Source organism: Pseudonaja textilis, chromosome 1, assembly GCF_049901715.1.
Source record: "Pseudonaja textilis isolate UNSWEBS1 chromosome 1, rPseTex1.2, whole genome shotgun sequence".
Taxonomy (NCBI): Eukaryota; Metazoa; Chordata; class Lepidosauria; order Squamata; family Elapidae; genus Pseudonaja; species Pseudonaja textilis.
The window spans coordinates 263858117-265011549 of record NC_141990.1 but is presented as its reverse complement, the minus strand read 5'-3'; the positions used below and the strand labels follow the sequence as shown (position 1 = coordinate 265011549).

General features: G+C 38.1%; 21 protein-coding genes, 1 long non-coding RNA gene and 2 pseudogenes across 218 annotated transcripts; 12 read left to right on the top strand and 12 right to left on the bottom strand.

Annotated features, from left to right (window-relative positions):
- Positions 1-82830: 82830 nt before the first annotated feature.
- FUT8 (fucosyltransferase 8) lies at positions 82831-170918 on the bottom strand. Of its 50 annotated transcripts, none has more exons than XM_087921599.1 (15): positions 170472-170918; positions 168455-168547; positions 165609-165766; positions 155119-155210; positions 138398-138507; positions 127576-127987; positions 121760-121875; positions 121479-121644; positions 114271-114385; positions 107946-108183; positions 104074-104151; positions 91449-91695; positions 88704-88880; positions 87113-87263; positions 82831-83860 (listed from the first exon to the last, which is right to left on the bottom strand). In XM_087921599.1, exons 6-15 carry the CDS (start codon positions 127776-127778, stop codon positions 83543-83545), a joined length of 1809 nt encoding a protein of 602 aa, XP_087777725.1. In that variant the 5' UTR covers positions 127779-127987; positions 138398-138507; positions 155119-155210; positions 165609-165766; positions 168455-168547; positions 170472-170918; the 3' UTR covers positions 82831-83542. The 50 variants fall into 50 exon arrangements, with proteins under 50 accessions (XP_087777725.1, XP_087777722.1, XP_087777729.1 ...); XM_087921596.1 differs by lacking the exon at positions 155119-155210 and adding an exon at positions 143137-143268; XM_087921603.1 differs by lacking the exons at positions 155119-155210; positions 170472-170918 and adding exons at positions 143137-143268; positions 169847-170469.
- On the bottom strand, positions 111559-112968 carry LOC148128182 (uncharacterized; annotated as a pseudogene).
- A 149087-nt stretch (positions 170919-320005) lies between the features above and the next one.
- On the top strand, positions 320006-348581 carry C1QTNF4 (C1q and TNF related 4). Of its 2 annotated transcripts, none has more exons than XM_087921594.1 (2): positions 320006-320256; positions 346942-348581. In XM_087921594.1, the coding sequence occupies exon 2, from the start codon at positions 346944-346946 to the stop codon at positions 348063-348065; it is 1122 nt and encodes a 373-aa protein (XP_087777720.1). In that variant the 5' UTR covers positions 320006-320256; positions 346942-346943; the 3' UTR covers positions 348066-348581. The 2 variants fall into 2 exon arrangements, with proteins under 2 accessions (XP_087777720.1, XP_026560523.1); XM_026704738.2 differs by having other exon boundaries at positions 320211-320319; positions 346942-348176.
- Positions 348582-350481: 1900 nt separating this feature from the next.
- On the bottom strand, positions 350482-355308 carry FAM180B (family with sequence similarity 180 member B). The gene is made up of 3 exons (XM_026704722.2): positions 354594-355308; positions 352170-352237; positions 350482-351010 (listed from the first exon to the last, which is right to left on the bottom strand). The coding sequence occupies exons 1-3, from the start codon at positions 354712-354714 to the stop codon at positions 350561-350563; spliced, it is 639 nt and encodes a 212-aa protein (XP_026560507.1). The 5' UTR covers positions 354715-355308; the 3' UTR covers positions 350482-350560.
- Positions 355309-359821: 4513 nt separating this feature from the next.
- On the bottom strand, positions 359822-371842 carry NDUFS3 (NADH:ubiquinone oxidoreductase core subunit S3). Its single transcript, XM_026708368.2, has 7 exons — positions 371721-371842; positions 370772-370837; positions 368442-368539; positions 367549-367698; positions 364331-364456; positions 361047-361166; positions 359822-360067 (listed from the first exon to the last, which is right to left on the bottom strand). The coding sequence occupies exons 1-7, from the start codon at positions 371761-371763 to the stop codon at positions 359894-359896; spliced, it is 777 nt and encodes a 258-aa protein (XP_026564153.2). The 5' UTR covers positions 371764-371842; the 3' UTR covers positions 359822-359893.
- A 97-nt stretch (positions 371843-371939) lies between these two features.
- KBTBD4 (kelch repeat and BTB domain containing 4) lies at positions 371940-379232 on the top strand. The gene is made up of 4 exons (XM_026708348.2): positions 371940-372110; positions 373786-374430; positions 376816-376922; positions 377727-379232. The coding sequence occupies exons 1-4, from the start codon at positions 372092-372094 to the stop codon at positions 378585-378587; spliced, it is 1632 nt and encodes a 543-aa protein (XP_026564133.1). The 5' UTR covers positions 371940-372091; the 3' UTR covers positions 378588-379232.
- A 1-nt stretch (position 379233) lies between these two features.
- Positions 379234-384257, bottom strand: PTPMT1 (protein tyrosine phosphatase mitochondrial 1). Its single transcript, XM_026708357.2, is given in 5 exon segments — positions 379234-379542; positions 379544-379666; positions 379886-380077; positions 381109-381189; positions 383756-384257. Coding segments are annotated over 5 exon segments (729 nt in total). The 5' UTR covers positions 383975-384257; the 3' UTR covers positions 379234-379428.
- Positions 384258-384317: 60 nt separating this feature from the next.
- CELF1 (CUGBP Elav-like family member 1) lies at positions 384318-430805 on the top strand. Of its 50 annotated transcripts, none has more exons than XM_087921587.1 (17): positions 384318-384364; positions 393950-394053; positions 398377-398415; positions 400226-400339; positions 410859-411046; positions 412298-412380; positions 412855-412903; positions 413410-413541; positions 413731-413810; positions 414645-414806; positions 415776-415845; positions 416871-416999; positions 418850-418960; positions 419089-419274; positions 420438-420581; positions 422804-422971; positions 427859-430805. In XM_087921587.1, the coding sequence occupies exons 4-16, from the start codon at positions 400269-400271 to the stop codon at positions 422929-422931; spliced, it is 1533 nt and encodes a 510-aa protein (XP_087777713.1). In that variant the 5' UTR covers positions 384318-384364; positions 393950-394053; positions 398377-398415; positions 400226-400268; the 3' UTR covers positions 422932-422971; positions 427859-430805. The 50 variants fall into 50 exon arrangements, with proteins under 50 accessions (XP_087777713.1, XP_087777710.1, XP_087777689.1 ...); XM_087921584.1 differs by having other exon boundaries at positions 418847-418960; XM_087921563.1 differs by having other exon boundaries at positions 415764-415845.
- A 4080-nt stretch (positions 430806-434885) lies between these two features.
- On the top strand, positions 434886-452962 carry RAPSN (receptor associated protein of the synapse). The gene is made up of 8 exons (XM_026708327.2): positions 434886-435181; positions 439453-439791; positions 441499-441657; positions 442568-442666; positions 442743-442865; positions 444410-444463; positions 445402-445601; positions 451847-452962. The coding sequence occupies exons 1-8, from the start codon at positions 434966-434968 to the stop codon at positions 451917-451919; spliced, it is 1263 nt and encodes a 420-aa protein (XP_026564112.1). The 5' UTR covers positions 434886-434965; the 3' UTR covers positions 451920-452962.
- Positions 452963-456471: 3509 nt separating this feature from the next.
- PSMC3 (proteasome 26S subunit, ATPase 3) lies at positions 456472-464644 on the top strand. The gene is made up of 12 exons (XM_026708143.2): positions 456472-456515; positions 456706-456786; positions 458247-458372; positions 459212-459316; positions 460061-460123; positions 460850-460987; positions 461151-461294; positions 462201-462349; positions 463163-463259; positions 463618-463763; positions 464169-464250; positions 464399-464644. Exons 1-12 carry the CDS (start codon positions 456489-456491, stop codon positions 464507-464509), a joined length of 1269 nt encoding a protein of 422 aa, XP_026563928.1. The 5' UTR covers positions 456472-456488; the 3' UTR covers positions 464510-464644.
- A 2303-nt stretch (positions 464645-466947) lies between these two features.
- Positions 466948-505324, bottom strand: LOC113438447 (transmembrane protein 178B-like). The gene is made up of 4 exons (XM_026703814.2): positions 504829-505324; positions 473052-473165; positions 470912-471049; positions 466948-468410 (listed from the first exon to the last, which is right to left on the bottom strand). The coding sequence occupies exons 1-4, from the start codon at positions 505220-505222 to the stop codon at positions 468166-468168; spliced, it is 891 nt and encodes a 296-aa protein (XP_026559599.1). The 5' UTR covers positions 505223-505324; the 3' UTR covers positions 466948-468165.
- An 8910-nt stretch (positions 505325-514234) lies between these two features.
- Positions 514235-541940, bottom strand: SLC39A13 (solute carrier family 39 member 13). 3 transcript variants are annotated; one of them, XM_087921544.1, is made up of 11 exons: positions 541878-541940; positions 532266-532339; positions 530671-530973; positions 529106-529219; positions 526094-526215; positions 524690-524842; positions 521104-521193; positions 519274-519324; positions 517630-517762; positions 517401-517500; positions 514235-516399 (listed from the first exon to the last, which is right to left on the bottom strand). In XM_087921544.1, the coding sequence occupies exons 3-11, from the start codon at positions 530936-530938 to the stop codon at positions 516324-516326; spliced, it is 1107 nt and encodes a 368-aa protein (XP_087777670.1). In that variant the 5' UTR covers positions 530939-530973; positions 532266-532339; positions 541878-541940; the 3' UTR covers positions 514235-516323. The 3 variants fall into 3 exon arrangements, with proteins under 3 accessions (XP_087777670.1, XP_087777669.1, XP_026563911.1); XM_087921543.1 differs by having other exon boundaries at positions 532266-532336; XM_026708126.2 differs by lacking the exon at positions 532266-532339.
- A 63451-nt stretch (positions 541941-605391) lies between these two features.
- Positions 605392-635479, top strand: SPI1 (Spi-1 proto-oncogene). Its single transcript, XM_026708117.2, has 5 exons — positions 605392-605749; positions 622492-622585; positions 629960-630177; positions 633254-633404; positions 634678-635479. The coding sequence occupies exons 1-5, from the start codon at positions 605705-605707 to the stop codon at positions 634992-634994; spliced, it is 825 nt and encodes a 274-aa protein (XP_026563902.1). The 5' UTR covers positions 605392-605704; the 3' UTR covers positions 634995-635479.
- Positions 635480-641239: 5760 nt separating this feature from the next.
- On the top strand, positions 641240-718174 carry MYBPC3 (myosin binding protein C3). Its single transcript, XM_087921542.1, is given in 34 exon segments — positions 641240-641398; positions 649807-650073; positions 651216-651353; positions 653635-653721; positions 654108-654256; positions 655157-655274; positions 657063-657117; positions 659206-659241; positions 663199-663255; positions 663837-663839; positions 668469-668492; positions 669540-669706; positions 674414-674546; positions 675031-675033; positions 678264-678388; positions 680809-680914; positions 682021-682187; positions 682862-683027; positions 684984-685090; positions 686933-686962; positions 687123-687259; positions 692930-693013; positions 695748-695907; positions 697375-697479; positions 700099-700287; positions 704588-704722; positions 705381-705548; positions 706407-706495; positions 708245-708440; positions 710769-710908; positions 712544-712703; positions 713963-714099; positions 715322-715508; positions 716548-718174. Coding segments are annotated over 34 exon segments (3861 nt in total). The 5' UTR covers positions 641240-641373; the 3' UTR covers positions 716559-718174.
- Positions 718175-719957: 1783 nt separating this feature from the next.
- Positions 719958-813956, bottom strand: MADD (MAP kinase activating death domain). Of its 50 annotated transcripts, none has more exons than XM_087921457.1 (38): positions 813838-813956; positions 801512-801681; positions 798782-799387; positions 795998-796301; positions 795567-795698; positions 794750-794863; positions 794134-794214; positions 791597-791653; positions 789206-789384; positions 788199-788434; positions 787751-787907; positions 785909-786012; positions 783238-783431; positions 782685-782965; positions 781707-781846; positions 778153-778254; positions 776943-776981; positions 774234-774293; positions 773688-773790; positions 770689-770875; positions 768214-768364; positions 765466-765672; positions 763325-763378; positions 757487-757587; positions 757149-757232; positions 754768-754926; positions 754241-754349; positions 752703-752765; positions 752296-752416; positions 751777-751882; positions 749138-749248; positions 747980-748087; positions 747734-747898; positions 745981-746053; positions 743121-743227; positions 731438-731507; positions 724926-724972; positions 719958-721415 (listed from the first exon to the last, which is right to left on the bottom strand). In XM_087921457.1, the coding sequence occupies exons 2-38, from the start codon at positions 801571-801573 to the stop codon at positions 721308-721310; spliced, it is 5082 nt and encodes a 1693-aa protein (XP_087777583.1). In that variant the 5' UTR covers positions 801574-801681; positions 813838-813956; the 3' UTR covers positions 719958-721307. The 50 variants fall into 50 exon arrangements, with proteins under 50 accessions (XP_087777583.1, XP_087777582.1, XP_087777584.1 ...); XM_087921456.1 differs by having other exon boundaries at positions 813720-813850; XM_087921458.1 differs by having other exon boundaries at positions 757161-757232; positions 813720-813850.
- A 572-nt stretch (positions 813957-814528) lies between these two features.
- Positions 814529-853912, bottom strand: NR1H3 (nuclear receptor subfamily 1 group H member 3). Of its 19 annotated transcripts, XM_087921529.1 has the most exons (11): positions 847191-847296; positions 846433-846473; positions 834481-834559; positions 830223-830453; positions 828477-828743; positions 826019-826227; positions 825353-825532; positions 820778-820928; positions 818353-818466; positions 817180-817274; positions 814529-816364 (listed from the first exon to the last, which is right to left on the bottom strand). In XM_087921529.1, the coding sequence occupies exons 4-11, from the start codon at positions 830335-830337 to the stop codon at positions 816218-816220; spliced, it is 1278 nt and encodes a 425-aa protein (XP_087777655.1). In that variant the 5' UTR covers positions 830338-830453; positions 834481-834559; positions 846433-846473; positions 847191-847296; the 3' UTR covers positions 814529-816217. The 19 variants fall into 19 exon arrangements, with proteins under 19 accessions (XP_087777655.1, XP_087777660.1, XP_087777662.1 ...); XM_087921534.1 differs by lacking the exons at positions 846433-846473; positions 847191-847296 and adding an exon at positions 853265-853859 and having other exon boundaries at positions 820778-820877; XM_087921536.1 differs by lacking the exons at positions 846433-846473; positions 847191-847296 and adding an exon at positions 853652-853859 and having other exon boundaries at positions 820778-820877.
- On the top strand, positions 853736-856161 carry LOC148128181 (uncharacterized). Its single transcript, XR_015740974.1, has 3 exons — positions 853736-853839; positions 854639-854764; positions 855208-856161. It is a non-coding gene; the product is annotated as an uncharacterized LOC148128181 (long non-coding RNA).
- Positions 856162-858310: 2149 nt separating this feature from the next.
- ACP2 (acid phosphatase 2, lysosomal) lies at positions 858311-868756 on the top strand. The gene is made up of 11 exons (XM_026707943.2): positions 858311-858474; positions 859106-859201; positions 859674-859760; positions 862553-862705; positions 863088-863186; positions 863296-863385; positions 864927-865059; positions 865149-865237; positions 865615-865721; positions 866260-866435; positions 866523-868756. Exons 1-11 carry the CDS (start codon positions 858355-858357, stop codon positions 866654-866656), a joined length of 1284 nt encoding a protein of 427 aa, XP_026563728.2. The 5' UTR covers positions 858311-858354; the 3' UTR covers positions 866657-868756.
- A 761-nt stretch (positions 868757-869517) lies between these two features.
- Positions 869518-903528, bottom strand: DDB2 (damage specific DNA binding protein 2). 2 transcript variants are annotated; one of them, XM_087921504.1, is made up of 11 exons: positions 903266-903528; positions 893043-893220; positions 884899-885032; positions 882179-882370; positions 880627-880772; positions 876975-877074; positions 875901-876078; positions 874194-874339; positions 872981-873145; positions 872174-872219; positions 869518-870456 (listed from the first exon to the last, which is right to left on the bottom strand). In XM_087921504.1, the coding sequence occupies exons 2-11, from the start codon at positions 893209-893211 to the stop codon at positions 870203-870205; spliced, it is 1530 nt and encodes a 509-aa protein (XP_087777630.1). In that variant the 5' UTR covers positions 893212-893220; positions 903266-903528; the 3' UTR covers positions 869518-870202. The 2 variants fall into 2 exon arrangements, with proteins under 2 accessions (XP_087777630.1, XP_026563637.1); XM_026707852.2 differs by lacking the exon at positions 903266-903528 and adding an exon at positions 894931-895188.
- Positions 903529-903681: 153 nt separating this feature from the next.
- On the top strand, positions 903682-936552 carry PACSIN3 (protein kinase C and casein kinase substrate in neurons 3). 27 transcript variants are annotated; one of them, XM_087921521.1, is made up of 12 exons: positions 904291-904501; positions 924441-924501; positions 925844-925944; positions 926630-926786; positions 928581-928816; positions 929320-929475; positions 930210-930385; positions 930598-930718; positions 931199-931332; positions 932134-932199; positions 932588-932748; positions 936219-936552. In XM_087921521.1, exons 3-12 carry the CDS (start codon positions 925891-925893, stop codon positions 936332-936334), a joined length of 1377 nt encoding a protein of 458 aa, XP_087777647.1. In that variant the 5' UTR covers positions 904291-904501; positions 924441-924501; positions 925844-925890; the 3' UTR covers positions 936335-936552. The 27 variants fall into 27 exon arrangements, with proteins under 27 accessions (XP_026563706.1, XP_026563682.1, XP_026563715.1 ...); XM_087921519.1 differs by having other exon boundaries at positions 904349-904506; positions 932588-932675; XM_087921507.1 differs by having other exon boundaries at positions 904349-904506.
- A 3542-nt stretch (positions 936553-940094) lies between these two features.
- LOC113438439 (DNA transposase THAP9) lies at positions 940095-952819 on the bottom strand. Its single transcript, XM_087930401.1, is given in 15 exon segments — positions 940095-940286; positions 940288-940407; positions 940409-940523; positions 940525-940792; positions 940795-940894; positions 940896-940946; positions 940949-941038; positions 941041-941190; positions 941192-941262; positions 941265-941423; positions 941426-941671; positions 943195-943288; positions 943290-943374; positions 952561-952676; positions 952772-952819. Coding segments are annotated over 15 exon segments (1905 nt in total).
- ARFGAP2 (ARF GTPase activating protein 2) lies at positions 952781-969267 on the top strand. Of its 2 annotated transcripts, XM_026707877.2 has the most exons (17): positions 952781-952889; positions 953233-953351; positions 956065-956137; positions 956402-956533; positions 956627-956707; positions 958133-958235; positions 958953-959009; positions 960177-960221; positions 960821-960873; positions 961495-961631; positions 961951-962082; positions 964523-964651; positions 964738-964872; positions 964988-965108; positions 965252-965342; positions 965587-965705; positions 967427-969267. In XM_026707877.2, the coding sequence occupies exons 1-17, from the start codon at positions 952818-952820 to the stop codon at positions 967445-967447; spliced, it is 1620 nt and encodes a 539-aa protein (XP_026563662.1). In that variant the 5' UTR covers positions 952781-952817; the 3' UTR covers positions 967448-969267. The 2 variants fall into 2 exon arrangements, with proteins under 2 accessions (XP_026563662.1, XP_026563670.1); XM_026707885.2 differs by lacking the exon at positions 960177-960221.
- Positions 969268-969658: 391 nt separating this feature from the next.
- CSTPP1 (centriolar satellite-associated tubulin polyglutamylase complex regulator 1) lies at positions 969659-1115734 on the bottom strand. The gene is made up of 9 exons (XM_026707954.2): positions 1115573-1115734; positions 1090530-1090632; positions 1060715-1060845; positions 995532-995616; positions 980520-980605; positions 977425-977620; positions 975789-975898; positions 971734-971797; positions 969659-970244 (listed from the first exon to the last, which is right to left on the bottom strand). The coding sequence occupies exons 1-9, from the start codon at positions 1115616-1115618 to the stop codon at positions 970067-970069; spliced, it is 999 nt and encodes a 332-aa protein (XP_026563739.1). The 5' UTR covers positions 1115619-1115734; the 3' UTR covers positions 969659-970066.
- Positions 1042867-1043635, top strand: LOC148128180 (uncharacterized; annotated as a pseudogene).
- Positions 1115735-1153433: the final 37699 nt, after the last annotated feature.

Genomic DNA, 1153433 nt, shown 5'->3' with positions numbered 1-1153433 from the left:
AGGTAATGATTTTCCCTGTGATGACCTATAGTAGTGCAAACTGGATTTTGAAGAAAGAATATTGGTGCTTTTGAACCTTGGTGTTACAGAAGATTTTCAAGAATATCATAGTTAGCTAAGAGAACAATGATTTGTAGAACAAATTGATTCCTATAATTATTAATTCCCATTACTTTAAGGAAACTTCTGAGACCTTGGAGATGTTCAATGAAATATCTAAAGACCTGGTTCTGCAAGCAGGCATGGGGAACCCAGAGAGGGATGGAGCCCATCAAATGGCTCGTGTGATCTGCTGTCATCAGGGTGGGGTGGGTGGGAGTTTGGGGGTGATTTTGTATTTTTTATTTTTGCTAGATTTTGTTCTATTTTACTTCATTAATATAGTTGATTCTTTTTGTTACTTTTTATTGGTATTTTTATTTTTTTATTTTAAATGTGGTTTTACATTGTGCAAGCCGCCTCGAGTCACCATGGGCGAATAGGCAGCAATATAAATTCAATAAATAAATAAATAAATCCAGAGTACTCAGTTAAGGCACACATGATCAGGCTCAAATTGCCATATTTTGAACACAAATTATGCAAACTCTCAGCTACCTTGAGAAAACTATAATTATGAGAAAGTTGGAAGGAAGAAGAAAAACAGGACAATTAAGCAGCAAATTGAGTGGACCCTATTACAAGTAGTAATGGATACACTACTGGAATACCTAAAGGAGCAGGCTGGGGATAGATCATCCTGAAGAAAATCTTTCTACATGGTTGCTGTCAACACTAAATTGATGGCATACAACCAATTATTGTTATTGTATATAATGTATAAGTTTATAATGTATTCAAACACTTCAAAGGTTACTGAATAAGTCCCTGTAATTCATTCCATCAAGTTGGTGTTAGAAAGATGTGATGCTATATTTATTTTTATTTATTTATTTGTCAAAAGCTTACAATATAACAGAAACAAGAATAAACATAAGTTTAAATATAAGAAATAGGTACAAATAAATGGGGACAATAGGACAGGGACGGTAGGCACGATTGTGCGCTTACTCACGCCCCTTACAGACCTCTTAGGAATGGGATGAAGTCAGTAGTGGTTAGTTTGAAGGTAAAGGAGTGGGGGTTTGAGCAGGTGACAACAGATTCAGGTAGTGAGTTCCAGACATTGACCACTCTGTTGCTGAAATCATACTTCCTGCAATCGAGTTTGGAGTGGTTTACATTTAGTTTATATCTGTTGTCCGCTCTAGTGTTGTTGTTAAAGCTGAAATATTCATTAACTGGCAAGATGTTGAAGCATATGCTTTTATGTACTATGCTGAAGTCTAATCTTAGTTGACATAGTTCAAGGTCGTCTAAGCCAAGAATCTCAAGTTTGGTGCTGTGGGGTATTCTGTTGTGAACAGAAGAATGTAGTACTCTTCTGGTAAAATACTTCTGGACTCGCTTAATTGTATTTATGTCAGATATACGGTGCGGATTCCAGACAGCAGAACTGAATTCAAGTATTGGTCTAGCAAAGGTTTTGAATGCCCTAGTTAGCAAAACAGTATTACCAGAGGAGAAGCTTCATAAAATTAAATTTGGTTTTAATTTTAAAATACTGTACATGAGATTTCTCCCCCCTTCTTCACTGGATCATAAAAGATTCTGCAGTACCACCAAACATAGTTTGTATGTTAAAGACAGATTGCTTAAAAATTGCCAATAGTAATGTAAAATTAATACCAATGCTTGATCCAACTTATCCCCCGTTAAATCTTCTATGCAATGTCTTATAGGAGAAATTAATTACCAGCAGAGAAAAAAAAAGTAAATAAGAAATCAGGTATAGGGATGCTGAATGGAATCAGTTCATCCATGAAACATTTAATTTAGGAATTAGTAAATTAAAAGTTCTGAGGAAGGAACAGAAAATAAGCCCAGTCTTGACAAAGAAAATCTATTTAGGTGTCCTATGACAACTTATATGAATAAAAATCAAGTAGAAACCCACAAGGAATTATGAGAATGGATGAATCAAGGAAACAAATTTCAGAAATCACCTTGTCTGCCTTTTTCTAAGCAAAAGAAGGAAATAAATACTACGGAAAACCAACCATTTAATCTCCAGATTATAACAGTGTGACTTCGGGGATTTGGAGGCTACCTGCTGGCCACACTTCGCCCAATCTTGCCCTAGAAAAGTTAGCATAGCTGTTTTTTTCATTTTCATTTTTTCATCTAGTTTGTTCAAAAGCCTTGTTGCTTCTCGGTAATAACACCAACATGAAAAATTTGCTGTTGTTAAAAAACCTTTCCAGAGGATTATGAACATAAAATTCTTTCCAGTAATTATGAATTTTTCAAAAATTTCAAAAGCATTTATCATTCATTAAACCAACTCACATTTATTTTGCTTCTTTATTTACTTTTTATCTAATGAAACACCATCTTATATTTTATTTAAATCATAAGTCATGGATCAAGGTATAACAGTACAATAAAATATTGCATTTTCTATTACTGCATAAAATAATAATAATGTCTTTCATTGTCAGCCTTTTGAAGTAGATTTTTTCCAGAAAAGTTCTCTATAAAAGAATGACCTCTTTGTAATCAGAAAAGATTGGATTCTTTTTTTTTTTGCCACACTCAATGTAAAATAATTAAAGTCATCAGATTAAATCCATTTTTGAATAATATTTGCATGGCACAGAATAAAATAGAACATTTTCATGTAGGGATATCAAAATATTTATTACATGTAAACTGTGCACTGCTTTTTGAAAAAATCCTGGGTGAAGGCCTTGATTGATTTTTTCCCCCTTAATTGAATGAGCAGCATCAAAAAAACACCTTCCTTGCTATCAAAGAAAGAATTGAAGCATTGGTTGTGGTCAGAAGTGGCATTCAGCAGGTTCTCCCCAGTTCTGGAGAACCAGTAGCAGAAATTTTGAGTAGTTTGGAATACTTCCTGTGACTGGCCCTGTCCCCATCTATTCTCTGCCTCCCGAGTTCCAGCTAATTGGCTGGGTCTTCTTTTGTTGCCCTGCACAGGAGAACGGAGCTGGAAAGTAGGTTAGTGGGGTGGGGAGGGAATGGGGATTTTAGAATATGGGGTAGGAATGGGGTAGGAATGGGGCAGGAGTGGAGATTTTACAGTATCTCTTCCCTGCCACGCCCACCAAGCCACACCCACAGAACCGGTAGTGAGAAAAATTGAATCCCACCACTGCTTGTGGTCAACACCTGATATTGTATCTATAAACATAAAATTAGGAAAATTTTGTTCTTTGGATTAGAATAGAATTTTCATTTAAATCAGTTTGGAGTTAAATAATGCATATATTGAATCCACACATCATACAATGCCATAAAATGGTTTGCCTTGTTTTGATTTATATGTTGTATAAGCATTGTGATTTGCAAGCTTTGTGGTGTGTGAGCATTGTGGTTTGTAACTATATTTATAGCTTAGCATTTATGTAAAATTCGCAATTTGGTTTATTACTTAACTAAGTATAGTTGGACAAGTGCTGATTCTGAGTGCAAATTTGCTACAAAAGATGCGTTGAGATCTCTTAGCCATCTTTCTGAATCATCATAGCTCTGGCACTCAACGAATTAGGCCGAGCCAAGATATTTCTGTATAATGTGTAGCAAATGTTACTTAAAGCTATTGGGGTTTTTTAAAAGCTCATCTTAATTTTCAGTCTAACGGAAAGGTGACACTTTTAGTATATTTTAAATGCTGCTAATGGTTCCCCAGATCCTGTCATCTGTTCCCATCATTAAATGAGAAAGAGATTTTACAGACTACGCTGCATCAATGCAGCAGGAGCAACACAGACATTATAGGTTGTAGGGTGCTCTCCCCTGTCTCATCTGCTGCAGGTATATATTTATTAACCATTGAAAGCCAAGCAACAACAGGAACAGACGGGCTGGAAATTCCTTCAACAGAGAGTCCCAGAAACTTTAGGCCATTGCTGAAAAGGCTCAATACTATCTTTGAAAAATGTCAAGCAAAATCTCAGTAGGTGGGTGGAGGTAATTCTCAAGACAGTATGTTTCCAGACCATTTAGGACTCATGCGAAATGCTCCAGAAATGGAATTGTTTGTTTCAATGTCTCCTAATGGTTGGAATTTGAACTGGACAAATGGAAGTTGGCAAACTGGTCCCCAATCTGTCCTGACTGCTTCAATGAGTGATTAGTGTGAGAATCAGAGGTGGTATTCAGCAGGTTCCGACCAGTTCTGGAGAACCGGTAGCGGAAATTTTGAGTAGTCCAGAGAACCGGCAAATACCACCTCTGTCTGGCCCTGCCCCCATCTATTCTCTGCCTCCCAAGTCCCAGCTGATCAGCTGGGTCTTCTTTTGTTTCCCTGCACAGGAGAATGGAGCTGGAAAGCAGGTTAATTGGGTGGGGATGGAATGAGGATTTTACAGTATCTTTCCCCTACCATACCCACCAAGCCATGCCCACCAAGCCACACCAATTGAACCGGTAGTGGAAAAAAAATTGAATCCTGTCACTGGTGAGAATGTCAAGCAATGATTGTGTGTTGCCACTGCACCTGGACCCGAAGGTTAAAGTGAAAGAGGAAACTAACCCAGTCTTCACATGATTTTCCCCAGGAATTGCATGCAAATGTGAAAGACCACTGGATAAAAATGTTGGTTCTTATAACTTCCCTCTAGTCAGCAAGGGATACCACAGGAGTCTCCCAACTTTCCAAGACCATCACATTCACATTAAACCCTCTCTATTCTGTTTAGGCAGTCCTGAAGATATACATACATGTTGTGATTCGGAGGTCTGAGCCTACCTTGTTAGAAGATACAGACTTAAGCAATGAGGAAGAGAGGGATTTGGCTTCGAGGTTTGAGCCTGCTTTGCTGGAGGACACAGACTTGAGCCAGGAGGAAGAGGAGGATTTGGCTCTGAGGTTTGAGCCTGCTTTGCTGGAGGATTCGGAATCATCTTCCTCCCCAGGACCTTCCTCCCTGGTTGTGCCTCAGGTGTCGGCAGATAATCAGGAGAGAGTAGCGGAGCCTTTGGCTGAGGATCAAACTGAGGAATGTTGGTTTGATGCAAGGCAAAGATATAGACATAGACGTGAAATGCAACATAAAAGGAAATGTCAAATCAGGGACTGAGATGAGAGACTGACACGCCCCTCAGGAAATAAAAGGGGGCGTGTTAGCTCTGAATCCTCATTCGGGACAACTTGTTTATTTGGGATTGAAGCTTTGACAAATTCTCTGTGTGGCATTTGCCTTTGATTTATGGTCTTGTTTTGTTATCCGACTTAGCAGGCAGCTTTTGGAAGACTGCCAAGGACTTCTCCAGCCAAAGGAATTTAACTCTGTCGTTCTTGGTCCTGTCTGTTTACTTATATTCCTTTGGAAACTTGGACTCTCACCTTGTGGTCACAGGTGAGACAGAACACGTACGTATTTATTAACAGTTTCTCTACTCACTGCAAGAGATATTCTCTGGCTGATAGATCCAGAGGATAGTACACTCCATGCTATCTTCTGAATAGATGAGCCAGTGAGTAGAAAAACTATTAATAAATGCAACATTTATAAAAAAAGGCATAATACTATCTTCATTTTGATGAAAACAGTATTACATCATTGTGGGAGTTACACAACGTTAGAACATTGTGACTGAAAGCATTGTTACACTATTGTAAAACAAGCTTTAATATATTTTTTTTGTAAATGCTTTGATGTCACAGTGTCCAACCTCCACTCCAGGTTCTGACCAGTTCTGGAGAACCGGTAATGGAAATTTTGAGTAGTTCAGAGAACCGGCAAATATCACCTTTGACTGCAGATTTTACAGTATCCTTCTCCTGCCATGCTCACCAAGTCACGCCCACAGAACCAGTAATAAAAAAAAATTGAATCCCACCACTGCCCCCCTCAAAAATCCATAATTGGTTTCATGGTATTATTTGCCCCACCCTACCCCTTTAGATGCTGCTGACTGCTTCTGCTTCTCAGCCCAGCAAGGTGAACCATAGATTCTTTGGAATTCAGAAGTAATGGCCACACAAGCATGAGTATTTATTCCAAGAGCAGTATAGTAAAATAACACAACATAAGACCACAATAAAAGAATAGTTAGGAATGTTACATGACACCAGATAGTAATATAAGAACATTCAAGACAAAAGAAATATAATAAGGCAAAGAATTTAAAAAAATTACACCTCTTCGGCCAATCAGGGAATCTCAAGAGATGATGCAGGTGGATCCCTTCAAAGACAGAAAACACACATCATTAACCTTTTTTGATATTCCATTCCATGAAAGTTCTTAACTAGCTTAGATAAGCTTTGAACCATCATTATACTTGTTTTGTTGGTCTTCTGCTGCTTGGGATGCTTGGCATTGTCCTGTCAAGAATAAGCAATATTTGTTTTCATTAGGCGGTGATGAGACCATGTCCAAGTTAGGAATATCTGTTTCACAAGGGTTTTTGACTGACAATGAGAAAAACCATTTTATTCCCAATAGGTGTTCCACCAAAAACAAGGGAAAGCAAAGTTTACCCATGCGTAAGCCTTTTGTGACTAAATTAAATGCTTGCTTAATTCTGTATTAAAGGCCAGTTGGTCTAGTAGTTAAGGAGCCAGGCCATAAATTTAGAAACTGAGTTCTAGTCCCACCTTAGGTACAAAGTCAGATGGGTTACCTTGGGCTAATCACTTTCTCTCTGCCCTAGGAAGGAGGCAATGCAATCCACTTCTGGGGGTGGGGGGAACCCTTGCAAAGAAAATTTCAGGAATTTGTTGAGGTGTTCTCCAAGAATTGGACATGATTAAGAACAAAAAATCTGTATTATATGTTCAGCCACTACATAAGAATATAAAAATTACCTATCATGAATCCCTAGGAAATAGTGCACTATTTCATGAAAGTTGCTGGTACAATATTTATAGCTCAGGATGGCAAGAGGCATCATCTACCAGAAGTTGGATAACATTTATTCCAAGCAGCTTAGTCAGGCAAATAGGACTAGTAAATCGGGATCCATCACCAAAATAAAACACTGAGTTATGCCAACTGCCTCCAATCTTTCATCAGTCTGGAACCCACATTACGTATCTGATATTAACACAGTAGAGAAAGTCCAGAAATATTTCACAAGAAGAGTTCTCCACTCCTCTACTCATTGCAGAATACCTTATGCCACCAAACTTGAAATTCTAGACCTAGAAAACCTAGAACTACGCCGCCTTTGGTCTGATCTAAGTATAGTGTATAAAATCATACATTGCAATGTCCTACCTGTCAATGAGTACTTCAGCTTCAACCATAACAATACAAGAGCACACATTCATGGTTAACCACACCAAACTTGATTGCAGGAAATACAACTTCAGCAACAGAGTGGTCAATGTCTGGAATACTCTACCTGACTCTGTAGTTTCTTCCCCAACCCCCCAAAACTTTAACCTTAGACTGTCTACTATTGACCTCACCCCTTTCCTAAGAGGTCTCTATAGGGAGCGTGCATAAGCGCACAAATGTGCCTACCGTCCCTGTCCTATTGTTTCCTTTATTTTTCTTATATGTATTCATAACTATGTTTATACTTGTACCTATTATCTTGTAAGCAATTGACTAAATAAATAAATTAAATTAATTTAAACATTTTTAAATGTATACTCAGCATATGAAACCTGAAGTTCAGAGGTGGATGTTCCTACCGGGGACAAAATACTGAATATGATGAACAGCAGGGTGGAGCAACTACATCAACAGGAAATTCAAAGAATATGAAATTTAGTTTACATTCAGTGATAGAAAGGGAGGAGGTATGGGAAATAGATAAAATGTTGGTGAAAATTAATGTGAAATACAGAGCAGATGTGGGAAGAGTAGAGTCGATGTAAAGTATTTTTCCCCTAACTAAATGAAAGCATAAATGGAAGTGGACAAATTGTGCTCTCAGTTCTGTTTCTGCTAACATTAATGGCACTTTGCCCACAAAGCTAAAATTGGGCATTATATCATACTGACATTTAAGGGCAAAATATTAGTTGGTGCAAAAGAGGAATAACTCTGCTAAAAGTCTGATTACTTATAACCAGCTGACTACAAGAATTTGTTCATCTCAACCAAGCCATGTGCAATATATCATTCCACAAGTACATCATTATGCTTCAGTTGGGCTAACATCAAATTGTCGGAAATGGCAGAATGAGAGTATTTCAGTAAAAAAAAGTGAACGCTATGAAATTAGAGTTTAAGAAAAAGCCAGTTGGACTCTCCAGGGTGATAGATTTGTCTGTCACTTTAAACAAGGATTGCCTGTGCTTAATTGTGAAATCTTTTTAAAAAATCCAAGAATCAAGAATATAACATAGCAGCTTTGTTAGGATAACAAATGGGTTGTGGGGTGAGCAATATAACGTGTACAGCTCAACCCATTTAGAGATATTGTTTGGGGCCAACTTGCTTTCTTTTATCTGCTGTGTTATCTGCAATTCCACCATTAAATAATCGTAAAAAAGAGAATGTCTTTGAACATGCCTAAAGCACAATTCTATCATTAGCAAGGATACTAAAATCTTTTTTCTGTCTAACCAACAGAGATTTAGACAACACACACACACACACACACACACACACACACACACACACACAAGCCTTCCCCACAAGCTTTCCCTCTTTGCTTTGCTCTTGTTTCTCTATTTTTCCATCTTACCTTCATCAGTGGCATCTAGCTAATCTTAGTTCGGAAATTAAACTGAGCCGGACCTGATTAGTACTAGATGGATGACAGCAGAATTCCAGGTCTGAAAGCTAGAATGGGAGATAAATTGAAAATATATCCTAAAAAAAAAAAGAGGCCAGCACACTTACAGCTTTAAAAACTCCTGAGATGAGAATATTTTATTTCTCTTTTCCTTTTGATCCGCTCCCATCTAAATAAAGATGGATGATATTGTTGAGGTAATTCCCCGTTAGGAGAATGAGCGCACACAGGGAGATGAAGTGAGAGTGGTGAAGAATAACACACAAACAGCACACAACTACACTGTATAGTAAAATGTAGGTTTTACTTCCAGTAAACGGTTAAGCAAAGTCCAAACACAGTCCAAGTCATTCACAGTTAAAGCAGTCAGTTTTCAGTCCAGAGATAATCCAAGAACAAAATCCAGTATCAAAAACAGTTTTTTTTACTACCAGTTCTGTGGGTGTGGCTTGGTGGGCATGGCAGGGGAAGGTTACTGCAAAATCCTCATTCCCTCCCCATTCCTGGGGGAATGTTGTTGAAAAATCCTATTCCCTCCCCACCCCACTAACCTGCTTTCCAGCTCCATTCTCCTGTGCAGGGTAACAAAAGAAGACCCAACCAATCAGCTGGGACTCAGGAGGCAGAGAATAAATGGGGGCAGGGCCAGTCAGAGGTGGTATTTACTGGTTCTCCAAACTGCTCAAAATTTCCTCTACCGGTTCTGCAGAACTGGTCAGAACCTGCTGAATACCACCTCTGGGTGATATGCTGACTCGGTAAACCATTCAGAGAGAGGCTGTAAAGCACTGTGAAACAGTATATAACTCTAAGTGCTAAGTGCTATTTCCTCTTTCACATGGTCTGTATAACAGCAGCCAGCCCAAATGCCCACCAATCTTTCCAGCATCTGGGATGACCCAGGGTGGGATACAAAATAAACAGTCACAAAAAACAGATGAAGCCCCTTTTATTCCTTCACTTTGCTTCCAAGCTCCAAATACCCTTGACTGGAGACAAAAAACTCCCACACAAGCAGTTACAAGAAGGAGGAAATGCTGTTTAAATTATAAAGAGTAAAAAACAACACAAACCAGGCAAGATAAGGGCTTGAAGACACCCACAGATATCAGAACACATACTGGGAAGGACGCCAAACTCAGAAAGGAACAACAAACTAGAGATATTTCCATGCTTTGTTTCCAGCACTGGCCTGTATGCATGTCCATCCTCTTATCCAACTGTCACAGCTGCAGCCCATAAGAGGATTAATGCCCTCTCTTCCCATATAGACCACATCTCTCCCTTATCATCTCCTCCCTGTGTGCCGTAGGATGGAGAGGGGATGGGCCTGGGTCCTCCTCTGACTGCCCAGCCCACCTCTGCCCTTCCTCAGCCTCCTCCACAACCTCTGGAGCCACACTTACACTCCCTGTGGGCTGTTCCTCCTTTCCCTCAGTCAGTCTCCACCAGGGACATGACAGCATCTTCCGTGTCCTCAGTCACTGCTGCATTTGAAGTCAAGTGTTGCATTCCAGCTGCACCTACTACCCTTCTCGCAAGTCTTTGTGGCTGGAAATCATAAATGTGCTTCTTAATCACAACCATAAAAAAATCATTTTTTAAAAATGTGAGGACTACAAAGGTTGAGAGGGAATAATGAGAAACAAAATCCAATCTGAGGGAATTTAGACAGGGAAAAGCTGCACTACAATAATATATGGGTGGGAATCATTTTAATCTTTCATGGGAGTTGTTGCAATTCCAGTTCACAGAAGAAACTACTGTATAAACCATATTCCCTTTCACAAAATATCACCATACATTGAAACAGATACAAAAAAAAGGTCCAAAAAGCAGTTACAGTTGTGCTCATAAGTTTACATACCCTGACAGAATTTATGATTTCTTGGCCATTTTTCAGATAATATGAATGATAACACAAAAACTTTTCTTTCATTCATGGTTAGCGGTTGGCTGGAGCCATTTATTATCAATCAACTGTGTTTACGCTTTTTAAATCATAATGACAACAGAAACTACCCAAATGATCCTGATCAAAAGTTTACATACCCTTGTGGTTTTGGCCTGTTAACATGCACACAGGTTGGCACAAAGGGGTTTTAATGGCTATTAAAGGTAACCATCCTCACCTGTGATCTGTTTGCTTGTAATTAGTGTGTGTGTATATAAAAGGTCAATGAGTTCCTGGACTCCTGACAGACCCTTACATCAGTGCTGCACTGGCTTCTGAGTCATGGGGAAAGCAAAAGAATTGTCAAAGGATCTGCGGGAAAAGGTAGTTGAACTGTATAAAACAGGAAAGGGATAGAAAAAGATATCCAAGGAATTGAGAATGCCAATCAGCAGTTTCAAACACTAATCAAGAAGTGGAAAATGAGGGGTTATGTTAAAAGCAAACCACGGTCAGGTAGACCAACTAAAATTTCAGCCACAACTGCTGGGAAAATTGTTTGGGATGCAAAGCAAAACCCACAAATAACTTCAGGTGAAATACAGGACTCTCTGAAAAGATGTGGTTTGGCTGTTTCAAGATGCACTATAAGAAGGCACTTGAAGAAAGATGGGCTGCATGGTCGAGTCACTAGAAGTAGTCATTTACTACGCAAATGCCACAAAGTATCCCTCTTAGAATACACCAAACAGCACAGAGACAAAAGCCTCAAACCTTCTGACACAAAGTCATTTGGAGTGATGAGACCAAAATTGAGCTTTTTGGCCACAACCATAAATGCTACATTTGGAGAGGAGTCAACAAGGCCTATGATGAAAAGTACACCATTCCTACTGTGAAACACGGAGGTGGATCACTGATGTTTTGGGCATGTGTGAGCTACAAAGGCACAGGAAATTTGGTCAGAACTGATGGCAAGATGAATGCAGTATGTTATCAACAAATACTGGAGGAAAATTTGTATTCATCAGCCTGGAAGCTGCGCATGGATGTACTTGGAATTCCAATATCACAATGATCCTAAACACAAGGTCAGGTTGACCTGTCATTGGCTACAGCAGAATAAAGTGAAGGTTCTGTAGTGGTCATCTCAGTTTCCTGACATCAATATCATTGAGCCACTTGGAGAGATCTCAAACGTGCAGTTTTCGAAACATACTACCATGCCGCAATAGCAACTTGGCTTAAAGACTGGGTTAATTTGATAAATAAAAGGATCTTAACATAAGAGGGATTTGATCTCCAACTTGGATGGCACGCATTTATGTGGGATGGAAAGAGTAAACATCACTCATATTTTCAAAGGCATTATATAAGGAGTGTGTTATTATCTATTTGGGAAAAGATTAAAAAATACACTATTTTAAGGTCCCGCTTTGGTTATCTACAATGGAGGCAGTTACACATCCAAATGTTTTAGATTTTGATAATATTGTAAGAAATAAAGACCTACTACATGAAAGCAGAGAGTTAAAGGGTAGGAATCAAATCCAAATCCAAGGAAAAGAGATAGCATGGTGGCCCTATGTACAGATACAGATGCATTATAAAAGAGATAAAGAACAATTTGGTTTTAATATGACCTACCAAGAATTAGACAAGATCTGGCATGGAGAGGAAAGGAAATTGATTAATAAAATATATAAATATCTTTTGGATTACAAATTAAAAGAAGAAACAGTTCAGGAATGTATGATAATTTGGACAAAAAACATGGTCTACAGTATTGAACTAGACAAGTGGGAATATATTTGGGAAATAAATTACAAATTAACTATGTCAGTCTTGTACAAAGAGAATCTATATAAAATGGTGTATCGTTGGCATCTGCCACCTGCGAGACTGGCTAAGATGTTTCCAAACCTCCGGCCAAATTGTTGGAAGTGTAACTGCATCCAGGGAACATACTTTCATTTGTGGTGGACGTGTCCATATGCCCAGAAGTTTTGGAGAAATATTAAAAATTGGATTCTAAACATAACTAAAATTTGAACCCGAAACCTTCATGCTGGGTATGATAAATTTAAAAATATGAAAAAAAATCAATATTTAATCTTGCACATTATAATGGCAGCCAGAATAAGTTATGCACAAAATTGGAAACTGCCTACTGTCCCTTCAGAGGAGATGCTCATTAAAAAAATTCACAAGTGCACAGAGATGGATAGCCTAACTAAATTATTAAAAAACAACAAAGATAGTGATTACTATAAAATTTGGTGTGAATGGTTAAAGAAAAAGCAATATTTGACAACTAGATAAGCTATGAAACTATGGAAGACATGCGTTTAATCATAAAGTATTCTGTGAAATTAAAACATTAAAAGAATGAGGAAGGTATTATAACAAGGCAGATCACGTCAATGTTAGGGGGTGAAAAAAAGTGTAACCAATGCTCAATACCTGCTGCAAAATTTATGTGTGTGTGTGTGTATACATATACAAATACACACACACACACACACACACACACACACACATATATATATATATTATTCAGCTTTGTTCGAGTATTTTCCCACATCATTATAGTTGTGCTTTTAAAGTTGTAGCAATGTTTCGGCAGAATCTCATCTGCCATCATCAGGCTTCTGTATTGCCACCATACAGGCTTCCAATACAGAAGCCTGATGATGGCAGATGAGATTCTGCTGAAACGTTGCTACAACTTTAAAAGCACAACTGTAATGACGTGGGAAAATACCTGAACAAAGCTGAATACCATACATGTAAGTACCCGCGAAAACTTAAGAAAACAAATATATATATAACTTTAAAAGCAGAACTACTATGACATGGGAAAATACCCGAACAAAGCCGAATGCCATACACACACACACACACACACACACACACACACACACAGAGAGAGAATTGTGTATATACACACATTCTACAGAAGCCTGATGATGGCAGATGAGATTCTGCTGAAACATTGCTACAACTTTAAAAGCACAACTATAATGACGTGAGAAAATACCCAAACAAAGCTGAATACCATACATATAAATACTGAAAACTTAAGAAAACATATGAAACATGTGAAAGTCTGGAAGCCTGACTGGCAGATGAGATTCTGCCAAAACGTTGCTGCAACTTTAAAGCACAACTATAATGACGTGGAAAATACCGAACAAAGCTGAATACCATACATACATACATACATACATACATACCTACATATATTTGTTTTTTTTTTAAATGTTTTAAATATATTAATCTTAAATAAACTTATTTTATTGTTAGAAAAAGAAAAAGAAAAAAGAAAAGTTTAAATTGAAAAATCTTTAGAGAACAACTAAACTTTGAGTAAATGGGATTCTATCACTCAGTATTAACAAATAAACTGTCTAGATTTTAATATCTAGCTATGCTATATTCTTTTCTCTCTCCGTTCGTTCCAGAGTAATAAGTAACAAATGTTCTGCCTCAATATCCCCAAATATGATTGATACAAGAGTTGATGCACAAAAAGAAAACTAGCAGGTTGTCTTAGAAGATATAAGGAGCGAACTTCATGTTATTCTGAAGGTGTATTCTATTATATTTATAATTCCAGTTCATCTTTTCTAGTGTCTACTATATATCTGGGTAGGATTTCAAAATAGTCCGGACCTAGTTTTGTTAAACAGCAAAAAATCACAGATGAGAAGGAGAATAAACTAGGTACTCATCTCAATTCTCTTTCATTCAATCGCAATTTTGTATTTGGACTTGAATCAATAACTTAATGCAACAACATGCTCAGGGATTGTGTCGTTGACTTGCTAGTCGTGCTTCTCTGGGGTGCAAAATCACACAGTGCACATATAAAAAGAGGAGGGATAGTAATATCGCAATGCTGTGACCTGCTTATTCCCCTTGTCACTCTGTGAATTCTCCTCCTCTCACATAAAGTGTTCCAATTATTTCACTGCAAGAAACAATCACACAATGGGAAGCCCCCGGTTGAGATTTCTAGGATTATCTTCAGGGAATGATTTAAAAAAAGATGGCAGCTGCAATGTTGCAATTAAAGGTTCTCCCATGTTTTATGTGCAGTACACATTTTAAAAAATGGACTTTTGATTGTAACTTCATGGCTTGACTTTTTTTGATCATACCATACAGACATCCCTGGGCACTGCAGTAAAGTGAGTTGGCTATAATTGTTGGCTTTGTATCATTTGCCTCCTTATATAATGCAGGAGAAAGAAACATATGATTTTGGGTGGAAAATTCCAAAGAAATGTTTAAGCCCCCGTCCCCTTTGCCATATCATGGTCTAAATTTGAATTTGAATTTAAAAATTAGAAATACAGAAATTTAGATGAATTGTCTGAAAGCTTGCAGCAAGCTTTTGTAGATTTCTGTTAGCATGCATCTTGTTTGCTTGGATATTTATAGAATTTTTGCTCTCCTAAATTAAAGTAACAGGCTTGCCAAATGTTGCAAAACTTTTTTTTTATTTTATCCCTCCTTATCTTTTAAAAATTTCTCAGGGAGGCAAAGATACCTCCTCCTCCTCCCTCCTCCTATTTTCCCCACAACAAAAACCATATGAGATGGGTTGGACTGAAAGTGAAGGACTGGCACTCAGCTGGTTTTTTTGCTTAAGGCAGGATTAGAACTTACAGTCTCCTGGCTCCTGGGACCAACACCTTAACTACTTGGTTTTGATTTATATAAGCTGGATTTTGTAAGGATGTTTGGAAAAAGTTAAATAACATTTGAAATTATACAACCAACTTATGATAACATCAATAAAAAAAAATACAAATTATTATGGTTCATCACAGAGTCATCCAGATGTGCAGGCTGGCTTTGGCATTTTTGTCTACCTATCGAGACCTTTCCAAGACCTGGGAAAGGAAAATGTGGATGTTTGATGGTGTTACAGATATTGTCGGAGGATGGAAGCTGTTCCGAGTAAAGCCACCTTTTGCAATTGATTGATGGTGCATTTGTCAATGCCGATGGTGTTCAAGTGGTGTTCCAGTTGTTTTTGAGTTTGCACCCAAATCATCTATGACTATTGGGATGCCACAAATATACAGTGATTGAAAACAAATTATTAATATTATTAACATTATTAATGTTATTATATTTATTTGCCACCTATCTCACCATGAACTGCTCTAAGTGGCTTACAACCATAAAAATGAAGAAATAAATAAGAAGTTTAAACAAAGCGAAAGTAAAATAATAGAAAAATAAAACAAACCGGGGGAGGAAGCACCTCATTATGACTTAGAGGAGGTACTCAGCAGGTTCTGACCAGTTCTGGAGAACCAATAGCAGAAAGTTTGAGTAGTTTGGAGAACTGGCAAATACCACATCTGACTGGCCCTGCCCCTATCTATTCTCTGCCTCCTGAGTCCCAGCTGGGCCTTGGCTGGGTTTTCTTTTGTTGCCCTGCACAGGAGAACGGAGCTGGGAAGCAGGTTAGTGGGGTGGGGAGGAAATAGGATTTTTCAATAACGTTCCCCCATGAATGGGGAGGGAATGAGGATTTTGCAGTAACCTTCCCCTGCCACGCCCACCAAGCCACACCCACAGAAGTAGTCGTAAAAAAAATTGAATCCCACCACTGATAGGAGTAGTAAAAAAAGATGGGCATGTGAGGAGCAGAGAGTGGAGGGGGAATCTGCTGTCATTCTAGTAGCCACCTCCACAGGGACCAAGAAATAACTAGGAAATGGCAGAAAAGAGATGCCAAAATCATTAATCTCTTGCTGGCATCTACTGGTCATTTCATAATTTGCTTAACCATAAAGCAAACTATGACATCTTTAATGGCTTGAATTCTAGATAAAAGAATGAGCTCAAGTTGAGCTGAACTTGACTTAAGGTACTGTTCTTAGTAGCGATGTAGAAAAGAGATAGTTTTTTATTTCAATTTTCCAGTCTAATCTCATCTAAAGCTCTGAAATTTCATGGAGATCTGAATCCTAACTTTTAATTAACTGAATCAGTCTTGCTTAAGATTTTCAAGATAGGTGAAGAACAAGCAAGTACCATTACTTGTGACATCTAAAGATCTACTTCCTCCAGCGTTATCATATCCATCCTAATAGGCAAGCTACGTTCAGGGGTGGGATTCTACCAGTTCGCACTGAACCAGTTTAATACGCTAGAACCGGTTGTTAACATTCTAAGCAGTTCAGAGAACCGGTTGTTAGAAGAAATTACCATCCTAATTCTGTAAGGAAGGCAGGAAGGAAACATTCTGGTGTTGCTTACAGAAACTGCCTCTCCGTTAACCCTTATTACATTCTTGGCAGGGCTAGACTTCCTGTCTCCGGAACTTTGCTTTTTTTTCTTTCTGGCCTGAAAAAAGTGGGCATTTTTCCCTTCCTGTTGCCTTTCGCTGGGCCAGTGAGGAGTTTGCTTGTGTGGAGTGAGGCGGGCGCGCGCCACCACCAACACCGACCCCCACCATTCCACCAAGGAACCAGTTACAAATTGACACCCTGTCTCTACTTGAAAAAAGGACTTGACTTCATCATAAACACTTCTATGAGAGGGTGGGTCTTATTAAATTTAAGACCACCAACCCTTATAATTACTTACTTAAAGGAAAGTAAAAAATATTAAAGAAAGCATCAGCATTAAAAGTTTGTACATTATTTTGATTGGGGGGTGGGGAAGAGGTGGACTTTTAAAATGTCACTGAGAAGGTCCATTTACAACAAAGAATATGTTCCCAAGATTAGGAAGAGGAAAATTAATCCAAATACCACTTTTATTCAGGCAAGCTTGTTTCAGTGTATGAAACATAATAATTCAAAGCTGACAGTGATGTGTTAATTATCTGCTTCAGATTTTATTATTTTAATCTTTTCCTAATGAATGTTTTAACCAATTTTCTGAATATTGATTGTTGCCTTAAACACTATGGTAGTAAGTGAAAGGATGGAATATAAATTGTTCTAATAAATTAATACGTAGATATTTATATAGTGGCCCACTCTCATATATCACTGTAGGATTCAACATTTTCAGTTATAATTCATTTTGTTTGCTAAGAAATTGAGTAATTGCTTGTAGTAGAAGAAGATTTTAAGTAATCCAAATAAATTTTATTGCATATATCCAGTGATTTATGTAAATTACAAAAACAAATGTTATCAGCCTTAAACACATCACATGGAGAAGGCCACCCAATTTTAAGCAATAGAAAAAGCAGTTATATCCATTAAGGTTCTGCCATTAAGTACCATTTTTATTTCTTAACAACCACAAATAAGCCTGTCTTGAATTTGACCCATCGTTGATACCAAAAGAATTTGCCTTTTAAGTGATAGCTTGAAATATATACTTATATTTAAGATAACCTTATTGTCATTTTTTTACTATGTGTACACTGGCCCATATTAAAAATGAAATTATGTTGCTTGCTCTCAAGAAAAAGTATATATCTACCCAAACACATACATAACACACATATGCACATGCTATATACATTCATAAATATATACCTGCACCCATACATATATTTATATTAATCACTGTCCAGTTTGAATCCATAGTGGAAAGAGGAAACTTGAAAGTTCAAAGGGGATGTATACTTTGTAAGTCCAACAAAGTCAGCAATGGAAAATTATCAAATTCTCAGGTTTGAGAGTTGGCTTAATATATCACTCTGGGGCATGAGGTGTCTGGCTTATTTCATCTTTGGCTTAGCATGTTGATGAAATCCATTGGTGTTTGTACACCAAATTCCTTTTATTAAGTCATGTTATATGAATCCATCATGTGCTTTAGTCAATAATCCATGGATAAGGAAGCCATAGTTGCATGAATTAACCAATCCTTGTTTTCTCTTAATGTTAAATATTTAGTTTCTTGCCTAGAAGAATGCAGAATCAACTGCATATTTATCTATGAAACATATCTTAATTAGAGTTCGTACTTTGAATAATGGAGAAAAAGCACAAGTATTTCCTACCCAACTATTTTTTTTCTTCTCCTATGTTGTCTCCCTTGCTTGTTTTCACTTCTCCTGATCAAATGGCCCTATGAGGAATGATGAGCCAAAAGGACTGGCAGCTTCAGTACAGCCATCATATAATCATCTGGAAATCTAATTTATCTTTTATTTGGGCACCCTGCAACCATCTGCTGCAAAGATCTGCCGCAAAATAACTGCCAAGCAGAACGGGCCCTCCAGTAATTGCTTTTATTGGATTGACACAGGCTACAGAGCTCATCTGTTGCTCTCCAAGAATGATGAAATAAAAACTGCAACTATTTTGACTTTCTGTCATGAGAGACACAATGCAACACATGCCATTCAGTTAACTGTACTGATTGGGGGAGAGGAAAGATTCTAAAACCACATATCATCCAAATCAGAATTAAAGAAGGAGTATCTAATTTAGTTGCCCCAAGAATTATGTATTATTGGTACAGTTCTGCAACTTCCTTCTTATCTACATGGAAACCATTCCTATAGTTCTAAGTAGTCATTACATCAGAGTAACTATGGCTTGGATTCATTACAGCGGCTTCATACAGGCAGAGATGGTCTGTCTTAAGCCACTAAAAGCTGGATTGGCAGATGATCCATCAAAAACTATACTTAATAAAACAGCAGAAATTATTTCACTAGCAATTATTGTTATTATTGTTGTTAGTTGCGAAGTCATGTCCAACCCATCATGACTCCATAGACAATGTTCCTCCAGGCCTTCCTGTCCTCCATCATCCTCCGGAGTCTATTTAAGCTCATTCCTACTGCTTCAGTGACTCCATCCAGCCACCTATTCTCTGTCGCCCCCTTCTTCTTTTGCCCTCAATCTTTCCCAGTATTCATCTCTTCTCCAGTGAGTCCTTCCTTCTCATTAGGTGGCCAGAGTATTTGAGTTTCATCTTCAGGATCTGGCCTTCTAAAGAGCAGTCAGGCTTGATCTCCTCTAGAACTGACCGGTTTGATCGCCTTGCAGTCCCAAGGACTCGTAGGTTATTAGGTTCTCACTAAATGTTGCTTGCAATTTCACCTTCAGGGCATGGAAATATGCTCATGTGAAAGATCTGTAAGAAACCGAAATAATTTAGACAAGAATGGTTGACCCAATCATGTCAACAAACATATTCATTCCCCCTCGGCCCACCCCAATATGCAATTGTTAATTCCTGAGGAACTAAAAATAGAGGGAGATGAGGCACACAATAAATACTGAGTAGAAAAGAGTAATGAGGTTAGAATTGCATGATCGGAACAGATAAGAGGCTGAATTAGCAACGAGTCATTGCTGTTAACAATATGTTTTGCCCAAGATTTGAAATAGGGCCAATGTACATTCCAGCCAAGAATAAACTAGAAAGGACAAAGGTGGGGGAAAGGAGTATTGCCGTATGCCAGTCGCATGCTGGTTAAGCCTGTGCTGAATGAGAAATGGATCAGTACATTTAAGACCAACTTTGCCACACAGCCAATTAAAAGCTTGCAGCAGATAGCTAGGAGCATTTGCTACAAGCATCCCCCTCTAGTCTAATTTACAGGGAAATGGAGGCCATCAGAGTGCAATAGCACAGCCAAGGAATATAGATATTGTCTATAGTAGTACAATAACAGTATTATACAAACTGCAAACCATGCAGAGGTTTATGCAGCAAAGCTGAGCTTCTGTTGCCAGAAATGGCTCTTTGCCATAGACAAAATAGTCCAGCTTTCAATAATCTAAACCTGGCCAGTTTAATATCCTGGGAACAAATAATGACTTTGGGAACCAGCATCGATATTTTGTGATACACAATGCCTGTTTATGTACAGTATCATTATCCAGCATGCTTAGCATTTCCTAACAGACTTCCTGTCTATTCATTTGCCTAATCATTTCTTAAAATCATTAAAGTTCATGGTTATCTTCCAACAATGCAACATTTGGACTGTAGGAAACTACCATGGAAGTTTTCCTCTTTGACATCTGGCCACTGCCTGAACATGCCTTGGCAAACTCTTTTTTCTGCCATGTCCCAATCTTAAACAAATATTTGCCTCCTAATGCCATCCAAGGTCAGCTTAAAGAAATATGAACACTCAGACTCACATCACATGAGTTGAGCATCCGAGATGTAGATTCCAGGTGATTCTCTGCAGAACACTAAGCAAACCTGAGTGATACTGCCACTAGCCTGATGCATCTCCCTTGGATGCCTCTATATAAACTGTGTTGTAATAGAAAAACCACCCTACTCCCATGGTCCTTACCAACCAACTCTCAGCTCATTCCCATAGTTTATCTACCTTCACATCTGGCCAGTGATGAAGTTGTTATGTTGCAGTGACTAACTGGGACAGCGGAAACACACTGGATCTGAGACCACATAATTGATATAGTACACGTATGATCTAGGGGCCAGAGGATTATTCCAGAATATAAAAATCAGATCATTTTCTGCCTGGAAGGTAAGATACTGTTATTTTATAAAAGATTATTACAAAGAAATTGGGCTTTATGTGGATGTGTTTGGCTTCAAAAGGATCCAGGCAAGGAAATGTACTCAAAGAGTATGGATACACAGCTGTGTTTCACGCACATGTTCTGATAATGCTGAGAACTCTATGATCAAATTCTAATTGCAGAGCATCAATACAATGTACTCTGTCCTTGCCTGTTGATGTTAAGTTTCAGGATGCCTTTTAAAAGTAAAGCAAGTGTCAGTATAAAATATTTTGGGTGTCAGGTTTCCAAGTGATGAAATCCATTTAAAAAGAAAAGATCCATCTTCCAGCACAATTTCTTTTATTTAGGAAAGCATTAAATTGGCAAAGTCCATTGTAATTCCGGTTGTGACACAACCTGGAATTACCCCACAATATTAGAAGTTAGAAACAACCCCCCAAAGTCACATTTGCCAATAGAAATAATTCAATGTTGCCTGATGTCATAAATCTCCACCTCAAGGGGCCTCAGCATGATCAGCTGTGTTCCCACCTAGCCTAAACAACTCTCTCTGTCTCCACTCCTCCCTCCTTAGGAATGTGGCAAGCCTGAAACCCTTCCCCCATAACCAGCAAAGAGAAAGTAAGAAAAAGAATATATACTAAGCCTAACTAAAATGGAAGCCCAATGTCAATTTCAGGCTTGTCATTGGGCTTCCAGGTGTAATTCAAGGTGCTGTTTAATTTCATGGCACAGGGCCAGGTTAGTTGCAGGACCAGCAGTTTTAATATCAGAATAACACATTCCACACACTCTTTCAGGCTGGGCATGTTCCTGGTCCCGTGTTTGCATCAATGTCATCTGATCATATTTAGGAAGTATTGCCATTACTGCCCCAAACCTAGCATTTCAAATATCACGATTCAAGCAGCCAGAGGTGGGATTCAAAATTTTTTACAACTGGTTCTGTGGGCATGGTTTAGGTGGTCATGTGACTGGGTGGGCGTGGCTTGGTGGACATGTTATTGGCTGGGTGTGGCCAACTCAATATCACTCACATCGAGGCACGCATCTCCTCACCTGGCTTCTCATGACTGTGGGGATGCTGCAACAGTCATAAGTGTGAAAAAGGGTTATAAGTCACTTTTTTCAGTGCCATTGTAACTTTAAATGGTCACTCCGCACAAGCAAAGTACCAGCAATGGAGGGGGAAAAAAACTCCAGAGATGTTCCTGAGACAGGAAGTCTAGTCCTGCCAAGAATGTAATAAGGGTTTAACGGAGAGGCAGTTTCTGTAAGCAACACCAGAATGTTTCTTTCCTGCCTTCCTTACAAGATTAGGCCAGTAATTTCTTCTAACAATCGGTTCTCTGAACTGCTTAGAATGTTAACAACCGGTCCTAGTGAATAGGTGCGAACTGGTAGAATCCTACCCCTGCAAGCAGCCCTAAGCCTTGCTAGCCTTTCCAAAGGAACTAAAAACCAGTCTCCTCCCCCCCCCCACTCTGGTCATTTGGAACAGGATGCTAGATGTGCCCTTGATCTTAGGATGTATATGATGGCCAGAATGCATGTTCTGGGTTTATTCCTATTGCTTTTTATTATTGTTTTTAATTTTGTGTTAAAATGCCCAGAGTCACTTTGATAAAAATTTGTGGTCTTTATGAATGAATGAATGAATGAATGAATCAATCAATCAATCAATATTTTGAAAAGACATCTCCCAAGAACGTATCACTGCTCCAAACACACCTACAGGTAAGGCATGCTTCAAGCTTCTTCTTTTAAATCTTGACATGTTATGTGTCAGTCCTTAGAGGTAGTCCAGACAAAGAAGCACCAACCGTGAGTACTAACCCCACCTTTATTGTAAGGTTACAATAACAGAGTCTTGCAAATCTGAAAATTCTTCTTTCTCCGCTTATCTTTTCAGTCCAAGAAACCATAAAGGATTTTCTGAGATGTTTGCCACACTCCCCATTTCTTCTGCAGGCTGAGATGCCTCTTATCTGATCATTGCCTACCTGCTGTTCCCTTTCTTTCTCTCAAATACATTCCCATTGACCATAGGAATCTTGTCTTTTCTGGGGTTGCCTCAGCTTTCTCGAACAATCCTCCCCCCCCAATATATTCTGATATTCATACTGATCACAATTAACCTTTTGCCATTTCGCTGCCAACTCACCTGGAGTGATTTTCACTTCCCCAAAAGCTACAGTGGCAAAGCTCTAAACAATGAGCAGCAGTGTCTTTTGTCATTGTTTTTTTTTATTTAAAAAAAGAACCCCTATATTTGGCAAAAATGTTTAAAGAATGGTTAGTACAAGCTGTTTCCTTGCATTAAGTCAAAACGACTTAAGAACCATCTGCCGAAATACCTTGAAATAATTGAAAAGCCTCAAGGTCACAGATGAAGCTTGTGTTGGAGCTATTCCCAATTGATTGCATCCCTCAGCACATTTCACAAAATCTGCCTTTGCAGCTAAGGGTCTTCTTTCAAATTCACCTGGGTACATAACATCCAGATCTCTCTTGCCTTGGATGATTCCTAAAGTCTCGGTCAATTATATTTTTAAAAATGCAAGAGATGTAAAAGGGCAAACCAGGGGCATTTGAATTTTGTCCAGGTGTTTCCACGTACATATTCAATGGCAAAAGTGTTACTTGAAATTAGCAATTGCATTAGTGCTTTGTTATTTCTATTATTTATTTATGCAGGAGTTCAAAATGAAATGGGACGCCCATTTACTGTTATTGTTGAATTTTTATTTGGAGCAGAACCTCAGAGTAGAGAGCAGAGGAGAAAACCATGGGTTTTGGCGTTAGAAATAGGCAGTAGCTAAGCCACAGATTATGTCTTCCTTATTTTCAGCTGTTTACTAACCCAATCATTGAACTGATGGGACTAAAACCGCTAAAACGTATTTTAGCAAAAAACAGCAAATATCTGTGGTCTAAATAGTGTGAGTTTATGTCATACACCCACAAATAAACATAATATATGCTAGGGATTAATAATGTGCCCCTCCATCTCTCTGTGTGTGTGATACATACATACATACACTTCCAAGTTATCACCAAAATCTTGATGATGATAGTGTATTGTATTAGTCCTTTGCAATTGTGTTATTTCCTACTACAAAGCCTTTAGAAAGGAGATGTGTAGACAAAGGACATTGAAAGGACGCTTACACTTGAGTGGTCGTATAAAATAGCTGATTCTAATGATCACTTTGCAGGCAGCTAAGATGGAGAGGCTATAAAGAATTAAAATGCTATTAAAGGTGTCAGGATGCTCTTTATAACTTTTATGTCTCAGAAACCTGATTGCAACAGGACACGCTTTCATCATTCTCTTTATAATTTATATCCAACACCAATGCTGGCAGCGACTCATCAGTAGAAACAGATGAGCTAGAGTTGTTGAGTGTAGCTAAGGAGAGAGAGAGAAATAGCCCCAAACTATTCATCAACTGATAATGAATTCTGAATCCAGAGCATATTGGTATAATTTGGAGTAGTTTTTAACTAACTCAAGGCAGAAATTATTCAAACATGCACAAAGAAATGCCATCTTGGATATGTAGTTCAGGAATTTTGCTATCCATAGAAAAATATTGCCAGCATATGACTATCTTCTGATTCAAGGAAGTTAAATCTTCTTTGAAAACTCAACAGAATTTATGCAGCCATAATCTAAAACAATTCTTCAAGATCTGAGTAAAAAAAAAGGTCGAACTTAGATAGGCAAAGATCTCTTTTCAAACTACTCAAATATTTCTTATGAACCTAATATCCATTTATCTGTTTTAAGAAGTTCTTACCTGTATAGAAACTTAAGAGGCAGCCAGCAGGTCCCACAATACCAAATAGTAACTTTTTCAATTGTAGGTTTAGACATGAATGCCTCTTTTTACCTTAGATTTTAAAAAGTGATTTGTCCAGAGCTCCATGCACACAGATATATGTAAAAAAATGCAACTTTCTAAAAACCACAAGAGGTTGGCTTGCAATTTTGCATAATTTTAGAATAAGATTTGTGTGAAAAGTCACATTTCAAACAATGCAGCCAAATGTCCCAGTATAAACCAAACAAGGGAGAGTAGTTTCTCAGAAAAGTATGGATGATTGGAAGCTATCTTTTTCTCAATTGTTCGCTGAGTAACAGCTATTTGATCAGGTTACAGTAGAGAGGAGTGGGATTCTATCAGTTCGCACCTATTCACTAGGACCGGTTGTTAACATTTTAAGCAGTTCGGAGAACCGGATGTTAGAAGAAATTATTGGCCTAATCCTGTAAGGAAGGCAGGAAGGAAACATTCTGGTCTTGCTTACAGAAACTGCCTTTCTGTTAACCCTTATTACATTCTTGGCAGGACTAGACTTCCTGTCTCAGGAACTTCTCTGGAGTTTTTTTCCCCCTCCTCTGCTTGTGTGGAGTGACCATTCAAAGTTACAATGGCACTGAAAAAAGTGACTTATAACCCTTTTTCACACTTATGACTGTTGCAGCATTCCCCACAGTGATGAGAGGCCAGGCGAGGAGATACGTGCCTCAGTGTGAGCGATATTGAACTGGCCACGCCCACCAACTAAGCCACGCCCACAGAACCAGTTGTTAAAACATTTGAATCACCCCTGGATAGCAGGAATGGTATTCCAGGTTCAGTTCAGCTTATCTGGGTCCTCGGCTTTTCAGAGTTTTCACTTCTAGGCGGCCATGATAAGAAGAAGAACTGAGTCTTCTGACTGCTTTATAGGTATTTGGAGGTAGGGGAGTGGTGCACTGGAGTCAGTTGTGAATTCTGGTGACTCCCAGCACAAGTCTCCACAGTTTTCTTGGCGGGATTTTGGAAGTTGTTTGTTGTTGCCTCTTTACTTATAGTTAAGAAGGAATGACTGGCCCACAGCAATTCAGATGGTTTGGGTCTAAGGTGGGACTCACAGTCTCTTGGTTTCTAGACTTGTGCATTAACTATAGCTCTAAACTGGCTGTTTTGTAGCCATTACATTAATATATATGATAGCACTAGCTCTATACCCATGCTTTGCTATGAAACTATGTGATCAGGCTTAGTTTTGGGGGAGGAAAATAAGGGGGAAAAATGTGCCTCTGCCTACCAGCATCCATCGGTATTCATCTGGCTAGCATCCTGTCAGTGTGTGAGAGAGTTGAGGGCTTTTTGGAAACTGAAACATGGGAAATGAAACAGTATTTGTGAGCTGCTTGGTGCTATGAAACTAAAACTGAAACTCCTCTGCTTGTGTTTGCATTTAGAACAGATTTCTTTTCAGGTGGTGAGGAGTAGTAGAACTCCTTAGCACCAGAGCGTGTTAATAATAATATAGGAAATACTACTGCTCTGATGGTCATTTCGAAAAATCCTTTCTTAGTGAGCACCTAGAAGCCAAGAGGACCTTATGTGCCAAATTTCAAGTTTGTAGGCTTTACGGTTCTGGAGATTTTGTGATGATGTGTGAGTGGTATTTCACTTTTATATATACATTATAATATTCAGAACTGGTATCTTTTTGTTTTCCTTTTTCTTCACCCCTCCCTTTTTTTCTTTTGCCTTCTCCGTTGTATTTTTAGACTGTAAGTCACTCCTTATTGATTGGTAAGTCTCCCTAACTAAAGAGCAGAATGTAAATGCTGAAAACAAATAAATAGGGAGATAACAGTTAAACAATTAGAATACCAAATAAAAATCAATAAAGTAGCATCCTGCCTGCTACCTACTTGAGTTGAGGCTTTAATTTCAGAGCGTATGAAGAAGCCCTGTTGAGAGAATGATCTGAGAAAGAAAGAACATTTCTGACCTAATTAAAAAGTCAGATGATCGCCTTTTGCAAATGTCTAGACTGCATGGATGAGGATTAAAAGTATCCGGGGGAGACTTTGTACACATACAAGTCTCCTACTGTTTCATTTATTTATTTATGTTACAATTTTTTTCACAGACAAATTGAAAGAAAAAAAAAGGAAAGAAAAAGTTGCAAGAATGAAAAGTGGAAAAAAACCAAGTTAAGGAATATATGAATGAAATTGGATCTTCTTTTCAATACATAATTACAATCTTATTATCCCATCTCCCTTCTAGATGTTATACAAGTCCATTTAGCTCTTCATTTAATCTATGCTTTTCTTAATCTTCAAATGCATAAATCATTTCATTTATTTCATCAAAAAGGGTTTCCAGTCTTTCAAAACTGGTCACAATGCTTCTGTGTGCAGTTGGCATAGACCTTCATAACTATGTATCAGTGGAGGGATTCAAAATTTTTTTTACTACCGGTTCTATGGGCATGGCTTGGTGGGTGTGACTTTAAAATTTCTGGTCAGAGGTGGTATTTGCTGGTTCTCTGAACAATTCAAAATTCCCACTACTGATTTTCCAGAACTGGTCAGAACCTGCTGAATACCACCTCTGCTATGTATGTGTGTGAGGTTGCACATTTAGCAAAACATCTTTGCAAACATCTCTGTTTGAATCTGGTGGAGGTCTTCAGTCATGGATTGGAAAGTTCTATATGCTGAATTTGTTGTTATGAAATATGATTAACGCATTGCCTTAGCCAAAAAAATGCCACAAGTCTTTTTTTTTCAAGCTTTATTACTCTACTAATTGTTGGACAATGTGCAAAAGCAAGAGATGGACTTCAAAACATTTTATGGTATCATTCTGATCTTTCTTCTTCCATGTCAGTTTGGGAGTCTACCATCTTATTTTGGGTGCTACATACTTAGTTTCTAAGTGGAATTTTTTTTTTCTTCTTTTCATGTACTACTCGTGGTTGATGAATTGTGAGGCCTAAAAGGTGAGGGAACATCAGAGGGAACAATCTCATTCCCACTTTGCATTTTTCAACAACTGAGGGTGAACAGGCCATTTTACAAAAACAGCCAATGCAGTTACTGATGCTTCTGATAAATTGCAAATAACAATTGAAATCCCTGATTCATTAGAGATTCCAGATAGGATATAAGTAACTAATTTGGAACAACTTGTTGCTTTAAAACCTGTCTCTTGTGATGAACAATATGAGAGAACCACTGACTACCTGCAGGGGGGGGGAAGCACAATAGATGCTATTATGCTGGTTTTTGATACCTTGGATAAAAAGTTAAAAGAGATAGTTACTGACTCTCTTGAGAAAAGGATTAATCAGCTGGAAAGTGCTATAAACAATGTCCCACAAGAGTTGAGGGACACTGAAATAGAATACAAATCTCCAAGATGAAATTATCTATATACTGAGTCTCCTGTATAGAATTAATTAATTAATTATTTTTAATATTCCTCACAAAGTTGAGTAATTAATTACAGCTGGGATTAAAGTTCAAGCTTGAAATGGCTTCGCATATTGGTGTTTGATGCTATTCAGCATGGAGACCCAGTCCTGTTGTGCTGAGATTTCTCAGGTTATACACGATAATATTTTACAGTTATCTTGAGAAAAAGGTCTCTAGAACAGCAGGCTAAGATAACTGTTTTTCTTGACTTGCCCCAATAGAGAGTCCAGAAAAGTGAGCTGTTCACTAGGGCTTGCTTAATGGAGGAAGGAACCCACTTTTTCCCTATTCAGCCAAAAAAATTGCTTAATATTCTGATTAAATAAATTAACCAGAACAAATATATCTATGCAAGTGGTATATCCTGCCAATGTACTGAATGCATGCTTATGGCCTTTTTATCTGGAAGCTAAAGAACATTTCTAACACATATCTAAAACTCCTTTCATACCTTTATATATGTCTCTGCATCACACTTTTGGGTTAAGCAATAACACAGCAGGCATTTCTGCAACTACCATTTAGCTGCTCCTTCCTGTATTATTGCTAGCTTGACTCTAAACCTTTTTTAAAAAAAAAATCCTGTCTGTACTGAGACATTTGGCAAAAGCTGGCAAGGTATTCAGTGCAGGCTGGAGGCTACAATCTCCCATCCCATTGGATGTTGTGTCCTCCCATATTTTTTTAATTCCATGAAAGCAATGACCAATTGCTTTCCTTCCTTTGTGAGGATCTTCCCAGACATGTATGTGCATGTGCATGCATATTTGCACACATGCATTAAGCACAAACTGTTTGTTTTTTTAAAAAAAATCCTTTCTCTCATCACAATTCTAACATGTTGTACACCTTCCTATAATATCACGTCTAATATTTGCATTTTTTTTCCGCCTTTTTAATGTGAAGTTTATCTTATCCTATTTCACTAAATTCTTTGTGGTTCTTGTTTTTGTCTTTATACATTATATAACATATTTCTTTCAACCTCAATTTTTGAAGCCAACTTTTTTTGTCACCCCCAGACTTTTTTTGTTACATCCAAGATTCCAAGATTCTTTTTCTTTTGTATTTCCCCTATACATTTTCTGTGATAGTCTCTTCTAAGCAATTTGCACATTGTTTTTTCCTGTACAGTAATGGGAGATTATTTTCTCTTGTAATATGCTTTCATACAGGCTCCTTATTTTTACTTTGTGCAATATTTTGCTTTCATTCTTACTTCTTTAATTTTTTTTTCTATATTCATTTTTCCCTGAGATGAGGTCTTAACAATACAAAAAAATATATACTTATCCTACATTCAAAATGTTTTGAAATCCTTTAAATGTCATGAACTCCCTGAATCTTTCATCATAAAAACTCAGGTAAATCATGCTCTTAGACTGATATTCACTTCTTCACTATGTGTAAAAATGAATAAAGATATGCTCAAGCCACGTATTCAAAGGAGACATTTTCTTAAGCAGAAAAACATTCATTCAGAATGTTGTACAGCTCTTTTCAAAACTCATTCCAAATTCTTTCATTGTGTTTGCTAACTGGAGCATGCACATTTTATTTTATTATTTTATGTTGACATTTATAAGCTGCCCCAATCTGTCCTGACTATGCACTAAACTATGAATTCCTATTTTTATATGTACTCACAGTAATCTAAATGACACCCATTTATACTTCCTAAAATACATTTTAGCCCTTTAATTTCATAATTACAGTTATATTTACCTCATTTCTTAATCATTTATTTCCCTTATATTCCAGTTTACAATCTTCCAGATGCTACAGTTGGCACAGAGATCTCCTCCAGTCATCATGGCTGCATTCAGCTGAATGAAATTTATACCAGCCTGTTTTCTGACACATCAAACATTATCTGCAAGTATACAGCAGTTGACAGTATTTCAGCGGTAGTTGACAGTATTTCATCATGGAACCTCTTCTCGTTAACCTATTGTAGTTTTTCTTATCAGATGCCCTCTTCCTTTCCACCAAGAAGTCATATAACATCATATAATAAAACTATAGTGTTAAAAATTTAGGAATCCTGAGTGTTGAAGTACAGCCAGAAACTCAGTTGGTAGAAACAGTGAGCAGAAACATAAAGAAAACAGAAAACCAAGGAAGGTGTTGTGTTTTGTTGTTTTACCCAGTAGTAACAAAGCTGGAAAAATAAAACTCAATCCAGGGATCCAAAACATTTACAGCTGCTATATATGAATGTACATTCTTTCTGCACATTAAAAGAAATCAAAAGTAACAAAATTTCATAGATCCCACCCACCCACCGACTTATTGATTGATTGATTGTATGGCACATTCACAGACGATGAGGACAACAACTGTTCAAAGAGGACAATTGTTCGTAGGGGCACTACAACTGTAATGTCAGCCTTCAAGACTCGTTTCCTTTCTCTTGCATCTTTTGACTGCTATGGTAATGGGGGGAGGGTGAAATAATTGGGCTTTGTGGGAGTGGGAAATATGCTGGAGGTTTTAGAGAATGAACTGTAAAACTTGGGGAAAACTTTATTGTTTATGCCTACTTGCTTGCTTATTGCACAACTGCAGCTCTTTATCAAATTAGGCCGAGGTCAACAGCTAGATGTCTGCATCACCACCTGAAGATGTCCCACATGACATTATATGCATCTTTGATTGGATGGGGTGTTTGAATTTTGGTGGGTGGGAATGTTCCCATCACTTTGTATATGTGTTTTTCATGCGTAAATCCTCAGATCTAGAATTCCTTTGATGCTACCACTTGATTTCCAGTAAAAGTTCCTTTTCTCTATAATAATGGAGTCTAAGAGTGTCTTTCTTGGATTTTGAATGAAGCACCATCTGACATGTTCATAGCCATGACATTTGTTAAGTCACACATGTACTTCGATGGTGCTAAAAAACAGTCACTTCAATGCAAACACCTGTAGCTTTGAAGATAAGACAACCAGTTAATCCTAGAAATTCTAAGAATCTCCTGGCTATATCACAACCTACCAATTTATGCATTAAGGCAGGGGTGTCAAACTCGATTTCTTTAAGGGCCACATCAGTGTTGTGTTTGACCTTGGGGGCCAGGGTGGGTGTGGCCAGCATGATGTCATTCATATGGGGGGTGCTTGTGGTGGCCCAAGTGCTCTGCCAGTGAAAGTGGGCTCCTGAGCTCCATTTTCGGCTGCAATGGCCTCTTGCAACCCTCTGCCCGAGAAAATGGCTCAGGTGGGCCACACGCAGCCCTCACAAGCTCCATTTTTTGCTGGCAGAGTCGCCACAGGCTGGTCCTTTGCTGTTTCCAGGATGGCCCCACAGGCCAGATGTAAGTACCCCAATGGGCCGACTCTGGCTCCCGGGCCTTGAGTTTGACACCCCTGCATTAAGGCATGAACACAAAAGGCCCTTCTTGGGATCTGATCCATGGATGCTATTAGAAACTTGCCCTAAGTTCTGGTTATGCCAACATAGCACACTTCACATTTCTTCTCCTGAATTCAGCCTGTGATTAGGATTGTGGTGTTTGCTGTCATTCTTCCTTAATTAATTTCAGTAGGCATTTCACTTTAATAATGAAGACTGGAAGTTTTGACATTTGAAAGACTTATTGCTAAAAAAAACCAGCCTATTCGGGATTGACCTTTGCCTATTTGTAATGGTTTTTTATTTTATCCTTCTGGCCTTTTAAAATGCATGACTGGCTTTATTATCCATCATACAACTGATAGGGCAAGCAATTTTGTATGGATTATTGAAATCATTATTAAACAGTTTTTTTCTACCATTTTTCCTCCAAATTGTCTTGTAACTATGCCATGCAGGGCCTTAAGTGCCAAGGGAAAGAAAAGATGGGACGCAAAAGAATTAAAGGCTAGGGTACAGCAAATGGCCTAGTTTAATGGCCAACCATCAATTGCTCTGTCGTATCAGATATAAACAGTAGGGCTATGGAATCTGTGTTGGAAAAATAAGGAGGACCATTAAATGACAGCAAAGAATTAAGTTTTCTATATTTCCTTTTTGCCATCTAGTGGTTGTCTGGATGTTTACATAGCTCAAAGAAATAGATGCCAAAATAATTTGGATCGCTTCAATAGCAAATTGCACACATAGCATGGTTCAGAAATGACAACATTTGTAGGCTTGCAAACTATTGCACACCTGATTTGGGCCTTTACCAACCCAAGAAGTTTTCATTTGTAAAATGTACTTAGGCCAGCATGTAGATAGTCCTTGATTTACGACCATAATTCAGTCCAGAATTAACAATTGTAAGTCATTATAGTTGTAAATCACATCCATCTAAGTAGATGTAGTTTTCTAGCCTTTTTTGCAATGATCCTTAAGCAAACCCAAGTGGGGGTTTTTTTTGCCAGAAACTGGCAAAAATTATACTTACATGACTGTGGAAAGCAACAACAGTCCTAAAACTGACCCACCCAACATGCGGTCAAGTGTCTATGAGGAGGGGGAGCACGGTGACACAACTATTTATGATGGTTAGCAGGGCTTTACAGACTGTAAAGCACCTGTTCTGTGAAGTTTGAATGGTTGTAAAATGGTTGTAATGGTTGTAAAATGACCGGACTATCTGTATATATGAAATTATGTTTTCCAGCATCAGAATAAATGGTTTTTTGATCACAATATTTTTCCAACAAATCTTTATTTTCAAGAACATATGCTAGCCTGAATCAGCAATGATGTGCTTTTCAAAGTTCTTCCCATAGAAACATATGAGTCATGTAAGCTACAAATTATAGTGATACAGATTTGAAGGGGCTGGATTGCTGCATTCAATAAACAAATTAAGTAATGTACATCTCGACTGTTGAGTCTAGTGCCAGATATGGAAAACAAAGAATCAGGCAATTTATAAGGTCACACTATAAAAAAGTTTCAGTGATTATTGTTGTAAAATAGTTCAACTTTTTAAAAAAAACATGTTATTGCTAATTTGTGTATCATTTAATGTAGGATTTGCAAAGAATGAAGATGCCAAGGGAAACACAAGGACAGCAAGCAAACTTTCAAAGGTAGTTTATTTTCAAAAATTGTCCACAAATAGCCTGCTCACAGAATCAGGAAGTGGGCCTCCTTGATCTGCCTTGAGTTATGTATAAAAATAATGCTTGGAATTTCAGGATGCAAAAGATATGCCTTTCCATGAAGTTAATAGTCTCTCCAAATGTGCAACCATATATGTCTAATCCAATAACCTGGGTGAAATTGGGAGACATTCAACCCAAGAGTTTTTGCTGAATGTTTAGTCATCCTTACTGGCAAAGCCATAGAGCTGAAGAAGGATTTGTCAATAGGTTTGGCCTTACTTGAATTAAAAGTGAAGAAAATTGGATAATGACTTTAGAAGTTGGCAAAAAAGTTGTTAAGGACCCTTAGAATATTTAATTGCTTTCCTAATAATCTCTAGAAGATAAAGCATGAAGGGCAAATGGTTGGGGTGTCACTGGCTTATTTTCTTCATGCTAAATTCGAAAATCTGTGCCTCTCTAATGCATAGGTGGTATTCAGCAGGTTCTGACCAGTTTTGGAGAACCAGTAGTGGAAATTTTGAGTAGTTGGGAAAACCACCTCTGACTGCCCCGTCCCCATCTATTCTCTGTCTCCTGAGATCCTGATCGGCTGGGTCTTCTTTTGTTGCCCTGCACAGGAGAACCGACCTGGAAAGCAGGTTAGTGGGGTGGGAAGAGAATGGGGATTTTACAGTATCCTTCCCCTGGAATGGAATGGGAATGGAGATTTTGCAGTACCCTTCCCCTGGAGTGGAGTGGAAATGGAGATTTTACAATATCCTTCCCCTGCCAGGCCCACCAAGCCATGCCCACCAAGCCATGCCATGCCCACCAAGCCACACCCCACAAAACTGGTAGTAAAAGTTTTTGAATCACAACACTGCCCTAATGCATTCTCCAGCAACTCCCCTTTAATCACATAGCAGTTGCCATGACAACTGGGGTCTGCCTCTCACCCTCCCAGTAGATTCAATAAGCAGCTTTAATCATAAGTAATCTTTTGCTGCTACTACCTGGATTGTGATCATGCAAAACATTTTCCCTAAACTCATGGGGAATGGGTTTCCAGTTGAATCCAGATGTGAAAGCAAAGGCCTGGTGATCAAGCGTTAAATGTCCATGTATGTCATAGAAAGCTACCATGGTAAATTCTTTTGTTCTGGAAAGAACAAGAAAATCTTTATTCTGGATCACAATTACTCAAGAAAAGAGAAACTTAATGAATTGAAGTAAATTTTTAAAAGTTGTATATTTTATATAACCACTTTGTTTGATCAGCATGGGGTTTTGGATACACCAAAGCAAACACAGAGACTGTACAAGGGGTAGTTTGCAATTTAATGAAATGATTAAAGTTTCCTTATCTTTCCTATTATTAAGTAGAAGTGTACACTTTAATTAAATTAAAGAGTCTTCCATATCTCTCCAGTCATTAACCAAGATGAATAATACAAAAGCTCTGGGTTTCTTTGTTCCTTCAAGGAATATGTGAATATTCTACCGAGTGTTATTTTCTTTTTTCCCAAGGCCTTCAGCAACCTTGCTCTTAAGATTTCCACATGCATTTGCTTCCCTTTCTTAGTAATGTGTAACATGAGCAAAACACCCTTTCTATATCCTGTTTGATTTATGCATTGTCATTGGCCAACAGAATTAAGAATTGGTTGGTTTAGAGTATGTGAAATGCCTGTATCCTACATCTCAACAAAAGATACAATGATGGACCTAAGCACAGTCTTTCCAAGAGAGACCTTGGGATCTCTGGCTGGACTCCTTATAACAAGGAGTTGTTAAAGAGGGTTTCAAGAAATATTCCTTGGATTGCTGGAGAAGATAATCAAGGCCATCCATCCGCATATCTTCTTTTTTCCATTCCATTCCTATTGATGTCATCAACATATTTCTGGTAATCTTGCTAGGTTATCTGATGATGTCATGCAGTTTCCCCCATCAGAAATCTTCCAGATGTGCAAACAATGGAAATTCCAGAATTTCCAACTAGAAAGGAGAAATTATCAACTGTATTTTTGGGGCAAGTAGCTATATCTTCAACAAGTGAAGGTAACGAGGAGAGAATTTTTTATATTATTTGCCTATATTGCATCGGGTAAAGATGAAATGGTCTAGGTGGAAAAAAGAGTAGACAGTCTTGTTAGGGATCACTACTTTTCTGACCGCGGGGTACTTCAGCTTTGTGAAATAAATTATGGGGTAATCTTGATCTGGCTTTTCAGATATGCTTCATATTTTGCAGTATATGCAATATATTTTGCAGTATATGCTTCATATTTTGCAATATAAATATGAAGCTTCTCCATAAACCGTCAAAATTTTGAATCAGGAATCATTGGTCAGGTTTATTTGAGGTACCAGAATTTGTTCCTTGACTTGTACTGTATGAATGTCATCAGCTAATCCTGACTGCATCAGATGTTTCCTGTTACACATGTGATTCACATATCAATTAAAGTATAATGTAGTATATGTTTTTACAGCTTATTAGGATGGGCAAAACTAGCTGTCGTGGTTTATGATTAGGGTTTATAGCTCAATATGTGTGAATAAATCAGTTGAGGTTTATTCAATAAACCTTGGCATATGAATTGTAATTGCAATACAGTAGAATCTGAAAAATGTTTAAATTCTGATAAGAATGAGGAATATTGCCATCCAGTTTTTATTACACTACAACAACTTCCATTGTGCCTCATAATTGGTAAACTCTGGCTTGGATTGCTGAGAGTTAGAATGCTGTGTTTGTATCATCTAGAGAACTTCGGTTCTCTAGTCATGATTTACAATCTTTCAATAAGAGTTTATTGATAATGTGTAGCTTTCCAATAATTAATTACAGTCTTTTGATTATCTGTGTTTGGAATCATTATCTTCCATGACATGTCTAAGGATTAACTGCAATACCGTTTTACTGCATCAGTGCTATTAGGCCTCAGAAAGGCAATTAATCTCAAAGACCAAAGAACAGAGTGTGGTAAACTTTAGAACTGTACTGAAACATTTGTATGTTTCCTTTTATTATGGCATCAAAGGGTACACTTTTCACTGGGATAAACATCAATCTTTCATTATAGTACCAAGGCACAAAGAAAGTGTATAAACAAAAATAAAATGTAAACATAGATATAAAATAAAATATACAAGTTTAAAAAAATGAAAAAAAGGTAAAATAGAGCAATGATATAAAGTCTTCAATTAAGCAGCTTAAGACCATACAAAGTTTGTTGTCAGATGCCTCAAATACATTCAACTAAATTTTAGACACCTCCATTCTTACCACCACTGAGAAGGCCCACCAAATTGTGCTGTACTGCCACAAGGAAACACCTCCCTTCAGCAGCAAATACTTTATATCATATAGTAGAATCACTGCTGGAGATTTGATGTATTTATTTGGATTTATTGGTCACCCAACTTTGGTGAATACTGGGCAGCATACAAAACTAAGGAAAAAAACATAAAATCTGCTAAAATTATTACATTAGATAGCTGAGATTAAAATGAACTAATAAAGACAAAAGTCAAGAAAACATAGTAGAGGCCCTAGGCAAATAATAAGCATCAACCGAGGGATCAAAGCCAAGTTTTTTAAGAATGAAGGCGAATATACATGTCCCAGAATAATGTTGCAGGATCCAATCTGGGTCAGTCACTGGGAGCAGATGTTTGGCCTTCCGAGCTTTCAGACTTGTGCTGGAGTCCGACTAAAGAGAAGTTCCTTGAAGATGGGCTCCAGCAAGAGTCTGAAAGACAAAACTTCTGGTCCTGGTGATCGACCCAGATTGGATCCAAATTTTCAAAGCTTTCATGGGAGAGAAGGTGCCATCTTTATGTTCTGGAGGGATGTAGTTCTAGAAGGTGGGGGCTGCAACAGAGAAATCACGCTTCCTAGATTCTACAAGATGACAATGTCTAATGGAGGGGGCTGGAGCATACTTACTCTACTGGAACCTGCTGGGCAGGAAGAAACAGTTGGCAATATTAAACAGGTGATTCTGCAATTAAACCATGATGGGTTTTATGAATCTGCACTTTAAATTTGACCCAGAGTTCAATGAAACTGAATTGCTTCACATGGCTTAGCATAAATGAAGTCTGTTAGCACTTGTGATGTACATTCACTGCATGTTCTACAGAGTATTGAAAGTGGTTCCCCCCATGCCCTTGCTTTCTTTTCTCCACCCCTCCATCTTTTTAGTTATCCTACTGGTGTATTCTTGTTGCATTCTGTTTTCCTTTTATGGTTCTATTATTTTACTTCTGTTCTGTTTACACCCCTTTCATTTTCTTCCTTTGCATTATTGTAAGCCGCCTAGAGTAGCCCCATGGTGAGCTAGGTGGCAAATGAATAAATAAATATCAGCTCATGAATGATTCCAGTCAGGCTAAAATCCTACTGTGTTATCACTAACTTTTGAACTTCCAGCTTTCCATTGCTATAAGTTTGCACTCATTATTGTACCAAGCAGCTGCTTTTGTGAGGTTGCATTTCGTTGCCATTCACTGTACAGTATAATTTAATCTTTCCTCAGAAATGCCAATTCAGTCTTAACAGCAAATGACTAGGACAGTAGTCTAGTCATGAAATGGTCTAGACTAGAAGTGGTTCATTGTGGCTGAAGTTTTCAGAGACAATCACCTGTTTTGTTAGATGGATCATATCTTTAGAGAAAGTGCAATGCATTGATACTCTTAGGCTATAAAATTCAGTGAATGAAAGTCATCAGTAGAGTGAAACTGAAGAATTGGAATACAAGGTTTTGCCAATCAATATAATTAAAATAACATAACAAGAGAGCATAGCTGATAGGCACTGTACATTAATTACACTCTCTGCAAAATCATGCTGTTCAATTTGTAAGATTGACAATTATGGTCTGGCAAAATATAAGAGTTTTTTTTTTTAAAAAAAACAGGAAGTTCAGTCTATCTGTCCTCTGCTTGGTACAACTCTCCACCTAGGAATGCATCAATATGTAATTAAATACCATCTTTTATCATGAAGAATCCATAAAATGTGCATAGCGCTTTATAGGTTTCAAAAGTGAGAAGACAAATAGGAGCCTCCAACTTTCAAAAACCTTATAATTGAAAATTGACCAAATGAAGTAGTTTCTTGTCAAGGGGAATTCTCAATTTGAACAAAGCTTATTTACAAGTGAAATGTTTACTTCAATAAATCATTCTCATCTGTGCCTATGCTTTAATAGTTAGGTTGCTTTTATTGTTTCTATTATTGTTGCAGTTCTTAGCTGAGGCAGCTTTGCGGCATTCAACAAATAAGTCCAGAAATAAGTCTTTCAGTTGATTTGGGACTAATATTACACTGGACTGATGAAGCACATTAAGCAGACTGCTTGGTTCTATAGCATATCAGTTCTGTTAATGAATTCCTCTGGAACTTGTGGCAAGACATTTTATTTTCAACTTGTTTGTTTGCAAAATGAGGAGAAATGCATTTGTTTTGAAACCTAGGGTGAAGAAAAGAGTTAATTGCATTAAACCAATTTTACCTGTCTAATGGAATAAGAGGGAACTATTTAAAATTCCACAGAGCTTTTCCATAGCAAAGGAACAAAGTTGTAGAACTGCAAAATTTGTAAGAATGTGTAAGATTGTATGTGGCTTTATTAATTACTACAGTACCTAAGGAAAGACAACATTTACAGATCAATGCTACACAGGGGAAAATGTGTAAACATGGTATTGTCAGCTTGAAGGGAAATTTAAACAGAAAAAAGTTACACTTCATAGTTGCCTACAATTTGGCTTTAAATAAATACTCCCTAATCTTTCCCAGCCACCTTGAAAGAGTTATTTCTCTTATGCAAGGCACCAGACATAGTGAGCATCACCTACAGCAAATGGATTTAATACAATTTAGGATAGAGATAACCAGAATGGGCCACAGCCAAGAAGTTATTTATTGAAGATTGAGCATGGTGTCCTTAAGATTTTATGACCTTTTCTGAAGACTGAAATATTAGCTTCCCTGGGAATGACTGCCTGGATGGTTTTATTATTCAGGTCCAACCCATATAGTAGATCACTAGAAAGGAAAGCAACTCCCATTTAGCTGTGGGTACATTTAAAGTACATGTACTTTAAAGTACCTGACTCTGTGGTTTCTTCCCCAAACCCCGAAAACTTTAATCTTAGACTATCTACTATTGACCTCACCCCTTTCCTAAGAGGTGTGTAGGGGGCGTGCATAAGCGCACCAATGTGCCTACCATCCCTGCCCTATTGTTTCTTTTATTTTTCTTATATGTATCCATGTATTCATAACTATGTTTATACTTACACCTATTATCTTGTAAGCAATTGACAAATCAAATCAAATAAATCAAATAAATAAAATGTAGATGTCCCTCTAGTTCTTTTGGACAACAACTCCCTACTTCCTTACGTTGGCTGGAGATTCTGAAAATTGTAGCATAAGCTATCTTACACATCTTTCCCTAATGCTTTGACTACCTAAAGGAAAGTTGTATGGATCTTTAATACGCACTATCAAAGATATTGAACAAGTAAAAAAAAATCAGGTAACTAAACATGTACAGTTTAGATTGAAAGGAACCAAAGGCACTGTATAGATTTATGAAATAATACTATATCACCCAGATGGCTGAGTTGCAGTATAGGTTACTGGCAGTAGGGCTGTACAAATAGTTGAGGCAAAGGGGATAACTAGCTTTTCCTCACCCTTCAACAGCCAGGTTGCACAGAGCTCCAATAGGAATAGCCTGGGAGGGCGGGAGGGAGGGAGGGAGGAAGGAAGGCAAAAACAAGGGAGGAACTGTGCTGTTGTTGCTCCACCTCCTTCTCTTTTGCTGTCTATATCTTAACCAGCTGTTGTGTCTATCAGCAGAAGCAGCAACATCAGACTCTTCTGCTTCTAGTTTAATCACGATGGAATGAAACAAGGAGGGGGCTGCACCATGTGGTACAAGGAGAGCCATGGAGGCCCACAATTGATGTGGTGGCAGGGAAGAAGCAGTCATGTGACTCCCCTTCCTTTCACCTACATACTTCAATGGTGGAAACTGGGAAGGAGGAGTTCAGTCTAGGAGGTTTGACTTGGGGCCAAGAGAGTTCTACCTATTTTCCAGTTGCCAAGTGCATAGTTAACATGGAGTAGAATCTAGAATCAGCTGGATGATGATAATGATGAAAAAGACCTTGCACCTCAGACCTGATTCCTTTCCTCCTATTAATCTTGACCAGATTAAGAGGAATGTAGCATTCCTTCTTCATGGTATTTTATGGTATATCACAGCAGTGAGGAAAATATAATGTGATCCACAGTGACCATCAAACAAACAGTGTTTGTTTGTTTTACCATTTCACCTGGAGCGTAAAACCACATTTTATAGTCTTAGACCTTAGACTTTTATGGTTTAGTTTATTTGCCCTATATAGAATGGTATTGTTGGCAGATGATAAAATGTGTTATATTGCAATTGAGGAACTGAATGAAATGATTAGGTTGCCTAGCAGGTTTGCCAGAATAATGGAGGCAGCATTGGCATCTAAATTTATTACAGAATGTCTCTTCTGACTTATCATGATTATTATTTTAGAAGAGAGATCAAACTTAGCATTTGGGGCCTGAAATTGGGTGATATTATTGTCCAAGATGCAAACATGATGCCTTGAAGCATTTTTGACCTAAAACTAACAAAGACCTAAAACTAACAAGTATCCCACCATTCCTTTTTAAAATGTATTGTAGTATAGTTTTCTTCTAGATGGTACCTACTGTAAACTCAAAAAATATCAGCCAAATCATTTTGTATTTTGGTAAGATCTATCTAAAGTGGATTTCTTCTGAATTTATTCTTGCATTATGTCATGGTCTAAGCAGTTGCATTAAAAAATATTTGCTTTCTTATTTAGTCACTTGGTGTCATTTTAGGAAATAGGCAACATAGTTTAGAATGTTATATTTCGGGTCTGTTGACATGAAACAGTAATTGATAACTATATCTGAATAACTAGTTGTCAGTTTATTGAAATTCAGATGCTTTTTTTCAGGCTAATCCAATTTTCACAGCTGTCCGGATATAAACTACAATCTGAAATATCTTCAGATTGAAATTTCGCTGTTAAGGGAAACTACTATCTCCTGACTAACAAATAAGAATGACATATATAGTAAGACTAACGCTGATGAACTTGGAGATTGGAGAAGACTCTAAGGATAGCATGGAGAGCCAACAAACTAACCCGCAATTTTCACACAAGGCATAAATGATCAGGCTACTTTGTACATAATATGTGAAAACCTAGGTTTCTGGAGAAGTCTATAATGCTAGAAAAGGTGGAAGGAAAGAGAAGAGGACAACCAACATCAGGATAGCTAGACTCAATTATAGCAACAAAGAGTGAACTGTTGGGGACAGAGCCTCCTGGAGAAAATCTAACTAGGTAGTTGCTAAATGTCAGCAATTTTGCCTTTAGAAACCAAGCCCATTATTATAGCAGAAAGGGAATTGTCTTTGGAGAAAGAACAATGGTATCATCTGCTAAAGAACAAGGGAAATGGGTAGATCTTCCTTGCTGTGGCACTAAAATAAGAATATACATGTGGTGATGTAATCACATAAATGGTGTGCTTACATACTAATGTTCCATTATCTGGGACATGCACAATGGATGCAGTCATGTTTGTTTCATCATCCCCTCCCTCCTCATTCTCCCTGAGAAATAAGCTGTTTATTGAATAAGATGATGATAAAGGCAGAAAGTGTTGTTTGTTTCAGAAAATTAGCACAAGAAACCTTCTATGAAATCTAGGGATGTGTTGCATCAACAACTCTACTAGGAGTAAATCTGGGTTATTTAATTGCAGCTAGAAGAACAAGATTTGGGCTGTAAAAATGAAATCTAAAAGATGACATCAAAGAACTAGATCTTTCTGTACCATTACAGAATCTGGTTGTCTGTTTTTTTGCAGCCCAGAGCTATTAGTTCTTTGATCCCAAGAAATGTCTAGTGGAACAAAAGTTATTAGGAACAAAGTGTTTTTTCCTCTTTAAAAGATCTGAAATTCAGTTGGAATGCACTACTCATTTAGAGTATAGTCAATCATAAGTAGCTCTTTCCCCAGTAGTCCTTGGAATATTTGTTTTCAAGATTCTTGGCCAACTCAGACAATGAAATAATGCTAACGTTTTCCCTCTGGCACAAAATAAACTAGCATGTTTTTTTTTCTCTAGGTTTTAAATGGAGATTCATGTAATTTCTACTGATCTGCTTATTCCCACATAGTTCAGACTGCAGAGTGCCTGTTTAGGGAAGATCCTGCCCTTGGAACATCTTACCCTCTGAGTTAAGATTGGCTCCCACCTTTCTGACTTTCCTGGAAGAGCCTTAATACCTGGCTCTTCCAGGTGGATTGGGGCCCCAATTGGGGAGCATCACATTGAATGTCTCTAATTAAATAAGAGCTAGACCCATGCCTTCCCTCATGCATCAGCTGCGCTTTTTTCCATCTTGTGTCAATGATTTTATTTTGTTTGTACTGTGATTTTATTGGGAACATTCATATTTAATCATTTTAATGTTTTTATGTTATAAGCTGCCTAGAATTGCTTTAAAATGAGATGGACAGCAAATCAATTTCAAACAAACCTAGAAACAAATATATAAATATGGCCAACCTGTAGGAAAGAACTTTTTGTAGTCCTGATCTGGTAGCCCTAAGAGAGACTGGCATAAAAAAGCCAAACCACGCGGAAAAGAATCAAGCAGAAGCTGGCTGCATGTATTCTCCCCTTTCTTATATCAATTTCCTAACTAAGGATATAATTTTGTTTTGTTTTGTTTACAAGCTGAGCTCTGTCAAATTGCTCAGCTCTCTAATAAATAGTTGCCTTTCAACTGGATGTAGACCTTTACTTAAAGCACAACATATTTTATAAGATAAAGGAACGCAGTGTAAAATGCAATGTAACTTCCACCAGATTACCACTCCCAAAATGGTTGTGAGATTTCGTCAATGGGTGTTCAGGTTTTTTTGGCACATCTTTGTTTTGCAATGGTGTCTCTAACCAGAATATTGGCTCCCCATTATGAGCAATAGAAAATGTTCTCCCAGTTCTACTTCTCAATTATTGCATTAAAGGCACATGTTTGCATGGGAGTATTCCATTCAGATGTACAGAACACATACAGAACTGCTGAAATATCCAGGAAGGGGCTACAAATTAAGATGGCAAGCATTTGTTCATATAGTTGCCAGGAGTCAATGGCATCCAATTCAGCCTAGATGTAAGATTTCATCATAACTGTCCTTTACAAGATTTGTAGCACTCGCTTTACTTTTTGTACTGAAACAAAGAAAGATTCATTTGTATAATATAGCTTCTTAAAACCTCTATCTGTACTGCTACTTTTCCTTCAATTTTCTTTGTCTGCCTTGCACAGTGTTGATATTGATCTGATAGTATTTGTGGATTTATCTTCTTATGCTGCCTGAAGGAGAGATCCCTGCAATTTAAATGTATATTGCCTTTTGCTTTGGTTTATTTTAAACCATCTCTTGCGAGATGTTGTATACTTCCTTCCTTTTGCAATTTTAATTTTTAAAAGATTATACTATTTTGCTTTCTGATCAATATTTTAAAGCGAAATCTCCTGCTAGTCAGGAAAATTCAAATACAATTTTGATTCTAACAGTCTGATTGTGTTTCTTTAGGAGTTATTACCTAAGGGCTCCTGAGCCCTCCCATTCTTCAGGAGATAGGTCAGGGAAAGGATCAAAGGGAGGCATGAAAGAAAATATAAGGCTGCAGGCCTCATATTTCGTTGTGAATTTTGTAATCTGTATGACAGTCAGATAGTTAATTTAATTCATAGCATTTCTTTTTTGTTCCACAAATCTTTTCTGTCTGCCTCACTAAGTTCCTGCTGTTCTTTGTTGAATATTAAACTTGACTCCATGCCTTTGTTTTGGCATCAGTGCAGAAAGTGGTTGGTCATTATCTTATTCTGATTCTTTTTGTAAATTTCCTAGTCTACTGTCTCTTGCTCTGATATTCCCCATTAATTTCTCATCAAAGCATCAATCAGACGCTAACTCTACTTAGCTTCCAGGAGTACAGGAAGTTGGCTAGGTGCTGTCACTTGTCAAAACAACAGCAACAAAGGTTTCATTGAACGTGAAATCAAGTTCCAGTGATTGGTCTCCTAAAATATACAGTTCACTCTCGAAAACTTTTATATCCCTTGTCCCTGGAAAGGGATCCCCTGTCTATTAGATTCTTGAAAGCAAACAATCCACTGGATTGGGACAAACCTGCAAACTGAAATGTACTACAACAGCACGCGTGTGAGAGTGGGTGAATGCAATCGGTATTTCTAACGTCTTTGGCATCTACTTGGGAAAACAGGAAGATATTTTAGCCATTTAAGAACATTACAGATCATTAATCTTTTAGGATCCACAGAAACACTTTTGCAAGTATGTAATTTAAGGCAAAATAAGTAAGCAATCAATGTCATAAAAATGTCAGTAAGCTTTACATTGACCTAATTCAGATTTCCCAAAGCTGTAATCTCAGGTGGTGACAACCAGCGCATGGAAGCTTCCAAAACCTTTATTGCATTTTAATTGGCTGCAATGTAAAGATTTCTAGAATGCACTTTTATCTGGTTTGATTTTAAGAGCTCTGAACAAGAATGAAAGCCTTTATCAATTTTATTGGTAGCTCAAACAAGGAAAACTTTAATGGCAAATTACACCTCCAGACTAATTAGTGAGGATGACATTATAAACCAAGTGTCTATGAGAGTGCCATTCATTTTTGCTTCAACTGGTTCTTAATTCCTAGTCAAACTCTCCATGCTTGCTTTCTAGCAAGGAGAATCACAATAGTTGAAGCCAAAAGAATGCAACTTGAGATAGTATATAAGTATAGTGGAAATATACACATAGACAATCAAAGGGGAGTTTAAAGGTGTTTAAGACAGATAATAAATTGGCTAGAGTGAATGGCTGTTCAAAGCCAGTTTGGAATGCAATGGCATAAAAATCTTAGTAATAAATAAATTAAAATAAGTAACTGCCTAGGATAGTTTTAGATGGAAAAGGAAAAGAAACATACTTTGCTAGGTTATCAGTAAAAACACCTGCTGATGTTTTTGCAGTCCGTACTCTGGCTGTATGGACAATTCATAAGTTCACATATGACTTCCTAGAATTACATTTAATATCAATTCATTTCCTAAGCTAGCATGTTTTTCAGTCCTAAATCAAGCTGATTTTTTTTTCTTTTTGCAAAAGCCACTTTGACTTTGGTGTAACCCCAATGTTGGAAATTAGAACATGCCCCTATTCCCAAATTGAATGAAATGAAAAAGATTGAAGATAGCCTTCCACACAGATCAGTTGTATCTTTCTGTTTATCCAATTGCATTCTTTACTTACTTTTAAAATGTCAGTACTGCCTTTCAGGATGGTTTACCAAAGAAGACTTTATCAAATAAAACAAACTTAATTACATCAAATCTATTTAAACATCTCTGGCATAATAAAAATTCAATTTGCTTTACTTTATTAAGATTACTTGGATGCCAAATTAACTAGACTGTGTAGGAAGTGTCTACTAATACACTAAAGAGACTCTGTCTGTTTTTTTCCCCCGTTTCCCCAAAATTAGATGACTGGAGGATTATTAATATGCTATGTGTATCAAATTCTTAATATGCTATATGAATCAAATATTGATGATAGCCAGTAATACATGTTCTGAAGCTGAAGAGGAGATGCTGTGGTATAGTAGTTGATTGTCCATCTGCCCCACCATATGGCTGCCTCTAGAAGGAGGACATTCTTCCTGAAGGAACAGATCCACAACTTGGAGAATCCCCAGAAATCACAGGTCCAGCTGGATCAAGAGCTAGAGATTGTGATGAAGGTAGGCGTCCAGCTTAAAATGGTGCATCACCGCAGCCCTTTTTGAGTGGAAGGCTCTGGCAAAAATAGTTAACTCACACCGTAATTATTTCTATAAAGCATTAATATTGTGCACCTGACTTGAGGCTGCTCTTGAAGAATATTCTGAAACTGCAAGTGAGAGTACAATGGAGAGTCAACAGCCTGATGGATGAAAAGGGATATAGCAATATAGCATCTATTAAATGGGTACAACATCAGCTTCCAATTCAAGGTGCTGATATCAACCTGCAAGCTTGGGCCTACAGTGACTTCAGGACCATATCCTCCACACTGATTCTCTCCAGCCCATTCAGTGTTTTGGAGAGGATGCTATCTTGCCCCTGGGTGTAAATGAGCCAATTGGGCCAGAAAAACATACTTGCTTAAAACTAGTGTGGCACTTTGGAATAAGATATGGTTGGTTGGTTGGTTGGTTGGATGGATGGATGTTTTCCACATTTCTTATTTATAAGACAGTTGTTAAGACTTGGCTCTTCCAGCAAACTTTTGGAAATTGAATATCTGATGCTTTGCACTCCAGTTTAATGTCTGGTTCCTGCTTCCATTTAAATTCTTAATTCTAATCTAATCTAATGTGCTGAATTTTTATTTTTGAAAACTGTCTACTATTTCTATATTTTGTATTATATAAATACTGAGAAACAAATCAATACATTTAAGACAAGACCCTATTCAGTACACTTTCTTTAATATCTTTAGAATGAAATGCCAATATAGTCTGGCAGATAAGGCACGAAAGCTAGAAACTGGGAGATTATGAATTCTAGCCTTGCCTTGACATGAAAGCCAGCTAGGTCAGTGCCCCCCAACCTTTTGAGCACCAGGGACCAGTTCTATGGAAAGAGATTTTTCCACATAGCAGAGAGGGGCATGGTTTCATGTGCGGCCTGTATCCCATGGATGGGGCTTCGCTTGTTTGCATGGACATGTTTCTGGCATGCCGTAGACCAGTACCGGTTCACACACTGGGGGTTGGGGACCCCTGAGCTAAGTGACCTTGGGCCAGTCATTTCCTCTCAGCCCAAAAGGGGAAAACATGAGGAGGAGGGAGTATTAGTTATGTTTGCCACTTTCAATTATTTATAACAAAGGTAGAATATAATAGAATAAATAATAAATAATTCTGTTCAACTTAATGGAGTTGATCAATTGAACATTTAACTGATTAACTTTCATGTAAACATTTTTTTTAAATCACAATATCATCACACCATCCTAGAAATGATAGTGCCAGATAGCCGCATAAATGGAGGCAAATGTTAAATTTAATAGCCTCAGAGAAGTTTGATTCAAGTGTGCTCTGACCTTTAAGGTTTCAAATTTACCTGCCTGAAAATCAATGGGAGTTTTACAGCTGCCCATTCTGAGAACAGATTCAAAGGCAGCTGGCAGATGTGAGCACAAGATACTTTAGCTTAATAAAGGTTACTTACTTGATCTACTCTGGCCTTAATTGGCTTCCTCTAGCTTTCTGGGGGAAAATCTTAAACCTCGTAGCTTACATAAGGAAGCTTTGGGCACATCCTGCCAATTGTTCCTCTTTCAAACACATCCAGACTATTAATATCTCCATTAAGAGTCTTCCAACTGCACATTTGATCTCTTTTCTCTTCAAAAGGCACAGCACACATAAAAGGGAATAATAACGCATACACCATAATATATTGGAGGTGGAAATGTTCTTAAATTCATTCATATTGCCTCCACTCTCAATTGTGTTCAGCCCTAAAAAAAACAGTGCCATACAGCTCAGGATTACTTTTATTATAAAAGCTATATTAATAGAATTTTGCAAGACTGAATGTGCTTCCTCCTTCCCTCACATTAACTTCATGTGAACCAGGAAGAGTTCTGTTTGAGACTATTCTCAAGTCAGTTGCTTGGTCTGACTCAAGTCTTGCTTATTTGATCATTGTCTTGGTAAACAGCTCTTCCTCCAGTGAAGGAGGAACCATTGCATCTATATCCTCTATAATTGTCATTATTTACCCTTAGTAATATCCCATGGCAATGATATCTGAGTAGCTATTAAATCTGCAGTTGTTCATTCAGTATGGGTGTTCATATGAAATGTGTTTTCTCAGAGGTTCAGGTTAGCCATTGTAGACCTCGAATTTATTGAATAAAGTGGAAACAAATATTGATAACTTTAGTTATGGAGCTACCGTGTTTTCCCCAAAATAAGACCCTGTTTTTGTTTTTTATTTGCCACCAAAAAAGGCGCCAGGTATTATTGTGGGGGGATGTCAGCCACTGACTAACCTCACTTGCGTGCATCGCCCCTGGCCTCCATTTCGCTGTCAGAGGCTTTCAGGAACTTCTTCTTCTGCGACCAGCAAGGCTTTCCTGAAGGCCTGTGCAGCCAATAACAGAGCTCTGGATCGATCCAAAGCTTTGTTATCAGCTACAGAGGCCTTCAGGAAAGCCTTGCCAGCCTCGCCAGTTGCAGAAGAAATGGGCCAGTAAGGCAGATGTTGGGATGTGCAAGTCCTGGCTACAAATGTCCAAATGTAAGTAGTAGGGCACCTCCACTCCCCCATCCCCACCCTAGCTTAATTTTTACCCGTGCACTCTGGAGTGGGTGGGATCTTAATTAGGGCTTACTTTGAGGGGTAGGGCTTATATTGGGTGCACATGTAAAAATCAAGCTAGGACTTACTTTCAGGGTAGGTTATTTTTTCAGGGAAACAGGATATATACCCAGTAGTTCACCATACAATTATAAAAAACTTTTTAAATGAAGAAAGAAAGAAAGAAAGAAAGAAAGAAAGAAAGAAAGAAAGAAAGAAAGAAAGAAAGAAAGAAAGAAAGAAAGAAAGAAAGAAAGAAAGAAAGAAAGCTATCTTCATGCCCACATCAATCCAGAGGTCAGTTTGGGTCTGCCAGTCTGAGTGACAACTATGTCACTATCTGCAGTGACCAGGACATCATTTCCCCAAATCCATTCCCTGTTTCATTCCTGTACATTGAATAGATAACTGACCTGCAAAGCATCTCCAAATTTTGTGCAATGTTAAACAGCACAATGATGCAACAGAAGCAAGTTATACATTCCAATTCATAAAAACAATGCAACACTAGCCACCAGCATGCAACTGAGCCATCATACCATGTCAATTGCTGAGATTAATATAGAAAAAAATATCATCTGTATCAATATTGGGACCTGTATAACTTCTGGAGGAAGAAGATTCAAGAAAATGGGCTTAGGTTTCATTTTTAATCTTATTATGGATATACACATCTAGTTCTGGTATAACTAATTTGGTCACTAGGACTGAATAAATTCAGGACTAAATAGGGAATTTGGTTAACATTTTTACAATGCTCTAACTCAGGGGTGTCCAACCTTGGCAACTTTAAGACTTGTGGACTTCAACTCCCAGAATTCCTCAGCCAGCAAAGCTTTGCTGGCTGAGGAATTCTGGGAGTTGAAGTCCACAAGTCTTAAAGTTGCCAAGGTTGGACACCCCTGCTCTAACTAATATCTTTCAAGGCAATTTTTAGTGGGTGAGAAAGACCTGAGCCAACGATATAGGAGACATCCAAATGCTGAACAAACTCTCACTGGACTGTAAAGCAGTCTTTGTGGCCTTTGAAAGCTTTTCATGCTTTTGCCTTTCTTTCCTGCCTTTTCCTTTGACCCCAGCTGGTGCTCTATGCAGCAGACTGAGGAGAAACTGGGAGAACGGGGAATGATAAAATTAAGTCACTGATCAACCAATGGAGAGACAGGATTAAGAAGGAAGCCAGAATCTAGGATTAATCAGGTCAAGAGGAAGGACACCTGAAGTGTAGGAGTGTGCCAGAAATCGGGCAGCGGGGGCAGGGGATGTCTTGTTCAAACAAGCCAGAGGTTCTGACCAGCTCTGGAGAACCGATAGCGGAAAATTTGAGTAGTTTGGAGAATTGGCAAATACCACCTCTGACTGGCCCCGCCCCCATCTTTTCTCTGCCTCCTGAGTCCCAGTTGATTGGCTGGGACTTCTTTTGTTGCCCTGCATAGGAGAACGGAACTGGAAAGCAGGTTAATAGAGTGGGGGGGGGGGATGGGGATTTTACAGTATCCTTCTCCTGCCATGCCCACCATACCATACCACACCCACCAAGCCACGCCCACAGAACCTATAGAAATTTTTTTTGAATCCCACCACTGAACAAGGCTTAACTGAAGCAAGTCATTTCTCCACAAGCGATTCCAATAGGTGGGCACCTATTGCGGGGATTGGAGATCACAAACTTCGCCAAACCAGTTTGAGGGTTGTAATGATATTGCAGAGATGGGCAGGACTGAATTTTTCAACCCATCCTTTCATGTATTTTTTTTTTTTTCATATTTTTAAGATTAGGAATGCAAGCAGGAAATCTGATAAAGTGCTCCAACTCACAAATTCCTAAACATCCTAAATCATTATCAGTCAAGATAGCAATCCCAAACTGCTTACGCCAGCCTAGGCCAATCAAGAATGTAAATATATTTCATTTCCCTTAATCCTAGGTAAGATGACATAGAGATTATAACAAATGGTGTCCTACACACCACATAGGTACAAGACAAGGGGAGGGAGTCTAATAAAAACTTTTATACTCCCAAATGCAAAATAAAAGTTCAAAGCAGACTGAAACCCAGCTGGTAAATTTATTATTTTAATCTAAAGAACCCCAAAGCCCAATCAGATTCTGCCAAAAACTCACAGTGCATGAAAGACCTGTTATAACTTGTTGCTTTCTCAAAGGCATATTTCATGAGGAATTTCAACTAGACCTTAATTAATACAATACTAATTTTACATTTTAGCAGCTCTGCAAAAGTCTCTGCCTTGCAAGCAAGGGACATTTCTAATTAGCAGTTAGAAAATGTCAGCAGAGACTGTTTAGCTGTTTCCAGTCCTTTCTTTCAAAGAAAAAGAAAACATGATAGCTTCTTCAACTATTAAAGAAAGGGGAAGAAAGAACAGTTTATATTAAAACAGACAGGACAATTAATACCTGGAAATGAACGTGTTGATTCATAATGTAGCTTATTTTGAAATGAGCCCTTCTCAATGATGAGCAAGACCTACTCCCAATCGAACAGACTTAAGTTTACAGCTAAAAAATTAATCTAGTAATTCTCAGTTTATATTTCATTTTCAACGCGTTAAATGAATTGCAGATAGCTATATCCTTCAGTAAGGTGGGGGAATAGCGTTAGCTTATCTCGCTAGATTCACTGATAATGCTTCCCTAATATTCATACACATCTTTTTTTTCATTTTGCTGAGGCAGCATATATAAAATACCCCAGCTGAAAAAAGAGAAACATTCTGTAAAGTGGCATTCTAACTGCCCTGCCAAAATTCCAGTATGCCACCAACATGGGATGGTGCAATTTTCCGCTGTATTTTGGCAGGAAATAGCAATAGCAATAGCACTTATACTTATATACCGCTTTGTAGTACTTTTCAGCCCTAAGCGGTTTACAGAGTCAGCATACTGCCCCCAACAATCTGGGTACTCATTTTACCGACCTCACAAGGATAGAAGACTGAGTCAACCTTGAGCCATTCAGAACTCAAGATTGTGAGTAGGACTTCTGGAGTAAGCAGTGAGTTAACCTGCACTACAGCATTCTAACCACTGTGCCACCACAGCTCAGTTAATCACTTTACCAAAAACTTTGGCCAGACAAATTGGGGAGAGAAGACACTGATGTGGATGTAAGAGCAAATCCTTTTCTACCCAGAGTCCTCATTTTACCCATCTTGGAAGGATGGAAGGCCGAGTCAACCTTGAGCCATTGAGAATTGAACTGTGAACTGCTGGCAGCCAGCATTCAGCAGAATTAGCCTGCCATACTGAATTAACCACTGCACCATCATGGCTCACTGACGACAACACTTGCTTAACTCTTGGCATTGGTTTGTGCATTGTAAGCATTCTGACCATTCCAATGTAGAATCCCAGCCCCACCCATTCACCTGACATGCCCTTGCTCACTTTGCAGGATTGTCTCATTCATTGTGGAGTCTCCATTTACAGTGTCAATATGCTTCCTTCTCGTCCTTGCAATGGAAGGAAAAAGCAAAAAAATGCACAAAGTGCTATCTTTACAACTTGCACCTTTAGTGTGCCTTGGCGCTGAAGTCAGACAGTGCTGCTGCCCAGCAGACAAAGAGAAAATGATGAAGGAACATTATTTGAAGAGATTAAAGATCAAGCTTTTTAAAAAGAAAAAAAGAAAAAGAAAAAACATAAATTTATATACGTGGTGGCTCCTGGTAGCACTTAATAGAATTTCTTTTTCATCAGGATTGAATGAGGGGGCTTTGAACATTTGTTTATAAATGATTTTTTTTTTTGCTTTATATCTTATAGAAAGTCATAATTTGGAATACAAAATGGACTTATCTGATTAAGGATAAAATAGATTTGTTACTATTTCTGGTAGCTCTTAATATATTTTTTGCTGAATAGGACTGAATGATGAGCTTTTATAATTTGATTATTGGTGTGGGATGAGATGTGGGAAGAAGAAATCTTTTTTAATTAAATATTAGAGAAGGGGTTAGGTTACTGAAATTGTTTATACTTGTCTAGAGGGAAGGGGGAGTCATCATATACAGTATATCTTTTTTTTATCTCTTTGCACTTCTTTTTTATTTACTTTTTATATTTTTCTTAAAGTTTGCATTCGTTTCTAATCTTTGTATTTGTAAACTTTAATCTTTTTTAAAAAAAGAGTTTCATAACATCCTATTTCTATTCTTTCTGTGGGACTATAGGTAGTCCTCGCTTAGCGACTAGAATTGGGACTGGCAATTTGGTCTTTAATGATAACAGTCGCAAAGTGAAATTGCTATTATGTTTTTTTTAATCTTACTTCAGCTTTGTTTTTACAGGCCTGCAAACATCATAAATTCAAGGACCGGTCACAAAGTGACTTTTTCAAAACCATGGTCACTAAATAAGCAGTCTCTAAACAAAGAAGCAGGGGGGGCAGGTAGTTAGTGGGTAGATTTTAACATGGATCAAAAGTTGCAGGGATCCAAATAATGCTCCATTTCATTGATACATTTTAAATGCTTATTATTTTATCTTAGTCTTAAAACTTAAAACTAAATTCTAAAAATTTAGAAAGACAGAGTTCTAGAATGATCGTTGTTAAATCCAATGAAGCAACAACACTGAAAAGATTGAAATAGCAAGCTAGACAGGGGCCAACAAGGACAGGTGTCAAAATACTTCACATATGAGCACAGGGATATTTCCCTAGGGAAGGGGCGTTATCGGCGAGCCCTTGGCCTTCTCTTTATGTGCTCCCTTGGCCCATCACTGATGACAAAGATCAATTGGAAAGGACTCAGGTGGCCTTGTGGGACCTAGGCTTTAACTGAAGTGTATGTGAGGCAAAGAAGTGAATGAGATGCTTTATAATTTGGAATGATTGTTTTTAACTTTACCAATTTTGCACCTGGAGTACAGACTAAACAATACACTAAACTAAATGAGCTACCTCTTTACAACTTGTTTCCCCACCGTGGGAGTCCATTTAATATAAATTACTGTAATTATTTCTAAAGGAACATCAATTTAGCATGCATAAATTGTTGGCAATTTTGGGGTAGACAAGAAGGAGATTCATTAAAGAAGGCACGGGGGGATTATTTAAACCATGACTTTTAGTACCAGCAGAAATAGAAATAAAGGTTGCTCTCATAATAGTATGAATTGTAGTAACTCTACGTGCCAAGGGTCCAGCAGATCACTTGACTTCAAAGTTTAGCGACAATTCTAGACAACAGATCTTGAAGAAGTCCTATTAAACTGTAACCGTATCCCATAGGAATTGAAACAATAACTTATTTAGGCAGAAAAGAGCAAAAACTGAAATAAGTTCAACATGTGGCAGTTCATCCTTGAACAGAAGAAGAGAGAAACCGAGATTCATCTTTGACTTTTTAGCTTATAGTATATTGTAGAAGGTAGAACAAAAAAAAAAAACCCCTATGGTTGCTCAATTGTCTATTCTTTGTCTTTGGAACCATGTAGTCAGGTCTCATTGTCCTTTGCTGTTCTAACCCAAATTCTTTTCCAATAAAACAAACCCAAACCAAAGGGAACAGAAATGTTTTAATGATTCTTACAAATCCCCAGTTAAAAGGCTGCTGCAAACTAATTAACTTTGATAAGCATAAGCCAAAACTGTGCAAGGCTGCCAAGAATAACAGATAAGAAATATTTTACAACACAAGAGTCTTCAAATACCAACTTAAGATACTGCAATGTCCACGAGGCTGGAGTTTCAAAACGCTTTTGCTTCCTACAAAGAACGTCTGATTCACAGCTGGCTTTTATCTACTTGAAGGAGGGGCAGCCTTGCAGCCTTACTCCTGAGTCACCCATGCTATTGCAGCTGCTCTTTCCTACGAGTAGCCCTGCATGCACACACACTTGGCACAGGCTTCTCGGGAACCTCCTCATCGCTGCTGCCAGCTCCCACAATCTCTGAAGGCAGCAGCCCACTCCCTAATGGTCCTGGCCCCTCATCTGAGTCCTCACTCTCCTCAGCCGTCTGCACCTGCTGCTGACTAACCACAACATTTGCTTAATTTGAATGGCATTTCTAACTCGGGTAACTGAAGTGGACAGCCAGTGTGGTGTAGTCCTTAAACTGTTAAACCAGGAACAGAGAGGTGCCTGGATTAAGACCATCTTCAGTCACAAAAGCACTTTGGATGACTTTAGGACAGTCATTCTCTCTCTCAGCCCAACGTTTCTCACAGGATTGCTCTGATGGGTGGAAAAGCGGAGGAAGGAATGATCTCACCCTGAGCCTCTGGAGGAAGGCAGGATACAAATCTAACTAATGAAACAAAATTAAGATATATTTGTTATGGTACTTCTGGGGGCCAATGTGCCATAAAGCTCTCAATTCCCTGCTGAAAATGGAAGTTAGAAATTAAGTATAAGAATATAGAGGAGAAGGAGTTAAGAAGGGGATGTTTATAAAGATAAGATGTATTATATATAGTAGTTTAAAATAAGGATGTAATTATTGTTGTTATGGTAAGGAATTTGTATTAATTAGAAATATTATCGCATGAGATATTTGTACCCAGATGACACATTGTTTAAATGAAAGATAAGCTGTTTGTAAAATAAAATGAAATAAAATAAAATAATTTTTTTAAAAAAATTGCCTGCTGAAAGAAGGGAATACAGTGGTATCCCCAAACAGAACCTTCCCCTTCCTTCCGTCACAGCTAATGCTTGCCTGCGACTACTCAGAGAGACCAGATGCTCTGAGCCCCATTGGTTGTCAAAGATACTGGTTTTAAAATAAACACTGTTATGTTGATCATGGCATTTCCATGGAATACATGGCATCAAAGGAAAAGGTTAGACCCCTCCCACAATTTTTTTCTTTTTGAGGGATGGAAACAGAGAACCATGAGAGTTATATTTTGCAGGTCTTTTTTGTGTCTTCACTTTCCCTTTGATCTGATATTTGGCAAATGATGGAGACCAGGTGCTTGTTGAGAGTCAAGTCCAAATTAATAATTGTAGACTTGAGGTTTTGTCCAAGAGTTAAATTGCTACAACACTCTGGCTGTGAAACAACATAATGCCTGATTCTAAGAAGCCAAGATATAAATACAAAAATCAATGCCCACAATTAAAATGCTAAACGCCAGGACAAAACATTTTTAAACTTTAAAATAGTGCTATAGGGTGTTATTTTGGTCCATACTTAGTGGAAACAAGGATTTTAGAAAGTCTATTAATAATACTTAACCCAAACACATACGAGACAGTTCTCCAAGTTTCTAGACAAATCTGGGAAATATTGAAGGAGCTTATTGGGATCATCATGCTAGAATAGTCTGGGGACTTATCAGAACGTTACATGGTTATTTGTCCCATCTGGAACACAATACACAAGCCTGATGATGGCAGATGAGATTCTGCCAAAACGTCGCTACAACTTTAAAAGCACAACTATAATGACATGGGAAAGTACCTGAACAAAGCTGAATACCATACATGTAAATACCCACAAAAACTTAAGAAAATGTGTGTGTGTGTGTGTGTGTGTGTGTGTGTGTGTGTGTGGTTATCTCTGTGTACCCAGTTAATGTACTTTTGGATATATCTCTATCTCCTTTTCTCATGTGTGTATATTTCACTATAACATTTCACGTATGCCTCCCAGCGCAATGTTTTCATAGCTTTCATTACTCACATATCCAGATTAAACCTCACCCATCCTAATGCTATGATTTGAGGGAAGAGACAAAACATGCTCAAACTCAAAAAAGCATGTATGAGACATGAATATGATTTTAATGGCTTGTTTGCACATATCATGCTAAACCAGAATGTGGTTTGTTTTCTTTTGGTTTGGCACAATGTCCAAAATTGCCCACTCTGTAACAAAAAAATATCCCCATAGTTTCTTTCTGGGTATGCTAAGCCAAACACAAACAAGTCTGATTGGGTTTTATTTGCTTGGCTTGTTTTATTTCCACACTGATTTAAATTATTTGGTATTCACACCCCAGCCAAAGTTCTCTGTGGAGCTTATAGGGAAAACAAACACTTAGCACAAAACATCTAAAGCATGAAGCATAAAAATAATTAAAGTGTAAAAACGGAACAATTTTTAAAAGAGAAATGCAAAAGTAAATTAACCAGGCAGAGCAAATAACAAGCTTTTTACCAGGTAAAGAAAAGTGAATCAAGATAGCTTCATTTAAAAACTTGGGTGAGAACATTCACAAAATTGAATGATCCAGAATTCAGCCTCTGCCTCAGTTTCCTTCAGGTGGTGTGGCAAAGTGGTAGGATTCAAATTTTTTTAATACTGGTTCTGTGGGTGTGGCTTGGTGGGCGTGGCAGGGGAAGGAAACTGTAAAATCTCCAGTCAGAGGTGGGATTTGCCAGTTCTCTGAACTACCCAAAATTTCCGCTACCAGTTCTCCAGAACTGGTCAGAACCTGCTGAATACCACCTCTGGTGAGGCAGTCCTGGAGACCACCTTTTAAGATGCCTTGATGGTTAGGCAGATTCATATACTTAGAAATCTTCTTTAAGATGGTGGGAACCTTCCACGGTTCAGATCATCTTGCACTTCTCCAGAAGCATCACCCAGGAGGCATGCTCAGAAAAGTCAAGATGATCACCACAATAATGTAATCCCACCCCCACCTCTTTTTTATATGCAAAATGCATAAAAAGGGACAGGGCTTAAATCACATGGTCACGGCTGCCATTTTGACATTTTTGACCCTCGTGCAATTTTCCTTTTACATTATTTTTTTCTACTTTTTAAATAAAGTGTTTGCAGTTGCCTCTTCAACCTGGGGGCTCACAATAACTTATCCAACACCAAAAGAGCAACCAAATATGAATAACACATCTATGCAATTTTTAGGTAAACCAGTATTTTTCAAAGTTGGTAACTTTAAGATGTGTGGACTTCAACTCCCAGAATTCTCATGCCAGTTGGAAATTCTGGGAACTGAAATCTTAAAGTTGCCAACTTTGAAAAATATTGAAAAATATTTGAAAACTTTGAAAAATACTGCCTATGATCCAGTGACAATTGGTTCGATAAGCCACTGGAAAAAGCAGCAGCTCCCAGCAGCAAGGGTGTCTCCAGCATATGCTCAAAAAATCAAGATGGCATCCACACCAAAACTGTATTTGTTTTTTAAGTGTGCCGAACATGCAGATTTCCTTAATCTTAGCACTCACATCCACTGCAAAATTTAGCCCCCTTTCCTTGATATCCTCACAGCCCGCCTTTGAGGAAGATTAAGGTGAGGAATAATAATGGCATTCTTCAAGATTTATGTGGGAATTTGGTCCTCAATCTCCTCTTCTCTCCCAGGTTAACGTTTGGTAAATTATACACCTTTTCTCATCTTGATAGATTCTGAACAGTTTTGATTATTGTCTCATGAAATCTTTGGGGTTTCCTAAGGTCTAAAAGATCATAAAAATACCAAGCTTTCCTTGATTGTTTCATCAAACCTCAGCAGGAGTCCCCTTCCTACTAAACCTACAATCTCTCTGGGGATGTTTCATAAAGGACAGCAGAGTCATAAAAGTATGTTAATTGAATTATGTAGCAAGAGTAAAGTGGCATCAAAGGCAAGGAAGAAAGCTGGAGCCTAAATAAGTTCTCCTTTCACACCTCCCATATGCTAATCATTAAAAACAGCCGTCTTTGCCTTGTTGCAGTGTCCAAACAGGCCAAATCAGCTTGCACTGAACACATGGAGCTTAGCAACTCCATGCCAAGAAATAAATGCAAGAGCTGCTTGATGAACAAGTCATGAATTGCCCCTATTTAGATGCACAGCTTCACCTCTAGAGGCTGTAGCCTATTCTCCAAAGTCTCAGAATCAGTCCTCTGTGTTTAAAAAAAAAGTGTGATTAACAGCTTGTGTTAAGTACCCTACTTGACCATTTGGTAGCTCTGGGAATCCTAATCACCAGAGTGAGGCAAAACACAGACCTGAATAGAGGCATTGGTTTCTTTCTTTTCAATAACATTTTATTATTAAATGAAAATATCCCCATTTTCATAATTGCCTCAAACTGTTTCAATTCTGTTAAGGGAATAATAAGAACAATTATTCTTTCTCTCGGTTTCCAAAATTTTGAATAGACTATGTTAATAGCAAATTTTGTTCTGCGAATATTAATATTGTTCATTGATGAAAGGCAAACTGACCTAATTTTCAAGGTAGAAAAAACAGCACTGCTATTAAAAAAATAAATATAGCCTTAGGGAAAAAGGAATATTCACTTTATTGCTGAATCCATAAAAGAGAAAAAAAGTTAAACAGTCCCTCTCAAGGAACAAATTAAACATATGTCATGACCTACTTAAATGTGTCATGTTAAAGAAACAGAATTTCTCGTTTAAAGGGCCCAGGCCATAGAAACGTAATAAATAACAAACTAAAGGCAAGTTAGTCCTTCTTAAAATCCTCCTGGGGACAAAATTCCTCCTTAAGCAGTGCTAAATATGGCTCAGAAGTCAAAATTCATATGGACATTTGGATTTGCTTTTTCTAAGTCTAATTGTGCTATAAAGCAGAAAAAAATGACTGTGGGGCCAAGATTTCCAAGGGAAAACACAAGCAGACAGCTGAAGCCCCCTTGTTTTTACAGGCATGTGATGTATACTATACAAATGAAAAAGGGACCGGGCTTGGTTGGCCTGCCATTTTGACCCTGTTTCCCCCATTGTAGGTGCCCCTATGGCAGAAGCCGGGGAAACGTGAGAGAAAACCCATTCAGATGTTCATCATAAATTGCAATGGCATTTACTATGATGCTTAGTTCATTACATGCTTCCTTGTGAATTGTTATCATTCCCAATCATTCACTTGCTTCCAATTTTTTTGTAACCCGATAAACATCAGATAAGCCATCCTTTCCTGCTTCTGTGGGAGTGCTGGCAAAGTGTGGTCAAGAAAGCCAAGATGGTGGCAACAATAGTATGATCAAAGCTCTGTCTTTTTATATATGTACCTAGTTTCTGCAATGTTTTCCATACTGCTTATCAACTACATGGAGGTCTTTTAACATCATCTTATAATAGTTTAACTTTAAGCTGTTCTGCTGGCTTTTTTATTTTATTTATTTAATTTGGTTTGCCAATTGCTTACAAGATAATAGGTATAAGTAAAAACATAGTTATGAATACATGGATACATATAAGAAAAATAAAAGAAACAATTTTAACAAGATTGAAAGGGTGGGTATAAATCTAACAAACCCTCCTGGAGTTAGTAATGTCTTCTAGGTCTCATTTATCTTAACTTTCCAGAAAATGTCTATTTCTAGTTCAGGCATCCAGCCTTTGGACTTATCACTAATCACTATAAAATACTTTTGAGACAAGTCTTCCTTATATCTTTGCAATTTTTTAAATCTTGTTTGCTCAGTTGGTATTTTCCTTGTCTTTTATCATGCTCATCTTTGTGGAAATGGCTTCCTTGATTTATTTTATTTTCTTCAATAAACATCTGGCTTACCCAGTTATATGATCATTAACCTCAATGCCTTTGCATTACTTTTTGTTGTTGTTTAGACACTTAGTTTGTCTAATTCTTCGCATTACTTATTTATATAATTTTTTTGCTTCTCATTCTTCTCTGGAACGTAGCATTTAATTGGGCAAATTTCATTTCTTTTGCATTCTGCCTTTCTTCAACTATTCCCAATCAATCTAGAGACAGGTATTTTATATTCTTTTACTTTTTGCACTTCAGCATATTTTCATATCTTCATCATTAATATTATTGTGAATTTCAGTGCTTTCCTCAGCTCTGCCTCTCACTGCTAATGTCACAATATTCTCACAAGTCTTCCCCCTGGAAATTTTCTCTCTCTCTAAATCACTTTGTACAAAAGAATATAATTGGGCTACATTACGATGTCAAGGGTATACTGACCTCCACAACATCAGCTTTCAAAAATATATGAATAGGACCTTAGTGCACAATAGGGCAATGTAGTATTGCGGATTCATTTCCAAATAGACACTCTGGAATATGCATTGATATGAAAATAGTACCAGATATTTTTCCAGAATCCCTTGGCAATGTGCAAAACAATGCAGCTGCTTTGAAGAGGTGCAGACAGATAGTATATTTTCACCTCAAACCTCTTCAAAACAACTTATGGCAACTGAATCTGAAGAGCTGCACAATCCATTAAACCCTAAGAAATCAATCCTTTATATGTGCATATCCACTCAGAAATAAACCATGTCATATTCAGTTTATTCTCAGACAAATGGATATATTGCCATGGGGTGAATTATTTTTTTTAACAATCACCAGAAATTCTCAGAAATAGACAAACATGCTGACTATTCTTCTATTCCTCCAGGGAGGCAATTCAAGTTATAGTAAAATAAATGTTAGCATATGCAACACCACGTGATCAACAGCTTTGCTTTCTGTGATCCATAAAACTCTGGAATATGAAATAACATTTCAATAGCCTCTGTTAACTCTGTGTTTGTTGAATAGTTCTGTTAAAAAACAGTGTGTACTGTTTTCTCCTTACTTTCTTTGAGGACAGTTGCTTCATTAGCACATCATAATGAGAGATAATAATGAAAAGTAATTTTAAGGGGAAAATGCCAGATTGATTCTTGAAAATATGGAAAGGAGAAGTAAAAATTGGAGCTGATATTTATTTTCAACATTTATAAATGTGGAATTTATTTTGTGATAATACTGTGTTAGAGTTATAAAGTGAAAACCAAAGAAAGAAAACATCAGAGTAATTGAATCAGGCAATATAAAAGTTAAATATGTTATTATTATGGTTGGCTACATAGTTAACTAGAAGTTTAGACTGGGTTTGGCATTTTTATCCATCTATTATCCATCCATTCTTCCCAAGGACTTGGGGTAGGCAAATGTTGTTTGATGGTTGTATGGTATTGTTGCAGGATGTAAGCTATTCCAAGTAAACTTGCCTATCTGCAATTGACTGGTGGTGATTTTATCTATGCTGATAGTGTTCAAGTGATGCTCCAGGGGTTTTGGGATTGCACCCAACATACCATTTTGCTTTCTTTGGCCACAGTTATTTTACTCCTATTTGCAATTTTTTTTGTTCTGTGATTTTCTCTAGTTTTTTCTCTCTTCTAAGCTGTCTCCAGTGACTGTCTCATTCATTATCCAGAGGGTTGGTTTTTTTGCCTTTTTTAAAAAAATAAACAATTGTTAAAAATCTGCGCTATTTGCATGTTTTAATTCTAAAATCCCAGAGCAGTTCAGCGTATTCATTTTCTAATTGTCTATTTTGGAGTGCCACAAAACTATCTGGCAATCTATTTTGGGGGGTCTCAGTTTTTGCTTTCAGGCAAATGATATTTCTTGTAAATATACCAATACACCATGTTGCCATTTTGTCATGCCTTTGTATGTAGTCAGCCTGTGCAATTTTCTTGTAGCTGCTAACTTAAGTGGTCCATTGTTTCTTCAGCCTCTCTGCAGAGGCAATATTTGCAGTCTGTTGCTTTCTTCTCAGTTCTGGTTTTGTATGCATTTGTTCTTAAGGTTTGGTTTTATGAAGTCAGAATTAGCCCCTCTCTTTCTTTCTTTTCTGCTCTTAACCATTGCTTTTCCTTGTTATCTCCTATGCCTATTTTTTTAATATACTGGTCATGTAATACTTTGCCTTGTCATGTATCTTGTCTATTCTTCATTTGGTTTTTCTTGTAGGTCAGTTTGGTCTCTCTGTGTGGTAGAAAGTAGCCTGCAGTTGCAAGAGAGAAGACTCCTTTATAAAGGGCAAAGAGACAGCAGAACTTAGAATGTTAGGTGGACGGGAAGAGAGCAAGGTTGGATACTCTCTTGCAATTTACAAAATTTACTGTATATCTACAGTTATTGCAGATAATTGCTTCTGACAAGATTCTTTCTGAAGGTAACAACAATAAGGAAACTACTGAGAAGTAACTCCACATATTCTTCTTGGTTCTTTGGGCCTGACACTCAAGTACTCAGCTACCCTTCATTGTATTCTAGCTTCAGTGCATCTTCTTTACTGTCCTTCAGATATTCTCCCAATGCTTTTTTTTCTTTTTCAACTGCCTGATGTACTTGCCCACCTGTTTTCCATGCCCACCCATTCCATGCCCATTTGTTTTCCTTGGTAAACAGAATCTGTCAACATTACTGCATGGATGAAGGGCATGATTCATTATCTTTATTTTTCTGGTCTTCCAATCCAGGGCTTTGACCTCTTGTTTGAGTCTGGTCCACTATTCCAGCTGAGTATATAATGATTGGAATTGCCAAGGTGTTAATTGCCTTTGTGATATTTCCGCCACTAAGCTTAGAACTTTAAATTCTTCTTCCCTTTGATGATGTCCTCGCTTCTAACCTTCTTCTTGACTTTGATGCACTTGTTGTCAGCCCAGGTATTTTTAGTGATCTTCTTCATCCAGACTCTTTATATTATTTTCCATAGGGCCCCTTGATTCCATCTCATCTGTTTTTAGTATTTAGTATTTATTTGATTTTTCAATCGCTTACAAGATACAGGTATAAGAATAAGCATAGTTTGAATACATGAGATAGATACTTATAAGAAAAATAAAAAGAAACAATAGGACAGGGACGGTAGGGACAATTGGTGCACTTATGCACGTTTTACCCTGTTGAAGATAAAGATGGCACTTTCATTCAGTCCAAATTCCATTGTAACATCTTGGCTATATATATGGACGTTGAGCAGTGATTTTCCATACAGTTTTATATCATTCGTGTAAAGGTGAGATCGGCTGACATATGTTTTTGATGTTTGGTATAGCAGTGACTTCATTTGTTCAGCATTGTTAACAAAGGAATTAGTGGTAGTGAGCCTTCTTGAAAGATTCCTCTCTTGATATTAATCTCTCCCAGTACAGTAGAACCTCTGATCATGAAAGCTTCTGACCATGGCCAAACTGGGTTCTGACCAAAAAATTCACAAAATTTTTGAATCTGGTCATGAACACATTCTTGGGTGGCAAACACGATCCCTGACCCAGTAATTCCTGAGGATGAAACATTAGAAGATGAAAAGATCACCAAAGTTATGGAACAAATTATGGTAATAACCCAGAGGTTCTACTGTATATTATTATCACTGACCAGCAACCGTGTCTTCCTTTGTGCCATTGATCTTCTGGTGTTTCTACCAACTCCTATTATTTCTAGGCACTTAGTTATCCAATCATGTGGCAGGGAGTCAAATGCCTTCTTATAATCAATCCACACTACATTTAAGTTGGGTCTTCCTTTTCTTTCAGCTTTCCAAAATGATCTTACCAATTAGGAGCTGATCTTTTGTTCCTCTGCTGTTTCCTTTTTGCTCAGGTAGGAAGAGCTTTCAAGTGTTGGACTGCACCAGCTACTACACCAGTCAACACTTTGAAAGTTCTTGGTAAACAGGTAATTAGGTTGTAGTTGCTTGATGCTACCCCTTTTGTTAAATTTTTCATTCTCCCATGAGCTGTTCAGAGCATCCAGAAGTGGGAGGTGCTTCAGTCTCTTCTGGAAAGGCTGGGCTTAAAACTCCAGGGCGCTCCTCCTCCTCCAAGGGACACCTCACCAACGTCCCCCAGTTTTAGCTCAGCCTTCGTGATAAGAGGTTGTGCACTCCCTGACTGGAACCGTTTTCTGATTCAGCTAGTCAAAATTCAGTTTTGCTCTTGGGTTAATTCGGCTTGTAAATTTTTCCCCAATTAATTTGGCAATTTCAAGGCTGGTGGCTCTATTCGGTTATCCCCCCGATCAATTTGAGAGCAGTTCTTTGTGGCTGGCGGAGCCTGCCACTCTGCAGGCAGCCTGAGACGGCCGCTTCAGGCAATTAGCTTATCTAATCCCCCGATCGTCTTATCTCTGCGATCTTGGTGGAGCAATCGCAGCCACAGCTCACTTCTCCTTGCCGTTTCGACTGACAGGATCATTTATCTGACAATTTAGAGAGTCAGCAGCAGTGGCTCGTTAAACTGCTCAGGCAATTAACACCGGAGATTCTGCATTCCCTCCATTTTCAACGGCTGGCTTCAAGTTTGCGCCTAAATATCACAGGCACTATTTCCCGCTGGTTTCCCTCCTTGGGAACCGGGGCAGGTACCTTCCCACTCCACTTCCCTGGCATTATTTCTCTTTTATCTTGCTGATGTTGGATAAGCAGGCTAGTCCTTAAACAGGAATTTTTTTCTTTTTGCAATTGCTTTTGGATCATTACATTGGAGTGAAGCCACAAGTGCAATTTCAAACAGCGTGACGTTTTTGACAGGAAAGGATCCATCCAGGCCCTGTATAGCTGGTTTCCCTTGTTGGGGACCAGGGATCCACAATATTTCTTGCTTGGAGCGCTTGGGGGTTTCCCTTGTTTGGGGACCCTTGGATACTGTTTCCCATATACACAGTTTTACATGTAGATATAGGCACGTATATGTGTATGTGTATGTGTGTGTGTGTGTGTGTGTGTATGTATGTATGTATGTATGTATGTATGTATGTATGTATGTATGGTATTCAGCTTTGTTCAGGTATTTTCCCACGTCATTATAGTTATGCTTTTAAAGTTGTAGCAACGTTTCGGCAGAATCTCATCTGCCATCATCAGGCTTCTGTATTGTGTTCGTCTGTGAGTCAGACTTTTACAGTTGTTTCAGTTTTAAATTGGGGGCTAGCCTACCGCTGTGCCAGAATGGTTTTTTCTTCATCCTGATTGGTTGGGAGTCTTGGTCTGTGTTTATTGGTCTTGGAGTTTGCTGTGTTCTACTTGATTGGCGTTTCTAATATCTTCTGTCTGGTTTGTGGCTTTTTTTGTCTTGGTTGGCTGGCAACATTGTGTTCCTGTATTGGAGGCTTTTAGTGCAGCTTGGCTCCGAGTAAATGGATGGCTATCATTTGTTAGGAAGCTAGGTTTCATCTGGGTGCCTGGTTGGGGTGTGTTTGAGCTGGAGGTATCACAGGGGATCTGTTTGTGCCCAGGTCTTTGCCTGGCTTGTGGTGAGATTTTTTTGTTTGTGAGTGCAGGCTTCCAAATAATTGACATAATAACAATTATAACAATAACAATAACAACAATAATAATAATTAAAAAAATAAAGTTAGAGGCACGAGAATCATCCTCCACAATGGAAGGTGACAACGTCTTCCTCTCCAAGACAAATAAGTCCCGAGATAAGACAGTGGGCCCCAAAAAGGCCTCTAAAGATGCCCATAGACGGCACCAAGCCTTGGAAAGGCAGTTGCAGAAACAGGCCAGGGAGGCGGACAAGATGGCTATGACACAACAATCGGATCAGGGCCCAAGTACATTGTTGGGGCCCTTGGACATATCCACCCAGCCCAGACAGGCTATTTCTGGACAGCCTCCCATAGGCATATCTCCTCCAATGAGCACTGCCCAGCGAATCCCAGAGGCAACCTTCACCCCTACGGCCGCCGGTTTGAGACAGGAGGAGGGATTACCTGAGACTGTTCCCATCGAAATGAGGCAATGGATGGAAATGGCCATACAAAAGGGCATTGCGGCTGGAGTTCAGCAATCCATCCGGACCAGACACTTTTCAGCTACTTCGGAAGCGGGGTCCCTATCTGCTCGAACCTTTGTGCATATGGGACATCATCAAACTCAGGTATTCCCCAATATTCCTGACATACCAGTCCAGGGTCTTCGGGAGGAGGTGGAATTAGATGACCAGGATGTTCCCATGGAGGTGGGGGAGATCCATCAGATGGACTTGGGGTTGTTAGAGGCTGACCCACTAGAACGAGGAATGTCAGAGGACGAAGGCCTCATTCCGGACCAACCTACCTTTTCTGGCCTTTTTCGTCTGCACCTCTTTAAATCTTTACTGTTCAAAGCAAAGAACACTGCTAAACTAGGCACATCAAGCCCTCATCCATTGTCAACAGGTCTCAGGACGAATCCGAGGATCTAATATTCTCACAACCAGCTAATGAGGCAGAAACTATTCCTGCCCCTCGTATGTTTGCTTAATTAGTACAAAATCAATGGGCATCAGCAGCATCCTACCCAGCCCCAACAGGGTACGATAAACGATATTATAATTTGGCACCAGAGTTTTCAAATTTTCTCAAAATGCCAGAGGTGGATGAGCCCATTGAGGCACTGACCTCTTCTTCAACCTTTCCCAACGAGACTGAGGAAGCCCTGAGACTGGAGGAAAAGAGCACAGAGTTGGCACTCCGTAGGGCACATGTTTCTGATGCCTGGGCCATTAGGGCAGCTACAGCTGCATCCTTTTTTACACGGTCCTCCCTGCGATGGCTCTTCCACTTGAGGGATATATTGCTGGCATCAAATGTCAGAGCCCACCAGAACATTGCTAAGATTTTTGCAGTGGCAGAATTCTCCACCGACGCCACATTTAATGCAGTCAAATTCTCGTCTAGTGCCATAGCATCTCACGTATCAGCATGGAGACTGCTATGGCTCAGAGATTGGCAGGTATAAAACCAAGCATAAATGCAAGCTGGCATCATCCCCAATATCAGGGGATAAATTATTTGGCAGTGTCTTGGAGCCCCTGCTAATTGAGAATAAAAACAAGAAAAAAGTGCTTCCCCCTCTTTTTTGGAGGTCTGAAAACAGAATGCCCCAGTCGTTTCGAAGGGGTTTCTTTCGGCCCTACTATCAGGGCCCATACGTTCCCAGATCGCAGAGAACGTCAGGCTACCGGCCCAGTTTTAGACAGGATAGGTCAGAATCTTCCGATAGAGGTCAGCAGGGAGGCCAAAACAGAAGAAACCTGAGGTACTGGAGGCCGATTTTTCATCGCCCCAAGTGAGTCCTTGACAGCAGCTCCCATTGGAGGGCGGCTAAAATTGTTTGCTGATCAATGGGACAGCTCCACCTCTAATGCGTGGGTTAGGTTTGGTTTGGCACTAGAGTTTCAATCCTCCTCCCTGAATTTTTTCATTATGACCCTAGGTCCATGGACCCCATTAAGAGATCATTGATGCAGGACACTATCAATCATCTTCTACATATTCGGGCCATTAGAGAGGTCCCATCTGAACAACGGGGTCAAGGCTGTTACTCTCTATTGTTTGTGTTTGTGTTCGGGGGGCTGGAGAGCAATTCTGGATCTCAAACGTCTGAACAGATCATTGGTTTATCGAAAATTCAGGATGACTACTCTCCAGTCCATTCTGCTCAGCATCAGAGAGAACGATGTCCTGACCTCTATAGATCTGACAGAGGCTTATCTACATATACCAATTAGACCTGCTCACTACAAATATCTTAGATTTTTCTATTGTGATCGGCACTACGAATATATCACCCTACCATTCAATCTGGCTTCGGCCCCTAGGACTTTTGCCAAGGTCCTAGCAGCTTTGGCTGCCTCCCTCAGGATAAAATCTATTCGTTTACAATGTTATCTGGATGATATTTTAATTTTGTCATCTTCCAGACATCAAGCAAATTTGGATACCAAAATTACTCTGGAGACCCTCCAAGGTCATGGCTTTTCCATAAATTGGGATCAAAGCCATTTGATCCCTTCAACTAGATTAGTTCATTTAGGGGCAGTGATAGATACCGTGGAGGGCAAGGTTTTTCTCTCTCAGGACAGGTTGAATAATATCCAGTCTTTGGCCAGAGAGATCAGAGCCTTAAAGAGGGTTTCCCTGGCAGTTCTGTCTCAACTGTTAGGGAAACTGATTTCTTGTATTTCCATTGTGCCTTGGGCTCGATTCCATTCTAGAGATCTGCAATGGTTCCTGCTACCTTTTCAGCGATCCGGAAGAGCCACTTCCAACATTCGGATAAAGGTACCGCACTATGTTCTCCGATCGCTTCGCTGGTGGTTGGAAAACACGATAAACAATGGGGTGTCCTTTCACGGAACCTTGCAGGGCAACAATCACAACCGATGCCAGCCTGGTAGGATGGGGAACTCACTTCCAATCCCACACTGCACCCCTGTGCAGTTGGACTATTTCCAAACAATCACAAAGCATCAACCTGTTGGAGCTGTGAGCAGTTCATCTGGCATTACGCAGTTTTCTACCTCTTTTCCAATCATGCCACGTTCTGGTCTTGACAGACAATATCACAACTAAGGCCTACGTAAACAGACAGGGGGGTACCCACTCCAAAGTTCTGATGCTGGAGACGGCCAGGTTGTTCAAGTGGGCCGAGGCCAATCTGTTTTCGCTCAAGGCAGAGCACATAGCAGGGGCCTTAAACCCCAAGCGGACTGGCTCAGCAGGGCCACGATAGATCAGACAGAGTGGCGCCTACACCTGTCTTTCTTCCAGGAAGCAGTGCGGAGGTTTGGGCAACCGGTGATCGATCTATTTGTCTCTCCCCTCAACGCCCAATTGCCCCAGTATATTTCAAGGTACCCGACTCAGGGGCGGAGGCCATCAACGCCCTGCGATGTCAGTGGCCTCCCGGACTTCTATATGCGTTTCCTCCACTCCCTGTAATACCCAGGTGGATCCAGAAGTTATTGGAGGAACGAGCGGAATTGATATTGGTCGCCCCTTACTGGCCCAGGTGAACATGGTTCGCGGACTTACAGGACCTGTTGAGAGAACAACCTTGGAAAATTCCATCGTCAAGGGTTTCCCTCTCGCAAGGGCCAATACTTCACCCGTACCCACAATGGCTCAGCCTAGCCATATGGAGGTTGAGCGGAGCCATTTAAGGACCCAACAGATTTCAGAGGATGCCATTGCCACCATACAAGCATCCAGATGGTCCTCAATAAATCGTATATACAAGGCCACGTGGTCTGCTTTCTGTCGCTGGTGCCGGGGGTCTAAGATCGACCCAACTGCCCCATCAATAGGAAAATTATTGGACTTTTTACAGGAGGAGTTGACCAAGGGCCTATCTCCAAATACTTTACGCAGACAGGTGGCGGCCTTAGCCTTGGTGATATCCTGGGGTGACCTTCATTCTATAGCGCACCATCCACATGTCCACAGCTTTCTTAAGGGTGCTTCAAACTTACAACCTCCTGTAATTCACCGCTATCCCACTTGGGAGCTCAACAAGGTGTTAACTGCACTTACAACTGGCCCGTTCGAGCCTTTAAGAACCTCTAGTCTCAAATTCCTGACATATAAGGTGGTCTTCTTAATTGCGATCACATCAGCAAAGAGGATATCTGAATTGGCAGCATTGTCAATGAGAAAGGACCTGTGCGTGTTTTATGCGGACAGAGTGGTTCTCAGATTGGATCCATTGTTCACTCCTAAAGTAAATTCAGTCTTCCACAGAGCGCAGGAGTTGGTCCTTCCAAATTTTTGTCCGAAACCATCTCATAGACTGGAGCATCAATGGCATCGACTTGATGTTCGAAGAGCGTTAAGCATCTATCTAGACCGCACGGCGGCATTTCGAAAATCTGAGGCTCCATTCCTATCCTTCAACCCATCCACTTTAGGACACAAGGTGTCGACGATGACCATTGGTAGATGGTTGAGAGCCACCATAGCTAAAAGTTACAAATGCCAGTCCATCTCAGTTCCTAAGGGCATTAACAAGGAGTGCGGCAACATCAGCAACATGGACCACATGGGCTTCCACAGATGAAATTTTCAGAGCGGCAACTTGGGCTTCACCATCGCCCTTTGTCAGAAATTATAAAATTGATGTCTATGCCTCAGCGGACGCTTCATTTGGCAGAAGTGTCCTGCAGAGGGTCCACAGAGTTTAGGAGTGGATTTCGATCCAGACGGAGTCCCTCCCTAAGGACAGGCCAAGCTTTGGCATGTCCCACTTCTGGATGCTCTGTACAGTTCATGGGAGAAAGGGCGTTGGTGCTTACCTGATATGCCCGTTCTCTGTAAGCTGTGAAAGGCATCCAGCCCCAACCATTTCTTTCCATCTGGTGGGGTTCCGGTCCGGTCCGGAATCTAGATTAGGTGATGAGTTCTGGACTTTGGCACTCAGTCTTCACAAAACTGGGGGATGCTGGGGAGGTGTCCTGTGGAGGAGGAGGAGCGTCCCAGAGTTTTAAGCCCAGCCTTTCCAGAAGAGACTGAAGCACCTCCCACTTCTGGATGCTCTACACAGCTCACAGAGAAGGGGCGTATCAGGTAAGTACCAACGCCCTTTACCTGGTAGGTTTTGCCAGATGTTCACCAATTTTCAATTTCACCTCTTTGCAGTATGTTGCTAAACTGGTCGGCAATGAGTGGGTACAGACCAGTCAGATTTTGGAATTCATCTTTACCCAATGCTGACCAATTCTTGATTTTTCCTTGCTCTTTTCTCCATCACTTCTGCTGTTATTGGAAGTTCTTTCATTTCAGTTTATTTTTTATTCTCATCTTTTCCTTTACCCAAGCTGCCTTCTTGTTGTATCTGTTTGGATAGTCACAAACAGAACTGCCATTTCTTGTTTGTCAGGTATTGACTGGTTCACTGAGCTGATGTGGCTGAAACTAAGTAAGGCTAGCTTTTTTTTTTTTTTTGCATTTATCATCATTTTTTGTTGGCTGGAGTGAAAGGAATTCCTCCCCTGACAAAGAAAAACAAATGGAAAGAAAGACATTTCTCCACATTCTGGAGATGGAGGTAGCCACTTAACTTCAAGAATGGACTGAAAGGTTTTTTTTGTTTGTTTGTTTTCTGTTATTAGGACTGCCATGTAGCTCTCATGCTCTTTGACAAAACTTCCTGAGATGCCTTTAAAAGATGGCAGATGATTGTGAATGCTCCTACTGCAGCAATAAAAGTTTCTGGTCAACTATTCGATCATTTCCTCTAATGGATTTTTCTTAAAAAATGCCAGGTTTAGACGTGGGAGAAGGCACCGTCTACCTCCTGTCAAATTCTACAGGTCTATTTCATTATAAAAAGCCTCATATAAAAGTACACTTGATATGGCCACTTACTTTAAAGAAAGCAAGGGAGGGGAGATGGAAAACTATAGATTCCCTGCAAACTGATATCCTACAAATATAGGATGAAATTTCTTCCTCATAACCACAGAACAAAAAAGAGTTGTTTACCATAAAGCCCTACAATCCACTGCACTGCATATCCATAGGAGCCAAGGAGAGATGGCAAAAGCAGGGACGGGGAGAGCAAGTAGAAAAATATGGTGTTGTGGTGATGCAATGTAAATCCATTCGTGCAATGTAAAATGCATGTTTTGTTATTTTGCCATGTTTGTGGCTAGGAACAGATGTATACTCAACAGTTCCGTTTGAATTCCATAATGTTAGGTGATTGCCACTAGATCCTTGCAAAAATCCTTTCTCTGGAACTTGGCACTCTCACAAGAGGCAATAAGGTATGTTACTGTAAATTGCACAACTACAAACAGATGAAAGACTGGCAAAAATTTGATGGTATGTATATGCAAAGTGCCACATTGCAAAACCTGAGCTTCTTTCTCCTACACTTTACAAAGGAGTTCTTGCCACCTCCTGCTAGTTTCTCTTTACAAATGGTTCGTTCCATTTCGAAGTTTGTTTCCGTTGCAGCTCCAATTCTCATCTGTAATTTTTCCTTTAATCAACAGAAAAATAACGACAAAGGGAGGAAGCAATGTAGATGTCAGTCACTAAGAAATGGCCTGAGTGGGTTTTTCACAAATGGTACTGGAATTTTTTAAAAAAAATGATACAGAGAAGAAAACGAGGCAATGTGAAACTTGCAATCAGCTAAGAAATGGCCTGAGTGGGTTTTTTTATAAATGGTATTGGCATTTTAACAAAAATTGATACAGGGAATAAAACTTGAGTCAATGTGCAACTTGCAATCAGAAGTTATCCTTTTTTCTGCCTCTGAATCTTCACATTGTTGAAAGTGATTCACTCAGTAATGCAAATATGAATTGAAGTGATGAACTGAAAGGAAAATATAAACTTTCTCAAAGTACCCTAGGCAAAACTACAATTCAGAAGATAAAGGCATTTAAAAGAGTGGATAAAGTTGGTACTACTACTTAAAAGTATAAGTCAGTTTGCTCATTGGAATATTCAAACTATAATTAAAATACCTTTTTTAAAACCAAACCTTCTGAAGTAAAAAGCCACGCTCTGAGGGAGAAGGGCAGCTAAGAAATGTGAAATATAAATAACACTCTTCAGAAAAAAGCTTTTCTTAATTTGGAATCCTTCAGATGTATCAAAATATTACCAACTCCCCATGTTGCTTACCATCATTAGGTGGGAATTATTGTATCACTAATCTACTATACCTGAAAAGCATGAAGCTCGTTAAGTAAGAAAGAATCATATCCAATACTAATGAACTGTTTGTAAAAGCTTATGAGAAAGTATAACAAGATCAACCCAAGCACAGCAAACATAGATTGTAAATTTTTTTTACCAGAAAATAAGCCCTATTGAATAGTGGAAGGATTTTTTTCCTGGCAATTGACCATACAATGTTGAAATCAGAGAGCTTACAGTAATTGTACTTAATTTTGTGTTGGATTACAGAATTATAAATCCATGGAATTAGATGAAGTATTTAGGCTATTGAATGGAATCCCTTACTCAGGCTAAGAATCCAAATTAAAACACCTCTGACAAATTACTGTATAATCTTCACCACATCCAGTGGGGTGGGTAGGGGGAAGGCCACTCTGATTTTAGAGAAAACAAATTGACATTATATTTGTATCTGTCCTTATGTAACTTAAATTCAGCACATACTATCCAATTAACTGTGGTGATGGAAAGTAAGACTTGGCTTTCTTTTTTTGTTATAAATGAACATTGATAAGTCTTGAAGATTTCTCTGGAAGAACATCCATCTCTCATCCATTTCCATTTATAAATGTTTCACACGTTCACCTTTATATTCTTTGCATTATATTATAGCAATCCTTGCCTTCCTTTCTGTAACAAATTAACATATATCTTTTTACCATTTGTAGTCTGGATCCCAGTTTGTTGTTACAGCTGGACATGGCTTTATTGCACGAAAATGATATGCACTTTTAACAGCTATTACAAACAGATTGATGGCATTTGGATGATATATAGTGATGTATAGGAGGCATTATGGACCACATTTTTCTTATACCAAAAGATGTAAATGCTGGAAATGAAGATTTAATGAAAATACTGAAGGGTGCTGGGCCCAGCATCAAGCACTATTTGATATCTCCACTATGTTTGGTAACACTGTCCAAGTACAGGATTATTTTGGAACAAGAAAGGGGCTTTGAGGCCCTGCAGATGTTTTTCAATTAATTCAATTCTAAGGCAATGGAAGTGTAGTCTATAGTAATTTGAGAGAAAGAAGTTTTCCACAGAAGATAGTATATAGGCAGGCCATTTTCTAATGCTTCATTTTTAGTCAGTAAGACATGTTAAAATGATGACTGATTTTAAACATCCTTAATTGCAAGGCAGTAAGCAATATGGGCAAAATGGGCTAAAGACTTATAGCAAAGATAGTGGGTTGATCACTATGGAAAACAGGACGCTAGGCTGTGTATCACCTCTTTTGCATATTTGTATCTGGCCCCTGGAGCCAAAAGCAACAATCCTGACTTTCTTTCTCAGTCTCAGGAAAACCAGGCAGATACTCAATTTAACAACACAGATCATATTTACTAATCTAGTTTCACTTTCATTTTTCAAGTAATAAAGCACCAATATAGGTCCACGCTGAGTTCTACACACATCATTGACTACACACGTCATACAGTATTCCCTCAGTCAGTTCAACCTGTGGAAATGTAATTTACACAAGAAAAAGGAGAGAACAGGAATAGAGTTCTGTTCTCACCCAACCCTGTTACCAGCAAGAAAATCTCAAACAAATGCAGCAACTCAAACCTTCTCAGCTTTAATCTATAAACAACTTCTTCGTAGATAAAAGATGGCTTGCAGCCAATTAATCCAACCAGAAATGCCTTGACAGAATTCTTCAGATAAGCTGGAGTCTCCACACACAATCCTGAGTCCTTAGAACATTTTTGCTTTCTGCAAAACCAGTCTTATATTCCCTGGAGGGAGGGACCATTACGTTGCATCCTTACTCCCAAGTCACCTGTGCTGGTCCAGCTGTTCTCTTCTACGAATCATCCTGTGCTCACGCGCAATGGGGCACAGGCTCCTCGGGAACCTCCTCGTCACTGCTGCCAGCCCCCACAATCCCTGAAGGCAGCAGTCCACTCCTGATGGTCCTGGCCCCTCATCAGAGTCATCGGTCTCCTCAGCCATCTGCACCTGCTGCCAGCTAACCACAACAAGTTGCTTTAAGTTAGCAGATCATATGATTAGGTCGCTGAGAAAACATGAATCTTTGTCACGCTTAAGATATTAAACATAAAGAAATCATGGCAACCTCACATGTGAAATATTGAATCAGTTGATATCATTCTGGAAGAATGATTGTATTTTTGTAGTGGAATCTCCAGCTAGAGTGGGGAAGGTGTGGAGAGACTGGCAAACTTAGATTCTTTGCAGGGCAGAAAGTGATGCAGAGTTGATCTAACACACACGCACGCACACACACACACACACACACACACACACACGAATCTCTGGCTGTTACCAAGAGAATGCAGTCAGTCTGACAAGATTCTTGCAAATAAGTTAACAACTATAAAGAAGCAACTCTGATCAGCTCATGGTGTCATTTTGGTTCTTTGCACCCTGACAATTATTTTTTTTCATTAGATATGGGGACAAGGTAAGATTCCTCACACCTGGATTTTTACCTCCTGTATCACCGGACTTTGTATGTTATGATGCACAGAGAATCCCTTAATTGGGGATTTAAACACACTCTAATTCTGCTATTATTGTTGGAAAAACATAAAAGAAATAGTTAAAATATTTGGAAGAGTGAAAAGTAGTGTTGTCTACCCGAAATAACATATTAAAATATTTTACATAGGTTTATTTGAGTTTTAATCTACCCAGATGAACTTAGCTGATTTTACACATACTGATATTTTTGTAACACTCAGCAAGGTTTTAGTAGAATAGGATAGGCAGATAAATTAAAAAGTACCAGGTTCTATGGGGTTGGATTAGCTTCAATGGCATGTTTAAGTCTGTATGCTAGTCATATGTTGGGCATGCAAGGAACCTAGGAAGTACAGCAAAAGATACTTCATCTCTCTTGCCTAAAGGGCCATCCAAATCTGGAGCTGGCATAGACAATGACTCCTTTCACATGCCAAGTTGATTTCCTACAGATGTTGTCTATTTCCTTTCACTTCCACCAAATACCATTCTCTCAAATGCTCTCCTTCCTTCATATCTTGTTTTTGGGTTTGCTGCCACCCGTTTGCTACTAAAGTGACAAATTGTGTTTGAAGAATAAAAGTATTCATCTTTTGGGAAGGTTAAAGACTGTATAGTCTTTGTGAAGTATTCCAGGAACTGCATAAGGATGTGGCAAAAGACAACATGGATGTGTCAAAGCCAGAAGTAGGTAATCCTGGAGCAAAAATGGATAACACTTGGGAAAAAAACAGATCTTGAAAAAACTTAGATAGGATAAATATGTAAAGTGTGAACATCTGTTAGAAAGCATCTGCTCCATCATATGTGGCAATGCACTTTCCTTTTTTTCAAGATCCATTTTTTAAAATTAATTGCATGCTCCTATCCCTTCTTTCCCAGTCTTAAAATGATGAAATATAATTGCGGTCTAATGAAAACCGGCACCACAGATAGAATGGCAGGAGCTCCATAGAAAGCTTCAAGGGAGACCTGTATTTAAAAATCAGCACCCATGATTTAAAGTTCAATTAAAATAGCAGGACAGGATTTTCTCCAAAATTTAACTCTATTCTACCAAGCTGTGGCAGGAAAAGGCACTGCCACACATGACGGAGCAGAAAAAAGTTTTTTTAATAAAACAAGCCAAGACAAAGGACAACTGTCTGGTTATTTTAAGCAGTACAATGCCTTGTACCAGCTATGTGGTATCTATCCAGATGCTTCCTAACAGATGTTCACACTTTACATATTTATCCTATCTAAGTTTCCAATAGAACAGTTTACTATAATATAGGGTCTAGCTCTTATACTGGTAGATGTATATAAAGAGAATTGGGGGGTTGGGGGGGACAAGCCATTTATTTTTCATGACTTATATAATTATGTTTATGGACACAGAAAAGGATTTTATAAATTCTGCAAGTTATTGGTATCTTTTTAAAAATTTAGATGCAACAATTTTTATTCTAGCCTGAAGATTACCGAAGTTATCATCAATCATCCATCCTACACAATCTGGCTTTCTGAAAGGGTGCCAAGTTTCTGATAAAAATGGTAGATATTTCAGCAGCATAGTCTTGAGAAATATGACTGTAGTGGTATTTTTTGGTCATGGAAAAAGCCTTCAATATTGTACAAATTAAATTTTTAGAGCAGGTGGTGAAAAAAGTTTTATTTCTTGGATTAACACTATTCCTGTGATTCTGCTAGAAACCTTTCTAATCGGATTATTTTCCCTCCATTAAGATTTATTGTGAAACTCATCAAAGTTGTTTCTTATCTCCTCTTATATATAATTTGGCACTGAACCCATTGGCTTGTCTTATTAGACTCTTTTGTGATATTCAAAGCATGCAGATGGCAGAAATGGAGCTGAAGTTATAGCAAATGGCTTCTATATTTTGGGACTTTTTGAAAATTAACAAAGGTTTTTGCCAGGTTTCTGGAAACGTACAGCAATATGATGAATACAGTACAGGATATTCTACAGTCTGGAATCTATTGTTTTTAATCATTTAGTTATGTTTGACTTTTGGTGACTTTATAGGCAAGTGCTCTCCATGCTATCCTGTCAAGCACAGCTTCTTTCAATCTAATATTTTATCAAGAGGACCGAAGGATCCAGAAAACTTTAGGCTTTAAATAAATAAATATTCATAGGAAAAAAAATCCTTCTTGGCAGATTTGAATATTTCAAATTGTTTAACAAACAATTGTTTATTAATCTGGTATTACTCGATCGTTTAAAAATACCTTTCAATTTCTGGTAAAGAGTCAGTGTGAAAGTATTGTGAGTATCATTTCAGAAATGATCTTCTAAGAGGGATATTGAGGAACCTCAGTGGCGCAGTGGTTGGAGTGCAATACTGCAAGCTACTCCTACTGCAATTTGGCAGATCGAATCCCACCAGGCTCAAGATTGTCTCAGCCTTCCAGCCTTCTGAGGTGAGTAAAATGAGGACCCAAATTGTTGGGGGCAATAGGCTGACTCTGTAAACTGCTTCGAGAGGGCTGGAAAGCACTATAAAGTGGTATATAAGTCTTATTGCTATATTGATGTTACTTCTGCTTAAATTTTGTAAATAAAATGATAAATCAATAATTAACACCCTCCCCCCCAGTTATAACTTCTGTATGAATTTTTTAATTATATAATTTGGCATATTTCTTCACTGCTATCTTGTATGGAACTAAATGTTATTGATTATATATGGGCCTTTATTTGGCACATTTGAAATATTGGCCAACACTAGTGTATATAGACACACACATGTATATTTGTGTATGTGTGTGTGTGAGAGAGTGAGTGGGGGGAGGGAGGGAGGGAGAGAGAGCTTTTTTAACAGTGGATTTATCTGGTTCTCCAAAGGGCATATGACAACTTAAGTTTTAGAAATATAGCAAACTGCTTACATAAGAGGCAGTTTATGAATAGAGATTGTTGCATAGAAATGTAGTTACTCTTGTGGACAATCACATTACCTCTGCAGAAAGTAATGTACTCTACAGATATTACAAGAGAAAGTGGGTTTCTTTGAAATGAGATAACTTTTACAAAAACTAAGAATAATATTCCCAGTAACCAGCATAATTTTAGAGATTCAGATATACTATATGCAACTAGTACAGTATCACAATATTATGCAATAAATATATAAAAAGTACAATGACTAGGCTCAATACAATGCAGTATAAAAGATGGATAACAAATACTTTGTAAGCCTTTATCAAGTTCATTTATATGTGATTCTTAATCCCTTTCAGTGTGTTCTCTAATGGAGCCCAACATACCTATTATTCTGTAAGCAACTGACAAATCAAATAAATAAATAAATAAATAAATAAATAAGTCTGGAACATTTCCAAATTGCTGGATGTTTTTATGATCCTCTGGATAATTTTATTTTATACTGTGTACTTCTAATAACTGATGAGATTGATAGTGAAATTGCCCAAATGTGGCCATCCTATCTCCATCATGAGATTATATTTTTCAAACAGTGCAACAGTGGAAGTTAAGAAATGAGTTTCCAGACCTGTTATATCTTTGACTTTTCCACACTGGCAATTCCAGTTGAATAACATTTTGAAATGAAAAAAAAACACCAAACTGTAGCATTTGTCCATTCATTCCCTTTGGTAGTACCATTCATATGAAATACTGATAACGTTTAGTGGCAAAAATGCAACAATAAGAAAATCCAAAAGTGGAGCGACTTATTTCCATTAGGGTCTACTTTCCTTATTCCTGAAGATTGGATATAACACAGGTAGTCCTCAACTTACAACCATTTGTTTAGTCAAAGTTACAATGGGTCAAAGTTACAATGTCACTGAAAAAAGTGACTTATTACCATTTTTCACACTTACAATCTTCGCTGCATTCCCATGGTCACAGGATCAAAATTCGGACACTGGCAACTGGCATGTATTTATGATGGTTGCAATGTCCAGGTGTCATGTGATTGCGTTTTACAACCTTATAACAAGCAAAGTCAATGGGGAAGCAAGATTCACTTCATAACCATGTTACTAACTGCAGTGATTCATTTAACAACTATGGCAAGACAGGTAAGAAAATGGGGCAAAACTCATTTAGCAATCGAAATTTTGGCTTGAGTGTGGTTATAAGTCTAGACTACCTTTTATCAACATCACTTAACAATAGCTCTGTATTTAGCCGAGAACACCTTTGGTCTACAGGCCTCATGAATTTGGTTATGCCTTGCCTTCCCCCCACCACCCCTCTTCTTAGTGAACTCTTATCTGATGAATTTGAAAATTTGCTGGGATTTATTTTTATTTTTTGGAGTGGGATGTCATTTTGGGTGGTACATCACCCAGTGATGGGTTTTGGACTTTTTTTTTTCTCTGTAAGGGCAAATACTGCTATGATACAGTGTGGTGATTGTTTGTGTGTGTGTGTGTGTGTGTAAAACTATATATTTTATAAGCTTTGTATGAAAAGTCTTGATGAAATAGATCATAAGGTTATACAGCTATTCAAACACAATCCATTTTCTGCCATCTTCTTGGGAAAAAGCTATTTTTCAATGGAGTGGAGCTAAATAATTTATACATGTAAAAAGTTGGCTCCCTGACTTGGAGAGGAACAGTAAACTTCAATGCATATATGAGAGTAAGACAAGAAATTCTTACTACTATCACGAAGAAAATTATGATACAATGACCTTCTTTTCAAGTGAATAAAAAAAGAAAAAAAAATGCACAAATGGGTGACTCAGTTGAAAGGAGATTCACTTCTGAAAAATCTGAAAGAAATTCCGTTTCAAAGGACCATAACTGGCACTGCAATTTTAAATGTTATTGCATCTTGAACAAGGCTGGAGAGCGGGGCATGCTGAATGATCTGAGGGGCACTCTGATACTGCTATGAGAAAAGCTAGCCACTTCTGCAAATTCTAAATAGAATGACTAGGGGAAAACTGGAAGTGGGTGGATTAAGACTTCGAAATTGGACTATTTGTAAAAACAAACATGTGGGTTTTTTATGCTGATTTACTAAATTGGCTGCAATATGCTGATGGGAATGATGTAGCCATCAGACTTAACAATGTTGAGGACTTCACAACTTGCTATTATAAATATTATAGGAGGGCATATTCTACTCATCACATTCATGAAAAAGAGGCTGAATTAATGTTTTTTTTTTTTTAATTTTGTGCCTGTGCACAAACATCTACCCTCCCCAACCTTCTGTTCTCTTAGCTGGGAGTGTGTGGATTTATAGTCACAACACATCTGGAGAAATTGCTGATATATTCACTAGGATAGACTACATGGATATCCTTAACCTAAATAGATGGGATTTCTGAATTAACATACTGATTTTAATTTTTTTTTCACAATGAAAGTTTATCTCAGAGATTGCGTCTCTCCAGGATAAGACTCATCATTGAAATGTGAACACTTACAACACAAACATAACTTTTAACAAAGTACCAAAGTATGTTTCCCAATAATATTTAAACATATTTACAAAAGATCATCAAAACTAGAATGCTTTTCTACTAATGGTAATTAGAATGTGTACTTTCATAAACAGGGAAAATGATATATTTGCTCAAATAAAAATACATTGGAAGAGCTGATGCTACAAAGTGCTCATGTGTTGGAAGAAAGTTCTAACATAATACTAGAGGTGCTTTTCCATTAACCCTTATCATCAGGAGGGGAAATAACACTCAGCTTTTAATCTCTGTAAACTGCATCAAGCAAGTGACACTTTATCCAAGAATTAGAACATTAAAGCATAGACAGCATAGATTGGGACATTTGAATCTAAGGGAGAGATGGAGAGAATACATTCTGACACGGAATTGGTACCAGCGTGATCTAAATTCGAAGGTTAAGCTTCAATATTGACAGGCACTTAGAAACAGATATATTTTAATAATCAGTCCCAAACAGTAATTTTTACTATTCCATAGTAATGAACTGTTTTGTTTTTCCGATTCATTAGCTAAAATAAATGTCACTTTAGGACACTGAAGGATACGTGACATTTGGGGTATGTGTGGGCATATTTGGCATTATTAAAAAGCATTCATGATCAGATTGAAAGGGGTAGAAGGATGACTACATGAAACTGGTAATTGTGGTGGTACACAATTAAGCTCCCACTACTCTTTTTTTCCCAGACATGAGGAAGATAAAAGGCATGATGAGCGGAAAGCACATTCAAAGAGGCAGGGAAACAAACAGCTGAAAATGTGGATAACGATAGAGGGACTAGTACTGTATGTACTCTGAAAGCAGTAACAATAACGATAAAGAGACAAAGAGAGGTAGGCAAATGTAACTTTTCCCTTCTATACAAATAATTAGAGAAAACAGTTCCACTAATATAAAAAGGAGAGGGAAAACTTCCAAACAAAGCTAGAAGGTTATAGAAACCTACCCGCTTAACTATCTCCAGGCATTCTATGTTGGGACTAAGTTACTGCTCTACTCTCTTTGTAGAAAAAAATATGTGATACAATTTCATCTGTTAATTTGGACAGAATAACGCTTTTTAAAATAAGTGGGAAGGGCATGGCAGGTTATATTTAATCAAGAATCCTACTACCTCAATGATGGAAATGGGACCTTCGTTTGATTTGGGGCAAGATACGGCAATTAAAAAAAAATCTTAATGAAAATCTATCAATGTATTCCACAGTTACATATTTGAGGGGAGGGGAACCATCACTGCTTATAATCAGCCAAGGATAAAAGCACTTCTCACAAGAATCCCTGACACATTCAAGGATGAATTTCTATCTTGTCTCACCCACCAGTTTTTTTACCCTGATGGGTAGAAAAAGCTAGTTTGGTACTAGTTTGGAGAATATTGGTTCTTCCATAATGATCCAATGGTATTTATCTTTTTACTAATTTGAACAATGCCAATCTAGATTACTTCAATGTACAGCAAAAATAAGTTTGCAAGAAACTAACACTGCATCTGTAAAGAAAAAAACTGAAAAATAACATATCAGAAATAGAAAATATTTTCTCATTTTGTAAGAGAAGATGACGGGCCCTTGGCTCTCTGCCAAACAAGGAATCAATAGACACAGACTGCCCAGTATTAGTCAAAGATACTAAAACATTTGGTATGAAATGGAATTTCAGAGCTTTCAAAGGAAAAGAATAGAAATATATTCCATTCATTAAAGTCTTCTTAATTTTAAAATCACATTACTTGCAGCACTCCAACCATTCATTTTTTTAATTTATTTTTTGTTATCAAAGACAATGTCCAGAAACAGTACTAAAGAATCAGTTCATGGCATAGTTTTACAAAAATTTCTACCAGACAATTATTGTATAGTTGGATGTATTTTTTAATTAATGATGAAGTAAATTAATCAATGAAATTGCTAGCAAAAATCCTGTAAAGAAATATGTATTCTGATTGTTTAAATCTGTTGGTTGGAGCATGTTGAGTGGTCATAACAACATTAGTGAAAGGCAAGCATAATTCTTGCCCATCAGGAGAATGAGACATGGCTCTTCTAAAATGTCACTGATCTTTCAGAAAGAGGCACCATATTTTATATTCTGCACATACAAAATTTGCTCATGTCACTTAAATTACATAATGCAGCAGTGTTAAAAGTCTTATAGTTTATTAATGGCAAAGAACTGAGCCCAAAATTCATATATGATTCATGGGAGGGACATATTCTCAGAAAGACAAAGAGTATAAAACAATAGTTCCTGTTGAATGTGTTTCAGTGTGCAGTGTGCATATAACAAAGTTCAAACAGTGCCCTATCAAATTGTTCCATGCTGTGTATCCAGTCTGAACAGTAAAAGGCTTTCCTTTTAACCATATGTTAAAATGCAAAATCACATTCTACAAAAGTCAACAATATGGTTGGTTGTAATAGTTCAAAGTAAAAGTTGCTATGAATTATTTTGCTTGCCTTTATTTGTCAGCCTCTTCATATATGGGATACTTGACTGTCTCAATTTTCTCTTTTACTTTATAGGAAGGGTATAAACCTGTTCTCCCTAATTTTCTATTGATGCCTTTGGAATAGCCATCCCAGTGGTTTCCAGCAACACCAATTATATCTCCAGGTTCCATAGGAATTTCATCAGCAGTTTGAGGATGATGAGCATAAACTGCAATCTGGTTGTGGGCATTCTGTCCCCCAAAATAATAAATATCATCCAAAGAATGAAAATAGGCAGATGCATCAGGATGTAATGTCTGCATGATTTCATAAGCAACTCGACAAACCTAGAAAAATAAAGAGAAAATATTAACAGGTTTGTATTATTTAGTATCTGCCCATTGATTAAACATAACTAAAATAAACATATATTAGACTTTGCTTCCTAACACATATTCAATAATGGAATGGAATGCAACTCTCCTTACTCTTTTACAGGTGGTCGCTGACTTGCAACTGTTTATTTAGTGACCATTTGAAGAATGGCACTGGAAAAAGCAACTTAGGACTGTTTTTTATGCCTATGACTGTTGCAGCAGCCCCATGGGCATATGGTCAAAATTTGGATGCTCAACAACTGGTATGTATTTATGATGGTCACAGTGCCCTGAGGTCATGTGATCACCTATTGCAACCTTAAGACGAGCAATGGGGAAACCAGATTCATTAACAACCATGTTGTTAACAACTGCAATGCACTTAACAACTGTGGCAAGAAAAGTGGGGCAAAATTCACTTAACAATTGTCTTGTTTAGCAATGGAAACTTTGGGCTCAATTGCAGTCAAGGACTATCTGTACTATATTTTATAATGTACAAAATTCAAACAATTCCAATCCTGAAAAGGTCATCTAATGTGTCTTCTCTATCAGTTACTATTTTAGGTGATACTGTTTGACTGTTTCCATTCTACTTGTTAATGGTTTGGGGGTCTGCAAAATGTGATATGAATGCACAAAATATAAAGCATCAGTATCACATCTTATTTTTTTTAGAAAGTTTTCCTTGTCATAATCCATCTCTAATTTATTAAGAACAGATGTTTTCCCACAAATAGTAATGATTACATTTTTAGTGATGACTTAAGTCATAGTGCTCTACACTTTAGAGGCTGATATAGCTCCCTACTTATTTTTTTTTTATAATTCTTCAAAACCCTGCTACAACAAAATTAGCGCATATTCTTCATTAAACCCTTCAGAGTGTTAAAGTAGCCTACAGAATCTTTATCACATGGTTATATTGGATCAAGTTCAGATTTTGAATGGACCTTTGTCAACTCCTAAGAATTGACTCAAGGGACCATGACTTCTGCTCCTTGTACCTGAGATCTTGTAGGACAGGTATATTTTCAGTAACTCCAAAGCTGCCAGGATGACGTGCAAGACAAATGGTTCTATATAGCTTCCACTTGAATATACTCAGTAAAGGGGAGTCCATTATTTCACAGCATAACTGCTGGCTCCACTGCTGAGCTACTCTATAAGGAAACTTTTTAAGTATTTAATTGAAATCTGTTTTCCTGTAACTTAAATGAATAATTATTCTGTCATGCACCCTGAAATGAGACAGAACATGTCTTGACATCCTATGTAAATTCTTCAGATTTTTGAAGGGTTCTATCAAATTACATCAACACCTAAGCTCAATTGTGTTTTTTCATGACTAAACTTCCTTCAATCTTTCTTCGTAGGGCTGAGTTCCAATTTCTCCTAATCCTGTTTTAAATAATATAATCTCATTTGTGGTGATTGGGAGGAAAAAGATGACTATTCTCACCACAGCATTATTAATGTTATTAATATTAGTTGAAAAGCATCTCTGCATTTAGTATTTTATAAAATAAAAGAGGAAGTGCAAAGAATACAATTTGGATTATGAATTTGGGGGTGCCTTTTATACCTTTCCATTCCATTTCAAAACAGATTTGTAACTGTTCTGTAGATAAAAATCAATAGTTGATGACGATGCTTCAGAATATATTCCTTTTAAGAACAAAATCAATGAATTGTTTGGTAATATGGTAGTTTTATTTAATATACTTGATATCCAGGATTGGTGAACACAATGTTTCTAGTATATCATCCATTGTATTCAATAAAGGAAACACTTCTATGTTGTTATCATCTAGAGTTGGATAATACACTTTTAAGAGACACATAATCCATTAATAAAATCATGTCTTTAGTACTTCAGATTCAAAAGCAAAATGTGCTTCACAATCCAAATGTAATACTTGACTGTAGCTCCCTTTACCAGATTCATGGAGTGTGCAATCTCAGAGAAATATATATTTGCTTTTAAGAAACTGTAGCCAGATAGTACATTCATGGTCCGAAGCATATTTTTGCCCTTGATTCTGAAAACCAATGATAATATCTAAAAGCCTCTAAACTAGTAGCCATTACAAAACTATTAGTCATTTTGCAGCAATACTGCAAATATAAAATGCACTAAGAAATATTTCATTTTAGAGGTCCCCGCATATGAAAGTGTTATAAAAATATTAGAATTTGCAGAGATGGATAGATTAACACTTAAAAGAAAAGGAAGAAACAGAATACTTCCTAACATGGGACTTGTTTTATCAATGGTTAACTAATAGAAATAGAGGTTAGAAATTAAAAAGACTAAAAAGATAATTAATTATATATGGACAATTTTTCACTATGAATAAGTTAACTGTTTTATTACTATGTGATTATTATTGATATCTACATATGATTACCATTATGATTATTGTTGTATTCTTACCAGTGGTGGGATTCAAAAAGTTTCACCACTGGTTTGGTGGGCATGGCTTGGTGGATGCGCTTTGCACGTGCACACACTTTGTATTCACATGCGCGCCAAATATGCACTTTGCACAGGTGCAGAGGCATTTGCGCAGGCACAGAGGTGTTCCAACTCACCTCCTGCAAGCTTGCACTCTCCCAGTCGCTTCAGCAGATGCCGCGCGGCACTCTTCTGTGCCGCGCAAAGCAGCTGCACTTCAAAAGCAGAAGATAAAGGTGAGTATGGGAGCCCGGGCGGGCAGGTGGGCCCAACAGCAGAGCGGGGGAGAGAACCGGTTTGGTTTCCACTGCTCATCGCTGCTACTGGCGGAACCAGGCCGAACCGGTAGCATATCACCAGTGATTCTTGTTCAAAATCAATTGTATCCAGCACATTGCTCAGAGAGAGAGAGTTTTTTATGTATATTAAGAAAACACACACACACACACACACACACACACACACATATAGAGAGAGAAATATTTCATTTTGTTTGTCCTAAGCTACAGCAAAATAACAGTTTTACTGATGCTAAAATATTAAAATTTTACTTTCCAATTTCTATGATTAGTTGCAAAAAGAACCTTTTAATTGTTTTACATTTATTTGCAAAGGATGTTTTCTTGTTAATTTTTACACAGCATGTTTAAAATACTGATTTATTGGTAATTCTATCAGGTATTATTAATTTAAAACTATCTTGTAAAATAGTTTTGCTATGGATTTCCAATTTGCCTCAAGTTTTGGAACAGGAATTAGCTTACCTGTGAAGAAAAAGTGCACACAAGGAAGTCTGCCTGAGACAAGAAGTGTATATCCAAAATAACACCCCGCAGAGAGTTTTCAGTGTATCGGTTATGAAGACCTGCTGACCATGATATGGAATTGTCACTTATGAATTCATAGTTTGGATATCTGAAAAAAATGTATCACAACATCATGCTTTTGTTTTCTTTAGGGAACAGTGCAGTATCTCTGCACAATTTATCAAGTAACTCTGAATTCTTGTTTGGAACTGACACTTAGGAATAATAAGGAAGACCACATAGTTTACTGGTATAACTTTTACTAGAAAATGGAAAACTGGCTGTATTTCGTCAGAAGTAAAAAACTACTTGTATCTGCAGCTTTTTATACCATCAATCTTGTCAGCTTTTTATACCACCAATCATGTTACCTTTCTGCTGAAAGAGGTAACTATAGCTGTAATATGCATATTAGATGTACTTGTCATTTACCAGCAAGGAAACAATAACATGGATGAGGGGGAAAAACCCTGAAATTAAATCCAGAAACGGAAAAGCCTTTGATCAACAGGAAACTGGATGCAGGCACTGCAACTAAATGTGTTCTTTATAGGTTTGCCCTTCCTCCATAAGGATACTGGGAAGAAAGGAGACTTCTAAAGTTGAAAACTATGCTTTGTCAACTGCTATAAGGAGAGAATGCAAAGATTAATCCCCAAGAAATTGAGTAGAAATATGAAACCCAGTAATTAACAGTCAGACTGCTCAGATGAACTTATTGTGGAAGAAAGTATCGGAAGATAAGCCTCCTCAAACTAAAAGAAAATAGTATAATTCATCCCAATGGCTTCCTTCCAAACAGAAAGTAAAACTGTAATAATGTCCAAATATGGATTAATTGGAAATTGCAGTCAGAATGTAGCAGATTGTTCTGCTAAGTAGTGTAAGAACAGAAAAAGGACTAGTTAATTCAGCTCTCTAGCATTATATCCTAGTTCCTAATATTTTCTCAGCAGTTTTCATCTTGAGCAGCCACCAGAGTTTCTTACATTGGCATCTAAGAATAAATGGTTGTTTTTTTATTCTTCTTGAATAGGAACCATTAAGCAGGAAATCAGGGCTATAAAATCTGATTTTTCCTTACAAGTTTAATGTGTAACTGAAAATCACTAAGTGATTTACATTGTGATGCATCAATTGAAGTTAGAGAGTGATGGGTGACAATGGTTTTTATAAGTGTGATTGAGATAGAGATAGGATTCCAGCAGAAATTAAACATAATGAACTGGATTGAGAAAAACAAATAAATTTTTCATGCCAGGGAAAATGTATTCTTGTGGTCCAATCCTTCAGTGGAAAAACTTTACACCATGGGAGCAAGAACATTATGTGGAGGAAATCTGTAATGTAAATAATGATATTTTCTCTACCCTCAAACCTAACCCCCCAAAAAGTTTGGATGTGATTTCAAATAATGTTGCAATAAATTTAGTGAAATTTGGAAAAGTCTTGAAACAAGACAGTAACATTAAATAAGCCATATTGTTTAAATATGGATCTGCATCACATAAAACCACATTTGCAGCAATTGTGAACCAGGATGCCTTACTTGGATTTTGCCTCTTGCAATAGCGAAGGATCATCCGTAGCCAAATAGACTCGCTTTTTGTCAATATGGTTTCTCCGGGAAAGAAGTTGAAAACGTTCTTCAACATGTATCATGTATTCTTCAATTGGATGAAATGCTGCTTCTGTTCCCACTTTGTCTGTTCTACGGACGTGAATACTGGAAAATAACAGGAAACTTGGCATTTCTTTTACACAAGTCTTATTAATTCAAAACAAAGAGTCTGTGACAATTAAGGACCCTCTCCTGTAAGAGTCAGGAGGCCCCTAAGCTTTAGAGTACTGCCAAAACTTCCTTCAACCAGAAAGAGGTGAGTAACAACTCAATCTAGATTACTCCTTTTGAGAGAATAAAATTCCATAGACTGTTCTATGTATGGAATCTGCATGTATCTGCATTTTTTTTAAAAAAAGAGAAATATCGCAAATGTTCATGTTAAGAAAATGTATTTTTTTCATCTCTTAGGATGGTAAAAGTTCTTTCTAAGATAAAAGGCAGATGAATGCAAGTACAATTGCTTTCATCTGCCTTTTATCTTAGAATGAACATTATGTCAGACAGTTTATACCAAACAAATGGAAATATTAGAAAGTGAGAAAAATTTTAGTTATGCACACTTAAATTAGAAATATAATTGAAATGTGTAAGTTTCAAAAGCTCTTTACTCTCACTGCAATATCAGAACTGAAAACATGAGAACCCCAATTAAAAGTTGTAGCAACGTTTCAGCAGAATCTCATCTGCCATCATACAGATGAGTATAATACACAAGAGATGGATTGTACTGTAATATGTTATTATACATCTGAATGGGGTATTGAGATTTCACATCTTTTCACATCTTAATAAGGTAGTGACTTCGTGTTTATTTGCGGCTTGGATGGCACAGGGAAAGCAACGTTTCGGCAGAATCTCATCTGCCATCATACAGAAGCCTGATGAGTATAATACACAAGAGATGGATTGTACTGTAATATGTTATTATACATCTGAATGGGGTATTGAGATTTCACATCTTAATAAGGTAGTGACTTCGTGTTTATTTGTGGTTCGGATGGCCCAGGGAAAGAAACTATTTGTTAGTCTAGTGGTGTGGGATTTTATTGACCTAAAATGCCATCCAGACGGCAGCAGGTCAAAAAGATAATTGCCAGGGTGTGAGGGGTCTTCTATAATGGCCTTGATTCTGCTTTGGCAGCGGAACCTGGCTAAGTCTTCCAGGGAGGGCAGAGGATAACCAATGATCTTTTGAGCTGTGTTTATCACCCTCTGTACAGTTTTCCTGTCCTCAACTGTGGAGCCTACATACCACATACCCAGACAATATGTCAGAGTGCTCTCCACAGAGGCTTTATAAAAAGCCAGCAACAGCTTCTTATCCAGATTGTTCTTCCTGAGAACCCTCAGGAAGTGCAGCCGCTGCTGAGCCTTCTTCACTATGGCCTTGGTGTTAGGGGACCAGGAGATATCAGCTGAAATATGGATGCCAAGGAATCTGATCATAGGGACAGTTTCCACTCGTTCTCCGTTGATGATGAGTGGGGCGTGGTCCTGTCCATGTTTCCTGAAGTCCATAATCAGTTCTTTGGTTTTATTCAGTGACAGATTGTTCTGTGAACACCAGATAGACAGGTTCTCTACTTCTGCCCTATATGCTGGTTATCCTCTCCCGAGATGAGACCAATCATGGTCGTGTCGTCCGCAAACTTTATGATGGTGTTTGTTGTGTGGCTTGGTGAGCAGTCAAAGGTGTACAAGGTAGATCAATTGCTATAGCTTATAAGGCTATTTTGACTTTTTTTAAAAACAAATATTTTAAATTTATTTATTAGATTTATATGCAGCTCAGCTCATCCATAGGTAACTCTATTTCAATTATGTTGAAAATGACATCTCTTTTTACAAGTGGAAGAGAAAATGTAGCAGTTTAAGGATATATTTCACAGAAAATTTAGTGGAATCAAGAAAATTAAAGAAATATTCAATCTAGGGATTATAGGCATTTACTTATGAGCTGAAACATAAACCATTCAAAATATACGATTTATAAAAAATAATGCAGTTTCCTTTATTTGATAATGATTTAGATCGTAAACAACAGCCTACAGTTCTAAAAAAATGGGGATCAAATAGAAATTTCAAAAATCCAATTCACAGTTCTTAAATGATTAAACTGACCACAGTCTAGATCTGTCAACCAGCACAAATATTGATAAGTAGGTGCTTCCAGTAACTAAGATCATATGGTTCTGCTAATTTGTATACCATTTCTAAGAAAACCATTTAAAAACAAAAATTAAACACTTGAATGTTGCTGAAAATTATTTCTTAAATAATTTGAAAGGCCAATAATTCATTGCCTATACTATCAGAAAGCCATACAATATAATTATCTTATCTTTTAAACACTTTTTTCTGAATTTATTAAAAGGATTAATTATCATTTATTATAAAACCTAAATGAAGCTTCCATTGTCAGAGGTATCGTACTTCTGAATTAAACATGAACAGGGCAGGACCCTCATCCTGTATAGTGAGCTTGAAATTTAAAAAATGCTTTAAGACTGCTTTCTTTATTCCCAAATAGCATTGATATGAAAAAGAAAATACTGAAATAAGGTAAATTTGAAGGAAATTATGTTTTCTTAAAAGTAAATCCTACACATTTCAATGGGACTAAACATGAATGGGTTTATGATAGTCTTAATAATCTAATAAAACACTTACCCAACAATTGGATGTTTAAAACCAAGTTTTCTTGTGGTTTCTTCTATCTCTTTTTCTAATAAAGGCTGTGGACGAATCAAGTATTTGACAAACTGTGAGACCCACCATACTGGAGGATCCCCATGGACACGAATGAGTCTATCAGCCAGATCTTCTGGAATCGCCAGTGGCAAATATGGAGGCCGTGGATGTAGACTGTCAACTATGGGCAATTCTATAACTTGAACATTTTTGTCATTCATTTCACCTGAAAAAGATATGGTTATGATCAAATATTTCAGAAATAGTGATTTTACAAACTGCATTAAAATATAGAAAATACATTGTTTTTTAAATATCATTTGTAGCTTTCTGACAGAGTGAGTATCCATTTCAATGACTGTCCTGAATGCAGCAACTGCACAAATTCAAGAGTTGCCAATAGACTAGACAGAAATTTTACATTAGGTATGTCTAACCCAGAGTCCTAGACAGCTAGTAATGAGCCCCCCAAGATAATACCATTATTTTAAAATAAAGAAAGTTTGACTATTATATACATTAACCATATTATGTATTTTATATGCATCCAATACAATTCCTCTTCGCTCATTATGGCCCAGGCAAGTCAAAAGGTTGGACAACCATACTTTAGATTCATTTGCAAGAAATACCATGGATTGATAAAAATGAATTGCCATAGTCACTAATTTACTTCTGCCCACTACAGGTAGTCCTCAACTTACCACCAATGATGGTTTGGAATTACAACAGCACTGGAAAAGTGACTTTTAACTCACTTTTAAATTTACAAATCTCGTACCACCACCATGGTCACATGATTATAATTTGAGCGCTTGGCAAGCAGCTTGCATTTATGACCAGTTGCAACACCCTGCAGTCACCTGATTGAGATCTGCAACCTATGCAGGAAGCTTATGACAAACAAAGTCAATGGGGGAACCCAGATTCATTAACAACCATGTGATTTACTTAATGACCATGGTAAAAATTATCATAAAATCAGGCCTGGTCACATGATGATTTGCTTAATGACTGCATTGCTTAGCAAACAAAATTCCAGTCCCAGTTCTGGTTGTACATAAAGTATTAAAATGCATAAAATATGTATAGAATATTTAGTTAGGAAAAAGCTAAAGCTTGTAACAACACAACTTGAATTATGTACCTAAATTCTAGTATTTGTTGGTAAAACTTTCCTAACATATACCAGTATATGCTGTTATTTTTTCATCAAACAGAGCATCAGTTATTCTAGCTTTTGCAAAGTTTGAGCGCTTAAATAAGCAAGCCTCATGATACCTCAATAAAGCTAGGGATTTGTAACCAAAATTATATTTAGAGATAATAGGGAGTCTTTCTTCAATTTATATTTCCCCCAAAGTTTCCCAGTTACTAATTTTCCCCCAAGATATGTTGTTGTTGTTGTTGTTACTGCTGCTGTTATTATTACACTTCCAGAAAGGGTATGCGTGTGTGAAATAAGAAACAAAATAGAAAGGAATTGAGGAGTAAAGATAATAGACATTCTCAGCATTTTTCCCATTCTCTTCTCAATTTATATATAGGCTATATATAGAGAGGCATTATAAATGAATTGACTGATGTAGTTCCTTCCATCCCCTTTGTTTCTATCATATATAAAATTTGCTAAATGCAAAGGATTTTACTAAATTAGGATCAAAGACCCCAAAAGTTAAATACAGATTTAAAGTAAAAGTTTAATCTCCCTTCCTTCCCAAAAGCATTGACAAAAATGGTTTGTCAATAGTTTTTATCCCCCACAATGTTTTGATGTTTTGATTTGGTAATCCGGTTCATAGCCCTGGGATTTCTTGCTAGATTCCAATTCAAGTATAATTCAGGTGTGCATCTGTTTAGTTTTTCAAGATCATTCAAGGTCAGCTGGATACTGTAAATGGTTCTGACCAGGCTTAAAAAATAATAAAATCAATGAGGCTTAAATTAGACATGATTCACTTGATGTTAGTGCTATTTCAGCAGGATTAATCCCATATCAAACTGAATATACTTGCTCTTATCTTAAGTAAAGCATCCATTTAATGTTGTAATTTTAATTAAAACACATGGAAAATCAAAGCACTTCTCAATTCATACATGCATTTTTAAAAGGAGAAAACAGAACTGTCACAATGAGGAGAAATATAATTAAAGCAACCTCACTTCTTCAATTCCAGTTTGGATTATAATAGGAACCGTCCTTCTTAACCTGTAAACTATTATTTCTCCAAATTTACTTGATAATCTGAACACATATTCTTTATCTAGAAGGTTCAATATTGCTGATGCTTAGAGGCTGCAATGGTCTATAATATCATCATCATCACCATCTGGAAACAGATATTCTGAGAAACTGTATTCCCAAACTATGAGCAACATTTTTGCTTCATTTCCTGAAAGGGGGGGAGTTAAGGAATGAAATAAATACTTTAAACCTTTTATGCTTACAGAGACTTTTTCAAACCAAAAGCGATAACTAACCCTTGAGCAGTATGCCAAAAGCTACATTCCAAAAGATAGGCAGGATGATATCAACTAAATTTGATAGAATTTAATATAAATTGCATATTAAATTTGGTTAAATAAAATTTAATATTATTTCTTTTTGTATTTTTCTCTTCTGTCACATTTTAAAGTACACAGTTGAAGCAATGTCTGGAGGACCACACCAAAGCCTTTTAGCAGCCACAGGTAACTGCAGAGCCTTAGACTAATTGTCCATGGCACAGGATGAAATTGAGGGATTGGGAGAAGAATCTGGTCCTTACTTACTTTCTGTTAATTTGCAATTTTTTCATCCATAACTTATTGTTCTGCCCTCAGTTCTTTGTAGAATAGATTAACCTCCTCTTCTCTGTGATAGCCCCTCAAATATCGGAAGACTACTATCATGTCACCCCCAGGGGTGGGATTCTACAGGTTTGGACTGGATCAAGCGAATCCCTTGTTCCCATGTTCAGCTCGCTCCGAACCAGTTCGCTGCGACAAGGAGTGGGCCCGCCTGCCCGCCCCTGCTCTTTCCTGTGCTTTATGCCTTGGTTTAGAGCACAGCTGATTCACGTTGGCCACGCCTAAATTGTTTTCTTCCAGAGGCTGCAGTTGAAGATAAGTATGGGCTTGCCTTTTTGAAATGTGGAGCACACGATCACTGAACCGGTTGTTATACCGCTGAAATCCCTGGTCACCCCGTCCCTTCTTTTCATTGGACCAGACATATCCAGGTCCTATGACTGTTCATTGTATGGTTTAGCCTCTAGTTCTCTTATTATCTATGTTGCTCTTCTCTGCACCCTTTTTAGAATCTCAACATCTTTTTTGTATTGTGGTGACCAACACTATACTATAAATGCAATATTCCAAATGTGGTCTTACCAAAGCAGTATAAAGCAGTACTAACACTTCACAGTGATACTATCCCTCTGTTGATGCAGCCCAGTATTGTTTTGGCTTTTTTGGAAGTTGCAGTACATTGCTGGCTCATATTTAAGTGATCATCAATTAGGACTCAAGATCCCTCTCACAATTACTGCTGTTGAGCCATGTACCATCTATGTTATATCTTTACATTTGGTTTTTCTTACCTAAGTGCAACACTTTACTTTTCTCACCACTGAATTGCATTTTGTTGAATAGGGCCCAGTGTTCAGGTATGTCAAGATCCTTCTGAATCTTGAGCCGATCTTCTGAAGTGTTGGCTATTCCCGCACTTTGGTGTTGTTTGCAAAGAGTTCCTCTTAGTGTCTAAAGCAGGCTAAAAGTCACTGTCCCCCACTTTTATGCTTGGTGCCTTAATTACTACACTAAAAAGGATCTCATATACACAATCTACATTTTTAAAGATCAAAGTTAATTGGATAGCAATATTCCTGTGTATCAAGCTAAAAAAATTCAAGAATGTCTGAAAAATTAGAATAGTTGGAACATGTGATCCTACAGTGAGATTTTTAAAAAATGAAGTCATCTTGACTACTGATATTTTATCAATTATTTACTCAATATTGCTAATTATCATGAAGCAGTAGATTTCAGTAGATTCACAAATCTGTCATATACTTTTGTAGTAAAGACAGATGCAAAATTTTCATACTGTCTGTCTATAATTTCTGTATCATTCTTGAGCATTCCTTTAACTCCTTTACTGTCTAATTGCACACCCATATCTCCAGCTAGTTTTCTACTTTGAATAATTTTAAGTTATTATTATTTTCCTTTACAGGCTTTTTTTTTGGCCATATACTCCTCAAATTCCTTATTTGCATTTATTATCATCATCATAGGCTTTTCCAGTCTGTGTCTGCGGATTTAATTGACTTATTCCTTCACTGTGGAATATATGGTAGCTTTTAAACTGTTCCAAGGTACAGATATTTGGGGCATGTAGAAATTTACTTTCTTCATCATACCCTGAGCATGAATATAACTAATTTATGTAAGGATAACTAAAATCCTCTATTATTAAAATATACTTTTCATTCAAAACCAGTACTCTTAATTCCTCCATTTTGGTTTGGAAACTTTTTGAACTGTCATTGACTGATTTCACGCTTTAATTATAGAGAGAATGGATTCTTTTTTCCTCATTCCAAATCTTTTTCAGATCGATGACAATCTGAAGCAAATTAACAACACGTACCAAGAATAAACATTCAGAGGATGCTCTTTTATTCAAGCATTTTAATACTCTTGGATAAACTTTTTGGCATTGTATAATGCTTTCCTATGTTCAAAGAACTTTTCATATCATACAAAATTGTTTTGGATCAATCATATTCCTATGTTGCAGCTATTGTTTTTTTTAAACTAATAGAAAAAATAATTAAAATCTATCAAGCAATATTTCTGTCCTACATCTCAATTTCCATTGTGCAAAAATTCACTGGTGCAGAATGCTTTGAAGTAAAATGTACTAAATTCATTCCCCGTGCCTGGTAGTTTTATGATATTCCATTTTAGAAAAAAAGTACTATTTGAGATATTCATCTGCAAAGTTTATATTTATTATCAGCCAAATATCTTCACAGAAATGCTTCTGACGTTATGTAAATTCTTAACCCATATTTGGGTTACGAATTACAAATATGTCTCCAAACATTTCATCTCAGCATACAACCACAGTAGTGCAAAATAAAAAGTCTACTTAAGAGATGGTCTATTCCACATAGTCAAAAGCAATATAGAATATATAAAAGAAAATACAGTCATTTTTTAACCTCTGGCATGTATATTCGTGACAATCATATAAATAGGATTTATGGGCATATATACTGCTTCTCTACTGAAAAACTTCAATGCAGCCAGCAATAATATTAGTATGAATATATTGTCACGGGTCACTTAAAATTGTTAAGTATAAATCATTTACAAGACATCATTCCATGATGTGTTTAAAAAAATAATATTTTCACACTTCGTGCAAACTATCCCAAAATCAAAATCTACAGGAGAATAATCAAAGTTGCAAAGCCAACTTTACAAATCATTTCCTTTCCTCCCTTTTCCAGAATATAAAATAAAAATAACCAAATGTTGTCAATGTCCTGGCATAAAAATGCTAAAAACCCAAAGATATAACAACATACTTAAGCAGAACTATTTTTAATTCCATACAAACTCAAAGGTTACTTTCTTCTATAGTTACTCAAGAGAAAAAAATTTACAGCTGAATGAGAGGTGAAATTATTATCACTCTTTTAAAATGAAGCAGACTGGTTAGCCTAAGTAAAGGAAAAGCACACTGTAGTATCAGAAGTATTTTTCTAGATTGTTTCTGGAGTCCCTTGGAAAAGCACAGGGGAACTGAAGCTTCAAGAAAGTGACAAATTTTATTTTTATTGTACATACTGTTTGGCATAGCTCTTGAAATGCTTTTGAAAATGACTATGGCATACAATTTAAATGTATGAACAAATTACATAGACAAGATTTGTTCAAGACGTTTTACAGAGACCCCCAAAGTCCCTGCAGACTAGCCCTAATAGTACCACTGATTTTCCAACTATATTCATTTCGAGTTGTTGAAATGTACCTGGTATTTGAACAGGTACTTGATACTTGAGATACATTTCAAGTACAGGTACTTTGTACGTTGCTGAAAAAGTGACATTCTGTAACTAGATACGCCAGAGACAGAAAGAATTGTCAACTTTCTTTCCCACGTGTTATTTTTGCTCTAAAAAGTAATATTCCTCCCCTGTTTTATTATTATTGGGGACTATCTAAAGTTATTTACTAAGATATACTACTAATACTTTACTTGGCAAAATTAAAAAACAAATGGCATGTTATCAGTTTTAATAGGGACCATAAATTCTGACATGAATATAAAGTAGTGCAAATGTAACTCTCACTAATAGATAAATATTGCATTTTAACAACCTTAACTGGCACACATTGTGTATTCTCACTATAGAAATTTTAGCATGGGTCTCAAAACACAGTTATTACACCAGCTGTTTTATCATTAGACAACAGAATCATTTTGACACGATTGATACTTCTTGACATTTCTTTCAAGAAATAATCTGAACTAAAGGTAGATAATGTCAAATAGAAAAAAATCATAAGGTTCAGTTATTTTTCTAAAAACAGAAAAAAGGCTATTGAAGAGCAAGTATTATTGGCAATTATTTTAACAGAATTTAATCCATTTTTCTCAAAAATATATAGTGATTGAATGGGTTACTTGCATATTCATGAATGGTTAGTTGCATATAAATAGAAAAACACCACCATCAATGACAACGCTAAATCCACCTAATTCAGAAATAAAGCTCTTAATTATTTTCAAAATGGGTAAGTATATAAATTGTTTTTGCCATTGTAAGTTTTGAACATATTAAAATAATTACTAATCATAATTAATTAAAGTCTTCCAACAAGGAACTTTCAACTGATGAACATGAAGGTAGACACACAAACTTTAATTATATTCTGGTTAGCAGAAACAGTTTAGTAACTCTTATTTAATGTTCCCACTTCAGTTATTACAATTACAAGGTAAATCATAAAGAATATAAATACCAAACATATTTTAATTGTCTTGAAAGGTGGGTGGGTTTTTTTTTTGCTTTCTATATATCTATTAGAATGACTCATTTCTTTGCATAGTAACTTTGCACAGAGGAAATCAACAGTCTGATAAAGACCATGGGGCTATTTGGACAGAAAATATCCAATCACTAGGTGTCAACAAAAAAATGCAGGAATCTCCAATTCTTCTACTGCTTATCTCTATTCTTCCAGCTCGTATGTGAAAGCCCTAATATTTGCCACATTGATGATTAGGCATAATAAAATCTACCCTACTTTCTGGTTACCAGTTTTGAGCCATACTCCTTCACGTTTATGAATGGAAAACACTTTATTGGGAGAGTGTAAGAAAATATTTAGTAATATTCCTTCAGATATCACTAATGCTATAAACAATAGGCTTTGCTCCAGATATCCATCCACCTATTAGGACAGCTAGAAACTTGTTGGATAACAACTCAATCTGCTTCATGCTTGGATGCAAGAATGGTCTTTTATTGCTCCCCCACACTGTCACAGCATTCCCTGCTTTGCAGGATTCAATCTAACCCATAAAACCTGGTCACTTTTCAATAGAATTAGGACTCAACATGGCAGGTATGCTAGTCTCCTCCATAAATGGGGAAATCTTTCCCCTTCAAAATGTAGTTGTAGTGCTCCAAAGTGCAACATACTGTGGAACAGTGCCCTTTGAGTGCATATCAGGGAAACCCCAGAGAGTTTCTGGATGCAATTCCATCATGTATTGTCGATATAAATAGTTTATCATTGAATTTGTAAATACAGTAAATAGTTTCATATTTGCTCATTGAGAATGTAATTGTGATGTACTTTTTAATATTTTTGCCATATGCTATATAAGTAAATCAGAATGCACTTGGGTACCATAAGGCAGAATAGGAGTGATTATTTTGTACACATATACAAAGCCTAGCCTCAAAATACATACAGGAATATGAACAAATGTGATAGTCATAGAAATGAGAGACCCTCATGATGATATGACCACATTTCAGGCAGATGGCAACTGGCTCACATTTATGACTGGCTGCAGTATCCTGCCATCATCTGTCCATGATTTGCAATTATTTATTTATTAAATAAATTTATATGACCATCCAATTCATACACAGGTGACTCCGGGTGGGTTAAAAAGCATTAAAAATCCACTACAAAAAACCATAAAACTTCCAGCAAAAAAACATCCATTCAGGAGAATGGATTTGCTTAACAATCACATTATTCAGATTTATGACTGTGTAATTTGCATATTGATCACCATAAAAATGAGTAAAAAAATGGGTTTGGGTATGTGGTTTCCTCAATTTACAACTGCAGTGAATTACAACCACAATTTGGGTACCAACTGTTGTTGTAAGTCAAGGACTATCTGTAGTGATTAAGGCATCAGACTAAACTGTGAGTTCTAGTCCCACTCAAACATGAAAGCCAGCTGGCTGATGGGTGATTTTGAGCCAATCACTCCATCTCAACATAACTCTCCTCAACATCACAACTGTTGTGGGGAAAATAAGGAGTAAGAAGGAATATTAGGTCTATTCACTGCTTGGAATTATTTATGAAAATAATAAAGGCAGAGTAAAAATAAGAAGCAAGCAAACAAACAAAAAAGCTCAATTTTAGTCCAGTCAGTCTCTCTCAGTCCAATCTATGGCAGAGTTATTATGGAGAAAAAAATTAGAGGAGGTTGTATGTACCTTGCCTTCAACTCCTAGAGGGCAGAGATATATAAATCTAACAAAGATATAAATAAAATTTATATGGATGATGATAAATGTTGCAGTTAAGTATATGTAGATTACCAGATTAGATAACAAAGTTTAGAGGTTCAAACCAGGATTGGTGGTTCACAAATTATCATTGCACAAGTTCTCTAACAATATTAAGAAAATAAAGAGAATTTTCTTCAGACTCTGTAACCCACTCTTACTGTGGAAAAAAGTCTGAGGCATCAGAACTCATTAGCACTACCTACTCTTGTTTTAAAATTATTTTTGGTACAAAAGGAAATTGGCAACATGAGCGCTGCAATAAGCCAGATTAATTAAGATCATACAAATCATTTGGAAGAGTACAAAGTGTCTCCTACATGTTTGTGCAAACAGCAAAACCAACCTGGGGAAACTTTAGAAAGGCACAACCTGCTTGACCTTTTGAGGAGTGCAATTGGAGAGACAATTTATTTGCAGAAAAGCAGTCCTTCAAAGAATTAGGAGATAGATAGCTAATATTCTAGAACAGACATATTAGGTCACGTAAAACTATTTTTAAGTGAACTCACATATTCCTCAAAAAGACACCTTCCCACTTTTCCTAGCAAAAGGAAATATTCTGGAGTTGATGTGTACAGGACTTTTGCATTAAATTCAATACCCATGTAAAACACAGATTAAAAACGAGTGCTAACACTGCTAATTAAGTATGGAACTTCCTGCACGTGAATCCTTTCGTACAGAGTAGAGCTGTAACCTGTAGGACCTTGATTTATGAATCAGGATCTCTCTTTCCTGTACTCTGCTCTAAATGAATGGGTAGGGAACAGCTCTATTTATTTTCCGTGTTTGAATTCTGGCTGCTCCCCGTCCTTTGCTCTGTGACTGATGTTAACCAGGCACAGAAAAACTAAAAAGAGTTATATAAACCCCAATTTCTCATAATTTCTCATTTCTCTTTTGCTAATTTCATACCTCGCTGAAGGCCAGGATTATCACAATATGGTTGCAGCTTTTTTTATTCTATGATTGGTATCTTCCTTTCCTTGCTCGATGAAAACTGTTTTTCCATGATTTTAGTGCTTATTCAACAGAAAAGAGCAAGCCTTTAAATTCATTTTCATTAATTGTAAGTTTCTAAGTCCTGCAGTTCTTCTGAAATGTTACAAGTTTATTAAAGACATTTTTATGATGTATGATAGTGATATAAGTTGTGGAGAAGAAATAAAACAGTCCCCTAGCCCTTCAAATCTGGATGTTTCTATCCTTTATTATTTCCTAGAATCCTTCATTAAATCGTCTATTTTTGTTTTCTTATAGAAGCTCAATTACCCAATAGGTAGGAAAATTCAAAATTGAATTTTGAACTAAATTTTGTTTTCTTACTAGATGCTTATATTAATAATACAGTTGACTCAACTAAAACAATTGAATTTTATGGCAACAATAGCTGTGTTATTTAAGTTCAACATTAAGCAAAATTTATTACCTGAACTGCTGTTAACTCACAGCACTCAATTGTGTATATTTTGTTTTTCTATAAAAATAATGCAAAATATTCCAGTTAAAAGTAAGTTTTTTATTTCTTCCAGCAGTAAATTTAGAAACTGTGTGTGTATTGTACATACATATGTATGTATACATACACACACATGTGCACTAGTGGTGGGATTCATTTTTCTTTTACTACTGGTTCTGTGGGCGTGGCTTGGTGGGCATGGCAGGTGAAGGATACTGTAAAATCTCCAGTCAGAGATGGTATTTGCTGGTTCTCTGAACTACTCAAAATTTCTGCTACCGGTTCTCCAGAACTGGTCAGAACCTGCTGAATACCACCTCTGACATGCACACATACACAACACTCTCAAATTTAGTGGTGGAGACAGATAAATAGAGAAAGGCCACCCAAAGGCAAAGTATGAACCCACAAAAAGACATGACAATGATATAGGCAATGTTCCTTATAATTTCTGACAGGTTGTTTGGAGAGAAAAAATGTGGTGCTTTGTCCAAACCAAATACAAATTTGTGAGCCATTGTGTAAGTATACAAGTTACAAGCAAATATAGAAACAATATGTTAAAATGTTTATATATTTCTTAGTATAGAATTGGTTTTGTGCCGTGAAGTGTTTTTTGACTCCTAGTGGTGACATAGATGGATTTTCTCCGTGTTTCCTAACTTGGTCTTTCAAGTCTTCCAATGGTGCACTTATTGCTACTGTAACAGAGTCTATTCACCTTGCTGCTAATATCATTTGATTCTTTCTTTCTGCCACCTTTCCCAGAATTAAAGCCTTCTCCTGAGAGCTGAATCTCCATACTCTTCTGTAGTATGATAATGTCATTTGTGCCTTGAGTGAGAACTCTGGATTAATTTGTTCAATGACTCATTTGTTTTCTTAGCTTCTTCAATCCCCGAAGTACAACTTTCACTTCCACAGACACCAACGGGGTGACTGGAGAACAAAGCAGCAAGGCTGATATGTTCAGCAGAGTGCAGGTTGGCAAGGACAGCAAGGTGATTGGAGCATAGTGACAAGGGTGGCACTTGGGGTGGAGCGCAGGGTGATGGGTGCTGCTGGGGCTTTGTGTAATGAATGGCACTGGGTTGGCTGGTTGTGGCAAGGTTCTTGAGTTAGCACTCTTTGACAATGGTGATGATTGAAATAGGGAGGCAGGTGCAGCTAGCTGAGATGTGGGGGCCTCCCAGCCTCTACTTCAGGTCAGGTGCTGCCACCAAGGAATGCCACTGTGCAGGATGGCCACAAAAACAGAAACAGGGGGAGATAGGTGAGTAGGTGGAGCTGAAGCACCTCTGCAGCCACAAATTTGCTCAGGCTGCCAAGTATATGAATTCTGATCATATAACTTCTGGGATTCTGTAGCAGCCATCATTTTAGAGCCTGCTTATAGGTGCCATTCATTCAGTGCTGCCACAACTTTGAACAGTTGCTGAATGAATGGTTGTAACTTGAGGACCATGATTCAGTTGCTGAATGAATGATTGTAATTTGAAGACCATCTTTACTTTTTCCTCACTAACAGAAAATTTTCTCAGTGAGGGAAATTCAGTATAATTTCCCTTCAGTAGAGGGAAAATTGTAAATAGCCTTTCAGTTGACCCTAAGTCCAAAGATCCCAGTTGTAGAAAACTATCCCCCAACTGCAAAATTCATTTAAGAACTGTGTTGCTTAATTATGTCATGTGTTAACTGCACATTATTTTTGAAGTAGGAGCAAAAAAAAATCAGTTTCCTGAGGTAAGAAACCTACTAGTTGTTTTCCAAATTTTTCTAACTTAAAATTAAAAAAACATACTGATAGCACAATCCTATAATGTACTCCTATAAGGAAATAAGAAAACTCAGATAAAACAGGACAGAAACTATTGTATACAGCTAATATTGGATGCTCAAGTCAGAAGCTTAAACCAGAACCAAAAAGTATCAGATTAAATATTGAATCCTTAGCAAATAATGAAGGAGGTATTATGCATCCCAATAACTGTTTTTTTAAATTGTCTTCAAGAAGGACATTATACCGTATGTAAAAATTAAAGCTGCAAGTTTATAGCATGTAAAATTTAGTTCTTATGTCAGTAGGAAGCAGCTAGAATAAAATTTATTCCTAATAGCAAATATTATATGCTCTTCATATATACATAATTGTAAAATAACATGGGATTAGAATATAAGCAATATGTTATTTCGTATGTTATGTGTTTGGAATAATACTGAAAAATAGTCATTTCCAATTAAGTGTTTTTTCTTTCCCCTTCATTTCATCAAATTCAACCAGATCTCTGATAGCTTAGTAAAACTGATATACTGATATTGCTACCTTTACATGTGCTGATGCTTTTCATTTGGTGGATCATGCAGTCTAATTCAAGGAATGGAACCCAACCTGAAAACAAACCTGAAAACCAGTTCAAAAAAAGTATTGTTTCAGAGGATTTCTTAAAAACTACAAGCTGGTTCAAAACAGATGATTATAAACTACAAATAATCTGTTTTCTTTTGATTTGAGGAATAAAGAATGTTCTGGGACTGCTAGTTCTCTCCTTTTGTTAACAACAGTAAACAATCTAACTAAAATATAGGCATATTTACATCTCTATTAAAATGTATGTTTCAAATTTCAGCAATGCAATTGTTTTTTAGTCAGCTATCTAGTAATACACATGATTACCTTCTACTATTTTGCTAATGAAATTGCAAGGGAAATTTGATCATGGTTAGATTTTTTTTTTATTACAATGGAACATTAAAAATGAGAAATTTTTGTTTATAGTAATTGCTAATTATATTTAGCAATTCTGCACTCCAGGCTGGATCAGTGGTGGGATTCAAAAAAAATTTACTACCAGATCTGTGGGCGTGGCTTGGTGAGTATGGCAGGGGAAGGATATTGTAAAATCTCCAATCAGAGATGGTATTTGCTGGTTCTCTGAACTACTCAAAATTTCCGTTACAGGTTCTCCAGAACTGGTCAGAACCTGCTGAATTCCACCCCTGGGCTGGATCCTCTTGAATATAGAGTTGGGCATACAGCATGGACTTATCCCTAAAGAAAGGACATGGAGCGGCAATTTCCAATAAGTGCATTTTTCTGTGTTCCAGGAAACTTAGTAAGCCTCCAGAGCAGCAAGGAGGGGTCTAGATTGCAATAGTAGAGTGGGAGGAGAAACTGTTGAAAATGATTACAGATCTCTCCTAATCAGGAGATCAACTCTAATCCTTACTAAACTGGTTGCTACAATTATTCAAACAGCATCCTCCTACTAGTACCATAAAAGGGCACTGAAGACCTGGCTCTTCCGCCAGGCCTTTGACAAAAGTGATAGATGCCCCTTTCTTGCTTTTCATTCTTTTCCTAAACAAAATTGTTCTTTTGTTTTATGCTGTTTTGTTTTATGCGGATTTTGTGAGTTTTTTGAATTCTTTAATTTGAAATAAATAAAGGACCTAGGACTTTGGAAACTTAGTGGATAGACGATCACTTAAACATCAGCCAGCAGTGTGTGGTGGCAGCCAAAAAAGCTAATACAATTCTTGGTTTGTATTAGCAAACCAAGGCATAGAATCAAAATCATGTGAAGTATTAGTACTGTTTTATAAATTCCTTAGTAACACCACACCTAGAATACTCCATCCAATTTTGGTCACCATATTACAAAAAATACGTTGAGACTTTGGAAAAAGTGCAAAGAGCAACTAAGATGGTTAAGGAACTGGAGACAAAAACATATGAAGAACTGTTGCAGGAAATGGGTATGCCCAGTCTATACAAAAGAAGAACTAGGGGCGACATGATAGCAGTATTCCAGTATTGGAGGGGCTGCCACAAGGAAGAGAGGGTCAACTTATTTTCCAAAGCACCAGAGGCAAACAAGAAACAATGGATGGAAACTAATCAAGGAGAGAATCAACCTGGAGTTAAAGAGAAACTTAACAGTGAGGACAATTAACTAGTGAACAGCTTGCCTTTAGAAGTTGTAGGTACTTCATCACTGAAGGTTTTTAAGAAAAAACTGGACAGCCACTTGTCTGAAATGGTATAGGGTCTCCTGCTTGAGCAGGTGATTAGACTGGAAGCTCCCATCCAGCTCTATTCTAATTAAATATTTTTAACAGCTATAAACAGTTGTTGCTGGGAGATGGATGATTTATAAATAATTAATTAAATAAATTTATTATTATTATATTGTTATTTTAAAGCTCTTTATAAATGGCATAAAACAGCAGACTCTGCAATATAGTAGGAATGCTAGGAAGAAGATATATAAAAAAGCTTTATATAGTTTGAACCCTCAATGTTCTTACTAAATTTTGTTTTCAATAAAGAAGCATTAGAAAGTCTCTCAATTTGAATGCATTTTGAACTATAGCAAACAAATCCTTCTATTCAATAATACTAAAAAGAATACTGAAGATTACCCTAAATGCTATTGATAATACAAATAGTTATCAGTCAAAATATTCAGAGGCATAATACATCTTATTTTCAGAACAACAAAAACTTCCTCAGTTTATCCAAAATACCAAAATTAGAACAGCAGCCTGCACACACCTTTACTTTTATGAGATATCCCCATAAGATAGTCAATTATTTTTAATCACTCCTAACCAAAAGCCATACATAGACTACTGGGACATAATCTATTAATTTTGCAGGACATTTAAATGTTGTAGACAGAACACTTGTTATGAAATCCTTTTCATTCTCTTACAATGGCTCCCGAAAGCCAATGGAAGAGTACTTGTTCATTACATGTTGCATGCTGGAAGAAGTGAAAAAAAGCATAACGTATTCATATGTACAAACAACATTTGAAAAAGGTATATCAAATAAAGAGTTCAAGGAGTATACCTCTTTAACTTGGATCAAAAATGAAAAAAATAATATTGTGCTCTTTTACATTTTATTGTATGCATGATGAGCTTCCAGTCAATAACAGAACTGGATGTGTTGTACACCACTTTAGATTCAAAGGCAAAAGGGGGCTTCAGATTGCATGGCAATATCTATCTGCTACTCCTAAAACCAACTGCATCTTTTTCTGCGAAATTGGTATGTCATCTACGCGTATTAAAAATATGCTGACTCTGTAAACTGCTTAGGAGGGCTGTCAAGCAGTATATAAGTCCAAGTGCTATTGCTATTATCCACCTGAACCTCTGATAAACTTATCTACTCAACCAATAAAAGCATGACAAGTTAAAATAAACACCTATTATTATTAATAATAATAATAATAATAATAATAATAATAATAATAATAATAATAATAATAATACTTTTTGTCTTTCTTATCTACAACTGTTAAGTCTGGGGTGTTATGTGGCAGGTGCTTGTCTGTCTGGATTCTGAAATCCCAGAGTAATTTAACTTTTTCATTTTCTTTTTGTATTTTATGGTCCCACCAGTTCTTGCTTACAGACAAATGATATTTCTTGAAGATCTTCCAATGCACCATTGTTGCTACTTTGTCATGCTGCTGCTTGTAGTCAGTTTGTGTGGTCTTCTTATAGCAGCTTACCAGGCGGTTCACTGTTTCTTCCGCTTCTATGCATAGGCAGCACTTACTATCTGTTCCTGTCTTCTCAATTCTGGCTTTGCATATATTTGTCCTTACAGCTTGGTCTTGCACAGCCAGAATTAATCACTCAGTCTTCTTCTTTAACTTTCCTGCTCTTAGCCATTGCCAGGTTATTATCTGCTTTCCCTGCTATTTTTTTAATGTACTGGCCATAGAACTATGGCAAAAGCAAGCAAGGGTAGTATCAATAATAATAGGTGTCTTGGGTGCAGTCCCAAAACAACTGGAGCACCACCTGAATACCATAGGCATTGACAAATTTGCCATGAGTCAATTGCAGAAGGCAGATTACTTGGAACAGCTTCCATCCTGCGGCGAGATCTGAAACACCATCAAACATCCAGATTTGCTTATCCCAGGTCCTTGGTAATGATTCGATAGGTAAACAAAAATGCCAAACCCAGTCTGAACATCTGGCTGACTGTGCAGTGAATAATAATATTTTCAATTTCTAATTCTTTATTTCAAAATAAAAACAGCTGATACTTTACAACTACAATAAAGATGTATAATGCTTTCCCCAATGTTCTTTATTACTGAAATGGTTGACAATTATTTTTTTCTCTTAACCTATTATAAAAAGAGATAACTATAAGTCAATGATACATACCTGACCAATGCCCTGTAGTACTTCCTGATCTATCAGTACATGTTTCACTCACTGGCCGAAAAACAGTCTCCCAGCCTCCAGTTGCATATCGCCAATTCTGAGATTCCAAAATCAATGTCCTTTCAGTGCCATATGCTATCATGAAGCAATAGACCACGTGATGAAGTTGACAACCATAACCACATCCTTTATTGATATTGCATACTAGTTTCTTGGCTTTGCTACAATCCTTGGGATTCTATGAAGAATAAAAGGAAAGTAAAAAAATATATGGACTGGAACTTTTTTTGAAATAAATATGAGCAAAAAATTAACAGATACCATATATTTGCCTGGAAAATGCCACACTGAGTTTTTTTTAAAAAAAATTAATGCTATTTATTTTCCCTCTGAATTTATTGCTCTGTTAAGAAAAAAAAAGTGCTTTGGAATTTATTTTGTCCCTGCACTGAGGTTGTCTGAAAGACATACAGTTATGTTTAACTTTCACAGATTGCAATGCCATTTTGCCCTTGGAATAAATACAGATATTAATAATGTTATCTTAAAATCTCTTTATTTATTCCAATCTCTTTTTAAAATATCATTTCACAGGAAGCCTTGACATCTGTTATGTATTTGCTTTAGGATATTTTATTCATTTATTATTATTAAATTTATATTTTCCTTAAATACGAAGGTTCTTAGGATAATCTTTATCTGTGTTCACCTCACCTCCAATTCTTATGATGTATTTATAAATTATTAAAAAACAAAAACTGGAGATATGAATATGCTAGGAATAAAATGCTTAGTTACCAATTAAATTATCTGAATTCATCTAAAAAGTAAGTGGTTCCTGAACTGTTTGAGATTTACAGAAAAAATGTGAAAAAGGTCATTTAACCTGGGAAAGTCACTGTGAAAATCTAAGACAAATACCAGCACTATTTCATAAACATTCACATGAATGCTAAATACTAAGAAATGATTAAATGAAGCTTTCTTTAGTACTAGGAATTCCAGAACCTTCCCAGGGAATGAATAAAATTCATGATGTAATCAAATGTAATCAAACATGGAATATCTGATAATAGTGCTCTGCAGTGTTTTAGGTACAATTAAAAAAAGTATTTATGAGCATGCAGAAACTTGAAACAAGCCCCTCTTTGCAAACCTTTAAAGCAAATGCATTTTTTCCTAGAATCAAACAGTTTTCTGCTGCAGTCATGCTATTCATTAAAATGTTTGGCTGATTTAGGATAACACAGGTAGATGCTACCTCTAAAAACATCTCCCTGAAACTGAATCCAAAGCACTGCACAACTCTACTTGATGAAATAATATACTCTTTGTCAATAAAGAATAAGAACTTGTTCTCTTCTACAAAATCTGATATTTGGTTAAAAGACACTCATTTTTTGGTTTCCAGTCATGTTTATTCATTCATAAACAACTTTGTGTACACAAATTTCTAGAGTTGCTTCAGAACTTTATAAAATGACACGTTTTTAGATTAAGTAATAATAGAATAAAGGCTTGAGTGAATCAGATGGGCTGTTGGTTCTTACATGAGATGACCTAGCAGCCAGGATTGGGTTATCAGTCGCTGCTTGATGATTGGACTGGGTCTGTCAGATCTTTGAGGACACTCCCTGTTGCTAAGGGTGCCCCAGAAATTGGCAAAGGAATAGTGACAGACTGACGTGTTTTCTTGCTGCAATAACGTGTTCCACTGGATTCGGAATGGGTGGTTCTGGATGCTATCTCCACCCAAAGAGAAAGGTCATATCAGGTAAGAACCAACGACCCTTCTCCACTGTGGTGGAGAGAGCATCCAGGATTGGGACATAGCGAAACTGGCTGTCCTACAGGAGGGCCTAGTGCGGCCCAAATCCCCTAGAGAGGGTGGACCTTTTGAAGAACTCTCCATCCAAAGCTGCCTCCACAGATGCAAAAGAGTCCAGCTTATAGTGTTTGATAAATGGAGAAGGTGATGCCCAGGTTGCTGCCCTGCAAACCTCCTTAAGAAAGGCCTGAGTGGCCCATGCCGCTGCCATGGCTGCACTTCTCATCAAATGGGCATCCTTGGAGGAACTGAAAATCATGGGATTAGTAGGCTTTGATATACATAGTCTCATCCATCTCCCCACAGTTGTTGGAATAACTTTGCAACCCATAGTAGAAAGTTGGAAAGAAAAAAAGAGGGATTCAGACCTCCCGAAGGGAGAGGTTCGCTTAACATAAATACGCAGAGCCCTTCAAACGTCAAGAGTGTGCCATCTTTTTTCTAAAGAATGTACAGGATGCAGACAAAAATCAGGCAAGATTAGTTCCTGGGCTCTGTGGAACCAAGAGTTCACCTTTGGCACGAATGAAGAGTCTAGTCTTAACACAACTCGGTGTGAAACACACAAAGGTCCTTCCTGACCAATAAGGCAGCCAAGTCCGAAATCCTTCTGGCAAAGGTGATTGCTACTAGGAAGACCACCTTGCAAGACAAAAATTGCAGGGAAGTAGATCTCAGTGGTTCAAATGGGGCCTCAGGCAGTGACTGCAGTACTTTAGAGAGGTCCCATGTCGGATAGCAATGAACCACTGGAGGCCTCAGGTTTGTAGCCCCCTTCAAAAACTGTGGACCGTGGGATGTCTAGATAGGGATTCTGCTCCCCCTAAGGAGAGCACAGAAGATAAGGCTGCCACCTGCCTCCACAACATGTTGGGTGGTAAGCCCTTGTCAAGGCCATCTTGAAGAAAGTCCAGCACCTGGGCGACCGAGGTCTCTGTGGAGTCCCTCTCAGATCTAGAGCACCATTCGCAGAAAGCCTTCCAGGTTGCATCATAGATGCAATTGGTGGAGGGTCTGCTACAGGCTTGAATAGTTTGTATCACCTTGGAGAAGTAATGGTCCCGGATCAGTGATCCCCACTCAATCTCCAAATGGTCAATTGAAGCCACTGGGGTTCCAGATGTAGAACTGGTCCCTGGCTGAGAGACACTCTGTCCACCCCCAAGGGTGGGACACAGATAGGTTTACTAAGTCCGCAAACCAGGGCCTACTGAGCCAATGAGGAGCCATAAGTATGAGTTCTGCTCTTTCCCAAAAAAGTTTCTGAATCACAGGACAACGAATGAAAAATCTTGGGGGTATAGAGAGGAACTCTAGAGAAAGGCCCGATTGGACTGTCTCCGGGACCGAGGAGTCTGTGGTTACTTCTTCCCAACACCTGGCAAACAATGGGAGGGTTGACATCAGATTTATCTGGGGTGTCGGAAGGGACAACCCCCAGCCCCCCTCAAAAGGGTTGCTTGTTGTTAAGCGGATGATTTCTACCTGTCCTGTCCTGAGATTGATCCTGCCTGGGGATGAAAGGCCTCTGGGGTCTAGAAACACCCCCCCACCAACTTTGGGTGTCCTATAGTAGGGATCTCTGAAATAAGGCATCTATTGGAAGTCATCCCTTCTGGATCTGGAAGGTAAGATCTTCCCCTTGGCTTTGGAGTCCACCAGCACCTTGTCCAGGGCTTCTCTAAACAATTTTTCACCCTTAAAGAGGGCAGTGGCCAACCTCCACTCATGTCACATTGCCTGAGCCAGAGTAGGCGGTAAGAGGCTATAGCCGATCCTATTGCCTTAGAGGCAAATCTGGCTGCACTGAGGGTGGCATCAGCTGAGAACTCCACAGCTGCTAGGAGCTTATTTATATGCTGGTATGACCTGAAATCCTCAAGTGGAATTCTCTCTTGCAGCTCTTGTAGCCAGATGAGAGATGTCCTGTTGAAAAAGGATGCAGCCATGGAGGCCTTCACCACCCATGCTGCTGACTGATGCGTTCTTTGTCACGCTTGTTCGGCCCTCTTGTCCTCTGCCTTTAACGAGTCCTCAGGCTCCCCAGGAATGTCAGAGTTGGATTGTAGGGCCGCTACTGGGGCGTCCACAGTGGGCACTTCCAGGGCTTTGGAGAGTTCATCTCCCACATTGAACATCCTTCTGTCCAGGTAGGAAGGCCTTGGACCCGACCCAAGAGAAGACCATTGCCTTTGGATGACTGTGAACATCTTTGGTGCAGGGATGATATCTGCCGCTATGGTCTTTTCCAAAAACAATGGGTCATTGGGGTCTTCAGAAGGATCTGCTGGCTCCTGAACTACAGGAGCCATGCCTTTGTTCTGTGGCATTCTTTGCCTTAAAGAGGAGCGACTTGAATATGGCAGGCTGGAAAAGGCCTAAAATTGCAGTTTGGTCAGAATCAAGGTCCTCATTGTCAGAATAATTTCTATCCATCAGCTGCCACATGTCAGATGGGTTGGAATGAGTACTCCCAGCAGGAGCATAAGAAGCAGACCCTGAATGAATGGAGAGATCATTCTCATAATGAGACCTTTGTCTCCTGCTATGCTTTGAGAAGGAAAATGAAGCCTCAGAAGGTGATCGCTTGGTTTGTTTTAAGACAGCAGATACACCCTGCTTCATTGTCTCAGCGAACAGAGCCTGCATGTTAAATTGGAATTCAGGCTCTTGTCCCACTGCAGGATGAAGTCCTGCTGACGTGGGAGTAAAGGTAGCCTCAGAGGCCACTCTGGTTCTATGGGCAGTTGCCTGTTGCTGGGCAGACAGAAAAGGAACTTCTAACTTCAGAGCCTTCAATGGATCTTGCATCAGATCCTGTTCTTCACCTCCCTCAGTGGCCACTTCTGATAAAACACTCCTGTCAGATTGAAGAGATTTGGCTCCTCTATGTAACGGTCGCTTCTCGTTTTGGTAGGAATCTGTCAAGTAGCTGTTAGGTGCAATTTCTGAGCTCTTTTGGGCCACTTTTTGTCCCTTAGCCCACAGTCTGTCTAGTGCTTTATCCCTGCGGTGTTCATCCTGCTCATCTGCCTTGGAGCTCTTTCCAGCCCCTGCCACTCTATCCCTTGGCTTGGGGCTTGCAGAGGCAGCTGAAATATTTGGGGCTGCAGGACTTAGAGAGAGTGATGGCCTACGAGCCGTCTCCTCCACTTTCCTGTTCGCAGGGCTAGCATGTTGGGTGGAATCCGCCATCTTAACTGATGCTCAATCTTGCTCAGGAATTATTGCCCTGTGGTTCTAAGGACGTGGAGAAAACTCACGCAGGCCACTTACCATGGAGAAGATCTGGCCGTTAATTGTGATCTTTATCTACAGCTGGTCTTCAACCCCGTTTAAAGTGCTGCCACGGTAATTGCAGGCTCCTGAGGGGACCGTTTGAAGCCGCCAAAAGCCCTCCCAAGCCAAACAAGGGGAATGGTGTGGATATTTAGTCTAACACACCTCTGTGAAATACCTCACAATCGGTGCAGATCGGCCCTCAGCTGATCCATTGTCAGATGGTCTGGGCCAAAGCCCCAACTGATCTTTGTTCCGTTTTGACAACCGCCTAAGTAGTAGACCAGTCCGGCTGCCAAGGAAATAGCATACAGGATTGTTTTTTGACTAATTTAGGCCTCATGTTCTATAGATTTGAGATTTTGTAGGAGCAAAAAAAATACATGTTGTCCAGCTAGCTGATTGAGTCAATTTCTGGGGCACCTTTAGCAACAGGGGAGTGATCTGGCAGACTCAGTCCAATCAGCAAGCAGCGACTGATAACCCAATTGTGGATGCTATCTCCACCACAATGGAGAATCATATATTGATTTTTATTACCTAAAGGACTGGAAATGCAAAAAAATGAGCACCCTTTAACCAAATATCAGATTCTATCCAATACAGAATTGGGCTTCTAGTCACACAATGGGGACATCTCCTTTCTCTTCCCTAGTTACATTTATACCCTGACACTTCTCTGATGAGTCCCCCAAAACTTTTGAGCTGATTGGACACAGGAGGAACTGGAACAGAGAAAGTTATTTCACCAATAAAGTATATTATTTTATTTACTGAATGGGGTTCCTCTTTCTAAATACTTAAGTTTTGAATATATTATTATATTGTCCTATACATGTAATCCTTGACTTACAACAGTTCATTTAGTAACCATTCAAAGTTACAACGGTACTGAAAAAAGTGATTATGACTGCTTTTCAGTTATGATCTTTGCAGCATCCCCATGATCATGTGATCAAAATTCAGATGTTTCATACTTATGACCACTGCAATGTCCCAGGGTCATGTGGTCACATCTCAATAGGGATGCCAGGTTCGCTTAACAACCGTGTTACTAATTTAACAACCACAGTGATTCACTTAACAACTGTGACAAGAAAAATCATAAAATGGGGCAAAACTCACTTAGCAAGTTTCTTACTTAGCAACATAAATTTTGGGCTCAATTGTGGTCGTAGGTCAAGGACCACCTGTACAGTCTTTCCCCAGAATTGTTACCTGCAGATAAGTTATCCTCCTCTGCACTAGCTCTGTCAAATCTTTGGCTTCTTTTTCTCGCCAAGCACCTGCTCCATCAGTTTGACTGAGATAGAACAGATCTGTCATTATTGACCTGTTAAAAAAAGAGACTCAAAATCAACCTTTGAGATTATAAAAAAAATGGTAACAAAGTAAAAGCATTTCTTGCCAAACTATCCAAAAGCTGTATCTTAACACAAGAGTAAAAATATTTACTGCTTTATTGCTATAATGTCACAATTACATTTAAGAGGCAATATCACAATTGACGGGAATTCCTTTTTCTTTTATATAATCACATTCCCACATGATTTAATTTTTCTTCCTAACCATTCCAAAGAATATTCATACCGAATAGACAGATTGGTGAAATGAGTCATTAGCAACAATACAAAATATGCACATTTCACATATTCAGAAAGTAATCAGAAACCTGTAAAGTAAGAAAAATAACAGGAAGATAGTAAAATAATGTCTATATTGTATATGCACTCAGGTTCTTACATAAGGTTATCTTTAGTTTTAATTAATTCATGTTCTACGACAGGACTCCCTAACCCCTGGGCTGCAGCCAGTACCGATCCCTGGCCTGCTATTCTAGGATATTGATATTCTATGATCATAGCTACTATGGCATTCTTTTGTGAATAGGTGACTATCTATCCTGACTAGCGAGGTCAGGAAACAGACATTGCAAGGATTACAGAAATGCTACTTCATTGTTATGAATAACAAAATATTAAAATCCTTCCAGAATTTCCTTCTGTCCCTTTATACCAAGCAGATCAAGTTAGGGTTCAGTATTTTGATGGTTTTGCCTCAAAGTCATGCCTTTCCCATTTGGAGGACTGGAGTGGTCTTTAATTTTCTTTCTTTCTGCATTCTGCAATTAAGGTTCCCACAGTCCTCTAAAATGGAAGTCAAGAGTCCCACAATAGGCACTCTAAATTCCAGAGAAAGCCATCAATCAAAACACACTGGGAACTTCTGGTTTTTAGAATCAATTCCCAAATAAGCAGAATTATATCTTTTATAACTTCTACTAACATTTAATAATTTAATAAACCCCTTTAATAATTTAATAAGTGACCAGTATCTTAAATTAAAAACTGAAATGTCAAAGGACTAAGAAAGTATTAGCCTCGAGTCACAGTAGATCAAGATCCCACTAATGTTTATTATACAGGTAGTCCTCGACTTTCAATTATTCATTTAGTGACTGTTCAAGGTTATAATGGCCTTGAAAAAAGTGACTTATGACTGTTATTTCACACACCCCAGTCATGTGATCAAAATTTGGAGGCTTGGCAACTGGCTCATATTTATGACAGTTGAAGTGTCCCAAGATCATGTGATCATCTTTTGCGACCTTCTGACAAGCAAAGTTGATGGAGAAGCCGGATTCACCTTACAACTGTGTTACTAACTTAACAACTGCAGTGACTCATTTAACAACTGCAGTAATTCACTTAACATCTGTCTCACTTAGGAGTGGAAACTTTGGGCTCAATGGTGGTTGTAAGTGGAAGACTACTTTCATTTATACACCTCCTCTCCTTGAACAGTTCTGGAAAGTTTATCAAGTGTAATACATACATATATGACAACCTTTAAAAGTAAGATATAAATTCAAAGGAAGAGGAGGAAAAGGAGGATAGATATAAAACACAAAAGGTAAACCAGAGCTATTAAAATGTTTATTTTTATTTTCTTTATTTATTTTATTTTGTCAAGCAATTATTAGATAACAGGTATAAGTATACTGCTCAAAAAAATAAAGGGAACACTTAAACAACACAATGTAATTCCAAGTCAATCACACTTCTGTGAAATCAAACTGTCCACTTAGGTAGCAACACTGATTGACAATCAATTTCACATGCTGTTGTGCATATGGAATAGACAACAGGTGGAAAGCAGAGGCAGTTAGCAAGACCTCCCCAATAAAGGAGTAGTTCTGCAGATGGTGACCACAGACCACTTCTCAGTTCCTATGCTTTCTGGCTGATGGTTTGGTCACTTTTGAATGCTGGCGGTGCTTTCACTCTAGTGGTAGCATGAGACGGAGTCTACAACCCACACAAGTGGCTCAGGTAGTGCAGCTCATCCAGGATGGCACATCAATGCAAGCTGTGGCAAGAAGGTTTGCTGTGTCTGTCAGCGTAGTGTCCAGAGCATGGAGGCGCTACCAGGAGACAGGCCAGTACATCAGGAGACGTGGAGGAGGAGGGCAACAACCCAGCATCAGGACCGCTACCTCCACCTTTGTGCAAGGAGGGACAGGAGGAGCACTGCCAGCCCTGCAAAATGACCTCCAGTGGGCCACAAATGTGCATCTGGCTGCTCAAACAGTCAGAAATGGACTCCATGAGGGTGGTATGAGAGCCCGACGTCCACAGGTGGGGGTTGTGCTTACAGCCCAACACTGTGCAGGACGTTTGGCATTTGCCAGAGAACACCAAGACTGGCAAATTTGCCACTGGTGCCCTGTGCTCTTCACAGATGAAAGCAGGTTCACACTGAGCACATGTGACAGACGTGACGGAGTCTGGAGACGCCATGGAGAACATTCTGCTGCCTGCAACATCCTCCAGCATGACCGGTTTGGCAGTGGGTCAGTAATGGTGTGAGGTGGCATTTCTTTAGGGGGCCACACAGCCCCCAATGTGCTCACCAAAGGTAGCCTGACTGCCATTAGGTATCGAGATGAGATCCTCAGACCCCTTGTGAGACCATATGCTGGTGTGGTTGGCCCTGGGTTCCTCCTAATGCACGACAATGCTAGACCTCATGTGGCTGGAGTGTGTTAGCAGTTTCTGCAAGACGAAGGCATTGATGCTATGGACTGGCCCGCCCGTTCCCCAGACCTGAATCCAATTGAGCACATCTGGGACATCATGTCTCACTCCATCCACCAACTCCATATTGTACCACAGACTGTCCAGGAGTTGGGGGATGCTTTAGTCCAGGTGTGGGAGGAGATCCCTCAGGAGACCATCCGCCACCTCATCAGGAGCATGCCCAGGTGTTGTAGGGAGGTCATACACACATGTGGAGGCCACACACACTACTGAGCCTCATTTTGACTTGTTTTAAGGACATTACATCAAAGTTGGATCAGCCTGTAATGTTTTTTTCCACTTTAATTTTGAGTGTAACTCCAAATCCAGACCTCCATGGGTTGCTAAATTTGATTTCCATTGATAATTTTTGTGTGATTTTGTTTTCAGCACATTCAACTATGTAATGAAAGTATTTAATAAGAATATTTCATTCATTCAGATCTAGGAGGCCTTATTTTTGTGTTCCCTTATTTTTTTGAACAGTGTATAAACATGGTTATGAATACAGGAAATGGATACGAAAAAACACAATAGGACAGGGACGGTAGGCATGTTGATGTGCTTATGCACACCCCCTACAGACCTCTTAGGAAAGGGGTGAGGTCAATAGTAGAAAGTCTAATATTAAAGTTTTGGGGGTTTGGGGAAAAAAAACACAGAGTCAGGTAAAGTATTCCAGACATTGACCACTCTGTTGCTGAAGTGGTATTTCCTGCAATCAAGATTGGTGTGATTAACCTTGAGTTTGTATCAATGTTTGCTCTTGTATTGTTACGGTTGAAGCTGAAGTATTCATGATTTTATATACTATACTTAGATCGGACCGAAGGCGGCGTAGTTCTAGGTTTTCTAGGTCTAGAATTTCGAGTCTGGTGGCATAAGGTATTCTGCAACAAGTAGAGGGGTGGAGAACGCTTCTTGTAAATATTTCTGGACTTTCTCAACTGTGTTAATATCAGATACGTAATGTGGGTTCCAGACTGATGAGCTGTATTCGAGTATTGGTCTAGCAAATGTTTCGTATGCTCTAGTTAGTAGTGTAATATTACCAGAAAAAAAACCAAATAAGATTAGGTTAACAACTCTTAATGCCTTTTTGGCTATGTAGTTACAGCGGGCTCTAGCACTTAGGTCATTAGAGATGAGTACTCCAAGGTCCTTGACAGAGTTTGGATCATCAACAAGGTCTTGACTATTCAGCCTATATTTTATTTTCTGATTTTTTTGTTGCCAATATGTAGGACAGAGCATTTATTTGTTGAGATCTGAAGTTGCCATTTGTTTGACCATTCTGATACATAGTTGAGGTCTTTTTGAAGGGTAGCAGTATTTTCTTTTGTGTTGAATAGCTTTACATCGCCAGCGAAGAGAACGCAGTTGCTCTTAATATGATCCCAGAGGTCATTTATGTAGAGTATGAAGAGAGTTGTTCCTAGAACACTGCCTTGGGGGACACCTCTGTTGACAGGAACAGAATTTGATAGGATGCTCCCAATTTTGACCATTTGTTGCCTGTTTGACAGGAATGCTTCTATCCACTTATGCAGGTGTCCAGAGATACCATAAGATTTTAGTTTTAGGAGTAGTTTGTCATGTACCACTGAATCAAAGGCTTTACAGAAGTCTATGTAGATGACGTCTATTGTTTTGCCCTGATCGAGTTGTGTAGTTCATATGTTTTTGCAGTGTAAGAGTTGCAGATTGCAGGATAGTTTCTTTCTGAAACTAAATTGTTTATTAGAGAATAGGTTGCTTGTCTCTAAGTGGAGGATAATGGATTGGTTAATAATTGATTCCATGACTTTACAGATGATGCAGCATAAAGAGATAGGTCTTTAATTTTCAACTAGGCTGGGGTCTCCCTTTTTGAAGATGGGGATGACCGTGGCTTGTGACCATAGTTTTGGTAAGGAGCTGGTCCTGAAAGATTTTTCAAAGATTATGCTTAAAGGTTTGGCTATGGCAGTGGATAGCTTTTTTAAGAAGTAGGCACATATTCCATCTGGTCCAATACATAGAGATGGTTTTAGATTGCGTGGTGCTTTTTCAACATTGTCTTCTGTAAAATCGATATGTATTAGATCATTGTAGTTGTCTGTGGTTCGACTAGGAAATACTGGGCATGACCCATTGCTGTTTACAAATACAGAGCCAAAGAATGTGTTAAAGCGGTTGGCTTTAATAGTGTCACTGCAGTCTTTACCATTAGGTCCTTCCAGGGATGGGATGGACCTTGAGCCTTTAAGTTTGTTGTTGTAAATTGTAGAAAGCGCGGGTGGAATTGGTGCATAGAAGGTTTTCCTCTTGTTTAATGTGATAATTGGTGCATTCAGTCTTTATCTGGTGGCATAAATTTTTGTATCGGCTTTTGAAGTTGGCAACGTGAGCAGATATGTTTTTCCGCCAAAGGGATTTCTTTTTGGATTGAATCTTCCTTATTGTTTTGGGTAATTTGTTTTTTCTGGTTTTGGGAGTTGTTATTGGTACATATAGTTTGATGACTCTTTTGACTTCAAGTAAAAATATGTTGTAATGGTTTTATATGGTATTGCATCCAGAGAATAGAAATTGCCAATCAAGGGATGAGAGATCATTGTCTATAAGACCACAGTTGCCTTTTTTGAAGTCATAATTGGGGATCCCATTGTTATGATGATTTTTGTGAGGACATATGTTGAGACAAAAGTCAATCATGTTGTAGTCACTGTTGGTAAAGGGTTCTTTAATTTGTATTCCGTAGAGGCAGAACTAGGGAAAAACTCTTTATGTGGGGAATGACCAAAAGCTCATAATGTGACTGTGCTGTACTGGAAGAAATGATAGTACATACAGTTTGAAAATTTCTAGGTATCTGAAGCAATCTCTTTGAGAAGCAGTTAGATGGTTAGCTTCCTTAGATATTGAACTATAATATCTATCCTTTTGCAACTCTGTGGCACCATATTGAGTCAATTTCATAATTTACCACTCTATAAAGTCTTAGTAAGAACACTACTGCATCCAGTTTTGGTCACCACATTATAAAAAAAAGATATTGAGACTCTAGAAAAAGTACAGAGAAGAGCAACCAGGACGATTAGGGGACTGGAGACTAAAACATATGAAGAACAGTTACAAGAACTGGGCTTGGCTAGTCTAGTGAAGAGAAGGACCAGGGGAGACATGACAGCAGTCTTCCAATATTTGAGGGGCTGCCACAAAGGGGAAAGGGTCAAGCTATTTTCTAAAGCGTCTGTAGGCCAGACAAGGAACAATGGATGGAAACTGAACAAGGAGAGATTTAACCTGGAAAACTTTCTGACAGTGAGAACAATCAACCAGTGGAACAGCTTGCCCTCAGAAGTTGTGGAAGCACCATCACTTGAGACAAGAAATTGGACTGCCATTTGTCAGAAATGGTGTAGGGCCTCCTGCTTGGGCGGGGGGTTGGACTAGATGACCTACAAGGTCCCTTCCAACTCTGATTATCTGTTATCTGTTAATTTAATATTTTATCTCATTTACTGTATTGTCCACATACTTTACATACATGTATATGATGATGCTTTATTTAAACTTATATCTGTGTTTGTGCATATCTGTTTTATTAGCGGTATACATCAGGGACTGTAGGACCTCTGTGGATGGCATATGCTTAATAAATAAAATAAAATTATGCAATTTTTAAAAAATATCAAATTACACTGAATACTAATTATTCTTTCATAAACAACCTTTTACTAAACTGTAGTTGTGACAAGAAGCTCTTTTACTAGTTTCTAATATACAGTATCCAATGTACAAAATTTATTTTCAAAACTACCACATTCTATGTTACATTCTGTTAAAATACAAGATTTTTCATTTGTTACAATATAATAGTTTTACAGTTCATTTCATATTTTCTAATTAATTGATCTATGAAATTTATGTCATAATTTCAATTCCATGGAAGTCATGGATTTTGGATAGATTATGCAAATTAGATCATTGGAAATACCTTGGTTGAAAAAATGTTGCCTTATGAGATACTGTTTTGCCCAGTTAAAGATTACAGACATATGAGTTTTAGTAGCATATGGAGAGACAAATGGTAGCTCCAAAAAGAATTTTTGTTTGTATGAGCATTATTTATTGATGTTTACCATATTAAAAATTAAACTTGATCCCTTCACTGCTGTATTCTCACAATTGTTTGATGAGATTTAATATTGTATTATTTTTCAACATAGGCTGGCAAATAATTTTGATTTTGTAGACCATTCAGAGGATCCTAGGACTTTAAGAAAAACTGGTTTATAATGTTACTCTTTTTAAGCAAGTTTGAAACCGTTACTGCAACAAATATTTAATAGCTACTAGTACCTTTCATGATCACCCAATTCAGATAAAAGTTCATCAATATGTTTATGCAATTCATTTCCTTCCACGTTTTTTAATTTCTTCAATTCACTCTGGAGAAAAAACCAAAACTCCTTGACTCCATTTTCAATCCTTCTTCTTAGTATTTCATGGTCTTTTCCAAAGCCCACTAATATAATAAAGGAAAGTGAACAATAATTAACATTATTAATTCTCTAAACAGGACGCACATTGTGAAATTGAGTACCCATCTAAATATAAAAAAAACTATCTCCTATACAAACCATCTCCTGTTTGTTGTTTGTAATTTTCCATCTGTTCTTTGGCTTTTATTAGCTGTTCTTCTAAAGCATGCACTCTTCCTGCAGCAGGGCCCTGATCAATAGAACCATCTGGTATCCTACAGCAAAAGTAAAAATGTGTGAAAGAATTAAATGGACACTTGCAACTTCATTATTGATAGTTCTGTATGTTAAAAGCTGTGAGAATTAGTATTGCTATTAGGAAATTACCCAATCAATTTTTAAAATGTGTAGTCCAATAATAAATTTCAATATGGTAATTACACTGTCATAGGAGTGAGTAATTTGTAAATATTATATCACAGCCTAAATAAAGTTGTTTTTTCCATTACTATATCAAGAGACTTTGTTCCCACTATAAATGGACAAGAGAAGAGAAATAATCATTCATGTTGTTTTAAGCAAAATAAAATATGTGGAGAGCATACTACTGCCACTTCTGTTTAAAACTGTATGCAGGATGAATACCGCATATTGAATAATTTAGTACAATACAAAAAATGTCATCCATCCACATTTTAATACAACTTTCCATCAACTATCCAGACATACACATATCACAAGTAACCTCTCTATTGGACAAATTATGTGCTATCAACCCTGTAGTCCCAAATGCTTCAATTCATTCAGTTCTGATTTACATACATTCATAAACTAGAACGTCTTCTTCTTCTTGTGCTATATCCGTCATCAGGCGCTGGCGATCATGTTGGTGATCCTATTTTTATCAATAGCCACACAAAAAAGTTCTAGCATGAAAACTAGAACTTAAGAGTTATATTTGGCTTTAATGTTCTTATTTAAAATTTAGTAAAGAAAACCTTCAAGATACTATGAATTAGGAGCTGGAAACTACATTCAGTAACTGAAACCCTTAACCAAGTACAAGTAGAATCCCAAAATAATAAAGCTTCATCTGGATTAAAAAAAAGATTGATCTCTTCACACCCTCACATCCCGGACATAAACTGTTTCAACACCTTCCCTCAAAACAATGCTATGGAGCAGCAGTCACCAACTGGTGGACCGCGAGAAAATTTTGGTAGGCCGCAGGGAAGTCTCACCCCTAGAGCACCCCCACAAAGCAATTAATCCAGGCTGTGCAGAAACACAAAGCTGCACCGCCCACATGGCCGGTGGGAACCCTCCCTGCCCACTCATTCCTTACCCGGTAAACTTGCCTGCTAAATTGCTATTTTTCCTTTTTCCGACCATCATCTGTTCTGCTGTGTCGGGAGATTTAGATTAGCTAGGAAACAGGAAATGGTTGGATTTCTCGCTTTCTAGCTAGTCTTTAGATCTTCAGCTCTGCTTTTAAGCACAGCTGAACTTCTCTTAGGACTGAAGGTTTGCTTGCAAGCAAATTAAGTGCAGACTCACAGCAAGCAAATTTGAAAGACTGAGCTAGCTGATGGCAGATAGATAGATCACTGAATGATTCTGTGAGCAACTCAATCTGCCTGCCTGCTTTGCCTGATTTTGGGTAAAAGTTGCTCTTTTTATATATATATATATATAAAAAAAAAATTCAATATTTACATACATGGTGTGTTGTGAGTTAATTGTGTGAGTTTGCTTGCAAGCAAATTTTATGTGACAGACTGAGCTAGCCAATGGCAGATAGATAAGATTTCTGAATGAATCTGTGATTCTGTGAGCAAGTCAATCTGCCTGCCTGCTTTGCCTGATTTTGGGTAAAAGTCGTTCTTTTTTATAAAAAATTCAATATTAATATAAATATTTATAATATTTACATAAAAGCCATGCCCAGCCAGTCACATGACCACCAAAACACACCCAAAAATTAGGCCACACCCACAGAACCAGTTAGTGGTTCCTGGGATCTAAAATTATGAGTTTGGTGGTCCCTAGGTCCAAAAGGTTAGTGACCCCCGCTATAGAGCACTGCACGCCAGAACAACTAAACACAAGACCCGAAAGCCATTACTCTGCTAAACAAATAATTCCCTCAACACTGTTCAACTATTTACAAAGTCTGCACTACTATTACTATTAATCTTCTCATCACTCCTTATCACCCATCCCCTCCCACTTGTGACTGTATGACTGTAACTTTGTTGATTGTATCCTTACGATTTATATTGACTGTTTCCTAGTATGATTTGATTGTTTATTGTACCCTATGACTATTATTAAGTGTTGTACCTTATGATTCTTGACTCTTGACGAATGTATCTTTTCTTTTATATATACTGAGAGCATTTGCACCAAGACAAATTCCTTGTGTGTCCAATCACACTTGGCCAATAAAGTATTCTATTCTATTGTTATATGATATAATTTTCAGATTCTTTTTCTTGTAATATTGGCTTGATAATGTAACATCTGCCAATGAATACAGGCTTTTACAACTAATTTCACAATGAATTGGAAACGATCATTATTGATTGAAAAGGAAGTAATATTAACAGGATTGAGCAGACAAGAAAAACAACAGGATGGCATCTCATCTATTTTAATAGGCATGGTTCTTCTCATCCATTTAAAATGAAAGAATCAAATTTAATAACTCCCAATCCCTTGCACCTTTGGAACAGCCAGGTTGGAATAAAGGAGGCCCATTTTATCAAATGAGAACACTATGAAAACAACCACAATGGGATGCAAACAGGTAAGATCTATAATATATTCCTTTAGTTCACTCTAAGCATCTAGTTTGGCATAACAAGCTTAGCAATTTATCACCATTTACTTTCATAGTCAGGTTCACAGTCAGCTGAGGCAAATTGGCAGAATAGAATAAGTATAGCACAGCTTGTTGAAAAATAGCATGAGAAACTTTTTTTGAGATTTAGTATAGCCCAACATAAAAACAACAAGCTGTAGGGCAGGGGTGTCAAATTCGATTTCATTGAGGGCCGCATCAGGGTAGTGTTTGACCTCAGGGGGATAAGGTGGGTGGGGCCAGGATGGGCATGGCTATCATGACTTTACTCATATTGGGAAACGCATGTGGTGGCATCCCAAACTCCATTTTTGGCTGCAACAGCCTCCTGCAACCCTCTGCCAATGAAAACGGAGCTTGGCGGGACGATACGCAGCCTTTGTGAGCTGTTTTCTGCTTGGATGGCCTCCTGCAGTCTTTTGCCAGAGAAAATAGAACATAGGAGGGCTATGTGTGGCTCTCGTGAGCTCCGTTTTGCTGGCAGAAGCATTTCGGGCCAGTCCTTTGCTGTTTCCAGGGAGGTCCTGCGAGCCAGATCTAAGCACCCCGTGGGTCAGATCTCTCCCCCCACCCCCCCGGGTCTTTATTTTGACATCCCTTCTCTGTCTCAATTCTGCAGAAATTTAATAATAACTTCAGGAAGTAATATGCAGTTAATTTTCAATGATCTTACTCTCCAAGTTGAGAACTGCCTCCATCCTCCTATCCTTCTGTAAGAGCCTGAAGACCTGTCGACCTGGGACGAGTACCACAATGGAGTACCTACTATACTGATTAAAAAAGTACCACAATGGAAGTGCCTACTATACTGATTAAAAAACCCCACTCCCCCCTTTGCTACCTGATTCCCCTCCATCTTTTATTCTCATATCGTTGTATTCTCATTTTCTTTTTCATTGTTTATTCCATTCTTCTATGACTTTGCTACTGTTATATTTATTTTCATTTTTGTTTTTATTGTTGTAAGCCAATTAGAGTAGCCCCACAGAAGGATAGGTGGCAAATAAATTTAATAATTTAATAAATAAATAAATAAATAATCACAATTTTCTGTATTTTTGATGCAATTTTCTAAACAAAAATATGTGCATTATTATTTTTATAAGTGGAAAAACTGTACAAAACAATATTCAGTAGAAAACTATTTAAAAGTATGTCCTTTAAGTCACAGCCCCCAACCTTTTGCGCGCCAGTCTCCACCAGTTCAGTGGAGACAGGTTTTTCTGTAGACAAGAAGAGGCTTGGTTTTGCATGCTGCCTACATCCCAGGGATGGAGCATTCTAGAAGAATTACAGTGCCCAGTATATTGACAGTTTGACAGTGCACATATATTTTAATCAACTACCAAAAAAATATGCAATTAAACCTTCATGCCACATTTAATGGCAGATTAGAACATACTAAAATTACAATAAAAGCAAACGAAGAATAAAAGCTTAAAACACAATACTTAATAATATAATTATGGTAAATTGTACATATTTTCTCCCATTCAATTATGTCCAATTCTCAAAGACGCATGGACAAGTCCCTGTAGCTTTCTTGGCCAGATTTCAGAAGTGTGTTCTTTCTAGTACTCAAGAGAATGTGACTAGCTCAAGGTCACACAACTGACTTCAAAGTTAAGATGGGACTAGAAACTCACAATCTCCCAGCTTCTAGCCTGATGCCTTAACCACTACACCAAACTGGCTCTCATATATATAGAGAAAATGTCATGGCAAGACCAGTCCATGCGTTGGATGTACCACTAACAGATTACTGAGGTGGCTGATGATCCTACTAGTGGCTGGAAAGGACTGAACCAAAAGATTGTACTGAGACATTGATCATAGCAGCACAAGATAAGCACTAAGCACCAGATCCATAGAAGCAGGGGTCTAGGTGTACCACATTAGATATAACCCAAAGTACCAAGGGGCCTCAGGGACATTCCAATATACAGTAGCAGGATTTAAAATGCAGGCAGGAATACCATGTTTATTTATTAATGGATTTATTTTATTAATCAAATTTATATATTGCCCAACTCACTATCTAAGTAACTGCGTGCTTTATAAGAAAAACTGAATAAAATAAAATAAAGTTAAAAAGATGGAGAGAGCATCCTCAAACCACCAGCCACCCCAGGGTTGCATCACACTCTTGGAATCCCATGCTAGTGAAAAGAACCAAGTCTCAACACTCTTCTGGAAAACCAGCAGAGTAGGAGCCAACCTCACTGCAAGATATTCCATAGGGCGGGGGCAGCGGCTATATAATAATAAATCCAAGTAGCATGAATCACAATCATTCCTCAAGGCTACTCCTGAAAATGTTCTGAAAGTCCATCAGCAAGAGAGCCAGGGTAATCTGTAGTCTATTCCATATGAAGGTGCCATGATGGAAAAGCAAAACCTTGTTTTATCTTTCCTACCCTCACATAAGTGAAATGACTCAAGCAACTTCTGTTGATGTATTAGGTTGAATCCAAATGGAATAAATAGTTCTATAAGAACTTACATGCCAAGCCATATAGAGTTTTCCACTCAAAACTAGCAGTTTGACTTATACATGGAAACATTAGCAATCAATGCAGATCCCAGCAATTAGATATAATATAGGTATAATGCTCATAGTACTGATGCCAATTAACAGGTGAGCTATTATACTTTTGACTCCAATACAATTTCCTATTGTCTTTAAAGACAATAAAGCTAATCAACACTACGGAGCACTAAAATGAGAGCATGACGTTGTTGTAGCCTAAAATTAATATCTTTTTAAATTTTCAGTTAGCTCTTCAGTTAGACCATTGTTAATTTTTTCCAAATATAGTAAAAAAATCAACATTAAACAATCCATAGCTTCTATCATTGAAATAAAACAATATATATCAGGAAAAATATTACAGTATATGTGCATAGCTCTAACTATGCTGGCTGGAGAATTCTGGGAGTTGAAGTCCACCCATCTTCAAGCTGCCCAGGTTGAGAAACACCGCTCTAAATGCATAATTGCAGGATCTGTCAGAAAATTGTTTAATAAGGAATTCAGCTTTGTTCTTACGTTTTTATATAGACAATAAAATTCCAGAATAGTCATGTTCTCAGGAAGATCTAAAAAGCCTACCTGAGAGACTCTGCCATTCGTCTTAAGTCTTCATTTTGCTGTTTCAATCGTTCAAGTTTTGCTAGTATTTTTGACAGTTCACGGCTAGAGTGGTCCGGATGCTCACTGTCTCGTACTAAGTGTCCACCTATGTAAAAGAGCAATGTTCCCCAAGCAAAAAGGATGAGCATAATCCATCGCCAGGAGCCAGTCCATGGCCGCATTTTCAAATGTTTTGACCACTACAAAATAATTTTTGTTTACAAAGTAAACATTGTAATCCCTCAGTCAATACAAAGATTCCAAGGTTTCAGTGCTATTCATAAACATCTTGTGCTTCTCAAGGCATTTATCCTATAGCAGAATTTCAAAATAGTTATCCAGGATGATGAATATTCCAAGTACTAAGGTCACAGGTGTTTTGGCTTTATGCCTGCAAAAAAGAAACAAAATGTTAATGTTATATTTTAATGTCCAAACCTGCAGCAGCCCATCTCTGAATAAAGGAGAATATTTGTAGCTCAGGGTTAATATGAGGGGTCCTTGGTGTTCTCTGAGCTTGGTTGTTTTTTGTTTGTTTGTTTGTTTTTTATAGCACTGATATTAACTAGTTTGGGTAATGAAATGTCTGCAAGAAAACAACCAAGTTCAGAGAGCCCTAGAAACCTAATTCAGTAGATTGGAGTAATTCAGTAGAGAAAATCAATTTATATGGTTGCTAAAAGTTGACAATGACTATGGCATTTAATCAATAATCGTTTTTCTCTACTTCCAAACTATTAATTTTCATAGAGCTGGATATAAACAAACTCTTGAACAAAGACAAACAGTTCTTATGAGCTTTGGTAGAAAAATATTAGAAAAAAAAAAGACATCAAATCCAAATATACTACCCTACCACCAAAAATAGACAGATATTCAAAAAGACTTCCTGGCCTATCACTAAGCTATAATATATGATCAAAGAGATCTTACACTTCATCATAAATATGGGAATTCTGTTGAAAGTCTCAATAAATACAAATGGATTTAGTTGCAACAGGTCCCTAATACTTGCAGCATAACAGCACTTATCTTCATAGCAAAGTTTGGGTGAATAGAAAGCATTAATTTTGAGACAACAATATTTCACTGAATGCAAAATCAGGTATTAATTTATTAAAACTGTGCTTATTAAACCATTATAAATAAGATATAGTTATAGAATATAATAAGCATTATACTGATTTAACTATCTAAAATACTGCTGAAAGTATGTTAGGTTACTTCTGAAAACTTATATTGAGGGCAATGTCATGAACCTATTGAGGATAGTTTTCAGTGTAGAAAGATTAAGGAGATAGTTTGATAGTTGGGAGATCCAGGTTCAAAGTCCCTATTTGACCTTATAAGACTTGTTCTGAGACTTCAGGCCAGCCTTCATTTCCTCAGTCCAGCTCTTTCTCACAAGGTTATTGGCAGAAACAAAATGAACACTGCTCAATGAAAAATGAATGAGATCACAAATGAAAGGTGAGAAAACTATATAACCATTGTTGCAGTAATATTACATGATATAGATTAAGCTAACGTTGGTGTACATATTTTCCTGATGATACGTGACATTACATCACATATGCTATGTTTGCTAGTAACAGAGTATACAGATTTGCAACAAACCTCAGGGACCTGAGCTTGGTTAATATTTCCACCTGAGATCTTAAAGACAGCATTAGGCTAGACAGATGGTATACTTGATTCAATAAAATAGCATCAAACAAATTGTGCCATCAAAGCTAGCAGAAAACTGCTAAAACAATGTCATCTCCTACTACTGGAAACATAGCATGAAACAGACCTCACTATAATCTTGTTCGATTCATTAGTATGTTATCATTTTACCTATTGTAGTATTTTTCCATCTACCTCAAAATAAGTCTGCAGACCAAACCAAGGAAAGATTGGCCACATCTCTTTAGAATTTTCTTAAAACATGATAACCAAAACCAAACATAGCATTGAAAGCTGTTTTTGACCAATGCAGAATCAAGTGGAATTATTACTTTGGAAATACTTCTATTGAGTCAGCGTAAACCTGTATGTGCATTTTTGGCAGCCACATCACACTAATGACTGGTATTCAATTTGTAATAAACTCAGAGGTGGTATTCAGCAGGTTCTGAACAGTTCTGGAGAATCGGTAGGGGAAATTTTGAGTTTAGAGATTTTTGCCCTCCTGGAAGCTCAAAGAAAGCTTCTGGAGCCCGGGGAAGGCAAAAATGCCCGCCCACCATGGTGCAGGTGGCCAATTAGGCCACACCCACCATGGTCGCACCCACCCAGCAACCAGGTAGAGAACTGGTTGCTACATTTTTTGAAGCCCACTCCTGCCTAGATCCTGTGCATGCACAAATGAATCTTCGCTCACTGGCATACACCAATACTTCAGGACGATTTTCATCCAACACAGCATACATGCACACTTTAAATCCATAAATACACTAAGGCAGAAGCTTGTTCACTCCAAGGATAAAACACCCAGACACAAACTGAGCAACATGGTATACGCAGTGCGTGAGCCATGTGCAGATCTGTACATTGGGGAAACAAAACAACCACTTCATAAATGCATAGCACAACATAGGAGAACAAATGCATCAGGACACAATTCAGCAGTCCATCTGCATTTAAAAGACAAAGGCCACTTTTTGAAGACAGCAATGTCCACATTTTGGACAGAGGGGACCACTGGTTTGAAAGAGGGAACAAAGAGGCCATCCATGTCAGCCCTCTCTTAACAGAGCGGGAGGGATCCAACATCATCTATCTCCAGTCTACAACAGTCCTTTCAACAATTCCAAGAAGGCTCCAAACCCATTTGCACTAATCAGGTAATTCTGAGGGCACGGATAAACCTCCAAGTAGCCTCAACAACTCTAAAATAATGCAAATGACCAGCTGTCTGCAAGGAATATAAATCGCCCCATTCCTCCCATCCAGTCAGAGCTGAAGAAGCTTCTTGGATGAAAAGCAAAATGTCTTCAAAGAGAAAAAAGAAAGTCCAATTGCCTCTTGAAAAAAGCACTTTTGGGGTGTCTATTGGGAGTCTCAATCATCTAAGTCATGGTTGTCCCAAAGGTGCTTTTCCATAAGGCAAAGCCTTATGGGAAAGCCTAGTGGGGAATCCCACCATTCAGTCAGAACTGAAGAAGCTTTATAGATGAGAAGCAAAATATTTTCAAGGAAAAAAAAACAAGAAAGTCCAGTTGCCCTTTTGAAAAGCACCTTGGGCTATTGCTATCTAAGTTTCTTATTAAGGTCTTTTTTAAATCTGATTTCTCATAACAGTCATGAGCTCATAACAAGGCAGAATTATACAATTGGGCTGAAAAATAATATATAAATATTCTAGAAGAAAATATGATTTTTTTAAAACTGTCATATACAATATTGATTCCTGCTATGAAATGTATTACTTCAACTCTAAAACAAAGTATATAAATTCAAATTACCTTGCTACATTTGAAATAAATATATTCACATTAGAATTGTTTACAGATAACTAAACAATATAGTGCATACATTATAATTAAACTAATGCACATTATCCTTAAGATAATCATTACAAATCTCTTGGAGCATAGTTGAAACATTAGAAAATTAACAAAGTAAATCTCATACTATCAGTTTATATATTAATTGGGATTCATTTAACAGTTTTCCTGCTTGTCCACTTGGGGGCACTGATATTATATATTCAACATGTCTCTTGTTTATTCTAAGATATGATTGATCAATTTAAACCAATGTCACTTATACAAAAGCAACCACTCCAGAGATTTATTCTATTAACCAATACCAGCTTCTAAAAAAGTCTTTCAAGGTACAGATTTACATTTTCTAATGGCATTAACTTTCCCAAGTTAAAAAATAAGACACTGAAACAGCTAATCTATTACTTTTTCTTCTTATTAAACACTGCTTTTAGCAAATGGATGCCAGAATTACATCTTGGTAGGTATGAAAGAAAAAAAAATCACATGATTTTATCTTCATAAAATAGGTTCAATAATAGCATACCCAGATCTGAAACCAGCATTCAAAAGAAATAATCTCCAGAATAAATCTAATTTTAGCTTAACAAACATACCTTTTTCTCAGAATCAAAGGAAATGCCCATTAGAAATTTAAATATCTACCCCTAAAATCTTTACCAGAATTTTTGTATAGATGGAATATCTATTGGTAGCATTTTATTCATAAACCCAAATGGGCAGGCATCTGTTCACATGCTTTAGAGACTAAAATTTCTTTATCTCCTTTTTATGTAGATTTTCTTTGGTTATAGCAGATTTCTTATGCTAACGGCACACTGAATGTGAATGTAACTTTGATCTCTTCTGGTATAACTCTCAATGCACTGTAACCTTCCAATGTAACCTTTTCTCCCTTTGCAGTAAATCATTCTTTGAAAACCATATCTTTCTCAAGGACATTTATAATCACTATGATTATTATCTCCTCCCTACAAGTAAGGCAGTGGGTCAAATTGTTAAACCAGATTCATAACCAAGCACATACTTGCATTTCAAAGCAAACAATCCAGCATTTCAAAGCAAATAGCTAAGTATTTCCCCAGGAAGTGGTGAAGCTTTGAAATTACATTATCTGTTTTCTTTATCTGTGGTAAAACAGTTGCTTTGTCTTTAGCAAATATCTCTCTACTTTGCTGTATATAAGAAGTGACAACTTTTAGCTGGCAGTCTTCTTTCTCGGTGCAGAGTTCAGTGACTCATTGTAGCTTATCAAATTTAATTTTTTTAAAAAATTATTGGATCTACTCCAATTTTTGGTTTTCCTTGCAAGTGATTTTTTTCCACACCTTTGGACAAACTGTTTTGTTAAAAAAAAAAAAAAACCAAAATGAGAATGTTTTGAATTTATTCCTTCCTATTCTTGGAAGAAATATCCTTCTGGGTTCAGTTCCAAGTGGGGAAAAAGACACTGTAATTATGGAAGTTGCTTGGAAAGAAGGTTTAATGGTGAATAGGACCACATGGCTAGGTGAAGGGGGGAAGGGCGAGATGCTGAGAATGCCAGAGTTTTATACCCTCTGTTGGGCCCACCTTAGTGTTTCCTGTTCCTGTATAAGAAATGTATCCCATTGGCTGTCAGACTCCCAGGGGGCGGGGGTCTCAGCTAACTTTGTAGGCTTTGTCTATGTCCCAGGTTTGTTTGAGTGCTGGCTGATGTAATCTTCCCAGATGCCATGTGGTGAGATGGGTTGAGGGTTAATCCTATCTGTTGTTATGTAGAATAGACTGGCTCAGGCCTTAATGGCCTATTGACAAAGGTGCGGGGGGTGCTGAGTTTCTGCCTCTCTGAGTTTCTACTTCTCTTTTAGGGAAATATTCTGTCTGTTTACTATATCCTAAAATATTTCATTTTTCTAGGAGAGGGGTGGGTGCTAACTTCCTACACTATCAAGCTCCCTAATCACATTTTACACCCAAATGTTTTACTATGAAAAAGTATGAGAATATAAAAAAAGATCTTCAGCATTGTTTGTGAAAAAAAGTCTTAATCAGAGTTCATGAGGAAGGTCAACTTCCCTCTTTCGGAGTTCAACACTTCTAAATGTCAGAAACATTGATATCTGAATGATGAAACACTCAGTATGTACATGGCACAATGGACATCCCTTCTTGAATGCCTTGTGCTCAAAATCTTATTAATAAGGAGCTACCGAAGCCCATTTTTGTTTTTATGAAAACTGTCTTGCATGTTCTATTAATATCAGCAATTTTCATCAATACCGATAATTTACATTAAAGAATCTTGATTTTCCAAATCAAATTGGAGCATAGACTGATGGATGTAACAGAGATTAACTTCTTAATATACATATTAACCCATCCAGTAACCCAAGACAAGACTGATCTTCTGTTGACCTTAATTTACAAGATCCAGTTTCTTTTTAAAAGTATAATATGCTAATCAGCCCAATTCAGCAATAAGTAACTGATATAAATTTTAGATACCATAATCACAACTAATAAATGTAAAATGTTTGCTATTATCACTGCATCATCAACTTATATTTATCACTAACTAATAATGGGGAAGGGATAGGAAGGAGAGAGAGTAAGAAAGTGAGATAAGAGAGGAAGTGGCTCTAGCTACAATCTTTTCTTTTATATATATTGAGAGCATTTGCACCAAGACAAATTCCTTGTGTGTCCAAATCATACGTGGCCAATAAAGAATTCTATTCTATTCTATATTCTATTCTATTCTATATGATACCACCTTTAACACTTCTAAATGACAGGATTAAGCCTGGGAATCAGAGACAATAATGCCTGAGTGATGAAATATCACAGATGCTGAATATTCTGAAGTGTTCTGGAAAATAATGCGAAAAGCCTTATATAAAGCCAAATAGCCTTCAGACTACTACTTCCTACAGATTCTGTGTTTCACGTATTCAGATAGAATATATGTCCATTAATGGTGTTTCAAAACTATTTATTTAAATTTTATTTATTTATTCAATAAATCAAATTAATTGACTGAGTGAATGAATAAATGAATGTGTATATTAAAATAATCATAAACAGCAGGCAAATACAGCCAATGCATACAATTCAGTATAACTATTGGAGAGGCTCACTACTGCTGAAACTCTAAACACAACTATGTCTTGAAGACTTTCCTCAAGGGAAGAAATGTAGATGCCAATCTAGATACCACAGGAATGATGTTGCAAAGAGAAGGTACTATAGCCGAAAAAGCTCTCTTTTGGGTCCTACTAAGCATTCCTTATTAAATGGGACTCACGGAATACTCTCCTGCCAGATCTGATGGGATATGGATAAATGTAGCAAAGGAGAGACAGTCCCTTAAATATCCCATAAATAGTGACCCCATTCGAAGTCTTGTTATTCAATATAGCAAATCTCCAATATAGTTTCCCTATTCTTGCTTTGATCAATACGTGTGCCCCCTCCTAAAAGAATGAAATATTTTGAGGAATATTAAAAAGGCAGAATATTATATTTTCCCAAAGAGAAAAACAGAGAAACATGTTCTTAAGGGAGACAGAAACCTGTACCAGTCTACCTGACCCCAAGCAGAAATGGAGGAAGCCAGCTTTTAAAAATGCAGATTTGGTAATCCATTCAAGAAAAGATATTTTGAAACTCCAGCTAACAAAGGCAGAATGGCAGGATTAGAAAGCAGCCCCTCACCCAAGATCCAACACAGGACAAAAGCCATTAGGCACAAAAGGAACTGCCCAAAACTCTTTCAGAACACAAGCCCCTTCATCGCACCAGCCCCAAAACAGTCCAAACTTCAAAGTCACAGAAACCCATAAAGATCCATCCACTCATTCAACCATTTTGTCAGCTGTCCAGAATCACATATAGGTGGTGGTTCTGCTTTATAAATAAACCCTTCTTTCCAATCAGTCTCCATTTTTCCAGTGTCGTTCTCCCAGCTTTGAATTGAACCAGATGAATTTTTCCTTCTAAAACTTTCAACCCAAATCATTATTTCATAGATTTCAGTGCTGATGACATCATGTCTGTCAGCTGACCCATGCCTTAATCAGTTACTTATATAAAAATGTGAGTTTGATTAATTGCCATTGTAAAGGATTGTTCTTTTATGTAATTCTACAAATAATTGTCTTTCCTATGCCGATTAATATAACTGGATTCTATGACAATAGAAGAATCCAGAAAATATGGAACATGTTTGCCATGATATATGAATTGTGTACTATATTATTCTAGAGAATCAGAACTTATCTAGAACAAATCAATTCCTGGAAGAATACAACCAGAACTCTAAATTAAGATAATTTACCTTCACCATCTTCTTTATCTAAGTTTTATATCTTAGCCAGAAGGTTATGTGAGCAAGAGTAACTTTTCTGTAATTATTTTGTTACATAGCCAATGACCAGAGTTCACGCTAAGATCTTCCGAACAATTTGTTAGTTTAGAAAAGTCTTTTATAAATCAAGAATACAACTGTTTACGCTGAGATATATTTTCAAATCTTTCTTAATTGGATGTGGAACAGACAAGGCAAGGAAAAATTTCCTTTTGCCTCAAGTACAATATAAATGGCACTAGGATTGTAATTTTATTTTCTATTAAACTGTAAGATTTCTCTGAATACTTTAATTATCATAATGGAATAACTTACAGGTTGATCAGGTTTACAAAAAGACTATATTTCAGAGACTTTTACAGATATTAGTTTACTACATTTATCATCTTAGGAGCCATCATTTTCATCTTCAGTTGCCTACTATAGATGACCCGTGTTCCAACTGACGCTTATGCTTGATCAATTGTGGCATTCCTAAGATAGGAAAACATTTGGAGGACAGCAGAGTAATTCATACTGTAAAAGCAAACGTGTCCCCCTTTGTATTATAGATAAAGGATATGGGAATTTTGCATAAAGACAAGCAGTGAAGTGAACATTCATAACTCCTCCCCCTTCCCCCTCCTGGGAGGTTTTGTTCCTTTATTCCATTAGTCTCTAAGAGTTACAATAACAAAAGCTTCCACAGGTACCACTGCAAATTTTTAACATATATAACCAGCAGCAACAAAGTTAGTCTTTTGATAAAGTGAAATATTATCGTGTACCCCCAAATTTCATACATACTATAGTACTTTTTTCGAAGTATTGTTATGTATTGTTATGGAGGGCCAAGGGAAAAAGCAGGGGCAGGAAGGGAAATGAGCGTGAGAAGAATTTCAATTTGCTAAAAGTGATAGAACATGAAAATAACATAATATGATCAAGCTGAGCAATACATTTTAATACAGATAATCCTCAGTACTCTGAAACCAATTCTATACAATAAAGGTACTTCTAATCTGGTTAGCTTTTAGAACTAAATAGGCTATTTCTTATGTAATGATTTTTCTACTGGTAATAATAAATTGCTGTTACTTCATAGAGGCTGGAGGGCAGAGTGATGCTCCTGTGAGGGATGAACAAACCATGTTGGGAGTATATATCAAATATATATATTTCCAATAACCCACAGCCTAGCTAAAGCAAATAGGTACCATACCTATACTGGGCAGCAAGTGATATAAAAAGATGCCAGAGGCAGTTTAGTGAACAAGAGAAGGCAATGGTAAACCACTCCTGTATTTTTTCCAAGACACCCACATGGAGAGAAAATATAAAATGACTGACAATAAAATGCTGGCCAATAGGCCCCTCAGGTCAAATGGGATTTAATATGCTACTGAAGAAAACCTATATTTAAAAATAAAAAAATATTTTTAAAAAAGAAAACCTGAGGCTCTTTTGGAATATTAATACTGTTTATGACATGGCTAGATTAAAGCCTTTGGGATGTCTAACTGCTGATGCTGGCATACAAAATATGAAAATCCAAAGCTGACATAATTATAGTAGGAACAGAAAACATAAGAAGCCTGAACACAGGATAGAAGTCTATAAATTGACATATTAAACATTAGCAAATTGGGATGCTAAGGAATCAAACACTTTCAGTTAAAAGATCACATGATTTATTATTCAGGACATGAAAAACAAAAAGGAAATTGTGCTGCTTTTATAGTTTAGAAGTGTATAGCAAGAACAATACTTGGTTACAGTGCAATAAATAATAATGATTAGACTTTGTGGGCAACCCTTTATTATAACTACCATTCAGATTTATGTTCCAAACACTAATGCAGAAGAAGTGGAAGCTGATGACTTCTAAGATCAAGCTCAATCTTAAACTGACAGAACATGCAAGCAAAATGCTGCTTGTGATTGGAGACTGAAATGCCAAAGTTGGAAACATGAAAGGAAAATATAGTTGAATTATAGGGCTTAGGAAACTGAAATGAAGCAGGAGAATAAATACTCAATTTCTTCATAGCTAATACTGTCTTCAAACAACAAAATGTTATCTCTATACATAGATATCACCAGATGAAGTATATAGCAATCAAATTAACTGTATTTTTGCTGAAAGAAGAAGAGCTCAATTAAAGTATCAAAGACATGGCCAGTTGCTGACCTGGAACAGATTACAAACTGCTCATGTGCAAGCTCCAAATTAAGCTAAAAAAAGGAGAAAGCCAGTCAGTTTCCATAATATGATCTTAAACATATATCTATCCTTTTCAAAGAGACAATCAGGAATCACTTTTAACATTCTGAATTTCATTAACAGAGAACCAAAGGGATTATGCAACAAATTTAAGGATATATGTGAAAAGAGACCACCAAAGATGAAGAAACAGATGAAAGCAAACTGGACATCAGAAAAAAAAGCGTAGAAACTGCCAAGAAGAAAACAGAAGCCAAAGCCAAGAAACACAAAACTCTCAGAAAGGAAGTATTTCAGAGAGCTGTTAGAAGTGACAAGAAGCAATATTACAACAGCCGTAAAGACTCAGAAGAAGGAAACAAATGAGGCCAAACAAGGAACGCCTTTTAACCTTGCGTTCAGTGGTGCTATTCTACCAGTTCGGCTTGGTTCTGGCATACCAGTAGCGCCAAAGATCAGCGGAGACCGAATCAGTTCTCTCTGAGCAGCTGCTGTTGGCCCCCACACCCGCCCGGGCTCCCATACTGATCTTTATTCCCTGCTTTTGAAGTGCAGCTGCTTTGCGCAACACAGCAGATTGCCGCGTGTCAGCTGCTGAAGTGACAGGGAGAGTGCAGGATTGCAGGAGGCGAGTCGGAAAGCCTCTGCGCCTGCACAAAGTGCGTATTTGGGGGGCACACGCAAAGTGTGTGCGCACACATAAAGTGCACCCACCAAGCCATGCCCACTGAACCAGTGCTAAACTATTTTGAAACTCACCACTACTTGTATTGGTATAATAAAAGAGGCTAATAGACATATGGCTGCCCTCTTGCAGTGTCTAGAGGTTGTGGGAGCCTGGATGGGTGACAACAGGCTTCAACGGAATCCTGGAAAGACAGATAACAAATAATCAGAGTTGGAAGGGACCTTATAGATCATCTAGTCCACCCCACCACCCCCCAAGCAGGAGACCCTACACCATTTCTGAAAAATGGCAGTCCAATCTCTTCTCGAAAGTCTCAAGTGATGACACAACTTTCGAGGGCAAGCTGTTTCATTGGTTGATTGTTCTCACTATCAGAAAGTTTCTCCTTATTTCCAGGTTAAATATCTCCTTGTTCAGTTTCCATCCATTGTTCCTTGTCTGGCCTACAGGTGCTTTAGAAAATAGCTTGACCCCTTTGTGGCAGCCCCTCAAATATTGGAAGACTGCTACCATGTCTCCTCTAGTCCTTCTCTGTACTTTTTCTAGAGTCTCAACATCTTTTTTTATAATGTGGTGAACAAAACTCGATGCAGTACTCTAGGTGTGGTCTTACTAAGGCTTTATAGAGTGGTATTAGTACCTCACTTGATCTCGATTGTATCCCTCTGTTAACGCAACTTAGGATTGCATTAGCTTTTTTGGCTGCTGCTGCACACTGCTTGCTCATATTTAGCTGGTTGCCCACTAAGACTCCAAGATCCCTCTTGCAGTTACTGCTATTGAGCCTGGTTTCACCCAGTCTACATGTGCAATTTTGGTTTTTCTTGTCTAAGTATAGGACTTTATTTTTCTCTACATTGAATTTCATTTTGTTAGATACAGCCCAGTGTTCTAGTCTGTCAAGATCCATCTGGATCTTGAGCCAGTGGTGGGATTCAAATTTTTTTACTACCAGTTCTGTGGACGTGGCTTGGTGGGCGTGGCGCAGAAAGGTACTGTAAAATCTCCAGTCAGAGGTGGTATTTGCCAGTTCTCTGGACTATTCAAAATTTCCACCACTGGTTCTCCAGAACTGGTCAGAACCCTGCTGAATACCACCTCTGTCTTGAGCCTAGCTTCTCGGGTGTTAGCTATTCCTGCCAGCTTAGTATCATCTGCAAATTTGGTAAGTTCCCCTTCTCTTCCCTTATCTAAGTCGTTAATGAAGATATTGAAGAGTACTGGGCTTAAGACAGAACCTTGTGGCAACCCACTGCTTACTTCCCTCCATGTAGACGTAGACCCATTAAGGACTACTTGTTGAGTATGGTTTGTTAGCCAGTTGCAAGTCCATCTAGTGATGGTGCTATTATTCCACTTTTTCCTAGCTTACTAAGAAGTAGGCTGTGGTGTACTTTGTTGAATGCCTTGCTGAAATGTCAATATATTATGTCCACAATATTTTGCTGGTCTACTAATTTAATCACTGTGTTGAAGAATGAAATAAGATTGGTTTGGCATGATCTGTTTTTAACAAACCCATGCTGATTGCTAATTATTATTTACTTGTTTCTAATTGGTCAATAGATTCCTGGGTCTGTTTTTTTTTTCCTTTTTTGAAGATGGGAACCACATCTTCTCTTTTCCAGTCCTCTGGTAGTTCCCCAGTGCTCCAGGATTTTTGAAAGATATGGTGTAGTGGTTCTGAGTTGACCTCTGCCAGCTCCTTTAGAATTCTGGGATGTAATCCATCAGGCCCTGGTGATTTGTGTTCATCAAGATCAGGCAGGTGTTCTCTTACTAGTTTTTTGCTTATTTTAACTTTTATTTCTGGTCTGTCTTTTACAGTTATGTTTTTGGTGGGTTGAGATATAGTTTCTTTTTGCATGAAGACCAATACAAAGAATGAGTTAAGCACTTCTGCTTTCTCTCTGTTGCCTGTTACTTCCTTGCCATCTTCTCTCTTTAGTAGACCAACTGTTTCCTTGATTTTTTTTCTTGTTATTTATATGTTGGAAGAAACTTTTTTATTATCTTTGAGTTTTGTTGCAAGTCTGTGTTCGTTCTGAGCCTTTGCTTTCCTGACTTCGTCTTTGCAGATTCTGGCTATCTGCTGATATTCTGCCTTAGTTGTATGTCCTTCTTTCCACTTTTTGTACATGTCCTTTTTTTCTTTCAATTTGCCAGAGAGATCTTTGTGCAGCCATGCTGGTTTCTTCTTGGATTTCTTGTTTTTCTTTCTCAGTGGTATTGTGCTGCTATGGACTTCTATGATTGTACTTTTCAGAGTTTCCCAAGATTCTTGAGTTGTTTGCCCCTTTAGGATTTTCATCCATGGAATCATTCCTAAATTCTCTCTGAGTTTATTAAAATCAGCTCTTTAAAATCCAAGGCACTCGTGTCATTATGTTCTATTGCTTGTGTTTGTGTTATGTTGAATTCTAGTATGACATGGTCACTCTCACCCAAGGTTCCTGCAGTTTCAACTCCATCACTTCTTCTCTGTTTGTAAGAATTAAGTCCAGTATGGCTGTCCCTCTAGTTCCATCCTCCACCTTTTGAACAACAAAGCTGTCAGGTAGATTGGTTAGGAACTTATTTGATTTTTCACTTGGTGCAAAATTAGTTTTCCAATTGATATCAGGATAATTGAAGTCCCCCATTACTATTGTTGTGTGTTTCCTGCATATGTTTGTTAGTCGGTTGGCAAAAAGGACATCTATTTTTTCTGCTTGATTGGGTGGCCTATAATATACCCCTATGACCATGTCATTCCAAATATTTTTTATTTTTATTTTTATTTGTCAATTGCTTACTAGATAATAGGTATAAGTAAAAAGATAGTTACGAATACATGGATACATATAAAAAAAATAAAAAATATATATAAAAGAAACAATAGGACAGGGACGGTAGGCACGTTAGTGCGCTTATGCACGCCCCCTACAGACCTCTTAGGAAAGGGATGAGGTCAATAGTAGACAGTCTTAAGGTTAAACTTTTTGGGGTTTGGGGGAAAATATAGAGTCAGGTAGAGTATTCCAGACATTGACCACTCTGTTGCTGAAGTCGTATTTCCTGCAATCAAGTTTGGTGCGATTAACCTTTAATTTGCATCTATTGTTTGCTCTTGTGTTGCTATGGTTGAAGCTGAAGTATTCATTGACAGGTAGGACATTGCAATATATGATTTTATATACTATGCTTAGATCGGACTGAAGGCGGCGTAGTTCTAGGTTTTCTAGGTCTAGAATTTCGAGTCTGGTGGCATAAGGTATTCTGCAACAAGTAGAGGGGTGGAGAACTCTTCTTGTAAATATTTCTGGACTTTCTCAACTGTGTTAATATCAGATACGTAATGTGGGTTCAGGCTGTATTTTATTTTCTAAATTTTTTTGCCAATATGTAGGACAGAGCATTTATTTGTTGAAATTTGAAGTTGCCATTTGTTTGACCGTTCTGATACATAGTCAAGGTCTTGACTATGTCAACTAGACTATCAATCTAGTTGTTCTTGATATGATCACAAAGGTCATTTATATAGAGTATGAAAAGAGTTTGTCCTAGAACACTGCCTTGGGGGACACCACTGTTGACAGGTACAGAATTTGATAGGACGCTCCCAATTTTACCATTTGTTGTCTGTTTGACAGGAATGCTTCTATCCAGTTATGCAGGCGTCCAGAGATACCGTAAGATTTTAGTTTTAGGAGTAGTTTGTCGTGTACCACTGAATCAAAGGCTTTACAGAAGTCTATGTAGATTGCGTCTATTGCTGTGCCCTGATCGAGTTGTGTAGTCCATATGTTTCTGCAGTGTAATAGTTGCAGATTACATGATAGTTTTTTCCTAATACCAAATTGTTTATGAGAGAGTAGTTTGTTTGTTTCTAAGTAAATAGCCATGTCAGACCAAATAGCTTTGAATGGATGGAACTTTGAGATTCAGGACTTTAACATATTTAGTTCTGGATGAGATTACACTAACCCAGACAGATCTGTTGTGCAACTTAGGAGTTCTCCTGGACTCATGACTCCTGCTCAAAAAGCAAGTGGCAGTTGTAGAATTACCTTGGGCAGCTATGTCATACCCCATTCCCTCAATTTTCTAGTAAGTTTCCAATTGGCTAATGTGATCTATTCTTACAGAGTTTTTTTTACATCATAAGCATTCTTTTTGTGTCTTCTTTAGTTCATAAACAAAATATGAAGTAATATAGAATGAAACCATTTCAATTACTTATCATGAGTAAATGTAGGACAAACTCTTGACTCAGTTCATAAGTTTTGAGAGTTCATGGAACATATTTAGTTAGTTTTGGGACACTGGTTAAAATGCTGGATGTTTTCTCCCTAGGGAAGTAATTGCAGATGGCTGTAACTACTTATTAACATTTGGCACAAATATCCATCCACCTATTCACAATCCCCCATAGAGATGGGGAAAGAAAAAACAAATTGTTTGTCATAGTTCTTCAAGTATTTTTCCATAATACAGCAATCTATTTTGCAAAGCTAAGCTATAAAGATGATGCACAAATCAAATTCCAGCTCCCACATTGACTAGTATTAGCTACACTTGAATTATCATATGTACTTGTGTTCAACAGTTACTATCAGGATGGACTGATTTAAAACAAGGAAACCATCACTGCTTAAATCAGAGAAAAGCACTATTTTGATTTTTTTATTTCTAACCAAACTTATCCCTTGTAGAACTTGCATTTTTCTTAAACAAATCTGATCACTAAAATGGAAAAATGTATAATTTTATATCAAATAGTGAATGCTTTGTAGTAATAATCCTTTCTAATATATATAGTATACATTACCTTTGTCAGACTGCAACTGCAGTTCATTAGGAATCTTCACTATTGTTTTTTCTAAGTTCTCCTCTAATCCTTTGTTTTCTAGGTTTTTTTCTCTTAATCAATTCCTAATCTTTGTTTGGCTTAACTTACCACCTAAGTATAGAACAATAACAATCCACGCAGACCTGTGACTTTAATTAGAAAGTGTAGATTCCACAATTTTTTAAAAAAAAAAATCAAAAGGAGTTTTATGTTGCAATATATTTTTTCATGCACTAATAAACAGAAATAACTGCCCAGGTTTGATTGGTATGTAATCAAGTGAGACCTTGATAATATTGGATGGGGGCACATCCAATGCTTTGGGGGTACATCTAAAGCATCCAATTGAACGAAACATATTTCTAAAATATGAAATAGCATTAAAACCATCAAATACAAAAATGATAGATTTTTCCACCAAATTGCTACCTGCAGATGAACTGCAGCATTACAGCTCAGGAATTTGAGAATTTTTAAAAAGTTTACTGGTTGAAACCAAGCCATAAATTTCAATATAATCACCAACTGGCAATCACATTGACTCAGATGTTTTATAATAATATATGTTTATAGTTACAATTGTTATAATGTATAATATAGTATGTTCTAAATAATTTAATAAATACAGTAAAGCAAAAGAGATAGAGGTAAAAATTAATCCAGAAAAACAGATTTTGAAAAACTGTCATGATTAACAATAGAGACTAGAACCTATATTCCTATTTTACTTATATTTAAAGCCTGCCAGTTCTCTAAGAGCCAAAGGCAGCCTATAAGATTCTAACGTTAAAGAAATTAAAGCAGCAATAAAAAGCACTGACAGAAAACAAAATGGCTTCTGTGTTCCTATCAGGGTATGTTTTTATACCTTTCAGTCAATTGGATAAGATTATTTAGTTCGTTATTACATTTCAGAACTTTCCTTGGAGAAGGCAGGAAAGAAAAAAAAATAAACACAGGCTCTGATAAGAAATACAATAGCTTTTTTTTTTTCTGCTTGCAACTTATGTAGTTCTTACCACCTCCATGTAAAAAGTACTTAACTTAAAATATACCTCAAAATTGTTTGGTGGAAGAAATAATGTGTGAAAATCAATTCATCTTCGAAATGGCAAGTGAAGGTCTACCTGCATGATTATAAAACTGCCTTATGATGATTTGCAGCAGAAACTCTTTGAATGTACCATTTAAAGATGTTACCTGTTAGGAATATTTTTTCTTGAGTTAGTCCCAAATGTTGGAATGCTCTTAATTCAGAGTTAAGGTTAGCTTTCACTCTCCAAGCATTTGGAAAAGGGTGTATCATTATAAATAAGATGTTTTAAAATCATATATTTTTGTCTGTTTTATTGCTTATTTGTTATATATAACAGTGGTGACTTGACTTTTGTGAAAAGGTGGTACTATGAGGGGTTGCTCTGAGCATAATTTGCAATGGAGAAAGGGATTCAAATACAGGCAGTTTGGTGCTGCAAACTGATAGATTAAAAGAAGGCCAAACTAATCCAGTTTTTAAAAAGGGACATTTGGGTACTATATATCTGTCTTTTCATCTAGACCAGGGGTGTCACACTGGTGACCTGAGGGCTAGATGTGTCACACACAGTCCACACCCATCCCAGCTCCACGAATGGGAAAAACATCATGAAACATCACTTGATGGCAACATGACGCTGCAAATTTCACACCTATGATCTAGACAAATACTGTTTAACAGTCTGTGATAAAACAGACCACCTTCAAGACCACCTTCAAAGAGCCAAATCTAAACATAGGTGGTTTTTCATCAGCAGTTCTGGTTTTAGTAATGTTCACTTCACTCTGAAAACTGTTAAAAATGTATTAGGAAGCAAAAGATAAGGGAAAAGAGGTGTAAAGTTTTATAGCACTGGCAACTTTATTTCATTTCTTTCTTAAATGAATCTAACATGGCTTTGATATAGCAAATTATTAAATTGAATCACTATACTTTCAAGATTTTCCCAATTACACACTAACATCTCAAATCCCACTAGTGATTGTGAAATTAGGATAAACTGATTTTTATCCCAAAGTATATCACTTTAAACTTAGTTGGATAGTTCAATATTTGCCACATATTGCTAACTTGCCTAGTTTTGGACATTTTATAATCTGCTTTCACTTCAATAATTTGTTGACATCTGCTTATGTGGCTATTTCAATAATCGTGCCCAACCAAAAATGATTAATGATTTAAGTTTCCTACGTCATATTTTACTATTTTATGGAATCTCTCCAGTCAGCCCTTTGATGTTATTCTTTATTATTAATCTATATTTGCTCACTGTTAGGCTTGTTTTGCCTTTTAAAAAGTTTTAAAAATACCCTTTAAATTCCGTATTCATGATATGCATGTTATATGTTGCAGTATCTATAATTTTTTAATAATGGTTTTTGTCTTCTTGCACTTAACTTAGTTATCATAGACCTACATTTTTTAATCATTAACTGCTAAGCAGGACAAGTGGAGAGAATTAAAAAATGTTTTAAAAAGCCAAATCTGGAAGCTCCAATTAGTGCAAAATGCAGCCCGTATGGTTTTGTGCAGAGCCCGGTGTGCACATGTATAACGTCTCCTGCGGGAGCTGCATTGGTTGCCAATTTGCTTCTGGGTGCAATTCAACCTTTAAAGCCCTTCATGTCTTGGAACCAGGTTATCTGAGGGCTAGTCACATCTACCCGATCCATCAGAGCAGCAAGGCAGAGAATGTTGTGGGTCCCATCCCCAAGGGAGATACACCTGGTGGGACCCAGAAGAAGGGCTTTCTCTGTGGTGGCTCCCTCTCTCTGAACATCATTCCCCCAGAGATTAGAATGGCCCCCACTCTAATACTCTTCCAGAAAGCACTGAAGACCTGGTTCTGCCAGAGAGCCTGAGGAACCCAGAATGGGATGGAGCTCATTAAATGGCTCATGTGATCTGCTGTTGTCGGGGCAGGGAGTGGGAGTTGGGGGGTGATTTTGTTATATTGTACTTTATTAATTTATTTGATTCTTTTTGTTAGTTTTTATTTTAAATGTGGTTTTATATTCTGTAAGCCAATAGTTGCCATGGGTGAATAGGCAGCAATATAAATTCAATCAATCAATCAAATATAGCCAAATCCTTAATAATAGCATCTAAAGAACTCCCAAAAAAGTCTGAATTAAATTTGGATACTACAAATTAAAAATTCAGGTCACAAATGCATCAAAGGAAGTTTGCTTTATGCAGCTGATGAAAACCCAGATAGTTTGGACGTAGTCAAATGTTTCTTCTGTAATGTATTTGAGGTATTCTAAATTAATGAAGAATTTTAAAGACTAAATAAAGTAACTACAAGGATAAAAACATAGTTTATAATAACAGATTAATTATATATGTGTGTGTGTGTATGTATGTACATGCATACACACACACACACACACACACACACTCACATATATATGGTATTCAGCTTTGTTCGGGTATTTTCCCACGTCATTATAGTTGTGCTTTTAAAGTTGTAGCAACGTTTCGGCAGAATCTCATCTGCCATCATCAGGCTTCTGTATTGGTTTATCTGTGAGTCAGAATTCCACAGCCATTTCTGTTTTAAATTTGGTGCTAGCCTACTGCTGTATTAGAATGTTTTTTTCTTCATCCTGATTGGTTGGGAGTCTTGGTCTGTGTTTATTGGTCTTGGGTGTTTGCTATGTTCTGCTTGGTTGGTGTTTCTAATATCTTCTGTCTGTTTTATAGCATTTTTTTGTCTTGATTGGCTGGCAATGTTGTATTTCCTGTATTGGAGGCTTTTAGAGCGGCTTGGCTCCGAGTAAATGGACGGCTATCATTTGTTAGGAAGCTAGGTTTCATCTGGGTGCCTGGTTGGGGTGTGTTTGAGCTGGAGGTATCAGGGGGAGTTTGTTTGTGCCCAGGTGTTTGGCTGGCTTGTGGTGTGGAGATTTTTTTGTTTGAGAGTGCAGGTTTCCAGATAATTAACAGTGTGGTGGAGTCATCTCATCTATTCATGCTTTCAAGTATTTTTTCAATCTCTATGGCTTCTCTGATAATTCTGTGGCTGGGATTTTCTATAGTGGCTAGGGTTTTGGTGCCATTGAAGTCGATGCTATGACCTGTGGCTTTCATGTGTTGGACTAGTGAGGAAGTGTGTTCCAACACTTTTACTGCATTTTTGTGTTCATCTAGGCGGGTACTTATTCTTCTATTGGTCTGTCCAATGTATGTGGCAGGGCATGATGCACAGGGGACTTCATATATGCCTTGGTTTTCCTGGTCAATTTTATCTTTGGGGTTTCTTAGGATGGCTGCTATTTTTCTGTCTGTTTTGAAGGCAGTCTTGATGTGATGCCTGTCAGTTAGATACTACACAGATTCCGCCCCCGATACCTCCAGCTCAAACACACCCCAACCAGGCACCCAGATGAAACCTAGCTTCCTAACAAATGATAGCCGTCCATTTACTCGGAGCCAAGCTGCACTAAAAGCCTCCAATACAGGAACACAATGTTGCCAGCCAATCAAGACACAAAAAGAGCCACAAAACAGGCAGAAGATATTAGAAACACCAATCAAGCAGAACACAGAAAACTCCAAGACCAATAAACACAGACCAAGACTCCCAACCAATCAGGATGAAGAAAAAACCATTCTGGCACAGTAGTAGGCTAGCCCCAAATTTAAAAGTGAAACAACTGTAAAAGTCTGACTCACAGCCGAACACAATACAGAAGCCTGATGATGGCAGATGAGATTCTGTCGAAACGTTGCTACAACTTTAAAAGCACAACTATAATGACGTGGGAAAATACCCGAACAAAGCTGAATACCATACATAAGTACCCGAAAACTTAAGGAAACGACTATGTATGTATATATATATATATATATATATATATATATATGTTTCTGAGGTTCTCGGTATTTGTATGTGGATCTTGTTGTTAGCTCGCAAGATGAGATAGCACGTGAGTTCATTCATGTCAGCTCAGAGTAATGTAGACAGCTCTCTTACTGCAGTGGATTGGGCTGCTGTGCTGATGGGTGGGGAACACGGCAACCCCCACCCAATCAGAACACAGCCAAGCCCCACCCAATCAAGTCCCACCCCACTGGCAGTTAAAAGGAGGAAGCAGCTGCAATCTCACATTACTCTGAGAAGCACAGAGCCGGAGACAGAAGCCTGAAGATGATGAATGAGACTTCATCAAACGTGCCTAGATACTTCAATCTTATGGAGAAACCCAACAACAAAGATCCATATATATATATATAATATATATATATATATATATATATATATATATATATATATATATATATATATATATATATATATCAGTGTATTCATTTTCAGAGACAGCAATATTATGTGAAACATAAATATGGAAAAGAGATTTTAAGGTAATTAAATTAAAATACATGTGATAAGGCAAAGAAATTTACTTGAAATTATTTTACACCAAGACCATTCACTATACCTCTCTATACTGTCCTGGTATTAAAAATTATCCTTACTTTTGCCTTTTCCATATACCACTTCATGCATTGTTTTGTTCTTTGAACTTTTTAGCCCACTCTCTTTTCAGAATTTCATCATCAATTTCATCCAACCATGGTTTTCAGTCTTCCCCTTCCTTTAAAACTCATTCATTCTCCCTTCATATAATCCTTTTCCAATTTGATCTTCATTCTTTCCATATGACCAAACTACTATATTTCTTTTTGTTCATTCACTTTTGAATTCAACCTATCTTCATTCAGCACCCAAGTTTCCTGACCTTTTATAAAACACATTTTAAAGTACTATATACCTGCTGGAATGAAACTTAAATAAAATATACTTTTATGATTTCTCCAACTCCTATTTCCACCTAACAAAGTGGGTACTGCAGCAGCACATTTTCATACATAGCCATTTTCATACGTAACCATTTTACAGCAATATTCATTTTTCACCATGAATATTGGCATATTTAAATCTATTAATCCATTGTCCCATCTTCTACCAATCCATTAATCTATAGAATTTGTAACTGTTCAGTCGATTTTCAAATGCAACTATCTTGGTTTGTAATATATTAATTTTCAGTTTCATGTTCCTCACTGTATCACTGAATGACTAACAGTCACTTCAAATCAACTGGATTCTCAGTCAACAACTTGATGTCATCTACATTTAAAAATACTTGTTCATTCGCACTCCAAATACTAATGTCATTAATATTACCACAAGCATTCCTTACATCCATAAATACATTAAATAATCATAGAGACATCATGCATCATTGTCTTATTACCTGTTATATGTTGAACAATTAACTAAGCATTCCATTTGTTCTCACATGTGCTTTACTTCTCTTATGTATTACTCTTATTGCATTCAGGACTGACCTTCAGCTTTATGCAAAGGTTTCTTAATTCAAGTCTATTAATTTTATCAGACATTTTGTGTAAATCAACAAATGTAGAATGAACTAATTTTCTCAGAGTCACATATTTTTCAATGGCTTACCAAAAGATAAAACTCTCCCTTCATAGCAAAAAAGCAGAACTACGTTTCCAAAATTTTACTTATTGCTATGTCCTGTGATACCTTTAAATCAGAAATTTACCAAATACTTCCCCTGGACATTTAACAAAGTTAAATGCTACCTGTCAACAGCCAGCATATTTTTGCTACTCTTTCTTGTAAGTGAAAAATAACAAGATTCTTCCAATTACTAGGAGCAGGTGCAGTCTTCATACACATATTAAACTGAGCAGAGCCATAAACAAAGCAGAACTGTATTAACATTTCTCTAGTTGCACCATCTATATGTACCATTTTTCCATATTCCCAGAGCATTTATAATTTCTTTGTCATTAATATTTTTTCTTGAGCACTAATGTTTATAGCATATATTTCCATTCCACTGTTCAAAATATCACTTTAATAAATTATAAAATGCCCCTTCCAATGAGTCCTCAATTCAATTTCTCCCCACCTTATATCATAATTTTAACTTTTTAATTCCACTCAGACTTCTGGAGACTTGAAGCAACAGTGAGAACTGGACACGGAACCACTGATTGGTTTAAAACTGAGAAAGGAGTTCGGCAAGGGTGTATACTGTTGTCCTCTCTATTTAATTTATATGCAGAGTCCATAATGAGAAAGGCGGGGCTAGATGAATCACAAGTTGGAATTAAGATTGCCAGGAGAAATATCAGCAACCTTAGATATGCAGATGAAACCCCGCTCTAATGGCAGAAAGTGAAGAGGAACAAAAGAACCTCCTTCTTTTGACTTCCGGATTGGGTCTCTTCAGCGACAGACCAAAATCCGCGATTGTGCATGGTTTCAATCTGTGCTCGCTGCTGGAGTGCCCCAATCCTTTGGATTCGGGGCTGAAGCGACCCCCTAGAAGTGGTGAAGAGGGGGGAGATTGCTAGCCAAGTGGAGGGGAGCCGCATCTCTCCTCCTTGGCTGGTCTAAACTCCCTTCCCCAAAGATGGTTGCAGCGGTGGTCAGAAATGGCCACCTCAAAGAAGAACCCGACTGGATAAGATTGTGCAGGAGGAAGGCAAAGAGGAAAGCAGGACGGACTGGGCTAAACAACAGAGAACATCTAAGCAAGGTACCCTGAATCTAAAAATACTTAGAGAGATAATGAAAGAAGATCTTTAAGCGGCGAAGGAGAGAGAAAAGGAGGTTTAAAACCCTTTTTTTACCTTTATAGTGAATTACAAATGGAATGGAAAGAAATTTATATTAATCTATTTTGACACTAATAGGCAACCTTAAGCTGAAATCTAAGTGTCAAAAGGAGAATAAAGATTTTTTTCTTGATCATTTTAAAGCCCTAAAAAGGAGAAGAGTGGAGGCAAAAGGGTGGGACTTGGAATAATGGAAAAATAGAATGCCACCTGGAAAAATAAAGAGGATTAACAGTGAAACTTTAAAAAGACTCTCGAGGATGCATTGTAACTGAAATCTTATTAAAAGATACAGTAACCCATGGAAAGGAAAAATAAAGGAAAGAAACAAGAAGGAACAGTCTGGGATCATTTGGTGATTTAAAAAAAAAGTTTTTGGCATTGTTTCTTTCTTTCTTTTTCTGTTTTTACTTAAAGTCAAACACTGGACTACTTATTAAGCTTAAATTAAGAAAAATCAAGAGACTTTGGAAAAAAATATAATTTACATATATTGTCTGATTATAATTATAAATGTTATATATTTACAGTTATACTGTATATATTTACTACTATAAATACAGTGATATATTTGTATTGTAATATTATACTAATTTCATATTCATATAGATTCTTATTTGTAATCATTTTTCCCTAATATATTGATTAATTAAATTTCTAGACTGATTATTGTTATTATTATTCTACTTATTGAACTATTAATGAATTATTATTAGAGATAACTATTATTCAATAGAATTAATTAATAACATTTAGCATACGGATTAAAAGGAATTAAGTAATATATTATATATATATTATATAAATAAGGTAAGAATTGCAAGAAGTCTGGCTGAGAAGTAAATATTGGTGATAGGTCTATGCTTTGTAATTGGTAGAGATATAGTGAAATTGAAAGGTTTAAGTATTTAAAAATAAGGAGAACCTGAGAGGTTGGAGTAAGTTATAAAACAGAAAAATAAGTAGAGAAATTAGTAGAGAAAAGAGACTAATCTAAACTAATTCTTAACATAAAATATAAAGTGGATGGTAGTATTGGCAGGTTGGAGTAAGTTACAAAACAGAAAAATAAGTAGAGAAATTAGTAGAGAAAAGAGACTAATCTAAACTAATTCTTAACATAAAATATAAAGTGGATGGTAGTATTGGCAGAAGTAAACAGAAGCCTAAGAAATATGACAAGTGCCATAATAACAACTTTGAAATCAGCAAAGAAGACAAAATCCAACCCATCACTGACGGTTTCATCTCCAGCTGGCCCAAAGACGATTGAGGGAATGTTGGATGCCAAAAAACAAAGCGCAACATCTAATATGCAATCAATAGAAACGACGCTGTTGGCAATTCAAGAAGCCATGATGAAGATGCAGAAGAATATGTCAATGAATCATATGGAAATGAAGGGGAACATTAATACATTAGAGGACAAAGTAGACACAATATAACAAACCACTGAGAAGAATGAACAAAAATTACAGGTAGTGGAAATTAGATCGGTACAAAATGAAAAGAAATTGGAAATAGTGGACAAAAAAAAAAGTGACAATGAACAAGAAATTAGAGGAACAAATAATTCATCTGGAGATGGATCGTGCAGCCTTCTACTTGAGGTTCCAGAACGTTATGGAGAGCAAAGATCTGAAGATCTGAGCACCATCATGGCAGAACTAACTGCACAAGCACTGCAAAGAGACAGTCAAGAGATCCTGCCTATAGAATCCAGATTAGCTATGCAAGACACAATAGATTACCACAAGAAGTCCATGTTAGATTTGCTAGAAAAAAAGTAAGGGATGTAATATATAAAATAATGAGGGATGAACCTCTAATATACAAATAAAGAGATACAAACTTTAAAACAGATCCCAAAGGAAGTAAGAGAACAGAGAAGAGACTATAAATTTCTGGCAACACAATTGATTTAAAAAAAATATAATGTTTCAGTGGCTAATCCCAGATTAGTTGGTATCATGGCAGGAGAAAAGGATTAGGATAGATAACCTGGATAGGGCACAGGATTTGTATGATCAAATTGTGGGAGTGGAAGAAGAAAGTAGCAGCAAGGATGAACTGGAGAGCCAAGAAGATCAGCAACAGGAATTAGGAGAAAGAGAACAAGAAGAAGGAAGTAAAGAAGAAATTAAGCAAGGAGAGAAAGAAGGAATAAGATTTTGAATACGCCCACAAAGGGACATAAGCATTAATAGAAGACAGATACCAAGTCGTAAGTAGAATGACGGAAGAAAAAACCAGGCTAATATTGTTAAATATTAATGGACTAAATTCACCTACCAAAAGAAAACAAATATTAACAAGAGTGGCAAAACAAAAAGTAGAAATAATATGCCTACAAGAAGTACACATTAAAGAACAATACCAGAAGTGTTTAGAATACCCAAAATTAGGAATATTATTTGCAGTTCTGGCAGAACAAAAACAGAGAGGAATAGCAGTATATATCAAAGAAGGAATTAAGGCAGTAGAAATATATGCGGATCCAAATGGAAGAGTTTGGATACTTGAATTAGAGATATTCCAGAAGCAAATGCTATTAGTTACAATTTATGCCCCAAATGAAAATCAAACTGAATTTTATAATTAATTACATGAAAAAAAAATTAGAAATTGGACAGGGAAACATATGTATAGTAGGGCATTACAATGCGGTGGTAGACATTAAAAAAAAAAGATTATATTAGTAGTACAAAAATAAGAAGAAAAGGAAAACTCTGCCAACATCCTTCTTTGATATGATACAGGAATTAAATTTGTTGGATCAGTGGAGGAGATTAAATCTGGAAAAAAAAGAATATACTTTCTATTTGAACCCACATAAGTCATGGTCCCGATTAGATATGGCATGGATGTATGTAGAATTAGGAAATGAGATTATGACAAATGTATGGGCAGACCACAACCCCTAAAGATAATTTGGAAGGGAAAGAAAAAATTAAGGAGAAGATGGACATTAAATTCCCAAATTGTAAAAGAGAAAGAATATGTGTCAGATTAGACAAAATATGGAAATAGGAGGACTGAGGATTAAAAGAGAAGAATATAAGATACAGGCATTTGCAAATGACCTGGTGTTTTTTATTGAAGAACCAAGGGAGACAGGGGTTAGTTTGTTACGGATTGGAGACCTATGGGGCAGTAACAGGATTAAAAATTCACAAAGAAAAAACAAAAATATTAGCCAAAAAATTGACAGAAAAACAGAAAAAAGAGTTAGAAGGAAAGATGGGATTGCAAATAGTTAAAAAATCAAATACTTGGGAATCTAGCTAACGGGGAGATGTTCCTCTATAAAGGAAGATAACTATAAGAAATTAATCCAACAAAAATAAAGATTTAACAAATTGGGAAAATTACCATTATCTTTATTAGGACAGATAGTAACAATAAAAATGAATATCTTACCAAAACTATTATATTATTTTCATACAATTCCTATAAAATTAGACAAGAATTTTTTTCAGGAACTGAACAAGATAATTTTGAAATGTCTATGGTTGGGTAAAAAAGCATAAATAAGTTTAAAGATGTTACAAGATAGTATAAGGGGAGGTGGCCTTGGACTCCCAAAATGGGAATTGTACTATCAAGCAGCAATTCTAATATGGGTAAATGAGCAGATAAATTTAAAAAATAAAAGAATCTTAGCAATTGAGGGCCATAATCTTCAAGCAGGGTAGCTCACCTTTCTATGGGACAAAAAAAATAAAGACTCACTAATACTTCCATAGACATTTGATAAGGGAATCACTATTACAAACATGGGGAAAGATAAAAAGAAAACATTATATGGAAGTACTGAGTTGGGTTTCACCTATGGAAGTAATATTATATCCAAACACAAAAAAATGATTAGATATGAAGAATTACTAGATAATCAGGGGAATCTAAAAACAATTGAAGAATTAAAAGATGAGGATATAATTATAGATTGGCGGTCATACTTACAAATTCAGACAAAATTTAGAAAAGATTCAGAAGAACACGGATAGAAAAAAATTTACAACAACAAGACCAAATTCTGACAGGCAAGGAGGAAAAATTCATAACAAGAATGTACGATTATTTATTGGAAGTGGAACTAGAAGAAGAAATAGTGAAGGGACCAATGATTGCCTGGGCAAAAAATGTAGGTCATAATATAAAATGAGAGGACTGGGAAAAAATGTGGATTAGTAACTGTAAATTGACATTGTCAACAGCATTTAAAGAAAATCAGTACAAAATGTTTTATAAATGGCACTTACCAGCAAGACTATCTAAAATATATCCAAATATAAAATCAGAATGTTGGAAATGCAATCATAAAGAAACATTTTTCCATATGTGGTGGCAATGCCTAGAAGTTAAAAAATATTGGATGAGGATACGAAAATGTCTATTAGAAATTACAGAACTTAAACCAGAAATATTTTTATTAGGAATAATTAAGGGAAAAATTAGCAAGTCTATCCGATACATCATTATACATATTATAACGGCAGCGGGAATAGCCTTCACACAGGGATGGAAAAAAGAAAAGATATAATCCGAAGAAGATCTGATACAAAAAATAATGGACTGTGTGGAAATGGTTAAATTCACAGCGGAATTAAAAGGCAAGGATGAATCGGACTATTATGTAGTTTGGGATCGATGGTACAAATCGGTAGAATATAGAAATAGAATTGATGTATAGGTATAAAAGGAAATATATGTATTACTAACAACACAAGGCTGTTAATGTAAATAGAGATTTGTAATTTTGTTTTTAAAAATAAAATATATGATTTTAAAAAAGAGAGAAATCGTGATTAATAGAGTGCACTACTTTATGCATGTAGCAGCATCTTAATGCAGATGCATGTTTTCCAGGCCACACACAGCTGCACACAAGATCCTGGGAACAGGCATGTTTGATTAAGGTGTTTTTGACAGGCACTATATCTATGCCTATGTGTTCTCAGAACCACAGTTCTCCTTTTGAATTCAAAACACTGCATAGCCCTAGTGCAACATTTATTTATTTATTAAATTCATTGTAGGGTGACTCTGAGAAGCTTACAGGTTATAAAACAAGTAGAAAAATAATTAAAATATTGAAACATTAAAACTATGTAGATTAAGATTTTAGAAAGAATAGAAAATGATTCTGTTTTCCCTAAAAATGAGCAATTAAGTTGCAATACCTGCTTTTCTTCTCCTCAAGAATATTTCTTCGAAGATGGTAAGAATTACAGGAGACAAGAAAGTTCATAGCATCTACAGAGCAACTGTTATAAAACAGTGTTCAGATCAAAGCATACTCGTGGTAAGTAACAGCACACTGTATTTTATTATTTACATTTCAACTGACTACATTCCAAGGGTTAAAGATGAGCACTACTAATATATAAGAGCTGTGAAAATTATTTGAAATATATACTTTATGTTACATGAGAATATAAGCCACACTCTTTTCTTTAATCATTAAAGTATCCAAGTTTTCAAGTCTCACACAACTGCTTCCAGCTATCTTGAATGTGTGTATATACAGATCATCCTGGGAAGCAAAATACCGGTTCATCCATACATGCGCAAACACGAAGACACAGAAATTTCCAAAACAGCCTCATGATCCTTTCAAAAGACAGGGATACTTTAATCATCTGGTTAAAAGCATGACTTAGTCAACTAAAGAGAAACTTGGATCATACTCCACACAATGTAAATTACCTCTTCAGGATGCTTGTTCTGAATACATAAAAAGTAAAACCAACATACCAGGAAAAATATGCACCTTTCACTATTATTTCCTTCATCTAATACTATAATACTATTCATTCTTTCTTCTGTTATTTCCTTCTAATACAATCAGTCAGTCACACTATAGCCTTTCCTTTTAAAGATTACTACGGTTACTGTGGTAGCTGCCTTATTTTATGTTTGATAAGATCAACATAAAACTTTTGAAAAAGAAATCCTATTTTCAGATTAATACTATCTCATAGGTTACATACAGGCTAATCCATGTTGCAATAATTCCTGCCAGATGGACTTTATGCCTCCTAAAGATCTGCAAAGATGAAAAAAGGTTTTATTCTGTGCTCACTAAATAACTCATACCAAATATTTTCTGTGCTCTATGTTCTGACAGAACAAAATTTGAAACTTTTTTTCATATTGTTATAATGAATAAATTTGAAACAAGCCTTTTAATCTCTTATTTTTTAATTCTACAACTATGTGCAAGCATACGATATGTGCAAGAATTCAGAAGATAGTTGGGTAAAGCTCTATCCTCAAACTTATAGAAAAACTACTCAAAAGGATTTTTTTTAATGTTTAAGCTTTTTAAAATTCTCAAAACCACAATGAGAACAACAATTACCATGGTTTTTGGCAATCTGAATTTCTTGTAGATCTAAGTCCAGCAAAGTTGCATCAACACAGATTCTCTTTAACAAATTATCATAGCACACACACAGTGAAATAACAAAAATATTATTTCTGTGGCTCTTGGCTCAAATTTCTTTCTAATCCATATGTACAGTGTACTTTTCCCATTTAGTAGTTTTGCTACAAAAGCTCAAAATATCTACATAATGTTTATATATAACAACCTACAATTACAATTCACATGCATGGTGCACACATTTGACTTTTGTACTATACAGGAACAACACTGCAATTCATGAATTCTCACTTATCCATAATTAAGAATTTTAATAAATATTTTTTTAAAATATTACTGAGCAATCAGGCACTAATTACAACTAAAATGGTTCTGAATTCCCAAATTAGTTTTATAGTTACACAATCTGTGAACTTGGTAATTTGGCTGAATCTAAGCTAAAAGTTAAATTTATAAGGGAGAGAAAGTTACATTATTTGTCTGAAAGGAGGCAACGATCCATATCCTCCTCAAGAACTCCCTTCCATTTTTAGAGGTTGTTGAGAGGCAAACCAGCAATTACAGAGAGCTTTTTATAATAGATTTTCAAGCCTCGTTCCCATTGCAGTTTAGACCTCAGTACAGGACTGAGATTGCACTGGTTATTTGGGAGGAAAATTTCTATCCCAGACCAAACAGACAATGTGGTCAAAATTTTGGCCTGGTGCTAAGAAGTTTTGGGGATCTAGTTGGGGAGAAAAAGTGACAGTTAAAATTATGTTGTATTTGTATCGTTTGGGATTTACCTATTATTGATTGTAGTTATGTGATTTATTGTACTTTAAACTGAATTACTGGATATAGGGATTATTAGCTGCAAAATCTGTGGCCTGAAGAAGTATACAACTCAAAGATATTTCTTCCTGCAAATGTCAAAATGATTATCTCCTCTTATTTCCATTAGCTGGGATAAGATAGATCCTGCCATACTGGCATATGAGGACTATTAAAATAAATCCTTAGACAACAAATCCCAATTTTTCCTCTTAGCAGGGTGTGGAGACACTTAGGAGGCAATATTTAGGAATAGTGCATTTTGTGCTACAGTTCAATTATACATCTTAATGTTGTGATTGGTACTGTTCTCACAATTGTGCTTTACAAGGGCTGCACAGGTAGGCTTTTTCCACAATTGTCACTGTAGCTGATCTCCAGAGGCAAAAGTCACACTTTTGTCTCAGCTCTGTGTCTTCTAGCTCAAGTTGTGTGCGATTATGATGCTGTAGCAGGCTGCATCACGTGACTGACGCTTGTCAATGGCGAAGCCAGAAGGGAGGGTCACAAGTCACCCCAACATGTCACTCCTGCTTTTCCTCCTGAAGAGCTTGCTACAGAGTATGAGAATCCAGGAATCTTATATTCCATAGCACCTAGTCTTCCAGCAGACTCCACCCCCTTTCCCGTGACCTCAGTTAACTTGCCTAAGACTCTAGAAGCTGTGATGGCACAGTGCCTAGAATGCAATATTGTAGGCTAATTCAAGTCACTGCCAGATGTTCAATTCTCACCAAGCTCAAGGTGGATTCAACCTTCCATTCTTCCCAGTTTGGTAAAATGAGAATCCAGATCGTTGGGGGCAATATACTGACTCTGCTTAAAAAGTGCTTTAAGATATTATGAAGCAGTATGTCCCAAAGGTGCTTTTTTCAAGAGGCAACTGGACTTTCTGGTTTTTCTTTGAAGACATTTCGCTTTTCATCCAAGAAACTTCTTTAGCTCTGACTGGATGGTGGGGAATGGAAGGATTTATACTCCTTGCAGACAGCTGGACATTTGCATTCTTTTAGCGGGTCATTAAGGCCACCTAGAGGTTTATCTACATCATCAGGGTCATCTGCGTGGTGCAAATTGGTGTGGGGGCTGTTGAGAGGGGGCCATTCAATTTTGACATAGAAGTCCTCTTTAATCCTTTTCAAACCAATGATCCTCTGATTTGAGTGGCCTATGAACCAGTATATAAGTCTAAGTGCTAGTGTTACTGATCCTCACAAGGATTCTATTGACCAGCCATGGGTCTCTGTTTGCCCTCCTATGACTGCTCCCTATCCCCCATCCCTTATGTTCCCTAGCACTTGCCACAGCATCTGTGCATTCACCTACTCTCCTTACTTTTTCCTCCTTAATATCTTGTACATTCTGGGGTTATAATGGCAGTTGGGCTCCCAGAATTGCTATCATTATGTAATATGGTCAAGTGACATTATACCTTTTAATTTAATCCAGTTAATGATGTCACTTCTCCTGCCAAAAGAGCACATAAATTGCATGGGCATTACAGGCAAATTACATTCCAGCATCAGAAAAACTGTTTATGGCTAAAACAGTTGCTCAATTATTATGTTTTACTGGGAGCCACCCAGAGTTGTCTGAAAGATAGGCAGCGATGTGTTTTAAATAAATAAATAGGTTACAACTTGACCCATATACAAACCTGAATTCATTTAATCAAATTACTTACAACTTTTTTTGCTTTCAGAGTGCGTTTTGTACCCCAAAATGCACTCCCAGAGCAATCTTGAGATTTGAAGCTAATATGCTAAGGATTAAGGCTCAAGCCTGGATTAGGCTTCTAATCTTAGGATTTAGAATCATGTTTGACCCCATACGCCTGACTCCTCTGCTGTTGTCAGTTACCAATTTTATTAGCACAGTGTCTGAGTAGCAGAACTTTGCAGTCTGTGCATCACTCCTGAATATTTATGCCAATTAACCATGGAGAAGGCCAAATCAATAGTAAAAGAGAAAATCAGGGACACTGATCATCAAAATGTTATTACCAATATCATTGAATTCTATTACTAAATATTCGATAGCCACAAGTCTTCTACTGTGGGGTATCTACACAATGTAAATCTAAGCAAATGTAGATGGGCCTTTCCAGAGTTGGCTTTGGTCTCCTGCTATCAGCTGTACTGGTGGGAAGATTCCATGGAATTCCTTATTTGCAGAGACTTTGTCCTTGTATTCCAGGATGGTAGAAACTCTTGTACATGTTCTCATATGATCTTTTTATGATGCCCCAAGATATGCTCTGATCTCCCCTTTGATTTTCAAATATGAGGGCCACACTGATCAATATTACGTTTATTACTTTTTAAGGGAGGCTAACCCCACAATCAGGTGGCCAACTATCTTCACCAAATTATACAACTGCATAAAACTTTATTAGAATATGTCATTTTATTGTCGAATTGTTTTTTTCTTTTCCCAGTAACAAATTATTGTGCCAAACTATTTCATTTTTTTACTATAAAGGCTGGTCAAAGATTGTTATAAAGGGATTTGATTTGACTAAATTACTTAGCGATAGCAATCCTAGCCCCACTTGCCATTGTAATCTGAGGACTAATTGTAGTTTGTTACCTGGACTCAATTGTTGTCAGGGGACAATTAGATGAAATGGTTGCTTAATTGGTTCTATGCTGTTCAATTACCTCAAACTAGGGATGACAGATGAAATATGGACCTATTTATTGGGTAATATACCTTCCAAATCATAGTCTGAAAATTTGGGGTTGGGGGGACTCTCCCAATTAGATGATTGGAGAGTTCATTCAAATCTTCTCCATCCAAATCTATCAAGCAGCAACACTTCCTCTTTAAAAACAAAAACAAAACAAAACAAAAGCCAAACAACGTGGCTTTAAGGAAAAACAAAGGAACTTTTCACTACCAACCTTCAATACTTCACTACCTCCACTATTTCATTACCTCAGGACCAATTATTGATAGATAATGCTTTGTCTAAAATAATTGATTTATCATTTAATAGTATAATTAATTGTTAAATGACCACTAATTTACTGATTTATTGAACTGATAGAGATTTAATACTGTATTATCTAGTTGATTGATTGATTGATTTTTAGTAATAAGTAGTCTTATTTTTGATTTGTTCTCTAACTTATCAATTAACATTTATTAATTACCAACATTCATTAAGTAACTGTCTACCTATCATATTAATTAGCTATTGTAATTGTTTAGTGTACTATTGTCATTGACCATGCCAGCCAAAAACTCCAAACTCTCTACTACCAAACAACAAAAAATGTCTACCAATGACCTCCCAGACTCCTGCACATGCTTCAAATGTCTTGAAACCATCAATGAAAGCGAAAATAACATTAAATGCCACCTATGTGACAATCAAGCCCACCTTGCCTGCTTAAACAAACAAAAACCTAGCTGATCTCCTAAAAAATCAGATACATTCCCTTGTCTATGTCCATCATGTTTACCTAACCTAAACAAACTAAATACCCTGTCTGACAGAGTTGAACGCATAGAATCACTAATTCACTCAACAGAAGAACGATTAGCAACAAGTTTTGAAACAACTATACGAGCAAGCCTAATCTCTCTTGGAAAAAAAAAATACAGCACAGATAAGCGAATACCTATCAGCTCAAAATCAAATCCCAACCCAACAAGCACTACCACAACTACCCCCTCAACTACAATCACAACTACAACCAAAAATAACCACCAAACCACAGCCACAAATAATCACTATCATATCAAATAATTCCACAAATGATATCCCCTTACTCATCAGAGACATCATGGAAAATGATCAGAAATGTCCAAATGCCATCTTAGTTGGTGTTGAAGACATCAACGAATCAGAAGATATCATCAAAGTTCACAATATCATAAGCAACTCAAATACAACAAACATCTCTCTTGAAGATATCACTGAAATAACCAGAGATGACCCCAAGTTCAAATACAATGACGGCTTGGTGGCCCCAAGATTTTGTAGAGTTGTTTGCAAAAATGAGTCCAGCAAATGTATATTCATTCATACAATAAACGCCATTGCAAAAACCAATCCCACCCATAACAAACTTTGCTCAAGACCAGACTTATCTATACTGCAAAGAATCCGTTCCCATGAACTCCGCACAAAACTCAAAAAACGTCTAGACAATGGAGAGGAGGACCTATACATCGACTATCGTGCTGACTGTATTAAAAGTAAGTCACACAACCCACAACTCAGCATCCAACCCTACATCATCCAATCCACCATCATCCAAAACTAGGCACTACGCAACTATTGAAAAATCTTTCAGGACCAGCTCCTTGCCAAACCTCTGGTCACTACCCACGGTCATCCCCCTCTTCAAAAAGGGAGACACCAGCCTAGTTGAAAATTACAGACCAATGTTGCATCACCTGTAAAGTCATGGAATCAATTATTAATCAATCCATTATCCTCCACTTAAAGACAAACAACCTGCTCTCTAACAAACAATTTGGCTTCAGGAAAAAATTATCCTGTAATCTGCAACTCCTACACTGCAAAAACATATGGACTACACAACTCGATCAGGGCAAAGCAATTGGCGCTATTTACATAGACTTCTGTAAAGCCTTTGACTAAGTGGTACACGACAAACTACTCCTAAACCTAAAATCTTGTGGCATCTCCAGACACCTGCATAACTGGACAGATGCATTCCTGTCAAACAGGCAACAAATGGTCAAAATAGGGAACACCCTATCAAATCCTGTACCTGTCAACAGTGGTGTCCCCCAAGGCAGCGTTCTAGGACCAACTCGCTTCATACTTTACATAAATGACCTCTGTGATCATATTAAGAGCAACTGCGTCCTCTTCGCTGATGACGTAAAGCTATTTAACACCACTGACAATACTGCTACCCTTCAAAATGACCTCAACTATGTCTCAGAATGGTCAAACAAATGGCAACTTCAAATCTCAACAAACAAATGCTCTGTCCTACATATTGGCAAAAACGATCAGAAAATAAAATACAAGCTGAATAATCAAGACCTTGTTGATGACCCCAACTATGTCAAGGACCTTGAAGTACTCATCTAAAATGATCTAAGTGCTAGAGCCCACTGTAACTACATAGCCAAAAAGGCATTAAGAGTTGTTAACCTAATCCTGCGTAGCTTTTTCTTGGGTACTATCACACTACTAACTAGAGCATACAAAACATTTGCTAGACCAATATTTGAATACAACTCAACAGTCTGGAATCTGTGTTACATATAGGATATTAATACAGTCAAGAAAGTCCAGAAATATTTCACAAGAAGTGTTCTCCACTCCTCTACTAGCAGAATACCTATGCCACCAGACTTGACATTTTAGACCTAGACAACCTAGAACTATGCTGCCTTTGGTCCGATCTAAGTATAGTACATAAAATTATCTACTGGAATGTCCTACATGTCAATGAATACTTCAGCTTCAACCACAACAATACAAGAGCACACAATAGATACAAACTCAAGGTAAATCGCACCAAACTTGATTGTAGGAAATATGACTTTAGCAACAGAGTGGTGGTCAATGTCTGGAATCTCTACCTGACTCTGTGGTCTCTTCCCCAAACCCCAAAAACTTTAACCTTAGACTGTCTACTATTGGCCTCACCTCTTTCCAAAGAAGTCTGTAGGGGGCGTGCATAAGTGCACCAACGTGCCTACCATCCCTGTCCTATTGTTTCTTTTTTTTATTCGTATCCATTTCATGTATTCATAACCATGCTTATACTTATACCTGTTATCTAATAGTTGCTTGACAAATAAATAAAATAAATAAATAAAAACAATCATAGACATCAGAAGATTTAGAACATGGAATGAATCTTCCCCTTTAGTCCTGAACTTAGAACAAAACTTCAGAACACTCACCACAAATACTATGATTTCAGAATATTTGGCATGCTCAAGTGTTCCAAGTGAATAAATGTTGAACAATAAACCAGTATTCACATATAATTTTGCAGAAGGTATATTAACTATTTCATTGATTAACTTACATTATACTGATATTGGCTTTTTTTAACATTATACCCAAGGTTCTTTAACAGATGGTAATGGTTTCCCACTTTTTAATGTGGCAGATGGTTACATGGATTACTAATTATGGAGTGAGGAAAAGTATATACATTATACAATTTTGTTGCTATTTTTTTCTTGGTAAATAATGACAAAAACCTGTCCATTGTTTTCAAGGTTGAATTTTCTAAGCTTTGTTATTATTTGTAATAAATACTGTATTTGGCACATAATTCTATATTTGGCATAAAAGAGATAGCAAAGAAAATGAGAGCCTAGAAAGTACTGTATCTAAAGTAACATTCATTTAAGAACATCTGTTACATAATGAAAAACTGGGGATTAAATGGAAAACCAGAATTGAAAGAATTTGACTTTGCCAAGAAGCTTAAGTCTTTTTATCGCCACAAGTTAAACAAAGACAGTTGGAACAATCTGTGCTTTGTTTATATTCCTGTTCACGGGAAGAATTCAGGTTTGATACTTTCCTCGTAAATTGGAACCATAAGTTGTTTTGTTGGAACCTTTAAGTTCTTTTACTGGCTTATTCACAGTAAGTAGCCAAAATTCTATGCATCTCTGATGACCTCTACATGTTTTTGACTTCAATTCTAATCAGCTTCAGTCATTATGGTTAAGAGGAAGGAACTATAAAAGCTATAATCCTGTAATTTACCTTATCCTTGCATAAAACAAACTACGCAAAAGTATGAGGGTTGATTTAACTGCTTTGAAGAAAGCATAAGAACAAATAACTTCAAATATTAAGAAACATTTTAAAACTTATTTAATAAACTGACTACCTTAGTAGAAAAGATTGTAAGAATATGTTGAGAATGGCAATTAGTAAAGTTAAATGATAAGACTAGTTTGTTGTAAATGTTAGTAGTAAATTTAGATGCCAGGTAAATCAGGCTTATTTATAAGTTTAGAATTTTATGGTTATATCTTACAGTGTACATTATTTTTATTGTAATTGCACATGCAGCATGATGTATATTGATATTGTTCTTGAATAATTTAACTTGCTAATTTTATTAAGGTTGGACTACCATTTGTGGAGCACACTCAAAATAAGTTTGTTTGTTTAACCATAAGGACTGTGCAGCACTTTGGATTTAAAGGCAAAGCAGTGCTGCAGACCATGTAGATATACTCTCATAGTACCTACAATTACATCTTTTTAAAATATTTTTATCCCACCTTTATAAACAATTCAAGCGGAGAACATATATAATACTTCCTTCCTCTCCTATTTTCCCTACAACAACACTGTGAGGTGAGCTGAGCTGAGAAAGAGTGACTGGCCAAAGTCACCAAGCTGGCTTTCATGCCTAAGGAAGGACTAAAATTCAGTCTCCAGTTCAAACCTGAGCTTCAAATATTTTCCTTTATTGGAAATTCATCTATACACTAAACTAAACTAAACCTAGGATCAACAGCTGTAATACAATCCCAGGAACAATCTTGTTTCAGGAAATACAAATAAAGGTGTCTACTTACATATGCTGGATCATGGAGAAATCTAGGGAGTTCCAGAAAACATCGACTTCTGCTTCACTGACTATGCTAAAGCCTTTGATTGTGTGGATCACAACAAATTGTGGCAAGTTCTTAAAGAGATGGGAGTACCAGACCATCTTATTTGTCTCTTGAGAAACCTATATGCAGGTCAAGAAGCAACAGTGAGAACTGGACATAGAACCACTGAATGGTTCAAAATTGAGAAAGGAGTTTGCCAAGGCTGTATACTGTCACCCTGCCTATTTAACTTATATGCAGAGCACATCATGAGAAAGTTGGGGCTAGATGAATCACAAGTTGGAATTAAGATTGCCGGGAGAAATATCAACAACCTCAGATATGCAGATTATACCCCTCTAATGGCAGAAAGTGAAGAGGAACAAAAGAACTTCTTGAAGTGGGTGAAGGAGGAGAGTGCAAAAGTTGGCTTGAAACTCAACATTTAAAAAACTAAGATCATGGCATCCAGCCCCCTCAAATTCCTGGCAAATAGATGAGGGGGAAATGGAAGCAGTGACAGATTTTATTTTCCTGGGCTCCAAGATCACTGCAGATGGGGACTACAGCCAAGAAATTAAAAGACGCTTACTCTTGGGGGTGCGGGGGGAGAAGCTATGGCAAATCTAGACAGCATACTACAAAGCAGAGACATCACCCTGCCAACAAAAGTGTGTATAGTCAAGGCTATGGTTTCCCCGGTTGCAATGTATGGCTGTGAAACTTGGACCATAAGGAAGGCTGAGCACCAAAGAATTGAGGTCTTTCAACTATGGTGCTGGAAATGATTCCTGCAAGTCCCTTGGACTGCAAGGCGATCAAACCGGACAGTCCTAGAGATCAACCCTGACTGCTCTTTAGAAGGCCAGATCCTGAAGATGAAACTCAAATACTCTGGCCACCTAATGAGAAGGAAGGACTCACTGGAGAAGAGCCTAATGCTGGGAACGATTGAGAGCAAAAGAAGAATGGGACAACAGAGAATGAGGTGGCTGGATGGAATCACTGAAGCAATCCGCGTGAGTTTAAATGGACTCCGGAAGATGGTAGAGGACAAGAAGGCCTGGAGGAACATTGTCCACGGGGTCACGACGGGTCGGATATGACTTCATGACTAACAACAATAACTTAGCTGAAAAACTAATTAACAGACATAAAGTTTGGTCTCTCTTTAAGAATCTAGTTCTGCATCTTCCAACATGCCAGCTGATGACCCTGTTCACAAAACAAACTTAACCATGTGAGGGAGTCAGAAAACTTTTAACTTTCAACCTAGGCAAGTGATTCCAGTAGCTAACCATTAGGGAGAAACTTTAACTTATAACAGTTCAGGTGGTTGGGGCAAAATTGATTCTCATAGTCAAATGTGCTCTCCAAACAAGTATCCCTCCGAATTTGAAATGAAGTCATAGAAACTGTCCCTTCAAATTTGAGATAAAACCATAAGGGGAAAAAAACACAAAAAAGAACTTTCTTTAGGAATGCTATCACTTTTTTAACTCCCCTCTCCAACTTGCAGCCACAAGGGGAAATAAAACAGCAGCATACAGGAATGGAAGTACATAAGCCCTCACCCAAGTCCCTAGTTTCTCTATTACATCAATGCTGATCCTAATTACATCACCATAAATTATTACATTTCCTCCAAAGGGGAATTAACAGAAGGGTAGACGGTGATATTTTGCCAACCACCTTTGTGGCATAAGGAAGAATTTTTTTTAAGAGGCTGCATTCTAACGGATTGCATCCTTGGAAATTGTGTACCAGGAAGTGGTTTAAATTGCATATTCAATAAAAAAGTAAATTTCACTGTAATTAAGTACCTGAGTCAATTTTGGTCATATTTCTAAGTTCATGTTATCAGGTTATAAAAGGATTTTCAATAAAAAGTAGCTTTAAACTGAGAACTTCTGAAAAGAAATTGATAATCATGATGTAGTATATAATGTAGCTGTGCACTGAAGTGGGATGGGGTAATGAATTTGATGAAATGAATGAATAAAAAAGATTGAGTTCTGAAATATCCAGACAGATCAAACTTGTTATGAATTGTGTAATATACTATATGCAAACTCTTTATTAATAATACACTTATTGTAATGGACACTAAATACAATAATATTAATATTGCTATTATAAGTTACATAGGGTAACTTATAAGTTACATAAGGTTACTTCCCCATCAAACATTTTTATAACAATATAACACAATCATAAAGCTAGAAAGAAACTTATGTTTTAAAGATAGATGCATAAATTTGAATTTTCTTTTGCTTTGGCACTAGCTCCCCCTCCAGACCAACTTAACACTGTAATTATGTTTTTCATTATAAACACCACAGTAGCCACAAATCCACATTTTCTTTCAACTCTTAGGATGATTTCAATCTCAAAACATAATATTTCTTTAAAAAAGAAATCATTTATATTACCCTTATCTCTAAAACACTGAAATGTACTCTGACACTCATATATTTGTTCTAATAGTAAACAACTTGCTTTCAAACTGGAGAAATACCTGCTATATTCAATTTATGTACATTAATAAGCTGCCCTGTAATCTTATAGCATTCCTACACTATCAGTTTATGACACCTTTTTTGGATAGCCTAAGTCCAAGAAAGTGTTATTGACCAATGTTAATAAAAACCTCATCTCTTTATACAGTCTCCTAAAATAAACACTGTAAGAATTTATTATGTAGTATTTTACAATGAACTTGAAAAAAAACTCTATTTTACTCTAGTTTATAAAACTCAAAGAAATGGATGGCATAAATATTCCAAATAAATACATTAAATCTGCAGTCCTATACTGTACAAACTTACCTGAACATAAATTCCAGACAAATCAATGAAAATTACGTCTGAAAGAGGGAAAGGAGGTTTTCCTTTGGCATTACAGTATTCAAGTATTTATATCTGCAGAATTCAAATACGAAGTTAAAATAGATTTAAGCATGCATATTCAAAGTTAAATCACATCATATACTAAATTAATGAATAACAATTTCTTATAGTTTTAAGATCTCTTTTATCAATAACTATAGAAATGATATCTAACTATGTACTTCTAATAAATTTAAAATATTGTGTTATTTTTATAATTTATAATTTTGGTAAGACCTGATTAATAGCCTTGAAGACATACTCTTTCAAGATTAATTGCCATCCTTTTAGCTTATACATAGAAACTGCTGAAGTCTGAGTATATTTTTTAAACATAATATATAAGACATAAAATTATTAATTTCTAAAAGAAATACCAGTAATTATTATTAACATTAATAAGCATCATTAAACAATTTAATTTTTTTAAAACATACTGCCAAATGAAATGTTACACATATTAATATAAACAGAATTCTAAACATTTGCAACCTGCTCCTCACAGACATCCTATCAGTTTGTTTTAGTGTAGATAATTCCACTGAAAAGAACCACTCCCAAACTATCAATTGTCATGTTTTGCATGTAAATATTTGCAGACTTAAGGCCCTAGGTGAATTACACATGGTGTACACTTTCATATTTACTTCTGAAGTGCCGTGTTTAGATCAGTAGAAAACGTTTTGAAAACTTTTCTAGTCAGTTGACCCTAAAAAAAAGGATTTGGCTTTGTAATGTGATATTTATGATTCTTTGATATTTTCATGACACGTTCCCTCCACTGCAAAAAACAACAACACCACCCTGGTCTTATGTTTAAAATACATAGCAGCAGGTTTTATTGAAAATCAATTCAGCGTCTTAGAGATTCACTTTGCAGACAGCACAATTTAAACTCAAAGAATGAGACAGTAAAAGATGTCCAAAGGCAAGCAGATGTAATTACACCAAGCACACAAAAACATCTTAAGAGTTAGAAAGACCTCGGCAATTTATCTCCATGGACCTTGACGAACTCAACGTCGTTTCTTAATTGGAATCACGGAAAAAGCAAAACCTGGCCTCCAATGATTTTAGACCCCCTTATCCCGTCCTTCTGAACGGTACACATTTCACTTTCGCTAGCCCGCAGATGCATTTCCCGATTTAGGGTTTCTTTCTCTTTCTCTTTTAAAATTATTCCTGGGACCCGGGGAGAAAAGAAATCAGAAAAAAAAAGGGGGGGGCAAGAACAGCAGCCCCGCAGCTTTCCTTTTCAAGGCATTTGTTCGGCCTCCCCGGCCTCCCTTCCCATCCCTCCGCTGCGCGCAACTGCCCTCTCCATACACGCACCCGCAGCTGGCACACCGGCGGTTTCCGCTTTTTCTTCTTTTTTGCGGAGCTCGACGCGACTCTCCCGGGTGCCTCCTGTACGGATTGATGCTTTGAAGACTTTCGGAGGCTCCCGCCCGGTTTCGTTTTGTTTTTTTTTTCCTCTAGGGCACCGGCTTCCTCCTGGAGCCCGGTGCAGCCTCTTTCCGGGATTCAGCGCCCACACATAGCAACCGCAGCGACTCATCTCATCTACCTACCTACCTTATCTCTGTGGCCTCAAGCGCCCTCCTTGCCTTCTCGAGGGAGGCCAGGCCCTGGCTCGGATGACAACTCTCTCCTTCCTTCCTTCCTTCCTCCCCGAGAATCCTGTCCCGGGAGAGCTCGGCAGCCTTGGCGGAGCCTGCACACCCCTTCTCCTATCCTGCCTTTCGCTGACAAGAGACAATACCCCCCCACACACACACACATACACACACCAGAGCCGGCGCCTTGAATAACCGCTGCTTCTACGCCAGGCCCCACCACGAAGAACCGGGTCGAAGCGAGCGAAAGCCGACTCAGCTCCAAGCGGAGCATCCTCTCAAGTTTCAGAAATCTCTCCCCCCGCCCCGCTTTCGGAGCCCTCACAACGGCCTCGCCTTACCTCAATCCGCGTCGGCAAGCTGGTTTCTTTTTGTGTGTGTGTGTGTGTGTGTGTGTTCTCCGCGCCGGCCAAAGCTCCCGCAGTGCCGGGGTCTCCGATGGAGGAGAAGCGGGGAGGCGGCGCGTGAAGGGAGAAAGGCGATGGAAAGCGGGGGAGGGAGTAAGCGAGAGGTGGGGGGGGAGAAAGGCGGCTGAGAAGACGGAAGCAGGAACCCACCGCCGCTTAAACGGAGCCGCCAGAAGACTGGAGCCGGCCGAGAACGTTGACAGAACGCGGGCGGGAGGGCGAAGGGAGGGAGAAGCGGCGCGCGCGCAGACGCGCTCTCCCCGCGTGCCCGAAAGCCCGGCCGATAGGGAAAGAAGTAATCCGAGCTTAAGGAACTGTAAAAAGAAACGGGGCGCGCGCGAGATGGGAAGAGACGCGAAGGCCTCTTTGCCCGTTGCCTCCAAGAGAGAATAGACCCGAAGGGGCGGGGACTAGGTGCGCGTGATGGGAGGAAAGCGACCAATGAGAGAAGGGTAGTCTAAAATCTCTATGCTGGAGGAACGTTAGCTTCGCGGCGGCCAAGGAGGCAGCAGCGGGGGAGGAGGGGGTGGGAAGAAAGTGTTGGCAGCACGCATGCGTGTTATAACCCCCGACGTCGCTGCTGGTTTCCCAGGGGGTCCCTTACAACACGTGCATTCTTGCAAGTGAGCAAAGAAAGCGGGGACCTCTTGTGAAGGGGCTAGTTAGGAAGCGAGTTGCCCGGTGTCTCCCCCGCTCTCCGTGCGGGCGTGAGTTGTATCTGATACCCTTTGACAGACTTATCTCCCCCCCCTTCGAAAACCGGCCAGGTTGGCAGTATCTTGCGGTGGTCACGCCTTGCGTTTAAAATACAGGGTTTTCTCAGCTTTGGCAACTTTTAAGACGTGTGAACTTCAGCTCGCGGAATTAATGAGATCCATGTATGCTGTGCCTTCCCAATTCCAGTGGCAGATTAATCTGGAGAGGTCAGTTTTTCACGGAATCTGGTCCTAACCGTTCAGAAAGTTAACCATCGCAGCAGCACTGTACTTGGGGCAAATGAAAGTCAGTCAGCTGAAATGGTGCTATATTCTCTAAATAACCCCGTTAACAATATTTCTTTATTAAATTTCTTGGCCACTCCCTTGACTCTCCATCATTTGCAGCAATGAGCTTCTGTAGCTAACTATATGCCACATTGCAGAACGGGTGACTTGTTAGTGAACACTGTCATTTCCCCTCCAACACCAAACCATTACATTCAAATCACATGCTTTTTTTTTTTTTGCAGTACTTTTTGTCTGTATTCTATTATTGTTGTCTGTATTCCATCTTTGTTATATCCTCCTTGTTTTTTGGACCCTGACTACTACAGTCTTTTGACCTGAAGTGTCCAATCCCAGCACATCTTAATTTCTTGATTAAGCACTGAAAGGTGTTTGGTTACTGCCAAGAAGTCAGTCACTGTGTTGAGCTTTTCCCTATTCCTGGTTCCATGTTCCCACTATAATCCTGCCACTGCATGACAAGATCAACAATTAAACATCCCAAAGGCTTTAATGCATCATAAACACCATTAGTACTCTAAAAGATCCTCAGCTGTTTCTCAGTAATATGTTGATTGCATCAAGGCACCAGGTTAGAAAGCGGGAGAGCATGAGTTCTAGTCCTGCCTTGGCTATGAAAAACACTTAGGTATTTTTGAGCAAGTCACTCTATCTCAGTCTGACTCACTTCACAGATTTCTTGTGGGGAAAATAAAGGCATGTTGGATATGTTCACCACTTTGAATTATTTTTAAAAATTATGAAAGTGGGATACAAATAAACATCATTCCCTTTATCTAACCTATCTGACCTGGTTCCAACTATGACTCAGGTGTCTGCAGAGTTGATAACATTACAAAGATAAACATGTAATTTTGGTTTCTCTCATTTTTTCCAAACTATAATTGCCCTGTGTCTATGGAGATTCTCAGTCATCCAGGTCATGGCTGTCCCAAAGGTGCTTTTTCAAGAGGCACTCCAGAGCTGAAGAAGCTTCTTGGATGAGAAGCGAAACATCTTCAAAGAAAAACCAGAAAGTCCAGTTGCCTCTTGAAAAAGCACTTTGGGGACTATAATTTGTCCTATTTCTATATTTGAGAGTTTTATGAAATTTGACACATTTCTCCTATTAACACACATTATAGATCAATGATTGTTGTGCTATTTTTCACTGTTTATTTTTCTATATCTTCTGTTCACACATTTTTCTTCCTTTTTATTGTTTTAAGTGCCTAGATTAGCCCCACAGCAAGGCAGAAGGCAAATAAAGTTAATAAATAAAATAAATAAATACTTGGCAAATTATGTTTTTCTTTTTCCATGAATATGTTAGATGCATTTTTTAAACCTTTAAAGCATAAACAATGATAGTTAACTGCATTATGGCTCACATTTATTAAGGAAGTGCAAATTTGGGAAGCTAGAATGCAAAAGAAAACAAATATTCTCCCATCCTACTCCACCTGTATTGGAATGCACACATGACCTTGGGGAAAGGGAGGAAGAGATGCTATCCGAGAAACAGTCAGACAAGAGGGGTAGGAACCCCCATGGCTTAAGGGTCTGCGAAAGAAATGTAGGGAGAACCTGCCGAATGTATCAAGCAGTTAAATGTGACAACAGGAAGTTGTACTTTCTCACAAGTTTCTAAAAGTGGCAGCAGGAAGTTCTACTTTTTTAAATTTCAAGTTTCTGTTAATGTAACTTTAAAGTAGAATAAGTTTGTTTTGTCATGTTTCCTCTGATTTACCTGGGAAGGCTGAGATTACCTGAAATTCCACCAAAATATAATTTATATAGTATGTCTTCTGTATGACTGAGAACATAAAAATAATACTCCCCTATCTTTAATATTTTTCAGGATTTTATCCACGTTAGAATTTTGGAAGCAGAAAATGAAGGACCAACTTCACCAGCCCTCCTGCCATTCTCAGATTAGATTGCTACAAATGGGATTGCTTTGATGATGCCTTGGTTTTGAAGTGTCTTCCCAGAGTGGTTGGTGTCATCTCTATATTCTATTTGGCAGCAACCAACTTGTTCTTAGTTTGGTTTGGTTTTTATTTCCCTGGGCGTATTCCCATCATAACTAGGCTTTATCCTGCTGCTATTTTGCTATTTCACTTTGTTCTAAATTGGTTCAAAACATTTTCTATTTCTGGATTTTATTAACAGAAAAACAAATAATGAAGTAATGTGTTTTTACTGTTAATAGAATAGAAACTGACTAGTCCTAATAATTTCATTTGACTTTTCTTATGCATCAATATAGGTAGATGTCTGACAGTCAACTTCTAAACAAATTGTTGTTTAGACAATTTGAACCAAAGAAAACAATCGGAACCAGATAACATCCATAATACCAACATTACAGGACAATTTCATGAGTCTTGGAAATCTATTTTCTCTAATTTCTCACTGTGAGCTGCCACTTTTAATTTCTTACTTACTCATGACTCAGTCCATAGGATATAAAGGTATCTTGTTATTCAGCCATCAGATATCTACTCTATATTCAAATGGCACAAAGTCATTTTGTTATAGATCAGAAAAAAATATAAAAGTTTGCCTTCTATGCTGATTTTAAAGCTGCTTCTGTGTTTTACATATTCCAGAAAAGAAATGCTCGTGATGTTTGAGGCATTATGTATTAATTTAAAACCAAACAGACAAATATATAAGGCATGGAAACGAACAAGAGTAATCTTGGTTGCAGGAACCTGTAATTACAGTAAAGGCTCTGGTGAAATCGTCTTGCCCAAGGGAAGTGCATCTACCTTTAGTTATTATTTATTTTCCCAATGTAAAACCAAGTGGTTAAATCAATGCCAAGGAGCTAAAGACTACTTTAAGAGGATAATCAAGTTGTTTGAAAAATACGTTTTGTTATTCCTTCATGCTGTTTGTATGGGTATCTGAAAGGAAGAGAATTCTATGAAAGGCTAAAATTCACTTATGTAAAATATTTGTTATAAAGTTATTATTGAGCACATGAGTTATGTGTAACCTCCAAAAGTAATTCATTATCGAGATATTGTATATTATCAACATATCAATGTGTAAGCTAATGATGAGTATCAGTGGCTAGAACCAATATTAAAATTCAACACTTTCTATTTTACTCATGATTTTGTTCCAACTTACAGTTTGCTAACATAATTAAATCCTTACTGTATAAGCAGATTTCTCCTATCATTTCCATAGGTGAAAACTAGTGTACTGAATGAATCTTCCATTTTATTGTATGACTTTGTTTGCTCTGGGAATCGTTAGGGCTGGATCATCACCCACGATTTGGTACGAGCCAAATCAAGAACATGAGCAATAAATTGAATTATCCTGGCTAATCATCCTGACTAAGAAAAAAACTTGACCAAAAGATAAGCATTCTAGCCTGTATTGCCCCAATGTTACACAGAGGTATGGAATGACCATGCCTGAGGTCCTGAAACTCTTTGCAGGATGGGCTACTTAATCAATAGCTACATTGATTAAAAATTAATTTTAAAATATGTGATTTTTCCCCCCTTCTGGCACCACAACTGTAGCTAAGAATGTTGTGCCATTGATTCGGATAAGATTATTTATTTAAAAATTATGGGATATATCACTTTCCTGTGCTCTTGATGTTCTGCTCATGACTCTGGTTTCTCTATTGATAAAGTATATAGGCTTCTGAACTATTTCTCAATATTCCTCTCAGTGGTGCATTTCCAAATAGTGTACCACCAATTTGGTGGGCATGGCTTGGTGGGCGTGCTTTGCACATGCACACACACTTTGCGTGCACACGCCCCAAACACACACTTTGCACAGGCGCAGAGGCTTTCCAACTCACCTCCTGCAATCCTGCACTCTCCCTGTCGCTTCAGCAGCTAACACGCGGCAATCTGCTGTGCCGCACAAAGCAGCTGCGCTTCAAAAGCAGGGAATAAAAGTCAGTATGGGAGCCCAGGCAGGTGGGTAGGCCCAACAATGGCTCCTCAGAGAGAACCAGTTCGGCCTCCACTGATCTTCGGCACTACTGGTATGCCAGAACCAGCCAGAACTGTTAGAATACCACCACTGATTCCTCTCCTGACATCAATTTTATTTAGCTTCAGGCATCTACCTATAAATTTGCTTGTTACACGTTGAAACAAAGAAGATTTTTGTTAAGTCAACAGCTTTATTTGATTTACTTTTCTATTATTTTATTTCCTTTGGTTTAACTATAGTTTTATTGTTCTATATCTTGTATAGAACAGTACAACAAGTTAAGCCAAAAGAAATAAATATTTTAAGTTAAACCATTTTATGATATCTGGGTTGACACAAATGCCATTACATTACATATAAAATTCCAAGAGGCTAATAAAATGAGCATTAAAACCCATTTCAAGAAGGATGAAAGAAGGAATATTTATCATAAAAACAACTTGGTATCCAACATTATAAGAAATTAAGAATACTAGAGTTATAGTCAGGTATAATATAGACACATCTAAAAACTTTTAAAGCAGCCACATATTTCTTTGGGATTGTATAGGAAAACATGGAGATGCTTTTAAGAGTTGAAAACAGGTGCTAGATTTGTGTCTGCTCTGAAACACCTTTTGGCATAGAATGTGAAATGCTACATTTTCTTTTAAAAATACACAATCCCAATACACAATGGTGAATAAAGAAACAGTGATTGAAGTTATATTTTTTGCTAAAATTGTTCACAAAGATACCTCTAATTATGAAAACTGACATTGAGACGGGGAATCTGTTCATCTCCAATTATTATTAGACTATGCATTCCTTCATTAAAATAAAACATCCCTGACAATTGATTATGCTGTCTGGGGTTGATAGGTTTTGTAGCCCAGCAGTACAATACCCATAAGCCCATAGATCCAAACTAAAGGATCTAATCTTTATCTGAAGTGGTTTGAGATGTGTGAAAATTAGCTGTAGACAATATTCAAAAGCAGCAGTTATCCATTACATGCCTTTGTTTGGTTTTTTTTCAAAAGAAACATTAATTTTATGACTCCAGTTAGGGAAATTTAGATAATAACAAGATGCTTAAAATTTTGATTACCATATGTTTTTGTATGCAACTCTGTTCTCCTATTTCAGATGGCACTGTAGTGCCTACTTTAAATGCTTATGTCTACATGAGGAAGAAGCAGACAGTGTTGATAGCTAGGACGGATGCCAAGATAAATCACTGAAATCTATGCTGTCTAAAACTGTTTACACCTTTTTAAAATGCTTGCACATTCAAGAGAAAACTAGTCTTCATAACTATATCTCTGTATAAAGATAACTATATATCTGCCAAAATTGCCCTTGTTGCACTTCCTTAATAGTCCTTTGCTTGTGTTAATTTCTCTGTGTTTACATTCACATCAGGAGCTGGGAACCATTTTGGCAAATGTGCTGGAAGTGAAGCTCAACATATATGAAGGAGCTACCCTAGTATAGAGTTTATAAATAGCATAAACTCTTCCTCAGCATGCTTTGGAGAATTGTTGAGACAAAAAGAGACAAAACTGCGTAATATTACAAGGGCAAGGCCCCAGACTGATTATAGGTAATAGCCACAAGAATGATAAACTTTGGACCCAAATTCTGTACTTAAGTACAGCCACAAGGCTTACTAAGAGGAAGTAAGGCTTACTAAGACTTACTTCAAGGAAAAAGATGCATCTTATCACTCTCATTCTATTCTGTCTAGCAGTGATAATGTATGACTTTTACTTATTTTGAGAGCTTGCTTCTCACAATTCACCTTGTTTATTTGTTTCTAGCAGGCATTGTAGTTTGGGAGATTTGTTTTTAATTTTTTAAAAGTTTTTTAAAAGGCCCTTGTAGCTGTAAGGGCCATAACGTTGTTGTTTTTTTAATCACACTAATTTTTCTCCTTACTATATTGTAGCTGTTTAGATGTAAATATAGAGATTCATACACAGAATAACCATGGATTTACAGAGATTTACATAACTTTGCCTTTTAGATAGAATGCAAAAATAGAAACTGACGGAAAAGAAGTAGAAAAGAGGATAGGAAGAATGCTTATCATACAATAATAAACATGTTTATTATTTACTGTCAGTATCACTCTATCATAAGGTAGACAAAGAATATATAGTAATGCAACAGTGCAATTAAAAATAAACAATTAGGCAATTGTACATGGTATAGAAAATGAAACTATCAGATAAATCAGGGGCTTCATAAAAGAATAGACTGGCAAATTTCTGACAAAACAGTCACTGCCAATTGGTAAAAAGCTCAAACAGCCGGCAACCTGTATTGATTCTTCAGACATAAAAAAGGTTAATCATGCATGTTCAGAATGGCAACTGCCCTATTTGTAATGTACTAGGCAGGATGAGGAGCCCTTGATTTCTAATACAGGTAGACCTCAGCTTACAAACAAAATTGGGACCAGAATTTCTCTTGCAAAGAATAAAGAGGTTGTTACATGAATCATGCCTGGGTTTTTTGCTGTGCAAACCACTGACATTCTTAAATGACCCAGCTTCCCATCCTTAGCAATTGGAAGCTGGCAGGAAAGGTGGCCGATGGTGAACCTGGGACATTGTAGCCATCATAAAGACAAGCCAGTTGCCAAATGCATGCCACCCAAATTCCGATCATGTTACCATTGAGATACTGCAACAGTTGTAAGTGTGAGGACTGGTCTTTCAGTGCCCTTAAAATTTTGAACATTTGCTAAAAGGATGGTTATACAATATTTTATAAGCATATGTAATAAGAAACTGTTGAATGTTTGATCACTGTCAGTAGAAAATAGACTGTCCTCCCCTTCATGTGACTCTTTAAAGAACTGATTAAGACTCTTATGAGATATGCTAGCATATAAAATAAAAGCAACAAAAACAACCAGCAGGAATACTGTGTGCTACTGAAGCATAGTATTGCTAAGTAATCATGAAGAGAAGGATAAATAAAAGATACTGAGAAGGCCAAGTTCACATGTGCTCTGCATCAGATTATTGCAGCAATCACTTGTAGTCAGGGTGTGTTTTCAAGAGCTGAAAGTACAGAATGGTATATCGGCATTCCTCTTACAACCCAAGGGTGTGGCTGTGAGTGGAAACTCATCGTTCTTTAGCATTCAGAGTCATCATTCGTAATATTTCATTACCTAAACAAAGGAACAGAGTGACTAGGAAAGATATTAAAATAAAGTAGTGGGGAGCTGAAGCAAATCCCTACTTCCTACCACCTTCCCCATTGAGTTTCCTTGTGGGACACACAGAGCATTTGAAACATTCCTTCCTTCCTTCCTCTGTCTCTCTCTCTCTCCCACTCCTCCCTTCCTTCTACACACCTGCACTAGGATTCCGCCTTCCCTAGAATTCTCTTATTTATTTTACATGTGGAAAGCTTGCAGGAAGGAAATCAGTGAGAAAGCAGCAGGAAGTTACAAATTTAAGGCCAGCCGGCAGGTAAGGGCTGCTCAGGGGTGGGATTCCAATTTTTTAACAACCGGTTCTGTGGGCTTGGTTTAGGTGGTGGGCGTGGCTTAGTGGTCATGTGACTGGGTGGATATGGCTTGGTGGTCATATTATTGGCTGGGTGTGGCCAACTCAATATCACTCACATCAAGGCACCATCTCCTCGCCTGGCCTCTTATGACTGTGGGGATGCTGCAACAGTCGTAAGTGTGAAAAATGGTCATAAGTCACTTTTTTCAGTGCCATTGTAACTTTGAATGGTCACTCCACACAAGCAAAGTACCAGCAAAGGAGGGGGGGAAAACTCCAGAGACGTTCCTGAGACAGGAAGTCTAGTCCTGCCAAGAATGTAATGGGGTTAATGGAGAGGCAGTTTCTGTAAGCAACACCAGAATGTTTCCTTCCTGCCTTCCTTACAGGATTAAGCCAGTAATTTCTTCTAACAACCGGGTCTCTGAACTGCTTAGAATGTTAACAAGCGGTTCTAGAGAATAGGTGCAAACTGGTAGAATCCCACCCCTATGGCTGCTGCTGGGTGGAACAGGGAATGAGGGGGATGCATGGGAGTGCATGGGCTTGGAAGGGTGTGTGGGTCTGCACTAGAAATGCTGCATGGGTTAGGAGGGCACAAGGATAGGTGGCTTCAGTCAGGAAGGGTATCTGAAGGTGCACGAAAGGTGCTGCAGGATCAGGCGGGCATAGAGGGGGCCAATGCAGGTCAAGAAGGTACCTAAGGGTCATGGGGGTGTATAAGAAGTGTCACACAAGATATGTGGGATGAGTCAGTCAGGAATGTGACATGGGAGACAAGGTGGTTGGGAAGAGTGCATGGGGGTGGTTCATAGTGTACAAGAGGTGCCACCCAGGGTCAGTGATGGTCACAAAGTGTGCATCAGGTGTGCAAAAGACAGGTATGCAAAAAGAGGAAGCATGTGTGGAGTGGTGCAGATCATTCAGGGTGCCCAAGAGGTACTCCACAGGTCAGGGAAAGCACACAAGTAGCACAATTTGGGGGAAGGCTTGTGGGGGTGTGGCAGCATGGGCCAAGATGGATGCATGGGGATTCCTTCCTCCCTGTCCCTCCCTTCCCTTCCCTTCCCTTTCTAGCAAGCAGGTAAGTGACTGCTGGTGGACAGGGATGGGGGTGAGGTATTGTGAGATTGCCTGGGAAACTATCACAGAACATTAAAAATGAAGATCACATAATCGCAGCAGAAGCAGAACAGCCAGTAGCACTAAAGTAGGCACAACTTCCCAAAATTTCATTCCCTTGGGAGTCAAGGGAATCTGGGAGTCCCAGATTTTGAACACATTCTGAAAATTACCCCATTGGAGACACCCTGGTTCAAAAATTGTTGCATGATATAACTATGATATCCAGTTAAAGGCATGGGTGGGATAAGACAGGGTTAACTACCGGTTTGGGATTTACAAGCTTCTCTGCAGGCTGCGAGCTGCGCGCCAGTAAATCGTCAGCAGCAGCTGCCTGCAGAGAAGCAGCCTTTGAAACAGCCCTCTTTTCTTGCTTTTCTAACTGCAGCTGTGCCTCATTCAACAGCTGAAGTTGAAAAATCAGGAAATAAAGATCAGGTAAGAGCCCGGGTGGGCAAAAACCTCAGCAGACATGGAACCGGTTCTATGTCTGCTGCTCTTCAGAGATACCGGTTCTACAGAGATGGACAGAACCAGTAGAAAGCCACCCCTGGTTAAAGGACATGAAAACAAACATTTAGTAATATGTAAATTAACTGATTTTCCTAAACTGGCATCATCCAGATGTACTAGTACTCTTAGCAGTTTATTTTAGTCATGAAGTTTTAAGAGTTCAATCTCACAATTCTGAGATAACTAGTTTGGGAAAGTTTGGATAATCCCACCAAATTTAACAAGAAAAAAATAGACCTATGGAAGTTTACATTGTTATAAACAAACCATGGCACTGCTATTGCTGTCTATGATGGTTACTAGCCAGGAGCACACATGCAAACAATCTTGGCTCCAGTCCTGGCCTGAAGATTTGAGTTGGTCCATTATCTAAACTCTTTCCATCAATTTCTTAAAATTGTAATGGTCTGATTCACATTTACACATAGAAAGATTATAGACACTCTTTGTGTAGAGTGTGTTTCTCTATTCACTGAAAATACTGAATTGCAGAACGCACTGTAACCTTGAAGCATTCAAATTCTGATACTTCAGCCATTCAGAGTCAGCCCAAAAGATGGCACTTTAGGCAAAGAATACCTTTGGTACTCTCAGAGCTTTTATGAATAGATAAATAGTAGTTTTCAAATAGTACATTTATAAGTGCATAAGTGCTCATTTCATTATTTCGTTGCAAACTATGCATGCACACTGTAGCCCTTTCACACAAAGCAATAAAAAGACATAGCATTCTAATCATTATATAACATGCAGACCATAAAGCATTTGCTTCAGTAGGCACTGAAATATTTTTTATTGTTCCTTGAGCTATCTGTCTCTTGCTACCATCTAGCAGGAGGTCATAAAAAGACATTCCTGTTATCTTGACACAGTAGGAGAATAGTGAGACCAGCTTCTGGTACATGGTTATTACCATTCCTTGACCAGAGAGAAGATTCCAGAATTGACATCCAGAATCCAGTAGCCATTTTACTCTGCCATGTTGGCACAGTGGTTAGAATGCAGTATTGCAGGCTAATTCTGCTGACGGCTAGCCTTTCAGCAGATCAATCCTGATTGGCTCAAGATTGATTCAGTCTTCCATCCTTCCGAGGTTGGTAAAATGGGGACCCAGATTGTTGGGGGCAATATGCGGACTCTGTAAACTGCTTAGAGGGGGCTGTAAAGCATCATGAAGTGGTATATAACTCTTAAGTGCTATTGCTATTTTGGAATTTGTTCTGATTGCTGTTCATCTGCAGTATTCTCTGATTTACAGTTTCAGCTGACCAATAAACGGCAGTTTTCTAAAGGAGTTCTACACGATTGCAATTTCAAGCAGCAGAGTGATGACAGATGAAATTAAACACACTGTCCATGAATGTAAAAAAAAAATTAAACCTAATTTGCAAAGTTGTCAGAATTCTGCTCCCAGTCTGTGCAGATGATACAAAAGCAAAGATGTCTGATTGCAGAACAAGAGATAATAATCCTGAAGTGCCTCTCTCTTTTGGAACTACTTCTAAGCCATTTCCTCCACTAAAACACACTTGTTACATAACCATGGTTGGAATACTTAAATATAATCCTTTCAGACAAAAAGCTTTCATGTATTCCTAGACTGCCACAATTAGTGTTACTCTAATGGAGCCTGTACCAGCCAGGCACCATCCTGTTAAATTGGAAATACAATTCTGAGGATCTCACATCTAAGGGCTCCAAGTTGATGAGAACTTCTATGATGAAACCATTTTATATGACCTTTGAAAATATCTGTGGCTTAAATTTTGTTTGTCCAAAGTGTACATTATTATCATAATAAGCATGTGGGTCTTTTGCGCATGAGCAAAAAGATGTATACGGTTGTCTTTTTTATTCTTTATAACAACCTGGTATAATAGACTGCAAAACAGTGATGTTTTTCAAAATCTTCTGGAGGTTTCATGAGTGGAACAAGATGAAACCTTGGTTTTTCTCTTCTTGTAAGAATTCTATCCTAGCAATTGCACTACAGTATACAAATCTATCACAATAGATGTGCAAATAACACATGCATATTTTGGGAGTAACATTAATTTTCTGTCAAGACAAAGGGATTTAAATTATTTCCACATGTTAAACCACTGTAAACTATGTCTATTCTATTTAGATCTCCTATTTCCTTGAAAATTTGAGAACAAGGTTGTGTACATATTTATTACACTAGATGACTCATAATCCTTGATGAGAACTGATGAATATGAAGCTAATCAGTTACTTCACTCTAGGAGTGACATTTGCAAGCTATAAGGGTGTGGCATAATCAAGCAAACCAATTTAACACGTAAACTTATTGGGTGGATCTAAAATTACGGCCAACTGTTATGACGCTTTTTTCCTTTCACTTTTGCATTATTCTGCACTAATAAAATATAATGTAGCTGACAAAAGAAGTACTACTTTTGTTATTTGACTGATTGGGATCGTTCAGTTACAGCAGAAAGTACTGTTAAGACAATGTTTGGTCTGTATATTGGGTCTTGATGGCTTTGGCCATTTTCCCCTGTTGCTCCAGTTGATTGCAACCAGTTGAGTGAGGGGCAACAACAGATCAGTAGTCTTTGTTAGAATCATGGGGGAGGGAGAAGAAAAGAGGAGGTTTTAAGATCTGAACATCCACATTGTTTTGAAACCACCATGCAAATAACTTTGCTGCAAATATCTTTCCTGCCTCCTTCCAAAATACAAAGAGAGTACAGAATTCTCTCTGAGTCAGTCAGTGTTCCTTTTTTAGCTGATCAATAGATAAACATAAACACTGAATAGTTATTCTGGCCATAGTTCATTCCCTGAAGTAGGAAGAAACCTAGGGAAGCAAGAGCCTCCACTCCCCAAAAAATGGGGGTCTCTTTTCCCCAAAATGGGGCAGGGTATTTTGGGAAGGGAGGCGGGGGGGAGGTTGGTTGGTTTTAAGATCCCTTGGCTCCTGATATCATTCCTTTCTTATATTTAGCAATCTTCGAAGATTAAACACGAATGTACTACTTTTGAAGCCAGGCATTTCCTTCAGTATGTCTAAACTATATGGTATAAGAGAAGCTTCAAGAATAAAAGGATGGGCCTTAGATGGTGGAGGGGCAAGAGGAAAACATTAATGTTTGTTTGATCCCAGGATGTGGGACAAAGTGAGAATTCCCACCAATGAAAATCTAAGATACCCACAAGCTCTATTTAGGTGAGAGAGAGGAGAGGAAAAAAAATCAAACGTTGCCTAGTTTTAAAATGAATCAGCTCAAATGTAGGGGGAAAAATCCCTATTCAACTTTAAAATGAAAAATGTGATGTTGAGCTGTGAGGTAGCATTAAAATCACCTTTAAACTGACTCAAATGTTCAAAAATACTTAGACTTCTCATGTTTTTCATAGTGACTTAAACTCAGAAAATTGGGTCAATTTTCTTAAAATTATCATTTTCGTGAGAAGGAGATGTTCTTACATTTTACTGTTCATGACTTCTTCTCAGTGACATCTGAAAATGCCATGTGTCATTCCCTGAGTATGAAAGACTTATGTGCTCTGACAAACAAAGCTTAGGCACTGTGCTCTATCCTCTGATACAGCTTGGCTGCATTTCCCAAAGGAAATGGAAAATTGGATACATCAGATGGTAGGTAGCATGTGTTTACCAATTCTTATTCAAATCTCAAGGGCATGTCTTGTTTCTGAATACACAGTAGCTAGAAAGTAATACTGTACAGCAGAGATCCTCAAACTTCGGCAACTTTAAGACTTGTGGACTTCAACTCCCAGAATTCTCCAGCCAGCTGAAGGGAGTTGAAGTCCACAAGTCTTAAAGTTGCCGAGTTTGGAGGCCTCTGCTGTACAGCATGGCATCAAAAACAGGTTTGTGAAGTATTTGACAAAGTAACAGTCCAGAGGTGGTATTCAGCAGGTTCTGACCAGTTCTGGAGAACCAGTAGAGAGGAAATTTTGAGTAGTTTGGAGAACTGGCAAATTCCACCTCTAACTGGAGATTTTACAGTATCCTTCCCCTGCCACGCCCACCAAGCCACGCCCACAGAACCAGTAGTAAAAAAAATATTGAATCCCACCACTGTAACAGTCTGAATAAGGAGGCTATCCTTCCTGATCTTGAAAAGATAAATACAGGTAGTCCTTGATTTATGTCCATAATTGAGTCCAACATTTCTGTTGCTAAGTGAGACATTTGTTAAATGAGTTTTCCCTCATTTTTATGACTTTTCTTGCTACAGTTGTTAAGTGAAGCCCTTGTTAATTTAGGAATGATTGTTAAGTGCATCTGGCTTCCCCATTGACTTTGCTTATGAGAAGTTTGCAAAAGGGAATCCATGACCCTGGGACACTGCAGCCATCATAAATAGGAGTCAGTTGCCAAGAATCTGAATTTGGATCACATGACCATGGCAATACTTCATAAGTGTGAAAAACGGTCATAAGACACTTTTGTCAGTGATATTGTAACTTTGAATGGTCACTAGACAAACTGTTGAAAGTTGAGGACTAACTGTACATTAATGATTTCGCTTTCAGTTTAAAACTTCTTAAAGAGAATATGCCATTGATTCCCAGCAACGAAATTAGTCCTTTCAAAGCTCCATGTTTGGGGAAAAGATCATCTAAACCACCAGTATTTCTTTAAAAACAAAACTAAAAACATAATTTTACTTCAGTAATAGCCCCGTAAAATACCATGCAAGTTAGATTTTTTCAATCAATAATAACATAAAACCACTGTTTAGATTTTTTGGGTAATTATTCATATGCTGTTAATCTCAGTTTTATCTAATATTTTGGAATTATAATTCTCAAGAAAAGAAAGATTTTATAAGAACAGAATAAAAATTATGTGCAATACAATCTCAGTTTGAAGGTAAAATGAGCCAGATGTTTTTCAGTACTGATTTGCGTCAAGTGTGCTGCTATATTCATTTGTTATCAATTTTGCTTGACCTCTCCAAGCAATCAAGGTACGATCTATGGCATATCTGGAACTGTATGCTAACTTAGGACTCTGACTAGATATTCTAATAAAATTATCAACCAAACAAAAAAAATTTACGGGAAGAACAAATCATGAATTTCTCTTTGCACATAAGGTTATACCATGGTCAGGAACACTAGGAGCATCATCATTTATGAGGATCAATGTTTTCATGCTAAATAAACCAGGGTTCAGCCACTCGACACCCACCCACAATATTACTAGGTAGCACTCATTGGACCCCAACCTTGATTTTTAAATACAATTTAAAAGGCCCAGTTCTTAAAAGATACCCAGTGCTCTTGCGTGAAATCCTTGAAAAGAAATAACCCAAATCCAGGAAAATCATGGGATGAGTTATAGTCTTATTCTTTGGCACATTCACAGGAAGATGTTACCAACAAAACAGGCTAAATGAGATTAACAATAGAGGAAAGAACTAATATTTAAAAAGCATCTTATTGACTTAGGTAATTCTGGTGTATATGTACCTGTCCAAAATCATAAAATATTAAAATGTTGATATATTTTCAATACTGGTAGAATTGTTAATATGCACAGTGTAAATGTTTACTTCATTAGTTGTTTTGCTATTTTGAATCATAATAAGCTTTGAAAGACTGTGTTCTCTAAAATGGTAATAGAATTTATTTCCATTTGCAGCAGCTTGTTTAAATCTAATGTTAACTTAATTGACTCTATTTCAATTTTGATATGTGACTGCCTTCCTGTCTTTTTCAATAAAAAGTCAAGAAGAGAACATTACAATGTTGTTTGTTCATTTGTAGACTCTTGAAATGTGTAAAAGATAAAAAAAATGCTCGGAGGTTAATTAATGTGGGTATTAGCCAAAAGTGAAAATGTTTTAATGAAATTGAAGCAGGCTACCATGCTGTTGTAATTGTTTTCTAATGTTATAGGGAAATTGCTTGACCAAATTATCTGAAGGTTCTTCAGATCATTTACTGCAAAATTCTGCCTAGCTACAGAAAAAATTGAGGAATCAATGAACATTACAGATGAACTATAAAGGCTTATGAACATTTAAAACTCAGGACTGAAATCAGCTTAAGTGTAATGTCATCCTTTTATTTAAAACTTGATTGCGGATTATGGAAACAGTAATATCACAAATATAGAAGAATCCAGGTTAGGGAAAACTTAATAATGAAGAAAGTAATGAACTTTTACTAGATAGACCAGGGTTCAAATTTCTAGACAAGCATTATTTACATATGTGGCCTTTAACAGTTATCTGGTCCTTTTAGCTTAACTTACACTGTGGCTTAGAGAAAATGTCATAATCTCATTTAGTTTCGATTAATAATGCAAAAGGAATTAAATGAGGAGAAAAAAATCCTTAAAATTATCAAGCGAAATAGAATACCACAGATGGGTAACTGAATTGTGATGTTTGATCAATGATGCCATTTTGTAGCTCCATTTTAGTCTGACCTCTGGACTGGCTTTAGAAGAGAAGCTGCTTTGGTCACCCACTATGATCTTTCCTTACATACAAAGAGTTTTTGTGGTGAATAGAAAAAAATAGGGAATAGGGGAGTTCCGGTCTGCAGCGCTTCGGGGCAGGAAGGAATCTGCGACTGTGTGCGGTTTCTGCCTGTGCTCGCTGCCCGAGTGCCCTGAGCCACCCGGCTTCAGGGCTAGCCATCTCCGTAGAAGGTGGCGAAGACAGGGGGGACCTGGCAAGGTCAAGAGATATAGCACCTCTCTTCCCTAGCCGGCTAAACCCCCTTTTCCTAAGGCAGCTGAGTGGCGGTCAGAAATGGCCGCCACATAGAAGCGCTCAGCCGGAAAAAGAAAGTGCAGGAGGAGTTGTGAAGAACTGAAAGTGTTTTTTGTTGACTGGGATAAAGTAACAGCGAAAGTACCCTGGAACTTGAAATTTGCCAAAGATACATCGTTTCCAGAGATTTACAAGCGGCGAATGGAAGTTTAAAAGAGAAAGTTTTCCTTTCTTTTCACTCTCCTTCCTAACGTGACAGTGAATAGAACCGCAAGAGAAATCGGAAAACCCGCATTGGAGGTAATTAAATGCTAAAGGGATAAGGATTTCTGAACATTTTTTTTTAAAAAAAACCTTTTTTGCTGTAAGTGGGGAGGGAGAGGGGAAAAAATTGGAGCAGAATTTGAAAGTAAGGAGGAGATTGCCTAGAATTTTAAAGAGCTATTAAATATTAACAAGACTTCTAAAAGTTACATTTTAACTGGAACTTTGTGACTAAACAGAAAGAGAAAGGGAAGAAAGGAGAAAGTACTAAAAGAAACAGCTTATTTGGATTTTTTGGTGATTTTGGAACTTTTGGGAACTATCTTTGATTAAAAGCACTTGGGTGGTTGTTTTGGAAAAACTTTTTCTCTCTATAATGGCATCACTTGTGGATGAATTGAAAATTGAATACCAAAAATACAAAAAAGAAGAACAAGATTCTCTTGGCACTCTTTTTCAATTTTTAGAAATGGCAGTTTGTACTTATGAAAAGCTGACTGCGCAATAGGATGACTGGGATAAAGAAGAAGCCATCTTTGATGAACAAGTGACTCTATTTGGGGAAAGAAAGGAGAAAGAGGAAAAGAAAAAGGGGACTTTAAGATTTGAAAAAACAACCAAAAAAGAGAAAAATAAGGTGAAAAGTGGATAGTATGTTAGAAAACAACAGAAAGGGGGAAAGCAGAAGAAGAGAGACGAGGGGGTAAAAAGGGCAAGGAGAAGAATAAGCAAGGGAGAAAGAAAGGGATGAGAAGCCTCAATGGTGGGGAGCAAGATGTAAGAAACAAAATTCTTTTAGAGATAATGGGTAAACTTAATTGAAAAAGGGATTCTGCAAAGGTACATAAGATTGTATTCAGAAATAACGTTAGAAAATTGGAAACAACATGTAATCAAAAATGGGATAAAATATTTAGTGTAATTTAGTGAAATTTTTGTGAAGAAAAAGAAGGCAATGAAATAAATGAGAGAATTGAAGTAGGAGAAGTGGGAACATTTTAATGAAATAATGATTTAAAATATGTGATGTGAGGGGGAAATAACTATGGAAAGTATAAGTGTTACCATAAAAGTATGATATTTAATTGAAAAGTAACATGTAAAGCAGGGGTGTCCAACCTTTCACCTTCCCTGGGCCACATTAGAAGATGAAAATTTGGTTTGGGCCGCACATAAAATAAAATAACAGTAAGGATACCTGATCATCCAAAAAAACCATAGAAAACATAGTTAACATATTAAATTTATTTCGAAATGAAGTTAGTGAGATGTTTTTATTATTTATTATTAATTATTTATTAAAAATTATTTATTTTTTATCATGGTTTTTTTATCACAGTTTTTTTATCATGGTTTATTTTCCGGTCAAATTTTTTTTGGGGGGGGCGAGGAGAAAGCTCACCCGCCTCGCGCCTACCTCTCCTCCTGCAAATGGCCCGGCTGGATGAGGCAGGACTGGAAGGCAGAAGCAGCAGCAGTGGTGAGGGCAGAAGCCTTCCCCCGCCACTGCTGCTGCTTCTGCCCCCACCGTGGCTTCTGCCCCTGCTGCCGCCACTTCTTCCCCCGCCACTGCTGCTGCTTCTGCCCCCGCCGTGGCTTCTGCCCCGCCGCACCGCCGCTTCTTCCCCCGCCACCGCTTCTTCCCCTGCCACCGCTGCTGCTTCTGCCCCGCCGCCTCCCCGCCGCCGCTTCTGCCCCCGCCGCCGCCGCTTCTTCCCCACCACCGCTGCTGCCCCGCTGCCACCTCGCCATCGCTTCCTTCTTCTCGCCATCGCTGCTGCCCGCCGCCACTCCCGCCGCTGCTTCTTCCCGCCACCGCCACCGCTACTGCCCCCACTGCGGGGGCAGCGGGGGCAGAAGCAGCAGCGGTGGCGGGGGAAGAAGCGGGGGAGGCGGCAGGGGCAGGGGAGGCGGCGGGGGCAGAAGCGATGGTGGCAGGGGCAGAAGCGGCGGCAGGGGCAGAAGCAGCGGCGTGGGGGCAGAAGCAGCAGTGGCGGGGGCAGAAGCGGTGGTGGGGGCAGAAGCGGCAGCGGGGGCAGAAGCGGCGGCAGCGGGGGCAACAGCAGGAGGTGGCACTCTGACGGCGCCTGCCTTTTCTCTTGCTGCTTGGCCTGGCGCTCGCCTTGCCCCGCCTCGCGCCTGCCTCTCCTCCTCCTCCTCGCTGGCTCTGGCATGAAGGTTGGGGTGGGCACTGGGCCGCATTACGAGGCGACCTGGGCCGCATGCGGCCCATGGGCCGCGGGTTGGACAAGCCTGATGTAAAGTGTTTAAGATATAAATGAATATTAATATTAATGATTAGATTTGATTGGCATTGATAGTTGTTTTAATTACATTATGTACTTATAATTTTTTTTTCTATAAAAAACATTGTGCAATTTTAGAATGTACTAAACAGAATCCCAATGCAAGTTATGCATTATATTAAGTATTATAAATTTAGGGGAAAGAGTTAAAGGCGTCATACTCCAATTAGTGTACAGGAGAAGTTTCGTTTAAAGAGAAAAGATAAATGGATAGCTGGAAACAGAACAGACAAAGAATAATAAATATTATGATTTGAACTGAGATGAGATAAATAAAATAAAAGTAAGAAAGTTAAAAGAGGTGAGAAGTTATATAGAAAATTGAAAATGGTAATAAGATATGGAATGGTATATAATATGAATTTGAATTTGTGTCTGTACGAAGAGTTGTAACCCGGGATCAAGCAGCTTTCAGAAAAGATGTTCTATGTTTTATATTTTATGTTTTGTTTGTTTGTGTATTGTCCTTGAAAATCAATAAAATTGTGTTTTTTTTTAAAAAAAGAATAGAGAATAGGGAGTAGAGAATAGAAAATAGAGAATAGAGAACTGAGAGTAGAGCAGAGCAGAGCAGAGAAGAGCAGAACAGAACAGAACAGAACAGAACAGAACAGAACAGCTTTATAGGCCAAGTGTAATTGGACACACAAGGAATTTGTCTCCAGTACATAAGTTCTCAGTGTATATACAACAACAAAGTACTATAAATCATAAGATACTAATAGGAGAAAGTAGTAGAAATGCTGAGCCTGTCCCAGCTTTTTTTGCTTATATATTGTAAGGTGCAGCTGTGTATGACAAGAATAGTGTATCATCAATTATGCATACTGTGAGATTACAATCAGTTGTATGTGAGTTACTTCTAAAGGCAGTATGGAAATTTCAGACTGTCAAAAAGGAGCTGCAAGGTAATTAACTATGACTGGTCCATACAAGGCCAGTACTTTGTCATCTACACTAGTTACTCGTCTATTTTCAAGTCCCAAATGCTGTAATGTATTGCTTCTTTAAAGTAGTTGTAACTATAGTGATTGTGACTTAGCAAATGCACAAATATAAATTAACTTCTTGAATTTTTACCATGAAGTTTGCTTCTTAGCTATTCCCCTTCATTCTTGTCCTTCAGGCCTTGATCATAAAACATTATCTTGAGAAGACTTGAATGCTTCAGGCTTCTTTCATATTTGAGGAAGCAATAAACTTCACAGTGTTGTCTTCCAAAGCCCAAGGTAGCTTGGGGTAAAAAATATCTCAAGATTACTTTCATCCATCCGCCAGGGCTCTTCCTCCAAGGATTTCCTCTGGGTACCACAGTCAGCTGAAATAGAGTGAGAGATTTCCAAAGCCTTCTCAACTGTAGGGCCCAATTAAAGAATATTCTCCCCAGGCAAGGGTATTATTTCTATGCACTTCAATAGTGTGATAGTCAGTGGGATGTTAAATGGCCCACTTTGTACTGGGCCAATGTATAACATACTTAAAGAGTTCAGTATTGTAACTTCATGAATTTTCCCAAAAACTTCAGTTACTAGAAATTATGTTATAACTGATTGACATTAGGGGAAAAGCATTCAAAATTTGTGTTAATTCGTGAACTGTACACCAGGATTAAAAAAAAAACCAAGAACTATTGTCATGAAGCCGCATTTAAAATAAAAATAAAAATTGGTATGATTGGGTCCATTCGGTGTTCACATTTAATGTCTAGGTAGTATAAATGCAAATAAGCGTATCAGGTTGTGAGCAAAATCCCAGAGAACCTCTTCATGTGCTGCTGCATGAGTGCTGTGAAGAGATAATATATGCATTGAACACAAGCTGTGTTGATTGGACATCCTTCTCCAGTTGAAGCTCTATCTGAAAATCAAACCATCAATCCTAGAACATCAGTTACGCTCCTTCATCCCCCCTCAAGAGCAATCTAATCCTTTGAGTCCTACCTAGTCACTGAAGGGTGCTCATGGCAGTTCATAACAGTGAAGTACAAATTAAATACCTCCCAGAAACCATCACATGAAAACATTTTTCCAGAGTGATGAAAATTATCTACTCGCTATGATATTCAGCACTTGGGATTTTATTTCAAAGCACTTCCTTCAGTGATAACACCACGGGTAGGAAGGCAGGATATTATGGTGGTTATGGTAGTTCTCCTTTTGGTCAGCATGGTTGGTGTTGGGGAGAGAGAGGTTAAGCCCTCAGACCCTCACTTGTAGGGGTATTGTGGGGTCCAACTGTCTTACCTCTCCTGATGTCATCTACATGACATTGCTGAGTGAGGTAATCTGCTGCCACAGGGTCTAATAGCATTTGTATACTAATGGTACTCAGTTGTACATCTCATCCTTGGGCCAATAAAACAATGCTATCAAGGTCATGTCCTAATGGCTGGAAGCTGTAGGGGATGGGGAGGAGCAGGCGTAAATTCATTACTGATAAGATGACATGGTTGACAGTTTTCAACTTCCCTGGTATCACAGACATGTCATCTTTTGTTCTGGATGGGCTACTTCAGACAGAACTGGGGCACAATTTTAGGGTCCTACTGATTCTCAGTTCAGCTTGAAAATCAATTAGCAGCTGTAGCCAAGACAGTCTTGAACTATCTCTGTAGCATGAATTCCACTTTTTTTTTTCTGGCCCAGGATTTTCTTCTCACAGATACTGTCACCTTAATCTCTTCATATTTAGACTGTTGCATGCCCATGTGATATCTCTGCTGTGCAGGCTGCCCTGTTGAACTCCTGGATGCAAATCGATGTGTAGATAGAAAACTATAAAGCCCATCAAAGCATATGGACTGGTTACCTGAAGGACTGCCTTTTTCCCATTGTTTCTGCCCACCCTACAAGATCCAGTAGAATCCAGTTCTCATCCTTCAAACAATGTCATCTAATGAGTGCTAAAAATCATGCTTCCTCTATCATGGCACCGGCTCTCTGGCCCTGGGATGTGGTCTTGGGTTTTTTGGATGTTCTCTTTGATGAAATCTTATGTTTGGTTTCTTCCTGGGGAACTGGGGGGTGGGGGTAGGAACCACTCTTTGATTTATTGTAAACCACAAAGAGTTATTTGAGTTGCGCAGTTCTATAAATTTGATTAAATAAGTAAACAATCATAAATATAGCACCTGTATATGAATCATTGAATCCACATTTTCCCAGGCTCACAAGACCCTACCCAGAGAAGATCACATGTGGACTTTAGCTATCAGTTATCAGGCATTTAAAACACATACCTCCTCATACGCAGAATCTTATTTAGCTATCCAGCCATTGCCAAATGACAAATGCATGCAGTGATGAAGAAGTCTAATCCAGGCTTAAGAGTATATGTTCAAAGCAGGAGACACATTGAACAGGTGCCAACATAATGGTTATCTCTAAATCTTAATCATGAAGAGAAACATGATTTGGATCACGACCCTATTATTACTATGATTATGATTACTTACTAATACCACTTCTAATGAAAAGCCAAGAATAGGTGAGGCAGAAAATTACTTATAAAGTGGCTCAGCTGGAATCTAGCCATTTCAAGAAGCAATATTTTTCTTATTATCTTCTACACTGGACACTACTTCTAATCTGAATTTGTATCCTTGACTCCCCCCCAAGACTACTTCGAAGGACGGAGGTTTTGATTCATATAGCAGGACTGATAAAAAGCAGAGCTCGTACTTAAAAGGGCTGTGGGGAGTGGGGGGTCGAGAATAATGTGGTTTGAAATGCTACAATTAGGCATCACATGTAGTTTAGCCTAGGCCATTTCTGCTTCCCATAATGGTAGTCAATAGAGACATCACCCGCTGGAAATTCTGGTTTACCACTAATGGGAGTGCGTGTCAGGAAAACATATCATGATGTATTAGTGATGGCTGAGGAGTCTGAGTGAATGCCCATTGTTCATGGAGATTACTATATTTTTCTTTAAAAGAACAAACTGTACTGATATAATCAGGGGTGGGATTCAAATTTCTTAACAACCAGTTCTGTGGGTATGGCCTAATTTGTGGGTGTGGCTTGGTGGTCATGTGACTGTGTGGGTGTGGCTTGCTGACTGGGGGTGACTTGGTAGTCGTGATTGGGTGGGTGTGGCTTGTAGGTAAATATTGTAAATATTTATGTAAATATTGAATTTATATATATATATATATATATATATATATATATATATATATATTTTTCTTAAGTTTTCATGGGTACTTACATGTATGGCATTCGGCTTTGTTCGGGTATTTTCCCACGTCATAGTAGTTGTGCTTTTAAAGTTGTAGCGACATTTCAGCAGATCTTTGGTTATTCGGGTTTTCTCCCACGTAAGATTGAGGTATCTAGGCAACATTTCAATGAAGTCTCATTCATCATCTTCAGGCTTGTGCTTCGGCTCTGTGCTTCTTAGAGTGAGAAGCACAGAGCCGAAGACACAAGCCTGAAGATGATGAATGAGACTTCATCGAAACGTTGCCTAGATACCTCCAATCTTACGCAGGAGAAAACCTGAATAACCAAAGATCCACATACTAATACCCGCAAGAACCTCAGAAAAAATATATATATATATATATATATATATATATATATATATATATATATAGAGAGAGAGAGAGAGAGAGAGAGAGAGAGAGAGAGAGAGAGACCACTTCTCCCCCACTCCCCAACCCCTGAATACCACCCCTGACTGGGCCTCAGGGAAACCTCCTGGGTGAAGGCAAAGCAATATGACAGCGATTTAGATGAGCTAGAAAGCAGAAATCTGACAGGAGGGGAGAGGCCAGCCAATGGCACGATTCTCCAAACTGCACAGAATCATAACAACCGGTTCTATAGAATTGGTCCAAACTGGTAGAAGAAGCCACTTCTCTGGATCTATTTTTTTCTGTTTTCAACTGTTTTCTTTTTTTTAATCTTTTTTGTTTTTTCTTTGTTTTTATTTCTCTTTTCTTCCTTACTTTATCTTAGTTTGTATTAGTTTTTAATCTTTTTTTAAAGTTTAAATAAAAATCATGCAGGTATAAACATAGGTATAGGCAGTGGTGGGATTCAGCTTTTTTTACTACCAGTTCTGTGGCATGGCTTGGTGGGCATGACAGGGGAAGGATACTATAAAATCTCCAGTCAGGGGTGGCATTTGCTGGTTCTCTGAACTACTCAAAATTTCCGCTACCGGTTCTCCAGAACTGGTGAGAACCTGCTGATGCCTCATCTGGATATAGGTGTGTGTTATCTCTATTAATGTGTCCATCTTCTTAAGAGGCTCTTGAATCTGGCAGATATGGTCAGGTAGCACAATTGAAGAGCTCTTTCATACTGGGAATAAGCCAAGATGAAGTCATCTTCTGTCAGCTTTCCCAGGTAGATCAGACAGAAAATGCAAACAGATGGGCTAATTCTACCTTATTGTAAGACTGCATTAACAGAATTTTGCAAGTCTGATAGTACAAATCTCCTGCCATCTCCCTGATAAGTTAGGGAAGTTTTTTTTTTTTAGTTTCTTTCTCTGCCCATTATGCAACTGTAGGCTATGCCCTCTCTTATCTGCTTGTTTCCTAGGCAGCATCTCTTTCCCCCTCCCCAGGGGTGGGTGGTATTCAGCAGGTTCTGACCAATTCTGGAGAACCGGTAGTGGAAATTTTGAGTAGTTCAGAGAACCGGCAAATACCACCTCTGATGGAGATTTTATAATATCCTTCCCCTGTCATGCCCACCAAGCCACGCCCACAGAACCCGTAGTAAAAAAAATTGAATCCCACCACTGCCTCTCCCCCTCCTGACTCCCAAGGTCATTCCCACATAGAATCTTAGAATCACAGGGCTAGAAGGGATCTTGAAGGTCTTCTAGACCAACTTCCAGTTATAGAGTACTCAGGATTCCAGAAGTGAAGCTGTTCCATTTGTTAATTTTTCTTACTTTTCAGAAAAATTTTGCTTATTGCCAGGTTGATAAGCTTCCACCATTACTTCTTGTCCTACCTTTAGGTGCTATGGAGAATAAATCAACACCCTGTTCCATGTGCCAATCCTTCAAGCATTGGAAGACTGCTATCATGTCTCCTGAGCCTTTTCTTCATTAGGCTAAACATATCTAGTTCCCTTAGCCGTTCATCATTAGTTGTTCTTTCTGGGACCTCAGCATCTTTATTTATATTGTGGTATCAGAACCGGATGTAGTATACCAAGGCAGTATTTAGCAGTAGTATCATTTCCCGTGATCTTTACGATATCCCTTTTCCTGATGCAGCCTAAAACCATATTGGCTTTTTTGGCAGCTGCAGCGCACTGCTGACTCATATTTAAACAGTGATCCACCAGGATATCTAGAACCCCCTCACAGTTACTACTATTAAGTCAGGTACATCCTATTCTATTTCTATGCATTTTGTTTTTCCTGCCAAAGTGCGGGACCTTACTTTTCTGATCATAGAACTGCATCTTGTTGGATAGGGTCCAAGGCTCAAATCTCCCAAGATCCTTCTGAATCTTGAGTCTATCTTCACAAATGTTGGAAGCTTATTCTTGTCTGAAAATTTGATGAATTCCCTTTCTATCCCCTCATCTAAATCATTTATGAAGATACTGAAGAGCACTGAGCCCAGGGATGGAATTCTACCGGTTCTGTCCACCTCTGTAGAACTGGTAGCTCTGAAGAGCAGCAAACAGAGAGTATACAGAGAACCAGTTCTATGCACAAAACATAAAATCACACTGGTCGGATCCCACCCTTGACCCTGCCTAAGACAGAACCTTGAGGTACCTCACTGCATGCTTCCCTCCATGTAGACATAGATCTGTAGAGGTCTACATGCTGAGCACAGTTGATCAACTAACTGTGAATCCATTTGGTGGTGGTATTGTCTATTCCACATTGTTCTATTTTGCTAAGAAGTAGGCTCTGATCTACTTTGTCAAATGTCTAAATAGACTACAGTATATTCACAGCATTTCCCTCATCCACTAATTTAGTCACTTTATCAAAGAAGGCAATAAGGCTTGTCTGGCATAATTTTTTTAAAAACTATGCTGGTTTCCAGTAATCACTTTGTTGATTTCTAGATGCCCACAAATGCTCTGCTTGATTATCTTTTCCAGGATTTTCCTGGGTCAAGCTGATTGGTTTGTATTTCCTGGATCCTTTATTTCCCCCCTTTTGAATATTGGAACCACATCAGCTCTTTTCCATTCCTCTGGCCGTGTCTCTGTGGTCCAGAAGCTCTGAAAGATACCATTCAGTGGGTCCAAGGTCACATCTGCTTTCTCCTTCAGTACCTTGGTCCCTCAATTGGTCCCAGAAACATACCATTAACCTTCTCAACCCAAACCTCAAACTTGCCACAGAGTAGCAGTAGACACGTCAAAGAATTACTGCCCAAATTAATTGCATATCTCTCCAAATTGTTAAACGTTTCTTAGTTCCTATTCTTAAGATTATGTAAGAGATTCCACAGAACCACTCCTTGGACCTATGGAGACAGAAAGTTGTGTTCTGTTTTTCCCACAAAGATAATAGCAGAACAGGCTTCTCTGTGGAGACACCTTTCCTTTTTTTAAATTAATATATAAATAAAAAGAAAGAGCTACGTGTTCAAAATCCACGTGTTGTGTTGCCTGGTTACATTTCTTGGAGTGATATTCATGATCATCATAGTAATAGTCTTCTCTAATTTCATGATAATAGTGCTTTTCCCTCATAACATTAATACATATTAATTAGTAAAACTAATCAAAATGAATCACAATTAATAAGTTACAATAAACAACTCTGATCGTGAGATTCATCTTTCTCTTGTAATCTTCTAATTTCTAACTCCTGTTTCTCTTATTGAACCAATAACAGATCCCATACCTCCTTTTCACTGAAGCTAGGCAGGGGTTCTTCTAATTGCTTGGTCAAATGTCTCGGAGTTTGATCCACCTATATAGTTCCATGCAAACTTTCAGTTGCATCTAGTCAAATTTATGTTTCAATGGATGCTTCAGTGAAAAAAAGCTGACAAAATGTCTAGATGGTACTAAGTTAAACATTAGATCTTTTTGCAGATTTCTTTCTGACACACTTTACATTTTCAAAATGTGAAGATGGTAAATATTGCAGGTGTAGAAGCTCCACCTACAGTCAGCACCCTATAAATTGTCCTTTAATGAGAAATTATAGAAATGTTCAGTTAGGAAATTTTATATTGAAGAGAATGAATAAAATTGAATGTAGGGTGATAGGATACTGCAAAATTGCTTCTCTCATCTCCTCTCATCCTCCTCGCCTGCAGCCCCTCCCCCCCCACATATCCTCCAATCTGCTCTGGGATAATGCAGACCCTGTTAAAGACAATTCATGAAATGAATTGTGATGAAATGGTAGTAACCAGAAAGGTAACAATGATGGTGTATGGCGTTGACTCTGGGAGGCTGACCACCAGAATGGTCCCAGAAATAGTTGCAGCTGGTCACGGGCAAGGATCTTGGCTTTAAATGAACACATTTCCCCTTAAGGGAGAGCCAACTGAGTGTAGGGGAATTAATGTCCCAGATCAAAATGCAGAAAATAGTTAAGATTTTCTTTCTTGGAAGTGAGAGTCCTAATGAGAGTGGGGGCAAGTTAGAATAGAAACCTGCTAAAAGGAAATTCAAGGTAAAAAGTTGGGGCAAATTTGGATTCAGAGGATTCAGAATCCGAACTGAGGTTGTTGACAAAAGGGATGCTCAGTGTGTAAGGCATTTGGCCACAGGAATTAGGGAAGATTTGAGATCACACCAGGAAGATGCAGACCACCTATGAGAGAAAATGCTAGATGGACCACTAAAGAAGAAAAGGAGATGGAAATCTGATGCCAATCAAATTTTGTTCTTTGCATCTTCCCAGGATACTATATATTAGATAATTGAGAACCTTGGTTCTAAGCTAGCATTGTCAAGCTAATGTCTGACCGATCGTGCCTCTCTTAATTGTGGAGGACAGGTTAGATTTAGCTTGCATCACAAGGATTTAGTTGGATGAGTTCTCAAAAAGGAGAGATGGGACCCTTGAGTAAGTCAATCTGTGTGGTTTCAGGACACGAACTCTCACCTATATTGCTTAACATTCCAGCATCAACGGATAGCAACGGGGAGGGCAGGGGAAAGAAGGAGGGAGGGAGGGAGAGAGAGATCTTCTTACGCCAGTTGATGTCTATTAATAGTTCAATTTGCCACAACTTAGGAACAGAATGTAGTCACTTACACATTTAGCATTTAGCATTTAGCTAACCTGAAATGAATTCTGAAGCTAAGCAGAATTGAGTTCATTGTTTGGATGGGAGACCACCAGCTAATGCCAGGTCTATAGACTAGACTGGAAGCTGTAACAAACTATTTCTGTTCTGTAGTGTTGTGAAGCAAACTTATGATTGTGTCCATGCAGTCATTACTTACAGAACTCAACCGAAGAGTACTTATTAATATGTTCTTATTAATTTTTGCTTCATGCAAAATTTATGAAGAAAATTTATGAAGGTTTATGGAGAAATGTGGTCCGTTTTCTTTGTATTGTGAAAATGTTTTCAAAGCATTCAGATATTTCTCTTGAAAAAACAGAGGAGGAAAAGCATTTGTTTCCTAAACTAAACTTGGCGGTGCTGCTTCTATTCAGCCATGACATTTTGAATATTTCATAAGACAAAACCCTGGACAAAGGGACAACAGCCCTTTCTCCATCTTGGTGATGCTAATTTTTATAATGGGGACACTGTTGGAATCAAGCTAATCCTGAGTGGCCTTCTCTTCCCCAGGCTTCATTCTGTTCTTCAATTAGCCACAGTGAGAAAGTACTGTGCCCTGGGGGCATTGACATGTTTAATTTCTACAACATACTGGGAGGTTAGTTGCTGTGAGACAACTGGAACTGAACAAATTAAGAAACGGAGTCCAATTAATTCCATAATTAAAACCAAAAGCATAACAAAGAAATGGATGGAAATGATGGTCCCCTTCGTCTTCCAATAGACAAGTCTGACGGCTTAAGTCACACACATCTCATGGAATCAATTTCCCAGTTTGGGCTTAAACTCCTCACTGGAGCAGTGTATGGAGACAGGAGGTCTGGTTTTAACTACGAGAACCAACAACTCTGCCATACCACACTCTCTTTGAAACAAGAAAGGTATTTGGACATTAATATCTAAACTGTTGCCTCTTTGGGTGTGACATATTCAAGATTGACTGTATGCTTAAATGACAGTTAGACCATCTGGTTCTTAGTCATTGGTTCCTCCTGCATTGATCAGCAGGCAATGGTGAGGGAAAGCTAGAAGCAATGCTTTTCCCTTCTCCTTTCGCAAATGTAGAAGAAACAGATGCAGTGCTTGTACCATGAGAGTATAAATAAAGACATCCAGAAGAAAGTAGTATAAGAAGGGGCCTTACACAACACCTTACTTTTTGTCCTAGTGATGAGCTCTCCACCTCAGACAAAACCTCTTCTCTACTTGCTATCTGTCCTTATGACATTTATAGATATATCTACTACGGGGCAATTCCTGCCTGTCTCCATGTTCACACCAGTGTAAATTTGGCAAAATAGCAGACATTTCAAAAAAAAATTCAATTTGTTCAAAGAACTCAGGAAGCAAGTATAAATTAATTTTAACTGGGAACCTTAGAACTCCAAATTTTAAGAGAAACCGAGCCTACATTAACTTTGGATTCACACACACCCTGACTATATTTTATCTATGCTTCCATAGACAGCCTAAGCAAAAGCCACAGAAATTTCTTTGCCAATCCAGAGTTTAAAATGCTTATGTAAGATTTATCGACTCAATTGCTGTATTTTTTTCAAGAACTGTAACAAACGGTCAGGCCACCAATTGTGGTTAACCGATATGCCAGAAATGTAATGAATGGTTCTTCAGAAAAAAAATTGCCCTATTTTCTGAAAACCTAGCTTTTAGGTATGAGCACCTCAGGCTTGATAAGTAGAATAAAATGGATGGTGAGTCAAGAGCCTTGAACTTTTTAAGTTGAAAAGTGTTTTGGCAATTCAAGATGTAGTTGGTTTTGTAGGGGGTAGTGGGAAGAGACATTGTCCCAAACAATCCTGCAACATGGTGTTGGTAGAGGGTTGAATTTTGATTAACCATGGACATGAGCCATAGTAGACTGATCTTATTCAAACTCCATTTAAATGTTGTGAAAAGGAGAATGTTCAAACCAGTATTCTGGCCAAATTCCATTCTGGATAATTACATTCAGTCCACCTACACAGATTGGCAGCTACAGAGGAATGTACTGTGTTGTTGAAACTGTAGGGAGCCAAAAGAGCATGGGCAAATTAAATCACTGCATGAACAAAGGCTTTTGTCTTAAGCTTTCTCCATGAGAAATGAAAGATCCTCTTTTAAAAGAGTGACACCAGTGGAAAGCTTCTATGCTATAAAATTCAAGACACACTCCTTTGAACTATAGATCAAGGTTCTTTACATGTCTCTTCCTGTTCAAAAAAGGAAAATGGAAGTAGATATGAAAGAAAAGTCTATTAGGCAAGGTAAGCACTTGACTTGCAGGGTGGGGAGGTCATCTCTGAACAAATCAGAGATTTAGACAAGCAGGATTAAACTCTTGCAGGAGATAGGACTTGATTAACCATCTTAAAAATTAAGTCAAGGAGCTGGCAACCAGCAAGAAGTCTTTGAAAAATAGCAGTAACTTTTCTGACTGGCTTAGCTTAATTAAGTGGAAGAAAGATTGACAAGTCATTTGTTGGAAAAGAACATTATGGATACAGCTAAATGAAAAATGTCTTTTACCTGCAATTGTCAAGATGCTTTCCTTCTGTTTCCAGATGATTTATGTTAGTTTGTAAGTAAACAGGTGTGTTTAGATGTTGCAGTCACTTTAGAAATCTGCCATAGGAAAGAAGGAGCTGCATATAGCACCATCTTGTTAATACCACTCAGGAGTGTTTCACTTTCAGTGAGCTTAATTTACCTAGTTTCCTTAATCCTCTTCACATATAGAATATTCAAGCAAGTGTACATTTTAGATAGCAGATTCAATTGACCTGTATGGATATACTTGTATACAGTTGCACTGGTTGCTGTTTGATGTTTTATGCCACCAATTATGCAAAATTTGCCTTTATTGTGAAATGAGGGTTTTGCGTTGAGTTGGAGCCAGGTGATACCTAGTTAAATATCTCAAACTGCTTAGAGCATGAGTGCAGTCTATGTCACATATTATAGTAATGAGATGTGCTTGTTATTGGCTTGTGTGTTCTTTGAAACCAGCTATTATTATTTGTATACCAACTCTAGTCAGTAATTTGTTCTCTAACAGATCGATTAACATTTATTAATTACCAACATTCATTAAGTAACTGTCTACCTATCACATTAACTGGCCATTGTAATTGATTACTGTACTATTGCCATTGACCATGCCAGCCAAAAACTCCAAACCAAAAGAAAAATATCTCTACCAATGACCTCCCAGATTCCTGCACATGTTTCAAATGTCTTGAAACCATCAATGAAAGTGAAATTTACATCAAATGCCGCCGATGCGATCATCTAGCCCACCCTGCCTGCTTAAATGCAAACAAAAGCCTAGCTGATATGGTTAAAAATTCAGATACATTCTTTTATCTATGTCCATCATGCTCTCCTAAGCGAAACAAACTGAGTACCCTACCTGACGAAGTTGAGAACATAGAATCACTAATTCACTCAATAAAAGAACGCTTAGCAACACGTTTTGAAACAACTATACAAGCAAGCCTAATTTCTCTTGAAAAAAAAAAAAGCACAGATAAGTGAGTACCTATCAGCTCAAAATCCCACAACAACCACAACCACTACCTCAACTACAATCACAACTACAACCAAATATAACCACCAAACCACAGCCACAAATAATTACTATCCCTTCCACAAATAATATCTCCTTACTCATCAGAGACACCATGGAACGTGAACAGAAATGTCCAAATGCCATCTTATTTGGACTCGAAGACACCAACAAATCAGATGACATCACCAAAGTTCGCGATATCATAAGCAACTCTAATACAACACACATCTCTCCTGAAGATATCATTGAAATAATCAGAGATGGCCATGGGTACAGATATAATGATGGCTCTGTGGACCCAAGATTTTGTAGAGTCGTATGCAAAACTGAGTCCAGTAAATGCATATTCATTCATACAATAAATGCCATTGCAAAAACCAATCCCAACCACAAAAAACTTCGCTCAAGACCAGACTTATCCATACTGCAAAGAATCCAATCCCGTGAACTCCACGCAGAACTCAAAAACCATCTAGACAATGGAGAAAAGGACCTATACATTGACTTCAGAGCTGACTGCATCAAAAGAAAGTCACACAACCCACAACTCTGCATCCAACTCGACCCCATCCAATCCAACATCACTCAAAACTAGGCATGCATGCCCCTAACTACCTCTATTCCAACCACAATTGGCCTTAAATGCAAGCTACTCAATGCAAGAAGCCTTATAAATAAAATACCTGAATTTCTCTTCTTACTAAATATGGCTAAATTCAACATTATATTTGTCTGTGAAACATGGCTCAATGTATCTCTCCCTGACTCCATTACCACAGTAAGAGACTATCATGTTTACCAATCAGATCGTGAAATCCGTAGAGGAGGTGGTGTTGCTATCTTCTATAAAAAGTCCCTACATCTAAAAAACATCCAAGTTACCCAGGAGCTTGCTATTCCTGAGACCATCATCTGTGAACTGTCCTTAAATATCACATTTCGATTCTTACTATGTTACAGAGCCCCTGATTATGACATTGAACCTGCAAACAAAGCTAAATACACTACTAACATGGGCAGCATCCTGCCCACATGCTCTTATCTTTCTTGGTGACTTCAATCTACCTCATATTAACTGGATCCTTAACGAATGTACAACTGAACCCACACATGCAACTTTCTACAATGCAGTAACAAATCTGGGACTAGAACAACTAGTAACCAACAACACTAGACTTAAGAACTGCCTCAATCTCATCTTCTGCAATAGTTTGAATTCAATTTATGGAATACAAATTAAAGAACCCTTTTCCAACAGTGACCACAACATGATTGACTTTTGTCTCAACATACGCTCACACAAAAATCATCACAATGACGGAATCCCCAATTATAACTTCAAAAAAGGCAACTATGATCTTATAAACAACGATCTCTCATCCCTTGATTGGCAATTTCTATTCTCTGGATGCAACACTGTAGAAGACCATTACAACATATTTTTACTTGAAGTCAAAAGTCATCAAACTATATGTACCATTAACAACTCCCAAAACCAGAAAAAACAAATTACCCAAAACAATAAGGAAGCTTCAATCCAAAAAGAAATCCCTTTGGCAGAAAAACAAATCTAGTCACATTGCCAACTTCAAAAGCTGACACAAAAATTTATGCCACCAGATAAAGACTGAATGCACTAATTATCACATTAAACAAGAAGAAAACCTACGTACCAATTTCTACAATTTTGTAAACAACAAACTAAAAGATTCAAGGTCCATCCCATCCCTGAAAGGACCTAATGGTAAAGACTGCCACAATGACACCATTAAAACCAACCTCTTCAACACATTCTTTGGCTCAGTATTTGTAAACAGCAATGGATCATGCCCAGTATTTCCTAGTCGAACCACAGACAACTACAATGATCGAATACATATTGCTTTTACAGAAGACAATGTTGAAAAAGTACTACGCAATCTAAAACCATCTCTATGTATTGGACCGGATGGAATATGTGCCTACTTCTTAAAAAAGCTATCCACTGCCATAGCCAAACCTCTAAGCATAATCTTTGAAAAATCTTTCAGGACCAGCTCCTTGCCAAAACTATGGTCACAAGCCATGGTCATCCCCATCTTCAAAAAGGGAGACCCCAGCCTAGTTGAAAATTACAGACCAATCTCTTTATGCTGCGTCACCTGTAGTGTCATGGAATCAATTATTAACCAATCCATCATCCTCCACTTAGAAACAAACAACCTACTCTCTAATAAACAATTTGGTTTTAGAAAAACCTATCATGTACTCTGCAACTCGTATACACTGCAAAAACATATGGACTACACAACTCAATCAGGGCAAAGCAATAGATTCAGTCTACATAGAGTTCTGTAAAGCCTTTGATTCAGTGGTACATGACATACTACTCCTAAAACTAAAATCTTATGGTATCTCTGGACATCTGCATAACTGGATAGAAGCATTCCTGCAAACAGACAAGAAATTGCAATGTCCTACCAGTCAATGAATACTTCAGCTTCAACCATAACAACACAAGAGCAAACAAGATACAAACTCAAGGTTAATCGCACCAAACTTGATTGCAGGAAATACGACTTCAGCAAGAGAGTGGTCAATGTCTGGAATACTCTACCTGACTCTGTGGTTTCTTCCCCAAACCCCAAAAACTTTAACCTTAGACTGTCTACTATTGACCTCACCCCTTTCCTAAGAGGTCTGTAGGGAGCATGCATAAGCGCACCAACATGCCTACCGTCCCTGTCCTATTCTTTCTTTTATATATTTTTTATTTTTCTTATATGTATCCATGTATTCATAACTAGGTTTTTACTTATACCTATTATCTTGAAAGCAATTGACAAATAAAATAAAATAAATAAATAAAATAAATAAATGCCTTGTGAGATGCCAGATCCTTTTATTTCATGACATTTTGCCCTTCCTTTTGACAATAACTAACCAATCACATGCAAAGCATCCCAAAAGGTTTACTAGAATCCAAGGAATTTGATTCCCAATATAGAAATCAAAGGGTAATGTTCAACAAAAGCAAAGATTGCAGCTTTGAATGGCATTATTACTATCATGTCTTTGAGTCAATTGAAAGATTTAAGTGTGATGGGTGAGTGAGGGAATGAGTGAAAGTGTCATTGTTCTGACCAGTGTACTTAGTGAGGAGTTAAGAGAAAAAACATCATTAGTTTCCATTTTTCCTCCACCTTTTATGCTGATGAGAATAGGATATGGCTGACACAAATGGGTCATCTCTTATTTCTGTAATTAAGATATGCATACAACTAGAATGTCTTCATATAACAAATACGCTCATCATGACTGCTTGGGATTACCCAAGCAATTGATTCAATACCTAAAATCATCCAATGAGTTTCCATTTCTCTGCAATTCATGCAGACCCAAACTGGATCTGTTGGAAAGAGTTGATACCATCGAAACACGATTAACATCCCTTGACACCAAAATAGCATCCCTGGACGCCTTAAAAGAAAAATTATCCAACCTCGAAAAAAAAGACACAATGCAAAAACCTGAACACCCAATAGCTACAAACCACATCTCTACTCAACAACCACAACCCAATCCACAACCCAATCCACAAAAAAACATAACCCAGACAAATATTGATATCCCAATCCTCATCAGAGAGGCTGTTGAGCGTGAACGGAAACGTCCAAACGCCATCTTATTTGGTCTAGAGGGCATCAATGATAATGATGACATCACAACTGTCCGAAACATCATCAATGATTATCAAGCATCAACCATCTCCCCTGATGAAATACTTGACATTTCCCGCATTGGCCGAGAGCTCAAAAACAGTGACGGCTCTGTGACCCCACGCTTCTGCAGGGTCATTTGCAAAAATGAATCAAGCAAACGCAAATTCATTTACACTATAAATTCACTCGCCAAAACCAACACCAACCATAAGAACCTCCGTTGTCGCCCTGACCTAACCATACAGCAACGTGCCCGCTCCCGTGTACTCCGCACTGAACTCAAAAAACGTCTCGACAATGGAGAGAAGGACCTGTACATTGACTACCATGCTGACTGTATCAAAAGTAAGTCACACATCTCGCAACTCAGCTTTAACCTTCAACCACAACCCTACCTCAACCAATCCACCATCACCCAAGACTAGGTATGCACACCCCTAACTACCTCAATTCCAACTACTGCTGGCCTTAAATGCAAGCTACTCAATGCAAGAAGCCTTGTAAATAAAATACCTGAATTTTTCCTCCTACTAAATATGGCTAAATTCGACATTATATTTGTCTGTGAAACATGGCTCAATGCATCTCTCCCGACTCCATTACCACAGTAAGAGACTATCATGTTTACCGATCAGATCGTGAAATTCGTAGAGGAGGTGGTGTTGCTATCTTCTACAAAAAGTCCTTACATCTAAAAATATCCAAGTTACCCAGGAGCTTGCTCTTCCTGAGACCATTATCTGTGAACTATCCTTAAATATCACAATTCGATTCTTACTATGTTACAGAGCACCTGATTATGACATCGAACATGTAAACAAGCTAAATACACTACTAACATGGGCAGCATCCTGCCCATACCCTTTTATCTTTCTTGGTGATTTCAATCTGCCTCATATTGACTGGACCCTAAATGAATGTACAACTGAAACCATACATGCAACCTTTTACAATGCTGTTACAAATCTGGGACTGGAACAGCTAGTATCCAACAACACTAGACTAAACAACTGCCTCGATCTCATCTTCTGCAATAGTTTGAATTTAATTTACGGAATACAAACTAAAGAACCCTTTTCCAGCAGTGACCACAATATGATTGACTTTTGTCTCAACATACGTCCACACAAAAACCACCACAATGATGTGATCCCCAATTATAATTTCAAAAAGGCAACTATGATCTTATAAACAACGATCTCTCATCCCTTGATTGGCAATCTCTATTCACTGGATGCAATACTGTTGAAGACTATTACAACATATTTTTACTTGAAGTCAAAAGAGTCATCAAACTATATGTACCAACAACTACTCCCAAAACAAAACAAAAAAACAGATTGCCCATAACAATAAGGAAACTTCAATCCAAAAAGAGATCACTCTGGCGGAAAAACAAATCTGGTCACGTTGCCAATTTCAAAAGCCGATACAAAAATTTATGCCACCAAATAAAGACCGAATGCACCAATTATCACATTAAACAAGAGGAAAACCTTCTAAGCACCAATTCCACCAATGCTTTTTACAATTTTGTAAACAACAAACTAAAAGATTCAAGGTCCATCCCACCCCTGATAGGACCTAATGGTAAAGACTGCAACGACGACACCATTAAAGCCAACATCTTTAACACATTTTTTGGCTCAGTATTTGTAAACAGCAATGGATCATACCCAGCATTTCCTAGCCGAACCACAGATAACTACAGTGATCTAATACATATCGATTTTACAGAAGACAATGTTGAAAAAGCACTACGCAATCTAAAACCATCCCTATCTATTGGACCGGATGGAATATGTGCCTATTTCTTAAAAAAGTTATCCACTGCCATAGCCAAACCTCTAAGCATAATCTTTGAAAATCTTTCAGGACCAGTTCCTTGCCTAACCTATGGTCACAAGCCACAGTCATCCCCATCTTCAAAAAGGGAGACCCTTGCCTAGTTGAAAATTACAGACCAATCTCCTTATGCTGCGTCACCTGTAAAGTCATGGAATCAATTATTAACCAATCCATCATCCTCCACTTAGAGACAAACAACCTACTCTCCAATAAACAATTTGGTTTCAGAAAAAACTATCCTGTAATCTGCAACTCTTACACTGCAAAAACATATGGACTACACAACTTGATCAGGGCAAAACAATAGATGCAATCTACATAGACTTCTGTAAAGTCTTTGATTCAGTGGTACATGACAAACTACTACTAAAAATAAAATCCTATGGTATCTCTGGACAACTGCATAACTGGATAGAAGCATTCCTGTCAAACAGACAACAAATGGTCAAAATTGGGAGTGTCCTATCAAATTCTGTACCTGTCAATAGTGGTGTCCCCCAAGGCAGTGTTCTAGGACCAACTCTCTTCATACTCTACATAAATGACCTCTGTGATCATATTAAGAGCAACTGCGTTCTTTTCGCTGATGATGTAAAGCTGTTCAATACCACAGACAATACTGCTACCCTTCAAAAAGATCTTGACTGTGTATCAGAATGGTCAAACAAATGGCAACTTCAAATCTCAACAAATAAATGCTCTGTCTTACATATTGGCAAAAAAAATCCGAAAATAAAATACAAGCTGAATAGTCAAGATCTTGTTGATGATCCAAGCTCTGTAAAGGACCTTGGAATACTCACCTCTAATGATCTAAGTGCTAGTGCCCACTGCAACTACATAGCCAAAAAGGCATTAAGAGTTGTTAACCTAATCTTACGTAGCTTTTTCTCTGGTAATATCACACTACTAACTAGAGCATACAAAACATTTGCTAGACCAATACTCGAATACAGCTCATCAGTATGGAACCCACATTACGTATCTGATATTAGCACAATTGAGAAAGTCCAGAAATATTTCACAAGAAGAGTTCTCCACTCCTCTACTCGTTGTAGAATACCTTATGCCACCAGACTTGAAATTCTAGATCTAGAAAACCTTGAATTACGCCGTCTTCGGTCTGATTTAAGCATGGTATATAAAATCATACATTGCAATGTCCTACCTGTCAATGAATACTTCAGCTTCAACCATAACAACACAAGAGCACACAACAGATACAAACTCAAGGTTAACCGCACCAAGCTTGATTGCAGGAAATACGACTTTAGCAACAGAGTGGTCAATGTCTGGAATACTCTACCCGACTCTGTAGTTTCTTCCCCAAACCCCAAAAACTTTAACCTTAGACTGTCTACTATTGACCTCACCCCTTTCCTAAGAGGTCTGTAGGGGGCGTGCATAAGCGCACCAACGTGCCTACCGTCCCTGTCCTATTGTTTCTTTTATTTTTCTTTTATTTTTCTTATATGTACTCATTTCACGTATTCATAATTATGTATACACTTTTACTTATCTCGTAAACAATTGACAAATAAATAAAATAAATAAAATATGGAGCCATGGTGGTGCAGTGGTTAGAGTGCAGTACTGCAGGCTACTTCTGCTGCCTGCCAGCTGCCTGCAATTTGGCAGTTCAAATCTCACCAGGCTCAAGGTTGACTCAGCCTTCCATCCTCCTGAGGTGAGTAAAATGAGGACCCAGATTGTTGTGGGCTGACTCTGTAAACTGCTTTGAGAGGCCTGTAAAGCACTGTGAAGCAGTATATAAGCCAAAGTGCTATTTCTATTGCTATTATTCAACTGTTTCGGAAATCTAGGCAGAGTGAAATCAAAGGGAGGTTATTTAGAAACCACAGACAAAGTGGCAACTGATGCCGTTCTTCTGTACACTGAGACAATTTGGTAGTTTTATTTTACATCCTTCCTGCTGTTGTCTTAGGTGGGCATTGCTCTTCTTGCCCCCTGCTCCTAGGTAAGATCCTGGATATGCACACTGCAATAAGCCACAAGATGGCTTGTTTGTGTCTGAAATTACAAATCATGTTTATGGCAAAGATTAGATGCCTAATTTTTTCCAGGGCCACAGCACATTTCTGAGCACTTTGTTGGAGGCTCAAGTCCCAAATCAGTTGTTGGAGCCAGGACAAAAAATTCATTTCATTTCAATTGACAATTAAATGAATTGCAGTATAATTAATATAACTATCTTTTATTGATGTAATGAGCAATTTTGTCCTTTCGCACATTACTCTAAACATTATAATTTGACAATAACTTGAGTTGGGAGTCAGATCCAAAAATCAAGGGCTCTGCATATGGCCATACAGCGCCTATTGGATAGCCTTGGTATATGCTTAGTATGTTGCATGAAACCAATCTGTTATGATTTATTCAAAAGAAAAGAAGGTTAAGCAACCACAGTTCAGCATAATATGTGATCCATCAGCAAAATGTCCAGCTGCTTAAAAATTGGCTTACTCTATACGAAGGCTTATTAGTTAGATCACAAAGAAACAATTGATTTGAAAACTCAGTATTTCACTGTTGCAGCACTCAGCCAACCTTGGCTCATCTCCAAAAAGCTAAGTAAGACATGATTAATATTTTGGATAAGAGGCCATTAGGAAATCTCAGGATAGACCACATGGGGAAGGGGGAAGTTCACAGAAGATAACAATAGAAAACCATTTCAATACTTCTACACTGTTACTGCTAAGAATTGAAGTTTTATCTATGCGATTGCCACATGTTCAACTTCCCTGGGAAGCATTTTGGGAAAAGCATACCACCAAGGCTGAAGTTTAACAACACAGTAGCTCTCTAAAGAGCTCCAGTCAGTCACAACAAACTCCTTGGAACTAATATTGGTATTTTCTAAAAGCATGCTCTTTATGAATTCTTCTAAAAGACTCACGTTCTTTCTTAATTAATGACTTGATTTTTCTAAATGTACAGCAGAAACATACATCAAACTACACACATAACTTTTTTTCTGTCCCATTTTTTCAGCCAAGATATGATAGCAAGATTCTTCTTGCAGTAAAGAGTGGAATTGAAATTATTATAGAAGAACCACGAAAAAAAAGTTTCTAAATTCTTTCTCCAAAGAGCACTTTGGCCCTGTGGGTGACCCTGTCCTCACCCAAGAAAGAAGAGTGAATAACAATTTGCAGGGAGAAACTCATGGCTTGAGTCAACTTCATGCGGTCTTGAAGCATCACACTCTGCCATTCAAGACCATGTTAGGGTGGAAAGTATGTGGATATAAGTTACAGGTAGTCCTCAACTTACAACAGTGGTGGGATTGAAAAAAATTTACTACTGGTTCTGTGGGTGTGGCTCGATGGGCGTGGTGTGGCTTGGTGGGTGTGGCAGGGGAAGGATACTGTAAAATGTCCATTCCCTCCCCACCCCACTAACCTGCTTTCCAGCTCCGTTCTCCTGTGCAGGGCAACGAAAGAAGACCCAGCCAATCAGCTGGTACTTGGGAGGCAGAAAATAGTTGGGGGCAGGGCCAGTCAGAGCTGGTATTTGTCAGTTCTCCAAACTACTCAAAATTTCCGCTACCGGTTCTCCCAAACAGATCAAAATCTGCTGAATACCACCTCTGACTTACAACCATGCATTTAGCAACTGTTCAAAGTTACAACACCACTAAAAAAATGACTTATGACTGGTCCGAGCACTTACACCCATCAGAGCATTCCCCATGGTCATGTAATCAAAATTCAGGTGTTTGGCAACCTGCATATAATTTAGGATGATTGCAATGTCCAAGAGTCATATGATCATCATCTGCAACAATTCCAGATGTCTTCTGACAAGCAAAGTCAATGGAGGAAGATGGCTTTGATTAACAACTGCACAATTCATTGAACAGCTGCGGTGATTTATTTAACAACTGTGGCAAAAACAGTCATAAAGTTGAGCTTGACTCACTTAACAACTGCCTTGCTTAGCAATAGAAATTTTGGCACCACTTGTGGTTATAAGTTGAGGACTATCAATAGTCCACATCGTCAGTGGAAATATCAAGAATATCATAGATGGCAGCAAAGAGCGAGAGTTTTCTGTGTATCTGATCCCAGCTAACGACTACCTGGATTGTTTTTTTTTTTTTAATAAACTGATTCCCATATGCAGCAGTTTATGTAGAGTTTAACTACATTGCAACCCTTGACCATGTCTCTGTTCTGCCCTTTGGACTATAGTCATTTATGTTGTTTGTCTCTTGGAATTCCTGCTTTGCATGAAATTTGTCTCTGCTTCCCCTTCAAGTCGAGGTCGCTGGTAGCAGCCCTATGCTTTCACAGAGACTAAATTAGGTTAATAGCATTGCCTTGCAAATTATCTGTTTGCTTTGTTCATTTAAGTATTCTGGTTAACTTAGTGACCTAGGGTGGTTTTACAAGTAGACGTATGTTGTATAATAATGTTAGGCCAACCATTTTATTATATAAAGCATCAGAGGGCGGGACAAGAAACAATGGTTGGAAACTAACCAAAGAGAGAAGCAACCTAGAATGAAGGAGAAACTTCCTAAGAGTAAGAACAATTAACCAATGGAACAGCTTGCCTTCAGAAATCATAGGCGCTCCATCACTGGAGGTTTTTAAGAAGAGACAGCCACTTATCTGAAATAGTATAAGTTCTCCTGCTTGGGCAGGGGGCTGGACTAGTAGACCTCCAAGGTCCCTTCCAGCTTTATTCCATTCTGCATTTTACATCTGTAGAGGCAAAAATGGGTTTTGCAGGGGAAGTTCTTTAGTAAGACATGATGCTGTGATTAGCAAGTGTTGATACAATAGCCAGGTTTGCATAACACCCAAATAAATTGTTGCTGATAACCCAACCTATTACTGGTATCAGAAGACAGTGATCTGGCTTTGTAAAGGAAATGCTGAGCCAACCAATTAAATTGGTTTAGTAGACCATAATTTGGCTATCTATGAAGATAGAATAACCTTGGAAGGAGTTGGAAGGGACCTTGGACATCTTTTAGTCCAACTGACTGCCTAACAAGGAGACGCCTATACCATGGTGGCATGTGACATACCAGGACTTTTTCCCCCTTCACTAAACTGGACATGGGCGTGGCCAGCATGTGACACATCTGGCCCACAAGCTGGGAATTTGACAGCCCTGCCCTATACCATTCCAGACAAATGGCTCTGCAATCAATAGGAATCAGTGAAGGCCACTTTATCAGAACTGCAAAGATCTGGACAATCACCATACCATGGTAAAAAGTTGCATGTTTTTATGTAGCTCTTAGCTGCCACCCAGTGATTGTTTAGAATGTGGAAGCTCTGAGTTGGTAAATTTGTGAAATAGAATAGAATAGAATAGAATAGAATAGAATAGAATAGAATAGAATAGAATAGAATAGAATAGAATAGAATAGAATAGAATAGAATTCTTTATTGGCCAAGTGTGATTGGACACACAAGGAATTTGTCTTGGTGCAAATGCTCTCAGTGTACATAAAAAAAGTTAAATTCATCAAGAGTCAAGAATTATAAGGTACAACACTTAATAATAGTCATAGGGTACAAAAAGCAATCAAATCATACTAGGAAACAGTCAATATAAATCGTAAGGATACGAGTGACAAAGTTACAGTCATACAGACACAAGTGGGAGGGGATGGGTGATAAGGAGTGATGAGAACATTAATAGTAATAGTAGTGTAGACTTTGTAAATAGTTGGACAGTGTTGGGGGAATTATTTGCTTAGCCAGAGTGATGGTGTTTGGGAAAAAACTGTCCTTATGTCTAGTTGTTCTGTTATGCAGTGCTCTATAGCATCATTTGGAGGATAGGAGTTGAAACAGTTTATGTCCAGAATGTGAGGAGTCTGTAAATATTTTCACAGCCCTCTTTTTGACTTGTGCAGTATACAGGTCCTCAATTGAAGGCACATTGGTAGTAATTTTTTTTCCTGCAGTCCTAATTATCCTCTGAAGTCTGTGTCTGTGCTGTTGGATTGCAGAACTGAACGAGACAGTTATAGAGGTGCAGATGACAGACTCAATAATTCCTCTGTCGAACTGTATCAGTAGCTCCTTGGGCAGTTTGAGCTTTCTAAGTTGGCACAGAAAGAACATTCTTTATTGTGCTTTTTTGATGATGTAAGTGTCCATTTCAGGTCTTGTGATATGACAGAACCTAGAAATTTGAAGGTCTCTACTGTTGATACTGTGTTGTCAAGTATTGTAAGAGGTGATAGCATGGGAGGGTTTCTTCTAAAGTCTACCACCATTTCTATGATTTTGAGTGTGTTCAGTTCCAGACTGTTCTATTTACACCACGAGGCAAGTTGTACAACCTCCTGTCTTTATGCAGATTTGTCGTTGTTTCAAATGAGACCAGTCACTGTTATATCATCTGCAAACTTCAGTATTTTAACAGATGGATTGTTTGAGATGCAATTTAGTTTAGTTTACTTTATTGTCATTGCACCTCGTACAATGAAATCAAACACCATCTTCAGTGCACATCATGACCATGAAAATAAACACAAACACACATTCTTTCACATTGCACACATTGAACCGAAAACCCCCAACAACGCACCAACAACGCACTATACACTAGAATTCGAAAGAGCTACTGCCCTAGGATAGAAGCTGTTTTTCAGCTGACTTGTCCTTGTTTTTATTATTCTGTACCATCTGCCAGATGGTAATAATTAAAAAAAAAAAGTGCCCAGGATGAGATGGATGAGATGGATTTGAACTTTCTTAAGGCAGCAGGAGCTATAAAGCTCTTCCAAAGAGGGGAGAGGGCAACCAGTGATCTTCTGGGCGATGACCTTAACCCTCTGGAGTGGTGTCCTATCTGCCATTGTGCAATTGGCAAATCATATAGAGGTTCAGTATGTTAAAATGCTCTCTATGGTGCAGTAGTAGAAGGTCACCAGCAGTTTTTCATTCAGTTGTTGTTTTCTGAGAAGTTTCAGGTAGTATAATCTCTGCTGGGCCTTTTTGACTAGGGCTGCAATGTGAGCACTCCAGGTCAGGTCCTCTTTTAGGGTAACACCCAGAAACTTAAAACTGGCCACTTGCTCCACTCAGTCTCCATTGATAAGCAAGGGCTAGATGTCTGATCTATTCTTTCTATAGTCCACTATAAGCTCCTTGGTCTTACTGGTGTTGAGGACCAAGTTATTGCCTCCACACCACAAAAGTCATTGGTATATAGGGAGAAGAGAAGTGGAGAAAGCACACAGCCTTGGGGAGGCTCTGTGCTAATTGTACAGGTATCAGATATGATTTTGTGATTACTACCCACTTGGTTAAGCATGTTTTATTGACTAACTTACAATGGTCAGTTCATATATCATGTTGAGCTAAACTCCAACAAACTCCATTTATGCTAACAGCAATATGTGAAGGTTCTTTTCCTTGGGAATCATTTTATCTTGAATCATTTACAAGCTCTAAAGGCTGAGTAGCACTCTAAATAGCCCAGGAATAGAGACTTTAGGCCAGAATGCAGGGAGCGGTTCTCCTGCATATGTCTTTCAAAATGCACAGAGTGGTTCAAGAAGACTGCCACATGGCCCCCAAATGGATCTTGCATGAGAAAAAAGCAGTCTCCCTGGATTGCAGCCTCAGGATTTAATTCCTTCTTTGTGATTGAAATGTTTGATGACGGTAGGTGGCAACGTGCCAGCAGCCCAGAAAATACAAAGCAGATCTGTCCACAGTGCTAATCTGAAATTCTGTTTAGTTCAGTTTTACCCATCCCTTTGGTTAGAAGTAACCAAGGAAGGTGTTCAGCAGTGCTGAGTAGGTGTTGCACAATAGGAGGTCTTTAATTAGCCAATATCATCTAGATTTGCAGATTTTTGCTCTTGAACTATGTCACTGGGTTTTGGGGGGGGGGGACTAAATCATATCTAGCTCTGAGCAGTCGTAATTGCTAATTAGCACTCAGCTTTTTCTTTCTAATCTGGTAGTAAAATGTGACCAAAATAAATTATAACAGCAATTATGATTTCCCCTCCTAATGGACTGCTATATATGATTTTTCCCTTTACAATCTCACCTTGATGAAGAGTATGCATTTTATCAAGAATATAATTAGTAGTATTCTGAATGGTAACATAATTTTAATAAACACGATTTATGCTTCCTGTTCTGTAAATCAGATAGCACAGAAGATGACACATTTAGAAAAATAACACAGAAAGTGGCAGAAATGTGCACTTTTACTGAAAATGCTCTCTGATAGTTTTCTTCCTGTCAGTCTGATGTGACTATTATGCACATCGTCTGCCATTCTTTTGATAGAAGACATGGTCAACAATTTAGGAATATTCAAAGTGACAAATGGACCAGTTCCAGGTGACTATTAGCTTGTAAGAGGCTGAAGGAATGTTGTGCCAAATGTCAACATTTTTGTTGTGAGTCTACAGCCTTAAGATATTTTTCATTTCAGCTCATGGTAACGTCACAAAACCGGTGAAAATATTGTGAAGCAAGTCCAAAGTAAATGCAATACTTCTTGCCTACCTTCTAAGTTGACATCATGAAAATATCATGAAACCAAATTAGCTGAGTCGCGTTCAAATAGGATCTCCTCTTCTGAAAGCTTGGATGGTTGTACTCAAAATGATAAATATCACTGGGAGAGATTATTTGTCTCTCTTTAGCACAATTAGAGCTCAGAATTTGTATTACTGACCACTTGTACACCTGCAAATATATAATATTCTCATTACAAGCAATGTTTCTCAACCTTGATTTCAACTCTTCAACACTGGCTGGGGGATTCTGGGAGTCAAAATCCATGCATCCTCAAGCTGCCAAAGTTGAGAAATGCTGGTAGAGAGGCTCCTTCAAAAAAAGACCTGCCTTTTAGCCGTCATCACTCAGACTTCACTTGGAGATCAGAGGCAGAATCATGCTGAGCTGAGCTGAGAAATTCTGGAAATAGAATTCCACTTATCTTAAAGTTGCCAAGGTTGAAAAACACTACGCTGGAGACTCCGTATCACATTAACCAAGTAATCTTTTTTAAAAAATGCTAGTTGTCTTCGTTTCTCATGCAACAGTTACTATTTTGTTCCGGAACACATTCAGACATAGTCATGAATAATTTGTGTGATTAGTTTTTCTTTGAAATGCATGTAATTTTCTTGATCACCATTTGTGCATATTTTAAAAGAAAGGAATGAGATCTAAGTACGTTCTGCCCTTCATACTTGCTCCAATATATGCACGTATTGTATCCTATGTGTGAACCTTGAGAACAAAGCCTTACATCATTAGCATTCACAAGGGATGATGAGAGACCTTTCAAAAATTATGAAATCGGCGGTTATCGAATGCATTGAGGGACTGCAGATTATGCTGAAACCAGAAACTCTTGGCATTGGTATTATATGCAGCCCTTCAAGAGATGCCCTCTTGAAGTTTAGAACAACAACTCCTATCATTCCACACCAGACTGGAATGCTGGGAGCTGCCTATGGAGAGCATTAGACATATGGAGAATATTATGAAAGGGCAAAGACCTTTTATTGCTCAACAGAGAGGAATATAATCATTTAATTATCTGACTCTCATATCTGTCAACAATTCCCACAGTGCTCATATGCGATGCCCAGTTGAAATAACAACCCAGCAGGCCCTCTGGTTTTTCTTTTCCCTTTCCTCAAGAATTAACAAAATGCTTGTAGTCTACAATGATAGAACAGAACTCTGAGCCAATTTTTTTTTTCAACAGGTAAAAAAGCCGAGTGGATTTATATGGGATTGTATTACCAGGAAACCACTCTAAACCCACCACACAAAGAAAAAACAGTTATCAAGAGATGGACATTTTCCAAGGCTATCACATAATTCTTCACACCTGTGCCAAATCCCATCAGGTCAAGCCAACAGAAGGAGAGCAGGAAAGCGGCTCATGCTGGGTCTCAAATGACATTGTGCCACATCATCCCCCTGTATGTACGCTGTGTTTTACAACAGCTGCAAAGTCTTTCATGCTTGTACTATTTTTGTTTTTGACTTTGAGAATGAACGACACTCGATTCTCTTGCAACCTGGTGGCTCATCCATGAGTTGTTCTTTCCAAGTGTCCAGCATGTTCCAAATACAGACACGGCTATCGCCATTTATCTCAAAGCAAGCAAGCACCAAGTATGCCAGTTGGGTTTAAGTGGTTAAGGCACCAGGTTAGAAATCAGGAGACTGCCTTAGGCATGAAAAACCAGCTGGATGACTTTGGATCAATCCAGTGATGGTATTCTGCCAGTTCTGCCAAGCCGGTTGCGCCGATGAGCAGAGGAAACCGAACCAGTTCTCTCCAACACTCTGCTGTTGGGCCCGCCCGGGTTCCCACACTAACCTTTATTCCCTGCTTTTGAAGCACAGCTTCTTTGCACGGCATAGCAGATTGCCGCGCAGCAGCTGCTGAAGCGACAAGGAGTGTGCAGAATTTCAGGAGGAGAGTCGGAAGGCCTCTGAGCCTGCGCAAAGTGCCTATTTGGCACGTGCGCACACACAAAGTGTGTGCGCATGTGCAAAGTGAGCCCACCAAGCCGCACCCACCAAACCGGTGGTAAAAATGTTTGAAACGCATCACTGTACCAGTCGCTCTCACACTCGCAGCACAACTCACCTCAGAGAGGTGTGCGGGGAAACAGGAGGAAGAAGGAATATTAGCTATGTTTGCTGCCTTGAATTATTATTTAAGAAAAAAATAAAAATAAGGTCAGGATTACAAAATCTTTAAAAAAGTATTTAGTAAATTATTTAAAATAATATGGAACATTTTTGCCTAGAACTTTGCCTTTTTTCCTCAAAAAGTTTTTGAGGCTATTTGAGCGATGAATCACCTATGACCTATGATGGCTGGCTGTTTATGGACAATATTGTACCTGTTTTTGCAGTCATAGGTTGACTGTACAGGTTGTCTCTTCTGCTTGGACGTAGTCCTCAATTTACAACAGTTCATTTAGTGACTGTTTGAAGTGACAACGGGATTGGAAAAAGTGACTTACACCTGTTTTTCATACTTACGACCGTTGCAGCATCCGCATGACCATGTGATCAAAATTCAGATGCTTGGCACCTGACTCATATTTACAATGGTTCTAGTGTCCTGGGGTCATACAGAAAACCTTCTGTGGCTTTCTGACAAGAAAAAACACCAAAGTTGTTAAGTTAGTTAAGTGAATGGGAAAGCCAGATTCACTTAACTTAGTTTAATAACTTCAGTTAACAACTGTGGAAAGTCAAGTCATAAAATAGGGCAAAACTCACTTAACAATTGTTTCACTTAGCAACAGAAATGTCAGGATCAATTGTGGTCGTACGCTGAGGACGATTAGTAATTTGCTGCAGCAACTTTGGTGAACAAGCAGTTGCTCAGATACTGCAAGTATCAAGGCCCAATAAAAAGCTTGTGATCAGCCTCTGAAGGTCCTCATGCCATGCCCGCTTTTGCTACCTGTTCACTTGCCTTCTTCAAATGTGCAATCAATTAGAGGAGTATGAAAAAGTAGTGAGTCTCCCATATGTAGCTTGAGGGAAGTAGTGAGAGTTTTGCTGGGAGAAAGGGAACCAACAATCATGAGGAAATTGGAACACTCTGGGCAGGCAGGATCCACCAGAACTTAAATAACACTGCAGCTCAGCTGCCTGTAGATAGGCGGTGGGAATCCTACTGACCCAGAATCATTCTACATCATTTGAATAATATAATATATAATATGAAAGAATGGCTCACACCCATTCGAGGAAAAGCTTGGATTAAATGGTGTTTAGGACTTATGGAAATTCACTGGTGATTTCACCTATAGCACAGGTGGGGAATTTTTTTTTAAAAAAGGGCGAACTTCCATCTATGCCAACCTTTGGAAATGCATCCCAGAAAAAAACATTTTTTTAAATAAAACAATATCCTATCCTTATTTCCCCATATACAAAGCAGTGAGGAATGTGTGTATTTACAGATTCTCTGCAGCTTAAAACAGAACAGCATATGTTGTGGGAGAAGATAAAAATGGGAGATGTATAATGCTGGACATAACAGCCAGCAGATTGTTGAGCGTGAATGTTTGTGTGTGTTCTTGTTTGGTTAAATAACAGCTTCTGAACAGGAATAGTGAGAACTTGAAATTTCACCAGCTGTTACTGACTTGACCTTGCCCAAACTGATTGTCAGAAAGAACTATCATCCCCAATACGTATGTATGTATGTATGTGTGTATGTATGGTATTCAGCTTTGTTCGGGTATTTTCCCACGTCATTGTAGGGTTAGGGTTGTCTTCTGTAAAAGCAATATGTATTAGATCATTGTAGTTGTCTGTGGTTCGACTAGGAAATACTGGGCATGATCCATTGCTGTTTACAAATACTGAGCCAAAGAATGTGTTAAAGAGGTTGGCTTTAATAGTGTTGTCATTGCAATCTTTACCATTAAGTCCTTTCAGGGGCGGGATGGACCTTGCGTCTTTTACTTTGTTGTTTACAAAACTGTAGAATGTGTGGGTAGAATTGGTGCGTAGAAGGTTTTCTTCTTGTTTAATGTGATAATTGGTGAATTCAGTCTTTATCTGGTGGCATAAAATTTTGTATCGGCTTTTGAAGTTGGCAACATGACCAGATATGTTTTTCCGTCAAAGTGATCTCTTTTTGGAATCAAGCTTCCTTATTGTTATGGGTAATTTGTTTTTTCTGGTTTTGGGAGTTGTTATTGGTACATATAGTTTGATGACTCTTTTGACTTCAAGTAAAAATATGTTGTAATGGTCTTCTACAGTGTTGCATCCAGTGAATAGAAATTGCCAATCAAGGGATGAGAGATCGTTGTTTATAAGATCATAGTTGCCTTTTTTGAAGTTATAATTGGGGATTCCGTCGTGATGATTTTTTTGTGGACGCATGTTGAGACAAAAGTCAATCATGTTGTGGTCACTGTTGGAAAAGGGTTCTTTAATTTGTATTCCGTAAATTGAATTCAAACTATTGCAGAAGATGAAATCGAGGCAGTTGTTAAGTCTAGTGTTGTTGGTTACTAGTTGTTCTAGTCCCAGATTTGTTACTGCATTGTAGAAGGCTGCATGTGTGGGTTCAGTTGTACATTCGTTAAGGGTCCAGTTAACATGAGGTAGATTGAAGTCACCAAGAAAGATAAAAGCATGTGGGCAGGGTGCTGCCCATGTTAGTAGTGTATTGAGTAGTGTACTCTACCGAGCCTTGATGAATCGTCATGTCAAATACAAATACGTCACATCACACAGAACTGATCAGATCGGCATCAATCAAATACGGAGATTTACAGATTAGTCTTCAAATATCAAAAAGGAGTACATGTAGGAGGACACTTTTCAAGGGAGGACAGAACTTACAAAAGGAGGACTATCCTCCCTAAAGGAGGATGGTTGGTCACCTTATGTATATATGTATTAAACATTCGAATTTCTTTTGTCAAGGAGACTGTGCAAAGCATTTAAAGAGGGGGGCATTTCCCAAAGCATGTTGGCACAGATACATTTATGAAGCAACATGTACCTTCTATAGATGGAATATCTTCAGTTTTCAACTGTGATTCACCTCTCTCAAGTTGAACCCTCCTGTTTGTAACTACAGTGGAAACCACGTCTCCTGATACTATGCACAGGTATCCAGGAGAAGCCATGATGGTGCCATAATTATGCAAGGGACACAATTACATCACATCATGACATCACTTGCTCCCCTTGGTATCTGCTGCAAATGTCCCTTTGCATTCTTGGCCTCGGTGCAGAAACCATTGTCTTTTTCCAGATTGCTTTTTGTCTTTGTAGTCTAATCTATAGGACTGGAGTTCTTTAGTGCTCTCTCCTCCAAGTTCAACCCAGTTTAACTTTTTGAAAATCAGTCAAGATTGGTTTTGTGTTGTTACACCTGTTGTGATCTTGACCTTGATCAAGTCAGAGGGGGAAAGGCTTGGCCCTAATTTCTCCAAATTCTTATAAGAACCTAATTGGAAAAGCCTTCATGAATGGGATTTGCACTGGGAGTTGCATTTCATGCAAGGGATTTGTGTACATGCGCCTGTGTACATAAGCATACTCAGATGGTTGATCTGGTCTGGAATCCTTCTGAATTCCAAAAGGAAAACGAAGTTTGGATCATGAATAAAGGGTTTTCCTTTGTCAGAGATAAGCAATTGTTGAGAGAATTATTACTGCTCCTCTGAACAGCAATTGGAAATACAGAAAATTAAGGGTTGGGAGGCCGGTATTATGTTGTCTGGAAAATTGGTTCATTCTTAAAACGTATGTGGTCAAATGTGTATTTACTTTATCTCATCAATTTATCAAAAGCACTAGGATAACATTATCAAAAATTTTGTAAAACCACTGCCTTATGTAAGCATATCATGAGAAAAAGGCAACTGTTCATTATTTGTTCATGGAAAAAATTGTTAAGCAACCCATCCACAGCATTCTCTGACTGTGCAGAGTTTAATAGAAAATTGTGTCCAAGAAAGCTAAAATTATTCCACCCATATATTCTGTTCTTTGCCCCATCCAGACAGTATATATACACATACTTGCTTTAACTCCTGGTAACTGCTTGGACTAGACCAGAGGTCTCATTCTTGTGGCCCGCGGGCCAATTGCGGCCCGCAGGATGATATCCTGTGGCGCCCACCGTGATATGAAAGTATAATATTAGTGTATAATATAAATATAAAGTATAATATAAAGTATATTATGCGGCCCAGCCTCACCCAGCCTCTGCCTCCAGCGGCCCCCAGGTAAATTGTGTTTGAGACCCCTGGACTAGACCCTGGTTTTTTCTTGGCAATATTTTCAGAAGTGATTTGCCATTGCCTCCTTCTAGGGCTGAGAGAGAGTGTTTGGCCCAAGGTGTCTTTGTGCCTAAGGTGGGACTAGAACTTACAATCTCCCAGTTTCTATCCTGGTACCTTAAGTAATACACCAAGCTGGGTCTCTGTTAAGACAAAATCCTAAGACAAACAGTATTCCAGGTGAGAACTTCAATACCCAACCACCACCTTATAACTTTCTAATATTAGAATGATGATGAAATTATTGATGCTGTTAATGATGGCTTATGCTACCATTCCAAATGTATTGAGATTACAACCAATTCCTAGAATTCCCAAACTATCTGCAGAGTAGGAAGTTACAGAAAGTAGATTCAGGCTATCTGCTTTACCTCAATATTCTTCAATTCTCACTAAAATGAAAGAAACTAGAAAATGGAAAAGAAACATACTTTAAAACAGGGGTGGGATTCAAATTTTTTAACAATCAGTTCGGTGGGTGTGACTTGGTGGGCGTGGCCATGTGACTGGGTGGGTGTGACTTTTTTGCAGCATTTCCCACCCCCCCAGTTTTTTGGGCCTTCTGGGCCTCAGGGAAGCCTCCTGGGGGGTGTTTTTGCTCCCAGGTAGTTTCCTTGTGTCCCAGGAAGGCAGTAAATGGAGTGGGGTGTGGGTGCTGTGCCCTCCCCTCCATGTTTTGCCTTTCTGGGCCTCAGGGAAGCCTCCTGGGTGAAGCAGTAAGATAGGAGTGAGAATCCCAGCACAGCTGATCATAGGAACAGCTGATGATTGGGAGGGGGAAAAAATAAATACTTAAGGAGTGACTGGGCAGGGAAGAACAGTCAGCAATGCGCACAATGTTGTGCAAGCACGATAAGGACTGACTGGACAGGGAGGGGAGGGGCAGGCAGAGAGGTGCAGGGTCAGCCAGGGGTATGATTTGCCAGTTCTCCAAACTGTGCAGAATCGTAACAACCGGTTCTATAGAACCAGTCTGAACCAGTAGAATCCCACCCCGCTTTAAAAATAAATTAGTTAAATAGTAGATATAAAGATACAGAGGAACAATGTACATAAAGATATATATATATATATATATATATATATATATATATATATATATATATATATATATATATATATATATATATATATATGGCATTCGGCTTTGCTCGGGTATTTTCCCACATCATAGTAGTTGTGCTTTTAAAGTTGTAGCGACGTTTCGGCAGAATCTCATCTCCATCATCAGGCTTCTATATAGAAGCCATACAGAAGCCTGATGATGGCAGATGAAATATATATATATATGGCATTCGGCTTTGCTCAGGTATTTTCCCACGTCATAGTAGTTGTGCTTTTAAAGTTGTAGGCGTTTGGCAGAGATCTCATCTGCCATCATCAGGCTTCTGTATAGAAGCCATACAGAAGCCTGATGATGGCAGATGAGATTCTGCCGAAACGTTGCTACAACTTTAAAAGCACAACTACAATGATGTGGGAAAATACCCAAACAAAGCTGAATGCCATACATACATACATACATACATACATACATACATATAAAATTAAAATGTATGTAAAGCATATGTATATCGATAAGTTGCGAAGAATGAAAATGCTGTTATAAAATGAGGAAAATTGTTTAATAAAAATAATATTAAAAAGAGATTCATATTTATACTTATAACAGGATAATGGAATAACAGAATAAAAAGTTGGAAGGGACATTGGAGGTGTTCTAGTCCAAACTCCTGCCAACCAGGAGACCCTTTTGACCATTTTGGACAGATGGCTGCCCAATCTCTTCTTTATTTATTCTCTTCTTTAAAATCTCCAGCAATGGAGCATCCACGATTTCTGGAGGCGAGTCACTCCACTGATTAATTGGATCAGGAAATTTCTTCTTAGTTCTGCATTGGCTGTCTCTTTAATAAGTTTCCATCTATTTCATTACTTAAATTTAATTTAATCCTCTCGCCCTCAAAATAACCAATATCTAGAATATCTGAGAAAAGAAAGTATTCTTTTTATTTCAGTGTAGAAAGTGCATTCATCAAGAAATGGCCATTATGGTAGTTTAGTAACCTTTCAATGTGTACAGATTTCAGAGTCCAGATTGTTCACTTCTAAGACCTTCTACATCAGTGGTGTCAAACTCGATTTCATTGAGGGCTGCATCAAGGTTGTGTTTGACCCCAGGGAGGCAGGAGTATCTGGCCAAGGTGGGTGTGGCCAGCTCAACATTACTCATGTCGGGGGCACCTATGGTGGCTCATGCACTCTGCCAGCAAAATGGGCTCCTGAACTCCGTTTTCAGCTGCCATGGCCTACTGAAACCCACGCGCAGCCCTCCTAAGCTCTGTTTTCACTGGCAGAGAGTTGTAGGAGGCTGTGGCAGCCAAAAACAGAACGTGGGAGCCTCTTGTCCTGGCAGAAGCACCACAGGCCAGTCCTTTGCTGTTTCTAAGGCATCGCTGTGGGCCAGATCTAAGTACCCTGTGGGCCAGATCCGGCCCCAGGCCTTGAGTTTGACACCCCTGTTCTACATCCTACACTGGAACCTCAGCCAAACGTACCTGAGGTGGGGATTTTGTGGTACTCTGTTCTAAGAAGGCTGTAGTGTCATTGTCCCTATGTTCTTTCGCAGTACAGGTAGGTATTTGGATTCATGGAATATTATGATATCTATATTTATATGTAATATTAGCATACTTGTATGATTACAGTATAGGATAAAAATGTAGAATAAAAAAACTGAAAACGAATAAGGAAATCTAATGCTCCAGACTCAATGCTAAATCTCTTTACAATTTCCTTTCAAAAAAGAAATTATTAAATTCCATTCAAATTACATTCAGTCACATTAACTGATACTAGAGGGGTGGAAAGGTGTGTGTGTATGTGTGTGTGTGTGTGTGTGTATACACTCAATCTTGGCAACTAATGAATATATGGGACCATTAGTTTTCATATACCAGACTTGTCCTTGTTGTAGAAGTAAATAAAATGGACTCTAGACCATAAAACTTATGCCACACTCTTCGTTATTTTTGAGGTTATCTTTGAGATGGCACAAAACCTTTTGCTTTTGTAGGTAACTAAATGCACCATCAAAATTGTGGAAATTCTAGCTAATAATAAATAAGTCTTCCACTTTTCCAATATATTTTGAACTGGAACCTGTCCGCTTCTAGAAAGAAAAGGGCAAGCCCAATCCATAATAATAAATCATTATTAATTAATGGCTCCATGGGGGAGGGGATGGAAAGGTCCAAAACAAATAATTTCAGGCTTAAATACTTTATAATAAAACAAAACAAAACCAACGTTCTGATTAAGATGAGGAATGACTCAGCTGAGCAACATTGCGATGCATGTATTATATATGTATTATGTATGTATATATGTATTTATGGAAGGAAGGAAGGAAGGAAGGAAGGAAGGAAGGAAGGAAGGAAGTGGAGTTAACCTTTTTTTTTCTAAAGAGGCCACCAAAGATTGACCTCTGTTACAAAAGAAGCGGTGGCTTTTAAATCTGTTTCCCCTCTCAGTAAATAAGTAGGTGCTGAGAAAATAAGTGCTGAGAAGTAAAACCTTCCCTTTCCCCAGGGAAGGCTTATGGCCACCATCCAGTAATGTATCACTTGGACAGAGCAGAGCAGAGAAGGACTCATCTCTAGGAAAAGGGGGAGAAGTACAAAGGACTCTAAGCATCAAGATAGATGAGGACAGAGGGAAATAGAGCTGCCAGTTTAACAGAGAGGAATGTTTTCTCTCCAAGTTGAGCCTCATAAGGTTTTCAATGCTTTGCTATCCCAAGCGAACTGTTTTTATGCTTTCTTCAGTGAAACCACCTGAGAGGTCATGTGAAAAGCTTGACATCCTCTTTATTCCTTCCATGATTTTGGCCATATCTCAAAAAACATTTTTCTAACACCAGCATTCCACTTTCCTGACTGCCATCAGTAACAGTTGTGCCTCAGGGGTTTTGCTCTTCTCTAATCAATGAACAGACTCAGTGAAAATACATTTGGAAGTGGGAAAAAACATTAAATCTAGGTAATTAGGCATTTAGACCTACATTGTTAGCTCATTAAGTATAAACGATGTGATTTGTCCATGCACCAGGAGCCTAATTAAGGATTTAGGAGGTTAACATTGAGAACAAGTTGTGTTTTATAGTTTTTTTAAAGCCTTGAGCATATTTCTAGTTCTCAAATATTAAGCCACTGGCACTGGCACTGCCAAATAATGCAGGCACCACATACTGTATATGATCTTTCTACCGGTTGCAGAATTACTGTCAAACTTGTAAATCCCCAATTCGAGGGAAATTTATATTTGAACAATTTGCTCTTTCTTTCAAAGAATCCTAACCATTATAAATATCAGTCAGCTGTGCACGGGCAGCTCATGTGACTCGTCTGTTCATGGGAACCATCTGTTCATATTGAGACTATGAAACACATTGAAAGAAATCACAAATCAGACATAATACCACTGGCCCTCACTTAATGACTGCACATTTAGTGGCTGTTGAAACTTGTGATGGGGTTGAATCAGTGGTGGGGTTCAATTTTTTTTACTACCAGTTCTGTGGGTGTGACTTGGTGGGTGTGGCAGGGGAAGGATACTGTAAACTGTCCAGTCAGAGGTGGTATTTACTGGTTCTCCAAACTACTCAAAATTTCTGCTACCGGTTCTCCAGAACTGGTCAGAACCTGCTGAATACCACCTCTGGGTTGAATGAGTGGTGTGTAAGACCAGTCTTCAAAGTTCTGTCTGTTGTTCACCTCCACAGTCATGTAATCATAATCTGGGTGTTCAGCAACCAGCCCAGATTTCCAAACATTGCAGTGTCTGTCCATCATTCAGTGAGGACTATTTGTATTACAAATTAAATATCTAGAACAGGAAATGGGAATATGCCTTGTTGTCAGAAATTGACGGCAGTAGTCAAACAAACCATGGTCTTGTGCAATTTGTGAATAGCACTTAGACTTGTATACTGCTTCACAGTGCTTTACAGCCCTTTCTAAGTGGTTTACAGAGTCAGCATATGACCCCGAAGAATCTGCGTCCTCATTTTATCCACCTCGGAAGGATGGAAGGCTGAGTCAACCTTGAGCCTGGTGAGATTCGGACTGCCAAATTGCAAGCAGTGGCAGTCAGCAGAAGTAGCCCGCACTACTGCACTCTAACCACTGCACCACCACAGCTCTTAATCCAATCCAACCTAGGAATCCAATCTAGATGAAAAATAATTGGCAGCTGGGGAGATTATGGAAAGAAGGTCATGAAATATAAATTGAGAAAGTCAGTTAGCAGGTATTTGTTTAGAAAGCAATTGATCTGGGATAGAAAGAAACACAGCGAGAAAGAGAAATTAGGGATTAATGATAATGAAAAGTTATTAGTGGGAACACAAAGGAAGTCACGGGATTAAAGGCTGAGAAAAGATATCAAAAGCTAAGCATAGGTTTTAAAGAGATTTGCTGCTTGATAGAATAATTATTAGTTGTAACTATTGATTCCTTGTTCTTGATATTTTAATGAAAAATCAAAACATGAATTATAGATACATATTTATAGAAGGAGATATATTTAAAGTATATTTGAACTATGTTCTCATGTGGGTGGATGTAAATTACTGAGGCTCACTTTATATGCTGGCTTGTGTTGCATGAAGTATGTATCTCAGCAACTCAATAGAGGGTGTGGCAAATTTTTACCTGGGGTGTGGTAATTACAGGAAATTTAGATGCTGGGGATTCAAAGGATGATAAAAGACCACAGACCACTTATCTAGCAGTCTCTAAGACACCCCGCCTGACCCCTACATTTTATTAAGTGGATTCATGGGTAACAATGTTCTATTTAATTTCTATTCATTCTGTAATGTGTTCATATTAATTACTTTTACTATATAATATCCTTTGCAAGCCTGACCACCAGTGGTGGTATTCGACTAGTTTGGCCTGGTTCTGGCAAGCCGGTAGGAGCGATGAGCAGTGGAGACCAAACCGGTTCTCTCCACTGCTCTGCTGTTGGGCTCACCTGCCCACCTGGGCTTCCATACTCACTTTTATCTGCTGAATTTGAAGCGCAGCTGCTTTGCGCGGCACAGAGTAGTGCCACGCGGCATCTGCTGAAGCGACCAGGATTGTGCAGGCTTGCAGGAGGTGAGTTAGAACACCTCTGAGCCTGTGCAAATGCCTCTGCACCTGTGCAAAGTACGTGTTTGGCGCATGCGTGCATGCAAAGTGCGCCCACCAAGCCACACCCACTGAACTGGCAACAATATTTGAATCCCACCACTGCTGAACACCCACGTACATTTCAGGGCTTCTCTGAAATTTTGTCTATAAAGAATGGCCCCAATTCTTGAATTATTAGATGTAACATTTTTGCAGACTAAAATATGTGTTGCACAAGTTGTAACTCGTAGGTCAGAAATTGTGCCTTTTTTACTGTCAAAGACACAGTATCTGTTTTAAAAATTAATTTTTAGTTTCAGCATCCATGTAATGCTATCATAACAATGACAAAATAGAGTCACGTATAATTTTTTGATGCTTCCCCAATAACTCTAAAGGCATTTAAGATCAACCGTTAGAAATACTTTCAATATTATTATGGGTTTAATTTGGATTAGCAATCAGCACTGTTTGGGACATCATGAGAATATTTCTAAGATGTTATGCATTAATACAATACCTACTATACAAAAACAATGCATCCAAAATGCATTATAGCAAAAATGTTTTATTTGAAGAGTCTCGTTAAAGGGGGGAGAACTATAGGCTCTTTAAAAAGTTACCTAAAGCATTGGAAATCAGCTGTTTAAAATGTATGACCAGAGCTCTCGACTTGAAAACAAGTTTTCAGAACTGTTGAATGGGCACTGAGAATTTTATTTTGTTTGGGTGTTATAAATGTAAACCCTTGTACACAGCATGATCAGTCATTAACGAACAAATCTAATTAGAAAACTAACTGAAATGTGTAAAGAATTGATGAATTGCCATGATGTCATCACGTCATGATGATTTGGGCTGTGAATTTCATAAATCATTACAAGGAACACTAGGCTCATACCCCTTTAACCTATTCAGCCCACCACTAGAGATACACACACACACACACAAACCCCACAAATTTGGACTTATCCAACTTAAGAGAAAGCAACATTTTATCTTTATCTCTTGTCCTTTTTTCTACCAAACTAGACTGGAGCATTTCCCATAGATGACTCACAAGGCTGAATTATTTATCAATCTGATTTTTTTTTAAAGCTACAGTAGCTCTGTTACCCTTGATATTAAAAAGCTTCTGATTCAGGGAATGGCCTTTGTATTAAATGTTTATTTTCTTTTTCTTTTAGTTTCTCAACAATACTCCCAGCCTAGTGCCTTAGTTAGTGTTCTGTCGCCAGTAAAGAGACTCGCAGACTGGAGTTGACTTCAGCTCTTTAATAATAAACAGTAACTTCAACTGCAGTCGAACCGCAGCAGCCCTTTTTATAGCGGCTGCTCCACGGCTCGCAACCAATGACATTTAGTTAAACTTCCCGCTGCTATAGGTGGCCAATCAGATACTAACGTTACTAACCAATCGTATCGTTGCTTCTGATAACTAATAGGAACATCGCCCTAGAAGTCTCCATTTAAATACACTACAGTTAGAACAAATGGGATAGAATCAGTTAATTTTAAACTAGACAGTGGCACCAAATATGTTCATTATCCTCAGGCTATTAGCTGTAATAATCAAAACGCAGGCAATAATAGAACTAACCTTCAAATTTAAGCCATTACATTATATGAAAATGTACAGGCTATAAATATATTTGATGGTTATGCTCTGTTGATCTTTCCAAAAATTATGATGCCTGAAATCAAAAAGAAGTTTTAAAACAATGGTGTTTAACTCTGGGGCAAAATGGAATAAATTAATCACCCAACTTCAATCATTCCGACAAATATTGACAAAATAAAAACAGAGCAGAAGAATCTTACTGCATATTATAGATTTATTTGAAACGGGAAGAAGCACAGAAATAAATGAACTGCTCTAGAGACTTAGATGGAAATAGAATCACTAGCTCACATCACTGCCATCCAAAAGAAAATAAATTCGGATTCAAACATTATATAAACCATGAATTAATAATCCAGTTTCTAACGCCTTTAACCGAAGTTGATTTCCTGTATGCACAATTAAAAATAACCCAAAAGGCATTATTTCAAGACTATAACCTGCTATTAATACAGGTACAGAAAACAGATTTTTAGATAGATATATCTGAAGATAGTTGAAATATTGTGTGAAAAAACAGCCACTAAAAATAGCATCCTCATGCTTAAAAGAAGTATCTCTCAAACAATGTGCAGATGGCACCACACTCCTATTAAATTTAATTACAATAATCCAAAAGTTTGGTTGCTTTGATGGAGAGGCTGCAGTGAAACAGCATCTTCATAGGTGGTAAGCTCATGATATAGTTAATCTATTTGTGTTGGGGCGGAACTGTATTATTTCAAAAGTTGTAACATGTATACTTATTCAACATCAGTTCAGCTTATTCTAAATGTTTTGCTGAAGTGCATACCAAAACATCAAAGACATTTTAGCAATTACAAGGCATAGAAAAACAAGTGTAGAATTTTATATAACTGACTCAACGAATGCCACTTATTATTACAGAAAATGCTCACCCCCAAAAGCACATTCCAAGGATAGTCATTAAATTTATTGTTTTTATTGTGACATGTTTCCTGTTCTCTTGTGGCTTACAAAGATAACATACAGCCATGTATGTAGCTGATATATGATTTTTTAAAAGTATGAATTACTATATTGGTGTGATAGAAACAAGGGTGGTTTGCAAGAATAGAAAGATGTGGAGAATTATAGGAAATTATATTGGGGTAAAATCAATTTAGCTCTTTTTCCTTTCCTTTTTTCTTATCACGTTTTAAATTGTTTGGCTTACTACTTCTATTGCTATGCATAATATTACTTATGTTGAAAATAGTGATCATATTAATGATATACATGTATGTATGCATGCAAGGGAGAATAATGGTACCCCTAGCTAAAAAAAACTTTTGAATTTTATGTATGCTTTGTTATTGCTGAATTTATTAAAAGAGCATTATTTTTAAATTGCAACTATAATGTATTAACAGCATAAAACTTAATAATCTTCTTCTGCGTTGCTGAAAGACAATATGCCAAGTTTAATATATAAAATATTAACATCAGAAATACCAATGCCAACCTGCCTGATGCTTCGATCCAGGCAGCCATTAGAATACTGTAAAGAAACATTGAAAAATCTATTTTTTTATTAAAATCCTGTGGCTCATAGGAGTTTTGTAGATGGTAGTTCTTAACAGTACCAACTATACATTTCAAGACTACCCATAAGCTTAACCATAGTTATCAAAACCATTCCTCTATCTAGCAAAATAATCTTGAGATAAGGAATATTTCACATTGTCTTCTGTTGCTGCATAAATACTATAGTTCTATTAAATGCCCAATCAACACACACCCTATTACTCAAATATTGCAATGCTTTGTTGAAAAATGAAGTAAAACAAATTGGATGAGAAAAATGCATTTAAGAATGATTGCTGTAAAAAATTAACCTCAAAAATTAAACGAAAGTTATTTGACAATGTAGCTGGCCTGTTAATGCAGTTCATAAAGCAATTTTACTAAGGAATTGCTAATCAATATAGGCAATGAAGTCAAGTCATTATAATCTACTCTTCATCAATTTTAATCTCCCAAACTTTAGTGATCCTTTCAAATTCATTTAACTTAGAACTAATTCATTTATATTCCATTCCTTCCATATTAGTGAATTCATTGCAAAGAAGTCTAGCATAAAACATTTTTTTTCTGAAAGGAATCTGTCTTCTTGGTTTACAAACCACACACACACATATATATATAAAACATGTCATAGAAGGCTCAAACTTTAAGTCACTTGCGTTCTTAAACAATCATTATTGAAAGACTTGGAACAGAAAAAAAGAAGCAGCATTATTTCACAGTTAGGAACACTACATCAAGCACTATACTTGGATATAATGCAGTCAATGACCAAATAATCTCAATTAACTACTTTATGAATAACTCTTTAACATAATTATCTTCAAAGTTTAGCCTTCAACCACTGATGCAGAAGAAGGAGGCTGGTGAGATTTATGGTCAAGTTTGATATTGAAATTGACAGGCTATGCAAGCAAGCTGTTAATCCTCCCCAGGTAAACCAGGCAGGAAACACAAGATGCGCTAATTCTATTTTATTAAAAGGCTATAATAAGGCTATAATAACAAAATCTTGCAAATCTAAAGGCACAATCTTCCAACCTCCACTTTTAACTATTTGCTCCATTAGGATGTGTCCTTCCAAAGTTTCTTTTTCTGACTTTAAGTAACCATAGGCTCCTGCTTTTCTTATTGGTTTGTTTCCCAGGCAGTATTTCTCCTCCTCCTTCCCCAAAGTCATTTATACATTACATTACACAAGATGTGTATGTGATTGGAAACTGGAATGCCAAAGCTGCATATATTAAGAAGGTAACTTTAGTTGTTAATGATGAGCGTGAAAAAAAAGTGTCAATAACTGTCTTCAGCAGGAAAGAACAAGCAGAATGTAAGAACAAATCATGGAAATTGTGAAGAAGAGAAGATAAGCCAAAGCCAAGAAAGGCAAAAATCTCAGAAAAGAACTTTGAGTTTCAGAGAACTGTTAGAAGAGATAAGAAACAGTATTACAATAACATTTGAAAAGATACTGAAATTGGAAACAGAGATGGAAAAACTATCAAAAGTTTTCCAAAAGTTTTCTGAACTCCAAATGAGGTTCCAAACTCAAATTGGTATGCTAAAGGATGCCAAAAGACACTATTGACCAATTCAAAGAAGATCAACAAAAAAGAAAGGTTTTGAAATACTATATAGTAGAAATGTCCATCTCCAATAACTCGAGAAGATATTCCTTATTTACAAGAACTTCTAGTATTAGAATTTGACATTAGATCAGTATCCTGGTCATTACCAAGTCAGAATGTTATAGGGGGAAATACCCAGAGAAATACAGCAAGAAACAGAGGAAGAATCTGTGAAAATTATAAGCAGGCTAGGTGAGAAAATCTGAAAAAAGACAGTGGCCAAAAGAATGAAAGAGGGTAATCTACATACCAATATCAAAAAAGGAGACATCATGGAGTGTGCAAACTATTGAACAATATCTTTCATTTCACAGGCTAGCAAAGCACACCTTAGGATTGGCCAATGCAAATTAAAGCTCTGTATGGAAACAGAGATGCCAGATATTCAAAATGAGTTTAGAAAAGACTGAGAATACATGAATGCTAGATAACTGAGAAAGTCAAAGAATAACCTCAAAAGTGCGTCAGTTTGTGCTTCATGACTACAGAAACACCTTTGACTGTATTGACCATGTCAAGTTATCTCAATTGCTAAGAAAATTGGAAAGTCCAGCACATATCATTGTCCTCAAGATAAACCTATATACAGGTCAGGAAGCCACAATACAAAGTAGAACATGAAGAGGCTGTATATTCTCCCCTTATTCATCCAACCTGCAGTATGTACTGAATATAAATTAAAGGAAGCTGGATTAGTAGAAGATGAGCATGGTTTTAAAATTGAAGGAAGAAACATCAATAACTTACACCATGCTGATGACACATTTTACACAAAAATGTAAAGGAAGTGCAAGCTCTAATAATAAAAGTCAAGGACTAAAAAATGGGAATAAAATTAAATATAAAGAAGACTAACTGATGACAATAGGCACAACAACCAGCCTTAGAAATGATGATGAAGATATCAAAACACTAAATAGTTTCTACCTTTTAGGATCAACCATTGTTGAAAGGGAACTTCACGAGGACAGTGGTGTCACCCAAGCAGGAAAATTTTGACAGCCTTTCAACACCATCAAGAAACAAGCAATCAAGAAAAAGGCCATTGACTAGCACTTCCTAGAGCAACCATGAAGATTCTGGGAAAGATAAAAGGGATGCTGTGATATGACTATACATATAAAAATAATGGCACCACAACCAGGTTCTTATTCTTTTCCCCAACCCTTTAAATACTTCTCTGCCATGATCATGATTAATTATGTGCCACCAGATAGGCATCAACTCTTGGTGACTACGTAGATTTCCTTCATGATGATCTGTCCTGAACTTGCCCCTTCAGCTTTTCCAGCTGTACACTCATCATCACTGTAATTTAGTCCAGCCACCTTGCTGCTTGGCTCTTTCTCTTTCTCTTTCTTTCCACCTTTCCCAGCATTAGAGCCTCCAAGTAGGATAATTTGAGCCTGGTCATCTGAGCCTTGAGTGAAAATTCTGGATTGATAGTTGCCACAGTTTTCTTAGCTACCCATGGTATTCTTAGGAGACTTCTCCAACACCAAAGTTCAAAAATTTCAATATTCTTTCTATTCTGCTTCTTAAAAGTCCAACTTTCATTTCCACAGAGTGTTAGAGGGGATACTATGGCTTGCACCTACAAAATACCCAGTTATTTGGAAACTACAATACTTGCCTTATAATCATTTGTTTAATGATAGCCCAGTAATTTGATGGCTTCAGAAAGGGTGTTTCCAGGGGTGGGATTCTGCCGGTTCCCACTGGTTCTATAGAACCGGATGTTATGATTTTGCCCAGTTCGGAGAATGGGCAAATCATGCCCCTGGCTGGCCCCACCCCTTCCCCTCCTGGCCACTTGCCTCTGATGAGGCTGAAGATATATTGCTGGAGCTGCTGGGATTTAAGCCTGGAGCACGAATCCCTTTCTCACCTCCACCCACTCCATCCCATTTGGAAAATATTGAGTTTTGCTGTTGCTGACTACATCCTCCATGCTCCATGCTAAATGAGGTAGATCAAGTGGGAAATGGCTGGTGTGTGTGCATGTGAATTTAAGCCTCCTTTCTATAAAATCCATTCGGACAACAAAGGAGCAGATATTGTTTAATTCCGCTTCAGCCCAGATTGCTGGGAGAGAAAGTAGTTTGAAAGTATTATTTAATTGACTAATTCATTGGCTTCCAGGCATTTCCTGTAGCACTGAGTAAGCTGCTTGCCTTTTAAAATCCAGCGCTGAAGCCCAAGAGTGCTGGATTTCAAAATAAAAGCCAAGGAGCTCAGTGCTACAAGGAAAAGTTCCAGGAAGCGTTGTTGGAGCCGAACCGGGATTTGAAGCATTTTAAAGTAGTCTGGAGCAAGAATCCCTTGGGGATGGGGGACTTTAATATCTTTAAAGCTGTGTCCTTGTGATGAAGGGGCAGTTTATATTACATTTTATAGTTTAATCCACCAGTAGAAAATAGATAACATGATCCATTTGAGGTCAATCCATGCATTTAGTGGGGAGGAGGAGGAGGCAATATTAAACCAGAGCCTTGGTACAAGGGGCAATCCAGTAGAAGTGCCTTGATGGTTCTGTCCAAGCAGAGACAGGAGCGTGGTAAGTATGGAATCTTACTAAATCAGTTCATGCAGAGATACAATGCTCAGTATCTTTAAAGTTGGTAATTCTTTCTGTTATGTCCCTGGAACTCTAAGCAGTTCCCACTCAGGTCCGTTCGCGTTGCGGGGGCGGCTGCCCCCTCGCTCATTGGTTGGTTCTCCCCAGCAGCCAGCTATAAAAGCAGGCTGCGGGGTCCAACCAGTTGCTGATCGCTGCGAGCCAGTTCCAGGCTTGGCTAGCACGTTCAGTCCTTTATTATCACAATAAAGTATTTGTTGCACTCATGCTCTGGTTCAGCCTCTCATTACCCAAACTTAACACTGGCGACGAGGATGGGATGGCTACCAGAAGCACAATGCAACCGCTGAATCACTAGCCACCGATCCGTAGCCAGAGAGAACGATCGGCAGGCGATAAAACAACGCTGATCCGCAGCCAGAAGCGGTCAGCAAGCAACGAGCGACGCTGATCCGCTGCCAGAGAAAGCAGTCAGCAAGCAAGCGAGAGCGAGACGCTGATCCGCAGCCAGAGAAAGCGGTCAGCAAGCAGCGAAAGTGAGAAGCGTCAGTAGCTGCTTGTTAGCCTAGCTACAGGAAAAGTGAAGCGCTGCGAGCCGCAGCCGCCTCGTTTCTTTAGCGCGAAATTCAAACGGCTGTCATTTGAATTTCTGCCCTAAAAAGTACAGCGCGGTGCTGTAAGTCAAGTCACTGAGCGCCCACACAGGCGCGAATTTCAAAATGCTGCCAACGGACGGCAGCCTAACCTCGTGTTTAGCCCAGAGAGAGAGAGGATTGTGAAAAGCCTCTCCAGAGCTGAAATCACTTGCCTGCCACAGGCACTAGAAACCTTCTGCTGCTGCCCCAGAGAGATTTTTCCCAACAGATTGTACAACCGATTTCCTCACTATGAATTCCAATCCAGTCTTCCCAGCATTCAAGCCAGATGAGGAGAAGTGGGAGTCATACAAGAACCGCTTTAACCATTACATCGACGCAATTGGGCTGGCTGATGCAGGGAGCACCGGAAAAAATCATATTTCCTGATCTACTGTGGAGCCATCGTCTTTGACACTGCCACAGCACTCGTGGCTCCACGTGAGTTAAAAAACGTTCCATGGTCTGAACTGTTAGAAATCCTTACTAACCACTATTCTCCCAGACCTTCACAGATTGCCAGGCGATTCACCTTCCGTATGAGGAAACAATCAGACAAAGAGACCATCAACCAGTACATGGCCGCCCTCAGGACCGCAGCACTCCATTGTGGGTTTGGAACCTACCTGGAGGACATGCTCCTCGATCAGCTAGTCTGCGGAGTCAAGGATCTCCATCTCCAAAGGCGCCTACTCGCTAAGAAGGACCTCAACCTCGCACAAGCCGTCGAGGAGGCCCTGGCAGCAGAACTGGCAGCACACTCAGCCACCGAAATCCATGGTCCAACTTCCAAGCTAACAACAGTTCCAGTCCACTCCGAGGAGGTGGTCATAGAGGAAGCCCCCAGTGATGAAACCGGCATCCACCGCCTCACCAACGCCAGGCAACTGCAGATAGGAGCCAAGCAAGAAAGCATCAGTCCACCCAAGCACATCACCCTGTGCCTATCCTGTGGTGGATCTCATCAGAGGGCAACCTGCAAATTCAAAGGAGCCACCTGCAACATCTGCCACAAAGGGGCACATCGCGAGAGTCTGTCAAGCCTCTCACAACTCGGCACAAAGGCACCCTTCCTTCTCACATTCTGGACCTCAGAGGCAAGTATTGAACTGTCGCACTCACCACCATGCCAAGCACACTTGCCATACCATTAGTAAAATCTCTCTCTCCGTTTTGTTAGAAGGTAAACCTTGTCGCATGGAGGTTGACACAGGGTCAGCGCTCTCAATTATCTCGTGGAGCACCCTCAAGAGGCTACAGCCCAGTCTATCAAGAAGCCGGCTCCAGAAGTGCCAGTTTAGCCTGAAGGACTACCAGGGAAGGACATTCCTGTAATCGGCAGAGGCAAGTTCCTTGTCAATTTTAAAGCTTTCAAGGTCACCTACCTCTAGTGGTAGTTAACGGCAACCTCCCCACACTCTTGGGGCTTGATTGGTTTCCCCATCTCGGCCTAGGGCTAACAGGAGTCCATGCTGTCTCAACCTCTGACACTGACTCCTTATTCGCTGATTACTCAGATGTATTCAGCGATGAGCTGAAGTGTTATAACGGTACCCCTATCTCATTCTCAGTCGACCCCCAGGCAGTCCCAATCAGGTTAAAACCGCGTAGAGTCCCATTCGCTATTCAGCCTAAATTAGATGCGGAATTGGATAAATTATTAAAACAAGGGGTCATTGAGCCAACAGATTTCGCCAAATGGGAGACGCCCATTGTCACACCCCTCAAAAAAGATGGTAGCCTGAGAATTTGCTCGGACTACAAGACCACAATTAATAAGTTTTTACAAGTTAGCGCTTACCCAGTGCCCGTCATTCAGCATTTATTACACACTTTTGAACCTGGCAGCATTTTTGCCAAATTGGACATGTCTCAAGCGTATCAGCAGTTCCCTGTTGACAACTAAACAGCGGAACTCCAGACCATTGTCACCCACAGGGGTGCTTTCGGTGCAAGCGTCTCCAATTTGGCGTAAGTGTTGCCCCAGGCATTTTTCAATCCCTCATGGGAGCGGATTTTGCAGGGCCTCCTGGTGTAGTACCCTACTTCGATGACATCTTAGTCTCGGCCAGGGACAGACCCCAACTCTTCCAGAGAGTTCGAGCGGTGCTAGAGAGGTTCAGACAGCATGGCCTCAAATTAAAAAAAGAAAAATGTGCCATTGCCACTAGACAGGTGGACTTTCTGGGTTATAAAATTGACGCCTCAGGCATTCACCCCCTGGAGTCCAAGGTTAAGGCAATTCACGAGGCACCCACTCCAACCTCCAAAACTGAACTGCAGGCCTTCTTGGGGCTATTGAATTTTTACGCATCCTTCCTGCCCCATAAAGCATCAGTGGCAGAACCCCTGCACAGACTGTTGGATAAAAAATCGCCTTGGCACTGGGGTCACAAAGAAGACTCCGCTTTTCGCGCCGTCAAATCACTACTCACGTCAGAGGCGGTCCTTATTCAGTTCGACCCCAACCTTCCATTAGTGCTAGCAGCAGACGCATCCCCTTTTGGAATTGGGGCAGTGTTAAGCCACAGGCTCCCCAATGGCTCCGAGGCTCCCATCGCTTTTTTTTCCAGGATGCTCTCTGCGACAGAGCGCAATTATAGCCAGATCGATATGAAGCTCTAGCAGCTGTCGCAGCAGTGAAGAAATTTCACGAATTTCTCTTTGGCCACTTTTTCGAGCTGGTCACGGATCATAAGCCTCTCCTGGGTCTACTAGCTGGGACAAACAGACCCCTCAAGTCCTGTCTCCTAGAATGACGAGATGGACCCTTTTCCCTAGCGGCATACTCGTATAGACTCATACACCGCCCAGGTAAAACATTGTCCCACGCAGACGCCCTCAGCCGCTGCCCCTGCCGGCTCCAGCTGAAGACCCTGCTCCGGTCCATGCTATCTTTGAGGTCACCCAATTGGACCTCCCCACCACTGCCCTTGACATTGCGGCCAAATCCAAGACTGACACAACGATCGCCCAGGTACTGGACTGGGTGAGGAGCAGGTGGCCAGGCGGTGATGTTGAAAACAAATTTACACCTTTCAAGACCTGCCTGCAGGAATTATCCAGTTTGCAGGGCTGTTTGCTGTGGGGCACTCGAGTGGTCATCCCGACCTCACTGCGTGCCCGAGTTCTGGAGGCGTTGCACGAGGGGCACCCTGGCATCGTCAGAATGAAGGCATTAGCACGCAGCTACGTATGGTGGCCAGGCCTCGACGAAGACATCATCAGATGGGTAAGCTCCTGCCATCCCTGCCAGGAATCCCGTCCAGCCCCTCCAATTGCCACCCCCACTAAGTGGGAAAGTGCCAGCGCTCCGTGGTCCAGAATTCACATCGACCTAGCCGGCCCATTGCACGGAAAAATGTTCCTGGTGGTCGTGGACTCCTACTCTAAGTGGATTGACGTGGCACAACTATCCACAACCACCACACTAGCGATTACCAAGGTATTAACTCGCCTGTTTGTAACACATGGGCTTCCAGACTCCATTGTTTTCGACAATGGCCCCAATTCGCATCAGCCGAGTTCAGCCGTTTCGCTGCCAACCTGGGCATCCGCCACATCTTCACGGCCCCATTTCATCCTGCCAGTAACGGATTGGCTGAAAGAGCCGTTAGGACCACTAAAGAAGCTCTAGCTAGGTTCAGCAAGGATGACTGGCACCATAAACTCTCCCGTTTCCTGATGAGCCAGCACTCAACTCCGTGCACAGTCACTAATAAGTCCCCAGCTGAGCTCCTGATGGGCAGACGCCTGCGGACTGTATTGGACAGGCTTCACCCACATTACTGCCCTGACTCTCCCCTCGCTTCCACATCGGGGTTAGGCATTTTGTCTTACAGGAACCCGTATTCGCGAGGAACTTCGCTGGAGGCTGGAGACCCACTGTGGATCCCGGGCGAGATCGTGGCCATCACCGGACCCAGGTCATATCGGGTCAGACTGGAAGATGGCGAGTCTGGAGAAGACACCTAGACCAGCTGCGAAAGCGTCACAGCACCCTCGTCAGCAGTGACTCAGAATTACAGACCGGGGCAAGGCCACAGCATCAACCCCACATCAGCACCAATTCCGGTGACCTGTTTACACCAGCAGCCGATCCAGGGAATCCAAACACGGACAGCGACGTCCAGATGGCTGACCAGTCCGAACCAGTCAACGGAAGCACGTCCCCAGTGACCAGCCCTATGAGTCCCGAGCCAACCCGAACCGAGGGACGCGTTCGTGACTCCTACCGATCCTGCCTTCCCCTACAGACTCTGAACTGACAGACAACCCACCGAAAGTTGCGCCGTTCTGGGCGCCAGCATAAACCTCCTGCCTACCTCAAAGACTATGCGTGTTCGCATCTGGGGAAAGGGGTGTTATGTCCCTGGAACTCTAAGGAGTTCCCACTCAGGTCCGTTCACGCGCGGCGGGCGGCTGCCCCCTCGCTCATTGGTTGGTTCTCCCCAGCAGCCAGCTATAAAAGCAGGCTGCGGGGTCCAACCAGTTGCTGATTGCTGCGAGCCAGTTCCAGGCTTGGCTAGCACGTTCAGTCCTTTATTATCACAATAAAGTATTTGTTGCACTCATGCTCTGGTTCAGCCTCTCATTACCCAAACTTAACACTTTCATGTTACTGACTTGGGAGTAATCAAATGATCAGGTCTCATGCTGCCTGGGGAATTCTGGGCATTGAAGTCCACATGCCTTAAAGTTGCTAAGCTTGAAAAACATCAGAAGTACATCTTCTTGTGAGCCTGGGTTATTTTCCTGCATTTTGGGAATAAGGAAATTATCCTATGTGCCTCGTACAGAGATGCGGCTAAAATTTAGTTAGATGCTAATTGGAAGGTTAAAGCTGCAGATACAGATAGTCTTTGACTTAAAACTATTTGTTTAGCCTCCATTTAAAGTTACAACAGCACTGAAAAAAGTGACTTATATCCCACCCCCCAGGGACAGAGAGAGAGAGAGAGAGAGAGGGAAAGAGAGAAAGAGAGACCAAGAGAGACACAGAGAGGGGGGGAAGGAAAGAGAGACAAGACAGAGAGAGAGAGAGAGAGAGAAAGAGAGAGGGTGGGAAAGAGAGACAAGAGACACAAGAGACAAGAGAGAGAGAGGGAGGGAAAGAGAGAAACAAAAGACATATAGAGAGAAGGAAAGAGAAGGAAAGAGGGAAACAGAGAGAGAAAACAGAGAGAGACTAGGAGAGAGGGAAAGAGAGAGACAAGAGACAGAGATGAGAGAGAGAAAAGAAAGAAAGAAAGAAAGAAAGAAAGAAAGAAAGAAAGAAAGAAAGAAAGAAAGAAAGAAAGGGAGAAAAAAAGAGAGGAGAAAGAGGGAGAAAGAAAGAGGGAGATAGAGAGACAGAGATACCTGTTTAAAAGAAAATAGAAAAATGGCTCTTTGAGTGTTTAAGGTTGCGGACCCCTGGGTTAGGCAAACACCATGGTCATTAAGTGAACCTTGTGGTCATTAAGCAAACACTGGTTGTTAAACAAATCCATTTTCCTCAATGGGCATTTTTAACCGGAAACAATAAGGAATTGTTGGAAACTGGCAAAAAACATAGAAAACATAAGTCACAAGACTGTGTGGGATGTTGTAACTGATCATAACTGTGTGTGTGTGCGCGCGCATGCGTGTGCATGGCTGTCAAACCACCAAAAACAGGTCAAGGGAGGTCAGATGTAAATTAGAACACTTGCTAAGCAACTGGCCATTAAGCGAGGACCACTTATATTTGGTTGCTAGTCACATGGCCACCTAGCCATGCCTACCCCAGTCACATGACCACCAAACCATGCCCAGTCAGCAAGCCAAACTCCCACAGTCACATGACCACCAAGCCACACCCACAAATTAGGCCACACCCACAGAACCAGTTGTTAAGAAATTTGAATCCCGCCCCTGGGTGTTTCATAGCCTGTAAAGCACATTTAGTTACCACAAAACATTGTATCACCATGCTGATGGTCACATGATTGTGATCTAGGTGCTTGGCAATTTGTTTGTATTTACGACCAATTGTCAAACACCCCACAGTCACATGATCTCTGTCAGCTTTTATCTCTGTCAGCTTTCCCAGAAAGTTAATGGAAAGCTGTCAGGGAAGTTTGCAAGCTGCTGAGAAGACTCCCACTTATCTCTGGGGTTGGTTGAAAAAGCTGTCTGATGAGGAGACCTCAACCCCTTTGGCAGTATGCAGAAATGAGTTCTGTTCATGCCCCCAGCCAAAGGAATTCCTTTCCATGAATGGAGTAGAGCAGAAGTCCTTCAATAGGCAGCTCCTTCCTCCAGTTTCCAGACAAGAGGAAATCCAACTAGAAAGGCACCTTGCTAAGGAAAAGTGTTTGGAGAACTTTAGGAGAGTGGGGAGGCCACGGGAGGCCCAGTACAGGCCACAAGTGAATCTCTCTCTGAAAATCCGTGGATTTTGACAGAGTGGAGCTTAGCTTACTAAGGTCTCCCCCACCCTTACAAAGTACTCCACACTTCTTACGTAGGACTTTGCCTGCCAAGCAACTCACGAGATCACTTAATGACTGCAAAAGGGTTTGCAGTTGTTGAGCAAAGCAGCCACATGACATCTTGCTTGCCTACCGCTTCGCTCCATAACCAAGGTCCTGGCCACAATTGTCATAAGTCAAGGACTATCTGTAGATCAATCATTTTATAAAATGTTCCAGCCACAAAGACGTGCCATGGCTAAAAATATTTTGTGGTAAAATACTTTTCAAATAGATAATCCAAAAAGTGAAAATTATTTTAAAAACTAAAATCAGATTTAATATGTATTTCCAGTCATCTTCCAAAAGAAAGGGTGAGTAAGAGAGATGGATGCCATTTCTCGTCTCTCTTGCCCTGACTATATTGTAGGGCTGCTAATTGGGGGAAAAAAACCCTGATAAACATTAGCTTCCAAAGTAGTTCTGTCTCTCTTTGAGATATTTCTCATCTTTATACTTTGCTATTTGCATGAAAATTGGATTTTAATTTTTCATGTATTTGGAATTACATCATCATTTCCTGTCTGTGACTTGATCACATCTTGTGAAGTTTGTGAAAATGTGAACCAAGAAACATCCATTGAGAGATGCAGCTAACATGAGAGATCACAGAAGCTGGTAACAAAAGATGGTTAAAAAAAAAAAAGAATCACAAAAGCAACCATATACTGTTTCCTGCTGGTTTTAGACAATCATTACTTTTTTGTTGTCTTGATTGAGCAAAAGAACAAATACGAATACTCTGAGTCCCAGATGGACTGCTATATTGTTTGAAGCTACATATAGTTTGACTACTCTCAAATTATGCAGCCTAATTAAAACAAGTTCTTTCCATAATTAAATCTTGCCCTTTAAAATAAAACTGAAATATAATCTGCATAGAAACACCTTTAACTGTCATGGAGATGAATGCTTCCAGACAAGACTTTAATTGTACTACCATTATGCAACAAGAGATTTTATGTATGTGGGGGTTGGCCACTCCAAACAATATCTTGATTTGAAGCCGACCTTTAATTTAATCATGATTTCTTTCCTCTTGTTAGAAAGGAGAAAATGTTGGAATAGCTGAGCTGTAATATTAGTAATAGTAGTAGCCTGAAGACCTTTCCTCTCCATCACACCTTAAACATGCCCACACACATGCACCCACCTACCCACATAGACACATGAATCTTCCTACTGTCACTCGTACCTTTTCAGTTCAAATTTCCAGGTGGTATCCTAAGACTGCAGGACATGATGAAAACCATCCTCTTTCTGACAAATGCTTGGGCTGGCATCAGCACTATTCTCTGTTGTCCATGAAATCCAGAGTACTGGAAGATGAATATTTTACATTTTATGACCTTTCTCAGTTAATTATTTAAAAGCAGGACATTAAAACTCTCCTAGGAAGTCCAAAGAGCCAGGGCAATTAATTGTAGTAGCAGCAACATGCTGGCCTGGAAACATTCCTCAGTTGCCCCACTTGTTATGTGAGATGATGAAACGTTGCAAGAACATGCAGGACACAAAAGACTGCAAATTGGTGAAGGACAGATGAGGAAACAGAACATGGAGATCCACTCTTTTAAAGATTATCTGAGCCCAGATAAAATTGCTTTAATGAGGAGCCTAGCTGTTATGAAGAGGAGCTATTCAAAGATAATATAGAAACTCAGCTGTAGCTGCTACACAGCTCCTGCTTCAAGAACCACAGAATCAGAGGTGGTATTCAGCAAGTTCTGACCAGTTCTGGAGAACCGGTAGCGGAAATTTTGAGTAATTCAGAGAACTGGCAAATACCACCTCCGACTGGAGATTTTACGGTATCCTTCCCCTGTCACTCCCACCAAGCCACAGCCACAGAACTGGTAATAAAAAAATTTGAATCCCACCACTGACCGGTAGCGGAAATTTTGAGTAGTTCAGAGAACTGGCAAATACCACCTTTGACTAGCCCCCATCTATTCTCTGCCTCCCACATCCCAGCAGATCGGATGGGTCTTCTTTTGTTGACCTGCACAGAGCTGGAAAGCAGGTTAGTGGGGTGAGGAGGGAATGGGGATTTTGCAGTATCCTCCCCCAACTGCGCCCACCAAGCCACGCCCACCAAGACAAGCCACACCCACAGAACCAGTAATAAAAAAGTTTGAATCCCACCACTACACAGAATGCTCCTCTGACTTTCCCAATAGCCTGATATGCAGAAATAAAGTCCATTCATAGCAGCAAAATCCTTCTTTCTGCTGCTTCTTTCAGCTGGCTGCTAAGAACACGGGGTTAACGTCCATTAACTGGACTTGTTGCCCCCTTGTTTTAAACTCTTTGCCTTTAATGACAGGTTTGATTTTCAGATTTTTGCACAGATACTAACTTCTTTGTGACCATGCAGTGAAAAGTGGTAGACTACAATTACTACCACTATTATTTTAAAACGTCCCTATATCTTCACTGGTCTCGTATGTTTATCCTGATTTTGCAGCGCAGAATGGGAACCCTATGCTAGCCCCATCAATGTGTTATTTTATTTTTCAGTGCCTTCTGATACTCCAGGTATTTAGATTAATTGCATACGCCATGATTAAGCAAATGAGATATGAGACAGCATAATATATAAAAAACAGAACTCAAGTTTTCTTCCATTCCATACATTGCTAAATAACCAGGATATTGGATCTCCCAATACGGTGAAAGGGAAACAATTGTTCCTTTTTTTAAAGAATTATCAACTTCTCAGCTGGACTGTCTCACAGCAGTTTGGTTTGAAGTAATCAGCAAGCAATAATCTTTAACTCTACGTCATACAATACCTGATCTGCTAGTTTCTCTATCTCAAAATCTTCATTATACAATAAAAAAACCTAAGATAGATTTGTTCATTGCTAGCATGTGTTACCACTTCCACCAGCTTTCTTATTCTTCATGTCAAGTTCCATCCCAATAAAAGTGGAGACTTTTAAGTTAGGGACTTTATCTTAGGCCTTAAGCAGAGGTTGGATTCAGCAGGTTCTGACCAGTTCTGGAGAACCGGTAGTGGAAATTTTGAGTAGTTTGGAGAACCGGAAAATACCTCTTCTGACTGGAGATTTTACAGTATCCTTCCCCTGCCACGCCCACCAAGCCAGGCCCACAGAACCGGTAGTAAAAAAAAATTGAATCCCACCACTGGCCTTAAGGAACAAGTGTTCTGACCCAGGCTTTGTCAAAACGTACTGAAACACAAACTTGTTTCAAAAGCAAAGCCTATTTAATGCAACGCTGGGAATTACTTTTATTTCCAGCCCGAACTCATTATACAGAGATCCCCAAGATAAGCCCATGTTTGTCAGTGCTGGGGAATGCTGCCAAAAACAGAAGTCTTCAAAGTAATTATAACAGAATCCACCCAAAGTATCAGAAAAAAACGACCAGAGTACTCAGAGTTTCAAGAAGGACTCAGAATCTAATTGAACTGCTTTGCTTCCTGCAAAGCTTTCGTCATTGAGGTCTGACTTTTATCCCTTATGGGAGGGGCAATCACCTCCCAGCCTTCCTCCTGAGTCTCCCCTTCTACATCAGCTGCTCTCGCCTTCTGCGCACATGCACACTGGGAACAGGCTCCCTGGGGTCCTCTGCTTCACTGCTGCCAGACTCCAGAGGCTCCAGAGTCAGCACCCCACTCCCAGATGGTCCTGGCCCCATCCCTGCATCATACACAGGACCTTTGTCCAAGTCCTCTCCAAACTCCCTTTCTTCCTCACTGTCCGACCTCGCTGCACCGGCTGCCAGCGAACCACAACAATAAGGCATGATCCAAGTTTCTGTCTATAAAGCTAGGTATGAAAGAAAAAGTTATTGTGTGCCACCGCATGTAGACGGAAGGGATCTATATTTGAAGCCTCCCTAGACTAAAAGGACTTCTTGTTATTTGTAGCTCAGAATGTTGCCAGAAGCTAGCCACGATGTTTGGCTAATGGCTCAGTGCCATTTGACCACTTAAGCAATTGGATTAATTGAATAAAAACTGGTTCTGTTAAACACTGATCCTGTTAGTGGGTGTGTATGTCATGTCAGCATGGTTAATTATGTAGAAATTGTGAGCGTGACACATTTGGGCTGCATTATTTTGACTAGCATAAACTCACAACTTTGACTTCTGACAGATTGCCTTCTTTAACCCTATAGGAATTGTTGCTGGCTCTCTGAAGTCTGTTCAATTGCAGTAATATATATATATATAAACATTCCATGGTTGATTGAAAGTCAACTGGTAATAATTAACTATGAATGATAGCTAAATGAAATCTTTATATTCAGATTTCCCCACAGGACATCTCTGAGAGAGATCTTCATCTTATTTTGCATAATTTAGGCTATTGTATTATCCAGAAGGCTGGCTAGTTAGGGAAATCCAGTGCGAAGAAGCCAATGTCTGTCCACACGGGATCAGAGAAAGACAAAACTCTTATTTCTGTACAGAAGCAGAAGAGGGAGCCCCTGGGTTTCGCACCCAAAGAGCATGTACAGTTACGGGGTTTTTTTTTTACAATTTACTACAGGAAACAAAAGAATTGTCAATTGGTTACAAAATTACATGATAGTCACACATGTGCAAAAAGCAAATCCATCCCATAATGTTCCATTAATTAACTAATTCTATTTGATTATCATATAAGTTGACTACATCTGGATGCGTTTGATGATGATGATGATAATAATAATAATAATGAATAATGAACACTAGAGCCAGACTCGAAAGCAGGCGATCATGCTTTAGCCATGAAAGGCATATGGGTGATTTTGGGCCAGTAACTTCCTCTCAGACCATCAAACATCACAGAATTGTTGTTGTGGGGAAAATAGGAAGAGGGAAGTGTGTTAGATATGTTTTCTGCCTTGAGTTATTTCTAAAAATAATGAGGGTAGGAAATAAACAAACAAACTGCACTTACCCTCCAGCTCCAGCTCCTTGTTGCCTCTAACTATTGCTTAAGCCAGGGTCCCCAAACTTGGCAATTTTAAGACTTGTGGACTTCAACTCTCAGAATTCTCCAGTCAGTTTGGAGACCTCTGGCTTAAGCTAAATTTCATATCATCTTCCTTGATTCCAGATAGGGGCTCATTTGCAAGGCGTCTTAGCTGAGTGTCAAAGCCACAATCTGTTGGTCCATATATAAGAGAGATTTGTAGTCAACCTATGGTCAAGCCTTCTAACTCTTGCTGGCAGGTGTTTAAAAACTATTATTTCTACCTGACAAAGACACAACTAATAACTCTGACTAAAGTAAATTCATAACTTACAAGTGCCTCTATTTACTTATTAATAAGCTAATAAAAATTATGGAAAATTTCCAATCACGCTGCACCTGTAATTCAAGAAGTCAGTAGAGAGGCCCAGAAAAATTCTAAAGTCTGCCCCTCTTTAAGGATTCACTGGATTGGCGCATCCCAAAACTGAATAGTGGAACATGGATCTGGAGGGTTTTTTAACCCAAGATTTCTTTCATACCTATAATTATGGGGTAAGAGTTTACCTCTGACTGCCAGAAGTCGGGGACTAGCATTAAAGGTTGATGTGTAGCAGCCCAGCTTGTAACAAGCAAATAAGTCCTAAGAAATTGATTATTAAACTGACAACCTGAAACGAAACTTAGGAATCTGAATGAAGATTCTCGCTGCATGGCTGGGCAGCATGAAGATATGCCAAAATTCCAAGACTACAAAAGATGTACAGCAGTAATGAAAAATAATAATAATATACCATTTAATCTTCATTTATATAGAATCGATATCTGTTAATAGACAAAGTCAGTGAAGAAAAGACACGTTTTTATTGTTCTTATGTTTATCTTACATATTTGTTAAGGTTTCTTAATAACATATTTCAGACTTCATTTTTTTAAAATCACCAGAACAGTTACAGAAAACACAAAAGAGAACGGGAGAGAAGCCTGTACATTGAGTGTCACTCGCTGACTGGTCCTACCAGTTACTGTTTCTTTGTTGTATTAGCAAAATATTGACTTATCAAGTTCTCTGAGGACAAAAGTCATTGCAAGAAAAGTTACTGTACTAAGTACTAAGTGCACAATATACAAAAAAAATGCAGTTTTTTAAACCTAATCAATTATTATGCTCCTTTAAAATAATAAAATCATACTTAAATGCAGAGCAGTAATGTAGCTGCTTTTAAAAAATTATCTATTTATCTTGATCATATACTCATTTTTCTTTACATTGAAAGACTAGCATATCTTAGTTTCTAAATAAGAAGACATAAGATATTTTCTTTTAAGACAAAGTTCTCTTATTTATTTTATTTAGTTTTCACATTTCTAAAGTTACCTATCTCCTTCAAAGAGAGACACTAAGCAGTGTATGATTATAGCAAGATATAATGTTCTAAGCAATAAAATTAATTTTATTGCAAGCTACTTTGGTACTTCTATTAGCTAAGTTCTGGTTTCATGCCTAAGATGGGACTAGAACTCAGTCTCCTGGTTTCTGTACCAGTACCTTAACCGCTACACCGAACTGGCTCTTACTTTCAACCAGTGGTTTCTCAATTGGGACAACTTTGAGACATGTGGACATCAACACCCAGAATTCCTTTGCCAGCATATATTAGATTCCCCCTTTAGGCAGGGGTGGGATTCAAATTTTTTAACAACTGGTTCTGTGGGCATGGCTTAGTTGGTGGTCATGGCTTGGTGGTCATGTGACTGGCTGGGCATGGTCAACTCAACTTCACTCACATCGAGGCACGCATCTTTTCGCCTGGCCTCTCATGACTGTGGGAATGCTGCAACAGTGTGAAAAATGGTCATAAATCACTTTTTTCAGTGCCATTGTAACTTTGAATGGTCACTCCACACAAGCAAAGTACCAGCAAAGGAGGGGGAAAAAAACTCCAGAGATGTTCCTGAGACCGGAAGTCTAGTCCTGCCAAGAATGTAATAAGGCTTAATGGAGAGGCAGTTTCTGTAAGCAACACCAGAATGTTTCCTTCCTGCCTTCCTTACAGGATTAGACCAGTAATTTCTTCTAACAACCGGTTCTCCAAACTGCTTAGAATGTTAACAACCAATTCTAGCAAATAGGTGCGAACTGGTAGAATTCCACCCCTGCCTTTAGAGACTAGTATTTTTTCCCCCTGTAATACAACTCAGCAAAATGCTCTGTGCTAAACAAATAAATAACCCTCTATCTATATACACAAACACCTTGCTCACGCACAGAGGCTGTGCAGCATTTAAGATTAAGACCTTGTAAGAGGGGAACTCTGTTAGCTACAATAGTCAAAAATCAGGAGCACCTTCTCTATTACTATACCAGATTTCATTAAGGGGCCTGCATTTTTGTGAGCTGCAGCATATGCTGTTTGGAAAGCTTGTGCCTTTTAATAAAATCTCGTAGTCAGAAAAAGGTGCTAGCAGATGCCTTCTGATTTTTATTTTTATTTTTTGGGCTACCAAAGGCAAACAAGTGCTACAGAGTAGGGGCGTCTCCAAGAAGGGGTGGGGAGTCAAAAAGTCAAGAAGGGAGCTATAGCCTTACGATCAAAACCCCCCACCCTTGAATGCAAATTGCATCACACATAAAAAGGGGAAAGGACTTCAAGGGTGGTAATTCTGGCCACCGTCTTGACTTCTTCTACACCTGGGCAGCTCTGCTTCAGAGCATTCAGGCCCAGTAGAAATAGCTCCTGTTTGTCACTCCTCAACCGAAATGTGCCTTGGATCAAGCAGCAGCTCCTTTAAGGAGTTATGGAGAGCTGCCCCTGTGCTCTGAAGCAACTGGTTGCCTTTGAATCCAAAGTGCTGCTCTCCTCTACCTATGCCACAGAAGTACACACTTGTTCCTTCCTCAGAGAGAGCTGGAATCTGAGGTTCTGTCCTACCCCTACATTCACGTCCTACATTCTGCCAAACCACAGAGTAAATTTGTCAGCTTTCCTTTTAACAATCGCTAGTTAGTTTATTACAAAAGCCAGAAGACACTTCTTGATTCTTCTGTTTCCATATGAGATTATTTGTCCAGAACTGTTGACATATGGGGAGTGAAACTTCAATTCTCTATTTGCCAATACGGTGTACTTAAAAAAGTTGGGTATTCTTTACCCATGACCCCAAGAAAAGAACTTGAAGGATTACATCTCACAATTGTTTTAAGTACTCACTCAACATTTGCGTTATGTAGTTTGGTGTAGGAAGTAAGATGTTGAGCTAGAAACTGGAAAATCTAGCCCTTAAGACCAAAACTTTGGTCTTAATCTTGGCAGCGTTTTCTGTTGTGAGCTTTGTGGCAAGTAGTAGTCAACCCCCATGGGATCAAAAAGCTAGATGGGCTGGCCTGCAAATGATCAACATTGGAACTAAAAAGAGAACCGCCAGCATGGCTGAATCAAAGCCAGGAAGGCAGCTGAGACAGAAGTGAAAAAGAAAGGAAAAATCTTGTAACATTGTGCTTAATCTTGGTAAGAATCACTCCAATTTCTGCAGTGGAATTTTCCTTGGAAAGTGGGACTCAAAGGAGGAAATCAGCTGCGATTAACAATCGGGAGTGACTGTCAGTTTTAGTAAAGAAAAAAAGATATTGCAGCTAGAAGTAACTTTAAAAGTAAAGGGCAGATTGGATTGGTTAACCCAAATTTCTGGACTGTATTTTTACTACTACTCAACTTGAAGAACTTCGGGAAACTATTGGGAAACAATCTTATTCACAGACATATTGATTGTAGTTAAAGTGTTTTAATTCAGCAAGTTTTGCTCTCTTTCAATAATCCAGGGTGCTTTCGAACATCCTGTTACAGCCTATTGTTTACAGCCCTAATAGCAGCAGCCATGGAGCAATAAATTCCTCCCACCCAGTAAATAACAGCTGCTAGTGAAACAATTAACCCTTTCCTTGCAGATTCTCAATACTACCTCATTACTTTAATCAAACACTAATTCATTACCTCAAAACTTACAACTTTTCTACCTCATTACCTGTATCAATGATTAGATAATCAATTTCTATAAAATAATTGATTAATGGTTTAATTGATTTATTGTTTAATTGATTAGTGTGATTAGAGTGGTTAGTGCAAATGGTGTGATTACTGATTAGTTTAAAAGATCAAGATTCATGTAATTTAATTGATTAGTAAAATTAGTGATTTAGTGAATTTAATTGAACAGTGTGATTAATGATTAGTGTAATTAATTGATTAGGCTGATTGTTGTGTAGCAAAATTATTTGACTAGAGAGATTATTGCAATTGATTGATTGGTGTGATATTGGCTATATTGATTACCCAAAATTGTTCCATTAATTAATTTAATCAACGTACCATCTTAACAAACCTACCATGCCAAGAAAAAAATCCAATGCCAAACCACAACCTAAAGAGAAAGTAATCCCCACCAATGAACCACAAGACTCCTGCACATGCCTTAAATGCTATAAAACTCTAAAGGATAATGAAAATTCCATCAAATGTTTTCTATGCAACAAATACACTCATCATGACTGCTTGGGATTACCCGAGCAAATGATTCAATACCTAGAATCATCCAATGAGTTTCCATACCTCTGCAAATCATGCAGACCCAAACTAGATCTGTTTGAAAGAGTTGATACCATAGAAACATGAATAACATGTTTGACACCATAGTAGTATCCCTGGATGCTTTAAAAGAAAGATTATCCAACCTTGAAAAAAAAGACACAACTCAAAAACCTGAACATCCAATAACAACAAACCACATCTCTATCCAACAGCCACAACCCAATCCACAACCCAAAACATAAATCAGACAAATAATGATATCCCAATCCTCATCAGAGAAGAAGTCTAGAGGACATCAATGACAATGATGACATCACAACTGTCCAAAACATCAGTGATTATCAAGGTTCAACCATCACCCCTGATTAAATACTTGACATTTCCCACATTGGCCGAGAGCTCAAAAACAGAGACGGCTCTGTGGCCCCACGCTTCTGCAGGGTCATTTGCAAAAATGAATCAAGCAAATGTAAATTCATTTATACTATAAATTCACTTGACAAAAGCAACACCAACCATAAGAACCTCCATTCTCACCCTAATCTAACCATACAGCAACGTGCCCGTTCCCATGTACTCCGCACAGAACTCAAAAAATGTCTAGACAATGGAGAGAAGGACCTGTACATTGACTACCATGCTGACTGAATCAAAAGTAAGTCACACAAACCTGCAACTCAGCTTTAACCTTCAACCACAATCCTACTTCAACGAATCCACCATCACCCAAAACTAGGCACACATGCCCCTAACTACCTCAATTCCAACCACAACTGGCCTTAAATGCAAGCTACTCAATGCAAGAAGCCTTGTGAATAAAATACCTGAATTTCTCCTCTTACTAAATATGGCTAAATTCGACATCATATTTGTCTGTGAAACATGGCTCAATGCATCTCTCCCTGACTCCATTACCACAGTAAGAGACTATCATGTTTACCGATCAGATCATGAAATTTGTAGAGGAGGTGGTATTGCTATCTTCTATAAAAAGTCCTTACATCTAAAAAACATCCAAGTTATGCAGGAGCTTGTTTTTCCTGAGACCATCATCTATGAACTATCCTTAAATATCACATTTCGATTCTTACTATGTTACAGAGCACCTGATTATGACATCGAACATGTAAACAAGATAAATTCACTACTAACATGGGCAACGATCTCTCATCCTTTGATTGGCAATCTCTATTCCCTGGATGCAATACTGTAGAAGACCATTACAACATATTTTTACTTGAAGTTGAAAGAGTCATCAAACTATATGTACCAATAACAGCTCCCAAAACAAACAAACAAACAAAAAAAAACAATAAGGAAACTTCAATCCAAAAAGAGATCATTCTGATGGAAAGACAAATCTGGTCACTTTGCCAACTTCAAAAGCCAATACAAAAATTTATGCCACCAGATAAAGACTGAATTCACCAATTATCACATTAAACAAGAGGAAAACCTTCTACACACCAATTCCACCCGCGCTTTCTACAATTTTGTAAACAACAAACTAAAAGACTCAAGGTCCATCCCATCCCCGATAAGACCTAATGGTAAAGACTGCCACAACGACACATTAAACGACACATTAAAACCTTTAACACATTCTTTGGCTCAGTATTTGTAAACAGCAATGGATCATGCCCAGTATTTCCTATTCAAACCACAGAAAACTACAATGATCTAATACATATCAATTTTATAGAAGACAATGTTGAAAAGGCACTACGCAATCTAAAACCATCTCTATTTAGTGGACTGGACGGAATATGTGCCTACTTCTTAAAAAAGCTATCCACTGCCATAGCCTAATCTCTAAGCATAATCTTTGAAAAATCTTTAAGGACCACCTCCTTGCCTAACCTATGGTCACAAGCCACGGTCATCCCCATCTTCAAAAAGGGAGATCCCAACCTAGTTGAAAATTACAGACCAATCTCTTTATGCTGTGTCACCTGTAAAGTCATGGAATCCATTATTAACCAATCCATTATCCTCCACTTAAAGACAAACAACATAATCTCTAATAAACAATTTGGTTTCAGAAAAAACCTATCCTGTAATCTGCAACTCTTACACTGCAAAAACATATGGACTACACAACTTGATCAGGGCAAAGCAATAGACGCAATCTTTTCTTTTCTTTTTCTTATATGTACCCATTTCATGTATTCATAGCTATGTTTTTACTTATACCTATTACAGTATCTTGTAGGCAATTGATAAACCAAATAAAATAAAATAAATAAATAAAAACCTGGCTTGGTGAATCTGGGTCAGTCACTCTCTCTCTCTCAGCCCTACCCAATTCACAGGGATGTTGTTAAGGGAAAATAGGGGGCAGGAGCATTATGGATGTCATTTTGAGCTGGACAAGAAAGAGGCAGGATATTGATCTAACCCTCCTTCTCCTCCTCCTCCAAATTGAGGATGAGTAGATCGATTGATTGCTTTCAAATGTGAACCCACCACCATCATCGCCTGCCATGAACCGTCCATAGTCAGCTGGAAGTCAAGCGTCTACAAATTTAATGGAGGAAGAGGAAGAAGAAGAGGAAGCAGATAGGGTTTTGTTTTACCTTTCCCACCCCCAAGGGTGCCTATGTGAATGTCACGTCCACTAAAGCAAAGCGAATGATTTGGATAGTATTAAAAGTACAAGCCAGGAGATCAGAATGAGAAGAACCAAGAGCCTGCAGGGCCATCAGAATAAATAGGGGGTTAATTCTGAGCTGATTGCAAAGAAAAGAGACAATAAAAGATGCTGGGAATTTATGGTAGTTTTGTCCTTGCTTTGAAAGTGTTTTTGGCTCTTTTGAGCCTTTTCTATAAGAAATCACTTTGGATGTCTTAATCTTAGCAAAGAAAATGCCATATATAATAAATCAGTTCAGAAGAACAAGGCTGTACAGTAGAAACAGATTTTTTTCCCCATCCATTAGATTTCTAGGTGTTTTTTTCTGGCTATTTTAAGCATTTTATGTGATCTATTATTTTCTGCAGCTCAGGATTTGATTTAGAATATTAGATATTTATTAGAGAGCACTATGTCATAGGCATCTGCGGCTTGTTTTTGCTTCGTTCCCCTGCTTCTCTGCAAGTACACTCTACAGTGCCTCTTTCAAGTTTCTAATCTTTAAGTATCAGTATTAGTACTGCTTTAGTATTAATTATAGTATTAGTACCCCTTTACAAAGCCTTAGTAAGACCAAACTTGAAATACTGCATCCAGTTTTGGTCACCACAATATAAAGAAGATGTAGAGACTGGAAAAAGTGCAGAGAAGAGCAACAAAGAGGGGATTGGAGGCTAAAACATATGAAGAACGGTTGCAGGAACTGGGTATGTGTAGTCTAGTAAAAAAGAAGACTAGGGGTGACATGATAGCAGCGTTCCAGTATTTGAGGGACTGCCACAAATAAGAGACGGTCAACCACAAGAAGCAATGGATAGAAACTAATCAAGGAGAGAAGCGACCTAAAGGGGATGCTTTAAATATAATGGTGGCACAATTAAAAATTTAAAAGGGGATATATGATGGAAAAATATAAATGAATATGAATTTGTGAATTGTTATTAGGATGATATAATTTGTTAAACATTGCAAATATGATTATTAATATAGGATCTGTAGTAAAAGGAGTGATATTAAGAATATAGAGATTGACATAAACATAACATACTGTAATATTGAATAATTAAAATTAATAATTTAACAAAATATGCATATTAATATCAAATTTTATAAGAATGTCAACTATACCAAAGATGAAAACTATTGTCATATTTGTTTTAAAATGTAAGATACTCCAGATCCATACTGTTTTGTTTTTTTTTTGAAACAAATTTTATTAATTTTAAAGACAAACAAAACATCATTAAACATTGAAAACATAAAACCTCTTTCCATTGTAAATCTTTACAGGGCAGATAAAACATTATTTTATACAGCGTAATTCTAATTTATCCCATTTCCATATGGACACATAAATATCTTTTAACAAATTTCTCATTATTTCTCTTTACTCTTATTCAATTACATTTCTTTTCTATACTTATCTATTTTGTAGTCATCATATTTATATTTCCCTCTGACTTGTTTACAATTATTCTCATCTGACATTCCTCCAAGGTTTTATTAATTCTCAATCAAACATAAACACACAAAACACAAAAACATAAAACTTCTTTTTAGAAAGTGGCTTGGCCCCAGATTACCTCTCTTTATACGGACTTCAATTAAATTCATGCTCATCTTATATACCATTACCTATCTTATTTACCATTCTATATCTTCTATATAACTTCTCCCCACTTTTCACTCTTCTTAATTCTATTTTATTTATTTCATCTTACTTTAAATCATTATACTTGTATCTTTTGTCCATTCTTTTCCAATTATCCATTTATCTCATTCTCTATAATAATAAAAAAAAGATTTCTCCTGGAATCACTAATCGAAGTATGATGCCTTCCTATCGTTCCCCTAAATTGACATTTAAAATAACACCTAAATCCCAATCTGATTCTGCTTAGTACATTCTACCTACTAACTTTTAAGAAAGAGAGAGAATAGTAAATCTATAAAATAATTAAGTACATAATTAAATATTAAAATCTATCATTAAATCTTAAACATTTTAATATTTTAATTTATTAAACCTTGTAACATTCCAATTGACAGATGCTGCAATGATAAGTTTATGTCTTTCAAAGACAGATGCTGCAATGATAAGTTTATAATAACATCAACACAATAGCCAATTAAACTCTATAATTGAACTAAATATTTTAAACATTCCCTTTAATATTTTATTAAATCTTAAAATCTATCATTATTAAGCATTTTAATATTTTAATCTTTTATTAGATCTTATAAAATTCTAATTTTCTATTTCTAATACAAGTACTACAATACTATCTTATGTACTTTGCAGAATCTTTTTTTTTTAAATTATACATTACCCTTTATCCCTAAAAAAAAATTTGCTTTTTCCCATCTTGTTTCATACCTTTGAGGCTTTTTTCCCCCTTTTCCCTACCTTTCTTATCCCACCTGGCCTTTTTACCACCATCACCCCCTCCTAACCTCCGCCTTTTTAGCTTCCCCTCTCTGTTGTATTCCTCTTTTCTTTTGCTTTCTAACATTGTATTGATTTTGCAACTTATTTTTCTCTTTCTTGGGTGTTTTTTTAGGTCTTAAGTCCTTCATTTTCCTTCCTCTCTTTCTCTTTTCTTTCTTAATCAAACTTTTTGATTCATTAAAGATGGCTGCTTCTTCTTCTTCTTCTTCTTCTTCTTCTTCTTCTTCTTCTTCTTCTTCTTCTTCTTCTTCTTCTTCTTCTTCTTCCTCCTCCTCCTCCTCCTCCTCCTCCTCCTCCTCCTCCTCCTCCTCCTCCTCCTCCTCCATCTGTTGTTGTGTTTGCTGATAAATAAAAAATGAAAGGCTTCTCCCAAAGCGTCCTTGCCTTCTTTCTTTATTTTTCCATATTCCTTTCTTAGTTCATCAACAGATAAAGCCATTATAAACCTTTTCTTCTTCTTTTTTTTTCCTCTTCTTCTTCTTAAAACAACCAAGATGTTTCAAAACTTAAAACAGTTCCCCAAAGTCCCAGAGTCATCAAGCAGTCCAAACAGAGCACAAAGTTCTTCCCTTTGCACTTTCTCTTCCTGGGGTAATATCAATTAAAAAAAAAACCCCAGTCTGTGTTTTAAAGCCTTACTGCAATTAACTTCTAGTCTTAAAATCTTCAAGGCATCTCCTCCAACAAGATCTTAATATAAAAATTTTTTTTGTCCTCTCCCTTCCCACTTGTAACAAAGAGCTTTAAATTTTACCTTCTATAGAAAAGCAGGTTTTTCAATGTCCATTTGTTAACTCCGTAGGGAAGGAGAGTAAACTTTCCCTTTCAGCACTTCCATTCGCCGCTTTAAAAATCTCCTCTGGAAACAATGTATCGTTCAAAAAATCGTGGTTTTCAGGATGTTAAATGTATCTTAAAGTCCCGGTTCAGCCAAAGAACTTTCACTTCAAAACTTTCTCCTTCTCCTTCTTCCTCCTGCACAGTCTTGTCCAGCTGCCGGCTTCTTTGTGGCGGCCATTACTGACCGCCGCTCCACTGCCTTGAGAGAAGGGGGTTTTGCCAGCTGGGGAGGGGGTCTGCGATACCCCCAAACCCCTATCTGGATCCCCCTGTCTTCGGCTGCCTCTACAGGACAGCCTTATCCTCCAGACCCATCGGGATCGGAGGCACCAAGACGGCTAGCGCAACAGGGATCGTGCAGGATCGCGAATCCCTGCTGTCGCTGAAGCCTGGCAAACTGGAAGTCACCACCAGATCCATACTGTTCACATGATATGTTGAAACAAAAATAAAAAAATAAAAAATGTATTGCAAAAAAAAAAGGAGAGAAGCAACCTAGAATTAAGGAGAAATTTCTTAAAAGTGAGAACAATCAACCAATAGAACAACTTGCCTTCAGAAATTGTGGGTGCCCCATCTCAAGAGACTTTTAAAAATGACTCGACAGCCATTTGCCTGAAATAGTATAAGGCCGTGATGGCGAACCTATGGCACACGTGCCACAACTGGCATGCAGAGCCATTTGTGCCAGCATGCAAGCCGCAGGCAAACTTAACTCATGCACCTCACAACTGATTTTTCTGCTGGTTTCAAGCCTTTATCGGCCTCCCAGGGGCTTGGAAAAAGCCTCTGCAAGGCTTTTCAGGATGAATAATATGCCTGTTTCATCACTTCTGGTATTACAGGAAGTGACAAAACGGGCCTATTTATTTTCAGGATGAATAGGCCCGTTTTGTCACTTCCTGTAATACAGGAAGTGATGAAATGGGCATATTATTCATCCTGAAAAGCCTTGCAGAGGCTTTTTCCAAGCCCCTGGGAGGCCGAAAAAGGCCTCAAACCAGCCGAAAAAATAGCTGTGAGGCACAGTGCAGGTAAGGGGGTGGCGATGGTAGTGGTGGGATTGCACGCTCATGCACAGGGGGTGTGGGGGGCATTGTATTTTGGGTGCTGGCACGCAAGTGTGCATGCACTAATGCATGTGCAATTTTTGGCACAGGAGCCCAAAAAGTCTCCTGCTCAAGCAGAGGGTTGAACTAGAAGACCTCCAAGGTCCCTTCTTATTTTGTTATTCTTAAAAAGTTTGGTACCTTATTAGAAGACAAGTCTGAAAACATGAAATTATTCTGTGCAGCGAGGCACCACAATTTATTGCTGACAGATCTTTAAGGAACATTGCAATTTTTCACCACTAGAAACATAGCTCCTTCCCTTATCCATATCCATTTACTCAGGAGCTCAGCCAAGGCAAAAAGCCAGCAAAGAGTTCTCTCAAGTTCTTCCAAGTTAGGAGTCTATTGGAACCAATCATACTTCAAAGGCGCACTGTTTTGTATACAGTGTGTGTGTTTGGGTAGAAGCATGCCATTTGGGTGCAGTTCAACTACTGACAATTAAGCAAGTGTCTGTTGGGACTGCAAGTACACGAGAGTGGTTTTTCCTGAATACAAAGGTGTTTTCCCTTAAAAGAAAGAGGTTTAAGATAAGGCTGCAGGACAGGAATCAGTGGCAGAGATTTAAATCCTCCTTCCCATGTGCCATGGAGCTAATCCTGGGACTGTTAAAGACCAGATATGTTAAAAACACAGTTGCATTCAATGTCCTTTTTTGTTTTATTTGATAAATAAATATTTCTTTGAATTAAATTTGAATATCTTTGTAACTGCATGTGGGCAAACACATTGTTTAGAAGCAAAAAGGGTGTGTTTGGAGATGATGATGATGATGTACATGAGGCTACGATTGGTTAAATCTATCAAGTCTAGGTTTCTCCATGTCTTCATGGAGGTATTTTTTTAATCTTATTTTTTTTAATCTTATTTTTGCATAAAATCTCCCCCTCCTCCTCCATTTTTGGAGAGGCTTGTTCTCCAAATGCTTCCACATTTGGCAATCTTTGTACCTATTTCTCCTAATGCCAGAATGATATTTTTAAACTCATTTTCTCTAATACTGTTAACTTTTAAAATTCTGAACTGCATTACAACATTTGGAACAATATAGATGTTAATTTGTAACTGTATATAGAATCAAAACCAATTGTCCTTTATTATAGAAAATCCAGAAATTAAGATTTGGATAAGCTTGTGTTAAAATGAGAACCAAATTACTTTCGAAATTACCATTACAGAAAGGGAATTCCCCCCAGGAATGTCAAGCTGGTAATTCATGAGGATTGTACTGAATCGATATATCAGACTGAATTAAGCTGAACTTGAATCTCCTTGACAAAGTGGAACCCAAACAATTATCCTTCAGAGTTCATTCAGGATTTTTTTTTTTAAATAAATCCTATGCAATTCAATTCTTGACTAGCAAAAAGTATAAAAAATTCTTATGACAGAATCAAATAAATGTTGTCATAAACTAATGCATGTTTTCATAATCAGTAAATTAACAGTAGAAAAGGGCTATAACAGATGCAATATTGAAATGGAAATAAATTGATCTCCTCTTCCTTAGAAGCAGCAGGCAGCACATTAGAAGAAGCTGTGAGAAAGAAGAAGGAATACCTCTTACATTTGTTGCTATTTCAAGTTTCATTGCGTTAAAGTGGGGATTTTATTTAAAAGAAAACATTTTGCTCTGTTAACTAGAGTCTCTGTTTAATTAATTAATTACTTACCGAAGCAGTCAGTAAACTTGCTAATAACCTGATCTTGTAAATGTGATCAATTTCCTGGACAATCCTGCCTAGACTACATGTATCTGTTGGACCCAAGGAAAACTCTTCCAGTGAGGGGAATCCAAACATTCTCATGGTGGACGAGATGTAATACTAATTATCAACCTTTGTGCAACTATCCCATCTTGTGCGGCCTAACAGAATTTTTGTTTTATTCTTATATTAGAGAAAGGAAAAAGATCAGTGGCAAAGATGCCAGGGTTCCAAACGGAAGATAATGTGGCTGTGATGCCCCACACAAAATAAGATAAATTGTCCAGGTTGATTATATCCATTGTCTATCCATTGTCTAGAAGGATGCTAAATAGGCCATCACTTTGTAACAGAAAGGCTCTAAACCAGTGTTGGAAGAAATATCCTTCTGGGTTCAGTTCCAAGTGGGGAAAAAGACACTGGAAACATGGAAGCTGTTTGGAAAGATGGTTTAACGGTAGACAGGATCACATTCCTTGGAGCTCCTGAGCAAAAAGGGAAGAGATGCTGAGAGTCCCTGGGTTTTATACCGTCTATGGCTTTGAACTTTCTGAGGCTCAGGAAGAGTATCCTGATTGACTGCTGTCAGAGGTCATAGCAACTGTAGCTTTGTAGGTTGCCTGTGTGCTAAGATTGGCTGAAACTTGGTGGGTGGTGCAATGAAGGGCAATTGAAAAGAGGTAGACCTTTGTTATAGAATAGACTGCCCCAGGCCTTAATGGCCCATTAGCAAACATGGAGGGCTGAGTTTCTGCCTCTCTGAGTTTCTACTTCACTTTTAGGGGAAATATTCTGCCTTTTTAGTGTACTCCAAAACATTTCACTTTTCTAGGAGAGAGGTGGTTTTACCTTCCAACACCAGTATCCTGTTAATGTTAATGCCAGTAACATTAAGTTCCGATGAACGCGATCCTTATGATAACTGTCGTCTGATAGTTGAGGAGCCGTCAGAGAGAAGAGCGGATTGGCTTATTCTCCAAATAAGTCAGAGGGCAGGACAAAAAGTAATGGGTGGAAGTTTGTTAAAAAAGAGATTCAACCTAGAAATAATTGATTTTCTGACAGGAAGAACAAGTAATTAATGGAATAGCTTCCCTCCAGGAGTTGTCCAGGATTTTCCAAAATAAACTGGGCAATCATTTGACTGAGATGGTGTAAAGTTCGTGCCTTGAGCAGGGACTCTCCTAAGTTCCTTACAGCTCTATGATTCTATGTACTACTATTAGTCCTGTCATATCTGAGCTTCAAAATTCTGGAAAGTAATGGGAAGGCAGCAAAGAATAATTCTTTCTGATCCCCTTGGTAGCATGTAGTGTCTATCCAGATTTGTGATATCCAGGTATGATTTCTGAAGGATGGGAGCAGCAGTACAGATTCAGTTGAACTAAGCCAGGGGTCTTCAAACTTGACAGCTTTAAGACTTGTGGACTTCAACTCCCAGACTTCCTCTGCCAGTCATGTTAACTCAGGAATTCTGTGGGGTTGAAGTCCACAAGTCTTAAAGTTGCCAAGTTTGAAGACCCTTGAACTAACCTAAGGAGTGCTTAGCAGTTGATTTTAAATACTTGACTGGCCCCTGCTGGGAGGAATGATTAAAGCCCCTTCATGTGGAATATTCTCTCATCACAAGCATTCTCTGGGATTTAGAAAGCATCTTTATATGGGATACCTAAAGGGGGAGGGGGGAATCAGAGGTGGTATTCAGCAGGTTCTGACCAGTTCTGGAGAACCGGTAGTGGAAATTTTGAGTAGTTTGGAGAACCGGCAAATACTACCTCTGACTGGAGATTTTACAGTATCCTTCTCCTGCCACACCCACCAAGCCACGCCCACAGAACCGGTAGTAAAATAATTAGAATCCCACCACTGGGCGGGTGTGTGTGTGTGTGGAATCCTGCAAACTGAATCCAAAGTCAAAGAGGAAAGCATCAACTGTGACCCAAGTTGTGGGTGCTATAACACTGGAGATTTTTAAGTAGAGATTGGACAGCTATTTGTCTGAAATGGGATAAGGCAGTGGTGGCTAATCTTTTTGGGCTCCCGTGCCGAAAATTGCATGCGTGCTCATGCATGCTCATTCATGTGCCAGCACCCAGAAGGCAATGTGCGTGCCCCCTGAGCATGTGTGCATGACCCCCCACGTGCAGACCACGCATCTCTATGCATGTGCACGAGGACCCCCATGCACTCCCCATGCATCTCTGCACATGCGCATGCATCTCCTACGCACCCTGTGCATGTGCACCAGATACCTGATAATCAGCTGCTGAGTGGGCGGCACACGTGCATGCGCAGTGGGGCTCTTCCAGGTGACCCCTCGCGTACCATAGGTTCACCATCACGGGTATAGGGTCTTCTGCTTGAGCAGAGGGTTGGACTAGAAGGCCTCTAAGGTCCCTTCCAACTGTTATTCTGTTCTGTGGTATTCTCCTATTAAGATCATCCATGAATTTGTGAAAAACATATGTAAACTGTCTTTGCTATAGCAATTATCCCAAAGTCCTAGAAAAACTGAAGATGTGATGACTCAAGAGTGTAACACAAACGTAACAATATCCAAAACATAAATAAATGTCCTTTATTGCCTCCAACTTGGCCCCACTATTCAATAATACTCAGTTGGAGATAAAACGTACTCAAAAATAGTCTTCAAAAGAAAGCAATACAGTCTGAACTTAATGAGCAGATAGAGGTGAAATTAAAAAAACCAAACAAACTACAATGACAAAATGTCCACAACAGAACAGGAGAAGTATTTACCAAATTCAAGGAAATAACAAAGGACAGTCTGTTGGAACGATACCAACCAAGATAACTTCAGACCAAAATAAAACACGCTTTGCTTCTGGCAACTTGTGTTCTAACCGTCTCTCTTATATACTCGTCTTCCCGGTTGTAACCAATGAGGAGGATCATTGTCGCTTCCTCTCTCGCAAACCAAGTTGTTGCCTTCTCCTTTCCTCCCTACATGTCCTAGGATGCAGAGAGGATGGGCCTGGTTCTTTCTCTGACTGCCCAGCCGGCCTCAGTCCTTCTCCAGCCTCCTCCACAACCTCCAGAGCCACACCTCTACTCCCTATTGGCTATTCCTCCTCTCCCTCAGAATCCGACTCTACCAAGGGCATCACAGAAGATCTGCCTAGGTCATATTATGGTATTATAAAATTGAGCAATTGCAGATTCCCTTATCTTTTCAACCAGAAGCCTTTCTCTGTGGTCAGTAAGAGATTTTCTCATCTCTTGAGTTTTGATTGCTTTTTTTTCACGTGCAAAAAAAAAAGAAGAATCCCCAAACATGTTCTTTATATCGATCTTATCCTTAATGATCTATATTTTTTAAATAAAGACTATCTGTCATTTTACAATATATCCATTAGCAACCAAGAGTCAACACTGACCATTTTAACACCAGGCCATATTCTCCCTAACCTAAAGCAAGGAAGAAACAGAACCCAAGATAAAAACTATACAGAAGGTTTCTCAGCATCTCAAAACAGAGAGCATTGAAGCAGATTTGGGTTCCTAACCTCTTTCCATTAGTGCACTCTACTATTTTATTTTCTTCTCTTAAATGGGATAGTTTCCATTTGCACTCAGAAGAATGTAGTAGCCTGGCAAAAACTTGTCTTTCTGTCACATGTCCCATTCTTTCTTCCATTATCATATTTCTACTGGATAAGTGAGAACACATTGTGGCTGCTGAAGATAGGGAAATCCTAGGTGTTTTCATTCTTTTTAGGTTAAAGTTGTTACTTGTGTTTTAATTACATTATTGCTTTTATTTAAATCAGCCTCAGTGCCTTTAATTTGATCGAAGTCCAGATCATCAAATAGAACAGGGTCATTCAGGGTAGATTTTTATTTCCTTGTAGCAGAGGGCATATTTTGTTCCACTGTTGGAAGAAATATCCTTCTGGGTTCAGTTCCAAGTGGGGAAAAGACACTGGAAACATGGAGGCTGCTTGGAAAGATGGTTTAATGGTGGGGCAAGACCGCATGGCTTGGAGCTCCAAAGTGAAAAGGATGATCACATACTTCAGAATGTGGGGTGAAGGAAAAGAAGGGAAGAGATGCTGAGAGTCCCTTGATTTTATGCCCTCTGTTGGGATTTGAATTTGAGCTTGTATTCTGATTGGTTGTCAGACTCTCATGTGGTCATGCAGGGGCAACTCTGTAGGCTGTCCTGAGTCCCAGGCTTGGTTGAGCTTTGCTGGATGATGATGTAGTGAAAGGGCTTTGGGAAATTCCTATTATATAGCTCTACCTGGAGTAGATCTTTGTTATGTAAAATAGACTGGCCCAGCCCAGAGTAATGGCACATTAGCAAAGGTGGCGGGGGGTGAGTTTCTGCCTCTTTGAGTTTCTACTTTTTCAGGGGAAATATTTTGCCTTTTTAGTATATCCTAAAATATTTCATTTTCCTAGGAGAGGGGTAAGTTTTAACTTCCAAAACCACCTCTGAGCTTTTATTAAGTTTCAGTTTCCAAAGTTCCAGTATGTGCTAAAAACAGCAATCTAACAACTAAAGGAAAAACCAACATTATTAAGATAGAACATATTAGAATGGAGATGAAGATGGAAGCATGGGATCAGTAGCAATACTGATATTAGCAATAGCACTTACATATTGCCTCATAGTATTTTACAGCACTCTCTGAGAGATTTTCAACATATTGCCCCTAATAATGGATCCCCATTTTACCGACCTCAGAAGGACCGAAGGCTGAGTCAAGTTTGAGCTGGCCAGGATCAAACTCCTGGCTGTGGGCAGAGTCAGCCTGCAATACTGCATTCTAACCACTGCAGCACTACGGCTTCTTTAGAGGTTTGCCATGAAATCAAAAAATCCCTTCCAAATGGAGTTAGGTGCCCTCTGTTGGTTGCCCTAATCCTAGAGTGTTACAATGTGGAACATTTTCAGACTAAAAGGGTCATTTCTCTGAGCATTCACTGCACCGTATTGTCACTCTGTTCTAAGCAGTTGTCTCAAGAAGTTTCGCCACTCTTTTGGTTAATTGATCTGACCTAGTAAGTTTTTTTAAAAAAATTGAAAAAGATCTATGAATTCATCTTAATCTATAGCAATTGGCTCCGCCACATTCAGGAAAAGCATAATAAGAAATGTGAAAGGATACAACCATTAGAATCATTTGCAGGAAATTCTTTCAGCTAGTTGGTCTGAATCCTAGCAACACTGCTTGGAATATTATTATAATAAAATTCCTCACATTTTATGTCATAACAGAAACCACTTTTAATATTTGATATTGGGAGGCGAATAGACCAAGAATATTTGCTCTAATTTCTGCAAAGTGTAGCATAACTGAATCCTTTCAACGCTATGCATTTCTTCCCCACCCCCATCCAGAAGTCTCAGGAAAGAATGGAGCTTTGTTTTTGTAAACTACATTTCCAATCTGTGCCCTCTTTTGCTCTCTGCCAGCTCCTCTGCAATAGGGGCCACCTGAACGGGGGTGGGATTCTGCCCGTTTAGCCTGGTTCTATAGAACTGGTAGTTCCGAAGAGCAGCTGACATCAAACTGGTTTGCTCTGAAGATCTTCTTTTCTCCAGTTGGGCCTACACACCCGCCCAAGCTCTAGGCTGTCCTTTATTCCCTGCTAAAGCAACCTTAGTTGCTTTGCGCTGCACAGCTGAGTGCCGCACATCTGCAGGAGAAAGTTATTTCTTGCAGGAGTTGATTTACAAATTCTGCACATGCAAAGCGCGCGCTCACCGAACTGGTTGTTATGCCGATAGGATCCCACCAATGCACCTGAACCTAAGCTTCTGTCATGCCCCTAGTGGAGACTGCCTCTGAGGGAGAGGAGGAACAGCCGATAGGGAGTGGAAGTGTGGCTCCAGAGGTTGTGGAGAAGGCTGGGGAAGGGCAGAGGCCAGCTGGGCAGTCAAGAGGAGGACCCAGGCCCATCCCCTCTCCATCCTAGGGCACGCAGGGAGGAGAGGATAAGGGAGAGGAGTAGTCTACGGGGGAGGAGAGGGCCTTGATCCTCTTCATGGGCTGCAGCTGTGACAACTGGATAAGAGGACAAACATGCCTACGGGCGAGTGTTGGAAACAAAGCATGGAAGTATCTCTATTGTTTATTGTTCCTCTCTGAGTTTGGCATCCTTCCCAGAGTGTGTTCTGATATCTGTGGACATCTTCAAGCCCTTATCTTGTCTGGTTTGTGTTGTTTTTTACTCTTTATAATTTAAATGGCATTTCCTCCTTCTTGTGACTGCTTGTGTGGGAGTTTTTTGTTTCCAGTCAAGGATATTTGGAGCTTGGAAGCAAAGTGAAGGAATAAAAGGGGCTTCACCTGTTTTTTGTGACTGTGTTTATTTTGTATCCCACCCTGGGTCATCACAGCCTCCTTTCAAACCTCTGCTCAGTTCAGAGCTTTTGGGGAACACTAAAGGCAAAATTAAGTATACTGTAACTTAATCAAGGAGAGAAGCAACCTAGAACTAAGGAGAAATTTCCTGACAGAACCATTAATCAGTGGAACAACTTGCCTCCAGAAGTTGTGAATGCTCCAACACTGGAAGTTTTTAAGAAGAAACTGAACAACTATTTGTCTGAAATAGTATAGGGTTTTCTGCATAAGCAGAGGGTTGGACTAGAAGACCTCCAATGTCCCTTCCAACTCTGTTATTCTGTTCTATTCTAATTCTATTCTATTCTTGATATAGCTCTACTTGGTTGAGGTATTAATTGAAATTATTATGGTAACTTACAATCCAGTTAACAGTTATACTATTTGTGTAGTTCCCCTTTAAATTCAAGAGTATTGAGGTTGGTGTATATCTCTGAAGGTTTGCAGTGGTCACTGCAAAGCCATTTCCTCATCTTCTGGGAATGCAGGGCTAATAGAGGCTACTTCAGACTTCTGCACCAATATACAGTAGTTGCTGAAAAGGCAATCTTGAAATTGTGCACCCTGAGCCCTTTAGAGATCTTGGCAAATCTACCTACCTTGTGACTGAACTGTTTGACAACAGATTAGTTGGCTAAGTGAAAACAAGTTAAGTTACTCAAGATGACAAGCCCAGTGCACTGCAGATTTTGAATTCCAAAGGTTTTGCAAATATTATATTCCAACGTTTGCAATAGTGCTATAACCTACACCTTCTGAACTGCTTTTTCCCACTGTATCGTGAAAACCATTTTAGAGTTCCTATTAATGTAAAACTGCTGTCAATAGCTTCGGCAGATAACCTCAAAAAGTAAATGTTTTTGCACATCACATGCTGTGTGCATCAACTTCTTCAAAGATCATTCATTCCTAAATAAAAATGGCAAATGCCTGATTAAAGCTTTGTAAAAGGATGTTTTGTTCCACTCCCATAAAGTTCCTTCCAATATTAAACCCTTCTACTAATTATAATATGCACATTGTCCTCATAGACAGAAGTAAAACAAAACACAAAAACATAAAATTCATCAAGTCTCACTGAACTGAAAATATTTCTGCTATGTTTCTAGGCTCATAACCCACAATACCAACTTTGTTCTTCATATAACACTGCATGAACTTTTGTAGAAAGAAAAATGGAATCTTAGTAACCCAGTCTGACAGCTATAACAATGCCACATCATGGATTTTCTGGCAGGAAGACAAATCATAACAATAATATTTTCTGAATAGATGCTGTCAACATTTGCTATGACATTAGATCTAGATTCATCTGAAACTGGCTTGAACCATTTAAGTTTATGCCTTTTTTATCTACTGTCAAACAATCTACTTTATTATCTACTGTCAAAACCAATGACAACTGTCAAGAATCTAGGACTATTTGTAAATCTTAAGGTGCTTCTTAAGGCTCAGTTGCAATTTGACATTGTGCTACAGTTAATTACCATCTCTCCCTCTCTCCCCCTCTCTCTTCCCCCCTCTCTCTCTCTCTCTCTCTCTCTCTCTCTCTCTCTCTCTCTCTCTCTCTATATATATATATATATATATATATATATATATATATATATATATATATATGTCTATCTCTGTCTATCTAATCAATTTATATGGTGTACTCAGCTTGCAAAATATAAGGTAATTGAGGTCAACCAGCAATAATTAAATTCCCAATTACTACTGGCAGGCTTATCTGGCATCCTGCCCAGAGGAAAAGCTAAATCTTCAAGGCCTTACAGAATATGAATAGGGTCATTACTGTCCACATCTCCAGGGACATGCCCTTTCAGAGGTAATAATATAATAAAAATTACACATGCCCAACCTGTTGAATATCATGGGATAGACAGCCAATTGGAGATAGGCATAGGTGACCTAGATTTGTGCTACGAAGAGCATTTACAGGCGATAACCATCATCTTGAATTGTACCTGGAAGCTTATTAGACAGTGCAGTTTCTGGAGCAGTGGTATTCTATTAGCACTTCATGATGTGTCCATATCCACCCATAAGATTGCATTCTGGACCAATTGCAGCTTCAAGAACTCCATATAGACAACCCATTGTAATAGCCCAATTGGAAAGCAATCAAGTTGTGAGTATAATATAAACTACAGGGGATTACAAGGAATCATGCCTCTATTGGTGTATTTGTGCCTGTAAATATGTAATTTGTATTGTATGTTTTTGTTCCTTTTCTCCAGCTTTAGATAGATAGATAGATAGATAGATAGATAGATAGATAGATAGATAGATAGATAGATAGATAGAAATGGCATTCAGCTTTGTTCGGGTATTTTCCCACGTCATTGTATTTGTGCTTTTAAAGTTGTAGCAACGTTTCGGCAGAATCTCATCTGCCATCATCAGGCTTCTGTATATATTTATATATTTATATATTTATATATTTATATATTTATATATATATATATATATATATATATATATATATATATATATATGTGTGTGTATATATGTATATATGTATGTGTGTATATATGTATGTATGTATGTATGTATGTATGTATGTATATATATATATATATATATATATATATATATATATATATATATATATGATTCTGCTGAAACGTTGCTACAACTTTAAAAGCACAACTACAATGACGTGGGAAAATACCCGAACAAAGCTGAATGCCATACATGTAAGTACCCACGAAAACTTAAGAATATATATATTCTTGTGTGGGAGTTTTGTTTCACTCTGAAAAGCAAGAGCCGAAGACAGAGGCCTGATGATGATGAATGAGACTTCATCGAAACGTTGCCTAGATACTTTGAATCTTACGCGGGAGAAAACCCGAACAACCAAAGATCCATATATATATATATATATTCTTAAGTTTTAAGAATACATACATACATACATACATACATACATACATAATTTGATAATTCTCTTTTTTCTCTCTCTCTTTTTTAACTGGTAGCGCTGTGGCCTAGTGGTTAAGATGCTGGGTTGGTTGACCAGAAGATTGGCAGTTCAAGATTCATGCCTCCACATGACAGGACGAGTTCCCATTTCTGCTCCAGTTCTTGCTAACCTAACAATTTGAAAGCATGCAAGTGTGAATAGGTAACACTTTGATGGGAAGGTTACAGCATTCCGTACACTTCAGCATATAGTCATGCCAGCCAGATGACCACATGACCACAGAAGTATCTTCAGACATTGCTGGCTACCCTGGCTAGGAAATGGAAATAAGCATTTACTATACAGTTGGACACTATTTGACAGGGGAAATCTTCCTTTTTTATTTACTAAATTAAAAATGTGGATTAAAAAGGTTCCTGGGGGAGAGGTGGGGTTAGGGTTGCCCTAATGGTTTTTGCTCAACAGTGGAAAAATAGAGAAATCCCCATAGAAGGTGAAATGATAAAGAAAATATTGATTTGTGCAGAAATGGATAGACTGACTTTGGAATTGAAAAATAAAGGCAAGACAGAATATCATGAGATATGGAATAAATTTTATAAATGGTGGGAATGGAAAGGAGGGATACCAGAATAAAAACTAATCAGGATTTGTAGAATGGACAATTGAGGTTATGTATATAATGATAATTGAATATGATGGATAATACGATGGATATAAAACTAATAGCACAGAAGACAATATAAATGTATATACTGGATAAGTTAACTGTATAAATGTATATAAGATATGTATCGTATATTTTAGCATGTATGGTAAAAATGATGCCAGGACGGCCACACTGTGTCCAATATTTTAATATGTAATCAATAAAATAATAAAATTTGCTGGGGGAAAAAGACAATGTGGTGACTATGAAGCAGGACATCCTGATTGAGAAACAAAGTTAATTTGTGCAAAGCCCTTTGGGCTACAGCTGACATCTGCTCTTCCAGCAAGACAAAAAATTTAAGAGGAATTCAAACCACACTTAAGTTCTGTCAACCCAGAGCTAAAGGTGGAAAATCTCTGCATGCAGGGACTGCTTTGTTTTTCAATTCTTAGAAATGGAGATTTGGGACTATGAGAAACAACAAGAAAAGACTGCAAAACAAGAAGACTGGGACAAAGAAGAAGCCATCTTTAATGAAGAAGAAATTTTATGTGGGGAAGAAAAAGGAAAGGGGGGAAAGAGAATGGAGAATTTAAGACTTAAAAAAACAATCAATGAAAAGAAAAATAATTCGAAAAATAAGTATAATACTGGAAAGCAACAGAAAAGGGGAATACAGAAGAGAGAAATAGAGGTAGAGAGACAAGGGGGTAAAAAGGGGAGAGAGAAGAGAGAGGGAAGAAGGAAAGGAAAAGAAGTTTCAAAGGACTGGAGCAAGATATAGAGAAACAGGACCTGTTTAGAGATAATGGGTGAAAATCTAATTGAAAAAGGGATTCTGTAAAGGTACATAAGATTGTATTGTTATATTAGAAATAACTTTAGAAAATTGGAAATAACATGATTAAAATGAGGGATAAAATAGTGTAATTTAGTGAAATGTTTGTGAATAAAATAAGTGAAATAAAATAAATGAGAAAATTGAATTAGGAAGGAACGGGAACATTTTAATTAGTTGATGTTTTTTTTTTTTAAACAATTTTATTGTTTTTTTAACAAACAAACAGACAGACAAAACATAAAAACATCAGCTCTCATCCGTATTTATATACAAACAGTGAGTCGGTTGGTTCATCAGTTTTGTGCATTCATTTCGTAGTCACAATTACAATTACCTTACATAATAACTCTTATTATCAATCCAAACTTATATATCCTCATATCATTATTAAAGAAGAAAAGATTTGACTATACTTTTATTCAATCATGCCTTATGAGATAACTATAATTTAAGTAATTTATTCTATAACAAATCATATAATCCTATCAATTCTATCCTAAATAAAAGAAAAAAAAGAAAAAACATTTTATAAATATAATATCAAATACCAAAAGAAAAAAGAAGTGAAATCAATATTATTCCTTATTGTCTAACATTCTAAATATTCTATTTTTGTATTTCATCATTCAGCCATTGATAGAAAAGATCCCAAATTATATAAAATTGTTTATCTTCTTGCTCTCTAATTTCAAAAGTCAATCTACTCATCTCAGCACATTCCAATATTTTCTTTATAACTTCTTCCTGCAATGGAATTTTCTCATTTTTCCAATTTTTTGCAAATACAATCCTAGCCGCAGTTAATACATTTACAATCAAATATTTCAAATCTTTACTATAAATATCTGGTAAGATTCCCAATAAAAAAAGCTCCGGTTTCAAATCTATATGCTTCTTTGTCATTTTTTCCAACCACATGCGGATTTTAGTCCAATATTTTCTAGCGTCCTCACAAGTCCACCACATATGGTAGTATGAACCAGGTTTCTGATGACATTTCCAACATTTTTCCGATTTGTTCTTGAACATTCTTGCTATCCTTGTCGGGGGAAAATGCCACCTGTAAAACATCTTATACAAGTTTTCTTTATAGGCTGTGGACATTGTCATTTTATAGTTTTGCAACCATAATTTCTGCCATTTCTCTAAGTCAATCCTGTATCCAAAATTCCTCCCCCAAGCAATCATAGTTTCTTTAACTTGTTCTTCCTCTAGCTTAATTTCCAGTAAGTAACCATATAGCTTTTTAATCACCTTTTCATCAGTACCCATCAAAATCTTATCTAAATCAGTCTGTTTATCATAAAATCCCTCTGTTTTGGAATCCTCATCATACCTTGAGTGTATTTGCACATATGAAAACCAATTCATCTATATACCTTGTTCCTCTAAGTTTTGTATCGATTTAAGTTCACCCTTTTCATCTAGTAATTCCCCATATCTAACTGTTTGTTCCTTTTTATAAATTATAGGATAAGAAAACGCTTCTATCGTCGATAACCAAACTGGAATTTTCAAATAACATTGTTTTTTTATCTTCTCCCAGTTTAACCACAAAGACTCCCGTATATAATGTCTTCTAAAATAACCCTGTGTTTTGGTTCCCTTATACCACAGAAAAGCATGCCAACCCAACAACAAATCATGACCTTCTAGTGTCAACAATCTAGTCTTCCTTAATGTTATCCATTCTTTAACCCACATCAAATTTGCAGCTTGATAGTACAACTCCCAATTAGGCAGGCCAAACCCTCCTCTAGTTCTAGCATCCTGTAAGAGCTTTAGCTTTATCCTTGCTTTCTTGCCTTGCCATATATACTTCAACACAATTTTATTTAAGTCCTCAAAATAGTCTTTTCCAAGCCTAATTGGTATTGTTTGAAACAAAAATAAAATTCTGGGTAGAATATTCATCTTGATTGTTGAAATCCTCCCTATTAATGACAATTGTAAGTTTTCCCATTTCTTCAAATCTTGGGCTATCTGTTGTTTAAGTTTAATGTAATTATTCTCTTTTAATGTACTATATCTTGGCGTCAAATATATCCCCAAATACTTAACCTTGTTTGTAACTTGGATTTTCAACAATTCTGCCAATTCTTCTCTTTGTCTTAGTAACATATTCTTTGACAAAATCTTTGTTTTATCTTTATTTATTTTCAGACCGCCACCTCACCATATATCTCTATCTTTTCCAGCAGCTTCAAGGCTGTTTCTATAGGATCTTCTAAGATAAAGACTAGGTCATCTGCAAAAGCTTGTAATTTAAATTCTTCCTTTTTAATTTTCATTCCTTTTATAGTTTTATCTTCTCTGATATTTCTGTTCAACACTTCCAAAGTCAATACAAATAGCAAGGGAGAAAGGGGACAACCTTGTCTTGTGCCTTTTCTTATATTAATAGAATCTGTAAATTCTCCCTCCATCATTACCTTAGCTATTTGTTCATTGTAAATTGCTTCTATTGCCTGGATAAATCTTCTAGCAAAGCCCATCTGTTCCATTAAAAGTAACATAAATCTCCAATTCACATTATCGAATGCCTTTTGGGCGTCTAGAAATATCAAAGCCATTTGCTTTTCAGGATGCGCCTCATAGTATTCCAAAGTATCCAGAATTACTCTCATATTGTCTCTAATTTGCCGCTTTGGCAAAAACCCATTTTGGTCTGGATGAATAAAATTATTCAAATATTTTTTAAGTCTTTCTGCTAGTATTGAAGCAAAAATTTTATAATCTGCATTTAATAAAGAGATCGGTCTGTAATTCTTAATTTGAAGTGGATCCGCCTCCTCTTTTGGAATAAGTGTAATATAGGCCTCTGACCATGTTTTAGGTATCATCTTCTTTGACATAGCTTCATTCATAACTTCTAACAATGGAATACACAGTGATTCTTGAAAAGTTTTATAAAATTCTACAGGAAGCCCGTCTGGACCTGGTGCTTTTCCGTTATTTTGTTTCTTAAGTGCTTGACTTAATTCCATCATTGTTATATTACTTTCTAGCATTTCTTCAGTCTCTTTAGGTAACTTAGGTAGATTTGCATTCTGCAGGTACTGTTTAACTATCTCCTCATCAATATCTTCTTTCTTATATAAATGTCTATAAAAATCTTGAATAATTTCTTTTTTCTCTTTGCTGCCATGACAAATTTGACCTTGGTCATCTATTAACTGCAATATTTTCCTCGACTCTTTCTCCTTTCTCAACTTATATGCTAGCCATCTACCTGGCTTATTTGCATCTTCAAAATAATTCTGTTTAGCATTCCTAATTTTCTGTGCCAGTTCTTCTTTCTCTATTAAGTCCATTTTATGTTTAGTTATATCCAGTTTCAGTTTAACGTCTTTTTTCTGTGGCATTTTCTGCAGTTCTTTTTCAAGTCTTTTATACTCATCCTCCAAGGCTTTAAGAGCTTGCCTTTTCCTAATATTCGTTTTTCTTGTATAGTCTATTATCAAGCCTCTGGCATATGCCTTCATTGTATCCCAAACATTCTGTATTGAAGTGTCTTCTTTTCTATTTTCTTTAAAAAAAAAAGGCCAGTTCTTTCTCCATCCATTGTATAAATTCTTTCTCCTTTAAAATAGTATTATTTAACTGTAGCTATTCCACCATTAAGCAGACATTGTCAAACACGGATACAGGGATGTTTGCACGTATCTAATGACCTTGTTTTAGCCAACTGCAAAATGTTTCAATATGATCGCGAAACACTGACTGTTGTTACTTAGCTCTGTATGATAAGCATACTTGCAAGCTTGCAAACTATCACATACTTTGTTCTTTGTTCTTTGTTTATGATCTTCTTCCATATAAGGTAAAACTCTGCTACCCCCTGTGTGCTCCCCCACCCGCTTGAAAGAGGATAATAAATGAGGTTTTGTGCAAAGCACTCGGGGCTCCTGCTGCTGCTGCTGCTGCTGCTGCCTGGGTCAATCCATCTGCCCCGGGCGTGATGTGCTCCCTCCTATGAAAACAATCGGATGTCTGGTGTCTGTTATTGGTATTCACCCTTGCGAGGGTCCCTCTAAACTTCTTCCCTGCGGGGAATTCCATAGGCAGCGAAAGAACGCCGACGGAACAACGGACCGGTCGCTCGCTGCGACATTTAACGTCCATCTCGATCTTTTTTTTTGTCCCTTCCATTTAATTGTCAATGGGTTATGATCAGCCCAAGTACTTGTTTCAATATTTACTTCTTGAACGCTAGATATTAAATCTGTTGAGATCCAAATCATATCAAGTCTGGACCATGATAAATGTCTATTTGAATAGAAAGTATATTGCTTAAGTTTAGTATTTCTTTCTCTCCATATGTCTTTTAAAGTTAATTCATCTATCATTTTAAAAAAAGATTTAGGAAGAATTTTTCTATTATACTTTGCTGTTGTTGCAATATAATCCAGTTTATTGTCCACAATTCCATTAAAATCTCCCATCATAATTATATTAACATAGTCCAGTCCAGCCATTTTGATATGTAATTTTTTATAAAATTCTTCCTGTTTATCATTCGGGGCATAAATTGCAGTCAAAAGTATCTTTCTATTTTTGTCCATTATTTCCACCATTAATATTCTCCCATCTTCATCAGCATAAATCAGTTTTGCTGGGGTAGCCTCTTTGATATATAAAACCACCCCTCTTTTCAAAGAGGGGTCAAAGAAGTCAAAGAAGTAAACAGTTTCCCTAATTTTGGTTGTACTAACAGTTGTTCATGTTGCTTTTTAATGTGTACTTCTTGTAAGCAAATTATATCAAACTTTAATTTCCCTAATTTATGAAAAATCTTCCTTCTCTTAGCAGCTGAATTCAGTCCATTTTATTTATTGTAATCAGTTTTTTCTCTTCCATGGTTATATTTTATATTTAGATTTAGCCACTCTCGTGGATCTTAATTCACGCTGATCTTTAACATCCACCTGTCCACCTACTGCGCCTTCTTCTTTTCCAATCTCCATTTGTTCCTCTTGAAATTCAATTAATGAAATCTCTTTTTCTGCCTCTTCTTCTCTCCCTCCAAAAAATTCTGCGTAGAAAAGTTCTGCTTTCTCAATTGAATCAATTCTATGCCTCTGTTCTTGCCATGTAAACATCAATCCTTCTGGGATCAGCCATCTGTAAGTCACCTCCTTTTTCAATAACATTTTGGTCAGAAATCGATATTCTCTTCTCATCTCTCTCACTCTTCTAGGTATTTGTTTTAAGACCAAAATTTCTTTGCCTTTATATTTCAATGTCTTCTCTCTTGCTTTGTGTCTTCATGGATTTTTTAGTAAATCTAATATGGACTTCTCTGGGCAGATTATTTCTCATCGTGTATCTTGTAAAGACTCGATATATCTCATCTATTCCATCCATCATCTTCTCTTCTGTTATTTCCAAGGCATCCGCCAAGATTCCTATCATTATCGCAGCCAAATCTTGCCCTTTTTCTTCTTCTATATTTTGAAATCTAAGATAAAATTCTGACCTCTCCATCTCCCACTTCAGCATCCCACTTTTTTCTTGTTCAATCACTGTTAATCTGTTATCAATATTTCCAATCTTCTCCTCTCTTCGTTTACCCCCTTCTTCAACCTTTTGAAGTCTCTCCTCGTACTTTGCCATCATCTGTTGGATATTTTCCACTTTTTCCTCCATCCTCCCTGTTCTTTGTTCAATGGTATCTGTTTTTATCTTAAGGTCTTGAATTCCTTGCATAATCATCTGTAAGGTTACTTTTTCTTGTTCTTTTTCTTTGTCTTGCTTTAACATTGCCTGAATTGAACGTTGTCCAGATGGTGGGGAGGCAGAGGTGGACACAGAGGCACCCGAAGGTATAAGTTTCCTACTCATTTTAGATGGTTCCAGATCTTCAAATTCTTTCAAATTTTAATCCAATTAAAAAAAAGTGGCCAATTATAATCCAAAATGAAAAAAAGCCAATAATAAAAAACCCAATAATAAGGGCAAAAGAAGAAAAAAGAGAAAGAGAAAAAAAATAAGAAGAAATTCTTCAGGTTCTTCCTGACCTTAATCCAATTATAGAGTAATCCACAAGAAAAAATAAAAATAATAATAAAAAAAACCAATAATAATAATAATAAGCAAGACTAAAGCCAAAAAGAAGAAAAAGAAAAAAGAACAAATAGAATAAATTTCTTCAAATTCCACACCTTAATCCAGCCAAAAAAATCTCAGTTGAGAAAAAAAAAGATAGTCCAAAAGTATACATTAAAAAGAAAAGCAAAAATCCCAATGGAAAAGAAAAAAAAATCAAAATAAAATAAAAATGAAGAATTCAAAGGCTTCCCCTTGAAAATAAATAAAAGTTAAAAATAAAGACCTTACTAGAATAAAAATATACAATAATGCTGGTGGAGGGGGTAGCGGAACTAAAAAAAAAGATTAGAAAAGGAAAGTAGAAAAACAATACACTGCACTCTGCTTAGTTGTCCAAGGCTCTAATTATGACTCCCTTCCCTTTCCCACAAGCTTCAAAGCCAAGCCATAAATATTTAATTGTTGACAGGAATCCAGAAGAGCACCTGTAATAATATTCTACAGCGCTCTTCCCTCTATCTTATCAAGAAATGTCCTTGAGAAGGAGTCTTTCACATCTCTCTCCAGTTCAAGTAGAATAATTCCGAGCCTCTAGTTGGCAGTGTTACAAAGTTTCTTAGTTCTCACTTTCCCCCCTCCTCTCAGGACAGCATAATTAAAATAAAAAAAAGCCCGCAAGAAATATATACATATATATAAAAAGCAAAAAAGGAGAGAAAAAGAAAAAATAACCAAAGGGAGCCTCTAGCCTTAAAAAAATTAGAATATAAAAAATCCAAAGGGAGAATAGAAAATAAATATATAAAAAGGAACAGTCCGGTTATCCAGTAAATAACAATGAAGTCCGGTAGCAAAAAAAAAAACAAATAAAGCCTCGCTTTGACGTCTCCCTTAAAAAAACGCCGCTTAATCAGTTTTGTCAAAAATCACACAGATTTCTTCTAATAATCAAAGTGTCCTTTCAAACCTCAAAAAATTAGAAAAAAAAGTTTCTCACCCAACCGACAGACTTTCTTTCAGACTCTTTCTTTCTGGAGCTGCCCCGATTTCAGCAGCATAGGGGCTGCCTCTCCGCTGCCAGCAAAAAGAGCTTCTCCCGGGTCATCCAGGGACTTTGCGGTGTCCCCAGAGTCCACAGGGTACGCTCTTCACAATAGCTGTCCCTACGGGAAGGTTTAGGTCCGTTTGGACCAGCCGGAAACGAAGATATCGGCTGCAATCGAAGAGCTCGATTGCAAGCCGTATCGTCACGGCGCCAGCTCCTCCCAACTCCAGTTGATGTTTTATAAAATATAAGTGAAGGGGGGGGGGAATTAACTATGGAAAGCTTATAATTGTTCCCATAGAAGTATGATATTTAATTGAAAAGTAATGTTAAAGATGTTAAGACTTTAATGAATATTAATATTAATGATAGAATTGAATTGGAATGGAATGTTGTTTTAATTATATACATTTATAATTTTTTTCTTTTTTTAAGAATACAGTGTGTATTTTAAGAATGTACCAAGCAGAATCCAAATGGAAGTTATGTATTATATTGAATGTTACAACTTTAGGGAAAAGATATAAAGGCGTCATACTCCAATCAGTAACTACAGGAGAAATTTTGTTTAATGAGAAAAGATAATAGATAATTGAAACAGGACAGACAAAAAATATAAATACAATGATTTGAATTGAGATGAGATAATTAAAATAAAATTGAGAAAATTAAAAGAGGGGAGAAGCTATGCAGAAAATGTAAAATAGTAATAAGATATGGAATAGAATATAAAAACGAGCATGAACCTGAATTTGTGCATGTACAAAGAAATGTAACCCGGGATTACACTACTTTCAAAAAAGATGTTTTATTTGTATTTTTTTTCTCTTTGTGAAAACTCAAATAAAATTTACCAAAAAAAAAGCACTTACATATACACTGCAGAGATCTACTATACTATAAGATTCTTCAATAACCTACATTATGTATGACAATAGATAGAATAGAATTCTTTATTGGCCAAGTGTGATTGGACACACAAGGAATTTGTCTTGGTGTAAATGCTCTCAGTGTATATAAAAGAAAAGATACATTCATCAAGAGTCAAGAATCAGAACGTACAACACTTAATGATAGTCATAGGGTACAATCAGCAATCAAATCATACTAGGAAACAGTCAATATAAATCGTAAGGATACAGCCATACAGTCACAAGTGGGAGGGGATGGGTGATAAGGAGTGATGAGAAGTGCTCTATAGCGTCGTTTTGAGGGTAGGAGTTGAAACAGTTTATGTCTAGGATGTGAGGGGTCTGTAAATATTTCCATATCCCTTTTTGACTTGTGCAGTATACGGGCCCTCAATGGAAGGCAGGTTGGTAGTAATTGTTTTTTCTGCAGACTTAATTACACTCTGGGTTGCAGAACCAAACCAGACAGTTATAGAGGTGCAGATGACAGACTCAATAATTCCTCTGTAGAACTGGATCAGCAGTTCCTTGGGGAGTTTGAGCTTTCTGAGTTGGTCCATAAAGAACATTCTTTGTTGTGCTTTTTTGATGATGTTTTTGATGTTAGGTGTCCATTTTAGATCTTGTGATATGATAGAACCTAGAAATGTAAAGGTCTCTACTGTTGATACTGTAAATCAGCATATATACACTGCTCAAAAAAATAAAGGGAACACTTAAACAACACAATGTAACTCCAAGTCAATCACACTTCTGTGAAATCAAACTGTCCATTTAGGTAGCAACACTGATTGACAACCAATTTCACATGCTGTTGTGCAAATGGAATATACAACAGGTGGAAAGCATAGGCAGTTAGCAAGACATCCCCAATAAAGGAGTAGTTCTGTAGATGGTGACCACAGCACTTCTCAGTTCCTATGCTTTCTGGCTGATGGTTTGGTCACTTTTGAATGCTGGCGGTGCTTTCATTCTAGTGGTAGCATGAGATGGAGTCTACAACCCACACAAGTGGCTCAGATAGTGCAGCTCATCCAGGATGGCACATCAATGCAAGCTGTGGCAAGAAGGTTTGCTGTGTCTGTCAGTGTAGTGTCCAGAGCATGGAGACGCTACCAGAAGACAGGCCAGTACATCAGGAGACATGGAGGAGGAGGGCAACAACCCAGCATCAGGACTGCTACCTCCACCTTTGTGCAAGGAGGGACAGGAGGAGCAGTGCCAGAGCCTGCAAAATGACCTCCAGCGGGCCACAAATGTGCATGTGGCTGCTCAAACAGTCAGAAACAGACTCCATGAGGGTGATATGAGAGCCCGACGTCCACAGGAGGGGTTGTGCTTATAGCCCAACACTGTACAGGATGTTTGGCATTTGCCAGAGAACACCAAGATTGGCAAATTCGCCACTGGCACCCTGTGCTCTTCACAGATGAAAGCAGGTTCACACTGAGCACATGTGAGAGACATGACAGGGTCTGGAGACGCCGTGGAGAATGTTCTGCTGCCTGCAACATCCTCCAGCATGACTGGTTTGGCAGTGGGTCAGTAATGGTGTGGGTGGCATTTCTTTAGGGGGCCGCACAGCCCTCCATGTGCTCGCCAGAGGTAGCCTGACTGCCATTAGGTACTGAGATGAGATCCTCAGACCCCTTGTGAGACCATATGCTGGTGCAGTTGGCCCTGGGTTCCTCCTAATGCAAGACAATGCTACACCTCATGTGGCTGGAGTGTGTCAGCAGTTCCTGCAAGACGAAGCCATTGATGCTATGGACTGGCCCGCCCGTTCCCCAGACCTGAATCCAATTGAGCACATCTGGGATATCATGTCTCGCTCCATCCACCAACTCCAAGTTGCACCACAGACTGTCCAGGAGTTGTGGGATGCTTTAGTCCAGGTGTGGGAGGAGATCCCTCAGGAGCCATCCGCCACCTCATCAGGAGCATGCCCAGACGTTGCAGGGAGGTCATACAGACACGTGGAGGCCACACACACTAGTGAGCCTCATTTTGACTTGTTTTAAGGACATTACATCAAAGTTGGATCAGCTTGTAGTATTTTTTTCCACTTTAATTTTGAGTGTAACTCCAAATCCAGACCTCCGTGGGTTGCTAAATTTGATTTCCATTGATAATTTTTGTGTGATTTTGTTGTCAGCACATTCAACTCTGTAATGAACAAAGTATTTAATAAGAATATTTCATTCATTCAGATCTAGGATGTGTTATTTTTGTGTTCCCTTTATTTTTTTGAACAGTGTATATCCCCTACATCAAGGGTGTCAAACTCAAGGCCCGTGGTTCAGATCCAGCCCATAGGAAACAGCAAAGATCGATGGATGCGGTGCCTCTGCAAGCAAAAGCAGACCTCCCGAGCAGCAGAAAATGGAGCCCAGAAACCCATTTTCGCTGGCAGAATGCTCAGGCCACCATAGGCACCCCCAATGCGAGTGATGTCAAGCTGGTCACACCCACCCTGGCCATGCCCCCCTCAGCCGCCCTGAGGTCAAACATAACCCTGATGAGGCCCTCAATAAAAATCAAGTTTGACACCCCTGCTCCACACATATATCCCACCCTTATTTGAAATCAGTTTATTTAAAAATAAAACAAAAACATACAAACCTACAGAACATGTATTCATTTCCTATTGATTCAATTGGCATACTAATCTATTTATTCCCAATAAAACTGACTTGTTCTCTGTTGAATGTTGGCTGCTGTCTTATTATTTCCTCCCGCCTGACTCAACATCTGATCATTTGCAACATCTGCCTTTGCTCTAACTCGTGTTGGTGAACCAGAAGTGGCACGCAGAGCCATTTCCCCCAGCATGCAAGAGGTCACCCAGAAGAGCTTCACTGTGCAAGTGCACAGGCGCCACTGCCCGACAGCTGATTGTCGGGTATCTGGTGTGCATGCGCAGGGGGCAGAGGGGGGTGCACGGGAGATGCACGGGCATGCACAGGGACATGAGCACAAGGGGGTCACAAAACACATGAACAGGGATGCACTGCACACAAGGAGATCATGGGTGCATGCACAGGCGTGCTGCATGTGAGTGGGAAAAACGTGTGCATGCACAGATGCGCTGCACACAAGGAGTCATGCACGTATGTGCAGGGGGCATAAAGGGAGCCAGCTCACATTGCCTTCTGGGTGCTGGCACACGAGCATGCATGCAATTATCGGCATGGGAGCCAAACAAGGTTAGCCACCGCTGCTCTAGCCCATTTGGAAAATACAATACACAGGAAGGAGTAACCACCCAACTGTAAACCCTGATCTTGGACCAGGGCATGCAGAATTTGAGAAATAGACAGAATATAATTCTAATTTAAATGGAGTATGTTTACCAAATGCATGCAGCAGTGAACATTTCACATTAATCAAGTATTAAATCATGCTTCATGACAGAATTAGCCATAGTAACCTGACAAATGTTGACTTGAGAATAATGCAGCAGCAATTCATTAACACTGTTATCTGATAACTGAAACAATGGAGCCCAGTTTTTTTCCCTTAATGTTAGCAAAATACTTTGTGATCTATAGCCATTGAAAGTCAGTTGCAGCTGCCTCTCTGGGTACTTCAATTGGTCAGCCTTTTTTGTCTTCAGATCCCCATATCGAGTCTAAGATTGATCTGGACTGTTTGGTTCTTTTCAAAATTGTCTCTTGCCTTGCCTTTCTTGCTATTTTTATTTATGAGTTTGATATTCACCCACACAAAGGAAATTGATCGGAGTTAATTAGTAATAGACTAGCTGGCACTCCCTGTTTTTTCCAGGTAAAAATAAAATGTTTCTCTTCTTTCCAGAAAAGACAAGGTGGTGGCCAAGCTTTTCTTGTGTTGATTCTGGATTTTTGTTTATCTTTTTTGTTTATCTGTTTGTGCGTCAGTTTGAAGAGAGTCACTGCTTTGAAAGTTGCCCATCCAAAGTCCCAAAGGAGCTATATTAAAATTTTGCAAAATGACAGGCTTCTGACCATAATTCAGTCAGCAGGAAATTCATCTTACATGCAAAGCAGGATGACATCTTTCTCTATTAAACCTGCTGGATTAGTCATTTTCTCTGGAATTATTCAAAATAAATATAAAAATTATGTAAACCTTATATTTCCCAATGCTTTCGATGCATTTTCTCTTTTCTGCTTTTAATATACTGCCAGGCTTTCCAGAATAAATCAGCAAAGTTCAATTAAGGCACCTGGCAGAAAAATTATTTATGAAGTTTTGCCCTTGCACCATTGCTATTCTATCCCGCAGAATCCCTTTCCTTGGCTATTTTCCCAAACTTAGAATTTTCTTTTAAAATCTCCTACCCATTAATTTGTTTGGTTCCTTATCAGGAAAACTATTTTTGATTCAGCAGTCACTTGCCGTGCTTTGTAGCATACTCTTCTGTGTATCACCAGCAACACCTTATTCAAAGTCGGGTTTTGGATTGGTAATAAAATAAATTTGCAATATGAAATTATTGTTCACACACTGATACATCCCACTTGAAGAATCTTTTTATACAATTATTGAAAGTAGATGCATAGCTACCCTTTTGGAAAGATTCTTCTAGTCTGATCTCCATCAGGATATTTATGTCTACAGTCAATTGGTAGAAGCATGGTTAAAAGGGGCAGCCTACAAGCCGCCATTTGAAGTTTATTTGTCTCAGAGCCATAAGACAAACTGGGAAAGATATTCCCTGCTCTCTCTTGAATCTCACAAGATGATTCTCTACTACTCCAACTGATTATTGTCTTCTTTCTTTCTTACCTTCACCTACCCACCATTTCTATGTTTAAATATGCATCTGGAACCTATGTGCCCCCAGTGTGTTTCTTGAAAATAAGGATCATACTAGATATTGATTATTAGCACTATGCCTGTTCTGTATTGCTACATTAGCATTCTTGTAACCCCTCGTCCTGATTGGCCAGGACGCACGGCGTTCAGATTGGCTGAGTGAGCCGCAGCGATTGGCCCATTGCGAATCGCCCGCGATTGGAGGAAAACCGATCACAGGGGATTCAAAGCGGTGTCATTGGTCGCGGCTGGCTAGGCAAGTTCAATATAAGCTGCCACCAATCCGAGGGAGAGCCGAGCCGATCTCAGAACTAAATAAAGAGCTTTTTAAAAGAGTCACTGAGTCTCGCGTCTCCTTCTGGCGATCAGCGAACATGACACTGTCAACTCCCCATTTTATGTATTTTTCTAAATGAATCATTAACAAACAGAAAAAGCAACCACTGCCAGATGAATCAATTCAATCTTAGGGCTTGAACTGAAAATCTCATGGCTTATACATTAGTCTAACTCCTGAACTTTCTTGCTTCTTCATTAACTCCAGTTTTTAAGAGTTGTTTTTCCGATAATATCCCTGGAGATCTTTTTATTTGTTTTGATTGGTGCTAGTAAGCATGCCATCCAGACATTTTGTGGGATGGGGAAAAAATGCTGAGTGCTAATAAGTGTCCCTACAAATATCATTGTCATTGGGAACATTTATGATCTCAGCCTTCTTATGGTCCATCTTCTCACTTATGGTCATGCTGAGCTCATTCAGATTCTCATCTGCCCAATTATGCACCAGCATATTCCTAATTACTGGGCCCAGCTGGTCTCCGATTTTCATCTCTCCCAGACTAAAACTGGGGTCAAGGTACCAGGCAGCAGCCCATGAATTTAAAATAAATGATGCCTTTGAGACATAGCAATAAACCCAATAAAAGTGCAAATATAAAGTGCTCCTAACAGAAACATCCCTTTAGAAATTGCTATGTGGGAACAGCTCACACTGATCTCCACCAGTTAATAACGTTTGAAGTCACATACAGAATTCACACTATATGTGAACACTAGCTAAGAATCTGTCCTTCGGTGGTTATTTCCTTTTGTTCCCAAATCCACTTGATATTCATAGCACAGCTCTTGTTGTATTGGTTAATACTGGGAGATTGTATTATTAGCCCATTGTGGGATGTTTCATTATGTAAGTATAAGAATTTCAGCTTTGGATCATTCTAGCTTTTTAAGTGGCTATGCTTGAAAAATTACACTTTCCTGACATCTCTGGACCTTCAACAGTATGAAAGGGTGAAAAGTAGGGGCGGGATTCTATCAGTTCGCACCTATTCGCTAGAACCAGTTGTTAACATTTTAAGCAGTTCGGAGAACCGGTTGTTAGAAGAAATTACTGGTCTAATCCTGTAAGGAAGGCAGGAAGGAAACATTCTGGTGTTGCTTACAGAAACTGCCTCTCCGTTAACCCTTATTACATTCTTGGCAGCACTAGACTTCCGGTCTCAGAAACTTCTCTGGAGGTTTTTTCCCCTCCTTTGCTGGTACTTTGCTTGTGTGGAGTGACCATTCAAAGTTACAATGGCACTGAAAAAAGTGATTAATGACCATCTTTCACACTTTCCACTGTTGCAGCATCCCCACAGTCATGAGAGGCCAGGCGAGGAGATGCGTGCCTCGATGTGAGTGATATTGAGTTGGCCACAACCAGCCAATAACATGACCACCAAGCCATGTCTACCCAGTCACATGACCACCAAGCCACGTCCACCACCTAAGCCATGAGCACAGAACCAGTTGTTAAAAATTTGAATCCCACCCCTGGTGAGAAGGATGAACTGATTCAGCTTCCAGTGACCTCCTTTTTTTCCCCTTAGATAGATTTATTTTCTCAGAGGAAATAGCCACTTCAACACCTTAGATTCCAAAAATACACAATATAATATAGCAAACAGGATGACAACCATTGCTAGTGGCTTTGACCTACTGGGCGGTCTTTTTGTAAAAAAAAATTATCCCACTTTTACTATTTTTATAAATCAGTCAAGGCTCCTTATTTAGTACTCCCCCTTCCTCCTATTTTCCTCACAATAACCCAGTGAGGTGAGATGGGCCGAGAGAGAGGCTTTTATGCTCCAGGCAGGATTAAAACTCTCAGACTCCTGGTTTCTAGCCTGGTGCCTTAAGCAATAGACCAGGGGTCCCCAAACTTGGCAACTTTAAGACTTGTGGACTTCAACTCCCAGAATTCTCCATCCAGCTAAGTTGAAATCCACACGTCTTATAGTTGCCAAGTTTGGAGACTTCTGCACTAGACTAAAGTGAGTCTCTTTCCTACATGATTACACACATCTAACATCAGGATATCCAGGATAAAGTTCTTCATTCTTACATTATATCTCATTTTCTATGTACAGGGAAAACAGGGTTTTGTTTTTTTGGGGTGGGGGGAGGGAGAGATCTCAATTGTGCACATTTCCATCTGCAAGAAACCTTGACTGCTGTTTCTGTGAATAAGCTTGCAAAACCATATACAGTACAATAAGCATCATACATTTTGCCCTTCAATGGGGAAGAGTATTTTTAAGACCTTCCCTATCTACCTGCAAAGAAGAACAAAGCCAAAGAGGTTGAGCTCTGGCAATTCTTCATCATGAAGCTCCATGAGACTAAAAAAATATCTACTTGCTTTTGTAACATGTCCCTCACCTAAAATCGATTTCTTTTAAAAGCCTTGTGCTGAACACAGAGTGGTCATCCATTTGAAGCAGTACTGACACTCAATATACTTTTGATATGTTTCTACATTGTGTACATGTTGCTATATATAGCAGCCTGAACAGGAGTAGGGATAATGGCTTCCAAAAGGTTTTTAAACTTATTAGAGACACTGGGTGAGATTGTCTGGAAGCCGTTGCAAAATCTCTTCTTCTAGTAGAGAAGGTAGGTCTAGTCTGCAGAACTCAACCAATTATTACACCTCTAAATCTATTTTCTATGTTACAAAATATAAAGATGTATTTAACATCCATAGAACCAGGAAGTAATGGCTCACAATATTTTGGGGTCTATTATTCAGATTTCCACTGAAGGCTGAAATTTCTCTCTTTTATGCAGGATTAATGCAGGAATTGAAAAGGGGACCTCTAACCTTACAATTTCTGTAGTCTTTTCAAACTTCTCTGGAGCAGATAAGCATTCAGCCTGAAGTTCTACATATTTCTATATACAACTCCTGTACATTCCATCATTTTATATAATAGTGGCTTGAAAACATGTCCCTCACCTATAAAATCAATTCCTTTCAAAAGCCTTTTGCTGAACACACAAAATTTGGTCAAAATATAGCTTTGTATTAAGACCCGTATTAATTCAGATCAAAATATTTAATCACTCCCTTTCATTGCTTACTAAATCTCCTTGATTAAGAGGGCAATCCTAACACATACTTAACACAAATCAAAAAGCAAGTATTAAGGCAGCCAGCTCAAAAGCTTTTCCATTCCCTATGGAGCTCCTTTCTCTCTTCCTTGGCCAGACTCACCTGCTAAAATATTCTGAGAGCTCCAACTTGATAAAAGCCATTGAATAACACTGGCAGCAACACTTGGTAAAAGTTGGATTGTGACAGTGTTATCCAATGGCTTGCCTTGCCCTTAATCTAAGAGCTTTAGCATCTGCCTGACCCATCTTTTGCCTTGCACAGCAAGCTACAGTATTGATCTTGACATAATTAAGAAAAACGGGCACGCTCCTGAAGTCTTGCTGCTAAGACAGATCTCTGTGGCCACCTGTTTATGTATCTGATTTTATCTCTATCCATGAAGCCATTTTACATGCTAAAATTCTCAGCAGCTTTTCTCTTGGCAGTTCAATGCATCCTTATTATTTCTTGTTTACTTGGTTAGGAATGAGTATCCTAACTCAATGCAGAAGACAGAATCAGACTGGAGAGGTGCCATCCACAAGACTGGGGCCTGCTGTGTTTCAGAAGGTTAAGGAGAGCCATGGGGCAAGGGGAACAAAGCTGCCCTAAACTATTAAAGGGGAAAAAAATAATATTATCTTTGCTTGCCACCTATAGATTTCTCCGCTTCTTTCTCCTTAGCAGCACATAAGAAACAACAATCAGACACAAAAGAGATGTAGCTCCAAGCGCCACCTGATATAATTACTTTTAGATGAAACTCAGCTCAGTGTTTCAACCCTTTTTTTACCACGTTAGAGCTTGCTTAACATCATGTCAATTTTGGTGCAAGCAAAAGGTAATGCTACAGGAGGTGATTTTCTAAGAGTCCAAAACATACATATAATGTATATGTTGCTATGGCAAAAAAGTCTCTTGCCATGCTGCTAGGTTACTGCTAGGTTACTCTAGAAAGCATGATTGCTAACATAACATGGTACAAGATTAAAAGCACAAACGTTATATTGTCATTAAAGAAACTGGTAACAGTTTGCATATATTCTGGTGTGATGGTTGCAACCCTTCCTGGGGAGGGATGGACCAGCCGCTGTACCATTTATCTGCTGGTAAACTGCCGCTTGGATTATTGTAGTGCCCTCTGCCCTAATAAATGACTCAGATCTTTCAGATATTGCAAAACATGACAACAGACTGCTACCTACAATGCCTTTCCAAGTGACTATGTAAAGTGGGTCCTAAAAGAACAGCATGTAAGATAATAAGTCTGAAATAAACAATCTTTATTGAATTATTAATATCTGAATTATCTATTTTCAATGTTCCCAAAATGTCAAATCTCAAATCCAGAATTGAATTTGAAAGATTCCAGAAGTGAATTCAAGTTGAGCTAGATCTCTTCAAAAGTGAACCAAATATGTTCCCTCTAAACTTTGTTAATGATTCAAAAATTCAAGAAGGCTCTCCTTCCAAAGGAAGGAATCTCTGTCTGAATGAGAAATGTCAGACAAACAATCTCTAACAGACTGTATGACTGTAACTTTGTTGCTTGTATCCTTACGATTTATATTGACTGTTTCCTATTATGATTTGATTGCTTATTGTACCCTATGACTATCACTAAGTGTTGTATCTGATGATTCTTGACTCTTGACGAATGTACCTTTTCTTTTATGTACACTGAGAGCATTTGCACCAAGACAAATTCCTTGTGTGTCCAATCACTTGGTCAATAAAGAATTCTATTCACATTCAACCTCAGGAGACTTTATGGTTGTATGAAGATAGAACCAGGATAGTGACAAAATTAAGAATGTGACCTGATTCATGTCACACTTGAATTGCAATTCACAGAAATTCCAAGAGGTATGGATCAGTGGTGTGATTCTAATTTTTTTACTACCGGTTCTGTGCGTGTGGCTTGGTGGGTGTGGTAGGGGAAGGATACTGTAAAATCTCCAGTCAGAGGTGGTTTTTGCCAATTCTCTGAACTACTCAAAATTTCTACTACCGGTTCTCCGGAACTGGTCAGAACCTGCTGAATATCTCCTCTGGTATGGATCAAGGCAATACAATAATAATTGGAAGCTCATCTTCTCAACATTTTATTGTATGCAAATCAAAAGCCTTTACAATCAGAACTTCTCCTAGTTACTCCTCCATTTTACCTGAAAAAGCTGCAATACTCAGGAACTTTCCTTTTGGTTGTCAAGTTCTGTTGGCAGAGGCTTCATGCGGCATCTGAGCATGTAAAAGTTGCATTCCTAAGGAACAGGAGAAGTTCTTCAGTTCTTATCTTAAATACAAGATCAAGGAAACAACTAGCCTCAATTGCTGGATGGCGTTATCTTTTTCTCCTCTGCCAGAGGGGAATTACTCAATTGATTCAAGACAGGGTCAGTTTGAGAAGCAGACAGCTACTGGCTTCACACATTACATTGCTCTCAGTTTTGCAATCAAAATAATTACAATTTTTATATCTGTATAAACCAGGTCACTATGGTTTATTCAGCGAACCATGGCTAAAGCCAGAGATAGTATTCAGCAGGTTCTGACCAGTTCTAGAGAACTGGTAGCAGAAATTTTGAGTAGTTCGGAGAACCAGCAAATACCACCTCTGACTGGAGATTTTACAGTACCCTTCCTCTGCCACACCCATAAAGCCACACTCACAGAACCGGTAGTAAACAAATTTGAATCACACCACTGGCATAACATCATCTAGTAAAACACATGAATTAAGCTATAGTATCTGCAAAAGTTGGAAATTTTCCAATTCTCTAAATATGACAAACTAGAATAAAGTAAAGTGATAGGTTTTGTATGGTGGTGCGCACTTGGATCTACTAGTTATTATATATAGTTTTACTTTCAAGTGATAAAGTTTTTAGATGATATGGGGTTAAGATTTGCAGGTTCAAAAGCAATAAACATACAAGCAAGGTAAAAACTGAAAAGTCTAGCCAAAAGAATAGCTGTAATTGCAAAGCCTAAAATAGCCAGGAAATGTTAGCAGGCAAGACAGTAAAGCAAGATATGGCCACATTCAGTATAAGGAGCCTCTTATCCTTATCAAAGGCAGTTAAGGAAATTATCCAGATGATTTCAGCTAGCATAATAACACCTTTCCTTCGCAGACTGTTCCTGGAGTTCCCCCCCCACACACACACACTCAGGTTTCTGAAAGCTTATGTACTATTCTGTTGCAATTACTCATCCTTCTAATTACATACATCTACTGTTTAGACAAGTAGTCCGGGAGTTATTAAAAAAAAAGAAAATCTGAGACACTTCCATTTCAGCCCTCCCTATTTGGTCGCTGGCCTTGACAAAGCACTTCTAAATGGAAGAAATAATATTCATGAGCAAAGCTGGATGAGAAAATGTCCAATTAAGTGAGGAGGATGTACGTATTATGCATTTGGGTAAAGCTAAAACTTTGCCTGGCTGTCCTGTACACAACGAATTGTCAAACAAGAAGTGCCATTCATACAGAAAACCACACAGGAAAAGGGAGCTAAACGTCCTCACCAATGCAATCATCTCCCACAGTAGCAATACACAGGTATTATGTCATAATGTATGTAAAATATTGCTAGTTCTGTATATGAAAAGAAGATTTAAAAAAACACTCCACTTATTGGATATTCACTTGGAAAATCAAGACCTTGTGCCTCTGCTCCCATTCTACATCTCTTCCTGCCTGTTGCAGTTTCTCTGCATTGGACATAAAGCAAACAAAAAGCTTTATACTGTATTTCAATTGTTATAACTCTGGCTACTGCATTTCTTTCTCAATGGTGCAGGCTTGATGCTGATGGAAATCTCTATGATATATATATTTCACACAAAGTGTCAAACAATAATTGGCTGGCAGGTTGTTGATATTTTAAACCAAATGAAATATTTTACCTTCTTATACTACTGAATTTCTTAATATTTCTTAGCTATGGCCATCTTATGCTGTAGGTCATTTTCATAATGGCTGACCACAAAAAGACAGGGTGAGTGTGTATTAAACTACATACTTCTAGAAAAATTCAGATAACAAATCTATTTTGCTATTACACAAATGCCCCGAATATGTTCTTCTGACATTTGACAGGCTCAGCAAGACATCTGAGACTGTTATAATCCAGAAAAATCAGAAGCTACTTGTAGCTAGTCTGCTTTACTTGACTTTCTATACCTAATTAAGACCTCCCCTCTGCACTCATGAAACATTTGCAATATATTTTATTTTATTTACTTATTCAATTTCTATAGCTGCCCATCTTAGCTAAATGATTTGGCTTTAATTTAATGTAAGAGAAAGCTGAAAACATATCTTTTTATCTCAAACATTTTTGGAGTTTACATACATACATACACACACACACACACACACACACACACACACACATGGTATTCAGCTTTGTTCAGGTATTTTCCCATGTCATTATAGTTGTGCTTTTAAAATTGTAGCGACCTTTCGGCAGAATCTCATCTGCCATCATCAGGCTTCTGTATTGTGACTCACAGATGAACACAATACAGAAGCCTGATGATGGCAGATGAGATTCTGCCGAAACGTTGCTACAACTTTAAAAGCACAACTATAATGATGTGGGAAAATACCCAAACAAAGCTGAATACCATACATATAGACTTTAGTTGTCTGGAGAAGGCTCTGAGGCTAGGATTGGTGGGAGTAAAGAGAAGAAGAAGATGACCAGCAGCCAGGTGGATGGAAGTTACAATGGCAATGAGTGTTTCATTAGAAGACCTGACAGACCAAATTAACAATAGCAATAGTAGACTTATACACTGCTTCATAGTGCTTTGCAGCCCTGTCTAAGCAATTTAAAGAGACAACATGTTGCCCCCAACAATCTGGGTTTTCATTTTACCAACTTCAGAAGGATGGAAGGTTGAGTCAACCTTGAGCCAGTGAGAATTGAACTACTGGCAGTCTCCATAATTAGCATGCAATACTGCATTCTAACCACTGTGCCACCATGGCTCTTACGGACAGATTGTTGTGGAGAAAATATATCTATGTGGTTGGTAAGAGTTGACCCTCTCAACTTGATGGCACATAATCATAATGGAAAATGGAAACAAACACATGGATAAAAATCATAATATTTTTATTGATGACTTTGACTAATTTGGATAAACAAATTGCAAAGTGCTGTTTTTTAAGTCACAAAACTGCTATTGCTTGTTCTAAGATAATGAAATGTTAAGGACTTGATCTTCCTCTATGGGTTCTTAAAACTGTTAGTTGCACTTAGGTTAGCTCTGATTCTTCATTTTGGCAACAGAGCTTATTTTCAGGGGTGGGATTCTACCGGTTCTGTCCAGTTCTATAGAACCCCTTGTTAACTTTCTAAGCAATTCGGAGAACCGGTAGTTAGAAGCAATCTCCTTTTGTTTTGTTTTTTCACCCTTATTACATTCTTGCCAGAACGCCTAGACATACTGTCTCCAGAGCTTCTGGGTCTTGACTTTCTTAAAGCGGAAGGGTTGTTTTAAGATTTATACACTGCTGTTGGAAGGAAATACTTCCCTGGACAATCAGCACTTTGAAGAAATAATTGAATAATGAAGCAAAGCTTTTAGTAACAGGGAACCAAGATGAGTGACATTCAGCAAGGCTTCTTGGCTAGCTAGAAAGATTGACACTCTAACGTGAGTTTACATACCCTTTCTGAGTTTTGGTCTAAAACTGTTTTTTGGTGAAGCTTAATTCTGTGCTTGGTGATGTTTAATCCTGTGTTTATTGATGGGATAATTTTCCCTATTCAGCTTCAACAAGCAACAGCTACTGTTGTGATTTAATTATTTGTATTGTGTTTGAATTTTTTCCTGCCTTGTGGATTTTGGGGAGGGGGTCTTCCTCACTGCTTTAGTACTATCTGGCACTGTCCTTTTGGAGTATACTTCCAAGAGGCAGGATGCAAGCTTGACATTTTTTTTTTACTGCCTTTCTGCGGGGCATGCGATCTTTTCTTAAATCTGGATGATTTCCTTAGGATATCTTGTGAGGTGAGTGAGACCAGCTGGTCTCTTTAAGTGGTGCAAATGGATCTAAGGATTGCTTTTCCTGGGTGTGCTTTTCCTGGGGAGTTTAAATGAACTCTCTGCTAAAGGGTTTCACTATATGAGCAAGAGATGGATGCTTAAAAGTTATCACTGCATTTTAACTATTTTCATTCCTCAAGGTGCTCTGGCACCCTGCCTGATTTGTAACTCTGGCTTGCAGGTATTTTTAATCTAATGATTAGTACTTAGGGCAGCTTTTTGCAAGCAAAGAAGCTTTTTGTATTTTTGTACAGATAATCCTTGACTTACAACAGTTCATTTAGTGACCATTCAAAGTTACAATGGCACTGAAAGTGACTTATGACCATTTTTCACACTTACGACTGTTGCAGCATCTCCACTGTCATGATTGGCCAGGAGAGGAGAAGCGCCCCTTGACATGAATGATGTCGAGTTGGTCATGCCCACCCAGTCACATGACCACCAAGCCACATCCACCAACTAAGCCACACCCACAGAACTGGTTGTTAAAAAAATTGAATCCCACCTCTACTTATTTTCTTTAATTTATATGCCACCCATCTCTCTGGCCAGGGTGACTCTTATCCTTATTTTCCTATTTGCTGCAAAGCATTTTGGAACACTGTAATTACAGAAAGGGAATTTATAAATAAACTTGATTTTAAATAGTAGTTGAAACAATGATAGCCAATGATGAACCAGTGCTGTCTAATACATTAATTAATTGTGTGTCTTTTATACTCTGCAAGAAAACATTGTCAATGGAAGCAGTCCTCTGAATATGTTTATGATTCATCAAAAGGCCTTTTTAAAAAAACTCACAACTCCAGTCTTTTATCTTTGTCAAACATGACTCTGGCCTCATCCCATGCTGGCTTGAAAGAGTGCGGTTTTACAAGCATGTGGTAGAATTGCCCAAAGGATGAGCACACAGCTTTTATGACACCTGAAACAAGACTGAGAATAAATGAAAACCTAAGTGAAGCTTTTATTCCCATGGTCTATGAAGCTGAAAATGCTAACTCTTTGTGAAATGCATGTCAAAGTGATCTTGAACTCCTGCCTGCTGCTGTGGGTGGGAGAAGAACAGATTCCCTCTAGCAGGATAAGAGACAAAAGCATGAAGGCCTTAGGGTAGGGCTAGTTTAATTATTGTTTTAGAGTAACAAAAAGTCTACTTAAGGCAACCTTTTATTCATGATCTTTCAACAAAGCTGGTCTGCTATCAACTTCAGAACCGTCAGTTGAAGTTAAGCTACTATTAGCATTTTGGTTCTTTTCTCTTGGATGTGACTTCTGCAATCATTTTTGCTTTCTAAAAACCAAAATGGCAGGTAGGGGTTTTTCTTTCTTTCAAGGATTTATGATCCTATTAATGTACACACTTTGCACATACCCACATTTGAACAGCTTTTTCTTTCTTTGAAATACTTGCTTTAATTCAAATCCATGGAAGGCAGCTCTGCATTATGACCCATTTGGACGATACCTGAAAGAGCGGAGTGGAAGTGCCACAGTTTAGGTTTTTGTCTTTTTTGTGAGCTATCCGAGATTGGATTCATACTATGGAACTTATATATATTTTTCCCTTTTTTCTGTTAGTTGTAAATTCTCTTTAGTTGTAAATTTTAGCCAATTTTAAAAGTGGGGGGGAGGGAGGGAGGGAGAGAGGGAGATAACTATCTGTTGTGGCTTGCCGGTGGCAGCAGAGCTGGCAGCAGACTTAGACAGTGAGTGGGTTGGTGTGATGACCCAGAGTGTAACACAAATGTAACAAAATCCAAAACGTAAATAAATGTCCTTCAATAAATACTCAGTTGGAGATAAAATGTACTCAAAAATAGTCTTCAGAAGAAAGCAATACAGTCCAAACTTAATGAGCAGATAGAGGTGAAATAAAAAACCAAACAAACTACAATGACGAAATTTCCACAATGGAACAGGAGAAGTATTTACCAAATTCAGGGATATAACAAGGCACAGTCTGTTGGAAGGACGCCAACCAAAATAACTTCAGACCAAAATAAAACATGCTTTGTTTCCAGCATTCTCCAGTACACAGGTCCAAAAACTTATTCAGTTATCACACCTGCAACCCATGAAGAGGATCAAAGCCCTCTCCTCCTGAGTAGACTATGTCTCTCCCCTATCCTCACCTCCCTGCGTGCCCTAGGATGGAGAGGGAAGGAGCCTGGGTCCTCCTCTGATTTCTCAGCTGGCCTCTGCCCTTCCCCAGCCTCCTCCACAACCTCCGGAGCCACACTTCCACTCTCCCTCGGCTGTTCCTCCTCTCCCTCGGAGTCAGTCTCCACCAGGGGCATGACAGTTGGGGGGGAACATGGGCCAGTCCTGGAGTCTGGGGAAGGCTCTGGCGAGTGCTCTGCATCAGAGGCAGAGATGAGGCCAGGGCCGTTGGACAGTTATCAGCTGCCTTCGGAATCAGAGATCAGTGGGGCGGAAGATGAGCCAGAGGCTGTCCCCAATGTGTGTATGCATAGAGCTGCCAGGAAAGGGAACAGTTAAGGAACAAGGGTCAACTTGGGAGTAAAGGCACAGGTGGATGGTCAGTGGCCCCTTCCATAGGGAAAAAAGACGACTGAAAGGGAAGTGGTGTTTGAAGGAGACAATTAGTTCATTTAATTAGGGTGAAGATTTGTTTGTGACTCCTTGCCAAGTTTTTTCTTGTATAGAGTTGAGCTTGGAAGCTATCAGTCTGGCAACTCTCCAAGCCTGATAATGTCCGTGGTTGTAAATCACTCTTGAAAGGCTGTTTGCCGGGACTTTGCTGGATGTGAATGATAGGAATTCACATTAGTCTAATAAAAAGGGGTTTTCTTGAGATGAGGAGTCTGCTTTGTGATTTTGTGAAGCCTAGGTCAAAAATTAATTCATTTTTAATTCATAGGTCAGAACACTATCACAATTACACTTTTCTTAAATATTGGATTGTGCTGAAATGAGTAGATTGACATTTGAAATTAGAGAACAAGAAGATAAACAATTTTATGAAGTTTGGGATCTTTTTTATCAATGGTTAGATAATAAAACATAATAATTACACTTTTCCTTTGAAAAAAGGGTCAATTCCTACATTAGCCAATAGTTTGTTTAAGTTATGATTTATTAAATAGCAATGAACAGTTGAGTTCCCCCAAAGTACAAGCCACAAACTATGATTTAAAAAACCAGATTATCTGTTTATAAAGCACACTAAGCCAAAAACAAATACCACTGAGAGAGCCAATTTTTACAAAGTTAAAAGCAAAGATTCCAAGATCAACAAAAACAATGAAAATCATCCCTCCTGCCAACAATAAATGGCCTCAAAGCTTGTTACACTCTAGGAGTGGCAAGGGACAGGTAATACCCAAGTGTAAACCTTGATTTACATACAAATAGGGCTTGTATGTTGGGCTCAATAGTGGTCATAAGTGGAGGACTACAGTAGAGGAGATACATTTCCAGGAAATGCCTGTTACAGATAGGCAAACAGTAGCACCTAGGTAATGAATCCTTCCAGGAGGAGAGTCAAAAGGCAGATGCTCTTTGCTGGAGAGAAAGGGTGAAGGGATTAGTTGTCTCTAAAAGTGACAGATGAAATGGGAACACAGATGGGGAGTAAAATGGTACTATATAAGCAGGGGTGGGATTCTACCAGTTCACACCTATTCGCTAGAACCGGTTGTTAACATTCTAAGCAGTTCGGAGAACCGGTTGTTAGAAGAAATTATTGGCCTAATCCTGTAAGGAAGGCAGGAAGGAAACATTCTGGTGTTGCTTACATAAACTGACTCTCCATTAACCCTTATTACATTCTTGGCAAGACTAGACTTTCTGTCTCAGGAACGTCTCTGGAGTTTTTTCCCCCTCCTTTGCTGGTACTTTGCTTGTGTGGAGTGACTATTCAAAGTTACAATGGCACTGAAAAAAGTGACTTATGACCATTTTTCACACTTATGACTGTTGTAACATCCCCACAGTCATGAGAGGCCAGGCAAGGAGATGCGTGCCTCGATGTGAATGATATTGAGTTGGCCACACCCAGCCAATAACATGACCACTAAGCCATGTCTACCCAGTCACATGACCACCAAGCCATGTCCACCACAGAACCGGTTGTTAAAAAATTTGAATCCTACCGCTGTATATAAGCAATCATTAATTGAGCTTCTTCACTTAGCTTGTCATGAAATTACAACCAAGCTGTCATGCTGAGCATACTTATGTCTAGGTTTCACTGAAATCAATAGGATTTATTTCCAGATAAGCTCAAGCTGCAAGGTTCGCCTGTCAAATATTGTGCTATATAATAAAATATTAGTTCAGTGGATTATAGATCCATTGGACATTTTTGTTCAGACATCACTTCAAATGATGAAAAATACCTGTTGTTTCTGAAGCAATCTGGAGAATTGATGTCATTTATATCACTTCCCTCAACTTAAATCATTTGTATAATTATGCGATGGACACATTTATGCTATTTGCATTATTATGAATTGCATAGTTATACAAATAGAGTCAATTGATGAAAATGATATAATTTCATTTAACAAATTCAGAGTTAACAGACATCCTTTTCTCCCCACATGAATAATTAAAATTAGGCTTTACTTGTATTTTTTAAGTTATTGTTTCAATAAAATTCAGTGCAGGTATTGTCATATATTTGATTTATATTCTAAAATCCTATAATTTTACACATATACAACTACCACATAAATTCATTGTGAGATATTTAAATGGCAGCATTTCAAGGATTCATTCCAATTAGGAAATATCTTCCAAAGTTTTATTGTAACATTCTGTCCCATTTAACCTTCTTCTTCTGCCATGAAATTTACTAGGTAGCCAAGAACATACCATTTCTTCCAGATAATTTTAATCATTCTAAATTAAAACCTTTACCATTATTCCATTCACTATGTAACTTCAGTCTTGAATTTATTATTGAATTAGCTACACTTTCTTTTATCTTTTCTTTCAAATCCACTACATTGGGGACATACATAAAATCATACAAACGTATTCCTAATAGACTTTGTAGTCTCTTTTTACTAATTTGCAGCATTGGATACTGTACCAAGATACTTGATTTATCCATATATCATCTCCTTAATGGAAATGACTTATCGTTCATTAAGAAGTTAGTGATGGAGTTGTGAATAAGTAGAGGTAAACATTTTATTAAGAAAAAAGAACCTTTGTAATTATCACAGGACCAAGATGATGTTTACATTTTTCTTTAATCATTCAATTCTTCCTATACCAGTACCACATACATTTTTTGTAGGAAATCCTATATTTAAATATATTAAGAAGTTTCAACATGGTTATTTGAATTAAGTCAAATAAATAGTGCATAACTGGAGGTACAGATGAAAACGGAGTTGAGAGTGATTCTTTTTAACTGAATAAACATCAAGGCAATCAAGCACAGAGCTGAAAAGATAAATCAAAAACATTAACCTTGAGAACATATGGGAAGATGAAATACAAACCTAACTTGTAAGCATTCTGATTCATTGTTTCTAAAGCCAAAAAATGAAGAAAAAAAGATTGTTTTTGAATAACTGTATACAGGTGATCCTCAACTTCTAACTGATCACTTAGTGATCTTTCAAAGTTACAATGGGCCTCCCAGAGTTACAGCCCACCCCAAATTACATGATGCATTTATGGCCAATTGCAGCATCCCATGGTCAAATGACCATACTTTACACTAGCTTTTTCCCAAAAAATGGCCTCTATTTCTAGTTTTCAGCAAACCACTCCATAGTGATCAATACATTCACTTTATGACCACTGCAAGAAAATGACCCTAAAATCAGGTCAGTTACATAATTTTACAATTGCAATGACTTAATGACTGTTATGGGCAGTTTCCATTATGGTTATAAGTCAAAGACTATCTATAGCAGGGCTATCAAACTCCCAGCCCATGGGCTGGATGTGACACGAGCTGGCCATGCCCACACCCGGTTTAGCAAAGGGGAGGGGGAAGTCCTTATACCTCACGTGACGCTGACATGACGATGCGAGTTTGACACCTCTGATCTATAGGGTATCTCAGCGCCATTGTGCTAATTTTACAGTTAGAACAAATTGGCAACTAACTCTAGTAATCAATTTCTTAATCTGCATCAAATTTGTAGATCTTAAGAAATGGAGATAATTAATCAAGCAGGATTAATTAGGAAAGGCTGCTGGGTGATTTATCCATTTTCTTCAAAACCTTCTAAAGTAAAAGGACTACTCTCATGTTCCACTTTCCATATCATCCACTAATAGATAACCTTCATAATTAATTCTTGATGAACTGCCAATACAGATTTAAAAGAAATTTTATACAATAAAATTTTCCAATGAGATTCATTAAAGTCAGATCTCAAATTATCCTGTCAGAAGTTTTCATTAAGAATTTCAAGAGAACCTACTAGAGTTGCATACAATATTGATTGGAAAAGCTATCATGAATTGACCCAGCAATTCAATTTGAGCAATAATCCATATTATAGTTAGTGACCAAGATATGTGCATTCGATTTACTACACTGAAATGTCTCACTATTTAAATTCCATATGCACAATCCTATCACATTAATGCCTTGCCTTTAATTGCCAGTTCACTTATAGCAGTTGCCTTACATTTTTCATGAAAAGTGGTAGATGTTCTCGGCAGCATAATTGAATTTAACCTGCATTTTACTCTTCAATTCAATAACATTGATCTGATTTCTTTTTTTTTCAACATGCACAAAAACACACATCAAAAGGTTTTCCTCAGTGCAGTACATAAAGATGGTAAGAATGAGTATAAATCTGATGGAATTCAAAAGAAAAAAATTCTGCAAATCTTGTTAATTTCAATAAATTTCCCCTAGGAAGTATTGCACAAAAATCTACAACTATCACTAGGCTCTATTTCATTTCAGACATTTCTCTGGGCAAAATAAATAAAACCACCAGAAATTAAAATTTACCATACAACGTCTCCATCTTATGGATATCTTAGAAAATGCACTTCACACAAAAACCTGAGCATTTTACAATAAAGATATATTACACAAACCTGCTTAACATATATGGAGATGATTCATCTCCATCCGTTATTACTATAGAAAGTACTGCTTAAAATAAACAACACATACCATGTTTCCCCACAAATAAGACTAATTTTTTCTCCAAATGAAACATTAGGGCTTATTTTGTGGTCAGGTCTTATTTTGGGGGAAATATAGTACTAAATGCATCCGTCTGGCTGACAATCTTAACTGGGGCTTACTTTTTGAGTAGGGCTTACATTATAAGCATCCTGAAACACCATGCTAGGGCTTATTTTCCAGTTGGGTCTTATTTTTGGGAAAACATGGTAATTTACTACTTTAAACCTGAATTGTATTATTACATAATAAATCTAAATTATTACATATTAAATTTTGCAACTTTAGTCATATTTCTATTAGCTACAGTTTCTGTAGTTACAGCCAGTTAAATAGCAGCATCTAGTGATGGATGAGCTCAAAAGAAAGTTAAGTAGGTGAAGCCATCAGCCCCATTCCATTCAATCAGCTCTGTTATATAATTTCTATTCCCCTTAGTTTCACAAAGTAATTATCTATTGTTCTTTCTTTAATTTTGTTCACTAATTCATACTCTTATATTCCAAGTCTCAATCTTTCATAAGCCTGTATTGTCCCTAGATGGATATGATTTCTACTGCTTCTGATGGCTTTGGTCAATTGAAACTTTCACAAAAACTAAAGTTACCAGTCTTAGTTGGACTGCATGATCTTTCTTACTACATCTTCCTTCCCACAGCATTTTGGGATGGGTTTTTATGCATTTCTTGTGTGGAGGTGAATCAATAGGACAGTGCAAATAAAGGAAACAAAACAATAAAAATGACAATGAGAATATAAGATGTAGAAGTCAAGAAGTTGGATTGTTAACAGAAATCAGACTAGATATAACACAGAATGGAGAATAGCAGAGTTGGAAGGGATTTCAGAGGTCTTCTAATCCCACCCTCTTCTCAAGCAGGAAAACCTATACCATTCCAGACAAAAGTCTGTTTAATCTATTCTTAAAAACCTCCACTGATGGAGCACCCACAATTCCGGAGGTAAACTATTCCACTGGTTAATTGTGCTCATTGTCAGGAAATTTCTCTTTAATTCTAGCTGAATCTCTCTTTGAATCTTCACAATATTTATTGAGATATAGGTACTTATCAGAAGTCATGAAGAGTATAAATAAGAATGCTCAACAATGTGTACTTGTGGTTTGAACTGAACTCCTCTGAGAAAGGTTTACTCTCTTGTTTGATAGGGAAAAGATCCACCAATGATGCTGGAATACCAACAGAAAGGCAAGGAAGGAAATACCAGGGCAGAGGAAACAATGAGTGTAAACACATGTGAAAGATGTGTATCATTCCAAAATATCTCTTTGGAGTTCATTCTATGAGGGGTCAGGAGTGTGGCAATAAGTCACATTTAAAACTCCCCTTCAAAGAAACCTACTGTGCATGAATGGTAGTTCTTTAGAACAACTATTAGTTTAAGTAACATTGTAGCTATTTAAAGATTTATTTGTACCACAACAGCCCTTGAATACAGCTCCTAAAGTGCCTTTATAATGACAGAGGTAGACCTGTTAAGTCTGCAGGAAAAATTATGTTAGCAGTACTTTATTACATTTATTCATTTTTATTCAAAAGCGTTTTTACTGTGTATCTGTCCATTTCTTTATATTGATTCCTGTCCCCTTTCTGGAGTGGGTTCCTTGTCACATTGAAGGCCTTTTATTAAAAAGGTTTCCTGCTTTCTATCAGTTCTGTCAGATTCAAGAAAAATGTGTCTTTCCTTTGTCTCTCCACCTAAGATTCTTTTATGCAGCAATGCCAAATCAGCTTCCCCAAAAATGAATCAAATAGGAAGGCATAATATTGTTTTCCAGAAAAAGGAGACAGACTAGTCATTATTTTGGCAATGGGTATTGCATTAGATTAGAATGGACAGCCTGTATTTCTGAGAAAGAATCTGTTTTACATTCTGGAAGATAAAAGAATCAAGATCAGATTTCAGAATCAAGAACCTCATTTCCTTACAATTTAAACATTTTTAAACAAAATTTATTTTCTATTCTAGTGCTAAAAAATAATACAGAAGTCACTGAATAAGCCAAAGGGTCAATCTATTCCTCCTTTCTGAATCCCACAGAGGCTAAGTAGCTGCATATTGAATGCTTGCATCATGGACCAGAAGGCAACAACCCACTTGTTCAGTGGTGGGATTCAATTTTTTTTTAGTACCGGTTCTGTGGGTGTCGCTTGGCTTGGTGGCCATGGCTTGGCTTGGTGGGCATGGCAGGGGAAGGATACTGCAAAATCCCCCTTCCCTCCCCACCCCACTGACCTGCTTTACAGCTCCGTTCTCCTGTGCAGGGCAACCAAAGAAGACCTAGCTGATCAGCTGGTACTCAATGGGAGGCAGAGAAGAGATGGGGTTGGCAGGGCCAGTCAGAGGCGGGATTGGCCGGTTCTCCCAACTATTCAAAATTTCCGCTACCAGTTCTCCAGAACTGGTCAGAACCACCTCTGCTCTTGTTCTATTGCTATCCAGCAGCTGGTATTCTATATGTGATCCAAAGGGGAACAGTGCTGAACACCTTACAACCCCCATTAAAGTTCCACGGTCTTGTTCTTACAAGTTTAGGTAATCAAGCAGTAGTAATAGGTCATGTTAGCAGCCAAAGTCATAAATTTAAAAGGATTTGGTTTAGAGGGCTTTGGAGTCAACCCACAATATCCAAACATATCCTGACAAATCTTAGATATATTTATATATTGCTTTTCTGTTCAACAGATAAATGACTTAGTCCTGTGATTATGTTGTATCAGAATAATCACATATTCTTGTTTGAGAAGAACCAGATGCTTACATCACACTAATCTGTTAGTAATGTATGGATACAGCCACTGGAGGTTGATACAACTCTGAAATACCATGGTTATGCCATATGCCTGAATAAAATATGAGACTTAAGATAGGACAACATGGAGGGTGAGGTTTAAAATATTTTGGCATATTTGTGGGTTACAGAAAAACTAGAAAGTAAAATAGTTTTGCTCTCCAATTGATGTTGCTATGGCAATTGGATTCCCTTGTTAATTTTTAGTAATGTCATTTTTTTGTGATTCACTGTTTATTTTTAGTCATTTCCTTTTTTCCCCTGTTACCAATAACTGTTGGCCAGGTTACAAAATGAAGAAGAGAGGAAAAGAGGAAGAGCTGTTTCTCACACAATTGCACAAATTAACCATTTAGCTAAAATTAGTTAAAATAAATTGCAAAATTACTACTGAAGCTTCAATCTTAGACGCACTTTTCTTCTAATAAGAATCATTAAACCTAGTGCAGTTTACTTTTAAATAGACTTAAATAGCTTTGTTCTGTAAGGGCTTGTTTTGCAAAATAGCCTTTTATGATTTCATTCTTTATATACCAGTATGTGACTCAACCTTACTGCAGTCCTCACTAAGAATATCTTCGTGCCTGCCCATGATATGCAGAATTATTAGAGAAACAACAACAAGATGATGCTATGGCAGTTTTATAGCTAACAGGACTGTCAGTTTTAGAGAAAAAAAATGTCTGTGGCGATTATAAGTCATTCAAGTCATTGTTGTCCCAAAAGTGCTTTTTCAAAAGGCAACTGGACTTTCTTTGTTTTTTTTTCTTGAAGACATTTCACTTCTCATTCAAGAAGCTTCTTCAATGCTGACTGAATGCTGGGGAATGGAAGGATTTCAACAACCAGTCATCTGATTGTTAGCACTTTGAAGGTGAATCAGTAGCTCTCTGAGAGTCGTTGAGACCCCTGGGAAATTATCTGTGCCCTCAGGGTCACCTGAATAGTGCAAATAGGTGTGGAACCTTCTTGGAAATGCTGAAATGACTAATTATAAACAACAGATAAATTATGTCAGAACCTGCACCAGCTGTTGAGAGAGGGTTGTAATATAGATGGCCTCTTTTGCCCCTCTTTCAAACCAGTAGTTCTCTCTGTCCAGAATGTGAATGCCCAGAGAAAAAAAGAAAACAACAGGACTCAATATGTTAATATAATATTTTTCCCAAATTAGTTATTCCTTAAGGAGTTGGACTACACAATCAATACTCATCTAGAGCACAGAATTATGCTTTAGTAATCCAATTTTATTGCCAAATATGAGAAATTAACTTGAATTAGTTGAAACAACGGATATATTATATTTAGGCCGCAATAATCCAGATAATTACCACCTGGCAGCAAGTAGCTAGTTTATACTGTAGCTCTTTTCTGTCACCTAGAGGTCATGTGATTTTTTACAATCCAGATCTTATAGTTATGATATCAAAGAAGAGTTTTGTTACTGAGGCACTAAGTCTTATTGTCATTGGCTCAGGTAGTACAATGCTCCAAGCCAACGGTGTCAAACTCAAGGCCCACAGGCTGGATCTGGCCCATGGGGTGTTTAGATCTGGCCCACAGGGCCAGAAATAGCAAATGACCAGCCTGTGATGCCTCTGTTCGTGAAAATGGGCCACCGGGGGGGCTCAGGCGGCCCCTGTGCACCCAGTTTTTGGCCTGGACATCTCCTGCAGCACCCTGCCAGCCAAAATGGGCTGCGGGAGGGAGAGACCACAGGCAGCCCCCACATGCACTGTTTTCAGCCTGGACAACTGCCTGCAGCACTCTACTGACCAAAATGGGGCACAGGGGGGCGCCCATGCCCCCCCCACAGCCCATTTTGGCTGGCAGGTTGGTGCAGGAGGCCTTCCAGGCCAAAAACAAGGCATGCGGGGCAGCCCATGGCCCATTTTGGTCAGCAGGATGGTGTAGGAGGCCCTCCCCCACCTCTCCCTGCCCACCCTCCGGCCGGCCCATGGAAGACAATTACAATGCTGATCTGGACCTCCAAGAAACCCAGTTTGACACCCCTGCTCTAAGCCATATAAGAGTCAGTTTAGCTTAGGTCATATATTTTCAGTCATTCTGATTTGTAAATGAGGCTTAGTATATTGGATGACCTCAAGGGAGACAGATTGGTCTAGTGATTAAGGCACGAGACCTTAGAAACCAGGAGTTTGTATATTCTAATCCTACCTTAGTTATGAAAGCTGACTGGAAAACTTTGGGCCAAACGCCCTCTCTCAGTCCAACTCATCTCATAATCTTCCTGTGGGAAAAATAGGAAGTGGAAGGAGTTCTAAGTATGCTTTGAATTATTTATAAAAATAATAAAGGCAGGATTGCAACATTTAGAGAAAGTATTTAGTACATTATTTAAGGTTATCTTTGCTGAACATTTTTGCCTAAACTTTTGTTTGTTACCCTTTATAATAGCAAACAAGTCCCATATTACTTTTATGTTTCTTGAAGTGTCTAATAAAATGCACGGAGGAAGTTTTATTTACTACACACATTAAAGCTAATTTGTATAAAATCCTAAAATGATTTTTCACTATGCCATTTTGCATGTTACAGAACTTTGAACTTGATGATAGAGTTTGGTGTAGTGATTAAGTGCTGGATTACCTTAGCCATGAAAGCCATCTGGGCGATTTTGGGTCATTCTCTTTCTCTGTCATCTCAAACCATCTCCCAGAGAAGTTGTTGTGGGGAAAACAGGAGTCAGAACAAGTATTGTATGTTTGCCTCCTTGACTTACTAATAAAGAAATAAAGGTGGGATTAAAATCTAATCAATAAACATAGTTAAATAAATCATTGCCCTATCTGCACTTTCAAATTATGGTTTGTTCAATAAGCACGAATTAGAGAAACTTAATTTAGTATAATTTTCAAGCCTGTCCATTGACACTCAAAGCTTTTACTATGTATCAGACAGTAGGCAAAGCAAAGCTAATGCTGAGGAAATGAGCCAATAACTTTGGGTGCCTCCTGTAATGACCCAGGGCGTGGCACGAAGACAACACAACAGATAATCAGTAGGAGTCCCTTTATTAGCTCCAACTTTGTCCCCAATGTCCTGGTTACTTTCTGGGCTGGAGAAAAACTCTCCCAGGAACAGCCTTTGGCTGCAGAGAATCAAGTCCAAAACATTGTCAACAAAAACTGTAAGTCCAATCAGGACAAGATGAGATAATTAGTCTGGCAGGGCAAGAGAAGAAATTCCAGCCATGAAGGAATGGCAGTAAATCAATCTAGTTGGAAGGATTCCAGGAACACAGATAACCAAAGTCAACACAAGATAAACTCATGTTTGTTCCCAGAAGACACTGCACTCAGCTTGCATCTCTTTTAAACTCTCATTCCCAGGTGTGTCTAATGAAGGGAATCAGGGCCCTTTCCTCCCCCGTAAGCCATGCAACCCAAGTTGCTCTCTTCTCCGTTCCTTCCTGCGTGCCCTTGGATGAAGAGGGGGTGGGCCTGGGTCTTCCTCTGAACTCCCTTTTCCTTGTTCTACCTCTGCCCTACTCTGCCCAGTTGGACTTTGCCCTTCCCCAGTTTCCTCCATAGCACACTCCCACTCCTTGTCAGTTGTTTGTCTTCTTCCTTGGATTCATACTCTGACAGGGGCATGACACCTCCATCCTTATCTGATCCCTCTTTAAAATTGCTCTGCAGACACAGCACAGGCATAGTAACGGGGAAAGGGGGAAATGCATTGGCTATCATCACAAATACATGTACCCTTGTGGAGACAAAGAACAGGCTAGCATTATGCATTTTGATACATTTTGTCATTTGATTGTCTTTTATGTTTATAGGAAAAGCTCGAAATTATTACTATTCCCTATTTAAAGGGTTGCTTAATGGATTGAATTTTCCAGAAACAGTTCCCTAACTGTCCAGTAGAGGGTGGATAGTTACCACAAATGCTTCCAGGTTTTGGATTTAGAAGAGGTGTTTTTTTAAAAAGCTTTTCAAAATATACAACTAAATTTTCTACTTTCATATATGCTTTTATTCATGCAGTTAAACTGTTTTTCATTACCTGTGCAGTACTTTAAAATACAAACTTTTTTTCTCAAATCTTTCTTTTAAAGTTAAAACTACAATTCCCAGGACTTTGATCCTGGGAAAAAAGACAAAATATAAATTGAACAAATCATCCTTATCACCATTGTTGCCATCATCATTATCTTCATCCAGCATATAAGATAAATAAATAATTTCATATAGACTGAGCCTACAAAAGTTATCAAATCACAGCACATATAGAGGTATATATCAGTAGATAGAAACAGACATGCACAAACATAACCAAAGCATTTTTTAAGAGAACAGCTGAACAGTTCAGTAATAATACTATGAAAGTCAAAGAATATGTGCTGAATTGATAAGAGAAGGACAACCCTTGTCTGCAATATTCTCCACTCAGAATTATCAATGTTAGAATGAAGCAGTTCTCCAGAACTGTTTCCAAAGATACTTCACTTTGAAATGTCACAGATTTAATTTTAGATATTGTGTGATATGTGTTTTATCATTAAAATGCATAGCTCCGTGAAAAACATTTTTAAAACCCTTCCTTGGACTGTAATATCATGTGGAAAACAGCTATAGGGCTAGAATGTACAATATTGCTCATCTACTTTCACCAAGTTCACAGAACATACTGAGTCTTGGTACATTTGACATACTGTAGTTTATTGCATCCATACAATACAGGTATTCCTCAACTTACCGTCACAATTGAGATCAGAAGTTCTATTGCCAAGTAAGGCAATTGTTAAGTGAAATCGTGCCTAATTTTACAATCTTTTTGTGTCAGGATTGTTAAGTGAAATCACTGCAACTAATAAGTGAATCATATGATTATTAAGCAAATCTGTCTTCTCCCATTGACTTTATTTGTCAGAAGCCAGTTGGAAACATAGGAAGATCACATAAGTCCTGGGATGCTGTAACTATGGTATTGTAAATATATGCTGGTTGCCAAGCACCCCATTTCAATCACATGAGTGGGATACTGTGATGGTTGTAAGTGCAAAAACTAGCAGAAGTCACTTTTTGCAGTGCCTTTGTAACTTTGAATGACTGCTAAATGAATGGCTATAAGTCAAGTGTTACCTTGACTTAAGGTAATAGTTTTAAGAGCTGACCAGCTGCTGTAATACTGCTGTACATGCTGATGTAAATGAGGATGAGTCAGCAGGGTTATTGTCACTTTTTAAGACTGAGGATAGATCCTCAGGTTATTGCCTCTTTAAGAAGCTGTCTATATATAGGAGGCCATGAGAGGGCGTATCTCTCTCACCTCGTGTTCTATCTCCATTGTAGTTCTCTGTGCAGAGTAAAGAAGATTGATTGCCTGCCCAGTATTTGCTTACCACTAAGTATATAACTGTCTTGTACATAAACCACTGTTTAAAAGACAATGCTTTTGTGTGCTATGTTTTGTTCCTGGATAGTCTCACAATAGTAGTCATGCTGCGAACACTCTGACTTGTATAATAAGATAAACTCCAACTACATATTAGTTTTGGACAATGCGCAAAATAGTATTTATATTCTACACAGAAATCTTTCACAAATGTGATCTTGTAGCCTGAAAAAGCCTTGTGATTTTGTGTCATCCTGTTTTACCTTGTTTCAGTGGCCAAAGTTGCTTAAATGATTTCTCTTTTCAGAGAAAGTATCTAGTGAATCTTCAAAGCTGGAGTCGCCATCCCATTGACTGGTTAGGGTTCCTAGCAAAGAAGAACAAGGACAATTGGAAAGGAGGGCTAATGGGGAAAGGGGGACCGCATAACTGCTTAATTTTCTTGGATTCTGCAACAAAATTACAGCAAAAAGCTATGCAAAAATGCACTTAGGCCTATATGCATATGAAACAACTTTTGCCAGGATCAGAAAAAAAGGTTTTTTCAATCACAACATTTTTCCAGCAAATGTTTATTTTAAAAAACATTTGCTAAGTGTTACTATAGAAATGACGTGTTTTTCAAATAGAAATGTATAATGAGCCTTGTAACCTATCTGTTGTAATGATCATAGGTCTGAAGCCAATTGTTGGAATCAGGAAAAAAAATAATAAATCTTGGCTGTCCAGTCTATTAATAGATGAGGGAAACAAAAAACAAACAAACAATTTAGAAAGTTTGAATGATCACTGTTGTGAAAACAGCCCAAACCTCCCTTCCGCCAAGACACCCAAAAGATGGATATTTAAGGCTATGCCTGCAGATGGAGGACATGAAGACAAAAGTATTTCCTCCTTTGGCTGGACATCCAGTAATCCTACACTGGGCAGGGAATTTTGGCTATCAACCTGTGATGACCATCAGAGCCTTCTGACAAGTCAATTACTTCAGCAAAATAGTATGGTATGCTCTTATATTCTGGCTTATTAGTTGGCCCTCCTGGTTTTGCCTTAGTCTGTGTCCTGTCCATTCCTTGATCTACTAGTCCTTTCCTCTTCTTGGCCACACAGCTGCTGCTTCTGTTACTGTTGTCATCAACCAGGTTTTGACAATACAAAAGCAAAGCATTAGCAACAGCATCACTCTTAAAAATGGCTTACTGCACTATGTTATGCTTTGATTCCCACCCCCCTGCAAACCTGGCATTCTTTTATTTAAAGCCATGGTTATCAGGGGAATCCATCTGCCATCTGGTTCAAAGAATCTATAATGGACTCTAAATCTATAGAGAGCGTTCACAAATGACATTTCACAATACAGAGCTGTGAAAAATAAGGAAAACCAAAATATTCATGGAATATGAAACTATATACAGAAAGTGTTCATCCATCCAGGGGATGATACAAAAGATTGTATGATATGCACACTATATAATCTGCACATTTATATAATCTGCACAAAATGTAATAAGATTCATGTATCTCCCCACACCACCTGGATTTTATATGCAGATAAGAGTTGCTAAGAGTTGCTAAGTATGTTCTTGCATATGCAGAAACACACAGCAGGAGTGAGAAAGCTGAGTGAATGCAATTATGATATCTTAGTGCTTCAGTGAACATTGTCATCATAATAGAGCAGAAAATTATAAGAAAAATCTGAAAGAGTCTCTGCAGAGGTAGAAATGACTGCAGAACATATGTGTGCTTATGTAACTGGAAAAGTGATCATTTATCCCGAGTTCAAATTGTTGTATGTTTCCATAAAGTGAGTATATCCTTAAGTAGGATTTTTTTTAAAAAAATATTCTACTTGAATCGTTTGCCACATAAAATCTGAATTTGGTTATCCATATCACATTAAGCATGATTTATTTAATCATGAATTATCTGCAATTGGTTTCCCAGTTCACATCAAGTATGAGTTATGTTAGGTTTTGAGATCTTGGGCCAGCAGTGAGGAATATATACAATATATACTTCATAGTCACGTCTGGCCTTGAGGTAATCCAGACAAGATGTCCCAGCCATGGGTTGTACTGCGCTTGTGTCAGAAGCACTGAGGCACTTCCGAGTTCAATAGATTGGCTGGTGACATCACCATTGTCCGGGGGAGCTCTTTTCATATCCCCGGAAGGAACTGGAACAAAATACGAGAGCTTAGCCCACCCCACAGCAGTACACGACTCTTGGACAACCTCCAATCCAGTGATCCACATGAGCCGCTGTGTTGCTAAAATTCATGGATACTAATATTATTTTATTATAAGATTATAATAACAGAAATGTACAAGTCTGAAAGTACTTCGCCCCTCCCTTACTTACTTTTGCTGTCCCCAAAACTAGGAAGGGTCCTTTCTGGGGTGCTTTGCTTTCTCACCCCCAACTTTCCTTTGGACTCAGATTTCATTTATCAGACTATTGTATAGATTAGATTAGATTAGGTTAGATTCAACTTCATTGTCATTGCACATGAACACAGGCAACGAAATGCAGTTAGCATCTAACTGGAGGTGCAAAACAGCAATGAAATATATATATATATATATATATATATATATATATATATATATATATATATATATATATATATATCTTTGGTTGTTTCGTTTTCTCCCACGTAAGATTCGAAGTATCTAGGCAACGCTTCGATGAAGTCTCATTCATCATCGAAACGTTGCCTAGATACTTCGAATCTTACGCTGAGAAAACCCAACAACCAAAGATCCACATACAAATACCCGCGAGAACCTCAGAAAACATACAAATACCCACGAGAACCTCAGAAAACATATATATATATATATATATATATATATATTTGTTTTCTGAGGTTCTCATGGTATTTGTATATCTTTGGTGTTGGTCCCAGATTGATATGGCAACGGATGAAGTCTCATTCATCATCTTCAGGCTTCTGTCTCCGGCTCTGTGCTTCAGAAGCCTGAAGATGATGAATATATATATATATGGAAACAACAACAAATATCCATATATATATATATATATATATATATATATATATATATATATATATATATATTCATATTCTTAAGTTTTCGCGGGTACTTACATGTATGGCATTCAGCTTTGTTCGGGTATTTTCCCACATCATAGTAGTTGTGCTTTTAAAATTGTAGTGACGTTTCGGCAGAATCTCATCTGCCATCATCAGGCTTCTGTATTGTGACTCACAGATGAACACAATACAGAAGCCTGAGATATACAAAATATATAACTATATATGGATATACAGAATATCTATGAATATACGGAATATATATCTATGGAAGGAATATATACGACTGTACAGAGTGTTTATGAACATATCGAATATAACTATAATGCACAGAGTTTATACAAAATATATTATATATTATCAGGGGAAGTATCAGTGTGTGTGTGGCGGGGTATATTTTGGGGGTATAGGCTGCAGCTTTTCTTCCCGTTTTCCAAGATCATTCCCACATACCATTACAGACCTTCTAGATTTTTCCATCCAGTTTGCTTGGCTATACCACACTCAGGCCTTACCTCACTGTGTCTCTTTTCTTACTGGTTCCTTTCAGAAGTGGTTTTGCAATTGAGGAAGGCAACTTCCTTGTCCAACTTCATATCCCTTTCATTCCTCTGTGTGTGCAGAGGGAAGAAAAAAGAAAATGTGGTATGAGGTAAAAAGAAATATGCCCAAAAAACCATTTTAATAGTGAACCCACACAAAAAATGCATACTGGATCCATTCTCACCCTGGCCAACAAGGACCCCATCTAGTTCTATGGCCCTTAGCATCAGTTGGTCTGCTGGAATGAGCTGGTTTTATTAAACAATTAAGTAATAATATTGACAACAACAACACAGGTGAAACAAGATTAAGATCATCAAAATAATGAAATTTATGAAGAGCAAGATCACATTTTTATTAACTTCTGAAAAACCAAGGAGACATGAATACACTGAGAAAAGGAATAAAGAACATCAGCTGTCTAATTGTCAACCTTCCCACATATACCAGACAGAAAACATGAGGTAATTCTACTTTATTGTAAGTCTGTGTTAACAGATATCTTGCAAGTCTGAAAGTACAAATCTCCTGGTGTTTCCTTTACACCCTAAGAAATTAGGGAGCTTCTTTCTCTATCCATTATGTAGCTACAAGATATGCCCTTTCTTATATTTCACAAGATGTTTCTCACATACCATTACACTGGCAGAGAGATGGAACTGAAAGGAAAAAATAGCAATAGCAATAACAACTAGACTTATATACCACTTCATTTACAGCTCTCTCTAACCAGTTTACATAGTCAACATATTGCCTCCAATAACCTGTGTCCTCATTTTACCAACCTTGGAAAAAGAAAGGCTGAGTCAACCTTGAGCTGATCAGGAATGAACTGCTGGCAGTTGGCAGAAGTAGCTTGCAATACTGAAATATTTAACACATACAAAATTCAGAGTATAGGTAAAAACTTCCACTATTGAAAAAGACAAGTAGAAAAGAAAAGTTATGAAATACAGAAATTTAATTGTAGAAACAAATTGGCTAAAACTAATCAACTAATTTATTGTACAGTAGCTATGAAAAAATGATATGATACAGACTTTTAACAATCAAAATAGGTAGATTCTAGAAAACTCAAGGTCTAGAAAACTCAATCTCTGTAACAAATAGATTAAACAAATATTTTATAAGAACATCAATAGCTCTATCAACTGTGCCAAAAAACAACAACCCTAATCCTTTATTAGGCTCACATATCTTAAAACATGAAATCAAGAACCTTGAATTCCCAGCTGAAACTCCAAATTCCAGGAAACTCCAGTCAAATGTGATATCTTTGTTTTTTTTCTGTGTACTGTGCAATTCCTTGATGAACAAAATCAAATAATGTTTATGATGATAATTGATATAGCTAATAGAATAGAATTCTTTATTGGCCAAGTGTGGTTGGACACAAAAGGAATTTGTCTTGGTGCAAATGCTCTCAATGTACATAAAAGAAAAGATACATTTGTCAAGAGTCAAGAATCATAAGGTATACCATAAGGAAGACACTATAGGTTACTAATGTGGAATGTCTTTATATTTAAGTCCCTTTCTAATGAATTTTTATTTTATTTTATTTATTTATTTGATTTGTCAATCACTTACAAGATAATAGGTATAAGTATACACATAGTTATGAATACATGAAATGGGTACATATAAGAAAAATTAAAAAAAACAATAGGACAGGGACGGTAGGCATGTTGGTGCATTTATGCAGGCCCCCTACAGACCTCTTAGGAAAGGAGTGAGGTCAATAGTAGACAGTCTAAGGTTAAAGTTTTTGGGGTTTGGGGAAGAAACCACAGAGTCAGGTAGAGTATTCCAGACATTGACCACTCTGTTGCTGAAGTCGTATTTCCTGCAATCAAGTTTGGTGCAGTTAACCTTGAGTTTGTATCTATTGTGTGCTCTTGTGTTGTTATGGTTGAAGCTGAAATATTCACTGACAAGTAGGACATTGCAATGTATGATGTTACATACCATACTTAGATCAGACCGAAGATGGTGTAATTCAAGGTTTTCTAGGTCTAGAATTTCAAGTCTGGTGGCATAAGGTATTCTACAATGAGTAGAGGAGTGGAGAACTCTTCTTGTGAAATATTTCTGGACTTTCTCAACTGTGCTAATATCAGATACGTAATGTGGGTTCCAGACTGATGAGCTGTATTCGAGTATTGGTCTAGCAAATGTTTTGTATGCTCTAGTTAGTAGTAGATATTACCAAAGAAAAAGCTACGTAGGATTAGGTTAACAACTCTTAATGCCTTTTTGGCTATGCAGTTACAGTGGGCTCTAGCACTTAGATCATTAGAGATGAGTATTCCAAGGTCCTTTACAGAGCTTGGATCATCAACAAGATCTTGACTATTCAGCTTATATTTTATTTTCTGATTTTTTTTGCCAATATGTAAGACAGAGCATTTATTTGTTGAGATTTGAAGTTGCCATTTGTTTGACCATTCTGATACATAGTCAAGATCTTTTTGAAGGGTAGCAGTATTGTCTGTAGTATTGAACAGCTTTACATCATCAGCGAAGAGAACACAGTTGCTCTTAATATGATCACAGACGTCATTTATGTAGAGTATGAAGAGAGTTGGTCCTAGAACACTGCCTTGGGGGACACCTCTGTTGACAGGTACAGAATTTGATGGGACACTCCCAATTTTGACCATTTGTTGTCTGACAGGAATGTTTCTATCCAGTTATTCAGGTGTCCAGAGATACGATAAGATTTTAGTTTTAGGAGTAGTTTGTCGTGTACCACCGAATCAAAGGCTTTACAGAAGTCTATGTAGATTACATCTATTGCTTTGCCCTGATCGAGTTGTGTAGTCCATATGTTTTTGCAGTGTAAGAGTTGCAGATTACAGGATAGTTCTTTCCTGAAACCAAATTGTTTATTGGAGAGTAGGTTGTTTGTCTCTAAGTGGAGGCTAAGTTCTGATATTACCATTGCTAATTAACTATTATGAATACATAACACAAATGTACAAACAACACATCAAAGGGGCTAGTAGTTATTTTTGGTTTGTTTCAAGAAAGAGGAATTGGATTTTTGTTCTTCCAGCATCTATGATGTTCATGATGTGGTTGGTTGATTAGTTATTTATCTGTTTTAATTGTTTTGCATTCTCCTACAGTATTGGTCTTCTGGATGGTGAGCACTGATTGGCTCATGGTTCCTTGTTTGTTCCCATGTTTTGAAGTCAATAGAAGTGTGATCTACCAGAGATCATCTGCACAATGGCTTGTAAGGAATTGCAAAATGGGAATGGTCTGGTAGAGAAGTGTTCTTAAAGTGGCCTACAGACATTCCATCTGCACCAGGAACATAAACTTTGCAAGACCTTACCATAATTTTGTATACATATATGTTGTTAAGACTTCAAGCCACACAAAATTTCCCAGGGAGAAGGGCAGAAGGTGGAATCTGCAATATACATTCATAAAACTCTTTCCTCTTCTCTGTAGTCAACCTGTCAGCTGAGCTGCACTTTGTCGCAACATGAGAATAGGTCCCTACTGTTTTGCAAAGGCAGCTAGTGAAGTCATTGCAAATAAAAATATGTCTCTTTGGGGGCAATCTGATGACTTTAGGCTTGGAAATGTTGCCCAGGTTTGTCATAATCTTTCCCTGAAGAAGCAGGTGTTTGTTTACTACCTTACAAGCAACATCCCCCTGTGGATTTTTTAGTGGAGGAAGATAGTCTGTTGCTACAAACACTATTTATTCACCTTTTTGAATTGGATTGGCATTAACAAGTCGGTTTTTGCACTTATCTTTTGTCTTTAACAAAAAAAGGAGATATGAAGAAGAAAGAAAAATAAGATTTTCTCCTGATGGAATTTTTGTGCTTCTTAACAACTCATTGACTTATTTATAATGTGATCTTCAATCAATTCATTTTGAGAGTGCACATTTTTATTATTCATGGCAAGGGTGAAATAAGCAGTGTTAAATAGTTGAAATTTGAACTAGGTTATTTAAGCAACAAAAAGTAAAATTCCACTCAGCAACCTAACTCCTGGGAACTTCATAAACTTGTAGACTCCATGCAATTGTATGGAAAAGACTTGTCACTGTCTTCTTCCTTGATCTTTTTTTTTAATTTCTCAATTAGGCTAATTAAGAAATAGGTGAGCTTAGTAAGAAAGAGTCTTCAATAAATAGATTAGTAAGAGTTTTCAATAAATAATTGCAAATCATGTAAGATAACTACATTATAAGAGAAGAAGGAGAGGGTTTTTTTAAACCTTTTGGCCAAAAAATTTATAGTAAGATGGCAAAATCTTATTTACTTAGTGCATTGCCCTAACTCCTAATATAGTGCCTTTGGCTTTGACATGTGAAATCAATCACTGTAATATGTATTCTGTAATAGTGTTCCATTGAGACTCTTAAAGGAAAATATTTGTAGCTCAGGGTTAAAAGGAGGAAGACACTCATTGAGACTCACAGAATCTCTCCCAAAACAATTTTTCTAAGTGTTCCCATCTATCTGGAACCAATTTTGAAGTCGCCAGAAGTGCCCATGGAGGATACTAAATTTGTCTGCAAATAAGAAAAAAAAATAGTTTAGCAATCCATGTAATTTTAGTGTTGTACAGAGTTAGCTTTACTCCAAATATCTTTGCATTATTCCCACAAACTAGACAAAAGTATATAAAATTGAAAAATAACTAAATTCCCTCATTTTATGTGGGAATTTCATTCCAACCTTCTGTTAATGAAAACTTCAGATATCAAGACCTTGAGTCAATGAGAATTGAGACAGGAACTTTCAGAGCTCTGGAAAATGCTTGGCTGAGTAAGTGTGCTTTCAGACATGTAATATAAAATAAGACAATGCGGCTCAGCCATGCTACTCTTGGGTGGAAAAAATCTCCAAAGGCATATCATCCTATTTTCATAGGATATAACTTCTTAGCCAGGACAGAAAACCTAAAACAAAGGTAAGTCTCATATAGGAACATAGTACCATTAGCCCAAGAAGGTAGATCAGACTAAGAATCTAATGTTATATTGTACCAACTATAGTTAACAGAATTCTGCAAATGTGATGGTGCTTTCCCTTTATCTTTGTGTGAACCCAGGAAGGGCTTGTCTGATATGTTTTCTCACATAATTTTTTTTAGCCTAGGCTCACGCCCCTCTTATTTGTCTGCTGCCTCTTCCTCCTACCACATACCAGGTATTTGTTTAATTATTTCATTGTACAGTACAGAAAAGGGGAATGTGGGGTGCTCAGGGAAGGGTAATATCTCTGGTGCTCCACTATATAGCAAAATATTTTTAAATCATTTTTTTTTAATCTACTTGAAGAGGAACCATAAGTTCATCTATCTTTTTTTAAAAAAATTCAACAGCGTTCCTTGCTTCCACCACAGCTGTTCATCAAACGGGCTGTCTCTGCAGAAGGTGGAACCTCAGGCGCATTTGGTTAATTTGCGGGTTCAAAGTGTCCTGTGTAGAAGATTGCAAGAGCAAGGTTAGCGGGGTGAGAATTGGCCACACCGCATTTCTAGTGGGTCAAGTCACAAAGCATGTGCGGAGGGAGAGGCGAAAGCAGCCCGCAACTTCCCGCCAAAAAATAAGCCTGCCCAGGTGGCCTGCCTCGTGGGAATTGTCCACCCGTGTTTCACGGACGACCGCTTTGTGGCTTGGGAGAGAAAATCAGGAATAACGACCAGCCGTCCCCTGTGCATTCGAGAAGGGGAAAGGCAGCTGGTGCAGCCTCCCATCTCCGCATCCTCCGGCTAGAGAGAGCTGCACCTGTTGGCCTCCTGCACAGGCACCATCTGCCGCAGGGGATAAGGCAGAACTAGACAGCGGGCTCCCTGCACCATCGGAAGGAGCCCCCCGCCCGAGGTTAACATCTCCCAAGAAGTGTAACGTGTAGCCACGTCCCTTCAGGCGGACGCGTTCCCCGCCCCGCCGCCGTCCCACCTCCGTTTCTTCTCCGGGCAGGCTCCACCTTCGGTCACCGATCTTGCACCGGAGCCACTGCGCTCCTTTACGCCCATTCCCGCCCGCCCGCCCGCCCTTCGTAGCGACGGTGCCTCAAAACGCTGGCAGTGCGGGAGAGGCGGCAGCGAGGCTCGCAGTGGCGGCGGCGGTGGCGACAGCAGCGGCAAGTAGCAGCAGCAGCTCCCCAGCCGGCTCCCTCCAGTCTCTATTAGCGCGTGAAAACGGCGCCTTGGGCAGCAGGTAGGGAAAAAACCCAGCCCCGCCGCGTCAGCCCCCTCGGGGCTCCTGAATCCAACGCCTGAGGTAAAAGAAAGAAAAGGCAGCGCCCACCCACCCCGCACTCGGGGTTCTTTTCATGGACTCTTCTCTTGCCCCCCTCCCCTCTTCTTTCTTCCCCTCTTCACCCCCACTCCCCACCCCATATAGTGGTCTCTTCCTCGGGTGAATTGTGTGTGTGTGTGTGTGTGTGTGAAGGATTGCATAGAACGCGGGGTTCTCCTTAGTATTATCCTTCTAAAGGGAGGGGAGCATCTCATTATGGAGGAAAGAAAGGGGGTGATGGGGTGGGTTGCCTGGGAAATCAGGAGGACAGATGGGATTACCGTTTGATGCATGATTTGTTTTTATGGGGCTTTGTTCTATCTGCAATTGGGTCTGGATAAAATGGATTTAATCCCTCCTCATGCAGAATCCTGACAGAGCAGGAGAAAACAGGAGTCATTCGGTCTCTTTTATCACCTCAAACTATATACGCCTGGTCTTTAGGTCAGATTCATCTATTCGCCCCAAGGCCTTAGAAGTAAACCCTTCCCTCTGGTGTCCCTTTTGCACTTACATTTACCTTCCTCATTCTTGTCTGCAAGCTGCCTGAGAAAATGTCAAAAAGAAAGGATGGTGTATAATTATGTATATCAAAGTGGGGGGGCAGGAAGAAAGGACCAGTCTCCCATATATACCCATATCTGGGATGAAAGGTAGACATTGTCGACTAGCAATCATTTCAATAAAACTAAAGAACCTTTTTTTTCAACATTGAAAGCCTATCGTATGTCTAAGATACTTATTTATTTATTTTATTTATTTATTTCTTTTTGTCAATTGCTTACTAGATAATAGGTATAAGTAAAAACATAGTTATGAATACATGGATACATATAAGAAAAATAAAAAAATAAAAGAAACAATAGGACAGGGACGGTAGGCACGTTGGTGCGCTTATGCAACTCAAGAGCCCCAAACTACTACCTGTTAACATCAGCACTGGACACCACCTGTTCTTTATCCTTTCTTTCCTGCCTTTTTCTCATGTGGGGTTGGGATTTCTAACAGGAGAGAGGTTGGACATTCTGGGGAATGAAAGAATGTAGAACATATCTGGAGGGTGGGAGGGATAGTTCAGTTCATTTGTAGCACAACATTACCACATTCAGTCCTGGAGCTAAACCTAATCATCCAAAGCATCATTTTTTTTCAAGCAGATAAGGAGCTGTAAAAAGTGATGTTTCTTCCTGAATTAATTCACCAGCATGCTATATTTTTTTGCAAAAGGGTTGTCTTCTGATTGAAATGTTGGTCAAATACAGAATTACAAGGTCATAGTTTTTGCAATGACCTCTTTACCAACACTCTCAAAGTTCTTAGGTCAGGTTTTTGTTTTTGTTTTTTGTGGGTAAGGGTGGGGCAATTATCCAGCACTCTCTTCTGTATTTATGCAGGAATTGAATGTGTTCTGCTTCAATTATTCATTTTGATGCAACGGAAATTTCTGGCAGCTTCTCTTCTTCCAGGATCTGATGTATAACAAGAGACTTGCATATTTTTTTTGTTTTTGAGGATAGCATCCCATTCAGCCATATGGTAACTGTCTTTGTTGCAATGTTTGGAAAGGAAGGAAGGAAGGAAGGAAGGAAGGAAGGAAGGAAGGAAGAAAGAAGAAAGAAAGAAAGAAAGAAAGAAAGAAAGAAAGAAAGAAAGAAAGAAAGAAAGAAAGAAAGGAAGGAAGAAAGAAAGAGGAAGGAAGGAAGGAAGGAAAGGAAGGAAGGAAGGAAGGAAGGAAGGAAGGAAGGAAAGGCAAACAATAGTAAGGAAATAAATCTAGACCTGGTCTCTAGATTGCTCTGTATTTCACTATGAGACTATTAAGTTTACCTTTGACATTCAGGGTCAAAGCAGAGGCAGGAGTCCTCAGGAATCAGTCCTGATTTTTTTTCCCCTTTCATTCAATCATATCCAATTCTTGGAAACTGTCTGGACAAGTCCCTATAGTTTTCTTGGCAAGGTTTTTCAGAGGTGGTTTGCAATTGCCTGTTTCCTAGAGCTGAAAGAGAGTGACTGGACCAAGGTCACCCAAGCTGCTTTTTGTGCCTAAAGCAGGACTAGAACTCACCTTCCCCAAATTCTACCTTGATGTCTTAACCACTTCATCAAACTGGTTTTCATCCTTAGCGGATATAACTTATCTTTTTCTAAAAGATCCATAACCTCTCAGATCTGATTTTGTCCAACTGTGATATTTTCTGGTTTCGTGAATCAGAGTAACAAATTGGTATTTTGGAATTCTGAACATACTTAGCACTCTCATCGGTTACTTCATTCAGTTCTCCGAAATATAATCCATAAAATCTTGATCAGATCATTTGGACCAGTAATTTGTCATGTTTCCTCTTCCAATAGTCTTTCACACTTAGTCTTTTGTTTCTATAACAGTAGCATCCAGTTTCAATAGACTAAATTAATAGGTAACATAATCAATGCATGCAGATCTACTCAACTTTTATGATTCAGTCCATTTAAGGTTTGTGTCTTATCCCTTCTTGGTAAAATGAAATGTTATGTAATAGAAGAAAGAGGTCAAGGATGGGAACCAAAATAGGAAGAGGTGAAGAGCCAGTGCTGTCTCGATCAAGGTGAATATTACTAACCCTGGACAAGTCATCCAAAATAGAATATCTGAAAAACACTTATCTTTCCTGCTGAACAAACAGCATCTCCATCCTACTAAATATCAATTTAAAAACCTGTTCTACAATATCCAGATCCTCACAGAGTTCAACAGCATTATCATTCTGTCTGGTTATCATCATCTTATTGCTGGTACCAAACGCCAAGCCACTAATTGATCTTTCCCGGTGACTTCAGGTAAATGTTATATACGAAGGGAGAAAGATCCCAGCAGGAATGAGGGAGGAGACCTGTAAGAAAATAGCCACTGGGTTGATCTGTTCCCCCAACTGCAACTGCTACTAAGGATGGAGCAAAACCACTACAAAACAGTGCCCACTATCCTAATCCTGAAAGACAGTCCAAAAAGATGCCATGATGATGCCGATGAGGAAGAGGATGAAGAAGATGATGATGATAAGATGATGATGATGATGATAATGATACTGGCAGCAATAATTTAGCAAGAATATAACCATTGACCACAAGTTTCCAAGCCTTTCTCTACTGCTTTAAGGGCTGTTTTGTATGTTTATGTGGAAGCTGAGATTCTTAAGGAATCTCATAGTCAAGAATTTTTTAAAAACAAAAAAAAATCCTCACCACATCTTTTTCTTTCTTTTTTAGATAGATAAGATAGGCAGGTAAATAGGTAGGTATATATTTTGGGAATTAACATTGGAGTTCTATATTAAATAAAGAAAAATCTTGTTCCAATTTTCTTTGAGTGCAATAATCACAGTAAATTTAATATTTACTTTCTGTTGGTGTTCCGATTGTTGTATATCAATTGCCCTGTTTAGTTTGCAAAAATATAATAATGTAATCTCTGACTCGTTCAATTTTTGAAACGTATTCAATAACATTTAAGCCCTGATAGATGTTTTGAATTATGTGCTGTGTATTTCAAATCTGGTCAAGTCTCTACATTTTCCATTTTGCGTTTGTAATTCCTTTTGAAACGAAAGGAATATCCTTTTATTACTTATTGGATATATTGGAACCAATGAGGCATTTCTAAGTATACCAAGAAGAACAAAAGAATTCTTCTTAAAAAACAGATTAAAGATTACGTTTTGCAATCTATATGAATTGTTATCTCTCCACTGACTTTTTAATACATTCATCCTCATGAAAATAAACAATATTGAAGCAAGAAGCTAAACAGCTTCTTCTGTAATTAACCCATATTTTAACAGCATTATGTAGAATTGAGTAATAATTGATACATTGCACACTTCTGTTTGAATCCAACCATAAACATTTATGCAAGTCTTCTGAGAATCCTGCTTCTTAAATACAGCAGATATGACCCAATCTTAAACAACTGCCTTGATAATCTAGTTTGAGATTTGTCTGGGATATTCCAAGGATTCTTGTCCTGGGCAGGCAATTGGATTACAAGACCCCTAAGGTCCCTTCCAGTCCTACAATACTATTATTCTATGTTATGTTACATTGGAAGCACTTAGCAATCCGTGCATTGGATAAGGCACAGCTTAAGTCATACCTACCATCTAGTTCTTACACTTCTTCTCCTAAATCAACTTCATAGGTGTCGTTATTTCCAATCCAAGAAACTAAAATCTGAACTGTCCCAGTTGCTGCCCAGTTCTTTGTGAACTAAAGTAATGCTACAAGTAGTATTTCTTGTATTATTATTCAGTTTGAAGTTAACAATGCTAGATTTGCTCAGAACTTCCCCAATATTTTTTTTCTTTTAACAACCCTGTAATCCCTTGCATTGGGATGAAGCTGGAGCGACTGAATGGAGTCCAAGCATGTACAGGCTAGATGCCCTTCTGATGCCTATGTGGAGTTCGCAGCAGACAATTACTCATTGTGGGCAGAAGGAGAAATATCTGCCACTACCTAGGATCAAACTCACAGCCTCCTGATTGTGAGGTGAGAACTTCACCTCTAGGCCACCATACCACTAAAACGTCCCCAATATAATATCCACTAAATTGGATAGGGAGTTGCATTTATAGAGTGAATATGGAAGGTCCACATCAGCATAGACTTTACTCATACCCTTTCTCATAGTTTTACCTCTTCCTTCTGAATTTCCTGAGAAATTCCAGAGTTTACCAGATTCCCAACAGAAGTTAAGCTCAGATTGCTCTGTGATATGAATAAGAAGCATATTATTGTCTAAAAGATCTTGTGCCTTGTTCTACAGCAGCCTATCCATATAATGAAGAAGTAACTGGGGATATCCTTCCCCTTCTTGCCCTTTTTCTCCACTTAGGAGGCACTTGAAAGGATCACAAAGGATGGTGGACTAAAGACAATAATCCAGCTTTCTCATTCCTGCATTGTGTCCATTGTAATTTCTGGCAGCATAGCCCAAGGATGTAGCACATTCTTATCCCGTTGAGGATCAGGATGCAAACCCTGTAGCAAGATCAGAGGCATCAATTAGCAAGACAAGTATAACTCCTCCTGTTAACACAAGACTGCTGGGTGGGATCTTAAAATGTCAATATTGCAACATTAAAGTCTGAGATTTACTTAATTAGTTTAGTTTTACTGTACAAATACAGTATTTACACTGTCCAGTGCTTTTTCCTTTTTTTACATTCAGTCATGTAAAATATACTAGTTAGTAAGAAATGCCCCAGGCCTACTGATGTATGTATTTTCTCAAGCCTGTTCCAACATTTTACTATCACACCTCCCCTGTGTAAGTTAATCCCCTTTGCTCTAATGAGTAAAGAACAAGAAAGAAAATTCTTGCTGTGTCGGATCAAAGGGTTGAGGTTTCCAGTAGGAATAACTCAGCCAGGAAAAGAAACTGATAACAATATTAAAGCATATGACAGATTACAAAGATGTGTGTGAGAGAGGGGGGGGGGGAAATACCTTATGCTACCAGACTCGAAATTCTAGACCTAGAAAACCTAGAACTACGCCGCCTTCAGTCCGATCTAAGTATAGTATATAAAATCATATATTGCAATGTCCTACCTGTCAATGAATACTTCAGCTTCAACCATAACAACACAAGAGCAAACAATAGATACAAACTCAAGGTTAATCTCACCAAGCTTGATTGCAGGAAATACCACTTCAGCAACAGAGTGGTCAATGTCTGGAATACTCTACCTGACACTGTGGTTTTTTTCCCCAAACCCCAAAAACTTTAACCTTAGACTGTCTACTATTGACCTCACCCCTTTCCTAAGAGCTCTGTAGGGGGCATGCATAAGCTCAACAACGTGCCTACTGTCCCTGTCCTATTGTTTCTTTTATATTTTTTTTAATTTTTCTTATATGTATCCATGTATTCATAACTATGTTTTTACTTATACCTATTATCTTGTAAGCAATTGACAAAATAAAAAATAAATAAAAGGTGGGGAAGGGAGAGGGAGAGAGTGTGAGTATTTTTTCACCATTGCATTACACATATCCACGCATACATCTTAACACTTCTGACAGCTTCAGGCCCTTGGGAAATGTGAAGACTTTTTTTTCAGGTCACAACTGTTGATTAGGTTTTAGCAGGCAAGATGCTGACTACAGGAAAACCATTGATTGAGCATGCAGGTTGCATTCCTAGACGAAAAGGAAGAGTTCCAATTCCCATTCTCTTGTGGCTACCTAATCCAAATAGTAAGAATGATAGAGAAATGCATGGGGTTTGTATTTGTGAATGAAGCCAGTTTGGTCTAGTGGTTAAGGCACAAGGCTAGAAAGTGGGAGACTGTGAATTCTAAGTCCCACCTTATCTATGAAAGCCAGCTGGATGACCTTTGATTAGCTGTTAAACATTCTGTCTCTCAGACAAATTCATCTTGAAATTACAGTCTTTTTAGATCTTGTGCTGCAGTTTTCTTGGGAGATAGATATAAATCCATGTACTAATAAGAGTAACAAATGAAAATATACTAATGAAAATCAATTTTTAAAAAGGACTGTCAAAACACCAGTATAAAAGTGTATATCATTTTCCTTTAAATCAGGGGTCCCCAAACTTGGCAACTTTAAGACTTGTGGGCTTCAACTCCCAGAATTCTCCAGCTGCTGGCTGGATAATTCTGGGAGTTGAGTCCACAAGTCTTAAAGTTGCCAAGTTTGGGGACCCCTGATTTAAATTCTCAAATGGATGCCTAAATTGAACATGCTGCACTGAAGACTGAAAAAATATGAAATGGGTTAATTTATTTTATAAACTTTATAAAGATTGTTGCTACTACACAACCATCAGAAATACAATGCAGAAAAGGATGAAACTATTTATTTTTACTTTATAGAAAATGAAACTGATCTATAAATCATATAATTTTATCTTTGCAATAGTGGCAAATATCTGTAGCTCCAGGTGTAGGATGAGAGTGGGTGTAGGATGAGAGTGGGAGGATATGTTCTCTGAGCCTGTTTCCCCCCTAAATTCTGCTGAAGTTGTTACCCAGACTGGTAACAAAATGTTCAGAAACCAATCCACAAGCTTGAAGAATAAACCATCACCCTCATAATTTTATCTATTTTGTATCTCTGGATTGAATCTATGGCTAATCTGACCTCAACGATTTTGTGGAATTCACAGCTTAATTCCTAAATATATTCTTCTAAATAATATAGAAGAACTAGTACAGTAAGTGAATCCCTCAACAAGGACAATGTATTTGTACTACTAAGACCTGAATCTGAAATTTTCCAAAACCATAAATCTGTCTGAGAAAATGACATTTCATGGAGCTGACGTATTGTCTGGTTATTTGCCATGAATTAAGTATGAATTATACAGTAAAAAAAACTAGACTGGCACTGTTCTTGAAGTGATAAAATGTTAAATCATATGAAAGGAGTAGTTTGATTTTTTTTTCTAACTGGAAAATTACTACAGCATGAAGTTGAAAATTACTACAGCTGATTGACTACAGCATGAAGTTGAGAAGGTTCACTAAATGATTTGGAGAAAGAGGGAGCATTGGATGACAGAAGTTGCTGAAGGAAATACTTCGATCTAGAAAGCATGCAGTTTATCTTTAGTCTCATGGTTGATCAAAGTGCGGTAAGAGGAATGTCACTGGAGCAGGATAAATTTTGTGCTAGTGTGTTAGTTTCAACAGGACCTGTAAAGTCATTTAAATATGAAAACCTCTGGATTTTGTGTCCACAATCAAACAAGACTTCATGGCAATTGGCTGAGTATTGTACCATACTGTGTGCAAGTCTTAAAAGATCAAAAATGTATTAATAACAGCTACTTTCTGAACAATAAAAAATAAAACAAGCAACTTTTTGAAAATAATTCTGGATAAACAGTTTTTAAAGTAATTTTGCTACTGAAAGATAAGATAACCCTTATTGTCATTTTTTTTTGTAGGCACTCTGGCACACATTAAAAATGAAATTCTGTTGCCTGCTCTCAAAAAGTATACGCCTACATAACACACATGTAGATATATTATACACATATACATATCACAAAGGAGAAAGAGTTGATCGGTTAAACAGGTAGCCTGGTTTTAAATTTCCTGAGCTCATATATATCATTCAGTTTGCTGTTATGGTGAAAAAGAAGCCAGAGATTAATCTCTCTCATGAATGATAAGCAAAATTTGAAATCCTTTTCTAATGGGAATGTAGTATCAGCAATTATCTTTATTGTCCAAATTATAATCATGGCCAAAAAGAGGAATATTTCATAAGAAGAAACAACTACATAAGGCCTGTATGAGGACAATGATGCCACAACAGTATTATTGAGAATACCTTGTTGAGTACCTCTTAGTAAACCTTGAAGGTTGATTACTAAAAGGATGTCAATCAATTAGGTATCTTGAAGAAAATTCAAGGTTAACCATTTTTATCCATCCACCTACATGAGAAAGTTTGGTAAAACAGTTAAAACACCAGGCTAGAACCTAACTAGTTCTAGTTCCATCTTAGGCATGAAGCCAGCTGGATTTGAGCCAGTCACTTTCTCCCAGTGTTAGGAAGAAGGCAAGAGTAAACTACTTCCACAAATCTTTACAAGAGAAATCCATGAATCTGTCCATGAAGTTGCCAGGAATCAATAATAACTTGAACACACACACACACACACACATATCATAATTTACTTGGACTTCAGTAAGGCATTTGATAAAGTAGACCACAAGGTACTTCTTGTTAAACTAGAAAAAAAGTGGGTTAGAGAGTATCACCACCAGATAGATTCGTAACTGGCTGTCCAACTGCACTCAACATTCAATGGAAATGTATCTATATGGAGGGAAGTATGCAGTGGGGTACCCCAAATCTTGGTTTTAGCTCCAGTACGCTTCAATATCTTCATCAGTGATTTAGATTGGGATAGATGGGGAACTCATCAGATTTGCAGACAACATCAAACTGGCAGAAATAGCCATCACTCCAGGAGATAGTCTTAAAATGCAGAAGGATATGGGCAGACTTGAACATTGGGTCTTATTTAACCAAATGAAATTCAATTGTGAAAAAAGTAAAGTTCTAAATTTAGTCAAGAAAAATCAAATGTATAGGTACAGTATAGATGGTTTCGGGCTCAATAGTAGTAATTGTGAGAGGGATCTTGGAGTCCTAATAGAAAATCACTTAAATATGAGCCAGCAGTGTGCTGCAGCTGCCAAAAAAGCTAACACAGTCTAGGCTGCATTAACAAAGGGATAGAATGAAGATCACATGAAGTGTTAGTACCATTTTATAAGGTTTATACTATGTCCAGTTTTGGTCACCACAATGTAAAAAAGATGTTGAGACTCTAGAAAGAGTGCAGAGAAGAGCAACAAAGATGATTAGGGGACTGGAAGCTAAAACATATAAAGAATGGTTGCTGGAATTGGGAATGTCTAGTCTGATGAAAAGAAGGACTAGGAGTGACATAATAGCATTGTTCCAATATCTCAGAGGCTGCCACAAAGAAGAGGGAGTCAAGTTATTCTCCAAAGCACCTGAGGGCAAGACAAGAAGCAATGGCTGGAAACTAATCTAGGAGAGAAGCAACTTAGAACTAAGGAGAAATTTCCTGACAGTTAGAACAATTAAATCAGTGGAATAATTTGCCCCCAGAAGTTGTGAATGCTCCAACACTGGAAGTTTTTAAGAAGAGGTTGGACAACCATTTGTCTGAAGTGGTATAGGGTTTCCTGCCTAGGCAGGGGGTTGGACTAGAAGACCTCCAAGGTCCCTTCCAATTCTGTTATTCTGTTATCATTGCAACATTTTAACATGAAAACAAGACTGTTCTTGTTTAAAAGACTTGATCATTAAAGCATCATCACACTATATTAGAGTAAGAGAAGATAGAGCTTAAGAAAACAATCTTTGTCATACTTTGGAACAAGTATTTCAGAACAGCAGATATTGTTACAACTTATTTTCCTGTTACAAACAGTTCCTGTTGAAATAAAACATCTAAACCAACAATGACAAAATGTGAGCTTTGAAAGTGGGCTTGGGAATCTAATAACTTCTAAGCTCTGGAAATCTCATTAGTGGATGACAATTCCTATCTCATCATTTATATCACTCCAATTGGGCTGCTCTTAGGTTCTTGGGAAAAGGAGAACATATAAGTATGATAAATAATATTAGTCGCTTTAAGATAAACATGTTTTTCATTATATGAAAAAGAAAAAAAGAACAAACAACCAGTATTCTCTAGAAGATACAGAATTCTAAGCAGTGCACAGATGCTACCAAGTTATTTACCAAACACTTAGAAGAAGCAGTGCTATAGTGCAAATCCAGGAAAATATGTCCTTTAGATTAAATTACATGGACTAGTTTTCACATAGTATATTTTCAGTACTGTAATTCACATACCCTTGAAATACAGTATCTTGGGGAAAGATGATGTAGGAACAGTACAGAAAGAAAGAATTAATCTCACTCTTAATACATAATCTAATTGATAATCTCCACCTCTACCACATTTCATCATTTTAAAAAATAGCCATAAAACCCAAACTAAACCAATTTGACCTTGAACAGCCTTGTCAGTTCTGAGAATATCTTGAGAAAACAGATTGGCAAGCATCAAAATTTACATCTTTTCAGACGATTCGGACAATCCGAATCCTAGTGGTGTCTTTGAATAGGCTAGAGCTAGACGCAGTGGACTGGTGAGATCACTGTCCTAATTTTCATCCTTTATGCTAAACATCTGTACCTCTTGGCAGAAAGACTTTGCACGCACGCACATACACACACACACCCCTCTGTGTTATTCACTAAGCAACCCTTCAATCTGGATACAGTCATAACAGTATTTAGAATTCTGGAAAAAGCTGTTATTGAGCAGAAAAGGCCCTCCGGCTTAGACTGTCAATCCAATTATGGGACTAGCATTTCTATAACTGTGTCTGCTGACCTTCAGGGCAAAGAAACAAGACATTCATGCTGACCCTTTATAATGCTGTGGCAAACAATTGTGACCCGCAACCAAGTCTTAAAAAATGGAACGCTCCTGACTATTGTCAGGTGGAGAGCAATAGGATTTCATTTTTTTTCTCTTCTGTTTTCTGCCCTTTACCAATCAAGGGAGTCCACAAAGTATGTTGAAAAAAACAAAAGCAAGATGGCTACCAAAATTGTATAATTGAAGCTTTGTACATTTTTAGGTCTATTTAGGACATCCTGCTACTCACTTTGCTCTTCATTTCACAATCTGTCCTGCTGTGTACTCGGTCTTTGCTGACCTACTTCATGGGGAATTCTATCCTGGGTTGTCTCTCACCCCAATTTTGTGTGTGTGTTACTCTTAAGTCTGTTAATATCTTCTGGTTCTGTTATTTGAGCTACATACAGTAGAACATTTGAATACTTGAAATAGCGATTAGTAACAATAATTGGTCCTGTGGATATTACTTAAGTTATCAATTAAAGCAAGAAATGAAACTTAAATGAAACTTATAGTCAAACATTCTTGGTAAGCTTACCCAAGCTGTCCTTATACACACATAGATCCATACATACATACATACATACATACATACATACATACATACATACATACATACATACATACATTGGGTGTAGAGTAAGAACTTAAGTCATCTTATTCACACATTTTATTCTTTGGTGTTTGTTATATCTTTGGCACAATTACACATTGGAAAATGTTTGCACACCTAAGAAGACAAAGGCAAAGTGATGTTTTTCTTCAAATAGTGTGTTTCTCTGCATGTTCTAAAATCCTGAAAGCATCCACAGTAAAGAGAGAGTTTTTGAGATTCCTTTTGAATTCTCATGAGAGAGATAAGTCATCCCTTCGTCAGCATTAGCATCAGTTAAATAATGTTCTGGGAGACCTAAAGGTCCTCTGGTACCAGAAGGAACAGCTGAGAATTTCTGCCATGATTAAGCACTGAAAAAATGTCTAATATGAAGAGAGAGTCTCTCTGGGACTAGAAAGCTGCTGAGCAATTGCTGAAATAATTGTACCAAATGCACAAAACAGGCTGAAGTGAAAGCATTAGAGTTCAGTCCTTCAAACTACCTATTGAGGATTTGCTCATTCGGCTGTGGCATATTAACCTTGAAATCCCCGTGTGGTATATTATTATAATGCATAAATGATATGAATCTCTCCTGCTTTAGGACATTTCAGCAAAGGCCTTTCTAAACAAAGCATTGTCTTATGCTATATACATTGATTATATTTTGTGACCTAATTATCAGAAGCCAATGATTAATTAGGTCACAAAATATAAACTGTAATGTGAGGGTTCTTTACCTTCCAAGGATTGGACACGGTGGCACAGTGTAGTATCGTGTATCTGTACACAATGCTTTATTGCATTCCCCGTCAATAGTCTATTGCTCTGGATCAAGTCCACATTTCTAGGACTTTGCAAGGTGATGTTGCCACAGAACTATGTCTTTAAGACTCAGACTGTTAACACTCAGTCAAACAAAATTCTTAAAGTAGCATACAGTTTGCCTTTTCCCAAAAGTTCTTCCACTAGTTGGGATGATGTGCTGTTTCAGTGTGGTTGTTCCTTTTCTAGTTGCTGCTCAGCTCCAGTGCTGGGCTCCCTCTCTAAGCCATTTTACAGAATCAGCCTATTGCCCCCAACAGTCTGGGTCCTCATTTTACCCACCTCAGAAAGATGGAAGGCTAAGTCAACCTTGAGCCGGTGAGAATCAAACTCCTAGCAGTCAGCAGAAGTAGCCTGCAATACTGCCTTCTAACCACTGGGCCACTGTGGCAAGGTATGCTGCTCACTGTAGCTTATGATCTTGACAGTTCAGTAATATTCCTCTTGCCTGCTTATAATAGCTGCCAACCTCCAGATGCTGCCTCACTTCCCCGTCTGTATGCCATTTACTATCACCTTTACTGCTACACACACCCCTCCTCACTCAGTCTTAATATTTGCTTTGTAAACTATAAGCCTGGGTAGACAACAGTACATCCCTGAAAACACCTGGGTGAGGCTAAATTAGCCAGGCAGCTGCAACATGGCCATGGATGTTTGTGAATAAATGGAAGTAAGAATGAGAAGTGGAGGGATGGGAAGGGTTATACATAAATGCAGGCAACGATCCCAACTTCCCCCCCTCACGGATTATACATTGATTAATCTTTAGGGTGCAAAAAGAGAATTTATATGGAGGTGGTATTCAGCAGATTCTGACCAGTTTTGGAGAACCGGTAGCGGAAATTTTGAGAAGTTCAGAGAACCCGCAAATACCACCTCTGACTGGCCCCGCCCCCATCTATTCTCTACCTCCCAAGTCCCGGCTGATTGGCTGGGTCTTCTTTTGTTGCCCTGCACAGGAGAAGGGAGCTGGAAAGCAGGTTAGTGGGCTGGGGAGGGAATGGGGATTTTGCAGTAACCTTCCCCTGCCATGCCCACCAAGCCACACCAAGCCACACCCACAGAACCAGTAGTAAAAATATTTGAACCCCACCTCTGCTTTATATTGTGTATATGATGAAAACAGTCAGTGGATAAAACTAAAAATAGTTCTTAGGTAAGGTCAGTGATTGGGAACAGAATTGTGCTTGCTGAAAATGAGGTCATATAGCTAGCCCTTGATTTACAATCATTCATTTAGTGAGCATTCAGCACTGAAAAAAGTGACTTACAATTGTTTTCACACATCTGTTGCAGCATCCCCGTGGGTCCCATGATCAAAATTCAGATGCTTGGCAACTGGCATGTGTTTATGATAGTTGCCATGTCCCAAGGCAGTGATGGCTAACCTTTTTGGGCTCTTGTGCCAAAAATTGCAAGCGCGCCAGCATGCCCATACTTGCGTGCCAGCACCCAGAATGCAATGCGCCCCCTGCACATGTACACACAATCCCCACCCCCTTACCTGCACTGTGCCTCACAGCTGATTTTTCGGCTGGTTTGAGGCCTTTTTCAGCCTCCCAGAGGCTTGGAAAAAACCTCTCCAAGGCTTCTCAGGCCGAATTATAGGGCCCTTTTGTCACTTCTGGTATTACAGAAAGTGATGAAACGGGCCTATAATTCGACCTGAGAAGCCTTGCAGAGGCTTTTTCCAAGCCTCTGGGAGGCTGAAAAAGGCTTCAAACCAACCCCCCAAAATCAGCTGTGAGACACGGGCATGCACAGTGAGGTATGTTTGCCTGCGGCTCGCGGGCCAGCACAAATGGCTCTGCATGCTACTTGTGGCACGCATGCCATAGGTTTGCCATCACGGTCCTAAGGTCATGTGATTACCTTTTGTGACCTTCTGACAAGCAAAATCAATGGGAAAACCAGGTTACTTTAACAACTGCAGTAATTCACTTAACAACTGTAGCAAGAATAGTTGCAAAATGAGGCGAAACTCAGTTAACAACTGTCTTGCTTAACGTTGGAAATTTTGGGCTCAACTTCAGTCAAAAGTCGAGGACACTGTGTAAAGCACAATGTCATGCGACAGCATCACTTAGTGATGGCAATCCCAGAAGTCTCTGTTACCGTCATAACTCCAGGACTGTCCAGATCATTAAGTGGGGGATCACATGATCTTGATGTAGGAAGAGGCTATAGTTCCAGGCAAACAGGCCGATGGGTGAGACCCAGGGGAGGGAGGGCAAGTGCTAAAGAGCACAGGGTAGAGTGGCAGATGCCAAGGAGCATGGGCAGGCGCTAGGGAACACAGGCTGGCAAGTGCAAGTGTTTCTCAGGAAAGGGAAGGGACTTAGTCACCCATGCCACATACCACTGAGACTGACTGCCAGAGCAGTCTTCCTGCCAGGCAACAAGTTGGGGATGTTTCTGTTAGATCAGGTAGATTGGTTCCCACAGAGACGCGAGACCAAAGTGAACAGTCAGCTCTTTATTTGGTATATAGTTCTGTGCAGGACCTAGGAGTCACGGCGGCTCTTCATATAGAGCTAGCCCACGGCTCGGCGGCCAATGACAGCGCTTTGAATCTCCCGCGATCGGCTTGACCAATCACAGTAGATTCTTAGTGCATCAATCACGGCCGCTTAGTCGGCCAATCAGGTTGCGGTCCGTGTGGACCAATCAGAATTCAGGATTTGAAGAATGTTAATATAGAACAGTTTCCATAGTATCTCCCACACATGTGGTCATGATGCCTGGAAGTGACCCTGGATGGCCACTCATCTGAGGCCTTCCTGCATGGCAAGGCAGCTATAGGGGAAGGCAATGGCAAGGGGCATGGTTCACTGTGCATTACATAGCCAACCATAGATCTGGAGGCTACCTGGTGTCAGGGAACCCAGCAGACAAAGAAGATGATGAATGTCAGCTGGAGGAGGAGGAGGGAGTTGTAAAATGAAAGCTAGTTGCCAGGCTCCCAAGTTTCAATCACCTGGCTGTAGGGACACTGAATTGGCTGTTACTTTGAGGACTGGTCATAAGCTGATTTTTTCAGTGGACGTAATCTGGGGACTACCGGTATACATCCCCATTCATGGACCTCTCACCACAAATTAGAAGGAATCTGATAGTACATCATCTAACTAAGAAATTTAATTAAAAGGCATAAGCTTTCACGCGGTGTGGCTCACGTCAACAGATGCCTGGAATAATATCAGAATATTTAACATTGCAGGACACTTTATTGCAGTTCTCAAAGTAACCTTGGAAAAATGAGAGTACCTACCTGTCCTACCAGGGTGAGCATGGATCCAGAGATGCAAAGTTTCCCCATTCTTTTAACCTTGCGGAGAGCTGTGACAAGCTGGCTTTTCTCCCAAGCATTGGACTAGGATGTGGGTTGAGCTGTGAGGATGAATGGTCTGACCTGAGGGGAAGGGTACTTTTCTTTTTAACTATTTTTTTTTTGTAATGGATTGTGAGCGATATAAAGTCATCACATAAGATAGGTGGCCAAATCAATCCTGTTAGCACATAAATAAATCATTCGATACTAGTTGTCTGCACTGTGAATGATTTGTAGAATAGTGTATGACATATGAGTGAATCAAAGAGAAAATGGTTTAATGTCCATGGTAATCAGAGGTTTGGCAGGCTATTCATTGGATGATTCTTATCACTGAGGCATTTGAAACTGCCCTTAAACATTACAGTGAATGTGATGTATTAAATGCAGTCAACTAGAAAACTAGGACTAGATTTTCTAAGGCATCTTATCAAATTTGGGGATATGTGTAAAATAGTCTGTTTAGCTATAGAGTTTCATTTCTTTCAACATCTTGAAACATCTCACTTACTGATTTAATTGATTAACCAGATAGCTGAACTGACAATATACCAATTTAAAACATGATTAGGAAAAGCTCCATTTTCTGTAGTTAGAAAACGTATTGCAGTTGGTTTGCAGTTTTAATGTGAGTTACAACTTACAACATTTTGATTTGTTTGACTTCCAGGGTATTAAGAGCATAGCCACAAGTGGATTCTTGTTTGGGAATTTTCCAATTGCTTCTGCCACTTCAAATAGACATCTTTTAACATCTGCCAAGTTGCACTCATCAATAAAGTTCATAGAAATCTTACCTTTGTCAACCCCAGTGCTGCCTCTGGATGGGTGACCACTAATTATGAAGGAGCCCATTGGCAGTTTAGGACTTCTAGACCAGTATTTCTCAAAGTTGGCAAGACATGTGGACCTCAATGCCTAGAATTTATACTGGTAGAAGGATTCTGGGAGTTGAAGGGGCCTGTGTGTGATGCAGGGATGGGGACTATCAGAGAGTGGGGTGCTGCCTTCAGAGCTTGTGGAATCTGGTAGCAGTGACGCAGAGGACCCCAGGGAGCCTGTGCCCAGTGTGCATGCGCGCAGGGCTGCTCGACGGAAAGAGCAGCTGAAGTAGCAAGGGCAACTCGGGAGAAAGGCTGGAAGGTAATGGCCCCTCCCATAAGGAATAAAAACCAGCCCTTGGGGATGTGTTCCTTGCAGGACACAAAGTAGTTCTTTAGACTCATAGTCCTCCTTGAAGCCCTGCTTACTCCAGTTTGTTTTTGAAACTTCTGTCAGTGGATATTTAATCAGTAATTAGTCTTCTGTTCTTGGCAGCCTTTTGCAACCTTGAAAGGGCTTGCTTTTGATATCGGAAATGTTTCTTGGCTGGGAAAGCACTGAATTCCCAATGCCGCATTAAAAAAAGGTTTGCTTTTATACACAGTTTGTGTTTATTTAATTTGAACAAGGCTTGGGTCAGAACATCTACCAGAAGAGCAGTGGAGACCATCAGAAGTAGCAGCACTATTGATCTGGAATAGCCTGCCCTTGGAGATCAAATTCACCCCTCTCTGCTGACTTTCAGGAAATTATTGAAAACTGAATTATTATGGAGGGCATTCTCTTGATTTAATATGGTGCATCCTTCATTTTTTAGTTTTGTCATTTCTATTTTCACTGAGGTCTTATATTGTATAGAGTAGGGTTTATGATGGATGTAGTAATTTCTGTAGTACTCCCTGTAAACCAGTGAGTTGTTTGATTGCTTCAGGCTACAAACTCCAGAAACAAATAAATGCTTCAAATTCTCTTCCTCGCCCAAAGTACTTCAGCAAATGTGCCATCATTTACACCATGAGCAGCAAAAGTAGTGCTAGGATTTGGAAAACACAATGGTTCTATTTTAAATGGTTATGTGCTTAACAATGTGCAGACCTTAACATCTTTCATCATGTCCGTAATCTCCCCTGGTATTTATGTGAAGTGACTGCTTGGGCATGCTGATAACATCTGAAATGGAGGCCAGTGAAGCAGTGGTCAAAATATGTCAAGAAAAACACATTGCTGAATATGAAACCAAAGATACTGTTCTATTGCTGCATATGCTGCTCTGTTGAACTATTAACTGGATCCACTAACATCTGCATGCTCTAACACCTCACCCTCATCAAGCATCCATGGAACTTGAAAATGGGGGGTGAGTGACTGTAAAATCCTGTTAACCGAACAAAAGTCTGATTGGATAATACTGAACATATTGTTCCTTCAGAGAATATAAGTGTAGAAAGGAACCTAATGTTTTGCCTTCTCTGGATTTAAGAAGTAGGCCCCGTTGCATTATGGAGGCATCTTGAACATACCTGGACCATCTTCTTGTCATTCCCAGCCTTAGCATAAATAAATAAATGACATTTTGAGTTTTAAGAAAGTCTTGCCATCACCATCCCTGAATGTACAAAAAAAAAAACCAAACCCCGAACCAAATGAACTATTAGAGATTTTTCAAAAAGGGGAAGGTAGTTGGGGGAAAAAAGATTGCTGTTCATAAAATAGGAATTCATCCTAAATTTTGCTGAGGTAAACACCATTTTTCAAATCACTTCTCACTCCATTACATGTGAGCCGGTTGAATCCAAATGTGTTTTTTAATCCAGTATTAATATCTAAAGTAGGGGAAAAATAACCTCGGCATCCAGTTGTGGGATTCACATTTTTTTACTACCAGTTCTATGGGCGTGGCTTGGTGGGCATGGCAGGGGAAGGATACTATAAAATCTCCAGGCAGAGGTGGTATTTGCAGTTTTCTGAACTACTCAAAATTTCCGCTACCGGTTCTCCAGAACTGGTCAGAACCTGCTGAATACCACCTCTGCTTGGCATGCCATTCTTTACTTTATGCTTCTGTCAAACAGATCTCTCTATATTTTATTTGTCATTTATTTCAACTATAGGTTGCTGTTTTATGCACTGATTCCAAAGGGTGGGAAACCTTTTATTTCAATATTTCCATGTGTAATTCATTTTCTCTGCAAAAGAAAGCAAGGATTGCTCTAAGACTGCCAACAGAGGTGAGATCTACAGCACGGGTCTCCAATCTTGGCAACTTTAAGACCTGAGGACTTCAATTCCTAGAACTTCTCAGCCAGCAAAGCTGGCTGAGGAATTCTGGGAGTTGAAGTCCATAGGCCTTAAAGTTGCCAAGGTTGGAGACCCCTGATCTATGGCACTGCTTCTCAACCTTGGCAGCTTTAAGATATGTAAATGTAAAGGTCAATTTCCAATTATGCCAGCTGAGGAATTCTGGGAGTTGAAGTTTACACATTTTAAAGTCACTAAAATTGAGAAATGTTGGTCTAACTCTAGAGAATATTTTTACAAATGGAAAGCACTTAAACAAGATATCCATCGCTATCCCCATCCTGCTGTTGCAACAGTTCTTTCCATCCTATAACTAGGCTAAAGGACCAGAAATGTGCAAGAGATCTTTTCCAAGGCACAGTCATAGGCAGAGTGAGAAGATGGATAAAAGACACTTTTTCATTTTTTCTTGGATTCAGTTATGAGCTTTATCATGGCTTGTTAAGAGTATTGCAAAGTGAACAATGTTCTTCAGTCACAAACTTTCATTCTGAGAGTCATTAATGAGCTTTGTGATTGGAGAAGCCCCAAAAGGTAGTTTGGATAGCGGGACGAGCTAATAAGAATGGAGATTCATTTTTCTTCTGTTATCATAGTCCCCTTTTCCTGAGACTGAGACTAGAAATGTGGGGTAGCAATTAGGGTGCACTGATTTCCCTTAAGAAAACCCATGGCTCTGGAGTTTCTCTCAAATCTATTGGAGAGCATTGTCCTTTAGTGAACCATCATATACATGATTTATCAAAGTCATGCTGTCACCCTCCTCTGTACACGCTCCAAAAAAACTGAACCACGAATAAGTAGTATTACCTCTGAATGACTCTTTGCTTAGATGTAGGATGGGGGCACATGGTAGTAGCATGTCTGCAATACCAACTTTCCACCTAAGACATTCTTTGGCTCTGATGAAAGAGTCCTCTGAATTTGTCGACTGTTGATGGCTGTAGACCAGCTTTGAAGTGACAGGGAGAGACAGATAGCAGACAAGAGATCCCAACCACAAGGCCTTCCGACTGAGTGATGTTTTAATGAGTCTGGGAGATGGAGGACAGTGAATGGAGCTTCATGTCTTGGCAGTGATTGACAGGCTTGTTCTCAGATTGAAAGTGACCATGGATAATGTTTTGGTCTCCTGTCATTAGAATCATAAATACTGGAGAAATGCATTAGGTGTTATCTTTTCTTAGACCCCACCAGTGTGATTCACTGCAGTCACAGAGTTTGGATCTATTACTTTGTTTTGCTTTATGATAGGAATATTTTCCCTTTGCATTCTTACACACACACACACACACACACACACAAACCTTTTTTCAGATTTCTCAAAATCATCCTGTTACTGTTGGCAATGATATGGTGTCATTTAGGCCAGCTTGATGGGGTTTGGGAGGAGGTGGAAAGTGGAAATATAAGTTCTGCATTCTTGTTATGTCCTGAGGACTCAAGGAGTTCTCACTCAGGTCCACTCACTTTGTGTGGGCGTTATTCCCCCATTCCCCATTGGTTGGTTCTCCCCAGCAGCCAGCTATAAAAGCAGGCTGCGGGGTCCAACTGGTGCTGATTGCTGTGAGCCAGTTCCAGGCTTGGCAAGCACGGTCAGCCCTTTATTTGTAAAATAAAGTACTGTTGCACTCATGCTCTGGTTCAGCCTCTCATTGCTCAAACTTAACACTGGCGACGAGGATGGGATGGCTACCAGAAGCACCTTGCAACCGCTGAGTCACTAGCCACCGATCTACAGCCCAGAGAGAGCGATCGGCTGGCGACAAGGGAAACGCTGATCCGCAGCCAGAGAGAGCGGTCAGCTAGCGAAACGAGCGATCAAAAAGAGCAAACGCAGATCCGCAGCCAGAGAAAGCGGTCTGAGTCAAATAGTTAGAAGCGTCTGTAGCCGCTTGTTAGCCCCGCTACGGGGAAAGTGAAGCGCTGCGAGCCGCAGCCGCTCTGCACTTGGCGCGAAATTCAAATGGGTGTCATTTGAATTTCGAGCCAGTAAAATCACAGCACAGCGCTGTAGAGAGTCACTAACGCCCACTTTTTGGCGCGAATCAAGACACCTCCAACGGCTAGCAGCCAACGTGGTAACCCAGAGAGAGAGAAAGAGAGGGTAGCAAAAAACCTCTCCAGAGCTGATATCACTAGTAACTCACGAGCGTTCGTAGTCCCAGAGAGATTTTTTCTGCAGGTAGCCCAGCCGTTCCAGCACCATGAGTTCCAATCCAGTATTCCCGGCGTTTAAACCAGACGAAGAGAAGTGGGAATCGTATAAGAACCGTTTCAATCATTACATCGATGCGGTCGGCCTGTCGGATGCGGGAGAGCATCGGAAAAAATCCTATTTCCTAATCTACTGCGGAGCCACCGTTTACGATACCGCTGCAGCACTCGTGGCGCCGAGAGAATTGAAAAACGTTCCGTGGTCCGAGTTGCTTGAGATCCTCACAAACCACTACGCTCCCAGGCCTTCACAAATCGCCAGGAGGTTCACGTTCCGAATGAGGAAGCAATCAAGTAAGGAGACCATCAACCAATATATGGCCGCCCTCAGAACAGCAGCCCTGCACTGCGGGTTTGGAACATACCTGGAGGACATGCTCCTCGATCAATTAGTTTGTGGGGTCAAGGATCTCAACCTACAGAGGCGACTGCTAGCTAAAAAAGACCTCAACCTCGCGCAAGCGGTAGAGGAGGCCCTAGCAGCCGAGCTAGCAACGAACTCAGCCACCGAAATTCAGGGCCCAAGCGCCAAGCTAGCAGCGTTCCCAGTCCATTCCGAAGAGGTGGAAGCGGAGGAAGGCCACAACGATGAGAACGATGTCCATCGCCTCACCAATGACAGACGGTCGCAGGTAGGGGCCAAACAAGAATACACCGGTCCACCCAAGCACATCACCCTGTGCCTAGCCTGTGGGGATCACATCAAAGGGCCACCTGCAAGTTTAAAGGAGCCGTTTGCAACAACTGCCATAAGAGGGGGCACATTGCGAGAGTCTGCCAAGCCCCCAAAGCGCTGCACAAAGACCCCGTCCTCGCACTCGGGACCACAGAGGCAAGTATTAAACTGTCGCACGCACCGCCTTGCCAGGCGTACTTGTCACTCTGTTAGTAAAATTTCTCTCTCCGTTTCCCTAGAAGGTAAACCGTGCCACATGGAGGTTGACACAGGGTCAGCGCTCTCAATAATCTCGTGGAACACCCTCAAGAGACTCCACCCCAGCCTATCTACTACCCGGCTTCAGAGATGCCAGTTCGGTCTGAAGGACTACCAGGGGAAGGCCATTCCCGTGATCGGCAGAGGCAAGTTCTTTGTCAGTTTTAGAGCTTTTAAAGGCCACCTACCTCTAGTGGTAGTTAACGGCAATCTACCCACCTTATTGGGGCTCGATTGGTTTCCCCACCTCGGCCTAGGGTTAACAGGAGTCCATGCTGTCTCAACCTCAGACACTGACTCCTTATTCGCTGACTACGCAGATGTGTTCAGCGAGGAGCTGGGGTGTTATAATGGAACCCCATCTCGTTCACCGTTGACCCCCAGGCAGTCCCAATCAGATTAAAACCACGTAGAGTTCCATTTGCTATTCGAACAAAACTAGACGCTGAATTGGATAAACTACTAAAACAAGGGGTCATTGAGCCAACAGATTTCGCCAAGTGGGAGACGCCCATTGTCACACCCTCAAAAAGATGGTAGCCTGAGAATCTGCTCGGACTACAAGACAACAATCAATAAATATTTACAAGTTAGCGCCTACCCCGTCCCATCATTCAGCACTTATTGCACACATTCGAACCGGGCAGTATTTTTGCTAAATTGGACATGTCTCAAGCATATCAACAGTTCCCTGTTGATAACCAAACAGCGGAACTTCAGACCATCGTCACTCACAGGGGTGCCTTCCGATGCAAGCGTCTCCAATTTGGCGTAAGTGTTGCCCGGGTATTTTTCAATCCCTCATGGAGCGGATTTTACAGGGCCTCCTGGTGTAGTACCCTACTTGACGACATCTTGGTCTCGGCCAGGGACAGACCCCAACTCTTCCAGAGAGTGCGAGCAGTGTTAGAGAGGTTCAGACAGCATGGCCTCAAGTTAAAAAAAGAAAAATGCGCCATTGCCACTAGACAGGTGGACTTTCTGGGTTATAAAATTGACGACTCTGGCATTCACCCCTGGAGTCCAAGGTCAGGGCGATCCACGAAGCTCCCACACCGACCTCCAAAACGGAGCTACAAGCTTTCTTGGGGCTCCTAAACTTTTATGCATCCTTTTTGCCCCATAAAGCCTCAGTAGCCGAACCCCTACACAGATTACTAGACAAAAAGTCACCGTGGCACTGGGGGCACAAAGAAGACCAGGCGTTTAACGCCGTCAAATCACTACTTACGTCAGAGGCAGTGCTCATCCAATTCAACCCCAACCTTCCTTTAGTACTGGCAGCAGACGCATCCCCTTTTGGAATTGGGGCGGTCCTTAGTCACCGACTCGCCAATGGCGCCGAGGCCCCCATCGCCTTTTTCTCCAGGACGCTCTCGGCCACGGAGCGAAATTACAGCCAAATAGACAAGGAAGCCCTAGCAGCTGTTGCAGCCGTGAAAAAGTTTCACGAATTCCTTTTGGCCACTTCTTGAACTGGTCACCGACCATAAGCCCCTCCTGGGCCTACTGGCCGGCGACAAACAGACACCTCAAGTCCTCTCCCCTCGGATGACAAGATGGACACTTTTCCTAGCAGCCTACTCATACAAACTTATCCACCGCCCGGGCAAAACCCTATCCCACGCTGACGCGCTCAGTCGCTGCCCCTTACCCGCTCCGGCTGAAGACCCAGCTCCTGTCAATGCCATTTTTGAAATCACCCAGTTGGACCTGCCCATCACCGCCCTTGACATCGCCGCCAAAACCAAGGCAGACCAAACGCCGCCCAGGTGCTCGACTGGGTGAGGAGGGGTGGCCGGGAGGCAATGTTGATAACAAATTCGCACCCTTTAAGACTCGCATGCAGGAGCTGTCCAGTTTGCAGGGTTGTCTTCTGTGGGGCACTCGAGTGGTCATTCCGACCTCGCTGCGTACCGAGTCCTGGAAGCGTTGCACGAGGGACACCCGGCATTGTGAGAATGAAGGCGTTGGCACGCAGCTACGTGTGGTGGCCGGGTCTAGAGCGAGGACATTGTCAATTGGGTAAGTTCCTGCAGCATTTGCCAGGAATCCCGTCCTGCTCCCCCATCGCCACCCCTACTAGATGGGAGAGCGCCAGCACCCTGGTCTAGAATCCATATCAATCTGGCCGGCCCGTGCATGGAAAGATGTTCCTAGTGGTCGTGGGCGCTTATTCCAAGTGGATAGACGTGGCGCAGCTATCCACGACCACCACACTAGCAATCACCAACGCGTTAACGCGCCTGTTCGTTACACATGGACTACCCGACTCCTTGGTCTCCGATAATGGCCCACAGTTCGCATCAGTAGAATTCAGCCGTTTTGCAGCCAACCTAGGCATTCGCCACATTTTCACAGCCCCATTTCACCCTGCGAGTAATGGGTTGGCTGAAAGGGCCGTCAGGACCACCAAAGAGGCCCTCGCTAGGTTTGGCAGAGATGACTGGCACCACAAACTCTCACGGTTCCTGATGAGCCAGCACTCAACCCCCTGTACAGTCACCAATAAGTCACCTGCGGAACTTCTGATGGGCCGGCGCCTGAGGACTGTATTAGATAGACTGCACCCACAATACTGCCCTGACTCTCCCCTCGTTCCACTTCGGGGGTTAGACATTTTGTGTTACAGGAGCCGATATTCGCAAGGAATTTCGCTGGGGACCCACTTTGGATTCCGGGCGAGGTCATCGCCGTCACCGGGCCGAGATCGTATAGAGTAAGGCTGGAGGATGGTCGCGTCTGGAGGAGACACATAGACCAACTCAGAAGGCGCCTCAGCAACCTCGCAAACAAGAATCCAGAGTCTCCAGTCGAAGGGGAACCGTCTCATCTGCCACCCAGCCACACCGCACCCAGTGACCAGTCTGCCCCAGCGGTCGTTCCGGTCAGCCCAAACTCGGACGACAGTGCCCAGAGAGTTGACCAACCGGATCCAACCCTCGAGAGCTTGACCCCAGAAACCAACCCGGTGGTTTCCGAGGATGCCCAGTCCAGAGAGAGTGTTGGCGACACTATGCCAGCTCAACCATCACAGACTGATACTGAACAGTCAGACAATGTTCCCGAGTTGCGCCGCTCCGGGCGCCAACACAAACCCCCCATCTACCTCAAGGACTATGCGTGTTCGCATCTGGGGGGAAGGGGTGTTATGTCCTGAGGACTCAAGGAGTTCTCACTCAGGTCCACTCACTTTGTGTGGGCGTTATTCCCCCATTCCCCATTGGTTGGTTCTCCCCAGCAGCCAGCTATAAAAGCAGGCTGCGGGGTCCAACTGGTGCTGATTGCTGTGAGCCAGTTCCAGGCTTGGCAAGCACGGTCAGCCCTTTATTTGTAAAATAAAGTACTGTTGCACTCATGCTCTGGTTCAGCCTCTCATTGCTCAAACTTAACAATTCTTCTTTAATCAAGTGAATATAATAGGACAAAGAATCAGCATCTGAATATTCATATTTTTTGGCCACCTGATCTTAAGATCTTTTAACTAGCTAGCTAAATGAAATGGAGTCTCATATTTTTTTAAAAAAACCTATAGCAAGAATAGCAATACACAGATGGTAATAATTTCTGAAAACTGAAACACAAGGAGATTACAACTGTTTATTAGATGGGGAAAAAGAATTAAGAATGTTTTTAAAAACTGAACGATATGACTCAATTGGATTACTGCAGCAACAGTTAATTTGATACAAAATCAGTATCGAAAACATTTGTCTGGAGAAATCCTGTCAGTACTAAGTACAGACCTAACTTGTCCCCAAACTAATCCTACCTAATTGCATTTCAGTGAGGACAAAGGCGTAGCCATACTACGTTTCCACAGATTAACAGGTATTTTTTTCAGGTTTGAGAATAGTGACAAGTATATCTATATCAGACATACTCTGTGATATTGTCTTCTGCATGTTTACTAAGTATTATATCCTGTTGCATTTTCAGTGTAAAATACTTATTCCTATTATGCTTCCAATGAAGAGCTGCAGGGGTGGGATTCTACAGATTCGCACCTATTCGCTAGAACTGGTTGTTAACATTCTAAGCAGTTCGGAGAACCGGTTGTTAGAAGAAATTACTGGCCTAATCCTGTAAGGAAGGCAGGAAGGAAACATTCTGGTGTTGCTTACAGAAACTGCCTCTCCACTAACCCTTATTAACATTCTTGGCAGGACTAGACTTCCTGTCTCAGGAATATCTTTGGAGTTTTTTTCCCCTCCTTTGCTGGTACTTTGTTTGTGTGGAGTGACCATTTAAAGTTACAATAGCACTGAAAAAGGTGACTTATGACCATTTTTCATGCTTACGACTGTTGCAGCATCTCCACAGTCATGAGAGGCCAGGCGAGGAGATGCGTGCCTCGATGTGAGTGATATTGAGTTGGCCACACCCACCAACTAAGCCATGCCCACAGAACTGGTTGTTAAAAAATTTGAATCCCACCCCTGAAGAGCTGGTATCAGATGTAGCAGTATCTGGGTTTTATCTGTTGGCTATAAAAAAGGAAATACATTTTTAAGGCTACTCTCGAGTTGAAAAGCAGTTTTTGAATAAACTGTCTCCTCCCCACCCCCTTTTTTTTTTTTAAATAGATATGATGACTCAGCGGAAATATAAAATTTCTTTTGGCCTTCTCTTCCATTTGGCCTGCTCCTTTGTGTATGGCTTCCCTGCTGATTCTGGGACTGAATTCCGGTCTGCCTTCTCTGTCGCCAGGACCAGCAGCATGGAAGGAAGTACTGAGATGGTGATCACCTTTGATAAGGTCTATGTAAACATAGGGGATGACTTTGACCCCAAAGCTGGACTATTTCGATGTCGCATCCCTGGAGCTTACTATTTCTCCTTCACTGTCGGAAAGTACCCCAAGAAAAATTTATCCGTCATGCTAATGAGAAACAAGAATGAAGTGCAGGCAATTGTATATGATGAACATCACCGTAAAGAGCGAAAAGTGGCCAGCCAAAGTGCCATGCTACAATTAGACTACGGTGATACCGTGTGGCTACGTTTACATGGGGATCCAAAGTATGCCCTGTATAGCAATGTGGGCCCCTATACAACTTTCAATGGGTACCTCATTTATCCAGACACCTCTAGCTACTTCCAAAATAGAGTAGGCTCTCCAGAACTAGGGAAAGAACCTTCTCAACCTCCCTCTCATGTCATTCAGCAGCTTTCGATCAACCAAAACCAAGTCTCAGAAAGACTCCTGCTTTCTGACGAACCAGCTAGACCACAGGATCCTCGCTCTGCCTTTTCAGCTGCCCGTTCCGAAAGCCTCCTAGGATCGGATGAAAAGCAAACCCAGCACGAGCCCATCACCTTTGACACCGAGTTTGTGAACATTGGGAACGACTTCAATTTTTCAACTGGCATCTTTGCATGTCGTGTTCCAGGCGCCTACTATTTTTCATTCACCATTGGCAAAATGCCTTTCAAAACAATGTCAGTAAAGCTGATGAAGAACCACAATGAAGTTCAGGCGATGATCTATGATGATAACCACTCCAAAAGGAGGGAGATGCAGAGCCAGAGCATTATGCTTCCTCTGCAATCTGGTGACATTGTCTGGCTCTACAGTCACCAGCATGATGGCTACGGTGCTTACAGCAATCATGGCAAATACATAACCTTCACTGGCTTCCTTGTCTATCCAGAGACTAAGACAAAATTCTCTTCAGATTCCAACATTCCTCCAGGGTCAAACCTCTAAATGTGCATATACAACACAAGAAGCATAGGAGCAATCTAGATGCATCAGACTCTTGTGCAGGTCCTGGACAAACATCCATCTTCACATGAGAAGATATAAGCATGCTATTACATGTCCAGTGTATCCCTAATGGACACTTTCCTTGTGTTTTCTGCCTGCAGAGCCATTGTTGTTTATCTCATTCATTCCTTGAATGACATTCACAAGTTGGTGTGTTTTATTCATTACTATTAGACATAAGACTAAAGCATGAGTCAATTTGGGGAGTAAAGGAATAGGGGCAGATAAATGAGATATGCAAATAAGGACATTTGAAAAATGCCAGAAAGGGGTTACATGGTAAAAAGCTCCCTCTTGCAGAACGTTTGAGAATTAATAACATTCTGTTGGCAAACATCACAAGAGAGGGACAGATATAATGGAACACCAAATAAAGCCCGAAACTAAAAGGATTGTGTGTATTTGTACATTTGATGTCACGATATTCAAACCTTTCCATTCATGAAAAAAAAGATCCCAAGTTTTAAATGTGTGGTATGTTTGTCGTGTATTTCCAATAATTGAAGAATCATTTGATGTTTGATAAATTAAAAAGTACTGGATATTTTAAACAAATTTGAGTACTGTCAAATCCTTGTCAAAACTATTTCAGGGAATCTAATTTTATTCACAAAGCTATTCATCTTTTAGTATTAAAAGGAACTATTATCTTGTAGGCTTCTATAAATTTTCTTCTCCATCTAATGCAGAAATACAGCAGACCCAAAACAGATTTTAAAAAATCCAAGAATAACTCTTAACTTAACTAGATCACTGATTAAAACTGATTCCACCTGATAAATCAGCTATAGATATTTTTAAATAATTGATCTATCAGTTAAAGTACCTCACATGTGTTGGCATGTTGGATTATCACAAAAGCAGAGAATTTATGTCTCCAAAGGAAAATATATACGCATTTTATATGATGGTTTGCAATGGCAAAAGTACAATAGCTGTAACAAATGAAAAGGATCAGTTTGTTGAGTTCTTCTACGGTATTTTCCTTTTTTAAAAAGTTGAAAGATAAGCCACGGATTTAGTTGCTAGAACATTTCTATATTTTATTTTGCCTCCAAGAAATTGTTTTTGGGGAAAGGGTAGAACTGGAAACTCCAGGCATAACCATCTGTTTCAACCAGTTTTGGTTGCTAACTTGTCTATTGCACTATTGAGCAATCATGTTAAGGTGGCATTATAAAATATTTCTTAGTTATGATCATACAGTCAAGAGTTTGTAAATTTATATTTTAAAATATCATTTAGCCTTCAGAGTTTCCAGGGTGAACATATGTAATGTCCTCACCTTATTTACTGTATATGTAAAACTTGTTATTTATCATTTACAAATAGGATATTCAGCATTTTATATTGCCTGATGAAACACCCTCCAACTCTTTCTTTCAAATGTTCTGGATACTCTCTGTTCCCTTTGTATACAGATCCTGTGTTTGTAATTGTAAGGTTCTCTGCCATTGCAACAATATAACAGAAAGAACATGAAGAAATGTTGTTGCGTAAGCACTGCTTTCTCAAAATTATCCTGCTAAGCAGATAATTACTCTTAAAATGACAAGATCTTCCTTTTAACATGCATCTGCTTTCTTATCATTTATGCTACATGAGAAGATATTTTTTGTTCTCTAAAAGTAGTTAGCCTGGGGAAACATATAGTCCTATTTTCACTGAAACCTAATCCCAGTCAACAGCAAAGGTCTCTCCAGTGAAAAAAGTAATCTCTGAATGGGACACTCTACATGTCAAACTCGATTGCATTGAGGGCCACATCAGGGTTGTGTTTGACCTTGGGAGGGGCTGGAGGGCAGCTCGATGGCACTCGTGTCAGGGGCGCCTGTGGTGGTCTGAGTGTTCTCCCAGTGAAAACGAGCTCCCGAGCTCCGTTTTCAGCTGCAACGGCTTCCTGCAGCCCTCGTCCACCAAAAACGGAGCTTGGGAGAGCCACCTGCGACCCTCCTGAGCTCTGTTTTCACTGGCAGAGGCACCACGGGCCGGTCCTTTGCTGTTTCCAGGGCAACCCCATGGGCCGGATCTAAGCACCCCACAGGCTGGATCTGGGCCACAGGCCTTGAGTTTGATACCCCTGCTCTAGAGAGAGAAGAAAAGCAGTGTCCAAGCTCCAGGACCAGCCTTTTCTAATGTGGTATTCTCCATATGTGTCAGGACTACAAGCCCCAGAATTCTTTGTTAGACTAGTCATGTCTGGATGTTGTAAATTCCAGTACATCTCAAGGTCATTGGGAAAGGCTCTCCTAAATCAGATTACACTAAATACTTTGACTGTCTACTAAACTTGGGAAAATGAAGCAGGAAGATTGCTACTTTGGTCCACGCAGAGCCTCAGATAATGTTACAGAGATCAAAGAACTTCAAACATATTTTGGTTTGCATATTATGGGGTGAAAGACAACTCAGGTTTTGCCCTTTGCACAGGAAAATCAGTTTCCTTGAGTCATAACAAAGCTAGGCTGATAGAATTTCTTCAATGCGCTAACATGGGAAGGCATTTCCTGCCAAGGCCTGGAGGCTAAATGTTGAACAGAATCAGTCAGTTCCTCGGGACAGAATTGTTTGCAGAGCTCCCGGAGGATTTCATTGACCAGCTGAGAGAAAAGGTTGATCCACAGATTTTTATCCAGGCCTTGGACAAGGCGAATCTGGTAAGCAGTAAAGATAGTAGTGAAAACCAGCAGTTCAAATTCCTCTGGAGTGATAGGGGTGTCAGACTGAGAGAAGTGATCCAGGTATTCTTCAATTCCTGATGGATTTTTGGGAACTTTATGCTGGAAGATCCAGAGTAAGCGCTTTGCAGGACGCAGAGTGGCCAGTTCTTCATCTTCTACCTTGATAGTCTCATTTGCCATAATTTCAATTCCTCCCCAAAGTAACTGAAAAACAGAAAGTATGAGGGAGCGGTGGAATTTTTTTCCAAGTCTCTAAATTTGGGCTTGGATGATTATTCAGTGCTGAACAATGATCTAACTAACTTACAGCCTGCATTCAAATACAGTATCACACTGAACAAAACCATGCTAAGTGAAGCTCCTTGTTCTGAAGTATGAAAATTGCTAACAGGATTAGGCAATGCTGAAACCAATGTGGTTGCCTGTTAAATATTTTAAAGACATATACAAAATATGTTTATGTATCAAATTCCATCATTTACAGTAATGATCAAAATGTAAAATATCATGGCAATGACAGAGAGATAGACAGCATATAATTTAATAAATAAAAATAGATTTTTTTAAAAAAAGCTATGGAAAGACCAAGATCCTTTCAGAGTCTTCCCTTTCAGAAACAAGCTGAGAGGTGCAGAATTAACTTCAGGATGCCATCTTGTGGCTCTGTGCTAAGAGTGCCACAGGTCCCAGCCATAAAAGTTAATTTCACTAGTCCTTAAGCTGGGAGAACAAGTCAACAAAAGAGATGGGTGGGATTTTCTTACCTTTGTTTCCCTTCATACCAGGCATTACCTCAGCAAACATGGCAGCAAAAGCAAGCACTGGCCACTCTCCTTAAGGTGGAGTGAGTGGGGGAGGAATGTATTGTGATGCTTTGAATGAGGGTTGGGGTGTCGAGGTTTTAGCCACCTGCCAACCTATCTAACAGCTCAAAAGTCCGTGATCTGCCAATTGCACTATTTATGAACCTGGATCTATAATGTGGATGTGAGCAGCAGAGACCCTAGTTTTGGCAGCTATCCCATCTGAAACTCAGGTGCCTTAAATAAAATAACAATTGACTCGAGATCCCTAGCTATACAAAGCTTCAATAAGCCAAGTGCTGTGAAGCAAAATGATTTCTGTTAAAGAACAACAGCCCTATCACATTCTGCAGAACCGGAAAATGAGGAAGAATCATTTGAATAGCAATATAAATTTGCTAATAGTAGCAGTGATAGCAGCATACAATTTGGAGGCAAAAATCCACAACACTTAATAGAGAATTATGAGATCCCACAAGCAACTAGAATAATCCCCCATCGAAGAGCTGTACTAGATTTCCTCATTTTTCTACTAAAGAGATGGATTCTGCCTATGTTACCTCTAATATGATCTCAGCATTCTCTTGAATATCTTTATCTGTACGGTTCCTAAGGTGAAATTGCTCATCTAGAAAATAGGAATAAAAATACATTTTGATTACAGGGATTAAGAAATAATATCCTAGTTTGACCAATTTCCTTCACGTCTGCAGTGATTTCTGATTTGCTTTTATTATTTGAGGATTTAAATAAAACAAAGTGAGACAAGCTCTAATAAAAAGTTAAAGCAATGTTATATTGTAATTCACCAAGGTTCCAAATCACTCCTATTCACAGCTAGTTACCTGATGGGAACCTACAAAGTAAAAGAAGTACTAGCACTTAAGTTGGGAGTGACATCCCAAAAGTATGGCTGACAATTGCTTTATCTGATGCTTTGATGCAATCATTACAATCCTTAGAGCGGAGATCTCCAAACTTGGCAACTTTGACTTGTGGGCTTCAACTCTCAGAGTTGGCTGGAAAATTCTGGGAATTGAAGTCCACAAGCCTTAAAGTTGCCAAGTTTGGGGACCGCTGCCCTAGAGCTCTAGAATTGCCTGGTTTAAGCAAAATATAGATAAGATAATCAGAATCTAAGCAGCTCTAACGAAGGCAAAGGCTTGTTATCTTTACTGCCCTGTCGATCACTAGAATAGATATGAAATAGAAATGTTTTTGAGACAACATTGCCTCTATGAATTCCCCACTCACGTCACAATGGTCAATAGTTACTTTACAATTAGGAGTTTAAAGTGCAGAGTTAACTGCACAACTGCTGATGGAGCAAAATTATTTCTCACATTCATATAGAAAAATACTGTATGGTTATCTAGATTTTATTCTCAATTCATTAACTTCAGGAATGGTATTTAATAATTTAAGTATTCAATTTTGTTTGAAGAAATCTATGTTTCCAGGGAGAGTTACAAGCTCTTTGATCATAGACAGATGTTTATAATGTTCAATGACATTTGGTTTGGAGGGCCATTTATTTTTTTCTAATGCATAACTTTTGAGGCTCAAAGGCCGTGTTTTCTATATTCTAGTAAAATGACAGTGAATAATTCTATATGAATACAGATTAAGTCTGGATAGCTAGCATCTCAGGCTGGCCAGCATGACTTTTAAAAAGAAAGTTGTCCCTGGAAAGTATTTCAAATAACATTTTTTAACAGATTTAACAGATAATCAGAGTTGGAAGGGACCTTGTAGGTCATTTAGTCCAACCCCCCACCCAAGCGGGAGACCCTACACCATTTCTGACAAATGTTAAAGTTCCTGAAATTCAAAATGACTAATTTTTAGTTTCTTACATTGTCCTCCTCATCTGTCCTAGATATAACTGTTTCATATTCCATAACCCCTTTATAATGAAATCATACTCTGTATAATCATTCAGCATTCTTTATTTTGAAAAGGAAGCGAACCGCAATTCAGGTGTGATTTTAAAAAGAGAGCAGCAGCCAAACAAAAACTATTAGAAGTTATACATGGAAATAGATCATTCTAATGGCTTTTGTTTTATAATGTACCCTGCCCAGAAACCTTTGTTGTGATGGGTGGCTGTAGAAATCAAATAAATAAATATTAAATAGTTTATAAGAAATTTTTCTTTCAAGGGAAATCTGTCCGTGTCTATTCTAGATCTTAAACAGGAAAAGAAATCTAATATCTTAAACAGGAAAAGAAATGCCATTAAACAAGAGTGTATGTGAAAAATATTTGAGTGTTCGTTCTGCTTAAAGTCAAAGGGCTGCATTTTAATTTAGACTCATACTTTCAGGCATTTATAGCGGCGTAAAAAGCAGCAAAACCATGAATGCAGATTCTCCTGACATCCTTCCATAAAATCTGCATGTTCTGGAACCCTTTATCACTTGAATTTGTTCCACATACAGTAAAAGCCCAGTGGCTCTCCTGCAAGAAAAATAACCTTTGCAAATATCTTTGGATTTGTTTTAGCCTATTAAGATTGCTTAGGGTTATATGGCAGGAATCAACAATTTCCTATACAGCTGCACGTAATAGGAAGCTTTCAGGCATATGTTTTAACCCTCCAAAGCTACATTTTCCAGAAGGCAACTGGACTTTTTATTTTTTTTTTCCTTTGAAATTGTTTCGTTTCTCATCCAAGAAGCTTCTTCAGTTCTAAATTAGTTTAATTAAAGTAATTAATTTAATACCACCAGAGGAGACTTGGGGCTCCAACTGAGGTGTTTTGCACTGTGGGTGTCAGATAGATTAATAACAGCCCCCCTCTTCTTATCCTTTCCCCTCCATCCCCATGTTTTAATTGGGGTTCAGTACTTGGATCTGTACAGTATTTTATTTATAACTTTCGGTTTTTGTATAGTTTTATCTTTTAATATTATAAGCCGTCGAGGATTACCATTTGGTAAGATGGGTGGCCAATAAATTTTATAAATAAACAAATAACCTACCTGTCTGGCTCTGGGATCCAGTAATCAGAAAGAGAAGCAGAATTGCCCAGACAGAAAGTCTGAAGGGCAGCTGGTGACTCTGAGCCATGTCGAGAAGAATCCTTGTCCCTTCTGCGGCCATACACTTTGGGTGATGATAATTCTGTTTACTGCAAATTCTTTCCCCTCGTTTCCATCCCAGAGGCCACTGCTGGAATAGTTTCTTCGCTCCAGTTCCAATGCTGGGAAGAGTTTGCAGTTGACTTTTGTTCCTAAAAGGTAGTTTCCATCACAGTGCAAATGCTCAGAGTTTTCTGCCAACACAAGTCCCATTTATTTTCCACTTGGAACACCAGGCTGTTCATTATTTTATTTCTGGCATTTCATTTTCAGTTTCTGATGTGGTTTTTTTTTTTTAATGGAAAGGACACTTAGTAGTTTTTTTGTTTTTTGCTTTTAAAGCAAAATGCATGCTTTAGAAACTAAGAGTTTGTATTAAATATTTAAAGCACACAAGAGTCATAACAAGCCCAATTTCAAAAGCCAAAGATGCTTCTTTCTTCAAGACAGGCAACAGCTTGCATTGCTGTGCTTAAACCATGACTGTTAGCATTTGCTTTCCAGCAGTTTAACAGAAGACCAATCCTTACATACCATGGGAGGGTGGATCTGGCAAATCCTTCTGCTTTGCAGCATCCAGCACATATTTCACTGGAAAGACAAGTCGCTTCTCCTCTCCAAATCCAAAGCAGTGTTCCTCAAGAAGGAAACTTGGTCACATAACCCACCCCTCCCCACCATGTCACACTACTGTCACACATGTAAGCAGCTGGATGTTCTTTGTGAGTAGATCCTATATAGAGATTCAGAAACCATCTGGGATAGCAGTTGGGTTTTAAAAAAAAAAGAATTTCAGTATAACAGGATATTGAGACATTGAAGCCTTGTATTTCCACAGCTGGAGTGACTGAAAGGATGGAAGGTATATACTAAGACAGTGATGGTAAATCTATTACACACGTTAAAAGGCGACACGCCATGATGTTTTGGGTGATATGCCAGCGTTCACCTACACTCAACAGTATTCTCAAAAGCACGTCTAGTTCTTGTATGATTTTCAGAGGCTGAGGATGCCATACAAGAATGCCCTTGCATGGTCTCTAGTCTCCAAACATCACGCAAAAGTGGTGCATCATCATCATTCTAGCCATTGTCTATTTGTGTGATGACCCGGGGCATGGCACAAAGGCCACACAGTCAGATAATCAGTAGGAGTCCCTTTATTAGCTCCAACTTTCCCCTCAATGTCCTGGTTATCTTCTGGTTGGAGAAAAACTCTCCACAGAACAGTCTTTGGCTGCAGAGAATCAAGTCCATTTTGTTGACAAACATTGTCAACCAAAAACTGTAACGATAAGTCCAATCAAGACAAGATGAGGTAATTAGTCCAGCAGGGCAAGAGAAGGAATTCCAGATGTGAAGGAATGGCAGTAATTCAACCTGGTTGGGAGGATGCCAGGAACGCAGATAACCAAAGTCAACACAAGATAAACTCATGTATGTTCCCAGAAGATGCGGCACTCGGCTTACATCTCTTTTAAATTCTCTTCCCAGGTGTGGCTAATGAAGGGAATCAGGACCATTTCCTTCCCCATAAGCTGCACAACCCACATTGCTCCCTTCTCCATTCCTCCCTGCATGCCCTAGGATGAAGAGGGGGTGGGCCTGGGTCTTCCTCTGAATTCCCTCTCCCTTATTCTACCTCTGCTCTGCTCTGCCCAGCTGGACCTTGCCCTTTCCCAGTTTCCTCCACCACCAACAGAGCCACACTCCCATTCCGTCAGCTGTTTGTCTTCCTCCACGGATTCAGATTCCGACAGGGGCATGACACACTGTAGGATGAAGGCCTCTTCCGCATGTTTCCAAGCAATACAGTCTTTTGCCAATTGGGCCTGCAATATTTGCTGCTGTTGTCAATCCACCTTGTTTTAGATCTCTTTTGTGGATGTTTTTTATCAAGTGGAAATGGAAATAGGCTGGTCACTTAGCAAGAAGAGCTGATGGCAGGTGGACTAAGGCAGTTATAGAATGGATTCTACTTGATTAAAAAGCGGGGCACAATTTTTATAATTTTAAATATTAAATTTATATGCTGTCCATTTTCCCCCGAGATTTGTGAAGAAATGCATGTCTAATGTGTGTTCCCCAGCCTGAGGTGTACCTGAGATACTGTGGATGAAATGTCTGCCATTACCTATTGTATAGATCAGTAGTCTTCAATCTTTAAGGCTTGGTGGCCCAGCAGAGGGGGGAAGAGGGGAACCGGGCCGTGACCAGCAGGCCAGCGTGCATGCAGCTCAACTTGCATGAGTGGTGAGCTGGCATGCATACGTGTGCAGCTCAACTTGCACAAGTTGAACTATGTGCTGTGCACACACGCCGGCCCGTTGCTCGCACAAGATGCGCACACATACACGGCCCAGTTGCTAATGTACCACAGTTCAGTAGTGGGCCGTCGCCTGGAGGGTTGGAGGGACCCCTGGTATAGATTGTTCACATGGTAACCATTTTGGCTTATCATTTAATTCCTCCCTAGTATTCATCCCTAGTATTCTGAAAGAAGGGCCAAATGACTAAAAATGATGTACTGCCATCTCTTTTATCTTTAGTGCTTTCATCACTGATGAGAATAGTAGGGATGAAAATCTGCTTCACCTATAAAATTGCAAACATATTGCAAAAAGTTCAAGTGGTTCTCCTTCCCCAACCACAATCACTCCAAATATATTAAATTATACCCACTGTTGCTCAAGACAGTAGGAATTAAGGGAGCCACATAACTTTCTTCTACCACATCTAGAAGCCAAAATGATGGTGAAACCTGTTTCACATCCTCCACAAAAGGGGAAAGAGATTGAAGATGATTCATGCATCCCAGTCCCATACAAACAAAGCTGACAATATTTGTGATTTATTATTTCCACATCTAATCACCTTTAAGTTGCTTCACTTTTTGCTCCGAACTTGGCATGACTTCTGTTGTTTCTAGAAATTCCATGCTGCTGCAGATTTCTAACATTTAGTGTACATTAAATATTAACATAACTTAAAACATCTGCATTCCAGACTCTGTTCTGGGCTCTAAATCCCAGTGGTAAGGAACACTTTTAATTATTTGAGGTCAAGTTAAATATTTTGCTTGCAGAACTTTTCAACTTCCAGTTCATTCTCCACAACTTTTATCATAACATCCTTCTTTCAGTGTAACTTTCTAAACTCATTATACTCAAAATACATGTATCCGAATGTTTTGAGTGGGATCTGTTCCAACTAAACAAAACTTAAAATACCCTCATGTGTTCCACATGGAAGAAAATTTGAAACATTTCAAGTGTGGAACAGATAGAATGAAGAAAGCAAACCAATCGTTTGTTTGTTTTTCAATCCAAATAGTAAAAAGGATAGTAATCAAGACCTTGCCATAGGGTATACAGGAAAAAAAAAGTGAAGGTGACTATTATTTTCTAAATGAAATGTTTACGTTTACATAGGAGACAACAGAAGCAAAGCTTTAAGTACACGTTTCCCAGCCTGTTTGCATAAACATTCACAGAAACTCAGTGGAAGAACTGCACATGGCATTATTCACTTGAACTGAGTCCATGGACAGCAGCAAACAGGAAAAAAAAAACTTATTTGGCTACTGGCTTCAAACTTTTTTCTCTTCCTAGTGTGGAATTATAAACACAATTTTATACTTGACAATCTGGCACCAATACTCAACAAGCAGACAAAAAAGCAATCTGGCCTTGACATTTTAGCATACAGATTCAAAAGACTTCAACAAGACCAGGTATATGTTGCATTTTATAAGTTACAAGCTAAACACTAGAAAAGATTCATTAGCAACATTCATGCCCAGCACAGACTGTTGCACACATCAATCACAAGTTGCAATAGGTGGTTGATAGCCAAAATCAATCTTTAACAGTAGTTGTCTTTGGAGTGGTCATCCAAAATTGCAGATATGACTCCCTGCTTGCATCAGGCAAGTGATGATTGGAACCCAGCAAGCCTCTGCCTTTGAGCATATAGTTAAATAAGCAGTTATTTTTCCCATTCACTCTTCTCGCCCTATTCTTTGCCAACAGCAGTCTAATGGAACTAGCTCCTCTTATTTTTCTGGCTTTGTTGAAAACTAAGAACCAAAGCTTATTGCAATTTACAAAGCAAACCGCAGGATTAAAAGTTCTCCTTGAAACAGCCCCATTTTGTCTTCAAGCTGAGATCAGAAGCAGCATGTTTTGTTCCAAGTAGAAGGTAAAGGCTGTCAAACCATGAAATTCTGTTCCCAATTTGAAGCATCTGAAGCAACCATTTCAAGCTTGGAATCCCTTGCACATTTTAAAAAGCATACATGAGCAGGCAGATGGCGAGCATCTCACTCACAACTTCCCATATTCCTGAGTAATAAGACACTGAAACCCCAGGAAGGCTATTCTGATTAATGTTCCAAGTAATGGCAGCTGCATGATTACAACTATAATTCAGAATGACACACATTCCCCACAGTCCAGTTCTATAAGTTCCCACCTGACTAGCGATTGAAACTTTTGACGGCTTTTAATCAAAAGTGTGAAGACATAAATCAAAATGTGATGACAATGAATGGTTATAAAGTCTTGAAGATCTTCTCACCCATTCTTTGCCTGGAGGCTTTTTTGCTATCCCAAAGAGAAGCTCAACTCCTTATATGCTCATTTTCTTGTAACCCCTTTCATTGTCTCTCCCCTCCTTTATTCCCCAACACACACACCTGCACACACCCCACCTAGAATCCCTCAGACAACATGCTATTGCTAAGGCAGCCTATCAGTCACTGGCTCTGTGGAAGACCACAGAGCCAATGACTGACAGGCTGTCTTAGCAATAGCATTTAAGACTTATATACCGCTTCACAGTGCTTTACATCCCTCCCCAAACAGATTACAGTCTGTATATTGCTCCCAACAATCTGGATCCTCATTTTACTGACCTCAGAAGAATGGAAGTCTTGAGTCAACCTTGAACTAGTCAGAATTGAACTCCTGGAAGTTGGCAGAATTAGCCAGCAATATTGCATTTCAAACCCCTGCGCCACCACACAACTAGCAACTAATTTCACTTTATACATAACATTTTCTTTCATTTCACAACCAATCTGAAAGCTCAATTAATCCCGTACATGAGATAAGCACAAGCTTCACACCAAAGTTTATTTCTTTTTATTATCGTATATAAATACATAATTGGGCAGAGGGGTGGCAAATGTACCCGTTTTCTCACTGCTGTTTCCCATCTCCTTTCTTCTCTCCTGGTTCTATCTTCAAGGTTTGGGGAGCCTGGCGATAGGCGGGGAAAGCCTCCCAAGGACTGCTCAGATCAAATTTGCGGAACTCCTGAGCCAATTCCAGCGGCTCTGCAACCACTCGCTTCACCTCATCATCATATCTGACCTAATAATGGAGAAATAATGTGAAAATGAAGGGAGGGGTAGATTATCTAGGGTGGCTATAAGAGGCATTTGGGTTTGTTTGCAAGTCATTGCCCCCTTGATACATATATACAAGTGGATTGTTATTCAATACTAAAATGTCATCTTTACCAATAAAACCTCCCGTCACTGGGGATGCTACTCCAGACTTTCATGCTCGGTCCTCGGCTTCACATCCCCACCAATGAATGCATTCTCATTTGTAGCCTCAATCTAGAAGTAGAGTATGACTAGAATAATGTGCGCAAGCACACAGAAGATCTGGTTGTTCAAGGCTGTCTGTCTTGAAACTATTTCCTAATTGGCAAATTGCAGCTGTATACTTTCAGTAGCTATCAGCTACCAGACAACAACACAAGATTTATCATCCCCTTTGTATATCTGTGAGCTTCCTGTATGCATCTGAGTGGCCTCTGCAATGCAGGACCAGATGGGCTCTGCTTTGTTTATGTTTGTTATTACGACTGAATAGGTAGAAGAGACCAGAAGCCAGCAGGTCAGTGCACTGTTCAGGAAGATGAAGGAAGCTGGTTTGCTCAAAGCCTCTTTCATGATTTCATTCCTGCATTTTATACTCTAAATTTGCTTGCAAAATATTTGTCATACAGGTAATGACAGATTCTATGTAAGGGGAAGGCTACTTTCTCCTCAGATCCAGTTTACCGGCTCTGTTTTTGAATGGAGAATCAGTGAGGGAAGAGGGAATCTCTGGTGCTCCAAATATTGTTGCTGCCACTCAGCCTCCTCCAACCCAGATGGACCATGAGGGACGACAGATTTTTCCAGTCCTGGATTAGCTCATTCTTGCTTGCTCTCTTGTCTACCTCACAACAGAATTCTATGGGGAGCCCAGTTTTTTATTCCTCAAAATAAAAAAAAGTCACATTATGGATGCTCAGTCTGTTGTGAAATGACTTTGTACATCATTATCTTATTCATACCTCCACATATCCAGAAAGGGGAAAATCTTTCCTGAAAGGATGACCTTCAAAACCATAATCTGTAAGTATTCGCCTCAGATCTGGGTGATTGGCAAAGAATACTCCAAACATATCCCAGACCTACAAAAACAGAAATAAGGTAGTGAACAGCTCAGTATGTTGACTTTATGATTTCCCAAACATGAAATATTAGCTATTAATTGCTAGGAATGCATGCAGATGATAGAAACAACTGGCACTTAAATTAACAAATGCTTGGGATCTAGGAAAGTATCAGTTGTTTTATTTATTTATCAAATTTATATACCTGTCCCATCTTACCAGAAGATACTCTGAGCAGTGTACAACAGAACCACTGATTCACCATTTGTTGAAGTAAATCACCAGGGGTGAGCACAAAATGGGGAAAACGTTTTGATTTGAAAATGGAACAAACCAGATCATCCAGTTTGGCAAAAATAAAATCCAGAAAATACATTACTTGTTATAGGTTTCAGATGAAACAAAATCTAGATGGCTTCCATAGGCCAAGGCTGGTGGATGTCACTCCCTTCACTCAGCAACGCCTGATAATAGTATATTCTACTGATCGGCCTCACCCCCTCCCATCTTCCCAGCAACCTGTATGTTTTCCGTGCCCTCAAATGATGCTGCCAACATGGTGTGCCCTACCAGCCTACTTTCCCTATTTTTCTTCTTTTCTCTGAGGCACTGATTGATGTGCTTGATTTTTTTTCTCTGTCCTCTCCCCTATCCTCCACGATGCCAATATTTCTGCCCGGAGAACAATATTTCCCCATTCTGTTCCAGTCGTATAAATAGGCCATGCCAAACCAGCTATTCCATGTACCACATTGTTGCCCATGGAACAACTTGTGCATTTCATTATAGAAAGCCAGGTTGGTATAGTGGTGAAGATGCTGGCCTAAAAAAAAAGGCACGAAAGCCAGAAGGGTGACTTTGAACCAGCACAATCTGCCTTATAGCACTGTGGAGAAAATAGGAAGCAGGATTAAGTATGTTCACTGCCTTGAATTATATATAAAATAAGGTGGGGGGAAATGTAATACTAATCCATTTAAATCACTCTACAATATTAGCAAAATAGTGCCATGGGTGGGATTCAAATGTCTTAACCGGTTCTGTGGGTGTGGCTTGGTGGTCATGTGACTGGGTGAGCATGGCTTGTATGTAAATATTATAAATATTTATGTAAATATTGGGTTTTTTTATAAAAAAAGAGCAACTTTTACCCAAAAGCAGGCAAAGCAGGCAGGCAGATTGAGTTGCTCACAGAATCACAGATTCACTTCGAGATCTATCTATCTGCAATTGGCTATCTGAGTCTGTCACATAAAATTTGCTAGCAAGCAAACTCACAAAATTAACTCAGAACATACCAAGTATGTAAATATTGATTTTTTTTTTTATAAAAAAGAGCAACTTTTACCCCAAAGCAGGCAGGCAGATTGAGTTGCTCACAGATCTATCTATTAGATTAGAGATCTATCTATCTGCAATCGGCTACCTAAGGCTGCACTGAAAAGCTTCAGTCCTAAGGAAGGTTCAGCTCTGCTTTTAGATTAGCTAGAAAGCAAGAAATCCAAGGATTTCTTCTTTCTAGCTAATCTAAATCTGCTGGCAGAGCAGTACAACTAATGGTCAGGAGGGAAAAAAGGGAAAAATAGCAACTTACCAAACCAGGCAAGTTGGATGGCTTGCATGCCAGGTAAAGAGTGAGTGGGTGGGGAGTGGAGGGGCCAGCCAGTGGAGCGATTTGCTGGTTCTCTGAACTAGGGACAATCGTGTGTGCAGCATTTGCAAAAAATCATCAGCTGTGCTGCCTGGACAGCTGACAAGTGCTGCGCTCCGGTGTGCAGCATTTGAAAATCCTCTCGTTTCCTGCTTTTTCAATCTCAGCCTGAAGAGGGAAAAGTAGGGAATAAAGGACAGCCTAGAGCCCGGGCAGGCGGGTGAGCCAAACACCGAATCGGTTCAGTGTCCGCTGCTCTTTACAGCTACAGGTTCTATAGAAACATGCTGAACTGGTAGTATCCCACCCCTGAATAGTGTGTGAATGACGAAAGCAAAAATAGTTCTGCTTTCAACAAAGAATCTGTAAAATGGAAAGGATAACATCTCCAATGTAAAATTTTGTAATTTACAAGCAGAATCTCTATTGGCAAAGAACCAAACCCAAATAATAGATGACTTTATTTGTTGAGCAGCAACCAGATCCACTTCTCTTGATGAAAATAGAGATTCAAATGGATCTTTATTTCATTAAAAGGGATTATTCCATGCTGATAATATTAATGAATTCTAAAAGTTAGCTTTATATTTAAAAAGTGGGCCATTTCAAAAAGCCAGGTTCAAACTGAGGGGAAATATTTGAAAACGAATGGAATCTAAGTATGATTTAAAACATTTCATGTTTGTTCTCCCTTTTCCTAAGCCCTAAATATACTAAACACAGTTTTGCAAAATATGCACTATATATAAACACTATTATCTATTCTTGTCACATTACCCTGTATATCACAACAATTTCTTGATTCCCAAACGAATAAACCCAAATCCTGCACATCTGGAAAGATTTAAATTAAGAGTCATCAAATATGGCCCATCACAACTGATCTTGGCATGCCATTCACCTATGATGCTATACTTTCCTTTTGGAACACTGACAAGAGATTGGCTCTGTAATATGAAAAAGATGGTGCTGATTTGAATTACCCAGTTCATTTTTGGCTCAAGTCAACATAAAACACTTTTTTTTTTCATTTGGTATACTGCTCATCAAAAGAGAAAAAAAGCATTTTGGGAAACCAAAATTCTCCTCTGTATTTATATGAAAGTTTTAAATTGCATTTCTAATATACAAGCAGCATCACTGAGAAGGTATTTCATAGTATAGAAGCGCTAGTCCATTCCTTGAAATAAGAACATTAGCATGTGTGGGGGAAAATGGATGGAATGAACATTCATCACTTCCTAAAAGATTTACAAGTTATCTAAACTGCAAGTGTCAGAGTAGCTGACCTGCAAATAAGGAATACTATCTCTGAGGTCATGATGCCAGCACTATTAGGACTTTAAGCAATGTTGGTATCAGAAGCTCAACTACCGTAAACTGTTCAAAGTATCTGTGAATGAGTTGGGCAACAATATAAATTTTCTTGAATAAATAAATAAATGAATATTCTCAAATGTGTTAATAAAAGGCAATGGGGACAGAAATCAATCCTTACTAGATTCTCAGTGTTACCATTCCTAATGCTTACCTCTCTTTCATACCAATTTGCCCCTTCAAATAATGGTACTATAGACTCAATCGGTGTCAGTTCATCAGTATATGTTTTCACACGAATTCGGGAATTATAGCGTAGAGATAAGAAATTGTAGACAATCTATGACAAAAAAAGTAAAACTAGTGAAGCGGACAGATTTTACACTGAGAAAGAATTTAACATGATGGTTTAAAAGATACTTGCTAGCAAACTCATGAGTTAACAGAATCAAAATTGGAATGATAATCCCAAAAGGTGCAGCAAAAAAAAAAAAAAGGCCAGGGGTAAAGGGATAAATCTCAACATGGATAATATCTGTGCAAATAAATCCAATGCAGATCAATATTAAATTACTTTTCAGAGACTTGTAGCAGATACTGTTCAATTGAACAGTGCTCCACCTGTACAATCATTATGAGTTGTTTTAAATTATCCTCCCAACATGGAGTAATTGTCCAGGCTTCACAACAGGTTTACACAGAAAACTTACACAAGATTAGGTAAAAAAATGTTTGAATCTAGAAGCATATACGAAACCCTAGATAGAGATACACACCTACAGAGAAACAGACACACGTAACAAATGTGACATAAAGATTAAATTTTGGCCTGATTTCTCTGCAAGCAAATTAACCTTGGGCTGATCTTTTCTTGAGATTCTGAAGCAAACTGTCATCTAATTTACAAGCAACTTTATTTAGCTGAGAATTAAGAGTGTTTGTTTCACTAACTTCCACTTTGACGCTAACAGTTTGATACACCCACATCCAAAATGGGATGGAAGGCAGATCTTACTTCTCTGACATAAGTGTTTTACAAAATAATGTTGTCTAATGATCTGACTGACTTAACTTTTTTTTAAAATTTAGCTGAAAAAAATCCTCTGGATACTGTAGAAGAAACATGGTTTCACATAACTCCACTCATCTTGATAATGTCAGACTTTACCCTTGTTGTTTTAATATTTAATATTTACTTTTCATTGTTTACTTTTTACTTCCATAATCTAAGAATTTTTAGCTAACAAAATGATGTTATTTGCATATATTTCCAACTAGTAACATTTTCAACTGTAATTTTAATTGCAGCCATCATCTTTTTCAACCCTGTCACTCTTATATTCACTACATAAATTAAACATTATGGAAACAATATTCATTCTTGGCTCATCCTCTTTCCTGTTCTGAACTATTCTGTTTCTTTATAATAAGAAATTGAATGCTTATTAGAAATATTTGGGGTTCTAGCAATTACTAAGCTTAATACATTCCACATTCTGGCATGGTCTATACAAAGACTTTGTTGTAGTCATCGAAACAAATATCTCTTCATTTTCTTTCATTCTCTTATTCTCTCCCTGCTCCATCTTGTATTAGCATTCTAATTGCATGTCCTGCTGTCTTTTTTTGAAACCTATTTATTCAGCAACCTTGTTTATGTAGCAAATTTGTATTTGGTAATTTTCTTTCATTTACTCTCCCTTCTTTGGTACAAGTACATATGTCAATGCATCAAACTTTTTCCTTCTTTCTTTTTCTTTCTCTTTCTTTCCCCTTCTCTCCTTTTTTTTTGTTTCCTCTTTGCTTTTCCTTTCTCAATATAACTTTCCTCCCCCAACTTATTTCTTCTTATTTTTGCTGGAAGGGGGAGGGCTATACATTTTTGAGTGTGTGCTTTTGAGCGTGACAGAGATCATCTGCATAGTAAGAGGATAAAATAACCAGTGAAGGAATATGAGTTATCTATCTGTACTCTAAACTCCTGATCTTCAACTCTGCAAACTATTTTTATGACTTTTTATCCCTTCTTGTGAACCCTGGTTTTTCTTCACAAATGGACTGTATGTAAAGTCCGGCCATCACAGTTTGCTCTCTCCAATAGTCAAAAATTAGATTGTTTTGCAGAGGTTATAATATAAACAAACTGACCATGAAGGAGGGAGCCACTTAAGAACAAAGGCAGACTCTATATTCAAATATTTAATATAAGAAATAAACACATTTAAAATATGCTAGCAGAATATTTAAAATAGTCTACTAGCATTGATCATTCACATGCTTTATCCAGGGAATAAAATTTTTAGCAGGCAAGGAAAACACTATTGCCTCCCCCCATCCTAACACTGAAGATAAATTATTGTGAACCAATTAAATTATTGTTTAAGCATCTATCTCTTTGACTCTCTCTTTACCTAGTGTACTTTTCAATGGGCTCTTAGCACTTATTTTCACTTGAAAAAGAGAAAGTGGTCCAGTTCAACTGAAGCAGCAGCAAAGGAAATTCATCGATTGGATATGAAGATGAAGATCATCAAAGCACAAGAAGGATTGGCCTATTACACCATCTTCACAATTTTGATGGGATAGGAAAAAGATTGGAAAGGTGACAAAAAGATCATCGGGAACCAGGGCAGTTGTAAGACAGCAAAAAATGCCCATGTTATATTTTGAATCAAAAGTCACGATACAAAAGAGGATGCCAATTAGCCTTCTTCTCATTCAGGCTAAGGTACACAGCATTCTCAAAACACTGAAAGAATGAGCAGAGCAGATGAAGACTCTTCCAAAACATTTCCCACCAGTCATGGTTGTTTTGAATGGATTCAGTAAAGATTTAATTTCCACAGCACGTACATACATCAAGTGAATTGCACCTCCCTTAGAGGCTTGCACACATTCCCTGAGTTTCACCACACCCCCATGTACCACCCTCATGCACCTTCCCCAACACTGACTATATGTCTTTTGTATACTCATGCACCTCCCTCACATCCTCACACCGCCCCGTTGAATCTAGTTTACACAAGCAAATCATTACAGAGAAGCTAATATTTTTTTCCAGCTATAGTCAAATCAAGTTTCTTATAATACCTCCTGGCGGGGAGGGAGAAACAGCTTTCTCAGGACAATTTTAAACAACCAAGGAACTTCCTTGTAAATTTAACAAAATGTTTTTTTTTACATCATATGGTGCATAATGTTAAATATGAGAAATATTTCTGCATTGGTAACAATTTCCATCTACAGAAGGTGAAGAAAACACCTTTGTCCCAAAATTTCCTGATAGGAAACCTGGAAGTCAGTAAACATGAAGCTAGATGAATCGTAAGTATGTGAATAAGCAAGAAGAATAGTAGCTGGTTGTATAGTAGCCTTTGTGTTGAACTTATCACGGAATTCTAGAGGCGATACATATTGAAACGTAGATCTTACTTCAAAACGGTATTGCCGACTTGGAATATCGACTGCTGTCAGGTCAACTATGTTTCTGAACTGGGCATTTGTGTGATCTTTCAGAAAAGCTATCACAGGAAGGATTCCATCTGGATGAATTAAAATTTCCAGCTCATTGTAACATGTTATCTGATAGAGAAAGAAACAGTAATATGTTAAAGGGATTAGCTTCTTATAAAAACTGCAATGCTAAGCAGCTTCGTTTAGTGCTAATCTTTAATTTCAGTCATTGACTAGCAAAAATTACAACCTTAAAATCGAAGCCACCATTATGCCAATAATTTAACCTACCTGGTATAAAAATAACTGTCTGGTTTAAAATGGTAGCACATATATAGGTTTAAAATGGTAGCACATATATAGAAATGTAATTAAAGCTTTGAGGAATGAAGGAATTTTAAAGTCAATGATAACTACCACTATATCCATCCATACCCATCTTTCTCTCTCACTCTCTTCCCCCCCCCTCCCCCCTAATAATGACTAAACACAAATGCCTGGACAGTATATCACATTACTAAAAACTACAGGTATTTCAAACTGAGTATGAATGATATAAGTGAAATACTATGGTGCAGAAATTTAGAAGAGATGACAGAAACTCTAAAGGCTGAAGGGGCATTGGCTTAATTACCCCAATGGCTCCAGTGCCTAAGAATGCAATGTTTGGCAAATATATGAAACATACTGGGTAAAATAACATTTTTTAAAAAAAGTAAAATTAGCAGCTAGCTGCAGCAATCATTGTTATTGGCCATTTTAAGTGGGATTTATGCATAATAAACAATTTTCTTACTTTTTAAGAGACAAAGAGTTATTTTGATCATCTGATAGTATAAACAGAAATAAGACAAATAATTGGCAGAACTCACCTGGACTTGCTGAACATATTTAGGCAGAATTTCAGCAACATATTCTCCAAAGGCAGATAGCTGTTTCTGTGCTATTTCATCCTTGGGTCTAATTGTGGCTAAAAATAAAGTTCAGAATGGTAAGTTAGGAAAATAATACTTTTGTGTTTTCCTCTTCCTTTATTAATCAAAAAATAAAAATTAACAAGTTATGAAAATAAAAGTTGGAGCCAAAACTTGGCTCATGTAAAGTAAGTAAATCATTTTGAAAATACAACATAATTGTATGTGCACGCATATAAGCAATAATACAATATCTACTAGACCCCTTTTGACACTCTGATGAGTGACTGTGAGTAAAAGGAGAACCAGAGCTTTGCCCACTACGTTTCAAAGGCAAGACAAAGAAAAGGCAGGCATAGTAGAAATCACAGCATATATGACATTGGAATATTTTCAGAGAAACCCATCCATATGGACTTATTTTTTCCTTCCTATTAGGTTAGCATGCTAACCATGCTATGTTTGAGTTATAGTCAATGAATAGAAACAATTTGGTTTACTGGGCCGCAGGTTTCTGACTGAGTTTTTCCCCTGTCACTACTCAGGAACTTTTCAACTTGCTGTGAATGTTTCCTTACAAGGACACCAGTTGATAAGTTGGGGAGAGGGAGGGATGGGGGGAGATATCTCATAGATTTGGTAGTGAATGCAGTTTACATGTTGTAGGGTGGTGGTGGTGTCAGTAATCTTTTACCACTGCTTAGTGTGCTACTATATAACTAAACCAAGCTTGAAGTTATTCCAACTATGCTTGGACCAGAGGCTGAGATGAAGTAAGAACTTTATTTTCACCAAATGGACTGATGCCTGAACCATTCAGCTTTCCACAGAGGTAATGTGGGAAGATAACGGTAGTCATCCTCAACGAGACAAGTTTAAAAGGGTTTTTACTGTTTCAACATTTGTAAATGGGTCACAAAATACACATTTATTTATATTACTTGGATATTGCGACATCTGCTAACTCTGGGCAGTTTAAAACAAGTCAACTTGTTGTGATTTAAAACAAGGCAACAATTTAAAACAAAAATCCACATACACCAAATGTGGGCTTTGCAGAAGCCTGACAATACTAGGGTTCAGGTATATTATAAGAGTAAGGAGATCCATGACATCAGAGGCAGGCAATGACAGAAAGCCTGCCTCCAAGTCCAAGTTCTTTTTACTTATTGTAGAGATGAACCCTCAAATGATGTTCAAGCAGAAGTAATCATTTTGAAGGAAAAAGAGAACCTCATCAGTAAGTTAATATACTACCATGCAAAACGTCAAACGTAGTATTTCTGATTTAGTTCAAAAACCTATAAGTAATTAATATAACAGCCAAAGAACAAGTTATGTTGAAAAAAAAATCAATGTGTTTCTCAGCAACTAGTCTGCCACCTGTACTTTTTCCATCATCTTTAAGGATAGCTCCATATGGACTACATTGCAATAATCTAAATGTGTAACCACAGGTTACACTACTGCTCCATAGTGCAGGTAAAGTTGTACCAGCTGCACCTATAAAAAGGCTACCTTAGTCAGAGCCTTCACCCACTGCACTACCAGGTACTCTTAAGTCCAGAAACCTGGAAGGAGAACCTCATCCAGAGATCTCTCTGAAACCAAACTAGAGCCAGTATGTTTCAGTAACTCCTTTAATCTTAATCTGAGCATATTTTATCCCCCTTCCCAATCTTTTATAACCTGCAAAAATATTTAATATTTTAATATTTTAAAAGCAATTAACAATTTTAAAAAGGACTGCTAAAAAGACAATTATTTTTTCTGCTGAGATATTCCAGAAATAAAAACCACTAAAAAAACTATTTTTAAAAAACTTGCCACAAATTATAACATAAAGTCTTGAAATGATTGAAAGTCAAATATATTAACATAAAAGAAGGAACTAGTGGTTCCATTCTAGAATGTCCATATATTTATTCATTTGATTTGTCAGTTGCTTACAAGATAATAGGTATAAGTATAAACATGAGTAAGAATACAGAAATAGGTACAAATAAATGGGGACAATAGGACAGGGACAGTAGGCACGATGATGCACTTATGCAAATTCCACAGTCCCTAGCAAAAAAAGGAATTATAGTCCAGCAATATCTTAACATTTAGAATTAGGGAAATGCTGCAGTGTTATCAGGATCTTAAGCATGAATTAGATAGAATATTTTGAAATTCCACAAGCCACTCACAAAATCAATGTTCTGGATGCACTGAAATAGACTGTTGACCTACTTAAACTGTCCATACTGAAAATGCTGCTTGAATATTAAGTAAATCAGACTTACGCTTAGTTTCAGCAGAAGAACTTCCTGCAAACCGATTCTGCAATAGGACTGCAGGGCGCCCAGCAGCTACAAAATTGAGAAAAAGTCTATAAAATGATATATTAGTCTTTATCCTAATAAGCAAATAATCAGTAATATTTAGCCTATGTAACTATCAACACAATTGCTGGAAGTGGACCAAAGCAGTGGAAATGTTCCACTGGATAATCAATAGAAAATCCCTGAAAAGATAATGCTACCGAAAAGACTTCAGAACAACTACTATTAACTAAAGTTTGCTTCATAGTTTAGAGATTCACACACAAAATTTTGCTAATGTTGAAATATTGTTCTTATCTAAGAAGCAAAGACTACATATGTGGGATTCAAATGCTTTTTCTTGTATTTTTATGGAAATATGCTTTAAAATACTAGGCAGCTCTGTTAATATGGTTCATTCGGGAAAACAGAATAAAATCACATTGCTCTAAAATAAGTTTTCATTTTAGCATGGTAAAAAACAGGTACACTGTAATCTGTACATTTATTTGGGGCAGATTATATTCCAAACCGTGATAGATTAAAACGTTGGACAAACAGAGGTTTAGGAAGCCGAGTAAAAGAAACGGACAGAGAAATTACGGTTAAATTCATGTTCATAATAGAAAGAAGTGTTCGTTCTCACTACAGTATGTGCAGTAACTGTCCATGGCTCCATTTTTACAGGATCACGGGAATTGTAGTTTTGGTGAGGGAGTTATAAAGATTCCCTTAGCGATCGTTAACCTCTTTAGCGAACTACATTACCCGGCAACCCGTGGGAAGAGGAGGAAAAAAAAAAAGACATGTCCTCTAGTAATAACAATCGATGCCCTTCTACCAATAATACTAGTAATCAACATTGCCCCACCAGCGAAGAGAAACTCCACCCAATTCTCCCATTAGAGTCAGGCCAATTAAACCAGATCACCTCTCAGCCCGACCCGGGCTAGCCCTCGAACTGCCGCGAGCATCCCCACCGACTCAGAAACCCAATTCGCAGTCCAGTTTTTTCAAGGACTTTCCTACCGATCCATCGTGCGCTTGCGCAGCGTTGGGGGGCTCCTCCGATTGGCCCGACGGAGCGGAAGTATCGCGCGACCAAGGCTGTAGGGCGCTTCCCCCGCCGAAAGCCAATCACGGGCCCGACGGTCCAAATGATCCGGAAATGAAAGTCGCGCGCGGCTCGGATGATCACCAAGAGCTGGCTTCCGGGAATGCTCATCTGGAACTCGGAAAGCGCCGCCGCTCCTCCTGTTGTATCTCACGACCGATCCTTCCGTGCAGTCCCGAGACGGCGGAATGAAGGGGGGAGTCGCAAGTAAGAGCTGCCGTTGGCCGAAGCCGGGGGCGGTTTCTTGCTTGTTGAGGGGGCGGGAAGGTTCGGTAGCCGTCCGCAGGTGGGGCGAGGGAGAAGGCGGGGGGGACCCGGGCGGGAATTCTGCGAAGTGGCGGCATGTCGGTCCCGTCGTGGAAGACGGCCGTTAGGCAGCCCGGCCCGCGCAGCTGAAGTAACCCCCGCGAGATTGGGCTGGATCCAAGCTCGTCTGGTTGAGGAGGGGGATTAGCTGCGGCTGTTCAGGAGAGATCACTCAGCCCAGCGTGATTCCACGGCCTTGGTTGTCGTTTGTTTACGTGTTAATACACACAACCCACCCACCCCAAAAAGTAGTCAACTCCTGCAAACCTATTAAGCCCATTCTGGAGATCATGAGCTCTTCTTAGGTCTTACTTTTAAGAGACTGCATCGGATTGGATAGTTTCTAATCCGCCAATACTTTATTATCCTCTTATTCCTTTTTCGTCTTCTTAGAAATAACCTGTTACTTCATGATCGACTTCGTACAGTATGGGGAGGGGGAGGAATGCTTTTAAAGTCTAAATACATTTTAGGCAAGTGCAAACCAATCATAGCCTCCCTAGTTTGAGTACCATATAATATTAAGGTGTTGGCTTAATACATATTAAAGCACACATCAATGGATTTCCCTCATACATTGGTGTACCCAATCATGTTTTTAGCTCAAATATGGTTTAAATACGTTTACAGTTATAATTATAACTGCATGTATTTGGCAGATTGCAAACGAGCACCTTAAAAATAGAACTTATTTGCCTTAAAAACAGAATTTATTTACGTCAGCAGATTTTAGCATATACAACTATGCATAAAACATTCAGCATTCATTGGGCTTGGTTTTGTATTGAATTTTATATACTGAAATGTAACTGGTAATCTCTCTAATGTGATAGAATTATGAGAGAAACACAAAATTCCCTGTCAACTACATGAACCTACTGAAAACACACTTGTCTGAATACATTTCTCATAAACATCATAGCTAAGTTCTATTTTTTTGTTCTGGCATTTATTTATGTTCTATTTTAATTTTTTTTAAATTCTAAACAGCAGTACATCTCATTGAAATATATTTAACATATAGAATACTTAATAAAATATGGTACTTAGTGATTAAGTAGTGATAAGAACCGTGGTGGTGCAGTGGTTAGAATGCAGTACTGCAGGCTAACTCACTGTTCACTCCAAGAGTTTGATTCTGAGTGGCTGAAGGTTGACCTTCCATCCTTCTAAGGTGGGTAAAATGAGGGCCCAAATTGTTGGGGGCAATATGCTGACTTTGTAAACTGCTTAGGGAGGGCTGTAAAACATTATGAAGTGGTATATAAGTCTTAAGTACTAGTGCTATTATCTATTACCAAACATCCCTGGTGTGTTTTGAGATACTTACCTGGTTTATTTTTTGAGATCTTATAAATAAAATGCATTATGTACTATGTAAATAATTGATTACTGCTGCAGTTGCCTATTGTAAGAAATTGCAGAAATCATTATCCAATAATTAACTCTTACACAGTAAGATACATTTTTCCACTTCCCAAATGGTTTTTTTTTTATTTTAAGTAAATTTAACTTTAGATTGCTTTACTTAAGGCACAAAATACCAGGAAAATTCTCAATGTCTATTGCATTTCAGATTACTGGAGGTCAAATCACAGCAACAACATGCACTCACTGGAAGAGACAGGAGGTTCCTCAACAGGGGATACAGGAAATTCCTCAAATGAGGAAAACTACTTTATGAATTATACCTTCACTGATCGTTCACATTCCAGCCGTGTGGCCCAAGGAATTATGAAGTTGTGCCTTGAAGATGAGCTCTTTGCTGATGTTACCATTTCTGTTGAAGGCAAAGAATTCCAACTGCACCGCCTAGTCCTTTCAGCACAGAGCTGTTTTTTTCGTTCTATGTTCACTTCCAACCTTAAGGAGGCACACAACCGTGTCATTGAGTTACAAGATGTTAGTGAGAGTGTCTTTCAACTTGTGGTAGACTATATTTACCATGGAACTGTGAAACTAAGGGCAGACTATTTGCAGGAGACGTATGAAGCAGCAGATATGTACCAGCTGACTGCTCTTTTTGAGGAGTGTTCTCGTTTCTTGGCTCGAACAGTACAAGTGAAAAATTGTTTGCAGATTATGTGGTTGGCTGATCAACATAGTGATGTAGAGCTCTACACAGCGACCAAACATTGTGCTAAATCATACTTAGCACAGCTTCAGGAAACAGAGGAGTTTCTGCATCTCCCTCTTCGTTTCCTGACAGATATTGTCTCAGGTAAGTCAGTTTCTAAGATCTATGATGGTAATGATGGCTTTCCAACTCATTTTTAATATATTCATTACTCTGATTCATAGCCAAATTCAGATTTACGTCAGGCCACGTTTGGGACAGATAAAGATTTGTTTAAACTGACATATCTATACACGGTCAGGAGAAATACCTCCATGTTGTTTCTCCTGAACCTTTTTTTCAGCTTTCAATGCAATCAACAACTCTTCTGCAAAATTTGCTGTGGATGAGACTTGGAAAAATTGATTAGGTTCACACATCGCACACAATCATCTTTGGGGGATTGTGCAATATGTGATATCAGTCACTGTGGTTTTGTATATAAAATGTAAACTGGGCAACTTATTTCAATAAAGTATGGTTTAAAAATTCCAATTTTGCACAACATTGGGACTGTGTATTATGGACTGTTAAAAATAGAGGTGCATTTTATAATAGATGAGGTAGAATTTTTCTTGAAAGTTTTTCAAGAAAATCTTACAGTTTTTACTCTGGCGACTCAGTTTTAACAACTGAGCTATGAATGATGTATTAGGTAATCCTTTTTGTAAAGAAGACAGATATTGCTGTTTATAATTGTCTAATTGTCCTGCAATTGGATTTACTTTGAATCTTTATTGTTCAACAGTTCACTGCCCAGAATGATTAGAGATTAGTATTGAGAATAATGTCCATTAGAAAAACAAGTGTATTGTTTCCTTATTATTTCCAGGTCCAGTTCAAGGGCTTTGGCAGAACCAGATCAACTGGATCTATTTCAGTTGGGTTTTATGACAGGTTATATTATTAAGGTTATGTTGATTGTGCTGGCAAGATTGGGAGGTTGGTAATGCATCAGTCAGAACCCTCCATCTCTCAGTAGCTTTCAGTAACTAGAACCAGGATAAGCATGTGTATGTTATATACCAGTGATATTTTTTCAACTCTATTTTTAAAACTATTTTATTTGTCCTGTTTCAGAATGGTGTCTATTCACAGCAGAGTTCTACTGATGAGATGAATAGCCATATAATCCGTTTATTAACTAAATAAAAATGTTGCGATGACATTTATAACCTTATACTATTTAGGGTTCTATTAAAGCCTATCCATATTGTACATTAAGACCATTATAAAGGCCTCCTGTCAGTTGCAATCTAAGAAACTGAATTTCAGATAAAAGTTTTTCCAAAATTATCCCTGAAGATTGGAACTGCTTGCTATGTGGATGGTTCATTTTGCCTTTTCATTGGCTTAAGTAAAATTTATGTAACCTTCCATTGTCATTTTTGGGGACTTGAATACCTGAATTATGTTATTTTACCAGTATTTATACAATTACTGTATAATTGTTTTTTAATATTAGTTTGTTATTTTTACTGATTTTTCTTTTTAATAGAAGAGAGTATCTATAGCTCTCTGAGTTTGGTGTTTGCTTGCAGACATTTTATTATCCAATTAGATAACGTCATTGGTGCAAGTAAGTGTAGGGTTTGCTCCCTATTTATATGCAGTAGCTTACTATGCCACTTTTAGAGAGATGTGGGCAAACCCCACAATTACTTGCATTGATGTTATTTAGCTGAGTAATGAAATGCCTGAAAAGAAACAACCAAGCTCAGAGAGCAAACAAGTAATCTATTTTTCTTTGTTGCATTTTATTTTTATTAGTTATGTGAAACTTCACTATAAACATGGCATATAAGCATTTGTAATGAAATATTATATATGCAAAATCTAATACGGGCATTAGAAGTTTCCAAAAGCATAACGTACATGAAAATTAAGTTTACTCTCAATTATGTGTATCTTATTTTAACAACAAATTTATAGTGAACGTATAGCATTTAAACTAGCGACACTCTTCTTAAACTGAAATCTTGTTAATAGTGCTGGCTTTTACAGCTATTGATTTTCTTTGTTGTAATTAGATCAGCCAAACAACATAGACTTTTCCACAATAGTCGCCTATACTGATGATTAAGAAGTGAAGTCTGGGACTACAATCTAACAATGGATCTCATTACAGTAACATTACAATGCATTGCATTGTATTACATTGGAAGTTCATGTTCATAATTATTAATTCTATGATCTGCAACAAAAGATATTAAACCCTGAGAATATCCAATCAAAATAAAAATCTGGTATTTGAACAAGACTGCAAGGGGAAGATAATGTGCTTCTTTAGCCAGTGTTGACTCAAATTTCCTGGGTGAGTCACATTCACTGGATAGTCTTAGGAAATAGAACACATCCTTGCTGCCTCTAGACTTGTAGAATAAGAACTATAGAATTCAGTTTAAATGGATTGGGAAAAGATCTGAGGAGATTACTTGTTCTGGCATTTTTACAAGAATGTGTGTTTGGTTTACTTCTGCAATCGTTCAGATGGGGTCCCGTCCTCTCAGAATCCTACAGCTGCAATAGAAACCTGGATTGGCTTCAATAAAGAAGAGCGGGCAGGTTTCTTAGAGTTACTGCAATCAAGCTTAAAGGTAGAGTCACCTGCTCCCCACATATCTGCCCATCCCATAAGATTTGAGTTTGGACTCTGTGTTCCCTTTCTTGCTCAGGAACTGCCAACTGCAGAAGTGCATTAGATAGCTTTTTCCCTGCTCTTGGAATGATATTCATTGAAACATCATCATTCCCTTTCAGCTTTTAAATACTTGGTACTTCCAATGAGATTGGAGCAGTATGGTTAATCCGTCCAAAGCATGAAAAGTATTTTAATCTTGGTTATGTATTTCCAGTCCTAGACACATGATTTTATTTATTTGTATCCCACCTTTTATTATTTTTACAAATAAGGTGGCAAACATATCTCACATACCTTCCTATTTTCTCCATAGCAACTCTGGGCTGAGAGAGGCCCAAGGTAATCCAACTGCCTTTCATGACTAAAGCGGTACTTGTACTCATGGTCTTTTGCTTTCTAGCAAAACCCATTGACCACTAGCCCAAAATGACTTTCTTATGGTTTACTTGGTTTTAATCTGAGTTTATGAGAATGGAAGTTGTATGCAACTCAGTCAATTCTCATTGAATTGGCTTATTAGCCCTGGTGATATATTTATGGTTATAGTCTATTCATCCCCTTGTTTGAAATAAAAGGGCCATGAGAGGTTGACCCTTCATGTGGACTATTAAAGATCAAAGCTAAGAGATGTGGGACGTTTTAATAGAAATGGGTTCTCATGTATATCATAAAATCTAATTTGCTTGTAGGGGATTTTTAACTAGCATGCTTCCTTTTGACTAATGTATGCAAGGCTGACAAAAGTTCCCTTTCTTATTAGGAAATTGGAGAGAATGTTCATATCTACCTGATTGGAAAGGAATCCTCTCGTACACATTCCCTTGCTGTCTCCTTGCACTGTGCTGATGACGACTCCATCAGTGTTAGCGGTCAGAACAGTTTATGTCACCAGATCACTGCAGCCTGCAAGCACGGCAGTGATCTCTATGTTGTTGGAGGATCCATTCCACGGCGCATGTGGAAGTGCAATAACACTACAATAGACTGGGAATGGTGTGCTCCCCTGCCCCGAGATAGGCTTCAACATACTCTGGTTTCTGTGCTCAACAAGGATGCAATCTACTCACTGGGCGGCAAAACATTGCAAGATATCCTCTCTAATGCCATCATATACTACAAAGTGAAAGACAATGTGTGGACAGAAACAAGCCAGCTGGAAGTAGCAGTGTCTGGGGCTGCAGGCGTGAATCTCAATGGTGTCATTTACTTGTTAGGTGGTGAAGAGAATGACGCTGATTTTTTTACAAAACCCTCTCGGCTGATTCAGTGCTATGACACTAAGACAGAGAAGTGTTATGTGAAGCCTTATGTGTTACCCTTTGCAGGGTGCATGCATGCTGCTGTGTACAAGGACCTGGTGTTCATAGTAGCACAGGGAGATTCTCTGTTGTGCTATAATCCTCTGCTGGATAGCTTCACTCGGCTCTGCTTGGCAGATGCTTGGAGTTCAGTCCCATCCCCTTGGAAAATTGCCAGTTGCAATGGTAACATTTACATCTTCCGAGACTGTTACAAAAAGGGAGATGCCAGCACTTTCAAACTCAATCCAGCCACCTCTGTGGTATCTGTCACCCGTGGCCTCAAAGTGCTACTTACAAATTTGCAGTTTGTGTTGGCTTGAAAGCCAGGATATTTCAGTGCCAGGACAACGGAAACATCACGTTCAGTAGGCCAGAAAGATGCGTAGATCCTTATAGCTGTTTTCTTGAGGCTGTTCATAGTATTTTAGAGAGGTTTCCTACTTTTCACAAGTATTAACATCTTAGTTGTACACTTATTTTCACTAGCACTTAATTAGTGAATCTGGGTTATGGCTGAATTATTGTTACCATTGCTTCTCCTACCGGTCAGCTTCTTGCCTCCCAAAGTCAAGGCCTGAACCCATTTTTAACAGCAGTCCTAAATAGCTAAACTCTTATTAGACTCTACTAAGCCATCTAGAACTAGGGCACATGCTGTGAATTTTACAATTTTTCAAATGTATCTCTCCAATAAGTGATTTCCTATAAAGTCCTTCTAATTAGAACAGCAAAAGACAACTTTTGAGGTAGAATTATTTTAAGTAATACATATTTCAGATTTCTTGTTTTTCAAGGACAAGGAGGGGTTGCTGTTACTCAATACATTTCCACCTGATACGATTAGCAAAATTACCCTTGACATCATTGTACTGAATCATCATCCCAATATTAGGTGTCAATCCTACTTAAACATACTGTAAGAACTTTGGGTACAAATCTCAATAAAGGCCTTTACTGGAACAGCACTATGATTTCATAATATTTTATATCAGAAAGAGAAAAGCATTATCAAGAAGTCCCAAGCATCTATTCTAAAGTAATCAAACATAGAGACAGTATAAAAGGCAAAGCATGTTCACCTACTGATTGCAAAGCAGGCAGTAATTAACACTCTTATTCTACAAGAATAGAAACACTGACTGATATCTTGCTCCTAATAAATTAGGAACCAGATGTTTTCAGAGCAGAATCCTGAGTATCTTTCAGTGACTTTCTGTCTCTTTGCTTATTCTGTGGTAGTTGTTTTGCATCTGTTGGCTTCTGCTGTAACTGCAGGATTTTCATCAGTTACAGCCTTATGAAAATCCTCTAACAACTCCAGCTGTTTACGACGGACAATGATATGAGGACGAATCTTAGCAATGACTTCAATTGCTTCCTGAGGAGTCCACTGGTGGACCTACAAGAAGCCACAAAATCCAAATGTAATTTCTATTTATTGTTAAAATACAGTAGTATATTCCAGCATTATAATTGGGAGCACCTAGCAAGATAAAAGTTTTGCAACTCCCATTTAAGTGAATCCCATTTTTTTTTCTTTCACATCTTGAACAGTTAATTCTTCATCAGCTATTTTGCCATTCCATTCTTGACCTGTTCATTAAAAAAATATTCTTACCTGAATTAGATATGCAGCAACCATAGTGGCACTACGACAACGTCCAGCTTTGCAGTGCACATAGACGCTGTTTCCACATTCACGATGTTTCAATACAAACTTGACACCTTTCTGGAGATTTTCTAGTGAAGGGATTCCAGTCAAGTCCACAGTGCTAAGACGCATTTGTTCTACACCCATTGCCTCCCATTCCTGTAATTAACCCCAAAATAAGAATTAGATTGAAGGAAAAACTATAAGGGAGCTATTGGGTAGATTGCAGGAAAACATGTTGTACACAGCCCAGTCACTTTGAGATGGGTGATCATATAAATTTAATTTAAAAAACTTCCATGACTATTTCAACATAATTAAAAGCTCATTGAAGACTTCAAAAGGAGGCTAATAAGAAATAAGGCTAGAACATTAGATGATACTAAGAAGTAATTAATAGAGGTGAGTATAGTATCGTAAATTAAGGCAGCAATCAGATCAGTACCTTAAAAAGCAAAAAGTTTTGGATCAGTGCAAATCCTGCCTAATTGTACATGTGTCACATGGCAATCAACCAGATGAATTGGGAACCTAACAGCAGTCACAGCAGAACATGAGGTCACTGCTGCTCCCAAACATGGTGTTTAAGAGAAGTTGCCTTTCCCTTAGAAGGCACTATAAAGCCAGCAAGAGTGTTTTAAGTGTTTAAAGCCATGCATCTAATAGCTGTATATTTCACAGTTAAATGTGTTGCATAAAGACTTTTTTTTACTGGTATTTAATTTCAATGAGTGAGGGTGGGCAAAAGAAAATTCTACACCATGCATGATTTTGTATGCTCCTGTCGTGCTTTTTAAGCAACAAAAAAAGCCCGCGCTTTAATTCTTTGTAGTAAATCTTGTGTAGGGTCAATTTGTTCTTTTGTGCACCTTTCAACCTCGTGATGGTGTATATAAAATTGAGGGAGTCTCCTAGCACTTGATTGCATTCAGCACATCAAACTTAATTGGCCTGCTGAGATAAATCCTTTTGATTTTCGTATCCCAAATTATTTGTTCCTTACAAATCTCTACCAGAAAAAAAAAAAAAAATCAAGACTTGACTTTTCTGCAAACATGGTCAAACACGTTATTAAACCATATTGTTTCTTCACAAACAGTTGGTACTCTGTACTCGGCTTTGTACTCTGTTAAATTGATTGTTAGTTACATCCTCTTAGTGATATACTGGTGATAATGAACAGAACTTACTTCTGGAGAGCAGCATAGGAAGCGAGTCTCATACTCTTCATTCATGGTGAGTACTCCTCGGATATTCTCTTGTTCTATCAACTGCAAGAAGAATCAATTTACAACATCCCCAAATGTTCTAAATGTCCTTTAATATCCAATGTGCATTCTCTATATGTATTGATAACAGTTCTGAGAATTCTTAATCTCTAAACTGAGTAGGAAGTTGGCAAGTTGTAGCCAACAAGCTGAAGGTATCAAAGAATAAGAGCTCTTTTATTGGTTATGTTGTTATCCAATTAAAAAAAAGGCAAGTTCAGGCTCTGGTGACATCATGGATACATCTGTGCAAGGTTTTTTTTTAACCATAGAATTGAAGTGGCTTACAATTTTTTCTTGAATTATTGTTCATTTTTCCAGTTTAGCCTATATTTTGGAATTCCTTAACTTCCCAAATACTAACCAGGTCCAGTCCAACTATATCCTGATTCCCAGCTCAGATAACTATTACTATGCACTTAAGACTTCTCTTTTCCCTATGGCTATAAAAACAAATGAAATGCGTTAGGTCAGGAAGTCTTCTTTTAAAAGTACAGGTAGTTCTCAACTTGCGTCCACAATTGAGCCCAAAGTTTATGTTGCTAAGTGAGAAATTTGTTTGGTGAGTGTTGCCCCATTTTATGACCTTTCTTGCCACTTCATTAAGTGAATTGCTGCAGTTGTTAAATTAGTAACATGGTTGTTAATTGAACTTGTCTTCCCCATTGAATTTGCTTGCCAGAAGATCACAAAAGGTGATCGCATGACCCTGGGATATTGCAACCGTCATAAATGTGATTGTTGCCAAGAATGGAAATCATAGAACCATGGGGATGCTGCAAGGGTCATAAGGGTGAAAAATGGTCATGTCACTTTTTCAATGCCGTTGTAATTTTGAACGGTCAGTAAACGAAGTCAAGGACAACCTGTATGCTTTTGGTGAGGCTTTTTTTCCCCAATAACTAACAAGCAAACTGAGATGACCAAAGTCAGTGAATCAGTTCCATTATATTTGAACATCTCCAAGGTGGTATCTTGCATGGGCGTGGAAGAATGTCTACAGCTAGAATTAAACTGCTCAGAAGGCATCTTTGTCGTGGTCCCCTCACTTACTCTTCAGAGGAAACAACAAAAACCAACTTGTAATTTAATACCCTCACTGCACAGCTCAGCCCAAGGTAATGCATTAATATACAGACAGTCCTTGACTTACGACCACAATTGAGCTCCAAATTTATGTTGCTATGTTGAGAAATTTGTTCAATGGGGCTTGCCCCATTGTATGACCTTTCTTGCCACGTTGTTAAGTGAATCACTGCAGTTGTTAAATTTAGTAACATGGTTATTAAGTGAATCTGACTTCCCCATTGGCTTTGCTTCTCAGAAGGTCACAAAAGGTCACAACAACATGACCTGGAACAGTGCAACAGCCGTAAATATGAGTCAGCGTCTGAATTTCGATCGTGTGACACAGCATAGGGATGCTGTGATGGTCGTAAGTGTGAAAAATGGTCCTAAGTCACTTGTGTTGCTGTGTTGAAACTTTGAACGGTCCCTAAATGAACTGTTGTAAGTCGAGGACTATCTATACTGTACAGGAAAAAGGCATTCAAACCAAATTTGTGACTGAATGCTCCTCACCTTATCTTGAACTTATAAGCAGCCCACCGACCCCAACACCATGCAAACACGTTAGGCCCCATTCATGGGATGTAGGCAGCATGCAAAACCATACCGCCCTCCAGGTTGGCAGAAAAACCTCTCCACAGAGAGAGACCTTCAAATATAAGGGAACTGATTTATTGACTCTAGTCATCTCAGTTTGTTAGTTATTAAAAAAAAAAAGCCTCACCAAAACCATCCAGGTAGCCCTCGAAGAACCAGTCCCTGGTGACCAAAAGGTTGGAGGCTGCTGTTACAGAGTAAACCAGTGGCTTTCAAGCCTGTGGCCTATGTACGGCACAATGTCATCACAGCTCCTGCCCACAAAAGCTTGGAGAAATGTTTTGATTGTAAATCTTGAGTTAAGTTTTGGGGTCCGTAGCCACAAAAGGTGGTCCATGGTGAAGAAAACGTTGAGACCTGCAGGAGTAAACGATTTTCAATCCCTTCCTCCATGGTTACTCTATTTGAGCCAATTCTCGCCCTTTTCTGCCACCACCCCACTCGCATCAATCAGGGCATCCGCAAAAGTTGCTCCTGTCTTCCAGAAATGGGCCGCTCTGAGTCGATAGGAGCTCGCCGCCAAATCCCCTCAGAACCTAACGGGACAGGGCAGCCACGGACATTAACAGATAACAGATCATCAGAGTTGGAAGAGACCTGGTAGGTCATCTAGTCCAACCCCCTGCCCAAGCGGGAGACCCTACGCCATTTCTGACACTCTCTTCTTGAAAATCGATGCCTTTGAGGACGATGCGGGCAGCAAAGGCCCGGCGGAAAAACAAACCTTCCTAAATATTTTCCTACGAACCGCCCAAAGCACCCGGGAAGCTGGCGGGGAAAGAAAAGGGATGCCTCCTCGCCGTCCTCACTTCCCGACCGGCTAAAGGAGGCGACCGAGAGCCCCGTGGCCGGAGCGGCCTCCGCGGGGCTGCCGTGGGATCCCGCAGAGCCTCGTTTTCGTTACCTGGCGGCAGCGTCCCCGCAGTGGAAGGGCCCCCAAGACCACCGCGCGGTCGATGCGGCTGAACCACGGCCGTTGCGAGCCAGGCAGCCGCTCCCGCACCAGCGTGTACAAGAGGGTCGGGTAGTAAAAGAGGCGGGCTATCCCGGGGCCCAAAGCGGCGGAGATCATCCTGGTCAGATCGGGGTCAGGCTGTCGTGGAGAGTCTTTAGAGAAGCTCATGACACGCGGGGTCAGAATGGGAGAGAAGGGACGCCGGGGACGGGCATAGCAGCACCATCAGCCGCCCGAGGAGAACTGGAATCAGGCGCCCCGGCTTCTGGGAATCAGCTGAGCGCGCTCATTCGTAAAACGGAGGGGGGGGGGAAGAGAAAAACCGCGCCTGCGCCCCCTTTTTTCCTTCTCTCTCTCTCTCTCTCTCTCTCCCCCTTTTTCCGTGTCTCTCCAGGAGCTTCTCGATGGTCTCTCCCGGAAGTGCCGCCATCTTGCGAAACCGGCCGGAGGCGGAGGGAGGCGAAGCGAGCGCGGGCGGATCCCCCTGGGGCAGGCGAGGGCGGTGGCCGCCAGGAGGAGCCCGGGAAGGGGCAGGGAAGGGACAGCACGCAACTGACGGTGAGTGCGCTCGGTCTCTGCAACGTTGGGGTGACTTGTCTGGTATCTCCCTGTTTTTCAAAGAACGCTTCTCCTTTCTCTTTTTAGTCGGGCCTCGCTACTATCGGGACCGCTTGGCTCGGCTTTCCCCTTGGGGTGGGGGTGGGGGGGTTGGGAGGAGTGGGGAGGAGAGAGGAACAGCTGGCCACTAGCCCCCTCCCCCACCCACGATCTGAGCGTGGGTGCTTTGATCACGACGCCCACCCGTCTTAGCCGCGCGGGAGGGGGGGGTCGCTTTCCTTGTACATAGCCAGCTGTAGTGAGTGTCCCAAGCCCACTTAGGAGGGTAGAGGGAGCCCCTGGGCGGAGGGGCGGGGGGGCAGGGGGAGAAGCTGACTTCCCAGCCTTTGACTGTGCTTGAAGCAAAACTCTGAAGCCAGGGCGCTCCTTAGGGTGCGTGGGGGTGAGGGGGGGGGTTGGGTTGCCTCCGGAGTGGGGTGGGGGGTGGGGAGACGGGTCGCAGGTTTGAGGCATTGCTCCTTTGCGTCGTCGCCATCCCGGGGGGCAGGGGGCGGGGCTCGTCCTCTGGCGGCCGCTTGAAGGCTCGTCGCGCAAAGGTTTTCTTCTTCCCGTTAGGAAGCAATTCAGTCGGCCCCTGCCCTGCCCTGCCCCGCGGCCCCGTGGTGAGCGATCCCCTCGGCAGCTGCCTTGGGTAAAATGACCCCGAAAGTGGGATGGAAGGAAGGGGAGGGGGACGGGGGAGGGAAGGGGCATTCCTGGCCTTTGCTGCAGATGAACCCGGATGGGTCAAGAGGAGGAAGCGGGGGGAGGGAGGGAGAAATCCCTTGGCGGTTTAGGCACGTGGTACGGTGGAAATGACGATTTCCCGGCTCCCGTGAAACTTCGCGTGGATTTAGGATGGAAACCTTCGGGTTCTCCCCTTGGGAGTTTGGCTCGGTCAAAGTGTAGGGGTGAAACAAGCTGTTCTGAGTCGTCAAAACAGAAGATACAGTCGCCTCAACATGAAACAGATGAGGAAATGGTAAAGGGAGGGGCGAGAGAGAGAGAGAGAGAGACCCCCCCCTTTTTTTTTTAAAAAAGGAAAAAGTTGTGTTTTGTTTACTAAATAAAATTTAGGGGCTGCCATATTCTAGAAAACTCTGGGCTGCTTTCTTTGTAAAGTAAGGCGGCTAAAAATAATTTTTAAAAACATGCAAAAAAAATGCCCTGAAGGCAAAAATGTTAAAATAAAGGCAGGAAAAGTTTGTTTATTTTGATTTTGGCGCATTGGTTAAAATGGTAAGGTATGAGCTAATTATTTTATGATGTACACTAGGGAAGTTGTACACCCTTGGAATAATTTTAAAAGAGTATTTAATGCCCAGATGTGTTTCATGCATGCCATGTATCCACTGGTGGAAGCAACTTGCTAGCATAGAAAAGAAAGTGCTGTTGATATACCATACTTGGCACAGTTTTATGTGTAATCTTGCACTATTTATAGTTTATTAGAGTTTGCATAAATTAAATATTTCAAATACTTTTGGAATATTTCACTTTGTCACATAAGAAATCAAATTACAGCTATTATATATTGACAACTTTCTTGCCTTCTTTTGATTGAAAAAAATCAGTTATAAATTAAAGCCGAACCAGACATTATTTCAAATGGCAAAGATAATATTGAAAACTTAAATGTTAAAAGCTTCAATAAAACCATTCAGCTTTTATTTGTTCTTAGGAGTGAGACAAACAAATGTTTTGTCAGTAGAAAAATAAGAAAAGGGTTTCCTTACCTAGCCATTTAGCCATTCTAGGACATATCCCAGACTCAGGAAGCTTCACCTGGTCCAGAAAGCAGGTATGTGGGTGATTATGGTTATACCTCTCTGCCCACGTTATACTTGAACAGGCTTCTGGTTTGTTTCCAAATGCAATTGAAGGTGCTGACTGTTACATACAAAGCCCTACATGGCATCAGCCAAAGATATTTGAAGGACTCTGTTACTCAGATAATTTCTAATAATCCATTAGTTTTGTCAAGAGAGGCATGCCTAATTGCCTCAGGGTCCTATCTATTATGGATTGTTATCTAGCGGGTCTCAGGAAACATGTCTTTTCCATAACTGTCTGTCCAGGGTTTGACTGGCCCAGGCTCTGCTTGTTTTTTGGAAAACCTTATAAACCTGTTCCCAGGCATGAGGCCAGGAAAGTAATTGAGTCCAAGCTATTAGTGAATGGTGTTTTGAAGAGTTGTTTATCGTATTTTAATTCTTGTTAGCTCTTGTCAATCACTTGGTTAGATGGCCAAATAAATACATGAAGCACAGTCCCTAAAGAACATACAGAGGCAGACTCATCTGGGAAAAAGTAGACTTTAGGGACTGTGCTTCAGATATCTTGGCTCATATGGACCGTAGTTAAAACAAAAAATTCCTGGGTTTTTAAAAACAATATATTCATTGCTTTTTAAAAATCTAATTCAAGATAATAGCTCACCTGAATAGGATGCAACTATTTCTATAGAAGACACAGAATAAGAGATAGAATAAGAACCACATGAAACATCAATATCTTTGTAGGAACCTTTTTTTGCATTCAAATCATAAAACATTTTGCTAGTGTTTTACTACAATATAGTACATTGAGATGATAGAAGTTTGTTGATGAAACAAATAGTTTTGTTACTATATACAGACCCTTACATTTCGTGTTATTTGCTCTCTGTGTAGTAGTTCCATCTTGTCCAAATATTGTGAATGGTGTGAGAAAATATTAACAAAGTATATTAAACCCAGCTTAAGTTTTCTGAGCAATTGTTGATTCATTCAACAAACTCAACCAACTATTATAATTTAGGGCAATTTGTAAATCCAGTTTGGGCTATAATTCATGGCTTATTAATATATGTGAATCAGGGTATTATCTCCTGTTACACAAACAGTACATTGCTGTGATGCACTTAGCCAACTGGAGAGAGGGAACTACATTTTGGATGGGAGATAGTTAAGGATTACAGTGGGCATAAGTAATGATATCACTAGAATGTGGACAGCTCAGGTTTTTAGTACAGTACATTTTTATGCTTTCATTAAAGAAAACAGCCTTACATTACTGTTGTGTTTAAAGTGTTTTTATTGTTTTGCAAAATTAGTAGAAAACATGCCATACATATTAGCAATTTTCTGACCAGTTTATTGGTCACAAAAAAGAGGCCCAAGGGTCTCACTTGCTTTATGGGTTGTTTGCTTCTTAACTAAACCAGAAAGATTTTAATACTCATTTCTTCAGTTATTCGCTGGTATGGCTACAAAACTTTATTTTAATTATAGTTTGTCAGATAGGTCAGATCCCAAAACTATAGTTTTCATGAAATAAGCCAGTTTTAGATTCTTAACTATGAAACTTTAAAAAACTATATTTAAAAATAATTCAATTTTTGCAAATGGAAAGCAATAACTAATCTTAGAATCATGTTGAAATAGGAAACAAGGAAAAAAGACTGAGGTTTGCTGTAGGTAAAATCCGCCATGATAAACATGGTTAATATCTGAGCTGCTCTAATGACTTAAATTCTGATACATTTTTAACAGTGCAACTCCTAAACTTTTCTTTTTAATATTGCTTTGAAGATTCATGTTTATCATTGCTTGTTGACTGTCTTATTCAGAACATTGAACACCAAAGTCTTCAGAAGGAATTCATTAATATTTTTTCTTTGTCTGTCTAGCATCTCAGAGAAGATTGGAGTATAGCATGATTTCATTTTGTCTTTAACGAAAGTATTTTTGGAACACTTTCTAATAAAAGGAAGTAGCTGGATTCACACATAACAGTATGCTATACTTTGGTTTATTGAGCAATTGTAATGGCAAAGTTAATTTTATTTGATACTGAGTCATAAACCGTAGCTGTGTTCTTATTGTATGCTAAGCCAGCACCCAAAGAAAATGTTGTGACTTTAATGCAGTGTAGAAGTGGAATGCAGCCAAGCTCTTGTCTTCCTGACCATCTAGATGACCTAGTGGCACAAGCTAAGCAAATATTTCAAGCTCAGTATCCAGTTACAAATAATAAATTGCATATGTTAAAACTTACGATCAAACATGTAGTGCAAGGGTCTCCAAACATAGGGAGTTGAAGTCCACATGTCTTAAAGTGGCCAGGTTTGAAGGCCCTTGATGTAGTATTTAACATATCTATCTCAAATGTATTAAAATATCCAGGGTAATTACACTATTAATTCTACTGGTTATAATTTTGATGGGAAACTAAATGAGCATCTAAAAGGCACCCTGTTTAAAACAACATACATACATACATACATACATACATACATACATACACACACACACACACCCTAATCAACCAATCTAACTTCAACACTAAAAACCCCAGGAAGGGCAAGCAACATGACAGGATGAGATTAAACCAAGCTTTAACAATATAAATACCTAATTGGTTTTTGCAAGTGGCGGAAAACTAAAGAAACAGTGAGTAAGCCATAGAAGCTTCTTCCTGGTTTTAGCCAAAAAGATGTATGTTTGGGAACACACAACTGTTTATTAGTTTTCTTAGTCTAGTTCCAAATCATGCCAAATGGCTGCCAGCTGAGACTTGAATGTCAGCATATCTTACTAACAGCATGTTGAGAAATGACACTGGTTATATTCATACAGCAGAAACAAAAAAAACTGTATAGTTTATTGCAATATGTGGACGAAGTTATGCAAAAAATTGTCCAAGTAAAATAATAATTGATAATGGTATAACAATAGTATTTGCATTAACAGACTGTTATTATTGTCTTGTATTATAAAATGTAAATACTTCGTTTAAGTGCATAACTTAGAATCCAAGAGATAAGTCTGTATACATGAGACATGCCATATATCAGGTGGTATTTTCAGTTTACAATTAGCAATATTGATATTTATATTATATTGTATGTTACAGAGTTAGAAAGCAGGGAGATTAAAGTGCCTTCTAAGACTTATATTTCTAGAGATTTAAAATACTTGTGTTTATTTTTTTTATTCATATAATGCCAAATACAATAAACCTATTGCTTATCTCAAGTCTAAATGCAAATGTCAATTATTTATGAGGGATTCTTTTAAAGCCAACAGAAGCCATAATGGGTCTTGCAAAATTCATGGACTAGTCTAGTGTGATTCATAGAATAAACAAAGCAGATTGGTTTTAAAGTGAATAGGAATATTTTCTTTATTTTTTTGCTATATTATTATATCAATGATTATCAAAAAAAGGTGTTAATAACACTTGTATTACAAATTGGCTTTTTAATTTCAGTTTAACTTAGATTGCTCATATGTTTGCTTTTGCAGCCTGAGACTTGGTCATTTCTTGCTATCATGTGTAGTTCTCAGTGCAAAGTTAGGGGTAATCCAATATGTATGCTTGGAATGAAAGCTGATTGGTAGGTTCATGAAAATACCTTTGTCCTGTGTAAAATTGATATCCCAGAGTGCATAATGTCCCTGACAGACATTAAAGACTGTGAAATCTAGCCCTTTCCATATGCACTTTTCCTTTATATATATATTTGGAACTGCCACAAATGTTACAGAATTGGAACTGGATTTTTTGGGTTAAGGATTAGACTAATTTAAAGTTTCTTTTATTTTATCAAGTATCTAGATAACATTATGATTAGCGCCTTGATATATTTTTCTCTGAGCAGATTTTTCTTGGTTTATTGTCAAAAGAAGTTACCCTGATTTTTAAATGTTTGGTGTCACTTGAGTGGCACCTGCTAAAACTGTCCTGGCCCAATCAATTTAAAAGAAAGTGATGGGTAACTCATGAGCCTTTAGATCAGTGATGGTGAACTTTTTAGGCTTGACATGTTAACAATTCAGAAAATGCCCAACTTTGCTCTGCTGGCATGTTACCCACACACACACACACACCCAGCAAGAAAGAGACACAATTATATTTTCCCCATTTAGGCCACCCTTAACAGTGGCATGCAGAGGCAGTACTAATGCTAAAGCCTCAAGTAGAGGCCCGGGGCTCAATTTTAGCCCTAACCTGACTGCTGCTACTCAAAAAGGCCACCTGTTCTCCAATCTGCTGTGTGCCGGTTACCTTCAGACAGTAAATTCTCTTTTTATTGACTGGCCCCTGTAACTTACCCAAGGCTGCTGTGGGTTACATAGTCCTTGGGGTGCAGAAAATACTCTTCTGCAGCCTCTGAAAACTGCATGAAAGCACACCCTATTCTCACACAATTTTCAGAGGGTTCAAAGGCCACGTGATATCCCATTCTCACATTTTGGGAGGCTCTGCAGCATCCAAAAATCACACAAGAACAGGTCATGCTTTCATGAATAGTTGTTAGGTATTGTTGAATGCTGGCGTGCCACTCAAAACATAGTGGCATGTCACCATTGAGAGCTGTGTCATAGGTTTTCCACCACTGCTTTAGATTCTCCTGAATTTCATCTCTCTCCAGTGTAGCCAACATGCCCATAATGGCGATTTCTATGATGGTCAGTTTATTGATCGCTAGTGTAAAATTTTCCATTAAAACACACATTCTAGGCTTACTAAGCTACTATATGTCATCCTTTCCACTTCTGTTTCATTTGTTTTCATGGTCATTTGTTTCTACTTTTTCCAAAATAAAACCAGTCCCTTGGAAAGGAAAGAAGGAAATCAAATATTATAGAAAATACAGTGCAGCTTTTTGAGGCAGAAACATAACAGATATCCCCATTCCTTTGATTTTTCTTTTACTTGTTAAATGTTTTTCTCAGATTACCATTAATGCTATACCTGAGTACTTCTCATATAAAAGTATTGCCAAATAACGCTTTCTTTTTAGTATATGCTACATTTTTCTTAATACCTGGCTCCTTGCTAAAAAAAATAATTCTTTTGTCCTGGAAGATAAAATCTCCAAGGCACCATTATAATCTATCTAGTGCTTTAATAATTCTTGTCATATTGATCTTATGAACAAGTGAGGGCAGTTTCCTGGAATTTGTCAGTCATCTTATTCCATGTTTATATGTACTAAGATGGCATGTAGACAAGAGTCTTATATATATCCTGTCTGAATATCTACCTCCAGCCTACTTCCAATGAATTGAATTTGGAATGTGGATGAACTTAATACTTTCATTCTGTTGTCCTACGCCTGTATTTGATATCTGTACTTATTGGTTATGTAAACTGAATATTTTTTTCCCTAAGCACACTAGGCTAATTTAATTTCCAACATTTTCAAAATGCAGTGTAACTATCAATTTATGCTGCATACATTTGCATTAGAAAGCATTCTGGAGTCTCATTATTCTATCCTAGACTCAACAAACAACAAATGGAAATATTTTGAAAGGGGGGGGGAATCAATAATGAATCATAAAACAGCAGCCATATCATAGCATTCAGAACAAAATTCTAGAACAGTGTTAGTTGAAACAGTCGAGTTTGTTCCACTTGGAGAATAGCCTTCCTCTGTGTTCTTTAGCACATACAAATTTAGAAGAGGCAGTTGTGATTCCCCCGCCCAAAGGACTTTATAGCTGCAGAAACAGCAAAAGAAATATATGCTGCTGCTGCTGCTTTCCAAGTGTGGTGCAGGATAATATTTACATTCTGTTTGTCACATAGCAGTCCTTTCCTTTCAGTTACACGTAGTTACTCGCTATTCATTCAGTGACTTCAAAGTTACAATGGTGCTGAATGAATGGTTCCTGAAGTTATGGCCATTGCAGCTCCCCCATAATCACATAATTAAAATTTGGCAGCCCATCTACACTTTCAACTTCAAGTCTCCCCATTCACCTATTTCCCCCCCCCCCATGGCTATTCTGCTCAATGGCATTCCTTGGTGACAGTGGTACTGAGGCTGAAGTAGAAGCCCAAGACCTTCAGCAGTCTCAGCCAGCCAAGAGATTAATGTCACATAGGGCAGGGAGCTTTACTGATACCAAGGGGAATGTCAAAGACACATTGCCTATTTCTGCTGTAGAATTTCAGTAGTAATTATACCTAATTTAGATCACATCATTTATAAATATGAAGTTAAGATGTGCTTCAGTTAGTATCAGTTTGCACTTATTCTGATCTGTTGCCTTCGTCTCAAATTACAAGGCTTCGTATTTGGTGGAGTTCAAATATAATTTTTGCTATCGTTGAAAAAAAATGATTGATTCACCAATTGATTGATGTTGCTAAGGCAAAAAACATAGAATTGCATTGGCATGATGCACCATGCTCCTAAATTGTTAGAGGAAGCATATTTATCCATGATGATGGAAGACTACCCATGTGGCTTAATTTACTTTATTTTGTCCTGGATTAAACAGAATGTTAGGAGACTAGTTACTGGTAAGCCAAGGGCATTAGACAAAAGGTTGCGTGTGCTGTAGTTTTGAAGACATGTCACAGTGATCAGAGAATTGGTGAGATGTAATGGTTAGGGAGTTGAATTAAAACTGGGGAAAGTGAGATTTAGGTTTACCCATAGCCAGGGTTGCTTCATGGGCAGCTTTGAGTGAATCAGTCCCTCTCAGCCAACTTGCCTGTAGGATTTTATTGTGGGAAGAAAATGGGCAGGGGGAGTGACATCTCTACTGTTATGAGCTCCTGGAAACAAGTCAGTATATAAATAAACTATCTGAACAAGCAACATTGCTATTGTAGACCGAATTTAACTTAAAATTGCATGCTGCTTAATATGGGATAAGTTATTGGTCTAACTTTTTTTTTTACATTGATTGGCAGACAATTCCCTTCTTTCAGGCCTCCTTTTATGCCCAGGATTAAATTTGGGACTTTCAGCTGTCATAATATGTGTTTTATCATTGAATGACAACCCTTTCTATTTGAAATCCTTCAATTTTTCCAAAGATTGTAAATGTAAACCTTTTCAAATATTGTGGTTGATGGTGAAATCTCTAGGGAAAATGGTTAGGGGCCTCTTCAGGAAGCCCTCTGTGTTTTTGTACCCTTGTTTGTTTATTACTTCTGGGACAACAGTGCAGTAGTCCCTGTTACCACCACCTATCCACCTCCTAAACCTATTTTCTGTGAGATGTAGGACTTTTATGCCCTTTGCTATTATTCTGGCAATTAAGTCATAATGCAAACATTGAAATAATTTCAGTAGTGCCTGCTCTTCACTCTGAAGCTTAGAGGCACAGAGACAGGATTCACCCTTTCCTATTGATTTTTACGAGCTAAGGCAGTTTCACAAAGCATAAACAAAATCAAACTTTTTAAAGTAAAAGTAAAATGTAAATAAAACAAATACACATGGTGCTCTTCTATTAAAAGTGGAGGTCTCTACACCCAAAGTTTCCAGAAAAAGACTAGCAAAGTTACATATTGTTATGGATCACAAGAATTTCCAAAGAAAAGCATGTATTTTCAACAAACAGCCTGAAATACAGATAAAAGGTCACATATATATATATATCACCTCCAGATATCGTACCCTATATGAAATTGTGACACCTTGCACCAGGCAAATAAATAAATAAATGCATAAATGGACACAAATGCCTGGCTTGAGATTTTTCCTATTTACTATAGAAATAGCAGGTTTCTGAAGCAAATGTGTTTCTACCTCAGTTTCCTAGACTTTTCCAGCTTCTTGCAAATACAAACTGTTACTCAGAGATTGATGAAGAGATGGAAAACCTTGCTCTTTTCCAGCCACAGTCCACAGACTTCTGGTGAGTTCTTTGTTGTAAAAGGATCAACCTTTTGTATTTATAGCAGAGGGAGGGGCTCAGGTAATCTGATTCTGCACATAATTAAGAGCCATGTGTCACATATGCAGGGAGGGTAGGGTGTAATACATTGTATCTGGCAAGCAAATTACAATCACAACAGCTACATTCTGAGTATGAAAGGCTAGAATCCTTCAGTTAAAGAGTTCTGTGTCTTTTATAAAAACTTGTATGTCCTATACAAGTTTTGGTAGCATATATATTGGCTCACAAGGCAGAAAAAAAAATTGGTGTCTAATATTTTCAAAGAGTGTGTACTATGAATACACCAAATAATTCAGAAGATTACATGTTCTTTATCTCAGTAAAATATATTAACTAAAAGTCTTGATTGACCAAAAATATGATAGGTGTGGGAGAACTGCTGGCCTGTCTGGTAATAGCCACACACATGGAAGATTGAGACTTGGAATGTAAGAAAAGTAAATAGAAAAGGTCATGGATTACTAACGTCTGTTATATGAAACAAAAAACAATTGAAAAGTTCTAATATTAAAATATTCTGATTTTGTGGAGCAGAGTTGATAAATGCCTATAGGAAAGTGAAAGATGTATTTAATTATGAATGATAAAACTAAAATGTCAGAACACGTGATTGATTTAAAATTGTGGGCCTGTATGAAAATAGGAATTTATAGGTTGCATATTTTTATGGGAGTGTAAATGATAATGGAAGAACCAGGGCTTGGTTTTGGTAAAAATTGTACCAACTCCCCCCCCCTCGCCCCCCCGAAATTCAACGATGCCCTGATTGCCAGTTCAGATAACTATTAATATTCACTTAAGACTTTTCTTTCCCTATGGCTATAAAAACAAATGAAATATGTGATAGGTGGTCAGGAAGTCTTCTTTTAAGAGTACATGTTGTCCTCAACTTACGATCACAATTGAGCCCCAAAATTTTGTTGCTAAAATTTTGTTGCTAAATGAGACATTTGTTAAGTGAATGTTGACCCATTTTACAACCTTCCTTGCCACAGTTAAATGAACCATGCAGGTGTTAAGTTAGTAACAGGGGTTGTAAGTGTGAAAAACAGTCATGTCACTTTTTTCAGTGCCTTCGTAACTTCAAACGGTCAGTAAATGAACTCTTGTAAGTTGAGGATTACTCATTTTCCTATCCTCTTTCAAGATAAGCAATATTATGTGAATCTTTGAAAAGGCGTAACAATAGCAAAAACATTAAGGGCTTAAGATCAGAAAAAGAAAAGGAAATATAATTAAAGCTATTTTATTCCAATACCATTTATTCTCATTTTCCTATTTTCAGGTTATGCCACTCTAAAACATAACATGCATAAACTGTTCTGGGCATTGAGTGGTCTCTATTCATATTCTGGTAGAAGTCTTTCCAGTAAAGGGTATAATACTGGTTTTATATATATATATATATATATCTTTGGTTGTTCGGGTTTTCTCCCGTGTAAGATTCGAAGTATCTAGGCAACGTTTCGATGAAGTCTCATTCATCATCTTCAGGCTTCTGTCTTCGGCTCTGTGCTTCTCAGAGTGAGATGTAATGGTTAGGGAGTTGAATTAAAACTGGGGAAACACTCTGAGAAGCACAGAGCCGAAGACAGAAGCCTGAAGATGATGAATGAGACTTCATCGAAACGTTGCCTAGATACTTGAAATCTTACGCGGGAGAAAACCCGAACAACCAAAGATCCACATACAAATACCCATGAGAACCTCAGAAAACATATATATATATATATATATATATATATATATATATATATATATATATATATATATATATATGATGTATGAATATCAGCTTGAGTACAAAGTTATTATGTAACAAGAGAAGAAGGAAACAAATTAAATACAAAAAGAGTGATTGGTCAATTTAGAGATCCAGAAATGAATACAAAGAATAATTGTTGATGGACATTAGATTTTTATTTTTAAATCTCCATTTTGAGTATGTGGACTAAGCAACAGGCTTTTCATGTATACACAAGGAAACAAATGAGCATAATGTGATCTTTTTATGATGAACCACTCGGAGAATTAGTAAAGGATAGACAGGTATTGAGAGGTTCCAAATTTAGAAAATCCATTAGTTGATAGCAGCAAGTATAGAGTGACTATTAGATGAGAATATTCAAGTTCTATTTTAAAAAAAGATAAATTGATAGATCAATTGGATGAATAAAAATAGACTTTAGAAAAGAGAATATATTAAAAACTGGTGAGGCAAATACATAATTGTGGAACTCTACATTTGCTCTACAGTTTTATGTAAATAAGAATTATGAAAAAAAAGATGCTTCATGGAAAAATGGGATGAAAGAGGTGAAGAAAAATGACTTGGAAAATAAAAATCAAAAAGATAATGTATAATAAGCATATAGAGAAAAAAACAGTTGTAAAAGTATGTAATTAAAAAGAAACATGAAAAGAGAAAGTAGAAAGCAGTTTAAATGAAAATGAATGTTTCAGTAGGGCATGAAACAATTATTTTCGTGGGATTGTGGGGTTATTGTGTGAATCCCAAAATAGGCACAGCCTTTAAAAAAGCGTATTACACTTTTATTTCCATAGACCCAAACAGTTGCATGTCTGTACAGGTGATCCTTGACCTATGAACATTCGGTCAGTGACTATTCCAAGTTAAGACAACAGTGAATGAATGATGGATTACAACTGGTCTTCAGAATGCCAGCTGTCCCAGCATCCTAATGGTCATGTGATTACCATTTGCACTTACAACTGGTTTCCAAATATCCCACAATCATGTGATTGTGATTTTGTAACCCTGCTAACTTCCCTAGAAAGTCAAGAGGGAAATTGGCAGGGAAGGTCACAAGCCGCTGGGGTATGTCTACCCACTCATGCACCTCCCCAACCCACACTGCATCACTGTACACCCTCCCCAAGCCATGTGATGTCTCTTACATACCCTCTAGCCCACACACCTCTTGTTCTCCTTCATACCCTCCTTGACTCTCATACTCACTCCCAACACCCTCTTCCACCCAACAACATCAGCCTACTGCTCATGGGCTTGACACTTGCAACTTCCTGGCATTGCAACTTCCTGCTGGCTTACCCACCCTCTTTGGTTTTGGGAGGCTGGAAGAATTTGCCACCCCAAATGAATATGGGTTTCAGGTTACGATAGGAACCGGGACTATGGGGTTGCTGTCATTAAGCAGTTGTACTTAACAGATGCATTGCTTAGCAACAGAAATTCCAGTCTCAATTGCTGTTGTAAGTTGAGGGCCACCTGTACAACAGAGTGTTTATATGAAGGAGCTTTGCATATATATTCTGCTAAATCTCACTTCTTACTTAGATTATGCCAGAATTAGGACTTAAATATAGTCTAGTATCTTGTTTCTGTCCATGCCCAACCACAAGATGACAAGCATTTAGGAAATTTAGGACCTATCAAAACAATTTTTTCAGCAGCAAGTGGCTAATTTGGAGCATTTGCTACAACAGAATAATAACCACTTAGATCACGGCTTTAAGAGAGCAGATTTCTACTAGTAGTTATCAGTACATCAGGGCATTTTCTGCAACATTAAAGGTCAGTGTGCCACTGAATAATAGAAGCACGAGGGAAAGTGCTGTTATATTCATATTCTGCTTGTAAATTTAATATCTTTTATATGTTTATATAAGTCCATCTGTGTATAAACTGATTTTTGATTTTTAACAAAAATCATAAAAATGTATCAATAGGATAAGCCAACCTCAAAAGGATTGTATTCTTAATTTTCACAATTGGTTTATCCATGGGTGGTAAATTTTCATGATTAAAAATTTGAGGGATTGCTTATTCATGGACAGGATTAATTATGAGTATACATAACATGTATGGATAGTTTTATATATATAGTATATATACACATTATATAGGGTGTGTGTGTGTGAACATACATACATACATATATACACATACATACATACTTATATATAAGCCCAACTGTGAATAAGTCTAGCCCAAATTCTGGATGCATTTTGTTACCTAAAATTCTCAGATTCTCCCCAAGTATGTGACAGGTTTTTTTCTCTTATGCTCTTTTATAGGGGCATTCTCTGTCTCCCACTTAGAAGTAGGTAGAAAATTTGTGTTGTCTCCAGTTCTCCAGATTATTGGATTCCCAGTTAATCATTCCTCCTTCTTTGTGAGATTAATGAGAGATAGAATCAAACTACATTTGAAAACTGTAGGTAATACATTAGTAAGAATTAATACATGAGTGAGATAAAAAATGTTTTAACATTTTGGTATTTGCATGTTAAATGCAGATGTTTATTGATTTTACCAAGGGGAAAAAAGAAGATAATGTGAGTATAATTTTTGCCCTAAATATGTTGTGGGATAAAATTGATACTGAATCAGCAAACATAACCTATTGTGGTGTTATCCAGAATCAATATAAAATGCAATTGTAAACAAGAAAAAATATTTGAAGTAGATAGAGATTAATGCATTAAATGTGTATGGCAATTCACTTCGGGGGAAAAGTATAGAATTATATCTTTGAATATTCTAATGAATGTGATTTTAAAAAACTGAAATTTTGCAGGGTTTTAAAATTAGACTGTCATAGGTGGTATACGTGACATGTATTTTGATAGAATTGTGTGTGTGTGTCTCTTTATCCCATGGTGGCATAGGAGTTGGAAGTAGATATAAAAGAGGCAACCATGGCTCCTGTTGCTAGGAAGCCTTTTACGTAGAACATTTTATGGCATGTTTTTATTTAGTTAGTATCTACACAGCTTACTTGCTACATGATAAATAAGGACAATTATATACTCAAAATTTTTTGCAGACAGTTAGATTACAGATTTATTCAACAGCATTTTTAGAGCTGCATTGTTTTTACAGGACTGAACCTTGAATTTGAATCCAATAGAGCTTGTATCTTGAAAAACATCCATTATGCAAAGTAATAATTTCAACATAATATTAGTATTGTTCATTTCTATGGAGGAAAAATCATACTAGTAACTTGTTTATATTTTCAAGAATGTTCCAATAGTGTCTGAATTTCTTTAACGATGATTTTGGGGAACTGGCAATTACTGGTAGTCCTTGATTTGCAATTTGGTCTGGAATTTCCAATCTAACTTGGTGTAATTTAAAGCAAGTCATCACGTGACTAGACCCAATTTTAGGACCATTCCTTACCATGGTCTTTCAGGTGATAATTGCAGTCATTAAATAAAACGATCCTTAAGTGAATCTGACTTTCCCAGTTGATTTTCCTTATTAAAACTAGCTGGGAAAGTGGCAAATTGTGATCACATGATTGCAAGATACCGCAGTCATAAATGCAAATCAGGTGATCACATGACTGTGGGAGTTGTGCAGCAGTCATAAGTTCAAGGCTGGGTCGTCAGTCACTTTTTCCAAGGCCATCCTAACTTTGAAAAGTCATTAAACAGTTGCAACAGTTTAGGAATACCTGTATATATAGTGCCTTTCGTATAATACATTCAAGGCAGAAATAATAATTGTTTAGTTACTTTTCACATTTTAAGCCACTCATCTCCTTTATAACTCCTTATATCTGGGTTTATAAATTTTACTGAGAAATAGCAGGTGGGGTGAGACTAGTTACATACTATTTTTGCCTGGATCAAATCAGCATACACTACTTTATAATATTATCTTGCCTCATATCAGGAGCATAATGTAATCAGTAAATACACCAGGAACCCGGTGTATTACTGAGTCCTGTAATACTGTTCCATTTATATGCAATATTTACTATCATTTTTTGAATAGAGAGCATGATTAGAATTATGAAGTAAGTTAGAGTTCCTTCTGCTCTGTTGCACACAAACATCTTTGCGGATCTGACACTGTTTTTCTAACAGTGCGCTGAATACTGCTTGAGTAGGGGAAATTGCACAAAACATGTCCAGTGCATCAGCATTTTCATTGTATACTGAGCTGAGTCTCTTCATATGGTCACATCCCCTTTTTAATCCTGGTCCTCATGTTTCTCTCCCAGTCCAGCCTGTTTTTGTGGTGTCTGTTGCTGGTCTCCCTGAGCTTATGTTCCTGTGGTTGAATGTTTTTCTATGTGGCTCAGTGTGTTAAGACCTGCAGAACTTAAGTGGTGGTATTCAATTGGTTCGACAGGACAGTGATCTAGCATTAGTGGTTTGTGGTAAGCAGAGAAGTGATGGCTGCTTTTAAGTTGGATTTCCTCCCAGAAATGATGGTGGATCATTGCTCCTTGAATGCCAGCCCGATGTAAGTATTTTGTTTTCAAAGTCATCTACATTGATACTGATTGCTTTGAGTTTATTACTTTGAAGGGTTTGGGGGTGGGAAATTTGCTTAATTGAGTTTAAAAAAGCAAATACATGCATTTGAATAATAAAATAGAGCCTGAAATAGATTTAGTTTCCCAATATTGGGCAAAATAGCCAATTGTTCCATAGTGGGCTAATTCTAGGGAGGTACGTTTTATTTGTAAATATATAAACTAATAGTAATAAGGCTGTATAATTTGGCATGTCATTCTAATCTAGGAAGTAATGCCCTAAATACATGTAAATATTTATAGCTTGACATTTGGCACATTAAATACGCAATTTAATGTACTATGTTTCCTCATACTTTGCTATATTTTAAACCCAAAATTTTGTAAGAATTAATTATTATGGGTAACATGGTTATTGAAGCATTGCAGTTATCTATGATTTATTATTGAAGTATTCACTACATTGGAATAAATTAGCTTCAGGTAAGTGCACAAAGTATGTTGACTTATTTTTGTTCAGATAAACTGTCGGTATGCTTTATGTAAGGTACATTAGAGTCCCTCAGTCTTTATCAATACATAATAACTTCTCTGAATTAATAGTTTGACAAGGCTGTGTGTGTCCATAATGCTTTATAGAATATAAGAGATCAAGTCCCTTCCTCACATATCTTGAGGAATCTTAATTCAGCTGAAGAAAAAGAAACAATATGGGAAGGGGAAGAGGAGTTGGAATTAGAGATATATAGGAAAGAATGCATTACTTCAGTTGGAAATATTTAGAATTAATCACAGCAGAAATGGAAACGTGTCTGTCAACACTTATATCCTAAATACATTGCCTATCAGACAGTACTCAACAATTTATATATATATATTTAGTTTTACTTGATAATGGTTTAAGGCAGAAATCCTCAGGTATGCATTTTATTTATTTATTCAATTTATAAGGCCATCGATACCAAACAACTGATTCTGAGTGGTGAACAATATAAAATAAAAGCAAATTACAAATACAACACAGAGAAAATAAATGCAGCTGCCAAGAAATTATAATCCAACCAGAAAATGGGACCCTTAACAAAATGGGATCCTTACCAGGTCCCAGTATATCACTGGGTCTTTAAGATCTTATGAAAGGTCAAAAGGGTCAGGTCTATTCTAATCTCTGAAGGGAGAACGTTCCAGAGGGCATTTTTGTTAAGTTGTCAGTGTTAATTGTATGTACCACCATGACTCACTGAAATACCTCAACTTTTATGTTTAATATCAAATGTAATTGTTTCTCCATTTGGTAGAGCTTATCCTATGTCATTGATATATTAGGAGTTCTTTTTTTATTAATTCAAAGCTTAACAGTACATTAAATTTGTTCATTGAGTTTCACAAATTAAGCATAAGATGATAATAGCCATTAAACAAAAATATTGAAAGAAAGTAACATTAAAATTATACTTCAAATCTCCCTTGAATTATCATTGTTTTTTCCCCTGATGGTCAGTAAAGAAGCAGATGTTGGCACTTCCCTGGAAATTATGCTGCACGCTCCTTAGATAATTTAAAAATTGCCCCATACATATTCTACTTCAGTTCTAAACTCCAAATATGAAATATATATTAAAGAGGGAGGAAGTACTATATAAAAGGATTAAAGAAGAATACTTAAGTAATTTCTGCTTAACTTCTTAACTTTTGCAGTCTTTTGTTACTTTTAGGGATTAATATCAGGAAACTTGTTTGTTAAAATTATTCTCCAAATGCTTTTAAATACTTAAAATTTAGCACATTTTATTCCTTTGAGGTGGCTATTTAAAGCAATTATTAAAACCAGCTTGAGCCCCACAGCTGGATCAAGTCCTTTGCTTCTTGTAGACTGGGCAAAGAATATAAACACTACCCTTCTCATTCAGACACTTAATTCTAGAACAGCTCCTCCGAAAAAAATAAAATCTTTAGGATGTAGCACCAAGCAGCCATATTTGAAGGCATTTCTCAATGTCATGCCTTATGACTTTGTATCTGACATTCCTACCATGTATATTTAAGAGAGAAAGCCTAGGAAAGTGGGAGTGGTGAAGTAACACGACTCTGAAACTTTCTCCCAGGTCGGTGTACAAGAGGCAATAGATCAGGTGTGTCAAATTCGTGTCATCACAGCATCGTCACGTGATGTATCACGACTTTTCCCTCCATTAAATCGGGCATGGGCGTGGCCAGCGCTTGATGCTTGTGGGTCACAAGTTTGACAGCCCTACTCTAGGTGAAATTCTGATAGATGGATGGTTTTGGTAGTTCACATTAATCCCATGAGGCAAAGGGTGGACTGTAGTAAGAGGGAGTACACAAAGAAACAATCCGGTTTGTTCAGTTTAAAAGAAAATCTAAATCATCTCACTGTTTTTTAAATGTAGAATATTGGGATTTACATTACAGTGAGATTCATATATAACATGATTTTCAGCTAAACCATAATAGAAATGGAAGCTGAATTGAAAACTCAGAATTGAGAGCTGTCAAGAAAAAGGGAATGAATATACTCTGCCAATTCAAATTTTATTTTTATCTCCAAGGAAAATAAGATAGAGTTTTTAAAATGTCTTTTATTGATTGAAATGCATAAATGCATTAAGGAGATGGCTGTCATCGAAAGCAGTGCAACCTGCAATGAGTACTTTATAGTATCCGTGGCAGCTTAGCATCTTGCTAGCAGCAGCATTTAGGGAAGAAACCATTTAGTAGAGTACATTTTGATTGTTTTAAGGTAATTGTTATTTAAAGTACAACCTTTTTTATCATTTCTACCAATCACAAAGTTGATGGATTAAAAATGGGTGGTTTACATTTTACACCTGCCCTTATTGAATGTATGTGCCTGCATTCTACTTCTCAAACTTTTTTTTTACCCATGTCCCCAAAAGGAGAAAATCACATAGATTTCGTCATGCAGCGTTCTGTAAGGGTCACCACCACAAGTTCATGGCTGAAGGGCAAATTTATAATCAGATGCTTTACTGTTTTGAAACTTAATTAAGACCTCAGAATAAATCAAACAGTATATCCACAGTAGAAGCTACATCTATTTGGATGTTTATGTAAAATCCCCCAAAGTGGTGGAAACTGCATCTCTTAGTAATCAACTTTGTTCACAGTTTGTGTTTGGTATTGTGGACAGTATCTTTCTCTGAAATTACAACTGGCATGCCAGCTAGTTGATTCCTATTTTATCACAAACAGATATTTCATGAAGCTAGAAAGTAATGTGGATTCTGTGAATTGGTGGTCCTTTTTGGGTTCTTAAATTTTTTTTCTGGCAGATTAGCGAATACTCAAAGACTAAAAGAGTTTACTCCATTGGGCATATCACCAGCACCAACCTAACTGCAGGGTGTACGGGTAGCCTTCAAGTTGCTATATTTGCTATTGGCAATTTCTGTCCTTAAGTGATGCAGTTGTAAAGTGCAACATCACATGACTGTATTGCATAGTGATGGCAATTTCCTGCCAGCTTCCAACTACCAAGTCAGTGGAGCAGGCAGCAGGAAGTTGGAAGTCCCAGCCTGGCTTACAGGCAGGCTGATAGATAGGTAAGCAGCTGCTGCTAGGTAGGAGAATGAGCAAGGGGGTGTATCGGGTGGTTGGGGAGGCATGGCGCTAGTGTGGTGGGACTTGAAGTGCTACAGCTGGGTAACTGAAGGTGGCCAGTGGAGGAAAGAGGTGCAAATGGCTGGAGGATCGGGTGTTGTAGTGTGCGTGCAGTAGGGATTGGGGGAGTGTGCACCAAGATGCACAAGTAGCAGGGAAGATGCAGTGTAAGTGCAGCAGAGCTTGGGGTGCTTGCTGCTGGGTGGGAGAGGCTGCACAAGTGCAACAAGGCTCAAGAAGAATAGGTGGCCGGCAAGGTGCCTGGGTGGAAGAGACTTATCCGAGCAACTTGCATCCTTCCCTGCTGGCCTCCCTAATGACTTATGGGAAGCTGGTAAATTGTGATTCCATGACTCTGGAATGCTGCAGCTGTTGTAAGTGTGAACTAGTTGCCAAACATCAGGATCCCAATCACATGATTGCAGGGGTGCTAGGACAGCTGGAACTTAAGGAACGGTCATAACTATTACTTGTTCAGTGCCGTTGTAACTTCGAACTGTCTCTGAACAAGTAGTCATTAGCAGAGGACTACAGTGGATATAGAAAGTCTTCACAAATGCCAGGTTTTTGAGATGTAAAATAATCAGACCAAGATAACCACTTCAGAATGTTTCCACCCTTAATGTAACACAAAAGTTGTATAATATAATGGAAAAACATCTAAATCTTAGGAGGAGGGATTTAGAATAATGGGGCTGCATAAATATTCACATGCTATGTAGGGATGTAGTTGTGTTCAAAATTAACTCATCCCATTCAAACTGATGATAGATACAGGTAGTCCTCAACTTACAACAATTCGTTTAGTGACTATTCAAAGTTATAATGGCACTGAACAAAAATGACTTACGACCACTGTTTTTCACAGTTACAACCTTTGCAAGTATCCCCATGGTCACATGATCAAAATTCAGATGCTCGTTCATATTTACGACCATTGCTGTGTCCCAAATTCATGTGATCACCTTTTGAGATCTTCTGACAAGTAAAATGAATGGGGAAGCCAGAATCACTTAACAACCCAGGTTACTAACTTAGCAAAAGCAGGGATCCACTTAACAACTGAGGCAAGAAAGATTGTAAAATGGGGCAAAACTCACTTAACAGTATAAATTGTCATAAATTGAGGACTGCCTGTACTAGTCAGTACATATCCTCCATTGTTTAAAGTGATTCTAATGACATCCACATAAAGTTCAGCTGTTCTAGGGTTTTTCTGACATTAACTCAGTTACCTCTTACAACAAAAGCCATGGCCTGCAAAGGCCTCATAAAGCAACAAAAGGATCTCATCGTTGCAAGGTGTCAGGTCAGGAAAGGGGTGCAAAAAACTTTCCAAGGCCTTGGCTATACCATGGAACAGTGAAGACAGTCATCAACAAGTGAACAAAATATTACTAAAAACTGGGTGTCCTTCCAAAGTTGATGAAAAAAACAAGAAGAAAATTAGTCCAAAAGACTGCCAAGAGGTCTGCAGCAACCTTAAAGGAGCTGGAGGAATTTTGGGGAAATACTGGTTGTGTACCACATGTGACAACTGCCTCCCATATTCTTCATGTGTCTGGGCTGTGGGGCAAGACAGAAGCCCCCCTTTTTTTTTTTTTTTTACAAAGAAAAATATCCAAACTTGGCTACGTTTTGCAAATGTAGATTTTTGTCTGACAAAAGCATGTGGGAAAATGTGCTATGGTCTGATCAGACCCAGGTTGAGCCTTTTGACCAAAATTTCAAAAAATATGCTTGGTGGAAAAACAACACCATTCATCACCAAAAGCACATCATATTCACAGTGAAGCATGGTGGTCATTGCATGTTTTTTTTTCCCTTATGTTGAACTGGGGCTTTAGTCAAGTTGGAAGGAATTATGAACGATTCCAAATATCAGTCAATTTTGGCACAAAACCTTCAGGCCTCTGCTAAAATAGCAATAGCAAATCACTTGGGCTTATATTCTGCTGCACTATGTTTTATAGCTCTCTAAGCTGTTTACAGAGACAGCATATCACCCCAGCAATCTCATTTTACTGACCTCAGAAGGATGGAAGGCTGAGTCAACCTTGGGCCAGTCAGAATCGAACTCCTGGCAGTGAGCAGTGAGTTAGCTTGCAATACTACATTCTAACCACTGTGTTACCACGGCTCTTCAAACTGCTGAAGAGGAAGAGGAATTTTATCTTTCAACATGACAGTGATCCAAAGCACTTCTCCAAATCAACAAAACAATGGTTTCACCAGAAGAAGAAAAGTTTTGTAATGGCCCAGCCAGAGCCCAGACATGAACTCAGTTGACAATCTGTGGAGTGAACTTAAGAGGGGCTGTGCACTGGAATTGCCCTCACAGTCTGATAGATTGTGCAAGGAAGGAAGATTGCCATGGCAAGATGTGCCATGCTGATGGTCTGCTACCCCAAAAACTGCTACTATAAAAATAGGTGCTTCAAAATAGGTCAGTATTTGTTTAAGGTGTCTGCACACTTATGCAACCACATTATTGTAACGTTTTAAATTATTTTCCACCCAAAAGATTTCTCTTGGTTTTCAATGGGCTGTACAGCTTATATGTTATTTTAAAGGTGGAAAAAATTCTGGAGTGGTTTGTTTTGATGATTTTTTTTTACATCTCAAAAATGTGGCATTTTACTCTGTGGGTAGACTTTCTGTATCCAGTTTACCTGTATAAAATCATGGAAGGTCCCCTTTTTTTTGTTTAAACCAGCAGAAATTTTATTTATTAATAATATTTATGCAAGTTATATGGCTGTCCATCTCTGGTTCTTATACAGGAGAAAAGATTACTTGTATATTTGGCATGCTTATTTATGGATACAAGTAATGATTTTCTGTTTATTTAGTCTCAAAATTATACTGCTATTCTAGTGCTTGCACATTCATCAAAACATAATAATAAATACTTCTCCAATCTTAAATACTTAATAATTAACTGAGTAAAACAAAGGAAAATGACACCGGACAAAAAAGTGTAGCAATTGAAGTAAAGTATTAAATGTGTTTTACATTTCTTATAAGGATTACTCTAAATAAAAAGGTGCAATTTAGTATATTGGAGAAGAGTTACAATGTTTAGATATGTCTAGTTCTGGTTCTTTCTCTTACCTCGATCAACTGGCCCTTCTTATCCTTCAAACATAGAGAAAGGCTTTATAGCAATAGCACTTAGACTTATATACCGCTTTATAGTGTTTTACAGCCCTCTCTAAGCGGTTTTTACAGAGTCAGCATATTTCTCCCAACAGTCTGGGTCCTTATTTTACCTACCTCGGAAGGATGGAAGACTGAGTCAACCTTGACCCTGGTGAGATTTGAACAACCGATAGTCAGCAGAAGTGGCCTGTGGTACAGCACTCCAACCACTGCGCCATAGAGGCTCTTACAGTTTATAAGATACACAGTTTGGAAGACAGTGGCCTTTAACACTTTGCCCCTAAGCCTTTTAGGCCTAATGAATGGATATTTGCTCTTGTAAAATAGATGTGTTGTTATTATTGACAAAAAAATTGTTTTTTATAAAATTAGAGAACTAAAAGTGATGTTAGAAGTCATCTAATCCAATGGCCTTCTGTCTAAATCATCTATAACAGATTAACATCTACCTTGTGCCCCAAAAACTCCAGCAAAAGAAAACAATAATTTTCTTGTGGTAGCCTTGACTGACAGCACACACACTCCAGAAACTCTTCCAGAATCTAGGCAGAGCCTGCTTTCTTAAGGTTTTTAAGTCAGTGGTTCTGATTTTGACATTTGAGGCAATAGAAAATAAGATCATCCCATCTTCTGCATAATAGTTATTGAGACACTTGAAGAGTGTCTGTCTCATATCCCTGTCCCCAGCATCATTTATTTTGTCGGATAAACATAATCAGATTTTTAAGTGCTCCTTACAGGTCTTGATTTCCAAATATTTTACTGCATTAGTTGTCTTTGAAACTGCTTCTATTTGTCACTGTCCTTAGAAAACAACAATACAACCTTTGGTAACTGAAACAGAGTATTGCAAATGAAGTCTAATCAAGGCAGAGTAGACTGGAAAAAATCAAGACTCATGATCTGGAGTTTGTGCTGCTATTAATCTCCCTTCCCCCTCCCCCCCAAATACTATCTTCCTTTCTAATTAATGCATCACGCAGCTACCTTACATTTAATTTGTGATTGAGAAGGAATGTACATTACTATCAAGTAACTTCCCCATTCCATGTTTGTCCCTTTTATTGTCCCTTTTATTTTTCCTGGCAGATAATAGTGTTTTATTTCCTCCCTGTTCAATTCCATTCTGTTCATTTCAGCCCATTACCTGTTCTTTTCTAGACTTCTCTGGATCTTCCGTCCACTCTGTACTAGCCAACTTTATCAGCTTTGTGTCACACTTAATCGGCATCCTCTCAATTCTCTAATCCATCATTGACGAAAGTGTTAAACAGCACAGGGCTTGGGACACAGCCTTGTAACCATCCACTTGATGCTACCCTCCAAGCCGAAAGCATCATGAGATAGTTCTTCAGGAGCTTTGCTGAAAACATTCCCCGGATGTGCTAACCTAGTACCTCTCCCGAAGTATAGCATGATATGTTTGCAACAAATGTGAGCATACTTAACTCTTGTTAATTAGGGCATTCTCATCAAAGTGCTGTTTAATAATATTAGAGTATTATACATGAAATTACTGACAGGTCTGTAGTTTTCCAGGTCCTCCTTTTCAAGGATGTAGATGACATTTGCTGAGCCTTGCCAGTCTTCTAGAGTTCTGAAAGATTATTGAGAGTAGTTTTGTGACCCACTTCATTAGCATCTATCCGACCCTGGAAACTTAAATTTATTTAAATTAACTAAATGTTTGTTTATTCTCTTCTTGCCTAACCTAAACTTCAGTTTCCTCCTTCCCCTCCTATGGCATCATGATGACCATTTAGAGCTATATTCCTCTTCTGGGAGAAGTCTGGCATAAAATAGGAGTTTAAAAAATTCTGCCTTCTCAGGCTATCACTCATTACCAATACGATACTTTTTCTTGTCAGTGGAGCACTTTGACTTACCTTTTATTTCTAAGTAGCCCCAGCTCATTCTGAGATTTAATCTTTCTGACATAATTTATAAAGTCCATTCCTATAATGGAAGAAAAAATAGAGTTGCTTTGTTTTATCTTTCTTTATGCATTCCTCCTTTAGTTTTCTTTAAGTGTTTCTTTTTCTGTTCAGGATTTTTGAGTGTTTTTGTTTTGTTTTGTTGAAGTTAATGCTTGGCACATGTTTGTCCTTAGGTGATTAGTAATCATTCTCAATCTTGTTAAATTTCAGTTGTCAATATCGGTCCATTATTTTAGAATTGTAAGACCGCATGTTAAATCCAGGTCTTCTGGAATTAAATATGGCTTCCTGTTTCCTAAATGTTTATTCAGTTTTAATATGACCTTCCATTAGAAAATTTGTGATCTAAAGAGAAAGAAGCATTAGATTCATAAGTTGAAATAAATCACTGTGACATTTCCCCTAATACTATTTAATTTAGTTCTTTAGTTCAGCAGGCAGAATTATTTCCATTTCTTCTGTGAATGATGCTGCCCACCTTTGAGTTTAGAGTTGGTGATCACAAGTGTCCTGTGTTGAACAGCATCATTGGCTTTAAAGGTCCAGGGCGTCCTGCCCTTCTCCATGTTACAGTGATGTACCTCTCTGTTGAGCTCAGCTGCCCATTGCTTTGGAATGATCATTCCATTGTGCTACTGCAGTACAGGTAGTGCTTGACTTACGACCACAGTTGAGCCCAACAGTTTTGTTGCTAAGTGAGACAGATATTAAGTTTGTTTTGCCCTATTGTAGGATCTTTCTTGCTGCAGTTGTTAAGTGAATCACTGCAACTGTTAAATGAATAACATAGTTGTAAAATGAATCTGATTTCCACTTTGACTTTGCTTGGTTGCAAAAGGTGTTTACATGATCCTGGGACATTGCAGCCATCCTAAATATGAGTCGGTTGCCAAGCACCCATGGTCCCCCTTTAGGTTTCTGTTTTTAAGTATGTCTTTTCTAACTTTTAGGTTTCATGCATATTAATACTTTTACCTTTGAGTCAGCGTTCATCATATTTTCATAATGATTCAGCATTCATCATATTATAAAGCAATGTTTCTGTTCATTCTATTTGATTATTTTTCTTAGTCAATTAGGTTAAAAGAATATCAGTTCTTAGGTACATTTTGTCAAATCAGAACCATTTTAGAATGGATCTAATTTAAATCATTTTTTTCAAGAAGACTCAGCTTCATGATTTAAATCACTATTTACTATGCAAAATCCTTTATTGATTTCTAAGAGTTCGTCTTTATGGTTTGATACAATCTACATAATTATTCTTCAGTATCGAGAGCAGTTCAATTTTTAGAAGTACAAGTATATAGAATATATATAATTATTTTGAATATTTGAAATATATTTTCTCATGATGTGCTGGAACAACTATCACTGATTTTTAAATTATAGTACATTGAATAGGATTATTTATTGACTTTCGTTGCACATTTAGAGAGAATTACAGTCACTTTAAAGTATTTATCTGCCCTGCTCTCTTGTTTCAAATGATTATTTATCCAAAAACATTTTCATTTATAAGCTGCTAAATAAAATTAGAAACATTCAGATATATTTGGAAGAAGGCAGTTAGTCATCAGCCAACCACCTTTTTTTTTGGAAAAAAAAATATCCTTGAAATGCTATCCTCTTAACATTTCAAATTTGAGAATTCTATTTAAATACATTGAGTTTTAGCAGTTTAGACACTGTGTATGAAGCAAACGGTTGATCAGGACTTTGCCAGGAAAATCACTTATCACATTTTTCTCATTGACTCATATAGCTCAAAGAAAATGAATGGCACATTGGATCATCCTGACCAACCAGACCTAGATGCTATCAAGATGTTTGTGGGCCAAGTCCCACGGAGTTGGTCTGAAAAAGACTTGCGAGATCTATTTGAACAGTATGGTGCTGTCTATGAAATTAATGTCCTGCGAGACAGAAGCCAAAACCCTCCTCAGAGCAAAGGTGAGAGGTTTTCTTCTTCCCATCAAGTTTTAGAAAGGCAGCATTTGGATGCGCTTAAGGCCACATAGAGAACCCGATGACTTAATGATTGGCATCAAGTATAATTTACATTAAAAGTTTTATCCAATTGTTTCCATTATTTATAACAACATATAGAGTCATCTGTTTATACCAAAATATAGAGGCACCTACTGGTGTCACTCTTTACTTTAGTTTAAATTACTACAGTAATAGTAAATAGTTAATAATAAATTGAACTAATTTTATATTGTTATTCACAATTATATGTGCTAATTACATTTTATAAATAGTGACCATTTATTATCCAGTGAACATCTACAAAATTGGTTTCATAGTATACACAAGAGACAAAAAAGACAAAATTGTTCTGACCCCCAGTCCAGTTTATAAACTACTAACTTATTAGCAGGACAAGTAAAATATGTGAGTCATAAATGAGGTGTGGGGGAAGTTTATTTCAAGAGCAGATGGGCCAGTTATACTATAACTTACTGGGCCAGTTATACTATAAATTACAGTTTGATGGTCTTATGTGGTAGAATGGTAGAATCTGTGTCACCTCAGATGGTGGGCAGAGGATGTTAGAGTCGAGGTAATAACTGGGGGGAAATTAAGAAAAATATAGTAAGCCTTCTTGCTCTGCTTTTTATTTGCAGGACATTTGGGTTTTCCCCCTGCACAAAATCGGAAGAAATAATTATATAGTTTGTACCAACTCGCGAAGCATAAATTAAAAAGACCTAATAAACATATAACATCTTAAATATGCTGTCTGATCTAGAAAGGATTCATCTGCAGAACAAGTTTATTCTCCCATCCACTGAAGCATTATTATCAGTAGGATATTGAAACCGTTGTAGTATAAGAAACTGCATAGAACAGAGTGAGTTAATAAAGATCCCCTCCTTCCAATAAAATTGTCCACTTTGTGTAGGGCATCTCTGGATCTAACAGAGATTGTTTAAACATAGTCTATAATTAGGTAGTTTTGTATCATACATTCCACCATAAATTAACTAATTATTTAAGATTCTTGAAATAAACAGCTTTTAGTCTCATAAAAAATGTCAGTGGTCATGTGAAGGCTACACCTGGAATATATGGCATTCAGAGGTATATGTCTCAAAAAGTTCAGAATTGGGTTGCTATGCCCAACTTAGTTAATTAATTGATGTAATTTAGGCCTGAAATGATTTTTAGTGTGTGTTACAGAATGTGTTTATTTCATAGGGTGCTGTTTTGTTACATTTTATACCCGTAAAGCTGCACTAGAAGCACAGAATGCTCTTCATAATATGAAGATCCTCCCAGGGGTATGACAAATTATATTATTTCTTGTTAATTTACTCTGTATCAGCAAATCCTCACTGGAAATGCTACATTTTCCCTAGTAGATTATGCGGAATCCTTTCCTACTGTTTGTTTATGACTTATATCAATTTATATTTTTATAAATAGAATTATATCCTAAATATTACATGTTTCAAATTAATATATTTTGTGTATGTGTGATGGGTGATACTTTGTAGGATGTGCTCAAGACTTTGAATTCAACATTTTTCAAGCTTGAAATGCCCCATTTCAGTTATTAAATAGTTTCAAGCCTTCCTAGAAGTGATTTAAACATAAATAGGGCTAATTCATATTCAAAATACTTCATAAATGGACAAAAGAGGCCATTCTAAGCACGATATGATTGCTTCATACTAGAAACATTTTGAATGTGTTTTGCATATTCCAAACAGTTTATTTTGAAAAATGTAATATTTCTCCATTACTTAACACAGATGCACCATCCCATTCAAATGAAGCCAGCTGACAGTGAAAAGAATAATGGTGAGTATGTGTAAAAAATTGTTTGGTCTTGGTATGTTTTATCACATTGTTGTGGCAACATTCATTACATTATATGCCCAAAATGGCAACTTATGGACATTTTAAAAAAATTAAAGGCTCACATCCCAACAATGCCATCTATGAAATAAACATCCTCTCACAGTTTTATGCTATTCTGTTGAAAATTAGAATAAGAAATCCAGACATTTTATTTCATATTCAAAAGAAGCCAGCTTCAAGTTTGAAACACTTCTGATAATGTTGAAATAGATTGTTTGAAACTCAAAATGTATGTTTCCAGTTCATTGTTTTTTGCACACAGCTCTTCTACTAAACTCTGAGAGAATAGATTTTCTGACTTTTGCTCTAGACTGAAGATTCTAGATTTCATTTTGGGACAACTTACTGGTAAATTTGTTGGATTGTTCTATAAAATCAAGGAAACTTATCCAATCACATAAATAGTCAAGCCACTTTTCTAACTTTTGTTGTTGCTTTTTTAGCAGTGGAAGATAGAAAATTATTCATTGGGATGATCTCAAAGAAGTGCAATGAAAATGATATCAGAGTGATGTTTTCCTCTTTTGGTCAAATTGAAGAATGCAGAATTCTACGTGGTCCTGATGGTTTAAGCCGAGGTACACGCAGACCTATTTACAACTGATGACCTCTCTTCCTTCTCCTCTCTTCCTAACCCTTGTCTTCCCCCATCTGCATACACATACATACCCCTTATATTTAATTGGGAAGTTTTAGAAATGTTCTTTGATTAGGAGATAGCTTGGATAAACTTGGATAAATTAATTTTGATTGTATTCCCTTCTCAGGTTGTGCTTTTGTGACTTTTACCACAAGAGCAATGGCACAAACAGCAATCAAAGCAATGCATCAAGCACAGACCATGGAGGTAAAAAAGATACCAATTTTGAGAGACTTTTACGTTTGTAACTCAGTATTGCTAATTGTATTCAACGGACAATTTAAAGTGTTAGTTTTAACTTTTATAAGCCTAAACCATTTGGGGCAAGGGTCTTCAAACTTAGCACATTTAAGACTTGTGGACTTCAACTCCCAGAATTCCTGAGCTAACATGACTGGAGGAGGAATTCTGGGAGTTGAAGTCCACAAGTCTTTCTTAAAGCTGTCAAGTTTGAAGGCCCCTGATTTAGGGTCTTCTATCTGATGATTGAATTTTTTTGACATCCCTTAAAGTCAACAGAATACACCCTCTTAAAGTTACCTTCACTTGAGATTCTTTTCATGTTTAGCTTCCAAGCTATATAGAATGCATTTGGCCTCCTCTCTTTGCAGTATTGCCAAAGAAATTAATACTTTCCTTCTCAGCCAGATATTTTAGTTTATATTTAAAAATCTCTTAAAATTCTCATAAAAACGCTTAAATCTTTATACATTGAACTGTTTTTGAGTTTTTAAGGTTTTTTTAAATTGTATTGATACCATCATAATAGATAAATGGTTGGTTTAAGCTTTTCAGTTACTATGCTAACAGCCCTTAGTTTGTACCCGTGCAGGACACATACTCACACTTCTCTCCAGTTATATGCAAAATAGGAAAGATATATAATATATGATACGTGAATCTGCGCTGGAATTCTGGAACATAACAGGTTGCTTTAAAAAGAAAACACTATGTTCTTTTTAAAGCAATTATTTAAAGAATGTAAATAGTCAGGATTTTGGAAAGATGACAAAAGCTACAGCTGTGTGAATTGTATTGCAGGGATGCTCTTCTCCCATCGTAGTGAAATTTGCAGATACTCAGAAAGATAAAGAACAGAAACGAATCGCACAACAACTCCAGCAACAGATGCAACAGATTAGTGCTGCCTCTGTTTGGGGAAACTTGGCTGGACTGAACACACTTGGACCCCAGTACTTGGCAGTGAGTGTGCTTGACAGCTTCTGTTCAGAATTATTTTCTAAATGGTTTTAACACATATGTTTTGTTTGCAAGTATTCTCATTCTGAGGCTCTGTTATAAGATCAAAAATTGGTAGTGGTAGTAGTGATAAGTACAGATGATTGAAATGTTTTTTAGCATTGAAGCCTTGCCATGTGTTACGATTTCTGTTGGTAAGAAAAAATGTGGCACTTAGTTGAGGACTTATGGACTGTGTTGTACAACTTTGCATTATATAGCAGAGTTACCAGCTTTGTGGACTGGTGGGGTAGGGGAGGGGAGGAAGAAGGGGTGGTTCTATGCGAGTGGTAGGCAAGCACATGTGTCTGTTGCTTATGCAAATGGAGTGTGCATGCACATGCTCACCCGCCATTTTGGGCGGCCCAGTTTTAAAACACCTCACAGCCCAGTAGCGGGCCAGGGGTTGGGTATCCCTGTTAGAGAGTAAATAGGGAATTGAAGGTTTATTTTTCTTTTTACTACAGTATCAAAATACGATACTCTACCAACTTGTACAGCACCCTGCCATATACACATATATGAAGACATTAATGTTGCCTGTTGCCTGTGGATTTGCACTTACAGCCTTCTTTCCTTGTTTTTATTTACCTTGCTCCTCCCAGTATCTGAGTAGGGAGGAGTTGGTAGATAATATTTCACCAGTGTTAGAAACCTTTGTAGCCAACATATTAGTGGCATACTAGTCATGAGCAAAGGGAGAATATTTCAGCTGGAATTGCATGGGAAATTGGATTGTTCTTTTTCTAATAGCATCCTTCTTGGTATGAGATCACTGCTGCTTTGTGTGTATTGGTGATATGTGTGGTCAGTAAGAATTGTGCTTGTAACGGCATTCTGGCTGTGGTGTAGTGCAGTGTCTCCCAGAAGTGGAGCCAGCCCTCATTCTCACTCTTGTTCTGTTTTTGGTGTAATGTCTAGCTTTATTTACAGCTCCTTCAGCAGACAGCAGCTGCTTCCTCTGGGAATTTGAACACACTGGGCAACCTTCACCCAATGGGAGGTAAGTTTCTTTCCCTTCTTTCCACTTGGGATCTGAGAAATAGGGTCAGTAGCAAAGTGAACATTGATTGGTATGCTGTGATATATTAATATATTAGTGAAGATAAATCTTGGTTGTATAAGAACTCAGGCACAGATGGTATCAATCACAAGTTTTTAACTTGAATATGAATATGCAGTAGCTGATCTTTTCACAAATGTAAGCACCTTCTCTTTAAAATTTGCTATATTCTATTTGGTGGGAACAGGTGCCAATCTGACCTCACTATTTAAAAAGGAATCAAGGCATACTAAAGAAAAATTATGGGTCAGTTAATCTGACACCTGTTCTGGAGAGGACTGGTTGAAAGTATTGTTAGAATTTTTTTAAAATATATATATATATATGTAGGAGACTTGCTGAAAAGGAGTCAGCATGACTTTCAGAAAGATTAGTCTTTTTCACTGATTTTCTAGACTATTTTAGGATGTAAGCAAGTAGGTGGACGAGGCTGATTCCATAGGTACATTATACCTGGATTATAAATAAAGTCTTGGTACCAAATTATTGTGAGCATGTTTGGTAGTGATATCGTGTTTATGAGTAATAAAAATGGATTTTAAAAGATTTATGTGCCATATCTTTTAAAACGTATTTACATTGAAATACAAAGGAGTAACAGTGGGTAAATGGGCTTCAAAATGGAAATGCACTTCAGTGTAAATAAGTATAAAATGAAATTGGCACACAAATCCAAGCTTTACTTGTATATTTATTGGATCCTGGCTGACAGAGGCTGACCCAGAAAAGGGATCTTGAGATTACAGTAGAGAGTTCAGTAAATAAATCAATCTGCTGTAAGCTGCTGTTAAAAATAGAGTGAATTTCATTATATAAAATAAGGAGGAGTTGTTTAGTATGGCTTAGTAATAAGATTATTGAACAGTTTCTTCCACCAAAACCCATTTAAGAGTGCTGCTGCTGCTGGGTCCACCAGTGGTTAATGGTACAGAAACAGACACGCTGCATTGATTGATGTGTTACAGGGTTGAATGCAATGCAACTGCAGAATCTAGCTGCATTAGCAGCTGCAGCTAGCGCAGCTCAGAATACCCCAAGTGGAACAACTGCACTCAACTCTTCCAATAGTCCATTAAGTGTGCTCACCAGTTCAGGTAAGGGAGTTGTTTGTTTATTTATTTGCTGTTTGATAAACCTATTTTTGCCTCTGTTTATATAACAATAGAACCAGTTACCGTGATTCAATTATTAAACCCTGCCCTTTATGGAGATAAATAATTACATCCCGAGATACATTTTTATGATTGAAAAATAAGAAAGTGGGTGCTTCTGATTTGCTGAATATGTATACATGCATTCATATTCACAAGGACAGGAAAAACTTCAGTTTCACAAGAGGATATTTATTGTTTTGTAAATGTAATTGATCCATTTTTTCAATGAACACCATCAACGTTCTATTACATTCTCTTGGATTTTCTTTGCAGAAACAATTTTTTCAAAAATTGAAATAGTATTTGGAAACATTTGATTTTTACAGAGACATTGCTTGTACTACAACATGCTTGCTTTAATCATGCTTTTTGAACAAACAAGTTGGTCCTACAGATAAATGTAGTAATGGTTTATTTCCATTCAGTAGTTTTTAACTTGAACATCTCAGAACTGGATGGGACAGAAAAACTTACCAAGAATAAGCCATATAATCACAAATGAGGCACCTCTACAAGTTTTCACATCATAAATCACAGCAAGGCAGTAGCAGATTTCTCTCAACTTGTGGCTTATTGCTGTAAAACAAGGGCTAATTTATTTCTGATCTTATTCACATAACATCGGGCAAAAAGCAAGCCACACAAATTGTTCAGCTTGATATTGGAAACTTTTGTGTCTGCTGACTGGAACTAAATGCTAATAATTTTAGATATGGAAGAAAATAAATGAAACTTAAGAAAACCATCAGAATTTAAAAATTAAACCTGCATGTGCTTGATTGAGCTCTTGCACCTCTTCTTAGATTTTGTTGCTGTACTAAGATATGATATCAGAGGGTTTATACACATAGTAAGGAACAAGGTTAGTCACTGAGCCATCAGTATTTCGAGAAGGCAAAAGAGAAAGAATACTGTTCAGAATACTGCCTTATTCTGGTTAAACAGTAATAAATTCACTTGAGAGTAAAGAGCAAGTGATTCCAGCTTTCTGGATGAGCATTTCATTGGATATCACATGGGTACTCCAGATACTTCCATTGCGATTTATATTTAGGGAAAAAAATAGCAGGATTACTTCTGAACGTTGGTTAAAAAAAACTCTTGCTATTTCTTATCTGACTCGTACATCACACAAAAAAGGATGTTGAGACACTTTCTAAGAGTGCAGAAAAGAAGAACATGGATGATTAGGGGACTGGAGGCTAAAACATACAAAGAATGGTTGCTGGAATATTGGGTATGACTAGTTTAATGAAAAGAAGAAATAGAGATGACATAGCAGTGTTCTGATATCTCAGAGTTTCCCGCAAAGAAGAGGGAGTCAAGCTATGGTCCAAAGCAACTGAGGGCAGGATAGAAAGCAGTGAATGTAAATTAATCAAGGAGAGATGCAACCTAGAACTAAGAAGAAATTTCTTGATGGAACAATTTACTTTCAGAAGTTGTGAATGCTCCAGCACTGGATAGGGTTTCCTTCCTGAACAGAGACCTCCAAGGTCCTTCCAACTATGCTGTTCTGTTAAATATTCTGTTTCTGTTAAAAGAAAAGATACCCCGTTTGGAACCAAGAGGATGCAAGGCTAAAGATTGCTATTCACTGAAAATTCATTTGGGAAAATAGAAGAGAAAGAAAAAGAAAAGCTTATCTTACTTTCCCTGGCCGCTTTCCACTTGATATTTTAGAAGGATCTTGAATGTGCTTTATTTAAGCCTTTCAGAGATTGTGCTAAGTTATTTTGATATTGTTGGAAGTTGTTGCTGATGTTTTAACTCTCTCATTTTAATAGCAGGTTCGTCACCCAGTTCCAATAGCAGTTCTTCAGTAAACCCAATGGCTTCTCTTGGAGCGCTGCAAACACTGGCAGGGGCTACTGCTGGCCTGAATGTTGGCTCTTTAGCAGGCAAGTATAGTGCATTGTAAAAAAAAAAAGGTAGAATCCATCTTTGCTTCAAACCCATGTCTCAATTTCCCTTACTTGATCAATTACCTTGCTTGAAACCTTGATACTAATTCATGTTTCCTATATAGGAATGGCAGCCTTAAATGGAGGGCTTGGTAGCGGTGGCCTTTCAAACGGCACAGGGAGCACAATGGAGGCCCTAACTCAGGCATACTCTGGGATTCAGCAATATGCTGCTGCCGCATTGCCCACACTTTATAACCAGAGTCTTTTAACACAGCAGAGTATTGGTGCAGCAGGAAGTCAGAAAGAAGGTAGGTAGGAGGCAGGGTTGAAAAAGCTGTTCTACTGAGCTCTAGATGGCATGCTATACTCTTCTCCAGTGATACAGAATCTGAAGTTACGGCTAAAACATGGGACTTGTGGACATTTTGTAGTGCATTCTGCAGACATTTTTACAGAATATTCTGGCTACTCTGAAAATTCTAATTCTAAAATTCTGTTTAGTTTTATCTCTCACCCAACCAAGAAATTCATTTTTTAAAATCAACACATAACAATATGTTATTTTCAATATTTCCAGTCATATTTCGGGATTATCAATAATTTATTTATGAGACAGTACGTAGTGGGTTTTGCAGACAGTATCCTTAATCTGTACAGTTGCTTTGCAAGTTATTTGGCCAGTGCTCTTAACTATTGCAAATTGGAGGATTGAAATTGGCAAAATCTTGGTTTTTGGCTGGGGTGGGGTGTTAATCATAGTTTAATGAAAGGTTATCTAATTAATTTTACCTGATGTGAAAGTGCTGTTACTTTATGAATGACATTGTCTTATAGATCAGGGGTGTCAGACTCGTGTCAAAACGGCATCACATGATATATCGGGAATTTTTTTCCCCCTTCACTAAACCAGGCGTGGCCAGTGCGTGACACATCCAGCCCATGGGCCAGGCATTTGATCATATATTTATTGTGTTTGTATCATATTTAAATACATGACAACCTTATTGAAACATTAATCTAAAGGTGTAAGCTTTAAAATGGAAAGAGTGATGGAGCTCTGCAATTGGCTCCATCCCTATTTTAAATTTTATTAAGGAAGGTACAGCCTGATCATCTTAATCAACTGTAGTACATCACAACTTCCTGAACTGGGATAGAAAATACCTATGTATTTAATTATCAAGATTTGTTTCTGTATTTCTGTCCTTTGACTGAAACTACAAATAATGATCCTTTATATTTTTAAGTATTTTTTTTACTTTTACTCTATTGCTATCTATTCTTTTCTTTTTTTTAATGAACACTAGGTATCATTTTTAATGTTGTGAGATAACTGATTCCTGGAGACAGATTTTTCAATAATAGCATGAGTTTGGACTGTTAAACATATTTTTACTTCTTCTTTATTCTCTGTATTAAAATCCAAGAAGTTCTACTTGTTTTAATTTCCTTCTAAATGAATATTTTAAAGGTCCAGAAGGAGCCAATCTGTTCATCTACCATCTTCCCCAGGAGTTTGGGGACCAAGACCTACTACAGATGTTCATGCCTTTTGGGAATGTTGTCTCTGCCAAGGTTTTCATTGACAAGCAGACCAATCTGAGCAAATGTTTTGGTATGTTCTGTTACCTCGTTTTCATATCAGAGCAGTTTGGAAAGTTTGTCCCACCTCTTCCTTTAGTTCTCCCATCTTCTCCCCTCAGGAAAGAATAACCAACTGATGTATGATGAGAAACTTTTATTGTGAAACATTTAAGTCAGTCAGTTGCTGCTCTGCAGCTAGCATCTTTAATAGGCTCATTGAAAGAACACACTATAGTATTTCAAATAACTAAAATCTTTTAACTGAAAATATATCCACGCAAACAAGTTATATGTAAGCAAAGCATTGCTAAATAAGAAAGCAACATGACTCTAAACTTAAAAGTAGAGTTAGCACAAGAATCTGCAACCTTAAAACACTCAAAGAGCCATTTGGACCCATTTCCCACAGAAAGAAAACATTGGGAGCCACAAGTCCTGGGTGGGTGTGGCCAACTCAATATCACTCACTCCCACCCAGTCACATGATGCCCTAGCCATGCCTTACCCAGCCACAAAACCTCTCTCTCTCTCTCTCTCTCTCTCTCTCTCTCTCTCTCTCTCTCCCCTGTATCTCTTTCCTCCTCTTTCTCTCTCTCCCTCCTCTCTGTATTGGTGTCTCTCTTTCTTCCCTTCTCTCTCTGTATCTTTCTCTCCTCTCCCTATCTTCCCCCCCACCGTTCTCTGTATCTCTCCCCCTTCTTTCTATGTGTCTCTGTATTTGTCTCTCTGCCCTTCTCCCTATCTTCCCCTCTCTCCCCCTCCTCTCTCTGTATTTCTCTCTCTCCCTATCTTCCCCCTCTCTCTGTGTCTGTGTGTGTGTGTGTGTGTGTGTGTGTGTGTATATCTCTCGTTCTCGGTCTCAGCTTCTCTCTCTCTTGGAAGCAAGCTCTCGTTGGGGCTCTTTGCTGCTCCTTTTATTTCTTCTTTTTGGAAATCCGGGTCAGGTGAGGAATGATGGCCAGCCGCAGTGGAAGCTTCCCTTTGGGTGACCCTCCTCCTCTCACGACCCCCTGGCCAGCTGTGGTGGGGCCGTGAGTGTGCGCACGTGTGGGGAGACCCTCAAGCTAGTGCCAAGGGCAGCAAAGATGTGCACAGGGTGGGCAGCTGCTTCGCTTAAGGAGAGTCTCCCCTCCACAGCTGGCCAGGGGATCGCAAGAGGAGGAGAACGAGGAGGATGGTTGTCCTCAGCCAGCCTGGATTTTCAAAAAGAAGAAATAAAAGGAGTAGCAAAGAGCCCCAAGGAGAGCTTGCTGGCTTGGCCTAGCCATGGCTTTCCATGAGAGAAGAAATGCAGAGACAGAGAGAAAGTGCGCATGAAAGAGAGAGAGAGAGAGAGCGGCCGACAGGCTTTGGTGAGAGCGCTCCGGCTTTCTCCAAGCCTGAGCCTTAGGGTGGGCATGCAAAATTTGGTGGGGCCAGCTTTTTTTTCCCGTTGCCCTCTTAAAGCTGCAGCTGGACCGGCGGGCCTGTCCCCCTTTCCGTCATCCCATCCTCCAGGATCCCATTCCCACCCCACCAGCCCTCGTATTAGCAAGGCTGGCATAAGTCATGGCCTTGCCGAGCCAGTGTCTCGGGGCAGAGAGCAGGTTGCACGTCTCCCCAAGTGACCGAGGCACGCCCAGCATCAACAAGGGCTGGAAGAAGCTCCAGCAAGAGTGAGGCACCGGCAAATCAGCCCTGGCAGCTTCTCCATCCCCCGCCGTCACCCTTACCTTCTCAGGCCACGTGAGGGAGGGTGAGGGGTGGGGCCAGCCAGTGATGGGACAGTGAGCCACAGCAGAGGGCCCAAAAAGCCATATGCAGCTCTGGAACTGCGGGCTGTCGACATCCGAATTAGCATGATTGTTCAGTCATATATTTAACAATTGAGCTCAGTAAAAATTTCAGATTTGAATGGCATCTGGAATATTCTAACTCCAAGACATTAAATTTAGCAGTAGAAGAATTGGCACATTAAATTTAGCAGTAGAAGAATTGGCATATTAAATTTAGCAGTAGAAGAATTGGCACTTACAGATTATAGCGCTACAAAGACTCCTTAACATCTGCTTGCTTGTTTGAGCCAAGTAGGGAATTGTATTTTTTTAAAGTCCTATTCCATCTCACATCCTTTATCTGTAGTTAACAGTTAAGAGTGGCCTTGTATTAAAAAAAAATGCAAGTTGTGGTGATGGTAGTGACGATGATGAGGATGATGTAGTCAGATATTCTTATCCTCTAATTGCAGTTAACTGTAAGTTTTTCTTTTCTTAGGTTTTGTAAGTTATGACAATCCCGTCTCTGCACAAGCTGCCATCCAGTCAATGAATGGATTTCAAATTGGCATGAAGCGACTGAAAGTACAGCTCAAGCGCTCTAAGAATGACAGCAAGCCATATTGAGTGCCCCTCCCCCTGGAACTGGAGTGAGAAGGATCTTCTGGTAAGTTGGGGAGGAGCCCACTAGGGATTCAAAAATTCTTTTAAGGCTGTATTTTTACAGTCATGGAAGCTGATTGATACCATTCTGTGTGGCACATCTTCCCCTGAAGACTCAGCTGCAGCCTCTACTGGGAATTCTGCGGATGGAGGACAACTTTGTGCTTTTGTTTCCAGTGTTTTACTTTGGAGTTTAGGTGCCATATCACTATTTTTTTTTAAAGTTTGCTGTGTTTGTAACTCTGTTTTTGAGAAGGACCAATGCCAGCCACCTTGGAGAGGAAAGGAAAATAGTAAGTGCAATTGGAAGTGACACTGCATGAATTAGATATGAGGAGACCCCAATGATACTCATGAAAGGGGGAAGCAGGAAGCGGAATCCAAATCATGTGGTGGTTGGTTCATAAACAACCCCTAATGAGCTTTGCCAACTATTTTCGAGGTTTATTTAGTAAATGCCTTACGTGAGAACTGTATCAGTCAGTTGGAGGATAATAGTTGGGCAAAAATATTCATGTGGAAAGGAAAAATATAGTAATTATAATGCTAAAATATGTTTGTATAGTGCAATGTGTGTGGTTGCAGCTTATAAAAGTATCCAGTGATGTTTTTTGATCAGCTATTTACACTTTGGACAGAACAACCTTTTTAAAAATTGGATAATACGAATCAGTGTTTCAATTTATTGGAAACTACACTTGAAGTTAGTTGGTTTAATGAAGTTATCTACACTTTAGGCTGTAATCCAGGAATTCCTGAATTTAATTTACAATCTTAAATTTTTACTACAAATCCAATGTCTCATGATAAAATTTGTTCTTCTCCTGTTCTACAACTTGTACATGAAGAAATGGTGTTCATAAAGTACAGGTTAAAGCCTCCTTCGTGTTAAACTGACAGGTGGTGTTAAAATGAGCTCTTAGTGCTCTGATTTCTGGCATTCTCCTCCCCCTTCCCCGCCCCCCCCCCCAAACTTTGTACGAATGTGTGTCAGAATAATACTGGCTCAAAAAAAATTTTTTCTTGTTTCTTATATAGACTTATTTTTCACAAATAATGCCATCTTGTTACATAGCAGTTTTCCTTTGAGCGTGTGCCAGTGCAAAAGACTAAATTCAAAGGGCTGAATCTATGCAGAATTTTGATCTGGTCTACATATTGCCTGAGCCCAGTGCCTAATAATTCAAAGTCAGATTTCTTCCCCTTCTAATACACATCCTTTTTTCACATGAGCGTAACTGCCAAAAGCATTAAATTTTTAAACGCACTGTAGACCTGAATCCAAAGGGAATTTTTAATAGTATGACTTTGAGCCATGGCAAGAAGTTATGTAAAATCTAGTCCTGAGACTAGAAAAAGCTAGTCCTATTGTTAGGAAAGTTTACAGTGTTATATATAGATTCAGTGTATTGCTACTTTCTGAATATGCTCTCTATCATTTGTTAAAACATTATTACAGCACGCCAGTCAACCCATAAATCTTGTATTTAGGAACAAGACATTTTAGGGGAGGATGGAAAAAATAATTTCCAAGAAAAATCCAAAAGCTCATCAAGTTTGAAATGCCATTGTATAAGATAAAACTCAGTAGGATATCCAGGCATTTACTAGGGACTGGGTCCCCTTGTTTACTAAAACTGAGGCATTATAATTTGCATACGGCCATCCATCTGTGATTCAAGTTGTTTTTCTGATGAATTTAAAAGGCATATACAATGGTGATAAAAAAGTTGAATGGTCAAATTGCCAAATTTTCCATTTGTGCAGGCATGTGGTATCCTTCAGTGTTGAATATTTGGGGTCTAATTTAAAAGCATATGCATACACTTTAGATAACTGTATACCGTTTGAAGTTTGTGCACTAGGAGAAGTTGTATCCTGATATTAATGAGGATGGGGGAGTGTTGGAGTGCTAAGGGTCCCAGAATTGTCAAGGGATTTTTTTAAATAAAAATATACTTTCAGGAAAAAAAAAAGAGGTCACGGTTGGGAGCAGTTGCTCCAATTGCAACCTGATATAACCAAGAATGTTGTTTCTATTTTTATAGAAGTTTTATACTGCTCCAGGGTGGAGAATATTTATTATCTAAATTATTTCACTGGATAAGACCAGGGTTTTGCATAATCCTGAATGTGATTGTGTAATGCATACATAAACAATGTGCATGATTGAAACTACTGACTTTCAGTGGCCTGTTTGTAACTAGGCAAACTGCTAAATAGGATAAGAATTAATGCTGTGAACCAGTGGAGGAGGAAAGCTGTGCTCCATTTTTGCTATAGTCATTCCTCCCAGTACTATTACTCTTCTCAGTCACTATTGCTAAATATTCTAAATACTTTGTCACTATTTATTCAATGTCCATATACTTTGTAACTTTTCTGTATGCTTCCATCATGACAGCTATGGGGCAACTTTCCTCCCGTTGAACTAGCAACACAATATTTGTGCTATGCTTATCCTATAATGTTTCCTTTCATAAGTATGATCAATGCAAGTGCCCTAATTCTACTGTCATAGAGTTACCAAAGCTAAGAATGCAGGTTAAATTATAAAAGTGAGATCTTTGGAATAGATTGGCAGAATTCTTGTGCCTTCAGTGGTGCTGTTCTGAATGACTTTAAGATAGAATGCTTCAACCAAAATATTTTTTTTCTCCTCAATTTCCCTTGATCCGGCCACACAAATGCTTTTCAGAACAAAAAATGAAGATTTGTTTCCCAGGGAGATTCCCACTTGGCAAGAAAATGAATCTGGTCTGTACAAGGATACATATAAATGCCCCTTTGGAGTTTTGCTTCCACATATCATGCTGTTAGCTTGTTACTCTGTCTGCTCCCTCCACCCAATCTTTGGCAAAAAATCACCGAAGCCGGTCAAATTGGAACATAATCATTTAGATACTTAATATCATAGTTACTTATACACACATCTTCGGATTAAAATGATGAGTTTGGAAATACATATGCAGAAGGCTGATATTGATTAAAAAAAGTTCAAGTTATACTGAAAATTATATTGAGCAGAATTTGCATTCATGAAGCAAATTTTGCAACACCAGCGCCTTAGTATTATGGGGAGAGAGGGTGGATATCTTTAAAATAAACAAATAGTCATCATGGTTTTGCATGTAGCTTTTTATCTATGCATTTGTTTAATTCGTGTGAATGGATAGATTCTGGGAAAGAGAAAATGAGATTTGGGGGTGTGTATTTTATGATAAAAATAAAGACTGTCATATTTTAATTCGGCAAGTTAACTTTTGTAATCTCACCCCCTTCCTAAGGGTAGGAGCAAATGAAATCTTTGCTGGTTCTTTAATTCAAACATATTTAGGCAATTGCACAAACCAAGAAAAGATATTGCTTTTTAAAAGAACAGTTGACCAGTAGAGAGGGCTGCCCAAGCCAGATCTTTGCCATCTTTGGCCATGAATGCTGCACATCTCTAGTTGGATCAAAGGTTTTTCTGCCAGTGGGAGCCTTCTTGGGTTCATTAAGGATACTCCAGGGGAAGTGATTTTACTTATGTACTTCTCTTAGTATTACTATCAAATTCTTCCAATGAATTCCCCAATCCTAGGACATTCAGGGGTATAGGGAATTATAAAGAGGGGGAAAAGGTTAACAAGGATTAACTCCTCCCTTGTTTCAGCTGAAGAAGGGTTGCCCTAGATCCAAAACATCAGCTAATGGAAGGATGGTTTGTTTAAAGATCACTCATTTTAATTCCAAGTCAGCGTTGTTTTTAAGTAAGTTTCAAATTAAATAACAGCGTGGCTTGACATTTGTTAGAAAAAGTAAATTGCATTCACACAAATGTATACTTCATTTGTATTATTCCTCTGAAAGAGAGCTCTGTATTTAAATCAAAATGTTGTAACATGCATTATAATTAGGATGGAAGTGAGGGCAAATCTAAGAACAATACTTTTTCCAATAATCGTATGCTGCTTCAGACAGTTGCTTATGAACACTATGTTAAGAGAATGCTTAAATGTGTTTGTCCTTGATATTTAGATCTCTTGTGTTGTGATCCTGTTAGAGATTCTGTCGCTTTGAAAACCTCTTACAAGTCTGCAGATAAAAACCCTTCCTTTCAAAGCTGGCAGGGGTGACTGTAGAACCTTTGAGAGTCCAGAATTCCTCCTCACAGAATCAAAGAGCAACATTTATGTATCAAAAAGAGTTGCAAAGGAGGGTGGTGGGTTTTTTGCAAGTATAATAAAAAGGGCTCAGCTGCAGCAAGTCTTAACTTGCAGTCAAGTCTTAATTCTTTCTGTGGGGGCATCAGTTCTACTCACACAGTAAATGTGTTTAATGTCATTTAAATGCCAGAATCTACATACATGTACGTAGATACACAAGCGCATATGAGTTTCTATTGCCTAAGTATGCCCCATGGTAAGAAGAAGAAAGTGTTAAACTATCAGTGCCCAATTGCCCATCGATCTCTGCTTTGTCTCCCACCTGTTATGTGAACTGTGCTACAATTACATTTTATGAAGTCAGGTTCTAGTGGAAGGGAGGGGTGCTACCTTCCTCATGAAGACGTAGCGGAAACACTGACTTAGAGCTGTGTTGAATGCGCAGCTGTATGCCGCTAAGTCAGAGTCCATTCTGTAGCCAGAGTCTAAAGGGAATCCCAGGCCTCTGTTCCATTTAATTTCTGACAATTTTTACATTTATTTGGTGTCTTATGCACTTCAACTTTTACTTGTTCATTGTTGGCATGTGCTGCCCTTCCTTGTCAACTCTCCCCCTCCCAAAAGAGATCTCATTGTACAGTGCCCATTCCTGTTTCACTCTCTTCTCTCTTTCTCTCTCTGTTTGGATGTACTGTTCTGTGTAACTCAGTAGGTCTCCTTCTTTCTGGTTTGTTTTTTTCTAGATTCCTGCCGTTTGTTCATCGTTGTGCCTAAAGCATGTCGATGTGGCGTTCAAGTACATCGTCCAAATCCTTGTCTCTTCAGCTTCTCTGATGCTTGAACTCTCACCCTTTGACCTTGTGTTGACTTTTGATGCTGATGTGTATTTTTATTATGTTTGTTTCTTCTTTTTTTTTCCCTTCTTTTTTTTTGTGCTGCCAAATTGGTTTTGCTAGAAAGACTGCTGATGGGGAATATTTAAACTTGCATTTGAATATAAAAGAATTCTATTTTTCTAGAACTTCATAAGATAACCACTTGATTTTGTGATTCTGATTCTTTGTAATTGTCTTCAGAGCAGCCTTGCTAGCATACCTCGTGGAGTATTTGTATTTCTGTGAACATACAGCCAATCACTTTCTAGGCTTAGTTTTTTCTGTGTGCTTAGTTTCAACAAAAATCTTTGAAGGAAAAAGTAAAAGGATGCAACTCAAAACTTTCAGGAGGCTTCTGGTCACATTTTGCTGAACCTACTTGGCCATGCTTGAGAAGATAACATGTGTTCTATGACTTGAGTAGCTTCAGCAGAAAACACTTGAACTATAGTTTTTCCTGATTGTAGCTGCATTTTTGCCCTGGCACTTAACTGCTTTTTCCTTCCTGTGTGATTATCAGCCTTTGTCTGCAGTGAGAATTTAATCAAAGTTGGTGTTGTATTTTGTTAATCCTTTGCATGCTTAGTTTTTTGTAACTACAATCTCCTCAGCAAAATGTGAGTTTTTGTTTTTGTTTTGTTTTTCTTTTAAAATTTCAAATAATGCCCCTGTAAACGTTTTGCATGTTTCCTGCTGTGTTCTTCACAATCCTGTGTATATATATATATATATATATATATATATATATATATATATATATATATATATATATATATATATATATATATATATACACACACACACCCTTCACCTCTGTTTTCTATAGTTGGTGCAAAAACTGAGCAATTTATTAGGTTTCAAAGCTGTCCTTTTTTGGATGCCAGACTTGTGATCATATGTCATGTAAGGACATCTCCTGTGCATTTAGACTGCTTTACACAGTATCTGCACCTTGCTCTATTATCACAGCTATGGAAAGGTCTCAGGGGCTTGATTGCACTGTTCAGATGGTCATGGTGGCAGCGGCAGGGATATAAGTTTAACAGAAAGATGTGGGATGTTTGCATAATACTGCTTCTGAAATCCATTGGAGCTCAGGCTCTTTTGGGGTAGCCTTAATTTGTACCTCTTGTTTAATATGCGACTTGCTTTGTGAAAATTTTAACACCAATAACTCAGTGAATGGAAGCTTGATTGCTCTCCAGTTCTTACACTTGAAATAGCATGTCGTATATATCCCATAGAAGGAATCTGTAAGCCTAGGCACAAAACTGCTGGCTCTTTCTCCAAGTGACAAGCACAATAAAACAGCACATTGGCTGTTACCTGAACAGGGTACCAACCCCGGCTCCTATTCTCAGGGGCCTTAGCTGGGGGAATCTCCTCTGTGGAGAATTTTTTTTTAAGTTTTGTTCTTCAATTGGGTTAGGAGACGTGCAGTTTTCTTTCTTTTTTCTTTTCCCTTTTTTTTTCTGGCCTAATGAAGAAATAGGACAGATTATCCTTCTCTGGGAAACATGCTTCAGCTTTGCTGCGCATATGATCTGCTTTAGAAGCTGAGATATAGTCCGGGGGCTTCACAGCACCTGCAAAAAATCCTGTGGTAAGGACTAAGCACAAGGGGCAACGGGGTAGAGGAGAAGCTATGAAGGAATTTTAACAGGAGGAAGGAATGTGAAACAAAACATTTGGAGAGTAGAAACATGTAAGATACCTATCTAGGCTTTAGGAAGCTTTCACTCTATTGTTGGCAAAAACCAGCTGCCAACTCTCTTGCTGGATGGGTAATCTCTCTCCGTATTTGTTTTTCTCTCAACCTTGTGATCAGCATCGCTAAGGATGAGAGTGACTTGAAAGGGGATATATCATTGCATTATTTGGGGTATAGCTGTGAGATGATTGACCTTAGGCTCACAGTCACAATGCACAGGGGTGTCTGATGGCAGGGAAGTCAAGGCCTTGCAGTGTATTAATTAATTTTGCCAATACATTTATTTATAATGCGCATACAGTTTCATGAGAAACTCTGGAGAATCCTGTGGTAAAAAAAAAAAATCTCTGGAGAAAACCAAAATGCCAAACATTAGATGTTCCTTTCCTTTCTTTCCTTTGATTGTTTTAATAATTCTGTGGTGGTTTTAATGGATTTGAGACAGTAAAGCAGCAGCTGCCTTTTATTTCTAGCTGCTTTTTGTGAATAATTAAAAAAAAGAAAATTTACATTTTGGAAAAAAAAAACCTGTGGGCTTTTTTATTGGTACAAACATTGTATTTAACACTAGGGGTTTTGTACAGTTTTTTGCCTTTTCTACTAGAAAACAATGTAAAGTGATTCACAAATGTGACAAGAAAACAAATTGCCACTATGACCAAATGTAGAATCTGTTCTGCAGTTTAACAGGATTTAATCAACTCAAAGTCGTGATTCTGTTGTAGCAATGCTTTTCTTTACCCTGTTTGAACTGTTCCTTTTTCTTGTTTGATTTGCAAAACAAAATGTCTTTTTAGTGTGAAATTGTGTTGTACTCTGTAGAAAATTATGGATTTTACTTTAGTGGTTAAAAAAGAAGCACATGTTGCTTTTCTGATCACGGAGTTTGTGTAGTGGATTTAAAAATGAAAGTTTTGTTACAAGTTTGGAACGAGCGAGTATGTATTAAGGAATTTTCTTCCTTTTGTGTGTGGTTTCTTTTTGTCCCACTGGGGAACTTAAAGCTGTTTTAATTGCACAGACACACAGACAAGAAGTCATTTTGTATATGCCAAGTGTGGTATCTCCCTTTGTTTATTTGCTATTAAACTGTTTGAGAAGAAATTTCTGTGTCATCCTTGTATTTACTTATATAGAACAGGAAAATTGGTATCTGGGTATTTGAAGAAAGAGTTGCTTAGTCTAAATATATGAGAAGGTGGAATATATACACCATCTTTTCTGTCACTGGCATGCTGCTTCCTCAAACACAAAGGCTCACCTTTCCCCCCCTCTCTTAATTTAAATTATTTTTCTGAGCATTTCACTTTAAAGTTTACTTTTTATCCTTGATGTAAATTGGCTGGGTCAGGATCAGTTTCATCAAAGATTTTTCTGGTAGGCTAGTGTATGAAATACAAATATACACATGAGGAATAGTTTATTATACAAAAGTGCTCCGTTCAGTTTTCTTTCTGCTAAGTTTATCTTGTTTAAATCACCTTGGGAAAGCAGCCTCATTTTTAAAGCATAAAAATAAACAATATAGATAATCTGATAGATTCTCCTAATTCCTGCAACCGTATTTGCATCTTTAGTTCCCTTGCAATACTTCTACACTTTCTATTATAACTTTATTATAAGTATTTATATTGAATATAGATTATAATTACTTGTACTACAAGCAAATCTTAAGGCCTATATTGCAGGATGCATTTATTCAAATCGTTTTTACTTTTTACCTTACCAAATAAAAAAAGCAAAATCCTAAAAGATAAGATTGTGTGGTTCAGGCAAAAAATCATTTAAAAGTCAGCTAATTGGCATTCTTTTAACTTTTACCTTCTAATAAGCATATTAAAATAGACAAATTTCACATTCCTAATTGGGTCTTAGGGTTGAGCTATATAATGCAAGGGAATAATACATTCTAAGAGAATCCCCGCCCCCTCTCAAAAATAAAACATTGCAATGACAGTTTTACAGTTCTGAATTACACAGGTATCATCAACTGTCTTAGTTCTTCTTTACCGCCACTGATGTTTGACACGGAAAAGGAGCTTCGATTGTCAGCTAACATTACAAACCAGCTTGATATGTAGAAATCTTTTTTTTAATCACATAGAGGTGAAGTTATTTGATTCCTGCAGGTAAACTGCTCTTCCAATATACACTGCAGAAAAGAAAATACAGCATTATCACTAACATTTGTGCATAAATTAGATGCCATAAATCTGATTCCCATTCTGTCTCCCAGAATCAGTGTACTTTGTACTGGGACTGTTGTTTCAGAAATTTGGAAGGGTGATTCCAATAAAATGACATGCGTATTCACAGGATTTCCTTGGCTGCCCCAGATCCAGACTGAGTGACTTGCTATAAAAATAGAGAAACACACAAAGCAGCATTTCAACATAAAAACCAATAAAGTTAAAATTACAGCAACTACGTAGATACATTGTAGGTGATGGGGGATGCCCAGATGGGGAGGTGGACTTAAGCTAAACTTACATTGCTGCACATCCACTAGAGCAGGGGTCTCCAACCAGGCTGCAGCATGCCAAAAACCAGACCACAAACAAAGCAGGATATAGGCAGCATGAAAAACCACACACACACACCCCTCTGGTCCACAGAAAAACCTCCATGGAACTGGTCCCTGGTGCCCAAAAGGTTGGTGGGGGAGGGGTCGCAATACTAGAGAACCAAGACTGACAGCACAACCCTCCTAGGCTCTATGGAACCTTATCTATCAGTTCCCAAGAGAAGGCAAGCAACCTGAGGAGATTCCTGTGTAATAGAATGTAACAAAGTAGTTAGCTTGAACTCTACATGTGTGGATCTGGCTGCTTGTACCTGACAGGCATTGTATCTAACAACCTACGCTTTCTAAATCTGGCAGAGAAGGATCCCATTCCTCCAAAAAAAATGGCGGTTATCTTATTCTTTCCTTAAAGCTACAGCAACATCCTTTCTCAGTATGGGCAGAATTAAAAAGTACACTGTCACAAAGAACAATTATTCAAGCCATAAATCACAGGTATTCGAGATCATCCCCCACATGTTGTACTTGGAAAGCTTTTAATAATTAGTGTCATCTCATAGCATAGCTGCTACTTTGCCAAAAAAAAATTCACCCAGACAGTTAAATTTTAAAACAATTGTAATTTCCCTATATTTTAAAGGGTAGCTCCAAGTAGAACACATTATAGATATCAAGTGTGAACTGATAACGGCTGTGATAGACTGCTATGCAGGTCCCATATTCCACAAGCAAAGGTGGTTGGTGTACCAGATGAAACTCAGTGAAGGTCCTGCTGGCCATGTTTGTACTTGCTTTCAAACAGGAATCATGAATCAGGAGAAACCCAGTGCTCCATCTGATGGAGTTTGACCAAATCTAAAATCAGTGTTGAAACTGACATGAAGCCAGATGACTTCTGGACCTACAGCTATTTATTTTATTTTTTGGGTGGGATTTAAATTGAATCTCTTTCATTCCATTGAGTGTCTCACAGCTTCCATACATCAGATTAGGATTTCCACTGGGGCTTCTGCTCAACGAAGAAGTAGAGGTGCATAGCTGGCAACAGTTGCTGTTCTTTCTCTGATATTTCCAATAAAACCCAAAGGAGACTGAGCCAAAACAACGTAAAGCTGTCAATTTCCTTGGCTTCCACAGGTTCAAAAAATGCCAGGTGACTTCACAAGAGATTGCCTCAGCACCTCATCTGTTTCTGCCCCATGATGTGTCCCAACTCACATGAGCAATTTTATCCAGAAAATGCCTAGCAAACAAATCACACTGGCTTGTAAATCTGCCAGTAGATTGAAAGATGCTGTAAGAATATTACTTTGTTTCATTCTAATCCTTTCCATTCCATATGCAATGTTTGTCACAGCTCCCCTTTTTAAATTTCTGTCTCGTTCCCTTTTCATTTTCTTCCTTTATGCTTCCATGTTTCATATATTCCTATGTTCATATCTGCACATTCTGTTCCCCAAAGAAACTAGAAATAGCAATGAAGTATCCATAAAGTATCTAGCTTCTCTCAGCTTCTTTCATTCTGAAAATAATGCTCTTTGGGCCCACCTATTCCGAAAGAGCTGATTGCAGTTCAGCCATTGGAATAACTGCTGCCTTAAGCAAAGGGCACACTTTATTTTTCCTTTCACATTATAGAATAAGATACACGACACTAGGATAGGGTTTTTAGGATGAGAACTGGCAGGTGACTTGACACAGAACAGCAGAAATACCTTAAGCTAGAATAATGAAAATTGACAAGCAGCAGTTCTTCAGCTGTTCCTCCCCCCACCCACCCCATCCTTGGTTGCCAAGAAGCAGCCTGCTTTTTTTCTTCTCTCACACACCATTATTTATCTTCATTTATTTATCTCTCTCATAGTCTCCCAAAAGGAGTTTCTTAACTAAAAACCTCCCAGTGGTTTCAACTTTCCTTGTAAAAGTAGATAGAACAATCTCCTGGTTGTTTTTGATTGTTGCTTTTTGCATTTTTATCAGACATAGCTTTTTTTTAAAAAAAAAAAATTAGATTATTTCCGTTAGAGAGAAAATAAAATGCTGTATATAAAATGTTGTTTCTAGCTCTATCTAGTGACCATCCTGCTAGGAATAATTCTAGTGATATTTTTTTTCTGCTAATTGGTTGAAGAAAAACTTTTTTTTTCTTTTAAAACGCTGAAATATCAGCTCCAACTTCCCTTCATTTTGCCTTTGCCGCTATACAAGAACTTGTTGAAGAAAGGCTCCCTTTGCCCTCTCTGATGCATTTATATAAAGGCAGCATAGAGGCGAGGAGATTGGTTGCTCCTGCTTGCTTTCTGACCTTGGGGGTTACCAAGTCTGACATTCCTGTGAGATCACATGGCAAGGATTGGCGGGCACAGCTGTCCCCAATGGAAGGGAGGGGTTTGGGAGGGGCCATTCCGATTGAATTTCACTCCAGCCGCTTTCCTGCTTTCCTTGCTGTGCTTTTCTTGTCTTCCACTTTCTTTGTGGCCTGGGTTTTAGAAAGCTCTGAGAGGATAGCAGCACCGAGATTGCTGTTCTAGAGGTTGCCTTTAACATTTGGGTGGGCCTTTCTTTCCCATCTCCAGTTGACATTCCTCCAGGCTGAGCCATCCGAGATTCCGGTGGGCTCTGAGCTTTGGCACCTTGAGGTCCATCCTCCTGTTTTTTAGCACCAGCTTCACTGTAATTGTTTCTTTTAGCCCATCTAAACAGTCACTCCGACAGGTCTGCTCTTCTGACAAGTTGGTATATGCGTCTCCAGAGCACGAAGGAGATGGGACAGGACCAGACCAAGCAGCAGATAGAAAAAGGACTCCAATTGTATCAGTCCAGTCAGACAGAAAAAGCCCTTCAAGTCTGGTTGCGGGTTTTGGAAAAGAGCACGGATGCAGCTGGCAGGTTTCGAGTCCTGGGATGCCTCATCACGGCTCACTCGGAGATGGGCAGGTACAAGGATATGTTAAAGGTAAAGCACATTGATTGGCTGCATGTCTTTTTCCTCTTGCTATGTTTACAGAGAGGGTGGTGGGTAGAAAAGTAGGGCTCCATATTACAGTTCAGCCACAATCTAAACAGCCAAACGTAGCACTGGTTGGGGTTCTTCTAAAATTGCAGATACCAAAACCCTGCCGAATTTTTACCTTTGAAAATTGCCGTTCTGCATTTCTGCTTGCAGTCCTAGACATAATGAGCCATTTAAAGATTTCTCCCCTGCAGAATTAAGTATGTTGGGTGTTACAGCGTTGGCCATTTGCGTGTGTACCTGGCGGGGTTGTGTGGTTTTGCAAAGCTGGGACATGGTATGCTGTGACTCTTCTTTATTTTGTAGAATTGTCAGCTGTATAAAATAACTGTAGATTAAACAGGAGGTGTGTGTGCAGGTGTGTGTGTGTCCACAAACACACACACACGGTTTATACTATGATGCTAGTGAGCTTCCAAATGGCTCATTAGATTTTTCAGCATTATGTGTTTGAATGGAACGTTCTCTCTTTTTTCTGTTCAAACTAACTACTTTCACAATGTGGTGGTTGCCATAGAAGCCACCCAGATCACTTTTCAAAGTGAGATACGTGGCATATAAATCTAATAAATAAATACATTTGCTGAGTTGTTGTTTTCTATTAAATGTTGCTTTGGAAGATCTTAACTTCCAGATATTCTTACTTTTGGGTAAATACTGCGGAAACCTTTCATCATTTTCAATATATACTGCCTTGAATCCAAAAGTCTTCTTTTTAATTATTTCTGTTTGAGGGGTGAGGAGGAGTTTTACAAGGCAACCCAGAGATCCACAGCTGAGATGAGATGGGAATTACCATTTTCCTATTCTCGATTCATTATCTTGTGCGTGCAACTTTAGATCTTCTGGAAAGTAGGAGAGAGAAACCTGTGGAAAATCTACTGTAGTATTGAGTTAGAACCCCCAACCCCACTGGTGTTGTACAATGTACAGATTTACAGCAGTTCATTTAGTGACCATTTGAAGTTACAACGGAGCTGAAAAAAGTAGGTGATGACCATTTTTCAAACAACCATTGCAGCATTCCCATGTGGTTGCAGTCTCCTTAGGGTTATGTGTTCTCTTTTTGGGACCTTCTGACAAGCAAATAAATGGGAAAGCCAGATTCACTTAACAACCGTATTACTAACTTTAACAACCGTGGCAAGCAAGGTAGTAAAATGGGGCAAAATACACTTAACACAGTTAGCAACCAAAATTTTGGACTCCATTGGGGTCGTAAATCAAGGACTACCTGCATTTGTAGTTTAGAAGCATGCCCACATGTTAACTATAATGTAGTCTGCTATATTGTATTGTACAATTGGGTTGAAAATGGTTTTCGATTAAGGAATCAAGAATGATACGCCTATGGGCTTTCAGTTAAGGTATATTTGTATAAAAGGCTCCCTTGATGAAAATATTTAGGAACAATATTTTTTGCAGATATAGTAGTAACTTGTTTGTAGAGCAGGGTTTAGTATTTAAATCTACATCCAAATGGGATCTATAAGCATTACACAAAAGAGAAAAGTTCAATTACTTGTGGAGAGATTGATTAGAGATTTCTAATGTTAATTCTTCAGTTTACGGGAAGATTTTTTTAAACTAACCATGAGAGATCATGATAGAACAAAAGAATAGAGTGTTATTTGAACAGCTGATACCAGATGCTGATTGGATAATAGGAAAAAAACATGTTATTTTACAAGGAAGAAGAGTTTGTCCACCCATTGATATTTTGAGGAGAATTCTAAATTACAGATTTGTATTATCAAGCTAACTGTCAGGCCAGTATTTAAAATCCTCCACTGATTTTGTTAATAAGATGTTACAGAAAGCAGGCTGGGGAGAGGAATAAAAACACTTAATGTTGAAGTCAGTAAATCTGCATGTTCATAAAATGTAATGTAAGTTCCATAAATTCACAGTAGTTTGAACCTGATGTGTTCATCTGACTCCTCTCCAGGTTGTTAGGATAAAGCCCGTGGATGGTGTTTTTGAAAACACGATATGCAAGTAGATATGATTTCAGTGCATTGAAGGGGACTATATTCAGAGTATCTATACAGCTTCAATAAGGTTTAAATTGGTAACATATTAGTTTGGATAAAATGGTAGGAATCAAAGGGAAAAAAATCAATTGGGGTCTAAAAGGGATTTTCCAATTATTATAATTTATTTTTATCCTGATTTCTTCCAAATAGCTCAAGTGAAATTTGTTCTGTGAACTCTATTGCCAATTGAGTATTTCAGTCCATATCTCCACAGTTCTGGTTATAACAGTACTTTCTGTGCTGAATTAGCTCTTTAGTCTATTCTAGCAGAATTCATCACAGACAATTTGCTTAGTAGTGCTGTGCAAAGCATTTTGAAAGAGGCCCTTTGCGAAGCACATCCCAAAGAATATGAGTAGTTTAACACTTTACACACAGCTATCCTGCTAGTACTCATATGCAAAATGTCTGTTTCAAATGCTTTGCACAGCCCTATTGTTCAGCAGCTGATTTACAGAATACGTTTTGTCTATGGGGTTAAAGGGCTTGTCCAGGCAATTGCCACAAAATAACACTAATTAGAAAAGACATACATAGCAATAGCATTCAGACTTATATACTGCTTCACAGTGCTTTACAGCCATCTCTATGCACTTTACAGAGTCGGCATATTTCCACCAACAATCTAGGTCCTCATATTGCCAACCTGAGAAGGATGGAAGGCTGAGTCAACCTTGAGTCAGTCAGGATCAAACCCCCAGAGTGAGCAGTGAGTTAGCCTGCAAGTACTCCATTCTAACCATTGAGCTACCACGGCTACATACATGCATGCATGCATACATACATACATGATAGCAGCACTAACTGTAAATCACCCTGAGTCCTAAGATAAGAACAGATCAGCTGACTCTGATATGAAAGGAGGTAAAATGTCATTAGAACACCTATAAGAAAAATTAAACCGTGGTTTGAGCATGCAAATATATAAGGCTTTACTTTAGTCTATAAAGGATATTAGGAAAGAGAAGAAATTGTATTTTCTTCTGTACTGTGCAAATAAGAGCTAAATGCTACTTTGGAAATACTGTTCAACATATCTTTTCCTATGATTCCCCTTTTGTCTTCAAAATAAACTGTTCATCAGGATTAGAAATGTCTAGAAGAAGGGGAAGGAGCTTCTTCTGAACCTTCTCCATTCAGGACAGCATTTCAGTTTTCTGCCAGAAGTTAATTGAAGACTGGTTTTAAAAGCATCTTATTGCTTATCCTGAGAGACTCCTAAATATCTGGATGCTGTGGATGTAGCTTTGTCTAGTGTGAGTACCAGGCACCTGCAGCCCAGATCCATTTAATCTCTTTCTTGATCATGTGAAGAGAAAGAAATTAATGAAACAAGGACTGGCTCTGTGCAAGACTGTGTGTAAAAATACATCAGTACGAAATAAAAGCAACAGATTATTTAATGTAGTATTTAGCTTGCTTACACAATTCCCCTTTTATCATTTCTAAACTTCATTTAAGTGAAGAGAAAAACAATCATATTCCTTTTAATTTGTTATTAAAAATCAGATGAACTTTTTCCCAAAACCATCAAAAGCCCATGGAAATAGGTTACCACATTCCTTAGCATTTGACTGCTCTCCTGAGCCACTATTTTGCACCTGGCACCATTTGGTGGAGCTTAACTTTATAGCAAAAAACAAGGTAAGTTTTGTAGTCCTGAGCCTTGTCTGCCACAGAGTAGATCCAAATTGTCAACTCCAATCTTGATGTGAATAATGTGGTTGGTTCTATTCTGAATTCATTATGGTCGGTGAAACTGTCAGAGCCACCAGAGATGGCAAAATTAGCCAGTTTGATTAGGGAGAGATGAATAATTGCATTTATCAGGGACTGGAAACCCCTTTTGAAGTTTTTGCTGGGGGAAAATGAATTTATGATTTATGGGTAGCTTATGGAAAGAAGGAAATTATGAAGTAACCTTAGATTAAAAACGTAAAATATAAAGGCCTTTATAACTGCTGCCCAAAAGATCAGAAGCCACTTCTTTATAATCTTTTCTTTTTTCTTTTCTATTTTCTTTTACTTATTCACTTTTCTTTCTTGTTTCTTTTTTAATGCCTGTATTGGTTTTAATCTTATTAAAAATTTGTCAGTAAAATTACATGAATTCATTATGACTGAAGTTTAGGATTAGATTTGTTGATTCTTAAATGTTATGTGTCCTTTTGCTAAAAGTTTGCAGTCATGCAGATTGACACTGCCCGAGAACTGGAGGATCCTGACTATCTTACTGAGAGCTACCTGAATTTGGCACGGAGCAACGAGAAGCTCTGTGAATTCCCCAAAACCATCTCCTATTGTAAGACCTGTCTGAACATGCGAGGTACAACGTTGGGCCTCCAATTAAATGGTCAAGTCAACCTCAGCATGGGCAATGCCTATCTTGGCCTCAGTGTCTTCCAAAAAGCTCTGGAGTGTTTTGAGAAAGCGCTACGATACGCACACAACAATGATGACAAGATGCTTGAGTGTCGTGTCTGTTGCAGTCTAGGAAATTTCTACACACACCTCAAAGTGAGTATTGCAGAAATGACAAGAGAATGTAGATCAGAAGTTTAAAAAATGCAGATGGAAGAAAAGGAAATGGAGATACTTTTCTAACTGTCTGAAGGATTGTACAGATTGAACCTAGGGTGCAGTGATTTCCACCTGTTTTCTTTCTGTGAACCATAATTTTGTGATGACCATCGCATAAATCAGAGCTCAGGTGCATGGTGTTTGGAGAAACAATGCCATATACGACTCCTCTAAAATGGTATCTCTGGGATGTCAATATTAAAAGAAAAAAAATGTTTCTGATTAGGTAAGGCCTGATACCTTGAAAATTTGTTTAGTTTCACAACTTTTTAGAATTATGATTTAAAATCTTGAGACGTTTTGGCTACTAGTTTGATGCCCACACAAGGTTCTGGATACAACCCTTCATAATCTCCTGCCTTAATGGAACTATTGTTTCAACTCACATATTTAGATAGGGAAAATCTTCCAGAAAAAGTCTGATTGTTGTATCACAGATTGCCATTTTTGTACATGGATATTATTATTAGATGTTGATTAGCTAATGGGAAGACTTAAATAGTCTTTTTCTATACTTTGGCTATCTAATTTTATCATTCTATTTTATTAAAGTCTATTTATTTTTGGATGTGAAACAAAAGAACACTGAGAAATCACAGTATATATCAGTAATATTTTTAACTAGTCTAACAATAAACGAAAAAAAGAAGAAAACTTTTCTGATACTTCAAGGATTTAATCACACAATCATCTTCATATTATTATAGCTTAAGATAGAATCACATGAAATAGTTATCTGATCATATGCAAATTATTCTATGCTAATGCTTATGGATCCATTTGTGAGAGGAGATTATTTAAGTATTTTAAGTATTTATTTGATTTGTCAATTGCTTACAAGATACAGGTATAAGAATAAATATAGTTTTGAATACATGAGATAGATACTTAAAAGAAAAATAAAAAAAATAGGACAGGGACGGTAGGCACGATTGGTGCACTTATGCAATAAATGTATAACTTAATATCTATTACACATTTCTGTATATAAAACTCTTGGAGAGCATTCCTTATTTTGATTATGTTTTGAATAAGAAATCTAAAGCATTTTGTTATTTCTAGGAAAATTCATACCCTCAACATTAACATTGCTTATTTTGGTATAAATTTGGACAAGTTTCCTTACAATAATCATTTTTAATCTTCTCACTGTGAACTCAAAACAAAATGTGAGGATTTGCCTTATCTTAACAGAGACTTCAGATAGAGTTTTCCTATTTAGTGGAAACTTTCCATATTGAACTCTCATTATACATTTCAGAACGTGTACATGTATAATGCATATGTGTTTACACTACTATCGTTTCATTTTTTAACCAGAAAAATTATAATTAATGGGGCATTCTTATAATCCAATGAGTTCACCATTCCCAAACTCCATATTGGTGCTTCTTATAAAAGCAGGTTGAAACCATGGCTTTTTTCACTGTGATTTTAAAATCAATCAGTCTAGGTTACAAGTTGTCGCAAACATTATTCCTTGGTGGATTTATATCCCATGGCTAACCATAAAAAAATCAAAATCAGCCAAATCAGCTTAATAGATTTCATAACTTTAAACAATCATATTTTTACCATTTCTGCAGCCTTTCTGTAGTTTTCCTCTCAACTTCACTCCTTGCTTCTTCTTCTTCTCTTTTCAAGGACTATGAAAAAGCTCTGTTTTTCCCATGCAAGGCAGCAGAGCTAGTGAATGATTATGGAAAGGGCTGGAGTTTAAAGTACCGAGCAATGAGCCAGTTCTACATGGCTGTAGCCTATCGGAAGCTGGGGCACTTGCCAGATGCTATGGAATGCTGTGAGGTACAAGCACGGCTTCTTGGAGTAGGGTGAAGTCTACTGGGTAAAGTTAAAGGGCTCTCCAGTTTGGGGGAGGGGATATGTCAATTGCATCACTTTCTGAAGAAGGCAGCTTCGACCATATTGACTTAATGCTTCAATCACTGTTTTATTTAGACTATTACAGCAAAGCAATTAGTTTTTGGTCTGTTTTGTTGGCCATACTACTTACTGTACAGCCATCTTGCAGCAACTGCATCCACTGTCAATACAAGTTGGTTTGGGTTATAAAAACCCTGTATGGGGCAAAAAAAATTGAAAGTCACCTTTATCTATAAACATCAGTGCACACCACTATTTTTTTAAAAAATAACGCAGGTTCTTTTCTTTGGTGGAAGAACGTGGCTTTTGAACTGCAAAGGAACCCAATAAAACTCCGAAGCAATGGCAAAGTATTTTGGCTGCTTGAGGAAGGTCCAAGCTGCATAACCTTGAGCCTCAGTGGCGCAGTGGTTAGAATGCAGTACTGCAGGCTACTTTTGCTGATCACCGGCTGCCAGCAGTTGGGGAGTTCAGGTCTCACTGGGTCAAGGTTGACTCAACCTTCCATCCTTCCGAGGTCGGTAAAATGAGGAGCCAGGCTGTTGGGGACAATATGCTGAATATGTAAACTGCTTAGAGAGGGCTGTAAAGCATTGTGAAGTGATATATAAGTCTAAGTGCCATTGCTTAATGCTATAATCTACCTCTTCCTTCAACCATTTATTTTATTGAAACACTTGGGAGAAGGGATGCTGTCTTCAATGTGGGTTGCGAAGAAGAAAAGACACCCTTTCCTTCACTTAGACTTCTGTTTCTTAGGTCACAATTTAGAACTTAGTGTGTGACAGAAGTTCAAGTTGAGTTCAAATTCTAAAAAATCTTGTCTTACTAGGAGTCCATGAAGATTGCCCTTCAGCATGGAGATCGTCCTTTGCAAGCACAGTGCCTGCTTTGCTTTGCTGATATCCACCGCAGCCGTGCAGATGTTCAGGTATGACCCTCTCCTATCAAAGTGTCTGCCTGAGAGTCGTAATGCACAGCGACTGACACCTTTTCTTACAACCCAGACAGCTTTTCCCCGCTATGATTCCTCCATGAGCATCATGACTGAGATTGGAAACCGTCTGGGACAAGTTCAGGTGCTGCTTGGTGTAGCCAAGTGCTGGCTGATGCAAAAGGACCCCGACAAGGTCAGTAATAGACTGTAGTAAGAAACTACAGCCTATTAGATTCATTTGCATTTTTATGAGCCACCAAAATGGGCTCTAAAATGCATGAAGTCCCCCCCCCCCCGACAGTCTTTCTATCCACATAGTAACATCCATACCGAGGAAACAAGCGTTCAGCTTGTATTCAAAACTGTTTATCTAATGTACCTTTTGATCTGCAAAATGCAAGACTCTAGTGGTGTGACACACAGTTATCTCTAAGCAAAATGAATAAATGGAGTAGTGCTGGGATTCATCATGGACTTCCTTAACAAATATGATTCACTCATTGTTAGTTGAGCATCTAGAAATGATCAGTTGAAAGTTGTTTCCTCATAAGATATGCTGACTCCAGGGGTATACATGCTGTTTCCTTGCTAACATTGCAGACGACACTAAAAACCGTTGCTTTTCAGCAGGCCTTAGGCCCAGAATGAGAACCTGTGGGCTACCCAGCTAGTTTTATGGCTATAGTTGGTTTAATGTGGATAACAAACATTATTAACATTTATTAGGGTTATTAACTATGGCTTGTACACTGCCCGGAGCCTACTGATAGAATATATAAAAATATAAATAGTTACGTATCATTTGGGTACCATGAAATCTTGACTCTTGGCAATTTCATAAACATAGGCAGTTTTCTTGGAAACAAGAACAGTTTTCTTGGAAGTGGTTTGACATTTCTTCTTCCAGGATGTTTTTCAAATCCCTAGGGCCGACTCTCAGATCTAGGGCTGAGAGTGGCTGACACAAAATGACCCATCTGGTTTCTATTCCTGTGAGAGGATAAGAACTCACAGTCTCCTTGCTCTTAATCCAGTGTCTTTAATTACTACAGCAAACTTGTTCATTTGTGTGTGTGTGTGTGTGTGTACGTGTATTTATGTATACATTTTATAAAATATATATACACAAATAGTTTCATAGTATAAATTAAATTATTGTAAATTAAAGGGAGTAAATGTTTCCTAGTATTACCTAGACTTCCAGAGATTAGGTTAATGCAGTTTTCCCTATCTTGGCACCCTCTCAGGTACATATCACAAATTCAAGCAACAAGTTCTTCAGAACCACCACATATTTCAAGACATCATATTACATATCTTGGCACTTCACCCTCCTCTCCTATAAACACTTATTGGCATGGGGCCTGATTACTTGATGGACTACCTAGCTGTGATAGTCCAATTGTATGGGACAGTCAAAAACTAACAGTCCAAATTCCTTTGGTTAAACAATGTTGTATATCAGCACTCAGGAGGCGTGCCTTTTTTGTTGTAGCACTTGTTCCTGAGATCTGCATGGCTCCTGCCCTTCATTATGTTCAAGATGTTTGAAAACCTGACTTTTCCTCCAGGCCTTGGGTTTGGATAGTTACCAAGGATTTTATTTGTCTGGTTTTTTTCCTGGATGCACATGACTTACATTCATACTGTTTTATGGTTGTATTATCTTAATATCATAAGCTGCCCAAAGTCTTACAGGATTGACTCAAATACATATATGTTCTGTGCTTTCCACAGGCATTAGAAAATATTGAGAGGGCTCATGAGCTGGCAGAGGGAGTAGGAAACAAAGTAAGTTGTCCCATCTGCATTTTTCTACTATATCCATGATAAACTATATGTTCTGTTTAATGTGGGTTTATCTATGTATGTCATAATTCTGCCTAATAACAGACCTCCAAGGTTTTGAAAATGTAATTACATACTCAAATATTATGTTGAATCACTAATAACCCACTAATATCATGAGGGAGAGGTAAACAATGATGACCCATATTTGTCCTCCAACCCTTTAGACATTGCTGATGAGGTTCTGTCACTCCTCAGAAAAATAGCTCTCCCGTGAGGGTTACATAGCAGAATGGAAAGCTAGCATCAGATGTGGGGCATCTCCTAAAGTAGAATAATTGCAGCTCCTGACTTTTCTGAATGGTAGGGTATTTAATTATGACTTTGAAGAGAAGATGTTGGAAAAGACCGTATCTTAACCCAAAGATCCTGAAAAAAAATTGAACCTGTGGTTTTTGGGGTATCAGGGATATCCACACAAAAGTTCTTGCACTGAGAAATCCAAGCCCTAAACATTCTATGTTGCTAGCATGGAAGTCTTCAGAAGGAGGAATTTTGCAGAATATGCAATTATGTAAATGTGAAAAAAGAAGTGATTGCTGAATGTATAAGATAAAATGCTAAGCAAAGAGTGAAATCACCCATTTTCCCCCAAAAGTGCTATATAGCAGTACAAATGAGAATGGTGAGAAGCACAGTTTGGGAAGAGGAGGCAACAGATGGCCAAAGAAAAGAAGGATCTGTCTGAACAGTTGTTGAGCTTCTGCTAAGTAAAATAAAAAGCAACAAAAGGGATGAGAAAAGAACATCACATTTCAAAAGCTTAAAAGATGCAATGTTTTAGATAATCCGGAACTAGGAATGTGCTGGGCCCAAGGAGTGCCTCCTTTCTAATATTCTTTTTCCTGTGGTTATGTTTCTCTGTCTTCTCTTTTATGCAGCTTTGTCTGCTGAAGATTCATTGCCTCTGTGAAGGGATCCATCGTACAAAGGGTCAGCAGAGGGAACTCCGCAATCACGTGGTGAAGTTCCACGAATGCGTTGAAGAAATGGAACTCTACTGTGGCATGTGTGGTGAATCCATTGGTGACAGAAACCACCAGCTCCAGGCATTGCCCTGCTCCCATGTCTTCCATTTAAAGTAAGGGGCAAAAGAGGGGAATGAAAGGCATGCTGGAACAAGGGAAAACAAAACCCTAAAAGCAAAAAAACCGAGACGTAATTCCTCCAGAATGAATGAAACAAGGAAATTCTGTATTGGCATTCATGATTTTTAAAAATCCTTGCTACCACTCCATTAAAACAACTCCTTATCTCTGAAACTTTCACCCTTGAAGGTGGGATGCTTTCCCCCAAAATTGATTTTTAATCTGCCACTTAGATTTCCTTCTCAAGAATGCATCATTTTATCAACGTCTTAACTGGCTTCTTATATCCTTACAACCCAATTTTAATGAGTTCTGACTCTTAGGCATAATATCTGTGGAGTTAGAAATAAATTTTAGCGTGCTGATTCAGGGGAACAAGCTTGAGAGTCAGACTCCCAAAACTCATGACCCCTTGAGCCAAACACCAGTTATCAGCTGTGGTTAACAACTTGCCAGCAGCCTTGTTTACACTGCCTATCCAAAAATAGACAAATCAGGTATATATTAAGCATGCAGCAGAATGTTCTAACTTGGTCAGAAGCTGCATTTAATTAGGCATCACAAGTTGTCCAGTCCTGTGCTAGGCAACGTGATTGAATGTGTGTTGCGATTATTCCCTTTTATTCCTGGTGCTTTCTCATTCAGTCATCTCTGCATTAGAAAATTGAGAGCTATGAAAATAACAAGTTAGAATTGCAGAGATGTTAACAAATGTGCTTTCCATTTCAAATATGCACTTGAAGAAACTTCAGCTGAAAACTAACTTAATACTATTACATACACAAAACATACAATATGTAATATCTGCATATACTACACCATGCTAAAGTATTTATCAAATTTATATAACTGCCTCACAAGAAGCAGCATCCTGCAATAAAGATATAAAACATGTTAAAATAACATTATTTTTAAAAAATGGCACACAAGATATTAGATTAGCAAGGGATCAATCTCAAAAACTCACTGGCTCCATGAAGTACACATACATACACACACTCATTCACCAAGCACTGGCATTCATTTTCTTGTGTTACTTTTACACTCAGAATGTGCAGCTTTTTAGAAATATTATCAGCTACGTGTAATGAATAGCTTTTAACTTTTCCTCTTCTGGGTGTAGTATCCATGGACATAACAACTGAATTGGGTTGAAAGATAAGGTGAGTGTTCTTCTGTCCAGGTAGTCCTCAACTTATGACTACAATTGAGCCCAAAATTTCTGTTGCTAAGTGAGACAGCTGTTCAGCGAGTTTTGTCCCATTTTACAACCTTTCTCGCCACAGTTAAGTGAGCTTTGTTGTTAAGTTAGTAATACAGTTGTTAAGTGAATCTAGCTTCCCCATCGACTTTGTTTGTCAGAAGGTCACATGATTTCGGGACACTGCAGCCATCATAATTATGAGTCAGTTACCAAGTGTCTGAATTTTGATCACAGGACCACAGGGATCGTAAGCGTGAAAAACGATCATAAGTCATTTTTGTCAATGCTGTTGTAACTTCGAACAGTCATTAAATGCATTATTGTAAGTTGAAGACTACCTATATAACAGATCCAATATAGGACAGTTGTTAAGGTGTCAAACTGGAATTTTATTTATTTATTTCAAGTTCTATAGATAAATGACCCTGGACTGCTAACTATCCTAAAATCAATTAAAAACCAACAAGTATCATACGTAGATACATATGTCAAAAAAATAAGTTGCATCAGGGTGACATAGACTCAAGTTCATTAACTGGACCAAATTGGAAGTTTTGGAGATCATTCCTTCTTCAGCAAAATAATAGAGTTGGAAGGGACCTTGGAGGTCTTCTAACCCCTTGTTCAAACAGGAAACCTTTTCCCATCGGGAGAGAGCCATGGTGATGTAGTAGTTAGAATGCATTTTTGCAGGTTAATTCTGCCGGCTGCCAGTAGTTCGATTCTTGCCGGCTCAAGGTTGATTCAGTCTTCCAACCTTCCGAGGTCGGTAAAATGAGGACCCAGATTATTGGCATTATGATGACACTGTAAACCACTTAGAGAGGGCTATAAAGCACTGTGAAGTGGTATATAAATCTCAGTGCTATTGCTATAGCAAATAAATGGTTGTCCAGTCTCTTCTTCTTAAAAACCTTTAGCATCCACAACTTCTGGAGGCAAGCTCCACTGATAACTTGTTCTAACTGTCAGGAAATTTCTCCTTAGTTCTAGGTTGGTTCTCTCCACGATTCGTTTCCACCCACTGTTTTTTGTCCTGCCATCAAGTATTTTGGAGAATAGTTGATCCCCTCTTCTTTGTGGCAGCCCCTTAGATATTACTATCATGGCACCCCAGTCCTTTACATTAAACTAGGCAACCCAATTCCAGCTACTGTTCATCATATGTTTTAATCTTTACTCACCTAATCATCTTTATTGCTTTTATTTACATTCTTTCTAGACTCTCAACATCTTTTTTATACTGTGGCAACCAAAACTGGATGCAATATTTCAGGTGTGGTCTTACAAGGCATTATAAAATGGCATTAACGGCATAGCATACCATGCAGGGCTGTTGTTATGATAAAATAAGGGAGACTTGCAATGTACGCTATCATCAATTTCCTAAGAAAAGGCAGGATCTCAGTGTAATATTGTTATTATTACAATTACTCTTTCTGTGGTAGCATGCACTCAACTGATAGAATAGCCCCATTCCTCCTTGCAACCAAAACACAAATACTCATTTCCACTGGCACACTCTCTTTGTAGAAAGTGAATTCAGCTTGCTGCCTACTTTTGCTATCAACTTGCTACATACATGGTGCAAACAAGGCAAAAAAACCCTCATAGAAATGCCACAAAGAGAAACATAAATACTTCACTTGTCCACCTCCACCCCATAAATCTCATGAACAAAGCAAGGGAATTAATGTCTTGTCTGGTAACAGTGATGGAACAGGAGTCAATCAGAGCTAGATTCTCATTAAGAAACATTTTAAAACAGCAGTGTTTTAATGTTTTCAGACTGTGAATGATTGAATCGCATTATTAATGAGTGTATTGATAGGGAAAAACATTTTTTATTATTGCTCTTAACGAAACTGATAATTAGGCAGACAAGAATATTGAAGTTCAATACATAGCAGCATCTAGGGCATATTATAGCTCTACTGGAATAAAGGAGGGTCTTGGGCGATGATCAGCTGACTTTTATGACCTTCAATTGAATTTAGTGAGGGTTCTGATTACTATTTATAGAAGGCTGGGGTGGGAGTAGAACTGTAGCTTTATTTGTTCATGCTTTGGTAGCTTCACACCTACATTGCAATTATAGTCACATAGTAGATGTCCCCAGGTCCTCTTTCTGTCCCATAATCTTAGCCCAGAAGAGTGCCATTCAGCTTTCTGCACCTTCCAAACTATTCTCATTATAGCTCATAATGAGTTCCCCATTTGAGCCAGAGCCCAGTTTAACCACGGGTCTTTCTGTTTGGAATTCTGTTTGGATGACAAGTCTGCCAGTATTAGTCTGTCATTACTTCCCTTGCTTGCTCCAGAGGTTCTTGTGAACAAGGTCTCCCTCCAGAGTTAGTGTCCATATTCTAATTTTCAAGGACCTCGCCTTGCGAACTCTCAGATCAGCTCCTCCTTCCTCTTCATGAAAGTTTTATGACTTTTAAAGAAGTTTTAAAACCCTTTAAAAAAAATGAGTAGTGGGTTAGCATAGAGCCTGGTTATTTCAGCCTATCTCCTTAGCTTTTGCAATTCCTATTGCAGGTTAATACTTGTTTTAATTCAATTATATATTTATATATGTGTATATAAATATATATATTTATATATATATTGCAATATATATATATTTTTATATATACTGCAAAGTACTGTTTGAAATATGTATGGTGAGTAATTTTCATTGATAATCTTTATTTAATGGTTTGGCTTTAAAGTTATAGACTAAATTTCATTGGATAGACTATTTACATTACAGTAGTAGGAATTTTTGAGAATTGATAATCAGTGTTATCCCCCCAACTGAAATAAATATGTAAAATAAAAGCAAAATATAGACTCTGAATCAACCTCTGAATTGAAAGAATTGCTTCAAACAAAATGCCTAAAATTAATAAGAAATAACCTGTTGAGATTTAACTCTGCTGTACCATGAGAAGTGATGTACATTGGTCGATCAAATAGGTGAAGAAGCACTATGTTTAATAATTATGGATAAGACCTAGAAAAGTGTTGATGTATTTATCCTGCTTTTCTTTTCAAATGGAACACTCAACCTGAGTAAAGGATAACTTGGACAGCCTTTTGTAAACAAAGAGGTGTCAGGGCCTACATTACAAAGAAAATAGCAAATGAACTCATAGATGAGTGTTTTTGGCAGCCAGGGTCTGACAGCGAGGTTAACTTTAGAGTGCACTAAATAGCACTGCAAACATTCAGAAGCCAAAATACTTCTGTGAACATGTTGCATTGGCCAGGACAAATAGTGAATGAGCATTTATAAAACACATAGCGTTGCAACATTGTTCAGCCTTCTTCAATAAAGAAAACAGGATCTGCAACGGTTCTGGAAAACAGCAAAATGAAACAACTACCTACTATCTTTAAAATAAAATTTAGATGTGTGGCAAAATGCTGTTAATGTTAATCATTGCCTGTTGAGAAAAATGAAGGAAGGAAGATTAACACCATTTGGAAGTTCTGCCTATTTTAATTCTCAAGGAAATGAGTAGCCACCTCACTATGCATTGACAGGTGGATCAAGACATCACCCTAAGGAATGTAAGAGATAAATTGGATATTAAAGTAAATGTATTCAACAACTAGGTTTTCTGTCACCTAAACCAGTTTCTCTTTCTGTAAATCTAGTTAAAGAAAATAAGATGAGAATCTTGATTTTGGCTGTAAATGGCTGCAGACTTCAACATTAATTTTGGCAACACATTTTTCCCCCTTGGGGATAGAAGTTAATTTCATGTTAGTGATCTAGACTATGACAACCAAACTAATTCACCAGTGCCATATTTCAACACTATTTACAGAAAATAATGTGTAGATGTTTGTGCTTGTAATACTTTGCAAACTGCAACCCACCCTTTTTCTTGGGATCAGAGAAAACCATTACAGGTACAAATAAAAAGTAGTGTTATTTTTCTTTTCTTTTTCCCTCTCTCCAGAGAAAAATGACTGCTTTGAAAAAGAATTTTTGATCGGTCTCACTATTGTGAGCTGCCCAAAATCTCACAAAATGGATGTTGTAGAAATATTGTAAAATGAATGTCAACTCATAAAACATTTTGTATAAATCCTCTTTAGTTTTGGGAGTGTGGCTCAAGGCTCATGATTTAATTGGAGTAACTGCCGGAACCTTGACAATGAAATTCAATAATAAATTAATCAGGGATGGGGGCCTTGATAAAGGGGAGGAGGCCATTTTCCCTTAAGACCCATTCACTGATATATATATATCTCATTTAGAGTGCAATTGAACCCCTTCAAGTCAAATTATGTTTGCATTCTAGCTGGTTCCAGTTATGTGGTGAAAAAAATTAATGCAAGATGAAAATAAATTGGGGATCCAGTGTACTTTGTACTAAGTCTCTTTAAAATTAGAACAAATTATTTATAATTCTAGTCCTATTGCAATCAGAGACTGACATTCATCAAATTTTATTCTGCATTGCAACAATACATGTTGCTAAGCACAGAAAGCTGTGTTATTCCCAAGTAGCTTGGGAATATATAGTATAGTGGATTGTGGAAGAGAGGACAGAACGGTTCATTATTGCTATAATTATTAATTTTTAAAAGGTAAGTATCTAAATATCTTTAAGAGACCAAATGTTATAGCAATATTCATACTCAAAGCAAAAAAAGCAGCAGTTAAAATGATATATTATTGGTTCTCTTCTTGAAGTCATTATTGTGAAAAGGAAATGCTTCTCAGTGAAGGAGTTAATTCAAATAATTTCAAATGAGTGAATTCCAATTAAATTATGGTTGTTTTAATGATCATTGTTTATTTTAAGCATGTCTTTTAATTATATTTGTTGCATTTCTTTATAGAAGCAGATAAGATAGCCTTAAAATACTAATATTAAGGAATATATTACATTATTCAAAACAATCACTTCAATGAAAAATGTAGGAAATCACAGCAGAAAAAGTCATGACCTTCTCCATCAGGATTTGGAATATAAAATTGAGCATTACTCAGACTTCTACCTAAGATATTCCCTACTGTCTTTTCCACTGCAGGTGCCTGCAAACTAACGGAACACGAGGTTGCCCCAACTGCCGGCGTTCATCAGTTAAACCAGGGCTTGTGTGATCTGCTAATGAATTGATCACTTAAGAAAATTCATCCAGTAGATGTGAAAAGACAAAGCACTGGAGCAATTCTGTCACGCGATCTAGAGATGAAACCCATCATATAGATACAAAATCTCCTGCAGAATTGATGGAAAATGCAGGCCTAGATCTTTGTCGTGACTTTTCACACATCTGAGTTGTGAATTTCTTCCAGGAATTCTATATCGCCTCCTTTTTCAAAAAACCACCTACTACAATAAGCCACCTTTGCTCCTTCAACAACTTGTTAGCTTGACCTTCCACAATCTCAATTTGATTTTGATTTTAATTTTCTGCTTCTTTTGATAGTTTCCTTCAGGGCCAACTCCAACACTCATACTTCACTTCTTTTTATTCATTCCTCATGGGAAGCATACTGATCTTGCCTACATAATGCTTCTTGGACTGGCACAGTATTGCTTTCTTGTAGGCATGGTGACAGCTACTCTGTTCCAGACATTGCTTGAAATTACTTCAACATAACATTCTGACTTATGTTTTTCGTAATTTATATTGGTACCTAACACATGTTAATGCTTTAAAACAATTACTTAGCCATTCATAATATGACGTTTTCCATTGGCAAAGAACATTTCCCAGCCTGATGCTCTCCAAATGATTTCTAGAATGTTTGGGTAGCCTGGGAAATCTGGGATTGAAAATCCAAATTGTCTGGAAGGAACCAGATTGGGCAACTAATATGTCAGAGTCAAGAGACTGATGTCCCACCTGCTTCTTAGCAATGTGGCTCTTTCAGTATGTCTCTATTTTCAGTGTATAGGATCCTTCAGTTCTTCTGAAAGTTATCTGATACCTTTAGTTTGCTTATATTCTCACAGAACATTCAATTTTTACATGGGGGAACGGGGACTCTTATAGTGTCCCAGGGAGTGTTTGTTGCCTTGTATTCCTTTCCCGTCATCTTGTAATGTTATATGGGCAGTGATGGAATTGTCAGCAATATATTTATACTTTCTGTAAACTGTTTATACTGGAATAAATAAAACCATAGCCTAGAAGCCAGTGTTTTCTAAAGTTGTAACTATGTTTTCATCTTTTAGAAACTGCAGAAAAAAAGAAAAAAGATGACTAAGTAATATAGGTATTATTAGTGTCACACTGACCAAAAATACAAATCATAACATCCTGTAAAGAAGTTGTTTTAGGAGAGTGGGAAGAACATTACAATAAATTATAAATGTTTGTTGTGGGAGATATATATGAATGATGGTATGAGTAATCTGAAAGATGGCCCAAAGGCACTAGCAGAGAAAGGTCAAGGATGGAGGTTTGTATGCGCAGGGCACGATCAAGATAAAGGCAAATTTAGAACCTACAATATACTAGGGTGCCAGAATAGTTCATAGAACTGGAGATATATTGGAGGGATACAGGCAGGATTCAAGAAGGTGGATGTTGGAGGAAGGAGTGGGGGAAAGAGGATTCAGTAGGGGCTCAACAGAAGGAAGGAATATAAAGGAAATGAGATGTATGAAATAAAAGCAGAAGTGAATTGAAGCAACTCTGATATAAATGGTCAAGGATATAAATAGGAGATAGAAAGGTAAAAATTACAGCTTTAGAAGGGAATACAAAATTAAGAGAATAAAAGAGTTAATAAACCATAGATTACTTTATCTAGTTTGATTCAAGCTAAACTGTTGGCCTCATAAATAAAGGTATGGTATCATTTCAGGGATATTAAGATTAAAATAAGAGTATAGAGAAAATCTAGAAATCAAAAATACAAAATTATATATTATAAAGAACAAACGTATGAAAGATAATAAAGTAAAAGCTATGGAATGAGCTATAGACTAATGATTAAAGTGTAGCTGAAAAGGTATAGCTAAAGTTTTACTTGGCAGATACTCATCAATTTGTTGGAAATCCATCCCTACTGTAGCTGAATTGTGGATGAAGATCTGTCAACATATCTATGCCACGTTTACTCAAGCACAAAACTGCTCTAACAGATATACTCACTTTTCTGATTCTTGATGTCTAACAATACACAATTCTCATTATTGGGAAAGGGGGAGAATAGACATCAGCCACTACCTATAAAAAGCTTTGCCTCTTGTCTAAGGAGTCGCTGTCTTTGTTTTGCCTAAGTTTGTGCCAATCCTAAACTATAACAACCTTAGTAAGGCTCCCCTTATTCATAATAAAGAGAACCTAGTAACTTGCACAAACATTCTAGGATATTTTCTAATTCCATAAACAGGTAGACATCTTGACCTGACCATCTTTTTACTGATGCAATGCAGTAGAAAAGCAAGTTATGTATATTAACTGTTAATTCATTAATGGAAAAATGAAAACATAATCCCCAATAGCAAATGCACTGATTTTGTGTTTAAGTATTTAATAAACATACTTTTTATATAAACTGTCTGCAGTCCTATAAGCAGTAGCATTTTTAAGATAAAACTATCAGCTTTTGTGATCAGTTTCTTTTAAACAGCTGAAAAATACTTTATAAAAACATAGATACCAGTCTAGTGTTCTCCAAGTTTATTGGGATTACTACCTGCAAGACAACTAAAAATACAAGCTTTCTTTATAAACTTTCATGGAAACATATTTACCCCTCTTATCTGGATTTTCCAGATTTTTGCATGCCTTTGCCACTATATATTATCAGCATCATCTTGTTTCTACCAATATAAAAAGGGAATGTGAATAAACAAAGTTTGGTGTTTGTTTCATATATCCCATAAAGTCATCAACAGTGTGACAGATATGTCCATGTAACAGAGGAATCATCTCTTTACACTCAGTATTAGTTGCATCACCTTTAGTTGGAGTAACTGCAACCAGATTCTTCTTATAATTGGTAAATCTTTCTTATGCATGCTTTATTTTACCATCAGCCCAAAACCGAATCATAGAAAAATATTAGTAGCATAAATGACATGGCTCGTAGAAAAATTCAGTGGAGGAGACAGTGATTTTAAACAAATTCCTGTAGCTGAGAAAGGAATTAGTACAAACCTCTGTGCTGTAGAATTCAGTCATGAGTCCTATGATGCAGATAGGTGTGGGAAGAGTATACCATGGCTGAAAAGTTGAGGAGTTGCAATGCCTACCGTAGGAAAATGCCAAAGAGCACTTGAATCTGTATATACATCTCTGGGGCATGAGATTTAACTTAGGAGATCCTCCTGCTCTCTGTTATTTTGTAGAGAGAGTGGTTTGTTATTTCAAAACTGAAGGCAAAGCCCTGGGAAAACTAAGCTGGGTCTGAACTGGAAAGAAATTACAAATATGCGCTGGAAAGCTCTGATACACAGCTGGAATTACCCCACAGAAACCGTTCTACTTGTTTTGCTGCATCTAATATTTGCTGTATCCTTGTATAAGTGCATTTTATAACAGTCTGGAATTATATGTTAGGCATGTCCTTGTATTCTCTTCTTTAACATCTTATAATAACCATCATTAGGATGGAGAAATTCTGCTTACCATAGAACCATCTTGTTATCTACTGGGAGCATTAGATTTTTAACGGATTTCTTTTTAAAAAATAATTGTACCCGTAGCATCAAAGAAAAAAACCATTTTAAAATTAAAAACGTTTTTAGAGTTTGATTTTTATTTTTTCTCTAGTAAGATTGATCTACCTCACAGGAAGGGAAAACAGCTGAAATATCTTATTACTCTGGCTTTCTTATAGCCTTAACACTATAAAGCCAAGCGATTCCATTAGATGAGTGATTTTTTTTTTTTTACCTTTTCATTGGCAGTAAAGCATTGCAGGTGATCAGCCTCCCTCACTTTCTGGTGTTGAAGGAGGAGACGCTGCCTGGACCTAAATGGAGAAACCAGCAAGCCCCTATAGCAAGGAGGCAAAGTTTACTTTACAAAACATTTCTTGCTTTTTGAACACATGCTGCAATAACTCTCAGTCCGGGCATAAGATACAAGAACCTCTAAGAACGCCAACTTAAATTGAGAGTATCCTTAGTCTTAAAGCAGTATTTTTTTCCCCAAACTTGGCAAGTTTTAATATGTGGGAACTTCCAACTCTCAGAATTCCCCGGTCAGCCTGTGGGAATCGCTTGCGAAAGAAAAAGGGTTTGAAAAAATTGAATCCATGGGTGAAATTTCAGACCAGCACTGAAGGCGTGTTATCACGTCCGCGTGTCCGCTCACGCGGGTAGCGTTTTCTTCCGGGCACCGAGAAAATCGCCCTTATGTGAAACCCCGCGCCGACTCTGTATATTTTTTATCTCTACTGACTCAATGCTCTTGCCCCTGACTAAGATGGCGGCGACTTCGCCGCCGCGGAACTGAGAAAATGCCATCCCTCGGCAAATTTGGACGCAATCACGTGATCAGAACACTACAAACTTGGTAGATTCGACAAGAAGCTCAAAGTTAACTAATTAAATTGAAATGGGCGGCGGAGGCCAGCGTGGTGGCGGCACTAATAGGAAAAAAAAGTGTTGGTTTTCACGGCAGAGGAGAGGACCCTTGTTTTTGTCCAGCGTGTGGTATCTGCTGCCTGGAATTCAAAGGCCAGCTTTGCTCCTGAGGGAGAAAAATGGCGTCGGTTTGGGATGAGGCGGAGGTAAGTAAAGCCGGGGACGGGATTCTTGCCGAGAATGAGGGGTCGGTGGGCAATATTGGTAGCGAAAGCAGTCGCCTTGTTCTGCGGGGGCTTGCAGAGATTCCCTCAGGGAACGGGCCTGGCTGGGAAGGTCCGGGATCGGCAGAGCCTGCCTGTTTGCCTTTTGCCATGACTGGCTATTTCTCTCTAGGATGGCATCGGGGAAGAGGTGTTGAAGATGTCCACGGAAGAGATCGTCCAGCGTACCCGCCTGCTGGATAGTGAGATAAAGGTAGGTTTTAGTTGGGGTTTCTCGCCTTGGGAACCTGGGCTTAAAAGTTTCTCTTCTTTCCAGGGTGCCTACAAATTGTATTGGGTGCCTTTGCAACTCGGGCCGTCGGAGTGTTTTATATCCCTCCCCCTCCCTTGCAAGGCTACACTTAGCAGGGCCTTTCTTTTCTCTTGCTTTTGTAGAGAGAATTGCCGAAAGTGGAAAAGCGAATGTTTTAAAAACGGGCTGACCCCAAAGCGCTTCCTGGCGCCTCTTTAAAAGCTGGCTTGCTTTGACACTCTACTGTGCTCTCTGGGAAGCATGTTCTCTGAGGAAATCTGGGAGTTTAAAGTCCATCCAAGGGGCTAAGGTTGAGGAAATCTGCCCCAGGGCAAAGCCTCCTGAAAAGGATATCCTGTAACCCTGGTGCTGATTCTTAAACTGGCTTGTTGGAGAGAAAGGATGCTTTCATTGTAGCTTGATCACAGGCAGATTTAGGCTTTTATACACCATAAAGCTGAAAGGAAGTAAGCAACAGCATGTGGTCCAGGTGAGAGAGTGAATGATTCAATCATGAGTCTAAATGTTAGAAATGTTAGAAATAAATGTTAGAAATGACAACTAGGAGATGCCCTGGACCTTCTGGCATGAGGTGAAGGCAGTTTGGGGAGACTTCTCTCTCCAGCTTACCTTTGGAGTGTGGCCCCGGTTACAATTTGACAAGTCGGCACTAGATATTTGTGAGGCCATACCATATTCTCTAGAAATCTGTGTTAGGATTATGGCAGGCCATAATAACTCATAGAGGAAAAAGGGCCACGATGATGATGATGATAACTGGCTGCAAAGTAACAGATGGTGTGCCAATAGATGGCTAGTGGGATGGCAGCAGAGCTGGTGGTGGCAGTGAGCTTGGAGGCACTGGGCAGTGTCTTTCCTCAGATTTATTGCTTTTTTAAAAAAAATATTGGTAGAGCTACATTTTAATGCACTATCAGTTGTATAATTATGATGTAATCTATTTAAAAATCAGTCTTTCAACACAATTCTAAATTTGTCCACTGTTTAACAGTTATAAAACTTAACTTGGTTCATGGAAAGTTCACCCATTCTGGCATGTTCCCACAAGCTGTATCTCCTGTCTTTAGACAACACTGTACCTATGTTATGGGTATGAAAATAAAGTAGCCTTTATATGTAATTCTCTTATCACGTGAGTGCATGATAGCCATATCCTGATTCTCATGCAGTTTTCACAAAAGCTTGCTTGCTACACAACCTTTTGTAAAAATAATGGTTGATTTGGTTTTTCCTCAGAAAATGAATTCCACAAAAACAATTACTTCTGTTAAAACCAAGTTATTTTGCTATTTCATTTTATTTTTGATTTAGTACCTAGCATTTTCCCCATTTTCATTATCTTCCAGATTTGCATGAAATCAAATAATTATTTTTAAAGAATAATTGCTCTGCATTTTCAGATCATGAAGAGTGAAGTATTGAGAGTAACTCATGAGCTACAAGCAATGAAAGACAAGATTAAAGAAAATAGTGAAAAGATCAAAGTGAATAAAACTCTGCCATACCTTGTATCCAATGTCATAGAGGTATGTTTCTTATAGTATAATATATAGCCTATAGCATTTATAAATATAATTTTTGTATGAGTGAATTCCCTGAAGAAAATAGGAAATGGGATATGCAAAATGAGATTATTATAACTTGGTCCTGCTTAAAAAAGAGTCACTTTTTAATAATCTGACTTGATATTCTTTCTTGGTATAATTTCTCAGCTGCAATCCAAAACACTTGTGAAAGGGAATAATGAGTTATTTCAAAGTAAGCAATAAATAAATCAGTGATTACAATAAAATCAGGAATCCTGTTTTTTTTAAAAAAAAAACTCAGGAAAATGTTGGAAGAAATTGTTCTTGAAGTGGGATGATGGGTGATGATAAGTTGCAGATACAAGAGTCAAATTCGTTTCTATCTTACTAATGTGGCTGTTCTTTAGAGAAAGATAAATATAAAAATTGCATATTTTTATAATATAGATAGGATGTTATATGTGAAGTTGATTCTGTAAACATACCCCTTTCAGGAAGAAACAGGGTCATTGCCATAATTTGCTTCTTAGACTACAATAAGTTATCTACTGTCTGATTACACCAACTAAGATTTATAATGATAAGTAGATGATTTTATTACTTTATAGTTTATTTACCCATTCATTTCTGTGAGGCACCTGCTTTCCTCAACAAAAGAAAGCTGTGACTTTTTGAGAGGTGGGTCTATAACATTTTGAAGACCTTGGAGAATTTCTGTATTAGCACTGACTATCTAGTGCCTTTGTCCACTGCTGGGTATGGCAGGAATACATGTTGTGATAACATTATGTGCTTGACCAATATAACTATGTTTGCATCTGATCTTTTTTCATCTTTAGCTGCTGGATGTTGACCCCAATGACCAGGAAGAAGATGGAGCAAATATTGACCTTGATTCACAAAGGAAGGGCAAGTGTGCTGTCATTAAAACCTCTACTCGACAGGTGAAAGCAACATGATAGCAAAGTGCTTTTAATTATATAAATATGTGATGCCTTATATTAATAAGATCCAGTTCAATATTGACCATCCCAACTGGCCAGGGCTCTCAACAATGTGTACTACTTGACACCTTTCTCACTAATGATGCTTAGAATTGAATATCATTTCTTGAAAATGGAAAAAAACAGTTGAGTGATACTCCTATATGATTTGATTTGATGAATCTCATGGTAGTCAAAATTTAATCATCTCCAAGCAGACATCCTCCAGATACACATCCTTCAGCTTTCATATTTCTCAATAATTGGCCATACTTAAGAATTCTAAAGTTATTTATCTAGAGGATGTCCACTTTGGAGAAGATTAGTCAGGATCGTAGTGTGATCTACTAAGAGTCTACACTTTTCATGTTCCTACTCAAGGATGTATTTAAAATGTATGAATTCAGACATTTTTGAGATTAAAGTTTTAAATTGAAATGTTCTCCTTTTTTGGTTTCTGTCATTTTAAGGTTATATGTTAGATATAGAACATATTTTAACCTCTTTGTGCCTCCTTGCATAAAAAGGCAAAATTGAAATACTGTACGATAAACTATTTTGTTCTTAACAAGCACCTGCAATTTTAATCCAGGACATCCTACATCTAAAGTGAAAATCACTGCTAGTTACAAAATAAGGTATGCGAACAATTCTAATAATATTTAGGTCAAGGTGAGAACATTTTTGTTGCCTCTTTTTCAACAGACTTACTTTCTACCTGTGATTGGGTTAGTTGATGCTGAAAAATTAAAGCCTGGAGATCTAGTGGTGAGTAGTTACTATGCTGCATAAGAATGAATAACCAAATATACTCTGATTTTAAAAACAAAGCAACTTCATAGATAACCCCACTGTTCCTATGAATTTCACAGTATTTGTAAACTTGCTTATTCCAGTTAAATCTTTATGATCGTGCAATATTTATTCAGTCCTTAGTAGGTCTCTCTTACAATGTGGTTGGGAAGTATGCTGCTCAGTAGTTTCAAGTATGGCAGATAAATAAATTCAGATTGCAAACAACTATAGTTCTTTAGCAGAAACAGCCTACTATTATTTTAATAAAATACTTACTTTCTATAAGTCTGAATCTTGGCATATTTAATTTCGGCGGTAATTTAAATTATCATTTTATTTTGTACTATCTACCACTACTGCTTTTTTCTCATCTCAAAGCTGTTTAGTGCCTTAAAATAACAAAAAAAAGCTTATGTCATATTTCTCATTTTAATAAATTGATACAGTAGTGCTCCTCATATTTAAGGTTCTGAAATAATAGCTTTAAGGGCAGATTTAAGATTTCTCAAGCGACTGAGAATAATGTATTCTGCCTCTTTTTTTCCTCCCCTGCTTTTTCATGTTACTATGTAGTGAATCCATTTTGTGTATGATAGTAATAGATTTCTCTCCTCCTCTCAATAACTGCATGAGTAAGGTATGAAAAAAAATGGAGTGGTAGAATTTTAAAAAAACATTTTTGTGCATTTCTGCTTGCAGGGAGTGAACAAAGACTCCTACCTGATTTTGGAAACCTTGCCCACAGAGTATGACTCAAGGGTGAAAGCCATGGAAGTGGATGAGAGACCTACAGAACAATACAGTGATATTGGAGGGCTAGATAAACAAATCCAAGAGGTAACGAGAACCTACTCATTCCATTTCTTTGTCTTAATATTTACAGAGCTTGGAAAACATTTTAGGTGCTTTTATAATGTTAACCTGTTCTGTAATCAAGATTACAGAGCCAGCAGGGATTCAGCTGTTAAAAGGTGATTGCATTTATTTTTTGTTTTTACAGCTGGTAGAAGCTATAGTTCTGCCAATGAATCATAAAGAGAAATTTGAAAACCTGGGAATCCAACCTCCTAAAGGGGTGCTTATGTATGGACCTCCAGGAACAGGAAAGACTCTCTTGGCCAGAGCTTGTGCTGCACAGACAAAGGTAAAACTGATGGGCTTGGTGATGGCTTCTCAGAATTTATGGAATGCTTCCGGGGTTTTTTAAATTATTAAAGACATTGTACAGACAGTGAACCTATTCCCCTAAATTTTAATTTAATATTTACAGTATTCTGTATTCTTTGATAGATTCCTAATAGATCTGTTGTGGTCTACGAAAATGTATTTTCTGCACTGGTTAACTTTTCTTGGATTTTGGTCTCCAATACTTTAAAATGGCTATAAAGAAACTGAATTTAGAAGACAGGTACCAAGACAATAAGGAGCCTTAAAATCAAACTTCAGGAGTAGTAGTTGAAGGAACGGTAGACTATTGCTTGAAGAAGAGGAGAGTAAAGGGAAACGTGTTAGCAGTCCACAAAAAGCATGTGACCCAAAAAATGGGCCTGTTTTCTGTTTGAATTGAGAACAAGACAAGAACCAACCTGAAACTATTAAGTGGAATATATAGTTAAATCTGTTAAGCAATAGAAATATTTCCTTAAAGCAGTGCTAGATTCCCTCCTGCCAGAAATTTTGAGAAATGGATGGCCATCTGTGATTTAGTCATTTCCATATTGACTATGGGGCTGAACCAGAGGTGGTATTCAGCAGGTTCTGACCAGTTCTGGGGAACCAGTCGCAGAAATTTTGAGTAGTTCAGAGAACTGGCAAATACCACCTCTGATTGGAGATTTTACAGTATCCTTCCCCTGCCACGCCCACCAAGCCATGCCCACAGAACCGGTAGTAAAAAAAAAATTGAATCCCACCACTGGGCTGAACCAAATTGTTCCAACATTATAGATTGAAAAAGTCTTACCTTTAATATTATTTCTGTTCTTACCTAGCGTTCTACACTAAGGCAGAACATAAGAGTACACATATTTTATTTCTTGTCTTGTTTTAGGCTACATTCTTGAAACTAGCTGGTCCACAATTGGTGCAGATGTTTATTGGTGACGGAGCCAAGTTGGTCCGGGATGCCTTTGCATTGGCTAAGGAGAAAGCACCTTCTATCATCTTTATCGATGAACTTGATGCCATTGGCACAAAGAGGTAAGAGTTGGATTCTCGGTCTACAAGTTTTGAGTAGAGCAGGCATTCTTCATATATCCCAACTATGGCAATGGTGTTTTTTTTGGAGACCGGTTGTTAATTAGTATCACCCCCAACTCTTCAAGAATATATATTGTGTACATTTTTTGATCTACAACTAGCATGTGGTAGGGAACAGTTTTCAGAGGATTATATATGCTATCTGCTGGCTACTATAATAGTAAGATCAGGTAATAATTGGGAATTCTTTGCTTATGAAATGCAATGTGAGATTTGCAGTAAAGTCCAGTGTGAAGTGTACCTACTCAGTACTTAAGACAAAACAATCCATTCTATTATTGCCAACTTCATTTTTAATCAGTCAATGTTCTGTAGCTTTGAACATGTTCAACTCATTGACATACTTTTGAACTTTTTTCTCACTTAGCTTCTTTCTCTTCAATTTATATCATACTTCTGTAATTCTTCAATTTGCACTCACCTGCTAGTATATACTCTTGTTTGTTTATTAAATCTTCATGCTGCCCATCTCCCCTGTAAAGTGACTCTGGGCAACAGACAAGTTATAAAACAACTAGAAAAATAATTAAAACATTAAAACTACACTTATTAAAATTACAAAAACTATACTAAAATCATAATTACAAGATGGACAAAACTGGAATGAGGTCTTCTTACCCCATCAGCCACCTCCAGCGGTGAGCATTCCCCTCAGGGAGCCCAAGTTTGGTTGTACATATATATTTATAAATTTCTTTGTATATATATTTCTAAAATGGGTAATAAAAAAGAAATCTTTGTTTTTTCCACCAGGTTTGACAGTGAAAAAGCTGGAGATCGTGAAGTACAGAGGACCATGTTGGAATTGCTTAATCAGCTTGATGGGTTTCAACCCAACACACAAGTCAAGGTAACGCTTTGCCCGCCGTTAATAAAGGAAGCAGTTCTGTGACCAAATAATATTTGTAAACAGTTATTATAGAGTAGCTTTAGAAATCAGATTGGTGACCAAGCTGAAGTTTTTAAATAGCTTTGAGTCATTATTTTTATAATATTTTATTAGCCTGAAGTGCAGAATGAACAGAGCTAGAATATTAATCTTTGCTTGAAGAGTGGGGAGCTTTTGTGAAGTGAAAATATGTATACCATATCATAATTGATCCAGGGGTTACATGAACACTAAGGACTTCTTGCATTTATTACCATAATTTAATAGTTGTAATATATAGAATCTGTCTGCCCAACTACAAAGTATGTCCTTCATCCAGGTGATTGCTGCAACCAATCGTGTTGATATCCTAGATCCTGCTTTGCTACGCTCAGGACGGTTAGACCGCAAGATTGAATTCCCAATGCCCAATGAAGAGGCCAGAGCCAGGATTATGCAGATCCATTCACGCAAAATGAATGTCAGGTATTAAGCAGAAGTGGATGTAATTTGGATGATGTTGGCTGCACTATGAATTATGAAATAATTTTTTATTTATAGAGTATGCAATAATTAGTTGCCTCAGAATATGGCATTAACTAAAAACTTACATTTTTTCAGGATTTTAGCTATTTTGTGAAAGGCAAGTTTCTAATCTGTATGACTGTGAAGATAGTACTAAAATATTACAGTAATAAAAACTGAAGTGCCACAACAAAGGTTGAATTTTAGTTTCAGAGGTTAGGTCAGGTCTTCATTTCCTGTTCTTCCCTATTTCTAGGAAAATGAAAATAAGGGCAAATTGGTATGGTTTATGTGGGTTATGTTCAACGTGAAATCTTATATCTTTCCCTGAGGGTTTTTTTTTTAATGAAACTCTGTTCTCTGCAGTCCTGATGTGAATTACGAAGAGCTGGCACGATGTACAGATGATTTCAATGGTGCACAGTGCAAGGCTGTGTGTGTGGAAGCGGTAAGTAGGTTTGGTCAGTTTCCATTGGAAGTCTGGTTTTCCCCCTAACTACTGACCTATGGAGACTTTGTACCACAAAAGAGTTATCTTTCTTATGTCAGCTATATTGCACTTTTGCTGAATGCTTTTCCTCCCTTTTTTGGGACAGGGGATGATTGCCCTTAGGCACGGAGCAACAGAACTTACCCATGAAGATTACATGGAAGGAATTTTGGAGGTGCAGGCCAAGAAAAAAGCCAATTTGCAATATTATGCCTGATTTTTGTTCCTAAATTGGATATTAAAGCCTTGATACAAAAAGCTCAGAGTTGTAACTTTTGCAACTGAGTTCATTGTGTGAACTCCTTTCACTTATGAAAAAAATAAATTAATAAAAAATGTTTCATGCAGGATATTCATGAATATGAAACTTCTTTCATTAATCTCTTTAAACACCAACATGTGTACAACCAATGTTATCTCTTGCTTTTGTGCTTGAATATTTGATACACTTTCACAATTCGTCCTCGGTTGTTAACAACTAGCATTTCAGTTCTTACCTATATGGATTCTGAAGACACCTATATAAAATTTCATCTAAAGACAAAATCTGTAAATCATTTGATATGAAACTATATTTCTTTTTAACTCTGAGGTAAAACTTAGGTTTTTTTAAATTTAAATTGAAGGTGAGCAACAGGGAGCCAAAGATTTCTGCAGGGATTGGGAATATCTCAATTTATAACCTATATATACATATATAGAAGTTAACAGTTCTTGAAGTAGATACCATCTAGAACAAGAGATGTATCTATTCTTGTTACCATAGGACAAATTTTTCTCCTTTGTTACCCCTGTTTGGCTGTGGCCTGAAAAAACAAATTGATGCCTGATCATCCTCATTGGTAAAAACCAGAATTAATTGGACCTCTTTGATCCCATTTAATATCCTTGTCCAAGGCTGAAACAATATGAATACACACACGTACATTTGAGGATTTTTAATGTCATTTGCTATGTTAATTTGGTATACATTCATTGGTACCTTTGACTCATCTTTTATTTTTATTTTTATTTATTTATATTTATATTTATTTATATTTATAGTGTGCTGTTTAAGGGTATGCTCTCCCCCCCCCCAGTTGCATTAGTTTTCTAAAAAAAATAACTCTAAATGTCCTCTCTAATGCGATTTGATAACTCATCCTCTTGAATTTGATAGCACTTACTCAGATTTGATGCACAATATACATTCTAACATCTATTGCATTTTTAAAGTAATATCCTGGCATTTTGGAAATATCTGATCCTCTTGATTCTCCCTCTTTCTTGAACAAGTGATCTCATTTTCTTTAGAAAGTTTTTTTAAAATCATCTTTGTTGTAGCTTTATGGGTGCCCTTTCCTATCAGTTCAGTTTTTGCCAGGACGTTGGTACTTTCTGTGAAGATGCTTGGTCATCCAGGTCATGGTTCTCTCAAACATGCTTTTCAAAAGGCAAATGGACTTTCTTGGTTTTTTTCTCTTGAAAACAAACCAGGGAAGCAAAATATTTTCAAGGAAAAAAAATCAAAATCCAGTTGCCGCTAAGTCTACAATTCCTTCTATGAGTCTATAGAGGTTCTCAATCATCCAGGTCATGGTTGTCCCAAAGGTGCTTTTTCAGGAGGCAACTGGACTTTCTAGTTTTTTCTTTAAAGATGTTTTGGTTCTCATGCAAGAAGTTTCTTCAGCTCTGACAGGATAGTGGAGAACGGGATATAAATATAAATAAATAGGAATATAAATCCTTCCATTCCCCACTTTCCTGTCAGAGTTGAAGAAGCTTCTTGGATGAGAAGCGAAATGTCTTCAGAGAAAAAACAAAGTCCATTTGCCTCCTGAAAAAGCACCTTTGGGACATTTCTTCTATGGTTAACCCTTAAATTGTCTTTTAAGGATATAAAAACACTTCTTTGTAATGGTTGGAACATCTGTTTTTATAGATGTTTTTATAATAGAAGGGTGATTAGCAATAGCACTTAGACCTATATACCAGTTCATAATTCTTTGAAGCCCCTTCTAAGCAGTTTACAGAGTCAGCATATTGCATGGAGCCTCACTTTACTGACCTCGAAGGATGGAAGAGTGAGTCAACTTTAAGTCTGTCGGGATTGAACTGCTAGCAGTTGACAGAGTTAGCCTGCAATTTGCATTCTAATCACTGCGCCACCATAGTTCTCTTAAAGTGCCCATTGAATTTCATTGCCTATCTGAAAATCACTCTATTAGAAAAGCATTAATATGTTCTTTTGTTTGGGGGCATTTTACAAATAACCATTCTATAAGTTTATGTGAAAATGTTGATTTGTCGGAATATATGCTATTATTGATAAGTAGGCTGACAGCTTGCCACTAAATTGCCTCCAATGTATTACAATAAATCATCTGTTCCTGCTTCCCTTCTGTTCATATGTTAGGTGTATATGTAATTAATAGACTACAGCTTGCTTACCTGGTTATATAAAATATTAAAGAGGGGAGAAAAAGTCAACAGCTCCTTATTCTGCTACCAAATTGGTCCTGATTCCAAATGCCTGTTTACCTTGAGATTTGGTTCCCAGGACTGATATTTTTCATCAGATGATGCTTATTCCTGTAGAGATACTAAATAGGATGTAACAGGGTTTTGTTTTGCAGCTGTAACACATAGAAGAAATCTAAAGCCAGAGAACTGCTCTCCTTTTAACGTAACCAAGCCTTTTAATTTAATGCCTCTTGAAATGTACAACTTCCATTTAAAAATCACACTTGCCATGAATACATTAATTTTAGCACTGAGTAATTAATTACATGCCACTTCAAAATACAATGTAAACAGCCCTTCAACAAAGGGTTCTGTGCAGTCTTTGGGGGAGACAGTAAAGAACTACAATGAGGAAAGACCAGGGCTTCCCTTCAGCACCATTGTTGATGTTCCTGAGTTAGGCTCAGCTTGTTAATCATACTGTGGATCCCTCTCGTGAGTTATGCCTCCTTATGCGTTACAAGAGAAAATGTCAGATTTTAAGAGTCTCTGTTCCTTTTCCAAAACAAAGTTTCTTCTGTATTCTGGAAGGATTGAAAGTGGACAATAAATCTTAGGTTGCCTTTTAGAGCAGCTACACGATTTGAAGAGTGGGCCTGGCTCCCTTGCTCACTTCACTTGCAATTTTTTTTTCCCTTTGCAAATGAACATAAGGTTCTTAATTCAGTCGACAAGACTGTTGCAAGGGAGCAAAGGACCACATCAGATTTGTGCAACCCTTGAACTGGTTCCACAGTTTGGGTGATTACATCATTGCAACTTGCCCCCTTGTGGAAATAATCTTTAATCATCTGAAGGTCTAATACGCACTTTACTCCAAGGTACTTCATGCATATTTGACTTCCAGAACTAACAAGATACAGATACTGAACAGCCTGGATTGAGAATATTTCCCTCTCTTGAATGTTTAAAGCCTTCATCTGGACCAAGGATTTCTGCAGGGTAATTCCAGCATTGGGTCTCTGCTCAAAAGAGAATCAGTTCTGAGGCTGGGCAGAGTTTTTTCCTTGGCTTTCCCTTCTAATTGACCTTCCAGCTCTTGGAAATGAAAACTCCTTGGCATCAAACAGAATTCACACTGGCTTCTGCTCCTAAGAAAAAGCTGATGCCGTTTAAACGATCAACAAGTCGTATAGCACCACGAGCCTATTTAACAGAAAACTGCCTCGTAGAAAAAACAGGACTAAGAATTAACCCAGACGGTTGATGTGAATCAGAAACAGACAGAAGAATCACAGGCTGGCATTCCTCCAGGACTTTGCCAAAGCAATAGAACCCCTTAGTTCCAACCTGGTTTGCAGATCTCAAAATGTCCACACTGTGTTCTGGTAACGGGCAGTGGGCTAATAAGACTGGCTGGTATTCCCCACATCACACAGCTCCATTTTCCTGTCTGGGTTTCTGTACAACAGTCCGAGGGGTATTGAGAGAGGGAGCGAGGGTGCATAAGAATCCGGCCAGCAGCGTCAGTCCCAGGCCGCCCCACGCGCAGAACATGGACCAGCCATAGCCATGGCTGATGTCCTCTGGTAATCCGTAAACGTAGCGAGGGTAGCGAGACAACTCAAAATTTATCCCTGCCACACACGTGCAAAGGGAAATGATGCAGCATGTCCCTGAAAAGGAGGAGAAGAGAAAGGGGAAAAAAAAAAAACACACACACACACACAAAAGCAATGTGTAACGTTTTTCCTGCCAAAGGCAGAATCAGGCATGTGAAGCTGCCGGTTTTTATCTTTGTCAGCAGCCTAAAAAAATACAGGAATGAAATAACTTTCTTGTACAGGCAGATTCCTGATTTTTCCTCAGGCTCATGACTCTTTGATTCCTGTCCTTTCCTTGGCACACAGCTGTCTTGACTGACTGAGCGTTTTTACTGCTGTTTTGGATTCTTTGATCTTTACATTTTGAATACTTGTCTGCAAGGAGATCCACAGGGTGTAGTCCCAAAAGTCAAAATGGCTGTGACGGCACAGTGGAAACTCACCCGCGTGTGTGTGTGTGTGTGTGTGTGTGTGGTGCACATGCAGTGGACATTTAAATATAAGGCAGAGCCTCAATCACACTGTTGTGGCCATCATTGACTTTTGGGACCATACTTTAAAAAAATAGTCTTCCTTCTGGCTATATTTCTGCAATATAATTCATCTTCATACTAGGGAAAGATTAATCATGTATTAATTCCTGCCTCTAACTACAGCTTATAGCACAGCCATAAAGGAGTGTTAAAAAGCTAACAACCCTAGAAAGGGAGACAGGAAACAAATTATATCACAGAGGAAAGCCATTCAATTGATGCAGAACAGTCACAGCTGTGGCTTCAATGAGATGTGGCCTTCCAACACTTGCCTCTGGACTTCCATAGAAAACCCTGAGGCCTTTACCGTTTCCTGCAAACTATGCCATAGCTCTGAAAGATTGCTTTAGAGATGGACAATGTGGGGGCTTCATTAGTTCTGCACTGTAACTCTCAGCATCCATCAAACTAGCTAGGTTAGCAAGGGCTAGTGAGAATCAGGGATCGGTGATATCTGCAGAGTTAAACAATAGCCACGTGTAACCTTTAAGGAAAGGAAAATCTTTTATCTAGCAAAGAAACCCAAAGGTGGTTTTTTTCAAGAGGCATGATAATATATGATGTATTTTGTATAATTCTCTGTGCATTTGTATTTATATTCAATGTGTCCATAAACATTTTGTACAGTTGTATATGTTCATATATGTGCAGTCACACTTATCTTTGTGTGCTCATGTACATACGTTTTGTTGTGTTTTCCACTGACATATTCAAGGATGCCTTGCATATTTGCATACATATATTTATATTTTACTGTTGTTTTGCACTTCTGGTTGGATGCTAACTGCATTTTGTTGCCTGTATTCATGGCAATGACAATAAAGTTGAATCTAATCTAATCTAAACTGGACTTTCTTGTTTTTCTTTGAAGTTTTTTTTCGCTCAGGGGTGGGATGCTACTGGTTCTGCCTGGCTCTATAGAACCAGTAGCTCTTTGGCCCGCCTGCCCGCCTGCCCACCCAGGCTCTTACCTGACCTTTATTTCGTGCTTTTTCAACCTCAGCTGCTTTGCGCAGCACAGCTGAGGTTGAAAAAGCAGTAAAAAAGTGGTTTTTCAAATGTTGCGCACCCATGCGCAGCACTTATCAGCTGTCCGGGCAGCACAGCTTTAGGTGTATTACACACACACAGTGTGCATCTGGCATGCATGCACGCAAAGCATGCATGCATGTGCAAAACATAATCACCGAACCGATAGTAACACCGGTTGAATCCCACCCCTGGTTTCGCTTCTCAACTAAGAAGCTTCTTCAACTCTGGATGTGGAAGCATTTATATTTCTGGCAGACAGCTGGTCATTTGCATTCTTTTAGAGAGCTGTTGAGGCCACTTGGAAGCTTATCTGTGTCTTCAGAATCACTTGAGTAGTGGAAATGGGTGTGAGCTTTCTTGGAAGTGCTGAAAGGACAGTGTTGTAGACTGGAGATAGATGATACTGTATCCCTCCCTCTCTGTTGAGAGAGGGCTGTTCAAAATTGACAACACAGTCCTTTCAGCAGTTCCAAGAAGGCTCCACACCCATTTGCACTACCCAGATGATCCTGAGGACACAGATAAATCTCCAAGTGGCCTCAATGACTCTCTGAAAGAATGCAAATGTCCAGCTGTCTGCAAGGAGTATAAATCTTTCCATTTCCCACCATCCAGTCAGAGCTGAAGAAGCTTCTTGGCTGAGAAGTGAAATGTCTTCAAAGAAAAACCAGAAAGTCCAGTTGCCTCTTGAAAAAAGCACCTTTGGGACAAACATGACCTGAATGACTGAGAATCTCCATAGACATTTAGCAAAGAAACCAGCAACATATTCTCTCTTCATGCCCGCAAATCAACATTGCACTAGATTTCTACCTATTTAACCGGGATGAAAAGTTTAAGTTACAGCATAATTATACAAATAATGGCATTCTGGCTTCTGTGTTCTTTTCGTCTATGCACTCGGTTCCTCTGTTAAGGCATGGATTCAATGCATACAATGCATAATACAAATGCCAGGATTATACCCAAACCTATTTTTAACAATAATATTTTTTTTAAAAAAATTACCTCCCATAAGGAAGAGCAGTCCAGCTACATATTGCATGAGCTCATGTTGTTGACAGCAACCCAGCATGCCAATGATCCACCCAAAGAGGATTATGGACACTGCCATACCGATGAAGCCAGCTGTCATCCTCCGCAGGTCTGAGAAGGAGGCATTGTTGGTGCATGGAAGAAAGAAGAGGGAGAACAGTAGAGGAAGAAAACCCACAGAGAGTCTCCTAGACAACTTTAGGGCAGTCTTTTCAAAGCTGACACCCTCTAGTGTGGACTATAGCTGTAGTCTCTGCTCTAGAGTTCTGCAATTTATGTTCTCCTTAGGACAGGATGTTTGTTGATTTTGAGAACCATATAAAGCAATTAAAACAAACAAACCAAGCAGGAGGAGGTACTGTAAATCTGCCCCACTGAAAATACTTTGTTTGTAGGTGTTCTTCTGTTTTTCTGGGATCATCATGGGTAATTTCCTTGAATGTTCAAGCAATCAGGCAGTTTGGTAAGTGCAGTGCAGTGCAATGCAATGCAGAGTAATCAGGCTGTGAATATGGGATCATCTATGATTTGTTGCAGAAGACATTATGTTCTGATGTAATGCTGCCATAATCTCAGAGGACATTACATTATGGTGTACTGACTACTGCCACTGCCTCAATCTGATTGCCACTTGACAAGAGCTCATAAGGATTCAAGAAGGTAAACAGACCAGATGGGAGAGGAATAATGGGAGCAGCCTAATAAATGATCGAGATTGGGGCAGTGAAGACATGGGGAGTGGGGAATTGCTAGCTAAGATTTTGTCAATCTTATGCTCTCCAGATATATTGGATTTCAGTCACCATAAAGAATTTGCATTTGCACTGGAAAGCAACAGGTTGGAACAACAATTTCCTCTGAATTAAGGTAGATGATCCACTCAGATGTGAGTTCTAGGGATTTTCTGATCTTATCTATTGCTTCCTTGACAAAAATATTTTTAAAAATGGATTGCATTGGCCCCTTTTTTAATTTTTGCAACAAGTAAAGTTGTGCCACACAAATGGGTAAGATCAGAAGTCTGGTTTCTTTCCTTGGAAGAAGGGTTGTTGTTTTTTAAACCACATGGGTCAAGTCTATTTTGGAGTTTACATAAGCATGTCTACAGGTTTCTTACTGCAAAATTGCAGGCAATCACACAGATGTAATCAAACAAGGCTCTCGGACTGCCAAAATGTTTTGGCACAGCTGCATGAGATCATGACTCAGCCTCAAGTTCCCTTCCTGATATAAGGTATAAACTAACTCAGAATGATGATGCCAGAGAAATAAGCTCTTGGATATTATATAATAAGCATTGTAGGGTTGTATCTGGCTTGAAAGTCAGGAACACTTGAACAAAAGCATGCAAAATTCTTCCTGCAGCTTTCAATCCAGAATGAAATATGTGGCATAATTTTCTCCAAACTCTTCAGAGCCTTTTGGGTAGAGATAACTCCAGAACAGGTAGATTTCCTTAATCTAGATAAGTGATTGCTCTGAAGCTCTTTTCATTGCTTCCATTATATGATTAAAACTGTAATTCCCTACAACCATCTTTTTGATTCTTTGCTTTCTGGTTGTTTTAAATATGTACATTTTCAGCCATCTAAGAGTAACATATATTTGTTTCAATCCTGTTCAACTGAATAATTGGAAATTCTGGGAAGGAATCTGGAAAGAAAGATGGTAAATGCCTGATTTAGTTCCTGGCTTCTGAAAGAATCTAAACTATTCCAATGCAAGCAACTTGTCTGCTTATATTCACTTCTTGCTGAGTTATTCAAATGTTAAATATGCAAGCAAATCAGCAGACTATTCTTGAACAAACATGGAATATGCTTGTTTTTGTCACATATATTAGCTTTTGGCACATATGGAAAGCTAATACATCTGGTCCAAGAATATCTCTCTCATTGATATGCTAACATTCAGGTCTATCTTTCTCTACAGAAACAAAGCATGCAAACACAGAGACAGACAGTCAGAGAGATAGACAGACAGAGACAGAGACAGACAGGCAGAGGCAGAGGCAGAGAGACAGATAGAAAGTCCTAGGAGAGACCTGAGGATGATTCACTCTATGTGAATCTGATAATGGTTCTGATAATGCACATATAAGGATGACACTTACGGAGAGCGTGCCATTCATCCTGGCGGATGGTATTGGTAACATTCATAGGCAAGTTGCGTGGCAGGGAAGATGATGTGTAATGGTATTTCACAGCTGTGCATCGTTGAATGACTCCTGCAAAGACAAATTCAGTGTGCAGTTGTGGATTCTGTAGCTGAACCATGACATTTGTAACTCTGCTTTCCCTTCACTGCTCATAAATCAGATTAAACCTTTTCTATTGCTGAGAAACTAAGAAGTTACTGATCAGACTCACCCACTTCATGCTAAACCGTTATTTGTTTTAATTATTGTTTCTTTTTTTTGCATTTTTTTTTAGTTTATTGAAAAAAGATTAAAATACAAAACACCACAATATTTGGGGGGAAAACCCACACCCCAAAAAGATATCAACAAAAAGTGTCTTAAAAAAGAACACATGAATGCATAGCATCCTCCCTAACTGAATGCTGATTGGTACAGTATAACAATTTTGATTTCCCACCCCTTGAGAAACGGGCTAAAATAATTTTAAACTGTTAAACTACTAAACTTACTTTCAAATTGTTAGCCTGTCATTGGTAAACTATATTAATAACAAAGTAGTTAACAAATATTCTTATTATATTTTGCTTGGAAAAGGAGGGGGAAAGTGAAAGCTAAAGAAACTTTGTAACACTGCCAACTAGAGGCTTGGAAATATTCTATTTTTCTTTTGACCAGACAAAGCTGAGAAAGAACTGAGACTTTGTTTCAAGGACATTGCTTGCTTGATAAGATAGAGGGAAGAGCACGGGAGAGTATTATTACAGGTGCTCTTCTGGGTTTCTATCAACAGCTGGAGTCTGGTGTTGAAGCTTAGGAAAAGAAAAGGCGATAAGTCTTTGGAGAAGAGAGTTATAACAAGAGCCTTGGATAATTAAACAAAGTGCAGTGTGCTCTTTTCATTCTTTTTAAGCTGTGCTACCCCTCCTCATCAGTTTACTTTTTTTTGCAATAGCTATTTGGATTTTTGGCTCTCTGGAATTTGTCTTTGTTTTTTGTTTTTTTGTTGTCTTTGGAAGTTAAATTTGTACATCTGCTTTTTATTTTAAAGGAAAAGCTCTAGTATTAATACTTACCTTCCTTTTCTTTTTAAGGGAGTACCCTTTTTCTTCTCTTTCCCTTCTTGGTATTTTTGTCTTTCAATCTATCTTCCATATTGGTTTTCTTTTTCTTTTTGGGGGGTGGGTGGGTTATTTTTATGCATACTTTTATATTTGAGATCTCTTAATTGGATTAAGGTGTTGAGGAACGTGAAGAATTTTTCCTTTCACCTTTTTTAGGATTTTACAACTTTTTTGTGTGTGTTCATGGTCTGTTTATGGTCTTTTCCATCATTTTTGAATTTTTACTGTCATCTAACCAACCGACTGGATTAAGGTATACAAGAACCTGAAGAAATTTTTTCTTCTTTTTCTATTATTATTACTATTTGGCTTCTCTTTTCCTACTATTCTCCTACTTTTTTCCTACTATTTTTATTTGGAACTGCAATGGGTTATTTTACAACTGGATTAAGGTCTAGAAGAACCTGAAGATCTTGAACTCCTCAAAATGAGTAGGAAATTAATAGCTCCTGGTTCTTCAACTTCCACTTCTTCCTCTCCACCATCTGGAGGACAACGTTTAATACAGACAATATTAAGGCAAGAAAAAGAACAAGAAAAAGTGACCCTGCAGATGATTATGCAAGGAATTCAAAATATTCAAATAAGATCAGAGAATATTGAAAAGAGAATAGAGAACATTGAACAAAGAACAGGGAAAACTGATGAAAAAGTGGAGAACATCCAACAAATGATGATGAAGTATGATGAGAGACTCCAAAAAATTGAAGAAGAAGATAAAGAGACAAGAAGATTGGAGACATTGATAACAGATTAACTGTGGTTGAACAAGATAAAAGTGGTATGCTGAGATGGGAGATGGACAGATCAGAATTTTATCTTAGATTCCAAAACATAGAGGAAGAAAAAGGACAAAATCTAACTGAGATAATGATAGAAATATTGGCTGAAGCTTTGGAAATAACTAAAGAGAAGATGATGGATGGAATAGATGAGGTTTATCGAGTCTTTACAAGATATGCGATGAGAAATAGCTTACCAAGAGAAGTTCACATCAGATTTACAAAGAAAGCCATTAAAACGCAAATATTGCAAGTGGCAAGAGAGAAAGCATTGAAATACAAAGATAAGGAGATTGTGTTCTTGAAACAAGTACCCAGAAGAGTGAGAGAGATGAGAAGAGAATACCGATTCTTGACCAAATTGTTACTTTAAAAAGAGGTGAATTATAGATGGCTGATTCCAGAAGGTTTAATGTTTACATGGCAAGAACAGAGATATAGAATTGACTCAATTGAGAAAGCTGAATCATTTTACACAGAATTTTTCAGAGGGGAGGAAAAGGCAGAAAAAGAAATTTCACTAATTGAATTCCAAGAGGATTCCCAAATGATGACTGAAAAAGAAGAAGGTGCAGTAGGTGGAAAGGAGGAAGCTAAAGAACAATGTGAACCAAGATCCACAAGAGCTGTCAAACCTAATTACAAAATATAACCATGGAAGATAAAAAATTGATTACAATTAATATAAATGGACTTAACTCAGCCGTTAAAAGAAGGAAAATCTTTCATAAATTAGAGAAATTAACATTTGATATAATCTGCCTACAAGAAGTACATATTAAAAAAACAATATGAACAATTGTTGATATAGCCAAAATTAGGGAAAATATTCACTTCCTTGACACAATGTAAGAAAAGAGGAGTGGTTTTATATATTAAAGAGACCATCTCAGCGAAATTGATTTATACTGATGACGACGGAAGAATATTAATGGTGGAAATAATAGACAACAATACGAAAACACTCCTTATTGCAATCTATGCCCCGAATGACAATCAAGAAGAATTCTATAAAAAATTACATATGAAAATAGTTGAACTGGACTATGTTAATATAGTTATGATGGGAGATTTTAATGGAATTGTAGACAATAAACTGGACTACACAGCACAGAAAACAATAAAGCAAAATAGAAAGACGCTCCCTAAATCTTTTTTTAAAATGGTAGATGAAATAAACTTAAAAGATACATGGAGAGAAAGAAATGCTAAAACTAAACAATACCCCTTCTACTCAAATAGACACTTATCATGGTCCAGAATAGATATGATATGGATGTCAACAGAATTGTTAACTAATATTCAAGAAATAAATATTGAAACAAGTACTTGGGCAGATCACAATTCAATGACAATTAAATGGAAAGGACAAAGAAAAAGATCTAGATGGGTGTTAAATAATACTATTTTAAAGGGAAAAGACTTCACACAGTGGATGGAGAAAGAATTGGCCTTTTTCTTTGGAGAAAACAAAAAAGAAGATACATCAATCCAGAATGTATGGGATACAATGAAGGCATATGCCAGAGGCTTGATAATAGACTATACAAGGAAAAGAAATACCATGAAAAGATTAGCCTCTAAGGCATTAGAAGATGATTATAAAGGACTTGAAAAAGAGCTACAGAAAATGCCACAGAGAAAGGACATTATGTTAAAAATGGATATAACCAAACATAAAATGCGTCTAATAGAAAAAGAAGAATTAGCACAAAAAATTAGAGGTGCCAAACAGAACTATTTTGAAGATGCAAATAAACCAGGTAGATGGTTAGCATATAAATTGAGAAAGGAGAAAGAAAAATATTGCAATTAGTAGATGACCAAGGCCAAGTTTGCTATGGTAGTAAAGAGAAGAAGGAAATTATTCGAGATTTTTATGGGAAACTATACCCACAAGAGAATATTGATGAGGAAAGAGTTAAACAGTATTTACAGAATGCTAATTTACCCCAGATACCTAAAGAGATTGAAACAATGTTAGAAAGCAATATAACAATGATGGAGTTAACTGAAGCACTTAAAAATAATAATAATGGAAAGGCACCAGGCCCAAATGGATTTCCGGCAGAATTTTACAAAACATTACAAGAATCATTGAATTTTCCATTGCTAGAAGTTATGAATGAAGTTATGTTAAAGAAGAGGATACCTAAATCATGGTCAGAAGCTTATATCACATTTGTTCCAAAAGAGGAGACCGATCCATTACAAATCAAGAACTATAGACCCATCTCCCTACTAAACGCAGATTATAAAATCTTTTCTTCAATATTGGCAGAAAGACTTAAAAAATATTTAAATAATTTTATCCATCCTGACCAAAATGGATTTCTGCCAAAGAGACAAATCAAAGACAATATGAGAGTAATCTTGGATACTTTGGAATACTACGAGGCACATCCCGAAAAACAAATTGCTTTGATATTTCTAGATGCACAGAAGGCATTTGATAATGTGAATTGCCGATTCATGTTATTACTGCTCGAACAGATGGGCTTTGCTAGAAAAGTTATTCAAGCAATAGAAGCTATATATCATAAGCAGATGGCAAAGGTAATGATAGGGGGAGAACTGACAGAATCTATCGATATAAGAAAAGAAACAAGACAAGAGTGCCCGCTATCACCTTTGTTGTTTGTGTTAATTTTGGAAGTGCTAAACAGAAATATTAGAGATGAAAATAATATAAAAGGGATGAAAATTAAAAAGGAAGAATTTAAGTTACAAGCATTTTGTAGATGATCTGGTTTTTATTTTAGAAGACCCACTAGAAACAGCATCAAAATTGATAGAAAAGATAGAGACATATGGAAAGGTGGCTGGTTTGAAAATAAATAAAGATAAGACAAAGATCTTGACAAAGAATATGCTATCAAGACAAAAGGAAGAATTGGCAGACCTATTGAAAATTCAGGTCACGAATAAGATCAAGTACTTGGCGATATACTTGACAGCAAGATGTAGTACACTAAAAGAAAATAATTATATCAAATATAAACAGCAGATAGCGCTAGATTTGGCGAAATGGGAAAATTTACAACTGTCATTAATAGGGAGAATATCAACAATCAAGATGAATATATTACCCAGAATTTTATATTTGTTTCAAACAATTCCAATTAGGCTTGGAAAAGACTACTTTGAAGATTTAAATAAAATTGTGTTGAAATATATATGGCAAGGTAAGAAAGCGAGAATAAAGTTAAAACTTTTGCAAGATGCTAGAATAAGAGGAGGATATGGTTTGCCTAATTGGGAGTTGTATTACCAAGCTACAAATTTGATGTGGGTTAAGGAATGGATAACATTAAGAAATACTAGATTGTTGACATTAGAAGGACATGACCTGTTGTTGGGGTGGCATGCTTTTTTATGGTATAAAGGAACTAAAACACAGGGGTACTTTAGAAGACATATACGGGAGTCTCTGTGGTTAAATTGGGAGAAGATTAAAAGACAATGTTATTTGAAAATTCCAGTCTGGCTATCAACTATTGAAGCATTTTCTTATCCTATAATATACAAAAAGGAACAAACAGATATGGTGAAATATTGAATGAAAAGGGTGAACTTAAGTCTATACAAAAATTAGAGGAACAAGGTATAAAGATGAATTGGTTTTCATATGCGCAAATACATTCAAGGTATGATAAAGATTCTAAAACAGAAGGTTTCTATGATAAACTGACCGACTTAGATAAGATTTTGACAGGTACTGATGAAAAGGTGATTTAAAAATTGTATGGATATTTATTAGAAATTAAATTAGAAGAAGAACAAGTCAAAGAAACTATGATTACTTGGGGGAAGAATTTTGGATATGGGATTGATCTAGAGAAATGGCAAAAATTGTGGTCTCAAACTTATAAAATGACAATGTCAACAGCATATAAAGAAAATTTGTATAAGATGTTTTACAGGTGGCACTTTCCCCCGACAAGAATAGCAAGAATGTTCAAGAATAAATCCGAAAAACGTTGGAAATTTCATCAGATACCTGGCTCATATTGCCATATGTGGTGGACTTGTGCGGATGCTAAAAAATACTGGACTAAAATCCACACGTGGTTGGAAAAAATGACAAAAGTGCATATAGATTTGAAACCAGAAATATTTTTATTGGGAATTTTACCTGAAATATATAGTAAAGACTTGAAATACCTGATTGTAAATGTATTAACAGTGGCTAGGATTGTATTTGCTAAAAACTGGAAAAATGAGAAAATACCATCACAGGAGGAAATCATTAAGAAAATATTGGAATGTGCTGAAATGAGTAGATTGACATTTGAAATTAGAGAACAAGAAGATAAACAATTCTATAAAATTTGGGATCTTTTCTATCAATGGTTAGACAATAAAATATAGTAATGAAATAGGTAGACTTTTAGAAAATAATAAATATATAAAGATGTATTCTTTTCTTATTATATCTACAAAATGATTCTAGGATAGATCTGGGATGATAATACGAATTGTCATAAAACAAATTAAGTAAAATATGATCATTTTGGAAAACATGAATGAATAAAACTATAGTCAAATGATTGATTAATAATGATATTAATGTATTTAATATATTGATTGAAAATACGAGATTATATACAATGTAATTATAATTGAAGACTATGAAATGGAAGCATAAAACAATTTGTAAACCAACCGGCACACTGTATGTACATATATGGAAGATGATTTGATATTTTTATGTTTTGTTTGTTTGTTTGTTTTAAAAACCAATATTTCTTTTTTAAAGAAAATGTACCATGACTTCAGTCCCCTATCATCTAAAATATTAACCTTAATTGGTCCTAAATCAGATAGCCAAGATTGTTTCTTTATACTATCTCTTATACAGATTGTTTGAATACAATAGGTTTCCAAAGCCAATCTATCTTCCTCCAAAATTCCAGATAAAATCATTCCTCAATTAAATGTCTTAAATCAGTTTCCCACTGTTATAGATCGGAAAGAAGGGGAGGCCACACCAGAGCATTCCAATAACACACTTTATTCAGGGGAATAAAGGGGGCTGTCGCGTCTGCTTCTAACCAGGCAGACCTACCAGCGAACAGCAGCTGGCTCGACCTCGCAGCCGGCTTTTATAACCGGCTGTCGAAGGGAGCCAGCCAATGGGGGCTGCTGACGCCTCCACGGAAGGAACGGACCTGATGGGGAACTTGTGTCAGTCCCGGGGACATAACACCCTTCCCCCAGATACGAACACGAATAGTCTTTTAAGTAAACGGGTGGCCTGTGCGAGCGCCCTGACCGGCGCAATTCTGGTTAGACACAAAGTGGCACAGAGTTCGGTGAGTCAGGAACAGGGCTTGCGGGAGCACAGGGTCGATCCGGAACTCGGTCTGGAGTCTGGGAATGACCACAGCCTTCAGGTTGGATTGTTGAACTGTCATCGTCACGTAACCTGGTAGTGTCATTGGACGGTAAGGCTGGCGACTCTGGTGGACGGTCCCGGTCTACCGTCTGTTCCCTCGGTTCGGCTGGCGGAGGCTGGTCACTCTGGTGGTCCCAACTCGGATTCAGGAGCGGCGACTGGAGTGTCCCTGGAGTCCCTGGGTCAGAGTTGGCAAATTCGCTCTGGCGACTTCTTATCTGGTCCAGATGTCTCCGCCAGATGTGCCCGTCCTCCAGCTGGATGCGGTATGATCTCGGGCCGGTGATGGCCACGATCCTTCCGGGTACCCACAACGGATCGCCCGCGTAGTTCCGGGCAAACACTCGGTCCTGTAATACAAAACTCCTGACCCTACTGTTAGAACCAATTGGTGTGTCAGGGAAATAGTGGGGGTGCAGTCTATCTAACACCGTCCTCAAACGTCTGCCCATCAGTAGCTCGGCTGGAGACTTATTTGTGACAGTGCATGGGGTTGAGTGTTGGCTCAAAAGAAAACGAGAGAGTCTGGAGTGCCAGTCGTCTTGAGTGAATCTTGCCAACGCCTCTTTTGCTGTCCTAACGGCTCTCTCCACCAACCCATTGCTAGCGGGGTGAAAGGGCGCCGTCAGGATATGTCGGATGCCTAGGTTGGTGACATACCGACTGAATTCTGTGGACGTAAATTGGGGCCCATTGTCTGAGACTATGGTATCAGGTAGACCGTGTGTAACAAATAGGCGGGTCAGAGCCTGGGCAATTGCTCGGGTGGTGGTCGCGAGTAGGAGGGCCACGTCGATCCATTTTGAGAATGAATCAATGACCACCAGGAAAGTCTTGCCGTGGAATGGCCCGGCCAAGTCAATGTGCAAACGTGACCACGGTGCGTTGGCGCTTTCCCATTTGGTTGGGGTGGTGATTGGCGGTGCTGGCCTGGATTCCTGACAGGGACGGCAGGAGCTTACCCATTTTGCTATTTCGTCATCCATGCCCGGCCACCAGACGTAACTCCGAGCCAACGCTTTCATCCGGACGATGCCGGGATGTCCCTCGTGCAGCGCCTTCAGGACGGGTGTGCGCAGTGGTTCTGGAATGACAACTCTGGTCCCCCATAACAGGCAGCCCTGCAAACTGGAAAGCTCTTGCTGGCGGGTTTTAAACGGTGAGAATTTAGTTGAGAGATCGCTGCCCGGCCACCCCCTCCGTACCCAGTCCAGAACCTGGGCGATAAGTTTGTCTTTTTTGGAGTGGAGGGCAATGTCGCCGGCAGTGACTGGAAGGTTGAACTCACTGGCATCGAAAATGGCATGTACCGGGGCCGGGTCCTCCACGGGTGCCGGCAACGGGCAGCGGCTGAGGGCGTCGGCGTGGCTAAGGTGTTTTCCTGGACGGTGAACTAATTTGTACGAGTAAGCCGCCAGGAATAAGGTCCACCTAGTCATCCTAGGTGACAAGACTTGCGGTGTCTGCTTTTCACCTGAGAGAAGCCCCAATAGTGGTTTGTGGTCTGTGACAAGTTCGAAATTGTGACCAAAAAGAAATTCATGGAATTTTTTGACCGCAGCTACGGCGGCTAGGGCCTCTTTGTCAATTTGGCTGTAGTTACGTTCAGTTGCGGAAAAGGTTCTTGAAAAGAAGGCGATTGGGGCTTCAGAGCCGTTGGGCAGTCTGTGACTCAAGACAGCCCCGATCCCGAAAGGTGAGGCGTCTGCTGCTAAGACTAGAGGAAGGTGTTGGTTAAACTGTATTAAGACAGCGTCCGAGGTGAGCAGCGACTTAACTGCCTTAAAAGCGTAATCCTCTTTGGGTCCCCAATACCATGGGGTGTTTTTGTCTAGGAGTCTATGCAGCGGTTCTGCTACTGACGCTTTGTGGGGTAGGAACGATGCATAGAAGTTTAGCAACCCCAGGAAAGCCTGTAACTCTGACTTGGAAGAAGGAGTGGGTGCCTTGTGAATGGCTTTGACTTTGGATTCCACCGGGTGGATGCCTGAGGCGTCTATTTTATACCCAAGAAAGTCCACCTGCTTAGTGGCGATGGCACACTTCTCCCTTTTTAGTTTGAGGCCATGCTGCCTGAACCTATCCAATACCGCTCTGACTCTGAGGAGAAGCTGGGGTCTGTCCCTGGCTGATACCAAAATATCATCAAAATACGGAACCACGCCAGGGAGGCCTTGCAGTATCCGTTCCATTAATGACTGAAATATACCTGGGGCGACGCTAACGCCAAATTGGAGACGTTTGCATCGGAATGCCCCTCTGTGGGTGACAATTGTTTGCAATTTGGCCGTTTGGTTGTCTACAGGAAACTGTTGATAAGCCTGTGACATATCCAATTTGGCGAATATGGTTCCTGGTTCAAATGTGTGTAGTAAGTGTTGGATCACCGGAACTGGGTACGCGCTAGTCTGCAGATAGCGGTTAATTGTGGTCTTGTAGTCAGAACACATTCTTATACTGCCATCTTTTTTTAGGGGTGTGACAATTGGGGTCTCCCACTTAGCAAAATCCGTGGGCTCGATCACCCCTTGTTTGAGCAATTTGTCCAGTTCTGCGTCCAGTTTAGAGCGCAGAGCAAATGGTACTCTGCGTGGCTTTAAACGGACGGGAACTGCTTGGGGGTCCACTGAAAAGGAGATGGGCATACCCTTATAACAACCCAATTCATCGCTGAACACATCAGCATAGTCTGAAAATAGCGAGTCGATATCGGAAGGTGAGATAGCATGAACTCCCGTTAAGCTAAGGCCGAGATAGGGGAACCAATCCAACCCCAAAAGGCTAGGGAGGGTACCATCTACCACCACTAAAGGCAGATGGCCTTTAAAGGATTTGAATTTAACAAGGAACTTGCCTGTTCCGAGTACTGGGATGTTCTTCCCCTGGTAGTTCCTCAAGGTGAGACGACAATTCTGGAGCTGGTTTCTGGACAGGTTGGGTCGTAGTTTCTTGAGCGTGCTCCATGAGATGATCGAGAGTGCTGACCTGGTATCGACTTCCATAAGACAGGGTTTACCTTCTAAATGGATAGAAAGCGTGATTTTATTAGGTGTCAGAAAAGTGTGGTTAGCTTGGTAGCACGTGTAACAATTTTCTACTTGCCTGGGTGGCCCCGGAGGGGAGTAAAAGGATGCTACCTTTTGTGGAGCCACGTGTGTTGCCTGGCAGGCCCTGGCGATGTGGCCTTTCTTGCCGCAATTGTTGCAGGTGACGTTCCTGAACCTGCAAGTCGTTCTGGCATGGGAACCCCGCAGGCGAGGCACAACAGGATGTGTTTGGACGTGTTGCTGTTCCCAGGCCTAGTTCCTACCTGTGGCTGCTTGGATGGCTTGAGTCGATGAACTTCTAGGTGCTCGACGGGGTCTTCTTCACTCACCACCTCCTCTGAGTGGATGGTGACTGGACTGGATTTGGCTGCGCTCCCTTGTATTTCGGTGGCTGATTGGGTCGCTAGCTCTGCTGCCAAGGCTTCCTCGATCGCTTGAGTGAGGTTGAGGTCTTTTCTAGCCAGCAAACGCCTCTGCAATCTTAAGTCTTTGACTCCACAGACGAGTTGATCAAGGAGCATGTCGTCTAGGTAATTTTTGAATTCGCAGTGGAGAGCTGCGGTTCTCAGGGCGGCCAAATACTGATTGATAGATTCCCCATCTGCTTGCTTCCTCATGCGAAAGGCAAAACGTCTCGCGATCTGCGATGGTTTTGGGGAATAGTGGTTAGAGAGTGTCTCTAACAGCTCGGGCCAGGGGACGCTCTTTAACTCCCTGGGTGCAAATAGCGCTGTGGCGGTATCGAACACTGCGGCCCCGCAGTAACTCAGGAAGTACGATTTCTTCCTGTTTTCTGTAGCATCGGCCAGACCAATGGCATCAATGTAGTGATTGAAGCGGTTTCTGTAAGAGTTCCACTTGTCTTCATCTGGCTTAAATGGCGGGAACGTCGGATTTGAATTCATATTGGGTTTTCAGTCTGTTGGTAGACTGACCAATCTCACTGGGAATACAATGGCCCTGATAAGTGTGGCTTTCAGTCTGTTGGTAGACTGGCCAATCTCACTGGGAATACAATGGCCCTGATAAGCGTGGCAGCAGTAGCTTGCAGATCTGCCCCAGCTTAGTGTTTCAGCTCTTAGAGGTTCTCTCTGTGTTTCACGCTCTATGTGACTCTGTGGGCTGTTGCTGTAGCCCGTAACTGACTTCCGTTTAAATTTCGCGCCTTCCCAAAGGCGTAGGTGGCTATAGCTGTAGCGTCGTGCTGACAGCTATTCAAATCGCGCGCCCAATGCGTTCTGGCGGCTGCGAGTACAGCGCCAAGCTTGCTAACAGCAGAATTCGAACACCAGCAGTTGAATTCTGCCCTCAGTGTCGGCGGCTAAGGCTCTCAGCGCCCTGCTCTTCACGTAGCTTTTTTTTTTTTTTTTACGCGGAGCAGCTACACGCTCCGCTTTCACTTCTGCAATCCACAACTGACCGAGCTCTCACGGCGCGGCTACAGTTCAGCGTTTGGTGTGTGATTTCAGCTCTTTTCTATTGCTGCTGGTTGGCCAGATCCCACCTTCGTCGCCAATGTTATAGATCGGAAAGAAGGGGAGGCCACACCAGAGCATTCCAATAACACACTTTATTCAGGGGAAAAAGGGGGCTGTCGCGTCTGCTTCTAACCAGGCAGACCTACCAGCAAACAGCGGCTGGCTCAACCTCACAGCCGGCTTTTATAACCGGCTGTCGAAGGGAGCCAGCCAATGGGGGCTGCGGAAGGAACGGACCTGATGGGGAACGTGTGTCAGTCCCGGGGACATAACACCCACTTTCCATCAAACCCCTTTAAAAAAAACCCATTTGCATTCGTTGACCCAGCGAGTTCTCTATTTTTATATAAATGTACAGTGTTAAGCTTCCAGGAGTTGTACGGAGTCGACTCTACAATTTCTGCTTGATGCCCAGGCTCTATAATGTCCAAATGTATATTATTACTTCCTGGACATTTTATGGCTGGGAAATCACATTTCTTCTTCTCGATGTTCTCCACCATCTGTGTTATTTCCATATCTGTATTTCTTCCCAACGAATCTACTGCTTTAAAAACAAATTCTTCTTGCAGGCTTAAAAAAATGTAATGTCTCTGTGTTTTTTTTTTAATTGAGCAAAGTTTATAAGTTCATCAAACCTTTTTTGGGGGGAGAGGGTCAATTAAAGATTGCATCTTCTTAGCCAGAGTGTGTTTCGTCCCTTGGGTGTCAGCCTCCTCCTTCTCTCTGCAATCTGAACTGTTGTTGGCTCAAAGCAGGGAGGGAGCAGAAAGACAGCGAAAAAGACAGGGAAGATTTTTTTCTGGCCATAAGGTCCAAATTGTTTTTGCAAGTTAATAAAGTACAAACCCAAAGTCATATGTGTTTCCATACAGAAGGCAGAAATGAATGAGGACAGTCAAATAAATCAAAGAAGGAAAACAGAAAGAATCCAGCTGGGGTTGATATAAATCCTCATTCAACTAGTCAACTAACATTTAAAAATAAAAAGCAAAAGTTCAGAAAGTAAAAGTTGAAAGAACCAGTTTGCTTACAAATACGTCTGCTAGTCACAAGAGGTATGAAAGGCCCTTGACTTTTCAGCTACTCCCTTACAAGAAGTTGCAATCATCAAGATTGCTGTAGCTCTCCAAAAGTCATCTCGGATCTTTCCTAAGTGCCTCCATCAAATCCAGAGGACAAGGCTGCCAAAAAACCAGCTCTGAAAGCATACACAGCAGATCATTGGTAAGAGAAAGAAAATGCTCAGCTAATTTCAGATTCTTAAATAAGCCATCATATCCAGTTTCATTAGTTATTATCAAGCCACAATAGTTCAGAAGTATGTAATACTATACAGAACAGACAAACCCCATTATTTTTATGTTACCTGAACCCAGTAAGTATTTCTATATACTGTACAGGTGTATGATTTATGACTGGAGTTTCTGTTGCATACTAAGGCAGTTGTTAAGTGAATCATGACCTTTTTGCCCCGATTATTAAGTGAATCACTGCAGTTGTTAAATGAAGCATGATAATGTTAAGTGACTCTGGCTTTGCCCATTGAATTTGTTTGTAGGATGTTGGCTGGGAAGGTCACAAATGGCAGTCATATGACCCCAGGATGCTGCAACCATTGTAAACATATACTGTAAATATATACTATATATACTGGAAATTGTAAATATATGCCAGTTGCCAGATGCCTGAATTTTGATCAGTTTATCATGGGGATGCTATAACATGGGGATGAGTTGTTAAGTCACTTTTTTTCAATGCTGTTGTAACTTGGAACAGTCCCTAGACAAAAATTTGTAAGTTGAGGACTACTTGTATACTAAATTGATGTTGCTATTATGCTGCTATATCCCCTAAAGAGGAACTATTGATATGCAATGGGCTAAGTTGTCAGTTGTGAATTCATTGAGAGCAAAAAAGGAGGTCTGCTGCAGAAGAAAAGACCAGAATTCAAAAAGCGTTTGAATTAATATTGTGATTTCACTCTTGGGCACTTTTGAATGGAACTGAATTGTATACTATATGACTTACAAAGGTCTTCTATTAAATCTGCCCACAAATGGCCTTTTATAAGTTCTTTTGCACTAGATAATCATTAGGAAGCCAAGCCACAGAATTGGCAATGCGTGACTCTATTGTTAATCGTGTAATTTCAGTACATTACACAATCCAGCTTTCCTCTTAGCACAATCTTTACTGGCTTTGGTAAGTCAAAGAGGATTCAGGCATTTAAAACTATGGCATGAATTAATTCCTTATATGTGTTTTCCCAGCATTGTGTCTGATTGAGTTTGTCATCACTTGGTTCAGTTACAACACAAAGGATACCATCTTTACTGATAAGCTACTAGGGCTGTGCAAATACATTTGGCCTGCTTCAGAACTCAGAATCAGAAACAACCTGATTCCTAGTTTAGACCTGGAAAGGGTCCACAACAACTCGCCACCTCCAACCTGCCACGGCCACCTTTCTGCAGCTAACTCACCATGGGATAATTTGCTATGGCCAACTCGCCATGGGACAAAGGTTACACTAATATCGAAAAAATACTGCAATAGAATCATTAAGGAAAGGATGCCAAAGGAGAAGCAAAATGAAATGTGAATGATAAAACTAGAAATATTTCAATATTTAAAATATTTCAATATATTTCAATATTTTAAATAATTAAATTGAATTGTTGAATTGTCCCACAGTGAGTTATCCTGTAGTGAGTTGACCATAGCGAGTTGCCTCGTGGTGAATTGGCTGTGGTGAGGTGGCCACGGCAAGTTGCCAATAGCAAGTTGGCTGTGGCAAGTTGTCCCATCCCACCCTGAAACGACAGCCCCCAACTCTCTTACCTAGTTCCAAAATATGAGTCTAACTTATTTGAATAATGAGATATCCAATCTAATGTAGTCTTTGCAAATGTAGAAAAATATCTGTTTAACAAACATTAGACCAACAGGATTGCTTTTCTCAGTTGTACGAGAACAATGAAAATCAGTAAACGGCATCATTGCATTTGCCTCTTTCTTTAAAGGTCTAAAAATTAATCTTTGCTGGCTTTTTACAAAGGGAAATTAGACAGAAAATAGGCATTTTATATGTGAAATAAGTGACCTTTCCAAATGTGATTAAATTTTGGATGTAGTGGTGATGATAATGCATTTTTATTAAGCTAGATAACTCACAATCTGTTAAATTGTTTCAGAGATATTACTCAGTGGTTTCAACAATAGCAGAATTTCTCAAGTACTGTAAAAGTTCTTAAAAATTCAGGGAGAAATGCATCTGCCCTGAAAGTAGCCCAACCTGGCAGTTGATCACAGAAAATGTTTCATGAAATTTTCGGTCAAGTCACAAAATGCTTAACGCTAATTTTTATGTCATAAAACATTTTATAAAATTTGCCAAATTTCAATTCCATGGCAGTCAGGGGTCCCAGAGTTTGGATGACATGTGTAAGTTAGCCCACTTAAGTTGCCTTTGCAGAAAAAGTTCTGCCCTACGATGCATCGCTTCTGCCACTGGAAGATGATAGACACAAGAGTTTTAGTAGTATGCAGATATACTTCAGCATCAGAATGGTAGTAAGACTGTAGCCCATTCTATACCCATGTAATGCAGCCCCAACACACAGCTGTAAGCCTCAGTCTCATCAGGCTGGAATCTAAAATTAGAATTTTAGAGTTAGAAAAGGCTATACTGTTGAGTCTTTCAGTGCAGGGATCCAAATTAAAGCATCCTGGATTGCTAGCTGCCCAGATTCTGCTTATAAAAAAAAACGTGTTCTCAGTTTCTGAAATCATCCTGTTGTTAGATTTTTTTTAGAATTAGGGCTCTTCCTATCATGTTTCGCCTGCCTTTTTTTGTTATTTTCTGGTAGCTTAAAGAAGACTCCTATATAGTTTGTTGAATATTTTCTATATTTGATTTCTTTTAAAAATACTATTTCAGTATTGTGGTCCTCAGCTCTGCCAAAATGGTGTCACAGGCATGCTGACAACATCATATGTTTGACTCATGGACTTAAGTCACAACATTTGTGTAATGATGTCATGCCCTTCCTTTATCGCCTTCAGCCCCCCTAAGGATGCCCCTCTGCTATTTAACTAATGCCTATAATCCAGTGGTGGGATTCAATGGTTTTTTACTACCAGTTCTGTGGGCGTGGCTTAGTAGGTGTGGCAGGGGAAGGATACTGTAAAATCTCCAGTCAGAGGTGGTATTTGCCATTTCTCTGAACTATTCAAAATTTCCGCTACCAGTTCTCCAGAACCGATCAGAACCTGCTGAATACTTATCTCTAATGATTATCTCATAACTCATTATAACTCATCTCTGAGTACTCATCTCTAATGATCTAAGTGCTAGAGCCCACTGTAACTACATAGCCAAAAAGGCATTAAGACTTGTTAACCTAATCTTATGTAGCTTTTTCTCTGGTAATATTACACTACTAACTAGAGCATACAAAACATTTGCTAGACCAATACTCAAATACAGCTCATCAGCGTGGAACCTACATTACGTATCTGATATTAACATAGTTGAGAAAGTCCAGAAATATTTCACAAGAAGAGTTCTCCACTCCTCTACTCGTTGCAGAATACCTTATGCCATCAGACTTGAAATTCTAGACCTAGAAAATCTAGAACTACGCTGCCTTCAGTCCGATCTAAGTATAGTATATAAAATCATACATTACAATGTCCTACCTGTCAATGAATACTTCAGCTTCAACCATAACAATACAAGAGCAAACAATAGATACAAACTCAAGGTTAACTGCACCAAACTTGATTGCAGGAAATACGACTTCGGCAACAGAGTGGTCAATGTCTGGAATACTCTACCTGACTTTGTGGTTTCTTCCCCAAACCCCAAAAACTTTCACCTTAGACTTTCTACTATTGACCTCACTCCTTTCCTAAGATGTGTGTAGGGGGCATGCATAAGCACACCAACGTGCCTACCATCCTTATCCTATTGTTTCTTTTATTTTTCTTATATGTATCCATGTATTCATAACTATGTTTTTACTTACACCTATTATCTTGTAAACAATTGACAAACCAAATAAAATAAAATAAATAAATATCACCTCTGCTATAATCTCTTTGTTTTAGTTATATTTCTGAAACTTCTTTACAATTCTCACATGGTACTTGTGTACTATAGAGAGATTAGCCAGATTTCTACAGTTGTTAGGTACAATTTTATAATTTGTTCCTTCCCCATCTGTGCAAAGAGAAGTAATAAATCTTGTGACAGTCTTTCTATCTTTCAAATTACAAGTTCTGGATAAAAGTGGAAGCACATTTTGTGTTTTAAAGGAAAACAGTTCTCTGCTCTGGTGCTCTTTTTTGATTGACTTCAACAAAATCAGAGGATCCAGGACCTCAAAACATAAATATAACTGTATAACTTTTCTTCTCTGCATATTTGGTCCTGAATTGAAGTCATTCTCTGTTGAGTTTTTCAAGTGTCTTCAGTGCTTCTGGTACCTGGTAACTGAGTAATTTGCTCTCAGATGTGACATGCTCAGGACATCATCTTGTCTGAGGACAGTTTTACCCTTAAAAATCACAATTTCCTATTTCTGATCCAAGGACCACTGGATCAGTGCTCTGGTGGTCCCTACTGCACATTCAAAATAAAAATAAATATCAAAAATTATCAATATCTTGGGAGTTTTCTTATTCAAAAGTCTGAGGAGTGTTAGGTGGATCCACCAATCTGTCATGACGTTTAGCAACTTGCCATTGTTTCTGCTATTTTCTTTTCTTTTTTTAAATTGGTATTTCTTTTACTGCTTAACTGGGGACAATCTGCAGGTGCTGTTGGGAATATTGGAGATAACATAGGTGTTATCTGCAATATTAACTCTTGAGGTATATTTATTATTTATTATGTATCAAATTTATATGATAGGCCTTAAACCTTATAGTGGGGGAGGGCAGTGGCTCAAGTGGTTAAAAATGTGAGCTTGTGAGCCCGAGTTCAAGACCCAAGTGCTATATGACAGGATGAACCCCAGTACTTGCCTCAGCTCCTGCCTACCAGCAGTTTGAAATCATGCAAATGCAAGTAGATAAATAGGTACCACTTTGGGAGGAAGGTAATACTTTCTATGTGCCTCAGCAGGTAGTCATGCTGGCCACATAACCAAGGTAGTGTGTTCGGACAATGCTGGCTCCCTCAGCTAAGAAACAGAGATGAACACCACCCCAAAATGACTGGAGAGGGGAAACCTTTATCTTTATAAACCTTCCAGTGATGACACCATGATATGTGTGTAAAATAAAAGCTGGGAATCAATGCCTTATGAATTCAATTCTAGATCTGTAACTATAGCAGAAATGCTGATACTAAAATGATAGTAGCACATATGAGATGGCTCTGTCTGTGGTTTTTTTAATGCTTGGTAAGATCATTACCCATAGGAACCTGGAGCTAAAAATAAATATAATATTCCCAGAACACAAAGAGGATACTTCACAACTGCATTATCTTATCACAACAAGACATGGATTAATCAATGCTGTTCACCAAACCTATCAGGAAAGCAAAACCAGTCCACTCAACTGAAAACCATTCTTGCTCAATGTATACCATACATTATAAATATCATGTGTCTGTCAATTTCCTTATCAGGCTGATACCTACACTGATGTCTCAGTGTGCAGGGATGTCACTTCATTTACATCAAACACTTGGAATGTGGAAATTATTAATGATTAATCCTGACCCAGACATGTTCTTCCCTTGGTCATTTGTTTTACCTTAGCATTAACATTAAATCTGTATTTATCAGATTGATACCTGTCAAAGAACTGTGATCTTTTTGACCCAAGAGTCAGATTTAGCTTTTGAATGGCAAGTGGCAGGGCAGAGTTTGTTTCTATGTGAGAAAGAGAAAGACTAAAACTGATTAATTTTAAAATTGAAATGCAATTAGCTTGAATGAATACAGGTAGTCCTCAAATTATGACCACAGTTAAGCTCAAAATTTCCATTGCTAAGCAAGACAGATATTAAGTGAGTTACAGCTCATTTTATGACCTTTTGTGCCACAGTTAAGTGAATCACTGCAATTGTTAAGTGAATCATATTAAGTTAATCAATTAAGGCAAATAGGACTCTGTATATAGCAAGGATGTATCTGGCATCCCCCACTTAAATGGCTTGTTGGAAGTCAGTTGGAAAGATTACAACTGATGATCACATTTATTTTTTATTTATTTATTTGATTTGTCAATCGCTTACAAGATAATAGGTATAAGTATATACATAGTTATGAATACATGAAATGGGTACATATAAGAAAAATAAAAGAAACAATAGGAGAGGGATGGTAGGCACGTTGATTCGCTTATGCACACCCCCTACAGACCTCTTAGGAAAGGGGTGAGGTCAATAGTAGACAGTCTAAGGTTAAAGTTTTGGGGGTTTGGGGAAGAAACTACAGAGTCAGGTAGAGTATTCCAGACATTGACCACTCTGTTGCTGAAGTCGTATTTCCTGCAATCAAATTTGGTGCGGTTAACCTTGAATTTGTAACTATTAAGTGCTCTTGTGTTGTTATGGTTGAAGCTGAAGTATTCATTGACAGGTAGGACATTACAATGTATGATTTTATATACCAAACTTAGATCAGACCGAAGATGGCGTAATTCAAGGTTTTCTAGGTCTAGAATTTCAAGTCTGGTGGCATAAGGTATTCTATAACGAATAGAGGAGTGGAGAACTCTTCTTGTGAAATATTTCTGGACTTTCTCAACTGTGCTAATATCAGATACGTAATGTGGGTTCCAGACTGATGAGCTGTATTCGTATTATTAATTCGTATATGTATTGTATGACCCCGGGACAGAGCAATGGTCATAAATATATGCCAATTGCAATTATCCAAATTTTAATTATGTGACCATGGAGATGCTTCAATTGTCATAAGTATTCAACACGGTCATAAGTCCATTTTTTCAGTGCTGTTGTAACTTTGAACAATCACCAAATTGTAAGTCAAGAATACTACTTGTATTCTTCCCACATGTTTAATGCTTTTCTCCTCCTGTCCTGTTTTCATTCATTTATTCACTCACTCACTCATTCATTCATTCACTGGGACCACTATGCTATTCCAATCCAACAGGATTCTGTTAAAAAGTGCAAAGTTGTAGTAACTACCAGAAGGTTCTGGGAGCTACATCTAAGAAACCATCCTCAGTTCTGGGGCTTCCTTGCTGTAATTTTTAATTTAAAAATTAACTCTTTTGAGGTGTGAAGCACACTGCCATATTTTAAAAATTTGCCTTTAACTAGCAGAAGCTGGCTTATTTCATGTCACTCAGGAAACTGCTTCCGGTATGCCTACTGGGAGCAATTTATTGTGGTCAGGGCTGTTTCTTAAAAGATTAAGCTGGGAACGTATAAAGAAAAAGCTGTAGCCAAGAGACCAGATACAAATTGTGAGATCAAGACCCTACTGTACTTGCTGTGGACATGGGTCCATACATTCTCCTCTTGCCCAAAAGCTGCAATGGCTAAAGTGATGTGATATTTGATCGGGAGGAATGAGTCTGAAGGCATGCTAGCCTTGTAGGCTGGCAGTCTCCAAAATCTATTACACAGAAGGGAAGTCACAATCCCAAATAGAGTTAAGCTTAAGATTCTGGATTTAATAGGTTTATACACACCTAAAGTGATTCTTGGATTTTAACTTTATTATATCCAATATGTGCATTAGCTTTGGCATAGTCACAGTGGAGAGAGAGAGCGACCAAAAGAATTGGTTCTAAATTCCTTGAGATCACTGGTGGACACAGAAAGCTTTTTAGCTAGAAGGAAGGAGGGCCTATCAGTGAGAATAAAATATTAGGCAGGAGGAAATCAATTAATAAAATAAAATAAATGAATTGCCTTTCAGTGGATAAAATCATCATGGAAACTTAATAAAGGCAGAAGATACATACTGTATGGGTGAGGATTAAATGCAGGAGAGCAGCCGACGGTTTTATAATAGATTCTGGAAACAGAATACTGCAGCTTTACTTTCATTACAAAGGTAGGAACAGGAAAATCTCAACATTATTTAGCGCCACAGGGCTTAACAAAGGCAGTGTTTGACAAATCCCTTTCCCAAAGCACAAACAATCAAAAAAACGCAAGCAGACAGGAATAGGAAAGGGAAAATGGAGGCAGGAATAACTTGTGGAATACAGCATATTCTGTCAAATACTGTCGTATTTGTTTTCAGATGGATAAATCTAAAGGGATGAATTTTGAGAAGGGATTCTAGAGATGCATTGGGGGGGTGCCAATTACAAATTTAAGGGAAAGCAAAAGAAAGCCCAGGCATTCTAGTCCCACCTTAAGCCCAAAGCCAGCTGGTTGGCCCCAGATCAGCCTCTCTTTTTCAACCCTAGGAAGAATGAAGCAAGGGCAAGGATTTATCCAGGCATATAAGTCTAAGTGCTATTGCTATCTTTGGAGGAGCTTACCAAACTAAATCTTACCAAATCTCCTGCAGGAGATTCTATGGTAGAATGTAATCATACTTAGTTCTGCTCTTTCGTTGGTGCCATATTAGAAGCTCGTTCTACACCAGTCTCAGAGAGAATGACACCCTCTCCAACAATGGTCCCAGCGCACCTCAATTTCCTCTTCCACTCCTGTGGAATGGCCCTAGTGGCTGAGTGTTCTGCAGGAAGTCCAGTGTCATTAATTATTCTGCCAGCGAAGCAATAAAGGTAAAGGTTCCCCTCACACATACATTAGTCATTTCCAGTTCTAGGGGGCGGTGCTTATCTCCATTACAAAGCTGAAGAGCCAGCACTGTCCGAAGAGGTCTCCATGGTCATGTGGCCAGCATGATTAAATGCTGAAGGCACATGGAACACTGTTTCCTTCCCACCAAAGTGGTCCCTATTTTTCTACTTGCATTTTTACATGCTTTTGAACTGCTAGGTTGGTAGAAGGTAGAACAAGTAACAGGAGCTCAGTCCATTAAACGGTGCTAGGGATTCGAACCGCCGAACTGCTGACCTTTCTGATCAACAAGCTCAGGGTCTTATCCACTGAGCCACCATGTCCCTTTTGTGAAGCAATAGGCAAGCTGAATCAGAGGACTTTTTAAAGTGGTTTCAACTTCAGATGGTCACCAAACAAATGGCTGTAACAAATAGAGCAATAAGTATGCAGCCATGTATGTGCTTTGTCCATAATTGTTGTCTAAATTAATTACTTCTGTAATTATTATTTCAAATGTGTTTTTAGCTATTATACATACAGATAGTTCTCTACTTATGGCCATTCCTTTAACAACCATTTGAGGTTATGACAAGACATAAATATGACTCACAGTAGTTCTGAGCTTCTAATCATTGCAGCTTCCCTGTGAACCTGTGGTCAAAATTTGGGCGCATGGCAAACTGGCCTCCATTTACAATAGTTGCAGCATAACAGGGTCATGTGATCATCACTGGTGATGTTCCCAGGGGGCCTATGACAATTTGCCATGGTCAGCTGGCCATGGCCAACTTTGCTACAGCCAACTCACCAAGGCCAACTCTTTACAGCCAACTCGCTGTGGCCAACTCACTGCAGGACAACTTGCCATGGCCAGCTCACCACAGGACAACTCACTGCGGGACAAGAGCTACATTAATATCAAAGAAAGGGTGGAATAGAATCTTTAAAGAAAGCATGCAAAAGGAGGGACAGAATGAAATGTCAATGTCAAAAATTAAAATATTTTTTTTTATTTTAAATAATTAAATGGAATTTTTCAATTGTCCCACAGTGAGTTGGCCATTACAAGTTGTTCTGCAGTGAGTTGGCCATAGTGAGTTGGCTGTGGCAAGTTGTCCCATTCCCATTCCCAGGAGTCTTCCAACAAGCAAAGTCAATGGAGGAGGCCAGATTTGCTTAATGACTGGCAAAATGGGTAGTAAAATCAGGCATGACTCTCTTCTCAACTGCATCATTTAGTGATGGAAGTTATGGTCCCAATAGAGGTTGTAAATCAAAAACTACCTGTAGTAATGCTGAAGAGCAAGATATATTTTTAGGAAGCAGAAGAATTACTCATTCTCCTTATCCATAAGCTGTAGATGTTGCACTTTTCAGAAATGTAAGGCGATCAAATGAAATTTCTGATGCCATTTATATCAGAATAACATATTGTTATATTTATTGTAACCAATCCATTATTTTTGCAATTTCCACAACTGTTTTACCTGAAGGATATTCTTTGGAAAAACTGTGTGATTCAGTGATTATCATAAGAAGTTCAACAGTCTCAGCCTTTGGCTCCTTAGTCAGTGATGTAGAAAAATGAAGATAACTGGTCTTCCGGTTTGAGTTCCTTCGGCGACAGACAGAAATCCGCAATCGTGCATGGTTTCGGTCCGGGCTCACTGCTGGAGAGCCCCAAGCCAGCTGGTTTCGAGGATAAGCCACCCCGTAGAGGTGGTGAAGAGGGGGAAGACTGCCAGCAGGGTTGAGGAGAGCTGCATCTCTCCTCCTCAGCTGGCCATTACTCCCTTTCCCGAAGGCGGTTGCAGCGGTGGTCAGAAATGGCCACCTCAAAGAAGAACTCGACCGGAAAAAAATGTGCAGGAGGAAGATAAGAAGTGAAAGTTTTGGCTGACTGGGTTAAATTGCAAAAGCAACAACTAAGGTACCCTGGAATTTAAACTTACAAAAAAATAATATCGCTCCCAAAGAAGAGTCGGAAGCAGTGAAGGAAAGGGAAAAGGGAAAGGTTTGGGGTTTTTTTCTTCCTTCTCTCCCTTTCCCTATACTGACAACTAAGAGAATTAAATAAGAAATCAGAAAAATCCGCTTTGACATCAACAGGCAATTAAGCTGAAAATAAAACAAAATGTCAAAGGGATAATAAAGATTTCTGGACACTAAATTTTTTTTTCATAAGCAGAAAGGGAGGGAAAAAGAATAAAAGGGCAGGATCTGGAAAGAGGGAGAAGACTGCCTGGAATTAAAAAGAATCTACAGTAAAACTTCAACAAGACTTCCAAAAGATACATTTTAACTGAAACTTTGTAACTAAACAGTAGAACCCCAGGAAGAGAAAGTGGAAAAAAAAGAGCAAAAAGAAACAGCTTGCGTGTATTTGGATTACTTGGTGATCTTTGGATTCTTGGTTATTGCATTTGAATGACTAAAATCAATTGGGTGGTTGTTTGAAAATTTATACAATGGCACTACTTCTGGATGAATTGAAAATGGAACTTAAAAGGTATAAAGAAGATGCACAAGAAGGGAGGGGTTCTTTTGGCTTCGTTTTTCAATTCTTAGAAATGGAGATTTGGAACTATGAGAAACAACAAGAAACGTCTGCAAAACAAGAAGACTGGGACAAAGAAGAAGCCATCTTTAATGAACAAGTAATTCTATGTGGGGAAGAAAAAGGAAAGTGGGGAAAGAGTGGAGAATTTAAGACTTAAAAAAACAACCAAAGAAAAGAAAAATAATTCGAAAAATTAGTATAATACTGGAAAGCAACAGAAGTGGGGAATACAGAAGAGAGAAATAGAGGTAGAGAGACAAGGGTGTAAAAAGGGGAGAGAGAATAAGAGAGGGAAGAAGGAAAGGAAAAGAAGTTACAAAGGACCAGAACAAGATATAGAGAAACAGGACCTATTTAGAGATAATGGGTGAAAATTTAACTGAAAAAGGGATTCTGTAAAGGTACATAAGATTGTATTGTTATATTAATAATAGAAATAACTTTAGAAAATTGGAAACAATGTACGATTAAAATGAGGGATAAAATAGTGTAATTTAGTGAAATGTTTGTTAATAAAATAAGTGAAATAAAATAAATGAGAAAATTGAATTAGGAAGGGACAGGAACATTTTAATTAGTTAATGTTTTATAAAATATAAGTGAAGAGGGGTGGGTGGGAATTAATTATGGAAAGCTTATAATTGTTCCCATAGAAGTGTGATATTTAATTGAAAAGTAATGTTAAAGAAGTTAAGATTTTAATGAATATTAATATTAATGATAGAATTGAATTGGAATGGAATGTGTTGTTTTAATTACATATATTTATATTTTTTTTCTTTTTTTAAGAATATAGTGTGTATTTTAAGAATGTACCAAGCAGAATCCGAATGGAAGTTATGTATTATATTGAATGTTATAACTTTAGGGTATATATTGAAGCCTAAATAAGAATTATATGGATAAACTTAAAAGATATAAAGGCGTCATACTCCAGTCAGTAACTACAGGAGAAACTTTGTTTAATGAGAAAAGATAATAGATAATTGAAACAGGACAGACAAAAAATATAAATATAATGATTTGAATTGAGATGAGATAATTAAAATAAAATTGAGAAAATTAAAAGAGGGGAGAAGCTATGCAGAAAATGTAAAACAGTAATAAGATATGGAATAGAACATAAAAATGAGCATGAAATTGAATTTGTGTCTGTACGAAGAAATGTAACCCGGGATTAAGCTACTTTCAAAAAAGATGTTTTATTTGTATTTTTTTTGTGGAAACTCAAATAAAATTTACAAAAAAAAATGAAGATAACTGTTATCTCCTTGGAGTAGCACAAGACAATAGCTGTGCTTCATAAAAAGCTGTTGCGGGCATGTCAAAAATATCGGGAAAGAGAAATTTTTTTTCTTTTTTTATAGTAAGATTAGATAGCAAAAACATTAAAATTCAAAAATTAATAGAAAGTAGACAGTAGAAACATCCATTACTATTTAACAGTTAGAACCAAATCACTTAGTAATAAATGCCAGATGATACATCAAAAGTGCTCTGTTTAAGTTTCTACTACTTAGTCCTCTGGAAAAGGCCTACAGCTGCATGTGGATTTAAAAATCAATAATGGCTATCATAATTGGGATTACTCCTTATAGCTAGACCATGAAGCTCAAGAACCCCTTCACTGGCCCCCAAGAGGGCCTGAAAGTGGGCAGGCCATTCATTTACTTAATTACCTATGTGACTTATACTGTATATAGCCACTCAACTTGCAATTGTGACTCTTGGCCCCTAAAGCAAAGAGGAAAAAAATAATCCACGACAGTAACACAATAAAAGGCATAGCACCACAAATAGAATACAACAAAGGCCAAACCACAAACATATTCATAATCCCAAACCATTGCAGAATGGATTCACCCAACACCCTAGCACAATGCCCAGTAGAAAGACAGATTTTTCAGGGCTTTACAGAAGACTAACCAAACTGGAAACATCTGAATCTTGAGGAGTGTGCTATTTCAAAGAACAGGTGCCTCACGTGGCATTCCTTCAAAGAAAGGACACAAAGTATGTCTACCCAATCAGATTTCATGAGATAAGTCACGGGGGTAGGTGGAAGTTCAATCTGTGGCATGATAGATTTTATAGACAGTAACAGTACCTTGAATTGCATATATCACTACAGTTGACAAAGTGATGAGTATACCAGATGGGAATACCAGAGTTAATTAATTAACACACACACACAAAGACAAACACATGACTATCTAGATGCTCCATTCTTCACCAAATGTAACTTCTAGAAAGTATTTAAGGGCAGCATTATGTACAAGTATAACAATAGTAGAAATGAGAGTAACCCTCAGTAGAGACTCCTAAACTAGGAAAGGGTGCAATTTGTACATAGAATGGATTGGTGCATAGAATGGATTTGCCCTTCGAACAAGATAACAAAATCTAACAGACTTCCCAAACTGCATACCAGCACATTGGAGGAGTGTTATCCCATCAAAAATTTAAGTTGTAATATTCCAAGATTTGGGAATTATTATTTGGACTTCCCCTCTTCAATCCTGTGGGAATATTTAGTTTTTCTTGGGATATTGGAAGATGAACACCAAATTCCTAGATTCCTAGAGCAGTGGTCGCCAACCAGTGGGCCGGGGACCACTGGTGGTCCTTGAGAAAATTTTGGTGGTCCGCAGAGAAATGTCACCCCCAAAGCATCCCCCAAAGCAATTAATCCAGGCTGTGTGGGAACACAAGACTGGCCACCCACATGGCCCATGGGAATACAAGGCTTGCGTCGCTTGCATTGCAAACAACACAAGGTAGTGAGGGGAAGTGGAAAGGGCGGGTGGGGGGGGACTGGCCTGGCCACCGGGCTGTTTCTTTCCACTTCTTTCTTCTGCTGCTTTTGGCTGCACGCAAGGAAAGCAGAAACAGTCTTTCTTTCTCTCCCCCAAACTCCTCCAGAAATGAGTCTTTGGGACCCTGCAAGGCATCCTGCTCCAAGAGGCTGTGCCAACAAAGTGTCATTTCTGGCATTTCTCTCTCTCTCTCTCTCCCTGACAACAGAGCTGGAGATGGTATCCTGCGATTCCAAATAAAGAACAATTGATTGGTAGGAAAATGGGGTGAGGAATTTTCCTGCACCTTTTGGGGGATTTTTCCAGGGTCTCTGGTCCACGGGATTTACAATTATGAGTTTGATGGTCCCTGTGGTCCAAAAGGTTGGCAACCCTTGTTCTAGAGCCACTATTGAAAAATGTCAAACAGTAAATCCAACTGAGCATATGTAAGATCCATCATTAAAATTACATTGAATTAATAAAAGTGGCAAAACAGTTATTTTTCCATTCTTATTGTGTCCTATGACTTCTGAGAAAATGGACTGGAGGCATAAGGCTATTAATCCAGTCATTTAGTTAATTAGATTCCCAGGCTTTGGGTTAGGTAAAAGTGTCTGGGGACATGATATATGGTTGGATCTATGCAGTGTAAAATTCATCTTTGGGAGAGGGAACAGTTATGATTTCCTTGAAGGAGATGGTGAGGCACACCCTTTTCAAGAAGTCATTGATGAATCCAATGGTTCTGAACATTTTCATCCAATTTCCAATGTTCCATTTTTTGATAAGGTTGTTGAGAAGATAATAAGTCTACAACTTCTGAGGGCTCTTGACTAAGTATTATCTAGACCAGGGATCTCCAACCTTGGCAATTTTAAGACTTGTGGACTTCAACTCCCAGAATTGAAGTCCACAAGTCTTAAAGTTGCCAATTGACCTCAGGCCAATGAAAGATCATATAAAGATCACATTTGTTGATAACTTCTGGTTAACCCATCCTCTCAGAGAGCTCTCTTTTATCTTTCAGTGTCTATTAGTACCATTGATCATGGTATTCTCCTGGACCTTATGGGGTATGAAAATAGGAAGAAGTATGTGTTGTGGTGGTTCTCCTCCTTTCTTTGTGGCTGGTTACATTTATGTTCACAGATTGGGAGTGATCTAGCCCAAAGAGACCATGTTTGGAGGCAGGCTTTGGGTTCCACATACTCATTACTACTGATTAACACCTATATGAGCCTGAGTCATAGAAAGTTGAGCCCTGCCACCTGCATGCCACCTCATGTCCTTTCTGATTGATTAAAGACTCCTAGGAGACAACATGTCATTGGGTCTAGTTGGTAGTGGTCCCTCCTTGTGGGAATGAACAGTGTTGCCTGCTTTGAAGGAAACTGCAGTTTTCCTTCTCCTCAAAAGGTCATCACTTAATCTAATAATTCTGAACAATTTTCATTCCATTTTCAACCTCCGTTTTCAGGAAGGTTGTTGCAAAGTTGAAAAGCTCACTATATCAGAGGGCCCTGAAGGAAATGGATTACCTGAACATAGTTCAGTGTAGGTTCAGGCCAGACTAACTCTGTTGTTACTTCCTCTAACCTCCACTCCTTTAACCTTAAACTATCCACTATTGACCTCACCCCATTCCTAAGAGGTCTATAAGAGATGTGCATAAGTGGACAATCGTGCCTATCGTCCCTGTCCTATTGCCCCCCATTTATTTATATCTATTTCCTGTATTCTTAGTCATGTTTATACTTATACCTATTATCTTGTAAGCGATCGACAAATCAAATAATTAAATAAAATAAATAAATAGAGTATAGCACCAAGGTAATACTAGTTATGCTTGTGGAAAACTTCTGGTAAGAGATTGTGTCTCTGTTCTGGCCCTTTTTAATTTATCAGTGACTTTCAATACCACTGATCCCTGAACTCCCAGCACAGGGAGTTGGTAATGGGGGTCATTGTTCTTCAATAGTGCTCTTCCTTTGTCTGAGGTTGGTTTCAATCAGAGTTGTTGGGTGAAAAGGTACAGTCTTAGACCTCTGATTTGTAAGGTATACCAAGGCTCAACTCTGTCTCTGCTTCTATGTAACATCTACATGAAACTGCTGGGTTAGGTCATGCATCAGCACAACATTAGGTATCATCAGTATGCTGATAATATTTCATTATACGTCTCTTTCTTGGGCTGTCCAAAAGATGCTTTCTCACAGTACCTGGAAACTAGGAGAGTCTGGATGGGAGAAATAGGCTTCATCTTAACTCAGGAAGACTCAATGGCTTTGGTTTTTAGGATCCCTTGGATATAGAGAGTTTCCATAATTAAATCTGCATAGGTTTGTACTCCCTCAATTTTCACTGAAACACAATTTTGGGGTCCTCCCTGTATCTTATGGTTTCTAGCAAATCTAGCAGGGTGGGGCATACTCTAGGTCTTCTCTGTAGAACAGTGTTCTTTTATGGGATCTAGGTTTTTTGGTGTCTTGTTGCTGTGTCTGCTCTATAGAACAGCTGTGCCCTGAAGCTCCAGGTATCCTGATTGTATTGATCCTTTGGAAGGCCTAAAAATTTGGTTCTGCCATTAGGACAAAAGACAAGGATGTTAATAGACTCTAGCAGGGGGATCTTTGCATTGGCTGATGGAAGAGACATGGGAGGGGCATATAAATTTGCATAATTAACAAGCAAATATATAAAAAATGAGCCCCAGTGACTTGATTTTATTATCAGACTAAGATTAAAACCTATTTCCCCCCATAACCTAGGTAGAAATTGTGTCATTCATTAGCATAGTATTTGACAATATTTAATCCCATGCTGATGGATGGTTCAGGTAGATCTTAACTAAGAGCAGAGAGTCCCTGGAGCAAAGTACAGATCTAGGGTTAAATCTTTCCTTCATTGACACCAACTGGACCTAACCCCAGAGGAAGGAGAAGAACCATTGCAATACAATGCCCCTTATTTCCAGTCCCCCAAAGTTGGTGTACAATTGATATTATTTCTGACTCTTTTTTCAGTTTTGGAAAACTTGTAATTTTAGAAGTTTAGGGATAAAGATTTAAGGCACCCACTGCATCCCTAAAACCTCTCAAACTTTTCCTAGCTTGGGTTCATTTTCCATTCTGAGAGGGTGGGAGGGAGATCATTGAGCAAGGTGGCTACCATAAGGCTTTGCAAAAGCTTATGAATCATACAGTCCCTTAAAACTCTTCTAAGCTCTGAGAAGCACAGAAAACAGATATTAAAAAATTCACCTTAGCTGGGTTAGTGATGTCACAATATCATTAGCCCTACCCCTTGGAGCTTCTCCCAGATCACAAATGATTTTTATGTATCATAAAATATATACTGTATAATACAGCAACTGCTTAGGGTTTGGATCTATTGTTCGAATGTTCAACACCAGAAGAACAGGTAGAATTCTTTGAATAATCTCATCACATAAATTCTGTGTTTACTGAGCAGAAAGACTATCTTCACCTGGTCGGGCAAATTAATCTCCTACAAATTGTCACATTCCTATATATGCATGAGACAAGAGACTGGCATAGGCTAACTAACCTGTTACATACAGAACATCGCAAGCACCTGTCTTAGTTATGTTGGACAAAGTGGCCAGTGCCTGGACAGAGGAATAAATGGGTAGTAATATGACATCAGACATGTCACTATTTTAAAAACATGAGGGAATCCATCTGTGACTGATCTCAAAATTCTGCAGCAAAATAATTACAAAGATTTATTTCATTATGAAATATCTGAGCCAGAATTAATTAAAATTGATTAAACAAAGAGAACTCTCTAATGCGAGGATGTCTGCATGCCACACTCAGCAATTGTTTTCTGAATGGTCCCTATCAATAAGCAATTATCATTTTCTGCAACTCCTGTATTTCATTTCTCTCTGACTCCACAATTTAGTTTCTCTCTCCCCTCCAAATCACATAGTCATGGCCCAGGATTGTATTCTAGGGATTTGATGAGATGGAGTGTATTCCATAATGTTTATGCAGTAATAACTGTATTAGCTGTATATGATGATAGAAGACTCTGATTTTGATGTAATAGAAAGGTAATGTTTCCAGGGCTATTCTGAATCAAATAAGGGATCCTAATTCTAAGCAGATGGAAGATGTTTTGGTAAGGGATGCGTTCATATGAAAAAAATCAAATATGAAAAAACAAATCAGCTTATCATCCATCCATCCCAGCCCGAGCAGTGCTTCCCCAAATGCTGCAATCACTGAAAACCTTGCCAATCTTATCCACAATCAGTTGGTTCATCTGAAGTCACCAGAATTTGCACAGAGGATCACCGTAATTATTTGTATGTTCATGGCAACTCTATAGGTGGCTAGGGGTGTGCATGCACATAGCAACCGAAAATTCTGCAGAGTCTGAAAGACTAGAAATCCGGAGCTAAGGAAATAGACCCGTTTTAATGAATCCTATACTTGTGAAGAGTCAGTTCTACGGTCAGCTCTTCTTGATCCTTCTAGCCACCATGTGATGAAAGAAAAAGACTTCAGGACCTCGGGAACCTGATATTTCGAGGATAAACCGCGGGAGGAGGAACCAAGAGGGTACCCTCCAAATAAAGGGCTGGGGGAGGGTCGTTATCACACCACAACAGCTAAGCTACAAAGAGCGACACTTGGAGGCATCTCCCTCAGCGGTTCAGCACCCTGGCCAGCGACAATTCCCGGGCCGCCTTGAAAGGGTCCAGCTAGAAGGCGCCCAAAGCCCTCGCCCCGTCGCTCAGCCTGCCTAACCTGCCCACTGAACGGGGCGCGTCGCTCGCTCGCTCGCTGCTCTCCGCACCTTTCCGGATAAGCTCCTCGCTCTCGGGTTCGAAGCCTGCGCGATGACAGCGCCGCCACAAGCCGGAGACGGTGGAGTTGAAGCGGCGGCCGCACTGCGATTCCAGGGCAGCCGCAGCAACCGGGAGCCGAGCCGACGGCGGAGTCTGGCCGGCCACCAGGGCCCGAGGCGGTCGGGCGCGGAGTGGAAGATGAGGGCTGGGCGCTGACATCGAACCCGGCGGGTCGTTGCTATTGGCGTTGCGCTTGTGGCCGAAACCCCGGCAGCGCTCCCGGTGTCGCCGGGCGTCGGTCTCATACCAGGAGTCGGTGCCGATGGCCACGGTCAGCAGGGCCAGGGCGGCGGCGGCCAGCAGCAGCCCCGAGCAGCTCAACGCCTGAGCCGCGGCCGCCATCTTCCCCGCGCCGCCGCGGCCGCCGCCGCCGCCGCCGAGTCGCACCGCCCGCCACTGCTGCTCCCCCTGCAGCCCGGCCGGGGGGCCACAGCGCCAGTCAGCCACGGGACCCGTTCCTCCCCACCCACCCCTGCAGGCTCTCGTGGCTTCTTTATTCCCCCGGCTTAAATTATGGGACCGGGTGGGATGGGACGGGACCAGCGCCAGGCTTCTTTTGCGCAAGACAGGGACGGGCTGGAGGGAGAGGAGGAGAAATCTCCCCACCCTCGCCTTCCCTCCCACCCCAAAAAAGTAGATTTCGGATCCAGGCTATTTCAACCCTAGGTGCGAGTTTCTGCTTAATAAATCTCCGAGTGGCCTTTATTCTATGTTTGAAATGTTTATTTACATATATGATCACTGACAGGATTCAATCCTAGGCGCATATTGCCCCAATCGAAATGGTGTAGGGGTGTGTGTGTGTGTGTGTGTGTGTGCCCCAGTGGTGTGAGTGTGACACACCGTCGTCGGAATTGCTACAAGCTACTGACTTTGACCCCTGAATATCAGTACCACAGACTTCTAGGATGTTTTGAAAGGGAAAATATTCTGAAAGGGACTTTTAAAAAATGGCTTCTTTCTCTTCATCTCACTATACTGTATGCAAAGAACACCAAGGCCAGCTTCGGACAGCTTTGCCCTTCAGCTTGTTTGATACCATCTTCTTGGTGTCCCATGTGCTGGGTTCTGTCTTCCCATATAAGATCCCGTCCGATGGCTAACAAAAAAAAAAAAAAAAAAAACCCAACCCAAAATAATCCACCCTCCTCCCTTTACATGTATTTTTCTTGAGGAGGGCCCTTGAGGAGGAAAGCAGAAAAGCTGTCCTTCAGAGCAATTAGGGAGTTGCAATAGGGGAGGTGGGAAGAAAGCAGATGTTTTTATCAATAGGAACTGCACTCAAGTCCAGTGGAAATGGTTGAAGGGACATATTGCATCAATTCCTGGATTCCTCAGTTGGGTCTGTCCTTGCTGCTCCATCAACAGCTCTTCTGCCTGGGTCACTGAAGATTTTGGAGCACTGTGGGTGGTTGGGGGGAAGAGGCTAGATTTTCCATCTTGGAGTCCATATCTAATTGCTTCTACCAATTGTTTTGCTTTAGAGACTTGAAGAAGAGGTGGAGTGGATGGAGTATAACTCTGAAAAGCTCCTCCACTCTCCTTCTTGGATTGAGCAAACCCACAGAAGCAGCAACGCTGAACCTCAAAATACCACCAGAAGTGTTATAAGTAATAGGAAGAGGACACTGTTACAACATTGCCCCATCTGTGTTAAAGCAAATGGATCGTCACATGGACCGAAGGCTGGAAATTGGGAATACTTAAAATTATCAGGGCTTTCTGATTTGGTTAATGCAGGGATCTGCCACCTTCAGCCTTTGAACTGCACGTTACCTCAGACTCTCCTGCTGTCTTGTGCTTAAAATTGAGCTGCAGCTTTGAGTTTTGGAAATGTGCCAAAAATGCTGCTAAACAGGTGCTTTCAACAGTCAAAATAATTCGGCTGCTGCTTTTAATGGCAGCAGGATTACAGCACTCTGCTCCTGATTGCTGGGGGGAGGGACTAGGGAATGAAAGTGTCATTGCTTCCTTTTTCCGCTCAGGGAAAAGGCCTCAAAATGGAGCAAGAAATCGGTGATTTTTAGCCACTGGAAAAGATGCTCTCCAAAGCAGGAAAAAGACTATGTGTGAGAAAAAGAAAAGTATCTCTCATGTGTGTATGCGTTTGTCCATATGTGCACATATGCAGACGAAACCCCCAAGATCTAGGTACCTGGAGCATCCTTGCAAATGATTGACCATTTTGGTTATTCCACTCAGGAGTAGGAGGGAGAGGAGGAAGGAGATATTATAAGGGATTATGAAATTATACATGGCATGGCAAAAAGGTACTGTACACAGAAAGGGGTTTCTCCCTCCCTCTTAATATCTAGGTGATGGCACCAGTATTCTAACCAGACAAAAGTTTACTATCTTGGTATCTTGCAGTGACTTTAAAAAGGGCCTTATCCTCTCTGCTTACTGCCCCATACAGTATCTTCACACTGATTCCTATCACTGATTCTGTAAGTTAGCCAGGTGTCACTGCCATTCCTTTAAATGATCAAGTTGTTTTTCTTTCTTTCCCCTTTTGTTTCCTTTGCCTCACTGGCTCAACGTCGACTCAGTCTTTCCCCCTTCCAAGGTCAGTAAAATAAGGACCTGGATTGTTGATGGGCATATGCTGACTCCGTAAACTGCTTAGAGAGGGCTGTACTGCACCATGAAGTATATAAGTCTAAGTGCTATTGCTATTGCTAAGTCAACGAAAACCAATCTAAAAGGACAATTCTTCAAAAAAGTGGATGTTTTGTCTTTTTATTTTCATGAGGAAGGAGCTTCAGGAATTGCAACTGGCCTTTTGTAGTCCTGTATTTTCACAGTGATCATTGTGGGTCTGTGGCAATTATTTCATTCAACTGCATAGACAACTTAAAAAAAAGTTAAAGACACAAGTCTAAAATATCAATAAACTCCATGTCTACTGATCTGAATTTTTCCCCAAGCCTCATACAGAAATTGGATTCTCTGTGGAAATGCATCATCTGTAACAATAATTCCTGTATAATTCTGAAAAGGGAAAAGACATCACCACCCTTGCAGCAAATAATACCAACCACTACTTTTTAGAAAGAATTCCTTTATACATTGCTCTTCATTAGCTAGCCTTATGGATTCTATTGGGTGCATTTACAATAAAAGCTTCTTGAACTGTTGTCATATAGAATAACAACATCATACAGTAACAGAAATACTTAAGAGACAGACAATGCATTTTTGAAATATTCTGAAATTCCAGAGGTTCCGCTTCATTTTTTTAAAGGATGTCCTTACAGATTTTGAATCTTCTGCATTTTCTCATAGTTAGCCCAATGTTCAATAAAAAGAGGAAGGCAATCATTGAATGAAAGAAAAAGTGTGTGTGTGTAAAACAGTACGCAAAACGCTATGTAGAGTCCATCAGAGCTCCTTGTTCTCATTGAGATGGATGGTTTATGCTGGATTCCACTGCAGTAAAACTTGTAATAGCACCAATTGTGTGAATGCCTTGTTGCCTCTCTGCAACAAAAAACTGGAGACTTTGCCAACAAATGTATCTATCAATGGTTATTAGCCATATTGGCTACATGGACTCTCTGCATTTAGAGGCTCAATGCCCAGGAATACTAGTTTCTAGAGAGCAATAAGAAGAAGGAACCTATGTTTTCAACCATCTGGTTGCCTTTAGTGAGAAGCAATATATTTAGCTAAATGGATTTGATCTTCAGTGAGCTAGAGGGCAGGAATAAAATCAATGGACGAAAATGAAGAGAAGATAGATCTGAGTTACCCCAAAGAGAAAATGTCCAAATGGTTAAAAAAAAAAGTGTCCTGGTCAGCAATAGCAGCTTTGGGAAGTGGTCAATTTATCCTTGGTGAGATGTCCATCTATCAGAGATAAGGTGGCGCATTGGTAAAATAAAGTCCTTTTTAAGGAAAAAGGGCCACACATTATACAGAGTGAATTGGGCCACGGCACACATATGATGAAAGCTAGGGAAATTGGAGATGTTTCATTTTTAAAAAAAAAAGATGTCTCTTTTTTAAGGTTTCTCAAAATAGCAGTAAAAGATGCCACCAATTTTTTGGCAAGTGTAATTGGAGAGGACTGTAGGAATGCAGGTGAGGGGACTGAACTACAGGACCTCAAATTGCCTGCTTCTTCTGAAGCAGAGCCATTTTTGTATCAGGAGAGATTTGAACTAAATTACATCCAATGAACTTTGCAATTTTGGGATTTAACCTAGCAAAACCTGCTCTTTTTATATCCTGCATGGAAGAACACATGGAAACTACATACATTTCTCTAAACTTCTAAACAAATTCACTAGATCTCTTTTAAAAAAATAAAACTAAACAATAAATAAGCGATAGTTTTTAAATGTAGAAAGATTATCTCCACTGTTTCAGCCATGTAATTTTCGTTGTTATTAATAGACCCACTTGCTTCTTTTAGAGTTAAATCCCAATAAAGTTAATCCCACTGGATAGCTTGGAATTATGTACACTATCTGACCACAGATACTATTTTGCTTCATCTCCGTTAAATCAAGAATTAAAATTAATGGATGTTGAGGGACTGCAATTCCCTACAACACCGCAACGTAACTGAGAATATTGAGAGTCTGGGGAATATCACCACTTTCTATAAAATGTTTAGCTTGTTTTGTCATTGTAGATAGTCCCTGACTTATGACAACAGCTGGGGCCAGAATTTCCATTGTTAAGTAAGTGCAGTCATCATCTAGCAAATCATCATCTGACTGGACCCAATTTTATGACCATTTTAGTTGGTCATTAAGTGAATCTCTCTTGTTAAATAAACCATGTAGCTGTTAAGCCAATCACATTGTGGCTAAGTGAATCTAGATTCCCAATCAATACTTTTTTGTCAGAAACTGGCTGGGGAAAAAAAAACCCACAACAATCACATGACCAGAGGATGCTGCAACCAATCGCCAGTGCAAACAGGTCTGCTGAGTGCCCAAATTGCAATCACGTGCAAGGGCAGAGTATAAATTACTTTTGCTCTGAGGCACTTATACCGCGAAACAAATGGTGTAAGTCAAGAACTAATCAGTTCTTACTGGAAGAGATTCCAAAATTGAGCTCAACTGAGACTCTGGCTTTTAAAATGAGAGAAATGATTTGTTGCTCAGGCAATCTTGCCTTGGCTGATCTATGAGACCACTGGCCAACATGGAGAACATACCAACTTGGATGCAGCAATAGACCTGGTCTTTGCCTGAACATTCATAGCTTCTCAGGACAAAATAAAGCCATTAGAGCAGGCGTCCCCAACCACCAGTCCGTGGACCAGTACCGGTCCGTGGATCATTTGGGACCGGTCCGCCTACTTTGCTTTGGTGCCATCTTGTTCTGACGTGCTGGATCAAGCGCTGGTTTTGATGCCGTCCCTCAGCCTCGCTCAACCAAAAACATCAGCTCCACGCCATGCGTGGCTGGAGAAAAGGGGGACGTGGTAGCCGCGGAGAAGCTGCTCTCCCTAAGAAGGAGGCTCCCGATTCGCCAGGCTTACACCAGGAGTTCTGCGAGGCTAGGCTGCCGCTGATTACCTCAATCCCAGCTTGCACAAACTGTCCTCGCCCTCTTCGGAAGCGGCCGGCGACCTGGTCAAGGCTCTGGTGAAGCTCTTCTTTGATCGCCTCACCGACACGCGGCTACAGGCCACTCAGGTGAGCAGCAGGAAAAGGGAGCTGGGCAGCCACAGACCAGCCGTCTCTCCATCTGACGGCCTCAACTGAATCTCTGCCTCCCAGCGCGCTTGGTCCTCTGCCCGCAGGCTTCCCCGGCCGCTTGCCAAGCGGGTTTTCTGCCCCAGCCCGGCAGGGCCCTCGCTGCCTTCCCCTCGCCTGGCCGGCCAGGCTCTTTGGGCAATCCGGCTGCCTCGTACCGAGAAGTGCACTGCCAGGTGGGAGCCACGTGGCACAGGGCAACATGCCCAGCCCTGGCGAGGGAAAGCAGTGGGCGCTCTCCAGGCGGCGGCCTTAGCCCCGCCACCAGGGAAGCGGCTGCCCAGCTCCGGAGCTGATCCACACCTGACCGGCTGGAAAGGAAGGGTGTGTAGCGTTGGTGTTGTTGTGCGATTTCTTGGCATGTGGCGCGGGGTCTCTTTTGTCCGGCCCCGATTTTTTTTTTCAGAGGAGAATATCATGCCTGCATTAACCATGATTATTAAATCCAACCCAACTTTGATTATAATTAAATTAAGTCATAACTAGCTTTTCAATGAGTGGAATATATAATAAAATAAAATAAAAAATAAAATAATAAAATAAAATAAAATAAATAAATAAATTCATAAATAAAAAACCCTAACCGGTCCTTGAAAAAGTGTTTCTGCGTGAAACTGGTCCCTGGTACAAAAAAGGTTGGGGACCACTGCATTAGAGTAAAGACAAGCAATGCAAAGAGACACTTCACTCATCCACACCATGACTACCTAACTTTGGCTGAACTGGGTTGAGGCTACGAGGAAGAGGGAAGAGGAGCAATCAGTCCAGCCATATGGCAGATTTAAGGCTTCTGGGATTCTGTCTTCATTTCAGCTCTCTTTTGTCAGGATTTTCTCAATGGCTTCCTGTGTTTCAATTTAATCTATTCACCAGAACTCAAAGGATCGTTGCTTTCCAATTTCATTAATCTTGCCTGCAATGGTTTTTTAAATCATGGAATAAATATTTTTGTGCTATTCCACAGGATTAAGACGGTTACTTTGTCAAGATTTTTCTCTTCCTAAAGTTTGGAAGCCAAACTTTTTCCAAATAAAGCACAATGCAGCAGTACCATGCCATTTTTATTTCCTAAGAGGCAATGAGACTTAAGAGGCAGACTTGGGACCCTCCCCGCCAAAAGCGAGACAAAACTAAAAGCTGCTTTGCAGCTTTAAAATTAAATTTTATAAAGCCGGGTAGGTGGAGAGCCTGCCAAGCATTAAGGGCAGTTTCCATAAACCACGCTGATGCCAATAGGCATCCTGCGAACTTTGATTTCCTTCTGCAATAAAACCTTGTCATTTTGAAGTGCTTGCAGAGACGGTCATAAACGAAAAATGAAACTGTAGAGGGACTTGTAACTTTCCCTCCCTCCTCTTTTCTCTCAACCCTTCCTGTAAGGCAGCTGTCAAACTCGTGGCCCATGGGCCGGGTGCACCATGTGCTGGCCACGCCCAATTTAGCAAAGTGATACGACATGGGATGAGGCCATGACGTGGGTTTGACACCCCCGCTGTAAGGGTAATGCAGATAGAGATACTATGCTACAAGTTGAGCTGCAATTGTTTTTCATCTGTAGCAATTACCAACCCATCCCTAGACTGTTCCCAAATCATATTTTCTTCTCTTTGTAGCCATCCTCGGAATGTAGATTCCCCCCAGAGAGGTTTCTGTCATTGGGTTTATTATCCTTCCTAACTTAGAGGCGTCTCTCCAAACAAAACATATGTGTCGAAATTGACACCATTTTAGTTAGGCTCAGTATATATTCTTTTTCTTACTTTCTCTGTGGCAGTCATGGTGGGGGGAAGGGTTTCGGGCTTGCCACATTCCTAAGGGGGGAGGAGTGGAGATAGAATTGTTTAGGCCAGGTATTCTTCCCGTGGGAAAACGAGCTGTCCGTGCTTGGGCCCCTCGAATGGAGATTTATGACATCAAGCAACATTGAATTACATTCTATTGGAGAATGTGATTATGGGGGGGGGTTGTTTCTAATTTCTAATATTGTGGGGTAATTCCGGGTTGTGTTAGATCTGGAATTACCATGGACTTTGCCCATTTGATGCTTTCCTAAATAAAAGAAATTGTCTTGGATTTTGTGCTTTTCTTTTTAAAATGTATTTCCTCACTTGGAAACCTGACAGTATGGTCCTTGGAACATCCTTCTGGAGATGCAGGACTACAGCGCCAGGCTCAAACACCTTTTATCTTTATGGCCGTTTTATTCTGCTTCCCTTAAAAATCTCTCACAATGCTCTCGTGCTCACATTAAACTGATTTAATCAGTAAAAATAACAGAATAACAGAGTTGGACCGGATCTTGGAGGTCTTTCTAGTCCAACCCCTGCCCAGGCAGCAAATCCTATACCACTTCAAACAAATCATTGTCCAATCTCTTCAAGTGTTGGAGCACCCACAACTTCCTGAGACAAGTTGTTCCACTGATTTAATTGTTCTCACTAGCAGGAAATGTATCCCTAGTTCTAGATTGGATCTCTCTTTGATAATCTCCAATCCATTGCTCCTTGTCCTGCCTTCAGGTGTTTTGGAGAACAGGTTGACTCCCTCTGGTTTGTTGCAGCACCCTAGATACTGGAACACTGCTATCCTGTCACCCCTAGTTCTTCTTTTCATTAAAGCAGACATATTAATTCCTGCAACCGTTCATGTTTCAGCCTCCGGTCCACTAAATCATCTGTTGCTGTTCTCTGCATTCTTTCCAGAATCTCAACATCAACATATCAGAAGTATATCTTTTAATGAAAGAGAAGTTTTAAAGTGAATGATCCTGTCTTCTCCTTGTGATAAATATCTCAAGGGCTGGAAGGAAGAGCCAAGTATTCAACACCTTCTTAAAACTTACAGTGAGAGACTGATTAGATCCCCAAGGGGTAGAGAGATGGCCAGCCATCCCAAAGGCCTGCTTCTGGGCCTCTAAATCTCCTGAGGCCACCAACACTCCTCTTCCTGGTGAAACTCACAGGTGAGTAGATTCAATCTGGTGGAGCCTGGGATCCAAACCATATAAAACTTAAGTACGATTTTGAATGTAAGCATAGCAAAAGGTTTCTTCCTTAACTTTTGTCCAAACTGTTGCAAAACCAGAAATAGGATAAGATTTAACCCATGGGAAGAATGGAAGATCAGAGGCAAATGCAGGTTTTGTTTTATGAACTCATGTAACTGATTTTGCCTGTTGTTGAGTCTTGACTCAGGAATAAATCCATGAAAGATGGCTGTTGACAGATCTATTTGGTCTTGATCACGTGAAATCTGTATGTCCACAGGATATACAAGTTAGAATATAGGTGCTAAAGATAGATAATTGGGATAGGGTCTTTCAAAGTTCACTGGATGAAATATTCTTGTGATCCAACTTGGTTTCTCCTTCCGTTTATCATCTGCTTTTTATGAATTGTGATACAAATTCTCCCCTGAGCATGGCTTATCTATCATACTTTAGTAGACAGCGGACTTCTACAACTGGATTTTCTCCAGATATATTAAACAGTAATTCTCATAATCAGAAGGCTAAATTATATGGGAAGGGTAAATTATATGACCTTTTTCTTCGTTCCAACAGCTTCCTATTTAAAAGCGAGATATATGCAAGAGCCCAGTGAAAGAATAGAAGCGTACGAATGAATAAGAGGCCACATTCAGATTTTTAAAATTTAATCTCTATTGCCTCTGTGTGAAACAGAAGAAGGCGAATGCACAAAAGCTAGTGCTAAATAACGCCCAAAGTGATAAGTATTGCAAAAATATTAACCATCTTGCTTGTCTGTAGCATTGTGAGCTAGTTCCAACTGCAGTAGGAACTTCTTCCTTTGGACTGTGCCTGGCCCCTTCAGGCAATGCTCCCCAGTATCTGCAGATTCACTTCAGGCAGCCTGGGCTGCAAGCCAACAATAACAACTCAAAGATTAATGAGTCAATGTCACCCACTTTGCATTCCTAAACAGTGAGCAGAAAATTCCTGCTGCAGCTTGCAGCCTACACCAGACTTAACCCTGATTCCAACTGCATGATCTTCTATGTACTCTCTCATCCTGGGAATGCACTACTAGAGACTCTTAATAATGCCGGTCAGAATTGAAAGGGCAACAAGTATTCTTGGAAAATATTAGCTAGGGTGTGTAAAAAAGGAATAAAACACACAAGGGATGAGTAGGAAAAGGTGCCCTTTTGGCACTCTGTACTGGGAACAACTGGAAGCAACTGTTGGAGGAGACCAACTCTTCAGACAGACAGATTCATAAAAAGAGAGGACATTTCATTAGGAGAGTCAATAAAACAGATTACCTGCATCTAATGTTGCTTTATGGAAGAATTGATCAAAATACGTGAACATCTTTCAATGAGCTACCACAGTAACAACAAGAAAAAAAAACAGAGCTGTTATTTATGTAGATTTTAAGGCTGCTACACCCATTGCATTTCTCTTTATGCTGCCCATGTGTGTTTCTATCAAGTTCTTTCTTATCCACTGTAGGAGAATGTAGATTTGTCTTATCTTGTTACCAAATGAATCAAAAAGGAAGCTTCAGCCAAAAAGCTGCCAAACAAGACTAATCCTGCTGCTTTAAAGCTACCTCATGGCCAGAATAAATTAAAACCTTTTTCATACAGTGTCACATTTGGAAGAAGGATATTGTTGGCGTTCTTAGGTTGTATCTTCTAGTTGTGGGGCCCAAGTGGTTTTTGGAGTTGAGCTCTATCATCCCCAGTTACTGGTGATATTCTAGTTTTGAGGAAAAAGTGATAGCTAGAAATAGGGTTATTAAACAATCCATGTAGGCATTTCCAATATAGTTCCTGATTTCATAATACAAATGTATTGGAGAAGCCTAAGAAAAGCTCTGCTGACTCCAGTCAGATTTTCAGTTACTCACCTTTAGAAGTAAGAAATCATCAATTCTAGAACCAGGTTAGGAAACCTGGATACCCCTTCAGATGTTTTGGATTGCCAAACCAAGTCCCTTGCTAATGGCCATACTGGCTGGGATAAATGGAAGCTGGAATCCCACACAGGTAGAGGGCATGAAATTGTCTATCTCAGAAAAAGTGCAGAGATGCTTTTATGGGAAGGGAAGACCTCAAAGTAGCAGGAAACACACTTCAGTCCCTGCTGTCTCCATTTTCAAGAGGATCTCAGAGGGGACAAGAACTGGAAAAGCTCTCTAGCTGAAACCATGAAAAGTCTCTGCCAGTCCAGATATACTGAGCTAGATGGGGATACATAGATTCCAACATAGGTCGAATAACAACCAAGTATTTTGCTGATGGTGAAGTACCTGAGCCCAGGAGAGAAAAATATAGATATATATATATGCACTCTTGCTTTCTATTTCACTCTGGAGTTTTTGTCCAAGCGATCCCAGCACAGAGACTGGTCCAACAGGAACACCGCCATCCGTTCCACTAAAAGAAGTCCTTACCATCATCTGCTGGTTCCCCCTGCCCTCCTTTAAATTATTATTATTATTATTTTTAAAAAGACACTCTGATACCTCTAAAAAACAACAACCCCATCCTCATCTTTTCTCAACATTTTTGGATGTCTAGCTTTGTGCCGTTTAAGAAGAAAAAAAGAAGAAGAGACGCTTCCTTTGTTCACCACCCCTGAGCAGCAGTCAGATTCTGCAGGCACATGAGGAAGAAAGATCCCTGGGTGTCCCTGACTCCTTTGTAACACTTCAGAGGGAGGCAGCTTTGTGAAACAGCAGAAAAGAAGCCGGAGACTCTCATTCGATGGTGAAGGAGAAAAGCACCATGACAACGATGCCAATACAAAGGCACAGAACCTGTTGCACAGAGTTCCTGGGCAAGGGAAGGAGAAGAGAAGGACAATTATCATCATCATCATCATCATCATCATCATCAATCTTTCCTGGACCTTCACTATAGAATCACTGTATAGAGAAATACAGATAAAAGCTTTTATTTTATTTTATTTTTTAAAGAAAAGATTATATTGTGGTAGCTAATGCTTGTATTTATACAACTTGCTTAACTGTGTTAGGTAAAGACCAAATAGATGCCTTTGAAATGCCAAGCCAAGTTTTGGAGGAGGGGAGTTTGAGGGGAATGGTGCGTGTGTGTGTGTGTGTGTGTGTGTGTGTGTGTGACTTTCCTTGTTGAATTGAACCCAGCCTTTTACTAATTCGACATATTTTAACTAAGGGTTTGTGATTCAAGGTTTATGGGAGGCTAGAAAATAGCCTAACTCAGTAACCAGGTTAAACGTGCTGTATGAATGGATTCGCAGTGACGGACTTGGACAGAGGGAACTGAGGTTCAAGTCTTCATTTGAACATGGAAGTCCCTGGGTGACTGTGGTCTAGTCACCCAGTGATGTATCATGTGGGCTTCTGGGAGATGAAAAATGAAGATTGAGAAGCACTAGTTCATTCTCTCTCTCACTCTCTATCTATCTATCATCTATCTATCATCTATCTACCTATCTATCTCTATATCTATCTCTATATTTCTATATTTCTATATCTATCTATCTATCTATCTATCTATCTATCTATCTATCTATCTATCTATCTATCTATCAATCAATCTTTCTATCATCTATCTATCTAGAGATTTGAATCTATCAAATTCTCTTTCCAAATTCTCCTCAGGAACAGATCCATGTGTGTAGCAATCCCCAGCAGTGAAGGCGAAGGAATTTGACAGACCCTTCCTCATTAAAAAAAAAGATGTCATAAAAGCTTTTCTAGTCTTTGGGATTTCAAATGACTCCCTTTTGTTACGGCTATTCAAGCTTTTCTACATTAAACAAAAACAAAAATCACGAGAGCAACTCTTACCAAAGATTCTTCTCTTCTAAGAGGTCAGGCACCACAGTTACCAAAGCAATGTACAGGAATCCTCCAGAGGTGAAAGGGAGAATCCAAGCGATGGTTTCCCCTGAAGAGATAATGGACAGCACGTTACGAACCAAGGGATGCCCACATTTCATATTCTATATGTGAACACATTGAGAGTCAAAGGGAATGGAGCTTCTGAGCCATCTGCTGTGCCTTCGAAGAACCTCACCTGTCCCTTTTGGTGACTGAGTACAGATAGCAAAGCAGGCGCCCAGGATGCCCCCGAGAGCTGTCGAGAGTTGCAGCTTGGCTGCACTCCAGCGATCAAATCCTGCCCGGAGGAGAATGACAAAATCACCCACCTACAGAAAGGGAAAACAGAATGTAACATCCGGGAGCAAGGCACCCAATCTGAAAATGGTTATGGTGGCTACGGCGTGTTACTTAAGGTAGCTGTTCCATGGAGGGTAGGTGACTTTGCTTAAAACTGGGCTTGTGATGACCCGGGGCGTGGCACAAAAGCAACACAGTCACATAAGTAAGAAATGTTCCTTTAATACCGCCAACTTTGCCCCCAGTGTCCAGTTACCTTCGGCTGGAGAAAAAACTCTCCCCAAAACAGTCTTTAAGTGGTGGAAATTCAGCCCGAAAACAAAGTACGTACAAACTGCAAATAAAAATCCACACAAACCATGCTGCAGCAATTAACTGGACAGGGCAGGATAAGGAATTCCAGACTTCAAAGGCCAACAAAACACACACGGTTGGGAAGATGCTAGGAACCCAGATAAGCCTCTACAAGAACAGATAATTCATGATTTGCTTCCAACCAGTTGCTGTGTGCAATCTTTCTTTTTAAACACTGTGTTCCCAGCTGCAGCTAAAGAAGGGAATCAGGGCCCTTTCCTCCCCTGTAAGCCACACAGTTCACGTTGCTCTCTTCTCTGTTCCTCCCAGCGTGCCGTAGGATGAAGAAGGGGTGGCCCTGAGACTTCCTCTGAATTCTCTCTGCCTTGCTCTACTTCTCTCCTGCTCTGCCCAGCCGGACTTTGCCCTTCCCCAGTTTCTTCCACAGCCACCGGAGCCACACTCCCACTCCCTGTCAGCTGCTTGGCCTCCCCCTTGGAATCAGATTCTGACAGGGGCATGGCAGGGCTCCAGGGAGGTTAATCAACTGTGGCTTAGTAATTTGTTTGTTATTTTTATTAAATAAGTAGGAAAATAACTGAAAAAGACTATATACTGACAGTCCTCGATTTACAGCCATTTGAACTTACAATGATATTGAAAAAAGTGACTCATAACCAGTCCTCACACTTATGACTGTTACACCATTCCTAAGGTCAAGGGATCAAAACTCGGGTCCTTGGCAACTGGCATGTATTGATGAGAGTTGCAGCATCTCAGGGTCACAGGATTACCATTTGCGGCCTTCCCAGCTAGCTTTCTGACAAGCAAAGCATTTTCTCCAACAGAGTCCTGAAAATGCATTGGGATATCTAGAGGTGCTATAGCCTAATATGTCTGGAGAGCACCTGATTGGGAATATAGTTTTTGCCTTATAGAAGAAGATGGCTCTTCTGGTTGGTTAACAAGAAGGGATGCTAAGCAATATTTACCATCTGCTAACCCCTCATTTTGGCAATGAAGAAACAAAAAGATCAAGATGTCTTCACACTTATTGGTGGCCTCTCCCCTCTCTTCCAATATTAGTGTTCACGCTGTTTTACAGACAGAAGAAAAGATTTCTCTGCTTTTGGCTTACACCAGTCTGCAAAGCTCTCTGTGTTGCTGACCCTACTGTATATATACCCAGGATTTCTGCCCACCATTAGCTCAGCTTCCCACACCCACACATTCCTGACACACTCACCTCGTGGGGTATTTCATGTAGAAGAATTGCCAGGGTCGTAAGGAGTCCAACCTAAAAACCAAGAAGACAAAACTAGCTACGAGAAGTTTTTATAGCTCAACAGGGTAGCAATCATGTAGTACAAGGTTCTACCTGAGACAGTGATCTATGCAGCTTTAGCATTTAGAGAACTTATAGGAAACATCCAAGTGGGCTTGGGGGCTTTGTTGTAAATATTAAAGCGGAACATGGAAAAATGATGAAATTGCTTCCTAAAAATTACACAGACCTTCTAAAGGAGTACGGATAGACAAATCTGTGGCCTCATGTGGTCCTCCACCTTCAACAACAAAGCCTAAAGATTCCTTCTTCCTATTTTCCTACTGGCCAACTGATCCTTTTAATCAGCTACATAGCTAGGTGGCACAGATCACTAGCTTTCTGTTGCCATAATCAACAGGAAACTTAACAATCCAAATGTTGCCAGCCATGTGACGATTTGATCAGTTGACTGAGGGAATCAAACCTCGGATTTCCTGCTGCTGGCAATGCCAGTTCACAGAAGAAGGAGCTTAAGTGAATATTGTGTGTTTGATGGGTTGCATTAAGTGTATGCATGACAATGAGTTTTCATGTATGTGATGCTCCCTTTTCCCTACCTTGGCCATCCCATCCTTTCATGTTTATATATCATAAGCCACCCAGATTTTGTCTGGAGCTGGATGGCATTGAAACCAAATGAATCATCATCATCCTCCTCCTATGTAGCCCTGGGGCAAACGTTATATGTATTTATATATGGCATCCCACTTTTCTGTCCATATAACAACTTAAGGCAGCTTACAAAATTATACACACACACACACACACACACTAAAATGAATGAACCCAAAAAAGCAATAAACCTAGCAAGCAAGTGACAAACAGTGCTGATTTTTTTTTAAAAAAATCACATGAATCCACATTTTGCATCCAGATAGCAGTCTAATTGTCACGCTTTACAATCATTACAGTTCTTGGACGTTTCTCAAGAGCAAACAAGTCAGCCCTCTCTGCTGCCTCCCCTCCCATGGAGTAGCATTACTCCATGACCTTCCACTACATGTTCAACCTAGTTTGTCCTAAGAGTTCTTCCACTTGCATTTGAAACCTCCTCCGTTGTACTTCATTGGGAAGAAGGAAGTTCATCTGGGCCCTCTCCTATTTTCACAGATCTGCCAAGGCTTTAACTCTGTTGCCCAAACGAAGGCAAGAAATTCTCCAAGCATATTTAGCAAATTCTTGGATCTACTAAGTGCTGGGCCAAACTATTTTAACTCTTCGATGGGTTTACAACAACCATTAAACTGATCAGACAGTAATCTTTCCATGAGAATGGAATTAAAACAGTTCCTGCATTTCGGGATCATGGGAACCAATCAAATACCACATCCGCTATATGTCCTTATATAAGTGCAACCAGAAGAAATTGGGCTAGACCGATGGCCATGGTGGATTTGCAATCCTAAGCCATTCCTACTGCACCACTTCAGCGTGGACACTTAAGTCTTTCAAAACAAGAAGTGTAGGATAGTTGTCTATTAGATAGCATCCTGATTAGCTTAGAAAGAGAGATTGTTGTGCAACAAGGTGAACGGCACACCACAGTATCCCTGCATCACCCAAGCCACAACCCAAAGGTAGCAATAGATATTCAGTATAAGCAGACTGAATGTTGGATAGAGATGGATTTTTTAGTGCCTTTGTGTCAAGAGTAAAGGAAGCAATATATTTGGGGAATAGGGTACATGTCTTTTTAATTCATCTTCATGTTGTTAAAGGAGAGCCAGTCTCCTAAAGAAGTAAACTTACCTTTCTGCTAACCAGGAAGCTGGCTGCCACTGCCAAGCCATGTGTGAAATTATCTATTGTATTAGCCAAGAGATTGAGATATCCACTCATCTGCCCAGGGCAAAAGGAAGGGGTAAAGAAGAAGAACAAAAAGAAAGGAATTCAAAAGCTTCAGGATTAACCAACAAAGATAGCTGTTTTCACAAAACATGTATTCCATTCCTAGTTTTTGCTTACATGTATTTTAGCTTTTGCATAAATTTTGTATAAGGTTGCTTACTCTAGATCAGCACAGCTTAATGACATTCCCATATATGTATGTAGTTGTGTGGAAAGGCACATCTTAGTCAAAACTGTAGGTTTCAATGAATCCTTTTGTTGACAGAGCCTGACACAACAGCTTCATGATATAAAACCAAACACAATATATTTCTATAAATTTGAATGTATACTTAGTATTTATGAGTTGTTGACAACAATGAACATGGCAAGTGCAGATGAATTAACTACAGTTGATTCAGGGTTACTTTTTTCTAATTGTAACATTTTTAATAAGGCAAAAAAGGTGACCAATCTCTTCAGCTTGCAAGGAAATAAAATCAATACCACAGAAGAACAATATCCTGATCCTTCTAACCTCTCAAAATGTGACTGTTGTCATCTCTACTTCCAACAACCAGTAGGTTTCTCCAAGCAGCGAAAATGAAGTTAATTCACTATTACAAAGTAGGAAACAGGTATAAAAACACTGAACCAATTCCAGCTAGCAATTTTGACCAGGAGAGACAGAGTGAAGAAATTTGATATTCTAAAAAAACAGAAACCATGTATCAATACAAACAACCTGTTTAAAAGTTCACCTACATCTGGAATAGTTATCAGAGGTTCACAGCATCGCTTTTGCAACACTGATCTGCTTGGAAGATTAGTCAGAATTCTGTCACTGTAGTTTTCTTTCAACTTTTTCAATTAAAGTCAGTCAGTAGAAAACCTTAATCCAGGAACATTTGGAACAAAGGGCTTTATACTGATGAAATAAAAAGTGAATTGTTCAGTCACAACCACATAAGATATGTTCAGAGAAACATCTGAAGAAAAAAAAAATTCCTTGGCCAACAATTATGTTCTGAGCTTAGGTGGCAGAAAACAACACAAGAAATATTGTCCAGATGGCATGGTTCCATCTGAATATCACTGGGTCCTAAAACTAACAACTCGCTGTCAGTGAAGAAAAACTAAAGCTAAAAAGAAGTTGGATATTTCAACATGATCTGAAATACATGTCCAAAGCAACCATGAGTTATTTAGAAGAAAGAAAGAAAGATAAAGCTTTTAGTAATTTAGTAATGGCCTTCACTTCACCCAGACTTGAATATTATGGAAAATCTGTCAGGGGATTGTGGCATAACAGTTTTAGTGGCCTGGGGGAGCTGCAGTTCTGCTCCTGTGAGCCAGCCTTTGCAGTGAATAAAAGGGGAAAACGGGAGCTCAGTTTTGGCCCTGAATGGCAGCTGGACTATCATTAATAGCTGATATGCAGACTTGGCTGCTAGCCAGTCTGTTGTGGTGAGATGTTAAGACAGTAGTCCCATTGCTCCTGGCTACTATATAGATGTTGGGGATTAGAAATGGGCGTGGGGGGGAGACCCTCCTCCTCCTCCCCTCCTTGTTGAGGAGCATGCTGCTGATCTGGCTAAACATTGGAAAGGGAGAACAGGAGAGGAGGGAAGGAAAGACAAGGAAATTCTGACCACAGAGTGGCTGGAGAGAAAAGTTGGAGAAAGAAGTTAAATGTCTGAGGAATTGTTGGTTTCTGACTGGGAAGGGAGAAGAAAGGTCCAGGGATGGCTTTCCTGAAGGAAAAGAAATGAAGGCCCAGAGGAACTAGAACTTTACCCAAGACCCTAGAATGAGAAGAACCGGCTACAGGCAATGGTTCACCAAGGCCAAGGAGTGGATCAGCTGTCATAGAGAAGCCGTGGTCTTTGGGAAAGGACTGGGTATCCCGAAAGAGGTTCTTTGACTAATACGAGAAACAGCAGGAGAATGTCAAGCCATGTTGAGCACGCTTACAGTCCATTCTAGCCATTCTTTTCTTTTCACTCGCTCTTCCCCTTATCAAACCCCAAAATGAGGAAGAGAATCAGAAAATCTCTGGGAGGGAGACTTAGGAGGAAACTCAACACTGGGTCAACAAAGAAATTGAGTTGTAAATATTGGTTACAAATATTTGCAAAAGAACAATACATCATCAGTTCAAAAAGAATCCCCACCACACGTTGACAGTGACAGAGCTAGGAAAGATCTGCAAAAGGAAGTCAGGGAACATTCCAAATGGAAACCATAGAGAGACCCTTCATTGGTTACAGGAAACACGTAGAAGCTGTTCATCTTGCCAAAAGAGGTATTACAAAGTTCTGACTAAATGCTCAACTTCTGAAACTTTCCATATTCACTGCTATCTTATTCTGAATTGGGACAGGTTGCATATGAAGGGGAACATTAGTTTCAGATCTGCTGGACGTTGTTGTGTTTACCTTCGTAGAGGTCGGGCCAGCTTTTGTTCATTTAGGGATCCATTGAATCATACAGCTTGATTAAAGTGCCAAAACTTTTGCATACAATTGCATTCACATACTTTTATTATATAATCCTTATGCCGGTCTATGACTGGAATAAAGATCCTTTATTTTTCTTTGAGTGTAAATTTACATAATATAAATGTATTTGCGTTAATAAAGAACTGAATAAAGATCTGAATTTGAATGTGAGAACAAGGAGGCACATTGCTTTGGAAACAGCAACATGGAATTACATGATGGTCCCTAGAAACACACAAATACAAAATTCAGCAGATTCAGCATTACTGTGTTTTGACGGGCATAACTCTATATGCCCTGATAGTTCTCAACAGGAACACAGCTTGTCTGACTGAACTCCTTTCACCTCCATTGGAAAGTGTATTTTTAAGAATACAGAGTCCCCACATTGCAGGAAATAGCATTCCTCTAGTGGCTGCAGTGTAGGAACATTGTTAGAATCCAGATACTGGTTGTTTATTAGGGCTGTGCAACAATCTGAATTCAAAGGAGGTCTGGAGAAAAAGGAATTTGGTATGTGTCACCCCCTCTTGGAACATCTTTAAATCAAATGTGTCTTTTGCTTCTTTGTGGAAATACCAACAGGTATTACAACTCAACTTTCCCCCCTTGAATCCAGATCACTTACTCAGTCCTATTCTCCCTCTAAATGTATTATAAAGAATTAAAGTTAAGGAGGATATAAGTGGGGACCAGGCATATCTTTTGTATATACGATATCTCAAATGCAATCCTGGGCATTTCCTTTACAAGGAGGCAGCCAGAATAGAGAAGACTTTCACATGTGATAATGGGCTGCGTGTCTTAATAGTCTCAGTCAATATAAAGCAGCTCTATGTTTTATAGCACAAAGCATAACAAACAGAAAGTTTACTCTTCTTTAGAATCCTGTCCCACTTGCTTATTTTCAGCAGGCGATGAACTTCTTTTGAATGTTTTTCTTCAAGTGGTCTATTTTATCTCTCTATGGGCCATAGATCTCGAGAGACCATCAATCAGTGTTTTACCTTGATTTTCTGTGTTGATGATGAGAGTAAATGAGAGGACCCATTGCAATGAGCTGGGCTGGACTTCTTTCTTTGAACTGGAGTGTTTGCATCTTGCTTAGAGAAGCTGCTGCCATTCAGGGTCCTTTCAGTGACTGGTTTACAATTGTTGATCTAAAACCATGGAGAAATGGCTGAACTTTATCCGTGTCCATCAAACAGTGGCTAAAAGATCTCTCTTATTCCCTTTAAAACACCCCATTCCAAAGGCAACACACAAAGTATCATTTTGAATATTTACTAGGTGGGAATAAAGCCATACAAATTAAACACACATTTATATACTTCAAACATTGCTGAGGAAGCAAAATCAGTATCATTTACTTCAGTCTCTCTAACTCCACCCCAACACACACACTTAAAAAAAGAACCATGAAAAATGGCTGTTTTGAAATCTGAAAGACATGTATATATTAGGGCAGGGTTGGCGAACCTTTTTGGCACCGAGTGCCAAAATGGGAGCATGCGTGCGCAGGGGACTGCCAGAAACTGGAAGAGCAACTTCCCAGCGTATGCGCACCCGAGCACCGGAAACCAGAAGAGCTTCCAGTTTCCGATGTGCGCATGCGCTCTGGCCACCTGACTTCCAGTTTCTGGCACGCATGCACACATGAAGACCAGAGCTCACCTTCCTGGCATGTGCATGCGCACTAGGGAGCTGCTCTTCCGGTTTCCAGCTTTCCCACGCACGCGAAGACCAGCTGGTTGGCGTGCAGAAACTGGAAGAGCAGTGGGTGATGGGTGATGTGCCCGGAGAGATCGATCCACATGCCACTTCTGGCACACATGTTCGTCATCACGGTACTAGGATAATGTAGGCTTTTAAATCCATTTCCAAAAAGATGCTTCAAGTGCGCAAGGGCAGCATCTGCCTGCAACTCTTTAAAAGCAACTATGGCTTTCCATGGGGCTGCCCCTCCAAAGCTGCTATCTGATCCCAGGCAACAATGTGGGTGCTTTGAAGAACAGCAGCAGACAGGTGCTACATCTGCATCCTTCTGCACTATAAAGCCTATTTTTGATATCAAATCTGAAGCACCACATAGCTACAAGACGCACACATACAACTTTCAGAAACTAGATATTTGCACAGTTTATGCTCAGTGCAGAAGCAGAGGGAGGTTAGAAGTGGACAAGAGAGGAATTCAACACAGTGCCTAAGGCTCTTCACTATTAGCAGAAGATTCCTGTGGGGCCCGATAAAGGGATGCCTTTCTACTCCCCCATAGTTTATATACACCGAATTCCTAAGCTATGAAGGAAGCTTCAAAGAGACAGATGGGATAAAGTGTTATGCGGAGCAAAGAACAGCACATCATGCCATCTCTAAAGCAAATTCAAGTGCTCCTTTCATAGTCCACTCACCAAGTTGGTGCTTCCTTGCTTTTCACTATCTGGGATCATCTTCTGCAGACTCAGGAAGGTAAGTAAGCCAATGATCACCCAGAGCCCCAGAAGCTTCTGCTGTTGGATGCTCTGCCCTTCTCCTTGTAAGGGTGGGGAGAAGAAGTAGAGCAATCAGTTCCTACTGTACACCTAAAATACACGGCTGCCCAGGATGATTCTTTCCAGCTGTAAGCATCCCCAAGGAATGATTCTGCAGAGGGCACATTTCACCACTTTGGTGTTAGAAAAGTTGGGTACCAAAAAACAAAAAAAAACCCAAAATCCTAAGGTTCCCACATTCCAGGTATCAAACAATGCAACCTAAAATATTTGCTTTTATTCCTGCTACATAAAACATCCTCTTTTCACTCGGTTACCACCTTTCGATTCATCAGAGAATGTCTTGGTTTTAAATCAAGGAAAAATAAAATATTTGGCACTCAAGAGTTGGGTAAGACATTTAACTGTTGCAATAGACCAATAAATTACTACTGAATTACAGTGGGCCACAAAGGACTTGGCGCTGCAGGAATCGTCATAAATATAACCCCACATGGATTTGTACCATCCATGGGTAACCGACTGTCATTAGTCATAAGCCACATGGGTTGGCAGCTGTGAGGAAAGCTGCAGATTTCCCTCCCCTCAATCACTATGATCAGCTGACCAGCAGAAAATGGATTCTGGTATAATTAATGGCAGGAAACTAGACCACCTGGTCCTGGCTGGTCAGTGATCATATGATCAGCTAGCTGGCAGGGATCAGGTTACTAATTTCCTATTAATAGCAGTAGGAAAACAACCATCTGCAACGGCTTGGTAGCAGGAGAGAGGCAAGATGCATTTGAAGGATTTCACAAGTGGGTGAACCCAAGTATTATGCTATGGCCCCCCGCTCCCAACCAACAAACTGATACAGGTAGTTCTTGCTTAGGAACCCCAATTAAGGCCAACAACTCTATCACTAAACACCTAAGTTACTAAGTGGAAAAATCACATGACTGTGATAGGCTTATAACTTCAATTCCCCTTTGGTAATTCAGTGAGAACATCATATAATTTATGATTTTACTTCAGCCTTCTTTATTAACTTGCTAGTTGTGAAACAAATGAGATGCTGCAACAGACATAAATGTGAGGATTGATCACAAAGCTATTTTTTTTATAACCTCATACATTTGAATAGTTGGTAAATGAGGCAACCTGTGAGATGTTTCAGGGTTGAAAAAAATCTGTCCACCCACAACACAGTCTGACTGGCAATTCTGACTACAAGAAAAGATTTGGAGATTTTTGGCAACACAGCCAAAAATTATCTGTATAAAGAAATCCTGATTACATACTCAAAAATTGCAAACGTAAACAAAATCTCAATGGCCTCTGACTATTCTACATAATACAAAATTTTAAAAATCACTAGATCAAAAGAAATCACAAAATCAAAAGATCACTAATTTTGGCTTCTCAGATGTTGGTATTATTCCATTCATCCTCTGCTATTTTGACTTAGAGATAAAAGGACTACGTTAGCTACAATTAATCAATCTTTGAGAACTAAAACTGGAAATCACTGCTCTGAGATTTGACGTGCATAATATTTCAAAGGCAGCTTTATTTCAATCAAAATGTCCAAGAATCAGGTATCCATAGATGCACATAATTTGAAAAGGTATGGTCTATTTATAATAAAAGTACCACAGTCTATAATAAAGGCCTAATTGATCTATATAGATTACATGATCAATATAATCTTATTTATATGATCAGTATAATCTAGTGATAACATAGTATCCAGCATGGAGCTTGTACTCTTGAAAAAAATCTGGTTTTCACCTTTCGAAAAGTTTAGATTGCAGTTAATCACTTAAAATTATTTTTTAAACAGTTAAGAGTCTGTATGTGTGTGTGTGTGTGTGTGTGTGTGTGTGTGTGTGTATCTTTGGTTGTTCGGGTTTTCTCCCGCGGGAGAAAACCCGAACAACCAAAGATCCACATACAAATACCCGCGAGAACCTCAGAAAACAAATATATATATATATATCTTCCTAGATCCTTCATCTATGTAATTTCTTGCCTATCCAGGTTTTGCTATAGTGCTGATTTTCAAATCTGAGTCCTGAAAGCTGTGTGTTTTATGCATTAGTCTTAGAAGAAGACAAGGATTTATTGAATAAAGAATCATGTACTACTCTGGCAAAAGCCATGCATGTTGAAAACTGAAAATTTAGCATCCAAGCCTTCTTAAATTATATGCACAGCAGGAAACCTGCAGCTTGCAATAGCTAATGAATCCTCCTGGCATAGCCTGGCAAGTTCTTAAATGGTACTTTTGATTAAATGGACTACAGTCCGCTTCAAGCTCTTGATTGTAGTCGAGCAAGCATGACAGGCAGGCATGTGTGAGATGATGATGCCCAGAGGCCAGATAAGAAAACAAATGGAGACACATTCCAGAAGAGTCGCTAGGAGCGACAGGTTTAAGAAAGATAACCTCTGCAAATTCAAAACAAGGACAGGTGCCTCTCTCAATGGTGCTCCCAGTGTCCTACACATTAAGAAGGTCTCACTTCTACTAATCAATCTTTTAATTATAGGGCTTCACCCCACCCCCATCCCCATCCCATCCAAGCATGTTACAGCACACTGAGGGTTCAGGAGTTGTATTCAATATTGTTCTTTATTACACCTACAGATATATACTGGCTGTGCCTGATTCTTTATCATATCAAGCCTTTCTATGATGGAAATGAAATTAAAATGAATCCATTCCAGAATCTATAACAGGAGTGTCAACCTCCCAGCCTGAAGGCCAGATGCGTCACGGACTGGCCACGCCCACACCCAGTTTAGCAAAGAGGGGGAAAAGTCCCAATACGTCCCATGACGCTGACGTGACGACGTGAGAGTTTGATACCCCTGATCTATAACATTCTCTTCACAGATGTGATGAAATGACTTGTCTCATTATCTTGATATAGGTCTGGGTGTTACCTGCAGCAGCAGTGCAAGTGTAGGCCCAGGCTTCCGGAAGCAGATGGAGAAACACATTACCCAGAAGCCCACCAACAGCAAAGCTCAACAGCTGCTTCATTCGATGTGATCCCTCTGAAAAATAAATGGCAGCCAGTCACTTCAGAATTGGGTCTTATTCTCCTCCACATGACAAGACTGGGAGGACATTTGCATACAAACAGATAGCTGCTATTTAATTAGCTCAGATCCACTCCTTCCGACAAAACACTGATATACTTTAAACCTCTAAATTGTGCCTGCCAGCTGGAAGACCTTAGCAACTGCCCTTTTGTGAGCAGCAAAAGCTGCACACTGGAAGGTTCCCACTGCCATCTGTGCTGGACCCAACAGAAAAAAGCAAGATAGTTGATGCCTGGCCCTTTGGCAAATAAACAAGTTGGGGATATTCCAAAGATCTAATTGCTTGCTAGAGAAGTTAATATATTGATTGATTTAACACACACATTTATTTAAGAGGAACAGACATAAAACCTGGATGGTCATTGTCTGGCAAAAACTGAAAAGCCACTGAGAAGGTACCGGATTGACTTTCTTGTGGTCAGTGAGGAGGAAGGCTTCAATCTTCTGACTAATATTTTGGTCAATGTTATAACTAATGGAAATCAAATAGTACAAACTGCTAAAGTACATGCCAAATCACTTCCTTATCTTCCTTTAAGTAAATCAGAGAATTCCACTTCTTGGGTTGTGAAATTTTAGTTAACAGGGAAAAGTACGATGGCTGAAGTCCAATGGGTGACTTTTAAACTATTCACCCAACAAAACACGAGGCCTCACTTTTAGCTATGAAGTTACTTTGCAAAACAACAGATTATTACCACATTTCGAGAAGGGGCATTACTTGGCCATAAAGAGCACTGTTCTGACCCAAACCTGGTTCCAAGAGAGCAAACACAAAACAAAGTCAGCAGCACAACCTTTTAATGTTTCATTTATGAATCCTGTTTCTTCACAGATAAAAGGCTGCTTCCAACTAATTAGCTCTGACAAAAAAGAGCCTTGCTAAGTTTTTGCAAGGCTGCCAAAAAAACAACAGATAAGAAATAGTTTACAATACAAGAGTCTTCAAATACCAACTGTAATGTCCACAAGGCTGAGTGTCAAAATGTCTTTGCTTCCTACAAAGAACGTTCGCTTCACAGCTGGCTTTTATTTTCTTGAAGGAGGAGCCATTATCTTGCAGCCTTACTCTTCAGTCGTCTTGTGCTGTTGTAGCTGCTCTGTACCTGCAAGCAATCCTGCCTGCACGCGCACTTGGCACAGGCTCCTCGGGAACCTCCTCATCACTGCTGCCAGCCCCCACAATCTCTGAAGGCAGCAGTCCACTCCCTAATGGTCCTGGCCCCTCATCTGAGTCCTCGCTCTCCTCAGCCATCCACACCTGCTGCCGGCTAACCACAACAATCACTCAGTTATGCTTTAAACATACACGCTATCTCTGGTATTCACTGATTGAGGGGAACAGGCATAAACAATAGCCAAGATTACGGTAACAAGAATGCTTTGCTAAAGAACTGACCTACCTTCTGATTTCAGTGCTGCTCCCACCTCGAAAGGAATGAACAGTAGAGGAAGAACCCCACTCAACCCCACCATAAGAGAACCAATCAGAGAACAGATCCAGGCATCCAGTCGTTCTTCACTGAATACAGCTCCCCAGGACCCAGCATCTTTTTCACATGGAGAGCTCGTCCCTGAGGTTGCCTGGCTCAGTGGAAGATCCTGGGCCTGACAGACAACATTAAGCAACAGGAAAAAGAGAATTCCATGGAGAAGCAACCTTTTCCCCATTGTGACTCTCTGAAATCAGCCTGGCTGGATAATCCCTGAAAGCAAGAGGGGAAAAAAAAGATTACCCACTCTATACCCAGATTTCTGTTTCTTTTCTACTATCAGTATGTTGAAAATCACCTCTCTCACAGCATTCTTCTCGCTCCCATTCAGATTATGTCTCTTTTTATTTCAAGGAGAGTAATGTTAATCCAGTATTGTTGACTTTCAGTAGGGAACTGTCACTCAGCGCAGTTCCTGACTGACTGTTCTTATGAAGGTAAGAGGCAAGCAAATAAAAATATTTATGAGCTAATTTCTCATGCCCTCACCTGCAAGGCTAACTGAGGAGACACTGAGGCAGTTTTAAAGATCCAAAAGAATTAAGATCTCAACCCATAATTAACACTTAATGTTAATGTAAATGTGTGACTTACAAAATATTTAGATCAGGACCGCAATGAGGAAAGGCTACAGGAGTTAAGAGTGAATTGTTTTTATTTCATAAATAGAATTGAAAATAAATGGGGTGGGGCTCATCTACCTTTATTTGCTTTTCAAAGGTAGTCATGCAATTGTTCACTGTAATTGGGACCAGACTTAATGGCCAGCAGTCAACAATATCCATCTTTGTAATCTATGTAGCAGAGTAACATATACCATACCCAAGCTATCACAGAATAATAATAGGGATAGTGACAGGGCACACTCATCCCCAGATATTGTATGTGCTTGTCATCTGCCTAGAAAAACCCTTACTTCTAAAAAAAGAACATTGGGGAAAAAAGATATACCTTTGACTCAGCTGAGAAACCAATTGCCAGTCAGCTCCTCCCCTCCCGAGCAGATTCCATCTACCAGGACTTAGGGCAGAAGAGACATTGCTAGGAAGAGACATCCATTCTTGTGCTCCTTGAACCCTCAGCAGTTTTCTATACTGTGGACCAAGGTATCCTTCTGAATTGGCTCTGTGGATTGGGAATTGGGAGCGCCATTTTATCTCTATTTGTCTGGGGCCAGTTCTAGACAATGCTGAATCACTCCCTAGGCCCCTCCTTTGTGGGGTTCAGCAGGGTTCTACTCTATCTCTTGCTCAACATACATGAACCTGGGGGTGGGGGGAGGTCATCTACTTATTTGGGTTCAGTACCATCAGTAAGTTGATTATCCTCTATTATATATTTCAACCCCAGCTTGACAGAGTGAGGCTGTTATGGTTCTGTCCCAGAGTCTGGAGTTGTGTAGGTTTAGATGGAAAAGAACTATCTCTTAACTCAGTTCTACCAAGATAAAATAGCTGTGGGTATTTGGGTCACCCAGGCCTAGGAATATTCCTTTTTTTAATTACCTTGCATGGGGTAGCATTTTCCCCTTCAGTGTTGATGTGCAATCTAGAGGGTCTTCCTGGATTCACAGATCCTGCTTAAAGAGGAGATGATAGCTCGGTCAGGAAGCCCTTTGCTCAACTCCATAAGGTGCATCTTTTGAGTGCTTTCCTACATCGCAGGGTGCTTCAGTCATTCATGGCTTTGTAGCATGACTTGCAACTCTGTCTACCTGGGGCTGCCCTCGAAGACCACCCAGAAGCTTCAATTGGTCCAGAATGCAGTGGGTGCAAGCAGCAATGGCTTGCCTTGTTATGCTCATGTAATATCTTTGTCAGTTTGCTCCCAGGTTGCTGGCTGCTACCCATAAAGTTCTACACCACATAGGGCCTGGTTAGTTGAGGGACTGTCTGTTTCTCATAACATCTGCCCAGTTAATTCAATTTTGTGGGGTTGGTGCACTCCGGGTTCCTTCAATTAAACCCATTGAGACCTCAGAGGTGCAATTTTTCTGCAGCAATCCTCTGGAAGTGCCTCCTCCTGCCAGATCCAGACATCCCAATTCTGCTGTTGTTTAGAAGGGAAGGGAAGACCTGGCTCTACATCCAGCCTCTGGCAAGGGTAAGTGAGACCCTTGGCTTCATTCCATCTTGGCTGTCATGTTTGCCACCTTTTAATTTTCTTTTTCATGTTTTATTGATTTTATTGTAATCTCTCTGACTGGCTCCCAGAGCCATTGGGAGTTGGGCAGCATACAAGTTTAATAAATCATCATCATTATTATTACATTTTCAACAGTTGCATTTACAGAAACTAAGAACATCACAGGATCTCTACAGATCTCATGATATTCAGGCCAAATACACTCTTTTGGTACGTATACAATGGCCTCACATGGCCACATGGTCCCTTTAAACAATCAAATTAAGCTACGTTGGATTAGTCTTGTCTAGAAAGAAAATGAAAAATGCAATCCTTCCTCCCAAACAGTTTGAAAGGAACCCGAGACACAGAAATAAAGCTGCTATGTCAATGTCGCAGCCAACACATATTTAGGACTTCTGGCTGACTATATCTGACATGCGGTATTAACTGTTTCTTAGTGTAGAATTTCCATGAGACACTCAAGTATTATTCCATTCAGCACATACAATCCTTCCATCAGCAGTGAATGGTCCCATTCATTAAACTGCCTATGGGCGAAAGCCAACTGGTGTAGGCAAAACACTCCGCAACACAAAATGTGTAACCCTACCACTGGTCACAATGAAACAATTGTCTTAAGGAACAATCTGGGATAGCAACTTTTCAGCCATCCCTCTATTGGAAGACATAAGGTGCCATTTGGATGCTCTCCTAAATTTGGTAGAGGACTCTGTCCTATGGCTGGAGAGTCAATGGTCAATAGGGTCACTTTTTATACATGGAATTAACCTGAATATTTATTTATTTATTTATTTTAAGCGGTTATGAGACAACAAGTATAAGTATAAACATAGTTATGAATACATGAAATGGATATATATATATAAGAAAAATAAAAAGAAACAATAGGACAGGGACGGTAGGCACATTGGTGCGCTTATGCACGCCCCCTCTAGACCCCTCAACACCAAAGTGCTAAAAGAGAAATTAAGAAAAAGACTACTCCAGAGTTTATCTGTAATTCAGTTCTTCCCCCACCCCGCCGTGACTACTTTTTATTTTCAGGAGTCTCTCTCCCTCCCTCCCTCTTTCCCTCCTTCCCTCTCCCTCTCTCTCCCCTTCCCTCCCTCCCTCTCTCTCTTTCTCTCTCACACACACACTACAATTCATGGAAGTACTATTTTTAGATGTCACGCCCATAACAAATAAAATGAACAAACGGGTCATTTGCAAAAGGATGCTAAAATAGAACTTCTATTTACATGGACGGTACTAGGAAATAAATCAAGTTTGTTATCTACTTCTCATAAACATTTTGTTAAAACCCTCAAAAGAATGCTTGTAACCTCAATACCTTGGGAGCGTAGGAAATAACACAGTAGTAACTGGATATATTACATCTGGCAGTTTGATTTCTATTATTGTTGTTGTTGCTGTTGCTACTGTCATGAATTACTATTTGGGGAGGCAGAGCTGAGCCAAACAGGAAATCCAGCCAGAGCCAAAAGGTGGTAAAGATATCAGTTCTCTTTCTGAAACCCCCTTTTTTCTCCTTGATCCCTTTCTTTTTCTTCCTCCCAAGTATCAGACTGCAGGGAAGAGACAGATATCTCTTATTATCAGCAGCATGAACTACTCAGGTTTTCGAAATTTCTGTAAATCAAACACCAATGTGTGGCTCCAGTGCCTTAATTTTTTTCTTTGCTGCCCATACATAATTTGCTGCGTGGACACTTCCAAAATAAGTTGTTTTTGAGTCAGCCACAAGTCATGGAGCATTTTCTGTAAGTTGTGTTACCATCAAGCTGTAGCTAGTAGTGACTGGGAACATGAAGCAAGAGCAGTATGCTTCTATGTGGAGCAGGACCAGAAATACTTGTCATCTATAAGTGGTGATGATAGCAAACCAAGACAACATCTCAAATTTATAATTGGGAAGCCCTTAATGAAAGGCCCAAATCAATCAATCAATCTATCTATCTATCTATCTATCTATCTATCTATCTATCTATCATCTATCTATCTATCTATCTATATGTTATTCAGCTTTGTTCGGGTATTTTCCCACGTCATTGTAGTTGTGCTTTTAAAGTTGTAGCAACGTTTCGGCAGAATCTCATCTGCCATCATCAGGCTTCTGTATTGTGTTCATCTGTGAGTCAGACTTTTACAGTTGTTTCAGTTTTAAATTTGGGGCTAGCCTACTGCTGTGCCAGAATGGTTTTTTCTTCATCCTGATTGGTTGGGAGTCTTGGTCTGTGTTTATTGGTCTTGGAGTTTGCTGTGTTCTGCTTGATTGGTGTTTCTAATACCTTCTGTCTGTTTTGTGGCTTTTTTGGGGGGGTGTCTTGATTGGCTGGCAACATTGTGTTCCTGTATTGGAGGCTTTTAGTACAGCTTGGCTCCGAGTGAATGGACAACTATCATTTGTTAGGAAGCTATAACGACATGGGAAAATACCCAAACAAAGCTGAATAACATACATGTAAGTACCCATGAAAACTTAAGAAAACACACACACACACACACACACACACACACACACACACATATATGTATTTAAGTTTTCACGGGTATTTATAAGTATGGTATTCAGCTTTGTTCAGGTATTTTCCCACGTCATTACAGTTGTGCTTTTAAAGTTGTAGCAACATTTTGGCAGAATCTCATCTGACATCATCAGGCTTCTGTATTGTGTTCGTCTATATCGATATCGATATCTACATCTATCTATCTATCTATCTATCTATCTATCTATCTATCTATCTATCTATCTATCTAAATAGATGTCGGCCTTTCATTAAGGGCTTCCCAATTATAAATTTGAGATACTACTGTGGCATTACCTTTATAGTAATAGTAGTAGCAATGGATGGAAAAGACTATGAAACAAAATTGACAGACCTACTCCAAGACTCCACATACAAACCCATAAACATGGACCCAACCACATATCTGGAAAAAATAACCAAGAAGAAAATTATAACCAGCCACATGAGCAAAGAGATCCAAACAAACGATCATCCCAAGAGAAAAATCTTCCAGATGCCCCAAACTATATGGCCTCCCAAAAATACACAAAGAAGGCATACCTATAGATCCATAGTCAGCTCCAGAGGAGCACCACTACAAAACCTAGCCAAATACCTAGCAAAGCAGCTACAGCCCCATGCTGAAGCGGCAGCTTCACATCTACAAGACTCATACCACTTCTTGGAAATGATCAAAGATCTACACGTGGAACAAGAAGATCTGCTTGTAAGTTTCGACGTGGTTTCACTATTCACTCAAGTCCCAATAAAAAAAACTCTCAAAATAATCAAAAATAAATACCAACCACCCAAACACCTCATGGAACTCACAGAACACTGCTTAACCAACACATATTTCATATACAAAGGACAAAGTTACAAGCAAATTGAAGGAGCCCCTATGGGATCACCACTGTCACCTGTCATTGCAAATCTGTTCATGGAAGAATTCGAATCCAGAGCCCTAGCCAATGCCACCCACAAACCCAAACTATGGTTAAGATACATCGATGACACATTTGTTATTTGGCCACATGGAAAAGAAAACCTAAACAATTTCCTAATACACCTAAACAGCACACACCCCAAAATGAAATTCACCATGGAAATGGAAACAAACAAACAACTACCATTCCTAGATGTACTAATCTACAAAAAAACAGATGGCACACTAGGACACACCATATACCAGAAGAAAACACACACTAACCGCTACCTCAACACCCAATCCCACCACCACCCAGTGCAGATAAACTCCGTAGCCAAAACACTAATTGCCAGAACCAAACGCCTGGCAGACAAGACACACATAAAGACTGAACTATGCACCCTGACTAAAGTACTGACAACCAACGGCTTCCACAAAAGCAAAATCACCAGCTTGATCCACAAAAACACACTGAGACATAATGGAGACCCAGAAGATGAACAGACCTATGGAACAGCTGTCCTGCCCTACATAAGAGGTACTACAGACAAAATCAGTAAGATACTACACAGGCATCACATCAAGACTGCCTTCAAAACAGACAGAAAAATAGCAGCCGTCCTAAGAAACCCCAAAGATAAAATTGACCTGGAAAACCAAGGCATATATGAAGTCCCCTGTGCATGCCCTGCCACATAGATTGGACAGACCAATAGAAGAATAAGTACCCGCCTGGATGAACACAAAAATGCAGTAAAAAAAGCTGGAACATACTTCCTCACTAGTCCAACACATGAAAGCCACAGGTCATAGCATCGACTTCAATGGCACCAAAACCCTAGCCACTATAGAAAACCCCAGCTACAGAATTATCAGAGAAGCCATAGAGATTGAAAAAAGACCTGAAAGCATGAATAGAAGAGATGACTCCACCAGACTGTCAATTATCTGGAAGCCTGCACTCTCAAACAAAAAAATCTCCACACCACAAGCCAGCCAAACACCTGGGCACAAACAGACTCCCCCTGATACCTCCAGCTCAAACACATCCCAACCAGGCACCCAGATGAAACCTGGCTTCCTAATAAAGATAGCCGTCTGTTTACTCGGAGCCAAGCCACACTAAAAGCCTCCAATACAGGAAACACAATGTTGCCAGCCAATCAAGACAAAAAAAGCCACAAAACAGACAGAAGATATTAAAAACACCAATCAAGCAGAACACAGCAAACTCCAAGACCAATAAACACAAACCAGACTCCCAATCAGGATGAAGAAAAAACCATTCTGGCACAGCAGTAGGCTAGCCCCAAATTTAAAACAGAAACGGCTGTGAAAGTCTGACTCACAGACAAACACAATACAGAAGCCTGATGATGGCAGATGAGATTCTGCCGAAACGTTGCTACAACTTTAAAAGCACAACTATAATAATGTGGGAAAATACCTGAACAAAGCTGAATACCACACACACACACACATAATAAAAATGAATTAAAGGGAAATTATAAGAAGTGTTGCCTTCCTATTTTCACTATACCTGTAATTACAACACAAAGAATATATACAGTATAAGTATTACACATGCATTTTCCTTAAGATGAGACATCAAGGGAAACATTTTTATTGCTCCTTGCAACTTAAATAAATGGTGTCCAAAGGAGGGGGACAAAATCACATATTCCTCTACTAATCATCAAGTTTCAGATGAGCAATTTCTGCCTGTCAATCAACTTAAAGAAAACTTGACTATATTTAACTCCGTCTGTGATTACCCAGGGAAAAAGCTTGAATGCAAAAAAAAACCATACAGCCTCATGACCTAAGGACTAATTGAGGTCATCCAGAAGCTGACTCAGAGTACATTCCATGCTGGAATTCCAAGGAAAGATTTGTCTGGGAGCAATGCTGAGATGACTGGCTGGGGAGCAGCTGCCTTCTGTTGGAAGACCTTAAGCAATAAACAGCTGAATGGCTTCTCTAAGTCAATGAGAACAACATGTCACTGGAGGAACAATACTAGACCAATACTAGACAAGAAAACAATAATGTGGCTTTTTATCAGTGTATCTATTTGAATGATTTAAAACAGCTTCCTCCCCCACAACTTAGTGTCCTTCAAACATTTCATGACTACAACTCCTAGAATTCCTGAACTGCATAATTATAAGTAGTATTTTGAATATTTTTGCTTGAGACTAAGTTCCACGTCACATTTGTCTGTCTGGCCAATCAGGATATTTTCAGAGCTTGCTCTGCTCATTGAATTCAGAGATGGAAAGGTTCCAGATGTCATCATTTTCCAAACCTTCCCATTTTTTTCTGGTCCTTCCTCCGTTTTTATTTTTTAATCACAGAAATTTCACTAAGGAAGAAAAACAGAATAGCCGCACAGTATCTTCTAATTTGCTTGAAGCGGCAGCTTTCTGCCCTCAGCTAAGCCTCCACCATTTTCCTGCATCCCCAATTCACTGGACATTATTATTGGAAATGTAAACTTGCACATCATCCAATAAAGAGAAGAAGCAAAAGAAGAAATAGTCCAGAATATTAATCACATGGGAGATTCTTGGAGCTGCTAGGTGGTAAAGTCAGAACTTCTTCCCTTGTTTCCTCCCTACTATATATATACAGCTGAAAACAGGATGTCCATTAACGTTTTTTCCAGCTGATCTCTTGTCCAGCAAACCATTCTAGAAAAAGTAAGAAATTATAGGCACGTTCCTCTGGAAGCCCGTGGCTTGTCTATAATTATGCAACTGCTTGCAGACAAAATGTCATCTTATTTTCTACAGTGGAAATATAAATAGCAATGAGCAAATTCATTCCCAGAGCATTTTTTTTATAGTTCAGCACTAAGCGCCTGCAGTTCTACTGAAAATCCTAATCTTCTGCCAACAGCTACAGCTACAGAGCTTCCAATCATTGTAGCTGCACCACTGAGAGAATCAAAACATCCCCTCAGGATTTTCCATTCTCAGCATCTTCCCCTAATGACTACTGTATCCCATTCTCTTGCAGCACTTCTAATCCTACAGGTGCACAGTCGGCTATCCTTTCTTAAATAAAAATGAAATGAATTACGATTTCAGATTACTTTTGATCAAGCTCTTCCACTAATACATTGAGATCTGATCTAACCTGACAGCCTTTCCTTAAAGGCATCAGATGCCAATATACTCCATCTTAAAGTAGCATGTTTGATAGCTACAGTTGGCAGGAATTTTATAGTCATGCAATTCAAATTCCTCATCAAGAAAAAGAAAACCTTTCTAATTTTACAGTATCTATTCTGTGATGTTTACTGTTTTTCTTTTTCCTAGTTCTGCTAGTCATAGACCGACAAGTTCTGCCAGAAACCAGCCCCTGGAAATCTTATTAGATCCTATATTAAGACACATTTTTCAAGTTAAGCAATGTAATTTCAACCTCAAAGCCAAGAAACAAATGAAAAAAATTACAGAAACTAAATTCTCTATCCCATAAATTTTTTTTTGCTACATTTCTGCAGAATCATGCAAACCGTATTATCAGCATAATTTGCTAGTCAGATGATGATACATTCATTAACTCAAATTTATTTTATTTATTTGATTTGTCAATCACTTATAAGATAATAGGAGCAAGTATAAACATGAGTAAGAATACAAGAAATAGGTACGAATAAATGGGGACAATAGGACAGGGACTGTAGGCACAATTGTGCACTTATGCATGCCTCTTAATTAGCCAACAATAATTAGCCAACAATAATTCACTTGCAATAGAGAGATCATTTCCCTAAACTATCTAGAATATCTAAGCAAGGATACTAATTTTCTGAATTTCTTGTTGTAACCTTTTTTCCATCAATGCAATCAATCACCATGGATAGTCCTATGTGTAATTCATGACAAATCCCCTTTAAAACCATTTACAATATTGGTGCTCGGCATATCATTCGGTCAGGATTTTTCTAAGTTACAAATTGTGTACATAAAGGATTTTTCTTTTCACTACTTGGAATATGTTGGAATACATTTTTAGTTTTAATCAAAACAGAAAAGGCATTAAATCATTTTTTCTCCACATCTGCTTGATGCTAGATTGCAGTCTTTGGGGAGCAAAAAAGGAACAGCAACAATTTTTTTTGTTAAAATAGTCTCCTTCCCCAGGTTACAGGATAAACTATATAAATCTGTCTGAAAAAAGATTGAGGTATGTATCATTTCAACCTTTCTTAATTGGTCAGGCTGGGATCATACAACTACAATGCCAACATCACCTATGAATTGGTTCCTGTGTTTATCTAGTGTCATTCAGATGTACTGAATTTACAACTCCTATAAATAACATCCAGCTTTAGTCATAGTAAATGGAAGCTATGGGAAGGAAATCACTATAGCGATGAAAAATTGTGACATGCAATTAAACTGAATTCTGTCAGATATTTGACATAGCTGTTTTACCTCCCTGTTCCATTCCAATGTATATTTCACATTTCAGACAATACTTTTGCTGCAACTGACGAAGTAAACTTTAGTCCATAAAAGGTTATAAGAAAACAAATCTGTTGCCTATTTCACTCTCTTATATCTGATAAGGCATAAAGGTTCTAGATGATCAGACCTCATTAAACATCACAAAATGATGTTAATTAATTGTTTTTCTAGCACAGCTGTTTCCATGTCCCATACCCTTAATTTACTTTTGAATGTATAAACTGTTGGACAGATTTGACAAGAGGAGCTGGCATGCTTAAACTACTACTGATGTGAAATAAGGCAACAAAGATTGAATGTAAAATCAGATGGTAACTAAAATTAAGTAGGACTGATGTGAGAGCCAACATCACTGTGATAACTTTCATTTAAAACTGTTGTTTTACTGGTAGAATAAGTTGGATTTTTTCTGGATGCTGCTATCGATCGACTGCCTGCTTTTAAATAGGAAGGTAAATGGTGATGGCTGCGAAGTTTGCATTTTAGCACACTATCTTGATAATCCATGATTCTGACTGGTCAAAACTTTGATAAGTTGAGTCTTTGGGCTGTTAGTTTCTATCTGAAGATAAAATGATGAGGTTGAAAGACGAATGTCCCAGCCCTTTTCCCTAGAGGGGCATTCGAAATTAACTCTAAAGCATTCTGGAAGTTTACAAGGCTCGCCATCACAAAAGTCCAGCCCTTAAAAAGCAACCGACTAGGCTTTTAATTAATCACAAGGGATAATGAAAGTATGTGCAACAAGAGCAACGGATTAAATGTGGAAGAAACGCAAGAGCCGCCTTAGCCCCAGGCATCAAGCAATTGAGCTGGGTGGCTCCCTGTTCTCCCCTGGTGCTCGGACGGAGGACATCTCTCGCAGCGTCCTTATCGACTACACGCCGGCGCGGGTATTGCCCTTAAATAGCCCCGGCCCGACCCGATCTCATCCTTCAGCCCCTCCAGGAGGGAAAGAGAAGCTCTTTTCTCCCTTAGGGACGACTCCGACTTAGGTTCTCCCACCCACCCACCTACCCACCCAACCCCGAACAGGACTGAATGCATTACCGTCTGCTACCCGGGAGCTCCAGATTACCCCTGCCATCCAGCGCACCTCGGCTCTGCACTCTCCCGCCCTCCAGCCCCAGCTCCGCCTCCCAAACTTAGCCACGTCGGACACATCCCCCCCTCGAATCCAGGCTCCCCGCTCCGGCGGAGGCTTTAGCAGATGCACCACTTCCGACGTAGTTGCTGAAGGGGGGAAACCTTAGGCGAGGCGCACTCCCGTATCTGAGCCGATACCGAACGAGTATCGGAGCTCCCGAGCGGAGCTGGGAACGGGCGCCTTCCAAAACTTGCTCGCGATCGTTTAGAGTTCGTTCTGCGAATCTGATCGGAGTTGCGTTCCCTGTTTCCGCAGTGCGGGCCTCGGGAGACTTGGGGCTTTTGGATCACATCCCCGTCCCCTCTCCCGCCGTCCTAGGCTCCGTATCTCGAGCGGAGCAAACCTTTTGCAGCTACGGCGGGATTTTTTTTTGCGCAACTCAAGACGGGTGACGGGTTGGCGGCTGCGGTTAACGGCGGGGTTGCGCTCGCCTCTTTCCGCGGGACGACTTGGACAAGGAAGGCAGTGTTCCCTGGTTGGTGTGTTTGTTGCCCAGGAGATCCAGTGGGTCTTATCATAGGAAGTTAAGGAAAAGATCTCGCTCTCAAAGTAAAAAGGGAGCAGTGAAATCTTGGTCAGCCTCTGACAAACTAGCATCACCCGTCCAGGAGAGTAATGTACATTTTTCAGGTTTTTGGATGCCGGATCAGTTGATATATTTGAAATAGTCGAAAGCAGGGGTGCCTTAGTGTTTACTGCTGACTAAAGTTCTCCTTAAGACTTGGATAAAGTGCATGCAGCTTGTAACTGATAATAGGATTTTCCCTGCGGTGATCTAGTATTTATTGAATGATAATTTATGAAAATTTGGATGTGTAACTGGGTATCTCCTGCTTGCAGATGTAGGAAGCCCCCTCCCCCTTCCTAGAAGAATGAAATGTTGTGGGGAATATTAAAAGAGGCAGAATATTATATTTCCCCAAAGGGAGAAAGGGAGAAACTTGCTCTTAAAGACAGAAAGCAGACTCAGTCTTTCTTAATAGCCCCCAGCAGATATTTTGGGCCCATTAAGAAAGATTGGACTAGCCTATTCACAAGTCAAGACAAAAGAACTTCACCTCTAGGTGATGGGATTATTAAGGACAGGACATGAAACAGTACCTGTCCATTAAGAAAGGCAGGCTAGAGACAGTAGATAACAAGATAAAATCAATTACACCGACAGGATTAGGTTCAGGAAGCTGATAATTAAGACCCATCATGAGCCTTTGCAAAACAAGTAAAACCAATCAAATAATAAAAACACACAAAACAAGGTTACAAAATGCTGTAAAAACTGTATAAAAGCCCATGTAAAACCAAATCAATTGGTCAGCTGTCCCAGAATCACACACACTGTGTGTTGGTTCTGCTCATCCATAAACTTTTTCCAAGCAGCCTTCATGTTATTTCCAGCGTTTTTCTCCCACCTTAGAACTGAACCAGATGGATTTTCCTTCCAACACAGATGGAGGCTGGATTTCCCGTAATCTCCCAAGAATGCTGCCTGGCACCAGATTGATAAGACAACATGTTACAATGAAAAATAAAATACTCCAGAGCATAAAAAGTGCATCTTCTCCCTATTCTTTTTTTTACTTTTTAATGATATTCTTACTGCCATAAGGATTTTCAAGGTATATGATGAAAGGTAGATACTTAGGAAGTTGGAGCTGGTTAAGTGATTTGGTTAGGTGATCTATTAAAAATGTGCAGCTGGTTAAGTGATCTATTAAAAATTAGTTGAATGTAATGAGTCTATCAAATGAAACACATTGATCAATAGTTTGAAATACTCCTAATTCTAGCTTGAGGAGAAAGCCTGATAATGCCAGCTATAATTTTTCTCAGGGGCAAGACAGACTTATCTCAGTGACCCATTTCCTGTTAATCCCTTTTAAAGGCTCTAGGCTACAGGTACATATAATATTCCTTTCTCACTTCTCTCAGCCCCATTATTTAAATTAAGCTGGAATCACTTTACTTGTGGTGCCATCTGAAGAGTTTTTTTTCTCCCTAATGTGGTAATCAGAATAGAGCCTTAGGAACAACAGCCCATTTAAGAAATGTTCTCAAAGAGAATCCTGACTAATCCACACACTACAAACTGACCCTTATATGATGTATTTATGGTATAACAACTTCATGACCAAATGTAGATGACCCAGCTGAGCCTGAGGTCAAATGCATCAACAGTTTGAAGTTGCTATATTCCCATAAGAGACCTAAATCCAATTCCTCTTGAAGTTCATTGACTTATCTGGAACCAATTTGCCTTGACAGCCAGTAGAACAGATTTGTGTGTATAGGTTGCCTGGAATAAACGCCTAATATTTTTCTTAACTCTATCCTGGCTTCTGATCTCCTGGGGCCTGACACGAGACTACTTAAAGCTTTTCTATTGCTTTTTAAAAAATGTTTTTTTTTCTACTGTGATTATTTTATTTAAGATATTGTGGGCTACTGGTATAAACTACTGTGGAATCCTCTGAGAGGAAAAGATCAGAAATAAATATTGAATTTTTTATTTTAATTAATTTGATGTGCCTAGAGTTATTGAGATTCAGATAGCATTGTGGTGATGGCATAGTCAATCAGATGTTTAGATTGGATTTTACAGAATGACAGAGTTGGAAAAGATCTGGGAGGGTCTTCTAATCTAACCCCCTGCTCAAGCAGGAGGTTTTATATCATTTTGGACAAGTTGCTGTCCAATTTCTTCTTAAAAATCTGCAGTGATGAAGCAACCACAATTTCTGAAGGCAAGCCATTCCAATGATTAATTGTTCCACTGTTAGAAAATTTCTCCTTAGTTCTATGTTGGTTCTCTCCTTGAATAGTTTCCATCTATTGCTTCTTATCCTGCTTTCAGATGCTTTAGAGAATAATTGACCCCCTCTTCGTTGTGGCAGCCTCTCAGATATTGGGGCACTGCTATCTTGTTATCCCTAGTTCTTTTCATTAGAGTAGAAGTAGAGTTTTTATCCACCTATGGAGTCCTTCCCAAAGAACTGGGATAGGCAGATGTCAAAATGATGTTAAAGGTATCATTGCAAGATGTAAGCTGCTCCAAATAAAACTCTGTTTTGCAGTTGACGAATGACAATTTTGTCAATATGGATGGATGGTTATTACTCTCTTTTTCCCATTGAATTTAATAGCATAACATTCAGTGGCAACCTCTCTTTCTGCCATGTTCTTGGGATGTTACCTTCATCTCCTACCTAACCAATCGCCTAAAAGTCTTGGGCCACCCTTTGATTTAAAGACGTGTTTTGCCACTTAAGTAAATAGCAAGCCACAGCAGCTTTACTTTGAATTCAGTTTCAAATTTGACTAATCGTGTTCTCAACTTAAGGGATGAGATCCACCTGGTATCTGTTGACTCCTTTAGACTAATACAGGGCTATCTTACCTAATTGCTGGACTCTGCTGTCCTCCATGGCCATTCTTCTTTGCTTAGTTGTTGAATTAGCTTCTGTCTAACTCTGCTCTCTTCCTTTATCCATTAGCTTTTCTAACCAATACCAATTTATAGACCTGGATCAGACCAATGAACAGTTGACCAGCAGTGGTGGTGGAGAGGAACTGTGTAGTAAAGTAGAAAAGAGAAATGGTTTTCTGCTTACCACTTACAATCCTCACACAATTGTTAACTGTTTCTACCCCCTTCTATTCTCCCAGTTTTCCCAGCATTGGGATTTACTGCTAGGACCTTATTCAAAGTATGATCAAGATTTGATAAAGTCTTAGGATCCACTGAAATCTGTTTCCTCCTCAGTCTCATTCTTTGTGAAGAAGATTGCTAGGTGGGTATTTTCTTACCAGCTGGTGAGGCCTACTGAATGGGAAACCTGTTAATCCCTTTCTCTAGAGTGTCTTCCATATAGGATATAAGAACATTTCCATTTGGGACAGGTTTTTTGTGGTGCGATAGAGATCGGCAATGGGGACAAGCAAATTTTATGCCAGTAAGCATGAAAGATTGATTCATGTCACTTATTGAGAGGAAGAGAAGAGGTGTTGTAGTTTTACATTCCACCATATAAGAGTCCCTGTTTTATGCCTTTCATTGACCCAGAGAGAAAGTTAGGAATTGTAACATCAGAGAATAACCACACAGAGGCACCATTTAGCTATACAGTTTGGTGTTTCTGGTCTTTCACACCTTATTTTTTTCTCTTTCTCCTTAAGGTCAAGAATTGCTGCTCTTTTATGATTTGGACAGAAACATCCACACTCCCCTATTATCCTGGCAAATAATCTGAAAGGATGCATCCTATAAACTGGAGGGACCCTAGTTTTCCACTTCTACTAAAAATAGATATATTTAGCTTTTCAGACCTAATTTGGAAAGCATTGTTAGCTTTTAAAATTAATCAAATCAAAAACTATGATACAGTATGTATATACTGTCACCTCACTGTGTGAGACTAGGCTGAAGCTGTCATACCTAAAGATGAAAAAGGCATGTGAGGGGGATGGATAAGAGCCAGGAATCTAAAAGATCCCTTCAGGGAGGTAGTTTAAAAAGGAATCCAGTCATTAAGGAAACAAAAGATAAAATGACATCTGAACCAGACAAAGTTGGGCCTGGACACGGGAATGTCACCTCCCCCTCATCAACACTTACCAGATTTGAAAATCAACAAGGCAAGAATGCCTCCCAGGCTTGGGAATCAGCAAGGCAAGAGCTTCTGGGGTCAAAGGGATCCTGAAGCCTGCCCATCCTGAGGCACTTAGGATCCAGACTTGGCAGCTTCTCTCCCTCTGGCTAATGTCTGCCAGCCTAAATCTCACTAGCTTAGATTTCCTGCCTAAATGTCACTCACCTATCCTTGGAGTCTAAAGATAAGAGAACCTAAAACAAACTGAGAAGGTCACGGGTACGTGTGGATGGATGAGAGTGAGAAGGAGCATTATAACCAGTGAAGTTTTGCTGTTACTTTAAATTCACTGGGCTTTCATATACTCCACAAAGAACTTGGTTGTACCTTACTGTTCGGGTTGAAAGTGATTTGAGGGTGGCTATTGAGTAGGAGTGTGTGTGTGTGTGTGTGTGTAAGTGATCCTAAGGTGGACCTTGGTATGCATGTAACACCTGCCCCTCTGCAAAGCCCCAAGCTATTGATACTTAAGGTTATACACTGGTGTGTTAATGCTTCCCGCAAGTTTGCAATTTTTACTGACCATATTGTTCAAACATTGCTTTGGGTGTTTCTTCTATTGGGTAATGGCGAGAGGGTAAATTCCTGACTCAGCCCCAAACAGCAGCAAAAAGGGGAACTCCACTGATGGGAAAATATTGCAACTTTAAATATTTTTAATGGGCAGGATCCGTACTGGGGCTCTTTTAATTTCTGAAGCATCACTTTAATTTTCCAGTATTTTTTCCAGTGCAGCTGCTGCTTCCCAGGCACATATATTAATGAAACCCCTGTACGTGTTTTGTTTATAAACTTATAAGTTCACCTGTATCAGTGGATTTCCTTGCCTAGATGACATTGTCATGAATGAGATACTGGTATCTTTGAGCAGATTTATCTGTCAGGAGAGTCAGGCAAGGTATCTTTCTTCTTGTAAGACATTGATGACAACAAAAACTGAGAAGTGGAAAAAGGTGGAAAAGGAAAGAAGGTGGAAAGTCACATATAATTTGGCCTTTTAATTTAAGCACAGGGAGATATACAGTTCTGTAAGTAGGAAACACACTTCTAGTTCAGATGGCTCTTGTTTTTTAAAGATTGAGATCTGCATACACACCTGCATATAAGAATGTCAGTTTTAAAAAATAAAGATTGTATCATTATTCACAGTATAAGTAATTTGTCAGAAATAGTATAGGGTCTCCTGCTTGGGTGGGGGATTGGACTAGATGACCTACAAGGTCTCTTCCAACTCTGATAATCTGTAATCTGTAATTTTATAGGGTTGTGATTTTATAGGGTTGTAATTTTATAGGGCTGTAATTTTATGGTGTTGCAGTGGTTAGAATGCAGTAATGCAGGCTAATTCTCCTGACTGCCAGGAGTTCGATTCTCACCAGCTCAAGGTTGACTCAGACTTCCATCCTTCTGAGATCAGTAAAATGAGGACCCAGATTGTTGGGGGCAATAGGCTGACTCTGTAAATTGCTTAGAGAGGGCTGTATAGCATATATAAGGTGCCCAATGAAAATAGCCCAAAATCTCACTAGCTTAGATTTCCTGCCTACATGTCACTCTCATTTATGTTTGGAGTCTAAAGATAAGAGATCCCAAAACAAATTGTACAACTTATTCCAGCTGATAAGCATTATTATGCCATTGGATTAGAAAAGTAGTGCAAGAAAAAAAGGCTGGGAAGGGTGTTGTGGAAGAAATAGCACTGGGAGCCCATGTTGGGAAGCAGATGATCTGCTCTGTGCAGATTTTGGCAGGATCCCCATTGCAGAGTCTTCTAGCGTCATTCAGCATTGTGCTGAGATAACAATGACTTTACTGTACTTAATAGCTGCATGATGTTAGATGTTGTTATAAATCACTCATGGGATCCTGCATTCAAAGTGTTGGGATGAAATGAGTGGAAATCGGTCCTTAATTATTTTGCCAACCTGTTGATAGACTCCAATTAGTGTTCAACTAATTCTCCAATATTATGAGAATAGTCTCATTAAGAATTAAGACCCTTGGCCTGTTAAAATATAAGTTACCATAATTGTAGCAATGGCTGATATGCAATTTCATTACGTCTACTGATGTTTGAGCACTGATCACTTGGTAAACTTCTTGAATAATTTTATTCATTTTATTTTATTGTGAATTCACTTTTGCAAAACCATGAAGTGGGGATGCCATCAGTGCTCAGTTCCACTCTTTTAGTTAGAATAATCGAGTATAAGGCTATCTGTGTAAGCATGGGTTAGAAATTATACCGAAATAGTTCCAGTGATGTCATCAAACTAGAACGAGGGAGGCCATTGGTTCTAGTCCTGATTTAGGCACAAAGCCAGCCAGCCACATTTTCTCAGCTATAGGAGGAAGACAATGGCCAAGAAGGTTCTGAAAAACCTTAGCAAGAAAACTGCAGGGACTTGTCCAGGCAATCTCCAAGAATTGGACAAGGTTGAATGGAAGAAAATACTGTTGAATTGTTCACCTGCAGTGTCTACAGTGATTGTCTTTCTATCTGAAAGGACCATGTTGTATCTGTTGCACCTGTTGCAAATACAAACTTCTTTCCTTATTGGAAGAAAAAGTGTAGGAACTTGAAAGATTGCTCCACTGAGATGCCTCTGGCAAGACAAAGAGGTCCCTGGACAGAAGAGTTGAAATGCTTCAGGTGGGATAAATAAATGTACACCAAAAAAAACAGAAAATTCTGCCCTAGGCAAATATGAGAAAGAATATGACCTCATGGTGATTTTGAATAAGAATTCAAGTTGAAACAATTCTGTAATGATGTTTATGCTTGCCTGTACCAATGTAAATTCCTTCCTTCCTTCCTTCTTGTTAGCCTTCTTGTACCTTTGAACTCTTTCAATTAATTGTAACATAAAATTTTTATTATTATGACAATCTGTGCCTGGTAATGAGTAATTGATTGTAGAGTTCATGCTTTGAAAATTCAAGAATTTATGTTGTAATTTTCATCCCTTCCTGTTGTAAATTCTGGCTCAGATTGTTAAAATATCAATTAGCATCCTCTCTCTGCCCTTCCCCCTTCTTCTCTCCCACTCCTCCTCCCTCTCCCCCTCTTCCCCCCCCCCCCACAGACATGCATATAATCTACGGTATTTCTTCTAAAAATTGTAGTAATTTCACACCATGAAGGATATCCAAGGTTTCCCTTTGTGGTTAACTTGATTCTTATTACCAGTAGTTCTAAAGCAATTTCATTTCTAGAATTATGAGCCTCCGCTAGAGAATAATTAAATGGTCTCTGTTTAATATTCATTTTAAGACCTATGTAACTTTGTGACTCTTACTCTTGATTCCCTGGATATAAGAGGCCAGGGACTCATTGTAAACTGCTAGTTTTGGATTAAGCAATCATTTCCGCACTCCCCACCTCCCGGTGTTGGCTTCCTTGCTGAATATATTTGGGGAAAGGAGAACTCATCTGAGATAGGAACACTTTGGTAAAGAGTCCTTGGGGGTAGTTCCATTTGAGATGGTCCCTTTTCCCCTTCAAGTGGGATGCTTTATGTTTCAGAAGATTCAACAAGCCTGGAGGTATCAGCTGCAGGCTGTGAACACTTTTGTTTGTAGTGCAGAGGATTTGTCATTATATTGTTTGTTTAGAAGACCCCCATAAAGCTAAAGAGAAAAAGGGAAGGAGGGAGGCCTGGGTAGAAATTAGTAAAAACCAGTAGGATCATAGTATTACTGGAAGCTATTAGGATGTACAAACCTTCTGCACTCACCAGTCAAGAAAAAAGTATTCGTGAAGTTAAGAATACACAGGAGTGAATGAAGGGTAGCTGTATTAATCTTGTTTGTTTTCTGCTTCCGTTGTATGTTTTCCCATCTTATAAATTCCCACTGACCAGGGCTAACCTCCAGTTATGTAACCTGGCCACTGGGAGATGTATCAGTTGTTGGATTTCTTAGTAAGTTAAATTTACTATGGCAGATCCAAAGAAGCAGAAAATAGGATCTTAGAAACCAACAACTGGATTATCTGATAATGGATTGTTCTACTTTCACAAAGATTCCTTAGAAGAGACATGTTATATCTTACAAAAATGGGGAGGGAAGTATTTGCTAGATGCCTCATCAACCTTATCAGGAAGATCTTAACCAAGAACAAGAAATGGATGATGCAAAAGTCCAGAACTGAATACCCAGCCAAGGAGTGGAGCTAAGAAAGGAAGAAGCGGGAGGAGGAAATGGGACTCACAGCTTCTCAATTATGCCAGTAGGTGGTACTCAAAGCCTCAGGTGTTTCTATAATGTACAGACTATATTTGCCATCCACGGAGAGCTAGAGATCTTAAGAATACAAATAAGATATGTTAGGCATTATTGAAACTTGATGGGATGTTACTTGTAATTAAAGCATATCCAAGAGAAAGGATCCAAATGTAAATGTAAAATACACTTGCACAGAAATCCAGGAATTAAAACACTGAAATTCTGATGAAAGTATTGGAGTCTGCCTAGAGGCCCATATTCTTCATTTTTATTAATGACCAAGATAATGAGATTGGTAGACTAGTTAGCTAATTTGCAAATGAAACAAAAAAAGGAGACCTGGACAACACTCAACATTACAGAATAAGATTATAATCTAATCTAATTTGAAAGACTGAGTTGAAAGGGGAGTAATATGAGGTGTTATATTTCTATCAGATATTGCATTAAAAATGTAGAGAGCAAGTACAAGATGGGGGATTCATGACTCGAACACTGACAATAAGCTGAATATGATTCAACAATGTAAAAAGGCTAACACAGTTCTGGGCTGCATGAAAAGAAGCCCTCTAGCAATGTTGCATGGAGTCCTTATTCTCTTCTGCACTAATTGAGGATCACATTTCTAGAAGTATATTGACAGGTCGGAACAGGTCTGGAGCAAAAAAGATGGTCCAGAGAATTACAACTTGTCCTGGGTGGACAGGGTGAAGTCTGCTCAGTCTGGAATCAAAAAAACCAGAGAGAAATGTGTTAATCAGTGTTCACGTATATAAAAGAAGTCATAAGAAAAAATGTTAAGAAACCTTTCCCCCATTTTCATAGAAACTAGGCCCAGAAATAATGATATACATTTACAACTACCTAGATTCCCCTATTGATCACATAGTGCTTCCTGGTCGTCAGCGTAATATCTAAGAGTAACATCTGTTCAATGGAACATAGGTGGAATAGTCTTCCTATGAAGATTATGGTTTCTTCATCTCTGGAGATTTTTAAGAACAGTCTGAACAGACGTCTCTCGTGGATAGTTTAATTTATTTTTCCACACATTATAGGTGTGTAGGGCCAGATGAACCTTGCAGTCCACTCCAATGCCACAGTTCTAGAATTTTAGGATTTCTGAAGGATTGTCTCACAGAAAAAGGAGGGGTGGACTTACTCTATTGCCTTAAAGGGCAAGACCAAAAAGAGTGGCTTAAATTAGAAGGATTTGAGATTCCAACTAAACATTAGCAGGAAGTTCTGCCTGTATAAGCCATCATCCAGTGGAAAAGGATGCAATTTGAGATAGTCTAGTCCTCCTTATTCAGGGCGGTTTAAATTTGAGACCATCTGAACATCTGTCACAGAAGTTGTAGTGTAATGGAATCTTTACCTGCAGGGGATTGGACCAAATGACCACTAAATATCTTCCAGTTTATGATCTGTACTATACTATAGTACTGTACTGTACTGTACTACTGTACTATAAAATGCAAACAGAAATTTTCTCATATGCTTTCTTGAATTTGATTTAAAGTAGTGTGGCACTCAACAGGTACTTTCCTTAGGGTTGAAATTGCCAGAACATGTGTTAGTGGGTAATATACAGAATATTCACACGATTTAATACATTTCTGGAGTGATCAACTTCTTGGAAAGAATGTGTCTTCTAAAGAAAATTACTATTTCTTTATGGTACTCAACAAGGTAATCATTTGCCAGGAAACCTATAAAATGTCAGTACTCATAATAAAATTTCCCATTTTTATTGAGGTTCCTCCCCCCCCCCACCCCCCGAATGGTGGTTTCAGTCTGTGGAATTTTGATTCATTCACTTTTTTTACTTTTTTTAGCTGGGATAAATAAAAGTAAACAACCAATTCCTAATGCTGATTGAAAAAGCAATGTCATAGTTAAAAGGAATGGCAGTGCAGAAATGGAAGAAGTTTTATAAATTCTAATGTTGTAATTTGTAGGGGCAGACCCATTTATGCAAATTACATGTGAATTTTATGATGTGTATATTAGGTGTTTCCCAGAATGGAATCACTGTGGGAAAATACATGCAGCTTCATCAAAGACAGGGAGATAAAAATAGATGAGAATTGGAAGAAAAGTGGGGATTTTTCTCAGTAGCAAAATTGGCATAGCATCCTTTGAAGGAAACAGCATTTGCAAGGGATCTGAAGGAATTTGGGATTATGCTGAACAGCACTGAAAATGTCAACTCAGGGCATAGTTACTCTGGAGAAGACAAATACGGGAAAAGCACCACAACATAGAAACTGCCAATATAATGACTCCTTTCACACAAATCTGTGGTGCATCTAGTTGTAGAGGTAATCCTCGACTTAACCACAGTTCATTTAGCGACCGTTCAAAGTTACAACAGCCCTGGAAAAAGTGACTTACGACCATTTTTCACACTTATGATCCTCATGGTCACATGATCAGAATTCAGACACTTGGCAACTGGTGATTCCCTTAACAAAAGTGGCAAGAAAAGTCATAACATAGAGCTAAATTCATTTAACAAATGTCTTGCTTAACAGCACAAATTTTGGGCTCAGTTGTGGTCACAAGTCAAGGACTACCTGTATAAGCCATGACCTCCCGTTATCTGTTCCTCATTCTCTCCTTTTCCCAGGCAATTTTTTTAAAAAAATGCTTTGGTGTTCTGATCAAATTCAGAGACAGACAGATATTCTGGTGCTGCTGGCCTATGTTATGCCTCTTCTAGCCCTCTGAGGCAACAGTGAGCTGTTAGGAGCACATCTGGTGGAGACACCCTGCAAGAGAGTGGGCTGAGCTGTGCCACTTTGACTCATCCCAGGCTGCAGTTCTGCAAGGCCCAGCAGAAAAGGAGAAGTCTCTATCGGAAGGGGGTGGGAGAGAGAGCTTGTCCCTTGGAACTCAAACTAGGGAATTTTAGTCTTACTCATCATATTATTTTTATATTTGGTTTTCAGATGTAAACCTCAAGGCTTCTGTCAGCGCATTAACTCTTGAGCTTTCGGCATTGCATCCAGTAGATGCCTAAATTCCTGTTGCCATCTAAGGACTGTTAAGAAGAGCAATGACACTCTTATAATGGAAAATTAAGTCCCTTGTTGGGGTAGCTCCAGATCAGCTCTTGTGTTGCATGGAGGAAAACATTCGTTTCCTAGCAATTGGGTGACAATATTTTGTCACTGGGGGACAAAGGTTGTTTCCACCTCTGTCAGCTTAATATTGTCGAAAGAATGGTGTTTGGATGCTCAACTTTGCTCTGTGGTCAGTGAGTGGGGATTTGATCCAAATTATCTATAATTATCTCATTATCAGACTATTCTTGGGATTTAAACTTTAATAAAAGATCAGTATTCAATGTTGGTTCATGCGAAAGTATGATACTATAGCATATATATATATATATATATATATATATATATATATATATATATATATATGAACACAATATAAACGAACACAATACAGAAGCCTGATGATGGCAGATGAGATTCTTGCCGAAATGTTGCTACAAAAGCACAACTATAATGATGTGGGAAAATACCCGAACAAAGCTGAATACCATACATGTAAGTATCTGCGAAAACTTATTAAACCAGTCTCAAAACATGACCATGTGTCAACCCAGTCTAAAGTATACAAACTCTTAACTTTGTCCTTCTCAACCTGGTGCCCTCCAAATAAGTTGGCACTACAACTCTTAGAATTCAGAGACGAGATACAGACTGGGAATTTTGAAATCTGTAATCTCAAATTATTGGGAAAAGACCAAATTGGAAAAGGAAGTCCTAAAGATTCCACCCTGGAAAGTCATCTCTTACAGTCTCTCACTACACTGAAAAAGTCCCATGTGATTTGTCTGACAGGTTGTGTATTTTATTTATTTGTTTATTAATCCTTTATATAGCTGCTCATCTCACCAAAAGCAACTCTTGCCACACAACCATCAGATAAAAACAACAGATGTAAACATAAAAAATACAAAAAAAATATAAACTTCTACATAAATACATTTTATGAGAAGCAAATATTCAAAATATAGGTGAAGATGGTAAGAACAGCCACTTCAGAACACATCTCCAGTTTTCTGAGATCCATAAACATGTCTTGAGGGGCTTCTGGAATATCAAAAGGAGTAGAACTAATCTACTTTTAGGTGGAGGAAAATTCCATAATGTGGGCACTGTGGCAAAGAAGGTATATCTCATGGGATCCACCAAATGTAGATCCCTAGCTGATGATACCCACACGTTGCCTTCTCTGCCAGATCTAATGGGTTAAGATGATGTGATGGGGAAAGGCAAATAGCCTCTCAGATAGCCTGGTCCCTTGCTATGAAGGGCTGTAAAGATTAAACCCAGCATTTTGAATTGGACCCAGAAGCCAACAGGCAACCAATGAAGTTTTCAGAGCAGAACATGGATTGTTCAAGGAGTGCCCGCACCATTGCACTGGGTACCAATGGAAGCTTCCAGATACCCTTGAAGGGCAGCATACTTTTTTCTCTTTTACCTTTAAGAGGTTCCTTTAAACAATGCTGACAGAGCAATAAATAATTTCCTTAACTCCCATTTCATTGAATTCAATAAAAGTACATCTGGATAGATGGGAATTTTTTTAAAAAAATAGCTCAGATTGTAATCAGTTGTGTTGATAGACAAGAACATCTCATAAATTGCACAGATTTTTTTTTCCAAATGGGAAGGGATGTTGCTCAAAGAAAGATTCTGTGTAAATTAAGGTTTGCTGCTTTATCAGTACAAGAAGTGAAATAAATATAATATAATCCCTCACCAGGGTCTTCACATAATAAACATGAATTGTGCCCCACTTCTACAGATACTAATGACGGAAAAGTTAGACATAACTAAATTCTAACCCTAACCCTAACCCTTGATCTCATAGTTACACAAGCTTAATTAACCTTTTTTTTTGGTTCGTTTCATAACCTAAAAACTATTCTTATAACTATGAAAGGGTGACAGCAATCATAGCAATGATCTGCAATGAATAAGAAACATCTTATGGAAAGGAAAGCAAAAAAATAGGCCTAACAGCTGCTTGAATATAAGTGACTCAAATGGCGTCATTACACTGGCCGTCCAGGAAAAAATTAAAGTGCCTGGTTTATTCATTCGTATTAGCATTCTGATTGCAATTAGAAAGAAGATATTTAAATATCCTAAGTAAATAATGTGTCTTAAAAAAATAGGTGCAATGGAAAACAAAACAAAATTAAAACTGCCATCAGATAAGACAAATGAGGTTTGGAATTTAGGAGGATGTGGTTCATGCTCTTCCCAAGTCTTAAAGTTGTTTGGAGACCTCTGGTATAAAACAAGCTTTACCTAGAAGGCAAATTGTTGATTCTTACTTGATTCTGTTTATCATCAAGTTACCTTGACTTCTTTATGGGCAAAGGGCATACTCCAGAATTCTGAGGTCCCTCCACACCTATTCACCCTCATTTTTTTACTTTCTAAAGATAACTAATTTATTTGGGAGCTGAAGACATCCTTCAAAATAACGACCGTGTTTGTGCCTATGTTACAGCAAGCTACCTCCTTCCCATTTAATGGTTATTTTTTTTAAGGATTTTTTTTAATTAAAAAGAAAATCAAGCAGCTTTGCAGCTGCCTCCTTCTGGTCAAACAGAAAGATTAAAAGCAGGAAAAGAAACAGAGTAGAAGATATTTATTCCATGAATAAGAAGCAGAATGGCAAGTTGTTCTGTGCAACTTTAAAAGAAAAGCCGACCTGATTATGAATCAAGGAAATCTAGTTATGTCAGCTACAAGTTGGGCAGTACATCTTTAAACAGAGATTTGAAACCAAATAAGAAGCCAACATGGAGACTTCTGGAAGGGTGAGAGTAACATAATCAAAGTGATGAGAGAGAACATTTATTTTGATATTGATACGATCTGAACAGCCTGGAACAGAGAGCTGGTTGGAATTCTGGCTATACACAGTGAGCCCCTGAAAGTAGTAGTTCAGATTCCTCATTCTTTAGTTTCATTTCTTGTTGACAACAGTAAAATATTGAGCAGAAAGACATTATGTCAGACATTTCATCTTACTATTCACAAAACAAAGAGGAAAAAAACAATCTGATTCAGAAAAATGGTTTACCGTCACATGCATGATTTTTAAGCTGATGTTCTTCATTTTCTTCATCACAGCTGTGATGAGAAGCACACACATGTTGTTGGACACCATTGGTAGGATCCACAATTGGTTTAGCACAGGGGTTGTCAAGCTCACATTGTCATGGCGGCACCATGTGATGAATCGGGATTTCCACCCCCCTTCGCTAAACCAGGTGTGGGTGTGGGCCAGCGCGTGATGCATCTGGCCCAGGCTGGGAGTTTGACAGACCTGGTTTAGCAGGATATTCAATGTACTTTTATTAATGGTTCCGAATCTGTCTTTGAAAGTGGCCTAGGCCCTGAGTTCTATATTTTTATAAATATAGGCCAACTTAATCAATGGTCATTTTCACATTGGCCAAAACTCTTGCCTCAACTCCCTTTGCAGCTCTTGCGTTCCTTACCTATTTCCCATAGAGAATCAATATCTTCACCTTGCAGCTTACCTCCTCCAAATCCCCAAAGATGCTATAGCAGCAATATGCAATTATTGTATTACAATGATCATAATACTATTTTTACTACTACTACTAATCCATATGCAGGACTTAGTTATTGCATGCGGAAAAAGTGTTGTGCTGCAATGTTGCCAACATTTTGTCTTGGCAATGTGTTCTAGGCTTCCCCAACACCACAAAGCCGACTCCTCGTCCCGATAAACCCCTTTTATTTAGTTTACAGTGAATTCCTCTTCAGCAAAGTCCTAGCTAACAGTCTTTCAAGATATTCTACCATGACAGCTCTTTATCAGGTTTTGGATAGTTGCCAGGCCAACAGCTTTCAGATGCCACACTGTAGCAGGCAATAATTAGCAAGAATGCAGGAACAGATCTTCACCTAAATGAATTAATTATCTCCTGCAAAACCCCACTCCCCTTTCACTGCTCTTTTATTCCTTATGGGAGGGAACATTCACCATTCACCTGTGACTTTACTCTCAAGTTAACCCTTGTTCCTTAGCTGTTCCCTTCTTCTGGCAGCTCTGCATATGTGCATGCTGAGAACAGGCTCCAGATGTTCTTCTGCCTCACTGATGTCCGATTCCAAAGGCAGCTGATAACTGTCAGATGGCCTTGGCCCCATCTCTGCCTCCGACGCAGAGCACTCATCAGAGCCTTCCCTAGACTCCAGGACTGGCCCATGTTTCTCCCTAACCTCCTCACTGTTTGAATCTGCCGCCAGCTCTGCTGGCCGCTGGTGGGCCACAACACAATATGAAGGCACCTGGGAACCTCTAACTTGAGATTTTATTTATTTATTTGCTCACTTATTTACTTATTTATTTATGTGTTTACATTCCCCTCACGTATTTTCTCACCAAATTTATTTTTGCAACCACCAGACAAATGCTGTCACAAATACGTAGAATAACAATGTGCTCTAAAGCATCTGATAAAGTAACCCCTTGCTGATGGTCTTAACAGATGGAGTTTTGTTTTCGATTTCCAAAACAATGTTTTCCATGCAATTTCATTTATACAAAAGTAGCTGATGAAAATCAGACTGTACCTTTTTAATTCCATCAATGGACATGAAGGAAGGTGAGTTTAGCCCATATATAATTTCTGATATGATGGCTAGATGCAGGAAATCATAGATGGAACATTGTTCTTGATTGGCTAAGGCAACAGTCATTCTCCTAAAGTGATGGATTTTCACCTGTCCCCTACTTTCTATGAAACTAAGAAAAAAGGATTTAAGCAGGGGTGGGATTCTACCAGTTTGCACCTATTCACTAGAACCAATTGTTAACATTCTAAGCAGATCGGAGAATCGGTTGTTAGAAGAAATTACTGGCCTAATCCTGTAAGGAAGGCAGGAAGGAAACATTCTGGTGTTGCTTACAGAAACAGCCTCTCCGTTAACCTTTATTACATTCTTGGCAGGACTAGACTTCCTGTCTCAGGAACATCTCTGGAGTTTTTCCCCCTCCTTTGCCACAACTTTGGTTGTGTGGAGTGACCATTCAAAGTTACAATGGCACTGAAAAAAGTGACTTATGACCATTTTTCACACTTACGATTGTTGCAGCATCCCCACAGTCATGAGAGGCCAGTCGAGGAGATGCGTGCCTCGATGTGAGTGATGTTGAGTTGGCCACACCCAGCCAATAACATGACCACCAAGCCACGTCCACCCAGTCACATGACCACCAAGCCATGCCCACACCTAAGCCATGCTCACAGAACCGGTTGTTAAAATTTTTGAATCCCACCCCTGGATTTAAGAGAAGAAAGATTGGATGGTGGAGGAGGGATTGCCTACAAATATCCAAGAGAAGTTCAAGTTGATCTCTCTCTAGTCATTCTCTCTGTAATAAACACATGCTGAATCCTAAGAGGTTTTTAAAGGAATTAGTTAAGAACTGGTTCAGCTAGGCAGATAGTATTGATTTCACTGAGTATTTTGTGATTTTGCCTTCCTTATTTTACCTATATTTCCATTTCTTCAGTTAAACTCTTTTTTATATGTGGGCATTTGGCTTAATTAATTTTATATGAGAATGAATGACTAAATGTTTCCCAAATCCAAGACTGAACCTACCTAACGTTGTTTCACTATTTCTTCTAAGTTTATTAGGTTCTATATTTCTGTGCTTTGAATCAGAAGATTATACTACCATCCTTTCTATTTTCCTAAAGAGGAGCTAAACAAAAGATTTGGATAAGGATTCTTCAATGGACAGAGGGTCAGAAAGTTCACCATGACTTAGGGTAGGTATTTCATAATAACTTTTTTACGAGGAAACTTTTGAGAAAAGATCTGTCTACCCAAATGCAAGAGTAAAGAGTTTATAACTAATGGACATAATCAATGCACTACAAAACAAAATTGGGAGAGATCACTAATAGTACATTTTATTTTTTTTCCGCCTTGTTCATGGTTCCTTGCTTCTATCTGCTTATCTTTACAGTACGACAATGCTCCTTGTTTTTGTTGAAAGGAAAGGGACCATTATATTTTTACAATGTCACAAGGAAATCATGAGTTAGTTGACAGCTACAGTATACGCCTGGGAAAGCTGCTACGAAAGTGCACAAAACCCTGTAGCCTGTTGTACTTTCTTTTCTCATTCTTGCTTCCTAAGTTTTTGGTTTTGCAATAGACTTTCTTGCTGATACACACAGCCTTCTGTTTATGAATGTTTGCTCCAACTTTCAGAAGTAAGAGTATGAAACTGCTCGAGCATTTCTGTTTTCATCCTAAGCAGAGGTAACTTCTTCTGTGGTTTCAAGGACAAACATCTGAACATCAGACAGATGAGACTGAGCAGGTGGAAAAGCTGAATGAAAATGTGAAGAATTCTCTATATGCTTTTTTTAAATGTACAAATTTCAGAATACCTTTGGAACATAACCATTGTGCTGTATTGGTGCTGTTGCAATAATCCATATGGCAGGAAAATTCTGACCCTGCTTTCAAATGCTATGATTTCATGAGATCAGCTGGCCTTCATTCAATGACATTGTCACTGTTATCATTACCATCATCATAATCACCATTAATTTTATCATTCCAAAGACTTAGAGCAAAGATTGGAGCAATCTCCAGGGCATAATTTTCCTAGTCCAAGTTATATATACTTTTTTCTTTTTACTTTTCATGTCTTGATATTCAAAATGAATGACATTTGGCACTTGGTGCAAGATGAGGAAGATCAAAAGACCTGGTTTTTATTACGTAGTAACTCCTACTTAAGGGACCACAGTGTGATTTAGCAAGAAGCAATGAATTTTGTATAGGCCATTGCAGTTTCACACATAGGCAAACTGATTCGTTTTTTTTTCCTCTGACAATGCAGCAAGAAATAATGGCAAGTCCCATATCCCACTCCACATTTTATGAGGAAGCTGATATTTATCAAAGGGGAATCTACACATATAATGGGAAGAAATGGTATGTTTCTCACAATAGATTAAATTTCTTTTGTTCCAGATAATCAGAGTTAAGTCTAAGATGGCCTCAGTGTGGTCAGTTCACCTCTCGTGCCACTGCCTTATACATAGCATGAGTTGTTAAATTGTGATTGATTATTTGCCATAAGTTCAGTACCAACTCCTAGCAACTAGATAGGCTTCTCCAGGATGGCCCTTCGGATCTTCCGTGGTGATCAAGCTCATCCACCTTGCTTCTGATTATTGTCTTCTTCTCTCTTCCATCTTTCCCAGAATTATAGATATTCAAAGGAGTTGGGTCTTGACATCATGTCTCCACAAATGATAACTGAAGTTTCATCACTTGGGCCTCAAGAGAGAACTCTAGATTGATATGTTTTAGGATTCATGTGTTTTTTTTTCTTGGCTAAATATGGTATTCGTACTTTCTCCAGTACTAAAAAGTGTGAACGCTCCTATCTTACTACTTCAAAATCCAACTTACACTCTGCGGAATATCACAGAGAAGATGATTGCCTGCACAATTCTGATCTCTGTAGGTACAGATAGAACAGGGGACTGCAACCCTAAACACTCAGAGAGCCATTTGGACCCATTTCCCACAGAACAAAAAACACCGTAAGCCAATAATTTAACAACTGGTGTGACTGGGTGGGCATGGCCAACTCAAGGTCACTCACTCCCACCCAGTCACCTCCTGCTCTGGAATATGGAGTGAGTCTCCATCCCCCTCCATCCCCCTTACCTTCTCAGGCCAAGCGAGGAATGACGGGGAGGGTGGCATCCAGTGGTGGGATCAGCTGACAGGGAGCTGCCGCAGGAGGCCGAAAGAGCCTCATGTGGCTCCAGAGCTGCAGGCTGTAGACCCCTGAGATAGAACAGGGTATCTGGGTATGATTTCCAAGACTTGTGCTGCTACCCCACCAAGTGCTAATCTACAGCGTGTTTCAGATTTGTGGTTCTTGTATTATCGATAGTCAATTCTAAAAGAAGAAACTATTCATCACTTCAGTGCCTTCATTGCCAGTTCTGTGTTGCTGGTTACTGCGTCTGTTGTCAATCGTCTGGCCTTTATAGTTAGCATAATTTTTCACTCTACTCCTTGACTTTCGCTACTAGAGCTTCCAGATTATTTGCATTTTCAGAATAGTGACATCAGCATAGTGCAAGTTATTTATGTTTTTTTCCTCCGATACTGAAACCATACTCATTTTATTTCAGTTAAATCCCCCTCACTCTTATTTTCAGCATATAGGTTGAATAAATAAAAACTGATGGTACAGCCTTGTCTCACTTCTTTGCTGATCTGGCACCCGTATCTTTAACATTTTCTGCCTCAGCTATATCTTCCTGTCACGTATATCAGTTTACATGAAAACAATGAGATATTTTCAGAATTCTATACAGGTAGCCCTCAACTTACAATAGAGGTGGTATTCAGCAGGTTCTGACCAGTTCTGGAGAACTGGTAGCGGAAATTTTGAGGAGTTCGGAGAACCAGCAAATCACACCTCTGACTGGAAATTTTACAGTATCCTTCTCCTGCCATGCCCACCAACCATGCCCACAGAACTGGTAGTAAAAAAATTAGAATCCCATCACTGACTTACAACAGTTCATTTAGTGACCATTTGAAATTAGAACGGCCCTGAAAAAAGTGACTTATGACCATTTTTCACACTTATGACCATTGCAGCATCCCCATGGTCACATGATTTACATTCAGATGCTTGACAACTGATTCACATTTATGATGGTTGCAGTGTCCCGGGGTCATATATATGATCAGCTTTTGCGACCTTCTGACAAACAAAGTCAACAGGGAAACCAGATTCACTTAACAATCATGTTACTAATTTAACTGCAGGGATTCACTTAACAACTGTGCAAGAAAAATCGTAAAATGGGACAAAATTCATTTAACAAATTTCTTTCTCAATTTTGGCCTCAATTGTGGTCGTAAGTTGAGGACTACCTGTATTCCTAAAGCTCTCCTACAGCATGATAAGATAAGGTTGCTTTCTCCTCTGCAGCATTGTCGCAAAAACGATCATTTACTTCCGGGATTTTCCCGTCCTTCCTATTGTAACTGCCCAATACAGATTCCTGCTTGGTTTAGATAGGCAACTTTGGTAATGCTGTTATGAGTATGCGCTCTTGGTATTCACTCATTCCTCCTAAGAACATCCCATATATACACCATCACCACTACCACAATAAGGCAGTGTAGTGGGAGTATCAATCAACAAAGTGAACATAAGTAAGAAGTCTTGCTTGAAACAGTATCCAGTATAGGGATCCCCAATACTTACATGTATTGGTACACACGTCAGTCTAATAGTGGGAATGAATTGAAGCCTAGGCCAATTCAGTGCCCATCAACCATGTCTCCAAAGTCATATTCTGAGTACCTAATAGTCACACTGTGTATCTGTGAACTTACTGTGAAATTTATGTGTCTGTCCATCTTATCTGTAGGGTAAAATATAAACGTGCTCCAAATCCTGTAGAAACATTAACAGAATCATATCCTTGAAGAAATATCCTGGGTACAGAAAGCTACGTTGACTTGATCAATACAGAACTGTCAGAAAATATATCTCCATGATTAAGTAAGTATGTAGATACTTTTCATTTATCTTATCACATTGCTCTTAGTAAACATGCACGACCAATTGGATGTGCTATGAATAAGTAAAATGCGATAGGATAGAAATAAGAGGAATTACTTGTACTGAAGAAACTCTTAAATTGGTTTACTCCATGTATAAAGGTCACTGGATTAGTAGAAATCTGAGAATTAGCTTAGACTCCAAAGAATTAAAGAAATTCTTCCAGAAAGTATTATAACTACCCAACACAAGTTGAATTCTCAGCAGAACTGGTAAGCACAAAGTTATTTTTCAAGCTGGATGAATCCCCACATGCCCCAAACAAAGAAAACAATGTTTTGCTTATGTACATTTAATATTGTATATATACAACACAGTTATAACTGCTTCATTTTGCTATGCAACCATCAATGGAGGGCATTGCACTAACCAAGAAATATTTGATGTATAGCACACTACAGAAGAACATGATCATTTGTTAAAAGTGGCATTAGAAAAATCCAGGTTTTTAAATATTAAACTGAATAAAAGCAAATACTTGAACTTTTTTTAAAAAAATACAGCATTTGAGAAAAATACCAACAAAAAAAGACATTAAAGTACATTTAGGCAAAATAAACCCAGTTGCAGATATGTTAAAACTGACATGCCAGAAAGAGAATGAGATGTTCATGGGAATGGTACATTACGGTAATCATGGTAAATTATGTGTCCAGATTCATTTCTACCCTTCAGAACAGAGGATTTTCTTTAGACCTATGAAAAACAACAGACACTGCCTTATTCACACTGCATGATAAATACTATGCTGTGATAATAACATTTCAAATTAAGAGGACTTGTTAGAACAAACAACTATAAAACAACCCAAAATTTTCTTCCCTATACAAGGCATACCACAAGTTCTGATCATAGATCACACGCCACAATTTATAAGCATTTTAAAAAAATATTGCAACATGTGATGGGTTTGGACATGTGACATCAAATTCCTAATGCCCACAATCAAGTGAACTTGCAGAGAATGGTGCTTATAGCCAAGACATCCATAAGAAGGCCAAGAGATGCAATGCGGGAAGTCCCCAGCTGAACTTTTGTATGGGAAACATAGTAGCATGTTTTCCCATTACAAATTCACGGAAATCCTATACGGTTCCTGCAGTGTAGAGCAAAAGAGACAGAGATACATACACCCAATGACAGAGCTGCGTCTCTTTATCCACTCTTACCAAATGGAGATATCAGAGCAGAAGGTCCAAAATTTATGTATATATTTAATTTATTTATTTATCAAATTTCTACACTACCTGTCTCACTTTAGTGACTTTGGGTGGCTTACCAGAGGCATTAAGCCAGATAACACTGTAAAGTTCTCTGTAATCCTGTGAAGTCAAAATGGAATCAGAACAGGCTCTATGATGTAATTGAAGACCTCATCTCTCTATTTCATACAAATGGTCTAAAGCATTATAAGCAGATACCTGAGAACAACCATTATTGACTGAAAATAATGAAGAATATCCAGATGTTACTATACATGTTAATACTTGTATATTCATATACTTGTAATAATAGATGTTACTATATATGTTAATACACACTTGGCCAATTAAGAATTCTATTCTATTCTTCTATTCTAATAGAGTGGGCATGTAATCAAAAAGTCAAACAACCAATGTATCAAAAATTGAATCTGTCCACCTTATGAAGAAAAATAATCCTTGCACTATGTTAGGTTCCTTTTTGTTCCACATCAGAACTGAGTCCAATCCAATTATGAACATAGTCTGCTGACCTCTTGTGTGGCCTTCTCCTAAATGAAAAAATACACATTCCAGTCATGTATAGTCACTGGATAGAACAGACTCGAATCCTAGTCACTTTAGGGACAAGTCCATGAAGTTTTCTAGAGAGCATTTAAGAGCTTTTAGTCACTAGCAGTGTTTAGCAGAACCCAGCCTTGGTATAGTAATGGATAAGCTGCCAATATAATATCTGAATCACTGCACTGTCTTCTCTGTTTTGTTGGTGCCAAATGTTTTGCCATTAAAAAAAGAGCAAGACAAGATTGCTTCAATTATGGCTTGATGGATTGATTAATGGTGCTCCAACATCATGGAAATAGGAATTAAAAATTGAGGTGCCAAGCCATTTCAACCATTGTGCAAATAAATAAAATTTTGCTTTCAACTGGTGATGGGGCAGATTAATATATTATTTAAGAGAAAAGCAGATTGAGCAGAAATTATGTAGCATGGGCTGAATCCTACATCCAACTGTCTTAATTATGTACAGTTCTGATTTTTTTAAAAAAAATTCTTTCTACCAGTGCACTACTGAAATAACCATATAGGGTAATGCAAGTGTGCATGAAATGAACAAAGCACAATAGGCATAATCATGAGATTTATAGAATTTATGGCTTAGGTCATCTGGTTGCTTCATTGGCTACTCACAATGACTTTCCTGTGACACTTAGGCAATTAGGTAAAGTAAACAAACATTGTCAGTGTTGGAGAGATGGAACAAGAGGATGGGAATTGTCAGGAGGAATGACCACCACCCTTAACAGTCTAGCCAAGGAAGGACTTCAGATATATGTTAGGTAAAGGACAGAGATCTTTCCATCATCAATGTCAGATTCTCCTCCTTCCCTCTTTCTTCATTGTAGAGTGATGTTATTCAGTTGCATTGTCCTGCTAGAACCCAGCAGAGAGCCAGAGGAAGTTGTACAAGAAAACTTTATCAACTCTGGTTCCTACATAAACACCTCTTGTCTCCCTTTTTACTGTAAATTGGCCAAAGCTGCTGAATCATGAGGTAAAATTTCTCAGCCTCAGTTGTGTTGGAAGAATGAGGTTGTCTTCTCTCCACTGTCTCATGAGTTCTTTTTTGTCTAAAAGTAGAAGACCTGAATTTGCCTTTCAGATGTTGTCACTCCCAATGTTTTCTACATGAGCTTATTCAAAGAGGATCTATTTAAGGCTTGGACGGGAAAAAGAGCAAACTTACTAGAAGGGATACAGGTGTGTGTGTGTGTGTGTGTGTGAGAGAGAGAGAGAGAGAGAGAGAGAGATCATACTTTACTTGTATGAAAGCTGTCTTTTCCTACTGTTGGAAGTTATGATTCACCCTCTCCAAGGAAAAGCAAAGAAATTTTAAAATATCAGAAGGGGAAGGAAAATTCCCCTAAAAGAAAGGAGAGGTGAAAACACAAGCAGGGTCAATTCCATTAGCCCCCACCTTTGCATGGGATACAGAAAAAAGCCTACAAATTAGCTAAGATCCTTTCCCATAGAAATCAAATAGATGGCAAGCTATAAAAACTTGTGAAAAGCAAACCAAAAGGCATAACAGGAAACTCAGGATATTGCAACCTAACGCAACAAGCAGCTACAAAGTGAACAAGCAGCTACTATAAAACAATTACTCCTACCAAGATCCCAGGAAGAGATCCCAATCCCAAGAGACAGGAACTCATCACACACACACAAATCAAAGACTTCAAGCGTTCACACTTACAAATCAAAGGATCTGGAGGATATAAGAAAGGGGTTTCTCTACTCAAAAGATTAGATTAATCCCAGGAATGCTGTAGGATTTCTTCTTACTTGCCTTCCTATTAATAAACTGATTCTGACTTCCAATGAAGCTGACCAATCATTTTGCAATAAAATCTCCCAGCCAGGAAATTTAAATTCACAAAGGAAAGAGTTTTGCCTTTTCCTTAAAGGGCAAGGCGTCCTTTTCCTTTCCACACTACCATTCAAATCACTAAATTAATTGCTGGGAAATGCAGTTCTTGTTCTAGAAAAAGAAGTGAATAAACAGTGCAACATTATAACAGATTTTTGGGATGTCTTTAAAATTATGGAATAATTATTATGGAATAAGCTGAGTTGGCTACTGTCCATTTGAACAGATATTCTACACTATTACACATTTGGTAGGTTCAGTATGGCACAATATTATCTTTGCTTTTATTATAACAAATTAACATAACTATTTCTCCTTCCAAAAATTGATATAGAATAGTTTCTCAGACCCATGAAATCTTAGGTTCAACTGTTGGCTTATCTATTAAACTCACTTAGGCATGTTGTATAATAATAAGATCTAACACATAAAAGAAATGCTCTATTCTCTGAATTTTTTCTCTTTTTGCTCTCAACTCCTAATGACTTTAAGCATAAATCCATGAATTTTCTAGAGAACATTTAAGAACTGGATTGCTACTGAGAGGGAACAATGGGCCAAGGTAACCTCATTGGGTTTTATGCCTATGTGATAAAAAAGGATTCAAATTCACCTTACCGACTCCTACTCCATTACCTTAGCTACTAAACCAGAGTGTCTTTCAAACTCACAATTTACATGTGCATTGAAATTTTCATCAAAGGACTTGCTCTGAATGTTCCCATTATCAGTGGCACAATGTGTCATTTCTTGCAGGAAGATCTTATCAGTAGTAGGATCAAAATGAAGAAATAACCGTGCTCTATCCCAGAAGATTTGGTAGATCTCTGCCTTTGCAATTGTATTAAGGGAATTATTTTATTTATAGTTTTCATTTTTTTCTTTGTGTATTAAGCTTGTGTGGTTTGTAGTTTTGGTAGCTATATATTTTTATGTTTTGGTGGTTTTGTAACAAACACTAAACCTTATAGGATTTATGGGAGCCAAAGCTCCCTAATCAACAGAGAGATAAGGCACAGATATTTTGTCAACAGATTCCAGATACCTAAATGTGAGTTTATCCCATTGCTTTAAGAGGAACTGAGGCATGTGTGAGTTTCTTTATAAATATTGTATTTTCTTTGCACCTTCTTCTCATTGGGCCATTAGATTATGCTGAAAAACAGGCTTTCATATGCTGTTTGCTTAGGACTGCATATTTTGATATGCTAGGACTGAGAAATTATGCTTCAACAAAATCTGCTAATTCTAAATGTGAAACTATGATCTCTACATTTTAGGAAAAGGTATATTTTGAAGTCCATATTTATGTTTTGCACGATTCTGGTTCCAGTGGTGCTTAAACTTCCAGGTTGATGGCCTTAATTGCTTAGATGGAAACCAGTATTGCTTCACCTTCTTCAAATATTTCTAAATTTATTTATTTATTTATCAAAAGCTTACAATATAACAGAAACAAGAATAAATACAAGAAATAGAAACTAATAATTGGAAACAATAGGACAGGGATGGTCGGCACGATTGTGTGCTTATGCACGCCCCTTACAGACCTCTTAGGAATGGGGTGAGGTCAATCGAGGTTAGTTTGAGGGAAAAGGAGTGGGGGTTTGAGCAGGTGACAACAGAATCAGGTCGTGAGTTCTAGACAATGACCACTCTGTTGCTGAAATCATACTTCCTGCAATCGAGTTTGGAATGGTTTACATTTAGTTTATATCTGTTCTGTGCTCTTGTATAAATTGCTCTGCTGAATTTCAGAACCCAACTTTTTTTGAATTAATTACCAGTTTCAGATTCTGTTGTAAACCTGAAGTAAAGCAATTCTTGCCCATCTAGTGGAAATGAATATACATTTCACATGCTCCAGCATAGGGCAATAGAAAACCAGCCTATTCCCCTACCCTCTGCTCCACATTATTCTATGCCCCCAACCTAATTCTGTGTGGCAAGGCACTGTATACTCCATACCCCTTCTGCCTGTTCCCAGTGGGGGCAGGCCTCAATTATGTTGCATTGCCTCGAGGCTTGTGGGAAGGGGAGGAACTGGAAGCTGTCTGTGAAAGATAAGAGTCTGAGGTTAAGAACAGACCAACTGTTATGCCCCGGGAGATTTGCTGCTCTTTGAATAACCTTAGTGTGGCTAAGCGATACAAATCAGCAATATTTTGATATATTCCTCCACTGAGACAACCATCAATATACTTCCAGCTTCTTAACCCAAGACATTGTTGGTGGAAAACAGAGGAATGGCTCTTGTCAGAAGAAGACAAAACAAAAAGGTCCACCCTTTATGGGGCATGAATTTTCATAAACATACAGGACTGAAGGAAAGAAGGGCAGGGGTGTATTTGTATGTGCATGATGTATGTTTCAGGATTTAGGTATATGGCATAGAAACTTTTAAAGGCTTTTAAAGTGCATACTTTCTTGTAAAATTGAGGGGTTAGGGATCTTAAAGGTTTCTTTGGTCATGGTATTAAGATAAGAAAATTAGGATCCATTCTGTTGTTAGTCCTCCAAACAAAGCCATTGTTTTGCAACTTTTGGTGCCTCAAATTAAACCTAACCGACAATATTACATGTATGAAGATTTTTAAAGCATCTGCTCACAATAATGAGGAAAAATCCAAATTATTAATTCAGTATTTTGTAACTATACATAAAACTAGCTCTTGGAATAAAAATCTTCTTGTTGTCAAGTACTCAAGGGTATAAAGAAGAATCTGGCTTCAGTCACAACTTGGAAATGTTGATAGACCTCACAAGAAATCACTGTGTGACTTGAAGCCATTCCAGTCAAGCCCTCAGTCTCTACAATAAAATTATGTGTCTCTTTCTCTCATGATATGCATCATCAGACATCTTTCATCATAAAGGCCCCTTGTCAAATGGTGCAGTTCTCTGATAACTAAAGCAACTCATATAGTGCGGTCAGGAAAAATTTTTTTTATAACATCGTTTTTCATTTGAGCAAATTTGATAAATCTTAACTGGGTATTTTGTGCAAGCTAGTATTTCACTGGGATTCCATATAACAATATCAAAACTGAGAAATGTGGAACTACATAATTAGAAAGCACGTTTCAGTCATTTCACAGAAAGTAATCTGATTCTTCAATTTGTTTTAATCCATGAAAATCTTACATTATTATGGGATCATGGTGCATTAAGAATACCTGCTGAATATTTTGAGAGATAAGATGGACCAAACTCATATTATTACTACGATGGATTATCTTAAGTTTCCTGGAATGGACGTTGTAAATCTCAAAACTGAATCTGATTTATCTCAGAGTGCTCCTTGCCAGCTTCTTCAGTCTAAGCTTGCATTATCTGGCTTCTTGATCCTGATGCCATTGCAACTTCTGAAGTTCTAGATTGGTTAACAGTCTCATAAGAATTGATCATAGATCCTAACCAGCAATTTATCTCTATAGGAACGTGGAGAAAATACACGGAATTGAAATTCAATATTTACCCAGTCTTTGGGAATATGAGCCCGAATGTTCTACTTTTTGGTGAAAAATTATTTTAAAAGTGCTTTTTGGTCTATAAAATTCAGCAAATACAGGTAATTCTCTACTTACAACAGTTCATTTAATGGCCATTTGGGATTACAATGGATCTGAAAAAAATGACTTTCCATTTTTCACACTTACGACCACTGCAGCATCTCCATGGTCATATGATCAAAATCCAAACATTTGGCAATTGACTCATGTTTATGAGGATTGCAGTGTCCCAAAGTCATGTGATGGGGAACATGGGGAAGACAGATTCATTTAACAACCATGTTACTAACTTAACAACTGCAGGGATTCACTTAACAACCATGGCAAGAAAGGTCATAAAATGGGAAAAAACTCACTTATCAAATGTCTCACTTAGTGACAGAATTTATGGGCTCAATCATGGTGATAAATCAAGGACAACCTGCATAATTTACATAATTTTTTCATGCATGTGGGACACATCAGAGAATTATTAATAGTTGTTGAAGTCATCTGCTACTGCAGGTGCAATGAAAGTGTTGTATCATAAACGCACATTATGTATTTTAAAAATAAAACAACTCCCACTCTTGTAGGAATAGACTGAAATGGAACAGATATAGTTTGAATAGGTAAGAGATGGACAGGACTAAAACACAGTGCTTGATTCATTCCTATCCTCTAAGTGCTTTTAAAATAGCTCTTAAAGACTATGATATTTCAAACAATGTTTTTCTTCTAAACAAAATGTGAGGATGCCTTGCCTTGAAGGGCAATATGAAAATATTTCAGTAAATGGTGGATCCCGTTTACCATCCCCTAGAGTCGGTAATGACTGGGCAGGGGAAACTTTTACCTTAATGTATATTCATTCAATTTGTAAGTGAGAGCAATAAGTAGTGATAGATTGTACTTTTAATTGTAACCCACTGAGATATGAATGGAAGGATTGCTTCAAAACAGTGGTGGGATTCAAAAATTTTTACTACTGGTTCTGTGGGCGTGGCTTGGTAGGTGTGGCAGGGGAAGGTTACTGCAAAATCCCATTCCCTCCCCATCACACTAACCTGCTTTCTAGCTCCGTTCTCCAATGCAGAGCAACAAAAGAAGATCCAGACTATCAGCTGGGACTCGGGAGGCAGAGAATAGATGGGGGTGGAGCTAGTCAGAGGTCGTATTTGCCAGTCCTCTAAACTACTCAAAATTTCCACTACCGGTTCTCCAGAACTGGTCAGAACCTGCTGAATACCACCTCTACTTCAAAATCACTAAAGCCTAAAATGGAGCATTTGGCTTATGGTTTTCCAAATTTTACTAAACCTGGCTCTAGAATTAGGATATTTTCAGAGTCCAAATAATAGAATGAATCAAGCAGGGTCTCAATCATATATAATTCAAATGAGTGAATGAATGATAAATAACAGAATAACAGAGCTGGAAGAGACCTTGGTGGTCTTCTAGTCTAACCCCCCTGCTCAATCAGGAAGCCATATCTTAAAAACCTCCCATTTTACAGATCAATTGGTCATTCAGAAAATATGTCAGAAAATATGTGACTGCGCAGAAATGGTCAATTTAACCATAGCTCTTAAAAATAAAGAGTCTTCAGCATTTGATAATAATTGGAATGCGTGGTATAATTGGTTATATCAGAGATAAACTGTTCAAGGAATAATGGGTAATTTAAGCATAAATAGTAATAAGATGTGTATATTTAAAGTAAGGTAGGAGAATTGGATCTTGCAGACTGTCAAAAAGAATATCTGTTTGGTTTTAACGTATTTTCTTTTTTCTTCCGTCTCTTTGTTTTTTTTCTCTTTTATACTTCTTTTTCTCCTTTCTCGGTCGCAAGACCGAGCGTTTTTTCTTTTTCTTTTCCTCTCTCTTTCTCTTCTTTCTTTCTTCTTTTTTTCTCTCTGTTGCATATGTAATGTTGTTGTGTTATTTTTTAATTGTAAATTCAATAAAATTTATAAAAGGAAAAAAAAAAAAACCTCCCATTTTGGAGTACCCTCAATTTCTGGAGGCAAGTCATTCCCCTAATTAATTGTTCTGTCAGGAAATTTCTCCTTAGTTCTGGATTGGTTCTCTCCTTGTTTAATTTCCATCCCTGGCTTCTTGTCCTGCCTTCAGCTGTTCCTACAGGGACAGCTGGTAGCAACCTAATCTTTCCTTGTTTTAAAGCACTCATAGAGGTATTTATAACTTTTGGGATAATCTGGGATAGTTAAGATGTGGTGGTAAATTTTCTACAAGTGGATTACAATAAAAGTTTGTTAAGAGAGAGATTTGAAACTTTAATTTTGTTCTGTTTTTCTATCATTGTTTTGCCTTCTAACTACTTTGTCACTAATATAACATATAGAAGACAGGTCAACAAGTTGCTAATAGATTTAGTAGAACAGTAAAATTTAGGAGAGGCTGTTTTGCAAGAGGTGGGAACTAATTGTATAAATAATTGTACTAATTGTATAAATTGTATAAATTTATTGTATAAATAATGTATAAATCAGTATTGAACTAGAGGGAATAATACGTGAATAATGTGTTGGGATTTTTTTGACGCATCCTTTTTTAATGTCCTGACTATTTTGTGTTTTGTTTTTCTTTTTTTCCTTTATTTCTTCTTGGATTTTTTTGTATTTTGTATTTTAACTTGGTTCTGAATAAAAAAAATTTTTTTTTAAAAAAAAGCACTCATAGGGGTGTAGCTTAGAAGACTTATTTTACATTCTATGTTGGTGCAGTGGTTAGAATGCAGTATTGCAGACTAACTCTGCCCACAGCCTTGTGTTCAATCTTCAAGGTTGACACAGACTTCCATTCTTCCAAGGTTGATAAAATGAGGATCCAGATTGTTAGGGGCAATATGCTGATTCTGTAAACCACCCAGATAATGTTATAAAATACTGTGTGGAACTTTTTAAGTACTGGTATTATTGCTGTCTTTTGGGATTTGAGGAATTCTGTTTCTTGCATACCCAAATTGGGATGTATTTTGCTTATCTAAGATACTGTACATGCATATATTTTATGTTTTCGTAAAATTCCCCACTTCCCTTATGGATTATATTTCACCCTTTAATAAACATGTGTTCTAATACAATATAATACTTGGTTGTCTTGATTTGGTGACTGCAAGGCTATTTTGAAAGCAACAAATAAAAATATCTGCAACATTAAAACATCTACCACAAATGTTAGAGACATGCAAAAAGGTGATTATTAGATAAACAAATGTTCCTGTACCCCTAATGTTTTGAAAGCATCCACCTATCTTCCCCCACAAGATAAAAAGTTGTGTAAAAGGAGAGCCACATGCAAGAAGGCACTTTCTCCATTCACACTTGCATATCTCTAGATCAACCTTGCTCAACAAGCTGATTTCCTATGGTGAATCCTGAGAATTCACAGCTACTATGTATGTCAGGAAATCATGGGAATGGTCATGTCATTTCATTGGGAGACACCAAGTTGAAGAAATATACTATAGGTGGTAGAGGTATCCCAATAATTTACTGATTTATTTTCATTCATTCATTCATCAAATTTATATGGCCACCTACAGTATCTCACAGACAAGTGACTTTGGATGGCATTCAATAACAGCATAATACAGCAATAGTACAACTATATTGAATTTTACCATGTCCGTATTTATTAATTTTGAATATATTTTATATTGCTAGTATGCTGCACATGTATCCAGTTAATTAATTCGATATAATAATAAAAATGGAAAAATAAATAATAAATGTATGTTGGGATGATGTGGAACACGATATGTCTTCCTATGTATAGATTCCTATGCATATTCAGATTTTCTAGGAATACATCTGCATTTTGAATTATGTTTTTATTACTACTTAATTTTAATTTTCAGTCAATTTTTTCCCCTTCGTAGGCGTGTGAAGGAGGGTTGTTTAACCTTAAAGAGCATAATATTGATAATGGCAATGTGATAAAGGTGCATAAGGCACAGATGAACTGTGGGGAGAACGTTAATAATAAGCCACATTCAATTTACAGCCTGACCAACCTGAGATGATAATGCTCCAGAGTTGTACAGATGCTGATGGATCAACAAAATTCTTATTACTTTCTGTCTGGAACTTGCTAAGTGTTCTGTTAATATATTGCAACAGGTTCTGCAGCTCAGTTCATGAGGAGGGTGTAAGAGCCCACTGTTTCCTGTGGTGGAGATACTTCCTGTTTTCTCAAGACTGATGGAGACTAGCTGGCGGGGGGGAAGATTTTGAAATAAGGAGAGCTGCATGATCATAGCCTTGTGAGAGTCCAGATGGGAGTGATGATTCACCATCATCATCTTCACACACACACAAAATTAATCCCAACTAATTTCAGAGTTGGAACTTGGACAGTAAAGAACCTCAGCTCCCCACCTAAACATTAAAGATGTAAGCAAAGTGCATGCTTAATTTACTGTGATATAAATTCTGTTTTGAGTCAAAAATCAAAGGAGGAAAGGACTCCACCTCCATCAAAATGCGAAATGAGAATGAGCTAGCAAACGAGAGAAAAAAAAAAAAATAACTCTGGGGAAAGCAGCTGTGAGTTTAATTTTGAAGTCTTGTGTTATTTTAGTTTTCTTGCACTACTTTCCACCCTCAGTGTCCCCACCCCAAGGCCAGCATTGACTAAGACTGCTCAAAATGGAAATCTGATCAATACAAACTAAATGAAGAAGTAAGCCAAAAGAATGTATATAAATCCTTTAATTTCCCATTCAACAAATGGTTAGGTCAAATTAATTCAAATATTGCCTTCCCGAAATGGATTTGTGCTAGATCTCTTACGTTATCATTGGGAGTATCAGTGAGAGATGAGACATATTGTGAGAACTTTGCAGGTGCATACCAGATGGAATAAAGCAGCTAGAAGTAAGAAACGCTGAAACATCTACCTGAATGATAACTCAATTAATATGTATTTTAATATAATTTGATTGTGTGCCATCAAGTCAGTGCAGGACTTAGTGTGCATGTATAATATATGAGGTAAAATCTGTCCTGCAATTACATGGACTTCAACTTCCATAATCCTTGCCTGGGGCTTATGTAATTGAAATCTGTTATGGATGCAGAAGACAAAGTTGAGAACACTCATTTAAAGAGCTAGAAGTCCTTTCTGCCTTCAAGCACTATCCATCCTTTCTAGAGGAGCTTAAAAATGAAGTATTTGGAAGAGGTTCTTTCTTTTTCAGCACGTAATCATACGAAGCTGCCATTTCTTGCTTGTTTTGTTCACACACAGGGCAGATGCCACCAAATTTTAGATTTTAACTGGGCCCATGATGAACAATCCACAGAACTCATTACCTTCCTTCTGCAGTCACTTCCTCCCCATTATCTAAACAAAATGGGACTCTTGGCATACATAGCTAATTACGTACAAAAAAAATATCAAAGAGAAAATAAACCACCAACACAACCTTTCATCTATGGCCATTATACATTATGTAACTTACATAAATATGACTTAGAGCTTAACATTGTACCAGCATGGGGAAACACCTATATGGAAAGCAGAAATTAAGCCAAGAGATTGAAAAGTAGTTGAGATAGTTGAAGGAAAGCAGAAACTCCATGGACCTCACCTAACCTAGCAGTAACCACTACCACTAAGAAAGACAAAACATTTGGAGATTATTCATTTTCTGAAGAGTCCCATAAATAGAATGCTTTAGTAGGGATACCAGCTTTTTTTCCAAGTTGAATAATTAACATTGCAAGGAATCATGGGTTAAGCATAAGCCAAGGGCTGCATATTTGAGATGACATGCAACTTTGGGGTTAAGAAAGCACTCCAGGGCCATTTTAATCCATTTATGCAGAAAAGCGTATTCTTATCCTGAGCAGCTTAAAATCTAAAATTTAGTATCAGGCACTCAACTGGGAAACAGAAGGGAGAGGACAACTGTGAGCAATATGGGAATGTTACAATTCAATTTTTGTGTTTCCCTGCAAGTTCATGGTGTAGGGTAAAAACAGCATTATGCACTTTTAATATATAGTTAAATTGGTATGCATTTCAGTTCCTGTCAAGGTCTCTAAACAAAAAGTAGTAATGGAAAACTGACCAAAACACAAATTATGTCACCAAAAAATGGCAATATAACAGAATGCAGACTGAAGGTGTTAAGAGCACATGCATGTTTTTCTCTCAAAACAGAACAAGAAGAGAAGCACCTTGGAAAAGCCAGCTTTCAAGAGAAAAATGTCAATGAAGAAAGGAATAAGACCAAGAAGCTTCCCTCTCTTGCTGTTTCCTGTGTATGTGCATGCATGTGTGTACAGTATGTATACAAGCCTGCATAAAGATAAAGGTTCCCCTCGCACATACATGCTAGTTGTTTCCAGCTCTGGGGCAGTGCTCATCTCTGTTACAAAGCCGAAGAACCAGTGCTGTCCGAAGATGTCTCTGTGGTCATGTGGCTGGCATGACTAAATGCTGAAGGCGCATGGAACACCGGCCACAGGATCTTCCCACCAAAGTGGTCCCTACTTGCATTTTTACATGCTTTCGAACTGCTGGGTTGGTAGAAGCTGGGACAAGTAATGGAAGCTCACTACGTCACGCGGTGCTAGGGATTCAAACCGCCGAACTGCCGACCTTTCTGATTGACAAGCTCAGCATCTTAGCCACTGAGCCTCTCCAAACCTGTATATGTCTCTGCATTGAAACCTGTCTTTTTGAAATACCTTATTTTGAATCTACACGGTTGAATGCTTATCTTTGTTTTTGAACCTCCATCCTGGGCTCTTCTGGGTTCTTCAGAAAATAGAGAATCTGAAACAGAAGCATCTGATTTCCTGTCCATGACCCTTATGTGCACCACTTTCTCTCCTTTTCATTCATGAAGGCATTTTCTTCTCAGCTACTTACCTTCCTTAAATGTTTATGTCATTCTGGTTGGCCGAAAGATTGGGAAGTAGGGGAAGGACAAAGTTAAGTAGTTGGGGGGGAAGAGGGGCTGAGTTTGTCACGAGAAGCAGAGAATTAATGTGACAGTAGCCACAGGCCAAGGGAAGTTTTCTCAGCTATAGAAGTAAGGGTCTGTGCAAAGGGTTGGGTGAAGAGGTTGGCAACATGACCACCTCTGTAATTATAATTAAGCAACGAAACCAGATCTTTTTTTCTTGTGAACAAGAATACTGGCCACAAACCTCCATAGGTAAGAAATGGCTGGAATCTCCACTGTGAACAAACAAGCAAAGAAAATTGCTGCAATGAGCTTTGTTGTCTTTTGCAGACTTAGAAACTTGGCAGCTTCTGAACAGGGCTATTTAGAGGCAATCCTCCCGCCCTCCCTCTCTTTCACTTTGTTAATACTTCCTCTTTTCTCTTCACCAGTCAGCAGTGCTAATAGCTTTTTATAAACCATGATTCTTACTGTTGTCAGCTTGGTTAGAAACTTCATGTTCCGCTAGGTTCAGAGGCCTTCACAATGGAGACTGGGTTTGGGGGAGGATGAGGGAATCAGATTCCCTTCTTCTGGACACTTATTCCTGCTATACCATACATGTCACGATTAAATTCTCTGCTAGACTTCCGATTATTATGATTCATGGTGCCTAGAATTCTTCTACACCTCACCACACTTTTATAAGCCACATTGTTTCTTTTACAAATCAGTTCTTTATATTGATTTTAGGTTTCAGAATGACCTCCCCATACTGAAGGATGATGAACTGTATTCCCTGTTTCCAACATATTTTATAGCCACTTATAGGTAAAAGACTTTGAATGAGTGCTACATTATTTTTTACTTAGGCCAGAAAAAAATGATTTAAAAAAACCCTGAGGTGATGGTGTTTTGAAATTATTGCACCTTGTCCTGTATTAATTTCTTTAACAGCATCATCTCTGCTCAATCTGTTCAATTACAGTAAACAAATAATCGTAAAGTTATCTTGATTCAAGTCAGAAATCATCACAAAACATGGTTTGTGCTAACAGTAATTAGAAACCAATCATAACTAAATGTCCCAAACATATAGAACTTACAACAATTTGGTGGCTTTCATTTTCCATCTCCTTAGCAAGTATTTGTATTTGATGATTGAATTCATTTTCTGTGTAACAGAAGGGCAGCCATGAATATGATTATATGAATATCTGTGCATACTTCAAAGCTGTGAGTTTCAAAATAAACAAACATAAAATGGGTAACAAGTCAGGATTTTGGACAAAAAAAAATAGAATATGTGATATTAAACTCTGCTTCTAGCTTTGATTTATCTCCAGAATGTCCATCTCCTCACTCCTTAGCCTTTTCTCTCTGTGCAAAGCCCAGGACTGGAACTTCTCCGCCCCCCCTCCCCCCAGTCCCATCACCCCAAATATTTGTGAGGATAGATTACAGGAAGATGTGGCAATTGCTGAGAATGCATCTGTATTAGTCTTTTACTTGAAAATCAACCCTTCCCTCCTACTTCTGCTTTAAGATATTTAAATAACAGTTCTGTTGGTAACATATGTAGCTAAGCCTATGCAAAATTGGTTCTAAATATGTGAAGAGGGCGATGAAACCATAATGTTTTCAGGATCACTTTACCTCTATTTCAAGTTTGACATTCAAGTTAAAACTGGGACTGGTAGATGTTTGAGGTACTTTATGGAAGAAGGTAGCCTGTATTGTCATATTAAAACTATTGTGTTGGTAATGGAGGATTTTTCTCTTGCTTCATCCTGGAACTCAGAGTTGTGCAAAGCAACAATTTGGGCTTTATGTATAGCAACAACTCTGTTTCAAGAGATAAAAATCTCAGCTGAAGAGATGTTGCCTAATGAACAGCAGTGAGTCCTTGAACCATGTAGAAATTAGAAATGGTCCTTTCTCGGGGATGAAAGGAAAGAGAGAGGGAGAGCGAGGGGGAGAGAATGATGAATTAAGTAGGACAACTTAATTCTAATGTGCTTCTAATATGCTAGAATGGAGAAAATGAAAAATGCAAAAATGACTTGATGGCACATAATCAAAATATACTAGGAATGCAAGATCATGAATGTGTCTTTGAGTCTTAAATCACAACCTCTTGAGGTTAAAGAGTGCCTTTGAAGTGCCAGGAGACATGCTTATAAGACAGCTTGGTATCAGAAGGTAAGAGAAACACTTGTTCTATCTGAGAGAGGTGGTGAGCTCAGTCATGCCGTGTCAATATTAAAATGGAGATATTTCCAGTTCCCACAGCAAAATTTCTCTCAAGAGTGCTGAAATCCACAGTAAGTTTCCTTCTTGATAAAGCACTCTGAAGAACAGTCTCTGAGCATCTCTGAGGATAACTGGGCAACCTAAATGCAGAGGTGTGTGGAGAAGACGTGCAATTTAAAGGCAACAATTGAGAAAAATTCTTCTGTAAATACTAGATATATGTCCAGCTGCAATGTTAAAGAGGCCTTCCTACTCTTAAGTAAGCAACAGAGATGACTGATATGCTGGATAAATAGTTCTGCCAATATCAGATAATTATCTAGTTACATTAATGAAATGTTAATACCTTTGACATTTAAGACATCTGCAACATATTTCTCATACTTTATCAAATATCAACCCTATCTGGCAACTATTTGAAAGAAATATTAGTTCTACTTGAAAGAAATATTAGACTGTGAGTTCCTGACCCTAATCCTAATTCCCTCCTATCTTTGCTATTCGGGCAGATCTTTGATGTAAACATGCTGATTTGACACTGCCTTATTATTCTAATTATTGTACCTTTGTCCTTTAACCAGTTTATTTTATTGTTATTTTACATGTCAGGGACTGTTAACTGGAATATTTGAGGGATTCCCTATCCCATCAGGTCCAGAAGGAGATGCAAGTTACATGTCCTGTTTACTAAGGAATGCCAACTAACTTGACTCAGGAAAAGAGAGCCCTTTCTGTTGTGGCAGCCACCCTTTGTAACATCATTCACAAATTCTTTAAACCTTAAACCTCCTACCCTTCTGACCTTTAGGAAGGGCATGAAGACATGGCTGTGGCATTGTGTCTGGGAATCTGGCATTAGTGGTGAGCCTTGACAATGGTTAATCTAAACAGAATGTGTAGTTTGTACTTTACTTGCTGCTGTTGGTTATGTTTTATGTTTCACCAAATTTTTAATATTGGTTTTAGTATAGTTCTACATGTGTTTTTTTGTGTGTGTGTGTGAGAGAGGGGGGGGGAGAGAGAGAGATACAAATGGGCAGTTTTACAAATTTGATAAATACATATCAAATGCTGTTAGGCTCTTTTTATCAGATACTAGTGAGCAAACAGGAAATCAGCCAAAGGATCGGTTCATTCTGAGGGGGCCTTGGTAATCTCTGAGCCTGGCTGCTTTCTGGCAGACATTTCATTACCCAAACTAAGTAACATCATCAGTGGTAATGGGGAGTGGTGTTTGCCCTGAGCAACAAATATTCTCCTCTATTGATTCACTCTGTTTGTCAACACATCAAATCTCCTTGCTTTGCATAGCCTCCATTAAGTCTGTTGCCCTCAGTTAGATGTTGTTCAGTCATCAGTATTGAAGTAAACATCACCCATCAGTCCCAGCTAGCACAATTTGTGTGTGGTGGTGAGAATATTTTGCCTCAGCTGGCAGAATATCTCGAGACATCCCTGCCTTCACATGCTGCCTTAGAGAGAAAAACACCGTCACTCTTAAACCAAAACATTGCTTGTATGCAAACGCAAACGCAGATCCAGTTCTAAAGGAAGACACAGTACAAAGAGTCAGAGCAAAAGAGGAAATGTGGGGCAGACTCATCATGAGAAGAGACCTGAGAACAGATCTGAGCCTGGGATAACTAGACCGCCAGTTTTACACAGCTTTTTGGCCAGCCACTATTTCTTAAGAGAGAACAAAATGACAAAACGACTCAGTGGTGGACCTTTGAATGAAGGCCACTTCAGAACAGCAGTAGAACAACAGGAAAGCTGTCAGAGGGTAGAGGAACATGAATTTTTCTTTGCCCATCACTTTTTCCCAAACAGCCTTTTTACCATAATCTTTCTGCTTTGCCCCCAGACTGGAAATTAGTCCCACTAGAGAGAAAAAAATTTCATTTAAAAAAAGGGGGGTTGGGTGGAGAGGAATGATGAGTGAGAAAAAGTTCAGTATTTATCATAAGAAAAATGCCTTCCCTTAAAGCAGGTATCTACCAAATAGAATTGTATATAAGAGTGAGTGAATAAATAAAAAATTACCATGCAAGATTAAACTGTTTGAATCTTTTGAAATTCTTTCAACTTTCCAGTCTTAGCTTTTGCTCTGGTAGTCTATCATTCAAGAACTGAACAGGTTAAGCCCTGTCTGGATTTTTCAAGACCAACCAAAGGCAGATATTTTGCTGCCACTTGAAAGGGACAAACAAGTTAATAGTTTCATACGTGACTCAAATTAAATAACAGAGCAATTAGTTAAAATATGCACTGTTATACATAAACAAAATAACAGCAGAAGAAAAACCCACCAACCCAGTGGATTAAATGTTGAGTTTGAATAAAAAGACATTCAGCAAGAGGTCTTCATGAATTTCTTTTCATAGGGAGTTTCATAAACCTGTAATTGGTAGGTCAGAATGAAAAGATTCTCAGGAGGATCTCAGCCCATAGCAAATTCATACATAAGATGATCTATTGTGTACTCTCCCTGATGCTAAATTGTCAAAGTCTTCAACAATATAATTTTTAGGTCTACAAAGGGACTAACTGGCTGATCTGTATGCTCTCTAAATCACAGGTGTCAAATACGATTGCGTCATGTGATGTATTGTGACATTTTTGCCTTTGCGGAGCTCGGGTAAGCGTGGTCTGCTTGTGATGCATCCCGCCCAAGGGCCCCTTCAATGGTTGCAGTAAACAATCTAGCCTGCAGCCTTCTGAACCAAGAATATCCAAGCAGACTTCAGTAAGGCTTCACATTACAGGTGTCCACCGGACATGTGACTGATGTATGTGTTACCATAATTAGATTTGATATTATTAGCACATGGTTCAGTTTCTTGTTGCATCTACAGGTAGTTCTTGACTTACAACCACAATTGAACCCAACATTTCTGTTGTTGAGTGAGACAGTTAAGTGAATTTTGCCCCATTTTATGACCTTTCTTGCTGCAGTTGTTAAGTGAATCACTGCTATGCAGTTAAATTAGTAACACAGGTAACAGATAATCAGAGTTGGAAGGTCATCTAGTCCAACCCTCCGCCCAAGCGGGAGATCCCACACCATTTCTGACAAATGGCAGTCCAATCTCTTCTTGAAAGTCTCAAGTGATGGCGCTCCCACAACTTCCGAGGGCAACTTCTGTTCCATTGGTTGATTGTTCTGTCAGAAAGTTTCTCCTATTTCCAGGTTAAATCTCTCCTTGTTCAGTTTCCATCCATTATTCCTTGTCTGGCCTTCGGGTGCCTTGGAGAATAGCTGGACCCCCTCCTCCTCTCTGTGGCAGCCCCTCAAATATTGGAAGACCGCTATCATGTCTCCCTTGGTCCTTCTCTTTACTAGACAAGACAAGCCCAGTACCTGCAACTGTTCATTGTACGTTTTAGCCTCCAGTCCCCTAATCATCCTAGTTGCTCTTCTCTGTACTTTTTCTAGAGTCTCAACATCTTTTTTGTAATGTGGTGACCAAAACTGGATGCAGTACTCTAGGTGTGGTCTTACTAAGGCTTTATAGAGTGGTATTAGTACTTCCCTTGATCTTAACTGTATCCCTCTGTTAATACAACTTAGGACTGCATTAGCTTTTTTGGCAGCTGCTGCACACTGCTGGCTCATATTTAGCTGGTTGTCCACTAGGACTCCAAGATCTCTCTCACAGTTACTGCTATTGAGCCTGGTTTCACCCGGCCTATAAGTGTACTTTTGGTTTTTCTTGCCTAAGGGTAGGACTTTACACAGTTGTAAAGCAACTTCTGGTTTCCCCATTGACTTGTTTCTCAGATGGTTGCAAAAGGTGATCACATGATCCCAGGACACTAACTGTCATAAATATCAGTTGCCAAGGGTCTTAATTTTGATATGACCATGGGGATGCTGCAACGGTCATAAGTGTGACAAAATGGTCATAATTCACTTTTTTCAGTACCATTGTAACTTCAGACAGCTACTGAATGAACTGTTCTAAGTCGAGGACTATCTGTATTGGATTTTTTTTTTTTTTGTGTAGACACCCCCATTTGTATTTCTTCCAATTCTTCCTTGAATGTTTTATAAATCAAAACTTCTGCGGCTTAAACATAAAAATCACAAATTTACAAGTTTGTCCCGTCATCATAGGATCTTTTTCTTCTTTAAGATTTTTCATTCAGAAAAATGACTCTTTTATGTAGGATTCTGATAGGAATTTCTTTAAAAACAATGATTTTCTGTATCTTGTACAGAGGTGGATTTATAAACTGTACAGATGCAGAGAGATAACTCAACAAGACGTCCATAACAAAGAACATTTATTGGTTCATCAGGTATCCTCATAACTCACGTTTGTGACAAAGTTCTTCTTTTATGACCAATCCTTTGTATATCTGCCTTGTAGGTAAAAGATGGTCATCTCCTAACCCATCTCATAGTGGTAGAAAAAGCTACTATCAGTTCATGAGTCCAGGTAAGAATGAGGAAACCTCCCCAACCCACCAAGGGTCCATTCAGTGACCAATCAGGATTACAGATGTGGCCACGTGACATGAACTACATTTCCCAGGATACCTTTAAGTACATTTACCATGATGCATTCCCTTAAGGGGACAGCTCATAATTCCTAAGTAACTAACCAATTCCCAAGGACTGGCTGGGACAGCACACTCTCCTCCTGGAATTGTAAATTCCACTATTAAAGGAAGAGAAAAAAATTAATTATAAACTAAGATAAGCAGTAAACGGTAATACTAACTGAATAGCATATAACTATATAACTAAGATAAACAGCTATATAACTAAGAAAAAACAGTAAACATTAATAAAGCATCAAACAAAGCAAAGCATGCAAAGCTTGAGGTTCAGTCTTCAAGTTTGGCCTCTCAGTGCACGTCTGCTGGTCACCTCTGAGGGCCTTTTAGGGTGTACAGGAATTCTTGGCAGCAAAGGTGAAATTTGGTAGTTTCTGGCAGCCTTTTAGGATTGGAATGGTACTCTTGCTTCCACAGTGTCAAAGAGCATTGAGAAGCTGTTGGAACAGGCGTTGCAGATGCATATGCTTGTGTAGAACATCTTAGTGGATGTCTGGTGGTTTCTGGCAGCCATTTAGGGTGTCCTAGAGAAAATGTACTCATCGGCGGCGGCCTTTTAGCTGGAACGTCATTGTTGTTTTTGATGGTACCAAAGGGCGTCAGAAGGTTGTTGGAATGGGTGGTGCTAAGGTATTTGCCTGGGTTGGAATGTGCATCTGAGCATCACTGACAATTCCTACGAATTGTAGAGATTTGATGGCCACTGGGCCATCTACAGGGCCGCCGACTGACTCGGAGAAGAGAAAGGCACATGGGGCATTATTTCCCAGCAAGAGTAGGATCTCAGCCTCTGGATCTAGAGCAGGAAAGTGATGAGCCAGGTGCTGTAGGTGACGCATGGTACTTATGACCTCAGGTGTTGCGATCTCACTGCAGTCGTTCGGTATCCCATCGCACTCAAATATGGGCAGTAGTGGAAATCAGGTACTTCCGTCTAATGACTCTATGCAAAGTCCAGTAGCTCTCCTCCCCGCTGTGCTTCTTGGTCCATGGCACGTTGATACAGTAAAGGGAAGTTTGGCCTGTGGCACCTCAAAGAGGTCAAAGAATGTGGGTCTGGTTGGGGTGCAGGTGCTTTGAGTGTCTATCCTCATGTACATTTTCACAGCGTCTTCAGGGCATCCTTCAGGGTTCACTTTGGCTAAACAGATGGGAAGACACAAACGAGGGCACGGTAAGACAGCGCAGAGTGCTGTGTAGTTGACACTCATCCTCGGTTTTGGTTGTGGTTTGTCAGTCTGCCGAGGAGCCCTGCATGCTTCTGTGTTACATTGCAGCTCCTTGTCCGAAGGAGGGTTACGAGGTATCTGCCCTGGTGGCTCGGCGTCTGGATGCAGTGCGGTCGGGTGCTGATCACTATGGTGTAAGTCGCATTGCACCTTGGCCATGCAGAACTTGGACAGGAGTTTGGATTTGCAACATTTGTAGCAGTATTGATACTCCCTTAGCAACTCTTTTCATTGTGGTTTCGCTGCAAACCCAGTGCAGCTGTTCAAGCGTGGTGACAAGCGTGGTGCACAGGACAAAACTGGTTTCTCCTTATAGTGGGAGATCTAAATTGGGTTGTGTCTGAGGAGTTCTCTCCCCAACTATGTGTGGATGAGGAGTCGATCTCGGTGTCATGGACAACTATGAAGGGTCTTTCTCTGGTAGTATGTATAGGGCCTGAGGGTGATATATGGTTGTTGTTGTATCTTCTGTTATTAGGAGGACTAACAGCTCTGAGTCCACGGGCTCAGTGTGTGTTGCACACTGTCGCTTGGTGGGAGACAAATTCTTCAAGAAGTGTGAAAGGTACAAAGTGGTGGTGACGATTGGCCATGAAGGTGTCAGTCAACTGGAGCCACCTTTCAATTAGCACCTGCAGAAGCTTTCGAACAATTTTGTTCTGTGTGTCAACGTGATCGAGACAGGCAAGTTGGGATTTGTTCTTAGCTGGACAAGTATGTTAGCGAGGCCTATGATTTGTTGAGGGTAGTCAATAGGAATTTTAGGAAAACTGTTAAGGCTATCTAGGAGTTTTGCTTCTATGTCCTCGGAAGCATCATACAGTTCATCAAGCCTTTTCCATGATAACCATAGGGCAGCGGCCAGGTCATCTAAGTGGGATGTCAAAAGTGCCCTCAGTATGTCAGCAGACTGTGGCCCTAGCCATGCTCTCAAGTGTCCGATTATCTCATCAGGGTTCATGCGTGCCGCCTGAACGGGGCACAGGAAAAGTTTCTTCCATACTAGATATTTGCCATCTGGCTTGTCAGAGAATCTGTGAACTCCGTTGGTGTGCAAATTTAGCTTTCCACTCTGTACAGCCAAGTTTCTCCAGTAATCTTCAGCATTTGCTGAGTTGTGGGGAGGTATTGATGTAGAGGGTTCTCCCCCTGGATTCTCGTAGGGTGGGTTCGGGTTGTAAGTCAATGACAGTTTGTAGTCTTCTTCCCAGTACTTACAGAGGATGTCATCCTCCCATACTGGGGATGATGGTTGAGCATCACGCTGCTGTGTAGGCTGGGCACGGTTACCTTGTGGTGCCTGATTTGTATTGAGGTTGCGGCAGGAATGCTGCTGCCTGTGGATTGAGTGTGGCAGTTGTGATTGGTTGTAGGTCAACTTGTTGAGAAGTTGGTGTGAGCACTGGAGGGCTAATTTGCTCACCTGGCAGGCCATGAGATGTTGGAGTAGGGTTGCTGGTGCTGGAAGAGAATCTCGGACCTTAGTATGTACAACATCAGTTGGGTAAGGTTTGTTGGTGGTGGGAAGTGACTCTCATACTTTTGGTCTTACAATGTCAATTGTGTAACTGATGTGTAGAGTCTGTAGTTGAGATTCTTCCCTGTGCTTCCCTGGTTGTGGGAGACTGCTAGACAATTGAGGCGGTTGCATCTGCTCGTTTTGTAGGAAGTGCTGCTCGTCCACGTAGGCCTTGACCTGTGTATCTGGGCTCTCTTCTCCCAACTTGTTGAGGTCGAAGTTGAGGGAGGCAGCATTGGCTGCCTTCTGCCATGCTGTGGCCTGTGCTGTTTTCGCTGCCATCTCTCTTTGTTGTTCGAGTAACTCCACTTGGGCCTGAGTTTTGGCTATTTCTGCTTGTTGATTGGCCTGAGCTTTGGCCATTTCTGCTTGTTGTTTGGCCTGAGTTTTGGCCATTTCTGCTTGGTGTTTGGCCAGTTCAGCCTTCTGCTGTATCACCTCTGTCATAGGCGGGGAGTGTGCTGTCCCAGCCAGTCTTTGGGAATTGGTCAGTTACTTAGGAATTATGAGCTGTCCCCTTAAGGGAATGCATCATGGTAAATGTACTTAAAGGTATCCTGGGAAATGTAGTTCATGTCACGTGGCCACATCTGTAATCCTGATTGGTCACTGAATGGACCCTTGGTGGGTTGAGGAGGTTTCCTCATTCTTGCCTGGACTCATGAACTGATAGTAGCTTTTTCTACCACTACGAAATGGGTTAGGAGATAACCATCTTTTACTTTTCTGTATCTTGTACAGAGGTGGATTCATCAGCTGTACAGATGCAGAGAGATAACTCAACAAGACGTCAATAACGAAGAACATTTATTGGTTCATCAGGTAGCCTCATAACTCATGTTTGTAACAAAGTTCTTCTTTTATGACCAATCCTTTGTATATCTGCCTTGTAGGTAAAAGTTGGTTATCTCCTAACCCATCTCATAGTGGTAGAAAAAGCTACTATCAGTTCATGAGTCCAGGCAAGAATGAGGAAACCTCCCCCAACCCACCAAGGGTCAATTCAGTGACCAATCAGGATTACAGATGTGGCCACATGACATGAACTACATTTCCCAGGATACCTTTAACTACATTTACCATGATGCATTCCCTTAAGGGGACAGCTCTAACCAATTCCCAAAGACTAACCAATTCCCAAAGACTGGCTGGGACAGCACAATGATATGTCTGTGATCAGTCTTTTGTCCTGTATTAAAATGTTCCTGCAATACTTGATTCCTTGTCTTCTTATTGAAAAGTGTACTAAAAACATTCCTTGGAATATTGCTTCTTATTGCAACTCTTGAAATAATTCTACAAACTTCTGTTTCTCCCTCTGTGTTCTTCTCTTTCCAATCCAAAAATTTTGCCAAGACTAACAATCTTTTCTCTAATATCTTCATCAGAAACTTCAGGAATTGCTCTAAGTTTCAAACAAAATTCCTCTCTTTTCAATTCCAGTAGAGTTGAATAGTCTATTTTTGTTTATAACTCTTTGTCTATGACTTCTGTCTTACTCTCTAAAATGTCCACTTTGTTATTAATTTATTTTACCTCTCCTGACACTTGTTTTACTGAGGTTTTCATCTTAACTTCTTCTTTGATCTTTACAAGTCTTTTATCTATTCCTTTTTCCAAAGTTGTCAATTTAGTATCAACTAATTTGTTACTATTTTGCCGAAATACTTTCTGCAGCAAATCTGGTGTAGTTTCTCTCTCTGCAAGTTGCTTTGTCCTCTCCATTCTTGCCCCTTTTTCAGTAGTTGCCATTATTTTTTTTAAGTCTCAAACAAGACAAAAGAAGAAAGTAAGTTTTCCTTGCCCCACCATTTCCCCGCTCCTGTCTTTTATCTTCCTGTGGTTTTAAAACTTTTGTCTCTGATGACATTCTGTAATTGCAATCAATATTTCAATCCATGTCTCCCTGTGCCTTTAAGATTTTTAGTGCATTTATAAATTACTGTACCTTTAAAACTTATGCCTCCATGTTGACAGTCAACATCATAATCTCAAATTATATGTACCTTTTTGTTGTTGCTGCTGCAGCAAAATCTATCAATTATTTGTTTGAGGCACTCCCACAAAATTCCAGTTGTTTTCCCTAATTTGTTTTAATCCAATCAAAACTACTTTCTCTGGAACATAATATTTCAAAGTAATTGTTCTCTTTATTCATTTTAATCTTCCTTATTTTAACTCCTTTTAAGCTTTTTGCCAGAAGTTCTTAAATCTTAGAAGCTATTTTTGTATTGCTTTTTACCACCCTTTTCCTGCCATTCAGAGAATTCAGTTTTAGTTGTAAATTAATTGAATCCATAGTGATTAATAAATGAGGCAGCTGAACTTTATGTCTGATAGGCTACACCACAGTTATAAATTTGAATGGAATCCCTCAACTCCAAGCCATTTGGCTTGTGAGCTGTCTGCATAAACTTTGATTTTATGCAGTTTACTTACAAAAAGCTGTTATTCACAGTTCACACAATCTAACAATCTCTTTTTTTATCCATAGAGATTCTACTGGCAGGCATTCAGTTCCTGGCTGCTCTTCTCCACCACAATGTTGTGCCCACTCCTTCCGAGACAACCAATTCACCATAATCCTTACTGGGTACTCAGTGCTAACAAATACTTTCAAGGCCCTTCTTTGGATAATTCTGTCTTTAAACTAGGGCTGATTTCAACAGCCCTTTAAAGAGAACTCAATGTGGATAGCCAAGAAACTACACAAATGGATCATTTAACAAATCAACCTCACTCAAGGCATAAATTATTCTAATTTTGACACATTAGGCAAAGATCTACCTCTCTAGAAAAGGATCCAACACTGGAGAGGTGAAGGGTAAGAAAATGACCAGCAGCACAGTGGATGGATTCAGTTATAGAAGTGATGGATTCTGGGTAGAAGACCTGAAGGACCAATTTAGGAATAGATTACCATGGAGATCTGTAGCATGTATCCATGTGGCAGTTAAGAGCTGACATCAACTTGATGGCACAAAATGAAAGAGACAACTTTTCTAACATACCAAAAACCTTTATTGTAGTATATAACAAATTGCTTTTTATTTTCTTTCCCATTTGTTTTTAAAATATGTTTTCTATGTTTGGCCAATAAAAAATGCCAGTCCAAAGCCCCTTAGATTCTTTAGGTGTTTGCCTGAGGACAGAGTTTCTCCATGGTTATGACAAAATAAATATCATCCCAGCCTTATAAAAGAGAAGCCATAAGAATTATAAATACAGTCTTGGTTTTCTTTTTTGTGCTTGGTCCTCCTAGTTTCTTACCACCTCTTACAATGAAACAAACTATTTCCCTTTTTCTACTGACCACATACATCATTTAGGGAAATTCCTGTGTATAATTGCAAATTCTGATTCAGTTTTACCCACAAGGATTTAACTCATTCTGGGAATTGCTACAAGCTAGTCCAATCCAACACGCAAAGTGCATTGCTACTTCCTTGTTTTATTGTTGGTTGATTTAAAACACAAACACACATTGAAGTTCACTCTCCTTTCCCAATATTGACTGTCTGCATTCAGCAGTGGGATCACTTACCTATATAAGCTAGTCTTGGTGATCATTCCAGTTTACAAGCTATAGAATATTGATCACAAAGTATTTGGCTCAAGCTATGCATCCTTTGTGCTACTTTGAAAAATAGCTCTGTAACGTTCTGATATATAAATAAATGGTATTGCACATATACCAAACCAGGGGTGTTCAAACTTGACAGCTTTAAGACTTGTGGATTTCAACTCACCCTAACTCAGAGGTCTCCAAACTTGGCAAATTTAAGACTTGTGGACTTCAACTCCCAGAATTCCTCCTTCAGTTATGTTAGCTCAGGAATTCTGGGGTTTAAAGTCCACAAGTCTTAAACTTGCCACGTTTGAAGACCCTTGTATTAAACAATAGAAAGAACCAATATATTCAGGTGCCTGTCCTAATCACCAGTTAACTTATTTCAAAACAGGTGATAGGATACTATTTTCTACCACGGTTGTAGGCCATAATCTAATTTAGGAGGCTCTGGCCATAAGCTTGATACAGGAGAAATGACTCACGAACACTATAATTATTGGAGGCCCAATTCTTTCATCCTCCAGCTACCTGAAAACAATGCTTTTCTTTCATTAATGGTAAGACTGGCCCTGTTTTTTTAAACGATTTGTTCATCATCCAGGAAAGTGGAATAAGAAGTTAAATATGACATAACTTTGAAATTTTTGAAATATGTTCAGTTGTTTTGTGCTATTCTCTTCTTGGTGTCTTGTTTTATAAATTATAAGTGGATGTTGGTGTCTACCTCTGCCACAACTATGTAGTATAAGTATTATTTTTGCATTGTATTCTCAAGCTCTCTCACCTTTACCTTTTATTCCATACTGATTCTTATGCTGTTTATTGTTCTTTGTGCAACTTTACAAACTTAGGAGTTCTAGTCATTAAATTTATTGAAATATATTTTCATTCCAAGGTAACTTGGTTTTAAATCTCATACAGAAGGGTTTTTTTTAAAGCTATTATAAGGCAATGCATGACATTAACTTATTCCAGCTGCACACAGAATATTTTAAAGAAAAAATTACACACAGAAACAACATATTCTACAAACAACATATACTATCGCATTATTCATTAATGCAGGAAGATATTAAAATGAATCATCTCACAGAAGCAACAGCCTACATCTCAAAAGTCTGCTAAAATTTGTGAGCCTTGCATTTCTTCCTGAAAGTAAATTACAACATGGCACTTCTGTAGATCAAGAACTTCAGGCCATAAAGTATCATCAACACACACAGAGCTAGCAGCCCAGCAAGCTTCAACCATAAAAAAAAAAAATAGAAGAATGTATATTTCACAGATGTTTCCTGTAGGGTCAGTAAGCCAGTGTTGTCTACGTCCAGATACTAGCACAACAGTCAGTACAAGCTGAGGTGGGGAAATGAGGCATATCTATATTACAGACTTAAGCTGGTTTAACAGTCATTTCCCTGTTCAAAGAGAACCCTGAGAGTGGGTCAATGGAATAACAAACTCTTGGGATACTCATTAAATAATGGTTTTTGTGATCTTTGAAGCAAACCCTGAATTACAAAAGCACTTATTGGGAAGCAGTATTTAAGCATCAAAAGCCAAGTAATAGCTCAGGGCAGGAATCCAAATTTCAAACAGATGGCTATGTAGCCTCTGCCTAACATCTCCAATAAAGGGGAGTATAATTGGTTTAAGTGAAAGTGCTTTTACTATTAGATTCTCACCAAACATTATGAGAACTCTATCCTCCTCCCAACTTAAATCCATTATTCCATTTCAGCAGCAGTGTGGAATAAGAGAGAATAACTTTTAAACGTTCTTTCTATGACATCCTTTTAGATATTGAAAGAATGCTATCACAAAGTTTCATGCTATCTGAAAACCATAATAAGATTTTAATACATTACAAAAGGTTGAATTGACAAAGTTCTACCGGTAGTAACTTGCCGCAGATTACTGCAGCTCACAAATGTTTCTGCCTTTTAAAGAAAGTAGTTAAGGTGTTAATTTTTTACAGCTGATCTCTTAAAATGTTTAGAAAGCAACAAACAAAACACTCCAAAATGAGGACACTACATATACTTCCTTGATGCCAGGTTTTTAATTACTTCAGAATTTTAGCCTTCAATTATCACCTTGTTATTCCTTTCTCAGTTTCTCCCCTCATGTACTCATTTCATTTACATTGCTAATAATAAAAGGTTTATAATGGAATACATTAATGTTGTCAAAAGACTAAAACACTGAACTTTTATTTCTGTTACCTGGGGATTGGTAGCCTGATGCTGGTTGAAGGAAGAATGTATGAATATAATAAATATAATATTGCTTTAGTAGACCTGCCACTACTTTTTCAATTTGCTGTACTTCCAAAGTATTGACCTATAACCACCATCATTTCTAGCCAGTATGGACATTGATTGGTATTGTAGCCCAATACAATTGGGAACTTCAGGCAAGGGAAAACTACCATCAACAAATGATAGCTACTAGCTCCTCACAAGGACTTGATTCAGGTGCCTAGATGACCATGGTCTGTTGAAGAAACTACAAATGACTGAATCTATATTGCATGTTAAGCCATAAAGCAGTGCAATGCTTCAGAGGTGTCTGTGGGATGTAGGAGTCAAAATCTGCAAAAGAACTGGATATGGTGTACTGATCAAAGCCCTGCATCTTTAGTATGCAAGTGTGACATTTACACATATAGTAAAGGGGCAGACTGTGACTTTATGCCTAGCACGTTGCAGATTTGACATTCTTCCACCTGTGGGGGCCACTATTGCAAATGCATGAAACACAACCTGAATTAGCTTAGTGTAAGAATCCACCAGTTCATTAGAGGTTTATTCCCAGGTTCTCAGATAGCAGTTTTATGTTTGATTTATAAGGTTGCCCAATTCAAGCAAAATGGCTCTCATTCAGAGGTGGTATTCAGCAGGTTCTGACCAGTTCTGGAGAACTGGTAGCGGAAATTTTGAGCAGTTCGGAGAACTGGTAAATACCACCTCTGACTGGCCCTGCCCCCGTCTATTCTCTGCCTCCTGGGTCCCAGCTGATCAGCTGGGTCTTCTTTTGTTGCCCTGCACAGGAGAACAGAGCTGGAAAGCAGGTTAGGGGGGCTGGGGAGGGAATGGGATTTTGCAGTATCCTTCCCCTGCCACGCCCACCAAACCATGCCCACAGAACCGGTAGTAAAAAAATTGGAATCCCACCACTGCTCTGACTGGTTTATAGCATAACATTTATATACCTCTAGGAATTTTTACTAATGATAAATCAAGGGAAATTATTTTGAGTTAACATACTTAAGATTATATTAGTGCTGTGTCCATTTTAGCATGTATTTCTCCAATATCTCAAAATCCTTTTTTCTGCAATTTATTAGTAGGTATTTAAAAATCCTGCATTTATTATTATTCCAAGATAGGATTTCCATTAGCAGAAGAAAACAAATCTTTATTATGTTTGAAACCAGAACTTTTCTTACAGGGAATAATACATAGACACTTAGAAAAGAGTCATGGAGATGGTTTGTATATGATCATTGTTGAAAGATTATTATATGTGCAAATATCGGAGCACTGAGATACGTACAACAGAGGTACAATATTTTCTTTTTTTATTTTTCTATTTCTCTTTTCCCCGCTACTTTTTCTTACTATGTACTGTTTTGCTTTGTCTGTTTTTCTCAATATTTATACAGTTATATGTTGTTAAAATTAGGTGTAATCTTATCTTAATTCTAAATAGGCATGATAAAAAAGCTTTACTCAGGTAAAGAACATAAATATAAATCTTTGAAGTAATGTCTGTGCAAATAGTTTCAGTTAAAAAAGCATGGAAAATGGCTTATATCTCCTTGTATTGTACATACAATTTTTCAACTGTAAAAACTGTGTAGAGTTCTACATCTACATCAATGGAAATGTAAAAAACATCTTTACAAGAACTTGGAAAATTACTAGTATTGTGTTTATCACTATTGTCATTATATTTATCAAAAATGAACCTAATATTTCCAGTCTGCAAGGCCAATGTATAAGGCAAAGTGTTGTGCCAGAAGATTTACACTGAATTACATACAAGACACAAAAGAATAGTCAGATCAGTTGCATGTGGTTTGCTTGGGAGGAAAAAGAAGACACCTGAAACAGGGTTTGAGGGAAAACAACCTCAGTTTGATGTGGCTGGAATGCAAGAGAAGAAAGCATAATCTGTTACCTTCTGAAGTGGTGTTTCTTTCTGATTAATTTCTTCCCTTGAAACAAACATAATGCAAGGTAATATTTCAGCCTTTCTCCCATTGCTGACAAGAAATTCTGGGAGTTATATTTCAACTCATACAGTAAATATCATATGCACAGAACAGAATAACAAAGTTGGAAGAGATCTTGGGGGGGGGGTCTTCTAGTCCTTATACCATTCTGGACAAATGGCTATCCAATCTCTTCTTAAAAGCCTTCAGTGATGGAACACCCACAACTTCTGGAGACCTGTCATTCAATTGGTTAATTGTTCTCCCTGTAAGGAAATTTCGAATTAGTTCATCAATGGATCTCTCCTTGATAAGTTTCCATCTGTTACTTGTCCTGCCCTCAGGTCCTTTGTCCCCCTCTTCCCTGTGATAGTCCCTCAAATATTAAAAGGCTGCTATCATATCACACTTAGTCCTTATCTTAGTTAGTTAAACTAGATATATCCAGTTCCTGCAATAGTTCATCATATATTTTAGTCTCCATCCCCTTAAGGATCTTTGTTGCTCTTCTCTGCACTTTTTCTAGAGTCTAAACATCTTTTTGTATCATGGTGACCAAAACTGGATGCAGTATTCCACGTATGGTCTTATCAAAGCAGTATAAAAAAGTACTGACTTTATTTGGCCTTGATACTATTCCTTTTTTGATGCTGCCTAGCTCCATTGCCTTTTTTGGTAGTTGCAGCATATTGCTGGCTTATATTTAAAAAGTTGTCCACAAGGACTGCTAGATTCCTCTCACAGTTACTTCTGTGGAGCCATGTACCACCTATTCTATATCTGTGCATTTTTCTTGCCTAAATTTACTGGATTATATTTTGTTAGATAGGGCCCAGTGTTCAAATCTGTCAAAATCATTCTGGATCTTGAGCCTATCTTCTGAAGTGTTGGCTAGTCCACTCTCCCCAGCTTGGTGTTGTCTGCAAATTTGATGAACTCCCTTTCTATCTCCTCATCTAAATCATTTACAAAAATGCTGACTGGGTGTCAGCGTTCCAAGTAAAGCACCCATAGAAAACAGAACTCCGAGGCATGAGATTCCTCAAAGAACAGTTTATTGAATACTTCATATTGGCACAACTGGCATAACTAAAAAGCTGACACTGAAATTTCCTGTGGCTTTCACCAGTAAAAGTTTCCCTGTCGTCCCCCCACAATGTTACGGCTCACGCTGTCCAATCCAGTTTCTGGCTGGTTGCTTGATCACTTGCTCCTCCTCTGGCCAGCCACCTGTGAGAATATCCTTAGTTCCCACAGGAAAAATTTATTGTTTCTGCTACAAAACCCCATCTACCTATTTCCCCCCTTTCACCTTTGTGTGGCAATCCTGAAGCCTCCAAGATGGCTTCAGCCAGGTTCACTTCAGGGTTGACACTGGGCCTAAAACAAAACCTTGGGGTATCCCACTGCTTACTTCCCCTCATGTAGACATAGTTCTATTAAGGACTACATGCTGAGTGTGGTTTATCAGCCAGTTACAAATACATCTGGTGATGATGCTGTTTATCCCACATTTTTCTATCTTACTAAGAAGTAGATTGTGGTTATATATGGTAAAACTATGCTGGCTGGAGAATTCTGGGAGTTGAAGACCACAAGTCTTAAAGTTGCCAAGTTTGGAGACCTCTGATCTAAACTATTGTTGGTTAAACCAGCCCTTTGAATGGCAGTCTCAATGAGGAACCAATGTAGGTGGCTCTATGGTTATGGCAAATTGATTTGGCAGCAAGTGAATTGTGGCTTTGGAACCAATTGTAGTGGTCTTCCAAAGTAGCCCACACAGTGTAATTGTAAGGTGATAAGCATATGAGTGACTGTTGCTAGGGCCTTTTATTCCAGGTAGGGCCTGTCACTTTCACTAGGTAGACTAGACCAGGAAATCTCCACAAGATGACTAAAACTTTTGAGATTGGCTACAGTAACTGAATCTGATTATGCTGTACCTCCTCCCAGGAAGCAGTCTGAGCTGCTTCCAGATGTTATCATGTTCTGAACTTTAAAAAGTGTTTCAGCCCCAGAGTAGGCAAATATGTTCAAACATATAGTGGGAGGATGTTCCAACCATCCAACATCTTTACCTGAAAGTTATGCACAGCAGTATGTAGTCTTTATATGCCCAGATTAATTGGTTCCTGAGAATCCTGACAAATATTGTTCTCAACTCTGGAAAGCCACAAAAGCTAGCATGCTTATAAATTCCTCATAAACTTTAGTAATAGATAAAAGATTTTAGAAAGACCAACCATAAACACAGGGCCTAGTGGAAGAAACAGAATATATGTGTGTCTTCACACCCAGCATTCTTTTCTCCCATATCATACTCAGACTAAATATCTTCAAAGGTTTATTTAGTCTAACAGCTAAGGATGTGAATACATGTGTTGTGTATGTATATAGATGTTAAAAACATTTATTTAAAATTTGTATATAGCTACCTATCTTGTACCAAACTCTGTGCAGCTCACTCCCCAAAGAACAAAACAACATCCGTTTTCAATTAAAAAAAATATTTAAATCAAAGATACATATCCAAACAACATACAAAAACCTGATAGGATTCCTAGCAGCTCCATTATATGATAACATGTTTGTTTTGTTTATGTGTCTTTGAGTTACTGTCGATGCCTGGCAACTGCCTGGGCAATTCCTTGCAGTTTTCTTGGTATGATTTCAGAAGTGGTTTGCCCCTGCCTCCTCCTCCTCTTCCTCTTCCTAGGGCTGAGAGGGAGTGACTGGCTCAAGGCCACCCAACTGGCTTCCTGCTTCAGATGGGACTAAAGCTCATACCAGTAATTTCTAGCCTAGTGCCTTAACTACTACATCAAATTGGGCCACTGTAGTATGAAGCATCCATAGTAAATTAAGACATTGACAATAACAATAAAACTTCCATAGTAACAATATTTTTTGGAAAAAAAATACCAACTAATGAAATAAGTCATAGCAACAATAATCACTGATTTAATAAAATCACATCCAGATGATCCAGGTCAATCAACAAAGGCTCTACAGAACTGCTCAGTACGGCACATCTTCTGAAATGAAATCATGGTGGGAATTATTCAATTTCCATAAGAAGGCTATTTCAAAGAGCAGGCCCTTCCTCTGAATCTTACCCCTTAGCTACCCTGACTTGGGAGATAAATCTCTACTAGCAGCAACTCTTGAATCAGCTGAATTTTATATACAGTGGGACTACAGTGGACTCAAGAGTTGTTGCTAGTAGTGATCCATCTAGTATAGGCAGGGGTGGGATTCTACCAGATCGCACCTGTTAAGTTTGAGCAATGAGAGGCTGAACCAGAGCATGAGTGCAACAGTACTTTATTTACAAATAAAGGGCTGACCGTGCTTGCCAAGCCTGGAACTGGCTCGCAGCAATCAGCAGCCAGTTGGACCCCGCAGCCTGCTTTTATAGCTGGCTGCTGGGGAGAACTGACCAATGGGAATGGGGGAATAACGCCCACACAAGTGAGTGGACCTGAGTGAGAACTCCATGAGTCCTCAGGACATAACACCCTTCCCCAGATGCGAACACGCATAGTCCTTGAGGTAGATGGGGGTTTGTGTTGGCGCCCGGAGCGGCGCAACTCGGGAACATTGTCTGACTGTTCGGTATCAGTCTGTGACGGTTGAGCTGGCATAGTGTCGCCAACACTCTCTCTGGACTGGGCATCCTCGGAACCACCGGGTTGGTTTCTGGAGTCAAACTCTCGTGGGTTGGATCCGGTTGATCAACTCTCTGGGCGCTGTTGTCCGGGTTTGGGCTGACCGGAACGCGACGCTGGCGCAGGCTGGTCACTGGGTGCGATGTGGCTGGGTGGCGGATGGGACGGTTCCCCTTCGACTGGAGACTCTGGATTCTTGTTTGCGAGGTTGCTGAGGCGCCTTCTGAGTTGGTCTATGTGTCTCCTCCAGACGCGACCATCCTCCAGCCTGACTCTATATGATCTCGGCCCGGTGACGGCGATGACCTCGCCCGGAATCCAAAGTGGGTCCCCAGCGAAATTCCTTGCGAATATCGGCTCCTGTAACATAAAATGTCTAACCCCGAAGTGGAAGCGAGGGGAGAGTCAGGGCAGTATTGTGGGTGCAGTCTATCTAATACAGTCCTCAGGCGCCGGCCCATCAGAAGTTCCGCTGGGGACTTATTGGTGACTGCACAGGGGTTGAGTGCTGGCTCATCAGGAACCGTGAGAGTTTGTGGTGCCAGTCATCTCTGCCAAACCTAGCGAGGGCCTCTTTGGTGGTCCTGACGGCCCTTTCAGCCAACCCATTACTCGCAGGGTGAAATGGGGCTGTTAAAATGTGGCGAATGCCTAGGTTGGCTGCAAAACGGCTGAATTCTACTGATGCGAACTGTGGGCCATTATCGGAGACCAAGGAGTCGGGTAGTCCATGGGTAACTAACAGGCGCTAACACGTTGGTGATTGCTAGTGTGGTGGTCGTGGATAGCTGCGCCACGTCTATCCACTTGGAATAAGCGCTCCACGACCACTAGGAACATCTTTCCATGCACGGGCCGCCAGATCGATATGGATTCTAGACCAGGGCGCTGGCGCTCTCCCATCTGGTAGGGGTGGCGATGGGGGGAGCAGGACGGGATTCCTGGCAAATGCTGCAGGAACTTACCCAATTGACAATGTCCTCGCTCTAGACCCGGCCACCACACGTAGCTGCGTGCCAACGCCTTCATTCTCACAATGCCGGGTGTCCCTCGTGCAACGCTCCAGGACTCGGGTACGCAGCGAGGTTGGAATGATCACCGAGTGCCCCACAGTAGACAACCCTGCAAACTGGACAGCTCCTGCATGCGAGTCTTAAAGGGTGCGAATTTGTTATCAACATTGCCTCCCGGCCACCCCCTCCTCACCCAGTCGAGCACCTGGGCGAGCGTTGGTCTGCCTTGGTTTTGGCGGCGATGTCAAGGGCGGTGATGGGCAGGTCCAACTGGGTGATTTCAAAAATGGCATTGACAGGAGCTGGGTCTTCAGCTGGAGCGGTAAGGGGCAGCGACTGAGTGCGCCAGCGTGATAGAGTTTTGCCCGGCGGTGGATAAGTTTGTATGAGTAGGCCGCTAGGAAAAGCGTCCACCTTGTCATCCGAGGGGAGAGGACTTGAGGTGTCTGTTTGTCGCCGCCAGTAGGCCCAGGAGGGGCTTATGGTCGGTGACCAGTTCAAGAAGTGGCCAAAAGGAATGTGAAACTTTTTCACGGCTGCAACAGCTGCTAGGGCTTCCTTGTCTATTTGGCTGTATTTCGCTCCGTGGCCGAGAGCGTCCTGGAGAAAAAGGCGATGGGGGCCTCGGCGCCATTGGCGAGTCGGTGACTAAGGACCGCCCCAATTCCAAAAGGGGATGCGTCTGCTGCCAGTACTAAAGGAAGGTTGGGGTCGAACTGGATGAGTACTGCCTCTGACGTAAGTAGTGATTTGACGGCGTTAAACGCCTGGTCTTCTTTGTGCCCCCCAGTGCCACGGTGACTTTTTGTCTAGTAATCTGTGTAGGGGTTCGCTACTGAGGCTTTATGGGGCAAAAAGGATGCATAAAAGTTTAGGAGTCCCAAGAAAGCTTGTAGCTCCGTTTTGGAGGTCGGTGTGGGAGCTTCGTGGATCGCCCTGACCTTGGACTCCAGGGGGTGAATGCCAGAGGCGTCAATTTTATAACCCAGAAAGTCCACCTGTCTAGTGGCAATGGCGCATTTTTCTTTTTTAACTTGAGGCCATGCTGTCTGAACCTCTCTAACACTGCTCGCACTCTCTGGAAGAGTTGGGGTCTGTCCCTGGCCGAGACCAAGATGTCGTCAAGTAGGGTACTACACCAGGGAGGCCCTGTAAAATCCGCTCCATGAGGGATTGAAAATACCCGGGCAACACTTACGCCAAATTGGAGACGCTTGCATCGAAGGCACCCTGTGAGTGACGATGGTCTGAAGTTCTGTTGTTTGGTTATCAACAGGAACTGTTGATATGCTTGAGACATGTCCAATTTAGCAAAAATACTGCCCGGTTCGAATGTGTGCAATAAGTGCTGAATGACGGGCACGGGATAGGCGCTAACTTGTAAATATTTATTGATTGTTGTCTTGTAGTCCGAGCAAATTCTCAGGCTACCATCTTTTTGAGGGGTGTGACAATGGGCGCCTCCCACTTGGCGAAATCTGTTGGCTCAATGACCCCTTGTTTTAGTAGTTTATCCAATTCAGCGTCTAGTTTTGGTCTAATAGCAAATGGAACTCTCCGTGGTTTTAATCTGATTGGGACTGCCTGGGGTCAACGGTGAACGAGATGGGGTTCCATTATAACACCTCAGCTCCTCGCTGAACACATCTGCGTAGTCAGCGAATAAGGAGTCAGTGTCTGAGGTTGAGACAGCATGGACTCCTGTTAACCCTAGGCCGAGGTGGGGAAACCAATCGAGCCCCAATAAGGTGGGTAGATTGCCGTTAACTACCACTAGAGGTAGGTGGCCTTTAAAAGCTCTAAAACTGACAAAGAACTTGCCTCTGCCGATCACGGGAATGGCCTTCCCCTGGTAGTCCTTCAGACCGAACTGGCATCTCTGAAGCCGGGTAGTAGATAGGCTGGGGTGGAGTCTCTTGAGGGTGTTCCACGAGATTATTGAGAGCGCTGACCCTGTGTCAACCTCCATGTGGCACGGTTTACCTTCTAGGGAAACGGAGAGAGAAATTTTACTAACAGAGTGGCAAGTACGCCTGGCAAGGTGGTGCGTGCGACAGTTTAATACTTGCCTCTGTGGTCCCGAAAGTGCGAGGACGGGGTCTTTGTGCAGCGCTTTGGGGGCTTGGCAGACTCTCGCAATGTGCCCCCTCTTATGGCAGTTGTTGCAAACGGCTCCTTTAAACTTGCAGGTGGCCTTTGATGTGATCCCCACAGGCTAGGCACAGGGTGATGTGCTTGGGTGGACCGGTGTATTCTTGTTTGGCCCTACCTGCGACCGTCTGTCATTGGTGAGGCGATGGACATCGTTCTCATCGTTGTGGCCTTCCTCCGCTTCCACCTCTTCGGAATGGACTGGGAACGCTGCTAGCTTGGCGCTTGGGCCCTGAATTTCGGTGGCTGAGTTCGTAGCTAGCTCGGCTGCTAGGGCCTCCTCTCTACGCTTGCGCGAGGTTGAGGTCTTTTTAGCTAGCAGTCGCTCTGTAGGTTGAGATCCTTGACCCCACAAACCAATTGATCGAGGAGCATGTCCTCCAGGTATGTTCCAAACCCGCAGTGCAGGGCTGCTGTTCTGAGGGCGGCCATATATTGGTTGATGGTCTCCTTACTAGATTGCTTCCTCATTCGGAACGTGAACCTCCTGGCGATTTGTGAAGGCCTGGGAGCGTAGTGGTTTGTGAGGATCTCAAGCAACTCGACCACGGAACGTTTTTAATTCTCTCGGCGCCACGAGTGCTGCAGCGGTATCGTAAACGGTGGCTCCGCAGTAGATTAGGAAATAGGATTTTTTCCGATGCTCTCCCGCATCCGACAGGCCGACCGCATCGATGTAATGATTGAAACGGTTCTTATACGATTCCCACTTTCTTCGTCTGGTTTAAACGCCGGGAATACTGGATTGGAACTCATGGTGCTGGAACGGCTGGGCTACCATGGAGAAATCTCTCTGGGACTACGAACGCTCGTGAGTTACTAGTGATATCAGCTCTGGAGAGGTTTTTCGCTACCCTCTCTTTCTCTCTCTCTGGGTTACCACGTTGGCTGCTAGCCGTTGGAGGTGTCTTGATTCGCGCCAAAAAGTGGGCGTTAGTGACTCTCACAGCGCTGTGCTGTGATTCCTACTGGCTCGAAATTCAAATGACACCGCTTGAATTTCGCGCCAATGCAGAGCGCTGCGGCTCGCAGCGCTTCACTTTCCCCGTAGCGAGGCTAACAAGCGGCTACAGACGCTTCTAACTATTTGACTCAGACCGCTTTCTGGCTGCGGATCTGCGCTTGCTCTTTTTGATCGCTCGTTTCGCTAGCTGACCGCTCTCTCTGGCTGCGGATCAGCGTTTCCTTGTTACCAGCCGATCGCTCTCTGGGCTGTAGATCGGTGGCTAGTGACTCAGCGGTTGCAAGGTGCTTCTGGTAGCCATCCCATCCTTGTCGCCAGTGTTAAGTTTGAGCAATGAGAGGCTGAACCAGAGCATGAGTGCAACAGTACTTTATTTACAAATAAAGGGCTGACCGTGCTTGCTTGAAGCCTGGAACTGGCTCGCAGCAATCAGCAGCCAGTTGGACCCCGCAGCCTGCTTTTATAGCTGGCTGCTGGGGAGAACTGACCAATGGGAATGGGGGAATAACGCCCACACAAGTGAGTGGACCTGAGTGAGAACTCCATGAGTCCTCAGGACATAACAGCACCTATTCGCTAGAACCGGTTGTTAACATTCTAAGTAGCTTGGAGAACCGGTTGTTAAATGAAATTACCAGCCTAATCCTGTAAGAAAGGCAGGAAGGAAACATTCTGGTGTTGCTTACAGAAACTGCCTCTCCATTAACCCTTATTACATTCTTGGCAGGACTAGACTTCCTGTCTCTGGAACTTCTTTGGAGTTTTTTTCCCCTCCTTTGCTGTGGAGTGACCATTCAAAGTTACAATGGCACTGAAAAAAGTGACTTATAACCATTTTTCACACTTACGACTGTTGCAGCATCCCCACAGTCATGAGAGGCCAGTGGAGGAGATGCATGCCTCGATATGAGTGATGTTGAGTTGGCCACGCCCAGCCAATCACATGACCACCAAGCCATGTCCACCCAGTCACATGATCATCAAGCCACGCCCACCAACTAAGCCACGCCCACAGAACCGGTTGTTAAAAAAATTGAATCCCACCCTGAATATAAGGGTGTCAAACTCGTGGCACATGGCCCGGATGCCAATGCCTGGTTTAGCAAAGGGGGAAAAAGTCATGATACATCACATGACGATGCCGCGGATGATGCAAGTTTGACACCGCTGATCTAGTATATATTCTTGCATATTAGCATATACTATATATGTAGGTATATATTTTAATACACAAGGTGTGTGAGTGTGTCTGTGTCTGTCTGTCTCTCTGTGCATGTATGTGTATGTGTGTAAAGCCTTTCTTTGTTGCTGGTGCTGTCCTTGAATCTACCCCACAACGACTCTTTACATTTGTGACATACCCAGTGCATTTTAAAACCAACATGCAAATAGTGGAAGTTGTTTGTTTTTTTTTTCAAGAAAAGGAAGCAAAGTTCTGAGGAATCTGCAATACACTTGTGCTGGCTTGCAGGTAATAACATAACTGAGAAGGAAATATCTAAGTTATTTTGTAAAAATAAACGTGTTTGGCAGCAGCAGTTAACAAATAAATATATAAAAAAGCAAAATGATTCAAATCAACACTGCCAGTGTTCATTTGAGACAGAAAGGTGGGATAAAAGTTAAGTCAATGACTTTAATAAATGAAATAGTGTTTAATCATGTTACTTAAATTACATTTTAATAATGTTAATTAACATTAATTTTATACCGAATAGAACCAGATAATTAAATATTTAAAGGCCCTACCCTACTTCACTATAGATTTAAACTGTATTTTAACATACCAACTTCACCTCAAAGAAGTTTAGAGTTGTCATTCTGTGATGAGGAGTCATTATTTCTCAATGAAAGTTCTTTTCATCAAGCTACCCCATTATTTTGGAGTCATGTCAGTCAAAGTGTCAAATCCAAGCTATGCCGTTATGTTAACAGGGCCTGATGCATCTGGGTTCTTCAAATATATGGTCTCTTTAGTTTTCCTCAAGAAGTGTTTCATATCCTAAAGCTGATAATGTCAAAGTGCTTCATGTTGCCTCACAATTTCAATTGCACTTGCAATAGTGGAAAAGGCCTTTGTCCATGCAGAGGGCATGCCCCAAGGGCTCTTCCAGCTAATTCAAATGTAGACCAAGACTGTATAGACTGGGGTAAAGTGAAGAGGTGTGCACATGAAGATGAAACTCCTCTTTGAAGAACTTCATGGCTCCCCCAAAGTACATTCCATAGTGTTCTGTAAGGGTTTCTAACATTGTTTCATGATTCCTGTGTTTCTTCTTCCCAAAGCTTGACAACGATTTTGATGGAGGCATAAGATGAAGAGTATTTTTTTTTTAAAAAAACGTATCTTTTAAAATTATTTCTCATTTCTTATAAAAAAATTATTAGACTGTGCCTTGGCTAAATGAAATAGTTTGGATGGAGCTAACCTTCATTAATGGTTGTTATTGATGCAATTGTGATAGAATGAAATCTTTGGAATTTTATCTATGGTATCTGTTTGTTTGTTCCTGCCATATTCAAAGTTACAAAATCTGCTGCTCATTTTGTAGCAGGCACCTGCCAATGGTTGATCAGCTTGGCGACACACTTCCTGTTATAAGGCCACAGCTCCTTGAAATGAGATTTATGCAAACTTGGCTGTTCTGATGTCATACTGGGCAGTACAGTTTGAAGACTATCTATGCTCTACAGAGGCTTGGAGAAATCAGGAACTTACGATACAACTCAAGAAAGACCTCACCTTAGAATTCTTAAGAAAAAGTATAAAAAGTGATTAAGCCCATAATAATAATAATAATAATAAAAACCTTAATCACTGCAAAGGGCCTTCAAGGAATCCCAGGAATTTTGTTTTACATTTTATTTTATTTTTTTCCTTTTGTTTGATGTCTTTTCAAAAAGCTGGATAACTCAAATTAGAATATTAGTTCACAAAGAAGTTGGCTGAATGTTACAGGCTTGCAAAATGGAAGGTTTTTCCCTCATTTCCCCTGTGAGTATGTGAATTAATTATGGTTTTTGCCTTTCTGCCTTTGCCAACGGAATTGATTTGCTGTTGAAGATTGCTGCAAATTTAGTACTCATAATTCTTAAAGGTTTTGTGGTGGTGCCTATTGAATGGGAAGTTAGTATTTCCTCTCTCATACTCTTTATCTCTGTCTGTTTTCACTGATAAGGCACTATTATTATTTTAAGACTTTAGTAAGTTGGTTGAGTTTATTAAGAAATCTGGCTTTGTGGTTGAAACACACATTTATGGGTTCTTAATACCTGGCTACAACATGAAGGGTAGCCGATACACATGGCTATTCTATCCATTTATCTTCCAACTTAGTTGTCTCAGCAATTTAGGATAAAAAAGAAATAATTTCCCTGTCCGGGTTAATTGAATGGAATATTCAGGATAATTTTTTTTTTGTTAAAAAGTGATATGCAGGAACACTGTAGCAGTAGGGTCTTCCTTTTCTGAAGATATCTTTTCCCATTTACTAAATCAGTTAATACAGCAGCTTTATAGTTTTCAAAGACTCTTTCACATATAAATTTAGTTGAAAAACATGTATGTATTTGGTCAAAAGCAAGAGGTAGATTCTACAAATGCCTGATATAGCCAAGAAACAATCAGACAGAATTACATCTGATTGTAATCTATTGGTCCCATTTCCAAAGACAATTTCTTAAGAGCTAGTTCAATCACGGATCATCTTTTCTTGTAAATAATGGTGCATCTTTTTTCCAGATTATTCTATAAACTTTGATTTATCTTATGGTTTGATATGTAATGGAATGGTTGACCAAGAGCAGCAGAGTAAATGAGCATACACCATGTATTCAATTTGCATTTTAGTTATATTTGGAAGTGATATTACTTAGGATGTGAGTAAAACAATATAAGCTATTGTTTTTAAAAGTCAGGGTAAATTATAATTCCCTATGTTTAAGGTCTTTAAGACATTTATTTCAGAGCAAGTCCCCTTACTTGGGACTTTATTTTTAGTAAGTTGGTAAGTTTACATGGTAACTGATTTTGCTATGCAAATTCTTCCTGCCTAATATATAGCTATCATATGTTGAGCTATCATGAATATTAAGTCCCCGGAAAACATTGTGCCCATGCATAATTTTTCATGTTGTCTATATTCTTGTCTGAATGGTCTTGTCTTTTTGAATATTTCTGTATGTAATTGTAGTACTGAAACTATATATACACTCAGGAAGCTTTTCTTCCAACTTAAGTAATATATGTGTGTGTGTGTGTGTGTGTGGCACTGTAGCATGGAATTTAACAAAAAAGATTTTCATTATCTTTACAAATATGAAATATTTAAGGGCTTTTTTGTATATCACCTTTTAAAACAGATGACAGCACCAGTCTTTGACACGTTCTCAGATGTCTTAGCAAACAGGAAGATTGTATATTAAATCAATTAGTCCGGTTGTAATTTATTTCTATTCAACTCCTCATATTAAACTCAAGTCCTTCATGTATCAAAATGTGGAATGACTGTTACCATTGCTGACATCAACCACCATTCCCATATATAAGGATGTTACATATACTGATAGGTAGTCCCAAAGAATAACAATGGCAATAGGGGAATTTACCTGCCTGATTAATTTGTCTAATGAACAATCTTATTTCAACCCTAGTCTCCATCTACTTGCAGTTTTATACATGTTTACATAGTACCGGGATTGCATTCATTTCTATGTCTTTAGGTTTATAAAATTTAAGTCTAATCCAATTTTGACCTAATTAAATTTTTATTTCATTTGGAAAATTGATCTGTTCAAATCAAATCCAAATGGAACAATATATATTAGACTTATGTGATTTAAACTATACATGTAGTGAATACACGATATCCGGTCTAAAATATAAACCTATGGGATCTGTAGCAATATGGAGATAAATGATTATTTCACAATTTTGAAGAAATGTAAACTTTTTAAATTAAATATTATGACTCGATGAATACTTACTGAAAGGTAAATTGCATGGCATTAATTGGGACTTACTTTCTGGTAAATATGCTTAGCTTAGGCTGTGAGAAAGAAGCAGTGGCCAAGATGGAATTTAAGTAGTTTCTTTCAACTATATTTTTCTTTTTAAACTTTTTAAGTGTGAATCTTCAGACTTCTTATAATGTTTACAAGCTCCTCATTACTTCATCTCCCCATTATAGAAATGTAGTCAGAAAGAGTTTTTAAAAACAGAAATTATATTATCATTAATATAATCAGCCAGATATTTAGACTGGATTTGGCACTTCTATCCACCTACTGAGTTTTCCCCAAGGATCTGGGATAAGCAGATGTTGTTATTTAATAAGATTAAAGGTAATCATTATAGAATGTAAGCTGTTTCAAATAAGGCTGCCCTTTGCAATTGATTATTATTACTATTGGTCAAAAAAGCTCAACAAAAAAACGGATATATTTACAGTATTCTGGTTGATTGCATTGTCAGTCAGATGTTTAGGCTGGATTGGGTACTTTATGCACCTGCCGAGTGTTTGATTAGGGCCTGTGATAGGCAGATTATTATTATCTGTCTGCAACAATCTGAAGTCACAGCTGCCACTTCTTTAGCTGGTATTGGTCTTCGTACACATTGAGTTCTTCCCAGTAACCTGGGATGTATTGGTATAGTATATGCACACAACCAAGCAGTATGGTCTTTTGCAATTGGCAGATGGAAATTTTGTCAATGGACATATTTTCTAAGTGTTCTCCAAGATTTTTTGGTGTTGCCCCCGACCTGCTGATAACCACTGGGACCTCCATGGCTGGTTCATGCCGTAATCTTTCAATTTCTATTTTCAGATCTTGATACTTTATGTTCTCCAATTCTGTTCTGCTATCCTGGCACGGCCACATCATTTATCCCCACTTTCTTCTTTTCGACCACAGTTATATCTGGTGTGTATTGAGCCAAGACTTTATCAGTCTGTATTCAGAAAGTCCACAATGTGCTCATTTTTTCTCTATTTTTCAACTTATATGTTCCCAGCAATTTCTACTTCTTTGTACAATCTGCACTTTCGATTATTCCCCACCCCCCAATTCTGACCTTGATTGCATTAATTCGAATACTTTGTTCTTGCTTAGCCTTAAACATTCTGTTTCTTTTCATAATGTTCCAGTTGTAAGCTATTGCTGGGTTTTATTTTTATCCACTTTCCCCTCAATCTTTTGTAGAGTTGGCCATGTAATGTTTTTCCTTGCCAGCATTTTGTTCGTGTTTTTATTACGTTATTTCAGTAATCTCTTTTTGTTTCCTGTACATTTAGTAAGTTTCAATTTTTAACTTTCAACAATGCTTGTTCTTGGCTCTCTTCTACATAATCAGCCAAAGCATGCTTTTTTTCTACAAGTTTTGTTAATAATAATAATTATTATTATTATTACTAAATTATTCCATTCACCCACTCACACTTGTTGCTATTTTTGAATGGCTGCCCTCAATGATATTCAGCACATTCAAGTGCAAGCCAGAGTTCAACACTTTATGCTTATATGATAATCTGGGACACAAGTGGAAATGGCAATCCATCTAAAATATAATGCTAAAAATTGTTCACAGCTTGATACCGGAAATGTAATATTCTATGGATAACAAGTCCTTATGCAGTGAAAACCTAGAACATCATTGCTGAGAAGACATATACTTATTATAAATATGCAAATATAATAGCGTTCAAGGATGACTGCTTCTGTACTAACCAAGATGACCAGAAAATCATGTTTCCATCCTTTACATTTTAAAAACAACAAAAAGAAGAAAGGAAGGAAGCCCTCTTTTTTGGCATATTCTTTCTGAAGTAGAAAGTTATCGAAAGGGGAAAATTGTGGCTTCTCAGTTTACCAAAAAAAAAAAAAAAATCCTTTATAGAATTATGAATGGGGTAATGCTAATAGACAGCTGTATTTCACTCTCGTAACACCACATCTTGGGTTACCCAATGAATCCGATTAGCAATAATATGTTCTTATTGTTTTATTGAGATTTGTAACCCAATTGGTTTTAAAATTAAGAGTTTGGAAGTTAGTTGCTTTGAAATATTATGAGAAATATAATTCTGCCGGACTTCCAGTTTCAGAATAATATTAAACAGACATGCCTGTTTAAGACTGACTGGAATGAGTTTACTAATCTTGCAAATTGAATGCAAATTTTATAAAACTGTCTAAACTAAGGTACATTGAGAAATTGCTTTATCATACATTGTATGATGGTGTTGGTAGATTATATAGTGTTCTTTATAAAAACAAGTTCTTCCTCACTTTTGTATGTCTGTATGCAAGTATACTTGTATGTATCTATTTATTTATTTAAAGAATATATATATAGCTATCTATACATACCATATTTCTGAGCAGCTCATAGCAACTGAGAAAAACAACACAAAAATACATTGTATCCTTCCCATCAAGATGCCAAGGGTCAATACTGTTGACCCTGACTCAATGCTTCCTAGCCTAATGTTTCAAGAAAGAGCTAGGTATTCATGGTCTTCTGGAAGATTAAAAGCTAAAGTCTATTTCAAAAGCCTAGGGTGGCTATAGAGAAGCCATGCCTCCAAGTTCCCATTAGATCCCATTTATTGTCACTTTGAAAGATAATCACAATCAAGCTACATTAGCATAAAAAACAATGTCCTATGGTGGTCTCTGTAGACTCTGTGCTACATTAGTGTTGCCATGTTTCATAATCTGATATTTCATAACAGAAATCTTGTCTAATGATAAGTATAATTCTTAAGAGCACAGTTTGATTACATGAAATAGCTCTTACAGGTTACCTTTGTATAGTACAAAATAAAAGTAGGTTTGTCAAATAATTATCATTTTCACGGTCAACCTTACTATCCTAATACTTTATACAGAATGGCTACCCTGAAGCCCTAAGACAACTTGTTGTCCTCAATCTTTCATCTGCCACTTCTGATCATCATTACCCAAAATTAGAACCATGCTCCATGTGACTTTAAGGTGGGAAATATGTAGGATGATCCATAAAGTAGACTTAACATAGTTTTTTTTAAAAAAAACTACACAAAAACAGATCTGCTCCAAAATCTGGGAGAGGGGGACCAGAAAATTGCTCATCCCGTTAGAGCATCCTTAAAAAATTAAGGGAGTAATTCCTACCCACTAAAGCATTATCTTCTCTTTAATAACTGTAGAACACAAAGAAATTTAACCAGTATAATTCATCCTGAAATTGGGATATGGGAACAGGCTGTGGTTTGCTTAATCACTTGTAAGTTGTATTTAATAAGCCACAAATGGTTGGGTTTGCACAATTACACCAAAGCCATTTTTATGCAACAATTATTGGTGGATCAGACAACAGTCTCCTAGAAATAGGGTAAGATCTACCATGTTCAGGCATATTTTGCAGATATTTTTTTGCCCACCCATCTTTTTCTTCCAGGATGTAAATCTCTTCATTCCCTCAGACTATCTTTGGACTCGCCATATCAAAGGTCAATTATTTAGCACAATATTATATTTTAACATACTTGGGTGTGATGTTTAGTTTTCTTGCTTCAAACATAAAAATACTTTGAGGTCGCTCTAGATAAAAGAATCTATACAATAATGTCTAATAATTATAAATCATATAAATTATGAATATCTGCTGTCTTATTTTTCTCCTGCTGCCTTATTATCTTTAATTGAAGCTATTTTTAATTAAGCAGTTGATTTTCCCATAGACTTGCTAATATTCACACAAAATCTATATGGTTTCATAAGGTCATATTTTTCATCAGCACCATGATTTTAAATTGATTGACTGGATGATAATAGTTTTGGGCAACTTCTAGAAGATGATGTGCCTATAAGGAAATGAAATGCTTCTGATGTATCAGTGCTAAACTGGGAGCTTGGGAATCTGCCTTGTAGATGTGAACTGAACAAAAAAAAACCCTTTTGATATGCTGGTAAAATTAAAAGCATATTGATATAAAATGAAAGAATATTTCAAACTAATGATAGAATAAAATAAAATAAACAAACCTCTTCACTTCAGAATTTAGTGAGATAGATACTGTAGGCTTGTGAAAGGACATTTAACATGATCTTCCAACCCTTTCTTAAAACCATACAGTTATTTTGTAATTCTTTCCAAGGAAATGAGGTTAGGCCTGTCCGTTAAACCAGCCTCAGCTGCACATCACGGGAGTCTGGTTGGTATTTTTGAATCATCTACGAGAGAACATTTATATTCTAATAAAAATGGGATTTATTTCTGAAATAATGTGGACTACATTTATCATGTATGTCTTAAATAATCTCTTGTGGTTAATTTCCTTCCCATCTTAGCAGTGACTTTGAAAATTGGTTGAACAGCACCTTATAATAAACCCATGGATGTACACATGAGAATTTACTACATATAAATCAACATTTAAATATATTTCTAATGCAAATTCCATCTATTAAGTAATTATTGAATATTGGTTTTAAAATAGCAACTTTTCATCACCAGTGTTTGTACCTTTTCATCGGGTACAGTTTAATCCATATAAAGAATTAAACAGATACTATAATCAAAATCTAAGATAATGGTGTAGTTTCAGGGTTGTACAATTTCCCAGGGCTTGAAATGGATACCTAACATTAGATCCATCATTAAAAAGGCACAACAAAGAATGTTCTTCCTGATTAAACTCAGAAAGTTCAGACTGCCCAGGAGCTGTTGATACAGTTCCACAGATGAATTACTGAGTCTGTCATTTGTTCTTCTATATAGCTGTCTGCAATCAAACAAGACAGGTAAGACTTTAAAGGATAGTTAAGACTGCAGAAAAAACCAACTGCAACTAGCCTACCTTCTATTGAGGACCTATATACTATACAGGTCAGAAAGAGGGATGAGAAACTATCTACAGACCCCTCACATCCTGGACATAAACTGCTTCAACTCCTCCCCTCAGGACGTTGCTATAGGATATATCATGCCAAAATAACTAGACACAAAGACAGTTTTTTCTCTTGTGCCATCACTCTACTGAACACCTAATTCCCACAGTACTGTCCTATGTCTAAGGATATTTACCCATAGTAGTATGGCTGCATTACTATTATCCTTCTCATCTTTTCTATTATTTTCCCCTTTGGTAAATTATGATTATATTACTTCATTGTTTGTATGTATACTGAAAGCTTATGCACCGGAGACAAATTCCTTGTGTGTCTGGTCACACTTGGCCAATAAAGTATAAAGTATTCTATTCTGGTAATTTTTCTAGGGCAGCCTTTCCTAACATAGTCTCATGCTGTTTATGGACTTTTTCATTTGGCTAGGAATTTTGAGAACTCTAATTCTAATGCATCTGGAAGCACCAAGCAAGAGAAGCAGAATTTAATTGATCCAAGCTGTAGGCATTTAGAACTAATTCTTTAGTGACAGGATTTGATAAAAGATTAATGCAAGACTGAGTTTTGCATCATAGTTCAGAGATAGGTAATGTGATATCCAAAAACTTTTCCTATTACTTCCAGGATCCCTATTCATTGGATTTTTTTTAAAAAAATATTGGCAAATAGTCATGGCAAAACAAAACATCTGTTTTTACCATCACTGTGCTTTCCAGGCTCTGCGTAAGTCTCATTAGAACAGGATTGGTCAGCCTTGGCAACTTCCAACTGTGCAGACTAATTAAAAGTGGCAGGGATCTGCAACTGGTTGTTTTGTTTGAAATCATACTGACTTCTCTGAATAAAAGAAAGATAACTTGGAAGGTGAGAAATAACGTCAGGGGCCAGAAGAGATTGTAAGGAGAAACCTAACCAATTTGCTATTGATTGAATGGATGTGTTGTGAATACACAGTCTCTCCATTGCAACAATTTTGTGAAAGTGTCCATAATATACTTTCAGATGTACCCAGAAAAATCAAAATGTGGATCTATTTTTCTTGCTTCATCCTATTAAGCGGAACCATCATCAGTATTGTCATGCTCTGGCACAGATGTAGTTTGTCATTCCAATGCATATATCCTTTTAAAGATTGGATCATAATTTAAGACTTTTTTCATAAGAAAAGAATATCTCACAGGTCCGAGATGTTTCTGCTGTCAGCAAGAGGAACAATAAGAAATCTTTTTTTAAAAAAACCAAAAAGTGGAAAATGTTAAACTTTTTAAAACCACATATGAATAACAATGCCTATCATAGATAATTATTGTTATCAAAGAAGCCTCTTTTATGTGAGAAAGGTACACAGACTCCTTGCACCAGAATTGCAGGGGCATCAGAACTGGGCAGAATCTAGGGAACAGTTCAGGAAGTTGGTGCAACAATTTGAGGCCAAAACCCACGCTGACAAACATTTGTTTTATGATAGAAAAAAGAAAGTAAAATCACAAAGATAACAAAGGAGACCCAGAAACAAAATTGTTATTACAACAGGACACAGGAGACCTTCTGGAGAGAGTACATTCTTCAAATACTATGCTCTTTCATCCTATGAATGGCAGATGGCACTTTGTTACTTATGGTAAAAACAATCCATGAAGAGATACAGGTCAAGCTAACCTTTCCATTTCAGTTGCATTATCCTTTAAATGCAAACAGAAGTGGTTAAATAGGTCAGATACTTACTAGATAGGAAAAGAGAATGCAGGCCTTTTCTTCCTTCCTAATGAAAATCATTCCTCCCCAAAGACAGCTGCTACAAAGAAAAGAAGGGAGGGCAGTCAACCTATTCTCCAAAGCACCTGAAGGCAGGACAGGAAGTAATAGAGATGGAAACTAATCAAGGAGAGAACTAACTTAGAACCAAGGAGAAATTTCCTGACAGTTGAAACTATTAATCGCTTATCTCCAGAAGTTGTGGATATTCCAACACTGGAGGTTTTTAAGAAGAGATTGGATAACCATTTGTCTAGAACACCTCCAAGGTCCCTTCCAACTCTGTTATTTTGTTAAATATTTTATTATATTTGTTATGGAAGGAAAATTCCAGCTATTTTAAGTATGTAAGAAAACATCTGTTGGATCAGACCAATATCCAGTTTATTAAATGTTCTCCATCAGTAGTTAGCTTGGAGTCTGTGGCAGGCATATTGTTGGTTGGTTGGTTGGTTATGCCACTTGTTGCCTATCAGAGTATGTATTGGAAATATTCATAAATAGGGATATATTAAAAATTGTTTATCAGGCCAATTACCTTTCAAGAAGCTCACTGAAGAGTTTGTTAGATTAATTTCTGGGATCTTTGCCTCCTATACAGTACCGAGAGCACAGCATATAAAACATGATATAGTTATGTTAGGCCCCATGTTTTTTTCCCCAAATAGCTACAATAGGCTTACAAACATTTGAAGGTCCTATGAAAATGTTATAAAAATGTGAAGAGTAAAAGTATTTTTTTTTAATGTATCTCCTAAAATTAAATACATTTAAGATATTGTTAGTGCTTTTTATGTACTGTGACTTAGTGAAGAATATGGGGAATACCTTTATAAACCAAACTGTCCGGTTTGTTACTACTTGAACCTACAAAGGACTTAATACAACCTTAATACAGTTACTTCATCTTGTAAAGACTGAATCTACCTACCTGGCAAAAAAACAACAACACATGAGTGAGCAGGATCTTTGCTGTCTTGGCCCCTATTTTGTGGATCACTTTACACCTAGAATTTGCCCTTGCTTTCTAGTATTCTTTTAAAGCAGTAAGTTCTGTTCTTTCAATAGGAGTTAAATAATTTGTGACATGCATCTTAGAAAGTGGTTCTTTTTTTTAAACTATTATGGTGCTAACTTCTTTTCTACTTTTCTTTATTATTTATTATTACCCTGCTATTTACCAATTGGGAACAACTACAAAAATTGCAGAGAAAGAAACAAATGTTCTGATTCTTGTAGTCATTTAATAAATTACAATATTTTTAACAATAAAGAATAGTATTAGTATTTTGCACAAGCTACATCAAACTATTTTGCCCCCAATTCAAATGATATCTCTATACCAGGATGAGCCATTCTTGAAAGCAAGGAACTTGCTGAATGTGCTAAACAGGCTGGCTTGTGACATACTTGACCTCTGAATTAGCTACTACTAATTTCAGAAGTATTATTTCCCAAGAATTCAAATGTTTAGAATATGCAAACTGCAACTTCACATTTTCTGTCAATCACATGGCAAATGGAACTTTAATACCATTAGCTTGAGCTATTCCTTTGCTTTCTCTGATGACGTGATGCTGTTCAAAGAGAAAACAACTTGCCTCAAGAAGTTGGGAGATCTCCAACACTGGAAGTTTTTAAGAAGAGATGAGACAACCATTTGTCTGAAATGGTAGAGGGTTTCCTGCCTGGGCAAGGGGTTGGACTAGAAGACTTCCAAGGTCCCTTTCAACTCTGCTATTCTATTCTAAAATATATGTCTTTCTCCAGTATACTTCATGACAATACACTTCTAGTTTTGACATTAAAAGCCTCTAACTGGGTGAGCCCATATAATCCATAACAACTGATAGAATAGAATAAATTGGAATTGGAATTGGCATAGGACAGGACAGGACAGAACAGAACAGAACAGAATAAAGAATTTGGCCAAGTGTGATTGGACACACAAGGAATTTGTCTTGGTGCAAATGCTCTTAGTATACATAAAAGAAAAGATACATTTGTCAAGAGTCAAGAATCATAAGGTACAACTCTTAGTGATAGTCCTAGGGTACAATAAGCAATCAAATCATACTAGGAATCAGTCAAAACCATTGATCACAAAACCATTAAATGGAAGCATCAAGCAACCTAAAGACCCCTTTCTAATTCCCATTTCTTTGATTCTTTCAGAAGCGAATGACTTTTTCCTCCAACATAAAATAAACATCAATAGGAAAAAAAAACCTAGGTTACACCTTGAGGAAAAATAAGTTGCAATATGTAATATATATACCCAAACAGTTTGGTTCTGAAGATGCAATCTTCTGGAGAACTCTATTTTTATTCTGCGGCCATACTGATTTCTAGGCTATTTTTGAAGTGGTCCAAAAACTTTCAAGAAATAAATCATTCAGAATAGGAAGGGAATAAATCATTCAGAATAGTGTTGCCGACTATGTTAGGGGAGTTTATAGAATACTGAGTTGGCATGGTCTGGAAAGAAAACCAACTCTTCCATCTCCAGAATGAGGTATTTTAGATACCTCTTCTATATATTTAGTCTGCAATCCATACCATATAATTTGACCGGCACTGGTTATTTTCACAGTAAATCCCTATCAACAGTTTATGATGGCTTTCCCCATTGAAGTATTCATATTGTGCTGGAGTAGAACTCTTTCATCTGTCAGGCTAACAGTAAGAAAGACTCCAGGTTGGAAACAGGCTATTTTGGAATTTGGTCCATATGCTCAGTAAAAATCAGCACATCATAGCATCATGGAAGAACTGAAAGGTATTTTGGAATTCATCTAATCCACCCCTATAAGCAGTAGAATTCTTTGTTAACAGATGGCGATCAGCTTCTGGTTATTTTATGTCCTGTCTTTTGGAACAACTTTGAAGAATTCTACTGCATTTCCTTACATGAAAAGCCTTCAGATACCTGGAAGAAATCTATTGTGTTCTTTCAACACTCTCTCCTACTATAGGCTAAGAATATTAGACACCTTCAACTGTTCTTTACAGGATTTTTCTTTCTGATCACTTATCAGTTTAGTTCCTCTCCAAAATGCTCCATTGATCTTTTAAAGATTTTTTTTTAAATGCCTCAATGTTTTCAGATTAATGGCATTGTCTGGAAGTCAGGTTTTCTATCTTCCAGTCCTTCTGATTCCAGTATAAAATAACTTGAGATCAATGAGTTTGTTTTGACTGTAGATTTGTTCTCCATCTTCCATTTTTCAATTCTTCTTATTTCTATGGTAGCTTAATAAATGGGTCAGGGAGAAGATGGATACAAAGTAATTAGCAATAGACCAGTTGGAACTATCTGGTCTGGTCTGTCTGTTTATTTGTTCATGGCCTATCAATTTCAAAGAGAGAGAGAGAGAGACTGCCTTGAAATTAAAGCTTCCTGACCAAAAAATTGAACTTTATGCAGAACTGAATGCAAGTTCTGGTTTCAATATTGTTTCATCAACAAGGGGATCATCTCCACCAAAACACCACCAAAATACAAAAACTGTTTAGGATTTATTTCTACTCATCAGCAAGCTTTGGTGCAAAATTAAGATCATCATCTAAGCAATGTATTTTGACAGCAAGTCTACAAAAACATCTGAAGTATCAAAAGAGATAACATCACCTAATACATCACAATCTCTCAGATGCTTCATAATTATCTCTTCTTTATAAATATAAGCACAAAGAAAAGGCAATATCTGAATTGTACTGGAGCCCAATTCTATTTCCAAATTAAACACATTGATTCAGATGTGCAAGTGATCTCAGATAAGATCTTTTTTTATTTCAATGGGGATATCTTAAGTTGTCTTCATAGGATTGTAGCGATATGGACATATTAGGGATTTTTCCTCTATATATATTCAGTTTGGTGTTTTGGATTACTTTAGGTTGGATTTTGTACTTTTAGGTTGGAATGAGGGGTATCTGCTCAATTTATCCAGGCACTTCCCACCCTCTTAGCTGAGTACATGGACAGTGATGATCACAGCCACTTCTGTCATCTTTCAAAGGACTTTTCCTAAATGACCTTATCCAAATGAATTCACATCCTTTCCAGATCAGAGGTGCTCACTTAAGTATTTGTTTATTCATGACTTATTCACAGCTGCTGTCTGCCCATAGCACCCAGCTTCTCCTTTCTATCCTGAACAGATCCTTTGAGGCATTTTAAGTGGCTTATGCAAGCTATTATCAGTGCTTCAGGCTACTGCTTTGACATGTGAAATACAGTGGAAGTGATTGCAGCCCAAGCAACTTCATTAGCTTTCTGTGTGAATTTCTGCCACAATTGGTATACTAGCATTATTCTTACTAATCAGAATTTATAGATGAAAAATTCAGAGGCTTGAAATGAAATCCCAGAAAGCTCCAAAGGAAGAGATTGAACAAATTGCACTGGATAGAAATAACCCAGTGGATTTATCCCAAAGTTAAGGAATAGCTCTGCATATCTGAGCCAATTGGAATTTGATCTGTTCCAGTTATAAGGGCTACTGCCTTTGCAAGCTCTTGGTCAAGGGAAAGACATTTTTCCTCTCCCTTTTTCCGCTGGCTTGATGTCAAGTTAGAGCAGCTTCAGTGATCTCTGGGAAATGTTTTCTCAAGAACCATCCCTGTGCATTTGGGGTGGACATTATGAGCCATTAGAAGTCACTCTCCAAATAAAGGACTGTAGATTTCAAAGGCATTTCTAGCCAGGACTGAATAAACGCTGTACTGTCAGAGTTGGGAGTTGTAAGGAATTAATGCAGAAGTGAACAGTTGTTGTCCAACTACTGGTTTCTCAGAGAAGATTCTCCATTTGTTCAGGCAGGGAGATATAAAATTTAAGTTTTAAAAAGAGGGTATGCCAGACAAAGTTTATTTATGTTTTAGTAATGTACCATTTGTAGTTGCTACACAAACATACTTTTATGTATTTTTGTTCCTCTCGCACATTCCCCTGCACACATTCTTTGGTCTGAAAAGACAGATTAAACAAAGCAGGACATTAATAATCTGTGTGCTAGCATAATGTTTGTCTCAAGAATTAAGCCCTAAATTTCTAAGGATGTGTAATATATGGTTCATTGAATCAGTTATTGTTTCTCTGGTTGTTTTCACCACAAGAGCTAAGTGAGCCTGAAGCAATTGGGAGCACTTTGGAAGCAATCCTCCTTTAAGCCCAAACCGGACAATACATTCCAATAATAAGTGAAGACTATTGGGGCTGAAGTAGTGTTAGTAGTCATGCTTTTATACATACAATATATATTTAATATTTAATATATATATTTATATTAATATATATATTTAATATATTTTATATATATAATTTATATATATATATATATATATATATATATATATATATATATATATATATATATATATATATATATATGTGCTGTGAAAGTCTGACTCACAGACAAACACAATACAGAAGCCTGATGATGGCAGATGAGATTCTGCCGAAACGTTGCTACAACTTTAAAAGCACAACTATAATGACGTGGGAAAATCGAACAAAGCTGAATACCATCCATATATATATATATATATATATATATATATATATATATATAGAGAGAGAGAGAGAGAGAGAGAGAGAGAGAGAGAGAGAGAGAGAAAGAAAATCTCCTTGTGGCTAGGAAGACGAAGATTAAAAAAAAAAACATTTCTGAGAGCAAAGAAGCAATTGGAGGTCAGGAATCCATTAGCCAGAGGGTTTTTCTCCTCCCTTGTCTCAAGGAGATCAGCAGCTGCCACCATCCTCTGCCTTCCATTAAGCTTTTCTTTCTGCTTTTTACTTTCCAGCTAACCAGATTCACACTGACACTCTTCTGAACTATTCCATGATGTAAGCCGACAAAATGTACATCATTATCCCTGTTATCTTGTCAGCATTCTTTGCTGAGACATGTAGAGTTTTATTTGCCATTGGATGTTTGTTTGTTTGTTTGTTTATAAAACTTATGGGCTGCCCATCTTACCCCAAGCCTCTGTTACCTCAACTATGTTTGATATAACTAGGTCCAACTAGATTGCAAATCAGAAGAAAAGATGGTGGGATGGTGGGATGACAGTATTAAGTTGTCATGGTGTTGGTCCCCTCTCATTGCCTTTCCTTAACTTATTGCTTAAGTATTACTTACTTACCCACCTCTGCCTTTTCCTTCCTTTTAGAATGGGAGGGAAGGAGGGAGGGAGGAAGGAAAAGACCCTGTATTGGCTCCACTAGCAAGGGCCACATAGCTAACAAGAGAAAGTGGGAACAGTAGCCTGACAGACTGTGAAAAAGGAAGAAGAATGAGAAGTGGTTATGTCTGCATGCTGTAGCAGATATTCTTAGACATATAAAAATCATATCCATTCAGAGCTTTAAGATTGAATATATTATCTTATATACCTTAGGGAAAGGACATGGCTCAGATTACTGCTGAACATATTAAGAATGGGCTGCATGCTGGTATTTTACGATGTGAGAAACTTGAGTTTGCCTGTTCAGGCAAAACAAGTAATTGCAAGCATGGGTCACTTACATCCACGCAAAGATGGCACCATCATGGGCAAAAACCCCATGTCTCCCCTAGCAATTTTTTATTTGGAATATAGCTGGATTACTTTATATGGCTGAATCCTAGACCAACTTTCTTACTCCATGAGTAGGAATAAAGTAAACAGGTAGACTTCTTTGCAGCAAAAGAAAAAAACTCTTGCTGGACAGGTAACCAAATTTCCACCATGGCAAATATGAAAAGTATGAAAATAAATATGGAATAACCTTTGCCTATAGCTATTCAAGTTACCATTCAAGTTACATCCTCCCAGTGTGTGCTAGCTTTTTAATTATTAAGCTATTTAAAAATTTTATTTTAAAAAATCTCTCTGCTGAATTTCAGGGCTAATAAAGATTTAAAACAACCTGGAGCTCTTCTCCATACATAACTAATACAAAACCTATATTAAAAATCTAATCTGTAGAAGTATATCCAGTCCATGCCTTTGAAATGGCTATGTGCTATTCATCTACTTTTTATACAGACTGCAGATATCAGTGACAAATATCTCAGTCTTGATCCATACTTTTGAAGAGGCTTTAGTTATCTATTTATTCAACTAATATTCTGCAATAATGATTATCAGCTATAAATTTTTAAAGGAGAATAAAACAATTCAAACCACCCATTTTGCAACCAAGCTTTCCCTGGTAAAAGAGAGACCACAGGTAAGGTTGTTTTTATCTTGTATCACGCCTTGTATTTCATTGTCCAATTGATAATAGTTGGAAGTTAATGAAAAATAAACTGCTCTTCCATTGCTTCTCCTGATTGCTCAGAGTTGATTTCTGTTCTGCTGCAGAAATAATGCTTAAATTCCCCTCATGCTGTCTGTTTTCCCATGGCAAAATGACATTATCTCAAAACTAATCAGTCAAAACAAAACCAAGAATAAACAACCCTATGTCTTCATTCCCATATTGGGTTCAGAAATGAACAATGAAACAATTCAGAGAGGGTAAAGAAAGTTCTATAGCTTTCCATCAGCATCTGGACAATCTCCCAGAGAGAAACCCAGTGGACATGATACTGCTGTAAATGTCTAACAACAGTATTGCTATTTAACAATCTGAGGACTGTTCCAGAGAGCTAAATTGCCATCTATTAATATGGTTAACAGAATTATGAATATTGGAGGGACAGTGGTGATATTGGAATAGAATTAACATTTATTAAATTTGGAAGAATTCTTTAAAATAGTCAAATATTTTCCATGATTGAGATTTTATTTTGGAATGTCATGTCTAACTGAAGTGAAGAGACAAGACATATAGCCCGCTACAAATGCTGAGGATCAGTTTTTAAATGGTAGAGAAAACAATTTCTGTCTGCTTCATAATTACATGAAAGGACTACTGTACTTTTTTTTTTTAAGTCCATTTTTGCTAATTTTCAAAAATACTTTCTTGTCATTTGAAGTATAGTTTCTGGAGGCCCGTTTAAACTTCATATTTCAATGTCCTGTTTGTTTTCGAGGGACAAAGGGGAATGTTGGTCTTTGTTTTTCATATGTGACAATAATCTATTCTTCACACAGCCCTCTGAAGACCTGGTATCTTATGAATCAGACCTCTATAGACAGTCTCATGATAGTTACCAGTATCTCAACAACGAAGCAGACAGTCACGGTGGTAAGTAAATTGTCCAACATCTAGGAATACTAGAGGAACAGATTTATGGTCACTCAAGAAGGGTGATGAATGAGTACAGCTTTTTAAATACTTTGTTTCAACAATAGTTTTAGAGCACTTTGGTCTAGCTTGATATAAACACTATTTTTCTGAAATAATTAATTGATACACCAATATTTCAAAGATCTTCATGATAACTATTTTCATTATACTCGCCAAATTTGGGTCCTGGATTCTTCCAGAGGTGAGAGTATTAAATGAGTACTTCCCAGTTAAACACAAATAGTACCAAATCACTCTTCTAGATTTTACACAATATTTTTTGATATTAAGACAGAATAAGAATATCTGCAGGAGCAACCTAGGTGGAATTGAGAACATGATTCAGAGGGGGGACTCTGCAAGTTTGACTGTAAGAAGAAGCCCCACATTTCTAGCCAGGGTGGTTCATATGTTGGGAGTTAACATACTGTGCAAGTATATTTGGGGGTAACAGAATTGGAGAAAGCAGAGTAGGATGTTCTCCATGACTAGGAACTAAGAGCATGGGCACAACAAGAAATGTGAAGCAGGCCCAGAAGATATATTCATGGTTAAAATGGCAAAATACTTTACAGAATCTCCTGAAGAATAATGTTGAATTCATCTGCAAACAAGAAATAATAATTAAAAGGCAAAAGTTATCTAATGCTTACATTTTTATAGTCCCAGTTGTGTTGAAAATTAGATTAGCAATGGCTCTATTTAACAGAAAGGAATTGGACTGGAAATTATGGGCTGTTTTTCCATTTCAGCTGATTTAGAAATAACTGCTCCAATTGTAAGGAAATTACAGGTTTTTTGACCTGGTTATTTACTGAATAAGCCGCAATTGAGTGGATTCAGTTGCTAAGTTGTAAACTACAGTTTACAAGGGATAGTGATTGAATTTGCAACAAGTTAAACTGAAGTAAAAAAAAATCGTGTTGTGTTTAGCACAACATATGACTGTAGGTAATGTCTTCCTTGTTTTGTTCTTATGTATCTGACATTAAATACATTCAACTTTAAGCTATCACCCTGAACTGTTCTGGTTATAATATATGTTCATTCACTTTTGTAAAGAAAGTGAAAGTATTTATTTACATAAGCAACCTTTCCTAACCACAGTCACAACAAAATGACAAAATGTGTGTCATAATGGAAAAAGGTAAGTTTGGCCCTGTCCAAATTATATCACATTGTCACATGCAAGTATATAAGGGGTAGGGTTTGTTGTAAGATCAGGTTTTGTCACTTCCCCCTCTTACCTCCCATGGTAGGCACTAATATTTATTTGAAATATTTACATTTTACCATAGTGCAATACTGTAGGAAAGAAATTCTTCCTCTGATTGGTCCTATCCAAAACCTCACAATATGATACATAATCTTATGTGTAAATGAAACACCTGGATTAGTCTAAAAAAGATAATTTTAATTTTCTGGTCAATAGGGAAGAATTCGATATCTCTATATAAAAAGATGAGAGAAGTGACACAGGAATCTCTACTTCTGTCATTTATATTTACTCCATTTCCTTTATTCTTCAACCTTTCCTTACAAATGCATCTCTTCTCTTTTCTATTGTCAATATGAAATGTTGTTAAATTGTTACAGAGATAAAAATGAGGATTCCAAGTGATATCGAATACAAGTCAGACACACGGGGGGAAGGGGAACAGGGGAAAAAATATCGGTAATCATTCCTTTATTAATGTGGGTCAACTTAAAATAAATATAAGAACGATAGATGAACTATGTTCACAACCTAGCAGTAATATCTCAGTCAAGGTAAAGGCAAAGGTTCCCTTTGCACATACGTGCTATTTGTTTCCGGCTCTAGGGGGTGGTGCTCATCTCCGTTACAAAGCCGAAGAGCCAGTGCTGACTGAAGACATCTCTGTGGTCATGTGGCCGGCATGACTAAATGCCGAAGGCGCACGGAATGCTGTTACCTTCCCACCAAAGTGGTCCCTATTTTTCTATTTGCATTTTTACATGCTTTCAAACTGCTAGGTTGGCAGAAGTTGGGACAAGTAACGGGAGCTCACTCTGTTATGCAGTGCTAGGGATTCGAACCGCAAAACTGCCAACCTTTCTGATCGACAAGCTCAGCATCTTAGCCACTGAGCCACTGCGTCCCAATAAGTCAGTTAAAGGTTACTATTATTATCTAATAGTAACACAGCAGGAAAGAATAAAGCCCTTTATGGCAGCAACAATTCTTTACAGCATTGGTAAAAAAGTGACACCACTGGACCTTTATTTCACTCTTTACTTTAGCAGTGAGCAAATGAAGCCTTGTCCTTATTTCCATACCAAACAATTCTCTCACATCCTCTTTCACTTCACATAGCAGTTTTCAAAATGACTCCCACATGAAAAAGCCACATACCTCCTAGTGATTTTTTTTTATCCTTTCCAGAAATCTAATGGATTATACACCAAAGACTACTTTGTTCAATTTCTTGTCCCTTATAGAGACCATTAGATGCCTTCCTAAGCTCACAAGCAGTGGCAAAAGAACACATTCCCACTCATGTCCCCAGCAACTGAAACAAGAGTCAGGCTACCTTGCAGGCATATATACATATACATATATATATATACATATACATACATATCTTTGGTTATTCGGGTTTCTCCCGTGTAAGATTGGCAGTATCTAGGCAACGTTTCAATGAAGTCTCATTCATCATCTTCAGGCTTGTGTCTTCGGCTCGAAGACACAAGCCTGAAGATGATGAATGAGACTTCATCGAAATGTTGCCTAGATACTGCCAATCTTACACGGGAGAAAACCCGAATAACCAAAGATCCACATACAAATACCTGCGAGAACCTCAGAAAACAAATATACATACATACTATATACTATATAACTACAATACAGAAGCCTGATGATGGCAGATGAGATTCTGCCGAAACGTTGCTACAACTTTATAAGCACAATTATAATGACGTGGGAAAATACCCGAACAAAGCTGAATACCATATATATACTAAATACCATATACCATATACTGTATACTGTATACCGTTTACCGTATACCATATACCATATACCATATACTGGTATATAAATATATATAAATTTGGGGAATATATATAATTTTTCAGAAGTGGTTTGCCACTGCTGCCTTCATAGGCTGAGAGAAAATGACTGGCCCAAGGCTTTGGACTAAGACAGTACTAGAACTTGTAGTGTCTCAGTTTCTAACCTGGTGCCTTAACCATTATGTCAAACTGGCACTAACATTTATGCATACACACAAAGAAACAAATGCACCAGAGCCTAAAGGAAGAACTAGAGAGAATGTGGAAAGTAGGGTCCCAGTGGTGGTAGCAACACCTGAGGCTGTGATTCCTAATTTGGGAGAGTGGGTCCAGGAGAATCCAGGAACAACACCAAAGCTCTCCATCCAGAAAGAATGCAGTGTTAGGAACAGCTAAGTCCATGCGCAAAAACCTCAGACTCCCAGCCCAAGATACATCCCAGCCACTGGGGTGAAAAGGAAGTTTTACTATGTATAGAAAAGATACAACTGATTGAAGCATCCAAATTAAGACCAAAACAAAACAAGCAAAAGGGCTCCATAATTACATAGCCTGGAAGTTCAATGTACAGCCATTCGAACAACCTGTTACTAGGGATAGAAGAAAGGAATGAAAGAAATCTAAATCTCATCTCCTCCAGCTAGATTAGATGACTGGAACAAAACAATATGTGAACCTTGGCCTAAAAGAATATTGAGCTACATGAACCTAAGTCTGAATGAAGCATTGTCAATCATAACAACACATATCATTCTAAGAGTAACCATAAGATTACACTGCTTTTTAAGTGTAAAAATATGCCACAAAGCCATATTAGAAGTCATATAAAAATGTTGAGCTGGGGACGGAAAGAAAACTATATAGAGCCCTACACTTTAAAATAATGTAGCACTACAGCAGCTTTAACCAATAGAAAAATATTTGGCAACCAATTTTTTCCAGCTTGTCTTACTCATCAGTCTGTCTTCATTAATGATTTACACTTTGGCTGGCAGCCCCAGTTTCACCTCATTCTCATGCCATTCGCCATTTCTCACCCCCAGACTGATGTAGACAATCTTATCTCATTTTTTTTTAGTATCACAGAGCACCAAATGGCCACAACAGCACACAACAAAGGAGAGTGAAGAGTGATATGATCACAATGCTGGCAGCTGTTTGTCTCATTACAGGATTTACAAGAAGAAAAGAAGAAAGATAGAGTACTTGTCTGGGAGATTTTTCAATATAAAATATTCACAACTACAAAAAAATGCATTCAAGTAAACTCAATAAAATATCCCTCTAAAGTTAAATGGTGATTTTATAATGAGAAAAGAGACTTAACTCCACAGCATAAATTTTATTCAAACCACAAAGCAGAAAAATAAAATGTAAAAAAAAAACAAAGCTGGACAAAATTTAGACATTTGTCTTGCACTGGAAAGACATTACATAAGGCCCCAAACTTATTGAGGGCAAATATTCAATATTTTGAGAAGGACATTTGTGGAGAAGCCCTTCATCAGTAGAGTCATTTGTGGACATCACTTATCAGGGACACTGGGAGAATGACCTTGGATGACTATTTCAGATCATCATAGATACATCTAGGAACAGGTGATTCATCAACAGAAGATCAAGTACCAAGATCTCAAGTTAGGAATAGTTTTAAAGGTTAAAAGGCAGCAGTTTAAAATGAATTCAGAAAAGGGTCAGGTGACAGAGTATGACTTGATCTTCCTTCTAAATAAAATTCTATACTGAAGTTTTTGCCTAATTTTCAAATATTCAATGGATTGCCATCATCCAAAGAGAGTACCATCTTAGGCCCAGTACTCTTCAATATCTTCATTAATGGCATAGATGGGGGAATAGAAGGGTAACTTGCCAAATTTGCAGATGATACTAAGCTGGCAGGAATAGCTAACACCCAAGAAGATAAGCTCAGGAACCAGATGGATCTTGACAGACTAGAACATTGGGCCATATTTAACAAAATGAAATTCAATGTAGAGAAAAGTAAAGCCCTACACTTAGGCAAGAAAAACCAAAAGTACACATATAGACTGGGTGAAACCAGGCTTAATAGCATTAATTGTGAGAGAGATCTTAGAGTCTTAGTGGACAACCAGCTAAATATGAGCCAGCAATGTGCAGCAGCAGCCAAAAAAGCCAATGCAACCCTAAATTGCATTAACAGAGAGATACAATCGAGATCAAGTGAGGTACTAATACCGCTCTATAAAGCCTTAGTAAGACCACACCTAGAGTACTGCATCCAGTTTTGGTCACCACACTATAAAAAAGATGTTGAGACTCTAGAAAAAGTACAGAGAAGAGCAACCAGGATGATTAGGGGACTGGAAACTAAAATATATGAAGAATGGTTACAAGGAACTGGGCATGGCTAGTCTAGTGAAGAGAAGGATCAGGGGAGGCATGATAGCAGTGTTCCAATATTTGAGGGGCTGCCACAGAGAGGAGGGGATCAAGCTATTTTCTAAAGCACTCAAAGGCCAGACAAGGAATAATGGATGGAAACTGAACAAGGAGAGATTTAACCTGGAAATAAAGAGAAATTTTCTGACAGAACAATCAACCAATGGAACAGCCTGCCTTCGGAAGTTGCGGGAGCGCCATCACTTGAGACTTTCAAGAAGAGATTAGACTGTCATTTGTCAGAAATGGTGTAGGGTCTCCCACTTGGGTGTGGGGTTGGACTAGAACACCTACAAGATCCCTTCCAACTCTGATTATCTGTTATCTGTTAGAGTTAACAGGGCATTAAAATGTAAGTTAAGAAGCAGCATATCTAGGTTACAATTACAAATCTAATATTATAAAGACCCCCTTATTCTTCAGTGGCAAAGTGACAAAGATTCTACTTTTTTAGAAAGAATGCAGCTGCAGCAGAATAGAGGAAGAGAAATGAATCACCGGTTAACAGTATTTACTTCTTGTGTGGACAATTTCAGCTTTGGTATACTGACTCAGACACTTTTAACACTTCCATTTCTCAAAGGTTTCAAATTTTGCAAGTTTACCACATTTCATGTGGTTTCAGATTTCTGATCATCAGAATTGCATACAAGTTGACAATCTTCTCAAGTTTGAGGCAATTTTTGTTTGTAACTTTTGGGAAGGTCCATAGAACAATACGTGATCGTTTAAAAGTTTTCCATTTCTGATAACCAGTATTACATTTTATTAGGAGTAGGACTAAAGCTTGGGGGGTTCTAATGCATATGACTCAGAAATGTAAGCAGCTGTCTGGATGTGATTGGGATAACCAAACAGCTGTGTTGCCTCACTCCATGTTGGAAAATTGAGTCCAAACTTAGAACAGGCTATTAAATTTCTTGGCACAGAGAATACCATTGTTTGTTTGATGATTGGTTTTTGTTTCTCAACATATTGATAAAATTTGTGCCTTATAAATGGAACTTTTAATTCATTCAGAGACAATGATCAGTTGTTGTATATCATAAAGAACTGGAATGTGTTTTAATTTTCATGTAGCTCCTGCGATCATAAGTAGCTTATCAACAGAACCAGCCAGATTATGGAAAAGGGCTTCTGACTCTTGTAATAATGACATTTTTGCATGGCATCCATTTCCCATGGAGCTGTTTGGGAAAAATACTACACCAAATTATAGTAATGAACCAGATGTCGATGTGTACAGATAGCTGGAGTATGTAGATTGTTTAAAATGCTATCACTATGTGGCGGTAGTTTTTCTAGTTTGTTTCAGGATTATATGCCACTCAGATACCGAGTTGGCACCTTCGCAGCTATGCTATAAGGAAGTAATTCTAAACAGTGCACATAGCTGCCATATGAAGTTATTACTGTAAATGTTATGCTTATCATTCACCATGAGGCTCAGACGTCCATTTCTCCATATTCCCCAAATTGCTCTTTCTTTCTCTGGATAAAGGCTGTTTCTCCACTCATTTCCTTCAGCATTTTTGATTAGGGAAAGAGTAACAATGGCTCCCCAGGAATGTAATTCACACCCTAATGCCAACCATGGATGATGCTACTAAAGATATCATAATAAACTCCAAACAATGAGCTATCCAAGTGGAACTTGCTGAATGTCCTGTTGAATTCTGTCAAAATAATAATAATAATAATAATAATAATAATAATAATAATAACAACCCTAGATATCAGAACATAATTAAAATTCCATATATTCCACATGGAATCTAATCTTGATATGGACTGAATATGAACTTGGCAATCCTCTTTCTGTTGGGCAGATATGAACAATTGGGTGTGTTTTTTTTTTTAATTCTATGTTACCAGGCGAACTGCTTTTAACTCCATCAGACCACTACTGGGAATATCATCCCCATCATCTGCACACTGAATTTGAGAGCTTTGGAGACAATCATTTTGCAGAGCTCCAAAGTGTACAGCCACCACAGCTCCAGCAGCTCTACCGACACATGGAGATAGAACAGATGCACGTTCTTGACTCTGGGATCCCTGTCACACATCTTGGCCTCAACCACAACCATCAGGTACAAATCTGAGCCCAGATAATCCAAACACAGATATTTTTCTAGGCAGATAACTGGATATACAAAGATTGTTCCTATTTCATAACATTTAGTTTAATAAAACTAGGACAAATTAACACCACCACAAAGACCATTTTAAGAGAACAAGAAACTAAGCATTATACGTAGGGTTATATCACTTTTCTTTAAATATTTTAAAAAGCAGACATACTTTTGCAGGCTGTTAACAGAAGGTATAAAATTATCCATGCGATTAAATGCATCATTTGAAGTTAAACTATTATCAGTTTTTTTTTGGGGGCGTTGTTGTTTTTTTATATCAGAAATAGCAGGTGGAATCAACAGAGTGAGACCCAGGGAACAATTTATTTTTAATGTGCTATTCCCTGCCAGGGTTGCAATAAAAATACTCTCCTGATCAGCTATCAACTCAAGGAGAGACAATCTCAGTAACCATGAATAAAAGGGAGGGATAGAACTGCTTATTCTTTGTCTTTTTCCTTTCTTTGCAATGTAAAGGAGTTGGAATTGGGCAGCCAATACATTTAAAATACTATCATCCCCATCGTCATACAGCCACCCAAACATTTTTCCATGTAGGAGGGAACGGAATGCACCTGTATTTTTTCTTCATTCTTGTTCTTGTGTTGCCTGTTGGTCTAGATGTTGACTCTTAGTGGCCAATGTTGGGTGTAACCAAGCAGCTGTAGCCACTCACTGTAGTTAATATATTTCTTGTTCTGTTTAGAAAATGTTCACTCTCTGTCAAATAGCATTAATATCACACATTCAACACTTGGAATAGTAGAATAGAGGCAAAACATTAATTCTAGACAATCTGATTAGCAAGGTTTGTTCAAATAGGCTGAGAATAGGCAGAAGCAATTTTTCTGGTTTAATATTAAGAAAAAATATCCTTCCAGTAAAAGGGGTTTCTTAGCAAAATCCCAAACTAGTCATACCACATCTGGGCTGCCAATCTCCGGATCAGCGGTGACCAACTGGTGGACTGCAGCCCACTGGTGGTCCGCAAAAATTTTTTTGATGGGCTGCAGAGAAATGTCACCCTCAGAGCACCCCCCCAAGCAATTAATCTAGGCTGCGCAGAAACACAAGGCTGCGCTGCCCACATGGCTCACAGGAACCCTCCCTGCCCATTCACTCCTTACCTGGCAAACTTGCCTGCTAAATTGCTATTTTTCCTTTTTCCCCCCCAACCATCAGCTATTCTGCTGTGTGGGGAGATTTAGATTAGCTAGAAAGCAGGAAATAGTTGGATTTGTTGCTTTCTAGTAAGTCTTTAGATCTTCGGCTCTGCTTTTAAGCACAGCTGAACCTCCCTTAGGACTGAAGGTTCTATTATTCAGTGCAGACTCACTGCAAGCAAGTTTTATATGACAGACTCAGGCAGCCGATGGCAGACAGATAGATCACTAAATGATTCTGTGAGCAACTCAATCTGCCAGCCTACTTTGCCTGATTTGGGGTAAAAAATTGCTCTTTAAAAAAAAAAATTCAATATTTACATACATGATGTCTTGTGAGTTAATTTTGTGAGTTTGCTAGCAAATTTTATGAGTTTTCTTGCAAGCAAATTTTATGTGACAGAATGAGCTAGCCAATGGCAGATGGATAGATCTCTGAATGAATCTGTGATTTGAGCAACTCAATCTGCCTGCCCGCTTTGCCTGATTTTGGGTAAAAGTTGCTCTTTTTTATAAAAAATTCAATATTTATATAAATATTTATAATATTTACATACAAGCCATGCCCAGCCAGTCACATGACCACCAAGCCATACCCACAAATTAGGCCACACCCACAGAACTGGTTAGTGGTCCCTGGGATTTAAAATTATGAGTTTGGTGGTCCCTAAGGTCCAAAAGGTTGGCGACCCCTGCTCTGGATGATCTCTACATGGCATCAAAAAAAATCATAGGATATTTTAAACTGGATTTCTCCTGGAGGTGAATTGCCTCTCAAAAATAACTTTTCTCTCTACCCCAAGTAGGCTGATGACATGGTGTTCCATACTTAAAACCACACTTTAAAAAAAGATTAGTAAGAATGGAATGGAGTTTTTAGATATATATTCCATCATCCTTTTAAATTGAGGTTCACCATGTCAGCTCTTTCCTTCTTGTTCTTCCCCAAAGTATAGCAGCTTAATACTAGGGACAGTTAATTCTCCATGTAAAACTCACGGAGACATCTCACTTAGCATAAATGAAAATGTTTCACTTCCTCCCAAAATTTTCCAGAATGTTACCACTGGAAGAGCTTCCAAATGTCACTGAATTTCCACTGTAGTAAAAATGTGCTTCAGTCACTCCTCTCTGGATATTTTATAAGCCTGAAATAAAGGTCTTGCTTTTCCTGGGTCTTCTTTAGCTGTTTCATATGATGGATATTTGCTCTGAATTTAATTTTAAATTAAATGTTGGTGGGCAATCTAATGCCTCCATTTAAGCTGCAGTTTAACTATAAAGAGCTCAAGGTGACTCTGTGGTTAAGGTCAGTAGTTTTACCCTTGAAGAGCTAGCAGGAAATGTACACACAATATTACTCAATCTCAGCCCGTTCCACTGTAGTCATCTCCAGTTATTCTGCCAAGTCATTAACCACCCATCCCTGTACCCCGAAGCAACTTAATTGCACATTCCTTTCTGAGATATTTTGGAACAACTTCTACATCAACAGAAAAACCTCAGAAGTCCACGATCTGACTGCTAGAATAAGTTACAAACTAAGAGCCATTTTGTATCTTCTCGATGTGCCCCTTCTTACCTCTCTTGCTTCTAATAAGTTTTGTCACTTATTTCCTGTACCTAGGAGGAAGCAGAGAGGTTTGCTTCTGTAACCTAATGACAAACAAAAACAGAGTTAACCAATATATTTGGATTTTTCCTGCAATGGTAGCCTGTCCTTTTCCATCTTCCTGTGAGAAGACCTAATAAGGCAGACACAAATTTGCAGCTACTTAGGTGATGTTTGAAAGAAAGGCTACTTTACCCCTCTTCATTCTTGACACACCCTCCCTTTATATGACTTACCTGACAAGCTCATATCTCAACAGGTTGCCTTTGTGCCTCGCATGTGTGTGTATCCCTCTCATCAGCGCAGTTCTGATGAAGAAGATCTAGAGAGGCAGAGTCCACCCTTGGAAGTATCAGATGGAGAGACTGAGGTTGGGGAACCCACTCCTGGGATTATGAATGGAGAATCAGGTTAGCAACTATACCACAGAAGCTGAATTCTGTCTTTTATCGTAACTTTTTCTTCATTCCTGTTCTATCGTTGCTTCTCTGGCATCACTTACCCTTATAATTCCACTATCTCAAAACTGAAATGTTCTTTTCTTTTGATAACTCCCTCCCTGTCTTTTATGAAGTTTTCTCTCATGGCTAGCTTGTATTTTCACATTCTGTGCTAAGCACATTCAGCTAAAACATACTCCACAGAGGAGAATGTAGCTTCTCAATCTGCAGCTACATCCTTTCATTTAAGACTGATCTTTTTCAGGTCTTCCTGAAATGTTTGGCGCCAGGTTTTCTTTGGCCTTTCTCTTTTTCTCTGACCAATTGGCGGAATCTAGTTGATTGTGGTCTTTGATCACCCGGTAATGGCTCTCATTGTTTTCCCCTTCAAGCCACTTTTCAAATATTTTAAAAAGAAAATGTTTCATTTAATTCCTTAATCTAGGTTTCAAGTGAAAAGTACAGATTCATCCTCACATTTTGCTTTCTTGCAGTTTGAAGACAATTTGGTAACCATTTTTAAGGGACATGTCCTGATGGTATTGCCTTCATCTCATCTCCCAGCTTGCTGTGGATGCATTCTGAAGTTCTCTTTGGTTAATCCACTGTTAGTCAAGAGCAGGGATCTGCTCCACTTCTATTGGCTACTTAAATCATTATGAGCATGTAATGATTTTAAACCCAGGCATTCTCTGGAGTCCTTAGTGTTCTCTGAGCTTGGTTGTTTTCTTGCAGATGTTTTGCTAACTAGGTAACATCATCAATACTAGTGGAGAGAGGGGTTTGCTGTCATTTATATACTAGTGGCTTGCCCTGTCAGTATTGGTGGGAGTAGTCTTGATAGTTCTTTGATTGCCTGTTTATGTTAGCTTGTTTGGCAGTTCCTTGATTCAGGGATTGTTAATTCTGATGTTAATCTCTGCTCATCTGGATGTTGACTGCTGGGATGAACTGTTTTGGTCTTTTCATTTCTTTTGACTTTTTGATTGTCTCTTTTGAATGATATGTAGATGTTGTTTATGTCTCTGTGCCTGTTGATGGCTGATTTGTTCCAGTGCCAGGCTTCCAGGAATTTTCTAGCATTTTGGGATGGTTTGAATTCCTACATTAGTTTGGAAATGTATGGTAAGAATAGTACTTGGTTACAATGCAATCAATACAAACAACTATCAGTTGTATATAAAGAAACTTCTGATATTCCTATTGCCTCTCATGCAGTGCTTTTTCTATTTTTTTCATATAGGTAGTAAGAAGAAAATCCGATTATATCAATTTCTTCTCGATCTGCTTCGGAGTGGAGATATGAAGGATAGCATCTGGTGGGTGGATAAGGAAAAAGGCACATTCCAGTTCTCCTCTAAGCACAAAGAAGCACTGGCTCATCGCTGGGGCATTCAGAAAGGCAACCGCAAGAAAATGACCTACCAGAAAATGGCACGAGCATTGCGAAATTACGGGAAGACTGGGGAGGTCAAGAAAGTGAAGAAGAAGCTAACATATCAGTTTAGTGATGAAGTGATGGGAAAGAGCAGCAGTGATAGAAACAGCTTTCCTCTCTGAATGAGAGTCCAGGATTCCCCAAAAGCCAAATTGTAGAGACAAATATGGGTTGGACTTAACAGCAGAGTTGCTGTAACATCTCTGGGCCCTCATTCTTACCTTACTGAGGTTTTCATCAACCATCTTCTCTGGTACGAATTCCCTTTTCAGCTTTGACATTCCTACAGGTTATTTTTGCATCTATACAACAAGCTGGACACAGTAGGGACTGTTTTTAAAGAGAAAGAAATGTATAGGTATGTCATTTTCAGAAAATATTTGATTGTGCTGTAATTAAAATACATAGCCAATGAAGTGTTTTTATTTCTCAGACAGTATTAGTTGATCTTCAAAGACTGCCTTAGCCTACAGCTTTTAAATTAGCATTAATAAAGACTCTGCTATATTTCTCCATGGCTAGAGAGAAATCTGCAGACCTTGGAAACGTATCTTATTGTGCAAGTATTAATAACATTAAATATTTAATAAAATCAGATATAATGAAATAATATTTTCTGCATTAATCCAGATAATCTTAGCCAGGGGTGGGATTCCACCAGTATTACAACCGGTTATAATCATGTGATCATGTGTGTTCATGCCAAATGAGCACTTCACACACGCGCTCCGCATTTCAAAAAGAGTTTATACTTACCTTCTTCTGCAGTCCCTGTGACTAAAACAGCTGAGGTACGGTAAACTGCTCGGTCACGCGAATCAGCATGCTATAACAAAAGAGAATAAAGCATAGGAAAGAGCAGGGACAGGTGGGCGGGCCCACATGCTCGTCACAGCAAACCGGTTCGCTGCCATCTGATCTTCAGAGCAAGGGGTTCGCTCAAACCGGTATGAACCGGTAGAATCCCACCCCTGATCTTAGCTGTTTCTCAGTCATATTATAAATAGATTTCTCCAAGCCCTAATAGACATGTTGGAGAAATAACCCAGGGTGAAGAATCTTCTTGATCCAAATCATGTTATTACTATAGAGCTATGGGCCTTGCCTTTCTTCCGGTGTGCATACTTCACAGTTTCCTTGAGCACAGAAGCAATAAGATGTATGACAGCATGGACTGTTACTGCTTCCCCAACACTGATTTTGAAATAATCCTTCTGAACTTCTAAGCTGCTGCTTCATACTGCTGTAAAGATTGTACATTATTCTGTAAAACAAAGTTAGAGACCTCTTTGCAGTTAAGAGAACCGTATAGAAAGTATAGAAGTACACCGATGGTAACTAGTGTAAAGTTGCAGATAAAAGATCTCAGTCATGGATCTCCATTGCAAACCTCAATGGCATCACAAAGTTGTGATGCAAATAATATGAATCATACACTTACGTTATCACATGCAATGTCACAAGCACACAATGTACACCCTGTGGTCTCAGTACAATTTTTCTCAATTTGGAGGATTACATATATACAGTATATGTCCTGCCTTGAAACTACTGAGCTTGGACATATATAATGCTAGGGAGCCACAGTTATAAGTATGGCTTTCCTCAACCAATACCATGTTCTTCCAGGTAAGAAATTGTTATGGAAGCCCTAATCCTGTTCCCAAAGCACTGAGGTCCTGGCATTAACCCATCCGCAGGATCTTTTCTCTTCTTTTCTTCTTTTTCTCCTTCTTTTCTCTTTCTCTTATAATTGGTGGGTTCAAGGTGGAACAGACCTCCTTCCATCACAAAACTGCAGAGACACAGAGGTGGAATTTCCCATCCATTTCAAGAACCAAGAGAGGTTGTTTCTCTCTGCCTTTAAAATGATTATGAGGAGAGGATTTGCTTAGAGAGATTTTCAAAGATTTTTCAAATCTTCCTTGGCAGTTATTGATTCTTTATGAAGAAACAGGAGATTCTCCCATTTTTCTATAGTAAATAATTAAGAGTCCCTGTGCTATTTAGTTCCTGTGCAGTTTTCTGAAATATCATTAACATTTAATTTCATTGTATAACTACAATGAAATTTTGGAACAGGCCTTCAATTACATGTGATGCCTATAGCACCATTACTAAATATGCTATAATTTAGATTGTATTATATTATTTCATAATAAGCATGAAAAACAATCTAATGGTATGAGATAAAGAACTGCAATTTGGAAAAGAACTTGAAGCAAAATGAGGAATTTTTTTGCTTGCACATGTTTTCAAATGTATAATTTAATTCTCATTTCAATTCCAAAGTGGTTTTCTCTTGTTTTCCAAAATATTTATTTCTAAAAAAATATTGAACTGTGACTGGTTGAGAATTTCCACCTGTTTGATCACTTTCAGCCCTCAGCTGTGAAGAGAATCTCATGGTTTATTCAGCTGCACTTTTCAATCATTCCATTTAAACTCTGTAATTCTGACCCACCCATTCTTTATTGTTGCACACACATTCCATTCTGGATATAATCAAAAACTCTCCATTTTAACTTAAGGGAAGCAGCAGAAAGCTAATATTAACTAAAATATTGTACAAAAATGTCATTTAGAGATAGGCCCTTTCCTCATGTGAGAACTTCCCTCCTGTGCCCCCACAACATTGGGAGCTTATGAAGTTTTAGTTTTTGGCTTGTTTTGTATGGCAGGAAAAATGTTTCAAAGAGAATTTTGGCTAAAGAAGGGCAAAGTGAAGTCACTTGCTGAGTCCCATCCAGCAATAAACTAATGGTGAATATTTAGGGGCTGTATGAAGCAGATGAAGTATTGTCTTTCTTTGTGCCATGCTAGTTTAAACATTTCATCAAAAGAACAGGAAATGACCATGTTCCAGTCTTTCTCAAAAAGAGGCCTACATACGTTCATGGATTACATGTTGCATGTGAGTCAACAATTTGAGACATTTCCAAAAAAGGCAGGGTTGCAGGAACAATGCACCCAGGCTATATGAACTATGACAATTTTGTGACAGACTAGGTGAAACTTGAGCCTCCTGGTGTAGTCCTTTTGCATTTTTTTCCCACTGACCCAACAAAAACAAAATACAACCTGAAGCTATTAGTCAGTACTGTTACAAACACAAGTGGGATTCAGTCAATTCTCACTGGTTCGCTAGAACAGTTAATGGCTTATGCAGTTTGGAGAACCAGATAAAGAGTTTTCTCTCTCTCTTCCCCTCCTTCAGTTAATAGCCCCGGGAAGACAACCAATAACTACTTAACAATTGCAGTTGGAATGCAGCCATACATGCTGAATCAAGTCAATAAATAACAAAAAATGACAGGATCAATCTATCAATCACCTATCTAGGGGTGGGATTAGCCTCTTCCCTTCAGGAAGAAGGATGAGATTACAAATATTTTCATTATAAAGGGTATTAAGTAACACTTCTGTGATCAGCTGATGCTCCCTGGAGTTCCCCAAGACCTTTTATGGCTGCTGCAGTGTTGGCTACTTCTTGTTTCTTGGGGGGGGGGGGAGATACAGGAGGGGACAATGTTGCAACTTAATCATACAGGCCGTGAATTTAATGCATGTGTGGTCCAGCCAGCTGTATTGCCGTGAAGCACCCAATTTAGAATATAGAGAACATAGAATAGAGTTGGAAGGGTTAATGGCTTTTGGCAACATGCCCAGGCTTTCAATTAGCACAAGCAGCTGCTCTTAGTTTCCCCCTCAGCTGGTGCATTTGCTTTGGGGTTGACTATCTTTTAAAAGGGGAATGGCTGTTTTAAGTTTTCTGCATTGTTTTAGTGGTTCCTGGCACTGTCTTTTTGGGGTGTACTTACTCTTTTGAAAGCCTCTAGTGATGGAGCACCCCCAACTTCTGAAGACAAGCTGTTCCATTGGTTGGTCTCACCCTTAGGAAATTTCTTCTTAGTCCTAGGTTGCTTCTCTCTTTGGTTAGTTCCATCAATTGTTTCTTTTGCCTTTTGGTGCTTTGGAAAATAGATTGATGCCCTCATTTTTATAGTAGTCCCTCAAATTTCCTGACAAAACATTTAATCAGTGAAACAACTTGTCTCCAGAATTGTAAATGCTGCAATACAAAGTTTTAAAGAAAAGATTCAATAACCATTAGTCTGAAGTGGTGTAGGGTTTCCTGCCTGAGCAGGAAGTTGGAATAGAAGACGTCCAAAGTTCTTTACAATTTTGTTATTCCAGAGTTGTTCTAAGACCTCCAAGGTTCTTTACAACTCTGTTATTCTATTCTATTTTAAATATTAGAACAGTGCTATTTTATTGTGCTATTTTATTATGAGTTGGGCTAAAGAGAAATTTCCTAAGGGTGAGACCAATCAAGTTGGCCATGCCTACCTAGCCACATGACCACCCAACCACGTCTACCAAGTCATTAGGGCAGAGAACTGGTTGTTCAATTATTTGAGTTCCATCACTGGTTACAAACCATTTCAATTACTATAATCAATAATTTTGGTGACTGTAATCAATCCTTCCCCAACTGATTGCTTAATTACAGGGACTTGAAAAATCTTGCGCTTCAAAAAGGAGGAAAACAGGCGTATCCAATTTTAACTAGCTTTGTTTAGGAGCATGCTCAGGGTAAACCTGATGAAGACATTTTTCTAAAGAAAGCAAGGCCAATATTTATAATTTCCTAGATCCAAATTGTGTATTAAGAAAAACTCTGTGTTCTTAGATCAAACGCATTAGTGAAGGATGAGGATTTCAGAATAATTTCATCTGGGATTCAACACTTCATCCTGGGCTTTGGTACTGCATTGGCCCTCCATCCTTGGGATCACATGCCATTGTCTTCCTTTGGGCAATCAAGTCAATTTCCTTTCATCTTAACTACAGTATAGCCAAAATTATCATACCTCAAAGTTTTGTAACACTTCGGAGTAGTCCATTTTCTCCTTCCCAGGAGCTCTTACTCAGCCTGCCTCTCACCTGAACTTTAGAACTTTGTACAAGATTTTACAGGCAATATGATTCCAAATCTTAATCCTGTTTATTTAGTCCCTGTTTTAAAAAAATAAAATACCTTGGCATCCCAGTTTTCCTTGTTTTTATAAGCAGCATTTATTCTCTCTCTCTCTCTCTCTCTCTCTGAGTAAAGCAGAAGTAAAATAGGTTTTTGTTATTCAAGGAGCACTAACTAGTCACTAACTAGTCAGCTGAAAGGAGCACTGGTTGACTCATGGTGTTCCTTGGCTGTTTTCTGCATTCTTACAATACCAGGGATGAAGGCACTTGAAGTTGATAGCTTGAAGCTGATACTTCTTTCAGAACATGAAATGCTCTGTGCAAAAATATTCATGAACTTACATTGGAATGAACTGTGAAGAGTTTTTCCATGATATGAAAAATATGGTGCAGAAACCCTTTAAAACTGATGCTAAATTCTTGCCATAATGAAACAGCTTATTTTCTTTTACTTATTTCTTCCAGTCCTCTAACATTAGGAGGAAATACTGCCAGCTGGTCATCATACAAGCTTTTAATTCACTTTCCTCCAGAAGTAATTAAAAACCCTACGTCATCATCTCACCTTGATAGTTTAAAAAAAATCTCTTGAAACTCACTGTTTAACTGGTGATCCCAACTGGTAGGACTGAATGAATTCTGAGGTTCAAGATATCTCTGAAAGTTCATAAATGGCAGTTCAGGATGGATAAAATGGATTATTACTGCAATGCTGCCACCTGGTAGCCAACAGCACAGTAGCATTAGGGAAAGAAGAAAAATACTCTTCAGTCCACATTCTTTTTGAATGAAAGATCAGATCTAATATTTTTCTAATAAAAGTCTGACACAACTGTGCACTAAAAATGGCCAGTCCATTCCACTCTGGTTTTCAATCTTGTTATTTACCCCTGCTGAGTTTTTATTTGAAGTTTGTGGAGATAAGCGCTAGAATTTTACTTCCCTATGTTGATCAAAGTGGAAGAAGGGTAGTTCTGTTGTATAGCTCATCAAGGAATACATTTTCAAAGTAGATTTGGTACACTGACACTGTTCCAAATGTGACACAATTCAACGCAAATTAAGCAACCCTGTTCCACTCCATTTCAGTGAATGGGACTTACTTACTTACTTACTTCAGCTGCATCTATTCATAGTGTTGGAATTTACATTGATATGCTGAGGTTTCGTGTACATAAAGACACAAATGATATGCCATGGAGAGGAGTACGCAAAGACATCATTTTGGGCACTGGGGTGTACATAAGTCCTACATGGGATGAACAGTGGAGCCTGTCTTGGATGGTTCACACTCTCTGACACATGGAACTCAGCTATATTTAAACTGGCAGAGGAATTTTGTCAAGTGCCTCTGTACTGTTGATAAGGTGGCAGTATTGACAAGAGAAAGGGAACAAGAGGGAGGAGCAGGAGGGGGCTTCTGAGTAGTATTTCTTGGAGGGGGTCTTGGTAGTCCTTCAGTCTCCTTGCAGTGCCATTCAGTGAAAGGGTCCTTTCAATTCACAAGCCAACGAGAAGATGCCAGAACCTACAAAGAAACCAGGTAAGGATAACTGGAGATGGAATAAAAGATGTTACTTGAATAAACAGAGATGGAGCAGGTCTCTTCATTATATAGTGAAATAAGATGCCTTAACAATAAAGTTACATGAGAGAAAAATTAACCAGTATTACCTTTTGAAGTAGACAAACAGAAATATAATTAAAGGATAATTAAAATAAAGTGGAGTAGTTAATTTAAAATAGAGGGAGGCTATGCATTCTTTATTTCTCCGTCCCTTTCAAATTGTAGCTTGTGATTTTTCTCTGAATTTTTTTCTGGGAGATGTGACTCCCATTGTTATTTATTTTTGTCCTGGTCTTCCATGCAAATATAAGTTTATGGGGAGCTGAGAAAATGAGGTACTTTATTTAAGATGTAATTTTTGCTCAATAAGATTAATCCTTCTGGTGATAGAAATCCATAAATAATGCTTTCCTTTCTCCTTTTGAAATATGAGATATGAGAGCTCTCATCCAGAAAAGCTATTTTGATATCTTTTCTAAAAGACTATTTAAATGAAAATGAGAAAAGCTAAGCCCCATTATTCCCTTGTTAAATGTCTGCACCTTCAAAAACATACATGCTTCATTCCTGAAATTTAAACCTTCTTTAAAAAAAAAGTTTTTATTTTTTACAACAAACATACGAACAAACATAAAAACATAAAACCTTCTTTCAATTATATACATACAGTGTGTCAGTTGGTTATAATCTTTTGTGCTATCCTTTTTTTACTATTACTCATAAGTTATATAAATTCTCACCTTATCGATCTAGCTTGTGCTTATATAATATCAATTATTAAACATTCATTTGACTATTTTTTATACGAGATATTCTAATTTTCATTATGATTTAATCTTATACATTCATCCAATGGTTGTATATTTTATATTGTATTCTATATCAATCTATTAACTTTTATTGTAAGACTTACTAATCTATTTCTTTACCATGTCTTTTCATCTAACCATTGATAAAATAAATCCCATATCATATAAAATTGTTTATCTCTTGTTCTCTAATTTCAAATGTCAATTTACTCATTTCGGCACAGTCCATGATTTTCTTAATAATTTCTTCCTGCATAGATATTTTTTCCATTTTTCCAATTCTTAGCAAATACAATTCTAGCTGCTGTTGAAACATTTACAATCAAATATTTCAATTCTTTATAATATATTTCCCATATAATTCCCAATAAAAATATCTCAGGTTTAAAGTCTATATGTTGTTTTGTCATTTTTTCCAACCATGTATGGATTATAGTCCAATATCTTTTTGCATCTGAGCATGTCCACCACATGTAATATCAACTAGGTATCTGATGACATTTCCAACATTTATCCGATTTATTCTTGAACATCCTCGCAGTTCTCGTCGGGGGTAAGTGCCACCCATAAAACATTTTATACAAATTTTCTTTATATGCAGTTGACATTGTCATTTTATAATTTTGAGACCACAATTTTTGCCATTTATCTAAGTTAATCCCATATCCCAAATTTTTCCCCCACGCAATCATTGTTTCTTTTACTTGTTCTTCCTCTAATTTAAACTCTAGCAAATGTCCATAAAGTTTTTTGATTACTTTTTCATCAGTACCTGTCAAAATTTTATCTAAATCAGTCAACTTATCATAGATACCTTCTGTTTTAACATCTTTTTCAAATCTAGATTGTATTTGCAGATATGAAAACCAATTTAAACCTTCTTTAATGGTCCTTATTTAAGATAATATAATATTGAATGCTACATTCTGAGACAAGTTACTGGGGAATGGATCAATTGCTGTGATTGAACATTAGATGCAATTAACTCATATTTGCCAGGATATAAAATTGGTGAAAAAAAGACCCTTATCTTTTTACAATCTCCTATTATATTGAGGACTGATAATCTGGAATCTACTAACTGCCTGGCTTAAAAGATAGTTATTACCCATGTTTGTATGTTTATTTTCCCAATTCAAATATCTCTTCTAACATATAGCATTCATTTGTTACTATATATATGGATATGAAATTTCTGTATGCAAGGTGACTAGGCTAAAAATATGTGAGAGCTCAAAAAAATCAGGACATTAGAAATGCAGAAGCAACTCACCAATGCCTTCTTAGGAAACAGAGAGACATTAAACTGGTGAGAATGCCATTGCTATTATACTATTGGGTAGATGCATATCCCATATCACTGCCTCAGATATTTTGCTTTTAAATTACCATTAAGCGATATGCATTGCTTAGGGCACCAAGGAAAGGGGGCCATCATAGAAGGTTTTTGTTTTCTTCTCTGGATATTATATCCTTAACTGTACATTGCTATGCTCAAGTTTTCAGCACTTATTGAATCTTAATGTCTTGTCAGTTAAGCAAAGGAAGGGCTGAAGGGCACCATTATCCACCATTTAGAGCATCATTTGGCCTTAATCCAGCTCTGACCCACATACATAAATTATCACAATATTCCACTTTGCTCAATGATTATCAGGTAGATACTTTCCCTAAATAACTGCTTATAAGTAGTTTGAAAGATTTATGTGGGCCTCTTTGGTTAGGGTTAATTGGACACAATTGAACTGAAGTGGGGAAAGGCTTATTTGGATATGTTTCCTAGAAAATCTAACGTGATTTGATTAGAACCTTAGTGGTTAGGCTAAAAATATGTGAGAGCTCAAAAAAATCAGGACATTAGAAATGCAGAAGCAACCCAGCAATGCCTTCTTAGGAAACAGAGAGACATTAAACTGGTGAGAATGCCATTGCTATTATACTATAATCAACAGTACCTGAGAAGACATAGAGGACTTCCACAGCAAATATTTGCTTTGTCCCAATCAATTCTTGTGATCTCAGGTCTGATGAAATCCACATAGTATTTTGCATTCTCTAAGACTCTTCCATTGTGGTGCCCTTCCTCTTTGGTTTTAATGATAAATCCTAAAAGAACACACAGAAGTAATTGATGACTAAGAAGAATGGAATTACAGGTGTACATAGATGAATCTAGTTACTACGCAGAAGTAGAATGTTATAGGGAGAAAACCCGAATTAGGTACATTTTGGTATACGTTGGTAAAAGTATCTGTAGGGGAAGGCAGGGAGGAAGGTAGACCAACAAGAATTGAATGGTGATATTGTGATGCAAGCCCTATCCTTTTTCTATGCATGTTGCAAAAGGGGTGGAGCATGTGGCATGATGCTGTTATTTGGAGAATAAGGGGAAAAGGTTAGATGTAAATAAAAATAATGTTAGGGGTATGACACTCTTGTTGAACTACTCTGTATGACTAGAGGCCTGTGGAAAGGCTGAATGACTTTCATGAAATAGAGCTTGTGTCTTTAGTTAGCCATTGGGTCCTAATTAAGACCTAGCAATGGTAACAGTGGAAACATCTGGAAGATCTTGTTTGGGCTGGGGCAGGAGAACAATGATCAGCATTTTGAATAGGAGATCTCTGGGGAATACCAAAGCTGTAGATTAGAGTCAAAGGCCAAAAGAAGCCCCAGAAGACAATGGTAAACCACTTCCATGTCCAACAACATCCACGGGCTTCTGCACCATTTCTCAGAAATTTCTCCACCACAGACCTCAATTGCCACTGTCCGATAGAAGCCATAGATCTGGAGGGGGGGGACATTTACTATATAATGAGGGGACTCCAATGAGATTGTTTAAATTGATATTGCAAACTGAGTTAGCATGCCCTTTTTCACAACTTTGAGTATACAACCTCATCACAAAGCTTTAAGAGTACTAAATCTGCTTTTAAATGTAAATCTGAAAATACTAGGGAAAATAATTATAACTATTCTACACATTAATGGACTTGTGGGACAACAGATGTATGGAAAAATTATATACAAAGGCAGGCTTGGTATGCACGTCTTACTGGCAGTTTTTTGCTCAGGTTACTATACTGGAATTTATAGCCTCAGCTGCTGTAGCGGAAGAAGAATGTAAGATTGTAAGACATCACAACTTGGGATCAAGGGAGAGCTAAGCCTATTAATGGAGCAGCTAGGAAATTTATAATAACTTTAAATATAGTTCCTGAGCAAAACATTGGCTAATTTGCTCACTGATCCAGCTGAAGCTGCCAGGTGCACACACCAAACTCATTTCCATTTGCTGTACTTTGTGGAAAGAGAGGAAGATAACATATTACTATAATAAGAAATCAGCTAAGGAAAATTATTATTTTTATGTTTCTCTCTGTTCTGAGTACAACATATGAAACTAACAGCAAGAAAACTTCTCCCAGACCAGAGCTGTTCTGATGATAAAATGGTAAGTGGGAAGCAATTTGAAAAGCTACTGAGAGATCAACCTTTGACTAAACCGAAGGAATCAAAAAGAGTCGATTTGATAGACTTAATCGACTTAAATTAAGATATCTCTCTCCCTCTCTCCCTCTCATCATTACTCCTCTCATATCATGGTTCAAAGAACAAGATGAAATATTCCAGCAGCATTTTGTCATTGAGAGTTTATTCATGTTATCCCTGTGCTCTGTTCCTGGCCAGCAACCAATTTTGTAGGACAGAAACAGATAACATTGTTCTTTAATCTCTCCTTCCCATGACTTACATATTGGGCACATTCCCCTGAGGCCTATCCTCTGTTTCTCAGCTACTTCACAGAGGAAGGAATGCTCCTCATTTCTTTTTTGAAGGAAGTCTTTTGCTGTGCACATAAGAAGTTATCTCAGTGGCGTAGTGGTGAGAAGGTTTGTTCCGTGCACAGAATGGTCCTGGATTCGAAACCAACAAAAATGGCTGGATTTTAAATTATTTTTTTTCTCTGACATCCCTGCTTTTCCTAGGCTTTTCTTTTTAATAAGAAAAAGAATCAGGAGCCCCGGGACTTATTTAAAGAACAAAACCTAGGAGAAAATAGGAATGTCAGGAAAGGTCAAATATAGTTTCAAAAAAAATCTGAATTTTCTGTGTATGAAACAAGTTCTTAATTGTTATGCTCTTGATGCAATATTGAAACAGAAGCTCTAAAAGACCTCCTGGAAGGCAAAAAGGGAAACTTTAATTTAAATGTAATGCCCACCTATTACTTGTATTTTGAAGCATTAACTTTAGCATATATAAATTTAATTTATAAAAAATATGTGTACACGCCATTGCTTTCCTAAACAGTTGGGAAGGGACAATAGTAGAGGAAGTGTCTAGTAAGAGGAGATAGTAATCCTGGGTCTTTTTAAAGGTGTTACCAAAACAATTCAGTCCCCACCAGGTTTTGCTTAAGCAGGGTTGGATTTAAATTGTCACAAAGATAGAAAGAACAGAGGTCCTCAAACTTGGCAACTTTAAGACTTGTGGACTTCAACTCCTAGAATCCCTCTGAGATAGAAGCTGCTTAAAAAGGCACTGTTGACAGACCATTAAAGTATTTATGGATGATTTAAAGGCTAGAAAGGCTGGGTGACAACAACTGCCTTTACAAAGCTATCCCTCTAAATCTTTTTATCCTCCTGCTTTGAAGGGAGAAGAGGAGCAGTGTTCGTCTTGCAGTCATTTTCCAAACTGGCTTGACTTCCAAGAATGCTGTAACCCAGTCCTGTTAGATATAATGTAAATGTCAGGACTTAATTTTTGCTACCTACAACATGACATTTGCTTAGTGTTGGAAGTTCCACTCTTCTATGTATTGTCTCATTGTGTCTTCTCAGTGACTGTCCTCCAAAAGCAACAGATACAGTCAAAATGTATGCATTGGTCCACCCCATCCCCTTAACTTCTTTACAAATTTTATTCTCAGGGCTGTCATCACTTCCTACTCCTTCTCATTACTGTTACTTCTCTGATAATTGCATAGATACTAGACCGCCTCCATCTGGTCTTGCAGTTTGCATAAGCTGTCATTATTTTACTTTGAATACAGCTACATCGAGCATGCTGGCTTTCTGTCTAAATATATTTTCCTAATAAAGGGCTTCTGAGAGAGACAGGAGCACTCCTCTGCAGAAATCCTTTGGTGAAATGCTTGTTATTTCCTCTATATTCTACTCCATAAAGTTCCTCTGCTATCTAGAGAGACTGGTATTCACTTCAGCACAGCCCAAGTTTTCTGTTTATTTGTAAATCTTCTTTTTTCAGAATTCAAGAGATTCAAACTGAAATTACTCTACATATAGTCATCTAAATCTCATACGTGTCAACAATGGGAAAAAAGCAGTCCCATATCTGAGGCTTTCAGTTATTATACCCTTTAAATTAAAGCAGCTAAGGAACCCTGAATTCTTAACCTGAGGCCAGCTGAAACCATCCAGCCCAGGGATGTCAAACTCACAGCGTCACAGCGTCATCACATGATGTATCGGGACTTTTTTCCCCTTTGCTAAACTGGGAGGGGTGGGGCCAACACATCATGCATCCGGCCCGCAGGCCATGAGTTTGACACCCCTGATCCAACCCATTTTTGCCTTCACAATGACATTTGCAGAAAATCATGATTTTGAGTAGAGACCAACTTAAAAGCTAAAAACTATAAACCCTAAAACAGGCTTAACACAATAGAAGATCTTCCCCAAACTGCAGAAAAACAGAAGATCTTTTTCTCTGTATGTATTGTCATTTGTAGCTAATTTGTGTTTCTTCTATGAAATCTGAAAAGTTTTAAAAGTATCATTAATTTGTTATTTGAGGGGAAGAATCCATTATGACACCTTATTTTCCCAAAAGAGATATTACCAGCCATTTTGAAGTCAGTATTGCTCCAAAGAGTCAATTTTTCATGAGAAGAAAAATCAAAATAAGCCTATTTTATGAGGTAAAATAGGTTTACATTTAGCTAATCCTACTTAATGTATCACATAAACTACACTACTAACAGCTCTTATTAAAAACTTAAGGGCTAATTGATAACTTTAGTTAAGCTCCTTGTGCACATGAGTGCCCATTTGTATTTAAACCCAGAAAATATAGTTTGGGCATAATAAATCAGTGATACTTGCTTCTCCTGTCCCAAGGACCAGTGTCATTACTTTATTAATTTGATCCTTTGTACTTCCTCTCAACAGTTATCCACATTCCCCTTCACAAAGCAGGCTGGGATTACTGCAGTGGTGGGATTCAATATTTTTTTACTACCGGTTCTGTAGGTGTGGTTTGATGCGTGTGGCTGGGGAAGGATACTGTAAAATCTCCATCAGAGGTGGCATTTGCTGGTTCTCTGAACTAGTCAAAATTTCCGCTACCGGTTCTCCAGAACTGGTCAGAACCTGCTGAATACCATCTCTGGATTACTAGTTTATGAAACTGGATATTACATAGGGAAATAAATCTCTTTGTCTCAAATGCAAAGTCCTAGTTTAAAACATAACCTATGCAGGTTGAGCTTGTGGCGTTAGCATGGGAAACGGCTTAAACTAAAAAATCATGGTCAGAATTTTTTTCCAATTGTACTTTAGCAAATCTCACCAAGATTCTCAGAAAGTTTCATAGGGCGATTGCTTGTAATTACCAACCAACAGTACATTCGTAACCAGCAGTACATTCAGGAAACAATGCATTTCACTAACTGTTATGTCCCTGGGACTCTCCACAGTCCCCTCTCAGGTCCGCTCCAGTTGTGGGGGGTGTTACTGCCTCCCCATTGGCTGACCACCCCAGCAGCCGGCTATATAAGCAGGCTGCGGGGTTCGGTTAGCTGCTGGTTGTTGCGAGCCCGTTCCAGGCTGGCGAGCTCAATCAGCCCTTTATTGTTATTAATAAAGTATTTGTTGCTTGTAATGCCCTGGCTAAGTCTCTCCTTCCTCCGAACTTAACACTAACCAGCATCTCTGAAAGATTTAGTAATGCAAGCTTCAGAGATCACCATACAGTATATTTAATGTCACCAAAACACAGATAGCTGAGACCAGGCCTAGCTTTTTCTGAGAGGATCATTATCTAACTAGATAGGAATTCTGGCTTCTACAGAAAAACGAAGCATTTCATTGGAAAGGAAATAAAACTGGCCTTCCTGTTTTCTGGTTCATAGCAGTGGGTTGCCTAAGCAACAGGTGGTTGAGATAAAATGGAGCTAGTATCAAAGTGGTGGTATTAAAAGTCCATATTCAGTCTGGCCCCAGACTGAATAAAAGAATTTATGATCATCTGCTTCAGTTCTGAAAGTCAACACCTATAAAAATATTGCAAGTGATATAGGTAAGTGGGGGGTTAGAAAATAGGGTAGAGCAGTGGTCCTCAGCCTTTTGGGCATGGAGAGATGTTTTTCCACAAATGGAAGGGGCATGTTTTGTGTGCTGTTTGCATCCCATGGATGGGCCTTCTCTTGTTTCCACGGCCTAGTTTTTGGCATGCTACCAATCTGTGCCAGTCCACGGACCGGGGGTTGAAGAGCCCTGGGATAGACTATTTTGCATTTTTTATTTTTATTTGCCATCTTTTTAGCTTCAGCATTCATCAAGAAACCAAAGACAAAAGATGTCTCAGCAGGAAGCACGGCTGTTTTTGAAGCAGAGACGGAGAAGATGGGCATCAAGGTGAAATGGCAGCAAAATGGTGTAGAACTTGCCACAAGTGAGAAGTATGTTATCAAATCGGAGGGGAATAAGCACTTCTTGATCATTAATAACGTTGGAAAAGAGGATGATGCCACTTATGCTATCATTGCTGGAAGTTCCAAGGTCAAATTTGAACTTAAAGTGACAGAACCAGGTAAACCAGAAGTCCCAAGTGACTGTTTTGATCCATCATTACTGTGACATATGACCTTTCCTTGAAGACGTTTAAGACAAAGCCAATAAAATGGGGGTGTTCCCAGGGAGACGTTAAAAGGATGGGGAGCAAGATTCTAGCCATGAATATGCAGTTGAAACCCTGTCTCTTTTTTATGAATGATGCCTCAGCAGGCATCTCTGTCATAAACCAAAAATAGTCATCCTATACACATGGGGGGTGGGGGAACCACTGTTTGAAAACAGAGTGTGGTATTTCCCCTGTATTTGAACTATTATTTATTGTCATTTGAAATCCAATTTGGCAACCACTAGGCTAAATGACATGACCTTAGAACAATAGTTGGATTCAGCACAAACCTCCCACAAGCAGATAAGTCATTTCTGCATTTGCAAGGCCATTGAACAAGCAGAGGTTAGATGGGGGAAGAGGCAATCCATCACAAAACCATTCAAACCAGTGAAGCTTCGAGGTGATGAAGAGGATTTGTAAAATTCCATTTATTGTCCCAAAAGTGCTTTTTCCAAAAGGCAAGTGGGCTTTCTTGTTTTTGTTTTTCTCCCCTTTTGAAAATGTTTCTCTTTTTATCCAACAATTCCCCATCAGGCAGTTAAAATTAAAGAAGTTTCTTGGATGATAAGCAAAGTGGTGTTTTTTTTTTTAAAAAAAAGACATCCAGTTGCCTTTTGGAAAAAGCACCTCTGGGACAACCATTACTAGGATGACTGAGAATTTTCAAAGAATTCAGCTTATTGAACACGGGGGAAAAAAGCCAGTTCTGCAAAAGAAAAAGTTCATAAATTATCACAGAGTGTAGATTTGGGAAGGCATTTTGGAGATAATTTGGTCCAGTCTCCTGCCCAATCTACTATTAAAACATCCAACCTCCATTTACATTCTTTCAGTGAAGAATGGAAGTGAAGTCCACTAGCTCTGAGGCAGGCTGTTCCACAACTGAATAACTCTTGCTATTAGAAAATTCTTCTTGATACATTAATTTTTTTTATTTGTCAGTATTAACTAGAATCTTAATTTTGCCAAAAAATGTCATATTCCTACAATGTGCTGTAAACTTTCATTTAAAAAAAAATTCTCCTATGGTGTCTATTTTTTTTTTTTAGAAAAAATGGGGGAGGTTCCTCCTGTCATGTCTTCTGATCAACCAACCTTCTCAGACATAGTTACTGTCCCAAACACTGGACCTACAAATGCTGAATCTAAAGATGCTGAAGCTACAAGTGATAACAAAGTCTCAGAAGGTAAAAATAGTAACAGGCACGAAGATTAACCTGACTCTAATTATAAGAAAATGAACATTTACTGACAACAAAGAGAATATTAAAAAAAATCCACATTATGTGGCTTGACAAACTATGTTACTATTATTTGTTCCTTAGTATATACGGAGTCACTTAGATGAGATGGACAGAATAGAAATGTGATGAATAAATAAATAAATAAATAAAAATAAATACAACCAATGTACTATAAAACTTTGCTACTGATGAGAAAATGTGCATACACTTCCATTAACTATTTTTCTCATGTCTGAACAATTATTATTTTCTCCCTTTGGGGGAAATATCAAAATGATATTATAATAGACCAAGCCACCGATCTGTTTAGTTCAACGTTGCCTCCACCAACTAGTAACATTTTAAACAAGAACCCAATTTAGAGATTCAGAATATACAGCTGAGGGCTTTTTGTATGAAATGTAGATGCTCTACTTCTTATGTCTACCCCTTGGTTATCTTTTAGATAATTTGCCAAATTATATACTTGTTTATGCTGATCTGCCCACAGCTGACATCACAAGGACCAACAGCAAAGTAGCTAGTGATTGTACAACTGTGATTAGTTCCCAGTAATCAGTTTACTGCAATGAACACTTTTGTTAAATACAGATCTTTCGAGTATCTGCTGCCATTCTGTCTACTTAAAGTGTGCTCCCTGCTTTTAACAGACCAGACCTGGCATAAATATAGCTGTGTTCTTTTCCATGTCCTCTTGCTCGATAGTGATAGATGGGCATGGTGGTTTATGTAACTTATTGATGACCTTCTGTGGGATCTCCCATCTTGACTTAGCTCATATTTTATGCACAAACAAGTAGCTGGCATTATATATATGAACATCTGCACAGAACATGAGCTAGCTCTTCCTGTACATAATGCCAGCTACTTATTTGTGCTGTTCAATATATACTATTCCTGCTTGCATCTTACATACTGCCGCTATGTATTGGACTGTCTCTGGGGTCTCTCTGCATAGTCTGCACCTTGGATCATTTCTAGTGTGATAGTCCACTGTCTCTATGCAGTGGTGGGATTCAAAATTTTTTAGTACCGGTTCTGTGGGTGTGGCTTGGTGGGCATGGCAGGGGAAGGATACTGTAAAATCTCCAGTCAGAGGTGGGATTTGTCGGTTCTCCGAACTACTCAAAATTTCTGCTACCGGTTCTTCAGAACTGGTCAGAACCTGCTGAATACCACCTCTGCTCTATGGATCTGGTGCTTAGTGTCTGTTCTTGTGCTGTTGTGCTGTTATGATCAGTGCCTCAGTGCTGTCTTTAAGTCCAGCACTTTCCAGCCACTGGTAACATTTCCCAAAATTTCTGCCACCTCAGCTATCTATCAATATGATATATCTCTTGTCTTGCCCAAGGCATTTCCTCTGCTGGATCTTCCTCCCATGTTTGCTGCTGGCTCAGGCATTCTCTCACAAGCTCATCTTTTAGTGTCATCTGACCAATGTATTCATGGATGCTCTGGGTTTCATCCAGGACAGTGACTTTGAGACTCACCAGACTCCGACCACCCTCATTCTGGCTAGCGTACAGCCTTTGGGTGTTGGGTTTGGCATGGAAACCTCCATACATCATGAGGAACTTCCAGGTCTTGACACCAGCAGCTTCTAAGTCCTTCTTTGGTCAGCTCATTATAGTGGCCGAGTATCTGATGACTGGCAGGGCATACATGTGGATGGCACGGATCTTGCTCACCTTGTATCCTTTATATTTGTGGAAAAAGGTCCCTCCAAGATTCCCCGCTTGAGTTTTCACCAAGAATTGAACAGCCTCCATCATGAGTTTTGAAGGTTCCTGAAGCTCTTTGCAAGGCTATACAAATGGATAAATAGATCTGTAATTTTTATTAAATATTTTTAAAAGGAAGATTAAAAACTAACACAAATTAATATAAAGTAAGGGAAAGAAAGAAAAGAGATAGTTAAAAGTGTAAGAAAGAAAAGGAAAGAAGTAAACAAAAAATAGAAAAGAAAGAAAAAAAGATACCCAGAAGTAGCTTTTGATCTTCTTTACTCTACTTATAGGTACAATTATAAATTTACCATTTATACTATGGTTACAACATAACTTTCTTCTTTCTATAATCTATCTTTTTTGTTTTGTATTATTTTCTAGCTTTAGTGTTCTAACAATTTGTAAACTGCTCAGAGTCACTGGGAATCAGGCCTCATCTACATTCATATTATTATTATTATCATTATTAATTATATTAATCTTGATTTGACTTACAGTTCTTCCTACAGAAGCCCAGAAAGAAATACCTGTCGACCCAATTGGTATTTTTGTGACTCGACCACAGGATGGAGAAGTTGCAATTGGTAAGTGCATGTCACAGATTCTAGGCCAGAAGTTTAAAAAAAAAAGGTGGGGGGCGGGCTGGCTGAGCAATATTCATTTTGTCACACACATAAACCCAGACCTCCCGTAATAGGTGGAATGAAAAATTTGGAATCTTTTTGCACTTTTGGGAGGGTGGGGTGCAAAATGCTAGCTTTAATTCTGAAGATGCATGAGTCTCCTATTTCATCCTTTAAACCTCTGACCCAGCTCCCTTGTGAACCTACAAACCCTGGCATGACTCCCTGTTCTAGGTCCTTAAAGGGAAAGATTGTTTTGCAAAACTAGCGCCTCTGACACAGTCCATGATATAGCAGGAACCCTTTTATTCTGGAAACTCCATACTCACCTAAATTTCTCCCTCAAGGTGGGAACATTACGTTCACTGCTGTAGTGGCAAGTGAAAGCTTGCTGAAGAAACCTACAGCCAAATGGTTCAAGGGAAAGTGGATGGACCTGGGAAGCAAAGTGGGAAAACACCTTCAGCTTCACGAGAGCTATGATCGAACCAACAAGGTACAACTTCCTTAAGAAGAACTTGCCCATTGCACCTTTTTATATTTTGGTGAAAACAGCATAATCGTAACATTAACATTTCTTCTTCTCATCAATATCAAGCATTGTATATATATATAACTACTGTTTTATTATCTTCGTACATAAAATACTGTTTACAACCTCTTGCTTAAACTATACTGAATAAGAGCTGGTAAAATTTACTTTAGGTGTAAATCTTTAGGTGTAATCTTCTCCCAATGCATAATTTGCATTAGTTAAGAAACTACATTTGTTTCAGAAAAAGGATAAAAAAAGTACTTTTTAAGTCTTTTTTTTTTCCCCAGTGAGTGAATTTTACAGATAAGAAAGGATAATCTCTTAGGGATTAACTTTTTTAAAATCAATCTGAGTCTTTTTTTTTCTTTTTCAGTTTTAAGTGCACTAATCTTGGCTTCATGTATTTCATCACTTCTTTTCTACCATAGTTAGCTAACAATTGTTAGATATGTAGAAAATATAATGAGATCCAGACAGTATAATAAAACAAAGAATGAATATATTACATACATCAAGATAAATTTATAGATATTGAGGATCTCACTAGAGTTCCTAAGCAGGTTTAAATGTCCATAAGTTCTTATGACAAACTATTTGGTAGGGAAAAAAAACTAAGAGAAAAAAGAAACAAGAACTTTTCCATTAGGAGAAGGTAAAAGGTAAAAGGTAAAAAAAAAATCCCTCGAGCTGAGTTTGGCTCCTAGGGATTCACTGTGAAGTAGTAATTCCATATGTATATTATAGAAAACAAGATGACTATTAGGAAATTTATACAGAAGAAGAACTCTTAGTTAATAACATTCAGGTTTATGTGTCTATCTCCTAAAGAGGTCCAATTATTTCTATTCTATTCTTTTCAAGGTTTATGTCTTCGAAATGAACATTATTGATGCAAAACCAACTTATGCAGGGGGATATCGATGTGAGGTGGCTACAAAGGACAAATTTGATAGCTGTAACTTTACCCTGGTTGTCCATGGTAATGTGTTGTATTTTCCTTACTAACAAAATGTTTTTATTTTGGCAACAGTTTATAACATAGTATCAATTTGCTGTATTACAGCTACAATAATATTATAATAGTAATGATTATTATTATTTCATGCTGAATGCTGTGTCTTGTCTAAGGAGAAAATACACATCAAACTAAAATATGTGCTCAGTAAAGAAATGATAAAGTCTGAGTAAAATAGAGTTTTGGAGAAGGAATGTTCATGGATCCATTTTTTCCCCCAAATGTCAGTATGTATTTTAAACCAGGATTTTGTTGGGATTTATAAATTTAAAGATAATTGGAGAATGTACAAGCAAGAATATTTTGCAATTCTATGCCTATCTACCTCAAATTAATTTAAATTGGAAATTACTCCCAGGTGTAGCTATAAAGAGGCAATTTTAACCTGATTATCCATTCAGAAGGTATGCATGGAAGGAATTTCATCTCATATATTTTAGAGACAATGGACACAAAGCAATATAATTCAGTTGCAGTTCTATAGATGAATATTAGTTGTCCTACTCCTAACATGTCTGTACTGTAAACTGACACAATTGTTTTTCTGCAGTTTAATTTGTAATCCAATTATAAAACAGATCACACATTATTTGTTTTAAATTTGAAAGCACTAAAACTGCAAGCAAACCGAATTAATTTTGCATCTCTAACGATGTTAGATTGTTTATTCAGCAAAAGTAAGTAGTTCGTAAGACCACTGATTCTGTTTTCTCTAAGGCCCAACCCCAAAAGAGGAAGGGAAAATGCTTGCTACCACATGCAGAGCCTCTTCCCACAAATGGTTTGAAAGAATAACTTGCTCATTTCTGTAGCTTGATTTAAATGTAGAAACTTGCCTAATTTTAGAAATCACTCAGGAATTGGAAAAAGTATCTCAACCATAATTTTGACTTTGATTAGAAGGACATGTGACCTAATATTTGTCTAAAGCAGGGGTGTCAAACTGGATTTCTTTGAGGGCCAGCTCAGTTCTCCACGGGATGGCAGGGAGTGGGGGAGATGGGATGGACACCTCCTGCAGTAGCCTGCTGGCCAAAAAGGGGCATGGGGTGGGCATTTTCAGCCTGGACAGTCTCCTGCAGCACTTTGCTGGCCAAAATGGCCCATGGGGAGTGGGGGGGGCTATCAGAAGCACCACAGGTTGATCTTTTGTTATTTCCAGGCCAGCCCCGCGGACCAGATTTAAGTTTGAGTTTGACACCCCTGGTCTAAAGGAATCTCCTGGAGAAGCCATTTTTTCCCACTCAATGACCTTCAGCTCAATGGGACTTCAATTCCATTATCTTCCAAAACTCTCCTCATCTCTATCAGCATGTCATTTTTTGAACTCCTATAAGGATATCATTGTATTTCTATAAAGTAAAATCAAGATTTGGATTGTTCTAAATCTAGATTTTCTATCCGTCTCTCAAAAGTAAAATCTTCCAGTTGAATATGACTTCTGGTGACCAAATGAGGCATCTATATATTTTCTCAGCAATAATATGGAAGTGGTTTGCTACTGCATTCTTATGCAATATATTTTCAGCTCTAAGTCTAGCCTACAGGCGTGGGATTTTGAAGTTAGTCTCTTTTTTAAGTATTAAACAAGGCTAGGATTTTCCTTACTGCATGAAATTTTAACTTCTAGATGAAAACTGTAAAAGCTGTACAAAAAAAATCCCAAAAGAACCCAATGTAAGTTTGGGATGAAAGTTTAAGTTGCCTTGGGATATTGTCTTATTGTTATTACCATTTTCTATATAATCACAGAGGCACCTGCCACAGCTGACCTGGACATCCGATCCACATTTCGACGGACGTGAGTGTTATCACCAATGTTTACCCCAGTTTGCCAATGAAGGAGACAACTCTGAATGAAACAAAATGGTTGCTAGGAATATTTCCCTAGATTAAATAAATTAATTCCTTGAGGTCACTCTATTTTGAAATCCTGATTCAACAGTAATCAAATGTAGGTGCACCACATAAAATAAAAGATACAATAGAAATAGACATAATAATACAATAACTTTGTATGATAATGTGATGACCCGGGGCCTGGCACAAAGGCAACCCAGTCAAATAAGCAAGAAATGTCCCTTTAGTACCTCCAACTTTGCCCCCAATGCCCAGGTTACCTTCAGCTGGAGAAAAAACTCTCCCAAGAAGAGTCTTTAAGTGGAGGAAATTCAGTCCAAAAACAAAGTACATATAAACTGTAAATAAAAATCCACACAAACCAGGCTGCAGCAATTAATTTGACAGGACAGGAGAAGGAATTGCAGACTTGAAAGCCCCGCAAAACACACACAGTTGGAAGGCGCCAGGAACCCAGATAAGCCTCGATGATACCAGATAATTCACAATTTGCTCCCAACAACTTTGCTGTGTGCAGCTTCCCTTTTTAAACAGTGTTCCCAGCTGCAGCTAATGAAGGGAATCAGGGCCCTTTCCTTCCCATAAGCCACGCAACCCACATTGCTTCCTTCTCCGTTTCTCTCTGCGTGCCCTAGGATGAAGAGGGGGTGGTCCTGAGTCTTCCTCCGAATTCCATCTCCCTTGCTCTACTGTTCCCCTGCTCTGCCCATCCGGACTGTGCCTTTCCCCAGTTTCTTCCACAGCCAACAAAGCCACACTCCCACTCCCTGTCAGCTGCTCAGCCTCCCCCTCTGAATCAGATTCCAACAGAGGCATGACAGATAACCACATACAAAGTTTCTAGAAAACTGATGTATAATGCTAACAGAATGCCACTGGCTAAATATGCATTCCAGATATGCATTCATAGCGTAAGCCAACATGAGAGCATGCTGAGAGTTCCTAACACAGCACAAGGGATTTTGCAATTAGCCCTGTTCCTGAAACTGAGATCTCTAGCCAAGTGATTCAAGCACAAGCCACATTTGTTTACATGTGTGCATTGCACATCCTAATCTAACAGCCATGTTTATGTGTATGGTCCAAAATAGCATAAACCTTTTTAAGTAGCAATTATAATTTCAGCATTTATAAAATATAATTTTAAATTTAAGCATTGGAATCAATACTTCTGATAAATGCTTCCTATCATGGCAGAGCTACAGAAGAAATCGAAAAAGTGTGGGAAAATCACTTGGTTTGTTTGGAAGTATCCTGATTTTCAGAAGCATCTACAAACAACAAGAGATAACAGCAACATCAACCACAACAAATCACCTCAAATTTTCTATAGAGATTAAAAGATAACATAGTCTCTGTGCACAGAGTCTGTCATGCCCCTGGTGGAGACTGACTCTGCGGGAGAAGAGGAACAGCTGACAGGGAGTGGAAGTGTGGCTCTAGAGGTGGTGGAGGAGGCTGGAGAAGGGCAGAGGCCGGCTGAGCAGTCAGAGGAGGACCCAGGCCCATCCCCTATCCATCCTAGGGCACGCAGGGAGGAGAGGATAAGGGAGAAACATGGTTTACTCTGGAGGACAGGGCCTTGATCCTCTTCATGGGCTGCAGCTGTGACAACTGAATAAGAGTTTGGACCTGCATACTGGCGAACGCTGGAAAAAAACATGTAAATATCTCTAGTTTATAGTTCCTCTCTGAGTTTGGCATCCTTCCCAGTGTGTGTTATCTGTGGACATCCTCCAGCCCTTATATTGCCTGGTTTGTGTTGCTTTTTTCCTTCTTCATGTAACTGTTTGTATGGGAGTTTTGTTGTCTTCCGTCAAAGATATTCAGAGCTTGGAAGCAAAGTGAAGGAATAAAAGGGGCTTCACCTGTTTTCTGTGACTGTGTTTGTTTTGTATCCCACCCTGGGTCATCACAGAGTCTGAATTTGATCAACATAGTTTTTAAAGCAGGATAGAGAATTAGAAATTTAGATAAATATTTTTTTCAGCAGAAAAAAATTGTGTAAATCCTTTGTATAATTCTAATTTAGGAGCACAGCAGGAGGAAGAAAGTGGACATCAGCAATCAAGTACCTAATTTTCAGTATTCAGCATTGATCATCATTGTGAATTGTCACTCAAACAGCACTTTAACCAAAATTTAACTACAAGCACTAACATGGATAAATGACTTAGACTAAGAATAAGTTTATTGTCACTTTGAATCGCCTCACACAGAAATAAATATGAACTTATTTCTATATGAGGCAATCTTGAGACACAGATTCCTTTGTAGAATGACAAAATTCCTGGCAAATATTCTAAACAAAATAATACTTTATAAAGAACATTGATGTTGCTCATTATTCACCTATATAACTCTAAAATATGGATTGATTTTATTAACCAAATGTTTGCCATGCTCCCATATGAAGTCGGCCCTGCAGTTTGAGATGCATAATAGGAATCCTGCTTTCCTTTCAAAGTAGCTTAATATTTTTATGACCCTACACTACCTTTACTGTGTTCACTCTGTCTTCAGTGATTATATTAACAATAGAATGCATTCACTGGTATTTTTGTTAAGTTTCCTGATTAGTTTTTGAAAATTGACATAATACTTCTTACTTTTGGCTAATTTCAGCATGAAGATGCCACATTAATCATTCATCATTCATCAGTGATTGCTCACAGGACACATTTATCTATTAACTAGCTATTTCATTTTTAATGCTTTCTACCTTCTCTTCAATACATCTGGCTACATGAAAGAATCTATAATATCCTACTGACAATGTTCAGAGGTTGGCTTTTTCCAACTTTATCTAGCAATTTTAATTAGTTACGGGCATCATCTGGACTCAATACATTGTTTTCTAGGGCTATTCTGCTTTTAGCAGTGTGAAAGTCTTTTTTTTTTCAAATTAGGCATGTGTCTATCCCAAACAGCCTTATTTCACCATTTCTTCTGCTTCTGTAGAGTTGAACACCTGACAGATAACTCTTATCCCCCATACCTTTTTCACTGCATGAGCACTGACAGCCAAACTCAAGGTTGGATAGAGTGGCAAGAGAAAGGAATAGCAGTAGAACTTAGACTTACCATGTTACTGAAAAATAAGGAAGAGGGGGAGCTTTTTACAATTTGGAATATATGGTACAAATGGTTGTATAAAAAGAAAGTAAAGATATCTAGTGAAACTGATTAAACAAACAACAAGGGAAAATCAAATAAGGATAAATTTATATACAGCTAGGTATATATGTAAAGTAATATAATATAATAAATATTGTATTATAATTATATTGATAACGTAACAAAAAGTAATGATTTAAGAAATAAGTTATAGATTCACTTGTAACAAATGACTTTAATTGACACTAATAGAAATGTACACTACTATGAAAATGTTACAAAAATGTGAGAACATGTTTCTCTTTTTTTTAAATATATTCTTTTTTTTTTTTGAAACTTTGAATAAACATTATTTTTTAAAAAAAGAACTTAGACTTATACACTGCTTCATAGTGCTTTACAGCCCTCTCTACACGGTATACAGAGTCATTGCCCCCAACAATTTTGGGTCCTCATTTTATCCACCTCATTTTACCTCATTTTACCGATGACTGAGTCAACCTTGAGCCTGATGGGATTTGAACTGCCAAATTGCAAGTAGCCGACAGTCAGCAGAAATAGCCTGCAGTACTGCACTCTAAACACTGCACTGAGGCTCAGTGGATGGGGAAGCAACATTTTCTCCAACGGTCTCTGATCTCACAGCTGTAGTATTTGATCTGTGAGGTGGTTTGGGATTGTGCCATAATATTCCTGCTTTACTGGACAACCCAATTCAGTCAATGAATCAGGTGCCACAGTTGCACCATAGTATGGCTTAGGGCAGGGATGTTCAACCTTGACAACTTTAAGACTCATGGACTTCAACTCCCAGAATTCCTCAGCCAGTAATTATGGAAGTTGAAATCCACAAGTCATAAAGAATCAGATTTAGTCAAAATAAATTTTCAATATTGTTTGGATTTTAATGAAAAGGAATGATTTTATGTTAATTCCCCCATGGTAAAAATAGAATGATTAAATTCTAACGTATGAACAATTCTTTTTTATTAATCTTGATCTTCAGTTTAGAAATAACTATTTGAAACAACTCCTCTGAAGTAAGGAAGCTATACTTTTGTCCATAATTTTGTTTTTTGATGTTTGTAAATATTTGCAAATTTTAGTATAAAATGGCATTTAGTTTATGATAAACATTTAAAAATATACCAGAATTGCACTTCTGACAATTAACACAATTGTCATATACTTTGTTTAATTTAACTTTTATTTTGATATGTCTTAATAGTGCTATCTTCTTCAATTTGATTTGATTATTTTAAACCAGGGGTGTCCAACCTTTCACCTTCCCTGGGCCACATTAGAAGATGAAAATTTGGTTTGGGCCGCACATAAAATAAAATAACAGTAACGATACCTGATCATCCAAAAAAACCATAGAAAACATAGTTAACATATTAAATTTATTTGGAAATGAAGTTATTGAGATGTTTTTATTATTAATTATTTATTAAAAATTATTTATTTTTTATCACAGTTTTTTTATCACGTTTTTTTTATCATGGTTTATTTTCCGGCCAAATTTTGCAGGGGGGGGGGAGAAAGCTCGCCCACCTCGCGCCTACCTCTCCTCCTGCAAATGGCCCGGCTGGATGAGGCAGGACTGGAAGGCAGAAGCAGCAGCAGCGGCGGGGCAGAAGCAGCGGCGGGGGCAGTGGCGGGCGGGGCAGAAGCAGCAGCGGTGGCGGGGGCAGAAGCGGAGGCGGCGGGGCAGAAGCGGCAGCGGCGGCAGGGGCAGAAGTGGCAGCGGGGCAGAAGCGGCGGGGGCAGAAGCGGCGGCGATGGCGGTGGTGGCAACAGCAGGAGGTGGCGCTCTGACGGCGCCTGCTTTTTCTGTTGCTGCTTGGCCTGGCGCTCGCCTCGCCCTGCCTCGCGCCTGCTTCTCCTCCTCCTCCTCGCTGGCTCTGGCACGAAGGTTGGGGTGGGCACTGGGCCGCATTACAAGGTGACCTGGGCCGCATGCGGCCCTTGGGCCGCAGGTTGGACAAGCCTGTTTTAAACAATTGTATATCTGTCCCTTTATCCAAGGAATGCTTAAGAAGTACAGGGTCAAATTTTTTTTATGTTTCCTCTCAAACATCAACTCTTAACATTACCATTTTTCTCATGGAATACATTAACTAAAATATTTAAGATTTAAACTATGCTAGCTAAGAATACTAAGAATTGTGCTTCCAGCCTATCTGAAAAATGATAGCTTAGGGATGATTGTTCTCCCAACTACAGTCAACATTTATTTTTATTTGAAATGTGGCAACTTAACTCATTTTCCTGCTCCCTGACTCCTATATGCAATTTAACCTTCTGGAGCAGATCTGGAGTATGTGCAAAAGAGGGCAGGGGAAGGAGATACTAATTTCATTGATGGATTCTTTTCCATCATTGGATAACAACTACAGTACCATAAAGACCCAAAGACATTGCTCTTGACTATATTAACCTATACAGTAAAACCAAAACCAAAAATAACAATACACTGTTTGTTACTCAACTAATTAAATGATTTTATTAAAAAGGCTTATGTTATCTATTGAAAATTGTTGCCCCTATCCATTTCTTGTATATGAGTAACAGCCTAGTGTGGACATTCAAAACAATATTTGCAGAAAAGGAAATAAGCTTGTATGATACCATAACTTGTATGATACCTATCTAGATGCAATGGACTTCAGTGTTTAATACAATTTCCTTGACAAACTTTTAGGAGGAGAAAGGGACAAAATAAGCTGTGTTGTTCTGAAGTTTATTTTGAATCAGACATGATTTTATTTCTTTCATCCTTCTGGCATGAGCTGTCCAATGCCTGTTCCAAGTTAGGGAAGTCTGGTGTGATTATGTATCATTGTATAAAAGCAAAATATTCACCTGGATCTTTTAAAAAAGTGATTCCTGTTCTTGCTCTGTTACGCAGTGTGGATGGTCAAGATGAAGGCAGAGAGTTGGATTTCACTACCTTGTTGAAAAAGAGGTAAGTGGTCAGGGTGTAGCCAATTCACCTTCAGAACAATGGGATGAAACACTTGTGGGACAAATGAATTATGTGAAGTGCTTTGGCAACATCCTCACACCCATTCCCCTCCCCGCCCCCAGGGTATGAGACGTGAGATGTCTTTAAGGTTACCAGCTGCGACAAATGTCTGTAATTTCCAATTTTAAAAAGGGGAAGTAGGGAGACTATAATGGCATGAGAACTGATCTCTAGGGTGGTTGCATCTGATTGGGCAACACAATTTGTCAAGAAGTGGATGCAAGGAAAACATTCCCAAAATGGCCATTTCAGTGTGTCAGTGTTACTAAGTAGTTCTAAGCAGCATAGCACTGTAATCTAGAATATAAAGCTGAGAAAGAAGATTAGGTAATTTAAGGCCACTTGATAGATTGATGTGAAAAAATATTTTTCGCAATTTTCTCTTATTTATTCTCTTTTTTAATCAACAATTTATTTTTCTATCCCTGGTTTTTCATGCTTCTCTCCCTTTTCCCCTTCTTTTTGCATTTTGCTCTGATTTTCATCTCTACTTGGAAATCTTGCTTGGAATTCTGGAACAGAGAGTAAGATTTCACTTTAATTCCTTTTAAACTGCATGAAGTATGTATGGTTTGCACTTTACATAAGCATCCAATTTTTCAGTGCTTTGGAACATCATATATCACCTCAGATATTATTTAAAATATAGCTCGTATGGAAGATGGAGCAGTCACTTTCATTGATTTGCTTGCTTAATATTCTGCTTTAGAGCAGTTTTGTTGCATAATTTCCAAAGATGGTTATTTGGGAACTAATTTTAAGTATCTTCTAGATATGTAATCATATCTAAGGGCCATTTTTCTGCCTTCTTGAAGTGGACTAACTTCTTTAATAAGCAGCTTATAAATCAATCATGGATCATGTCTCACAAAAGCTCTTGAGCTAAAATAGCCTTTCTGCAGTAAGTTACATTGAAACATCTTTTTAGATGACAGCTGTTTATGCCTTGTTAATGTCTTATGTTGCTGCAGTGATGTATTGTTTGAGCCTGAAGTTGACAATGTTAATGTGAGGTAAAAGTATTAACAATAAGACAAAAATTGATACTTGGTCTTATTTAAAACCATAATTATCCTTCAAATGAGGTCATATTTTGCTATATGATAATCTATCATAATTTTCAATTATACCTAATGAAGAAAAAAGGAATGGAGGGATAAATGTCACTTCAGTATCAACTAAACTATTTTAACCATAGGAAAATAATATCTTTATTAATATTAATTATCTATGTTCCACTGGAATGTTAGAAAGCTAATTTGAAACCAGCATTGAATCTAAAAATTACTAGTGTTGTCAGGAAGTCCTAGTCTAGGAGAGTTGAACCAAAATAACTTCTAAATATTTCTGCTAAATTATTGGAGTGTTTTCCCCACCCCAGCCACTGTGAATTTGCAGCCAGGGTCTGCAAGACTAAAACATGGTAATGTTGGAAGAAATGTCCATCTGGGTTCAGTCCCAAGTGGGAAGAAAGACACTGGAAAGATGGAGGCTATTTGGAAAGATGGTTTAATGGTAGACAGCAGGACCACATGATTTGAAATCCTGGGCAAAAAGAGCACATGGGTGAGAGAGGGAGAGAGATTTATATCCTCTGTTGGGCTTTGAACTTGCTTCCTGTTCCTGTGGCAAGAAATGTATCCTGATTGGTGTCAAACTCCCACGGGGTCATGCAGGAGTAACTTTGTAGGTTGTCTTGAGTCCCAAGCCTGGTTGAATCTTGCTGGGTGATGTAATGAAGGGGCTTTGGGCAATTCCTATTATGGCTTAATGGCTTTGTCCTTGTTTGGATCTGAGTGAGGGTAATCCTACCACCCTGGGGGCCTTGTCTTAATCCCATCACCCTGGAGCTGAAGGGGGGCAGGGAGCTGCTGTATATTTAAAAACATGTTCCTCCTTTTCTCGTCCAGGGAAATATAATATTCTGCCTTTTTAATATTTCCTAGAATATTTCATTCTTTTAGGAGAGGGATGGGTACTAAGTTTCTATGGTAACCAGAAGGATGTAAAACCTTTTTCATATAATCCCAATCTGGACTGGGTACCCCTCTGCCTTCCCTTTTCTCAGATATATTTTGCCACATGTATTACGACAGTGAATAAGCTAGTGTTCTTTCTTTCTTTTTCTTTTTCTTTTTCCTTTTCTTTTTCTTTTTCTTTTTCTTTTCTTTCTTTCTTTCTTTCTTTCTTTCTTCCTTTCTTTCTGAGGATGGATTAGGCAAGCAAGTATCAAGTCTGAGGAAATGGGAAAGTGGGGAGGGAGGCCTACTCATGCAAAAACCTATCAATGGAAGCTGTGTTCTCAACCCATAAAAGGAAAGCAGTTGGTGTTTGCTTTCCCAACCTGAGTGAGTTGGGTGAGGAAAAAAGATAAACAATCAGAGGAAGCACTTAGTGGCCATAGTAAATGTGGTTGAAATAGAAGAGCAGACTATCACTATAACCAAAGTGAAGGAATGGGTCAAAAATTGGAAAGGATTTCTTAAGCTGAATTCATTTCCAACCAGATGACACACAGAAGGATAAAGCACTGAGAGGGAAGTGATGGGATGGATTATTTCTCGTCCATTCACTTTACATTCTACTGAGCTCATTAACATGCTATATGTTCATATTGTCAGGGATATCTGCTTTGTTTACATGACTTGGAAAACTATCAGATGCCCCAAGCGCTTCTATCAAGTTATCTGCTTTCGGTATCATCTTTCAGAAAACTGAAGTGTTCTCTCTATTGTGCTCTACTTCAAAGCTATTTTGGTCACCTTTTAGGTAAAAATGGTACTTGCTCAAATGACATTCCAGCTTGGCACTTAAAAGCAAAACCCACTGGATTCAGAAGAATATATATGGGGTTTAATGTTATAACCCTAGTTTACTCATTTTTAAACGGATTTTATTTTTAATGTGACTTGCCTGGCTCCGGAAATAAGGGTTTCAGTTTAAATACTTATGGTAGCATAGTGCAACTGATTTGTTCCTGTATTTTTGTTTCATAATCACAGTAAAGAGACAGGAAGATTATGTAACTTTTTTCAGAGGGCTGAAATTTTTGGGGGGGGAAATGCATGTACTCGCCCAATGACTCTCTTCTTGGAGCTCATCCCAGTGGAAATTTTATATTATGCTGGGCAGAAGTATTACTTTCCAACAGGGTAGTCTGAATAGATGACACTGACATACAGGTGCCACAGACCAAACAGAAGGAACAGCTGTCACTCCAGTGTTGGACAGGCAATGAGAGAAACCACTAGAGGAGGTGACAGCTGACATTCTAAAAATCCAAGCAATAGGAAAGGGAAAACCACGGTTAGTTGTTTGCAACAATTTAAACTCTCAGAGTTGTTTAGAACATATAACTCCAAGTTAGTTAGGACCAAACGAAACTCTCTAATACACGAGCGAGAGAGAACTATGCCAAATAGTCTCACTCCTGATGACATGATTTTATATAACTCCCTATGCCAAGGTATGCACATGTGAATACTGCAGGGATTATACAATGGTCTATATGAAAACTGGTCACTACAGATGCTGGTATTTTCGCAGCATAAGCTTTTACATAGCTTGTTTGCATTTGGTAGGACTACAGATGTTGAAAAGGTAAAACAAGGCCCAACCTGGTTCCTTCAAGCTATATGGGAGTACAATTGATATTGCAATGGAAACTATCGTTCAAGAAAATGAGAGACCTCAGTTTGGCAAAGAGTGTTTTAATTTAATCTCCCAAGCTCATAGGATAATTCTGGGGTTATTTTCTATACCACAATAAGAAGCATAATGCTTTGGGGATTAGTTTTCTAAGTGGCAAGTTAAGTGAGATGGAAGAATCCCTTGTTTACATCATTCTTAAGATGGTGCAGAACTGGCTTGTGACTTCAATCTCATTATTTCACCGACTTTGACTGAGACCAAATCAAAGCAAGGATTGATTTTGAGGGGGGCAGTGATGCTTGAATGTGATTTGGAATAGTCCCTTTAGCCTGGATTCTGCTATACTGAAGAATAATGTTTCACTAATTACTTCTGTATAAATTAAATATCCAAATCAAGAGCTCCATTTGTATGTTCCCAAAGAGAATGGCACATGGTAGAATTTCCTCAGTTTTAGAAAAGACCATTAAGAATTGAATCACTCCCTTGTCCTATCTAGCCCACAAGCCAGGTTTCACAATGGCCAATCAAATATAGAAAGAAGGCTGTTTGTCTCCCAGTCACACTGATGTCAAACATAGAAACCACCAATCCCCATGAGTTCCATAAATTGGTAGGCAGTACTCCATTTCTAGTAGCGAATTCCAAGGTTTAATTACACATTGTATAAAAGAAAATACTTTCTTTTGTCTTTCCCAATTCTTCCAGGATTTAATTTCATTAGGTAACCTCAGGTTCTAGTATTTGGAGAATGGAAAAAAAGATTCTCCTTGGCACTTTACACCACACATAATTTTCTTTACGTCAATCATGTCTCCTCTCATTTCTCTCCTTCCTAGACTAAAAAGTCCCAAATGTACGTAACCTTTCCTCATCGTTGTTTGGCCTCCTCTGAACCTTCTATAGATCCATTATATTTTTTTGAGGTGCAATCACCAGAACTGCACAAAATATTCCAGATATGGTTACATCATTGTTTAATATAATGACATTATGATATTGTCATCTCTATTTTCAATACTGTTTCTTATTATCTCTAACATAAAATTGATCTTGTTTTTTATAGCAGATGCACAATGCATGAATACTTCCATATAACTTTTTATCATTACTCCAAGATTTCTCTCCTTCATTAGTCACTGCCAGCACTGAACTGATCTCATTAGTTGGTGTAAGTAGTTAGGATTTTTGGCACAAGTAAGCCTCTGTCAATTTTTTTGAATAAGGTGAATATCCAGAAATACTAGCATTAGTGGCATACTCTTTTGAGACTGGTATAAATTATAGACTATAAACTACGTTGAATTGGATTGTTGTGTGTCCGGTTGCTTCTCTGCTACCATTTTTCAATGTGGTAAATATTTAGACTTTCTATCAAGGAGGTTGAAGCTTGTTCTAGTGATGGCTGCTGATACTACTAACTCTTAATGCCCTCTCTCTTGCTTATGGGGATGCCGCTGCATGTTCCTGCAAATGTTTCTCGGCATTGTTTTGAAGTCCAGCAGTTTCTTGCGCTCGGTACATCGGTAAGCATTCATTCCATCTCTTCTCCAGTGATAATTGTCAGTAAACCTTTTCTAGAAAGGTAATTGTCTTTTGCACCAAAAAGCGGGGGGCGGGGGGGAGTAACTTTATAGCATAGAGCACCTTAAAGGCTAATAAATATATTACATTTTATGATTTAAAACCTTACATCTGATGAACTGGACTCTGTTTCATAATATGTGTTAAAATGTAATACTTTAGAAAACTTCATGATTTTGTTAAAAACACATGTTTTTGTTAATAACTAAAAATTATTTATGTATTTAAGAGACATGAAATGAACAAGCAATCTTGATTTCATTATCATGTATAAGCACACCAATCGGGCCTACTGTCCCTGTCCTATTGTTTCTTTTTATTTTTCTTATAAGTATCTATCTCATGTATTCAAAACTATGTTTATTCTTATAACTGTATCTTGTAAGCGATTGACAAATCAAATATTATCCAAAGTTAAATTTTTGCATCCTTTGGACTAAAGTCATCTTTAGAATCCATGAGTGGTACATATCTTTTTAAGTATTAATTTTAAAATAAAGCATTAATCAGTATTTGTAAAAAAGAAAATAAAAAGAAATCTTTAACTTACTTATACCTAAGGAATATTTTTCCATAAATTCATGCAAAACATGTAGAAAGTTTTCCTATTCCTTAATTACAGCCGTCAGAATCTGAAACTAAGGCCCAGCTGTTGGTTCATCATCAAGCTATTCAGACCACATTTGTACATTCTGCGAAATGCAGGATTACTAATTCTATGTTAGGGAACAAGCAGCATTCTGCTACCCACAGACCTTTTACTCCCATCTTGTTTCTCTTGTTTATGTGAATGTGAAGTGATCCAGACCCTTCACATTTACTGCATATGTCTAAACCTAAGGTCTAATTCAAACAAGTTAGAAGGCACACCATTTGTTGCTAGCTCGAAATACCAAATGTTATTATTGACAGGAGAGAACCAAGACCCTGGATGTTGCTCAATTGCTTAAGTGAAATTTAATGTGAGGTTACGTGTCCTTTCTTTGTAGAAATGAAGGAAAAGTTGAATCGCAACCAGAGGTTGATGTGTGGGAAATCCTTCGGAATGCTCCAGCATCAGAATATGAGAAAATTGCATTTCAATATGGCATCACTGATCTACGGGGAATGTTGAAACGCCTCAAGCGCATGAAGAAGGAGGAGAAGAAAAGCACATGTAAGAGAACATGTTTTTCTCCACCATTCAAATACAGTTAATTATCTCCTTTTAGAGAAGTGTGCCATTCAAACTTTTTTTTTTCAGAATGTGGTCTTTCTTCTCCTACTTCTATTTATTATCTAGAAAAGAACAGCTGGTTCCATAAAATTAGAAATGAAAGCTAAAGCTGACATGGATAGGAGAAAAGAAAGAGGAAATTTATAAACAATAGAGGGAGCTTTGAAAAAAACACCAACTAAACCAATAAAAGTGAAGAAAGACAGGGGTAGAATAGCTCAATACTGAATGGAAGATAGGGGAGTTGATGTACAAAGGGCATAAGCCAATGGTATTGGTATGATCCAAAATAACAAAAGCATTTTTGCACTGTCATCTTGGAAGCTCCATCTCTTTTGTATATGCAAGCTATTGTACATCATGATAGATATTCAGAAGGGCCAAACTTGTAATACTCTTTCATCATTGTCTCTCCTTGACCCTTCCTATGGGCATCTCTGCTAGAGGGAAGTTACAAATATAGTCTTGGAAACAGTAAATAGATTTGAGAGCTGCTGTTTTCCTTGCATCACAGAAGTTCTTTGAAGCTTGTGACAGACAGTTTTCCCATCGGAAGACAATATTTATGTTTCAGAGTCAAATTGTGGGGTTCTTTGTGTTCTTTGAGCTTGGTTGTTTTCTTGCAGCTATTTCATTGCCTGACTAGGTAACAGCATCAGTGCTGCTGATGCTACCTAGTTGGGAAGTGAAACATCTGTAAAAAAAAAACAACAACCAAGGTTAGAAATTATCAAGGTCCTCACAATTTCCCCAATTTTCACACTTTTCTTGACTAACTTCAGTTTCTGAGCTTAAGACAGTCTTCCTTATATAGCAATTCAGCATCGTTCCAAGATGACATTCTCTCTATTAAAGTTTTTTTTTTTTGAATACAGGAATATGAAAACTAATACTGTGGTGGCACAGTGGTTAGAATGCAGTACTGCAGGCTACTTCTGCTGATTGCTGGCTGCCATATAGTAGGCTGTGTTGCTATTATCCTTGTCATCTTCTCATCCTTTCTATCTTCTTGTCTCTCTCACCTTTCATCCTTCCTACTACCTTCTCCTATTGGTATATTATGAGGTATCAATTGCTGTTTGTAACTTATGATTTATGATCTATGACTTATGTTGTTGGTATGTACATTGAAAGCTTATGCACCAGAGACAATTTCCTTTTGTGTCCAATCACACTTGGCCAATAAAGAATTTTATTCCATTCTATATGCAGACTTGACTACAAAGTACTGATATAATAGAGCTTGCCATTGAAAAAAAAATGCTACTAATATGATTGTCCTGTGTGCAGGGTATGGACTTAGCTGAATCTCAATGAATGTCAGCAGATGTTAGTATTAGGTTTATAAATATTTAGATGTCCTTATAAGCTAAATTTGTAAATGTTTTTGAAAATGGCAATAATAGTTTACCCTGGGTAGAAATTAAGAATATTAGGGAAATATGAGCTTCTTTTGTGAACAGAAAGCTATTTTTTTACATTAAAGTTAGTGATTTTGATGCTAAAGTTAATCCAGATTTAAAGACAGTACCTGAACTGAACTTGATAACAACATGTAAATTTGGTAAAAGAGATTTTTTTAAAAAAATTCATAGACCGTTCGCTAATCAAATAAATTAAATTTACATATCTTTCCAGTGAGTTATTGTTCTGAGAAAATTACTAGGGATCAATACCATAGTAATACTGGAACACTCAGAAAGATAACAGATTAGGATTAGATTAGCTCCAAAAAGATGTAAAACTGTTCTGAGAGAATAATTTCACTTATATACTGTAAATAAAATTATTGCAATGCTCAAAACAGGCAAATATTGAATTCTAGCAATACATTGTGATGAACACAACTGAATGAAAACCATTTGAAGCTTATGTGTTTAATATCCCTTTTTGGTAGTTATAAATTTACAAGATTTCCATTTGGTATTTATTTCAGCTGCTACTCCTGAATATCAGAAAATGTAACAAAAACCTTTATTCAAAGTGAGAGAGTAATATGCTACATTGATATATATTGATCTGTTCTGAAAAACAAGATAAACAAGTTAAAGACAGTATGGTAAAATGGAGTGCAACTTTTAGTTGTAATATAAATATGGATATACGGAAGAAAGTGTGGAAAACTAAATTTACATTGTGTAAAAAAATTTATAAAATGTTTGATCACTGGCATGTGACACCACTTAAATTGTAAAAATGTATAAAGGAATATCAAACCAGTGTTGGAAGTGTGAAAAGGAAGAGAGACATTTTAACTTGTGAAAAAGCAAAGAAAAAAATATGGGTGCAAATTCATACAATTATGTAAAATGTATTGTGGATTAATATTACAATGAAACTGGAATTATCTTGGGTTTTATGGATGATGAACTAGAAAAATATGGGAAAACTATATCATATATGGTAACTGAAGAAAAATTATTGTATGCACAAAGATGGGGAAAAAAAGAAATACTACAGTAGAAGATTATAAAATTAATGGAGCATGTGGAAATGGAAGAGTTCAACAGTTTGATGAGGGAAAAAAATAATAAAAAAAAAACTTTTTAAAAGACTGGAAGCCTAAAATGGATTTTTATTGAAAGAAGAAAAGACTGAATTCATTATTTATGGAATTGGAGATTAAAAAGAGCCAAAGAGAAAGGTGGCAATTGCTTAATAGAAGGAAGGGAAAAAATCCTAATTCTCTGTATTCTTTTATCTAATTCAATTGTATAGCCAAAATTTTTTGTCCATACTATCACTGTTTCCTTTACTTGTTCATCTTCCAATTTAATGTATAATAAGTAGCTGTATGGTTTTTTTATCATTTTTTCTTCTACCCCTGTTAGTATTTTGTCTAATTCTGTTAATTCTTTATAAAAATCATATAGTTTTGCATCTTTCTCATATCTAGAATGTATCTGCACTTGTGAATACCCTGTCATATCAATCCCTTGATCGCTTAATTCTTGTTTATTTTTGGTTCCCCCTTTCATTCAAAATATCTTGATTGTTGCTTGTTTGGCTAAATGTATAGCTATACTTTATATTTTTCTGACAAGTTCAACAAAATTGTTGAATTTCAATGGTTAGATATCTGTGAGAGGGCATTTGCAGAGCTTAAGGCTTTGTTAAATAGGGTGCCCTTGCTGAGATATAATGTTGGCAAAATGTTTACTGCTTCTATTCACTAGAAGCTTGGGAGCAATATTGCTTCAAGATTGTTTACTAGGATCATACACTTCTAAAGCTATGACAACTGAAGATAAAAATTATTCTTACACTGAAAAAGAAGCATTAGCTATTCTGTCTGATTGCACAAGGTTTCATCAGTTTATTTATCACAGGATAGTGAATGTAGAAAAAGACAGATTGTAACCTTTGAAGCATCTGTATATCTATCAAATCTTAGGATTGGAAGATGGCTGTTAATCTTTCAGAAATAGCAGTCGCAATCTACTTATAAAGCAGGAAAGGAATTAATACTCATTGACATTTAATTGTGAAGAAGGATCTGATCCTGGAGAAACTGAACTCGCAGTGAATTTTATTATGCCCAATTTGTTTATAATTCTAAACTGAGAGGCATTAAAGTAGATGCCAGCCTTCATTACAGAGTTCAGCTGTCAATGTTGGTGCTGTAGACACTTCAGCCCTTATTCTGGAATGGGCTTATCGCAACTCAGCTAAATCAAACTTTTTATTGCAAATTGGGACGAAGTTGTATATATTCCTTTAAGTGCAAAGTCAAAGTTTCCATACTGTATATAATTATACCGACGTTTTTGAATTTCAGATAATTATACTGCCATGTCCCCATTGCCAGTCCCTATCTTACTTCTAGTGTCTTGGTGTTGTTGAAAGGTGCTGCCCTGATTCCATATTTGATTACCTGTCTGCAATTCCCTGCTCATCATCTCTGGGGCCCTTCCTTATATGTGTCTCGGGCTAATGTTGCAGGATCCAATCTGAATTGGTCACGATGAGTAGAGGTTTGTTCTTCCAAGGTTTTGGATTCGTGCTGGGGCCCACCTTCAGGGAATCTCGATTGTCAATGTGTGCATCCTGGAGATTGAGAAATTCCCTGGGGATGGACTGCAGCATGAGTTTGGAAAGCTTGGAAGGACAAACCTCTGGTCACAATGACCAGCTCAGATTTAATTCTTCCTCTGCTTTTATCTACCCCTCTTCTATCATAATCAAGTTGAATAATTTTAAAAAAACCAGAATCATGAATAGACCTGAGTCATAAGGATCACTTTTATTTAGGATTTGTCGTTCTTTGCCTTGTGCAGCCCAAATGTTTATTTTTGTATTGAATTTGTTAATTAAGTTCTTTAATATCCAAAATCCATTGCATGAAAAAAATTTGTGGAGACTTAAATGCAAGAGGATGAAAAGGATTTCTTGTCATTCTTAAACAATTCCAGATGACACTTTCGTTGTGGAATGTTCCTTCTAGACATAGAATTTTAGCCTGCCTCTTTTTCCCCACCTGCATTTCTACATTTTTTTCCATATCACAGAAATGCCCACTCAGGTTTTTTAAAAAAAGCAGAATGGCTTTTGATTAATAGAGTCAGGAGGTCTCCACTTGGCAGCATTTGAGTTATAGGATGTATTCAGATAACATGAATCTTAATTTTAAACCAATTTTGTTCACAGCGTTTCAGAAGAGGTTGGATCCAGCATATCAAGTTGACAAAGGACAGAAAATCAAATTAGTGGTGGAACTTGCTAATCCAGATGAGGAAGTTAAATGGCTCAAGAATGGACAAGAGATCCAAGTGAGTGGCAGGTAATCAAGAGAACAAAATGAAAGCATTTGGATAAGTATTATACAGCAGTATGAAATGTTATATGGATATAATGTGGAATATAGGAAATCTAGTCATCACCAAAACTGAGAAACAAGGAAATCTCATCAGAATGAGTGGGTGGGAATAGCAACCAGAGGCATCTATAGGTGGTTGAGGGTCAAAAAAAGTCAAGTTTGTGATTATAACTATACAATCACCCCGTTTTTATGTGCAACTCACATAAATAAGGACTGGGCTTTAATTGCACAGTGTTGGCCATGATCTTGAATCTTTTGATACCTCTACCCACTCACTCCAGAAGCCTCCAATATCAACAAAGGCTATAAGCAGTTGAGAAAATGAGGTGGGATTAATGCTTACTATATTGTAAGATTGTTATTCATATAGTTTTTCATGCCTGTTTTTTCTCTTTTCTCTGTTCATCCCTGCCTTGAATGAACCCCATCCATGATTTGTTCTTAGCAAGTAAGTCCTCATATAGCACTTCATGTTTTTTCTATTTTCCTCATCTACAATATAACAAAGAATATATTTTTGCTGATTGCAACTCCCCTCCCCCCAGGTTTTCAGATAGAAGCTGAAATTATAAATAAGTCAATCTAATTTTGAGATCTTCTAATACAAGTCTGACTAGTCCTAAGTGAATATCTTTGAACTAATGATAACATACTACATGATCACTTGGCCATAAGTAAACTATCTAACATAAATCCATGGTAATTACCTCTGCCTTATTAAGAGTTTATGAAGATGATAGTGTTTTTTGTAACCCGAATAACTGCTATATGTCTAATTGTTTTCATGCATATCTCAAGGAATAAATGAGTCCCTTAGTAGTCTTTTACACATTATTTTGTTATCTAGATCAGGATGAGAAATATATATATATATGGTATATTCCCATGTCATTATAGTTGTGCTTTTAAAGTTGTAGCGACGTTTCGGCAGAATCTCATCTGCCATCATCAGGCTTCTGTATTGGGAAATATGATGATGGCAGATGAGATTCTGCCGAAACATTGCTACAACTTTAAAAGCACAACTATAATGACATGGGAAAATACCCGAACAAAGCTGAATACCATACATGTAAGTACCCGCGAAAACTTAAGAAAACACACACACACACACATATATATACACATATACATATACATATACATACACGCACACACACACACACACACACACACACACATACCCATACCCATTATGCAATTCTTTTGGGGTGAGCAGCATTATATAAAGCACAGAAATGGGCAAAGAAATAATGTAATAAGCCAATCATGATCAGCAAGAGGGCACAGGACCATCCAAGCATTGTAAGATGCTTTTTTAAGGAGAGAAACATATGGTAAAGAGAGAGAAGCAGCTCCCAGCAACAAGCAAAGAAAAATAAGAAAATCTGCTGAGTTATTTCACACTGAGCCCCATGAAAGAAAGTATACATTACAGCAAGAGAATTAAGGCACAAAATAAGAGGAACAGTATGGCTAAATGTAGTTTACCCCAAATCACTCATCTTTACCAATCCATACATTTGCCCTTGAAACAGTTGTCTGTTATCACAATGCCCATGCCCCATGTCACACATTTACCTTCTCTCACCTCTTTTTTTGAGGATCCCATCAATTTCATCTAACTTTCCCATTCTTCCCCTTTCTCTCAATCCATTCACGTCATGCATTTGTTTTATGCCTTCCCTTGAGTCAGTCTCTCAGTCCACTGCAATTTATTTCATTAATACTGATCATTCTTCCATTAAATCCACATTCATTTGACACTATTGATTCTTCACCCTAGTGTTTCTTGTTTTGCTGCATATATCTTAAGTATATTTCCCCTGCAGTCAGTTTATTTCTATAATGTTCCTCAGAATGCAGGCAATTATTGCCATATAAACAAGTTTCCCCTTCTCTTGATAAACTTGCCATCAAATATATGCTACCTACCACTTTTCTATAGCGTTCACAATATTGTCTTAAAATGTCTCCATCCATCTTCCCTTCTTTGATCAACATTTTATCAGGGAACCTAAATCCATCTCTTTTCCTCAATTTTTCATCATTAAGTATTTGTTCACACAGTTTCTACAGTCAAACACAACTTTATCTCTCATTATACATTGATTTTCACCTCCATGTTCCTCAACACATTATGCAATCTAACATTCATTGCAAATCATTTGGATTGCAAGCCAGCAATATTGCAGCACCTTCATTCTGTACACATAACTATGTATAGCTTCATATCCATAGTAACACACCTCAAATTTCATCATAAACATTTCTTACATTTTTATTCATGAATACATTAAAAAATGTAATGATTTATCACAAATCCTCATCCTGGTGCTTACAGCTAAGCCATTTGCCAAGGAGTGCTTTTACTGTCATGTGCGTTTTAGTTTTATTTACACAAATATGCCATTCTTACTCCATTCAGCAATCAACCATCAAGTCCATGTTCGCACAAAATATTCCATCATTCAAGCTATTATTTTATGTATGCTTTCGTTAAATTGCAATAAGCTTTATTTCCCACAAGCATACAGATCATATTTGTTTTTGTCTATGTGTGAAGATGCAATACCGCCTTTTACTTTGTGTTAGGAAATAACAATTTTCTTCCAAACATCAGGAACAGATAAGTCTTTACACATATTAAACAAATCATACTATTATTCTATATGTAAACCAAATCCATATTTTAATATTTCCCAAATTTCATCATCCATGTTTGTGGCTTTATAATTTTATTAAAAAATTATAATTTTTCAAGGTTCTCACAGCAAGTATTACTTTCTTTTCATAATTTTTTCCCTGAACATTAACATTTATAGCATTTGAGTTCTGTTCATTTATTTTTTTATTATTTCTAAGTTTATAAAATTTATAGGCCGGCCAACTTACTCAAGGTAGCTTTGATCTATCACTACCATTCCTATACAAATTTCTAAAACACTTTCACCAAGCATTTTTTCACTTCAGTTTCATCCCAAATTATTTCAACACTTTTATTAATTTTATTATTATTAATTAACCAAGCACTCTGGTGGAGGCTTCTTCTTTAATGGTTTTTCACCTACTCCCATTTTTTTCATCAATAACACTGCATTTTCTTTCTCTTTTAAAAATGTAACTGTTCCTTGTTCTTTTTTTACTACAATCTTTGCAATTATCTTTTATCTTTTTTTCTCTACACACTGTATAGAATATGTGTATATGAACATAGCTGATCAAAAATAACCAGGAATCTAAGTGAGATCTATTCTGTGTTAGTTTTTTTTTAAAAAAAAATCCATTTCCATTTTTTACATAATTTTTATTATGGAATTTTAAAAGATAACAACTTATAAGAACTAATATAAAAATTTTAAAAAGGAACAAAGAAACAAAAGGCCCAAAGTGGAAAAAATAAGAATAAAAAGAAATAGAATGTACCTTCTAATAAGTACAAATACAAAATATCTCTTACTCAATGGTTGCAAAAAAAACAACAACTATTTTTCTATTATCTATTTTTTCTAACCCTCAAAACTGTAAATCATAAATTTATTTTTTGTTCTATTGCACACAAAGATTCTAGAAGAGGTTGCTAGTCAGCAATAAATATAAATATTGTCTTTTCTATAATCCAGGAAGTCAGTTTAGCCATCTCTGCAAGTTCCATCATCTTCATTTGCATTTCTCTAGATATATCTTTGAATCTATGGGAAATAAAAGGATCTTGACCATAAACCACTGCTCATTGGCTGATGACGCAGCATATCAGTGCGTGATTGGGGAAGAGAAGACTTTCACAGAACTGTTTGTAAGAGGTGAATGATTTATTATTGTTATTGGGTTGGGCTATGAGATGTACAGACTAAGACCTAGATTATAATTCAAATATTTCAAGCAACATCCTGCAATTCTACGTTTTGTGCAGCTGCAATTTTGCCAACCCAATGTTATTTTTGGCAACAATTTAATGTGTGTGTGTATATGTGTGTGTGTAAGGCTTCTTCTCTTTTTTTCTCCATTATTTCCTGAACTTGAGAAAATTTATGCATGTCTGTATTTACCATATTTTACCTACCAGAAGGCATTATTTCTGCTTCTCTAATGAATATTACCCCATGAAATTGTCAAATCTTTGAATTCTCTGCAGAAGCTAATAGGTTATTGTGAACCTGAAAGTCTTCTGCATGTTCATTTGATACTTACCCAGATTGAATGAAGTGGCATTTACTTCCAACTATATCTCAGATTGGTTTGCAGAATGTTACTTTGTGTACCTTGATAAAAAGATAAAAAATAGCACAAATCAATCACAATTACTATATATTAAAATGAAAAGGTTCTAAATGTTCTAAAATCAATTCTGCAGATTCCAAATTGCATTTCTGTATTACTTGGGTTAGTGAGTATTAGAACTGAATTAGAATTAAAATACAAGACAATTTTAGATATCATCTTTCAGAATATATTAAAAAGATAATGATTTATATTCAAAAGAGATTCCATTTAAAGGAGAATAAAGAAGCAAGGTAATTCTATAAACATACAGTTGTGTGTAGATGTGTTAGTGTTGACTATTATGAGCAGATGGTTTTGGCTTACAACTAAAAATTAAACAACAGTATGATTCAAATCATCAATTCTAAATCCTTCTGACATTTTTTCAGTTATGTCCTTTCATCTTCTCAGCCAAAGAAGCAGCTTTCAGTTCTTTCTGAAACAAAAATGACAATTATAGGGCTAGAGGAAAGGAAGAAAGGTGTAAAAAGGGTGTGGGGGGGGTATATACCTTTTACAAAAGTGATCATATTTAGTTTGAGAACACAGAAATGGGAATAAGAAAGTATAAGGTGAGTTTTTTCTTGTTTCACAGGAATGGGACCTAGCTCAAACTTTCCAACATACAAAACCCATATAGATGGTTGGATTTAATTGAGGGTAATTTGAATTGCAGCTAAAGACTGTTAGAGTAGGCCACATGTGATGCAATTGCTGTAGTATGAAATAATGTGGTCCTGACCTTGGAAATGGGAAAGGAATCACTGAATCACTGTTAAAGAAGAATTAAAGAAGAATTTCAGAAAAGATGAGAAATTCAAAATAACCTTATTTTGATTTTGCTTAGGGTAAAATGTAGTAGGAGAAACCTTGACAAGCTTTCAAGGTAGATGTCAGCCTTTCAAGGTAAGGGAGATCATGAAACCAAAAAAGCAGAAATTCCAGAAATGCTTTTTAAGTTGCTGGGTAGGTTAACAGTATCTTGAATGCCTGTCTTTATTTCATATTATACCAAACAAAATTGACGCAGTATTGGGTTGAGTTTCATTTGGAAGTAATGCTGTCCAAAACTTCTTCCTTAACACTTTGCTCATTCCTTTCATCTTTCTAAGGCCAGGTCTACATTCCTTCACATTATTTTGAACAATGCTGAGTTTGGCTGCCATTTTCAATTATTGTATTGCCTTCTGGTTATTTTATGAATTTTGTGGAGAATTAAAACAGAAAAATCCATCTGTTTGATACTATTGAATGTACCAGAAAAAAGTTAAAGGGAGACCACAGAGTAATTACGGCATCCAAGCGTATCATATGTTACTATCATCCTGAATTCTGCTATAACATTGTATGGAACTATATAAGTACAGCCAAGACAAAAAATGTCACTGTCATGAAAGAAAAGGGACAGCTTGAATAAAGTGCAAAAATATTGTCAAGAACTTAGGTTTTGGAAGAAAATAAGAGAAAAAATCTGGGACCCATTGATATTCTTTTTCTATTCTTCTCTTTTGTCTGAGGTTTTTGTGACCTTCTCAGAAAAACTTCACGCTCTTGAGTGGCACAGGAATATGCTGTTCTGCATCTTGAAAAAGAAAATAAATCTTATTCCTCATGAATGTAGTCTAGAAAAATGAGAAACAAATGCTAAAGTTTTAAATTATCTTCACTTTCTGTAACAGAATGCAGTGAGGAGTTGGATCCCACAGGGAGCAGGTGCTTTCCAGAAGAATAATACACAACTCAAGCCAAATATTTTGTGTGAGAGAAGATGTCAAAACAGGCCCTCCCTAACAATTCATGGAGGAAGATACAGATAGTAGAGTGCTCAGTCTGGCAAGATTCTGTCTATAGGTGTAGAAACAATAAAGAACTCGGCTTGGAAGAATCACCATGAATCAGTCTTAGTATTTAGGCCTGTCATATTCTCCATTCTGAAATCAAGTTCTCATTTCATTTCTAGAGCCTCCCATCCTGATTACTCATGCTTTGGAAGACCAAGTGGTCACAGTTGGGGAAAGAGTGGAGTTTGAAGCTGAAGTGTCTGAAGATGGGGCTACTGTGAAATGGTAAAATAAAAGGGATGTGGGGGAAACCTTCACTGTTGAGGGGGAGTTATACCCTAAATTGGCCAAAGAGCTTTATTTAAAAAGATTAAGATTTCTTCCAATTGAGCTCAACTTTTGGTGATTTCATGGACATGCTTATTTGGTCTTCTTGGCAGCAACACAGAAGGAACTTCATATTGCCTTCTTCTAGAATCTTATTCTGGCTTCCTAGTTAAGACTACTGCACTGGTATTATATCATGGCTGCCCCTCAAATACCCAACTAATCCGAACTACTTAGCTTTTTGAACTCAAACAAGGTTTTTAAAAAGAGAGGAATCATATTTCAGAATACCAAGGATAAAAACATATGGGTAGTCACTATCTGTCTTGTGTGACCGGAAAAGTGAGTTGAGGCCATAAGGCTCCAGGGAAGGGAGAGGGCCTTAGGTGACCCTGCAGAAAAAGCCACTCATCATTCTTTCTGGTGCGAAGCTACCTCACCCTCCTTAGGAAGCATGTGAGCATGTCCTATAAACAGAGCTAGTAAAGTACTTTGGAAGCCAAATTACTATTCTGCAATAGCCGTTGAGGTCTCCTGGCTAATGTAAGAATGCCCTATGCCAGTGGTGTCTAACCTTTTTGGGCTCCTGTGGCAAAAATTGCAAGTGCACCAGTGTGCACACGCTTGCGTGCCAGGAACCTAGAATGCAATGCGCCCTCCCTCCCCACTCCCCCTGTGCATGCACGCGCAATCACCCCTACCCTACCCTGTTACCTGCACTGCGCCTCACGGCTGATTTTTTGGCTAGTTTGTGGCCTTTTTTGGCCTCCCATAGGCCTGAAAAAAGCCTCTGCAAGGCTTTTCAGGCCAGATTATAGGAAACGGGCCTATAATTTGTCCTGAAAAGCCTTGCAGAGGCTTTTTCCAAGCCTCTGGGAGGCCAAAAAAGGCCTCAAACCAACCGAAAAAATTAGCTGTAAGGTGCATGTATCCACAGTGAAGTAAGTTTGCCTGCAGCGCACGTGCCAGCACAAACAGCTCGCATGCCATAGGTTCGCCATCCTGGCCCTATGCGAATAATAATAGTAATAGTAATAAGCACAATGATACTTTGATACACACAGGGAGAAAGATGGTGTAGAGCTTACTCGAGAAGAGGCATTCAAATATCGGTTCAAAAAGGATGGTAAAAAACACTACCTCATCATCAATGAGTCCACCAAGGAAGATAATGGGCATTACAAAGTCAAAACCAATGGTGGGGAATCTGTTGCAGAATTGATTGTACAAGGTGAGAAATAAATAAGAACATGCTTTTTAAAATGTGCATGGAGATTTGGTAATGGCCTTCTCTGTAACAGTAATAACTAGTAATAGAATAGTTAATTATGCATTGTATGTTAATCATGTATTATATGTTGATGTTGGATGTAGCACATATTCTCATAAAAGCACTGTCTTATATATCAAATTACACTAAATTCTACATTCCTAAATATCTCTATTTCACCTTTTCTGGAAAAGGAGGGGTTTTTTTCCTTTAACTTTTGTTTGTAAAAGCAGTATCTAGAGCAGGGGTTTCCAACCTGGGGTGCTCGCACCCCCTGGGGGTGCGAGACGATATTCCGGGGTGTGTGAGAAAAGTCCAGGTAAATAATAGGATATTGGCTATATGTTGGCATTTTTATTTATTATGCAATGGATTAACTTTGTTTTCATTTTAGAGTTAAGTATCGTTATTTAATGGCCGTCACATACATAGCTGAAAAGATTCAGTCCTACCATATATTTAACACGTTCAGTAGTTCCTAAAGTCTAAATTTCAGGGGGTGCGAGGTTCGAGTGAAATTTCTTTAGGGGTGCAGGGCGAAAAAAAGGTTGGGAACCACTGATCTAGAGTTTGGATGTTTCCTACCTCTGACCTGTTGCAATCATGTTGATTTGTTCCCCAATTCACAATCTCAGAAAAGAAGCTAGAGGTATACCAAAGTATTGCAGATCTGACTGTGAAGGCCCGAGATCAGGCTGTGTTCAAGTGTGAGGTGTCCGATGAGAATGTGAAGGGCATCTGGCTGAAAAATGGGAAAGAGGTCATCCCAAACAATCGGATTAAAATCTCTCATATTGGCAGGTACGTTATACATTTTGCAGTGATTGTAGAATATTGATTTTCTTGGGATTACTTACATGGTGTGAGAAAAGTGATTTAAAGTTCTCCATAAATTGCAAGCAGAAAAAAAGAGAAAAATATATGAAAACTGAAAATCCTAAATGATTTTTTTAGGAAGATGCACAAGTAATTAATTAACAATTAAGTGACTTTGAAGTTTCTAATATTCATACTTTTTTACTGATACTGTGAACATTTAAGCATGGTCTTTTGGATTTTCAGTACTGAAAATTAAAAATAGGAATGCTAACATTAGATGTCGTGTTTTAAGATTGTTTTGTTTTTGCTTTATATAATGTCTTAATTTTTATTTTTCTCTTATTTTTGCTGGTTCTCCACCCACCACCTCACCCCCATTATTGGTTATTCTATGTTTGTATGGGTCTCTGTTTAATTTTTAAAAATTTATGTCAGCCAAAAAATTTGCTCTCGAGTTATAGAAATATTAGCCTGGGCATATTTCTGTATTATATTTCTTTGAGATTTTATCTTATGATGAAAAGATATTCAAAAAAGAAATAACTGATAATATTGGATTACTAATTAACATTCCAGATATACATTCAAAAAGACTGAAATTAGAAGCAGTGGTCTAATATGGTATATAATGGAAATTTTTGAATAAGTAGTACTTTACTCATGCTAAAATTATTTAAAATGGAATTACCTTTTAATCCAGCGGCATTCAACCTTTTGGGCACCAGGGACCAGTTCCATAGAGAGAGGTTTCTTCCGTGAATTGGAAGGGGCGTGGTCTTGTGTGTTGCCTGCATCCCATGGATGGGGCTTCACTTGTTTGCGCGGCCCAGTTTCTGTCATGCTGCACACCGGGGCCAGTCAATGGACTAGGGTTTGGGGACTCCTGTTTTAATCCATCAAGGTGCTTCATGGAACACCCTTATTCTTCTCTTAATTTTAATTTGATATTGGAATTATTGGCCCACCTTACTCAATTGACCAATTTTAAATATCAGTGACTATGGTAGATATGAAAAGAAATCATTATGGCCTGATGATATATTTTGCCTCATTAATAGTTATGTATGTCCTATTAAAATGCTTTAATATTGTGAAATAGTTTGGCAATTTATTAAATTATTAAATTAATTTATTATTAGACAACTAAGACTCATGTACTTCCCATACAAATTTGCAAAAGTTCAAGTTTAATTTGTAATAATATATATGGTTTAAAACATACATGGTTGATCTACACTGTGGGGAAAATTAGACTCAATCTACTAGACCAAAACTGGATATAATCTGTCTAATCTGCACTGAACAAAGATTAGATTCGAGCAAAAACATTTGTTACAGGATCCAATTTGGGTCTGTCACCAGGACCAACGGTTTTGTCTTCCAAGCTTTCAGACTCATGCTGAAGTTCAGGTCTCCTCATCTGACCACTCGCTTGTGTCCTTGCAAGTGAGTGGTCAGACCAGGAGACCCAAACTCATTGGTAGACTCACCCTGCAATGAACAAGGACACACATTCAACTTTTCAGCTACTCAGATTGTTGGAAGAGCAGGCACAAAAACAACCAGGGAAGTGATGAAAGTCTGGAAAATAGGCCCCTTGTCAGTCAACAGGAGTGCTGATTTACCATCAGCCTATCAAGTACTTAGAAGGTGAGGGATGGGCAGCACAAGCAAATGACAGCTAATGACTTAAAAGCCAGCCATCAACATACCCTAATCAATATCTAAAAAGCCACTTACAACAGACAGTACAAATACCACACACAGAACAGCGCACACTCTGCTAGAGAAAAATTCCCTGAAGATGGACTCCAGCACGAGTCCGAAAGCTCAGAAGACAAAATTTCTAATCCTGCTGACCGACCCAGATTGGATCCTGCAATGTTATCCTGGGACATGTATATTTGCCTTCCACCATGATCAATATTTGTTTTTCAGAATCCATAAGCTAACCATTGATGATGTTACCCCAGAAGATGAAGCTGATTATTCTTTTGTGCCTCAAGGATTTGCATACAATCTCTCAGCTCATCTGCGTTTTTTGGGTAAGTTTCATGGAATCTCTTTTCTAACACCAGGTAAGAATGTGTAGCAGGATTTATCTGCCTGACTGCCTGTTTTTAAATGCACATTTCACAACTAAGCTGTGATTAGATCTCATTGTTGAATATAGCTTATTTTATTATATTACAGGTCCAACACCACCATTTGCAAAAAAGAAAAAGGCAAACAGAGTAGTAGAACATAATATCATATATTGTATTATTTTAGTGTGACTTAATTTAATTAAACCTGCAAAATTAATCCACAAACTATCATCTGTTTAGCTGGCCTTTTTCAATGGACTAGTTTCAATTTGGGAGAGTTACAGAGGTGGTATTCAGCAGGTTCTGACCAGTTCTGGAGAACCAGTAGTGGAAATTTTGAGTAGTTCAGAAAACCAGCAAATACCACCTTTGACTGGCCCCACCCTCATTTATTCTCTTCCTCCTGAGCCCCAGCTGATTGGCTAAGTCTTCTTTTGTTACCCTGCACAGGAGAACGGAGCTGGAAAGCAGGTTAGTGGGGTGAGGAGGGAATGGGGATTTTGCGGTAACCTTCCCTCAGGACTGGAGAGGGAATGGAGATTTTACAGTATACTTCCCCTGCCATGCCCACCAAGTCATGCCCACAGAACTGGTAGTAAAGAAAAAATTGGAATCCCACCACTGGAGAGTTCTGTTAGAAGAAATGAAGCAGGGAAGGAGGATGGCTTTTCTTTTTTTTTAGCAAGTTGTTCCCCCTTCCCCACTGAAAATCACCTCCCAAATTTCTCTGGAAGACTGTTCTGGGGAGGATGTATAAAGATGAAAGGCAACAGGAGAAAGAGTGAATCAAGGAAAAATATTGCCATGTTCCTTTCTTGGGTGAAAAGTTTCCTACAGATCTCTTATGCCAAAAGGATGAAAGTTGTTAATAAGTTAGCAACAGTAGAAATCCAATTACTGGATAATGAGATATATTGGGTATTTTATAAATCTATGCTTGTACATTACAAGTACATGAGAAACAGACCTGAAGGTAAGATCAGAGAATAATGTCTGAAGATATGAAAAGCAAGCAGGAAATCAAAGTGATAAAGGAAATCTTGGAGAAACCCCTGCAGGCTGGATATGCTAACTATATTTTGTTACCGTTTTTGAAAAAAAACAAAAACAAATGTATGACCATGGTGGTCCAGAAAAATCAAGTAGTGGAACAGTTTCAGAAGAATAATGATAAAACTTATTTCATTGCAAATGGTTATCAGTGACTCAATGGATGAATTCAAAAGGTCAATGTCACTGTTTTGTGTGATTTTTTTTTCTTTGCCCAGCTATGGATGTTTATATTTGTTTGAAGCTTGTTAAACCTTAGAAAATATTAAATTGGAAACATTTCATCAAATATTATTTCATGCTGCCATAACAAAGCAGCCATGGTCTTCTGCAGCCACGATGCCATATTGTGCCAAAGGAAAACTAAGGGACAGGCTGAAACATTGGAACATGGCAGAGGGGCACCAATTAAAAAGACAGTGGATTGGCAATGGTGAGCCATCCTTTAGGCTGCACATTGACAATTCACCATCTCCTCCCGATCACCAAGGCTTTGGAGCCAATGGCATAAAATCATTGGAGCCATTAATAGATCAAACTTAATGACAGTATTCAATCATGATAGCATTGATTTTATTACTCTGCTTCGCAATCCCCTTCTCTGTCCTCTCACACAGTCTCCTTGGCAACTCACATTCTTTCACTATAGATTTTTTTTTTAAAAAAATAAATGCTTGCTTCAAGCCTATAGCTGCCAAATACATTTCATCATTTTTCCTTCCTTCCCCTCCCCCATTCGTTTTCTTGCAGAGATTAAGATTGACTTTGTGCCTAGACAAGGTAAGAACAACTTTTTTTATTTATACTAATCTCTCTCTCTCTCTCTCTCCCTGTCCCTCTCCCTCCCCCCCTCTTTCTCTACACACACACACACATACACACACCATTTCAGAAGAGCCCTTGTTTATCTCATGCAATGGTTTCTATGCTCTTGCTGCAGAACCTCCCAAAATTCATCTGGACTGCATGAGCCAAACTCCGGACACCATTATTGTGGTAGCTGGAAATAAGCTGAGACTTGATGTACCCATCTCAGGGGACCCCGTCCCTGAAGTGATTTGGCAGAAAATAAACAAGGTAACAAGAGTCTAAAAATGCCAGGTCTTCATAGCTGGTCCTTTAAATCAGGGGTCCCCAACCCCCGGGCTGTGGACCAGTTTCTAGCTGTGGCATGCCAGATACTGGGCCATGCAGACAAGCAAAGCCCCATCCACAGGATGCAGGCAGCACATGAAACCATGCCTTCTTCACTCCACAGAAAAACTTCTCTCCACAGAAATGGTCCCTGCTGCTCAAAAGATTGGGGGCCGCTGCTTTAAATCATGGCTGCCTATCAGGCTTATTACAAATTTCTTACTTGATTAAAAAAATAGATGAATTCTTACCAATAAAGGAGAATATTTGTAAGTTAGGGGTCTTACCATGCCTACCCAATCACATGACCCACCCAGCCATGCCCAGTCCAACCAGTCATTAAGGCAGAGAACCAGTAGTTAAATTATTCAAATCCCACCACTGAATCAAGGGATTTCTTGCCTTCACCTTTTGCTTCTGAATAAATCCTCATGTACTTCAAATGTACTTCACTTGACAATCTGAACAGGTACAAGGGCTATTGTTAATTGCTGTCTGATAATTTATTCTGCCCCACTGTTTCTTGTAGCCTGAAATAATTGAGCATCAAGCTAGAAGGATTCATCCATTTTGAATCACTCCTATTGAAGTCATGTTGTCGTTCAAAGAGCTGCTATAAGGATTCATCCATTTTGAATCACTCCTATTGAAGTCATATTATTGTTCAAAGAGCTGCTATAAGGATTGAGGAGTTTTGTTCTGCCCATGCCATTCTAACTGATCCCAAAACTGATCCCTGTCCTGTTTTATTAATATCACTTCGTCAAGGAAACAGCATCAAGCAGTTCAGAGTATAACTCTCCTTCCTGTGCATAGGTGTGACTTGATTCGATTACAGAATGACTTCTCAGATGTTTGAATGAAATTAACCAGCCTAGAAAGGCACTTTTTATCTTTGCCTTAATTGTGTGCAAATCAAAGGATTGCCTTCTTTTGTGTGAAAGTAGAACAACCGTTTCATGTATCCTCTGGGTATTCAATTCCTGTTAGCCACAGCCATTGAAGACAGTGGGAAAGAACCGGGGAGCTGCACTTTGAATATCAAGAGAAATCAAGTTACCTATCTTTGTTTTAAGTCCTCATTCAGGGAACTGGTAATTCAGAAGCTAAAAAGTTGATGGCCAGCCTTCAATGTTTGTATCTATATGTGAGAACACCTTTGCAAAAGCCAGGGGCAAGATTGGCATCCATAATAGGCAGTAGTGTCCAAAGAATGTGGTTAAAAAAAACAAGATGACAGCTGCAACATATTGCTCCCCCTCCCAACAATCTGCCATGATACAGTATAGGCAGGGGGTTCCCCAACCCCCAGTGCATGCCAGCAACCAGCTCAAACAAATAAGCAAAGCCCCATTTGCAGGATGCAGGCAGCAGGAAAAAAGTACGCCCTCTCCAGTCTACAGAGAAACTTTTCTCCACTGAACTGGTTCCTAGCACCCAAAAGGTTGGGGACCGCTGGAATAGGCAACAAAGCAATAGTCAGTATAGGCTATTACAGCATTAGTCTTTTATAGATAGCTACTATTACCTGATGGTGATGCTTACTTAAGGCAGACCGATTTTTTTTAGATACTTTCTCTCATTGGCTCACAGTTTGTGAAGATGGTTAGGAAGTGTGTACTCTAAGTATATCTATTAGATGGTCTGAAAGAAAGGAAATTTACAGTGGAGTATGTGACATAAATAATTGCACATAAGAAATTATAAAAATCCCATATATATATTTTTGTATAAGCCAATCTGCCAATAACCCAACCATCATTTTTTGAAATACAAAAAAGGCACTATCTACAGATCAGCAAATCCTCAACGTTTTTTGTTTTAATTTACCTGCAGGTGGCTCATTGTTTGTGTATTGGCTCATTGTATTTTGGTTAGAAATTTGAATGTCTGTTTATCCACAGATGGGCTTATCCGTGACCATTTATAGACCATATATTTGAGTATTTTTAAAGAGCTAAGAGGAAAAGCTACCATATATGTTTGCAGATAAACTCATTCATGGATAAGATGAACCCAATTTGGGAGCTGTATTTTGGCACCTAAAATTCTTGTCTTTTCTAAAAATACATAAAGAATATAATTACTTCTAATTCTTGATAATCTACAAGCAGCTCCAAAATTCTCGATGGTTGCATGAAACAACATGGTTTTCAGTTATTACAAGAAGTATCAGAAGTTCAAGAAAATGTACTGGATTATAAATAATAAAAAAGTATGTGTTATTAACTCTTAAATGACTTTTAAGATGTTTTGCTTATCTTTTATGTTTGGAAAGAACAAGGCTGACCTCTTCTGGTATGTATTTTTAATGCTAGTTCTCTTTCTCTCTTCATTCGTATTCTTTCTGAGAATTTATGGTTTGAAGCTTTTTTTAATTTGTTTCTTGTGTTTAGCATTTTATCTCTCCTATATCTTGATCTCAATCTTCATTTCACAAGGATATGTTTATTTAAATACAGTAAAGGGACAATTTAGGAAAGTTCTTTCCCACAGCACTATTCCTCACGGTAAAGCTAACCATCAGCCTTTGAGCTAGCAGAAAATTATAGTAGCATAAAATTGGCTAAATATGCTGGTGATCCCTATCCTACCAGATTCTAAATCCCATGATGGGGGATAACAGTTCTGTCCTTATCAGGTGCAGGTATGTTGAAGGCAAGGATTGATAGCTTCCCCTCGCTTTATTTTCCTGGCTCTAATCCTGTCCTATCACCCAATCATCAGTTAATGAAAAGACATCTATCGATCATGCTCCTTAATGTGAGATGGAGATAGAGATGGGGATGAAGTGAATTTTAATAAATATGTCCCCTACTTGAATTCATGCTGGTTTTGCACAAATGTCTATGGCAGCGGTCCCCAAACTTGGCAACTTTAAGACTTGTGGACTTAGCTGGCTGGAGAATTCTGGGAGTTGAAGTCCACAAGTCTTAAAGTTGTCAAGTTTGGGGGCCCCTGGTCTATGGAGATTCTCAGGGATCCAGCTCATAGTTGTCCCAAAGGTAATTTTTCATGAAATGTCTTTGAAGAAAAACCAGAAAGCCCCGTTGCCTTTTGAAAAAGCACCTTTGGGTTTTGCACAAATATTTTTAGCACAGGTACATTCAGAAGTCCAATTATGAAGTGTTATTAGTGTCAGGGCTCCAACAAATCCACCCCCATTCAAATCATAAGTCTCTAGCCACATCTCTCAGAGTAAAAAAAAATGTTTTATTAGGAATGGCCATGTTGGCGTTAGCTGGGTGCAGCCGACACTAAAATACATCATTCATTTTCCCCTTGACCCTGATCTTCCCCCCACACCCTGGATGTATATTCTCCAATGGGACACATCCATTGCCAAGAGTCATCAATCATGTTCTCCAGTAATATTCTTGTGTGCTGACAGCTTTGGGCTGCCAAGGTGATTATCTAACGCATTTGAGGAATGCATTGATTTCCCTCACTCCCTTTCTGCTGGCAACTAAAATGACCACAGGAGTTGGTTTTTTTTTTTTTACTTGACATTTAGCTCATTATTAGGCTCCTTTGGGGCACAGGTTTAGCACTATTGCAGAAGCACACTTCGGTTTAAAACCTCACATAATAGCTGCAGGTATTTTATCTTACAGCTTTGTTTCGACCCCAGCTACTGAAGTATCTAAGCCACATTTCTAAATCCAAGACCTTCTCAAAGGCTTCATGACTAAACAGAGAGAATCCATTCTGAGAAAAAATAGACTTACCCACTATCCATAGGGACCTGAAAGACACTGCTCTAGGACCAGAATGAAGTAGTCATGTCTATACCAAAGCTGGCCAATAGATGCCAGACTGGTCCTATTAGAATTGTTAATAAAGCATCTCAGACAATATCCATAGCAAAACCAAAGGGGAGAAACTTCTATGATGCTGATAGAGCTAAAAATGACTGCTTCAGATATAGGATGGCAACCGCATGAGGACACATCGGAAGAGATTACAAGATTGTGCTTGTGCTGCAATTCAATGCAAGTGAGAAAAATTTCTTACTAAGGGTCTCATATCTTTCATGATCATTGGAGGATAGAATTTGAATCTGTTTTATTTTTCTGCACAATTGTAGTACGCACAATTTTATTTAAACCACCCACAATGGTTAGAATGCAGTATTGCAGGCTAATTCTGCCTACAGCCTGGAGTTTGATCCTGACTAGCTCAAGGTTTACTCTGCCTTCCATCATTCTGAGGTTGGTAAAATGAGGACCCAGATTGTTGAGGGCAATATGCTGAGTCTGTAAACCTCCTATAGAGTGCTGTAAAGCACTATGGGTAATATATATGTTTAAGTGCTATTACTATTGCTATTAAGGCCTGGTCCAAATATTTGGAACACCAAGAAGAACTGCCAGCTGGCTGCATCAATCTTAATAATTCACAATCAGGATTCAGCTTGTACAAACAAAACCACTTTTAAGCAGAATTAGACCACCCCTTTCTGTGAGTGAAAACAGTTTTTTCCTTTCTCCCTTCCTCCCCTGAGTTTTCATTTCCTAATTTTAAACCCAGTTTTTAAAAATCCCTGAGACTGGCTCTGAGCACCACATGTTCCAACATTTGCACAGAATAGGTCAGCAGCATTTACTCAATATTATTTCAAAGTGGCAAATAACTAAATCTCTTGCCTTGCCTTGCCTTGCCTTCCAACAAATCTGTAACCAAACAAACATCCTTCTCCCCACTTCTTAAAAAAAGTACAAAATAACAGTTAGTATTTTCCATCTCTTACGCTTCATGCCAGTGGTGGGATTCAATTTTTTTTCCCTACTGGTTCTCTGGGCATGGCTGGGTGGGTGTGGTATGGCTTGGTGGGCGTGGCAGGGGAAGGTTACTGCAAAATCCCATTTCCTCCCCACCCCACTAACCTGCTTTCCAGCTCCGTTCTCCTTGGCAGGGCAACAAAAGAAGGCCAAGCCGATCAGCTTGGATTCGGGAGGCAGAGAATAATTGGAGGTGGGGCCAGTCAGAGGTGGTATTTGCCGGTTCTCTGAACTACTCAATTTTTTTGCTACTGGTTCTCCAGAACAGGTCAGAACCAGCTGAATACCACCTCTGCTTCATGCCCTTCGATGGATATATTGTTTTTGCCAAAAACACTGGAGTGAATCTGAGATGATGTTGTGTGAGACAAGGATGACTATTAATAATAGCTACAAATATACATAAAACCCTGCAAAGCTTCCCGCTCATTTTGGCAGGAAATCTCCATTACTTTCCAACTACATGTAAGCCAGCAAAGCAGTTCATATTTGGGCCTATTTTCTGAACCATGTCAGCAGTTTGCTATGACATAAGCCCAGGAGAAGGATGGTGGAGGATGGGAAACCATCCTTTCAAGGATGAACTTTACACATTTGATCTTGAAATGGCATTTCCCCATCCACAAATAACCACAGGCCTGTCCATTGGTGTTGCATTTGCTTGACTATGAAACAGTGTGATCAGTAAAAGAGGTATTTTTTTTTCTTTTACTGTTGAGATTATTTGTTGGGGTTGTTCTCTAAAACAATATTTTTTAATAACAAACCTGGCTAATTTCTTTGATTTTAAACATGAAGCCTATTTTTTTCTTCTGCTTCATTTCTCTTTCAGAATAATGAACTGGAACTAATAAAAGGTGGTCCAAATCCTATGGATCTTAAGGGCACATGTGGTGATTTGACTAACAATGAGAAGGCAAGTCTTTCATTTTTTCAAACTGTCAGGCAGATAGATCTCCCTTAGGACAAATGTTTGTAACCTAGTGATCCCTGCAGTAATTCGGAGATTTAGAATAGTTATGTAAATTGTTAACTTGAAATAATAATAGCTTAGAGTTTTTAATTTGAATTGTCTCTCTGGACTTAGTTGTGCTTAAAGTACTATTTCTCAAACTGTTGAACCTTTAGCACTTATTTCACCACCAAATGATGAAGTACCACCCATCTGAAAGGGCAGTCTTGTGCAAATAAGTGTGTACTTCTGTGCAAGCATACGTTGTCTGGCAATAATCCCACATTGGCTTTGGAATGACTTTGCTGATCCTTTGTTAGCCATACAGAAAGATAAATGAGGAAAAAAAGAAAATAAACCTTCTAGACTTTCTTATTTTCAAATGATGGGATAGAAAGAGCGCAATTATTCCCTTAGGATCAATCTGGATCAGTTCCAAAGAGTATTCAGTGTATCCAGATTTTAGCTATTTAGGAAAGAAAATAGGACCTATCACTGAATCCCAATTCTTTTATTCCTTGCTACTCTCAGCTGCTTACTGTAGCACTGGCTCCAGAATATTAAGTGATGTAAGCTAAACGAAATGAAAGTCTCATCAGCATGCGTAGTTCAAACAAGTCTGCTCAGTTAAAAATGAACTGAATTATTTCCTTGATTTCATTTTAATTATAAATAAAATGACACATTTTGCATGAATACTTCAAGCGAAAAAGAGCTCTTAGCATATTTAAATTTTGTAGAAAGGAGAATGCAACATTTAGCACATATTTGTGCTGCACCATTAAGCTGCTGCTACCCATGCTGAGGTCAGAGAGATTGAAAGCTGGTTTAAGAAAATTCTGCCAGATTGGGATGTGCGGTTGATGACTTGCCAGATGTTCAGTACAATTCTTCTAGTACTGTTCCCTCCTAATTTTCTCAGAAAAGACAGTAGTTACCAATCACTTTCCTTCCTATGAAAAGTATATATAAATATAGTGAAGATATAGAATTTTTGTGTGCGTACAATATATGTATATGGAATTATAGTTATATATAAATAGTGGATGCATTAAAATGTCCATATATTCAAGAAGATGTGTCCTCTTTAAAATAAAAAAAACTTCTTTCTTGAATTTTTCTCAGTTTGGCTCAGTAATGTCTGTTGCAGTTACTGTTACAGAATTCTTTCAATAGCACGGGGGTTATAATGTTAGCGTGACTTGCAGAATGTCTCTAATTTGAAACCCCATTGAAAATGTGGGTTTTTAATTACTATTTTTTTCACCTTGAACAACCCACATTACTGCATTATTCAATAAGTTCTCCTGGAATTTTTCCATCAGTTGAAGTAAAACGCAAAAGATTTTGTTGTACTTATTCATATGGAGCAGGGCTGCCAAACTCCCGGCCTGTGGGATAGATGCCTCATGCACTAGCCACGCCCACACCCAGTTCAGCAAGGGGGGGGAGTCCCAATATGGCACATGATGCTGCCGTGACGATGTGAGTTTGACACCCCTGATGTGGAGTATTTGGGAGCCAATTTAAAAGAAAAAGAAGAAAACAAGCTCGGGTGTTTCAACTATGCAGCACTGGAACTTAAGAAGGAAAATGGCCAGCAAAAAAGTAGGAAGCTTAGGAGAAAAATAGTAATAAAAGGACCCTTTCCTGCTGCGTTTTGCACTGATAACATCTTATATATCAAGCAAATATCATAACCAGGGGTGGAATTCAACCAGTGTTACTACTGGTTCGGTAATTAAGTTGCTATGACATAAGCCCAGGAGAAGGATGGTGGAGGATGGGAAACCATCCTTTCAAGGATGAACTTTACACATTTGATCTTGAAATGGCACGTGCGTGTAATACACGATAAGCTGTGCCGCCCGGACAGCTGATAAGTGCTGCGCACCCTCGTGCAGCGTTTAAAAAACTGCTGCTTTAATGCTTTTTCAACCTCAGCAAAGCAGCTGAGGTTGAAAAAGCAGGAAATAAAGGTCAGTTAACAGCTCAGGTGGGCCAAACAGCAGCAGACACAGAACCGATTCTGTGTCTGCTGCTCTTCGGAGCTACCGATTCTATAGAGCCGTGCAGAACTGGTAGCATCCCACCCCTGATCATAACCACTCTACTATGGAACATTTATAATAATTGAGGCAGATATCGGTAAGCTGCAGAGCTTCAACCACTAAACTAAGTTGTTCCTTGAGTGGGGGTGTTTCTGTCACTACATAAAGTAATCTGTTAAGTTTGCTAAAAAGAAAATATTTAGCAGTAGCAGCTAAGATAGCAGTCCTTGTATTGGCACTAACTGGAAAACATAGCTTTTAATCCAGAGCAGAAAAATACAGATGAGGGGGGGATCACATTTGCAATAGGCTAGGTTTACGTAGAGAATGACATCCAATCCTACCCTGGTGGATCATACTTGTAACAGGGCAATCTGGCCATGTGACTGCCCCTTGGAAGCCCCCACTCCATTGCTTCCTAATAGCTTTTCTCAGCTGTTTCTTCTTCAGACCATCTGTTAGAATATACACAAATATTTCTGCCTGCCTACCTATTTATTTTTCTCTTTTACACATTCAGATTATCATGGTACAAATATATAACCTTACTAATGTGTACTAAACTATTTAAATGCTGATTTAAAACTTGGCCTGATTCCATATACCAACTGAAACTAACTTTTTTTTTAAAAAAAACTTGCTTACAGCCATTTTCTGATTCAGAAGGTCGAGTCCACATAGAAACATATGAAGACCATTGTGTATTTACTATTGAAGGAGCTGAGAAGGAAGATGAGGGAATCTACAGAGTTGCAGTGAAAAATCCAGCTGGAGAAGACACAGCTAATATCACTGTAAAAGTTATTGGTAAGCAAGACCATGGTGGGTTTAGTACATGAAACAAGCCTTTGTCAATCAGTCATCTCAGGTCTTTTTATTTCCCCATGGAGTAGAGCAAGAGTCTTCAAACTTGGCAAGTTTAAGACTTGTGGACTTCAACTCCCAGAAATCCTAAGCTAACATGAGGAGGAATTCTGGGAGTTGAAGTCCACAAGTCTTAAAGCTGTCAAGTTTGAAGACCCTTGGAGTAGAGACTCAGCAGCTGGACCACCCAATTCAACTCTTCCCTTTCCTGTAAGTCAGTGTTTCACAAACTTGGCCACTTTAAGGGGTCTGGACTTCAATTCCCAGAATTCCCCAGCCAGCTATGAAGTCCAGACCTCTTTAAATGCCCAACATTGAGAAATACTGCTATAAGTAAAACTCCAAATAAGGGAGAAACTGCAATGCTCGAGTCTCCACTTTCAGTTAGTGGTTTTCAGGAAATAACAACAACCTCTGGGCAATTGTTGCCTAAATTAGCTCTTTTTTGTTGTCTGGAATGAGCTGAGAATAATCTCAGAAATACTTACAATCCAAGAACATAGTAAACACATCTTTCAAATATGTTTCTTGGTCACTTGGCTTGGCAATTAATTGTTCTCCGCTAACATTATTTCTGGGTTGAATAAAGTAATATTTTCTATCTTATGTCATTTAAAAATATAGCATGTGGGTAAGTCTCAACAGATTGGCTATTTTTTTATTTTTAAGTATTAATCTGATTGTACCATTTGTTTTACAGATGGAGAAATGTTGTGACTAATATAGGAGTTATAACAGGAACATCTCCCTTCCTTCAAAATGTTACTAAGAAACTTTTTTTCAGAATTTTCTTTCCCTTTTTAAAGAAGGAATTGTTTGACATAAATACCAATACAATAATGAAAGTTCAATAAATCAAGAATACAGCAAGAACTTTCAAGATTGCTTAGGCCCAAAGCTCATTCATAAGTTTAACTCAAAGTTAAATTTTTCAGTGACAATGTAATAACTTAAGCTGGTGTTTTTCAACCTTGACGACTTTAAAATGGCTGCTGGCTAGGGAATGCTGAGAGTTGAAGTCCACCCATCTTAAAGTTGCCAAGATTGAGAAACACTGACTTAAGTCATTAGAGTATCATTTAAAGATTTTTGGATTATCTCCCCTGAGATTCAGATTGAGAGGGGGGGGAGAGAGAGGGGGGGAGGAGCTGAATTCCTTCTACAACAGTCTATTTTTCCAACTATTTGGTTTCCACATGGGCAAATCAATTTTGATGGGAATAGTAACATTCTCCCCTTCTGAAACTAGAGATAATATGTAGCCACCATACTGTTGAACACCTCCTACTCTTGCATTTGTCTAAGAATCTTTAAAAATAATTCAAATAGGCAGCTGTCATCACTATACTGTGTAACAGCAAGTTATTTAACTAAAAAGATCTTTGATCTCATCTTTCCCTACTTCTCCAGATATACCTGATCCACCAGAAGCTCCTAAAATAACTGATGTTGGTGAAGACAACTGTATAGTACAGTGGCAGCCACCTAAGTATGATGGAGGACAGCCAATACTGGGTAAGAACCAACAATAATCCTAACAGAAGAGTTTTTAATTGGAACAGACGTTTTTTGTGAATTACTTACAGAAAAAAAATGGCAGAGCTGTGAAATGCCTTGGATTTGTTTCAAAAACATGCTTTCGAATGTGTGGAGATATAAAATAGCATGTCTGCAATTGCTTAAAGCAGATGATTTTTCTGAAAATTGCAGTTTGGGGATCCTAGAAAAACAAATCGCTACTATTAAGCGTTATAGAGAAGTGCATCATACATGCCTCATATGCTCCAAAGCACCTGTTTGGAAGAGAATCAGATAGTGCTTTGATTCCTTTTATTTGTCATTTCAAGGACAACATATCCACAATGTGCTACTCAAGTCATACAAAAGGAAGTAGGAGCACCTTCTCTGTATAAAGTGTCTAGAATGGAAGCTCATAATAAAATATCCAACTTTCATGAACCGTTCAATCAACCTCAGGTGTTATATGGAAAGCATAAATAGAACTCACCCTTATTTCTTCTGCACTTGATGTGTGCAAAGCATTTTTCAGCGCAGAGGTCACTTTTCAAAGAGACTACAGTAAATGTCAAGACAGGAAGGAACTGTCATGAGAACAGATAGAGATTAAGCTTGCAGTCTTATAATACTGGCATGATTAAACACATTATGATCAGACTGTCTGTCTTTTGATGAGACTCTAGACAAAAATAACATTGGCATTATACAGCTCAAATGGTTTTAATGAGGCATATGGGACTAAGTCTCCTATTAATACATGACATGTATTGGCTGCAATGGAGCCGTATTCCTGTCCCTGATTCTGCTAGCCCCACCCACTGACCTGTTGAATGGAAGCAGAGATTTCAATATTGATTAGCGCAGGCATTGTATTTCACATTCACATGTTTCATTTGAAAAGCAATGGACTTAATAGTATTTCTTTCATACAGTCTACATATGCCTGTAATCAAGCTACCCATTTCAGTGTAAAAACAGTTCTTACTATCACTTGCAGAGAAAACACTTCAGTCCTGAAGATCACTAGAAGAATATAAGCTCTATTGAACAGTATCAGATCTCCTCCAGAGCAATAGTGCATTGGATTGGCTTGCATAAAGTTCAATCCTATATGTAGACCTTGGGAAGTCTTATCACATTCACAACTGCAAGTTCTGCATTTTCTTGCTGTAACTGAGTGTTAAAAATAGAAACAGAAGCCTGTCGGGGAGGGGGATTTTAATTCACATGGATTGTTCACCCTAGTTTTAAAGTTTAGATTTCTTAACTTGAGGAATAACCAGTTGGGCTGTTGGCTAGGCAAGTTTTATTTCAATTGGTATACAAGCAAGTGAGCTTTTAATAGTTTGTGTATTGTTATTGGACTGAATAAATTAGGTCTCTTTTTTTTAAAAAAAATTACACAATAACGTGTAGATTGCCTATTTTTTGTATAAGCAGATTGACTACTCAAAGATCCAGCTTTTGGTTAGGTCACTATAAGCAAGTGGGATGCCTTATAATTCTTCCACATCAGCCATTACAATGGTAAATATAAAAACAGAGTTAATGTAGCTAATATAGAATTTGCTACTAGGGTCCATATCCCTCCTAAGAAATAAATGTTATCTATCAGAGGTCAGAGTGACAGGTGTTTTCTTCAGGCTTTTACATTTCTCAGAAATGAGAGCAGAGGTGTTAATTTCAACCTGGTCATGGTGCATGCTTCTTCTACACAGAATGATATAATGACACAGAGTAATAATAAATAAATCCCAATGTGACTTGTGAGTGGATTACAGAAACACAGAGGATTAAAGTTCCATCCATGGAAGAGAGTCAACTTCAAGTCAATTTAACTACAATCATGTGGAAGCCTCAGGAGAAAGAGAGAGTGACTTTAGAGTAACAATGTGATATTTGACTGTACATTAATAAATTAAATAAATATGTAATTGGCTGATAATTTGGAGCAATTTTTAAAACATGAAGCTATAAGATAGACACTATTTATTAAAATAAACTTGAATTAAGGTATTAAGTAAGAAAGGCAAAACATTTTTCTGGGAAGTAAGAGGCAATAAACAGAAAAATGTAACTATTTTATAAATATTTAGTAATATAAGTAACTATTTCAACAATCATTCTAATTAATGCATGTTTGCTCTTAATTAAATATCTCAAAAAGGCATTATGTTGTGATCTAACAATAGTTCCAAAAAGTCTCATTATATGGTATTATCAATCCCATCCTTTTAATATACAATACAATTAGCCTCGATCTTAGGAAATCCTTGTGAACTACAAGGCATTGTACAGTAATAGTAAAGTGTAATTAGATAATACTCAGGGTCAAGGTTTCCTTACATTCACACTATTTTTGCTTTTATCTCAATTTAATAATTAATTTGCTAAATAATAGAGCGTTGAGAATCCAAATATTATTTAATGTTGCCTTCCCTAGTCTATATACATGAAGACTAAATGAGAAATGTGTATGAAATATGGATGCAAAAAAAAAATCTGATTTGAAAGTTTCTGCACATCAGAAGCAAAATGGTTGTGCTGGTGTTACTTGACTGCTATACGGCCCAAGGCAGGTCTTCTATACCCTTATAATTTCTTTTTGATTTCCAGGATATATCTTAGAGAGGAAGAAAAAGAAGAGCTACAGGTGGATGAGGCTGAACTTTGACCTTTTGAAGGATCTGACTTATGAAGCAAAGAGAATGATTGAAGGAGTTGTTTATGAGATGAGAATTTATGCCGTGAACTCAGTTGGCATGTCTCAGCCTAGTCCTGCCTCACAGCCTTTCATGCCAATTGGTGAGTGTCGACGTGCATGTTGCATTATTTGTAATCCCTCCTTGAGAACACAAGGGAAAGAAATGAACAATTTTGAAGAGAAAAAATAGATGTATAACTATTTAAAGTTGTGTTTTTTTCCTTTTACCTGTCCTTGAAAATGAGAGCATGGAGGTTCCAGTTTCATAAAATTGCTGATGAATTTCTAACTGTTAAAATTAGAAGTGTGAGAGGCAAGCTAGGCTGAACAAGAGAGGGAAGCTAATTGGCCGTGACCTCCCATTGCCTCTCAGCTTCCTCCATTCCATTATGGATGCAAATGCTGTAGTAAAGAGCTGTAAGGCTATCTGATTAAGAAAATATCCATGGATTTTCTATAAATAATCATTATGACCCCCACCATTTTGTAGCAGTCCTTGAGTTAAGGGCACACTGTGTGAATCATTGTGAGAAAGAAGCATTTGAGAAATTAAGGTACAGCAGTCATAGCAATGACCGAGGAGGTGGCTCAACTCATAGAAGTCCATAAAGAAGAAGAAGAGTTTTCTGAAAGTAACAATGTGGAAATTCAAGATCCTAAGAATGGACAAGCAGAGAAAATTATAGTTGAAGAGATTGTCATTAGCTCTGATCTTCAGTCGCCATTCAACTACTGTACTGGCAAAGGAGAACAAGAAGAAGAAGATGATTCAGTCCGGGAAACAATTGAAGAGTTCCCACAGGAAACAGATGAGCTAAAAGGTCCAGGATTTTGATGGAATAAAAACATGTTTACGAGATTAGAAATAAGGGGCAACCTGCCACTCTGGAGATGAAGCACTGGGTTTGTAATGTGCATTTTATGGTAAACATGCTCACATCCATATGTGAGTGATGCACATGCTTTTTGAAAATTACTTTCAAAGACTGGCTTTAATTGAATGTCATTCCAGAAAGGCAAGTGAGAAAATGTGTTTATCGCAACAATGTTAGGTTGGGTGCTAACATTAGGTGTTCCATCTGTCATGTCATTTTTAACCTTTTTGAAAAGAGAAGAGGCTTGTTATCTGTTGTATGGAACATTCTGCATAGTTGAAATATTTTAAATAGTGTTTGCAATGTGTTTAAATACCACAACATTTAAGCTGCCTAATTTATGATAAGCACACATATGGCACAAAAAAGTAACTCACCTACCTTCTTTTAAGTGTTGTTCCCTTATTGCATGTAGTCTAAACAAAATGAGGTTGAATCAGCTACTGAATGAGTATTGAGTATCATGTCAAACAGTGAAGTGTGAAGCCTTTGTAGACTGAGATGGAGAAATATTTGGTAAAGAGGAATCTCAAAGATTGAAATGCAACTCAACCGTGCAAAATATATATCAAATTATAAACTGCTTGGATCCCTTAAGAATGAGCATAGTATAAATAGTATAAATTTTAGGTACAATAACGATGATGATGATGATGATAATGATGATGATGATGATGATGATGATGATAATGATGATGATGATGACGACAATGTTGACAATAGATAATAGCACTGCGTGAGCTTCTGGTTTGAGTCTCTTCGGCGACAGACCAAAATCCGCGATCGTGCATGGTTTCGATCTGTGCTCGCTGCCGGAGCGCCTTGAGGTGGCTAGTTTTGGGGCTAAGCCACCCCATAGAGGTGGTGAAGAGGGGGGAGACTGCCAGCAGGGTCGAGGAGAGCCACATCTCTCTTCCCCAGCTGGCTATCACTCCCTTTCCGAAAGGCGGTTGCAGTGGTGGTCAGAAATGGCCACCTCAAAGAACTGAACTGGAAAAGAATGTGCAGGAGGAAGATAAGAAGAGAAAGTTTTGGTCAACCGGGTTAAACTGAAAAAGCAATAATGTAAGGTACCCTGGAATTTAAGCTAAATACCATTGTTCCCAAAGAAGATTTTGAAGCAGCAAAGGAGAAAGGATTAGTTGTTTTTTTCTTCCCTTTCATATACTGACAGCTAAAAGACTTAAGCAAGAAATTGAAAAAAAAATCCACTTTGACATTAATAGGCATTTAAGCTGAAAATAAAAGTCAATGGGATAATAAAGATTTCTGGATATTTAAAAGCTTTTAAAAGCAGGAAAGGAGGAAAAAAAGAATAAAAGGGTAGGATCTGGAAAAATGGAGGAGACTGCCTGGAACTAAGGAATGGACCTGTAACTAAAAGGAACTTACAGTGAAACTTTAACAAGATTCCCCAAAGATACATCCAAACTGAAACTTGGCAACAAAATAATAGAACCCCAGGAAGAGAAAGTGGAAAAAAGAAGCAAGAAGAAACAGCCTTGGATTATTTGGATTACTTGGTGATTTTTGGTTTTTGCATCTAAATGACTAAAACTAATCGGGTGGTTGTTTAAAAGTGTTTAAAATGGCATCACTCTTAGAAGAACTGAAAATGGAACTTTAAAAATGGAAAGAAGATGCTTCGTATTTCAATTCTTAGATATGGAAATCTGGAACTATTAGAAACAACAAGAAACGCTTGCAGAACAAGAAGATTGGGACAAAGAAGAAGCCATCTTTAATGATCAAATAATTTTAAGTGGGGGTGGGAAGGAAAGGGGGGAAAGAGAGTGAAAGGTTTAACACTAGAAAAAACAACCAAAAAGAAAAGGGAGAGTTTGAAAGATAAGTATAATATTAGAAACGAACAGAAGAGGGGATTACAGATGAGAGAATTAGAAGTAGAGAGACGAGGGGGTAAAAGGGGGAGGGAGAAGAAGAGGGGGAAGAAGGTAAGGAAAAGAAGTTGTAAAAGACAGAAACAAGATATAGAGAAACAGGGGAAAGATATAAGGATTGAAACCATAAGTCTGTTTAGAGATAATGGGTGGAAATTTAATTGTAAAAGGGATTCTGCAAAGGTACATAAGATAGCATTGTTATATTACAAATAGAAATAATTTTAGAAAATATGACTAAAATGATGGATAAAATATTCACTGTAATGTAGTGGAATGTTTGTTAATAAATAAATGAATTAAAGTGAATGAGATAATTAAATTAGGAAAGGATGGGAACATTTTAATTATTATTAATGATGTGAGAAATATTGGGAAAAAAGAATTAATTATGGAAAGTTTATAAGTATTCCTAAGGAAGTATGATATTTAATTGAAAAGAAATGTTAAAGATGTTAAGATTTTAATAAATATTAATGATAGAATTGAATTGGAATGGAATGTGTGATTTATTTATATATATATATATATATATATATATATATATATATATATATATATATATATAATCTTTTCTTTTTAAGAATATGGTGTGTATTTTAAGAATGTATCAAGCAGAATTCGACTGGAAGTTATGTATTATATTGAATGCTGTAATCTTAAAGGTATACATTGAAGCTTAAATAAGAGTTTGAATGGAGAAAATTAAAAGATATAAAGGTGTCATACTCCAATTAGTAACTACAAGGGAAAATTTGTTTAATGAGAAAAGATAATACGAAATTGCAACAGGATAGACAAAAGTATACATATAATGATCTGAATTGAGATGAGATAATTAAAATAAAGTTGAGAAAATTAAAAGAGGGGAAAAACTATGTAGAAAATATAAAACAGTAATAAGATATGGAATAGAACATAAAAATGAGCATGAAATTGAGTTTGTGTCTGTATGAAGAAGTGATAACCTGGGACCATGCTATTTCCAAAAAAAGATGTTTTATTTGTATTTTGTTTTTGTGAAAACCCAAATAAAATTTTCCAAAAAAAATAAAATAATAGCACTGGGAAAACTCTGCTCCAAAATACTTTGAGAATCAGAACCAGAAAATTATTCTTCTCTAAATCTCAATACTGACTGCCAATTAGAGAGCAATATGGTATCCCTTCTTGTCTTGCCTATAGCTGTTAATTTTGGGGTTAAGAGCATTCATTATACACATTTTATTGGCATGCTAGCTAATAATTTCTGCCTTCTTCTTGAATCAAATTAGAAAATGTCACACCATCAACTTAGCTATATCCATATGATCATGAGCTGCAACAAGTATAAGCTATGCTTCACAAGAGTGCTTAAATGCTGCCAATGATACAGAATTCAGCAGCCTCCATCTTCACCTATTTTCAGCTTAGGAAATCCTATTCTAAACATACAATAATAGAGTCATACAGGAAACAGGGCTTTTGATAAAAAAAATTATTGTACTTCTTTTATAGTTTTAAATGACATTTTGCAAAAGCTTAAAATATTATAAGCTGACATTTTTAATAAGGAAAATAAAAATACTACTGTTGTTCAGCTTTAACATATCATGCAAAGTCTTTGGTTTGTGCATTTTGTTTAGCTCCTCCAAGTGAGCCAACACACTTTACTGTAGAAGACATTTCTGACACTTCTGTTACCCTGAAGTGGAGACCCCCCGAACGGATTGGAACAGGAGGATTGGATGGCTACAATATTGAATACTGCAGAGAAGGATGTGAGTAAGCCCTGGTGTATTCTGAAATACCTTCCAAGGAATAAATAACACCTGTTTTGCTGATCTTCAGGTTGATAAAGTGGAGAGAGGAGGATACTGTAATATGAAAGAATTATTACAGAGATTAAGCTTTAAAACTGGCTAATATCACAGAGATGCTCTTTTGAGGGGGTGCCTATTTCCTAAAATGTTGATGACTATGAGTAGAAACAAAGATGATAACCAAATATGAACTAACTTATAAGAGTGGATATAAATTTACAGGATGAATTTTGGCAGTTATGTATTTTGTTTGCCTCTCTACCTCCAAAGAAATGAGTGGAACTAATGTTTTTTTGGCGATAGTAATTGTTACACATTTTTATCTTGTCAGTCATTATTTCTAAACTTATTACAGCAAATGTTAAAGTAAGCTGCGATCTGTGTAATTTTCAATAAATACAATTTCAAAATACAGACTTCCTTCTCTAACTGTTCCTTAGATTTATGTTAAGTTTAGTTAGCAATATCAAGTCACCTAATAGAATAATGTCCTACTGAATTTGTTTTTGAATAAGTTGAACTTACTTTGAATAAATAGAATTATCATGCCATTAGACAAAGTCTTATAAAAATACGGTTAAAAAATATTTAGCAGTTTGTTGTTTAATATCTGCAGCCACCGAATGGATTCCAGCTCTTCCTAGCCCCATTGAACGCACATCTGTCTTACTTAAAGATTTGGTTACAGGAGACAAATTGTATTTTCGCATCACTGCTATAAATTTAGCAGGGATAAGCCAACCAGCAATGATTAAGGAACCAGTTACTGTTCAAGAGATCTTGCGTAAGTGTCTTGAGAGAATCCTGAAGTCATTTATAATTATTTCTTTAATGAAAAGCTACTTGGAGTACAAGAGAGTATAAATTTGTTTATTGGAGTTCATTTTTCTTAATATTTTAAATTCATCAGTCTTCTAATCTTATTGGAGCCAGAGGGAATATTTTGAATTTTGAAAGCATATTGTGGAAGCTCCAAAAAATAATTATCATGGAGGCAGTCATCCATTTACAAACAAATGTCAAAATGACACTACCAGTCACAGTATACTTCTTTCACTGAGGAAAAAAAAAATCTCCAAGAATTGCAGTATATGTAGACTCATTAAAAGAAATCAATTTTTAAAAGTATCTGACAAACTTTCAGATACTCCAAGCTGCTTAGCAGGTATCAAATGAGGCTTTATAGATGTATTATTGTAGTTGGGTTCCATATTGGAATCTCAGTTTTCATCATATGAATCTGGCTTTCCAATGTGAGTCCAGAATCTCCAAAAACTGGGTTGAGCAGCTGGTTTACACTAGAACATGGATGAGCAATCTATAGCTCCTGAGATATTCTTAGATTCCTACTTCTCTCACAATGGCCTATTTCATGGATAATTAATTGAACAATTAGAACCCCAGTGCGATTTCTTATTCCCATGTATCTTTGCGGCATTTGCCATGGCACAAGTATTTTTTTTAAAAAAAAACTCCAAGTAATCACCATTAAACATGCTTAAAATTATGTTTTTTTTTTGATTCTGTAAATATTTAATACATATTGTCAAAATCATTTCTTATTTTTCTGCACAAATACAATGCATATGTACAATAATCTGAAATAGAGTAATTATCTTCTGACTTGATTTTTGATCTACAGAGCGCCCTAAAATTAGGCTGCCACGCAATCTCAGACAGACTTTAATGAAGAAAGTTGGTGATACAATCAACATTGTAGTTCCTTTCCAGGTATGTGTTGGGATCTATATTGATCATAGGGCAAAGTCTTACCCTTGTTGAAGAAACTGACAGTGGAAACAAGTATTCCTATGTATCTCTGGAATAATTCTTGTCAAGTTGTCAAGGAATTTCCTCATCATTGGGTGAAAGCTCATCTGGTTTGGATTTTCATCTTTCCATCAAGTTATATAAGCACTGCCCACCTCTGATTTAGCTGAGGACAATGTTTGTGGTCATATCTCTTCAACTGAGTAGAACGGTAGTATCTCTAGCTTCACCATACAATAATGTTTGTAAGGAAGTACACTGTCAGAAAGAACTTTGAGGAACAGCCAGTGAAAAGAAATCCTGTGCCATCACTGAATAAGTTATTTCTGCCTTCCACCCCTAATGTAAAAAGCTGCACAAAAGAGACACTTCTAAATCTCATAATGGTCAAAATATTTAAAAAGGCTCATTTAAAATCTGAGGGCAATTTTTCTCAACCCTGGCAACTTTAAGATGTGTGGACCTCAACTCCCAGAATTCCTCAGCCAGTATGTGTAACCTTTAAAGTTGTTGAGGTTGAGCAATGTTGGCTTAAATCAAAAGATAAGCAATAAACAGAAAGCTAAATAGAAATTACACAATAATTTATTCAGAAGTTATGAAAATCTTCAACTCATCTTAGGAGGGGGAAAAACTCTACTCTACAATCCAAGTTGTACAATTTCCCTCTATTGCTCCAATGCAACTGCAAAGAATGATTGGAATCCTTCATCCCCATTTTAAGTTATCCGAACTTGACAAACTGAAAAATTTGAACTGTTACTTGTTTGATACATGTTAATTTTAAACATTCTGGAATAAATCTATCTAGCTGAACTTCCAGGTGAACTGGGTGGCATGTAAGTTGAATAAATGAATAAATGCATATATACCAATGTGTTTGACAGTGACTTGATGACTATATAATAATTGAAAATCAAAGCTTTAAACTGTGGCTTATAAAATTAATTGCATTTTGTTTTGAATGGTATACTAATCTGTTTTTAATCTAAAATGGAGTAGTTTAAGCCAGAGATAGGCAGGCATGCAGGAGTCTGAGGGAAAGCTCATTATTAAAACTCATTATTGTCACTAAAACTCTTGGTTTTTGTGATGCCTGATAATGGTCATGATAAAATAAAAATTAAATTCTGAATACTCTATACATTTGAACATCAATATACATGCCATGCTTACATTAGTGATGTTAAAGATTTCATCTTTTGAAGGATTTGACTTTTAAATTGTTGAAATGCATTGATGCTCTCAAGTGTGTGTGTCTTTCAAGTTCTCTGCCAGTAAGGAAGAGATAGGCTAAAAGAGAAGAACTAACCTACTCTAGAGAATTCCAGCCTCACAGTAATGAAAGGCATTTTCCTGCTCAATGCATAAATTGAAGCACACATTTTAAAAAACAGATTCTTGACTTTCAGGCAGATGTATATTGTTCCATGGCGATGATTTAAAAAAAAAACCAACATCTTCCTGAGAAGCAGGTGCTAATGAGAACTGGTCATTTTGTAAAAAGTCAATTAAAATTATTTTCTGATGGCTTCATTGTAGCTGTATGTGAGGGCTATAGCTATATATTTCCAGCTATATATACAAGAAATAAGCCTACACAGAACAGAGAGGAAAACATTGTTCATAAAAGGCAGCAGGCCATTAATACAAGCAAGTACTGAAAATCAAATTTGTTTTCAGTCTGACCATTTTTCTTTCTTTTCACAGGGTAAACCTAGACCTAAAGTTGTCTGGAAAAAAGATGGTCAGCTAATAGACTCCAAGGAAGTGGGAATACGAAATAGTTATACAGATTCTATTCTATTTATCCGAAAGGCAGAGCGCCACCATTCTGGGAAATACGAAGTTGAAGTGCAAATAGAAAACATGAGTGACAAGGTCACTATTACTATGCAGATTATGGGTAAGAAATAAATAATTTTATTTATTTAAACAGTTGTATCTCACTCTTCATATGGAACAACTTAATAGAATTTAGTTCATCTGAAATCAGGTTGATATTTTTTTTACCAATCCTTCTGCAAAATATATTTAGTTGTAGCAGGACTCCCAGCAATACAATAATTAAATATCCTTCTCATTCCTTGTTTCAAAAAATATTTTTCCTAATGCTCATGTAAAGAGTGATTGAGGAGTGGGGAAAGAGAAAAATGCTCACATTTAAGTATAAACTCCATTGGCTTGGTGCCTCTTTGGATTGATGATCAGTTGAGCATAGACCCAACCCAAGTTAGAAACCACAGCAGCTGCTTTTATTACAAGAGTGTCAGAATTTCTGCAATGGATTTCACAACTGAGCTTAGTTCTATGCATTAAACCTATAGCCAGGGATGAGATTCAAATTTCTTAACCGTTTCTGTGGGCATGGCCTACAGTATGGCTTGGTGGTCATGTGACTGGGTAGGCGTGGCTTATATGTAAATATTGTAAATATTTATGTAAATATTGAATTTTTTATACAAAAAGAGCAACTTTTACCCCAAATCAGGCATATCAGGCAGGCAGATTGAGTTGCTCACAGAATCACAGAATCACTTAGAGATCTACCATTCTGCAATCTGCTACCTGAGTCTGTCTCATTAAATTTGCTAGCAAGCAAACTCACAAAATTAACTCACAACACACCATTAGTAAATATTGAATTTTTAATTTAAAAAGAGCAACTTTTACCCAAAATCAGGCAAACCAGGCAGGCAGATTGAGTTGCTCCCAGAATCACTTAGAGATCTACCATTCTGCAATCTGCTACCTGAGTCTGCACTGAAAAATAGAAGCTTCAGTCCTGCTTTTTAGCTAATCTAAATCTCTGGGCACAGCTGATAGTCGGAACAGCTGATAGTCAGAAAATAAAAGGAAAAATGGTAACTTTCCAAAAAGTAGGCTAAAGCAGGCAAGTTGGATGGTGCGTATCCCAGGTAAGGAGTGAGTGGGTGGGGTGGGGCAGGGCCAGCCAGTGATGCGATTTCTCTGAACTGGGCAAAATCATAATATTATAGAATCAGACCAACCAGGTAGAATCCCACCCCTGCCTATAGCTACTAAAACATAGAAAAATTGAGACAGTATAGACTATAGAGGGTTTTTCTTGAACTATTCAATTAAGAGTGAAACTACTCATCCATTTATAGGGGCAGCTATTACAAGATTCATTTGAATTTTTGTCTCAGGAGCTCCTTTACATTATGCCTCTGACAATGCAATCAGTTTTTTTCTCTGAGGCAGGGTCTTATTTTTGAGGGAATTAATTCATTTCCTGTAAAATATATATTAAAAAAATCATCTAAAAGAGTAGCAACCCAATCTGATATTCCCAGAATTCATTATTGATCATTTTAAGTGTTTAATGGACAGCTGGCTATCTCTAACAGGTATCCAGCTAAGTAGGATTAATGGGTGCAACCATATCACATGTTGAAAGGGAGGGAGGAGAGGGAGAGAAAGGTCATAGAGCAAATAGCAACATTTAGCTAACCTTGGCTGATCTTGAGAAGGCTAAAAAGGGTCAGACCTGGTTCATTTTGAAAGGAAATCTGAAGGAAATCCCAGATATACTGTATACCTAAGGCAGGGAATTATAAAGTATATCAGAAGGAGATAGTGGCAAACCAGTTGTATATTGTTTCCAAAAAGACTACATGTCCATGAGGAATCCAGAAGTCAAGTGTCACTCAAGAAAGATATTTTTTTAATCTTATTTTTATAAAGCTACACAATAATTAATAACCTATTTCTCTTTCAGAACAGTTTTTAAGCAATATGTGTATGCAAATTAGTATAGTGTTTTATTTATTTACCACATTTGTATCAAAATGCCCATTTTAGCTGCATGACTCTGGAGAGTTTACAAATAAAACCACAGAATCTTAGAAACTGATGGAATTCAACTTCAGCTTAAAAGATGTGGGGGAGGTAAAAGAAAAAGTTTTAATTTCTTGATTTTCATTGATTAATGGTGAACATCCATGGATTTGGAGAAAGTGAAAGTTATTGTTTTTACCTTTCTCTATTGGAATACGTAGCCACTGAATATATATTCCACATCTATATTTGGTAGAGTAAATTTATTGTAGGAAGAAAAACTGGATGCAGAGGACTACTTGGAATATATCAGCCCATGAGGTTATTTAAGCTGAACTCCCATTTGTATCACATCTAGGTAAAAACACTGAGGAGCCATTCCTGATTATGTATAGCAGGTTGTGTGTTTTCTTTTTCTTTTTTCTTTTTCCAGACAAGCCTGGTCCTCCTCTGAACATTAAGATTGTGGACGTATGGGGATTCAATGTTGCATTGGAATGGATGCCTCCCCAGGATGATGGCAATTCTCAAATCACAGGATATGTGGTCCAGAAGGCAGACAAAAAAACAATGGTAAGAATCATAAGCTGGGTAAGGGTACACATTCATCCTAGGATTATGTGCAGTCAAATAACGCTTCCTGTAATAGTATGTGGGAATGACCTTGGGAGGCAGGAGAGAGAACTTGCCAGCTTGCCCTCGGAAGTTGTGGGAGTGCCATTACTTGAGACTTTCAAGAAGAGATTGGACTGCCATTTGTCAGAAATGGTGTAGGGTTTCCCGCTTGGGTGGGGGAGTTGGACTAGATGACCTATAAGGTCCCTTCCAACTCTGATTATCTGTTATCTGTTAATTACAGACTGGACAACCAGAGTTTAAACGTATCTCAACCCTCAGAAAGAGGGAGGGCATCAGAAATATTTTAGAACAAGCCTTCTTATTTTTCCAGTACGTATGAAGAAAGGAGGGGAGAAGTACTTTCAGTTTCAGAAGACTTTGTTAATGTAACTTTACAATAAAGATAGAGCTAGTATTCTTGTTTGTACTTCTCTTCTGGACTACTTCGCAGGACTCCACATCCTACAGTCATGATAAGTTAAGATGATAACTTTTTCATCATTTCCACAGTTAGAATTAAGTTTGTTTGGGGAATTCCAGAAGTATATAATCAGTGCTTATATTTTTTAAAAACCTCCTTTTCCTTTCATTAAAATTTTTAGACTATGAAATAGAAGTAGAACTCAAAAGATATAAGCCATTCCCCCTTTTATGAATGCCTGTGGCTATGATAGAATTGTGAGAAATTCTATTAGAGCCACAATCTTGTTTGCAAAATAGTTGCTACAAGAATTCTGGTTCACCTGTCAACCATTGTAATGGAGCAGTTATAGCTAGATTTCTCCACCTCTATGGGTTAATTATTAGGCTAAAGGAAATGCTATCCTGCTCTACCTTCTAAGGGAAACTTATTCTATTGAAAGGAAACTACTTTCTTCTTTCAGTCTCTTTGACCAAAAAAATCCCATCTGTAGTTTTCTATTTGTTAGTTTTTCATGGAGAATGATCCACTTCTATCTATTCTACAGCATGGTACATCTCCCTAAAACAGTATTTATTCCCAGTAGAAAACTGAGAGATCTGGTCTATCTGGGATTAGGTTGCAGCATCTCTTGCCCTACACAATGGAAGTTCACAATTTTAACACAGGTCTTAGTTCATAAACATCCCTTGAAAATCAATTAGGATTTTGTGTGTGTGTGTGTGTGTGTAATTAATATTATACCTTGATTGCACATCTGCTAGAGGTTCCATTAATCTTGTGCAGTAAAGTACTCTGCTATTATTGCAAGGAGGAAAAATACAACCTAATTTTTTTATCCAAATTGCTTGGCTGTACAGCAAGCAGGAAAAGGAAAGAAGTGGGTAAGAATTGGTGTTGATTGCAAATGAAGTCATATATTTTAAGGATAAATAAGATAAAATAATAAATTAAGAGTTTATATTTAAGTGTTGGACTTCTTATTGCACATAATCCAGCTACCTTGTGTATGTATGTATTCCTTGTCTGAACAGACATTACAGCTAGTTAACCTTAGGATCCATTATGGCTTCATCTAGTTCTGCTTTGTATCATCATACTTGTGTATCATATGTCCGCTTTTAAAAAGATGTTTACATTTTAAGGTTCAGCACACTTTTGTTTTTCAGGAATGGTACACTGTTTTTGATCACTATCGGCGCACTAACTGTGTAGTATCTGAGCTGATCATGGGAAACGAATACTATTTCAGGATCTTCAGTGAAAACCTGTGTGGGCTGAGTGAAAATGCTACAACCACCAAAAACTCTGCCTATATTAAAAAGACAGGTAACAAAGAGAAATAATACAGGCACTTGCCAACATTCTCATTAAAAATTATCTTTCCTAATGTTGAAGTCAAAATAAGTTGTCATATATTCTATGGGATATCCACTGAATTTTTGCTATTCAAGCCAGTTAATATTTGAAATAATTGCACAATTTAGTATTCAATATATTGGTAGATGACATGACATATAGTGGTTTGTGCAAGAATTTCCACACCAGCATCTACCAGGGAGTCTCCATCATGGAACGGGACATCTCACCTTAGCCAACTTCTTCATCATGGGAGACAACTTGTTGCAGGACAATTCAACAAATACAAAAGTTAAATTAATATCAACAGAACTGTGGCCAATAATAATAAAATAAGAAAGTTGATCCAGAAATACAATAAGTTACAATAACTTTGAAGAAAATGTAGTCTCCAATAATAAAAGGAACTGACTGAAACGATTAATACAACAGCTTGAATTGTCCCACAGCTCTAAAGGCAAGATATAAATAAACTAATTAAAAAAGACAAACTAGTAAATTTGTTCTGAAATGTCACATTCATTCCAAGCTTTACTCCAAGTGCAGAGAAGAGCAACAAAGATGATTGGGGAACTGTAGGCTAAAATATATGAAGAGCGATTGCAGGAATTGGGGATGTCTAGGTTAATGAAAAGAAGGACTCGGGGTGACATGATAGCAGTGTTCCAATATCTAAGTCAACCTATTTTCCAAAGCACCTGAAAGACAGGAGAAGCAGCAATGGATGGAAACTAATCAAGGAACCAACCATCCTATAACTAACAAGAAATTTTCTGACAATTAGAACAATTAGTGAAATGACTTGTCTCCAGAAATTGTGGGTGCTCCAGCACTGGAGGTTTTTAAGAAGAAATTGGACAACCATTTGTCTGAAATGTTTTAGAGTTTCCTGTTTGAGCAAGGGTTTGGACTAGATGGTCCCTCCTAATTCTTCCAATCAAATTCCAATTCTTCCATCAAATTCTTTTCTTAGTCTATTCTTAGACTAGTTCTAGATAATGACAATTGGAGAGTTTCACAAACATGGAAGGAGAGGGAAAAGCAAGAGAATTGCACAAAATAGACTGCATCCTTCATCGATCTTGGTTTACTCCTGAATGTTACTGCTATCCTATTTTAAAATATTTTAGCTGGACGTTTTTAATGATTGTTTTAAAATATGAGCATGATTAAACCAGGACACTTCCTGTTGGGTTTCTCCTCACCTTATCTCTTGTTCATTGCTGCAGGAGCAACTTACAAACCACCTAATTACAAAGAGCATGACTTCTCTGAGGCACCAAAATTCACCCATCCCCTTTCTGATCGTTCGGTAGTTTCTGGGTACAGTGCAACACTCAGTTGTGCTGTCAGAGGAAGCCCAAAGGTATGTCATACTATATCCTACCACTGGATTTTTTAGTATACATAACTGCAGTGGGAAAATTCCTATTACTATGCTAAGGTGTGTATGGCATTGTAACATATCGAAGCAATAGAAAAACAGAAAACATTCCAGTTTATAAGTGAGCCCTAAAACCAGGGCAAGGACAGTGTTGTTTCTAAGCACAAATATTTTAGCAATTCAGGATAAGAACTTAGACTAGGAGTTATATAAGATTATTAGAAAAGCAGAGGCTTGAGTCAGGATGAGAAGATCGCCTTTGAGAGAAATAGAAAAAGATATTTTCATAAAGGGAGAAAATCACAGAATAGCATTAAGATATGAAAATTGGCTGAGTATATAGTCCTATATCACTATGAAATTTGCATTGAGGTTTGGTAAGAAGGTCTGTTTTGCTTCTTATACATCATGCTAATCTTGCCAGTGGATTCTGGCCCATCTTTTATGGAATTTCCCAAACTGCAGGTAGTCCTAGACTTACAACCATTCATTTAATAACTTTATTTTTTTTATTTATTTATTTGATTTGTCAATCACTTACAAGAGAATAGGTGTAAGTATAAACATGAGTAAGAATACAGAAAATGGGTACGAATAAATGGGGACAATAGGACAGGGTTGGGAGGCACAATGGTGCACTTATGCACGTCCCTTAACTGTGTGAAGTTACAACAGCATTGAAAAAAGTAACTTGTGATCAGTCTTCAACAACCACTGCAGCATCCCCATGGTCACATGATCAAAATTCAGTCACTTGGCAACTGACATGCACTTATGACAGTTGTATGGTCAATCATCATTTGTAACCTTCCCAGCTGATTTCCAACAAGCAAAGTCAATGGGGGAAGCTATGTTGGCTTAATGACTGCATGATGTGTTAACAACTGCGGCCAAAAAAAAGCCGTAAAATGAGGCACAACTAACAACTTGCTTAGCAGTGGAAATTTAGGGCCCAATTGCAATTATACAATTAAGTCAAGGACTATATGTATACTTCTTATCTTTAGCAAATAACATTTTTTTAAAAAAATTTGAAGGACCTAACATGTATGAAATACTTCTGGAAGCAAACATGTTTGGGTTAAAAATGCATTTTGACTGCTTAAGTTTCCAATGTAATCTCTAAGTAGCAAAGTAGATGTCCTTTCCTCTTCAAAATGACCTGCTTCTGCTTCAGACTTATTGTTTGTTTTCATAAACGCAGCCCAAAATCTTCTGGTTCAAAAACAATGTGGACCTTTCTGGAGATGCCAAATACCGCATGTTCAGTAAACATGGAGTGTTGACTTTGGAAATCCGCAAGCCCACCCCGTTTGATGGAGGCGTTTATACCTGCAAGGCAGTGAATGAATGTGGTGAAGCAGAAATAGAGTGTCGATTGGATGTTAGAGGTACTAAAGAGGACTTAATTGATCTATTACTTCCTAAAAGATAAGGCTTTGAGTCTGTATCCTTTAAAGGTTCACTGTACAGGTTCCATGTCCTCTTGGATACATTTCCTTGAAGAAGGAATGATGTGTATAGCTAACATTTCAATAGTCTAATTAAATAGTAGACTAAAAAACTATGGACTTACGAAGACTTAGCTGCATGCAAACTGGGCAAGTGATTTACTCATTGCAGATCTTTTTGGTCTGCAATGAGTAAATCACTTGCCCAGTTTGCATTTTTAGCAAAGCATTTTTAGCAATGGTTCATACTGGTTTCATATTCCAATTCCAATGCAGAGGAAAAGGAATGTTAAGGAAACATACACATATTATGTCTACCCTCTTTTTATGTTCCATTATGCATTCCATATCTTTTCTTCCACAAGTTGCAGATGAGGAATGGCGTCATAACCTATGCCACATGTACTACATTACATGAGCAGAATCTCAAAAGTGGCACAGCAAATGAACCTTTTTTAAAATTACAGGCACAATGACTTCCCATACAGATTGGCAGCAACAGAACTGCTGCTGAATTTGCATTACTGTATCCCATTTCTGTGCAAGGAAACTGATTGAAGGTTTAAGGCAGGCGTGTCAAACTGGTGGCCCATGGGGCGGATGCGTCACACACAGGCCACGCCCACCCCAGCTCTGCAAAGGGGAAAAACATTTCGATGTCATGTGACAGCAATGTGATGCTGTGAGTTTGACACCCACGGGTTAAGGCATCAGGGCATTACAGATCAGGAGAAGGCCAAGTATGTCAGTCTTTGACCACAAGCAAAGCATGTGACTGTGATATAGTGTAGTACAGTATATAGAAGCACACCAACTTACCTTCAAAACGGCAAACAAAAAATTATCCTATAAACTACAAATGCAAGGTCAACTGGAATACTAAAATACATTCTCAGTATTTTATGATAGATAAAATGGATTGTTAGCACGCATGAATATGTGTCTTGATTCATTTCTTATTTGTTTTGGTTATCTACAGCACCACAGTGAAATTCTAAGCAACTGGATATCAGCAAGTCCAGATATGGAACTGAATTGTTTGTCTCAACAAACTTGGGACATCTGGGAAAAATTGGAAGAGGCCAGTAACATAAAGAAAAACCAGCTTCTGGATGTCAAAAATGCCCATCACTCCTGCTGCCGGGGAAATTACAGAACAAACTCAATTCATTTCCTGATGCGGTTTCAGTCTCTTGTTTGCTTTGCTCCCAATTAGTAAGACTGTTGTTCTTGATAAGAGCTCCACATACCCCCGTTATAATCATGCCAACTTAGCAATTTTCGGTTACTAATGGTTTTACAACGGTAGAACCTGTTTGACCACAAGCAGGGTATGTGAGATCTATAGACAGGAAATCCACAAAAAATGCATTCATCAGTTTTTGGTGTGTTTTTTTAAAAAAGAACACAAGTCCATTTGGGAATAAGACCAATTGCATCATTATATTGTGACTTAGTGCATATGCTTAGGCCTCACATGCAAACAACTGGAGTGTAATTTTTCAAACTCTTGGGGTTGTTTTTTTTTGATGTAATACTTATGGCAGATAACTTTGGAAGCTGCTATGGAAGTCTTCTAAAGGATGTGGCTGTTTTAAGAATTCAGAGGTGCTCCACGTTCCTTGGGAAGCACCTCTTTTGATGACTTTGGGCAGTTCTCCAAGAAATAATTTCTGCTTGTCTTTAAAAAATTGTTATCTAAGAGTTGAATTTGGGGAAAAATGATCGGGGCAATTCTGCAAAACAATCCGTTGACTTTTGTGAGGTTTTTTTTTTTTTTTTGGAATATCCTTAATGTAATCTATTTACACATGGATTTTGTCAGCGTAGATTTCACATTTTAATCAAACAAATGGGTTTTATTTTTCTGAGTGTATAGTTTGAATGGACTAATAGCAAGTTTTTGCATTATAGCTGAACTGCACAGACACATTCCTTTAGGAAAAAATCACATACCCAGGAACAAAGTATGGGAGATAATGAAAACAGAAGATAAGAATATTGCAGTGCAAATATTTAAATTTAAAAATTAGGGAGTTTTAAATCCTACTGGATTAGTTTGAATAGATTTTTATAGAAAGGTGTATGGGAGTGCTGGGGCTGTTATCAATACTTTTGGGAAGTAAACTAATATCCTACCCCACTTTTTGAATCAGCTAACCTCCCTGGGCACCTTTTATCTTGCCAGGTCCCAATTTTCTCCTACTGCAATAATTGGCATAAAACTTTGCTTGATGATCTCAGGTTTCCAGGTTTTCACAATTGGAATTGTGCTGTTAAGGGATCAATCTTTAGTCTTCCATTCTTGATTACAGTTTGAAAACTTCTGGTTTATATTGCGCTGCATATTAAATGTAACATCGTCTTATGGCTGTTTTTCAAAATCAATTCTAAAATTACAACAGCATCAGAAACTGTAATAAAGCTGTTCCCTGTTTTAAACATACAGAATCTATTCCTTGCACATTTAGGAAATAATATTAAGTTTATAAACACTGATACAAAAATATAAAGCACCAATGTGCTTTTCCAAACACAACACTCTATCTTTAATGAAAATGTACTGCTTCTGCGTTAAGTAAATAAATATAATCAGCTTTTCCTTTTCCATTTGGTTTTCAGACTATATTTATTCTCCCAAGTGGTTTGTGATTTCTTGGTTTGTATTTATAGAACATAAAAGAGGACTAGTTCAACTCCATAGTTCATAGAAAGACTGTGTAGTCGCAGATCCCTACCTGAGAATATGTCAATAAGGGTGTGCATTTATATATATTTTTGGCTTCCAAAGGCTACATGAAGCAATGGCTCAGGCTCTATGTGCTTATCAAGGGTGTGGTTGAAGGTAATGAACTTCTATGTGTGTAAATGTAAAATATTATAATGTAATCTAATTACAATATTACAATCTAAACTGACATTTTATGATTATAATCTATTCCATTTTAAGAGGAGAATCCAGAGACATCAAATTCTGATAAATATACTGATATTTTCCAGAAGCTAATCAAAGGGTAGACATTTATTTTAGGACAACAAAGGAACTTAGAAGTCCTCACTTTTAAGGACATTACAACCTAAAATGGCAGATAGTAATCAGGTGGTAAGCTATTTTGCATCCATTTTTGCAGTTATTCTTGGGCTTTAAAGGAATGCCAAGAAGCAAAGTAACTGAAATAGTTGATCTAAGAACAACTAATCACTTAAGATAACCAACCAGTGAGTAACTAAGTATTTGCTAAAAATAATATAGTGTGGGAAGAAAAGAGAGAATAGAGAGAACCAAATCCACTATGCTGAAAGAGAAAAAATAGTAATTTAAGCAAAGAAGCTTCTTCATTATGCTCAACAGTGATCTTAAAATGAACAATAATATGACTTATGAACCAATGCAATGTTTATCGGAGTAATCTAACGAAAAGTAATAAAAGCAATAGACGGAAGTGATGGCTTTTATTTTTATATTGCATTTCAGTTGATTGATAGCTATGTAAGTTACTTCATGCTGAAGAGTTACAAAGTTACAACAGGAGGCTAAAAAATCAAGTGAACTTATAGATGGAAGTTTTGCTCTGTTTTCCTTATGCAGTGTAAAGAACCAAAGGTTTAAGAAACACTGCACTGCATTCATAAATTGAATCACACATCTCTTTCAATTTCTGCACATTGGCCTAAGATAGGCTTAAGCACAGGCAAAACTAGTGAGAATGCATGATTTCATTTTTAAAATGAACTTAGTGAAAATAATGCAACATTTTGCAATCTTAAATAATTTACCACTCTACCATTTTGGAGCAAATAATTTGGATAGTATTTCATAGTGGATCACAGATACAAAATTGCAGCCAATTAAACTTCATGCCTGTTCAAAATTTACCGAACCTGCTCTAGGGTGAAAAATTTAAGAAGAAATATCCATTTCATTTCATTTCATTTCATTTCATTATAAGTCTGAAGACGCTATGGCATTACATTTATGTGAATCAGTCCAAATATTGAGTTATGTTTCCCACTTTACCTCTTAAAGAATTCCTGTTCTTTCAAATCTAAAATTACAAATATATAATGCTTTAAAAGCGTACACACAATTTCACACATGCACATGCACACAGCCTTGATTCAGGAGACCTCAATGCAAAGGGTTTTGCTTCAAATGGATGAATTTTCTGCCTCAGTTGTCTTTTTTATAAAGACATCATTAAGCTACATTGAGGTGCTTTCGTATTTAATCAAAACCTGTGCATAATAAATGCCCCCTCCTCCTACCTAGTCAGTTCAAATGAGAGTTAATTATATATTTTAGAGATGGCCCCTTCAGTTTTGGTTTTATCTGAAACTGAAGTCATGCATATGGTACACAAGACTAGTAAGATTTCACAAGAGGCAACAATGGTTTAATTGCATTTTAATTTAACATTCAGACAACTGTACACTTTTCTATAAATATATGTGGTACTGAAATATGTACATTTCTTCCCCCCTCCCACCCTTTATAGTGCAGTCAATTCAACAGTCATACAGATTAAATTGTGCAGAACAAGCCCAACGATTCCTAAAGGCGTGTTGCCTAGAAATGTTATCACTTCTGTGGTACTTCAACATCAGCCAGAAAAATCTGCCAGATGTTCCACAGTTTCTTCTCTACTGTAGATTTTCTCTTTCAAGTACCTTGGTGTATTTTTGCATTAGAGTCCAGTATAGTCCAGGAAAAGTAGAAAGACAATTCATTTATTTTTCATCCTACTCAACAATTGTCAAATGCAAATTTACCAGAAAGGGAAAATTCATTACACAGTGTGACATTTTTTGCTTTTTTTAAAATAAACATTAATAGACTGACAAAAGCCGTGGCTAAAGGGACACATAAAATGAGAACATACAGTGCTGCCGATACATTTGTGCATGCTAACAACTTTTTAATAACTGGATGTAATTCTAACAGTACACTGCACACACTCAGGCTTCACATGAATATCTCATACATTCAAGCCAATCATACTGTCTTGGTTTTGGTGGCTTTTCTCCTGTCCTCATTTAATTCTACATACTTATCATAAAGGAATCTATTTATGTCTATGAGTATATACTAGTGAATTGAACTGGAATGACAGCAAAATTGTTGTCTTATGTTTAAAATAGTATGTACAGCACATGCATACTGATCATGAGATCACTATTTAATCACGTCTGCATTATGATCTTTAGCCATTCCTTGGATGACATAATGACAGAAATTATATATATATTCCGACCCGTGATGTGGAAATGGTTGAAGAAGTCTACAAAAGGGCTACTGGCAAGGATTCTCTAATGGCAATTTAAGTACTGAAAACAAGAAAGGAAATAAAAGCAAGCATCTGAACAGCAGCAACAGTGGGTGATCCAGGCAAGAGTGAGTGGCTTGCACAATGCACACAATAACAAATCTGAAACAGAAGGCATCTGTCTATAAATTAAACAAACAACAGTACAACTGGAGATTAAAAAGAAGGAAGTGTCATGTGAGCCATCTTGATGAACTAAAAACAAAAGAGAAAGTGATAACAGAATGCAAATGCTTAGAATATCTTAAGCACAGGCCTGAATGTGCTTATGAAATTTCATTTCCATAAAGGGGATTTGCAGAGTCAGGTACTCAAATGAACGGGGCCGTATATGAACAGTTTTCATGTGAGCTTGTATAACCGCAAAAGGAAGGAGAAAATTGCATGGCAGTGTGTTTTCCAATAATAACATTGATCAGCTGGACACTGGACGAGGTGGTTTGCTTTTGCTTTCTGCCTCTTTCCCACGCACTGCTGCCACGTAGGAGAAGAGACACAATACTGAATAGCAGATCTCATGAGCCTAGAAGACATTAAAAATAAGATAGTCAGATACTGGGTAGCTGGGTATAGGTAGATGTAAAGTTCTTACTTTTAGAGCAAGTATAAAATGAAATGCAATGATGAGACCTATGTCCTGATGTGAGCAATTCATCCATCTCCACCACTGACAGGAATAAGCAAGCACACATTTTATGCTTGCATAATTAAAATCCAATGAATTGTAAATTTTGTTTACAGTTGAATCAGTTTGGAAGTACCTTCACTTGTACTAAATCCAAACTCTATTTGGATTTAGTACAAGTGAAGGTACTTCCAAACTGCCAACATGGGATTTTAGAATCTAATCTTAGCAATTAAATAATTGCTAAGGTTAGACTCTAAAATCCCATGTTGGCAGCAGATAAAGAAAGGAATGGTGAGAAGGTGAGATATGAACTTCCTATGGACTCATAGTTTCATCTCTAAAGTTAAATATTTTCACTGCTCAGTTCGGGGACCTATTTTATAGGCTATCTTTCTTCTCCTAACTAATGACTTTATAATTTTTAGTTACTAAATTCTCTTCTAATCTATATTCACTGCACTGGTATTACCTAGTTTGGGTAATAAAACAACTGCAAGAAAACAATCAAGTTCAGAGAGCCTTAAGGGCCCCTCATCTTTATTCAGTCTTACTGTTTGCCTTCCACTTGTCCCTCAAATCCTTTGTAGAGTAAGATGTGTAACTTTGAATGACTTTGTACTTTTTTGCACTGCAATGTAATATTTAAAGGAAGTGTTATTTAAATTTTACTTAAGTACATATGTTCTAAAAGCTAAGTGAAGAGTGTCTTTCTTATCTTTGATAATAATCCAAATATACTGCTAGGTATATTTACCTTTTTTAGGTATACTTTGTATTACCTTTTTAAATTTTCTGGTATACTTTCACAGGTACAATAAAAAATTTCAAAAAAGTTAAATATCTTATTCTGTAGGCAATGGCCCAAGAATTCTATAGAATAAAAACCAGCATTCTAACCTTAATTCATAGGATTTCAAGTGAGAATTATTAATATATTTATGCTCCAAATGAATCCGTGATGTACCAGGTTTTTTCAAAGTAGACAAATTAAATTCCATTTATATTGCTAGCTTAAAAAAAACCTACCACTTTGAAAAATGAGACAGAAAAATAAACTTTTAATCATTGGTAGTTCAACTGCCATGTTAATTAAGTTAAAGAGATCAATATTTGAGCTACATCATAGGCATAAATCTTCTTAATAGTATAAGCAATCTGATGAAATATTATACTATCAAATTCTGTTGCCCTCTCCAAAATCATTAGCTTAGTGTATTTCCTACAGTTCTTATATTTCATATATATATATGTATATGTATATGTATGTATGTGTGTATATATATGTATATATATATGTATATGTATATGTGTATATATATATGTATATATATATATATATATATATATATATATATATATATATATATATATGTATATGTATGTATATGTATGTATATATATATATATGTATATATATATATATATGTATATATATATGTATATGTATGTATGTATGTATGTATGTATGTGTGTGTGTATATATATATATATATGGCATTCGGCTTTGTTCAGGTATTTTCCACATCATTTAGTTGTGCTTTTAAAGTTGTAGCAATGTTTCGGCAGATGAGATTCTGCCGAAACATTGCTACAACTTTAAAAGCACAACTATAATGATGTGGGAAAATACCCAACCGAATGCCATACATGTAAGTACCCGCGAAAACTTAAGAAAAATACACACACACACACACACACACACACACACAAACTGCTCAAAAAAATAAAGGGAACACAAAAATAACACATCCTAGATCTGAATGAATGAAATATTCTTATTAAATACTTTGTTCATTACATAGTTGAATGTGCTGACAACAAAATAACACAAAAATTATCAATGGAAATCAAATTGAGCAACCCATGGATGTCTGGATTTAGAGTTACACTCAAAATTAAAGTGGAAAAAAACACTACAGGCTGATCCAACTTTGATGTAATGTCCTTAAAACAAGTCAAAATGAGGCTCAGTAGTGTGTGTGGCCTCCACGTGCCTGTATGACCTCCCTAAAATGCCTGGGCATGCTCCTGATGAGGTGTCGGACAGTCTCCTGAGGGATGTCCTCCCACACCTGGACTATAGCACCCCCCAACTCCTGGATAGTCTGTGGTGCAATGAGGCGTTGGTGGATAGAGCGAGACATGATGTCCCAGATGTGCTCAATTGGATTCAGGTCTGGGGAACGGGCGGGCCAGTCCATAGCATCAATGCCTTCGTCTTGCAGGAACTGCTGACACACTCCAGCCACATGAGGTCTAGCATTATCGTGCATTAGGAGGAACCCAGGGCCAACTGCACCAGCATATGGTTTCACAAGGGGTCTGAGGATCTCATCTCAGTACCTAATGGCAGTCAGGCTACCTCTGGCGAGCACATGGAAGGCTGTGCAGCTCCCTAAAGAAATGCCACCCCACACCATTACTGACCCACTGCCAAACCGGTCATGCTGGAGGATGTTGCAGGCAGCAGAACGTTCTCCATGGTGTCTCCAGACCCTGTCACGTCTGTCACATGTGCTCAGTGTGAACCTGCTTTCATCTGTGAAGAGCACAGGACACCAGTGGCGAATTTGCCAATCTTGGTGTTCTCTGGCAAATGCCAAAGGTCCTGCATGGTGTTGAGCTGCAAGCACAAGCCCCACCTATGGACTTCGGACCCTCATATCACCCTCATGGAGTCTGTTTCTGACTGTTTGAGCAGACACATGCACATTTGTGGCCCACTGGAGGTCATTTTGCAGGACTCTGGCAGTGCTCCTCCTGTCCCTCCTTGCACAAAGGCAGAGGTAGCGGACCTGATGCTGGGTTGTTGCCCTTCTATGGCCTCCTCCACGTCTCCTGATGTACTGGCCTGTCTCCTGGGAGCGCCTCCATGCTCTGGACACTACGCTGACACAAACCTTCTTGCACAGCTCGCATTGATGTGCCATCCTGGATGAGCTGCACTACCTGAGCCACTTGTGTGGGTTGTAGACTCCGTCTCATGCTACCGCTAGAGTGAAAGCACTGCCAGCATTCAAGTGACCAAACCATCAGCCAGAAAGCATAGGAACTGAGAAGTGGTCTGTGGTCACCACCTGCAGAACCACTCCGTTATTAGGGATGTCTTGCTAACTGCCTATGCTTTCCACCTGTTGTCTATTCCATTTGCACAACAGCATGTGAAATTGATTGTCAATCAGTGTTGCTACCTAAGTGGACAGTTTGATTTCACAGAAGTGTGATTGACTTGGAGTTACATTGTGTTGTATAAGTGTTCCCTTTATTTTTTTGAGCAATGTATGAATGTGTGTGTGTGTGTGTGTATTGAAATTGGTTATATACGTATTATTTCAAAATATTGGATGCTAGGCATGAAAACAAAACCTTTGAAAAATATCCAAAAACTCATAGTAAGTAACTTACCATTGGTGTCTTGTACTTGTGGCTCACCACTTCTTTAGTTTCAGGAACTAAAACCGGACGGGCAAGAGACAAAACAAAGAGTTCAAAAAACGAGAGGAAAAAATGAAAGGAATAGTGTAATGTTCCCAAAGGTAACAAAAGGTCCAAGGGAAACAGATCAGAGGCAGGAAAAAGGCATTTCAACTAAATCTATATTCTTTGATTGTGACAATTCACCCAAGTACAAATACTTTAGGATATATATTCATTTAGGATTCCTCTGAATGATATATGATATGTGATTTTTTTATATGTCCTAATAATTCTTCTATAGATAATTTTGGTATATAATACATTTACCAAGTTCCAAAAACTGCTGGCTCTTGTCTGTCCCATTTATACTAGAAAATAGTTTTGGCAACTATTTCCCAATATTGATGAAATGCATCCACAAATAAAGTGGAAGCAAATGTAGTTAGGTATATAAAGGTTCTATCATGTTCCCAATAAAAGATCAACTTCTAAATGCCCTTCGTGTAAGAAAACTGTCTCTAAGGAAGAGTTGTTCTTCCTGTGCATTTGGCCAACAGTTTAAAATATTCAAAAAGATCTACATACTAAAGCCAAAATAGAAGCAGAATTCTGAATTCTTTCTTTGCTAAACAATGTTAACCCATGTTAGCTTTGTTGCTTCATCATTTAACACCGAACAGGAAACATATCCATTTTAGGAAGGAAACCGGATCATATAGGGCTACATGGGGAAGGATGAGTAGAATAAGTATCATATTACCTACTAAGAGAAAAAAGAATAGCAGTCAATCTATGAACAATTGACTTTAATATACGTGGGTTTGGGAAATGCAAACAAAATCCAGACATACCCTTTTTATGTGAGAGAAGAAAGTGCTATCAGAGAGACTTAATGAAACATAGTAAAGATTAAGCAACACATACTAAAGATGACAGGATTCTATTAAAGAAGAATCAGACAATAAATTGATATTATATGAAATCAATATTTTGGAGAGCTAAAAAAATCCATCCATATGAAGTCCATACATGGTCAAGGATCAAAATTCAGAAAACTGGAAAAAAAATCTTTTGAAACTATTTTACTCATTAGTATCACATAATTCTGAGGCTAACTCTGTATTACCCATAAATGATTACAAAAAGAACCACACAAATATTTATTTATTATGTGACTTCAAAAGGCAAACAGGTAAATCAGACAGAAGTGGCCTTAAGAGGGAAAGACAGAATAAAAAATGCAAAATCTCTGACATTTAAATATCATTTTAGAAGGGCACCATCACACTGACTACATCTAACTGCTATAACTTCTCCATAAAGAAAAGAATTAGAAATAAGGTTAAAAAAGAATTCTAAAGTGTATAGAATAAGAATAATATATCTCTTATCATACAAGGGTTTAACAGCGAAGCTCAGAAAAAGGATTGCCCTCTTCCCCCTCCCTCCAGAACTGCATTTGATTTTTGATACTGCTCAAATTAAACAAGTTGAGAGAAGAAATAAACAAAAGTACATCTTGCAGTCTCTTGCCCTGTTAATGAGCATACACAGTACTAGCAAAGGATAGGGATGAAGGGACCACATTACCTGCTGGAGAATGAAGGTTTTCATAGCAGCGATAGTGAAGGGGCCACAATAAAACGAAAGCACAAGTACATAGCAGTAACTCAAATTTCAGAGCCAAGGGCCTGATGCTTCCTACTTTTTTGGTGGGGCTGGGTAATTCATCGCAACGCCACTCCAACTCAGACATTCCTCATCAATTAAATTATTTCAAACAATATGAGACTCTAGAGCCTATACCAACTTCACACAGAGATGCATAATCAGGGGTGGGATTCATTTTTTTTAACAACTGGTTCTGTGGGTGTGGCTAAATTGGTGGGCATGGCTTGGTGGTCATGTTATTGGCTGGGCATGGCCAACTCAATATCACTCACATTGAGGCATGCATCTCCTCACCTGGCCTTTCATGACTGTGGGGATGCTGCAACAGTTATAAGTGTGAAAAAGGGTCATAAGTCACTTTTTTCAGTGCCATTGTAACTTTGAATGATCACTCCACACAAGCAAAGTACCAGCAAAGGAGGGGGAAAAAACTCCAGAGAAGTTCCTGAGACAGGAAGTCTAGTCCTGCCAAGAATGTAATAAGGGTTAACGGTTGTAAGCACCACCAGAATGCTTCCTTCCTGCCTTCCTTACAGGATTAGGCCAGTAATTTCTTCTAACAACCGGTTCTCCGAACTGCTTAGAATGTTAACAACTGGTCCTAGCAAATAGGTTTGAACTGGTAGAATCCCACCCCTGTGCATAATGTATCCAAACTTATATTACCACAGCTGAAAATATTGGATTTAGTTACAAGGCCAGTTGCCAGAATCAAGCATATTTTCTATGAAATCAAAGTGATCGTCCACTAATAGGCAATGACAAAAAAGCTACTGAGAGCTGTTAATTGAAAGGTTGTCACAATGACTGCTTCCTTTGAATAAGCAGAAGCATTAGGAAGAATATAAAGCAGTCAGGTTCAAGGGAGCAAGCTCACCAAGCAAGTGAATAGAGAGAACTGATAGGAATTTGCCAAGGGAGTTCCACAGGAAAGGGAAAACACTTTAAAACCAATTACAAATTATTACGTAAAGATGTTGACTGCAGATATGTGGTTTCTGCCAGGGTCTAAGTTGCCTAAGGGATGGATTATTGACACAAGGAAGACTGTACCACATAAGGACTAGTAAAAACTTGTTCAACCAAAGCACGATAAGTTTGATTAGGAAGGTCTGAAATGGAACCTATGGAGTAGGGAGAAAAACCTCCCGAAATAATGGTTTCAGATAAGAACTATAGAAAGTTGGAATTTTGCTGAAATGGAGCCAATTACAACCAAATAAAAAGGATTATTGGCTGATAAAGTTGAAGGCCTTCATTCTTTATACACTAATGCTATGGGGGAGGAGGGGAACAAAGCCAAGCTTGAGATCCTAATACAGAAGGGCACATATAATTTAATAGATGTAACAGAGATATAGGATGACTCCTGTGAGTGGGATATAAAGGTACAGTTTGTTCAGAAAGAAAGATGCAATAAAAGAGAATAGGAATTTCATTGTCACAGGTATCCACAGTATTCCCAGTCATGATATGTGCACAGTAGCGACACCACACAAAGCTGTTGTTATATACTTCTAGCTTAATACTTAACACAATTACATAAGCCGTGGAGGAAGTCAAGCTATTCTCCAAAGCACCTGAAGGCAGGACAGGAAGCAATGGATGGAAACTAATCAAAAAGAGAAGCAACCTAGAACTAGGGATAAATTTCCTGACGCTGAGAAGAATTGATCAGTGAAATAATTTGCTTCCAGAAGTTGTAAATGCTCCAACCCTGGAAGTTTGCAAGAAGAGATTGGACAGCCATGTGTATGAAGTGGTATAGGGCCGTGATGGCGAACCTATGGCATGCGTGCCAGAGGTGGCACGCAGAGCCCTCTCTGTCGGCAAGCGCATCACCAGCTGCTGTTGTTTCCGGCACTCCGGCATGTGCGTTCCAGTTTGGGCACTCGGTGCCAAAAAGGTTCGCCATCACTGGTACAGGGCCTCCTGACTGAGCAGATGATTGGACCTCCAAGGTCCCTTCCAACTCTTTTATTCTCTATTCTGAGTTTGTGTTGTGATTCATGAGGCATTATTATATGTCAATCTCCCTATCTTCATTTGCACCATATATTTAAAAGATCCATTCCTCCTCATAAAAGGAAATTAGTGAACAATGTATTCATTTAAATGTGGAATTAAAAAAATCATATATTGTTATTTGTGTCCCACTGAATATTCTCTGCTTGGTTAAGGAGATGATGTAAATGATGTCTACCAAAAGCGAATTGCAGATCTTTGAAAGAGGCATGAAGTTATGATGCTTTAATCAGATTGGGGACAAGCTATGTCAAGCACGATCCTTTAAGGAAATTCCTGATCTGACTTCTGACAACATTCTCTTTGAGGAGAGAAAAAAAAAATATCCATGTAATACCAGTGTTCTAGATTTTAAGGGAATCTAAAATTAAATATAGCCAAACATTTATTTTGGACTTCAAAAAATAGATTACAATACACAATGACAACTGGTATACAACAGCAGGAAAAACAAATCGGAGGATTGCCCAAGGGTTGTAATATTAAAAAAACCACCTGCAGACAATTCCAATGTGAGAAAAATGTACAGCAGCAGATGAGGACAATATTTTTTTTATTTTTACAACCATTTTCTCCCTTAATACATTCAGGGCAGAGTCAAGGCAACTGAAGGGAGCTGAGCGTTTACTAGCCAGATGCATTTCCTGTCGCCTATGTGGAATTCGCAGTAGATACTGTATTTTCTCTTTGCGCCCTGGTAGAAATATTTCTCTGATTAATTGTAGACAACAGGACTGAATGGTGCAGAAAAAGTTTTACAAGGTGCTGTGCAAATATAAAATAGAATAACTCAACATTTACATCAAGTCCTTGAGTTATGACCCTAATTGGAACCAGAATTTCCATTACTAAGCAGAGCAAACATTAAGTAAAACATCACGTAGCCACACCACTTAGAAACATCAGTCCCCACAGTCCAGATTGGAGTTGTTATGCCAGGACCTCATGCCTCTCATGCCCCGTGTGAATGGCCTCCACTTCAGCTCCCCCTACCTGTCTATCTCCTCCCTACCTTCTCCAGGAGCGATTCCATTACAAGTGCAGAATATGTGCTGCACCTTCAGGAAGCCCTTATTTCTCGCTTTTTCCAGTTCCTCCTGCACATCCATCAACTATGTCTGGGGAGCTATTGATGCATCTCCTGCCTCGCCCATCAACAGGGTGTGTTGCACCTTGCTGGACTGTCTCACTGCATTTTCCACAGTCTAAGGGCTATTGCTCCTCATGGCAGCAGTGGAAGATGGGGCTCCTCCATCCACACCACCATCCTGCCTCCACCACCAACTCTCTCTTCCTGCCTGTTACCCAGCAGAACCAAGCAGTTTCCCTACAACAGGCAAGGCTCCACCATCCTGCTGTATGTGTATTGGGGTTGCACTCTTACCCAATGCCTGGATTCCAGGCCAGCAGAGGTGAGAAGAAGACAGTGAAAGTCAGCTTGGATTGCAGCAGGGATAGGCAGAAGAATACAAGGCAATCAAAAAGGCAGAGATGGGGAGTGAAGATAGTATGGTGGGGGGAATTGAAGCAGAGATAGGTCATGCAGGGCAGGAATATATGACCATGGAATACTGCAACCATCTGGAACATGAGTTGGTTGTGAAGTACTCATATTTTTTTGTGTGTGACCATAGGAGAGCTGCAATGGACTGATCTTTGAGGATCAATAATAACTATCATTTGTTCAGTGCCATAACTTTGAACAGTCCCTGAAATAAATGGGTGTAACCTAAGGACTACCGGTATATTGTTCCAAACCTGATAAAGAATCTGGATGACTGTACAAATCAATCACTGGGGCCTTTGTGTAAATTGACATTTGGTGCAGTGCATTTGACAAGAACCTTACAAATTGGTCTTAGAGAAACCAATTCAGAATATTTTTCTATCTTATTGCGGTGGCTTTTCAGATAGTCTTACAATATAAACTACATTGAGAGAAACATCATCTGGACTAATAATTCATATCAATCACTCAAAGTTCTTTACTCACAATAAAATAACAAAAGGCAATGCATGGCATGTTCATGGATAAGGTGGGGAAAAGGATAGTTGATATTATAGAAAACCAAGGAGCAGGTATGGTGATGGTATGAATTTTAGCCATGTTTTTGTTTCTTATTTTTAATTGTTTATGGCTGACCGTTTCATCTTCCTTTTCTATGTGCTCCGTATAACCGTTTATTCCTAAAGGGTATGCAGGATGGGAATATCTCTACTCAGATTTTTTTTAAAAAACCTGCATCTGTGTGGCACAGACTCTTCTCCTTGTGCCTCCTTTTTTTCTTCGTCCCCATGACAAATGACCACATTGCAATTACTCAGTTCATTAAAATTGTTTCAAGCAGCCAAAAGATAGATTCAGTTCAAGAATATTAGACGTGCTAATAGCAGACATGACGACGATTCCAAAGCATCTGAAACTAGCAAATTTACAGTGACTATGATTTTTATCAAACAGAGCAGTCCCATAACATGATATTTCCTATGACACCTAGAAACAGCTTTATTTAAATAATTAGTACAATTTTCAGGCTGCCAAGCTACTTAGAGATCAATGCTTCTTTCTATCTCCTTGAAATCGCTAGTCTTCCTTTGTCGTTTCACTGAAGAGTGCTACAAGCTTACTAATTTTCACCTTTATTTTCCAACATTTCTTTATTTGATCTTTAGTTCCTCTGCCATCTTAGCAAACAAACAAAGCCTACTGTCTAAAAGAGCTACAGCTCTGCCTCGCTGAGAGGACTAGAAATTTGAGTTACTGCCATGCAGGTACAAACCTAATATCAAAATAATGTAATTACCAAATTCTTCCAGGACAAAGACGCCACGCACTGTATTGCACTTTTTAATGTGATTCAGCTCTATGAAAACCTGAAAGAAAACAGGAGGGGAAAACACAAGATTAGGCTAAAGGAGGAAATCCTTTCTAAATAATACAAACATAAAAATGCACACCACAGCAGGTATAACTTGGAATGTTTGAGATGTTGTTGTTCATACTACTAATCAAGCTACAATTATTTAAACCAAAAGAAAGAGGAATTTCAAAGTAAATATTGAAAACTTGCCACAATGCTAGAAATCAACAAACAACTTAAAAGGCTAAGAAGCTAAGACAGCAGAAGATGAAGTACCTTCCGCTCCTTGCAGGAGGAGAAAGCATGGAAGAGAAACGAAGGAGTTAGTAACTCTGACATAATTCAACATTGCTACTCCCTTCAGGCACTCAGTAAAAGAAAGAAAGGGGGAGGGGGAAAAAACCACACACCTCAAAATACAACAAAAGAAGGGACAAAGAACACTCCCAATTTTGGTCTCTTATTTGTAATCTCGTCCCATCCCATCAAATATCTACCCCTCCATGCATCCTCCTCCAGCACAGAGGGCAGGCAAGAGGGGCCATGCTTCCCACCCAAACCAGTTGTCTGCTGGTTCCATACCCAATATAGCCTCCTTTCAGGATTCATGGACTGTACCTTGACACAAAGTGCCAAGAAAACAGAGGTTATGTACAATGCAATAGATCTGCATTTCTGTGAGTCAGAAATCAAATCTGTAAAATACGCAAGTGTTCTGATTTTAATGGCCACAGGATCATTTCACACATCCACCCACATCCTCCAAAATGTAATGCCATTAACTTCAGTCAAAATGAGCAGCAATTTATTATTTACAAGGAAGGGATGCAGAAAGAAAATCTATGCAAAAGAATATTTACACCTCAGTTTTACCAATAATTGAAATTCCCAAGTATTTTTTTAGAATGGTACTGATATCAACTCCAAGGAATAAAAGAGAAGCTAATCTTTTTACTGTAGTGGGGTGGGTGGAGAAAATAAATGTGCCATGGAAATTTAGCTTAAGACAATAATCAATTTGTCTAAACACCTCAAATGCCACTATAAAATGTCCAGGGCCAGATAATAGTATTTTCTAAAAGAAAAAAACAACTCATAAAATGGCAAACATTTGTGCAATTATTTTAGTACAAATGAAAAAGTACTATAATTACTATAAAGTTTCCTATAATTGCAGAAATTAGAAAAGGTTATGTTCATCTCATACTATCAAAAAAGTATTATGACATTTATATAAATATATTTCAGACCATCATTCCAATTAGCTAACAGCTAACAGCTAACAAAAGGGATTCGCTCTTTGGTAGCAAAACATTATCTTGGATAATGGGAAAAAGTAAAATTGTCCTTGGATGAAGTCTTTCAAGTAAATAGAGCAAGAATTGTATATTTGTATATCATAATGATCAGCATTATATATGTCATAATGATCAGTAGTATGATCAGCATAATGATCCAGGGGAAAAATCTATCTAGAATCTTTGCCTGAGATAAGAAACTTTTCCCTTTTTCTACTATCCCTTAAACCACTCAGAATCCTGCTCCAAATGATTAAATAACCACTTGATGCAAACTTTGGATGTATGAGGCAGTGGTGGAATTCAAATTTTTCACTACAGGTTCTGTGGGCATGGCTTGGTGGGTGTGGCAGGGGAAGGATACTGTAAAATCTCCAGTCAAGGGTGGTATTTGCCGGTTCTCCTAACTACTCAAAATTTCTGCTACTGGTTCTCCAGAACTGGTCAGAACCGGCTGAATACCACCTCTGGTGTGAGGGCCTTCACAGGTGCTTGAAATTCTTACAATGACTTTACTTTTATTGAATGGGAACAACAGTTAAACAAAGCTACAAACAGAATAGATATTTATTAGAAAAGGTATTTAAAACCTTGATGAAGAGGAAAATCTAAAATTTCAATTGAAATAAGATTGGATTATGTCATGAATTACTCACTTCCTTATGAAAATGTTTGAGATGTGCAACACTAAACAAAAGATGGAGTTGGCATGGGCAACCTCTTTTTAAAATTTCATCTGCAAATAGTCTTGACAAAGAATATACCGTGTTTCTCACAAAATAAGGCTGGGCCTTATTTTTTTTTTGAGCCCCGAAAAAATGGCTAGAACGTCTTTTCTGGGGTGAATTAATCCCCCCTCCCCACCCCCGCACACCAGCACCGTCTCCAACAAGAGCATCTGAGTTGTTCCCGCTTTTCCCCCATCCCCGTAACAACAGGAAAAAAAAGATTTTGAGGTACCTGGGAGCGCCATGTGTGACGTTTTGGTTTAATCCCAAGTGGCTGGGTGGGTGTGAGAAGAGCCGAATGAGCGTCTCTGTTGCTGCTACCTTTGGTGCTCCAGCCTCGGGCTCTGCAAGTTTGCAAAAGTCCCAGTGCGTAGCCTGTTCCTGCATTCCAAGCGCCCAGGCCGAGCTGCGGCTGTCCCTCTCTCACCAGCGCCGTCTCCAATAACAGGGGCAGCAGCGGCGGGAACCGTGGAAGTTATGGAGATGGCTCCCCCACCCGAGAAGCAGCTGAAACACTTCCACGGTTCCTGCCGCTGCTGCCGCTGTTATTGGAGACGGTGCTGGCAAGAGAGGGACAGCTGCAGCTCAGCCTGAGCACTTGGAATGCAGAAACAGGCTGCGCACTGGGACTTTTGCAAACTTGCAGAGCCTCAGACTGGAGCACCAAGGGTAGCAGCAGCAGAGACACTCGCTTGGCTCTTCTCACGCCCACCCAGCTGCTCGGGATTAAACCAAAATGCAGCGCGCGGCGGTCCCAGATACCTCAAAATGTTTTTTTCCCCTGTTGTTATGGGGACAGGGGAAAAGCGGGAGTGACTCAGATGCTGTTGTTGGAGACGGTGCTGGCGAGAAAGGCACCAGCACCGGTGGGAATCGTGGAAGCTATGGAGGCCTGAGAAGTGGCTGAAACACTGCCGGACATCCATGCCGACGCCGCCCACCTGCTGACTCGGATAAGGGAGGGGTAAGGGAGGCCTCCGTGCTCCACCATGATTGGCTGTCAGGAGCGGCTGATGGTGAGGCGTAGCTGCCCGCGGGGCACTCCTAATGGCAAGTTCCTCCCCCCACCTTCCCCCCCCAATTTCACATGTTTTAAACTAGGCCTAAATTTGGGGGGAGGGGCTTAATTTCATTTTATGCCTAGAAAACATGCTGGGTCTTCTTATTGGGGAGGGCATATTGATGGAAAAACATGGTATTTTACATCTGACCTTCTTTAGAATATGGCTTATATTTTAGTGATGCAAAAAGAAGTATTGATAAATGTATTCAAATGCTACAACTAATGCAGAATTCAACAACAATTCTCCTTTTCTGTTCTAAAACAATCACATGGCTACATTTCAATTCTTGAAACCAGCAAAGTGTTCACTACATATCTTTAAAGGTCCAAATTGTTTGGAAATCTTAATCAAATCTTAAGAATCAACTCTTCCAAGACCCAATCTGCTTGTATATTGACAGCCAAAGGCCTTCTCTAAATGCATTCATAAACTAAACAGTATGAGGACTGTCCTTCTGGATTCACCTAGACCTAGTGCTGTAAATTTCTACATATCGAATTGAAATGTTTTTACTGCCCAGTCTTTTATATTTTATTATATTGTATTTTGATTGCAATGGTATTAGTTGATTGATCAGATAATTTAAGTCATTTACATTTTCCAGACTGCTATATAATTTTGTTTTTATCAAATGAATGAATTAATATTTATTTGCCTCTTTAGAAATTATGTGAAGGCCGTATAGAACAATTTTAATAAGTATAAATGTTGATGAAACCTCTTTGTATTGATTTGCTATCAGAATTGTATTTTTTTAGTTTTCATCCCCCAAAAACAAAATACAGAATTCCAAAAAATAAATAGAGAAAGAACATATATCTCAATCAATTTAAAATGGCACACATCCAAATTCCAATATACAAGTCTCTCAAGTTCTGACGGCAACAGGGACTGGGATTGCCATCACTAAGCAATGTAGTTGTAAAGCAGGAAGTCACATGACTGCATCGCTTAGTGACAGCAATCCAGGCAATCCCAGTTGTCACTGTAACCCCAAGAGACATGGGTCATTAAGTGGGAAGCACAGGGAGTTCCAGTGGAGGTGCCACAGGGTGAATTGGGAAGCCCTAACAGGCCCAGGGCAGGATACACACAATTTGGGGGAGTATTGCAGTGTGGCATGAGCTTAGGATGGCTGGGGTAAAGTGGTGTGAATTGTTTGCATGCATGTATATAATTGCAGGGAGGCCAGGAAAAGCGCTACAATGCAAGGAAGCTGGGAGGGAAAGGTACAAGGTGAATGCGTGTGTGAACATAAAAACTCTAGCAAAAGAGGGGATGGGTGTGTGCATGTGCATCAACAGAAGGAGATCGTGGAAAGAGGGTGTGGGATGTGTGTATGCAAAGACAAAAAGGCTGGGAAAGAGAGCACAGGGTATGCATGTGCACAGGGAGGCCAGGGAAGGAAGGTGAATGTATGCCTGTGTACGAGTGCAGCAGTGGTGGGATTCAAAAAAAATTTACTACCTGTTCTGTGGGCATGACTTGGTGGGTGTGGCAGGGGAAGGATACTGTAAAATCTCCAGTCAGAGGTGGGATTTGCCGCTTCTCTGAACTACTCAAAATTTCCACTACCGGTTCTCCAGAACTGGTCAGAACCTGCCGAATACCACCTCTGGAGTGCAGGCAGCTTAGGAAAGGAGGGTGCTTGTGGGGATGAGCAAAGAAAAAGCCCAGGTTGAGGGAGACTGACCTGAGTGACTTGTGACCTTCCTTGCCGACTTCCCTATTGACTTTACTTGTGGGAAGCTGGCAGAGAAGGTCAGCAACAGCAATCTTGACCAGAGGATGCCACAACTAGCCATAAATATGAGCAGGTTGCCAAGCGCACAAATTTTGTTCATAAAATCCTGGAGGCACTGTGACAGCCTGAGCAAGAGTGAAAATAACATGACAGAACTGAACATTTATAACCAAACCTGTTCTGCTATAATTAGTCTATATGTAAATTTATTTCCTGTTCCAATAAACAAAACTAAAACTAACTTTTTAGGGAAAAGTGTTTATTTTTTAATAAGAGATATCCATGCTAATTATAAGTAAAATGTTTAATCTTTTGTTAAAAAAAAAACCCAAAACCCTACAATTACCATTAGCTTAATTACTAGCTTTAGACATTGCTGTCATCAGGGCGGGGAGTGGGATTTGGAGAGCGATTTATTTATTTATTTTCCAGATTTTGTTCTATTGTACTTTATTAATTTATTTTATCCTTTTGGTTAGTTTTTATTGTTTTTTTTATTTTAAATATGGTTTTACATTGTGTAAGCCGCCTCAAGTTGCCATGGGCAAATAGGCGGCAATATAAATTCAATAAATAAATAAATAAGACAAGGGATGTGTGTCACATTGTCATCATGTGTATTGTGGCCCGTCATCTGCCAGCAGAGTTGGTGGCAGACTCGACAATGAGGAGGTTGGGGAAGAACTTGGGCCAGTTCTGGAGCCTGGGGAAGGCTCTGATAGATGTTCAGCGTTGGACAAAGAGATAGAGTCAGGGCCGTCTGGCATTTCCCAGCCTGAGAGGCAGCTGCCTTTGGAGTCAGAGATGAGTGAGGAGGAGAAACAGCAGGGGCCTGTTCCAGATGTGTGTATGCCCAGAGCAGATAGGAGAGGTGAACAATGGAAGACAATGAGTCAGCTCGGGAAGCAAAACCAATGTGGATGCTGAATGGCCCAGAAATAAATAGGAGGAAAGGGGAGTGGTTTGGTTGTAGCAGACAACCATTCGCATTTCTAGAAAGTTTACTCCTTGTGTGTTTCATGTGACAAAGACTGCCTTGCCAGAACTGAAGTTTGTCTATTTCTCTGACTTAATTTACAGCCTTCCAGCTGGGAGCTCAAGGCTTTACATTTATCATAATGAGCTGATAAGGACTATTGCTTCAGTTAACTCCTTGCAGGACTCTTGCCTGGACTTTCTGTTGGTGAATGCAGTTAATTCCCAAGGTGTAAATAAAGAGGGGGGTTTCTTTGCGAAGAGCCTGTTTCTTGCTTCTGCAAAGATTGGGCCAGAACGTGACGTATTGTGCCTTTTTCCCCTTTGCTAAACCAAGGGTGGGCGTGGCCAGCACGTGACACATCTGACCCGTGGGCCCTGAGTTTGACACCCCTGGATTAGAACTTGCCAGCTGCAAGGAACCAGTAAGACCCTGTGAGCAGATCAACATAGTTTCTTTATTGTTATTCTCCTGTTCACAAAAATCTCCCCACACTAAGTGCATTCTCTTGGGAATGGGCAGATAAAGGCTTCAGGGTTTGGTCTCTGTCACTTTCTCCCATGTCTCAAAGGTGCTTTTTCAAAAGGTAACTCGACTATGTTTTTCCTTGAGGAAAAATAATTTTGCTTCTCATTCAAGAAGCTTTATCAGTTCTGATGATCAGAACTTCTTCTCTGGAAAGAAGAAGTTCTTCTTCCTCAAGGAAAAAAACATAGTCCAGTTGCTTTTTGAAAAAGCACCTTTGAGACAGCCATGACCTCCATGACTGAGAATCTCCGTAGTCACTTCCTCCTATGGAATGATTACAAGCTAGCTTGCTTCTTTACTCGCCTCTTTACCCTCGCTGGAGATTCCTCCACAACTCTAATCAATTTTATAATTTTAAACCATTTTACTAACCAACATATGGGCATGATCTATGAAAAAATACTGATTTGTTTAAAAAAAAATTTTTTTATAACCTTAGGTAGTCTATAGGCTTCTATGACCTGCAATCATTTAAATAACAACCATTGGCACACATTAGTAACCATCTTCAAACTTATAATAAATTAATAATCATGCATTGGAAGGGGCAATTAATAAGAAAGTATACAAAACATGCAGGAATTATCATAAATAGTGGAAATAACTTTTAACACAATTCCCAGTTTTCAGGATTTTTCTTCCTGAAGTTGTAACAGTAGATTTACTTCTTGCCATCTAATATTAATGACATATATTAATAAAGTATATTAAAACCTAGTATCTAATCATATATTTCTATAACAATATATTCTTTAATGGGTTTATAAATGGACTAACCAACCACTGCAGCTGTGAGGAAAATCTCTCTTCACATTTATAGGACTTCTATTTTGTTCCTACTAAGATTCATGCAGCAGTACTAAAAATACTGCCAGCAACTTCCCAAGTATATTTATTTTTCCCTACACAGATATTTTAATTCTCTACCACTTATAAAAAAACATCCATCAAATTATCGCCCATCTATAAACCAGCAGTTTTCCTTCCTGCTAGCTTTGAGGTCCATAAATTTAGACATCTTCCTTGGAAGATGTATTCTAAAAAATGCTACCTGAATGCTCACTGAATATTCAGCAGGGTTGGCTAACATAGCATGTATAGCTCTAAAAAAAGGGATGGGTAAACCTCTGGTAAGAAAGAGATAATTTAACATATTGGAGATGGATGAGTCCCCCAAATGATACATCACCAATAGGTGGAGGAGTTTGGGGACTCCTTTATTTGAAAGTTGTGATATGCCTATTTTAAAATATTTTAACAGTGCAATTATTTATGTCTTTCTTGAATTTCTTACTCAAATCATTGATTAAATAGTCTAGATGCTTGTAATGTTAATTAAAGGTAAAGATACCTGACGCACATATGTGCTAGTCGTTTCTGGCTCTAGGGGGTGGTGCTCATCTCCATTACAAAGTCAGCACTGTTTGAAGATGTCTCCGTGGTCATGTGGCCAGCAAGACTAAATGCCAAAGGCGCACGGAACACTGCTACCTTCTCACGAAAGTTGTCCCTATTTTTCTACTTGCATTTTTACATGCTTTTGAACTGCTAAGTTGGCAGAAGCTGGGACAAGTAACGGGAGCTCACTTGTTACATGGTGCTAGGGATTCAAACCGCCGAACTGCCAACATTTCTGATCAACAAGCTCAGCATTTTAGACACTGAGCCTCGCATCCCCATGTAAAGTCAATTATGCCTCCATAAATGATGTTTTCTGTCCTTCATCCAACAGATTCACATCGTTATTCCCCCTTTTGGGAAAGTCTGCATCCTTGCAAATGTTTTCAGTATGTTTTGCTTGGTGTATTTTTCTTAGAAGCAAACTGTGCTAAAACCAATTTTCAGTAACAAATGTATTTTAAAATAAATATAACAGTATATCAGTTAATATCCATTGCGTAATCCTCTACAACAGGGGTCTCAAACACAATTTACTTGGGGGCCGCTGGAGGCAGAGGCTGGGTGAAGCTGGGCAGCATAATATTATACTTTATATTATACTTTATATTTATATTATACACTAATATTATACTTTCATATCATGGTGGGGGCCACAGGATATCGTCCTGCGGGCCGCAATTGGCCCGCGGGCCGTGAGAATAAGACCTCTGCTCTACAATAACTAATTAATTTTCTATTTTTTATTTATAAATAAATAAAATTTATGAAATGTATAGGTTTCCAGACTTCTGTATTACTCTGGATGACATACAATTAGCAACTTATGCTTGTGTGGGTATGTGGGTGTGTAGGTGTGGGTGAATACATAGATGTGTATGATATAACAGTCAGAAAGTAATCAAAATCCAAACAAAACAGGCAAAAGTGTGTCTACTGTTCAAATCTTAAATTTATGTAATTTGATTCAATTTTAGATTAATTAAAGCAGAACTGTTTAATGATCTTAAGGTTTTATTATGTGGCAGTTCAGTTATAAATGCTAAGCATGCATTTATAATATTATAAGATTGATATATAGATCAATAGATAATGTACATATCATTAAAGTCCTATTCCCAGGATAAATACATAACCAATACATTGTAGTTTAATTTTATGCTCTTGACAAAAAAGGTAATTTGGGGAAGACAAGAGAGAGTTTCCAAAGAATGAATTCTTGTTATTTAGGTACAGACTCTTGTATTAAAATGAAATGGAAAAACCCATAATTCATTTTAAAAAGACCACTGATAAATCTGCTTATGCTTGTTGTATTTTATTACAGCATTGCAATCAATCACATTCATAGAATGCTTTCAGTTGGATTTTTATAGTTTATCATTCTTGTCAATCACTGAATGCTTACTTTTATTCAGAAATTCTTTCCCAAAGCAGCATACCAGCATTAGAACTCTTAGAATTATGCTCTTCCAGCATCGTTGCAATGAGGACACTATATTCCAATGCAGTGTTTCCCAATCTTAGCAACTTGTGTGGCTGGTTAATGCTTAAAGCCATGCTTGCCTGGGGAATTCAGGGGTTGAAATCCATTCATTTTAAAGTTGTCAAGAATGGGAAGCATTGTTCCAATGATATGCTTTTCTTTAAAAGTAAAGACCAGCCCCCAATTCACCTTTCAAGAAAAGTGCTAGGAGAAAACATCCACTACCTTTCATCAGAATTCAATCCACTGAGAATACAACAGGCATAATCATCGCAATACAGGTGGAAATCAACTCTCTGCTATATTCTCCCCCTAGGCTGTAGACCAGCAGCTGCCAAAGTGACATAGAACTTGAGCAGTGTTTCTCAATTTTGGTAAAGTTAAGATGTTAATTCCCAGAATTCCCTAGCCAACATGGCTGGCTAGACAATTCTGGGAGCTGAAGTCCAGTCATCTTGATGCTGCCAAGATCAAGAAGCATTGTAATAGAGTAACTGTTGGAAATTTGAAAAAACTGGCTTCATATAATGACTTTGAATTATTTCATCCCCGTGCTTTGTAGCTGTAGTTCTCCAACACATTCAAAAGAAGGGGTCCAGAATGCAATATTTTTGGATTTGGGAGACATTTGGAATCAGTGGCATAGTCTCAAAATGGCTACTATGGAGAGTATGACTCTTCACATTTATCTTCAACATAACAACAAAATGTATACTGTTCAAATCCCATCTCTTCTCCCTTCTGTTTCATCTCATTTGAAAGCTGCTTTAAAATGGATTTCCCTAAAAAAGCCCACTTCTTCCAGTTTTAAAGGTCATTTGGGTATGAAGAATTAATAGATAATATTCTAAGGACAAACCTGCACCTAAGGTTCAACAACGTGTGTGATCTGTCAACATTTCCCTTTCAGGATTCATTATTATTGACGTGAGAAAGGAGCAAAGAAGAAGACAGCTGCAAAGTTTGGTTATGGGGTTTGCGGGAGACTTCCTTTGTACAGGACATAAATTGCCAGCCCCATTTTTATCTTTTTCTCTGCTCTTCTTTTGCTTTCCTTTCCTATAAGCCAATGCCATATTATTGTGTTAACTCTACTTATGCATTTTTCATTTTTTTTATTCTAAGAAGTTTGACACAATAATATGTTGTTCATTCATCAGGGACTTGGAATCAGTGTGAATGAATATATATCCATGTGCGCACTAGACCACTGAATTAGAGAAGAATGATAAAGTACTGTTGCACTCTTTAGTAGTTGCACATAATTTCAGCTGAAAAGCAACTTGTCTCCTGAGTGTTGCATGTAACTCAGTGTAAATTTCAAAGGAATCTTCAAATGCATGTATATTTTCAATGCATGTATTTTCAGATGTTCTGAACCACAATCCAGGATTCTCACAGACACCAAAAACAATTAAACTTACCAAAATAAATAAAATAAAGACAATTGCACAAAAGACTGAATGACAAAGTTAACTTTTCTCCTCTGTCTCATTCTTGCACAGTCTTACATACAGATATACAAGCACACAAAACCCTAAAACACTATTTGCAAAACAAACATGAACATGAAGCAAAATAAAATCATTGAATAAGAGAAGCAAAAGAACATACATCTAAAGAAAGAAAAAGTGGCACATAATTCCATTTGTGTTTCCTCTATACCCAGAGATAAAGCTCTATTAATAAAGGGAGCAAAGTAAGATATCTGTATTACTGTGAGAAGAACGCTTTGCCTGAGTATGTTGCCCAGAGTATTTTTAACCACAAAGAAAAACATACAATGCAGAACAACTTTTTTTTTAAAAAAAACTTGCAATCGCCAGTTCTAGCTCTTTTTTTTTTCATGTAATGAGAATCAGTATAAATAAAGTGGTAATAAAACTGCTTTGTAATGTTTGGCTAACATATTTCAGTGCCACATTTATGCAATCGATACCCAGGATAGTTAAATGTTGTTTGAGGTGCTTTGCAGAAATCTAACATAGCCATAAATGCACATTATCATCTCAATGGCTATTTTTCAATTAAAATACTTTCTTCATTTGAACCATAAAGAAAATATGAACAAACTCACTATAAATTAATTATAAATAAACTGAAGCCTGTGCTTCTGAAAAATACTATTATTTTTACTGAAGTTTATAAATAGAGTCAATAATTCCCATATGGATTCATTTAAAAATTAATCTGCTTTTCATTATTAAAAACAATTTTAAAGCAGATTTTTAAAATTATCTGTTCTACCTAGCAAGAAGCACCTATCATTTCAAAAGGAAAAAAAACATTGATAGCTGTTACATTTCTCTTTCCCTTTTCTGGTATAGGGAAGAGGAAACACATTTACTAGTGTTCTTCAAGAAGATACATGCTACTTTAAGACCTGTTACAGGCAATTTCCTACCTGACTATGCATGAATTTCAAATTAATTCCTTCCAGTGTGACTTGGAGAAGGCCTCCTTCGCCAGTTTTCATATCCTGTACGGGAAATTCCCCACCAAGTTCAGGCCCTATAACACAAACAGAAAATAGGGGCGGGGAGATAAGAAAATACACCCAAACACCAAGTCATTAACGCAAAAAGGACTAATTTTCTAGCATATAATCCTCCTTCCAAAACAGAACCACGGGATAATTTAAGTTTCTACTGCGAGATAAAGATCTCTCAAGGCAGAATCGTAATGTGATAGTCTTAGGGCTCTTCTTCAGGACATTATAGTGCATTTCTTCAACCCTTGGAAGATTACTAGTTGGAACAGAAATATGCCAGCATAGTTTGCCTTGCCTCATTGTGGAGCAAGATTCTGCCTCAATTAACCTAGTCAGCGAGGAGCATCTTATAGTTTTAATGCAGGACAAGTTAAGGAAAATAACTAGTGGCTTCCCCTGGCTCTCTCTAGCATTTGCTCTTTACCATGTTATTCATTTATTTAGCCTACGGCAATGTTAAATTAGCCAGGAGACTACAATGCTAATACAGAGTAGTTGTTTAACTGCTTAAGACTGCATGTGGCCATCCAGTTGGCTTAGAAAAATGGTTTCTTTGATGGCGGCTGGAGCTAGAAGATAAATCAAACCCCTGGGCTATCTAGTCCAGTTCTGTGTTTTCACAGTAGCCAAAGAATTGCATAAGAAACCAACTGGTTTCTCAGCAGATGGCCTTCAGAAGCAGTCACACTACTCTGAAGGCAATAGCCACTGATCCCCATGACTTCTATAAATTAGTCCAACCCATCCCCCTTTCTTTTTTTGAAGCCAGCCAAATTGGTAGTCAATGCCACCTCTTTTAGAAGTGAATTTCAAAGTTTAATTATATGTATTAATTTTTTTCCCTTTATTAGCCTTATTTCTTCCAAGATCCAATTGTATTAGGTATACACTGGTCCTAGTATTTTGGGAAGGGGAAAATAGCTTTTCCTTGCTATTTTATCCACATCATGTATAGCTTTTTGCACCTTAATCATGTCCCTTCTTATTTACCTCCTTTCTACGGTAGATTAAAAAGCCCCAAATCTCACAACTTTTCCTCAAAGGGAAGTTGCTCCAACCCCTTAATCATCTTTGTTGCCCTTCTCTGAACTTCTCTAGGTACGCTTATATCCTTTTTAAGATGTGGCGATCAGAACTGCACACAATATTCCAGGTGTCACTATGCCATTGACCAAAAGCTACATTAACAAACAGCTACGCTTTTGCTTTTTGTTTTGTTTTGTTATGTTATAAAAGCTCGTGGTATCATTAGCAACACATGCCAAACTCTTCTGTTTCTTTGTGTGTGTGTGTTTCTGTTTCTGTATTTCAGTCTTTAGATATATTTTTCTGTGTTGCTCCTGTACAACTATTTGCAATACTGTCATATGTATAATTTTTGTTAATATTGTATGATATCCCACATTTTCTAAATGAGTTCAAGACTGTATCCATGGCACTCCCTCTTCCAATTTCTCCTCCCAACAACTCTCAGAAGTAAGTTCTGCTGAGAAAAGAAAGATTGGCCCAAAATCACCTCTCAGCTTATATGGCTGAGGCTGGCCTTTGATTGTCCCAATGGCAGTCCAACGTATTATCTATTATATCATGCTGGCTCATAATTGATATTACATACAGAGCAATATTCAAAGAATCACATTTACGTCTAAACAATTGACATCATAAACACACGTGAAACAGATTCCTACTTTCACATTCCAAATTATACATATATTGACCTAACAATGTCTTTGGAAGAAAAGAAAAGCCTTGAAAGTATGAATAGTCATCAGCGACTTTTAGCAGCAAATGTGTTATAAGTGAACATCAGACATCTTTCCTGACATTATCAAGGACTGACTTTGTACGTTTCACCAATTTGAAAAATAGGTATACACAGCACTATAACAGAGACATAGGAAGGGGACAAAAGCTTTACTCTCTAACACTTGCATAAATTATACAGACATAAGCTTAGATCTTATTTCAGTATTTTAGAGGATGCCTTGCTCCTGACCCTTCTCTTTCAATGAGCCATAAAAGAATTAAGGATCATCTTGTAGAGTCAATTACAGGTAGTCTTCACTGTAACAGCATGTGGGAATGACACAGAGAGACAGAAAACACAACCAGGTGAGCTAATTCCACTTTATTGTAAAGCTATATTAACAGAATGTTGCACTTTAATTTGGGAGAGCAGATTGACTCCTTTTTCTCTCTCCAATTCCCTTACAGAGTGGAGATAGAAATTTCAAGAGCATATTGTAAGCTGCTTGCATAGCACACCTAAGGCTCTTAACCCTGGGCTGTCATTAGAATCGCATTGCTTTTGATGTGCAAAAGACCAAACAGCTTACTTTCTTGCCATCCTTTTTCTTTCAATCTATCTGCTCTGCAAGGGAGGGAGAAAAGAAAAAAAAACACCTATAGATCAGGTTCAGGACATGTACTGACTCTAATGGTGATCACATGACTGAGCAATGCGGTTAAGATCATAAATGGGCCTTAGTAAAATATCTAAGATAGATACTTCTCTCTACCCTATTCCCTAATTGGAATTAGTTGCTATATGTTTATTTCTTTCTCTAACAGTAATTGTGCAATTATGTATTGCATGCGTTTAGGTGCAAGTGTGTATATAAAGATACACCTGCACAGCATCCAAAAATGAAATAATTCCATTTTGCTAAACTGGATAAAATAGGAAGTTTAATACTTTCAAATCTTCAACAAAATGAGCTACATAAATGCTCTAATAATGTTTGTCATTTTAAAAAAAATCATAAAATCTTACCTGGCTTTATGCTCTGTTGTCTTGCAGCTGCTCTTTCCATACTATCTTTTACACAATAATATAATTCCCGGCACTATAGCAGATTGAAATAAAAGAAATAAAATGATAAGTACAGCATGGAACTAACAAAATAGCATAACTGCAAAGGACAGAAAAGACATATAACAATGTGATTTTTCACAGGAACTCCATATCACTTTGGTACAATCTTGGAAAACAATGCAGTTGCTTTTATCAGACCCAGGCAGTGCAATGTTCTTCTGAAGTTCCTCTTTGAAAACCATCGTATAAACTTATGCATTGCATCTTCCCAAAATCTAGTCAAAATATTAAGATAGTTATTGCAGCCAAATTGCCCAGGAGTTTGTGAATGCTTAATATATGTCCGCAACACATCAGTTTTAATCTAATAAGGTCAATAATATTATTGCTATTTAGAGCAAAACCAGCACTGTAGAAATAGGGGGGGGAATCATAAAACAGAAGTAAACATAATAATGGATACCCAAACATTATGGAATGATCATTGCTATCATTTTAAAGATGTTCAGCTGTGACAACCTTTCTTCCTTAGCTCCAATTATAGTGCAGATATACTATCTTTTATGGATAGAACTGTTTAGTTCAAGTAATTCAAGACAAGATTGTATCCACTCTATCAGATTTTAGCTTATGCTGTCTTTAGAAAGGAAAACGATACATTTAAGGCATTTTCTCTTCCAACATAAGATTTTCTATAAGATAAAAGATTTGCTCTGATAGGCAAATAGGCATTACATATAAAGATACATGGGTGACGTTTAAAAATGCTTTATTTGTATACTGGAAATGTCACAGGATCCAAGATTACCGTGAAGATAAAATGAAACAATCCGCTCAATACTTTAGTGCTTCTAAGGGGAAAAAAAGGCTTCTTGGGGAACGGGAAGGAAAAGGAACAAAATAAATAAAAGTGATGTTTTGATTACAATTTTTTAAAATAATTTTTGTTTTAGGGATGCTAAAATTAAAACCTACTATTTTGAATGAGTATGATCTAAAATGACGATTAAGTAGAATGTAAGTAACATTTTCCCTTATAAATAAACATAAGAGGACATTCCATTACAAACAATTTGGCAAATAATGACAAGATGTATCATGTATTAAAAGACACTCTGGCAAGGGACTGCCTTTCTAACTTCAGCTTATCTGTTGTTGTTGCTGTTGTAGTTTTTCTTAGTTGGTGGACACACTTCAAAACAAAGCACAAGATTATAGCCACCCACACTTATTATCTTCTAAGATTGGGCATCAGTGGAAATAATCAGATTTGCCAAGGAGGCTAATAAGTGCAAAGAATACAGTGGCATCTAAAGAATCTTGTTAGGGACCAACATTCTAATATTGCAGGAGAATGAGTGCAGAACCCTGGGGGTGGAGTTAAAAGAGGGATCAGCCTAGAATTCCTATGTAGCCACAAGAGAACTAAGTCCAATCTCTCTTGAATTCCATTAAGCCTTATCTAACTTCTAGCAGCTGCTAACCATTTCTTGAGAAGATTCCTGTCCACAACCATTAGTTAAGAAGATTCTTCTGCATAGGCAGGATTAGCAATAATCATTAATTAATGATTAATTAATGACTAATTAATAAATAATTAATTTAATTTGACCTTCATTTCTTGTACTTCACAAAAATGTCCAGTAAAACAATGAAATAGGTGTTCGCATCTTCCCTTTTTTTTTTGAAGACAAAATTATAGAAAACATACCTTTTTAGTGTAGAATTTATTCAGTTGTGTTTCCTGTCCATTCCTCCTCCAAAGACATAGCACTTTTGTTTTAGGACAGTACGTCATATTAATCAATTTTTCGTACCACCAACGTTCATACACAGTGCCAATGTTGCTTCTCAACACAATGCAGTCATCACACACCTAGAAATGTAAATAGTTTTATGCATAAAACTTCATAGAATTCAATCCAGTGACTCAGTTAATATTTAATCTGATCTCTACCTCCATGAAGAATATGTCCCCTGTTGTATCTGTGCCAGCATGTACAACAAATGTTTGTTTCTTAATATGTCTACTGCCACTTGGTCGGATGGGGAGCTCCTTGCCAGTCTAAAGAAAAGAAAAATAAAAGAGGTGCATTCTTTTCAATACTCACATTACATAACTAAAATTCAGAATCTCTTAATATACTGTATAAAGCCACTCTCACCTAATATAACTCATGGGAGTTGAAAGTACTTAAATTGGACTAGATTAGCACCATAGATATCTAACAAGTATCTTACATATTTTATTCATATATCTTAAAACATAAAGCACGGCTGTTAACAAAAAAATTTCTCAAGCATTTGTACAGTGGAAACATTAAAAAATAAAAACCATTTTTAGTTGTTTTAGCAGAAAAATTACAAGATAATCTAATACATCAAGCAAGCAGTCTACTGTATGAATAAATGAACTTTCAATGAAAGAATCCTATTGGCCTTTCAATAAAATATAGCTCAACAGCAAAATGTGACTCACTATTTGAACTACGGACACAATCTTTTAAAAGCAAACTTTCTTTTGTAATCTTTATAAAATGTCTAAGATTCATTTCAGACAATTGCTTTTCAGAAATCCCAAAGTCAAGAGAATTTGACCACAGAGCAGAGAAAGCCTATCTACTGCCTTTCAAAAGTCTTGCAAGTCTCATCAGTTTCAGAAAATATGAAAGAATTAGCTTCAGTAGCTTCTTAGTAAAGTCCCGAGAATCGCTGCAACGGAAGTTCAGAAAAAAACAATGCCTTTCATGAAAATGATATTCTTCTTTGCACAAAGTACAGTCAATACCATTTACATGTACTAGCTAGCACCCAGGTTTGAGTCCCACCTTTTCCTGGAATATCTGATATTTCTCTGGAATAACAAGACAATATTTTAATAAATTACTTCTGTATTGCACAACAGAAAACATATTTCATGACTATGAACTAGTCTTGATGCAGAATTATTATTTTGTATATATTGCGTGTTAAGCATATTAGAAAGCAAGCAAACTTCTCTATATACTTTCAAATATTTGACAAGTGATACCATTGATATTGGAAGGACAAGCTGAAGTTTAATGTTTTTACTTCTTCCCCTCACAGCAAAGAAACAAATATATGTTTTACTTACTGTGCTGGAAATTTTGTCAAGTATTTCATTTATTTCTTGACTATGGACCAAGCCAATGTGAGATTTCCCCATCAAACGGCGTACTTTCTTCCTAATATCATTCTTCTGCACCTAAATAGCAAAATGCAATATTTGTTAATGATACTTTCCCATCATTTTTGGAGATCTACATATCAGTATAAGTTTAAAAATGTGATTTGTTACTATATTTCAATCACTGCATGAATTAGATAATACTCTTGATAACATGAAGAAGGGAGAAGATCTCAAGTATACACAAGTCTCAGGTGGTGTGGCTGTACTTGGCTGACCTTGCCTAGATATAGAAGTTGAGCAAGATCAGATCAAATGAGGACTTCTAGGCAGTGGTGGGATTCAAACATTTTTACAACTGGTTCTGTAGGCATGGCTGGGTGGGCATGGCTTGGCTTGGTGAGCGTGGCAGGGAAAGGATACTATAAAATCTCTATTCCCACCCCACTCCAGGGGAAGGATATTATAAAATCTTCATTCCCTCTCCACTCCAGGGGGAAGGTTACTGCAAAATCCCATTCCCTCCCCACCCCACTAACCTGCTTTCCAGCTCCATTCTCCTGTGCAGGGCAACAAAAGAAGACCCAGCCAATCAGCTGGGACTCAGGAGGAAGAGAATAGATGGGGGAGGGGGCAGTCAGAGATGGTATTTGCCAGTTCTCTGAACTACTCAAAATTTCTGCTACTGATTCTCCAGAACTGATCAGAACCTGCCTAATACCATCTCTGCTTCTAGGGATGGGAAACTTCTAGGGAATGCTATGGCTATTGATTAGACAGGGAGGTTGTTTAATCATCAGCCAAATGGTCTAATCCAATTAGACTACTTCAACACACTCTACATGGGGCTGACCTTAATGACCACCTGAAAGCTTCTATCTAGGCAAAATGCAGTGGCCAGAGTAATCATACATTGTTGTCAATGGGCATTCATTACACCTGCAAGTCTTGCACTCGCTTCCTATTAAGGTCTGGGTGTAATTTAAACCAGGGGTCACCAATCTTTTGGACCTCAGGAACCCCCAACTCATAATTTTAAATCCCACAGACCACTAATATGAATTTTGATTGACGGTGGCTTGCTGACATTGGTGGGAAAGTTGGTCCCATATTCCAGAGCTGCAGTAGTCACAGGATTGGCCCTTTGGTCATCCTGGAATATGGGACTGACTTTCCCACTAATGTCAGCAAACATCCCAGGGTGGATTTCCCTTCCCCACCACTGGTCTTACCTTCCAGCCAGCTTACGTGGCTCTATTCAAGGTAAGGTTTGCACTCAGCCTAAGGGTGGGGGCCAGTGGGTGGGGGCCAGTGGGTGGGTGGGCCATGTGGACAGCGCAGCTTTGTGTTCCCGCGCAGCCTGGATTAATTGCTTTGGGCGGTTTGGGGGAGACATTTCTCTGCGGACTACTAAAATTTTCTCATGGACCACTTGTGGTCCATGGCTCAGCAGTTAGCGACCACTGATTTAACCTGCTGGTCTTAACTATATCTTTTATGGCTTGGTATTGAGTTACCTGCAGGACTGCATCCCTCCATTAGAATTAACTAAACCACTTCAATCATGCTGGGAGAAGGGGGATCTCAGGGGATCCCAGGAGGGCTGAAACCATGAAGCATTATTAGATTACTAAAATGGTCTTCCTTTGGAACAGTATTTCTCAACCTCCAACGTTATTAAAATGTGTGGATTTCAACTCCCAGAATCCCAGAAATTCTGAGAGTTGGACTCCACACATCTTAAAGATGCTGCTGATGTCAAGAAACACTGCTTTGGAGGTTGGCTTATCAATATAATTACCTTCTTTCTGGAAAAAATTCAAAGCTGAGCTTTTGGGGGGGCTTTGGGGGTTTAACACCAGGCATTATATAGTTGGGCTTTTAATGTATCTTCTGATGTATTTTTGGTATTGTTGACCATTGTGGCAGGGTATAAATCTTATAAATAAATAAGCTTAGAAAAATCCCGAAAGAGCACAATGACAAACCATTTCCATATTGCTATTAAGAAAACTACATAAATATGCCCAAGAACACACCAGTTCAAGTTGAAGGTTTTAATAATTTTCAAGACTTTTAATGAAACAAAAACGCTTGACAGCTTGTTATACCAGCCGCTAATATTAGATTGTCCCTGAATATGTGTTCACACATCTGACATATACACTGTCCTCTCATCTGCCTGCCTTATTATCCTTCCAGCACAATTTTAAATAACTCAAAGAAATGAAATGTGCTCCATCCAGGCATTTCCAAAGGTGGTTCTGGGAGCAAAGACAAATAGATCAAATCATACAGATGAATAGGGCATCTTTTCGTTTTGCTGTAATTAATTAATATTTCTATAATCTATCACAATCCTGAAGCATTTTGAGCAGCATCTAAATATCTCTGGGAGAAATATTTCTCTCAGAGATTCTCCTCTCCCTCCCATTCCAGTTAGCCCAAAAGAAAGTGAAGCCTAAGCATATTGACACTTAGCAACTAGAATGAGAAAAGTTGATCCTTAACACCTTACTTCAAAGAGTGCAGTCTGTATCATGCAGAGACAATTATAGAATTACCCATCACAAGACCCAATCTAAAATGCAAAAACAAAAAAGCACCTTCATCATAATCATGTATGCAATCATATTGTGAAGCAAAGTAGCCAACAAACGGTCTTCATCATCTTCTAAACGTTTTCGGTCATGTTCTCCTAAAGAAAAATATCTACAGGAAAAAAAAAATATTAACTGAAGCCAACAGTGAACATTTAATCACCGATCACAAGATCCTATACACTGCCCTGCTATTTTTCTTTTTTGTTTTAAAGATTCGTCTCAAGGTTTCATACTTAAAATTTACTCAACATAAAAATATTTCCCTTAATAGCCTCTACATTTAAGATGAGCAAAGACAGAAAACAACTTATGAAGGAGAAAATTTTACACATAAGTAGCAATTGCCCCAAAGGTGCTTTTACAAGAGGCAACTGGACTTTCTGGTTATTCTTTGAAGAAAAGCTGAAGAAGATTTTTGGATGAGAAACAAAGCATCTTCAAACAAAAATCAGAAAGTACATTTAAGGTTTAGTTATAACTTACACATTGCAGAGAGAAATTGTGGAGAGATCTACACTTTACCTGTCAATCATCTCTTGAGGCCCCTGATCCATTCCCATCCCTTCTCTTTCTAACATCACAGCATCCAGAAAAGCATCTTCCCAGAACTGCATCTGATCCCACAGAGTTGAACGCTCTTTACCTAGACAGCATTGTTTTTGTTAACCATAGATTTCATATTTTTATAAGACAGAGTCATATAAACAATTTCCCCCCACAAATAATAAAATATGATTAAACCAGATATTTTCTTATTCTGTGCCACTAAATATGCTATTTCTGATTTTACTTCATAAGTTATTCCTAAAGCGCATATCATTCTACCAATATTCCTAAATGAAACTCTTCTAGAAGTCAGAAACAAGGAAAAGCCATACATTCAAGATCTTTTTAATGCACACAGAAAAGCAGAAAGAAGAAATGATTACTCATAGAGAAGGTTTCCATGGCAGCATCCTCTAACTGGTCCCAGACAGATCCTTTATCCCTCCCTTTACAATTCCAAGCAAGCAGCAACATGGCAGCAAGAGAGAACAAAAAAATGACAAATCTAAGCATTTAATAAGGGTCAATGAGACAGGTCAATCTGTTTTATTGCAAGAAATATTTCAAAATACAGTTAAAATAGGTAAGGAGTTAATACGAGCATATAATGATCAATGCTAGACTTCGTAATAATATTTCAAGATAGTACTTTTAAATATACATCTCAGAATTTAACAGTTTCTAAGTATCCTCAATCAAAATTGGTTTAAATCATAAATATAGTCATTATTGTTGTTATTGTTAATCCACTACAGGATGAAGGTTTCTTCATGAAATTTTATGGATAGTAAATATTGTAGAAGAAGAACTGTATTAGTCTATGATGGCAAAAAATCAGTTCATGAAAGTTTATGCCTTTTTAGACAGTAATCTATCATCCAAGTCAAACTTAGGTTGTTAAAAAGTGATCTTTTTGACTTTCCAATCAAGGGTAAGGAGTGATTAACAAGCTTTTAAAAGCAAATGAATAGCAAGAAATCCAAGGGCCACAAACATGACTGCTGATCATCCCTTCCAACTCTGTTAATTAGACACTTGGCAACTGGTTCATATTTATGTCAGTTGCAATGTCCCAGGGTCATGTGATCAGAGATGGCTTGAGGATTGATCTACTTCAGGAGGGGAGAGTTCTTTGCTTAGTGAATTGAACCTTCTCTAAACCTCGTTTTTTTTTCTTTTTTGTCTCCTCTTCTTTTGTGGGTGATCATCTTAAATTTGTGGTCTTCTTCTTTTCAGATAAATATAATAACCTATTTGCTCAGATCAGATAAACATGTACTGTAAGCTAATTACAATGTTGAAGTCACCCTGCATAGAGCATAGAATAAATGAACAATCCAGTATTTGAAAGAAAGTGATAATGCTTTGAGGAATACAATGAAGCTACAATTTATATGTAATACTGTATGTCAGAGAATTCAGACATTATAGACTAGGGTTGGTGAACCTTTTTGGCACCAAGTGCTGAAACAGGAGCGTGCGCATTTGTGCCAGAAACCTGAAAAGCAGCCACCTGGTGTGCATGTGTGCACCAGAAAGATGATCTTCCAGTTTCCAGTGCACGCATGCACACCAGCCAGCTGGTCATTGCATATACATGTGTGCCAGAAACCGGAAGACCAGGTGGCCAATGCGCATGTGTGCACCGGAAACCAGAAGAGCAGCCTCCCTATGCACGCATGCACACTGGGCAGCTGCTCTTCCAGTTTCCTGTACTTCCGCATGCATGAAGATCAGCTGGCCGCGGCGCCGGAACCAGAGGAACATTGGGTGACGGCTCTGCGTGCCACTTCCAGCATGCATGGCATAGGTTTGCCATCACTGTTATAGAGAATTCATGGTAGTTTCATATCATTGCTCAGTTTTATTTTGAAAAGATCTAAAGACTAGAGAATACATGAAACTAAAATTTTATTCTTACCAAGTAGACCCTCAAAGAGATAAACTCGTTGACTTGCATCTTCTGGAACTCTTCCAGGCCTGCTGCATTTATTATCTTTGATTGCTTTTTTCATACTTTGAGATTTACCCTTTTATAAAAGCAAAAATAGGACAGAAAATTCTTATTATGTAGCTAATTAACAAGATGGTTCTTAAAATGAATTAGTAATTCTACTGAGGAGATAAATAATTTAAAGTGCAAAGGACATAAGAAAAAGCATAACCACTTCTCAAATTCTGTTAGTTAAAATACATATTTAAACATGCTCATACTATGTAGAACACTTGTGCACTTATCATTTGTTGATTTGTGTTTGCGGTGAACTTTGAAGGGCATGGATGTATAGTAAATTGGAAATATACTGTATATACTGAGCAGATAAATTGGCAACCACATTTAGATTAGCAGCTCATCATTATGAATCATTAACAAAGTTTTCTTCCAGAAGGTAATAGCGGTAAACAACCCCAACACCAGAACACCTAAGAAATGAAGTCTATTCTTACAAATATAGCACTGGTAGCAGAATTTGTTTCAATTTCACTGTCTGAGACGGTGCCTCGTGATCCTGTTAAATTTCCACTAATCTCTCCACCAAGACCATCGCCAGCATTGCTGCTCAGGTCACTATCTGCTCCAAGCGTTTCACCAGAGCTGTTGCTCACCTGAAGAAGGAAACAAACAAACAGTCTATCTATTGATTGCTCAATATACTGCAAAGATAAGATGCATTTATAGCATCATTCAAAGGTAACAAAATCTCAACATTCTACTATATGAATTAAAAATAAAATGGGAAGATAGTGGGTGTTCTTGGAGATATGTTACCATGGGATCCATACTGGGAATATGGGTCCAATATGTATAAGGACAAATGGCTTTTGGTTTAAGTCCTAATGTTACTTATTCAAAAACTACAAAAAATCCAGAATCTTGGCCTTCATTTTACCATTAATATATTCACTGAATTTTTAACAATACATTAGATTTTGTCAAGCCCTACAATTGTAACGAACTCAGGAAACAAAACTATCTGGATTTCTGGAAAGATCTTTAGTATTAATAAGATAATGAAACAGAAAGTAGAATCTTGAAAGCCTATTGAAGCATTCTCTAGATAAACTTCTATCTAGCCTGATTGGTAGAGTTGTTCTATAATCCTGTTCTTATTTTCCTTTACATTTATTATTAAATTTATTTATTAAATTTATTTGGTGCCCATCTCACTATTGGAGTAACTCTTTCTCTGTGGCTAATTTATAGATAATTTAGAGGTTAATTTAATTTAATAAATCTTTAGAATAGAATAGAATAGAATAGAATAGAATAGAATAGAATAGAATAGAATAGAATAGAATACTTTATTGGTCAAGTGTGATTGGACACACAAGGAATTTGTCTTGGTGTAAATACTCTCCGTATACATAAAGAAAAGGTACATTTGTTAAGAATCAAGAATCATGACGTACAACACTTAATGAGAGTCATATCATTGAGTTTAATAATCTCTAATTTAGAGCTGCACATCCTCTGCAAACAAAATTATAAGGTCAGAATTGTCAAATTTCTACTGAGAAGTATGGTGAACTGATGCCCCTAAATAGAGGGACAATGTTACAGCTGAATGCCAGATCCTGATTGTCAGAATTTCTGTGCAAAAAGAAGAGATTGCACAATGTAACATGAACAGGTGGCTTTTTCTGTGGGAATAGCTGGCAGGAAAGAACATTTTTGATCAGTTAGGAGTCGCAGAATTCCATCAAGCTTATAACTGTTAATGTGGTCTAGGTGCACTTTTTAATTAAATAAATTTATTTTTTTTACTGCTGCTTAAAGATTAAGAAACATCAGAATGGCAAGTTTTATTGAATTCACTGGATAAATTTTCTTCAATCTTTTTTTTTTAATGACTAGCTACAAGTTTAAAGATATGTAAAAAACAAAACAAAACTGGAATAACATCGTAAAAGGATTATTAGTGTTGGTTTTAAAAAGTTTTAAACAGATTAAGAGCTAGAAATCTTAAAAGAATCCTTCCTGAGGAAAGATTAAAATAGATTGTTATTTTTGATAATATTTAATAGATTTTTGCTGATTAGACCGAATGTTTTAAATTAAATTAAATAAAGAATATTTGTAGCTCAGAGTTGAAATGAACCCCTAATGCTCTCTGAACTTGGTTGTTGATTTTTCTGTAGACATTTCATCATCCCAACTAAGTAACATCATCAATACTAGCTGTTTTAACGTGTTTATTTGAAGAGAAAAAATAAGGAAAATATGTTGAAAGCAGAAAAGAAGATATAAATATAAAAGGAATGATTCAAATCACTTTAGTAGATATGGTTTGTTACAGTAATGTTATTTCTGATAACATTTAATGGACTTTTGCTGATTAAGATAGAAATGACTATACTTGATTGAAGGAGTCTTTTTTCCCTTTTCTTTCTGCTTTTTATTCTATTTTAACGCATATTTTATATTATGCATTATGTATGCTTTGTATTGGTTTTATAATATAATCTTCAATATATTTATTTCAAAAAAGGTCAGAATTGTTGTAAAACAGGATATGAACAAATGTATACTATATTTCTCAATGCATTTAAGATCATAAATAATCAATCTAAACATAAAAGGAATATATGACAACTTATTGTAAAATTATAGGGATGAATCAGGCACTCGTGCCTTTTGAAAAGGACATGTCCTCAACTACAGTACAATCTCAAATAAAAATATAGAAAATTAAGGAGAAAGTGTAACCAAAAGCATATGCACAGCACCTGTAATTTATAGGATTAGAAAAAAAAATACACATAGACAAGAAAGTCTAGAAAATAACTGCTAAAATCAAACCCAGACATTTCATTTTGGCATGCCCTACCACTGTGCTAACTTCAGAATCTTGGCTGGTGCTTCGGATCATAACAGCAGGCCCCACACTTGCCACAGAGTCCAGATCACTCTTCTGAAATCATGAATTGACAGGAAGCAAAATAATACACATTAGATAATCCTGTTTCTGTTTGTAGGTTAAGTCAAGGTGGTCTTTGGGAGTTGGGGATAGTTGGGACAATTTTTCACCTGCCCGAATATTTACAAAATTAGAATGGTTGAAAAAGGCATATGCATATTTCACGAAACTATCATGCCCACAGATTCTTTTACAAGGTGACAAGTTTTTAGCAACGTGCCCATTCCAAAGTGAACAGCTACACTTACCTGAGAGCTGGAGGTTAAGCTTAGACCACTGTCAGCACTAATCTGGGATTTCTTCTCATCTGTCTCTCCCAAGTCGAAGAAGTGTTTTGTACTTTCTGACCCTAATCGAAGCAAAATAAACAATCCTATTAATATGACAAGGAAAAATAAAAGAATTACAGGGCAGAAAACTGGAGCTATCAATGGGTAGTCCAAAGGGGACCCATAGAATCTTCTTCTTCCCTATTTTTTCAATACCATGGATTAATAATGTAGCTCAGTTTTTCACAGCCAACTATTTTGTCCAAATGTCACTGCACCTGAGAAATAGAGAAATTGTCTTAAACAATTATTACTAGGAAAGGAAGAAAACAAAGCAGGCATCAAACATATTCAAATTAATACAAAGCATGCCAGACAGTTATCACATTACTCTGGAAAGCCATACCTTTACCTTTTGTATGCAAGACTGGTTCCATGCCTGTTGCTTTTTAGAAAGAAGTCTTTCTTACTGTTTGACAATTTTTACACTGTGCAATACATTGATTTTCATTCCAGTTGTCTCACTAGCAAGTGGCAAAACTAACCAACCCACCCAAAAAGCAATAATCAATAATTTGTGTGTCATAAAAATAAAACATGAACTTCAAAGGAAAAATTACAGAGCACTGAAAGAGTGAAATAAATGGCTCTCCAGAGTTTGTAATAACAAAAGTAAAAATGGTAAGAGTGTACGTATCAGCAATTGACATGACATGCACTGATTATCCCATTCTCTTTATAAATAATATAAAAGCCGAAGAGATGCATGCAGTTCATTTTTTTTAAAAAAAATAAAAACTCTTTTTCTGATGAAATGTTAGAAAATGGATGAAAGGAGAGAGAATTGGGAATGGTTTGGAAAACACTGTGCAATGGGAGTAAGGAGGCAGGAGAAAAATATATTACAGACTACACAGGTTCACCATTAAGATTTCAGAAGGGGGAAGAGACTGAGCACAATGCTTCTGCCATAGCCATATCTGCCAACTGTTCCATAACGGGGACACAAGACCAGCATTTGGAGGGTTTTTTTTTGTCTTTTAATTACAGGACAAATACATGAAATGTCATCTGGCAACACTAGGTGCACAGTCAAGAAATACCTTGCATACCACTAAATAGTGTGAGTTGGGAATTAAAAGTGTGAGTGGAGTTATACCAGATACCTATTAGCAGATAGTATCAAGAGAAGGGGAGAGGGAAAGAGAAAAATAGGGAACAAGAATGTGAAACACAAATAATAGCTAATGTGTTCTGGAATAGAAGGGCACTTAGTATAGACTTCCAGGATGATCTATTATTCAAAAACAGTAAACTAGTTAATCCAAACTGCAGGGGTATCAAACTCGCGTTGTCACAACGGCAAAGTGACGTATTGGGACTTTTTTCCCCTTCATTAAATCGGGTGTGGGCATAGCCAGCACATGATGCATCCGGCTTGCAGGCCAGGAGTTTGACACCCCTGTGCTATGTAATTGTACATGCTCCCAGGAGATTTCTTCAAAATGCTTTGGATTGAGTATATTTTAAAGCACTCAAAAAGTAATTGACAGAAGTTTGTAAATGTTGGCTTCTGTGATTCAAAATGTATTTCCAAGCATGGTTGCTAATAGATGTCTCTGGTTGCTTTACAGGAAATTAAGGAAAATGGAGGAGCAAAAAAACCACAGGACCTACTTCAGATAATTATACTCTTAACCGACATGTGTTTTGCAGTAAACTTTAAAAAATCATTTAATCATTCAAAAATAATCTTTTATATACAAAGATGGCTAAACATGAACATGAGGTAATTTATAGAATAGCTGATAAATTACTAATGGTAGAAAATGTAGATTTCTAATTATAATGAAATTATTTGACTAATAGGGTTCTTGCTGTCCTTAATACTCCTAGAAATGAAAGGCTATGAGCAGAGAATTGATTTATAAATTATCTAAAATATATACTACCACTTGTGTTTCAATCAATTGTATGAACACTTGTGCATTGTGCACACATAACAATAAAATCAAAACATCTGTAAGCACTTGGTTAACCAAAGGTAAACACCAATTGCGAGAACAAGTTTTAATCAAAGTAAATTGAATTCTATTTGATTAGGATGACCATGTTTGAAATATTTATTCGCAGAAGGCAAATAGATTAACTTTAGAGAACAGAAGGAGACTTATATACTACAAAAATCAAGCGAGCAATCTTAGATGCATCTATCTTGGAGTAAACCTTACTAAGCTCTGTAATTACCCCTGAATATCCATCCAGAGAATACTGTATTATAGTATGATGTGAAAGCAGTATACAATATTTAAAGTACATAGTTAATTTCTCTGCACACCAATGGCCCCCTGAAAATTTAATTTTTAGAGCCATTTCAATAAAACACAATTTTTGGCCTGTTTATTAGAGTAAGGGGGGGAAAAGCTCAACTGTCTTCATATTTCTTAATTTTCTTTTTAATATATGATATACAGTATATGATCCAGCTTCCTTACAGTCAAATGGATATTGTGATTAAATGCTACTATTCAAACATAAATTTACAGGCTCTGCATTTGTAGTATTTAGTAGTGATATTTTATTATTATTAATCAGGAGTTCCTAACATGGAGCCTATGAGCACTGATCAATTTGTGAATACTTGTCTTGCTAATGGTCAATGAATACTCACCTTCCTAGAAATATAGGCTTCTTGGTTCCCCTTATTTTTCAATATTATTTCTCTCTAATATTTTCAATATTATCTCTAAATTTGTATTACAATGCATGGAAAGCTAATGCATTATAAAACATAATGCTCGAATTACCTTTATTTACAAAAATGTCTTTTTAGTACCACTGTAGGCCCTACAGTAACACTTAGAAAATAAAAATGATTCATTGATCTAGTACCAGGCTTTAATTCAAAGGATGCTTTTTGGCTCCCCAAAACATAAACAAATAGATGATGTATAAGGGAATATCCAGGGAGCATCCAGAGGGGAAAGAATATCTAGTAGGGAGCATTGTCGTCAGTTTACCTTTTTGAAAAAAGGTTATTTTATCCTCAAGTTTCATTACTGAAATAGCCATTTGTGTGTTCTAAGCACAAAACAAAATATGCATATATCTGAAAGTTTTCTTTCTGACTTAGAACAAAACATGGCTGTTTTGCACTTAAAGTTCATGTGATGTATGTATGCTATGCTATTGTAATTTTCAACTAGGTAATGAAAAAGGATGTTTATGTATTCCTGTATTTCATAAATAATGTCAATGGTTTTCAGGATGTATGCAAGCAAAGTTGATTTGATTCACTTGTTACATATGTGCCTTTGTGAAAGTCAGTGGCCCCCAAGCTTTTGGGCACCAGGGACCAGTTCTTTAGAGAGATGTTTTTTCATGGACTGGAGGGGGCATGGTTTAGCATACTGCCTGCATCCTGCAGATGGGATTCCATTTGTTTGTGTGGAGTGGTTTCTAGCATGCCGTGAACCGGTGCCGGTCCACGGACCAGAGGTTGGGGAACCTGGTGTAAGTTATGCCCTTGCTGTTGAGCTTTAAAGTGCATTTAAACATTTTACATCTGGGACCCATTGGTAAGCAAAGTCTGCTGTTTTTGTTATAAGCTCTGCTAAAATTCTGTTGACTCAACAGAATTGGAAAGGATGATATTTAAAAGCACCACTGTAGCAGTTTTTACTGCCCACACAAGTTTGAAAAGAGAGCCAGTCCATCCAACATCAAGTCCCTAAGCCATTTATAACTACGGAGGTTAATTACAAATTGTGCCCAGTGAGCAACTGGCATCCAGGGTAGGAACTTTCAGCATAATCCTTACATAACCCAGCCATTGCACCGTTTACCAACCTAGTTGCCAGATTTTACCTCAAAGACCACTCCTAACCTCCATTTACAGTGCATTATAATAATCAAGGTGATATGTAATCCAAGCATGGATAACTGATGTCAAATCTGACACAGATTATCAATCACTACTGGTGTATATCCTGCTAGCCACAGCTACCATCTGTGAATCGAGTAACAGCGAGGATCATGTTGTTGTTTTAAATGTATTCAAATTCACTCCTAAAGTTTCCTAGGTACTAACAGTCCCTCTGTCTTCTCTGTATTTAATGTCAACTTGTTATTTTTGCTCCAGTTATTATGAAGTTAGAGAACATTCAGTGATACTGTTTGCTTTTTTGAAGTTGAATGGGAAGGAATAGCAGAAATGCTGTTGCCATCCCACTCTAAAGTTCCAGATGGTTTCATCTAGCTATAAACAGCAGGTGACAAGATGAAACGCTGTTTGCAGACACTGTTGGTTAATTGTACAGATGTCAAACTATAGTTCTCAGTGCTACATTTTAGCTACAGGTCCAAAAGAATAAGAACCACTGCAAACTGGTCTCATAAGTCCCAGTCCTGCAAGACAATCCATTAAGTTATAAAACCTGGTGGAATAAAAAGCTGCCAAGTGGTCCAGGAGATTTAGTGGGACTGCAGTTGACTCTCCCAGGTAGATCACGTGTCACTATCACAAAACAAGTGATAGTCTATGGTAATATACATTTATAATAGTTTGCATTGGGCTCATATAACTCAAACAACCCATGGCCAGTGGACTAGATGTGTTCTTTTTTGAAATTTTGGTTAAGTTCCAGAGCCTATTTGTTTGCCATTGAAATTCAGCAGCAAACAAACTGCAAACCACTTTAAATCAATTTAAAATGCTAGTTTTCATTTCAAAAAAAGCATACAGTATGTGTAGTGCAGCAAAACTGTATATGAGAGTACTTTCATGTCTTTTTCTGCAAGTATTTTGGTGGATCACTAATTTATTACATATTATCAGATATCTTCTTGATGCTAACTGAAACTACTTTTTAAGTATAGCTTTTGGTACACAAACAAAAATCGAATGCAATTTTTATCCCTAAAGGACTAAATTTTCTGTAACTAATTAAACAGTGAAATTATTTTCAAGATCTAACCAAAACTTAATTTAATTAGTGAAATAGCATGGGCAAACTTCATTATATAACAGATGCATGCAGCAAAACATCAATATTCTCTTTTACACAATGTTGGCAGGAAAGGGCACTCCATAGAAGAAGAAAACAGTATTTAATATTTTCCTAACAACATATTTCTTCTTTAATTTCCCTCCCATTTTCTATAGAGAAAAATGCCATACTTTTGTTCCTAATTAGTACTTACTTAAAATCAGTAGTGTGTATATGAACATTTATGTATTTTATATTTGTGCATGCTTATGAATATATCTAACTCAAATCTAGAGATCATATCAGAAGATTTCAGTTGGGATTGGCTGTTTCCTAAACATGGCAATAAAGAACTAGAGTTTAAAAAAAACAATATATAAGTCTTGTCTTCCATTAAAAGTTAATCTCCCACAGTTATTTTAACCTCAAGTAATTGATGGTTAACCTATGGATAGATTATGGATTGGACCTTACAAACTCCTTTTGCTGAAGAAATAGGACAACAATCTCTCCACACATTATTTCAATGAAAATGTTGCAGCAGCTATAGCATGCCTTCATAACAGAGAAACTCATCAGAATCTTCTAAAAATAAATTCAGTGGTAAGGAAGGATTTGAAACTCAGCCAGAACAAGTATTTTTCCTCTCTCCTCATACAGGAAAGGGCTCTTTGAGGTAACTCAACACTATGTTTCTTTATTAAATGACCTCCTTGGTCCGTCCTATGGCTCATGTGACATGGGTGATCAATCAAAAGCTTAAGGAGTTGGCAGTTATGGGGAGGCTATGGGGAATATTATGTTTCTGTCCTTTTATCATTTTCCTTACTCAGTTTTTCCAAAGCTTTTTGTTTTGTCACTTCCTGGTGCTTGTTCCACAATTCTACTCAAGATGCAATGCAAGCAGGAGAGAAAGACAGAAGAAGTATCAGATGCTGATCAGAGGTGGAAATGGGGAAAAAAAAGACAAAAGTAAGCCACCCAACCCTGCACTGCCAAAACAGAGATTAATGAAAACTGGCGTGTGAAGAAATAATTCTTCTTCCGCTAGATCAGGAGCAGAGCCCTCCATTACCTTAATAAAGAAATATTTTTAAAAAGAATGACATGCATTTTGGTGGCTGAGAAAAATAAAATAACTGTGAGACTCACCCACCTGATGTCATCTGACTTCACAGAAATTACATATTATAAAAAGATTTTGGCAAGCTCTTTATGCTTAATATTCAAATTACTTCTGTCTCCAAAATAATACCTCTAGCCAACACACTTTTTTTCATACATGTTTAGTCTGTTCCAATACTTCCCACCCTCCAATTTAACCAATTCACAGTACTCTCTCAGCAGTATTAAAAAAGGATATTCTGAGAGAGATCTATATAAAAAGAGCAATATTTGTTTAGAGTACAAGCATTTTGGAATTAGGTAAAAATGCAATCCATATAGCAAACAAAGAAACCATTTTAGGTTTGCATTTCTGCATTGAAAAAAAATGTCAGGCACTTCTAGGTACTGGCTTCGTGGCGTAATATCAAATCAACTTGCTAGAAAATTAAGCTCAACATTTAACTTGAAAGCATAATTTATGGAAAGAAGTAGAAGCTAGGAAACGTACTGTATAGAGGAAGCTGCAAACCTATCTCTTACCAAAAAGATAAAAAATAAAAAGATTTGAACTAGTGGGTTGAATTATTTCTTACTATTCTGCAATTTTAAAAAAAAGAGAACATGGGAAAACAAATAGAAGAAGTTGATTTAGAAGTTATTGAAGGTTAAAGAGAGTGGGATTTCTGTGATGAAACAATGATAGAACAATCTACAACTTATCAAATCCATTTCCCCAGTAGTATATCTGGTAGATGAACAACTAAATATGGCAATAGTTTTTACTATAATGTAATAATTACTATAACAGCAACTTTTATTAAGTTATTTATTCATATTACATTGAAAATGAACCCCCATCTTCACTGATTTGTCTAGTATTAGACAAACATAGAAGAGCTGTTCATATTTCCTTACTTACTGTCACTGATAGTTTTATCTGCAAATTGGTATAGGATTCAGTAGTTATTAACTCAAATTAGAGCAGATGAATAGAGGAAAAAAGTTACATAACAAAGTTGCAAAAAATATTTAATCTTTCTGTAGTGACTTGAGATTGAAAAATTTGTTTCCTCTATACATAGATGGTTATTTCTGCTACAACCCTTCTAAATCTGATTTTTTTAAAAAAAAAAATCCTGAATGGCAAAAATTTAAACCTAACAATTCAGAACGAATGAAGAAACAATCATTCAGAAAACTGGCTAGGTGTTTTTCAGCCTGGATAGTGCAGTAATTCCAAACCTAATGCAATTATATTTCTCAGAGTTCTATGTTACTGTATGTATTTTGGCATAATAATTTGTTTCTTATAATATCTAAGAGGATAAAGCATTAAATGTAATTTTCTTGAAAAAAAGGAAAATAATGAGATAGGAATACACGAGTCCAAATGTACATAACTTTAATCTATTTATATCATATATACATAGCACTGAGTCCCAAGAGCTCAGTGGGACTTATAAATAAAAATGGATCGATCGGACTGTAAAATAATTATCTGCATTTATCTATAAATCAGCCAATCCTTTGCGTATGCACTTCCAAGAAACATCCCATTAAAGAACAGCCAGCCAATTTGCTTATAGTAACTCAACCAGATATAATTAAAGTCTGTGATGTCAGTATCATATAATAGTCTTATTTAAAAAAAGAAAGAAAGAAATTAACTCATCCAAAATGTTGAGTTGATTCTTGTTCAAAATGGGAGAAGAAAATATATGACTAGTCTTTGCAAACTGAGTGAGAGTGAAGCGCATCACTAGAGCAATGGAGGGAATCATGTTTTAATGGGAAAGATGCAAGTAGATTCTAATGCCAATGCACAATCACTTTCCTGCATTCCACGCATATTTAAATACACACCAATAGAAGCTACAAAATTTTCCTCCTTTAAACTCCTTGTGTCAAACTCCCTTGGCCCTTTCCCTGAGGGGCCTGCTGCCCTTGGCATGAGCTGATGTACTTGTAGTTGCACCTTGGGTTTCGGTTCCACCCTCCTGGCTAAAATAGGATCTTTGCTAACCGGAGTGATTGCTCCATCTGTTGGGCTTCGCTTTCTTTTTTCAGGCTCTTTAAAAGAAAGGAACACAGAGAGATAAGCAGCCAAAAAAAAAAAAAAACCCAAGTAAATATGCCGACAACCATTGAAAGAAGGAATAAGAAGGAATGAGAGAAAGGCTTGATTAGTGTTAATGGTGTTAATTCTTTATAATCATGAAAAATACCCTCAAAGCTAGAAATCATCAGCAGTTAAAGAGAAATTTACAAAATATAGATACATAATCTAATATACTGAAACTTGGTTATTTTAAAGATGGTCCCCTCTAAGATGAATTTAGCTGGCTATCAAATTGTGACTTCATGTTTTTTTTCCAGTTAAAGAAAAGTTCTCGTCTAACAAGTATCCTTATGATGACCTTGCAATGAAAAACTCTTGCTAAACTTCTGTAGTATCAAGTCAAGAAAATGTTATTTGCCGATGCTATTCAGCAAGTCGCGGGAGGGGGTACACAAGAGGTGCTGCATTGGTTAGGAAGCCACATGAGAGGTCAGTGCTGGCCAGGTAAGGAGAGGTGGCACAAGTCATAGGAGGCTGGCAGGGAAGATATGCAGAGGTTTCTTCCTGTTTCTCCCTCCCTCCCTTCCCTTTCCAGCGGGAAGGTAAGTAGCTGCTGCCTAATAAGAGCAAGGGATTGTAAGACTGTCTGGGAAATTGTCACAAATTATTGAACCTGAAGATTACATGACCAGAGTAGCAGCACAATAGCACTGAAGCAGCCACAAATTTCCCAAATTTTACTCCCTCAGGTGTCATGGACCCTGGATTTTGGACATGTTCTAAAAGTTAGCCTATTTGGGGTATCTAGGCCCAAAAATTGTTGCCTTATGATGCACCATTTCATCCAGTTAGTAATGACAATGAGACTTTTGGGAGCACATAGATTCTATATTGGAACTTACATGTTGTGTTAGAATTAGATTAGACATCTTAAAATCATTGTTGGCTTGTATGCAGAAGAATACATATGTATTCTATATGTCAATTGTTATGAAACTCTATTTAAAGCAATGCCCTGTTATAGGATTCTTCCTTACCAATCAGGCCACTACTGATGGAAGTCTTGTTTCATATAATAAAAGAGATGTATATGTGTCAGTGTCAACCACTTGCAGAAGTAAGTGACATTTAAATATGGGATGTCTGTTAATGAAAAGGTAAACAAGAAATATGAATATAGGTTTGTTTAATTCAATCATTTCTGTGCATTTCCAGCTTCTCAAATAGGTATGGAGTAGACCTGTACAAACCACCTGAAAACTGAGCAACTTTTTGCAGGTTGCTCTAATGTAGTGGCCCCCAACCTTTTGGGTACCAGGGACTGGTTCTATAGGGAGAAGTTTTTCTGTGGACCGGAGGAGATGTGGTTTTGCATGCTGTCTGCATCTCATCAATGGGGCTTCACTTGTTTGCATCACAGAGTTTTTGGCCTACCGGGCCCAGTAAAATAATAATAGACCAGAAGTTGGGGACCCCTGCTCTAATGCTTTTACTGTTTAATCAAACAATATCTTTTGCAAAGCACCCTTCCAAATGCATGCACAAAACTCTAATCCACAGTCTTCTAGGAACACCCATCTTGAATAAATCACTAATGTCTATAATTTCAGACCAGCTCTTCAACTCTCTTCAGACCAGCCACCATTTATGCACTGTGTATGCATAAATAAATAACCAAATGGTTATTCATTGTTTTAACCAGACAATGACTGATTGAAGACAATGAATAAAGACTTAATTAGGAAGTCAAATATGTTTCATTCCTATATTTTACATTAGAATTGATTCAATGTAATCAATGCAATTGACTGAAAACTTCTGGTTTTCCTATCACCTCCCATCTCCCTGAACGTAGCCAGATTACAGAGAAGAAACAACATAAAAGCTCCACCTGTTTTGTGATCCTTTTTCCCTTGACCAATTCATGCAATAAACCAGGTTGAAGGAAGTATATTGCATTCATAACAGTTTAATCATTCCCGACTCTGCTTCATAAGCAATGCAACTGAAACATACTTTTTTTTCACTTATTTTAGTGGTAATGATCAGCTTAATGCTGATTTGCTAATAAAATGACTTAGTGGAATGTGCATTTTGAACAAAATGAATCAAAAAGTCAATGCTTCCCAACTCAATCTGAGGTAATTTATCTAGATTTGAGAATCATTAACTTAGATTTACTACAGCTACACTTCACCTTTAACATCATACCTCTTGACTGAATACCAGAAGTATGAATGAGGATAAACACCAACTTAGGGATCTAATACTATTTTTTGCAGAGGCCTCACTTTACTTCTTGAGGGAAGGACAATGTCTGTTTTTTCCTGCCTGTTTCTCTCAATCGTTCACACAAATATTTTTTTAAACCAACAAAACAAAGATATTTTATAACTGATACATTCTAACAATGGTTACAATTACTTTATAGCCTCTACTTGAAGATAAACTCCATACAATTATTGACTGTGGCAGGCTAGATTTAGTTCTGCCACGTAAGGCTTTTCACAGTATTTATAGTATTTATACACCCATTTTTAGTATTGTCTTACCTTTGTTATAGTAATGAGTATAGGCTATTTCTAGTAAGCCAAACACACTTGCCATGCCTCCAAGTCCAGCATTTGCATATGACTGCTCAAGGCTTGATACTGTACATTTTAGTAAATCCAGCATTCCTTTATAAACCTTTCGGTTAATCTCCTAAAACAAAAAGGTTCATCTGTAAGAATGCTTTTTTAAATCAGAAGCTAATTCCACAGACCTTCCAAGATATTATTCCAAAAACCACAATCCCCTTGCATTTTAGTTTCTATTTTTTATCATTTAATAATGCTGTATGTAATTTAAAACAAAGGAAGGTATAATATATTATTAGTCTATCCAGCTAAGTATTTTCTAAATTTCTTAATAGCATCTCTGGAGGACACAATATACTCTTAAACTGGGTATTGTATTATAGTGTTTCTATTATTATCTCTTTTATTCATTAAACATGAAACTCAATCAACTGAACATTTAAAAATGTATCACAAATATCATTGACTGGTGCTGATGGTTAATATGGGTTGCTGCAGTATCCTAGGTATCAACCAAGTATTTTCTTAAAATGTACTATGTTCCGAGTAGCGCAGTTTTTTGCAGTTCCACTATTATTGTTGTTGTTATCACATGGCATTTAGCAATTGCAGAGTAGTGGTTTGGCTGCCAAGATACCAGCTCTGTTGTAGGCAACTCTTGTGTGTTTCCCATGGTGTGCCATAAGAGGGCAAGCTTCACATCAGAAAGAAAGACAAGGGGCTCTTCCTGCAGCAGCAACCAAGGCCCCCTCCTTCCAGATGCTGCAACTGGGAAGGATCAGAGGACAGGAATCTGACTGCCTGCATGGAGTACCAGCTCATCTTCCCAGTGAAGTGGGACCTATTTTATCTACTTGCATAGAACATGCTTTCATATTTTTAGGTGGACTGAGATGAGTTATGGGATTCACCCTGACATGCAGTACTAGAACTCAAACCACTGGAGCAGAAACCACCTCCAGCATCATTAAGCCACTAAGCACTACCTCTGGTGTTTCCATTCCTTTCTCTTAAAAATGGATCCCTGAAAATGGCATTGAAGTTTATACATATATTCTCACATCTATACATATATATGTATGTGGGCCCTTGGGCATTGGATTAGACACAATTTACTATACCGAGACATAATTAAGATAGAGATATTACTGCTGTATCTGAGAATCCTAGAGATCCATATTCATTTTTGATTGAATTATGTTTTCTGTAAAGCAACTGATTCTTAGTCTGAATACTCAAGGATCCAGCAGGCCTCTGGAAATTTAGTAGATCTCTATGTTATGTTCACATTCAGCTTAAGAATTCGGACTCTTCTCAATCATCTGTATCCTAGTCATGTCATATGCTTTATGTGGGACTGTCCCTAAACCTACTGAAAAAGATCTGCTACCATAAAGCTGGAGCAAGCCACTGGGCTATTTCCTCTAACTATATGATCCACTCAGACTTTAACAGCTGGTGAAAAGGATCTGTTATGAGAAGGAGGTTTTATGGTGCTAGGGATCTGTTATATTTCATAATATTTTATAATCCTCTTAGTGACTGGAAATCTACAAAAGTTGGCAACAGAGAAACTATGTAAATAAACAAATAATTTCTGAATGCAAATTAAGGTGCTTCAAACTAAATAATTGGTTAATACTTTTTAATCCCTACTTCTAGTATTGGCTTCTTAAACCCTTGGTGATATCACTGGGCATTCTTCTGCCCATATGAATGTATCTGTGAAATGAGCTCATTTATAGACAAGTCTGCCTCCATTTTCTACAGTCCGTTGGAAAAAGTACTTCTCAGTTAAGCTGACCATACAGGCAGTCCTTGACTTACAACAGTTCATTTAGTGACCATTTCAACTTACAATGGCACAGAAAAAGTGACTTATGACCATTTCCCACACTTATGACCCTGGCAGCATTCCCATGGTCACATGATTAACATTTGGATGCTTGACAATTGACTCAAATTTATGACAGTTGCAGTGACCTGGGTACACATGATCCCATTTTGCGACCTTCTCACAAGTAAAGTCAATGGGAAAGCTGGATTCACTTAACAGCCATGCTACTAATTTAAACACTGCAGTGGTTCACTTAAAATGTGTCAAGAAAAGTCATAAAATGGGGCAAAACTCATTTAACAGATTTCTCACTTAAGAACATAAATTTTGGGCTCAATTGTGGTCATAAGTTGAGGACTACCTATATTGAGGTTCAGCTCTTAGGGAAAAAAAACATTTGGTCAAGTATTACCTACATTTCATTCAAAGGTACTAACAGTGCTTTATCAGAAAGCAATTTTCTCCATTACTTTGTATTATTTTATTCTTCATATTTTAAGATTTATAGTAGCAGTTCCCTTGTGAGGCACCTTAAATAAGCTTCAGAACAGAAATCCACAGCAAAATTCATTCATAGATGGATGAGGGGGAAAAATAAAAATAAAACTAACCACATCCTGGACAACATCCTGTCGAGCATCCTCCTCTGACTGGATAGTGCGATTAAGCTTACTTAACACAAACATACGGAGTTGCTCACTTTCCAAGAGCCGACGTACTCGCTTCATGTTTAGCCAACCAATTCCTTGTCCATCTAGGACATTGTGAACCACCTCTTTCAAGAACTGCTGATTTTCACTATAAGAATAAGAGGCATATAGTAAAAAAAATTCAACCCAAAATTTCTGTAGTTTTTGTATCACTATATTATTATTAAAAGAAAGGCCTTTTTTATTATTTATATGTAACAGCATTCCTTAATATCCTTGGACTGCAAGACTTAAGAACTGAAAGCATATTATATATTATTTTGCTTTATGTAGCAACTTTAAGCATCAATTGTTTAAAAAGAAAATAAACATATATTGTTGCTGTTTTTGAAAAAAGAAAATGTTGGCTTAAATAAGGAGGAAGAGATTTCAGAGGCGCAAAGATTCTTATTAGTGGTGAAGGATAGACCATAACGTAATCATATTCAGAGAGGAAAATGGTAATTTGTTGGATGAAGCATATGCCTAATACAAAATGCAGTAGTATGTCTACTAATGAGAACCAATATTGTAACATTAGGCCTTGAGGGAAATATTCAGAAGCCATTACAAAAAGGGTAAAAGCCCTGAAAAGGAATTAGTTAGCTATTAAGAAGAGGCTGATTTCTCTGTAACTTACTGAGATATAAGAGGAAGAGAAGAAAAACACAAGCAGAGTTTCAAGATTCTACTAATATGTCAATGAAGCTTAGTTCTAATTTTCTTGTAGAATCTGTTTCCTGATCTGTACAATGTTGAAGGTTTGACAATTAAGGTTCCATCCTTCTGAAACAGCATATATCCAGAAATTTATATTTCACATGTTATGATACTTAGGAAGATATCTAAGTCAAGAAGGATATGCAAATATAAAATATAAAACTCAAATCAAAGTAATTAATGATAAAATAATATCAGTTAGTCTTCATGGACAGCCCTTTAATTAGTTATACAAATTTGTGCTTGAACCACTGATGCAGAAGAACAGGAGGATTGCAAGAATTACAGTCAAGTTTAATCTGAAAATTGCAAAATTTGCAAGAAAGACATACTGCTTGTGATTGGATGTTAGGATGTTAAAATTGGAAATAGGAACTAGGGAAATATAATTCAATTGCACGGTCTAAGAAACAGAAATGAAGGAGGAGAATGACTTATAGGCTTCTGCCAATGTAGTGACTTCTTCGTTGGTAACAGTCTTCTAACAATCACAATAATACCTGTATATGTGGACATTACCATGTAGTGTACACAAAATGCAAAATATACAGGGGTGGGATGCTACCGGTTCTGCCTGACTCTATAGAATCAGTAGCTCTGAAGAGCAGCAGACACCCAACTGGTTCTGTGTTTGCTGCTGTTTGGCCCTCCCACCCGCCTGGGCTCTCACCTGTCCTTTATTTCCTGCTTTTTCAACCTCAGCTGCTTTATGTGGCACAGCTGAGGTTGAAAAAGCAGGAAAAAAGTGGCTTTTCAAACACTGCGCACCTGCACGCAGCACTTTTCAGCTGTCTGGGCAGCAAAGCTAGAGGTTTTTTACACACGCGCACAGCAAAACTCAGTCACCAGTAGTAACACTGGTTGAATCCCACCCCTGAAAATATATAATACCAATGGTACTGATACAATGAAATGGAAGAGCTGTAATGAGAGTAAAGATGTGATCAATAACTCTGAAACAGTCACAAAGTGTTCATGCTGAAATTCCAAGTCAAGCTAAAGTGGAAGAACAAAGCCAACTTGTTTGCATTATATTATATTCCCTATTTATAAAACCTCTAATGCTAGAATATGCAATCAGATCAGCATTCCAGTCATTATGAGGTCAGAAGGCTACAGAAGTTGTTTGAGTATGACAAGCAACAGAAAAAGAAACCGTAAAGTTTCTAATCAAACTATGCTAGCTAATCTGGAGAACAATACAATGGCCAATAGATTGGAAGAGATCAGTCTGCATGCCAATACCAAAGAGAGTTAGTGGGGTATATAAACTATTGTATGCCAGAAAAATAAATGCATATAACCACATATTAGAGCCCTTCACAGAAAAGAAGATGCTTGACATTCAAGCTGGTTTTATGAAAAGGATGAGGAAGTAGGGATACTGTTTCAGGTATACATTGGAGAAAACAAAAGAATACCCCTTCAAAAGGCAATGCTTTCTTTCTTTCTTTCTTTCTTTCTTTCTTTCTTTCTTTCCTTTCTTTCTTTCTTTCTTTCCTTTCCTTTCTTTCAGTAAAGAAACCAGCAATTAAGAAATGCACTGCAGATTAGCGCTCTGTAGGATAGCAAAAGATACTTAGATGTCATGACGTATCTATTCCTACAAAGATCAGAATCATGCAGATTCTGATAATAGTTTTTGCTATAATATTCAATTACAGTGTAAGCTGTATTTTGAAGAAGCAAAAATATTCTAAACTTTGAATTGGAGAAAACCTATTTTGCTCGAAGTACAAATGACCAGGCTGATGATTATGATATTTGGACATATTATGAGAAGACCTAGCTCTTTTAAGTCTACAGTGCTAAGAAAGATAGAAAGAATCAGAAAAGATGATGACTAGCAGCAAGATGGATGGACTTGATTACTGGGATGAGGGGTACTCCACTAGAAGATTTGAAATGCCGGCTAGGGACATATGATTTGTCTGTTTGTGTGGCTATCACGTTATGGCTTCTAGGAGACATCGTAAAATTCTCAGTCTATAAGAATAGCAAATATATATATTTTTTAAAATGAAGCAAGTAGCTGTTGACATAAAGTTAAAAATAGAAGATCCCATTCCTTGTTTGGTTGTTTTCTCTCTCTTCGAGGCAACTGACTTCAACAGAGAAGGCAGGTAGTAGTTGCAGAAGCTTCAGAAATTAGGCAATGTAAAAAAAAGCTACTTGCCAAACTATGCTTTACATTTTTTTACCTGGAATTACTGGTTCGTCCTTGTGGTGAAGGAGATTCCCTTTTCACTGTTGGGCTGTGCTTTATAACAGAAGATTTCTGATCTACAAGTGCTCGCCTGTTTCCTGCATGAGTAAAGGGGCAGAATGAGAAAACATTTGCTGAGAAAGATGTTTTAAGTCCATAAATGCTACTAATGAGACACACAGGAATTAGCTAACATTCTGTTTAAAAGGACGTACAAAAAAACTTGAAAAAGCAGCAGCATATTTTGTATTACTGCATCATACATCGGCAGAAAACAGTAATAGGAATGAGACAAAAGAGAAGATGGTAGTAAGAGCAGAAGGTGAAAAGCAGGAGAAGCTCAGCTGCTCTGCATGCATTTCTGCCACAAGAACCATCTTCGAATTCGACAACATATGGAAAAGCATAATGTGATATGGGAAAGTGATTAGTAGAGACCATACAATCTTGGTTACCAGTGGTAAAGTTGCCCAAAAGACAGGCACAAAATGCTTACTGGGAATTGGTATGTCATGCACAACTCATGATGCAAAGGACCCACCTTCGTTGCTTACTGGCCCAGCTTCAGTAATAATCTCCATTATAGTATTTAGCCCAAATACTGGGACACAAAATAAACAATTAGTAGTATACTAGTAAAATCACCACCAAAATTTATAGATTAAATTAGAAGCTTCCCTCATTGCTGATTAAGTGCTGTAGGAGTAATCAGGGAGTGGGAGGTAAAATCAACTAAATAAAACTACCAGTAGTCTTGGGAGGGCAAGAAGACCATAACACTATATTCTCTCTTATTCATGCATTTACACTGGTGTTGCACTGAACCAAGTCTCAGATTACCAATAATTAGAATAAAATAGTTGAACATCATCACTTTCACATAAAACTCCCTCAACAGTATAGTGTATTTCATTGCTAGAGCTATAGATTTCCTAATCCCCCAATTCTTACTGCAAAATTTCTAATTTCTTCCTTCTTGTTAAAGTTTAAAAACATACAGCCACCTCATATTTGCAGTGTAGATTTGCCCTTAACTGATTTTAAAGTTATTATAAAGCTGGAAGGTAACTGTGTATTCCATTCAAAATTATATTTTTTGTTCCAAAAACAAATTACTTTCCTTTAAGAAAATGAAGGAAGGTACATTAAACTCAAATCTAAAAGAAATTGCTGAAAAGGATAATAAAATATTGAGAAATGGAATCTAATGAGATACTATACCCAGAAATGGGCTGATGGGGGTTCAAAGGGGTTCAGGAGAGCCCCTAGCTATGATTTTGTGCAGTTCAGAGAACCCCAATCCCACTCCTGGCTGGCCCTGCCCACCCATCCCCTCCCCTCCCAGGAGTCCCCATGCGGCCCATTTTAAATGCAGGTAAGCGCAAGGCGCACGCAGAGGCTCAGGGAAGGCAAAAAATGGGCCTCCCGGAAGTTAGGGAAGGCCAGAAATGGGGCTGTTTCCAGCTTCCAGACAGCCTCCGGAGCCCGGGAAAGGCAAAAACACCCGCCCCGCTATGGTGCAGGAGGCCAACTAGGCTATGCCCACCATGGCCATGCCCACCCAGCAACCGGGCAGAGAACCTAAAATTTTTGAAGCCCACCCCTGACTATACCTAGTGAATCTACTGCAAAGTTTTCTAATACTTTATTTACCTGAAAGGAAGCATATTTTGTTTCCACGAATAGTTTATTTCTAAAGTGGGAGAATTATATTTGTTGAGAATTCAGTAAAGGAGCAGAAGCACATAAATATTGTTCAGTCCAGTCTTTCTTTCTTTTTTAAAAAATTCTGGATTGTCTTCCTTTTGGTTAAATATGTTTTTAAAAATTCAATATATGTTAACTTTGCTACTATACTATCCATTACTATTATGACTCTTAAGAAAGACAAGTCTCATCTATTCCTAAACTGATACCCTGCTAATTCTTAAGCTTTTTTAAAAAATCTAGCTACAAAGCAAACAATTTAAAGTAAAGAGCTGGTTTTCAGCCACTTGCAATTTTTATTCCCTAAATGCCTCTGATTCAAACATCAACCATGCCTAAATTGAAGAGGAAAAGGTGGAGCTCATTGCTTTGTAAGAAGAGGGGGGAGTTGCAGCAGGAGAGCTACAAGAGGAATATCCTGAGGAGGAAGCAGGAAAGGCTACAAACAATGAGGGAAGTGGGAGAAGGTAAGAAAGCATCTGACTATGTGCATGTACATTTGTGCAGGGTTGGTCAAAAAAGTCAAGATGGTGGTTGTAACCACAAAACTGAAACCCTGCCCTTTTTTACATGCGTGCATTAAAAAAACAACAAAGATGGGGGATATCTTTGCAGGGTCACAACTGCCGTCTTGACTTTCTGACATTCCCTGAAGAAGCCCCTACATATGTGAGTGTGAGTCTGTCTGTAAGATAAGTTGCACAATTCCTGTGAGAGGAAGATGGCAGTTTCTAAATTTGATAAATAAATAAATATAGTATGCATTTTGCGTGGATGATCCAGAGAAAGAAAGATGAGAGTTTGAGACCGACCTTGAACAAAATAGATTTGTGTTTTGAAGATCAGAGTCAATCTCAGTCATACAATTTATATTGTGGGTTAGTTCCTTTTAGCCTCGTAAACTTATATTTCTGTGAAATTGGCATTTCATGACAAAGTTTATTTGCTTTCTTGTTAAAAGCCCCATATTGTTCTAATATTCACTCAAAAAAAGTGGGAACCCCTATTTATATATTATTTATCAAAAAGGCAGAAGTACAGGCAAAGAAACTATTTCAAAGGTTAAAAATATAATTGGTATAACATATAACAAGAGATCACACTGAACAGGAGGAGTTGTCAAAAAATGATAAATTGCAGAAAATGAGACAAAAACATGAAAAGAAATGGAAACACCCATCACTGTTTTCTTCCAATGTGTGTTATTAATATTAGATTTTACTTAACAGAAATGTGAGCCATAAAAAATATGCTCATTAGAATGTAAGCAGATGGAAACATTTTGAGATATCATGCAGGAACTTTAGAGTACTCACATTCCTTTTCAGTTACTATTTTATTTATTTAAAACATTTACATAGCCGTCCATCTTATATCAAACTCTGGGCGGCTCCCAATCATTTGCGGATGTATATTTTACAGAAAAACACACACCCAGGAAAGAAAGTTATGCTATCCAAAGCAAACTTTAAGGCAGCAACACAAAACCAACTTTTGGCCTTTATCATTAAAAGGTCAAATGTTAGCAAGACATTATACCAACCTTTATCCATATCCCTTCCCACTTCCAGATTAAAGTAATCTTTACCGATGAAAATGGAGAAGGGGAAGAAATAAATAAAATCAACTTATTACAAAGAAAAAAATATAATTTTCTAATCATATACAAGAACTGAAAAGGCAAACAAAGCCTCCTTCTAACTGAGCAACCAAAAAGTCCAAGTACAAAAAAATGATAAGGCTTATGTTCATTAGTAAATCTGACTAATATTGACTGCAGTAGATATAAAATAACCGTAACTTCTACAACCTGTATTTATTCTTCACTCTTCATATTGCTGAATGGTTCAGCCATGACTATCCACAGGAAATATAAGGCCATGACACATTGTGTCTTAAGAATTTTAGTCACAAATTGGGATGCAAGTAGAAGAGAATGGGATTCATTACACAATAGAGCTAGTTCTTGACTTATAACCTTAACAACCTTTCAAGTTATGAGCACTGAAAAAAGTCCAGTCTTTGAACTTACAATCATCAGATCATCCCAATGTTCATGTGATCACTATTCAGGCACTTGACAACTGGTTCACATTTATGACCAACTGCAGTGTCCTGTGATCATGATTTGTGACCTTGATTGATGGCTCCCAGCAAAATCCACCCTTTTGGAAGAATGGAATCCCACTTATGACTGTGGTGTTTGCTTAACAACCATCATAAAATGGATTTCACTTGACTTATGAAGCAACAGCTTACAACAGAAATTCTGGTCCCAATTGGGGGTCATAAGTCAAGGGTTACCTCTATTGCCGTGTGTCATTATTTTTGCATTAATATGACTTCTGGGGGACACCTTTGCATCCCACGTAATTAACTGTAACAGCTCCCATCAGAAAGATTATTAATATATTCAATCTCAAATTAATTTCCCACTTAGCAAACATTTATATGTAGAGGTCATTAAAAGTTAGTTTATATGAAGGCTCTTGAAACTATTAGTGTTCCGCATGACTGATATAGTAAAATGTTACCAAGGTAAGAAGACATATGAACAAAGCCACACTAAGTATACTTCAATGGTTGCTGCCATTCCAAAGTATGCTCCATACATGCCATGAATAGAGATCTGAAAAACATCCACTCAGGATTCCTATTTTTTTCATTATCCTATTTCATTGGGGAAGAGGATATATTTTGTGATTATTTGGCAATCAATTATGAAAGCATTAACTGGCAATGAAAACAATTACCTTTCAGACTAGGAAATGGAGTGGTTTTGTCTCTCACAGCTTTGGATGGAAGTGCTAAATTGGAAAGACTAAAGCTTGTGCTGTGGTTCTTGTATAGGCTACCTATAATAAAAAGAAAATATATCAAGTAATCTAATCATTCCCTTATTTCATTTGACTATTTATTCAGCTATTTATATGTGAGCTCATTTCTATCCTTCTCAGATTAGGAAGTAACTTAATATGTATCTTCACATTTTTTTCCCTTTCTTTCAGTCATGTCTAATTCTTGAAGATTGTCTGTGGCCAAGTCCTTAAAAGTTTTCTTGGCAAGGTTTTCAGAAGTGTTTTCCCTTAGGCCAGGAAAACGTGACTGGCCCAAGGTCATCCAGCTGCCGTTGTGGCTAAGGCAGGACTAGAACTCACTGTCTCCTGCTTTCTAGCCTGATGCCTTAACCACTATAGCAAACTTGCTGTCATCTTCATGACAGCATTTAATATGCATCTTTTAAAAATATAAATTATAATCAACAGAAGACCACTAATGGGACATTATTGTCAAAATCAAAACTAGAACAAATAAGAAGAATATATCAGGAACAAACTTGCTATTTCAATTTCATCACCTATTTGTTAAGTACACAAATTCAGCATTTAAGTCCTATTTATGTTTTTACTTAGGCCATCAATGGCAGATTCTGTCTCTTCATATTTTTTTTGATTAGAAGTATTTGAGGCACATTTTGGACATACAATAGGAAGAGAAGAGGTAGAATAAATGGCTCACTTATTTTATCTCCTATGCATTTCTACCTATTATTTACAAAATAATTTTAAATACATGCATTTTTAAAAATTCTAATTTTTTTTTGCATCACATTTTTCAGATATCTGATGTATAGTAATTAATCACAAATCATCTATTTTAATTTGACAAAAAAGAATTTTACATTTTTCTTTAAGAAAATGCATATCACTTGTAATTAAGATGACAATTAAGAACTAAATAGGCAGCATCAAAAGTTAATGAAAAGAAACTCACTTGCTTTAAAAAAAATAAATATATCACTGATGTTTTTTTAAAAAAGTGTTGTAACTTCATAGCATCTTATCAAAAAGGTAAAATGTAATCATTTTTAAGAGTATATTTGAGAGGGAGCCTGATGGATCCTCCTGAGCAACTACTATTTGCTACTACTCAAAAGCCCCTTTCTTCAATCACTACTGGTTGTTGTTTTTTAAAGTCAATTGATCAAAAATATTTTGAAACAACAACCACTCCTTTAAATTATACTAGAAAACAAACCATAACTAAAATGACATGAGAGACTCAAGTATTTAAAAAAAAAAATTCAAATTTTCCTGTACAATTTACAGAAGATAAATGTAACCCCAAGTAACCCAAATTTTAATATAGCTGAGGTATGTCTGTTCTTTACTCAAGTCTGCTAGTCTTCTTGGCACATCAGCTCAGAGAAAAATCTTCACTGGATAATATTGCTGACTAGATACTGAGTAGCAACATCAAGCCCAAGAACTCTCTCGAATCCCTTCCAAAACAGACTAAACCACCACTCCTAAAAAGACTATAGCACTGATTGGAGTCACACAATTCAAATCAAACTGTGCTTCTTCTTAGAAAGCAGGGTGGAGTTGATTTAAATAAAGTCAATTTAAATCAACTCGATTTAAATCATAATTTCTAAAGAGCAACTGTCATCTCTGTCCTGCAGCGGCTGCTCCTCTGACCCACTGTTGACTCACCAACAGTCCCATTCATTTTAATGGGATGGCTGGTGATGCGACAATGACACAACCAGGTGAGGGACATGGCGGCAGCGGATGAGTTGATGCCCGCTATCAGGCACTGCCATGATCGATCTGAAATTACAGGTGCTCTTTAAATGTAAGGACTCATTCTTGCTGGTAATTAGAATCTTTAATATTATTATTTGTAAACAAAATGAAGGTTTCCTATTTAGAATGCATGTTATCTCAGCTTGCAGAGCTTGGATTCACTGAAATTTGATTCATTTACAAAAATGTAAATATTGCAGAATATACAGCCTCATACTATATAACTAAGCTCCATTTCATGCTGAATAAACTAAATTATTAATGTATCTTAAATAGAAAACTATCTTTAGATAGATTTTTTTTACTCCAAAAGCATTTTATTAAAATAAATTTGATACAAATAAAAAAAAAATCCCATTTAAATTTTAAGAAATCCATTTTTTTAAAAAAATCATCAATTTCTATCCATCCTGTTAAAAAGTAATATTGCAAACTTCCTTTGAAAATCATTGCTAATTAAAACGAGTAAGATAGACTGCAAGTACATCTAAGAATCACTAGGGAGAGGAGGGACAAGCCAATGGTACTATCTTCTTCCTCACATATTAACATGTCCAAAATGGCTCTTATTAGGAAAGGAAAATAATTGTTTACTAGCAAAGAAATATCTGTGATTGCTTGATGGCCATCTTAACTGGAGAATTTCAGTTTCAAAGCTGGCCAAAGACCTATAACAATATCCAACATATGGAACTAGCATCAGCCAAAAATTCTATTAAACATGTCTGTGAACTCCATTTCTTTTTTTAAATTTACCACTGAATTCATTTATTTAATATTACAGCAGCTGTACCTAATTTCCCCTCTAAAGCATAAAGTTATTAACAACCACAAAGTACATTTAAAAATTACTTAGAAAGAAATCTATTAATATTTAAAGCAGAATTTCAAAAAGGTATAGCAGAGCAGGAGGAATTATTCTTAAGCCTTTATATAGTAACATGGATGCTTCAAACACAAACACTGTCAAAAACAGCATTATTAAATTAGTACATGCCTAACAAAATAGCACCCTTATGTATGTCAACCTCATCCCAGCCAAAGAACAGCATTTCAAACAGGGACCCCAATACATTTCAGAGTTCACAAAACATGTTATCCATTTTATATCACAAGATGTGTTCTGATTACACATTCCATTAGCCTCAAACCAATTTCACTAATAGTTAAATGTTATGGGGTCCAAAACAACAATGATATTGTGTATCAAAATCACATGGAGATTGAAGTTCAATTATTATTTAGTAAAACTGAAAAAATAATTGCAGCATCATGAAAAGTTCTCAGTAAGAGATCATACAATAATGCATATTAATTGTTCTAGAAACTGTGAATTCAGAAGTAAAAGATAAATGCTAAGTTCCCTAAATCATAGTGATGGCTATGATAGATAGACTGGATAATTACATATTTCCAGAGGCAGTGCAGAGACCATTTTTTCCAAGATCTGCTACCTGACCTAACCTTTGGATAAAATCTGTCATTACATTTTTTCACAAAATAATGTCACCTCCTATTCTTTTATGCATCTCTCCTGGTTTTATAAAAGCCATAATTAGAGGACTGCTACATATACAGCAATAATCAGAACCATGTGGCTTTCATGGTACCTAGGATTAACAACTTGCTTCCACAGTAGGTTTTTCCCCCTTTGAATCTCTTCTCCACGTCTTCCCTCCTATTATTTAAACCAGTATGCACGAAATAAGGATACCTACTGGCAAAAGACATAATACCCCCAAAACCTTCACTGCTGTTATTGGAGACTGTAGAATTTGGGGAACTGGCATGAGAATCCGATTCTGCATCAGAGTCATTTCCCAGCTTTAAACTATTGGGACGCAAAGGTTTTGGAGGCCTTGAATAAAACAGGAAAAAAGAAACACATTATTTGCAGCATTTTGTATTTACGGCCATAGTAGAAATGGGAAAACATTGTGATTATCGCAAAACTTCTTTGTGTTTAACTATGACAGGATCAGAAAACCATTACACAAAGCAACATTTATTCTGCAGGCCATGGCCGGCAGGATTATTAAATTCATTAATCATTCACTCAGTTAAATAAATAAATATCTAAAAATAGATACAGAATTTTATGGCAAATCTATCGCAGTACACATGGGTAAACCAAAATGCATAGATTGTTTAAAACCCTCTGCAGCTCTCCCAGTATTCCACAAACCCAAATCCCTCACCCACATTTTGCAGCTAACCAGTAGTGAAGAAAGGCTTTAATTTCATTTTCTCTCCCAAATATATCAAACAAGAGAAATAATGCCATCCTTCCCTACTGTGCAAATCTTTTGAAAATGGATCATCTGGTTCTCCAGATTCTAAGTACCAGAGGGTCCGCTAAAGTAATCCATAGATTTTTTGTCTCTATTACATATTTCATATACTGAAGATATGCAGAAGCATATGACATTAATATAAATTCCATGGACAGTCACACAACTTTCTTCTTTCTACTGCTACTTTTGCCTCTTCCCTGCACTCTAAGAAGCCTACATATTGTTTTTAGCATCTTTAATATGGGACATAAATATTACTTCCTATAAAGGTAAACAAGAATACTATGAATCCAGAATTAAGAATGTAGCTGAATTGCAGAAAATTTCTTAGAAAATGGATGCTACCACACAGAAAGGACCAAATTTATTTTAAAAACCAATGCTGAATATAACAATTCTCACCGACTGCCATTGAGATTCTGATTGAACTTTGGAGTATAGCTTTCTTCCTGCTCATCTTCCTCCTCTTCTGTTGGGAATCCATACTGTGGTTCAAAATATGGATTATCATACTCTCGTTTCTTCACCATTCCTTCTGTGGAATTCAAGCTGAATGAAGGGCTTTCGCTTTCACGATGATCCACAGTCACCTTGGGAAAATTTGGCTGTAAAGGCAAGCTGGAAAGGTGATTTGAAAATCCAACTACCATCTTCTCTTCTACCTCTGCTGAATCAGCTGATTCCTGTACAGAGAACAAGACATGAATTTGTTTCAGCTAAAGCTAAAAGTCGTAAAACGGGGCAAATTCACTTAACAAATTTCTCACTGAGCAACATAAACTTTGGGCTCAATTGTGGTCATAAGTTGAGGACTACCTGTACTGAAATTCCAGTATCCCATTTCAGCAGAAAGGTACCAGGCATCCCACTGACTACTATTTAAACCTTCATAATTATAACTATTTGTTCCTTTAAAAGCCTTATAGTTTTTTTTACCATCTAGCCTATTACTTACATGATTAACCCCATGGATAACGGTGCTAGGACTACTGCTGGCTGTAGTGCTCGAACTTGACCGAGGTTGGTTATTATCTTGGGAATTTTCACTGTCTGGAGCCTGTTCATCCATATCTGCTGTGTATTCCTGGAAATCATCAAACTCCACTTCACTTGCATCACCCAAAGCTGCATGAGTTAGTGGGTCCACATCTGCAAAAGACATTAGACCAAAAAAAAAACCATGTTAACAATAAGAGCAGTTCAAAATAGAACTAGTTATTCAAAGGAAAGAGGACTAATTCAAACAAAGGGTAGACTCTGCTGGTGATGTCTTTATTTGAATGCTTTTATTTGGATTTCTGAACTGAACAAAGGGTTAGAGAGTAGGCCTCAATGACCTGTTTCTGTTCAATGTCTCGGTGACAAAACATTACAAGCGTCACACACAGGAAAATCATACTCCTCCCCAAAAGACATTTGTAATTAATTTTATGATCCCATGTAACGATCTCTGTGCTAGAATATTTATATATTTTATGGACAAAATATATGTCTTTTAAATCTTTTACAATATAAAGGTATCTTTGAGTAAAATTTGATTCCTGATGACACCTATGCAGTTTCATGGCAGCCTTATGGAAATGATTTATGACTCTAGTTTATGACTCTGGAATTCCCAAATGACCCCCTCAACCAACTAGTAACAAAGTCTTAGCTTTCAAGGTTATCCAAGCTTAAATCATGTTTTACTTATGCCAAATTCACATTCTTGACTGTTATTATTATAAAGATGTTATTGTTTAAATCGACCAGATGACAATGCTACAGAAAAATGCACAGGATGTGTACAACCCTTTTAATTTAGATTATTAAGTATTTTTCAGGACCACCAAGTGTGGCATTATTCTAAAATAGCTTTTGAAGCAGCATTATAGTTGATTCAAATCCTGATTCAAAACCTGTCTCATAAGTGGTTGCTAGAAAAATCCTGACTTTCTTGATCCCCAGTGTTTATGAGAAGCTATAAGAATTTTTGTGAGGAAATACCACCAATGTGTAGATAATTTATATTCTTTTTTTCTTCCATGAATCACAAGATGTAAAATTCCTAAACATACGTATGCTAAAAATTGCAGAATGGAACAAGATGAAACTTAATCTGGATTAAGAAAGTACTATTGTGAATAAATAAAGAAGCTAATCAGAACCTGAGGTAACTGATCTTAGCCAGAGTTGCTAAAGGTTACTTCTGGTTGTATCATTATCTATAGAAGTATAGAAAATATTGTTTGAAGCAAGTCATAAACTTCAGCTTCTTTAATAGTAATTTTTATTGTTCCTTTTCACCTTTTATACATATTAATCTTGATTTTAACAGTACTGTGTCATCATTATTATACAAATTATTATACACACCAATCTCATGTAAATATCTACATTTATACATCTTTATATACATTAATATACTTTTATCTGTAATTTTCTTATTTCCTTTATCTTTATTTCTATTGTTCAACCAATTATACCAATTATCCCAAATTTTGTAATACTCTGACTCTTCTCTTTTAATTTTAATGTCAATTTGTCCATTTTAGCACAAAGGTCCTGTTGCCCTTTCTAATTCTCTTTTCTATTCCTCCGTTAGGTTTTTAGTTAACATTTTAGTCTTTTCTCTTTTAATTTTTACACCTGATATTTCTCCATATTTTGCTAATTCTCTAATTAAAATATTCCTGTCTCCAAAGGGTCTTCTATGAAGAATACCAGGTCATCTGCAAAGGCTTGAATTTTATATTCTTTTTAAATTCTAGTTCCTTTTACGTCTGAGTTCTGTCTAATTTGGATTAATAAAATTGCTAGGGTCAGGATGAAAAGCAGAGGTGAAAACTTCAGCTTTTTAAGGAAAAAAAAAGATGCTACATGTATACTGCAGAATGTAATGTAGTATTAGCCTCCAGCATAATTTTTATTTCCAAGAATGACTTTGGGCCTTACACATTGACATTCTTAATCAATAAGACATGAATGTTTATTTAATTAAGGTTTGCTAAATAAACTACAACTGGCTGGATTCACACAGCATACCAAATAATACTGTGTTTTAAAGCAGACTGATCACAGCTATAATGTACTTTGTTGATTTGGACATTACATGTTTGCATGTAGACATTATTCCTTTGTATTGTGTAGTGGTTAGACCATGTCTGGAATATTATATCCAGTTCCAGAGACATGTTAGGAAATACATTAACAAACTGGACTATGGATAATCAGGAAAAGGTTGTAAGTTTGAGGTCTGTAGAAGAAAAGATTGTGGGGGAACATGATCTTCAAGTGCCTGAAGATTGCGAAGTAGAAAATATAGCAGGCTTTTCAAAGTTGCTCCAGAAGACAAGCAAAGAACAATGGTTTAAATTATAATGGTACAGATTCTAGTTAGACATTAGGAAACATTTTGAAACAGTAAAAGCTGTTCAGTAATGAAAAAGACCTCTTTGGGATATGTAAGACTCTTTTTCACTGGAAGTGTTCATTTAAATGATGGGTGACTATCTGTCAGTGATGCTACAGTAATGGATTTTGGCAGTGGGCAGGGGATTAACCTAAATCTCCAAGATCCTTTCCAATTCTTACTTTCCATTATTCTATTATTTCATTCCATTCCATTCCAGATCAAGGGTACTTACTTGGAGTATCACCATTGATGTCACATTTCATCATTTCACTAACAAAGTCACCAAGGGATGAATAAGAAGAGCTGGAGCCATCATAGTCCACACTGTCACTCCCACTGTTGCAAAGGGAGAGAAAATAGAAAAAAATAAATTACATAAGAGATTTAGCAGAATTTTTTTTATCATGGATTTGTATAACCTTAGTTGTATAGAGAGCATTATTTCTTTGGCCAGGTACCTCTTCCTGGTGCTAATAGCCAGGTTTCAGTCTGGAATTATCACTGCGGCAGGAAAATCTGTCCTGCCTTCCACAGCAGATTGGAAAAGTAGGTTTTTCTCAACTCCATGACAATGAAAACTCTGAAAGGATGAGCAAAACTATGTTCTATGGCAAAATTATAAATTATGTGGAATTAAACAGGCAGTAACGAGAAACCCCAACGGTAAAAGGAAACAGTGGAGGAATTCCTAATATCAATCACTGTCACATGTATGGCACATGTAGAAAACATATTCTAACTCTGCAAACAAGAGAGAGAAAGAAGAATGCCCAGGGACAACTCAGGGAATAGAAAATAGCATTTTCTCCTGTGTCTCATGGAAAGCATTTCAACTTATCAAACAGTGTCAGATAAGGATGGAATCCCCAAAACAGCAAACCGCAATCTGCAACTACTAAATTTTGGAGAACTTATTTGCCATTCTCAGGAAGTGTGAGCATGATATCCCTGTTCACTACTTAACCAGATAAGGAAATGAATGGCCCTGGAGCTTCTGCCTCTTAAAGATCTGTTTCCCAAAGGCAACATAACCTCATGCTATATTGCTCCAGAAACAAAAAGTAAAGAGATAGCGTACAATTACATTTTCAATACAAAGGAAAAAGAGGCAATTTTGCCAGGCAATACACTTCTGAGAACAGCAGCCCAGAACTTAACAAGTATTAACAGCTGTACCATTATCTAAACCCTTTAAAAGAAGTCCAAAATGACATTAATGTTCTTGAAGCAGTGTGCCCTATCCAAAATTTTCTCTCAACTTAGGAAGATTCTTCCTCTTGTGCAGATAACAGAGTTCCTCATAAAAACAAAACTCTTCAGTGGAACAACTTGCCTCCAGAAATTGTGAATGCTCCAACACTGGAAGTTATTAAGAAGAGACTTGTCTGAAATGGTATAGGGTTCCCTGCCTAAGCAGGGGGTTGGACTAGAAGGCCTCCAAGGTCCCTTCCAACTCTGTTATTTTAATTCTAAAAAAATTGTTAAGTCAGTTTTGCCCCATTATACGACATTTCTTGCCACATTTGTTAAGTGAATCACTGCAGTTGCTAAATTAGTACAATGGTTATGAAGTGAATCTGGTTTCCCCATTGACTTTGCTTCTCACAAGATTGCAAAAGGTGATCACATGACCCCATAACATTGCAACCATCATAAATGTGAGGCAGTTGTCAAGCATCCAAATGCAAATCACATGACCATGGGGATGCTGCAACTGTCATAAGTGTCATATGTTACTTTTTTCAGTGCAATTGTAACTTTGAATGCTCACTAAGCGAACTGTTGTGACATCGAGGACTACCTGTATTATGTTTTTGGAGCCAGGCAAAACTTTTAATCCTCCTAAGCTTTAAAAGGCTTTTCAAGAATTTTGGATCTGATACTTTTTTGTTCTTTCATCTATATTTTGAATGATTTTTGTTATAAATTATCTGCAATGTGTCCTTGAAACTGATGCTGGAGACAAATAAACAAAAAAATGCTTACGAAGAATGACAAAGTTCATGACAAAGAAGATGACAAAGAATGACAAAGAAGATTGGTTGCATGTAGTTGCATTCCGTTCCTTACTAACCTATCATCAGTAGGATCTGAATCTGTTTCTCTGTCAGCTGGGACATTCATTGCTTCAGCTAGTTGAGAATTGCTGTCATAAACACGATAATGGATTGGCTGCAACTGATGAGCATACCACTTTGGCTTATCACCAATCAGAGCTGGGTCAAACATGTCTATAAACGCAATAAGAAACAAGTAATTTGCCTTATGCCAATCACAAAAATAGTTACAGAAGCCACATGAACATTCTAAAACCCGGACAAATATGGAAAATAACAGTATTTCAGGCTTGAAATAGGTATTTCTAATTTTTATTGGAAAAACAATTCCTTATACTGAACAAATCTTTTTTATTCTTAAGATAAAATCTTAAAACATAGTGGTCAGTTATTTCTCGGCAATATTTTGCATTGGAACATCCCAAATTTAAATCAAGAGGGCCAACAATTTATGATCACACTTACTGTTGTGGATTCTTTGGAAAGCATAATTAGTGGGATTGAGAGACCACTCCCCAAAGTATTCAACTGCTTGTGTCTTGGACAATTTTTCTGCAAATGGTGTCTGTTTTGGTCGTGAAGCTAAAAAGGAATTGGCCTGAAATGCAACCACAGGGCGGGGGAAGAGACGAAGTGTGCGGGTATGCATCTGGAATCCATGTAAAACATTTGGTGAATTGAAGAATCTCACCATAGCAACCCTTTAAAAAGGAAAGATAGGTCATTTAGCAACTAGCATGAAAACTGAAAAGGCGCAGAACATTCATGAATCACCAAAAAAAAATAACTGATGATGCATCCCCAATAAGGAAAGAACAAATGAATAAGTTTGTTCATGCTAACGATCACTAAATTGACTCCAGCCCCAAGGATATCAGCATGTCAGAAGCACTTCTCAACCCTCCAAATGCTGTTTTCATCATATTGCCCACTTTTTCTACAACTAAATTATGAAGTGAGCTGCAGATTGCAAAAGCTTACATTGTTCGGTAAGATTTGATAGTCTAAAAAAGTGCTACTAGGTTACTCCTGTGTTTTGGTTACCATGAATTAACATGGCTGCCCTAAAATGTCAGTAACACTGATAACTTTCTTTGAAGAGCCCAAAATATATTATGTAAATATATACTATTTTAGTATCTTGAATCAAGGCATCTGAAGGACGTTACCAATTTTATACCAGCTATCCTAAACATTTACAAAGTCGGCATAATTCACAGAAGTCATATAACAGCTTCTGCACAAAATATATATAAGCAACATATTAACCATACTACTTAGTACCGTAGATCATCATGAGAAGATCACACTGTTACAACAATTTTATCCAAATATTCATAGATAACCAATGTACATTGTCGGAAGATAATATAACTTTCCTTATCATATATTGCTAAACCGAACACCGGTTCTTCCCAACTAATTGGAAGTTTATTATTTTCATTCAGCAAAAACACAATGCTTCATCTCACCTAGTGGCCACATCCACTGAATCTACATCATTGCCATAAATCAGTGGGTTGAACTCTGTGGACGGTGTGGATTGTAGGTCATTCTGTTGTCTTCCCAGAAGCAATGGGATTTCTTGACTTTCATGAAACTTTTCTAGGTTAAGAATAGGCTGGGTATTCAAACTCATGCTGGCCAAAGCCTGAAGAGCAATATGTTACAAACATAATAAACAAAAATGCCATTGCTATAATACAGCTCTGTCTCATGGGCAAAACACAAACAGTGTGATGTTCCAATATACCCTGGGATCACCTGAGACCTCTTTCAGTTGTTGTTTTTTAATGCCAACAAGAAAAAACGTAATCAATACTTCCTCTGCTTAATTGCTTATCTTTTCTTACATTTGAATAAACAGAAAATAAAAAGAGGGAAATACACAAACTACTGTAAATGTTCTTATACTAAAAAATTGCACAAAACACAAAACATTCACAGAATCAATTAAATCTAATCAGAAATCGCATTTTTTAATTTACCATTTTACCTACTAAAGCTGTTTTATAGAAAAACAGAAAAACTTTGAAATGAAATACTGTGAGATTCATTTATTTATTTAAGAAACTATAAAATACTCTAGGCTCAATAGCTTTGAAAAATAAATCAAGAGTAATCTTGAATTTAAATTCCTCTCTAAACATATTGTAAGAAAAATATTGGAAAATACGATTTTATTAACTTGGCTACATAAGAAAAAAGATACATTAAATGTAAAATAAACTATCAATAGTATTTTGAAACATCCTAAAATACAAAAATTATATTCTACAGTTTTATTTAAAAAGGACTTGGGGGGTGGGGATTGCCTTCGAGTCAATGTTCAATCCAGACAAACCTCCGAACTAGTCCTTGAAGATTTTATTTTATTTTTATTCCATCTTTAATATGCAACGAACATAATGCTCCTTCTCTCTCCTATTTTCTACAACAACAAACCAATGTGATAAGTTTAGCTGAGAGAAAGATAGTGGCTGGCCCAAAGTCATCCAATCTGGTTTCACGTCAAAGCCTGGTGCCTTAACATTGGTTCTGAAAAAATGACTTATTTTGCAATAATTACCAATAATGGAATATGATCCCAACTTTTAAATCTCACAATCTTACTGCATGCTGAATATGAATGTTGGATTCAACTTATAGTTTCAACTTAAACTGCTTTAAAGCATCGGTACCAGGTACTTTTGGACTATTTACAAAGTGTGTACTACTATTACTGTTAATCTTCTCATCACTCCTTATCACCCATCCCCTCCCACTTGTGATTGTAGGACTGTAACTTTGTCACTTGTATCCTTACGATTTATATTGACTGTTTTCTAGTATGATTTGATTGTTGATTGTATCCTTTATACTGAGAGTATTTATACCAAGTCAAATTCCTTGTGTGTCCAATCACACTTGGCCAATAAACTATTCTATTCTATTCTATTCTATTCTATTCTATTCTATTCTATTCTATTCTATTCTATTCTATTCTAAATCAAGTTAAGAACATCCATTTAGAATGCACACACCATCAGATGTCAGATAGGTGGCAATAAGAACTTTTTATCTGTTGGGAAATACACTCTGGAAAAAAAAAGCACATCCAGAGTTTTCTTTTTAGGAACTTATTTAAAAAGTTTTCCCCTCCAAAACATAGATGAGATGGGCTGTGTATTAATTACACAAATATAGTTTGATTTACTGGCATACACTCTAATGACTTTAATACAAACATATGTATTATTAATGTATATTTATTACTTTTTTATTTTAAACATTAGAAATTAGTTTAGAACAAGTTTTTATGGAGAATGGTATACAAATGCATTAAACAGATTAATACAAATTTACATTATTGGGTAGTTATTTCTGGTTCTGAATTCTTAACTCAGCCAATCTGTTCTGAGATTCCAATTTTGCCCTTCATGCCATATAAAAGGAGCAGAGTTAATGCATTCTTCACTGTACAATTACTATGGAAGCCCAGATTCCAAGAAGGCTTAAGTTTTAAACAGTTTTCATCAACTCTTCTGGCTTCTGAAATGGCACTTCTCATATCACATTTGTAATATTCACAAAACAAGTATCTTTATCTTAGTTTAACATGCTGAATATACAAAAAAAAAAAACCCCAAACATCTTAGTTCTCTAGGTTGTACACTAACATTTTCTCAATTTCAACTTCTTTGGAGGAGAGGGTGGTCTACCCTCAAGCCATGTGAATTTCTTTATCTTTCGTTTTAGTTCACCATCTTTCACTGATATCTTCCACCAAAATACCCTTTCTTGTCAAAAGCCAATACAGCAAAATAGACTAACAAAAATTATCCAATGGCAACTTAAAGGAGAAAAAGGTAAAATAAAGACACCTTTTTTTCAGGCGTGAGCAGTTGTTGCTGAGTGATTGCAGACATGCTAATCAGAGTCTGGAGGCAAGATGGAAGATCACATGACAACATCAGCGACAATCAGAGCCAAAGACGAATACATGATCACATAGAGACAGATGGAGAAAAGTCTATTATTACTAATACCACAGATGAGAAAATAAATAAAAATAAAAATAAAAAGCACAGTTCTTGAAGAAGGCCAAGCTGCTTTGCTCCCATACACCTGTTTGTAAACATGTTCCCTTAAAAAGTACTGAGGGCTAGTAAATTGATGCACTACAAATAATTTAACAATACACAAACATCTGATGTTGTGACTGCAGTGAATGGGCTGTAAACATCTTTTTAAATATTTTACATAAGTATTCACATAAGTTTGTTGCCTAGATTCATTACCATCAGTAAAGATTTTTTTTTCATTCTTGCCTTCATTTATTTAATAAAAAATAAGATTGTTTCCTTTCTGCTAGAATAAAATACGGATTTTTATTTTATTCATATTGTCCAGGTGTGTGGGAATGTTGTCAACAGCCCCTTAAACTGTGGAAACAGAAACCAAACAGATCAGAAAGAGAGATTGCAGATTCTACTGCCTGTTGGTCTGTTGCATTAGCTTACACAAGAAACCACATATAATCCTGCTCTTCTGTAAGAGACAGAAGCAGTAGCTTTTGAACTGCTGCTGTAACACTTTACATATATATATATATATATACATATATATACATATATATACATATACACATATATACATATATACATACATATACATATACATATATATATATATATAAAATTAATGATGTACAATGGGAAAACAAGTCATAGAAAAACTCAAAATGTTTAAGGCATACAATGAGTGGGAGGGGTAGGAACAAAAGAATGAGCCTTGTGCAGTTATTAAATTCAAAGTTGGATGTATAAAACCATTTTAAAGAGAGTGGCAAAGCTTTTTATGTGATTCTGAATGATATGAATAGTCCACAGAGTTTGACACACGTCAAATGTAGCTTATCAAAATGACGGTGGAGTAAGGGTGTGATAAACCACACTCTAATGCTGTTTGAAGCATACATATTGATAACAATTCAAAAATAGCAATTCAAGATGATTTCAAAGCTTCATGATCACATCAAGATTGTCGTGTGTATGAATAGATCTCGCATAAAACTCCAAGCCTCAATAAAGAGATTCAATTTTCATCACCATATATATGACTGATTAGGGCTATACAATATTAAACTATAATTGAGTGCTAGTACTACCAAACTTCAAATTGTGGTTAATGTTAACTATATTTAGTTAAAATAAGTTATGTTTAATACACACTTTATAAATGTGGTTTTTTTTCAATGAACCACTATTATTATTAAATAGTATGAATCTGAATAACAAGCGAAACTGTAGGCAATCTAAGGTTGGTCTGATGATCAATTGTAGTTTAATATTATGATTGACCATGATTTTCATTTTATGGCCCATATATTATACCTTTCTAGGATACATATTTTTACTCTGAAGCTTAATAATCCATTATTGGAAACACCATCACAAATCAATTCTATAAATAAATATTCATAAGATTGCTCCATAAATATAGGTATAAATTAATAGAACGGTGAAATGACAGGAAATAGGCAGAAATTGGACAAACTGAAAAGAACAGAAGTTATTTTACTCTCTTAAGAAAATGTTATGGTGACTACCCAAACAGATTTTGGACATGCAACCCCTTTTCAGCTTTTTTTTCCTTCTCATCCACAATCTAGTACAGCACTGGGGGTGGGGGGGAATCATTACTAGTTCACTAGTATTTTATAGCTGACCAACCTAATTGAGCTTTTTAAAAATAATAATCAATTATTAATTATTAATGTGATTGTTACACTCTGCAAGTGACTACTCTTACTCTTGATCCAAAGCCTTCCCTTTTGGTTTTCACCCTTTAAATTCCCACATATTCTGACTTCAAAAGAAACACGGTATATTTCTAGAACATAATTCACTGGAAAAAACAAATCTGTATACTTTCATGAAACAAACAATATAAAACAAATTGATTGTTGGTGGGATGAGACAATTACTATTTTGTAAAAATTAGAGAAATGAAAAGGAAGGAAGAAAATTATTACACAGGATGTTTGTTCCAAATCTAATAAGAACTAGGGTTTCTCATATCCTTCTCTAAATACATTATATACATTCCAGTATCTCTTCAAGGGAAGCTATTTTTTGAAGTAACTATCCATTTGGGTACCAGAAATTAGAAGGAACTTCAATAAGTAGCCAGAGTCTCCTTGTTCTAATAGTAATATTATTTCATTACTAATTTTCTTTAATATATACCTCTGATGCTCACAGAGATTTTCCTTCACAAGTAGTAAAATGATGATTATGAAATTATGATCAACTCTGAGCCTGGACCTCTTAAACTTTGGTCCAAGTTTCTGTTGTCCCAACACTCTCATCTTAGTTTTAAACTCCTCTTAACCATACTCACCAGAACATTAACTTACCTGCTTCAGATGCTTTTTCAGTTCTAAAACTTCCGGTTCCGGCAAAGTAGGCAGTAATTCAGCATTTGTAGGAACAATGACCTGAAATTAAAATTTAAAAATAACATTGCATCAAGGAAATCCCTTGAGTGGATTTCTTTTATATATCATGGAAACAAGCTCAATTAACTCATGCACAGGAATCTATGCTCCAAATCAGTGTGACAAAGAGAACCAAATAATCCATCAAATATTAGTGATCAGGAAATTAAGTTGTTTTAGAAGCAGGGAGAAAACAGGTATCTTTGTTAGAAAAAACAATGCGGAATTAGATAACTCATAATACTGACTTATGACCAGTCCTCAAAGTTACAACCGTCATATTACCCTCACAGTCCTGGGACTGCTGCTTGGGTACTTCACAACTGATTTGCATTTATGATAATTGTAGCATCTTGCAGTCACATGATTTGCAACCTTCCAAGCCAGCTTCTGACAAATAAAGTTGATCAAGGAAGTAGGATTTGCAACCATGTGATTGAAATTCCAGTTCCAATTATCAATATAAGTCAAGCACTACCTGTATGCCTAAATGCTTCTCTAAACTATATTTAGCACATAAATAGGAACAAGTTACCTTGTTGGTGTCTAGATCCACCAGCCATACATCATCTGGCATTTTAAAGTCTAACTTATAAAGGAAGAAGCTTGCTGGTACTCCAATAATATAAGGTGTTGGGGCTAGAAGTAGCTGTAATGGGCAGAAAATATTAATAAAAGTCAGATAAGAACAAAACTGGGCAAGTTTAAATACCAATGTATACACAGTATATTTTGGAAGAAGGTATATCAGAAATAAATATAACAAAGCTGAGAAGACAATGAAATAGTTGGGAAACTCAAACTTATACCGCATAGGATGGAAAATATATTTGGAAATAATTAAAGTAATATTGATTTTGAGACCTAATTTCATGTAGAAATAATTCCATCATGTCGGGAACCAGAACACTTACTCCTTGTCAGGCACAAAGCCAGATATCTGCCTCTGAATCAAGCACTCTCTGTCAGACCAGGTGAAAAGGCAATGATGAGTCACTTTGAAAGCCTTATTTAAAAAAACTGCAGGGATTAGTCCAGGCAATTACCAGGACTCCAGCTAACTCAAAGGCATACAATTCTTTTTTCAAGCTACAGTAAATCAAATGTAGAACATTCATTGTTCTAAAGCAACCAATATAAAAAAGTGTATAGAAGGAAAGAATTTAGACTTTCTTTTAGAAAAATAATCCTTTGAAAACATTCTTAATTCTTTCCAAGCACAAGAAAAAATAAATAAACTGAAGATTTCAGTAACAAATAAGCAATACTTGTTAACAGATACATATATTGGCTCTAAGGAAAGTCTTTAGTTGAGTCAAGGTTGGACTGTCCTAACACAATCATTGATATACCTGTTCTGCGGAAGCCATGCAGGTAGGAAGGAGAGGAATCACTGGGAACATGTATTCCAATGGGTAGATCAAAGACACAAATGCCATCACAGACATAGATAGAGCATTGTAATCTCGAGACTGCAGTACTACCTGAGGCCAAAGAAAATTTGCATTAGTGCAAACAAAGCAAAATTCTAAATTTTCTTAAATGCTGCTCAGTTCTATTTTCATTTCCAGTGCTGCTTCCTTAATCAAATGCTAGTTTACACAAAAAGATACAATTATGAAGGACACACCCTTTATTCCTTCATGGACAATAATAGGAAATTATCGATTATGACAAATCTATATAATCTTCAATGCTAAAGCGCTACTGAAACATTGTGGAAAGGCAATGCAGTTCTCACTGCTAAATTATCTACGACAAATCGGCCACATTTTCCTCTCACCTTATGTTCCAGAAGAATGCAGGACAGGACTTGCAAGCAGGCATCCACACCTAACAGCTCCAAGGGCAAATGCAAAGGGAAATCCACCAGAGAAAAGCGGGAAGGGTCGGGGAGGGCAAATGTCAAGGCTGGCTGCAATTCATGAGGTAAAACTTCCACATCCACACGTTTCTGGCCAGCAACTGGCACAGGTGAGCGAAGAAGCCGATAAATCCAAGCCTCAGTTTCACGCAAATCATGTAGCAAAGCACTAGATTTCTCCTCCACAAGCAGTGAGCCTGTGAAAATCCGCCACATGGTGTCCCTTTATTAAAAAATGATAGGATTAATACACCTACTTTTAGTAGTTCTACTGAAAATCCTGCAAAAAACATTAGGTTATAGCTTTGTTTCAAGAGAACAATAAAGATTCAGAAGACACTTTTTGACACTTTGCATACATACATAATATTAAATCAAAAGACGAACCATGGTTTTCTGAACAAGTCATCATGGCATGCTGCAATATATAGCACTGGGCCATAATGGGCAGGTTTATTCATCACATTACACCCAAAGATTACTATATAAAAAGCAATCATAAAATTGTTTATAATGTAGAATCTGTTTTATCAGTTTTATGCATTTGTATAGCATTGCGCCATGCAACAAGTACACATATGGTTGTTGGTGGGGGAGGCCCTGGAACAGAGATCAGACTTGGGAGTATACAGTTCAAATTCTGAATATTATGTTCTCCCGATCTTAGTTTTCAGTCTATGAAAAAACAGAGAGCAGGGCTAAAATGACATGTTAATAACACTCTGGTAATATAATTATATAAGCTTTATAAAAACTCAGTCATTGATTAATTCAGCAACGTTATAAATCAAAATTATATGCTAATTATAAATAAATAGTTATCTTGTAACATATGCAATATTATCTTTATACATTGATGAAAGCAATCAGGGCTCAAAGTAGTAAGACATGAAGTCACTCTTGGAATCCACCAGGTTTCACAGACTCATTCTGCAGGAATTATTATTGTACAGCAATCAGAATACTTTAGATAAATAACACCCAATAATATTTTATAAATACATTTTTGTCTGATGGAGTATTCCTGTGCATCTCAAAAATGGAAAGCAGTATCATTTTACTGAAATCCAAAGTAGAATTTAAAAAGCCATTGTGGCGGGCTTACTACAGAAATCATTGTGCAAAATAATAATTCATAATATTGTATGTTTAGGTCCACTAACTTTATGTATTTCCCTTCAGCTTGCTTGAAAAGGCTTCCTTTCATGCTTCTTTTCTTTCTTATTATTATCCTTGTATATCTTATTTATAGTATTATCAAAGTTCACAGAAGGAAATATCAAAGCTCACAGAAGGAAAAATTGAATACCATAGCATGCATATATTTTTGACATGGTATTCATGTATATATAGGTAGTCCTCAATTTACAACAATTCATTTAGTGACAATTCAAAGTTACAATGGCATTAAAAAAGTGACTTATGACCATTTTCATAATTACGACCTTCAAAGTATCTCCATGATCATGTGATCAAAATTCAGGTGATTAGCAACCAGTTCATATTTATGGTGTCCCAAGATCATGTAACCATCTTTTGCGACCTTCTGATAAGTAGTCAATGGGGAAACCATTTTCGTTTAACAACTGGGTTACTAATTTATCAGGTGAATCGATTCACTTAACAATTGAGGCAAGAAAGGTTGTAAAGTGGAGCAAAACTCACTTAACAAATGTCTCACTTAACAAGATAAATTAATTGTGGTCATAAGTTGATGACTACCTGTATCTTAAAGAGATAAAGCTTCTAAGATCAGAACATTTGGGGGGAAATCTCAATAACTCTCATGTCTAACATTTTGTAGTCAAATGCCAGAATTTTTTCAATAACAGATGCAGCTTTTGGACATTCCAGTTGGGAGACAGAAAGTCAGAACATGACACACACTTCTATGCAAGTTCAATGGCTGCCACTTTGTGTCCAAGCCCAATTCAAGGGGCTGGTTTTGACTTCTAAAGCCTTGAATAGTTTTTGAGACTGAAATGTTTGAAAGCTACCTAGGCCATGGACAAAGTCTCCCACATGTGAGCTTGATTCCTTTAACTTTATACATATAAGCATATGGTTTTCCTAGCAACAATATGGAAGTGGTTTCCATTACGTTCTCCTCCAATTTCTTTTTCAACTTTCTTGTCTAGCCTGTAGCCCTACATACAATCCTTGGGGTACTGAAGGCTGTGAGGAAGAGGTTTTACTCCTTTCTCTGTGTATGAATCTTGTGGAAAGTTTTGAGGTTGTAGATTAGCCAACAGAAGGGGAAAATGTGACGAAAGGAAAAAATAGGCATGTAAAACATTTTTTTTGTTCTTACATGTAAATTGTTTGCCTAATTCACCTCTTTCTTATATTAGTATTTAATAATTTAATTAATTAATTAACAATTAATAATAAATTTTAATTTACAACTACAACCCCCCAAAAAGAAGAAGAAAAATTCAACATTTTAATTTTGCCGCACTATTTAAGCAACAGAAACTGTGTCTCTAGAAAATAAGTGACAGTATGGTATAAAAAAAGTTTTACAATTCTACTAACAAACGCTCTCTACAGATTCTCTGGTCTGCACATTCTCACATGAAAAGAGAAGGGAATCTGAGTAATTTTTACTTTGTTAGGCAAATAGCCAATTATATGAAGATTTTATACTCTACTGTATCATTTAGATTTGGAAACAATTGGGGGAAAACCCCACTCCATCTGTACCTCTGCACTCCTCGAGGGATTGCCAGCTTCTTGCCTAAGAGCCTCTCACTGCAGCAGTCCACCAGCTTCTTCAGAGTGTACAGACATTCACGAAAGGTAGAAAAAAAGGGATAGTGACTGAGAATGCAGAGTGAGGTCAAGGTACTGTTACGAGAACGATGAGTGCCTTTTGCTGATGATTTACTCCGAGGCGACCGGTTTGTATCCGGAACTGGCTCTGTGCTCTGTGGCTGCAGACAGACACCTCTCTCTAAACTTTCATTAGCTCTTTCTTCCTGCACAGTTGAAGCATCCCCAGATTTGGGAGCCTTCTGTCCATCTCGGCTACGATGTCCTTCACCTTTCTCCTTGGAAATACGCTTCTGGAAGGACCGATAGAAGTTAACGCATATCCCATAGCGGGTGATGCCTGTATCTTTGTCTGTGAGCGTGAAGACAAAGGAGGTATCATCTCGCAAGCTCATTCGCTTCTGTCGCACGCTTAAGCATCCTTCTGGTTGGCAGAAAAAGACTACATCGGGAGGCAGTGGGAAATCAGTGTGGTCTTCTAGCGGGTAACGTCGCAGTAGTTCAGGTGTCTGTGCCACACTATCACTGCTTGGTTGCCTACAGGAGTACAAGTATAAAATTACTGAAATATACTGTTACTAAAGTAGAAATGTCACACTGATGCAAATCTTCCCAATGGAAACACCACAAATACCACAGGACTCTTTCTGTAAATGGGGGGTTGTAGGTTGGGTTGCAGAAAGAAGGGAAATGAGTCATCTTCATGACTAGTAATATGTCAAAAAGAGCTTATGAATCCTGACAGGGTTTGGACAGAATAGTGAAAATATACTCTTATGATTGATATGCTTAGCACACCATAATCGCTTTAAAAATAATACAATTATAATAAGCGACTCCAGAGCTTAAATGGAAAATTAGATGACAGAAACAAGAAATGTATGGTTAGTAACAAAATGGATCTTTTTTTTGACAAGCAAAAAGAGGTAATTGTGAGCCTGGCTTGATAGTATGATAAACTGGTTTTATATTTGAGGTCTCTAATTCAATTGTAAGAAGGTTAGTCATTATTTTTACTTCCATGTAAGAAAGTCAGGGTGGGAAAGGACAACTTTCAGTAAAAGAGCATGATTCATGCTAAGTGAATCAATAAATAAACTGAAATTTGAATCAAAATCAAAAAAGCCAAACTCACAACATAAGCTTTTAACTATACCACAGTAATTGCTTGAGAAAATATTTGAATTATTAACCATATAGATTATAAACTTCAAATACTAACTGAACAACTAACTAAAATTACACTTTAAGTTTAATGCATGCCATTGGCTTTTTGTAAACTACTGGCTTACAGTCCCAGTAGTTCCCCCATGCCTTGGGTTCAGATAGACAGGGCCCCCTTGTTGGTTGTGTTTTTGTTTATTTTTTGTAATGCTGTATAGAATGGCCAAATTCCATCTTGATTTGGGGTGGGGTGTTTATCCTGTTTATATTACAAGCTGTCCAGAGTCAGTTGGAATTGGGTGGTGTCTACAATGGATCAAACACATATATACATTACAGCAAATAATATCACCAATTACACATGTCCTACTAAAAAGTAAATAAAGATTGAGTTAAGGTATAAAACTATGTAAATTCTTTGCTTGATTTTTTCAGTAAAAAGCAACTGTTGGAGGCTGCCATCAGCAATGAAAAAGGAACAGATGGAATGTGGGTGATCTAACTGTCCAACATTTTTTCCTCCCCCAAACATCCACTAACTACCTTCTCTCCACTACCATAAAATGGAGAAACAGATTCAATACTGTTTTCCTATAAGGGAGGTAGAGAAAGTTTATGTCACAGCAGTCGGACAATATGCAGTTGCACACTGCTATTATTGCCAATGTGGGTATTAAAAGCAGAAATGCACTTGGCAGACTACCTTTTCTTCTACATCTTGCTTGTGATCATCTCCACAGTAACTTAGAAACATTTCACACAGACCTTTTTGCTTTCTTAGATAATTTTATTTAATTCTTCTTTCAAGGTATAGATAGCATTTACTTGTTAGTAATCAAATGGTCTAAGAAGTTCAAAGTCTATATTGCATCACCTACAGGTTGTTTATAATGAAGTTTTTCCAAATTATTTTAATGTTTTCATCAGAAGGAATGCAGAGATCTTGGCGTATTAGCATTCATATCAAGTTGTCTTTTAATAAAGTGATGTCAAGCAATACCCAAAGCTTGCAGACATATGTGGGAAGCAGTCTGCATCAGGTACTCTTCATTATTCAATGTGGTTTTGCATTTATGAAACTGTAGAAGCCGCCCATTATTTTGGATACTTTATAGAGATGCTCACTAGCAAGAGCAAGAGCACTTAGACTTATATATTGCTTCACGGTGCTTTGCGGCCCTTTCTAAGCAGTCAGAGTCAGCATATTGCCCCCAACAATCTGGTCCTCATTTTACTGACCTCGGAGGGATGGAAGGCGGAGTCAACCTTGAGTCGGTGAAAATCGAACTGCTGGCAGTTGGCAGAATTAGCCTGCAATACTGCTTTCTAACCACTGTGCCATCACTAGTAAACGTAAATGTTGTGCCCCTCCCACCTTGCTTTGGGCTGGTGATTAATGGCAGCAGCTATTTACAATTTTCTATACCCCTTTATTAGACCATTGTGATAATATGTGTAGATTTATTCTAAGCAAACACATCTCGATGTTTACTATACCTGGCTCCAATAATTACAAGATAATCAAGTAAGCGAGGGCAGATCCTCTTCTTTTGCACCATGGTCTCGCTTCCTATACTATGTCATCCCAATGAATTCTTTTGTCATTGGTCCATCTAATATCCAGTATGTGCTCTAAAGAGAATTCCTCTGGAAATTGCGACATGAACCTACAAGTAAGAAATATTCCATTCAAGATTAGATTTTTATCCATCAATGATAATGACTTGATATTAAGTAATAATTTGAGCAATTTGTGACAGATATGACAAACATCAACCTATGCAACACACTGTTCAAAGTTTCACCTCTTTTATGTCTATTTGGTAAATACAACAGGAAAAAATATATCCAAGATTGAAAACAGAAGTTTCATTTTTCAACTACCTGCATATTCCCCAAATTTTTGAAAAGTGCAAAATTAATCAGAATTATAACGAGCCTTTCCTAAACTTGGCATTGGAGATTTTCTCATTTTGTATTACCTCATTTTCCTCTTATATAGCAAATAACAAGAAATACATAATAAGAGTATTCACAATCTGACCAATGTGTCTGCATCTCAACTAGCCAATTTTTAGTTAAATGAAAAAGGAATTACTTCAGCTATCTGCTTATGCTCAGGAGCATTTTATCCAACAAGCACTCTTAAATACAGAGAGTCCTTGTCTCATAACCAGCTACTTAACTACTATTTACAGTTACAATGACCCCCCAAAAAACAAAGTAAATAAGGGGCTGAAATGTCTCTTGATGTAAACATTCATGACAACATGCATTTTGTGTCTGGCAAGCAACCTAGAGCATTGTGAATTTCTGACATAAGAGCACTACATTCACAAAAGCTTCTGAAAATATCTACTAGGACAGAGTTAAAAACTGGAACAGATGGAACTCAATAATATTAATCATGTTCATATTCTTAAATAAACTGTAATCAAAATGAAGTCAAGTTGATTGTTCAATAGTAGCATATACTTAGTTTTCTTACTTAATTGCATTACAAAATTTAGCTACAGATATTTTTATAACTTGTTAAAATAAATTAATGCTTACTATTTTTGTGCTCAAAATTTTCATAGTTTTTAAATTTGTATTACAATACTAAATTAATATAGTAGGAAAATACAGAGACATAAAAGTATTAATATAATAAAACATCAAAATGTTGACAATAATTTTAAAGGGAAAGGGAAAAACAGGAGGGAGGCATGGAAAATTATATTATAAATAAATTGCAAAATATTCCATCATATTGTTCAAAAGTCTGCATCTTTACCCTTTCTTGGAAAACAAAAGTAATTCAAACATTAAGATATTGCTACATGAGTTTTTCATGATTTACACCTAGCAGTAGATTCCAATTTTACCTAATATTAAACCTAATACCGTTTTTCTCACAAAATAAGGCCGGGCCCCGAAAAAACGGTTAGGATGTCTTTTCGGGGGTGAATTTCTCCCCCCGCACAGCAGCGCCGTCTCCAACAACAGCATCTGAGTCGCTCCCACTTTTCCCCCGTCCCCGTAACAACAGGAAAAAAAAGATTTTGAGGTATCTGGGAGAGCCGCGCGCTGCATTTTGGTTTAATCCCGAGCAGCTGGGTGGGTGTGAGAAGAGCTGAGCAAGCGTCTCTGCTGCTATTACCCTTGGTGCTCCAGCCTCAGGCTCTGCAAGTTTGCAAAAGTCCCGGTGCAAAGCCCGTTCCTGTATTCCAAGCACCCAGGCCAAGCTGCAGCTGTCCCTCTCTCACCAGCGCCATCTCCAATAACAGCGGCAGCAGCGGCAGGAACCGTGGAAGTTACGGAGGCGGCTCCCCCACCCGAGAACCGGCTGAAACGCTTTCACTTTTGCAAACTTGCAGAGCCCGAGGTGGCAGCACCAACTAACTCATGTTTATGAGTTAGTTGCAGTGTCCAGGAGTCACGTGATCCCCTTTTGCAACCTTTTGACAAGCAAAGTCAATGGAGAAGCTAGATTCACTTAACAACCGTGTGACTAATTTAACAACTGCAGCGATTCACTTAACAAGTGTAGCAGGAAAGGCCACAAAATGGGGCAAAATGTCTCACTAAGCAACAAACTTTGGACGCAATTGTGGTCATAAATTGAGGACATGCTTGGTACAGAATACCAAGTTTTGAAGATTTAAAAAAAAAGCATAGATGTCTCATTATCATCATCGCCTTCTAAAATCTCACCCTGCCTTTATAGCATGTTACCAATATATGCACTTTCCCTACGAGTATCAGTCCTAGTTTTTAATATATTTTAAAATGACCCCACAGTTTAAAACTGTACACTCCTGCATTCCTCAACATCCATGCTTACAGGTGAATTTGACTAATATTTTCCAATATAACACAGTTTATGCCTTTTAGGAGGGATATTCTAGGGAAAAATATATGATCAAATATATCAGTCAACCAATAGTCTAGTGACTAGTCGTTCAATTACAATTGCATGTCATACATATCAAGCTGGGTAACAGGAACCTCGGGTAATCTGATTCAGATCAGTCTCCATAGCAACTCATCTTCTAGTCCCTGGATCATACCACGTTAGGACTATTTATAGAAGCACATCGGCTCCCCCCCACACACACACTTGCACGCATAAACATATCAACTTCACCTGCACTACAAACAAGATTCCCCTAGGTACAATATCTTCCTTGAGCCAGTAAATTACTATTGTTTTTGTGGCACCTCTATGATATTGTAACTTCCTAATCATTAGGGCTTTCCCATATATGACAGACACTGCCAGCTTTTCTTCACGTTTGAACTAGTTTATTCATCAAATTTAAATTAACTCACAATCTACAACTACATACAATCTGATTTCCCAATACTTCTATACAATTTTCTTAAAATTGCCATCTAGACATAAATTAGAAATTTTCCTTCAAAACAATCCATATGCAAAGGCCACAATAAATAAATCAGATTGTGAATTTTCTTGATTTAATTGTTATCTGTATGTGCAGAAAAGATCAAGGGGAAAATCTGGTACCTTAATAATTTCTAAGAACGTTATTTAAACATCTAAAGCAGGAATCTTCAAACTTGACAGCTTTAAGACTTGTGGACTTCAACTCCCAGAATTCCTCCTCATGTTAGCTCAGGAATTCTGGGAGGTGAAGTCCACATGTCTTAAACTTGCCAAGTTTGAAGACCCTTGATCTAAAGAGAAAGCAAAAAGCAAAACAGGAATTAGTTTATCTGTCTCATACTAAAACTGTTTCTCTTCAATTGGGTGAAACAGTGCATCCTAGGGCAACATGGCATTTAAATTTGGCAAAGTTGTGATTGCTTTCATGCTGCTGTATCACTGTGATCAGCTACAGTCATATAATCATTTCCAGCACTCCCTGCCAGCTTCCTACAAGGAATATCAATGGAGAAGCAATCAAAAATTTGGAAATTGCTTCTGTTCCCACTGTTTTATCCCCTGCCCATAGTCATTCTGTTTCTCAGATAAGGAAACATCTCTGAAACAATGACTAATTAGGTCAAGGGTTGTCTGACATTTAAATAGTGTAGAATGTATGAGTTATTACACTATCCTGAGAAACAGGGATATAATGCAGTTACAGGTTGTCTTGGCTTAACAAACCTAATTGGGACAGGGATTTCTATCTCTAAGCAAAGCAGTTGTTAAGTGAAGCATCACATGACTGCACCATTTACCAATTGTCATTAAGAGAGGGTCATGTGGTCATTAAGCATGGCGCTCATGCTTCTCCTGCCCAGTTGTGCTTGCCTCTGCTTCAATTTGCCCTATCCATTTCCCCACAGCTCTGTTGGATCTACACTCCCCCACTGACGCCTTAGTAAAGGGAAACCTTCAGTTTTCTTAAAGTCTATGAAAAAGATAAATTATAAAAATGAATCAGACACAAAAGTTAGGCTCCCTAGGCTAAAAAGTTATTAAGCATGACACGGTCACATAATAACTTTTACCGATGAAAAATAAGACTTATTATTGATGAAAAGTGAATGAGGCCAACTTTCAATAGTTAATTGTTGTCAATCAACATGAAGTGAAAATCCTTATTGTAAGAATGAAACTGATGATGTGGGAATCTGATAAAGTCATTCACTAAACAAGGGACAGATGGCAAAAACCCTTAAAAATTATCACAGAGTCATGGACCTGAAGTAGTACGGAGACTCCAGATTCATACTTGGGACTAATATAAATAAGGGGTAGGATGCTTGGGTGTTCTTATATGGAAACCATCTGCTATGTATGGCCTCCTAATTCTAGGCAATGCATCTACTTATCTAAACTTCTTGGGTCAGTGTAAAAAAACAAAATGGGGAAAAAATCTAATTGCTCTATTTGATAGAAAGCCATGGCTTCAGTGGCACAGTGGTTGCAGTGCAATACTGCAGGCTACTTCTGCTGCAGCCAGCTGCCTGCAATTTGGCAGACTGAATCTCACCTGGCTCAAGATTGACTCAGCCTTCCATCCTCCCGAGGTGGGTAAAATGAGGACCCAAATTGTTGGGGGCAATAGGCTGTAAACCACTTAGAGAGGGCTATAAAGCACAATAAAGTGCTATATAAGTCTAAGTGCTATTGCTATTAAATACCACTGTGAGTTTATTTTTCCCAATTTTTTATTAGGCTATAAGTGAAGTTCTGCTGGAGGATGGGAAAGTGGAGGGAGAAATGAATGAGCTAATTGACTAATAGTCAGCAGAGTCCCCTGTGATATTACTATCCATTATCATCATTCTTCAGCTGCATATGACATCACTCTTCCTATCTTTTTAAACCATATTTGCTTCCATTATACTCATACACCAATTGTTTTTTAAATTTCCTAGGTAATGGTAAATGTCTCACCTGTTCAGGCATGTCTGATTCTAGGGGGTGGTGTCCAGAGGTGGGATTCAGCAGGTTCTGACCAGTTCTGGAGAACCGGTAGCAGAAATCTTGAGTAATTTGGAGAAGCCGCAAATACCACCTCTGACTGGCCCCACCCCCATCTATTTTCTGCCTCCCAGGTCCCAACTGATCTTCTTTTGTTATCCTGCACAGGAAAAAGGAGCTGGAAAGCAAGTTTGTGGGGTGGGGTGGGGAGGGAATGGATTTTGCAGTATCCTTCCCCTGCCATGTCCACCAAGCCACACCGATAGAACTGGAAGTAAAAAAAGTTGAATCTCACCTCTGGTGGTGTCCATCACCATTTCTTAGCCAAGGGAGCCAGTGTTGCCTGAAAACTTTTCCATGGTCATGTAGCCAGCATGACTACACTTTCCCTCAAAGTATTACCTATTTATCTACTCATGCTTGCATGCTTTTGATCTGCTAGATGGGCAGAGCTGGGGCAAGAATAGGAACTCACCCTATCATGCAGGTCTCTCCAGCTAACAAGCTCAACATTTTTTACTACTGAGCGATTGTGCCCCCTTTCTTACCTTTGTTTTTTAGAAGGTCCCATCAACTCCACCCAATTATGATTTTCTTGGTGGTCTTCTTTCATTGAGATCATTCCTTCATATACATTTTCTGTCATTCATTCTGTCTTTATGACCACAACATATCAACATACTTTTTCATACCAGTAATTCACTTTTATTTTCAATCCATATTCATTCAGCACCTATTTGTTCTTAACTCTGCATCTTTTTGCTGTGCCACACATACCTTGAATAACTTATTAGCACTGTACTCATTTTATGTCTTTCCTGATATGCCAACTCTACTATACAACAAAGTTGACAGAAGCATGCTCTTATACATAGTTATTTTTACTTTATTTGACAAATATTCATTTCTCATCACAAACAATTCTCTTGTTATACTAGCATTTTCATATCTTAAAATTTCCCCTTTTACTCTTTGTTAAACAGTCTACCAAGATATATAAATTAATCAACTAGATCAATACACCTTTAATATTACCATAAACAATTTATCCATATATATATTAAATAGCCAAAATAATTTTTGTTTAACTAAATGCTGAATCATTCCCTTAGTATTCTATTTATTTTTATGCACATATACTGCTTTTATTGATAAAAAATATATACATCTGTATGTCAACATTTTTCAAGTAGCTACATCGCCAATCTTATTATATTTTCTAACATTCTTCCAATATTTATTACTGTGCTTTCTCAGAGGCCAATATTCAAAACATTCATTTTTAATTTGATGTATTACATTGCCTGGTTTTGTCCCAATGCTCATACTATTTTATGTAAGTCTACTCTTCAAGCCAATATATTATTGCCTGTAGCTACTAACTAGGAGATGCATGCAGAAAAAAAGGAAATATAATTTAATGGTGCATAATCAAGACTTTAAAGGGCATATTAAAATACATTCAGGAAAACTGAGTAATTTTAATGGAAACTATCATAGCTTTTATAATTATATCCAAATGCTTTTTTGTCCTTGTTCTGCAATATTTTGGAAATATCCATTTGTGTTCCTACGATTCATTGCAGCATGCCTTTGAAACTACATACCATATCTACTTGAAAGAAGTATGAGGCTATTGCCTCTTCAAATAATTATTTGGGAAGGCAGTCTACTTACATTCACTGAGAATATGCAAAAGATGAAGATGCTGAAAGTGATTGATTAGCCAAAATGTTCACATTGGCTGCAAGGGAGAATCAAAAGGAATGACAAAGCACATCATCCCTGCTCTTATTCCTTTATATTATATCAGGTTTTGAATACTTGCAGCGGAAAGTTTATACTGTCTACAAAAGTTCTCCATAAAAAAGAATACTAGAAAATCAGGATCATCAACTGATAGGATATCTTGATAGAGAAAATGACTCTTCATTTCAGACACTTGCCTTATATTTTATTATTTTTACAAACAACCCAAGGTGGCAAATATATCCATCAGACCTTCCTCCTCCTATTTTCAATAAAACAACAACTTTGTGCAATAGGTGGAGCTGAGAGAGAAAGTAACTGGTTCAAAGTCACTCAGATGGCTTTCATGACTAAGGCAGGACTTGAACTTGTACATGGAAGGAAATGAAAAGAAAGTGGTGATAGCATCCTTCCCGAAGAAAAGATGAGTTTATCAAGTTCATCAAATAAAAGTTATAAATATACTAACCTAGAAATAAGAATGATTGCCTATAGTGGGATTTATTATAGAATAAATATTGAAATGTTTCCAAGTATTGGAATATTGAAATGTTTTTGCGGCACAAAAACATCTACTGATTCATTTTTTTGCAAACAAAAAGAAAAGTCAGTAACTCAAGAATCTCTTCCACAATTTTCACCTTGATTTACATGGGTAATCCAGCTATATAGACCCATTTCCAGAAAGACACTAGTTTATCAGACATCCAGCCCTTGCTTATCAATGGAGTCTGAGTGGAGGAAGTGGCCAGTTTTAAGTTTCTGGGTGTTACCCTAAAAGAGGACCTGACCTGGGGTGCCCACATTGCAGCCCTGGTCAAAAGGGCCCAGCAGAGATTATACTACCTGAGACTTCTCAGAAAACAACTGAATGAAAAACTGCTGGTGACCTTCTACCGCTGCACCATAGAAAGCATTTTAACATACTACACCTCTGTATGGTTTGGCAATTGCACAGTGGCAGATAGGAAAGCACTCCAGAGGGTTAATGTCATTGCCCAGAAGATCATTGGTTGCCCTCTCCCATCTTTGGAACAGCTTTATAGCTCCCGCTGACTTAAGAAAATTCAAAACATTCTCAAAGATCCATCTCATCCTGGGAATCCTTTTTTTGAACTATTACCATCTGGTAGACGGTACAGAATAATAAAAACAAGGACAAAAAGGCTGAAAAACAGCTTCTATCCCAGGGCAGTAGCTCTTCTGAATTCTGCTCTATAGTGCAGTGTTGGTGTGGTGTTGGGGGTTTCTGGTTCAATGTGTGAAGGGTGAAGGATGTGTGTTGTGTTTATTTTCATGGTCATGGTAATGATGTGCACTGAAGATGGTGTTTGATTTCATTGTACGAGGTGCAATGACAATAAACTAAACTTATGCATATCTAGCTAGAAGTAAAAGCCACTGAATTCAATAGGATATACAATAATTCAAAATAAGGTTTATTTTTAGAGTTCCAGTCAATTCTTTTTCTGCACTCTTGCTCAGTGGATTTGTTAAGATAGTTTTATATAAGAAACTGATAAGAGTTTATGTATCAAATAAAGTATTAATTTTTAAAAATTACAAGAAATTAATTTTAATCAATATTCATTCATTTTATTTCATTTCAATTCAATGTCTGTTTTGGGAATGTAATCTTTTCCACTGTATATTAAATTCACACATATGACCACATATATGCAAGTGTGCCAAATGCTCCTGTTTGTTGAGGGGAAAAGATCAAACAAAATTGTTTCATAAGATTGGGCAATCCTAATTAAAGAAAGGAACTAGGCATTTATAATATATCTCTAATTATTCTTCCTTTGGAGGGGTGGCTTAAATTTTGAGTGATCTTCCACTCTGATAAGAATTGCATATACATAGACAACTTACTCTGCCTCAAATTATTTTTATCTTGCCTTGCCTCTATCATTAAGGTAACTAGCTATCTGTTCTCTCTAGATGCTTCAGACAGCACAATCAATAACAAAGGCTTGTGGGAGAATTGTTAAAATCTTATTCTTCCTAATACTTGAAGAGATAAGTCCTTAGGTTGTGGATGCCTTTGAAAGCAATGACAAGCATCCTACATTTAGATTTGAAGAATAATAGTAACCAATACAGCTAATATTAGCTTTATATTTTTATTTATTTATTAAATTTATATGCCACCTGTCTCACTGTCCAGTGACTTGTTATATCCACCCTTGTTATTCTTTATGTATGATGCAACAGTGTCACATTTTATCCACAATGAAATCTTTCAAGAGCAGTTCCCACTTTTGTGGAGATTACGAAGACATCTACAGTAGAAATAACTCTAAGCATGATTCCCACTAGAGCCCTTTCAGATATGAGGCAGAAGCCATTTACATCAATCAACTTTATTTTAATCTACTAAAGTCAATTCCAGTCCCTTTTTATGCCTACATAATACTACCAGTTGATTTCCTTGCTTATATCCTGGCAGCTCAGAAATGAAATAATACCATAACTTTGAATCACACTGTGTTGGCACTATACAGAAGTTGTAACTGCCCCTCCCCAAATAATTCTAAAGCAGTAGAAAACAGTATAATGAGGCTAGGCTGAAGGATATATTGTATTCCAGAAGTATTATATTCCATTGGTGGCATATAATAGCCCGATACATTCATCCATTCATCTCTAGGAAAAGACATATCAGCTGACATATAAGTGGTAACTGATAAAAACAGTTACTTAATACAGCCAGATCAGAGTTAAGAAGTGGTGACTTGTCAGTAGACTACTGTCTTTTGAACAATCATTTAATTTACATGGATTTTATGGAACAATTCTTTTATATATTCAGAAGACTTCAAAGTTCTGAAACTTCTTTATATTATATACTATAAAGAAAATACATTCTCATGACATTTACAATGAAAATCATAATTCACACACACATATGGTTTTGTCTTAGTTTGAATACATTTATCTCAGTTAAAGGAATGCCTATAAGCTGAAACAGCTGAATCAGCTGTTTCAAGAAAATGATCTACTGCATCTGACTAAAACCATATAAAAGCAGCTAAAAGCAGCCAATGTAAGACTAATTGAAGCAAACTAAATAAATCCAACACAGTTTGGAAATGAACAGAGTAGCTAATCCCATAATAGGATTATAAAAACTATACAGTATGTAGGCCAAAATGGTTTCAGTAGCCTGTCTCTCTTGGTGATAAGGGAATTGCAAGGGTCTATTTGTATCTGACTTATACAGTACCTTTGCATATTTCTAGGTATGCTTTTCCATATTTATGTAATTCTGTATAACATTAAACATACAATATCTGAAATGTTCATATAGTGATATTCACAACAATAGGCTTCCTAATACAAAATATTCTCCTACTATGTAAATGCAGATCTCAATTTCTATTTAACTGCAGATAAAACATACAAATTCTTGGACAGTAAAATAAATCGCTTGTTACAAAGTAGCACCAGTGTGCATTTGCATTACAACAATTAGTGTAAATAATACATGAAAATCCATTCCTAAAATACATGTAACTTCTTTTCATAATCCCCTATACAATAATTTGTTTTTTGTTTTGTTTTGTTTTTTTAAGAAAAGTTGATATATTCTTAATTAGCACTTTCAAATTATACAGAAACTATATGTATATCTTTTGGTTGAAGTAAGTACATTCGTAATAAATAAAATTATTCTTTCCAGGATATATATCCGTATCATGTCTACTTATAAAGATAGCAGTGGAAACTAAAATATACAAATCATACATTAAATATTAAGAATGCAAACTTAACTTCTGTGTGCTATTATTTGTTATTTTAATGCAATAATGAAAGGCTTTAATTTGAACCTATAAAAATTAAGAGTATTGATACTCCCAGAAAGGCTATTTTCAAAGTTATTTAAAATGACTGTCTCAGTTGTGGAAAATCTATTAAAGATTCACCAGTGTTCCAGGATCTAAAAATTTCCACAATGGATACTATGCACATTTGAGGATTTCATCATTTATTATATAACTGAATATTGTTATTGAAAATAAAATGGAAGAGAAAATTACCAATATAAGTTTAACAGATGCAAATCAAAAAGCATACTTAACAAGATAGTATTTTATACAGTTAAACTTTGATAAATAATAATAATCATACTAGATTTTCCAGCATTCGTAGATACAAGATGAATGATTAAATAACTAAATCCTCCCAAGGTTCTACACAGACGTTGATTAAAAACATTACAATCTAAATATTTTTTTAAATGCTCCAACTTTTTATTCTAAAAATCAGTGAATAATACAATAGAAACATTTGTTTTCCAATGAAGTTTTGACACACTTTAAAAAATTCTACCATAATTTCAGATGCAGTAAACTATTTATCAGATAACTTTATATGACACATTCAAGAAAAGTGACCTAGTTCTCTGTACACCAATTCAGGGCTAATCTGTCAATAACATTTATTTTCAAATATGTTTTTTCCTTTTCCAGGTTGCTTTAACCCTGAGGAAACAGCATTATTCCACAGTAAACATTCTGTAATTTTCCAGCAGTACAAACTACAGCCTCCAAATGCAAGTGAGATCATTCTCCCAAATTTTCTGCATGGTATAGCACATTTTTCAAGTCCCTAAATATGAAACCTGAGAAGATCCAGAGACCTCTAGAAAACCTTCCAAACCTTCCAAAAGAATATGTTGGGGGTTGTTGGAGCAAAAACAGTGTAAACTGAAAACATAATGGTATTTTCAAGGTGCAATTTTTGGTAAATTCTCTTTGTCCATAATCCTGATCAACTAAGTTTTGCACACATTACACTCAAACCATGGTTTATTTAATCTAATCAACTGCTTCAATCTGCACAACAAAGCAAACCATTATCTAATCATGCTAGCTGATTTATATAATACCCTGCCCCCAACTAAATTTCATCCTAGCCTAACCTGTCCTCCCACAAGACCCCAGAGAGAATTTAGGAAAACAATTGCAATGGGTGATGTGCAGTTTTGAAGGGTACTCGGATTAAGGAAGGAGTTTGTCCTGCGCACATTCAGCATGAAGGTTTGTATGGTGTGTGACAACACAAAATCCAGATAAACCTTGCACGCCAGGGGATGATGATAATGATGATGATGATGATGATGGTGATAACAGAAGTCTCTCTCTTACACACACACACACATACACACACACACAGCGTCCTTCCATAGCACATACTCCTCGGCAACCTATGTTGCAGCTTTCCACGGCCCAGGCGCTCTCGCCCCGAGTTTCCCCCAAGCACTCCCGCAACGTTTATCCACACCTCCCAGCCCCACGCGACAACCTCCCCTGCATCAGCCGTTGCAGCCGCCCCCTTCCATCTTTGCACTTGCACACCCATCCTCGTGCCTCCCTGCTGCGACACCCGCGCTTCGTCACCCCAACAACCGCGCCAACCTCCCCCTTGGCTGCCCGAGTCCCCGCCGCCTCCCTTAAGCCACGCAGAGCCCTCCCCGGACGGACCGGCTTCCCGCGGTCCCTCCTCAAGCTCCGGCTTCTCCCTCCCATCCCAAGCCCCTCCGCTCCCTACGGGCTCTCCTCGTCCCCTTACCCTCGCCGTCCTTCCCGGCCGGCCTCAGCCCCTCCGCCGCATATGTCACAGAGAGGGCGAAGGCAAGCGGCCCCGCGACGCTTCCTGCAGCCATTAAATGCGGCCTGCTCGTCTTTACCTGTCAGCGGAAGACGCGTCCACTCCCCGCAGGCAGGCAGGCGGCCGGCCAGTTCCGCATCAATAGCACGGGGAGGAGCGAAACAAGAGGCGGAAAAGAGGGCGGGCTTTCGACGTTGGGAACGGACCATTAAGCCGCTCTGAGGGGACAGAGCCGAGCGGCGGGGGTGGGTGGGAAAGCGCGAAGCCCGAAGGGGCGGGAAGGGGCGTCACCATCAGGGACTTGAGTACCAAGGCCAGCGCATCCCAAGGCCGAGCAGAAGCGCCAGCCCCGTCACAGGTATGTTGTTCTTATTAATAAAATACGTCCCTCCTCCCTGTCGTCCAATTGCGGTATAAAATTCAGAAAGCCAAATCCTACGCTGTCAAAAGCAACCGCAGAACAGGACACTCACTATTCGCCACTATTTGCAAATAGGACACTATGTTCCAAAGGAGGAGCTGTTTCTCACAGCCAAATTTCGAGGTATCGGTTCTTTTGAAAATAAGCCACGTTAACAGAGTTATATAACTGAAATCTTAAATTATAACACTTTTTAAAAAAAAAATGGGGAAAGGGTGTATTTCTGTCCATTCATAAAAGTCTTTTTTAATTTAATTTCTGACCATTCGTAAGTCTTGATTGAAGTTAAGTTCATATGTACGTTTTCAACAGAACAGGATAAATGTGGATACATTAAGTATGAGACAGGTTTTTCTTATTAGATTTTATTCTTTTCATAAAATTACATTTCCGAGAAATGGTAATTAGAAATGTGGGATTAAACCCAAGAAGTTCTGTAATTGCAAAGGGTTATTACAACATGGTAAATTGTTATATATGTGCTTTCTCAAGTTAAGGCCAATACAAACAGAGTAATCTCATGTGCAAAATAGTCATAAAGCTGACACCACAGATATGGCACTTGCTACATAGTAATTATACTGATTCAAGGGCCTAACTTCTAACACACCTGCAGAGAAAGCCAGTTTAAATGCTGAAAGAAGCAAGCATTATTAGTGTACCAATAAATGTCAGATATAATTTCTGGTATCAGATATCCTGGAAAGTGTTGGCGTATATTTTTCAAGTTATTTATTCCATTAGCAACTATTTCTGCCTAAATCCACTTGCATCAATAAGTTAAACTGCACTCATTCCTGAGGTTTAGGCTGTAAACACTAAACTCTTTGTGAGTATATGGGCCACCATGAAATAACTGAACATGTTTAACTTAAGGATGGAAGAATATAAACTTGGCCTTCACATCCTCAGTACACAAAATCATATACATAAACTGGATTCTTTTCCTCCCTGAAGATACCCAAAGGCAACATTTAAGAAATTTCCCACTGTAGGCATCCATCCAGGAAGGCAATTGACGTTAGGTACATCGTGATATGATGCAAAATGTACAACTTAAGTACTAGTATTCAACATCGGGACCAACTATGAAAAGTCAGGACTGCATCACGATGCATGCATCATTGTTTTTGGCAAAGCGATTTACAGCAGATACCAATCTGTATTCCCACCCAAATGGTTTTTGACAGAGAAGGGAAAATTTGAAGTAAAGAACTAGTAAGAGGGAAATAAGAAAATGTTTAATCATAATTGGCCGTTATTTGGATTTGTCTCTTAATGCATAGATGAATAAAAGAGAAGGTGGTCATCTTATATGTAACTACGTTGTAATCTAATATAGTATATTTTGTATTGTATAGAAAACATACTAAGCGGCAATCATCTAAATTATAAGTATGAATGATGCACCTCTCCATATTCAAAGGAGTTTCATATAATACAAATCATGTCTTCCACATTATTGTATCAGTATGTATCAGTAATGGTGTATTTCTGGTCAGGGGATGGAGAACAGAAATATTACAAAAGGTCCTAAGAGATTTCTATACTATAGCTATCCTTTCAATCCAAAGCGATGCTTCTGAAAAGTCCACAAAAAGGCACTGAAGCCACATACAGTCTATCCAGCTCTCTATTAATTGTTTTGAATGTTAACATAGTTTAGCTACATACAACCTAGAGGACCCCCAAAAAAGATATACAAGGAAGCTTGCCTCTAAAATTCCCAAGAAGGTTCTATACATCTGGATGGTGGTCTTGAAATTAAATATGAAAAAGGATTAAAGAAAAAAACGCCTGCAAAATTATTAGGGGGTATTCTTTTACTCTTCCATGTTAGGTGTTTCAATTCCATTTTTTGAAAATAGTGACTAAAACATCATCTCATCCTTCTCATTTGTTGTCTGTATACTGTATACATTTCATCAGAGCAAAGAAATCAGTCTTTTGCATTGTTTCCGTGCTTTTGATAAAGGAGAATAGTTTTTACTGGCAAAAGATAATCAGTGTAATTGCTCACTGTCCTTAGATAGTATACTCATTCATTTACATCCCAGATCTCTGAAAGAAGTGGTGGCAGCTTTTTGTCCTGTAGCCGAAGGGCAAACACTTGTTCAGAATGAACACTACTTAAAGTCCGAAGGCTGACGAGTTTCATTAACATCCGTGGGAACATTAGATGATCCTATAAGATCATACACAAATAGACAATATCAGAATGATCAAAATTCTGTCCCTCTGCTTTACTTATGTAGAATAAGATTAAAAACCATTTCCCCAGCAAACAGCCTCAAATTCTATACTATCGATACAAATAAATTATAGAAAATGTAGCTATGTGCTAAGCATGCTCCCCAAAGATTCCATGAACTTGTAATTCTTCAAATATTATTTTTGGGAAAAAAACACCTCCCCACTGCTTCAATAGAACCCCCTTAGCATCTCTGATTAAAAGATACCAAAATGATCAAAAGCACTATTCTCTGAGTGAACATCCATTCTTTGTTCTTTTTATTCCTAGAACTGAATACATGAAAAATAGCAAAGTAGAAGTAGCTCCACACGTAGAAAGTTCATATTCAAGAGTAACATATCGCTTGGATTTAAAAGCAAAAATTTGGAATAGCACCTACTTGCAACTTCATAAAGTAGCTTCTTAATTTTTGATGTTCAGCAGCCTGGCTCAACTGCAGCAAGTTCAGGGAAAATATACATTTGGTTTAAAGCATTACAGGTACACCCACTACTTTTGCTTTCAAATCTAATGCTCTACTTAATCCACATTTCAAATGTAAAGCATGTCCAACTAAAAGAATTTCAGGTTCAGAAAAATTTGTAGAACCGCTGTTAGTCAGGATATGGCTAAATATTTGTTAAAACCTCAGTCATATCATGCAGCCCATGATAGTCAACTTACAGGAGATTCTGTTTTAACCAGATTCTTTCTTACATGTACTGTTCGCAATACAGTCACTTTCACACGCTAGCCAAGATACTTACGTTTGGCCTATGAATACATATATATGAGTGAAGGGCTTCTACATAGGTATGCTGCAACTTTTCTACCAGAGTTTGATCTTGAACATTTGGCCGGTCTGTAAAGGAAACAGTTGAAGCATTAAACTTTAAAAAATATTTATTTGTCAAAATATAAATTTTATATGCTTGCCCATCTCACCTAAAGTAACTCTTAGTGGCATACAATAAACCAGGAATTAAAACATTTTTCAAACCCTTTAAAAAACAATAAGCATGGATAAAAAGAAGGCTATGAGAAGGAAGATGTTTACAAACAGTATAACCAACATGCCAGCTCCATGCTAGTTATCCTGTATGTATGTAAAAATCTTTCTAATGGTTTTGTTTAATGCATGCTTATGGAAGGCTGGTAAGAAGCTTGTAATTATTTATTTGTTTATTTTTAAAGAAATATATACATCAGTGAATCCAAAGTGCTCTCTGGCTAAATTCAAAAATCTTAGTGCCATACCTGTTTCCCCAGTCTACTCTACAACTCTCTAAACACCTTATAGCTTAGAAATAGCATAAAGAAAAACCGCTTCAGAATCCAATGTCCCCGCTTGCTGTGATTTATCATTTTTTAAGAAAACGTCATTGAGAAAGAATCAGCACAGTTCAGCAAAAGCCAAGCATCTGGTTCAACAGCAAATAAGGGAATAGGAAGAGACAATAATAATATGCTGAATATTAAGCTATGAACAAGGACATCTCTAAGAAAGATGACTTTGAAGAAAATGATTGCAGCCCAAGCACTTTTATATGTACCATATCCATCATCTTGTCTATTTCAATCCCTCCTTGCAGATATCATAAGCCTTGAATATACATACACCATTACACAACTAACCCATACGTCTCCACCCTGAAGGTTCCGTCACCATCCTTCATCTGCTGCAGTGCACTACTACCAAATTTCCCTACCTCAGAATACCTATGCCCCAAATCTACATGTTGTGGGCCTGCACCTGGATTTGGGTTTATACAAAATGTATATGTTTTGGGTCAGCCATGACTGGGATATTAGTGCACAACCTTAATCCATGACAAATGCGTTCCCTAGAAATAACATTAGGACACTAAGTATTATATACAATTCTTCTTAACTGAAGATTCTTTTTACTATTTTGATCTAGCTCCCTCCCAGCTTGTTACCTGCAGAAAAAATGCTGATGGCAATTAAAAGTGCATATTCAGCATCATTGAGATGCAGTTCGTTCATTCTCTTTGAAAATCCAAAAATGGGATTAATAAACTCAATTTGTAGGCCTAAGGAAAAAAATAGAAAGTGACTTAGAAATATGTACAGCTTCTGTATATTGTCCCCACCTCCCCCCACCCCCAAATGGCACATTCAACTCTAGATGAATATACAGGTAGTCCTTCTTTAACCATAACTGGGATCAGCAATTCAGTCATTAAGTGAAGGGGTCAATAAACAAAATCTCAACTATACTTATGATTGTATTTCAGCTTTCCTTCACTTCACAAACCTGCAAAAGTCATAAATGAAAGAATTGGTTGCAGAGTTACTTTTTCATCACTATTGTAAGTGAAATGTCACTAAATGAAGCAATCCCTAAACAAGGACTACCTGTATTTATCAGGAAAGACCATAGTCCAATACAACAGGATAATTCCTCTCTCTTACGTTACTTCTGAGAACAGGCAATCTATTTTATTGTATTACCACATTTCCTGAAGAATCATCAGATGCAGACATGCCAGAGCTTTGTAAGTTTAACAAGATGGGAGACTATTATAGAACATTAGGACTATAGGCCAGAAGTTAAAATAACCTCCAAGGTGACAATGACAAATTTTTCTTGTTGCTATTAAGAAAAGTGCATCATATGACTACCATGATTCAAGTTTAATTCAGGAACATCTTTATTTGATTGAAAACTATATGACAGTGATGAAAAGACCCAAACAAAACATGGTAGAACCTATTTCCTTCATGTCATATACCCTTCTCTATTTCTTTCATTCTCCTCCATTTCCCAAAACACATACATAGCAAAAAGGAATGTGTGAGGAAATCTGAACTGATCCCTTGCAAAAACTGAAATCAATCTGAGAATTTTCTATGGCCCAAGGCCACAACTCCATCCCAAATTAGGATATCTACACTCTCCCTAAATATACTGTGTATAGTATACTTGTCAATAAACTGAGAAATTAGATGACAAAATGTGTTCAAAAATGTTTCAGCTTATCTGGGGATAGGTTTACCTGCAGCTATATATAATAATACTTTTTAAAGTACCCGTATGCTGTATATACTCAATATAAGCCTTATAAGCTTATATAAGCTTATAATATACTTATAAGCCCACCCACAGACAAGGTAACCTTTAAGTTTTTAACCAAAGTATCATGAAAAATGGATAATGCTGCACTATGCACAGATAATTGTGACAAATTAAACATGAAAATTTCAAAGGTCAGGTTCATCTGCAAATGGCACATTAAAAATTCAAAAGGTGATTTGAATTTGGATGTATATGCTAGTATATACAGTTTGTGCGTGTCCGTGTGCACTACCACATTTGTGCATGCATCCACGCACACACACCCTATATTCATAGTGTCATAGATAGTTTGGGCATTTCAGGTCAAGAAATAAAAGAAAAAAATACAGGAATGATTGCTTGCTGCCTAGACAAGCTAATGTTCATTGTTCGAGCACTGTACTTGAAAAATTAAAGAGAAAAAAACTAATTATATGCTTCCTTTAAAATTGTGTATATACATGTATGTGTGTGTATGGCATGCATGCATTTGGGAGCACACACACATATGCACACAACATACACATCCATCCATCCATCCATAGCTACATCCATACTACAAATATCCCACCCTTTTTTCAAAAGTTCAAGTACTTAGCACTACCTTCTCCAATTTTTCTCAACAGCCCTAAGGGATTAACTGGAGTGAGTGGCTCAACATCGTCCAGTAAACTTCCATGCTTTAAACATTCTCCTGAATCTGATTTTCCCCAATCCGATGCAACACCTTAAGATCACATTTGGTCTCCAATCTTGCCAGTTTTGTATAGTGGTGAAGTTGCTGGGCTAGAAATCAGGAAACTCAATTCTGGGCCCGTCACTTTCTCTCAGCCCAATTTATCTCACAAGGTGGTTGTTGTGGGAAAACATAGGAGGTAGGAATATTAAGTGTGCTTTTCACTTTGAATTATATATAAAGTACAAGATAAACACTCTAATAATAATCTACCACATATTTTGAAGTTATGAAGCTATGAAGCTAGATTTTTGCTAGAAGAACTAATTCAATACCCATAATATTCACAAATTTGGATAGTTATTTCATATCCTCCAAAAATGTTCTGGTAGGAAATTATATTATCTCTTCTAACTTTATTTTTTATAGTATTACATGATTTCTACTTCCAAAAGTTTTGCCAAGTCTCAAATTTCAGGTTGAGGATTAAGCCTACAATCTTTCATAAAAGAATTTTGATTTTATTTTTTAGAAAATAAGTTTCCATGATATTAATCCATAAGACAGGGAAAATAAATCTCTTTTATATTCTGGAATGTGCTTAACTCACCAGCCTTGGAAAAATCATCCCGATTGTAACTCAAATCTTTCAAAAAAGTTATGCTTTCAGTTTCTGGATTGTAGCGCCTAGATGTTTCCAACAGCATCACCTTGAATACACAGATACGACACACATACCAAAACCAGTCACAATTATAAATCTGATAATAAAATCAATTAAAAGTGTTATTGCACTCATATAAGCAATGAAATAAATACTTTTTGATAACAAAAATTATCAAAAAGAATTTGTACACTACCTCTAATACATCTGTTTTGCTTTGTTTTTCTTTAATTTATTTAAGTTGTAAACTACACTGAAAGTTCAATATGTACACAAAAATGAGAGACAAAATGATTAAATAAATATGCAACATATAAGAACATTTTTCTTGTCCTCTCCTTTCTCTCCACTCCTTTCTACACTTAAGTTTCTCCTAAGGTTAGGGATTTCTCTGGACTGATGCAGGGACAACTTCATGAGTAAGCGTTCTTTTTATAGAAACTAATTTGAGAAAATTCACTGCTTTCCTTTCATCTCTCTGAAATATGGCTATCTTTCTGAAGAAGGCCTCTTTGATTCTCAAAACACATATTTTGCCCAGATCTGCAAAATACATGTGACAAGAGAAAAGTACCAATCCACCAAAATCCTTTTAGGATCCCAATCAAAATATGTTCCTGTGAACCCCACTAAGTAGACCAGACCTAGAAAACTGCACAAGAAGACTAAAATTATTTTTATTGAGATTGACTATAATAACAGAATCTTGCAAATCTAATTGTGCTGTACCACCTCTCCCTTCTTTTAGATCCAGTAATTAGGGAAGCTTCTGCTTAGGTCACTTCCAAATGTTGTCTTGTTGCTTTGGGCTTAAAACTTGTCTCAGTCCCTTTTGCCTAGATAACAATTCTTGCATATCAAAGTGATTTTCCACACGCTCTACATTTCCATTGACTGGGGTTTCAGGCCAAATCTTCATTCTACTTTCTATGGTCACCTTAACATCAATTGGAATTTGATTAAGATCTAAAGGTTCAGAACCTCTCAAACAGCCAGGTGAATTATTTATTTATGCAGTCAGTCAGTCAGTCAAGTTTGATGCCTTCTGACTCTGAACAACTCTGGACAGCTCACAATATACCAAATAATAAAAATGTAACATAAAAGACAGACATAAAACCAGAAGAACAAGATATTAAAACTAGTAAACTCCAAAATATCCCATTAACTTCTAATATCCATAGGAAAAAGTCTGAGAGCAGAAATGTCCTTACAGCCTTCCAGAATACCAACAGGATGGGGGCCATTCAGATCTCAGGGGAAACATGATAGATGACAGTGTTTAATTTTGGAAACCAGGAGCATGCCAACCTTTTTAGCCAAAATTGGCCAGGCAGATACCATGGAAGATTGATGGCTCTTCTAGTAACTGGGCTCTATGCCATGTATGGCAATATAGATGATAATTAGCACTTTGAATCACATGGAAGTAATCTGGCAACCAATGCCATTTGCACAGCAGAGATGTCACTTGGGTATACTGAGGCATGCCAACAATTGCCATAAAGGATTGAGCTGACGTTTAAATCCTGCTTTCTAAAATACTCCCTATTTTGGAAAGCTAACATCAGAAAACTTTAACTTAAAACTAATAGTTTGCTCATTAGGCATGTGACTTTTAAAATGCTTTTTGATCCCAAAATTCCTCATCAAGCATTAATAAAAAAATAAAAAGTTTATCTCTTTTGTTATTAGATGATACAAAAGGAAACTGTACATATACTGTTGTGTACACTGGTTTATTTATTTATTTATTTGATTTCTATAGTTGCCCATCTCACAAGTGATTTTAGGTGGAATACATTATAAAAACAATTTTTAAAATGTAAATTAAATGTACATGGTCCCAAGTAATACTATTGCTGTAGATGTTAACAAAGCCAAAAAACCAGAGCCCTCAGTGTACTCAGGGCCCCAAGCCCCAGACATATAACCAGGTCTTTACAGCTTTATGAAATGCCAACAGAGTCAGGTTTATCTGAATCTCTGAAAGGAGAATGTTCCAGAGGTCAAAGGCTTCAGCAGAAAAGACATGTCTCCTAGTCCCTCCAACCGACTTTCCTTGGCTGATTCCTAATACACCCAACTTGCCAGATGGAATTGGACCAATAGCAATGACTGGGATAAGATAATCCTTGAGATAACTCAAGTGATCAATACGATAACTAACAGCTTGAATTGTAGAGAAGCATGGGGGTAACCAATGAAACTCACAAAGCAATGGTGTTACATAGGTCAAATATCTGTCACCATTTATTACCTGTTTAGACAAATTAAGCATCAGTTGAAGTTTCGAAATGTTGTTCAAGGACAGCCCCATAAAGAGCACATTGAATTAATCAATGAGGTCACAAGGCATGAATGACTGTAAACAAAGTCACCACTCCACAAATGGGCACAACTAGTACACAATGTTAAAGTGTGCAAAGACCCTCCTGACTACAGATACCTCCTGCTCCTCTAGAAGTAGGGGAGGGATTCAACCAGTTCAGTTACAATTCCAGGTAGTTCGGAGAACTGGTAAAACGGGCCCCTGGCTGGCCCCACCCACTTCTCTGCTCCCTGCCCAGTTAGTCCTTATTGCACATGCGCAACATCGTGCGCATGCACAATTGCTGATTGCATTCTTCCCCCTCTTGCCCTACCCCTCCTAATCTTGGCCATGTACCATCACTGCCTGCAGTCTGCCTTTGTCCGCCCGCCCGCCTGCCCGCCATCGATGTTTGCCTTCCACCATGATCTCCCTAGGTGAGTGAGGCTCTGCAAGCCCCAGTTGCCTAGGTGCCACTGCTGCTGCCAGTCCCAGCTAAGTCCTGACTCCTGGGCCAACATAGGCTGCCATCACTGTGCTACCGCTGCCACCCTTGCCACCAGAAGCCCTGGTTAAGTCCTGACTCCCGGGCTGGCCTAGGCTGCCACTGCCATGCCGCCACTGCCCTCAGCGCCCGTGGCCTAGCTAGCTGTCCCCCCCACCATCCCTCTCTGGCTTGCTTCGCTACCAGCACCATGGCTCCATCCCATGCAGCACTTGCAGCCTAGCAAGCTTCCCCCCACAATCGTCCCTGTCTGGTTTGCTTAACTGCAGGATGGGCTGGCTCACCTTTCCTGCAGCTCACCTCTCCTGCAGCTCCTGGGGTGGGTGAGGCTGCAGTGCATGCCTTGCTTGAATTTCCCAGCCCTTTCCCCAAAAGAGGGAGGGGAAGAAGTCCCACCCGCAGCCCCTTTGTTGGACCCGGAAGCCTTGCCTGCTGGCTTTTCTGGGCAACGTGGGACTAGGTATGAACGGATAATCATGTCCAGTCCCTGGGACTCTGGGAGATTGGCCAGGAAGAACCCTCGTCATGAGCAACCATGCTGGGGAGTACTTTGTTGGGTGTGTGTGTGTGTGTGTGTGTGTGTGTGTGTGTGTTATTTCAGGTGGGTCTCCTAGCTTTAGAAGGAGAGAGGGAAGGAGGAAGGAAAGGGATAGAGAAAGAAAGAGAGAGAGGGAAAGAGAAAGAGAGAGAGAAAAAGAGAAAGAAAAAGAGAAGGAAGAGACAAAGAAAAAGTAAAGAAAGAAAAAGGGACAGAGAAAGTAAGAAAAAGAAGAGAAAGGAAGAAAATGGATAGACAAAGAAAGGGGGATGGAAGGAAGGGACAGAAAGAAAGAAAGAAAGAAAGAAAGAAAGAAAGAAAAAGAAAGAAAGAAAGAAAGAAAGAAAGAAAGAAAGGGGGAGGGAGGGAGGAGAAAGTGAATGGGATATATGGAGGGGAGGGAGAGAAAGAAAGAAAAAGAGGGAAAGAGAGAGAAAAAGAATGAGTGAGAAAGAGGGAAAAGAGAGAGAGAGAGAGAGAAGGAAGAGACAAAGAAAAGAAAGAGAAAAGGGAAAGAAAGAAAAAGGGAGAGAGAAAGGAAGAGAAAGAAAAGGGATAGACAAAGAAAGGAGGAGATGGAAAGAAGGGTTTGACAATGGGAAAGAAAGGAAGGAAGGGAGGGAGGGAGGGAGGGGAAAGTGAATGAGATATATGGATGAATAGATAGATACATGGAAGGAGGGAGGGAGGGAAGGAGAGAGAAAAAAAGGAGAGGAAGGGAGGACACAAACCCTGGCTTCAGAAGACTCTTTGAAACAGCACAGCAATCTAGGGCTGGCCTGCAAGAGATCTCGGAGGTCATCTTCTCCAGCAGGGTTAGAAGGGAATGTGTGTGTGCGTATGCGTATGTGTGCATGGCTGTCGAAACTCCAAAAACAGTAGCTCTGGGGAGGTCAGTCATAAATTAGAACACTTGCTAAGCAACCGGCCATTAAGCAAGGATCACTTGTATTTGGTTTGCCAATCACCTGTCACTCCCACCCAGTCACACGACCAAGCCACACCCAGTCGGTCACGTGACCACCAAGCCATGCCCACCTGGTCGTGTGACCACCAAACCACGCCCAGCCAGTCACATGACCACCAAGCCACGCCCACAGAGCCAGTTGTTAAACAATTTGATCCCACCGCTGAGTAGGAGCCATGGAAAAATGGAAGAGTACTTACTTCTATTGTAGAAGTCTTCAAAAGAGCAATTTGGTCTTCTCTAGTGAGTTCCAAGAAACCTGGCAACTGTTTGGCAAAGTCCACAATTTCCTGCACAGAAATGATGGCAAGCTCTGTGAAATGAGCAAAGCGCTGTTGTCGTGCTTCACGATGAAGAGGATCTGAAATCTGAGGCCATGGCTGCAATTAAATAGCAAAGAGGGAAAGAAGACTTTAATGAGAGTAAAAATTAAAAACAGGAAGTCCGCTGAAATTAGTATTCCCAGTCTCACAATTATCTCATAGCTCTCATACAAGTTTGATCTAAAAAAAAGTAATATTATATGTGGTTAATATGTTATACAACCCCTCCAGAACATGTTACACAATCCTTTGACACTAGGGATTTGGAATCATTCCGCTTCAAAACAAGCAAGTTTCCATCAACTATTCTTCCAGCTCTTTGACCGCAGCAACTGAAAGGTAAAAGCAATGTCCTCTCACTCTATTATACAGACCTCCTTGGGCCTCTGGAGACTATTACAACATGAATGCAGTGTCTATTAAGTATGAGGTATTATTCTGTAAGTTAACCATTCGCTATACAAAATCAAAAGAAATCTTTAGTGAAGGTCAGTGTGTGTCTTCTTTCTTCTATTTAACAGCCCACAAAAATTGTGCTTTTACCGTCACTTTGAGCCTATCTGTGAAAGACCGTTGATTACATTGCTGTTGAGCTGCAACAAGTTTTTCTATCATAACCAGCTGCTCTGGTGTCATTTTGGGAGAGATGCTTGGGGGAGATGGTGGGTTCTGACGCACAGCTATCATCCGGGCTTGATCATCTTCCTGCTTCTTAAGTTTCTTCAGCTGGATTTGCTCTTCGGAGAGAACACCTAAATGTAGAGCACAGGACAGATAGGAATCAATGATACCATGGCTACCAACCAGCTTACAGTACATAATCACTTTTGCAAAAGCCTTAAAATCAACTCTGTCCAGGACTACTGAACATAATTGAACTGAACATAATTTGCAGTGAGAAACCCAGACCCAAAAATAGGAAAAAGGAGACGACAAATATATCTCTTAAAGGAAAGAGAAAATATATCCTTTCAAACCAGAATATGCCCAAGTGGCAAAGAAAAATAATTTGGTCAAACACGTAAAACAAAGTGTCAGGATTCTGATAATAAACTGATTAGCAAACAGAAAGCATTCTACATTCTAGACTGGCATTTTATAATAACCTTATCAATTTAAATAAGAACTAAAAGGACAAAAATGAAAATTATTAAAGTCATATATGCATATATTGACTTTAAGAAGAGTAATGAAAGATTGTAAAGATGCTGCATAGAGATTCCAGATACTTAGGAATATGGTTATATTTATATTTGCCTATCATAAGTTTGTATACATTGAGAAACATGTTTGAAGGAATAATATTTTATGATTTGGGAGAAGACGCTATCATATAGCTCCATTCTGGTGAAAAGATCATGAATTACTAAATTGGTCTAAGATCTAAAATATAAGAAAAGTATGAAATGGAACTTGTACAGGAGCCATTTCATTTGCCCAACATAGAAAGCTAACTCTAGGATGGTTTGAACTGTTAAACTCTAATGTAAAAACTTCTAGTGATTTGTTTATGTGGATATAACTTTTTTCTGTTCAATTGTGTCCCATTCTTGGAGACTGCCTGGACAAGTCCTTTCTTGCAAGGTTTTTCAAAAGTGGTTTGCCATTGCCTTCTTTGTAGGGCTGAGAGAAAATGACTGGCCCAAGATCACCCAGCTGGCTTTGTGCCCAAGGCAGCATTAGAATTCACAATCTCCTAGTTTCTAGCCTGATGCCTTAACCATTACACCAAACTGGCTCTCAAATATAATATATTAGCCTATTTTGTTACCCTATTTATTAGGTTGATCCGTATTATCCTATAATAGATTTGTACTTTAATTTTAAAAATGATTTTTTTCTTAAGAGAAATACAGTGAGAATCCAGTTTCTTAATGTACACCAAATTATAAATTGGTAGTAAGCAACTGGCTTAGCTAAAATACAATCACATTATCATATTTTTAAATGCACGGTAGTCACTCAAACAACTGTGGTCATTGGATGGAGCTATGCCATATCTGGTTCTTTTTTTTAAAGAAGGGCTGTCTTTTGCAGATTCTGTTTTCCAAAATTTGTAATATTTTGTATTGTCTAAGAACAGTGTTAGCATTAGATCATGTGATTGGCAGAATGTGTTTGTGAAGAAAAATGCTGTGAAGTGGCAGCTACCATTTAAAGTCTGTTATTACATTGAACCTCAACTGTTTTACCATTTAGTAACAGGGAGCAATACCTGGCATTTCGGAAGCTGTTGTACTTTACATGCATACTTAATAGCTACCTGACAAAGAGAATAATTTGGAATTGTTTTTTCCATACTGAGCCTAGACAGAAGGAAACATTTAGGAAATCTCTCTGGTAAATTAAAATATGGATTTTAAGCAAATATCCAGTCCTCCTATCACAGGAGTATAAAGGATTAGGATAGTAGCAATATAAAATGTGTTCCTATATTCAGTGAAAAAATGAATTACTTTTTAGAACAGCAAACAAACAAAAGCATACCATAATTGAAAAAAAAAGCCCTAACAAACAGCAGCTTGAACATTGTCCCAACCTAACCTGAGATAAACAGTTTAGGTCAGTGGTAGTCAACCTGGTCCCTACCACCCACTAGTGGGCATTCCAGCTTTCATGGTGGGCAGTAGGGGTTTTGTCCCCTACTTTATAAATCACCATTACTGTCGAACCGGTGGGCAGTTAGAAAATTTTACTACTAACAGAGATACAAAAGTGGGCGGTACATATAAAAAGGTTGACTACCCCTGGTTTAGGTATTAATGGTCTTAAATATTTTGAATATTGTAAAAATTCAAATAAAAATAATTTTAATAATTTAATTTATGCATATTTTTTTCAAACTGCTTGCTTTAATATATTATTTTGTTAGGTGATTGAGGTTCTATGACAAAGAGAGTACTGGCAGCTTTATTATGAAATATAGCTAAAAGAAAACATTTTGGTCTCTAAAAGCAGTATCTCCAGAATGATCCTTGATAGCCCCACACTAGGTACTTACATTGCTCTCGCATGCCTGCTTCATAGCACTTGCGTAACCGACACTCCTGACATTTCCGGCGCATGTACGTATCCATCTCACATCTGCCACTGTTCTTGCAGATATATTGGGCCCCTTTGATCACACTGCGTCGGAAAAAACCTTTGCAGCCCTCGCAACTCAGGACATTGTAATGGAAGCCAGAGGCTTTGTCCCCGCATACACTGCACACCTCATTTCCTAGCATCTTGGGGGCTGGCCCTTTCTTCCTTTTCAGGGGAGGGTTTTCTAAAGCAAAGAAAAGGGATGAAAGGAAAGACTCTGAAATTAGATCTGAAAATGAGAGAAGAGCTTCCTCGTGATGTATACATGCTAACAGTTTTTTCATACATAACATGCTGACCTTGGAGAAACCTGAAATGTTACATGTAGGTGGAATCAAAGAACATAAGGGCCTGTGGTGAAGGAAGGCCTCCTCTGGATATACTATTCTAATAATATTTACCCAATGGTGTTCAATGCATTTGTAGGGCCATGGGACTATAATGCAGATTATTCAATTAGTATTAAGAACAAGAATTATATCATCTTAGAATGTATAGGAATAATCAGGGGTAAGAATTCTGTACCTTCAAATACAAAGCTAGAATACTGCATAAAAGCTGGGCAATATATGTAGTTAAACAAGCAATTCTCCTTTCTGTTTATATATCTATTTAAAAATAATTAGCAGCTATTAGACTCTGAGAAGACCTGGAAATAGAAAATATCCTAGAGCAGGGGTGTCAAACTTGTGGCCCGCGGGCCAGATGCATCACATGCTGGCCCGCCCCCGTTTTAGCGAAGGGGGGAAGTTGCGATATATCATGTGACGACAACATGATGACACGAGTTTGACACCCCTGTCCTAGAGTGTTTCACATATAAAGGTAACATACACAGAGAATGGGTAACTAAAGAAAATATTAGCTCTCAAAACTGGTTGTCCTGATCTCTCTGTATAATAATGGTATGTGGGAATGACCTTGGGAAATGGAGAAGAGAGGCTGCCTAGGAGCAGTCAGATAAGAGAAGCTGCATCAGAGTGGACAAAGTGCCTCAAAAGGGATATTCCCTTAGGTTTTAGGCTCTAAAGAAGGCAGCAGGGGATCTATACTTTCAGACTTGCATGATTCTGTTAATAGCCTTACAATAAAATAGAATTAGCCTGTATTGGTCTTCCTCCTTGGGGATTTTGAAAGCAAAGTCCAACATACTTTTCATTTACATTTTACAATTTCTTGAGTCAGCTTCATAAACTTTTGAAATCATAAATTATCCAGACTATTCACTGTAAGCAGATGACTAGTGTTCATACCAGAAACAGAAATGTTTCTTTTCAACATTTTTCAAAACTCAGAAAAACCAAGCCAAACATAACCACCCTTGTAAACTTTTTAGATCTTCTCATGAATTTCTTTCCCCCTGCATTTCTTCCCAGGGTTTTCTTTTACCTTTTTTCAAAGCTAGACCCCAAAATTATTCCACATTCAATATCCATACCATATTCCGTAGTTATTGTTATACCTGTTGTCCTATAATGTATTGCTTGAAGGGAGATTGTTTTGTTTTAATGTCCAGAAATTATTTTAAAATTTCATAAAATCCAATTCTTGTACTACCTAGAATTCTACCACATTGGTCTATCACACGATTTGATTTAACACAGAGATAATTTCATACTGCATTCTGAACATATGAATTAAAAGAAGAATGTAGTCTTCTTACCTATAGGTTCAGAGGGAATCTCTGAATTCTGGAAAAGTGCAAATACTTTTTCCTCCATGTTAAAAACACTTGTCTTCTTCCCATGGTTCTGTGTGTCAAGCTGAGAGGGACCCATGGTGGCTATTCTACAGGGGCTCACGTTCTTGTAATCTCTAAAACATGTTTATGACCATACTCAGGGTGTTTGCATGCAGTGTTACACTGACTTCACAAAATGGAGAAAAACAAAAGCTATAATAAAAGAAAAACATAATTCCCGAAGTTAATGGAAGTCTTCTGTTTTCATACTACCACCCACAACAGTATCCACCCAGGCAGCTGCTATCTACAATTATTCATCCTCAAAGAATTATAGTTTTTCTCCTTTAACTAGAAAACACTTATTTTCAATAAAATTCAATTTTAGAATATATATTTAGAAATTTAATCATCATTTTTATCAATAATATAATAGTTATAATAGAAATAGTGTTTTAATTATTTGTTGGTTTTCAGCCAATTTTTCATACAGCAGCTCAAGTGGGTGTACATAGTGCTCTGTCCTAGCTTGTCCAGGACTGTCAAAACCAGATTATCTTAAGTAGCATTCTCCAACTTGGTACCCTCCAAATGTGCTGTGCTGTACTGATGGGTAACATTGGAAATTGTATTTCCAGCAGATCTGAAGGATATCAGTTTGGGAAAGTTGGATTAAAAGTGAAGAAACCAATCAAATATCCCACAAAAGCATTTTCACTTTTAATTCCTGTATCTATTTTTCATTACTTGTCTATCTCCAAAAATATACTTCTTTAGGCAGATCAGAAACCTAAGTCAGAAAACAGTAAAACTTTAAAACTATTACAAACATTAAAAACAATCCAAAACTAAGGCACTTCCTGCCAAAAAACATAAAGGTTCTGAAATTCGGGAGGGAGGAAGGAAGGAAACAGCCTAGTTGCCTGAAAGCTTATAGCTCTTTCTTTATTCATTATAACTTCAGCAGAGTTCCAGGTTCAGCTATTCTCAGTAAAGCATAGTGCCCTAATTACCATTTTTAGGATCTTAGAAGCAGTGAAAGGCATTCACCTGGTTTGCAGCAGTGTGTCTGATTGTAGTGGTCTCTTTACACGCTAAACTAAAACCTCACTATGGTAATTTCCATTCTAGCAAAACTCTGATTTAATGAAAAGTTACAGTATACCTCAATAGAAAACCTACTTCAGAGAAAATCTGCTGAATGGTTATGTGATATATATTTAACCAAACTTCCTTATTTAAAAAAACCCAAAGAGGATCTAGATATATTAAAAGGGGAAAAGATTGACTTGCTCCACCTAAATTTCTGAAAAAAATTCAATTTTGGTCTTTTGCTGCTGTCAGCTCAGTAGTTAAGCAATACTGCTGGAAAATAGTACTAAAGGGGAGAATGTGCCAGGAAACAGGGTGTATTACCAGACAGCTGGAGCCAAAGAATAGGATATGGATGCTTGACTAAGGGAATTTCAAAATTGACATGTCATCACGTGCAGAGGCCAAAGCAGGCCCCCAAAGTGAAACTTGTTACTTAGCACAGTTTTTGACTTGGAAAAAGTGATGTCGGCATTTAGAACTGTGGAAGTTGTAGTGCATCTCTGAAGAAAACAAACAACAGTCAGAAGTGAGCATCACTCTTCTCTGTTCCCTTGCAATGAACTTGATAACTTGTTGATCAGTTTCCTCTTTAAAATGCTTCTAAATTCCATTGTAAGTGCCTGCAATAACCAGGTACTCTCATTTGTGTGTTTACTTCCCAGTCACCTTGCCTGGCTCTTTCTTGGTTCATTCATTGCTATATCATAGGCCTTAAATACCTGAATGAAAAAATAATTCTATATTGTTAATTATTCAATTAAATAAAAACAATATTTTTCCTACTGCAATACCCAACCATTTATTACATCTTTTTATCATCATATAGAGCAGTGGTGGCAGACCTATGGCATATGTGACACAGGTAACACACACAGCCCTCTCTGTGGGTACATGCGCCGTCGCCCTAGCTCAGCTCTGCCACACATACATGCGCGTCTCTCACTCGCCAGCTGGTCTCCGCCATGCATGCGTAGAGTGCATGCTCAGAGGTGAGCATTGCATTTTGGGTATGCGCGCTTGCTTTTGGCGCTCGGTACCAAAGAGGTTCGCCATCACTGATACAGAGCAATCATGTCTGATTTTGTTTTCCTTTACTGAGATGCAGATACACTTAAGTATCAATTTCACTGTCAATTAGATAATGAATAAGAGCTCAATTATTATCAAGATGCATGTTGCATACTGTAGATCCATTCTAACACTATTCCCCACTTTTCTCAAGCTGCAGAGAAAATGATGTATATGGGGGGGAAACAAATCTGGGAGGAGTGAAGGAGAACTTAATAATTTGGAGATAAGTAATCAAGCTCAACATTTTCATGATGCTCCTGGAACTAAAAATAACCCCTTCCATTGCCTCTTCCAGTTATAAACTGTACCACTGTACCACTAGCAATACAGTTGTCAAAAAAGTACATTTGCAGCTTCTCAAAGTTACAAACACATACTTGATGCATGAAGCAAACTCCCAAATTCCTGCTGAAATCAGAAACACAATCTTTAAGGTCATATGTTATGTCTTTGGTCATCACTCTTTTCACCTCTCTCACACACACATTAAATATAGGCCCTGGCCACAAAAACATGGTCAGCTCCTGATCTTTCTTGAAAGACTACAGACTCTTAAGAGAAACACACAAGTAGACCAATCACATATATATGATTGGAGGTGAGCTATATGCCTTTGGCTGATTTGTTCACTGGGATGCTATGTACTGTGTTTGTGTGCTGCAACAGTTTAACAAAAGATAGCACTGAAGACATTTTTAAAATATCACATACTAGTTTTATGGATAAGCAATTTCAGGCAATTTCTCTAGTAAAAAGTGCCCAATTAGGAATGTTCATGACTACAGTAAACTTTGAAATCAAAGACCGTATTGTGTTAAAAATATAAGAGATCATTATAGCGTGAAATATTTTCAAAGGAAGAATGTATGTTAGAGAATTAACAAAACTAAAGGAAATCTGCAGTGATGCTTCAATGGGAAACATGTCAATGAAGTCAGAATAATCTTCATCTTCAAATTATTTGTTTTCTTATATCATAATCAGAAACCAATTCCCAATGCTTGAAATATAATTATAACCACGAAAGCAAAAATATAAAACAATCAACATAGGTACCAACTTCCTAATCTCAATTATAGAGACAATTCAATCTTAAAGGACCTAAAGAAAAGGTTTATTTTCACAGCCTTTTGAAATGATGCTGGGGTAGGTGACACCTGAATCTTCTGACTCTTATCTCTCTCACACATGCATGTGTAAAAACTTAAAGATTCATACTCAAGATAAGCACACAGAATAGGACTATTCTACATGCTTAAGGCTGTCTTGGAGAGAAGATTCATGCTGTTTATGCTCTTCCACTCATTGATACAGGGATTGAATGCATAAGATATCCAGCATATGGTGATGATTGGCTAGTGCCCAAATAAATTAAAATTAGACTGGACTTATGGAATCAACATTTGAAGCACCTTTTCATGTATTATTAATAAATCCAGAGTTTTGCTGCTATGCTCTGGGACGTTTAAGAAATTCAGAATCTGAAAATAGTTGGAAAGCTCTTAAGACCATTGGAAACAAATTGTTATAATAAAATATTATAACAATTTCTTTTGACATAAATTTGTAGGTTTTGAATAGATCATAAGCAAGTTTTCTGGAGATCACTATGATGTAGAAACTACTGTTGCTTATATACAATTATTTTAATCTAATCTAGCATAGATTTTTTTCAACAATCAAAAATTAAAGACTGTTTTAAGATTTCAAATGTTTGCAAGATATTTAAGTCCTCTTTTATACATTTTGTATCAAGTGATAGATAAACCAGGATCCATCATATTCCTCAATTTAATTAAAAGCTATTCAGCAGCAGATCAGCCAGGTCATTTTCTAGAGAATCAAGCAATAAGAGTTCAGAAGCTGGAAGAAAATGATTTTTATCTCATGTCCTATCTCTTATTAAGCACAACCAGAGAGGGTCTTGCTTTCTACAAAATCTAAAATAGAATTTGCTTTAATTATACTGTGAAAATAAATTCCTTAGTGAAAATATTATGAAAAGTTATTAAATGTTTAACTATCAAAGTAAAAGATGAAAAGAAGAGAGGTTTAGAAATAGAATAATGCCTACCAATTTTAAATTCCTTTGTTCCAATGATCCAGTTAATAATATCTATATGCTGGAAACTTGTGTGTTGTCTTGTCGGCTGCTGTTAGTGCCAGTTCCAAATGAAAACAATAGATTAGCCAATCGTTCTTTTTAAAAATGCAATGAGAACAACCCCAAACCCCATGAGGAAGTAAATGTAGGTAAAAGGCTAATGAAAGCATAAAATTCCCTGTGCTGTGGTCACATTCATGTGTCAGTTGAAGCACCAAAGTACTTCCAAGATATGTTGGCACCAGGCTTTACACCCTGCCCTATGTAGAATAAGCTGAACAACTCAGCAAGCATATGTCCTAAGTCCAACTCCTCTTGCTTCTTCAGATATGAAGTGCTGTTATTAAAATAAACCAAATAATTCAAACGATATTCTCCTGTGGCCACACCATTGGCACTCATAAACACAAAGAGACATCTCCCTTGTCTACTAGAAGAGTTCAGCTCTTTCTTCCTGCAACAAGAACTTTAATTTCACTGTTATCATCTCTGTAGATATTTTCCAGTATGTTTATACACACACAAAACTTACACATCTATGATCCATTCCACCCATTACATTTTTAAGCTGTGTGCGTGTGCTTTTTCAAGAATAGCCTCTCCTCTTCTTCTCATCTGTTTTTCTCCCAAGAATTGAAAGATCAAGCTCCACAAAAGCTGTGGAACCACCAACTATCCAATTACATTTTTTGTAATTTATGCATGCAGAACCCTGGAGAATGTTTAGAGTGCTATACATATTCAAGCAACTGGAACAACTGAACAAACCATAATTTAGCTAAAAATAGATAAAATGGATTTGCACAATTCAGCAAACAAAGGGATTAGATAACTATCTTAAAGTTATTCTCCCCTCTTCCAAAGCTGGGAACGATGCCTGTATATATATAGGCAAAATGCATGTGGATGTTAACTCCAAAATGTACTGGACAACCAAATAAAACACTGGTGAAGAATAAGTCCTGGTTCTGGTAAGCATATATGTATCCTACCAGATCATTTTCTGACAAAATGCAAGACAGAATCCAAATATCTAGCTTTTTTTTTAAAAAAATGGCCAATCCTATCCCACTGTGCTCTTTAAAGAGAGAGCACACATTGAGGTGTTTTCTGTAGCTCTTTCTTGTCATCTACCCGTGGTCCAGATACAGTATTTGCAACTTAAATAGGATATGGCCCTTCTATGGTCATCAATCAATGCTGGCTAAGGTTCAGAGCTACAGTAAATCACAACAAGAAGGCACTGGGATGAGTCAGATTTAAAAACATAAATCACAATCTCTCAATTGAAAAATAGTTCATCAATACATTTATGAAGAGTAATAAATGCAATTTCTTTGTAAAGAAATTACAAGGCAAATATTACATAATAGTAGATGAAACCATGCTCACTTTTTTCCCCAAGAGACTGGTGCCAGCATGACTTTTTGCACTGGTCAATTCCTCTTATTTTTGTACCAATCAGCAACATTTTTCATATGCTTCTTAAAAGGTTTATTTACTTCCTCTAAGAGTCTGCCACAGGGAAGCTAAATGTCCTCACAGTATTGTCTCTTAGCTCTTCCTCTTGATCTTGCTAGTGGACTTTTTGCTCATCTGAGATTGTCTTAACCCTCTATACTGATCAGTATTTAGAACACGGGGTCCAATTCTTTCTGGTCTGGGACACACCTGCCTTTTAAGTGCAGTAAATGTAGTAAGGGAAGCCATGACAAAAATGAATTAGTTTTTAATTCCTTTGCATTTCAATATATTGAAACATGTTAAGCAACATTAATAAACAATATCTTCTAATAATGTATTTAATGAGTTCCTCTTCTGTTATCTGAAAATATAAATTGATTGCAACTTTTTGAGTTACTGAACCCAAGACATTTATGCATTGTGTATAGTCTGGAGATGCCGGATTATGCATCTCCAATTAGAATGAGTAATTTGTTTCTCCCTTTTATGATTTAAAAATAAAGTGAATGCATTTTGGGTGAAAGATGAATCTGCACATGAAAGATCTGACATTAAACAACTAGCTGTACGTGTCCCTTGGAAGATGTAATTGTAAAACTTTCACTATTATGAATCCATCCTCTTTCCACTGGCCACTTCCTTTTGTGTATTATTTAATTAATGCATGTGCCTTCCATGCCCGTGGTTTCAGACAGTTCCCAAGACACACATATAATACATAAAATGCTAAAACTATTTAGCATTCTAAGGCAATTCGAACACTAAAACACTTAAGGAGACGACACAATAGATACTGTCAAACCAGTCAGAACTTCCCTTTGCCATACTGTGCATAGGAAATTGTCACTGTGCATAAATAAGGGAATACTGCATTAGGAGAGGGGTGATGTGGCTTTGAAATCTCACTAAACCAGGAAGGCTGTGCATTTTCTCAGTTTATCCTCATAGGAGAAGAATGAAGACCAAAATGACTCTTCTTGTTCCTCATGTAGAAAATTATAAAATTGATTTTTTTTTTCACTCCAGAGTTCATTTATATTTCAAGAGGTCTGTTTCTATTCCTTTATATTATTTCAGATAAATGTAATTATTTTCCAGGAATTATACATAGATTTTCACAACAAAAGGTTGCATGCTAAGGCAGTGTTTCTCAGCCTTGGGAACCTTGGGATGTTTAAGATGTGTTGAAGTCATTTCCCAGAATTCCCAAGCCAGCATACTAGCAAGTCAAACAAAAAAAGAAAATTATAAAAAGAAAAAAGAATTATATTGTATCATCACCAATGAGCTATGATATGTCTCTAGGAAAATCAATCCTCCTTCCTTTGGGAGACATAGCAATCTGACAAAGTCTAAATACAATCAAACTTTATTTCTGAAAAGGAAACAACAAAAAGTAAAAATGCCTATCTAACTTTTAGTAATCCTAAACAAGTCTTTCAATACTGAAGGACAAAAATATAGTGCTGTTAAAATCAAATAGCATTTTTTAAAATAAAAAGACTCTGTTAAGTTTGAGCAATGAGAGGCTGAACCAGAGCATGAGTGCAACAATACTTTATTATAACAATAAAGGGCTGACCGTGCTTGCCACGCCTGGAACGGGCTCGCAGCAATCAGCAACTGGTTGGACCCCGCAGCCTGCTTTTATAGCTGGCTGCTGGAGAGAATCAACCAATGAGGAAAAGGGGAAGAACGCCCACACAAAGTGAGTGGACCTGAGTGAGAACTCCTAGAGTCCTCAGGACATAACACCCCTTCCCCCAGATGCGAACATGCATAGTCCTTGAGGTAGACGGGGGGTTTGTGTTGGCGCCCGGAACGGCGCAGCTCGGGAACATTGTCTGTCCGTTCAGAATCAGTCTGTGACGGTTGAGCCGCAGCGAGTCGCCAACGCGCCTCCGGATTGGGCATCCTCGGGACTCACAGGGCTGGATACTGGGGGCGAGTTCCCGTGGTTGGATCAGGTTGGTCAACTCGGGCGCTGTTGTCCGAGTTCGGGCTGACCGGAACGGCTGTTGGTGCGGCCTGGACGTTGGGAGCGATGAGGCTGAGAGGCGGATGAGGCGGTTCCCTTCGCCTGGTGACCCTGGATTTCTGCTGGCAAGGGTGCTGTGGCGCCTCCGCAGTTGGTCTATGTGCCTCCTCCAGACGCGACCATCCTCCAGCCTGACCCTATACGATCTCGGCCCGGTGATGGCGATGACCTCGCCTGGCATCCATAGTGGGTCCCCAGCGAAATTCCTCGCGAATACAGGCTCCTGTAACATAAAATGTCTAACCCCAAGTGGAAGCGAGGGGAGAGTCAGGGCAGTATTGTGGGTGAAGTCTGTCCAATACAGTCCTCAGGCGCCCGGCCCATCAGGAGCTCTGCTGGGGACTTATTGGTGACTGAACAGGGGGTTGAGTGCTGGCTCATTAGGAAACGTGAGAGTTTGTGGTGCCAGTCATCCCTGCTGAACCTGGCGAGGGCTTCTTTGGTCGTCCTGACGGCTCTTTCCGCCAACCCATTACTGGCAGGGTGAAATGGGGCTGTGAAAATGTGGCGGATGCCCAGGTTGGCAGCAAAACGGCTGAACTCTATTGATGCGAACTGTGGGCCATTATCGGAGACGATGGAGTCGGGTAGTCTGTGCGTAACGAACAGGCGCATTAACACGTTGGTGATTGCTAGTGTGGTGGTCGTGGGATAGCTGTGCTACATCAATCCATTTGGAATAAGCGTCCACGACCACTAGGAACATCTTCCCATGCAAGGGGCCGCCAGATCGATATGGATTCTAGACCAAGGGGCCGCTGGCGCTCTCCCATCTGGTAGGGGTGGCCATGGGGGAGCAGGACGGATTCCTGACAGATGTTGCAGGAACTTACCCAATTGACAATGTCCTCGTCTAGACCCGGCCACCACACGTAGCTGCGTGCTAATGCTTTCATTCTCACGATGCCAGGGTGTCCTTCTGTGCAACGCTCCAGGACTCGGGTACGCAGCGAGGTCGGAATGACCACTCGAGTGCCCCATAGTAGACAACCCTGCAAACTGGACAGCTCCTGCATGCGAGTCTTAAATGGAGTTAATTTGTTATCAACGATGCCACCCGGCCACCCCCTCCTCACCCAGTCGAGCACCTGGGCAGCGTTTGGTCTGCCTTTGGTTTTGGCGGCGATGTCAAGGGCGGTGATGGGCAGGTCCAACTGGGTGATCTCGAAAATGGCGTTGACAGGAGCGGGGTCTTCAGCCGGAGCGGGTAAGGGGCAGCGACTGAGAGCGTCGGCGTGGGACAGTGTTTTGCCGGGCGGTGAATAAGTTTGTAGGAGTAGGCCGCTAGGAAGAGTGTCCACCTTGTCATTCTAGGGGAAAGGACCTGAGGGGTCTGTTTGTCCCGGCCAGTAGGCCCAGGAGGGCTTATGGTCCGTAACCAGTTCGAAAAATGGCCAAAAAGGAATTCGTGAAACTTTTTTCACGGCCGCAACAGCTGCTAGGGCTTCCTTGTCGATCTGGCTGTAATTATGCCCGTGGCCGAGAGCGTCCTTGAGAAAAAGCGATGGGAGCCTCGGCGCCATTGGGAAGTCTGTGACTAAGGACCGCCCCAATTCCAAAAGGGGATGCGTCTGCTGCCAGTACTAAAGGAAGGTTAGGTCGAATTGGATAAGTACCGCCTCTGACGTGAGTAGTGATTTGACGGCGTTAAACGCCTGGTCTTCTTTGTGCCCCAGTGCCACGGTGACTGTTTGTCCAATAATCTGTGAAGGGGTTCGGCTACTGAGGCTTTGTGGGGCAAGAAGGATGCGTAAAAGTTCAGCAGCCCCAAGAAAGCTTGCAGCTCCGTTTTGGAGGTTGGAGTGGGAGCCTCGTGGATTGCCCTGACCTTGGACTCCAGGGGTGAATGCCAGAGGCGTCAATTTTATAACCCAGAAAGTCCACCTGTCTAGTGGCAATGGCGCATTTTTCTTTTTAACTTGAGGCCATGCTGTCTGAACCTCTCTAACACTGCTCGCACTCTCTGGAAGAGTTGGGGTCTGTCCCTGGCCGAGACCAAGATGTCGTCGAAGTAGGGTACACACCAGGGAGGCCCTGTAAAATCCGCTCCATGAGGGACTGAAAAATCCCTGGGGCAACACTACGCCAAATTGGAGACGCTTGCATCGGAAGGCACCCCTGTGAGTGACGATGGTCTGAAGTTCGCTGTTTGGTTATCAACAGGGAACTGCTGATACGCTTGAGACATGTCCAATTTAGCAAAAATACTGCCCGGCTCGAATGTGTGCAATAAGTGCTGAATGACGGGCACAGGGTAGGCGCTAACTTGTAAATATTTATTGATTGTTGTCTTGTAGTCCGAGCAAATTCTCAGGCTACCATCTTTTTGAGGGTGTGACAATGGGCGTCTCCACTTGGCGAAATCTGTTGGCTCAATGACCCCTTGTTTTAATAGTTTATCCAATTCAGCGTCTAGTTTTGGTCGAATAGCAAATGGAACTCTCACGCGGTTTTAGTCTGATTGGGACTGCCTGGGGGTCAACTGTGAATGAGATGGGGGTTCGTTATAACACCCCAGCTCCTCGCTGAACACATCTGCGAAATCAGCGAATAAGGAGTCAGTGTCTAAGGTTGAGACAGCATGGACTCCTGTTAGCCCTAGGCCGAGGTGGGGAAACCAATCGAGCCCCAATAAGGTGGGTAAATTGTCGTTAACTACCACTAGAGGTAGGTGACCTTTAAAAGTTCTAAAACTGACAAAGAACTTGCCTCTGCCGATCACAGGAATGGTCTTCCCTGGTAGTCCTTCAGGCCGAACTCGCATCTTTGAAGCCGGGTGGTGAGATAGGCTGGGGTGGAGTCTCTTGAGGGTGTTCCACGAAATTATTGAGAGTGCTGACCCTGTGTCAAACCTCCATGTGGCACGGTTTACCTTCTAGGAAACGGAGAGAGAAATTTTACTAACAGTGTGGCAAGTACGCTTGGCAAGGCGGTGCGTGCGACAGTTTAATACTTGCCTCTGAGGTCCCGAGTGCGAGGGAGGGAGTCTGTGCAGCGCTTTGGGGGTTTGGCAGACTCGCGATGTGCCCCTTTATGGCAGTTGTTACAGGTGGCTCCTTTAAACTTGCAGGTGGCCTTTGATGCGATCCCCACAGGCTAGGCACAGTGTGATGCTTGGGTGGACCGGTGTTTTCTTGTTTGGCCCCTACCTGCGGCCGTTTGTCGAGGCGAGGCGGTGGACATCGTTTTTAATCGTTGAGGGTTTCCTCTGCTACCACCTCCTCAGAATGGACTGGGAACGATGCTAGCTTGGCGCTTGGGCCCTGTATTTTGGTGGCTGAGTTCGTTGCCAGCCTCGGCTGCCAGGGCCTCCTCGACCGCTTGTGCGAGGTTGAGGTCTTTTTGCTAGAAGGCGCTCTGTAGGTTGAGGTCCTTGACCCCACAAACTAATTGATCGGGAGCATGTCCTCCAGGTATGTTCCAAACCCGCAGTGCAGAGCTGCTGTTCTGAGGGCGCCATATATTGATTGATGGTCTCCTTACTCGATTGCTTCCTCATATGGAAAGTGAACCTCCTGGCGATCTGTGAAGGCCTGGGAGCGTAGTGGTTAGTGAGGATCTCAAGCAACTCGGACCACGGGACATTTTTCAACTCTCTAGGAGCTACGAGTGCTGCGGCAGTATCAGAAACGGCTGGCCCGCAGTAGATTAGGAAGCAGGATTTTTCCGATGCTCTCCCCGCATCCGCCAGGCCGACCGCATCGATGTAATGGTTGAAGCGGTTCTTATACGATTCCACTTCTCTTCGTCTGGTTTGAACGCCGGGAATACTGGGTTGGAACTCATGGTGCTGGGAACGGCTGGGCTACCTGCGGAAAAATCTCTCTGGGGACAACGGCGCTCGTGGGTTGCAAGTGAAATCAGCTCTGAGAGGTTTTTGCTATCCTCTCTTTTCTCTGGGTTAACCACGTTGGCTGTTAGCCGTTGGAGGTGTCTAGATTCGCGCCAGCGTGGGCGTTAGTGACTTACTACAGCGCTGTGCTGTGTCTCTCTTGGTTTGAAATTCAAATGACACCCGCTTGAATTTCGCGCTATACTGAGCGACTGCATGCTCGCAGCGCTTCACTTTCCCGTAGCTGGGCTAACAAGCGGCCAGACGCTTCTTTTGAACCAGACCGCTTTCTCTGGCTGCGGATCAACGTCGCTCTTTTTGTTGGCTGACCGCTCTCTCTGGCTGCGGTCAGCGCTTTCTTGTAGTCGGCCGATCGCTCTCTCTGGGCTGCGGATCGGGTGACTAGTGACTCAGCGGTTGCATGGTGCTTCTGGTAGCCATCCCATCCTCGTACGCCAGTGTTAAGTTTGAGCAATGAGAGGCTGAACCAGAGCATGAGTGCAACAATACTTTATTATAACAATAAAGGGCTGACCGTGCTTGCCACGCCTGGAACGGGCTCGCAGCAATCAGCAACTGGTTGGACCCCGCAGCCTGCTTTTATAGCTGGCTGCTGGAGAGAATCAACCAATGAGGAAAAGGGGAAGAACGCCCACACAAAGTGAGTGGACCTGAGTGAGAACTCCTAGAGTCCTCAGGACATAACAGACTCCATTGAGAAAAATGTATGCAGTAAAACATAGAACTTTGGAAGACCACAGGGCAATGCTAGTGTCCTTCCTGTTGGAGCCACTCTGAGATAAAAAGGTTCCAAGGTGAACAAAAATACATAATGACAGTACTTGTACGAAGACAATCCCTACAGACAATAAATTAAACTTAAACATTAGCCAAATTAAAAATAATCTTACGCAGTATTTCCATCCATTGTTAAACCTATTCTTACAAAAATAGCCTTTTTTCTCAAAACAGTTTTCCTTCTGTATCGGTTTTTCCAGTTTCTTGAGGATTCCAATCAGTTAATTCTGAGGCTTCTGGGAAAGTGGCAGTTCCATTTTTCTTCACAGACTCGGTTCCCAACTTACTGTATGGCTTTGTTTCTCAGAAGTAAAGAGAGAGGGGATTTGGAGGATCTTGCTTGTTGCACTGTGCCAAAATCTGTATGCTTCTGCCCACTAACAGATTATTTTCTATTAGATGAATGGCAGGCAGTAAGGGAGGTTGTGATTTGCATATTGAAAGAAATGACAACACAACTTAATGGAGCCTGACTTTTTTGTATCATTAAAGCAGATGCAATGCATCTTTTTCTACACTTACACAGTTTCTTCGGAAGCTGCCCTCAGTTTTGTGTGCACATAGTCCTTGTTTCAGTGGGGAAAGTGCAGTCTCAACTCTTGGGGACTACTGGGGGCATCCATGTTTTTTTTCTTGGCCATCACATGAAAAATATATGCCACAGCTTCTTACCATCAACATTATGGAAATTAACGTGAAGAAATGAGGCATCTATGTTTAATGGGAAATAGATGTTTGCATCAAATGATATTCATATGATGAATTGGCCTGAGCCAAGCTCTAGAATATCAATTTCATAAGAATAATAATTTAAGATAATTTGGGTGCAAAAGGAATAGAGAACACATACCCCTTAATTTATTTATCCCCAAATGCTAAGCTGCTATAATGCCAAAATAATTACTGTATAAGAATATGAAATTCTTAATCAAGTGAAATAGTATCAAGTGAAATAATATCTTGAGTCCCCACGTGTTTTGGAATATAGCTGCTATTAGCTTCAAATAGCATGGCTAATGTCAGAGCGATAGATTTTGTAGATCAAATGTCCTTTACAGATTAAGATCAGGAAAGATTATCCTAAAAATCATGTAATCTGAATGTAGACACTATGCATTTCTTGTCTTTCAATTTTGCACATTTTCTATAGCTTACAAAATCCTGCTTGTTCTCTATTAACATAATGACGGGAGCATCACAAAAGATGAAAAGCAAATCAACTGCAAGGCAACTTCCAAGTCTTTCCTTGTTGCCTATTGCTTGTGGGTTACTATTTCTCCTCCTTCAGTGCCAAGTCTTTCACCCTCAGCCTCTGTGAGCCACTGACCCACTGACTGGTGAATAGTGCACAGTAGAAAAAAATGGCTATTGTTTTTAGACCCCAGAGGATTAATATTCTTACCTGGCCCCTTAACTGAGAGAATGATTCAATGGATTATTCAGTTATTCTAAATTTCTTTTTCCATTCAAATAGCAGTTGTTTTGAACACAAGATAAATGATATATTTAAGTGTCTGAAGGTCAGTAAAGAGATGACATCAAGGATTTGGCACAATCAACAAGTACCACCTTGAAGTTCCTCATTTAGTGATTGGATTTTGTTATTATCACAAAATTCCTCCATGTTCTGAAATAAGGCTTTCTCAAGTCAAATGCTGGTCAAGACAATACAGTGCTAATCAACTGTGATGTTGGTACTACATGGTTGTAAGTAACAAATGGAACACAAGCAAGTAATTTCTGCCAATGAACTAGCAATTTATTATTTTCACTACCCAAACTCTTTCTTACTCTTGACATGCCTCTACTTTTCCTCTGTATGTTATTATTGCTCTTATCCATTTCTGTGCATCTTTTATTTCCCTCAGTCTTGTTATAGTTCAAATTGTTTGCTATCTGTTATCTGTCAGTCTGTTGGTCTGTCTATCTAATCTAATCTAACCTATCTATATAATTATTTAATAAATGTGTATGCCATCTGACTCCCAACCCCAACTTCAATTAAATTCTTAATCAGCCTTTTTTACGTTTTAATTTTGGAATTGATTCATCCTGAACATATTGCTTTGACTAGCAATTTTCTTTTCCTGCCATTCAAGACTTGTAAATACTATACTGGAGCAGAAGAGTAGGTCATTAAATGCATTCATTACAATAAAACAGAACTCCATTTCATGGAATTTGTAGGAATTGCCTAATGCCAAACCAGACCTTTGATCCATCATAGCTCTGTGAAGTCAACACCTGCACTGATTGGCAGCGATAATATACTAGGGCAGAGAGGGTAGTCGATGAATGAGATGGAGCTCTCAAATGATTCTCAAGTACAGGATTTCAGTCTCCTTCTAGGGTCTGAAAAGAGGGCTTTCTTTCCTCTCTAGCCAACACAACATTGGTGTATATGCATGGTAAAATGAGGACCCAAATTGTTGGGGGCAATAGGCTGACTCTGTAAACCGCTTAAAGAGGGCGGTAAAGCTCTATAAAGCAGTATATAAGTCTAAATGCTATTGCTAAGTGCTATTGCTATTTCTGCACTGGAGGAGAAAGTCTCACAAACATGGCTCAAGTCTTTGACATATCTCACGGCAAGCGATCTTCAGGAGAGAGAAATAGTTCTCCGCCTAGACACTAATGTTCCCCAACAAAGACTTCCAGTACAGAACTGAACCTGGCACATTTTACAAATAAAGTGGTAGCCTTACATTGAGGCACACACTCTAATATAATTTCAAACTCCTTGTGCATACAATAGGAAACTTCTGAACTAACTGCAGCTACAATAGTCCCAAAGATGCTTTTTTCAAGAGGCAACTGGACTTTGTGGTTTTTCTTTGACGATGTTTCACTTCTCATCTAAGAAGCTTCTTGGATGTGAAGCTTCTTGGATGTGAAGCTAAATGTCTTCAAAGAAGAAACGGAAAGTCCAGTTGCCTCTTTAAAAAAGCATCTTGGGACAACCATGACATGGATGACTAAGAATCTCCTTAGATATGCAGCTACAATAATTATTAATCAATGATTAGAAATTGTTTTAAAAGTAGTACTGTGGTACAAAGAACAATCATTTTAAGAACTGTTCCCATGAAGCTATTGAAGTTTAGGTATACTGGCACATCAGGTTCCATAGGGCAAAAACGGCAGGCATCAAACCTCTTTTCCCAGAAACCCTAAACATTATCTTCTGCTTTCTTCTTCCTTTCCTTCTACCATTGTCCTGCCTCTTCAATCTAGCCCATATCTAACATAAATGATTAGTGGATTACCATAGTTGTATATATAGCAGCTACATGGAAGCTATTAATGCATAAAGATGGAAAAACACAGAAATGCCCACAATGGAGGAATGGACCATTAAGATGGTAGAAATTGCTATAATGGCTAAATTGGCTTGTTTGATTAGGGAAAGAACAATAACTACTTTTTATAAAAGGAAACCCTTTATGGAGATTTTGTTTAAAATGGACAAAAATGTATTGGTGATCTCAAGACTTACAGGTTAAAAAGAATTGTTTAGGGGAAGAAAGAAGCCATGATATATAATTTGGGATGGTGGAAAAAGTAGTAATTATGTTTAAAAGTGCTGCATAGAAGCTGTGAATTCACAACTATATATTTGTCTTTTGTCTTTTACGAACTTTTTTGATCATTTCATATCTTTTTCTCTCTTCTATTTTTGTATGCTTCTGTATTTTTTAAATTCTGTATAATATTATTTTTCAATTAAAATTATACATGTAAATAAAATGTTCTCACATTAAAAGCCCAATTTACAAAAATTCATACAAACCTCTTGGCAGACCACAAGATGGTGCTGGTCCACGATAATTACTGGTTACAAGAGAAAAAAAACACCTTTCAAAGTTATACTATTCCAAGAAATTACTAAAGGGAAAAGTGAACATTTTTACATAGAAAATTACATAGAATGCATATCTTCTGCAAAAAAATAGGAATGTCAGAATAAGATGTGTGTGTGTGTGTATGAGAGAGAAGGGGGGGGAGAGAAAGTGTGTAGGGGGGAGAGAGGGAGAGAGAGAGAATGTAATGTTATCTATTTTGATGAAAACCGACTAAAAAGAAATTCCTGTGCTTATTTTTCCTGGATCTCCCACTGTTCCTTATTTATATCACTTCTCATTATAATTAATATGAGAAAAGCTGGTTTACGTTATGAATTGTACTATTCCAATAACAAACATTTCTATAAACTTATTAGCCATTTAAGCTGCTTTTCTCAAATCTTAAATTACTTATTTTCTCATAGAAGGCAACAGGAATATTTTATTGGCAATATAAGCAAAAAGCAAACTAATGTTCAAAACCAAGAAAATATAAGAAAAATAAAATACAACTACAGCATTTTCATTAATCATACATTTTTAGTAATGGTACTCCTATAAATTAAAATCACTTAAACCAAAGATTGTTACTTTGGTTCCTAAAAGCTGAGTAGGAAATTTTCTTGTTAACAGTAACAAATCTTTTAAAATTAAAAACAGCCATAGTATATTTTGTAAAAAATAAGGAAACTTATCAATAATTTACCTCACCGTTGAAGAGTCCATCCCATCCCTTGTACCAGTACAGTCATGCTTAGAAACAATTGATCTATGCTACTTCAAAGCACAGGAGGTACAGAAACAAGGGGGATTCCTCATATTTCCATTCTACATTGAATTCCAACCACCAAGCATGCTTATGAGTTTCAGGACTCCCAAAGGGAGGGCCAGCACAGCGCTTATGAAAATGAACTATAATAGCCCCCAGATCTTGGCTCCCATTACAGCCTTGTACCAACCAATCTGACTCCACTATCAGCATGACCTTCGAACAGACAACAGGAAACGCAATTGTGACTTCAATTTTGTCAGAAATTTCAAGCAGGAAAATAATCTCATCAGTACTCTTGCCTTGAAGGAAAGCTCTTTCATTAATGGAGAGCTGGTAGGGAAAGAATCAAGAAAGGTCTCTACTTCCCTTTATCAGGGAATCTACTCAAAGTAGGTTGGCAAAAGTATTTAATTATCAGACAAAGATTAGCTTCTGACACCGTTAAAAAAAATTGAATCACTGATCAACATAAATGTAGGTGTACACATTACACATTTGTCTCATTTATTCTGGCACATGTAAAAGTTGATAGCAAGATAGATTACGCTAAACTAAATAGCCTCTTTAAAGCTATATGCAAGAAAAAACTCATGATTTCAACAATTCTCTGTTAAAATTTAAATTGGTGGTTATCTTTTATCAGTCTGACTGAAGCTAAAGTCTGCACTGCCCACTCCACAATTTATTTAGAAAACTTTATCTGTCTCTGTAACATAAGAATTCAAAAGACTGATTTGTTTGTTTAAGGCAAAGAATGCAAAGCAACAATACTTCTTTAATTGTTTAAGTTCAATATTATCGTCTAATGACTATGAGGACACTGGACAGAATGTGGATAGGTAATGAGATTAAAAATACATGGGTTTTGGTCCTACAAATCAAAGGAAACAACAGTTATACAAAATGATGTATGATCTTACATATTTATATAACTTGGAAAACATCAGAAAACTACCATAACCCAAAGTGATACTCATTACTTTCATATTGGATTCTTCTATTGTACATTATTTGAGACTACCTAGTCAATACAGGACTAATTTAATATTAAAAAGATTTGTTAGAGGAAAGAATTATTATAGCTAAACATGGATAATCTGAGATAGCATTTTTTTTAAAAAACTAAACATTAAATGAGAAAAATTAAACTTTCCATATGAGACATTAAAAGCCTACTAATAACTAGAGAGTCTGGATGAAGAAGCTACACAATCAGAAAATGTGTCAGCTCCTTTCCATTACATAAAAGTAAGCATTTTCTACAGATATTGACCTGTTAGGTTATATGCCCTTCTCACAACATCTGACATCATTACAGTCAGCTGGAAACAGCAAGCCAGCCAATGACACAGCTGCACTCAAAACACACCCACCACATTAAAAAGAGAGAGAGCATGGGGCTTTTTAGGATGGTTTCAAACACTCACAAACTGTGGTCAGCTATCCCTCTCTTTTGGTGATTGTTTGCTATTTTTTCCTATTCATAGAACGTCCCTTCAAACTCTGTCATTATTTCTAATTGGGATCACAGATTCCTGATGTGCCCCTGAATGATAAAGCTCATATGGAGATAGTACTGTCATAAACTTAAAGCTGGGAGGGGGAGGGGGAGGAGAAAAAGAAAGATCTAAGCTATTTTGAGACTGAAACAGGGAAAATCTGACATCACTTGACAATCCCAGACAGAAACCTGCTTTCTTAGTTTTAATGGGGAATTAGCTGTATAAGAAGAGGTTCTCAAGAGCTTCTTCAAAATTCTAGGACGACAAAGTGCAAGAACCACTTTGTGTGTGTATGTGTGTGCGTGCGCTCGTGTGCATGTGCACTTGTATTTGGACAGCCATTTGTCTGGAATGGTATAGTGTCTCTTCCTGAGCAGGAGGTTGGACTATAAGACCTCCAGGATCCCTTCCAACTGTTATTCTGTATATGACCAGTGCAGTGAAATTCCATTAATTCAGCTTTCTTGTTTCCAGAAAGAGCCAACCTGATGCTTTGGGGAAGATTCCAAGCATAGTATGAAAGCAACATTGTTCAGCTATTTTGTCCCCAGATCTTAGTATTCATGGAGGTTTCCTTTTAGTTATGAGTAACAGCCATTCATAAATTGTGTTCATTCATCAGTTGAATCCTTTTAAAGCCACTTAAGACAATACCAAATACTGTATCTTGACTATGTTTTCATAATACACTGAGTTCAAACTATCCAGCCACATTTTGTCCCAGTATGATTTATGAACTTAGCTTGGTATTTAATTAATGCTATAATATGTAATGCATAGTAAGAAAAATTGATTAAATAAACTGTGGTTAAGATAAATTCATCATGCAACTTTAGCCTATTTTCAATACCAACATTTTCCAAACTGAAGATATTCTAGATTATATTTCCTGTAATTTCTGGGGTTTAGCTAGTTCTTAAGGCAGCCTTTTATAATAAAAATGACCTCTCTTATATTCATCAGATTAATATTATTACCAACAAAGGACAGTTTCATACTGAAATACGATGCTACAATTTAAATTTAATGTATCACTTCTTGGTGTTATTATAGCAAGCAAGCAGACCATTATACAATGACAATATGTACTTAGTTTATAAGAAAATGGAAATATAACAAAGTTGATTCAGAAAATGGTTGCAGCATGGAAGAACTTTGCCTTATTAATATTGTAAGGAAGAAATTGCTTTGCAGATCTACTTGGGCTAATCTGTACTTTTTAAAAAAGTATAGAGAAAAGGTGTGAGCTGACAAAAAGATCATCTATTGTTGCCAATAGGGAAGATTTGGTTTATCTGAGGAAGTGACAATAGAAGGAATGGCAGAAGAAAGTGATTGTGCAATGTTGATTTTATTTTATTTTATGACTCAATGTATATGTCACTCCAGTTCAGTCTAAAACTATATGGAATCAAACATTTTGTATTTCAAAAAACCTGATTTTAATAAACTAAGAACAATGATAAATAGAACTGCATGGCAAGAATTAATGGAGAAAAGAGATTAAGATACATGAAAGCTGATATCAAAATACAAGTGCAAACCAGACCAACAAAAAAGCATTAACAGAAGAAGCCAATGTGGCAATACAAAAAAATTAGTGAAGAACTGAAAATAAAAAGGCATATATAAATATGGAAAGAAGCCAATACATGATAGAAGATTACAGATAGTGAAAACTATAGAAATGACATCAGAATGAGCTATGGTTACTGCCCACTGCTGAGAATAATAACAAAAAACTTTTAGGCATTTTCAAAATAAAAGAATCAGTAAACCAATTGCTCAATGAAGGTGACCAAGCAGTTGTTAAAGTGGGAGAGATACTTAATTTTTGGTTGTCAGGAAATTGTGAACAGCAAAATGAAGGGTCAGAGGTGAAGCTTTAGATTAAATGGACAAGGAATACCCCTTTACTTTAAATGAGTTTCAATCTCCAAGACTTGATGAACTACATTCCCTCAGGTTACTTCCCTCAGAAATTGCTAATAATTGGGTCAAGAGTTTATGTAGTACTCTTGAGGAATCACGGAAAACTGGTAAACTGCCCAGTAAGTAGAAGAGTATAAACAGAATGTCCATATTCAAAAAAGGACAATCCAGAGTCCTATAGATGACTGTTTAACATCAATAAATGAGCTTTTAAAGCAGATAATAAAGAGTGATTCGGAAACATCTTGAAAATATAAAGTAATTATCAGATGTCAGTAGGGATTTGTCAAGTACATTAGGAGATGACCAGGCTGAGCCTGAAGGAGCGGCAAAAAAGTGTCATCAATCTCCCTTTATGCCCACAAGAAATCTAAGTGCTGCCTACCTTGAATTCCTTTGACTCTTACCTGCTGCCTGTTTGCTTTGACAGTTAGTAATTCAGATTTTGTAGAAAGTATAAATTTGCAATAAACCGTTATATTAATTTGAACTGCCTGGGATCCGTGATTTTCCCATGCTTGACAGAACACTTTGCTAGATTTATCCTGCTTTTTATTACACAACTTCTTTAATACTTTGTGGGAAATCTGTAAATATAATATTTCTTAAGTTCAACAAAATGTTTAACAAAGTACCCTTTGGTGTTTTGATGAGTAAGTTAAGCATGGGCTGGGTGGCACATGACTTAGCTGGCTCAAAAATCATGCTTAAAGGGTGTTTATTAATGGTTCTGCCATTTGTCAAAAATCTCACTGAGAGTTTAATTTGGATTTCTGTACTAAGCCTGTGATAGGATTCAATGGTCCAACCAGTCTCTCCCAACTGTATTACTCTATGAATCATGGAAACCAAACAGCCCTGGGAAGCCAAGCCAAAGTGATACAAGATGAATAAGCATATGACCTGCATCACTGGCAGAAACAGAAATGTTTAATTCATATTAATGTGGAAGCATGGTCTGGGGACTGAAGCCAAGGCCACACATTTCAAACCATTATTTTTAAACTGTGGTTTGCTGGATTACCAGTAACATGCAAAACCAACAATGAAAACTATATCACACTTCGATCAATGCAATGTATGAATTATGAAAATGATTCTTGAAAAACAGCTGCATCTTACAAAGCTTCTGCCTTTTAATAAAACTTAGTCAGAAAAGGTGCTACCAGACTGCTGATATTTTGCCACTATAGATTAACATAGCTCTCCTTCTACAATGCCAAAAGAGCATACTAAAGTAGCATTGGCTGTTCTTGCTCAATACAATAACCCATTGTTTGCTTGCTCCTGTCTTATTGAATAACTTAGTTCACTGGATACACATAACACAATGAATCATAAAGTAACCTCACTGACTGCTTTGCACAATACATTGAGTGATACTATGCCAATTATCTGCTGCTTAGCAGGTTGTGTGAACCCAGCCACTGATTAGCAAATGTAAGAGTCCTGGTGTACTGCAATAAAGGTCTGTGTATTCAGTTTAATATCTTGTAAGATTTGATTCCTGTTATCAGATTTGAAGGGAATATCATTCCATCTGGTCTCATGTAAATTATGCAATATTTATTGCATCTATAACCTTCCTATGTGGGTAAAGTGCACTGTCTCTTTTTATAAAACTGATGAGAAAGAAAGTGTCTTGTTCAAGGCTGTCCATTGAATTAATGACTACAAAAAGATTAGCCAGGTTGAAATAAAAGTAGCATTACACAGAATGCCACAGACAACCTTACAGACCAGTAAGGTGGACCTTAGACCATTACCATTAAATCCCTTTTATGATGTGGAAGTTATATCTGCATGTTTTAACCTGGCGACTGGAATCTTGAAGAGATTCACCACAAATAGTAATTATTATAAATAATGCCCTACATGATGTACCAACATCTAATTGATCTTATCTCAGCTTGGAGGATAAGTAGTCTGATAGGTCGAGAGACCTCCTCAGAACCTCAGGACTGTAACCTAGACTTGAATTGAATTGGAAAAAAAACACCACAGGAAGCGATCAGTAACAAACTGCTTATCTGTGGTTGCTAATGAAGCAATGCGGGGAGGGCTTAACTTGAAGACTTTATTAGAAATAATATTGCATATTATATTGATGTTTCCCCAACTCATTTATTCATGGCTAATCAAACCTTAGTTAAGGTTACTTAAACGTTTTGAGTTTATAAAGCATTATGGAACCATCAGTTGATCACAAGGCCTGCATTCACACAGCACTCCAGATTAAAAGTGACTATTTTGTGATCCAGTGATGACTCAGCCACTGTTCCATTCAATCTCCTTTTATAAAGACTGCAAGCTTCAAACGAATAGCATCCTGAAGCTGCTGCTGCTGCTGCTTTTTCACATCATTGCCATTCTCCAACCCCAGCTTGATTGCATGGATATCTACTCTGACATTAAGTTGAATTAAAATGCCCAGGAAAGTTTGTTTACATTTGCCCTTTTGAATGCAAAACTCAAGAATAAGCTACATCAGTTTTGTACTAGCAATCAGAATGCTACATTAAACATCCTGCTTTTAAAATCACTCATCTTTTCCAGTTTTTTTTTATACCTCACCTCCTAATCTGCGCACCAAAATGAGACGGTAGCCAGAGGACATTCTCTTACTTAGTCATCTTGGTTATAGAGTTTATTCCTGGAATCAAGACTAGCGGTTCTCCACAGAGCAGGGCAACTTAAAAGTCACGAACGGAGTCCTTACTGCTCTCCGGAGCCTCCGGAGAGCAATTTATAAAAAAAAATACACCTGTGTGGTGGCTGCTTTGGCGCCGGCAGGTGTTTTGCGTCGGTGCCTTCCACTGACACGAGGAGGAATTCCTAGCAACGGCCCCCTAGGAACGTTAAGGAGACCCCAGGGTTGCTGAAGCAAGGCGAGCTCACTGGAGGAGGCTACCACATTCCCAAGCTGCCGTGAAGATGGCGCAAAAAAAAAAAAGTAGTTACCGGTCCAGAACAGCAGGTCCGGGAACGGCGGCAGTCCCGGAAGGGGAAGGACGCGCTGCGCACGGCAAGCGAAAGGAGCAAAAGTCGAAAAACCGGCTCTCGGGGAAAGGCAGGATGGGGGCTCTAACTCAACCCTGCGCTCCGCCGTTCTCGGCTGAGGAGGGCCACTGAGCATAAGTGACAGTGAGGTAGTGCGAGTCTCTGCAACAACAGCAGCCGCTTTCGAGTCACATGCTTGAACTTTCCCCAACTCCACCCCCCGGCGGCCCTTTCTATCCCCGGCCCGATTACTACATCCTGGCTGCGGGGCGGGCAGACCACTCAAAGGCGGGGAGTGGGGTTGGGGGAGGGGCGCGTCTCTCTCCCGAGCTTTTCTCCGAATCGGTGGAAGCGTTATAATCGCCCGGTGAGGATTCTTGTTAATGCCGTTATTGGTATGTACTGTACCCGTACTGTACCTCAACGGAATCCTGTGAAAGCGGAAGGCTTGCCACGTTGAGTCCCGGTAGTTTGAGCTGTCGAAAATGGTCCTATTTTGGAATAGTAGCTCACCCCGCATTCTGGGACATAGTTTCTTACAGCTGAATATACACACAATTAGCTGGTTCGACTTTGTTTTCCAATTCATTAAAACTGTAGCCCACCTGAAGATTTTATTAAATTATCATAGGCAAAGGGTTTCTCTAATCTTTGGTCTTGCCGGGGCTGATGGGTTCACCAGATGTGAACTGCTTCTCAGGAGATGTGCAGACTTGTGAAAAGTGACTTTTTTCTTGCATATCTTAGTTAATTTTAGCTTATTTTACAACCTATGCTTAGCCATAAAGAAACAGTTTAATATATTAGTGTGTCTATATTTCTAATCCTACCACTATATTGTATTCAAAAGTCTTTTGACCAAGATTGCTTTCTTAGTCTAATTCGACTATTTAAGGAGTGATCATATAAACCAAGGTCCTTCTTTCCCAACCTGTTTTCATCTAAAAGCAACATCAAAATTTTTAACCAGCATGGAGTGGTTGACATCCAGAAGGCACTCTGTTTGGGGCAGACTGCTGTCCCTTTCTCTAAAATCTGCATCTCTGAAATGGGAAAAAAGAAAAGAAAGAAAAGGTACTGCCAAACACTCACTTTTACTCTCATTTTTTTCTGAAAATTATTCAGTTTCACAAATTTCTAATTAGCTTAATTAAAGCAGTCTCTTTAAACAAATAGTAGCAAAAGTCCTTATTTTATTCCAGAATAGTCCCTTCTTTGTACTGTTCATCATTGTACTCTGTGAATTACCTATGTCTTTAGAATAAAAGAAGTACATTACCCCAAATCAGAGCCTATTAAATGTAATAGCTTGATTTTTCACAGTCCCCAGCTAGGTGAAGCATGCAAATAAGGATGAGCAGCAAAACCTTCCATCTATGATCATCTGATCTGTTATTGGAAGGCAGTAGACAGTTCTGGTCTAAAAATACGTCATATCCAATCTGTCTGCCCACCACTTAATTTTCTGAGCACTTCTCTACATCCATTTAATTGTTGCCAATATCATTGAAATCAAGGTTGTAAGAGAAAATGGAGAAAGAAATATCATGGGAAGCTCAGATGGACTGGCTGGATATCTTGGGTTACATCAAGGATTTCACTGGTAGCAAAGAGAAGGTAGAGAAAGGAAAATGGAGGATCAGGAGGACAACTGAACAACCATTGCCATGGGCTTCAAGAACAGTCTTTCCAACCAATACACTATCATTGATTTTTCCAGCTCCTTCCTGTTCCTATCTCGTATTAGATGCCTCCAATTAATGTCTTTGGTTTCAAAGACATTAATTGGAGGCATTTCTAGCAGGACTACCAGATTATGTTAACAGCTGTGTTCCCTATGCCATCCATCTGGTAAACTTGCAAGATTTGTTTTTCTTGCCATATACATGTATACATCTGAACTAGACTTGTTTCTCCATGTCATATATGTGGGTATATGCATAATTTTGTGTTTGTATATTTATTTTGTCAATATGGAGCTGGTGACCCTTTGAGAGCTGTATGCAACAAAATTTCATTTTAATGTATGCCAATTAGTGTACATTCAAAGTGACACGAAAGTTATTCTTACTCTTCTTATTCAAGCATGGCTTGAAGTAGGTAGAGGACAAAGCAAGTGAGCTAGTGTCCAGGCCATGGGGGGTGGGGAGGAGGGAGGAGAGAAAGAGAGAGACCGAGACGATATCTCTGAGTATTATCTTGGTTGACATCTGGAACTATCAAAGTGTTCTGTATTTCAGCTCATCTGAACTACAACCTTCCAGGAATGCTTTGGAGACACATTGTTTTATGTTCCTGCCTAATGACAAGTAGTTGGCAAGCTTGACCATTCAAAGTTACAATGGCCCTGAAAAAGTGACTTATGTCTGGTCCTTGCACTTATGAAGCTAGATTTGTTTAATGATTGTGTGATTCATTTGGAAACTGCAGTGATTCATTTAATATACATAATAAAAATGGTTGTAAAATTGGATGTGACTCAAGACTAAACTGCACTTAGCACCAGAAATTATAGTACCAATTGTGGTCCTAAGTTGAGGACTATCTGTACATGCAATAACACTTTAACTCAAGTACCATAAGTTGACAAAGATAACATAGGTGGATACTGAGAACCGTATCTTCCATGTAGATAGTATCAAATCCTACTTTTAATAGTGATCCAACCAGTACTAATATGTAGTTTTATGATAGATACGTATAAAGGCATAGATCAGTGTAAAGGCATTATAGTATTTACATATGTCTAATAAGGATATCTGTAAATTGATCAGGAGGTAGCTTTTGCTCCAGTCTGTATCATTTTATGTTCCAAATATGAAACCATAATTACCATTACATTGTTTTTGTTATCAGCATATTTGATCACAATGTTTACCCATTCCAGAACTAATAAAAAACCACTAATCCCTGGCCTAGTAGATCCCCTTAGGCACCTCCATGGTGAAAATTACTGATTACTTCTACATACTGTTTCCTATTCTTCAGTTGGAAATTTAGAAAAGGAACTCTCTACAACTTCCTGAATTTGTTCTGGAATTTGTTATGTGGGACCTTCTCAAAAACCAACTCTTTTGAAAGTTGGAGACTGAGTTTGCAAAATGTTGCTTAGTGAAGGGTGTAACCCCAGCTGATGTGGCTAGTTGTGTAGTTTAGTGTGTTGGGCAAACTTGGACACATGGATTAATGCTTAATCATAGTCAAATAAATCACAGGATAGCTTGACATATGACACAGACTAAACATGTTTGCTGAATCTTCTATTTCTACATGCTTACTGACAATCTCAAAGAACTATAAAATGATACTGAGATAGGGTTTCCCAGACTAGTCCTTCTTTATGATTAACAATGTTATTTTAAATAGTGCTTCACCAATATTTCACTTGAACCAGACATATAATTTGATGCTTCTTTTCACAGGTATATTTAGATGGAGACAGACGTACAGATGAGTTGTATTTGCTGGTTTCCAGGTGTCTGTTTCAGAGATTAGTTGTATGGAGAAGTTACATTTGAAATTTTACATTTAAAAAAATTGAAACTTTTTTGAAACTTTACATTGTATTGAGTAACACTATACAATCCTTGTGCATGTCAAATGCCTAAAATTATTTGTCCTGGTTTGTTTGGTTTCCTCCTAAAAATATAAATTCAGGCAGAGATATTTTGTCCAAGCTCTTCAACAAGACTCAGTGTCATTTAGTTAGTACAGTACTATTTCTTATTTCTTGGCAAACAGTCTGATAGGATGGGCTTAGTTCTTCTGGTATCAGAGCTTTATGACAGTAAGGTCAATATTTATAATTCAAGATTGGCCTTCCTTGTCTCTTCTTTGAGCAAGATTTTCATTGTCTAAAGAGCTTGCCTTCTTTTATCTAATAACCATTCACCATGCAGCCACCCTCTCAGTTTTCCTGACACCGTACAAATTCTCCCCTGACATGATCTGCAATCTGCAATATTTGGGAGACGGTTGTCAAAAGAGGGAGGGTATGATTGACACTCACTTGGCCACTAAGAGCATCTCCAAGATCTACCTATTTCCACCTGGTGGTATAGCTTGTCTACTTTTCTACAATCTTTTACAGTTAACTGTGCACTGATGTTTCACTTTTTTACTCTCAGTTGAGATACTATTTTTGTTTCTTTTCTGCTGAGTTTTTATTTTCATCTTTTATTCATCTGCCATTTTCTAAAACATCGGTGGATTACAAACGATTTCTAGAAGGCAACCTAAGACTTTCATTTCTGCTTCAACATTAGCCACAGGAGGGATCAAAAGAACTAAGAACTCCTATAGTACACAGGAGAAATTTCATGACAGTGAGAACAATTAACCAGCTTGCCTTCAGAAGTTGTGAGTGCTCCATCAATGGAAATTTTTCAGAAGAGACTGGACAGCCATTTATCTGAAACGTATAGGGTCTCTTGTCTGAGCAAGAGGCTGGACTAGAAGACCTCCAAGGTCCCTTCCGACTCTATTATTCTGTTATCCGATCACTTCCTCCCTTTCTCAGCCAAACCGTTTTCTCCGAAAATATGGCAGAGAGAGATAGCTTCAAACGCTGCTATTGAGCATGCGCGGCTAAATGGAGCATGCTCACTTTCTCCCAGGAACGGGGGGGTCGAACAAGGAACGTCGATGGTCGGCGGAAAAGAGACATGGAAGGTAGCAAAAGTCGCTGCAACTGGAGGGGGCTTCGCTTTACCTTTATTCTGGGCTTCGTCCTTGCGTTAGCCCCGCCGATCTCCCAGAGCCGGACTCTCCGCTTCGTGACTTTGGTGAGCAGCCGAAGCAAACCTGGAGGGAGGGGGCTAAGTGGAGGGGGGCGCCCGGCGGGCGATCCTTTGGTTCAGGTGACACGTCCCGAGGGTGGTTTTTTTTTTCGTTTCGTTTTGTTTTTTTTAAGGAAAAAAAAAGGGGAAGGGGACAAATCTGTTAGCTGCTAGGAAGTTAACCGCGAGATCCCTTTGAAAAGCCAGTTTGCGACGACTTTTTGTTAAAAACCTGGCAGATTTAAAACAACGCCGACGCCGCCTTGCCCTGCCGCTTTTATGGCACCGGGATCGTGGCATTGGGTTGCGTCCTGCCTTTTCCTTGCAGGTTGCTGGTCTGAGTGGAGGGGAAATCTTCGCGTATTGTTGTCATCCAAACGTTGCCATTCTCGGCATTTTGCTTGTTTTTTGCGGAAGCGTTGGAAGGGAAGAGTCCAGGGATGATGGTGATGATTGCAAGGGCGGAACGAGGCGGGAGAGGCTGGTCGCCCGGTACGGCTATCCCGGCTAGTAACAACAGTGTTGTCGTCGTCCTCACTTTCGAGCTAAATAATAACGTTTCCCCAAACCTAAATTAGAACTGGCACAAGCATGTGCATGGGCTACACAGAATGCGTGTATTTTTGGTTTCCTCCAGTTGTATCGGCATGGAGATCGCTCTCCGGTGAAGACATATCCTCGTGATCCCTACCAGGAAAGTGCCTGGCCCCAAGGATTTGGACAACTGTCTCAGGTGGGACTTTAAAAATCAAGATAACTACTTTTTTGAAGCGAGGCATGAAGAGTAACTGCCCTGTCAACAAGCATCACTCAAGCACTTTTAGCAACAGTTTTAATATTTCCTGTTTTGTTCTTTTTTTCCCCTCCCCCCTCCCTTCTGGAGTGCTATTTTTATACAAGTTTCCTACTTTCTTTGCTATCCCAGGAAGCAGCAGTATCACTCAAAATCCAAGGAGTTTTTATAATTAACTATTAAGTTTATTTTATTGTAAGAACAGCCGAAAACTTAAAAAGAAGAAAGAGGACAGAAAATAGATCTTTGAAGGAGAGGGGGTTGTTCTCTCCATTTCAGGAAGTTGTTTCGTTCACATTTTCTCCACTGAGAACTTTTGACCTGTAAAAACATTATTTTTGCTTTCTGCTGTTTTGTTAACTAGCAATTAAGACCTACTTAACTATTAATTTGCCCATATTGATATGAATAGGAAGGGATGCAACAACATTGGGACCTGGGCCAAGCTCTTCGTAGGCGTTACGATGGATTCCTGAGTACATCATACAAAAGGCAAGAGGTTGGTGCGCTCCATATGACTAGCAGTAACAGTACAACTAATTCTCCTTGTTCCTTCTGTGCATTTTGCATAATATTGCTTTACGCCAATAGAGAAGAGCTATGTGTAGTAATTTTATTTTCTGGTTTATTGTTGCATAATCATACATTATATTGGAGAAAGGCATAGAGTGATGTGTCACAAGGATGAGGGCTAAGTCAATATTTGTATAAATGTCTCAGATGAAGAGACGAAGATAAGGCTTATCAGTTTTAAATGTGATACAATATTGGGTAGGATTGTTAATATCCTAAAAAAGGGGTGTCAAACTGGCGGCTCACAGGTCAGATGTGTCACACACAGGCCACTCACATCCATTCCACAAAGGCAAAAAGAAATCACGATATGTCACATGACATCAACATGACATGGCGAGTTTGACACCCTTGCCCTAGAACATGGCAACTTTAAGACTTGTGGATTTTAACTCCCAGAATTCCCCAGCCAGTATGAAGTCCACATGTCTTAAAGTTGCCAAGATTGGAAACCCTTGCCTTAGAGGTCAGAAATAAAATTCAAAATAATCTGGATAATCTAAAGAAATGAGCTGAAAGGGCAAATATATAGTTCTTTATTTATGAAACAGAAATGAAATGAGCTGAAAGGGCTCATATAGTTATTTATGAAACAGAAATGAAATGAGCACATTTCTCTCTCTCTCTCTCTCTCTCTCTCACACACACACACACACACACACACACATATAAATGAACACATAACACAGTGGAAGATACCTAGCTTTGGTAATAATATGAAAAAAGTTTTGAAAAGTAGATGATTGAAAACTGAGTTTAATCTAGCAGTGGGATGTGAATGCAAAAATTGGAAACTCAATATGGGTTTCATCAATATGAATATAATGTCCAATTACATGATCTAATCATTCCACGTTATTTGGTTTTAATCTCCCTTGAATACTGAGTCGAGTTTCGGGCACCATTTTAAGGAAGAATCAGTGAAATCAGAACAGGTTCAGTGAAGACCAATGAGGATGATTGGGATTAGAAACTAAGTGCAATGAAGAAAGAAAGTGGGTATTTGCCTTGAGAAAAGATGGTTGAAAGGAGATACAGCTTTTTTTCAGAGTGATTACGATGTGTTCTCTCTCATCCTAATATGCAAGACATAAGAGTAACCGAATGAACTTTTAGGAAAGCAAGTTCCAATTGAGTATTTAAAAACACTTTTTAATAATGGGAATGAATCAATTACTCAGAGAGCTCCCTTTCATTAGTTGTGTTGGGCAGATCACAGATGGTCATCTGGTGGAATGCTTTAATTAAGATTCTTGCACTGAGCAGGGGATTGCATTCAAAGGATTCAGTGTCCCTTTCTAATTCCATAACCATAGTTGTTTATTTAGTATAGTTCAGAAACATTTAATTTAGATTGCTTGGACTATCAAACAGTAATTCCCTTTTCAAAGAACTGTTTGTTTATGACACACATATCTGGACAATCTGTTCATCTGACAGCTATTGACTTTTGGCACAATGTGTTCTGGTCAAGAACGTTTTTTTTTGTAGGATTCATTCATAAATATATCAACACGCATGAAGAAAAAGCTAGTTCCTATTTCTATGGACAGTTCGTTGCCCATAAGTTTACAATACAGGAAAACCCATAGACTGTAGAAGCAGAGAAACTAATTAAATGACCATCCTTTTTTCTGAAAAAGAGCTTTGGAGGTATTTTTTTAGCTACTACATATGTTTGAAAGAGTCTTGATTGGTCTGTGAAATTGGAAGCTGATCTGGACCAAAACCACAATTGCTCCTAAAATTCCTTTTACATAGCTTGGGCTCCTCAATGAAGTTTGTTGGCATTATTCTATGTATCGTTAGGTTTATTATTTCCTGCTGCACTCAATGGCTGTACTTTAACAGCCTTACAAATTCTTTGCTTTCCATGGTGACTAGGAGAGGTAGAAACCTAGATCACTACCATCTAGCAGCCCTGAAAGAAATACCCTGTTTTTCTTCTTTTCTTCTTCCCAATAATCCTGTTCAGAATTATGCTCTAGCGGGAACTTAACCATCTGAAACAATGTTACCTGAAAGACATTGGAAGCTTCATAGCTTCTCCGTCCCAACCTCATTGCTCTAGATCAGGGATGCAAAACTCAAGGAGGTTCTTAAATCTGGCCTATGGGGCACCCTGGAAAAAGCGAAGGAGTGGCCCATGGTGCCTGTACCAGTGAAAACGGAGCTCAGGAGGGCTGCGTGTGGCCCTCCCAAGCTCTGTTTTCGCTGGCAGAGGGTTGCAGGTGGCCGTTGCAGCAGGAAATGGAGCTTGGGAGCCTGTTTTCCCTGGCAGAGCACTTGGGCTGCCACAGGCACCCCCGACACAATGACATTAAGCTGGCCAAACCCACCCTGGCCGCACCCATCCCAACCCGAGGTCAAACACAACCTAGATACAGCCCTTAATGAAATCAAGTTTGATACCCCTGCTCTAGATTATAGCAAACTTTTATGCAATGTTTGTATAAGGAAAAAAAAGGGGGAGGGGGAAACTACCCTAGACTAGCATTCATAGCAGCCCTTTTTAGTACACGATGAGTAATGGGGGGGGGGATTGCATACTTGTGGTACTGCACTTTGAACCACAGCTCTTGGGTTGAAAATGTTGCCAGCTCAAGATTTGCAGCCTTGATTAAAATAGACCTCCTATGCTTGTTCTTAGATAGCCTGAGTATAGTAATGATAGTGACACTAAGGTAATTCACTTCTATTTGGGTTTTTTCCTGGCAGATCTTTGTTCGCAGTACAGATTTTGATCGAACCTTGATGAGTGCCGAGGCAAATCTAGCAGGCCTGTATCCTCCAGAAGGGAAGCAAGTGTTTAATCCCAATATTACTTGGCAGCCTATTCCTGTACACACTGTACCTGACTACATGGAGAAGGTGAGTCACTTTAACACTTTAAATGTTGGAAGATTAGGTCCGTCTCTGTCAAAATATCTCTCCAGTACTTTTTTTTCCTACTACTTCGAGCTCCACTCTTCTGCTTTTTTACTTTAATTCCCAGATGTTATAGGAGAGCTGTGTGGTGCAGTGGAATCTGATAAACTGCCACTCACAAAAGCTTATGTCTTATTATAAAAAACTTGTCTGTCTTAAAAGGGGCTACAAGACTCTGGTTTTTAATTGCCAGAGAATTCTTAGCCAAAACAAATACTGTAGGTAGCTCCTAGAGAGGTAGATTGCCATGAAATTAGTGATTATAAAGAGGGATTTGTGCTCAAATTATCATTTTTAATCTAATATCAATGTTGCCTCTTTCCAGCTCTTGCGGTTTCCACTACCTTCCTGTCCCCGTTACGAACAGTTGCTAAATGAGACCAGGCAGTCGCCAGAGTATGTAAATATGACCATCCAGAATATGGTACATTGCTTTCTATGTATTTTTATACATCATATAATATCTTGTTTTCTTTATATAATTATTGGGATCATGGAAAGAAAGAAAATGTTTTTTTTTTAAACTTATACAGGAATTCTTGAAAATGGTGGCAAACATCACAGGAATTCAGGATGTTTCCATTGAATCTGTCTGGAGTGTGTATGATGCACTCTTCTGTGAGGTATGTTTTGTGTTGTAAATTAGTCATTTGCTTTAGGTGCTTGTTAAAATTATTGCCTTAGTAATATTTGAAACTACCTATGCTCTTACACAGGGGCTACATGGAGAATATTCATGACATGATTGTTCTGCACAGAAATACTTCTGTTGTTACTCAAATTGTTGTTATTGTTATACCATGCATATAATAACCATCTAATAAGAAAGGTTTCTAATATGTGATTTGGTTACTGAAAGTGGATGCATTTTCTCTCTGAAGAATACATATGTGTTTATTATTAAATAATAAGACAATCTACTCTGTAGAGTTAAGAGACCCTCTTAACAATCAAAAACACACAATACTACCTTCCTCTTTTCTGAACAGCAGGTTCTGCTTTATCAGAAGACCTGCAAACTGACCACAGAAAGAAACCAGAAGTATATATAAGTACATTGTTCCAAACCTTTAGCACAGCCTTTCACTATCTGGTAAACTTCTAATGTAGATTTTAACAACATCTAGAAATGATAAAGGCTGGGATGACTAAGGTCCAGAATGAGAAAAGGCTTCCCTATCCAAACTGTATTCCTATAAAACCTCTGTGTATTCTTCTTCCATAAAAGACAATTATTTCCATTCCTGTATAGACAAACCCTATTCTCCATATTCTTACTAACAGGTATATTGTCTAATATTAGTGTCTGTAGTTAACGTAGAAAGAGGTCTCACTCATACCCCGTTTTGTACAACAGGAAAAAAAAAATCCTCATGCAAACATACATCAGATTGTATCAGATTAGGGGACATCTTAGTCACATCACTTTACACACCACCAGATATGACTTTTGATTTCATTGATCTGGTAATATAGAAAAGATCCAAATTCTGGTTGATGATCATAACGATAATGATAACTGGAAATATTACTTCATAAATTAGAATGATAAATTGCTGAAAATCTAGGTTGAATCTGATACATGATTTAAAACTGACATGTTCCCTTAACAGTAATATTGTATATTACATTTTAACTTTAAAATCAATTCCATATTCTCAACATCACACTGCTGGTCATGTTTACATAATTTGAGGGAAGCCAATTCAAACATTTTACTTCAATGACTTCTTGGTAGTACCTGTGATCTAATACACACGCTGCTATGGAATACATATATTATTATTTCAAACAATGTTAAGCCCTATTAAATATTTAAAATGACTACCAGTTTTCCTGCTCCAAAAATAGTAGGCATGTTGTCAAATTTAAAATTTTCAGTCAACATGAATGAAACTTTTCAGACTTGAAAGTCTATAACCCTGTGCAAAAACACCTCAACATTAAATCATTTGAATATTGGAGCTATTAATACTTGGATGAAAAATGTGTTGCTATTTAATAATTACTAAATCGTGTTGGTTTTGTACATTATTCTTCCCCCTCATCATTCCAAAATTGTAGTAAGCTGCAAACAGGCTCTGTATGGCATGGTTCTGAGATTTTAGGAATATTTACATTCATTCTTCAAAGGGCCAACCACCTTTTTCTTGTGTCTTTCTAGACAATGCACAAAATGAATCTTCCAGCATGGGTAACTCCTGTGGTGATGGCCAAACTGAAGGAGTTAAAAGATTTCAGTTTTAATGTCCTTTTTGGCATCCATAGACAAGTGGAGAAAGCTCGTCTGCAGGGCGGTAAGTAAAGAAGAAATGTTTATTCAAGTAATAAGTGCGAGTGTCTGTAAGAGATTATGATCTAGACTCTTTTTTTTTCCTTACTATAGGAGTTCTTTTGTCTCAAATAAGGAAGAATCTTACCTTAGCTACAAAAGACTCAGCACCTCACCATCTCAAAATGCTTGTGTACTCAGCTGTAAGTTTGGCGTGTTGAGTTTCCCCTTCTGTAATACCCTATGACAGTGGTACCCAAAAAGTTGGTGACCGGTTCCATGGAGAGCTTTTCTGCGGACCGGAGGGGGGAGGGGGTGTGGTTTTGTGTGCTAACTATATCCCTTGGATGGGGCTTCACATGTTTGCACAGTCTGGTTTCTGGCATGCTGAGGGTTGGGGAACCCTGCACTTTGAAATGCTCTTCATTGTAAGAATAAATGCTAACTATTAATCTACGTTCTAGAATCCCTTTTGTTTTTATCCCACTGTAGTTCAGGAAATTCTTCACTTAGAAAATGCATTTTAGATTGTCTTCTGTGCATACTAAGGGGAAGATTCACATATTTCTTCTTTCCTCAGCATGACACCACGCTTGTGGCACTGCAGACAGCTCTGAATGTTTACAATGGGAAGCAACCACCCTATGCTTCATGTCATATATTTGAACTGTATGAAGAAGATGACGGGTGAGGGCTTTGCTCAGGGTATCAAAGAGATATGAGACTCAAAGGCAACTGTGTGCTGAACTTTAATGTTCAAAATACACTCAGAAAAGACAAATGACTTTAAAAAAGAATTACAATCTTCAGAACAATCCATAGAGTAATTACCTTTTCCAATCTGTTTAAAACAATTATTATTTTCCACCAGTGCTAATTAACTTTGATGTGAATATAATAGCCATAAACATATGCACTGTTTAAGTACTTTGATACACTTGTGGACACAATATTTAATAATGAACTCTTTCCACTTGTTATTGCCGCAAGCGTTGATCGCTTGTGATCTGATACAAAAAATATACCAGAAAAATAGCTAAGTTGCATAAGAACAGTGCTCCAAACAGTAGGGGACAGTCTAACATTTTTAGATTTCTAGTATTACACAAAGGGGATTGGGCTGGATAGAAGTTGCATGCTTCAGTGCTTGGTTCCTGTAGAAAATGTGATATAAAACAACTGATGGACCATTAAAACCTGTTTCTATCATACGTCTTCCTTCCAGTAACTTTACAGTGGAGATGTTCTTTCGGAATGAAAGTCAGAAGGAGCCTTATATATTGCAGCTTCCCGACTGTAAACAGCTCTGTCCCCTTCCGCAATTCCTGCAACTTACAGAGCCAGTTATTTCAAAGGACTGGAAACAGGAATGTAAGATAATAAGCACATTGAACGACACAGGTGAGTGAGGCGGCATGAATCTGAAGGACAATTCATGTAAGATTAAACCATTGTAATTAGAATGGTTTTTGTTTCACTCTTTTGCAGAACTGATTGTGACTTTGGCTGTCTGTGGATCTCTCCTGTTCTTACTTACTGTTCTGCTCCTGACAGTACTCTTCCGTGTGAAGTCCCAGCCACTTGGCTACAGCCATCTTTCCAATGAAGGAGAACAGCCTTGACAATTGCTTCAGCCCCTCCTGAGGCAGCAAGAGGAAACAGAGCTGATCTCAGGGACAAATGGGGCCTCATTCAATGACTAAACATCTTACTGATTTTGATTTTTGAAGCAGAAGAGTTTGACAGTGGAGCTGTTGCAACTAGCAGGTGCATTCTATCTAACACAGCACAATGCAGTTAGTTGCTGGGAGTAAAATGCCAACATGGCTTTAGATTGCTATTTCTCAGTGCGTGACTAGTTCAACAAGGTTATGCTTTTCTCTTTCTCTCTCTTTGTTTAAAAATGGCACAGAAAAGTGGCCCGCTGCTCCTTAAAAAGACTTCAGTCTAGTAGCTGCCACTTGTACCTGTCTTCTACACTGTGACAGCAGCATGATTCTAAACCAGCAATAACCGATTGCTTCCACTGAGTTAATAATTCAGAACAAAATGATGGTTCTGTTGTAGAAAATAGCCAGAGGACGAAATCTTAAATTCACTCAACAGAAATGGCCATAATGGGATTCACTTCCAAGTCAACATAGAATTGTGCTATAGGTACTTTACTCAAAAATAGGACAAGTGACATTAGATTCTTCCCTGCCCTCTAACAGGAAAGGGGTTGATCAAATTTATGCATTCAACAAGATACGTGTGCTTTAAGACACATGCTTAATCATTCAAAGGTCTTAATTCAAATATCTGTAGTAGAAATATTTCTTTGCTTTTACATTCCTAAACTTCATTTTGAAACATGCTGCTGAAGTTAAAGACTAGATAGCTTTTAATTTAGCAGGTTCTGTTGTTATGTAATATACAGGGTCCTATATATTTGGGAGATCAACAGCTCCCAAACCTTCCCTAGTGCCCATTCCATTCTAATGATGCTGGTGCCACACATTTTTTCTTCACTCTTGCTCCCTTTAACTTTTGGCCCAGTTTTTTTCCCACCTTAGGCCTTCACTGATTGCGCTTCACTTCAAATTGTATATTTCTACTTTATACCATGCAATGCAGCATAGATGTCTGTCTTATTCCTCTTCACGAAGAGAAAAATATTACACGTACTACCTCATCAAAAATATATGGCATATAAAAATCACAAGGCTCTAATTTCAAATATTCACATACAAGACATAGCCAATTTCTTAACTTCAATCAAAATATTAGTTCACATTTTACAGAAAACAGCACTTTCTTTAGATATGAATTCTATAGGATCTGAAGTGCTCCTGAAGATGTGCACGGTATTTCCTTCATCCCTGAACAGTGGAATCTGAAGATAAGAATCCATAGAATAATTGTCACATAGTCTAGAAAACCAGCATTTTTTTAAGTACCCCATCTCAAAAAAAACCCTGCACCCCCTAATTTACTGCTCAAAGCTTTCTAACAAGTCCCATAAAAATCATCTTTTATATTTCTCCACAGGACAATTTTCTACCATATGAATACTCTTTTTTTATTTTCAACTGGAGCACAGCCCATCAATTAGTTTGCAATATCAGGATTAAATGCTAGGAACAGTTCCCCCCCACACACACAGCCTTAAAAAATCGATTTTCTCTTTCCTTAAAACAGACTTCTTAAAAAGAGCAATACTGGTTACTTACCGTAATCAAATACATCTAAGTATACAAAAATGCTAGGAGATATGAAGTAAAAAAATTGTGTGTTTTGCTTTTTCTGAGCTGAAATCCTACTCCAAGGAGATACTGAAGAAAATCCAGCTTGGTCATTACAAAACATTTCACATGTTACATTTCCTCTAAAGCCACTATATTAGTATCACGTTACTAAAGAGTACATAAGACAATTGCCAAAAAATTACCCAATTCCATTTGAAGTTGTCTTTCTTATTTTTCTATTGAAACTACTGCATGATACGTCTCCTGCAGGGCAGGCTGGAAGGTAGAACCAAGAGAAACTCAGATAAATCACTTCCAGAAATGAATCAAGTCAATTTATATGCCAATTTCTTATATGCTAAGTTGTAAATAAAATGGGAAATAATTTGCTTTGGTACAAAATGAGGAAAAACTATGATTTCTTGAGACAAATGTTGCTGTAATTCACTTGATCACTTTCTTAATGTTTTCATTAAAAACCAAGATGAGACTGAATTTTTGTTCCCCTTTGTTGGGTTGCTCTTTTTGCACATGTCTAGCAGCTGAATCACAAGAAAAGATATAACTATGGCAACTTTTTGTATTAAAGTCAATTATAGTTAGGGAACTTGACATGGGACCAACTTCCCAGGAAATAATCCATTGTCTAGATTTTTTAACGTAAGTATTAAAGCGGGAGTGCTCTTACTCTCTATTGCCCTAGAGGCAGGACCAGAACTCTAGGTTAACTACAAGCACGGAGGCTCCGGTTAGACATTAAGAATTTCCTGATTGTACAGGTCATTAGCCAGTGGCACAGACTGCCACATGATATGAGTTCTCTGATGCAAGATGGTAAACTGTTAGAGATGCTCTAGCCCAGAGGTCTCCAACCTTGGGAACTTTAAGCCTGGCAGACTTAAAGCAAAGCTGGCTGGGGAATTCTGGGAGTTGAAGTCCGCCAGGTTTAAAGTTGCCACGGTTGGAGACCTCTTCTCTAGGCATCTAGCAGATCCTGCAATAAGCAGGGATTTGCAATGATTAGATTACCTTTACTGTCACTTCCAATTCAATGTATAAAAATTAATGTATTTCTAACAGGTCTTTGAAGCTAATAAAGAGGTCTATTTTCCATACATTTATATATTGTATACCGGTAGAATGCAAATCTTGAAATCCTTCTTTTTTTTTTAAAAAAAAAAAAGCAGTATCAGGTTTATAAAAGACAATGAAGGGACAAGTTAAAATGTGTGGAGCAAGACTCCCCAAAATAAGAATCTGGTCACTTATTCAATTTTTATTAAGTTTCTCAGATATATTCCTTGAGCAGGCTTATGTCCTAGCTATTATGTTTTTCAAAAAGCAGGAAGCTTCTCTGTATAACAAAATAATTATGATACAAAAACATTAAACATATTCTTTTTAAACAAAAACACAGTAAGTGAATCACAATAATTGTTGCAAAGTAAGGTACCTATAGCTAGTTGCCTTTTTTGTACCTCTATATATCTTTTAAGTTCTAGACAGTTTTACAATCTCACAAAATACAAATACCTGTGTCTGAGAACAAACAAGTTTTTTTGCTCCTTAAAACAAAAATGCTCTTATTTTTAGTGAGCACAGGATAAACATGGATTGTTTTCAATGTATTATAAAAAGAAAACAGCTAGGTCTGAAAATATACTGTAATCTGGATTGTTAGCATATGTTTGTGCCTTAAAACAATTAAAAGCCTTCAGGTACATACAACAGAATATTCCTTTTAGCTCATTTAAGGACATGCACATGTATATGCCTTATGCCTTGCCCATAATAATGGATGACTCAGTTCCGTAACATAATTTCCATCATCAAAGAAGATGGGTCTATTATAAAGGGATTCCTTCTTCTGAAGTTAATGTCGCATGTTATGCCAGCAGCACCAACTTTGCTCCACGCAAACACTAGTGACACAAGCTTGACTCATAAGTCCTCCGGGTCCTTTCTTCTCTTAGTGTGCCCTGTGTATTCTTTAGCCTTAGTTTTGGTCTCCTCTAATTCAAGACTCAGCAGTTTAGTTTTCAATTTGTTTGTTTCTGTGTTTGATTGCCTTTGCCTCTGTCCTCTTTGGTGGGGTACGTTCCTAGGCCCAATTCTCTGCTCTTTCATAGCTTGCATGAGATCCTCCTGCTTCTTACCAATCATCACTTCTCGGTCCCATATCAGAATATTAAAGCCTGTAAAACAACAGAATCACACTCTTAGGAATTCAGCCTTGGATAGCCTATAAAAAACATAACATGCGAAGAGCTCAGACACGGCTCAGTTTTTAAAGCTGTGTGTTTGGTACCAACTCTGCAAAGAGATTTTAGAGGGATACAATTCTGACAATTAGATAACTGAAGATCATGAACAAATTATCTTGCTCAACCCAACAAAGAGTAATACTTTTAAGTAATGAAGATTAAAGTTCAATCTTATTTTTTTTTTCTATTTGGTTCATTTTTATTGTCTTATTTTAAAAAATAAACATAATTATGCAGCTAAATTCCTTGTGAGAACAGGCCTTACATTTTCAAGGATCAATTATAGACAAATATTCCCAATTTGTAAAAAGTCTTTTGACCAAAGTAGTTAAACTGGATTTTTTTTCTTGTTTCAACAACAAAAAAAATGCTTCAATATCAAATTTTATTTTCTCCTTCCTTTTTAGAACATTATTTGAAAGGTCAACAGATGGCAGCAGTTCTCCCTTTCCTAGATAAGTAGCTCTTAGTAACTACCATAGGTAGATATATCCAAGCTTTTTGGCAATAATATAAAATGGTTTAACATGGATGGTTTAGCTATGTAATTTTCTGATGGATTCTTCTTAGTTTTTCAAGATGAACTGTGGCTGGGTGCAACCACCAGACCAAACAAACCCCAACAAATAACCAAAACCCTATTGATTCATGGCAATTGATGGAACGCTGTGCCTTTGAATGTATGCCCCATTTTCTTGCTAATTACATTTTTAATGATATACAAAAATCAAGAGGATCTCCAGCCAAAAGAAGCACTGAACCCTTTTCTTCTTTTATATATTATTTGCTAGCATTTTCAAGTAGCTGAAATAACTATGTTAGGTTAAAAAATATATATTAAAAAACCCAATCTCTCACTTCAGCCTTAGATTGTTTAAAAGTTCAACAACTCTTTTTCATGCTATATATGTCAATATACTGGTACAACTAAAGCTACTTAATCGGGGATACTTAAAACATTATCATGCATAAACCAATATATGGATGGTACAGAGCTGGTTTGGGTTGATCGATGTCCAAACAAAAATAAGTGTGTTTCAGGTGTTTTGCTCCAATTATGGAATGAAGTTGAGCTGGGTTATTCAAAATATGACCAAACTGCAAATATTCCAGGCAAAAGTGATTTGGGTGAGGAGAAGAATAAGTAAATGTCAATAATATATATATAAACATCAGGTGAGAAAAGACATTTGTAAGATCAGGGATGGCCCGGGCAGCATATAGGTGATGTCAGAGAGGAAGAAGGGAGCAACTTCAAGCTTTTCCTTATAAGTTGCCTCATAAAATCCCTTCAGGATCCTTCCAGTTTTCATTTAAACTGAAACTGAGAACATCCAAAACATTCTAGTTTTTGTTTCTGTCAATCTATAATCAATCCAAAGTAGGCCAATGGAATTCCAGAATGTAGCATTTTATTACAGGTTCAACACATTTCCTACCTTGACCTTCCACCCTTTAACAATTTTAAAGTATTAATCCTTTATTATTTTCAGCTATTGCTTGCTAAGAGGTAAAAATATTTAAAAGTAATGAAACATAAGGTAATTACAAATAAAGTCAGAGGTTTAAGCCTATACTTAGCAAATGTTTGAGTGGGAAGAATACCAAACCACTACAGGAAAAATGAAAGATTAAACTGCTTGCTTACCCATTCCTGAAGCCAAGATGTCGCCCATGGGGTTAAACTTATTGAGCTGCAAATGTACACACAATAATGCATTGTAAGCTTGTCAGCTGTCTACTTATCAAGCAAAACAGAAACCAGAACATTCTGAACAGTACAGAAAAGCCCAACAATGATTGTGGAAAATTCTGAACAAGTCAGCAAAGCACTGAATAGGAAAACCTCCTTCCTGCCCTGTTCCCTGGCTATTCTGTGTTTCAGCACCCTGGCTGATGCCAGAGATAAAGAAAGTCCTCACTCTCAAAGTTCATTCGAGAAACTCACTGGGAATCCTGGCTCATTATATGTCTGAAATCTAAACTGAAAGCATAAATCTCTGGAAACAGAAATTGAAACATTTCTTCTGGACCAAAAACTGAGGTGAAGCTTTCAACTTGAAACCACTCCCAGAACACAATTATACAGAGCACTACAGTTATCCATATTCTGCTGATAAATTACCATTGGGTCTTTAAAGGAAAAATAGGTGGGAATAGGGAGCTCTATAGACATTGCTTATGCCACATCACCGGCCATGCTAGCTTGGATTGCTGAAAGGTGAAATTCAGTAATGCCTAGAAGGCTATAGATTTCCACCTATCCATCTTAAAAAACAGCCTAAGAAGCATGCAGGAAGCCAAACTTAGACACATTCTTCTATCTACTATAATGCACAGTAGGCATTAATGATAACATGTAGGTAAGGGAGGATTTATTCTCAGTCCTTTCTTTTTTTGAATCCCAGATCCTGTGGCAGATAGAGCAGCAACTAAACTAGGTCTCAACACTCACAGAGATAATGCCTGATGCATTTGGATCATGTAATTGGCACACCATCTCTCCACTGTTTCCGTCAAATATGTCAACAGTTCTCAGCTCATCTGCTGTGTACTCTGGGAACTTAGGATCTGGATAACGACCAACCACAATGAGGTCGTAACGAGGATGCCATGTTGCCTGCAATACAGAAGATGTGAGTAAGTAAAGTCATTGATACAAATTTTATATATAGCACACAGAAATTGAACTACAAGAGTGTTAGCCTTTTTTCCCAAATTCTGGGGCTCAGGTTCAGCTTCTCCTCCTCTCATAATATCAAAGAGATCATGTTGTAAAAACAGAATTCCAATTGATTTTTATTAGTACTACACCTGATGCCTGAGTGTAAATTCTTATGTAGTACACGACATAAACCTAATATGCATTTTAGTTGGAAATGCTTATATCTAAGATTAGTGACCCTGTTTGGTGTAGTGATAAGGCATCAGGCTAGGAATCAGGAGATTGTGGGTTCTAGGCCCACTCTAGGCACAAAGCCAGGCCTTGGGCTTGTCACTTTCGCTCAGTCCTAAGAAGGAAGCAATGGCAAACCACTTCTTAAAAACCTTGCCAAGGAAGCTGCAGGAATTTGACCAAGCAGTCTATGAAAATTGGACATGAGAACATGATCATGAGAAAAAATAATATAAGATTAATTTTATTCACTGTTAATTCTTTGCCCCTTACTTGGTTTACACTACATTGGCCTCTTTTTTATGGCACAAAAGTTGTACAGTATATTGTTGCACACATTTGCAGTAAAATAACACATTAAAAAAAATCTATGATATAGATCATGGACACAATTTCTTTTGGCTCAATCAGCTTTTCATGCATGTTTAAGGGTAAGTCCTAGGTCCATTCAGAGGAGAGATTTTAAGGGTTGAAGCTGCTACCTTAAGCATTTTCAAAGCTCTTTTTAAATACCTCCATAACTTCCTAATGTAAAATAGGAACCATATTTTGGACCCCGTTTACTCTGATAGAGCTCTAGAAACCACAAAAGGAATGGCAGTGGGCTGCATGTACTTTTTTGTAGCTTTTAATATCCCATGACTGGATTACTAGATGAATGTCCCAGTTTGACAATCACATTTCCAATTTCTATAGGGCAATTGTACGCTGGTTTTTTTTTTAAAAAAACATTCTTTCATCAGAAATGATTCCTAATTAATATTCCTGTCACCTTGATAGGTGTGAGATGCTGGAACTGTCTATGAGGATGTGAAATTGAATGCTGTGGTTTGGACCAATCAGAGGAAGAATAAACCCGGATTTCATTGTACTGATCTGTACTCAGTAGTTTAGCACCATCTGTTGGACTGAAATAAGCTGCGGAAAAACACAGACACACACAAAATGTAAGTCATAGTGCTTTTTAACACCAAGTTAAAAAAATATTTTCCAAGAAATTATACTTATTATAGCATTTCCTAAAGGTTCAAGTATAATAGAGCATATTTCCATATCCTTAGCATTATGAAGCATATGCATTTCAATCATATACCGTATATACTCGAGTATAAGCCGAGTTTTTCAGCACATTTTTTGTGCTGAAAAAAACCCCCTTGACTTATACTCGAGTGAGATTCCCTCTGAAAAAAAATGGTGTGGAGCTCCGGAGCTGGGCAGCCACTTCCCTGCTTCCGTGTTTCCTTTGCAACTTGTAAGCATGGGGGTAATCGGGAGCAGAAAAGTTCTTGCATGAGGATATATTGTTTTTTCTTTTTTTAACTGTTTTTAGGTGGGGGGAAAGACCCACCGTCATGTGAGAATGCTCAGACACAAAATCTATCCGCGTGAAAATAAGTGTGTGTGGGTGGAGGGGGGGATTTTAACAGAGGGAAGACATAGGGAGAAGGCAAAAGCGATGGAAGATCCTTCAGGGGAAACTGAGGGGGAGACTCACCCTTGGTCCAGATGAGCCCCCTTCCCCGCCCCTAAGGAAGCAGAGGCAGTCGTTGCTGCCCCCTGAGGGGAGGGCGATTCTGGGCTGTGCAATTGGGGGACTTCGTGGCTTTGGGTGGGTGGATGGGTGGGAACGAGGACGGACGGAGTCCGCGAAGCGGGGCTTGCCTGCCCTTGCTGGCTGCCTCTGCTTCCTTAGGGGCGGGGAAGGGGCTCATCTGGACCAAGGGTGAGTCTCCCCCCCACAGTTTCCCCTGAAGAATCTTCTGTCACTTTTGCCTTCTCCCTACGTCTTCCCTCTGTTAAAATCACACAAACACACACACACACACAAACACTTATTTTCGGGCGGATAGATTTTGTGTCTGAGCATTCTCACATGACGGTGGGTCTTTTTCCTGCCCCTAAAAACAGTTTAAAAAAAAAACAATATATCCTCATGCAAGAACTTTTCTGCTTCCGATTACCCCCATGCTTACAAGTTGCAAAGGAAACACGGAAGCAGGGAAGTGGCTGCCCAGCTCCGGAGCTCCACACCATTTTTTTTTTCAGAGGGAATCTCACTCGAGTATAAGCCAAGGGTTTTTTTTTTTTCAGCACAAAAAATGTGCTGAAAAACTCGGCTTATACTTGAGTCAATAAGTTTTCCCAGTTTTTTGTGGCAAAATTAGGTGCCTCAGCTTATATTTGGGTCGACTTATACTCGAGTATGTACGGTAACCATATTAATATCCTGAGTAATTTTTTTCAGAGTATGAAAACTGACAATGCAAGAAGCGGATCTGTTCTAAATAAAAAAAGTATAACAGAATGATCAGTTCAGATAAAAATCAAATGCTAAATTTTACTGTTATTTCATTTTTATCCAACAATCCTTTGAAATGTATAATCTATATAGGGTTAACTGTAAATGCAAAGGAGAATAAGTGGCACTGTGAATAAAAGATGAACAAAAGTCACAGAACATTGGTATTTCCTACCTTACCTGCATTGACACCTTTGTCATGCTGAAGTACATGAAGACAACTTGATTTATCCTTAATATTTCTCAGATCCCAGATTTTGACTGTCTGATCTATAGAGGCCGTAGCCATCAGCCAATCACAGTGAGAATTAAACTCCACATGAGTCACTTTCTTTTTGTGCAGCTTCAAATTCCATATCTGCAGCGGATATAAGAGAAGGCAAATGTTTTGCTGTTGTACAGCACAAGATTCTGGTCTATGGATATTAGGCAGAGAAAACTCATCTTCACATCCCCGTGTGTCAATAAATGTTTTTAAGGGATGGCCTTCATGACATCGCCGTTTTATTCCTGGCCTGATGTGAAGGCAAATTGAAACCACCTTTAGTTGCGCTACTGTTGACATGATGATGCCTTTCCCAAAATATGTCTTACTATATGAACAATCCACAATGGCTCCATGATGAGGCTAGAGATAATGCAATCAGAGGCAGGAATCTGCCCAACCCTATTGAAAACTGAAGTCTGCTCATTCATTCATTTATTTATTTTATGCCCACCCACTGACACACACAAACAGGGCCTCTCACTACCCTATTAGTCACCCAGATTGAGTAAAACACGCATGGGAAGAAATTGTGTCATTTATTGCCATAAAGGATTGCCCAGCAGAAGAGAAACATAGCTTGTGTATGAGATGCCAAATTATGTTTGGGCTGCATGTAACAGCTCAGTGCAATATCATCATACAGCCTTTAAAACAGGGGTGGGCAAACTACGGCCCGGGGGCCACATCCGGCCCGTTGGTCTTTTTAATCCGGCCCGCCGAAGATTGGTACAGAATTAAGGTTTGATGTGAATGATTGCATTCATTTGATTTTGACTTGTAATGACAGGCATTTCGACACCAGGTGGCGGCCCGTCTGTCAAATTTTAAAAGTCAATGAGGCCCCCGAGCCAAAAAGTTTGCCCTCTCCTGCTTTAAAACATTGTGTTAAAAGATGTTCAGTCAAATTTCAATGGAATAATATTAGGTAAATAAAAAAGGCTTAGGTTTATTTCTTTTTTGTTAAGGAAAAAATAAAATATACAAACCTGTTCACCTTCAGTACTAAGCAAAATCACGTTCCCTACATTATCTCCTGTTACTACAGTCCGACGAGTTGCTGATACATCAACACTGCAATACCAGAAACTAAAACAGAAATCACAGTTATTTTCTATAACAAATAGAAATGCAACCAAAGAAAACAAAAGAAGCAATAACTTAAAAAGAAGCACTTAAATAATTGATTGAGTCACAAGTGAACTGAGTCTGAAGGATCTTATTTTGATACGGGATTGGTTGGAGTTATTTACCAAGAGAAGTTCATATCAAAAACATACAAAATGAAAGTTTTATCATATACGGTAGGTCACACAGAATCTGTAATAGATGTCAAAGGCTCTGGTGTATATCTCTAAAGACATCACATGGAAAAATTAAACTCATGCTTAAAGCATTTTCCACAGAGCTGGTTTTAATTTAAAATGTACAGGTAGTCCTCGACTTACAACAATTCATTTAGTGATGTTCAAAGGTACAACAGCACTGAAAAAAGTAGCTTATGACTGTTTTTCACACTTACGACCATTGCGATATCCTCATGGTCACATGATTGAAATTCAAACACTTGGTAACTGACTCATATTTATGAAGTGTCTCGAAGGCACGTGATCACCTTTTGCGACCTTCTGATAAGCAAAGTCAATGGGGAAGCCAGATTCACTTAACAGCCGTGTTATTAATTTAAACAACTGCAGTGATTCACTTAACAACCAGGGCAAGAAAGGTTGTGAAATGGAGCAAAACTCACTTAACAATTTTCTCACTTAGCAACATAAATTTTGGACTCAATTGTGGTCATACGTTGAGGGCTACCTGCAATGAATAATCTAAAGGAGGGATAGAGGAGATTCAAATTGATGAAACAGAACAACCCAAATTAATTTAACATCTTCAAACCAAATCCCAACTTAGGTTGCAAGTAAAATTGCTGCTAGTTTTTCATCATTGATTATTCAAAATAGTTGAAAAAAATCTAAATTTAACAGTCCATGCCGCTCAGAAAAATTAGGTCCATGTACTTATCCTTCAAATATTTATTTTGAATATTATTTTGAATGTGAATTGGCCTTGTAAACTTTATATTTATTCACAGGGCAATAGACAATGAAAATGCAAACTAGAAAATAGTTTTCTACCATAATAAATTGCTACCAAAATTGCAGCATGGCAAGTCTGCAAAGTCACTATTGGTGTTTTTGTTTGTTTCCTTAAATCTTTCCCAGAGATTTGTACCCAGAGAGATTTCTTGGATTGTTAAGGCTTTCTTCTGCTGATTGCTGAAGTATTCATGCCCACAACATACTTTACTACTTCATCTGCAAAAATGAAAAGCAACACTAAATTTCGACTCATTAGTTAGCCACTTATATTCTGAAGCAGAAACGTGTTACTTCATCCTGTATGCTCAGAAAATAGTTTAAGCAAATTCTAAGAGACTGTCCTTACAGTACCTATGAAAGAAGTTAGAGAAAGCTTAGAATAGCAATTCTCTCTTCCTTATTCCCCAAACTTGGAATTTATGACTACAGACTCATATATCAGAGGCTACAGGCTTCTCGTGCTTCAAACTAAGAATGCCCTCTCTGTTGCCATATTGTTTTCCAAACCAAATAGGTTAAATCCCAAGCTTCTGGTAGGGTCTCTGGAGTATTTCTGGAATACGGATGAAATTAGCAGATGAAAACAACTATTTTACCATGAAAGAATGAGAATAGTGTTACAATTTAATAAAGAAATTATTAAGAGTGCATATTCTTTTTAAGGCCAAGAATCACTCTTAGCTTGTAAATGATATACTGCATCCATTTTTAAAAATGGAATAAAGAAAAGAATGGGCCAGAATGAAAATTACAGCTGAACTCAACTTTTGAATATCTTCCAGAGTGGGAGTAGTCCCAGCTAATTCATTCCCTATATATTTAAATGCATTTTACTTACTTTACAAAGCAAGTATAACAAATACTGAAAAGCTGTCCAGAATTATCTATTTCATAATATTTCAAAAAACAAGATAACTGCATCTCACCAATTAGCCCTTTTATAAAGAAGCATTGCAGTAATTGCTAGGTTTTTAAAAAAAAAAATCCAGTTTTTTAGATTATAACAAAACAGTCCTATTCAAAATATTCCATCCAAACAATTGGCATCTCTTCTGATGGAACAAAACTCAAGATGTTTTTAATGTATGACATTGGAAACAACACAAACTTGAAAAAAAGCCCTTACTTCCTTGCTTTTCACTGTGGGTAGAAAAGTATGTGAGATGGTAGTCCATGCTACATGCTAATTTACCATCAATCTACAGAAGGTGTAGTCAAAACAATTATCTATTTTTTTCTTAGCAAATAATAAAAGCAACACTAAGAATAATTTATGTAAAAACTGCACCTGCACAAAAAGTGAAAGAACTGAATCTAGCAAAAAATAACAATTGATTTACATCAATGAAACCCATAAACAATTTAACAGCAGCAAACAGTTTTTCTGGATGTTTCATTGAAGCTTTTTTCATATATGTGTGTGCGTGTCTGTGTTGATCTCATGCATAATTTGTATTTGAGCTTCTTGGAACTAAACCAAGTTTTCGTTATCTGGCAATCTCAAAAATGCAGCAATACTACCTCTAAAGTATTTATGCTTACTTTTAATGTTTGTCTATACAAGACAACATACAAAGAACACATAAGACTGCAAAATCACACTACAACACATGAACTAACTTCCAGACAACAATATAAAAATACAGTAAATGTCAGTGCCAAAAGGCAGTACTCTTTTTATATTGAAAGCAAGCTCTTATTCTCTGAAATATATGTCTAGTTATCCTTTGTATTCTCCTTGCTCCTTCAAAAGTGGCTCTGGCCAATTATAATAGCAACTCTTGTCACTCCTGTTTTAATTCTCTCTCCAAATTTCTATCGCTTGGGGGAAATTGAAATGAATTACTAAATCAAGCCAACTGTAGAATATTCAAAATGATGTGGAATGAAATAATTCTGATAAAACCTCAGAACATTTTGTTCCAAGTTCAGAATGCTGGAAACAATTTGGACCTTACTAGTGCTATTTAATATCTCACTGTCATTCTTTATCTCACTTTTAAGAGACATTTAAAATATTTCAGAACTAGAATAATCCCAAGACAGAGTAGTAAAGACCTTTATTTTTCAACAGTAGCAGCATTAAATACTTTAAAAATACATTACCTTGTGCTCTTAGGGTCAAAATAGTCTATTTTCCATGAAGTACAATATTTTCTAGCCGTACACGCTTTTTCATACAAACTATATATTTTTTAAAAACCCACTCTAATATTTTATGGTAATCTAAATCTTACACGTTCTAAGCAAATCTATACCAAAGAAAATCTCTAATTCAGTCTGTTGGTCAGTCTTCCTTTTGTTATTTTACTGATTTTCAAAATGTTTTACTCAGTAATTTGTTTCATCTTTTTACCTAGCTCCTTAAAGGCTACTTTCTGAACTAGAAAAATGAGCACTCTAAAAAGTGACTCAGGAATATAAATCACCCAAATGTTGAGTGGAAGAATGAAAAATATTCCTATCTTCACTGTTTTTTAAGGTTATGCTGCCTTCTAGATTTAAAAAAAACTCTGAAAAGAAGTAGAGTGCATCTTACTCCCAGTCATCAGTATTGGCCATGACCCGGATTGTGTTGCCACTAAAATCTTGCAAGGCAGTAGTTCCAGCAACTGATGATGTGTACAGCTCACTTGGATTAAAAGGATTAAACTTCATTCCTGTGATGGCCCCTCCAGCTCCAATCTACAGTTAAAAGAAATGAATAAAAATCAGGAAGGATTGTCCTACCAGTCAATAACTACTTCAGCTTCAACAATACAAGAGCACACAACAGATACAAACTCAACAGATACAAACTCAAACTTGATTGCAGAAAGTACGACTTCAGCAACAGAGTGGTCAACGCCTGGAATGCACTACCTGACTCTGTTGTTACATCCTCTAAACCCCACTCCTTTAACCTCAAAACTATCCACTATTGACTTCACCCCATTCCTAAGAGGTCTGTAAGGGGTGTGCATAAGTGCACAATTGTGCCTACTGTCCCTGTCTTATTGTCCCCATTTATTCGTACCTATTTCCTGTATTCATACTCATGCGAGAAGGATTTTCAGCTTTTCTGGCCAATGCTACATATATTAAATAACTGTTACTAGAAAAATAACAATTGCTAACTCTGACATAATCTGCATCATGGCAAGAGTCCAGTTTCCTCTTACTGTATCATATTGAGTGCTGTTTTTTTTCAGTTTCTTAAAAATTATGAGCTGAATGAGACTTTGAGGGATACTGTCAATTTTAAACATAATCAGGGAAAATAAAGCAATCTGGTACATATTAATGAGCTTTATACATAACAAATGAAAAAGTCTACAGTAAGCAGTAAAAATAAATAAAGAGAAAATATGATCAGTGAAATATGCCAGAGGACTTTTTTTTATGGAGGATAAAAAAAAAAGATGGAAATTAGGTCAAGAAAGCTTCTTCAGGAGCAATAACCTGCTGGGTACATGAGAAGTTCAATTTCTATTTGTTTATCTTCTCTTACTTATTTGAGAAAAACGAAAGGGGAACGTTAGATTTATACTCTTAGTGCAGAGATTCAGTTTTAATATTTGATACTTTTTTTCAAGTTTTACAAGACTGCAATGCTCTTGTCTTCACATTCATACATCCATCCAAACAATATAAAAGTAAGTCACATAAAAAGATTTGGAAACATTTTTTTAAATCTTCCTCTTATCCAATATACAGACATCACAATATATTGTAGAACTATTATAACTGTAAAGCTAAGTCTATAAGTGACCACAGTTGATACAAGGTTTCATATTAAAACATCTTTATAAAGCAAATGAAAAATCTCACTCCCATTCATTCAAAGAATTGAGTTGGAAGAGACCATTTGGGCCATCTTAGTTAAGTGTACTTCAGTGTATGGACCATGAGAATAAAATAAAATTAGATCCAAAAAGATTACAGATTTCCTACTTTAAATCAATAATTTTCCAATTTTGAGCCATTCCTCCAACCTTATTTCCGTTCTTTCAAAAGTAAGGAGACAAACAACATCTTCAAAACAATTTAATTATAACTTATGGCTCCCATCAGCATGTTAATACAAAACAGCCCTTACTGCTTCAACTTACCCCTTTAATAAAACATGTTTTATTGAGCACTTCATAATTCCACAGGATGATGTCTCCTCCTTTGGATCCCACAGCGACTGTGCTGGGATGCATTGGATGCCATTCCAAAGCTGTAATTCTTCTGTCAAAGGGACTTGCCGTTTGGAACAGACGGTACAAGTAGAGAGAACGTACAAAGGGCACCTGGAGACACTGTTGCAAAGAGAGTAAGAGAGTAGGATCCAAGCCCCAGATGCACGCACACAGCCTTTTTATACATATGTACACTCGAGAGGAACAATTGTGTAATTGCCCAATTATACCTTTGGATTCATTTTCTTCAATAAATAAATGAACAAACACAGCAAATCCAGTACTCTTTATCTAGTTTTAATGGAAAGCAGATAATGTCATGTTTAGGTCATATTTATGATGCAGAACTATTGAACATTCAAAAGGGGTCACCAAGTTTTAAGTGCCATTGTAAGTATAAGTATCTGGTGATACCTTAGATCATATTCAAGGTCAAGAAAGCAGGGAAAAAATGCTACTCAAATTGTCTTACCCAGAGCACAAGTGACTTGAAGAGATGCTATAAAATTTTGTTCTGATCTATTTCAGACTTGGCTGAATCTAATAAGAGGTCTATTATGCGTCACTTAGACATTAGTCTTTACATGTAATCTTGTATATTCTACAATATATTAGATTGGACAGGCATTATGAAATTTTATATTTCAGAAATGGCTATTAATTATTTCAAACAACAGATGGCTACTCATGCACACTATCATTCCAGTCCCTTTAGAAGTCATTAACTGATTTGGAAAATTGATGGTCCAATAAATTACAGAATGTCTGAATTCTTGGAATGTCTTCACTGCCTCTCCAAATATCCAAAAGACTTTTTATGGTTTTATTTTAATTGTATATTATTTTTACTTTAATTATTTCATATTTAATATTCTTAGTATTCTTCTTAGTTTTAGCAGTAGTTTAATAGCATATTTGTTAGATACATTGGGTTCCTTTTCTTTTCCTCCTGATTCAAATGTGTTGAATAAACAATTGTTTTTAATAAATTATCTATTGACAAGATGTTTTTTCAATACTAATGAATCATACTTTAAGGTTTATTTTTTTAATGCTGGTTACTGTTATTTGCAATTGAGACTGGGAGCTAGTCCAGTCATCACTACACATACTTTTTTGTATTTTTTTAAATTACAAATATATTTGAGTCATGGAACATTAAAGAGCTGAGGAGCATGTTTAAAAGGAAAAATATTTGTATACATTGAAATTGATGAGGGTGGATTCTTTTACATGTAATATATAATGCTCCAGATGAGGAAAAATCATTTTAGCAAAGAAAGGGATCAAATCAATTAAATAACTGGAAATTCAAAATCTGCCAAAGAAGCAGAAATTTTAGTGAAAATTTCTAATTTTATAGTTGAACAAAATATTTAGTGACTACGCAAATTTAGTCATCAAACATAGAGATCATTAGTTCCAGTATAGCGTGATCATATAGCGTGGTTAGTATTGGGGCTGCAGCAACCTCGGTTTGAATCCAAGTCATGGCAGAGGAAAAGAAGACAAATTAGACAGCTTTTTAACCAGCTAACAGAGCTGCCTAATTTTAAAACATTAAAAAAAGTTACAGAAACTATTCCGGAGAATGTGGTTTGGAGAAGGATGAGGCATCTAGTTCCCGTGTACATCTGCTCGTTACAAAACAGCAACAGTTCAACTCTGCAAATATCAGTGAATTATTTTTGTTGTATAAGAATATTGTATTTTACTGAATATTTTACACAATTACTAATGTTAGTTTTAACTAATCTTGGATTTCAGGTGGATCACATAACTATGATTTATTTAATTATTTTTTTAAAAGTTTTTATTGGTTTTTAAAAACAAACATGAATAAACAGAACATAAAAACATCAAGCCATCTTCCATATGTATACATACAGTGTAAAGAAATCAATCAAATTATTCAATCAAATTATTCAATCAATCAAATTATTGATCCATTATTAGTTTGGAGAAAAAATGAACTGGAAGTTACAACATCCTTTGAATACCATCCAGGGATTCAATTCAGTGGCCTATTTAAATGTGTAAACTCAGATGATTTTTAATATCAGGTTCAATAGTTAACTGTACAATTTCTAATTATATGTCCATATTAGTGTCATTGAATTTGGACAAAAATATCTCACCTATCAGAGTTAATATTTTAATACTTTTCTCCTGGAAGATTTATAGTTAATAATGGAACAGCAAAATAATAAATATATAGATTTTCAAATAAAAGTTCAGTTGATTTGGGAATCATTTGGAATATATTTAAAGTATTTATTATTCATGGTAAGGTAACAGTCTATTGACTCCTGGCAGAAAAAGATCTACAATTAGAACCTACAAAAGTTAAATTAGAAGGTAAAGAAACATGGAAAATATATGTCCTAAAACAGAGTAAGAAAACATATTATCTTTTTAGATTTACTAAGTTGCAATTGGACCATTTATAAGCTTTGTATACAGTGTATTTTTAAAGCAAATGAAACACTGAGTATTGAAAAACAGAAAGAAAAGAACTGGAAAATTATTGGATACTTGTTTGAAAATTTTCCAGCAAAGTAAAATAATATCTTTGTAAAAAGATTCCTCAGGACAAAACATACCAATTATAATTAACTGTCAGTGTTTTTTCATTTTGTTACTTTTACCTTCTTAAGCTGTGCTCCAATAGTGCCACCCACCATATTTTGATAAACATAGTGGACAATATTCTTTTGTATTTCCCATGGATGGAAGGCAACTCTTGAATTTCGAACCATGAAGCCACCAAAGCAAGCTTGTCCTGTCCCCAAACAACAAAAATGGGTATATTATTACTTGCTTAGTTAGTATAGGAAGACTTCAGAGTTTATTTTTTTTACTTACATATTAAGGACTACCAACCAGATATAAATTCAAAACAGTTGGGGAGGAAGACAGAACTAGAATAAAAATGGTTATTTAATGCATTGGTAGTTGTAAAAGTATAGTTTCATCAGCATGCTAATACAAACAACGTAAAATGGCTAGTAGACCATATAAAGATCTAGTAAAAAGCAGATGTTTAAAATTTTAAGAATGCAGAGGATAAGACACAAGCATTTTTTCTAAAATAGTAATCGCACAAAAAAATTCACAGAATGTTAAATGGGGATGGCAGTATTCAATTAACTATTTTTTAATCCGTTAGCAAATTGAGGGAACTGAAAAATTTTGATCTTGGGGAAGGAATTACTGACCGCTGCTAGGGTGAATTTCTTCCTTATACTCCTTTAGAAATAATGTTATACACTAAATTGACAGAAATTGAGAAAACCCCATTTTTTAAAAGGCAGGCATATTGTATTGAATTATGTACCAAATAGGTTGAATTTATTAAGTTTGGAATAAAGATGTCTTTTTTTCATGCTGTCACAAAAGTTAAAAAAAGAATAATGTTTAGGAGGTAGCAATAAACTATAACTGCAAGGACTGGATTTCAGAAATGTGATTTAGCAATTTTTGAGAAAAGTAAAGATTCTGTAAAACAAACGACATTATGTTTCCTTTGGAAAAAAATTTTGGACAGGTTGGGTCAACATTGAAAACTTTTTTTTAATGCTTACAAAATCAAGTGAACTTGGAATATAGTTGGGATATATAGATAACTTGGGATATAGATGTAATTTTTTTCATTTGTTTTTGTGAATGGGGAATTATTTTTATTTTATGTACGTCTGTTTAAAAATGTATTAATCAAAATATTTGATGACTTTAAAAAATTGAGCCACTCTAGGATTAAGTCTCTCTTCTGTACGCATGATCTATGTTTTGTTGTTGTTTCTTGATTTTTAAGTATAAACAACCTGCCCAGACTTATTGTGAGTTGGGCAGGCTCTAAATTGTATAAATAAATAAATAAAGGTTTGACAGCTAACAGGACAGCTTCTTTATCTGCTCTACCAGGAAGACAAGGCACAGAAATTTAAAGTGAAGCCGCTTCCACATGTTCCACAAATGAATATGCACACGTGCCCTATCAGTAACATGTTTATACCAATGTACGGTACTGCAAGTTTTTTTTTCCTTATTTATTTCTGAACTGGTCTGCGCTCCCTCTAGCTTGCCAAAGAGGGAGCACTGAAACCAACAGTTGATTGGTATCCTGTTCTGTTTGGCTCCTTCAATGATTCTAAAGCAAATGAGTAGCATAATTCGAGTTTTAAAAAGGCAAAGAATTAAATTTAGGATTCTACAATATGGAAAATAGCAAGATGGATTGGCTATATCAAACTTTTAAGTTATACAGATACAGATCCTTGACTCACAATCATAATTGAGCCCAAAATTTCTGTTGCTCAGTGAGACTTTTGTTAAGTGAGCTTTGCTCCAATTTACAACCTTTCTTGCCACAGTTGAATCATTGCAATTATTGAGTAAGTAACATGGTTGTTAGGTGAATCTGGCTTCCAAGCCATTGGCTGTGCTTGTCAGAAGGTCGCAAAAGGTAATCACATGACCCCGGACACTGCAACCATTATAAATAGGAGTCATTTGCCAAGCATCTGAATCTTGATCACATGACTATGGGGATGCTGCAACGGTCATAAGTGTGAAAAAGTCATAAGCCACCTTTTTCAGTGCCGTTGTAACTCTGAACAGTCACTAAATGAACTGTTGTAAATTGAGGACTTCCTTATTATCAAACTGTTAAATTTGATCACCATGCAGTTGAATATTTCTGTGGAAGAAGTAGAACTTTCAAAAGGCTTGCACATATCCAGGTTTGCTACAAAAAGTAATGTTCATTGCATAACAGGCATTCAATTATACTCTATTAAAAATAGGGGGCAGATTTAAAAGAAAAATAGAACCTTTATCACCTCTTATCCCAATAGCAAACTATTTATTTTCATGAAGGCAAATAAGCTAAATATTTTATCAATAAAGAAATAATTTATATGGAAATCAAGAATTAGCGTTCATTAAAAATTCTTTAAGTTTCTATTTGGAACAGTCAGAAAGGCATAATTGTAAGTAGTATAATCCCAAAGGAACTACCAAAATAAGTGATATAATTAGGAGTTTGAATTTGAAATGTATACAGCACAGAATTGAAAAATCTATTGGAGCCTGTGTGTGTATGTGTGTATGATTAATGAAATGGTTTAGAAAATGAAAAGGTCAAAAGTTCTATGATTAAATATAGAAATTAAGCAGCAGGACACTTAATATGCAACTATGAGAATATCAATAAAAGTACTAAATTTACTGTGAATATACTCAGAAAAAGGTATTTTGTTGGTACTCTCAATATTTTTATTGCTAATCAAAATATGTATTAAAAACAATTAAAATGCTATAGTCAGATTAGATCATTCTTCTAATATTCAGTGGCAATGTTACATAGTTTAACAATTTTGGAAGATGTTTCATCATAGAATGAAACCATTTTTAAATAATGACTTTCCTTTTGTGTTAGTTGTTTTTCTCCTAAGTATCACAAAGCCTTATATGTAGCTCTCTCTGTATATATATAGATTTGATACCCACTGCTACCCACATACCCACTATGCTTCTTACTAAAAATTACATTTAATTTCTTCATTAGAGGACTGGTAGATTAAGCCTTGGTACATCAATATTTAAAATAACTCCGTATCTAAAAATAGGTTTTTACTAATTCTAATTTTAAAATGTTTATGAACTGTAATTCTACATTGTAGATTTGAATTTTGGATTTGTTTCAATTTACTGTTTTAAAACTGTAGATTCTGTTTATCTGGCCACAAAGATAAGGGTGCATTGCTTTAGATCAGTTAGAAATCCTTCAGTCTGGTATGATTAAAAAATGGCTTTTTGTATGAAATCCTTTCATATTTCTTCAGTGTGTTACTATATTCCCAGAGTCAACTTTTCCTGAGGCAAAATATACCTACCTCCTTCAATACCTCTTTATAGTACTTAAATTTCTAATCCATGAATCATCCGCAATGCGCTTCTTTGAATGTGTTTCAGTATCTCTGAATGCTTCTTAAAGCTGGAGCCCAAAACTGGACACAATAATCAAGATGGTGTGAGAAAGCAGAATAATGTACAATTTTATTGCACTTGTGTTTTTGACAGCCATATCACATTGAGGGTGTGCATTCAATTGCAACCTTTTCAAGATTTTTTTCACAGTAGCTTTACTAAGCCAGATATTTTCCCAATCTATGAATATTTGGATGTTTGTTTCATATATGAAGAACTCTGCTTTTGTTTCTGTTAAATATTATTTTACTTTCATCCAATTTCTTTAGCACATCAACATAATTTAGAATTTTATTTCTGTCTTGTGAGGTACAAGTTATCATAATTTTCAATAATCTGCACATCTGATTAGAATTTATTCCAGCTCTTCCCAATTAATAAAATATCAAAAAGTAGGAGATCCAAGTCAACTTTTGTCAATATCTCCATCCAATCTGACTAGCTCTGTTTTCAAGGTTTTCAAGTCAGGATTCCCATAAAAAATAAAAAAGTTACATATTATTAACGCAAGAAAAAAAAACACTATTATTTGCTTATGAGGGTGAACTGGAACTTTTTTATTCACTTATTCAATTATGTCACATTCACTAGGACAAGTATACATCCTAATTGTATATATATTGAGAAACATAAAAACAGGATATTCCTTCTGGAACAGAATATTCCAGTTCGTTCTATAGCTTACATAAAATGCATGGAGTTTCTAGCAGTGTGATTTTAACAAACAAATCCGCTGACACTTCATGAAAAAGCCTAAGAGACTGTTGCCTAGAGAGAATTTTGCTGAGTAATTCAGCTGTAGAGGTTTGAGTTTAGTTTGTTTTGTTTGTCATAGTTAGCTCCACTTTTTATATTTAATATCTAGATACTTTTATTTACTTATTAATCAAATATATATAGTCACCCACTTGTGAAAAAGTGACTCTGGGCAATGCATAATAAAAACTATTAAAATGATAAAAAAATAGAAAACAATTATGCAGAAAAAAATAAAAATCACAGTTAAAAGTTAAGAGAACAACAATGGAGCCACCTCAGTACCCTGCTGGTCCCCTAGAGCAGGGGTCTCCAAACTTGGCAACTTTAAGACTTGTGGACTTCAACTCCCAGAATTCTCTAACCAGCTGGCTGGAGATTTCTGGGAGTTGAAGTCCACAAGTCTTAAAGTTGCCAAGTTTGGAGACCTCTGCCCTAGAGGCTTTGAGGGACTTCTGGAAAATCAATAGGGATGGATCCAGCCTCATTTTGGAGTGGGGGAAGGAGGATGTTCCACAGGGCAGGCGCCATGGCAAAAAAGGCTAACTGCCTGGGTCCAGCTAAATGTAGCTGCCTAGCAGACGGCACTATAGTATAACTCTTTTGCCAGTTCTGATGGGATGAACAGTTGTAATCAGGGAGCAACAGTCACTCAAATAACCTGGGCTCATGACATGAAGGACTTTAATGGTCAAAGCAGCAATTTGAACTGGATCCAGAAGTAAATTGGCAACCAATGAAGCTCGTGGACCAGAAGTGTAACATTTGCCATTTTAAAGGTATACATAATTGCCTGAACCACAGCATTTTGCACCAGCTGAAGCTTCTGGATACTTTTCAAGGGAAGCCCTCTATGGAGCACATTACAGTAGTTCCACTGAGAGGTGACTAGGACATGCATGATCATAAGCAGAGCTTCCCAATTTGGGAATGAGTGCAACTGGTACACAATACAAGCTGTGCAGAGGCTCTGCCACTCACAACTGTCACCTGCTGTTTGAACAGGAGTGTGTATAGAAAGATTCCCAGGTCTGCTGGGCAGATCAAGCCCATCTATCACTAAAGAAGGCATAATCCTAAAACTAGTATGTCCCAAGTCCCAAAGTCACTCAGTATTGCTAGGGTTCAATTGAAACCTATTGTTCTTCATCCAGACCCTCACAGCCTCCAGGCACTGGGATAAGATGCCCACAACATTGTTTAATTCACTAGGGAACACTGATTACAACCTCAACCCATGGTAATGGATGAGTAGTATTCAGTGGTTTCGTGTACATATTGAATAGGAGTGGACAGAGCACCAAATTCTGCAGGCATCCCACACAGTACAGGTGTGAGGTGTGTGTGGAATGTCACCCCCCCCATCACCACAGCAACTGATTTTAGATAAAGCTTTTCACAGTACCACCCACCCGCAATACCAAAGGTCTTTGGAGCCATTGAGACATCAGGTTGAAACAAAGATGGATGCACAGATTTGCATTTCAAGAACAAGGATTAGATGTTACCTGCATCAGAAAATATGCAATGTAACCTTGTCCATGACAATACTAATCATCTTCAAAATAATAGGATATGCAACATCTGACAATTTGTTAAATTAAATAACAAGAAGCAGATCAAATGAAACAATTAAAAATACATTTATGTGGCACAGTACTTGTAGAAGCAAAGGGCAGTGAGAAAAATTATCTACCAAAAGTTTGTATTATACAATACAAACAGGGCTTAGCATCACTCTTTACTTTCACTCATTCAATAACACTTTTCATTATTCATTTTTCACATTAATGAGCATACTCCTATTTCTAAAGGATCTACCCACAGTCAGAACAGGTTTGGGTCTTAAACAGGAGCATATTGTCATTATTCACAGATTATTCTAAATGACAGTATTTAGAGCCTTGAAAATAGTTTATTCAAGGAATTTTATTCTACAACCATTAACTTAACCCCATTAACTTTAAAGTGCTATGAATATGTAGACCCTTCAGCACTCTCTCTCCTGTGACCAACTAGACTACAAATGTGACATATAAACTGTGCTTTCCTTTCCCTGGTTTTATTTCATTAGAAATAATGAACTCTCAGTTGTTATGGTTTATAAATAAAGAAAAGGCTGAATTAAGACAGAAACTGGGAAGCAGAATGATGCAAGAACTGCCACAGAGTGGGGGTAGGGACCATTTCACTCACAGAGGTACAGCTTATCAAGAGAATACACATGTTGAATGTGATTTAGAATGCACAGCAGGAGACCAGGAGATAAATGATCTCTAATCAACTGAGACTCTGCAAGTTCATATACATATAAAACTAATTTTGGAGTGGCGCAAAGAACTTTTTAAAAAAAGGTTTAAGTGGAATGCCTCACTCACCTTTACAGAAACTACCTAGCTAATTTTTAAGACATTTTAAAATGTTTTAGCAATAAAAAATGGCTTCGTTATTGCTAAAGCCACCACACATGAGATAAAGGAAAACTTGAGGTCATTTATTCCTGATCTCTTTATTTCATTCCCTTCATTGTTGTCAGAGGCAACAACAACTTGATGGGACACAATCAATTATGATGATGAAAATATGTTGGGACCAGCACAGGTGTTACCCATCCCCACCCAATATTTATTTTTGTACCTTCTTTGTCAGGTCATACGGTAACTTAAGGATGCTAACACTTCTGTTTGGATTTAGATGACAGATGATGCCAAAGTTAAGCTAAGGGAAGCACCTGAGGGAATGATCTGCAATTCATTTATTCAACCCATTTCTGGGTTGGCACAATATATTGAACAATAAACTAACAATACAAACTGCCCCCTGTACAACAGGCTAGGCTAAAATAAGCTAGCTTGTCAGTGATTAGGTACATTATCTAAATTGTTAAATTATTTTATGTTTCAACATTTATCCATAAAGTAGAAAAGATAGAGGCGGCTAGGTTGTAACTATTTTTCCCTGCTGCTGAATGAGTACCACCCACACTTGAATCAACAAAAAAGTACACTGGCATGAAATTTTCTGCCCATCCCTATCTTGCCTCTATTTCATCTGTTCTGACTCACTGACAAAGAAGCTATCCTAATTTTGCATGTGCAAAGTGATTAGTTGATTCGTCTGGTCTGATCTCTTCTGCATTTCACCAGGTGGGGGAAAGAATCATCTGCCAATTACATTGCTGGAAAAAAAATATAAAAGGAAATGCTGGCTGTATGCTTCTATCTTTCATAATCTAGACTTTGGGCTCCTCTTCCTCAACCCAATTGAGGGTAAACTTTTTTACATAGACAACAAATTCTCCTCTATTCTTTTCCTGAGGCTATTTGAGAAGGGATGGTCTCTATTATTTCAACTTTGTGCTACAATTAAAGCACTTATACTCCTGCAAGCAGTCTGCTATTATGAAATTCTGAGAAAAATAAATCACAATGCTACTCTATTTTTCAGGGAGATATCAGCAGATAAGCCTGAGCAGAGGACTGAAAAATGAAATGTCCAGCCACTACTGGTCACAGCTTTTAACTTGATAGTGCTTAAAAGTATTTACATATCTTGAGTCTGTCTCTAAATCCTGCAACCTTAAGGAAGAAAACAATATTTTTATGGTGGCAGAACTAAGGACTCGATAGATGAATGTATGAATGAAGTATGAAAAAATGTTATTAAATCATGTTTTTATAAATGAAAACAAGCCTCAAAAGACAAGAAAACAGAATTATACTATCTTCTCTGAAAAATCACTGCCTCTAGGTCGCCTAGAAGTCACCATTCCATCAGCTACTTTGTTTTCATTCAGCCTAGAAGTGCTTTTTGAAGAACTAGTTGAAATTTGTAAGTTGTAGAATAAAAATAGTATTGATAAAATAAATATACCTCTCAAGCAAATTAATTAGAAGCAACAAGTTCTTCTGTACAGGGCAGCAACTCAATCAGTACATTCTTTACCTCAATGTGATGAATTTCAGTTTGCCAAATAATTACACAATCATTTACGTAACCATTTTTGCAGTCCCTGATATAAAAAAAGGGCTATGGCACTGGTTACCTGTTTTTTGCAGTTGTTTAGTTTTCCTCACAAATAGTTTTTTTGCTTGTAACTCATTATCCAGTTCTCCATAGTCTCGCCTCCTTTTTCCAGATGATTTTGACACTTTTTCTGATTGATGCTCACATGGTTTCAGATGCTCATCCTTTGACTGCTTCCTAGAACCCATTTTGTTCAACTGAAAAAAAAATCAATGTATTAGGAGGAATCAGAACACTAGGCATTTGATCTTTTTGAAGTCATGTTTCTCTGCTACTACACATTATTTATTTATTTATTGTTTTATTACATTTATATTTATTTCTTCCATCCTGGCATTCACGGCCTCTTATGTGGCCTTCCAACATACATCACATTCAGGCCCTGGCCAATCCATGCCAATTTACTTTCAACTTCTGGCAGTCTCTAAAGGTATTCCACAGAAAGCCTCTTATTTGCTACTTATTTCCAAATTGTTCTTGTTCTATACTAGAGGAAAAACTAGATAACTTTGCATTAAATACCCCATCTAATTATGGTGCAGCTTTACATACATTAAAGCAGAGAAAGTAGAAGACAAGACATTTCAGTCTTATCACTCTGAATTACAAATGCGATTATTACTTAAAAGTAAACCCCACTGTCTTTAATGGCCTTCATTTCTACCTAATCTCCAACTTTACTAGCTTAGCCTTTACATCCACCTGTACTGTTTCTTTTCTTAAAGACCAAAAAGCAAACAATCAATTTAAAGCATAATTTTGCATTGACAATTTACTAAAATTTAAACAGGTGGCATCTAATTATCCTAGCCCAGATTCAGATGTATGCAAGTAAGGTGGTCTGGCTTCTCCTCAGTCTTATAATTGCCATCTTTCTCCTAGTAAATAACTGGATTGTGTCTCAGTTCAGTTCAGTAAATAGATGAGTCTTCCTCAACTCAGTGAACTCTGGATATGCAAGACTACAAAACCTATCAGCACAGTCAATATATAGGGTTTTATGTTCAACATTATGGAAGTTGTACAGACAACCTGGAGGGCACCAGATTAGAAAAAAGCTGCAACAATGCATTCAAAAGAGGAGCATATTGACATATGCAATTTAGATTTCTTACAGAAATGTTTCTAACCACATCCTAAAGGTTTGTCAGTAATCACCAGCTCAGTGATTTTTGTATTTTCTTTCCATGTCAGGTTCCTCAACATAACAGAAGTTCTGCCGAAATTTTAAAACATTCAGAAAGCCACCACAAGCCGAACTGATACATCACATTACCTCCTCTTCTACCACGCAGCATTTTCTTAAGAGAAAAAGGCTTCTGATGATAATAGTTTGTTTTTGGCACGTCCTCATTTATGCTAGTATCTCTGTTTGTACAGGCAAGAGAACCTGTGTGAAGGCTCCCCTGCAGCTAAGGAATTCAAGTTTGATATCCAGACTGCCTTCCTGCCTGGGTTTAGGTCTTTGGGATAAGTTCGCTTCACCTAACCTGCTTCAGTTTTGGGAGGCTAAAACGCAGCTTTGGGATTCTCTTTCTCTCCCGCTCCCACACATTTCCACACACAAATAACGGCATGTTCTGCCATCAGCATCGAGCAAGGAGCAGAATCCGTTTGGAATACTTTCTCTCTCCTACCCAAGACTTTATTTTTAGGCACCCGAAACTTCCCTCCTTCTGATATACTCAAGGGCTGACTACTCGGAAAAGCAAAGCCCATTCAGAGACGCAAAGCGGACAGAGAAGCCGGCCTTCGGCATTAGCGGGACGCCCAGCTGCAAGGCAAAGGCTACACGTGCCCAAAGCAAATAAACCCTCTCTCCAAGGCACGAGACTCTGGGTCAGGCTGGAGAGCAGCTGCACTGCCAAGAGCACTGGGCGGGTGCGGAGGAAAAACCCCCTCCTCACCTGGAGTCTCGCGACCTAGCTTCCACGTTCCCCCGTCGCGACGCAGAGGCTCGCCGGGATAGGCAACCCCCACTCAGGGACTTGGCTCCCGAAATCTCTCTCCTCGGAAAGTTTCATAATCTGGCGAGGAGGAGGAGCGACCGAGCGAGAACGAAAACAGGTTTACGCGGGAAACCCGTTTGGGTTCCGCCCAGGCCTAGAAACCGAGCGACGGGCCTCATCCACCAAGGAACGTGCTCTTCCCACTCGCCGAAAGGGGGCGCCGCAAGGAACGGGCCGCGGTCCAAGAAAGGCGAAGGGGAAAAGTCTATGGAGATTCTCAGTCATCCTGGTTATGGGTGTTCCAAAGGTGCTTTTTCAAGAGGCAAATGGACTTTCTTAATTTTTTTCTGGAAGTCTTCAAGGAAAAACTTAAGTCCGGTTGCCTCTTAAAAAAGCACCCTTTCGCTTGAACTCTCCACAGAGAGTGAGAAGAGGGGGTACCTCGAACTGGAGTTTAGACCACAGACCAAATGATTGAAATAGAAGAAAAAGAGGTCCTTTCAATCCTTTTCTCATAGAAAGAAAAAATAATAATTGCCAATTCCCTAAGCAAGTTAGGGATAGCGGCGTATAACAGCAAGTCTCTCACCCTTAGGTTGAGGGGAGGGGGCACTTCTGATGACCTGCTTAACCATTGGTGGTTAATTTAACTGTGATTTAAATGACACCCTATCAAACTAGGTTAAAAACGTGGTTGGTATCTGTTTGTGGCATTTTAGAAGCTTTAGTGAAGGGCATTGTAGAAAATGCAGGAACGGAAAGGAAAAGAGGAAAAGATTTTCCTAAGGAGAAAACCATGCATCAAGGAGAAGTTGTTATATCCTATAGGTCTGACGCAGCTGTAGATTTATCTTCGAACATACCATAGTAGTAAATAAAATAAAAACCCAGTAGTTATGACGATTGAGGCAAATGTGAATTTTTAGGTGAGTTTTAGGAGAACAACAAAAAAAATGTTAGCAAGGTGAGAAAACATTTGCATTACAATCTACTTTAGTATTACAGAAGGTGTTATATACTGTAGAAAATGTCCAAACACAGTTTTTGATAAGTCCAATAAGAACTACATGTCATTTTTTTGAGTGCAAAGATACATTTTCCCATTTACTACACAAATTTGCTTCTCCCATATCAGAGCTGTGCCGTGAGAATTTTCATTTTTGCCCAATTTCTTTTAGAAAAGGAAAAATTGCTTACCTAAAACAATGTACTTTAAAGGAAGACAAAAATAATTCCAAAATAGCACTTAAAGGCCCGAAAGAATGGGACTGATTTTAATGGTACAGGACCAAAATTAATACATTGTTTCTCCTTTATTTTTTAATAATTAAAAAATAAAATTGCCTTCAGTTTCTTATTAAATATACTTTGTGTAAAGGCTATAGCCTTTAAATTATAGACAAAATATGAACAAATGCCACTAGTGCAATTGCATTTAAGATATGGACTTAATCTACTAGAAAATGGCCTATATGCTAGAAAGTATATCCTAAATCTGAAATCAAGTCTTTAGGATGTATAAGATCTAATTTCCAGTAGCTAAATTATTTTTACCAATAGAATAATGTGGGTATAGTTACCTATTTAGCAATAGCAATGGCACTTACACAAATACCGCTTTATAGTGCTTTACAGCCCTTTCTAAGTGGTTTACAGTGTCAGCATATTGCCCCCAACAGTCCGGGTCCTCATTTTACCGACTTTGGAAGGATAGAAGTCTTAGTCAATCTTAGTTAAATAGTTTGTGATTTGTGTGAATGCAGACAATTGGGTTACTTTAACAAATAATTATGCAGTTAACCAGTAAAATTATTCAGAATCAGTAAGTTGTGCAAATTCATTTACACATCCTACTAAGCTATAGCATGGGTTATTTGGTTTTGGTTTAATATTTGAATGAACCTAGTCAATGTGATTGGTAAATTATGGCTGATAGACTAACCCTATGAGTGTAGACTGTAGACAAACCATGGTTTTAATAAATGCAGATTAATGCGTATAAAATGGCTGCAATGGCTCACATGGTAAGACACCAGGCCTGCTTATTGCTGAGACTGGCATCTCGGCAGCTTGATTCCCATGAGCGATTAAATCGCGGAGGGACAAGAAAGGAGCCTCCCCCAATTGCCTACTGGTATTCAGGCGTCCCACGGATAAAAATAACACCCCATGTAAAAATTCCTTTCGCAGAGGCAGTCAGCCATCTCAGTGATCCCTGGCTAAAACATGCTATATGCTAAAAGAAAGTAAATAAAGTATGCATAAATTTTAGGCTCAAAAACGGTGCAACTAGAGTACAAGGGAAAGATGAAGTCTAAAAAATATTGAAAAGGCATTTATTAGGGATTGTTAAGGATGTTATAAAATATATTCTTAGAACAGATGACTAGACTGATTTGTCAACAGATCTAATGTTTGAACCACATTAAGAAGAAATTTGTCTTTTTTACATTTATTGTATTATGTAATCTTGCAGGGATGTTTACCTTTTGATACTTTATAGTCTAAAGTGAATAAATCAGGGGTGTCAAACTCATGGCGTCATGCTCTTGTCACATGACATATTGTGACTTTTTTACCCTTCACTAAAACGGACGTGGGTGTGACACATCCAGCCCAAGAACTGTGAGTTTGACACTTCTGGAATAGTCTATATCCACAGGTCCTTTTCTCAAGGTTTTCATTGCAGGCCTTGAATGCTTGCAGATAACTAAAATAAATTCAGCACCCACTTTAAAAAAATTAATATATAGATATGATCAAGAACAAGACAAGAATTTGAACTGTGTATAAATAGCTCCTTTATTTGCATCTACTGTCTTCCAATTTTTTTAGATAGTAATACATAAATTACATACAACTAATCTAGGAATATTAACGGGTGGAAAATATGAACTTTTCTCTATATCAAAAAGCAGGTTCTTAGATATTTTAGCTGCAGAGGTGGGGAAAATGAAAGCTTGGAAGGATGTTAACAATGTCCATAGTTTAGTGGTAAAACCTGTTTGGTCTCAACTTCAATCCTTGGCAAGTCATTAAAAGAATGAGGGGGGTGGAGAGGCCTCTGCCAAAGACTCTACAAATCATAATCAAACAATTGTAGATCAAATGTAGATCTTCCTATGTCTTTATCAGTTAAAAAATGGTTTGAGAAATAATGTTCGATCTGATAGGAAGCAACACTTTATTTTGCATATTTTTGTTGAGATCAAGGCGGAAAAGTTTGTTTTATGCATATTCAATCTAATTTTCTTCTGTCCCATACTGGGGAGGGAAAAAAATGCACTTCAATCTTATCCCATATCATTTTAACCAAATGTCTTTCTTTAAATGTGGCATACAATTCCTTAAAATTCTATATAAAAGGTAAGAAAGTAAACCAGGCTATAGAGTTCTATTTGAAAGCTGCAATTTTTGTGTAATTCTTTTTATAGCACGCAAAAAGATTATAGAGTTGGAAAAGACACTGTGTTTCTCAAGAAATAAGTTTGTTTGTAACTGCTTCAAATGAGTTTCATAAAGGAAAACTTGTTTCTGCCAATTTGGGGATCAGCAGTGACAATCTACACCAGAACTACACTGTAATTGTTGTAATCAACAACAATTAAAAAGCAGCTTCTGGATTTTGGAGAAATCTATTTGGTGAACAGTGAGATTAATTCTGTAATTTCTTTCTTTTTAAAAAAGAGGTAACTATGGTACCTTGAGTTCTGTAACCAAGTATCATGGGAGATTAAAATGTCCTGTTACTCTTTTGGCTTTGCTTCAGTCCAATAACAAACTTGTGTCCAATAATACTTTTGCACAAAATCTGGTCTATCTGTCATACTTAGAATCCAGAGAGACATTGCTGGACATGATGGTATTATAATAGAGGAACAACACGTTACTGTGAAGTTATTGGTGCCTGTGATGATGCTCTTCATGTAAATATAGGGGCAAAGTAAGACATCTGTTCTGGTTGTAAGGTTTGTTTGGGTATTAGGATCATTTTTCCATTTCTGGCTGCTTGTGAGAATTGGTTTCATGTTGGATATAAATTGGCTTCTGTCTGTCTGTAAATATAGGCCTGCCACCCAATGCCTGAGAAAATGAACTGTCATTGTCTAGTATAAGTTGTAACTTATTAATAATGCATCTCGGTGACTTGAGCTATGAGATGTAGGAGGCAACCAGTAATATTCTATTGTTCTGTTTTTGCAGTTATTTAATAGGTCCTCCCTAGCTCTATTGATCTGGTTCTATTGATTTGTCTGTTGGACTTGCTGTAGGCAAAGTTCACCCTCTGAACGCTTGTTTAAGTCCATCAAAGCATCTCTGTGAAGTGGGTCAGAACAAATGAGGTTGTAGCATATAGCTTGCATATAAATGGTAGAATTGATTATGTTCAGTGCTCTAAGTGGAAGCGGTATGTGTTTGTGATCTGTTGATTCCCTTTATGACATAGTGTTTATGAGTTGATTAAATCCATGTATTAATCTACCATGACATCAAGGAAGTAGACTTGTTTTATATAAAGGTTGGGGCTAAGATTGATGGTAGTGTGGAAACTGAGATGTTGATGGAATTTTATGTAAGGCTTTTTTATGTTGCAGATAATATCAAAGAATTTTAAGGAAAATAGATTTCAGGAATAAGAGTATAGGAGATATTATTCTAAGTCAGTTATTAAAAAGTTGGCATATTGTGGGACCACAGCCATGCTACTGATTTGCGGGTCAATATTGCCAAAATTAAAATACTTATGTTATAAAGATTTATAGTCTGGTATCAAACTGTGTTGCATTGACATCAGTGATGATCCCATTAAAAGACATACCACAGAAAAAGGACAATTGGTTGTTACCTTTAATTCAAAAGTCAAGCCCTGAAGTCAGAGGTAGTATTCAGCCAGTTCTGACCAGTTGTGGAGAACCAGTAGCAAAAATTTTGAGTAGTTCACAGAACCGGCAAATACCACCTCTGACTGGAGATTTTACAATATCCTTCCTCTGCCACGCCCACCAAATCACGCCCACAGAACCGGTAGTAAAAAAAATTGAATCCCACCACTGCCTGAAGTATATTATTATTGTAAGCTAAACCCATACTAAATAAACACTGCACTTTCTTAGGCTTTGGGTGGCAGATTCATACTTACACCCAACTTGAAGAAATTCTCACAAGCAATCAATAACAATGGAAGATGATGTTAACGTGGAAGTAGACCCTGCAACCAACCCAAATATCTATGTTGCTCCCAAATTCACAACAGCATCACCATCACAGGCTCCAACAACTTCACACACAAGATTAGAGCGTTTTCGCATGTACCTCCTCGAGTGTAATATATACCATCATTTGTGGGGTCTTTGTTACTCTCTGAGGTTTTCTGTTGTTTTTTGGAAGACATTTCATTATCAAGCTAGGTAACATCTTCAGTGCTGGAAGAGTGTTGGGTTTACCCTTCAGCTAACAGTAAACAACAGCCTAATCAAGAAAGCCACCAAGACCACTCCCACCAACACTGGCAGGGCCAGCCATTAGTATGTAAAATTACAGCAACTCCCTTCCCCCTAACACTGATGATGTTACCTATTTTGATAATGAGATGTCTGCAAAAAAAATAACCAAGTTCAGATAGCACCAAGGACCCCCGCAGTTCAACTCTGAGCTACAAACAATCTTTTCTATCAATACCATATTCTGTCATCAATGCCCCAGTGGATTCTAAGTGGGACAAATAGGTCACATTGAACAAATGTAATGTTTTCAATACATTGTAATTAAAGCTTACACCTTTCAACAAATGTATTGGTCTGAAAAGATGCTATCAGATTTCTTCTGATTTTTGGATATCATACTATAGACCAGGGCTGTCAAACTTGCAGCCCACAGGCCGGATGCATCACGCGCTGGCCACGCCCATGCCTAGTTTATGGAAGGGGAAAAAAGTCATGGTAAACATCACGATCCCACTGTGATGATGACATCTCTGCTGTAGACTAATACAGTCCCCTCCTATTATTTGCACCCTTGTAATTCACCTTTGAAGAAGGATAATTATAGTTATTTAAGTTTGCTTAGCTATGGTTTTGATGCACTGATTCTTTTGGTAAGACCAAGTTTAATAAGATGTTTTGAATAAACTGCTAAGGAAAATAAGATTATGTTCTTATGGACAATTTTCTAGGGCTGAACTTTCTGATAACTTATGGGAACACAAGATTTTTCTGTTAAGTTTTACACTCCTTGCTTCCTTTGGCTTAATGTAATGCCACGCACCTACTCAATGTGTACAAAATATCTTCCTATTGAGTAATTAATCAGTGACTATTTCTTCCACATAAATGACTCATAAACATTTGCATAGGGTGTGAACTTCAGATCGAAAGAAGTACTGGCATATTTCCATTGGAGGCAGAAGCTTAATGAGTAGTAATATAGATTGGGATACTGTGTCTATTCCTCAGAAGAATACTCTCATTTGCATGATCTCAAAAATTTTAAAATCTAGCAGATATGGAAAAGTTCACGGGTCAAATGGAAAACTCTGCCTTAAATGACATAACTATTAAACAGTGGTTTATATAAAGCAAGTGTAAATTTAGTCTCAAGGCATCATGCCTTGTAATAATAACCAATAATTTTGAAATGTGAGGATGTTTTTTTAAACATGAGGATTTATTTTTTTTAAATTGGAGACCTAACGCTATTTAACAGACCTGAATGTAACCTGAAACTATTGCAGCACCTGGTACTGCTTTATTTGAACCTTCATCATCCCCTCCCACATTCCAAGGCCCAGCATTTCAACCTTCACTCAGCCTTTTGCCCCAGGCTTCTTTCTCTGTTTTTGTAACATTTTGTGAGATGAAGAAATATCAGGGCAACTTCAAAACCCTTTATATTTTTATTACTTTTAGACTGCCCTTACAAGACTTAATAAGGATTCTGAAACTTTTTAAAATAGAATGATATAAGTGGAACTATATTTGTCAGAGGAAATGAGTGGACAGAAGGACATTGACCACCATTGAGTTTCTCTCAGCCAGCGTTTACTCTTGGAAACAAAGTGACAGGCTGATGATTATAGGCATGGAAGGGCACAAAGCAGCCAAAAAGGTAAGTTGGCTTTTCCATATGCAATGCAACAGCCTCAATAAGTGAGACTCTTCATACTTATGACTTGCTATTACTGTCCCGCTGAAGACAGCTTGAAAACAATGTCTATATGAATCAAAAGGGGTTTTGTTTTGTTTTAGTAGAGTTGACTCTCTTTAGGCTTATTTGTTTAATGGCTTACTAGATAAATACTGCCTATTTATCTAAATAAGTGCAGTAGCTATTTTTAAAATGGGAGTTATCTTCTTTTACTTTATTTTTATTTATTTTATTTGTCAAACAATTATAACAGGTGTAAGTATAAACATAGTCATGAATACATGAAATGGATACATATAAGAAAAATAAAAAAATAGGACAGGGAAAAAAAATAAAAAAATAGGACAGTTGGTGTGCTTATGCACGCCCCCTACAGACCTCTTAGGAAAGGGGTGAGGTCAATAGTAGAAAGTCTAAGGTTAAAGTTTTTGGAGTTTGGGGAAGAAACCAGAGTCAGGTAGAGTATTCCAGACATTGACCACTCTGGTGCTGAAGTCGTATTTCCTGCAATCAAGTTTGGTGCGGTTTACCTTGAGTTTGTATCTATTGTTTGCTCTTGTATTGTTATGGCTGAAGCTGAAGTATTCATTGACAGGACATTGCAATATATAATTTTATGTACTAAGATTGGACCAAAGGTGGCATAGTTCTAGGTTTTCTAGGTCTAGAATTTCAAGTCTGGTGGTATTCTGCAAGAGAGGAGTGTAGAACTCTTCTTGTGAAATATTTCTAGACTTTCTCAACTGTATTAATATCAGATACATAATGTGGGTTCCAGACTGATGAGTTGTATTCAAGTATTGGTCTAGCAAATGTTTTGTATGCTCTAGTTTGTAATGTGATATTTCCAGAGAAAAAGCTAGTAGGATTAGGTTAACAACTCTTAATGCCTTTTTGGCTATGTAGTTACAGTGGGCTCTACTACTTAGGTCATTAGAGATGAGTACTCCAAGGTCCTTGACAGAGTTTGGATCATCAACAAGGTCTTGACTATCCAGCCTGTATTTTATTTTCTGATTTCTTTTTGCCACTATGTAGGACAGAGCATTTTTTTGTGGAGATTTGAAGTTGCCGTTTGTTTGACCATTCTGATACATATCTTCTCTTCGATATTGCAATACATCTTCCTGTAATAAATGAGCATGCTTACCAAGTAAAGTATCTCATCGAGGGCTCGTAAAACCTATTGAGAGGGGGACGGTTTCTGCGGTTGGAGATACTTGGGGCGTAAGCTCTCTTGCCTAACCCTAGAAGTGGGGCTGGAAGGGTTCGATTAGTCATTGGCAGCTCCGCGCTTTCCACAGGGGCAGAGGCACTGCTGCTTCGATGGCGTCCCCGCTCTCAGCTCACAGATTTTCTTTCTTCCCAAACTGGGTGGATGCCGACTCTCTCGCCCCATTTCCAGGGTGGCCAGCTCAACCACCAGGGCTGCTGGGCAGGGCCTCGCTTCATCCCCAGAGCGGCAGCGGGCTAATTGGATCAGAAAGTCCCTCCCGCCCCCGTTGCGGGCAGAGGGGTGGAGGAAGCTCCGCGTTTTTCCTGGCTTCCTAAAGCCAGGCCTCCTTTGCCCAGAGCAGACCAGCTCCCGCAACGTCCTCCTGGAAGCCTCGGGGGTTTGCCCAAGTCCGCCCATCGCCCGGGAGGAGGGCCAGGCCCCTTTGGCTGGACGTCCATCAGCTTGAAATAGCGGGGAGGGGCTGGCTCGGCCCGAAGAGATCGCTCGCCGGGGCCAGCCGAGAGGCAGGCGGATTGATCCAGCCTGAAGGGCTTGCGGAAAGGTGCCTTCCCCGGCCGCCTGTTGCACCGGAGGAGCCCCGAGACTTTCCGCTCAGCGGGAATCCTCAGAGCAGCCGTCGGGAGAGGTGAGTCGCCTAGTAACCCCGCTCTCCCCCGGGGGCCATAGCGGGGCGCGCGCGCGTCCATTGCGGCGCCCTGTGCCTGCTGAGCCGAACCCCACGCGCCGAAGAGGGGTTCCTGCACCCCCCTCCCCCTCCTCCACTGGGAGATGCCTCTCCGACCTGCCTTTCCGAGTAGGTACGAGGGGGGCCCGTTGTCCCCTGGCTCGTTTTCCGTCGCGCTCGGCTGTTCGGGGAAAAGGGGTCCTGGAAGTGGGAAGACAGAGGGCGATTGTCCTCGCTCAGCTGCTGCGCCGGGGAGGGAAGAGCGGCCGGAGCACAGAGGGGGCGGAGAGGAGCCGCGATCGGCCCGCAGGGGGCTGTTCGCTCTCCTCTGCAGCCCTCGCTGCCTCCCGGCCGTGGTTCTGGGTCTCCCTCCCCCGTTGCTCGCGGCGGGCAGGGAGGGAAGAGAAAGAGCTGTCCCGGTTGAAACTGCCACACCTACCGCGGAGTTTCTGCCGAAGAAGGCATCGCCTGTGCGTCCTGGACTCGTACGGTAGCCCCGATTCCCGCTATGGGAGAGTTTGGTTTCGTTGCCGAGTGGGGACTTTCTGAAAACCGAGGCGGGAGCGAATCGTGGAAGACTCGGGACCCGGGTCCTTTCATGTTTGGTGGGCCCCTCGGTTCCTCCGCAGGGTCTTCGGAGCGGGAATCCATTTGCTGCGAAGCAGCCTGAAGGGTCCTGAGGGGAAAAGAAGAAGGTGGGAGAGGGGTCTCCATTGTGAAGGCGAGAATAGCTGGAGCTGCTTCTGCTGAAACCCGAAGCTCCGGGTCCCGCAGGGAGTTGGCACAACTCTTATTAAATACGTGGAAGGGGCAGAAATCGCTGTGGGAAGCCTTCGCCCTGCCTCAGTCCTGTACTTTTACAGGAGCCAGCCAACAGTGTTGGGCTGTTGTAACTCTTCTTTACCACACCTTCATAAAAACAAACGTTAAGCAACGAAATATACTATAGCTGCACAGTATAGGGGGTAATAGGAGTGAGTACCTTAGGAGCTTTTCATCTGGAAGCACCTGTAGCTTCAGGTCTAGTACTCCTCTTCTTCTGCTGTTGTACTTTCAAATACTGTATCCTGCCTTTAGTAATACCTTGATATTTGACAGAAATCAAAGACAACTTAGAACATTTGTCATTTGTTTACTCACCATATATGCTCAAGGTGAGAGAATTAAATAAGATTGGATCTGTTTAAATGGGACATGCCCAAATCCTCCTGAGAGCATAGTATCATAACTTGATGGAATTTGAAGGAACAGTGGAACTCTGATCTAGATTTTGCCTTGAGTTCCGACTTTTCTAGAAATAACTGATGTCAAATAAGAGGAGCCGTTCATATAAATACAAAAGGTTGATAATGTGGGCAAGATGTTTGAACAAAACAGAAGGATAAAAGTCAAAACTCTTACAGTAATAAAATGGGAATTATACTGCTTCAGACTTCACTGATAGGTTATGCTGGAAAAAAAAACTTTTTAGCTGGGAAATAGCTCTCTCAAACTCTTGGACAAGCAGAATCCAGGTGTATTCTCGGGTCTTGTGACTTTGTTATTGGGCTTCATAAATTCTGGATTTTTCTGATGAGAAGGAAAAGAGGTTCATATGGCAGCACTCATATTCTTACATATGCTATCTGTGCTTTGTCCTTTCTTGATTTGGAAGAGGTCAGAAGCTCTTCAAGACAAATGTCAGAGGAATTTTGCAAGCTGTACAAACTGAACCAGTCTAACAGCTTTCTGTGCCAACCAAAGTTTCTTTACTTATTCTATTTCTTTGAAGAGTTAGTCAAATAAGAGAGAAAGCCTGGAGTGCTTCAAATATCCTTTTCTGAATTTTGCATGACTTCAAAAGATGATGTAAGAACCATGCAGCTCTGAGACTACTAACATTGGAATATCTGTTTTTAGTAGTATGTGGTAATATAAATCTGCCTGAGGATTTCTTATCTTGTAAAAAAGATTTAAAATCTTATTTTAAAAATGATGTCATTTAATTAGATTTTTCTTTGAACACTATGCATTACATCTCTTAACATAGAGAATAAAAATGGCAATGACTGGATTGCATCTATAATGTGCGTAGATTATAAAATTACACTGACTCACCTAACTCTAGGTATGAGCTGAAGTGGAGCAGAAATGGAATTCTTTATGGTATGTTGCACAATAAAATACCTGATATTTTATTGAAGGCTTGTTTGTTCCAGCCCTTGTTCCATAGCTTCTGACAGCTATGAAGAAACAAAATGATTGCTTAACCTCTCACAAATGCTAGCTAGGAGGTAGAAACATATGAGATATTCTACAGATTTGTGTGTTCTTGTCATGGGAGCCAAGATTAGGCAGTAATTTCAGTTAAGCACTTTATTCCCCCCCACCCCCCGCGCCTTTACTTGGATTCCTGAGTACAGAATATTGTATTTTCTCTGGCATTTAAAGCATGGATGTGTGCTATTTTTTCTAGAACAACGGAGACAAGTTTCTCATGGGCATTTAACCTCACGATTTCCCAAGGGTGGGAGGTGAGCCTAATTTTTCAAGATGACAGAGATGTTATCTGTACAGCCAGAGGAAAGTTATTTTGTGTGCTTTTAAGTGAAACAAATTTGCCAATATAGCTTGTGGGAACAATATTTCCAGCCAGGATTTAAAGAATCGCTAACTCAATGACTTCCAACTATCTCTAATTTTCGGAACAAATATCTTAGGCTTCATGTTCCTTCAGTACCTGAAAGATGAGATCTTATTGCATAATTGAAACAAGCCTGTTTTAAGGTAGAGATGCATATTAAAGGACACTAGCTCTTGGGGTCCTGGAATGGTCTCTGAGCATGATTGTTTGGTTGCAGACATGTCACTGTCTGGCTAGGTAACATCCGTGCGAGTGAGTATGGGATTCCTTGTTTATTATATACAGTAGCTTTCCCTATCTGTTTGAAATCCATTGTATGCATTGTATACAGGTAGTCCTTGACATACAACCATTCGTTTAGCAACCATTTGAAATAACAACAGCACTGAAAAAAGTGACTTATGACTGGTTCTCACACAACTGTTGCAGCATCCCCACAGTTAGCGTGATCAAAATTTGGGCGCTTGGCAAATAGACATATATTTATGGAGGTTGCGTCATAAATGGTGGGGTCACATCATTGCCATTTGCAAACTTCCCAAGTGGGAAGCTGCATGCACTCAACGACTGCATAATTCACTTAACAAATGCAGTGATTTACTGTAACTGCCTTAGGAATGGAATTTTTGGGGGCTCAATTATGGTTATAAGTTGAGGACATTATATATAGTTTTCATAAATTATGAATATAGAAAGGAGGACTCTAATTGAATTAAAGCAAACTATTAAATTTGATTTAGCTATTGCCTAGTTTTTTTTAATTAACTGAGATTTGGGTGAGGCTAAAATGTCTTTGTAGATGCTTCAGGACTTGATAGATTATTTATATTCTGCTGCAACCAAATAATTATTCTCTACACCCAATGGATAATCCAGGGCTGCTTACTTCTAGAGCATAAGGATGTAGTTGCAAAAAGCTCACCAAGTTGCATATCACAACTGTTCATATTGTTATTAAACACTTGACATATCTATGGGTGAATTTAGTATATTTCTCAGCAAATTATTCAGTTCTTCCATAGAGGATATTATTCAGACATATCACAGATTCTCAGTATGTGAGACTTGATTATTTACTGTAAGCTTTATTTATAAAGATGCTTTTTTTTCTGAGGGTAAAAAGAAATAGAGAATGTAGATTGAACTAAGAAATCTCTACATAAAATCTTGCAAGCTGTATTCTTGTTTCAGGGGAGTTTTCTTATAAACTAACTGCCCTTCCTTAAAACATTCATTTTAAAAATGTTTTGAAGAATCTCTTACATTTCAATAAAGTTTTGATTATTTGAACTACATATAGAAACATTCTTAAGAGTCATATTGTGCAAAGAGAAACCATTCTTGGCTCTGCCAAGAAGCCCTTCCTGTAGTTGATGATAACTGTGTTAAGAATCTACACAGCAGGGTTTGGATTAACCTATCAACTGAATTGCCAGTGTCAACCCATAAACAGACACGCTTTTGAGAATGTAAAAGTTGTCCTTTATTGGTGTAACCATCATACTACTGTTTCATGGGTTTTTATTACCTTGGATAGGAAGAAGAGAGGTGTGAATGTTGGTTTGTCATTTAGACTAACACTTTCCTTGCTTGAACCACAATCTACAGAAGCTGTAGCTGAATCTTCCTGCACAGTTGTTTACTGTTGTTGCCATTATTGAGCTGTCATGTCAATAGATGCATTTAGGCATAATCTGGGTCACTTAACATGGGAATCACATGCCTCGGCATTGGATGTTTAAATGCACGGCACTGTATTAAGAGTAATTTTCTGGATATTTGCATTGTAGTAGGGGGAATTATATGTGGCATAATTGGATGTTTAAATCCATGGCTCTGCACTGTAATTTTCTTGATATTTACATTGTTGTATTAGGTATTATCTGACATAATCATGGTAGGTTACAATGTGTTTCTTTCACAAGTTAGCCATCCTTCGCATACTTTACAACAAGTTGAGACAATATTTCTGCTATGCAGGAATTAAAATTTTGTAGGCTTGTCTAAGATTCTCAAATCATGTGATTAAGAGTACAGTAAACCTTTGATTTAATAAACTAATAGAGGGCAGAACTGTTAGATTCAAATTCGTTCAAATGTCAATTGAATAGGATTGTAATACAAGAGAAAAATCTGAAATGGGATTTAATGCATACATCAAAGGGTGTAATGTAACAACTGCATAAAATGATGAATAGTTTGTATATTGCATCTAGAGACTGCTAAAGTAAGGTAAGTTAATTGAAGGTTAACTGCAGTTAGAAATATATACAGCTGCTTGTATATAGATGTCCTCTCATGGATTATAAACCTACAAGGTTTTACTTGTAAGCAGCGTTGTGCCCATGTGTTGACAGGATCTCTTAATTTTTTAGTCAGTTGATATGTATCATTAAGTACTATATCAATAATCGCCACAACAAATGTCTTAGATTACTAGTATCCTTGTGTTAAAACAGAATAGAAATAATGGAGACGTGTGACTCTTACTAAGATAAAGCAGTCAATTCATGGGTGGGTTGATAATTGCAGTAGAACTATATACCTTGTATTTATTAGTCCAGATATGTTAACATTTTCATCCCTATAAACAATAGAGGCCCAATTACATGCAGTTATTATTATTGTATTTGTTTAGGTTAGCTATCCTTGAATTATTTTCACTATACACTCGAAGTATAATTCTGCCCAACTCAAGAGTATCATTTCCTATATATTACTTTCCTGTGTTAGTGATTGTACAATCTCAAAATATGAAATACAAAAGCAATATTTCATTTATAGGTTGCTTGTTATCTCTAGATACAACTTCATTCTCCAAATTTGGAAGAGGGGGGAGAATCTTGGTCATAATTACTCTTAATGTCTCAGTTTTCTTTATATGTGTATATATATACAGGTAGTCCTTGATTCATTATTACAGTTGGGGCCAGAATTTCCATTGCTAAGTAAAGTGATTGTTAAGGGGGTCACACCTGATTGTATGATCTTTTTTCCTTTTTTTATGATCTTTTTTCACGGCTTTTGAGCAAATTACTATAAGTGAATCATATGGTTATTAAATGAATCTAGCTTTCCCCATTGACTTTATTCTTGGAAGCTGGCTGGGAATGTTGCAGATTGCAATCACATGACCCCAGGATACGGAAACTGTGTAAATATATGACAGTTTCCAACAGCCCAAATTTTGATAATGAGACAGTGGGGATGTGCATGTGACAGTTGTAAGTGCAAGGACCAATCATAAACCATAAGTAACTTTTTCCAGTGCTTTAGTGATTGATGAATGAATGGTAAGTCAAGCACTACATGTGTGCCTGTCTGTCCATATAATTTATGTATTCATTTAGAATTTTTCAATGTAGCAAAATATACAAAGCAAACAGGAACACAGATAGAAAAATGTGAGAGATAAAAGAACTATTTAAAAATAAAACATTTACGCCTTCTATGTTTCTTTCTGTTAAGCAATTGACCCCTTAAGTTTTCCCAAACCTTTTCATCTCTTTTTGGTGTCTACCAGAGTTTTCAGTTATTCACTAAAATGGAAATTATGCAATATCTTTTTTGGGAGCTGATGCCTGTATTTCATAATTTAACATGCTGCAGAGGAAGGATGTCGGACCATGAGGGGCAAAGGTGACGAGCAGGGATAAAAATGTAGTTAGCATTAAGTTAAGTACAGTGTAATTACTCCCTCACTCAAGGCACAAAATGATCAGACTCAAATTATCCTACTTTGGAAACTTCATACAAAGGCCCAGCTCCTTGGAAAAGGCTCTTGTGCTGGGAAAGATGGACGGAAAGAAATGAAGAGGATGACCAGCAGAAAGGTGAATTGGACTCCATTACAGTGGCAATGAGTGCACCGTTGGAAGACCTGCAAATTAGGCAAAGGTCATCACGGAGAAAATCCATCAATGTAATCACTAAGAGTTAGTACCAGACATAATCATTCCTCATGTATTCAATAATTGTCCTGCCTGACAATTACAATTCAGGGAGAAATTTTGTAGGGCCTCGAGGGAGGCTGCACCCAATAATTTGGGAGTAATGTATACTCCTGAGACCTCAGGTTGTGTGTCTGTAATTAAAAACAATGATTATGTTATATATTGTACATGGTTTTTAAAGCACAGTGTTAATGATTCTTGTCAAAACTGAAAGTAGAAACAGTTAAGCATCACAATTTTGTTTAAAAAACTGATTAACTTCGTTCAAACTATTAAGAATAACTTTTATAATAAATATTTTTATATTTCAAATGTTCTTCCCACTAAGGCAGCAAATTATTAGTGTCTTTCATTGATATATTATTTTCTACAACCTTAAATCTTCATGTGTATTGTCTGTATTTCAAAAATGTAAACTTACTCTAGTAGTTTTAATTTTGATTTGATTTTTTTGATCCTTAATCTAATTTTAACTTCAAGGTTTGAGTTGTCTTACGTTAAAAGGTCCTGTGAATGTTATGGCAATTCAAATTATTGCCTTTGTCACATTTTACTTCAGACATTGAAATGTCTGCACATGCAACTCATACATTTCTAATTGATTGACATTATTGCAAATAATATAAAATAGTGCTTTTTAAAATATAAAGATACTTTTGTTTAAAAATAAAGTATTATTAAAATGTTTTTGATCTCTCTACCTTTTTTAAAGCAGAAGGAGATACATATTTCTTTTCTTTCTTTTTTTTACAAAACCATGGTCTTGACAAATTTATCACTACAATAATTTCCCAACTGTAGAAGTTTGGTTTTAGTACTTGAGCCAAGAGCTGCTCTTTTGAAGTGAAATCTATAGAGACAGTAGCTGAAATAGAAATCATTGGTTTGAAATTAAATTGTTCAGAACCTAGATGAATATATCTTTCCAATTTTCCATGGAAAAGATGCTGCATGGCTGCTGAATGGCTTTATAAGGTTATGGTTTAACTTCAACTGCAACTCCTTGGGTTCTACAGCTGGAAACATTCTTTCTCTTGAGCTGCTATGCTTTTGAAAGGATCACCATTGCTTCTTCAGTACTCATTCAGTGTGTCTAACTCTACTAAACACAACAGTGATGTATTTAAGGAAAAACTGCATTTTTCCGGGTACATATTGCATGACAAGAGAGACAGTGTACTACAGTGGCTGAGAGCATGAGCCTAGGAACCAAGATACCATGTGCTTCCTTAGGCACTGAAGTCATTCCCTGTCTGTTGGCCCTCAAAAAACATCAAGTTCTGTAACAAGCTGGCTGAAGAATGAATCCTTTATCACATCATGCATTGGTAGCATCACCATGAGAATTAGGCAAGCACATTTCAAAAGACAAAGAAAAGAAGGACCCTGCAACCAAGCAGAACAAATGCTAAAAAGAAGAAAGCTGTGTTTCCAAGGAATGTGATGGAACCGATTTGAAGCCAAGATTCAGCTTCTGTTAAAAATAAGTATAATGGATCAACATATTAGGAAGATGCTTTATTTTATGTAATATGATTGTTTCATATTATGAAGAAATAATCATTATATTGAAAGTGAATGGTGGCTAGCTATGGAATAGTTTTAGGAATTGCAACCTGGCTTTACAAAGGATAACATGATTTCTTTATTCTTAAGCATTAGGGATCTTCAAGGCCTTTTCAGTATATGGCTCTATGTGTAAGTGCGTGTATGTATGTATGTGTGTATGAGAGAGAGAGAGAGAGAGAGATTCTGCTACTATTTGAAAAGAGGTTTTCCTATAATCAGGTTAAAAACATAAGACAGGAAAGGATGTAGCCTACCTTTCTGGGCAGATGCCTTTTAAAAGGTATTCGGGCAAGTAAACTTTCATATAGAGTCCACGGCAGTAAAGTCTAGGAAGTATATTTTGCCACTCTTTATTTTAGATTGCATGATCTGGGTCAGAGGAATAATATAACCTTTAAAATTAAAACAAATTGTTGACTTTTGTAGGGTGACATCTAAACGGATTAGTAAGGAAGCCAAAGATCAAATCAAAGGAGGAAATTACGATTATATATTTTTACAAGAAATAATTTAAAGGGAAATTGAATGCAAGATAAAAGTGTTGCAGAATTGGAAGAATTAGGCCTTAAAGCCTAATGTTCAATTAGTGGTTGCATTCACAGAATGTATTCAGATATAATTTAATCAACATAGCCACAGTTGGCTGAGCTCTTATATAAGAACCAAGATTAAACCATGATTGGAAACCCTCCTGACTCATACAACATATGCTACAAATCTCCTAATGAGTTAGAATGTTATGTGAACCCAGTCAAGACATTGCTATATAAAATAGCAATATGTTGTATGAACCACCCATCTTCCATCAACAATGAGGTGATCAACAGAATGCTCCAAGTGGATATCAATCACAGCCTGGACATCCCACTATCAAAGACTGGAACCCTACAGGCCATCAGCCAGCTGTCCAATAGCAAGGCCCCAGGATCTGACGTGATCCCAGTGGAAGTATATAAGGATGGTGGTGTAGACAAACTCACTCAGCTCTTCCAATCCTTCTGGAACCAAGGTTCCATTCCTCAGGAACTGAAAGATGTGTCCATCGTATACCTCTACAAGAGGAAAGGGAATAGACAAATATGCGATAATCATAGAGGAATATAACTTCTTTCCATCACAGGCAAGATCCTTGCACGAGTGTTGCTGAACCGCCTGACTGACCACCTGGAACAGGGTCTATTACCCAAGACACAGTGTGGTTTTCACAAAGAGCATGGCACGATGGACATGATCTTCACAGCCCAACAGCTCCAAGAGAAGTGTCAAGAGCAGAATCATGAATTCTATACCATCTTCGTGGATCTCACCAAGGCTTTTGACACTGTCAGTCTCAAAGGTCTGTGGCGCAACATGTCGAAGTTTGGATTTCCTGACAGATTCATCCTGATGGTATATCAGTTCCACGATGGCATGATGGCTTTTGTTCTGGATAACAGAGTAGCTTCAGAGGCCTTTCCCATTACAAACTGTGTCAAGCAAGGGTGCGTATTGGCACTGAACCTGTTTAACATAATGTTTTCAGCCATGCTGTAACACACCTTCCAGAACAGTTCTTTGGGAGTTAGCCTGAGATACAGGACCGAAGGAAAACTGTTCAACTTGCGAAGACTCCAGGCTGTCACCAAGATAAAGGAGACTGTGCTACAAGACCTCATTTTTGCTGACAACTGTGCCCTGAATGCTGGATCAGAGCAGGAAATGCAAGCCAGTTTGGACAAATTCGCAGCAGCATGTGACAACTTCAACCTCCTCATTAACACAAGGCCGAAGTAATGCACCAGCCATCTCCAAAAGCCCAACGCCAAGAGCCCACCATCACAGTAAAGGGACAAAAGCTACAAGCAGTGGACCAATTTGCATACCTTGGCAGCAGCATCTTCCGTGCAGTGACAATTGACATTGAGGTCAACTGCAGAATTGCCAAGGCAAGCTCTGCATATGATAGGCTACATGTGGGATCAACGTGTAGGACCACCATGGAATAAGCCTTGCTACAAAGCTCAAAGTCTACCAAGCAGTAGCGCTAACTACCCTGATGTAAGCCAGTGAGACTTGGATTGTATACATGAGACACGCAAGGCAACTGAAGCACTTTCACACAACCTGCCTCTGCAGACTACTGAGGATCTGGTGGCAGGACAAGCTGATGAAAGTCCAGACATGGTGGGCAGGCCATGTTGCAAGGATGCCAGACCATCACATCCCTAAACAGGTCCTCTATGGTGAGTGGTCTAAAGGAAAGCAATCACAAGGGGGGAAAAGGAAATGATACAAAGACACATTGAAAGCCTCCTTCAAGTCCTTGGACATCAACACTACTTCCTGGGAAACCCTGGTACAAGATCGATCGACATGGCGCACATTGATCCTCCAAGGTTGCCAGACATTTGAAGACAAAAGAACTACTACAGCACAAAAGAAGTGAGCACTTTGCAAAGCCAGAGGTGCAAATGCTGCAACAATGGTGCCCACACATATCTGCCCAACGTGTGGCAGAACATTCCGTGCCTGTATAGGCCTTACCAGCCACCTGCAGACACACTGTGGACAGCCCACCACCCGTTAGAATGTCAAGGTCCTCTTTGAACATGATGGACAAACATCATGTTACATTCTCAAAAAATTGCATTTCCCTTTTTTGTTTTTTTGCAAACAATACATTCTCAAAAAAAGGTAGAGCACCTCCATCTTGATTTTCCAATCTCAATTTCCAAAATAGCTATAGTACGTTCTTTGTGGTGTTAGGCATCCTTGAATGTGGTTTTTGTTTAAGGAAGAGTGCTACATCCTGTTTAAGATTGAGAGAAGTGGTAAACTAATAACATCTGGCCTCCTTCCTGTGCTGAGCAAAGAGGTTTATCATGAGTGCTAGTCCTTCCCTGTATCTCTTCCATCTGTTATTCCCAGACAAGTTCTTCCCCAAAGAAGCCCATAAAGTAGTGCAGGCTTGGCTGATGCACAGCTGTAAGCTTTTAAGTTTGCTACTGGTGGATGGCTTTAAATGCTTACTTTGAAATTGTTTGGATTTTTTTTTTTTGGAGGGAACAATTTAATAAATTAGTTACCCCTTATTCTGTTTCATTAGGAAACACTTTTAGTTTAAGAAATTTGTCTTTGACTTCTCAGCATTTGAGTTTCCTAAACTTTTGCATATCACCACCACTGAACGTTATCAGAACTTAATGTAGGACCTAATAATGAATCATAAAGGGATTCTGGACGAACAAATGCCATCAATTTGGTATTTATTTCATAAAGCCACCCTGCTTGTGATGAAAAAACAATTGCATCTCTATTTCAATCCCTTCATGTAAAGGGCTAAATAGTTGTGTGAATGCTATTTTACTAAACAATCAGGTCATTTGGGACTGCAGTACATACATTTTATGGACCATAACTTGAGCACGCTTCAGTGCACACCTCACAGCAGTCTTGGAAGGCCTAAACGAAAAGATCTCTATGAGCTAAGACTGTGACCTTGTAGACAAGAGATAATTGAAACTACAACTCATGTCTTGCTATGCAACACCCTCCATAAGGATCCAATGATCTACCTTGTAACTCCTTACCTGCTAAAACACCTAGAGAATTCTGATCTTTTTGTATGCATTTATCAGTGTGATTCTGTCTCCTTGAATGTAGTCAAATGTTGTAAAACTAGACAGATTTGCCCATCCACCAACAATTGTGACTTTTGTTTTTACTTTATTTTTTTAATGTGCTTCTATCTGTCTCACTTAACAGCAAAAAAATTGGGCTTAATTGTGGTTTTAAGTCGAGCACTACCTATATGCAGGTTCTACAGGCATCTTATGGGCCATCCTTAAATGATTCTGAAGACTCTATTAAAAAGTTGTTGAAGTCTATCAATATAAAGATTACAGAACACTTTAGCAGACTAACTTTAAGACCTTAGTTTTGAAATGGAAAAGATGATAGGATTGTCATAATATGGGGATTCATTGCTGCCTCAGAATATCATAATAAAACAAATTCTGTAGCACAGAACTCTGCAGAAGAATATCAGGCCATCTGTCAACTGAAGCTCAGATAGATCACACCGTAAAACAATGGTTCCAAGATACAAACAAGGCTATATAATTATATTTTAAAAAGGACAAATAATGTGTTTCAGAATGCCAAATGAAAGTCCAGGCTCACAGTTTTGGCAAGAGCAGAAATGTGTGACAGAATACTCTCAGATGTTACTAAACTGAAGTAGTTTTTTTTTTTTTTACAAAGGTGCAAAAGACTAACGCCAATTGGACAGTTTGGCTAAAATTGTTTCAGCTTTCAATTACAAGCAGTTACTCAATTCAAGGGAGTGATTACTCTTACAAACTGACACATCACAAGTCAGATAAAATTAAGCACCAACAATTGGTGGTGTTAGTTTATTCATATTCCCTTTATACTATTGGTAGAAGCCAGATGAAGCTCTGATAACATTCAACAGGCAAAATTAGAATTTAGAAAATTTAGAAAATCCAAAAGCCAGCAAACACTTTTTTTTCCATGGAACTATGTTTTCTGTACATATTAGTTTAGTCTGAGAAAAATCATGTTTCTGTGAATAAAAAAATCATAACTGGACTGGAAAAAATAGTGCCTATATGGCAGGCTAAATGGAAAATTTGCTTAGGCATATGGCTGATGCAAGCCTTATTTTGAGTTATATTAAATGCAGAGCAATGTGGAAACCATAGAAATGGACAAAAATACTGAGATATCAAGGAAAAACTTGAAATTACTAGCGAAAAGTTGTGAATTAAATATGTTGCCTCAATATTATTTTCTAAAGAAATACTAAGGATTAGATTTGTAGTGTTTTAAAATAGGTGGCTCATTTTGCTTCAGAGTTATTTTGTTCTGGGAGGGGTTATGGCCTACTTGGCTTCCTTTGTCCTTGGCTGAGGCACAATGCTCCATTTGTGGTATCAGAGTATTCATGCTTCCAATACCAGGGCAAGGGACATAAATTTCAGGCCTATAAGAGGAAACTGAGGATATAGCCTTTCCTAGTGATCAAATTACGGTCCAATTCTTTGGGAAGAAACCTGAGGAATCCTTTCCCATTAATGAGATGTACAATTTTCTGTTGGGGGAGAAATACATAACAAGAAATGGGAATATTATTGGACACTGGTAAGTAGCGCTAATAGGAGAGAAAGTTGTAGCTGCCAAATGTGAGAATACAACAGAACATATTTTTTAAAGTTTGTCTAGAACTAATGGGATTCTGCTCTTCTCTGGGATGGCTTAATGATGCAATCTCTCTCTTCAAGAGTTTGGAAAGAAAGTGGACAAAGCATTTTAAATTCATTTGGGCATAGGCCAGGTTTTTTTTTTTTTAGCAACTTAAGGTACACTAGTCAGAAGTTGACACAGAATTCTGGTAGAGGCCTGAACAAAGCAGAATGATGTGATTACATTAATTCTCATGCTTTGGTTGATACAGCATATTAGCATATTAAATGATAGCAAATGAGTGGTATAAACTACAAGGGAGTAATTGCATCTTCTTTCTTTTGCACGTTAAAGTTTCTCCCTCACTAGATCATCTCGAAACATTACATATCAGAAAAAACAGCAAACCTTTAACCTCCATTTCAAAACACAAAACCCCCATCAAATTAGCTACCCTCACTCAACTTTTTGATTGCGATTACCTGGTGTTATTCTGTTCATTTTTAAAACATAAAACAATTGTTAGATCCAAAAAAGCTACCCACTCTTGCTTGGGACAAAGCTGCGCTATGAATAATATACAAATAATCTTCGAAGTACAATTGTTTGTTTAATGACAGTTCAAAGTTGTGACAGTCTTAGAAAAAGTGACTTATGACCTGTATAATTGCATGATTGCAATTGGGATGCGTGGCAACTAGTTCATATTTATGACTGGTTGTGATTTGCTCAATGCCTCTCTGGGGAAGCTGGGTTTGCTTAATGAGCATATGACTCACTTGATGACTATAAATTGAGGACTCCCTGTGTATTTGTTACGAACATATAAGGTTGCGTGTATCTATGAGAATGTCTATGAAATGGCATTGAACTTGATTATTGCACATAGCACTCAGTTCTCCAAGTCCTAATTGGTGACAAGTCTCACTTCTTACACCTAAATTTATCATAAGTTCCTGACACTCTCCCTGCAGATTTTGCTGATTCATTCTTCGTTGGAATTGGTGACTAGCCCTTTCTTCTGTTTCCTGATATCGGGAAGAGTCAAACTTTTTCATCTAGTCAGCACACTTGGAAATGTGAAACCATGCTCTAACCAATCCCATGACACCCATTTATCAGCAAGTAAGAGTAGTTGCCCACCACTCCCTCTTCCCTCCCAAGTTGAAAATGCCACTCCAACTTATTTTTGTCCCTTTTCTTTCCCTGGGCACATGGGTGACCAATTTCCAGGCAGTCCAAAAATGCATTGGGGTGAGCCATTCACTATTTTTACTTCCTAAGGGTAGACAGAAAGCAATTAGAGGATGACACTTTCATTTGAAAAACACTTCACTTTCCCTGCAGTTTTCTTGGCAAGGTTTTTCAGAAGTGGTTTGCCATTGCTTCCTTCCTGGGGCTGAGAAAGACGGACTAGCTGAAAGTCACTCAGCTGGCTTTCATGGGTAAGGCATGAAAGGAGACATTGTCTTCTGGCTTCTAGCCTGATGCTTTAACTATTACACCAAACTGGCTCTTACAAACATTATAAAATTATGTTTTTTAATCAGATAATTAAATATGCTATAGTATATGTTAATAAGATATATCCCATAGTATATTTAAAGACTTGAATGAAAGGTAAGTAGGTAAATAGTTCAGTTGATTTCCCTAAGTAAGATAACACTAACCCTTTTCAAATTTTAACGACAGTTTTCCTATAATATATAGGCTGCACCACGGGAAAAAAAAAGCAAAATTATTGATTTTATAACATATCTATGGTGGTGCGTGTTAAGGCCTGAATGTACAGAACAGTCAGCACAAAAAAATGCAATCCTTCAAGTAACACGGATTAAAGCATATAAAATTTGGAAGGCTTCAGTGAATGGTTTAAGTTAAGATGTAGAAGATAACAAGGACGGCAGTTCTGTCTGAGGATAATGTAGCACCTCTTAAGGAGTTTGGCTCCTTATATATGCTGCCATATCTTGGGACAGTTAAAATTTCCAAGCCGTGTTGAAGGGCTGTCCTATTATGAACATATTACAAATACACAACTGGGAGATCATCAGCACCATGTATCACTGCCCCTAGGATTTTCTCTCCAGAGGAAAAAAAATCAGCACAGCTGATTTATCAAAGCTGAGAAAAGTTTTCCTTTTATGATATTATTATTGGTTTGTTGCACAATCAGCCAGATGTTTAGACTGGATTTGGCATTTTTATCAACCCATTGAGTCTTTTTCAAAGACTCAATTGGGATAGGCGGATACTGATGGTAATAGTGTTAAAAGTATCTTCACAGGATGTAAGCTGTTGTGAGTAAAGCTGCCTTTTGCAATTGACTGACTGTGATTTTGTCAAAGATAGTGGTGTTCAAGTGGTATTCCAGTTGTTTTGGGATTGCACCCAAGGCGCCTATATTATTATTACTGCTATTATTTTTTCTCATCTCACCTTTACTGTTTTGTAAGTAACTCAAGGCAGTGAACATACCTAACATAATTAATTAATACCTAATACTAATGCAACGTCAGGGATTTTCAATTCAATGTATAGAATGTGAAGGATGTGTGCTTGTGTTTATTTTCATAGTCATAATGTACATTGAAGATGGTATTTAATTTATTGTATGAGGTGCAATGACAATAAACTAAACTAAACATGCTTTCCTCCTTGCACTTTTCCCACAATAACCCTCTGAGGTAGGTTTGGCCGAAAATGACTGGCCCAAAGTTACACAACTGACTTTCATGCCTTAAGGCAGGACTAGAACTCATGGTCTCCTGGTTCCTTAACCACTGCACCACACTAGATCTCTTAGGTATCAATGGCAGATCTAGAAGAGATTAAAACCCTGCCCTCTGAATGGAATGTGATCTTAGGAAGAGTGTAGCCAATAATTATTCCAGTGATTTTGAGACTCAGTGTTGTTTTTCTGTTGACTAGAAAGCTAACTAAAAGGAGTGCTTGGTATTTTGAAGGATTACAGCTGTAAATATTAATAGGTTATTTTCTTTTTTGTAATATAATTCAGTCTTTAAAAATATTATATCAATAGTATAAAGTCTAATATCCCCAAACTATGGAAAAATATTTATCTAACATCGGGAGGGAATATATGAAATTGTGGCTAAAGCAGTATAATGTTAGAGTTATACAGGTAAATCCTAGCATGTTTTATCCTTTATAACTATAAAACCAGGTCCATGCTGACACGACCACAAGTTCACTATAGTTGCTTTGACAGAAATAAGCTTCTAAATTCAAGAAATGCATATCCAGTCTGATTCAATATGCAATTATTTTAGACATCCCTACTAATCATTAGTATGGCATAGAAGTTGAGTTCCTGAAATCCTGCTCTATCGTTTGGTAGACTGTTCTCTGACTTATTCTTTTACCAATGTTTCTGCTATAGAAATACCATACTATTATGTCCTTATGTGGTTAGATGTCTTACTCATGTTTTAAACTGGATTAGGCAGTTTGGAAAGGTATAAATTCCAAGGAAGAAGCTAGAAAACGCTGATTTCTGGCTTCTTTCTCAACTAGTAATCTCCTCCCAAGGATTTGTGGGCTAGGAAATGAATCTTTGCTGATTTGGAAAAGATTGAATCTTATGTCTCCCCCTCCCCCTGTTAAATTCACTTATTAATTACAGATAATTATAGCAGGGCAGTTCTGAAATGTAAAGTATATAGTTTTCCTACAATTAAAAATGATATGCTGGCCTTCAATTGCATTTTGACCAATTGAAACATTCTCCAAATACACATGTATACAAACACACTACAGTAGTCAAATGCCTACTTTTTCTATGTATCTATAAATAAATTTATCATTAATTTCCACGACATCTGTTCACATTGAAGTTGGTGGTATCCTAACAGTCTTTTGTAACTAAAGAAGTCATAAAATACTGAGCACATCCATAGTGGTGCCTATAGATAACATGTTAGAGAGAGGTCTGCCATCTTAGGATTCATTATTCATTATACGATATGTCAGTATTTATATTACCATCTGTTGGAGTTACTATATTTTAGAGTGAATGAAGAATTGTCCTGAGTGTAAAGAAGTTTGATAACAACTTCTTAAAGTTATGTTTCATTTATATATACAAATATGTCAGGCTGAATTACCCCAGTTTGAAAGTATTGAAAACCAGTATGCTGATATAAACTTAATGGATTCTAAACACACATGCACACAACAAAGACACATACCTTTCCATGTGCCAAGAACGTAGATTTTATTATAGCTAATAAAAACCATTTTCTTTTCTCTGTGTAAGTGCTTCTTCCTGTTGCTTTCTCACATCTGCCCAGAACGTGTCTTTGAAGAAAGCTTATCATTGTGATGTTTCTTACTACTGCTGCCACCAGCTACTTTGGGTTAGCAATTGGGGTCAGTAATACTGCCAGCCCTATGGCTGACAAGGAGAGCTCAGATATTTCATTTTTCTAACGCACTCATCAAGTGCCTTGGTATCTGAGTATCAGTATCAAGAAGGGGTTCTGTTTTCAATAAATCTATAGAGTCAATTTGGTCTAGCGGTTAAGACATCAGGCTAGAAACTAGATCATGAATTCTAGTCCTGTCTTAGGCATAAAGCTTGCTGAGTGATCTTGGTCCAGTCAGATCCTCTCAGTGCTAGGAAGCAGGCAATGACAGACCACTTCTGAGAAATCTTACCAAGAAAACTGCAAGGATTTCTCCAGGCATTGTCCGAGAATTAGACACAATTGAACAGAAGTGGGGGGAAGGGGGAGAAGAGACTTGGCTTCCACTAATACTGTAGAGTCGGATAATCTATAACTAAGCTTCCTTGACTGTGCATACATAGAACTGCTCATAAATAAGGAGCAGAAGGACAATTTATTAGATGGTCATCAGAAAACTGTGTAAATAACCAACTCCTTCAAATGCTGAAGGTTCAGGGCTATATTTCTAGAGGCCTTGGTATGTTACTACATATTTTTCTCGTGAGAACCGTAAACAGGGAGGTGCAATACATCCTGTGTATTGTTGCGTTCCAAGTCGTTGACCTCTGTGTGTGCAGTCTACTGGATCCGATAGCTATTTAACTTGATTTCAACAAAGTTTTTTCAGGGCATTTGGATGTTTTCAGAGATTTTTGTTCATTAGAAAGACATGAAAGGGGGATGCACATGGAAGACGGAAGAAAAAAAAAAGTTCCAGGAAGGGCAGGTTTGCTGTAATCTGATCCCCTGCAAAAAATATATAAATAAAATTAATTTCTTTTATATCAATTTTTTTTTAAATGTAAAGGGAGCTAGACTCATCCCTCCTAGGTTTGTCGTTAAAGCAGCATTATTTGTTACTACAGGATATAGTTTGATTCATAAGGAATAAATAATGTATTTGGATATGTGATTAATAAGATGGTCATCCTATAATAATGTAAGTGCTACATTTACTTCATTGAATAGCCTATGAAATAAAGAAAAACAAAATCCATTTGCTGACTCACATGAAAACAACACGATGTGGAAGATTTGCTAAGATATTTGTGCTTTTTATACCTGCCTTCTGACTCAAGCTCCTTTCTGAATAGATTGAGACCATCCTGTAAATATTCAGCTATTTCCATCTCTGCCCCCATGTGGGATAGTCCATTTGCTCCCTTGATTATAGGTTGAAAGTATTCTTATTGCCCCCCTCTGGCATGTAACCAGACAGAGTTGAGCAATCTTATGCAGCCATCTGTCTCTTTAGGGATAGTTTTAGGAATGCCCCCACTCAAGGCAAATTTCTAGTCCTTTTAGTTGCTGGAGAAGTTTAAATATATGGCATGAAATTACTGATCATGTCTTCAGGCACCCCCATTTTCATAGACCATCGGTTGGGAAGGCACTGTAACTATTTTTGAGGACACCCACCTTCCCCCAAACAAGGAACTTTTTTCATTTTTTAGGTTCACATGGTATTTGTTGAGTTTGTTTGACTGTTTTGAATTTAATTCTTTAAAGAGTGAAAGAAATCAGAAGGATTCCTGATTGTATTGGGAAAGGAATATCTCCTGCATATGAACTAACAGAACTGTAGAGAGGCATCTTAATCAACCTCATAAATAGCTGTTTACTTGGTCAAATCCTAAATAAATGACTGTTTTCTCTTTCTAAAGCTTACCTTTAAACATTCATTATCTCTATACAGTACTTCTCTTTCTTTCACTTTGCAAAAAGAATGCAAGGTTGAACCAAAAACTTTACTCTTTACTCTTTCAACAATGCTAAAAATATCAGGGGGCTAGTTGAAAATGCTGGCTCAGGAATTCTGGGAGTTGAAGTCCACAAGTCATAAAAGGGCTACAGTTCTCTGCCCCCCAATATGATCAGATCTACATGATCCATTACAGACATTTTCACTTTTTAAATACACTTTTGCCTTAGGTTACCAAGAAACATACAGTGAAGTTGTTTGATTGGGGACAATACAGTCCACTCTTTTGGCATTCTTCTCTTCACTTGTGGCTCTCTTTATAGGTTTCTGATTCTACAGGCATCATTAAGTTAGAGAACTATTTCTCAGGTTGGACTTCAGACTTCAGTTTATTAGTGATGGGAAAAAATGCTTGCAATTGCAGCTGCACTGTTTCTAAGCAACAGTTTGGAAACAGTTTTAATCACTGCTGGTCAGTTTCTGTGCCCACTTGCCTTTTAAAAAGCCCTGATTTCTTAGGTACTATGTCTGTCTTCCACACAAGCCTTCCCATGCCTGAAATGTATGGTTGGAGGCCTATTTCATTTACCCCTGGGTTCTGAAACTGGACAGGTGGTAAGAGATCCATGTGGCTGTGCTGCTTCACTCATATACTATTATTATACATATATAAAGTAAAATAATAATACTTGGATCCTGGCTTCAAAAAGTGCCAGAGGAGGAAGTAAGGAGGATTAAATTGTGGCAGGTGCAAGAACCTGGCACAATCCCAGTCCTGGTTGACTGACAAGCCAAGTTTATCTTGGCTCCTTCTGGTCTCAGGGTTGTTTTAGCTGCCTGACCAATACAGTCAGAAGGATGTATTTGAGTCAGACCAACTTGAATTGGCTGTAAAGTCATGATCATTCTGTTCTTTCCCAGCACATTGATCAAGAAGAGCCCCAAGGCTTCCCTGCTCATCCTGGCATTGGTCCTGCATTTGGTATGTAGCTGGTAGTGAACATTGGGAATATTGCTTTCTGAGTTGTGAAGCTCTTGACCAAACATTTAGGCTACTTGGTGCATCTGAGTCTTCTGCCTCGCTCAGCAAATGAATTTAACTTCCTTAGTCACCTGGCAAGGTGAATGATAGTATCTGCTAAAAGTTTGTTAAAGCTGATGCAACAGGATAAGTTTGATAGGGCAGCTTGCATTGGCTTTAACTTTCTTATGTTTAGCAGTCTTTTTCTCAAGGAAGACTTCATGTTATGGAAGACATAGCTACAGAGGGTGGAAGGAAGAATGCAACTCTTGGTCCTGTCTCTGTGAGAATCCTGCCTTGCCTGAGGCCAAGTGGATATTTTTCAAGGGTGTGTGGGAACTTTTTATAGACTGGAATGTACAGGGGGAAGTGAGTTGCATTTGAACATGTGTGCCAGTCTTTTAATGAGCTGTGGCATGTTAGGTGGTAGTGGAATTGTCAAAGAGATGGTGGAGTTCAGTACAAATCTTCATTTGCTTTTAAATTAGTCTTCTGAAATATGTTGTCCTTATATATCAAGGGTCTTTAAACTTGTCAAGTTTAAGACTTGTGAACTTCAACCCCCAGAATTCCTGAGCTAACATGACGGAGGAGGAATTCTGGGAGTTGATGTCCACAAGTCTTAAACTTGCCAAGTTTGAAGACCCCTGTTATATATTATGACTCCCAGACTTCTCTGCTATTTAGAGTTGTTGTCCTAGCAGAAGTGGCCTTTATGTGATGCCAAAGCCCCAAGGCACTGTTACATTTAAGTAGCTGAATGGCACAGCTCTGGATTCCTGTGTGGATACATGGAAACATGAGTGTGATGGAACAGTGAGGGAGAATTAATATCACATTTAGTTTTAAAATGATTGCTGTTATTTGTTGGAGTTCAATATATTCTATGTAAACATCAATGTATTCCTCCTGTGCAAAAATATCATTTGCCCCCTTCCTACAGTATATGTGTAAATGCACACTCACACACCCTGTCCCCACATTTTAAAAGAGTCTCAAGCTGATTCTGCATTATTTGAGAACTTTTCACCGTGGGGAACACTGGTCTGTAGGAAATTAATACCTTTTTGGCATTGACTAGATGTCTTCTTCTCAGGCAGATGGTGTTGTTAATACTTATAAATGAAGCTTCTCTAGAAAAAGCATGAAGCTGTCACATTTGTGTTCCTTGGGCAGTTGGTCTATATTGTTAAAATTAGGGCTAGTCTATTTAGGGAACCATGAAGGACTTCGTTCTTTCAACCTTTTGCTGAATTGCCATGTTATAGTTTGTATACATTTCTTTTTTTGTTTCTTTTTTTAGGAGCACCAAACATTGCAAACATTTTGTGCTGCAAGGAAACTAGAGTGATGTCAGCGGAGGATGATACCGGTGGAGAAGCTCCCAGTGGCAGTTTCTGGGAGGTAAGAGCAGAGTAAATGAGAGATAGGGTGCTGCTTCCACAAGACTTGAGGGAGAATCCTGGTAGAAGAATGAAGGTAGAATAGAATATAGAATAGAATTAGAATTCTTTTATTGGCCAAGTGTGATTGGACACACAAGGAATTTGTCTTGGTGCAAATGCTCTCAGTATACATACAAGAAAAGATACATTCGTCAAGAGTCAAGAATCATAAGGTACAACACTTAACGATAGTCATAGGGTACAATAAGCAATCAGGTCATACTAGGAAACAGTCAGTATAAATTGTAAGGATACAAGCGACAAAGTTACAGTCATAGTCACAAGTGGGGGGATGGGTAATAAGGAGTGATGAGAAGGTTAATAGTAATAACTACTAATAGTAATAGTAGTGTAGACTAAGGTCTCATGAAATTGAAGGCAGCAACAGCAGGCCTAGAGCAGGTGGTGCAGATGCCATTTTTAATGGTGCCATTTTATGGTTGTGCCATTTTTAGTGCTTAATAATAATAGTTTGACATTTGTGACCGTGATACAAGCTGTCTATCTCTGCTTACAAGACATGGAAATAATTCTACAGCTCACCAGCATTGCACGTTGTGTGGGCAAGTCTGATGCATTCTTCTGACTCTTAAGATAAATCCCAGAAGAGGGCAAGCAAAACTGATGCTGTGGTCTAATTTCAGCCTGGCAATTACAAGAGGACAGTGAAGAGAGTGGATGATGGAAACCGGTTGTGCAATGACCTTGTCTCTTGCTTCCAAGAGAGAGCCAAAATTGAGAAGAGCTACGCTCAACAGCTAACAGATTGGTCCCGCAAATGGAGGACGTCTGTAGAAAAAGGTATTCTAGAAGGAGTATGTGACCCAATAATGAAACCAAAATTAAAACATTCAATAAATCGGTTAAACAATAAACGTAAGAACTAAATAAAGATCACAACAGGGGAGATACTATATATCAGGGGTCGCCAACCTTTTGGATCTCAGGGACCACCAAACATAATTTTAAATCCCACGGACCACTAATATGAATTTTGACTGACGGTGGCTTGCTGACGTTGGTGGGAAAGTCGGTCCCATATTCCAGAACTGCAGTAGTCACAGGACTGGCCCTTTGGTCATCCCAGAGCAGCTGCTCTTCCACCCGGGTGCACCGGCTTGCCATGGACTGGAGGAGCTGCTCCGGGATGACCAAAGGACCAGTCCTGTGACTACTGCAGCTCTGGAATATGGAACTGACTTTTCCGTCAATGTCAGCAAGCCAACCCAGGGTGGATTTCCCTCCCCTGCTATTGGTCTTACCTTCCAGTTCCAGCTTGCATGACTCTACTCAAGGTAAGGTTTGCACTAGGCCGAAGGGTGGGGGCTAATGGATGGGTGGGCCATGTGGGTGGCGCAGCCTTGTGTTCCTCTGCAGCCTGGATTAATTGCTTTGGTGGGGACATTTCTCTGTGGACCACCAACATTTTCTTGCGGATCACCAGTGGTCCCCATCCCACTGGTTGGTGACCACTGCTATATATAACATAGCCAGTGTGCAGGCTTCTTTTCACCAGAGGATCTCCAGGCTTATTGGAAAAAACAGGTTTAAAGAGTTCTCTAAAACAGGGGTCCCCAAACTTGGCAACTTTAAGACTTGTGGACTTCAACTCCCAGGATTCTCCAGCCAGCATAGCTGGCTTTGGGCCCAAGATCCATAGCTGGCTGGAGAATTCTGGGAGTTGAAGTCCACAAGTCTTAAAGTTGCCAAGTTTGGGGACCCCTGTTCTAACAGGTCAGAGGGTTTGGGCCCTTCTCAAGAGGGATGATGTTCCAATGGGAGAGTGGGGGGTACCACAGCAGAAAAGGCTCGCCTCCTAGGTCCTATCAGGTGAAACTCCCTCGCAGGTGGGACATGCAGCATTTTCTTCCTGCTTTTCTAGAAAGAACTGATCTTTCATGGAGAAATCTTTCTAATTGTCCTCCAAGAAGTAATTTTGTTAAATCCAGAAAAGCTATGAAGCATTTTGGTTTTAGGGTAAACATCTCACAAAGTCTGCAGGATGAATCTGGAGGGGCGAATACTGCTGCTTCTACGAAAACGACCAATGGCTTTTTGCCACTGGCTTTTGAATGTGCATCTAAAGTTTGATTTAAACAGGAAGAAGCCACGAGCCCATAACATCTGTCTTTGGAGAAGAGATAAAAGGCAATCTTGCATTATGTGCTGGGAAATCTGTGAGTGATAACTGCACACCGGCAATAAAGTGACTTGGTGCAGGTTGATATTTATAGATATCGCTGTTTATAGGAATTAAATCTTTATGGAACAGAAAATAAACAAGAGTTTGGTAACATACTCTATCTGTGTATTTTTAGATCTACATCCATTTCCTCTAGCAGCTTAAAATGGTGCAAATTGTATCCTTTCGTGCAATTTTAACTCCATTATATAAATCCACAGACTCATGGACACTTGAGCCTGCTGGTTTATTGTACATATACATCCATGCACATCCATGCAGCTTTCGTACAATAATTTCCTTTAAACATTGGCAGGTTAGATATTTTGATGACAAATGAAGTTTGGGTTCAGAACCTAGTTCCTTTATATTTGGTATCCTTATACTCTTATACTGACTTTCTTGATTCCTAGGACCTCAATATGGCACTTTGGAAAAAGCCTGGCATGCATTTCTGACTGCTGCAGACAAACTTAGCGAGATCCATCTAGAAGTACGGAATCGTCTATCTGGTGAAGACTCAGAGAAGATTAAAGCTTGGCAGAAGGAAGTCTATCATAAGCAGTTGATGGGTGGCTTTAGAGAGACCAAGGAATTTGAGGATGGATTTCGCAAGGCCCAGAAGCCCTGGGTGAAAAAGTTGAAAGAGGTGAGTTGGATGTGCAGCCTGAAGACGGGTGGAGAGAAAATCAGGAGATTTACCATCCTTAAAATCCTGAAAAATATAAGTTGTTGATTTAGTCCTCTGTAAATGTTTGGCCACATGTTGCTGGATCTAATTCAGTGAAGGAGTAGCAGAAGCCAATGCAATATTTGGTGGAAAACAGCATATAAAATGCACAGATTAGGGGAAAGTGCTCCATGAAAAATAGTGCAAAGTCCCTTGTCCTTTTAAAAAGAATGAAATTCTGCATAAAGTTGATAGGATAGATGCTTGATACAGACCTGTGTACATTCCTACTGGGGCATTGCTAAAATGTAATCTTTTTGAGATTGGCCAAATGTATATGTCTGTTTTTGGCCCTGTGGAAAAAGAAAAAAATATATATAAATGGCAGTTAATGTTTTCTGCCACTTGTTGAGTAATGCTATTTGTCACTGTATCCTGAAAGCAAGTCTGCTGAAATGTTCAATGTCATATTCTGTGGGAAGGTGGAATCTTCAAAAAAGAATTATCATGCTGCTCGAAAAGAGGAGAAAACTGCGCAGACCCGAGATAATCATGCCAAAGCAGATACTTCCACATCCCAAGAGCAGCTGCGCAAACTGCAAGAACGAGTGGAGAAATGTTCACAAGAAGTAGAGAAGGTAAGGTTGCGCTTAGTTGAGAAAGTCTTTGACCCAAAATTGGGAGTATGGATTCTGCATAGCTGATGGAATTCCATGTTCAGAGAGAGAGAGAGTAGCCCACCCCTATGATCTTCAAGTTTTTGATTCTTGCGGGGGTGGGGGGGTTCTATGGTTGGCCAGGTGAAAATCTCTAAAGAGAAATGTTTGAAGGTTCAGTTGTGAAGAGCATCTAAATTAGCCCCTCAAGTAAGCGGAAGATTAGGATTGCTCTTTTGTATAAAGCAAAGGCAGAAAAGCAAAACACTATCTTCTTCAAATTATAAAACTGCCAGAGCAACCTGTGAGCAAAAGTTAAGATGCTAAATGGTTCAGTCTGAGTCTTTGATATTTCTTTGTAGAACACAAAAGAATGATCAGTTCTGATTTAGTTTAGTTAGATTCCTAAATTTTTATTACAGTAGGAAACTTCCCAGTTCTTTTGCTTATATTTTGTAAGCAAATTATAATAAGCCCTAGTGGCACAGTGGTTAAAATGCAGTATTTGCAGGCAAACTCTACCCAAAGCCTGGAGTTCGATCCTAATGGGGCTTAAGGTTAATTCACCCTTCCATCCTTTTGAGGTTGGTAAAAATGAGGACCCAGATGATTGGGAGCAATGTGCTGACTTTGAAAATCTCATAGAGAGTGCTGTAAAGCACTATGGGCAGTAAATAAGCACTCTTGCTCTTGCTATTTTGTTGGGTTTCCTCTAGAGCAAAGATCATTATGAGAAGATGCTGGAGGAGCTGAACCGCTACAATCCTCGCTACATGGAGGACATGGAGCAGGTCTTTGAGGGCTGCCAGGAAGCAGAGCGCAAACGCCTATGTTTTTTCAAAGAAATGTTCTTGGATATGCACAACCATCTGAACTTGTCTGTCAATGACAGGTGAGAAATTGAAAGCAGTGAGTCCTTCTATGCCCTTAATATCACTCTGTCGAGTAAGAAAGATTGTGGAGGAAGATCATTCTTAAAAAGGCCATTTGTCTTTACACTGGCAACCATTATTCCAATTTTTTGGTAACCTTTTTTCCTTCACGCCAGACTTCTTCTATAAAAAAAGAAGTTGTGTGATTGAGGTCCGTATCTTCTAATTGCAGGTTCCATGCACTTTATCGAGATTTGCATCAGGGAATAATGGCAGCAGATGACCAAGAGGATCTGAAGTGGTGGCGCAGTACCCATGGACCAGGCATGGCTATGCACTGGCCTCAGTTTGAGGTAGAACTGTCATGGTCTAAGAGGATGTTATCACAAAGCTTGTCCTTGATTAATTTCAGTCCCACTTTTATCATTCTACTGAAATTGAGGTCCAGTAATGCTGTGAAAAACATTTTAAAGAATAAAATGTTTATAGCAGTAGAAGCAGACAGGTCCTAGTCTTGTCATCTAGAAATGCCAGGGATTGAATGTGAGACATTTTCATTCAAGGCAGATGCTTCTGAATAAGCAGAAATCCCTCCCCATCCCCATAAAACATAGCACGTAATTTGAGGTTCCTTCTCCCCACAGAATGCTGTGGATTACTGGAGTCTAAGTTTATTCAAAGGGAGGAAAAAGTCAGCATGCCATGCCTCCCGTGACATGTCTCTCTTTTGGGGAATGAAAGAGGGCCGAGAAGCTATGAATTGGGATAGTACTGTAGTCAAATAATGTTCAATATTCAAAAAGCATTCAGAGACTACTCTTCCCCGCTGCCAGGAATGGTCTATGGAATCCCAGCGAGCAATCGTCAAGAAAGAAAAAAGTGGCAAAAGTGGTGAAGATGTCACTCTGACCAGCATTGTGCCTTCAGGAGATGGTGTGAAAGTGACCCCTCCCTCAACCAAACAGAGGTAACAATTGCAGCTGTTGCATCCAGCTCTTGAGCTGGGAACTCAGTATCATTTATTTCTCAGGAGCAGAGATGCATGAAAATGCATCCAGCAGTTTTTAACAGTGTATATATTTTAAATCCCTCTTAATCAAATCGATATTTTCCAAGGTCACTTCCTCCCCAATGTTGCAGTAAATTCTTAGGCCAGCATAGTAATATGGAACCTGTTGCTCTTAAGAATTACCAGCAATGAAAAATAGTAGGTTTTAGTTCAGCAAGACTGTAAAGCAACGGTTGAACTAATAGACAGAAGGGTGAATTTGCATGGAATGCCTTTGTCTTGCTCGATGAGTTAAAAGAATGAAAATCTCTGATTTCTGTGAAGGAAGATTCTAGCAGAATTTTTATTCCACCTATTGCTGGATCTAGGGGAAAAAAATCTCCAACTGAACATCAGTAGTCCTGGATTCCTTAGATTGTTCTTTTCTTGGAATAGTTCATTTTATATAGAGAAGATAACCAAACAAAACCTGTTAGACCTACATTGAAGTTGATAGGTGACAGAGGTTGTAGGATTCACAGTTGGGTTCTGTAGATCCAAAATCTGATCAGAGAATACACCAAGCATGCTACTGGTACATATGTACAAAACTGAGTGTTGGTACAATTTTACATACTGGAGAAGTCCTTAGAAAAGGTACTTCTGTCTGGTACTCCTGCACAAAAGTTTGCTTTCTTAATTGCATATTCCTGGAAGAAGAGGATTATGGCATGGTCTTATCTCTTTTCCAGTTTAAAGGGCTTGTTTGCAAATCCACAGGTTTTCACATCGAGAGGAACAAAACAGCCACTTCTATGACAACCTGAGAGCTTCAGCCTGTATGAAGTTAGTATGAAACTAAGACATTTGAGGATCCCTGTCTCACTCTTTTTTTCTGCTGTAGCTTTGTAGTTAAGAAGTTGAGCACGATGCACATTCTCCTTTCTTGCAAATGAGGATGATTGCCCTCCAGTTAAAGTCAGATGCATAGGCAGCTTTCTTTTCCAAATTGGTCATGGTTAGTTGAAAGGAGCTGTTGCTGATGATCTGCTGTTCTCTTCTCTACTTTAGTAACTTCCACGGTTAACTCTGCCTTTTCATCTTTTGATATCTGCCTCTTTATTCTCATTCTACAACACTGCATGATCTGGGGAGAGGTACTTTTAAAAAGTGAATTTTAAATTGCCTTATTGTTGCCTTACTCATTGTACCTTCTCTCCCTTTCTTTGCACAGTGGAGGGAAAGAAGAAATCTCAGAGTGGTCAGATGAGGACACTCCCAAGAAGTGCCTGGAAGTCAATGGGCATGAGGAAGATATAAAGGTACCAGGTGTGCGAGTGCGAGCACTGTATGATTACGCAGGACAAGAGGCTGATGAACTGAGCTTTAAAGCAGGTACAAAGGCATTAACCTTCTAACATGCTTTCCATTGTGTTTGGGGCTGCCGGATGACAGTTCACGGCAAAGAAGATCTAGATGGCTCCAAGACTCTTGTAATTGGACATGGGGAGGGGGAATTGAACCATAGGAGTTTGCTTAGAAATTGGGGAAGAAAGACATTAAAATTGAAACAGTTTGCATTGCTAGGAAGGATAGAGGATAAACCATTTAAATAAATGTCATTTTCAGGTTCTCTCAAAAGGCACGGGCTTGTTTTAAAGATATCTTAAAGAATTACGGGAGAATATTTGTAGCTCAGGGTTGAAATTATCTTAAGTAGGTAACATCATCAGTGCTGAGGATGCTACCTAGTTAGGGCGATGAAACATCTGCAAGAAAACAAACAAGTTCAGATAGCACCAAGGACCCCTCATCTTAAAACAATTATTATTCCTGAGGTATCCTATATATATATAGCTGGGCCATGTCAGCTCTTGTGTTCCTTTCAGTGTTGGTGTCAAATGACCTGTGTTTCTGTGTTATTCAAGAATGTTCTCTTGCTCATAGCAGAAAAAATAGAAATAAAAAAATAAAAGCTCAGGCCTGTTGCTCACATGACAGCAGGCATCTTTGGGCAGCAGCAGCTGGCAATGCCTGGAAGTGAATAGCCATTGATGTAACTGCATTGTATAAGGGCTATGTGCCTCACCCAAAGCAGAGACAGCCATTGTTGCTCCCAGAGACAAGATAAGCTAAAAGTTACCCTACTTCTGCTTCTTTGCATTCCTGAGTGGTTATGAGTAATGCAACGGAAAGGTTTACAGTACCATTCCTATGGGCCACAGCCTTGCCATATTGTTAAAGCCAAAAGTCTGCATGCTTAATCAGTTCCCTGTGGTTTTGATGATAAGTTCCTATTCTGAAATAAGTGCCAGTCTTTTTATATGAGAGCAGACTGAAGAGAGTCTCCATTGGGGCCATCTGGATGTTAGAAATATTGTATTTCTGCTTTATTTGAAGTTTTATTTTGCTGTTATGTGCTTCTCCCATTCTTTTAAAATAGGAACCGCATGAATCCTACACATGAACTGCTCATTTGTTGTAATACTAATTTATTTTGGTTTGATTTGTCTGTGATAACATGGCATGATATATGTTCCTTGTAGCATGAGGCTGCTATAAGAAACTAAATCCAGCCTTTTTTGGTCATCACTTCAGCACTCCAAATTCCTCCTATATAACTTCAGTCTTCTGGTTTACATCCCTTTTTTACTGTGGGAAAAGACAGAAAGGAAGCAGTGACTTTCTTAAAAGTTCCTTCAGATATGCCTGCAAACCACAGTAACAATTCACCAATTTGTATTGGTTCTACAGCATTCATGTCGTGTTTCCAAGTCTTTATAGCAAAGAGGCAGAGTTGGAAGCCTCCCAGAATCACTTGGAAGGCAATCTATAAATTAAATAATTTAAACTAGTCCCTCCTACCTTTCATTTTGCCGAATTCCAAACCCTAGCATCTTTGGTCATATTGCCTGGAATCTTAAATTACGAAAAATCTGGAGGGCGACAAACTCCTCACTTTAGCTTATGGGAATGGGATCTTTCTCTTTGGTACATTAGAGGCATATTTTCCCATAGAAATGCTACTGCTGATGATACCCACAATCATCTCCCAGTATTAGCTCAATATAAATGCATGATATACAAAGGAGAAAAACCCTATTGGTCAGTTTTATTGCATGCATTTCATTACATTTAATTTGAAGCTGACATTTCTTCTTAAATGCAAAATTGAAAAGTTATATTTTTTTAATATAGTGGTTATAGTTATTTAAATTGTTTTCAAGCTCAATAATTGAATCACCTTTTTTGACATCTGTATATTTTTAGTAAACCCGATACACCCTATATAGGAATATTCTGAGCGTTAAAGATCTTTTTGAAGTACTGTTCTGTAAAATGACTTTTTCCCCAGCAGGCTTTTATATTACGACTCTATATGGAACAGAAGCTAACACTGATCCCAGATTCTTAGCTGAAAATAAAACACATCAGTTTGCATTTCAAATGACTTCAAATCCTCCTCCTCCTCTTTTAGTGTCCCCATAATCCCTTATGGGGTGAAGTCTGGGCAATTGAATGGAGTTAGGAGAGTATTTTAATAGCTGGATGCCCTTCTTGTCCCCAATTTCAAATGACTTCCAAAAATAATGCTTAATGTTTTGGCCTGATCCCACTGGCCCTGTTCATAATATATACAAAACCTGGTCTTGAGAGTGACTAAGCATATTATGCAAATTGCAATATTGAATTAAATGACTTTGTCAGTTAACTTTATGGGGATAAGGCTTGGCCAATAAATATACTCATTCTTGTTTAAAATTCATCTCATGCATAGCCAGTCAGCAAACTCCATATTTCATTCATACTTCTTACCTCCTTCCAACATCCACCATTGAAACAAAACCCCAGAGCAGAGATTCTGCAAAAACAAGGCTTATTTGTAGGCATCTTGATTTATCCTGATTTATTCATGAACTTGGGGAAAGAAGGGAAGAGGTGGTGGCTAGGAAATGATCAGACAAAAGAAGCAGGAGCCCACAGTCACTTAAGGGGCAGAGAAAGAAACTTAGGAAGACCTTCCCTCACAGATCAAGAAGTTAAAAGTAGAGGTAGGAGATTTATACCTTCAGACATGCAAGATTATGTTCATTAGCCTTACAACAGAGTAGAACTCATTCATCTTGTCATATTTCCCATTTGGTTTACCTGAGAGGACAGACACCTGCCTCTGTCACATAGTGGGAGGGGGAAGTAGGCAAAATTAGGTGTGGTCCCTGAACCTATCCATGATGATATGCTCTAATAAAGAAGGAGAAATAGTTGTTAGTAATAGAGTGACAGCAACTTTTGTGCTGGCTAGGAAAATAAAATGGCAGAACATTAAACCCCTGGCCATCCCACATTGGGTAGTATAAGGGCTAAAACCTGAACTAAGCAATATGGAGAGAGGATGGCTAAGTTGCTTATGCAAAAAGAATCAAACAAGTGCTGGCATATTTGAAGACAGATTCACTTGGGGAAAATGTGGGCATTTGGCAGGGTCAGAGCCCCAAAAGATCAAGGATCACCTACTTATATTTTCTTTATTTTGCTCAAGGTCCTTTTTCTTTGGGCTGTTGACAGATTAGATAGGGTTCCCCAAACTTGGCAACTTTAAGACTTGTGGACTTCAACTCCCAGAAGTCCACAAGTCTTAAAGTTGCCAAGTTTGAAGACCTCTGTATTAGATACATAATTCTTGCAGCATCGTCTGTTACACCACCTTTTCCATCTTCATTTCCCTCACCCGACTTCCTTGGGGCTTTCTGCATGCATGCAGTTAGGCTGAGGGTCTACCTGCTCACATACACACTCCTGTGACTATCAGAGCAGTGGGAAAGAGGTCTGTGTTTGTTTAATGCTGTTGTTTCGTCTTTCTGCAGGAGAAGAGCTTATGAAAATCAGTGAAGAGGATGAACAGGGATGGTGCAAAGGCCGGCTTCAGACTGGTCAGGTTGGACTGTATCCTGCTAACTACGTAGAAAAGGTCATTTTGTGATTGCTTCTCCCTTCCCATCACTGCAACCACCTGACAAAGTGTATTGTGTGATGAGTTTTTGCTGAGGTCCCAAATCACGGGCTTCTGACTTGCATACAAAAGAAACAAATGAAATAATCTGGACCTTTCCGGGGATATTCTTTTCTTGTAACCAGTGCTTCATTTTAAACATCTAGAAATGTGCTGATTTTTTTTTCTAATAAAGAAATGTAACATTTTCTGAATCTCCTGTGTACTGCAGAAGAATGGAAAGGAAAGGATTCTTTAAAGAGGGAAAATATCTATTTGGGGTTGGGCAGGGTAGAGAATTTAACATAACTGCAGTCAATTCAACATTGTCCTCCTAGCTATTGCTTTAAAAATAAATTTGGAAGAATAATTTAAAATTACTCCTAGATCAAAATTATAGAGCCACCTTAACTGAATTAGAAAAAGCCATGCAAGCTATTACTCCCCACACCCAATATTAGGAAGTTAAATTTTGACCCAGTGTCATAGTTGAGGGATAAGTTATTCAAGCATAATTATGTACTGTAAGATAGTAAATTCATTTTAAGCTTTTTTTCTGTAGTATTTAAATAATAATTGCTTTTAAATGTAAATACTGGATCAAATAATACAGTATTTGCCTTAATGATTTCAAATACAATTTAAAATATGTAGCCTACCTTATATCCTTAATGAAATGCAGCAAATGATTTGAATATATTCATATTGAAACGACAATTTAGAAACGTTTTAGTGAAACCAAATGAGCAAGCCCTGGTTGGATTATTTTTATATCAGGGATGCAGAACCTCAGATGATTGCTGGTTGATACCAAAGAGAAACAGAAAACTCACAAGTCACTAATTCTATCTACTGCCTGAATTTTTGTATCACAGATGTGGTTAGTCCTATTATTAAGGAATAATTCAGCTTTTCAGCAAAAGCTTATTTCGAATATTCCAATTCAGTTTGACATTCTGACTTTGGAATGAGACAGCTTGTCAGGGACAACTCACCACAGCTAACCCAGTGCAACCATCTCTCAGTGGCCATCTTACTGCTGCCAGCTCAACATGGGACAATTCACTGCTGGGACAACTTGCTGTAGGACAATTCTATGTGGAATAAATCAATGTGATAAATATTATCTGCTGCTGTTTCTTCAACACTATTTCCTTTGACAAAAATTGAAATGATGTAGAAGAAACAGTGGTGTATAATATTCATCGTGTTCTTATCTGATGCTGATTGTCCTGCAGCGAGTTGGCTGTAGCAAGATCGCTGCACTGAGTTGGTTGCAACAAGATGGCCATGGTGAGTTGGCCATGGCGAAATAGCAGTGAGTTAGCCACAATAAGTTGTGCTAGACCCCTCTGGCTTTGCCCAATTTGACATTCTGACCCTTCCTTCCTCCCTTTGGCAATCTAGCTCCATCTGATTAGTTTACTAAGAGATTGAATAGCAAAATACACATAGGAGAAGAATAAAAATAAGCAACACAAAAATGCTTATTAGGGAGCAATTAGCTTTACATTGAGTAAGAGTTTCTTTACTTTGGGAAAAGCTAATGGAAAAAATAAGCCAGTGCTGTATCAGCTTGCTCTAGGTTAAAAATTCATCTTACTCATCCAATAAATAAAAAACCACTGGAAGAGCTGTGGTGGCGCAGCATTGCAGGCTAACTTACTGCTCACTCACTAAAGTTCAATTCTGAGCGGCTCATGGTTGACTCAGCCTTCCATCCTTCTGAGGACCCAGATTGTTAGGGGCAGTATGCTGACTCTGTAAACTGCTTAGAGAGGGCTGTAAAGCATTGTGAAGCAGTATATAAGTTTAAGTGCTATTGCTATAAACATTTAGAACATATAACCAGGATATAGCGAAAATGCAGTGCTCTTTCTCACTATCAACCCCCTCCCCCCAAAATAACCCACTGACTCATGAAGTGGTTCTGATAATGATATGCATAATTGATGTCATTACTTGCTTTTGCCACAATTGTCACTTCATCTGACCTTTGTTCCAATCTAATCCTAGTCATTGTCTAATTCAAGGGCCTTCAAACTTGGCAAGTTTAAGACTTGTGGATTTCAACTCCCAGAATTCTTGAGCTAACATGACTGGAGGAGGAATTCTGGGAGTTGAAGTCCACAAGTGGTAAAGCTGTCAAGTTTGAAGACCCCCGGTCTAATTGTTGTTGGGATGATATTCTTCAATTAAGGCAACTTGCTTAGCTCGGTCATTGAAGAAACACAGGCCTCTGCTGATTGACTTATGTCAGCTGTCCCCAGCTGGATGAAAGCATTTGTGAATCTTGGGGCAGTTTTTGTACTTGACTGGGGAAAACGTTCAGTTGTACTGAGTCTCCAAGGAAGCTAAGGCACTCCAGAGCACGTACCAATTTGAAGTCTGGAACTCAACCCTCAGGCTCAGATAATATTTCACTGATATTAGTTGCCAGCAAACTGCTTCAGCTTGAGGCCACTGCAGCCTTGCCCAAAGTTGTCCAGACCACTTGCTGTAGTCTATGCCTGCTCTGCCAACACATTAAATTACATCACTGAAACTTTGCCATGCATGCGAGCTTGCCAAAATCCTAAAAGCACAGCTGTTGGAACAAATAATCTTGCATTCCTGTCTTGTTTGCTGACCTGTATGAAAGGCCTCCACACTTGGTGCTGGACTTTGCTTCTCCACAATCAACACCAATGTCAGATGATCTGTGCTCTAATTTGGGCTGCAGCCTCAGCTTTATTACCGCAGGTCGATCGTAGGATGGGTAAAGAAGAAAAATCTTGCAAGGGAAAGATTAGGGCACTTTAAAAATACAAAAAAAACTAATCTCCCCAGAGGTTCACCAAGCTCCATTGTTGAACTGTGTAGAAAAACACAGGATCTCTCATTCAGATTTCTGTTTAATTCAGATTTTCCTCAGTGTTGCCTAAAAATAAATTCCCAGATCTGTGCTTTGATAGGAACTAAATATTTACATTACATTAGGAATATCACTATTCCCGCTAGCAGTTATGCTGCTAGCAGGAAGGATTTTCTTATCTATAAAATGCTTTTGTTGTTTATCACAATTCCGGGTGCCCATGGGGAGGCTGCCACGCATCAACAAACAGAAGCATATTTTCTGGAGCTGTTGGACAAGCTACAAGGATCAAGTTTCATTTCTGACTTGAGGGGAAAATTGTTCCATACTTCTGAACAATCATTGACATCCTTCCTTCCGGGTCATTGATTCCAGGCTGATAAATTAGCAGGGCTACAGTAAAACATGCAGTAATAGAATTTTGACTCCAAAAAACAAATGTATAAAAAAACAGACATAAATTCAAAGGTCATCTTACAAAAATCCAAAGGTCATTTCCCACTTCATCAAAGGTCAGGAGGCCTGATCAAATACTTCCCGCAAGGTTCCACCTTGAACCACGTGACCAGGATGGGCTGCTGGCATTTTCATTCCTAAACAATCACCCATTTTATCACGATAAAATAAACTCTCAAGCTGTCATTTCCAAGCTAAACCTGTAAAAGCTCGCAATAATATGACACAGAGAGGCTACTGAGAGGAGAAAATGTTTGTCTAGGGACCATATAGTAGCCTCTGACTGAACAACAGAAACTCTTAAGCTGTAAGCCTTGTAATTACATTCTTCAAATACCAAACATGGTATTTTGTTTGAAGGATTGGTTTTAGAAATGCTCTTCATAGTTTCGGCTTTGATCGTCACGGTTTTTTTTAATCATCAGGTTGCCTCAGAATTTCCTATGTATTAATGTTCTCTTTAATTCCATCCCATCTCCTCCAGATGGCCTGGTACCATTTCATGAGCCCAGGTAGATCCTCGGGCCAACTCCTGCTGCTGCTGTTGGCAACTTCTCCGCTCTGTTTATTGTTCATCTCTTTCACACAGTTACACTCACGAATCAAAGGCATAGTCTGTGCTTTTTGCTCTACATTGAAACCACAGCTCCAGGAAGGTTTGCACAAGTTGCTGCAGCAAAATGACATAATGGTTGGAAACCTGAGAACTGCTTCCAAAGGGATGATCGTTCAGGGATGAGAAAAGGTTAGGTTCCTTCAGTCACATATTCCAATATAGCCCACTCTTGTGCTAAGCAATCGGATGGGCTGGAGCCTTGGAAGAACCAGGGAGAAAGGCCAATCACTTGCTTGGTTCTGTAAATCACTCTGTACAGCATTCGATGGGAGGTAGTTACTCCCCTGGCTCTTCACACACATCAATGCACTGCTGCCTACGGGCAGTTCTTTACAAGGGCTCAGGAGTGCAGCACAACACTCAGCACAGGGCAGGACTGGCAGCGGTTTTCTCAAAATTGCACAAGCAAGAGAAGTAGTTATATCCTTCTCAAGTTCAGTCTGAAAGGATAACATGATACTGTCCATCTTTAGGAGAAGCTTTGAACCCCAGGGCAACAGCCGTATTTGCCCAGAGGCTAAAAGGCTTGCAACTGTAAACTTTGTCTGCATAAAGATAGGGTGGGTGAGTCAAGGCTCAGACTGGAAACAGTTCTGTTCAAGATAAGCTTATGTGCACTTTGGATTTTCCCCTGGGGTGGTAATCTCTCTGTGGCCACATGCATGTCTTATCCCCCACCCCCCCAATACCACTCTAAGGGATCCAGAATCCACCAACCAGGGAGCAGACAAGTAATGGGTTTGTCTTCTGCCAGTAGTTGAGTTTTTGCATCATCCACTGAAGACTGCACAAGTTCAACAGAAAGCCAAAAAATCCCCAGTGATGATTGCTTGGCCACAGTAGCTAAGCAATTGTTGTGCCTAGTTTGTGAAGCAGATTCTCATATTCATTGCAGAGGCTGTTAAAAGTGACAGCATTGGTAGAAGGACAGTGGTGCTCTGAGGCCTTCTCCATGGGCGTTGCAGCTGCTGCATGCATCAAAAACAGTACTCGCAGTTCTATAAAGAATATGGTGGTTTCGTGACCACGAAACTGAGGCAGGCCTAGTCTGGCTGCAAAATGCAGGACTTGTACTGTACTAAACACCTGCGTTGTAAGGGTGGCAAGGAGGAAGTAGTAAAGTGGTACAATCCATTGACTTTGAAATCCAACAACAGGGCTTCTGCTGCTCTTGGTATCTCATTAGCATCATAATTCTCAGCATCCACATCCACCAGGCCTTCCAAATGCCTGATGGAAGGATAATAATGGATTCGTATCTCTAAGGGCCTTGTGCCAAGAAGGAGAGCACACCACTTGAAAGCTCAGTTTCCCTGCTTGAGGTCTCTCTGCCAAACATTGAAGGCTTGTTGGGTGAATTTTGGTTTATAATCCAAATTTGAAAGCCATCTGCATAATTGTGGAAGCATAGAACAGAAAACGGTGAGTGCCATGTTTAATTCTGACACAAAATACCTCCCTTGCCAAATATATTGGAAAGTTTAAAGCCCAAGCTGGTGGGTTTTCAAGGGGAGGGCATCTATTACAGTAAAGTTCAAGCACAGTGTTATTTTCATCAGCTGTTTATCTCATTCTTGTCAGCAGTCCTATGCTAAGCTTCCTCCTTTCCTAACAGAACCTGTTTAAGTTTCCAGAATTAGATATGGTATTAGTATTGAAGTCACATAGACTCATGATGTGGATAGGTTTACTTTATGACTAATCTATTTATAGTACCTCAGGAGTTCATCAATTGAATCAGCTAAGATGAGTAGCACCTATGATGTAGGAGACAAACCATCTGAGGTGTTATCAAAAATCAAAGCCCACTATTTCACCCTAAAAAATAGGACTTTCCCCCAGCATGGGTTAAAGATGAACCTCGGTAATCACATTTGATAAACTAATACCTTTATAGCAAAAATAGGATGATAGATATAGTGGTCTTCATGGTCTCTTGCAAGATAGTATAGTATAGTGTATAGTATAGTATTGTTTAGTACAGTACAGAACAGAATTGTGATTGGACACACAAGGAATGTGTGATTGGACACATAAGGAATTTGTCTTGGTGCAAATGCTCTCTCAGTATACATAAAAGAAAAGATACATTTGTCAAGAGTCAAGAATCATAAGGTAGAATACTTAATAATAGTCATAGGGTACAATAAGCAATCAAATCATACTAGGAAACAGTCAATATAAATCGTAAGGATACAAGTGACAAAGTTAAGTGGGAGGGGATGGGTGATAAGGAGTGATGAGAAGATTAATAATAATAGTAGTGCAGACTTTGTAAATAGTTGAACAGTGTTGAGGGAATTATTTGTTTAAGAGAGTGATGGCGTTCACGGAAAAACTGTTCTTGTGTCTAGTTGTTCTGGTGTGCGGGGCTCTATAGCATCATTTTGAGGGAAGGAGTTGAAACAGTTTATGTCTGGGATGTGAGGGGTCTGTAAATATTTTCACAGCCCTCTTTTTTTATGCCCCCTTCTACTGTCCTAAAACTGGGACTATGAAATTAGAATATCCACATGATTATTAAACACTGGGTTAGTAATAAGCTTGCTTCCAGAATTGCAATTCCTACCTCTCAAGGACTTATCTAATGGGGTTTTTTTCAATTAAGACTTTTTCAGGAAAGATTTGTGGAGGAGGATTATTTTTGAAGTTTGGCCTCTTGATTTTGAACAGAATCGACAAGTTCCTGATGCTCCCTCCTCCAAAAGAGAGATGTTAGGTTTTCCTATTTGGGATCTGAATGTGATATCATGTCTGAATATAGTGGTCAAGCATTCTTCTGAGGGAAAAGCTTGCAAAGAGAATCCAAGAGTTTGTCCTCTTCTCTCTAACATTAAAACACCTTGATGGTTTTGAAGTGGTTTTCCCCCAGTGTTTGGGGGAAAGAAAAAAGTATAAGAATTACACACATCATGTGCAAGATAGTTGGCTCTGGCAGTAGGAAAGTTTTCCTCATGAATTCATAGGCCTTGGCTGAGAATAAATGCAGTGAGACAGCAAAGTTGTGGGAGGCAGCTGGGATAGTTGTCGCTGTGGGTCTTCTCACACTGCAAACTGAACTGCAGATCTCTTGAAAAGAAGCACTGGATTTCTTGAAGACTATTTCTGAAGCAAGAACAAAGAGAGATTGACCAACTAATCCTGCATTGATTTTGTAGTTCTTAGATTTGCATTTTTTTTTTCTTTTGAGAATTTGGAAGTCCTCAGGTGAATCCAAAAATGGGAAGGTAGGAAGAAAAATGCTAAGGAGATCTGTGCAAAAACAGCAACAACCTTAGAAAATGGTGTAGCCAGGTTCTCTGGTAAATGGGTGTTTTGTAATTGGACACACCCATCATGCCAATCACTCTGTGAATGTGCCTATACTAAGTTCTTCCACATCAGAACAGTCCAGAAAGAGTATGATTGCTGTGCTAAGCCATTACATGGTTTCTGTTTACTTGAGTGTCATATGCGAACCCAACTTTTATGGTTTGCAAATTTGGTTAATGGCTCTGCATGCTGGATGAACCCAGTCTTGTGACTGCTCACAACAGCAAATTGTTATTCAATCTGACAATGTTAACTTAACAGGGGCCCTCTTCTGGGACTATGTCAGCAGAAGAATAGAACACAAAATAACATAGAAAGTATTTGTCTTAATGTTCTAATTAAAAATAAATAAATATATTCAATTGCCAGAAGCATCCATTTAAATTAGGTGCATGATATGCTTGATCTCCTTATTCCAAACATGACAGCATACTGCCACATTGTTAAATTATGAGCTACTTTGACAAGATGCCAACAATTCAAAGTATTGAATGTATCTTTCTTTTATGTATACTGAGAGTATTTACACCAAGACAAATTCCTTGTGTGTCCAATCACACTTGGCCAATAAAGTATTCTATCTATCTATATTGCATCATATATTTAAATTTATTAATAGAGAGATCTTTGGTAATTATTGCATTCATTTTAAAATATTTATTGTTTTTATGTTTTTGTTTATGACTACCGTGTTTCTCACAAAATAAGGCTGGGCCTTATTTTAAAAAAAACAGCTAGGCCAGCCATCCTCCCTGCAACGCAGCCCGGCGGAGACACTCGGCTTCATGTGCTCCTGTCGCCGCCTTCCCTTCGCCTTCGAAGGCAAAGCCAATTCTTTTAAAAACGACGCCCTACTAACAGTACGACAAAGACTCCTGTGCCCGAGAGGGCAGCCCAACCCCATGTGGGGAGGCGAATCTCCCAGGGCCACAGCTCAGGATTGGCCCACCTGGAAGAAGCGCCTAGCCGCCATCCCTGCCTGGCGCCAGGCAGAGCATGAAGAGCCGTGCAGGCTGGGCAGAGCCAGGAAAGCGAGCTGCAGGTGCACGCCTGCCTGCTAAGCGAAAGAGCCAGGGGCCACCGGGAGAGGCTGCCCGAGGCAGTGATAGGGCCCACCCGTCCGCAGACAGGGAGGTGAGGCGACAGCAGCACTGCTTCCCTGGCCAGCGGGTTCGGCGGATAGAGCCCAAAGCCGCCCGTCCTTTCCACCCCTTGCCCAGCCCGTCCCCATGCATCTCCAAATGTGCCGGCAGCTCCAAACACTGCAGCGGCACAGGCATCGGGCAGAGGCGCTCACTTGGCAGGGCTCAGCTTGGAGGAAGACGCGGCGCAGGCCATCGCCTTGCCTCCCTCTCCACGGATGGGTGGGCGCTATCACTACCTCGGGCGGCCTCTCCTGGTGGCCCCTTCGAGTTCAGGCTGGAGGGACTTGGGAAGGAAGTCAAGCTCGGGTCAGCCCGTCTCTTTTGCTTGGCAGGCGCGCAGCACCCGCAGTTCACTTTCCCGGCTCTGCCCAGCCCACACGGCTCTGGCACGGCCCTGGCAGGATGAGTGGAGGGCCCGGCGGGGAGGTGCTCGCTGCCTTGGCGAGAGCTCCGCCACCGGGCAGGGGGGCCTGCCTGTCGGCTGCGCTGGGCGCCCCAGCCAAAGCTCTTCACGCTCTGCCCGGCACCAGGCAGGGATGGCGGCTGGGTGATTCTCCTGGAGTGGGCCGATCCTGCACTGCAGCCCTGGGAGATTCGCTTCCCTATGTGGGGTTAGGCTGCCCTCTCAGGCAGGGAAATCTTTGTCGTACCGGTAGTAGGGCTTCATTTTTAAAAGAACTGGCTTTGCCTTCGAAGGCGAAGGGAAGGCGGCAACAGGAGTACCTGAAGCCGAGTTTCTCCCCCGGGCTCCAGTTGCAGGGAGGAGCCCTGGCTGGCCGCACGTGGCTGCGCCAAACACCATGGCGTTGCTCTAAACGCCGCACCAGCACAGGGAGAAGGGAAAGCCACAGTGGCAGAAGATCTCCCGATACAAAGTGCCCCACCAACACCGAAGTCAATGCAGGCAGCACCATATCCAGGTATGCAACAAAAGTACTTCCTAACGGCAATTCCTCCCCATTTCACATGTTTAATATAGGCCTTAATTTGGGGAGAGGGGCTTAATTTGATTTTATGCCTATAAAACATGCTGGGACTTCCTACTGGGGGAGGCCGTATTGTTGGAGAAACACGGTATATACTTGTAAGCCACCATAAAATTATTTTCAGGTTAAAAAACAATATGAAGTTTGTAATAATGACATGTAATTATCATTTAATTACTGTCTGCACATATAATTAGTATTTTTATAGTAATAAAAATCATTTTCTGACCAATGCACATTTACAACAAAAGCCTTCAGTATGAAACTGATTACAGTCTAGTTAATTTCAGGCAGCTGCTAACCTGGAGAAGGGTTCTAATCAACTAATTAAGATCACAGAGCTGAGCTTGTTAATTTGCAGTTAGCACTTTTAAAAGAGACAATGCCTGCTCAGTAAGATGTCTATGGAGATTTTTAGTCATATCCAGGTTGTGCTTTTTCAAAAGGCAACAGGACTTTCTTTGTTTTGCTTGAAGTTGTTTCTCTTTTCATCCAAGAAAAAGGTTTTTTGGGGGAGAAAATAGGTCAAGTACATAGCACTGCATGGGAGAACTCCATTTGAATGAAATGGCAGTGTCTCTCTTGCTCACTTAACAACTTAAATGACTGGGCCATTGAAGTAATTGTAGCCAGTAAATGAGGACTATCTGTAAATGGTTTGTGAATGAGATTCCAGAGGATCTTCATTTCTACTTACTGTGTAGTGTTCACTGGGAATTAAGTCTATAACAGTCTGTTGACTACTTATGTGCCATCAAGTTGTAGATAGATGATGCCCAAGATAATCTCTTCTCCCAGCCTGGTCCTTCAGGTCTTCCACTGTAATTGAGTCCATCCGCCTTTCTGCTGGTCATCCTCTTTCCTCTCACATTCCCAACATTTATTCGCAACACAAGGCATTCCTTTAATTTCACTCTTCAAATTAATTCCTTTCCCCACACAACTGTCAGTTTAATTTCTTATAACATTTAGTAATGGACTCCACCCCGAGAATGTTTTTATACACTCATAGGCTTTAGGGAAAAACATGACCACCTGCAACTTTTTCTCCTTGTTTCCCTTTTATTGCTGAAGGCCATCAGTGGAAGACATAGGGAGAAAGGCCAGGAAGCAAGCAGCAGTCTGAAGTACATAAATCTTTTAGGGCAGAGCAGACTGCCAAGCCCTATTGGAAAATGAAAAGGTCCAAACATTAAAGTAAGCTTCCCTTTGCCGCACAATAACACAGATTTCTACGAAAAGGTCATGAACAGGAAGCTGGCCTTGTCATGTGCAAGGAAGACAAGAATTGCTAACGTCAACAATTCTTACACTTATGCTATATAAACGGAGGCAGCCACATCTATTGAATTAACACAAAAACAATAAAAATCACTAGAGTTAGCATGAATTTGATCTCTCGGTCCAAAAGTGAGTACCGGAGAAGAATAATCCAGGATGTTTTGTCACATTAGATTTCTTGCACTGCCAGAATATGAAGTTATGCAACAGCAATGGGGATGATTTCTGAGGAGCAGTATTTCTATTATTCTGAGACTAGAGTACCTAGGACCTAGTATAGTACCTAGGACAGCGAACTTTTGGGGCCTTGAGTGCCCAAAGCGCTCACATGTACCCAACATGCAAGGCATGCCCCCGCGCATGTGCTCCACCCCATGCATGCGCCCCACGCATACACGGCAGAGACCTGAAGGCCAGCTGGCCAGTGCACATGCGCAGTGGAGCTGAGCTGGGGCAACGGTGTGCATGCACACAGAGAGGGCTCTGCAGGCTACCTGTGGCACACGTGCCATAGGTTCACCACCACGGAGCTAGGATGTCTCCACGGATCTAAAACTATACACAAAAGAATGTAAGCCATTTAGCCATTTAGGCTGAGCAGCTGACAGGGAGTGAGAATTTGGCTCCAATGGCTGTGGAAGAAATTGGGGAAGGGCAAAGTCTGGCTGGGCAGAGCAGGGGAGAGGTAGAGCAAGGCAGAGGGAATTCAGAGGAAGACTCAGGACTACCCCCTCTTTATCCTAGGGCATGCAGGGAGGAACGGAGAAGGGAGCAATGTGAGTTGCGTGGCTTATGGGAGAGGAAAGGGCCCTGATACCCTTCATTAGCTGCAGCTGGGAACACTGTTTAAAAAGGGAAGCTACGCACAGCAAAGTTGTTGGAAACAAATCGTGAGTTTTCTGTTATTGTTGAGGCTTATCTGGATTCCTGGCATCTTCCCAACTATGTGTGTTTTGTTGGCCTTTCAAGTCTGCAATTCCTTATCTTGTTAATTGATGCAGCGTGGTTTGTGTGGCTTTTTATTTACAGTTTGTATGTACTTTGTTTTTGGACCGAATTTCCTCCACTTAAGTATTGTTCCTGGGACAGTTTTTTTCTCCAGCCAAAAGTAACTTGAACATTGGGGGCAAAGTTGGAGGTATTAAAGGGACTTTTCTTGCTTATTTGACTGTGCCATGCCCTGGACCATCACAATGAACTTCAGGTAGTACTAATTTAGCAACCACAATTGGGATTGGCTACTCCATCACTAAGCATCAAAGTTGCTAAGTGGAAAATTCTGGGACTTATGTCACTTTCCATTTGGTTGTTAAACACCAGCCATTAAGTGAAAACATCACATGACTGCAACTATTTATTTCTGTGCTCTCTTTGTTGCAAGTCACTTGGGAAACATGTGAATGTTGGTAATGTGACCCCCAGGACTCAGCGACAGCAATAAATGGAAGGATTAATCACAAAGCTGTTTTTCTGCATTGTTGCAGTATTGAACAATTGCTAAACGAGGCTATTGGTAAGCGAGGACTATGGTACCTGTATTTTATGAAACATCAATTACACATTTTATAATATATAAAACAAATGTTATTAAATATATATTTTATTTTAGGGTTCTGTGAGCACCATTTTTCAGATGGCATCTTTGGATGTCATGTTACAGATTTAATGGTTAAGCTATAAACCATAATCCATGATTGTATAACCTAAAATGGCTAGGTTCATCCAAAGTGATTTTTTTTTACTTTAAAACCAGCAATGTACTAATCTGGTTTACCGATTATACATGAACTCAAATTAAATAGTTCAAAAACTGATCCTAAATATAGCTGATAACAAATGTCAAGAGGAAAACATGACATGCATATCTGGCCAGGAAAAAAGACTGAGAAAGAATTCTACTTTCTAAGACACAACTATTAAGAGAGATTGGTTACTGTTAGTTCTCTCAGCAGCAGGGTTTTAAAATCCAAACATAATGCATTCGCGCAGTAGAAAACTTGTATTTTTATAATAGTCTTCCACTATAATTCACATGGGTGGAAATCCCTCATGGGTGTGCTCATCCTACATGTTAGAAATATTAGGATAAAGATTTTCGCCTTTGATCTGTCTTGACAATTTGTTTGCTTGGAGTGGGAGAAAAGAACTGCCACCTACTGGGCGGGGTCAATTATTTCAACAGACTGATTTTGTTTATCAACACATTTCTGATTGGGTGTTGTCCCTTGTCAAAGTGGCTGGGAAGGTAGTGGCACCCGGCTTGGAGGCTTGGAAGCTAAACAGGAATCAGGCTTTGTTGGTACTTGGCTGAGAGGTCATCAGGAAATTTTAGGACAACAGACTAGACTGGTAAGTAGAACAACATCCCAGGAAGAGAGCCAGGGTGAACCATTCTACCTTTTTGGCAGGAAAATGAGTTCGATGTTTTATAAAGTCACCAGAGATATTTTACAGGACAATTTCATTTGCAAACCCAAGATGAATTGGAATCGTTCTGAAGTGTTTGCCTCTTCACTGCATTCTTGAGTTTATACACAGCATAGACTTACAATGTATAACTATCTGGACTGGAGCCCAAGCTTCCCCTAAGAGCTCAAGTCAGGGCTTACCATGAAAGTGGTGGTCTGGCCAAGTTACAAATTGGTGGTCTGGCTAAGTTACGGATTTCAGACACCAACTATAGGGAATGGAGAAAGCATCAATACTCTGAGCGTGATATTTCTATTGTGGCAAAATCAGACATAATGGGCTCACGTTTTTAAAATCTGTATCAGCATGCACTGAAAAATCCATGCACCATTATATGGTGACAGGCCACGATGAAAATTTCAGCCATTGTCTCTCAGAAACCAGGCATAGGCTGGGTCCCTCCATGTACAGAAAGGCATGAACCAATCGGATACCATGAACCTTGTAACACTGATGTTTACCATATCACCATTCTCTCTCCCTCTCCCGAAAAGATAGAGTGAATGGGGATATGGTAAAATATATATCTCTATTATAAAAATCCAAGACACTGGAATATCATGAAATTAGGTGAAATAGCCTGCTACTGAAGACTTCAAAAGACTTCTTTCTTATTTGGCCACCTGGGTAACAAATTTATCCCTTGCATCTTCCAATCTTCAAATGCAGCCCCATAGACAGTGAACAAGAGTCTAATTAGGTGTTGATCAAAGCATGAATAATGCTCATGGGAATCATTCTCCCCCACTTTTTCCCCCCCTGTCCTCCCAGAGCAGGTTTCTGTCTTCCTGGGCTGTTTTTCTCCAAGCCAAGGCATCACTAAAAGTGTTAAAAGGGGAGTTAACAGCTTGCTCAGCTCTATGACCTTAATTAGTTGATTAGAACTCTGGGCCAGCTTGCAGCTGCTGCCTTAAATTGACAAGACCCTAATCTATTTCACCTTAAAGGCTTTCTTTTGAGTCCTAAGTGGCTGGCAGCTTACTGGATAGCACACAGCCTTGGAATGTCTGTTTTACTCTCTTGTGATCCCTTCTCTCCAATGAATGTAAATAAACACTTTTTTTGCTAATGATCCCAGAGCCAGGAAAAGCTGAAATAAAATTGTAAACAGAACTGTGGTGGTGTGATTTTCACTTAGCCACAGCTTTGCTTAACAACCAATTCCAATTGCAGCCACTAAACAAAGTCTGCCTTTATTCACATTCAGAGCAATATGTCAGACAATCATTTTACCCGATCAGGTAGAATGTTGTTTCATAAGAAAATATCAAATTCTGTGACCCTCCTCTTTAGTTTTCTAATGAAGCCCATTGCATTTGATAAAGACACAGGTGTACTAATAGTGGGAAAAAAGAGACAGCCACCTTAGGACAATTGAGAGATATTTAATGGACGTGCAATTGGGCTGAAGACAGCATAAACTCCCACAAAAGACACCACCCAGGAAATAGCTTTCCAGCCTTAAGAGCCTCACAATTGCTTGGCACCCACATTTTTGCATGGAGCCCCAACAGAAACCATAGCAAAGAAGCAAAACAAAAGGAAGAACTGCTGCTACTACATTGCCTGTTTCTCTGTTCTGGTTCCTAAGTCAATTGTCATTTCAGCAACAGCAGCAATACCACTATCCCTACCAGCATCTTCTCCTGAGCTGGAAGGGAAGGGAAACTTTGTGTGGATAGAGGAAATAAATGGAGACCCTTGCAAGGTGCAGCCTCACTGTTGTAGCATCAGGAAAAAGAAACCAAGAGACCTTTCTCCGTCTTCAGTCTTCAAGTTTGTATCCTGGAGAAGGGCTCTTGCTACTGTGGTAGGACAGCATTTAAAAGGTTTGCTCTGGGGATCACCAGACTCTACTTATGCCCCTGGGTGCATATTTTGTAACTGAAGCTCCCAGGACACACCCTGATTATTTCCAGTTAAAAGGATGTCTATTGCAGGAAAGAAACAGAACAGGCAGAAACTTGCTGTCTATCGAATTATAAGAAGGCTGCATGTGGATTGATTCACTTAAAGTTGCTTCACATGTTCATATTCTGAAGAAAGTTTTAATCATCAAAAACTACAATGATTAAGAGTACATTATCTTCTGCAGTTCTGAGTAGATTGGGACTTAGGGCTCCATTTTGGAACTGCTCCAATGAACACCTTGAACGAGGTAGTTCTCTTCTCCTCAGAAATCCCATAAGAAAATTAAAACATTTAGGTAATAATATATACATTTTATTATAATAATAAGACTGAGACTGACATGCAATATTCCCTTGGCACAGACCTGTAAGATACTTGTGTCACTGCAGAGCTTTAGTGCAGCTTACATTTGTTAGGCTCAGCTTCTTGGAATTACAACATTATGTGAATCACAAGATGTTGGAGGCACTGAGTTTCAGATTGGGCAATGCATATGATTTCTCTGAATCAATATACAGCCCTTGTTCCAGAAGAAATGAAGTCTGATGTAAGAGCGTACACACTGTTGGGTGTAAGAAATTGAGAATTTTTAAATTTTCATTTGGCATGCTCCTGTGCCATGGCTCCTTCTGCAGTGCATCACTTGCATATCGGCTTGCGGTGGCTCTGACTTAGCAGCACTTTCCTCCCTTTGTGAAGGGTCCTGTCTCCTCCTATTAACAACCAGATTGTAACACTCTTTGGCTGCAGTGTTTTGATGTTTGCATTCACAATGGATTTTAAGATTGTTTGCTGCCAGAGTCACTTGTGGAGATGGGCATCCATACAAACTGAATTAATGACATCTTAAAACAGTGTTTCTCAACCTTGGCAACTTTATGATGTGTGGACTTCAACTCCCAGAATTCTCCAGCCAGCAACGCTCTTGACTGATGGGCTGAGAGCACAGAAAGGCGCCAGAAACGAGGAACCACAATGCCTTGGGTCCTGCTTCAGCTCGATTCACAGCCAGCATCCATTTCTTCTCTCAGTTCAGGGTCTTTGGGAAATCCGACAGAAGGAAAATATTTAATTTCTGCACAGGACCTGTCACAAAGCCCCGCCCCTATCTGAATAGGACCCGCCCCTCGCACGCGGGACCCGCCCTCCCCGTTCGAGCGGTCGAAGACTTTAAGGGGCGTCAAGGCTGTGAAAAAGATAAACCCTTTGCCCGGTTCAGCCGAGCGTCCCGGTTGGGGCAGTTAGTGGCACAACAGGTTTTGGGCCCGCTTCCCAATGAACGCGCAGGCCGTGACCGTGGTTCCTACCAAGTGTTTCGCCTCCTGGAGGCCGCACTGAACTGACCCTGAGAGGGACCCATATTCGTAGAAGCCCGCCCGCTCACGCGGATTGGCCCACGCTGTGACCGGCTGCTGAGCTCCGTGAATGCTGGGAGAAAGAAAACATGGCGGCGGGGCCCAGCCGGACGGAAATTCAGACCCTTTTTAAGCGTCTGCGAGCTGTGCCAGCCAATAAGGTACTTGAGGGTGAAGCGTGGGGACTGTGCGCTCGGTGGCCGGACCACGAGACGTTTCAAGAGCGGACTTGACCCGGCTTTTGATCCGTATCGCTCTTCGTCCTCGCCGGTAACCACTCGACCCCGCACCCGATTGTGGCGAGGCCGAAGGGAGAGACGAGCCCCCGAATCGAAGCGTTGTCACGAAGCGGTCCGGCATCAAAGCACCGTAGCAGCTGCTGAGGGGGGAAACGGGTGGTTGCCTAGGTGACGAGTTCGGTTTAAGACACCACGAGACGGCTTCTCCATTTCTTGGAGATCCGTTAATTTTACATTCCCCCTGTTTCGTTTTGTTTTTTTGTAGTCCTGTTTCGACTGCGGGGCAAAGAACCCGAGCTGGGCCAGTATCACCTACGGGGTGTTTCTTTGCATCGACTGTTCCGGAACCCACCGTTCGCTGGGCGTTCATGTCAGCTTCATCCGGTAAAGTCGAGCTTGGATGCGGGCTAAAAACGTCTTCCAATAGTATCCAGGGCTGCTTAGATGATGGGTTGGCAATCCACATTATTTGCCTGATTACATAAGTAATTAAAAAAAAAATTGCATCGGGCAGATCTATCTTAATGATTTTCAAGTAAGAGAACAATTGAGTTTTATTTTCCTTGTGTCTAGAGTCCTTTGCATATTTCCAAGTCAAATTATTTAATAATTTATGTTTGACAGATGATCAAGGACTGCTGACCTGATACTGCCTTATTTCCCAACTTCTAGTTTTCTACTGGTATTAAATAACTATCAATGTATATTAATATATTAATATCTTGAGTATATTAACGTACTTTAAAAATAAATAAATCCCTATTCTATCCTGCAATTTTGCTGTCTTTAAAATATGACTTAGAACTAGAATAAATGCATAATCACTATAAATGTACACTAATCAACATACATTAAAATGAAATTTTATTGCATACAGCTTTCAAAGGGTCACTACTTCCAGTGTACACTATATAAACATGACTAAATAAATAAATACAAAATGATGCATATACCCACATACCCACATATAAATATGCAAGATGACATAATTCTGACACTTTATATTGTATCTTTGAGATCCAGTTTGGGATAGGGTTAAGGCATCAGCACCTTCTGCTTGAGACATAAAGCCGGTCACTGTTTCTCAGTCCTAGAAAGAATGAGGCAAAGCAAACCATCCTGAATTCTTGCTTAGAAAACTTGCAGGGGCTTGTCCAGGCAATCACCAGGAGTCCAACACTCATTCAAGAGATAGAAAAAAAAACCTATCTTTCTTTTGAGCTCTGAATAACTGACACTAGAAAATGGTCTGAATAGATTCATCATTCCTTTTACTCTAAATTTTTCCTGTGCCTTATTGAGCATTAGGGCTAAATGCTATTTAGAGAGTCTGGTTTATTTATCTTCAGGTTCTTTTCAGTGATAAAGGCTCTTTCCAAGTTCTGTGGATTAATTATTTGGAGTCTTTGAGTTTGTATGACAATGCAGGCTATATATGGCTTGCTTATGCACAACAACTGATTATCAAACCATAGACGCCTCCAACCTTGACTTATTTGATGATATATATATAATAGAGTTCTGGCTTACTCATTATCATCATCCTTTATTTGAATAATATGTCTTTTATTTTCCCCACTGAAGATGTTTTCTGCATTTTGTTAGCCACACCTGTTTGCCTTTATAAAATACTGTGTTTCAGTAAGCATGTCACTTATGTGAGGTGCAAATGCATTCATTTTTGTCCTTATTCTTAAAATTTAGTAAAAATTCTAATATGCATTGCCCTACATACAAACCGACTAATTCTTCCATATTCTCTTTATCTATTTTTGCTTCTAAGAGGATAGGCTATGATTGTAAAACATTTTCATTTTTAATAAGTCCCTAACTATTTTACACTTGTAAGTAGTTGTTTTGTAATAGTTAACAAATGACAGGCATCTGTCAAGTAAATTGGTTATTTTTCTCTTTGTTATCTCATTTCAATATATTTGTGAAGTCTGAAAAATTAAACACCTACTCACAGAAGATTGTTAAGAAAGTGTTAACAAAAGAGTATTAAATTATTTATATTGCAGTATTACAATAGTTTATACTGTAGGTATAAAGAATTACTGGCTCTGCCAGTGCATTGAATCAGCAGCTCTGTCCAGTATAACCAATGATGAGGAATGCTGCAAGTTGTAATTCAGAACCATCAACAGTCACAAATTCCCTGCCCTGTTAAATTGTCAACTCTATAGCTTTAGCTTATTAGATTTGTGTTTGAAATGTTATAAAATGAATTCATTAGGTGCTCAGAGATGTTTTCTGATAGGCACACAGTACATCTGTTTTAGGAGCCCTCCATAGGCTTTCTATTAAGTTCTGTGAGCTAATTTAAACAGCTGGTCTTAGCCTATACATCTCTTTATTGGCACCAGATTACCCTCAGGACTTCATATTTTCATTGACCAATCCAATAGTGTCAGGAGAAGTAGCTGCCTGTACCCTATTTCGATGAGGTCGGGGTGTATGTATGTATAAACCTGGAAGCATTGCTTTTCTGTGATAGGGATTGCCTCTTGGAATGGTTTCTCATTAAGGGGTTGTTTGTGCCCAACATTATTTACCATCTAGAAAAAAAGAGAGCTTTTTGGGCACTACACCAGGCTGTTGGTTTCTTTTTTGTATTATGCTTTTGCAAACTTTTGTTTTGTTTTGCTTTGTTATTGCAAGCTGCCAAAAATCTGTTTATGATTGTGAAAGGATATAAATCTGATGAATAAATCATAAACTAATAATTATTCCCAATTTGTCAGATAGAAAAAAATTAGAATTCTGCACTGCAGAAATATAATGAAAGGCAGCATTCTCTATATCAAGCACCCTGAATAGTCAGGCTGGTAGTGCCAACAGTTCTGGAAGACCCAATTTAGGGAAAGCTGATATAAGATGATCTTTATGTTCCTGAAAATTGATCAAAAGCTTGGAACGTGCTAGCTTTTTCCTGTTTGTTGTGTGCAAGTATCGTACTAAGAGAAATGAAATTTGTATTTTTTGATAGGACAACAGATGATATTGTGACAGAAGGGCATTTTGGCTTTTAGAAATCATTGATACCTATATGGTGAATTTGTGTTTAATATATAATGTCAATCTTGTCCCCTTGTAGATCTACAGAGCTTGACTCCAACTGGAGCTGGTTTCAGTTGAGGTGTATGCAAGTGGGTAGCAATGCCAATGCGGTAAGGACCAGTTGAAATTATACTCTGATTATTTAGATGGGCATTGGATTTTTTTAATTGTTCCTTTTTTTTAGAGAATGCTATGAATGGGTACCTGGTGAATAACTTTGTGAATAGTTATTAACAAACTTATCAATATTTCTGGATCATCTAATACCACTGAAGTTCAATCACTACATATCTACAGTATATCTGGAAATATTATCTAGATTTCAGTTTGTTCTTTTTGGCCCTAACAGCCAACTATATTTTCTCTGTTTTCAGACAGCTTTTTTCTGCCAGCATGGCTGTACCACCTCAGATGCCCCTGCCAAGTATAATAGCCGTGCTGCTCACATGTACCGAGAAAAGATCCAGCAGCTGGCAAGTGCTGCTATGGCCAAATATGGAAATGATGTAAGGACCAATAAGTCTCTGCGCTGTTGGGGATGAAGGGAGAAATTATAAGACTTGCTATAAAAATCCATAGATGATCATCTCCTTTTTTAGCTCCTGATTGATGGCCTGAGTGGGATTCCTGGCCACTCTCTGGAGAGGAATGATGCTGATTTCTTCTTGGAGCATACACAGGTGAGTAGAACCCACTTGACTTACTCTTTTCAGTTGCAAATCTTCCTTGTAGGATTGTCTGATGATTTTTCCTCAATACAGATAATCCTTGGTTAGCGACCAATCATTCAGCACCCATTTGAAGCTATGACAGGGAGAACAAGGAGACTCACACCCAATCTTTGAAGTTGTGGCTCTTGCAGCATCGCCCAGTCACATGTTCACTATATTCAACCTTTAGTGTCAGCTTCTGATAAATAAAGTTAATGGAGAAACTGTTGTGATCCTGTGATGTCATGCTTAACAACCATACAGAATTTGCTTAACTGTGACTGGTTCTGCTGTTGTGATATGATATGGTCATACTTTTTTCCTGCATGATTACATCACTTAGTGAATGAGTTCCTGGGGCCTAGTTATAGTTGTTTACCAACACTACCTATACTCTACCTTTTAACTGAGTACTAGTTTATGGTGAACCATTCGGATTGACAGTCTGGTCAGAAGTTGCCATCTTCATTTTTTTTTCATTGCAATTCTGAGTTGCCATCATATATTAATTTGTAGCGAATCAGGATAGTGCTATGTACGGGACACAGTACTATTGATATTTTTCAAAGCTTTCCCCAACCTGGTGGCTTTCAGGTGTATTGAAATTGTCAGAAATCCTGTAAGTTGAAGTCCCGACAAATCCATCAGGTAAAGATTGTAAGAGCTGCTCTCATTAAAGAAGCTGGAATTTTACACTATTCTTTTATGTGCAAGCCTATATTTTTTTCTTTGAAATACAAACCATTTGGATAATAGTTCTTAACAAAAATTTATATGTATTCTTCGTTCAAACCGAATATAATGTCATTAGACTAATCAATGTATGTTGTGTCATCCCCTTTCTTAGAAGTGATTGGCTGGCTAGTATCAGAAATGGAGTACAGATAATCCTCGACTTGTGACCACAATTGAGCCCAAAATTTTTGTTGTTAAGGGAGACAATTAAGTAAAATTTCTCCCATTTTACAATCTTTCTTGTCACAGTTGTTAAGTGAATCAATGTCATTGCTATGTTAGTAACATGCTTGCTAATTGAATCTGGCTTCCCAACTGACTGCTTTGCTCACATGACCATGGGATGCTGCAACGCTCATAAGTGTAAAAAAGAGTCATAAGTCACTTCTTTCTGTGCTGTTACGACTTCAAAGGTCACTAAGCGAACTGTTTTAAGTCAAGAACTTCCTGTATATTCTGCATGGCTGGAATATTTTTTCTTTGCGATAGGATCATAATTGATGGCTGACAACTCCATTAGAATGGAACCTATCTTTAAGAAAGTAGTAATATTCATTCTCTACAATGTGGGAGAAATATGTGGCTTATTAGGGCAGATCTTGTTTGAGTTATAAATTAACATTGTTGAGCCTTTGTAAGAACTGATTTGTTTTCTTTAAGGCTTGTAGTGACTGGGATGTGGCTAAGATGGAGCAGAGCACAGTAGAGTCCACATCAGAATTGGAGAAACCAGCAAAGCCATCTGAAAATAATGGGGTTCCACGTAAGTACCAAAACAGAAGCCATATATTTAGTTTCTTTTTCCATATTAAATATCTCCACTGGGTAAAATGAACCTTGGTTGCTATTAAGCTTGATGATCAGCAGACAATCCATGTCATGCAGGCTTTATATTTTGATACACCAAAACTCTGTAATCAGTTCAGTGATAAATGTAGTAGCTTTTGTTTTTCTGAACTGAGAATTTTTTTCAGTTAAAGAGTATTACCTGTTTGAATAATTTAGAAGTTCTGTATTTCAACAGGATAAATGTATGATATATGAAAGAATCATGTCTATTAATTGATAGGTGGCTGTATTCATATACCTGGCTGAGATAATAGATGGTTTTAATTATAGATTGTTGAGAAAACAGGATCAACATTTGTAGATAAGCAAACTTGTAATAGCATGCCAGCTATTTTCTGCTAATTACTTTCCTTTTTTAGCTGCCTAGGAGCGTTAAAACTAGGAATATGCTAGAAACTATTAGCCCAGTATCCCCATTTCCATGTTACATTAAGCTATAGTTACAATCAGAAGAGTATCAATAAAGCATAGATTCAAGCTGGTTTTCGCGGAATCAGTCATTTGCAATAAGCGTCTCTTTGATAAGTTCTTCAGTTTATTTCAGTAGTTTCTTCATGGAATTGTGGCGCTTTGGAGTATGTGTAGTGCTTCTAGACCATCACAGTTCAGGGATTTTTTTTTTATTCTGTAGAGGCTGACCAAGGTCCATCCATTGAGTTATTGAGCACCTCTCCCAAAGGCTCCCTTGGTAAGTATACATAGCGCCTCTGTTTTCCTCAATGCACGGTGCTGCTAGCGATCATCGGTTTCACTTCAGATGATTTGCACTGACATAGATTTATTGCAGATGCTATACTGGGTTGAGAAGATGAATAGTTCTCATTTTGAACTGCTTATTGCAATATAGTAGGAATTGAGTAACATAGATTTCATCTTTTTGGAAACTGTAGAATCATTGGAAGGAACATTAAGATGTGAATTGGTCTAATCCCTCGCTGTCCAGAGGTGGCTATAATTATCTCTTAATAGGAAGCCACCCAGCTTCTATTTTTAAACATTTTAATTCTGAAGAGTTTATAACAGCCTGAGTCAAGTTTGATTCCCTGTTAAATGAATTATCTGTCAGAAGGATTTTCTTAAAATTTGAAATCACTGTGATTCTGTAGCCTTAGCTAATACTGAGGATTGAGGTAGTAGCAAGCTGATATGGCCTTGGCTTGTTCTTCAAGAGTAATGTCCAACTAATTCAGATTGTGGCCTGATTCTCTAATGTCACGATCTTAGATATTATTTACACCTCATTTCTATTTTTAAGCTCTCTTCACTTTGATGTAAATATCTTTAGGAAAAAAACAATACAACTTTCCATAACATCCATGCTCTTTTCATTTAGGAATATGAAAGATGCACTGACTCCTAATAAAAAAAACCTTTAAACACACTATCTTGATTTAAATGTCATTTTACATGTGAGTATATGTGATATATTTTGTATATTTATCAATCAACTAATATATGAAACATATTGTATATACTCGCATAAGGACATAAACCATACCTCAAATTTTAACCAAAATACCATCAAAATGTGACACCTGCAGATAAGGTGACCTGCATTTTTATGGTATTTTGGTTTAAATTTCAAGGGCCTGCTTATACACAAGTATATATGAAAAATAAATATTTTTTTAAAATGTAGGTATCTGCAAAAAAGCCAAATCCATTCGTTTTGGATGCATTTTAACAATATTCCTAGCTTATCTCTTGAGTCTATTCAGTATTTCCAATACTGGCGATTTACTAGACCACAGTATAGTCTTGTGTGGGATATCTTGCAGAAGGTCAGACTTGTACGCTCAACCTTCATCTAAACATCTTTTTAGAATCAATACATGCCTGTCTCTTTCTCCTTCAGACGCTTCCATGTGTCTGTCTCCACAAGGGGCAGCTCCGGCCAGAGGTAACTGGCTCTGTATGGACTATTTGCCTTCCATTTCTGTGGTTCTGCTTCCAGCTCTAAGTTTATCTGTCTTGCACCTTTTAAGATCTCAACCCAACATGGAAGGAATTGCTCTTAGTTAGCAGTGAACTTTAGATTACATTTTGCTTCTGGAATTTTGGCAGTTAGTTAAGTGGACACACATGGCATAACTTAGACAATTATATTCTCCTTGCTTTGGTTGTGTGGAAACTACTGAGCAACCTGCAACATATGCCTCTTTTAAGTTTACAGCAATGCTTCGTTTCTACTGGGTCTTTCCCACCGACACTTCTGAGCTCACTGCCTACCAAAGTCACCATGTCTTAGTGTTGTAATTCTATCACTTTCTCACCTGGAAGGGGAGGCCCAAGTGGTTACTAATTTGAAATTGCATGGTATGGCTGGTCATATTGACACTGAATCTGTGTGCTGCTGCTGGATCTGCTGGGTATATTAACAATGTTTATAGGACACTTGGCCATGGTAGTCTTTTAACCATAAAAGTTTTGAAATATTGTGACAAGTATTTGTATTCACCGCAGCTTAAGCTCATCCTTCATTGATTGCCTTTATTGTAGAAATAAAGCCTTCCCTTATTGGAAAGAAGAAGGCAGGTGGAACAAAAAAGGGGGTAAGTTTGTTGTCAGATACCTTGCCTTTCCATGGCATGCACTTGCTTGCATTTTTTGACAAAGTTGTGTCCCTCCGAGTGACATTTTGTGAGAACTTCCTTTTCTGCCATGGATGCTGTCTGTTTTTTATATAAGCTAATGGAGATTTGCCTCGTTCTTTTTCTCTTTCATTTCTTCAGCTCCTGCTGGACAGCATCATTATCCAGTTCTCTGGAAACCTTTCTGCATACCAATAGTTTGAAACAGTCCTCGTAATACTATGTGGGGGATTACTGTAACCCTGTATTTATTTTTAGTGTGGGTTAACTATCATGGGCAGATGATTTCACCTTAGAAATTAATGTATTTATGTTTTGTGTTTGACTTTATGGTGTAGTCTTGGAGCAAAGATAATAGATGCCCCTCCAAACCACCCTTTTGGTTCATACAGCAAAGCTTGCAAAATTGAAGGCATTGTTTTGTATCTTTGCTTTCTGTAATAAAGTAATTCTGAAATGGAATGATAAATGGATATCTTGGTTTCTATTGTGCCCGTGCATAGGTTGCTATAATTCATGCAAATTCCTCTGATGTTTCAGGTTCAGTGACTTTCACATTTTCTTCTGCTTCCTTTTCTTTAGCTGGGAGCCAAAAAAGGTCTTGGAGCTCAAAAAGTGAGCAGTCAGAGTTTTACAGAAGTTGAACGGCAAGCCCAGATGGCAGAAAAGCTGAAAGAACAACAAGCAGCTGAGTACAGAAAGCAAGCAGAGGAATCTGTGTGAGTGGCTCTTATATCCAGCATCCTTGAGTTGGGATACACATAAATTAGCTCACAAGGGGATTGAACTGGAGAATGAACTCAGGAAGCATAAACGAGCTGATGCCCAATTCAGACCTGAGAATTTATAAATAAATAAAATAATGGCCAGTGCCTGCACATGAATAGAGCCTGGATCATGGAACTTTTCAGCTTGTCTGTTGTCAGTTCTCATAGTTCTATTCAAAACTTGGGCTGGGATATGATATATACAGTACACTATGGGGGAACTATTTGAACTCTGTGGTTTGGTGATGCTTGTGTGGTGTCTTTCTCACAGAGTGGCCTCAATGAGATTGGCCTATCAAGAGCTTCAAATTGACCGGAAGAAGGAGGAGAAGAAACTTCAAAATTTAGAAGGGAAGAAGCGTGAACAGGCTGAAAGACTAGGCATGGGCTTGGTGTCCAGAAGGTAATTTACTTTATTAGAAAATAAAAACATGGCTCCCCTTCTGTGTCATGCCTGACTGAAGTTGTTAGCAGTCTCAGCAGGCCTGACCTGTGCTTTTGATCTTTCCAAAGGTTCTTTGGATGCTGTATATATTCAGCTCCCTTCATAGGAGTGATTTATATTGTGGCCTTGGAGTAAGAAATTGCAGTAAGAAAAGTCAGCCAGAGGCTAATGTGATAATCAAATAGTGTTCAGAAATCTGTACAAGTTAAGGAAAGCCTTTTTTAACAAATAAAGCACAAACTATAATAGAAAAGGGTAATAAAAGATTATAAAGGATGCTGCTGCTGATGCCCAGTTACCTTGAGATAAGATGGGCAGCCTATACATTTTATAAATAAATAAAAGATGGTGTAGAAAAAGAAATGCATAGAAAAAAAACACAATAAAGAACTTAATTGAGAACTTATTTGAATGTTTTTGAAGCAGAAAACCAGCCAATGAAACAGCTGGACCCAAAAAGTAAAAGAGATTCTCAGGGATATAGATATAGATATAGATATTGCAGATAAATTGAGCCAAGTCCTTTGCATCTGTCTTCAGTACAGAAAATATAGGGAAACTGTCTGACCTGGTATGGATTTTCTTAGGTAGAGGATTGGAAGCATTAAAGCCAGTTGAAGTAACAAGGGAAAGTATTGTAGGTCAGCTTGAGACATGACATTGAAACAGATCATCATGTTCTGATGGAATCTACCTAAAAGTTCTTACAAACGTTGTCAAATTATTGACAGCAAAAAAATACCTTCGCTCAATTTAAGTTCACTATAAGAAGACTGGAAATCCCTAATATAATTTAAACAAGAAACTCAAGGGAGTTTGGAGAAATTTACACCGTGGAGCAGTCATCTTAAGGTCTGTTGCAAGCAAACCAATAGTAGTCAGTAATTAAGCACAGAGCAAAACAAGTTCTGAAAGTAGTTTTGCATGGATTCGACAAAGAAAATTCTTTTGGAGGTTATTTTTAAAAAGACTTTGCCAGCCATCTTCATATAGGGCGAAAGGCTATGCCACCACTGTTTCTGAACAAATCACAAGACTTCTGGGACACTGTCCTTTGGATAGATGAGACCAAAGTGGAAATGTTTGGCCATAATGCTCAGTGCCACATTTGGCAAAACCCAGACACAGCATATCAGCACAAACATCTTGTACCAACCATTAAGCACAATTACGGAGGGGTGATGATTTGGATTTGTTTTGCAGCCACAGGACCTGGGCATCTTGCAGTCATTTAGTCGACCATGAACTTCTCTGTATACCAAAGTATTCCAGAGTCAAATATGAGGCCGTCTGTCTGACAGCTAAAGCTGGGCTGACATTGGGTCATGCAATACAGCAATGATCCCAAGAACAACAGCAACTCCACAACAGAATGACTGAAAAAAAATAAGATGGTATTGCAGTGGCCCAGTAAAAGTCCAGACCTCAACCTATACTGTGGCGGGACCTCAAGAGAATTGTGTATAAAGAAATGCTCACAAACCTCAGTGAACAATGTTGTAAAGAGTGAAATTCTTCCACAATGATGTGAAAGACTGATAAAGTCATACAGAAAATGATTACTTCAAGTTACTTGCTGCTAAAGGTGGTTCTACAAGTTATTGAATCATAAGGTGTATTTAATTTTTCACAGATGGTTTCTCCATTTTACTTTTTGTAAAATAAATGATGACATGGTGCAGTATGTTACATGATGTTAATCTGAAGTTGTATTTTTAAGAATTGCTAAGGTCCAGATGACCTTTACTATGTACTGATAGATAAAACCACAGAACTCAAAGAGGGTGTACTTTTTCACATGACTATGTATTTATATTTGGGACTATGGATTTTGAGTGGTGGGCTACCTCCAATTCATGGGCCTAAAGATCTCAGTACCTGTTTTAGAGTATCATCAGGCAAACAAGTTGAAAAGAACTCTGTTGCTATTGTATAGTTGGATTTTCAAAAAAACCTTTGACACAACCTTATCAAAGGCTGTTCAGTAAACTTAGCTGTCATAGGCTAAGCAGACCTGTACATTTATGTATTAGTAATTGGTGAAAAACAAATAGTGTTGGAATTTTATCAAAAAATGGAAATAAGAACTAGAGTCCTTCAAGATTCATTGTTGAGAGCAGTATGTTCTAATTTGTTCATAGACAAATTGTCTTAGGCCTAAGTAGTGAACCAACCAAATTTATGAATGCTATTAAATGATTTAGGATGGGAAAACAAAAAGGATCATGAAAATATCCAGAAGGCTCTCTTTAAACTAGATGGACTGTCATCAAATGGCAAAAGCAGTTTGTTTTAAGTGAGTGGAAAGTGATATATGCCAAGGTAATTCTAGTGTTGAAGAAATATTTGGAAGTGTGGAGTTCTGCCAGGTCTTTTAACTTTGTATTGTTTCTTCTAGTTCCATTTCGCATTCCGTCCTGTCTGAGATGCAAGTAATAGAACAAGAAACACCAGCGAGTGTAAAGTCCTCTAGGTCTCAGCTGGGCCTCTTTGAAGATACTGGAAGCTTCACATCTGGACCACCCAAGTACGACTGAGCTTTGCTGAGTTTTTAATTCTGTTAATATTTCTCTATCTGGCCTGCACAGATTTCTTTCTTGCATTTGTTCCTAGGTACAAAGATAATCCATTCTCACTAGGGGACGGTTTTGGTTCACAATGGGAAACAGAAATGCCTTCCTGGGGACTTGACAAAAGAGAAGAGGAGACAGACATCACAGTGTCAAGCATCCGACCCATTGGTGACAGGTAAAGGGAAGACTGTCCTTTGCTCTAACGTAGAGCTGTGTGAATGGGGAGTAGAAGGGATCTGCTTGAAATTTATAGTCAGTGAAAGATTTCAGTGCTTTTCTCTTATTCGCAGACCGACCAGCAGAAGAGAAACGGAGAGCAAGGTATCAGAGTCTAACGAAGCTCGACAGAAGTTTGCAGGTGCCAAAGCCATCTCATCTGACATGTTCTTTGGGCGAGAAGTTGATGCTGAGGTAGGTTTTCTATGACTTTCCTGCCCATAGAGAGGCCTATTTCTGACCATCCTAATCAATATTAGCTCCCCCCGCCACTTATTTTTAAAAATCTTTTTATTTCCATTAATTTTAAATAGTTTTTTTTTCCTTATTTCCACCAGTATGAGGCCAGATCCCGACTTCAGCAGCTCTCAGGAAGCAATGCCATTAGTTCAGTGGATCTTTTTGGAGAATCTGAAACAGCAAATTTGGGTATGTCTATCAGAACCCTAAAAGGATTATTCTTTTGGAACTGCACTGTGATAATTCATAACTTAACACCATAGCTTTGCTGCCCTCAGTTCCATATTGAGGACAGTTTGGTACAGAGTGGTGAGTAGAGTAAGACTTGTAAAAATGTGCGAGTTCAAGCAGTTAAGTTCTCTCTCATAAGCGTCATTCTTTATTTGGCAAAGATCTGTCAGGCTTCATATTTATATTTTTTTCTTCCCTGCAGGTGGTGTATCCATTGGAAATGTACTACCGGCAGCTGACATTGCTCAGTTCAAGCAGGGAGTAAAGTCGGTTGCTGGCAAGATGGCTGTCCTGGCCAACGGTGTGATGAACTCGCTGCAGGTGAGAAGTGCGGGGAAGCTATTCATTATACTTATATGCCGTGTCAACCAAGATGACACTGGACTTTTTCCTCATTTTATTTTGTTAAGTAGTAAGTTAGGTTGAAAGAGAATGATTAGCCCATAATCACCTGATGAGTTTTTGAGGTGGTGGATGAATTAAAATCTCAGTCTCCTCAGTACTAGTCTAGTGTCTAACCACTGCACCATACAGGAGTCCCAGTCAATCTATTTACTATCAAATTTTAGAAGAGCTTTTAAATGTGTAATGAATATGCTTACACGAACAACATATGTAATATTTGAAGAAACTCATATGATGGTGTAGACTGGGTAACTCTTTTATATTTTGAAAGCATGTTGTGGGTTCCATTGGAGAATACAGTCAGTTATGAAACAATGGGTGACATTGCTCCTTTCATCCCCTCTGCCTTCTTACAGTTCTTTCTCTGCCTAGATTATTATTATTTTTCTGGACAGTTGAACATGCTTCTAAACAAGAGTTGCCATTTTTCACCACCAGTGTAAGATCCAAAACGTTACTGAAAATAGTGATAATGCTGGAGGCTGGCCACTTACATTTCAACACGCCTGTTTCCTATATATTTTTTTGAAAGAGAAGAATTTAAAAGACAGTTTTAAAATAGGGGTCCTGGAGCCTTATGCACATCTTGATGCTCATGGACATCACATTGTTTAATTCTGCCAAATGGGGTATAAAAGCACTAAGTACTTCCAAGACAACTAGTTGATTAGTTCACTTTAAGAAGTATTGCATTTTTTCATGGTCAATTTGAATTTGCAAATTTTATAAAGCTACATGGATCCAGTTGGATTTCACTGTATGCAAATAAGGTGATATTAAAACATTGATTTTGAGTAGAAGCATTGATAATACAGCAAGATGTATCTCCTAATACTGTACTTATGTGATTTACAGCCCTATCTGAACTGTATTTATATAGTATGCAGTAAAATAAATCCTTAGAGACTTCTGAACTTTCCAAAAGGGATAATCATATGAAAACAAACTTAAACATAGTATATAGACACCAAGACAAGACCCAACAAGAGCGCTTAATATTTTCTGTATTGTTGACTGACTAGTCAAGTTTGCTGATGAGATATAAAATAGTAGGAAATTCAAGGATAAAAATACAGAAACTAAAGTGAAGAATCTTCCCCCACAAAACCATGTTGCTAGTGCATAAATTCAGGAGTTTTGATTAGACTCAACATACAAGTTTGGTGGATACATTAAGGTTCATATTTCCTATGTACTTAATAATGTGGCAAAAAGAACCACTTTGGACTTTCTTGAATAGTGACCCAGATTCCATTCTGGTTTGGGCTTAGTTCAGGCCTGGTGTGCAAGCCTTGAGTTCAAGTCTGTTTTTCTATTTTGTGTTAATTATGTAAACATGCACATTCAAAGAATTGTCCAATAATGAAGCTAAAATTCCCATGCTGATCTTTTTCTGACATTCTGGGAGGATTACATAGACTTCTCCAATATTTTTTGTGGACCATCTCACTGTTCAGATCTTAATAATTTAGTAAAACCTTTGGTTTTGGTATGACTGGCTCATAAGCACTAAGTTTTGTTTATCAGCTTTGGACTAGTTTTTACAGCTAAATGCCTAGAAATCTTCAAGCATGTTTCTGGACAATTTGTTAAGTGATTTCTCCCCTCCTCTTTTTCTCTTTTCCCTCCTACCTTAGGACCGCTATGGTTCATATTGATGATCTAGAAGACTATACCTCTTGGCCATCGGGTGTAACACCACTTGAACTTGGAAACTTGGAAATACCACATGAGAAGTCTACAGGATAATTTTTAAACTGAGCAGAGCTGAGGTCTGCTTGAGAATAGAAGAAATGGACATGCTTGTCCTATACTCGAAAGTTTTCTGGACAATTGTTTTGTATTAGAAAACAAATATTTTGTCAAAACCCAGCCTTCAATGATTGAAGTATGGGCCTTTCCAGAGAACACCCCTCTGCTGCTATGGATTGAGATAGGGTGCAGATGTCATTGTGGTGCTGCTCTTTATATTTCTCTTTGTCTCCCTGACTGCTATTGGTGGACTTAGTATTGTGGAAGCAGGAAAGTAGTGTGTAATATTTCTCATGCTTCTGCATGAATTCAGAGGCAAATTATAGTACTTGTTGCATTGGTGGAGACTCTAGAACCTATGCTCCAGAATAGAGTGAAATTCCTTCCTCTGTCCATGGTAATCTTACTGCCTTAAGGAACCAGTGTGATGCACCATTTTAGAATAGTGGCTTAAAAGCACAAACATACAGCATGCAGTGAAAGGTCAGAACTCTTGGCCTTAGTTAAGATTCTTTTATTTTGCAAATATGACTGATGATAAGTTTGTGCAGGAGATAGGAGATCTTCAGTGATAAGCAAGGAAAGGTTATCAAACCTTTCCTATAATCAGTTGGTTGTCCATTGAGTGCTGTCTTTTATTTCATGTGCTAAAAGAAATTGGAGCTGAAATGAATGTTTACTATATTCACTCCATTTACTGTGTCCCATTGTTGTTGCATAACCATTGCTACTACTGCCTTCCTTTGGAATCACAATAATGGGCTTGACTGAACACCATAGCTCTCTTGCAAACTATATTGAATCAAAATCAGTTTCAAGAAGGCTTCTTCCACCTATCCAGGCATCACTATTGTCCCTATGCTTTCTGGCATTGTTTTCATAAATTGCTACAGCTTTATTGATCAAAGAGGAACTGGAATAGATAAATGCTCCCAGCCTACACCGCTAATCTCATGCCTGAGACAATAAAAGGTATTTTGCTCCAAAGCACCCATTGCATCTGCATGCTAAATCCCATGTTTCAGTGATATTTTTCCACCGGAGTATTCTCATTTCAACAGAGTGGGAGAATTATTTCCTTGTGAAATGGTGCTTACTGTTGTAACCATTTTGCATTCAAATTGCATGATTGTTGCTGCTGCACTGTGGGTTTATCTGGAAACTGCCACCAAATACAGTGTGTCCCCTAAGACGACAAACCAGTTGTTTAATAGGAAGAGTAATCACCAAGAATACACTGAAATGATGTCTTGAGTTTCAGTGAGGTAAACTTGCTAGAGGCAGCTGAGGTTACCAATGCCCTTTGGGGTTACCCACTTTCACATTAGTGTAACTCATTAGTGCAATTAATCTGCTTATGCCTTGTGCACTTCCTATGAAAATAAATGCCTGCATGGACTGACCAGAAATTTCCCCCTTTGCTTGCTTCTCCTTTGTGTTCATAGGATTCTGAAAATAGCCTCTCCCGTTTCAAGTGTTGCAGATTTAAAATTGTTTGCTCAGTTCCTGAGCAAGGAGTTTGCAGAGCTCATCAGACCACTGCTTTTTCACTCAAGAGATTAGAAGAGGTTTCCCCTGCTTGGGTCATCTCTGTATTTGAAATTCATCAAAATATTCATAAGTGATATGCAGCCAACATTATGGCACTGCTTTATGGGGTTTTAAAGGTGAGAGAGATGGAATCTTCCTCCTCTCCAATAAATCAGACTGGATTCTTGTGTTCTCATTTTCTTGCAGTTCTTATTTTCCTGGGCTCCAAATAATAATATAAAATGTGTTGTTAGAAATCACCCCCTCCATCGTATTTTCTATACTAAGCTCTAAGAACGAAAATTAGATTTAAAGTAAAGCTAAGGTTATCATGTATGTTATTATTATTTTTTTAAAAAACGAACCTTCTAGAAGTATTCTATAACATTATGATGACTATTTTTTGACTGCAAGAAATATTGCCTTGTAGTTTCAACTGTATAACATTTATACTTCACTTCCCAAGGAATGAAAGAAAAATATTTCGTCGTAATTCTTTAGTACTACTTATGTCCTTTCAAAAGACATCTGAATAGCAAATGATGCAGTTGCTACTTTTTGTAATATAACTTATGATGCAAGAAATCTCAAATCTGCAACATTCTTTATTTTCTATACATAGTTCACACTTCACAGGCCTCATCCTGAACCCACGATGAAAAAAATTACCTATCCCTCTGAGCCATGCATTTTCCTTTCTGATCTGGACTTTCATAAAATACGTTAATACCAAGCAGTATAATAAAGGGTTCATATGACGGGAGAAGGTAAAATCTTGTGTGTACAACAGAGATCAAAGGATAGTGATGCAAACTCTACATAGAATTTAAATTTCTTAACACTGAAACAAATGCTCTCGTATTTCAATCAATATGGCATATTTGCCACAAGAGAGCAGTATGGTCCTACAATTGCAATAGGTCTCCCATCTCCCTTTTCCTTAAATCCAACACTTCGGGGTATAAGGACCTGTTAACCATTGTATATTCATTTAATCAGTTCTCTGAAGAATCTGTCTCTTCTGTGGAGCCATCGCTTTCAGTATCCACTTTCCGACGGTGGTGGAGCGGCCTCCAAAGGGAACAGATGCGTGGTGAAGCACGAGAAGGCAAGTTAGTTGCATCCCCACTTGCACTAGAATTGGATACTGAAAGGCCTGAAATTGATGCAATCCTGAAAGAAAGAAAGAAAACCCTGTTGTAACTTTACTTTGGTTCACATTTGTCATTATAAAAGTTGTTAAAGCATACTGGAGAATGTTTAAAAGTATTGAACAATAATTTGCTAAAAGTATTCGGAGAAGAGGAATGCAGTCTTTAGCCACCTTTACAATTGGAGACTGAGCTCCTTTGCTTAGAAGCTCAGAAAATTGCTCCTATAGAAACGGTGAGATGTTTGAAATTTTCTTTTGCATGAAACAACATTTGGAAAAAGCAGGCTTGCTCCTTTCTCGATATATCTCGATATATCAACTGCACAATACTTCCTTTTGAAATTATTTTTATTAAAAGCTCATTAAAATTTATGAGAAATAACATATTTTAACCTTTAAAAAGACAACTTTATATTCCTTTACTTTGCTTTTTAACATAGCAACTTTTTTTGAAAATACAACCAAAGATCTCTTCCTCTTATATCTCATCACTTGCATATAAACAGATCTTTAAAGCCTCTTCCTTCAGTCTCGGTCAACAAAAATCCATTAAGAGTTACCAGAAAAAATATATATCTTATTTTAATCTTGATCAAATAAACCAATTTATATTCCCTCTCTTTGCTTTTAACAATACCGATCTTTGACCTCTTTAAATAATGTCCCAATATTTGATTTTGTTTTGTCTGCTCAAAACTTTAATGCATCTCTTTTGTAGATGCAAAATAAGTTATTCAATGCAAAAGTTATGAGAAACTTAAAAGAAAGTTAGCCAGTGTATAAGTTGTTACAAGAAAGTTGTCCAATTCAATGTAAGAATGAATAACAAAACCATCAGAACAGCAAGTTTCATTACACCGGGTGAGTCTCTTTCAATCCTCAGCAAAACTAGTTTATGCAAGTTTAAGGAGTTCAAAATGTTTTAGAATAAACAAAGAGTGATTAGAATATTGATTCTGGAAAGTTATAAATGGTCTAAGGGGGCCGAAATTAATTCGAAGAATACATCGTTACAATCCTGTGGGTTGTTTAGAATTCTATAAAAATATGTGGAAAAAAATTGAAATTAAGGATATGTAACTTTCCCATGGGAAAATGCTGTTGATTAGAAAAAAAAGACAAGATTTTGAAAGTTGAACACAAAAGCAAACTAGAAAGAACTAAAGATCAAAATTATAGAAAAAACTCAAGTTTTATTGCGCAAGACAAGGAATGAGGCTGATTTGAAATGATAGGTTATAAGAATGATATGGAAGATGTTACCTGGATTTATAAATGAAACTGGCTGATGTCATAATAATTAAAAGGGATATACAAATAACAAATAGCTATACAAATAGCTTTCCTTTGCTCCTTGAATTAACTTCAATTCTACCTGCCACGTTTTAGAGTGAAAGGAAAAATTACCATTGCTGTTATGTTAACTGCAAGAGTTCAGCTGTGACACCTGAAAGGAAAAATAATGGTGCCCCATGCCACTTAGTTGTTCTCCATTTTAAAAATACTTACAGTTTCTCTAATTCCTGATCCATAACTGGGTCAAACAGCAACTCTGCTTTCTCAGGGAGAGCTCCTAAAAATGAATGGCAAAATGAGAAAACCCAATTTAAATTCTTAACCAAGAATAAGTTTCTATAGACTGTAATACTATGGAATCTGAAGTGAATCCACCCATGAAAATGGAAATATATGAAGAGGAAGATCTGCTCAATAATTCCAATGGAATTCATGCTACAAACTGCTCTCTGTATGGCTTAGGTTTGTTAGCCTTCTTCTTCAAAAAGCAATTGAATTTGCAGACACTCCTCCTGCCAACTGCCTGATCACCCTTTTCACAATTGCTACATTTGGAGGATCTTGTCCTACTCCTAAAGGAAACATTTTTTGCAGCATCCCAGCATCCCATTAGCTCAGTGTGAGGATGGTCTGTGGTGGCTGATGTCCTTCAAACAATCATTTTCTCACGTTATACTGTACATGAACTTCCATAAAACATAAAAGAATGATCAACTTAAGAATTATTATTTTTTTTAATCTATGTCTATCTCTATAATAGCTCCCCATCTCTACTTACTTGTAAGTCTTTCACTTTAACAATCAGCACTGTAGCTCATACAATTGTCTTAATACATGAAATACATGAAATTGTCTTAATACATGAAATTTCAGACTTTTGCACTAATAGGGAAGGTTATTTGGTATACAAGGGAAACCCAGTTAGCTGACTAATCAGGACCTCACCGACTTCCAAATAAGGGAGGCTGCTGTATCTTAGTAAGTAAAATCATCTACATTAATATTTAAAACAGTCACTAAAATATTAAATCCACATAAAGTTGCATAACTACACTAAATTAAGAGCCCCATTCTTCTCTTTAGAGTTTGGACCACTTCATAACTGACAAAAGAACATTAAAAGGGCGTTTGCCTGACAAGGAAGCAAAGAATTTGCTTTCTAGTATGAGCAAAGAAAATGCAGCACAATCATGTTTTAAGTGCCTTTTTAAGAATACATTATTTGGAGGGGGGAGGGAATCTCAAAATACTAACTCTGAGGTCCTTGTCATTCATCAGCAGCTTATAGCTGCAGCAGGATTGTGCATATGAGTACATTTACCGGCAGAGAGGCCCATCTGTCCTGAACACATGATACTGCTTAGATATCTAATGCTACCACTTGATGCCTAAATTTACTTGATTGCTCTTCCCTTCCTCATTCCTTTTGCGCTTTGTCAGCTACACGATGAGCCCGTGAACAGAGCTGGTTTTGGTTTTCATTCTTCGTGTAGGCACGGTGGACAAGGATTCCGCTCATGAAGCATGATCTGAATCTAGCAGATTCAGGTTGCCAATTTCCTTAACAGCCCGTTTTCCTAGATGAGGAAAGGGAGACTCCAGTATGAATTGCTTACTCTGTTACTCTATCTCCTTTATTTATCAATATTATTGAAATGATGAAATATCATTATACTTGAAATAAGTTGGAAAAAAAAATCAAATATTTTGATGAGCCATATTTCATTTTTACAAGACTAGACTATATTGCTGTAAGCCAGACTTGAGGCGATAAAAAAGATGGAGCCTTACAATCCAGGAACAAATACAACGGTTCACAAGACAGATTTGTGCAAAGTGTCTTGAACAGGTAGACATGAATCTAGATGAATCCCCAAACTGCACACCATTTTTGTCTAGGGCAGGTCAACCCCTGCCTGGGGGGACAGAGCGCGTGGGGGGGTAACGTGCACATGCGTGTGGGGGTGGGGCGCATGTGGAGGGTCATGTGTGCATGCCAGCGGGGTGGGGTGCATGCATGGGGAGGCACAATGCATTTTGGGGGGTCGCGCGCGTGCATTTGTGCGTGCACATGTGCACTTTGGGCACTTGGTCTGGAAAAGGTTAGCCAGCTTTGCTGGCTGAGGAATTCTGGGAGTTGAAGTCCACAAGTCTTAAAGTTGCCAAGGTTGGAGAGCCCTGATCTAAGGCATCTCCACATGAAATATATAATCATATTGGTCTACTAACTGGAGTGCAAAAAAGAGGGAAAGAAGGCCTAATTGTCTCCCTGGTTACCTCAGATACATATTCTGTGAAGATAACATATATCTGAAGACGGAGAGAAGATTTTCAGATGCCCTGATACACTATTGCAAAGAAGTGGCCCACTGGGATTACCTGACAGCTGCGCTTTCTTCTCCTGTACAATAAATTGTACTCTCTTTTTTTTAATACAAGTGTGGTGCATGGGACCTAACTAAAGTCTGTTGTCAAGAACAGAATGCTCTTCCTGCCTTAGATGGGGAAGTCTACAGAGAAGAGTCTGCACACCTAGTTCTTGGCGTAACTTGGCATCCCCGGCATGTATATGGCTCCCAGGGCAGCAGATCCTCACAGAGATCTTTTGCATAACCCTTCGCCTTGCAGCAGTCACCCATGGGAGAAACAGGGATGAACCCTGTTCCTGGGGGTGAAACCTGTTAACGAGGAAAATGTCCCTTCAGAAAGAAAGCTGCACTTGAGGAGGGAAGGCGCAATCTGTTTCTTCTGTCCTGCCTAATATCCCCCAAAAGGAAGGCACTCTTATATCCCTAGCACTATAATACCGAAGGCCAAACGAGCAAAAAGGGGCTGCTGCCAGCCTTCCGCAGCCTCCATTTCCTGAATGCGAAGCGTGTTCTTGCATCTAAAGATCTCAAGGGTGCTCCAATCTCTTGGGAGAATTGGTAAACAATACGCAGTGGATTGGTGAATCAATATTGACACACGGGAGTGAGGCTGGGCCTGCAGTCTGCTTGACAAATTCATCAGCTGCCTTCTAATCTCTCCTTCTCTTTCCTTTCAAGATCCTGGTGAGATTGGAGGCATGGTGGGCCCCTGCCTGGAAGCGCTTTCCTTCCTCATCTGAAGCTCTTGCTCGCCTGGAACTGCCCTTGCTGCGGGGCTTGAGGGAGCCTGTGATCCCTGGCAGACCAAAGCCTATTCAAATGATCCCCTGTGCAGGGAAGATGAAAAGGCAGGAGGAGAAAAATCCTGCTTTCGTTGCCAAGATGCCTGCACCTGTTACACTTACAGCTGCCCCGCAAGAGGCCTCAGTAGAAGCCTGGCTAGGAGCCAGGACAGGCCTTTCTTAATGGAAGGAAAAACCCGTACACAATGGCGGCAGTAGGCAGGGCTTTCTCAGCCCATCTGTTTGCTTTGCACCTTACTGGAAGTGGATTTTGTACAGGCAGAAAGAAAAGCCTGAACTGGGGTGTTCTAGGCATCGTCTTCGCTTGGGAATGCATTACTAGCTAAGCTTGTTTGCAGAAGGGATTGAGGGCTTGTATCGTGTTCCTTTTGATATATAATCTCTACGCTTTGGGTAAACAGCAGCTCCAGTTGTTGGCAGGGGATGGGACGCTGGAAAGGGAGGGGAGTTTGGGCTAAGACATATATCCTTGAGCGAAGAAAATGCAGAGGCATCGAGAGCAACTTGGATGGCTGCTGGCAGAATCAAGAAGGCAGGCTGCCATATTCAGAAGCCCAGAGATGCATCAGGCCCACTGCCGATCTCCAACACGAACAGATTCTGCTATGGAAAAGGACACCCACTTTTTCAAAGCCTGATTTTAAGGTTGCAGGACAAGTAACAGTCCTGAAAGGGCGTATGGGCATTGCTTCTGTCCTGGAATCATGAGATTTCTATTGAAACAAAGAAGTCTTGGCTTCTTCAGAAGAAAATGAAGAATTAAGAAAAAATCAGGATCTTGTTCACTTGCATGAATTAAGCTAAATAAGGATCTGGGGCACAGAACAGATCATAAGGGTAGTTGCCCATCTCTTTCCTTGCTGCTGGAGGGTTATAACAATGCCTGAAAATCTAATAGGGATAGATGGGAATTAAGGGACTTTTTTGTTTTGTTATTGACCTGCCCTGTTTAAATCTCATGGAATTGTTCCCCTTTAAATATAAACTTTTCTGGTATATACCTACTAGACCTGTGGACTCTGTAACCTTCACAAAGGAATCTAGGCCACCAAATCCCTAAAATATTATGCATGGAAAATACAGGACTTTTCATTACCGAGAGCTTTGTTGATCCCATGATGCTTTGCAAGAGCCATCAGAAATCCATAGAAAGTTACTCTCTGTACATTGCTCAGAATTTCCTTGAGAACAGTGGCTGGGGGGCAGCTAGGCAAACACAAGGAACACAAGAAAAACACTTGATATATCGATGTCTGTGAATTACCTTTCTTTAGACATAAGACTGATCAAACTGCATGAATTGCATCATCTACATCACGAACCCATTTTACTACAGTTTGAGAAATGTATCTTTCTGCAATGAGAGAGAATGGACTAGTAGTCCCATGGGCACTCATGGTTCCTTTTAACTTGGGAGAATCGTGGGAAGAGAAGGTCCCGTGAAAAGCATTTCCCAATTACTTTAAACAATACCTTTCTTCTTCATGTTGAAGGAAATCTAGTTGGCCAGGCAGCAATTAAAGCAGGATTGGGAAACTCTGGTATGGTGGTCAACTCATTCTATGGGGATTCAAGAAGAGTTCTCCCCTTTCCCAGAGCCTCCCTCTTTACCATTAAAGATTGTTTGTATTTTCCTGATAGGTCATTTCATACAAATTTCCCCCAGTGGATGAACCTATGTGTTAGACAAACGTTCAGAAATCACCCCGTGCTTTTCCCATTTTTCCCTCAGTGGAAAGGCATGGAAAATGATGGCAATGTAGTGGAAAGTATGTTCTATTCATTTGCAAATATGAAAAGAGCATCACTTCCAAAGAGTAGCAAATTGTTGCTTGATTGCTCTGCATGTAGGAGAAAATGTGACCTCTTTCTTACCGTATTCTCTAAAAATGTATGTTTCTGTGTTCTCTTTTCTCTATGACTTCTCCCACTGTGTGCATGTACTGCTTTTCTTTCTGTATGTTTTTGGCATATGCAAAATAATTATTGCAACCTTTTGTCCCATTTGACGCTGAATGTTTGGAAAAGCCTTGAATCAAACTGAATGCCACAAGCAAGCTGTTTAATTGTTTGCTGTGACAGAGATTCCAAATACAAAGAAAAAGTCCAACCCTTCACAAGGGGACTTTTAAGCTACCCTTTTAAAATGCTTTTTTCTATAGGTGACAATTGTAGGTTGTCAGTAGAGCACAGTTAGGACTGATGTGATGAAGAACAATGTTCCATGAAATCTTGCCCTTTTATCTTCTTCACAAATTATATCATTTTCTTGTTATTTTAATTGCAGCTGAACTCTCTTCACTAATTCATTTCTTTCTTTCAGTCAACATAGTTTTTTCATTGTAAATAAAGTATACTGGTTATTAAAATGAAATAGCTCTTTTTCCATGTGCTTTTTCTCAGAGAAACCAATAAATTAAATTGATGAGTCTGACATATGGATGTCAAAATATATTGATATAATAAATATAAAATGGGTATAAAATGGGGCAGAACTGTTGGCAGCTGAAAATCAGTTGCATAATACATACAAAAGTCAAATTTTAATCTGTACCAATGCCTGACACACATTTGTTTCAGGAAATAGAGGAACAGAGCAAGACTGAAGATACAAGATCACATTTACAAGAGCTTTTTGATATGGATTGTTTGTACCAAAATGTCAGTAAGCCCCTTCCTTACCCTGAAGCCAATGAAATAGATACAGCTTGTTCGAACCCAGATGGCCTTACCTGTATTTAGATTTGTCACATAATGATTCAAGGCACTGGTAAAATGCAGATGCCTCCACCCCATCGACTGGACTGCACTCACTGAGAGTTTGACGCGAACGATGCTGTCCAGAAGATGACGTAGGCACAATCACGGTGTTTGGATTTTTACCTGTCAACAGCTCTTGATAGATGGCGGCCACATTTTCAATAAACTCTGCTCAAAAACAAAGATGGGTTGCAAAAATCACTTATCAACGTACTGTAAGACTATGTGCTATATAAAAGACTGCATTAACTATGTAGCTAATTAATTCTATTCTAATTATATACTGTATTTTGAGAATGTTTTACTGTTTCCAGAGCTCATATAAATATGCAGTGACCAATATCAATATGCAATTTACCTGCTAATTTAGTTGCTATTTGACATGAAAATCACACAAAGGTTAACAAAGCTAACTCAAAGTGCCTTTTGGGTAGCCGATTGATTCTATTCTTTGGACTAGGTTTTCAATTATGTAGAGTGTTCATTGTGTGAAGAAGCATAAAAGACAAGGTCACCCAATCAGAATACACACATACACAGACAGACAGACAGACAGACAGACAGACAGACACACACACACACACACACTTCCATAGTCAGAAATAAACATAAAATTTAGATAGTTGGCATTGTTAGAGGTTTCAGGAGAGGTGGATTACGCAGGCTCTGGTGAGCAACCCAGTGTGTTTCAATGCAACTTCAAATTAAGTACAGTATGGGATCAAAAGAGATATTAGCAAAGAAACTGACTGAAAGCATTCTCCATCTGGCTCCAAAAATTTCCTGTTATTTACTCCCAGAAGTTGCATATAAACAAGTTTTTTAAACCATCCTGATCAGCTATGCAAAGATGTAGATTCCACTCTGAGTGTTTTGCATTCATGCATATTGGTGGGTGACCCTGAAAACAACTGTTGAATTTGGATAACAACAGAAATGGTATCCAAAGGTATTAGTGTGCAAATTTTTGCATGCATGATTGGAACCTGCAAAAGTGTATATACCGAAACAGATAGGTGACATTTTAATGTGAATTTGAAGGTCTGAAATTCTCAAAGGATGAAACATATCATAAATTATTGCTTTTTATTTTCCTTTCTCTGTTAGTTTGATCTCCAGCGTAGCTTAATCTCCCTCATCCAGATGACACAACTGTCGAGGGAAAGATGACTTGAGGAAAGGGTTATTAATTGCCATGCAACTGAACCTTGCTTCGAGAGAGAATTAACAGAGAAACTTGCCTTAGGAGTAGCAGTGAAATAAGCCATTTAGTACAATGCTCTCTCTGAGATGATAATAAACATTTACATGCAATCATTTATTACATTTTACGTTCAAATGAAAAACATGTATAATAACTGGCCCTTGCTTTCATTTAGTTCTCAACAAAGGCAAAACCGTACCTCAGAATAAAACAGCTGATCTTGCTCCAAATATTTGGAATTTCCTACCCAAGCTAAGTACCAGTCAGCTGCCTAAAAGTCTATGTTTTGTCCTAATACTGTATATCACAAAAGTTATTTGCTTCTTCCATTTCATTTTTTTCTTGCTTATTCCCAAATTATCCAACCAAGGATTCTAAAGTAGCAAATAAAGAAAATGAGTTTTAGAGATAATAGGTTTTATAAATTTAGTTGACTAGACTGTATCAGTTCAATAGGTTTTATTATAATTTTATACGCTATTTTAAATTAACTACTTTGTCATTTATTGTATATTCATGGATATTTGCTGTTCTTTCCCAGTCTTTCTCTCTGTGTCTCTCTTATACTGGTTATTGACTATAATTTGTAATATTGGAATTTCCTATATGCAATAAGCCTTTTCGGAAGGATGTGCAAAAGTTACATAGAGTTTATCTTATGTGTAGGAACTGTAAATCAAGATGCTGGGAAGCTGTCAACAGCTTTCGAGCATTTCTGTATGCTGACTGATGAAAACAAATCTCGTAAACACGTTTCAGGAAGATTTGCTCTACCAGGAACACGGTAACATAGCCTGAAGATACCCCTGAGATGCTTACAAGGTTTTGTAACTTTAATCACTGGCGTAAAAATGGTGCTAAAACTAGCCAGCTTTGATTCTAACATCTCCCTATGTAGGCAGGCTCTCCAATCTCCAGTATTCCTCCGATTTACCAAAGAGGTCCCAAAAGGGAGGAACCAAATAAGAAACTAATCTATACTCAAGACCCTAGCACTGAGGAGCCTGATGGAATCAGCACATATAGGAATACTAGGAATAGGATATGTTTACAAAAACTCACTTCCCAGCTATGGCCTGGAATCTGAAACGTTTTAACAGAGCTCTGATATTTGTGGAGACAGAACCCCTTATTGACAAAGCTACTTTTTATTAGCTTAGAATGTCAACCTTTTCACCTCGTCTTCAGTTTATATACATGCATTACTCCAATCTAAACCATCCTTATATTACCTATGCAGAATTACCATCCTTGAATTCATGCGTACATCAGCCATCACAGAGGTTGTAGAGTTGGCCTGGTGCTTACAGGAATTAACACCGCATGGGAAAGGCCAGGTAAGTTTGTTTCAATTATATAAGGATTTTATATCAGGAGCAGTGGCTGTCCTTCATGACTGATCTCAGCTTAAAGTCTGACATAACTTACAAAGTCACAGTCTTAGAGATCTTGTTCTCTGACTTGCTACTAAAAGCATTCAGATTGGTAATACCAGCAAAGCATTTTCAATTACCATTCCACTCTCATAATGTTTTCAGTTAACTAATTCTGTTGGGGTAGACATATACACATAGCTGCTTTTTGGGGCCTTTACTATATATATTTTTTATCTAGGCTGTTATCAGTTTTTTTAAAGCTATTTTTATTGCAACTGCTTATTAAGACTTGCTCTAAAAGGCACAGTGGGAATATATTAATTAAAATAATCCTCAGATATACAGAACAAAGCTTGACATACAGATTTCAGACAGCACAGGTCTTATTATAGAGCAAAATTGTCTGACCAAGGTTGTTCCCAGTATGATGCTATGTGATCTGTCTGATTACATTAATCACAAATGTAATAAAGTGGGATAGACTTGCCTGAGTAGTAAAACTGGATCTGGAAGGCAAACAGGAAGTCTGAAAAAGACATCAAACAGTCCACAGCATCATCCATTAAAACAATCCTGGAATCAAGAAGGAGAATGCTCAGCAACAGCCAATGTGATGTACAGCAGAGATACAGGGCATTGGAAGTGAAGCAGAAATGTTCAGGACTGATAAAAGGTATCACATTTTGTTCTCCAAATCAGTCCCCGGATCTGTTGTATTAAGCCCACCAAGTTTCTTCTTAATGCTTTATGATACTTTTGTTATTACAGCATTGTTGTTATTATTCATTTATTATTCCTAGAAAGTACCACTAAAGACTGATGGATAACAGCATATTTGTTTGTTTGTTTAATTAATTTAACCAACTAGCATTTTCAGTTGGTAGCCAGTGCTGTAGCCTCCAGAAGAGTGGGATTCTACAACAGCAATTCCCTCCCAACAGTCCTGTTCCCCATATTCTCTACTATTTGCAAGTCCCAAGTCCTCTTCAAAGACAGCCCTTCGTATGGTGCTTGGGTAATTGGTTGTGTGATGACCTTGTGAAAGTCATTCCAAAAAGCAATCTAAAGCCTTGAAAACTAGATTGTCAAGAAGACTGCAGTTATCCTTATGAGCAGAGTATAACAATCTATATTTCCTATTGCTTGTTTTTATTTTATTTATTTATATTTTTATTTGGTTTGTCAATTGCTTACAAGATAATAGGTATAAGTAAAAACATAGTTATGTGTATACATGGATACATATAAGAAAAATAAAAATAATTAAAGGAAACAATAGGACAGGGACGGTAGACACGTTGGTGCACTTATGCACGCCCCCTACAGACCTCTTAGGAAAGGGCTGAGGTCAATAGTAGACAGTCTAAGGTTAAAGTTTTTGGAGTTTGGGGAAGAAACCACAGAGTCAGGTAGAGTATTCCAGACATTGACCACTCTCTTGCTGAAGTCGTATTTACTGCAATCAAGTTTGGTGCAGTTAACCTTGAGTTTGTATCTATTGTGTGCTCTTGTGTTGTTATGGTTGAAGCTGAAGTATTCATTGACAGGTAGGATACTTGTGGGTTACTCTAATAAAATAACGTCGTTTAAAAGTGAACTAAATCCTGAGCAAATAAATGAGAAAATACTTGTTTTCTTGCTTTTGGAAAAGAAGCAATAGTCTAGTACAAAGGGTAAAACTAAAATAAGTTTACAACCACAAATATCTCCTCTGTGCTGTTTTAAGCTTGGATGAACACAGTTAACGCTAATAGGCAGAGCAAAACTTTACTGTCTTAATGTATATTGCTATTCCAACAGCATTAAACCTACAAACCTTATAAAAGCAAAGTCTGGGGTACTCTTACAAAAACTTCACAGAACAGTTGGACGATAAAGCAGCAATTATGGGGAGGAAGAAATTACTATGCCATTAATTTGCCAGTGTTGTTTGGATAGGTCAAAAGAAGCATACAAAATATGTCAATGCCACAGGAAAGAAAGGCATTACTTCGATACCATGTTTACTGTTGGGAGTGTCCAGTAGTGCCTGAACTGATACTGTAATATTGCAATGCAATCAAGTTTTAAGTATCCTAACTAAATCACTTGTCTAATCTTTCCTATGTTCACCCTCCCAGCTGTTCCTTAGGTTTCCCCCACAATAGCTAATCATTGAGAGTTAGTTATGCAACTTTGAATGAACTGAACCATAATGCTGTGATAAATAATACTCAAAATATGCATGCTCCTAGTGTTTATTTCTCACGTGACACAATTGTACATCTTTAATATACACTGTGTATTTTAGTCTTAGATGTCTTGTTGTTACTGCAGTTCTTCAAATGGATCTGTGCATGACCCTTCATTTAGGAACATTTTAACGCTGAGCTTTGTAATGGGACTTCATCCACACCAGCACATGGCTTCACCAAGTACTGCAAAGTACTTGGAACCAATACAGTGACTTGAAAGGAGTAAAATATGAAGTTATGCAAGAAGGACTTGAAAAACCACAATTACAAGTAAACAATTTATAATTCTTTGTCATTTCTAAGCATTCCATACATGTATAACAATATGTTCAGAAACTGACAAATTTACACCCTGCCACCTGGACATTCCTCACTTATTAAGAGAGCAGCCTTCTTGCCAAATATTGAAAAAGTCCCCACTTAAATTAGCTGGGAAACAAGATCCTAAAACAATAGCAACCCAGTTGCTGAGATTTTGGTACCTTTTAATATTTTCTTTCAATAAATCTTGTTAAAAGAAACTCTGGGAAAATCTTGATTTTAGTTAAAGTGGGCTTGGCAATACAGAATACTGCAATTTACACACAGCACGAGGCTAACAAACATCTAGACAATGAAGCATCTGCTACATATCATCTAAGAGAAGGAAGTCAGAAGAATTATGACCTGAACCAGATGGAAATCAGTCATTGCCTTTGGCAGGAAATAGGCATCTGGTAAGAAGTTTGTCTCTAACTTAGATGAAGTTAAATCAGTGTGAAAAGTACAAGGGTTCACTGATGTGACATAATTAACTGTAGAAAGAAGAAACACTTTAACAGTAAACAACATTTAAAACTATAGTTGTCATGATTTCAACTATTAGAAAGTTGAACTAGTTTAGAACTCAAATGAGGGTAAAATAATCAAAATCCAGGAATGAATTTTACCTATGAACCAGAGTTACAGGTTCTCTAAATCTCAACCCAAAAGCTCTGGAAAATTTCTGGGCAGGAAAATGAAAAGCAGAAATTGTTATAATGTATGCTGAAAGAAGATAAAACGCTGTGTTTTAGAAACAATAAAAGTTGTAGAAGGACATAACTAGAGCAGTTGAATGGCTTTCCATAGGAAGGGAAGGCAACCATTTGAAAAACAACTAAGATAATCTTATAAGAGCAGTTGCAATCTTCCTAGAGGCATCTGTTTTCCTGGTGTATCAGGTATTACATAACTAAAAAGTGAGACTCTAGGCAGTTAGATACAGGATCTGAACACCATCTCTCAACAGGAAGTCATTGTGAAGGGAGAGATTGAAAACATTTGTTTGCCATCTGAAGGAAACTGGTGAACCAGATGTCACAAAGATGCACTGAGGTTGGCAATAGTTTGGTGAGCCAAAAAGTAAGGATGGGAAGCACAAAAGTGAGCTCCCATTCACAATTTTGTGAAAAATTATTTGCATCTTCCAGGATTTTCTGAGTTTTATATATCTGCAAAGAATATTGTCAGATTTGCATACTGATATATAAATATATATATATAAACCCATCAAAATGTAGTGCTTATTTTGCTTATTTATTTCATAGATAATTCAACATATGATGAGCCAATGTACTATCTTCAGTTCAATATTTAAAATGGATGTGGCTCAGCATTGCTCAGCTTAAATCTCATACACTTTGGCCCCTCATCCCAGAGAAGTTGCTACAGTACAGATACTATATCCATACCATGCCTCACTTAAAAGACTGTAGACTGTATTGGTGCTTATTAGTGTGGATAACATTACAAAACCATCTCTGGGGCTCCACTGGATTATAGCTGCAGCCATGGTCCCAAAATGCAAAAGACGTAGGCTAACCATGAATCTCCCCAAGAGTTATAATTCTGTCAAAACTCTCCAAGAGACCATCAAAAAATCATGCAAGACATCACGAAATAGCAGGGGATAGAAATTGGATTTCATATAGTCCTCAACTTAAGATTCTTCATTTAATGACCATTCGTAATTACGATTCTGTTGAAAACAATGACGACCAGTCCTTACACTTGTGACCATCGCAGCATCAATGTGGTCACAATTTGGCACTTGCCATCTGGTATGTATTAACACTGGTTGCAACATCCCAGGGTCATGCGATCACCATTTGCAAACTTTCCAGGGCCTTCTAACAAGCAAAGTCAATAGGGGAAGACAGATGGGTCAATAAACTTGTCCTGATGGGTTTGTTCTCCTATGTTGTGCCATGTGTTTATGGCCATCAGGACAAGATTCAGTAGTCCATCTGCATTTAAAAGGCCACTCTTTTGAAGACAGCAAAGTCCACATTTTGGACAGAGAGGACCGCTGGTTTGAAAAATGGGTCAAAGAGGCCATTTATGTCAAAATTTAACAGCCCTCTCTCAATAGAAGGGGATGGATGTGACATCTTCTATTTCCAGTCTACAACACAGTCCTTTCAGCAGTTCCAAGAAGGCTCTACACCCATTTGTACTACTCAGGTGATCCAGAGGACACAAATAAACCTCCAGGTGGAGGTTTTAGTCTTATTTAACTAATAGGTCCCAATAGGCCTGAAAAAGTATGGAAACTGCTGAACTATCAGTATATTACAAACAAAACTTAAGTGTATTTGCCTAAATAAACAGTTCTGATGTTCTCATCGCCAAAATTAATCAATGTCTGTGATTATTGTTAGAATGAATCCTAAGTTTCATGAAGATCCTTGCTTTGTTGAGCATCATTTGGAATTACAGTATCTTTAAACTCCAGAGAATCTTCACTGACTTGGACTAGAACAGTTAATAGAAGTAGCCTGAGAAAACTAAGTTTTCTTATTAATTCCACAAATAATATCTCCTTACTCATCAGAGACACCATGGAACCTGAACAGAAATGTCCAAGTGCTATTTTATTTGGTCTGGAAGACACCAATGAATCAGACGTCATCACCAAAGTTCGTGATATCATAAGCAACTCAAATACCACAAGCATCTCTCCTGAAGATATCATTGAAATAACCAGAGATGGCCCTGGGTGCAAATACAATGACGGTTCTGTGGCCCCAAGATTTTGTAGAGTTGTAGGCAAAAATTAGTCCAGCAAACGCATATTCATTCATACAATAAATGCCACTGCAAAAACCAATCCCAACCACAAAAAACTTTGCTCAAGACCAGACTTATCCATACTGCAAAGAATCCGCTCCTGTGAACTCTGCGCAGAACTCAAAAACTATCTAGACAATGGCAAAAAGGACCTATACATTGACTACAGAGCTGATTGCATCAAAAGAAAGTCACACAACCCACAACTCCACATCCAATCCCACCCTATCCAATCCAACATCACTCAAAACTAGGCACGCACACCCCTAACTACCTCTATTCCAACCACAACTGGCCTTAAATGCAAGCTACTCAATGCAAGAAGCCTTTTAAATAAAATACCTGAATTTCTCCTCTTACTAAATATGGCTAAATTCAACATTATATTTGTCTGTGAAACATGGCTCAACGCATCTCTCCCTGACTCCATTACCACATGAGAGACTATCACGTTTACCGATCAGATTGTGAAATCCGTAAAGGAGGTGGTATTGCTATCTTATATAAAAAGTCCCTACAACTAAAAAAACATCCAAGTTACCCAGGAGCTTGCTATTCCTGAGACCATCATCTGTGAACTGCCCTTAAATATCACATTTCGGTTCTTACTATGTTACAGAGCCCCTGATTATGATATTGAACATGCAAACAAGTTAAATACACTACTAACATAGGCAACACCCTGCCCACACGCTTTTATCTTTCTCGGTGACTTCAATCTACCTCATATTAACTGGACCCTTAACGAATGTACAACTGAACCCACACATGCAACCTTCTACAATGCAGTAACAAATCTGGGACTAGAACAACTAGTAACCAACAATACTAGACTTAATAACTGCCTTGATCTCATCTTCTGCAATAGTTTGAATTCAATTTACGGAATACAAATTAAAGAACCCTTTTACAAAAGTGACCACAACATGATTGACTTTTGTCTCAACATACGTCCACACAAAAATCATCACAATGATGGAATCCCCAGTTATAATTTCAAAAAAGGCAATTATGATCTTATAAACAACGATCTCTCATCCCTTGATTGGCAATTTCTATTCTCTGGATGCAACACTGTAGAAGACCATTACAGCGTATTTTTACTTGAAATCAAGAGTCATCAAACTATATGTACCATTAACAACTCCCCAAACCAGAAAAAATAAATTACCCATAACAATAAGGAAGCTTCAATCCAAAAAGAAATCACTTTGGCGGAAAAACAAATCTGGTCACATTGCCAACTTCAAAAGCTGATACAAAAATTTATGCCACCAGATAAAAACTGAATGCACCAATTATCACATTAAACAAGATGAAAACCTTCTACGCACCAATTCCACCCGCACTTTCTACAATTTTGTAAACAACAAACTAAAAGACTCAAGGTCCATCCCACCCCTGAAAGGACCTAATGGTAAAGACTGCAATTGACACTATTAAAGCCAACCTCTTTAACACATTCTTTGGCTCAGTATTTGTAAACAGCAATGGATCATACCCAGTATTTCCTAGTTGAACCACAGACAACTACAATGATCTAATACATATCGATTTTACAGAAGACAATGTTGAAAAAGCACTATGCAATCTAAAACCATCTCTATCTATTGGACAGGACGGAATATGTGCCTACTTCTTAAAAAAGCTATCCACTGCCATAGCCAAACCTCTAAGCATAATCTTTGAAAAATCTTTCAGGACCAGCTCCTTGCCAAAACTATGGTCACAAGCCACGGTCATCCCCATCTTCAAAAAGGGAGACCCCAGCCTAGTTGAAAATTACAGACCAATCTCTTTATGCTACGTCACCTGTAAAGTCATGGAATCAATTATTAACCAATCCATCATCCTCCACTTAGAAACAAACAACCTACTCTCCAATAAACAATTTGGTTTCAGAAAAAACTATCCTGTAATCTTCAACTCTTACACTACAAAAACATATGGACTACACAACTCGATCAGGGCAAAGCAATAGAAGCAATCTACATAGACTTCTGTAAAGCCTTTGATTCAGTGGTACATGACAAAGTACTCCTAAAACTAAAATCTTATGGTACCTCTGGACAGCTGCATAACTGGATAGAAGCATTCCTGTCAAACAGACAACAAATGGTCAAAATTGGGAGCGTCCTATCAAATTCTGTACCATCAACAGTGGTATCCCCCAAGGCAGTGTTCTAGCACCAACTCTTTTCATACTCTACATAAATGACCTTTGTGATCATATCAAGAGCAACTGCGTTCTCTTCGCTGATGATGTAAAACTATTCAACACCACAGACAATACTGCTACCCTTCAAAAAGACCTTGACTATGTATCAGAATGGTCAAACAAATGGCAACTTCAAATTTCAACAAATAAATGCTCTGTTCTACATATTGGCTAAAAAAATCAGAAAATAAAATACAGGCTGAATAGTCAAGACCTTGTTGACGATCCAAACTCTGTCAAGGATCTTGGAGTACTCATCTCTAATGACCTAAGTGCTAGAGCCCACTGTAACTACATAGCCAAAAAGGTGTTAAGAGTTGTTAACCTAATCTTACGTAGCTTTTTCTCTGGTAATATCACACTACTAACTAGAGCATATAAAACATTTGCTAGACCAATACTCGAATACAGCTCATCAGTATGGAACCCACATTACATATCTGATATTAACACAGTTGAGAAAGTGCAGAAATATTTCACAAGAAGAGTTCTCCACTCCTCTACTCATTGCAGAATACCTTATGCCACAAGACTAGAAATTCTAGACCTAGAAAACCTAGAACTATGCCGCCTTCGATCCAATCTAAGTATAGTATATAAAATCATACATTGCAATGTCCTACCTGTCAATGAATACTTCAGCTTCAACCATAACAACACAAGAGCACACAATAGATACAAACTCAAGGTTAACCGCACCAAACTTGATTACAGGAAATACGACTTCAGCAAGAGAGCGGTCAATGTCTGGAATACTCTACCTGACTCTGTGGTTTCTTCCCCAAACCCCAAAAACTTTAACCTTAGACTGTCTACTATTGACCTCACCCCTTTCCTAAGAGGTCTGTAGGGGGCGTGCATACGCGCACCAACGTGCCTACCGTCCTGTCCTATTGTTTCTTTTCATTATTTTTATTTTTCTTATATGTATCCATGTATTCATAACTATGTTTTTACTTATACCTATTATCTTGTAAGCAATTGACAAAAATAAATAAATAAAAATAAAAAATAAAAATAAAGTGGGGTGGGGAAAGGAGATGGAAGAGCTATAGGACATATCTGCAGGAGAAGCTTCCTTCCCTGCCACTCAGAACAGCTCAGTTCAGTGAGGCAGATTCAAGCATGCAGAGCAGCTTGAATTAATTACCGTGAAGAAGAAAGGATAAGGCTAAGAGAGTCCCCAGGAGAAAAGCTACTATTTAATACCAAACCCTTTGAAGATGTCAAACTTCTGTTTTATTTATTATGTCCCAGAAGCCTCCTCCTGGTGCTGTCTGCTAGCACTCCAGTTCTTATTCTCATTACTAACCACATTACAGAGGTGGTCAATGGCCACAGCAAGGAGATGGTTTTGAAGCTGGCACACAGAGCATCTTCCATCTCCCAGGCAATAAAATATAGCCATTGGCATCTTCAAGCCCTGGAAATGCTAAAAGTCCTTGGCTGAATTCTATATCACATATTTTACCTTTTAGACAGCTCCTGATAAAGCAAGAAGCATCAACGGGAGACATGGGAGTTTTTACGAATATTTTCTATTTCTAGAATAATGGAAAGGCAAAGCATATAGAATGCACAGAGAACTTTTCTGTATTTCTATATATTGACCCCAATGACAGATGATCAAGTTTTGGCAATGGAATAGGTATAAGTCTACCTTGCAATTCTAAAGAGCTCTATAATATTAATAAAGAAGTAAAATTGGGTGCAATTAAGTGACAACAAATTAAGATATACAAGAAAATTATTCTGACCTGAAAAAGTACAATATTCAGTTGGAAACTTCCCTGAGAGTTTGTGATCTAATTGCTCAAGAGGATTGTTATTTGTAAGAGAAGGAATGACGGAACTTGGGGATGGAGTAAAAAGAAGGATCAGCCTAGAATAGTTAGCAACAAGAAAAGTAAGTCCTAAGCGAACACCCAACTAACTGTTGATCATTAGCTGAGAAGCTTCTTGTGCACAGGCTTTTAGCAATAAATCAGATTAATTGAACCTTCACGTATGAATCTGGTCTTCCATGCCTGACATATTTCCTCAAATGACCATGTAAGTGGAGTAACAATGGAGTGCTGTCTTGTTTTTGGATCTCCTAAAGTACTGTGCGGAGGGAAAATCTTAGTGTAGGGCAGTGATGGCTAACCTTTTCGGCACCAAGTGCCCAAAGCACATACGCACATCCCCAAAATGCAATGCACGCATGCCCCCCGCATGCGTGACCTCCCCATTCCTAAGCATGAGTGCGTCACCCTGCGCATGTACTCCATTTCCCATGCATGCGTGCATGACCCATGCATGCAACCTGCCCATCACCCATGTGTGTGTGAACCCCGTGTGTGCCCCAACCCCTGCGCATGCACGGCAGAGACTCAAAGACCAGCTGTCCGGCAGGAGGCGCGCATGCGCTTGCGTGGCAGAGCTGAGCTGGGGCGACGGCTCACATGCCCAGAGAGAAGATTCTGCGTGTCACCTTTGGCACACATGCTATACACTGGTGGGATTCATGGCTTGGTGGGCATGGCAGGGGAAGGATACTGTAAAATCTCCAGTCAGAGGTGGTATTTGCTAGTTCTCCGAACTATTCAAAATTTCTACTACCTGTTCTCCAGAACTGGTCAGAACCTGCTGAATACCACAGGGGTGTCCAACCTTGGCAACTTTAAGACTTGTGGACTTCAACTCCCAGAATTCCTCAGCCAGCAAAGCTGGGAGTTGAAGTCCACAAGTCTTAAAGTTGCCAAGGTTGGACACCCCTGGAATACCACCTCTGGTGTCATAGGTTCGCCATCATGGGTGTAGGGGCTCAACTAAAAAGTATAACCCTAATTTAGAGCAAAATCCTTCTGAAGAGGAAAGAGAAGGTACGAGCTCTTCAATGTAGGGGTGTCTCAGGTAGTAAAAGAGTAAATCCTTTCCTTAGCATATTTTAATAATTTATTTCATAAAAAGAATTACAATTAAAATTTTAATTTCATCTTTAGGTGGACCCAATGATATATATAATTGAGCATGATTGTTTAACCAGCTTGTTCCCTTACAGTAGTAAAATCTACTTTGTATGTTATCTTCTGTAGTGCAATTCTACACACTGAATGCTTTTGCTGAAAGTCAAGGCAAACTATGTGTATTGTATTCCCATGGTCAATTAAGCTACTGTAGTTACTCTACCAAAATGGAGAATGGATATTTTTAGTAAGATTTAATCTTGATAAACTCACGCCACGCAATGCATTTTTTCTCCTAATTCTTACAAACCAACAGCTTAATCATTTCCTCCAGCATTTTGACATATCAATAGAAACCCAATAGCTCTTTATTCCCAGACCCTGAAATCTGTATGGGACAGGTGAAGGAACATAGATGCAATTGTGTTATTGAAGCTTTAAGTTTGTGCAGTGTATATTAAGAAGGGACAGAGCTTTGATTACAGTCACAGGCACTTTATTTTTATTTTTTTTGACATACTCCTGCTGTGGGTACTCGTGCCCCTATCCTCTTTTTGAAATTAGCATAGTGACCGGCCTAGTCACCCAGCTGGATTTCATTCCTAAGGCAGGCCTAGGACTCACAGTCTCCTGGTTCTAGACTAGCACCTTCATCACCACACCAAACTGGCTCTCATGTGTTCATGTGCAACTAAGACACAATCCCTCTCCTTCTCTCCAGTATTTTCAACCTTAAGGGACTTTGTCTCAAAGTTTCCACTGCCTTTATCCCGTTAATCAATTCTTCTGTACTGACTAGGATTAGATCTATGATGAACAATATCAAATGTGGAACAAAAATTATGGTTCAGAATGTCATTTTCATAAACCTCTATTAAATCCTAGTCCACTTTTCCATTAGTAAGCTACTGAAGTAAATGAATACTTAAGAGATGAACAATGTGCCATTCTACTTTGCTGTTGTTTTTCCTTTTTTCTCTTATTCAATTTTCTCTTCTTATTGTTTATTATTAATACATAGCAACAGCTCCTAGAAGAGCTAGCTGCATTACAGAATCGTCTCAGTCTGCAGTTTCAAGAACACAAAAAAATATGGTGACATAAACTATGTCTATAAAAGCCATAGTCCCTGGTGGGTTGTGGTTTCTAGTGTGTGCTGCCACTGAATTTATAACTCCTCAAAAATCAACAAAAATCCTGTCAGAGGACTTCCAAAAAGAAGCATATGATGAACACAGTATGCATACAAAGAAGAAATTGCTTGGAAAAAATGATTCCTCAAATTAATCTTTTTTCCAGCTGGTGAAATTTATGGATCATCAGTCAAGTTGAAATACAACCTTTGATAGAAAAGTAGACAAGCACATAAGAATATCAAATGGTACAGTTGAAGACATCTTCAGACTAAGGCCATATCAAAGAACTTATTTTACTAGCATAGTTGACAAAAGCAAAGCTCTCCACCTGGGAAGAGTAAAGGCAGTGATATCATCCCCACCTGAGTCTCAGAGACACAGCTCTCAGTTTTCTCTCACACCCGGCATTCCAAAATCCTTAAAGCCCTTGTCTCCAAGTAAGCACACACACACAAGCATAGACACAGAAAGGCTGCCCCCTCAACAAAGCTTAATATTTAGAAAAGGGTTGCAAGTTATTTTTAAAAAAGCAGCCATACATCCAAGTTTTTAATTTAGACTTGTAGTCAGATTCACGGAAGTCATTAGCCAATTTTGCAATTATTAATGGCAATTCTCCTTCATTCATTCCCACAAACAATTTCTGAAAGAGACTGCTATTAATCTCATTTGGCAGATCTAAGCTGAAAATAAATGACTTCTATTTTAAATTGAGTTGATCTGTTAGAACATTTTATTTGCCAGTTCTTAAGAATCTAGTAAGTAGCTCTTGTTTAAGCCGCTTATACTGATATAAACAACATGTGAATTGTTAAAAGATACGTTAATAAGATGCTAAAAGGTTGTGGAAAAGTTGTCATTTTCTCCAAATCCATTGTGAGAATCAAAAAGTGCCCTTTTGCTGTAGACCTATGTCTCTATCACATTTTAAAAAGCAGGTTTCAAACATGATTTGGGGAGATTTGTATTTCAATGGAGACTTTCGATTTCCATAACAAAAGTGGCAAAGAGTCAAAGACCCCCTAAGTGGCAGCTGGAGCTTTATGTATTACGTTTCATACTGCCAAATATTAACCACCCAAGGCATAAAACATAAATCCACAGTTATGAATCCATAAGCCAATCACCACAGCAGAAACATTAAAAGAATGAAATAAAATTTAAAATAATCATTATTAGCCTAATACAATCATCTTGTGTTCATAAAGAATGTACTGGCAAGTTATACCAAAGGATCCTGAAGGAACCTAGGAGCCAAGACATATCAGTTTTAAAAAGCCCTTTGGAATTGAACTGTACAGACAAACCTATTGAAAATTAAAGAAGCATTGCAATGTAACTGGCTATAAATAGCTCTCAACTCCTAGCATGAAGACTCCTCCATTTTGGAGGATCTATTGTATCTATTGTTATTTTTGAATCATCTTCAAAGATATTCCCATATAAGGCACACTGTGGTAATCTAGCCAGGCATATGTCATTGTTGCCAGAGCTTTCTGCTCTAAGCAAGATTCCAATTGGTGCGCTTAAAGAAGGATCTTCAGGGTGACCTGAAGATCACAGACCTGATTCTTTGGTGGAGAGATTCCCCAACCAAGAAATAAATCCAGAGAAGACAAAATGACAGATTTCTGTATAAACAGTAATTTTGGACCTGAACTTCAACCTGTTTTGTATCAGTCTCTTGTAATCTCCAGAAAGAGTGTCACAGACTCTCTGGTCTGGCCCAAGGTGAATATGTTTAACTGGGTATTACGAGCATACTAATACCTCATCTCAAACTGATGGACAACCTGTCCTAGTGGTTTCATACATGTGTTTAAAAAAAGGCCCTGTCATCGTTTCAAGGTAGACCAGGTTAGTAAACAAGCACCACAAGAAATATTCTGTTGACATAAGTTATAATAACGGAATGTTAAATACATGAAAGCATTTCTCCTTCTCTTCTTCTTATACCACAGTCAAAGAAGATGAACTTTGAGTTTCTTTATCATGCCTTCCTATTTTTCCCGTCAAGTTCGTGTTTTCCTAATCGCTGTTACTATTTGTTTAAAATGCCATCTCTGCCCAAAGGATTCCCTGTTGTGCTAACCTCTCCTCCCTTGCCACCAACTGGCACTGTCGGCTTGAGGAGAAAGAGATTGTAGAGCAGTGCTTCTGATCCCCAAACTTTGCAGACAGTCCAGAAAGTTACCATTGTCAAACCACTAGTGAAAGATCAAGTACAACCAGGAGGAGTGCAATCCAGATCTTGTTGAAGGTTGTCAACCAAAGCAGCCCAAGATACTTATGTCCCATATCCTGACTGAACTCTATCTGAATCTATCATCACATGATTTGCTTTTGTATGACATTCTGTAGCTGAAACTTTATCATGTTTTTAACAGCCTTCTCTAGAAATAGAAGGCTAGAAAAGAAAATGTAGCCAGATCTAGGGGAGATCTCTTCAACAATGCATGCTTGCCTCTTTTAAAGCACCTAGTATAACCAACTCTCCTAGATAGTCATTGTCATTTACTAATCTAGTCACTCAATCCCTGTCCCCTAGTGAAAGGACCCAAAAGGAGTATACATTTCAGTTACAGGCTACAGAGCCCTACTTTATCAGACTTTATGAGCCAAAATGAATTTTGTATCACTGAACAAGACTTTGCTCCAGTCACAATTTCAGAGACTGGTCAGGTATAGAAAAAAACAGAAATTGAATGACTTTTATCAGCAAACACTATGCAGATTGGCAGATCTTCCTGCCTATCTCTTCCCGGAAGGAGCAGGCCATCTTAACTAGCACTGCTGAACAACAAACCAATGACACAATAAGACAAATAGTGGTAGTTCACTGGCCTGATCTTTACAGGTTAAGCTCTTCTCCATAGTTGTGCTGCTTTTTGTACAATTTCTGGTGTTTCATCTCCAAGAACCAAAAACAAAGTATCGTAAGATTGGTAAACTGAGAATTGCTGCTGTAGGACAATCACTTCAAGAGCTCTGTTAACTCCTCAGTAAAACCAAGCATTTGATGAAACACACTGCAAGTTCCTGGGAAATCCCAAAGTACCTGATAAAATCTACTCATTATTCATTTGAGGGTTTGGCCCTTGGAGACAAACAAACAAAACAAGAAGCTTCAAGAACCTAATGCAATCACAGAAATCCTAGATTTTAGAGTCGTCTTAGTGCATTATATTTTTAGAGATGGCTTCGTCAACAAACCATTAAGAGTGAGGAAGATGTCAATTACTTTTCAAGCAACTATATTAGTCTGGTTTCTATGTGGGTTTAGAATTAAGCTAGATATTCTTTAGATATTTTAGTCTGCAAATGAATCCAGAACTGTATGTCTTTGTCATTCATTATAAGAGCTCTTACTCCTGAAAAAACCCAAAACAGATCAGTAAGTATTGATGAATTGCAGGATTTGGTGGAAATATGAGCTTCAATTCTAAAAATATAGTAAAAAATCCTGTGAGAAACATCTTTCTAAATACAGATGTTGCAGCCGTGGTATTAATTTTCATTTTTAAACCTGAACACCAAAAGTTGCCATATTTAATTGGCAACAGACAGCAGCAAAGTCAAAGGTTTCTGCCCACAGGGCTGGGCAACCATGAAAGAATTACAATCATACAGAAAGAACTATGCCCCCATTTCTATGCAGCAAAGCAATCTGTTCCAGTAATACAGATAATTTAGAGTTGCTGAGTACTATCAACATAGTGTTGCCAATCATGTTACATGAATACATCCAAGTGGAGCAGCGGCGTCAGCTTGAAGGTATCTTTATCTTTTGCCTTTACTATTGGAATATGAACTGATCATTGGCATTAAAATATCATCAAGGCAGTACCCATCTGGGAATGCATAAAGGCTCACCTTGCTGCTTTCTGAGTAAGCTCCACAGGAAAGTCAGGGCAAAGGAGTTGCAGTAAGCAGTGGTACTCCTTGGCAGTCAGCAAGTCTGGAACAGAAAGCAAAAGCATTAAATGTGAGCATTAAATAGTCTCCCCAGCATTGAGGACGGATCATGGACTTCTTCATTTATTTTTAGGATATAGGTAGTCTTTGATTCATGATCACAATTGGGATTGGCAACTTGTTAAACAAAGCAATCACTCCATGTGGAATCATATGACTGCAACTGTGCTTATTCTTTTACTTTAGCTTTCTTGTTTCTCCACTCCCCTGTCCTTTGAAATGCCCATCCCTGTCCCGGAATAATTAGCAAGGAGTGAATTGTTACATTTACATTTCATTGAAGAGAAAGGGATAACAAGACAGTAAACAGACACACATTGGAAAACACACAGCAAAAGGAATCTGCTGGTACAAGCGAGCCCCAAACATGTGGATGCTCCAACACTGGAGTTTTTAAAGAAGAGACTGGATAGCTATTTGTCTGAAATGCTTCAGCAGGGGGTTCCACTTCCAGCTCTGTTATCCTCTGTGTTTGGGGCTGGGATCTGTGAGCACACTAGGCCAACAGCCAGTATACATCTCATTATGTGCCCGCTTACTCTTTTGTAAGCAGAAGGGGGGGAAAAAAAACCCAGCTCAGGCACAGGAGAGATTGCCTAAACCACTTATTTGGAGAATCTTTCTTGGGCCTGATCTGTTTTGGTTTTGTTTGTTTGCTTGGGTTTTTTGTTTTCCCCTTCACATAGCAGAGAGATTGAAGAAGAAGAAGGGAGCATATAAGAACACGTTTGCCTATGTGCTTCTGGTTCTCAACCCTAGTGGTTGGGGGTGCCAGTGCTAGTGCATTCTTTCTTATGTGTATTCCCCATGGTGTGCCTACTTATCCTCTTGTAATCCCTTCCTCTCCAAACTCTCCTCTCTACAAGAGAAGGGAAAGGGGTTAGACACAGGACAAGTGTACTGACTGTTTTAGCTATCATGTGACTGAGGTATGCTGTGAAGGTTGTAATGTGTGCCTTGGCTGCAAAGTTTTTTTTTTTTTTTTGCAGTATCATAACTTTGAACAGTTGTTAAATGAGGCATTTAATAAGTGAGGCCTACTTGTACTTCATATTAGACAGCATGTGGCAGGTAACATTTCATTGTATTTAAAATTTCTCTTACATATGGTCGAAATGTTAATAGGGAAGGCCAAAATTTCTCTAAAGACAGGGTGAATTATATGGGATATGAAACATTCAGGAATTGAGAAAATTCTTAAGCCTATGATATTAAACTTCCTGATTCAGAGATTACTATTTAGGCAGAAAAATCATTCAATCCTACATTAATTGTAGTTCAGGACATATAAGATTAGTTCACAATACAGGGTAATTGTCCGATTTAGCAAGGTGATGTATTTGAGTGTTTTGTCACTTAACAAAAGCAGTGTGTATAACGACTATTTTAACAAAATCTATTGTCAAGAACTGCAGGAAACAGGCCCTATGCATGCTATGTTTCACACACTTCTTTGTACACAGGATCGTATTTAATTTTTACAAACTAAAAACTGGCATATTTGCTTCCTTCATAGTCTTCAATCATACATTCCAAAGTCTGCTTTTTAGTCATACCATTTCTCCTGACATCACAACATTCTACAGTAGGCCCAAATTATTGAAACTTCTACAAAAAGAAATGTGTAAGGGCATTGATGCAAACTTTGGTTTGTTCTAAACAAATACTCAACACAGAGAGTAAGAAAGTAATCCTGCACATACTTTTATGAGAATAAATCTCACTGAACATAATGGGGCTTCTGGAGAAATTTACAGAATTGTGATATAAATAGAATAACATAATTAGAAATTTTGTTTCAAAAGAAAAATTTATGACTCAAAAAACAACTGAATTGTGGGGGGGGGGGCAAAACCTTGAGATTTTTGTATACAGAAAACACACAAATTACTCCTTCTACAGAGCAACGATCTTTTTGAGAAGGGCAATTCAAACTGAACATTATGGGAAAAAAGGGTGCTGATACCATTTTCCCAGTTCAGTGTTACCCTGCAAACCCAATAATGCTTCTTGGTAAACTCATATATAAGTGCCTGTTTTCCTGGGCAGCCAAGAAGTTCAGTGTCAATTTGAATTGAATCCTAGATACGTATGCACTCATTCACAAGCATGCATACCCAGATCCAAATTGTCTTGCTAAAAAAGATATTCCCTGGTGTTTTAAAAAAAAAAAGCTATAATAAGTAATCTACACATGTTTTCATGTAATACCTAGTTTGGTCCAAAAGACTCCTTTAAAACAAAATAGTTTCAATCTGTTAAAAAAAAAATCACTGGTATGGGAACATTCACTACCATATGTTTGTAAAACCATCCAAGCAACATCTGGCAGCATTAGGAAAGGCAAACAAGATCTAAGGACATATATGAATAAGTATGGCGATTAAACCCACAAACATTATTACTTTGGCATCTAGTAAGGCAGCTGGATGGCTTCCTGGAATTGTGTGTGTGCAAAACTGGTCAATGTATTAAAGAAAGGCAAAGAGACAAGATCCAAAATACACAAAGTAGCCAATCCAATGAATCAACTCTTAAGAGTCCCGCTTTGTAAAAGATTGGCAAAGAAAAGCCTCTGTGGTTCTTGAGGGGAGAAGACCAAAGAGGGGAAGCTCGAGAGCGTTTACGGGATGGAAAGAGAATGGAAAGCTACTTATATCAAAAAGCTGTGCGTGATTGCAAGTTCCCAGTCCCAAAGGTTGTGGACTCAAGCTAAAGAGAGGGCTGGCTGAACAGCAATAATTGTGACAAATTTCTATATGCAGAAGAATGTAAAGAATGGAAGAAAAGCCAGTAGTAAAACTAGAGCCAAGAACAGGAAGGGAGTGAAGCCAAAGGGCACTAAATGGAAGGCTATAGTTAGAGCTCATTTGCTCAGTTACTTGTTATCCTTCAATTGAGCATTTACTTTTCTGCTCCAATATTTAATTAATGCAGCTAGAATCAAAAGAGGCCCCCGCATGTTCTCAAACTAAGCACTGGCATGCATTTACAAAGCTACCGCTTTCTTCTCCCGATTGCAGCCCATTGTGCCTCATACAATGAAGGTACAGAGAATTCTTTGGCACTTAGGGGTGGGTAAAGGATCACACTAGCAAAAGAGATCCTGGAAAGCTACTGTGCATAAATCTGAGATCCTTGCCTGTATTTCAATTGGGTCTCATCCTAGACATTTGATATTTTACAATGTTTAAGCAAATTAAACTCGGTTTGAATACTCATGAGTTCCCAGCTTCTGTTCCTGCCTATTTAATCATACCCATATGTAGGCAGAATTTGAGTTCAAATTTTCCCATGCTAGTGCTCCTCCAGATATGTTAGAATTCAGCTATCATAATCTTCTACTAACGATGAAAAATCATGCTTGTTGAGGAGTATAGAAACCGAAATCCCACATATTTCTAGAGCATCTGGTTGGAGAAAGATGCCCTGTGTTTAAATAAGAGGTAGAATACATTCAGGGATGCCGGTAGCATTCTTTTTCCCTTTTATTTTCCCTTTATTTTTTTGTGGCAGAATGATAGAACCAGGTATAGATGTGGCATTTCTCTGTTTTCCCATCTCTTCTTCTCAGACTTTTTACTCTATTTTGCTCCAAGCTTCTGCACTGAATTTTAAGAAACATATTTCTGCATAAAGAAACCAAGACTATAAAATCTGACACCATTTCAACAAGGTCAAGGCAAAACAAGTATGGCTGAGGAAAAAAATTACAAAAACAGGTGTGATTCTTCAGTAGTATACCTCTTAAGGCAGCTTTATGTATTTAGGTACTATGTATTCTGTGTTGAACATTAATTATTGGAAATTGATTCTTTATCAAAGTATTTTATTTTGTTACTGATATCTTTTGTATTTTTGTTTTCAGTTTTTATTTCAAATCTAGAGTGTACCGTCCTTTTTTGTCAGGAAAATGTACAGCAATTGACTACTGGGGAGTACAAAACATGGGTATGCACGTACAAAATAGGCACAAAATTTATGCAACATGCAATACTATTGTAAGAAATTGCAAGTTCTGTAAATGGAGCATGCAAAAGCAGATCAGCAAGTAGACCTGTGGTGGGGACTTTTTTTATGCCAAAGAAATAGCATCATATTAGTGATGTCCCTTAAACTAAGAGAAGAAAGCCATGCACCTGGTATTTACTTGGAGATTCTCAGTTGTGATATGATGGACAGGAAGGAACACCACAATACGAGTAATGAGAGGGAACAGGCAGCAGGAAGGAAACATACTCATCCTGCTAAGTCAGCTATTGAAATGCAAATCAATTCCAGATGGACAAGGGGAAAAGTCCAGTAGGGATGATGGCCACATGTTTTTCTTATTCTTTTGTATTGTTTCTTATCAGCCCATTTAGTATCTGTCTGCATATTTCCACACAGAAGGGGCGCTGGTCCTACCTGAACGCTTCTTCTCGGGGAGCCGAAGGGAGAATCCAGGATGGGTGCTCTCTAATCTCCTAGCTCTGCAGACCGAGTTGAAAACCTGAGGACACCCCGCCTGGTAGCGGTCCCCAGTTCTGAATGACGTTGAAGCGAATTCAGCTGCTCCTTGTCTTCAAACAGATAGTTCATTGATACTGCGAAAAAAAAGGGACATTTCCTCCCTATTCCGACCAGACAGAATACAGGGTGGGACTGGATTCTCCCTTCGGCTCCCCAAGAAGAAGCATTCAGGTAGGACCAACGCCCCTTCTCCACTGAGCCGAAGGGAGAATCCAGGATGGGACATGCCAAAGCTGGCTGATGGCTGTCCTATGGGTGGGAGCTGGATTGGTCGGAGGTCCCTATTTCTACATGCACACCCTGCAGGAGTCATCTTCCAAAGGACGCCTCCGCTGAGGCAAAGGAGTCTTATGTAATGTCTTATGAATGGGGTCACTGATGACCAGGTCACAGCTCTACAAATGTCCAGAATCGATGCCTGCGTTGCCCAGGCTGCGGTGGTCGCTGCACTTCTGGCTGAGTGCGCTGTGATCCTCCTGGGCACAGAAAGGCTCTGTAACTCATAGGCCTTTGCAATGCAGGCTCTGAGCCAGCGACCTACTGTGGAAGGTGTCACCCTGCGACCTAAAGTTGACGGCTGAAAGGAAACAAACAAGGCTTCCGTCCTCCTAAAAGAAGAAGTTCTTTTAATGTAAATACAGAGGGCCCTCCTAACGTCCAAAGTGTGCCATTTTTTCTCTAGCGCATGGGTAGGCTCAGGACAGGAATTAGGCAAAATCAACTCCTGTGAATGATGGAATAAGGAGTTCACCTTGGGCAGGAAGATAGGGTCCTACCGCAGAACCACCCTGTCTGCATGGAATACTCACAGATCTGTCCTGATGGATAAGGCCGCTAACTCCGAAATATGCCTGGCCGAGGTAATGGCCACCAAGAATGACACCTTGCATGTGAGAGGGCGAAGGCAGACTTCAGGTAGGGGTTCAAATGGGGGAGAAGTTAGTGCCTGCAGGACCTTAGGCAAATCCCAGGTGGGGTAGCAGTGGACCACCTATGGCCTCAGATTCGTGGCTTCCCTAAGGAAGGCTTTCTCCCTAGGGCGTTGGGCCAGAGTAGTAGAGCCCTTGACCGAAATCACCGAGGCCAAGGCAGCCACCTGTCTCTTCAAGGTATTGGGGGCGAGACCTTTATCCAACTTGTCCTGCAGGAACTCTAATACCTTTGCAACAGAAACCCCAGTGGGTTCCAATTGGTGACAAGTGCACCAACTGCAGAAAATCTTCCACATTGCGTTATATATCCTGGTCGTGGAAGGTCTTCTGGCCGCCTGGATGGTCTGAATGACCTTTGTGGAAAACTTCTCCCATTTCAGGATCCGCCGCTCAAGTGCCAGATGGTCAATCGAAACCAGGCTGGATCTGGGTGCTCGATCGGGCCCTGGCTGAGGGAGATATTGTGCAGGGGAATTCTCCAGGGTCCGGTGACTGACAGGCCCACCAGGTTGGCAAACCAAGGATGCCTGGGCCAGCAAGGGGCTACCAACAGAACTTCCGCCCTTTCTATCAGTACTTTCCTAATTGCCCCCGGAATCAGGAGAAGGGGGGGGAAGGCATACAATAGTCCCTGGGGCCACCTGCACTGGAGACCGTTGACCCCTTCTGGTCCTCGGGCAGGGAATCAAGCAAAGAACCTCGGGAGGTACGTGTTCTCTGGTGCAAAGAGATCCAGAATCGGGCACCTGAAGCGTTCCGTCATCTCCTGGAATAGACTGGGATGCAGTCGCCATTCTGACTGGTCGACTGTGGCCCTGCTCAACCAGTCTGCCTGCATGTTGGATACTCCCGAGATATGTTCTGCTCGTAGAGACAACAGGTTTCTCTCCGCCCACCTGCACTATTGAGTTGCTTTCTGCATTAGAGATCTGGAGTGTGTGCCCCCCTGCCAGTTTATGTGGGCCTTGGTAGCCACATTGTCTATGAGAAGCATATGTTTCCCCACCACCTCTTGCCTTAGATCCTTGAGCGCTAAGCGGGCAGCCCTGAGCTCTAGCCAATTTATGTTGTGGCCAAGCTCCTCTTGTGACCACCTCCCTGGGTGACCTGGGCTCCCAAGTGGGGCCCCCAACCATAGAGACTGGCATCGGTGGTGATGGTAATCCTCTGGGGTTCCCTGTACAAGCATCCCTGATCCATGGCTCAGAACTGTCACCAATGGAGGGAACGAAGAACTGGCAAGGGGACGCGAACTCTCCTTGGAGAGTCGCCCCTGCTCACCGTCTGGTAAGGGAGCAGGAACCACTGAAGGGTTCGGGCGTGGAAGCGGGCCCATGGGACAATCCTGATGCACGATATCATTTTGCCGAGAAGTTGAGACAGCAAGATGATAGGTACCTCTCTGGAAGACAGGATCAGCGATGTGACTTCCCTGATCAGTGACGTGACTTCCCTGATACTGTCTCGACGCTCCTGTGAGAGAAAAACCTGTCCGGCCAAGGTGTCTATAATGGCCCCCAAATGCAAGATCCAAGTTGATGGTACTAGGTGGCATTTGTCCAGGTTTATTGAGAACCCATGCTCTCGAAGAATCCTGATTGTTGACATCAGATACTCCTCCACCTGGGGTCTGGAAGATGATGCTATCAGGATGTTGTCCAAATAGCATTGGATCCTTATGGGTAAGGCTCTGAGGTGTGCCACTACTGCTGCCAAGAGCTTGGTAAAAGTCCGAGGGGCTGATGACAGGCCGAACGGGAGAGCCCTGTATTGAAAATGGCGGCTGCCATAGCAAAACCTCAGGAACTGAGGGTGGTTGGGGTGTATGGGCACATGGAGGTAGGCCTCCGTCAAGTCTACCGAGGCCAAAAAATCTCCCTCCCGCAGTCTCTCTAGAATGGAGTGGAGGGAGTGCATCCTGAACCTTCCATAGATTAGATGTCTGTTGAGCCCTTTCAGGTTGAGGATTGCTCGCTACCCCGAGGCCTTTGGAATCACAAACAACATTGAATAGAAACCCTGTCTCTCCTGGTCCACTGGAACCGGCTGGATGGCCCAAATGTCCAGCAGATGGTGGATCACTGATTCCATGAGATCCCTCTTTGAGGGGTCCCTGGAGATGGGGCAGCACACAAAAACTCGGGGGGGGGGGAGAGAAACTCTAGAGAGAGACCTGACCATAAGGTTGACAGGATCCAAACATCCATTTGGTCTGTTCACACCTCTGCCAGAACAACCCCTATGGGGGTTGAGGCTTGGGCATCACTTATTGCGCCTGAAGGGTCTGTTGGAACCCCTAAAGGACCTTCAGCCCTCTTGCCTCTGATGCCCTCTGGTGGCAAAGGCCTGTCTATTGGCCTTAGAGGAGGATCTCTGGAAAAAGGGCCTACTTTGATGGGGAAAGCCTGCCCCAGCTTCCCCCTGTTTAAAGGAGGGCTTCCTGTAGTAGGGATGAGACCTGTAATCATTGCGCCTCCCCTGGGAGGGCAGGATCTTTCACTTGTCCCTGGTTTCCATCAAAAAGGGATCCAGGGCTTCCCCCAAAAGCTTCTCTCCCTTAAAGGGAGTCAACGCCAGCTTCCATTTGGTTCTGACGTCCATCTGCCAATTTCTTAGCCAGAGAAACCTGCATGCTGTTATGGAAGAGGCCATGGCTGTGGAAGAAAATTTGGCTGACGTGAGGGTGGCATCAGCAGTCAATTGAGCCACAGCTATAATCTTATTCAGGTCCTGATGTACCCTGAGAATCTCAGGTGGGATTCTGTCCTGTAGCTGCCACAGTCACCGCAACGAGGCCCGAGTAAAAAAGGATGCAGTCGTCGATGCTCTGATGGCCCAGGAGTCGGCTTGATGAGCTCTCCAGAGCGTCATCTCCTCCTTCCGGTCCTCTGTCTTTAGAACATCTGCCGCATCAGGTGGGATGACAGATGAGGAAGCTAGGACTACCACTGGGCCATCTACCTTTGGCACTTCCATAATGTCCAAAAGGTCTTTGTCCACATTAAATAAGGTAGACTCAGACCCACTGGGGTGAGTGTACATCCCAGGGGACTCCCATTGCTTTTTGATCAGGTTCATAAACATCTGGGGCACAGGTACAGCATCCACCACAGATGCTTTCTCAGTGAACAGGAAATCCTCCTGATCCTCCCCCTCAATGGGAAGGTCCTGAGTGACCATGTCCTTTTTGAGGTGAGCCGTGCTCTTGGCCTTAACCAACAGAGTCTTAAAAAGAGCAGGCTGGAAAAGGCCCTTAAAGGAGTGGGACCTGCTACCTCTGACTCCTCATCCGAAAAATCCCTTTCTGGAAGGAGGTCCCTCTTGAAGCCATAAATTTGACTGCTTTCTGAAGGGGAGGCCAAGCGCTCTCTGAAGTGGACCAACTGTTCAGCAGAAGCCTGCCCCTGCCCCTGCAGGACTCCTCTGCTAAGTTTCAAATAAGACAGCTGGCGCAGCTGGTCGACCTCTGCCTGCAATTCCTGTCTTATTGTCTGGGAGATCCAGGCTCTCATGAAGGATGGCATTTCTTGCATCGAGGTCTCCTCCAGTTGTAAGCCAGCTGCCGTAGGTGTAAAGGTGGCTGCTGGCACAGGTCTGTCTCTACTGGAGATTTGGTCTGCAGCTGCCACCATCAAGATCCCCTGAGGCGGCTCAGAAAAATAGTGAGAAGTCTCAGCCCTGATTTGGAGGTTACCCTGCAAATTGTGGGTACTTGAGCCCCCAGAAGACCAGGCAGTCATATACTGTCTATCTGCCAGTTGGTCTGGCTTCCTGTCATCTTGAGGAGGCAAAGTTTGAGGGGTGGCTCTGTATTCAGCCATCCTGGAATCTTTCAGTGCCCTGTCAAACTGTTTGTCTATGGCTTTTTGTCTACACCTGGCCTGTCTATCCTCAGCCCTAGAGGATCTCTTAGGGGCTAGAGCCCTGGCTCTAATCCTAGCTGCTGCTTCTAGACCAGCAAACCTGGGCTTAGGAGATCCCTTTACAGCCTTCTCTCTACCCTGCTGAGGAACTGACAATTCTTGATCAGCTCCCCTGGCGGCCATCTTTGAGCCCGCCAAAAATAACTGTTACTTGACAGGGGTAGAGAAAGGGAGAAAGAAGTAAAAATAAAATAAAATAAAAAATATTCAGCCTAAGCTGTCAGCTACAGCCACAGTAGTGTCCACCACTTCAGGAGGCTAGGCTCCACAATTCAAAGGCCGAGTCAAGGAAAAAAAGTTGAAAAAAAATGGCTGCCTCTTTGAATTGCAGCAAGCCCTGACAGGTCAGAGGCTTGCGAGCCTGGCGATGGCTGCACCGCAATTATCAGGCACACTCAAGCGTCTTGCAGCTGCTACACTGCTCTGGGGACTGGATGGGGGGGTCAGGATTTAATCTCGATGGCCAGAAACCCCGCCCCAAGGGACAATCCTGGAGACGAACTGCAAGATTGTCCCCAAACGAAATAAATGGCCGCTGCCGCCAAAAAGGGACAGAAGCGCTTAGCAGCAGCTGTGGCTCATCTCAGGCAAGGTAAAGTGGATCGGGAGGAGGCGAGTTAAATAAGACGCCGACTCCCGCCCCAGCCCGGGCCACACGGGCTCTCAGGGTCACCTCCACTCAAGTTTTGGCAGAAAAACAAAACAAAAACCAGTCCACCAGCAAGGAAAGTCAAAAACTTAAAATAAAAAGCAAAAAAACACGAACTGAAAAAAAGGTGCGAAAAATGAAAGTGCCAACAATCCTAACTATTCAGAGCCCTTAAAGGGTGGTCTGTACATGCTGAGACCGAGTGAAGAACTGGGGACCACTACCAGGGGGTGTCTCCTCAGTTTTTCAACTCAATCTGCAGAGCTAGGAGACTAGAGACTACCCATCCTGGATTCTCCCTTAGGCTCAGTGGAGAATAAAGAAATTGTGTTTGGGCTGAATTCATACAATAAGTATACAGTTTTTGCAGTGAGGTTTAAGGAATAATAAATGTTTTGGTGGGTCTACAGACATTTTACAAATTGTGTGCAGAATCTTGTGAAGTTCTTCCACTAGGATCCTGATTCCAAATCAGCTGGTTTTATATCCTTATTCTACTCTAAAGTGAAGTTTCTACATTATATGTATCAAACATAAGCCAGTTTCACCTGAATTCATTATTAAAGCACAACTAATAAGTCAGCACATTTGGTAAAGCCAAGTGGCATTCTCTTTGTATAATAAAACAGGGAAATGTGATAAATCACTTAATTTTATATTAGGAGCCACTATGGAAATCATGACTAAGCACAGCTTTTTACCATTACATTTTACAACAAAGAAAAGCTTACAATATTCTGTACTTGTAAAACATGTTACTATGTGAACATTCTAGAATAAAGACATTACTATTCATTTACTTTTTAAAATTGGACTAAGTGAAAAGATTCAGGAGTACCAAAACAGGAAGATGGCCAGATGTTTTCCTTAAATTTGCAGACCATGCCTGAAAATGATGTAAGTAGTATCACTTCACCATACTTATTTTTGATGAAAAATGAATTTGTACATATTATATATAAACAGATCTCAAGATTGAATTTGTAACTTGAGACAGTCTTATACTGAATGCCAAGTATTCTTAATATCTCCTATTTTGCCATTGTGAAAAAAAAAAACTTACTTCTAGCTAGAAACCACCAATTTTATAGTTTTAGATTTATATATTTATGGATCTATTTTGTTTTACAGATAGATAAATTCATAATTCTTGTTACTTTTGATAATTTGGACTTGATGAAACCTTAATTGAAAGAAATAATGCAGTAATAGTAAAATGGTAAAATTGTAATTCATCTACAAATATACTATAACAAATGCATAAAGTGACCTCTGAATAGAAATAATGCTTTTTTAAGCTTCCAGTATTTACTTTACTGGTAACATAGATGGAATATTTATAAAGCTTGGTTAGTGATAATCTGTTTCTCAGTAATTTTCTTTCTTTCTTTCTTTCTTTCTTTCTTTCTTTCTTTCTTTCTTTCTTTCTTTCTTTCTTTCTTTCTTTCTTTCTTTCTTTCTTTCTTTCTTTCTTTCCAATCAACTCAAAGCACCAAACATACCTGACTCTCCTGCCTCCTCCTTTTTTCTATAACAACCCTGGAGGTTGGTGGGATTGAGAGAGTGACTAACCATAAGTCAACTAGCTGGCTTTCATGTCTAAGGCAGGAATAGAATACAGTATCTTGCTTTCTAGAACAGTACCTTAACATTCAATCAATCAATCAATCAATCAATCAATCAGAATAGAGTTGGATGGGACATTGGAGGTTTTCTAGTCTAACCCCCCCGGTCAATCAGAAGACCCTATACAATTTGAGACAAGTGGCTGTCCAGTGTCTTCTTAAAAACCTCCAGTGATGAAGCACTCACAACTTCTGAAGGCAAGCTGTTCCACTGATTAACTGTTCTCACTGTTAGGAAGTTTATCCTTAATTCCAGGTTTCTCCTCTCCTTGATTAGTTTCCATCTATTGCTTCTTGTCTTGCCCTCTGGTGCTTTGGAAATTTAAGTTGACCCTCTCCCCTTTGTGGCAGACCCTCAAATACTTGAATACTTCTATTGGTTGATTGGCTTTCAACCAGACTAATACTTCTTTAGCCATAATCAAGTTGTCTATGCTGGCAACAATAAAAACAGTTACTGAGTATGAAAGCCAAAGAAAAAAAAAAAGACCAGTCCAGTTTCTAAAGTTAAAAGGCGTTTGTAAAAAGTCCAGCAATAAAAAAGAATAAAAAAGACACTAATTTCACTTCAAGCTTAATCTCTCCACTTCCGCTCTTCTGTCTTCAATTTAAACTTTTTCTTTTTCCCTCTCAAGGTGTTCTCTCAAATAGAAATATTTAAAAGTTATCTCACCAAACCAACACACTTTCTCTTTCCACTTTCTTCTTCCGTTCAGAGTTGTCCCAGCTTCAGCGGCTTCAATGGTTGCCTCTCTGCCGCCGGAAAAAAGGACTTCTCCTGGATTGACAAGGGACTTTGCGATGTCCCTGGGATCAACAGGATGTGCCCTTCTCTGTCACCGTCTCTATGGGATGGTTAAGGTCCAAAAGGACTGTCCAGCAGAAAAGATATTGAAGGTGATCTTAGAGCATTAAGATTGCATGTCGTACCACCGCGACGTCAGCCCCGTCCTCCCTCCTCAAGTGGTTTCAAATGCCTATCAAAATCTGAATTATAGTCCAAATCCTCTCTTTCACAATTAAAAGTGACCAAAGAGAAAAAAAAAACAACCCATGCATGGAATTTTGCCAGCAAATGAAATTAGCTAAGATTAGCTAACATTGAAGGCACTACTGTATTAGCAAAGTTTTGAAGACCTGTGTGATTTTGTTGTCCTTTTAATCATTTTTCTAATTATATTCCAGACATTTAAAAAATGTAGACATTTTATTTCTTTGCTTAATCCTATTGGAAATAAATATATATCAAGAAGAAAGTTACAGTCAACTGCCATTACACTCAAGATGATGGAGACTAAATTTATATAAATTCTTTTTCATCTTAAAGAGTCTTGTCAAATTAGAACTATTTAAGGAACAATCAGAAACTTTTCATGGCCATGCTTTTTATTCTGCCTTCTCTCTTCTTTCTTCACTTATACACTGCTCAAAAAAATTAAGGGAACACTTAAACAACACAATGTAACTCCAAGTCAATCACACTTCTGTGAAATCAAACTGTCCACTTAGGTAGCAACACTGATTGACAATCAATTTCACAGGCTGTTATGCAAATGGAATAGACAACAGGTAGAAAGCATAGGCAGTTATCAAGACATCCCCAATAAAGGAGTGGTTCTGCAGGTGGTGACCACAGACCACTTCTCAGTTCCTATGCTTTCTGGCTGATGGTTTGGTCACTTTTGAATACTGGCGGTGCTTTCACTCTAGTGGTAGCATGAGACGGAGTCTACAACCCACACAAGTGGCTCAGGGAGTGCAGCTCATCCAGGATGGCACATCAATGCGAGCTGTGGCAAGAAGGTTTGCTGTGTCTGTCAGCATAGTGTCCAGAGCATGGAGGCCACTACCAAGAGACAGGCCAGTACATCAGGAGATGTGGAGGAGGCCGTAGGAGGGCAACAACCCAGCATCAGGACCGCTACCTCTGCCATTGTGCAAGGAGGGACAGGAGGAGCACTGCCAGAGTCCTGCAGAATGACCTCCAGTGGGCCACAAATGTACATGTGGCTGCTCAAACGGTCAGAAACAGACTCCATGAGGGTGGTATGAGGGTCCGACGTCCACAGGTGGGGGGTTTGCTTACAGCCCAACACCGTGCAGGACGTTTGGCATTTGCCAGAAAACACCAAGGTTGGCAAATTCACCACTGGTGCCCTGTGCTCTTCACAGATGAAAGCAGGTTCACACTGAACACATGTGACAGACGTGACAGGGTCTGGAGACGCCGTGGAGAACGTTCTGCTGCCTGCAACATCTCCAGCATGACCGGTTTGGCAGTGGATCAGTAATGGTGTGGGGTGGCATTTCTTTAGGGGGCCGCACAGCCCTCCATGTGCTCGCCAGAGGTAGCCTGACTGCCATTAGGTACCGAGATGAGATCCTCAGACCCCTTGTGAGACCATATGCTAGTGCGGTTGGCCCTGGGTTCCTCCTAATGCAAGACAATGCTAGTCCTCATGTGGCTGGAGTGTGTCAGCAGTTCCTGCAAGACAAAGGCATTGATACTATGGACTGGCCTGCCCGTTCCCCTGACCTGAATCCAATTGAGCACATCTGGGACATCATGTCCCTCTCCATCCACCAATGCCACATTGCACCACAGACTGTCCAGGAGTTGGGGGATGCTTTAGTCCAGGTGTGGGAGGAGATCCCTCAGGAGACCATCCGCCACCTCATCAGGAGCACGCCCAAACATTGTAGGGAGGTCATACAGGCACGTGGAGGCCACACACACTACTGAGACTCATTTTGACTTGGTTTAAGGACACTACATCAAAGTTGGATCAGCCTGTAGTTTTCCACTTTAATTTTGAATGTAACTCCAAATCCAGACCTCCATGGGTTGCTCAATTTGATTTCCATTGATAATTTTTGTGTGATTTTGTTGTCAGCACATTCAACTATGTAATGAACAAAGTGTTTAATAAGAATATTTCATTCATTCAGATCTAGGATGTCTTATTTTTGTGTTCCCTTTATTTTTTTGAGCAGTGTACATTCAATCAGCGCAATGCTGAGACAGTATCTTATATTGCTTCCTAGTTTGTCTATTGATAGCTGCAGATATCAACCCCCAGAACCTTTTTATTCCCATGCCCCCACTACAATTCCTGGAGAACTCAATCAAAATTCAGTCATGCCCAGAAGGTATCAAGAAATATCACTTTGTGGTGTGGTGGTTAGATTGCTGTATTTGCAGACTAAATCTGGCCAGAGCCAGAAGTTCGATCCTGAGCAGCTCAAGGTTGACTCAGCCTTTCTTTCTTCCAAGGTCAGTAAAATGAGGACCTATATTGTTGGGGACAATATGCTGACATTGTAAACTACTCAGAGAGTGCTGTAAGCGCTATGAAGCAGGATATAAGTGCTACTACTATCATTTTCAGTGCTACATCACCCAAAATACGATTATTATTGTCTCTGAGCGATGTCTACCATTTGCTATGATTACTGTTTTCCAGTTAACTACAATGACATCACTGAAGGCCCAGTTCAAAAAAAAAACCCCAATCTCTTGAAATTGCCAAGAGCTGCTCAGAATAAACAAGAGTTATTGGGTACGTGACCACACAGATTCTTCCTGTCTCTAGCATACTCAGGCCACAGGCCAGGCCACAATCAAGTCAACAGTCCTCATGGCTGTTCCACAAGGAAGGCAATGGCAGGACACAGAAAGATACCATCATAATAAATAGAACTTTCTTGTAATCCATCTGTACCACAAATTACCATTTTAAATGCTTTATCTCTAAAAGGCCATACTGTGATCCATGTAAGAGGCAGCCATAATGACTGCATACCATTCAAGCCTTCCGTACCACCAATGAACTCCAAGAGGCTCCAAAAGTCAAACTGGAAGAGTGAAGTGGAGAACAGAGATTTCCTTACAGTATTTAAAAACAGTATTCATTTTCCCATCATGAAGCACAGATTGTTCAAATCAAGCACAGAAGTGGCTGTTTGAACAAAAGGTCAGAAGAAAACACATTTAAATTGCAGTCTTCTGTGCAGACCCCTAAATTATGATTCTTTTTTTTTCATACTGGTCTCTGAACTTTGGAAGATCTACCATAGCCCCAGTGTCTCTAAGATACATGCTTTCTTCTAAGAAGAAACTACACCATAAAAATAAATGCAATTAACAAAGTGGTATTTGCTAATTTTAAAATGAAGCAGAAAAACAATAAGGTGTGATTTCATTTCATGTCTGCCTTTGCACAGAAGTTATCTTGGCCAACTTAATAAATCTACTATATATGAACTGGTAATGGGAGCTCATCTGTAGTTTTAATCAGTAATATCAGATCGTGACCCTACCAAATATGACATGTTACCTAATCCCATCAGGAAAAGATGCCTATGTCATGAACTTTTTACCAGATTTATCATATTGCCGAATCTTTGCTAGCCCTAAAATTAGTGATGAAAATAACCCTCTGCTTGATTGTACTGACCTGTACTTTTTCAATAAAAAAGCTCTAATAAAGCCTTGCTTTTGTTGATTTTTTAAAATCAGTGCCTTAAATCTGGCAAAAAAATGAAGTATAAACTAATGAAGGCATATATTTTGCAAAGCTAACTAGAAACTTATACACACATTTTCTCTCATACACATGTATACACACCGCCTTAAATCCTCTGTAGTCAGATCGGCTGACGTCATTTGGGGCTGCAACAGCACTTGACAGTCCAGCATCTGGGCTGCCCCGACACTGTAAACTTGCAGCTGTTGCTACCCTGCTTACAAGCACATCTTTCAGATCCTATCCCTTTCAAACTCAATTTGGGCGTTCAGTTAGAAGTGTTCTCAGGTTTGGTGAATAGCTCAATTTATAAAATACATTTTTAAAAGAAAAGAAAAATATTTTTCAGAGTTATTCTGCATTAAGAACTTTAAATACCTACTGTAAATGCATTTAAATCTTGCCAAAAAGACTAATAGGGTCTAGTTTAGACAATTGACAGGAGTCATCACTGACTTCAAGGTACAAACTAACACAAACATAGCTAGCTAATAAAACCTTTTCTTTCTTATTTTTGTTCCCTGCCTCTCAAATTTTGAAATTCTGGACTGTTTAGAAACTTTAATTATGAAAGTAAACTTGTGCCTTTTTTAAAAGAAGGAATATAAATATAAGACAATTGAGATTTGATAGTATAATTCTGTGTGTGTGTGTGCGTGAGAGAGAGAGAGAGATTAGTATGTTCCTCTATTTACATGCTTTCATTCTCTCCTATCTTTCTGAATCTAAAAGAACTACATTTTACTTTGATAACTAAAAATAGGTAATTGATGTAACTTTCCTACTATTTATGCTTAAACTAAAATGAAAGAAAACACAATTTAATTATCTCAATTATTCCCGTTATTCCTGTTAAAGATTAAAGAACAGAAAGTGAATGAATGCAACCATCCCTTAAAAAATCACATACAAGAAAACTTTGCAATTTTATGTCCTTGGTTTGTAGAATTTACAGAAATTACACTAAAAAAATTAAAACCTGTCTAAGCTTACAAATGACAGAAAGAATCACAAACAGCAACATGTTGTAATAGAACATATTCAAAGAACATTGATTTTAGGCTTTGGAAAATTGCTACGATTGAGAGAAAGGCTAATTTTAAGGCATCTGAGGTTTCTCTTTATATTTTGACATGGCAATCCAAACTGTCCAATCATGCATCATCTCTTGTACTTAACAGAATAGCAATCATTATAGATATGACAAGATTTCTGAGAAAGGAAATGTAGTATCTGTCATTCTGTAAGATGTCCTGACGACAGTTGGATTTTCATCCATCATTTTGGTGTCTGAGCATGGCAATTACTAATAATGGTCCACCATTCTGGATGAGATTGCTGTCAGTCAATTTCTCCATCTAAAAGGTTTCTTAGCAAGTCAGTCCACTCTCTCTTTCTTTTTAATTCTGCATCGTATATAATAACTGAAGAGAAAAGAAAGAAACAAATAAGCAAGAGATGAAATGAGCTGTTCACATAGCTCCTTTTGTTCCCTTGTCAAGCCTTTTTCTATCTGGTTACAGATAGCAAAAATCATAATGAAGAAATTGTCTTCTTTATGTCTTCTTTGTGCTTTGTAAGACTAGAAGAAATGCATAGGAATAAGAACTTTCTTCATTATATATTTATGTGTCCCTTTACTTCATCCTTCATCTCTAAGCTGTTGGAAGAATTCAAAAGATGGATAAGAAAGTAGTTTGAAAAACAGAACAACTAAAAGACTCCTTCAAGGAGTTGGCAAGAGTCTGACCTTGCCTCTCTGCAATACAGGTAGTCTTCAGCTTACAACAGTTCATTAAGTGACCGTTCAAAGTTACACCAGCACTGAAAAAAGTGACTTATAACCAGGGGTGGGATTCAAAAGTCCCAGCAACCGGTTCACTACCCAGTTGCTGGGTGACCGAGGCCATGGAAGATGTGGCTTACTGGAACTTCTGGGAGGGCTGTTTTTTTGCCTTCCTCAGAATCCAGAGGCTTCTCTCAGGCTTCTGGGAAGGCAAAAACTGGCCTCCCCTGGGCTCCGGAAGCCGGAAAAGGGCCAAGTCTTAAAAGGGTCGTTGTTCCCCAGTCCTGTAACAGAGAAATAAAGTCTACCAAAAAAATATTGTAGCCAAATGTTATAACTGTCTATTTATTTATGTATGATTTATACAGTTGCTCATTTAGTTGCAGGCACTCTGGGCAGCTAGTTAATAAAACAAAATGTGATCCAAAACAATTAAACAAAAAACCCAAACACTTACAATCAAATTACAATCAATGTATAAAGCATCAGAGGTCCAAATAAATCCCTTCCCTCTTATAAGAAGACAGCCAAAACAAAGCTTCACTTAACCACCTGGCCCCAATGCCTGAAGGAAAAGCAGTTTTTTAAAAAATTATGAAAGGCCAGCAGGTCAGACAACAATTAAAAGGGCTATAAACTGCAAAATTAATTGGTATGCCCAGCAGCATTAATACTGCATGCTCCGGAACGGGAAATCGCAAATATACAAGGAAATTAACTTTTTTGTGGAAAAGTTCCTGACTTTTGTCCTATGATCAGTCTTTCTTAAAAAAAAAAATAGTACAAGTAGTCCACCTTTTTAATATAAAAAAATGAGTGAGCTTTAGTGTCTGGATTCTTCAGTATCTTTATGCCATTCCCCATTTTCCTTATTAATCAATGATACATCCGTCTTTACTGAAAACATCAAAGCATTACAAACACCGAAAGCACTGTCATAAAACCCTCATTTCTACATAAACTGAGAACATCATTTATTATCACACAGGTTATCTGCAAAGATACTACTCTTGAGGAGAAATATTGAAATAGACTACTTCCTCAGTATGTGGTAGAAATTAATATGCACTTGTGTAGTCTCCCTCAGTAATGTTTTGCTCAGCCTCTTCCCACAAGCAATGGAGTAGAGTAAGCTTAGTAAAGTTGAATATTGATTGGGTTGATGTTTTGTAATGGTTATTTATAATTTGTTTGTCTGTTATTGCTATTTGTAAGCCAAGGTGATGGTGCATAATATGAGCAGTTATATAAGTTTTATAAATAGATACATGTATAATTGCATATTTTATTTTCCTGATATACTAATTTGGAAATGGATGACTGCAGGACTAAACAACACTCTTTTTGGACAAGTTGCCCTTGCTCTATGAATACATTTTGAACTGATAGTTTTGGTAAAAGAGAAGGGAATTAAATGATTTTTTTTTTTTTGGTCTTCTCTTAACCCAGAGAGAAGAGGAAGTCTGAATGGTATTCTTAGTGGGCCTGCACTTATGAATTTCTCTCTTTGACTGTTTTCAAAAAGGTTTCCCTCTTCTTTTTTTTCAGGAAGTTTAGTGTAAACATTATTCAGACAGATATTTCTAATCATCCAGGGGAAATTTTTTTGAAGATGGTACACAAATTTCATTTTTCATGAGGCAGAAGAAACAAGGGTCCTCTATTCTGAACCACGTACAGGAAGTCTTCTATTTACTCCCATTTGTTTGGCGACAGTTCAAACTTCTGATGGCGCTGAATGAGTAGTATTTATGACCCTTCCTCAGAATTCTGGCGATCTCAGAATCCCTCCAGTCATGATTGAGATCTGGGAACTTGGCCCCCAGCTTGCAATTCCAATATTGCAGCATCCCGCAGTCATGTGGTCACTATTTGCAACCTTCTTTGTTGGCTTCCAGCAGCAAAGTTAATGGGAAAGTCAGTGATAAATTGCAAATGGCGACCACAGGATGTCCTCACTTAATGACCCGTGGTGATTTGTATAACAATGGCAACTAGGACTGCTGGAATTGCTATCACTAAGTAGCATGTTCAGGTGATGTTGTGTTTTACATTCATGTTGCTTAGCAACAGCAATTGCCAATTGCCATCATAAAGCAAGGACTGCCTATAGAACAATTAGTTAACAAATGGGTTAGGATGTACTTCAGCCCAGTAATTAGTTTCAATTAATTGAATCATCGCACAGAAAAACTGTTCACAGATTATTCTGCAGGAACCTGGAGGAAAGCACTGATGTCAGCCATATGTCTATGGAGATTCTCAGTCATCCAGGTCATGGTAGTCCCAAAGGTGCTTTTTCAAGAGGCAACTGGACGTTTTTTTCTTTGAAGACATTTTGTTTCTCATCCAAGAAGCTTCTTCATCTCTGACTGAGTGGTGGAGAATGGAACGATTTATACTCCTTGCAGATAGCTGGTCATTTGCATTCTTTTAGACAGTAACTGAGGCCACTTGGAGGTTTGCCAGTGTTGTCAGGGACACCTGAGTAGCGCAAATGGGTTTAGAGGCTTCTTGGAACTGTTGAAAGAGCTGTGTCGTGGAGATGTACTTTCTGCAGGATGTTTTCTGCCCTATGTCCCCTCACTGTTGAACACAGGCACAGGCTGTTGTGGATGAGTCTGTGTTGTCTGCATTTCAAACTGAAGCACAAATGATTCCTGTAATCTGCAATTTTTCTGGAAATTCATTCATACTCCTGAAAAATTCCAGAAAAAATTCCAGAAAACGGATACACCCTCATAATGTTCAACCGTAACAAATAGAAGAACTGACTCAGAGTAGATGACAAGCATCTACAATATGAGTCCTCCTGGAGTACAAACTGAACATAAGCAAAAGATGTTGTAGCAGCCAATGAAGATTGAGGGAAGAATCCTGTTCCTTTGCCTCTTTTCCTTCCCCTAGACTTCATCACAAACTCAGTCACCCACTTTCTGTGGAGCGGAAGTATGACTTTTTACAGGGAAGTAGGATCCACAGAGCTATTTAAACATGCTGGAAGGCTTTACGTGCCCAGTGTAAACTTTTTCCATTAAACAACAGGTTATTATCAGGGGTGGGTTTCTACCAGTTCTGTCCACCTTTGTAGAACCGGTTGCTCCAAAGAGCAGCAGACATAGAACTGGTTCTATGTCTGCTGCTGTTGTGGCCCACCCACCCGCAATTTATAGATTTAAGGGAATAGATAAGGGGAAATAGAAATTCAACAGATTATTTTTAGAAGGTGTAGGCAGGGGTGAGATTCAAAAATTTTAACAACAGTTATGTGGGCGTGGCTAGGTGGGCATGGTCATGTAACTGGGTGGGTGTGGCTTGGTTTTTTTTGCAGCAGCAGCACCCACCCATCCTGTTTTTTGTGGCCTTCTGGGTCTCAGGGAAGCCTCCTGCGGGGGGCGATTTTGCTCCTAGGAAGTTTTCCTGGGGCCTAGGAAGGCAAAAAAAATGGAGCGGGGTGGTGGTGCTTCACCCCTCTCTATTCTTTGCCTTCCTCAAGGAAGCCTTCTGGGTGAAGAAGTAAAATGATGAGGGGAATCCCAGCACAGCTAATCATAGGAACAGCTGATGGTCAGGAGGGGGGGGAAAAAGAAATACCTTAAAGGGTGACTGGGTAGGGAAAAACCCAGTCAGCGATGTCGGGCACGCGCGCAATGTTGTACATGCATAGTCAGGACTGACTGGGCGGGAAGGGGTGGGCAGGGAGGGGTGGGGAGGGGCCAGCCAGGGGAACGATTTGCCAGTTCTCCGAACTGCGCAGAATCATAACAACCGGTTCTATAGAACTGGTCTGAACTGGTAGAATCCCACACCAGGATAAAACAATTTCTTACATGGGATGACTTAAAAGCACAATAAATTTGTTTAATATGCAACTATACTCATTCCTTCCCAGTCTGTTTTACAATCCTTTCAAACACCTTTATAAATCTGACAGCAGAATGCTCCATCTACTGGTCACGTTGATGACACCAAAGCTGTCCTATTTGTTCCTTCACTCTTTCCTTATATCCCATACCAAAAACAAGCAAATAAAATTACAAAAGAACTCACAGCTAGTCTGCAAAATTCCTTCTAAAATCCCTGATGGTGGAACAGTTATTGACATTTTTCTGCTACCAAGAATTTCTGTTTCCATTGGAAGGCTTTCTGACCACACACTTTGCTTCCCATGTTTAACCACAGCTTCAGCATTTTATTTCATCTGAAACTAGGGTATTATTTGCCATCCATTTTCTTTCTTTCTCTTCCCCAAGTATGATTTAAGCTTTTGATAATGGAACTACCATGTTCTGGGGTTTATAAATACATTTTATCAGACTACTATTCCTTTACTTGCCTACTCACCAGAAAGGTTCCCCAAAAGAGGTTCAAACACAATGTTATAATGTTCATTAAAGATTAACTGTAAAATCCTCATGGAACAATGAATGTTATAGGCTTACATATTTTCAACAGAATTTTCCTCAGCACCACCTCTCATTAAGGTGTTTGCTTCTGCAAACTGCCAAATGTACACAAACAGAAGAATTGGGGAGAAGGATGGATGAAGGGATGCCTATATATTCACAGTGTAATATTACTGGGGAAACAACCATTAGGTAAGTACAAAAATGTTAGACTATTGTACAACTTGGATACAGAATGATGAATAGTGATTGGTTGACTTTCTCAGGAAACTTCAGATTTGTACAAATATCAACAATATTCATTATTTTTTCATCATTAAATTTAACACAAATATGAAAAGGATAAGATCTGCTTAGAAATATTCTGAAACCTTTTAAGTGTAAACTGAAATGGTTTGGAAAATGGAAACTGTGTGGGGTTGACTGAAGAGAAATTGGATCTACTAGCTGGTTCTAAACATCAATGCCTAACTGGCTCTTATGTTTCCATAATGTCATAGAAATAGAAATAGCATTTAGGTTATATGCTGTCCCACAGCACTTTAGAGTACTCTCTGATTGGTTTACAATGTAAGCACTATTTGCATATTGCCCCCAATAATTTGGATCCTCATTTTACCGACCTCAGAAGGATGGAAAACTGAGTCAACCTTGAGCCTCATCAGGATCAAACTGCATGCTGTGGGCAGAGTTTGTTTGCAATACTGCACTTAACCACTGCATCACCAGGGCTCTTGTTATGCCTTGATTTCAGCTACAGCAATTTTTCAAGATTTTTTTTTTTAAATACAATAGATTTTAAAAGTGCAAACAAATCTTTCACCAGCCCAACCAACAATAAAGGGAAAAAGAAGGCAGACAGTTCAACTGAAGAATGGGATAAGGGAAAGGTGGGTACAGAAAAAAATATCACAACTTCATCAGAAGCTAGTACCATGTATGTAACTCATGAGCTGAATGGATATGTTTCCTATAGGAGAAAAAAAATCCACATGAATCCTGTTTGTTTATATCTATCTGTACATCTACTGTAGTTCATACAGATATAAACTGAGAAATCCAATTATTTTAATAGGTATCCTTTTAAAAAATTCTTCTGTAATCTTTTTTTCTAAAACTGCAATAATGTTAGACACATATGCTACTGATGCTATTAATGCAGTCTCTTTCTAACTGAATAAATAAAAAAACAAGTTGCACTCACTTATTTATTATATTTCCAACCCATTATTTTTCCAGAAGCTCAAGGTAGCATATACAGTAGTTCATTTTCCCAATTTTTCCCCATATCATTATGAAGATAAAGTTCAGCTGAAAGAGAATAATTGGCCCAACAATACTATCCATGGATGAGACTACATTTGAACTTTGGTCTCGCTAATCCTAGTCCCAAATACAAGTACTTGAAAAATATCACCGTGAACTAACTGAAATTGTAAATTTGTGATGATGCATTTACTAATATTTCATAGTTTAATCACTTTTTTAAAGTCAAGGAATGGAAACTGTCTACTATGTAAAATGCTATATGACACTTATGTAGTGATTTTTCAGTATGGTCATCATGTCATAGTTTCGAAGAAATGATATCATTCCTTGGGGAAAAAGGATTCTTTTATCTAAAAGATCAGAAGTAGCAAACAACCAAACTGCAAAAATAATATGACCACAACTAATAATCTTTTTTTGCAATGCATGAAGTGCAGTGACTTAATAATAAGTTTCAATATACTTAGGTTAATATTCTGGCTGATTAGACATTCATAAGTATGTGCAACATAGAGAAATTTCATAATAGACATGCACAGATTCTCAGGAGACAAAATAAAAAAATGTTTATTTTAAAAATGTTAGCATCTATGAATAAAATATTGGAAATCCATTGTCAGCCAAAATAAATGGAAGGACAATAATCTGATTCAGATGCTTGCATATGAATACACAACTGGCATGGGAATATTATAGTCCTTAAGCATATAAGGAATTACTTCTGAGTATTTAGCATAATTTTTGTACATTTGTAAGTAGTGCTTCCATTTAAATATTTTGTAGTAAGGATGAAATTAACAAAAAAAAAATTACTAAAGCATCATTTCCTTTACAGTGCTGCATACAATATGCAGTATTGTGATTCTCAACTCCAATCTGTCATTTAATATTTGAATCACAATGCCAGGATATTTTATTTATTTATTTATGTCAATTGCTTACAAGATAACGGGTATAAGTAAAAACATAGTTATGAATACATGGATACATATAAGAAAAATAAAATAAACAATAGGACAGGAATGGTAGGCACGTTGGTACGCTTATGCACGCCCCCTACAGACCTCTCAGGAAAGGGGTGAGGTCAATGGTAGACAGTCTAAGGTTAAAGGTTTTGGGGTTTGGGGAAGAAACCACAGAGTCAGGTAGAGTATTCCAGACATTGACACTCTGTTGCTGAAGTCATGTTTCCTGCAATCAAGTTTGGTGCGATTAACCTTGAGTTTGTATCTATTGTTTGCTCTTGTATTGTTATGGTTGAAGCTGAAGTATTCATTGACAGGACATTGCAATATATAATTTTATGTACTATACTTAGATTGGACTGAAGGCAGCGTAGTTCTAGGTTTTCTAGGTCTAGAATTTCAAGTCTGGTGGTATTCTGCAACGAGAAGAGGAGTGGAGAACTCTTCTTGTGAAATATTTCTGGACTTTCTCAACTGTGTTAATATCAGATACGTAATGTGGGTTCCAAACTGATGAGCTGTATTCAAGTATTGGTCTAGCAAATGTTTTGTATGCTCTAGTTAGTAGTGTGATATTACCAGAGAAAAAGCTATGTAAGATTAGGTTAACAACTCTTAACGCCTTTTTGGCTATGTAGTTACAGTGGGCTCTAGCACTTAGGTCATTAGAGATGAGTACTCCAAGATTCTTGACAGGGTTTGGATCGTCAACAAGGTCTTGACTATTCAGCCTATATTTTATTTTCTGATTTCTTTTTGCCAATATGTAGAACAGAGCACTTATTTGTTGAAATTTGAAGTTGCCATTGGTTTGACCATTCTGATGTATAGTCAAGGTCTTTTTGAAGGGTAGCAGTATTGTCTGTGATGTTGAATAGCTTTACATCATCAGCTAAGAGAACGCAGTTACTCTTGATATGAACAGAGGTCATTTATGTAGATTATGAAAAGAGTTGGTCCTAGAACACTGCCCTGTGGGACACCACTGTTGACAGGTACAGAATTTGATAGGACGCTCCCAATTTTGACCATTTGTTGTCTGTTTGACAGGAATGCTTCTATCCAGTTATGCAGCTGTCCAGAGGTACCGTAAGATTTTAGTTTTAGTAGTAGTTTGTCATGTACCACTGAATCAAAGGCTTTACAGAAGTTTATGTAGATTGCGTCTATTGCTTTGCCCTGATCGAGTTGTGTAGTCCATATGTTTTTGCAGTGTAAGAGTTGCAGATTACAGGATAGTTTTTTCCTGAAACCAAATTGTTTATTAGAGAGTAGGTTGTTTGTTTGTAAGTGGAGGATGATGGATTGGTTAATAATTGATTCCATGACTTTACAGGTGACGCAGCATAAAGAGATTGATCCATAATTTTCAACTAGGCTGGGGTCTCCCTTTTTGAAGATGGGGATGACCGTGGCTTGTGACCATAGTTTTGGCAAGGAGCTGGTCCTGAAAGATTTTTCAAAGATTATGCTTAGAGGTTTGGCTATGGCAGTGAATAGTTTTTTTAAGAAGTAGGCACATATTCCATCCGGTCCAATAGATAGAGATGGTTTTAGATTGCGTAGTGCTTTTTCAACATTGTCTTCTGTAAAATCAGTATGTATTAGATCATTGTAGTTGTCTGTGGTTCGACTTGGAAATACTGGGCATGATCCATTGCTGTTTACAAATACTAAGTCAAAGAATGTATTAAAGAGGTTGGCTTTAATAGTGTCATTGTTGCAGTCTTTACCATTAGGTCCTTTCAGGGGTGGGATGGACCTTGAGTCTTTTAGTTTGTTGTTTACAAAATTGTAGAAAGCATGGGTGGAATTGGTGCGTAGAAGGTTTTCTTGCTTAATGTGATAATTGGTGCATTCAGTTTTTATCTGGTGGCATAAATTTTATATCTGGAAATATAATCTACTAAAGAAACATAAAATAACTGGAGAGAAAAATGATTGCTTCTATGTGCAGAACATAGGCAAATAAGGCAAATTCAGCCACGAGCATTCAAAAACCGATTGAGACATCCTATCATGCTTTACATTGGCTGTAGTCTCTCTTCCAAAAATTTCCTGACCTCAACTAGTGTTCTCATTAGCATCTGTTAAAGCTGCACTAGAGAGAAGCTTAATGCAACACTACATGATACTGCATCTAAGAGTGCTCCTGTTTCAGTCTCTGTAATGAGGAAAGGATGAAAAGCAATATTTTTTCTTTCTCTGGAGTTCAGTGAGGAAAGTTCCAGGCCTGCCACACACAACTTCCTTAATAATACAACCCAGTTCCTTTGATTCCAGGAACATGGTGAAGAATAAACATCCTATTAATCTGAGTTTTCTAGTTTGCTTCAAAGAACAAAGCAGCAGTGAATAACCCTCTTGGCTAAACCAAATGTACTGAAATACAAAGTCGCTTGTCTCCCCCACCCCCCCACCTTTTTTGCAGAATTACTCACAGGAAAATAAAACAGAAATGGCTTTCACGATGGCTGCTCAGTTACAACAGAGGGTGCAAAGTAGCCTGAACAGAGCTTTTTTTGTGTTTTCACATGAAAGCACTTTGATATAACCGGATACACTCAAGGCAATTATGAAAGGTGCAGTGCTATCCAACCCAAGGAGTGAGAATCATCAACTTAGCCAGTTCTCATTACAGTGTCACCAGCTATGGAGGGAAGCAGCTATAGTTTTATGTGTTTCACATTCTTAAGGTTTTATTTAACTTGGATGACTTTGAGATGCCCTGCAAATGAGCTGGTACAGTTGGTATTCTGTTAATACGAGAATATGTGTTTTGCTCACTGTTGTGCCCCTAAAAGCAAAGCCAGCTGAAGGTTGGTAACTATTAAACTCTACTAAAATATGCTTGTGGTGAACACATGTGCTGTTTATTAGTGTGGAATATCCAAAGTTTGTTGTCCTTGGGTACAACAGCATACCATCTCTTGTTTCCATCGGTGATTTAGTAAGTAAGCGCACTTGAAAAGAATACAAACAATTCCATATGCCCAAATCAGTTTCAACTTAATTGAAAACAAGATATCATAGAAGATTATGACGGACAGGGCAGTAGGGATGCATTCTTATGCACCCTATGTTGACAATAAGGGCTTCCACACATGGCATTTGTGCTGCTCTCCATTCAGCTCTGCATCTGCATGCCCAGATTCCCACTGGGAGCAGAACCAATTAACTTCTGATTTCTGATGCACCACAGATGGGATCACACAATGGAGCTTTGGAATCAGTGGTTATTCACTGGTAGATATTCCCACTTTGTCCTGCCTCCCATTTCCTTGGCTCTCCCTCTCCTTGTGCCTGGTAAATTGCCAGGACATCATGGTGATTCTTTTAATATTGAAGAGAGGGGTGGTTTTGCTCACCCTCTGAGTAAATGTAATAGAAAAAAAATACAATGCGAAAGAAGAATAGTACAGTGGCTGAATCCAATTTTTGTGCTCCCCTGAAGGGAACACTAGTCAGACAACTAGACAGAATTCCAGCAAGGGCAATGAACCAACTATTCCAAAATCTGTTCTTAACAAAAACTTGTCTGTGTGAAAGCGTCTTGCTAAATTTACTGAGCTCTCTTTTAAACAAATATTCATACTTTAACGTTGCACATGTTTTATTCTATCTTCATGAAGCTTAGAACAGCTTCCATGGGACTCCTTAACAATTTCACATTCAACTATTAATCTGCATGAGATTTCATATAATACCTTTGATGCAGAAAATCTCATAAGAGTTCTTAATGTATTTTTCTACCTTTTGAGTGATGGTGAATCTGTCAATGTCGATGGTGTTCAAATTGTACTCCGGTCATTTTGGAACTGTACCCAAGGAACCTATTCTGACTGGTACTACCTTTGCTTTCTTTTGCCACAATTGTTCTACTTCTAGTTCCTTCTCTTCTGTTCTGCTGTCTCCATGTACTACCATATCCACTATCCAGACTCTTTTCCCTTTCTTATCGACAATTATTAAGTCTGGAGTGTTATGCAGAAGGTGCTTGTCTACTTAAATTCTAAAGTCTCAGAGCAATTTAGGTTCTTTATTTTCTATTACTTTCTCTATTTTATGGTTCTTGATTATAGGCAAACGGTATTTCTTGCAGATGTTCCAGTGCACCATTGTTGCTGCTTTATCATGCCATGTCTGTAGCCAGTCTGGGTGATGATCTTGTAGCAGCTAACCAGATAGTCCACTGTTTCTTCAGTTTCTTTGCAAAGATGACGCTTGCTGCCTGTTGCTGTCTTCTCAACTCTTGTCTTCTCAACTCTGACTTAATTTTTTTATTATTTTACATTGGACATAAATTTGATTTATTTTGTATTTGTTTATTATATTACTTATATTGTATATAAAATTATATATTTAATCCTATTTTTATGAGTCATAAGTAGGGGTACTTCTGCACTCCAAGAGATTCTCAGGGTTGAATGTGAGCAGAGCTCTCAGCAGTCCTGTATTTGTGGCAAAAACATTTTATTCAAAAATGGGCCCTCTTTCCAAATAATGAAAACAAAAAGGAATAAAAATTCTAGGACAACTATATAAAAATGAAACAAACAAAAAGGGATACAAACAAAAAATTGTGAGGATTACAAAGAACATTGACAAAATATTTTTGCAATATATTAAAAAGAAGGACATTAGCCAAAGAAATGGTAAGACTTTGGGTATGATAATGTTAAAGGACAATAAAGAAATTTGTAGATCAATGGATTATTTGTTGAGAATGTTCTATATTTCTCAGAATACAAAGAGACTAAATACGGTTTAGGGGGGAAATCTGAAGAACTGAAACAAATTAACAAAATACCAATAAATAATTGATACTTATCTAAAATTCTTAATAAATTAAAATATAAAATTATTTGTCTAATACAAAATGTAACTTCATCTTTATATTTGCACTGATTCCCACGGATAAAATTATTGTTTAAAATTTTAAATGAGGGGAGGACATATGAAATTAATACTAAGTATTTTACAATTTATTTGGAAAGTATTATTAAACAGAAAATAATCAACATATAGACTAAGAGTAAATAAACATGGCTTTTGTAAAGATAAGACTTATCTCACTAACTGACTAACTAGAACTTTTGAAATTATTTATTAAAAAGTGATTTAGTTGATATGACTTTAAAGATATTAACAAACTTCAGCAGTTGCAAAATTTAACTGAGTTTTTGACAAAATCTATAAATGAATGTTTCTAAGCAAACAGACATGGAATAAGATCTTTTCTGGATTACAAGTTAGTTAAAAACAGGAAGTAGGGAATATGAGTAGAGGCACAATCTTTTTAATGAAAGGTATAAATAAAAAAAGATAATTCAAATTTGACTTCCACACTAATAAAGCTTGAACTGTCAATAAATATCTATGAACCAGATTTTTTGCTTTTATGAAACAGGTGTTGAACATCAAGAACAAAAAAGAGAGAGGGACGAATGCTAAGTTTTGAATCTTTGGAAAATGCAAGTATAAATAGAATTAATGCATTTACATTTGCTTTGAAAATAAATCTATGTTTCATCTGGCATACTGAGTGGATTTTGGGCCATAAGACTTTCAAAAAGATATTGCATAATTGGAAAATGGCAACTAAAATTATGAGGGTGATGGAACACCTTTCCTATGAAAAGACTACAATTCCTGTCGTTTTGTTGTTGTTGTTGATGATAAAGACAACATGAAAGAAGTAACAAAACCATAAATAGCATAGAAAATATTACCTTTTCTCTCTCACACACATACACACAATATTAGAACTGTGGGGAGTTCAGGAATCATAACTTTTTTTTTACATAATAAATACACAATTAACTATGAAACTCACTACTATCAGATGAGGCAAAAGTCACATTTTAAACAGGAATAGACAGATTCATGGATGGAAGGGTGTCAGTTATTATTAATTTTGGTAGTTTAAAAAAATATCTCTAAAATCAAAGAAAAAAAAACTCTCTATTGAATGATCATATGACCACTCAACCTGAACGTAAAATTTTGGGAAATGTACATTTGTTCAGTGATGCTTCCATTATGAATACTGTAACAGACACTGTGAAGGCTGAGCTTATAATTCCATTGATGAAATCTCATCACTTAACCATTTGGTATAAATATGACTGAGTTCCTCAGAGCAGTAAAAACAGATTATATTCTTTGTGAAAACCAAGATAATTTGAAGATAAATGAAATTACTTTCAAAAACTCAGGGACTTTATTTTTATCAAAGGCAAATACAAAAGCATCTATTAGCTTTAGATATTGTTATAAGATGCATTATAAGGACATTCTGTGGATATATATTCAAAGGCTTGAGACCAGAGCTAGACACAAATGGCTGTTAAAATTAATCAAATATGAGAGAAAAAGTGCATAATTTTTCTTAATTTCTGCAGAGGAAGTAGCAATCTTCAACATCTTCTTTTAAAAAAGCACTCATTTGAAAGAGTCCAAAAGGAACATTTCCAACAGGTTTTCCCTTGATATTTAACTTAAGTGGGAAAGGCAGGGAAGGTTGAAATAGATGGCAAGAAGAATATTTAGAATACTATACCGTACCTACCAGCGTTGATTCATAATTTTCTTCTTTGAAAGAATCATTTACATAATTTATTCAATGGGGGGGGGAAATAGAGGTTTCCTCCCTGACCACCGTTGTGTTGTTTGTTATGTACCAGCAACCAGTAGCCAACTCCTAGTAACTATAAATAAAAACTTTCCAAGCTGTTTTGTCTCTTGCCACGTTACACAATTTCTGCAGGTGCATTCTGAAGCTTTCAGTACCCTGCCTATCTACCTCACATACTGTTACTGAAAAACATGTTGTGAGCTGCCTAGAGTTCTGTTTAATATTTATGCCCTACAAATTTTTGAATATCTAAAATAAATAAGCATAACCTCCAAATAAAAGGATATCGTGTCATCAAAATAGAGCTGGACTTATAGAGTTACCTCTAACTTTAGAGTTACCTTTCATTTCTAAGTACTGTATTGTATAGACTGAACTCTTTTATCTGGTTTAGTGTTATGTGGGATCTATTGCAAAGCTGTAAACCAGATATAAATTTACTTGATTTTAATCAAGTGTCTTAATGTGAATTTAGGAATGTACTTTGTACTGTTTTAACATGGTACATTAATGCCTAAACCACGTGGAAGAATACAACAGCAAATACAGAGGAAACTGGTTTGGCATCAAGTTATCTCAGTTACTATGCAGTTATTGAAATAAAGTTATAAACATTCTCCAGAGAGAAATGAACAAATGTTTTTTACTCAGCAGCAAGATGTCGGGTAACACTAGTACAATTGTGTAACACTTACTCAGTCAGAGTCCCTGGAGTAGACGATTAATATTAAAACTATGCAGTTCTCCACATCATTTCATGTCTATTTACAACTATTCTTCTCAAATGCTAATGAGGCACATTGGCTCTTCAAAGAAAAGGGAGAAAACCCGCTTTTTTTTGCCAGTCTCTGTCTTGGCACTCTCTATCTCTGCAACAGAAATTTTCAGAAAGGGACTGCAGCCAAGGACTGCAAATTTAGAAGAGTGAATGATGTGAAAAGAATGTCTGCAATTTTATGGGTTAAGGGACCCAGCTGTTGGTTCACACTAATGTGTTAAGCTAGGCACATATATAGTTATTGTATTCTGGTATATGTTGCATTAGATGAAAAGTAATTGTCACAAAATTATCAATCTCAACTTCATCCTGAATTTTGCTTCAGTCACAGTATGCTTTTCTCACACATGTATTTTTTTTACTTTAATTCTTAAAGTATAATCACTATATTTTATCTAACAAAAAGAGATCATTGTTTTCTTTATTGTGCTATTCATATAAATTGTATAGATTGCATGCAACCTTTTTTTGTATAGCATGCAACCTTTGTGGGACAACAGATACATCCAAAATTGTAAGAATATTCCATGAGAATGGCCACAAAATAGTAACAAGGGTGGGGTGCCCATTTTTATAAAATGGTTGTAGGTGCATGCGTGTGTAGACATTGTTGACTCCATTACCTCCTCAATTAAGCAAAAGGAAACCTCTAATATCTGGTAATTGTCTCTGTGAAAAGAAGTTGCATTTACTACGTAGCCAGTACTATTAGCTCTTAGTGCAAAGTTTGCCAATTAAAAATCAATCAATCAATCAATAAAAGGTTAACTAATAGTACATGCCCTGCCTAATTGAGCAGAAGTACTGTATATGTTAGTAAGAAAAGAGTTACACATCACAAACAGAAATATGTTTGACTGTTAACTACACTAAATGTTGTTATAGATATATTTTTGCAGAACATTAAAAAGAGGTGATTTTCTACTGCATGCCATATTTCCATTTTAAATCTTGTTAATGAGGTTGGGGAAGCATGCTGCTACGGCTTTAATGCAATGTACAGCCGTCCAGTTTTATACACAAAGGAACTTTTATTTTATGTTGAATAAGAGGAAAAATATTGCATTGCATGCAATGAAAAGGTGGATGGAAGAAAAACCACATTGTGGTATTCAAGCTGAGGTACACTCCAAACTCCCCTGTAGAGATCTTATACTTTTAATTAATGTTAGCCTGAAAAATATTTTATGGTGTTGGGTTATTTACTGATAGCTGATATGTTTTGTTTTTCTTTTTAATTTTTGGTCTGCCAGTGATGATGGATGGATGGATGGTATACTTTTCTGCTCTGAAACTACCTGTTAATTTCTCAGTTTCACACAACTGAAAAAGTAGATGTTTGTTGCCTACAAAACTTTACACTGCAGTAAGTAAGGATACAATCCCAAACCTGCTTAAATCCATGGAATTTAAGTCTTTTATGCCTGAATAGAAGGGATGCGATAGCTCAGTGGCTAAGACGCTGAGCTTGCCGATCAGAAAGGTCGGCAGTTTAGTGGTTCAAATCCCCATAACGGAGGGAGTTCCCATTACTTGTCCCGACTTCTGCCAACCTAGCAGTTTGAAAGCATGTAAAAAATATGCAAGTAGAAAAATAGGGATCACTTTGGTGGGAAGGTAATAGCGTTCCGTGCACCTTCGCAGATTAGTCATGCTGGCCACATGACCACAGAGACGTCTTTGGACAACACTGGCTGTTTGGCTTTATAATGGAGATGAGCACCATCCCCTAGAGCTGGAAACGAGTAGCACATATGTGCGAGGGGAAGCTTTACCTTTACCTTATATTCCTGAATAGAAGTGAATATGAAACTTGGTTTAATTTATTACAAAAGAGGAATTCCTTATTCTAATTTGCCATGGCTGTGATTATAATACAATTGCACAAAGAAACATCCTTAGCCAGATTTTTCCATGACATTCTTACTGTAGTAGTTCTTAACAGTACCAAAGACAAGTCTTCAAATGGGACTTTGCTTTCATTTGTATTTGGATTGTTCAGTTATGTAATTAATACATTTCTCAAGACAATCAATAAAAGCTGCAGTGAAAGAACTATGATAAAAGCATGTTTACATGACATTGCAATACTTCAAAGAAAATATTTTGAAGTGAGCATGGCCCTTAAGCTACAAAATATTCCTTATTACACACCAGAAATTTAAATTCATAGCTAGGGCTCAGCAGAACTGTAAAGTTCAAAGAGTTTGGCACAGCAGTAGTATTTTATATATGGTTATAGTCAATATTATGAACTATTCATTTACCATAAGATGTCTACTTATCTTCAAGGGCTTTTTCTGGGCAGTTTCAAGAAGGTTTGTATCATTTTTTAAAAAAAATCTCTGTGCAATACTGCTTGGGCATCATATCTTAAAAAACACCCTGTGTTATCATCTTAAGATTTCTCTACTGTTAAAACACAATGATAGAATCCAATCCAAGGAAGACACAGCTTTCGTTTTATGTCATAGATCAATATATACAACTCAGTAAAGTCGAATATGACTGGTGACAACTCTCCAAGTCTCAGTCAGAGGAACCGATACTGTATACTAAATGCAGAATATAATTCTGCTACAGAGCTATAATTTCCCTCAATACTTCCACTATCCATAACTTCTAAACTTATTCTACATGCGTACACATTTTCTATATGCACGTGCAAACTCATTCATGTTTGGGTAATTGGCCCTTCCAAAATTGAATTATCAAGGGAGAGGATTGCCTTGAGGAAAGAGCTATTTCTTACTGCAATGCGATTCTGGTTAACAGCTGGTGTCTGACCTCAAACTGCCCATGATACAGCTTTGGGATAAATATTAGATGGTGAAGTCCCACATACTTGTCAAAAGCAGCCAGGTGTTTTTCCTAAAAAGTATTTATTAAGAAAGTCACAAAACTGTAATGCAATAATTAACTGAGAGAGCCATTCAAATAACAGGAAAGCAGGAATGAGAGATCCTCTAGACCTAACCTGCTAGAAAGGCTATTTAGTGGTTGAAGAACAGAAGTCTGCAGCTGTAGAAACTTAACAAGTCCCATGGCAATTTTCTTCAAAGAAAATAAGTTATGTTCAAAGTTACAACACAACTGGAAAAAGGGACTCATGACTATTTTCACACTTATGTTGCAGCATCCCCATGATCATGTAATCAAAAAATTCAGATGTTTGGCAACGGACTCATATTTATGATATGTTGCAGGGTGTGCATGTGAGCACCTCTTGCAACCTTTTGATAAGTAAAGTCAATGGAAAGCCAGATTGACTTAACCACCATGTTAATAACTTAGCAATTGCAGTGATTCACTTAATAACTATGACAAGAAAGGTAATAAAATGGGATAAAATTCTTGCTCAGCAGTATAAATTTTGGACTCAATTACGGTCTTAAGTTGAAGATTACCTGTAACCTTTTCATATAATGTGGGGATAGGGTTGCATTTTAAATCTGAAATGATGCAAGCTATTCTGGTTATATCAAAATATTTCCTAAGTATACACTTAGCAAATACTTAATTTGTTATTGAAATCAATGGGACTGAAGTTTAACAGTTTAAAATTACTTTCAGCAAAAATTCTAATCCAAAACATTGGACTCTTTTACACACACACACACACACACACACACACACCTCCATCAAGTGAGAAATATCTATGTTTTAAAATGATACAATTAAAGAAGTTAATAAAAAGAAATGAAAAAGTATTTATATTTTTTAGGAATGCAATTTCTGTATGTTTCATGAACATAATTTGGTGCCCATTGATTAGTTATGTAAAGCATATACTTACATAGTTTACACACCCAACCAAAATAATTTACTTCAGATGAATAGGCGTGTGCTTGCTTGCTTAGTTTCCAAGCGATTGTTCCCTCCGCCTCCACTGGTCTGGGCTGCTTCTGCATGCCTTCCACCTCCCAGGTGGAGCATAAAGATGGGCGGAATGCTTCCCCGAATTTGGGAGTCTCTGAGCATGTGCAGAGTACCTCCCCTTGCTTGGCCTGATAGAAGTGGACCTTGGGTTGAAGCAAAGAGGGTGAAGTCAGCCGCATCGCTGCCCGGGGAGGTTGGCATTGCACAATTGGATGCCAAAGAAAGAACTGGGGCAGGGGGCTGGAGAAGGGGCAGAGGGGCAGCTGCATTAAGGAGCAGGAAGATCATGGTTTATTGACTAAGCCTGAATCAAACAGCATGCTAAACTCTAAACCAGAATGGCTGGGTTGATATATTCAGCCTGTGTTTCTCAACCTTGGCAACTTGTGTGGACTTCAACTCCTACTCTGGCTTTGCTCTACTTTCTCAAAGTGCCACTGCTGTCTCTTTCTTTCTTTCTTTCTTTCTTTCTTTCTTTCTTTCTTTCTTTCTTTCTTTCTTTCTTTCTTTCTTTCTTTCTTTCTTTCTTTCTTTCTTTCTTTCCATCCATCCATCCATCCATCCAAAAGGTCTGCCTGCCTGTCTGCCTGCCTTCCTGTCTACCTACCTACCTACCAATATAGATCGATCGATCGATCTATCTATCTATCTATCTATCTATCTATCTATCTATCTATCTATCTATCTATCTATCTATCTATCTATCTATCCATCCATCCATCCATCCATCCATCCATCCATAAGGTCTGTCTGTCTGCCTTCCTGCCTACCTACTTACCTGCCTGCTACCTGTCTACCTACCAACCTACCTACCTATCCATCCAAAAGGTCTGCCTGCCTGCCTGCTTTCCTGCCTGCCTACCTACCTACCTACCTACCTACCAATCTATCTACCTACCTACCTACCTACCTTAACTCTCTGTCTCTGTCTCTCTCACCATCCATCCATCCATCCATCCATGTTCGAAGCGGCAGCCCTGCAGGCACATTGGGAAAGTAGAGCAAAGCCAGTCTGGGAGGGAGGGGAGAGAGAGAGAAAGCAAGAGCGAGAGAGCTAATGCATCAGACTGAAATGAGGCCTAGTTTAGACTGAGGCCCTTTTCCACATTGAAATGTCTTTGCTAGCACATTGAAACATCTTTGGCTTCTATTAAAGGTTTTGGGGACGAAACATGGTCAAGACTATCAGGAAGCTCTCATATTTTGTTGAGGCTTTAAACAGGATCCATTGGACCAGATCTCCACCCTAAAAATTACTTTTCCCCAATGTATTACAGTGTCAATTCTGAAGAAGGCAAAACCAAAATGTAGTGGTAAATTACAATGAGAACACACCCACACTCCCTTCTAACCCTGCTGGAGCAGATGATTAGACCAGAATAGATATCGCATTATCTTTTTCCTCCCTCCCTCCCTCCTTCTTTATTTCTTTTTCTTTCTGTCCCTTCCTTCCATCCCCCCTCTTTCTTTGTCCCTTTTTCTTTCTTTCCCTTTTCTCTTTCTTTTCTTCCTTCTCTCTTTCTCTCTCTCTCTCTTTTCTCTCTCTCTTTCCTTCTCTCAGGCTCACCCCATTGACTTGACTTGCTTGGGCAGATCCCTCCAGTGCAGTGGGCTCAATGGGGTGGACCTGTGGGGCCGGCATCTAGAACGTTGCAGTGGCGGCATGTTTGAAAAGTAGAGCAAAGCCAGAGGTCGGTAATTTTTGCTGTAAAGGATCACAAAAGCTTCTGGGTTGTGCACAAGAAGGGACACACATGTCAATGCAATTCAGCAACATAAAATAAAGAGATACAAATAAAACAAATCAACAAGAATCGGCAAAGCATCTCTGATTAGATTTTATTCACTACTAGAATCTAATCAAGAGATGCTTTGCCAATTCTAGTCCAATGAACTGCTCCAGCAGGGTTAGAAGGGAGTGTGTGTGTATGTGTGTGCATGGCTGTCAAAACTTCAAAAACAGGTCAAGTATCTCTGGGGAGGCCAGTCATAAATTAGAACACATGCTAAACAGCCGACCATTAAGTGAGGACCACTTGTTTGCCAGTCACCTGGCCACGCCCACCCAATCACATGACCACCAAACCACACCTACCCGGTCATGTGACCAGCAAGCCATACCCAACCAGCAAGCCACGTCACCCAGTCACGTGACCAGCAAGTCACGCCCAACCAGTCATGTGACCAGCAAGTCACACCCTCAAATTAGGCTACACCCAAAGAAATTTGAATCCCACCCCTGGGTGGGGGGCACCAAGGATGAGTTTGTAGCACCAAGGGGGCGGTGGACTGAAAAAGTTTGGGAATCACTGATCTAGATATTTTAGACTTGCCTCCAAGGTATCTATTACTGTTGGCAGTATCTTTGCTTTCTTTTGCTTTTTTTCTTTCTATTTTCTATTTCATCATCATCCCAATGTTTGCCATTCAGTGTTTTAATTATTAGACAGTGTGCAAATACTTCTTTAATTTTGGTATTTGAGTTTTGAAACATACATTTTATTTTTACAGAAGGCTTCAAGTCCGATTTTGCTAATAATTTGCAGCAATCCCAATTCTTAAAATCATAGCTAACAATTTCAGTATATGCATGATCAAATTACTGTTTTACAACACTGTGTAAGTTGTTATTGTTATTTTTTTAAAACAGTGATTTAGCTTGGCAAATGGGTGTAGGTTGTCCTCACTTAAAACAAAATTGGGAAAGGAATTTTCATCACTAAGCAACATGATTATAAAGCATGATATTCCATGATTGTGCCACTTAGCAATACAATCTTCAGCTACTCACATCCCATTTTTCAATTGTTTCAGTGACCACACTCCTTTTTGGCTTTGGTCTGACCACATTATAATTTCCAGATCTACTTTCAGAAGTTCTATGCTCTTCCCATGTAATCCCATTTCATCATCTAGTATCCAAATTTATACAACTCATCTACCATTGTACTTACTTTACCTTATTTATATATCACCAATCTCATATTAATTTTGGTTGGTTTTCTTACAATACACAAATGGTTTACCACTGCCTTTTTCTGGATTTGATTTTGGAGTTTCCTCCCCTTATTTATGCACAGCCCCACCACCTCTCATCCCTTTGTTGATTCTTCCTTTTCAACTTAACTAACAAGAGTGATCCTACCAGGACCTCTCACTCACATGAGCATTATTGTCAGGGTTCCTAGAACTGCAGTAATTACTTGGGAAAAGCTAGCTATATGATTCCATTTTGATGGATTTAAAGTTATCTAATTTTAAAGGATTAAGTCACAGTATTAGGTTCTCAGATCAATAGCCTAGAGATATATTCTATATATAACACAGCATGAAACAATAAAATATGTCATGTTCAGAATTATCATCTATTTTTTGTATAGGCTACATAATATAGAGACGGTTTACTAGCTAATTAAGATTATTTCCATAAGATACAACATTAACTTGGGATGTTTTAATCTAAATGTCAAAACCAAAGATTAATAAACATATTTTGTTAGAAAGTGAGAGGTTTGGTCTGCAGAAAATCACTTCGTACAAAGTAATTCAGGATACACATGGTAGCAATCTGTTTCACAAAAGCCTAAACTTGCAATTCAGGTTGCTAAGTGTTTCCTCGTTATTCAACATTATTAACAAGGAGTCAGCATGCTTTTCCAAAAACCCTAGGTTAAGAATCAAAAACATACAATTACACACATTACATGGCCCAGCACAAAATTATATTAATAGAAATGTTTTTAATACATTTCATTGATTCTCACTTTGACCACAATATTTAGAAATTTTTTTAGAAAAAAGCATTGTGATAGGTAATGCCATTAAAACCTCTAAAGAATGCTGTCAAACATAATTCAAAACACAGATAGCATAGAATCACAACTAATATGACCAGTACAAATGTAAAACAGTCTAAATTTGACCATATGAGTCACTCTGAGGGCCAGTTTGGCATAGTGGTTAAAGCACAGGGCTAGAAATTAGAAGAGCATGTATTTCAGGCCTGCCTTAGGCATGAAGCCTGCTGGTTCACCTTGGGTCAAGTGCTCTGTCCCAGCCCTAGGAAGAAAGCAATGGCAAGCCATCTCCAAAATCATGGGAAGAAAACTGCAGGACCATGTCCAGGCAATTTCTATGGATCAACACTGACTCCAAGGCGTGCGCACACTCACACACACACATACACACAAAAGTGTCACTAAAATATTTTGTACTCTACTAATTTTTTAAAAGCTGGAAAAACTTTTTACAATATATGCTTTAAAAAACAACAACAACTAAGCAGCTTAATATAAAATCCTTAAACCAGAAAATGATGTATACTGTTTCATTAGTAACTTCCCTAAATACATACAATTATTTGAACATGTCTTTCTCAACCATATTTTGATTGTGTCAGTTAATTTCTATAGAAAATTCATTTTGCTAGACCAGCCCATATGCTTTCCCAGAAATCTATTTCAGGTTTTTTTTAACAACTGGAGGATTTTTCTTGGGGAGGTATGTCAAAGTAACACATCCCTAAAAGAGTAGAAACTATGACTGCAGCAAAGACTGAAAAAACAGTGAGAAGATCAATTCTACAGGACCTCTCCAGATAAGGAAAGATCAGGAGATGACCATAATGTACTCCAGACAGTTGCAGCTAAGGAGACTGTAGACAGTGTCCTCCCATTGGTTTGAACACTGAGAGGTAAAAGACTCAACCATCATGCTCACAATCCAGTGGTGTGATTCCAAAAAAATTATTACCGGTTCTGTAGGCATGGCTTGGTGGGCATGGTGTGACTTCGTGGGCGTGCAGGGGAAGGATACTGTAAAATCTCCATTCCCACCCTACTCCTGGGGCAAGGTTACCGCAAAATCCCCATTCCCTCCCCACTACTGGGGGAAGATTACTGCAAAATCCCATTCCCTCCCCACCCCACTAACCTGCTTGCCAGCTCCGTTCTCCTTTGTAGGGCAACAAAAGAAGACCCAGCTAATCAGCTGGGACTCAGGAAGCACAGAATAGAGGGGTCAGGGGCAGTCAGAGGTGGTATTTGCTGGTTCTTCGAACTATTCAAAATTTCTGCTACCGGTGCTCCCAAACAGGTCAGAACCTGCTGAATACCACCACTGTCACAATCACTATGGAGTCTTTTAAATGCATGGAAACACTGGCTTTGTTAACCACACTTTCTAAATCATTTTTGGAAATTGCCTATTTAATTATTTTAAATCTATTATAGATCTTTAGAATGACTATTTTAAAATCCACCTGATGAGTTTATCTTCATTCTTGAACAAAATAAATGTTAATAATTAATTTTAACTTAAATAATTTTAAGTTGGTTAAAAAAATTAAAATAAATGGGGAAAAGTCCAATAAGATTTTGATCCAAGGAAATTATAAAAAATTAAAGGTCCAGACAAATTTGGAATATTGATACTTTTATTATAAGATTTCTGAAATAATTAAATAAACAACTTTTTATGGGAACCAAATTATTTTGTCCATCTTGAGTCATAACAGAGATCTTTATTTTTAAAAATTGGACTCTAGAGGGAAGTAATGATTGCACGCATTAAAGAAAAAGGAAAAAAAATATGAAAACTTGTCTTTGGTTTTTGGTTTTACAGAGATTTACAAAATGGCATAAAATGTTAACATTTTAAATACTCCAGGAGATGTTTAAAATATGGGGTCAGAAATTAGCAGTTACAATGGCAGCAGCTTCTATAGATATATTATGTCCAAAAGATGTTGCAAATAGCAGCAACAACAAAAGTGTTACTTTGGTCACCAGTCACTCTCTCTCAGCCCATAGGTTGTTACTGTTGTTGAGGAAAATAGGAGGAAGAAGATGTTGGATATGCTCACTACCTTGAATTATTTATAAAAATAATAAAGATGGTCTATAAACAAATAAATGAAAACAAAAACAAAGGAACAACAGATGTTAAATAAATTTTGCTTTATATAGAAACATCAGAACTAGAAAAACTCGATAATAAAAATATTATGGCTTATAAGACAGAGAAGGCAGTTAAAGTGGAAACACAGATGAAGAACCAAAAGGATAACAACTTTCTACTGAATATACAAAAGAAGTTGGTTAAAGTTTTGAAACTTAAAAGTGGAAATACAAATCATAAACTCAGACCTGGACAATGACTTTTTATTGGATTTACAAAAGAGACCTACTAACGCTCTGAAGAAGCCTTTGGGATGGGAAAAAGTTTAATTGAAGAGAGATCAAACCCTACAACAGCATCTGAATGAATTGAAGATCATGAAGATGGTTAGAAGTAAAAGGAAGGTACATAAAGTTGATTTGTTCCACCAAGATTAAAATAAGACATGTTTTTATAAAGCACTGGTAATTATTTACAGATTTTTTGCTGACATCAGGACTGAATAATTTATGATTTATGGATTTGCATACAGATACGGGGCAGGTTATGAGAAGTAGGAATATTTTTTGTAAACTTATAGGGGTTATTAATTTTATGTATACTTGTGATAAAGAACAGACATATATTTCTTTTCTTTACTTTTATCTTATTTTCTCCTTTTTCTTTTCTTCTTCCCTTTCACTTTTTATTCTCTCCTTTTATCTCTCTTTCTCTATGTGAGTTTAGCTTGTGTTTGCTTTTACTAATGTTGCAATCAAAATCTTAATAAAAAGCATGAAAAGGAAACAACAACCCCTACTGGACAGCAGTTTATTCTGGCCAATAAAGATCTCACTTTTGTATGTGTCCTGAGCCATACAATCCCCTCCCTTAAAAAATGCACACATGTCCAGACAAAAAAAGAAAGGTGTATTATGTGTAGAATTAACCTCTCTAAAAGCTCTGAATTTGCAGCCTGATCCTTGGCTGCCTGCATGCCTAACGAGACACATGCTTAACTGATCATGAGTACATCCTCTTTAACTGATGAGATATGAGTATATTTTATTTTCAGATATATGTACCCAGATATAAAAATAAAACTGAGATGCAATCCTAAAGTAATATTAAACATATATTTGGACTGCTACATTTTTAATGGGATACAGTTTTATATTTAGGTGGTTCTTTTTTCAGATCAGTAATTGTCATTTCATTATAAACAAAAGAGAAAATATCAAAGATCACAATCCAAAACAAGTTTTATGGCTATCCATTCTATTACTTATTCACAACTGAAAATCACCAGAATGTTGTTCTTTCCCTCAAAAATATCCTGACCAAATTAAACAAACTAAATATAGGACATCACAAAATATTAACCAGAATGATTTATAGTACTATCAATTGTTCTTGATAGTGTAGCAATTCTTCTTCTCTGTAGTAATTATATATTTAAAACACTGGATATTTCTGAAAAGCTATTTTAGTTAGATTGCCAAAAGGAAAACAAAAACAAATGATTCGGAGCACTAAAGAATATAAGGGAAGATTTTTTAAAAAAAAGACAGTACTTCATGCCAGAAATTTTCTAGCCAAAATTCAGTTTTAGGTAAACATATTTCTAAATAGTAGCACCATATATAAATTTTGTCTATTATTAAAATAAAATAAGCTATTTAAAAAGTCACTTACATGTTACTAGACTTTGTCCTCACAAAACGATTCACCACAAATAAAGCAAAATTTTCCCTAGCAAAATATTTGTAATTTAAATGTTGTTATTTAAAATGACACATCTTTAGTTCTATCCTCTGTCCAATAAGTATAATTTAATAAAATTTTAAAAGTATTTGACAGAAATGAATCAGATACAATTTTTACATTTACAAAAGAACAACCTTTTGGAAGTTCCTATCATCTTTATATCAAGAAAATTTATAGATGTCAAGATTATCTTGAACCATCAAACTGAAAACAATGGAGTTAAGATTCTTCTATACACACTAGATTACACATGTAATAAGGTAGGAACAACATCTTTAAATTATTTGCTCAAGGCTGGGAATGTTATCAGGATTAAATTCAGATACTCCCATTTCTACTCCTATATTTATTGCCACACCTTATATTACCAACTCATAGCCTAAGCAAGCAAAACTTCTGATATCTTTCTTAGGAAATTAAAACTCATGACATCTGTAATATATAACATTACCTGGGCATTTTTGCCTTACTTGTATAGACTGAATTAATTGTTTAATTAAAAGCAAGCAAAAAAAAAACATGTCACAACTCATCTGCTGTAAAATTAATATATATATGCAATCAGAGCATATAAACAATGAAAGTATAATGCACTGATTTACACAATAAGTACACAATAAACAGGAACTCAACTAAAGAGAAAAAAATAACAGACAAATGTTTCTGTTTGTACAATGATGTACTATAAACACACTTTTTTTCTTTTACCTTAGTAATCATGTTTTGTTGGTACATTTGATTTTTAATGTTTGTGATGATCACATAATGAATTACCTATCCCTTAAAATCCCATAAGTAGATTTATCCAAAGTTTAACCTTCTAGCTACATATATAGGCATCTATATCTGGCATTTGTTCAGATTGGTTGGTTCACAGTATATGGCTATAAAGGATATTACACGTAAATCTTTACATAATCAGATCACTTCCTAGTCTGGATAAGATTGGTTTCCACCTGGGATCTGCACAGGACACATAGACCTGTTAGAATGGTCTGCCCAGATGCTTTATTCTGGCATTCTCCAGATTTTGGCAGGCACTTTGGGAATTTCTGTGAGAGACTGTGAGGAAGCTGGGAAATGAATGAAAGAGAAAGCAAACATAAAAAATATCAAAATACAGTAGGTGAATCAATTGACAGGTTATCGAACTTATTCCATGTAGGTGAGAAATCTGGGGGAAAGTATTTTAAATCATCCAAAGAGATTCTACTTAATTACAACAAATGAGGTTGGGAAATTCCTCTTTTGGTTTTCAAGATTGTATATTTATCCCTTGTAAACAATCTGTTCTTGCTTCTTTGCTTTCTTCTTTCTGGCTTGCCAGAGCTTGACAAATCTCCAAGCAACTTCCATTCCACATCTCTGATCAGCTGCTGGCAATAGGAGGCGACCTGAGTTTTTGATAGTATTACTTTGAACTGGGTTCTCCCTATTGGCTGGTCTTAATTAATTGAGTAGCTCCAAAAATTGAAGTGATATAAACCACACCTAGAGTACTATTAGAAGGCTAAAACAGAACTTGACTGATTTACATGTGCTAAAAGATTTATTGTTGCTGCAGATGTTTTAGAACTGCTGGAATTGCAAAGGCAACAGAAAATACAGAAGGATGGATAAAGACTAATTCTCCTTCTCCTATTCACCTACAGCCAGCCTGGAAATTATATAAGACGTGAACATGAAATATTCTTCCACAATTGAAGCCCATGCTAGATAACACATTAAATGCAAGAGTACAAGAGTACATTTTTAACTGAGATCTGTAATAATTTATTTTCAGTGCACACAATATAAGATGGTACAGTAGAAAGATTTAACAACCATTCCTCTGTACTATGGAGTCTTATCATCTGCACCTCTATAACTGTCTGGTTTGGTTCTGCAATCCAACAGGACAAACACAGACTTCAGAGGATAATCGGGACTGCAGAAAAAACAATGACTACCAACCTGCCTTCAATCAAGGACCTGTATACTGCACGAGTCAAAAAGGGGGCTGTGAAAATATTTACATCCTGGACATAAACTGTTTCAACTCCTTCCCTCAAAATGATGCTATAGAGCACTGCACACCAGAACAATTAGACACAAGAATGCCATCACTCTGCTAAACAAATAATTCCCTCAACACTGTCCAACTATTTACAAAGTCTGCACTACTATTACTATTAATCTTCTTATCGCTCCTTATCACCCATCCCCTCCCACTTGTGACTGTATGACTGTAACTTTGTTGCTTGTATCCTTACAATTTATACTGACTGTTTCCTAGTATGATTTGATTGCTTATTGTACCCTATGACTATTATTAAGTGTTGTACCTTATGATTCTTGACTCTTAACAAATTTATTTTTTCTTTTATGTATATTGAGAGTATTTGCACCAAGACAAATTCCTTGGGTGTCCAATCACACTTGGCCAACAAAAGAATTCTAATTCTACCAGACTAGATCAAGGGATACATGGCTAATTTTGTGAAAAACTGTTTAAATAGATACAAGTAGCATTGTACAGTAGCATTTTTCTTAATATAGATAAGAGAATCATAACACTTATTTAAATTAGTGGTTTAAACTACAAATGATTACATAGTTAAATTATTATTAAATAATATCAACGGTATCTGAATTTTGCATAATAATATTTTGACATGGGCAAAAAAGATTTACATGTATAATTAGTTCCATATTTTAAAAAAGGTCATGGAAACTCTCTTGAAGTCAATAAAATTTTTCATTCCATTTCAATTCATAAGAGCTAAAGAGGAAGATGCCAACTCCAAGAAAAGAAATTGCATAGACATCCCTTCCTTGGGATTCTTTGCAATCCTATGAGCTTTGCTCCAAAGCCATTTTTCCAAATCTATCCTCATGCTATTTTCCAGTAAGTCAATCATTCTTATACAATTATCTTTGAAAAGATGGATAGAAGCAGAAACAAGATGGATTTCACTGCTATAAGCCAAAGCATTTCCATATTTTGAAGCTGTACAAAAAAGCTATGTACAGCTGTATACCTGGACTAGCAGGAATAAAAAAGGGTTTACCAAAACATTTCAATAGGTTTTCTGGATACTATCCAAAGATCCAAAAGACTACTAAGAGGTTTCAAGAGACTGCAAGTACAATTCTGAAAAAAATAAGACACCCTCTTAGTGCTATATTTTTCCTACAGAAATGAAAGAAACAAACAAACGAGCAAACATTGCATGATGAAAATACACAGTGCCCTTTTCAGGGATTTTTTCTCTCTGACTTTTCAAAAAAGAAAGGCAAACCCGTATCCTTCTTCATTCCAGAAATCTAAATTCCCTAATTCAATGTTTTAACGCTATTTCTGACAGGGGTGAGTTTGTTTTTGTTTCATTTTGGCTCAAATATTTGAAATTCTACTTCATAATGGACCATGGTATTCTCCTGGGGTGGCTTCAGGGAATGGGAATGGGAATGGGAGGCCTTATGCTATCCTGGTTCACTTCCTTCCTTTGCGGCCGCTCTCAGTCAGTGCTGATAGAGGGGGGGAGATCCTCGTTCACTGCTTTGCAGGGTTCCAAAGGGCTCAGTACTCTCTCCACTCCTGTTCAACATTTATATGAAGCAGCTGGATGAGTTCATCCGACACTATGGACTGAGGTATCACCAATCTGCTGATGATACTCAGCTATATATGTCTTGGCCTGTGGTGAGTTAAATGATGCCATGTCCTCCCTCTTGCAGTGCCTGGAGGCTGTTAGGGGCTGGATGGGGAGCAATGGGTTGGAACCAAACCCTTGCAAGAGCAAGTGGCACTGGGTTTGGGGTTTGTTGGCTCAAGGAAAATTGCCACCTTTGTTCTTGGATGGGGTGGCACTACCCCAAACAGACCTTGTGTGTAATCTAGGGGTTCTCCTGGACTCACGACTCCCGCTCAAAAAGCAGGTGGCGGTTGTGGCCAGGAGGGCCTTTGCACAACTGCAGGTTGTGCGCCAGTTAAGACCTTTCCTGGACCAACTGTCCCTCTCACAGTCACTCATGCCCATGTCATTTCCCATATTGACTATTGCAACATGTTCTACATAGGGCTGCCCTCGAAGAGCATCCAGAAGCTCCAGTTGGTGCAAAATGCAGCAGCCTGAATGGTTTTGTGCAGACCCCAATGTGCACATGTATCACCTCTCCTGCAGGAGCTGCATTGGTTGCCAATTTGCTTCTAGGTGCAATTCAAGATGCTGGTTGTCACCTTTAAAGCCTTTCATGGCTTAAGACCAGGTTATCTGAGGGACTGTCTCTTGCCAGTTACATCTACTCGACCCGTCAGAGGGGGGAGGCAGGGATCCCATCCCCGAGGGAGATACACTTGGTGGGACCCAGAAGGGTCTTCTCCTTGATGGCTCCCTCTCTCTGGAACATTATTCCCCCAGAGATAACAGCCCCCACTCTAATACTCTTCTGGAAGGCACTGAAGACCTGGTTCTGTCAATGGGCCTGAGGAACCCAGAATGGGATGGAGCCCATTAAATGGCTCCTGTGTCCTGCTGTCACCGGGGTAGGGGTGGGAGGTGGGGTGATTTTGTTATATTGTACTGTATTAATTTATTTGATTCTTTTTGTTAGTTTTATTGTTTAAATGTAGTTTTATATTCTGTAAGCCACCTTGAGTTGCCATAGGTGGCAATATAAATTCAATCAATCAATAAATAAATAATCTGGTCCAATTGTAGACAAATTAATCGAATCTGTTTTACAACTTTGTCTAGCTAAACAAAATTACCTTCAGCCAAAATTATCTTTTTATTAGTTTGGGAATTCCTGCCACTTATATAAATGTTACAGTTGGCTGTTGCATTCGACCTCCAATTGGCTTTGGCTTCAGCCACAGAAATTATTGAATGATTACTAAAATATTGAGATTTTTACTTTATCATTGCAGTAAATGTGAATATATTTCATTACTGAATCAGACTCCTGAAAAGGTAGATTATGGAATATGATTTTATTATGATTATGTCCTTCAAGCTAATGTCAACTATTAGCACAGATGACTTTCTCTATGACAATCTATCTCTAACCTGGCCTTTAGTTCTTCCAATGGTGCATCCATCATTACTATAACTAAGTCCATCCATCACAATTATTATATATTACATTTGTATCCAGCTTTGCAGGAGTTCACACAAACCTTTTGAAACAGATCAACTCTGAAAACTAGATTAAATTGAATTCATTCATATAGCTTCAGTACAGTTAGTTTGGAAGTATATGAGAATTGATGGTAATAGTAGACTGGCTAGAATGACAAGAAGAGTATTTGCATAATAGGTCATTTTCACAAGAATAGTGCACCTATTGTAGCCTACTACAGAGATAGCAATATCTTCAAAAGCTGCTCAACTATAATTGCTATGTTAAATATTCAGAGCTTTATAGCAAAGTTTTACAACTTGGGCTTTCCAAGACTTGTCCCAATTACTCTATACACTTTCTCTAAAAATATAAAATTATTATTGTCTTTTTCTTTTTTAATCTAACAAAAAGCTCAAGGCCTGTTACTAGAGGGAAGTCTTTAATTACACCTCAGCTGTCTCTGGCATTGCTGGGGAATATAAATTGTGTTAAATGCAACATAAAGATTCATGAAATTAAAATCACAACTCCTGCCTTGAATTAAGATGAGGGTCTCAATTCAACCAAAACATGTTAATCCCTATTATTTCAAAGAAGATTTAAGAATATGCGTATCTCAACCCTAATAAAATCAGTGTCACATAACAGTAATTAATTCTGAATAGGTTGTGACTTTGGAGGACTGAGAAGCAAAGTGTCATTCCAAACATCAGTATGTATTTGTCTTTTTGAGACTATCTCCCCTTTTGTGAGGAAGAGAGTTCTCAATCAAAATCTATTTAATTGGGCTGGCTGAACAGCACTCAAAGAAAAATACAGTAATTAAAACCAGAGAGTCACCATGTCTTGCAAACCACAGGAGTTAGGGAAGCACGTGCTTAACTCAGAAAACTCCACAGGAGATCCTTGAAGGGCTGTTTATACTTAGGAAACACAATTTAATTAAACTGTTCTGGGGAACAGACAATACATTCCAAAAAGCAGGTCAACTAGATTCCAAAGGTCAATTGAAAGAAAGCATAAGGAGACTAACATGTTTAATCATTATATTTCAGTTTTGGGAGGGAGGGATTTTCATGTACAGTTTTTTTAAATTGGGATTAAAAATACAAACAGTTAAGTTTAAAACGGGAGGATCAATATCTGCTTTTTGCAATGCAGTCTAACTGTTCTATTTCAGAGGGACAGACTTCTGTTCAAAGGGCTCTCCACACAAGTTCAATTAAAAGATAAAAAAGAAAGCAAAGAGAAGGTCCATGAAGTTTCCCCCCCAGTAATTAGCATTTGAAAAACAAACTGAGTGTCACACAGACCATCTGGTCATAGTCTTTCCCAAAACATTGAAGTGTAGCATGTTTCTATTTGAATTTCAGTAATTCATTCTCAATTTGCAGTCTACTTACATATGTATGTATGTATGTATATATACACTCACACACACACATTTTAATGTTTTGAGGCAATTCAATTCTTTTTTACTGATGCTTAAATAATGGATTTTCCTTGTCCATAATACAGATCTACCCAATTCTCTTCTTAGAATTTCTGAAACAGTTTTAAAGTTTTGTAACATTAGCATGCCATTAAAAAAGAAAATCCCAGTGCATTGTACACATGCAATGTTTTTTACATCTAATGATTATCATTTTGACTCTAAACCAACTAACTAAGGCATGTTACAAGAAAGTAAGAGGTTCCTAAGCCAACACAAAATGTACTAATAAGATATGATTTTTATGATGTAAAGTAAAAACAGCTGTTGAAGTAGGCTGCACAGATGTACCACTGAACGAACAGGAAGAAGAAACTAAAAAGGAGTAATGAAAGCAGAAGCTTTACATTTCCTCTTTACAAACAAATCATCAAAGCTAACAAATAGCCAGTTAAATCATATTTAAAATCATTCTCAGAAAACAGGAAGAATCTGTTTATTCATGCATTTGTCTGTAACTTTTAATATTTATGTGTATCTTGTGTTTAGCCAGGAAAGGTTTCAGCAAAGAATGTATATTTTCCAGGTCACAGCATGTTTATCTCAAGATCAAACAACAAATAATGCGTTCTGTATAAAAAAAAAACATCTGGCATGTTGGCTAAAATCCTTCCACTAGAGTGAAATCCCCCATTTCCTGTATAAGACTTGGTGCTGCCATAAAACACCATTAAAAACATAAAGTTCTGCATGAAATCTGAAACTTAGCTCAAGGCCATTTTCTTTTACTGCCATCTCTACCAAAGAAGAAAACGTGACATAATTAAACATGTATATTGCTTCTAAAATCAGAAGTTGCCAAACTACCTATTATATTATGCTTACCTTTCTATAAAGCTTATGGAAGTAAAAGAATTAGGAGAGTCTGTGACCATCTTTTCCAAACATTAAAATTAAAAATTAAAAGCTAAATGCTATAAGCATTTTGAAGATCACTTCATTGGATGCACAGAGTGGCTAGAGGGCTATAGGATTTAGATTGGGGTGAAGTGGTAGGTGCTAAGGAAGGGGTAGAAGATAGGTTGATTATGCATACATTTTCTGCCTAGTAGTTTGGATTTGTTACTTTTTAGTTACCTCTAAAACATTCAAATTAAAGACATATAATTAATTCTATATGAAGCTTTTACCTGTCCAGCTACTGACATTCTTCTCAGAATAGTTCACTTGAAGAAATTGGTGGCTTGAAAACAAAACCTGTTTATATACACCATACCCTTCCACAGAACACCTTTAGGTGTCATTATTACTATCCATTAAGGAACATAGCTAGTTATTTTTTTAGTAGTAAATGTATGTGGTTGCATTATGTATAGCATGACCAGCATTTATTAATTACTGATTTATTATATTTATCAAAAGCTGTTTTAATGCTATGCTATTTTTGATAGAATTAGTTTATAGAATTTTGAATACCATTAAAAAACAACCATCTTAGAAATTTTATCTGTACAGGAGAAAAATATTATCAAGCTATATTTTAAGATACAGAACCACCAAACATGGTAGTTATTACGACTGTAGAATAAGCTTCATATTAAACTTCACTTCATATTAAACTCCTCAAATCAGGGCAGCCAATGTCAAGTCCTTGAATCCTTTTTCTGCCAGCATCGGAGCCTTGCCTGCTTGATGAAAATCAGTTGTGCAATTTTCTTAAGTAGGAAATACATTGAAACTGAAGTTGAAGGGCTATTCTGTGCTTTTGATCTGGAAAGATCAAAATTAGGTAAGCTAGCTCTTCCTATTTACTCTTACCAATTGTGAAACAACGTTCCTGCTTTAACACCAAGTAGATAATTATTTCCTTCTTTTTATCATAGGTGGCACTAGTGCCTGCCAGATACTTAATTCTCATTAATATAATATTAATCTTGCTTTGCAGATATCTAAACTAAGCAACTCTAGTAGTGGAGTGGAATAGAGTGGTTGAAGGGCTATAAAACTTGCCCAATGAGAGCAAGCCCTTTGTGAGGTGAATGTTGGAGATTGTCGCTATCGCAGCAGATTGGGGAGGTTCCCTGGAGCTTTAAGAAACTAATGGGGATAATTTTAATAAATATTATTATGACTGTCCTGGTGCCTCCTTTAATATTCCCCTGCTTCAATAGCTATATGTCAAATTCTAAATTAGCCAGCAACACAAACATTTCAGAAAACAAAGCCTAAAATATGGTTAAATTGTCAGTACCTATGGAGTACTTTAAAATTCCTGCAATGTCCCTGCCTGCCTGCCTGCCTGCTTGCCTATCTATCTTACATGGCCACCATTTGTTTGTGTACAGACCATTTTTTTAAAAAAAAAAACCATACATGTACAAAAATTAATATTATTTTGTCTAAGAGTGTCAGTTTATGAACAACGGAGCCACCTAATCATATCACCATTCCATTATAACTCCCAGATGTTTTCTCTCTTTTTTTCAGAATTCAAATTATATTGTTAATTAAAATATAAGAGACAAAGAAAAATAAAAAGTAACGAAAAACTAGGGGAGGGAAAAGGGGGGAAAAGAAAAAAAAGGCGTTGACTTCCAACTCTTTGGCACAGTAGAAAATAATAACATTACAACCTCAACTTTTTACTTTTATACAGCAGTATTACAACAAACCTGTTTAATCAACAAAAACAAAGTCAAGATTTTTTATTTATTTTTTCTTCATAAGCACAGAGTCTGGAAGCAATGTCCCAACAGAAACAAAATTAAATATATTCCCTACTTTGGATAAAAGAATTGAATTAAGAATCTCCACATTTCCTTGCTGTGGGAAATAATATATATTTCTGTTTGCCCATCAATATTTATAGACTATTACAATTCATATTAATAAAATTCAGCATATTCTTTCAATTCTTTTAAACCGAAAGGGGAAAAATACTTTTTCTAAATTTTAAAACATTAAACTTTTGTTTAAAAACATTTCCCAGGCCTGTTGACACTCCCAAGTTTTAAGGGAGTTCCAGAAAGTAATCAAAGAGGAGTGGTGATGGACTTCCAGCTGACGTCGTGACAGGATCAGTCACGGAGAGCAGGTCTCCTCACTCCCGTGCCGAGTTCTCCCTGTTGGTGGGCTACAAAAGGAGCCAAAGGAGCCCTGCAAAGAGTGGTGCTCCTGCCTGACCCGGTGCTTTCTTTTCCTTCTTAGCCATTACAAGGAGAAGAGAGCCTAAAAATGACTGCCATGAAGCTGGGACAGCCGAGGAACATCTAAGACTGGTGCTGGAGTGGAGTTAGTGAACAGTATCTGGAACTGGGTGAGAGGATTCCTTTTTACTCAAAATTTAACCCCAAAAGAAAAAATACAGGAGAAATATTTGCTCAGATCTACTTGTTAAAGCAGCGAGTGAACATTTTGAGAAAAATACTAGATTGGAGAGAAAAAATCAAGGAAAGAAAAACAAAAAAACTTTAAAAATACAGAAAATTGGATTTTTAAATTGGGAAAGTGTTGTTTTGGGAAGGCATTTTAAAATGTTGGAATTATTTACTTAAAAAGTTAACCCTGCTTTTATAAATTGAATTAAAATCAAATTGGATTGAAACTGGTTGGTTTCATTATAACATTGAAATTTAATCTGAGAGCACCACCTGCTGATCAAAGGAAATACAATATATATTTAGAAGCCTGGCAAGATTTTTGATACTTTGAATACTTATCTGGAGGACAGTGAAAATATTTATTGAGTTATATGCATCTACCTATGACTACTGGAGATTTAAATGTGAGAACAAGGAAGATGTCTAATTAAAGTGACTCCTGGATGTTATGATGCATGACTGAATTTATAAAGGGGATTTAAAGATATTTCCTGGACTACTTAAAGGGAACTGAAGGATTAACTACGGGAATTATGATCAGTGTATTTTTTGAAGTGTATTTTTTGAAGACCAATCTTAGGCTTAAATATATGGTTCCTGGACTACAGGATAAGAGCGGGACCTATTAAAACAAGACGAGATGCTCCATCAAGGGGAAATGAGTGGAACTTTGGAAGATATGGCAATATATCAAAGTATAAAAGACATTATAATAAGAAACCACAAGGAAATTTAAAAAATAATGCATGGCATAGAGCTGGAAAATATAATACAAAGGACAATGAGTAAAGATCAAGACACCGGGAAAGGGAGGCACCAACAGAAAAAATGAAGGAAAAAAATAGAACATATGAACCAGCAAACAAAAGAAGACAAGAGAACAACAATAAAAATAACAATGATTAAAACAAGGGGAAAATACTTTAAGAGATTTAAAAAGAGACCTGGAGATGCAGGAACATATTTTCAAAAGGGAGACAGGGACACGGGTAGTTACTTTGAAAGCCAGACAGTGGAAGAGGATAGAGATGGGAGAAATATTTGGATTGGATAGTCAGGATGTGGATGCAGACAGAAACAAAGATCTGAGAGGAATACGGGAGGCAAGTCAAAAAATGAAAAAGAATTAAAATACTAATTCGGTCAACAGATGATGGTTAGAAAGGAAATGTCTTTTACTATAATGGTGGCATGATTAAAAGCTAGAACAGAGATAGAAATAAGAAAATGGGGAAATATTAGTATATACTTTTATATAATAAAATAAAATCAATAATAAGGTGGGAAAATTAGAGATTGAGTGGTGTTATTATTATGTATGTTTAAATAATATTGTGATTGGCATTGGAATAATATATTGAAACACTGAAATAATTAAATAATGGAATAGCATAACTTAACATAAATACGTTTATTAATCTACATTAGAACTACATTAGCTTGATGAATGTAATGAATATGATTAATATTACTGTTATTTTTGTATTAAAATGAAAGCGAATAAGAATTAAAGTATTAATGTGGATAAGAGATGAGGGGTAAAAAGGAAATGTTTTTAAATATAATGGTGACATGATTAAAAATTAGAAAGGAGATAGATATAAGAGAGAGGGGGGTTATTAATATACACATTTTTATATAGTGAGATAAAAGCAATAATTAGAGGGAAGATTAAAAACTGAATAATGGAATTATCATGTATGTTTAAATAACATTGCGATTGGCATTAGAATAATATATTGAAACATTGAATAATTAAATAATGAAAAACTATAATTTAATACAAATATGTGTATTAACATTAAAATTACATAAGTTTGATGAATGTAACAAATAAGATTAATGTTATTCTTATTTGCACTAAAATGTATGATACCCAGATGCCACACTGTTCACGCATTGATGTGTATATGTAAAATAAAATAAAAAACTGGGGGGAGAGGAATGGGGACGATGTTTCTCAGGGTGGGTGCCATAGCAAAACACACTAGACTCCTGGGTCCTGTCAGCTTCTTAGCAGACAGGACCCATAGCATATGGGACACATGTAGAACATTCCCTTTTATGTCACTACTATGAACTTCAGCAAGGATGGCAAATGATGAATTGCATGTTCAAAAACAAACTCAGCACCTTATGAACTAATGTTGCAATATTGCATGGAAGCACATAAGGAGTAATGTAACAGTCCATATTTTATCATTTTTATAAAATCTTGAACTTGTTTAGATACCCCTATATATTACCCAATGGCTTCTCCAAAAATACTGAGTTTGCTTTCTGATGCCTAGAAATCATAAAAGCACTTCATTCATGAATTATTTTAAGGCTTTTCTTAAGCATGTTCTGCAAGTCACATGGTGACAACCAAAAATTCTCATCACTGTATGTTAGGCTAATTTATTTCACTAATACCCTGAAGAGAAGGATCTTTAGACTTGACTTGTTCTGCACATATGTGGTGAATGAAGAGCCATTTATCAAGTAGAAGTAGCTAATAGAGAAGGTCTTGAAAATGCCTACTTTGGTGTTTTTAGATAACTTGTGCATTTATGGGTGTTCCATTCTTAGAACATAATTGATTGATAATACACTAACCATGAGTGAAAGAAAAGCCATACACTAACCATGAGTGAAAGAAAAGTTTTTGTATTATCATTCATATTCTCTGAAAAATGGCCAAGAAATCATAAATTCTGCCAGGTTATATAAACTTATGAGGACAACTATATGTAGATATTTATTAAAGGTGCTCTTTCAATGCAGTTAACTAAGTGATAAAACAACTATATTGTTGTTACTAAAAATTGTCCATCAAGCATTCTTATAATATCTGAAGCAAGTAAGTAGATCTTTTAGGATGTTTTGGAAAAAATGCAAATAGGCCTGATGTATCCCAGCTGAAAATGAGTGCTATTAAATGTTGTGTAATCAATGAAAAAGTTCTACTTGTCAGCTGACTGATCAATATTATATAAAAAAAAGAGGGCCTTTGGCATTATTTTCAAGTGTGGGCATGCTATTCCAAAAGCTCATCCCAAATTCTTTTAAGACCTGATTGTACTTTAAACCAGCTTTTTAAATCAGACCTAGAAACACTATGGCAAGGCAGCTGATATGAATCATGAATACCATAACTAGATTATAGCACACAACCATGCTAAAATTCTGCACTAGTTAAAATTTCTGAACTATCTTTAAAAACAGCTGCATATAAAGTGCACTGTAATAATCCATGCTAAATGGAAGCAGGGAGTGATAAATAACTGAGATATAGTACGATTTCTCTGATACTGCTGCCAACTGGTAAAATAGTTAAAAATCACTCGGATAAATGAACTCCTACAGTAAGGATGAATCCAGGAAAATTCATAAAATGTACTTTTTATCTTTCAAGAAGTAGTAGTCCCAATTATAGTTGTTTGTGCAAATTCTAAAAGACTATTTTATTTTCCTTTCAATCATGTAATTATCAGAATTAACATTCATTTTGTTCTACCTTACCAATCATGAAACTGTCTTGGAACTTTGGCTCAGCAGTGTTTCCAAGTATTACCCAATACTTGGAAACAAGAACTTAAGGTAAATGTTGTATAGTCTAAGATAGTTTGGTTTAAACATCTAACCAATTCTATTAATGATTCATTTTCAAGCAACTAAACCCTATTACTGCATGTCCATGAGGGAAATATTAATATTCCACATATTCCTGTGAAAATCAAAATGCTGGTATTTTCAAATATGTACACAATGTGCTAGCTTGATGTTCTTATTTAGCACCACATTTTGTTAATAGAAAAATGAACTTTTTCCCCCATCTGGGCAATTTCCTGGGCTGGAAGTGGGTGTTTGATTTGCTGATAATAGGAAGGAAGAAGAGAAATGTGTGTCCAGTTACAAAAGTTTTGGCATCAAAGCACAAAAGAGAGTGTTTGCTATTTGCAGATAAGGAATCAATTTTATTAAGGGCTATCTTAAATTATAAGCAAATCATATTACTTACTAGTTGACATAGATAGTTATAGTTCTGATCCTGCCTTTTTTTTCTTTTGGGTGGTATGACTTCTGACAGATATACACACACATATATACTGTATATAGTAGTGTGCACAAATATTTTGAAAGGGAATGAAAATTTCAGGACTGAGTTAAGCAAAGTTGACATCCAAAGTAGGGAAGAAAGGGATTCACCAGATCTCTCTGTCCCTCTGCATATTCCTTCCTTCCTTTTCTTTTTTGGAGAGGCTAACTTAAATTCAGAGTAATCCTTCCTTCAGAAAAATATAATGTATCCTCATTACAAAAGCTGTCACTGGTTTGATGAATATTTTATTAAGGCCTCTGGCAACTTTTCTAATTAAAAAGCACACACAATTAGTTCCTAAAATGGAAAATGTTTTATACAGAAAATGAAACTTTTTATATACTGTTGAAATTTTATTATCACATTTGTAGACTCTCAAGCAAAATTTTCATAATCATGATATTCAAGTTATGACAGTGTGATTATGTGCTACCAAACTGGTTTTGACTCTTAGTATCCACATTGACTTTCTCCATGATGATCTATTCCTTTAAGGTTTCCAATGATACACACTACAGTAACTGAATGCTGGTTGTCCTGATTTCCCTTTTCTCTTCCACTTTTTCCAGTATTATAAATGTTTCCAGGAAGGGAATCCTTGTCCAATGTGTCTAAAGCATTATAATTTGAGTCTGTTATTTGTGTAAGAAACATTACCCGTGCGATTCTCACTTTTATAAATTCTCTAATGTTCCAGATAAAACATTATCCACAAGATCAAGGAACATGAAAATTAGTTGGCTTTCTTCGTCTGCTTTAACTCAACTGAAAACTTGAACACGAGCAATTTGTCATCTGTTCCATGTCTTTATAACTGAACTCTTCCACCTTCTTCTACCAATAATGTAATCAATTTAATTTAGTAATGTCCACATATATAGGTGTTGTTTCAAATTAGGGTGAAGATATCACTGGAGGAACAGAAACTGATAAGTCTATCTCCTGCTTCCTTTTGGTTTCCTAGATCATATAGTCCAACTACATTTTCCTCCATATTTCCAATTATGACAATCACATCTTTCTTGTCCCAATTTCGAACTGAACTTAACCATAAAAACCACCAACCACCTCTTCTTCTGCCTGAGTGGATGGGGCATAAACCTGATTGTCATATTAAACGTTTTAAAGTTTAATTCATATTATTCATTCATTGACTGCACTGTAGTCAATTATACTTCTTGCTGTAGCCTGCCAAATTGGAAACAATCCACTTGTTTTTCATATCCTGAGTAGTAAACTTTGTGATCTTCTGACTGAAAGTGCCTGAACTCAGTCCATCTCAACTCACTGATGTCAGTGTTGTTCATTTTTTTTATTTTTACTGTGCTGAGCTTTTCCATGTTCATGCATCTTATGCTACATGTTCCTTCTGTAATTCTGTCTTTGCACTTTTGGGTTTTCTTTTTTCCTGCAATGCAACACCATCTACATGTCCTAAAGACTTTAATCTAGCAACATCATAAACACCAACATATTTTCATCTATTCTCAGTAAATTGTTGAATGCTATCCAACCCGAGAGGCCCATCATTTGGCACTATGCTATCAACCATTTTATGTTTTCTGTCCATGTGGTTTTCTTGTAAGACAATCATTTAAAAAAAGAGGGGCTTACCGTTGCTTTGTCCTATGCAGTGTGAAATGATGCCTTTGCCATTGTTACTGATATGATCTAGCTCCAGCAATTTTTATATCACAGCTTCCTAATATAGATGCTTGCTTGCTTTAGCTGGGCAGCTGGATGGCCTTTATCATGATATTCCCTTGGCATACCCTCCTGTGTATGTATGTATATTTTTATAATTTTAATTAATGGGTTTAATTGTTCTTTTTTCTTTTCAACTGGCACTTTGTCTATTGCTCCAGTTATCTTAGGTTTTATGGCTTCCTTTTCCCAACTGTGAGTTTGTTGGGTATATGAATACTCCAACTGGTTTGGGTTGAATAAATATGTAAAACTAGGATTAAAGTGCTTGTAGCTTTAAAGCTAGAAACTGCAATGTCATTGTGGGTGCGGTTGCAGGCAGCCATATAGGTAGGAGGGGAAACGTAATAGCCCCGGCTTCTGGATGCAACTGTCTGAGTCCGGCTTCTGGATGCACCTGGTTACTGTTCCTAGTCTGCTGCCTACTGTGTTGGTCTATCTGCTTACCTTGGAGGCTACTGTGCCAGATACCATTTCACCTGAACACAAGGACTGTTTGCCTAGTGAGCTGAGGATTCAGCATTGTCTTGGTGAGAAAGGTATCATAGAGAGAAGATTACAAGCAGATAAGGACATTGTATTTACTGTAAATGGACTTGATAACTGGATTGATAAACTGGATACTGACATATGGACTGAATGACTATTCTTAATCTCTGTATGAATTAAATATCTATTTACAACCACAAACAGTGTTTTTGTCTCAAGTGTGTGTATACTCTAGGGCCCAGCCTCATTCTCATTTGGCTTCCTGGCTTGACTGCTGCTGTGCACTCAGCTCAGGGGTTTATCCCCAAACACTAACATTGGTTATGGGCCCAGCAGTGTGCACAGTCTAGCTAACCAGGATATACCAGTGAGAGTTTTGGTCAAGAGTTACACATTGCTGTAAAGACAAACTGTTTGTTAAATAGTTATTTTTCTCCAGAGCAATGGCACAAGTAAATTTGCCAAGTCTGTCCATGATATCCAGACTAGATGGAACAAACTATGTTTCATGGTCAATGAAGTGCAGTTTACTGCTACGAAGAGAAGGTTTGTGGGACATAATTACAAACCCACCAGATGTATCAAACTTAAATCCCAATGATGAAGAGGATTATAAACTGATACAGGATTATGAAAGAAAGAATGAGCAGGCTTTGTGCATCATAGGTCTCACCCTGTCTGACCAGCAACTCATTCATATCCGTGGAGTGGAAAATGCTGCAGACTGCTGGGATAGTCTTAAAAGAATTTATGTTCGAGACAGTGTAGGAGCTCATATTAATCTTACACGGAAGCTGTTTAGAACACATCTTGAGATAAATGGAGATATGTTGACTCATTTAAACTGTATGAAAAGCATTTTTCAACAACTGCAAGAAAAAGAGCTTGTATTTAATGAGTTGCAACAAGTATACATCATATTGTCTTCTCTGGATCGAAGCTATGATGATTTTGTGACTGCTTTAGAGGTATTGCCTAAAGACAGTTTATCAGTAACTGAGATTACCGGCAGACTATTAGAGGAAGCCAGGAGAAGGAGTGAACGTGAACAGCTAAGGGAAGATAAGCCTAATAAGGAAGAGAAATTATCTTCAAGGCCTGAGAGAAACCAGCTGTGTAAAGTAAAGCACCCGGAAGAAGAGAATTTATCTTCGACGGCATACACAATTAAAAAGTGTTTTAATTGTGGAGGCAGAGGACATTTGGCAAGATTCTGCAAAAAAGGAAAAAGCCAGAATTTAAAGAAGCCAAAGAAATCCTCTGAACTGGCCATGTTTAGCAATTGTGATATTAAGAATAATAAGTGCACACTGGAAAGGGATAACAAAAAGGTAACTGCAGCTTTAAATGGAGCATTGTATGTCTTACATGATAGTAAGAAAGGGGAGGCACAGACTGTATTTAATAATACCAAGCCTCATGATGAATGTATCCATTTATTGCATAGGCGTTTGGGGCATGTGAATTTTAAAATGCTAAAACGTACAGTAGAGTTATCTGAAGGTATAAGGTTAAAACACTGTGATAAGTATTTGCGTTGTAATGTCTGTTGTGAAGATAAGAGTAAAATAATGCCTGCAAATAGGCTAAATGGTTTCAAAACTACAGAACCTTTAGAAGTTGTATTTGCAGACATTATAGGTCCAAAGAAACCCAGTATGGGGGGTGCTCGATATATACTGAGCATTATGGACCATTACTCTAGATATGGGTTTTGCTACTTAATGAAAAGCAAAACTGAAACATATCAACATTTCTTCAACTGGTTAAAGTTTGCTGAAAGAAAAACTAAACGGCAACTGATAACCTTGGTGACAGATAATGGTACGGAATTTGTAAATAGCAAATTCCAGAATAGGTTAAAGGCAGCTGGAATAGCTCATAAGACATCTGCACCATACAGACCACAACACAATGCATTTATAGAAAGGCGAGGCCAAACATTGCAGGCGATGACCCGTACTATGTTAACTGATTCTGGATTACCTGATTCTTTGTGGGGGGAGGCAACAATGTGTGCTAATCATTTATTAAATAATGTGGTTAACTCAACCACTGGTGAAATACCATTCACCATGTGGCATGGCAGGAAGCCTGATCTGAGTTACCTGCACACATTTGGTGCACCAGCATGGGTGCATATCCCTACACAACTCAGGCGTAAAGGGCAACATAGAGCTAAACAATTTTTCTTCGTTGGTTACCAAGCTAACCATAGGGCATATAGATTTTGGGAGAAAGGCACATCTAGAGTGTTATGTAGTGCCAATGCCCAATTTCTAGAGCACGTAGGATGGGATAAGTTAGAGCAGGATAACAATAAAGAGGTGGTTATTGAATCCTACAGAAATCCCATTAAGTATCCCTGTAACTTTAAGAAAAATGTAAAGCGAGAAGTACAGGAAGAGATAGTGCCCATAGAAGAAGAAAAGGAAGAAATAGCTCAGCAAGATGAGAAAAAGGACCAAGTAGTAACACAAAGAAGTCCTCATACAAGCCCAGTAATACCCAGAAGGACTACACGTATTTCTAGACCGCCTGATAGATACCAGGCTAACACAGTGTGCCAGGAAAATAGAATCCCAAGTACTGTGGATGAGATTAAAAGATATCCTTCTAAAGAGAAAGAAAAATGGTATGCAGCAATTAATAAGGAATTAAAGTCTCTGAAGGATATGCAAGTATATGAAAACGTGAGATTACCTAGTAATGAAAAAACCATTGGCTGCAAATGGATTTTTAAAATAAAAACAGATAAGGATGGAAACACAATCCATAAGGCAAGACTAGTAGCCCAAGGCTTTAGACAAAGTGCAAAAGACTATGATGAAGTATTTGCACCTAGTCTTAAAGCAGCAACTTTAAGGGCAGCCTTAGTGTGGGCAGCAAGCAAGAAGTATATAGTTAACCATTTAGATGTGGAAACTGCTTACTTGCATGCTCCACTAAGACATACTGTATATATGAAAAAGCCTAGTGGATTGAAAGGTGATAATAATAATGATTGTTGGTTGTTAAAAAAGAGCCTCTATGGTCTTAAACAATCGGGCTATGAATGGAACCAGTATATTGTGAAGGAACTGACCAATATAGGGTTTAAAGCTGGTTTAGCCGACCCATGTCTATTTAAGAGAGAGAAACATGGGAAGATATCATTATTATTGTTGTTTACTGATGATATTGCTCTGATAACTAAGACTAATGATGAAGCAAATGAAATAATATCATCATTAGCCAAGAAAGTAAAAATCAAGCAATTAGGTGAGATAAAGAGATATCTAGGTTTAAATATACTGAGAACACAGAAAGGGTTTAGGATATCTTAAGAAGATAAGATATCTAAATTGCTAATGGATTATAAAATGGAACTTTGTAAGCCTGTAAAGACTCCAATGAGTCAGGATATTTGCAAAATGGATACACAAAGTCCCAAAAGTGATAAGGAACTGTATCAATCCTTGATTGGTAGCTTATCATATATTAGCAATTGGTCAAGGCCAGATATTGCTTTTAGTATTAATCAGCTGGCACGGCACAATAATGACCCACTTCAATGTCACTGGATAGCATTGAAAAGAATCCTAAGATATCTTAAAGGTACATTAAACCATGCACTGTATTTAGAACCAGAAGGTGATCTCATATTGAGTGCTTATGCAGATGCTAGTTTTGCAGCAGAAAGAGATACTAGAAAGTCGACTTCAGGAACAGCCATAATGCTGGGTAAGACATTAATAGGCTGGAAGTCTATAAGGCAACAGCATATAAGTTTGTCTACTATGGAGGCAGAATTCTCCTGTTTATCTTTATTGTGTACTGAGTTGATTATGTACAAACAAATGTTGAAGGATATGGGTATAACTGTAAATTACCCTATAGTTGTACATGAAGATAATCAGGCAGCAATTAAAATGGCCACTAATATTGCAGTTAAAACGAGAAGTAAACATACAGATTTGAGATATCTTAATGTAAGACAGTCTGTACAGAGTAAATTGATACAGCTGGAGTACTGCATGTCGGAGGACAATGTAGCTGATCATTTTACTAAAGCCCAAGGTGCTATTAAGCATCTAGAGAATTGTGAAAAATATGGGTTCAGATTGTGAAAGCATTGCATATTTATATCACCCAAAAGGGGAGAATGTTGGGTATATGAATACTCCAACTGGTTTGGGTTGAATAAATATGTAAAACTAGGATTAAAGTGCTTGTAGCTTTAAAGCTAGAAACTGCAATGTCATTGTGGGTGCGGTTGCAGGCAGCCATATAGGTAGGAGGGGAAACGTAATAGCCCCGGCTTCTGGATGCAACTGTCTGAGTCCGGCTTCTGGATGCACCTGGTTACTGTTCCTAGTCTGCTGCCTACTGTGTTGGTCTATCTGCTTACCTTGGAGGCTACTGTGCCAGATACCATTTCACCTGAACACAAGGACTGTTTGCCTAGTGAGCTGAGGATTCAGCATTGTCTTGGTGAGAAAGGTATCATAGAGAGAAGATTACAAGCAGATAAGGACATTGTATTTACTGTAAATGGACTTGATAACTGGATTGATAAACTGGATACTGACATATGGACTGAATGACTATTCTTAATCTCTGTATGAATTAAATATCTATTTACAACCACAAACAGTGTTTTTGTCTCAAGTGTGTGTATACTCTAGGGCCCAGCCTCATTCTCATTTGGCTTCCTGGCTTGACTGCTGCTGTGCACTCAGCTCAGGGGTTTATCCCCAAACACTAACAGAGTTTCATCTCTTTTTACTGATGATCTATTGGATCCAGATCAAGACTCAAATCAGGTCCCTTCAGAACAGTCTAATATTTGCTTTTCACAATTCTTTGGTCCTCTTAGATGTATATTTTAGGTTGTTATCCTGTTGGAGAACCCATGTCCTGCAACTGAGACATAGCTTTCTAACACTGGAAATTATGTTTCACTCCAGAATGCCTTGATAATTGTATGATTTCATTATGCACTACACAGATTTCAGCCAGTTGATGCTAGAGGCAGCTCAGCAACACATGACATCATGGAGCCTCCTCCATGATTCTCAGTAAGAATGGTACTATTTAAAAGCTTTATTTGGAAATTACATCCTGTGACAAGACCTTTAACACCATAAAATAGCATCTGCCTCTCCCAGGTTTCTTGGGAAGGACTAGATAGGTAGATAGAAAAGTCAAATCCAGTCTAAACATCCACTCAATCTCTCCATGAAAAAGAATATAAAGTATATTTAAAACCACTGCAAATTTGCAGATTTTGTTACTGATTCAAAAATTTTAGACAAAAAGTTATCACAGTTATCACTTTTGGCTTAAAATTAAGACAAATATTTAAAGACTCACCTCCATTTTTCCCCACTGTCCTGAAGCATTGCCAAAAAGTCCTTAGAAAGGATGTTCTATTATGGGGTGTAGCTTGGACAAAGTTGAACTCTCGGAACAAAATATGAGTTCCTTGACGCACACTATTAAAGCTATAAAGAAAGAAAATTAAATCAGGGTCAGCCACTATGAAAGACATTAAGATATCACACACTCTGGAAAACACATATAATATCTACAGATCTATGCTTATAAAAAATAAATAAGTCTCAATACGAAATTGCTGTTAACATTCAGTTGCTTATATATCAACAAATTGAAGATTCAGATAAAGTTGTCATAGAGGTTACATATAGTCAAGAAACAAAGAATTAATTAGGAAATATTATCCTTTCACAAGACAGACTGGATAAGGAACAGCCATTTCTGAAACTATTATTTCTAGTTATAGGGTGATTAACTTACATAAAATACAAGTTGTAGATTCCAAGAACTGTTAAATATACACTTATCATTTTGCTTGACAGAAATGCTGCATGTTTTGCTTAATCTTGATATATTTACCAAGATAATGAGCTGTTAATTGAAAAATCTTTTATCACATGAGAAAGTTTTAAAATAAGAAAAAGTAGCAAGGCACCCAGAGTTAGTTTTCAAATGCCAAAATAAACATCAAATATATATTTCAGTACAAATATTACCTTTCCACTTATTGTATTAGGGGAAAAAATAATCTAAAAACAAAATACAAATATCCAAGTAACACACTAAATAAATAAACCAATTCAGCAAAATATTTTCCTGTCTGAATAATCCTGTTTTTTGCCTTCTAATGAAAGGGTATCTATCAAATACAAAGCTAGTCTGGTTGGCAGGAAACTCTCAAACCTGGGAATAATGACTGAGATGACTTTCTGCCTTAGATACTCTAACTATGATGAGATAAACATAGACTTCTTTTAAAGACTTTCAGAAGGAGTGACGTAGCATCTTTTCCCACTAATAAATGTTACTAAAAAGCACACACTTTTATGAGCTGTTAACTCATTTGTTCAGCTAAATAAAGTGGCTAGCATGATGTAGGATTAAAAGTGAATGAGCCATGGTGGAGGGGTAATGAAAAACTGGTTGGTTATGCAAATACAGTTACTTGCAGAGGTGGGATTCAAATTTCTTAACAATCGGTAGTGTGGGTGTGGCCTAATTTGTGGGTGTGGCTTGGTGGTCATGTGACTTCAAAACAGACAGAAAAATAGCAGCCACCCTTAGAAAACCCCAAAGATAAAATTGACCTGGAAAACCAAGGCATATATGAAGTTCCCTGTGCATCATGCCCTGTCACATACATTGGACAGACCAATAGAAGAATAAGTACCTGCATGGATGAACACAAAAATGCAGTAAAAAAGCTGGAACACACTTCCTCACTAGTCCAACACATGAAAGCCACAGGTCATAGCATCGACTTCAATGGCACCAAAACCCTAGCCACTATAGAAAACCCCAGCTGCAGAATTATCAGAGAAGCCATAGAGACTGAAAAAAGACCTGAAAGCATGAATACAAGAGATGATTCCACCAGACTGTCAATTATTTGGAAGCCTGCACTCACAAACACAAAAATCTCCACACCACAAGCCAGGAAAACACCTGGGCACAAACAAATCCCCCCAATACCTCCAGCTCAAACACACCCCAACCAGGCACCCAGATGAAACCTAGCTTCCTAATAAATGATAGCCGTCCATTTACTCGGAGCCAAGCTGCACTAAAAGCCTGCAATACAGGAACACAATGTTGCCAGCCAATCAAGACAAAAAAAGCCACAAAACAGACAGAAGATATTAGAAACACCAATCAAGTAGAACACAGCAAACTCCAAGACCAATAAACACAGACCAAGACTCTCAACCAATCAGGATGAAGAAAAAAGCAGTAGGCTAGCACCAAATTTAAAACTGAAACGGCTGTGAAAGTCTGACTCACAGACGAGCACAATACAGAAACCTGATGATGGCAGATGAGATTCTGCCGAAACGTTGCTACAACTTTAAAAGCACAACTATAATGACATGGGAAAATATCCGAACAAAGCTGATATATATATATGATCAATCCATTCCAGTTACTAATGGATCCAGAGGGAGTTGGGAGTTATTCCTCTTGGTCTGCCTCATGATCCAGCTGAGTCCTTGGCCATATATTTTTTTCAATGAGAGGATGGCCAAGGCTTTGGATCAGATTGGACCTAAATGGCTTCTTTTTTCTCATGGATTCTGTTTTTGAGATGTAAAAAAAATCAGACCAAGATAAATCACTTCACCATTTCTTCCATTTATATAACATATAAGCCATACAATTTAATTGAAAAAGAAACTGAAATCTTTTAGGGGTGAAAAATAACAATGACATTGTGGGCTGAGAGAGAATAACCGGTCAAAAGTTGCCCAGCTGGCTTTCATGCTGAAGGCAGGACTAGAATTCTCTTGGTTTTTAGCTTGATACTTAACCACTAGACCACACTAAATTTCAGAGCATAGAATGTTTTTAAATTAATTGATTAATTACAAGTTAATTTATCTCAGCAGTTTTCCAAACATTTCTCGATTTGAATTCCTATTAAACAAACAATAAAAATGAAAATATTTGGATTTGAATCACCAAGTTCAAGGTGTGCAAATTTGCTAAGATATTTCGTAAATAAAATAATAAAATCCACTCTTGAGTTTGAAGCTGGATGGTTGAGATCCAATGAAGTGATACAGATAACATCTACTTGGAATGCTATTTGGAAGGTTCTTGAGTCTATGGATTGTGAAAAAGTGGACAAGTTTTGTGAAAAACTAGGAGATAAGCATGATAGTTTGTGAATATGATCCACTCATTTATCTAGTTAAAATGGCATGGGAAGGAACTAGGAGTTCTTTATTGGGCTGCAGTCAATACCTCACTGCAAAATAGAAATGTCTCCCAGTTTCCTTGAGAGAGGTGCTAGTTTGCTCCCATTGGTTGATCCTCAAGGGGCCTACCTTAGAGAAACTGTTCTAGACTCCTTTGATTCCAGAGATTTGGAGACAGAAGAAAACCTCACATTCCCAGCCTACAGTTCAGGAAGCTGTCAGGCACTGGTGAATAACTCAGCCCAGATGACCACTGATTCCAAAAGCAAGGAGCCTGACCTCAGGAGAGTGTTAAGTCCTAACTCATGCCGCCTGCTAAAGAGAGCTAAGCAGTAAAGGTCAGTACAGTTCAAAAGGAAGGGGCATTAACTGCTCTAATTAAGCATAGCCAGGAATTCTGGCTATAAAGAATGTGTTCCAGATACTTCCTGCCCATTGCCTGAAATCAGACCCTAAGCTAGACTGGCTTTTGTGGAAATCTCTGGTGTTTGACTGTCTTAAAACTATTTTTGGTATTCCTGTTTTGGCTAGGAGCTTGCATCATTAGGCATAATTACAAGGCAAAGAAATTTCTCTTAAATTCTTTGTTCTCTGAGTAAATAACCACCCTCTATCTCTGCTTTAAGGTCAGTAAAAGCTATCAGAGTTGTAATTGCCATGCTTGCAGTCTGCATCAGTCTAAGAAGGAAGTTGTAGAGAAAGTAAAGTGACAACAGTGTCAGTTCTGGAACAAAGAAATTATGTGGGAACTTGATAGCTGGGATTCAAGATGAATTATAGACCAGAAACTGCATTTTGGTTTTTTTTCTGTTTATATACTGCATTTATTATTTTTACAAATAGGCAGCAAACACATCCAATACACCTTCCATCTCCTATTTCCTCCTCAGCAACAACCCTGTGACTGGGCTGGACTGAGAGAGAATGACTGGCTCAAAGTCATTCAGCCAGCTCTCATGCCCAAGATGGGAGTTGAACTCACCATTGCTTGGTTTCTAGGTCGGCACTGGACCTAGAAATTTTTAATACATTAAAATATTGCTTACTAATGTAGTTACAATATACACCAAAGTAATACCAAACATTTTTCAGTGCATTGGGAACTGCTTTATTAAATCTGACTTTAGCATATGGGTGTGGGTCAGAAAGCAAGCCTTCTTGGTAGAGGCTCCCACATTATAAAATATACTGCCCAGAGATAAGCATGGCTCTTTTTTTGCCTGACATTTCAAGGCAATGAAAGCTGTTTACCCTTTGTGAAAAACTATGGACAACCTTCTAGTTTTTTGTTTTCATATTTCAATGTTATATTATAATTTTGTACACCATCCGGTGTGTTTTAGAATTGGAGTTGTATATACAGCAAATGTTTTTAAATAAACATACAACTGGATTCTGATTTTTTTTCTCCTCTGCAGCTACTTGCTATTTTTAGACAAGTGCTGCTGGATGATTGTGGATACAAATACTGTGCTGTCAGTGTTGTACAAATCAGGGAAAGGGATCTGTTGTTGCATGGTGAGAGATGACAAGATAAAGAGACAACCAGAATCAAACTACAATGCCCCAAGGGCTTAATTCAAAGACCAGCAAAGTTAATAAAAATTTCATTTTATTTCACCAAGCTTTGGATCAGTTGCTATAACCATGAAAATAATTTAAACCCCAAGTGTTATATCGTTCATTTAAAAAGAGAGAAAGAGAAAGAAGTTAATTTCATATCTGATGATTGCAATACTATTTTTTTACTATTATGCTGCTTTAGTATTATTTAGACCACTCACCCTGGCCAACTCACCACAGGACAACTCAATGAGCGATAACTATACTGTTATCCGTCACTGTTTCTTCAACATTACTCAAATTTTTGTCACTCACATTTTGTCCCTCATTGTTCCTCCTTTAGCATTCTTTTTTGTGCCTCCTTTAGCATTGTTTTTTTTTAATGATTCTATTCCACCATTTCTTCAATATTTCTTTTTATTGAAATATTCAAGAAATGGTATAGAATCATTAAAGAAAGGATGCGAAAGGAGGGACAAAATTACAAAAATTAAATTACAAAAATTAAAATAATGTCAAAGAAACATTGGTGGATAACAGTACAGTTATCCCTCATTGAATTGTCCTGCAGCAAGTTGGCCATGTCAAATTGTCCTGCACTGAGTTGGCCAGGGCAAGCCAGCCGAGATGAGTTGTCCTGGACCCTTATTTAGATTTTGTACCATGCAGGACTTATTAACGGTCATTACAATTCTATTAATAAAATGCAAATGTCCACCCACTGACATTTTAACGTAATTTTTCACTATGTATTTATAATTATAGTAAATAATTACCCAAGCATCATAAAATTCTACTCTTGAACTGTCCGACACTTAACAGGGTTGCACTCCCTTATTCTTCTTGCACATTAATTCCTGATCTTCATCTTCTGAACAAATCCTGCCTAAAGTTATATTTGTACATACACTATCACTAACCTAGTATTCAGATAATCCTCAACTTATAAACATTCATGCAGTAATTATTTGAAATAATGACAGTGCTGAAAAAAATTGATTTACAACCCATGTCCAAAGCTATTCCATTGCATTGCCTCTCAATCATGTGATCAAAATTCAGGGGATAGGATTTTATGTGGTTCATCAATTCTCTCACTCCCCTATCTCCCTGTCCATCAATGCTCTTTTGATCATGCTGCATGCTGCCTTGGCGTAGCAAGCAGTCCCAGAACCATGCAGTTCTGGGCTTATTTGCTGCGCCATGGGAAGCCTCAGCCTACTTCAGGAAGCGTCAGCAAGTATTCATTTGCCTAGCTATCTTCTCTCCCCAGCACCATGTGGCTCTACAGACTACTCTAGCAAGCAAGCCAGCAAGCATTTGTATGCTTGTATAGGTTAAAATAAGTGAAAAAATTCATAAAATAATTATTCTTGTTGATCCCTACCAACCCTGCCAAGGAGAATCCTAGGGAAACAGATCTTGGAAGTCTTCTAGTCTTATCTCCCGCTAAGTGCAGGAATGATCATGCCATTCTGGATAAATAGCTGCCAACCTCTTTTGAAAATCTCCTGTGGTAGAGCTCCCATGGTTTTAAGGAAGCAGGGTATTCAACTTTTTAATAATTCTCACAGTCAGGAAATGTCTTATTATTTCAAACTTGGAAATGGAGCTACTAAGCAATAGTTCTTGATTTACTCTTGGGCGCCGTTGAGAATAAATCCACACCTTCCACTCTTCATGTATTGAAAGACAACTCTCGTGTTTCCCCCTAGTCTTCTTTTTTTTTAGGACAAACATAGCAAATTCCTTTAATTCTTCTGCATAGGATTTAGTCCCCAAATCCTTACCATCTTTGTTGTTCTCTGTAGATTATGATTTTCAAAATCAACTATAGGTACTCTGGAAAACACTGTTGTTCCAGGAAGTTGCTGACAACTTTCTCCTTTTGAGGGCGGAGGATATCAATTATCTTTGAGTTCATAAAAATCATAAGAATTAGAAGAACTTCAGAGTTCATCCATCCTAACCTCCAAACATAGAGTTCCAGTACATAATCTCTGACAGATGACCATTAAGCCTTCATTTGAAAATATCTTCATTTGAAAATGACCATTGTAGTGGTTTAGATGCCATTTGTGATTATAGCCTTTTGGAAAGTCCCAGCAAGATACGAGTGGAACATCTTTAAAGTGGTTCTGTTCAAATCTAGGTAAAAGTAATCAAAAGGTGATACTTGGAAATTTCTGCTCAAACACATAGCATTTACTCTGTGGCATATAATGAAATATTTTATTTTACCCTCCCTGTTTGACATCTACCAGAAACTGCTGAATGAGATCATCCTAAAGTTAAGACTAAAATGTGATCAGCCTGCTGATGATACTTAGCTCTATCTCTGTTTTTCATCAAATTCAGGTGAGATGGTAAAACTGCTGAATCAGAGTCTGGCAGTAGTAATGAACTGGATGAGTGCCAGCAAAATGAATTTCAATCCAGACAAGACAGACATGCACTGTTCATCTGCACCAAGGACAGAAACTGAATCTGCTCTGGATAGGACTGCAACGAATCAGATTCATGGCTTGGGTTAATTCTAAATCCACCTTTAACATTGTGGACATAAGTGGCCTCCATGATATGAAGCACCTATACCAGTTTTTACTGGTGCTCCAGTTTAGATATAGCTCTGCAAAGATAATAAGATGTCCCAGAAACTTCTCATTTAGACTACCATAATGTGTTAAATGGGGAATTGAACTTGTAGATGATCCACAAATATCACTTAGCACACAATGCAATGGTAAGAATACTAACTGGAATGGGTGATGGGTATGAATCTATTATACCAGTTCTTTATCATTTTCACTACATTCCTGTGTTTTCTGGTCCCAAATCAAAGTGTTGGTCTTAACTTATAAAAACCTTCATGGCTTGAGACCACAGAATCTTAAGAAATGCACTTTCACCTATGCTTGTTTTTATAACCTAAGATATCTAAAAAGGCTATTTCAGGTGTCCTTCTAAATTGAGTTGCAGTGGGTGCCTAATTCAGGAATAGACCCTTTTCACTGGCTACTCCCCACATCAATTAAATCTAGGGAAATTCCTCTCTCCAGTGAAGTATATGTAGTGCCATCTTTATTATTTTTCAGAACCAGCAAAGGAACAAATTCTGCAACCTATGTGCTGGATTTGCAGTCAAAATTTTTACATCTACATTTAACAAAGTTATCAAACAATTTGATCAATTTTAGTTGCAATGTAGCTATTACATCAGTCTCATAAAAATAATAATTAAAATAATAATTTTATAAAGAACTCATTACATACTTTTAACAATATATGTATCCAGAGTTTACTGCATTTTTGATACCATTCTATTGGAAACTCATCCAAACTAGGGGCCTTCTTGGTTTACATATTATGAATAGAATATAATATTTTGTGTAAAGTTAAAAATGAAATTACATATTATGAATAGAATATAACATTTTGTGTACAGTTAAAAATGAAATTAAGCTTGAGTAATGTTTTGAAAAGGTATGGCTATGTAGCATATCTGCTCTATATAAAACTTTAAAATGTCCCAAACAGTCCTCAAACTTTTTGAATATTTAAGAAACTACAAGATTTTTTTTGTTATACAACTGTGAATCTCTTACTAATGACATATTGGACTATCATCTTATATAATTTCTTCCCAAAAAAGCATCAATATCTCTGGAGGAGTTACAAGAGGAGCTATAGTACTGGACTCAATTATCTACCCAATCAACTAGGGATTGGAATATTAAAAATTAATTTGATACAGAATATATACTGTATAATGAACAGTTGAAAAGGGTATATTTTCATGGAGCTTTCATTTCTACTAGCTGGAACAAAAATGTGCCCTGATTTCTGTGTCTTGGAACTTAGCTGATTGAGAAAACTGTGGTTTCAGAAAATGTGTGGAATGAATAGATTAGTCATTTCAGAGGCAAAGTCAGGCCTTCTCTAATATAAAACCATCAAAACTTACAAATGAGAATATAGGTAATTTGAAATATTCCATAATGCCCAATTGGCTGGCTATTGTGACAGAACTGCAGTACTTTTCCTAGAAGGAAGAATGGCTCTATAATTGATCTCGCAGTAGCACAGTGCTCCTTGTTTCCAAAGAAAGTAAGAAGAAGGCAGAGTCTCCCTGAAGATCTTCTGGAGTGTATTAAACTATGTAAAAGTATCTTAAAAGTCCAATGGATATAAAAAGTCTACACACCCATTTTTGAGATGTAAAAAAAGCAGACCAAGATAAATCATTTCAGATTTTTTTCCACCTTTAATAAAACATCTAAGTTCTACAATTCATTGAAAAACAAACTGGAATCTTTTAGGGGGGAAATAATAATTTGTTTTTACAATAACATGGTTACACTAATACTTCATCGAAACACCTTTTGGTTTTATGATATTTTCGGGAAGAGCCCATCAGCATGGCACATCTTACCTTAGGAATCTTTGTCCACTCTTCCTTGCAAAAGCACTCCAAATCAGATTGTGAGGGCAACTCCTATGCACAGCTACTCTTCAGATCACTCCACAGATTTTCAACTGGACTTAGGTCTGGGCTCTGGTTGGGCCACTCTGAAACTTTGATCATCTCCCAGTGAAGTCATTCTTTGGTTGATTTGGATGTATGCTTTGGGTTATTGTCATATTGAAAGGTGAAATTCCACTTCATCATTAGCATTTTAACAGAAGCCTGATGGTTTTGTCACATAATTAACTGACATTTGGAACTGTTCATAATTCCCTCCACCTTGACTAAAGCCCCAAAGTAGCCCCGTAATGCTGCCTCTACTATGTTTTACTGTGGATATGGTATAGTTTTGGTGAAGCAGAATGGTTTTGCACTAAACATACTTTTGAGAATTATGGCCAAAAAGTTCAACCTTAGTCTCATCAGGCCATAACACAACTTTCCACATGCTTTTGTCAGGCCTGATGTAGTTTTTTGCAATCCTTCTTGCTACCCTACCGCACAGCCCAAACATATGAAGAATATGGAAGATTGCTGTCACATACAATGCACAACTAATACTTGTGAGAAATTCCTGCAGTTCCTTTAAGGCCTCTTGGCATGTAGGCCTCTTGGCATTCTCTTGGATCCATTTTTTCTTGTTTTTTCATCAAGTTTGGAGGGACATCAGTTCTTGATAATATCACTATTGTACCATATTTTCTCCACTTGTTGATGACTATCTTCACTGTGTTCCATGGTATATCCAATGCCTTAGAAATGTTTTCTAACTTTCTCCTGACTGATACCTTTCAACAATGAGACCCCTTTGAAAGCTTTGAAAGCTCTTTGCAGATCATGGCTTTTGCTGTAAGAGTAACTGGATGTTAGAAAACTTTTACTAGAACAGCTGAACTTTATATAGGCTTGATCAGAGTCACTTTAATTGATAGCAGGTGTGAACGGATTACTATTTACCATCAATTGGAGTGTGATTGCTTAATTCTGAACACAGCCATTTATAAGAGGGTATGAACACTTATATTATCATGCTATTTTATGTTTTTATTGTTATTTCTCCCCCAAAAAAAACATTTGTTTTTTTCAATTGACTTGTACAGCTTATATGTTATATTAAAGGTGGAAAAAATTCTGAAGTGATTTATCTTGGCCTGCTTTTTTACATATCAAAATCCAGGCATTTTAATGTGTAGACTTTTAATATCCAGTGTACCTTGACCTTTTATTCAACATATTACATTAGCATGAAAGTAACACTAAATTATGATTCACTCTGATGTGAATGAGTTTTGGGTGTGAGTCTTTCCCACTCCCTTCTCCTTTGGTGTGGTTGCAAGAAGTTTTCATTTCTATTTTCAATTAACCAGGACAGACTTGATTAGATAAACTTCTCCCTACTTGGTTCCAATGATGTATAAAGTTGGGAGGATTGTTTTTAAGACAAAGTTGTGGGATACTTAGCCCACTTTTTGCCATTTACCTCTATGTTGACACTTCTTCCCACAAAACAGGACTTTTAATCTGGGTAGATGAAAAGGTGAAGAGTTTTCTTGGTTTGTACAAATTCAGACATAACTACAGTCTCCCTTAACAGAATGTTGGCTATATGTACTGTAAATTCTCTTTGCATATTTTTCAAAAAAACAAATTAGATGTCAGAATAAAGAGTTCTGATTTAAACTCTTTCCTGAAAATGGTTGCTTCCTGTTTATGTTTTTCCCAAATATCTATGATACATGTTTTATGTTCTTTAAGCACAATGGTGGAATTGCACAAAATACTAGTTCACAGAGGTCAATAAAAGCTTAGAATTTTTTTTAATACACTGATTTAAAATTAGTGGCTAGTAATTGGTTTTCTGAACAAGCAGCTATAGTTTATGTAAGTCTGTTACTAGTATAAAAAATACAGGACACAGATTTCTAAATATCTTCAGTGTATTTACATGAAACATAGTGATAATAAACAGTAATATTATATAAAAGTCTGGCCAACAGCTTCTCAATTATTTATTATTGGGAAATTCATACTTTATCCTGTAACAAAAAAACTGCAAATGATTTCATGAAATTATCTGTTCAGCCTTTTCTGCATTTCCTGCATGAGATGAGAAGAATACATCTTTCTCTTTCTGTCCTGACCACTTTTTACAGAGGCACAATTGAGAGCATTTTAACAAACTGGGTTCAGGGTTTGGTTTGGTGGCCACAGTGCCTCAGATAGAAAGTCCATACAGAGAGTGAGAAGGATAGCTGAGAAGATTATAGGAAGCTTGCTTCCTGTTATTCAAGATACTGCTTACAAGTTCTATGTGCTTAAAGCTCAAACATTGTTAGAGACCCCATACACTCACTTCACAGTCTGTTTCTATTGCTCTCCTTTGGGAAGAGGTTTCAAAGTATTTCTAGCAGGACTACCAGATTCTGTAACAGCTTTGTTCCCTATGCCATCCATTTGATAAACTCGCAAGATTCGTTTTTCGTGCCGGGTACATGTACACATCTGAACTAGACTATGTTGTTTCTCTGCGTCATATAATATATATGGGTATATCCATAATTTTTTATTTATTTATTTAGTCATGTTTATGTTGTGTATATTGGAGGTGGTGACCCTTTGAGAGCTGTATGCAACAAAATTTCATTTTAATGTATGCCGATTAGTGTACATTCAAAGTAATAATAGTTATTCTAAGTAAGTCTAAGTCTACCTGACTGGCAAACTAGAGAACTAAAACAACACAGTACCAGGATATGTCTGAACCTGAACATTTGACTACTTCATGTTAGGAGGGGTCTATGGGATGAAATCAAGAAATGGTGTCAAGAACCTCAGTAGGGGATCTAATGAAATCTTTCTGTACTTAAGTGTAATAGACATCCTTACTCATAATTCCTCAGGAGCTTGAACATTGAAGCTCTGCATATCTGAAGGACACTAATTTAAGATAATCTGAATTCATATATCCTGCACCATAGCATGGTTTTCCTGGTTCAACTTCAGATTTAAATTTAATATCATTAGATTAGTCATCACATTATTAAACTTAATATGGAGAATCAATTGGGTGTGTTGGTTAAGGGCAGCAGATTAGAAACTAGGTGACCATGAGGTATAATCCTATCTTAGGCACAAAGTAAGCTGGGTGATTTTGGGCCAGTCAAACTATTTCAATCTTAGAAGGAGACAATGACAAACCACTTCTGAAATTTTGGCAAGAAAACTGCAGTGACCTGTCCAAACAGTCACTAGGCGTCAACACTGATTCAAAGACATCATCCCACAAAAAGCTCTCAAAATATTTGAAAATATTCCAATAGAAAGCATTTCAAATAAAGAAAGTATAATAAAGCTTTATGTTATTTTCTACAGAAACTACTGATTTCTAACATAGATTTTTTTTAACATCTAAGACATTCCTAAAGCCTATTAACTATCCATCAAAAATGGTGAGTTAGATAAAGCCAGTTTGCTTTAGTGGTTATGTCACCAGGCTAGAAAGTGAGTTCAAGTTATGTCTAGCCATGAAAGCCAGCTTTGGGCCAGTCAGTCTCTCAGCCCAACCCATCTCATAGTGTTGCTGTTGTGAGGAAAATACAAGGAGGAAGATATGTTGGATATGTTCTCTGCTTTGAGTTATTTGTAAAAATAACAAAGGCAGGATAAATAAAAGTATTTAAATAAAAACATGAACTGAACCATGCTTTGTCCAATTAATGCAATGTTCTGTCTTTATAGGACATGCTGAATCACAAACTTACCATGTGAAATAGATTTGCACAGTACTAGATTTGTTACTGTGTGGTTCAGGGTGTCATATTTAGCTACTTTCCATTTTTCTTAATGGGTATTATGCATAATTGCCTACAGGTACATCCCCTTAAAAATAAAGACAACCATTACATCAAATATTGCTAAAGACTGGCTCTCTTCAAACCATTAAGGAGGGATAGGCAAATTAACATATCAATTGGGAGTTACCATGGACACAATTCCTTGACTTGTCTACTTGCACTAACAAAACTAAAGTCCTCATTAGTACCCTAACATACTTCAAGCACTAGCATTTCACTCAGAGGTTTTGTTGGGCTTATGGGTGGTCTCTTTAATAGTAATAGTCACCTTTCACATTACCGAAGTGGGAAGCTCTGTTAAGGGTGGGGGGAGTGTTGGATAGGAGACCGAATCCAGGGTAACTTCAGAAATTTTAAAAGGGGTTTAGAGGACTTCGGGCATCAGCAAAAAAATGTTTGTACTTAGAAACCTTGCCTTTACATGCTCCACAGAAGCCAAACCAGACAGGAATCTTCTTAGTGTGCCAGGAATGGGAAAGACGTGCCTTGCAGCATACTCACTCTATGTTAGCAAAACAGGCATGTGCGCACACACACAAAAAAGAATAGATGGAGCAGGATTCAGCAATTATAAAGCCCAATTTTTCCAACAGGGAATGTGCTGGGACTATTAGAACTCAGGTACTACTGCTCTGAGCACAGACTCAATTGAGCATTGTCTCCAGTATAATAGTATTTAGGCAATGTGCCAGAAATACAAAAGTCTTTTATACAAAAGTCTTTTTTAAAAAACCCTCAGAAAACCTTTGGGCTTTTTCAAGCTAAGAAAAAAAAAACATAGGATGTCATGCTAATTTTTAATAGAAACCAGCCACAATATTGGATCAACTATGCCTCCTGAAAAATAGGTACTGAAACAATATGTGCAAATAAGATAACCGAGTTTGGGTAATGAAACATCTACAAGAAAACAAGCAAGCTCAGAGGGCAGCAAGGATCCCTCATTCCAACCTGACCTACAATTATTCTCCTTTATTGAAATAAGAGAACCTTCTGTTCGAGGAAAGGGCAGTAAATGCTTTCAAATAGACTCATTCTGTGAGTAGGAACCATGTCTGGCTCTCAATAGAATGCATTGCAGGATAGTTCATTTGATAAAGGTGTGTGATTTGAATGGTTTTTCTTTATAAAACAAGCCCCTTCATATTCCTGTACTTATTTCCTGACATGAATAACCAGGAATACACCTCCTTTTTAGACTGCAACCATTGTAAATTCTTGCCATTTGCCAAGTGCACAGATTTTGATCATGTATTTGTGAGGAGGCTGTGATGGTTGTAGGGGCAAGGACCAGTTGTTAGTCACTTTTTTCAGTGTCATAACTTCAAACGGACACTAAATAAATGGTTCTAAGTCAAGAACTATCTCTAGTGATCTTAATACTAATTAATATTAATCATGTTCAAGAAAGCATTACTTGGTAGGTGTCAGTATATCAGTTATACCAGACCATTGAGACTGGCTATAACAACAGAATCTTTCTTTCTTTCTTTCTTTCTTTCTTTCTTTCTTTCTTTCTTTCTTTCTTTCTTTCTTTCTTTCTTTCTTTCTTTCTTTCTCTCTCTCTCTCTCTCTCCACACACACACACAAACACCCACCCACACACCCACACCTACTTACAAGACTGTTTCATGCCACTCAATATCGGAGGAGAAAACAAAACATAAACAAGCGTAATACCACATGCCCATGCACTGTTTCTAATCATCAAACTGTCCACACATATCTTACAGACTCTAACTAAAAGGTTTGCTGTATCCTAAAAAAACCCACCCTTGTGTAAACAATAATTGCTTCTTCTATATGGTCTTTTTGTACATAGCATGGAGCCCCTAGGCTCCCTGCCAAGTTTGAACAGTTTTATCTCAACCTTCCTAATATGCTTATACTATTTAGTGTTCAAGTCTGGAACACAGCCCCATGTTGTCAGGATGGTATGCCTTCATATTTGGTAGCTATTGTTGCTGGATGCTCATGTTTTGCGAAAAAAATGGAACCCAATTCCCAGTATTTTATTAAGCTTCCAGCAACTTCAACAGTCTTGGGAAGCTTAAGAAAAGAGCAAAACCTTCTTTGGAAATGCTTAAGTGCCACTACTTCTAAAGTACAACATAACACTGGATACAGACAACAAGTTAATAGACAAAATGGACACCATTCACATTTGTGGACCTCAGTGCCAAGGATATTTGATCTCATTCCTCCTTTTAGTTGACAGTACTGTGAATGGATCAGTAGCTTTGCACAATTCCTCACCTCTGATCATGTTTCATAGGGTTACTGGGAATTATAATTCAGCAACATCTGAAGTACCACATGCTGTGCCTCTCTATTCTAAGTCTAATGAGTCACGATGAAGACACTGGATTTACCAACAGTAATCAACATGGGCCTCATTACGGATACTTTTCATAGTTTGATAAATTCTATTTGAAGTTTCAGCAGAGACAAGCCATTTTTCAAAATTCAAACAAAAATATTATAATCTTTTCCATTGATCACGTTAGCTAGAAATCCTGGGAGCTCTAATCTAAAATATCTGGAAAGCACTAGACAGAAGGAGGCTGGTGTAGACTATCACTCAAAAACTTCTTTTCGTTTTTTCTTACCGTCTTTCTAATAGGTCAAAGAAACAACAGGAAACTAGGTCAGTTACTTAATACCTTGATCTTTCAAATCAAAGGTTGCACGATTTTGCTGTGTTGAATTATGGACCACTATATATGAAAACAAAGGGGCAAAGAAACAAAGGAAAAAGAAAGTTTTAAAAAGCAGGAATCCTTTGATCAGAACAGCATAGTACAGCCAGCTGTAACTCAAGCTGGCCATTCTTACATGGCAGGATTTAAGAACTACTCCTGCCAGGCAAAACCCTATTAAAAAACAATGGCTGTTTGAAAAGGATAAGCAAACTGATATGGATATAATAGGCCACATATAGTGCACTCTTTCTACTCTGAAATAAAGCATTTTAGAGTTATGAGTTGGGAAATTCAGTATGCTGGAAGGCTGCGGGCCTATCACATAAAGGGCTAAGTAGCCATGGAGAAATGCTTGGAGATAGCTCAAGGAAAGGAAAAAGAAGTTCACAGCAAAGTTAAGAATTAGCGTTTGAGGGTTGCACGGTGCTCCATATATATCTTATCACTGCAGTGCTATATAACTAACATAGACATCTAGCCTCCACATTACTCTCACAACTGAAACTTCACTGTAGGAAAACTGTGGAAGATAATCTTTATGATCAGAGCCCAAATTACATTACATTACATTCCCAAGGGTATCAACTTGCTTTTTAATGTCACTGTGGCCAAAGCTTCATTGACTACTAAGTGAGAACACCCCCTCACACACACTATTATTCACTCCAAAGGTAAATTGAGCCTCTGAGGCGTCATGCTTCAATTTCCTCTCTTCCTTTACCCCCGCCCACACGCTAGTAGAGAATGAAGATAGCTTTAACTCACAGACTTGGATTGGGAGAGCAAATCCTTGTCTGAATTTCTCTCAAAGGTTAGGAGGGGAAAAACTATTAACAGGGACATAGTAAAATGTCTTGGTTTTCTTTCCAATAAGTGACCCAAAGAAAAATGTAATATTGTATCATTTTATAGGTGAAACATTAACCATACAATCAGCTGCAATCTGTTATGATCCACTACCACTATGTTGTAATGCAATACAAATGGATAGATTTCCCCAAGGGTAGACATTTTCCTTCTACAGAGAAAGACTCCATAACTATGTTACGCTGCAATGCAAAATCCTTGTGGGAAAAATAGGTATATGGAAGAGTAAATAGATATACTGGTAATTATGAATTCTTTAGGCAAAGCCCATGTGCATTCTACATTCCATTGTGACGGTTATCACGTTTATTTATTTCTCCCCAAGGAAAAGTGTAAGGATGTAATTAGTTTTCAGTATACTACCACTTACTTTTGCACAGAAAATTGACCAGAATTAGAAAATAGCAATTGTTTTTAAAACAACATTTATACATTTTCACTCGCTGCTGCATTGTGACCTCATGTTCTTCTTCACTTACCATGGCATGCATGTTCTACATTTTGGAAAATGTTTAGAACTTGAAGAGAATTTTTAAAAAACACAATATTTGATGAATTCTATGATAATATTGGAGAATGGAGCCTTCCCCACAAAAACCCTGAAAAGTAACATAACCCTGAAGATGTCTTAAAAAATTATGCATATATGCAAACTGTTTAGCACCTAGACAATAGGCCAGTTGCTGAGTGCCCAAAATGCAATCATGTGACCATGAGGAAGCTATCAGAACTAAACAGAAGCAATGATCACTAAATAGCCATTGTAAATCAAGGACTATCAGTACTGCAATAGAAAAGCCTTTGTACACAATAACTCTTGGCAACCATAGGGAAAGCTTGTAAGTTTCTTGCACAACTTAACAAGTTTATGCATATTCTTCAAAAATCATAGGACTGTAAAGCTTAAACCTATTGTGTACATTATATATGCACTCTTAATACTGTATATATATTAATTTGGGAAACATAAACAGATTTACTCTAGGGCAATGGTATCAAACTGAAATAGAATCGGGGAGCCACTAAACCATAACTAAGGATCCCTATGGGCCAAATATTGACTTAGAAAACCACCATATTATTTATGATATGAACTGGATATAACTAATGCATTAAAAGAAACATTACAAATCTGATTATTTCATTTCAATATAAATAGACGCTAGATAGCTAGATGGATAACCACATAATTTTATATGTATATATGTACATATATAGATAGAAAACCACATATTTTATATGTATGTATGTATGCATATATGAATGAACTGGATAAAAGTAAAGCATTAAAAGAAATATTACAAATCTGATTATTTCTTTTCAATATTTATATAGAGAGATATTTACCCAGATAGTCCATGAGTTATGATAGCAATCAGAACGGGAATTTCCATCACTAAGCAATGTGAACATAAAGTGCAATATCACATGACCACATTGGTTAGCAATGGCAATCCCTGTTAAGTGAGAATCAGGTGTCATTAAGCGAGCACATTCTTGAACTTCCTGCCAGCTTCCCACAACTAAAGTAAGTGGGAAAGCCAGCAGGAAGTTGCAAGTCACAAGTGGGTTTCAAGTAGGCTGGCTGGCAGTCAGGCAGGCAAAATACAGTAGCTGCTGCCAGGAGTGCAAGCAGTGGGGAGATATGGCACGATCATGGTGTAGAACTGGGGGGCTTCTGTCAAGTGGGAAACAGTGTGCAAGTGGCAGAGAGGTGCCGTACAAGCCTGAGAGTGCTTGGGTTGGCTACTGTCAAATGGGAGAAGGAACATGAGAGGTATAAGTGTGTGCTACGTGCAAGGTAATAGTGACTTGTTCAGCAACATCGAATTAATTAATTTTAAAATGTAGTAAGATCTATGTTTTATTACATTGTTATTTTATTTTCTTAAATATTACCCAATTGCATTTTAATCTGGTTAGAATTACACTCAGGAGTATTGTGGGCTGCATGCAGTCCACTGGCCACATGTCTGATACTTCTACTCTTCTAAGGTCTAGGCTGCAGAGCACTGTTCCAGTTGAAGATATGTCTTTGAACCTTTGAAGCTGTCAATTTTCGTTCTGTCAGGACTTTGCTCTGACAAGTGTTTGAAATTACTGTATTTAGTCTCTTTCATCTTGGAATTATTTTTATCTATCCTTGTTTCAATTCTGGCTCATTATAGCCAGGTTAGCAGAAACCTTCCAATTCTTTAGAACATTTATAGATTTGTTTTATGTGTTATTTTTATCTGGAAATAAATTGGAAAATAATCCTTTCACATATTTTTTAAAATAATATTTATTGTTTTAATTTATACTTAAATAAAGAATATTATATTTAAATTTTACGTACATAGCCTCCCACTTCAAATACATGACTCTTAGCTGCTAACAACAGTTAATTATATCATAAAATAGAAAAAAAATACATAGGAGCCAAGATAAAACAACAATAATAAATCAGTAAAACTATAATCAATTGTGGCAAGATGTCCAAGATCCCAAAGCTCAGTGACATAACTATTATATGTCTTTAAGGCTTTATGAAAAATAGCAGAATTGGGGCCAATCTAATCTCCGGAGGGATTATATTATGCTATATTGTATTTCCATAATGTTATGCCTTAATGGCTGAAAACAGTGAACTAGGAAGTCCCCCTTTCAAATCTTAGCAAACTTTAAAAAGCCTGAGGGTAACCACAATTTCCAATGTCATCATATGCTTCTGCAAGTGGGAATAAAATTGTTCATATTTATGATGCTGTTGTTCTGAAATCAGATATGATTTCAGTGCTTTGAACATTGAATCACATTTCTATAAATGTTATTTTATTCTAAAAAGATAAACAAAGAGAAGCAAAAAAATAAAACCATTTTAGAACCTATAGTGTTTTTCATACAAGAGCTGTCTTTTCTAATACTTTATCTTTATAAAGTTCTTATCAGAAACTCTTATTTAAAGCATTTATCACTGCTTTTCAGCTGAAAAGTCTTCAAGAACTGATTACATAATTCAATAGTTAAAATTCTAAAACAGTTTCCACTCATAGCCATATGATGTTAAAGAACTTTAAAAAAAACTGAATTGGAGAAGGATGAAAAAAGCAAACTGAGAAACCAATTTGTAGTTGGAAAGAATAAATAGCTAAAATGAAAACTGTTCAAGGTGAGTAACAGCTGTTCAGTCCTTTGTTGCAACCTGATGGAACCTTCCTTAGAAAAATCTGGGGAAGCAGCAAGTTAATTCCTTGTAAGAAAATTAAAGTTTTATGTCAATAAATCTCATTTTCTTTGCAAGTTGTAAGGAAAATTACATGAATTGAGTAAGGAAAAGTATAAACAGATTAAATATTCAAGCAATACATCTTACTGAATATTTAATTATTCTTCCTTTTTTTCCTATTCATTCTCAGGGCATAGAAAACCAGCTTTGGCTCACTGAGCAAAAATAAGTGGCTCCCGAGAGCATGCTGTTGAGAAAATGTCAACATGCAGACCTTTATTCTATACTGAAGTGGAATCTTTGTCACACTTCATCAGCAGAAAGGAAAGCCCAAGTGGTGAAAGGAATAGAATATAATTACAATTCACTGTTACTGGCTACCAATTACTAAGAAAGCAACTAAACATTCAGTAGATATTTTTTACCATTAACTTGCAAACATTGACATGCAGATGCTGAAGACATTGATATTCTATCAGAATAACATATTTAAACTGCGAAATCAGTGGCTTTAATTCTCACTTGATGTATAATATCCAAGCTAATTCCAATATAATTCTGAAGCTGGATTTCAAATTTCTCAGCAAAACAATAAAAAGAAAATAATTTTTAAAAAACCGAAAAACAAAACAAAATGCTAATCAGTTGGCAGATCAAATAGTCTGCCTTTGGCTTCTCTAATTCAATCTCCACTCAAAGTGTGCAAGTTTTGAATAAACCGAACTACCCTCTACATTCTGTATCTCAGATCAATGCAATGACCATTTCTTCAGTATAAATCTCAGAATGCTATTTCATTCTCTAGATCACAGGGATAAAACTACATGCCAGAGTCTCCTCCTTTTCAGTATTTCTAAGAGTGGGTATTTTAGCAACATGGAAGACTTGTCAGTAATCAGTAAACAAAGCATCTCAGGAGAAAATGCCAATTGAAAGTATCACCTCATAGCCAGATTGAGGATTGGAGCAGCCATGCATTTATCACTAAGTTTGTTATGGTCAGTTTGTTATACTGTTGGAGATAATGCTGTCCTCTTTAATTGCAGTAAAGGCAATGCTGAAATCATTGCAGTTCTATTAAGGACAGTCACTCAGAATGTGGTCCTTAATGGAACCACATCTATGTGAAGGGAAGTATACAGTGGAGTTCCTCAAGATTCTGTCTTTACCAAATGCTCTTCAGCATCTCCATAAATGTTCTAGATGAAGGGATTGAAGGGCAGTCACCAAATTTATGGATGACACAAACTTGGAAGGAATTGCTAATCCTTCAGAAGACAGACCAAGATAGGTAGGTATCTAGCTCAAAAGTAAGGCCTATGAAGGGATCCAGTAGCCTTGTGGACTACTGCTTATCTATGAGTCAGCAGTGTGCTGCAGTTGCCAAAAAAGATGACGTGGCCCTTGGCGGCATCAACAGAGGGATAGCATTGAGATAAAGAGAAATGATAATACCATTCTATACTGCACTGCTGAGATTGCATTTGGAATATTGAGTCCATTTTGTTCACCACAATACAAAAAATATGCTGGGTCCCTAGAAAAAGTACAAAGAAGAGCAACAAAGGGGTCTGGAAGCTAAATCCTATGAAGAACAGCTAAAGGAGTTATATATGTTTAGCCTAACAAAGAGAAGATTGGGGTGAGACTTGATAGCAGTTTTCCAGTACTTGAAGGGCTGCCACCTGTGGTATATTAGAAGTAATGAGTGGAAGGTCCTCATAGATCCAACCTGGTAATAAGGAGAGATTTCCTGACAGTGAGAACTATTAAGCAGTGGAATACCTAGCTTCCCACAATTGTGGGTGCACCATTACTGGAGGTTTTCAAGAAAAAAATGGACAACCATTTGGTATGATATGAGGACTTCTGCCTTGGGTGTGGGGATTAAAAGATTTCTAAGGCTCCTTCCAACCTTAGGATTCTATTATTCTCAGTCAGTAGAGAAAAGAAACGAACTTCAAATATGAGATATTAAAAGAAAGAGATAGAAATACATGGCCAGAATGTGAAAGTCATAAACACAAATATTAAGTTGAAACTATACATTCATTAGGTCATTTAGCCTCATGAAAATTTGAATCAGATTTTCCAAAGCTTATTGAATGGATTTAATGATGACAAAAAATAAGCTTCAGTGGCTTATTTTTTCGCTCACAGATGGAAAGATAATGCTGCTGGCACTATTACTGTTTAGTCTTCCTCCTCCACCACTATCCCCAAACTTCAAGTCAACTTTATGCATAGGAAATAAAAGAATCTCAAAATAAACACATCTTAAAAAAATTCACATTTCTTCTTAAGAAAGAGATGCCTTAGATTGGGCAATCTATTCTACTAATCTCATTGTGGAAGTTACATTACATACAAATTGTTGAGGAATTGTTGATGTGTGAAGACATCAACAAACTATTTTTGTTTACAACATGCAGAAACAAGATTTGTTTAATATTCAGTTTCTGAACCTATTCCTCATAGCAATATTAATAAAGAGTTTTTATTAGCACTGGGTTTTGCCAATTAAGTAGCAAAAATCTATTGGCACATCTGGTAGTTGCTATATAACAGTATAGCCATCCAAAAGAAGAATGCTAAAATCCAGCCAAAAGACCAGTCTTCTGCCCAGTTGTCATAATGTTACAGAAACTAGGATACATGTGAACACATGCCAGAATCTCTTACATTAACATACTCCACTTTGTCACCTTGGTTTTTCTTCTTGGAAGGCTGAAAACTCCCTTGAAAAGGGATTCTTGACAACCTTAATTTTAATGTAATTGAAGATTCCCTTGCAGAGAAACTTTCGAAAGAAGAAAAGGACATTTTAAAAAATCATGCATCAGATATTCTTCTTGGCTTATTTATCACTTTCTCATCAAAAACCTATTGAAATAATGATGTATCCTGCTACAATTTCCAAAAGAAAAAATGATTAGAGTACCATCTCAGCATGTCTCCTCTCTGGCATAAACTTTCAGAGACTATTGGGAGCATTCTGCCTAAAAGAAACCCCATCCTTGCTAGTATTTAATATTCTCTCATCATGTGTGTTACAGTAATATGATCCCTTTTTTCAGAAAGTCTTCTATAAAAGCTGAGCACATTGGCAATCTTTTGCTCATGTTCTATGACAGGCTCACCGTCACAGGAACAATCACAGATTTGTTTGACCAAACTATTATAGCAAAGGAGTTTGGAGAGAAGAGGATTCATATATTCTTCAGTAAGAACAGAAATCTGCAAAAAGTTTAGGAATGGGAAGAGAGAGCACAATAGAGAGTGCTTTTATCAGTACTTTCTCAAAAATATTAACATTTTAATACTTTTTCTATTGCTCGTATTGAAGATGTTTTAACTGATCGTCTCAGTTACTTACTACCTAAGTAATATACACTGCTCAAAAAAATTAAGGGAACACAAAAATAAGACATCCTAGATCTGAATGAATGAAATATTCTTATTAAATACTTTGTTCATTAAAAAAGTTGAATGTGATGACCAGCATATGGTCTCACAAGGGGTCTGAGGATCTCATCTCGGTACCTAATGGCACTCAGGCTGCCTCTGGCGAGTATATGGAAGGCTGTGGATGTCGGGCCCTCATACTACTCTCATAGAGTCTGTTTCTGACCGTTTGAGCAGCCACATGCACATTTGTGGCCCACTGGAGGTCATTCTGCAGGACTCTGGCAGTGCTCCTCCTGTCCCTCCTTGTACAAAGGTGGAGGTAGCGGTCCTGATGCTGGGTTGTTGCCCTCCTACGGCCTCCTCCACATCTCCTGATGTACTGGCCTGTCTCCTGGGAGTGCCTCCATGCTCTGGACACTACGCTGACAGACACAGCAAACCTTCTTGCCACAGCTTGCATTGATGTGCCATCCTGGATGAGCTGCACTACCTGAGCCACTTGTGTGGGTTGTAGACTCCGCCTCATGCCACCACGAGTTAAAGCACCGCCAGCATTCAAAAGTGACCAAACCATCAGCCAGAAAGCATAGGAACTGAGAAGTGGTCTGTGGTCACCACCTGAAGAACCACTCCTTTATTGGGAATGTCTTGCTAACTGCCTATGCTTTCCACCTGTTGTCTATTCCATTTGCACAACAGCATGTGAAATTGATTGTCAATCAGTGTTGCTACCTAAGTGGGCAGTTTGATTTCACAGAAGTGTGATTGACTTGGAGTTACATTGTGTTGTTTAAGTGTTCCCTTTATTTTTTTGAGCAGTGTACTAATTCACTTATTCGTCATCATAGTCAGCTATGCCTTAACTCTTCTCAGGATGTTTTTATCCTCCTAACACACTTAACCGCAAGGTGCAGAACACAAGCAAAAGGAACAACAATAAAAAGGAAAAAGGACAAGAAATCATTTACTAAAGACAATACTTGCAATTGAATGGAATCTGAGGTCAATACACAAGGTCCTGAGAGCATTGCTTTCTTACAGCTTTAAGGCACCTTAGTAAAAAAAAAAAAGGCATTTCCTGACTAAAAGGTGTCCATGATAAATTAAGAGGCTAAGGAGAGAGCAGGATAGCATTGGAGGCCCAAACAACTTCAATTTTGCCACAGTAATTTTGCTTGCTTCACTGTTTGTCTCTCTAATGTTTTAATTCACTGGGCATCACAGTTGGCCAGCAGTGAAAACAGGAAGGATCTCTGAAGGTTTGTGCTAATAGTAAGAAGTCTGGGTTGAAACTGATGGAATAGGACATGGCTTGGAACACTGATTCTCCAGTTAGGCTGTGTCATCAAAGTTGTTCCGGAAATTGTTTGGGAACAGCTTGTTGCATGGACTGTTTAAAGTAGGATGTGTGGATGACAGTTCAATTTGGGATGACAACATTCCATCAATGTAACTTCCTTGTATTTGTTTCTCACTTTATAACATTGAGAAGAATGAAATTTGGCTAGAGGCATGAAGAACCATATCTTGGGTGAGAGAGTTGGGTACCAGGGTCCTGATATTGTTTACAATATCCAATCTCTAATAAAAATAAGATTAAGTAAGTAAAGTAAGTGGCAGAGAGTTTCAAAAGCTCAAAAGTTACTCGAGCTTACTGTGATTTGGCACAAGATACCAGAGAGCTATTCTGGTCATAGTGGTGGCACAACCAGGGAGAATAGAATCACGGTGATGGTGATGATAATACAAGGCATTTGAAAGGCAATGAATGGACTTCACTCAGGGAAATGAGGACTGGTATTTCTGACTGAACTTTTTATTCTTCATTCCAAGAGCCAGGGTACCAGATTCCTTGAAGCCCCAAGGGTTTGGCTCAAGTTACTGAATGCTAGGTCTGCTGTGGGGGAAAATATCTCCACCCATGATTTAATTATGGATTAAAGAGAAACCTGGCTTTCATACTAAAATCTGGGGGTAGGGGAGGGGGAATTAATATCTCAAAGATCTGCCTATAAGAGCTTTATCAGTACTAGTGCATATATGGAAAGCTGTAATTATTGTAATCTATGAGACTGTACTGGCATCAAGATGCACTACTCTATAGATAACTGGATGTGAGGTCTTATTTCTGTAGTTGAGGAAGAAAGCATAGTTGGGCTGGATGATGGTGTACCATTCCATCTGTTGCTTAGCCAGGGCTATTCAATGTAATTGCAAACATGGAAGTTTTCTCCCGCGGGGTTGGGAGACTTCAATGTGCCCTCCCAGGGTGAAGGGTCTGGATCAGCATAGGAATACATGACTGCCATGACAGTCATTGACCTGCCCCTATTTACAGTATATAGAGCCAAACTGAGATTACACATTAACTGCTTTTGCAACATGATCTGAAAGGTGAGGAAAACCAAGTTTAGTCCCTTGTCATGAATAGACCATTATCTCTTTTTGTTCTACAATGGAAAAGAATGTTTTAGATTAGTCTTCTTCAGATACCTATTGAATCCAGTTGTTTTCAGAAGGTATTTTGGGAGTTTCCTGAAGATTTGTGGATAGTTTGGTTAAAATCATGATTGGCCACAGGAATAAGGGGGTAACTAAGGGATTAAACCAATTATACCAGAGTAGCCTCTCCCCACTCACAGATCCACTGCAGCTGCTCAGTTTCCTGAGGAATTTAGGGAAATGAAGAAAGGGAAACAGCCATTGCTAAAGAAAGTCCCACCTCATATCTTCCCTGTCAGATTAAGAGTTCAAATCTGAACTTGGATAGTGGTGATTCAAGGGGCAAAAAGAAGATGTTTTGTCATTTTATTGTGACTTCTGAATGCTGCCTAGTGGCTTTTTGTAAGAAGACTTGTTTCCTTTCGATGATTAGGTGACATCAAGCTGATTAGCAAACACATAGATATGCAGTACTTTCTTCATGAAGATCTGTCCTCAACTTAATCCTTCAATGATGTTCTTATTACCATTATATTCACCTTGCTGCTGGACATCCTTTTTTCTCCCCTTTTCCACTTTTCCCAGAATTGTAGACTTCTCAAAAGAGAAGTGACAAAGTATAATAATTTGAACACAGTAATTTGTGCCTCAAGTAAGAACAAATTAATTAGTCCTATGATCCATGTATTTGTTTTCATGTCATGATTCCATGGAATTTCAGGGAATCATGAAATTCTCAAAAGTCTCCTACAACTCCAAAACCATTCATTCTCTTGCTTCATTTCCATTTCCTTGTCATTTTAAAAATAATACAATAAACATAATGTCATTTTCCTTTTAGAGAAAGACAGTACTGAAGAACATCTGAAGGGTCACTGTAAAGAACGTTCAGAGCATTTGGCAAATAAAATCAGTTAGATTCGAACAGAGTTGGATTCTAGCTGGACAGTGCTAATGAAGATGACTGGGCTTCAGCTTTGGAAGTGATCTGTGATTCATCGCAGAAGTCTGAATCATCTGAAGACTTTCAGCATTGGGGGTGGGAGGATATACTTTAACTAAATTCCTGCAAGGCAGAGTAGTTTGGGGTTTTGGGACCTAACCAATCTAAGACATGCCATCTTTGACTCTGAATGAAGTGCTGGGTATTTTTATCACTATATCCATATATATATAACAGAATTACAGAGTAACGAATTTCCTCCTCTCAGAGAACTCTGGTATACTTATTTTCATTTGGATTTCAGGACAGTAGTTTAGACCTGGTTGTTCCATCCAGCACAGGAGAAGTGTTTGTTGTAAATGAAGTCTGGAATCTGGTGGGTACATTATTTTGTGCTTTTTAAGTTTATTGTTTTGATGTTGCTTTTATTCATATCGTGCATTGGGGTTTTTATTTTTTTCTCATCAATGTTGATGTTAGTCAACAGAGCCTCTGTGAATGGGAGATGTACAAATAGAGTAAATAAGTAAATGATAGAAGCATTCTGGCTCCAACTGCACAGAGTTCTCTGATTCCTTGGTTTTTCTTTCTTTGTTTATGCAAAGTAACCTAGTCGGACTACAGTTGGAAAAGAAAAAAAGAGAAAGAGAGAAGCTGTTTAACCTTTTCCATCTGAAGATCACTTTGTCCAAATTGCATTCTATCCTATTTAGATCAAGATGCAGGAATTGTGTAGGTTTCTGTTTCTTTTTTCAAAAATAAAACACATAGCTTGCAGATAACAATTCTGAGATGGAAAACAAATAAAGAACATTGCTAGTTAGTCAGCCTTCAACTGTAACCTGCCTTCAGCTACTTAACTCTTTTTTAAAAATGCAGAAGAAAATATCACACAATTCTGCAAAATGTATAGTTTGATTCAATCCTACAAAACCCTTTTAGAAGTCAGGCTACTTCTTGTCTTTGCCTAGGCAGAATATTTTGCTGGGAACCACAAGGAATTTTAGGAATTCCAGAAATGTTCACCAAACAACAAGAACTTGTGCCACCCACACAGCATGGCATTTCCCACTTTGTCCTTCTCAGAAACTGTGATCTCTCTCCCATGCCACCTGACTTAAAAGAGAAATACCTCACCCCCTCAATTCCCCATTATTCCACTTCTAAGATCAAGCAGAAATTGACCGGGTTTACGTTTTCTTGTTTGTATTCACTGTGTTTTTCATTGCATCTTTTCTTCATGAAGCCAAACATGCTAACCTTTTCAGATAACAGATTTTATTTCATTAGGACTTCTTCTTTTCAAAGTTAAAGCAGAATATCCTCAGAAAGTGATTGCATGTATGTCAAATATATGTAGAATATAGATCAGATTTGCACAATTTGTTGAGGGGAAAAATACTTGTGGGCTGTAAAGAAATACCTGAAGTGCCATTCAGCTGTTCCGCAGCTAGCTGGAGCTGGTGGATGGCAGTGAGGCTTGGAGGTACTTGGCAGCATAACTTCTGGCACAGTGGCAGCAGTGGCTTACTTTTTAAAAAACATTGGTGAGCCATATAAGACTGCTTGACATGCTGTATGAAACCCACGTACCATGGGTTGGACAGGCCTGATACAAATGACGGTCTTGATACAGAGAGGGAAGATCTGCTTTTCTTGCTGGATCTAATGGACAAACAACTAGAAATGACTTATGGATATATATTTTTTGTTACACAGTAATGACATGAAGATGAAAAGATTTTGAAATACTGTACCTAAATGGAAGAATGATAGGTAAAAAAGCCAATTTACAAACAGAGCAAAATTGACATATTTAATTAGAGAAAAGAAAATAACTTATGTTTGTCAATGACTGGTAACTCTTTATGGACTTTTTGCTGAAAATAGAAAAAAATGTACTTGTGATTTATAAATTGGATGATTAGAAAATGTAGCTTGTGGAAAAAAGGAGTTATGATATAAGGTGAGAGAGGGAGAGAGGGGAGGGAGGGAGGGAGGGAAAGATGATAAAACTTATGCATTGTAACTGCTGTAAATTGGAAGACATTTAGTTTTTCTATTTTCTCTCTCTTTTTCTTTCACTTCTGTATTCTTTTCTCACCACTTTTCTTTTACTTTCCTTTATTTCCTTTTTATATTTTTATCCTGTAAAAAATTCTTCAATAAAAAGGGAAGGCCCATTACCAACCCATCAAACAGATAAACATGGCTTAAGTCATATGAAGATATGAGGAAGACAGGTGTCCCCCTAATTCATATGAAGAGGGATGAGGGGAAGCACATTCAGACTTGCAAGATTTTGTTCCTGTACCTATCCCACTAAAACTAGTTTTAGTCTTACTCACCATCTGCCTCTTGATTAGTCTACTGTATAGAGCTGCCAGCATATTACCTATATTAAAATAGATTTTTTATTTCTATGAGCTATTCTTCATGAAGAAAATATTGAGTTTGCTAAGAGTGGACACCAACTTAATGGCACATAATCTTCTATTTTAGAAAAAGAGGAGGAGATGTCTTAAAGATCAATATTCTATTCATCTAGAAGTTTTCAAAAACAGGAAAAATAACAATCAAGTCTATCACATGGCAAATTGGTGAAGATCAGAGAAATATCAGACTATCAGTAAAATGAGATCAGTCATCAAATTCAGTAATATAATGTTTTTCCCACATCCAGAACTTAGGACTGGCTACTGTGTTATTATAAAATAATGTTTGATATATCTTCTACTGAATTGAATCCAGTTAATATCTGGTTACACCACCTAGCTGTTTGTGCTTAGCTTCTCTGAAGTTTATATCTAATTCTAGGAGATATTAACAAATACATGACTGGGCAAGACTCATACTAGGGAATTAAAAATCAGTTGGTTTCTTTAGGCTAAGCTTTTCTTAAATTGAATATACTATTAAATGAAATCAGGGTTCATTTAGGACCATCTAAAGATACCCAGTGAAAAAGCTTGGGAGAAATTTCTTGTAATCCTCCAAGAGGACATTTCTTATTATGGAAAAGCCTCCCTAAAAAATTAGATTTACCTCAAATTTGTAAGCATTGTATAATCAGAAAAAAAAACACATCGTTGTGAACAACTTTTTTTAATTGGTTGGCTAACAACTTTGGAATTTTGCATAATGTATAATGTATACATACATTATACATACAGTATACATACAGTATACATATACATACATTATACATACAGTATACATACAGTATACATACAGTATACATACAGTATACATACATTATGTATACATACATACATAATGTATACATACATTGTTCCACTTTAGCTTAGGTTGGTTGAATTTTTTTCATCTTTGCATTATTCTATTTTATGTATTTTTTTACCATGGAAATGTTATGTTGTAGCACATATTATATGAGTGCATTAGTATAAAATCAGAGGGAGAATCAGATCGATCTCCCCATTTTCCATAAATAAGGAAACTGGTAGATTGCAATATACTTACTATTCAGTGAAGAATCTGGCAATGCCATATTGACCAATATCTTCCTTGCTTTCTAGTAGTTGACTCACTGCATCTTCCATATAAGTAATGACATGCCTTTGGGCTGAAATTAAGAGTAGAATTTGTTATCCTGTGTAAAGGTCTTATCATATGTGTCTTTCTGTTAATACAATTGGAACAATTAAAAATTTAAAGACTTAAACCTTTCGTTATGCTTCTTACATCCTGAAAAGCATATATACTGACCTCGCTCACACATTTCAGTATGCCTTAAGATAGTTCCTTTAGTTTTGGTTTAACATATATTAATTCAGGCACTCAGTATTATAACCCATGACTGACGTTATAACAAATTATTTGACTGTGAGTTATTAAATAAACCATGGTTAAATAAATGAACCATATAAGCCCCCTAAAGTTGCCTCCAGGCAAGTTGGGGAGCATATAAGTCGGAAAATAAACAAATAGGCAAACTATGTGTGAACACAACCACAGGTGTACAATCTTATGCTATCATATTAATAAAATGTGTCCTGAAAAGTGTACATTCTGTGCGCTGAGATATCTAAGACCCTGAGATTTGATCACATTTTCTCCACATCATTAAAACAATTCCTAGGTCAGGGGTACATGTTTGTGTGTTATATAATGGTAGTAAAAATTACACCATAATTGAATAATTTATTGTATTTTATATCTGCCAGCTACTACAGGAAAAACAAATGAAAGCAGCACAGAATAAAAATAAAATTTTAGATATAATTATGTGTTGGGCTAAGTCGACTCTTAATATATTACTGTTCAGTTATTCAAAACATTAGCCTACTAGAATCTTCTAGAGAGTGATTCAGAATTTCAAACTTATTATTTCACAATCAAAATTAGACCACCTACATTCTGAACTTGCCAATTGAGTAGTGTGGTCCTCAATGTGTCACACAAAGCCTAATGCAACTCTTAAGCCAACGTAAGCTGGGCACCCATTTTAAAGAGACTAAATGAATTCCTTTATTAATATTAACAGAATAATAGAGCCAGAAGGGACCTTGGAGGTCTTCTCATCCAGTCCCCCTGCTCAAGCAGGAGACCCAATACCACTCTGGACAAATTATTGTCCGATCTCTTCTTAAAAACTTCCAGTGATGGAACATCCACAAGTTCTTGAGGAAAGCCATTTCACTAATCATTTTCACAGACAGGACATTTCTCCTTAATTCTAGGTTGGATCTCTTTTTGTTAAGCTTCACGAGCTTTTTTGGAAGAATTAGACACAGAGTTTTTGTACAAATATTTCAGGATAGCAGATATATCCTAAAATACTTCCAAAACATGTTATTTTTCAATGGACTCTTATCATACATCAAAGTGACATGCAAAGACACATTAGAATCAAATAGTTCGTAAACAAAGCTGTACATTTTCAAGTGTGCTGGAATAAGGGTCATTGCAACTGGACAAAGACACCATTCATTTATACGTTTCATAACTGGATGAAATGCTTTAGCAATCTTGCTGCTTTAACAAAAAGAAATGGCCACACAAGCAGAGTAATATTTTGCATGAAGAACTTGCCATTTAGCCACTTTGATGCCAATTGCTGATTGAAAACTTTTCCCACACAGCTTTCTACTAGCATTACTTTAGCCATACACAGCAAAATTCCCCTCCAAAATACCCTACAGGAAGGTAAGTTTTTATTTGGATATTTTGAAGTGTATCAAGACATGGTCAAATAATAGGCATGCATCTATATATCATGGTTGTCATTATATGAAATTAAATGATACTGTATATAAGTAAGCTACCTAGATTTACACTGGATACTGAATTGTACCAAGTGCCACACAGAATTTCACTTTCCACCTTTGAAAATGATGTATCTTTGGGGAATGACATTCAAAATTTACAAGTAATTCTATTTAATCACAACATAATCTAGCTGGCTCAGTCACCCCCGAAAAGACAGAAGCATATGACAGTTACTAGGATTATTCATTATAAAAAGACCTCTGCAGCTGCTTTTATTTTCTTGGCAATTTTCTTTTTCTTTTTTTGGTTTTATTTCTTTGGATAGATGAAATAAAAGAAAAGTGGGTTACTAATGAGAAATTGTGAAATATCTGGATCTGCAGAATTCAATAAAGAGACAGAATAATACAGCTTCATCAGGAAATACCCAAATTCTACAAACAATTTGCACTGATGTTTCCTTATAATTAAGTACAATAGCAACATGTAGGACTATACTCCATAAACAGCATAATGAAAAAACAAGTCTTATTATTTCAAGTTATTAGAAAATGCATTCCAGAAGCATTCCATTTTACATTACTTTAAATGTAATGAGTGCCGTTGTGGATAAACTTTCAAAGAAAATAGCACAAGAAAATACTACTATATTCTTTCCTTTCTATAGTATGAATAACTGCCTCTGCATCTCTCTATTTTAGCCTTCCTGACCCGTATATGGTCCACTTTATCAGATCAATCAAGTGTTGATCCAGTGATTGCAACAGGAATTGACAAAGCAACCGGCTTGTCACTCAAGCCTGATGTTATAAGCTAAGAGACAGTGACTGATCCAAAGTCACCCAGCCAGCTAAGGTAGGACTTGAACTCACGGACTCCTGGTTTCTGGCCTGGTGCCTTATTTACTAGACCAAACGGGCTCTCTAACAGCTCACCCACATACAGTATCTATTTTGTTCACCCTGATGAAAGTGATAAGGTGGGAAGGGAGAACAAACCCAGGAAAAGTGTCTGGAAAACATGACTTGCTACTGGGCATTATTATTATTAAAACTTTGCATAGATTCTGATTGCTATCAGGTTTTTTATTTTGTTTGTTTGTTTTCCACCTAGAACATTATTTAATACAAAAGTAGGTAATACACACCCTGGAAAATACCTTGCGGCCAACAGCAAGGTTGTCAGCCAGAGGTTCAAAGATATTATCTGATAATAAAAGATATAGGGTGTAGTTTTATTTAATTATTTTAATGCAAAAGAATAAATGTTAATTTATGTGAGTGATTAAAGAAAAATAACTCTGCGCACCTGTATTGCCTCAGGGAAGAACGACTAATGCACTTCAGTCAGTCACACTCCAAAGTTAACAGCAACAAGGTTATTTTCATCTTTGCCCCTCCCATCCTTTTCTCCATATGTCCAAATTCTATGCTCAGTAATTTCAAGACATTATTCTAGCTAGAGACAGTGTTTAACAAATTCAGATACAAACTGGCAATAATTGTCCACATTTCTCAAACCTATTAGGATTTTTTTCTCCTCACAATGGGAAGATAAATACACACACACACACACACACACATACACACTCTTTAGCAGAGGGGGGAAAGAGGGAGGAATATTTTAGCCAAGCTCTTGGCCTAAGTTCTGAGTTCTGAATATTAATGAACAGTTGGGAGTTGTTACAAAGCTACCATGTGAAATGTATTAACAGTATTAGAAGAGCAAATCTCAGTTCTTACTAGTTTTTATTATAACATAACTTATTCAGAAATAATCAATTGTAACGTATCATTTCTATTGTTATTCTTCAATTTCCTACTTTTCTGTCTAACCATTGATAAAATAAATCCCCTATCTTATAGTACTCTTTTTCTTGTTGCTCTCTAATTGCTAATGTTAATCTACTCATTTCTGCACATTCCATTATTTTCTTAATCACTTCCTCCTCTATCAGAATTTTCTAATTTTTCCAATTTTGAGCAAATACAATTCTAGCTGCAGTTAAAACATTAATAATCAGATATGTCAATTCTTTATTGTAACCTTCAGGTAAAATTCCCAATAAAAATATCTCTGGTTTTAAATCTATATGCTGTTTTGTCATATTTTCCAACCATGTGTGTATTTCAGTCCAATATCTTTTAGATTCCGCACATGTCCCCCACATATGATCCAGGTATCTGATGACATTTCCAACACTTCGCTGATTTATTCTTGAACATCTTTGCTATTCTTGCTGGGGGTAGGTGCAACCTATAAAACATCTTATACAAATTCTCTTTATAAGCTGTTGACATTGTTAATTTATAGTTTCTGGTCCATAATTTCTGCTATTTTTCTAAATCTATACAATATCCCTTCCCCCACCCCTATGCAATCATCATTTCTTTAACTTGCTCTTGTTCGAATTTCACTCCTAGTAAATAACCATATAATTTTTTGATCATCCTCTCTTCAGTACCTGTTAAGATTTTATCTAATTCAGAAGGTTCTTTATAAGCCCTTCTGTCTTACTATCTTTATCATATCTAGAATGTATTTGCATATAAGAATACCAATTCATATTTATCCCTTGTTCATCTAATTCTTGCTTTGTTTTGAGATCACCCTTTTCATTTAAAATTTCACTATATCTAACTATCTGTTCCATTTTAAAAACAATTGGATACGCAACTGCTTCTATTGTTGATAACCATATAGTATTGTTTCCTTATTTTCTCCCATATTGACAATAAAGTGTCTCAAATATAATGTTTCCTAAAATACCCATGTACTTAGCTTTCCTTATACCATAAAAATGCATGCCACCCCAATTGTAAATCATGACCTTCCAGTGTTAACAATCTAGTATTTTTCAGAACAATCCATTCTTTCATTCGATCAGTTACATCAGCATAACTGCTGGTAATATAATATAATTGGGTAGTCCAAAACCTCCCCTCATCCTGTAACAATTTTAGTTTAATTCTTGTCTTTTTTCCCTGCCATATATATTTCAACATTATTTTATTTAAGTCTTCAAAGTATTCTTTCCTTAATTCAATTGGAATCATCTGAAACAAATATAATATCCTTGGTAGTATATTTATTTTGATTGTAGATATTCTCCCTATTAGAGATAATTGTAGATTTTGCCATTTTTCTAGGTCTGTCCCAATTTGTTATTTTAGTTTATAATAATTATCTTCCTTTAATGTTCCAAATCTTGCTGGCAGCTATATTCCCAAATATTTCACTTCGTTTGTGATCTGGATATTCAATTTATCTGTCAGTTCTTTCCTTTGTTTTTCCATCATATTCTTGACTAAGATCTTAGTTTTATCTTTACTTTTAATCCTGCCACCTGTCTGTATTCTTCTATCTTTTCTATCAGTTTAGACACTGTTTCCAATGGTTCTTCCAATATAAAGACCAGATCATCTGCAAATGCTTGTAATTTATATTCCTCCTTTTTTATTTTCGTTCCCTTTATTTCTTTATTTTTCCTAATATTTCTATTTAATACTTCCAGAGTCAATACAAATAACAATGGTGACAGAGGGCATCCTTGTCTGGTTCCTTTTTTTAATATTAATATTATCCGTCAAATCTCCATTTATCCTTACTTTTGCAGATTGTTTATGATATATTGCCTTAATAAAACTTTCTCCAAAACCCGTCTCTTCCATTTGCAGTAACATAAATTGCCAATTTACATTATCAAAGGCTTTTTGTGCATCTAGGAATTTGCTTCTCTGGGTGTGTTTCAGGGGTGGGATTCAAATTTTTTAACAACCAGTTGGTGGGCGTGGTTGGTGATCATGTGACTGGGTGGACATGGCTTGGTGGTCATGTTATTAGCTGGGCGTGGCCAACTTAATATCACTCACATCGAGGCATGCATCTCCTCACCTGGCCTTTCATGACTGTGGGGACGCTGCATCAATTGTAAGTGTGAAAAATGGTCATAGCACTTTTTTCAGTGCCATTGTAACTTTGAATAGTCACTCCACACAAGCAAAGTACCAGCAAAGGAGGGAAAAATAACTCCAGAGAAGTTCCTGAGACAGGAAGTCTAGTCCTGCCAAGAACGTAATAAGGGTTAACTGGGAGGCAGTTTCTGTAAGCAACACCAGAATGTTTCCTTCCTGCCTTCCTTACAGGATTAGGTCAGTAATTTCTTCTAACAACCGGTTCTCCGAACTGCTTAGAATGTTAACAACCGGTTCTAGCGAACAGGTGCGAACAGGTAGAATCCCACCCCTGGTGTGTTTCATAATATTCCAATGTATTCATGATTATTCTCATGTTCTCTTTTATTTGCCTTTTAGGCAGAAATCCATTTTGATCACTATGTATAAAGTAATTCAAATATCTTTTAAAACTTTCTGCCATTATTGAGGCAAATATTTTGTAGTCTGCATTCAGCAGGGATATAGGTCTGTAGTTTTTTTATTTGTTGTAAGTTGGTATCTTCTTTTGGTATAAGAGTAATATAAGCCTCTGTCCATGGGTTAGGTATTTTGGCTTTTGACAAAACCTCATTCATTACTTCAATCATTGTAGTGTTTAAAGATTCCTGCAAGGTCTTGTAGAATTCTACTGGTAGCCCATCTGGGCTTGGAGTCTTTCCAGTGTTTTGTCTATTTATCGCCTCTGTCAGTTCCATCATTGTTATTTTCCTTTCTTGGAAACACCCCTTGAATACTTGCTATTATAATTAGTAATTTTAAGTACATAGTATTAACTGTGATGAATCAAGCCAAAGTCCAACTTAGTTCCAACTTCCAAGAGATGGAAACATACCATTGTGAGCACCTGGATAGGCATGCTACAATTGACTGGAGCCAGAATGATGATACTATTTAAAAAATTGTGCTATTATAAACTTATCTCCTTCATAGATATAATTACTGGCTTGGTATCATGGAATTTGTTTATTTGTGTTTGTTCAATTTCTATGCCCACTCATCTCAGTCAATGACTGAACCTACACTTCAAAAAAATATATTAGAGTTAAAAATATGGGGGAAAATTAAAACAATAAAAACAGTAAAACTAATAAAACACTAAAAACATCCAAATTAAATCTACATGGGAGCAAGCTTCTTGGCCAGTTAGGAATATAGCCAAGAAATGGGACCCTTGAAACATTCAGCATCCCAGGCTTGGGAACATAGCCAGATTTTTAGGACCTTATGAGAGGCTAATAGGGTTGGGGACATTCTGATCTCCGAAGCGAAAATGTTCTACAGAGCAGGAGCCACTGTGGAAAAAAAAGCTTGTCTTCTGGTCCCCACCAATCAACATTCTTTGACAGACAGGATTCACAACATGCTGATTCTGCTCGACCTGGTTGGATGGGTAGAGACTCTTGAAAAAAGGCGATCCCTCAGATACAAGTAGTACGTATGTATGTATGTGTGATGACCCCAGGCATGACACAAAAATAACCAAGTTACAAAAATAGAAGAATGTCTCTTTAATGCCTCCAACTTGGCCCCAATGTCCAATTATCCTCGGCAGGATATCAAACTTTTAAAGAAAACAGTTTATGGAGGGAGTAAATGCAGTCCACACCCAAAGAAAAGTTAATTCAAAATAAAAAACCCAACACACCACACTGAAGGAATTACTATGGCAGGCAAGGATGATTAATTGCAGACTTCTTCCAGATAATGCAGCAACCACAGTTGGGAGGAAGCCAAAACACAGATAAACTCCAACAAGAATGCACACTTTGCTTCCAGAAACTTTGCCATGCAGTTTGTCCTTTTAACCAGTCCTCCCAGCTGCAGCCCATGAAGGGGATCAGGGCCCCTTCCTCCCCTGTAGACCACACCACTCACATTTCTCCCTTATCCGCTCCTCCCTGCATGCATTAGGATGAAGAAGGGATGGGCCTGGGTCTTCCTCTGAATGCCCATTCAGCCTGTGCCCTTCCCCAGTTTCCTCCACAACCAACGGAGCCACACTCCCACTCCCTGTCAGCTTTTCCATCTCTCCCCCAGAATCAGACTCCAACAGAGGCATGACACTATGTATGCATGGATATGGGCCTTAAGATGTTCAATGTTTTAATTTATTACTTGGACGGGGAAGATTAGGGAACATTTACTGGGTTTGCAAGTGACACAAAGTTGTGCGGTGGCTAATACTTTAAATGAAACACAGAAAATTTAGAAAGATCTAAGGCTTGAGCGGTGGGCTGATATGAATAGGATGGAATTTAGTAAAGAGAAATGTGAAAAATTGCATCTGGCTGGGAGAAAGGGTACAAGTATAGGATGGAAGAGATTTGGCTTGGCAAAAATACTTTTAGTCCACAAGAACTAGCTTTCTCCCCGATAAGTTCAATGTGAACCATCAGCATGAAGCAGCTGCTGAAAAGATAAATGCTAACTTGAGAAGCACTAACAGGAATTTAGATTACAGGGAAGGAAGTGCTGGTAAACACATTCTTGAGAAATTGGTGGTCCTGTCAACATTTATAAATGTAATGGTCTGACCCTTCCTGAAAAAGCCATCACTAGACCCACACTTCCTAGACAACTTTGGTCCTGTCTTTATCTTTCCCATTTTAGGGAAAGTTGTTGAGAAAGTTGTCACAATTCTACTATATAAAACTCTGGAGGAAATAGATTATCTGGACCTCTGGACCCTTCACTCAAGTTTCACGCCCACTCATAGTACAGAAATGGTCCTGGTCACACTTGTGGATGACCTCTGGCAAGAGTGGAATAGAAGTAGTGTATCAGCCCTTGCTCTTTTTGACTTCTCAGCAGGTTTCAATACCACAGATCATAGTATCCTTCTGGGCTTGCTTCAGTGGTTAGGTAGATGGAGCACAGTTTTGTGCTAATTTTTCTTCATCCAGGTAGATTCTAATCAGTGTTTTTGAAGGGAGAGGCGTAGCTAACCGCTCCTGCTTGTAGAATAGCAATAGCAATAGTACTTACACTTGTATTCCGCTTTACAGTGGTTTACAACCCTCTCTAAGCAAACAACAAAAAACCCTCAAAGCGCAGCCTCAATGGATCACCAGTTCTTTCTCTGCCATCAATTTTCTATGATTTTCTGTTTCTATATTGGATCAGAAAGTAGCTTTTAATATAATTAAATGAATTTCCATTAAGATTACAAGATTTGTCATTTTAAAGTTACCAAATAAATGGAGAAAACTGTGTTAAAAGATATTTTATGTTTTAAATTTAAACAGATACAAGTTTTGCACATATCAACTTATTCCAGGCTTAGTCTTATGAAACAAAGATAATGGAAAACTAAGCACTCTCAAATCAGAGTGAGTTGGAAAACTGAAGCTAAGTCAATTTCATTTTCCTTTCACTTCAATCTTTCTCACTCAGTTATCTTTAGGTTATATATTTTTCTATGGTACTGTATGCAACACATCAAAATTTACTTTGGAATTGTGTCACATGAATCTAATGTAAAGCTGTTTCTAGTATATATTAGTCATGAAATTACTGCAACAGACTGGAATAACTCTCCCTCTGAAAGATATCCAATCAAAGGAATGTGAAAAGAGTACGATGAAGAGAGTTATTGCAATGTCCATTCACTAACAAAAACATAAGTGTATTAGTCTTTGACATCATTTAGGGACAGATTTAAACAATTATTTCTCCTAATTTGTATTCTTTCCTTTTTATTTATTTAATCAATTGTTATACTGCTCACTCACCAAGCAATTCTAGGAAGTTAAAAAGGGTTAAAAAGATCAAAGAATAGAAAATTGCAAAATAATTAAATGTAATACAGTAAAATATTCTTCAATGAGGACTAGATACATGAGTCATGTCTTACAGCAAAGTCATCTGATTTCCTGATTCACCTTTGGGGAGAACTAAGACTTCAGTGCCTTCTTAATGGCTGGCAGAAATGAGGTTCATTGAAATTTGGGGAGGAGATTGCTTCATATGGCCTCTTCTAATCAAGTCAACATTATTTCATTTTTTTAAAGTCTCTCTCAAATAGGAAACAGATCATGGAAGAAAATCTGTGTTCTGCTGTAACTCAGTTCTATCAAGTATGTTATGCTTTGCTTGATTACACTAAGAAAAATTAGAAACAGTTTGTAGAGATATGGAACGCTCACAGAACTTAATAAAATACATCAGTAATTGAAATAAACATAAGGGTTCACTACTCTAAGATAAATTAAAAATTAAGTATTCAATTTGTGTTGAATATGGTTAAACCATTAATAATAAAACAGGTATAATAAACAGCTGTTCTAATTCACTAGAGTATTATCAAACTTATAATTATCAATAAAATATGAAGAGTTTTTTTGTTGAGAGCTGCTTGTTTGCTTTGTTGCTTTTACAAAAAACCAGTGTATGAACTGTCAAGCCCAATGGTCAGTCAAACCTGGGATAACAGAAATTGAGGCCAAAGCATGTCACCTATTGTTATATGGGTAGAAAATGGAGTTACTAGTATTGTTTATTTAATTGAATAGTCATAAGACCTTATCAATAACATAACGTAAATATATAACAACCAAAATACAGATAAGTTAGATATATAAGAATACAGTAATGAAAACATATGTAGAAAACCAGGGAGTCAGAAATCGGATAATAGATCACCCTTGCAGGATACACCAATTTGTTCAATATATTGTGTTCTTAGGACCGCTGCCTTGATTATAAACTTAGCAGTCCTACGAATGATGTGTACATTAGAGGCCCGGAGGAAATATAACAATCTGTGGTTTGATTCCCAGTGGGCTGTTCTTTCCAGTAGAAATGATAAATATTTAAGCCTAATAGGGGCATATATTGGCAGCTAAACAAGATGTGGGAAATATCTTCAATAGCAGATGAACCACATAAGCAGGTTCTTTTGTGGTATGGTACATGGTGGAAGCGCCCATATCTAGACATGGAATCCAGTAACTCAAATCTGGCTCTGGTAGGCTCTTCTCTGTAATTGTGGCATACCCATCGAAAGGTATTTTTCAGGTTGGAAGATGTTTTTATTCTTAGCCAACCATCTTATAGATCTGTTTTTTGCTAATAATTCCATGTCAGTCTGGGCACTAATATCCAAGACTCTCTATTTAAAAATTTCCCTTGCCTGGGAAACCCTTGACAATAAATATTGGGTAGAGAACCCATGTCTTAAGATGGCTCTGTGGAGTTGACTGGCCCAGGAGTTAAATTGGAACTTATTTAACTGTTCAGTTAGGTATAGTTTGGGAAGTCTATCCGAACCCATTGACTGTATCTTTAGCCAGTATGTAAATGTTTTAATTATTAAGTGGCTATGTAAGGAGTGGATACCCAATTCCGCTCTGACTGCCGAAGCAGAAGTGTTCTTATCAGTCCCCAATAAGTGTCTTAAAAAACGGGTCTGTGTTTGTTCAAGTGGGGAGGCTTTATTTAAATCCCACAGTTCTGCACCATATGTCAGCATTGGAACTATTTTTGCCCTAAATACTTTCAACATAGGGGTCAAAGTGCCTGGGTAATTATGGTTAAATAATTTATATAATCTTTTGGCGCTTATCTCAGCTCTTAATGCACTACTTTTAAAGTGATTAAACCAAGAACCTGTATTAGTAAAGACCACTCCTAAGTCGGTGTAAGAATTTACTTGTTCGATTGACTCCCCAGTAATCTGCCAATTATATTTCCTACTTTTTGTGCTGAAAACCAACACTTTGGATTTGCTTTTATTAATATTTAAGAAATTCAAAGTACAATAGGTATTCAGCTTATGCAACAGTCTCTTCAAGCCTATTTGTGAATGAGCCATTAATACCATGTCATCGGCATATAAAAGAGTATTAATAAATTTATCAAGAATCTTTGGCATATGAAAATCTACTGCATGCAGGAATCCTGGTAAATCATTGACATAGATATTGAAAAGCATTGGGGCTAAAATGCAGCCCTGTCTTACGCCAATATTGGTCGGTATGCTCTTAGACAGGGCTCCATTTACGCCACTATGGATTTTCACATGGGTATTTGAGTAAAGGGCCCTAAACCAGAAAAAGGAGTCTGGGCTCCATGTTCAGGTCCGCCAGTTTCCTCCACAAGATATTTCTGTTTAACGAATCAAAAGCCGCACTTAGATCAATAAATGCAGTGAATAATTTCCTACCCACTTTTAAATACCTTGTTACCAAGTGATATAATGTGAAACAATTATCTACGGTAGATTGCTCTGTTCTAAAGCCAACTTGTTCCTCTGCCAAAAGATTATTCTCCATAAACCAGATTTCAATTTTGCTCAACAAATACTTTGCATACACTTTAGCAACATTTCCAGTTAGGCTTATTGGTCTGTAATTAATTGAATTGCCCCTATCTCCTTTTTTATGTAAGGGAACAATAATAGACACTTCCCAACCCACAGGTATGCGGCCAGTATTGTTAATAAAGGTGAACAGCCCTGCTAACAAAGGCGCCCACCAGTCCATATAAGTCTTAAATAATTCCGGGGACAAAAAATCTTCACCAGGTGCCTTATTAGCTTTTAATGATCGAATAATGGATTTAATTTCTGAAACAGAAACAGGGTTACTAGTAGATCTCTAGGTGATAAATGTTTATAAGGAACTCCTTGTAGTTTAAAATAGCAACAATAAAAAAGATATTCAAATTTCCCAAATTAGGCTCAGAGATTAGTAAAAATAAAAATAAAATAAAGAGTAGTTTAAAGCAGGAGTCCCCAACCCCCCTGGGTGGGGCCCATTACCAGGCTGGGGCCTGTTTGAAATTGGGTCATGGGAGAAATTGGCAAACACTATGCATGAAGTGAATTTGCTTAAATTGGAGCTTTGCACTCGAGTGCAAGTGCCTCTGCATGAGCTGCCTCTGCTCGTGTAAGTGGAGCTTCACACGCTAGCGCACGTGTCTGCCACTCTTGCAACTGGAGCTTCGTGTGTGAGTGCAAGCACTCTCTGCTCAAGCACGAAGCTCCATTTGCGTGAGTGGAGGGTGCGTGTGTGTGCCACTCACACAAATGGAGCTTTGTGCATCGCCTGCCATTCACACACACACCTGTGCTGAGCTAGGCTGCCAAACTGGGAAAGTTTGGGACCTCTGGTTTAAAGGACAGCCACTTGAAACTGACTTAACACACTCAACAGCTAGGTAAATGACCACTAATGTCAGGAGTAATTCATAAGCTCCAATTTCAAGCTAAAGTGTTACAAATATTCATTTTTTATGAATAAATACTATAAGTTTTAAGTGATAGCATGATAATGATACAGCAGAATGGACGGGTGGATAGATGGATGGACGGATGGATGGATGGATGGCAGATATATATCCTGGTATAAAAATCCATTAAATTTGTGTTTTTAAAAGCTTTTAAGTATGAAATCCCTTGTTTAATTACCCTTTATTTAAAAGTTTACATTTCTTGCATGAAAAATATACAACACAATTTCCCTATTTTTATATTATATTTTCCAGGAGATATCATCTCCTCAAACTAATAACTCAGTCCAAAAATATTGACTGAAAGAAGGTAATGGCATGCCACTTTCATACTGTTTCCAAATGGATATAAAATCACCAGAAGTTGAGTTTGATTCTATTTTTCATGATTTTGATATATATATTCTGATATGATGCCTATTGGTAACAAAAGTGATACCAGTATTATAACATTCTGAATGTTAATCGGAGTCAAACAAACTGTGCTTTAAACAATGTTCTTATTCAAGCACATAAAATAGAAATAAAAACTACCATATAAACAGAAACAAAAATACAAAAATACCACATTTCTGCTTAAAAAGGTTCTGACTCAGTTAACTTTATTTAGGTTGCTAATAGTAACCTTGTACACACTAAGAATGTAAAACAGTACTTTCTACACCTTGTTTTCTATGTTATATATCACAAGTTTTAAAAACATTATTTGTTGAATAAGCTACAGTTGGTTTTGTTCATTCAACAGTTTAACAAAATTTGAATATTACCCTTTACAATTAAGTATGGTTGATGAACCCAGTGATTCTTTTACATAAAAATAAATATTTATTTTATCTTTTTTTCTTTCTTGAAGAGTATTCAAAACAGAAAAAATATACATATGATTTTCTGACAGAAGAGTTAAATATTATGGTTTAAAAGCCCAATGAAACTAAAATTAACATTTACTTACAGGTTAACTTGTATAAAAATACTGAGACACACTGATAAGATTCATACAGCCATGCTATATGAATTGCTTAACCTCAGTTTACTAAATAAACCACAACTGGCTGGATTAAATATATGCTAATTAGTTATGCTAATTTTAAGGGCTAACATGAAGTATGAAGCCAAACATTAATTTTCTCTTAATATTATATATTCTTGGCAGGTCAACTCTTTTCCTAGATATACAGAACAGAAGAGTAGGATTAGTTAACATTATGCTCAAATGTTACTCAGCCATGAAACATACTGGCTGATCTTTGAAAGACCTAAATTACATCACAAAGTTGCAATAAATTTGAGAATGAGAAAGAACAACATACAATACAATGAATTATTTGGAGGAAAGATGCAATATAATCACAAGAAAATTAAAAACACAATGAATACTACCATATCATACTTAATTAGGACATTTCTTGTCATGAGTAATGGGGCAGGATACTTCAAATACCTAACAACTTTATTAGAGAATCTATGAATCTTAGCACACTCACTGTGAGATCTGCAACTATGAGATATTTTAGTGTGCTAAATTTGTAAACTAAAAATAAAAAACATACAATGGTTTGTTTAAAATGTTTGAAATTGTACTTTTACAATTTTACATAATTAATACAATATTCCACTGGCACAAATGAGTGCTGTGTTTTTTCAAAACTCCTTGATTTTCCAATAATATTAGCTCTAGATAAAAGTCTGAGATAATGATGTATGTGACTTGGTATATATTTGGTGCAGTTTATACATATATTTCATGGTAATTGTTCCACTTCAAGTATTTCTCAGATACACAAGTTTAAAGTTTATGGCTGATGGTTCTCATCCAGCAGAAATTGGTATCTATTTCCCAAATCGTTACTTCCTTGCAAGAATGTTGAGGTTAGGTTTTACTTTGCTTTTCTTTTTGCATTTTGAATCTCAATAAGTTTATGATACCTTTATCTTTCTAGATAATTCACACATCCATTTAATTATATTAAGCTTCTCGAACCATGCTTAATGGAAGGACTTTTATATGAACAAATTTACTTGGTCATGCCTGATTCTACACGAATACAAAGAAAGACAATTTGCTTGCTTGTACCACCTTTATTGATTTTACAAATACCTCAAGACAGCTAGCATAACTGATACTCCTTCCTCCTATTTTCCCTAAAACAACAACCCTATGAGGTGAGTTGGGCTGAGAATAACTGACCCAAGTTCAGCCGATTAGCTTTCATGGTTAAGATGGGACTTGAGCTCATAGTTTCCTACTGTTTAGATTGGTGACTTAGCCACTAAACCAAATTGCCTCTTAAGTTGAAAGTTTTGTGGAAAACAATTATTTGGGAATGGTGACAATAATCTCTATGGAACAGCTGAGAAGCTTCTTACAATTAGCTATTCATATCTGCCTACCAGATAAGAATACCTACCACTGTAAGTGCAGCTGGAGAAGATGGGGAACAAGTTAATGAATCATAGAATTATTAAGGAATATTACTCAGAGAAAGGGTATGCCCAATAGAAGTAATGTCAGAAAACTAAAGTTGGTAAGGATGTTAAAAACCAAAATATTTGCATACAAACAAAATAAAAAATATGAAAAAGGGATCAATGCAGCTGCTACAGTATGATGGCAAAATACTAAGAAGTCTGCAGAGAAATGGTAAAACAACTCTTAAGTTTACCTCAACTAAGGATATGTGTTGTTATGTAAGTATGGGAAAAAAGGTTGAAGGGGCAGGAATTCAGTTTGAGATTTCTGGAAACATAATCAGGTCAAATATATTTATTCTAAATGAGATCAGATATATCCTATGGCAGGCGTTTATGTGTTTTAAAGAAATATTGTTGAATGATTGCAGAAGACTAAATATTTTATTCTTCAAAAAAGTGAAAAATGATTTCAGCAACTCTCATCCAGTCAGTCTGACATCAGTACCTTGGACGAGTCTAGAGCAGGAGTTTTCAAATGGGAAACTCTATGGGACCCTGTTAGTTTAAAAAAAGGTTTCTGGGGCTTCTGATGAAGGGTAAATTATTTAGTGAAAGAAAACTGTTCATGTCTCTCCTTTTTTGCTCTTAGTCACTCATGAAATCCATCAACCTCTCATGGAATTCTAGGAACACAATTTGAAAAGCTCTGCTTAACAAAAGCAGATCCTAAACTGCCCCCTTTCTCCTCTATTTGCTTTGTATGTTACTGTTAATTTTATTTTAATGAGAACCAAATAATGATGCTGAAACAATACAGATATAATACTTCATGCCAAAAATGCCTTGATATTCATTCTAACCATAACATATTTCTAGATCCCAGTAACAGTACTTAAGAATATTAATTAATATTAAGAATATACACTGCACAAATATTTTTCTACACTCTTAATTTTGAGCAGCTGTTGTGACCCTATGACCTTTAGAGAATAAAGAACAGTACATTTGGCAGGGTTATAGCTTATCAGGAACATATTATCATAGTACTTTTACATTACTTTTTCTTTGTGCATATTTGCCCTCTCCTTTTCATCTGTGACAATATCAAAGTTGGAGTCCAAATGGCCATAGACAGAATATATAACTAATGTTCCAAAAATATATCCCTCCATAACAACTAGAAGCCACTGAATTATTCAGGGTATGAGCCAGTAGAGTAGTTTTCTCTTAGCACTTAATATCCTACTGGCAAAGTCAAAGTTGTTAACAGCCAGGTAACATAACCTAATGTTTCAGAAGATGAAAACAGTACATTTAAGAGAACATTCAGACTTCTTTGATAGCAACCCTGAGTTTATTTATAGCATTAAGAGTTTATTTATTATTTATTGGTTCAATGTGTGGATTTATAATTTTATTCATGCTTTATCCTATATCATGCTATAGGCTGCCTAGAAGTTACAATCTCATTACCCGAGACTAGCTCCTCTGAATTTAGTGGGATTTATTTGTATGTAAGATAGCTAGTATGGTGTCAAAGCATCAAACTAGAAAGAAGGAAAACATGAATTCTAGTCCCACTTTAGGCACAAAATCAGCTGGATGACCCATAGGTCAATAACTTTCTCTCAGTCCTAGGAAGGAGGCAATGGCAAACTCCACCTGAAAAACCTTGCCAAGAAAACTGCAGGGACTTGTTCAGGCAGTCAGTGAGAATCTGGAAAAAAAATATGCAAGCACACTACAGAAAACTAAAAATCCAACTGTTTGGCATAATAAAATGTCATCATGGCTACCATTTTCAGCCATTGGGATTTCTGTATTGTTCATTTAAAGTTTTGGAAACTAAACCCAGAGTAGCAGTGTTTAATTTAAAAAAAAACCCAAAGAAGAAATGTATGCATTTAAAATGCAATGATTTAAAGAGTATAATTTTTTTATACTTCACACTGCTTGCATTAAGATGTCTCTTATTATTTCCACCACCACAGGAATCAGTTGAAGCAGCTCCATTCCATATATATACAGTTTGTCATAATACATGTAGAAGTCGAAATAGTGCAATGCATTTTATCATTTGCTTCTCTTGTTCCAGCTGCTCATATTTTGTTCCAGATGCTGATATCCACAATAAGCATGCTTAGAAAGGCAACTTTAAGATACAATAAATATAATCTTCAAAAAAAATATGTTCAGAACAGCTATTGTTTATGTTCATACTACATGTTTACTGTCAGTGCTAATTTGTGGCTAACTGAACCGTGTTTCTCTCCAAGAATCCAATTGTCTGCATTCTGAATAATAAATTATTCACACTAGTTGGATTCACAAAATATCCTGAGCAATACATTCTCTAATTACATCTTAGCTCAATACAGTATGTCACACAATAAGCAGTTTGGTGCTAGTCCTGCCTTTGGCATGAAACCATCTGGATGACTTTGGGCCAGTCATTCTCTCTCAGCCTATGAAGAAGGCAATGGCAAACCTCTTCCCAAAAATGTTGCCAAGAAAGCTGCATGGATTTGTCTATGAAGTCATCAGGAGTTGAAGGTGTGCCTGCACACATACATATTACACATATCATGCAAAAATCAGTATTTTTAATGCTTGTTCTATTCAAGAATGCTGAATAGACCACAGACCAATAAAAAATGGGAAATTCTAAGTCTTAAGTATCTCCTTAATAACTGTCAGAGATCAGATTAACAAAAAGAATGCTTATGCATTTTCAGTTGAACCTATTCTTTTAGCCTTTTTATATTCATATTTGACATCATAATATAGCAACTGGGATAAGACACATAGTCCAAAAAGAGAAATAGCAGTTTGTGCCAATACCATTCTCTGCTTTGCAGGATTTTGTGCGACTCACCATTAATCCGATCACAACTATTCAGAAGAGGAGGGGATCCCTTCCATTGCCTGGCAAAATGAGTTGGCCTGATGTGTCATTCTGTATATAAAGTTACAATGCATGGTATATGTTGCTGATCTAAGACATGTGTTCTGAGTCTGTACAATCTGGGAGTATTTTACCACTAAGAACAACATGGTCAAACAGAATCTAAATTAAGAACAAAAGCATTTCTCAGTTTTGAGCTCAACTGAAAACAAACATTTTTGTGTTTTTAGCTAGCATAGCAAAGACAACACACTGCTTCCTGAAGCTAGCAAGCAACCTTGTTTATAGTCATTCTCTCATTTATTTTTGTATCAAACACAGATTGTTTTCATTCATGGTAGCCAGTGAGCAGCATCAAGCATAAGTTAATAGTTGGCATATTACTGATAAGTAAATGGATTATTGTAAGGGAGATATTTCCTTTCCTTTCTTATTCTAATTACTGATTGGATTCACAGCAGGAAGCTATGATGTTGGCTTTTACTTTGAATATTGTGTCATCTTTTTAAAATTCAGTCTGACTACGAATCTGGCTGGTGTGTTCAACAAATCATAGTTTCAAATCTCCTGAGTTAGTATGATGAATAGTTCAGCCAAAGGTTGGGTTCTTAAAGATCACCTAGTTCAATCCCTTAAAACATGAAGCTCTGCTGCTACAGTATCCCTGATACTGTATCTTTAATCACCAGAATCTGCTTAAAAACCTAGTAACATACAATCTGCTATTTTCTGAGGTACAAAAAATACAGTCAGGAAGCTTTTCCTAATATTTCACTGAAATTGTTTTGATGGTATAAATTGGCTTTTAAATGTCTTCTCCATGGAGCTATATTTCCTTTAACAATGCTGCATAGAATTTGTTTGCTAAACCCAATCTATCAATTTTCTTTGAACATGTTCCTAATTCCCAAAAAGCATTGCTCAATTATGCAGACTATTCCAAGTGAGGCTTCAACAAAGTGAAATAAAATTACAATATCATTTTTCATGATCAGGACATTATACTTTTGTTGATACAGCTAAGAGCTGCATTTGCCTAAATCAGGCTTAAGATTTACTAAAATCCTGAGTTCTTTTTCTTATATATTAGTAAGAAATATTAGTGTTTATAGAAATTCTCAGTCATCCAGGTCATGGTTGTCCCAAAGGTGTTTTTTCAAAACACAACTGGACTTTGTTTTTTCTTGAAGGTGTTTAGCTTCTTATCCAAGAAGCTTCTTCAGTTCTGACTGAATGGTGGAGGATGGAAGGATTCATATATTACATATTAGTGCTTTTCACATAGTGCTATCACTTTTGCTTCCACTATTTCAGGTTTTTATTCAAGACATTTACAGATTGAGATGGAACAGCAGATAGTGCCATGTCCCATTGCATATACAAGAGCTGAACGGAATGGCAATTTGATTATTTTTCAATATGGTAACAGAATAGCATTCTCCACAGTACCGGATGATAACAGACAACAGGGTTTTTTGTATATTTTTTGTACATCCATATAAAAAATTTGGAAAATATTTTGTTTAGGACTACGAAAGAACTAAGCAAATTAATTAGTTGAATATATATCCCATCTGAAAACTATGGGAAAAATTAAAAGCCCTTAGTTACATTAGTGGCTGATTTAGTCCGGATCTAACCCAGTCTTTGGCTTTATGAAACCAATTGTGTAATTTTTTGCTAACTATGGTTGATTAGATTACAATAGTACTTAGACTTATATACCACTTCACAGTGCTTTTACAGCCCTAAGTGGTTTATAGTCAGCATATTGCCCCAACTATCTGGGTCCTCATTTTACCAACCTTGGAAGGATAGAAGGCTGAGTCAACTCTACTGCACAACTGTCTGGTTTCATGGCTGCTATGCCAAAAACAATGGTTTAAAAATCATGCTAGTGGTATTCACATGATACAAAAAAATACAAACAACCCAAATGGGTTTAGTGTGCTGCAGGAACCCAGACTGCTGATATAACTAAATTAACATAATATTAGTTTTATTTAACAGAGCTAAATAACATGTTAATTACTTAATTATATGAAGATAGGTGGCAAGTTAGAAAGTAAGGAAAACATGACCAGAAATCAAAACGCATATACACAGTGTTTCAGGAGCTGGTTTTCAGGTACTATATTAAAAGTCAAAAACTCTCTGGCTGGTAATGACAGAAAAACACCAATTCCACAGCATTTCCTTTTTGTAAGAGAGCACAACATCTCTGGCACTGACTACACCCAAGCACTATAAAATGCAGAGTTTCTCTGGCAGGGATTCATGTTCTCACATGTCCACAGCTGGCACAAGATGAAGGAAAAGGGATTCTAGTAGAGAGGGGAAGGAAAGGAACTTAACTCAAGAGGGAAAATAATTAAAAGTTTCAAAATTGCTCTATGAAGAATAAGCCCTCAATTAGAGATGGAATATATAAACCGCTTCACTGAAAAGGCCAAGTTTCATCAAAGGAACCAAGATTTCAAGAGAAGCAGAATCAAACATGGTGTACCTAAGAATGTGAACTTTGAGTCAGAAAGTTCCTTGGATAAATAGTCAAAAAAAATTAACAGGCCAAGAAAAAATTATTTTGCCTGAACTCTGGCATCTAAAATGTGATTACAATAGAAGATAATATGTTAGTGCAGAATTGAATAATTATTACATTTTCTGGACTCCTTGGTGCTCTCTGAGCTTGGTGGTTACCTCACTGATGATGTTATCTAGTCCAGTAATGAAGTGTTTGCAAACAACCAAGCTCAGAGCTCCAGAAAATGTGATAATTATGTTCGTCTAATTTACAGCGCTGTTGTAAGTAATACAGGTAGTCCTTGAATTACAGCCACAAATGAGACAGAATTTCCATTGCTAAGCAAGTTGATGGTTAATTGAGTCATGCCTAATTTTATGACTTTTGCCAGATTTGGTAAGGAAATCACTTACCAAAATGAATTGAATCACATGCTCATTAAGCGAATCTGACCTCCCACGTCAGAAGCCAGCTGGAAAGGTTGCAATGGTGTTCACATGCCTCCGGGACACTACAACTGTTGTAAATATTTTATTTTTATAGTTATAATGTACACTGAAGATACCATTTAATTTTGTTGTACAAGGTACAATGACAATAAAGTAAAGTAAAGTAAATATATGCTAGTTGCCAAGTGCCCAAATTTTGATCATGTGACTGTGGAAATGCTGCAATGGTTAGAAGTGTGAGGACAAGTTATAAGTCACATTTTTGTATTGTTATAACTTTGAACATTCACTAAAAGAATGGATGTACTTATATTTAAATTGTATTTTACAACTGCACTTGTACTTGAATTGTATTTTACAAAAACTAAGCATACTTTGCAAAAACTGAGCAACATTTTAGAACTTATTTCACCACCTAGTTTCCATATTGGTAACATCCTTAACTTCAGCAATTACTTTTGGCTCCCGTTTTGGGCTACATATCAATACTTCCTGCTTAAATCATTGCAAATTAACTGTTTTTATTTCAAATAAACCTGATTTTCCTTCTGCATGGAAGTTGATGGGGCAAGCGGTTGTTTGTGGAAACAGCGGCTGGGGAAGAAAGGTTAAGTTATATTATTCCTTATTAAACAAAGCAACTGACATTGCAATTTCTTATTACCAATGAAAAGTAATTTGTGAAACATCAACTTCTACAAGTATATTGAATATAAATGTTGTGATGAGTAAAGAAAAAAACTTTGCACAGAAATATATTTTGTTATAATAAAATGCCATAGAGAAAACATTGTGAATATGGAAGGGTATTGGAAGCACCCATTTAACTTGCATGACTTTTGTGTGCATGAGACAAAGAGTGTTTATAAGATAGTTTACTCGTCTCCAAAAGGAAGCCGAGTTAAGCATCTCTTCAAAGAACACCTGATATGACAGCCCTGGGCAACAAACAGTCTGAATAAGATTAACTTGATTTGGTTTCTCTTGTCACAATTACCCATAGTCTCACAGCCAAATAATACTATTAGCAAGACCTTGAGAAATATAACAAAGCACTTTGAGGAAGGTTGCTATTCTCTTCAAAGAATGCTGTTTGAACATAAGTCAATGCCAAAAAAGATTCAAAGGTGTTTTTCCAAACTTTCCTTACTTTCACTAGATTATATTAAAGAATTATTCAACCACTTCTAAAAAAATAGTATTCACTTCCTCCAGTTCACGAGATAAACTAAACTTTTGCTATGTATTTCTTTTAATATTAGTCAACTATCTAAGTTTTGTAATTGAAGTTGTTTGCAGAATACATTTATTAATAAGGTAATCCTTTTTTTAAAAAAAAAAACCAAATTTTATTGATTTTACAAAACAATACACAAACAAACAAAACATAAAATATAATGACATAAGAAATCTTTTTCTAAAAAAACCAATACAACATCTTATTTAAAGACAGAATTATTCCAAGTTATCACATTTCCAAACAAACACAATTTAATATATATATTTACCTTATCTATTCATCTTCATATCTTATCCCGAACTTCTCTTTATTACTTCCTTTCCTTCTATTTATTCAAATTATATCTCTTTAACTTTAGATTGTATACATTTTTTATATCCATCTGTCTTATACATTTTCATTATTCTCTTCCAATACAAAAACAAACAAGACATAAGACATAAAAACATAAAACATCTTTTCTGAAAGTTGCTTGATCCCGGGTTGAAACTCATCGTACAGGCACCACTTCAAAAATCATGTTCCTTTTATATATCATTCCATATCTTATTACCGTTTTCCATTTTCTATATAGCTTCTTCCTTTTTTTAACTCTCTTAGTTTTATTCTACTTATCTCAGTTCAAGTCATAATACTTATCATTCTTTGTCTGTTCTCAACTATCCATTCATTTTTTCTCTTTAAACAAAACCTCTCCTGTACACTAATTGGAGTATGACACCTTTAACTCTTTCCCCTAACCTAATAATACTTAATATCACACATAACTTGTATTGGAATTCTGTTTAGCACATCCTAAAGTCACACAATTATTATATAGAGAGAAAATAAGGTATTAATAAGGTAATCCTTGTTTTATGGTTTTCTAATTGTTTTGCCTGTGAAGACCAAGGTGATATGTCAAATTTTGATTTGGCTTTAACTTTTTGTTGATACAGAGAACTCAAAATGATTTTGATCCACTCAAAAACCCACTACCACTTCTAGGTGACTGTCAACCTAAGTATCTACAGGCAAAAAAATTGGTAAAAGGCATTAGGATGACTAATGGTCTGGTATCCCAACCATCTGTTCAACTGACAACTAGATGGCTGGGGTGTAGAAAAAATTAGCCATCTTCACCCCAATTTTGTTTCTAATTCACTCCTTTTCTCGCCAACACTCAAGAAGAGAAGGAAATAGAATAATGATGATGATGCCTAGCATTTCCTATTTTAGCAGGTCCTCTTTAGGCTCACATCTCTATGTTCAAAGGCCAGGACAGCATTTTAAGTTTGTTTGGATGATACAACTTGACTGCTACATCCTAATTCAAGTAGGATACATAACTACTGAGATAATTTTGAAAAATTTGTATATTCCTGAGTCAAAATAATTAGAGTTCACACAACACAATAACCCAATTAAATAAGTGCAGTTACATAGAGTAAACATTAGGAGGGGATGTGTGGATGAAAATTATAAAACATTTAGATATTAAGCAATTTTACAGCTATTTTACAGTGGTAAATGAAATTTCCTGCATAGTGACTAGATTCCCACATTGTGTTAAGCCATGATTTTCTGATCTATGATTTACTAATGAAATCACAATTGGTGGGCTCTCATATTGCACCAAAACATATTGTACTACACTTTGTTTAATTTAAGGTTATGTGAACCCAAGAAACAGGTGTCTGGTAGTTCTTACAACTGTGCCATGGTTCAACAAACTGTGGCTTATCAATATGTGAATCAGGTCACTTCCTCAGAAGCACCACTGCCAGAGAACCAGGTGATGAACAATCACTCATTTAGGCTGTTATTGTAACATAGCCTTCCTTCCTCCCTTCCTTCCTTCCTTCCTTCCCTCCCTCCTTTCTTTCCTTCCTTCTCTCTCTCTTTTCTCTCTCTTCTTTTGTGTGCCACCTGTCTCATCTAGAGGCAATTCTGGGCAGCTTACCAATATTAAAACCAGTAATCATTAAAAGGATAAAGCAATAAATGATAATATATCGTTAAAAGATGGGGGGGGGGTGAGAGAAGGGAGCAAAAAGTACATGGGGACAGGTGGGGGGGGGGTCTTCTTTAATCCTACAGACACCTCCAGGGTGATATTATTGCAATATAAGAAAATGTTTATTACTTCAAATGGTTATTCTTCGAAATGGTGACATTAATAGTAATTTCCAGTTTTCCCTTCACAGCACAATTTCGTCCCAAGCTCCGAGAGCGAGCAAGTTACTTCCACTGATACGCTTGCTCGGTCCCAGTGCCCTTAAAGGATGATATCTCCATCTCGGACGGGAGAGGAAGATACCGACCAGGGCAAGTGGCCCGAGGGCTGGCAAGCCGACAGCCCCCAACCCCGCCCTCCCAAGCCAGCAAACGGCGAGGTGATTGTCCTCTGCGCCGCGGGGGAAGCGAGCTCCGCCGTAGGCACATCATCCCAGACAAGAAAGGATCGAAGGAAAGGGAGCCCAGAATCACTTCTCCCTCCCTCCCGGGAAGGCGACCTTTGCCCCACGGCGACAGCGGAGAAGCTACTTCCATCTCCCTCCTCCTCCTCCTCCTCCCGCCGCGCCCGCTGGAGCCTCACCCAGATACTCGAGCCCCGGCTGAGAGAGGCGATCCGCGTTCAGCATCCTGTCAACCGCCTCCCGCTCTCGGCCGCCGGGCCGTTTCTAGGACACCAGACGCTGCCGCGAGGAAAAATGACTTCCGGCCAGAAAACAAGACCCGGCCGTCGGAATCCCGGAGGAAGAGGATCGAGGTTGCACCAGGAATTTCTCCTCCTCCTCCTCCTCCTCTTCTTCTCCCAGACTCTTCCTCGGGTCGGGCAACCGGCTGCTTCATAAAATAAATCTTTTTTTGAGATTTGCTTCAACTTTTGCAGAGGCTTCATTTTTCACAACCGAGAGTGCTTCAGTAGTAGAAGGCGTAGTTCAGCGCTTCCTCGTCCTCCGTTATGGCCAGTAATGGTTTTATTCGGAAGAGGAAGATGCACTCTCCTTAAAACCATAGCTCTGCAATGTTTTAAGTTACAATATTTGACAGCTGAAATGGGTGATGCTCTGAGTATAAGCACATACAAGATGCCCTTGAACCACAATCTAGCCAACTTCATTTTACAAGAGGGATACAATCGAGATCAAGTCTATAAAGCCTTAGTAAGACCACACCTAGAGTACTGCGTCCAGTTTTGGTCACCACACTATTAAAAAGATGTTGAGATTCTAGAAAAAGTACGGAGAAGAGCAACCAGGATGATTAGGGGACTGGAAACTAAAACATACGAAGAACGGTTACAGGAACTGGGCTAGGCTAGTCTAATGAAGAGAAGGACCAGGGGAGGCATGATAGAGGTCTTCCAATATTTGAGGGGCTGCCACAGAGACGAGGGGGTCAAGCTATTTTCTAAAGCACTGGTATGCCAGACAAGGAACAATGGATGGAAACTAAACAAGGAGAGATTTAACCTGGAAATAAGGAGAAACTTTATGACAGTGAGAACAATCAACCAATGGAACAGCTTGCCCTGGGAAGTTGTGGGAGCGCCATCACTTGAGACCTTCAAGAAGAGATTGGAGTGCCATTTGTCAGAAATGGTGTAGGGTCTCCCGCTTGGGTAAGTGGTTAGACTAGATGACCTACAAGGTCCCTTCCAACTCTGATTATCTGTTACCTTATGTTTTGTGTACTCAACCATGTAGCTAGTTCATGGTTCAGTGTCCCAAGAACCCTCCCAAAATTAGACATTAAGGGGGACATATAAATTCAGCTATTGCTTATTCTCTGAGATGCCCAAATGAGCCAATCTGTTTTCTCATTTGTATCAAATGTGCTCAAAGGATTCCACCCACCCTAGTAAAAATCTCTTCTTCTCTGTTTAACATATCTATGTGCTGCACCGCATCAAATTTCATCTACAGTACTCTAGACAGTGTTAGAGATATTGTACACAAAGTTTGTAAGAAATTACCAACATTTTAGATCTTTAGTCTTCAATATCTTGAAGCGAGCAATCACAAATGTAATACCTGTCCAGCTATATTGTTGGCACAATGAGACTGCCCTTATTGTATCAGTTGGGCAAAAAATAGGTTGGAGTCTTCTAACAGAGTGTCTCCAGTTTGGGGGGATTCCAAAACATTTATCAACACGGAAAACAAAAATAATATTTTTCCTCTAAGTTTAACTAGCCATAGAATTGGAAGAAAACTTGTAGAATATAGAACCAGGAATAGATTTGTGCATATAGGATTATGAATTTAATTATATTGCTGAGAGATACCTATATTTTTTAATATCAAAAGTACAGTTAATCCTCAACTTACAACCAAGTTGGGACTGAAATTTCCATTGTAAGACATTGCAATCATGTCAAGTTGGATCTGGTTTTATGACAATTTTACCGTGGTTGTTAAGCGAATCATATAGTTATGAAGCTAATCCAATTTCCCTAATTGATATTTTTTGCCGGAAATCAGCAAAAAGGTTATTAAATGTGATCACATGACTGCAGGATGCAGCAACTGGTCATAAATGCAAGCCGACTGCCAAGCATCCATATTGCAATCACGTGAACATGGGGGTAAGGGGATGGTTGTAAGTGCAGGTACAGTTATAAATCACTTTTTCCAAGGCCATTGCTACTTTGAACCAACATTAAACTCTCATAAATCAGGGACTGCTTCTATCTCATAGACAATAATATTTCATTTCTAGCTAAAACTGACACAAGAATGCCATGGCAATACCAATATTCCGAGAAAGTTAGCACCCATCCCGCTCATAGAAGAATGAAATGTTTTAGGAAATATTAAAAAGGCAGAATATTTCCCCTAAAAGAGAAATAAAAATCTTAAAGGAAACAGAAACAAAAGACCCCAGTTCCCTGCCCCCAGCAGATACCTTGGTTCACCATTAAACCATCCTTCCAAGCAGTCTCCATGTTTCCAGTGTCTTCTTCCCACTAGGAACTGAGCCCAGATGGACATTTCTTCCAACAATTCCCTCTTCAACACATAATATTGACCATATCTTGTCACTAATCCAAGATATAAACAGTATTTTGCTCTTCGTGGTTTTTCTGCATGTCAAAAAAGGCCCACCACAGCAACAAGATACTAAAATATAAATATTTAACCACCCTTTAACAGAGAATGGAATCAAGTTAACTGTTTAGAGTATGAAATGAGGTATGCAAAGATGCTTAAGATTAGCAACAGCTTAAGTTGATGGTCAGCAAGATATACCAGGCATCACTGATTTTATATTAACCAATCTTTGTCTGAAAACTATAGATACCCTATCATATTTTGGCTAGGCAAGATCCTGTAAATGCAGAATGGAAGCCATAGTCCATAATACCCATCATATAGCAATTATTTTTATTGCCAGAGAAGAGCTATAGCATGTTAAACCACTGAGGAAAAGCCCAAAGACCGTATTTGGCACCTGGCTTTAATTGCTAGACCTCTGGATTCTAGTAAAATGCAAAGTAAATACCAGAAAACTGACATATTCTTCCCCTTTGCTGACCTTACTAAAAATGTTGAATTTGTACATTACTCAAAGCCATGCCTTGTTTCACCATTATGGTAGATTTTTAAAACCCTATACATTATGTCTAAGTGTAGCCTCTTCCAATCTAGACACTGTCCAGAATTTGGACTTCAAATCCTGGAATTCTCAGAAGCCCATACATTTGGAAGGTACTGAGGCTGGGAAAAGCTAACTTAATGTGACGTGTAAACCCAACTCTTCATTGTATAATCAAAAACTTTGTTTCTCTGTATTTTCAAGACTATCATCTAGATCTGTCAACAATATAAGTGTAGCAACTTCATTCATCATTTTAAGCAATAATATGTCTGGTTGGCTTTGGCTTGGCATGTTTTAGGTACTCAACCAATTAAGGCTTATCCAACAGATCATGGGTTAAGTAATGTGTGGGTTATTACAATTTATGAATCCAGGCTTCATTTCATGCCTTGATTATCAGGAACATTTTGAAAATTAACCACAACTATGGTGAATTATCTCTGATTATATAACCATATTAGACAGGGCTGGTGTGCTCCAAGTTCTGTCTAGTAAGCAGTGTCACTTAAGGAGATCCAGAAGGCATGCTTTATCACTGTGCCAATCCTGTGGAGTAGCTTTCCCCAGAGATTTGAATGCCTCCAACTCTGCTGGCCTTTAGAAAAACTCTGAAGATCTGGTTTCTAGTATCTTAGAACTCACATGGGATACAGCTTGAGCCTAATTTAAATTTAAGGGTTTGTGAGTTTTTGTCCCCAATACTGTAGTGTGTGGGTGTTTTTCTTGTAATCATTCTTTATGTATTTTTAAAAAATCTTGTTAGCAGTCAGGAATGAATTGTTGATCAGCTAAGGAATCAGAATAGAAAACAATAATCTGATTTATTGTATGTTTTGTCAATTTGCACAAGCAGAATATAAAATAGAAAACCATTTTAATGGTTTTTCTTTCCATTTTATCTCTTCCATCTCATTGCTTTTATTGGAAGCTAGATAATCCTAGTTCCATGGCTGTAGGTGTCCTAACCTTTTTCTTTTTCTAAGGAAATGTCTGAGAAAATAGAAATGCTTTGGATTCCTCCAATCCTAGCTTCTCCTGGAAAATTCTTGAGCATCATTTTTGGAACATCCCTAATATCAATGTGTCCTCCTGACTGAAGAGCACTAGGCATAGACCTACTTGTGAAGTTTTTGAGCCTTGTTATTTACTTATTTTATAGTACACTTTTATGTAAACTAGAACGTGGTTGTCCTGTTTATAGTTTAGTGAATTGTATGAATCAATTGAATTAATTTAGTAAACTATCATCAAATAAATCACAGGCTCTGAGTTCTGCAAGCACAGCCTAAAACTGTACATTTTTACCATTTGAGTAGCACCCAGCACCAATAGCTGCTAGAACAGTCACTTCCTCTGCCAGATACAAGAAAGTTCAGAAATATAGATCACTTATGGAGACATTTCCAGATTGTAGAGCAAGGACTATGGACCTCCAGAGATTTTTCCCCCATGCACACAAAAGGGGGTTGGATTTCTATCGTGCAAGAAGTGTTTCCCATCTTGATTTTTTTAACCTTCCCTGTATATGTTCCTATTCCCAGGCCCAAACTCTTATTTCATTAGGCCACCATCTTCCCCCAATGCTGACAAATCTCTCCGCACTTTTCTGCTGCAGATTGGATTAAAGTCCTCCCTGTGGCTAAGATAGCTCAGCAAGACTTTGTCTCTCAATGCTGGAGCAGGTAGAGACAATTCTTTTTCCTCATGTGCAGCAAAGAGGTTGGAAGCAATTTCCTTTCCTGCTGCACATGAAAAAGCAGTTCCCTTTTCCATGTGAACAAAAAGAGTGGGAAACCTTGCTTCCATTCTGTCCCTGAGGAGAAAAGGTTGTTCAGAAGTTGAATAGGGTTTTGTCTTCAGGCCCACTAAGGTTAAAGAAAAGAACAACTCCCAGTTAGGTGACTCCCTTCCAGATATCACTGGAATATTAAATACCTCAATGTTAATTGAGCAAAGTAGGTCTGCATGAAGCTATAATTCGGCAAGATATAGAAGAATGTGTACTTTCCACCCCAGAAAATTATAAACATTTGATACAGGAAACATTTTAGGGAAGGGTAGTAGAAGCAGGAAAAACAGAGAAATGGTGCCTAACATTTCTTGTTCTGGTCCTCAAATATAATTAGAATTTCTGGATACTGTTATCTCTCTGTTTTCTTTTGCCATGAAATGGGCTACTTAGTTATGCTTGCTATGTTAGATCAAGGTTTAATAATTTCATTTTATATTTCACTCTGTATTTCCCCTTGCCTCCCAAAGTTTATTTTTTTGCTTTTATGGCATTTTTTCCCCCTTCTTCATCTCTTCTAAGGCCAGCTAAAGGATAAAGTCTTCCTTTAGGAATCAAAGCCCATTTGTGGCTATAATAATGATAAGTTTCAGCACTACTGGCGCCTGACTGTTAATGACTCAAAAGAGAACTGAATAAAAACAAGATGTTGCTTCTGGAGTCCTTCATACACTTTTCTCTGCTTATTGTCACTTCTCCAGTGGTCTGACAGAGCTGGACATCCTTATAAAATCCACTGCAGATATCACCTGTTCTTCTTCAACTGAGATGTTTTCAGAGTTTATTTAATTTTCATTTGGTTGTTAATTTTTAGAGCTATGACTCTCCGATATAGAGAAAACATCAATCCAGATAGATAACCTAAAGAATAATTGCTTTGCTTTTGTGGGCATATATATCCTGACATATCAGGGAATTACCCACATTGCCATTTTATATAATGAAGCAAATCAGACCAAGGTAAGCAATGATTACAGCTGTGAGGTGCTTTAGATCTGATTCCAAAAAGGTGCTTTACATCTCCCCTGTATACTCTGAAGCACCTTTTCAGATCAGAGGAAACTCATGAAATTCCTGCATTTGTTGACTTTCTGCCCGCAGCCAGTCAATAATACGCACCTGCTGTCACGAAGAAGATGAGGGCTTTCTCACATTAGGACGCAGCCAGTTTGATACCCTATATGGAACAGAATCAGTGAGGCAACCGCATTGGACAACATAGCCAAAGGCACATCATTAATATGCTCAGAAATTCCAAATGGCTGCTACAGTACAGGAGCTGTGATGAGGCAATACAGACATGGAGAGCTCAGTTGCAAGTGTTCCACATAACTCTCTCCCTCCTCCACTCCTGCTACTCCTGTTAGCCTCTTTTTTCTGCAATAGCAGGAAGGCCCCTCTAAGTACACTGCTCAAAAAAATAAAGGGAACACAAAAATAAGACCTCCTAGATCTGAATGAATGAAATATTCTTATTAAATACTTTGTTCATTACATAGTTGAATGTGCTGACAACAAAATCACACAAAAATTATCAATGGAAATCAAATTTAGCAACCCATGGAGGTCTGGATTTGGAGTTACATTCAAAATTCAAGTGGAAAAAAACACTACAGGCTGATCCAACTTTGATGTAATGTCCTTAAAACAAGTCAAAATGAGGCTCAGTAGTGTGTGTGGTCTCCATGTGCCTGTATGACCTCCCTACAACGCCTGGGCATGCTCCTGATAAGGTGGAGGATGGTCTCCTAAGGGATCTTCTCCCACACCTGGACTAAAGCATCCCCCCAACTCTTGGACAGTCTGTGGTGCAACGTGGCGTTGATGGATGGAGCAACACATGATGTCCCAGATGTGCTCAATTGGATTCAGGTCTGGGGAATGGGCGGGCCAGTCCATAGCATCAATACCTTCATCTTGCAGGAACTGCTGACACATTCCAGCCACATGAGGTCTAGCATTGTCTTGCATTAGGAGGAACCCAGGCCAACACCACCAGCATATGGTCTCACAAGGGGTCTGAGGATCTCATCTCGGTACCTAATGGCAGTCAGGCTACCTCTGGCGAAATGCCACCCCACACCATTACTGATCCACTGCCAAACCGGTCATGCTGGAGGACGTTCTAGGCAGCAGAATGTTCTCCATGGCGTCTCCAGACCCTGTTACGTCTGTCACATGTGCTCAGTGTGAACCTGCTTTCATCTGTGAAGAGCACAGGGCACCAGTGGTGAATTTGCCAACCTTGATGTTCTCTGGCAAATGCCAAACATCCTGCATGGTGTTGGGCTGTAAGCAAAACCCCCACCTGTGGACGTTGGGCCCTCATACCACCCTCATGGAGTCTGTTTCTGACTGTTTGAGCAGCCACATGCACATTTGTGGCCCACTGGAGGTCATTCTGCAGGACTCTGGCAGTGCTCCTCCTGTCCCTCCTTGCACAATGGCAGAGGTAGTGGTCCTGATGCTGGGTTGTTGCCCTCCTACGGCCTCCTCCACATCTCCTGATGTACTGGCCTGTCTCTTGGTAGTGCCTCCATGCTCTGGACATTATGCTGACAGACACAGCAAACCTTCTTGCCACAGCTCGCATTGATGTGCCATCCTGGATGAGCTGCACTCCCTGAGCCACTTGTGTGGGTTGTAGACTCTGTCTCATGCTACCACTAGAGTGAAAGCACCGCCAGTATTCAAAAGTGACCAAACCATCAGCCAGAAAGCATAGGAACTGAGAAGTGGTCTGTGGTCACCACCTGCAGAACCACTCCTTTATTGGGGATGTCTTGCTAACTGCCTATGCTTTCCACCTCTTGTCTATTCCATTTGCACAACAGCGTGTGAAATTGATTGTCAATCAGTGCTGCTACCTAAGTGGACAGTTTGATTTCACAGAAGTGTGATTGACTTGGAGTTACATTGTGTTGTTTAAGTGTTCCCTTTATTTTTTTGAGCAGTGTATAACGAAGCATGATCTCCAATAACACAATGTACATATCCTATTAAGCCAGGAGTCCCCAAACTTGGCACCTTTAAGACTGGTGAACTTCGATTCCCAGAATTCTCCAGCCAGGTGGTCAAAAAAAAAAAGACCACTACAAAATTTATCATAAAGAATGGTTAGATAGGAATAGTAAGTTGAAAGATGAAAAATCAGAAATTTGCATTTAATGTTAATGGTCTATCTTGACTTCCATCATCTTGGATTTATAATAAAATGCCAGCTTCCCACTAAGGCTTTTGGCTGGAAAATCTGAGATATATAGCTCCAGAACATCTGGACAGACCAAATCACCATTTGCAGCTTCCAAATCTGCAGTATGTTTGCAGCAAAATGAAACAATATGAAGGTTTCTGAATGCATGCCACCTAGGCTGACAGTTGCTGGAATTTGGATATTTTAGCCTTTTGACCCTGCTCTGTCATGCTCTCTAAGAGTGAAATAATATTCCAGAAGAACCATAATTAAGGTTCTGGTTTCTTGAGCCAATTGAGCCTTGGTATACCTAACAATTAATGTTTGTTGTACCCATGCTAACCACAGTGATCTAAATTGGGTCTGGTTTATATTTTTTCAACTTTTAACTTTTGTGGTTCCTTAAGGAAATTTTAGTAAGTGCACATTGCAGCCTTAGTGACTCAAAACAGAGAAACTAAACAATATTTTAATATATTTAACAAGTTGAATGCCCTATAACAAAATAGATGAGGGATAATATGAAAAAGAAAATTAGATGAGGAAAAAGGACTTCTATACTGTAAAATGTCAATTTTTTAAAATGGAAACATTATGACGTTCCAAATGTCTTCATTTCTCCCTATTTATTATTATTTTTTAGGGCCTTCACTTCATCTCCACAATTTAGAAGAGTTTAGCAACTTTATCAGTCCTCAGAAAGATTCTAGACATAAAAATAGTTGATGTATGCCACAACATCTTGACTGCCACCAATCATTAAATCTTTCATCAACAGGTCTACTACTACTTTGCCATGGAACTTTTTTTTAACAATTGGTCTTCCTTCAATGCTATCTCTCATAAGGCAGCCATGAAAGGAATTTGAATTCCAAACTGTTAGACAAATGTACTGTAGATGCATGGCTTGTAGAAGGGGACCAGCAAGTCATTTTTACTTTTGTGGATACATACTAAGATTAGAGACCAACCCTTAGCTACTGGTCAGCTTGGAGGCAGCTGCTGCAAACTATAGACTTGCAAAACATAGACACACCTATGATTATGATCAAGATTACAGAGTTATTAATATCCACCAGTGTTTGAATACGGTAAAATAACTTGGAAGCCTACTAAATTAATAAAATGTGTGTTGACGTAGTCTGACAAGAATATAGTGACAAGCAGAAGTATTTTATATGTTTAAAAAGTGTGTCCTGATTTGAGGGAGAGGAATTAAATCTAGAATCCTTTCTAAATATGTGTGCAGAGCAGACAACTTTAAGATCCCAGTCTTTGAATGATTTCTAAACTTAGCAAAAATCTTGACAGGGAAAATAAAAAATGAACTGCTGGATTATGCTCACACATTAATCTGTATTCTATCTTGGTCTGATGATGTTTGAAAATTACTGTCTTCGAAGATGACAAAACCTTGATTTATTTCCTTGTAACAGCAGCTAAAACAGGTGGCCTTGACAACATTCTATTATAACAACTGTAATTCATTTATTAAGCATATGTTTGCCTTCAGAAGTCTCTGATTCAAACCTTGAGTTTAATCTCTATGTAGGGAAAGGTTTCCCTATATTACAGAGGCGTCCTTAGTTGAGCAATGGTTGCATGCAGGGGTGGGATTCAGCCAGTGTTACTACCAGTTCAGTGACTATGTTTTGTGTGCGCATGTAAAAAACCTTAAACTCTGCTGCCCAGACAGCTGAAAAGCGCTGTGCGCAGGTGCTCAGCGTTTGAAAAGCCACTTTTTTCCTGCTTTTTCAACCTCAGCTGTGCCACACAAAGCAGCTGAGGTTGAAAAAGCAGGAAATAAAGGTCAGGTAAGAGTCCGGGCAGGCGGGTGGGCCAAACAGCAGCAGACACAGAACCAGTTTGGTGTTTGCTGCTCTTCAGAGCTACTGGTTCTATAGAGTCAGGCAGAACCGGTAGCATCTCACCCCTGGTTGTATGAACATTAAGCCAGAGAAAGTCACCATATTTTTCTAGTGCAATGTGTAAACCCAAGAAATAATTGACTGGAAAACTCATTGAAGATATTGGTTTTGGTCAGATCTTGCCATAATGATCTGAATGAAGAATAATTCGTTCTTTTTTCTTCAAAATCAAACAGAAAGGCTTCCTTAGCTTATGCTTTTAGGCAATCATCCAGTTAGGCTTGAAAAATTAGAGGACTCAGGACCAGTTCCGGAGAAAAACACCTCTATATGTAGGATTCTTCTAAGGATTGGGTTGGAGAGAGGTTAAAAATTATCTAATATTTATGATTTTGAAAACATGTATGAATACTGTATATAATACTGAATTATACTAACTACCATGCTGAGGTTTAATTTTAATTCATCTCTTCTGCATAAAAGAAATATCCAGAACCAACTGTGCAATAATACTTTCAACTTACTTATACCTATCTTTCTTTTGTTTATGGGTTTGAGTGGCTTCTAAGTAGTCCCATAAAATTACTGTATAAATAGTAAGAAATACAAGCAGTTAGTAACATATTTAAAAAATCCAAGGACATAAACATTAATGAGGCCTAAGACATTTCCATATACCTCTGTGAAGAGCCATGTTTTCATATCTAATAGCACGGGAGTAGGGCACATTTGTGGGGATTGGTGGTTCCAGAGATAGGGGGCCATCATTGAGAAGATTTGAGAACAAGGTCATTTTAGGTGGTCTTCCCTCAAATTTGGGAGCAACTTGTTCTCATCACTACATCTTATTGGACAGGCAGATTCTAACCATTGCACCACCACTGCTTTTTCACTATTAAAGCAAAGCAAAAAACAAAACAAAACTATTGCTTTAACTATTCTTTTTTAAGTGAAACAAATTCTGTCTTTTGCATTCTCCCTGGAATTAATCTCTTCTTTACCACTGCTGTGCTTTTTCATAAATATCCTTGAAAGGAAATACAAAAGAAAACCAACCTACCAGTTTAACTTCACTTCTTTATTGTAAGTCCATTATGCATGTAAACTGATATACTGTATATTTTAATTAATTATCAATTTACAAAAAAATCTCCATAAAATGGAAGGGATGAAAGATATGTTGGAGATTATCTTTAGGTGGTTACAATCTCCAATTAGTTCTATGTCTATTTTGTCTATTTTATTTTTTATTTATTGTATTTATAGTATATTTCACAAACATATTTTGCCTATATGATTTTCTATTATGTTTATTATATGTTCTTGTAAGTCTTCTTTACTTTTTGCCAGCAAAATTATATCATATGCATAACTCATATATTTATTGTTTTAATTTCCAATTCTGGGTGTACTTTCATCTCTTCCATGATCCTATCATTGTTACATATAATGATTGTACAAGTTATACAGACAATATACATCTTTGTTTCATTCCCTTTCATATTCTGATCTCTGATTTTAATTCTTACCATAATTTCTTGTTTATCATAAAGATTCCTCAGAAGAATAATCAGGTGTTCTGGCACCCATTCATTAACCTCAATATTTTCCACATTCTGACATGATCAACAAAGTCAACAAAATGCTTGTTGCAGTCAATGAAGAAAAAGGAAACTTTTTATGTTCTTTTGTTCTTTATTATCTGGTTTATATTAGTTCTCTGATCTTGTATCCCTTGCCGTTTTTTAAACAAGCCCACTCATTTTACATTTTTCTCCATATGTTTGGCTCCATATGTTTGAAGCAAAACTGTGTTTTTGTGAAGAATTAATGCAATGGTTTGGTAACCTGCACATTCTTTTGTACAACCTTCTCAGGCTTGGTATAAACACCAAACTTTCCAGTCTCTAGGTCACACTACCTTACCCATGCTTGTTGACATCAGGACTAATGGATACCTTAATTTTCTCATTAAAGTTAACACAACTTTTTAAACAATAACTCATTTTTCTCAGACTCACATGGAAGCTTTTTTTCTGTATCAGAAAAAAAGGGCCAAAAGTGTGTGTGCATGCACACATGCATGTCTACATCCATAATGCAATGCACGTGTGACCCCCCACCCTTGCGCATGCATGTGCGCCCCGCCCTGTGTGCTCTGTGTGTGTGACCCCCCGCCTTTGTGCATGCATGCATGACCACCACATGCCCCCCCACCCATGCGTGGCAGATACCCAACAATCAGCTGGCTGGCAGGAGGCACGCGCACACATGCGCAGTGGATTTGTTCTAGGTGACAGCTTGCATGCCAGCAAAAATGGCTCTGTGTGCCACTTCTGGTACGTGTGCCATAGGTTCGCCATCACGGATCTATTCAATAAGGAACTGAATACACCAGGGGCTCTTATCACAATGTGCACTGTCATGTTCTGGACCAATAGAAGTTTCTGGGTGCTCTTTGAGGGCAGCCCCATGTAAAATGCATTGAAGTAATCAAAACAGGAGGTGATCAAGGAATGACCATGACCAAGGCACCCCAGTCCAGAAAACGATCCTAGACAAATCTGTGCAAAGGCAACACCTCCTGCCATGGTTGCCACCTGCTCTTTAAGCAGAAGCTTTGTCCAGGGGGACCCCCAAAGTTGTATAGCAGCACAGTCCAGGGAGTTTCTATCCCATCCAGAACTAAAGATGAAATATCATCTGGACCTGGTGAGGGAGCAAAAACCTATACCCAACTCCTTCTTGCCAGGGTTGTTGAAGCCAGTTCCTCCTCATCCAGATCCTTACAACTGCTGGGCACTCAGCCAGCACTCGGCCAGCAACACCTCTGTATGGGTAGAGATATAAAATTGGATATTATCACCCCAAGAATCCTTCTTCAAGAGCAACTGATTCAAGCTTCTCCCATATAACATGTATCAGACCTGTGTCTGTCACCTCCAAAGGCTCTGCTCCACCTATCATCCTAGTACCAATGGAGCTTCTGAATGCACTAATAGAGCAATACCTGAACTGTTATGTAAATTACCACCAAACTAATTGGGCAGAGCTCCTGCCTTTCACGGGGGTGGCATATAACAGTGCTTTAGCCCTTCCAAGGTGGCCACAGGGACTTAATTAATGCACATGCCAGAGCCCCCACAGGAAGCTCCATGCTCAGCTGAGTGGATAGATACTCTGAAAGCCACATGAGGCACCAAGGTGCTGAATAAGGCTAGGGAAAATAAAAAGAGGCAAGCTGATTGGAGAAGATCCCCCCACCCAGGGAGAGTTTAGAGTGGGGGATAAGGTGTATTTGTCCACAAAATATTTAAACCTGAGACAAGCTTGTAAAACATTAGGTCTCAAATACATAGGGCCTTTCCAAATAATCTAGATCATAAATCCAGTGAGAGTGGAACTGACTTTGCCAAATAGCCTCAGGCAGGTTCATCCAGTATTTCATTGTAGTCTTTTGATAAACCCTTTTGGGACTCTGGGTTGAAACCAGTCAGAGAACTACTTCCCATCCTAGTCAAGGGAGAGCACTACTATGAGGTCAAAAAGATTCTTGATTCCAGATATCGCAAGGGTAAGTTACAATATCTAGTACTGTTGAAGGGCTACCCATTAACAGTTGCTGAGTGAGTGGTTGCTCCAGATGTTAGGGCTGCAAAGTTAGTTAAGAAGTTTCATACTAAGTACCCTCAGCAGCCCCAATAGGGAATGCAGCAGTAATTGGTTTGTAAGTAATAATGTGTATATATGTTTATTATTGTTTCAGGTCTACCCTTCTTCCAGGGTGTCTGCATTTCAAGACTGATTTTCACTTTCCCCAACATTTTTCCTTCGTTCTCAGCTTGACAATAACAGGGAGGGGGGTTGGAATGCAAGGTGGGAGAATGGTATTCAAACATCTGTCAGCACCATGAGACATTGCTGGCATCTCAAGGACACACCAAGCAGATGTCAACTCCCCGTGTGACTGGCTGTTTCCCATAACAAAACGGACAAAATTGATTGGTAGATGTTTTAGACTATGGGAAAAGGGGGAATTAACTACACTTTCTTTGGCATGGGAAACTCAGAGTTGGTTTTGCTTCTTCTCTGCCAATGTGGTTTATTCAGTAAAGTTTTATACTTTTGGTAAAATAATGTCCCAGGGGTTCCTTTTTCTGGATTCGCCAACTGGACAGTTAACACAGATTCCAACTCCAAACGAAGTTGAGTGATTCTGCCTGACAGATGCCTGCAATCTTCCTCACAATTCCTCACAGAGAAGCTACTAAGGCTCCCATCCTCCTTATCCAGGAGGGACCTGATTACTTGAAACAGAACACCTAGTTGGCTACCTGTAGATGCATAAAGGTGGAAAAGTAATGGCACTAAATCTCTCCAAGCTCTGTTTGAAGAACTCAATTAATGAGGCAATTTATTTCACTGGTTGACATCTTGTACTGTCAAGACTTCTGCTATCTAACCTAAATCAGCTTCACTCCCACTTCTACATGACAACTCTTTAAATGTATGAAATTGTTAACACATCTCCTCTCAGTCTTCTCCTCTGCAAGCTAAACATACCCATTTCCTTTTACTGTTCCTGATATGGCTTTCTTTCCAGTCTCCTTAACACCTTGGCAGACTTCCTCTGAAGTAACTTCAGTCTCTTGATGTCATTCTTGCACTGTGGTGCCCAGCAATGGATATGGTATTCTAAGTGACCCTGTCCAAAACAGAGTAGAATGAGACAATAACTTCCTATGATCTGGATATTCCAAAACAGCATTTGCCTTCTTACCATTATACCGTTAGCTGATGTTTGCAACCTACTAGCAAAACCCAATTCTTTTTTACATATATACTTTTGCCCAGATGGAGATCATTGCATATCTGTCTGTACATTTTGATCAAGCCTTCCAGAGAAAATTCAAAAAAGATTTACACATTTTCTGTTCCAAAGTGTTAACTACTTTTTCTGGTTTTAAGTAATTTGCATATCATTCCTTCAACCCTTTCATCCATGTTCAATAGCCCAAAACCTAATAGACCCCATGATATGCAATTCAATGCTACTTTCCAATCTGAAATTGAACCATTTATGAATACTCTCTGGGTGTGGTCATTCATTAATAGTTGTACCCTCTAACTCATTTCATTCATGAGGACACCATAAGAGAATTCACTGAATGTTTTTTGTTGAGGTCAAGGTATTCTCTGTGTCTAATGCATTTTCCCAATTTATTTAGCTAGCAATTATGTTGAAAGGGGAGATCAGCTTAATCTGATATAATTTGTTGTGAAAAATAACTCATGTTGGTTCTTGTTTATTATTGCATTCCTATCCAAATGTTCACAAACGTACCTTTTAATACTCTGCTCCAGGATCTTGCTTATAAACAGTAGATGTCAAGCTGATAAGTCTATAATTTCCCAGTTCCTCCATCTTCTTTTTGATAGGAAAAAAAGGGCAACATTAGCTCTTTTCAGTTTTCTATGATCTTACCAATTCAACGGACTTTTTCAAAAAGTAGAATTTGCATCTTTGCAAACTCTGCTCCCCTGTTGTAGTTCTATCCATATCCAAGGATGTGAGTCATTTGGCCCTGGAGAGTTGAATTCATTAACACCATCTAAATGTTCTTTTATTCATTCTTTGTCTGCCCTAAGCTGCAGCTCACTCCCTTCTATGGTGGAATAACTATGGTCAGGTACAGCATTAACTTTCTGAGAGAACAAATTAAGACATTCTATATTACTGATACTCCCTATTATCAGTTCAGCATTTTCCCCACCCAACAGACTCACAGTTTCTTTTCCTTTGCCTTGCTTTCTGGTGTGCCCAAAATGTCTTTGTGGTTGTTTGTGGCTTTTTTCTTTTGCAAGTCTCAGCTTATTCTGAGCTTTAGGCTTTCTGATACAATATCTGCAGTTTCTGGTGATTGCCTTGTCTTCTTGTTTGGTTGTAAGCAGAGGTGATATTCAGCAGGTTCTGACCAGTTCTGGAGAAGCGGTAGCGGAAATTTTGAATAGTTCGGAGAACCAGCAAATACCACCTCTGACTGGAGATTTTACAGTATCCTTCCCCTGCCACGCCCACCAAGCCACGCCCACAGAAATGGTAGTAAAAAAATTTGAATCCCACCACTTGTAAGCCCTTTAAAGTCTCTTTAAATGTCTCTCTTTCTTTTCAGAAATGTAGAAGAATGTAAGTTTTTCTTGGATGTCTCCCATTTTTCATTCTAATAAGAATTGTTTGCAATGTCATCTTTGGTAGGATTTTTAATCCTTTTACGCCCAAGGATTTCTAGCCGTTGGATCTACTCTCTTTTCCACCTTATTTCAACAGATTCAACTATTCTGATATCAAGTACACATAATAAAAGCAATGTCAGCATGGAGAGGTACAGTGAATGCCATTGTATAAACTAGCCTGATTGTAGTTATTTTCTAACGAGGCTACCATTTCAGATTTCATTCTGTTGTTGTTATTGTTGTTGTTATTGTTGTTGTTTTAATGTAGTTATTAGTGGTGGGTAGCCTCAATTATGCAGGAATGGGAATTTAAAATAAATATGGTACAGCTATTCATAGGTATGCAGTAAAAATGGCTGGTGGCTATCCCAAGATAGCCATAGATTGTCTGTTTGATTTCCCTTCTCCCTAGTCAGAGATCGAAGGACAATATATATGTACATGTTTCAGGGTGTGGGAGGATGTAAATTATACAGATTTAGTCCACTTTGACTGATCAGTTATAATAGTTCTATTATTGAAATATATATGACTCAATAGCACCAAAACAGCACTTGAAACTCCACTTGAGGAGTGGAAGGAGGCATGACTGAATCCTGCCAGAAGAATGTGGGTTGTCTTGGATAGTGCAAAAGTGACCCAAATCTACACCAGAATTCCATCCTCCAAATCTCGGTAATGAGAGCTCCCAACTGCTGTATAGATAACAGTAGATCCAGGAAGTTATGGAATATCCAGAGAATAACAGAATAACAGAGTTGGAAGGGATCTTGAAGGCCTTCTAGTCCAAACCCCTATGCAAACAAGAGATCCTATACCATTTCAGACAAATTGCTGTCCAGTCTCTTCTTAAAAGCCTCAACTAATGGAGCACACACTGAAGGCAAGCCATTCCACTGGTTACCGTAATTGTTCTCACTGTTAGGAAATTTGTAGGTTGCTTCTCTCCTTGATTAGTTTCTATCCATTGTTTTGTGTCCTGCCTTCAAGTGCATTGGAAAATAGATTGACCTTCTCTTCTTTGTGGCAGCCCCTGAAATATTGGAACACTACTATCATGTCACCCCAGTCCTTCTTTTCACTTGATTAGACAAATCCAATTCATGCAACAGTTTTTCATATGTTTTCGCCTCCAGTCCCTTAATCATCTTTGTTGCTTTTCTCTGCACCCTTTCCAGAGTCTCTACATCTTTTTTATAATATAGTGACCAAAACTGGATGCAGTATTCTAAGTATGGTCTTACTAAGGTTTTATAAAGTGATATTAATACTTTGCATGACTTCTATCCTTCTATCCCTTTCAGGAATGATGAAAGTCTATTTTGAATTTTATGTTTCACTGATTTTCAAACAAATGCAAACAACTGTAAAACAGAGGATTTTTTATTTGCTAAAGACCAATAACATTGCAAGGCTCTAGATTTGACTTTACTATATTTTACAATTAGGATAGATGACTTAAAGTGTGGGTCCAATGAAGACACTGGGACAAAGTTAAGTTAGAAGTGCCTCAAACGATGCCTACAGTTTAATAAAATAGACCAGCAGTTATAATATAATTTTGGTAATTAGATATGGTTCATAGCAGAATTAATAAATGCTATCAATGGTATCAAATTTGTTTTGGTTTTGAAAAAAAAATCAAGTAAATAAAATATACAAATGAAAATGAAATTATATACCAACTTAGCTAGAATTTAACAAATATTTAACACTATTTTTGACTTATCTCTGCTCATATTAAATAATATATGATACACAGTTATGATATAACATTCCTCCAACCACTACTCCCACCCCCATCTCAATATTTCATCCCAATATTTCTAATGGAAATGTTGAAAGGTAAAAGGATTCTTGTATCAGTAATATGTACATATCCTAAAACATGTTTATTTTTATATGCATAGAACTTTTAAAAAATCATTGTGTATGAACATATTGTTTATTATGTGATGCAAATTTGCTAAAGCAGGAAATCAGACTGATTTTTGCCTGGTCCATTTGTAAATTCAAGTACAATAGAGAATGTAAGCTTTATAAAAGAAAGCATGCGAAATAACCAGAAACTAGATATATACTGTAGAAATGTCTTTTAAAAAATGTAGTATCCTGTCTTTGCATCAGGCAGAAAAAAGACAGACATACCAAACACAACATATACCACTTTGGAAAGATGATCTAGGGTTAGAAATCATAAAGTTGTAAGGTGTCATGCAGGCCTTTTTTTATTTTCAGATCTTCTTTGAGTTTTCTGCTGAGTCACACAACTTTTCTAGAGTATTTCATTTTCTTTTCTCATAAGAACAGTTCAAAACTGTGCTTTTAATATCTTAATTTTTAGGAACCACCTATTTTAAACTACAGCTGTATGGAAAGGGAATTTCACGAAGGCAGTAGTGTCACAAAAAAACAGGAAAAGCCCAAGGGGAACATCAGGTCAGCCAGAAAACAAACTTACATAGGAAAAAGAATCAAATAAAAAGTATTAAAGAATCCCTATAGACAAAAGCCTAAGTAATTAAGAAAACTAGACAAATAGGAAAAGGAAACAAAAGATAATTTAGAAAACCCTTACAAACACAGGACGTACCAAATAAGCAAAACAAACAGACAAAAGACACAAAATATAAATTACAAAAGGGACAGACAGGAGATTGCCACAGAACAAATATGAAAAACTATCTTAAAGCTAAAAGAGATTACAGAAAGCTAATAATACAATCTGGCTACCCCACAGAGTTTGCCTTCTGCACCCCGCGGAGTTTGCCCTCCAATGGAAATAAAGACAAACTCAAACAGGATTTGAAACATTAGGCACAAATACAAACACTCACACAAAATCAACTTACAAAGGGAGAAAAGGGTATAAAAAACCAGGGGCTTACCAAGAAGCTAGCTAGCCCAGGAACGCAGACTTCTCGCTGTTCTCCGCCTTCCTGAAAAATAAAAAGATCCAGCTTTCAAGCAGTTGTCCTTATCCTTGCACCGGAGCTCTCCCAGCGGGACAATCGAATCCTCAAAAGAAAGGTATTTGACACCTTTCAACAGCTGCTACTCTACAGTTATTCTCTTTAGCAATTTATTAATAGTAATCCTCTGCAGTATTATTGTTAAAGTTATTTTCTGTGTGCATTAGTTATTTGAAAGTAAAACTAAAAAGTTGATTTGTCATATTATCTTATTTTTCTCTGCATGTATTGTATTCCATTCCATTTTATATTTTTTTATTGTCTTTGCAACTAGCTAAATATATTTGAAATTTTGAAAGAAACGAATGATTTAAGAGACTCTAAGATAGCAAGTTCTGTGTGAAACAGTTAGAGAAACATCTTAATCATTAGAACCATTGAGCAAGGTAGAAGTAACCCTTGGGTGTTACTGATTTCTTTCCAAGATTATAGGAGACAGACTTTCCAACATAGTGTCAAGAATGCTGAAAAGCATTAAAAGGATAAGGAATACTTGTTAACCTTGATTTTGGAAACACTGCCTAAAGCTCTACTGGAGTCTTTTCAACACATTTCAAATGAGAAAGGAGTACACACAATTCTTTCTTTTGTTATTTCCTGATTAAACTAATTCATGTCTGAATTTTTTCCCATCACAATAGGATAATTGGGAATCAAACTTGGAACCTGAAGGACTCTGATGAATAGGCATCATTTAGCCTCGGGAATTAATGAACTTAGACGCAAGTTAATTCTGAGCACACTCAGGAATAGCTTAACCTTGTAGGTATGTCACAAAATAGGACCTACTTGCCACTATTTTTTTAAAAAAATAAACAGAATAAAAACAAATAATATTCTTGTCCCCCGGACCAATTCATTGAACCATCTACTTTTCTGAGCCTATGTAATTCATGCAGAATTGTATTTTCAGAACAATTCTGAGGTGACTGCCTCGAGAGAGAGGTCACAGTGAAGCAATGCTGAGTTCAAAGCAGTGACAAAGTAAAGCTGGTTTTTTTTTTTTTTTGAGGAAAGGCTAAAAGAAAGTCTTTGGAGAATTTCTGTTCAAATTATCTCTCCAGTTAGGAAAAGGAAACATCTTTAAAAGTACTTAAGTACCAAGTGAGTGACCCTTCACTGTTGGAAGGTTGCCTCACTAATGATGCAGAGAAGAAAAACAGCCATTTCTGGCAGACTTGTTTCATGCCAGACAAAAAAAGTTCAAAATGCCTGCTCAAAATAAATATAGCTTGGAAACCTGGCAGAAGAAGGAAATCTGACAGCCAAGGCTTAGCTCATCCTGGGGGGCAACCTAGGAAGACGCGCTCTTCTTACCCTCCATTTCAGTCTGCAGAATAGCCTTATAATTGTTTCTAATCCAGATGTGTGGGTAGGGAATGTTTCCTTTCTAGGATGCAAACAAGAAACAGCATTAATGCAAGAGTTGCTGCAACCTCATGGACTGTATTCCTGAGGGACAAATTTTCAAACAGAAGCACGTTTTCAAAATGCTACATATGGGGAGTAAAAAAAAAAAGAATTATGTCCTCAGTTGTGCTGAGTTGCTATGATAGTGTCAAAAGAAAACACTGAATAAAAATAAAGGCATGGGAAATAGGAACATTTGGAGAAGCAATAGAATGAATTGTGTTGTGATGGTGGTGAATGATGTTGTGCTAGGAAGGCTGCAAAAAGCATTTTGATCATGCTTATAATAGATCAATGTACTACAATATTAAAATATCACTATCACCTGTTTCTGTCAATAAAAAGAATATCCAAATTGTTACCACCATTCCGTCCCCCCCATGAATAATGTAAAAATAAATGATTTTACCCCTCCTGATTTTCTAAATAGATTGAAGTGAAGTTGGGGGTTATAAATTTCAAAAAGGTTTATAACATCATCTGGACAAAAAAACAATTAGAAGCATTATCTGAAAGTAAGAAAAACAAGGTGAACTGAAGCAAAAAAAGTCAGAATGAAAATGAGTTTCCAAGGAGAAGAAAGAAACAAAGTCATGAAGGTTAGGACTAAACTGAATTGAGTATTCCAGGAAGATTATATACAACAGTCAACATTCTCCCCTTCGCTGATCAATCCTTTGGTTTGTATAATATTTGAATCTTATATTTCAATATACCAAGCACACAAATTGCACGGGTCCAAATGTACTTTACAGTTATTTAGGAATTTAATGGTTTTTCTGAAACCTGGTGCTCACTAGTTTTGTCATATTATAGCTCTTCCCATTTCTGCAGTTAACAGAACCATGAAGCTTAGATCTGCATGAAGCTCATGAGATCAATTGTTGTCACTAACACTGAAATCATGCACATAAAATTAAAAAGAAAAAAGTTCCCAAAACTGCATCCAAAAATTTAAAATCTTGCAAATATCCAAATATGAATCAAAACTATAAAAGTATTGTTAATTAATTATGAGCCCTCAGTTTTGTAAAGCGGAATCAAGTCCTCTAAAAATTTTATAATGTAACTTGAGATCGTACTTATTGTTTGGTAGCTGATTAAATGCTTGTTACAAAATAAAGCAAAAATAATACAATCTCTTGTTTAAGATCATAGAATCTGCATATTTAAAAGTGAAGCATTATGTTGCTCTACAAATTTATCAACTATCCAAGTCTCTGACTAGATAATATATTATTTTAGTCCCACACAATCTGATGTCAATCATAGTCTAATGAAAATACTCAACATTCTTTCTTTTTCTATCTTGTTTTATCTTCCTTTCCCTCAAAATTAACCAAGATGTTTGATCTGGAAACTACAAAGTTGGAAAAGCTGAAGCATGGTAAAAGGCTCCCCAAATTTGGCTTACTGTAGTTATTAAACTTCTTATAGTTTGCAGCTGTTTTGCATCACCCCTTCATTCTCCTCTTTTGGTTCATCTGATAAACTTTACCTTAAACATATCAAAGAAGTAGCCATGCTTGAACTAACTCCCTAATGTGATTAACGTAAGGAATTTCCTAAAGAACAAAATTCTTGAACCACTTAAAAATGAACCAATTAATTATGGCATCTACTTTAATGAACTTAAGTCCACTTCAAGAGCATAAATATTACCCTTTGTGCAACTGATGAAGTGTACTCTGGTTTGTACAGCTTATGTCACAACTAGTTGGTTAGTTTTTAAATTATGATGACACTTCTTTTTGTCTCTCTTGTTTTGAAATGATTACTAGAAAGTATTCAGAGCAGTTTAATACTGAAATCACTATTATAAGTCTCCATTTGATGATATTCACCTAAAGATTCTAGTATCTTAAAAGTCTCCACATATGATCCTAGTATAGGAAATAACTTTTGATGCCAGGCAACATAAGTAGCACTTGAATTCAAGATCTAATTGGCTAAGCTCAAGATAAATACTGAGTTAAAATAGCCAGTATGGATTCTGTAAAATAAGATCATGTTAAACAAATATCCTAAGCTAGAAGAACTTCCATTAATATAGCACTGAAGTTATTTTTAATAATAACTTCTCAAAAGTTCCTGAAAAATTACGTTGCCAGGGCATAAACAAGAAATTATTTTTACTAAGCAGGAGATGGTTAAACAAGATGTCTAAATATAAACAGTCATTTTTATAATGGAAAGAGGTGAAAAGTCATGTGACCTAAAGAGTCTGCTCTTGCAACTATATTTAATGATCTGGAAACCAGTCAACAAAAGGCACTTTCACACCAACATCATTTCCATTCCCCAACCTCTCAACCTTTTCATTTCCATTGACCTCAAAAAGCTGAGGGGGAATGCACAGAAACTTCATTCAGTCAACAACCTCTGAACTACCCACTGATCCTGAAAGAGCCAAATTTCTCTCAGACTGTTCCACAGAAAAATAAATGTACAGTAATTCTTCCTCTGTTATGTTCTTAGTTTATATTGTGTGCATCTGTTTAGTCATATCCCCAAAATAAACATATCTGGGTGGTTGCTTGTATATGGAATGACACATCTTCCTGTTTGATCACCTCTAGAACATGCAAATGAAGCAAGATCAGGCAATAATATCTGTTCTGCATTTTCAGATAACCTGAATACAACTGGGGAAAAATGACTTACTCCAAAACATTCAAATCATGGGAATACAAAGATCCAGAATTGTTTCTGAATTGCTGCTATAAATCTGTGGAAGGAAAAAGTAGTATACCAGCTCTGACTCTTGTAGAAACAGAAAAACTGAAGTGTGTTTTTCCCATAATGCATCATACTATTCTCTTTTGGGGCAAGCAATGTCATACAGAGTGCAATAAAGTATTACTTAAATAATAATTCCCATTGTATTCAACGCTGATTTTTTACCTGGCTATATACTTCTCAGTGCTGTATAATGAAGTCTGTTCTTAGACACAGGCATTTTCACTTTCAAAATTCATCCATTTCTACAGCTAGCAGTATAGCTAGGGGGCAAGTAGGCTAGATTCCATACCAGTAAATATGAATAGTGTATATAAGGTAGATTAAAGATAGACCTGAGAATTGAAGACAATGGAGAAAAAGTAAATGTAATGAATCCTGGAAGTTTTAACTCTGCAGAAATATTGACATACAAATACAAGTGGAATTAAATAGGGCTAATGATACAAAGAAGCAACTCAGATCAACTTATACATTAAAGGAATTTAATGGAAAGGAATTCTAATTGTACCTAGCTTCACATTTTCTTACATAGATATGGGAGGGGGGGAGTTCTTTTTTCTCACTTATAAGGAGCAACATAGGTAAGAGCCCATCTCCTCTTGAAATGAAGATCTAGAGTCTGACAGTCAGGTTCAAATTTTCCCTTTTGGGTCTGAGGTATTTGGGAATGGGGTTTCTTTCCTACCCTACCACCTATCACTATCATTCCAGTACATATCTTAAACTTCTTTCAAGCATTTCCTCATTAGTTTTTTTTCACCAATCATTCCATTTCTTTTATTTTTAGTTTCATACATCCCGCTAATTACTTCTTGTTTATTCCTTTTCACTCGTTTCCAAACATGTTTTTACTTCACTCAAAACTGCTCTGCATTTCTTTCCCTTTTTAAATGTTAATCTTACTACATTCTTTGCATCTTTCTCATATAATTTTCTCATTCTCATTTTCTGAAGCATTCTGTCAGCTCTTTGTGGTTGGACAGGTCAAGAAAAGAACCTGCAGAAATTCCAGATATGCTACTTAATTTTTATAGGTTATAGTAATAGAATATTGAAACCTGTCAAAAACATTCATTGCCCCCTTTTAAAGATAAGGTCAAGCCAAAGCTGGTTTGAATTGTTTTCTCACACCTACTTTTCTGAGGTTAACCAATCATTTCATGTGCCCCATGTCAAGCCAGAACTAAATTCTTCTTCACAATCATTTCCTTCTTTTCCCTTCAACCAAAACTTCTTTCGCTTCATTTTTCTATCAAGCATCCTTTTTAATTGTTCCCATTAGTGTAACTTCTCATACTTCTCTGGTATTCTAATACATAATTCTGTTCAATACCAACTCAATACCAATAGCTCTCATGAAACAATTATCTTTTTTATTCATTTCTGACCATTGAATGATCTAATCACTTTTTTCTGAATGCTCTCTTTTGTTCTCACACATCTATCCACTGTTGCTTAACAGAATAACTTTGCCCCCAAATAATATTCATTTAGAATTTTGCAGTTTTTCACCAACTCGGCCTGTATCAATCTACATCAACTAAACTCCAATTTTTTTGACATAGACTTTGGCCTATTATTTCATAAATATTTTTTAATCTTTATATAGTAGTGAGACCCATGTATTTTGGTAAAATCCAAAGCAATAGTAGAAAGAACATCAATCACAATTCCAGATAATTGTATTACACAGCCCTTATTCTAAGATCATTTGTTATGCATTCTTTTTATTCTTTGAACAAACCAGATCCAGAACACCAATATTTGTTCCTGTAGCAAAGATGAAACCAGTCTCAACGTTGCTTGCCAATGATCATCAGTCAGCCTCGCCCTTAATGCAGCTTTATTAACTGTCATAGATGGGGGAAAACTTTTCATATAAATGTATTTCCAATATTGCAAATATCCTTGTGGAAGCAATGAGTAACTTGGGTATCTTTCTCAGGACAGGCACTTTGGTGGAAATCTCAAATTCCACCCAATTCTTCAAAATAATGTAGCACTGAAACTCTACTATCTCCTTGCCAGCTTTGTCAGTTTGCAGGACAAACAATGCAGAAAAAGATCTGAAATTTGATTCAAGGGTCTTAAAAGGCTTCAAAGATTTAGGTTTAATGTTATTTGAGGAATCCAATTACCTGTTTCACCCACAAAGGAAATTTCATTTTGAATGATTTAACACGGTCCTATTATCACCTGTTTTCTACCCTGAAGGTTCAAGTTCAGTGCATTCAGATGATCAATTACATCTGTTATAAAAGCAAAACTGAGGATAAAAGTAGAATCCCTTCTCTAATGACAAAGCACTTTGAGACTATGCTCAGCTACCTAACTTTGATGCAGTATAAGAGTTTAATGTAGTTGCTTAAAAAGAGGTGAATTCCCCGTAATACATACATTCCTTATGCACCTTAGTGCCTTTATATTGCAGGAGCAAAAAACAAACAAAAGGAGAAGCAGGAGGTGTTCAGATAATAGCATGGTACAGTAAGATGCTTGCAGGGCATCATCCTATAGGCTACTATTCCCTCTCCAGCCCTTCCCAGACACCAAAAGGCTAGAATAGAGGTGGAGTGGTTTTGGGGGTGGGTGGGTAAGAAGGAAACAGCAAAGGCAGGGAGGAATGCAAGGCGTTTGGTCCTGTTTATACAGGTGAAACTCGAAAAATTAGAATATTGTGCAAAAGTTCATTTATTTCAGTAATGCAACTTAAAAGGTGACACTAATATATGAGACTGACTCATTACATGCAAAGCAAGATAGTTCAAGCCGTGATGTGACATAATTGAGATGATTATGGTTTACAGCTCATAAAAACCCCAAATCCACAATCTCCACATTAGAATATTGTGAAAAGGTTCAATATTCTAGGCTCAAAGTGTCCCAATCTAATCAGCTAATTAACCCATAACATCTGCAAAGGGTTCCTGAGCCTTTAAATGGTCTCTCAGTCTGGTTCAGTAGGAAGCACAATCATGGGAAAGACTGCTGACCTGACAGTTGTGCAGAAAACCATCATTGACACCCTCCATAAGGAGGGAAAGCCTCAAAAGGTAATTGCAAAAGAAGTTGGATGTTCCCAAAAAAAGCACATTAATAGAAAATTATGTGGAAGGAAAAAGTGTGGAAGAAAAAGGTGCACAAGCAGCAGGGATGACCGCAGCCTGGAGAGGATTGTCAGGAAAAGGCCATTCAAAAGTGTTGGGGACTTTCACAAAGAGTGGACTGAGGCTGGAGTCAGTGCATCAAGAGCCGCCACACACAGATGGATCCTGGACATGGGCTTCAAATGTCGTATTACTCTTGTCAAGCCGCTCCTGAACAAACAGCGCAAGAAGCATCTTACCTGGGCTAAAGACAAAAAGAACTTGTCTGTTGCTCAGTGGTCCAAAGTACTCCTTTCTGATGAGAGCAACTTTTGCATCTCATTTGGAAACCAAGGACCCAGAGTCTGGAGGAAGAATGGAGAGGCACACACTGCAAGATGCTTGAAGTCCAGTGTGAAGTTTCCACAGTCTGTGTTGATTTGGGGAGCCATGTCATCTGCTGGTGTTGGTCCACTGTGCTTCATTAAATCCAGGGTCAGCGCAGCCTTCTACCAGGAGATTTTGGAGCACTTCATGCTTCCTTCTGCAGAAGAGCTTTATGGGGATGCTGACTTCATGTTCCAGCAGGACTTGGCACCTGCCCATACTGCCAAAAGCAGCTAAACCTGCTTCAATGACCGTGGGATTACTGTGCTTGATTGGCCAGCAAACTCGCCTGACCTGAACCCCATAGAGAATCTATGGGGCATTGCCAAGAGAAAGATGAGAGACATGAGACCGAACAATGCAGAAGAGCTGAAGGCTGCTATTGAAGCATCCTGGTCTTCCATAACACTTCAGCAGTGCCATAGGCTGATAGCTTCCATGCCATGCCACATTGAGGCAGTAATTGCTACAAAAGGGGCCCAGATCAAGTACTGAGTACATATGTATGCTTATACTTTTCAGAGGTCCGATATTGTTCTATGTACAATCCTTGTTTTATTGATTGCATGTAATATTCTAATTTTCTAAGATTGTGGATTTGGATTTTTCATGAGCTGTAAGCCATAATCATCTCAGTTATGACAAATCATAGCTTGAACTATCTTGCTTTGTATGTAATGAGTCTATCTCATATATTAATTTCACCTTTTAAGTTACATTACTGAAATAAATGAACTTTTGCATGATATTCTCATTTTTTGAGTTTCACCTGTATATTCATTTTTATCCACCCAGCTTGCAGCTTATGGAGAAGTAGTTTGGACTTTGAGATACAAAGAGTCACAAGGCTGTGAAATTGGATTTGGATTAAAGGTCTTTCTCTGGTTCAAGTTCAGTTAATGCCCTGATCCAAGGCCCCTCGGTCACTTGGGTACAGTCATGTGTACCTGTCAATTTTCCTTAGGCAACTTTGTGTCTCTGACCTGCTGCTGCATCCTTCTCCTTATTTTATTATTATTATTATTTATTTATTTGATTTGTCAATTGCTTACAAAATAACAGGTATAAGAATAAACATGAGTAAGAATACAGAAAATAGGTACGAATAAATGGGGACAATAGGACAGGGGCAGTAGGCACGATTGTGCACTTATGCACACCCCTTACAGACCTCTTAGAAATGGGGTGAGGTCAATAGTGGATAGTTTGAGGTTAAAGGAGTGGGGGCTAGAGGATGTAACAACAGAGTCAGATAGTGCATTCCAGGCATTGACCACTCTGTTGTTGAAGTCATACTTTCTGCAATCGAGTTTGAAGCAGTTTACATTGAGTTTGTATCTGTTGTGTGCTCTTGTATGTGGTTGAAGCTGAAGTAGTCATTGACTGGTAGGATATTGTAGCAGATAATTTTGTGTGCTACGCTTAAGTCTTACCATAGGCGGTGTAGTTCAAGATTGTCCAAGCCCAAAATTTCAAGCCTGGTGATATAGGGTATCCTGTTGAGAGCAGAGAAGTGTAGTACTCTTCTCATGAAATACTTCTGGATTCGCTCAATTGTATTAATGTCTGATATACAGTGCGGATTCCAGACAGATGAGCTGTATTCGAGTATTGGTCTAGCAAAGGTTTTGTATGCCCTAGTTAGCAATTCAATATTTCCAGAGGAGAAGCTTCGTAAAATTAGTTTTACAACTCTTAATGCCTTTTTGGCAATGCTGTTACAGTGAGCTCTAGCACTTAGATCATTATGTATGAGTACTCTGAGGTCCTTGACAGAATGAGAGTCATCAACGAGGTCATATCTGCCTAGCTTGTATTTGGTGTACTGGTTTTTTTTTTTTTACCAATGTGTAGAATAGAGCATTTGTTGGTTGAGATTTGGAGTTGCCAAATATTTGACCATTTGTACACATAAACAAGGCCACTTTGAAGAACAGTAGCATTGTCGGTAGTGCTGAATCAGCCGCGAAGAGAATGCAGTAGCTTATAAGGTGATTGCAAAGGTCATTTATATAGAGTATAAAGAGTGTGGGTCCTAGAACTCTGCCTTGAGGGACACCACTGTTAACTGGAGCAGGGTTTGATATAGCGCTCCCTATTTTTACTATTTGTTGCCTGTTTGACAGGAATGCAGTAATCCACTTATGAAGGGATCCAGAAATGCCGTAAGAGTTTAGTTTTAACAGTAGTTTGTCATGTATCACTGAATCAAAGGCTTTGCAGAAGTCTATGTAAATTGCGTCTATTGCTTTATCCTTCTTTTTTAACTCGGCTATCTGAATTCTCTGGAATGACCTAGAAACTTTGGCACAGCATGGTAGCTTCAAAAGGAATAAACCAGAGCATGAAAACTGACATCAGTCATTGCAAGATGATGTTTGCTGCTAAGCAGGCAGCGCTGAGCAGAGGAAAGGTCCCACTGTAATCCTCATTCATCACTCATTACTTTGGGGCTTGGGCACAGCACCAGGAGTAATTTAGAAGGTCACATGTTTCAGTCCCTTCTTCTAAGTGTAGAAAAGCAGAATAAATGCCCTGCATAAAGATTCGTCTACCTCCTCTCCATTGTGTAAACCATAGATTAAGCATCCGGCAACAGTATGCTGCAGCTACCTAAATAACATAAACTGACAGCCATTAATAGCCTGACCTTTTATGAATTTGTTCACCTGCATTTAAAACTATAAAATTAGTTGCTCCATGCTAATGCATATTTTCATACCCCTTCATTGGCTCCTCTTACGGAAATTCACTAATTCTGATGTAGGCCAGGGGTGTCCAACCTTGCAAATTTAAGACTTGTGCACTTCAGCTCCCAGAATTCCCCAACCACCCATGCTCCATGCTAGCTAGGGAATTCTGCTTATTGAAGTTCACAAGTCTTAAAGTTGAACACTCCTGCTGTAGGCTTTCCTTACAGGGAGCCTGATCCAACACCTTGATATTTTTTCACATTTTATTGATTTATTTCCTTTTGCAACCACAGTCATGCTACTTGCTTTATAATACCCTTTATAAGCATGTTCCCTATCACTTCATATAAGGACATGATACAACTGTTGTTTTATTTTACAACCCACTAATGCAGATGCCTTCCTATTTTCAAAGAACATGCCCTCTTGGTATCGCTTTCAATTCATTCCCAGCTCATAGAGACAAAGTCACAAAGCTGTTCCAGTTTTAATGTTTTTCTTTCTCCCTCCAGTGTGACTTTTGCCATGGACTAAAAATCCAGGACACCTTTTTTATAATTTCTTACAGTAAGGGGAAGGGATCTGCCCAGATCCTATAAAATGAGTTAGTTTGTTATAGGAATGCTTTCTCATTCCCAGTTGCTACTGCCATTTTGACTTGGGCTGCTAGAAAGACTGGATTCTTGGCTTCTATAGATGCATCTGTCCACAGAGTGTCTAATTGGCACTATGCAAGCTGCTGGATTCTTAGCCATGTTTTGGAAGAGTACTTGAAAAAGCAACCTTTTGAAGGAATAACAGACCTGCCTTGGAAGAAAATGATCAGGAGGAGGGCCTATCATTGATTTAAACTAGGAAAAACAGAGGGCTATTTATTGTTCATTCTGTCACAAATTAATATGTGGTTGTTTTTTTGGCAACTTCTGATGATGTGGTTTCACACAGATGCTTTCTAAAAGTAAAGATAAAGATTTTCCCCTGCCAGTTCTGTCTAACTGTCAGGTGTGGTGCTCATCTCCATTTCTTAGCCGAGGGAGCCAGTGACTGGTCTCATTCGAGACAACGACAAATCTGCATACAAACAGGAGGTTGTACAACTTGCCTCGTGGTGTAACTGGAACAATCTGGAAACCGTAGAAATGGTGGTAGACTTTAGAAGAAACCCTCCCATACTACCACCTCTTACAATACTAGACAACACAGTAGAGACCTTCAAATTTCTAGGTTCTATTATATCACATGACCTAAAATGTTCACCTAACATCAAAAATGTCATCAAAAAAGCACAACAAAGAATGTTCCTTCTGCACCAACTCAGAAAGTTCAAACTGATGAACAAGCTGCTGATACAGTTCTACAGAGGAATTATTGAGTCTGTCATCTGCATTTCTATAATTATCTGGTTTGGTTCTGCAACCCAACAGGACAGACACAGACTTCAGAAGATAATTAGGACTGCAGAAAAAACAATTACTACCAACCTGCCTTCATTTGAAAACCTGTATACTGCACAAGTCAAAAAGAGGGCTGTGATAATATTTACATACCCTTCACATCCCGGACATAAACTGTTTCAACTCCTTCCCTCAAAATGACGCTATAGAGCACTGCACACCAGAAAAGCTAGACTCAAGAACATTTTTTCCCCAAACGCCATCACTCTGCTAAACAAATAATTCCCTCTGTCCAACTGTCCAACTATTTACAAAGTCTGCATTATTATTACTATTAACCATCTCATCACTCCTTATTACCCATCCCCTCTTGTGATTGTATGGCTGTAACTTCATTGCTTGTATCCTTATGCTCTATGTTGCCTGTTTCGATATATGATCTGATTGTTTATTGTACCCTTTGACTAAGTGTTTAAGTGTTGTACCTTATGATTGTTGACTCTTGATGAATATATCTTTTCTTTTAGAGCATTTGCACCAAGACAAATTCCTTGTGTGTCCAATCACACTTGGCCAATAAAGAATTCTATTTTATTTTATTATCCAAAGACGACTTCTGTAGTCATGTGGTCAGCATGACTATACACCATGGTGCAGGGAATGGTATTACCTTCTCATCAAAATGTTACCTATTTATTTGCATGTGCATACTTTGGAGCTGCTAGGTTGGCAGGAGCTGGGGCAAAGTAACAGAGGCTCAACCTACTTGAAGAAGGACATATGCAATAATATTCTGCATCTTTATTGGCCAACCTCTGCATGCTGTCATTGCATAACTAGCTGCCAGCACTGATATTCTCTTACAGCATTCATTTGTGTTGTGGTATTGGGGTGAAATTGACAAAAACAAATCCCCTTTTAGCTGGAGTGACAAGGGACAGGCACAGCCAATTGGTATAGGCTGAATTGAGTGTGGCCATCCATGGCCATTTACTGCCCAAACCTATGTTTTCCTGCAGCCATTATTGATTGGTCCTTCCTCTTTATTCAGCTCCTGATTACCAGGTCACATGCAGAGGGGTGCATGAAACCTGTCAGCCAGATGCAGATTTAGTGTTCTTCCATAAGAGTAGTAAATACCAATTTTAACAAATCACTCTAGTAGTCTGCTTGAAAAATGCAAGATCCATAATTAGAAATAGCAATAGGTCACCAGCTTGCCCTGCCAACAACCTGTCACTCAGGAAAAGCCTCTATCCTAGGTAATTGCCTACATTTATCCAAACCTGTCCCACCTCACGTTAAGGACAATTGGTTTCTTCTTCCCATCAGCAGATGCTCTTGGGGAAAGGGAGGGGAGAAACGCAGCCAGGGAATCCATAAATCACTCTAATTGTCTCCGTTACTTCAAAATTTTAAGGACAACGCCAGTCACTAGCTGTCTCGAGGAAGCAGAATACAGCTTGATTGATACTGGGATATTTTTCGGCAAGCTCAAGGATGGGAGGAATACATGTTAACAGAGCTGTGAGGAACAGCCCTGAGAATGGAACTGGCCTTTTGTACAGTTTTGAACCTTTCTACATGGTGGGTGAATATTTTAACTGAGCCTAGATACTGTGAATCCAAGTTCCCTTTCTGTCTATTATTGTCATCCCTAATTCATTAATGCAAATGTAACGTATAATTTCTTTTCTGCCAATGTGCTAAATTCTGCATCTCCTCCTTTCGAATGGCATTTACTATTTTGCAGCCCTTTTACCGAGTCTGGGGAAGAGCCATTCAGAGGTCCTTGCCATCTCTTTTTGATTTCGCCAAACACAGGATGATTGGTATGATCAGCAAAGTTGGCCATCTCCCTGCTCATCCAGACTCCAGACTGTTTATAAAACAAACGAACTGGTTGTTCTACACAAAACTCTAAAGCAAACGCAAACAAATCACATTCTGAATTAGCACAGGGTGTGAAAGTCAGCCAGAAGGGTTTACATCTGGCTAAATTAATCATGACATCCCTATTTTAAAAAGCTGTGCTTGGCTTGTATGTCAGAAGCCTTTTGGAAAGCAGGAGGAGTTCTTAATGTTGCTTGCCCAAAGTTTCATGGAGCTGAAAGATTAAGAAGGAGTCAATTTGGGGAAACAAACCAGGAGCTAATGTTGAGGAATGTGAGAGGTGTGAAGTGATTCAGTTAGCTGATAGGGGAAGGCAAATGCTTGGCATATTGTCTTTAGCATGCTGATATGGCTGGTTTCCTTCAAAGTACTAAAAGAATGTATTCCAGAGGTGGTATTCATCAGGTTCTGATCAGTTCTGGAGAACCGGTAGCGGAAATTTTGAGTAGTCCCGAGAACTGGCAAATACCACCTCCCATTGGCCTCACCCCCCCACCCCATCTATTCTCTGCCTCCCGAGTTCCAGCTGATCGGCTGGATCTTCTTTTGTTGCCCTGCACAGGAGAACGTAACTGGAAAGCAGGTTAGTGGGATGGGGAGGGAATGGGATTTTGCTGTAACAAAATGGGGAGGGAATGGAGATTTTACAGTATCCTTCCCCTGCCATGCCCACCAAGCCACACCATGCCCAAGTCACACCATAGAACTGGTAGTAAAATTTTTAGAATCCCACCACTGATGTATTCCTTCTGAATCATCAACACAACATATCCATTTGTCCAGTTTCACGTGGAGGCAGTAAGAAGAAACTGCAACCTACTGTTTCCTATTGCACAGATGTGAAAGATTCTCCTTCCTTTTAACAATGGGAGCTCTACATCTTTAGACACTTTCCTCTTGCTAGGGAGGATATTCAAGGACAACATTTTAAACATCAGATGATGTTGGCATATAAAATACCAAATAGAAATGGTCCCTCCAATTTCAAAATGGCTTCTACAATGTGGTCTATGCATTCTCATTCAGAAATAAACTCAGTGAGATGTATTCTCAGGTGAGCTTATTATATGGCTCATTACTTTGCGGTAGTATTAAAACAAGTTATATAACTGGAAAGACTGTTCTTTATACCCACACACTGAAAAACTTGCTTTTGGGGTTTCTGAACCCATTTGAAAATGGCTTAAAGAAGCAATCAGAATTTGCAAGAAGAGTGAAGAAATAGAGCAGAGGTCTCCAAACTTGGCAGCTTTAAGACTTGTGGGCTTCAACTCCCAGAATTCCTCAGCCAGCTATGAATTCTGGGAGTTGAAGTCCGCAAGTCTTAAAGTTGCCAAGTTTGGGGACCCCTGAAGTAGCGAGTTCCTGAATCATCATTGTTACTTTTACTTTTCAGAGCTGAGAAGAGGAGTTACAGGGAGGAGCCTCTGCATCAAAGGATTAATTAAGATAAAGGTGGTAAACTGTAGAGTTGTAAGGAATATTCCAATCTCGGATGGCAAACCTCAGATAAAGAATGTTTCCAAGCAAATACAACTCAGGTAAACAAAGTCACTAATCTAAAGGAGGATTAGAGAGAGGAAGTAAACATATATTAGACTTTAACTAGAGATAATTAATTGTATGGATTACTGTGCTAAACAGTAACCAAAGTTAAGCAGTAACCAAAGTTAACCAGTGATGGAGGATAACTAAATATCTTGTATAAATGCAAGACTAGACTCCAATAAAGATCATCATGATTCAGTTGTTCATGATCAAACAACTCGACTGCCTCGTCATTACAACAGTAAACTATGCCAAAAAAAGGAGTTAGAGAACATTTAAATCTCTCCGCAGATTCTGCTGCTGACCTTCAAATCCTGTATTTCACAAAAGCAAAATGAACTCCTTAATTAAAGCAACTGAAACTGGGATGGCATAATAAAAAGGTATCAACACAGAGTTGGCTGCATGTTTTTTTTTTTAATCTTTCATTGAACATAGAATAACAGGGTTGGAAGGCACCTTGGAGGTCTTCTATTTCAGCCTCCTGCCCGAGACAGGAGTTCCCAGAGAATTCCAGATATATTTATCTAGGTAAATTTGACAATTGAGAGTATTTGGTTATTTTAGATATACTCCATAACTGGGATAAAACTGGGAATCTTTAAAGTGGCATAATATTCCTGTGTTACAGCTGTTTTTAGTGTGAACTATAGTCTGTGAGCTATAATCCTTATGGATTACAGAAAGATGAGCACCTCTGCTGATGGCAATCTTATTCTTAAGAAAATTCAAAGTTCTCAACTGGTCTTTCAACAAGCAGGTTTAATTAATCCTGCTGCTAGAATCAGCCTGGGATCACCTAGTAAATATCATACAAACTTCCTTTTGCCAAACAGAATAATTTAACAACAGAGTTGGAAGGGACCTTGGAGGTCTTCTAGTCCAACCCCCCCGCCCCCGCCTAGGCAGGAAACCCTACACCACTTCAGACAAATGGTTATCCAACATCTTTTTTTAAAACTTTTTTACAACTTCTGGAGGCAAGTTGTTCCACTGATTAATTGCTCTGTCAGGAAGAGCAATTTCTCCTTAGTTCTAGCTTGCTTCTCTCCTTGATTAGTTTCCATCCATGGCTTCTGGTCCTTTGGAGAATAGGTTGACCCTCTCTTCTTTGTGGTGGCCCCTCAAATATTGGAACACAGTTATCATGTCAAATCAAATGTGTGTGTGTGAGAGAGAGAGAGAGAGAGAGAAAGAGAGAGAGAGAGAGAGAGACAGAGAGAGAGAGAGAGAGAACAGACCAGAGGTAGTATTCAGCAGATTCTGACCAGTTCTGGAGAACCGATAATGGAAATTTTGAGTAGTTCGGAGAACTGACTGACTGGAGATTTTACAGTATCCTTCCCCTGCCACGCCCACCAGGCCACGCTCACAGAACCGGTAGTAAAATTTTTTGAATCCCACCACTGGAACAGACAGACAGACAGACAGAGGCAGAGGCAGAGGCAGAGAGACAGACAGAGACAGAGAGACAAACAGAAATAAAGATATGATTATTGAGTAGAACAAATGGAATTAGATACCTGAAAAAAGAGAAAACTCCTATTCTAGATGACTTTCGCACAGAAAGATGTATACAATTTTTTTGCCTCTCTATTGCTGGGGATGTATTATATAATGATGCTTTTGCTCATGGCATCTCTCCATCTTTATTTTATGAGGCATATATTACAGCAAGATTGAACCAGTTTAAGACTCCAAGGCATGTGCAAGCTATTGCCCATCTTATTCTGTGTATATATAATTGCTAACAGGGTGATAAATCAGTCTGTACAAACTGGAGTTCTACAAAGGAACAAATTTCAGATATATTATGGTACATTATTAATGGATATTTATGAACTAAAATCAGAGGAACTTGAATTGTAGAAGTGACTTTGTTTCTGCTGAGTCAGTGCATGATAAATTTTTGGAACATTTTTTTTAATTGATTCCTTTTCCCTTTGTTAATTGGATGATGTTAATCTCTGAGCTAGAAGTATTCTTCACCCATGAAGGTATCATGGAACTCATCAAGGATATCCTTTAGCTCCTAATGTATTTAACTTGGCTTTGGAACCATTGACTGTTTTGTTAGGTAGTCAAATAACATTTGGGATTTAAAGGCTGCTGGAGCATGAATTCTTATTACATGCACATGATACTTTGGATCTAATTTATAATAATTAGGAATCCTTGCCTATATTTGTGGATTATACAATTGGTTAAGGATCAATCTACTCATTAACCTGGAATAAGTTCAATACACATTTAATTCAGTCTAAAGTTTCTGGGGAAATGTATAAAACAAAAAAAATAGGGAATTGTTTATTATATGAATCTGTATCAGTATCTTGGAACAATTATTTGTAGAAAAATGCCTTTGTCTGTTAACTTCAATATTTCAAGATTTATAATTCAGATCAATATTCTCATAAAGATTCCTATGAATTTACTAAACAGTAAATAAAAATGGTGTTAACATTATTTTATCCAGCTATTTTACCCTTCAAGAGGGATTGTGTTAAATTCCTATTATTTTCAATAGATTGATAATTTATCGATTTTTGAGCATATGTGAATTAAAAAAAAAACATAGAGGAGGAGCCTGATGTAGCAAACAATAATTCACAAATTATGTGTGAAAAAAAGAAACTTGGTATTCTCAATGCTGAAATTATCTACTCTTTCAGTAATGTACTCACAGCAGATCAGAGCCTCTCTTCCCATGTGTAATGGGAATTATAGCAATTTTGAAGAAGGTCAAACTGACGGGCTCACAGCCATCCATTAACTTTTACTATGAAAACAACCCACTAAACAACAGGGAGCTACTACAAGGAGTATAGTGTCTGCTGGGTTTCTTACAGACCATAGCAGGGGTCCTCCAAACTGGCAACTTTAAGATTTGTGGACTTCAACTCCCAGAATTCTCCAGAATTAAGTTCAGCTGTTTGGATTATTGATTAGAAAATCTCAAGATCCTGGGATATTCTTTGCATGATGACTTGCAGTGAACTTCTTTTTTTTCCCTACCATTTTCCTGCAAATGCAGAGTCTGTTTTGTGTGTGTGTGTCGTTGCAACAGGCATTGACTGGTATTAACATTTTTTTTTACTGCCAGTTCTGTGGGCATGGCTTGGTGGGCCTGGCAAGGGAAAGATACTGTAAAACCTCCATTCCCTCCCCACTAACCTGCTTGCCAGCTCTGTTCTCTTGTGCCGGGCAACAAAAGAAGACCCAGCCAATCAGCTGGGACTTGGGAGGCAGCAAATAGATGGGGGTGGGGCCAACAGAGGTGGTATTTATTGGTTCTCCGAACTACTCAAAATTTCTGCTACGGGTTCTTCAGAACCTGTCAGAACTGGCTGAATACCATTTCTGCCTGATATCATGGGCTAAGAAAAAGAGTGGACCAAAGTCACCCAGATGGCTTCCATGTTGCCTAAGACAGGATTAGAACTCACAGTCTCCTGGTTTCTAGCCTGGTGCCTTGACCACTACACCAAACTGGCTCTCTTAGTGAACTTCTACAGTGGACAATATCTTTAGATTTTTAAATATCTCTATCTACCTGTTTTCTCCTGCCATAGAGGCAAAGGTTACAGCAATATCATTGCAATTATTGAGCACAGTAATAATGGTGAATGAAATATTTAAATGAA

Bases quoted from the DNA above. Each gene is read 5' to 3' on its own strand.
- NR1H3 (XM_087921530.1), bottom strand. From the start codon at position 830,337: ATGGGTCCCTCTCAGCTTGACACACAGAACCATGGGAAGAAGACAAGT. The intron at 817,275-818,352 runs GTAACAAGCTGG...TTTCCTTTACAG, and splicing joins CATCAGCATTTTTTCTGCAG to ACCGGCCAAATGTTCAAGAT. The intron at 816,365-817,179 runs GTAAGTATCTTG...ATGATCTTATAG, and splicing joins TATGTATTCATAGGCCAAAC to GATCATCTAATGTTCCCACG.
- ARFGAP2 (XM_026707877.2), top strand. From the start codon at position 952,818: ATGGCGGCGGGGCCCAGCCGGACGGAAATTCAGACCCTTTTTAAGCGT. The intron at 959,010-960,176 runs GTAAGTATACAT...TTTCTCCTTCAG, and splicing joins CTCTCCCAAAGGCTCCCTTG to ACGCTTCCATGTGTCTGTCT. The intron at 965,109-965,251 runs GTAGGTTTTCTA...TATTTCCACCAG, and splicing joins GGCGAGAAGTTGATGCTGAG to TATGAGGCCAGATCCCGACT.
- PACSIN3 (XM_087921505.1), top strand. From the start codon at position 904,121: ATGCCTCTCCGACCTGCCTTTCCGA. The intron at 928,817-929,319 runs GTGAGTTGGATG...TTCTGTGGGAAG, and splicing joins GGGTGAAAAAGTTGAAAGAG to GTGGAATCTTCAAAAAAGAA. The intron at 930,386-930,597 runs GTGAGAAATTGA...TTCTAATTGCAG, and splicing joins AACTTGTCTGTCAATGACAG to GTTCCATGCACTTTATCGAG.
- SPI1 (XM_026708117.2), top strand. From the start codon at position 605,705: ATGTTACAGGCTTGCAAAATGGAAGGTTTTTCCCTCATTTCCCCT. The intron at 630,178-633,253 runs GTACAAATCTGA...ATATCTCAACAG, and splicing joins GCCTCAACCACAACCATCAG to GTTGCCTTTGTGCCTCGCAT. The intron at 633,405-634,677 runs GTTAGCAACTAT...TTTTTCATATAG, and splicing joins GATTATGAATGGAGAATCAG to GTAGTAAGAAGAAAATCCGA.
- PSMC3 (XM_026708143.2), top strand. From the start codon at position 456,489: ATGGCGTCGGTTTGGGATGAGGCGGAG. The intron at 456,516-456,705 runs GTAAGTAAAGCC...ATTTCTCTCTAG, and splicing joins CGGTTTGGGATGAGGCGGAG to GATGGCATCGGGGAAGAGGT. The intron at 460,988-461,150 runs GTAACGAGAACC...TTGTTTTTACAG, and splicing joins TAGATAAACAAATCCAAGAG to CTGGTAGAAGCTATAGTTCT.
- ACP2 (XM_026707943.2), top strand. From the start codon at position 858,355: ATGGAAGGTAGCAAAAGTCGCTGCAACTGGAGGGGGCTTCGCTTTACC. The intron at 858,475-859,105 runs GTGAGCAGCCGA...GGTTTCCTCCAG, and splicing joins CTCTCCGCTTCGTGACTTTG to TTGTATCGGCATGGAGATCG. The intron at 863,187-863,295 runs GTACATTGCTTT...AAACTTATACAG, and splicing joins ATATGACCATCCAGAATATG to GAATTCTTGAAAATGGTGGC.
- CSTPP1 (XM_026707954.2), bottom strand. From the start codon at position 1,115,618: ATGCTGAACGCGGATCGCCTCTCTCAGCCGGGGCTCGAGTATCTGG. The intron at 1,060,846-1,090,529 runs GTAAGTATATTG...CTTTCTTTATAG, and splicing joins GCCAGATTCTTCACTGAATA to CTTTAATAGTGTGCGTCAAG. The intron at 980,606-995,531 runs GTGAGCCTTTAT...TCTTGATTCCAG, and splicing joins CTTACTCAGAAAGCAGCAAG to GATTGTTTTAATGGATGATG.
- KBTBD4 (XM_026708348.2), top strand. The intron at 374,431-376,815 runs GTAAGTCAGTTT...GCAATCGTTCAG, and splicing joins CCTGACAGATATTGTCTCAG to ATGGGGTCCCGTCCTCTCAG. The intron at 376,923-377,726 runs GTAGAGTCACCT...CTTTCTTATTAG, and splicing joins TACTGCAATCAAGCTTAAAG to GAAATTGGAGAGAATGTTCA.
- NDUFS3 (XM_026708368.2), bottom strand. From the start codon at position 371,763: ATGCTCGCGGCAGTTCGAGGGCTAGCCCGGGTCGGGCTGAGAG. The intron at 370,838-371,720 runs GTGATCTGGTTT...TCAATTTTGTAG, and splicing joins AGCCCGGGTCGGGCTGAGAG to CTGCTGGGCGCCCTGCAGTC. The intron at 360,068-361,046 runs GTATGAATAAGA...CTCCATTATTAG, and splicing joins CCCTTTCTGGATATGTGGAG to GTCAGATATGATGATGAGGT.
- FUT8 (XM_087921599.1), bottom strand. From the start codon at position 127,778: ATGCGGCCATGGACTGGCTCCTGGCGATGGATTATGCTCATCCTTTTT. The intron at 121,645-121,759 runs GTTTGTATAGGA...TTATTATATTAG, and splicing joins CAAACAACAAACAGGAGATG to TGGGCTTTGGAAAAGACCAT. The intron at 88,881-91,448 runs GTAAGTGTTTTA...GTTATTTTCCAG, and splicing joins TTTAAACATCCAATTGTTGG to TATTCACGTCCGTAGAACAG.
- RAPSN (XM_026708327.2), top strand. From the start codon at position 434,966: ATGCGTCTCCAGAGCACGAAGGAGATGGGACAGGACCAGACCAAGCAG. The intron at 442,667-442,742 runs GTATGACCCTCT...CTTACAACCCAG, and splicing joins GCAGCCGTGCAGATGTTCAG to ACAGCTTTTCCCCGCTATGA. The intron at 444,464-445,401 runs GTAAGTTGTCCC...TCTTTTATGCAG, and splicing joins CAGAGGGAGTAGGAAACAAA to CTTTGTCTGCTGAAGATTCA.
- MADD (XM_087921457.1), bottom strand. From the start codon at position 801,573: ATGGTGCAAAAGAAGAGGATCTGCCCTCGCTTACTTGATTATCTTGTA. The intron at 794,215-794,749 runs GTAACTTGTTCC...TTTTAATTTCAG, and splicing joins TGGATCTAGACACCAACAAG to GTCATTGTTCCTACAAATGC. The intron at 746,054-747,733 runs GTATGTTTTCTA...AATCTGCTATAG, and splicing joins ATAAATTCTACACTAAAAAG to TGCCGGGAATTATATTATTG.
- FAM180B (XM_026704722.2), bottom strand. From the start codon at position 354,714: ATGGCCGCAGAAGGGACAAGGATTCTTCTCGACATGGCTCAGAGTCAC. The intron at 352,238-354,593 runs GTAGGTTATTTG...CCTATTTTCTAG, and splicing joins TGGATCCCAGAGCCAGACAG to ATGAGCAATTTCACCTTAGG. The intron at 351,011-352,169 runs GTAACATAGGCA...TCTGTTTTTCAG, and splicing joins ATGCTGAGATCATATTAGAG to TTACTTTGGGGAGGAATTGA.
- CELF1 (XM_026708223.2), top strand. From the start codon at position 400,269: ATGGCTGCTTTTAAGTTGGATTTCCTCCCAGAAATGATGGTGGATCAT. The intron at 411,047-412,297 runs GTGAGAGGTTTT...TTTATTTCATAG, and splicing joins AAACCCTCCTCAGAGCAAAG to GGTGCTGTTTTGTTACATTT. The intron at 413,811-414,644 runs GTAAAAAAGATA...ATTGTATTGCAG, and splicing joins ATCAAGCACAGACCATGGAG to GGATGCTCTTCTCCCATCGT.
- DDB2 (XM_087921504.1), bottom strand. From the start codon at position 893,211: ATGGGTTCTAGGAAGCAGTCAAAGGATGAGCATCTGAAACCATGTGAG. The intron at 885,033-893,042 runs GTAACCAGTGCC...GTTTGGGGACAG, and splicing joins TAAACAACTGCAAAAAACAG to GACAAGCTTGCTTTGGTGGC. The intron at 873,146-874,193 runs GTGACAGGAATA...TCTGTATTGCAG, and splicing joins AGCATCTCACACCTATCAAG to GCAACATGGCATCCTCGTTA.
- SLC39A13 (XM_087921544.1), bottom strand. From the start codon at position 530,938: ATGGGGAAAAGGTTGCTTCTCCATGGAATTCTCTTTTTCCTGTTGCTT. The intron at 529,220-530,670 runs GTAGGTCAGTTC...TTTATTTTTCAG, and splicing joins AGCAGCACTGAAATCAGAAG to AGGGATCACATCGAATGAAG. The intron at 521,194-524,689 runs GTAAAACACTGA...TGCCCTGGGCAG, and splicing joins CATCAACACAGAAAATCAAG to ATGAGTGGATATCTCAATCT.
- C1QTNF4 (XM_087921594.1), top strand. From the start codon at position 346,944: ATGATGACTCAGCGGAAATATAAAATTTCTTTTGGCCTTCTCTTCCAT.
- LOC113438447 (XM_026703814.2), bottom strand. From the start codon at position 505,222: ATGGCGGCCGCGGCTCAGGCGTTGAGCTGCTCGGGGCTGCTGCTGGCC. The intron at 473,166-504,828 runs GTGCGGAGAGCA...TTGTCTTTGCAG, and splicing joins CGAGGAGCTTATCCGGAAAG to GAGTCATTCAACGATGCACA. The intron at 471,050-473,051 runs GTAAGTGTCATC...CCTCCTTCTCAG, and splicing joins GGATGAATGGCACGCTCTCC to ACCTGCGGAGGATGACAGCT.